A 1,153,433-nucleotide genomic window follows, 5' to 3' on the forward strand; every position below is an offset into this window, starting at 1 on the left:
TCCGGAGTTAAAAAAGATGACAGAAAAACGAAAACTAAGAAGAGTATGGCAGACCCATAGAACACCGAACGACAAACGCAAACTAAACAACGCAACCAGGAAGTTAACCAAAATCATCAAAAAATATAAGAATGACTGTTTTCAAAAATATTTCGCCAATTTGTTCCCCACAGTCGACTCCAACTACTCACTATGGAAGGCTTCCAGGAAAATCACGCGTCCCCTGCAAAACAACCGTCGAATTAAGACAAATTTAAATTTTCCGACTCTCCCCCGATTAGTATAAATAAATAGACGCGATCGGGGCGATTTACTATCAAGTGAGTATCGATAGCGTATAACGAGTATCTATACCGAGCTATTTATTGTATTTACGACTCAGTGTACGTTCAATAATTTATTTCAAATATACTCGACGGATTGCGACAGCAACCTTCCATCCGCATTATTTAATTATATTTATACACAACCTAATCTATACCATACCAGGGACTGTAATAAAATTAATAACGTAAGGGAGAGAACGGAGAAATTACTAAGATTATTAAACGCAGTTAACAGACGAGGAAAGATACCAGCGATATGGAAGATGGCGAGGGTGGTTCTCATTCCGAAACGATTTAGAAGAAAGGAGAATACTATCGACGCTTCGTGCCAGGTCGACGAGCTTACAGAAACTTGTAGGAGAAAAAATATGATATGCGATCGATATTAAAAACGCATTTAATACTCTTAGTTGAAATAAGATCCTCCAGGAGGCTAAAGAAAAAGAAAAGGATCCGCATACTTCTCAATTGCTATTTAGACGATAGAAAAATAATTATACAAAATAAAAATGGAAAAATAAAGAGAAGTGTATTTGATAGAGTCCCACAGGGATCTATTCGGTCTTACCAGAGAATAGCTCTTATTATTTTTCTAATTGGAATTACAATAGTAAATGGACAGGAATACGTGTTTTCTCAATTGCAAAGTCAATAAAATTTTCTAATTGTGTGAAATCATTAAAATTAATTTTCAACGTAGTGGACAAATTTAAATTTGTTTTTAATAGTGATATTCGCATAAAATCATGTATAACTATTCCTTTTGGTAAATCCTATTAATAAAACAAGTTGCATTATAATACTGGTATATAAATATTATATGTCAGTTAATATATTAAACATTAAAAACTAATGATTTAATTGCTATATACCATATAAATTTACCTTTATTCTTATTTGTATTTCTTTAACAAAATACAATATCTGTCCATTATATAAAACAGTCTAATTAATGCTTAAAGAGGTATGACATAGATATTTTCAAATCTAATCGAGATACTATTTGTTGAAACCTTGTATAGTGTTTTGTAGTCATGCTCATAGGATATTAACATTAATCATATTCTTTTTCCATTCTGGGATTAGCAATTGTATACATTACTAGCAAATCTCAATAAATTTAATGTTTCATTATAATATTTGTCTAAAGGAGATACATTCAGTAATATCAATGTCTTTGATGTGCCACTTAAAGGCATTATTAATAAATAAGTCAGCTATACAGACATTATACTCCTCTAAAACAGATTCAACTAACAGGGCTAATTCTTCAAAAATATTTTCTTGGCTAGCAGTTGCTGGGAACACTTCATCGAAAGAAAATTCTTGTCTGGTTCCCTTTGATTTTCCACTGCAATTAACTGTATCAGACCCATCAAATTTTCCTACTTCGATATTGCATTCATCTACAAAGTTGATATTACACATCCTGGAGAAAATAAAATAGACGTCATTAACTGTGCTGTATTTGTGAAAATCAAATATTTATATATATATAAAATACATACGCTTTTCCAAGTTCACTTGGAGTGCTAGGTCGGACTTTGCAAAATACCCTGATATTTCCTTTCATTTCTTTATTGCATTATCAAGGACTCTACGATCTTTGTCCATGGTATGAACCAATGTTTGTAACTCATTTTTAGTTGTATTTAATTCTTTATTTATCTCTCTTTCAACTTCTAAACTAGCTTTTAGATCCTTTATTATAAATTCATGTTGTGACAGTAATAACTCTTGAGACGAGCATTTTTCTTTAAATTCTACCAAAATATTTGAAATGTTTTTACATGACTCCTCTGATTCTTCCAAACATTTTGTCAAATTCTTTTTTTCTTCTTGCAATTTATTCATTTCTGCTTTTAATTCCTTGCATTCGTATACTAATGTCTTATTCAGATTTTCATATCCTTCTGCTTTTAGTTTATGTATATTTTCATTTGCCTTTAATGTGTTCATTTGTTCTTGAAGTTTGCTATATTTTGCCAAAGTTTTTATATATGTGTTTTATCAGTTGTATTTTGGCCTTTATCAGTTTTTGAGGAACAGCATTAGAACGTGCATGGGACATATTAATTCATATCATTTTTTGATTATTCTTTCCATAGCAATATTTACTGTGCTGCTAGTTACTTTTGATAAATTAATTTTTGGTTTTGGCTAGCATGATTCTATCTAAACATGAAGATCAATTATTTGGATTAATGCAATAACAAAAAGAAACTACATACTTCAGAACATTTAACCAATATCCATATATGCAAGATCAATATTTCCAGTATTCAAACTACAATATCTATTATTAGACATGCCCCCTTTTACTGTTCATGGTGACCCAAATCACATTTTATTCAAAACAATAAAACAAACGTAGTTACTTCAATAGTGCGTCACATAAAATTGAAAATATAACGAGCGATATAAACAAGTATCTGGCAAACAAATCTCGTTGTGCAAAAGAACACAATTAAGTCACTCGTAGTTACACATTTATCAATTATTTGTTTACTTGAAATTATATTACCTAATTTATTGTCGTATACACAAAATCAGAATAATCGCGATGCTAATACAGAAAGAAAGGAACAACGCTTTACTTCATTCCATAGAATTCAACAATCGATTAAACAACTGCATGTATTTAAACCGATAGAGATATGAAAATACGAATGTTCTTGCGTTATTAGACAAGGACATAAGAAGTCTCCATGTAGCATCTTTTTATTTCTAAACTGCTTTCTCCGTTTTTTCACGCACTTCATCTGTATATCTCCATATTTAAATTTGAATTTGTTTGAATGCAGTCAATCAGAGGTCCAGTGAATCAATCAATATATGACAACTGAGAACCAATCATGTGAGGCATACAAAAAATTTGCCCAATAGCAATATAAGTTAATGCATCGCTGATATAATATTAAACAAAGAAGATAAGATTACTCGCACACGTAGTTCTAGTTGTTTTACAGTACAAGTGCTGCAGCATGTGACCAAATTCTGAGTTTAATTGAAATTAGCATATACAAGAACCTATAAAATTAAAGATCTTCCCTGTTTGATCGCAAATTAGCATATGCAAGAACATATGTATTTAAGCTTAAAGTTTGAGATCTGATCTGTTTGATTATACACTACATAGCCAAGAACCTATTGAGTGCCACGCTGAAAAAATCTATTTAATTATCGGTTTTACGAAAAAGTTTATATCTACTTTTCTATACGAGATAGACAAATAGGAGAAGGACAAAATTGTAAGTTGTCTGAAAAAGAAAAATAAATTGTTTACTATATTTTTGAATAATAACACATATAAAGCCAAACAGAAGTTAGAAATAGTACAAAATGTCAGAATATAATAATTTGTTAACAAAAAACAAAGAAAATAAATAAATTTTTGCCATCGAGGAAATTCCAACTGCTCTTCGCTCTTTCTCTTAATTCTTAAGACATGAGCTCTTCTTTCTTGATATTTTCTCGGGCGCGAATCTTCCTCAGCTTTAACGGAAAGCTCTCCTTTGGATGCGCCTAAAATCATTGAAGGAATTGATTCTTCAGAAAGCGTGAAATTCGGACTGGAAGGGTAATACATTGTATTTTTTCCAGAAGTATTCACTAATATTTACTTTTGGAATAGCAGAACATGATTATACCATATGCATACTGGTGTGAAAGCTGGTGTGAAATTATTAAAATTTACGTTTTACAAAATGTCATTTTTAATGCCAAAAAAATTTGTTACCTTTATACCAATAAACCACATTTGCTTGCTGTTGTTGATAGTAGTCTTCGTCCTTTTCGTCTTGCCTTTCTTATTTTCTCATCAATTTTACGAGCTGTCATTCTTGTATATCTTCTTTTTCTTCTTTATTTTTTAATAAATATTTTGATGGTTCTGGTATGGCATTCCCCTTCAACCTTTTCCTTCTATTCGTATTTTTTGTAGCACTTGATTTGAACATTTCGGATAAAAAATGGTCAGCGCAGACACCCATGTTTCTTAAAGTGGAGCTGGCACAATATTTTAGGTTAGGAGTGCCTGTTAAAAGATTAGTGCATATAGATAGTAATAAAAAGTAATATAGATAAAAAGAGTGAAAAGAGTATAAAAGACAAGGATAGAATGACAATCTACCTAAATGTACATGTACATTTACTATTGTAATCAAATATTGCGAGTCATCTATGAGCTGTCCATTACTGATGTTAAATCTGTCATTTAAAAATACGTTTGGCTTCTTATCGCTCCAACATAAATAACTTCCGTTGTTTGTCGACTAGTTCGACAGACTCAGGCACTGCAATACGAGAGTTAAATTAATTTCTCTTTAAACTAGTCTAAATTCTATGAAGTGTCTTGTTATATCTCAACTGTTTAGCCTGTTCCTTATTCTTACTAACAGAAAATGTTCAATACGTTAGAAATGAAAATTACTAAACGAAATAGAAAAAGAGCCCCGATATTTATAAGAATGTGAACAATTATTTTCATGTCTTAAATATATCTTTTAGTGATAAGTTATCATCACTAAGATGTAATCTATTCGATGATATTCTCAATGATACATTAATACTTAGATCCTACAAATTTAGTATGATATGTAAAATAAAATTGTAAAATATTCTGTTACGTATACGCTACCGTTCGTGTAGGTAGGATAATTTGCTACAAGAAGGAGAAGTATTACAATTTTCGACAACAGCGCTATGCGTTTGAATACGCTGTGATACGCAGCGATTGCCGATCCAAAAAAATAGTTTTCTAAAATTTTCACGAGTTACTAATCTAAACTAAGGACTAAACAAGCTGGCAACATTTTTATAGAAGTACCAAAAGTCTCGCAAAGTCTGGAATCACGAAACTTAAAACGAAATCGAGCTCGACGAGAATCGAACTCGCGTCAACCAACGTTGGAAAGTCGTGACGCTACGAACGCTGTTTTTTTTCTTTTCTTTTTTATCTTTGTTTATTAATTCCAGGTTTTTTACATATTTTTTTTACATGATTTTTTTTCCAGAATAAACGCTGAATTCTAATTGTAGGGCGGTACAGGCAAAAGTATCGATACGCGACGGTACGACGTGGCCATGCATTATTACATTTTTTTTTTTTTTTTTTTTTTTTAAGATTATTATTGTAACTTAAATTTAAGCCGCTGTTGCGCTGTGCTTATGTACGATATTTTAATTTATGTCCTGAAAGCCTGGACGCAAAAACAGGACAGTTCGCTAGCCTATTAGGGAGGGGATGGGAGAGGATGGACTGGGAGGGGCTACGAACGCTGTCAATCCACGACTTTCCCTATGCACTACTTAAGCCTTTAAGACGTACAAGCAGAATTTCTTTCTCCATTTCTAATAAAATCAGGATTTTGAATACTAACTCGTTTTTCTGCTATACTTAAATTTCTTGCACCTTGATCGGAAACAACACCTCCATCAAGTTATCAACCCTATACTATATAAAATATCTAAAATAGCATGTAATACATCTGATAATTGAATAATAGTTTTAATTGCATTCTTTGAAGCAAAGGATACTAATAGTTGATTTCAATCATCGAGCATGTCTCTTATCATAAAAATCAGTACCTGAGTGCTCACCGATACACGTCGTTATTCTGCCTAAAAATTCTAAATTCTGAAAACCTTCAATAATTTGTTCTCTTTTTTTTTATTTCATTGTCGTTTTGTCGAATAAGAGCATATCGGTTCATGATCAAATCAAAATCATTTAAATTCCTTATTTTAATCCATTAACGCTTCAAGTAAATTTTGACGTATACTTGGCCAAATATCAAGTATGTGATGGTCATATATGAATGATTGTGCTAGGACTGGGAAGATTAAATTTGAGATATCGCTGATGCTATTATACATAGAGGGCGAAGTGTGACGCAGCGTTAAACACAATAGCTGTTTATCCTTCTATGAAACGAATAGTCACTTACGCCATGCGATATGGGTTTCTTATCATGTCCTCCCGTGGCCGTTTTGTTTCATGGCGTAGACCAATCGCAGTCTCATGTGAATTGCAACAGAAAGACTTGTCGGATAACATTCTCTTTTAATAAAATCAATTTGATATTTAATATTTATTAAATGTAGAGAAACACACACAAAATGAAATTGGAGGAATTGTTTGTTCATGTATTTATTTTACTAAATAATCTACCGTTTCAATAAATTATTTATAAAGGTAAAATATAGAGTAAAAATACACAATCACAATACGTACAAATTAATACTAAATGGTCACTATGCCTATTTTCTGCTTCATTCGATATAAAAATATCGACAAGCTACAGGTAAGTAGATACAGGCTCTCTTTCTTGTACATATTATTATTGAATACATCTGTTAGTACAAGAAATTAATTTATAGCGTTACATCATATTCTTTCTATCAGCGTGACATTGATGAATATTTACAATTTTGTCATACAACAGAAATAGAAATAAAAATTGAAGTAGAAATAAAATGACCAAGTTTATCTTTTGAGAATCGTGTCATTCGAAACTAGAAATAAGAATTGAAGCGAAGATGAGACATTTGCCTCAGAGTGTTATTAAAAATATGCTTTTTATTATGATTATTGTTATGGAGAAAAATTAAATTTCTCTGAATCATCAATATCGCTCATCATTAGTATATATAGAAAATTAACAAAATTCTTTAATTTATTTATTAATCTCTCGCTAAAAATTTTGTTCTCGATATATTTATGTTGTCTTATTATATATATTTTTTTTTTTTTTTTTTTTTGCAAATCACTAATAAGAGAAAGTAATTTAATGAATAACTCAGAAGAATAAGTAAAATCATCGCTCTTATAATAATAATTCATTTATCATAATAAATGTGTGTCTAAAACGTTTACAAATTTAATTTTTTATTCTTTTTTTGCATTGCTTCTTTTTTCTCAATGGGGATTGACTTGAAATCCTCTCATGACACAAAGAACACCGTTACAACTATTCTTACTGGCAGCGTATTTCCTTCCATACCTAGTTTATATCTATTCTATAGGCCATGATTTTCGTTTTTTCCCGTATTCGTTGTCACTTTAAAATATAATCGCTTCACGCAATTTCACACACGCATCACACACACATCTTGACGCATTAGTGGGCATGCAAATAGGACGTGTATCGCGACAGGAGAAATGTGTTTTGCATAAAATAAAACATTTTCTTAGAAACGATGCCTCTGCATTATTATTTTTAAAAAGCTCGCCTATCTTCGGGACAAACTGTGTACATACTATTATATATAAAGTAAAGAAATTATTTAGTTTAGTAATAAATGACACTTTATTTAGCAGGCTACGCCAATGCTGTCGAGTCATCCTTCTATGTTACTTGGGTTCGATATAGTTCCCGTCGATTTTTATCACCATAGCGACAATGCGTGCGATGGTAGGAGAGATATGATAGAATGAAAACGAAATTCTATCTTATCTATAGTCTCTGCAATGAGATAAGAGAGTAAACATTAGTCCGGTTAAAATAGACATTTCAAATAACAAAAATTCCGACAGAGATAAATTTTGGTAGAGATCTTGGGTACACCAATAGAAATAAAAACCAAAATTTTCGGATTTTTTAAATTTTTCTTGAAAACGATAAGTTTTAAGATATCGCCATTCTAAAAGTTGGTGGAGTTACATTTTACGTGATATGCACACATTTTCACACCATCTATAGGTTACTTGGTGCTTTTTTTTTAACGTGGTTTCCCCAATAAGCCTATTCCACGATCTGTTATGACGTAGTTTTATGGCTAATATTTGTACAAACTAACTTGTGACTAATGACTCGTCGTCGATAACTAATGACTCGTTCCAAAAAATATGACAATGAATCCGGGATATCGGTGTTTATATTCTCGAACATTCTACTCGGTGGGGGGTATATAATATTATCAAACACACAAGATTGAATATCGTCACGAATAATTGCTGCCGCGGCTTTCAAAATTCTTAACCGTCCTTCTTTTTCATTCCAGTTTTTTTATCAGACCAAGCTTGACTTAAAATGTCTTGGTAATTGTCGAAGAAACAAATAAATGTTAATTTTCCCGGCTTTTCTGTAATCATAATTCTACTACCATATTTTACTTTCAATCGTATTTTTATAGTTCTGTTATCTAAAGCTACATTTTTACTAACATCCTCTAGTTCATCCAATGTAAACTGGCAATCATCATGTAGAATGTAACTCCTTCAACTATTAGAATGGCGATATCTTAGGAATGGTGATTCTTAGGAAAAAAAGTACTAGGAACGTTTTTGTAGATAATTTTATGATCTACAATTTTTGTCCGGGCTATATTTTCGATAAAACTCATCGTTTTCAAGAAAAATTCAAAAAATCCGAAAATTTTTACTTTGACCTTGAATAACTTTTTTTTTTTTTAGCACCCATGGAATCGATGGGGACTTTTGGCACTTTATTTCTACTGGTGTAGAAATAAAGTGCCAAAAGGTCTCTACCAAAATTTAGCTCTGTCGGAATTTTTGTTATTTCATGCAAAAATGGAACTTTCATGCCATGTGACATAACCACGAGAATAGAGTGGCAGTGGTGGTACAGACAATCGAATGATCGCGATCACGATTACGGTCGTATATACAATAAGAAGCTGAGATTTTACTTGGAAGAAATACGAGCTAAGTGTTGAGCTGGAAGCGGCACGCCCCACCAACACGTATTTTTCAACTCTATCGTTCTATATTATATTACTATATTACTATACTATACTATATTATTATATTATATTACTATATCTACCTATATATTATATATCGTACATGTATCGGTTAGAGCGTAAATTGATCCACATTTAAGTGCTTACAAAGAGAATACTAATTAAATAATAAGAATTCCTTTTTTCAATTAAATTTTTATCAACGCACTTGTAAAGTTTTTTCAATTAACATAAGATCGAACACGATATAAATCACATGTATATGCATATGTAATGGACGAAAAAGATACACACTGACGTAATTAAATGAGCAACTATGCTTCATATTATATCTAATTCTATTTTAATTAGAAAAAGCTCGTTGTAACATTGACAAAACTTTTACTCGACAAATATTAAAAATAATATTAACATTGTCTTATCTTACAGTACTCAGCTATCGAGTTTCGCGCTATGTTAAAGAGAACATTAAGACCAGGGCCTCTTGAGCGAAACTCCTCCATCAGTGAGCGATGACTTTCATGTAATTAGGAAGACCATCGTGACCGGCAAGTATCGTAGCATTATTGTATGTGCAATCCATCTACGTTACTCGTTTTAACAATATTCACGTGGATTTAGAGAACGAAAGAGAGAATGTGAAATAAAATGGTAAAGATTTGCCAATAATTGAAACAAAAATTATGAAAAAATAAGTTTATTTCTCATACATATTAATCTTTATTCGATGATAAAATCCAATTTAAAATTAATAAAGTACTGATATAGTAGAATATATAGATATAGTGAAATAACAATATTTAGAATCTAATAAGTATTCGATGAAAAATCTCAACATTGTGTTTGGAACACTCCACGATAGAGCAAATGCACAGGCTTATAAACGAAATAATAGTAGCACTAGAAAACAAGGAATACTGCACAGCCCTCTTTATAGACATAGAGAAAGCATTCGATAAAATTAACCATGAAAGTCTACTACAAACAATTAGGAAACAATTCCCGGAGCAAATACACCGCTTAATAAAATCCTACCTAAGCAGCAGAACCTTCGTAATAAAAATCAAGGACACACACTCTCAAGTTAAAGACATCAAGGCCGGGGTACCACAAGGAAGCGTCCTAGGCCCAATACTATACACATTATACACGGCGAACATACCAACAACTACCAACAGCACAGTATTGACATTCGCGGACGACACAGCTATACTAGTCAGGCATACTAACCCAGAAACGGCAGTCAAAATACTACAAGAACATATCGTAAAAATAGAAAATTGGCTACAAGAAAAACAATTAAAAGCAAACCCCAATAAATGCAACCATATTACATTCACGCTACGGAAAAAGATACCACCAAACATCCTATTGAACGGTACGCATATAACGCAAACAAAGCATGTCAAATACCTAGGACTCCACTTAGATCAAAAACTTACCTGGAAACTACACATCAAATCAATAGTAGAAAAAATACAGAAAACAAGGAGACAAATGTATTGGCTAACAAACCGAAAATCCAAACTAAGCACAGAAAATAAAGTAAAAATATATAAAACGATCATAAAACCAATCTGGACGTACGGAATACCACTATGGGGGACGGCAGCAATGAGCCATATAAACAAAATAGAGGTAATACAGGCTAAAATCCTCAGAACAATAGTAAACGGACCTTGGTACGTCAGAAACGAAGATATACGAAGGGACCTGGGAATGCCAACGGTCAAGGAAGAAATCAGCAGATACTCCGAGAAATACAAATCAAGAATAGCAACACACATAAACCGGCTAGCTGCGGAAACATACAAAATCACAAATATGGACAGAAGACTAAAAAGGAAGCACCCAGCAGACCTTATAAAGGACATAACCTAACAAACACGAGGATGATACCCCGCTGGGGGTAGCCACCAACATGCTAATGTAACCGCTAAAAAATTCCACCAAATGTCCAAATTGGACAAATAGTGAATTTAAATAAATAAATAAAAAAAAAAAAAAAATTGTGTTTGGAATTAAAGTTAAATTTTACTATGAAATTGTGAAGAATACAATTGCAATATGAATATGCGACTCTACCATAGTTGTTCATCCTAGAACAGAATTAAACGTAGAATTTAATATATCGTAGGTTAAACTTGAAAAAATATAGTGATAACTTTTAAAATTTTTGAACATGATACCTTATTAAAGATTATTTATTCGATAGATTTATTTATAATGATTGCAACGGCAAACTATAATTTTTTAACCTAGAGCTATTTTTCGAAGTAATAATGTAATGCAAATAAAATAACTAAATTGGTCACAATTAGTCAACCACTGAGTGACAACTCACTTCTCGCAAATAACTCCTCACGACTCGTGACTTTCTCTACCATCCGCTTATCATCAGTTTTTATACCCCCACCACACACACGTGTTCCGTAGCCGTTCATGACCATCGATGTTCACGTACGTCGTTTCCAAGTAATTACTTTTCTTACAGGCCGCGGACACATCGATGGAATTTCACGTCCCTTCTGGCCTGTTTACATTTCCACTTCCTATGTACATTGTAATTCGTACTCCTAGAGAGTTCTTTTCTTATGATTATTCCTCAATACTACATTATATAGATACAATAGAATTTTCATAATCAATAACAACACTATTTTTTATCATATGTTCTATAATAAATATCGTACACGTATATCGGCGAGCCAGCCTTCTCGTCTTCGTCCTGGGGAGGGCACACGCCGAGCATCTCATCCGACGGGGCGTAGGCGCCCCAAGCACCTCGCAAAAAGGATATTTCGGGGCGAAGGCAGAACATACATGTCCTCGGTTCATCGGCGAGATGACACAACTACTTCGAGGCACCTGAAACGCTGCATTATATTATTATTTCCGTGCAATGGTTTGGATTTTTACCGACGACGATCTTACAGGGAATCTGTCACCCTACAACAGCTTTCGCGTCGCTGCCAGCGAGACGAAATCCAGTACCTGAGTCAGTGCCGTCGGGCGTACGCGGATGCCTTATCTCTGTTTTTATTTCTGGACTTCGCCTCAACCTCCGCGTATGTTTCATTCGACTGCTCCTTGAGCGTTAGCGCCACCGCTGACGGGATAGCTTCTTGTTTCCTCGAAATGCTCTAAGAGGAGGTTGCTTCTGTGTCGACCGCGGCTACCTCTGGGCGAAGGTCCTCCCGGTCTTGCTCGCTGTTCTCACCGGATCATAGCGCGTTCATAATCCAGAGACTCTAGGAGGCTGCGCGACTGGGAAATATTTCAACGCCATGTGCCTGAATTTAAGATTAAGGATTTTTTATAGAAATTGTCATCTTCACGGCTCTGCCGATCAAGATAAGGCCCCGATTACTCGAAACATCACCAGAGGCCTCCAGTATGATTTTGGTTCGTGTCCGTACTGCAGCCAATAAGTCGTTTTCTAAGGAACTGTATATTTCATCTTCCTTTAAATCTTTCAAATTTGTATAACTTTTATAACTTGGTACAACATGAAGATATATCGTATAAATATTTAATACTTTCTTCATGTACTATAAATTCTGATACACTTCTCTTTTTGGAACGTTTGCTTTTTGTTGTAGTTTTTCTTTTTGTTTGTAATAATTATTTAAAATAATAATTTATTATTACGAATTCATATTGTGGTATTTGTATCTTTTTCGTCACATTCAATTTACATAAGCTTAAGTATGCTTAATGATACAAATGATATAAGAATATCAAAACTTATTTGAAATATCACAAATATGATATTTAGTGTGTAATACGTACCATTTTTTACACCACGTGCAGTACAATTATCCATCATTTGTATTTTATAATTAAAACGTTAATACACGAGAATGACGATATTCCTTAGCACAGAAGTAGCATAAATATGAAAAACCGATATGGAAATATCGGAACTACTCGATTAAGATTGAGAAACTACCTAAAAGATTGCAGACGAGGTACAGAATAGACGGGACACGGAACCTGCGACACATCTTTGTTTCCCACGTTGTTTTCTTTTTTTTTCTTTTTTTTTTCTTTTTTTTTTTTTTAACGTTTATTCTCCAAGAAGATTGGTATTACATATATGTAATATCCACAATAAACAATGAATTTCGGTTGTGGGGTGTGTTATGTCGCATAAGATAATCCTTCAATGTCTGACCGTCAAAAGGCCCAAGCACCATTAGACAGACCCTCAATAAACCTAAGGCCCCGGCATAAAATTTTAATTTTTAACGTCATTATTTTAACACATATTTCAAGTTAATCCTTTTGTCCTGAAGGACTTTGTAAGCCTAGAAAGTTCTCCGGTTTAAAGCAGGTTATTAGAAAGGTCCTTAGATTTATTAGACGCTCTTAGAAATTACGGAGACAACGGGTAGTGACCTAACGGAAGAAGCGGAAATTTATCTAACGGAAAATCCGGTTTTTCCCGTAAACAACGACATCACCTAGCAAAGTTAGTAGAAAGTTTCCTTCCCCTCTCACTACTTATTAACATGACTAGAACCAATAGGCATCGCGCATCGTTACCCCCACCTTACTAACGAAAAGTGTGAGCAACGAATCCGCTTTCTTCGTTCAAGAAAACACACCCACACCGAGCTTTCCTCCGTAACTGCATAAGAGCTGAACGTCAGTCTTCTCTATTGCTACTTTTCAACTACAACAAGAACTACAACAAGAAACTCAACTTTAAGGGGCTTGCTCTACCACCGAAGGATGTTGTGCACGTATATCGCATCTTCATACGCCAAATCATCGTCTGCGATGTACATCATAAGCAACGACGTAAGTTCATTGTATCTATTTGTTGATAATATATAGTTTATAACTCCGAATCGCAGCGTTATACCACCTCAACCGCCCCTATTATCTCGACGGAAATCGATCTATTCGCGGCGTGCATTATTATAATCGTAACGGGAACTTACGACTTCCGCTGACGTGTTTTCTCGCGATTGGTCGAAAACACATTTTCTTCATGTACTAGAAATTCTGATACACTTCTCTTTTAGGAAAATTTTCGTTTTTCTTTTTTTTTTTTTTCTTTATTTAAGTCTTCCTTTTTGCTTGTAATAATTATTTAAAGTAATAATTTATTATTACGATTTCTTTTTACTGAAGTCCTCCTTTTTGTTTGCAATAATTATTTAAAGTAATTTATTATTACGAGTTCATATTGTGGTATTTGTATCTTTTTCGTCATATTCAATTTACATAAGCTTACTTATTTGAAACTTACCTGTTTAACTTATTTGAAATATCAAAAATATGACATTTAGTGTGTAATACGTACGATTTCTTACACCACGTGCGATACAATTATCCATCATTTGTGTTTTATAATTAAAACGGAAGACAGTTTATTTCTATATAGAGATACAGTGACTATCGCAGAGTATTCTGGCATTTGTTCGAATCACCAGAGAAAAGATTTTTCATTGAACACATGAATAAATTGTATATGTAATGAACAATACTATGTTCCATCAAACACGTACATTGTACACGCTTATGTTGCGCATAGTTTACAGCATTGAACATCACAACTGTGTCTTCACGTTGACCTAGTCACATTGAAAAGTATATTTAAGGGGAGGAGCGGCTGAGGTTAATTCGTACAAAAATAAAGGATGTTTTTGTGAATTATTTGTGACGACACAGTTAAAATCTTTTTATTAAAATCAATAGTACATTATAGTATGAGATTCGAAGAATATTGTATAAAATTTTCGTTGACCTAGTCACGTTGACCTAGTCACACTGAAAAGTATATTTAAGGGGTGGGGGGCTAAGGTTAATTCGTAAAAAACAAAGGATGTTTTTGTGAATTATCTGTGACGACACAGTTAAAATCTTTTTTATTAAAACCAATAGTACATTATAGTATGACATTCGAAGAATATTGTATAAAATTTTCGTTGACCTAGTCACGTTGACCTAGTCACACTGAAAAGTATATTTAAGGGGAGGAGCGGCTAAGGTTAATTCGTACAAAAATAAGGCATGTTTTTGTGAATTATTTGTGACGACACAGTTAAAATCTCTTTATTAAAAACAATAGTACGTTAAAGTATGAGATTCGAGGAATATTGTATAAAATTTTCGTTGACCTAGTCACGTTGACCTAGTCACACTGAAAAGTATATTTAAGGGTAGGGGGGCTAAGGTTAATTCGTACAAAGCAAAGGATGTTTTTGTGAATTATTTGTGACGACACAGTTAAAATCTTTTTTATTAAAACCAATAGTACATTATAGTATGACATTCGAAGAATATTGTATAAAATTTTCGTTGACCTAGTCACGTTGACCTAGTCACACTGGAAAGTATATTTAAGGGGAGGGGGGCTAAGGTTAATTCGTACAAAACAAAGGATGTTTTTGTGAATTATTTGTGACGACACAGTTAAAATCTTTTTTATTAAAACCAATAGTACATTATAGTATGACATTCGAAGAATATTGTATAAAATTTTCGTTGACCTAGTCACGTTGACCTAGTCATACTGAAAAGTATATTTAAGGGGAGGGGGGGCTAAGGTTAATTCGTACAAAAATAAGGCATGTTTTTGTGAATTATTTGTGACGACACAGTTAAAATCTCTTTATTAAAAACAATAGTACGTTAAAGTATGAGATTCGAAGAATATTGTATAAAATTTTCGTTGACCTAGTCACGTTGACCTAGTCACACTGGAAAGTATATTTAAGGGGAGGGGGGCTAAGGTTAATTCGTACAAAACAAAGGATGTTTTTGTGAATTATTTGTGACGACACAGTTAAAATCGTTTTTATTAAAACCAATAGTACATTATAGTATGACATTCGAAGAATATTGTATAAAATTTTCGTTGACCTAGTCACGTTGACCTAGTCATACTGAAAAGTATATTTAAGGGGAGGGGGGGCTAAGGTTAATTCGTACAAAAATAAGGCATGTTTTTGTGAATTATTTGTGACGACACAGTTAAAATCTCTTTATTAAAAACAATAGTACGTTAAAGTATGAGATTCGAAGAATATTGTATAAAATTTTCGTTGACCTAGTCACGTTGACCTAGTCACACTGAAAAGTATATTTAAGGGGAGGGGGGCTAAGGTTAATTCGTACAAAACAAAGGATGTTTTTGTGAATTATTTGTGACGACACAGTTAAAATCTCTTTATTAAAAACAATAGTACGTTAAAGTATGAGATTCGAAGAATATTGTATAAAATTTTCGTTGACCTAGTCACGTTGACCTAGTCATACTGAAAAGTATATTTAAGGGGAGGGGGGGCTAAGGTTAATTCGTACAAAAATAAGGCATGTTTTTGTGAATTATTTGTGACGACACAGTTAAAATCAATTTATTAAAAACAATAGTACGTTAAAGTATGAGATTCGAAGAATATTGTATAAAATTTTCGTTGACCTAGTCACACTGAAAAGTATATTTAAGGGGAGGAGCGGCTGAGGTTAATTCGTACAAAAATAAAGGATGTTTTTGTGAATTATTTGTGACGACACAGTTAAAATCTTTTTATTAAAATCAATAGTACATTATAGTATGAGATTCGAAGAATATTGTATAAAATTTTCGTTGACCTAGTCACGTTGACCTAGTCACACTGAAAAGTATATTTATGGGGAGGGGGGCTAAGGTTAATTCGTACAAAACAAAGGATGTTTTTGTGAATTATCTGTGACGACACAGTTAAAATCTTTTTTATTAAAACCAATAGTACATTATAGTATGACATTCGAAGAATATTGTATAAAATTTTCGTTGACCTAGTCACGTTGACCTAGTCACACTGAAAAGTATATTTAAGGGGAGGAGCGGCTAAGGTTAATTCGTACAAACATAAGGCATGTTTTTGTGAATTATTTGTGACGACACAGTTAAAATCTCTTTATTAAAAACAATAGTACATTATAGTATGATATTCGAAGAATATTGTATAAAATTTTCGTTGACCTAGTCACGTTGACCTAGTCACACTGAAAAGTATATTTTAGGGGAGGGGGGCTAATTCGTACAAAACAAAGGATGTTTCTGTGAATTATTTGTGACGACACAGTTAAAATCTTTTTTATTAAAACCAATAGTACATTATAGTATGACATTCGAAGAATATTGTATAAAATTTTCGTTGACCTAGTCACGTTGACCTAGTCACACTGAAAAGTATATTTAAGGGGAGGGGGGGCTAAGGTTAATTCGTATAAAATAAAGGATGTCTTTGTGAGTTATTTGTGACGACACAGTTGAAATGTCTTTATTAAAACTAATAGTACATTATAGTATGATATTCGAAGAATATTGTATAAAATTTTCGTTGACCTAGTCACGTTGACCTAGTCACACTGAAAAGTATATTTAAGGGGAGGGGGGCTAAGGTTAATTCGTATAAAATAAAGGATGTCTTTGTGAGTTATTTGTGACGACACAGTTGAAATGTCTTTATTAAAACCAATAGTACATTATAGTATGAGATTCGAAGAATATTGTATAAAATTTTCGTTGACCTAGTCACGTTGACCTAGTCACACTGAAAAGTATATTTAAGGGGAGGGGGGCTAAGGTTAATTCGTACAAAACAGAGGATGTTTTTGTGAATTATCTGTGACGACACAGTCAAAATCTTTTTTATTAAAACCAATAGTACATTATAGTATGACATTCGAAGAATATTGTATAAAATTTTCGTTGACCTAGTCACGTTGACCTAGTCACACTGAAAAGTATATTTAAGGGGAGGAGCGGCTAAGGTTAATTCGTACAAAAATAAGGCATGTTTTTGTGAATTATTTGTGACGACACAGTTAAAATCTCTTTATTAAAAACAATAGTACGTTAAAGTATGATATTCGAAGAATATTGTATAAAATTTTCGTTGACCTAGTCACGTTGATCTAGTCACACTGAAAAGTATATTTTAGGGGAGGGGGGCTAAGGTTAATTCGTACAAAACAAAGGATGTTTCTGTGAATTATTTGTGACGACACAGTTAAAATCTTTTTTATTAAAACCAATAGTACATTATAGTATGACATTCGAAGAATATTGTATAAAATTTTCGTTGACCTAGTCACGTTGACCTAGTCACACTGAAAAGTATATTTAAGGGGAGGAGCGGCTAAGGTTAATTCGTACAAACATAAGGCATGTTTTTGTGAATTATTTGTGACGACACAGTTAAAATCTCTTTATTAAAAACAATAGTACGTTAAAGTATGAGATTCGAAGAATATTGTATAAAATTTTCGTTGACCTAGTCACGTTGACCTAGTCACACTGAAAAGTATATTTAAGGGGGGGGGGGGGGCTAAGGTTAATTCGTACAAACATAAGGCATGTTTTTGTGAATTATTTGTGACGACACAGTTAAAATCTCTTTATTAAAACCAGTAGTACGCTAAAGTATGACATTCGAAGAATATTGCATAAAATTTTCACGGTGAAATATTAAAAAATACGGCAATGGCAGCAATTATTCAGACGTGTCTCGGAAAAAAGGTAGAATTGCTCATAACTTGGTGCTGGGTCATCTGAAATCTAAAAATCAAAGTTCATTCGTTAGGTAACAGTTTTCCTCAGTTAACGCTGGGAGAGTTTTCCGAAATTTCAATTTTTCACTTTTTTAAAATTAGCCGCAAATTTTCGCAAAATCGGCTAACTTTCCCTTCGAAGTGTTCCAAAAAAGTGAACAATTGAAATTTCAAAAAACCCTCCCAGCGCTAACTGGGGAAAACTGTTACCTAACGAATGAACTTTGATTTTTTGATTTCAGATGACCCAGCACCAAGTTATGAGCAATTCTATCATTTTTCCGAGACACGTCCGAATAATTGCTGCCATTGTCATATTTTTTAATATTTCTCCGTGAATATTTTATACAATATTCTTCGAATGTCATACTTTAATGTATTATTGGATTTAATAAGGAGATTTTAACTGTGTCGTCGCAAATAATTCACAAAAACGTGCCTTATTTTTGTAGGAATTAACCTTATCCTCCCCTTAATGTAAAATAAAACTAATTTGCTATACTATCGATGCATTATTTCGATAATAATATGGATAGAACATCACTTCCAATGTAACTTTTCTACAAAAAAAAAAAAAAACTAGTTAAATTTATCGGTAAAAAACAATCAAAATGAAATTCTTCATTTTCCGATATTAGACAATATTATAGATAGATATAGGAAATACAGTTTCGTATGCAAATAACATGCGTGAAGCGATTGAAAATTCATAATTAAAATAGTTCGTTATTCTAAGACTCGAGCTCGGCTTGAAAGAGGAAGGCAAATTTGAATTTCACCGAATGCCTACGATATTCAAACTTCGTTCCTATCATTGGCAAATATAAAATTGCATTATTTTGATCAATCACTTGCTCGCAATAAAAAAGAGAAGGAAAATAGACGAAAGTTGAATTGCGATGAATTTGAAAATTATTTACCACCAATTTGACAATTTGGCAATAATATGAATATTCTCAATGTAACTTCGATCTTTCCAGTCTTTATAATATTCGATATACCTATTATTACATATACATACACACTAAATTTTATTATATACATATACTATATCTAATTTTATTATACCACAGTATCATTATTTTATATTTACAGAATACTCAAGCGATACGATACTGTTGATATTATTAAATGTATAAAGAGAGAAACGCGGATAAATTGTAAGGTAGAAAATATATACTTAACAGAGAAGTGTAATAATAAGTAGGAATACAATTTGAGTTACGCTAGTGTCAAGTAAAAAATAACTCTCGTACTGATGTATATAAAAACTTTATTTCTCAAGAGTCGAAGGCTCTTGAGTACCAATATTACAATGCTCCAGTATCGGCTTATGATTCAGACTGGCTCGGCCGTCATTATTCGGAATCTAAATACCAAGCAGGAACAATTAAAAATGATGGAGGGGATATTGTTCCTGGGTGTTCCTTATCAGAGTGGCGAGGTGTTAACTGACCGGATGATATTTAGAAGTGTTACCGTCCGGAGGATATTTAGAGGTATCAATTGTCCTAAAAATATTTAGAGTGGAGGTATCAATTGTCCGGAGAATATTTAGCAGTGGTCGCCTAAGGTGACGTCAGGATAAAAGAATTTGGGGTTACACTAGCAGTGTTATGAGGTAACACTGAAAACTCTGAAGCCAACGTCGCCTGTCTATTGTTTATGGTGGGTCCTTGTCCCAGGTCTTTTGTCTATACGTTGTCGATGGCTTCAGCGCTTGCATAAATAGAAAGGATAGTGTAGAGGTTTTTTTTTTAGAAGTGATGACAACTTCAACATGCTCAATAGAGAACTGCTTCTTGGTAGTGTACATTTAGGTATAAGTATCCAACAAACAGAATCATCTCCAGCATCTTTCTCTTTGACTTCCAACGTGTCTTCTTTGAAATCTTCAGACTTGAATGTCTGACGATCTTCGACCATAATGACTGTAGTCCGTATTCTTGGGGAGTTTGATATGACGTAAGATTTTCTCTCTGATTCACTGCGGCCGTCTTCGTCGTTCATAGAACTTCTTGATGATAGGCTTCTCATTCTAGAAATGTCTCCCTTCTCTAAAGCGTTCACTATTTGCTTCACAAAACACTCTTTCTTATCATCTTGGATATGGCACGGACGATCTAAGTTTCGGACGATCTCTCGAACTATTTTCTTCTTGCGATTCAATTGTTTACTCCGTGACGGAAACTCTAAGTCTATGGGGTTACTCGATTCTTGGAAACTGTCGTGCGTTGAACTGCTTTCGAAGATAAACGCCCGTTCCAGCAGATTCGGAGATATCTTCTTAGATCTTCGAATATTCTCAGACTTGTTCGACACATTCATTAACTTGTTTTCGAAAATCAAAGATTTCTCCGGTATGCTGGGTGAAAGAATCTTCCCTTTTGAACTATTTTCGATCATAGCAGATGAAAATAGCTGGGCTTGAGAGAATTTTGGAGTAGAATTGGCACGAAGTTTGAAGAATTTTGACTTTACATCTGGAGTGTTTAAAGAAGTCGTCACAACTTCGGAAGCTTGAGAGGATTTTAGAGTATATCTGGTATCACATTTGACGAAGTTTGACTTTACATCTGGAGTGTTTCAAGGAGTCGTCACAACTTCGGAAGCTTGAGAGGATTTTAGAGTATATCTGGTATCACATTTGGCGAAGTTTGACTTTACATCTGGAGTGTTTCAAGGAGTCGTCACAACTTCGGAAGTTTGAGAGGATTTCGAAGTAGATTTGGCACTATATTTGACGAAGTTTGGCTTTTCCAGTGTTTTTAAAAGAATCGTCAAAGCTTGGGAAGCTCGAAAGCTCTGCTGTTCCTTTGTCTATTCTCTCTGCTTTTGTCTGTTATCACATCGACATTTCTTAAATCTTCAGCCTCAGTAGTCCTATCAACGTTAAATGGCCGTTCCTTTAAAACAAACGTCTCTCTACTACCGTCATCATTATAGTCGTTATTGCACATGTAATCAGTCTTTCGGAAACTCAATCTTCAGACTGAATGGAAAAACGAGGTTTATGTTGTGGCTTTTTCTAGAAGGCGACATTTTAGGAAAAGTCTTGGAAATTTTTCGAACGAACTTCATTATCCGAATGTTCACGTCCAATATTTCTTCCTTGGGTGAAGAAGACTTGGTCGGCGATCTCGTGGTAACATTTGCTGACAAAATATTTTCTTCTTATAGGATGTTATAGGCAGTGCCGATTTCTTAGCTTTCTCGTGTACATTTTCCTTCGCGTGTGAAAATATATTCGAAATTCAAAGTTATATTATTAATACAACACAGTCAATATGACTGACATACTTCTTTAAAAAAAGGACCATGACTTACAATTCCAAAATCTGTCATTTGTTCTTTATATTTTCATAAGTATCGAACATCAACGAATACCTATTGAATCGAAAGACGATGAAATTGATGTACAGTTTCTTCTAAAAATAGGACTCTTCCATGATGGTAGACGATGTTTAATCGGCATGACGTTTAATATCTTTGGTGGATTCGATATTTGTTTAAATATCGATATGAGATGGAAAAATCTTTCGAAGAGACTGTTGAACTTTCAATTCGACTTCCGTCAATTGCGTATTCTATTAAAGGGAAATAAGATACAAAATTACGAAAATATTCAGATCAAATAAGACTTGATTCTGTAATAAAAATCATGTATACGTAAAATTGCTCGATGTTCTAATATCGTCAATTACAAATTATAGCAAACAGTAATTTCGAATAAGAAAACCACTTGAAAAGGAAGAAATTTTCAATCGCAGATTAAAATTCATAGAATCAACCTACGCGATCATTGTCGAAAAACAGCATGTTATTTCTAATCCACCCCACTGCCATGTTCAATTAACAATTATTACCAAAACGAAGAAGTAAAACATCACCCAAAAGTCGAAAGAACGAGAACGGAAAACCAATGTTCTAACGCATTTTCCCGCAAATGATATGTCCACCCTTTTGACTAGATTCAAATTACCCCATTTCCGGGACAAGACGAATGTTAAACGCAAGTATTTATTTTCAGGTACAGTTTGCAGTTTCTGGGAATCCTCAAAAGATGCTCAGAGAGCCAGTTTGATTATGGAGGAAAATCACTTACCAAGTAGCATCTAAAAAAGAAACTATAATTTTAACAACGAGCGTCGAGTCGACTTCTAAGTGGTGGAGGCGTCAACTAGTAGATCGAGTCGTCTGGATCAGTCGTTCCCATTTTACTCCGATTCTGTGGCCGAGTGTTCACTAATTTAAAGAATCCGCAATCTTGGGATTTTCTGACAAAAGAACGACCGATATAGCAGTAATGCGTACTGAACATACACCTTAAGTTAAATTTTTATTGTCCTTGTTGATAGTTATTTAAACAAAAATAATGAATGTCTGCGATAAAACCGCTGAAAACGGGATCGATGTTGATGAAGTCTACACTGGTGTACATGTAATGATAAAAGTACTCGCGTAAATGCGGGCAAATACATTTCTCGGAAGCGGAACAACAATGTGAGGAATATCTCCGAGACCATGTCCAACGCATCAAGGAAGAGTGATACATCGTCGCCCTGCCATTCAACGAGAGGCTTTTCTCACTTGGGACGTCGGAGTCCGTTGCTGATTCCAACGCGACAAACAACTTGAAAGCGGTGGTTCGAGAATATTTAGACTTAGGTCACATGACGAAGCTCACGACGGATCCCTCGAGCAACCATTATTATTATTGGTATCATTTACCGTAATCAAGGAATCGAACGACATTATCAAACTTCTCTGAACGACACTCTTCACAGAGGTCCAAAGTTATAAAATATTCGGAAGATGTTTCAACAAATCCTAGTACGCCCAGAAGACAGGAAATATCAATTGATTCTATGGCGTAATTCCAACGGGGAAGTCAACTCAACACCGTGACATTCGGACTATCAGCAGCCCCGTAGCTAGCCCTCCGATGCCTAAAACAGTTGACAGACGACGAGGGACATCGATTTCCGCGAGCGCCAGCGGTTTTACAGCGAGACTTCTATGTCGATGACGCCCTCAAGGAGGAGGTAATATCGATCAGACAAGAACTTACTGAACTTCTCCGATCGGCCGGTTTAAGCATCCGAGAATGGGCTTCCAACGACAAGGACATACTTCAAGGGCTATCCGAAAAGGACAAAAACAGCTACCACCTGCGTTACTAAACGATTAGTTCTGCGAGTGCCAGAATCTATGATCCACTAGGATTGCTCGTGCCAGTGATTGTTAGAGCAAAGATTTTACCTGAACGAATGTAGGCATTGAAAATCGATTGGGGTGAATCCCTTCCAGCAGATTTGGCTAGAAGGCAGCTATTAACATAGAATTATAGGGGTTTTGTGACGCCAGTGAGAGGGCATACGGAGCATGTGTATACCTGTGTAGCATCGACTCTGAGGGACATATCCAGACTCAACTACTTACAGCGCGATCAAAGGTAGCGCCGCTAAAATCACTGGCCATCCCAAGATTCGAACTAAGCGGAGCATTGCTTCTCACATCTGTAATCTCCGTTATAAAAAGATGATTAACGATAAATATCTCGGATCGTGTACTGGACTGACTCCACCATCGTGCTCCAGTGTATCAAGTCCTTAACATATACGTTCAGGAATTTGATGCAAATCGCATGCCTTAGATACAAACCAAAATCAACATCGCCGACTGGCGTCGTGTGCCCACCACCGACAACCCAGCGGATCTAATCTCTCGAGGTTAGACGCCTAAGGAATTCCTGAGCCCGACCATTTGGAAAACCGGACCCGAGTGACTTAAGTAGATAGAAGAAAATGGGCGATCTGGATCCCAACACCGTTGGGCCAGATCTCGAAACAAAAAAGGACGATCTGTTACGAACAACGTCGACCATACTTTATTAAAAAGATATCCCTCCTGGATAAAATTAATAAGGGTGGTCGTTTGGTGTCTGTGATGGAGACAAAACCGAGATGTACATCTGGCCGTCGACGAATTAATTTTAGCTCATAACAAGTTAGTACCAATGTTATAAAATATTCATTTCTCGAATGAGATTCATACACTCCAGAAGGATCGAGTCAAAAACGTTGGAGTGAAACTCCAACCCCTAAATCTCTTTATCGACGAGAAGCGGATATTACTGACTCGGTAACTCACCGATGGCTTTCCAACAAATAAACCTCATTATTTTGCCAAAGTCGTCAGTCAATACTTATTGAGCTATATTAAAGCGAAGGCTTAAATCTCGTGTGATGTGTTGCGTGGTTTTCCGTGATATCTTGAATGATACCTTGCACAGCACATTACACGATGTCTTGCGATACTTTTCAATTTCTCACGGCAACGCATAACAGCGTATTTACTTGTTTCCCAATTGAAGAAGAACGAATTTTCAACAGATATATAATAAACGATTAGACGTTTATGTACATATATTCTTAAGTCTCATGTGTAATAAGTCTCATATTTCAAATATGTTGATCCATTTAATTGAGATAAACGGAGCAATGATTTTATCGTTTAAGACTTTGGCAAAACATTCACCGAGAATTGTATCTTTAAATTTGTTTCTGTTGATACGTGTCGATTTTTGTGTATGGATCTCCACGAGTAAGGAGGTTGAGCGTTCAATTTACCGTTTCTCCTGCAAAAGATCGCGCGAATTCGTTTACGTCTTTGAATATTGTGTTCTTCTTCTCTACAACTTATACAAGGTGAGCTGCCGCTCATGTGCCGTTCGGTTTGAGGACCACTGAGCGCCCCGCTATTTTGACCGACCTCCTTTCGTACATGTAAAAAGGGTTGCTCGCGTGCAGAGATATTACGGCTAATTTTTAATTCTCAATAACTAAAAAACGAAACCGAAAAAATAATTTTTTTATTCTTATTTTCGTTAATTTTGGCTTCAAGAATCACCCCCTTCAATTTCCTGCCACCTGTAGTCAGAACACTTTGTATATATATGTTAAAGTAATAACATATAGCGGTTTATTAAATATAAAATTTATATGTAACAGAATAACTATCTTATATGTAACAGAATAACTTGAAGTATTAACGTACACTGCTCTATTCTCTTATACATCTCAAACAGGAATGAATTTGTTTTATTGCACATTCATTAATTCATTAATTCATTAATTCAATTTCCTTTTATCTTTCTCTCTTTCATTCCTCGCTCGTATAATACAGATGTACACAAACCAATTTTCTAACAATATACCGAGTAATATAAAAAGTGGGGCATTTAAGACAGGTCACCTGATAGATGAAGATACAAGAAAATGCATTAGACTGAACTTACTTGATATCCAAGGGCTCATAATCTGATATTACTAATTTTTCTATAGCTGGAGCCGTCAACGCAAAAAGTTAGCCAAGATCAACTGCAATAGAAAATAAATTGTCTCAGAGCACTCTCCCAATACTTCGAAGATACATAACATGCAACATGTTATGTATATACTCACTGTTGGTATAAATCTTCGAAATGACGACTATACATGAATACATTTTTTTCTTTTTTCTTAAATAACTCCAATGCACTAGAATTTGTTCAGGAAGGACATTTGGTAAATTGTTTTGACAATGTTTGAAATATTTATCACGTAGATGCTCCCTTAGTAGAATATATCTCTAATGCACACACTCTTTATGCCGAGAAGATGACGTCGTTTGGATGCGTCCAGCGTAGTCTTCTAGCAAGGTTTTCTGAATGTAGATTGCTACATGGCTAGGATAGCTTTCAGGCCCTATCACGCATTGATATTTGAATTCCTCTTCTAGTACTTTGATAATAAGATCGCTTCCTATTTGCTCGCTCCGCATGTGCCAATGATGCCAATCCCATTGATTCAAAACGTTTTATAAATAACACGCTTATTGCTTATGTTTAGCTCAGAGTTTCCGCTAGTAGGTATTACTTTTATGTATACTAACATTGTTCAGAGCAGCAACAATAACAAATAAGAGCAAATTATAATAATAACAATAACTAATAACAATTCAACATGTTCAATAAGTTCAATACGTTGTATGCTGTATCATCTACAGATGTGAATATTGGAGCCTCAATAATAGTAGTAATATCTAATGGTAGTGTATAGCTCATATAGTACTGGCCCCACAACGCTGCCTTGTGCTATACCTGCTTCAATAAGTTCAATAAGTTGTATGCTGTATCATCTGCAGATGGAAATATTGTGGCCTCAGTATCTTCAGTGTATAGCATGTATAATACTGGCCCGACAACGCTGCTTTGTGCTATACCTGCTTCAATAAGTTCAATAAGTTGTATGCTGTATCATCTGCAGATGTAAATATTGTGGCCACAATATCTTCAGTGTATAGCATGTATAATACTGACCCGACAACGCTGCTTTGTGCTATACCTGCTTCAATAAGTTCAATAAGTTGTATGCTGTATCATCTGCAGATGTAAATATTGTGGCCACAATATCTTCAGTGTATAGCATGTATAATACTGACCCGAAAACGCTGCTTTGTGCTATACCTGCTTCAATAAGTTCAATAAGTTGTATGCTGTATCATCTGCAGATGGAGATATTGTGGCCGCAGTATCTTCAGTGTATAGCATGTATAATACTGGCCCAACAACGCTGCTTTGTGCTATACCTGCTTCAATAAGTTCAATAAGTTGTATGCTGTATCATCTGCAGATGGAAATATTGTGGCCTCAGTATCATCAGTGTATAGCATGTATAATACTGGCCCGACAACGCTGCCTTGTGCTATACCTGCTTCAATAAATTCAATAAGTTGTATGCTGTATCATCTGCACATGGAGATATTGTGGCCTCAGTATCTTCAGTGTATAGCATGTATAATACTGACCCGACAACGCTGCTTTGTGCTATACCTGCTTCAATAAGTTCAATAAGTAGTATGCTGTATCATCTGCAGATGGAAATATTGTGGCCTCAGTATCATCAGTGTATAGCATGTATAATACTGGCCCGACAACGCTGCCTTGTGCTATACCTGCTTCAATAAGTTCAATAAGTTGTATGCTGTATCATCTGCAGATGGAGATATTGTGGCCTCAGTATCTTCAGTGTATAGCATGTATGATACTGGCCCGACAACGCTGCTTTGTGCAATACCTGCTTCAATAAGTTCAATAAGTTGTATGCTGTATCATCTGCAGATGGAAATATTGTGGCCTCAGTATCATCAGTGTATAGCATGTATAATACTGGCCCGACAACGCTGCCTTGTGCTATACCTGCTTCAATAAGTTCAATAAGTTGTATGCTGTATCATCTGCAGATGGAGATATTGTGGCCTCAGTATCTTCAGTGTATAGCATGTATAATACTGGCCCGACAACGCTGCTTTGTGCTATACCTGCTTCAATAAGTTCAATAAGTTGTATGCTGTATCATCTGCAGATGGAAATATTGTCGCCTCAGTATCTTCAGTGTATAGCATGTATAATACTGGCCCGATAACGCTGCTTTGTGCTATACCTGCTTCAATAAGTTCAATAAGTTGTATGCTGTATCATCTGCAGATGTAAATATTGTGGCCTCAGTATCTTCAGTGTATAGCATGTATAATACTGGCCCGACAACGCTGCTTTGTGCTATACCTGCTTCAATAAGTTCAATAAGTTGTATGCTGTATCATCTGCAGATGGAAATATTGTGGCCTCAGTATCTTCAGTGTATAGCATGTATAATACTGGCCCGATAACGCTGCTTTGTGCTATACCTGCTTCAATAAGTTCAATAAGTTGTATGCTGTATCATCTGCAGATGTAAATATTGTGGCCATAATATCTTCAGTGTATAGCATGTATAATACTGACCCGACAACGCTGCTTTGTGCAATACCTGCTTCAATAAGTTCAATAAGTTGTATGCTGTATCATCTGCAGATGGAGATATTGTGGCCTCAGTATCTTCAGTGTATAGCATGTATAATACTGGCCCGACAACGCTGCCTTGTGCTATACCTGCTTCAATAAGTTCAATAAGTTGTATGCTGTATCATCTGCAGATGGAGATATTGTGGCCTCAGTATCTTCAGTGTATAGCATGTATAATACTGGCCCGACAACGCTGCCTTGTGCTATACCTGCTTCAATAAGTTCAATAAGTTGTATGCTGTATCATCTGCAGATGGAGATATTGTGGCCTCAGTATCTTCAGTGTATAGCATGTATAATACTGGCCCGACAACGCTGCTTTGTGCTATACCTGCTTCAATAAGTTCAATAAGTTGTATGCTGTATCATCTGCAGATGGAAATATTGTGGCCTCAGTATCTTCAGTGTATAGCATGTATAATACTGGCCCGACAACGCTGCTTTGTGCTATACCTGCTTCAATAAGTTCAATAAGTTGTATGCTGTGTCATCTGCAGATGGAAATATTGTGGCCTCAGTATCTTCAGTGTATAGCATGTATAATACTGGCCCGACAACGCTGCCTTGTGCTATACCTGCTTCAATAAGTTCAATAAGTTGTATGCTGTATCATCTGCAGATGGAGATATTGTGGCCTCAGTATCATCAGTGTATAGCATGTATAATACTGACCCGACAACGCTGCCTTGTGCTATACCTGCTTCAATAAGTTCAATAAGTTGTATGCTGTATCATCTGCAGATGTAAATATTGTGGCCACAATATCTTCAGTGTATAGCATGTATAATACTGGCCCGACAACGCTGCTTTGTGCTATGCCTGCTTCAATAAGTTCAATAAGTTGTATGCTGTGTCATCTGCAGATGGAAATATTGTGGCCTCAGTATCTTCAGTGTATAGCATGTATAATACTGGCCCGACAACGCTGCTTTGTGCTATACCTGCTTCAATAAGTTCAATAAGTTGTATGCTGTATCATCTGCAGATGTAAATATTGTGGCCACAATATCTTCAGTGTATAGCATGTATAATACTGGCCCGACAACGCTGCCTTGTGCTATACCTGCTTCAATAAGTTCAATAAGTTGTATGCTGTGTCATCTGCAGATGGAAATATTGTGGCCTCAGTATCTTCAGTGTATAGCATGTATAATACTGGCCCGACAACGCAGCTTTGTGGGATACCTGCTTCAATAAGTTCAACAAGTTCAACAAGTCCAATAAGTCCAACAAGTGCAACAAGTCCAACAAGTTCAATAAGTGCAAAAAGTTCAACAAGTGCAACAAGTCCAACAAGTCCAAAAAGTGCAACAAGTCCAACAAGTGCAACAAGTCCAACAAGTGCAACAAGTCCAACAAGTGCAACAAGACCAACAAGTGCAACAAGTCCAACAAGTGCAACAAGTCCAACAAGTGCAACAAGTCCAACAAGTGCAACAAGTCCAACAAGTGCAACAAGTCCAACAAGTGCAACAAGTCCAACAAGTTGCATAAGTCCAACAAGTTCCATAAGTCTAACAAGTTCCATAAGTCTAACAAGTTCCATAAGTCCAACAAGTTCCATAAGTCCAACAAGTTCCATAAGTCCAACAGGTTCCATAAGTCCAACAAGTTCCATAAGTCCAACAAGTTCCATAAGTCCAACAAGTTCCATCAGTCCAACAAGTTCCATCAGTTCGACAAATTCCATCAGTTCGACAAATTCCATCAGCTCGACAAATTCCATCAGTTCGACAAATTCCATCAGTTCGACAAATTCCATCAGTTCGACAAATTTCATCAGTTCGACAAATTCCATCAGTTCGACAAGTTCCATAAGTTCGACAAGTTCCATCGGTTCGACAAGTTCCATCGGTTCGACAAGTTCCATCGGTTCGACAAGTTCCATCGGTTCGACAAGTTCCATCGGTTCGACAAGTTCCATCGGTTCGACAAGTTCCATCGGTTCGACAAGTTCCATCAGTTCGACAAGTTCGACAAGGTCCATAAGGTCCATAAGTTCCATAAGTTCCATAAGTTCGACAAGTTCGACAAGTTCGACAAGTTCGACAAGTTCGACAAGTTCGACAAGTTGTATGCTGTATCATCTGCAGATGTAAATATTAGGGCCTCAGTAATAGTAGCAATATCTTCAGTGTATAGTGTATATAATTCTGGCCCGACAACGCTGCTTTGTGGTATACCTGCTTCAATAAGTTCAATAATTTCAATAAGTTGTGTGACTTGGTTGGTTGATTGGTTGGAGCCACGCGAATTGTATTTCCAGTGAAATGTCCTCTAATAATTCTGACAAATCATCTTCTAAGATTCTTTTATTCTTTTTTTTTTAACTTGCAACTATTTAACGTGCCATCAATGAAATATGGAGCAATTATTTTACTATGACCAGTAGTAAATGTTGCGACGTTTAAATGCTCCATAGTTTCTACTAAATGTGACCTCATCCGTTGACAATATTTTACTCAAGAACACTTCATCGTCTTGTAGTTTTCGTATGGCCCATTCGCACAATTGTAAACGTTTCTGAAAATTATTTTCCCTTAAATGAAGTGAAACAGACGATAAGGAGGAAGTAAAACGTGAAATTTGTTTGACCTGTTTTAAATGCCCCATCCTGTATACTATAGAATATATCTGTCTAAATTGCAGATTGCGCAGTTCTTATATTGAAATTATTTTTCAAATAGTAGTTTCCAGAAATATTAATATTAATACTCGTATCGCATCCCAAATATGTAATAATATTTCGGGATGTTAATATTTGAAAACGCAATTTTGTATTACTCATAACGTATCTTTCATTTTTTATTACTCATATTACTCATATTTATATATTTATTATATATAAATACATATATTTATTACTCATACTCGATACGTCATAATTTAATACTACTTATCGATGAGATACGTACACTGCTAAAAAGTATTCCGTTTTATTATAACACGATATGCAATTTATTAGAAGAAATTAAGCAACGTACATAAAAAGTCCAAATTTTTCATGGATTATGAAATTTTGTACGAGAATAAATGTGAAGAAATTTAGTTAAAAGGAAATTTAGAACTTGATGCGATTTGTACAGTATAGTTTTATAATAAATAAATAGATACAGCTTCCGAATTGTTTCAGTTATAGAATGTGCAATACGTAAACATAAGTCTGTTACATATAAACATTTTACTTTTTCATCGAATATCTATTTGCAAAGGAAAAATTGTACGACATTCAAAATGGCAGAATTTATAACCTAAAATTGGCGAATGAGGAGAGGTGTTACGTAGCGTGGGACAGTTCGTGCGCCGTCCTTCATTGTCTGACCGTCAAAGGTGCACGCGCTGTTATTCTGACCCTCGATAAACCCAAGGAACTGTAGCGGCACATGAGTCAACGGACATTTTGAATCAGGCTGTGGTTTTGCCTCGGTTTGTTAAGACCGTTAATGTACGTGTTATGTAAAAACATTTAAACTCCGGGCAAAACAACGGCGAATTCAAATGTTCCGGCTCTCCTCCAACTAGTATAAATACACGGACGCGATCGCGAACGACATTAACGATTATAAGTGATCAAGGCGATTAGTTACGGATTGTCGATATTGACGATTATCTCAGTTAACCGGATTTGTATTGTGTCAAAGACTTTGTACGAGTGTATTTATTTATTTATTTTATATATACGTGACAATCGGTTACAAGTAATATCTGCTTTCGTTACTATCCAATACTTCACACAACTTATCTTCCACAGAACCACCATAAACAGAATCTTTTTAACGGAATCTTTAATCCTGCAAGTATTTTCTGTTTATGGCTGATTCTTAAAACAGTCCTTAGGCTTATTATTCGCTCTTAAAAATTACGGAGAAAGCGGATAGTTACCTAACGGGAAAAACAAATGGTTGTCTAACGGAAAAGCAGGTTTTTCCCATAAACAATGACATCCACGAGCCACGTTAGTAAGAGATTTATTCCTATCTTCATTTGTTACCGTTGATTATAACCAATGGGCATCGCGGATCGTTACCCTCACTTTCCTAATGAAAAGTGTCAACAACGAATCCGCGCCCTTCGTTCAAAGGGCACACCCATACCGAGATTTTCTCCGTAATAACATAAGAGCGAATAATTAGTTACAAAACAGTTCAAGTAACAGAAGGACTAAGAAGTCAAGTCATCAGAATCGCCAAATCGACAACACGGAACGAGTCTCAGATCGTACTCACTCGTAGGCAGTCAACATACACGTAACTATACCAAACATTGAAGTTATTGGATAGTTGAAAATATATATAGTATAGCCTGTTAATATCAACGTTATACTCGTTCAACCACCATTATTATCTTAATTGAAATAAAGGATCGAACGATTCGTAGCGTGGACTATTCGAATCGTAACGGGAATTTGCGACTCCCGGTGGCGCGCTTCTTCGAGATCGCGTCTCCCCGCGAACTATCGAAACAAGAGACACATTGTAATTTATAATATAAACCTTTATTTTATTGTATTGAATGAATAAAAATCTAAAACTGATTGTAGTGAACATAAATGGCATTTATACGATATTAGTAAATTTACATTTATATAAACGATAACTTTAAGCAACAATAAGATCAACTTAGTGTATTGATCTTTTAGAAATACTACGAATATGATTTACAACTAATATCGATCAATAAAAAAAAATACTGTAAATAAGATGAAACTTAACATTAGGTTTACGGGACCCGTCAACTTGACGGATTTCAAACTTCGAAGTGAAATATCCAAAAAATCATAGCATTAATTTTAACTATTTTGCATCGTAAAACAATCATTTCATCTAAAGAATTTATACCCACAATTATTTTTTCCTAGGCTTTCTAATTTTTGAAATCTGTATGTAGTATATCTATCTCTACGAGATCCGTCAAATTGACGGATTAGCTGATTTCATAAACAAGCCGTTTTTCAAAGACAATGTGCAAAAGTTTGTTATTGTAGACATTTCCCATTATTGTCTTCGCTTATTGTAAGTATTTACAGTAAGATAATTGAATACACAGTATTTTCTTTTTTTGATTAATCCTCCGTTTCTAGCAATTATGAGTAAATCCAAGAGATATAATAAGATATTGAACATAATTGTCAACATCAATGAAGATTGTTCTGAGAATACCTCCGAAGAAGATCAGTATGAATTAGGCCAAAGCGAAGCTGACAGTGAAAGCTCTGAATACATTGAAAGTGGAGAGATAGAAGGATCTTCGGGTAGTGGAGAGGAACACTTCTTGAAAGTGTGTCCTAACAAGAAAAGATGCTATCTTTGGCTATGCTAAGAGAAATATTATATCAGGTTGTGTAACTAGTGCTTTCGAATTAATACTTGGCAGGTACATAATGAGACACATAAAAGATTGCACTGAAACCGAGGCGCATCGAGTTTTGAAAAAAGACAGTGCTGAGTTATATAGTTTTCTAGGAATTCTATATGTCCGGGGCGCATATGTAGCAAGATCATTGAAAGCCTCCGAAAGATTACAAACAGATAAATTTGCGCTGATATCCGAAATATGGAACAGATTTATAAGTAATAGCCAGGCTTGTTACAAACCATATGAAAATATCTCAACAGATGAACAATTATTTCCAACGAAAGCCCGATGCAGGTTTACGCAATATATACCGAATAAGCCTCATAAATTTGGCATTAAGTTTTGGTTAGCAATTGACGTCCACACAAAATATATTTTGAATGGTTTCCTTTATATGGGGAACGATGAAACTCGATGCTCAAGGGAAAAAAGGACAATAATATTGTTTTCCTCAAATTTATATAAATCAGAAAACTGTACACTTACTGTGTATAAAAGTAAACCTAAAGTAAAAGTCCTCCTTCTAAGCACCAAACATACAGGTGTACGAATAGAAGATAATTACAAACGTATACCAGAAACCAATACTTTTTACAATAAAACAAAGTTTGGTGTGGACGTCGTTGACCAAATGGCACGCAAATATAGCGTGAAAGCAGGGAGTTTCCGATGGCCCCTTCAAATCTTTTTCAATATTTGGGTATCAAAATCGAAAATATCCAGAAAGGAGTTGATATTTCGTCAAAGATCAGACGCTTCATTTCCGTCACTTTCAACGTCAGAAGTGCGAGACAGTTGCCAAGTAAGCTACTGCAAAAAAAAAGTAGGAGCAATAATTGTTGTATATATTGCAAAAAGATCGTATGCGAGAAGTGCACAACAAAAATTCAATATATTTATAAAAAATGTGCTCAATAAATATGATTACTCTACAGCGTTAATATTATTGTTATCATTTCCGTGATAATTAAAAACAAAAGACTTTTTATTTATTAATAATTTATTTAAACGTGAAGCCTAATATTGTTCCTTTCAGACATAATTTGAATAAATCGATTTAAAAAAAAAATGCGTATTTTCGTTTACCCGTCTATTCGACGGGTCCTCGTAGAGATAGGTATATAAGAAACGCCCGTAAACCTAGTGTTAATAAAAATAACGAAATCGTATCTTTCCTTTATATTTGATATGGCTTCAGATTAGGTGTTATTTTATCTGGTCGCCGTAAGGTGGCTGGCTGCCACGGATGCACAATCATAGGCAGAATTCGCTGTAATGTTTCTGTTAGTTTTTTGCGAATAACGTGTATAGGGAAAGTTGTTCAGAATCGTGCCATCGACAACATATTCAGAAATCATTGAAATCGCTCATGAGGTCAAACTTTCAAATAATTACCAACAATCTTGCCGCATTTTCGTGGCGAATAGGAATTCGAAGATTTCTTAACCTCGTGGACATCGGTACCGACTTATGCGTGTACCCGCGCAAAATACTACGTGGATCGGCAAATAAAGACGAATACTCTAAAATAAAAATATTAGACCTATTTTCTATTATATTTGATAACAAACTTTGGGAAATACTTGTTACGGAAACAAACGCTTCGCATATCGGACAATGCACGAAGAGCGTAAAAGACGGAAAGTGGACGACGCTTGGTAATAGGATACCTTAGACGAAATAAAGGCCTACTATGCACTGCATATGTTAAGCCCCGAGGCTTACCATAGGCCGTATTCCTAACCGTCGTTCGTGGTACTACAATATCGCGACAGATCGTCATATAGGACCGGCGAAATATACATACAACGTAGGGACAAGCGTGTAACGTCACAAATATCTCCAACCGACTCAGGAAACCTGAACCGCCTTGCACACGACACCGACTCCCAAACAAATGAATATGGATTCGGCACGTAGGCATAAGATAAACGAACATCTAGAAGAGCTGGGTCTCGATCGAGACTTCAATCTTTCGGTAACGGACACTAGCCGCACACTTGTAATCTCATTATAGAATAAAGGTATCTCGAACTCTGGTTCAAGAACCATTTTTTTTATCACATGACAAGCGCACAGTTTTCATCAAGCAGCGAGTTCTAAAAACGTCGATTCACCTTCGGTCCGTTATTTCGTCTACACAAAGGACCAGACCTCGGTGATCCTGATGTGTTCCTAAATCAGCTAAATCAGCTGGTGACACGGGTCATTGGGTATGCGTAACGCATTTCCCTTTCTCGCGAAAAAAGAACATTGAATTTAGATGAGATGGGTGCGTGTCAAGACAAACATAATGACGATCTCCATAAGAGCGATAAATTAAGGGATTAATATAGTATTGGCAAAGAAGGAACCAACCAAATGAGGAAGATTAAAAAATAATGGGATAAATAGGAAAACAATATATTGTGGAGGTTTAAAATTTTAAACGCACAATCAAGGACTGCCGTCGACTGCCGAAGCGTGTAGACGTGTATCCAGACCTTAATGAAGTTTACAATTCAATAAGTGACAACCCTCCGTCGGAAGTGAATTGAAAACAGAAATAAACTACGTGTTTTCTAAACTTACTCGTGGAAAATCCAACATTTTTAATCTCCAATCCAAATCATAGCCTCTCGACTAGTTATTTCAATTTGAATTAAGCTCGAAGATGGGCCACGTCACTGGATCAGGTTCTCATGAGCAAAACTGTAACCGCGCCGTTCTATCTCCTCCGTGGCGAAAGGATAATATATTCCATCTTTCAAACCACAAAAACAACATCAAAAAGCGGAAGCTAGATTTAGTAAAAAAAAAAAAATGTAAACATTAGTTAGAACGAACCGTCAACAAGCCATGTTACCACTTATAACAGATTGGCGATATTAGAATTTACAGACGATTCTATGGGCGTAGTTGAAACATCAGCAAATCAACATACACAAAAAAATCCACCTCCCCCACGTATTTTCGTTGATGATGTCATAGATATACAAATAATGGTAAAGTCCATTGAGGAAGATATCAACAAAGAGGACTATTTATAAATATAAATAGAGGACTATTTATAAAAGAGGACAAATTATAAATAAATAATAACCAAGTTAAAGTCTGCCGGCCAAGTGGTATTTCGAGTGGTACTACACAACATCCACCACTCGGCTAACTTAGATGAACTGAAGTTCGAACTCCTAAAACACGGCCATAAAGTAACAAACATTAGCAACATAAGGCATAGAATCTCAAAAAATCCGCCACCCTCATTCTTCCTCGACGTGAAACAAAAACCAAATAATAAAGAAATTTATAATATAAATGGATTAATAAACTTGGTAGTAAAAATTGAACTTTGTAGCGGCACATGATTTAGGGGACAAATCAAATCATGTTATTGTTCTGTCCCGGAACATCAAGACCGTTAGAATAAGTAACGTAAACTCCGGGCAGAACAATGTCAGAATAAATTTAAATTTTTCGACTTTCCTCCGACCAGTACAAATAAAGAGACACGTTTGCGGACAAGTAGAATATAGTACGGTATCGAGCGAATATACACAGAAAATCATCAGCACTAACGGTTACCTCCGCAATACTTGTATCTCGTGTATGTAGGCCTATTTAAGTATTTGAAATACATATAACAAGCTGTAAAAGCAATAAATACTCTTATCATTTCGCACTATCTTTAACCGACTAAACCTCTACACTTTCTTTAATAGAAAAAGGAGATAGTACAATGCTAAAAGTGCCAAAGGTACGGCCACACGCAGAAATATTGCAATCATAATTTTCGCTGCGTCAAATGTGCAAGTACACAGCCCACTGACCAGTGCACTAAATCACCAGAAGCCCCAACGAAGTGCATCCACTGTCAAGGAAACTATCCTGCTAACTTCAAAGGTTGCTCAGGCTACAAAACCCGAATAGGTGTCCTAAACCCAAAGTTAGAGACTTCACCAACCAAGCACTTAGTCCACAAAAATCCACTAATCCTTCAACCTCTTATTAATTAAATTAGGTAGTTATCTTAGATAGTTAAAGGAAATCAAAGCAGACCGAAAATCTATAGTGATCAATCACAAAATAATTCACAAAACACGGATAACTTCAATAGGCTGGAAAAATTAATCGCGAAACAAACAGAGCAAATTAATAACTTGCTATTATTGCTTACAATCATCGTGGACAAATTAACACGCTCCGACGTAAAATAATACCAATACGCATAGCTCTTTGGAATACCAACGGTCTAGCTCAGCATAAATACGAACTAGAACTCTTCCTAAAACAACAAGAAATTGACATAATGCTTATATCTGAGACTCGCTTCACCGATAAAAATTACCTGAATTAGATGGTTATAGTCTTTACCATCGAAAGGTCCACGGCGGCACCAGAATTATCATCAAGACCAGCATAAAACACTATGAGCTTCGATCATTCCAGAAGGACTACCTCCAAGCTACAAACATAGCGATAGAAGATTGGCATGATCCAATCACTACATCAGCAGTATATCGCCCTCTCAAACACTCAATTGCTAAAGAAAACTTTGATAACTTTCTGGACGTTTAACCCTTCCGGGGTTAAAAAAGATGACAGAAAAACGAAAACTAAGAAGAGTATGGCAGACCCATAGAACACCGAACGACAAACGCAAACTAAACAACGCAACCAGGAAGTTAACCAAAATCATCAAAAAATATACGAATGACTGTTTTCAAAAATATTTCGCCAATTTGTTCCCCACAGTCGACTCCAACTACTCACTATGGAAGGCTTCCAGGAAAATCACGCGTCCCCTGCAAAGCAACCGTCGAATTAAGACAAATTTAAATTTTCCGACTCTCCCCCGATTAGTATAAATAAATAGACGCGATCGGGGCGATTTACTATCAAGTGAGTATCGATAGCGTATAACGAGTATCTATACCGAGCTATTTATTGTATTTACGACTCAGTGTACGTTCAATAATTTATTTCAAATATACTCGACGGATTGCGATAGCAACCTTCCATCCGCATTATTTAATTATATTTATACACAACCTAATCTATACCATACCAGGGACTGTAATAAAATTAATAACGTAAGGGAGAGAACGGAGAAATTACTAAGATTATTAAACGCAGTTAACAGACGAGGAAAGATACCAGCGATATGGAAGATGGCGAGGGTGGTTCTCATTCCGAAACGATTTAGAAGAAAGGAGAATACTATCGACGCTTCGTGCCAGGTCGACGAGCTTACAGAAACTTGTAGGAGAAAAAATATGATATGCGATCGATATTAAAAACGCATTTAATACTCTTAGTTGAAATAAGATCCTCCAGGAGGCTAAAGAAAAAGAAAAGGATCCGCATACTTCTCAATTGCTATTTAGACGATAGAAAAATAATTATACAAAATAAAAATGGAAAAATAAAGAGAAGTGTATTTGATAGAGTCCCACAGGGATCTATTCGGTCCATTCCTCTGAAACATCGTCTATAACGGCTTGTTGAAGGAGCTGCAGACTACTCCAAACGTAAATACAGTTGCCTTTGCCAACGACCTGGCAATAATAATAACAACAAAGAAACAGTATACGATACAGCAGAACAGATAGTCAACGAGAAAGTTCCTAGACAAAACAGACAAAGAAGTTTAAAATGTAAGCAATAGCCGATGTATAGGGAAGGACATATGTCTGTGATAAGATTTGATACGAGGAAAACGTGTACAAAACCGAGAATATAGTGTATAAGATCACATAGAGATGAATCTGTATATTTATATATGAATGTTTAATGTTTCGATCAAGGTAATATATGTGCAAGATGACTAGGAGAAATAGAGTGAGAGAAGGAATACAGAGATACGAGGGAAAAGTGGGAGAAAAAAATAGAAATAAGAACTAGAGAAGTTTGCGTTAGAAGATGCTAGATGTACGTCTATGATAATGTAACACTATATGATGAACTTGTACAACCATTCCATCCTCTCCGATTTCGATGATTTGTGAATGTTACAAAAGTCAATATTTTGAACAACTTTCTCCTACACATATAACTCTCAATCTCCCTTAGCTTCTGAGATATTCCCAAAAAGCTGTAGGTATCACCGCAGTGTATTTCTGCCTATAGTTGTGCGTCTATGACAGCATATGCATCAGTATTGGTTGCCAATCGGCACGTAGTATTTCGAACAATGGAAAAAATTCAGAAAACTGAAGTGCATGATCCATAAATTCTTACATCGTAAAATGTTATTTAAAAGGACACAGATTTTAATACTATACATAATTTTTGCCGAATTTTCGAATTTGTTATAAAAAATGATGCTAGAAATTTATTGCAATTTTCGCTGAACTTACATAAATATTTACGTATTTCATTTGATTTTTATAAATTGTGTATAATATTATTATGCCTTTGAAACTGATAAATAATTTTTATATAATATTAACAATTTGTCACAATTGTTTATCATAAATGTTTATCAGTTTTGAATTGAATTTTAAGAAAGGTATTAAAAGGTATCCCCGAAATTCTATGTATATTAATTTGTAGCACATTAAACTTTGTAGTAATGTTGAATTTAAGTACACAAATCTACATAAATTGAAAAAAAAGTATATTGAAATCGTTCGCGTTCTCAGCGTCGAGATCTTTGGCGTAGTCTTTTAAAATCGCCACTTATGTTTTTGCGAAGCGATAAGACGTATGTTACTCTAAATATTCGATCCCTTTATTCTTAATTGCCCATACGATATCTCCCATCGCAAATATTGCTTCCACCGCAAATATCCCCTTCTGTTTTAGAAGAATAGTCAAACACGTTATTTTTCCTAAATTCGTTCTTGATGGAGTATTTATATTTATTCTGTAGTATTTATTGTACAGTACTTATAATATAGTATTTTTGAATATTCTCTGTTATTGTGCATTGTGATACATGTATTATATATTAATTTTTCATTTGTACGTATCATTATAAGAAAAACATAAGTTGTCAATCTGTAAGTTATAAGTATTACTGTGAAATTAACATGGCCGAAATGACTGAAAAAAGCCGTGAATTAAAAATTATGTATAGGACAGTATATACATTGTATCGTATATTTATTTTTATCTATCTATCTTTTTCTATCTTTTAAATGTAATTATCGTAGGCCAGTGTCACTCTAGTACATATAGGCAATGCTTTGAAGTATGAAAATGTTCCACAAACAAAATTATTGCCATACGAACATTTATTGAAGAAAGCTTAAATTTGACTGAGTCTCATGATTGAATTAAAAAGAATATTAAAGAAACATCGAATTTTATTCATTCCAAAATTAAGAAAAGATACGACGAAATTCAACGTGACTTCCATAAAAAATTGTATTAAGCTAGACTTAAGCTGGACCAAGTAAGGATGCAATATCAACAAAAGTTTTTCGCAGAATGTGGCAATAAATCCAAAAAATTTTAAATAGAGTATTATAGAGTTAATAATACTGTATTTGAAGTTTTCCTGAATTTGCTCCCGATAACTTTGATCCGAGGAAGAATTGAATTTTGCAACTAAATTAGCAAATGGAGTGAAAAGCGCTACGACTAAAAGCATTTCTCCCGTGTAAACAAAATTTTATGTAACACAGTTAATTCATTGCATTCTCAAAATTTTCCTGCCTACTACGCCACCAAAAAATATAAACAATCTCTTTTGTCAAGTGAATCTGAGATAACTGGAATAAATAACGAAATAAACATGCAGAATTTATTAGATTTCCTCAATTATTGATTTAATATGGAATATTAAATTTAACAATATTTTGTTGTTGATCAAGTGTAGCTTTAATAGAACTGCAGGTATAAGCAAAAATTCACAGATGGTTCTGCAAGTGATGAATTTATGTCTATATCCACTATATATACTATTCTTCCGCTACACATGATAAACAATGATAATAAAAATATTATGAAAGTAAATGAAATACTTTACATATGAAATATTTCTACATTATTGTGTAGAACGATCAAACTTATATTTGTTAAAGAATTACCAGAATTAGTAAAATAAGAATATAACAACGTATTGTACGTATAATGTCTACGTATGCTACGTGTCGCCCTATGCGACCAGTCAATTTATGAAAGAAACTCGCTCAAAACGAGAAACGCAAGTTCAGGAACTGATCCCCATTACTCAATAACTTAGTACCGGTTGGAGCTACCTCGACACTCAATCTCTTAGGATATACAACCAAAGTTGAAAGGTTAAATGCGGAGGGGGTGCAGGTTATTTCAGACATGGCATTTCCGAATCTCGACAATATGTTATCACGTATTAAGTGTGCCCGGAGCTCGTAGTACGCGTAAATGACATTCTGAAAAAGATGGAACCATTCCATAAAATGGTTAATAGACGCCTTAAACCCGGAACGAATTCGTCCGTGGTAAGGTAGGTAACTGTGCTAGCCACAGGAAAAAAAATGTAGATGCCAGCAGCTCAAGAATCAACACGGTGTTTGTTATGTGGGGCCAAATAATGAAGTCAGTCAATATCAAATTTGACTCTCAGCAATGTTGACCTTCAAAAAGTACGTTAAATTTGTGATGTTATGCCAAGGAATTAAATAAAGCTACTGTTGCTAACAGGACACAAGATAAAAAATATGTACAAATACGGGCGACTATCTCTTCACCTTTGGATAAAATGTTTTGAAAACATAGTTCGCATACCCTTCAGGTTACCGTTTAATACATGGCAAGTAAGAAGTGACGACCACAAAAAGTCTTCGTCAAAACAAAAAAAAAATACAAATATAGTTCAGAGGACAAATGAGTTTACTAGTCGGCATACCAACACAAGGATTTCGATGTACAAATGACGCGAATACTGACGCAGATCTTTTAATAACCCTACAATAAATTCACCCATAATAAGTATAAATTACGAGCTGATATTTAAACTGAGCATTATTTCAAAGTTATATCCTGTGGAAAAAGGATAAATAGTATCGAATAAAGAAAAATAATGAAAAAACAAATAGCTTATATGTATTACATTAGAGTTGATGTATTATACCGATAACAATGCATAAATTATTATCTCAGTGGGCATTGTATCGAATTCAGTAGTTTCTATTACAGAAAATTATCAGTAAAAACCCTGAAAACACAACATAGAAACATAAAATATATTCGTAAGCATCATACCCATAAGATGCCCAGAAATAATAAAGATTTATTAAATTGGCTCATTATTGAGATGCAATTATAGTAAAATATAAAAATACCACAGAAAAATGAAAGAAACAAGAATACGAAAATATATTATTTTTCAATACAATTAATTCCTGAAAATGAGACCAAACACATTATTATTATAAAATTCGAGTTATGTTGATTGTGCTTATGAATTTTTTATGATTATACGTATCCTTGTGCGATATCTAGTATCTGTGCAAAAATTCTTCTAACTGAAAAGACAAAACAATCACATATATTATTCGCAGCCTATCAACTATTAAAATTATTCTTAAAATGAAATTTAGGTTTTATTATAACAAAAATATTATTCCAGAGAAAGTAAATTTAATGTTAAATCTAAAAAGCTATTATATATAGAGGATAAATTGCATCATTTCAAACGAAAGATAATGGCTTCCTTCTCTTAAATAAAGTATAATAAGCAATCAATATCTTGTTTTCAGGCAATTAAGTTTAATTATTGCGCAAGTTTGTTTTCCTCATATTAGTTTATCTTGTATAGAAAAGTATGAACTTCTTCGTCGAAGCATACAATGAAATAGGTTCTTTCCTACGGTAAAAGCACTATTTTTCAATGAATCATTTATTATGTTTTGTCAAATTGAAACAGTGTAAATTTGTCCTAAGTACATATATTCGTCTTTTGCGAGAGCATACCGCCGCCACATACGCTCCAAAATCGCTAAGAATTAGCTTGGGAATCAAAATCACTACAGGGAACAACAACATTATAGAAAGACCACTTTTCGTAATGCAAATCAGGGAATGCTCTTACCTGTAGCTGTATGGTGTGTGCGTACCTCTTCAAATGTACCTCAAGTAACTTCTTTCATCATTTTAGTCGATGTTCACACGACGTTCAATAATCTATCATAATGTATGTTAAACACTGGTAAAGCACATCATTGATGAATATTTTTATTCCTCGAAACAAACAGACGTACTTTTGACTGCTCGGCAGCTGCCTGACACAGTGCGCGTTCGCAACTGAAACCAGTGTATTATCTCTACTACCCCCACCTATCGCGTTCCCTCTGTCCCCATCCGAAAATCAACGAGAATTAACGACTTTCCGTCTAATTTTGGGCCGCAGAGGAAGCGCGTCCGGTGTCCCGCTCTAGTGTCGCCCGCTGACATTTTCGAACCTCATCAAGCGCCTATGATAGTTCGTTACAAGAATAAGCTTATAACACAAAGCATAAAGTATAGATCTTATTTTATGGAACTTCATGCCTCATGTTCCGATATATTAATCGTATAACAAATCAGAGTATATTTTACGCCCTTTGCGATTTACAGCGGCGAGCGTAGAAATTGTATTCAATCTAACTAGTAAAGTTGGTACAGTCACAAACGAATGTGATAATGTTACCAGAAATAAAAATCTATTGTAAAAAAGGTATCTCTCTGGTTACACGTCACATATAATTACGCGGTTACAATAATTGTGTATACGCGTGTGTTACATTGCATTTTAGAATATTTAAAGATTTGATTAACAGCAGTTAAATTTTCGTATAAAATAAGTTCAATCATAGATAAGTAACACCTGAAAATGCTGTAATTGGATGGCTACAGTATTTACAAAGTTTAATTATCATTCTCACAATTTTTAATTAATACGAGTGTCCGATTATGGCATTTTTAAACGTTACTTATCTATAAATTTGGTAATTATATCAATTACATAAAAATATGTGTCTCATATTTGTGAGTAAAACACGTTATTTTGACTCTTTTATTGTTTTAATTTTGAGTAATAGCCGGGTGCCACTTCTTTTTTAATATTTACCTTCATCAATCAATAATTTCAGATCTCTTATTCTTGCTAGATTGTATGTCTATAAAAATAATTTTGTTTGATATCCAAGTACATGCGATCAATTTTTTTGAGTCGCTGTATATGGTGATCAACATATTTCTGTGAAACAATCAGAATAATTGTGTACACTCATATTTCCTCTCTCATGGAAGCAACTACAAAGAGTTCGTCATAAATATAGAAAATTTGATCATCAAATACATCGACATGTCTTTACTTCAAAATGATAAGGATCTTATATTTGTTTGTTATTTTTGCTATATTTAGCTATAGCGATTTGTCGTTTTTCTATGTAAATAGATGATTATTAGTGTTCAATCAAAGTCACTTACATCAAGAAGCACAAATCGCGTATTACTGGTATGAAATTCTTTTGCTTTTCGCTCTCTTTGAATTTTTTCCTTGATAATCTAAATGCTACATTTTTTTCTTTCTTTTTCTTTTGTTTGATACATCGAAATATGATCATTAATAAAATATAATTGGATAAAAAGCGTTCAATTTTATACTTATAATAATTTTATGATATTTTATTTTTATTTAGTTCGTCTAAAGTATATTAGCTCACACGTATTTAATTTCTCTGGGTATTTCCGCGTTCAGCCTAACTCTTATTTTTTTGCTTCGAACATAATATCCAACAACAAGTTAAAAACATATATTTTGTTGACCTACCAACGAACTTTCGCATTACTCTATTTCTCTATTTCTATTCTATTCTATTTACGAAAATTGTAGCTGCCATTGTTTTGCGGCAGTTGCCCTTTTCTGGCTACGTTTTCGCTCTCATTTCCCCACTTCGTTTGATTTACGGACGTTACTGTTCAATAACTTTTCATAATCTATTTTTAAATTACCTTTCTAGCTTCGATCATTTTTTTTGTAGTCACATTTACTGGTAAATCGTACAATGAGTTTTCAGAAGCAACTTAACCTCAATTGTTTCATTTTGATATAATGTGTTCTCTTTATACGTTCATTTTAATGCTTGTCTTCTTTTGTGAACGTCATTATTTGATTGCAAGGAAAAACTAGAGACATTAGAGAAATACCATGAAATTCGAAAGCATGTCACGGTGCTTAATAGTTAATACGATTGCTTTTAACACACATATGGTAATCTATTGATTTATTCTAATATAGGCAGTTATTTATACTGTGGCGGCACTCGACCACGGAACTTTCCAACTGCTTCGCGACACAAAGCACTATAACCTTCAAAGCATAAGGCCGACGTGCCCAATGTACCATCGATATCCCTACAGTTCTTTCGCCGAATATTCGGAAGAATGTATACGCGGCAACCGTCGCGGTACATCTAATAAACGCGTGTGTAGTAGGGATATCGAAGGGCAACTAAGGAAAGAATCCGTTTGCGGAGCGAAGCAAACACGAGCCGAGATACGCGATTATAAACTCTCGATAGTTAATCGTAATTGTGGATCGTAAATTGTTGACTTGTGATTGTTAATAGTTAATAAACTTTTTGTTGAAAATCTGAGTATTCCTTCCGTACCTATCACGACATACCACTTCAATACTTTTTTCTAATAGATGATTCATAATATTTATTTAGTGTTTATTCTATATACATTCCTAACAAATTACGCCATTAATAACAAAATTACAAATAATTTTGATTTATTAAGAGTGCTAAGAAGATAGACGAAGATGAAGATAGACAAGGTTCACCATCCCCTTTTATTTCGAATATATTTAGTTATGTTTGTATATCAAACAATTTGAACGAATTTCGTTTCATTGTTTGACATTAACCTAGATTCTCTGAAGTTCTATTTAAGTTAAAGATCAAAATATCTTACATATAACATTTCGCTATAATTTCACGAATTTTCTACTATAATAATATTATTTCACATTTTTTCAATAACCTGTATTATTTTCCAAAAGGAACGCTATCGCAAACACGTGTGAACACATTCTACGCAGTACGGTTTTTGCCTATTGCTCAGGGACATTAAACTAACAAGAAAAGCGCGCCATATTTGATTAATACGAATTACATTTGAGACTCGAATAAGATATTCAAAGTTACAATTTTTGCAAATTGGATGCATTACGAAATATTCATGGGCATTTGATGTTTATTACGAAATCTCTTATAATGCATAATTATATCTTAACTATATTACGTAATATAAATGGAAATACTTTTTATATACTACATATGTGTAACAATTTGACTGCCTTCAGAAATGAAGATCAGCTTATTTACACACTTTGAGATTCATGTGTAACGTTTACCTTATCTACTAGTTGAATTAGCTGCACTATTTTTTGGTTTTTTTTTTTTATAAATCTTTAATATAATCAACAAATCTTTCGCCATCTATTTTAATTTTACTTAAGCCTCTTTCTCATCTTTCTTTGCATTAAATTGAGGGTGAGGGCGTCGTCTACGTAGAAATCGTGCTGTAATACCAGTGACGCTCGCGGGAATTGGTGTCCCTCGTCGTCTGCCAATTGTTTGAGACATCGTAGGGCCAAGTATAAAGCGGCTGATAACCCAAACGTCACGGTATTAAGTTGATAGGAGTCGATTTCACCGTTGGAGTTGCTCCACAGAATTTATTGATATTTCCTATCTTCTGGGCGTATCAATATCTGTCGATACATTTTTTGTGCTTCCTAGCGGCCTTCCGAGTCTTTGATGGGGATGTAGATGATCTCCCGCTGGAAGGGGAGGAACTTCGATTTGAATTGGAGGAAGTCGACCTTACCCTTTGCCTGTCCTGATGTAGCATTGTATGATGGCGACCTCCACATACCCGACAAGACCCGGCATGACAATCCCGAGTTGTGTGTCCCGCACTCAGGCAATTCAGACACAAGAGTGCACTTTTGACCTCCTTCAAGCGTTCGCGGACGCTTTTGGCTCTGAAGGCGTCGCAATGCCAAATGGAGTGTTGTCCCTTGCAAGAATGGCAGGAATTCTTGACCCGGGATGCGGTGAATGTCTGTCCTCGTATCTTACGCTGTCGGACTCGTTTGGGTTGGTCCGGTGGTTTAATTTGCTTGACCTCGGAGGGTGATATGCCTGTGAGCGCTAGATTCTCGAGGTAATCCAGCAAATCGGTGTATTGAGGCACCTCCTTGTTGGTCAAGGTTAGCTCCCATTGTTGTCTGACGTGATCGGGTAGCTTGGTGCTGATGAGGTCGAGAAGGATGCTATTCGCCTCTATGGATTGTCCCAAACTGGTTAGTGCATCAAGGTTCTGTCTTACGACATTGGTCAAGTCTCTTAGGGTCATTGGAGAACACTGCGTCAGCTTTGGATAGTTAATGATCGCAAGGCTATGACATGACACGATGCGTCGTGGACAATCGTACCTCTGCTTGAGAAGGCTCAGAGCCTTCGGATAGTTCTCCTCATGGAAAACTAGAGAGTTCACACAGTTCGCGGCTTCCCCTACTAAAGAAGCCCGCAGACAGTGGAATTTTTGCAAGGTGGTTAGGCAAGTGTTCTTGTCGATAGCCGAGTTGAAGATATTATAAAATGCGATCCAATTTTCGAATTTCCCGTCGAACGCTGGTAGCCGCATTTCTGGTAAATGCATTTTCGCTTTGGGAAAACCGATGCCCTTAGATGTCGACGGGATTGAAGATGGCTTTCCTTCCCGGAGGCGCTGTATTCTCTCGTCCAGGGAACTGTACTGTTCCGACGCTACGCGTTCCTGAACGATGTCCTCGTCCTCGATATCGTCCAACTCGTCCTGGAGTGATAGGAATCGTTTCCACCCGTCCTGGAGTAGGGCTTGAGATGATCTCAAATATGCAATCTCTTGCATGCCTGACTGTTCGTATCTATCGATGCGTTCCCTTACAGTCGTTAACGTGCCTTCGAACAGTTTATCACGTCGTTTCCTTATGCTGTTGATCTTAGCTGGGGTCGGCATGATTCGGGATGTGGACCGACTTGAAATCTTCTCAAAGTTGATTACTCAGTTACGTCGGGACGCTGCCTGGATGCGTGCCTCGACCAATGTGTATATCTCTTCGAAGGTGATGCTCCTGACGTCACTGACCTTGATGGAGTGATACACTTCCGCTGTTGGATTCAATGGGAACACGTGCCACTGTGTGGTTACTTCACTTGACACTGGCACGTGATCCGGCTCGAAGACCATGTAAATTCGACCAATCGCGGGGAGACGCGATCGCGATGAAACACGTCAACGGGAGTCGTAAATTCCCGTTACGATTATAATAATCGACGCCGCGAGTAGATCGATCCCCTGATTTTCGTTAAGACAATAGGGGTGGTTGAAATGATATAACTCCGTGATTAACAGTGTTATGACTTATATATTTTCCAACAACTTCGTATAATCACACACACTAGTATCGTCGCTGAGTATGGGAATTGCCTTGATCTTGTTCAGATTCTGACTGCCAATCTGATAGATCCGACTTCGACTGAATCGAATCAACAGAATCAACCGAATGACCGAATGAATAGACGTCGACTGCTTGACCTCGACAGTCTGACTTGACTGAATGACTTGAACTCACTGACTGATTGACTGGATAGACTGACTCTTTGCTCTCGTGCAATTACGGAGGAAAGCTCGTGTGGGTGTGGTTTTTTGGGGTGAAGAAAACGGATTCGTTGCTCACACTTTTCGTTCGTAAAGTGAGGGCAACGATCTGCGATGTCCATTGGTTAGTCGATGTTGATGAGTGATGAGAGGGGACGGAACCTCCTACTACTGTTGCTAGTTTGATGTCTTTGTTTTCTGGGAAAACCCGGCTTTTCCGTTAGGCATTTCCATTTTGCGTCGAGCCACTACCTGCTTTCTCCGTAATTCTTAAGAGCGCGTAATAAACCCAAGGACCCTTCTAAAAAACCAGCTGAAAACACTTCTAGAATTAGAAAGTCTTTTCTGGCAAACAGATTGACTTAAACCATATATGCGAACAATGCAGTTAGAATTTCAACTTTATGGTGGGTCCCCCTTCTATTCTCCATCTACACTGCCGACTTACCAATATCAACAGGAATAACCATAGCAACATTTGCCGACGACACAGCGCTATTAGCGTCCCACGCCAACCCGACAATAGCCTCACCCACTCTCCAGCGAGGTCTCGACTTAATGGAAAAGTGGTTCCACAAATGGGGCTTCAAAATTAATGAAAAAAAATCCACACATGTAACCTTCACGCTGCGAAAACAAACCTGCCCACAGGTCTCCATTAACAATATAACAGTTCCCAACAAGGACACCTGATACCTGGGCATGACTCTGGACAGGAGATTAACCTGGAAGCAACATATCCTAGACAAATCCAAGCAACTCACAGACAAACTCAAAAAATTTTATTGGCTCATTGGCCGTCGCTCCAACCTAAGCACGCAGAACAAAATTATGCTCTATAAGGCTGTAATAAAACCAGTCTGGACCTACGGAATCCAACTATGGGGAACAGCAAGTAATTCCAACATTGAAATACTCCAACGCTTCCAATAGATCTCTATTAAATGCACCCTGGTATGTTACCAACGAAACAATCCACCATGACCTCAAGATACTTACAGTCAAAGATGAAATACACAAGTCCAGAAGCAGATATAACGCAAGAGTTATATCTGCTTATACCACAACCCATTAGTCACCCAACTACTAGACACGACAGACCAGATCCGCAGACTAAAAAGAAAATACCCTCTAGATTAAATCCTTAGTTTCTACTAGAACTAACAATATAAAACTACTATAATCCATGTCATTGTATCACGCCAAATTAAGTTACTGAAAATTCTCAACGAGAATTGATTGTAAATATTCTAATAAATAAATAAAAAAGAAAAAAAAATGGTGGGTCCTTGGGCCTATGGAAGGTTCGCAGGACGGCACGTAGACCGTTGGCTGTCAAGCCGCGCGGGATGACGTGCAGATGTGTTGCGCGGCGGAACACTGAATAACTTTTAATTTTTTTATAAACGACTCTGCAATATTCTTTGATGTAATATCTTTAGTATCCTGACATTTAATAATAGCAACTTTTCCAAGTGTCTTACTATCAGTATCTTTAGCTTAAAAAATTGTTGAGGTTTTATATCTCGGACTAGAGAGAGCAAATGCATGGATGAATGTATTATAGGATTTCTTTATCAGAAATATTAGAAATTAGAATTTACAGTGGTTTCTATCCAATATGATAATTTAATGATAGATGGATGTATTACAGTGAACTTAATGCAGTAGTGTGATATGACAACTCTCGATTAACGACTCTTGATTCTTGACTCTCCGGTGGCTAATAGACGATTAATGGCTGCGATGCCGAAATATATTGATGACCGTTAGCCCTATTGAAGTCTTCCGACCCTTTCGGCTTGTCGGCATTTGCGCTTTATCGTCGACCTTGTCTGTATATCGGTATGTCTGTATGTATAACCAAAGAACCAAAGAGTTTTCCTAGAAATGAGACTCATTTCAACATCAGATAATAAATTACTCGAAACTTTTAGCAGATGTAAATAACTATATTTATTGTATATATGTTTTGTTTTCACTTTTCTGTAGTTAACGTGTCTGTCAGCGATAAATCTGAAGGTTTCTATTCAAGTACATTTATTTTTTTCACATATTTATTATGATATGAGAAAAAGCGGGAATCAATAATAATCGTAGTTTAATATTTTATATATATATGTCGGAGATGGAGAGACACCGGAGCCTTCCGTCGAAACCGGGGAAAAACCCCTAATATTGTAGTTTGGATTCCACCATAGCCGTAGTTAAATAATCACCGTCCTTCAGCCCGATTGTAATTGCCTGCAATCTATGAGAATGAGTTTGGGTTCGAGGTGACAACCAGTCACCGAATGTAGCCGCGGTCAAGGGACGAACATTTTTCTAACAAAGTCATGAAAAAGTCTATAGCCCTCCATAAAAAGAAATAGTTGTAATGTCCGAGAGTCGCGGCCCAGTCCGTCAGCATTCTACCTCGGGAATCCGTCTTGGTGTCCCTCCATTGCGACGAGCGCGCGTTGAAGTCACCAAGGACGAGCACCTGACGGGGCAGACATCTACGAACGCAGTCGCCGATTTCGTTCAGGAACGGAGTCGCCGAACGCGGCCACTCCGCTGTTGGGCGAGATGTAGATGCCCACTATCGCGATCCTGTTCCACTCGACGGCGACGAAGCCGTTACCGCGATCCAACAGGGCGCCGGGCGGACTCAACGCCGACGACCATGTTATAGCCGTCGATCCGTTCGAATCCCTGATCCAGTTGGGGGCGTCGGGGACGCGGTATGGTTCGGCCACCACAGCGAGTGCTACCCGATTCTCCCGGATGGTCTGGAGAAGCAGGTCTTGCGCCCGTCTGGCTCTTCCTACATTGCATTGGAGCAGGCGATTGTATTACTCCGCTAACTCCATGGCCTCCTCCCGGCCACTCGTCACTGCTGAAGGTGATGCTGCCCTGTTGACGTTTCCGCCTTGGTTCTCGTTGCCGCTGGCGATGGTAGCAGCAGCGGCGCCGGCGGCGGCGGCAGACTGTTGAGTAGGCCGTTTCCTCTTTCTCTTGGCTTTCGGGGGGTTGCATGCCACCCCGCCCATCCTGTGTCCCGATGGAGCTCCCAGCCGCTCGCATAGGGGACATTTCGGCGCGGAGGCGGGACATCCTCTGGCGCGGTGCCCGCTTCCTCCGCACCTATAGCAGAGATGGCTTCTATCCTCGGTGGACGTACAAGTCGCCCGTACGTGCCCCAACTCCAGGCACTTGAAACATTGCAAGGGCCTCTTCGGTATAGCAGAGACCCTCGCGATGGACCACCCCAAGACCACCTTGCCCGCCTGGGCTAGCTTGCGGGCACCGGCCGCCGGGCACTTGATCCATGCCGATCCGAGTCCTCCCCTGGAGACGCCGATCTCACCAATCTGGACATCCTCGCTGCCGCATCCCGCGGCCAAGGCCAGTGCTTGACGCAGCTCCTCCTTGTCCATCGAGATGTCCACGTTGGTGATTCTCAACTCCGCCTTAATCATGGGGGTTCCGACCTTTACCTTGGTTGGGTCCAGAACACCCGCCAGGCGCGTCGCCAAGATCGACGCCTTTTCCCTGTCCTTGTCCCCCGGGACTCTAATGACGATGGCGCCCGTCACCGCCTTCTTCATGGTGACGGCTTGCACGCCTATCTCACCGAGGGGGATGGCTCTCCTGGCCGTCGTAACGACGTCGGCGTACGACATGTTGGCTCCCTCGTTAAGCGTCAGAGTTACCGCGGATGTGCGCGGTGCGCGAGGGAGCGTGACTGTCGGCGACGTCTTTCCTTTCCTCTTCGGCGTTTTAACGGAGCCACCGCTGCGCGATTTCGGCGCGCCTTCCATTCTATCCGCCCGCAGTTTTTGGACTGCCACAGATGGTCGGGTCTTCTCATCTCTTCTCGTGGCGTCCATCTTCCTTTTGGCGGTGTTCGTCTCTTTCCGCCCCTTCTTACTTTTTCTCCCTACCACCACGCTCCACCCGCCGTCCTTCTGAGTCCTCGGGGGCGGCGGGGGGTTTGCGTGGGCGGGGGGACGAGTAGCAGAGTGTTCCGCGTTCCGTCGGGTTTCGGGAGTACTTTGTTGCTGTTGCCGTTGTTGTTGCAACAGACTCCCGAATTGTCTCTCCATCATCTTCATTATGGAGGGACCCAACTCTTCCAGCTTTCTCTCGAGGGCGTCGAGTCGCGCTCCTTGAGTAGCAGCCTCGTCTCGGGGGCGGTCCGCGTCGGCACCGCTGCATCGCGTGTATTCGAACGCGGGCATAGACCTTCTTGCCAGCTCTCTCCTGAGGGCGGCATTCTCCTCCTCTAGCGCGGACAGTCTCGCCTCCACCAGCCTCATCGCCGCGCTGTTGCCGCTGCTGCCCGCTTGTTCTCTCCTTCGCGGGGCCTCGTTCTTCCATGCGGCCGTGATATAGCTCGCCGCTTCCTTCAGCGCTTTGATGTACGTGCCCGTGAGGTTGGACGATGTGGTCGCCACCCTCATGATTTCGGACACGTGTCTCGTTAATTCCGCGCTGACGTCCGCGGCCGAGCTTGTCCTCACTCGAATCTCCAGATCTTTGGAGACTTCCAGGGTAGCTGATGTCGCCAGCTTCCTCCTCTTCCCCCTGGATGCGGTCGATGCCAGCGATGAGCGGGACGCGAACGAGGCTACCGATTCTTCGTCGTCCGACCTCGTTCGCGCGCGCGATCCTCCTGCCGTAGATGTTGTGGCTTCGTCTACCGGGGCCGGCGCGAGAAAGACACTGCCCGACCGGCTCCTGCTTCTCGTCCTCGGAGTTCTCGGAGGTTCCATATCTTCCTCCGAGTATACGCTCCTAGCCTCGCCAGGCGTGATAACACGTTCGGGGGCCTGGCGGTCCACCCCCGAGCGGCCGTGGTCGTGTGATGACGACGTAGTGGGGCCCACTTGACTACCCCCGACTACGCCGGTACTGGGGACTCCCTCCCCTGCACTGTACGTGTTTTTTTCTCTTGTCGACTCTTCCATAGTTTAATTTTTTGTTTTCGCCGGGTCGTCATCGGGAATCCGTCCTGGTGTCACTCACTCTTTCGCACCCTGCCCCGGAAAGGTCCGGTGCAGGGTGACAGGGAGCCCCACGAGAAGGTGAGGTGAGTGGTCTTGACAGGCATGGGTCCACCAACTTCTCCGAAGTTCCCCGCACCGGATCAGCGAACTGACGGGTACCAGAGGCACCGACCAGCCGCCACCCGACTATAGAGGAACATCAGATCCATCGGGGTTTCCCGGGGCGTGGTCCTACGCCCCGAGAACCCATGCCCGCCTCATGCTCCCTAAAAAAAAATTTGGTAAGTGCCGCCGAAAGGCGACAGTGCCTTACCATTTATATGTGTTCCATCCTTGTCTAGGGGAGTGCTAAACGTTTCTCCTTTCATACTACACAAAAAAAATTTTTTTTTTTTTTTTTTTTCGTGGAGGAAATCTTCATAGACACCTTAATACCCATTCAAAGTGGTGGGGCATAAGGTAGTGCCGGATTCTTACCGGCTAAAACCTCCACGGGCGGGGGATCAGTAGCCAGTGCGCGAGTTTCCTCGGGCCCCTGAGTGCCTAACATCATCAAGCACCCTTTACTAAGATGCACTCCCAGAAGATACGCACCTACAACAATACTGCAAGAGCGGGGCTGTCACTTGCCTGTTGCATATTTTTCTTTTCAGAAAAATTGTATAATGGGGTTTATCATTAATCGTTTATCCCTTCCGAGGATTCGAACTCGCCACACACACCACGCGTCGCCTTCAGTTCTGGGCTTTAACGAGCGTAGCTGGCTACACCGCCACACCTCAAATCCTAGTGGCTCTCCGACATATACTTTTATATCATGTAAACTGAGTGATATTAATAAATTGTGCTAAAAAATTGCGATTTATTATTTTTTCAGCCTGTCCTTTAAAAGTTATAGTGCTTCTTATCTATTTATAGCCTAATCGATAAACTTCTATATACATTTTGTAAAATATTAATACTTGAAATAATAATTAAACAATATCAAATACGATTATTTTGATATTGCGAATTATTGTAGAGTTATTGTATAGTTATTATATAATTTGTTGTATAGCTTTATTTAAAACTATTACATTTCTTACAAACGATTTTTCGTTTAGATCCTGATTAAGTTTATTTTCTCTTTAAATATCTTATATTACATACTATATGTATTTGTTTCTTAAATTTCGGTTTCCTTTTAAGTTACAGCCATAATTCTATAGGTACCAATTTAATTCGCATGATAGTTCTTTTAATCGATTAATTATAGCGTTACGTAATATTTATTTTATTTATAAGTACTTGAATACTAATATTCCAATTGTAACGTGTTTCAACTCTGAGATTTATATTTTGAATTCACTACAGCATAATTATTATTAAAAAAAAAAAAAAACAACGCCAATAAAGATATTAATTTTACAAAAAGATCTTTGAAACTGATCGCATTGATTGAAATAAAACACAATCAGTTTGAAAGTAAGTTATATCAAATTTCAAATGTTGTAAAAGAAACTCAAAATACACTTAATTGGTTTACATTTTCTCGACGCTTATTTCCATAGAAAATTCTATAATCCATAAAGAAATTTGAACTTGCTGCATAAGAAGTTATTCAATTTTTTCTAATAAATCATATATTGAGTTAAGATAAAACACAAGATTTCGTAGCAGTATAGGAATGTTGTCGACAAATAGTATCAATTTTTGATATATTTAATTGAAACCGCAGTTCCAAATATTAATATTCCAAAATATTATTATATATTTAGAATGCGATAAAAGTATCAATATTTCTTGAATACTACTATTTGAAAAGTGATATCAATTTCAGAACTGCACAACCTGCAATCCAAAATTTCTATACCTATATTACCAGGCATATATTGGGTTGGCAACTAAATGTATATAGTAAATACAAATAAGAATGAAAATTCAACATTTTTGCTTAAAAATATAACTTTATTCAATTAGATATTGTCCGTTTTTGTCGATGACCTTTTGTCATCTTTCAGGCAGTTTCATAATTCCATGTCTATAAAACTTCTGATTTTTACCAGCAAAGACTGAATTAAATGTGATTTTACATCATCAGCGTCATTAAAAACTACCATTTAAGGAGTTCTGCATGGAACGAAATAAATGGTAATCTGAAGGCGCAAGGTCAGGAGAATGCCGTTATTATAACATTATAAAATCAGGACGCCGCTGACGATAGCTACAGTCAGAATTCTCCCGAATATATAGAGGTGCTATAGATACGATATGTTAGGGCATCTATAGCACCTCATAACGCATCGAGATGCTCGGTAATAAATCCGGGCAAAGAGCAGTGCAGGAAATGCGGAAGCAGGGAGCACACGATGCAGATCTGCATCAGCGGAGGCACTAACGTGCTCCCCGGGTATGCATAATTGCATTTTCCCCTCCTCTCCAAATAAAAGGTGTATATGTATATAATCTTTTATAACATATCATTTCAAATTCTTTTTTCTTCTATTAGGCAACAAGTAAGTTATTAACACTCATCATGGGACACCCTGGAATATTGTAAAATATCGCAAGCATCATGTAATGTGTAAACATGTAAGTTAGTTGCTTTTTTTCTCTTTTCATGACCTTAAATTGTCTGTTTAAGTTATTTATAGATTGTGTTGCTATTTTCTGAGTAGTATATATATATATAAGTATAAAATTCAATACTTCCTTTGCGATTATAGAATATCTTTTCCATATTAAATTTGTAATTTCTTAGAAGACTTTAGCTTTAATTTTAATTCAAACCGCTACTATATCGAATCGATAACGTCGCATGTGACACAAAAATGGTAAGGACGTCAAGTGACCTGCAGGACAAGGAACGCGAAAAACTATTGCATGTCTTGTCTTTTCTACTCTTCGCCTGTAATGTTAAGCACGTGTTGCCGGTATCTCATCGGCGAGGAGTTAATGCGCATATGCATGTAAAGATTTTCTTAATCTTAATCAAGCAGTTTGTATACCTTGATACCAGTGTTTGATATTTGGACTCCCTTTGTATTAAGAAATATTGGCAGTTTACTGACGTAAACAATACTGACGTTTTAATTATAAAATACAAGCGATGGATCATTTTACCACACAAAGTGCAAAAAATCGTATGTATTACATACTAAATATCATATTTATGATATTTCAAATAAGCTTTGATAATTTTATGTCATTTATGTCATTAAGCATACCTAAACTTACGTAAATTTAATATAATTAAAAGTTAGAAATGTCATAATATGGATCAATAGTAATAAATTATTATTCTAGATTCAACTCAAATAAAAACTAAGACTAAAACAAAAAAAAGGAAAATGTTTCCTAAAAAAAATGTGTATTATAATTTACAGTATATGAAGAAAGAATTAACTATTTCTTTGTATAATACATCTTCATGTTTACCAAGTTATAAAAGTTATACAAGTTTGAAAGAATGTCTTTTCAACAAGGTTGAGACTGGACAAGAAATATATCAGTTTATTGTAGAAAAAACTATGAAAAATAATATTGTTGCTGATTATGAAGGTTCTATTCCACTTGTTTCTCCGCTTTTAGAGCAATTTAAAAAGAGACATACAAAATTCCATTATTTTAGTGTTCTGAAGCATTTAACCCAAAAACAAGAATGTAGTGAAGTAAAGTCAGAATGCGAATATCAGGTTAATAAGAAGCAATTAAAGTTATTTTTTGATCTTATATTCTCTAAAGTAATTCCTTTGGACCTGTTTGGAAAGTTACGGAATTTAAAAAAAATAAAACTAGCTATGTTTCACTTATTGGACACACCATGCTTTAAATCATTTAATTTGACACCTTTTATTGAAAAATTAGATGTAGGTAACAGCATCCTTTTAACAAAATTAATTACATTCAATGAATTTGCAGTATGAAAATATACTTATTTGTTTTAGATCTCTAGTATTACATGGCTGCAAGATATTAAAACTACAAGGACACAATGGTACATTATAGCAAAACTTGTAAAATGGCTTTTTGTCGGATTTCTTTTAAAGATATTGTATGCTTATTTTCATATGACATTAGCTTCTAAAAATAATGAAAGATTATATATTATGCGTTCAACTTGGAACTCTATTCAAAGAAAATTTATTAAGAAAGGAAAACGTTCAAATACCTTGCAACCTGATATTAACTGTAAGGAATGGAAGCCACCAATAGGCAGATATGTATTAATTCCTAAAAATTCTGATGTGCGACCTATATTTAAGCCAGAGTACATTAAACCAAAGTGTGTAATCAAATTGTATTTAAACATGAGTGTGTTGTTTTATATTCTAAAAAGAAAATTGATTAAAAAATTATGTTTTAGATATTATACCATTGACCATAAGAATCCTGAGACAAATCATTTGAATCTAATATTTAAATTTTTAAAACAATTGCATACTACAGTATATGGAAACACTAATTTTGGAAACGAATGGGAATCAATTGTTCAACATAAACGTAATGAAGGAACAACACATTTATATTTTGTGTCTTGTGATGTAACAAATGCTTTTGGTTCTATAATACAAGGTATAATTATTCTCAACTTTAAATATTTGATATATTTACAAATAGGTGCTAACATTTTTATTTTATACTATAGAGGAATTATATAACATTATACAATCACTCTGTAAAGATCTTCCTGAAAATTTGATACTCAAGTATTATGCAGTTAAAAGTAAAAAATTTATGGAGGAGATTGTATGTTATAAACAATATTTCTCTGATCCAAATTTGTTATTACCTTTAGCACCTGGTACATTATATTCAAATACAAATATGAGATGGCAACAAGTAAAAAAAAAATGGCTATTAGACAAAATTTCACAAGTTATTTTTCAACAAAGAGTATGAAAAACAAAATTTTATGAAAATTATATAATTAAAATACTATAAATACTATTTAAAATTGGTGTTTGAACTTACAAAACATAATATTTTGATTTATAGGTAAAAATAAATGAGGAGGTTCATGTTATAACAAAAGGAGTTGTTCAAGGTGCAATTACATCATCAGTTTTATCAGATATATATTATAATTTTATATTACATAAAGCAATGTCAACATATTTAACAACTGGAAAAATTATAAAATATGTGGATGACATTTTATATGTCACTGAAAGTGAAAGTGTTGCAAGACAGTAAGATACAAAATAGCTTAATAAGTTCATAATTAAAAAGTTCAAAAATATATATTTTATTAATCATTTTATTTTGTGGAATAGATTTTTACAACTTACAAAAGAAGGTATCCCACAGTATAATTGTTACTTTAAACCATCAAAGACTCGTACTAATGTTATGGCTTGTGATGGAAACATAGCTGTGAACAATATTACTTACATTGGCTATGAAATTAATTGTACTACTTTAGAAGTAGAATATAAACATTCACATACTAATTTCAGTCATGCAATAAAAGTTTCTAAAAAGGATGATTTACCTCCTCTAGTGTAAGTAATTGTGTAAACAATTATGAATGTTATGATAAAAAGTATACTACTACATAATTACAATATATGTATATTTTGTAGTATTTCTTACAGATTTTAACTATAAATTTTTTTTAGATATTTAAGAAAGCGGTTAAGTAATATAGCACGTTTGAAATTATCAAAATTTATTTTGAACAGAACAATTAATTCTGAAAATACTATAATGAGGATCATAAAACAAGCATGCTTATTACAGGCAGAATATACACGCATTTTGATAAAAGAGTTATTTGATAATGAGCCAAGAAATATCCAAGGTATACTTTTAGTTATGCAAAATATTGATAAACGAATTGCAAGACACATTATAAAAACATCTTTAATAGGTAAGATATATTAATTATTAATTATTAAATTTATAATTAATTATTAACTCGATTATTAATTATTATGCGATGTTACGAAATATTATTATATATAGTTACTCACATAACCGATCAAACACTATAAAACAGAATAACGTTTTAAAAATTGGAACAAATGTCTTGAGCTTTTTGAAAATTTAGGAGGAATAGTTTACTAGATGACGTATGAAGAAAGTTTTGAAAACAATGCGATTGGTCGGAATCGCGAAGAAAATAGTAAAGGTCTCTTTTTGCAAATTTTGAATCTGGACCTGTAATGAGATTTAAACTATACGTTAGTTATATACATGTTAAGTATATAATCGCAATCGATTACGGTTTCTATAAGTTACAAACGGTTAAAAGTGAAAAAACCGCAGTTTTTCACGACTTTTAGCTCAGAATCTAAAGATTCTTACATCTTTCGATGGTTGTTGCTTGTTTCCGTATCAACTTATTTCGATAAAATCTTCAGCATGTATGTATAGGTATGTATAGGTGTTCGGCTACACGTATAAAATATTTTAAGAGATGATTCTTGAAGCTAAAATAAGATGAAAATCTACAATAAAAAAATTACGTTTTCAGTTTTCATAAAAATTTCAAACCTCCTTACACGAACGAAAGTAGATTAACCTAAACAGCAGGATGCTCAGAGATCCTCAAATCGAACGGTACATGGGCAGCCGCTTACCTCATACAAATCGTAGAGAAGAAGATTATGACATTTGAAGACGTAAACCATTTTGCGCTTTTATAAAAAGAATAAATAAAAATAATAATAAAATAAAAAAATTTCATACACGCACCGTAATCATCTGAACCACGGGTGTCCGCAGAAAAATCACAGACACAAAAACAAACTGTTCATAGAGAAATTGTAACGAAAATAGCAATCGTTTTATAGTAGAATAAACGTTCAATATAGCCTCTGTTTTCTCGCAAACAAAGTACATATTAAGCACGGTACATACAATACGATCTATATACATTACACACCTTACATATCCAAATCACTTGAGTTGGAACTAAATAAAAAAGTTTAAGAAATAACAAAGAATACAAAAATAGAGGAAATAAATAAGTTCAAAGAACTAAAAATAAAAAGGCCCCAAAAAAATCTACAGCAGAATAACTTGAACTTATATTAGATCTACAATTAACTTCAACTTTATATTTATGCAATTCTCTTAACGTTTTTCATTGGCTGTGGCGAAATGATTCTGTCTTTCTAGAACTGTTTTACCCTCTTACTAAATTTCTAAAATCGCCAAAACAGGTTACGTAACAACGTAGCAGTGGAGAGTCCGCTAAAAAAAAAAAAAAGAAAAAAATTACGATATTTTTCGTCAACGCTTTCGTTTTCTTTGTGTGGTTGGGTATGCCTATTGAGAAAACGAACAGGTTCCTCACCAGATGTGGTGATTTTAAATTGGTTAGAATTACCTTGCAAAAATAGTATCATTTCGGCAACGAAAGCAGTAACTTAAGAGAGCTACTCAACGCAATAAATATAACTTTTCATTTGGTTGTACATTATGTTGAAGTAATTCGACTTCTTTCCTGGTCTTCGAAGCCATTAAGAGTTGTCTAGTACTAAATCAATTTGAAGAGCCTCTCAGATTCATAGTCTTTTTGCAACATGACTTGTACAGATGGTGCAGCGGGGTATAAATAGCCCAGTTTCGGAATTATACAAAAACCCATATATGCGTGCGGATTTGGATTAGCATACACTGTATTATATACTTACACTTATACTCAAATATATTTCTGTTACACATTCATCTACGCGTTCCTCTAACAGATAACCTGAACACATTAATGTGTATTATTACACATTACTCCATAAAACGGTACTTTAATTAATCCTTCGAATATAATTTTAAACAATTTTCGTTGTAGTTTCTTTTGGTTTCTTCATTTTTTATTTCATGTGCATGTATGTATGAACATTGTAATATGCAGTAATCAGTAATTTGAGTGGAAAATATGTGTAATTCATGCAAAACAGCATTTACCCATATTTAATAGCACCTCAAGAATATTTAATGTGTATGTGATTTTTCTGTGGACATCCGCTAACGAGACGATTATGATGCGTGTATGAAATTTATATAAACATTGTTTATGTTCTATTATTTATTAATTATTGGTGGAGACAAAGGATTAAAGGGAACATTAATCTTCTTTACTCGAAAATTCCACGAGGCGGTTTTCGATATGCTGTTATGGATTTTAATTAGTAAGCAGATATAATGATGAATCTACGATTTTTCTTACAAAACAACGTGAAGGATGATTTACGCCTTTAAATGTCTTAATTTTCTTCTCTATGATTTGTACGAGGTAAGCTGCTGCCTATTTAAGGATCCCTGTGTACCCCGCTGCTTAGGTTAACCTACTTTCGTTCGTGTAAGGAGGTTTGCTCATGTACAGGGATATTTCGGCCAATTGTTAATTGTCAGCAATTAATAAAAAACAAAACAGATAACATAATCTTTTTTGTTCTAGATTTTCATCTTATTTCAGCTTCAAGAATCATCCCTTAAAATGTTTACAACTACAGCCGAACGCCCATACGTATACACGTACAACTGACATAAATATAAAAAATCTGTAGTTTAAATATTCATTACAATTATTTGGGTGACCTCTACTTTGTTCTTTGCGATTCCGGCCGATTGCAATTTTGTCAAAACTTTTTTACGCGCCATCTAGTAAACTGTTCCCCCTAATTTTTCAAAAAAGCTCAAGTCGTTTGGCCCAATGTCCAAAACGTTATTCTGTTTGATAGAGTGTTTGATCGATTATGTGAGTAACTGTACATAAATATCAATGTTTATTTTAGGTGAGACAGAAACAATAGATAAATTAAGTTTCAACAAATGGAATCGCAAAATTTTACACATCTTATGGATGTCTTACAAAACAGTCTTTATGAAGGATAAAATTTTACAACCAAAATTTATTAGATACTTTTCACAACGTAAAAAGATACAAATAAACAAATCTCATAAATTATAGTATTATTCCAATATATTTATATATTCTATATTTCTATTTTTATAAAATTATATGTACAGTATTAAATATATGAATTTACGAAATATATTAAATATATTAAACAATTACTATCCAAAATCATCCGTAAATTAGGCAGCAGGGTGCATATGAAGATTTATACGCTTCCATGGATTCTTGAGTAGATAGGTCCAGCGCTAGAATATAGATTTGCCGTCCATGACAACGTTGTCAATCAATATATTATTATCAAATAATTATGATTATAATATATGTATTATAACTATAATTATGCTGCGTTGTTGCAACGTTCACGTGTCACGTGATAGTCTGTTTAAAATAAAGTTCCTATTGAAAAGAAAGTGTAACATCAAACCACATCAAAGACGAGGCCACACACCGCGGGCAAGATGATAGCCAGATGTCTACACATCCTTGGCGCGTACCCACAATAGTCTTAAGGACCCACCATGGGTCTTGGCATTTTCATAGTTAAGGTCCCTCAGACCAAACAAGTGTAGTATCGTAAAAAAGCCTGATTAAAGATCGATCAAAACAGTGTCGTCTGTCCTTCAGTTGTTAGTTTACATAGGAAAAAAGCCTATGTGACTAAGGTCACCTAGTTCTTGCGGAGCGTTGGCATGATGAGATTAAAGAGAGAAAAAAATAACGCTAATGGAGGGGGACGATTTGGGTTCAAAGAGGTCAAAGTGTGTGAATTGAGAAATGAGAGTGAGTCGAGAGGTTAGAGTGAGTCGAGAGGTTAGAGTTAGTCGAGAAGTCGAAAGTTAGAGTTAGAGAGGTTAGAGTTAGTCGAAAGGTCACCTAGTTCTTGCGGAGCGTTGGCATGATGAGATTAAAGAGAGAAAAAAATAACGCTAATGGAGGGGGACGATTTGGGTTCAAAGAGTGTTGACCGAGAGGTCAAAGTGTGTGAATCGAGAAGTGTGAGTGAGTCGAGAAGTCGAAGAGTAGAGTTGTTAGCGTTGTCGAGTTCGAGAGTAGTTGAAGTAAAATAAGATTGTTGCATTTAGTTTAAGTTAAACAACCATCGTTTTCTGTCTAATTAATATCTGTTTATTTATTGTAAATAAATTATAAATAGTATCAGGAAAAATTTATACCTAAATTTCTCCGATACTACACAAATATCTTTTATTTTAAGTGGCCCTTTACATTTATTGTTTACTATGTGTTGACACGGGAAAGGTGGTTTTTCTCACGTTCGGTATTTTCCGTTAGCAACTTTCTCTAGAGGACGGCTAAAACCCTTCCTGGTCCACCAACTTTCTTATTATTCAATCGAAAGCGGTGTCTATTACCCTCACTTTCCTAACCAAAATTGTCATCAACAAATCTGATGGTCCCGTGTCCTTAAACACACCCACCCCTAGCTTTCCTCCGCCACAACATCGTCACTAAACTTCACTTATTTTCTATCTTTAGAAAAGTCAACATATCTTTACCGGTTTCTACCCTTAGACCAATCGCGTACTTGATTTATACATACCCATCAGTGTAACTAGGTTCTAAAGTTGTGAATTGTGATTGTGATTATTGAATTCATAGTAAAGTTTAATAAAAAAAGAAAGTTAATAGTTGTGTTACGACTTAACCTTCTTGTTTTATCATATTTATATATTCTATATTTCTATTTTTATAAAATTATATGTACAGTATTAAATATATGAATTTACGAAATATAGTAAATATATTAAGCAAACCTTCAAATTTACGTGACAAAAGCATCGTTTTAAGCCGGCCTCTTTTGTTTCTTTGCGGAATTCTTTGATAGATAACCGCATCTATGTTGCAGCCGACCGCCAACCGAACGTATATTCATGGATTTACCGACAAATACAATACATAGTATTATGCATAGTTTCGTATATGCAATTGTTCACAGGGCTTTCATCCGAATGAATTATTTCCTAGATAGGAAGAGTAATAAGACACACTAATGTTTAAAGCTTGATAAGCGTACCTCAAACTATATAACACTAGAAAAGGTAAAAATGTAAGAATTGAGGATAGGCATTAGGGCGTCTAAGTTCGAGGGAGAGGTGCTAAAGTCAGAAGGCAGGATATTATCAAGAGAAATATAGAGGAAGTAAGAGATGGAAAATTAAAGACCAAGGTATTAGGGAGCGAATAAAGTAGTTAAATAGGAATGGCTTTAGAGGGAAACAGAGAGAGGGAATGAGGAAGGAAGAATACATTTATGCGGAATTGACGAGGAGAGATAACCAGGTGCGTGGGCACCTGCATTATAATAGATTAAATAATAGTAGGTTATATGTAATAATAGTAGGTAAACGAGGTTAAGATGCAGTAGTGTAGAAGATGCGGGCAGATTCTAACTAGAAGAAAACAAAGGAAAGTGTAAGTATGAAAGTAGATAGACTGAGATTTTTTTTTATTTTTTTTTTTTTTTTATTATTATTATTATTATTATTAGACTGAGAGATGGCCTGAGAAACGTAGGAGACGGAAGATACTGCAAAGAAACAATAAAATGGCTAAGGGATTTAGAAAAAAAGGAAGATAAACAAAACCAAAGCTAGGGTTAGGTAATGATAAAGTAGAAATAGAGTAGAAATAGAGTAGAATAGGTTAACTAAATAAGTAATTAGTTAACCAAGAAGCAATAGCAAAGCAAATATAAGTATGAAAGGATGAATGAAAGAAGTTGTAAGTCAAATTCATTTCTAAATTGATGAGATCGAAATTAAATAAATAATAATAATAGTAAGACATGCAAAAAGATCGATGTAAGTGAACGATGGCATGACGTTGTTTCAGATCTCCTGACTTGGTAGCTTTAAATCTTTAATTATGCAATACACGAAGATATACATGTCTTGTACAGGGTGTGAGAAAATTACATAATGCGACCATCATAATGTGATTCTACACCCATAGTCTGGTCGAGATCACAGAAAAGATCAATTCGCGTCCATTAGTGTAAAGAAGAATCTGTTATCGCTCTCGTTCGTGCTTTTCCATTAATGAATATATGAAGCACAACTTGAGGTGTAGTAGTGTCTCACTGGACAGTGATGCGAATAATGCGCGTCGGAGGCCTACAACCGTATAGAATTCAGCGCGCTCAAGCATTACAAAGGAGGAGATAGATATGTACCATAGACAAAGCGCAGAGAAAATCAGCCCCAGGTAATAATAGGATAGATTCCAAAATTTTACAAGAACAAGTATATGCTACGGGAATATCTGAATAAAAATCCACAATGAGATTTGGAAAAATACAAGATATCTAATGAATGCAAGAAAAAATGTAATAATTTTCCTAAAGAAACTGAAAAAAAAGTATTGAGATCAATAACCTTGACGGATTGCATAGGAAAGATACTGGAAAAAATTATAAACAACAGATTAGTAGACGGGACAGAAAGGAACAAAGTAATGGATGGAGAAACAGGGGCACAATGGAAATCTATATATTCAATTCTTTTACAAGTCCACTGATAGAAATAGAGTACAAACAGACAAACTACACCATGCAGATCTAAGAGCAGCGATAGGTTATAGAATCATAACTCCATCAAATATAATGAACATAAAGGCTGGCATAATGGATATAGAAAGCAGGGCGGAATTTATAACGGAAAAATATATTATAAAAAAAAAGACTCGGTCCGAGGGTTGAAATAAAAAATGATTGATCTAATAAAGAAGCTAAATTAAAATTAAGCTTTACAAAATTTAAAATTTATTGTATGAACCACACGATAGTGTTAAACGTAATCTGAACCTTTGTATCGTGATTACAAAAGTGGTTGTATCACAGCGTGGCCGCAAATACGCTACGTACCAAATAAATGAGCGAAGGAAACAATTACACATCATTTCTCATTGATTGTTGCTTGATTAGAACTAGTTTCTAAAAAAACTTTAAAGAACTATGAGAATTGTACCAAATATCAGTCTATTAACCCAATGCTATCTAATTTAACTAAACCTACTGACAGAAGATTAATTTGGCGTCCGAAATGCCGCCGATTGGAAAATAGAAATTAATTTAAATATAGTCATGATAGGTATCATTTTGTTCATAAGATTCTCGACAATCCTATGACAATATGTCATAGGTATCGGCTCAAGACCACCTGACTTTTTCCAAGTCTGTCCAATACCGAGCGGTTCGGAGGATTCTCTATCTCTGTCTTTCTTCGGTTTCACAGTAAATAAACGAAATAAATTTTTGAGATGACCTAAAATGTTATTATTAAATATACATCTGCAATGGAGATTGTACTGAGCTGTAAGTCTCATTACAATGAGCAAATAATGGTAGTAATTTTATATATATTAAGCTAAATTTTTTTATTACTTGAAAATATTTTTGTTTAACTTACAATAATAGTTTTTCATTTTGTAATAAGATTCAATTGTAAATGTCCCATAATGCTATGTATCCATCTTTTGCAGCTGTAGCCATTATAAATTTATTATCATATGCTTTTATTCTTTCTATAGAATAACTAATATCATGTATAGTATCCTTATGTTGATTTAAAACAGCTAATGGTTTTAAAGTTTTCCAAGAATATAATCTAATTCGACTGTCCCAACCTCCTACTGCCATAATTTTAGCATCAGGTCTAATTGTAATTATAGAAGTGCCAGGATTTGTCATTGTTATTTTGTTCTTATTATGCAGTAAATGATCAACTGATAAACTAAATATCTAAAAATGTAAAATTTATATTAATATAAAAAAAACCAATCTCAGTTAGCCTTCTATTTATAAAAGTGTTCAATGAAAATAAATATATTTCCAATTCAATTACTTATATATTTTATGCTTATTTCTTAATTTGTACCTGTATATTATTAGTAGGACCAGCAATAGCACCCTTTGATAAACTAGTATCAAAGTCTAAAGCCATTGGACATGTCTCTACTGTTAAAGAATTTAATACTTTACTTTGTCGAACATCCCATAAGATTAACTCTCCTGCTTCATAAGCAACTAAAACTAATTTTTCATTTTTTAATGGTTTGATAGCCATTACTTCTCCCAAGTTCTTGAAATTGCAAGAATTCAATTTCAATTCTACACTAAAAGTATTTAAAGACAATATTCCAACAGTGGATTCTTTAACCGGTACGAATATTTCATTTTCAGAAAATATTTTAAACCTATTACAGATATTTTATGAATAATTTATTTGATACAATAAGTAGAATATATATCAAGTAAATGTAACTAATTTTCCATAAAATATTACATTTAATATTTTATGTATACATATATACCTGCAATAATGACAATGTATATTAATGGATTTATATGCAGTCCACTGAGTTTCTCTTTTCTTATATATTTTCATTAAACCACATTTGTGTTGTACAAGCAAGGTATCATTTCTTAGGTCTTGTAAATTTAAACAAGAATCTTCTTCTGATTTAATTTGGTACAGTTCTCTGTTTGTCTTTAACACGAAGAAGCTGCATTACAAAAATATCAGAGAAACTTTATCCTATATAGTTACCAATACATTTATGTCATAGTATCTATATATGTCTTGTTTCAAGCTATAGCAAATTTGGAAAGTCATTTGATGAAGTGCGAGAAAAGTATCAAAGTATTTTATTTACATTTAAATCCCAGATATGAACATTGCCTTCAGCAGTGCCTGCATAGAGATGTTCCACATTGGGCGTCATTTGAAAAAGAATACAATTCACACAATCCATATCACCCCGGAAAACATATTTTGGATCCGGTGAAGGTATCGCCATTGAAATTAGTTTTATATACTTTAATGTTTGTGATACAGTATAAATAAAGATTTTAATTACAAGTTTTATGTAGGAACATGTATAAATACACAAGCGAATAACATAAATACATAAATTTATCACATTACAGTAATTTTTACAAAAGGATATTTTTTAAGTTAAATGTTTATAGCAATAAACTTAGTTTATATATTGAAATAACCACATAAAAATTCACAATTTCTGGTAATGAAGAAGAGTATATTAATCACCAAGTTTTTAATTATATGCGTGTTTCTACATTAACAATAGTAGAGACAGAGAGGAAATGAGAGTGCTCACGCTTTAGTTGTTCCCGGACTAGTGCTGCACCATGCGGCTAAATGTTAAAGGCCTTCCACGTTAGCATATATAAGAACCTATAAAGCTAGGAATCTATCCTGTTTAATTCTACGCTAGCATATACAATAACCTATTTAATTCCACCACAAACGAGGTATATTCGCTCTGGTTCTACGCTACAAAAGCCTATTTCATTGTAGGGTTCGACGAAGAATATTGACTTTTCTATATGAGATATCAAATATGAGAATAACATAATCGCGCAATAATTAAACTTCATTGCTTAAGAAAGAGAAATTAATTATTTATTATATTTTTTTAAAAAAGGAAAGAAAGGCTTGTGAGACTGTGAAAAGAGGCATTTTTATTAATTTTAATGCCTTCCATTCATTTTGGTTCTATTACCACATATTCAGATATGTATATGTATACATACATAAATACATATACCATATATATGTGCTGAATAATGTAATAATGTTAACAGGCATGAAAAAACAGCTTACAAATCCGGAATACATTCAATGTTTCTATAATAATAATCCATACATTAATGTATAAATAAAAACATTGATTTATGAATTTATCTACATACACATATATGCATACCCAAACTTAAACTTTTTAAAAATTTAGTAGCTACATCTGACGATAAGATTCAACTATCATAATTTGTGTAAGAAAATATAAAAAGTGAAACTAAAACAAAGAGTAAAATAAAAGTCAATTTAGTAAATCCTGAAAAAGTTAAAATTTGAACGAAACGTAGATATGTATAGTCTAGCGCACGCTTATACTTATTAGAAATACGTATTAGAAATTGTTTCTAGGTTGGTACTAGGCATAAAAACTAGATTGCGGATTTTCCTGCATTTATGATAAATACAAATATACAAAAATATGCAAAGTATACTACATATTCAAGAATGTATGAAGTATAAAGACGAAGAATTTTACAAAATTATAATTTTGCATAACTATCAGCAGTCTAAAACTCTTCATGCGTCATAATTGCTTATTTCACCGTGACACATAAAAAAGCACGCATATTTATATATAGAAAGATGTATTATAGATTTCGTAAATTTCGTAATCTAGAATTGCTATAATGCCTATAAGTAGAGCATCTCAGCTGCTGACCTAACCAAACCAAATCCTTACGTATTTTGTCTGTAGAGTTAAATAGATCATATCTTTCCGATGTACACCACGTTCATTTTAGATAGGCCAAATTAGATATATTTTATTTATATCTTTAGATACAATCTGAAATAATTTATCCAAAATAGACGTTCCACTGGGTAGTGTCGAATAAAAATAATCGAATATAGCGTTTGTAACTTTGAAAATGTGATAAACATTATTAAATAGCACTAATAAATGTCCTAATGTAATCGCTTCATTAACGACATGTGCGCAAAGGCTATTACTGTTTGTTCATCACGCGGATGTTCCCTACTTTTATCAACAAAATAGTTAAAGCAACGATTTGTTATTATTTAGATGTTTATTATTATATTTAATATTATATAGATTTTTATTGTTATATTTATTATTATTTAAATATCTCAGTGCTTTTTTTTGACAATATATCCGACGAGATATTCTATAACGCACATCTTTAAAGAGCACGTTGATTCAAATTCAACATCATTTTTCCTGATGGTGGGGCGCACTGCTTTTACAGAAGGATTCCGATTGTATGTGTCACCGTGCATTCTAGGAATTGAAACAAAATTTTTTAAAACATCTGTATTGAAGGGAAATCATTAAAAACATTACATTTTTCTTTTTTAAATCATGGCAAAACTTACAATGGCATTTACTAATTCTTGCAATTTTAAGAAATGAGGCGGAATTTTTAATCCAGAAAATATTATTACTAACCATAATATAACCTAAACGTTAGGCATACTCCGTAATTGTTGATATAAATCATGATGAAATCTGCTATTTAAATTATCAAACAAGTTATTGAAGGTTTCGGAAAAGCTGGCATGATGCTCGGATTTATACAATTAGTTGAACATGCAGTGAACAAAGTAAAAAAAATTATTTTGTTGAATACTTGGAATTCGGGCTTACATTTCATTAACAAAATTTTCGGTCAATTTGTAAAATGCTCTTATAACTTCATCTCGTTCTAAATTCTATAACAACTATTCTTATCGTTTTTGGGCAAGTGTAAATAATCGAATAAAACGTAATTTTTTTATTTGTAATAAAATAAGGATTTTGAATATTAACCCGTCTTTCTGTCATTCTTTGATTACTTGTATTTTGATTAGAAACAATAACTCTAAGTTTCTAACCTGTGCTGTGTAAAACATCTAGAATAACATTTAATATATTTGGTAATTGATTTGTTCTAATTCCATTCTTTGAAACATAGAATGTTATTGGATGTTTTCAATTACTGCAATTAGAAAAATTGCACTTGTTTAATTATAATGTTTTCTTTTACCTTTTTGATGTTTCATTGTATCTAAAACTAGCTTATATTAACTAACAACTATTGTGAAATAGAACAAACAAAGAGAAAGAGATTAGTTAATTATAAACAAAGTAATTAACTAATTTGAAAGAAAACTAATTAAAAACAACCAGAAAATCGGAGATTTAATCTGCTTATCTCTTTGCCTGTATCTTACTGTTGTTTTGCCAAATAATCTCAGATTGCCAATTATTTCGTAGATTTTTATCGTTTTAAAGTGGGTATCGTTCATGTGACAATTTGTAATTCTTACTACAGTAAGCGCCACAATCTGTTTTTGTATTCCGTTGGTAATGTTGGGAGTGACACAAATATGGTAATAACATAGATGAGCATACAACAATACAAGAATATCCTATTTTTAGTCAAAGGTAGTAGGGATCTAGAGTTTCAGGAATTCAGGCCAAAAAAATATATTGTATGATTGGTCTACCCTCATATCTTGTCTGTACCTTAATTTTATAGGTTCTTATACATACTAATATGGTATACGTTCATCATTTGGCTGTATGGTGCAGCACCTGCATTGTGGAACAACTAAGCAATGGATGGGAGCAGTCTCATTGCTTCTTTGTTAATATTTAAAATTAAATATAAACATCAGTCGTGTGCTACATGCTACAGCAAAAATGTCTGAAAATTCGATATATGATATGGCCTACCGCGGCAAAACCACAGACGTTAAAAATTTATTAAATGAAAATGAAAGATTAAAAACGGCTAAAGATGGTGTAAGTGCATCGTTGTTTATGTGAAATATTTTTTGAGGTTATGTTATTAATCAAATTTATTTCCTCAGAATAATCGAATGTTAATACATTGGGCAGCACTCGGAGGACATGATGACTTAGTAAGATATTTATTATCTCTTGATGTACCGGTAGATCCTACTGATGATGTAAGTAAAATAAGCCACTAGTAAGTAACTTGTCATATAATTTTATAGTAAACAAAAATATGCTTCCTTATATCTTACTAGTTTTATTCAGTATTACCTAATATTTATTTTAACTATCTATTATTTCTAAATAAGCCATGATATATATTTACCTATTAGTATGTTACATATAATAGTACATATAATAGGTAATATTTACCTAAAGGAGGTTTTCTACTGAATTGTTTTCTGTAGAAAAATGATAAACTAAACTAAACTATTGAATTGTTGAGGGATTTCTTAAACTTACTATGCGAAAAGCATTTTAAAGTCGTTTAAATTTGAAATCATATGATAGCTTATAGGAACTAAAATATTGTTTTCAATTTCATTGAACATGTTATTTCCTAGTATATATAATAAATATATAGTATATAATATATAATATATAATAACATATATATATTATCTTTTAAAATGTTAATGTTATGATTTATTACATAAAAACATTTAACCGTCTGAATCCCAGAGGTCATTGAAAATATAGAGTGGAAAAATCCCGAACAGCACGATAACGCTTGTCTTAATCGGTTGCGAAAAGAAACAAGCGGTACAATAGCGATCGTCATATTTATGACTTATCTATATTATTATGTATGCGTACTATTAATTTATAAATATTTCAAGTTTTGTTCAATAAAAATTATGGAGAAGATAACAATGAGGTAGAAAATGCCGTCAGCCGTCCGCAGCGTTCAAATGTACTGGGACTTTTCGACACAAAATCTAAACAGCGCGATCGCGCTGCTTGGGGCTCAAACGGTTAAGAACGATATAAACCAAAAAATATTTGTTTGTCTGAAATAAAATTTTAGTCATTTAAAATTAATGTTTACACTGTTAAGCTTATACTCTTGTTTTATATTTATAATCGCCTTTATCTCTTCTTTTCTGTGAATTTTAGTGACATGCAATTTATATAATTCTAAAATATTATACATAATTTGTAATTTATGATACATGTTATTGTATTTTCAGAAAGTAAAAAATGATAGAAATCAACAGATATTAATTTTGTATTATTTTGTAAAATAATATTTGTTTACACCACAGTTATTTTATAAGAAGAAGAAGATATAAATTTTAGGTCATTGAACTTATTTATGAAGTCAACATTTTATCTACCATATGTAACTTTTTTTGTTAAACTGTAATTTGTGAAGAATACTGTTTTGAATAACATACTTTGAAATAAATTTTTATATATTAAACTTTTGATAATGTAATAAAATTACGAAGAGAGAATATTTAGAAAATAATTATTTTTTTATTATCAAGATTTCTTGCTTTTCCAATGTTAGATACAAAAAATGCACATTTTCAACTTTATACTAAGTTAGTTAAAATAAATACCTATTAATAATTGTTCTATGTACATATGTATGTATGATGATATTTAAGACATGAAATGTATAATACTACATTTAATTAGCCTGAATCTTTCACGTAATACACTATGAAATGGTTAATAATAAGTAATTATATATTTATAAAAACAGTCATACAATTTCTAGATCTTTATATTATCTTTTTATGTAATCCTTTGTGATGAGGAAATATTTTAGACATTATTTGAATTTAGATTGTTTAGATCTTAATTAATAGCAAGATTCATTTTATAACTCAAAAGATATAATAAGATCTCTGAATACAATTTGAAAGATTAAAATTTATGCTACATACCAATGTGTATATACATGAGACATCAGATGCAAATTTGATACTTTAAAATCTACAAGCACGACTAATATTTCTTGTCTTTTATACCTTAGGCCTTAGATGAGAGATTATTTGCCATATAGGTATTTTGCAACTATTATTATTATCTAGTCTGAATTAACATTTAAGAATATAAACAAATATTTTAGCGATAATTTCACTTATGACATATTGCTTCATAATCATAAATATAAATCACAAATATCATAAAATATAGTAATAATAGAATATAATACTTTGTATTATATAGAAAATACATGAAATTATAATATAACTAAAAAGAAGTTTCTTCATGCAAAGTTAAAAACATAAGATAAAATTCTTCTTATTTCTTTAAAAAAAAATTGTAATGTAGGCTGACATATGTTAAATACAGTTTTCTTTATTCATCTAACGTAACTATTGTTAGTTCCTGTTTGTATTTATAAACAATTTAGAATAAATTATTAACTCTATTGATAATGTAATTTTACTTCAAAAGGAAAACCTAAAAATCAATTTCATATCAAATATATTAAATAATAGTTTAGAAACTAGGTATTACATATTATTTTTAGTTTTCCAAGTTTTATCGTTGTCCAAAGGCTTATAAAAGTATTGTAGAATAGTACAATCATCTAGTATCAACTCATTTTTACATGAGGAATCATATACTCTCTAATTACATCATGTTAAATTAATTAAATATTTTAATTGTGTTGTTTAGATGGATATGACACCATTAATTTTGGCAGCATCAGCTGGTCGTGAGAAAGTTGTTAATATCTTACTAAATGAAGGTGCTAATGTTAATGCCAAAACTCAAGAAGGACATTCAGCATTGCAATATGCGGCATCAAAAAACTGGAAATCTATTTGTGTTGCATTACTAGAAAAAGATGCTTATATTAATATTATCGACAAACGTGGTGCTACACCACTACATAGAGCTGCATCTAAGGGCAATATTGCTATTGTGAAACTTCTCATAGAACATGGACGAAATTTAGATATCGGTAGATTTTTACATTAAAATCTTTGTTTAATCAACACCTATTTCATCTAATTTTCTAATAATCTTTAAATAGATGTTTTCATCTAAAAATAATAAGCTTTCAACAGCTTAATTTCTTAACAATTATGAAGATTATTATTCTACATTTCTTTGAACATCAAGTTAGATGTAATATTTTAAACTTCATGATGTGGTTTTTAAGTAAATGTAATTAAATTTATTTTTTGAATTATTGGATAATAATTTGTATGAGTTATAAATATTAGTTCTATGATGTATATATTTTACCTATGAAACCTTTTTTTCTAGATAGTAAAGATGTCGATGGCAATAGTGCATTACATTTAGCATGCGAGGAAAATCGTGTTGATGAAGCTAAGTTGTTAGTGAAAAATGGTGCTACCACAACACTGATGAATAAACAAAAGAAAACGCCTCTGGATTTAGCAAGTCCAGGATTAGTACGGCAATTGAAAGAACTACAGGGAAATTGATCTTTAATAATAAAATAAAGCATCAATGTCATTGGTTCAGTGATGTTCAATCTGCGTTTTTTTAGCGTTAATGCAAGTTTAATATTTGATAATATAAAAGATGTGTTATGTTAATTTATTCATACAAATTCATACAAATAATTTTGTTATGTTAAAGATAATACAGATATGAGATATATATGAATGAATTCCTATATAGTTTTTAAATAACAAGTATGCAAAAAGAGGAAGAAAAACAAAAACCTACATTAATTATAGTTAGCATCTCAATGCACAATAATTTTTATAGTTGTATGAGATACAAAATGAATGAAAATAGCATTAATGTTTTCTTCAACTTGAAGATACAGCATTCTTCCATACTACATGAAAATGTTATCAAAGCAAATTGATTACATAGGATAATGTTCAAAATACCAATATTCAAAATAATATATGGCATATAACTAAAAACTATCTTACAAGATTGTATTAATTAATTTGCAAACAGAATTTAACAAAATCATTTAATTTAAAACCATTCAAAATATTTCATCTGCTGTCTACCCAATATAAATAGTTTAAAATGTTTATTTGAATAAAAAAAGTCAAATAAAGGTGAATATTTCTTATAAAAGTCTTCATCTTCGTAAAAATATAGATACTAAATGGAACAAACGTTTCTCAATAATGTTAATATATAATATATAAATCTCATCTGCTTTTTATATATTACACAAAGTTAAAATCATCTATTATAATAAAACTTCAAAATCATGTGTAAATAGTTTAAAGAACTATTAATTTAAAGAATTAGTTTCCTACCTTAAAGAAAATTCTATTGTTCAAAAATTTGTGTGTTTATAACATTCTTTTCATATCTTTCATGTATGTTAATTTTAAAAATGTATTAAGCAATAATAACAAATATATTACATAATTAAATATTCGACGTTCTTATATCAACAAATTTCTCTGAAATTCAACTAATTTTTTAAATTACATTTTTTTAAAAGGATACTAATAATAATATAAAATTATAAAGAAATAATATACCAATCATTAATTAAATAACTGATTGAAAATCACTGACCATAACACTTTCTTATTATTCTCAGTTTTCAGCATTTATTATGCTTTCTTTTTAACATACTTAAGTGTTATTAATATTTGATTTATACCTATATAAAATGTATCAAAAAGATTCATTATTTAGCTGGTCAAATCCTATTATCGCTGTCTCCCATTTTTTACCCTTCCAGTTAATTTATTTTTTCCATACTTATCTGTTTCAACCCGATCGGTATTCATACTCTTAAATAGAGATAGCATTTCCAATTCCAAAGTTAATTGCTTAAATAAAATGCACCACAGTTGAAAATTATTTTCTGTGCTTATTTACACAAATTCACAGCAGTTCACAGATAACATTAGGTGGTCTAGATTTCTTTTTCCTTCAGAGAAATTTTGGATGGTTTATAAAAAATATGTTATTAAGTTTTTAGTTCATTTTTATATATAAATTTTTTAAATAATTTGTTATCTTAGATAAATAATTTGATATAAACAAATTTTCAATTTAAAAAGTATATACATATTATAATTTCTCCTATTAATTCTATATTAAATTTACACTCAAATTAGAAACAAATAAGATAATAAAAGTCTATCTTGAAATATTAATTCTTTTCAAAATGTTGAATATGTTACTTAAACATCTTTGATAATGGAATATCAGAAAATTTGGTATTTTTAGAAGATATATATAAGTATATTAAGAATAAGAAATAAACTTCTGTTTTTACTAAGTATCGTAAATTCATTTCAATAATTGAAAAAGGAAATGAAGGAAAAATTAACAAAATTTTTATTATGGCTATATTGGAGATATTTTAGTATAATTGTTATGTTGGTTGATTTCCTTTTACATTATTTATTTATTGTTATATCTCTATTCATTATTTATAATAAAAATAATAATTATTATTATTATTGTGGTGTGATTTTGCACAATTAAAGATGTATATTTTTTACAATCATCCAAACTTCCATCATAAAGAAATGCATTTGATGAAAAGGTTGTCGACATTTCAGTGTTCGGTATTCAAGCTTTCTATACTTTATAAAAGATCCTGAGGCTCAGAGCTTTCACTTACGTTTCCAGACCTAAAAAGAGTACAAGTATGTATATGTATCCTTTTACATTTCATTTTTGCATTCTACTCACACATCGTCGACATTTCTATTCAATAGATATAATTGAATACAGTGATCCTTTTTACGTATGAAATTATAATTTATTTCTTATTAAGTAAATTCGTCGAAAATGTGTATAAGTTTATTAATTTAATCAAAAGATTTTCAAATTTAATTCATCATCGTTATGTGGAGAAAATAGTCCACGATGGTGTGAAGTGGCAGTTCAATTACGAATTTGAAAAGCCCGCCTAAAAAATCACTAGAAAGTTGTTTAATGTAAAAAAACAGGCCGGTTTCGTCCAGACACCAATCACTTTGCCATATCAAAAAATAGAATATTCCAGACATATATATAAAGTATGCAATAAAGTATGTTGCACTTAGGAAATAATATTTTTGTACAAGGTATATTTTGTTTTTGTTCCAGCATCGGTTACGAAGTAATCTAGTTGTTTTCAATATCGAAATTGATAGTACACGTTATATATTAGGTACTTTTATCGCAAAAAATACATATCTATTAAGTTTTTTTTATGTTTAATTGAAAAATGAAGTAAATTTGTAGAAAATAAATTGATCAAGTAGTATCATTCAATTTTTTTATAATAATTTTTTTCGGTATAAGACTTGTTTACCAAATACCCCATACTTTACGATACTCTGTATATGTATACATATGTACGTGTAATACATATGATCGCTCATTAACCTCCTTTTATCTTTCATTCCGGATTGTAAATACCTTTAAGAATAATTATCTGTATAATCAAATAATAAATATCTCAAGGTAACAGGGAAAAGCACATCGCAAGTAAAGTCGCATATAAAGTCGTTTGCCTGCTTTAAATTCTTTTCTTTGTTTAAATCTTTACAAAAGGAGGTTAAAAATGCGTTTTTTCTAATGCATGAGAAATGCACATGTCGTAAAAAATGCATATATAAAAACATTGCTGGCTTTCTCTCCTTTCTTTTTTAAATTTTGTTTTGTGATTTTCGACGATTCAATTTTAAATGCATAAAGAAATTCATTAGAACATTGCTTTTCTACCTAAAAACATTAGTGGTAGAAGTAAAGTAGTTCTTCGAAACTGTTTGAAAAAGTTTAATATGTATATATAGCTGTAAAAAATTGACGTTTATTAGTATGATATTTATAAGTTCATGCAGATGGTAAAACAATGATATGAAAACATACATCGACTTTTCGATGCATTTAAAATTGAATAATACGAAACGAAAAAGTTCTCGATCTACGATCGACCCTAAGTACCAATTGATAACTCGATCGTCGATTTCTAGTTCGTTCCGTCAGACGAGTTGGAAACAAAAAAATTGACTATACAATGATTATTTGAAAGAAATCAAGAAGAGCAATTATTAACACATTCGACCGAAACATAAAGAATAAAATTTTTCTTAAAAATAATAATACTACTTTTCTTCACTTTGAAATTCGATATCCGAATAAGATATCTTTCTCTTTGCAAAGTATTTAGACATAAAAAAGCAAGTTTTCTTAGACGTTCTTTAGCTTTCGATCGTTTCAATCTACTTTAATTTCCTTTACAACCGTCCTTAAACTTCTGTGAAACATAAAAGCAATTTTTCTTCAGAAGTTTTAAATTTACTTTTTATTCGTTTGATTCGATGCTGTTAGTATATTATTTAAAAAACAGTTTCTTTAAACACTTTGATTAACAAAAAGTAAGTTTCAGCCTTTCGAAAATTCTATTAATCTCACATCTTTCGGAACGATGCTAGAATCGTCCGTCATTGGTTTGATTATTAAAAATAATTACAAGTAACATATTACGATATTTTTCGCGATAAAAATAAAAACTGCGGCAATATAATAATTAATAATAATAATAATAACTATAATATAATTATAATAGATATTAATGCTGCCTAAATGCGGTGTTAATTCGTTATCGATTATGCAGCCCCAATAATATATTTCTAGTCTGAATCTTACCCGACTATGTGGTAGCATTTCCCAAAAAAATGACGAACATCTTCATTATAAGATATAATTGAAAGAATGTCAAATATGAAGTGTATATGGCATTCAAGTACTGTTAATGCATTATAGCATTAATATACATATTTCGTAAGCGTATATCTTGCACATTGAATTTATCGAAAAAAAAGTTCGATTAAATTTATTTGTACAACCTTCTTTTGCTGTTTGCTTATTAACATTGAAAAATGTTAATAAGCTTATTATAAAATATATAAGAATGACTCGCCCATATCAAGTTGACCAGAGAAAATTCGTCATTTTCTGTGGAGTTCCGGAAGAAACGGAGATAAAATACTACTTAATACGGCCCTGTCGGGTTTCTTATGTACAGAAGAAAGCCGCCGCCCTCGTGTAATGGCATCGTTGGGTGCACTGGAATCGACTTCTGAACTCATACAAAGGAGTTCTCCGATTCGAACTTAGCTTTGATCGAAACGGATCTCGCACACACTTCTTGGACCTGGATATTTTTATGAGTTTCCTGCGTTGTGAGGGTTCAATAAGTGGTGTGTTTTCTTGTTCAGTTGACAGTTTCCTCACCATCGATGCTTTCATCCTGTGTCGTCGAATCGTCGCCGGATCCACCGGTTTGAACAGAGCCGCGTTTCAGACGCGAACTAAGGCATATTGAAGGACCACCTCGTCTGTGCAGACATTTCATACAGTTTTAATCAAATACCCTTTTATCTAAGAAAGACGATGAATAGTTTCATAAAAATAAACAAAACGATTTTCAAATTATCAAAATTAAATGTCGTTTTTCAATCTACAGATGCTTGGTATACCCTTTTCCCAGTCAACCAATTATATACGCAAAACTAACAAAGTAATAACAAATTATATGGTAAGCATTTTAAAATAACTATTTTAAAGTCTCTTATTATGTTTGAAGATGTTTGAAATTACATAAAGAAACAGAAAACGAATAAGTAAAGTTAATGAGAATGTAACTAGAATTATATGTAATACACACGTATAAGATTAGTGATATATCTTTAAGAGAGAAAATAGGTTTTGGGATAAAAGAATCGTTAATAAAATTAATCAAATAGTCAGGAAGGAAAGATGCACTACAAAATAATATACAATTAATAAAATAAATAAATGAAAAGTAGTAATAGTCACAACTCATATAGTATAATGGAGACAAAAGGAAGTAACAAGACAAAGGAGAAAATTATTTGAAATATTTGCAAGAAATATTCTATATAATTGAATATTTTATAGTTCAAAAATATATCTAAACTATATGCATATGTATAAATGACATGATTCGATATTAAAAGTAATTTAATTTATAGACTAACCAAGACTCGAGGAATGCTTGAGACTTGAAGAAATTCCGCTTTTTTCACGTGGGGTATGAACTATTCTTTTTCCCTCGACGCCTAAATATTTTAATATGTATAGTCATTTCTTATTTTCAATTTCCAATAATTTAAATAAAAGGCAAAGAATTAGAACCTCTTGTCTATTAAATATCTTGACATATTTATCTTTCTCATAAGAAATAAATTATATAATAAAATTTTGCAATGAGTGCAGAGAATTTACTATTGTATATATATATCAAACGGTTTTTATATAATCGATATATGTTTATTTATATTTAAGTTCACGTTTATATGAATGCCAAAGAGTAAATACCTCACATTCTATTTAAATTCCATTCTATTATAAATATAAAACGAATAAAACGAAAGATATAAGTATTTAAAAAATTGAACGACTAAAACTTACCTTAATTTATTTTTAAGATTTGCAACCTCCCTGGTTAGCTCTTCTTGAGATTCAAGCATATCATCCATTTCTCTTTGCGTTTTCCTTTTCATTGCTTTATGCCTGCTAATTTCTTCTTCAGCTTCATCAAGCTGTCTCTTCAAAGTTTTCATTCTAGCATTTACTTTTTCTGCTTGTTCTTTATATTGATCTGAATTTCTCCTTTCGTCTTCTAACTGTAAACTTAATTCCTTTAGCTTTTTCTCCAATTTTCTATTAATCTTCTGTTGTACAAATCTTTCTTTTGCTTCAGTTTCTAATTGTTCATCAAGGTTATTAATCTTTGACTCTAATTGTTGAATGGTAGCTTTGGTCTTTGCTCTTTGAGCAGTTTCTAATTCTGTGAGTTTCGTCTTCAACTCCTTATTTTGCCTTTCTAATAACAATTTGTGCGATTCCAATTTCTGTGTAGTTGATCTCTCAGTCGTTAAATCATTTGTTAGTTGTTCGATAGTTATTTGCGCTTTTCTAGCTCTATCCATTAGCAATTCACCATTTGATTGTTCTTCTTCTAATTCTTCTTCCAATGTTGCTATTCTAGCTTCCAATCTACGTTTTTCATCCAACATTAATGTACCCTTATTAGCATTATTATTGAGTTCTTCCTGTAATTCGTCTCTTTCGTTCTCAGCAGCTCTTCTAGCGCGTTCACTGCTGGCATAATCTTCAGTTAATTGCATTAAGTCTGCTTCTAAACTCTTTACCTTTCTCTCAGTTTCTTTAGCACTTGCTGCAAGTTCATCTCTGGCAGCTCTAGCTTCCTCAGTTTCTCTAGTGCAATCTTTTATTTGGGCTTGCAGTTTCTTCAATTGTTTCAATGCATCTTCTTTTACCTTATTGTGCATTTCCAATTGCTGTTCAATATCTTTATAGTCTGCTTCCATTTTTTTACGTTGTGCAATAGCGGCAGCTCTTTGTTTTCTTTCATCCTCTAATTCCGCTTCAAGATCGCGCAATTGTTTCACCAATCCTCTTCGTTTCTCCTCAGCTTGTTCTTCTTTAGCTTGCAAGTCTCGCTCGAATTGGGCTCTTAGAGCTTGCATATTTACTTCTAGACGCAACTTTGCATCTTCCGTAAATTGCAACTCATCCTCGAGCTCTTCTACTTGAGAACGTTGCTCCGCCAATTGTGACTCAAGAGCACGTTTTGCTTTTTCTAGTTCATGCACATTTTTGTCTGCTGTTCCTTGATTGTTTACGAGTTCATCCAATTCTGATTGGAGACCTCGACGAATTCGTTCGAGTTCTTCAACTTTCTCATTCATTTCGTCAAGTTCTCGGGTTAAGGATAAGACACGAGTTTCTTTTTCACGAGCCTCACGTTCGGCAGCATCACGTTGCTCTGCATACTGTTCAGAAACCGCTTTTTCTTCAGCCAGCACCTTAAAAATAATAATAATACTAAGAGAAAGAGAAGTTTTAAAATTGACCATACTAATTCTACTATTACTTTTGAAACTTATTAAATGTTTATTATATCTAAATGTAACGAAAAATGAATGACATTTATATTACTGGTAATTAACATCTTATAGACCGTGAATAATCTGTGAGAAGCGTGCAAAAGATCATACTGACGATTACACATTGTGCTTTAATAAACATCTTTGTGAAAGTGGAACTTTTGAAGCTGTATAATGTTATAATAAATTATATCATGATACATAATTATAAATAGAATTATTAGGTAATATATATAAATAATTATATCCGATTAAAAATTTGTGCATAAATGGTCCATAAGATATTCAATATTGCGTAAAAATAAAAAATGGTTCAGCGTAAATAATTTTTATGTTGTTATTGGATGCCAAATTATCTACATTAAATATTATGAATCATTAATAATGATAATTGAAAAACTCACAGAAAGTTCCCCAAACTATTGTTAATAATTAAAAAGAAGTAACAATCCTATTAATTGCAAATTAATATAGAATTAAAGAATAAAAATTAGTTATAGAATAATAGAATAAGAATATATCTAATTATTCAGATATTGTTAATAATAGAAACAAATAATCAGTATAATATGAATATTAAGAATGTATTTGCTTCTGCAGACATTCAAATGAAAACTAATAAAACTAATAAATTGGAATTTATTGTACTGCATATAAACCAAGAATTATTAGTATTAAATTAAATATAAATTAAGAATTTTAATTTTATATTTTTCCAATTAATAATCAAAACTGCACCCACAGTTACCTTATCGAAATTTTTCTGTTTCTTCTCCAATTCCAGCACCTTTGCTCTTTGCGCTTCGAGCTCAATGATACTATCTTCTAATTCTGCTTGAATCTTTTTCTTTGATTTGTCTAATTTATCATTAGCAGCTTGTAGTTCTTCAACTTGTCTTTGAAGTGCTTCAATGTCTTTCATGCACCGCTTTCTTGCTTCTTCCAATGCTGTAGCAGCTTCGGTTTCTTCCTCAACTCTTTTCTTTGCTTCAGCCAATTGTACAGTTAAGCCCATAACCTATTTTTAAAAAACAAAGCTGATAAATGAAGGTTTCATTTCTGTGATTTTTTAAAAGCATACAAAATTTTTTTGGTTAAAACCCAGATATTGAAAATAACGAACTTTATAATAAGTAACTACAATTAAAATTAGTTAAGTGCACCTACACTTAAAAAGTTTTAAATCATTAGTTAATTAAATGATTAGAAATCATACCTGTTTATCTAAGCATCTCTTTGCCTCCTCTTCTTCTTCTAATTGATCATGCAGACTTTCCTTTTCACTTTCTAACGCTCTCAATTTTGAACTTAAAGCTAATTTTTGTCTTGTTTCCTCTTCAAGTTGTTGCTGAAGTTCTGTAAATTGAGATTCGCAAGTTGCTGAAGCTTTCAAGGCTGCAGAAGCTTTCAACTCTGCTGCCTCTAATTGTTGCATAATACTTTCAGATTCTTGTTGTAATTTTGTTACTCTTTCTATCAGTTCCTGCCTGTTTCTTTCCACTTCTGCAAGTTTTGCATTTACTTCAGCAAGTTGTTGTTCAGCCTGTTTTCTTCTTCTATCTGATTCTTGCCTACTCGCACCAACAGACCTAAGTTCTGTAGCTAAATCAGCATTTTCAGCCTCCAACGTTCCCTTTGCTTTTTCTAAAACAGCTTTAGTTTTCTTCAATGCATCCATTTGTTCGTTCAAAGCAGTCAATTCCTGCGTGTGCTTATGACGCATATCCGCCAATGTTGCTTCGTGTATTGATGTTTCTTCTTCTAAATTCTTCTTTAATGTTGCTAATTCTTGTTCCCGTTTGCTTCTTAATTCTTGCTGTGCAGCAGTTGTATCTAAAGAATCTAATAATTCATTTTTCAATGCTTCTAATTCCTCATTTAAGTCTCGCTTTAGTTTTTCTGCTTTTCCCCTAGCAGCCTTTTCAGCTTCTAAGTCTTCTTGAAGTTCGGCCAATTGAGACTCTAATTCACGAAGTGCTTTTTGAGCTTGAGCTTTAGCTGCTCCTTCTTCATCCATTTTTGCCATTACTTGATTTAATTCTTCTTCACGTTTACCAAGTTGCAGTTGAAGTTCTTCTACCTATAAAAATTTATATTATTACTATTGTTTTATACATTTTATTTAAAAATATATTTCTTACTTCAGGTTAAAATTATTCTTACTTTTTTCTAATGTACTTTTATTGACAGAAAATAGGAAAACAGAACTTATAAAAATCACTATACCTGTGTCTTCCTTTCTGCAAGTTGTTCCTTCAAATCTGATACTTCAGTTTCTATTTTCCGTTTTGATCTATCTACTTCCTGTCTTTGTTGATGATCTTTCAACAACCTTTCTTCAAGATCTGCAATCGTTGCTTCATGTTTTGCTTTTAATTTGGATAAGTGCTTCGCTTTTTCTTCTTCCTCGGCAAGTGTTTGAGATAAATCATTTGCTCTTTCTTCGAGGATCTTTTTCTCCTTCAATAATTTTTGATTTGTATCCTCAGAAAGTGCAAGGTCTTCCTCAAGTTTTTTGATTTTTGCATCACATTGTACTTTCTCTAACTGTAATTTCTGTCTAGCAGCTTCCTCCTCCTCTAACTGCTCTTCAAGATCACTTATATTTAATTGCAATTTCTTTTTTTCTTGAGTTAATCCAGCACTTCTTTCTTCTTCCTCTTCAATTCTTGTTTCCAAATCATGAAGAATCTCTTCTAGTTCTTGCTTTCTGGCGGCTAATCTCGCTCGCATTTCTTCTGCTTCTGCACATAATTCGACTTCAGCCTGTAATTGTTCTGCTAACATAGTTTTTTCTTCCATAGCTTGTTGATATTTTCGTTCATATTCTTGTGCAGAATGTAATTGCATCTCTAGCTTGTCCCGTACTTGTTTCAATTCATCTTCTTTTTGAGTCAATTTTTCCTCTTGTTTTGTCACTTCCAGAAGTGGTTTCACCTTTGTATACAAACGCCACCATTGCCAATTTCTAAGTTTTAAGTAAGCAGCACAATTTCTTTGAATAATTCTAATAGCATTTAACTGTTGCAAACGTTTCTGATAATTTCTGCGAGCAAGAAAACCACGGCAGAATGCTTGGAAATTAACAATTATGTCAGTGATTTTATAATCACGTTCTTCTTCAAGATGAGCCAAAACTCCAGCACGGAAGAAAATTTTTGATTGACCAACGCGATAAAGATTAGGGTCAAGTTCAAGAGCTTGAATCTGAAATATAGATTTTGTGAAATTACATATACATATATGTTTTAAATTCCTAGAACAATTAAGAACAAATAATAAATTATATTATGTATATGAATATATATATATTATAAATTTATATATGTATATATAAGTTTTAAATCAATATAATCAATATTTTACCAATTATAATATTTTATTAATATTGAATATTGCATTCCATCATCAATATTATTATTGTGATATTCATTAGTAGTAAAAAATGCAATATATAAACAAGATTACACTTACCATTTTCTCACAAGCTTTCTTTCCATCCATAAACCCTTTAGGAATAGCATTTGGTGTTAGAAGTTCGTATCTTTGTCTGAATTCTTGAAATGGTATTCTATTTGGAAATCCTTGTCGGCAAATTCGAATTCCTTCTAAAACTCCATTACATCTCAATTGATCCAGTACCAATGGTGCATCAATTTTTCCAGCCTTCTTTTCATGATTTGGTATGATGCATCTTACAAAATTAGGATTTGTGTTTCTTAAAGTAACCATTAATTTTGCTAATTGTTCCTTGTACAATTGAGAAACTGTTCTGAACATGCCTTTCCTTGTTCTTGCACCAAATTGTGTATCAGTTAATGCTTGTTGAGCCATTCCAACAATTTCTGCGTCTTTCCAAATATGACAAACGAAAGGATCTTGTGAATTTTGTAAAAGACTAACAACATTTTCATTCAAAGGATCCATATTTTTCATCAACCATTTGGCAGCTGAATAATCAACTTTTCCAGCATAATGTATGATAGCAAAATCTGCCACACCTCTGAAGTCTGTTTTCATGAATTTTGGATGTACACTATGTGCACCTACTAATTTTTCAACAAATGTTTTATCTGTTGCTTTAGGGAACCAACATTCTTCATCCAGTAAAGCCATGATGCCTGTTTTGAATTAAAATTTGCTTTAGTTATTGAAGAAGCATTGACGATAAATAAACATAATTTGTAAATAACAAAGTTTCCAATAGAAACATTAAGTAATTCAATTTTAAAACACTGAAAAAGTAATATTAAAATGTATACAATGTGTTATTTAAATTCACTAGCATGTTACTTCGACCGAGTGACTTCAGAAAGAAAATGTGGAATGTAGATATGTATTAAATGCTACATTAGAAAGGAGGATTAAGTAATTCGAACGTACCCATCGGTTTATCAATCAAATCAATAGTTGGTTGCAAATCTAATCCAAAATCAATAAACTTCCATTCAATTCCTTCTCTTTGATATTCTTCTTGTTCCAAAATGAACATGGTATGGTTGAATAATTGTTGTAACTTCTCGTTGGTATAATTAATGCATAACTGTTCAAAACTGTTCAACTCGAATATTTCAAAACCAGCCATATCTAAGATACCGATAAAACTTGCTCCTTGTCTTTTTGTCCGATCCAATGATCGGTTGATTCGGTTTACAAGCCACCTAAACATTCTCTCATAGCAAGCTTTTGAAATTGCTTCTACAGCAAATTCAACTTGCTCTTTTGTTTGTGCTTTCGTTACGAAGTCTCTACCCACTTTAATTCTTGGTTTTAAAAATGCTTTTGTCATTTCTGTTACGCTCAAACCGAGTAAATGAGAAATTTTTTGAGCAACAGTATTGTCCGGTAACGTGGCTTGATCCGAGTTCCTTTCTTGACGGAACTGCATAGAACCAAATAGCATTACCGCAGACACGATACGAAAGATCGAAGAAAAATCTTCATTTGTCATGCCCATGATATGCATGGACTTCACGGTTGAGAAGAACTCAGCTGAATCGTCCACTCCTGGAACTGGTAATGCGCCATTGGAAAGGAATGGATAGTGTTTCGGATCCTCCAAGATAAATTCCTCTGAAATTTTTTAAATACTGAATCATTTTTGTGTTCTTTTTTTAAATATATTAAAGGAATAATTGTAGAGTATGAAAGAGAAGATAACTGTTATTTACTATCTTTAATGAACTTAATGAACTACTATTTTCTAACTATAATGAAACATACAATATGGATAATATTTAGTATTTCCTTTTTTTGAAATATATTCATTTTGACTTATGGTAGATATGGTATGGTAGATAGATGGTATTTATATGAACTGGTTGAGAGACGAATAACTTATATCATTGAAATTGATATAATAGAAGTCTATTGATTCCTTTTTCTACCTATGATTTTTTGCTTAAGAAAGAAAGAGTTCATGCTCAAGTAAGTGCACTAAACTGACAAGAGTATTTAATCTACTGACTACAATTTTGTTGAAATAAATAAAGTTCATAAAAATGGAATTCTACTTACTTTAGTTTGCTCTTTAACAACAATAAGCATGACAAATTATTTGTCTCATGATCTTGTATAATCGAGATCCAGTATTATTGGAACTTATCGAGAATAAAATGTTTAATTGAATATAATTGCATTTATTCTGAACTTATGCGAACTTATGCTTATGAACTCGTAAACGAATAAAGATCAAAATTTAAAGCCTGAATATGTACTCAAATCTGTATTTACAAAATTAATTTTTTATTTCAATTTCTCCCTTTTCTAGGAATTAGATTATTGCCGAATTAAATTGATTTACGTTGTTTCATTTTAGAGAAGCAGTGCGAATGATTCATCAAAATATGTCATTTTCATCCTCCATCTGCAGTGTTGCTCCAAAGTGCACAGTGAACGGATTACAGCTGAGCTTTACAGAATGGATGATACACTCATAGTGAAACGCCACTAACAAGTACATATAAACGCATGTTGAATGCATAATCGAACGATCAGTTCGCGTTTCTATGATACACATCGTACAAAATGAATATGGAAACGAATGCGGATAAATCAGAATTTTGATTCTTTGCAAATTAGTGAATATAATTATTATAGGTATTTGCTTATACAAAATGTTTTGCTACGGGTAAACGAAACTTTGCAAGTTATTTTGTGGCGTTATTCTAAGTAGAAAATATCTAATAAGCATATCATTACTCCTAATGTGCTAAAAATGCCTCTTAACGCAATAAAATTAATTATTTATCCGCAGTGCTCATTTGGAGTCTTCATCTGAAGCATTCATCCAGTAAAGTTGTGTAAATGCTCTGGCTTTAATCCTTCATTTTCTCTGTGGACGAATCAGCGCCAGTGGTTCTCCAATGTGAAACAGTGTAAATTCGGTTTTGCTACAATTTAGCCATTTGCATTTTGTCTTGTACACAATTAAATTTCATAACCGTTCTATTTTGTACGTGGCTTCCATATTGCATCAATTCCATTTGGGATAATATATTCTTCCAACTTTTAAGACAGAGATTTATATATTCTGCCATTTCATAAACAGACATTTAAACAGGAAATGAAGAACAAGGACGTTCTAAATTTGTATTTTGACGAATGAAGAAACTGATGCATTCATCATAGCGTTACGTTATTAAACGACGTCCAAAATGATTCGTTGTCTGACATTCCACGCATGAATAATTGAACTTCAAGTCAGGTAGCACAGCTGAGTCATCTATGAAGAAGGTTGTTTCAAATCGTTCGTATCCTGAAAGAACGGGCTTAATCGGAGAATAGATTCGGCTATGGATCAAAATATCCCTAATAAGTACAACACATAATGGACGGAAAGGTTCAGTGTCTCGAGGCAGGAATATCGATTCACTTCTCCGTTGCGAATAGTAATAAACAGTACGTCCTATGGGCTTGGCCTGAGTCAATAACATTTTACACGGCATAAACATGCACAGAATAAACCTATATAAGACAAGTTGAACTGATAATGAACTGATAACATATATCATCATTTCCATGAATCTCAATCTCATATTGTTATTAAACCAATAAATTCTAAAATACTTCTTACAATCTATTTACGAGGTTATTCGTGATAATGAAGCTTTTTCCTCAAATATCGTTTATCTTTACAGTTAACATATTAAAGCGAAAGAACTGAAAGAAATTTGTCATAAAAGGAAAATTATGAAAAGCGTAAACGATTTTTTTATTACCAATGATAAACCTCGACTTACTCTTTTGATCAGCGGAGGCACCTGCTAGAAGTTGATAAAATATGTGGAAGGTTCTCTCATCTTTCGCTTGTCGAATTGCTCTTGACTTTTCCAGAAGATAAGTCTCTATGTTTGCACCGGCAATGTAACCCGAGGCATCGAAGTTTATTCGAATGAATTTACCCTGTTTCATAAATTGTCAGTTATTAACATTATTAATTATCACTAAGGCAAATTGTTTTTTAGGTACAATGCACTACTTTACATTTTCTACTTTTAGATTCTTATTTTAAAAAAATATATACATTTATATAGTATATTATATTATAATTATTACTATATTATTACTGTATTATAATATATTATAATTAATATAATATATAAATATATAATTAATAAAACAACAATAACAAATAAAAAATATAATTTATATAATATATTTAATAATGAAGTAAACAAAATAATATATATATACACGTTTGTATATTTTTTCTATTTTCTAAATTACAGTAGAAAATATTAATTTCATTATATTATATCTGTTAATAAATACTTATAAAAAATATTTGTAATACAAGTAATTGTTTTTTATTATGCAACTTTAAAACAGTATATGCAATCAATTTATAGAAATAATTAATTAATAGTGTATTCTGTTTCTTAAAGTAAATATTTTACCTGAAGAAACGAAAACGTTTTTGTTGCATAAAAGGTTTGAAGAGTTTCATAAAAAGTTTAATTGAAGGCGAATATTAATTTTGAGAAAACGTTATAAGGAAAAAGAGCAATATTTGTTGAACTTACAAATCGGGATGAGTTGTCATTTTTCACTGTTTTAGCATTCCCAAAAGCTTCTAAAATTGGATTCGCTTGTAAGAGTTGCTGTTCCAATTCACCCTATCATCAAAAATTAATTACATTAGTAAACATAAAAATTGTTAATTTATCTTGCAACGTATGTATCTATTTATGTATTATGTTTTTAGCAAAATTATATTTTCTGAATTTATATTGTCAAACGTATTTCATAATACTTTAAAAGTTCGGTGGAGAAGTTATAAAATATAGACGTATCTAATCTACTAAGTTGCTATTAACTGACATTGATAGAACTAGAAAAAAAGCATTTCTTTCAAATGGATCTGCAAATAATGCTAAGACTATAAAATGTAAAAGTGCTTTCAAAGTACTTTTAAAATTGTAGATAATTTGTAAAGATAGTCATAACTTTATTATATAAGCAATAAACGCTTCTTATAAGTTAGTAATATTTAAATAAATAATACGTCATTAAACAAATTTACAGCACGTGCGCAAATACAATAAATTTTTAATAGAACAACAAATTCATTTATGTATACTTTATGAAATTTGCAAAATAATTGCGATAAATAAAACATGAGCAATGTATGAAATGCGACAAGAATTATGATATAAACAAATATTTTTTAAAGAAATATTATATCATCGTTTGTTTCATTACAACTATACATATTGCTAATTAGCTAATAATTGTCTCGTCTAAATCATCAAACAACCAAAATAATAATGATTATTTTAGAACAATTAATAATGTAAAAGCGCAATTCATTACCCATTGTATCTAAAGGATACAAAACGTTGTATATTATCTTAAATTGAAGAGTGCTTGGAAAAAATACAGTGTTTCCAAGAAATAAATATTTTCAGAAGAATAAGAAAAATTATGTATTAAAGTGTACCAAATTTATGAAAAAGAAAAGCGTATCTATAGGAAAACCTATGTGTCTCACAACTTTATAGTTGTCAAGAAAAATCAATATTTGATTCAATTGGACAGATGGCATAGACAAAAGCTAAGAAACAATTAACTAATGTTTACTGACACTATATCTTTTTCTGTGAAGGAGACAAATATTTTAAAAGAAACAAGTATTTTCAGAAGAATAAGAAAAATTATGTATTAACGTGGACCAAATTTATGAAAAAGAAAAGTGTATCTGTAGGAAAACCTATGTGTGTTACAACTTTATAGCTGTAAAGAAAAATCAATATTTGATTCAATTAGACAGATAGCATAGACAAAAGCTAAGAAACAATTAACTAATGTTTACTGACACTATATCTTTTTCTGTAAAGGAGACAAGTATTTTAAAAGAAACAAGTATTTTCAGAAGAATAAGAAAAATTATGTATTAACGTGGACCAAATTTATGAAAAAGAAAAGTGTATCTGTAGGAAAACCTATGTGTGTTACAACTTTATAGCTGTAAAGAAAAATCAATATTTGATTCAATTAGACAGATAGCATAGACAAAAGCTAAGAAACAATTAACTAATGTTTACTGACACTATATCTTTTTCTGTAAAGGAGACGTTGTGACATAATCTTCTAGCATTATGAATAATTATTTAGTAAAGGAAATTGCACCTAAATTCTATGCTATGGCTTTCTTAGTGGTATGTGGTACATTTTCCAATAAAAAAAATCAGTTTTTCAATCTTGGCACTTACAGTATTTTTTACAGGCACTTTTCAATTAAATAACAGAATTTATAAGTTTCTATTTAACTTAAGAATCAATATGAACTTTTTAATAAATATAGCAATCATTAGAAAAAAATGGCATGAAGCTAATTTCTCAGCTTGATTTATCTATTTATAAAATCTATGTAATCAAAGCAATAGTTGATAAAATGGCTAAATTAGTTATAATCATGTTTAATGTTTAATACAAAGAAAACATTGATCTCCAATATTTACCATTTCCATTATTATAAAACAAAGAATGTCGTTACGTTATTTAAAACTTCATACGATTAAGCGCAAAGTAAAATAAATATGTGGCAAGCATACAGCACACGCACACGCATACATAAACACGACAGTGAATATATTAATAAATAATTTAATCAATCGACTCTCACGTTAATTACCGCAAATTTATCCGAAACATTTCCGGAACCCTGAATCCAGCGAGCAGCAGTAAAAAAAAAAGAAAAAAAAAAAGAGTAAGAAGAACATGTTAGAACTTCGAAATATTTTGTTTTTTAATCGACTAAAAAGCTATCGTGTTAAGGACAATATTTTGAAATTAATTTTTAATTAACTCTCCACTTTATTAGTACGTAGAATAAAATACGAAGGAGGAAAGAAGGACGAAAGGGAAGAGAAATTGAAAGAGAGAACAAGCTAAAAAGTATTAAAAATATCCGATGGATGAAACGAAGACGCAATAACATACATATATTTTTACGTGCATAGAATATACGAAGAAGTTAAGAAAGTAACGGGAAGAAAACTTCCAAAACCTGGGAATACAAACTGTTAGTGTTAATCAAAGCTAAAAACAAATAGATATTACAGAACAGAAAGCAAAGAGAAAAATAAGAACGAAATATAAAGAAGGCAGGCAAGTAGCGTATATATCGCGTGAGCGGAATGTTGATCATTTTGTTGTTGACTTACTATGATTAATGCCGGACTTGGTGTCTAGGTATGTTGTAGCCGCCGAAAGTCAGCACCGGGAATGAAAGAATTTATAAAATTAAATTCACGAGCCTTAGTTCACGAATCTAATTTTCATTCGAAGTTTTGGCAAACTCAAACAACTGAAACACCAGCAAATGTATATCCAGAATCGCTCGGAGTGAATCAGTGAAATCCGAGTAAAATTCAAAATATTTGAAAGTTCGTCGCGAGTAAGATTGCGCAAAAAAGAAAAAAGAAAAAAAAAATAAGGGAAGAAAAAATCCTGTTTCCATTTGTAATTACTTGTTTGATACGTGTCATTGAAGGTAACTCGAGTTTGATTCACAACAAGTATAACGTGCATTTTTTTTCTACGTTCGTAGAAAGATAATGTTTCCATGTAAACGCCGTACACAAGCTATTTTGAACATAATTTACGTTAAATGAGAATATTCAATTCTTCGACTAAATATCCTGACTGTGGCGTGTCACGCATTATAAAAGCTGCCGGGACTCCTTCTTAATGATTTTGCAGTTTAAACAAGATTCGTGTCGTTGTTAATGTCGAATTATGAAACACGTGAAAAGGGAACGACGATAGTTTTTTCCTATATAAGAACACAAGTTTCGAAGCATACGGTGACTCAGAACAGTCCGACGAGAATGAGTCAAAGCCGAGTTAGGCCGATAAGTGGATCGTTTCACTGAAAAAGGAAAGATCCTTCGATAGCCAGCGATCTACGATGGCCTATCATTATCTATCGCGATCGTAAAACAGACGTATAGTATTCGATGATCGAGTTTTTAAACAGTTCACGTAACCCTTGCACAATCAACATTTAATGTACGTTTTGTCCTTTGTTTCGTTTTCTTTTTTTTTTTTCTTTCTTTCTTTCTCTACTATATATCACGTGTAACAACACGTTGACGACATTTTCAGTAAATCACGTTCGTTTGATTATACAATTATTAGTATTTAAATGCAACTATGTATACATACTGAATTCTTAGTGCTATATATATCGCATTCTTATTATATGTAAGATTATTTTGAACGAAACATATCTCTGAGTAAATTTTGTTTATGAAAGTTGTTTACATTATGTAATCGAACTAGTCAATGTTTTATTTTCTACAATTCATTAATCGGTTTTCCAATAAAGATAACTTCCAATTTAATCGACAGTACTAAAAATATATCTCTCCATATACCAAAATATCACAGTGCTTTCCTTGCTTTAGGAAGTTCGCTATATTTTATCTTCGTAGTCAAATTTTATCTACTACGACTGCGGAAACTGAGGCTGAATTTCCTTCCTGTGTCATTGTTCACGATATCGTACATGTATTAATTTGCAGAAAATTCTAAGATCATTACGATTACGTTGATATTTTTTAATATTAAAAAATGTACAAAATACGATTATTGGAGAAAATTTTATCGACAAAATTTTTGATATTTACATTTTTATTTGCCGGAAAAATTCAATAATTCATCATTCGGTTCATCATTAAAGGTCACTTTTAAAATAACTTTTTATGTTACTTTAAAATAAATGTTTGAGATAAATAAAAATTTTTTGAATAATCGAAAAAAGCTTGACCTATTTATTAACACATGGATTGATATAATTTTTATTCCAATTGCTTAATAATAATTTAATTGAGCTGAGAGATTTCAAACTTCTATACATATGTAAATATTATTTTTCTATTATATAAATTTCCTTTTGTATAATTTGGTTTGATATGTGCATTACGTATTTGTTTATATTCGTATGAAATTTACGAAGCATCATGCACGAAAAAAGAAAAGGAAGAGTATTTACAGAAACTTTCATGCATCGGGTGAAATTTTCAATGCTCTCAATTACTATTTAAATAAACTCTTTCTAAATTTGAAAAACATTCAATGGAATATGTGGAAGTCAGCTACTTTCCTATATAATCCAAACAATTGTATAACAAATTTCAAAATAAACTGTCTATCTAATATGGAATCATTATTACAGGATATATATTCGAATTATGAAACTGAAAGTAAAATTATTATTGAAATATTCACCTATAAAACCAAGATAAGAGTTCCATACATGATATAAATTTTGTAATTGCAAGTACTGAATGGAGCAAATAACTGACATGGTCAATCGATTATTTGTAATCATTTGCTATTGATATATCTTTTATAACTAATTTTAACATTATGATTTTTGTTTTAAAAGAAGAGATATAACAATGTATTTGCATGTTCTCGATAATTAGTTTCAAAGAAAGTAAATGTGAGAATATTTATATCATATACACAGTAAACAATGTGTTTATAAAATATTTAAATGTGTTTATAAATAATTACATACTACTTATATATATGTGAAATCTTTTATCTCAATAAACTCTCTTTCATGGAACATTTCATACTTTTCAATTGATATAAAGAATTTAATTATATCACTATCTATTTCTAAATAAGATATAAACATCATACAAAGATATGACATACATCCCAATAAGCTTATGAAACAATTTTTACTATTCATGATATTAAAAATTAAATAAAAAAAAAAATAAACAGATTAACTTCGTAATATCAAATGTATTGTCAATTGTGATGTCATAAAGTTAAATGTGTATACATGTATACTATTATTAATGAATAATTCACAACATCCATTACACTATAAAATTGTGGAAACGATACTAAAAAGTAAAGATTATGTTGTTTGTTGAATGAAATAATATTTAAACGTAACAAAAAGATTCATAAGTCTATCACTTTATCAATTCATAAGTTAAAGGAAGTTATTTAGAATGATAGATATAAACATATCTGTTTCTTTTAAGACTATAAAGATATCATTGAAGACAAAAATATACAATCTAAGATATAAAATATAATAACATGAGCGATAATATGTACTTTGAAATATCTTTTGCAGAGTTTTCATAATCGCTAATATTTTTGTACAAACTTAACTAAATAAAAAATAATCCTAGTAGAAAAAACATATCAGTTTATACTTATAACGTATAATTTAATTAATATAAAATTAAGACCACAATATTTTGCTCGATATTACGCATTGAAGTTCTTTAAAATTTTAATGATGTAGAAAAGAGGAGATATGTAATTTCATTTAAGAAGAATTCAATAATTTATGAGAGTTGCGAACTAAACGAGTATCTGTAAACGATTTTCTCCAATACCTATTCCCTTTTATCACCAGCAAAACAGTATATATTCTTACAGCAACAAGAATATCTAACATCTTAATGCTAACATTGAAATGCTGTACATTGCAATAGGTTTCGTTTATTCTACATAAATATAATAAAAAAGATCAGTGTACAGAGAAGAATGTATCCCTTCTATCAGTATACAACATATATACAATTATTTATTTTATCATGTCAATCATTCCTTTTCTTTACTGGAATATTTTAAGTGCTGAAAAATTCTTTTCACATCGAATCTCACCAAACAACGAGATATTTAGTTATTAACTTACCGCATTTGATTTTGGTTTCGAGGCAGCGACGTATGCCAGGTATTGAATTACTTTTTTCGTGTTCTCAGTTTTACCAGCGCCGGATTCACCGGTGCATAGAATGGACTGGTCTTCGCGATCTGTAAACAAAAACACGTACAAAAGATCTGATATTTCGAAGAAATAATACACAGATACGTGTTACCTTCAAATTCAATAACAAAGCATAATCAATTACATACATTTGATTTTATGACCTGACCAGTAAAAACATTTAAAAGATCATAAAATAATATACAATTACCGATTAATTACGAACAATTAAATAGAAGACTAAATGAAATATCAAACAACCAGATGTCTCGATAACGTTTAATGATTAAATAAATTAGTAGATGACTGGACAAATAAGAAAACTAATTACCTTGAAGCATAGAACGATATGCAGTGTCCGTAATAGCAAAAACATGAGGTGGGACCTCGTGTCTCTTGATACCCTTATACCTCTCCATTATCTTTTCCGTGTAAATTGGCAGCCTCTTGTATGGATTTACCACCACGCAGAATAGTCCTGAGTATGTCTGCAATCATACCAACGAATCGATGAGTGGCCTGGCTACGAATCACAGAAAACGAATTTCAATCACGTTGATTTCTACCTGGAATATCTTGAAAATCGAATAGCACCGTTCCAACGATATATTTCACAGACAAAAGCTACAGACAGCAGCATGAGTGCAATTTGTAACTGAATAATTGACTTTTGTTTTTTTTTATTTTTTACAGCCTAAGGGAATTTATAAAATTTAAAATAATATATTTATAATTCTAATGAAAACTTTTTAACGTTTTCTACGAGAATTATATTTTACTTATTTGTATTACGTACGTATGAAACTAGGCTATTGAGCGAACTATATCGATAGAAATAAAGCGGGACAAAAATTTAATCGCTTAAATCTGTAAATAAAAGCTACCAACGAGTAATATTTTCTACTGTGTAATTCGCGTAAGAAATTTCTTTATAAATCACATTTAACGCGATGGTTTAAGGTAAGAGTGATTTGGTGCGTTGGTGAATTATAAAATGAAACTGCAGTTACACTGTTCCTCCCTCAGTCAGACATTTCTATATAATTCCAAGCGAGTAGCATTTCTCTTGCATTTTTCACGTAACGAGTTCAAGGTTAACAAGCAAGCATACATAAATTATTACTTAGAGAATATACTATAAAAAAGAATATTTCTTTTTTCCTTTTTCAAGTTTTTAACGTGATCTAAAATATACAATGGAAATTAAGAGCTTCGGTACTTTTTCTGTGCGTCGTTTACCGTGGGAATATTCTCTCCGCGCGAAAATATTTCTCACGCCTTCTAAACACCAGTGTTTAGTCGTTATTTATACAAAAAATGAACAAAATCGCTATTGTGATTTTTTGTTTAACGTATCAGACGAAAGAAACTGACGATCGAGAAATCGACGAAACGTAAAAATAAAATAGCGCGAGGGGAAGGAACCAGTTGCAACTAGTTTAACGAGAATAGTATCGCGTTTAAGTTTATTTGGAATTCGATTATCAATTAACGAGAAAATCACACGCAATGAGCTTATCAATAGATTCCACTGGCGTTAATAATTCACGTAACAAACGTAATATATAAATCGCAGTTATACCGCAGTCTAACGTATAATCAATAACACAAGAATTTCACTAATCCAATAATATCGACGTCTCAGCCTAATTTTCATCAAATATTAGCTCTTTTGTTTCAACAACTGCTTAAGCGTTCAATTACAATGCATGTAATTCATGCGCCAAACACTTATAGAACTTACGTAGCGTACAAACTTGAAGCGATTTGCTACGCACGTGTTGTACTTTAACCATCAATAATCCCATAAATTGATAAACGGCTATACTATGTAAACAGATAAACGAACGGAAGATCGATTTACATATATTTTGTTGAAAAATCTGAGCAGGTTAGTGTAGCGGAAAATGTGACATGTATTTGTTGTTATTTCTATATTCAGAGGTAGGATCACAATAGCTATTATTTTATTCCTTGGATAAATTTATCACACGGTTCTGAGCCAAAAGGACCTTTATTGCACGTTCTTACATGGTCTAGGGATAAAAACAAAAGAACAACTTAAACCTATCGATTGTAACTAGAACTATCTTCTAGTTACTATTTTTTGTAACTAACGCATCTGCATATGGATGGCGAGCACGACTCACGTTGTCATTTTCAACAGTATTCGATAAAGGGCTGAGTTATAAGAAACATTTTGCAGTACGTTCATGCATTTGGTGATAGTTTCCTTTTGATGAATAATTTACAAGTTAAACAGAACGAGAGGCTGACGGTATGCGTCACCATTCGGGAAAGATGAGCAAGCGGGTCGGTTTACACTTTCCACAAGTTCATACCGATGTGTAATCATGAAAAAATGTCAAGTAGGAAAGGATCTTGGAGTTTTTTGTAGCCAAACTTAAAACTGTAACTTTCTATATCTTGTCGGTTCATTTTTCCATTACTCTCGTATAATAGAGACACATAGGGCGTCAGAAATGAATATTCGAATGAAGCTATGTTAACGAAAATGTTGCAACAACTCATTTTACGATATAATAGTACCGGTAGTTGTTCGATAAGAGGTTAAATAACTTTGCTCTGTTTCAGTATCGTTGATAAGAGGATGGCGGTGGATTTGCGGTATATTCACTGAAATAATGAGACGATGACCTAATAATCGATACAAACAATCGTATTGTTATGTAATATGAGTCAGACAAAAAAATCATATAATAAAAATCGCAGCCTTAAGAGATTTTCGAGAAAAGAAATTAAAAAGTTTGAGCTAAGGACATATAAATTGCCAATACATTGTATTAAAATGAATTTTTAATTTAAATTCCACAGATTTCCAATTTAAATTTTTCTATTGAAGAAGGAAGAAAAAAAAATGATCCCAAATGTTTAAAATCATAATAAAGAAAGGCATATCCTTTTTTTAAATATTTTATGATATTTAAATATATAATATATCTGTATTATAAAAACCTAGACTTCGTCTCAACATTATTTATTCATTAAATGTTGGAAGTAAAACGTTCATCGGACATTCATGAATTAATAGCAAGAGCAATGCTAATAATAACATCCATTTCGTTAGAACGTTTGCAATCCTTAATTCTGTTCAACAAATGTAAAGCTTTTCGCGCATAAAATATTGTACATTAAATTTTATTATCCCCTTCTTTATTGTTGAAATTGTATCGTTATAAATTCACTACTTTCTAGTCTTCACATTTTTTATAACAATTTCGCAGTCTACAAGTTGCACCTTCATATTTATATTGTTCATTAAGGTCAATTGCAGAAAAACATTTACAGTCTTCCCTTTTTTTCTTCAAGACAGATGAACCTAACTTAAAGAAAGATGAACAAAGTCTCAATGCAAAGTAAGGATCCACGGCTATTTTGTTCCCTTTTTTTTTTAAACAGAACTCTCTCCTCGAAGGTCTCCAAAACCGGTCTTTGAGAGTGTCGTGTCGTCGACCTGCCTAACATTCCTGGTTATCGCTCACTAACAACCACTGACTCTAACTCCCTCTAAAGGAAAATTGCATGTCTTTCTTGACTTGGTGACGTAGGATAAAGCTAACATCAGTTTTCATATCAATTCAAAAGAAATGAATCATTCACATTGATCTTCTTTGAAGCAGCACAAGGTGATCACGCTGTTTCACTTTGTCTTTCGTTTAATAGCTGGCTTTTTTATTTTTCCCGTTTTTAATAAAAAAATTTTGCCAAAAAAGAAAAAAAGAGAACGAAACCAAACAAATATGAAGACTGGAAAAACCTCGATAATTGCACAACTAATAAAAAGGGAATGTTCTTTGTTATGTTCTTTTATGTGCGGTATATATATTATTTAATTATAATTATTACGATATTTATAAACGGGCATGTTTATAAAAATACAAAAGGCATATTTAGATATTAAGTGCAAAAAATATATCATGGAAATAATTCTGCATTCATTTTGTTGATGCATATAAGAAAACATAATAGCTCTGTGTTTTCATATAATTAATAGTCATCAAGCTCTCAAGTTGTTGACTATTAAAATTGGTTGCGCGTGCAGAAATCTGTAGTAATTGAAGCATATTAAAGTGCGCCGTTTTCTGCACAATTTATCACGAGTTTTAGACACACGCATCAAGATCACGACACGATGCTATTATACGCGTATACAGATTGCCACGAGAAAAAGAAACGTATTTATTATATTTTCGCTATTACATGCCACTTTTACTATCAGAATCATCAACGAACATATCATGTACTTTCTATTTCCTAAAGCTTCGCAAAACTGTAACGCATAATAAGCATTTATGCTTATAATTATAATTATAATGACGCATAATAATAATACATAATACGTTTCATACCCAGTCGTACGAAAATCGGGTATTAAAATCAGACTCGTACATATTTCAAAACTATATTTCCAACCATTCTTCGCTTCAAACCCGTTGAAGTTCAGAATAGAAGAAAGAATTGGAGTTAAAATTCAGATAAAAATAAAAAAAAGAGAAGAAAAGAAATAGAAGAAACGATGCTGTTCACGTGTAAACAATCTTGAAATAAAATAAAAATCAATTTAACGTTTCATTATACCAACTTCCATTATACAAAGTTGCCTGTATGAAAATAAAGCATCCCGGTTTTCAATACGCCTCGAATTAGTAGACACGTAGGCATTTTTTTGGTATGACTTTCCGATTTATATTCGAGTAGAAGAGAGTGAAAAAGAAGAGGGAAACAGACGAAAATCAGAGAGAAGGAAAGAAAGATATAAAGGAGTGCGGTCATAAAAAAGAAGAAGGAGAAAGAGCAGGAGAAGGAGAAGGAGAAGGAGAAGGAGAAGGAGAAGGAGAAAGAGCAGGAGGAGGAGGACAAAGAGGAGGAGGAGGAGGAGGAGAAGGAAGAGAGGAGGACAAGGGTATATGACGAAGCGACATGTTTAATCAATCCCGGAATCTGTACGGTTTCATCAGAGTTCGGTTTCTTTCCTAAGAAGACCGAAACTGCGTCTTGACTATAAAAGGCACGAAATCTTCAGCGAAACTGGCTCTTTCTCTTTTCCTCTTTAACTCGTCACTGGTATATTACATCGGGACGTTTACGGTACCGCAAGGAAGCAGGTTAAGGACACTCGTCCTTATAAGGACTCCTCCCTGATCGTTCTCTTTCTCTTTTCTCCTTTCCTAAATTCGATAGAGAAGAAACGCCAATGCTTCATATATAAATTTCCTTTCTCGCTCGGTCCTATGTTAATAGCTTTTATCACGGTATACTTCAATTTACTATCCTTTTATGGGAATTACATGAAAATATAACCAAAGCACATATAAACAGGATCGAACGTTCGAACAGCGAACGAATGTTTCCAATAGCACTAACAAGTATTTAAAAAGCAGACGAAATTACGGCTCAGTTTGGTATATAGATTCATTCGAATTCTTATAATATACCATAGATGTTGATAACAGATTTTATTTATTGCGCAAGGAATAGAATTTCTTGTTTTAGTAGCAGTACGACGGTTACGATCGATTGTAAGCTGAAAGATTTTGATGATTTTCGGAACGTTGCACGGAATGTAATATACCGCGGATTGAAAGAAGAAAAATCAGCACGTACGAGGCACATGCATGACGTCATTCTCTCGTGTCCTAGAATGCTTGCCATACGTAAGCAGATATTTCTATATCGTAAGGCCCAATAAAAACCGCAATTCTTTTAATTAATATCGACCGATAAAAGCCAGCACGATCTTCAGTTACGATTCCGTTGAACTGTTTATCGAATTATTAACGAAAAGGAAATTTGAGCGAAAATGCCTACAATTTTCATACGTTTACGTCTATGTCATCTATGGGGAAACAATTTTTTAAATTTACTTGCCGAATTTTTATTGAAATATAAAACGTACAATGTTTCTTGCCTTTTGCTTCATTTTTCTGTTCTAATTATTCGAAAATTTCCTATTTGTCAATACTGCGAATGACAAGTAATTAATGTTACATCTTAGCAAGCGAAAACATTCGTAATATAAAATTAAAGGATCATATTATCCATTAATTTGTATGAATCGATCCATATTTTTCTTCTTTTGATTTTACAACTTGGTTTCACAAAATTTTGAATGCAACCTTCAAAGTATGCTAAAAATTACGGTGAGTCAATGTGCCACACGTACGTGGAAATGAGGTATGGCTGTTATCAGCTTCAGATAAGAGTCAAGAATGAACTACAGTTGTGCTATCTATTAACATTGGAGTTCCAGCCTTCTTTGAAGACTCGAGATCCTATAGCTCACTCTATGTCGATTAAATTATTGTTTTCCAATTTTACTGAGTTTATTCTTCATTTCTATATAATACCAAAATGAATAAAACCACATATGGGGATTATTTTTTCTTCCAAATTAATAATTTGATAACGACAGTAAATAAAGAAATATTATTTACACTGGTTCAATAAACGTTAATCATGTATGGATAAAATTCAATGTAAAATAAAACGATTATTCTTCTAATTTTTTATGTATTAGGATATCGTCCATTTTATATTATAGATGAAATAATGTACGAAACGACGGTATGTTTTACCATAAAATGATAATAAGTTATTAAATAAGTAAATGTATCTTTAATTATACTGTTTATAATTTCTTCTGATTTACTTTCATAAAAGATTTTATTGTGATAAATATTCTCGCACAAATATTTTTCGGTAAAGTTCACTCTCTTGAAAAGCAAATTATGCAATAATTTATACAGTGGAATATTTATAAAACATTTCAATTTACTACTTATTTACGAATAAAGAAAAAATATTCAAAGTTTTTCGACGGAGATAATTATCGGCTTAATACCGTTTTTTAATTATTTAATTATATCATGTGTTCCTTTACAATTAAGTTTTTCTAAAATAGTAATGTTAATTCATCTATGTTTATTATTTTGAGCACGAAATTTGAGAGAAAAGTAAATACAACGGTTCAATGAGAGTAATTTCGGAAATAGAATACTTTGTTTATTGTTAGAAACGTACGAGAAAAAGCTTGATCACAGCACTGTGAGATAATCAAATTCAGCGAGAGCCTTGGGTTAGGTCAGTGTTACGTTTACAAATCCGTTTCATTTATTTCGGATGTTTAGCTAATAATATAACAACAAAAAAAACAAAATGATCAAATGTAACATTAAAATTTGATAATAACAATTGCTCGCGTTAACTTTAAATCAAAATGAATGTTTGAATTGATTTACTTTTTGTATTCTTCCGGTTCATGCAAGAAATTTGTTAACTGATTTGTACTAACTAAATTAGATAGCAAAAACATAATTAAAAGAAGCTTTAGCCATTTATAGCTTATAAATATTTGTTAAAAATATTTTTCGAATTCGAAAGACAAAAATATTGTAAAAAATAAATATTTGCTATAAAGACATTAAATTTTGATATTTTGATAATTATATATTTGTATACCTGTTTATGGTAGTATTAGTATACGTTAATATATTAGTTAATTACATGATTTATATTAAAATTTATATTAAAATAATCACAATTTTTAGTATAGACTGCATATTATTAACTCAGTAGACTGTTTTCAGCTAATATTTCATTATAGTTCAATGCATATAACCTATATTATATACTAAATATTTGCATATATATAAGAATATTATAATATTTAAACAAAAGGAAGATTAGAATTACTTTAGATATAAAGTACTATATATATATATATATCCAACTGTATAATTGACATAAAAAGATTGGGCCACACTATAAAATTAATTAAAGAATTAATATTAAAAAAACCCGAATTTATGCATATAAAAATACATAAATTAATATGATTGCTATTTATATCAGATAATGCTAAATGTATATAACTGTTGCACAGGCCATAGTCTTACAAACTTCTGTCCAATAATCCATACACAAATTTGTGTGTGTGTGTGTGTTTGTGAAATATATTAATATTTATAATTTATTTATATACTTATATAAAACAAAATGAAAATTATGCATTCTTATTATTTGTCTTAGCTGTACATTCCAGCTCAATTTTTTTAAATCAAAGCAGAAAAATCTTACAAAAATCACTTCTAATTTAAATTTAAAAGTATTATGCTAACTTTATACTTTGTATGCATGTATATGTCTGTACATATGTATATATATATGCTCAGTTCTTTGTTTACAATATAATTTTCCATCTAAATGATAAAAAAAGAAATACTTTTTTAATTTAAATAAAATCTACTGAATAGTATCAAGATAATGATAACTTAATTTTGATATCTGATACAATTAATTTTTCTTCTTTTTCATTTGATATTTATCAGGTGAAGAAATAGATTGATAAGATATTTATAAAAAGAAATATAAAAATTAATTAATATCAGAAGCAAATCATAAAGAATTAATTATAAGCATATTTGCATTTGGAAAGAATATTACTTACCATATAATTCAGAATAATTATTCTTTTTATATTATTGTTATAAACAACAAATATATATTTATAAATTAAATAAATAATTTGTAAATAAATAAAGATTGCATAATAATAAAATAAAATTTTACTAAAAGCGTTTATACACTGACAGACTGCATGCAAAAAAATAAATATAGCATTTATAATAGCTCTACAATTAGTACACAGTAGTTTAATAATAAAAAATTAATGTTATCAATAATTATAGAATTGGTTTCTTTGTAATTGATCTTAATCTCTGCTCCATTTGAAATAAACGGATGAGAAAGAAAACTTTATCATTAAGGCTTATCACCAATCTTTTAGGATCTATTTGTTATATTCCCCTCAAGAAAACTAATCAAAAAATGAATCATTGGCTTTTGTTTGACAGTATTAGTAATGGAAAAAGATAAAATGTATCAAACTCACGTAAATGAGGCCGGAGTAGTATCTGTCTTTGAGGTTATGCAGTACCGAAGCTTCATTTAGGCACGTTAATTCAGCCATGTCTTCAACTTTATCAAATTTCGGTGGATTCATCTTCTGAATATCATCTTTCGCGACAAGGACCCGTTTTCCAGTTTCGGCAATCTCCACTTCGACCTCATCACCCCGTTCACCCTTTATCCCGGCTGCAACGAAACCCTGAGTTTCGTGAGGCACCCAAACCAGCTTTTTCTGCGTCCATTCCGCCTGAGTTGCAGGATCATTGAAATTATTCCTGTCAACGGAAAGGAACCGCAATTCGGGATCCGAATGATCCACCCTCGAGTCGACGTCCGCCATTTTTGTTTTCGAGATCACTAGCTCCTCGAGCCGGCTTCAGGGACGAGCGATTCCAAGGACGATCCTCGACAGACTGACCTCTTCGTAACAAGGACACACATGTAACTATTCAACACTCGTTTTCCCGTACTTTTCGAGTGTCTATTGTCTAGTGGTGGTTAAGATAATCTGAAGTTGGAGAGTTTTGGACGATTCGTAGTTCGTTCTCCTTCGAGGCACCGTGTTCTTCTACCACCTTTAACGCTCTTCGAGATTGTTTTCTTTCTCGCTCCTCGCGGCCATCTTCTTTTCTCCTTACCATAAAATGATGGTGGGGCTCTGTTTTCAAGGTAGGCTGCGTAGTAGCGCTCATGTCGCTATATGACGCGTCTCAATAGAAAATTGATTGGTTAGCAGGTAAATATATTAACACAGCAACCAATCAGAAATATTTCGTATACCATGAAAAAGAGTATTGGTTTAGACCATAAGTGAGGTATCCTTATTTCATTCTTTTCTATGTCCTGATTTTAAATATACACCTGACGATTCTTAACCGACAACTCATAGTAGCGCAATTGAAATGAAGTATAAGTATATCGATGATACATAATTTAATTATTCTTAAAATGTTTTTATAGAAATTTCTCTATTCGTTTGCTATATAAATTATATTTTTATTTCCTAAGTTTACAATATAAAGACGTCTAATTATATCATATAATATATTAATTTACGGTGTTTTCCAAATGAAATGATATTTTACTTTTTATGTATGATCCATATTTAATATAAAAATAATAGTGGTGAAATAATACATTCTTTTTTGCATATAAAATTTGTATTCGAAAGTTACAATAAAACAATGTAATATTTTAATAGAATCAGTTGATAATTGATTTAATTGTTAAGGATTCTCTATTATACATATTTAGAATCATTAAATAAATAGTATAAAGGAAATACGAAAATCTTGTCCATTTAAAATTATGTAGATATATTTTTGATGATATTTTTTATATACGTCTATATACATATGTACGTAAAATATAAATTTATTAAAATTCTTTGAAAAATTATTTACTTTCCATGAAATTTAGACCATAATTAAATATTTTTCAAAGATATATGATTTACATATATTTTTAATATATTTAATAGTAACAATAATTTAAGAAGATGAGGATTTTTAAGATTGAATTTCTTTTCTTTATAGTCTTCTTTAATATATTAACAGTAAATATTCTTGTTATTTCTACTTTATAAACTGAATTATGAAGAAATATATTAAATTAATAAATTATGTAACTAACTTTATTTACTGCAATAGATGGACTTCTTGCATGTTTTTGTTTATAAATGATATGCATATATACACAAATAATTTGTATAAATTTAAAGAAACTATAAACAAATAAACAAATTTTATTTATTAAACACTGGTATATAATACTTTTTAAATTTAAAAGTTCCTATAATTTGTCTAACGAAACAAGGGAGTAAACGTAAACAAAATAAGATTACTACGGCTGCAACTATTGGTCAAACTGATGACTCTCGAATGTCACTAGTTGACGACCAATAGTTGCAACCGTAGAAATCATATTTCGTTTATAGTTGCTGCCTTGTCTGGTTGAAGTAGCTGTAGAATATTCCTTATTAATTTTTTTTTTGTATGTTAATAGGAATACAAAGGAAGGTACGATAGCAATGAGACCACACGATAAAATATCATTTGTGTGCGTTCAGGGTAACGTTATCGGTAATCGTCAAGTATAAACGAATTCATGAAGTCGTAAAAATAATCATATTTAATTTTATGTTTTATATAATGCTATATGTAATCTTGTGATAAATATTCTTTAACTGTTCTAGCAGGAAGGTGAAGTGCCAAAAGTGTAGTAAAGTATTCTACGCAGAAACATTGTATAGTAGAACGTGAAACGTGCACGATCAAATTTTTGGCTAGTATAAAACAATATTAATAATATCAACGATAGATGTAATACGTTAAAGTACGGATATCATAGTGGTTTTTATCATTCTGTATTTTTTGTTGTAAATTTAATTTTTTTCATATCTAATTTGCAATTTGCAATTAAATTGTGTTAACTTATAAAATTTCTTCAATATAATAATTTACACAGCAATATATATCTATCTGAAAAAGTATATAATTTTATAGTTGAAACATGTATTATGATAAAGGTTATTCATATGCAACTTATGATAAAGATAAGGTAAGTATTAGTATGTATATAAAATTGAGCCAAATTTTAGGGGATCAAAAATTATTGATTTCTTTTGAATGCAATCCTATAGTTTTTGTTGCATAGAATCTACTGAAATGTAGATTTAAAATTATAGAATGAAGTGGTCCAAAAGGTAGGAATCTATAAAATTTAGTATTTTAGGCTATTTTAAACGTTATTTTGATGCTATATTGACTTCTATCCATGCTTTCTCCAATGAGTGAAATCTATGAAGGCACTGAGTGAACATGGTTGAGTTAAATCATATGTGTTTGGCTACACGTATTTTGAATATGTTTGGTTTTTTGCTCTGACATGACTCAAGGCAAGCACGTAATAGTTTTTAAATGTGTCCAAAGTATTCACTTTTTCTTTTTACGTCGTTATGTTTCATCCGATTTATTTTTCTTTTTCTTGCCATTTTGAAATTTTTCTCGTTTTATTTTTTATTACTCTTTATTCCATATAAAACAGTCAATCACACCATGGAATTTGTAGGTAAGTGAGGTTGATTATGATTTGCGATAGTACCTATTTTCTAGCTATTGTGGCCAGTTACATTAATACAAAATAATTCTTTGTGAATTTAACTTCAACAAACACGCTAAATAGTATTTAGTTGTAATTTTTGATCTAGTGGACTCTGCAATTTAAGACTTGCATTTTCAGATTCTATGCATTAAGAACTATAGGATTGCAGACAAAGAGGTCAATAATTTTTGGTCCCCTGAAGAACAACCTACAATTCTTTCAACTTTCTGTTTGATAAAATATAATAATCAAATTTGTTTCCAGATAATAGTTGTTGATCTTCGGAGTGATACTTTAACAAAACCAACCCAAAAGATGAGAGAGGCACTATCCAGTGCTGAAGTTGGTGATGATGGTTTTCATGAAGATCCAACAGTGAAAGGTGTTGTGTTCTGAAATATTATGTTTAGTATTAACACATACACACACATATATATGATTCTTTATTTATAAATTAAATATTTTAATTGCTTTGTAAAATAAGTGTAAGATAATACGTTAAATAACCAAGAAAGTTTGTGCCATTTTAATAGAGATAAACCTAAAAATAACAAACCTTTTTGCCTACATGATATAATTATTAATATCAACAATATAATTATTACATACAATACTATTAACAGTAGATAGGTTTTGTAAAGAAGTTTTTGGTTTTTAGTATTACAGGAAACAGCTGCCAAAATGGTTGGAATGGAAGATGCATTGTTTGTATGCTCTGGAACTATGGCAAATTTAATTGCAAGTAGGTATAGCAGATTATATGTACATTAAGTTGCACTTTTATTCAAAGTACTACAAGTTTTATTAATTTCATTACTTAGCTTAAAAAGATATTAATTCATAAACAATACTGTTAATTCAAATTGTTATGTCTTTAATGTAGATTTAAACTTTATTAATGAATAAGAAATATTGTGTGCTATCTAATTGTACTTTCTTAAATATCTAACACAAAGAAGATGAATTTTATATTTAATGATTATTTGTAAAAATATAAATATTTCCAACTCTTTAAATGATAGGTAGACACATATATTTAGTGAATATGAAGCTATAGATCATGGATGCATATAATATGCATGTAAACATTGGGAATGTTTGAAATTTTATTTGATTTTTATATAGTAGTATAGTATTATAAAAAGCTAAAAGTATAATTTAAGTATAAATTTTAGATATAATTTATACCTTACAAATATAAGAAATAGAAATTTATGTTCTACATGCTATGTTAGAATCTACAACGTTTAGCAATTAAAGAATTCCTTATATTGCAACATAAATATTCTCTTTAATAATAGTAGCTAACAAATTAATTTTGGTAAATATATATCACATACATACACATTGCATGTATATTATAATCATGTTGATAGTAATAGTTATCTACTATATTTATTACTATTTTCTATGCAAATTAATATTTAGGTCATATACTCATTTCAGTCTCTGTGTTGTATCTATTATTTCTTTCACTTAATTAATAGTCTAATTAAACTTTAATCTAATTGTAATTTCTTCAAGAATGTTTTTATCTTTAATTGCAATGAATATTTTTGTTCTTATATAAGATGCTTTATTTATATTTTATAAAGGTGTTGGTATGTAGCTATATTGGTGGAATGAAAAAAAGAGAAAAGGGCCAGGATTGTATATTATACTTTTTCTTTTCAAAAAAAGCATTATGCCTTACATTATTTTTAAGCTATGTATGATATATTTCCAAGACTATTCAAATAATCTTTCTATTTTTATATTGATATATAAAAATCATCACTTTTTGTTTTACAACATGGTATTAGTATCAGTTATATAATTCATGACAATTACATACATAATAAATATATTATAATAAAGATACTTATAATTATATTAATAAAAATAATAAATAAATAATAAGTAAAGATTTCTTTTATTTTATTAGAGATTTTATCAGAAATATTTTAATTAAATACATATGTAATTTTTTTATTCCAAACATATTTTTTAATTATGAATCTTAATTAGAATTAATTAGAAGATTACTACAACTTTTTTAATTGTAATATGCAATATGTAATATGTAATATTGTAAGTTAATTACAAATAGTTGTTACAAGTATTTGAAAAATTCTAATAATGAGACATCATTGTAATACTTGATCTCACAACAGTTCTTAGGGAAAGATTTATATTTCAGAAGATAAATGGAGAAACTTTACTCTTAAACTATGTATTATCTATTCCTGAAACTAGATATAATTAATATGATTTTCAATCAATACTACTGCGCAGTTCTATCAAAACGTTAAAACTATACTTTGGGAGTTCTTAGGTAAACAGTTTTTACCTTATGACCAAATTCGTTTTCAATATTTTGTTGTTAAATATTTGATTAATATATATAATCGAGTTTAAGAGAAATTGGAATCTTTATCCTTTTATTCGTGTTAATTTTTCATAGAATATAAGTGCAATATGTATAATGCAAATAAAACTACAAACATAATGAAAATACAAAACAATACATAATAAATATAATAGATAAATAAAAAAGAAATATATGAGGCAATATAAATAGATTTAATGAGTACTCACTTATTGGTCATCCATAAATTATACTAGATAGCATATATTTTCATAAAATATAAGATGATATGTGAAACCCGATAAGTTTCGAGTAAAGCATTCAAGGCAATGAAGCATGAATCAACAGCCGTTTGTAGTGACTCAGAAACGCAATTTTTCATGGTAAAACATAGTCAAAGCAGATAGTGTGAACAAAAAAGGCACGATACGTAACTACGTGCTATTGAATTAATACTAAACATCGTTGATTCGAAGATTAAGTTCGTTGAGGACAAGACAGTTATACCGATTGCAATATTTTCAATATTTTTTTTGCATGTCAAATAAATAATAATCTAATGTTTCGAACTTCTCGAAAAATTCAAGTCGTTCAGACCAATTTTAAAGCAATTGTTTTATTTTAAGGCTTGTTCGAATATTGTTCTGTGAGCCACTGTAAGTCTAGTTGTTCTTAGTCGGCGATCAAGATGATGTGGACTTCTGGAATCGGTGTTGAGTATTTTTGATTGGTTAGTTGATTTAAAAAATAAATTTTCTGATGAAGAAGAATATACAGGGTGATTCACCAGATATTACCACTTCGATTTACGCAATTGTCACTATTCTCAGCGAGAAATGTTTGGATAGATGTTGAATGGTTTTGAAGAGTACATATTCTGATGCTATTAGATTTTTTGTAGGTGGGTGCGTTAAGGACCTATAAAGAAAATTTTGATTTTTTTAATGGTATTATGCATTTTTTTAATGCACTAATCGATGCAGCTTGTCATTCCCTATACGAAAGTATTAGCCTATTTGTATCGAAAAGTTATTAATTTACCAGATATTTTAACCTTAGGTTGTTAAATTTAATGCGTATATATATCGCTTACATTGTTTTATCAGAAGAATATTCAAAACAGATAGAAATGTTGCTTGAAACTTTTGCATATGCTTGAGAACGTATAAAATAGTGATCAACATAATTAAATGCTATTTTGTAAATTACTGGTAAAATTTGTCGGTTATTTGATGATTCAGAAGGATATGCAAATACTACTTAAGAAGCAATTAGGACATCATCAACATGGACAATATAAAAATAGCTTCTGTATGTAAGAATTATAATAATCAGTTGAAATCTTAAATGGTTCCATGATTCTTATAAGTATATCAAGATTATAGTCTAATTATTGCTACTAATTTGAAAAATATCTTAACTGTGATTTTGTCAAATTTAGTGTATGAAAGATAGGAAGGACATAAATAAAAAGTATTGTTTTACATTTTTCCCTATAAGGTTTAAAATATGAATCATAGAAACATACTTTTAACAAAAATATGCTTTTAAAATTACTGATTACAAGTATTATTTTTTTCTGTGTATTCAAGCAGATAAGCTTTTCAAATAATTTTTGTTAAGTGCGAGAAAAACTATTTTTGCAATTTAATAATTATAAATAAATTTTCAATCTCAAACTCCACCTTTTGTGTGAAACATCTTTCATAATAAAAGTCAGAAAAAACATTAACATGTTCTCAAAAAGAATGCTGTTAATATATAGGATTTTAGAAATTAATGCTGTATGTAATGAATCATACATGAGTTTCTGCAGTTAAGGTGAAAGATCAGTTGTTTTATTTGAACAGTTTTATTCGAATATAATATATTTTTTTTATTTCAGCATCAAAGCCAAGAAAGGAGTTGGTTTACAATACTTTTTGCAATGTTACAAATATCTCGTCCATTCATTCTCCTTGTTCATTCTTTCCTTTTTCTACAAATTATTTCTTATTATTGTCTTACTGTTATTTATTCCATTTCTCTATGTTTCCACATCTAATCTGCGCTATTAACTTTAGCCTTTCGCTCCTAACTTCTTTATTCAGGTGCTCTGGTATCACTAACATCCTAATCATATTTGTATTTTTTGTTAGTACAGTAAAACCTTGGTAATCCTAATCTTAAGAGAAGAGTTTAAATCTTCTATGAAGATTTCCACTTACCGAAATTTTGATAGAAGCATATTGCCTTTTGTAATGAAGAAGAGAATGACATTGATGATTTTCCCTGCTCTCTTGCCTCCTTTTAAAAAAGTATGCATTTTTGCATTTGAGTTTGATAAAATTGTAGTTTTTGTTACTAAAAAAGAAAAACTTCTATGATGTAGTATGCATCCATAAGGAGCGTAAGGGGATGTAACTTCATAATTTTTAAACGTCTTGGTTTTAACTTTGTTTGGTAAAATGATTCTTTAGAAAGACCAGTGCGTTCAATGTCTTAATACTTAATCAGCTGCAAATTTTTGTAATAGTGTTTCCTAAAACAGAAAAACTGTTTTGCAAGATATTCATGTTGGTCTATATAGTTAATAAAGCATTGCATAAAATATCCATATTGTTACTTCTCTTCCCTTCCTTTCCTTCAACACTTTAAAACTATCTATATCGAATCTTCTGCATTTGATTTGTTTAATTCATTTGTTTAATTCATTAAATTCATTTTAACTTTTGAGTTAAACTTAACTAAATTGAGTTAAACTAAACTAACTTAAGCTGTTTTATAAGTTTTCATATTCTTTTATTTCATCTGTTTTTATTTCACTCTCTGATTCTGATTCACAATTATCAATTTGATCTTCATTTCTTTCTTTTTCAATGAACAGTCTTTTAAATAGCTGTTTTGCATAATTTTTCGGTACATATTTGGATGAATAGCTCAAAATTCATTTGTATCGGGATATAATCACCGATGTAAAGATACAAAGAATGATAAAATGTTTTTATTTCTCCGTTTCTCAATTTCACTTTTTACTACTTCTAATAAATTTAGTGGTAGTTTAGTATTTATGCATTCTAGTTTATTGAAAATATAGAAATGTCCCTTCTGTAGTCATTAAATTACTTTCTTTACTTAGTTTCTGAACTGTTAACACTGTTGGCTCTAAGACAATTAATATATGATTCTACACACCATATAATTACAGTTAATATAATAAAAATAGTAACGTAATTTTTGGCAAAACATTCCAAACGAAGGTCGATTAATTCTTTATTTATACAATCAATTAATTTTAAAATTCTATTTATAGTTGATATAAATGTATTCCAACGAGTTCTTACATCTAAAATTAGTCTTAAGTTTTTTTCTTCCTTTTTGTCTTACCTGTTTTAACATGTTTTGAAATGTTTGATGGCCACTGTCCCGTAAACGTGATTTCGCTGTGTCTTCTGTTCTTGGCCGTCGTCACCTTTTCGTGACCCCAGTCTTTTTATTTTTTTATTTTATTTAATCGATACTTACACGTTAGAAAAATGATTCCTATATTCGAAAGTGTTCCATTAAAGTGAACTGATCTCTACATACACTGAAAAGCGGCAGTTTGCAAGTCTAATGTTCCAGTAATAGCGAATAGTCAGAAAATGATTATAATATCCGTAACTGTATGGATCAATCAGAACATAAATAAATAAACTCATATATGCATAAGTGCACAAAATAAATTAGGTCAACACGACAAAGATTCAATAATGATGATGCATCCAATGCAATTTTTTTAAAAAGTGTCATAATTATACTAATAAATATAATAATAATAATGATATACTAAGTGAAAAATGCGGACGATTGGCAATAAGATCTACGCAAAACGTGTGGTTGTTGAAGTATTAACAGGATTTCAGGTCGAACTGATAAATTTAAAAAAAATTTGATTAATTTTCGCATTGCGTTTAATACAGGTTTTACATAGTAAAGTAATGCATAATTATCAGAACATTCTTCGTTTATTAAATTTTCGACTTTGTTGTTTAGGAGAAGAATCGTTAAGGCGTTCTAATTTTGGAAGAATTTACATATAAGAACTATATCGGGGTTTTTTGCCTCAGTTCTTTTGTTTTCGGTTTTCTTCTTGCGATGCGTTTGTTTTTCTTATATACTGGTGGTAACCGACGGCTTTGTTCGGCAATTTTCGGCTTTGTTGACGCCGGTGCTATCGCTCAATCGGCAAACTTCGCACGGTCATTGTTCTACGGGACGTCTCTCTATCATAGCGAACAACGGTGTTTGCTAATTGTTTACACTTCCATGTCCGTCGTTAACCTTTTGTACATTAGCCGTTCTAACGGTTTCGACCTCTGTGTGTTCAAAAGAACCACAGAAGCACGCAGTATAAATCAACGAGTCGCGTTCGGCTGTATCATTGTTAAATTACTTAGCCTTTTGGCAAATTACTCGGTTTTTACAAATTCATCGGTAATTTACTTAAGAAGATTTAAGTGCGTGTTCGCCTTTATCCTTTTTTAGTCTATAATACCTTAATTTTAAACCGTAAGTCTTGCTCGATTCACCGTTTTTTCTAATTTCATAGTTTTGTTGATATTTCTTGATAACGAGCACTATTTTTCCCGTTTATAATATTTTCTGCTATAAAAAATCACCGGTATCTGCTATAAAAGTTACCGGAATACATAGAAACTAAAAGCTTTCTGGTTCATTGTGAAAATTTTGAAAGCTATTACTTCGTCACGATTGCTACCAATTTACGTGGTCAAGATTATGTCCAATTCCTGATTTATCTCCAGTTCGGTAAGTGATGTATCTTCAGTATTCTGTGTTGAGTGTTGAGTAACAAAATCTAAAGCTGCTTCTCTTAAATTTGTTTCATTTTGCGAAGAAACCGCTGTATCATGTAACATCCTATTTACTTCTTACCGTATTTCATATCGACATACAGTTACTTATGTTACTATACTATCTTTATAATTATTTTTATCTTTAAAATTATAGGTATTAAAAATATATAATTATTGCTGTATGTAAGAGGGAATTCAGATATTATACACTAGACTCCTATATAAAGCGAATTCCTATTACGTGCCAAATAGCAATACACAGGATTTAGGAATTAAATTTATTTTATCTCAACATTAGATTGTTTTCTTCATTATCACCGGCTACTTATGTGTTTTCTTAAGTACATACCGGTTATTTTGTTGGTGGCGTGGTCACTATTAATATTGTATTTGATAAAAAGGAAGAGTAAAAGTTGGCTCACCACTAATCATGTTATGAAAAATTACGATATTAATATTTTATCGCACGCCTGTTTTGTCTAACGACCTCAAGTAACAATTTGGGCATATTAAAAATAATTTTTTGTAGATATTCTGAAGAACGAGTTGCCCATTCTTCTTTTAGTCTCGTTCATAATTCAAATTTTGAATTTATTGGAAATTTTCTAGCTCCTCCTCTGATCTAATCGAACCCATAGATTCTTTATGGAATTTAAGTCCGGAGATTACAGAGGTGGATGTAAAGCTTTAGGACAATTGTATGACAAATATTCCTGTACTATTCTCGCTTTATGTTTTGTATCGTTGTCCTGATAAAATTTGAAAGTACTTTTTTTTCTCATATTGTTTGTACCTTTTAGCAGATTATTTTTTTAGAAGGTCTAAATATTTATTCTTATGTAATATATGTTGGATAAACACCAGTTCGGTCACATCGACGTTCGAAATCCGTCCCCATATTCCTGTTGCTATACGACAACTTAAGCTATTGCATCTGATTATTCCGCGTGCTGTTTCAGCACTGACTCTTTTTCCTAGTTCTATGACAAATCTCTGAGGCCAATTGTGTTTCGCTACAATGCGAATTTTCTTTAACTCTCTATATTATTCTTCTTACCACCTCTTCATTAAAAATTCGATTTGTTTCTTAACTTCAGTACGGTCTTCTTCTTCATATCTCTTATCTCTTTGTGATGGCTCTAATTGTACTATTTCATAGTAACTTTCACCTTTTCTCTATGAAAACTGCTATTCTGTCCTTTTCGTAGCATTTCAGATTTTGAACATTAGCACTCTGAAATATAGCTTTGTACTGAGATAGAATTATATTGTAGCATTTTGTATATAAAACAAATCTATTTTGCACTAGATTACACAACATACAATACAAACATTAATGTAATATGAAAATGTGACAATTTTTATTGTTTAAAAAGTAATATACAATTAAATGTTATTGTTAGATTGGAATAGTTTATATATTTTTAATCTACAATAGTTTATCGTTTTGTAAAATAAACAGTATAATATTTAAATCATTCCCGCTTACACACAGCAATAATTACAAAAATAGTATGGTGCCCATTATTAATGTGCGTAACTGTATAAAATCTAAAGCTGTTTCTCTTAAATTTGTTTTATTTTGCGAAGAAGCCGCTGTATCATGTAGCATCTTATTTACTTTCTCTCGTATTTCATATCGACATATTTCTATTTTAAAGTCGAGGTTCTTACAGTGAAATATAAATACAGTATTTTTTGCATAATCGATCGAAAATCGGGATTGTATCATCGATTATCGTGTATGATTGCATGTAATAAATAATGTTCGTCATTTTGGTGGATTCAGAAAAATACAGCGCGAGTGAAAGAGAAAAATGTTCGGGGATGGGCTTGATAAAAAGAAACATGTCGGTTAAGCAATGTTTCCAACAACGGAACTTGTTTATTTCCAAGTTTTATTGAATAAAATTTTGACCAATGTAATTATGAAGCTTTTCTGATTAAAACAAGACAATGTAATTAAAGAGCATATTTCCTTATTTAATGATATAAATTTACTTACATAATGACATAATGGCAATAATTAAAGAATTAGAAATTTAAAGATTGTTATCATTTTGAAAAAATCTGATAAATACATTGGTAAAAGTACGGTTTCAAGGAAATCAAAAATAAAGAAGTATCGTCATTGTTTCACGGATAATCAATATTTTCATGTTAATGTTACGAACATGTTAATTTTTGTGTTACAAAATATGCGAATTAACCTGAGTACTCGATTTAATTACCCGTTTAATTTTATTTATTATTATCTACTATTTACTATTATTTAGTAAATTAATTTAACATTCGGATAAATAACTTACTTGTCGGATAGTCAAGTATACGAGTATTCGGGTTGGGAAACTTACGTATAATGTGACTTTTTCCTGGATGCATCTGAATATCCTAAAATGTGTGGCAAATACGAAAAGAAAACTGTCAAAACACACTTTATTATAAGTAAGTAGTTATCTATGAATCAAAAAGCTGTAGCTGTTCATCCTCATAGCAAAAATGCTAATTATAATTTTAACACTTAATATGTATTAATTCGATCTTTAATCTTTTTAGTTTTTAAAATACAGCAAAAGTAAATTTTCAGTTATTGTTATTTACATATATGCAGGTTCTCACTCATAAGAAAATCACTGAAATCAATCATTACACTTCATTATTTTTAGTAGATTTTGCCAAATGAATTAATTCCTTAGAAATAATAAAGTGTGTAGCCGATGAATGTGTGAATTTTCCTTTTGTCAAAGGAACTCCATTCATCGAGGGATTTTGTAACTGATATTTTATTTTAGTTTTATTTATTGTTATTGCTGGATGCTGATTGTTGCTGATAAATGAGGTAGGCATAATAAAGCTTCAACTAATTTTTTTTTACATTGGCAAATATTTGTTTTTGTTTTATATTTTTCATTTTAAAAATGTTACTGCAAAAAGCTACGAGTTCTTGATCTTTCTCTAATGTTTCTGTGGCTCTCAATATTTATTCGCATTATCCTTCAAACTTTCTTCCAAAGTTTTCAAATATTTCATCTTATTCAAAACCCCATCGATTGATACGAGATTTCCAACGTTAATCGCCTGCTACGCAATCCAATGCCATCGCCGATTTACCACCATATTTTACCGTGGAACAAAGAATCTTTGGATTTAATTCTGTATTTTATTCCTCTATACAGATTTACGAACGTAACTTTCAAAAATGTCAAATTTACTTTCATACAATTACAGATACTGTGGAGAAAAATACCGTACTCCAGTGAGGATTATCTTTATTAGTAGATTCATTAGTATATTCTAAATGTAATATTTTATTCTTCTTACTGTTATGCCGCAGCTTCTCAGCAGAGGTAGGTTGAAAAGTGTGAAGATTCTTCGTAAGAAATCTACGATATTTCTTAGAGACAGAGTCCCTTCTGGTCAAAGTGGTTCGGCAAATGTTAAGAACTTGGGTTTTCGGATGTGTATTCTTAACAAACTTGGTACGGATGAACGAACGAGCGAATTATCGCATTTACGAACTAACGAACTCCTGGCGACCTCACCAGTGGTAACTTTATATCAACGTTCTCTATCTGTTTTTGGGACAACAGCTAGTAACAGAGTTGGTGTTTTGCTAACCTTGCGAAACGCTACTAATTCCAATGCTTTGGAACTAGGTTAAAAATGTGCCGATACTGTGATATAAGGTGTTTACAGGTTAGAGAATCTTTCCAGCATTACATAACATTATTAATAAACGGTTTTTTTCTCGCAAGTCGTGCATTTAAATCGCGCTTTCTTAATAATCTCTGAATAAAATTCTGTATGTACTACTTTATCGTACTGTGCTGCTACCATCGTCGTCAGTTGTGGTTCAAATGAAGAATTAAAGTATTATTATTATTATTATTCTCGTACCTCTGAATTTCGCAAATTATTGCTCTTTCTGCTTTTTTCGCTAACTTCTTTGATCGTCCAGGATAACCTTCTTCCTTAGAATATAATAAATTATAGAAATGTTCCTCTCTAGGAGCTTTGCAGTTTCGCTTGTGGATTTTCTTTCCTCGTACCACTGTACTAATAATTCTCTTTCTGTTTTATTCGCTTCCAATTTCTTCTAAAATTTCATTATATGGGCACTCGATCTTGGGGAAATTACAGCGCAAATTCTACGCAGTAATTCTTACAGACTAGCTGTCTGTAAACTAGGCAATCTTTGTTTACGTTCTCTGATCCACCGAAACGAAATTATTATGAAGATCCTATACATATTCATACTATACTATACTATTCATACTATACTATTTTCAATACTTTTGTGATTGATGATCTGCTACTAATTGCAATAAATCATTCTATTTTAGATGTACGTTTCCCAATTTGAATTAAATTTATACATAGATTATCCTCACATTTATACCCATGCATTATACATACGGAAATTTCAAAATATTTATTATCCTTGTTGGATTCCAGGATCGTATGAATCGAAGAATTGGACGGTTTTGATACGATTTCACGTGTATCTAAAATATATGCGTACACGTGTAGTTAATATATCCGCGTTAATCCATGTACTTCTCAATACACGGGTACACGTGTATCAAAATACAGGAGCACACGGATCATAATATCTATACATGTAGCTGTACATGTACTGAGGTTTACGAATAAACGTATCAAAATGTATAGTTTCACGTGTATTAACACGTATTTTATGTTTCATTTTATAATTAAATATCAAAATATTTAGATATGTAAATTGTTTATAAGATTTCATTTTTTGGCTTGCAGGTGAAAATAAGAAACATTATGGTTTCGTTTAATAAAGTTTAATTTATTAATTTTTTGTTTTGAGATAAGGAAGTTAAAATATTAACATTTTGTGCAAGTAAATGGTTTCTTTTCTTTTGTTAGCACATGAAAATATTCGCAAGTTCGGAAATTACTGGGCATTTGTTTGCGTTAGTCTTCTTGCATTACTGTGGCTCGGTCATATATGTTTCTTTTCGAATATAAACGTTATTGTTATCGCTGATTTCGTCATATAAAAATTCAAGAGCAGATTTTTCGTGCGCCTTTGTTGCATTTATTGTATGTACTGCGTTTATTATATTTAAGCTTTGGAGAAAACGTTTGACTTCTGTACGAATTATTTCTTTTACTGTCCACTCAAGTTTGAAACGTCTCGTAATATCCAAAATTATAGCTTTTTTAAATATATAGACGTGTTCGCTGTTATCGACTGTCGGACATCTTGAGATTTTGAAACAGTACGTAATAGACCTTAGTAGTAAATATGTATCTATTGTTTAACTTAACACGTTGACGCCGGCGTGACCCATCGGCGGGTCACACGTGTCTGTCCCGAGGGACGGCGATAGGTCACACTTGTATTTCACAAAATAGGTAGTACAAAATAGGTTTATATTATTTTATCTCAACATTATAAACTGACATACAATAGTAAAAACATAGTAATTTAATATTATAAACTTAACATAACTATTTCCTTTCTTCATGCAATTTTTTGAAACAAGTTAGGCAGAGTGCCGGCTGGCCCTTACAACGATCATATGTTGTTACTTTTTTGGTTCCTTTGTTCCTTGGTTCCTTGGTTCATGTTCCTTACTCGCGTCATTGTTCTCCGACGGACATGCATGACTATTCTTTTTTCCTGTACGGAATTGAACAATTTTTTGATTCGCACTATGAACGTTTCTTATAGAAAAATATACACAGAATTGCGTGCGATGAATTCGCGTCAGACCTCTACCTTTTGGGAAAAATCGAAGAGTACAAAATCAGGGCCAAAGCTGGCCCCGTCAGCTTTAATTAATATTTATAGATATATGCAAATTGATATATATTGACAAACTATTGTATATTAATGTATTAGTTGAAGTCCACGGAATTTATTGAACCCAACAGGAATCGTAAGTTGAAAAATTGCGGTTGCGTCGAACAGTCTAATGTGACCCAGCGCCGCCCCACGAAGCAGACAGTGAATTCGGGCACCGCCCCACGGAGAAAACCATGAATATCGGCGCCGGCATCGACGTGTTAACAGAATTACAATGTTCCGTTCCCACACACATATCACACACGATATGACAAAATACAATAAAATATATCTTAAATAATTAAATATATACTATATATAATCTAATACATACAAATAAATATATACATATGCAACCATGACGCAAACCTATGTACACATACTGCCATAACTCAAACACACATATAATATTTCCTACCATAAACCTCTATTAACCAAACGTTATCTCTACCCTATCTCTATTTTTATTATCTTTATCTAATCCCAATCCGTGTTTTAATTCTACCTTATCTATAGTTATGACATTACTAATCAACTATGTTACTTTTTTTGGTTTAGCCACGTTAGTTTCCAACGCTTCATCCACCCACTACTCCTTCTTCCTCCAGATTCTCTAGCTATTTTTCCTAGACCTTACTAGTACTCAGTAGAATGTAAGGAAGATCGAGTTAGATATAGAAGCAGGTATCTAGGGAAACGAAGAAAAAAGGGCAATATTTCGCATAGTTTGAATTGTGTGTCACAACTAACGGGATTTCGGTACTGGATATTAGGATATTGTTGTTATAGGCGATTATTTAATTTGTACAATTTAATCGTATTTGTGCATGCCGGAATATGATAATGGCCAGCTCAGCCCAAGCGAGTCTTGTCAAAGTAATAGGAGATATAATTAACAGTATTTGTCTAGTTCTGAGAACATCCGCAACAGGCGGATACAATACTTCTTCGGAGATAAGATATCGTTTGAAGATTTCGTTCAGGTAGTTAGTAACAGTAGTGGAGTTTGTAAGACTATTACGCGCTTCTATATTTTCCTCAAGTTTATTCTCGTCGTCTCGCAGAGACTGCGGATGGACGAGCTAAAATTTTGGTTTGTATCTTTAGTGATTGCAATTTGTTGTCTCGTTGGTATTTGAACATTCCAATCTTTGAAGAGAATCGAGTCGATCGTCTTCTTATGAAATTTAGCGTTTTCGGTATCGGGGAATAACCAAAGCAAAACGTACGATGCGCCATTAAACGCGCCCTCTTTTATTTATTTTATTTCTCTTGTTCGATTTATGTGGCTGTCGTGTATTTGATAAGTTTGATCCTATTCACAGTTGCGTGGGAACGTTCAGATGCGTGACTATATATTTCGAAGACAGTTCTGACCAAAATAAACGTTGTTACCGTATACCGCATGTTCGATCTTGTATGTACACATATTCAAGGATCTTGAGTGGCATTTGGATAATCGATCGAGTTTTTCGCCTGCGATGGGGAGATCGAGGTAGGTTAGTAGAATTTCCAGTTTCACGTTGCCTAATTGGTTGTGATGTAATCCTACTTGATTGTTTAAGCGGGAGATTTTGTAACAGGCTTCGTTAATTTCATGAGCACGGTTAAGGATGGTTGAGACGAATGTCATTAGGACAAATCGGAATCTATTGTCTTTGTGTTAATAATATCTGTTACTCGTTATTGTCACATAAAACAAAGAGTTTCAGAAAATTAGCGTGATAGGCTGTTAATTTTCCGTTCTTCAAAATTTGGACGGTGTTATTGGAATTGATTTTGATTATTTTGTAAAGAACCTTTGCCGTTTGGTAACAGTATTTTTATCTAATCTCGGCGTATTCTGTTTGTTTAGGATATATACTAAATCATCGACTTAGTTGTAAATAAATTTTTAATCGAATTAGGTTATTTCTAACTATTTTTTCCGTATAGCTTAGTTTCCATTTTTAGTTGATTTTATAGTCCTCATAATAATAAGTTGTTGTAAGACTCTTGAATTATATTACTGGACATGCTTTAGTTCCGAAAAACATTTCATATTTAAAATTATTTCGATTTAAACACGCGTACGTAGGCTAACGACGCAGAGGTTATGAATTCTAGTAGTTATCGTTATCTCATGTACCTCATCGATCTCGATGATTTTCGAATATGTTGTAGAAATCTATATTACTAACAAGTTTTCCCTATTCGTGTAATCACCGTTCGGCATTAGTTTCCGAAATATTGAGAAAAAGTTGTCAGTATCGCTATAAAATTCCGAATTCTGTTTGTGATGGTGCGTCTGTGACAGTGCACGCGCTGGAGTATTGGTTAACATTAGACAAAATAGCACCTAATCCAAACCTATATAAATTATGAACGAAAGATAATAAATAGGTTTAGATTAACCTCTTAGCTATTAATGCCACTGTAATGTCTTTCGTGTAGATGATCTTTTCGACAATCTATATAGTGAATTTCGCTTATGGCATTTTTTTAAATGGGAGGTCACTACAGTGGCTCACTCTGTCTGTAGATATGTGTAAATTATCGCTCGACCGTTATTTGTTTAATTTCGCATTTTTTTCGCTCAAACCACGTTTCTTAACGGTATATAAGCGAAAGTAAAAAAGTATTTCCGTTAGAGATGTCAACGGGTCATACAGTATTTACTTTTGAATATACCAGTTATGAGTACTGTTACTTTTTATTTTATTATGTGTATCATTAGTCGATAACCTTTTTAACATCCCGCTTCGTATATTTATAATTTTGTAAAAATTCTTGACCTCTAAATTCTTGAGTATATCAATACAAAACAGAAAGCAGGGGGCAATTAATGATGGTTTCGAAGTGGACTCGGGATTTAAAAAGGCGTCGAACAAAAATATAAGCGGTAGGAAACGTGTAAGAAAATTGCAAAGAAAGATACTGAGTTCGTCAGAATCTTACGATTCTGATACTCACGTAGAGATGGCGTACAAGGAAAGGATCTGGTCGCATAAAAATTTGGATCCGCAAATACATAGATTCGATTAATTCTGGAATGAAAATACAAATTAGTCGATTTGCTACTCCATTACGATTACTTTGAACTATTTTTTTCTGAAGTATAAATATCGTTTATTGTGGAATAAACAAATCGGTATTGTAAATACAAAAGGGGAAATTCTATGTGCTCTTTTGTAAAACCTCACGAAGGAGAAACAACTCTGAGTGAGATGTATTGCTTATTTGCAATCAAGTTACTTATGTCGCGAGTAAAAGAGTTACATTATTCCGAATATTGAACAAAGGTTAAATTTTTGCGTACTGATATTTTCGGACGCATAATGAATAGAGATAGATATCCCTTTTTGCTACGAATGCTTTATTTTAACGAAATTACGACAGCTAATTCTGATTGGTTAGTAGAAACAAGAGAATTCTGTAGTAAGTTTCGTTTTTCATTTGAAAGTTATTTTAACCCATTTAGTAACTTATGCATAAATGAAGGTTTATCATTACATAAGGCGAGATTATCATTCAAACAGTATATTCCATCCAAACGGAATAATAGATTTGGCATCAAATCTTTTATACTTTGTGACTGTAAAAATGGATATGTATTATATTTTCTTGTGTATACAAGAAACAAAAATAAATGAAAAGCCTCTGGGAAAATCAGGCGAAATTGTAATTTTATTATTAGAATGATATTTAGGATTAGGAAAATGCCACACTTTGTTGATATTTGGTATACCAAACTGGCTTTACCAACCTGCACTTATCGCCAAAAAAATCCCATGTGGTAAATTGTCAGAGGAAAGGTATTCCTATCACGAGTGAAAAATTAATTGGATGTGAAATATGTTTTCGATCTTCGCCAAATATGTTCGCAGTCAAATGGCAAGACAAACGTAAAGTGTATATGCCGTTCACTTGTCCCTCTGCAAATTTTATAAATACAAGAAGACTAAATTAGTGAACGAAAGAGGTTATCCAAAAATCGTCTTGCATAGTAAATTATATTGCAAACATGGGTGTGGTAACTAATCTGTCCCTATTCATTATGTCGTAGATATAGCAGTACACAAAATATTTTTTCCATTTACTTGATGCAGTCATTCGGAATGCGTTTTGTTTGTACAAAAAAAAGATATTTTAGCTTCAAATAATTAAGGAAATCGTAAAGAAGTATGGAGAGAAAAATAACGATTTTAACAATCGGCAAGCAATTTTGCTGGAAGATATTTCCTGTCTTTTTGTAAAACAGTAAACGCACAAAAAAGAAAGAAAACGTTGAGAAATTATGTTGTACGCACAAAAAACGATATAAGCGAAGGTCACGCTACGAATGTTAAAGCTGTGACGTTGGACTCCGCGTAGTCCCTCGCTTCAAAATATACCATACAAAATCGTATTGATTTTTTAAAAATTTGTCTTACTACTTAATAAAGTATCTTAAGTATATTATCTTACTATGTTTTCTTCAAACTCTTTGCTTGAAAATATCTAAATAAATTATAATTTGTCCATCTATAATTTTATTCGTATGTAATTTCATAGTTACATACACGTACAGAATTTTGCAACTTTCAATGAGCGATTCTTGTAGAGCTAAACATTTTACGAGTTAAACGCGAGTCTGCCAACCGTCCTTTCCTAGAACCTACAGTTTTTGAAATAATCAGTTCGAAAAAGATGTGAAATTTTCAGCTTTCAAGATAATTTCTGATTTTTACTATAGCAGCTATCGAGTTGCTGCCAGTTTGTTTTAAAAACTATAGTAAAAATCATAATACGCGATAGAGCAGACAGTTTTATTGAGAAGTACCGAGAAAAACTAGAGAATTATGTTTTGATTTTGATGTAAAAGCGAAATAGTTTGTCAAAACACGTGGCAAATTTGTTGCGTTTGTTTTAACACAACAGTGTTATGAGCAGAATTCATTGTAGTAACATCGATAGTTTTTTCTCAAAAACTAAGACCGAGCGGTAATTATATGTGTAATAAAGATCATGCTCGATGGATAACGAAATCATAAATCATCAAGATCGGTGAAATGGCTGAGATATCGGTAATTACCTGAATTCGTCATAGTCCATCTGTTTTTCACTAATATAATGTTTTAGTTAATGCTTTAACCTTAGGTGACCTCTCCATTTGTTTGAAGCTGATAAGGAAAAAATAACACATGTTTGGTGTTGAGTAGTTCAGTTCAATCAGATCTTGCATTAACTGTGACATAAAATCGGTTCCTTGATCGCTGAACGATCTTGTTATATTTTATTAATTACGTACGAAAATTACGTACGGTTAATGTTATGAAAGTTCAATTTTTAAAGTAATAATCTTTACGATTTCAAGAATTGGTAGTGATAACGACGATGCAATACTGATTTGAGTAATTCGATATTTCAACATTTTTCTACTAATTATGTAAATGAATTCTGGGAGCAAAAATAGTAGACATGTCTTCTTTTTTTAAATATTGGTAATAAAAGTGTTATGAGCAGTTCGAAATGAAAGAAGTCGAATGTTTCCGACTACGCACCGAATGTACCCGAAGATCACGTGACGTCACAAGTCTGCAAGAGCGCTACACACTTTTTCTTAACTTGCTATATAAATCCGATAACCGACGCTTTCACATCAAAATACGATCGTGTATTTACAGTTGGTCATGTAGGAATTCGCACTTCGGAACAGAATAACTTTTGCAAAACTGGACCAGGCGATTTTCGCTTTTTCTGAGAAGTTAGAGGGACTTATTGACATCGTGTAGAAAAAATTTCGCATTATAGTTAGAAAATGATAAAGTTTACGTTTTATAATTTTGTTTATCTGGGCCTGTAATGAAAATTTAAACAACATATTTTTAAGTTATACCAGGTATACACATGCTGAAAATTTCATCGAAATTTGATACAGAAACAAACAACAGACACCAAAAAATAGAAAACTGTTATTTTCATGATTTTCAACCTTCGTAGCTCATAGCAACGTTAACCGATTTCACTGAAATTGAACAATGTTGGAAGAACTGACCTTTTTACTTCTTTCTTGACTATTCTGATCAATTACATTTTCTTCAAAATTGTTTTTTACCACATGAGTCATTTCCACATGGCCATTTCCACATGAGTTCATACACTTTTGAGATGCATTCTCAATAAACACAATCGCACACTTCTTTCATATATTCCCCACCACTGGAAGACTTCCCGTGTTTGTTAATTACATTTGAAGGAATTATTGGCGTGGCGATTAGCACATACATTACCGCAGTTATTGAAACGCATCTGCAAAGCTGTGCACCTCTACATTTCGTTTTCCTACAATCATGACTATCTTGATGTGCCGGAATGTCGGCAGATTCTTGCCTTTATGTGTCCTGGCCCATGAGGAGAGGGCTGGCTCATCTCAAGCCTCCGTATGCTCTATACCTAGGCATAAAACAGATAAGAAATTAAACGTCATTTCTGTGAGAATATTGATGCTAGAAATTATGTTCGAAGCGTTTTGTCATAGTATTAGCTGTACACCAGGATAAGAGTTCAGACCGAACGAGGAAGGATCGTACAGTTTCAATTTTGATAGGTGGAAGACCTGTGACTATATTGTGGTGACACATTACTCGGTGACACTAGATGAAGGTTAACATGGATATTAGTGTGGGCGATTCGCACATACACTTCCACGGTGTGCGGCTATTCCGATGCATGCATCTGCGATTTTGTACTGCTTTGTATGTTGTATGCTCACAGTCAAGTTGATTCAGTGGATGCAGAGGAGTTTAGCTCCCAGGCGGTCTTAAGTGTACGCAGCTCCTGCATGAAGGTCTCCATTGTCTGATAAACACGGCTTAGGAGCCAAGTTATACTCGTTGGAATTAACTATCCAGCTTGTTCATTGTGCAGTCCAGAGAGCAAGGTGTCAATTTCATCCACATAGTTGCGGAATTTTTGTAGGGATAATGTATTAAATTATCACGAAAAACGTAAAAATTATAATATTAAGAACATGTAGTTCTACCATTACGCTTAATCACTTATTCGATTCTCCATACTATAAATTAATTTCTATAATCTTTTGGTATCGATTTTGCTCCATTCAGTTCTAATTGCATATTCGATCAACTTCTCTTAGCAAGCACATTATAATGTTGCTTATCGTGCATTACTGGCGATAAATCGTAAATCCTTTTGTCAAAACCACGGGACTGTCATTTTTGGAAGCGTGAATTGTCGCGTTATGCCGATAAATGGCTTTTTCTTTCTGAGTTTCTTTGACAAATGTAATGAAGTAATCTTCTAATAAGTCTGCGTATTGTTCCGAATGCATTCATGTAGAAATGTTACAAATTGGTGTTTTTAAGAAACAACTAAATGCTACTCATAATATCAAACTTCTTCCATCGAAATTTCTATTTCTGATATTGTACCTATCTGCGTGTAAGTCGTATCAGTAATACTTAAATCTACCTAGATGGACCTTTTCCATTTCTTACGCTGAAATATGTTGTCTCGTGCGAATTCTAATCTTGCCCTTTTATGCTCCTGCGTATGTTTCCACGAGGTTTTGTTCTGTGCACTTTTATACTTCGAATTCAGAGGTCCTTAACGAACCATTGTTTTGCATTCCTCGATGGATACACGCACACTTGTGGGCGAAGTCATTCTCGCTACAATGGACTATCTACCTGCTTTGCTGTAATGTAGATGGGTTTTCGATCTTTTCAATGCCTCAAATTCTCAAAAGTGTCCTATACCAACACTTGGTCCGTTTTTTTCAGATTCACGGATGAATCTCAATGATACAGGATGTCAACTTAATTATGGCCTTCAAATTAGCGACGTCCAAGCTCGCACGAAGTTCTTCTTCGTTACGTGGTTGTGCCAAACAGAACGGCGGCTTTGCCTGTGTTTATGGCAAACTTTGTACAGCCTTGTTGCGTTGGGTTTTCTTTTTGTAGCGTCGTATCGATATGCTTTGAGTATTTCTATCCAATATTGCGTTTGAAAACGAAAAGGTGTTTTGTCTAGTGAGGGTTTTCCACGTTTTTCGTAATTGAACACTTTGTACAATTACCTCTGTTTTACGGTTTTTCCACAGTATCAGGATGAGGTCATTCGATATTTTTTTTTTTTTTCGCGTGAGGAGGGGAAAATGCTATTACGCATGCCCAGTGATCCGCATCACTGGGTTATGTGGGAGTCGGTCGGATGTCGTTGCCATACCCACTAAAAACCCCTCCTCCTTCTTCCTCCGCTTTGAGGGCAGACAACCCCGGTAAAACCTGTCGGCAGTCATCAGGGTTGTCCTTTCGTGCCCCGTTGTATCTACTTCTTCGGGCAGTTACTGCTCATGTCATCTTCTCAGCCAGTTCAGAATACTGGGCTGATCTCCTTCTACGGTTTTTCGTTGTTTTGTATTCTTGCCTTCATTGAGGTCATTCGATATTGACGGGGCGATCAGTTTCTTCAAGTCCTTCTAGAACTGGGGCAGTTTCCGGTCTCCCATCTCTTCATCCTCGAGTGTCATGCGCATTCTCGTGCTGTCCGAATTGGCCAGTTTTTTTATTACTTCGCTTTTCAACTTCTCATATCGTCCTCTCGCCCGCGGTTTTACCACTATGTCCCCGACTAGATCTACGTATTGATACTCGATGTTCGCGGCGAGGGTATTAAATTTCGTATTACCCGGTTGGAAGATCAGTTTGAATTGGCGCGCATCAGAAGCGTTCAAACGCTTGCACGCTTGATCTTCCGACTAGACAAACCACAGCAATATTTTTTGCGGCTCGAGTGGAGGTACGCGGAGGATTTGATTAACTATGTCTTCGCCGTCTGTGGCGTTCGTTGCAAGCACTTCCTCGTTCGCGTTCCCTATGATGTAAATTTTTAATATGCAGATACGGCGTCAATGTGACCCAAACACGTTCATCTCTTTCGCTCAGATCACGTCGGGGCCACCAATTTGAGGCGGTAAGGACGTATTGGGTGATATCAAATTACTCCGGTGTAGAGTTATAACAATGTTTATTTTGGCGCTAACTGTGCGTCGTTTTAGATCGTAACGGACGTACGTTGAGCTCGGATGGCCATAATATAGAAGTGATACAAACATACTATGACTATCTGTCTGATAGGCCAATAGTGTAGCTACGAGCGACTACTGTGAACTGTTATAAGCTATCAACTATGACGGATTAACATCGACTATCGAAGCGAGCTGTTCCTCGTTCCCCTTTTTATAGGGTGCCGAGGTCCTCGGAAAAGAGAGTTTTCATTTGAAGTGGGGATGGAAAAATCCGTTGGCGATAAAACAATAAATCTTCTTTTCTAAGGCACATGAGTTTTTTTACTAAGTCCCAGGATTTATTCTTTTATGACGTCCTAGGACAGGACGTCGTTTCGCGGGCCACGTGGCCAATACATGTGCTTTTCTACTCCAACATCATCGTCACCATTTAAAATTGCAATCTATTGAATTGCGCCTTTTGCTGATAGCATAGTCTGCTGTCGTGGTGCATTGTAGTCTTGATCATCGCTGTTGATCCTCCCTCTCGTCTGTTTCGATTTGGTTTACTCGTGGAGGTGGTAGGTTTCTTTCGCTGGTCAATTGAACATTTTGACATTCTGATGCCACGTGATTTATTACATTTGAAACATTTTACTTGTTGCCGATCAGCAAGTGGTATACGTTTCGTTTTAGAAAATGGTGAAACATTTTGTTGATTGGATTATTACTTGTGGTTGCTAGTAGTCGGTTGTTTGTTTGCGTCGGTCTGTTACTACGTTGATTATACATTGCTGGTGGTCGAGTACATGCCCTTCTCCATTCCTTTTGTTCTTCTCGCAGGTATCCTTCAATGTCGGCGGCTTTCTTTTCTGTTTCGCTGAATGAAGATATTTCGTTTGCTAACGATATGCGTCCTATGTCGTGTCGAAGTCCTTTCAAATAATTTCGACCTACTTTCCTCATGGCGGCTTCAATCATTATTCATCGCGTAATTGCTTGTGGATTTTCGTTTGTTATTACACAAGTAAGTTTATTTAATATGCAGAGGAATCGGATATTGAAACTTTGAACGGATTTGTCGCGTCCTTGTTTCAAATCGCGTAGTTGTTCGCCGTATTTATCAGATGTTACTTGACTTGTTACGTTGGATCTCAGAACGTCATGTAAATCTACATAACTTTCAATGGATATGTCCCGAATACGTTGCGCGGCTTTTCCAACTATTTTATCGACTTCAATGGCTTTCAATAACAAATCATTTTCGGAACAACGCATTTGAATTGCATTCGCATCTTATGGAATCTTCTACTTCAACATCATCGTCACCATTTAAAATTGCAATCTATTGAATTGCGTCTTTTGCTGATAGCATAGTCTGGTGTCGTGGTGCATTGTAGTCTTGATATTCACCATCGTCATCGCTTTTCACGTAAAATGTATGATAAATTTATGATAAAAAAGGAGTAACTTATCTTGACCGTGTTTCTATAATTTTGCAGGCTTTTATTAAGGATAATATTACAATGAAGTTCAAATCACAGCTAAACTGTACACAAGACTAGACTCGATACTAAAAAGACTCTTCTTGGTCGAATGCTTGCATTTTTTATAGGTTGTAGTGGGGATGGGGCGGATCCTAATTGCCCTTCGTAATGGGGAAAATGAAATGTTGGGCCATATGCAAAGGTCAAGAAAAAACCTAACGGTCCGCTGTTAGGTAGTATGGAATGGCGTGGATTTGGGTATGGTCACACCATGGTGTCACACCTAGGACGTCGTTTCGCGGACCACGTGGCTAATACATGTGCTTCAACCCTGCAACTTTCTCTACGGCCATGGGCCGCTATAGCATTATCGATTAGCGTACGATTTTGTTGACATCTGCATCCATTAAATTTTTATAAATGTTTAAAGTTAACTTTTGTTAGTGAAAGTAAGATCTTGTCCTCAACGGCACCTTCAATTTTTTTGTTTTCCAAAATTATGGAAAAACCGTACCTACGGTCGAAGATAATCTATTTTTGTATAAGTTCGCATAAAAACTTCTTACTCTGCAAAATCCAATCACATTTGCCACCATTCCACTATTTGGAAATTTTATATAAGAAAAAAAAAATACGAACACAGAGTCAAGATGTCGCTGAAAGGTCTCTACAAAAATCTTCATCCTTCACCGAATACTTATAGGCAAACAAAATGTTAGACTTATCGTAATCTTCTGGGCCTCGAGAGTTGCATATTTATTTAAATCTTACTTTGCACGTTAATTTTTAAGAAAACTCGCTTAATTATTTTCTAAACTTTCAGTAATGAACCATTGCAACGTTCGTGGATGTGAGGCATATTGTGGCGATTCTACTCATACTTTGTTACACGAACAATGCGGCGCTGTTCAAATCGGAGGAGTGAGTCTTAGATCGTTACGTAACAATATCGATGGCACTTTTGATCTTTCTGAACTGCGATCGAAGCTGCGCCATGACATAAATCACGAGCCCATTTCTAAGCTGGTAATTGTGGAAAATACAATTAATGGAAAAATTGTTCCCCTAAGCTGGCTTAAGGAATTAGTATCACTGTGCAAAGAACATAACTTGAAGTTGCACATGGATGGAGCCAGGCTATGGAATGCAAGCGTGGAATCAGGAATATCTGGGAAGGAAATTGTTTCGGGCTTCGATTCAGTAACATTCTGTCTTAGCAAAGGTCTAGGTATATATTATTTTACTATTTCTATGTTTAGAACGATATTTTCTATATGTTCCTTTAACAACAATTCTCTTTTTTTTACATATTTCATTTAACATCCTTTAACAATTTGAAAGTTAATTATTTCTCACATAAATTGATTGGAATACGATTACATTTTTTTTAGATATATCTTACTTTCTTATTTTTTTTTTTTTTTTTTTTTACAAAAACTAACATAACTTAAGGAAGCATATCTATATTATCTTAACAACTATAGATTAGCATTAACTATGATCAGCATTGCAAAAAAGCAAATTTGGACCATTGGTATTTTCCTCAGTTAATATTATTCAGTTGTAATATTTCATGATGTGCATTTCCTTTGTACGAAGTAAAAACACGTTTACTCATAATCTTAATTTACCCTTAATGTTAATCGAACAAAACGTGTGCTATTTGAATCAGCACACCTTTTTCAACCTCACGATATCGTTAGTTCTACATTTCTGTATTTTCTACAATTTGAAAGAAATATACCTTCTGCCACTTCTTATTTGGAAGATTTATTTTTCAAGGGATTATATGTACACGATATATATATATATATATAATACGGATTCGTTCTAAAACAACGTGAGAATCGGGGAAGTCCCGTGCAACGATATTATTAAAACACGATTTCGCTGTACCGCGATTCGAGAATTGGTGAAATTGGAAAAATCCATACAAAAAGTAACGTAGCAAGAATTTTTATGTGCGTGCCTATTGTTATTCGATATTTCTTAATCGACCAGTCGTTTCAAATTTCCGTGTGGAATTTTTGAACATCGAAATTTTTTATCCATTTTTAAATCTTGGGGCATCAATCCTTTGCTCTCGATCATTTTTTCGCTATAGGGTAGTAGCAACTTCAATATTTTCAGATAAAAAGTTAGTGGCATTTTTGTAACGTGAATAATATTAATATCGAGTACTCTAAATTAATTATCGATTATTTTAATCAACATATTTCTGTTAATCAGGAAAAAATAGCATATGTACTTTTCTTAACTGCTATAATTTAACCGCCGTTTTTGCATTAATTTTTCGTTTCATATAACGCGGTTTCGCGTGACATTTTTTCGTAACTTAATTACCCTGTTCTGCACGCGAGATATTTGTACATAATTATACGCTATAGAGGCGAAAAGGACTGACATTTCTAGGTCATCAACCCAATCGAGTTCGAGGCTTCATCAGACGAATCACTTCATATCTGTCCCCATTATACGATGACTCATCGTGTTAATCAGTGATAAAGTATTATATCAGTGAGATTTCGGATTGTAATCGCAAAATTGTAATAGCTCCGCTAATTAAATTGCAGGAGAAAGTAAAGTAAAAACGAAATTATTTTCAAGTTTGAGGTGAAACAAAAGATGAATATTTTATAACTTGAACAATTAACATATTAAAATGTATTAACTATGAATAATTAATTAGATAATAATAAAATAGGATAATAAATTAATATGTTATAACCATGAAAACATTATCGTTTTTTGGGGCTATTTTCTGCTTTCAATGTATTAACACGTTCACTGTTCTGTGCACTATACATGTATGATCACATGCATATGCATCATATTTGATACACATACGCGATCTACGTTCAGTGAGTTAAATTATTTCGCATATTTTCTTTCCAAGCATTGTAAACGTATTAGGCTTTTTACAAACTGATTAAGTACTCTTGTTAAACTCTCTTCTCTTTCTTTTTTACATGAGTTTTCATCATATTTTGTCAAATTATCAAACTGTAGTATGTACTGGAACAAACTGTAACTGTAGAACCGTACTATTAACTCGTTAACTCAATTTTAACGAAAATGGATTAGAATCTTATTCTCGGTTGGTATTCAAGTAAACAAAGATAAGTGCGACGAAAAGAAAAAAAGGAACAGGGAGCAGTAATAGCTACATAATATACGGTACAAAAGCTAAATTTCATGCAATTACAAAAGTTCTATAATTAAAAACACGATTGAAACAGCACGTAAAGCTCCATATAAACATGTCTTTTTTTTTTATTTGTTTATTGAAATTCACAATTTGTCCAATTTGGCCATTTGGTAGAATTTTTTAACAGTTAAGTTAGCATGTTGGTGGCTACCCCCAGCGGGGTCCTTGCTAGGTTCCTCGTGTTTGCTAGGTTACGTCCTTTATAAGGTCTGCTGAGTGCTTCCTTTTTAGTCTTCTGTCCATGTTTATGGTTTTGTACGTTTCCGCAGCTAGCCGGTTTGGGTGTGTTGCTATTCTTGATTTGTATTCTTCTGAGTATCTGCTAATTTCTTCCTTGACCGTTGGGATTCCCAGGTCCCTCCGTATGTCTTGGTTTCTGACGTACCAAGGTCCGTTTACTATTGTTCTAAGGATTTTAGCCTGTATTACCTCTATTTTGTTTATATGGCTCATTGCTGTCGTCCCCCATAATGGTATTCCGTATGTCCAGATTGGTTTTATGATCGTTTTATATATTTTTAATTTATTTTCTATGCTTAATTTGGATTTTCGGCTTGTTAGCCAATGCATTTGTCTCCTTGTTTTCTGTATTTTTTCTACTATTGATTTGATGTGTAGTTTCCATGTGAGTTGTGTATCTAGGTGGAATCCTAGGTATTTGACATACTTTGTTTGCGTTATATGCATAAACATGTCTTGACACAAAATAAATAAAATTACAGAATAAATCGATCTTATCGTAAATGTATTGGCTAGTTTCAATATTCGATTAATTGGATCATTTGAACTATATTTAGATTTTTCCGCAGCTAGCCGGTTTGGGTGTGATGCTATTTTTGATTTGAATTTTTCTGAGTATTTGATAATTTCTTCCTTGACCGTTGGGATTTCCAGGTCCCTCCGTATGTCATCATTACGAACGTACCATGGTGCGTTTACTATCGTTCTAAGAATTTTAGCTTGCTGGGTGATTTCCGTTACAGTTATAACATCTAACTTCCTCTATTTTTACGGTGGATGGGCAGTGTATTGTTAAATGGTTTTTTGCACATTTAACACATGCCGGGCTTCTATTGCAATAATTTTTTGTGTGGCTGTATTGCTGACACCTTATGCATTGATGGATATCTTTTTCATGTCTAGGTCGCTCCACTTTTACTATTGTGTTTAGTAATTTTGTTATATCCTATATGTCTTTGTTATTATTTCTAGGTTCTAGTTCGTCTAGAAATAGCGGTAATGGTTGTTTAGTATCATATTTGGCTAAGTTGTTCATATACCTTACCTGATGTCCGATTTTTGCTAGTGCTTCGATTATTTTGTCGGTGTTTGTTTTTGGGTGTAATCCCATGATTACTATTTTGCGGCTTTTATCGGATTTGAGCTTGTAGGTGTGATACCTTGCATTTTTATCCTTTAGCGATCTTGTTGCTTTTCTGAGCATATCTTAGGTGTTGGTTTGCACTTTCACCTGGTGTAATCCCGTGATTACTATTTTGCGGCTTTTATCGGATTTGAGCTTGTAGGTGTGATACCCTGCATTTTTATCCTTTAGCGATCTTGTTACTTTTCTGAGAATATCTGAGTTATTGGTTTGCACTTTCACCTGGTCTACTTCTCTGTTTGATAACATAGTTATCTTTCCCTGCCGTGTTGTTTAGCAGTTCAATGAGGGGGTCTATTATTTTCGCATCTATGTATATTGGTGCTGGTTTAGCGATGCGGGTTGTCGGACTTTCCGTTGGGTCCGTTGCTGTCTCTTCTGGCAGTGCGCTAAATGAATTATGCAGTTTGATATCCTGCAGCCATTGTTTTTTTTCTGCATTGATGGATATCTTTTTCATGTCTAGGTCGCTCCACTTTTACTATTGTGTTTAGTAATTTTGTTATATTCTATATGTCTTTGTTATTGTTTCTAGGTTCTAGTTCGACTAGAAATAGCGGTAATGGTTGTTTAGTATCATATTTGGCTAAGTTGTTCATATACCTTACCTGATGTCCGATTTTTGCTTGTTCTTCGATTATTTTGTCGGTGTTTGTTTTTGGGTGTAATCCCATGATTACTATTTTGCGGCTTTCATCGGATTTGAGCTTGTAGGTGTGATACCCTGCATTTTTATCCTTTAGCGATCTTGTTGCTTTTCTGAGCATATCTTAGGTGTTGGTTTGCACTTTCACCTGGTGTAATCCCGTGATTACTATTTTGCGGCTTTTATCGGATTTGAGCTTGTAGGTGTGATACCCTGCATTTTTATCCTTTAGCGATCTTGTTACTTTTCTGAGAATATCTGAGTTATTGGTTGGCACTTTCACCTGGTCTACTTCTCTGTTTGATAACATAGTTATCTTTCCCTGCCGTGTTGTTTAGCAGTTCAATGAGGGGGTCTATTATTTTCGCATCTATGTATATTGGTGCTGGTTTAGCGATGCGGGTTGTCGGACTTTCCGTTGGGTCCGTTGCTGTCTCTTCTGGCAGTGCGCTAAATGAATTATGCAGTTTGATATCCTGCAGCCATTGTTTTTTTTCTAGTGTTTCGGTTTTCCTTCCGCTTGCGAACAGGGTTACTTAGCGTTTTTTTATGAAGCTTTCTTAGTGGTGTGTTGGTTCATTGATCCCGTCATTGGCTTGTAATATTTCCATGTTGTGCTTTTTTTCTGCATATGTAGAGTCTGTAGAGTCTGTAGAGTATGTAGAGTCTGTATATGTAGAGTCTCTATTTATAAAGTATGTTTCTCCTGAATTAAATATTTTTCTCTTCCCTCTTGCCGCACTTTCACTGGAGCACTGTTTCGCACGTCCGTTTAAGTCGCCTACACAGGCGGAACAGAAGTTGATGGTGTGGAGAATTTTTGGGGTCTAGTTTCTTGGTTGGTTATCTCCTTGGGTCTCAATTTTGGATACTTAATATTATGCAGTGTTTTATAGGCTAAGCATCCTTTATAGTTCGTAGGATGCTCTCCTTGACAGTGGATGTACTTCGCGGGGTTTTCTGGGGATTTAGTGCATTGGTCAGTGGGGTGACTACCTGCACATTTTACGCACCGGAAGTTATGATTGCAGTATTTCTGCGTGTGACTGTACCTTTGGCACCTTTTGCATTGTACTATTTCTTTCTTTACAAGAGGTGGCTCGAACTTAACTATGGAGTTCATCAGCCGGTTGACGTTGTAGATTTCTTTGTTATTTGCTTTTTGTTTTAAATCTACGAAGAATAGCGATAGGGGATTTTTGTGACTCTATGTCTAATGTTGCTGATGTTGGTTACCTCGTGGCCAAGTGTTTGAAGTTCGAACTTTAGTTAGTCTAGATCGACTGAGTGGTGGTTATTACGTAGCACCACACGAAAAGGTCTTTCTTGTTTGAGCTGATATGTGTGGAATTTTGCGTTCAAAGTTTTTAGCAACGTAGTTTACTTTATACACTGTTGTTGCTGATTTTCAATTTATATTCCTCCTTGCTGATTTTTTTTTGAATTGTCTTTGTCATTGATTGAATGTCCATGAGATCGTCAATGAAGATTGGCGGTGGAGGGGGTTTTTTTGTGTATGCTGTGTATTTACCACTACGGTTGTGTCCATAGCGTCATCTGTTGCCTCCAGTATCGCGAACCTGTTGTGGGTGGTCACTTGGCTAGCTCGTGGGTTGGTTTGTCTCTTGCTCACATTAATCTTGATAGCTTCCAGCTTGCGTTTTTTTGTGTGCGGATCGTTTGCAAAGAGGGGTGTATTGCCCCTTTGCCACGGGGGAGGAAGAGCGGCGTTGTTGTGACTGAGCTCCGTAGAGCCCGTTTGGGATGATTGGGCCATCATCGATCTAGTTAATTCAATATGAAAAAATTAGTCGGATGGTTGTGATTCGAGTCAGATTTTAGTAGCGTTGGATTTTTCACTAGCACGCTTGCGAACACTTAGCTAGGTTTGTTAGCTTTGCTTTCGACAGTATTGTGCATCACGGGGGCATCACGTATTGTTTTGTGAACTTCACAGGGCACTGGACACCCTTTATAGCTGGCTGGGTGGTTGCCGTTGCAGTTATAGCATCTAACTTCCTCTATTTTTGCGGTGGATGGGCAGTGTATTGTTGAATGGTTTTTTGCACATTTAACACATGCCGGGCTTCTATTGCAATAATTTTTTGTGTGGCTGTATTGCTGACACCTTATGCATTGATGGATATCTTTTTCGTGTCTAGGTCGCTCCACTTTTACTATTGTGTTTAGTAATTTTGTTATATCTTATATGTCTTTGTTATTATTTCTAGGTTCTAGTTCGACTAGAAATAGCGGTAATGGTTGTTTAGTACCATATTTGGCTAAGTTGTTCATATACCTTACCTGATGTCCGATTTTTGCTAGTTCTTCGATTATTTTGTCGGTGTTTGCTTTCGGGTGTAATCCCCTGATTACTATTTTGCAGCTTTTATCGGATTTGAGCTTGTAGGTGTGATACCCTGCATTTTTATCCTTTAGCGATCTTGTCACTTTTCTGAATATTTCTGGGGTGTTGGTTTGCACTTTCACCTGGTCTATTTTTATCTGTTTGATAACATAGTTGTCTTTCCCTGCAGTGTTGTTTAGTAGTTCGACGAGGGGGTCAATTATTTTCGCATCTATGTATATCGGTGGTGGTTTGGGAATGCGGTTTGTCGGACTTTCCGTTGGGTCCGTTGCTGGCTCTTCTAGCAGTGCGCTGAATGGATTATGCAGTTTGATATCCTGCAGCCATTGTTTTTTTTCTAGTGTTTCAAATTTCTTTCCGCTTGCGAACAGGGTTACTTTTGTTTTTTTGCTGGAAGTTGCCACCGTCCAGCTTTCTTCCTGGTGTATTGGTATGTTTTGCTCCCCGTCGGATTGTGTTGTTTCCATAATATCGTTTTTTTTCTCTACATATGTAGAATCTGTAGCTCTATTTATAAAGTATGTTTCTCCTGTGTTGGCTATTTTTATTGGTGGAATTTGCATGTTTTTTGGCGAAGGACATTAGTTTGCTGCTTTCTCATCCCTCTTGCCGCACTTTCACTGGAGCACTGTCTCGCACGTCCGTTTAGGTCGGCTGCACAGGCGGAACTATGACTTAGAACGTTGCACATCTTTAAGGACGAAATTACCTTTTAATTTCTGCTTTTTCTTATTGGCACTGCATTTACGTCTTTACGCTGATGAAGAGCAAAGGATGAAAACACTCACTTTGGTTTTTCATTTTTAATACGACGAAACAAACAAACTCGACTTGCCAGATGCAAAATCAATTTTGTTTTTAAATGAAGTTTCAAGTATTATTTGTGAAAACGTGTAATGATTCTATAGATTAGAACGAAGTTGGTTGCTTAAAGATACGACTAGCGACATTCAGACGGAACAAACGAAATTACTTTCCGAACAATGCAATATCTCACGTACCCTTAAACAGTCATATTGTCGGTATCTTCAGATCGGCGAGTCTGATATCGACTTTTCAAACATTCGCTCAGTGATAAATTATTGTAAGGCTAAGTAGCGGTGAGCTATCCGCCATAATATCATTAGGAAAATGTGTTGCCACTAAGAGATTGATTTTTCGCATCGATATAACATAGGAATATACTGATTGTAGATTTACGTTACTTCCAATTCAATGTGTTGGTCTTCCTTATAAACGCAAGATTGGCACATATAGAAAATTGAATATATTCCATCATGAAATATATTGAATTTTTTATAGATACCAATCTTGCGTTTATTTATAATTCTTCCTTTATTACATTATTACGAATTACTTACTAATTCCCCTTAATTTTAACGCATGCATTATGATTGCTTTGTATTAATTTCTAGAACATACATTAATTCCTTAAAAATAGGATGAGAAGTCGTTCGAACAATATACGAACTGTGTGCACATACATGTTTATCATTTATCAACAGCAGATAATGCAATAATAACGACGTGCAAATTTGACAAAAGTAAATTTGGATGAAATTTTATAAAAGGTACATTCAATCTTCCACCGATTCCCCGCCTCTTGATTAAAGTTGACCCGGCCGATCTCGATCAGAGATTCTTCTTGTTTATCCTGTGTACCTTGTCTCCTGAGTGCGGCAAAACTCTTCTTAAATGGTTATTTTTTCTCCCGCTGTCTGGCGTTAATATGTATGGGCATACTGCTCGTCACGACGCATAGGGCCACGTGTGACACTTTATCTCAGCTATTTTCTTGATAGCTCAGCGCAGATGCCCATATTGGTGCAGCGTACAGTACCACCGACTCCCAAATCGCATAGTACAGCTTTCTAATGGAGTTGGTGGGTCCGTTTACATTCGGCAACAGGTTTCTAATGGCGTCAACGAACGCCTTTGCTTTGCCACACACCTGCTCCAAATGAGGAGAATACCTCCTAATGTTGACCAATAAAGCACCCAAATATTTCATTGTATTAGTGTTGAAATTTTGAACAAAAAAGTACATTTTCGGGACGCGCTTCCCTGTCAACAGTATAGTTTCAGTCTTACCTTGGGCTAGATGAAGGCCCGTGTCCGCGTACCATTCTGTGACGATCTTCGTGGCTTCCCAAAACCTATCGCCGATGTCTTGCAGCTTTCTCTTTGTCATAACTACGACCAAGCCATCGAAAGCTACGGCGTCCAAGTCCTTTACATGGTCCAGGCCATCGTAAACGTTATTCCGCAGGAGTGAGTCCACGGTTGACCCCTGTCGAACTCCTGTGTGTACATTTCTTCTGACTATGCTGTCGCCGCAATAAGCTAAAATTCTTCTGTCCGAAAGGTAGTCATGTAATGAAATGCGTCGATTACTTATATAATCTTCTTTCATCTTAATGTGTTGAAGGCATTTCTAACGTCCAGGGCGACACGAACGCGCACCAGGCTTCCTACATGAATCCTCAATCCCGCAAACTCTACCAGGGCCGTCTCAATCATGCTCCTCTTTTCTTTGTATCCAAACTGTTCCACATGGAAGAAGTCTCCAGAGACCCCGCCCCCCGTTCCTTTCGATGGGCACCTTAAAGGTGTGTTTCCAGATCTTGCTCAATGCTGGTAAGGTACTAATGGGTGTGTAGGATGACGGCAGTAACAGGTCCTTTCCCGGTTTCGCTAGTAGACCACCCTCGCCACCTTCCATACCGCTGGAATTTTTCCAGATCTATTGATTTTATTGGGCGGAGCTGACTGGGTAGCTGCTCCGCTAGGATCTTCGCAATGTACCAGGGCCACCAGATGACGCCAACCGCTTTCCTCGAGTCAATCCTCCTCCTTCTTCATCGTCGATTTGCAGGATTAGCTTTCCTTTGGTAACCTACATCTGCATAGTATGCACTAGATTATTAGATATTCAACACAATTATCGTCGACATATGCAACGTATGTCCACCTGCGTATGTTCCACGGTAGTCTATCCATCATCAGGTTTCAGATGAATGGATGACAGATGGACTCTTGAGGATACCCACGCTCTACTTTTTTCCAAACAGCTCCTCTCATTCTGATCATATACGAGGTCCTCTGCCGAGAGTAGCTTTTTCACAGAGCAATCTCTAGCACCTTATTTCCTTCAATTTCTCAATCACCCTAGGCAATTCTAGGTTACCAACGTCTTCTTGAAGTCAAGAAAAATCCCCAACATATACTTGCATTCACCCAGGCGAAGGTAGCCTTTTGCTCTTATCCACGAATTCTCAGTCGAACTATCGCGACGAAATCTACGTTGAGCATCATTTGTGCCACCTTCCACTTTCCACTCATTCTTTTTCATTATCACTCTCTCAAACGCCTTGTTCATCAGGGACATTTTGTCGAGGCCGCACGATACGCCAAGAGACCAGTTTAGGCTAAACGAAGAATATTTAACGATGCGTATTGTAACACTGTTGAACTTTACTTAAATAAAACCTCAACACGACAATACACAGCACGAAATTTAGATTAGTTCGTGTTTCATTAGTTCATTATTCATTGAATCCTTCCAAGGGTAGGTGTTTGTGACGTTGAAATCGATGCAGTGATAGATATCGCAGGCAATTCCTTCAGCTCACACGATTACAGAGCACCGCGTTTCCTTCATTGCTTGTATTCGGTATTCTTAATTGTTCCGATTCAGTGAAGTTACTTTACTGTTTTCGTTTTCCACCAATGTTTTATGATGCTCCTTTCTGCATTGATATGTTAACAGGTTGTTGTACATTTACCATCGTGTTATAACGTCAACTTTTTACGTATAGATCTAGCACTGTCTCTCCTGCATTTCGAAATACTTGTCTATACAGTGCGAATGTTCACATTCTTGCACGTGGAATGGTGTTCTTCGCTGCAGGGATTTGTAAGATCCCCTTTAGAGATTTCAGTCGAGCTCCCCTGATGATTTAAATCGTCAATCGACCCACTCGCCGCTTATGCCATCTCCCTTACAGTTGTCTTCATTACGTTCCTCGTGACTTCTCGCTAAACTAGGAACTGTCTTTCTTCTTATCGAACGACGCTGTTGCATTCCTTTCACTCAGTCATCAGTTATTGAGTGATTGTGTTAAATACCTGATAACTACTCGCTCTTTCAAATCTCATGTGATATAACCGATGAACACCGGCAGGCTATGCTCTGAGTCTTTGAGACATTTCATGGTTAAAAACTGCGAGCTCCGGTTATGTCGATAAGACATATACAAGTGTATCATGATTGCAGACAGGAACTTCTAAAAGAAGAAGATTAAAGTAATAATGAAAATGAAAATAAAGTAATAATGAAACTGTGTTTATCTTGTTCCTTAATCTACAGTCGTTTTGTTTGCTGATTCTTACTTTGGCATTTCTAGTTTATGCAAAAGTATTGTAGCGTAATGAATGTTGCTTATACTTCCGAACATTTCGAGTATAATAAAGCAATAGTGAAAGGTGCTAGGTATCGAAATGTTACTGGATTATTCTACACATGTCACATTTTTTTATGGCATTATTGTAGAATTTTAAATAGATCCAGAGCAAGGACAAGTAAAGATGTTTTATTTGTAGTTAAGTTTAGTTTTAGTTTAATAAGCAATACCTAATACGAAAACTGATTACAGTATCGTTGTACGTCTTAGTCCAACACTCGGCTCCCAACTTCTTGATTCACACTCTCTGTCTCTTTCACTGACCCTGACTGTTCTAGCATCACTTTTGTCTTTTCTTAGCACCACCACGAATGTGTTCCGCAAACACCCGTGGCCAGGGTCACGTAGGCCTTTTCTACGAAACTATTCAGTTGAAGGACCGACGACACATTGATGGACCCGACAGCGCCTAGTCCCACGCGATATTGTATATGGTTAACCCGATATCTCTAAAGTCTTTTTGTTTACGACACTACACTCAGCCATCCTGCAGTAGCATCTGCCCTCAGATGTTGTTGTCTTCAATTTCGCTGTCGTGGGATGCGTCATTTTCGGCGTTTAGGACCTAAGGTTTTATAAAATCGGCAGTCGTCGATGTGTATAGGCCTTTCATGCTCCCCTAATTTCTCCACAGTGTAGCGGTCATTCCGCATTGCTCGCAAAAATTTTCCCCAAAGTTTTAATCCTGAGCCAAACTATGTTCTCTTTATGGCCACTAAATGACCCCTTAGGATATTAGGTGGAATTTTTTAACAGTTAAATTGGCATATTGGTGGCTACCCCCAGCGGGGTACCATCCTCCTGTTTGTTAGGTTATGTCCTTTATAAGGTCTGCTGGGTGCTTCCTTTTTAGTCTTCTGTCCATGTTTATGGTTTTATACGTTTCCGCAGCTAGCCGGTTTGGGTGTGTTGCTATTCTTGATTTGTATTTCTCGGAATATCTGCTAATTTCTTCCTTGATCATTGGGATTCCCAGGTCCCTCCGTATATCTTCGTTTCTGACGTACCAAGGTCCGTTTACTATTGTTCTGAGGATTTTAGCCTGTATTACCTCTATTTTGTTTATATGGCTCATTGCTGCCGTCCCCCATAGTGGTATTCCGTACGTCCAGATTGGTTTTATGATCGTTTAATATATTTTTAATTTATTTTCACTGCTTAAATTGGATTTTCGGCTTGTTAGCCAATGCATTTGTCTCCTTCTTTTCTTTATTTTTTCTACTATTGATTTGATGTGTAGTTTCCATGTGAGTTGAGTCTCTAAGTGGAGTCCTAGGTATTTGACATGCTTTGTTTGCGTTATATGCATAAACATGTCTTGACACAAAATAAATAAAATTACAGAATAAATCGATCTTATCGTAAATGTATTGGCTAGTTTCAATATTCGATTAATTGGATCATTTGAACTATATTTAGATTTTTCCGCAGCTAGCCGGTTTGGGTGTGATGCTATTCTTGATTTGTATTTTTCTGAGTATTTGATAATTTCTTCCTTGACCGTTGGGATTTCCAGGTCCCTCCGTATGTCATCATTTCGAACGTACCATGGTGCGTTTACTATCGTTCTAAGAATTTTAGCTTGCTGGGTGATTTCCGTTACAGTTATAACATCTAACTTCCTCTATTTTTGCGGTGGATGGGCAGTGTATTGTTAAATGGTTTTTTGCACATTTAACACATGCCGGGCTTCTATTGCAATAATTTTTTGTGTGGCTGTATTGCTGACACATTATGCATTGATGGATATCTTTTTCATGTCTAGGTCGCTCCACTTTTACTATTGTGTTTAGTAATTTTGTTATATCCTATATGTCTTTGTTGTTATTTCTAGGTTCTAGTTCGACTAGAAATAGCTGTAATGGTTGTTTAATATCATATTTGGCTAAGTTGTTCATATACCTTACCTGATGTCCGATTTTTGCTAGTTCTTCGATTATTTTGTCGGTGTTTGTTTTTGGGTGTAATCCCATGATTACTATTTTGCGGCTTTTATCGGATTTGAGCTTGTAGGTGTGATACCCCGCATTTTTATCCTTTAGCGATCTTGTTACTTTTCTGAGAATATCTGAGTTATTGGTTTGCACTTTCACCTGGTCTACTTCTCTGTTTGATAACATAGTTATCTTTCCCTGCCGTGTTGTTTAGCAGTTCAATGAGGGGGTCTATTATTTTCGCATCTATGTATATTGGTGCTGGTTTAGCGATGCGGGTTGTCGGACTTTCCGTTGGGTCCGTTGCTGTCTCTTCTGGCAGTGCGCTAAATGAATTATGCAGTTTGATATCCTGCAGCCATTGTTTTTTTTCTGCATTGATGGATATCTTTTTCATGTCTAGGTCGCTCCACTTTTACTATTGTGTTTAGTAATTTTGTTATATCCTATATGTCTTTGTTATTATTTCTAGGTTCTAGTTCGTCTAGAAATAGCGGTAATGGTTGTTTAGTATCATATTTGGCTAAGTTGTTCATATACCTTACCTGATGTCCGATTTTTGCTAGTGCTTCGATTATTTTGTCGGTGTTTGTTTTTGGGTGTAATCCCATGATTACTATTTTGCGGCTTTTATCGGATTTGAGCTTGTAGGTGTGATACCTTGCATTTTTATCCTTTAGCGATCTTGTTACTTTTCTGAGCATATCTTAGGTGTTGGTTTGCACTTTCACCTGGTGTAATCCCGTGATTACTATTTTGCGCCTTTTATCGGATTTGAGCTTGTAGGTGTGATACCCCGCATTTTCATCCTTTAGCGATCTTGTTACTTTTCTGAGAATATCTGAGTTATTGGTTTGCACTTTCACCTGGTCTACTTCTCTGTTTGATAACATAGTTATCTTTCCCTGCCGTGTTGTTTAGCAGTTCAATGAGGGGGTCTATTATTTTCGCATCTATGTATATTGGTGCTGGTTTAGCGATGCGGGTTGTCGGACTTTCCGTTGGGTCCGTTGCTGTCTCTTCTGGCAGTGCGCTAAATGAATTATGCAGTTTGATATCCTGCAGCCATTGTTTTTTTTCTGCATTGATGGATATCTTTTTCATGTCTAGGTCGCTCCACTTTTAGTATTGTGTTTAGTAATTTTGTTATATTCTATATGTCTTTGTTATTATTTCTAGGTTCTAGTTCGACTAGAAATAGCGGTAATGGTTGTTTAGTATCGTATTTGGCTAAGTTGTTCATATACCTTACCTGATGTCCGATTTTTGCTTGTTCTTCGATTATTTTGTCGGTGTTTGTTTTTGGGTGTAATCCCATGATTACTATTTTGCGGCTTTTATCGGATTTGAGCTTGTAGGTGTGATACCTTGCATTTTTATCCTTTAGCGATCTTGTTGCTTTTCTGAGCATATCTTAGGTGTTGGTTTGCACTTTCACCTGGTGTAATCCCGTGATTACTATTTTGCGGCTTTTATCGGATTTGAGCTTGTAGGTGTGATACCCTGCATTTTTATCCTTTAGCGATCTTGTTACTTTTCTGAGAATATCTGAGTTATTGGTTTGCACTTTCACCTGGTCTACTTCTCTGTTTGATAACATAGTTATCTTTCCCTGCCGTGTTGTTTAGCAGTTCAATGAGGGGGTCTATTATTTTCGCATCTATGTATATTGGTGCTGGTTTAGCGATGCGGGTTGTCGGACTTTCCGTTGGGTCCGTTGCTGTCTCTTCTGGCAGTGCGCTAAATGAATTATGCAGTTTGATATCCTGCAGCCATTGTTTTTTTTCTAGTGTTTCGGTTTTCCTTCCGCTTGCGAACAAGGTTACTTAGCGTTTTTTTATGAAGCTTTCTTAGTGGTGTGTTGGTTCATTGATCCCGTCATTGGCTTGTAATATTTCCATGTTGTGCTTTTTTTCTGCATATGTAGAGTCTGTAGCTCTATTTATAAAGTATGTTTCTCCTGAATTAAATATTTTTCTCTTCCCTCTTGCCGCACTTTCACTGGAGCACTGTTTCGCACGTCCGTTTAAGTCGCCTACACAGGCGGAACAGAATTTGATGGTGTGGAGAATTTTTGGGGTCTAGTTTCTTGGTTGGTTATCTCCTTGGGTCTCAATTTTGGATACTTAATATTATGCAGTGTTTTATAGGCTAAGCATCCTTTATAGTTCGTAGGATGCTCTCCTTGACAGTGGATGTACTTCGCGGGGTTTTCTGGGGATTTAGTGCATTGGTCAGTGGGGTGTCTACCTGCACATTTTACGCACCGGAAGTTATGATTGCAGTATTTCTGTGTGTGACTGTACCTTTGGCACCTTTTGCATTGTACTATTTCTTTCTTTACAAGAGGTGGCTCGAACTTAACTATGGAGTTCATCAGCCGGTTGACGTCGTAGATTTCTTTGTTATTTGCTTTTTGTTTTAAATCTACGAAGAATAGCGATAGGGGATTTTTGTGACTCTATGTCTAATGTTGCTGATGTTGGTTACCTCGTGGCCAAGTATTTGAAGTTCGAACTTTAGTTCGTCTAGATCGACTGAGTGGTGGACATTGCATAGCACCACACGAAAAGGTCTTTCTTGCTTGAGCTGATATGTGTGGAATTTTGCGCTCAAAGTTTTTAGCAACTTAGTTTACTTTCTGTAGGCGTCTGGGTGGGTCGGCAGAACTTTCACGTGGTTGTTGTTAATTTTTAACTTGTAGTCCTCTTTGCTGATGTCTTTTTCAATGGTCCTTATCATTGACTGTATGTCGATTACGTCGTCAAGGAATATTGGCGTGGGAGGGGGAATTCTTTGGGTATGGAGATTATTTACCGTTTCGGTTGTATTCATGGATTCTTCCGTAGTCTCCAGTATTGAGAATCTATTGAAGGTGTTCACCCGGCTGGCTGGTGGTTTAGCTTGAGTCTTATTCACATTTGTCTTGATTGGTTCCAGCTTGCGTTTTTTCGAGTGATGATCGTTTACCAGGAGAGATGTGTTGCCCCCTTGCTATGGGGGAGGAAAAACGGCGGTGTTATAATTTAGCTCCGGAGAGCCTGTTTGGAATGTTAGAGCCATCATCGAACTAGTTAATTCAGTATGAAAGAACTAGTCGAGAGGCTGTTAACCCTTAGCTAGGTTTGTTGGATTCGCTTTCGACAGATGGGCGTCACATGGAGTTTTGTGAACTTCACAGGACACTGGACACACGTCTGCACGTTTCGGCACTCACCAGCAAACTGGATGGTCACGTGTTGTTTAGTGAACTTCGCAGGGGCACTGGACACACGTCTGCACGCTTCGGCACTCACCAGCAAACTTCGCGTAGCTTCTTAAACCAAAAATTCTTCTTAACGACATTTTCTGTTTCGGTTTTCTTTTATTTATTTCTTGTTATTCACAATTTGTCCATTATTGTGACCACCAAAATTTTATATCTATATATATATTATTACGTTTCGCTATTTAAATTTTGAAATTGTTTTACTTGAACGAGAAAATTTCAAACAATATAGTAGTCGCTGCCACCAGAAACAGTCTAAGAACTGTTTCAATTAGATATTTGTCGTTAAATTAAGTAGCGTTAATTAGAGTTTAGGCCACTGGTCAACAATCTCCACGTTTCGGCTAACCTGCTATGTGCAGGAATACTAGCACGGGGGAGGATTGTTTGGAATAAACAATTATATTATAAACAATTATTATTGGCAGAATTAATGACGAATTATATTAATTATTAATATTATTTATTATTTAATTATTAATTATTAATATTAATCAAAAGTTGACTCACCTGACGTTGGCCTTCGCTGATGAACGGGCAGGCCGCTGGGGTGATTCCGGTTTTACAAAGATTGACACTTCTATAATTTTTTTGAGTTTTAAATTTTTATTTAACTTAAACGGCGTAAACAACAGTGTGTCCGGACGTGTTTAACAATTCGAAATTCTAACAAAAAACTTGAGCCAGCTATTGTTTGAATTCTAACTGACAAACGGGGCCAACTAATAATAATTATTCAATAATTCACATTATTTGGACATTAGGTCGAATTTTTTAGCAGCTATATTAACATGTTGGTGGCTACCCCCAGCGGGGTGCCATCCTCGCGTTTGCTAGGTTATATCCTTTGTGAGGTCTGTATATTATATTTCTATCTTTGTGACGTCTCCATGAATAACATATCCACACCACGGATCGCCACTCTCGTAGATTCATGGTTCATGATTCACCGACACACCGCCAACAAAATGACGGCCGCCGGGAATCGATCTCGCGAACACAAAATCCAAGTACATATAATATAAAGTTCACACGTACTTTTTTTTTTTTAACTTTGTTTATTAATTCCAGGATTTTTACATATTTGTTTTTACATGGTTTTTTTCCAGAATAAACGCTGAATTCTAATTGTAGGGTGGTACAGGCAAAAGTACCGATACGCGACGGTACGACGTAGCCGTGCATTATAACATTTTTTTTTTTTTTTACGCCTATTATAGTTAGTTAAATTTAAGCCGCTGTTGCGCTGAGCTTATGTGCGACGTTTTAATTTATGTCCTGAAAGCCTGGACGCAAAAACAGGACAGTTCGCTAGCCTATTAGGGGAGGGATGGGAGGGGATGGGCTGGGAGGGGAGGGGAGGGGTGTTCTGTGGGATTAGTATAGTATTCGTATATCTATTTACATATTTACATATTTACACTTAATTCAGTGGGCGTTGCCGTTTTGTGGTTCTTTATCTTGTTGTTTTTTGTTATGGGTTCCGTATCCACCAATATTTTTTTGTGTTTTTTCTGTGTTTGTCTTCTGTATCCTTTTGGGGGAGGGCCATGTCGTATCTCCACCTAGTGTCTGCCGTGCGGCCATCTAGGTTTTCCTCGTATTGAATAGATTTCATTCCTATTTTCCTTTGCATATGATAAATTATGGGTATGTTGTTTTGGTCTTGGAGATAGTTTCTTTCGTCTAGGTATAGAAAGGCTTCGGGGGGGATGTAGCCTGTTAACAGAGTGTTTTTGAAGTTTTTTTTTTTTTATTTATTAGAATATTTACAATCAATTTTCGTTGAGAATTTTCAGTAACTTAATTTGGCGTGATACAATGACATGGATTATAATAGCTTTATATTGTTGATTCTAGTAGGACTATGGATTTAATCTAGTGGGTATTTTCTTTTTAGTCTACGGATCTGGTCCGTCGTGTCCAGTAATTGGGTGACTAGTGGGTTGTGGTGGTTGTTGACTCTTGTGTTATATCTGCTTCTGGACTTGTGTATTTCATCTTTGACTGTAGGTATCTTGAGGTCTCGGTGGATTGTTTCGTTGGTAACATACCAGGGTGCATTTAATAGGGATCTTAGCGTTTTCGATTGGAAGCGTTGGAGTATTTCAATGTTGGAGTTACTTGCTGTTCCCCATAGTTGGATTCCGTAGGTCCAGACAGGTTTTATTACGGCCTTGTAGAGGGTTATTTTGTTCTGTATGTTTAGTTTGGAGCGTCGGCCCGTGAGCCAATAGAATTTTCTTAGTTTTTTCTTTAGTTGCTTTGTTTTTTCCGAGATATGTTTTTTCCAAGTTAGCCTCCTGTCCAGGGTCATGCCCAGGTATCTTACGGAGTCCTTGCTTGGGATTATTGTGTTGTTAATGGTGACCTGGGGGCAGGTTTGTTTTCGGAGCGTGAAGGTTACATGGGAGGATTTTTTTTCGTTTATTTTAAAACCCCATTTTTGGAACCACTTTTCCATGGAGTCGGGACTTCGCTGGAGAGTGGATGAGGCAATTGCCGGGTCTGCGTGGGTAGCTAATAGTGCTGTGTCGTCGGCAAATGTTGCTATTGTTACCTTGTTTGATATGGGTAAGTCGGCAGTGTAGATGGAGAATAGTAGGGGTCCGAGGACACTACCTTGCGGTATGCCGGATTCTATTGGGAATGTTCGGTGGGCCAGTGTGTGGGTTCGTATGTGGTAAGGTAGTTGAGGTTGTTGGTTATTATGCTGTTGAGGAGGTTTTTGCCTCTTACTGTAACCAGTCTGCTACCCCATTGGGTGTGTTTAGCGTTGTAGTCTCCTCCGGCTATGTATCTGTTGCCCAGGGTGTCCAGGAAGTGGTCGAAGTCTTCTTTGGTGATGGAGTGTCTGGGAGGGCAGTATACAGCTGAGGTGGTGATTGTACCATGATAGTCTTCTATTGCTACGTTTGTTGCTTGGAGGTAGTCTTTCTGGAATGGTGGAAGTTCGTAGTGCTTGATGTTTGCTTTGATTATGATTCCGGTGCCGCCGTGGGCCTTTCCTCTGGGGTGTTGGGTATGGTAGAACTTGTATCCGTTTATGTTCAGGTAGTTTTTGTCGGTGAAGTGGGTTTCAGATATGAGCATTATGTCGATTAGCTGGTGTTTTAGGAAGAGTTCTAGCTCAAGTTTGCGTTGCGCTAGACCATTGGCGTTCCACAGAGCTATGCGTCTTGGTTTTATTTTGTGTCTGGGCGTATTAATTTATCCATGATGAGTGTTAATAGCGATAGCAAATTGTTTATTTGCTCTGATTGTTTCTCTATTAGCTTTTCAAGTCTAGAGACGTTGTCTGTGTTAGGTGAGGTGGGGGCACTATTTTGGGGAGGATCCCTGTGGCTATTTGGTGTATTTTGAGTGCCTTGTACCGCTTGGGCATAGGAGTTTGAGGGAGTGGTGAGTTTGATAGGGCTGGGTGTTTGATTGGTTGGGGGGATTGGGATAACGGTGGATTTCGGCGAGCTGGGTGTTTGGTAATTTTCCTCTTTTGTTCTAAGTTTGGGGTATTTGCTTGAGTACAGAGTTTTGTAGGCTGAGCAGCCTTTGTAGTTGGCAGGATGATCACCTTGACAGTGGATGCACTTCGCTGGGGTTTCCGGTGATTTCCTGCACTGGTCGGTGGGGTGTGTACCTGCACATTTGACGCAGCGGAAGGTGTGGTTGCAGTATTTCTGCGTGTGCCCATATCTTTGGCACCTTTTGCATTGGACTATCTCCTTTTTGGTTTGCGGTGGTTCGAATTTAACGATGGCGTTCATTAGGCGACTGATATTGTAGATTTCCTTGTTGTTTGGTTTCTGTTTTAAATCGATGAAAAATAGGGATATTGGGTCTTTTGTGACTCTATGCCTTATGTTGCTGACATTGGTGACTTCGTGGCCGAGTTTCGATAGTTCTATTTTTAGTTCGTCGATGTCTGCGGAGTGGTGGATGTTTCGTAGCACCACCCGAAAAGGTCTTTCTTCTTTGAGTTGGTAGGTGTGGAAGTTGGCGTTCAGGGCCCTGAGTGTCTTGGTGAGCTTCCTGTAAGCTTCTGGATTCGTCGGCAGGATTTTTACTTGATTGTTGGTTATCTTCAGGTTATAGTCCTCCTTGGAGATATCTCTCTCTAAGGACTTGGTCATTGTCTGGATGTCGATGACATCATTAACAAATATTGGTGGGGGAGGGGGGCTTCTCTGTGCTTGTTGGTTTGGTGGCGGGCCTGCGATTTCCATGGCGTCGTTTGAGGATTCTAGTATTGCGAACCTATTGTGGGTGTTGAATTGTGTTGTTTGCTGTTGGTTTGAGTTTGTATTTGGTGATTCAATTTTACGTTTTTTCGCCTTATTGGCATCGTTGGCGCGTGGAGATCTGCTGCACTTCTGCCACGGGGGGAGTAGTGCGGGGTAGTTGTAAGTTTGCGTGGGCGAGCCTGGTGGTGAATGCTGGGCCATCATCGAACTAGCTATTTCAATATAAATAACTAGTCGTGAGGCTATGAGGCAAGGTTCGGGTAGGGGTTAGCTGCGTAGGCTTTTCTTCTCTCTGGCGGATAGGAAACACTTGGAAGGATAGGAGCATGTTGTGTTCACTTTCGACGGTTGGGTGACACGTGTTGCTTTCGAACTTCACTGGGCACTAGAGACACGTCTGTACGCTTCGGCACTCAACAGCGAACTGTGTTTTTGAAGTATGCGTCGTTTGGGTATAAGCAGCCGAAGATTAGGCTGTTTTCTTTGATCTTCGCGGCTTGCGAGAAGTGATTTCTCGTTAGTTTTAGGATGTGACAGTCGATGCGGTGGATGTTGGCTAAGTCGTATATTTTTTTGTTTTTTACGTATTTTCTGTATCCGCTGTGTTCAGATCTGTAAATGCTCAGGCAAGCTCTGATGCATTTTCTTTCAAATATGCGAAGTTTTTCCATTATTGACGCTGGTATGTTGTACCATATTGGACAGCCATAGGTTATAATGGGTCTTATTAGCGATTGGTAGCACATGATTTTTACTTTGCTATTGAGAAGTCTGGAATAAAACAGCCTTTTTGTATTCCAAAAAGCTTTGCTGGCTTTGGAGAGTTGGATTTCGATGTGTTGCTTATAATTTAGTTTTTCATCTATGTTTATTCCTAGGTATTTTACGCAATTTTTGTATGGTATGAGGTTCTCTTCATTTGCTTTTTCTTTTAGGCGGAATTTCCTGACTTGTTCCCTTTCTGCTGGGCCGATTTTGCTTGTCATGGGTCTGAATAGTATGGTTTCGCATTTGCTTGCGTTAATTTTTAGTTTCCATGTATGATAGTAATCGCTGATTTTGTTAAAGAGTTCTTGCAGTTCTGTTCTTATCGTTTTGGTTTTGCGGCCTGTTACGTAGATGATTAGGTCATCCGCGAAGGCTATGGAGCGTTTATGTGTGGATGTGTTATGGTTAAAGAGGTTTAGTAAGTCGTTATTGTAGATGCTGAAGAGTAGCGGGGAATTTACTGTTCCTTGTTGCAGGCCGTTCTCTATGGAGAATTCTTTGCTTGAAGTGTGCGAGCCGTCGGTCATTATGAAAGTTTTGTTTGTTATCATGTCCCATACTATTTTGATTAGGTATTCGGGGAAGTTCTTTTTAATCATTTTATAAATGAGCCCTGGGATCCAGACTGTGTCGAAGGCTTTTTCGATGTCTATTAGGCAGGCGGCTACTCGTTGATTTGCGTTAAGTGCCCAGCAGATATCCGACGTAAGTTTGTTTATTGCGTGGATTGTGGAGTGTTTGTGGCGGAAGCCGAATTGGTTTTCCGGGATTATCTCATTTTTTGAGCAGAAGGCTGCTAGGGGGTTGTTTATGATCATTTCGTATACTTTGCTTATGTTGGGGAGGCTTATGGGTCGTAGGTTTGCAGGTGATGAGCCGTCTTTATTTTTTTTTTTTGTAATGCTTTCTTCTCCTTTTAAATTTTCTTGTTTTGAGTTTATTTTGTTCCTGGTTACCAGGTTTGGAGGCGGATTGAGTTTCCGCGTCTTTTGTGCAGCAGTTCTTATGCTGCTATCTTTAATTATTTGTTGTTTTTCTATCTTTCTTTTGATTCCTTTTTTTGTCGAGCTTATGGCGGATTCCGCCTCCTTGGTTTCGATTTCATTCCTTTCTTCTTCTATTTTTATATTGTTTGTAGAGTGGTTGATGTTATCACTATTTTTTCACTGTTTAGCACTCTTTTTGTTTTTCTTTTTTTTTTGCTCTCTCACTGTCTACTGTGCACTGTATAGCTTGCCGCGCTCACTGTTAGGGCCTACGCCTGTTTATCCCTTAGGGCCGAGAGGTCCGACCTGCTCGGAGGATTACGGTCAACTCAGTTCACACGTACTCACGCTTCATCCATCTCTGAAATTCTTTGGTTGTGCAACATATAGTAGTTCAACTGTCACCGTGTGTATACCACCATATGCCTTGGTAAGTCAGTCGCATACTACTTCCGCTGCCACTATGTCGACACAGCACGTGCGTAACACTTATATTTTAAGTCTCATATTTTAGTCTAACATTGCCCACCCACAACTCTTGTTCAGTTTACAATAACTTCTATTTCCCCATTCATTCGATACCATTTCTTGCTCGTGCACTAACATACAATTTGACTTCATGGCAATGCCCCCGCATATTACCCCGCACACTTATAACTGTTACTTATTATCATAATATTTTGTAAACCTTATGTAACTTTTCCCATTATTATCTAACCCTCTCTTACTCTAAGCAACCTATACTTAGGCGTATCAATCCATATTATTATCAAAAAATTCCAATTTATTAACCTAACCTATACGTATACACTAAGTCTATATTTATAATAACACCAGTTCACACTGGTGCACCATACGTCACAATGGATTCCCATGCATTATAGTACAGTCTACGAGCCAAATTAGGCGGCCCATTAACGTTTGGTAAAGTACCTCTAAGGACTCCCGTCATAATATCCGCTTTATCACACACAGTTTCAATATGTTTATCAAATTTCCTGTAGGTATCAATTGTGACTCCTAAATATTTTATAACTTCAACCGAGTTAGCAACCGAGTCACCCAAACTGAGTCCAATAACTCTAGGCACACGCATACCGGTAATGAACATTATTTCAGTCTTATCTCTCGCCAACGTAAGACCCACAGTCGCGCACCAATCGCACACAATTTTCAACATAGCATTCACATTAGCGCTCGCACACTCATTCTTCTTGACAGCACAAGTAATCGCCAAATCATCTGCAAAAGCAATTGCCTTGACAAACACCATGTTATCCAACCTCCTTATAGCTGGTCATAAACTAAATTCCACAGGAATGGCCCGAGAATCGATCCCTGTGGTACACCCTGGTGCACCCTGTGGTGCACAATACCAAACTAATGATAACAGTTACTATAATAATGATACAGTTACTAATGATAACCCTCCTCTCTGTCAGATAATTGTTTACCAATCTTCTAATCTTCCATGGCAGCTTCCTTCTGGCCAATTCATTAATAACGCTATCCCAACTGAGAGTGTTGAAAACATTCTTAATATCCAACGCGATCATCATACAAGATCACTCTTTTCTTTTTACACATATCTGCAAACTTCATCCCCTGAGTGATGGCATCCAAGTAATCTCTACCAAGTTATTTATTATAATACGATGTAGCCAGAAATAGTTACTTAATACGGTAATATGATATATCTAAGCATCATAGATAGATGATTCACAATTCAACTTACAACTTGCGATTATCCTGTTTCCGTCGCTCGGCCTCCTCAACGAGGGAACGGACCCGAACGATAGTATCGGTCGTAGACCGCCCCCCCCCCCCCGGAAGCCGTAATGGACCTCCTGCTGTTGTCACTCAGAAGTTGTTCAAATTTCGTTGATTTAGTTGTACATTACTATATTGTCATTACTACAGTGTTACTGTAAATAAATCCATTCATTAACACGTTGAATGTCATGAGTGTCACTGGTGAGTGGCACTCAACTTGGCCGTGGCGCAGTGGCGGTCACTAGTGACCAGAGCACCAAGATTAGTAAAAATACATAACAACATCACATGCATGAAATACATCACATATCACAAACGAAAATTGAGATTATATTACATTATATCATATTATAATGAGATTATATTAAATATTACTGCATTAAGATTGACAAAATTATAGACAAAATCGTAAAGCTATTTTTAATTTAAAACATATTCATTTTACTTCAGGTGCTCCTGTAGGTTCTGTTCTGTGTGGAAGTAAAGATTTTATCACTAGTGCAAGAAGAATCAGGAAAGTACTTGGTGGGGATATGAGACAAGTTGGTATTCTTGCTGCAGCTGGGCTTGTGGCTCTTGAAAATATCCCCAGATTAGTTCATGATCATAGAAGGGCTTACGCTTTTGCATCTGCGCTAAATGAAATCCAGTCGTCTATATTTTCGATTGATTTGAATACTGTACATACAAATATTGTTTTCCTTAACATCGAATCTGATACCATTGACGCAACGAAGTTCATTCATTGTTTGCTAGAATTTGATGATGCCGAGAACGAACACGTTGTCGTCAAGTGTCTGGGATTGACCGATTCACTTATCAGGTTTGTATTTTCTTTCGAAATTACAGACGACGATTTGATGTTAGCTATTAAAAAGGTTACATCCGTTATTAAAAAGTTAGATCCTAAATTCTAATCATTGTAATCAAGGGTGCCTAATTGTTATTTAAAATATATTTATTGGGATACGCATAATTCCTTTTTGTTATATCAAACCTTTTTCAATCAGTCCCCTCTTCTCCTCATGATAAATGATTCTCCAAATCGATCAAATCTAATCTGAGAAAAATATCTAAAAGAATAAATCGGAAAACAGAAATTCCCTATTATTTGGCCTACGCGCTTTAGAAGCAGATACTTCATTATATTCTGTTTTCCAAAGATTTTGTCATTCGTTTTAAGGAATGTAAAACGCTCAGTTGGGAGATTTGCGCAGCCCATGGCGTGCTATCCGAAGGTCAAAAATTTGGCACCAGATATGCTCATCGCCGTACTAGCACATTTCGAAAATGCTCTGAGACAGAGACCTTCGTTTGCAACAAAACGCAACGGGTTACACCGTCTCTTTGACCGACTGAGGGATAGAAACGCATCAAACCTACTCAGTTCGATTCGGTTGGTGCCGCGGAAGATTGCGAAGATGGCACCACGGGTCAGAAAGGCCCGTCTGCCAAGTGTGCGCGATCTAGCGGACCAATTGCTGAGACGCCATATCGCCCAGCTGATTATACCGAGGCGGGTAGGATGCCTGGTGAACATTGACCCTTCCCCAAGAGAAACAATGATCGTTAAATTGTTGTTAGATCGCCAGCCGGCCGAAGAATTCTCGTGAGACGTGGGAATTCTACCTTTTGCCACCAACAATTTTTACGTTACGATCTCGTTACAAGATGGTTAAGCATTGAAATAAATTTTTTTATTCTATTTCATTTCTTTATTTCAAATTTAAAGTACTAAAGGTGCCAACGGAATTCAGCCGCTGCTGTGAACAATTATTTGTATTACAAACTAAGCTGCGATTTGATTTATTCTCGAGCTAAATTCTAATCTCCTCGTGGCTTTTACTCTCCATGTTTTCACGGGAGAAATTGACGTCTCCTACCAAAACATCCTTCGAATATATCTTTCCAAAAATTCTGTCCTATTCGAATTCGGCAGCTCTTCACAAACAAACTATATATATTTTTTTTCTTGTACGTGGAGAAATCCTCATGGACACTCCGCTGCTGCTAATAATCGGTAACAGCAGACTCTTACCGACTGAAACTCCACGATGCCCATCCTACGCGTATGACAGGAGTCCAAGAATCTCTTATGAATTGTCTTTAGTTGCACCCCCTTCCCGCGACCTCTTGTTCGAGCCAGTTCTCCGATTGTTCTCCGATTGTTGAATTCGGCGTTAGAGGGAGCCATTGCCCCTTGCGCTATCCTCTCTTCTAGTCGTGGTCCGATGGGACGGCGATGGAGCGGCTCTAGGCCGCCTGACCTCCATCCCCCTCCATCGCGTTGTCCTACGAGGTTGTGAGCTTTTCTTCCCAGAATTTCCCATCGACCAATTACTATCGTCTGTAATTTGTAAATGTCGACAGCGAAGCAAAGAAGAAATTATCGTCTATCCTCGTCGCTCTTATACGAGAAGCTATCGTTTATCAAGGCTATATAAAAATATGAAACCGAATTTCCTCGCGTGGAAAAGTCAAGGTTTCCTTCAGAAAATTAGCGCACCTCAAGGTGAATCAAAACTTATCAGATTTTAGCCATCTCCGCTTTAATCTTATATTTTAATTATGTCTCCGTTGACAAACAAGGTGCGAACAAATTTCGTCGTGTATTTCCTTTCACCTACCCAAAAGTTGAAAAAATTGACTCACCATTCTGGCTGGTGAATAAATTGCTAAATATAAATACGAATGACGGGTATATTTTACAGAAATACGCGATGCCGCTGCTTTTATCGCTAACCTATCTGACATCGCTGTGACAAACTTCTGGTACTGTTCGATGTAATTTACGATGTCAGGTGAATTCCATTTGCCGGACAAATTGCCGATCATCGGCCGATAAGATCGACATTGAGTGTCTCCTTGGTCAATTACGTCAAAAATCGAGTTATGGAAATCATCGGCTTCGATTAACTTAGCCTTTGCTTTGCCGACTGTCTCGGATTTTGTATGCAAATTTATTCTAATATAAGAGAATCTACTCTAATATAAGAGAATCGAGATTAAATGGCGATGACAGCATGTAAAATCATGCAAATTTAAATGCTGTTTGTAATCCTGTAATAGAGAGAATTGTCGATTTTATGCGGATAATAAATAATAAGATATAACTTTATAATTTGGAACGTGACGGAAAACGTATATTATCTTTTCAATAACTCAATAACTACATTAGATTAGAAAAAGTTTCTTTCGTTGTATAAGGAAATAATAGACATACGATGTTTTTTGCTTTATATTATTTTGTCGAATTATGTACGACCCATTTTGTTCTGTTGAGATAAACGCCGCGACTTTTCACAGACTTCGTTTTACGTCTGTATGAAGGTGCATAGTCGTAGAAACCACGTTTGCGGAAGAGGGACATCTTTCGCACAACTTAGTATTAGGTTAAGTTTCTTTTGTTTTATTAGGAAATAATAGACGTATTATGTTTTTTGCTTTACATTTGTGGCGGCACTTGACAAGCCAAATACCACCACTCGACATAACTAGTATCGGACGACGGCAGCGCCTTAGGTTACGAACGTTCGGAACCCGGATTCGAATCCTCGCGACCGGAGTCCGATTTTTCTTCCACGCACCAAAAAACGGAGGACAAATCAGCAGTACCCCAGCAGTGACATCTACAGCCCCGAGCGACAATTACTCCAAACGAGGCCCAGCAACTACATCTATCACGGATGGCAACACATATAACACCTCATATTATTTTGTCGAATTACGTACGATCCATTTTGTTCTGTTGAGATAAACACCGCCACATTTCACAGACTTGGTTTCACGTGTGTATGAAGGTGCATTGTCGTAGAAAACATGTTTGCGAAAGAAAGACATTTTTCGGACCACCTAATATTAGGTTAGAAAAAGTTTCTTTCGTTGTATAAGGAAATAATAGATGCACAATGTTTTTTATTTTATATTAGTTTATTGAATTATGCACGAACATAACAATAGAAATATAACGAAAGGAATCATACCTAACCCAATAAAATAATATAAAACAGAAATTGTTCTTCATCTATTATGAAACGAAAGAAACTTTTCGGACAACCTAATAGTTAGATTAGGAGTATTTTGCCTGGCTATAACCACGTAGACGACGATCTTTCTTTCAGATAGCTATAACAAATTTCCATCTATCCTCATATTGACACTCGTCGATCAAATGGAACCACGCGATACCCACAATACGTAGCTAGTGTAGGAATGTAGTGTAGTATCGTGGACGGATTGTCTGGGAGAGATTGGGTGTGTGTTGCCAGCGTTGTCATGGAGTGTTTTCAGCGTATTTAAAAAAACCATTGTAACGAAGTCAGTTAGTGACGAATAGTGATTGCGTAAACATAGATTGACGGAGCTTCGAACGATATTGTAACAATCATATCGTTATCACTATATCGTTAGCACTATATCATTTTCCTACACTAGTGTAAAGAAGTTGGCTGAGACAGGTAACCCCTGATACATTCGCGTGAATGGGCGAATAAAATTCTAAACTTTCTACTAGATGTACCTTGGAACACGATGTAATTCATCACAATGAATTAAGAAGGCAAGTGGTGTGCCATTGAGCAAGTAAGCATATTTATATATGTATACATACTCAATTTATTCCAAGAAAGATTGGAATTTTATAGGACACGAAACCACCGTTCAAATGGCAAACACGAGGTACGAAAATGAAGCAATCAAGGACTATCGTATCTTTGGAGTGTAAAGTGGAGAAATTGCTGGACCAGATCGTAAAACTGGCGAACCTGGAGGCACTGGCCGAGTGGGTAGACCACATTTTGCATGAGATGAGATCCTGATGACGTTTTCTCTGATCGACTATGACCTTATGATAATTCGACGGTGTTCAAAATATCGGATAGACCAGTTGGTGAAAATACCAAACGGTATGTAAGCAAATAACTGGACCACTTTTAATTGTAATTTCTAAAATCGGAATTCTTAACCGATGGGTCGTGATCTCCATTTCCATCAGTTCTTAGTGAAACATTATTTTCTTTTCAGGATGTTAGCAAACGGTGAAGTACAAGGAGGCAGAGCGCGCCAGTTTTCTCTGGAGAAGCTGATGGAACTGGCCAAGGAGGACAAGGTTATCGACGCCCCAAACGAGTGACCTCGGATACATCCTCCCGTAGAACCTGTACAATCTCTGTGTTGCCTAACACTGGCCCTGAAATCTAGTAATAAAAAAACTGTTAAATGGGTGTGGTCTTTCATAACCGAAATTAATTTTCTGGCTCAGAAAATATAGATTGAATACAACCACAAAATCACACAAGTTCACACAAGATATTCAGAAAAAAATATTTTCACCACTGTAATAAATTATAATTGTAATTGTGCGTCTGTATTGCGCTTGAATTAATTTTTTCATTTCGGCTGCAAGCCATAATATACAAAATGATATTAAGTGGCCGGCGATAGCAGCAAGATTGTCGTTAACTCACGCTACAATTGTTACAGTTATTGATATTATGCAATTAGAAATGGAAATAGGCAATATATTTGTAGTATTTTTAATTTTGCACCGCTTTGGAGAATGTACAAAAGATTTTATTTCTATTGCAATCAATCAATTATTCAGTGCAATCCTTAATAACAGATAAACATACGAAAAATTGAATTTTTGTAAAAAAAATAATTTACAAAAAACAAATGCAAAAAAATTTTCTAACAGAACCAAAGAGAGAATATTCTCCGCACGATGCAAAAAATCTCGATCGGTCAAGTCGATTCAAAGAAATCGGCGAACATACATTTAAAAAAAAGGGAAAATACATGAAAATTGAAATGCTTTCCCAAGTCAACATAAAAATATAACACAGCTTTACCAGTCGTTGCCTCCAGCAAAGCGAATATTTTCTTTGGCAAGTATAGGCCTTCGAACAATTTATTTGAAAGTTGAATAATTTTAAAAGTAACAATGAACTGCGACATATTAATTGAAAGTCAACAACAGAAATTTTGCAACATTTTCATTGTATAAAATAAAACGGAAAAGACAAAATGGGAAAGCATTTATTATTTGTCTGCCAATTTAACCCAAATAATAACAAATTTGCAAATAAGGAAGAATAAGAAATAATTTATTTTTATTATCGTTTAAATGACTTTTCTTTAAACACAAAATTTTATTCTTATTATAAGTGAAATTGTATATTTATTTATTATTTCGTATGTAAATAAACTTTTGACGAACACTGCCGTGAAATAATGAAACACTCTGCTCATGCTTGTAAATTTACATTAAACAAACTTGATAACCAACGAATAATTTACAAATGAATACAAATTTGTGGCTGCACTCGACAACAATGTATATCGCTGAAGCGAAGTGTCTAATGAGCCATCAATATCCCAACGGTCCTTCCGCCGAATGTTCGAGAAGAAGGCGTGCGTGGCAACGGTCGCGGACGCCAAACAAACGCGTGAATAGTGGGGATATTGAGGGGCGAGAAAAAGAAAGGAATCGGATCGACAGTCGAGCCAGGAAGCGACAAAGTCGAGTGTTGCAACCGGGCAGTGAGATTGACTAACGAAACCGAGAGCGATACGCGATGCGGTCGAAAGAAGTAAATATATTGTTGACCTAAATACCGAGTGATTATTTAACGTACTACACCCAATATCACCTCAAACTTTAACGAAATAAACTTCCAAGCAAGTAACTGTATCTTATTAACTAATTACAAATTGAGAAAAGATTCAAACCATTACACTTTTTGCGCGTTTAAGAACTACATCCGGATATTGAGCTTAGTCAGTACTAAGATAGTAATAGATAATACAAGAATTGCATTCAATTCTTTTGCTTTCTTGTCGTTGCCTGGTCTATTTATATCTTCTAATTTTACATAACAAAACGTGATTTATTTATAATCTAATAAGAAAGATGTATCCTCCCTGCCTTGGGAGGATAGTAGCATTTCCTAATTTTAGCAAAAACTTAAAAGAGCTATTCAACGGGATAAATATTTATCATTCGGCTGTACGTTAATTTATATTGTTACACATTACTACATAAAATGATATTTTAATTATATCTTCGAGAGTAAACTTAATTAATTTTTTTGTAACTTTTTTATGTTTCTTTATCTTTTATTTAATGCCCATGTATGTAAATATTGTAATATATAGTGATTGGTAATTTGTATAGAAATCGTGTGTGATTCATACAAGACAGCGTGTTGCCACATTTATTAACAGCTCATAAATGTGTAATGCGTATGTGATTTTTCTGTGCACATTGCTATTTCTGTTACGATTTATCTGGGTGCGTGTGTGATTTTCTTACGGTATGTATACTTGCAAAAAGATTATTTACATGCACATTTATTTATTAATTATTTATGAAGGTGAAGATTCAGAGGAAATCCTCTCTGTTCGAAAATACCCTGAAGCAGTTTATGACATGCTGTTATGGATTTTAATGAGTTCTGCAGGTTTGATGTTTAACCTATGATTTTTTTTGGACAACGTCTCGCAGGATGGTTTACGTCTGCGAATCCCATAACCTTCTTCCCTACGACTTGTACATAAGCTATTAATGTATCGTTCGGTTTGGAATTGCCTCTGCACTCTGTTGCTCAGGCTAACCTACTTTCGTACCTGTAAGGAGAGTTGCCCCCTCACAGGGATATTTCGACTGATTTTTTATTGTCAACGACTAAAAAAGAACGTAACGTCTGATGTAACCATTGTAACCATCTTGTATCAAAAAAACTTGTTTGCCGCATCACAGTGCATCTCCAGCAATCGTTTTGGACAAAAATTAGCAGCTGTAGATAGTTTTTGTCTATTTAAGTCAGGGACTGACAGCTATTGAATAATTTCAAAAGTAACTTTCAAATCTCTATTGCGATTCACAGCGAGAGCTTCTTCAGTACAGTTCTTTGTAATGTGTTTTTCATGTAGAAAAAAAGGATAATCCAAAAACTGAAGCCCATCATTGAGAAGCAGAAACTATGTAATTTTCACGAGATGGATATGTGAAATAAGATTTTGGGATTTCTGTGTTCATTTGAAACTTTATTATTAGTTGGTCTAAGTCGCAGGTAAATGCAACAGCAATGTAGCAATGTCCCGTACGATTGGAATATCACGTCATTTACTTTATCCTTGATGAGAGATTTGTCGCAATGATAGAAAATAATTAGATTTCAATTATCTAACAGACTTCTGAGAATAACAAGTCTCGCAGTTTTTCAAACTTGTCCATTCTTTTTGTCTATTTCCATCCTCTGAGAAATGTACACTTGTTTGAAATAACTCATGTTTTCCGTTTCACGAGAAATAAAAGTGTGGGTAGAATACCTTGGTGAAATATCACCTGAATAGCACATTTTCTAAGCGTAGATGAAGCTGGAAATGGATAATGATTCTTTTTCAAAACGTGGTAGGCTTCTGGACTCGCGGTGCTTAATATTATGACAGTACACATACTTACCACACTCCACTTGACTCCTTTTTTTATCATTTATTAGAACATCTATTTGCTTTTGAATTAATGTCCTTTTCAAAATATTATGTACATTTTCTTTGATTATGTTTTGTAATTTGAAATGTTCCTCTTTCTAATGGATTTAATTTTTTTTTCAGCATTTTGTCTTCTTTACTCTTTTTCTTCTATTACTCGTTTAAATTGTTAGTATCTTTCGTTTGACATTTGAAAAAATACAAATTATTGAGAAAACTTTTTATTTTTTCTGTATATTAATAGGTTATAATAGTATGAAAATGTTGTGAAAGTATCAAATTTTATAGCACCCTAATTTCTTTAGAATAAATATCTTTATTTATTTAAAGTAGATACTTTGCTATACATTACACAAAATTGATTAGAATAAATCTTTGTGACTCTCGGGTAGATTGCTCAGAAGATGTATCTGCATCACTTTTTATCGATGTGTTAATTACATTAGTTGTAATTATATTGGGACTGTTTTTACTGATGAAAAAAGAAATTTTAGATAGAATGAATGCAGTACTAGTAGCATATATTAATATCAATAATTGACAATTTCCTAAATAAGCTGATTTTTCTTTGTATTTTAAGCATGGAGAATGTATGGAGCCTATACGAGCTACAGAAATGTAATTAATTGAATCATTACAAATACTTATATATAAAACAAACACTCATATATTATGGCCGTGAATACCATTTTGAAAGTTAATTTTTTTATTCTAGGCTTGCATCCATCTCAAAGCGATTTCCTTATTTTTAGGACAAGAGGAAAACACTCAATGACAAACTTACTAACATTACACATGGTACGTCTAACTATTTATATAAATAATATAATTTTGTTTCACACAGAATAATTATGTAAATATGTATATCTGTATGCATTAACTTTGTTGGGAACATTTTTCCATAAAATAAAAAATGACGCAGTATAACAGGGTTCCCACTTAAACGTCCCACTCTGTATATTGAACATAGTGTTTACATGGCGCACACTTGGGTCAACCGACACGACTACGAAGGAATTTTTTATCCTTCTACAGAACCACGGTGAAACGTATAACGTAATATGCGATATAAAGAAAACAGTTTCTTTTCCTTCCATCATGATATGGCTTGCTTGCTTATCCAAATAAATTAAAAAATGTTTCTGCCTTGTGTGACGTTTGCACGGTTGCAAGATACAATATCTCCTTAAATGTATATGTCATTTAATAAAATTAGAATTTAATTCTATTGTAACACAAACTTACTTAGTTCTTAGATTTCTACAATGAATACTATTATACTTCTATAACCTAAATGTAAATTGCAATGTAATTGATAAAATATAAAAAATAATACATGTATGAATATAAATGTGATCTAACGTTAGCTACATGATATGTGTATGTGCAAATTAATGATATAAATATCTAGATTACGTTCTTTCATTAATAACATTTATCATGTTAATAAGGAAGACGAAAACATAATTGAGTCTAGAACGGAATAATTTATCCTATACCTGTAAGTATAAGTTGGTACAAGTACCGATAATTTATACCACAATTATTATGCGATATGTAGTAAAGTAACGTATGGAAATGGTTCCCCGGCTGGGAATATATTTTTGATATTGTTGAATTATAGTAAATAATAACATATGATAAATAATGAAATATAAAATGAAGAATGAGGTATGGTATTGCTTACGCAAATTAATTAGAAAAATTTTCAGGATACAATGATATTCTGTAATTATTTATAAACGAGGTTGTACATCAGATTGTAGTGAAATCTAAATTTGTTGTAAAGTTCAACATTCTGAACTTTTTCCTATACACATAACCGTCGCTCGGCCTTAGTTTCCGAGATATTTGCAAAAGATTGTTGCTACTATCACATTGAACCTTGCCCACACGTTGCCCATAGCTTGCCCATGGCAACGTACGTGTTTGCATTCTACGTCTACTTAACTATTGCTTCTAAAAACACATCGCAGCAGCCTGTAAACAACTTCTATAGCGCACAAACATTTCAATATTTATTTCTTTCTTTTACTAACTTGAAACTACTTCAAAAATGAAAAAAGGATCTTTTAGACGCATAGATCTGAAATGTGTTGACAGACGCTATTAAATGGTACACAAAAGAAAAATGAAAAATACTGATGAATCCGGCTGTCGTGAGGAAGTTGGCTATCACTTAACATTAATATCATTTTGTCCACTAAGACAGTCGAATTGAAAAAAGTAATCCATATCCAATACAGATAATAAATATTTTCATTTTCTTGTAACAAGGTTTGGGCTTATGTAGATTGAAATAGCGGGCGTCAATCGCTGTGAGTGTCACACGCTCAAAAACAGTAACAGGGTAGACAAAACATCCTGCATGCCACACCCATCGAAACAATAACCAGATAGTAACAGAATAGTCGCGTCTGGTAATACACCCGACGATAACCCCTCCAGGAGGACCAAGCCTTAGTATAAGAACGCTCCCAAATCAGCACTCAGCACTTTCTTTGTTATGACACTCTGAACCGTCACTCTGTTGGATTCGTACAATAAATTTTACTCCCATATCTGAAGTTCAAATTTTTTACCTTACTCGTGAAACGTTCGAACTACGACGCGAGGAGACCACCAGTAATCTGTTAATTTCGCGATTTCTTGTGTCTCCTGTGTGACATGAGCTTTGCGTATTCAAACAAAGTATTTTTCCACGACTTTTGAACCAATTCACATTTGATAACTTCTTATTCCTAACTGCAATCATTGCCCTTTAAAAAGTATATCTAGTCTATCTTTTTGAAGTACCTTGTCGACGAATTCACTTGTTATACAAATAGTTTTCCGGCGATCGCGATATGTTTATAGGAACAGTAGATAAGCGATTGCACTCTGCCGACGCAAACATTGCCATGAACGTGCAAGTATAGGCAGGATTCAATATAGTATTAGTAGCAGTAATTTATTGCAAGTACAGGAAACATTTGGTAATTGCTGTGTCATTATCTGCATTCCGAGGGAAGGGGCTAGAGCTCTATGACGAACGAGGAAACTCGACGTCCCACAGCGATCGAGTAGTGTAACATACTCCAATGTCAGATATTGATGTTAATACCAGATGTCACAATGTACCGAGATACTAATTCAAAAACAAAACTTTTTTATTTTTGACTTATTAAAAATGAGACTCTTCCTAACTTATTTGTGTGACGTTTCTGATTAATGTGAGACCAAACATGATATAATTTGAATTATAGTTACTTATTGATATGTATTATATGATATGTATTAATTATCATTTATTATGTAGGCTAATATGCTTCAAATTATATCGTATTTGGTGTCATTTTAATCATAAAAATATAAGGAGCATATTGGTAAAAGTTTCAACGATCACGAATCAAAAATAAGAAAGTTTGATCTTTTAATTAATCCTTTCGCTACGAGCGTCGCCTATAGGCGACATCCGCGTGACAACCTGTGTGGACGAGTGTAGACTATAGACGACGTCCGCGCGATGACACATGCATGTGTCGCGTAAAATAAAAAGAAATTTAAAAGAAAGAAGAAAACTTTATTTTTTCCTCGTTTATACACTTATAAGACACTTCTGAGCTCTAGGCATGACTGTTCGAGACTGAGGCTCTTACAATACTTTTACTTTCGGTGGCATCTGTTCCTTCTCTGTTTGTCATCCCCCATTATCCCCACTACCCTGTAGGCGTACGTGACCGTTGCTACGCTTCTAGAACATTCGGTGGAAGGACCGTTAGGACATAGATGACTCTTTAGGCACTTCGGCGATATACATTGTCGCCAAGGCCGCCTATCTCTTTATCTCCGCTTAATCTCCATCATCGGTCCATCGGATTTGAAGTATGTCGGTCATGACACAAACGCATTCGAGAAGCGTGATTATTGATTGTTGATTGTTAATTGTTAAATAAACTTTATTGTTGAACTTCGAGAGTATTTCTTGGGCACTTGCATCCAACAACACCTCAAATTTTTGCGATGTGCTCTTGTAGTAATGTGACTGCTGTTTCTGGATTAGTGTGCCTAATTAGTACATCTGTGTTGTCCGCGAATGTCAGTATTTTGCTGTTGGTAGATGTTGGTATGTCGGCCGTGTATAATGTGTATAATGACAAAATCCGCAATCACTTACTTGTTAATCCAATGTTAAAGTCCCGCGATAAGCTGAGCTCTTTAACTCAAAACTCCAATTTTCTTATTTTTGATTTGTGATCAATGAAACTTTTACCAACATGTTTCTTAGATTTTTGTAACTAAAATGGTACCAAAAACGATATAATTTGGAGCATATTTGCTTACTTATTTTAATCGGAAAGATCTGAAAAATACGTTGATAAAAGTTTAATTTTAAAAAAGTTAAGAATAAAAGATTCACTTTTAAATTAATATCTAAATACACTATCTCAGCGATATCTGATATTGGATCATGTTACACCGCACGATCGTGGCAGACCATCGGCTTCTTGATATATCAGGGGAACCACCATTCCGTAATGGAGAGGAGTGCACGAGTGTGCAATTATCCAAAGGACCTTTTAGTATAATTGTAGAATATTTCTTGAATTCGATAAATTTTGAGTTTGGGAAATACGCTTTAAGTCCAGGAATCAATTCGTCCTTGTTGATACTATGAGCGTAATCGGATATTGTCTTATGGAAATAGAAAAGTTCAAACAATGGCCCACCATTGAGTCACGTATATAGCTTTTATTCAAAATGTTATTTGACAAATCGATTTATATATTGACAACAAAGATATATTCCGCTATTCTGAACATAATATGTGTTTAAATAAATAATACATTTTACAGTTTAAGTTGCTATCGTGTTAAAGTAAGCCATGCAGTAAGCCAAAAGTACCAAACTTTAAAGGCGCAATACTTTTGAATCAATGGATTCATAGATTAGAAACTTCTATATGTAGTCTCTGTTCTTTTCTATTCATATGAGTACTATCAAAAAATACCAAAAGAGCATTACATTTTACGACAATAAATGACCTTATATGCAAAGTCGTTCAGTTCGTCTCAACAAGCACCACTGTATTAAGGAAAAAGGTTATTTGAATCCATGTGACGATGGAAAAATATTCATGGCAGTAAAGTTTCACGTATTAACCCTTTGAGTGCTGGATACTCGCGGCCTATGCCGTCCGTAAGGACGGTGCGCGTCTAGCGCTGACGGTCGCTGTGGACGGAATACTTTTTCGTTAGACTGAACTCTGTTGATTGACTATTCAAAGCGCAAATCGTAATAAGTTATAGTAATTCTTTTGCACGAGATTAAATGATTCAAGAGCGTTATTTTTTAGTTATTTTTAATTATTTATTATAAACATTGAAATTTACAGTTAACTAGAATTTGGGTAATAAACTAGAAAACAATAAACTAGAAAACTAAATTTAGTAAATATAACGCAAGTTAATAATTTAGTTGTGTGTGAAAAATTCAGTGCTTGAGAAAACTAAAAAAACCAGATGTAGAGTTTTCTTACAAGTGGTGACCACTTCAACAATAACGAGGCACTATTGGCATTTGTTTACTGCCGTAAGGAATGCATTTATATTTATTTCACACAAAGGTAATAGTATCACTTCTGCGTAGGTGTTCGGAAAAATTGAAAAACCCATACATGCGTCCTTAGTCCATGCCGGGCACTTACAGAACACGCATATATATGTCCTTAGTCCACACCGATAGCTTTCGCCAGACACCTATATGCGCCCACAGCACTCAAAGGGTTAATGTTAAATCTAAATGGTAAGCGCTGATACGGACATGATTATATCGGATTTATTTATTCAGAAATACTAGATATTAGGGTTTCCAGTGGTTTTTATCCTAAATGATAAGTTTATTGATAGATAAATCTATTTACAATGGATTAAACAGGAGACGATGGTTATTTAACGTGAATTAAATACAGTAATGTGCTATAACTAAGGCAACTAAGTGGATAATTTACAACTCGCAACTAATAATTTATAACTCATAACAACTCGGCAACTCAACTCTCGACTCCTCACAACTCGACTCTTAGTTAATGACTCCTCACATTTCGACCCTCAGTTAACGACTGCCGGTTTTTTCGTCCTTCTCTCTTCAGCATCCTTTATCTTTTCTCATAGCCCCACCACGTACGTGTTCCGTAACCGTCCGCGGCCATGGCCTTCTTTCACGTAACTATTCGATTGGAGGACCAAGGACACATTGATGGACCCGCTCGGCCCGTTGAAGTTTCCAGACCCTTTTGGCCCGTCGGCAATTAGGCTTTCTCGCAACATTGTTTATGGTTCACGTGATGTTTCTTAGGCAATCTGTCCACGATACTACAATTATATTTCGTTATAGGTCAGGCTACTGTTTTGGTGTCACCTCGATATCTGTCTAATAATTGCGGAGCAATTACTAAACACATGTAAATGAAATTGGTAAAAAAATTACAATTATAATAGTTAATAATGAACTTTGCAATAAGAATAGTACTCCTGGAAGATGCATAAGATTTCATTCCGATAGCTTAATATAATCTTTAATAACCGACAAACATATTTAAAAATTTAATTTTTGCAAAGAAAAATAATTTACAAAACACAAATGAAAAAAAATTTTCTAACGAGATCAATGGAAGAACATTCCCTATACGATGAATAAAGTTCCGTTTAGTCAAGTCATTTCAAGGAAATCGGCGAACATACATAAGAAAAAGGGGAAAAAGATCTCAAATTGAGATGCTTCCTTTTTTTTCTGAAGTCGGTATAAAAAGTAATATTTTTCTTGGGAAGAATTTGTCTTCAAAAATTTTTTTTGTTATAATATATTTTTGGTATGCTTAAAATACAATTAGAAAAAAATGGTAGTATATATACACTATACAATATGTAAATCATATTGCGCAAACGTTGCCTGTTCGTATTCATTAGTTTTCTTGACCTTGTTGACCAAGTGAATGCAAATAAATATGTAAAACATGATAATTGAGATGGGAGTATCTGAATCAATGTATATATTTTGTCTCTTATTTTGATCATGTATCACAGCAGTCTCAAATCTTTTACGAGAACGGACAGTATTCCTAACGATCGCTAAATAACAGCAGTTAAGACCGGATGCGCTGCTATCAAGGGCCCTCGATAATACGCGTAGCAGTTACCAGTCATCGCAAGAATTTATATCTTTTTGTGTTTATAATTAACAAAAATAAAGAATCACTGTGGAAACTTAAAAGTGACCATTTGATTGTGCAAGAAAACTTACGATGAAGAAGCTGTATCTATACTTTGTATTAGAATTATGCGTGCTGACCATGTCGCAAAAAACTGCCTTGGATAAATCGATTCTTAATTACATCTATCGTGGATATCGTAATTGGTTAACGCACTCTCACGGTACGTCTGTTTTACTTTATTTCGTGTTACGTCTATATGCAGCAATTTCATTTTCTTTTGGTTAGAGAGATGCTTTTTGGAGGAACATTGAAATATTGTGAATTTTATTTTTCATAGACTAATGTTTCATTGTGAATATATATATGTTCGCGATAAAATGATAAGTTGACGAAATTTTTTTCGATAAAAGTGTAGAAGAACTTGCACAGCACGGATCATTTTTCTTTTAACATATAAATAACGTAGAGATTATATTTTCAAGTAACATACGCTATGAATTCTGTGGCACCCTCCTCTGGTTCTTGAGATGAGGAATTTTGTAAACAGTACTTATTTCGAAATTCGTAACGCAGCTAAACAGCAGTCCTGAAGTGTATTAAAAGTGACGAGCTGTTAGGTAAATGTGAAGTCAAAAGATGTCCGTATACCATTTCCATTTGTTCTTAAAATACTGGTCAGTCTTGTTATACGAGTATAAGAAGCAGCAATTTGATTGTGCTTTCAAATGGAAATTGGGTTTTGGTTAGGTTAGTGACGGGGTGCAGGGAGAAATATTGAAAATATACAGTAGCTCACGAAAGTTTTCACATGCTATTAAAACTCTAGACAATTAAAGAAGTGAAAACAATGCTCTTATTACTATAAGATACAAGTGCCAAGATTATACATCTGTATATCTAAAATTTAGAACGAATCCGATAACGTTTGTAGAGGTTTTGAAATCTTTCATTGTAAGGATGTACAGAAAGAAGGTCGCGAAAGTAATCGAACGTCTAGATGTTAAGCGATGTTAAACAATACTTTCGTATACAAAGTGACAAGAAAACGTTGGCACACTCAGTTGATGTAGAATTAAATTGCGCAGTGAGTTTTGTGCTTCGTTGTGAATAATATTAATCTCTGCAGTGGTAATAAGTGCGAAATAATCAGAGACATAGATATTCGAGAGAGAATTGATATAAAAAGGACATAAAGATGAAAATTATAACAATAAATCGCTAAAATATAAGATTATGATACGTTATAATATCCCAGAGTCAGAAATAGAAGAAACTGTCACAAACAAATATCCTACAGGCAGACTAAAGAAACTAATTAGTAGAGGAGGACAAATTAATATAATTGAATGAGTGAAATAAAAAGGGTCGAAATATCTCGGTTCCAAAGTCACTCAAACAATTGGCAAGTGCGTCAGTAAGAATGTTTATGCGGAATTTTGTTGCAGTACTGTTTATGTATCATTCTGCCTATTCATTCCGATGAACGTTTCATAACTTTTACAGATGTTATTAGATTCGAACGAAACTTTGGATATAAAATCCTGATACTTGCATCTTATAGTAGTTATAATATCATTTTCAGATATTATATTTAACGTGTATATTTTAATTCGAATTCTTTCCTGAGCTACTGCATGTCAAGGTTAAGGTCATCGAGATTAAATTTCTCTTTTTAAGAAAATTATATTTATAGTACTTCAAAATCGCGTATCTCAATAATCACAAGAGATAACGTCAAAATGGACAACGTTTCTTACTTAGAAATGTATCGCCTAAGATATATGCCAAAAAAACGGTCCGTGCTTTTTTTAGTGTTTTTATCAACTTTTACCCTTTTGCCGAACGATCGAATAATAGTAACTATTTATGCAACCATAAAACAGAAATTTATTAGCGACAGCCTGTCAAGTCGTCAGAGCGATATAATGTTTAATATAATTGATCGATAGTAACGTTACTATAGTAACACACGTCTGATAAGAACATAGTTTGGTTTCATTTGTCTGTCGCCATATTGTTGATTATTCTAAACCTCATAAGATTTATTGATGTGTTTGCAAATGATACCATGTACGGTAGAAAAATATTAGATCATAGTAAAATTGCACATTTCATCAGAAAGAGTGAAAACTATATAAATAATTAAATATTCTGCTGGATCTAATCTTGTGGCAAACGGTTGAATGAAATTCTAGTTTTTCTGCTTGTTAGATAACAGTAGAAATCAAACTAACGAACAATTATCATTAAATTTAAAACCGTGATTAAGGAACGGAGAAGAAATATCCAGCAGCTTATTATTAAAAAGTGGAGCGGCGACATTTCCATTAAATCTTGCCTATCGATACAGACCACGGAAGAAAGAATAATTCCTACCGGTTTCATAAACTTTCTTTCTTATTTTCATATTCATTATATTATATTATATTGCACTTATTTACTTAAATTAAGGCACCTCTTTTTTTTTCAAAGTCGGTATAATACAATAATAGAACTTTAATGTGAATATTTCATGAGTTTTTCTGCACAATTTATAACTTTTTCTAGACAGACATATTTATCATTATGTATGAATTCAACAAGACACGTTACATAACTTTTTCTGTAGCTTACAAAACCTTAATTATTCCTGTACGTTAGTATCGTTCTTATCGGCCATCAGTAGTAATTTGGTAACGAAATATTACAGAAACAGAATTGTAGATCAGTACATCATCTATGATGATCAACTAACGTGGACTAAATAAATATAAATTATATTAGTATCATTTTTATCGCGAACCACACGTGTCGCCATATTTTCGGCGATTACGAATATATTATTTGTGTATTAATCAAAAATCAATACATATATCCAATTTTTTATGTGCGATCGTGACAACACGTGCTCATAGCATGTGAACATACGTATTGATACGTCGCTAAGCAGAAATAAGAAAGTTTCATTTTTTCTTTATGCTGCCATATACAGTGAGTCAGAAAATGTTTGTATATTTACCTTTATGACTTTTAAATTCTAGTATTTATTCTATTTCTTTTTTTTCACGCATTATGAAAAACATTTCATTTGCATACTATTACCGTAACAGTTTTTGTTGGAACATCGTTTGTTTGTTTAAAGCTCCTCGGTTATTACATTGAAAAGGATACATGTTTCAATAAATTTGGAATACGTTGTCAAGGTCAACTTCCTGATCAACTTTCTCCTATAGTCATGCAGCCACCGCTTGGTCTTCGATGCCGAGATATTAAGAAGGAATTTCAATTAAATTCAGTTTCCATTCCTTCTCATTCTGGCTTAAATGGTGGCGGTACCTTTATATAACTTTTGGTGATATTGGGTGTAGTGCGTTAAATAGTCATTCGGTGTTTAGATCAACAATATATTTATTAACAAGTGTCTTCTTTCGATCGCGTCGCGTATCGCTCACGGTTTCGCTAGTCAATCTCACTGCGCGGTTACAACGCGACTTTTTCACTTCCTGGTTCAAACTCGACTGTCGATCACACTCGATTCTTATCTTTTTGTTTTCCCTTAATATCCCCACTATCCACGCGTTTGGTAGGCGTCCGCGACCGTTACCACACACACCTTCTTCTCGAAAATTCGGCGCAAAAACCGTTGGGATATTGATGGCTCATTAGACACTTCGCTTCAGCGATACACATTGTTGTCGAGTGCAGCCACAAATTCAATCCAAATTTACCTCATCGACGTTAATCGATTTTAACATAAATAAAAATCGGTAAATCAGAGGGTTATAGATTGGATTGGATTAATATCCTAATGTTAGGCATGATTTTGAGGGGGTATTCTAGTCTAGAGGCATGAATTTCGGGCTGTTTTTGAAGCTCTGTACAAATGAAACAAAAAAATTTTGGACTATCCAATTTTTTATCATTAGTTTATTAATATTTTAAGATTACATAAAAAAAATTTTTTTTTTATTTATTAGAATATTTACAATCAATTCTCGTTGAGAATTTTCAGTAACTTAATTTGGCGTGATACAATGACATGGCTTATAATAGTTTTATATTGTTGGTTCTAGTAGAATTTAAGGATTTAATCTAGAGAGTACTTTCTTTTTAGTCTGCGGATCTGGTCCGTCGTGTCTAGTAGCTGGGTGACTAATGGGTTGTGGTGGTTGTTAACTCTTGCGTTATATCTGCTTCTGGACTTGTGTATTTCATCTTTGACTGTAGGTATCTTGAGGTCGCGGTGGGTTGTTTCGTTGGTAACATACTAGGGTGTATTTATTAGGGATCTTAGCGTTTTCGATTAGAAGCGTTGGAGTATTTCAATGTTAGAATTACTTGTTGTTCCCCATAGTTGGATTCCGTAGGTCCAGACAGGTTTTATTACGGTGTTATAAAGCGTAATTTTGTTCTGCGTGCTTAAGTTGGAGAGATGGCCAATGAGTCAATAAAATTTTTTGAATTTGTCCCTGAGCTGTTTAGATTTGTCTACGATATGTTGTTTCCATGCTAATCTTCTGTCCAGAGTCATGCCCAGGTATCTGATTGTGTCCTTTTTAGGAACTATTATTTTGTTAATCGAGACCTGTGGACAGGTTTGTTTTCGCAACGTGAAAGTTACATGTGTGGATTTTTTTTCATTAATTTTGAAGCCCCATTTGTGGAACCACTTTTCCATTGAGTCGAGTCCTCGCTGGAGAGAGGATGAGGCTGTTGTCGGGTTGGCGTGGGACGCTAATAGCGCTGTGTCGTCGGCAAATGATGCTATGGTTATTCCTGTTGATATTGGTAGGTCGGCAGTGTAGATGGAGAATAGAAGGGGCCCGAGGACACTGTCTTGGGGTATGCCCGCTTCTATTGGGAAAGTTGTGGTAATGGCGTCTGTGTATTTAACCATGAATTGCCTATTGGTTAGGTAGGACTTTAGGATGGAGTAGTAAGTGTGTGGTAGGATTTTTTTAAGTATGTAAAGAAGCCCTTCGTGCCATACTTTGTCGAATGCCTGTTGAATATGAAGGAATATCACTGAGCAGTATTTTTTCTTTTAGAGGGTTTGGCTGATATTGTGTGTTATTCGGTGGATTTGCTCTATTCTGGAATGCTGCTTCGGAAAACCGAATTGATGATCTGGCAGTGTTTTCAGATCCTCTAGGAGTGGAAGTAGTCGATTCGTTAGCAAATTTTCGAATAGTTTTGACACAGTGGGTAGAAGACTAATTGGGCGATAGGAGCTAGTTTCGTGTATTGTTCTTCCGGGTTTTGGGATGAGCGTAATCAGTGACGTTTTCCAGGTTTTGGAATAGTATTCAAGGAGAAAAATTGCGTTGAAGATTGAAGAAATGAGTGCAATCCCTTTTACAGGTAGTTTCTTAATTGCTTTGTTACTTCTTTGGTCATGTCCCGGTGCTTTCCTGGTATTCAGACGATGGATTAATTCAGTAACCTCTAGAGAAGTGAAAGGTTTAATGGGGGGAGAAGACATTTGGAAGGGAGAATGCAGGTATTCTGTTATTTCCGGAGCGGTATTGTAGGAATAAGTTTTAAAAACGTTGGATAGGTAGTTGGCGAAGAGGTTGGCTTTTTCTATAGCGCTTCGTGCCCATCCGCCTTGTGGACAGCGAATTTGCGGATTATTTGCGGGGGACTCGTGAGTTTCCTGGAAGCCTTCCATAGTGAGTAGTTGGGGTCGGCAGAGGGGGACAAATTGACGAGGTACTTTTGGAAACAGTCATTTTTGTATTTTTTTAATGATTTTGGTTAACTTCCTGGTTGCGTTGTTTAGTTTGCATTTGTTATCCGGTGTTCTATGGGTTTGCCATACTCTTCTTGGTTTTTGTTTTTCTGTGATTTTGTTTAATATGTAATGGGGATATTCGTGTTTGCTCATAGTAGTCTTAGTAAGTGTTGAGGAGCGGATAGCGTTTATTATGCTCGTGTTTAAGTATTCTGTGGCTGTTTCGATATCTTTCTTTGTTTTTAGTGAGATTGAGGCAGAGGTTGGCTTTGAGACAAGTTTCCGGCAATTTTACTCATAGAATGGTACAGCATATTTACACATTTTTAATCAGCGATTCCTGCTCTATACATGAAACCTTCCTCTACTTCAAAATGCTCATTCTTCGAGGTTCTTTTATGGAGACGAGCAGTCCTGGCTTCCTTTGATGCCTCTGAAACTCGGAATTCAGAGCGCTCGATGCGAACTTCGTCTCGCCCGACTGCGAACGCACGAGCTTCTGGGCCAATCGTGATTCCCATGACACTTAAGATTTTCAATGTGGGTATAAAAGCTTCATTAAAAGTGCGTACTGCGAGGCAAGTGGAAATTCGAATTGTCTGCGTTCCTGCGTGCATGTGCTTCGGAGCAAAAGTCCATATTAACGAATTTAAAGATTCGTTATCATTTTGGGTATCAGAACCCAAACATCGTTCGTATTGAATTATTGAATTAAAAATACATTAAAAAGGGATACAATACAATAATGGTTTTATGAGGGTATTCATACGTAGGTACTCGGGCAGCGTCTACCGTCTATTGTTCACTTGTTCCGGTTGGACCGGAGCAGATGCCGCGTCACAAAAATGGCTTTAACTCATAAAATAATTGAAATTTTGAATAATCCTTTTAAGGACGTATTCTTGAATGTCCAAACTTTGGAAATATGAAAAAAAACTTTTCGATTTTTTCAAATTTGTAGACTAGAATACCCCCTTAATTTTTCTTTCATACGGTTTTGTAAACGTATCGTGAATTTGATTACCTCTTATTTGTATTATTGTAGTATCGGAAAAGGATGGGATTAGGATAATTTAGGTTTGTAAAATTCTCCTAATACTATTTATTAAGATAAATAAAAATAACAAGGATTAATTGGACAAAGAACGATAAATGTTCAACTTGAACTAAAACACAAAAGTCTTATTCCGCTCAAATCACTCTCTATAACTCTCGTCTTCGGCATCCGCACTCGCACGCTCTCGATTCTCAACTCATACTGCACGCCTTTTGCATTCGTTCTCCTCTGCGTCTTAACTAACATTGTCTTTAGCGTCTCTTTTGTTTTTTCCCCGCCCTATAGCGCACGTGTCCCGAAAACGCTCGTGGCCAGGGTCACGTAGGCCTTTTCGACGAAACTGTTCAGTTGAAAAGATCGACGATACATTGTTGTACCCAACGACACCGCGGTTCTCGCAACATTGTATACGGTTCGGCCGATATCTTAGGCCTTTTGTCCACGATACTACATTATTATTATTTGTATGTTTAAAGAAAAATATGAACTTTTATTAGTACTTTGCGACTACAAAATTCTGAGTTAAGTGCCGTGCAGTCTTTGACAATCCATTTACACATCACTGTCTTTGCCAAACCGTGGCCAGCTCCTTTAAACAATATCCCTGCTCTCTATTCATTATTCTTTGACAATGCAATGTCGGATCGCCTGCCGTCGGTTTATCTGCCTATTAATTTATCCTTCGTCAAACTGTTTTACACATCTCTCGCAACAATCTTGCCATCGATACCTCATCGTTCAGTTACTTCGATTCGCCTAGCATCGGCTGTCCAAATATTAGCTCAAGCAATGTACCGAGGTTCTTACAGCCAAGTCAAAAATTATCGTAAGACTAAGTAGCGGCGGGCTATCTGTATTTGTAACGGTAAGAAGGTACGTTGTCGCTATCAAGTATGTACATGACAAACAGACAGGTGAGACATAATGCAACAATGTGAAAATTATTTCACGATAGCATTATTTTACTACTCTAACCCAACCCATAACCCATTCATTTTTCTTTCTAATTTACACGATATTAGAAATGATTATCCTGACGGTGACGCTAATTCGCATTGATTGAATTGAATTTTGTTTGATTGAATTGAATTGATTTGGATTGAATTTTTGTCTGATAGGCGAACGGTTCGAACACAATGAGATTTTGACATGCCTTTTGCATTATTTGATCGTAATTTTGACATATCGCATGCAACATTATATTACAGATGAAGTATTTTTGTAAAATATTTTAAAGGCACTATTTTGTAGGTACAAGAAATGAGGAACGAATATCTCAATTACGGAAAAAAAATAAATTTCAAGATGAAGTTCCAATAGACGTCTCTTTTCCTTGCAACGTAACAGGTAGTTAACAAAATTTATGGTTATTGTTGTCAAATACTTTATGAAATCACCCGTAAATATTATATTATGATATTATATTATGATATTACATTCTTTAAAATCATTACTCAATTTAAACCACAGATTTTTTTATTTCCTGTAATTTGTACAATTGGTAAATTTCTGTGGCAGGAAATTATAGTGAAGAACGCTGTTCTTCACAATTTTTAGTGGCTACAAGAATGTCAATGTGATTGCGAGTTCATTCATAGTCTTGTCCTTTAATATCATTTTTTAAGACAGATATGTAACATTACAAGCTCCTCACCTTACTGTAATTTAAAAATATTAAAATTGATGCTTATTTTTTGAAGTTAATATGTATTCTAATGTCTTTAATTTGTTTAGCCGGCAGGTCTTCGAATGTTCCCGAATCGGTTCACCATTTAAGACCAGGAGACATAGATGTCATTGCTGCAATGGGTGATTCCTTGACAATCGGCGCTGCAGTTACTTCGATTTATACGTTGGAAGTGAACATTGAAAATAGAGGCATAGTAGGCAGTATCGGCGGTCAAGGAACTTGGCGACAGTACCTGACTCTCCCTAATATTCTTAAAGTTTGTTCATTTCTTACATCTGCATTGTTTACGCATACGATTTGTGTTATCGCCATAAATGCGAATACTGAAATCTTTCATAGTCCGATTTTCCTATATGCAGGAATTCAATCCTAAATTAGTAGGTTATTCACTTGGCGACTCTATAAGTACTGATCCAGCTGCGCAGTTAAACGTCGCCGAAGGTGGAGCTATGTCTAGAGATATAACTTTCATGGCGACATATTTGGTCAATAAAATAAAAGAAGACCCGAGGATAGATATCAACAAACATTGGAAGGTTCGTATGTTCGTAGACAAAGTAATTATATATGTCGAATTGTCGTTTGGATTTCGAGTGCGAGACAATTCTTCGTTAGCATTTGCCATCATGATGTTCAATAAAGGTTGTATTTTCATAAAATTATATTTCTTTACAAAGTTTGATAAATAATTAGTTTAACGGTTAACTAAGATAACAAACAATAAGAAAACAAATGCTTTAAATATTATTCTTGGGTTCTGTAACGTATCCACGGTCAACGGGAAACTTTCTGTACGTTTTAATATATTTTTGATAGCACACTGACACGTTCACTCAGGCACAAGGTTTCTCTAAGACTGACTCCAAGACGATGACAGTAAACTCTCCAAGGAGATTGCAAAATAAATGACAGATACAGTTACATATATCAAATACATATCGATCGGGAATATCAACAAATTCCCAAGCGCCGTAACTAGGCAGTTCCACATAAACCAGCATTGCTCCTGATCAAGACTTGATTGTTTATACAGCGTATCCCTTAACACTGGAACCTCCTTTGTAAAACATTTCGTTCATCCCGTGACCGTGGCTACGTTCGGCGACCAGTTATGTCACCCCGAGCTCAAGTATTGAGAAATCTTCCAAAAGAAAGGCTCGATGTCTCTACATCTCCGACACGGCCATCCTGACAACCACCCGTCCTCGGGTGCATCTAAAATATTCGGTTTTCTTAACATTAGACTCAATTTAACATCTTTTACAATTTAACAAAACATTCTAATAAGCCAAGGGTCCACCACAACAACAAAGATTCTTACTAAATATTTGTTAACAAACATAAACAACAATCTGTCATATTACAATGTCTTTCTCCAAAACTGTTATTTAGTTGCATCCTCTAATCCTCCAGTCATTAGACTTCTCAATCTCTCACCAGAACACATCACAGTACTACTCTTATACATGAATATACCAAATTATATCACAACACCACACTGGGCGTGTGTGAAACACCAAATTACTTCACAACACCACACTGGGCGTGTGTGAAACACCAAATTACTTCACAACACCACATTGGGCGTGTGTGAAACACCAAATTACTTCACAACACCACATTGGGCGTGTGTGAAACACCAAATTACTTCACAACACCACATTGGGCGTGTGTGAAACACCATATTACTTCACAACACCACATTGGGCGTGTGTGAAACACCAAATTACTTCACAACACCACATTGGGCGTGTGTGAAATGTTATGATCAAAACATTCCTTCTCAATCACTGTACCACAATCGTCACTGTCGTTGCCAATATCATCACTACACACATCCAACTCAGCAGGAATGCAACCATCTGGCATTTTCCTTAACTTATCATGACTGTACTTATACGACCGTTTGCCATCCATCGTTTTTAAAATATATCTATCTCCTTCCAAAATCTCTGCTATTATAAATGGACCCCTGTACTTAGGATCTAATTTTGTTTGATTTCTTTCTTCATTTTTACGTAATACAAAGTCTCCAAGATTAAATTTAACTATTTTAGCCTTAGTTCTATCAAATCTTTCCTTATCATATTTAGCGTTTGACTCTATGTTTTGTATAGCCTGCTGTCTTACATTGGAGATATCTACTTCCTTTTCTACAAAGTCATCGGGAAGCAATAAACCATAAGGTCTTGCTGTTTTCCCAATTAGTAATTCCAAAGGACTTGATTTAGTCACACGATTGGTGGTGCAATTTAAAGCCAATTGTATTTCACCAATCGCCTCTTGCCAAGATCGACCAGTCGTTTCCACAGTTGTAAACATGTTTTTCAAGGTTCCCATGACACGCTCCACCTGACCATTGGCCCTACTAACACCGGTAGCTATTAAGTGAAGTTTAATATGTTTACTTTGACAAAAATCCTGAAATTCTTTACCAGTAAAACATCTACCCTGATCCGCTATAACTCGGCAAGGACTGCCGAATAAAAATATTGCTGACTTAAGCGCCTTTACTGTATTAGAAGAATCTATTTTACGAGTATGATATAAATACACAAATTTTGTAAAAGCATCAATCAAAACAATGACATATTCCTTTAAATCACTTTTTCCACTCAACTTACCCGTTATGTCCATGTGCACCGTATGCCAAGGTATGCTGGTCTTAGGTATAGGGTGGAGTTCGGCTTGTGGTTTGCCCGAACTTGCTTTAGAAACCTGACAAGCATAACAGTTCTCTACGAATTTGCGAACATATTTCGCCATTCCTTCGAACCAGTAATACTCGTACAACTTCTCAAGCGTTTTATCCCAACCTAAGTGCATAATTGATTGATGCACATGGTTGATAACGGACCATCTAAAACCTCTAGGAACTATAGGTAAACAGAGAGTCTTGCCTTTCCTTTGTATCTTACGATAAAGAGTACCAGACCGTAATTCATATGTACTCGCGATGTCTTCTGTGAGTTCGTCATTTTGCAACTTTGTTACAATCTCCAAAATTTGAGGATCACGACGTTGCTCCACTAACAACCATCCTTCAGAAATTTCAGTCAAATTAATCTCTTTTTCTTTAATTTTGTTATTTTTAATACGTTCTATATCTATGGGGTTTCGTGAAAAGAAATCTACGTGAGTCATACGTTTACCTTCTCGATATACAATGTCAAAATTGAAGGTTTGTAGATAAGCCCACCACCTGTGTACTCTATCATTTAAATTCACCTTTTTACTTGATGCTTTTAAAGAATTGCAATCAGTTACAACAAGAAATTCTCGTCCGTGTAAATAGTGACGGAAATGCTTAACAGCGTTCACTACCGCCAACGTCTCTAATTCATATGAATGGTACCTAGATTCCGCAGGGCTAGTTCTTTTGCTAAAATATTCTACTACTCTGTTCTTACCTTCCACCTTTTGCATAAGAATAGCCCCATATCCATCCATACTTGCATCAGTATGTAACTCTATTGGATATTTTGGATCAAATATAATCAACACTGGCGCATCAGTCAATATAGAAATTACCTTTTGTCTTATGCTTTCGTGCCTATCTGTCCAATTTATGTTCTTAATACTGGAAGTGAGTGCATATAAAGGCTTCATTATTTGTGAAAATTTTGTAACAAATTTTCGGAAATAAGAAGCCAGTCCAATAAACTGTCTAAGCTGTGTGACTGTCGTTGGAGGGGGTAGAGAACTCAAAGCTTGTATCTTTCCCGGGTTGGGGCGTACCTCCCCGTTATGAATTACATATCCTAAATAGAGTACTGTTGTTTTTAGGAAAGAGCATTTTGCGAAGTTAAAAGAAAAACCAGCTTCCACAAGAGTTTTCAACACGATATCCAATCTTTTTAAAGCTTGATCTATCGTATCAGCAATAATCAAAACATCGTCCAAATATACAATAACATACGAATAAGCAAGTTCACCTAAAGCTTTGAAAATTGCTCTTTGGAAAACAGATGGAGCATTTTTCAACCCAAACGGCATTGTCACATACTCGTATTGTCCATCTGGGGTAACAAACGCTGTAAACTCTGCCGAATTAGGATGAATAGGGATTTGGTGGAAACCACTAGCCATATCCAGACTTATAAAGTATTTAGCCTGTCTCAATCTTGCAATCTGATCTGCAATAAGTGGTAGAGGATACCGATCCGCAACCGTATTTTTATTTAACTCCCGGTAGTCTACACATAATCTATCTGAGCCATCTTTCTTTTTAACAAGTAATATAGGGCTGGCAAAAGGAGAATTACTGGGCCGAATAATTTCTGCTTCCATTAATTTGTTTATTCTTTCACGAACAAGCCTACGCTCTTCCCCACTAAGTCTACAAGGACTTCTTTGTACTGTGACATTAGGATCAATCAATCGTATCTCCATTTGGCCCGTATTCACACGAACACGTGGAAAACCCGTAATAAAAGAATCTTTAAATTTTTCAAGAACAGAAATTAATCGGCTTTTATCTTCTCCTATAACTTCAGTATCAACATCATTAATATTAATCTCATTTTTAGTGTCTTTATTACACACATTAATTACTTTTGTTCTACTAATAGCAACACTATTTTGAGTGATTTTTATATCAAAACCCCGGCTCAAAATTTCACGACCAATCATTATGTCATATTTTAAATATTTATCAGCAAGGACATGGAAAACTATCTCCAACGTAAATTCGTTAATACACACAACAGACAAAATTTGTAAAGTACTCTTAATGGAAGTATTTCCTATTCCTCGCATCACTACTACATTCGTCTCTCTTTTACCAGAAAATTTCAAAGCCACAGATTCTTTAATCAGCGAACACTCTGCTCCAGAATCAAAATAAAATGGAAACGACTCACCCAGATGAGTTAATCTACCCATTGAAGTTTCCGTAACACAGAAGTCGACCCGACGCTCATTATTATAATCATTGCTTCCCTTTGGTGTATTACTGTTATTTTTCCCCTTCCGCAACAGCGGACAATAAGGCGCAATATGTCCCTCCTCGCGATACTTAAAGCATGTCACTTTTGATGATGTAGCTTTCCTCCGAGCTAGCCTTTCCTCCGAGTTCTGTATGTTCTTCTGCTTTCCAAATTTTATTCTTCTCTGACAATCCTCTACTTTATGACCGTAGTTACCACAGTAATGACATTTGTTTCGGTAGAAATCAGAAATCTTATATCGTTTTGCTTCAGGAGCCGCAGAAGAGTTATCCGACGAAGACACTGACCTCTTCTTCGCAAAGGAGAATGCTCTCATTTCACTTAGAAATTGATCCTCTGTCTTGATATCAGTCGTAAGTGCTATTCGCTCAATTCGTTGATCTTGCGAAGCCAATTGGAAAAGGACAGAAGCATTGATCACCTCAGCCATAGTTGAATTTTCCCAACTCGCTTTCAAGAGAGAGCGAAGACGAATTCCAAATGCTCCCAAGGTTTCATCCTTCAGTGGTTTTTCGTTGGACATTTTCATTAACGCCGAAGTTGCTGTTTCTCTACCACCAAAACGCGCAATAAAAAGGTCTTTAAATTTTGTCCAGGTAACTTCTCTACCTACTAGCACTTGCGTAAGCCATTGTGCTGCTGATCCTTCCAGTGCGCTACTTAAAGCAGAAAACAACGCACTGCCTTGTAAAGGATTCTCTTTCATATACAAATTAACAACTGCACACCATGCAGCTGAGTCAGAACCCGCAATTTCACGATTAAAGCGCGGAAGCGATAAATTTTTAGGTTCTTCTTTCGGTTTTTGCACTAGCGTCTGAATCAAGTCTCGCATGACAGTCAAATGCTCTTGCATAGTAATAAACGGCACGTATCCCACTTCTTCGTTAGCATTTGCCATCATGATGTTCAATAAAGGTTGTATTTTCATAAAATTATATTTCTTTACAAAGTTTGATAAATAATTAGTTTAACGGTTAACTAAGATAACAAACAATAAGTAAACAAATGCTTTAAATATTATTCTTGGGTTCTGTAACGAATCCACGGTCAACGGGAAACTTTCTGTACGTTTTAATATATTTTTGATAGCACACTGACACGTTCACTCAGGCACAGGGTTTCTCTAAGACTGACTCCAAGACGATGACAGTAAACTCTCCAAGGAGATTGCAAAATAAATGACAGATACAGTTACATATATCAAATACATATCGATCGGGAATATCAACAAATTCCCAAGCGCCGTAACTAGGCAGTTCCACATAAACCAGCATTGCTCCTGATCAAGACTTGATTGTTTATACAGCGTATCCCTTAACACTGGAACCTCCTTTGTAAAACATTTCGTTCATCCCGTGACCGTGGCTACGTTCGGCGACCAGTTATGTCACCCCGAGCCCAAGTATTGAGAAATCTTCCAAAAGAAAGGCTCGATGTCTCTACATCTCCGACATATATAATACATATTTACTATATGGCAGGTGGTGTTTTAATATGCATATGATCATTGAAATTAACAACGGATTAATAGATTATAAATTAACATAAAATATAAATTATGAGCAATATCATTTCTTGCATTACTAAATATAATCTACTATTATTACCAATATTACGTTTATCATTTATATTCAAATATTAAAATAGAAATTACCCAAGGCCTTTATATATTCATTACTAAGGAAGAAAGATTGTAATGAAATTATTGGCATTATAATTAGAGAAGTATTTCTATGCAGTTCTGGTTTGGTTGCAGTTCAGAACTATTTTTAAGAGTTAATTACATTACCTTTTATTTACTAAAAACACACTTCAAATATAATTACAAAATATAACTACAATTAAAAAAGATTATATGATGGCATGAGATGAAACAAATTCTTTCTTTCTTTAATCAAAATTTATAATTTCATTTAATATTTAATCGTTTACGCAAAAGTATCTACATATTTATATTTTCCAGTTGATTTCGTTGATGATTGGAAGCAATGATTTTTGCGCTAATATGTGTACAACTTCTTCTCCATGGACTATGTTAAATGATCACAAAACAGATTTAATTAATACTCTTAGAATATTAAGAGACAATTTACCAAGAACTTTTGTTGCTCTTATACCTCCACCTCACTTAAAGGAACTGATTACTGCACACCATGGAAGAGAGTCATTGCAGTGCTATGTGTCATCCATGATTGGATGTTCGTGTATGTTTGCTTTACAATTTAGAGATCAAAGACCGGAATATTATAAAATAATAGAGAGGTTTGTATAATTTGCTGAATTTATGAAGTATGTTAGATATATTGTACTTACATATGCAATTTATAAGGATTTTGTTATATCATACTTTATACACAAAAACGGCTGCACTTTCGATTTGAATGAACTTCAGTATGTTATGAAACTCGACTTTGTTCCTATAAGGGACTCACTTAGTAAGTAAACTCACTTAGTTTCCGAAATATTTATAGAAAGCTGTTACTACTATTATATTAAATCTTGCTCATGAGGCAATATATGCGTGAGTCTCACACAGGAGATACAAGAAATCACCTGTGACGGCACTCGACAACAAATATCGCCACTGGACAATAACTAGAAATGGACACGGTAGTGCAGTTGTTAGCACCCTAGGTCAGGAACGATCGGTTCGATTCCTGGCGCCCGTGATCCGATTTTTCTTCCAAGCATCGAAATAGAAGAATAATTAGCGGTACCCCAGCAGTGACATCTACAGCCGGCAACTACAATCATCACGGATAACATATACCACCTCAAATTGGTGACCTCGACATAATTGACAGCGAAAAGAGGTGCGAACGTGATAACGCTACGAGCCTTCCATCATCATGAATCTAAGACTGTGGCAATCTGGACCTGCCGCTACGACGAACACGGACGGCCCTTCCTTCAGCAAAATATCGACGCCTGATTCCCCACTCACACATGCAGGTAACTGGAAACGAGACGATTACAAGGAGAAACAGAGGCTGACGACCGTACGAGGAACGGCCCCGCACCGTACCGTCAGGTAACCATGGCCACATCGAAGACTTCGCATAACATCGGCACGGGCCTGACAACAATCGGCTGACGCTTTACCACACTAAGATTATAACGTTATCTCTGGTAAGGGGGTACTGTGGCGGTACTCGATAACAAATACCGCTACTCGACACTAACTAAAAAACGGACACGATAGCGTAGTTGTTAGCGCTTTAGGCTACGAACGTTCGGAACCCGGGTACGACTCCCGGCGATCGAAGTCCAATTTTTCTTCCACGCACCAAAAATAGAAGAATAATTAGCAGTACTCCAGCAGCGACATCTACAGCCGGCAACTACAACTATCACAGACAACACATACCACCTCACACTGAATTAACTTATCACTAGTAATTTCCTTACGTCGTAGTCCGAATGCTTTACAAGTAAGGAAATAAAATTCGGATTTTTAGATGTGATAGTAGAATTTCTTGAATCCAACAGAGTAACGGCTCAGATTGTTATGACGGAGGGTGTACGATTCAGAATTTTGCAGCAGAGTGATTCAAGTGCTGATTTTGGGAGCTTTTTTATATGCTGGGATTTGGGACTTCTCGAGGGGTTGCCGCCGGGAGCCAGTCACAAGCGGCTATCCTGTTACAGTCTTCTGGGTCTGGGACACCAGCTGATTATCGTCTCGACGGCTGTGACCTGCAGGAGGTTTGTCAGGCGTGGTTACCCTATTATTGTTTTATGACCCTGTGCTAACGACAATGGTACTCAATGTTGCCGAGTGTCTAGCCTGCCGCTCAGCATAATGGCACCGCAAAACGCGTGAGGCTATTAGCCGCCGTCATTGAGTAACATTGCTGAGTCCCGTGTTTTGTCAAACTTTTCCGCTTTTCCACGAGTTCATCTGATATAAAGCTATGATATGTTTATAGAAACGGCGGATAAACGATGGCACCACGCTAACGCATATGTTGCCATGGACGTGCATGTATAGATAAGATTTAATGTAGTATTACCAGCAGATTCTTGCAAACATCTCGGAAACTAAGGTTGGCTAACGGTATAATGTTGTTCTAAATGATGAGTTTTACATTATAATTAAATTTCATCAAAATCGGAGGTGCAGCCGCTTTTGTGCCCAATTACCTTAACTTTTATTTTATATTTAAGCGAATTTCATTTTTGTTAAATGTTGGTGAATAACTTTATTGAAAAGAGTTGTTAGAAAGCGATATAGATTGATCATCTTTGAATTCAATTCACATTAAGATCTGATTGGTGACTCGGGCAATGTCGGGCCCAACTTTGGATGAAAAAACACTGATAAGTATATTTATAAACGTATATTATGAATACGTATTCAGACGATCAGTTCGTATTTCTATAACACATATGTAGTAATGTTACCGATACTGTATCAATGCTATCGACATCGACCTACGAATTTCAATCTGTTATCCATTAATATCAAAGGCAAAGGTATCAGTTATCGATATTGATCCTTTTATAATCGATAGGAAACAAGTACTGTACTTGAAACACCATAAACGTATCGATACTCGTCTGATACCGCAGGTAAGTTTCGGTACAAATTCTTATAGCTAAAATAAGATGAAAATCGAGAACTACAGAATTGCGCTTTGTTTTTTACACGAACGAATGTAGATCCGCAACTGACCTCGTACAAATCGTAGAAAAAAAGATTATGGCATTCGAAAACGTAAACCATCCTTGTAAGAAAAATCATAGGTTAGACGTTAAATCTGCTTACTCATTAAAATCCATAACAACAACTCGAAAGTCGTCCCATTAAATTTTCGAGTAGAGAGGATCAATGTTTCCTCTAATCTATTGCCACTATAACTAATTAATACATAATAACGTATATAAGCAATGTTTATACAAATTTGATACACGCACCGCGATCGCCCCGTTCGAGGTTATCCTAAATGTCGTCGCCTCGATGGCTAACGTAAGACTCAGCAATTCGAGTCTGCGCGTAGCAATAAATACGATAATGACCCCTCACTGATCAACCAGAAACTTGATACGAAGGAGCTCTAACATTTCGTTTCTCTTATCACGAAGATCGTCGCGACCCTTACTCGAATGACGCGTGAGCGCAGAAATTATCGGAATGCAAACAGGCTATTGACAAATTCCATGAAAGTGTCACGTAAAATAAAAAAGGGGGTAGCTCAAACGAAAAGAAAAATAAAAGGTAACAAAGAACAAGAGAATTTATTTCTTGTACTCTGAGTTTACACTGACTGCGATTTGGTTCTGAGCTCCAGCCGTGACTTTCCAAGACTGAATCTCTTACAATTTGACTTTCGGTGGGATATGTTTCTTTTTTGTTTGTCATCCCTCAATATCCCCACTACCCTGTAGGCGTACGTGACCGTTGCCACGCTTCTATACATTCGGTGGAAGGACCGTTGGGATATCGATGACTCATTAGGCACTTCGGCGATATACATTGTCGCCAAGGCCGCCACATCTTTATCTCCATCATCGGTCCATCGGATTTGAAGTATGCCGATCGTGACAAAAGCGTCGTAACGATATGGTGTAAATACCCTTGCTTTCATTCTTCTTTTTCTCCATAAAGGAATCATCGACAATTCTCCCCCAGTGCGAAACAGTTTAAATTCACCTCTAGCCATTACTAAATCAATATGGCGTATATCCCGATTAGGAATGCGGCATTTATCCTAATTATCTTGAAAAGATGTTACACCCTTCCATTACCATGTCGTATATCGGAAATCGTTAATTTTGGCAGTAGATTATTCCAGATATTCTCCTACGTGTAACAAAAATTATACTATGAAAAACTACGAACTTTTAGTTACTATGATAATCCAAATTATCACGAAGTATAATTACGAAACCAAAATGTGATATACTTATACTGAAAAAATGCGAAATCTTAATAACTAGCAAAGGAATTTTACTTCTGTCTCAGCGCGGTGCGACTATTCGCCCCACAATCAGCTTATTTTTATTTTTGCACATTTATGCGATATTATTTCCCTAACAAATTTCAAGTACCATTCGATATCGATTCAACGATACATACGAAGAATATGCCATTTTGTTTCATTTTTTTTAGGTGGCAAAAGATTGACGAAGAAGTCGCTAATTATCCAGAATTTCATAGGAATGACTTCACCGTAGAAATTTTACCGACTCTGGAAGATGCAAAATTACCTCTTGCCGAGGATGGATTTAGCGACTTCTCATATTTGAATGCTGATTGCTTTCATTGGAGTCAAAAACTACATGCACTGTGTGAGTATAACAGATGAAACTATACAATTATTTAATAAGCGTTACGATGATAATCAGAAATGTTTTGTGTTTCTCAAGATGCGAATAATCTGTGGAACAATTTGTTGGAACCAGTTGGTAACAAGAGTAGGACTCTCACTTCGTTATTTAAAAAATTTCTGTGTCCTACTTCGGAAAGACCGTTCTTGATGACGTATAAAAATTCACAGAACAACGAAACTTAAGGATGGTTATAGAAATTAAAAACAGTTTCTGTAAGTGGAAGATGTATTGCCTTTCCATTCAATTAAAGGAACGAGCAATTTGTGCGTATCAATACGGTATATTTCTGTGTAACGAATGAAAGGAAAGTTGTTTTCCTACATTTCTTCTTTCTTGTACACAATTCCTTAGAGTTACACTTTCTGTATGACATAGTTTTACAGTCGCTACAAGATTCTAAGCTTCCCGATTGCCTTTGCACCATCCAGACTATTTACTTCAATTTTAAATAATATTAAATAAAACGAACACATCATTTTTAAATAGATTTTCTAGAAGAAGCGTAACGCGCTTTAGTACTAAATCTAATATTGCTTTATACTTATTAGATGAATCTACATACAGTCGCGTTCTAGATACAGTAATGAAAATCTTGTGTTAAGATTCGAATAACATAAATTTCCATATTCTTCGTTAATTATTTATATGGCTCCAGTTCTGCGTCTATGTGTCTCTTCCGCACTCCACATCTGCAACACATCGTCCAATTTCTGAAACGGTCATGTTACCGCGCTTACAAAGATGCATTTTTCGGTACTAGCTTGTCGCCGCCCTTAGAACAAAGAGTAAATTCGCCAAGATCAAACCCGTTATTCAGAACGCGTTACGCGTCGCACTACAACGACTTTTTAGTATAATTTTTAGGAAAGTTAGAATTCTTTCAATCGCCTTTGTCGTTATAAACGTCCGCGTAAAGTTTGGTCGTCCAGCACCGTTAATTTTTGTTGTTCAATAAATGTTAAATCGAAATTGCCTTTTTTTCTTTTTGATTCATTGGAGATTTCTCCACGAGCCCATTTTATCCTTCGTTCTCGGCGCTGACCGATTGCGGCACCTTGAAAATCAGAATCAACAATCACCGCTCGTCCGATATATCTCGAAGAGCAGTTGATATCATAGTATCAGTATCAATTAAATAAAATAATGTGTTGCTTCTCTTTTTACAGTAAAATGAACATTAGTTCGAAAGCAAATAATCCGAATATTCCGATGTAACTCTTCTTGCACAATGGAAATGATATCATCAATTAGAAATTTTACAACTTGAAGAGCACAAATCGCCAATACGAATAGGTATATTTTATTAAAATATTAGCAAATTTGATAGCAAAATAATTGAAATTTTATAAAAGTGTTTTATAAAAGTTAAAAAAGTTACAATCTGACCGATTGAATTCAAAATTATAGAACCCTAAAGAAAAAAGGTAACGAAAATGTGAAATAGTGCTAATTTATTAACATTGTTAGTATATTATTGTACAGGTCCAAAGAATTCTGAAACTTGTCACGAATTCTTTGATCCGATGATAATGATGGAATATTAATGACGGGTTTCACAACTACAGGGATCCATTATCCATTTTATTCACTATTTTATTATTCCAACTATTTATTTCAGCGACGTGACATTCCCAAATATGTTCTGATAAGGTACAATAAGTATGCTATCTAACAATTTGATTGTAACTAAATTTAAAAATGCAAATTTCATGGTCGCTATTCAGAAGCGACAAAAATTATAATCAGCAAATGTTCTGAAATAAGAGCCAATATTGGATCCATAGCAATATTTAATTTTTACTGTAGTATTTCAGTCATTATCATATCGTTGTGATCTTGTATTAAAACTTCTGTATCAATAAAAGTAATAATGGAAATTGATAATGCGTTGAGCAATGAAACATTTTCCCTGTCCTTGCCGGTCGTTTAAATTCAACATAAAATCTAACCTGTTTTGAAGATATTTTGTTTTTGTTTATAGTATATGTCGGGTTAACGTTCGGTTCATGGGCGTGTAACGAATCTTCATTCGGACTAGCCATTGTTGTTGTATAATTGTTTCAACCGAGAATCGCGTTTCGGAGATGTTCGCGGAGACGTTCGGGGAGACGTTCGGGGAGACGTTCGGCGAGACGCTCGGTGAGACGCTCGGTGAGACGCTCGGTGAGATGCTCGGGGAGACGAGGATGTGCGACTCGAACGATGTGACGAACGCGGGGTCGGTGAACTAGACGAAAATCGACCGTTGGATGATCGGTCGCTGGACGATCGACCGCTCGTTGTTCGGTTGACACGTGTTCGTGGTTTGCTATGCCCATGGTCTTGATGCAGATACGTGTGGTGTCGCTGTCTACAGATGCGACATGACCCCGCGGAGCATTGCGTAAGAGGGTGTCCCTTGCCTAAACAATTGGTACAGAGCGACGCCCTTTTGGCGATTTCCAGGCGTTCTTTGGGCGACTTCGCTTTGAAGACATGACAATTCCATAATTCGTGTTGTCCGTGGCAGTTCGGACAAACCAACGTATTATGTGTAGTTATGAATGTATAACTTCGCGGCGCGTTCGGTCGCCGACGGTCATGTTGATCGGACGCCCTTTTTTTGACGGTTGATGCTGAACACGTTCTATCGCCATTCGTCCGTGTTTTCAGAAAATCTACCAAGTGCGTGTATGACGGTAGTTTCTTGTCCGGTAGTGTACGTTGCCATTTGCGAATGATGGCTGAGGGTAGCTTCGACGTGAAAAGCTTTAAGAGAACGACGTTTGACGTGACTGGGTCCCCGAGTTTTTCTAACGCTTGGAGATTTACCTTGACCGTCTCGATAAGATCGTCTATAGCTTCGGGTGTTTCTTTAGTTATTTTCGGATAGTCGAATATCAAGTCCCAGTGACGCATGCAGATTTGACGGTGGCAGTCGAATTTTTCCTTAAGAACGTCAATGGCGATTGCGTAATTCGACTCGGTGATGGCTAATGACTGTATGCTTCGCGCGGCCCATCCAGTCAGGGCTGATCGGAGATGATAAAATTTCTGAACCGGTGTTAAATGTTCATTTTGATCTATCGTTGACGAGAAGGTATCGTAAAATGACTGCCAATCCTCGAGGGCGCCATCAAATGTAGGTATCCGAACCTCCGGTAGTTTAAGCGAAGCAGACTCGCGACCGGCGGCTGATTCGCCGCTTGTCGATTGTGACGGCGTACTTCGTCGTATATTGATCAATTGTTTAGTTATTCGGTGTTGTAGTTTTTCGTATTCTTCCGCTAGTTCAATGCCGCGCGCGATCTCTCCCTCGTCTATAGCTACGATCTGGTTTTGTATGGCACGAAGTTCCGTCTCGTAGATTTCTAGACAATCTTTAATTTGTATCAAGTCGATCTCTTCCGGACAGCCTGATTGTTCGATGTCGTCCAGTTTTTTTGCGAAGCGTGTAAACTGGGCGATATAGTAGCCCCGGCGTCGACGCAAGGTGGCGAGTTCGTTTCCGGTTGCCATTATTTGTTATGTAATTGAAAGTGAAATCGTTTGAACTTACTTCTGTTGGCGATTATCCACTTTGTGGCAGGAGGCTGTGTGGTTGCGTTTCATCCACCGAATTATACCTCTTCAAAGGTGACGACCCTTTACGTTACTGACCTCGCTGAGGTAATAACGCTTCCGCTGCTGGTTGTGTTGGGTTCACGTGGCACTGTATGGTAGTGGGTGTCACTGGCGTGCACTTTTCACTTGACACTGAATCCGGCTCGAAGGACCAAATGTTTCAACCGTTCGCGGAGAGACGCGATCGCTAGATAACGCGTCAACGAGAGTCGTAAATTCTCGTTACGATTAAACAATCGACACCACGAACTGATTGATCCCCTATTTCTATTACGGGAAGAGAGGTGGTTAGGTTTGAGTGTATATGAACAACTATACTGGGTTGGTTGATAAAAGTTTAATAAAAGTAACGAAACAACAAGTTCAGTCAAAGATCAAAAATTAAAAACGAAAAAGATAACAGTCAAGGTTTGTTTAGCGGTTTGCTTATAACGAGACCTATCGCACTTCGCAGCTTGAGACAGACGTTATGTGTTAGATTCGATTCAATGTGTAACGTTCGACGTGTCACAAGGAACAGACTGACTTTAGATGATTTCTTTGTCTCATTTTTAAGACGACCCCCACTATACTTTGGTCACGCCACCGTTCGCGCCTATGATCACGTATGTCTGTTCTTGCGTGGAAAACGTAACGGACAAAATTCGACGTTTCGAGAACTCGCTGCTTGGCGGCAGCTATGCGCTCGTCGATACATTGTATATGATCCGGCGGTCAGATAAGACGATCTGACTGCGACATTGTAGGGCCGCGAGCGGCGGTTAGAAAATATAGCCTGTGGTAAACCTCGTGGCGTAACAACAATAGAGATTAAATTTACTGGTATGAATATTGATTTTTACAAAGTTTGACAATAACATGGTGATTAAACACTCGAGATGTTAGTGACAATGTTCTTAGGTCCAATAACGAATCCACGGTCAACGGGGTAACTCAAAGCAACGTTTTCTGCCACACTCGGTATAATAATCCACGTAAAGACGACGTATCAAACTCTCCAAGGCGATCGCAAGAATAATATACCGATGGGAATTTTCCTCTCCTTACGATAGCGTTTGTTCGTTGCATATTGCCCGGGGATATCAACAAAATTTCAGCCGCCGTTGCTAGGCAGACCCGCGTAGAGCTGACATTGCTCCTGCCCGGGGTTTGATTGTTAATACAACGTGTGTCCCCCAATATTGGCACTTCTCTGTTAGGTAAAAACGTTCATTCCGTGACCGTGGCTACGTTCGACGACCAGTTGTGTCACCTCGAAATCCACCGTCACAGATCTCGGGCAAACATAATAGGATTGAATCATAACAACTATTTCTAAATCTTATCATGTAAGTACAGCTATAACAAATAGTCTAGACTAAAGTATTGGGGATCTTCCCAAAAATTACAAAAGAAAAGCCCCGATGTCCCCTCATCTCCGACATATATATGTCGGGTTGGCGTTAAGATTAGAGTTAGGGTTAAGGGTGTGAAACGAATCCCTATTGGCATTAGACGTGATCATTATGCAATAGGGGAGATATTTACTAGTGCAAATATGACTATGATAGAATTTGACAAGTAATCGCGATAATTAGATACTCGAGAAGCTAATGACAATGATCCTAGGCTCAATAACGACTCCGCGGTCAACGGGATGACGAACTCTACTCTTCTTTAGCGTCTAAGTTGTACTCAATGTTAATACATGGGGCAATCACTACGTATCTGAGGGTTACTTGAATCGTCGTTGAGATCGTGCGGAAGAGTGGTTCTCCATCACGGTAACGCTGTCGAGGAAAACTATGATGGGTGCGCCTAAGGACACGAGATTATCGGAATCGTGGAGAAAAGTCTTCGTTCGGAAAGTGAGGGACATTGGCGTTACTGTTAATTGGTCAATTTCCATATTGGTGGTTAGGGAAGGCTGCTAGCCGCCCTTAAGAGAAAGTTCGAGAAGAGGAAGCGTCGTTCGTGAGAAAAATAGATTTTCTTCTTTTTTTTTATTTATTAGAATATTTACAATCAATTCTCGTTGAGAATTTTCAGTAACTTAATTTGGCGTGATACAATGACATGGATTATAATAGTTTTATATTGTTGGTTCTAGTAGAAACTAAGGATTTACTCTAGAGGGTATTTTCTTTTTAGTCTGCGGATCTGGTTCGTCGTGTCCAGTAGTTGGGCGACTAATGGGTTGTGGTGGTTGTTGACTCTTGCGTTATATCTGCTTCTGGACTTGTGTATTTCATCTTTGACTGTAGGTATCTTGGGGTCACGGTGGATTGTTTCGTTGGTAACATACCAGGGTGCATTTAATAGAGATCTATTGGAAGCGTTGGAGTATTTCAATGTTGGAATTACTTGCTGTTCCCCATAGTTGGATTCCGTAGGTCCAGACTGGTTTTATTACAGCGTTATAGAGCGTAATTTTGTTCCGCGTGTTTAGGTTGGAGCGACGGCCAATGAGCCAATAAAATTTTTTGAGTTTGTCCCTGAGTTGTTTAGATTTGTCTAAGATATGTTGTTTCCAGGTTAATCTTCTGTCCAGAGTCATGCCCAAGTATCTGACTGTGTCCTCGTTGGGAACTGTTATATTGTTAATGGAAACCTGTGGGCAGGTTTGTTTTCGCAGCGTGAAGGTTACATGTGTGGATTTTTTTCATTAATTTTGAAGCCCCATTTGTGGTACCACTTTTCCATTGAGTCGAGACCTCGCTGGAGAGTGGATGAGGCTATTATCGGGTTGGCGTGGGACGCTAATAGCGCTGTGTCGTCGGCAAATGTTGCTATGGTTATTCCTGTTGATATTGGTAGGTCGGCAGTGTAGATGGAGAATAGAAGGGACCCGAGGACACTGCCTTGGGGTATGCCCGCTTCTATTGGGAAAGTTGTGGTAATGGCGTCTGTGTATTTAACCATAAATTGCCAATTGGTTAGGTAGGACTTTAGGATGGAGTAGTAAGTGTGTGGTAGGACTTTTTTAAGTTAGTAAAGAAGCCCTTCGTGGCATACTTTGTCGAATGCCTGTTGAATATCAAGGAATACCGCCGAGCAGTATTTTTTCTTTTCGAGGGTTTGGCTGATATTGTGTGTTATTTGGTGGATTTGCTCTATTGCGGAATGCTGCTTCCGAAAGCCGAATTGATGATCTGGCAGAGTTTTCAGATCCTCTATTAGTGGAAGGAGTCGATTCGTTAGCAACTTTTCGAATAGTTTTGACAAAGCGGGTAGAAGACTAATTGGGCGATAGGAGCTAGTTTCGTGTATTGGTTTTCCGGGTTTAGGGATGAGCGTAATTTTTGACGTTTTCCAGGTTTTGGGATAGTATTCAAGGCGAAGAATTGCGTTGAAGATTGAAGAAATGAGTGCAATCCCTTTTACAGGTAGTTCCTTAATTGCTTTGTTACTTATTTGATCATGTCCTGGTGCTTTCCTGGGGTTCAGACGATGGATTTATTCGGTAACCTCTAGAGAAGTGAAAGGTTTAATGGGGAGAGACATTTGAGAGGGGGGGGGTAATATTATCACTATTTTTTCACTGTTTAGCACTCTTTTTTTTCTTTTTTTTTCACTCTCTCACTGTATACTGTACACTGTATAGCTTGCCGCGCTCACTGTTAGTGCCTACGCCTGGTAGTCCCTTAGGGCCGAGAGGTCCGACCTACTCGGAGGTTCACGGTCAACTGGGTGTATCTATCACAGCCAACGGGCGTTGACAAAAAAATCTGGTAAGTGCCGTCGAAAGGCGACAGTGCCTTACCATTTATATGTGTTCCATCCTTGTCTAGGGGAGTGCTAAACGTCTCTCCTTTCATACTACACACTTGTTCTGGAACCTATAGAACAGTCAACTGCTTCTCATAACTACAGAGCAGTCACGTCATCTATATTTCTTCCACGACATCAGGAGTCAACTCCAAATTCCACGTCAACTCAACCTTTACTACTACACTAGACTTTTTCTTGGAATAACAGAACAGTCTATCATCGGGAGTCTATATCAACTGAACATTCAAGCAGTTCTATCTCAGTTCGAATACTCTCAACACCTCAAGACTTTTTCGAAGGTCTTCGAAGGTGTCACCTATCTACCATTCAATCTCGGTCTTCAGATCAGTCAACACCTCTACCCGGATTCTCTCATATAAGAGCAATCCATTTCTTCGTTACCTATATCATAAGCAACGGCGTAAACTCATCAGTGTAACGTTGTGGGAAATAAATAGATTATAACTCTGTTAATCGCAGCATTATACCAGCTCAACCACTCCTATTATCTCAACGGAAATCAGGGGATCGATCTATTCGCGGCGTCGATTATTATAATCGTAACGGGAATTTAAGACTCCCGTTGACGTGTTTCCTCGCGATTCCGTCTCCCCGCGATTGGTCGAAACTACGGAGATGCTTTCTTTTTTTTTTTTTTTTTTTTTTTTTTGAAGTCGCTATAAAAACAGAAATTATTTCATATTTTTTAGCGCACTTAATTTGTATAAATACAATAAAAGTAATTTTTCAATATTTAACGCGTTTGAAAGTCGGTAATATTTTTCTTTGGAAACAATTTTTTTTTCATATATTTTTTTTGTCATACAGTTTCTATAGTATGTTTAAAGTACAATTAGAAATAATGGTAGTATATACACCTTATACAATATGTAAATCATTTTGCGCAAGCGTTGCCTATTCGTATTCATTAGTTTTCTTGACCTTGTTGACCACGTAAATGCAAATAGATATATAAAGAATGATAATAGAGATGGGAGTATCTGAATCAAAGTATATATTTTGTCTCTTATTATGATCATGTATCACAGCAGTTTCAAATCTATTACGAGTACGAACAGTGTGCCAAACGATCGCTAAATAACAGCAGTTAAGACCGAATGCGCTGCTATCAAGGGCCCTCGATAATACGCGTAACAGTTAGCGGTCATCACAAGAATTTATATTTTCTTGTCTTTATAATCAATAAAAATAAAATATTACTGTGAAAACGTAAAAGTGACCATTTGATTGTGCAAGAAAACTTACCATGAAGAAGCTGTATCTGTACATTGCATTAGAATTATGCGTGCTGACCATGTCGCAAAAAACTGCCTTGGATAAATCGATTCTTAATAACATCCATCGTGGATATCGTAATTGGTTAACGCACTCTCACGGTACGTCTGTTTTACTTTATTTCGTGATACGTCTTTATGCAGCAATTTCATTTTCTTTTGGTTAGAGAGATGTTTTTTGAAGGAACATTGAAATATTGTGAATTTTATTTTTCATAGACTAATGTTTCATTGTGAATATATATATGTCCGCGATAAAATGATAAGTTGACGAAATTTTTTTCGATAAAAGTGTAGAAGAACTTGCACAGCACGGATCATTTTTTTTTAACATATAAATAACGTAGAGATTATATTTTCAAGTAACATACGCTATGAATTCTGAATACGCTATGACTACGCTATATCTATATCTATGAATACGCTATGAATGGCACCCTCCTCTGGTTCTTGAGATGAGGAATTTTGTAAACAGTACTTATTTCGAAATTCGTAACGCAGCTAAACAGCAGTCCTGAAGTGTATTAAAAGTGACGAGCTGTTATGTAAATGTGAAGTCAAAAGATGTCCGTATACCATTTCCATTTGTTCTTAAAATACTGGTCAGTCTTGTTATACGAGTATAAGAAGCAGCAATTTGATTGTGCTTTCAAATGGAAATTGGGTTTTGGTTAGGTTAGTGACGGGGTGCAGGGAGAAATATTGAAAATATACAGTAGCTCACGAAAGTTTTCACATGCTATTAAAACTCTAGACAATTAAAGAAGTGAAAACAATGCTCTTATTACTATAAGATACAAGTGCCAAGATTATACATCTGTATATCTAAAATTTAGAACGAATCCGATAACGTTTGTAGAGGTTTTGAAATCTTTCATTGTAAGGATGTACAGAAAGAAGGTCGCGAAAGTAATCGAACGTCTAGATGTTAAGCGATGTTAAACAATACTTTCGTATACAAAGTGACAAGAAAACGTTGGCACACTCAGTTGATGTAGAATTAAATTGCGCAGTGAGTTTTGTGCTTCGTTGTGAATAATATTAATCTCTGCAGTGGTAATAAGTGCGAAATAATCAGAGACATAGATATTCGAGAGAGAATTGATATAAAAAGGACATAAAGATGAAAATTATAACAATAAATCGCTAAAATATAAGATTGTGATACGTTATAATATCACAGAGTCAGAAATAGAAGAAACAGACGCAAACAAATATCCTACAGGCAGACCAAAGAAAAAAATTAGTAGAGAAGGACAAATTATAATAATTGAATGAGTGAAATAAAAAGGGTCGAAATATCTCGGTTCCAAAGTCACTCAAACAATTGGCAAGTGCGTCAGTAAGAATGTTTATGCGGAATTTTGTTGCAGTACTGTTTATGTATCATTCTGCCTATTCATTCCGATGAACGTTTCATAACTTTTACAGATGTTATTAGATTCGAACGAAGCTTTGGATATAAAATCCTGATACTTGCATCTTATAGTAGTTATAATATCATTTTCAGATATTATATTTAACGTGTATATTTTAATTCGAATTCTTTCCTGAGCTACTGCATGTCAAGGTTAAGGTCATCGAGATTAAATTTCTCTTTTTAAGAAAATTATATTTATAGTACTTCAAAATCGCGTATCTCAATAATCACAAGAGATAACGTCAAAATGGACAACGTTTCTTACTTAGAAATGTATCGCCTAAGATATATGCCAAAAAAACGGTCCGTGCTTTTTTTAGTGTTTTTATCAACTTTTACCCTTTTGCCGAACGATCGAATAATAGTAACTATTTATGCAACCATAAAACAGAAATTTATTAGCGACAGCCTGTCAAGTCGTCAGAGCGATATAATGTTTAATGCAATTGATCGATAGTAACGTTACTATAGTAATACACATCTGATAAGAACATAGTTTGGTTTCATTTGTCTGTCGCCATATTGCTGATTTTTCTAAACCTCATAAGATTTATTGACGTGTTTGCAAATGATACCATGTACGGTAGAAAAATATTAGATCATAGTAAAATTGCACATTTCATCAGAAAGAGTGAAAACTATATAAATAATTAAATATTCTGCTGGATCTAATCTTGTGGCAAACGGTTGAATGAAATTCTAGTTTCTCTGCTCGTTAGATAACAGTAGAAATCAAACTAACGAACAATTATCATTAAATTTAAAACCGTGATTAAGGAACGGAGAAGAAATATCCAGCAGCTTATTATTAAAAAGTGGAGCGGCGACATTTCCATTAAATCTTGCCTACTGTCGATACAGACCACGGAAGAAAGAATAATTCCTACCGGTTTCATAAACTTTCTTTCTTATTTTCATATCCATTATATTATATTATATTGCACTTATTTGCTTTAATTAAGGCACCTCCTTTTTTCCCAAAGTCGGTATAATACAATAATAGAACTTTATTGTGAATATTTCATGAGTTTTTCTGTACAATTTATAACTTTTTCTAGACAGACATATTTATCATTATGTATGAATTCAACAAGACACGTTACATAACTCTTTCTGTAGCTTACAAAACCTTAATTATTCCTGTACGTTAGTATCGTTCTTACCGGCCATCAGTAGTAATTTGGTAACGAAATATTACAGAAACAGAATTGTAGATCAGTACATCATCTATCATGATCAACTAACGTGGACTAAATAAATATAAACTTTATTAGTATCATTTTTATCACGAACCACACGTGCCGCCATATTTTCGGCGATTACGAGCATATAATTTGTGTACTAATCAAAAATCAATACATATATCCAATTTTTTATGTGCGATCGTGACAACACGTGCTCATAGCATGTGAACATACGTATTGATACGTCGCTAAGCAGAAATAAGAAAGTTTCATTTTTTCTTTATGCTGCCTTATACAGTGAGTCAGAAAATGTTTGTATATTTACCTTCATGACTTTTAAATTCTAGTATTTATTCTATTATTTTTTTTTTTTCATGCATTATGAAAAACATTTCATTTGCATACTATTACCGTAACAGTTTTTGTTGGAACATCGTTTGTTTGTTTAAAGCTCCTCGGTTATTACATTGAAAAGGACACATGTTTCAATAAATTTGGAATACGTTGTCAAGGTCAACTTCCTGATCGACTTTCTCCTATAGTCATGCAGCCACCGCTCGGTCTCCGTTGCCGAGATATTAAGAAGGAATTTCAATTAAATTCAGTTTCCATTCCTTCTCATTCTGGCTTAAATGGTGGCGGTACCTTATATAACTTTTGGTGATATTGGGTGTAGTGCGTTAAATAGTCATTCGGTGTTTAGATCAACAATATATTTATTAACAAGTGTCTTCTTTCGATCGCGTCGCGTATCGCTCACGGTTTCGCTAGTCAATCTCACTCCGCGGTTACAACGCGACTTTTTCACTTCCTGGTTCAAACTCGACTGTCGATCAGACTCGATTCTTATCTTTTTGTTTCCCCTTAATATCCCCACTATCCACGCGTTTGATAGGCGTCCTCGATCGTTACCACACACACCTTCTTCTCGAATATTCGTCGCAAGAACCGTTGGGATATTGATGGCCCATTAGACACTTCGCTTCAGCGATACACATTGTTGTCGAGTGCAGCCACAAACTCAATTCAAATTTTCCTCATCGATGTTAATCGATTTTAACATAAATAAAAATCGGTAAGTCAGTGGGTTATAGATTGGATTGGATTAATATCCTAATGTTAGGCATGATTTTGAGGGGGTATTCTAGTCTAGAGGCATGAATTTCGGGCTGTTTTTGAAGCTCTGTACAAATGAAACAAAAAAATTTTGGACTATCCAATTTTTTATCATTAGTTTATTAATATTTTAAGATTACATAAAAAAAATTTTTTTTTATTTATTAGAATATTTACAATCAATTCTCGTTGAGAATTTTCAGTAACTTAATTTGGCGTGATACAATGACATGGATTATAATAGTTTTATATTGTTGGTTCTAGTAGAAACTAAGAATTTAATATAGAGGGTATTTTCTTTTTAGTCTGCGGATCTGGTTCGTCGTGTCCAGTAGTTGGGCGACTAATGGGTTGTGGTGGTTGTTGATTCTTGCGTTATATCTGCTTCTGGACTTGTGTATTTCATCTTTGACTGTAGGTATCTTGAGGTCACGGTGGATTGTTTCGTTGGTAACATACCAGGGTGCATTTAATAGAGATCTATTGGAAGCGTTGGAGTATTTCAATGTTGGAATTACTTGCTGTTCCCCATAGTTGGATTCCGTAGGTCCAGACTGGTTTTATTACAGCGTTATAGAGCGTAATTTTGTTCTGCGTGTTTAGGTTGGAGCGACGGCCAGTGAGCCAATAAAATTTTTTGAGTTTGTCCCTGAGTTGTTTAGATTTGTCTAAGATATGTTGTTTCCAGGTTAATCTTCTGTCCAGAGTCATGCCCAGGTATCTGACTGTGTCCTCGTTGGGAACTGTTATATTGTTAATGGAAACCTGTGGGCAGGTTTGTTTTCGCAGCGTGAAGGTTACATGTGTGGATTTTTTTCATTAATTTTGAAGCCCCATTTGTGGTACCACTTTTCCATTGAGTCGAGACCTCGCTGGAGAGTGGATGAGGCTATTATCGGGTTGGCGTGGGACGCTAATAGAACTGTGTCGTCGGCAAATGTTGCTATGGTTATTTCTGTTGATATTGGTAGGTCGGCAGTGTAGATGGAGAATAGAAGGGACCCGAGGACACTGCCTTGGGGTATGCCCGCTTCTATTGGGAAAGTTGTGGTAATGGCGTCTGTGTATTTAACCATAAATTGCCTATTGGTTAGGTAGGACTTTAGGATGGAGTAGTAAGTGTGTGGTAGGACTTTTTTAAGTTAGTAAAGAAGCCCTTCGTGGCATACTTTGTCGAATGCCTGTTGAATATCAAGGAATACCGCCGAGCAGTATTTTTTCTTTTCGAGGGTTTGGCTGATATTGTGTGTTATTTGGTGGATTAGCTCTATTGCGGAATGCTGCTTCCGAAAGCCGAATTGATGATCTGGCAGAGTTTTCAGATCCTCTATTAGTGGAAGGAGTCGATTCGTTAGAAACTTTTCGAATAGTTTTGACACAGTGGGTAGAGGACTAATTGGGCGATAGGAGCTAGTTTCGTGTATTGGTTTTCCGGGTTTAGGGATGAGCGTAATTTTTGACGTTTTCCAGGTTTTGGGATAGTATTCAAGGCGAAGAATTGCGTTGAAGATTGAAGAAATGAGTGCAATCCCTTTTACAGGTAGTTCCTTAATTGCTTTGTTACTTCTTTGGTCATGTCCCGGTGCTTTCCTGGTATTCAGACGATGGATTAATTCAGTAACCTCTAGAGAAGTGAAAGGTTTAATGGGGGGGAGACATTTGGAAGGGAGAATGCAGGTATTCTGTTATTTCCGGAGCGGTATTGTAGGAATAAGTTTTAAAAACGTTGGATAGGTAGTTGGCGAAGAGGTTGGCATTTTCTATAGCGCTTCGTGCCCATCCGCCTTGTGGACAGCGAATTTGCGGATTATTTGCGGGGGACTCGTGAGTTTCCTGGAAGCCTTCCATAGTGAGTAGTTGGAGTCGGCAGAGGGGGACAAATTGACGAGGTACTTTTGGAAACAGTCATTTTTGTATTTTTTTAATGATTTTGGTTAACTTCCTGGTTGCGTTGTTTAGTTTGCATTTGTTATCCGGTGTTCTATGGGTTTGCCATACTCTTCTTGGTTTTTGTTTTTCTGTGATTTTGTTTAATATGTAATGGGGATATTCGTGTTTGCTCATAGTAGTCTTAGTAAGTGTTGAGGAGCGGATAGCGTTTATTATGCTCGTGTTTAAGTATTCTGTGGCTGTTTCGATATCTTTCTTTGTTTTTAGTGAGATTGAGGCAGAGGTTGGCTTTGAGACAAGTTTCCGGCAATTTTACTCATAGAATGGTACAGCATATTTACACATTTTTAATCAGCGATTCCTGCTCTATACATGAAACCTTCCTCTACTTCAAAATGCTCATTCTTCGAGGTTCTTTTATGGAGACGAGCAGTCCTGGCTTCCTTTGATGCCTCTGAAACTCGGAATTCAGAGCGCTCGATGCGAACTTCGTCTCGCCCGACTGCGAACGCACGAGCTTCTGGGCCAATCGTGATTCCCATGACACTTAAGATTTTCAATGTGGGTATAAAAGCTTCATTAAAAGTACGTACTGCGAGGCAAGTGGAAATTCGAATTGTCTGCGTTCCTGCGTGCATGTGCTTCGGAGCAAAAGTCCATATTAACGAATTTAAAGATTCGTTATCATTTTGGGTATCAGAACCCAAACATCGTTCGTATTGAATTATTGAATTAAAAATACATTAAAAAGGGATACAATACAATAAAGGTTTTATGAGGGTATTCATACGTAGGTACCCGGGCAGCGTCTACCATCTATTGTTCACTTGTTCCGGTTGGACCGGAGCAGATGCCGCGTCACAAAAATGGCTTTAACTCATAAAATAATTGAAATTTTGAAAAATCCTTTTAAGGGCGTATTCTTGAATGTCCAAACTTTGGAAATATGAAAAAAAAACTTTTCGATTTTTTCAAATTTGTAGACTAGAATACCCCCTTAATTTTTCTTTCATACGGTTTTGTAAACGTATCGTAAATTTGATTACTACTTATTTGTATTATTATTATTTATATGTTTAAAGAAAAATATGAACTTTTATTAGTACTTTGCGACTACAAAAATCTGAGTTAAGTGCCGTGCAGTCTTTGACAATCCATTTACACATCACTGCCTATGCCAAACCGTGGCCAGCTCCTTTAAACAATATCCCTGCTCATTATTCATTATTCTTTGACAATGCAATGTCGGATCGCCTGCCATCGGTTTATCTGCCTATTAATTTATCCTTCGTCAAACTGTTTTACACATCTCTCGCAACAATCTTGCCATCGATACCTCATCGTTCAGTTACTTCGATTCGCCTAGCATCGGCTGTCCAAATATTAGCTCAAGCAATGTACCGAGGTTCTTACAGCCAAGTCAAAAATTATCGTAAGACTAAGTAGCGGCGGGCTATCTGTATTTGTAACGGTAAGAAGGTACGTTGTCGCTATCAAGTATGTACATGACAAACAGACAGGTGAGACATAATGCAACAATGTGAAAATTATTTCACGATAGCATTATTTTACTACTCTAACCCAACCCATAACCCATTCATTTTTCTTTCTAATTTACACGATATTAGAAATGATTATCCTGACGGTGACGCTAATTCGCATGGATTGAATTTTTGTCTGATAGGCGAACGGTTCGAACACAATGAGATTTTGACATACCTTTTGCATTATTTGATCGTAATTTTGATCAAATTGATATCGCGTGCAACATTATATCACAGATGAAGTATTTTTGTAAAATATTTTAAAGGGACTATTTTGTAGGTACAAGTAGTGAGGAACGGATATCTCAATTACGGAAAAAAAATAAATTTCAAGATGAAGTTCCAATAGACGTCTCTTTTCCTTGCAACGTAACAGGTAGTTAACAAAATTTATGGTTATTGTTGTCAAATACTTTATGAAATCACCCGTAAATATTATATTATGATATTCATTCTTTAAAATCATTACTCAATTTAAACCACAGATTTTTTTTATTTCCTGTAATTTGTACAATTTGCCTTCGGGAACAATTGTTAAATTTCTGTGGCAGGAAATTACAGTGAAGAACACTGTTCTTCACAATTTGTAGTGGCTACAAGAATATCTTGTCCTTTAATATCATTTTTTAAGACAGATATGTAACATTACAAGCTCCTCACCTTACCGTAATTTAAAAATATTAAAATTGATGCTTATTTTTTGAAGTTAATATGTATTCTAATGTTTTTAATTTGTTTAGCCGGCAGGTCTTCGAATGTTCCCGAATCGGTTCACCATTTAAGACCAGGAGACATAGATGTCATTGCTGCAATGGGTGATTCCTTGACAATCGGCGCTGGAGCTACTTCGATTTATTCGTCGGAAATGAACATTGAAAATAGAGGCATAGTAGGCAGTATCGGCGGTCAAGGAACTTGGCGACAGTACCTGACTCTTCCTAATATTCTTAAAGTTTGTTCATTTCTTACATCTGCATTGTTTACGCATACGATTTGTGTTATCGCCATAAATGCGAATACTCAAATCTTTCATAGTCCGATTTTCCTATATGCAGGAATTCAATCCTAAATTAGTAGGTTATTCACTTGGCGACTCTATAAGTATTGATCCAGCTGCGCAGTTAAACGTCGCCGAAATTGGAGCTATGTCTAAGGATATGACTTTCATGGCGACATATTTGGTCAATAAAATAAAAGAAGACCCGAGGATAGATATCAACAAACATTGGAAGGTTCGTATGTTCGTAGACAAAGTAATTATATACAATACATATTTACTGTATGGCAAGTGGTGTTTTAATATGCATATGATCATTGAAATTAACAACGGATTAATAGATTATAAATTAACATAAAATCTAAATTATCAGAAACATTATTTCTCGCGTTACTAAATGTAATCTACTATTATTAGCAATATTACGTTTACCATTTATATTCAAATATTAAAATAGAAATTACCCAAGGCCTTTATATATTCATTACTAAGGAAGAAAGACAGTAATGAAATTATTGGCATTATAATTAGAGAAGTATTTCTATGCAGTTCAGCTGAACTATTTTTAAGTGTTAATTTCATTACCTTTTATTTACTAAAAACACACATCAAATATAATTAAAAAATATAACTACAATTAAAAAAGATTATATGATGGCATGAAATGAAACAAATTCTTTCTTTCTTTAATCAAAATTTATAATTTCATTTAATAGTTAATCGTTTACGCAATAGTATCTACATATTTATATTTTCCAGTTGATTTCGTTGATGATTGGAAGCAATGATTTTTGCGTTGATATATGCACAACTTCTTCTCCATGGACTATGTTAAATGATCATAAAATAGATTTAATTAATACTCTTAGAATATTAAGAGACAATTTACCAAGAACTTTTGTTGCTCTTATACCACCACCTCACTTAAAGGAACTGATTACTGCACACCATGGAAGAGAGTCATTGCCGTGCTATGTGTCATCCATGATTGTATGTTCGTGTATGTTTGCTTTACAATTCAGAGATCAAAGACCGGAATATTATAAAATAATAGAGAGGTTTGTATAATTTACTGAATTTATGAAGCATGTTAGATATATTGTACTTACATATGCAATTTATAAGGATTTTGTTATATCATACTTTATACACAAAAACGGCTGCACTTTCGATTTGAATGAACTTCAGTATGTTATGAAACTCGACTTTGTTCCTATAAGGGACTCACTTAGTAAGTAAACTCACTTAGTTTCCGAAATATTTACAGAAAGCTGTTGCTACTATTATATTAAATCTTGCTCATGAGGCAATATATGCGTGAGTCTCACATAGGAGATACAAGAAATCACCTGTGACGGCACTCGACAACAAATATCGCCACTGGACAATAACTAGAAATGAACACGGTAGTGCAGTTGTTAGCACCCTAGGTCAGGAACGATCGGTTCGATTCCTGGCGCCCGTGATCCGATTTTTCTTCCAAGCATCGAAATAGAAGAATAATTAGCGGTACCCCAGCAGTGACATCTACAGCCGGCAACTACAATCATCACGGATAACATATACCACCTCAAATTGGTGACCTCGACATAATTGACAGCGAAAAGAGGTGCGAACGTGATAACGCTACGAGCCTTCCATCATCATGAATCTAAGACTGTGGCAATCTGGACCTGCCGCTGCGACGAACACGGACGGCCCTTCCTTCAACAAAATCTCGACGCCTGACCCCCCACTCAAGCATGCAGGTAACTGGATACGAGACGACTACAGGACTTCGCATAACATCGGCACGGGCTTGACAACAATCGCCTGACACTTTACTACACTATGATTATAACGTTACCTCTGGTAAGGGGGTACTGTGGCGGCACTCGATAACAAATACCGCTACTCGACACTAACTAAAAAACGGACACAATAGCGTAGTTGTTAGCGCCTTAGGCTACGAACGTTCGGAACCCGGATTCGACTCCCGGCGATCGGAGTCCAATTTTTCTTCCACGCACCAAAAATAGAAGAATAATTAGCAGTACTCCAGCAGCGACATCTACAGCCGGCAACTACAACTATCACAAACAACGCATACCACCTCACACTGAATTAACTTATCACTAGTAATTTCCTTACGTCGTAGTCCGAATGCTTTACAAGTAAGGAAATAAAAGTCGGATTTTTAGATGTGATAGTAGAATTTATTGAATCCAACAGAGTAACGGTTTAGATTGTTATGACGGAGTGTGTACGGCACAGAATTTTGCAGCAGAATGTTCTAAGTGCTGATTTTGGGAGCGTTTTTATATGCCGGGTTTGAGCCTTCTGGAGGGGTTGCCGCCGGGAGCCAGTCACAAGCGGCTATCCTGTTACAGCCTTCTGGGTCTGGGACACCAACTGATTATCGTCTCGACGGCTGTGACCTGCAGGAGGTTTGTCAGGCGTGGTTACCCTATTATTGTTTTATGACCCTGTGCTAATGACAATGGTACTCAATGTTGCCGAGTGTCTCGCCTGCCGCTCAGCACAATGGCACCGCAAAACGCGTGAGGCTATTAGCCGTCGTCATTGAGTAACATTGCTGAGGCCCGTGTTTTGTCAAACTTTTCCGCTTTTCCACGAGTTCATCTGATATAAAGCTATGATATGTTTATAGAAACGGCGGATAAACGATGGCACCACGCTGACGCATATGTTGCCATGGACGTGCATGTATAGATAAGATTTAATGTAGTATTACGAGCAGATTCTTGCAAACATCTCGGAAACTAAAGTTGGCTAACGGTATAATGTTGTTCTAAATGATGAGTTTTACATTATAATTAAATTTCATCAAAATCGGAGGTGCAGCCGCTTTTGTGCCCAATTACCTTAACTTTTATTTTATATTTAAGCGAATTTCATTTTTGTTAAATGTTGGTGAATAACTTTATTGAAAAGAGTTGTTAGAAAGCGATATAGATTGATCATCTTTGAATTCAATTCACATTAAGATCTGATTGGTGACTCGGGCAATGTCGGGCCCAACTTTGGATGAAAAAACACTGATAAGTATATTTATAAACGTATATTATGAATACGTATTCAGACGACCAGTTCGTATTTCTATAACACATATGTAGTAATGTTACCGATACTGTATCAATGCTATCGACATCGACCTACGAATTTCAATCTGTTATCCATTAATATCAAAGGCAAAGGTATCAGTTATCGATATTGATCCTTTTCTAATCGATAGGAAACAAGTACAGTACTTGAAACACCATAAACGTATCGATACTCGTCTGATACCGCAGGTAAGTTTCGGTACAGATTCTTAGAGCCAAAATAAGATGAAAATCGAGAACAATAGAATTGCGCTTTGTTTTTTACACGAACGAATGTAGATCCGCAGCTTACCTCGTACAAGTCGTAGAGAAGAAGATTATGGCATTCGAAAACGTAAACCATCCTTGTAAGAAAAATCATAGGTTAGACGTTAAATCTGCTTACTCATTAAAATCCATAACAGCAACTCGAAAATCGTCCCATTAAATTTTCGAGTAGAAAGGATCAATGTTTACTCTAGTTCATTGCCACCATAAGTAATTAATACATAATAGCGCATATAAGCAATGTTTATACGAATTTGATGCGGCGATTACGCACCGCGATCGTCTCGTTCGGGGTTAACCTAAATGTCGTCGTCTCGGTGGCTAACATAAATTCAGCACTCTCGACATTTCGAGAGCATGCGCAGAAGTCGCGCGGAACAGTTTGATGGTGGGGAGTAAGTGAGATACGCGCACGACGCGCCTAGTGATCTCAATGCCCGCGTGATTTTCTCGATCGAGTTTACGTGTAATAATAATAAACACGACTCGGTCCCCTCACTGATCAACCAGAAACTTGGTGTTACGCAGGAGCTCTAACATTTCGTTTCCCTTATCGCGAAGATTGGCGAGACCCTTACTAGAACGATGCGTGAACGCAGAAATTATCGAAACGCAAAGAGGCTATTGACCAATTCCGTGAAAATGTCTTAACGATATGGTGTAAATACCCCTGCTTTCACCCTTCGCTTTCTCCATAGAGGAATCATCGACAAGGCTCCTTCAATGCAAAATAGTTTAAATTCACCCCTAGCCTTTACTAAATCAATATGGCGTATATCCACCTTAGGAATGCTGCATGTATCCTAATTATCTTGAAAGGATTTTACACCCTTCCATTACCATGTCGTATATCGGAAATCGTTAATTTTGGCAGTAGATTATTCCACACATTCTCCTACGTGTAACAAAAATATACTACGAAAAACTACGAACTTTTAATTACTATGATAATCCAAATTATCAGGAAGTATAATTACGAAACCAAAATGTGATATACTTATACTGAAAAAATGCGAAATCTTGGTAACTAGCAAAGGAATTTTACTTCTGTCTCAGCGCGGTGCGACTATTCGCCCCACAATCAGTTTATTTTTATTATTTCACATTTATGCGATATTATTTCCCTAACAAATTTCAAGTACCATTCGATATCGATTCTAAGATACATACGAAGAATATACCATTTTGTTTCATTTTTTTTAGGTGGCAAAATATTGACGAAGAAGTCGCTAATTATCCAGAATTTCATAGAAATGACTTCACTGTAGAATTTTTACCGACTCTGAAAAATGCAATAATACCACTTGCCGAGGATGGATTTAGCGATCCCTCATACCTTAATGCTGATTGCTTTCATTGGAGTCAAAAACTACATGCACTGTGTGAGTATAACAGATGAAACTATACAATTATTTAATGAGTGTTACGTTGATAATCAGAAATGTTTTGTGTTTCCCAAGATGCGAATAATCTGTGGAACAATTTGTTGGAACCAGTTGGTAACAAGAGGAGGAATTTCACTTCGTTATTTAAAAAATTTCTGTGTCCTACTTCGGAAAGACCGTTCTTGATGACGTATAAAAATTCACAGAACAACGAAACTTAAGGATGGTTATAGAAATTAAAAACAGTTTCTGTAAGTGGAAGATGTATTGCCTTTCCATTCAATTAAAGGAACGAGCAATTTGTGTGTATCAATACGGTATATTTCTGTGTAACGAATGAAAGGAAAGTTGTTTTCCTACATTTCTTCTTTCTTGTACACAATTCCTTAGAGTTACACTTTCTGTATGACATAGTTTTACAGTCGCAACAAGATTCTAAGCTTTCCGATTGCCTTTGCACCATCCAGACTATTTACTTCAATTTTAAATAATATTAAATAAAACGAACACATCATTTTTAAATAGATTTTCGAGAAGAAGGGTAACACGCTTTAGTACTAAATCTAATATTGCTTTATACTTATTAGATGAATCTACATACAGTCGCGTTCTAGATACAGTAATGTAAATCTTGTGTTAAGATTCGAATAACATAAATTTCCATATTCTTCGTTAATTATTTATATGGCTCCAGTTCTGCGCCTATGTGTCTCTTCCGCACTCCACATCTGCAACACATCGTCCAATTTCTGAAACGGTCATGTAACCGCGCTTACAAAGATGCATTTTTCGGTATTCAAGCTTGTCGCCGCCCTTAGAACAAAGAGTAAATTCGCCAAGATCAAACCCGTTAATCAGAACGCTTTACGCGTAGCACTACAACGACTTTTTAGTATAATTTTTAGGAAAGTTAGAATTCTTTCAATCGCCTTTGTCGTTATAAACGTCCGCGTAAAGTTTGGTCGTCCAGCACCGTTAATTTTTGTTGTTCAATAAATGTTAAATCGAAATTGCCTTTTTTTCTTTTTAATTCATTGGAGATTTCTCCACGAGCCCATTTTATCCTTCGTTCTCGGCGCTGACCGATTACGGCACCTTGAAAATCAGAATCAACAATCACCGCTCGTCCGATATATCTCGAAGAGCAGTTGATATCATAGTATCAGTATCAATTAAATAAAATAATGTGTTGCTTCTCTTTTTACAGTAAAATGAACATTAGTTCGAAAGCAAATAATCCGAATATTCCGATGTAACTCTTCTTGCACAATGGAAATGATATCATCAATTACAAATTTTACAACTTGAAGAACACAAATCGCCAATACGAATAGGTATATTTTATTAAAATATTAGCAAATTTGATAACAAAATAATTGAAATTTTATAAAAGTGTTTTATAAAAGTTAAAAAAGTTACAATCTGACCGATTGAATTCAAAATTATAGAACCCTAAAGAAAAAAGGTAACGAAAATGTGAAATAGTGCTAATTTATTAACATTGTTAGTATATTATTGTACAGGTCCAAAGAATTCTGAAACTTGTCACGAATTCTTTGATCCGATGATAATGATGGAATATTAATGACGGGTTTCACAACTACAGGGATCCATTATCCATTTTATTCACTATTTTATTATTCCAACTATTTATTTCAGCGACGTGACATTCCCAAATATGTTCTGATAAGGTAGAATAAGTATGCTATCTAACAATTTGATTGTAACTAAATTTAAAAATGCAAATTTCATGGTCGCTATTCAGAAGCGACAAAAATTATAATCAGCAAATGTTCTGAAATAAGAGCCAATATTGGATCCATAGCAATATTTAATTTTTACTGTAGTATTTCAGTCATTATCATATCGTTGTGATCTTGTATTAAAACTTCTGTATCAATAAAAGTAATAATGGAAATTGATAATGCGTTGAGCAATGAAACATTTTCCCTGTCCTTGCCGGTCGTTTAAATTCAACATAAAATCTAACCTGTTTTGAAGATATTTTGTTTTTGTTTATAGTATATGTCGGGTTAACGTTCGGTTCATGGGCGTGTAACGAATCTTCATTCGGACTAGCCATTGTTGTTGTATAATTGTTTCAACCGAGAATCGCGTTTCGGAGATGTTCGCTGAGACGTTCGGGGAGACGTTCGGCGAGACGCTCGGTGAGACGCTCGGTGCGATGCTCGGGGAGACGTTCGGGGTGACGAGGATGTGCGACTCGAACGATGTGACGAACGCGGGGTCGGTGAACTAGGCGAAAATCGACCGTTGGATGATCGGTCGCTCGACGATCGACCGCTCGATGTTCAGTTGACACGTGTTCGTGGTTTGCTATGCCCATGGTCTTGATGCAGATACGTGTGGTGTCGCTGTCTACAGATGCGACATGACCCCGCGGAGCATTGCGTAAGAGGGTGTCCCTTGCCTAAACAATTGGTACAGAGCGACGCCCTTTTGGCGATTTCCAGGCGTTCTTTGGGCGACTTCGCTTTGAAGACATGACAATTCCATAACTCGTGTTGTCCGTGGCAGTTCGGACAAACCAACGTATTATGTGTAGTTATGAATGTATAACTTCGCGGCGCGTTCGGTCGCCGACGGTCATGTTGATCGGACGCCCTTTTTTTGACGGTTGATGCTGAACACGTTCTATCGCCATTCGTCCGTGTTTTCAGAAAATCTACCAAGTGCGTGTATGACGGCAGTTTCTTGTCCGGTAGTGTACGTTGCCATTTGCGAATGATGGCTGAGGGTAGCTTCGACGTGAAAAGCTTTAAGAGAACGACGTTTGACGTGACTGGGTCCCCGAGTTTTTCTAACGCTTGGAGATTTACCTTGACCGTCTCGATAAGATCGTCTATAGCTTCGGGTGTTTCTTTAGTTATTTTCGGATAGTCGAAAATCAAGTCCCAGTGACGCATGCAGATTTGACGGTGGCAGTCGAATTTTTCCTTAAGAACGTCAATGGCGATTGCGTAATTCGACTCGGTGATGGCTAATGACTGTATGCTTCGCGCGGCCCATCCAGTCAGGGCTGATCGGAGATGATAAAATTTCTGAACCGGTGTTAAATGTTCATTTTGATCTATCGTTGACGAGAAGGAATCGTAAAATGATTGCCAATCCTCGAGGGCGCCATCAAATGTAGGTATCCGAACCTCCGGTAGTTTAAGCGAAGCAGACGGCTGAGATGCTTTCTTTTTTTTTTTTGAAGTCGCTATAAAAACAGAAATTATTTCATATTTTTTAGCGCACTTAATTTGTATAAATACAATAAAAGTAATTTTTCAATATTTAACGCGTTTGAAAATCGGTAATATTTTTCTTTGGAAACAATTTTTTTTCATATATTTTTTTTGTCGTACAATTTCTATAGTATGTTTAAAGTACAATTAGAAATAACGGTAGTATATACACCTTATACAATATGTAAATCATTTTGCGCAAGCGTTGCCTATTCGTATTCATTAGTTTTCTTGACCTTGTTGACCACGTAAATGCAAATAGATATATAAAGAATGATAATAGAGATGGGAGTATCTGAATCAAAGTATATATTTTGTCTCTTATTATGATCATGTATCACAGCAGTTTCAAATCTTTTACGAGTACGAACAGTGTGCCAAACGATCGCTAAATAACAGCAGTTAAGACCGGATGCGCTGCTATCAAGGGCCCTCGATAATACGCGTAACAGTTAGCGGTCATCACAAGAATTTATATTTTCTTGTCTTTATAATCAATAAAAATAAAATATTACTGTGAAAACGTAAAAGTGACCATTTGATTGTGCAAGAAAACTTACCATGAAGAAGCTGTATCTGTGCCTTATATTAGAATTATGCGTGCTAACCATGTCGCAAAGAACTATCTTGGATATACCGATTCTTACTTGCATCTATCGTGAATATCGTCATTGGATAACGCAAACCTATGGTACGTCTGTTTTACTTTATCTCGTGTTACGTCTTTATGCAGCAATTTCATTTTCTTTTGGTTAGAGTGATGCTTTTTGGAGGAAAATTGAAATATTGTGAATTTTATTTTTCATAGACTAATGTTTCATTGTGAATATATATATGTCCGCGATAAAATGATAAGTTGACGAAATTTTTTTCGATAAAAGTGTAGAAGAACTTGCACAGCACGGATCATTTTTCTTTTAACATATAAATAACGTAGAGATTATATTTTCAAGTAACATACGCTATGAATTCTGTGGGACCCTCCTCTGGTTCTTGAGATGAGGAATTTTGTAAACAGTACTTATTTCGAAATTCGTAACGCAGCTACACAGCAGTCCTGAAGTGTATTAAAAGTGACGAGCTGTTAGGTAAATGTGAAGTCAAAAGATGTCCGTATACCATTTCCATTTGTTCTTAAAATACTGGTCAGTCTTGTTATACGAGTGTAAGAAGCAGCAATTTGATTGTGCTTTCAAATGGAAATTGGGTTTTGGTTAGGTTAGTGACGGGGTGCAAGGAGAAATATTGAAAATATACAGTAGCTCACGAAAGTTTTCACATGCTATTAAAACTCTAGACAATTAAAGAAGTGAAAACAATGCTCTTATTACTATAAGATACAAGTGCCAAGATTATACACCTGTATATCTAAAATTTAGAACGAATCCGATAACGTTTGCAGAAGTTTTGAAATCTTTCATTGTAAGGATGTACAGAAATAAGGTCGCGAAAGTAATCGAACGTCTAGATGTTAAGCGATGTTAAACAATACTTTCGTATACAAAGTGACAAGAAAACGTTGGCAGACTCAATTGATGTAGAATTAAATTGCGCAATGAGTTTTGTGCTTCGTTGTGAATAATATTAATCTCTGCAGTGGTAATAAGTGCGAAATAATCAGAGACATAGATATTCGAGAGAGAATTGATATAAAAAGGACATAAAGATGAAAATTATAACAATAAATCGCTAAAATATAAGATTATGTTACGTTATATTATCACAGAGTCAGAAATAGAAGAAACAGTCGCAAACAAATATCCTACAGGCAGACCAAACAAAAAAATTAGTAGAGAAGGACAAATTATAATAACTGAATGAGTGAAATAAAAAGGGTCGAAATATCTCGGTTCCAAAGTCACTCAAACAATTGGCAAGTGCGTCAGTAAGAATGTTTATGCGGCATTTTGTTGCAGTACTGTTTATGTATTATTCTGCCTATTCATTCCGGTGAACGTTTCATAACTTTTACAGATGTTATTAGATTCGAACGAAGCTTTGGATATAAAATCCTGATACTTGCATCTTATAGTAGTTATAATATCATTTTCAGATATTATATTTAACGTGTATATTTTAATTCGAATTCTTTCCTGAGCTACTGCATGTCAAGGTTAAGGTCATCGAGATTAAATTTCTCTTTTTAAGAAAATTGTGTTTATAGTACTTCAAAATCGCGTATCTCAATAATCACAAGAGATAACGTCAAAATGGACAACGTTTCTTACTTAGAAATGTATCGCCTAAGATATATGCCAAAAAAACGGTCCGTGCTTTTTTTAGTGTTTTTATCAACTTTTACCCTTTTGCCGAACGATCGAATAATAGTAACTATTTATGCAACCATAAAACAGAAATTTATTAGCTACAGCCTGTCAAGTCGTCAGAGCGATACAATGTTTAATGCAATTGATCGATAGTAACGTTACTATAGTAACACACGTCTGATAAGAACATAGTTTGGTTTCATTTGTCTGTCGCCATATTGTTGATTATTCTAAACCTCATAAGATTTATTGATGTGTTTGCAAATGATACCATGTACGGTAGAAAAATATTAGATCATAGTAAAATTGCACATTTCATCAGAAAGAGTGAAAACTATATAAATAATTAAATATTCTGCTGGATCTAATCTTGTGGCAAACGGTTGAATGAAATTCTAGTTTCTCTGCTCGTTAGATAACAGTAGAAATCAAACTAACGAACAATTATCATTAAATTTAAAACCGTGATTAAGGAACGGAGAAGAAATATCCAGCAGCTTATTATTAAAAAGTGGAGCGGCGACATTTCCATTAAATCTTGCCTACTGTCGATACGGACCACGGAAGAAAGAATAATTCCTACCGGTTTCATAAACTTTCTTTCTTATTTTCATATTCATTATATTATATTATATTGCACTTATTTACTTAAATTAAGGCACCTCTTTTTTTTCCAAAGTCGGTATAATACAATAATAGAACTTTAATGTGAATATTTCATGAGTTTTTCTGCACAATTTATAACTTTTTCTAGACAGACATATTTATCATTATGTATGAATTCAGCAAGACACGTTACATAACTTTTTCTGTAGCTTACAAAACCTTAATTATTCCTGTACGTTAGTATCGTTCTTATCGGCCATCAGTAGTAATTTGGTAACGAAATATTACAGAAACAGAATTGTAGATCAGTACATCATCTATGATGATCAACTAACGTGGACTAAATAAATATAAATTTTATTAGTATCATTTTTATCGCGAACCACACGTGTCGCCATATTTTCGGCGATTACGAGCATATAATTTGTGTACTAATCAAAAATCAATACATATATCCAATTTTTTATGTGCGATCGTAACAACACGTGCTCATAGCATGTGAACATACGTATTGATACGTCGCTAAGCAGAAATAAGAAAGTTTCATTTTTTCTTTATGCTGCCATATACAGTGAGTCAGAAAATTTGTATATTTACCTTTATGACTTTTAAATTCTAGTATTTATTCAATTATTTTTTTTTTTTACGCATTATGAAAAACATTTCATTTGCATACTATTTCCGTAACAGTTTTTGTTGGAACATCGTTTGTTTGTTTAAAGCTCCTCGGTTATTACATTGAAAAGGATACAACTTTCAATAAATTTGGAATACGTTGTCAAGGTCAACTTCCTGATCGACTTTCTCCTATAGTCATGCAGCCACCGCTCGGTCTCCGTTGCCGAGATATTAAGAAGGAATTTCAATTAAATTCAGTTTCCATTCCTTCTCATTCTGGCTTAAATGGTGGCGGTACCTTTATATAACTTTTGGTGATATTGGGTGTAGTGCGTTAAATAGTCATTCGGTGTTTAGATCAACAATATATTTATTAACAAGTGTCTTCTTTCGATCGCGTCGCGTATCGCTCACGGTTTCGCTAGTCAATCTCGCTGCGCGGTTACAACGCGACTTTTTCACTTCCTGGTTCAAACTCGATTGTCGATCAGACTCGATACTTTATGTCGCCTCTTAATATCCTCACTATCCACTCGTTTGTTAGGCGACCGTTACCACACACGCTTTCTTCTGGAAAATTCGGCGGAAGCATCTTTGGGATATTAAGCTCATTAGGCACTTCCCTTCGGCGATATGCATTGTTGCCAAATGCCGCCACTATCTCAATCTAAATTTATTTTATCGACGTTAATCGTCTTTAACATAAATAAAAATTGGTAAATCAGTGGGTTATAGATTGGATTGGATTAATATCCTAATGTTAGGCATGACTTAATTTTTCTTTCATACGGTTTTGTAAAGGTATCGTAAATTTGATTACTACTTATTTGTTATATTATTATTTGTATGTTTAAAGAAAAATATGAATTTTTATTAGTACTTTGCGACTACAAAATTCTGAGTTAAGTGCCGTGCAGTCTTTGACAATCCATTTACACATCACTGTCTTTGCCAAACCGTGGCCAGCTCCTTTAAACAATATCCCTGCTCTCTATTCATTATTCTTTGACAATGCAATGTCGGATCGCCTGCCGTCGGTTTATCTGCCTATTAATTTATCCTTCGTCAAACTGTTTTACACATCTCTCGAAACAGTCTTGCCATCGAAACCTCATAGTTCAGTTACTTCGATTCGCCTAGCATCGGCTGTCCAAATATTAGCTCAAGCAATGTACCGAGGTTCTTACAGCCAAGTCAAAAATTATAGTAAGACTAAGTAGCGGCGGGCTATCTGTATTTGTAACGGTAAGAAGGTACGTTGCCGCTATCAAGTATGTACATGACAAACAGACAGGTGAGACATAATGCAACAATGTGAAAATTATTTCACGATAGCATTATTTTACTACTCTAACCCAACCCATAACCCATTCATTTTTCTTTCTAATTTACACGATATTAGAAATGATTATCCTGACGGTGACGCTAATTCGCATGGATTGAATTTTTGTCTGATAGGCGAACGGTTCGAACACAATGAGATTTTGACATACCTTTTGCATTATTTGATCGTAATTTTGATCAAATTGATATCGCATGCAACATTATATCACAGATGAAGTATTTTTGAAAAATATTTTAAAGGGACTATTTTGTAGGTACAAGTAGTGAGGAACGAATGTCTCAATTACGGGAAAACAATAGATTGCAAGATGAAATTCCTATAGACGTCTCTTTTCCCTGCAACGTAACAGGTAGTTAACAAAATTTATGGTTATTGCTATAAAATACTTTATGAAATCACCCGTAAATATTATATTATGATATTCATTCTTTAAAATCATTACTCAATACCATAACATTAAACCACAGATTTTTTTTATTTCCTGTAATTTTTACAAATTGTCTTTGGGAACAATTGGTAAATTTCCGTGGCAGGAAATTACAGTGATGAACGCTGTTCTTCACAATTTGTAGTGGCTACAAGAATGTCAATGTGATTGCGAGTTCATTCATAGTCTTGTCCTTTAACATCATTTTTTAAGATAGATATGTAATATTACAAGCTCCTCACCTTACTGTTGTTTAAGGATAGTAAAATTGATGTTTATCTTTTGAAGTCCATATGTATCCTAATGTCTTTACTTTAATTTGTTTAGCCGGCAGATCTTCAAAATATCCCGAGTCGGTTCACCATTTAAAACCAGGAGACATAGATGTCATTGCCGCAATGGGTGATTCCGTGACAATCGGCGCTGGAGTTACTTCGAGGTATACGTTGGAAGTGAACATTGAAAATAGAGGCATAGTAGGCAGTATCGGCGGTCAAGGAACTTGGCGACAGTACCTGACTCTCCCTAATATTCTTAAAGTTTGTTCATTTCTTACATCTGCATTGTTTACGCATACGATTTGTGTTATCGCCATAAATGCGAATACTCAAATCTTTCATAGTCCGATTTTCCTATATGCAGGAATTCAATCCTAAATTAGTAGGTTATTCACTTGGCGACTCTATAAGTATTGATCCAGCTGCGCAGTTAAACGTCGCCGAAATTGGAGCTATGTCTAGAGATATAACTTTCATGGCGACATATTTGGTCAATAAAATAAAAGAAGACCCGAGGATAGATATCAACAAACATTGGAAGGTTCGTATGTTCGTAGATAAAGTAATTATATACAATACATATTTACTGTATGGCAAGTGGTGTTTTAATATGCATATGATCATTGAAATTAACAACGGATTAATAGATTATAAATTAACATAAAATCTAAATTATCAGCAACATTATTTCTTGCGTTACTAAATGTAATCTACTATTATTAGCAATATTACGTTTACCATTTATATTCAAATATTAAAATAGTAATTACCCAAGGCCTTTATATATTCATTACTAAGGAAGAAAGACTGTAATGAAATTATTGGCATTATAATTAGAGAAGTATTTCTATGCAGTTCAGCTGAACTATTTTTAAGTGTTAATTACATTACCCATTATTTACTAAAAATACACTTCAAATATAATTAAAAATTATAACTACAATTAAAAAAAGATTATATGATGGCATGAAATGAAACAAATTCTTTCTTTCTTTAATCAAAATTTATAATTTCATTTAATATTCAATCGTTTACGCAATAGTACCTACATTTTTATGTTTTTCAGTTGATTACGTTGATGATTGGAAATAATGATTTTTGCACTAATATGTGTGCAACTTCTTCTCCATGGAATATGTTAAATGATCACAAAATAGATTTAATTAATACTCTTAGAATATTAAGAGACAATTTACCAAGAACTTTTGTTGCTCTTATACCACCACCTCACTTAGAGGCACTGGTTAATGCGCGACAAGGAAGAGACGTATCGTCGTGCTATCTGCCATCAATGCTTGAATGTTCATGTATGTTTGCTTTACAATTTAGACATCAAAGACTGGAATATTATAAGATAATGGAGAGGTTTGTATAATTTACTGAATTTATGAAGCATTTTAAATAATTTTTACTTGCTTTTTTGTACTTTTTTTGGTACTTTTGTGCAATTTATAAGGATTTTGTTATATCATACTTTGTACACAAAAACGGCTGCACTTCCGATTTGAATGAACTTAAGTATGTTGTGAAACTCGACTTTTTTCCCATAAGGGGTAAACTCACTTAGTTTTCGAAATATTTATAGAGAGCTGCTGCTACTATTATATTGAATTTTATAAGGCAACATATGCGTCAGTGTCACGCAGCAGATACAAGAAATCACTAAATTAACTTATCACTGGTGATTTCTTCGCATCGCAGTTCGAACGGTTCACAAGTAAGGAAATAAAAGTCGGATTTTTAGATGTGATAGTAGAATTTATTGAATCCAACAGAGTAACGGCTTACATTGTTATGACGGAGTGTGTACGGCACAGAATTTTGCAGCAGAGTGTTCCAAGTGCTGATTTTGTGAGCGTTTTTATTTGCTGGGTTTGACCCTTCTGGAGGTGTGCCGCAGGAAGCCAGTCACAAGTGGCTATCCTGTTACAGTCTTCTGGGTCTGGGACACTAGCTGATTATTGTCTCCACGGCTGTGGCCTGCAGGAGGTTTGTCAGGATTGGATACCCTATTATTGTTTTATGACCCCGTGACAACGACAATGGTACTCAATTTTGCCAAGTGTCTCGCCTGCCGCTCAGTATAATGGCACCGCAAAACGCGTGAGGCTATTAGCCGTCGTCATTGAGTAACATTGCTGAGGCCCGTGTTTTGTCAAACTTTTCCGCTTTTTCACGAGTTCATCTGATATAAAGCTATGATATGTTTATAGAAACGGCGGATAAACGATGGCACCACGCTGACGCATATGTTGCCATGGACGTGCATGTATAGATAAGATTTAATGTAGTATTACGAGCAGATTCTTGCAAACATCTCGGAAACTAAAGTTGGCTAACGGTATAATGTTGTTCTAAATGATGAGTTTTACATTATAATTAAATTTCATCAAAATCGGAGGTGCAGCCGCTTTTGTGCCCAATTACCTTAACTTTTATTTTATATTTAAGCGAATTTCATTTTTGTTAAATGTTGGTGAATAACTTTATTGAAAAGAGTTGTTAGAAAGCGATATAGATTGATCATCTTTGAATTCAATTCACATTAAGATCTGATTGGTGACTCGGGCAATGTCGGGCGCAACTTTGGATGAAAAAACACTGATAAGTATATTTAGAAACGTATATTATGAATACGTATTCAGACGACCAGTTCGTATTTCTATAACACATATGTAGTAATGTTACCGATACTGTATCAATGCTATCGACATCAACCTACGAATTTCAATCTGTTATCCAATAATATCAAAGACAAAGGTATCAGTTATCGATATTGATCCTTTTCTAATCGATAGGAAACAAGTACTGTACTTGAAACACCATAAACGTATCGATACTCGTCTGATACCGCAGGTAAGTTTCGGTACAGATTCTTAGAGCCAAAATAAGATGAAAATCGAGAACAACAGAATTGCGCTTTGTTTTTTACACGAACGAATGTAGATCCGCAGCTTACCTCGTACAAGTCGTAGAGAAGAAGATTATGGCATTCGAAAACGTAAACCATCCTTGTAAGAAAAACGATAGGTTAGACGTTAAATCTGTTCACTCATTAAAATCCATAAAAGCAATTCGAAAATCGTCCCATTAAATTTTCGAGTAGAAAGGATCAATGTTTCCTCTAGTCCATTGCCAACATAAGTAATTAATACATAATAGCGCATATAAGCAATGCTTATACAAATTTGATGCGGTGATTATGCACCGCGATCGTCTCGTTGGGGGTTAACCTAAATGTCGTCGCCTCGATGACTAACATAAATTCAGCACTCTCGACATTTCGTGAGCATGCGCAGAAGTCGCGCGGAACAGTTTGATGGTGGGGAGTAAGTGAGATACGCGCAGGACGCGCCTAGTGATCTCACTACCCGCGCGAGTTTCTCGATCGAGTTTACGTGTAATAATAATAAACACGACTCGATCCCCTCACTGATCAACCAGAAACTTGGTGTTACGCAGGAGCTCTAACATTTCGTTTCCCTTATCGCAAAGATCGGCGAGACCCTTACTAGAACGATGCGTGAACGCAGAAATTATCGAGACGCAAAGAGGCTATTGAACAATTCCGTGAAAATGTCTTAACGATATGGTGTAAATACCCCTGCTTTCATCCTTCGTTTTCTCCATAGAGGAATCATCGACATGGCTCCTTCAATGCAAAATAGTTTAAATTCACCCCTAGCCTTTACTAAATCAATATGGCGTATATCCTGCTTAGGAATGCGGCATTTATCCTAATTATCTTGAAAAGATGTTACACCTTTTCATTATCATGTCGTATATCGGAAATCCTTAATTTTGGCAGTGGATTATACTATGAAAAACTATTAACTTTTAGTTACTAGGATAATCTAAATGATCACGAAGTATCATTTCGAAGCCAAAATGTAATATACAGATACTGAAAAAATGCAAAATCTTGGTAACTAGCCAAGGAATTTTACTTCTGTCTCAGCGCGGTGCGACATTTCGCACCGGAATCAGATTATTTTTATTATTTCACATTTATGCGATATTATTTCCCTAACAAATTCAAGTACCGTTTGATATCTGCCGTGGATATACCGCGTGAAATGGTCCGCGCGACAGCCTTCATTGTCTGACCGTCAGGGCCCAACCACCATTAGAGAGGCCCTCAATAAACCTAAGGCCCCACCACAAACTGAATCTTTTTAGCTTGCAAGAACCTTTAATTCTGCAAGTATTTTCGGTTTATAGCTGGTACATAAAACAGTCCTTATGTCTATTGTACGTTCTTTCAAATTACGGAGAAAACACGTAGTTACCTAATGGGAAAAGCCGAATATTTGCCAAACGGAAAAGCTGGTTTTTCCCATAAAACAATGTCGGCCATGAGGCTTGATAGGAGACTTTTTCCTCCTTTCTTCATTTCTAACTTTAGTCATAACCAATCGGCATCGCGGATCGTTACCTTCACTTTCCTAACTAAAAGTGTGAGCAACGAATCCGCGTTCTTAGTTCAAAGGGCACACCCTTACCGAGTTTTCCCCCATAATCACACAAGAACGAAATTGACTGCTTCTGCGACAACAATAGGGTCAACTCAACTTCTACATCCCTCTAGACTTGCTCTCATCACTACAAAGCAGTCACATCATCTATACTGCTTCTACTGCTTCTACGCCATTGAGAGGGTCAATTATACTTGTTCTCGAACCTATAAAACAATCAACTTATTCTCTAAACTACAGAGCAATCAACATTTACACGGATTCTCTCATCTACCTCATAATCCTTTTCTTCGTCACCTGTATCTTAAGCAACGGTGTAAACACATCAGTGTAAAGTTGTGGGACACATATATGTTATAACCCTGTTAATCGCAGCGTTATACCAACTCAACCACCCCTATTATCTCAACGGATATCAGTAGATTGATCTATTCGCGGCGTCGATTATTATAATCGTAACGGGAATTTACGACTCCCGTTGACGTGTTTCCTCGCGATTCCGTCTCCCCGCGATTGGTCGAATTTACACATATTCTAAGATGCCTATAAAGAATATGCCAGTTTGTTTCATTTTTTTAGGTGGCAAGAGATTGAGAGAGAAGTCGCTAATTATTCAGAATTTCATAGAAATGACTTCACCGTAGAAATTTTACCGACTCTGGAAAATGCACAAATACCTCTTGCCGAGGATGGATTTACCGATTTCTCATATTTCAATGCTGATTGCTTTCATTGGAGTCAAAAATTACATGCAGTATGTAAGTATAACAGATGAAACTATACAATTATTTAATGAGTGTTACGTTGATAATCAGAAATGTTTTGTGTTTCCTAAGATGGGAATAGTCTGTGGAACAATTTGTTGGAACCAGATGGTAAAAAGACTAGGGGTTTCACTACGCTATTTAAAAATTTTCAGTGTCCTACTTCAGAAAGACCGTTCTTGACAACGTATAAAAATTCACACAACAGAGAAACTTAAGAATGGTTATAGAAATTAAAAACAGTTTCTGTAAGTGGACGATGTATTATAGCCTTGCCATTCAATTAAAGGAACGAGCAATTTATGTGTATCAATATGATATATTTCTGTGTACGAATGAAAGGAATGTTGTTTTCCTACATTTCTTCCTTCTTATACATAATTCCTTAGAGTTATACATTCTGTATGACATAGTTTTACAGTCGCAACAAGATTCTAAACTTTTCGATTGCCTTTGCACCATCCAAACTATTTACTTTAATTTTAAATAGTATGAAATAAAACGAACACGTCATTTTTAAGTAGATTTTCTAAAAGAAGCGTAACACGCTGTAGTACTAGATCTAATGTAGCTTTATACTTATTAGATGAATCTACATACAGTCATGTTCTGGATACAGTAATGTAAATCTTGTGTTAAGATTCGAATAACATAAATTTCCATATTCTCCGTTAATTATTTATATGGCTCCAGTTCTGCGCATATGTGTCTCTTCCGCACTCCACATCTGCAACACATCGTCCAATTTCTGAAACGGTCATGTAACCGCGCTTACAAAGATGCATTTTTCGGTATTCAAGCTTGTCGCCGCCCTTAGAACAAAGAGTAAATTCGCCAAGATCAAACCCGTTATTCAGAACGCGTTACGCGTCGCACTACAACGACTTTTTAGTATAATTTTTTGGAAAGTTAGAATTCTTTCAATCGCCTTTGTCGTTATAATCGTCCGCGTAAAATCTGGTCGTCCAGCATCGTTAATTTTAATTGTTCAATAAATATTAAATCGAATTTCGCTTTTTTTCTTTTTGATTCATGGGAGATTTCTCCACAAGGACATTTTATCCTTCGTTCTCGGCGCTGACCGATTTCGGTACCTTGAAAATCAGAATCAACAGTCACCGCTCGTCCGATATATCTCGAACAGCAGTTGATATCATAGTATCAGTATCAATTAAATAAAATAATGTGTTGCTTCTCTTTTTACAGTAAAATGAACATTAGTTCGAAAGCAAATAATCCGAATATTCCGATGTAACTCTTCTTGCACAATGGAAATGATATCATCAATTAGAAATTTTACAACGTGAAGAGTACAAATCGCCAATACTAATAGGTATATTTTATTAAAGTACTAGCAAATTTGATAACAAAATAATTGAAATTTTATAAAAGTGTTTTATAAAAGTTAAAAAAGTTACAATCTGACCGATTGAATTCAAAATTATAGAACCCTAAAGAAAAAAGGTAACGAAAATGTAAAATAGTGCTAATTTATTAACATTGTTAGTATATTATTGTACAGGTCCAAAGCATTATGAAACTTGTCACGCCTTCTTTGATCTGATGATAATGATGGAATGTTAATGACGGGTTTCACAACTACAGGGATCCATTATCCATTTTATTCACTATTTTATTATTCCAACTATTTATTTCAGTGACGTGACATTCCGAAATATGTTCTGATAAGGTACAATAAGTATGCTATCTAACAATTTGATTGTAACTAAATTTAAAAATGCAAATTTCATGATCGCTAATCAAAAGCGACAGAAATTATAATCAGCAAATGTTCTGAAATAAGATCCAATTTTGGATCCATAGCAATATTTAATTTTTATCATTTTGTTTTTGTATAATGTATATATATGTATATCATATCATTGTTATGTTCTGAACGTGAGTCGTGCATGAATCCAGAAATGAAAGGAGAATGGAGATCTGCAGTAAATAAAAAGTATATACTCCTCACATTCGCATGATCGTCATCTCGACCACAGTGAGGTGGTTCCGCGATCGAATAGTGTAACATGACCGAATGTTAGATATTACCGAGATAACGTATGTTTTCCCTTAGATCTTTTCTAAATTAAGCTTCTATCAACGTATTTGTAAAATCCTTTTGATTAAAATGAGACCAAACACGGTGTAATTTGAATTATATTTACTTACCAAAGTGCATTTAATAGCATTCAGCATGAGCAAATATGCTACGAGTTGTATCGTGCTTTTTGTCATTTTAATCGGAAACATCTAACAAACAGTTGGTGAAAGTTCTATTCATTGGATATTAAAAATAAGAAAATTTGATTTTTCAGCTGAGAAAGGTTTCAGCTTATTATGCAGCTTCATATTTTATACGTCGCCGAACACTTCGACTCTCAGTCCCTGTTTCTTTTTCCTTTTCAATCGTTCTCCATCCGTTCGTATTTCTACGTTCTCCACGTCTAACACTTCATTGTCACTAGCTTTAGGAATAGAATCGTTTCTACTTCTAGTTTAGTATCTAATTGCGGAATTTAGATCACGAATTTCAGTCAAGAATCATCAAGACATTGGACGATCGAGTAATGCAATCTGAGCCGAACTCAAATATCGACGAGACAATACTAATCAAACAGTGGAATTTTTTTACTATTTAGAATTTTTTGAAATTAAATTTTCACTAACGTATTTGTGAAATTTTGCTGATCAAAATAAGACCAAATACAACGATATGCTACTGTTACGTCCGGTGACTCTTTGCGTAACTCGGAATCCATCCTTTGGTCGATGCGGTCACTAGCTGTGCAAATATTATTAGTCGGACAGCAATAATCATAAGGAACTGTCACAAATCTAAGCTTTTCGATTTTACCGTTAAGTCCGTTAATTGATATAAAACACCTTCAAGTCCAGAGGTTCGTTATGGTTATTGCTCCATTAGGTAAAAAAGTAGGGAAACGGGGGTTTCCCATTTTTCCGGAGATTTCCACCCATAAGCGACCAGTGGTGGAGCGACCAACACCCAGCAAGAGTTTTCCTTTGCCACAGCATCGTCACCGAACTTCCCTGTTTTATCATCTACAGATCAGTCAACATATCAGCACTGGTTTCTCATCGTTAGATCAGTCACCATCTCGGCACTGGTTTTACATCTTTAACCCTTTGAGTGCTGTGGGCGCATATAGGTGTCTGGCGAAAGCTATCGGTGTGGACTAAGGACATATATATGCGCTTTCTGTAAGTGCCCGGCATGGGCTAAGGACGCATGTATGGGTTTTTCAATTTTTCCGAACACCTACGCAGAAGTGATACTATTACGTTTGTGTGAAATAAATATAAATGCATTCCTTACGGCAGTAAACAAATGCCAATAGTGCCTCGTTATTGTTGAAGTGGTCACCACTTGTAAGAAAACTCTACATCTGGTTTTTTTAGTTTTCTCAAGCACTGAATTTTTCACGCACAACTAAATTATTAACTTGCGTTATATTTACTAAAATTAGTTTTCTAGTTTATTGTTTTCTAGTTTATTGCCCAAATTCTAGTTAACTGTAAATTTCAATGTTTATAATAAATAATTAAAAATAACTAAAAAATAACGCTCTTGAATCATTTAATCTCGTGCAAAAGAATTACTATAACTTATTACGATTTGCGCTTTGAATAGTCAATCAACAGGGTTCAATCTAACGAAAAAGTATTCCGTCCACAGCGATCGTCAGCGCTAGACGCGCGCCGTCCGTACGGACGACATAGGCCGCGAGTAGTCATTAAATCAGTCATCTGTTTAACTTATATCTATACGCACCGAGCGTCACTGTCTATATCTACAAGTTGTTGGAATAAAGTGTGAATTGTAACCTGTTACCTCAGTGTTATAATCAATTCAACCACCTCTATTATCCTAATCGAAATAGAAGATCGATCATTTCGTGGCGTCGATTCTATAATCGAAACGGGAATTTACGATTCCCTTTGGCGCGCTTCTCACGATCGCGTTTCTCCGCGAACGGTCGAACAAAGTGAGGTGTATCTGAACACGGTTACTCAGTTAAAGCAACAATTACATGAAATACGGTATGTATGCACTACAGCCAACGCGTGGTCTAATAGAAGAAGGAGATTCCTCGGTGTCATTGAATTGCATTCGAGCGGTAGTCAGCAGCTTTGGCATGTATGACATTCAAAGGCGTACATAGTTTTAATAAGATTGCCGATATTCTTCGTCAAATTCACTTAGAATTCGATTAAAGTTCTGAGGTGATATTGGGCGTAGTACGTTAAATAATCATTCGGTATTTAGGTCGACGATATATTTATTAACAAGTGTCTTCTTTTGATCGCGTCGCGTATCGCTCTCGGATTCGCTAGCCAATTTCGCTGCGCGGTTACAACGCGACTTTTTCACTTCCTGGTTCAAACTCGACTGTCGATCAGACTCGATTTTTATCTTTTTGTCGCCTCTTAACCCTTTGAGTGCTGACTACTCGCGGCCTATGTCATCCGTACGGACGGCGCGCGTCTAGCGCTGACGATCGCTGTGGACGGAATACTTTTTTGTTAGACTGAACTCTGTTGATTGATTATTCAAAGCGCAAATCGTAATAAGTTATAGTAATTCTTTTGCACGAGATTAAATGATTCAAGAGCGTTATTTTTTAGTTATTTTTAATTATTTATTATAAACATGGAAATTTACAGTTAACTAGAATTTGGGTAATAAACTAGAAAACAATAAACTAGAAAGCTAAATTTAATAAATATAACATAAGTTAATAATTTAGTTGTGTGTGAAAAATTCAGTGCTTGAGAAAACTAAAAAGAACCAGATGTAGAGTTTTCTTACAAGTGGTGACTACTTCAACAATAACGAGGCACTATTGGCATTTGTTTACTGCCGTAAGGAATGCATTTATATTTATTTCACACAAACGCGTGAATAGTATTACTTCTGCGTAGGTGTTCGAAAAAATTGAAAAACCCATACATGCGTCCTTAGCCCATGCCGGGTGTTATGTCACGAAGCTTGCCACAGGCTGTATTTTCTAACCGTCACTCGCGGCCCTACAATGTCGCAGTCAGATCGTCTTATCTGACCACCGGATCATATACAATGTATCGACGAGCGCATAGTTGTCGCCAAGCAGCGAGCTCTCGAAACGTCGAATTTTGTCCGTTACGTTTTCCACGCAAGAACAGACATACGTGATCATAGGCGCGAACGGGGGCGTGACCTAAGTATAGTGGGGGTCGTCTTAAAAATGAGACAAAGAAATCATCTAAAGTCGATCAGTTCCTTGTGACGCGTCGAACGTTACACATTGAATCGAATCTAACACATAACGTCTGTCTCAAGCTGCGAAGTGCGATAGGTCTCGTTATAAGCAAACCTTGACTGTTATAATTTTTCGTTTTTAATTGTTGATAGTTGACTGAACTTGTTGTTTCGTTATTTTTATTAAACTTTTATCAACCAATCCAGTGTAGTTGTTCGTATACACTCAAACCTAACCACCTCTATTCTCGTAATAGAAATAGGGGATCAATCAGTTCGTGGCGTCGATTATATAATCGTAACGAGAATTTACGACTCTCGTTGACGCGTTATCTCGCGATCGCGTCTCTCCGCGAACGGTTGAAACACCGGGCACTTACAGAAAGCGCATATATATGTCCTTAGTCCACACCGATAGCTTTCGCCAGACACCTATATGCGCCCACAGCACTCAAAGGGTTTTAATATCCTCACTATCTACGCGTTTGTTAGGCGTCCGCGACCGTTACCACACACGCTTTCTTCTCGAAAATTCGGCGGAAGGACTGCTGGGATATAGATGGTTCATTAGGCAATTCGCTTCGGCGGTATGCATTGTTGTCGAGTGCTGTCACAGTTCTAGTAGAATACAGACAGTAATTACAGACAATGCCGGTAGCTCCGCAAATGCATTTCATTTAGCATTCGTGTAGATACTTTTCATTGTGATAAATACATTGAGAAATTATCGGCAACATCTGCATCAGGAATATCAAGATCAGGCATTGAATCATGAAGATGAAAATTATGTAACTGATGTTGAAGACGAAGCATCTTTCACCTTGGATATCAGACCGTGTTTCTCACATTTTAGACGTGCACATACTTTAAGTTTATGTACTACTATTGATTGCATTGCGGCAATGTATGAAAGATGTGACACATTGCTCTTAATTAACAACAACGTTATGTCCAAATGCAATGCATTACGGAAATGTACCGCACGTGATAAGTTTGCCAAAGTTATGCAAAATACATTAACTTATACTTTGAACGGGCCGGGAATAGCAAGATGGAATTTCCTATGCGATCTCGTTGTAAATAATTTTTAAAATTCGTGAGAAACTTTAAACGCTAACATAAAAGGCACTGAATCTAAATATATCGAAGAGTACAATGTCTAACACTATTAGTAAAAATTTTAGATATCATCCAGGGAAAAAAGGACCACATTATGGTATTGTGCTATCGGTTTTATGTTTAGAAAAAGTTAGAAATATTAATAAGAAGTAACACAAGTACAGTACGCCATTAGTTAAAGGATTATTGAAAAGCTTCTATACAAGATTGGCACCATCTTTTTATTTTGTCACGATTGAGGCTAAGCAAACTGCAGTTACGGCGTTCTCGCTTTCACAATTCAAATCTCGATGATTGAATTACATCAAGACGAGTCACCATCCACAATTATATGCAGAACTTGCAAATCGTTGCTGACAAGTACGTATAGATATGTGGCGACATTCGACCTCGGAAATTTCCAACGGTTTCGCGGCACAAGGCGCTTTATCTTAAAAGTGCTATGCGGACGAGCCTTAGGTGTCATCAATATCCCTACGGCTCCTTCGTCGAATTTTCGGGAGACCGCACACGTGGCAGTCGTCGCGGACTTCTAACAGACGCGCGCGATATCGATGGCTAACAAAGAAAAGAATCGGCGTGGCTTTTGAATCAAAGAGATTCAGTCTGCCCCGAGCTGCGAAGTGCGAAGGATTACGTGAAACGAGTGCTCTACTTCCTATAACCTGCGTTCAGCACTGATCGTTACCAAGCGTGCTAACTGTTAATTGTTAATTGTTACTTGTGTTAATTGTTGTTTGTTGCTAGTTGTTATTGGACGTCAGTTGTTAAGTTAATAAACGTTTTTTGTTGAAACTTCTGAGCATTCCTCCTACACCTATCACGACATAGCACTTCAGATAAAATAATTTCCTTATTATTATTGCGATAACGTATGCAGTATTATTTTTTTACGTAACTTGTTTTCTCCTTTTTATGTTCGTTAGGAACCGTCGGAGGATATTGATAGCGCAGATGATGACCTTTTCTACTTTTGATCGTCACAACCTAAAATCTATAACTGAGTTTCTATCAATACAGAATTGGAAATCACAAAATTTTCTTCCGCGAAAGTGATAATTTGCATATGTTAGAGGATTATCCATTGATTCGACGTATATTTTCTTTGCCATAATACACCAATGTCTTCTTCCGTACCCGTGGAGAGATTGTTCAGTTATGCGTTAATGATAAATTTACCAAAGAATAAAAAACTTGTATATTTAACGTTTGAAAGAAAGTTCATTGTAAAGGCCAATATGAAAAGAAGCGTACAAGAAACCGTGAAAAAATACTTTATATTCAGTATATTAAACATGTTGCCGCACCTGCAACATAATATAATTATAATATATATGTCGGGTTTTCGTTAGGATTTCGGGCGCGCGTTAATTCTTCGTTAGAATTTGCCATCGTGATGTACAACAAAGATTGTATTTACACAAATAAATATTTCTTTACAAAGTTTAGAGAATAATTAATTTAACGGTTAATTAGTTTAACAAACAATAAGTGTAACAGATGCTTTTGACAGTATTCTTGGGTTCAATAACGAATCCACGGTCAACGGGAAAACTCTTTGTACGTTTGAATATATTTGATAGCACGCAGACACGTTTACTCAGACGCTGAGTTACTTTTAGACTGACTGCCAAAACGATGACATTAAACTCTCCAAGGCGATTGCAAAATAAAAGACAGATACAGTCACATTTGTCAATTACATATTAATCGGGAATATCAACAAATTCCCAAGCGCCGTAACTAGGCAGTCCCGCGTAAACCAACATTGCTCCTGATCGAGACTCGATTGTTTATACAGCGTGTCCCGCAACATCGGTACTTCCTCTGTAAGACATTTCGTTCATCCCGTGACCGTGGCTACGTTCGGCGACCAATTATGTCGCCTCGAGCCCAAGTATTGGGAATCTTCCTAAAGAAAGGCCCGATGTCCCTACATCTCCGACATATAAATATACAATATAATTACAAATATTCTAATTGGGATAAACTTTTATCCGATTAAATGATATTTATATTACATCGACATCGAGAGAGAGGTCTTCTAATTCAATGAGTATATCTTTTTCTTTCCCCTTTTTCATGCATCTTGTAGGGTATATTCTTTCGTTGATCTTGTTAAATATTATTAATTGTTAACTGGGTTATAAACATGTTTACATTTTATTACAACAGATTGCTATCATTACATATATATGTGTGTTAGATTTAATGAATGTTTATAGACATTTCAAAGTTACGTACCAAACTGAAGAATTCGATTAATTTTCATTCTGCAAACATGGCTGGATTATTTAAATAAAGAAATATCGGTAAAAAGAAGAACTAGACGTCTCAGAAAAAAAATTTGTTACACATCGTTGGCGCAATTACGCGACTGAAAGAGAACTGAAATTTTGAAATTTGAAAATCAGGAGTGCCAACTTTAATAAGCTTCAAATAGAATACAATTTTGATTAATGCAACGTAAAATTATATTTTTTCTATTATAAATTAGTCTAATGATGACGTTTCCCTGTTAGAAAATAATTTACGTTAAAAAAATATCATTTGATTTCATCCTTCTCGGCAAAGCAATCAACGAGTAAACATGTGAGTAGTAACCAGTAAAGAACTAGAAACTAACATCTTCCGTATTAAATCTGTACTGAGCACTTCACGAACTCCGTTCATTTAAATATTTTCGTTTCAAAGAATACGGGAAAATGCTTCGCACGAGGATTCTAGCATTTAAAGGACTAAAAAATGTGGTAATAAGATTTAGAGAAAATGCAAAAGTCAGTTTTGTTTTTTCAAATAAAATCGTATGCCTTTTAATACGTTCATCCATTTCGACATTCTCTACAAAAAAGTATTAACCTATTTTTATCGAAAACGTGCAATAAGTACAATAAGAAATAATGGTAGTCTATACACGTTATATAATATGTAAATCAAATTGCCCAGGCCTTGCCTATCCGTATTCATTAATTTTCTTGACCTTGTTGACGACGTAAATGGAAATACATAGCAAGAAAAATAATTAAGATGGGAGTATCTGATTCAAACTATATATTTTATCTCACATTATGATCATGTAGCTCAACAGTTCAAATCTTATACGAGTACGAATAGTGTTCGTAACGATCGCTAACTAGCAACGGTTAAGACTGGATGCGGTGCTAAGGCCCACGATAATACGCGTAGAAGTTAGCAGTCATCGCAAGAATTTATATTTTTTTTGTCTTTATAATCAACAAAAATAAAATATCACTGTGGAAACTTAAAAGTGACCATTTGATTGTGCAAGAAAACTTACCATGAAGAAGCTGTATCTATACTTTGTATTAGAATTATGCGTGCTGACCATGTCGCAAAGAACTGCCTTGGATACGTCGATTCTTAATTACATCTATCGTGGATATCGTAATTGGTTAACGCAAACTTACGGTACGTCTGTTTTAATTTATTTCGTGTTACGTCTTTATGCAGTAATTTAATTTTTTTGCCAGAGAGATGCTTTTTGGAGGAAAATTGAAATATTGTGAATTTTATTTTTCATAGACTAATGTTTCATTGTGAATATATATATATGCTCGCGATAAAATGATAAGTTGACGAAATTTTTTTCGATAAAAGTGTAGAAGAACTTGCACAGCACGGATCATTTTTCTTTTAACATATAAATAACGTAGAGATTATATTTTCAAGTAACATACGCTATGAATTCTGTGGTACCCTCCTCTGGTTCTTGAGATGAGGAATTTTGTAAACAGTACTTATTTCGAAATTCGTAACGCAGCTAAACAGCAGTCCTGAAGTGTATTAAAAGTGACGAGCTGTTAGGTAAATGTGAAGTCAAAAGATGTCCGTATACCATTTCCATTTGTTCTTAAAATACTGGTCAGTCTTGTTATACGAGTATAAGAAGCAGCAATTTGATTATGATTTCAAATGGAAATTGGGTTTTGGTTAGGTTAGTGACGGGGTGCAGGGGGAAGAGTTGATACCTCGCCACTGAACGCGTTTACTTTATAGCATAAATCTTGAAAATATACAGTAGCTCACGAAAGTTTTCACATGCTATTAAAACTCTAGACAATTAAAATATGCCCGTTAAATTTAAGAAGTGAAAACAGTGCTCTTATTACTATAAGATACAAGTACCAAGAATATACATTAGAACGAATCCGATAACGTTTGTAGAAGTTTTGAAATCTTTCGTTGTAATTACTTGATCGGAATTTTAATATATCGCGTGTAACGTTACATCACAGGTAAAGTACATTTGCAAATTGTTTTAAAATGACTATTTTGTAGGCACAACAAATGAGGTTCGAATGTCTCAACTACGGAATAAAAATAACTTTCAAAAGGAAGTTTCAATACACGTCCCTTTCCCTTGCAACGTTACAGGTAGTTAAACAAATTTATGATTATTGTTATCAAATACTTCATAATATCACTTGTAAATATTATATCGTCGTATTTATTCTTTAAAATCATTATTCAATTTAAATTTCAAATTTCTTTTATTTCCAAAAATTTTTGCAATTTATCGTAGGAACAGCCGATAAATTTCTGTGGGAGGAAATTACAGCGAAGAACGCCGTTCTTCATAATTTGTAGTGGTTACAAGAATGTTAATGTGATTTCGAGTTCATTCATAGTCTTGTCCTATTAGTATCATTTTTTAAGATAAATAAGTAACATTACAAGTTCTTCACCCCATTGTAGTTTAAGAATAGTAAAATTGATGTTTATTTTTTGAAGCTCATATGTATTCCAATGTCTTTAATTTGTTTAGCCGGCAGGTCCTCGAAAGTTCCCGAGTCGGTTCACCATTTAAGACCAGGAGACATAGATGTCATTGCCGCAATGGGTGATTCCTTGACAATCGGCGCTGGAGCTACTTCGATTTATACGTTCGAGGTGAACATTGAAAATAGAGGCATAGTAGGCAGTATCGGTGGTCAAGGCACTTGGCGACAGTACCTGACTCTCCCTAATATTCTTAAAGTTTGTTCATTTCTTACATCTGCATTGTTTACGCATACGATTTGTGTTATCGCCATAAATGCGAATACGGAAATCTTTCACAGTCCGATTATCCCATATGCAGGAATTCAATCCTAAATTAGTAGGTTATTCACTTGGCGACGCTGTAAGTACTGATCCAAATGCGCAGTTAAACGTCGCTGAACCCGGAGCTATGTCTAGGGATATGACTTTCATGGCGACATATCTGGTCAATAAAATTAAAGATGACCCGAGGGTAGATATAAACAAACATTGGAAGGTTCGTATATTCGTAGACAAAGTAATTATATATGTAGTATCCAAATGGGTCTTAGAGAGAAAGGACAAGTAATGATGTTTTGATTTAATATATATATATATTTCGAAGCAACGAAATAATTACAATGCTGTTCTAGGTTCTATTCTCGCATGCGGCTTTCTGCTTCCCAATTCAAGCTCTGCCCACTCCGCATACTCTACACGCTCTCCACACTCTCCACACTCTGCACGCTCTACACGCTCTGCACGCTCTGCACACTCTACCTTTTACCGTTCTTCGGAACAGGTATCCCGAAACCCCCGTGGTCAAGGTCACGCAGCCTTTTCACGAAAACTGTCCACAAAGGACCCAACGGTACATTGATGCTAAACGGTACTTTGTTTACAGTTCGGCCGATACCTTAGGCCTTTTGGCCCCGATACTACATATACAATATATATTTACTATATGGCAGGTGTTGTTTTAATATGCATATAATCATTGAAATTAACAACTGATTAATAGAACATAAATTCGCATGAAATCTAAATTATTCACCTTTACAATTTTTGTTCGTATATTAAAATAAAAATTACACAAGGCCTTTATACGTTCATTAATATGGAATAAAGATCATAATGAAACTATTGGCATTATAATTCGAGAATATGATATTTCACTGCAGTTCTGGTGAACTATTTTGAAAATTTAATTACATTACTCATTATTCACTAGAAACACACTTGCGATATAATTAAAAATTATAATTACAACTTAAAAGGATTAGATGCAAGTATGAAATTGCAAGTATAAGATGCAAGTATAATTTCATTTATTGTTTAATCGTTTACACAATAGTATTTACATTTTTATGTTTTCCAGTTGATTTCGTTGATGATTGGAGGCAATGATTTTTGCATTAATACGTGTGCAACATCTCCATGGACAATGTTAAATGATCATAAAATAGATTTAATTAATACTCTTAGAATATTAAGAGACAATTTACCAAGGACTTTTGTTGCTCTTATACCACCACCTCACTTAAAGGAACTGGTTGCTGCACACCAAGGAAGAGAGTCATTGGTGTGCTATTTGTCATCCATGATTGAATGTTCATGTATGTTTGCTTTACAATTTAGGGATCAAAGACCGGAATATTATAAAATAATTGAGAGGTTTGTATAATTTTCCGAATTTAAGAAACTTTTTAAATACTTTGTGCTTGAGGATTAAACACTCACAAGAATTTTGTTATATCATACTTTATACTTAATCTTAGTAATTATACATAAAAGCGGCTACAATTCCCATTTTAATGAAACTTATGTATGTTGTGAAACTCAACTTTTTTCCTATAGGGTGTAAACTCACCTAGTTTAGTGTATTTAGAGAAAGCTGCTGCTACTTTTTTTTTTATCTTTGTTTATTGATTCCAGGTTTTTTACATATTTTTTTTACATGATTTTTTTTCCAGAATAAACGCTGAATTCTAATTGTAGGGTGGTACAGGCAAAAGTACCGATACGCGACGGTACGACGTAGCCATGCATTATTACATTTTTTTTTTTTTTTTTTTTTTTTTTTTTTTTTTTTTTTTTTTTTTTCAATATTATTATTGTGCCTTAAATTTAAGCCGCTGTTGCGCTGTGCTTATGTACGATATTTTAATTTATGTCCTGAAAGCCTGGACGCAAAAACAGGACAGTTCGCTAGCCTATTAGGGAGGGGATAGGAGGGGATGGACTGGGAGGGGAGGGGAAGGGTGTTCTGTGGGATAAGCTGCTGCTACTACTATGTTGAATCTGACTTATAAGGCAACATATGCGTTAGTATGGTGTGACCACTTATCTACTGTTGTTGTAGGTCTATAAACATTTGCGACCTGCAAATAATCTCTATAACGGGCGAACTGTTTAATACTTACTCTGATTTTTTTTCTATTAACCCGAAACTACCTCGAAAACGTAAAAAGCCTTACATGTATTGGCAGTTGTTAAAAATTATACAAGGCCGAACCCTATTCTAGAAAAATAGTAATACTGAGCAATCAAGTCGTCACACTGTAAGGAGGCTGACTACCATCAGACTTTAACGACGGCGTAATTGAAAAAGCTACATACAATGCAGAGATTACACTGTAGAACACGCATTTAGTTTTGCAACCTTTAACTGGTGATTCATGTACACACTTTTGAGCTAAATACGAATTTTCCAACCATTTTTTGCTAGAACGCACAGCTTTTGAAAAACTCAATTTTGAGAAAAAAATGTAAAAAGAAATTCAAATTCGCAAATTCACGAGTGTTCTGTTTTTTTACACTATAAGCTATCGAATTGCGTTTTGGACAAAAAGTACTGTGGGCCCTCCTGAATAAAATGATATGTAGCATTATTGTATTATAAACATTTAAATATGTGTAGATAATGATTAAAGCGAAATGGACGCTTAGAACGCGACCGTTTTTTGCTTATTTTCCAATTTATTTAAAAAATTAAATGTCTATAAGAAAATCTAACACTAGCACGCGATAGAAAATACATTTTCGCTAAGGAAAGCATCAATAAAGCCAGAAAATCATGTTTTGTTTTGGATGTAAATGCAAAGAAGTTTGACAAAACACGCGGTGACGGCAATGGTATTCAATGTTGCCGAGTATCTAGCTTGCCGCTCAGCATAATGGAACAGCAAAACGCGTAAGGCTATTAGCCATCGACATTGAGTAACATTGCAGACTCCCGTGTTTTGTCCAACTTTTTCGTTTTTCCACGAGTTCATTCGTTATACAGGTCGTTTCCCGGCAGCTATGATGTGTTTATAGAAACGATCGCACCACGCTGACGCATACGTTGCCATCGACGTGTATGTATGGATAAGGTCTAATGTAGTATTACCAGCAGATTCTTGCAAATACCTCGGAAACTAAAGTCGAGTAATGGTATAATGTTTATAGTATAATGTTGTTCTGAATGATAGATTTTACATTATAGTTAAATTTCATCAAAATCGGAGGTGCAACCGCTTTAGATTGATCATCTTTGAATTCAATTCACATTAAGATCTGATTGGTGACTCGGGCAATGTCGGGCTCAACTTTGGATGAAAAAACACTGATAAGTATATTTATAAACGTATATTATGAATACGTATTCAGACGACCAGTTCGTATTTCTATAACACATATGTAGTAATGTTACCGATACTGTATCAATGCTATCAACATCAACCTACGAATTTCAATCTGTTATCCACTAATATCAAAGGCAAAGGTATCAGTTATCGATATTGATCCTTTTCTAATCGATAGGAAACAAGTACTGTACTTGAAACACCATAAACGTATCGATACTCGTCTGATACCGCAGGTAAGTTTCGGTACAGATTCTTAGAGCTAAAATAAGATGAAAATCGAGAACTACAGAATTGTGCTTTGTTTTTTACACGAACGAATGTAGATCCGCAACTGACCTCGTACAAATCGTAGAAAAAAAGATTATGGCATTCGAAAACGTAAACCATCCTTGTAAGAAAAATCATAGGTTAGACGTTAAATCTGCTTACTCATTAAAATCCGTAACAACAACTCGAAAGTCGTCCCATTAAATTTTCGAGTAGAGAGGATCAATGTTTCCTCTAGTCTATTGCCACTATAACTAATTAATACATAATAACGTATATAAACAATGTTTATACAAATTTGATACGCGCACCGCGATCGCCCCGTTCGAGGTTATCCTAAATGTCGTCGCCTCGATGGCTAACATAAGACTCAGCAATTCGAGTCTGCGCGTAGCAATAAATACGATAATGACCCCTCACTGATCAACCAGAAACTTGATACGAAGGAGCTCTAACATTTCGTTTCTCTTATCACGAAGATCGTCGAGACCCTTACTCGAATGACGCGTGAGCGCAGAAATTATCGGAATGCAAACAGGCTATTGACTAATTCCATGAAAGTGTCACGTAAAATAAAAAAGGGGGTAGCTCAAACGAAAAGAAAAATAAAAGGTAACAAAGAACAAGAGAATTTATTTCTTGTACTCTGAGTTTACACTGACTGCGATTTGGTTCTGAGCTCCAGCCGTGACTTTCCAAGACTGAATCTCTTACAATTTGACTTTCGGTGGGATCTGTTTCTTTTTTGTTTGTCATCCCTCAATATCCCCACTACCCTGTAGGCGTACGTGACCGTTGCCACGCTTCTATACATTCGGTGGAAGGACCGTTGGGATATCGATGACTCATTAGGCACTTCGGCGATATACATTGTCGCCAAGGCCGCCACATCTTTATCTCCATCATCGGTCCAACGGATTTGAAGTATCGAGTAAAGTAAAGCGTCGTAACGATATGATGTAAATACCCTTGCTTTCATTCTTCTTTTTCTCCATAGAGGAATCATCGACAATTCTCCCCCAGTGCGAAACAGTTTAAATTCACCTCTAGCCATTACTAAATCAATATGGCGTATATCCAGCTTAGGAATGCGGCATTTATCCTAATTATCTTGAAAAGATGTTACACCCTTCCATTACCATGTCGTATATCGGAAATCGTTAATTTTGGCAGTAGATTATTCCACATATTCTCCTACATGTAACAAAAATTATACTATGAAAAACTACGAACTTTTAGTTACTATGATAATCCAAATTATCACGAAGTATAATTACGAAACCAAAATGTGATATACTTATACTGAAAAAATGCGAAATCTTAATAACTAGCAAAGGAATTTTACTTCTGTCTCAGCGCGGTGCGACTATTCGCCCCACAATCAGCTTATTTTTATTTTTGCACATTTATGCGATATTATTTCCCTAACAAATTTCAAGTACCATTCGATATCGATTCTAAGATACATATGAAGAATATACCATTTTGTTTCATTTTTTTTAGGTGGCAAAATATTGACGAAGAAGTCGCTAATTATCCAGAATTTCATAGAAATGACTTCACTGTAGAATTTTTACCGACTCTGAAAGATGCAAAAATACCACTTGCCGAGGATGGATTTAGCGACTTCTCATATTTGAATGCTGATTGCTTTCATTGGAGTCAAAAACTACATGCACTGTGTGAGTATAACAGATGAAACTATACAATTATTTAAAGAGTGTTACGTTGATAATCAGAAATGTTTTGTGTTTCCTAAGATGCGAATAATCTGTGGAACAATTTGTTGGAACCAGTTGGTAACAAGAGTAGGGCTCTCAATTCGCTATTTGAAAAATTTCTGTGTCCTACTTCGGAAAGACCGTTCTTGATGACGTATAAAAATTCAAAGAACAACGAAACTTAAGGATGGTTAGAAAAATTAAAAGCAGTTTCTCTAAGTGGAAGTTCTATTATAATCTTCGTACTTGTTTATTTAAAAACGACCAAAATTATAATCAGCAAATGTTTGAAAATAAGAACCAATGTTGGATCCTTAATAATATTTAATTTTTACTGTGGTATTTAAGTCATTTTCATATTGTTCTTGTAATTTAAGTTCTTTGTGAATAAAAGTAATAAAGAAAATTGGTAATACGTTGACCAGTGAAACATTTTCTCAGTCCTCGTCGGACATACAAATTCAACATAAAATTCAGCTTTTTCGAAGATGTTTCGCTTTTCCTATCTTTTCGCTCCAGTTAGTTGCTTATTTCTCCTTTTGCTTTTGTTTAAAGTATATACATATATAGCATATCATTGTTATGTTCTGAACGTAAGTCGTGCATGAATCCAGAAATGAAAGGAGAATGGAGATCTGCAGTAAATAAAAAGTATATACTCCTCACATTCGCATGATCGTCATCTCGACCACAGTGAGGTGGTTCCGCGGTCGAATAGTGTAACATGACCGAATGTTAGATATTACCGAGATAACGTATGTTTTCCCTTAGATCTTTTCTAAATTAAGCTTCTATCAACGTATTTGTAAAATCCTTTTGATTAAAATGAGACCAAACACGGTGTAATTTGAATTATATTTACTTACCAATGTGCATTTAATAGCATTTAGCATGAACAAATATGCTACGAGTTGTATCGTGCTTTTTGTCATTTTAATCGGAAACATCTAACAAACAGTTGGTAAAAGTTCTATTCATTGGATATTAAAACTAAGAAAATTTGATTTTTCAGCTGAAAAAGGTCTCAGCTTATTATGCGGCTTCATATTTTATACGTCGTCGAACACTTTGACTCTCAGTCCCTGTTTCTCTTTCCTTTTCAATCGCATTATTCTTTTCTACGTTTGTCACTGTTTCAACCGTTCACGGAGAGACGCGATCGTGAGATAGCGCGTCAACGAGAGTCGTAAATTCTCGTTACGATTAAGCAATCGACGCCACGAACTGATTGATCCCCTATTTCTATATTATGAGAATAGAGGTGATTGGAATGAGTGTATACGAGAAGTTACACTTGATTTGCTAACAAAAAAAAGTATAATAACAAGTAAAGAATCAACAATCTCAGTCAACCATCAAACGATTAACAATTAAGAATAAAAAGATAACAATCAAGATTTTGTGAACGGGTTTGCTTATTACGAGATCTTTCGTACTTCGCAGCTTGAGATAGACTGACTGACTCTTTTGTTCGAAAGCACGAATTCTTTCCTTTGTTGCCCTTCAATATCCCCACTACACAAGTGTTTATTAGATATACCGCGGCGGTCGCCGCGTATGCGTTCTTCCGAGAATTCGGCGAAAGAAACGTAGGGATATCGATGGTACATTGGGCATGTCGGTATTGCGCTTTGACGCCACAGTTATTTGTACCGCGAAGCCGTTGGAAAGTTCCGGAAGATGCCGCCACAAATTAAAGTTTCTTTGAACAACTTGACTTGAGAGATGATTGGTAAAACGTAACAGTCACGTTTAACTCTTTATTATCACTGGCTTCAGGAATAAAATCGTTTCTACTTCTATTTTACTCTCTAATTGCGGAATTTAGGTCACGAATTTGTTGCAATTATTGAAAATTTTCTATATATGATTTATTTACTTAATAAATGATTAGAGAAAGGAATTGTAGACGCCGTATGTATTTATTTTAAAAGGCTGGAAGAATGCGGGCAACGTCATAGTTGACGTTATTTGAAAGTGTACGCCATTGAATTATTACGCTCGGTAATTATCCCCGCTATCTTTGCCCTTGATGCATCAAGGCATTGGACGGTCGAGTAATGCAATCTGATCCGAACTCAAATATAGATGAGGCAATACTAATGCAACAGTGAAATTTGATTACTGTTTAAAATTCTTTAAAATTAAATTTTCACTAACGTACATGTGAAATTTTGCTGATTAAAATAAGACCAAATACAGCGATATGCTAGAAATCACATTTACTTATTGATGAAACAAGGGAAAGGAAGTTGCTACCATTTATTAAACAAACCGCTTTCTTCATCGGTATCAGAATCATATGAAAGCCGTATCTGTATAAGGAGCACATATCAGGTCTGTAAATATGAAACCGGAATTTGCCTATAGATGGCCCTAGCTGATAATGTAGTTATCACTAAACTGCGTCATTGATGCCAAAAGTCTTTGTTGACATCTGACAAACATTTTCGATTCAGAACAATACAAGTTTCATATAACAGCATAGTTTGTAATAGCATTGAACATGTCGAATTTTGTGCCTGGAAACTACGATTTGCGGACAGCATTGATTTTCTGTTACCATTTGAAGAAAACTGCTGCAGAATCGCATCGAATGCTTGTCGAAGCTTACGGCGAGCATGCTCTTGGTAAATCACAGTGCTTTGACCGGTTTAAAAATTCAGAAGTGACAATTTTGATGTGAGCAACGAAGAACGTGGAACGTGGAACGTGATCTATTATGAGCTGTTAAAACCTGGTGAAACCGTTAATATTGAGCGCTACCGACAACAAATGATCGATTTGAATCAAGCTTCGCGTGAAAAACGACCAGAATATCAAAAAAGGCAACACAAAGTAATTTTGCTTCATGATAATGCACCATCACATACAGCAAAACCGGTCAAGGAAACGATTGAAGCGTTCAGCTGGGAAATACCTTCGCACGCCGCTTACTCACCAGACTTGGCTCCGTCCGATTACTATTTATTTGCATCGATGACTGGTTTGCCTCAAAAGAGTGACAGTTTTTTTGGCGTGGCATCCACCGTTGCCAGACAGGTGGGAAAAATGTATAGCTAGCGATGGGCAATACTTCGAATAAAACATTTTTAATCATTTTCATACAATAAACGTGTATTTTCTATACAAAAATTCCGATTTCATATTTACATACATGGTAGATTAAACCTGTTTACTCATTGAAATTTCTAACGGCATGTCGAAAACCACTTTATGGAATTTTCGAGTAGAGAGGATTAATGTTTCTTCTAATCATTTGCTTCCATAAATATTTAATCAGGCACATATTAAGAATTGTTTTTGTTTGTCTACTGATTGGTTCAGGTGTAGTGGTTGTCCTTGCTGCTTCTTGGATAGTTCCTGCCAATGTTGCTACTGCCTGTTCTATGTGTTCGGGAGTTTTCAATGGGATGTTGCAGTTTATTTTGCTTTCAATTATTTCTTTAAAAGTTTGCCATTTGGTGGTTTTATTGCATAGTAAATTAGAGGTGATCGGAACATTCGCCTTCGTGTGATAGTTGCATGAAACTCCGGTTTTTGGGGGGGGAGGGGCAAAAGTTGAGTTTGAGAAGGGTTTTTCATAAGTTATTGTTAGGACTTTCTTCGACCTTTCGGGTTTATAAAAGGTGAAAATACGCTCCGCGATGAATATATTAAACATTTAAGATATTTTAGTCATATTGTGTTTTAAATGGTAAAGATCCCTTGTTTGTAGTAAAATAAATTGAAACAAACGCAAATGAATTGAAATATACATATGTAATATTGATTTTATATAAAAGAAACTATGAAATGGTAGTGGAAAGATTATGTATTACGCAATTATATTATTAAGTTCGAGTAAAATATTCTATATTGTGATAAAATATATTTATTATTTTATTTATCACTTTTTTACAAATATACTTGTTAATTATTTAGATGCGACAAAATATCTCTTCGAATTATAACATAAACATCCTGTTATCACATTCAAGTGTTAAAAAGACTTTATGTTCAATTTTACAAATATCAAATTTTACAAATTGTTGCTAGTTATTACTCAATATAATAATTTTCTTCACTTGTATACTATATATATGTGTGTATACAGTATTTAATATATCAAATTTCTATAAAGCAGAAAACGTTACAAAACTAAATAACGTAGAACGTAACGCAGTATAATATACACAATCATGATAATATAAAAATATAGCACATTCTTGAAGTTAAACTCAAATGAAAATGGAGAACAAGATAATTGCGCTTTGTTTTTCACACGAACAATAAATGGGCAACAGCTTACCTCGTGCAAATCGTAAAGAAGAAGACTATGACGTTCGGAGATGTAAACCATCCTGCGCGATGTTTTCTAAGAAAAATCATCAATTGTAGCTTAAATCTGTTTATCAATGAGATCTATCAACATGCGTCCTTTTGCCTCCATAAATAATTAATAAATAAGAACACATATAAACAATGTTTGTGCAGATTTCACATACGCACGGCGATTGTTTCCTTTGTAACGTAAATCACGTCAGAGACCAGGACACACACACCGCGGGCAGGATGGTGTCACGATCGGCATACTTCGAACTCGATGGACCGATGATGGAGACACATGGCGGCCTTGGCGACAATGTATATCGCCGAAGTGCCTAATGAGTCATCTGTATCCTAACGGTCCTTCCACCGAATGTCCTAGAAGCGTGACAACGGTCACGTACGCCTACAGGGTAGTGGGGATATTGAGGGATGACAAACAAAGAAGAAACAGATGTTACCGAAAGTCAAATTGTAAGAGCTGCAGTCTTGGAAAGTCACGGCTGGAGCTCAGAACAAAATCGCAGTCAGTGTAAATTCAGAATACAAGAAATAAATTCTCTTGTTTTTTTTTTTTTTTTTTTTTTTTTTTTTTTTTTTTTTTTTTTTTTGTTACCTTAATTTTTTTCTTTTCGTTCGAGTCCCCTGCTTTTTATTTTACGTGACACTAGACGCGCGCCGTCCGTACGGACGGCATAGGCCGCGAGTATTTAGCACTCAAAGGGTTAAAGCCCTATGACATACGTGTCGGTATCTACTATCGCGAAGTCGCATTGTTGTTCGATCATTTGGTAAGGAGCACACAGTGGGAATAGCAACAAGTAGCATGCGATCGTAGATTCCTTGCCATTGTATATTCAATTGCGTCTTCTATTAATTGTCAATCATCATTATCAATACAATATATATCAAAAATATCATCGGATCATTCATTACTACAATAATTTAAATGCAGTTACTGAATTTTCGAACATTTATTTTGTTATCGCCTTCTTTACAAATTTCTCGTTGATCATATCTGCACTGCAACTTGTTATATTTTTAATCACGCAACAAATCTTATTCGTGGTAGCAGGCTCACTTTCAATAGATGATAATCTGCTATTGCGATAATTCTTCTGCTATTACGATAGGCGTTACATTAACAAGTGTATGACATTTGCTTGTTATATTTTCGTCGCAATCATCACTTCATCGACCACGTCGTCGACATCAAGAATATTGTCCCCCGCTCTTCCTTCAGATTAATGCCTTCCACAGAATTCACAGGGATGAGAAATAAGCAAATAGATATTACTACACATAAAATAGACACGAAAGAAAACAGATAATAACCGATGAAGATAAACATAAGGCAGTTAATTATTCCACAACATACTTGGCGGATATCGGTTATAAACACATACGCGCGGTTCAGTGTCCGGGTGCAGAGTCCATTGAAAAATATCCTGTGCTAATTAAAATGCCAAGCGTATAGGATTTTTATAGGAAAATTATATTAAGCTGAACTTACGTCATGCGCACTAAAGATAGCACTTGTCTGACCGCTTCGCGGAGTGACGTGTTCGCGGTAGAACGCGCCAACAACAGTCGTAAATTTTCGTTACGATTCGGTAATCGACGCCACGAATCAGTTGCTTCTCTATTTCGGTTAAGATAATAAGGCTGATTGAATGATTATAACACTGAGTTACCAGGTTAAATATACACATTATTTCCAACAACTTTGAAGACTTGAGTATTTGCACGTGATGCGTGTAGAGTTTTCTTAACGCAGTGTTAATAGCGAGTGAAATGTATTCAGATCTCAGAGTTACTGGCAAGTGCCGTTCGGTAACGGCGATGTCGGGGAGGAAAACTATTGATGGGTGTGTCTAGAGCACGGGACAAGCTGATTCGTTGACAGCATTTTCCGTTGAGAAGGTGAGGGCAACGAACATCGCTGCTAATTGGATGAGGAAACAATTGGTGCGTAAGGATGGGCGCTGGCCGCTCCCTACCAAAGGTACTCACGAGTTATACATGCATTATACATGAGAAGAATTTGCTGTTCCGCGTTTTCCCAGAATGAACGCCAACTCTAAGGAAAATTTCGACTTGAACGATACTTGAGGGATTTAAGGGCCTTGATTGTAAAAAATGCTAAAATTTATGACGGTTCTTAGGATTATAAGGATGTTAAACATCTGGTGATCATCTTGACCGATGGATGGTGTGGAGTTTATGTGGAGGAACACGGGACGTAACAGAATTTAATGGTAGATTCGCAAGTATGCAGCGACTTCGCGATTGTAAGTGCGCGAGCCGACAGAGTCTCACCAAATTTATTCTTATTGCAATATATGTAATTTTTTGCGTTACTCCGGATCGACCACGCAGTAGTGATGCACTTATGTGTGTGTGTGTGTGTGTATGTGCGTGCGCAGCGTCTCGCAGAACAAAAGAATGTCACTGTTTCGTATACATGGTATAAAAGTGAGACTAGAAGAATGCTGAAACACGTGTAATGGGTATCTATGAACATCTTGTAAATCACACAGTAAATAGATATAAAACTATTTTATTATCATCCCTACATGTAATTGAAATGTTCCTACATATTTATTTCGGCAAATACGATCCACAATTCTCAACAATACTGCTGCCCGCTCTTTATCTCATTGAAGAATTTAGATTCTTGAAGATGCAGCGGTTGAAACCATCTCAGTGTTCGAATTTGAAAATGTAAATGGCGTCTTCGAAACGGAAAATAATTGCCGATCGCCGTTGATTGCCTTGACAATTCGGATTCGGATTATTGCTAAGCCTTTGAACGGTCGAACACTGACGAAACCAGCGGGGAAACACCGCTAGGATCGTCGAAACTCGGGGAACAGTGATCGACTGCTGATGATATGAAAACGAACGCGGTGCGACAGCTTACGATTGTTTGAGCAAAAACAATTATTGCCTCGAATTTTACAATCTTTTTTTATATTTCTATAATTTTTTATATTTTATTTTATAGTTTTTATAATTTGTGCATAATTTTACAATTAAAAGAATTACATATGATATTGTCAATAGCACACATTTTTTCCATAGCTGTATCTGCAAACACACTGAATGGTATTTTTCACTGTTCCAAAAATCTTTTGACGAACTCTGACTAAGCTAACCAGCTTGTTGCATACAGTTGAAGCACTTTCTAGCGCGCTGCTTTCACAAAATTTTGCGTGTTTTCTAGTAGACTTTGTCTTTTTACACTTCTTGCAAAATAGCTGTAAATTATATGTAGAAGTTGCTCAACACTTATCGGAAAAGATTCGCATACATGATATGCAACTAAACGCATGCAGTGGCAAATACATGGGAAGACAGCATCTTCCGTATTATCTCGCAATAAGCGAAAATTAATGAGTTCTGTCTCTCTAGCATATCATTTGCGTTATCCAGGTAAATGCCAGCTACGTACTTGTATACATTTTCTGATGTACTGTCCTTAGTCTGAATCAGGTCTGATAATTATTTTTGTATTTGCTTTCGTGTAAATACATATCTTAGTAAAATATATAAATTTTTAGTTTCTGATACGTTTGTGCTTCCGTCAATTAACGCCGTAAAGAACTCGTTTTTGAAGATTTTTACTACAGTAGAAATGTTCGATCTTTTTAAATTCATATGCTTGACACACTATATCAGTGTGTGGTAATGTCATCTGTGTCATTTCAATAGAATGCTTGAACGAAGTGAAGCTTCTACTGTGTTCTGCAATATATAAACAAAACCCCAATTTTAGTTTCTTAATACTTTATGAAAAATCCAAATTGATTGGATTGTGTAAGTAATTTACACGCTTGTCCTTCCTAGATTTTAAAGCATAGCCATTTGGCTCTACTACTTCCTTCATTTTATAATATAATTTATCTTCTAGATAACCTTATGGCGACACTCGACCTCGGAAATTTCCAACGGTTTCGCGGCACAAGGCGCTTTATCTTAAAGGTGCTATGCGGACGAGCCTTAGGTGTCATCGATATCCCTACGGCTCCTTCACCGAATTTTCGGGAGACCGCACACGTGGCAGTCGTCGCGGACTTCTAACAGACGCGCGCGATATCGATGGCGAACAAAGAAAAGAATCGGCGTGGCTTTTGAATCAAAGAGATTCAGTCTGCCCCGAGCTGCGAAGTGCGAAGGATTACGTGAAACGAGTGCTCTACTTCCTATAACCTGCATTCAGCACTGATCGTTACCAAGCGTGCTAACTGTTAATTGTTAATTGTTACTTGTGTTAATTGTTGTTTGTTGCTTGTTGTTATTGGACGTCAGTTGTTAAGTTAATAAACGTTTTTTGTTGAAACTTCTGAGCATTCCTCCTACACCTATCACGACATACCACTTCAACCTATCATTTTCTACTAGTACACGAAGTACTGTCCACTGGTGGTAGAAAATTGAAAAATAGTAGTAGAAAGTAAAATGTTTCGAAATTTTATTTGAAATAAGCGATAAAGTAAGCAATAAACTAAATGAACTAGTTGTAAAAGAACAATTATTGATGATTGGGCTGTTTCACTTCGTGTTTTTATAAAGGATCAGTAACAATTTTTCTTAATACACTCAACCAAAGCTGAAAAAGTTATGATGATGTTTTAAAGTAAAGTAGCCTAATCCATCCTAGAACAGTAATTTAATTAGAGAAACTAGAATTTTCTTTTAACTTTTGTTTGTCTCTTTACGTGATAATGAATAGTAATATTAGCAGAAGTAATAATAATAATTGGAAACATAAATTTATATTCTATAAACTATTTTACAGATAGATGTTGTATTTGGAAATATTATTAGAATAGTTGTACGAACTTTTTCATTTGCAATATTATTTTCAACAACACAAAATGGAATAGTATGGTTTGTATTATTTATAATTATTAATAATATGTATTATTAATAATATGGCTAACTCCCGAGGAAATTTATTTTTCTGCAAATCTGAACAATTTTTACTTCACTGAATAATAATTTCGTAACTAATTTGTTACTTTATCGTGACAGTAATGAAGAGGAACAAAACAAACAAGCAAGGATGAAAGAATAGAAAACGGAAGACAAATAAGTAACTGAAAATAACATTGAATATCTCTCAAACATTCCTAGTCGTTTATCGTTCGAAATTTAAGCATTCAGCGATTCTACACTCCTTTCTGGTTGAGAAACGTTAAGTTGGTATGATCGCTAGTTCCTACAAGCTAAGTTGGTACGACTTTTAACGACGCTCTTCTGTCTTAGGAGTCGACACGTGTTAATTATCTGTGTTCCGTTGTGTTCAGACGGCTGTATATGGTGGTGAAATATAGAAAGCAAAAATTGAATCTGAGTGGATCAATTAAATATTAAGCCCAAACCTATATTTAATAACATTTCTTTCTAAAATCATGATATCATATATGAAAATACTTAGCATAGACGTTTCATAAAAGCGCTGATAAAGATTAATGTGAGATATAAAGTAAAAAAGGCAGCTGTGAATGCAAATGTAAAATACATAAAGTTCGGGATGAGATCATATGCAATAACAGAGATATTTAAACAGACATACTTTATCAAATTAAGAAATAATTATTGATTATAATTAAGCATATATTAACAAAATTCGATTGTGGATTAAAATGGCATTTTGATTCTACTATACTAAATTTTAATGTCCACAATTTTAACCTTGAAATCAAATCACAGACGCGTCTTCACTTTAGAAAAACTTGTGCGAGTTTTCACGTGTCATCAAGAATGGTCTTTCCGAAGTAGGGCACAAAAATCTTTCATATAATGGGGTCCAAACAGAAGATTTGTTGCCAACTGGTTCTAACAAATTGTTCCACAGATTATTTGCCACTTGATACACATGAAACAATTTTCATTTGATTATTAGTATAAAAGTCATGGTATTACACAAATTCCGCCATTATACTTACATATTGCATTAGATTTTTGGCTTAGGTGAAAGCAATCAGCAGAAAGATACGATAAATCGGCGAATCCATCTCTGGCAAGCGGTATCTTCGCGTGTTTAAGTGTTGGTAAAATTATTACAGTGAAGTCATTTCTATGAAATTCTGGATAATTGGCGATTTCTTCTTCCAACTCTTGCCACCTAAAAAATTTGGGCAAGATTGTATCTGCGTATTCCTCACATGCATCATAGAATCGATGTCGATATCTAAAACCTATCAGAGAAATATATCGACGTCCATTTATTCGAGTCATCTAAGCTGTTGAGATTCACAACACCTCAGTCTTGAATTTTGTACAGAACAATCAAACTTGTTATACACACACACATGTATTGTGAGATAAAATTAGTTTTTTACGTATAATGTAGATCTAGCAAGGGAAAATATCAAAAACGTGGAACTGGTTCGAATAACCATATTGATAGGATAGTGTTATTTGAGTCAACGAACGAGTACAAGAACTGAAGAAATACAACAAAATAACTTTCAGAAATAAGTAATGCACACAAACTGTCAAATTATAAATGAGAATGCTATCATTAAGGAAACCTATCTCTGATAATTAGACGAGGTTCTCCTAAATACACAATATATTTCATTGTATTAGGTCATCCTATAAGTTCGTTCCGTTTTTCGAGCTGTTATATATGTTAAGATTGTTTACATACCTTTCAGTTTCATGAAAAAATGTAATCTCCCTCTCGTTGTACAACTTCTTCCCATTTTTCAAGTGCATTGGTCCCTTATCGCCGTATGTTTATCGACACATGAAATGTATACACAAAAGTCGGCACGAACTTATGGGATAACCTAATATGTGATGTCACTAATAACGAGTCAAACAGTCTATTTCGAAAAGTAGATCGTTGAAAAATTTTTCGTTTCTGAATATTGCGAAATGTAAGATGGACTTTTATCTTCATAAAATTTAACTAATATCGTAAGTACAAAGCTAAAATAATAAAAATATGTATGCATATTGATTTAATGTTCATCAAAATTAACCCATTTAAATTAAAGTAGAAAACTGAAAGGAATCAGAGTTAACTAGTTATAGATTTGAAAACCTATCAATTGTTGAAGATAATTTTAACATGAGATTCTGCCATCGAATAAGTTAAATGGCAGTCAACTCGTGTCATTTTATAATAACTTTTTGCAATAAAATTGATTACAATTATGTAATAATAATATTGTAAATGTTGCAATATGAAATAAATATTGTATAACATTATAAAATCTTGGCAGGCGACTCGTTTAAGCGTGAGGTATCCAAAAAACTTTGACTGAATTATACGAACCTCTCCATTATTTTATAATACTCCTGTCTTTGATCTCTGAATTGCAAAGCGAACAAACATGGGCATTCAAAAGTAGTGGTTAAATAGCATTTCAAAGACTTTCTCCCTTGACGTGTAGCAACGAGTTCCTTTAAGTGAGGCATTATATGAATAGTGACGAAAGTCCTGCGTAAATTATCTCTTAATATCGTAAGAGTATTAATTAAATCAGTTTTGTGATTATTCAAAACAAACCACGGAGAAGGAAGTCCACATATATCGCCACAAAAATCATTGTGCCCGATGAATAAAGAGATCAACTATAAAACATAGAAACAGGGACCTTATTATTTGAACAATGAAGTAAAAAATGAAACTAACTGAAAAAAACTTTTCGTTCAATTTGATATTTGCTCTAAACACTTTTGATTTTCACTGATAACTCGGAAATCCGCTAACATAAAACAAACAACACTACTAGCAATAATGTTGCTAATATTATGGATTTGAAAGAAATCACAAGCAAACGAAGTAATTGTGAAATTCAGTGCTAATATATATTACAGAATGCTAATATTATTTTCATGTTATTATCTCATTATTTTATCTAAAATACGAACCTTCCAATGTCTCTTTATATCTATCCTCGGATCATTTCTCATTTTATTGACTAGATGTTTGGCCATAAATGGCATATCCCTGGATATTGCACCGATCTCAGCGACGTTTAACTGCGAAGCTGATTGAGTAGTCAGAGAATCTCCAAGTGCATAGCCCAATAATTTGGGGTTAAATTCCTAATTATAAAAAGAGCCTACTATGAAAGCGTTATTCTCTTTTATGATTAATAAATCATACAAAGTAATAAATATATTACTGATTATATAATTTATATACGTGATCAATTTTTGAGTAAAGAATTTGAGTAACGCACTTTAAAAATATTGGGAAGCGTCAAGTATGTTCGCCAAGTTCCTTCACCACCAATGCTCGCTGACGCGCCTCTATTTTCGACGAACACCTCCAATAGATTAGTTGCAAAAATTCCAGCACCGGCTGTCAAAGAATCGCCCATCGCGGCAATAACATCTATATCACCTGGTCTCAAACGATGAATCGACTCGGGAACCTTGGGAGACCTGCCACCTAAAAGGGTTATTATAAAGATTTAGGATACTCAGTTCCTGGAATTATATCGAGCGATAGCAACAAATCCTAAAAATTGTACTAAGTTATGATAATGAATCTATTTATTTAAATGTAATGACAACTTAAAAATATGGCGATAAAACATTAATTGAAGATAAAAAGACGTGCCATGTTTGAATAATTGTTGTATCGATTAAATAAATATTAGTTACGAAAAATGACAATACTATAAAGAATTTCGAAATAAACTTAAAAGTATATTAAAATTACTGTGTGTTTCATTAATTTAAATTTCCAAGGCAAAACTCGTCTAACTGCAATTTAAATTAAGTAGTGATTTTAAGGATGATTTTTCAACATTTTTCAACAATAAGAAATAAAATTTTAATTACCTGTAACGTTGCAAGGGAATGCAACGTCCGATGGAACTTGTATTTGAAGTTTGCTTTCATTTCGCGCTGATTGCGAGACTGATCCCTCATCGTGATTATTTGCTTCTAGAAAATACGTTTCATTAGGTCATACGATTCAATCATTACGATCTGGATGAATTTCATTTTGTGATTTCACTTACACAAACATGGAATCAAATCTATTTTCAGTAATGCAAAAATCACGAGAACTCCTATTTCGCTACTAATATAATTTCGTCTAGAATTAGGAAACTATATCTGTAAATTCAGTTTCTTAGAAATTGAGTTATGTCGCGAACAACTTGATCGGTACATGGATTACATTCCATATAAATTGCTTTTTGAAAGAGTCACCCAAAAGGAAACATATTATACATGACTTTTTTCTACACTAGTGATAGAAATACATCGCTTCATTTGGAGTCAATGATTTTGAAACTTTGGATATCATTATCTTTGAAAAATTTCTTTTATTTAATATCCATATTATATGATAAATATAACGTGATTTTCAATATCTGAATTAATATCCATCTTTCCTCGTAGATATTGTAAAAAAAAATAATATTAATTCCAAGATTAAAACAGCGAAGGGTAAGATACTGCCATAAATGTAACAGTATTTTAATTACTTATGAGTCCTATAGCACTTTTCCTACTAAATGGCGCGATGTTGTTTAATATGTTAAACTGCGTTGAATTACATTTTATTTGTGACTTAAACCACCTATAAATGTCTCTGTTTTAGTACCATGAATGCTTCAGAGCGAAAGTATCTTGAATGTTGGATACATATTTTTCCACCTTCTACATCACTTCCCTATTTTATAGTTTCAAAGTATCTATCGTTTCATTTCGACAATTAGCATCGCACAATTTGCCTTACATGGCATTATGCACAAAGTAGTCGACGCATATGATTTTAGATACCATTGATACCGGATGATTAGGTACGAAGTGTCAATGCGTATGAAATATACTGTTCAAAAACAAACTATTCATTTTCATTATTTATAAATATATATCAAACGTATATTTCTAAAAGGTATTGGAAAATGAAATTTGTAAACTAGCTTCAATGTTTCACGTACGCCGAGAAAGGAACATCACATGTGCCAAATAAATGGAAATGAATAATGAATGAACCTATAGTATTCTAGAGTATGATGTGTGAAGTATGAAATATTATAAAGTATTAAAAATAAATTGATTACACATGATGATCAAATCTTCATAATCGATAATGGAGTATTAATAAATAAGTAATTTACACTTTTACCATTGCATCCTTAAACAATATTGAAACATTTAATTTTTTCGCGCTAAGAAATTTCTGGTAACATCCAGTATCATCGATCATCTTCCGTGATGCAACTCGGCCCTAAACGGGATATAAACTTTCTGCACATTGTATATCTATATAACAAGTATTGTGTACACTTTTTCCAAAATAACGCATTTTGTCTTTTGCGCCGTTTCAAAAATACATTATTTGAGAATTACACATCATTCCCTTTTATATATCGTAGGAAATGGTCACTATATAAAATAATCACATTAAGTAAACACATACCGGTACTTTGGAAAAGCCAGTTACGAACTTGCCGATAATGGAACAAATTTATTGGCGAATCTAAAATCGTCTTTTGAGATGCCGTCAGCACGCATAATTGTAACAAAAGATACAAACGAAACTTGTCCATCGCACGTCTTGTCCGACCAACTAACGAAACGATGAGACATTCGCGAAATCTTGTACTTTTTATTCTGCTATAACCTTATAACAATACCAAATGGACTCAAGGTGGTATACTTTCTTTAATCTGCCGTAGCCGGTTTTGACGATGAAGTGCAATGATCATTATGAAGGTTGTCTTGGCTGTGATATATTTCAAAGAAATTGTACACAGTTGTAAAGTCGTTATCGAAAGTGAAGTTAGATTTAGACAAGATCTGTCAATATATCTTGTATCCTTGTCAATTAAGTATAAGACAAGTCAATGAAACATTTAAAGTTCCGCCATGATGAACGATTATTTATACGTCTTTTCGTCATTAACATAACGTGCATAATCACTTAAGTACTCTCGATGTCCAATGTCGAGCCACGAAAATAAAACACTTGAAATAATTATTCTACATTTTTTCGCAAATTTATAATATATTATATTTTTAATATATATAATATATTATATAATATAATATATTATAAATATAATATAATATATTATATATAATATAATATAATAATAATATAATATAATAAATATAATATAATATATTATATTTATAATATATTATATAATTTATTTATTTATTATATAATATAATATAATTTATTATTTATTATTTATTATAATATAATTTATTATTTTATTATATAATATAATAATATAATATTATATAATATAAATTTATTATAATAAATAAATAATAAATAAATTTATTTATTTATTATAATATATTATATTTATAATATATTATATAATATAATATATATATATAATATATAATATAATATATTATAAATGTAATATATTATATATTATATATTATAAATATAATATATTATATAATATATAAATATAATATATTAAATTATATTTATAATATATTATATTAATATATTATTTAATTAATATAATTAATATTATAATATTAATATTAATTAATATTAATATAATTAATATAATTATAATTAATTAACATAATAATAATAAAATTAATATATTATATTTAATATATTTATAATATATTATATTTCGCATCGTGGTACAAGATGTAACATCATATATGTGTACTCTCCGTATTATTTGTGTAATGGACATACATATGCTTCATTAATTTTCAATGTGAAGTAATAGATCCATGATAATAGAAAATAGAAATATTTTGAGCGTTCATTCTATTCATTCTATTCGTTCATTTCTATTATTATTGCGAAATATTGTCCGTGACGACAATAAAAATGACAGTGTTTAGGCCATAAATGGAAATGGCAATTGCAAATGATGTCTCTTATACGTAATTCTTCTAATTGTCGATGCTGGACACCGGATGCTACACGACAAATGCAGAACTTCTTGAATACACGTGCATAGTATATATTTTAATCGAAGCGTATAAACGGAGTAGTTCGCTATAGACATCTGCGCTTTTCTGCAAGTAGAATATTCTACAACTATAACTGGCAACAAGGTATACCCATTTCCAGTACAGAAACAATGAATAGAATAATGAGTTGGAGTTGAGAATAAGATTTCATTAGTCCAGAATACATTTTTTAATTATTGCTTTAATAGCAATATCAAGTACATTAATTAATTACTGACTCTTTTCTCTGCAATATATTTTGTTTCTATATTATCGGAAGGAAAAAAAAGCTGAAGCATAGCTCTTCCACATATTTTGGAGCTTTTATAACATGCCAAATATATATTGAATTTGCCGAGCCTGATGACCTTCGGGACGCTTATTCTTTACAAAACTTTTTTTTTTTTTTTTTTTATTTATTAGAATATTTACAATCAATTCTCGTTGACATTTTCAGTAACTTAATTTGGCGTGATACAATGACATGGATTATAATAGCTTTATATTGTTGATTCTAGTAGGACTAGGGGTTTAATCTAGTGGGTATTTTCTTTTTAGTCTGCGGATCTGGTCCGTCGTGTCCAGTAGTTGGGTGACTAGTGGGTTGTGGTGGTTGTTGACTCTTGCGTTATATCTGCTTCTGGACTTGTGTATTTCATCTTTGACTGTAGGTATCTTGAGCTCACAGTGGATTGTTTCGTTGGTAACATACCAGGGTGCATTTAATAGGGATCTTGGCGTTTTCGATTGGAAGCGTTGGAGTATTTCAATGTTGCAATTACTTGCTGTTCCCCATAGTTGGATTCCGTAGGTCCAATCTGGTTTTATTACGGCCTTATAGAGCGTAATTTTGTTCTGCGTGCTTAGGTTGGAGCGACGGCCAATGAGCCAATAAAATATTTGAGTTTGTCCCTGAGTTGTTTAGATTTGTCTAGGATATGTTGTTTCCAGATTAATGCAAAACATGCAAGCTGGAAAAACGAACTAAACAACACGAGAGGAAACTTCATTTGAAACTGGCTAGACAATAAAAGTATATACTACATAACAAAGCTTTACAGCTCCGAGCTACCCTCTTACCGAAAAGAAGGCTCTTACCTGGGCACATGCCTAGCAGACGCGCGATTAAAATTTCAAAATTTTAACACACTCTCAATATCCTAGACTATAACAGCGACCATAACGCCATAGTATTTCAGATAAACAAGAATACATCTGACTTCCTAATACTTGAAACACAGACCGAAACTCCCAGGTGCAATTACAAAAAGACAGTTTGGAAAAAGTAAAAAATAGGAATAGGATAAAAGGAAAAAGTAATAAATACAACTATTCTTACGACAAAAGAGAAGACTTAGAATTCCTAAGATACCTACTATACAAAGTAAAATCGCAACTGAAACAAGAATTCCCAAAATCTAAACTCAATACTGGACAAACAAAATAAGAAATATCTCCAAAAACGATTCTGCTAGCATGTTCCCGCATATAAATCAAATTTCCAAACCAAAAGAACAAAACTCCCTCGTCCAAGAAGCAGGTATAGACAACACCAACAAAGACACCGAGGATAACGTCACGTAAATTTGAGGCTTAGATGATAAAAATAAGAAGGTTGAGCCGTAGCACAACTATTAACTTTTCTTTTATCAAACCTTATGATGAATTCAGTAATCACAATGGAATACACACTGAATTGACACGTATAAATCACAATTCACTCCACAACTTTATATAGAACCTATTTACACTGATGCGTATGTATAAATTAAGTACGCGATTGGTCTGAGCGTAGAAACTCGGTAAAAGATGTTGACTATTCTAAAGATAGAGAATATGTGAAGTTTAGTGACAATGTTGAGGCAGAGAAAAGCCAGTGATGGGTGTGTCTAAGAACACGAGATGAGCTGATTCGTTAAGGACAATTTTGACTTGGAAAGTGAGGGCAATAGACACTGCTTTTGATTGGGTAAGAAGAAGGTTCGTGGACTAGGAAGGGTCTCAGCCGCCCTCGAGAGTGTGACGTCAATCCAGATCAGAGGCCAGATGTGTGCAGGTCCCCACCGTGTACCCTCAATAGCGGGAAAGCTGGTTTTCCCCATAAACAATGTCACCTAGGAGCCATGTTGGTAGGAGGCTTCCTCCTCCACTCTTCATTTTTTAACGTGGGCTATAACCAATTGGCATCGGGGATCGTTACCCTCACTTTCCAAGGGTACACCCACACCGAGCTTTCCTCCGTGATGATACGAGAACAGCTCGGAACTGAAACTACAAACTCTCATCAGTAAACATCTTTCAGATCAGTCGCGTAAACTGCACTTATAAAGTTGTGTTATTTAACACTAGGTTTACGGGCGTTTCGTATATACCTATCTCTACGGGACCCGTCAAATTGACGGGTAAACGAAAATACGCATTTTTTTTTTAAATCGATTTATTCAAATTATGTCTGAAAGGAACAACATTAGGCTTCACGTTTAAATAAATTATTAATAAATAAAAAGTCTTTTGTTTTTAATTATCACGAAAATGATAACAATAACATTAACGCTGTAGGGTAATCATATTTATTGATTAGTTAATATTTTTGGTTTATTTGAAGTTAATCTTAATATTTTTTTATAGCGTGATATCGTTCGACTATATCTTTATTTAGTCATAAATGATGGTGTAACATTTTAATTAATTTTAAAACCATTAAATTGATGCATTTTATTCCGTACTGCACTTTATAAAAGCAGAAAAAGGGTCGCAATTAATTGGGGACAATTCCAGGTAAATAATAATTGATAATAACAACAATAACAACAACAAAAACGCGTTGCTAAAGTAAAAAAGGGAAATCTGCCCGTTCGGTTGGCTAAGTGTTAAAAAAAGTAAAAAAAGCCAACACCACACGGAGTTCCCAAGCGGTCACCCATCTAAGTACTACCCGTGCCCAGCGCTGCTTGACTTTCGTGATCGGACGAGAACGAGTATTTTTTTTTTTTTTTTTTAACTTTGTTTATTAATTCCAGGTTTTACATATTTTTTTTTTACATGATTTTTTTTCCAGAATAAACGCTGGATTCTAATTGTAGGGTGGTACAGGCAAAAGTACCGATACGCGACGGTACGACGTAGCCATGCATTATTACATTCTTTTCTCTTTTTTTTTTTTTAAGATTATTATTGTTATTGTTAAATAAAATAAAATTAAGCCGCTGTTGCGCTGTGCTTATGTACGATATTTTAATTTATGTCCTGAAAGCCTGGACGCAAAAACAGGACAGTTCGCTAGCCTATTAGGGAGGGGCTGGGAGGGGATGGACTGGGACTGGCGGGGAGGGGTGGGGAGGGGGTGGGGAGGGGTACGAGAACGAGTATTTTCAACGCGGTATGAGCGTTGGCTGAAGTAGTTAGAGTTTTGTTATTTCATGTTATCGAATAGAGAAAATATTGAAGAAAACATACGTGTATGTATGAGAGAAAATGGTATTTTTAGACGTGCATTCGGATATATAAAATCTATTCTGACTTCGTTTCCCAGACAATGAATTGTGAAGTTTCGTCATGTACGTACGCGTATACTTAAAAAGTAGCGAATCAAGTGGACGGAACTTTATAATTGATTTTCCAGAAAACCAAGTCTTGCGTCAAAACTTGTTACTTCATCGTCGACATATTTTTGTATAGGAAATCAGGCCCTTTCGTCCTGCACCATCATAATACTCTAATTTTCTCACCTACTTCAATTTCGAAACTATTCAGTTTCACTGGATTACGTATAATTACCAACAGCAGAATACTAATGTCGCGGCACTCGTCTACGAAACTTTCCACGGCTTCGCGACACAAAGAGCTATACCGTTGTAACGTAATTTACGTCAGAGACCAGGACACACACCGCGGGCAGGATGGTGTCACGATCGGCATACTTCGAACCCGATGGACCGATGAGGGAGACACATGGCGGCCTTGGCGACAATGTATATCGCCGAAGTGCCTAAATGTTCATCTATTTCCTAACGGTCCTTCCACCAAATGTTCTAGAAGCGTAGCAACGGTCACGTACGCCTACAGGGTAGTGTGGATAATGAGGGATGACAAACAAAGAAGGAATAGATGTCATCGAAAGTAAGAAGATATTGTAAGAGCCTCAGTCTCGAACGGCCACGGCTAGAGTTCAGAAGTGTATAAACGAGAAAAAAAATAAAGTTTTCTTCTTTGCTCTAAATTTCTCCCTTATTTTACGTGACATTTTGGCGATCCTGCCAGGATACATCAACGTTGGATAAAACAAGATTACGGTTTTGGCCTACGGGACATCCGACCAAAGGTGTATCAAGCAACCTGGACTACGAAAAACGGTTTTATTAGTAAGTAGAACCATTTCCTCTAAAAGGATCGATCGATTGCATTCGATAACGTCAGACTCCGACGATCTGTTACTCTGAAATGGACAAAAGGGACGATAAGAAAATTACACCTGTCGCTTCGACTAGCGGTGATCCAAACCTGCGGGCAATTTTGGATATGATGCAGCGCCAGCACGAAGAACATAAGGCAGCTATAAATGATTTGTATAAACTAATTCGCGATGAAAGCACTCAACGGATCAAGGAAATAGAACCAATAGGGAAGACTGTGGCCGAACTCAAGCTAGGAGTACAATCCTCCGTAGATACGTCTGAGTTCAACTCAATTATGACAGACGATACTAGTTCTGTCAGCAGAAGCACTACTCGGGACACCCGCATAGTGAAGTCTCCGGAAGAACGCGTTCGGATCAAAGAAACTCCAGAAACCTCCGACCCAGCGAACTCCGAGGACGAGGAAGAAGAATCAGCCTCGTACGAACGACATATGTTCGACGCGAAAACCAGCATCGAGTTCATCCCAGTCCTCAACGGTCAAGATGACATTGGAGTGGAGGGATTCATCAAGCGGGTAAGCGAAGCTAGATCGGAATGTAAGGAAAAGCGTGCTTTATTGAAATTAATTTTAACCAAACGCATTGTCGGCGAAGCCGAAAGAAGCATTAGACATTCGGTTATCGAGACGTACGGCGCCTTATTCGAAAATCTGAGGAAGTTCGTATCGATTAACGTAACTTCAAACGGTGCGCGCGATAAATTACAAAGAACTCGGCAAAGTTTTAACGAATCAGTACACGGATACGTCAAAAGATTTCGACACGGTCTTAATGAACTTATATACGCATTGCAACACGAAATCCGCGATCCTATTCGACGAGTAGTCGCGATAGACCTAGAGAACGAACGCGCAACCAAAACGTTCATACTAAATTTAAAACCCGAGATAGAAATCAGAACATTAAGCATGAAACCGCGTACCTTACAAGAAGCACAAGATGCCGCGTTCGAAGCAGAACTATTAATCGGAGAAATTGAGCGAAACCGCGGAAATCAGTGCAGCCAGCAAATAAGAGCTCACTCATTCGCCCGAGGGAATGTATCGTCACAACGCAAACCCCCACTTAGGAGCGGTCCGATGACTACGCTCAATCGCCTGCCGACAAGCACTCAAATAAACAACGGAGGGAGAATGAAGTGTTTTAAGTGCAACCAAATAGGACATACCGCAAATTACTGCCGAAAATTTTCAACCGGCCAGCCAGCGATATCTTCCGCCACCGCGCAGCTACAATATAAACATGGAGAATGCGGGACGAGAAGAGGAAACAGCGCTACCAGAACCTCGAGAGACGTCGTACGAGTACACGCAATAACAGGAAAACTTCTATCCATTGGAGTTCGATCGGGAACAGAAATCAAACGATATTTAATCGATACCGGTGCAGGAATAAATTTAGTTAAAAGATCAAGTGCCATATTTAAACCTAAAAAGACAGTAGCTAAAACATTTTACATGGGCAATGACAAATACCAAACTGACGAAACAGTAGACTTTCAATTCTTTAACATCATGAACACATTTCACGTTGTGCCAGACGATTTTCCTTTAATAGAAGACGGAATAATTGGTTTACCTATGCTCTCTAACTACTCATATCGAATTAACAACGAATCAATACAATTAAACGGGAACGAAATATTTTTCCAGGCGCCGAAAACCATTCTCCCAGGGCAAACCAAAATCGAAACAATTTATCTGGATAAAGTTCCGACGAGAGTATGTTTCTGCAATACTGGTGAGCAACCAACTATAATCACTAATGATCTTTCTTATGAACACGATCTCGATAAAATTGCTAAAATGAAACAAATAATTAGACTAGACCATATTGAAGACAAACTTCGTATTCCTATCGAAAAGATCCTCCTACATTACATAGACGTGTTTGACCTAGAATCCGATACCCTACCTTGTACTAACCTAACAAAACACACTATTACCCTACGCGAAAACAAAATCGTCAATACCAAATCGTACCGACCTCCCGAAGCCCATAAAGCAGAAATTGAAAAACAAATGAAAAGAATGTTAGATAAAAATATCATTGAAGAATCAGATTCTCCTTACAACAGTCCAGTATGGGTAGTACCCAAGAAATCAGACGCATCAGGCAAACAGAAATGGCGTATAGTTATCGACTTTCGAAAATTAAATGAACTTACCGATCAAGACGCCTACCCACTACCGACAATCGACGACATTCTATCACAATTAGGCAACGCCAAATTCTTCTCTGCTCTAGATTTATCTTCGGGATTCCATCAAATACCTATGGACCCCGACTCAAAGAAATATACAGCCTTTAGCACACCTCAGGGACACTTTCACTATAATCGCATGCCATTCGGTTTAAAAAACGCCCCAGCCACCTTCCAACGCATGATGGATACCGCGTTACGAGGATTATTGAACAAATACTGCTTTGTATACCTTGACGACATAATAATATTCGGTAGTACAATTCAACAACACAATGAAAACCTTGCTATAGTATTGCAAAGATTAAAAAAGTTAGGATTAAAAATCCAACCCGACAAATGCGAGTTTCTAAAACCTGAATTAGAATACTTAGGACATGTCATAACACACGAGGGCATAAAGCCAAATCCTAAAAAGATCTCCGCAGTTAAAGACTTTAAGATTCCCAAAACACCAACAGACGTAAAGTCATTTCTCGGATTAGCTGGATACTACAGAAAATTCATTAAAAACTTTTCCAAACTCGCCAAACCATTAACAGATCTCACAAAGAAAGACAATCCTTTTAGATGGACAGAAACGCAACAGACAAGCTTTGACACACTAAAAGAAAAGCTATGCTCAGCCCCAGTCTTAGCATACCCAGACTACACGAAAACATTCACACTCACCACAGACGCTTCCAATGAAGGAATAGGCGCAATCTTATCACAAGACGGACATCCTTGTTGTTACATATCACGGACACTCAACCCCCCAGAGAAAAATTATTCTACCACAGAAAAGGAATTATTAGTTATCGTATGGGCAGTTAAGAGACTCAGGCAATACCTGTTAGGAAGACGATTCGTTATTCGAACCGATCACCAAGCACTCACTTGGCTCAAAAATTGCAAAGACCCTTCCTCGCGTTTGATTAGATGGAGACTTAAACTCGAAGAATACGAGTACGATATTCGGTATTGCAAAGGTAAAGAGAACACAGCAGCCGACGCACTTTCCAGAAAAATTTACCAAATTACCGACAAATCAGTCCCAGACACACCTGCAAACTCCGAAAATATTGTAGAACACTTTAACGCATGGTCAGAAGACGCGACACCCCCGAGACGACTTAAAATCACGCCAAACGATCACACCTTCTATCAATTGAATAGAGAAACATTAGGTCCATTCGACAAAGATACTTGGATTCGAAAAATTTTTGAACTAACCAAGAAACACAAGAAAATTGGGATAGGAGACAATAGTTTTACCGAAACCGAAAAAGCTAGGATCAAAGTAACACTCATGTTTATTAATGACCAAATTGAAGAAATAACTTTTGCATACGAACCAATACAAACCATAACTGACGAACAAGCTCTAGACATTATACGCGAAAACCATAACGACATTAGTGGACACTTGGGTATTCAAAAGACATATAGTAAAATCAAAGACCAATTCAAAATCCCACGCCTCATGGAAAAGATAGAAGATTTTATAAAAAATTGCGAAGCTTGTCAACGACAAAAGCTAGTTAGAATCAGACCCAAGGAACAACCCGTAATTCCTCAGACACCAGTAGAGCCAGCAGTTCGCTGTCGAGTGCCGAAGCGTGCAGACGTGCCTCTAGTGCCCAGTGAAGTTCGAAAACAACACGTGTCGCCCAACCGTCGAAAGTGAACACAACGTGCTCCTATCTTCCTAAGTGTTTCCTATCCGCCAGAGAGAAGAAAAGCCTACGCACCTAACCCCAACCCGATCCCTGCCGCATAGCCTCACGACTAGTTATTCATATTGAAATAGCTAGCTCGATGATGGCCCAACAATCACGACCAGGCTCGCCTGTCCAAACCCATCACTACCCCGCGCTACTCCCCCCGTGGCAGAAATTCTGCAGATCCCCCCGTGCCAACGACGCCAATAAGGCGAAAAAACGCAAAACCGAACCAGCAGACACAAACTCGAACGAACATCCACCAACGCAAATAAACACCCACAACAGGTTCGCAATTTTGGAATCCACCAACGATGCCATGGAAACCGCAGACTCACCACTTAACCACCACGCACAGAGACGCCCCCCTCCCCCACCAATATTTATTAACGATGTCATCGACATCCAGACAATGACCAAGTCCTTAGAGAGAGATATCTCCAAGGAGGACTATAACCTGAAGATAACCAACAATCAGGTAAAAATCCTGCCTACGAATCCAGAAGCTTACAGGAAGCTCACCAAGACACTCAGGGCCCTGAACGCCAACTTCCACACCTACCAACTCAAAGAAGAAAGACCTTTTCGGGTGGTGCTACGAAACATCCACCACTCCGCAGACATCGACGAACTAAAAATAGAACTATCGAAACTCGGCCACGAAGTCACCAATGTCAGCAACATAAGGCATAGAGTCACAAAAGACCCGCTATCCCTATTTTTCATTGATTTAAAACAGAAACCAAACAACAAGGAAATCTACAATATCAGTCGCATAATGAACGCCATCGTTAAATTCGAACCACCGCAAACCAAAAAGGAGATAGTCCAATGCAAAAGGTGCCAAAGATATGGGCACACACAGAAATACTGCAACCACACCTTCCGCTGCGTCAAATGTGCAGGTACACACCCCACCGACCAGTGCAGGAAATCACCGGAAACCCCAGCGAAGTGCATCCACTGTCAAGGTGATCATCCTGCCAACTACAAAGGCTGCTCAGCCTACAAAACTCTGTACTCAAGCAAATACCCCAAACTTAGAACAAAAGAGGAAAATTACCAAACACCCAGCTCGCCGAAATCCACCGTTATCCCAATCCCCCCAACCAATCAAACACCCAGCCCTATCAAACTCACCACTCCCTCAAACTCCTATGCCCAAGCGGTACAAGGCACTCAAAATACACCAAATAGCCACAGGGATCCTCCCCAAAATAGTGCCCCCACCTCACCTAACACAGACAACGTCTCTAGACTTGAAAAGCTAATAGAGAAACAATCAGAGCAAATAAACAATTTGCTATCGCTATTAACAATCATAATGGAAAAATTAATACGCCCAGACACAAAATAAAACCAAGACGCATAGCTCTGTGGAACGCCAATGGTCTAGCGCAACGCAAACTTGAGCTAGAACTCTTCCTAAAACACCAGCTAATCGACATAATGCTCATATCTGAAACCCACTTCACCGACAAAAACTACCTGAACATAAACGGATACAAGTTCTACCATACCCAACACCCCAGCGGAAAGGCCCACGGCGGCACCGGAATCATAATCAAAGCAAACATCAAGCACTACGAACTTCCACCATTCCAGAAAGACTACCTCCAAGCAACAAACGTAGCAATAGAAGACTATCATGGTACAATCACCACCTCAGCTGTATACTGCCCTCCCAGACACTCCATCGCCAAAGAATACTTCGACCACTTCCTGGACACTCTGGGCAACAGATATATAGCCGGAGGAGACTATAACGCTAAACACACCCAATGGGGTAGCAGACTGGTTACAGTAAGAGGCAAAAACCTCCTCAACAGCATAATAACCAACAACCTCAACTACCTTACCACATACGAACCCACACACTGGCCCACCGACACAAACAAAATACCCGATCTCCTTGATTTCTTCATAACCAAAAATATCTCGCCAAGACACGTCCAAATCAATTCCTCGGCCGATCTCTCCTCTGATTATTCCCCCGTGATAGTAACAGTCAGTTCAACCATCATCGAGAATACACCTAATGGCTCCATTCATAACCAACACACCAACTGGCAGCTCTTTAGAGAAGTCTTTACCCGCACAACTTCAGCCTCAACCTCACTAAAAACCAATGACGAAATCGAAGCAGCCACGGAATACCTAAATGCGAGCATAATAAACGCTATCCGCGTCTCCACACCGGCAAAAACGTCCATCAGCAATCACGAATACCCCCAGTACATATTAAAAAAAATAGCAGAAAAACGTAGACTAAGAAGGATATGGCAGACCCATAGAACACCGGAGGACAAACGCAAACTAAACAACGCAACTAGAAAACTATCCAAAACCATAAAGAACTACAATAACGACCGTTTTCACAAATATCTCGCCAGCCTGTCCCCCATAGCCGACTCAAACTACTCACTATGGAAAGCCTCCAGGAAACTCACGCGCCCCCCACAAATAATACCTCCAATCCGCCGCCCGCAGGGTGGATGGGCGCGTAGCCCTATAGAAAAAGCCAACATATTTGCTGAACACCTGACTGAAGTATTCCAACCCCATTCCTCCATAGCTGCAGCGGACGTCACCGAATACCTGCACACTCCCTTCCAAATGTCCCCTCCTATTCAACCCTTCACTACTGCAGAGATCATAGAAGCAATCAGTCGTCTAAACCCCAAGAAAGCAGCAGGTCACGACCTAATAGGAAATAAAGCAATCAAGGAACTCCCCATAAAAGGGATCGCACTCATCGCATCAATCTTCAACGCCATCCTCCGCCTAGAACACTTTCCTAAGGCGTAGAAAATCTCACTAATCACCCTCATCCCCAAACCCGGTAAACCAATATATGAAGCCAGCTCCTATCGCCCAATCAGTCTCTTACCTACCCTGTCTAAACTATTCGAGAGGATGCTCACGAATCGTCTCCTTCCACTCCTAGAAGAATTGAAAACTCTCCCAGATCACCAATTCGGCTTCCGAAAACAACACTCAACAGTAGAGCAAATCCACCGCATAACCCACATGATCAGCCAAACCCTTGAAAAGAAAAAATACTGCTCAGCCGTATTCCTAGACATCCAACAGGCATTCGATAAAGTATGGCATGAAGGGCTACTCTACAAGCTTAAAAAAATCCTACCCCACCCATACTACTCCATCTTAAAATTCTACCTTACCAACAGACAATTCATAGTTAAATGTCTAGGCGCCACTTCCGCAACATTCCCAATAGAATCCGGCATACCGCAAGGTAGTGTCCTCGGACCCCTACTATTCTCCATCTACACTGCCGACTTACCCATATCAAACGAGGTAACAATAGCAACATTTGCTGACGACACAGCACTATTAGCTACCCACGCAGACCCGGCAATTGCCTCATCCACTCTCCAGCGAAGTCTCGACTCCATGGAAAAGTGGTTCCAAAAATGGGGTTTTAAAATAAACGAAAAAAAATCCTCCCATGTAACCTTCACGCTCCGAAAACAAACCTGCCCCCAGGTCACCATTAACAACACAATAATCCCAAGCAACGACTCCGTAAGATACCTGGGCATGACCCTGGACAGGAGGCTAACTTGGAAAAAACATATCTCGGAAAAAACAAAGCAACTAAAGGAAAAACTAAGAAAATTCTATTGGCTCACGGGCCGACGCTCCAAACTAAACATACAGAACAAAATAACCCTCTACAAAGCCGTAATAAAACCTGTCTGGACCTACGGAATCCAACTATGGGGAACAGCAAGTAACTCCAACATTGAAATACTCCAACGCTTCCAATCGAAAACGCTAAGATCCCTATTAAATGCACCCTGGTATGTTACCAACGAAACAATCCACCGAGACCTCAAGATACCTACAGTCAAAGATGAAATACACAAGTCCAGAAGCAGATATAGCACAAGAGTCAACAACCACCACAACCCACTAGTCACCCAGCTACTGGACACGACGGACCAGATCCGCAGACTAAAAAGAAAATACCCACTAGATTAAACCCTTAGTCCTACTAGAATCAACAATATAAAGCTATTATAATCCATGTCATTGTATCACGCCAAAGTTACTGAAAGTTCTCAACGAGAATTGATTGTAAATATTCTAATAAATAAATAAAAAAAAAAAAAAAAAAAAAAAAAAAAAAAAAAAAAAAAAAAAAAAAAAACCAGTGGAGCCAAACGAAAAGATAGCCATGGATCTAATTGGTCCGATGCCTAAAACCACACGTGGAAATCAATACATTCTTTCGATTCACGATGACCTAACGAAATATCTCGTTCTAGCACCACTGAAAACACAACGAACCGAATCGATTATCGATGCACTACTACACCACTACATTTACATCTTCTCAGCACCCAAAGCGATACTGACAGACCAGGGACAAAACTTTATTAGCGAACTAATGGAAAAATTCGAAGAAGCATTTAAAATCAAACATATAAAGACCACTAGTTCTCATCCTCAATCTAACGGATCCTTAGAACGAACACACGCCACAGTAAAAGACATGATTCGCACGAGCCTACACGATTCTAATAAAGAATGGGATCAGGTATTAGACTTTATTTGCCTAGGGTATAATACCGCGATACACGATGCAACTGGATTTTCACCCTTCGAACTAACATTTGGAAGAAAAGCCAACCTCCCGTCTTCCGTATCCCGAACTTCCAATTACACCTACGAAGAAATGTTTGCACTATGGCAAAAACAATTGCAAAAATATAGAATGATAGCGAAGAACACCCTTGAACAAAGTAGAAAGAGGTACATGAGAGATCAGACAAGAAAAATCATTAGAACCCAAACCTTATTTAAGGAAGGAGATCGTATACTCCTTCACAACGATCATGAGTCGGATAAATTGGACGACGAATGGTTAGGACCCTACGTTATTAAATCAGTCAAGACACCGTATTATGAGATTCTCATTAGAGATCGAGTTAAGAAAATCCACGGTAACAGAATAAAACCTTATTTTTCAGGACGATCGCCCTTGCCGTCGGCTTTACCACCCTTAACGGATTAAAAATAACCCCTATTGACAATAACGGAATATTTCATGAGAAAATATCCAAAGCATATCTTTATAGCGAACACATAAATGTTATTATAGGACTAGATATTAGTGCTGTATTGGAACAAGTAAGATATATCGAAAAGGGAGTAGCCGAAGTTAGGAATCACTGCGAGACACGAAAAGACTGTAGCATATTACCAGAAATACGCTCTTTACAAGCAAAACTAAATAACGTCAGAACACTTAGCATCGAATTACGATCCTTAGCTCACATTCATCCCAGAAGTAGACGAGGACTAGTAGACGCTATCGGATCTATTAGTAAAACTCTTTTTGGAACCCTAGCCGCGAACGATCTAGATATAATCAACAAAAATATAGACAAACTCTTTGAAGAAGGTAACAGCCTAAAAACCATAGTAGCCAACCAGACAGCTTTGATTAAACGAATTTTAAATAACGACGTCATCCAGCGACTGAAACAAGTAGACACAGGTGTAACAAACGAACTTAAAACGCTTAACAAAAACGAGATCACCTTAATAAAAGTCATAGCTCTAGAAAGCTCACTCTCTGACTTACATTTCCAAATCGACGAAATATTCAATTTAATCATCTTAGGAAAACAAGGAATAATAAGCCCACAGATTATTGATCCCGGAACTTTTATTAACAATTACGCCCAAGTACTAGGTAGCAAAACAGTAGGAAACGCTTTTATACCAAAGGAAGAGAATTTCCAAAATATTTTAGATATCTCAGAACTCACATTGTTTACTCGACAAAACAAAGTTTTCTTTGTAATTTCTGTACCAACAGTTATGGACATGGAATGGGATATAGAGCAAATATATCCCATACCATCTCTCACGAACAAAGTGTTTTTAGCACCTTTAGTAGTTCATCCGATATTTTTAACGTCAGGACTAAATTACATCAATGTCGATCAAAACTACTTGGATAAGCAATGCCGTTCTATATCTGACTTTTACATTTGCAAACAAACTCAGCCGATTCACGACCGTCGAGTGAAGCACGATTGTAACTCTGAAATCTTAAGCGCAGAAAACACTGTCAAATTCTGTAAGGTGGTAGTTTATAACATTGAAGATATAACTTTTATCCCATTAAATGCTGAGAATCATTTTATAGCTATACCAGAAAAACCAATAGATCTGAGCATTTTCGAAGAAAAGACACATCGAATTGTTAGACTAGAGAAACCATCTTTGTTACAAACTAATAAAACCGTAGACATATTGTACAAGAATAACCATATGAGAATCAGTGGTAGTAGCAAGGAAATTTCTTACGAGATTAAAATCAAAACAGTCAATGTAACTAATGATTCAGACTGGATTGTTTTACTAAATAAACTAGAGAAAACTCCAAAACTTATTAACGATAATTACGGATACAAAGACACTCTGGATGGAATCGAAGATCAAACGAATCAACTAACTTTTGCTCATAGAATCGACAAAGTTGAATCACGGGGAATATCTATATTACAAATTATAGGATATTTATCCATTGCTCTCATATGCTTATACTTTCTCAACAAAATAGGAATGCCGAAATTGTGTTTTCATTTATTCTGTTGTAAAATCAAGCGAAACACGACAAATAACAATCCACCAGCCAGCGCTCCGATGCCAATCAACCCGGCACCTATCAACATATTCACCCCGATTCTACCTGTGCCCAGCACCAGCAACGATTCACAAGTAACCTTCGACCTGGAAACACCCAAGGCAAAATTTCACCCATCTATCTTAAAGAGGAAAAGGAACTTCGAGGACTAAGTTCATTCTAAGGAGGGGGGAGTGTAACCCCAAACTCTTTTGCCCTGACGTCACCTTAGGCGACCACTTCTAAACATTCTCCAGACAGCCGATACTTGAACATTACGCATGGCGACCTTGGCGACAATGTATATTGCCGGAGTACCTGAGGGTTCATCTATGTCCTAACGGTCCTTCCACCGAATGTTCTAGAAGCGTAGCAACAGTCACGTACGCCTACAGGGTAGTGGGGATGATGAAGGATGAAAAACAAAAGAAGAAACAGATGTCATCGAAAGTAAGAAGATATTGTAAGAGCCTCAGTCTCGAACGGCCAGGGCTAGAGTTCAGAAGTGTATAAACGAGAAAAAAAATAAAGTTTTCTTCTTTGCTCTAAATTTCTCCCTTATTTTACGTGACATCTACGTGGCCATCTTTATATGCCTAGCAGTTAAGGCGGTATATATTGAACTCGTTGGCGATCTCACGAGCGAAGCCTTCATCGCCGCTCTCCGTAGATTTATCGCTCGACGAGGGTTTTGCTCCATCATCCATTCCAATAATGGCACCAACTTCATCGGCGCAAACAACGAGTTACTAGAGCTTCATGATCTCTTACAATCGGACGACCACAACGAAAAAGTAAACGCGTTTTTAGCCAATAAGCAAATTGAATGGCGCTTTATCCCCCCTCATTCCCCGCATTTCAGTGGACTATGGGAAGCAGCGGTGAAATCGTTCAAACGCCATCTTAAACGCGTCGTCGGTAACGAATTGTTCACATTCGAACAGTTTAATACACTTATTATAGAAATAGAATCTATTCTCAACTCGCGACCATTAACTCCAATATCCACCGACCCAAACGATCTGTTAGTCCTCGCTCCCGGGCATTTCCTCATTGGCGATTCACTAATCAGTTTGCGTGAGTGAAATTTCAGAGACATTCCATCCAACCGGCTCTCCAGGTGGCAACATATCCAGCAACTGAAACAACATTTTTGGAACCGTTGGCATAAGGAGTATCTGAACGAGCTGATCACCCGCAACAAATGGAGCAAGGGTGGACACAACATTCAGGAAGGCACAATCGTCATCCTCAGAGAGAACAACGTGCCCTCAATGCAATGGCCTCTGAGTCGAGTTATCAAGGTCCATCCAGGCGCCGATGGCGTCATCCGGACAGCTACAGTTCAGACGGCAACGAGCATTTTGGATCGGGGCTGGATTTTGGATCAAAAGGCTTGTCCCATTGCCAATTCAACCCGATCTCGAGAAACCCGAACAACCAACGATCGAGACGAAATAAGCTCGGACTCTCAAATAATACCATATCTCGATATTTTTGATCGGTACCCTCTCAACGGGGGGAGGATGTTACGGTTTGCCGATCATCTTTCAAATGAAGCATTCAAGTAAACTTTAATTTGTGGCGGCATCGACCACGGAACTTTCTAATACTTCGCGATACAAAGAGCTATGCCGTCAAAGCGCAATACCGACGTGCCCAATCTACCATCGATATCTCTATGTTTCTTTCGTCGAATTCTCAGAAGAACGCATACGCGGCGACCGCCGCGGTACATCTAATAAACACACGTGTGGCAGGGATATCGAGGGGCGACAAAGGAAAGACTCCGTGGTTTCGAACAAACGTATCAATTAGTCTTTCTCAAGCTGCGAAGTACGACAGGTCTCGCTATAAGCAAACCATTAACCAAACCTTGATTGTTACATTTTTGTTCTGAATTGTTGATCGTTGATTGTAATTGTTTGTTCGTTATTTTTTATTAAACTTTTATTCACAAAATCCAGTGCAGTTTTCCGTATGCACTCATTCCAACCACCTCTATTCTCACTATAGAAATAGGGGATCAATCAGTTCGTCGCGTCGATTGTTTAATCGTAACGAGAATTTACGACTCTCGTCGACGCGTTATCTCGCGATCGCGTCTCTCCGCGAACGGTTGAAACAGTTACTACATGATATGTGTATCTGCAAGTCAATGATATAAATATGCATATTAACTTGTTTAATTTGTTTGCTAATGTTTAGGTGTTAATGAGAAAGATAAAAACATAAATGTGTATAGAACGGAATAATTTATTCTTTATTTGTAACTATGTTGGCATAAGTATCAATAACTTATAGCGTAATTATTATGCAGTATGCAGTTAACTAACATACGGAAATTAGTCGAAGTATGCAAACAGAGATGGCATATATGATAAACAGTGGAATATAAAATGAAGAACGAGGTATGAAAAAGTATGAGGTAATTGAAAAAGTTTTCTGCTTTCCGCAATACAATGATATTCTGTAATTATTCATAAACCTATTTTGGTGAAATTTAAAATTGTTGCAACATTCTGAACAACTTTTTCCTATACATATAACCGTCGCTCGACCTTAGCTAGAGAGATAGTGAAAACAATTAAGACCTCGAATTTACCGTTCGGAGTATTCTTAACAGGCTTGGTAATTTTACAATTAACAGAATAAAATATTTTTTAGCAGTATCACACATTTCTTTCGTAGCTGCATCTGCAAACACGCTGGATGGCATTGTCCACTATTGCTAAACTCTTTTGGCGAATTCTGATAGTGCTAACCAGCTTATTACAAGCGGTTGAAGCACTTTCTTGCGCGTTGCTTTCACAAAGTACTCAGTTTTTTCTAATGGACTTTGTCCTTTTGCATCATTTTTTCTCGAATAATAGCTACAAATTAAATGTAGAAGCTTCTCGATATTTATCAACAAAGATTCGCATACATGGTATGTAGCTAAACGCTTGCAACGGCAAATGCATGGGAAGACAGCAACTTTCGTATTATCTCGCAATAAGCGAAAAATTCATGAGGTCTGTTCCTCCAGCATTATGTTTCAGTAATTCATGCGAACTCCAACTACGTTCTTTATACGGTGATCATTTTTATCTAATAAACGCCACAAACTATTTGTATAAATTTTGTGATGTACTATCATTAATACGCAACAGATCTGATAAATATTTTTGTATTTGCCTGTCGTGTATGTACATATCTCAGGAAAATACATAAATTTTTAATTTCTGATACGTTTACGCTTTCGTCAATTAACACCGTAAAGAATTCATTCTTTAATATGTTCATAGTTTTTAAGACTATCGTCTTGTTAATGACGTTTTTTTGTTACAACAGAAATGTTTGGTCTTTTTAAAGTCATGCGTTTGATTATGTCGCTGTCTTGTAATGTCATTTGTGTCATTTCGATGTGATGGTTAAACGAATTGCAGCTCCTTCTGTGTTCCGTAATATTTGACGAAGTAACAACTTTTTTTTTTACGTGGAAGAAATCCGTACGGACACCAGGTCACTTATGGAGGGGGGGGGGGGGGGAGCGGCGTGGTAGTGCCGGACTCCAACCGACTACCGGACTGCCTGGCGTTCCCAAGGCGCTGATCTATCAGCACCTAACTTTGACCCTTATCGGGGGGTACCAGCGGCGTCTGCCGCGCCCCCGCCGGTCGATCCTCTCAGGGTGGGAGCTCCGCACCCTCGCTCTCTCCGCTGAAACCTTTCGAAGCATAACCTGCTCACAGAAGGAGGTCACGGCCCTTCTCCCTCTCTCGCTCGCCAACAGTGCCGCGAGGATCGCCGGCGGCGAGAGGTCCCACCCGATTTCCGCGATGAGATCGCGGTGCGGCCGCGCCCACGCCGGACAGAACTCCAACGTGTGCTGCGCCGAATCCACGCTCGCATCGCAGTGGTGGCAACGCGCGGTCGCTTCCTTCCTGATTCGGTGCAAGTATTCGCCAAAGCACCCATGCCCGGTGATCACCTGTGTTACCCTGTAAGTCAGGGTAGTCAGGGTCTTACGAAGCAAGACCAGCCTCGCCGTCCACCATGCCCGGGGGTAGACTCCCTCCCTCGGACATCTCGTGTAAGGGCGCCGAAGTTTGGGAGCCATGATCCCCATCACTTCCCCCCAGATCCGGCCCAGGATTCCATTCGGGCCCGGCGCCACGTCGTGGGAGGCCATTCTTCTGGTCGCCTCTCACGGCTCTTCCTCCGTGACTTCCCAGTCATCTGTCCATTTTACAGTCCATGTTGTTTCCCGCGACTGATCTGCTGCACTGTCCTCTTGCAGGGGTGAAAACGTCCTGATAATCTGCAGCAGCAGCGCAGGTTCTATCTCCGTCGTTACCAGAAGGCCCGTAGCGCGAAGTTTTTACGTAACCGTCTTGTATGGCCTTCGCCATAGGTCAGACTCGACTACTTCGACTAGTTCCGACCATGCACGGTCATTCGCGATCTTGATCTCCTTCTGTAACGAGCGCCGTAGTACGTGGTACGCTTGGTAGAACAGGAAGACTTCTCCCTCGTCTCGTCGTCGTCAGCGATGGGCCCTCAGATACCGTCCTCGGGTCCAGACGCATCTCGCCCTCAGTTCTGCGATGTCGGGATTCCACTAGTAGACTGCTCTGCTTTGCACTGTGTCCGGTGTGGCTCCTATGTCGTCCGTAGTAGATGTTCTCATTTCTTCGGCCAGGTCCGTGGGGAGATCGGGAAATCCGCCGGCCTTCCTTTCCTTCGCACGGGGCGCTTCGACTGCGGCGGTCTCTCTTCCTCCGTTGTTTCCTCCGTCCGTAGGTTCCTCACCTTCACGTTCTGGTGCTGACGTGTGTCTGCTCAGCAGCCAACTATTCACCCCCCTCTCATGGTTTCATCCACCTCTTTATCATTTTCTGCAGTTGTTTGTCCTTTTTCCCCATTGGGTGCGCAAAATGGTCACTTATTTCCGCACTTGCCACTGCCATCAGTACACTGCCACTTTCAAATGGCCCACGGCACGCGCTTTCGGCGCGCTTGCCAATATGGCTGCGTCCGTGTAGTTCCCCGTGTAACTCGTGTAGCGGCGCTGTTGACAAGAGTCTCAATATAGCTTCCTCACCGTCGTAACCTCACACGCGGTTTTCTTTCGCCTATAACGTCTTTCCAGACCGAATTTTGTTACTTCTTACACCCACTTTTTTCCACAGGTACTAGCCCTTCAATCTGATTAACTTCCCTGTTCTAATTCTCAAGTTTTTCCAAAGATTTCGATTACGCTCATGGCTCTGTCTTCTCTACTACTGCTCCACGCAAATACCCCAATGGAAATCCATCTACATTTTATCCAATGAAGCGTTAATTCTAGGAAGATTCATTGCACATATATTTTTTCCATTTTCCAGATATTTATTATTATTTTCATAACAGGTAGCGAATACATTTTTACTAATTATTTGGAGGATTTGCAAGTATATGTATTTACATTTCATTTGCTAAATATTGCATAACAAATGATGTCATACCATAATTTTGTTAAGGTTATGTACTATATGAATACCTTTTACACTGACTCTGTGTTAGTGCTTTTAACTCCACCGGAATAGATCATCCGTAATTATCAGAAATAGAATTTGTAGTGCAAACATTTCTCTCTTCATCTTTAAGAAGATGAAGTAGTAAGAAGTTATACGCAACTCACTCAGAAGTTATACATAATGCAAGTGTCATTAAAACGCAAGCAGTAGAAGCAGTCAGTGATAAAAAGACAATTTCTGTCAATCTTTCACGATCAAAGATCATTCAAGCCTATTTCTTGTTTGGTTTTGAAGATAAATATATAATTCTAATCATACATGAATAACATTATCCAGTTTCAGTAGTAGGGTGATGTTATTAAAAGCATGAGTGCCTAAAGGAGTATCACATCGAATATCGTTACAGTACTGCGACAGACGTATCGTTATCTACTATCGTGAAGTCGCATTTTTGCTCGATCTTCGGTAAACAACGCGCAGTGGAAATAGTATCAGGTAACAGACGATTGCTTGTTATTCTGTATTCAATTGTGTGTTTAATCAATGACATTCATTATTATCAATATCGTATATACCAAAAATATCATGGGGCATTAATTACTATAATAGTTTAAACGAAGTTTTTGAATTCCCAAACATTTATTTTATATTTTACAATTGATAAAGCAGTATAGATATATATGTATACAATAACAGATACGTACATATCAATAGATACATACATATGTACACAATTAAATTACAGAATAAATGATATTATAATAAAGATACGAATATAATATGAGATACCTAATATATACAAATTTTATGTTCTGGTTGATTTCATTGGCCGCTGTGCTCATTTACATTATCACATCTTGCTCATCAGTTTGCAATGACAGTAAAATTTCAACCGGGTAATCTGAAATACAGTAGAGCCTCCTGTATCCGACTCAACAGGGAGGCAGAACAGTTCTGATAATGGTACAATCACTTTAATATGAAATTTCATTTATTGAAACATAGATTAAAATTGAATGACAATTCTTTTAAGTATATATGGATTTCATGTCTTCTTGGCTGCTAAGTCACATAATACTTTCGACATAATTAACTGCGACGAGCTGCAATCTTTTTGTACTCACAGTCATTGAGACTATTTCTCAAATACGTACATTTCAAAACGCATCTCTTCATTATCATTTCATTAGCTGTTTCGCAGTGAAGCCAGTTCATTATATCAGTACATACAGCGTATATCATTCGGCCTTTCCTAACACTATGTATATTTGCAAATTCTACTGCATGTATACCACTTTCGAGTTTCTCCTTTGTTTCGTTTCGATAGCTGGATCGCCATTAGTTTCATACTAATGTCTTATAATCTGAATCTAATAAAGGAAAGGATACATGAACGCTAATAAAATATGTATACAATACATATTTCAAACAAAAGAGGGATTCGTTATAAGGAAATATTATGTTCGGATAATACACTATTCCGGTATTAGGATAATCGGATAATGGGTGCTTGGATAAATCCGGACAGGGGGTTAGATACATTTACAGGCTGTTCGGTTCCAGAATTTTGAAGCTAAAATAAGATGGAAATAGAAAACAAAAAAATTGCGATTTGTTTTTTACACGAACGATAGATGTGCAACAGCTTTTCTCGTGCAAGTCGTAAATCTGAAGACTGTGACATTCGATGACGTAAACCAACTTGCGCAACACTTTCTAAAAAAATAATCGATTATAGATTAAACCTGTTTACCCATTGAAATCTATTACGGCATATCGGAAATTATTATCTTTTTGCCCTCATAAAATAATAATTAATGCAGAGCGCATATAAAATTTATACAAATTTCACATACGCATTACTGTAAAGATATAGAAGGAATTCGGAAATACAAATAATTCCCTTTATTTAGCACACAACAGTTATACATATATCTTATACTCTAAAGACCACGAAATCCTACTCGCACGCACGCTTGTTGTCAACCGACTCTTCCAGATACTTCTAACGACTGACTCTTGTCTTTTGTCCCAACTAAGGCCTGGACATCTGACGCTTACACACACATTCACATGTACAGTGTAAATGTATCATGTTCCTAACAATTACGTATTCTCATGGTGCTATTACATGTGGGCGAACACTGACCCGCATGATCTACATACATTTTCCACTCAAATTACTGATCACAGTAAATTACAACACTCATAAGCATACACATAAAATAAAAAATGAAGTCGTCAAATGAAACTACATAAAGATTAAGTATTAATTATGTATCAATTAAGATATCGTTTTATGGAGTAATATGCAATAATACAAATTAATTTATATCCACATGAAAAATTCTATTTCATGCGTTGCACAGTTATTTTACCCTCTTTTAGAACCCTTTTTGGTGAACGATTTCACTGTGTGGAAAAAGTGTTTATACATTACACTAGAAGCATCGTTAACATAACGCAATTATTTGATACATGCAAAACGAAAACATAATTGTTGAATTATGTTTCTTTTTGTGAATATTATCTGTAGACTTCTTTAAAAAGAAATATTAATGAAGTTATCAACTATGATCAGTTTATTACATTATTTAACACATTTATTCACTTACTATTTGTTGGAAATGCTAATCTGTGGCAAATATTAGGATTGAGAGTGTCAAGATCACAAGTCTGAAACATGGATACAATTAATAAAGAAACGAGTGAAAATGTGACCGATAAAGGACTGAATAAGATAATTTCTCTCGAGGAATTCTACGCCGGTAGTCGGATCCTTGTAACTGGGGCAACCGGATTCGTAGGAATATGTCTTTTGGAAAAACTGATGCGCGTGTGTCCACGCGTCGCTGCTATTTTTATACTAATTCGTTCAAAAAATAACGAAACGGTAGAACAAAGATTTAAGAAGCTGATAGATGATCCCGTTCGTAAATATTATTCTTGTTTCTTTCAATATTTAAGCCTGTCAAAAGCCAAATTGATTAAATATCTTTTCTGGAATTGAACTGGTAATTTTTCATCTTCAGATCTACGATGTCATCAAAGCAAAACACCCCACGGCTTTGAGCAGAGTTTATCCCATGAAAGGTGATGTGAGTCTGCCGGATTTAGGTCTTTCGCGAGAAGATAGAAATCTGTTGTTAGAGAAAGTAAACATAGTGTTTCACGCCGCGGCCACTGTGAGATTCAATGAGCCGTTACACGTGGCTGTTAATGTCAATACGAAGGGTACTCTTCGTGTCATCGAGCTTTGGAACGAACTAAAGCATCCGATTAGCTTCGTCCACGTCAGCACAGCCTTTAGTAATGCGAATCTACATGAGATTGAGGAAAAAGTTTATACGTAAGAATAAATTATACGCGAACGTTGTTCCATGGTTTACGAATATTACATTTATAATTATATCGTGAAGAATACGTTCACTTATTACTGACTTTGCAGCACGAGCTTGAAACCTTCAGAGGTGATCGATATTTGTGACAAATTCGACGAAACGTCGATCAACCAAATAGAAAAAAAGATTTTAAAAACTTATCCAAACACATACACATTCAGTAAGAATTTAGCAGAGCAAATTGTAGCAAGCAAGTGCAAAGATCTGCCAGTTGCGATAGTGCGGCCAAGCGTAATTGGTGCCTCTTTGGAAGAACCATGTCCTGGTTGGATACAGAATATTTCTGCAGTTACAGGTATTTACACAAATCTTTTTCAGTGATAATTGTTCAGTACTCCTTACATTTCACAGGAGTAGAGTTAACCGATTAGTTTGTTAGAGGCTTTCCACTAGATCATCATTATTATAGTTGAAATTTGTTGTTGCTCACTGTAACGAGAATGTATTCTAATATATTTAGAGTTACATTTCTGCTAATTCAAAATCACAAATAATTTCCACACCAACTTAATGTTACCAGGTACCTTTCTGCTAATCGGCAAAGGATTTGCAACAGCGGTACGGGGTAGGAGAGATACAAACTTGGATGTGGTGCCTGTCGATTTCATAGTCGACATGATAATATGTACTGCATGGCATGTCACGCTGCATCGTGATCATGAAGTTAAAGTATACAACTGCACGAGTAACGCATACCCTTTTAAGTAATATTTATTGCGAATTTTTTACGAACTAATGTAATTCGATTGTTAGAGTATTCCAAAGTCTCAGTTTATTTAAGAAACGTGGACAATGAAAGCGCAAACAAATGTTTTTTTTTTTTTCTTATTTAAATTCACTATTTGTCCAATTTGGACATTTGGTGGAATTTTTTAGCGGTTACATTAGCATGTTGGTGGCTACCCCCAGCGGGGTACCATCCTCGTGTTTGTTAGGTTATGTCCTTTATAAGGTCTGCTGGGTGCTTCCTTTTTAGTCTTCTGTCCATATTTGTGATTTTGTATGTTTCCGCAGCTAGCCGGTTTATGTGTGTTGCTATTCTTGATTTGTATTTCTCGGAGTATCTGCTGATTTCTTCCTTGACCGTTGGCATTCCCAGGTCCCTTCGTATATCTTCGTTTCTGACGTACCAAGGTCCGTTTACTATTGTTCTGAGGATTTTAGCCTGTATTACCTCTATTTTGTTTATATGGCTCATTGCTGCCGTCCCCCATAGTGGTATTCCGTACGTCCAGATTGGTTTTATGATCGTTTTATATATTTTTACTTTATTTTCTGTGCTTAGTTTGGATTTTCGGTTTGTTAGCCAATACATTTGTCTCCTTGTTTTCTGTATTTTTTCTACTATTGATTTGATGTGTAGTTTCCAGGTGAGTTTTTGATCTAAGTGTAGTCCTAGGTATTTGACATGCTTTGTTTGCGTTATATGCGTACCGTTCAATAGGATGTTTGGTGGTATCTTTTTCCGTAGCGTGAATGTAATATGGTTGCATTTATTGGGGTTTGCTTTTAATTGTTTTTCTTGTAGCCAATTTTCTATTTTTACGATATGTTCTTGTAGTATTTTGACTGCCGTTTCTGGGTTAGTATGCCTGACTAGTATAGCTGTGTCGTCCGCGAATGTCAATACTGTGCTGTTGGTAGTTGTTGGTATGTTCGCCGTGTATAATGTGTATAGTATTGGGCCTAGGACGCTTCCTTGTGGTACCCCGGCCTTGATGTCTTTAACTTGAGAATGTGTGTCCTTGATTTTTATTACGAAGGTTCTGCTGCTTAGGTAGGATTTTATTAAGTGGTGTATTTGCTCCGGGAATTGTTTCCTAATTGTTTGTAGTAGACTTTCATGGTTAATTTTATCGAATGCTTTCTCTATGTCTATAAAGAGGGCTGTGCAGTATTCCTTGTTTTCTAGTGCTACTATTATTTCGTTTATAAGCCTGTGCATTTGCTCTATCGTGGAGTGTTTGTTTCTGAAACCAAATTGGTGATCCGGTATTAGTTTTTTTGTCTCTATTATTGGTTTTATGCGGTCGTATATTATCTTTTCCAGTATTTTGGAAAATACTGGGAGCAGTGATATTGGTCTGTAAGATGCAGTTTGGTGCGGGTCTTTGCCTGGTTTGTGTAACATTTTGATTTGTGCTAATTTCCATGGTTTGGGGAAGTATTGAATTCTTAGAATTGCATTGAATATTATTGTAATTAGTCTTATTGCTTTTGGCGGAAGGTTTTTCAAGATTTTACCATTGATTAGGTCGATTCCTGGTGCTTTGTTGTTTTTTGTTTTATCAATTATGTTTCTAATTTCTTGTGCCGATGTTTTAGGTATGGTGTATTCCTTGTCGGCTGTGGTAGTAGTGGTTTGTGGATCCTCCTCCGTATGGCTTTTGAGGTTGCTGTTGTTGATAATGTGTGGTGTGAATGTGTTGCAGAGGTGGTTGGAGAATTCTTCGGCTTGTTCTTCGTTGCTTCTTGCCCATGTGTTATCTGCTTTTCTGATTGCCGGGACGGGTATTATTGGCTTCCTTATTTTTTTCGTGGCTTTCCATAGTGAGTAGTTGGTGTTCTCGTGTGTGGAGAGTGTCCCTATGAACTTTGCGAATTCGTTATCGTTGTGCTCCTTTATTTTGTTTTTTATTTCCTTTGCAAGTTTGTTTAAGTGTTTTTTGTTTTCTCGGGTTCTGTATTTTTGCCATTTTGCTTTTGCTTTTCTTTTTTCTTTGATTTTGTCGAGTATTTCTTGCGGGATTGTTATTGTTTGTCTGCTGGTTGGTTCGGGAGTAGTGGTTGTCCTTGCTGCTTCCTGAATAGTTGCTGTCAATGTTGCTACTGCCTGTTCTATGTGTTCAGGAGTTTTTAACGGGATGTTGCAGTTTATTTTGCTTTCTATTATTTCTTTGAAAGTTTGCCATTTGGTGGTTTTGTTGCATAGTGTTTCTGGTTTGCTATAGTGAATTGGTTTGTTTCTGTATTCAATTATTATGGGTGTATGATCGGAGCTGAGCTCGAGGTTGGGTGTTATTTTTAGTTTATTTGTGTTTAGTCCCCTTGTAACTGCAAAGTCCAGAAGATCTGGTTTTTTGTTCAGGTCAGTCGGCCAATGTGTCGGTGTTCCTGTGGATAATATATTGAGGTTATTATTTCTTATGTATTTTTCCAGTGTTCTACCTCGAGGTGTAATGTTTCTTGACCCCCAAAGCGTGTGCTTTGAGTTGTAGTCTCCCGCTGCGATGTACTTGTCCCCTAGGTCCTGGAAGTATTCTTCCCACATTTGTGTTGTTATTTTGTGTCGCGGAGGCACATATACTGCTGACAACTGGAAGTAGTTGCTGCTAGTTTGAACTGTAACAGAGGTTGCTTGTAAATATTCTTTGTTAACTTGGCTGTGTAGATAATGTTTGATATCGTTTCTGACTATCACTGCTGTCCCTCCGTGAGCTTTTCCTGAGGGGTGTTTGGTATCATATATGGTGTAGTATGGTATTTTCAAGTAGCTTTTTGTAGTGAAGTGTGTTTCTGAGACAAGTAGTATGTCTATATTGTTATTGTATATGAATGTTTTAATTTCGAGGGCTCGTTGTTGCAGGCCATTTGAGTTCCAGGCTGCTATTTTTAGAGTGTCCGTTTTTATTTTTTGCTTAGCACGTTTGTAATTAGTTGTAGCATGACTGTGATTTGTTGAGTTTGCTGTTTTAATACTGCATTTTGCTCGCTTATCATTCTGGTTAGCATTTCGGTGTTCTTTATGGATTGTTTGAGTAGTTCTTTGATTTCTGCAGTGTCATTGTTACTATTGCTGTGGTATTGGTTGTGTGTATGTGTTGATTGGCTGGTTATTCGAGCATAGCTTAGACCACCAATGGTGTTGGTGCTGATAGGTTTGGTGTTTGTTGCTTGCTCTGTACTTGGAATTATTTCAGGATTTGTGCTGTCCTGTTGGGCTTGTGTGTTAGTGATTGTTCTGCTTCGTAGGGGCGGGAACAGTTTACGTTGTAATTGTTTTCTTACTTCACATCCTTTATAGCTGGCTGGGTGGTTTCCGTTACAGTTGTAGCATTTAACCTCCTCAATTTTTCCCGTGGATGGGCAGTGTGTCGTGAGATGATTTTTTGCGCATTTAACGCATGCCGGGGTTCTATTACAATAATTTTTGGTGTGTCCGTATTGTTGGCATCTTATGCATTGTGGGATTTCTTTTTTATGCCTGGGTGGCTCCACTTTTACTATTGTGTTTAGTAATTTTTCTATATCGTATATTTCCTTATTGTTGTTTTTAGGTTCTAGTTCAACTAGGAATAGCGGTAGTGGTTGTTTGGTATCGTATTTGTTTATGTTATTTATTGACCTTACTTGGTGTCCGATTTTTGCCAGTTCTTCACTTATTTTTCCAGTATTTGTTTTTGGGTGTAGTCCCCTGATTACTGCTTTGTAGCTTTTGTCTGTTTTGAGCTGAAAAGTGTGATATGCTGCATTTTTTTCCTTTAGTGATCTTGTAATTTTTCTGAATGTTTCTGGGGTGTTGGTTTGTACTTTAACCTGGTCTATTTTTACCTGTTTGATGATGTAGTTGTCTTTTCCTGCGATGTTGTTTAGCAGTTCGATGAGGGGGTCAATTATTTTTGCGTCTACGTATATTGGTGGTGGTTTGGGTGTACGGTTTGTCGGACTTTCCGTTGGGTCCGTTGCTGCCTCTTCTGGCAGTGCGCTGAATGGATTGTGCAGTTTGATATCTTGTAGCCATTGTTTTTTTTCATGTGTATCACTTTTCCTCGCGCTTGCGAGCGGGGTTACCTTCCGTTTTTTGCTGGAGGTTGCCACCGTCCAGCTTTCTTCCTGGTGTATTGGTATGTTTTGCTCTTCGTCGGATTGTGTTGTTTCCATAATATCATCATTTTTCTCTACATATGTAGAGTCTGTAGCTTTATTTATGAAAAATGTTTCACCGGAGTTAATTATTTTTATTGGTGGAATCTGCATGATTCCACTTTTTGTCTATTTTTGGCTTTAACTTTGTCCCTATCTCTTCTCTCTTGCCGCACTTTCACTGGAGCACTGTTTCGCACGTCCGTTTAGGTCGCCTGCCCAGGCGGAATTGCAAACAAATGTAGAATACAAAAGTCCACTCTTGCTCCCAATACTTCAATTTTGGAAAATAGTAATATAAATAATATTTATTGAAATTTCATAATATTTCCTGAGATACCTGGATAATAATAAACGTTACTTTACGCGTAATTCCATTAATTGTAATAATGTAAATGTTCCAATTGACTAGGTTTGGCCCGATGATAGATGCTATGGTAAAATGTAGTATAGATACCCCACTGAACGATACGCTATGGTATCCAGGTTGTTCAGTCGTAGCTAATAGATATATTTACAACGTTCTGAGTGTAATTCCGCGTGTTTTTCCTGCCTTCGCTATAGATATATTTTTAAGACTCCGAGGTAGTAAACCAATGTAAGTATTCTATCGATCCTCGAACAACGAGAACAATCTTTCTGGGATGATCATTGTTTTCATCTATACTAATAATTAAAAATGATATTTCAGAATGATGAAACTTCTCAGAAATAGCAATAAACTGTTCGCATCATTTGCATTTTTCACCACACACGAATGGACTTTCCAAAGGGATAACTGTTCCGACATGACGAGAAAAGTGAAAATGTTGAACGACGGCGATATGTTCAAACTAGATTTACAGGATATGGATTGGGAGAAGTATGTTGAAGTTTACCTGATGGGAATTAAGAAATTTATTCTAAAACAAGAGTTTCAGTCAACAGCCCGACAACGATTATCAAGGTGCGTATAAAAGTATCTTCGTATAAGAAAATAGGAACTAATATAAATACATATATTTTTGGTTATTTCAGGTTGTACTGGATACATCAGATCACCAAAATGTCCAGTATAATGATCTTACTACTGATAATATACTGTATCGTGTACTAACTATTTGAACGTTATTTCTTCTGTTTAAACCAGAGGAATATAAATACAATTTTATGAAGAAGGGATTCATCATCCTTTTCATTTTGTCTCTTCATTCGTCTCCTTTCTAAATAAATCCATTTGTGACATTGCTTGTTTTTTCTATGAAATTTTAATAAGAATGCAGGCATTTATACGCACATGATTTCAGAGCTGCAAGCAATTCATCTGCTCACTGAATATGAACATTTTTCCATTATAAGGACAACATTATAATGACAAAATCCTCTATCATCCTTCACCAAACAAAAGTTCCGAGATTGTTCGTTGACAATAATAATTTATCATTAAAAAGTCTACTGAACAATAAATAATGATGATAGAAAATAAATATATTTTAAAATAAGATAGTTCTAAGTAAAACCGTTTTAAGAATCCTTCATTTGCTGTAAAGGCTCACTTTGGTTCTCAAGTTGTTTGCTCATGAACCTTGTAGATGTTTAACCAGTCGGCGTTAAAATATATGATACGATCAACGTAATAGAGACTAGACGTGACATTCAGGCTGTTGGACACTCTGATTCAGGCGACCAAGAGGAGTTACCCAGCAACAATGATCGCCGGAGATTTTAACTCAAAGGCAACCGCATGGGGAGGCTATGTAAATGTAAATGAAATGAAATGGCAGGGGGACCAATCTCCTGAACATGTTCGCGAAGAATGTGATCGTCCCGATCAGGATAAACGAAGATCATAGATTCTGTAAGAACGGAATGAAAAGTTTCCTCGTTATTATTAGTGCCAATAGGGGATTGCCTAAGAAGGATGCAGGTGGGAAGTTATCGAAGGTCTGGTCGGCATCGGACCACAGATACGTCCTGCATAATTTTAGGATTAAAATGACGGAGCATAATGCCGAGAATTTTAAGTATTCGACGAAGAACGCCGATATGGACAAATTTGTTTTAACTGTAGCGGCACTCGACAGCAAACTTCCCAACGGTTCCTGTCTCGTGCCTTGCTACGCAAAGACTCTACCCTTCGAACAAGATGATTGCCAGATGTCGATACATTCTCACCGAATATTTACAGCGAGCCTAAGGACCCGCTATAAATCTTAGGATTCATGCAGCTAAGATTCTCTAAAGGGACAAATAGTCTTTGTTTCAATAGTCCCTACACATACCACCCACTACGGGAAATCTGCTTTTTCTCACGTACGACGCTCCTCGCTAGCAACTCTCTCTCAAGGGCAGTTACCATCCCTTTCCAACCACCAACTCACAATTTAGCCACTTAACAGCGACGTCCATTTCCCTCACTCTCTGAACTAACACTTTTCTTAACGAATCCGATGATCCCGTATCCTTAGACACACCCAAACACAGTTTTCCTAAGGAGCATCATCGCGACACAAATTCATTCTGTTCTATCGCGAGTCGCGAGGCAAGTTGGTAGACGCCTATCTGAATTGTTCGTCCGCAGTCGTACGTAATAGCGAATCTGAATCTCTGGACATCTGTGCAATCGTCTCGACTCGAACCACCGCGTAAAGTATCGCGCCGAGCTTGAACTTGTAATCTCGAACCGATAATTGTACCGTGCTTTCGGCGCGCTAGTGTATACCACGAACACAAGCAAATAAATAGATATTGTTAAACAATACCGAGTGATTCTTCTATACCTATCACGCACATCACCTCTGTATTTTCGAGCTATCGCGGGGAGACGCAGTCGTTAGAATACGCGTCAACGGGAGTCGTAAATTCCCGTTACGATTAGAATAATCGACACCACGAATAGTTCGATCCCCGTATTTCGGTTAGGATAATCGGGGTGGTTGATGCGGTATAACACTGGGAGTCACTGAGTTATAATAATGTATATTTCCAACACTTTATACAATCACACAAAGTAGTAACGCCGTTGATTAAGATACAGATAACGAGAGAAGGGTTAGTCTTGGATGAGAGAAGGAGAGCTTTTAGCTCTAGGCCCTTGAGAGATATAGGAACTGTCGGAGTTCTGGATAATGTGAGAGCCTTAGAAGACTCTAGGCCGTGTAGGCACCTTGAGAAATGATGAAGGAACTCTGAAAGATACAGGAACGGTGAGAGTTATAGGGATTATGGGAACTCTAGACACCGTGAGAGACGATCTAACTCTTAGAGAGGTAGGAACGGTGAGAGTTGTAGGAAATGCAGGAACTCTAGGCACCGTGAGAGACGATCAAACTTTAAAGTTTATTCTAATGTGGATACGGAGGAAAGCTCGGTATGGGTGTGCCCTTTGACCGAAGAACGCGGATTCGTTGCTTACATTTTCAGTTAGGAAAGTGAGGGCAATGATCCGCGATGCTGATTGGTTATGACCAATGTTGGGAAGGAAGATAGGAGGAAGAAGCCTCCTACTAACTTGGGTCCTAGGCGACATTATTTATGGGGAGACTCGGATTTTCCGTTAGAGAAATCTCCGCTTTTTTCGTTAGGCCACTACCTGCTTTCTCCGCAATTCTTAAGAGCACGTAATAAACCCAAGGACCCTTCTAAAGAACTAGCTGAAAACCCTTCTGGAATTAGAAAGTCTTTTCTGGCAGACAGATTGACTCAAACCATGTGTGCGAACAATGCAGTTAGGATTTCACTTTATGGTGGGTCCTTAGGCCTATGGAAGGTTCGAAGGACGGCACGTCGACCGTTGGCTGTCACGCCGCGCGGGATGGAGTGCAGATGTGTTGCGCGGCGTAACAACCTCATAACTTTTGACGAAGATTATGAGAAGTTACTTATTGATAATACAGGCGACGAGGAAGCGCATGGAGAATGTTTACAAACTATTCTGGAAACGACGTATGCCTCCGAACATAAAAAGGTGTATCCACCAATGGGTAAGAGGAGATGTAACTACTAATGGAACGATGAAATAAGCAAGTTAAGGAAGGAGACGACGAAGAGCAGAAGAAAAGCTCAGAAAGCTAGGACCATGGGCATGAATGACGCGATTCATTTGTGGGAAGGTTACAAAGTTAGTAAGAGAAAACTTGCGAGGGCCATCAAAGCGAATAAGGAAAGATGCTAGTGGGAGTTCTGTGTGACGTTAGATAGGGACCCTTGGGGGAGGCTGTATAGGACGGTCATGTCTAGAATGGCCCGCAGAGTCCAGACAGACGGCCTTCACTTGAACAGGGTCCGATCTATAGTTGACGAGCTCTTCCTGATGAGGCCAATGGAGAGTAAAGATAGAATTGTAAGGAATAGAAACGGAGAAGAGTAAGGAAGTGACAACTACAGAATCTAAGAAGAAGATCTGATGGATGCCTGTACGAAGATAAATCCGAACAAGGCGGTTGTTGTAGTGTAAATGTGTATGCGAGTGCCCCTCAGGGATCGATACTTGGGCCGCTGCTCTGGAATCTGGTGTTCGGTGGTCTACTAAAGGAGTTTAAGGCAATTCCGAAAATGAATGCCGTCGTTTTTGCCGACGACTTGGCGGTGATTCTCGACGTGTCCAAACATAAAGAAGCGAACAATAAATTAAGTACAGCGTTGGGCGTGATCGTGCGGTGGTGGGCCGATAAAGGATTAAAGATCGCACAGGAGAAGATCGAGGTGATATTGCTGACGGGTAAGCGGATCCCAAGGTAATTGAAATAAACATGGAGGGGCACCTTCTGACTACGAAGCAGGAGATTAGATACTTTGGGGTGCAAGTAGATAACTGCAGAAGGTTCGGGGCTTATTTGGGGAAAGTATGGGGAGAGGCAGATACCCTTATGGGAGCATTGAGGTCGTTGCTGCCTAATGTTAACGGTCTCACCGACTCTGCGAGGAAGCTCTATGGAGTCTGGGAGAGTCGGTGGTGCTCTGTGGTGCTCTGTGCGCCTAAGACCATCTACGGCTTACCCGCATAATATCCCACGCAGCACTGTGCGTGCTTACGGGCACTTTGCCCGTTTCCTATATGGTCGAGCTCCGGGCCGAGACGTATCGGATAAAGAAGGAATATCTGCAGTCACTATGCGATACCCGTTTCAAAGAAGACCCACTCTTTCATGAAAGGATCAAGGCTCTGGAAGAACGTATGGAGCGTATTGGGAGGAAGAGTGGCTTTACTATCGCAGCGACAACTGGACGAAGTGCCTGGTGGAAGACGTCTGCATGTTTAGGAAGCACAGGAGGTACATTGACAATTTTACTATGCAGATCCTGATTCTTATGCGCACCCACAAACGCGAAGCCAAGGGTGAGGTCGTCCAGGTAAGTTCAGGGACGGGACCATCGGCGTTGACCGATGCCCGTTGCCTTGGACCCTGGGTTACATGAGTCCAACCTCAAACTGTGGAGTTCGGTTAGCAGGATCTCCACCGACAGTGAAGTGGCCGTCCGTCCACACCGATAATCCTAGGAATGATTAAAGTGGGGACCACGGGATTGGAGTGAAGCCCGGAGGGAGTTGTGACCCCTCAGCTCGGCCAATTGGAATTGGACTCGTGGAGGTAGTGGTTGAAGGCCAAATGCTGGCCAGACGGCCGATATATTGTACTTGGCTTCCCCGATGGCCGCCGGCGGATGAGCAGCGTCCCAACTGTCCCGGAACCGTCCAGGAGAGACGGTGGGGCTGGAGAGACGTTTGACCCAAGACGAGTGAAAGCCTCGTCTTATTTATACACATTTTATATTTTAAACACATTTGGTTCTGTAATTCTGTTTAATAAATGTAGTATCCAAATGGGTCTTAGAGAGAAAAGACAAGTGATGATGTTTTGATTTAATACATATTATTAAGAGCAACGAAATGATTACAATGCTGTTCTACGTTCTATTCTCGCATGCAGCTTTCTGCTTCCCAATCCAAGCTCTGCCCACTCCGCACGCTCCACACGCTCTCCACACTCTCCACACTCTACACGCTCTGCTCGCTCTACACGCTCTCCTCGCTCTACACGCTCTCCCTTTTCCCGTTCTTCGGAACAGGTATTCCGAAACCCTCGTGATCAAGGTCACGCAGCCTTTTCACGTAAACTGTCCACTTAAAGGACCCAACGGTACATTGTTTACAGTTCGGCCGATACCTTAGGCCTTCTGATCCCGGTACTACATAAATATCACCTAATATTATTTCAACATAAACATTGTGTCTCCCATAGATTATTTATCTTAACATTAAGATTAAAATCTAACAATTACGTCACAAATTACGCCCGATGTTTTAAGAACGTACAGTTTAATGGAACTTTACATGGACAGAGTGTAAAGAAAGTAAATGTAAGCAGGATCGTAGCGTGACTGTACTATCGGTGAAGTTTTGTGAAAAAAGTGTGCAAAGATGGCCTTGACTTTGAAATTCAGGGTCAAATTTTGTTTCTAATTGCAACGTATTCTACCCGTCACAAGGAACAACAGTCTATATGGAAACTATGAGTTGGAAATGATGCCTTCGCTCGGAAAAAAGGTATTAAAGTTTCGATAATTCTGAAACTGGCTTTATTCGCAATATGTTTCTATGTTCATATTAATACTTATGTTTACATGTACATTAAATTTTAGCAAGAAAAAACGTGCTCTTGATGAAGTAGCAGGAAATTACAAATATACAGGTTGATCATTAGCGTCCTTGTTCATGCATATTTACTGATGAGTTTATATGGAACAGGTCGTCGAATTAGTCATTAGCGAACACGAGAAGAAAGTTAGAAGTTTATAGAATTCTCCCTTCTCAAACACTCCAAATAGTTTCATCATTCGACGAAACTTTTACGGATGCCACTTAAGTTGCAACTATGCTTTTTATACCGTGTGATGCATACTCAATCAACAAATGCTTGGATTTGGATTAGATATATATGTCGGAGATGGAAGGACAACGGAGCCTTCTCTTTGGAACTTTAGGAAAACTCCTCAACCCCTTTCCGTACTTTAGCGTATCAGATTCGCGATGAAGATTTTGGCCCAAACATGAATATCGCGAGTTTCATATTCATATTTGGCCCAAGTATCTGGTCGCGAATCAGACTCGCTAAAGTACGTAAAGTAAGTAAAGTAACGAAGGGGTTAATACTGTAATCTAGATTCTACCATAGCCGTTATTAAGCAATTGTCGTCATTCAATCCGATTGTAGTTGTTCGAAATTTATGATAGTGAGCTTGGGCTCAACCAGTCACCGAACGTAGCCGCGGACAAGCGACAGTAAACAATCCAACGGTTTCTGTCCCACGGCTCGCCACAAGCAGACTCTATCCTTCGGGTAAGGTGATTACCAGATGTCGATGCAACTCCACAGTACACGTTTAGCTAGCCCGAGGACCCGTTATAAATCTTAAGTTTTAGTTAATTAAAGTTCTTCAAACAGACAAACAGTCTTTGTCCCAACTATGAGAAGATAGGAGAAATCAAGGGCTGCTAGCATCCTTCTCTAACCACCAACATGGAAATTAACCAATTGACAGTAACGTCAATTTCCCTCACTTTTCGAACAAAGGCTTTTCTCCACAAATTCGATGATCTCGTGTCCTTAGACACACCCATCATATTTTTCTCTACAGCGTCACCGTGACGGAGAATCACCGCGGATTCGTTATTGAACTTAGGATCATTGTCATTAACTTCTCGAGTATCTAATTATCACGATTACTTGTCAAATTCTGTAATAATCATATTTGCACTAGTAAATATCTCCTCTATTGTATAACGCCGAAGTCTAATCCAAATGAAGATTCGTTTCAAGCACCTAACCCTAATCTTAATGTGAACCCGGCATACATATATTTTGTTTTATTATCTAATTTGTACTTTACAAATTGTCTAGCTGGACATTCGATTCGGAGAGAACTGGCTTGGAGGGGCAGTGTCATTTCGGCAACAAAAGCGAAAAGCTGGTACAACTATTTAACGCGATAAGTGTAGTTTTTCATTTGGCTGTACATTAATTTGTATTATTAAACAATCCTTTTTGTAGTTTCCTTTGCTTACTTTATTTTTTATTTCATATGTATATAAGGTTCAATAATGGGATAATTCAGGGATCGATTCTGAAGTCTGAAAATCGAGTTTTTTATTATGAAATGATTTGATAAAATACAAAAATGAACAACAATTAATATGCGTCTATAACAATCAATAACGATGATTATCTAAACGGGAAATTATAAGTCTTTGGTGCAATGTTTACCTGAAAATCGAGAATCGATTTTCAACATCCTGAGCTACCGATCTTTCTTCTTCAGTCTTTAAATCTTAAATCTTCAGTCTTTACAATCTTAAACAATTATTCTATAACCTTGTCTGCCTCTCTAATGTAACTCTCTGTCCGTCCGTCTGGGGAACACGTGCTTCTTCAACTGGTCGTCCGTGCAACAAAGGAAGATCGGTCTCTTCGTTAAACACAGCCTGTCGTGCTACCCGTACAAAAAAAGAATCCCTATCCTACATGAACTCTAGGGATTTTACATGTATGTATGTGAATACTGTAATATACAGTGATCAGTAGTTTGTGTGGAAAATGTGTACGGTTCACGCAAGAAAGTAATCCACGATATAAGTAGTAAACGATGTTATACTATAATTTTGTTAAGGTTATGCACTATATGAATACCCTTTACACTAGCTCTATGTTAGTGATATTTAACTCCACCTGTTTCCTGAGGGGTGTTTGGTATCATATATGGTGTAGTATGGTATTTTCAAATAGCTTTTTGTAGTGAAGTGTGTTTCTGAGACAAGTAGTATGTCTATATTATTATTCTATATGAATGTTTTAGTTTCGAGGGCCCGTTGTTGTAGGCCGTTTGAGTTCCAGGCTGCTATTTTTAGAGTGTCCGTTTTTATTTTTTGCTTAGCACGTTTGTAATTAGTTGTAGCATGACTGTGATTTGTTGGGTTTGTTGTTTGAGTACTGCGCTTTGTTCGCTTATCATTTTGGTTAGCATTTCGGTGTTCTTTATAGATTGTTTGAGCAGTTCTTTGATTTCTGCAGTGTCATTGTTACTATTGCTGTGGTATTGGTTGTGTGTGTGTGTTGGTTGGCTGGTTACTTGAGCATAGCTTAGACCACCAATGGTGTTGGTGCTGATAGGTTTGGTGTTTATTGCTTGCTCTGTATTTGGTAATATTTCAGGTTTTGTGCTGTCCTGATGGGCTTGTGTGTTAGTGCTTGTCCTGCTTCGTAGGGGCGGGAACAGTTTACGTTGTAGTTGTTTTCTTACTTCACATCCTTTATAGCTGGCTGGGTGGTTTCCGTTACAGTTGAAGCATTTAACTTTTTCTATTTTTCCTGAATATGGGCAGTGTACAGTTAAGTGATTTTTTGCGCACTTGACGCAAGCTGGGCTTCTGTTGCAATAGTTTTTAGTGTGTCCGTATTGTTGACACCGCATGCATTGAGGTATATCTTTTTTGTGTCGTGGTGGTTCGACTGTTACTATTGTGTTTAGTATTTGTTTGATATCATATATTTCCTTGTTATTGTTTCTGGGTTCAAGTTCTATTAAGAATAGTGGTAGTAGTTGCTTTGTGTCGAATCTTGTTATATTGTTTATTGTTCTTGTTTGATGTCCAATTTTAGCTAACTCATCGCTTAGTTTATGTATGTTGGTTTTAGGATGCAATCCTCTTATGACGATTTTATAGCTCCTTTCAGTTTTAAGCTGATACGTGTGGTAGATAGCATTTTTTTCTTTTAATGCTTTTATAACTTTCCTAAATGTTTCTGGTGTGTTTGTTTGTATTTTTACTTGATCCAATTTTGTTTGCTTTATTGTGTAGTTGTTTTTCTCATCTAGATTATTTAGTAGATCGATGAGCGGGTCTATTATTTGGGCCTCTACAAAGATTGGTGGTGGTTTTGTAATATGATTTGTTTGGATAGTGGTTTTATTTACGGGGTCAGCGTCTATTTCTTCCGTTAGTGAGTTGAAGGAGTTACTTAATGGTAATACTTGCAGCCATCGCTGCTTTTCTGTAACTGGGTTTTCTATGGCACTTATGTCTGTGGTTGTTTTGCGTTTTTTGCTAGCCTTCGCTGGCTTCCAGCTTTCGTCCTGGTAGTATCTTTCATGTTCTGAATTGCTATCTTCCTGTCCCCGATGCTCTTTTGTTTCTTCAGTCTCAATGTTAATTTGTTTGGTTTTTATATAATATGTTTCACCTTTTGTTGCTATGTTTATAGTTGGTATCTGCATTGTTATTTTATTTCCTCCTCACTATCACTTTGCAGCACTGTTACTTTGAAGCACTTTTTCACTATTCACTTATACCTGGAGAGGACGACCGTCTAGACATCGATTCTTCAGTCTGAAAATCGAGTTTATTGTAACAATACTTAATTAAAATACAGAGGTAAACAACAATTAATGATAATTAATAACAATAAATAATAATTGTTGAGAATTGTGGATCTTGATGGCCGAAATATTGTTATGGAAACATTAAATTTACACTGGGCATTACTATTAACGTAGACACATATTTATTTTATAAACGATTTCTAGAATATTCATCGATACATACTTGCACGCGTCTCAGCACTTTTTTCCATACCCGACCTTTTGTAGACTGTTTACATTCGTCCGTTTCTCAGTCGCCGCGCACACACATATCTCCACACACTGATATCCACATACAAACATCTCCACTACGCATTCGACCTAGTCCAGCACAAAAATTATACATATCTCAATAATTATTCTCGCATCTATGTATATTGGTGGTGGTTTAGCGATGCGAGTTGTCGGACTTTCCGTTGAGTCCTTTGCTGCCTCTTCTGGCAGTGCGCTAAATGAATTATGCAGTTTGATATCCTGCAGCCATTGTTTTTTTTTTCTAGTGTTTCGGTTTTCCTCCCGCTTGCGAACAGGGTTACTTTGCGTTTTTTGCTGGAAGTTGCCACCGTCCAGCTTTCTTCGTGGTGTGTTGGTTCATTGTTCCCGTCATTGGCTTGTGATATTTCCATGTTAACGTCTTTTTTTTTGCCTCTGTAGAGCCTGTAGCTCTATTTATAACGTATGTTTCTCCTTTGTTAGTTATTTTTATTGGTGGAATCTACATGTTTCCACCTTTTGGCGATGGCCGTTTACTTTTCCGCTTTCTCATCCCTCTTACCGCACTTTCACTGAAGCACTGTTTCGCACGTCCGTTTAGGTCGCCTGCACAGGCGGAACTGTCTGATATGAATAACGTGGATCTGTAGAACAGCTACATCCTCTCCGATTTCGATGACTTTCGAACACGTTACCGCCAGTATAATTCTAAATAACTCTTTCCTATCTATGTAACTGTCGGGCGGCTATAGTGTCTGGAAAAAATTATCGATACCACTACATCGCATTATACGTATAATTGTGCGTCCGTGATAGCGTACGTGCCAGGATTTGTTGGCCGTCGATCCTTTCTATATAGCATATACAGGGTGTTCAGCTAATGTAAAAATACTTACGAGGCGATTCTTGCAGCTAGAATGAGATGAAAAAATCAAGAGCAAAAAAATTGTGTTTTCGGCTTTGTTCTTTAATTAACCGTTTCGCTAATAACGCTAGTTATACTCGGCGGCCACGAAGTGACTCCTAGAGGCTAAGACCGTCTATAACCGGCGGTGTCGTAAACTAATTTATGCCTAGCAGCGCCTCTTGTAAGTTCCGCGCCAAATACTTTACAGGACTGGATTCGCATTTATACATTGTTTGATTTTTTAATTTGTTTCGACTATCACAGAACAATAGTTAGTTCAGGAAAGTATTACATACTTTAGACAAAAAAGGTCCGAACAATTTGTATACCGCATATTTGTATACTTATTTGTATTCCTATTTCTTAAAAGTATTATAATTTACGTTTCATTTAATAAACTTTTCAGATTCTGCTCTTTTCGAAGTAGTTTCTAAAAATCTGACAAAAACTACAAGTGTTGAACGTATTAGATGAATCAGAAACTGTTTCGGATAACTGCAGTGAAAGAGATTGAATGTACTAAGTACCACAGATTCTGATGATTCTGAAATAGAGAATAATAACGCGCGAAGGACAATTTTACCAAATGTCATATGACGACAGAAAAATTTGACCCCAAAATTCATGATTTTACCCTACGAAATTCGGGTACTCAAGCAGACATAAGTTATTCATGGAAAATTATAAATTACTTTCAGTCGTAAGCGAAGTCGTTAGCGAAGAGTTGGTGGAGTGTGTTGTTGAAAAGACAAACAATCAATGCCGCCCCCCCCCAAAAAAATAACAATAATGTAATAGCTGATACAGTGCTCCGTTAATTATATTGTTCCATTGTTATCTCTCTTTTAATGACGGGAAACAAGAAGCTATCGTTACCAGAATACTGGAACAAAGATAAGCTATTGAAAAACGATATCTATAGCGAAATAATAAGCAGAGGCCGTCACTTATTACTGCTACAAATGTTAACTTTTAGTGACAATATTGTATCCAATTCCGATCTTCTACAGAGAATCCGAAACATAATTGGTAAATTACAAGGAACATTTGCAAGTACATTTTACTCTTATCGCAATTTATGTATAGAGCTCCTGTACATAGGCAAACTGGCATTCAGAAATTCATTGCATCGAAAAAAATAAGATTTGACATGAAATCATTCTTCCTTTGTTCCCGTAAGACAGGTTATATTTAGGATTTCATTATTTATATGGGGCCTGGTATTAAGATATGTTGAAGTGGTCACCACTTCTACGAAAACCACGACCTAATAGGAAATAAAGCAATCAAGGAACTCCCCATAAAAGGGATCGCACTAATCGCATCAATCTTTAACGCCATCCTCCGCCTTGAACACTTTCCTAAGGCGTGGAAAATCTCACTAATCACCCTCATCCCCAAACCCGGTAAACCAATATATGAAGCCAGCTCCTATCGCCCAATCAGTCTCTTTCCTACCCTTTCTAAACTATTCGAGAGGATGCTCACGAATCGTCTCCTTCCACTCCTAGAAGAATTGAAAACTCTCCCAGATCACCAATTCGGCTTCCGAAAACAACACTCAACAGTAGAGCAAATCCACCGCATAACCCACATGATCAGCCAGACCCTTGAAAAGAAAAAATACTGCTCAGCCGTATTCCTAGACATCCAACAGGCATTCGATAAAGTATGGCATGAAGGGCTACTTTACAAGCTTAAAAAAATCCTACCCCACCCGTACTACTCCATCTTAAAATCCTACCTTACCAACAGACAATTCATAGTTAAATGTCTAGGCGCCACTTCCGCAACATTCCCAATAGAATCCGGCATACCGCAAGGTAGTGTCCTCGGACCTCTACTATTCTCCATCTACACTGCCGACTTACCCATATCAAACGAGGTAACAATAGCAACATTTGCCGACGACAGAGCACTATTAGCTACCCACGCAGACCCGGCAATAGCCTCATCCACTCTCCAGCGAAGTCTCGACTCCATGGAAAAGTGGTTCCAAAAATGGGGTTTTAAAATAAACGAAAAAAAATCCTCCCATGTAACCTTCACGCTCCGAAAACAAACCTGCCCCCAGGTCACCATTAACAACACAATAATCCCAAGCAAGGACTCCGTAAGATACCTGGGCATGACCCTGGACAGGAGGCTAACTTGGAAAAAACATATCTCGGAAAAAACAAAGCAACTAAAGGAAAAACTAAGAAAATTCTATTGGCTCACGGGCCGACGCTCCAAACTAAACATACAGAACAAAATAACCCTCTACAAGGCCGTAATAAAACCTGTCTGGACCTGCGGAATCCAACTATGGGGAACAGCAAGTAACTCCAACATTGAAATACTCCAACGCTTCCAATCGAAAACGCTAAGATCCCTAATAAATGCACCCTGGTATGTTACCAACGATACAATCCACCGAGACCTCAAGATACCTACAGTCAAAGATGAAATACACAAGTCCAGAAGCAGATATAGCACAAGAGTCAACAACCACCACAACCCACTAGTCACCCAGCTACTGGACACGACGGACCAGATCCGCAGACTAAAAAGAAAATACCCACTAGATTAAACCCCTAGTCCTACTAGAATCAACAATATAAAGCAATTATAATCCATGTCATTGTATCACGCAAAATTAAGTTACTGAAAATTCTCAACGAGAATTGATTGTAAATATTCTAATAAATAAAAAAAAAAAAAAAAAAAAAAAAAAAACTTCTACGAAAACTCCACATCTGTTCCTTTTAGTTTTTTCAAGCGCTGAAGCCATCGACAGCATGTAGACAAAAGAATAGCAGGAAGGCAGACCATAAACAGTAGACAGGCGACGTTGGCTTCGGGGCTTTCAGTTATAAGGTAACACTGCTAGCGTGCGGATCTGGACCAGCTCAAATTGTATTCCTACTTATTATTACACTTCACTATTAAATTAAATATATATATTTTGTACCTTACACTTTATCCACACGTTTTTCTCTCTTTATACACCGAATAACCTCAACAAGATAGAACCCGAACATAAAGATATTGGTAAATCGGGAAGTGTTGTAATGTCCCTTCTGGAATTCCATTTCGGTAAAGGTGACGCTCTTTACGTAGACAACTGGTATATTAGATCTGCTTTATTTGGTATACTGCATAAAAATAGTGCAAATGCCTGTGTTACGGTTTACACACCGTGAGAAAATTGCGCATGTACCACTGATAAACTACATGTGCATTAAGTATTCTTCAGGGATCTACTGATTGTGGCCGTACGTTATTTTGCATAGATCACAAGTCATTTCCATAAAAACTACTGATCACTGCATATTATAATATTTGCACACACGCACATGAGATAGCAAATCATGAAACACGAAAAAAGCTACAAAAAAATTATTTAATCTTATACTCGAAGAATTAATGAAGGTATTATGAAGTATTATGAAGTATCGCGCAATAATACAAATCAATGGACACCTAAATGAAAAATTATGTGTATCGCATTGAATAGCTTTCTTAAAGTTTTCAGTTTCGAGTCTTTTCGAGTCTTTCGATGACTTACGCAACCAGAGACAAATGTTTCTGTTACGTTACGAGGGTAATGTAGTCTTGCGCATTCTTGCGATAAATGATTAGCAAAACAACCGAATGTTGACATTCCAAACATATAAAAACAATCAGTCGGTATAGCCATTACATCGGTAGATCTGTGCCGATCGTCTACCGTGCCTTGTAAAGTGTTTTATTCTTGTACATTTTGTTATTTCAAAGTTCGTGTTTTAATTTGTAAGAAAAGAGCTTTTTGGAAATCATATACATCTTCAATCTGTTGTTGATAATTTATGTAGTATCTTAAATAGGTCGAGAGTAAGGACGAGTAAGGATGTTTTATTTGTTAACAGGTTGATATAGTTTGTGTATTTAATAACGAGGAATATAATGATAAAGCGTGACAGATTATTCAGTGATAAACAATGCCAACGCGTTCGTTCGGTTTAGCGGCTTTATTCATCCGACCTCTCGACGTGTGTTCTTAGAATCTTCAAAAAGGACTGTCTGACCTTAGATCATTTCTCGGTCTTCTCGGGGAGAGGACCCCCACTACGTTCGGGTCACGCCACCGTTCGCGCCTATGATCACATATGCCGCATTCGTTTAAAACAAACAGCCGAAATCGACATTTCTGTAAGTCGCTGCTTGGATGCGCTCGTCGATACATTGTATGTCCCTCGTCGGGCAGACAAGGCGATCCGCCTACGACATTGTATGACCGCGAGCGACGACCAGAAACGCGACCTATACTAAAACCTCACAGCGTAACAGTATGTATACCTCCCTCTTTTCGATACTACATGTGTCTACATTTTGCAGACAAATACAGGAAAAGTAGCATCTATTGATACAGGTTAATACCCAATTATCATCCAAACACTTCTTCTCCACTTGGCTTCTTTTTGTATCTTTCCTTTAATTTTTTCTTGCTATTTAAACTCTGAAACACGCGCTTTATTTAATACAAAATAGATATTTCATTCAATTTGATAGAGTATCATTTTAGGGATATGAGTGTAAATGGATGGATATGAATGGTAAGCATAGTTTTTACGGTCTGCATGCTAAAGTAAAGTATTCATTTAAATATTTCTTTTATATACGGAAAAATAATGTTTTTTTTTTCAAGTATTAAACAAATATTTCTTTTATATTTGAAAGAAATATTTTCTCCCAAACATGAAATACATACAAGCGACAAAAGGAAACGGCAGGTCGGTACATTAATACGAGAAAAATTAATAAGACAAGGAAAGGTAAAACGGTGCCACCTACCGGGTCAAAAGAGAACATAGTCAGATGATAACGATGGTACGTCAGACAGACAAATAGGTAGCCACAAACATTTGCAGGATAAGAAGAAATACGGTACCTTTTGTATCTTTGTATCCCGATGTGACTGTCATACGCATTTGGAAATTCGACACTCATTTTAGCGTTCTCTGCTCATAAACGACGTTCACTCGATAAAGTACTTATTAAAGAAGAATAAATGGGAGCCAACAGCATTCATGTGTATACGCATACTTGTATGCCTCTAAAGAGAGGAGATATTTGATCAGCAGTCGTATTTTTTGAGTACTGTAGCGACACTCAACAACAAATACCGCTACACGACACTTTTTCTTTTTTTATTTATTAGAATATTTACAATCAATTCTCGTTAAGAATTTTCAGTAACTTAATTTGGCGAGATACAATGACATGGATTATAATAGTTTTATATTGTTGGTTCTAGTAGAATTTAAGGATTTAATCTAGAGGGTATTTTCTTTTTAGTCTGCGGATCTGGTCCGTCGTGTCCAGTAGTTGGGTGACTAATGGGTTGTGGTGGTTGTTGACTCTTGCGTTATATCTGCTTCTGGACTTGTGTATTTCATCTTTGACTGTAGGTATCTTGAGCTCACGGTGGATTGTTTCGTTGGTAACATACCAGGGTGCATTTAATAGGGATCTTGGCGTTTTCGATTGGAAGCGTTGGAGTATTTCAATGTTAGAATTACTTGCTGTTCCCCATAGTTGGATTCCGTAGATCCAATCTGGTTTTATTACGGCCTTATAGAGCGTAATTTTGTTCTGCGTGCTTAGGTTGGAGCGACGGCCAATGAGCCAATAAAATTTTTTGAGTTTGTCCCTGAGTTGTTTAGATTTGTCTAGGATATGTTGTTTCCAGGTTAATGCAAAACATGCAAGTTGGAAAAACGAACTAAACAACACGAGAGGAAACTTCACTTGAAACTGGCTAGACAATAAAAGTATATACTACATAACAAACCTTTACAGCTCCTAGCTACCCTCTTATCGAATAGAAGGTTCTTACCTGGGCACATGCCTAGCAGACGCGCGATTAAAATTTCAAAATTTTAACACACTCTCAATATCCTAGACTATAACAGCGACCATAACGCCATAGTATTTCAGATAAACAAGAATACATCTGACTTTCTAATACTTGAAACACAGACCGAAACTCCCAGGTGCAATTACAAAAAGACAGTTTGGAAAAAGTAAAAAATAGGAATAGGATAAAAGGAAAAAGTAATAAATACAACTATTCTTACGACAAAAGAGAAGACTTAGAATTCCTAAGATACCTACTATACAAAGTAAAATCGCAACTGAAACAAGAATTCCCAAAATCTAAACTCAATACTGGACAAACAAAATAAGAAATATCTCCAAAAACGATTCTGCTAGCATGTTCCCGCATATAAATCAAATTTCCAGACCAAAAGAACAAAACTCCCTCGTCCAAGAAGCAGGTATAGACAACACCAACAAAGACACCGAGGATAACGTCACGTAAATTTGAGGCTTAGATGATAAAAACAAGAAGATTGAGCCGTAGCACAACTATTAACTTTTCTTTTATCAAACCTTATGATGAATTCTGTAATCACAATGGAATACACACTGAATTGACACGTATAAATCACAATTCACTCCACAACTTTATATAGAACCTATTTACACTGATGCGTATGTATAAATTAAGTACGCGATTGGTCTGAGCGTAGAAACTCGGTAAAAGATGTTGACTATTCTAAAGATAGAGAATATGTGAAGTTTAGTGACAATGTTGTGGCAGAGAAAAGCCAGTGATGGGTGTGTCTAAGAACACGAGATGAGCTGATTCGTTAAGGACAATTTTGACTTGGAAAGTGAGGGCAATAGACACTGCTTTTGATTGGGTAAGAAGAAGGTTGGTGGACTAGGAAGGGTCTCAGCCGCCCTCGAGAGTGTGACGTCAATCCAGATTAGAGGCCAGATGTGTGCAGGTCCCCACCGTGTACCCTCAATAGCGGGAAAGCTGGTTTTCCCCATGAACAATGTCACCTAGGAGCCATGTTGGTAGGAGGCTTCCTCCTCCACTCTTCATTTTTTAACGTGGGCTATAACCAATTGGCATCGGGAATCGTTACCCTCACTTTCCAAGGGTACACCCACACCGAGCTTTCCTCCGTGATGATACGAGAACAGCTCGAAACTGAAACTACAAACTCTCATCAGTAAACATCTTTCAGATCAGTCGCGTAAACTGCACTTATAAAGTTGTGTTATTTAACACTAGGTTTACGGGCGTTTCGTATATACCTATCTCTACGGGACCCGTCAAATTGACGGGTAAACGAAAATACGCATTTTTGATTAAAAAATCGATTTATTCAAATTAAGTCTGAAAGGAACAATATTAGGCTTCACATTTAAATAAATTATTAATAAATAAAACGTCTTTTTTTAAATTATCACTAAAAAAATAACAATAACATTGAAACGACCCGCCAATTTGTCGGATATTGAACTTCGAAATGAAATATCTCAAAAACCATAGCATTAATTTTAACCATTTTGCATCGTAAATTAATCATTTCATTTAAAGAATTTATGCACAAAATTATTTTTTCTTAGGCTTTCTAATTTTTAAATCTACCTAATTTTCTATCTAATCTATCTAATTTTTGTAGTATACCTATATCTACGGGACCCGTCAAATTGACGGGTAAACGAAAATACGCATTTTTTTATTAAATCGATTTATTCAAATTATGTCTGAAAGGAACAATATTAGGCTTCACGTTTAAATAAATTATTAATAAATAAAAAGTCTTTTGTTCTTAATTATCACGAAAATGATAACAATAATATTAGCGCTGTAGGGTAATCATATTTATTGATTAGTTAATATTTTTGGTTTATTTGAAGTTAATCTTAATATTTTTTTATAGTGTGATATCGTTCGACTATATCTTTATTTAGTCATAACTGATGGTGTAACATTTTAATTAATTTTAAAACCATTAAATTGATGCATTTTATTCCGTACTGCACTTTATAAAAGCAGAAAAAGGGTCGCAATTAATTGGGAACAATTCCAGGTAAATAATAATTGATAATAACAACAATAACAACAACAAAAACGCGTTGCTAAAGTAAAAAAGGGAGATCTGCCCGTTCGGTTGGCTAAGTGTTAAAAAAAGTAAAAAAAGCCAACACCACACGGAGTTCCCAAGCGGTCACCCATCTAAGTACTACCCGTGCCCAGCGCTGCTTGACTTTCGTGATCGGACGAGAACGAGTATTTTCAACGCGGTATGAGCGTTGGCTGAAGTAGTTAGTTTTGTTATTTCATGTTACCGAATAGAGAAAATATTGAAGAAAACATACGTGTATGTATGAGAGAAAATGGTATTTTTAGACGTGCATTCGGATATATAAAATCTATTCTGACTTCGTTTCCCAGACAATGAATTGTGAAGTTTCGTCATGTACGTACGCGTATAGTTAAAAAGTAGCGAATCAAGTGGACGGAACTTTATAATTGATTTTCCAGAAAACCAAGTCTTGCGTCAAAACTTGTTACTTCATCGTCGACATATTTTTGTATAGGAAATCAGGCCCTTTCGTCCTGCACCATCATAATACTCTAATTTTCTCACCTACTTCAATTTCGAAACTATTCAGTTTCACTGGATTACGTATAATTACCAACAGCAAAATACTAATGTCGCGGCACTCGTCTACGAAACTTTCCACGGCTTCGCGACACAAAGAGCTATACCGTTGTAACGTAAATTACGTCTGTTCTGTCGCGTAACACATCTGCACGCCATCCCGCGCGGCTTGCCAACCAACGGTCTACCTGCCGTCCTTCTAACACTCCATAGGTCCAAGGACCCACTATAAAGTTGCAATTCTAGCTGCATTGTTCGCACACATGGTCTAAGCACATCTGTTTGCCAGAAAAGACTTTCTAATTCCAGAAGAGTTTTCGGCCGGTTTTTAGAAAGGTCCTTGGGTTTATTATGTGCTCTTAAGAATTACGAAGAAAGCGGAGATATACCTAACGAAAAATCTGAGTTTCCCTGTAAACAATGTCGCCTAGGACCCAAGTTGGTAGGAGGTTTCTTCCTCCTCTCTTCCTTCCTAACATTGGTCCCAACCAATCGACATCGCGGATTGTTGCCCTCACTTTACTAACTAAAAATGTAAGCAACGAATCCGCGTTCTTCGTTCAAAGAGCACACCCATACCAAGCTTTCCTCCGTATTCACATTAGAATAAGCTTCAGAGTTTTCCATCGTCTCTCACGGTGACTAGAGTTCCTGCATAACTCTCACCGTTCCTATATCTCTCAGAGTTTCCTACCACTGTCAAAGATCTAACACCTAACTTGTAACATTAAGTCTCATACCGTGCTACGTTCATATCTATATTATTGCAGCGTGATAAGTCATTAAGTGTTTATATCTACTCAATCGTGTATACTAAGTGTTGGAAATATATATTTTAACTCTGTGAGCCACAGTGTTATCATACCTGAATCACCCCTATTATCTTAATCGAAATACGGGGATCGAACTATTCGTGGTGTCGATCATTCTAATCGTAACGGGAATTTACGACTCCCGTTGACGCATATTCTAACGACCGCGTCTCCCCGCGATAGCTCGAAAATACAACGTCAGAGACCAGGACACACACACCGCGGGCAGGATGGTGTCACGATCGGCATACTTCGAACCCGATGGACCGATGAGGGAGACACATGGCGGCCTTGGCGACAATGTATATCGCCGAAGTGCCTAAATGTTCATCTATGTCCTAACGGTCCTTCCACCAAATGTTCTAGAAGCGTAGCAACGGTCACGTACGCCTACAGGGTAGTGGGGATAATGAGGGATGACAAACAAAGAAGGAATAGATGTCACCGAAAGTAAAAAATATTGTAAGAGCCTCAGTCTCGAACGGTCATGCCTAGAGCTCAGAAGTGTCTTATAAGTGTATAAACGAGGAAAAAATAAAGTTTTCTTCTTGCTTTTAAATTTCTTTTTATTTTACGTGACACTAGCGTGTAACCAAACAGCGTGAATCCATAATTTTATAGAATATTGTATATGGTAGCGTGTGTCATCTTCAGTGTGTATCTAGCCGCATTGTGCAGTACTAGCCCAACCAGAACAATCAGAACCATAAGCTTGAACGCTGTCATTCCTCCTCTAATACTACTAAAGTACTCGAAAAATACAACTGCTAATCAAATATCTCGTCTCTCTGGAGGTATGCAAGTATGCACATACGCATCAATACTGTTGACTTCCATTGATACTTCTTTAATAAGAACTTTATCGAACGAACGTTTATTAAAAGTAGAGGGCGCTGAAATGAGTGTCGAGTTTCTAAGACAGTCAGATGGGGCCACAAAAATGCAAAAGGTACTTTATCTTTTCTTATCTTGTCTATTTTTGTGTCTATCTATTTGTCTGCCTGACTTCGTTATCATCTGACTATTTTCTCTTTTCACTCGTTAGGTGGCACCGTTTTACCTTTCCTTGTCATATTAATTTTTCTCGTACCGGTCTGCCGTTTGTATTTATCGCTTCCACGTTGATCGTTTATCGCCTTAATTTCTTATTTCTCTGAACAGTTTCAACTTACTTACAGATTGCCTTTTCTCTCACTTTCTTTCTGTGACTTTACTTTCTCGGATTAATCACATCTTCCTCTTATCCTTTTAGTACCACTTCATCTTTTTCATTAAACCATGAAAATTACAATTTTATCTTTTCTCCCTTATTAAGACGTGCTATTTCCACACTTACCAGCACGTAACCCTCAATGTTAAAAATAGATTTAATCTTTTCCTAATTAAATATACATACAAATATTGTTTTGAACTATACAAGTTATGTCTATTTCATATTTTGGGGAAAATATTTCTTTCAAATATAAATTAAATATTTATTTAATACTTGAAAAAGAATATTATTTTGTCGTATATAAAAGAAATATTTATATGAATAGTTTATTTTAGCCTCCAGGCCATAAAATCTGTGCTTACTATTCATATTCATCCATTTACATGCATATCCCTAAGTTGACACTAAAACTTATACTTTTGAGGTGATGAGGCGCGATAGGTATAGAAGAATCACTCGATGTTATTTAACAATAACTGTTTTATTTGCTTGTGTTCGTGGTATACACTAGCGCGGTGAAAACACGGTACAATTATCGGTTCGGGATTACAAGTTCAAACTCGGCGCGGTACTTTACGCGGTGGTTCGAGTCGAGACGATTGCACAGATGTTTAGAGATTCAGATTCGCTATTCAGATAGGCGTCTTCCAACTTGCTTCGCGTCTCGCGATAGAACAGAATGAATTTGTGACGCGATGATGCTCCTTAGGAAAACTGTGTTTGGGTGTGTCTAAGGATACGGGATCATCGGATTCGTTAAGAAAAGTGTTGGTTCAGAGAGCGAGGGAAATGGACGTCGCTGTTAATTGGCTAAATTGTGAGTTGGTGGTTGGAAAGGGATGGTAACTGCCCTTGAGAGAGAGTTGCTAGCGAGGAGCGTCGTACGTGAGAAAAAGCAGATTTCCCGTAGTAGGTGGTATGTGTAGGGACTATTGAGACAAAGACTATTTGTCCCTTTAGAGAATCTTAGCTGCATGAATCCCAAGATTTATAGCGGGTCCTTAGGCTCGACGTAAATATTCGGCGAGAATGTATCGACATCTGGCAATCATCTCGTTCGAAGGGTAGAGTCTTTGTGTAGCGAGGCACGAGACAGAAACCGTTGGAAAGTTTGCTGTCGAGTGCCGCTACACTTTAGTTTTCGAAAAAAGAGAAATTTTTAAAAATACTGGAACAAATACAAAACTGTTATGTCCAGCAAACATAACCCATATTCCATCTCTCGGTCAAGATGGCCACCAGATGTCTAAATCTCCTCAGTCGGAGCTCGCAATAATCCTAAGTAACTGTCATAAATTTGAGCATTTTTTACAATCAAGCCCTTAAGACCACACAAGCATCTTTTAAGTCAAACACAGGAAAGCAGTCTTTCTTCATGTACAATGCCACTCGCCAACGATCTTTGTAAAAAATCTGGGTTACTCGCGCCGGTGATTGTTCGGGCCAAGATGCTACTTCAACGAATATGGACGTCCAAAATCGATTGGGATGAATCGCTTCCGATCGATTTACATACAGAGTAGGATAAGTACTACTCCCAATTATCAGTATTAAACAATATCAGGTTCCAACGCAAGGCAATAATCAAATCCGCGACGGAAATTGAACTGCACGGTTTCTGCGATGCCAGCGAGAAGGCTTACGGAGCCTGTGTTTATCTCCGCACCCTTAACTCTAACGGCCGTGTTTGGATTCAACTTCTAACCGCGAAATCAAAAGTCGCCCCGCTCAAGTACCACACCATTCCTCGGCCCGAGCTAAGCGGAGCACTTCTCCTTACGTCCCTGATGTCAACAATACAGCAGGCTCTATTGCATAAAATAACTCGCACGGTCTATTGGACCGATTCCACTATCGTCCTCCACTGGATCAATTCGTCACCTCATATCCTCAAAACATTCGTCGCGAACAGAGTCTCCGAAATTCAAACAAAAATCAATATCCGCGATTGGCGCCACGTTCCTACTCACGACAATCCCGCGGATCTGATATCGCGCGGCCAAACGCCCGAGGAGTTTCTGCGCCCTAACATTTGGCAGCACGGTCCTGCATGGCTACAACAATCGGAAGACTGTTGGCCGACATGGACTTTAACACCGCAGATTGAATTACTGGAACAGAGAGGGGCGACTTGTCTGACCGCGACCCCCGCCGATTGCAGTTTGTTGCAAAGATATTCGTCCTGGCCCAAGTTGATACGAATCATTGCTCGTTGCCTCCGTTGGAAACGAAAGCAGAATCGAGCGACACCCCTAACCGTTACTGAATTACGCATAACTCACGACGAGCTAGTAAAATTGTTACAAAATATCCATTTCTCCGAGGAAATTCGTACACTCCAAAAGGATCGAAACGCTGCGATAAAAGGAAAACTCACGCGACTCAACCCGTTCATAAACAAGGAAGGAATACTGCGAGTCGGGGGTCGACTCAGTCAGTCGTCGATGACCTTCGACCAGAAACATCCGATTATATTACCAAAGTCATCCATTACAACGCGCATCATCGAACACGAACGCAAGATTCACATGCATTCCGGAACACAGGCTACGTTATACGCAGTAAGACAACGGTACTGGCCCGTCGACGGCCGAAGTCAAGTATGGCGCACGATCAAAAGCTGCGTCCGTTGCTGCCGCGCTCAACCACCGCCGGTAGACTACGTGATGGGTAACTTACCGGAGACGCGAGTAATGGAATCTCGCCCGTTCACAAACGTCGGCGTCGATTATTGCGGACCGTTTTATATCAAAGAGAAACGAGAACCAAACCGCCGTCAGATCAAAGTCTACGTGGCCATCTTTATATGCCTAGCAGTTAAGGCGGTATATATTGAACTCGTTGGCGATCTCACGAGCGAAGCCTTCATCGCCGCTCTCCGTAGATTTATCGCTCGACGAGGGTTTTGCTCCACCATCCATTCTAATAATGGCACCAACTTCATCGGCGCAAACAACGAGTTACGAGAGCTTCCTTATCTCTTACAATCGGACGACCACAACGAAAAAGTAAACGCGTTCTTAGCCAATAAGCAAATTGAATGGCGCTTTATCCCCCCTCATTCCCCGCATTTCAGTGGACTATGGGAAGCAGCGGTGAAATCGTTCAAACGCCATCTTAAACGCGTCGTCGGTAACGAATTGTTCACATTCGAACAGTTTAATACACTTATTATAGAAATAGAATCTATTCTCAACTCGCGACCATTAACTCCAATATCCACCGACCCAAACGATCTTTTAGTCCTCGCTCCCGGGCATTTCCTCATTGGCGATTCACTAATCAGTTTGCGTGAGTGAAATTTCAGAGACATTCCATCCAACCGGCTCTCCAGGTGGCAACATATCCAGCAACTGAAACAACATTTTTGGAACCGTTGGCATAAGGAGTATCTGAACGAGCTGATCATCCGCAACAAATGGAGCAAGGGTGGACACAACATTCAGGAAGGCACAATCGTCATCCTCAGAGAGGACAACGTGCCCTCAATGCAATGGCCTCTGGGTCGAGTTATCAAGGTCCATCCAGGTGCCGATGGCGTCATCCGGACAGCTACAGTTCAGACGGCAACGAGCATTTTGGATCGGGGCTGGATTTTGGATCAAAAGGCTTGTCCCATTGCCAATTCAACCCGATCTCGAGAAACCCGAACAACCAACGATCGAGACGAAATAAGCTCGGACTCTCAAATAATACCATATCTCGATATTTTTGATCGGTACCCTCTCAACGGGGGGAGGATGTTACGGTTTGCCGATCATCTTTCAAATGAAGCATTCAAGTAAACTTTAATTTGTGGCGGCATCGACCACGGAACTTTCCAATACTTCGCGATACAAAGAGCTATGCCGTCAAAGCGCAATACCGACGTGCCCAATCTACCATCGATATCTCTATGTTTCTTTCGTCGAATTCTCAGAAGAACGCATACGCGGCGACCGCCGCGGTACATCTAATAAACACACGTGTGGTAGGGATATCGAGGGGCGACAAAGGAAAGACTCCGTGGTTTCGAACAAACATATCAATTGGTCTTTCTCAAGCTGCGAAGTACGACAGGTCTCGCTATAAGCAAACCATTAACCAAACCTTGATTGTTACATTTTTGTTCTGAATTGTTGATCGTTGATTGTAATTGTTGTTTCGTTATTTTTTATTAAACTTTTATTCACAAAATCCAGTGCAGTTTTCCGTATGCACTCATTCCAACCACCTCTATTCTCACTATAGAAATAGGGGATCAATCAGTTCGTCGCGTCGATTGTTTAATCGTAACGAGAATTTACGACTCTCGTCGACGCGTTATCTCGCGATCGCGTCTCTCCGCGAACGGTTGAAACAGTTACTACATGATATGTGTATCTGCAAGTCAATGATATAAATATGTATATTAACTTGTTTAATTTGTTTGCTAATGTTTAGGTGTTAATGAGAAAGATAAAAACATAAATGTGTATAGAACGGAATAATTTATTCTTTATTTGTAACTGTGTTGGCATAAATATCAATAACTTACAGTTAACTAACATACGGAAATTAGTCGAAGTATGCAAACAGAGATGGCATATATGATAAACAGTGGAATATAAAATGAAGAACGAGGTATGAAAAAGTATGAGGTAATTAAAAAAGTTTTCTGCTTCCCGCAATACAATGATATTCTGTAATTATTCATAAACCTATTTTGGTGAAATTTAAAATTGTTGCAACATTCTGAACAACTTTTTCCTATACATATAACCGTCGCTCGACCTTAGCTAGAGAGATAGTGAAAACAATTAAGACCTCGAATTTACCGTTCGGAGTATTCTTAACAGGCTTGGTAATTTTACAATTAACAGAATAAAATATTTTTTAGCAGTATCACACATTTCTTTCGTAGCTGCATCTGCAAACACGCTGGATGGCATTGTCCACTATTGCTAAACTCTTTTGGCGAATTCTGATAGTGCTAACCAGCTTATTACAAGCGGTTGAAGCACTTTCTTGCGCGTTGCTTTCACAAAGTACTCAGTTTTTTCTAATGGACTTTGTCCTTTTGCATCATTTTTTCTCGAATAATAGCTACAAATTAAATGTAGAAGCTTCTCGATATTTATCAACAAAGATTCGCATACATGGTATGTAGCTAAACGTTTGCAACGGCAAATGCATGGGAAGACAGCAACTTTCGTATTATCTCGCAATAAGCGAAAAATTCATGAGGTCTGTTCCTCCAGCATTATGTTTCAGTAATTCATGCGAACTCCAACTACGTTCTTTATACGGTGGTTATTTTTATCTAATAAACGCCACAAACTATTTGTATAAATTTTGTGATGTACTATCATTAATACGCAACAGATCTGATAAATATTTTTGTATTTGCCTGTCGTGTATGTACATATCTCAGGAAAATACATAAATTTTTAATTTCTGATACGTTTACGCTTTCGTCAATTAACACCGTAAAGAATTCATTCTTTAATATGTTCATAGTTTTTAAGACTATCGTCCCATTAATGACGTTTTTTTGTTACAACAGAAATGTTTGGTCTTTTTAAAGTCATGCGTTTGATTATGTCGCTGTCTTGTAATGTCATTTGTGTCATTTCGATGTGATGGTTAAACGAATTGCAGCTCCTTCTGTGTTCCGTAATATTTGACGAAGTAACAACTTTTTTTTTTACGTGGAAGAAATCCGTACGGACACCAGGTCACTATTGGGGGGGGGGGGGGAGCGGCGTGGTAGTGCCGGACTCCAACCGACTAAAACCTCCACGATGACCGACCCAGCTGCGGTCGGAAGAGCCCTGGGAACCGGTGCGAGCGACACACCGGGCCCCTCCAGCGCACAGAATGCATCGTCTCCGGAGCCGCCGGCAGTCTGGTTCCCCTACCGGACTGCCTGGCGTTCCCAAGGCGCTGATCTATCAGCACCTAACTTTGACCCTTACCGGGGGGTACCAGCGGCGTCTGCCGCGCCCCCGCCGGTCGATCCTCTCAGGGTGGGAGCTCCGCACCCTCGCTCTCTCCGCTGAAATCTTTCGAAGCATAACCTGCTCACAGAAGGAGGTCACGGCCCTTCTCCCTCTCTCGCTCGCCAACAGTGCCGCGAGGATCGCCGGCGGCGAGAGGTCCCACCCGATTTCCGCGATGAGATCGCGGTGCGGCCGCGCCCACGCCGGACAGAACTCCAACGTGTGCTGCGCCGAATCCACGCTCGCATCGCAGTGGTGGCAACGCGCGGTCGCTTCCTTCCTGATTCGGTGCAAGTATTCGCCAAAGCACCCGTGCCCGGTGATCACCTGTGTTACCCTGTAAGTCAGGGTAGTCAGGGTCTTACGAAGCAAGACCAGCCTCGCCGTCCACCATGCCCGGGGGTAGACTCCCTCCCTCGGACATCTCGTGTAGGGGCGCCGAAGTTTGGGAGCCATGATCCCCATCACTTCCCCCCAGATCCGGCCCAGGATTCCATTCGGGCCCGGCGCCACGTCGTGGGAGGCCATTCTTCTGGTCGCCTCTCACGGCTCTTCCTCCGTGACTTCCCAGTCATCTGTCCATTTTACAGTCCATGTTGTTTCCCGCGACTGATCTGCTGCACTGTCCTCTTGCAGGGGTGAAAACGTCCTAATAATCTGCAGCAGCAGCGCAGGTTCTATCTCCGTCGTTATCAGAGGGCCCGTAGCGCGAAGTTTTTACGTAACCGTCTTGTATGGCCTTCGCCATAGGTCACACTCGACTACTTCGACTAGTTCCGACCATGCACGGTCATTCGCGATCTTGATCTCCTTCTGTAACGAGCGCCGTAGTACGTGGTACGCTTGGTAGAACAGGAAGACTTCTCCCTCGTCTCGTCGTCGTCAGCGATGGGCCCTCAGATACCGTCCTCGGGTCCAGACGCATCTCGCCCTCAGTTCTGCGATGTCGGGATTCCACTAGTAGACTGCTCTGCTTTGCACTGTGTCCGGTATGGCTCCTATGTCGTCCGTAGTAGATGTTCTCATTTCTTCGGCCAGGTCCGTGGGGAGATCGGGAAATCCGCCGGCCTTCCTTTCCTTCGCACGGGGCGCTTCGACTGCGGCGGTCTCTCTTCCTCCGTTGTTTCCTCCGTCCGTAGGTTCCTCACCTTCACGTTCTGGTGCTGACGTGTGTCGGCTCAGCAGCCAACTATTCACCCCCCTCTCATGGTTTCATCCACCTCTTTATCATTTTCTGCAGTTGTTTGTCCTTTTTCCCCATTGGGTGCGCAAAATGGCCACTTATTTCCGCACTTGCCACTGCCACCAGTACACTGCCACTTTCAAATGGCCCACGGCACGCGCTTTCGGCGCGCTTGCCAATAAGGCTGCGTCCGTGTAGTTCCCCGGGTAACTCGTGTAGCGGCGCTGTTGACAAGAGTCTCAATATGGCTTCCTCACCGTCGTAACCTCACACGCGGTTTTCTTTCGCCTGTCACGTCTTTCCAGACCGAATTTTGTTACTTCTTACACCCACTTTTTTCCACAGGTACTAGCCCTTCACTCTGATTAACTTCCCTGTTCTAATTCTCAAGTTTTTCCAAAGATTTCGATTACGCTCATGGCTCTGTCTTCTCTACTACTGCTCCACGCAAATACCCCAATGGAAATCCATCTACATTTTATCCAATGTAGCGTTAATTCTAGGAAGATACAATGCACATATATTTTTTCCATTTTCTAGATATTTATTATTATTTTCATAACAGGTAGCGAATACATTTTTACTAATTACTTGGAGGATTTGCAAGTATATGTATTTACATTTCATTTGCTAAATATTGCATAACAAATGATGTTATACCATAATTTTGTTAAGGTTATGTACTATACGAATACCTTTTACACTGACTCTGTGTTAGTGCTGTATAACTCCACCAGAATAGATCATCCGTAATTATCAAAAATTGAATTTGTAGTGCAAACATTTCTCTCTTCATCTTTAAGAAGATGAAGTAGTAAGAAGTTATACGCAACTCACTCAGAAGTTATACATAATGCAAGTGTCATTAAAACGCAAGCAGTAGAAGCAGTCAGTGATAAAAAGACAATTTCTGTCAATCTTTCACGATCAAAGATCATTCAAGCCTATTTCTTGTTTGGTTTTGAAGATAAATATATAATTCTAATCATACATGAATAACATTATCCAGTTTCAGTAGTAGGGTGATGTTATTAAAAGCATGAGTGCCTAAAGGAGTATCACATCGAATATCGTTACAGTACTGTGACAGACGTATCGTTATCTACTATCGTGAAGTCGCATTTTTGTTCGATCTTTGGTAAACAACGCGCAGTGGAAATAGTATCAGGTAACAGACGATTGCTTGTTATTCTGTATTCAATTGTGTGTTTAATTAGTGTCATTCATTATTATCAATATCATATATACCAAAAATATCATGGGGCATTAATTACTATAATAGTTTAAATGAAGTTTTTGAATTCCCAAACATTTATTTTATATTTTACATTTGATAAAGCAGCATAGATATATATGTATACAATAACAGATACGTACATATCAATAGATACATACATATGTACACAATTAAATTACAGAATAAATGATATTATAATAAAGATACGAATATAATATGAGATACCTAATATATAAAAATTTTATGTTCTGGTTGATTTCATTGGCCGCTGTGCTCATTTACATTATCACATCTTGCTCATCAGTTTGCAATGACAGTAAAATTTCAACCGGGTAATCTGAAATACAGTAGAGCCTCCTGTATCCGACTCAACAGGGAGGCAGAACAGTTCTGATAATGGTACAATCACTTTAATATGAAATTTCATTTATTGAAACATAGATTAAAATTGAATGACAATTCTTTTAAGTATATATGGATTTCATGTCTTCTTGGCTGCTAAGTCACATAATACTTTCGACATAATTAACTGCGACGAGCTGCAATCTTTTTGTACTCACAGTCATTGAGACTATTTCTCAAATACGTACATTTCAAAACGCATCTCTTCATTATCATTTCATTAGCTGTTTCGCAGTGAAGCCAGTTCATTATATCAGTACATACAGCGTATATCATTCGGCCTTTCCTAACACTATGTATATTTGCAAATTCTACTGCATGTACACCACTTTCGAGTTTCTCCTTTGTTTCGTTTCGATAGCTGGATCGCCATTAGTTTCATACTACTGTCTTATAATCTGAATCTAATAAAGGAAAGGATACATGAACGCTAATAAAATATGTATACAATACATATTTCAAACAAAAGAGGGATTCGTTATAAGGAAATAGTGTGTTCGGATAATACACTATTCCGGTATTAGGATAATCGGATAATGGGTGCTTGGATAAATCCGGACAGGGGGTTAGATACATTTACAGGCTGTTCGGTTCCAGAATTTTGAAGCTAAAATAAGATGGAAATAGAAAACAAAAAATTGCGATTTGTTTTTTACACGAACGATAGATGTGCAACAGCTTTTCTCGTGCAAGTCGTAAAGCTGAAGACTGTGACATTCGATGACGTAAACCAACTTGCGCAACACTTTCTAAAAAAAATAATCGATTATAGATTAAACCTGTTTACCCATTGAAATTATTATTATATTTTAATATTACGGAAATTATTATCTTTTTGCCCTCATAAAATAATAATTAATGCAGAGCGCATATAAAATTTATACAAATTTCACATACGCATTACTGTAAAGATGTAGAAGGAATTCGGAAATACAAATAATTCCCTTTATTTAGCACACAACAGTTATACATATATCTTATACTTTAAAGACCACGAAATCCTACTCGCACGCACGCTTGTTGTCAACCGACTCTTCCAGATACTTCTAACGACTGACTCTTGTCTTTTGTCCCAACTAAGGCCTGGACATCTGACGCTTACACACACATTCACATGTACAGTGTAAATGTATCATGTTCCTAACAATTACGTATTCTCATGGTGCTATTACATGTGGGCGAACACTGACCCGCATGATCTACACACATTTTCCACTCAAATTACTGATCACAGTAAATTACAACACTCATAAGCATACACATAAAATAAAAAATGAAGTCGTCAAATGAAACTACATAAAGATTAAGTATTAATTATGTATCAATTAAGATATCGTTTTATGGAGTAATATGCAATAATACAAATTAATTTATATCCACATGAAAAATTCTATTTCATGCGTTGCACAGTTATTTTACCCTCTTTTAGAACCCTTTTTGGTGAACGATTTCACTGTGTATAAAAAGTGTTTATACATTACACTAGAAGCATCGTTCACATAACGCAATTATTTGATTCATGCAAAACGAAAACATAATTGTTGAATTATGTTTCTTTTTGTGAATATTATCTGTAGACTTCTTTAAAAAGAAATATTAATGAAGTTATCAACTATGATCAGTTTATTACATTATTTAACACATTTATTCACTTACTATTTGTTGGAAATGCTAATCTGTGGCAAATATTAGGATTGAGAGTGTCAAGATCACAAGTCTGAAACATGGATACAATTAATGAAGAAATGAATGAAAATGGAACCGATGAAGGATTGAATAAGATAAATTCTCTCGAGGAATTCTACGGCGGTAGTGGGATCCTTGTAACTGGGGCAACCGGATTCGTAGGAATATGTCTTTTGGAAAAACTGATGCGCGTGTGTCCACGCGTCGCTGCTATTTTTATACTAATCCGTCCAAAAACTAACGAAACGATAGAACAACGATTTAAGAAGCTCATAGATGATCCCGTTCGTACATATTATTCTTGTTCCTTTCAATATTTAAGCCTGTCTGGAGCCAAATTGATTAAATCTCATTTCTGGAATTTTCGTTTTCAGATTTATGATGGCATTAAAGCAAAGAACCCCTCACTTTTTAGCAGAGTTTATCCTGTGAAAGGTGACGTTCGTCTGGCGGATTTAGGTCTTTCGCGAAAAGATAGAAATTTGCTGTTAGAGAAAGTAAACATAGTGTTTCACGTCGCTGCCACTGTGAGATTCAACGAGCCGTTACACGTGGCTGTTAATGTGAATACGAAGGGTACTCTTCGTGTCATCGAGCTTTGGAACGAACTAAAGCATCCGATTAGCTTCGTCCACGTCAGCACAGCCTTTAGTAATGCGAATCTACATGAGATTGAGGAAAAAGTTTATACGTAAGAATAAATTATACGCGAACGTTGTTCCATGGTTTACGAATATTACATTTATAATTATGTCGTGAAGAATACGTTCACTTATTATTAACTTTGCAGCACGGACCTGAAACCTTCAGATGTGATCGATATGTGTGACAAATTCGACGAAACTTCGATAAACCTAATAGAAAAAAGGATTTTAGAATCTTATCCAAACACATATACATTTAGTAAGAATTTAGCAGAGCAGATTGTAGCAAACAAGAGTAAACACCTGTCAGTTGCAATAGTACGGCCAAGCATAATTGGTGCTTCTCTGGAAGAACCATGTCCTGGTTGGATAGAGAATATTTCTGGACTTACAGGTATTTTAATAGATCTTTTTCAATAGTAATTCAATACTCCTTACATTTCACAATATTGGAGTTAATAGCTTTGTTCGTGAGCGGCTAAATGAAAGTCTTTTCGTTAGATGATCCTTATTATTGTTCAAATTTGTTGTCGCTCATTATTACAAGAATCACTTCCTATGTATTTAGCGTTACATTTCTGCTAATCCAAACTCACAAATAATTTATAAACAAATTTAATGTTACCAGGTAGCTTTCTGCTAATCGGCAGAGGATGTGCAACAGCAATACGGGGCAGGAGAGATGCAAGATTGGATTTAGTGCCTGTCGATTTCGTAGTCGATACGATATTATGTACTGCATGGCATGTCACGTTACATAGTGATCATGAAGTTAAAGTTTACAACTGCACGAGTAACGCATGCCCCTTTAAGTAATATTTATTAAGAATATTTTTCACCTAATGTAATTAGATTATTAGAGCATTCCAAAAATTTAAGTTTTTTTAAGTAATGTGGACAATGGAAGCGCACACAAACGTAGAATACAAAAGTCCACTTTCATCTCGTTAATACGTTAATTTAGGAAATTAGTGATGTAATGTAATACTTATTTAATTACATAATATTTCCTGAGATACTCGGATAGTAATAAACTGTACTTTAAGCGTAATTTGATTAATGGTACAAATGTAATTGTTTCAATTCGCAAGATGGGGTCAGATGAGAAATACCATGGTGAAATGTAGTATAGAAACGCCACTGAACGATACATTATGGTACCCGGGTTGTCCAATGATAGCTAATAGATATATTTACAACGTTCTGAGTGTAATTCCGGGTATTTTTCCTGCGTTCGTCATAGATATATTTTTAAGACTTCGAGGTAGTAAACCAATGTGAGTATTCTATCGATTCTCAAACAACGAGAACAATGTTTTTGAGATAATCTCTGTCTTCATCTGTAATAAAAGTAAAACTGATATTTCAGAATGATGAAACTTCTCCAAAATAGCAATAAGCTGTTTGCAGTGGTAGCATATTTCGCCATGTACGAATGGACTTTCCAAAGAGATAACTGTTCCGACATGACGAGAAAAGTGAAAATGTTGAACGACGGCGATATGTTCAAACTAGATTTACAGGATATGGATTGGGAGAAGTATGTTGAAGTTTACCTGATGGGAATTAAGAAATTTATTCTAAAACAAGAGTTTCAGTCAACAGCCCGACAACGATTATCAAGGTGCGTATAAAAGTATCTTCGTATAAGAAAATAGGAACTAATATAAATACATATATTTTTGGTTATTTCAGGTTGTACTGGATACATCAGATCACCAAAATGTCTAGTATAATGATCTTACTACTGATAATATACTGTATCGTGTACTAACTATTTGAACGTTATTTCTTCTGTTTAAACCAGAGGAATATAAATACAATTTTATGAAGAAGGGATTCATCATCCTTTTCATTTTGTCTCTTCATTCGTCTCCTTTCTAAATAAATCCATTTGTGACATTGCTTGTTTTTTCTATGAAATTTTAATAAGAATGCAGGCATTTATACGCACATGATTTCAGAGCTGCAAGCAATTCATCTGCTCACTGAATATGAACATTTTTCCATTATAAGGACAACATTATAATGACAAAATCCTCTATCATCCTTCACCAAACAAAAGTTCCGAGATTGTTCGTTGACAATAATAATTTATCATTAAAAAGTCTACTGAACAATAAATAATGATGATAGAAAATAAATATATTTTAAAATAAGATAGTTCTAAGTAAAACCGTTTTAAGAATCCTTCATTTGCTGTAAAGGCTCACTTTGGTTCTCAAGTTGTTTGCTCATGAACCTTGTAGATGTTTAACCAGTCGGCGTTAAAATATATGATACGATCAACGAAATAGAGGCTAGACGTGACATTCAGGCTGGATAAAATATTATTTCACATAATAAATAGTAGGTAGTTTTCTATTTATGTTAAATTTAAATATCATATAGTATTTCATCTTTTGTGTAAGTATGTGAATATCGCAATGTACAGTGATCAATTATATTGATTATATGTGGTTCATACAAGAATTGCCACGTTTATTAACAGCTCATAAGTTCGTAATGCGTACGTGGTTGTTATGTGAATATGGCTATTTTTTTACGATTTATCTGGGAACAGTCCGGCCACCGCAGTGCGTTTGTGATTTTCCTACGCTGCGTAAACTTGTAAACAAATTGTTCACATGTGTTGAGGTTGACTGATAGAAGAACAAGTGGATGAATTTGTAATAGAAATATTTAAATAAATAAAGGCATCAGTATAAGTACAAGTATTATGTATAAGTTTATGCTGATCCATATCCTCACTCTCATAATGTTACAATACAATAGAATCTTAATAGATGATACTGGTGGTTGTAGTACACATCGTCACCTTTAAACCTAAAATAAATTAAGTAATTGTAATATTGAAAGTATAGAAGCTGATGAATATATTTGTATCGGCACTCGACAGCAAACTTCCCAACGGTTTCTGTCCCGTGGCTCGCTACACAAGGACCATATCCTTCGGACAAGATGATTGCCAGATGTCGATACATTCTTACCGAATATTTTCAGCTAGCCTAAGGACCCGCTATAGATCTTATAGCTAGGCGATGCGTTAGGAGATGTAAATTGTTCCCTTGGCGAATAGGGAGGCCCTGGAAATCAGGAATATTGACACTACTGCCACAAAGGAAGAATTGGCAGAGAACATATCCACTGAACTGAACGTAAAGGAAGAGAGATGGATAAAGGTGAAGTCCCTAAGAATGATGCCGTGAGGAACCCAGCAAGCGCTGGATGTGCTGTCTGCGAGTACTGTTCCCAGGGACAGACCGATGATCAAGATTAAAACGGGATTGACGATTGCCTCGGTGAGGATTCTGCCCAACGTAGTGAGATGCTATAAGTGTCACATGCTGGGGCATACTGCGGCCAGGTGCCCTGGTAGGGAATTGCGCAGGTGATGTGGGGTCAGGGACCACGGCATAAACCAGTGCACGAAGAAACCAAGGTATGATATCTGCCTAAAGGAGAATAGGGAAAGCCTGAGGCACATTACCGGGTCACAGGAGTGCCCTCTAGTGAAAGAGAGGATGAAGAGAGGTAACCCTAGCAGAAGATAAGGATTATAAGAATTAACTTGAATAGGTGTACCAGTATGTCTGCGAAGCTGGAATAGACGTTGTATTCATATCGGTGCCTTATAGGCAGCAAACATATTGGTACAACGACGACAAGGGTGTTGCGTCGTTGTGGGTGACACTCTTCAGAGGGAAACAACCAGAGATTGGTCATTTGACATGAAATCGCAGGAGTCATCGTGGACTACGCGGTTTGCATTGGTTGTTGTTGCTACCCCAATGTAAATATGAAACAGTTTTATAGCTGCGTCCAGGTGTTGGACACTCTGATTCAGGCGACCAAGAGGAGTTACCCAGCAACAATGATCGCCGGAGATTTTAACTCAAAGGCAACCGCATGGGGAGGCTATGTAAATGTAAATGAAATGAAATGGCAGGGGGACCAATCTCCTGAACATGTTCGCGAAGAATGTGATCGTCCCGATCAGGATAAACGAAGATCATAGATTCTGTAAGAACGGAATGAAAAGTTTCCTCGTTATTATTAGTGCCAATAGGGGATTGCCTAAGAAGGATGCAGGTGGGAAGTTATCGAAGGTCTGGTCGGCATCGGACCACAGATACGTCCTGCATAATTTTAGGATTAAAATGACGGAGCATAATGCCGAGAATTTTAAGTATTCGACGAAGAACGCCGATATGGACAAATTTGTTTTAACTGTAGCGGCACTCGACAGCAAACTTCCCAACGGTTCCTGTCTCGTGCCTTGCTACGCAAAGACTCTACCCTTCGAACAAGATGATTGCCAGATGTCGATACATTCTCACCGAATATTTACAGCGAGCCTAAGGACCCGCTATAAATCTTAGGATTCATGCAGCTAAGATTCTCTAAAGGGACAAATAGTCTTTGTTTCAATAGTCCCTACACATACCACCCACTACGGGAAATCTGCTTTTTCTCACGTACGACGCTCCTCGCTAGCAACTCTCTCTCAAGGGCAGTTACCATCCCTTTCCAACCACCAACTCACAATTTAGCCACTTAACAGCGACGTCCATTTCCCTCACTCTCTGAACTAACACTTTTCTTAACGAATCCGATGATCCCGTATCCTTAGACACACCCAAACACAGTTTTCCTAAGGAGCATCATCGCGACACAAATTCATTCTGTTCTATCGCGAGTCGCGAGGCAAGTTGGAAGACGCCTATCTGAATTGTTCGTCCGCAGTCGTACGTAATAGCGAATCTGAATCTCTGGACATCTGTGCAATCGTCTCGACTCGAACCACCGCGTAAAGTATCGCGCCGAGCTTGAACTTGTAATCTCGAACCGATAATTGTACCGTGCTTTCGGCGCGCTAGTGTATACCACGAACACAAGCAAATAAATAGATATTGTTAAACAATACCGAGTGATTCTTCTATACCTATCACGCACATCACCTCTGTATTTTCGAGCTATCGCGGGGAGACGCAGTCGTTAGAATACGCGTCAACGGGAGTCGTAAATTCCCGTTACGATTAGAATAATCGACACCACGAATAGTTCGATCCCCGTATTTCGGTTAGGATAATCGGGGTGGTTGATGCTGTATAACACTGGGAGTCACTGAGTTATAATAATGTATATTTCCAACACTTTATACAATCACACAAAGTAGTAACGCCGTTGATTAAGATACAGATAACGAGAGAAGGGTTAGTCTTGGATGAGAGAAGGAGAGCTTTTAGCTCTAGGCCCTTGAGAGATATAGGAACTGTCGGAGTTCTGGATAATGTGAGAGCCTTAGAAGACTCTAGGCCGTGTAGGCACCTTGAGAAATGATGAAGGAACTCTGAAAGATACAGGAACGGTGAGAGTTATAGGGATTATGGGAACTCTAGACACCGTGAGAGACGATCTAACTCTTAGAGAGGTAGGAACGGTGAGAGTTGTAGGAAATGCAGGAACTCTAGGCACCGTGAGAGACGATCAAACTTTAAAGTTTATTCTAATGTGGATACGGAGGAAAGCTCGGTATGGGTGTGCCCTTTGACCGAAGAACGCGGATTCGTTGCTTACATTTTCAGTTAGGAAAGTGAGGGCAATGATCCGCGATGCTGATTGGTTATGACCAATGTTGGGAAGGAAGATAGGAGGAAGAAGCCTCCTACTAACTTGGGTCCTAGGCGACATTATTTATGGGGAGACTCGGATTTTCCGTTAGAGAAATCTCCGCTTTTTTCGTTAGGCCACTACCTGCTTTCTCCGCAATTCTTAAGAGCACGTAATAAACCCAAGGACCCTTCTAAAGAACTAGCTGAAAACCCTTCTGGAATTAGAAAGTCTTTTCTGGCAGACAGATTGACTCAAACCATGTGTGCGAACAATGCAGTTAGGATTTCACTTTATGGTGGGTCCTTAGGCCTATGGAAGGTTCGAAGGACGGCACGTCGACCGTTGGCTGTCACGCCGCGCGGGATGGAGTGCAGATGTGTTGCGCGGCGTAACAACCTCATAACTTTTGACGAAGATTATGAGAAGTTACTTATTGATAATACAGGCGACGAGGAAGCGCATGGAGAATGTTTACAAACTATTCTGGAAACGACGTATGCCTCCGAACATAAAAAGGTGTATCCACCAATGGGTAAGAGGAGATGTAACTACTAATGGAACGATGAAATAAGCAAGTTGAGGAAGGAGACGACGAAGAGCAGAAGAAAAGCTCAGAAAGCTAGGACCATGAGCATGAATGACGCGATTCATTTGTGGGAAGGTTACAAAGTTAGTAAGAGAAAACTTGCGAGGGCCATCAAAGCGAATAAGGAAAGATGCTAGTGGGAGTTCTGTGTGACGTTAGATAGGGACCCTTGGGGGAGGCCGTATAGGACGGTCATGTCTAGGATGGCCCGCAGAGTCCAGACAGACGGCCTTCACTTGAACAGGGTCCGATCTATAGTTGACGAGCTCTTCCTGATGAGGCCAATGGAGAGTAAAGATAGAATTGTAAGGAATAGAAACGGAGAAGAGTAAGGAAGTGACAACTACAGAATCTCAGAAGAAGATCTGATGGATGCCTGTACGAAGATAAATCCGAACAAGGCGGTTGTTGTAGTGTAAATGTGTATGCGAGTGCCCCTCAGGGATCGATACTTGGGCCGCTGCTCTGGAATCTCGTGTTCGGTGGTCTACTAAAGGAGTTTAAGGCAATTCCGAAAATGAATGTCGTCGTTTTTGCCGACGACTTGGCGGTGATTCTCGACGTGTCCAAACATAAAGAAGCGAACAATAAATTAAGTACAGCGTTGGGCGTGATCGTGCGGTGGTGGGCCGATAAAGGATTAAAGATCGCACAGGAGAAGGTCGAGGTGATATTGCTGACGGGTAAGCGGATCCCAAGGTAATTGAAATAAACATGGAGGGGCACCTTGTGACTACGAAGCAGGAGATTAGATACTTTGGGGTGCAAGTAGATAACTGCAGAAGGTTCGGGGCTTATTTGGGAAAAGTATGGGGTAAGGCAGATACCCTTATGGGAGCATTGAGGTCGTTGCTGCCTAATGTTAACGGTCTCACCGACTCTGCGATGAAGCTCTATGGAGTCTGGGAGAGTCGGTGGTGCTCTGTGGTGCTCTGTGCGCCTAAGACCATCTACGGCTTACCCGCAAAATATCCCACGCAGCACTGTGCGTGCTTACGGGCACTTTGCCCGTTTACTATACGGTCGAGCTCCGGGCCGAGACGTATCGGATAAAGAAGGAATATCTGCAGTCACTATGCGATACCTGTTTCAAAGAAGACCCACTCTTTCATGAAAGGATCAAGGCTCTGGAAGAGCGTATGGAGCGTATTGGGAGGAAGGGTGGCTTTACTATCGCAGCGACAACTGGACGAAGAGCCTGGTGGAAGACGTCTGCATATTTAGGAAGCACAGGAGGTACATTGACAATTTTACTATGCAGATCCTGATTCTTATGCGCACCCACAAACGCGAAGCCAAGGGTGAGATCGTCCAGGTAAGTTCAGGGACGGGACCATCGGCGTTGACCGATGCCCGTTGCATTGGACCCTGTGTTACATGAGTCCAACCTCAAACTGTGGAGTTCGGTTAGCAGGATCTCCACCGACAGTGAAGTGGCCGTCCGTCCACACCGATAATCCTACCAATGATTAAAGTGGGGACCACGGGATTGGAGTGAAGCCCGGAGGGAGTTGCGACCCCTCAGCTCGGCCAATTGGAATTGGACCCGTGGAGGTAGTGGTTGAAGGCCAATTGCTGGCCAGACGGCCGATATATTGTACTTGGCTTCCCCGATGGCCGCCGGCGGATGAGCAGCGTCCCAACTGTCCCGGAACCGTCCAGGAGAGACGGTGGGGCTGGAGAGACGTTTGACCCAAGACGAGTGAAAGCCTCGTCTTATTTATACACATTTTATATTTTAAACACATTTGGTTCTGTAATTCTGTTTAATAAATGTAGTATCCAAATGGGTCTTAGAGAGAAAAGACAAGTGATGATGTTTTGATTTAATATATATTATTAAGAGCAACGAAATGATTACAATGCTGTTCTACGTTCTATTCTCGCATGCAGCTTTCTGCTTCCCAATCCAAGCTCTGCCCACTCCGCACGCTCCACACGCTCTCCACACTCTCCACACTCTACATGCTCTGCTCGCTCTACACGCTCTCCCTTTTCCCGTTCTTCGGAACAGGTATCCCGAAACCCCCGTGATCAAGGTCACGCAGCCTTTTCACGTAAACTGTCCACTTAAAGGACCCAACGGTACATTGTTTACAGTTCGGCCGATGCCTTAGGCCTTCTGACCCCGGTACTACATTCGGTCATCCTGGAATAACATCTGCCCTCAGATGTGGTCTTCAGTTTCGCTATCGTCGGAGGCGTCATCTTCTGCGTTGAGGACCCAAGGCTTCATAAAGTCTGCGGTCGTCGATGTGTGCGCAGGCCCCTCATGCTCCCCTACTTTCTCCACCATGTACCGGTCATTCCGCATTGTTCGAGATACCCGGTACGGCCCTAAAAATTTTCCTCCGAGTTTTAAACCTGGGCCAAACTGGGTTCTCTTAATGGCTACCAAATCTCCCCTTAGATACTGCTTCGCACTCCTCCGTCTTTTGTTGAAATTCCTCCGGTTTTGTTCTTGCGTCGCAGCGATCTTTCTTTTGGCGTCCTCGCGTAACTCACGACGCTGTTCCTCGAATTTTGCAGCCCATTCTTCGTCGATTAATTTTCTGACCTGTGCATCTTCCTTGATTTGCATTTCAACCCCGACAAGTAGCTGGAATGGAGTTTTCCCCGTGCTTCTGTTTATGGTGGAATTTAAGTACCTCTGGACTTGGTCGACGTGCTTGTACCAATCATCAGGTTTAGGAGCAGCCAGTTTGGTTAATAATGGTATAAGTGTCCTGTTGACCCTCTCTGCCTGTCCATTCCCCCTCGGAACCCCCGTCGTGGTTAGCAAATGCTCTATGTTTTCTTCCTCGCAATATTCTCGGAAGGCGTTGGATGTGAACGCTGTTCCCCGATCTGAAATGATTCGTCGTGGATTTCCAAAAACAGCCGCTTGCCTTTTCAACCGGTCGATAACGTCTGCGGCATCAGTAGACTTGGTGGGGTAAAGCCACGTAAACTTAGTGAAAGCATCCACTACTACAAAGATGTGAACATATTTTTTCCGTGTAGCTGTCATGGGTCCCACGTGGTCGATATGGTAGGTGTCTAGCGGAGTATCGCCTTTGTCTAAAGGGTTTAAATATCCCTCCTGTTTGCCCGATTTTCGTTCGGCTAGGATGCAGTCAAGACAGTTGGCTATCACATGTTCGACCTTCTCACGTAGTCCCTTAAACCAAAAATCTTTCTTGACTATCGCCTCTGTCTTGGTGGCCCCGAAGTGCCCCCGTTCGTGTGCCCGCCTGACTATCTGAATCTGCATAGCCTTCGGTACTACCACTAGCAAATCGTCATTACATTCTTTATACAATATGTTGTTCCTTATGATATATCCCTCGACCTGATTGCGCGTTACAGCATCTACAATCCCGCGGACCTCGACATCCCTGTCCTGCGCACTTCTCAACCGCGCAATCAGCCCGTCTTCATTTTCCGCTACGTACATAGTACTTGGCAGTGGATTTCTACTCAGAGCATCCACATGCCGCATACTTTTTCCCGGTCGATGACACACCTGATACTTAAACTCACCTAGCAATATCGCCCATCTGGCTACGCGCACGCATAAATCTTTCTTTCTCATCGTCAGGGCGAATGCCTGACAATCAGTGACAATAATGAACGGCATACCTAACAGGTATACCCTAAACTTATTTAATGCCTTTACTATCGCCAGTACCTCCAGTTCGTAGCTGGTGTACTTTGCTTCTGCGGCGGTGGTCTTTCCGCTGGCAAAGTAAACTGGATGAAATTTTCCGTCGTTTAGATCCAGCTGCATTAGAATCGCCCCGTAACCCTCCGCGGACGCGTCTGTATGCAATTCAGTCTCGGCGCCCACCCTATATAATTTTAACACAGGCCCGCTGGTAAGCGCTGCTTTCAGCGATTCGAACGCTTCTAGTTCTCGATCCCCGAACTGGAACTCTACCTCCTTTTTCAGCAGGTCCGTTAGAGGCCTGGCGATCTTCGCATAACCCCTAATGAATTTTCGGAAATACCCCGTAAGTCCCAAAAAGCTCTGAACTTTCCTGACAGATGTTGGCTTGGGAAAATTAGCAACGGCCCTAGTTTTATGAGAGGACGGCTTTATGGTGTTTTCCGAGATTATATGTCCCAAATACTCCATTTCCTTCTGCATAAAGCGACATTTCTTCCAGTTGCTGCTAACCCATGCTGCTTAGTTAACTCTAAGACCATTCGCAAACGTTCCCACGCCTCCTTTAAACTTCTTGCAAGAATAATAATATCGTTCATGTACACAATGACAATACCCTTGTTCATCAGTTCCTTGAAAATCATCGAGATGTACTTCTGGAAAACAATAGGAGAGATCTTTAAACCGAACGGCAACTTCAGAAATTCGTATTGCCTCGTCGGCGTGACGAAAGAGGTGTACTTTTGGCTGTCTTTGTCTAGACTCACGTGGAAAAACCCATCCTTCAGATCTATCGTCGTGAAGAACTGAGCGCCCTGCAATGCATCTAACACGTCCTCAACCAAAGGCAACGGGAAATGAGGACACTCGATGAGCTCATTAAGTTCGCGGAAATCGACACAGACCCTGATGGAGCCATCTTTCTTTCTAACTATGACTATGGGACTTGCATACTCCGAGTCCGATGGTTTTATAATTCCCTCGTCTGTCCACTTCTCCATCAAATCGTCCACTTCCTTTTTTTCAGATGGCGCCAGCCGCCGCGGTCTTCGTACCACGGGTTTGTCGCTTTTCAACACGATTTTCGCGGTTATCCCGACATCCTGCGTCTTCTCTGGCTTATACCCCCTAATGATATCGCGGATCGCTTCACGATAGAGAGGTTCTTGTACGTGCGCTAGATCTATCTCGTCGGTTTGTTCTATCGCGTTGACCTTCAATACATCCGGCGCGTCTTCGTGACCGTCATCCTGTCTGTCAAGCCGTAGGAAGCTCACCTCGCCCCGTTTGACCCGCAACTCTATCTGATCCAAAAAGTCAGTACCCAGTAGCAGGCTGTGGCTCCTCAATACCTTGTTTGAGACGACGTGCAACGTGACCGTGAATGCACACCCGTCGACCATCATTATCTTTGTAAATTCGCCCCAGGTCTCATTGCCCGTGGAACCCAAGCCATCAAACCTAAGCTTACCATTTCCTAGCGGTGGTGATCCCAACCTCGCATACTCGTCTGATCGTATGAACGTGAGATCACTACCCGTATCTACCAACGCTGTAAACCTACATCCACCTATCGTCACCTCCTTCATGTATCTCTTCTTCTCGGGTCTTGAAATGATGTAGGTCTTCTTCGGTTGTGCTGTACACCGTGACGCCATGTGTCCAAGTTCGTTGCACCTGAAGCACCTCACACCTTTCTCTTTCTTCGGACATGTAACACTTAAGTGATCGTCACCGCCGCAATTGAAACACCTTTTGAGATCACTGCTCGTTTGTCTCGACTGATTCCGCATTGTTGATCGTTCTGCTTTATCGTCCCTGTGCTCTCCAAGTTTTGTCTTCATATCTCTTTTCATCGCTTCATACTGCTTGAAGCGTTCCTTCAACTGCTGCATATTCCTGGCCCCGTATAGTATAGCTTTATTTGAGACTCCATCGGGAATACCTTGGATTATATAGTCGATCACCGACTGTGTATCGACTCTTCCTTGCCCCGCAAGCTCACGCATACTATACATATATTGGAGCAGACTCTCGTCTGCTCTTTTCGTTCTACGCGCTAACTCTTGATATACCTGCCGGTCACTCACTGCGTCTTCGAATTCATCTACCAGCGCCATTTTAAACTTCGCTCAGGACTTCATGCATCGTTCCTGGCGTACGAAAGCTTGAGCAGAGCCTGTGAGAAGCTTCCTCGCGAAAACCACCATGTGGATGTCCGACCAGCCACACACTTCCGCCATTTCCTCGAAATCTCTTATCCACTGAGTTACATTCGGTAGGTCATCTCCGCTGAATTTTTTTAACGAGCCTTGCACGTCTTCAAACGTTAACACTGTGCACTTACGCTCGTCTTGGCTTCGACGTCTTCCCACTGGAGTCACCCGAACTTGACTATTGAGATCGTGATTCCCTGGATCGTTGCCGTCTAAACGGTCCCCAATCACGCCCATCTCATCGTCATCGTCGTCCTCTAAATCATCGTCGTCGTCATCGTCTTCTTCTCGTGCACCGTGTTCCCGCTCTAAACGTACCGCAGCCAGCAATCGCGCTACCAGCTCGCGTTTTCTACCCACTAATCTCAGCCGTCGTCTTCTCAGCTCGTCTTTTAACTCCGGTACTTGCATCTGAGCCACCTGCTCGTCAGTCAACACTGCTTCTCCTGCATTGTAGTCACTCATTGTTCCGAAATATCCCTTTCACTTGTCACTTAGCGCTCTAGATCCCGGCTCGAGCCCCCAAAATTTATGTAGTATCCAAATGGGTCTTAGAGAGAAAGGACAAGTGATGATGTTTTGATTTAATATATATTATTAAGAGCAACGAAATGATTACAATGCTGTTCTACGTTCTATTCTCGCATGCAGCTTTCTGCTTCCCAATCCAAGCTCTGCCCACTCCGCACGCTCCACACGCTCTCCACACTCTCCACACTCTACACGCTCTGCTCGCTCTACACGCTCTCCTCGCTCTACACGCTCTCCCTTTTCCCGTTCTTCGGAACAGGTATTCCGAAACCCCCGTGATCAAGGTCACGCAGCCTTTTCACGTAAACTGTCCACTTAAAGGACCCAACAGTACATTGTTTACAGTTCGGCCGATACCTTAGGCCTTCTGATCCCGGTACTACATAAATATCACCTAATATTATTTCAACATAAACATTGTGTCTCCCACAGATTATTTATCTTAACATTAAGATTAAATTCTAACAATTACGTCACAAATTACGCCCGATGTTTTAAGAACGTACAGTTTAATGGAACTTTACATGGACAGAGTGTAAAGAAAGTAAATGTAAGCAGGATCGTAGCGTGACTGTACTATCGGTGAAGTTTTGTGAAAAAAGTGTGCAAAGATGGCCTTGACTTTGAAATTCAGGGTCAAATTTTGTTTCTAATTGCAACGTATTCTACCCGTCACAAGGAACAACAGTCTATATGGAAACTATGAGTTGGAAATGATGCCTTCGCTCGGAAAAGAGGTATTAAAGTTTCGATAATTCTGAAACTGGCTTTATTCGCAATATGTTTCTATGTTCATATTAATACTTATGTTTACATGTACATTAAATTTTAGCAAGAAAAAACGTGCTCTTGATGAAGTAGCAGGAAATTACAAATATACAGGTTGATCATTAGCGTCCTTGTTCATGCATATTTACTGATGAGTTTATATGGAACAGGTCGTCGAATTAGTCATTAGCGAACACGAGAAGAAAGTTAGAAGTTTATAGAATTCTCCCTTCTCAAACACTCCAAATAGTTTCATCATTCGACGAAACTTTTACGGATGCCACTTAAGTTGCAACTATGCTTTTTATACCGTGTGATGCATACTCAATCAACAAATGCTTGGATTTGGATTAGATATATATGTCGGAGATGGAAGGACAACGGAGCCTTCTCTTTGGAACTTTAGGAAAACTCCTCAACCCCTTTCCGTACTTTAGCGTGTCAGATTCGCGATGAAGATATTGGCCCAAACATGAATATCGCGAGTTTCATATTCATATTTGGCCCAAGTATCTGGTCGAGAATCAGACGCGCTGGTTGGCTGGTTACTTGAGCATAGCTTAGACCACCAATGGTGTTGGTGCTGATAGGTTTGGTGTTTATTGCTTGCTCTGTATTTGGTAATATTTCAGGTTTTGTGCTGTCCTGATGGGCTTGTGTGTTAGTGCTTGTCCTGCTTCGTAGGGGCGGGAACAGTTTACGTTGTAGTTGTTTTCTTACTTCACATCCTTTATAGCTGGCTGGGTGGTTTCCGTTACAGTTGAAGCATTTAACTTTTTGTATTTTTCCTGAATATGGGCAGTGTACAGTTAAGTGATTTTTTGCGCACTTGACGCAAGCTGGGCTTCTGTTGCAATAGTTTTTAGTGTGTCCGTATTGTTGACACCGCATGCATTGAGGTATATCTTTTTTGTGTCGTGGTGGTTCGACTGTTACTATTGTGTTTAGTATTTGTTTGATATCATATATTTCCTTGTTATTGTTTCTGGGTTCAAGTTCTATTAAGAATAATGGTAGTGGTTGCTTTGTGTCGAATCTTGTTATATTGTTTATTGTTCTTGTTTGATGTCCAATTTTAGCTAACTCATCGCTTAGTTTATGTATGTTGGTTTTAGGATGCAATCCTCTTATGACGATTTTATAGCTCCTTTCAGTTTTAAGCTGATACGTGTGGTAGATAGCATTTTTTTCTTTTAATGCTTTTATAACTTTCCTAAATGTTTCTGGTGTGTTTGTTTGTATTTTTACTTGATCCAATTTTGTTTGCTTTATTGTGTAGTTGTTTTTCTCATCTAGATTATTTAGTAGATCGATGAGCGGGTCTATTATTTGGGCCTCTACAAAGATTGGTGGTGGTTTTGTAATATGATTTGTTTGGATAGTGGTTTTATTTACTGGGTCAGCGTCTATTTCTTCCGTTAGTGAGTTGAAGGAGTTACTTAATGGTAATTCTTGCAGCCATCGCTGCTTTTCTGTAACTGGGTTTTCTATGGCACTTATGTCTGTTGTTGTTTTGCGTTTTTTGCTAGCCTTCGCTGGCTTCCAGCTTTCGTCCTGGTAGTATCTTTCATGTTCTGAATTGCTATCTTCCTGTCCCCGATGCTCTTTTGTTTCTTCAGTCTCAATGTTAATTTGTTTGGTTTTTATATAATATGTTTCACCTTTTGTTGCTATGTTTATAGTTGGTATCTGCATTGTTATTTTATTTCCTCCTCACTATCACTTTGCAGCACTGTTACTTTGAAGCACTTTTTCACTATTCACTTATACCTGGAGAGGACGACCGTCTAGACATCGATTCTTCAGTCTGAAAATCGAGTTTATTGTAACAATACTTAATTAAAATACAGAGGTAAACAACAATTAATGATAATTAATAACAATAAATAATAATTGTTGAGAATTGTGGATCTTGATGGCCGAAATATTGTTATGGAAACATTAAATTTACACTGGGCATTACTATTAACGTAGACACATATTTATTTTATAAACGATTTCTAGAATATTCATCGATACACACTTGCACGCGTCTCAGCACTTTTTTCCATACCCGACCTTTTGTAGACTGTTTACATTCGTCCGTTTCTCAGTCGCCGCGCACACACATATCTCCACACACTGAGATCCACATACAAACATCTCCACTACGCATTCGACCTAGTCCAGCACAAAAATTATACATATCTCAATAATTATTCTCGCATCTATGTATATTGGTGGTGGTTTAGCGATGCGAGTTGTCGGACTTTCCGTTGAGTCCTTTGCTGCCTCTTCTGGCAGTGCGCTAAATGAATTATGCAGTTTGATATCCTGCAGCCATTGTTTTTTTTTTCTAGTGTTTCGGTTTTCCTCCCGCTTGCGAACAGGGTTACTTTGCGTTTTTTGCTGGAAGTTGCCACCGTCCAGCTTTCTTCGTGGTGTGTTGGTTCATTGTTCCCGTCATTGGCTTGTGATATTTCCATGTTAACGTCTTTTTTTCTGCCTCTGTAGAGCCTGTAGCTCTATTTATAATGTATGTTACTCCTTTGTTAGTTATTTTTATTGGTGGAATCTACATGTTTCCACCTTTTGGCGATGGGCGTTTACTTTTCCGCTTTCTCTTCCCTCTTGCCGCACTTTCACTGAAGCACTGTTTCGCACGTCCGTTTAGGTCGCCTGCACAGGCGGAACTGTCTGATATGAATAACGTGGATCTGTAGAACAGCTACATCCTCTCCGATTTCGATGACTTTCGAACACGTTACCGCCAGTATGGTTCTAAATAACTCTTTCCTATCTATGTAACTGTCGGGCGGCTATAGTGTCTGGAAAAAATTATCGATACCACTACATCGCATTATACGTATAATTGTGCGTCCGTGATAGCGTACGTGCCAGGATTTGTTGGCCGTCGATCCTTTTTATATAGCATATACAGGGTGTTCAGCTAATGTAAAAATACTTACGAGGCGATTCTTGCAGCTAGAATGAGATGAAAAAATCAAGAGCAAAAAAATTGTGTTTTCGGCTTTGTTCTTTAATTAACCGTTTCGCTAATAACGCTAGTTATACTCGGCGGCCACGAAGTGACTCCTAGAGGCTAAGACCGTCTATAACCGGCGGTGTCGTAAACTAATTTATGCCTAGCAGCGCCTCTTGTAAGTTCCGCGCCAAATACTTTACAGGACTGGATTCGCATTTATACATTGTTTGATTTTTTAATTTGTTTCGACTATCACAGAACAATAGTTAGTTCAGGAAAGTATTACATACTTTAGACAAAAAAGGTCCGAACAATTTGTATACCGTATATTTGTATACTTATTTGTATTCCTATTTCTTAAAAGTATTATAATTTACGTTTCATTTAATAAACTTTTCAGATTCTGCTCTTTTCGAAGTAGTTTCTAAACATCTGACAAAAACTACAAGTGTTGAACGTATTAGATGAATCAGAAACTGTTTCGGATAACTGCAGTGAAAGAGATTGAATGTACTAAGTACCACAGATTCTGATGATTCTGAAATAGAGAATAATAACGCGCGAAGGACAATTTTACCAAATGTCATATGACGACAGAAAAATTTGACCCCAAAATTCATGATTTTACCCTACGAAATTCGGGTACTCAAGCAGACATAAGTTATTCATGGAAAATTATAAATTACTTTCAGTCGTAAGCGAAGTCGTTAGCGAAGAGTTGGTAGAGTGTGTTGTTGAAAAGACAAACAATCAATGCCGCCCCCCCCCCAAAAAATAACAATAATGTAATAGCTGATACAGTGCTCCGTTAATTATATTGTTCCATTGTTATCTCTCTTTTAATGACGGGAAACAAGAAGCTATCGTTACCAGAATACTGGAACAAAGATAAGCTCTTGAAAAACGATATCTATAGCGAAATAATAAGCGGAAGCCGCCACTTATTACTGCTACAAATGTTACATTTTAGTGACAATATTGTATCCAATTTCGATCTTGTGCGGAGAATCCGAAACATAATTGGTAAATTACAAGGAACATTTGCAAGTACATTTTACCCTTATCGCAATTTATGTATAGAGCTCCTGTACATAGGCAAACTGGCATTCAGAAATTCATTGCATCGAAAAAAATAAGATTTGACATGAAATCATTCTTCCTTTGTTCCCGTAAGACAGGTTATATTTAGGATTTCATTATTTATATGGGGCCTGGTATTAAGATATGTTGAAGTGGTCACCACTTCTACGAAAACTCCACATCTGTTCCTTTTAGTTTTTTCAAGCGCTGAAGCCATCGACAGCATGTAGACAAAAGAATAGCAGGAAGGCAGACCATAAACAGTAGACAGGCGACGTTGGCTTCGGGGCTTTCAGTTATAAGGTAACACTGCTAGCGTGCGGATCTGGACCAGCTCAAATTGTATTCCTACTTATTATTACACTTCACTATTAAATTAAATATATATATTTTGTACCTTACACTTTATCCACGCGTTTTTCTCTCTTTATACACCGAATAACCTCAACAAGATAGAACCCGAACATAAAGATATTGGTAAATCGGGAAGTGTTGTAATGTCCCTTCTGGAATTCCATTTCGGTAAAGGTGACGCTCTTTACGTAGACAACTGGTATATTAGACCCGCTTTATTTGGTATACTGCATAAAAATAGTGCAAATGCCTGTGTTACAGTTTACACACCGTGAGAAAATTGCACATGTACCACTGATAAACTACATGTGCATTAAGTATTCTTCAGGGATCTACTGATTGTGGCCGTACGTTATTTTGCATAGATCACAAGTCATTTCCATAAAAACTACTGATCACTGCATATTATAATATTTGCACACACGCACATAAGATAGCAAATCATGAAACACGGAAAAAGCTACAAAAAAATTATTTAATCTTATACTCGAAGAATTAATGAAGGTATTATGAAGTATTATGAAGTATCGCGCAATAATACAAATCAATGGACACCTAAATGAAAAATTATGTGTATCGCATTGAATAGCTTTCTTAAAGTTTTCAGTTTCGAGTCTTTTCGAGTCTTTCGATGACTTACGCAACCAGAGACAAATGTTTCTGTTACGTTACGAGGGTAATGTAGTCTTGCGCATTCTTGCGATAAATGATTAGCAAAACAACCGAATGTTGACATTCCAAACATATAAAAACAATCAGTCGGTATAGCCATTACATCGGTAGATCTGTGCCGATCGTCTACCGTGCCTTGTAAAGTGTTTTATTCTTGTACATTTTGTTATTTCAAAGTTCGTGTTTTAATTTGTAAGAAAAGAGCTTTTTGGAAATCATATACATCTTCAATCTGTTGTTGATAATTTATGTAGTATCTTAAATAGGTCGAGAGTAAGGACGAGTAAGGATGTTTTATTTGTTAACAGGTTGATATAGTTTGTGTATTTAATAACGAGGAATATAATGATAAAGCGTGACAGATTATTCAGTGATAAACAATGCCAACGCGTTCGTTCGGTTTAGCGGCTTTATTCATCCGACCTCTCGACATGTGTTCTTAGAATCTTCAAAAAGGACTGTCTGACCTTAGATCATTTCTCGGTCTTCTCGGGGAGAGGACCCCCACTACGTTCGGGTCACGCCACCGTTCGCGCCTATGATCACATATGCCGCATTCGTTTAAAACAAACAGCCGAAATCGACATTTCTGTAAGTCGCTGCTTGGATGCGCTCGTCGATACATTGTATGTCCCTCGTCGGGCAGACAAGGCGATCCGCCTACGACATTGTATGACCGCGAGCGACGACCAGAAACGCGACCTATACTAAAACCTCACAGCGTAACAGTACGTATACCTCCCTCTTTTCGATACTACATGTGTCTACATTTTGCAGACAAATACAGGAAAAGTAGCATCTATTGATACAGGTTAATACCCAATTATCATCCAAACACTTCTTTTCCACTTGGCTTCTTTTTGTATCTTTCCTTTAATTTTTTCTTGCTATTCAAACTCTGAAACACGTGCTTTATTTAATACAAAATAGATATTTCATTCAATTTGATAGAGTATCATTTTAGGGATATGAGTGTAAATGGATGGATATGAATGGTAAGCATAGTTTTTACGGTCTGCATGCTAAAGTAAAGTATTCATTTAAATATTTCTTTTATATACGGAAAAATAATGTTTTTTTTTTCAAGTATTAAACAAATATTTCTTTTATATTTGAAAGAAATATTTTCTCCCTAACATGAAATACATACAAGCGACAAAAGGAAACGGCAGGTCGGTACATTAATACGAGAAAAATTAATAAGACAAGGAAAGGTAAAACGGTGCCACCTACCGGGTCAAAAGAGAACATAGTCAGATGATAACGATGGTACGTCAGACAGACAAATAGGTAGCCACAAACATTTGCAGGATAAGAAGAAATACGGTACCTTTTGTATCTTTGTATCCCGATGTGACTGTCATACGGATTTGGAAATTCGACACTCATTTTAGCGTTCTCTGCTCATAAACGACGTTCACTCGATAAAGTACTTATTAAAGAAGAATAAATGGGAGCCAACAGCATTCATGTGTATACGCATACTTGTATGCCTCTAAAGAGAGGAGATATTTGATCAGCAGTCGTATTTTTTGAGTACTGTAGCGACACTCAACAACAAATACCGCTACACGACACTTTTTCTTTTTTTATTTATTAGAATATTTACAATCAATTCTCGTTAAGAATTTTCAGTAACTTAATTTGGCGAGATACAATGACATGGATTATAATAGTTTTATATTGTTGGTTCTAGTAGAATTTAAGGATTTAATCTAGAGGGTATTTTCTTTTTAGTCTGCGGATCTGGTCCGTCGTGTCCAGTAGTTGGGTGACTAATGGGTTGTGGTGGTTGTTGACTCTTGCGTTATATCTGCTTCTGGACTTGTGTATTTCATCTTTGACTGTAGGTATCTTGAGTGGATTGTTTCGTTGGTAACATACCAGGGTGCATTTAATAGGGATCTTGGCGTTTTCGATTGGAAGCGTTGGAGTATTTCAATGTTGGAGTTACTTGCTGTTCCCCATAGTTGGATTCCGTAGGTCCAATCTGGTTTTATTACGGCCTTATAGAGCGTAATTTTGTTCTGCGTGCTTAGGTTGGAGCGACGGCCAATGAGCCAATAAAATTTTTTGAGTTTGTCCCTGAGTTGTTAAGATTTGTCTAGGATATGTTGTTTCCAGGTTAATGCAAAACATGCAAGCTGGAAAAACGAACTAAACAACACGAGAGGAAACTTCATTTGAAACTGGCTAGACAATAAAAGTATATACTACATAACAAAGCTTTACAGCTCCGAGCTACCCTCTTACCGAATAGAAGGTTCTTACCTGGGCACATGCCTAGCAGACGCGCGATTAAAATTTCAAAATTTTAACACACTCTCAATATCCTAGACTATAACAGCGACCATAACGCCATAGTATTTCAGATAAACAAGAATACATCTGACTTCCTAATACTTGAAACACAGACCGAAACTCCCAGGTGCAATTACAAAAAGACAGTTTGGAAAAAGTAAAAAATAGGAATAGGATAAAAGGAAAAAGTAATAAATACAACTATTCTTACGACAAAAGAGAAGACTTAGAATTCCTAAGATACCTACTATACAAAGTAAAATCGCAGCTGAAACAAGAATTCCCAAAATCTAAACTCAATACTGGACAAACAAAATAAAAAATATGTCCAAAAACGATTCTGCTAGCATGTTCCCGCATATAAATCAAATTTCCAAACCAAAAGAACGAAACTCCCTCGTCCAAGAAGCAGGTATAGACAACACCAACAAAGACACCGAGGATAACGTCACGTAAATTTGAGGCTTAGATGATAAAAACAAGAAGGTTGAGCCGTAGCACAACTATTAACTTTTCTTTTATCAAACCTTATGATGAATTCAGTAATCACAATGGAATACACACTGAATTGACACGTATAAATCACAATTCACTCCACAACTTTATATAGAACCTATTTACACTGATGCGTATGTATAAATTAAGTACGCGATTGGTCTAAGCGTAGAAACTCGGTAAAAGATGTTGACTATTCTAAAGATAGAGAATATGTGAAGTTTAGTGACAATGTTGAGGCAGAGAAAAGCCAGTGATGGGTGTGTCTAAGAACACGAGATGAGCTGATTCGTTAAGGACAATTTTGACTTGGAAAGTGAGGGCAATAGACACTGCTTTTGATTGGGTAAGAAGAAGGTTCGTGGACTAGGAAGGGTCTCAGCCGCCCTCGAGAGTGTGACGTCAATCCAGATTAGAGGCCAGATGTGTGCAGGTCCCCACCGTGTACCCTCAATAGCGGGAAAGCTGGTTTTCCCCATGAACAATGTCACCTAGGAGCCATGTTGGTAGGAGGCTTCCTCCTCCACTCTTCATTTTTTAACGTGGGCTATAACCAATTGGCATCGGGAATCGTTACCCTCACTTTCCAAGGGTACACCCACACCGAGCTTTCCTCCGTGATGATACGAGAACAACTCGAAACTGAAAGTACAAACTCTCATCAGTAAACATCTTTCAGATCAGTCGCGTAAACTGCACTTATAAAGTTGTGTTATTTAACACTAGGTTTACGGGCGTTTCGTATATACCTATCTCTACGGGACCCGTCAAATTGACGGGTAAACGAAAATACGCATTTTTGATTAAAAAATCGATTTATTCAAATTAAGTCTGAAAGGAACAATATTAGGCTTCACATTTAAATAAATTATTAATAAATAAAACGTCTTTTTTTAAAATTATCACTAAAAAAATAACAATAACATTGAAACGACCCGCCAATTTGTCGGATATTGAACTTCGAAATGAAATATCTCAAAAACCATAGCATTAATTTTAACCATTTTGCATCGTAAATTAATCATTTCATTTAAAGAATTTATGCACAAAATTATTTTTTCTTAGGCCTTCTAATTTTTAAATCTACCTAATTTTCTATCTAATCTATCTAATTTTTGTAGTATACCTATATCTACGGGACCCGTCAAATTGACGGGTAAACGAAAATACGCATTTTTTTTTTAAATCGATTTATTCAAATTATGTCTGAAAGGAACAATATTAGGCTTCACGTTTAAATAAATTATTAATAAATAAAAAGTCTTTTGTTTTTAATTATCACGAAAATGATAACAATAATATTAGCGCTGTAGGGTAATCATATTTATTGATTAGTTAATATTTTTAGTTTATTTGAAGTTAATCTTAATATTTTTTTATAGTGTGATATCGTTCGACTATATCTTTATTTAGTCATAACTGATGGTGTAACATTTTAATTAATTTTAAAACCATTAAATTGATGCATTTTATTCCGTACTGCACTTTATAAAAGCAGAAAAAGGGTCGCAATTAATTGGGAACAATTCCAGGTAAATAATAATTGATAATAACAACAATAACAACAACAAAAACGCGTTGCTAAAGTAAAAAAGGGAGATCTGCCCGTTCGGTTGGCTAAGTGTTAAAAAAAGTAAAAAAAGCCAACACCACACGGAGTTCCCAAGCGGTCACCCATCTAAGTACTACCCGTGCCCAGCGCTGCTTGACTTTCGTGATCGGACGAGAACGAGTATTTTCAACGCGGTATGAGCGTTGGCTGAAGTAGTTAGTTTTGTTATTTCATGTTACCGAATAGAGAAAATATTGAAGAAAACATACGTGTATGTATGAGAGAAAATGGTATTTTTAGACGTGCATTCGGATATATAAAATCTATTCTGACTTCGTTTCCCAGACAATGAATTGTGAAGTTTCGTCATGTACGTACGCGTATACTTAAAAAGTAGCGAATCAAGTGGACGGAACTTTATAATTGATTTTCCAGAAAACCAAGTCTTGCGTCAAAACTTGTTACTTCATCGTCGACATATTTTTGTATAGGAAATCAGGCCCTTTCGTCCTGCACCATCATAATACTCTAATTTTCTCACCTACTTCAATTTCGAAACTATTCAGTTTCACTGGATTACGTATAATTACCAACAGCAACATACTAATGTCGCGGCACTCGTCCACGAAACTTTCCACGGCTTCGCGACACAAAGAGCTACGCCGTTGTAACGTAAATCACGTCAGAGACCAGGACACACACACCGCGGGCAGGATGGTGTCACGATCGGCATACTTCGAACCCGATGGACCGATGATGGAGACACATGGCGGCCTTGGCGACAGTGTATATCGCCGAAGTGCCTAAAGGTTCATCTATGTCCTAACGGTCCTTCCACCAAATGTTCTAGAAGCGTAGCAACGTTCACGTACGCCTACAGGGTAGTGGGGATAATGAGGGATGACAAACAAAGAAGGAACAGATGTAAAAATATTGTAAGAGCCTCAGTCTCCAACGGTCACGCTTAGAGCTCAGAAGTGTCTTATAAGTGTATAAACGAGGAAAAAATAAAGTTTTCTTCTTTCTTTTAAATTTCTTTTTATTTTACGTGACACCGTCAAAGCGCAATACCGACGTGTCCAATCTATCATCGATATCTCTAAGTTTCTTTCGCTGAATTCTCAGAAGAACGTATACGCGGCGACCGCCGCGGTACATCTAATAAACACACGTGTAGTTGGGATATCGAGGGGTAACAAATGAAAGACTCCGTGGTTTCGAACAAAAGCATCAGTTAGTCTATCTCAAGTTGCGTAGTACGACAGGTCTCGTTATAAGCAAACCACTAACAAAACCTTAATTGTTATATTTTCGTCTTAATTGTTCATTGTTGATCGTTGACTGAAATTGTTGCTTCTTTATTTATTATTAAACTTTTGTTAACAAATCCAGTGTAGTTTTCCGTAATGTACTCATTCCAACCACCTCTCTTCTCGTAATAGAAATAGGGGATCAATCAGTTCGTGGCGTCGATTGTTTAATCGTAACGAGAATTTACGACTCTCGTTGACGCGTTATCTCGCGATCGCGTCTCTCCGCGAACGGTTGAAACACCGGCCAAAAACAGCGTCGCCGCTACGTGTAACGGTCTAACGAAGTCGAATTCGAATTTTCCGACTCCCTCCCGACCAGTACAAATAAATCGATGCAACCGAAAAGAGTTTACTATTTATCAGCATCTACGAGTATCTTTCTGTATCGACGAGCTATCTAAGCGTTATCACAAGTTATCTACCGAGTTATCGACGATTATCTAGGCAGCATTTACTGAGTATTAATTAACAATTTTATACTGTGTACGAGCGACTCAGGGAATATAATCTGTATATGTATTTATCATTTTTAAATATATTCAACGGTTACGACAACAAGCAATAACATCCAGTAAATCTCACGGTCAAACATTCTATTTTCCAGTCCTCCACACTTTCATTGCAAAGAATCGGTACATTCTATTCTGCAAACAAAATTTTGGCATTAGTGAAATTTTTAGGACTTCTTATTTTCTCTTTGAAATGTTCGGATGTATTTATGACACTCTCTGTTATTTCTTTCGCAGCTTTTCTACGCAGGTCATATTACCGTCTTATAATATAATTTTGTATCGGTGCGTTCCCTAAATTTTCTATGATCGCACGTCTTTTTCTCAAATGTATCGGTTTCAATAGTCGGATAACATTTTGCTCTATATGTTTAAAGAATACAGAAGTTTTTAGAGAAAAAAAGGAGAGCAGTAAGAACAAAGGGACCCGGAGACTACAGCAGGGATAAAAAGAAAATGAATTTAATTTGTAAATATGTTGGATTCTTGCACCCTTGTATTAACCTTCTGCTTAATCAATTATCCTTGTTAAGAAACATTTTAAACGCTATCCACAATACAATGATAAGATACTTTATTTTATGTGCCACATTGTGAAAATAAAGATAGTTTATTCTTTACTACATATTTCTTTAATACATAAAATATTTTATTCGTATTGTAGACCAACAACTACTTAAAATAGTATTTAAAATATGTTTCTTATATATTTTACGCAGCGCTGCTCAAGCACAGTTAACATATTCGCAAAGAAAATTCAGAAATAGAAATAACTTTTAATTATATAAATATCTAACTCGTCGGTTTCATCAGTCTCTGTAAAATACTGTTTCGAATCAATTTTACAGACTCTCACACCAGTAGCGACAAGTTGAACCGTAATTAAAAATGTATCATAATCAATATTGAAATAGTCGAGTAATAATAATCTCTTGATGTTTCGAAAATCATATAGAGTAAATAGAAAAATAATTGTTTATGATAATATTGACATCATTCAACCGTTTGAGCCCCGGGGTTTTTGAAAAACCAGGGTCGAAAAGTCCCCAACGGCACGATAGCTTCTTAATCGATTGCGAAAAGAAACAAGCGGCACAAAAGCGCTCGTCATATTCGTTATTCTTATGAAATACATCTATATTTTTATATATGCGTACTATTAGTTTATGATTATTTCAAATTTTGTTCAATAAAAATTATTAAGATAACAATGTAATACAAAATACCGTCAGTCGTCCGTAGCGTTCAAATGTACTGGGACTTTTCGATACAAAATCTAAACAGCGCGATCACGCTGCTTGGTACTCAAACGGTTAAAGAAATAACGATACGTCTAACACGCGCGTGTGTCTGATATCGACGATACCGCGCTCTGTAACTTGTTCCCCGTCGAATTAATCTTGAATAACAGATTTACGAGCGGGAGCAATGACTCAATGCGCGAAGAACAATTGACGAAGTTAAAACTCAAAAACAAAATATCGAAGAACAAACGATGAGAAAGTTTCGAATTGTCTTCGACGATTAATACGAAATCAACGAATGCTTACTGCGGACGATTAAGCGATTCGAAGCAACTGAAGCGAATGCCGCGACGCGATGTACGACTGAACGAATGCGACTGAATTATCGTACGACGATACGAATGATTAACGATACACTCGTCCGCGAACGCGTCTCGATGTCGCTCGCATTTGAAAGACCCGCATGAGACGGTTTACTAATCGTTCGATCACCAAAATGATACTTACCTTCACGTATGCTGGGAGATATCGTTCAAAACTGAAGACTTCGCACAGGACTGTCCACTGATCGTTACGCCTAATGGAAAGATTTCGCCAGCAGGAGCGTTTGAAAAGCGCTGAGAGTTTGAAACGGTTCGTTACTCCACGTTTAGCGATTCGGAGGCACTGAAGCTGACTGTCTCCTACGTGTTCACGATTGAACTACTCGAACGAGACTGCCGATACCGTTGTTAGACTAGAGCGAGCCCAACACGTATCGAGATACACTCCAACAAGGATCAAAACGGAAGGCCCCAAATCCGCACGCTGATTGGTTATCAAGATAATCGTCAAACGGCATATTCGCCCACAAGATGACGTTTATCATATGAAGGCGCCCCAAATGCGTGGGATCCATCGCGGGAAGAGCGTGAACGATACATAGATGAATGCGAGGCTACGAATGTTGAAGAGAATGACTGCGAAAGCGAGCTACAACGAGACAAAAGCTACGTGCTATCCAAAATACACAATCTAACATACAATTATTTTTACGATAAAAGAGAAGGTAGGCAAACAAAATAAAAGAAATATGTCTAACTATAATATAATATAATCTATTATAACTCAGTTAGCATGTTTCCACAGACAAATCAAACTTTTAGGTTAAAAGAACCAAACTCTATCTCTTCTTGCAAACTGCCTCCAGAGAAAGAACCCCTCCACCAAGATGGAGGTATAGCGATACAGATCAATAGACATGAAGTCTAGTTATTTCATGATATGTAAAAAAACGGAAAAACTATACGTTATCGGCACTCACTTATCCAAAACACACACACACAACGCACACATGGATCGAGGATAATTAAACAGAATTATTATCTCCGAAACAAATAAACTGAAAAATAAAATAGAGCCAGACATATCGCTAAATAAGACAACCTTCATATTTTCTAATGGAAACACCTCGGACAAACTCAAACAACCAGACACAGAAATGAACTACTTTACAAATTATAACCGAATAAAAATCATTTTCTCTAAATTAAACAGTTAAAAATCATCCGGTTTTGACGACATCCTGAACATTGTGCCCAAACACTTATCCAACAGAATAAAATGTTATTATACAGTGCTCCTTAATAATTTTAAGAGTCATCACAAAAGAAAAAAAATAAAGACCGCTCCTTGCTCTCAAACCTGCGATATTATATGTCTCCTAGCCAACATAATCAAAATATTCGAAATAGGCATAAATAGTCATAAATGACACCCTAATCTCCTTTTGCACAAAAGGTAATCCCAAAAAAATCAATTCGGCTTCCTTAACAATCAATTTTTAATAATCTATATTCTAAGCATGAAGAAATTGCAATGTTTTAGTATCATGCGACCATTACCATACATTATATCATTTTCACTTTGGCACACACATGTTTCTTTAAATATTCTATTTCTTTGACCATCAAAGACAAATAAAAATATTACTTATTTTAGCCAACGCTCATACCGCGAGTTTGCTGGTGAGTGCCGAAGAGTGCAGACGTGTGTCCAGTGCCCCGTGAAGTTCACAAAACTCCACGTGACGTCCATCTATCGAAAGCGAATCCAACAAACCTAGCTAAGGATAACAGCCTCTCGACTAGTTCTTTCATACTGAATTAACTAGCTCGATGATGGCCCTAACATTCCAAACAGGCTCTCCGGAGCTAAATTATAACACCGCCGTTCTTCTTCCCCCGTAGCAAAGGGGCAACACATCTCTCCTGGTAAACGACCATCACTCGAAAAAAATGCAAGCTGGAACCAATCAAGACAAATGTGAATAAGAGTCAAGCTAAACCACCAGCCAGCCAAGTGACCACCTTCAATAGATTCTCAATACTGGAGACTACGGAAGAATCCATGAATACAACCGAAACGGTAAATAATTCCCATACCCAAAGAATTCTCGCCAATATTCATTGACGACGTAATCGACATCCAAACAATGATAAGGACCATTGAAAAAGATATCGGCAAAAAGGACTACAAGTTAAAAATTAACAACAACCACGTGAAAATTCTGGCGACCCACCCAGACGCCTATAGAAAACTAACTAAGTTGCTAAAAACATTGAATGCAAAATTCCACACATATCAGCTCAAGCAAGAAAGACCTTTTCGTGTGGTGCTACGCAATATCCACCACTCAGTCGACCTAGACGAACTAAAGTTTGAACTTCAAAAACTTGGCCACGAGGTAACCAACATCAGCAACATTAGACATAGAGTCACAAAAAATCCACAATCGCTATTTTTCGTAGATATAACACAAAAAGAAAATAACAAAGAAATCTACAACGTCAACCGGCTGATGAACTCCATAGTTAAGTTCGAACCACCTTTTGTAAAGAAAGAGATAGTACAATGCAAAAGGTGCCAAAGGTACGGCCACACGCAGAAATACTGCAATCATAACTTCCGGTGCGTAAACTGTGCAGATAATCACCCCACTGACCAATGCACTAAATCTCCAGAAACCCCCACGAAGTGCATCCACTGTCAAGGAGAACACACTGCGAACTACAAAGGATGCTCAGCCTATAAAACACTACATAATACTAAGTATCCAAAGCTGAGACCCAAGGAGATGACCATACAAGAACCAAGACCCCAAAAACTCACCACACCAACAATATCCTATGATCAGGCAACACAAGGAAACATAAACAACTCGAAAACCCACAGTGAACACTCAGAAAATAGTGTTCCCACCCCACAAAACACAGACAACTTCACCAGACTCGAAAAACTTATCGAGAAGCAAACTGAGCAAATTAACAACTTGCTGTCACTACTCACACTCTCAATGGACAAATTTATACGCACAGAAGCAAAATAAAACCAATGCGAATAGCTCTGTGGAACGCCAACGGTCTAGCTCAGCACAAATTTGAACTAGAACTATTCTTAAAACAACAGCAAATCGATGTAATGCTCATATCCGAAACCCACTTCACCGACAAAAACTACCTCAAAATACACGGCTACAACTTCTACCACACCCAACACCCCAGTGGAAAGGCACACGGCAGCACCGGAATGATCATCAAAGCATTAAGCACTACGAGCTTCCATCATTCCAGAAAGACTACCTTCAAGCCACAAGCGTAGCAATAGAAGACCGCCATGGTACAATCACCACTTTAGCAGTATACTGCCCTCCCAGACACTCGATTGTTAAAGAGAACTTCGACAGCCTCTATGACGCCCTAGGCAATAGATTCATAGCTGGAGGAGACTATAACGCTAAACATACCCAATGGGGCAGCAGACGTGTCACAGCAAGAGGTAAAAACCTCCTGAAAAGCATAACCACCAACAATCTCAATTACCTCACCCACATACTGACCAACTGACACTAACAAAATCCCCGATTTACTCGACTTCTTCATAACCAAAAATATCTCGCCCAGATACTTCAAAATCAACTCTTCGACTGAACTCTCTTCCGACCACTCCCCCGTAATAGCAGCAGTCGGTTCAGCAATAATCGAAAACCCACCTAATGGCCTTATTCACAACCAACTCACCAACTGGCAGCTCTTTAGAGAAATCTTTAACCGCTCAACCCCTGCCTCAATCTCACTAAAAACAAAGGCAGATATCGAAACTGCCACAGAATACTTAAACACGAGTATAATAAACGCCATCCGCTCCTCAACACCTACCAAGACTTCTATCAATAAACACGAATACCCCCATTACATATTAAACAAAATTACAGAAAAACGAAGACTAAAAAGAGTATGGCAAACCCATAGAATACCGGACGACAAACGCAAGCTAAACAGCGCAACCAGGAAGTTAACCAAAATCATTAAAAAATTAAAAAACGACTGTTTCCAAAAGTACCTCGTCAATTTGTCCCCCTCTGCCGACTCCAACTACTCACTATGGAAGGGTTCCAGGAAACTCACGCGTCCCCCCCCCCCCAAATAATCCCACCAATTCGCTGTCCGCAAGGCGGATGGGCGCGAAGCCCTATAGAAAAGGCCAACCTCTTCGCCAACTACCTATCCAACGTTTTCAAACCACATTCCTCCAATACCGCTCCTGAAACAACAGAATACCTGCATTTTCCCTTCCAAATGTCTCTCCCCATTAAACCTTTCACTTCTCTAGAGGTTACTGAATTAATCCATCGTCTGTACCCCAGGAAAGCACCGGGACATGATCAAATAAGTAACAAAGCAATTAAGGAACTACCTGTAAAAGGGATTGCACTCATTTCTTCAATCTTCAACGCAATTCTCCGCCTTGAATACTATCCCAAAACCTGGAAAACGTCACAAATTACGCTCATCCCTAAACCCGGAAAACCAATACACGAAACTAGCTCCTATCGCCCAATTAGTCTTCTACCCACTGTGTCAAAACTATTCGAAAATTTGCTAACGAATCGACTACTTCCATTCCTAGAGGATCTGAAAACACTGCCAGATCATCAATTCGGTTTTCGGAAGCAGCATTCCAGAATAGAGCAAATCCACCGGATAACACACAATATCAGCCAAACCCTCGAAAAGAAAAAATACTGCTCAGCGGTATTCCTTGATATTCAACAGGCATTCGACAAAGTATGGCACGAAGGGCTTCTTTACAAACTTAAAAAAGTCCTACCACACACTTACTACTCCATCCTAAAGTCCTACTTAACCAATAGGCAATTCATGGTTAAATACGCAGACGCGATTACCACAACTTTCCCAATAGAAGCGGGCATACCCCAAGGCAGTGTCCTCGGGCCCCTTCTATTCTCCATCTACACTACCGACTTACCAATATCAACAGGAATAACCATAGCAACATTTGTCGACGACACAGCACTATTAGCGTCCCACGCCAACCCGACAACAGCCTCATCCACTCTCCAGCGAGGTCTCGACTCAATGGAAAAGTGGTTCGACAAATGGGGCTTCAAAATTAATGAAAAAAAATTCACACATGTAACCTTCGCGCTGCGAAAACAAACCTGCCTACAGGTCTCCATTAACAATATAACAGGTCCCAACAAGGACACAGTCAGGTACCTGGGCATGACTCTGGACAGAATATTAACTTGGAAACAACATATTCTAGACAAATCTAAACAACTCAGGGACAAACTCAAAAAATTTTATTGGCTCATTGGCCGTCGCTTCAACCTAAGCGCGCAGATCAAAATTACGCTCTATAAGGCTGTAATAAAACCAGTCTGGACCTACGGAATCCAACTATGGGGAACAGCAAGTAATTCCATCATTGATATACTCCCACGCTTCCAATAGATCTCTATTAAATGCACCCTGGTATGTTACCAACGAAACAATCCACCCTGACCTCAAGATACCTACAGTCAAAGATGAAATACACAAGTCCAGAAGCAGATACAACACAAGAGTCAACAACCACCGCAACCCATTAATCGCCCAACTACTGGACACGACGGACCAGATCCGCAGACTAAAAAGAAAATACCCTCTAGATTAAATCCTTAGTTTCTACTAGAACCAACAGTATAAAACTATTATAAGCCATGTCATTGTATCACGCCAAATGAAGTTACCGTAAATTCTCAACGAGAATTGATTGTAAATATTCTAATATATAAAAAAACCTGGAGCACTGTTTCGCACGTCCATTTAGGTCGCCTGCGCAGGCGGAACTGATTCGATGTGATACTTCTCTAGGCACTCATACTTTTAATTACATCACCCTACCACTGAAACTGAATAATATTATGCATGAGTGATAATGCATGAGTGCATTGTTATAATTTACCGCGTAAAAAAGGTAATCGCGTAAAAAAAAAGTACCCCGTAGATTCAGGGACCATTGTATCTTCATAGAAAAAGAAATATCTTCTCTAATGGCATGGAACCATAAATAATGGAAAATATGGTTCCATTATTTGTAATTTTCAGCAGCGGATACAGTTTTTTTTTGCTGTGTTGGTTCAATTTTTCTCACATTATAAAACAAAACACCATTTACAATTTCTTCTTTAGATTCACAATCAGAAAATCATTCTCACTTTGTGTTGACCTGTACAGAAAACTGCAACATCATTTTGCAGGAGAATGGTTGAGTTGTGATTGATAATTCTTGTTACAAAATTGGTCCCTCTGATAAGTAGAATATGATACAAGTAGAAAAATATGACCTTTTGATCTGGAATTTCAAGGTCAAGGTCAAATTTTCGGCAACATTTTTATATTAATCTTCACTACACAGAGGCTGTAGAATAACATTATTGTGGCCTCAGCACTGAACTTTTCTTTATCCTGCACTTCTTAACATCCACTAGTAAATCTCTTAGATTACATAAAGCGCATAGATTACATAAGATTATATAATACACATAGATTACATAGATTACATAATATAGGTTGTGTAAGAACATTTTATTTGTTATCAAAATGATAAATCAAGACACTAACACGGTTTAATTTTTCGATACACAAAAAGCGAAAATACATTTGTGACAAGTGCCTACTTATGTATTTTGGATAGTATATTCCTTTACTGAAGATTCCAAGAAAATGAACTTGCACAGACGCACACAGATTTCTAGTGTGAGCATTATCACTGAATTATTACATGTAGTTTGCAACTTTATACGTGCATTGTTGTATTATAGAGTGTATTTATTATTTGTGATTTTTTAATTTTAACACAATATAAAATCACATATTAAAACATTAATAGAATTATATGTAGTGTTCCAAACCAACAAGTTTGAGTATTAATTATTGCATTTATAGCACGACGGTAATATCAGTCAAAAATAAAACGGTCTAGGACTTGAAGAACCCATAAAATGTCTTAGCTTTTCGCACAACAAATTGTTTTATTGTTTTAACAATTGTTTTATGTCAACAAACAATTTCGAAATGGACAGAATAACGACTTTGCATTGCAATATACACGGCATTTTAAACGCTGAAGTTGGTGATATTACATATTTCCCGTTACTATTATTCGAAAACGGTGAGGTCGGAGCTGAAATTTGTTTAAATATGTCAATCTTTTAACAAGGAAGATTGTATCGTAATTAATCTAAAAGTCACTTTTATTGCCGTTTATTATCTTACATTGATTACATTTTAAAACTTCCAACTTTGAAGACGAATATCTTCATTTCAGTAATGGTAGCCTTTACGAAAATTAAAAAATGTATAGATAATATATTAAATAACATATCGTCAAAATTTGAAAGCAATTATAAGGATACCAATCAGCGCTACTAATACCTTACATGATAAATTTTGTATAACTTCCCGAATAAAATGTTATTAAGATGTTACTAGAATTTCCCATATTAATGTAGTTATTAGAATCTATTCTTCCATCATGGCAAATTGAACTTATCATTATATCATTGCGCCGACACTGATACACACAATAGTGGAAAATAACACACAATCATGCAGAGTAATAAATGCCACAGTCTGGCAAATGAGAAATATTGACAAGCGACTGATTAAACTCTAACGTCGTTTCCTACGTAAAAATAACCAGCCTAATTCATGGCATATCTTCATTGGTACTTCGTCAAGTTTCGCGTTTGACTTCCTATCGATTATTTCGAAACGAGCAAATTAATATATAAACTATTTGGAATAATTTCCGTATTCTAATGTTTTCAACAACACAATCAACCTTAAACTTTTCAATTGGAAGAATTAGAAATGTTATATTTCATAAAGAATTATTAATCGTAATAGATATTGTTTCGAAAAGCACCAGTGTCCGATTAACATAAATTTTGCGGGAAGGCGGCGAGCAAATGGAAAATTTCAGCTTCGGATGTTTATTAGTTCTCGAGATAGTAATAAAAAACGTACAGTAGTATTCTATTTCTAAGAAAAATCATCGATTATAGATTAAACCCGTTTACTCATTCAGATTTGTAAATTTGTATGGAATTTTCTGATCCTTTGCCCCGATAAATAATTAGTAAGCAAAAACACATATAAGAAATGTTTGTACAAAGTCCACACACCGTAGAAAAATCGCACACGTGCCGCGAGTGTGCAGACTGATGCGAATTCCCAATTAGATGGCGACTAGTCAGGTTGCAACTCATCGATATCGCGAACCATGAACGCTGTTAACGCTCAAGATGGAAGTAGATTAAAGATGCAGAGTAATATTACAGAGTATGACTTATGCTGGAGACTGTTTGAAGACTTGTTTAAGATTCCCTGAAGAAACCTCGTCTGGTTCTCATATACTAGCTCTGTCTTAGGGTTTTCCTACTCACTATGTTTTTTGTGAGGTGAGAAACTATTCCTTCTTCTCTGGTGTTGCTGAATGATACCAGCTGTTTACTTTAGAGCGAACCCATCGAGCACCTAGTGTGTTAATTAGCTTCTTGATGAGGTGCACATCTTCGTGTTTACAATTTGGGAGGTAGGAACTTCGGACTTTCCCAAAAAAGGCAATTGTGGTGTCCGCATCGTAAACTGAGGGTCACCCAAAATCCTGTACACAGACTGCTCACAGAAAATTGATATGTGATATTCGAGGTGTTCTTTCTAAATGCACGTATATACATGTTCTAAAAGCATGTGTATAGAGAAAAAGAATGGGCTACTCACCAGATGTGTTTAAAATTGCTTAGAACTTCCTTGCAAGGATAGTGCCATCTCGTCAACAAAATCAAAAACTTAAAAGAGCTATTCAACGGGATAAATTTTATTTTTCATTTGTCATATGTTATACATTAGTGCATGAAACGATACCTTAACTAATACTTCGAGTATAAGTTTAAATAATTTTTTTGCTGCTTTTTTTGCGTTTCTTCATTTATTATTTCATGTATATATATTTGAATATTATAATGTAGAATGAACAGTAATTTATATGAAAATTTGTTGTTTATGTAAAACAATGTACCGCCACCTTTAGTAGCAGCTCAAGTATACCTAATGCACGTGTAGTTCTTCTCTAGATATTTCGATTTTCATTACGACTTTTTGTGAATAGTCTGCATACTCGCGGTATATGTGCGATTTTCCAACATGTGTGAAGTTTGTAAAAACATTGTCTATATGTGCTTTTGTTTATTAATTATTTATCGAGACACAGGATTAGAGGAGACACTAAACCTCTCTATTCGAAAATATCATAAAGCGATTTACGATATGTAGTTATGCATTTTAATCACTAAGCATAACCGATGAGTTTTCTTAGAAAACTTTACGCGGGATGGTTTACATTTCCGAATGTCATAGTTTGTAGTATAAGATAAACTGCTGCCCATTTATCGTACGATTTGATGATCACTGTGTACCCCGCTGCTTGAGCTACTCTATAATACTTTAGTTCGTGTAAGGAGATTTACTCGAGCACGGTGATATTTCGGCCGATTATTAATTGTCAATAATTCAAAAATAAAACCGAAAACGCAATTTTTTTCTTCTTGATTTTCGTCTTGTTTTAGCTTCAAGAATCACCCCTTAAGTTGTTTTACATTGAACACCCTGTATATACTATAAACAAAAGATGGACGGGCAACAAATACCAGGGCGTACGCTGTCGCGGATGCACAATTGTGTATAATTATATACATTATACATTGGTAGAACTCATTAAAACTGTTATCGATAATTTTTTCCGAATATCTCAGAAATTATAGCCGTCCAACACTTACATGTACAGGAAAAAGTTGTTCACAGTCATATTCCCGGTAATGTGTTCAAAGTCATCGAAATGAGAGACGATGTAGCTGTTCTACAGTTCTACGTTATTCGCTTCAGGAAAAAGTGAGTGGCCAAATTTCTCGAAATGCTATTTCACGGATTTGAAAATGATTTTTTTAAATCATTTTGTCACGACGTATGTATAACAAGAAAAATAATTTAAGAGGACGGTGCGATGACAGTGATCTTGAATAAACATTGTTTACGTTAGTGCGAGGGTGTATCTGTGATTAGATTTGTGATTATTAAATAGAAATGGGACTATGCTTCATTTCCAGACCACCGCGTCGTAAGGTGGCCGATCATGCGTAAGTAGAAACTAACGTTGAGCGAATGCATTCGCATGTTCATATGATTCGTGAATATATTGGCGCTTTTTCCTGTTATTTTTTTCTGTTTCTGTGTTCTACTCGCGCATTCAATGCTGCGTTCGTTCAGATTTGCTATTCATATAATGTAATTCTTATAATATTTAATATATATTTATATTGTACAGGGCGTGCAAGGAGTAAGTGTAAAGAGAATCTATCGTATCGTAATTTTACTCTCTCGGATCGGTGTAGATTTGTAAAAAATAATTTGTTCAAAAACGATCTTGACCACGAAATTCAAAATCTAACTTTCTTATTGCTATGTACTCCACTCGTCGCGAGGAATAAGAATCTCAAAAGAATCATGGGTGGCAAATGAACCCTTCTCTGTGGAACAAATGTTAAAGTTCATATTGACATTTAGTTTTACTAAGGAAAATATCCTACTATCGATGAAGCAGTAGAAAATTGTAGGTATATCAGAATACAGATATAACGGAAGACTTTTACATGTAGAGAAAAAGTTAACCAATGATACGATTTACAGTGACTATGTGAATTTGGTGAGCAAGAACTTAATATTGCGACGTTTTAATCCGCATTAAAGCTCCAATCGGCTGTGCATTCCTAAAGAAGAACAGATTAATTGTAGCCTTTACTCAAGGATGGAATTATATGCCGGCATCAATGACATGTGCACAATATTTGCTATTTTTACGTTTACGATCTCGTAGCAAATTTAAATCAGTATAAAGTTAAAGCACAGGCGTAAACTCTACCTATTCCATACACGATTGCTTACGATTCACGTCATCGTCTACCAGTTCGTAAATTTTTGAATGAAACGTTTGTATTATTGCGAACAGAATGCAAACCCGCTTCTTATGCAGCATCTCGTTCACCATATTTGACACCACTGAAATTTGCTCACAATAAAATGCATGTAATTTATAAAATATAAGAAAATTATAATGCTTGTTAGTTTCAATAAACTCTCGAACGATAGCTTCGATGGTTACTACTATCGTAGATTTATCTATTAAGGTGCGTTAATGTCGGCCGTCGCAATAAAAGAAAATAAAATGGCAGAACATAAATAGGATATTTACATTAATTAATGAGAAAACCAAATATATATGCATGTCGGAGATGAGGGGACGTCGGGGCCTTTCTTTCGGAATTTTTGGGATCCCCAATACTTTAGTCTAGACTATTTATTATAGCTGTACATAAATGATAAGACTTAGAAATAGTTGTTATGATTCAATCCTATTATGTTTGCCCGAGATTTGTGACGGTGGGCTTGGGCTCGAGGTGACACAACTGATCACCGAATATAGCCATGGTCACGAAATGAATGTTTTTACCTAACAGAGAAGTGCCAATATTGTGGGATACGCGTTATATTAACAATCAAACCCCGGGCAGGAGCAATGTCAGCTTTACGCTGGTCTGCCTTGCAACGGCGGCTGAAATTTTGTTGATATTTCCGAGCAAGATGCAACGAACAAACGCTATCGTAAGGAGAGGAAAATTCCCATCAGTCGATTGTTCTTACGATCGTATTAAAGAGTTTTACACATCGTCTTTACGTGCATTATTATACCGATCGTCACAGCAAACGTTACCTTGTGCTTCAAAATATATTCTACGGTTAACAAAGAGTTACCCCGTTGGCCGTGGATTCGTTATTGAACCTAAGAACATTATCACTAACATCTCGAGTGTTTAATCACCATGGTTATTTGTCAAATTTTGTAAAATTCAATATTTATATCCGTAAATATAGTCTATTGTACAACAACGATGGCTGGTACGAATGAAGATTCGTTACACGCCCACGAACCGAACGCTAATCCGAAATGCATAATACATAGTACGGTTCGTGACAAAAAGAGGAAGTTTTGTTTATCATATGCATTGATGTCGTAATTGTTCAAATACACATGGCTGATGTAATTTCCTCAAACAATTTTGAAATTTCTTATTAACTGTAGTACTTTTCCTATATGTTAACACGTTTATTAACAAATTTTTGTCTATTTTTAATTGTTTCGTGGTAGCCTTTTTGGGCTAGAATTTTAGAAGATGATTGCCCCTCATAAACTTGATTTACCGTAACTATAAAAGAATACGTGTTTAATATTTCGCGCCGTTCTTCAAGTCTCAAGGTTTATTAAAAGCAGGCCCTCCCCATTCCCGACATTTTTCTGCTAGTAAAGTTTCCTTTTGATTCCATTATGTTTTGCAAATATCGTGGTATTGAATTTATCAAATTGATGAGTACACTACTAAAAATGTTTTTCCATTTTTTAAGGGAAACCTTCTTTAAATGATTATACTATATTATATTATGATATATACATTGTATCCTATGAAGCGCTAACTGTATGTAATATTATACATATATATATAGCATTAGCTAGATAATTATTAATATTCTCACCATAGGAATAGGTATAGAATCCTTTTTTTTTTTTTTTTTGAAAATTATTTTGAAGAATTGTAAGAATATGTATATATTTTTAATTTCCTACGAATTTCTTGCTAAACGATGTTACCATACTTTTAATTTATGTTAAAGCATTGCATGAATACTATCAGTTTCACACTGACTGTGTGTTATTTAATGCCAGTAGAACAAGTAGTTCGTAATATGAAATGGAATTTACAATTCAAATATTTTCGCCTTCATCTTAACTAATCAACTATTATAAGCAATAAGAATGTCAGTAAAATTCAAACGTTCAAATCTATTTTTTGCTTTATTCTGGAGATAAAAATGTTAATCGAATCATTTATGTATGACGTAATACAGTTTCAGTGGTAGGGTGGTGTTATTAAAAGTACGAGTATCCAAAGGAGTATTACATCGTGATCATTACAGTATAGTGACAGACTTTTCGGGATCTACTATCGTGAAGACGCATTATTGCTCCATCTTTGATAAGGAATAAGCAGTGGAAGTAGCAACAGGTTACAGGTGATTCCTTGTTATTCTGTATTGAATTGTGTCTTTTATTAATTGTTTTCATCATTACCAATATCATATATATCAAAAATATTATCGGATAATTTACTGCAATAGTTTAAATGAAGTTTTTGAATTTTAAAATATTTATTTTGCATTTTACATATTATTCAGTAAAAATGGTTCATTATTGTGGTTATTCGGTAATTTACAACTAGTCATTAGAGGTGATCGGAACATTCGCCTTCGTGTGATAGTTGCATGAAACTCCGGCTATTTATTGGCAAAAGTTGAGTTTAAGAAGGGTTTTTCATAAGTTATTGTTAAGGACTGTCTTCGACCTTTCTGGTTTATGAAAGATGAAAATATGCTCCGCGGTGAATACATTAAACATTTAAGATATTTTAGTCATATTATATTTTAAATAGTAGAGGTCCCTTGTTTGTAAAATAAATTGAAACAAACCCAAATAAACTGAAATATACATATGTAATATTGATTCTATATAAGAGAAACTATGTAATGGTAGTGGACACATTATGTATTACGCAATAATATTATTAAGTTCGAGTAAAATATTCTATATTGAGGTAAAATATATTTCCCTTATTTTATTTATCACTTTTTTTACAAACGTACTTGTTAATTATTTAGACGCGGCAAAATATCTCTTCCAATTATAACATAAACATCCTGTCATCACATTCAAGTGTTAAAAAGACTTTATGTTCAATTTTACAAATATCAAATTTCACAAATTGTTGCTAGTTATTACTCGATATAATAATTTTCTTCACCCGTATACTATATATATACATATATGTGTGTACAGTATTTAACATATCAAATTTCTATAAAACAGCAATTTCTGAAACACAAGGCTTGGTATTGTAAAATAAAATAAAATAAAAAATGAATTCAAACGAAACTACGTAAAGATTAAATATTAATTAAGTATCAATTACGATATCGCTTTATGGAGTAATGTGCAATAATACAAATTAATGTACAGCCACAAGAAAAATTCTATTTCATGCATTGCATAGCTATTTTACCCTCCTTTAGCTCCCTTTTTGGTGAACGATTTTACTGTGTAAAAAAAGTGTTTATACATTACACTAGAAGCATCGTTAACATAACGCAATTATTTGATTCATGCAAAACGAAAACATAATTGTTGAATTATGTTTCTTTTTGTGAATATTATCTGTAGACTTCTCCAAAAAGATATATAAGATGTTATCAACTATAATCAGTTTATTACATTATTTAACACATTTATCCACTTACTATTTGTTGGAAATGCTAATCTATGGCAAATATTAGGATTGAGAGTGTGAAGATCACAAGTCTGAAACATGGATACAATTAATAAAGAAACGAGTGAAAATGTGACCGATGAAGGACTGAATAAGATAATTTCTCTCGAGGAATTCTACGCCGGTAGTCGGATCCTTGTAACTGGGGCAACCGGATTCGTAGGAATATGTCTTTTGGAAAAACTGATGCGCGTGTGTCCACGCGTCGCTGCTATTTTTATACTAATTCGTCCAAAAAATAACGAAACGGTAGAACAACGATTTAAGAAGCTGATAGATGATCCCGTTCGTAAATATTATTCTTGTTTCTTTCAATATTTAAGCCTGTCAAAAGCCAAATTGATTAAATATCTTTTCTGGAATTGAACTGGTAATTTTTCATCTTCAGATCTACGATGTCATCAAAGCAAAACACCCCACGGCTTTGAGCAGAGTTTATCCCATGAAAGGTGATGTGAGTCTGCCGGATTTAGGTCTTTCGCGAGAAGATAGAAATCTGTTGTTAGAGAAAGTAAACATAGTGTTTCACGCCGCGGCCACTGTGAGATTCAATGAGCCGTTACACGTGGCTGTTAATGTCAATACGAAGGGTACTCTTCGTGTCATCGAGCTTTGGAACGAACTAAAGCATCCGATTAGCTTCGTCCACGTCAGCACAGCCTTTAGTAATGCGAATCTACATGAGATTGAGGAAAAAGTTTATACGTAAGAATAAATTATACGCGAACGTTGTTCCATGGTTTACGAATATTACATTTATAATTATATCGTGAAGAATACGTTCACTTATTACTGACTTTGCAGCACGAGCTTGAAACCTTCAGAGGTGATCGATATGTGTGACAAATTCGACGAAACGTCGATCAACCAAATAGAAAAAAAGATTTTAAAAACTTATCCAAACACATACACATTCAGTAAGAATTTAGCAGAGCAAATTGTAGCAAGCAAGTGCAAAGATCTGCCAGTTGCGATAGTACGGCCAAGCGTAATTGGTGCCTCTTTGGAAGAACCATGTCCTGGTTGGATACAGAATATTTCTGCAGTTACAGGTATTTACACAAATCTTTTTCAGTGATAATTGTTCAATACTCCTTACATTTCACAGGAGTAGAGTTAACCGATTAGTTTGTTAGAGGCTTTCCACTAGATCATCATTATTATAGTTGAAATTTGTTGTTGCTCACTGTAACGAGAATGTATTCTAATATATTTAGAGTTACATTTCTGCTAATTCAAAATCACAAATAATTTCCACACCAACTTAATGTTACCAGGTACCTTTCTGCTAATCGGCAAAGGATTTGCAACAGCGGTACGGGGTAGGAGAGATACAAACTTGGATGTGGTGCCTGTCGATTTCGTAGTCGACATGATAATATGTACTGCATGGCATGTCACGCTGCATCGTGATCATGAAGTTAAAGTATACAACTGCACGAGTAACGCATACCCTTTTAAGTAATATTTATTGCGAATTTTTTACGAACTAATGTAATTCGATTGTTAGAGTATTCCAGAGTCTCAGTTTATTTAAGAAACGTGGACAATGAAAGCGCAAACAAATGTAGAATACAAAAGTCCACTCTTGCTCCCAATACTTCAATTTTGGAAAATAGTAATATAAATAATATTTATTGAAATTTCATAATATTTCCTGAGATACCTGGATAATAATAAACGTTACTTTACGCGTAATTCCATTAATTGTAATAATGTAAATGTTCCAATTGACTAGGTTTGGCCCGATGATAGATGCTATGGTAAAATGTAGTATAGATACCCCACTGAACGATACGCTATGGTATCCAGGTTGTTCAGTCGTAGCTAATAGATATATTTACAACGTTCTGAGTGTAATTCCGCGTGTTTTTCCTGCCTTCGCTATAGATATATTTTTAAGACTCCGAGGTAGTAAACCAATGTAAGTATTCTATCGATCCTCGAACAACGAGAACAATCTTTCTGGGATGATCATTGTTTTCATCTATACTAATAATTAAAAATGATATTTCAGAATGATGAAACTTCTCAGAAATAGCAATAAACTGTTCGCATCATTTGCATTTTTCACCACACACGAATGGACTTTCCAAAGGGATAACTGTTCCGACTTGGCGAGGAAGGCGACAATGTTACACGACAGCGATATGGTGAAACTAGATTTACGGGATATGAATTGGGAGAAGTATGTTGAAGTTTACCAGATGGGAATTAAGAAATTTATTCTGAAAGAAGAGTTTAAGTCAACATCCCGACAACGATTATCAAGGTGCGTATAAAAGTATCTTCGTATAAGAAAATAGGAACTAATATAAATACATATATTTTTGGTTATTTCAGGTTGTACTGGATACATCAGATCACCAAAATGTCCAGTATAATGATCTTACTACTGATAATATACTGTATCGTGTACTAACTATTTGAACGTTATTTCTTCTGTTTAAACCAGAGGAATATAAATACAATTTTCTGAAGAAGGGATTCATCATCCTTTTCATTTTGTCTCTTCATTCGTCTCCTTTCTAAATAAATCCATTTGTGACATTGCTTGTTTTTTCTATGAAATTTTAATAAGAATGCAGGTATTTATACGCACATGATTTCAGAGCTGTAAGCAATTCATCTGCTCACTGAATATGAACATTTTTCCTTTATAAGGACAACATTATAATGACAAAATCCTCTATCATCCTTCACCAAACGAAAGTTCCGAGATTGTTCGTTGACTATAATAATTTATCATTAAAAAGTCTACTGAACAATAAATAATGATGATAGAAAATAAATATATTTTAAAATAAGATAGTTCTATGTAAAACCTTTTTAAGAATCCTTCATTTGCTGTAAAGGCTCACTTTGGTTCTCAAGTTGTTTGCTCATGAACCTTGTAGATGTTTAACCAGTCGGCGTTAAAATATATGATACGATCAACGTAATAGAGACTAGACGTGACATTCAGGCTGGATAAAATATTATTTCACATAATAAATAGTAGGTAGTTTTTTATTTATGTTAAATTTAAATATCATATAGTATTTCATCTCTTGTGTAAGTATGTGAATATCGCAATGTACAGTGATCAATTATATTGATTATATGTGGTTCATACAAGAATTGCCACGTTTATTAACAGCTCATAAGTTCGTAATGCGTACGTGGTTGTTATGTGAATATGGCTATTTTTTTACGATTTATCTGGGAACAGTCCGGCCACCGCAGTGCGTTTGTGATTTTCCTACGCTGCGTAAACTTGTAAACAAATTGTTCACATGTGTTGAGGTTGACTGATAGAAGAACAAGTGGATGAATTTGTAATAGAAATATTTAAATAAATAAAGGCATCAGTATAAGTACAAGTATTATGTATAAGTTTATGCTGATCCATATCCTCACTCTCATAATGTTACAATACAATAGAATCTTAATAGATGATACTGGTGGTTGTAGTACACATCGTCATCTTTAAACCTAAAATAAATTAAGTAATTGTAATATTGAAAGTATAGAAGCTGATGAATATATTTGTATCGGCACTCGACAGCAAACTTCCCAACGGTTTCTGTCCCGTGGCTCGCTACACAAAGACCATATCCTTCGGACAAGATGATTGCCACATGTCGATACATTCTTACCGAATATTTTCAGCTAGCCTAAGGACCCGCTATAGATCTTATAGCTAGGCGATGCGTTAGGAGATGTAAATTGTTCCCTTGGCGAATAGAGAGGCCCTGGAAATCAGGAATATTGACACTACTGCCACAAAGGAAGAATTGGCAGAGAACATATCCACTGAACTGAACGTAAAGGAAGAGAGATGGATAAAGGTGAAGTCCCTAAGAATGATGCCGTGAGGAACCCAGCAAGCGCTGGATGTGCTGTCTGCGAGTACTGTTCCCAGGGACAGACCGATGATCAAGATTAAAACGGGATTGACGATTGCCTCGGTGAGGATTCTGCCCAACGTAGTGAGATGCTATAAGTGTCACATGCTGGGGCATACTGCGGCCAGGTGCCCTGGTAGGGAATTGCGCAGGTGATGTGGGGTCAGGGACCACGGCATAAACCAGTGCACGAAGAAACCAAGGTATGATATCTGCCTAAAGGAGAATAGGGAAAGCCTGAGGCACATTACCGGGTCACAGGAGTGCCCTCTAGTGAAAGAGAGGATGAAGAGAGGTAACCCTAGCAGAAGATAAGGATTATAAGAATTAACTTGAATAGGTGTACCAGTATGTCTGCGAAGCTGGAATAGACGTTGTATTCATATCGGTGCCTTATAGGCAGCAAACATATTGGTACAACGACGACAAGGGTGTTGCGTCGTTGTGGGTGACACTCTTCAGAGGGAAACAACCAGAGATTGGTCATTTGACATGAAATCGCAGGAGTCAGCGTGGACTACGCGGTTTGCATTGGTTGTTGTTGCTACCCCAATGTAAATATGAAACAGTTTTATAGCTGCGTCCAGGTGTTGGACACTCTGATTCAGGCGACCAAGAGGAGTTACCCAGCAACAATGATCGCCGGAGATTTTAACTCAAAGGCAACCGCATGGGGAGGCTATGTAAATGTAAATGAAATGAAATGGCAGGGGGACCAATCTCCTGAACATGTTCGCGAAGAATGTGATCGTCCCGATCAGGATAAACGAAGATCATAGATTCTGTAAGAACGGAATGAAAAGTTTCCTCGTTATTATTAGTGCCAATAGGGGATTGCCTAAGAAGGATGCAGGTGGGAAGTTATCGAAGGTCTGGTCGGCATCGGACCACAGATACGTCCTGCATAATTTTAGGATTAAAATGACGGAGAATAATGCCGAGAATTTTAAGTATTCGACGAAGAACGCCGATATGGACAAATTTGTTTTAACTGTAGCGGCACTCGACAGCAAACTTCCCAACGGTTCCTGTCTGGTGCCTCGCTACACAAAGACTCTACCCTTCGAACAAGATGATTGCCAGATGTCGATACATTCTCACCGAATATTTACAGCGAGCCTAAGGACCCGCTATAAATCTTAGGATTCATGCAGCTAAGATTCTCTAAAGGAACAAATAGTCTTTGTCTCAATAGTCCCTACACATACCACCCACTACGGGAAATCTGCTTTTTCTCACGTACGACGCTCCTCGCTAGCAACTCTCTCTCAAGGGCAGTTACCATCCCTTTCCAACCACCAACTCACAATTTAGCCACTTAACAGCGACGTCCATTTCCCTCACTCTCTGAACTAACACTTTTCTTAACGAATCCGATGATCCCGTATCCTTAGACACACCCAAACACAGTTTTCCTAAGGAGCATCATCGCGACACAAATTCATTCTGTTCTATCGCGAGTCGCGAGGCAAGTTGGAAGACGCCTATCTGAATTGTTCGTCCGCAGTCGTACGTAATAGCGAATCTGAATCTCTGGACATCTGTGCAATCGTCTCGACTCGAACCACCGCGTAAAGTATCGCGCCGAGCTTGAACTTGTAATCTCGAACCGATAATTGTACCGTGCTTTCGGCGCGCTAGTGTATACCACGAACACAAGCAAATAAATAGATATTGTTAAACAATACCGAGTGATTCTTCTATACCTATCACGCACATCACCTCTGTATTTTCGAGCTATCGCGGGGAGACGCAGTCGTTAGAATACGCGTCAACGGGAGTCGTAAATTCCCGTTACGATTAGAATAATCGACACCACGAATAGTTCGATCCCCGTATTTCGGTTAGGATAATCGGGGTGGTTGATGCGGTATAACACTGGGAGTCACTGAGTTATAATAATGTATATTTCCAACACTTTATACAATCACACAAAGTAGTAACGCCGTTGATTAAGATACAGATAACGAGAGAAGGGTTAGTCTTGGATGAGAGAAGGAGAGCTTTTAGCTCTAGGCCCTTGAGAGATATAGGAACTGTCGGAGTTCTGGATAATGTGAGAGCCTTAGAAGACTCTAGGCCGTTTAGGCACCTTGAGAAATGATGAAGGAACTCTGAAAGATATAGGAACGGTGAGAGTTATAGGGATTATGGGAACTCTAGACACCGTGAGAGACGATCTAACTCTTAGAGAGGTAGGAACGGTGAGAGTTGTAGGAAATGCAGGAACTCTAGGCACCGTGAGAGACGATCAAACTCTAAAGTTTATTCTAATGTGGATACGGAGGAAAGCTCGGTATGGGTGTGCCCTTTGACCGAAGAACGCGGATTCGTTGCTTACATTTTCAGTTAGGAAAGTGAGGGCAATGATCCGCGATGCTGATTGGTTATGACCAATGTTGGGAAGGAAGATAGGAGGAAGAAGCCTCCTACTAACTTGGGTCCTAGGCGACATTATTTATGGGGAGACTCGGATTTTCCGTTAGAGAGATCTCCGCTTTTTTCGTTAGGCCACTACCTGCTTTCTCCGCAATTCTTAAGAGCACGTAATAAACCCATGGACCCTTCTAAAGAACTAGCTGAAAACACTTCTGGAATTAGAAAGTCTTTTCTGGCAGACAGATTGACTCAAACCATGTGTGCGAACAATGCAGTTAGGATTTCACTTTATGGTGGGTCCTTAGGCCTATGGAAGGTTCGAAGGACGGCACGTCGACCGTTGGCTGTCACGCCGCGCGGGATGGAGTGCAGATGTGTTGCGCGGCGTAACAACCTCATAACTTTTGACGAAGATTATGAGAAATTATTTATTGATAATACAGGCGACGAGGAAGCGCATGGAGAATGTTTACAAACTATTCTGGAAACGACGTATGCCTCCGAACATAAAAAGGTGTATCCACCAATGGGTAAGAGGAGATGTAACTACTAATGGAACGATGAAATAAGCAAGTTAAGGAAGGAGACGACGAAGAGCAGAAGAAAAGCTCAGAAAGCTAGGACCATGGGCATGAATGACGCGATTCATTTGTGGGAAGGTTACAAAGTTAGTAAGAGAAAACTTGCGAGGGCCATCAAAGCGAATAAGGAAAGATGCTAGTGGGAGTTCTGTGTGACGTTAGATAGGGACCCTTGGGGGAGGCCGTATAGGACGGTCATGTCTAGGATGGCCCGCAGAGTCCAGACAGACGGCCTTCACTTGAACAGGGTCCGATCTATAGTTGACGAGCTCTTCCTGATGAGGCCAATGGAGAGTAAAGATAGAATTGTAAGGAATAGAAACGGAGAAGAGTAAGGAAGTGACAACTACAGAATCTAAGAAGAAGATCTGATGGATGCCTGTACGAAGATAAATCCGAACAAGGCGGTTGTTGTAGTGTAAATGTGTATGCGAGTGCCCCTCAGGGATCGATACTTGGGCCGCTGCTCTGGAATCTGGTGTTCGGTGGTCTACTAAAGGAGTTTAAGGCAATTCCGAAAATGAATGCCGTCGTTTTTGCCGACGACTTGGCGGTGATTCTCGACGTGTCCAAACATAAAGAAGCGAACAATAAATTAAGTACAGCGTTGGGCGTGATCGTGCGGTGGTGGGCCGATAAAGGATTAAAGATCGCACAGGAGAAGATCGAGGTGATATTGCTGACGGGTAAGCGGATCCCAAGGTAATTGAAATAAACATGGAGGGGCACCTTCTGACTACGAAGCAGGAGATTAGATACTTTGGGGTGCAAGTAGATAACTGCAGAAGGTTCGGGGCTTATTTGGGGAAAGTATGGGGAGAGGCAGATACCCTTATGGGAGCATTGAGGTCGTTGCTGCCTAATGTTAACGGTCTCACCGACTCTGCGAGGAAGCTCTATGGAGTCTGGGAGAGTCGGTGGTGCTCTGTGGTGCTCTGTGCGCCTAAGACCATCTACGGCTTACCCGCATAATATCCCACGCAGCACTGTGCGTGCTTACGGGCACTTTGCCCGTTTCCTATATGGTCGAGCTCCGGGCCGAGACGTATCGGATAAAGAAGGAATATCTGCAGTCACTATGTGATACCCGTTTCAAAGAAGACCCACTCTTTCATGAAAGGATCAAGGCTCTGGAAGAGCGTATGGAGCGTATTGGGAGGAAGAGTGGCTTTACTATCGCAGCGACAACTGGACGAAGTGCCTGGTGGAAGACGTCTGCATATTTAGGAAGCACAGGAGGTACATTGACAATTTTACTATGCAGATCCTGATTCTTATGCGCACCCACAAACGCGAAGCCAAGGGTGAGGTCGTCCAGGTAAGTTCAGGGACGGGACCATCGGCGTTGACCGATGCCCGTTGCCTTGGACCCTGGGTTACATGAGTCCAACCTCAAACTGTGGAGTTCGGTTAGCAGGATCTCCACCGACAGTGAAGTGGCCGTCCGTCTACACCGATAATCCTACCAATGATTAAAGTGGGGACCACGGGATTGGAGTGAAGCCCGGAGGGAGTTGCGACCCCTCAGCTCGGCCAATTGGAATTGGACTCGTGGAGGTAGTGGTTGAAGGCCAAATGCTGGCCAGACGGCCGATATATTGTACTTGGCTTCCCCGATGGCCGCCGGCGGATGAGCAGCGTCCCAACTGTCCTGGAACCGTCCAGGAGAGACGGTGGGGCTGGAGAGATGTTTGACCCAAGACGAGTGAAAGCCTCGTCTTATTTATACACATTTTATATTTTAAACACATTTGGTTCTGTAATTCTGTTTAATAAATGTAGTATCCAAATGGGTCTTAGAGAGAAAAGACAAGTGATGATGTTTTGATTTAATACATATTATTAAGAGCAACGAAATGATTACAATGCTGTTCTACGTTCTATTCTCGCATGCAGCTTTCTGCTTCCCAATCCAAGCTCTGCCCACTCCGCACGCTCCACACGCTCTCCACACTCTCCACACTCTACACGCTCTGCTCGCTCTACACGCTCTCCTCGCTCTACACGCTCTCCCTTTTCCCGTTCTTCGGAACAGGTATTCCGAAACCCTCGTGATCAAGGTCACGCAGCCTTTTCACGTAAACTGTCCACTTAAAGGACCCAACGGTACATTGTTTACAGTTCGGTCGATACCTTAGGCCTTCTGATCCCGGTACTACATAAATATCACCTAATATTATTTCAACATAAACATTGTGTCTCCCACAGATTATTTATCTTAACATTAAGATTAAATTCTAACAATTACGTCACAAATTACGTCCGATGTTTTAAGAACGTACAGTTTAATGGAACTTTACATGGACAGAGTGTAAAGAAAGTAAATGTAAGCAGGATCGTAGCGTGACTGTACTATCGGTGAAGTTTTGTGAAAAAAGTGTGCAAAGATGGCCTTGACTTTGAAATTCAGGGTCAAATTTTGTTTCTAATTGCAACGTATTCTACCCGTCACAAGGAACAACAGTCTATATGGAAACTATGAGTTGGAAATGATGCCTTCGCTCGGAAAAAAGGTATTAAAGTTTCGATAATTCTGAAACTGGCTTTATTCGCAATATGTTTCTATGTTCATATTAATACTTATGTTTACATGTACATTAAATTTTAGCAAGAAAAAACGTGCTCTTGATGAAGTAGCAGGAAATTACAAATATACAGGTTGATCATTAGCGTCCTTGTTCATGCATATTTACTGATGAGTTTATATGGAACAGGTCGTCGAATTAGTCATTAGCGAACACGAGAAGAAAGTTAGAAGTTTATAGAATTCTCCCTTCTCAAACACTCCAAATAGTTTCATCATTCGACGAAACTTTTACGGATGCCACTTAAGTTGCAACTATGCTTTTTATACCGTGTGATGCATACTCAATCAATAAATGCTTGGATTTGGATTAGATATATATGTCGGAGATGGAAGGACAACGGAGCCTTCTCTTTGGAACTTTAGGAAAACTCCTCAACCCCTTTCCGTACTTTAGCGTATCAGATTCGCGATGAAGATTTTGGCCCAAACATGAATATCGCGAGTTTCATATTCATATTTGGCCCAAGTATCTGGTCGCGAATCAGACTCGCTAAAGTACGTAAAGTAAGTAAAGTAACGAAGGGGTTAATACTGTAATCTAGATTCTACCATAGCCGTTATTAAGCAATTGTCGTCATTCAATCCGATTGTAGTTGTTCGAAATTTATGATAGTGAGCTTGGGCTCAACCAGTCACCGAACGTAGCCGCGGACAAGCGACAGTAAACAATCCAACGGTTTCTGTCCCACGGCTCGCCACAAGCAGACTCTATCCTTCGGGTAAGGTGATTACCAGATGTCGATGCAACTCCACAGTACACGTTTAGCTAGCCCGAGGACCCGTTATAAATCTTAAGTTTTAGTTAACTAAAGTTCTTCAAACAGACAAACAGTCTTTGTCCCAACTATGAGAAGGTAGGAGAAATCAAGGGCTGCTAGCATCCTTCTCTAACCACCAACATGGAAATTAACCAATTGACAGTAACGTCAATTTCCCTCACTTTTCGAACAAAGGCTTTTCTCCACAAATTCGATGATCTCGTGTCCTTAGACACACCCATCATATTTTTCTCTACAGCGTCACCGTGACGGAGAATCACCGCGGATTCGTTATTGAACTTAGGATCATTGTCATTAACTTCTCGAGTATCTAATTATCACGATTACTTGTCAAATTCTGTAATAATCATATTTGCACTAGTAAATATCTCCTCTATTGTATAACGCCGAAGTCTAATCCAAATGAAGATTCGTTTCAAGCACCTAACCCTAATCTTAATGTGAACCCGGCATACATATATTTTGTTTTATTATCTAATTTGTACTTTACAAATTGTCTAGCTGGACATTCGATTCGGAGAGAACTGGCTTGGAGGGGCAGTGTCATTTCGGCAACAAAAGCGAAAAGCTGGTACAACTATTTAACGCGATAAGTGTAGTTTTTCATTTGGCTGTACATTAATTTGTATTATTAAACAATCCTTTTTGTAGTTTCCTTTGCTTACTTTATTTTTTATTTCATATGTATATAAGGTTCAATAATGGGATAATTCAGGGATCGATTCTGAAGTCTGAAAATCGAGTTTTTTATTATGAAATGATTTGATAAAATACAAAAATGAACAACAATTAATATGCGTCTATAACAATCAATAACGATGATTATCTAAACGGGAAATTATAAGTCTTTGGTGCAATGTTTACCTGAAAATCGAGAATCGATTTTCAACATCCTGAGCTACCGATCTTTCTTCTTCAGTCTTTAAATCTTAAATCTTCAGTCTTTACAATCTTAAACAATTATTCTATAACCTTGTCTGCCTCTCTAATGTAACTCTCTGTCCGTCCGTCTGGGGAACACGTGCTTCTTCAACTGGTCGTCCGTGCAACAAAGGAAGATCGGTCTCTTCGTTAAACACAGCCTGTCGTGCTACCCGTACAAAAAAAGAATCCCTATCCTACATGAACTCTAGGGATTTTACATGTATGTATGTGAATACTGTAATATACAGTGATCAGTAGTTTGTGTGGAAAATGTGTACGGTTCACGCAAGAAAGTAATCCACGATATAAGTAGTAAACGATGTTATACTATAATTTTGTTAAGGTTATGCACTATATGAATACCCTTTACACTAGCTCTATGTTAGTGATATTTAACTCCACCTGTTTCCTGAGGGGTGTTTGGTATCATATATGGTGTAGTATGGTATTTTCAAATAGCTTTTTGTAGTGAAGTGTGTTTCTGAGACAAGTAGTATGTCTATATTATTATTCTATATGAATGTTTTAGTTTCGAGGGCCCGTTGTTGTAGGCCGTTTGAGTTCCAGGCTGCTATTTTTAGAGTGTCCGTTTTTATTTTTTGCTTAGCACGTTTGTAATTAGTTGTAGCATGACTGTGATTTGTTGGGTTTGTTGTTTGAGTACTGCGCTTTGTTCGCTTATCATTTTGGTTAGCATTTCGGTGTTCTTTATAGATTGTTTGAGCAGTTCTTTGATTTCTGCAGTGTCATTGTTACTATTGCTGTGGTATTGGTTGTGTGTGTGTGTTGGTTGGCTGGTTACTTGAGCATAGCTTAGACCACCAATGGTGTTGGTGCTGATAGGTTTGGTGTTTATTGCTTGCTCTGTATTTGGTAATATTTCAGGTTTTGTGCTGTCCTGATGGGCTTGTGTGTTAGTGCTTGTCCTGCTTCGTAGGGGCGGGAACAGTTTACGTTGTAGTTGTTTTCTTACTTCACATCCTTTATAGCTGGCTGGGTGGTTTCCGTTACAGTTGAAGCATTTAACTTTTTCTATTTTTCCTGAATATGGGCAGTGTACAGTTAAGTGATTTTTTGCGCACTTGACGCAAGCTGGGCTTCTGTTGCAATAGTTTTTAGTGTGTCCGTATTGTTGACACCGCATGCATTGAGGTATATCTTTTTTGTGTCGTGGTGGTTCGACTGTTACTATTGTGTTTAGTATTTGTTTGATATCATATATTTCCTTGTTATTGTTTCTGGGTTCAAGTTCTATTAAGAATAGTGGTAGTAGTTGCTTTGTGTCGAATCTTGTTATATTGTTTATTGTTCTTGTTTGATGTCCAATTTTAGCTAACTCATCGCTTAGTTTATGTATGTTGGTTTTAGGATGCAATCCTCTTATGACGATTTTATAGCTCCTTTCAGTTTTAAGCTGATACGTGTGGTAGATAGCATTTTTTTCTTTTAATGCTTTTATAACTTTCCTAAATGTTTCTGGTGTGTTTGTTTGTATTTTTACTTGATCCAATTTTGTTTGCTTTATTGTGTAGTTGTTTTTCTCATCTAGATTATTTAGTAGATCGATGAGCGGGTCTATTATTTGGGCCTCTACAAAGATTGGTGGTGGTTTTGTAATATGATTTGTTTGGATAGTGGTTTTATTTACGGGGTCAGCGTCTATTTCTTCCGTTAGTGAGTTGAAGGAGTTACTTAATGGTAATACTTGCAGCCATCGCTGCTTTTCTGTAACTGGGTTTTCTATGGCACTTATGTCTGTGGTTGTTTTGCGTTTTTTGCTAGCCTTCGCTGGCTTCCAGCTTTCGTCCTGGTAGTATCTTTCATGTTCTGAATTGCTATCTTCCTGTCCCCGATGCTCTTTTGTTTCTTCAGTCTCAATGTTAATTTGTTTGGTTTTTATATAATATGTTTCACCTTTTGTTGCTATGTTTATAGTTGGTATCTGCATTGTTATTTTATTTCCTCCTCACTATCACTTTGCAGCACTGTTACTTTGAAGCACTTTTTCACTATTCACTTATACCTGGAGAGGACGACCGTCTAGACATCGATTCTTCAGTCTGAAAATCGAGTTTATTGTAACAATACTTAATTAAAATACAGAGGTAAACAACAATTAATGATAATTAATAACAATAAATAATAATTGTTGAGAATTGTGGATCTTGATGGCCGAAATATTGTTATGGAAACATTAAATTTACACTGGGCATTACTATTAACGTAGACACATATTTATTTTATAAACGATTTCTAGAATATTCATCGATACACACTTGCACGCGTCTCAGCACTTTTTTCCATACCCGACCTTTTGTAGACTGTTTACATTCGTCCGTTTCTCAGTCGCCGCGCACACACATATCTCCACACACTGATATCCACATACAAACATCTCCACTACGCATTCGACCTAGTCCAGCACAAAAATTATACATATCTCAATAATTATTCTCGCATCTATGTATATTGGTGGTGGTTTAGCAATGCGAGTTGTCGGACTTTCCGTTGAGTCCTTTGCTGCCTCTTCTGGCAGTGCGCTATATGAATTATGCAGTTTGATATCCTGCAGCCATTGTTTTTTTTCTAGTGTTTCGGTTTTCCTCTCGCTTGCGAACAGGGTTACTTTGCGTTTTTTGCTGGAAGTTGCCACCGTCCAGCTTTCTTCGTGGTGTGTTGGTTCATTGTTCCCGTCATTGGCTTGTGATATTTCCATGTTAACGTCTTTTTTTTCTGCCTCTGTAGAGCCTGTAGCTCTATTTATAACGTATGTTTCTCCTTTGTTAGTTATTTTTATTGGTGGAATCTGCATGTTTCCACCTTTTGGCGATGGGCGTTTACTTTTCCGCTTTCTCTTCCCTCTTACCGCACTTTCACTGAAGCACTGTTTCGCACGTCCGTTTAGGTCGCCTGCACAGGCGGAACTGTCTGATATGAATAACGTGGATCTGTAGAACAGCTACATCCTCTCCGATTTCGATGACTTTCGAACACGTTACCGCCAGTATAATTCTAAATAACTCTTTCCTATCTATGTAACTGTCGGGCGGCTATAGTGTCTGAGATATTTGGAAAAAATTATCGATACCACTACATCGCATTATACGTATAATTGTGCGTCCGTGATAGCGTACGTGCCAGGATTTGTTGGCCGTCGATCCTTTCTATATAGCATATACAGGGTGTTCAGCTAATGTAAAAATACTTACGAGGCGATTCTTGCAGCTAGAATGAGATGAAAAAATCAAGAGCAAAAAAATTGTGTTTTCGGCTTTGTTCTTTAATTAACCGTTTCGCTAATAACGCTAGTTATACTCGGCGGCCACGAAGTGACTCCTAGAGGCTAAGACCGTCTATAACCGGCGGTGTCGTAAACTAATTTATGCCTAGCAGCGCCTCTTGTAAGTTCCGCGCCAAATACTTTACAGGACTGGATTCGCATTTATACATTGTTTGATTTTTTAATTTGTTTCGACTATCACAGAACAATAGTTAGTTCAGGAAAGTATTACATACTTTAGACAAAAAAGGTCCGAACAATTTGTATACCGCATATTTGTATACTTATTTGTATTCCTATTTCTTAAAAGTATTATAATTTACGTTTCATTTAATAAACTTTTCAGATTCTGCTCTTTTCGAAGTAGTTTCTAAAAATCTGACAAAAACTACAAGTGTTGAACGTATTAGATGAATCAGAAACTGTTTCGGATAACTGCAGTGAAAGAGATTGAATGTACTAAGTACCACAGATTCTGATGATTCTGAAATAGAGAATAATAACGCGCGAAGGACAATTTTACCAAATGTCATATGACGACAGAAAAATTTGACCCCAAAATTCATGATTTTACCCTACGAAATTCGGGTACTCAAGCAGACATAAGTTATTCATGGAAAATTATAAATTACTTTCAGTCGTAAGCGAAGTCGTTAGCGAAGAGTTGGTGGAGTGTGTTGTTGAAAAGACAAACAATCAATGCCGCCCCCCCCCAAAAAAATAACAATAATGTAATAGCTGATACAGTGCTCCGTTAATTATATTGTTCCATTGTTATCTCTCTTTTAATGACGGGAAACAAGAAGCTATCGTTACCAGAATACTGGAACAAAGATAAGCTATTGAAAAACGATATCTATAGCGAAATAATAAGCAGAGGCCGTCACTTATTACTGCTACAAATGTTAACTTTTAGTGACAATATTGTATCCAATTCCGATCTTCTACAGAGAATCCGAAACATAATTGGTAAATTACAAGGAACATTTGCAAGTACATTTTACTCTTATCGCAATTTATGTATAGAGCTCCTGTACATAGGCAAACTGGCATTCAGAAATTCATTGCATCGAAAAAAATAAGATTTGACATGAAATCATTCTTCCTTTGTTCCCGTAAGACAGGTTATATTTAGGATTTCATTATTTATATGGGGCCTGGTATTAAGATATGTTGAAGTGGTCACCACTTCTACGAAAACCACGACCTAATAGGAAATAAAGCAATCAAGGAACTCCCCATAAAAGGGATCGCACTAATCGCATCAATCTTTAACGCCATCCTCCGCCTTGAACACTTTCCTAAGGCGTGGAAAATCTCACTAATCACCCTCATCCCCAAACCCGGTAAACCAATATATGAAGCCAGCTCCTATCGCCCAATCAGTCTCTTTCCTACCCTTTCTAAACTATTCGAGAGGATGCTCACGAATCGTCTCCTTCCACTCCTAGAAGAATTGAAAACTCTCCCAGATCACCAATTCGGCTTCCGAAAACAACACTCAACAGTAGAGCAAATCCACCGCATAACCCACATGATCAGCCAGACCCTTGAAAAGAAAAAATACTGCTCAGCCGTATTCCTAGACATCCAACAGGCATTCGATAAAGTATGGCATGAAGGGCTACTTTACAAGCTTAAAAAAATCCTACCCCACCCGTACTACTCCATCTTAAAATCCTACCTTACCAACAGACAATTCATAGTTAAATGTCTAGGCGCCACTTCCGCAACATTCCCAATAGAATCCGGCATACCGCAAGGTAGTGTCCTCGGACCTCTACTATTCTCCATCTACACTGCCGACTTACCCATATCAAACGAGGTAACAATAGCAACATTTGCCGACGACAGAGCACTATTAGCTACCCACGCAGACCCGGCAATAGCCTCATCCACTCTCCAGCGAAGTCTCGACTCCATGGAAAAGTGGTTCCAAAAATGGGGTTTTAAAATAAACGAAAAAAAATCCTCCCATGTAACCTTCACGCTCCGAAAACAAACCTGCCCCCAGGTCACCATTAACAACACAATAATCCCAAGCAAGGACTCCGTAAGATACCTGGGCATGACCCTGGACAGGAGGCTAACTTGGAAAAAACATATCTCGGAAAAAACAAAGCAACTAAAGGAAAAACTAAGAAAATTCTATTGGCTCACGGGCCGACGCTCCAAACTAAACATACAGAACAAAATAACCCTCTACAAGGCCGTAATAAAACCTGTCTGGACCTGCGGAATCCAACTATGGGGAACAGCAAGTAACTCCAACATTGAAATACTCCAACGCTTCCAATCGAAAACGCTAAGATCCCTAATAAATGCACCCTGGTATGTTACCAACGATACAATCCACCGAGACCTCAAGATACCTACAGTCAAAGATGAAATACACAAGTCCAGAAGCAGATATAGCACAAGAGTCAACAACCACCACAACCCACTAGTCACCCAGCTACTGGACACGACGGACCAGATCCGCAGACTAAAAAGAAAATACCCACTAGATTAAACCCCTAGTCCTACTAGAATCAACAATATAAAGCAATTATAATCCATGTCATTGTATCACGCAAAATTAAGTTACTGAAAATTCTCAACGAGAATTGATTGTAAATATTCTAATAAATAAAAAAAAAAAAAAAAAAAAAAAAAAACTTCTACGAAAACTCCACATCTGTTCCTTTTAGTTTTTTCAAGCGCTGAAGCCATCGACAGCATGTAGACAAAAGAATAGCAGGAAGGCAGACCATAAACAGTAGACAGGCGACGTTGGCTTCGGGGCTTTCAGTTATAAGGTAACACTGCTAGCGTGCGGATCTGGACCAGCTCAAATTGTATTCCTACTTATTATTACACTTCACTATTAAATTAAATATATATATTTTGTACCTTACACTTTATCCACACGTTTTTCTCTCTTTATACACCGAATAACCTCAACAAGATAGAACCCGAACATAAAGATATTGGTAAATCGGGAAGTGTTGTAATGTCCCTTCTGGAATTCCATTTCGGTAAAGGTGACGCTCTTTACGTAGACAACTGGTATATTAGATCTGCTTTATTTGGTATACTGCATAAAAATAGTGCAAATGCCTGTGTTACGGTTTACACACCGTGAGAAAATTGCGCATGTACCACTGATAAACTACATGTGCATTAAGTATTCTTCAGGGATCTACTGATTGTGGCCGTACGTTATTTTGCATAGATCACAAGTCATTTCCATAAAAACTACTGATCACTGCATATTATAATATTTGCACACACGCACATGAGATAGCAAATCATGAAACACGAAAAAAGCTACAAAAAAATTATTTAATCTTATACTCGAAGAATTAATGAAGGTATTATGAAGTATTATGAAGTATCGCGCAATAATACAAATCAATGGACACCTAAATGAAAAATTATGTGTATCGCATTGAATAGCTTTCTTAAAGTTTTCAGTTTCGAGTCTTTTCGAGTCTTTCGATGACTTACGCAACCAGAGACAAATGTTTCTGTTACGTTACGAGGGTAATGTAGTCTTGCGCATTCTTGCGATAAATGATTAGCAAAACAACCGAATGTTGACATTCCAAACATATAAAAACAATCAGTCGGTATAGCCATTACATCGGTAGATCTGTGCCGATCGTCTACCGTGCCTTGTAAAGTGTTTTATTCTTGTACATTTTGTTATTTCAAAGTTCGTGTTTTAATTTGTAAGAAAAGAGCTTTTTGGAAATCATATACATCTTCAATCTGTTGTTGATAATTTATGTAGTATCTTAAATAGGTCGAGAGTAAGGACGAGTAAGGATGTTTTATTTGTTAACAGGTTGATATAGTTTGTGTATTTAATAACGAGGAATATAATGATAAAGCGTGACAGATTATTCAGTGATAAACAATGCCAACGCGTTCGTTCGGTTTAGCGGCTTTATTCATCCGACCTCTCGACGTGTGTTCTTAGAATCTTCAAAAAGGACTGTCTGACCTTAGATCATTTCTCGGTCTTCTCGGGGAGAGGACCCCCACTACGTTCGGGTCACGCCACCGTTCGCGCCTATGATCACATATGCCGCATTCGTTTAAAACAAACAGCCGAAATCGACATTTCTGTAAGTCGCTGCTTGGATGCGCTCGTCGATACATTGTATGTCCCTCGTCGGGCAGACAAGGCGATCCGCCTACGACATTGTATGACCGCGAGCGACGACCAGAAACGCGACCTATACTAAAACCTCACAGCGTAACAGTATGTATACCTCCCTCTTTTCGATACTACATGTGTCTACATTTTGCAGACAAATACAGGAAAAGTAGCATCTATTGATACAGGTTAATACCCAATTATCATCCAAACACTTCTTCTCCACTTGGCTTCTTTTTGTATCTTTCCTTTAATTTTTTCTTGCTATTTAAACTCTGAAACACGCGCTTTATTTAATACAAAATAGATATTTCATTCAATTTGATAGAGTATCATTTTAGGGATATGAGTGTAAATGGATGGATATGAATGGTAAGCATAGTTTTTACGGTCTGCATGCTAAAGTAAAGTATTCATTTAAATATTTCTTTTATATACGGAAAAATAATGTTTTTTTTTTCAAGTATTAAACAAATATTTCTTTTATATTTGAAAGAAATATTTTCTCCCAAACATGAAATACATACAAGCGACAAAAGGAAACGGCAGGTCGGTACATTAATACGAGAAAAATTAATAAGACAAGGAAAGGTAAAACGGTGCCACCTACCGGGTCAAAAGAGAACATAGTCAGATGATAACGATGGTACGTCAGACAGACAAATAGGTAGCCACAAACATTTGCAGGATAAGAAGAAATACGGTACCTTTTGTATCTTTGTATCCCGATGTGACTGTCATACGCATTTGGAAATTCGACACTCATTTTAGCGTTCTCTGCTCATAAACGACGTTCACTCGATAAAGTACTTATTAAAGAAGAATAAATGGGAGCCAACAGCATTCATGTGTATACGCATACTTGTATGCCTCTAAAGAGAGGAGATATTTGATCAGCAGTCGTATTTTTTGAGTACTGTAGCGACACTCAACAACAAATACCGCTACACGACACTTTTTCTTTTTTTATTTATTAGAATATTTACAATCAATTCTCGTTAAGAATTTTCAGTAACTTAATTTGGCGAGATACAATGACATGGATTATAATAGTTTTATATTGTTGGTTCTAGTAGAATTTAAGGATTTAATCTAGAGGGTATTTTCTTTTTAGTCTGCGGATCTGGTCCGTCGTGTCCAGTAGTTGGGTGACTAATGGGTTGTGGTGGTTGTTGACTCTTGCGTTATATCTGCTTCTGGACTTGTGTATTTCATCTTTGACTGTAGGTATCTTGAGCTCACGGTGGATTGTTTCGTTGGTAACATACCAGGGTGCATTTAATAGGGATCTTGGCGTTTTCGATTGGAAGCGTTGGAGTATTTCAATGTTAGAATTACTTGCTGTTCCCCATAGTTGGATTCCGTAGATCCAATCTGGTTTTATTACGGCCTTATAGAGCGTAATTTTGTTCTGCGTGCTTAGGTTGGAGCGACGGCCAATGAGCCAATAAAATTTTTTGAGTTTGTCCCTGAGTTGTTTAGATTTGTCTAGGATATGTTGTTTCCAGGTTAATGCAAAACATGCAAGTTGGAAAAACGAACTAAACAACACGAGAGGAAACTTCACTTGAAACTGGCTAGACAATAAAAGTATATACTACATAACAAACCTTTACAGCTCCTAGCTACCCTCTTATCGAATAGAAGGTTCTTACCTGGGCACATGCCTAGCAGACGCGCGATTAAAATTTCAAAATTTTAACACACTCTCAATATCCTAGACTATAACAGCGACCATAACGCCATAGTATTTCAGATAAACAAGAATACATCTGACTTTCTAATACTTGAAACACAGACCGAAACTCCCAGGTGCAATTACAAAAAGACAGTTTGGAAAAAGTAAAAAATAGGAATAGGATAAAAGGAAAAAGTAATAAATACAACTATTCTTACGACAAAAGAGAAGACTTAGAATTCCTAAGATACCTACTATACAAAGTAAAATCGCAACTGAAACAAGAATTCCCAAAATCTAAACTCAATACTGGACAAACAAAATAAGAAATATCTCCAAAAACGATTCTGCTAGCATGTTCCCGCATATAAATCAAATTTCCAGACCAAAAGAACAAAACTCCCTCGTCCAAGAAGCAGGTATAGACAACACCAACAAAGACACCGAGGATAACGTCACGTAAATTTGAGGCTTAGATGATAAAAACAAGAAGATTGAGCCGTAGCACAACTATTAACTTTTCTTTTATCAAACCTTATGATGAATTCTGTAATCACAATGGAATACACACTGAATTGACACGTATAAATCACAATTCACTCCACAACTTTATATAGAACCTATTTACACTGATGCGTATGTATAAATTAAGTACGCGATTGGTCTGAGCGTAGAAACTCGGTAAAAGATGTTGACTATTCTAAAGATAGAGAATATGTGAAGTTTAGTGACAATGTTGTGGCAGAGAAAAGCCAGTGATGGGTGTGTCTAAGAACACGAGATGAGCTGATTCGTTAAGGACAATTTTGACTTGGAAAGTGAGGGCAATAGACACTGCTTTTGATTGGGTAAGAAGAAGGTTGGTGGACTAGGAAGGGTCTCAGCCGCCCTCGAGAGTGTGACGTCAATCCAGATTAGAGGCCAGATGTGTGCAGGTCCCCACCGTGTACCCTCAATAGCGGGAAAGCTGGTTTTCCCCATGAACAATGTCACCTAGGAGCCATGTTGGTAGGAGGCTTCCTCCTCCACTCTTCATTTTTTAACGTGGGCTATAACCAATTGGCATCGGGAATCGTTACCCTCACTTTCCAAGGGTACACCCACACCGAGCTTTCCTCCGTGATGATACGAGAACAGCTCGAAACTGAAACTACAAACTCTCATCAGTAAACATCTTTCAGATCAGTCGCGTAAACTGCACTTATAAAGTTGTGTTATTTAACACTAGGTTTACGGGCGTTTCGTATATACCTATCTCTACGGGACCCGTCAAATTGACGGGTAAACGAAAATACGCATTTTTTTTTTAAATCGATTTATTCAAATTATGTCTGAAAGGAACAATATTAGGCTTCACGTTTAAATAAATTATTAATAAATAAAAAGTCTTTTGTTTTTAATTATCACGAACATGATAACAATAACATTAACGCTGTAGGGTAATCATATTTATTGATTAGTTAATATTTTTAGTTTATTTGAAGTTAATCTTAATATTTTTTTATAGTGTGATATCGTTCGACTATATCTTTATTTAGTCGTAACTGATGGTGTAACATTTTAATTAATTTTAAAACCATTAAATTGATGCATTTTATTCCGTACTGCACTTTATAAAAGCAGAAAAAGGGTCGCAATTAATTGGGAACAATTCCAGGTAAATAATAATTGATAATAACAACAATAACAACAACAAAAACGCGTTGCTAAAGTAAAAAAGGGAGATCTGCCCGTTCGGTTGGCTAAGTGTTAAAAAAAGTAAAAAAAGCCAACACCACACGGAGTTCCCAAGCGGTCACCCATCTAAGTACTACCCGTGCCCAGCGCTGCTTGACTTTCGTGATCGGACGAGAACGAGTATTTTTTTTTTTTTTAACTTTGTTTATTAATTCCAGGTTTTACATATATTTTTTTTTTTTTTACATGATTTTTTTTCCAGAATAAACGCTGAATTCTAATTGTAGGGTGGTACAGGCAAAAGTACCGATACGCGACGGTACGACGTAGCCATGCATTATTACATTCTTTTCTCTTTTTTTTTTTTAAGATTATTATTGTTATTGTTAAATAAGATAAAATTAAGCCGCTGTTGCGCTGTGCTTATGTACGATATTTTAATTTATGTCCTGAAAGCCTGGACGCAAAAACAGGACAGTTCGCTAGCCTATTAGGGAGGGGATGGGAGGGGATGGACTGGGACTGGCGGGGAGGGGTGGGGAGGGGTGTTCTGTGGGATTAGTATAATATTTGTTTATCTATTTACATATTTACATATTTACACTTAACTCGGTGAGCTTTGACTTTCTGTGGTTCTTTATCTTGTTGTTGTTTGTTATGGGTTCCGTATCCACCAGTATTTTTTTGTGTTTTTTCTGTGTTTGTCTTCTGTATCCTTTTGGGGGAGGGCCATGTTGTATCTCCACCTAGTGTCTGCCGTGCGTCCATCTAGGTTTTCCTCGTATTGAATAGATTTCATTCCTATTTTCCTTTGCATATGATAAATTATGGGGATGTTGTTTTGGTCTTGGAGATAGTTTCTTTCGTCTAGGTATAGGAAGGCTTCGGGGGGGATGTAGCCTGTTAACAGAGTGTTTTTGAAGTATGCGTCGTTTGGGTATAAACAGCCGAAGATTAGGCTGTTTTCTTTGATCTTCGCGGCTTGCGAGAAGTGATTTCTCGTTAGTTTTAGGATGTGACAGTCGATGCGGTGGATGTTGGCTAAGTCGTATATTTTTTTGTTTTTTATGTATTTTCTGTATCCGCTGTGTTCTGATCTGTAAATGCTCAGGCAAGCTCTGATGCATTTTCTTTCAAATATGCGAATTTTTTCCATTATTGACGCTGGTATGTTGTACCATATTGGGCAGCCGTAGGTTATAATGGGTCTTATTAGCGATTGGTAGCACATGATTTTTACTTTGCTATCGAGAATTCTGGAGTAAAACAGCCTTTTTGTATTCCAAAAAGCTTTGCTGGCTTTGGAGAGTTGGATTTCGATGTGTTGCTTATAATTTAGTTTTTCATCTATATTTATTCCTAGGTATTTTACGCAATTTTTGTGTGGTATGAGGTTCTCTTCGTTTGCTTTTTCTTTTAGGCGGAATTTCCTGACTTGTTCCCTTTCTGCTGGGCCGATTTTGCTTGTCATGGGTCTGAATAGTATGGTTTCGCATTTGCTTGCGTTAATTTTTAGTTTCCATGTATGATAGTAATCGCTGATTTTGTTAAAGAGTTCTTGCAGTTCTGTTCTTATCGTTTTGGTTTTGCGGCCTGTTACGTAGATGATTAGGTCATCCGCGAAGGCTATGGAGCGTTTGTGTGTGGATGTGTTGAGGTTAAAGAGGTTTAGTAAGTCGTTATTGTAGATGCTGAAGAGAAGCGGGGAATTTACTGTTCCTTGTTGCAGGCCGTTCTCTATGGAGAATTCTTTGCTTGAAGTGTGCGAGCCGTCGGTCATTATGAAAGTTTTGTTTGTTATCATGTCCCATACTATTTTGATTAGGTATTCGGGGAAGTTCTTTTTAATCATTTTATAAATGAGTCCTGGGATCCAGACGGTGTCGAAGGCTTTTTCGATGTCTATTAGGCAGGCGGCTACTCGCTGATTTGCGTTAAGTGCCCAGCAGATATCCGACGTAAGTTTGTTTATTGCGTGGATTGTAGAGTGTTTGTGGCGGAAGCCGAATTGGTTTTCCGGGATTATCTTATTTTTTGAGCAGAAGGCTGCTAGGGGGTTGTTTATGATCATTTCGTATACTTTGCTTATGTTGGGGAGGAGGCTTATGGGTCGTAGGTTTGCAGGTGATGAGCCGTCTTTATTTTTTTTTGTAATGGCTATGAGTTTGGCTTTTTTCCATTTTTTGGGGAAGTACGTGTTGTTTAGTGCATTATTAAACAGTACTGTGTAGTACCATTTTATTTTGTTTGGTAGGCGTTTGAGCGAGATGTTTGGGATGCCATCGAAGCCGGCGGATTTTTTGTTGTTTAGTGTGGAGAAGATTGTACTTAGTTGGTTGAAGTTTGTAAAGTAGTTTATTTCTGGGTCGGGCTGTTTGGGGTCGTCCGATGTGTTTTCGTTTGAGAATGTGCAGACTGTTTTGTTTAGCGCTATGTCTTGTTTTATTTTATTTTTTAGTATGTTTGTTTCGGCGATGATAATTCTGTTTAGTTGTTCTCGGCCCATGTGTTCGTTTTGTGTGTGAGTTTTGACGAAGTGGGTACCGATAATGTCTAGTTTTTCCGTTGTTTTTGATATTATGAAGTTGCCCTCTGTGTCTTTGTTGGTGTTTTGTATCTCGATGCCTGCTTCTTGGATGAGGGAGGCTTTTTCTGGAGGCAGTTTGAGGGGCGGGATGGAGTTTTGTTCCTTTGGTCTGAAAATTTGATTTATCTGCGGGAACATGTTAGCAGAGTCTTTTTTGGAGATATTTTTTATTTTATTTGTCCAGTATTGATTTATAGAGTTTGCGAATTCTTGTTTTAGTTGTGATTTTATTTCGTGTAGCAGGTATTTTAGGAATTCTATGTCTTCTCTTTTGTCGTAAGTGTAGTTGAGTCTTAGGTTGTTTAATTTCGATAGTATGTAGCTTTTGTCTCGTTGTAGATTTTTTATTTTATAGTTTATATATGGCTCGCAGGGGTCTTTTTTTTTAACTGTCGGTACGGATTCTTGTAGGGCGATTTGTATATGTTTTTCTATTTCGTCTATGAACGAGTCGATTTGTCTGTCTGTTAGGTTGACATTGTTGTAGATTTTTAGGTCGCAGTTCTTTTCGAGCAGGTTTTGGAACTTCTTCCAGTCTGTCTTTTTGTAGTTGTACCTGGGTGTTTCGGTCTGCGTTTCGAGTGTAAGGTCGTCGGATGTGTTTTTGCTTATCTGAAATACTATGGCGTTATGGTCGCTGTCGTAGTCTATGGTTTTGAGAGTGTTATTTGGTCGTAAGTTTTGGAATTTTATTCGGGCGTCTGCTAGGCATATGTCTAGGTAGGAGCGTCCTTTTGGGTAAGAGGGTAGCTCGGAGCCATAGAGGTTTGTTTTGTAGAAAATGCTTTTATTGTCTAGCCAGGTTCTGACGGAGTTTCCTCTCGTGTTGTTTATTTCGTTTTTCCAGCTGGTATGTTTGGCGTTAAGGTCACCGGCTATTATGTAGTAGTTTTCCTGTTTGTCGAGCTGTAAAAGTTGGAAGAGATTGTCGAATTCGTCGTTAAATTGTTTCTGGTTTCCGTAGGCTGCGTAGGCTGCGGAGATAAATAAGTTTTCCTTATTGTTTATTTTTATTTTTATGATCGTCGTCTCTAGGATTTTGAAGTTTGTTATTTTGTCGTTTTGTATTGTTTTGAACTTCAGGGGGTTTTTTATGAGGATTGCCGTTCCTCCTCCTTGGGTAGCGTTTGGTCTGTCGTGTCTTATTATAGTGTAGTTTTTGTATTGCACCTTATGTCTATAGTTCAGTTTGGTTTCTGAGATGAGTACTATGTCGGGGGTTTCTTTCTTAATTAGTGTTAGCAAGCTGTATCTTTTTTGGTTTGAGATTAGTGAGTTGGCGTTTATTGATATGATTTTCAGATGATTAACTTTTATCTGGTTTATTTTCTGCTGTGATTGGTGGGCGGGTGTGATTTTGGCTAATCTTCGTCTATATTTTCGATGATGTTGAAGATGGAATCGATTCTTTCTTCATGCGTATTTAGTGCTTTTTTGATTTCGTTTAGTTGTGTTTGTTGGTCGCTTAGGGCTTTTAGGATGCTTTTTTTGAAGTCTTCGATGACATTTATTATGCTTATTTGGGGTGAGTCTATTGTCGGGTTAGGGTTTTGTTTGGCTTGTGCCGCTATGTTTGTTACTTGCGGACTTGTTTCGTTTATACTTGTTCTTTGTTTTACTATGTCCGCGAACTTTAGTTCGGGGACGTACTTACGGCTTATTTTGGCGATTCTTTCCGTTTTTGCTGCTTTTGCTTTGGTGATTTTTTCATTAATCTTTTTCCGTAATTCGACGAGTTTTGGACATCCTTTGTATGATGCAGGATGTCCGTAGTTTTTGCAGTTTACGCAGTAGATTTTTTCTTTGCTTACTGCTGCTTCTTTTTTTATTTTGCACTCGCCTGGCCCGTGCGGTTCAGTGCATTTTACACAGCGATAGTTTAGGTTACAGTTTTGTGCTGTGTGGCCTATTCGCTGGCATTTGTAGCACTGCGTGATATCATTTTTTTTAATTTTTTCCCAGGCTATTTTCAGATAGTTAAGTCTGTTTATTTTTAAAAGGTTCCCAATGTTGCTATCGGGGGAGATTTGGATTATATAGATTGGGAGCAATGTGTTGTTCTCCCTTGATTTTCTTGTTGAGAAACGCGTCACTTTGGTGAAGTTAACTTCTTCTATTTTCAGGGCTTTTAGGTCTTCTAGAATTTCCGCTTCTGTGTAGCTGTTTCCTAGCCCTTTTAGAAGGTATGTGTGGGGTTTTTGAGATTTTGGGGTGTATGTGAAATAGGCCGTGTTGGCTGCGGTCAGTATCTTTTTTGCGTTCTCGTGGTCATTTAGGTTTTGCAGATAAAGTACGTGCTTACCTGAGTGGATTCTTTTGATATGGAAGTTCTTGATTTTGAGGGACTTTTCCATAAGTGCTATTGTGTCTTTTGGGTCTTGTAACGTTATGTTGATGGGGGGTGGCCTGGCCCCTTTTGCTGATGTGGGGGGGTCTGCCTGGTCTTCGGCTGGGTGGCTGGGTGGCAGGCCCTTGTGCGTTTGGTTTTTCAGTGCTGATGACGGTTGCGGTGTTGTTTTTTTCGGCTGGGCGGCGGGGGGGGTGCTTGTCCGGGCGGTGTAGCTTTTGCTTGTGGTTATTGGTGTCGTGATCGGGGGAGTGGGCTGTCTGGTTGCCTTTTCTCTTAATACGTCGTTTCTTTTTTTAATGTTATCGATAATGTTTTCATGCGGTTGCGGTGTGTTGGGGTCTTGTGCTTGGAGGGCATCGAATCTGTTTCTTAGTGTGATAGCCATTGGTTGTGGTTGTGGGCTTCTTCTTTGTTTCATATTTTCGTTTTTATCGTCGCGCTCTTCTTGTGAGTCGCTTTCTTCTCCTTTTAAGTTTTCTAGTTTGGGATTTATTTTGTTCCTGGTTATCAGGTTTGGGGGCGGATTGAGTTTCCGCGTCTTTTGTGTAGCAGTTCTTATGCTGCTATCTTTAATTATTTGTTGTTTTTCTATTTTTCTTTTGATTCCTTTTTTTGGCGAGTTTATGGCGGATTCCGCCTCCTTGGTTTCGAATTCATTTCTTTCTTCTTCTATTTTTAACTTGGTTCTAAAGTGGTTGATGTTGTCACTATTTTTTCACTGTTTAGCACTTTTTTTGTTTTTCTTTTTTTTTTTTGCTCTCTCACTGTCTACTGTACACTGTATAGCTTGCCGCGCTCGCTGTTAGGGCCTACGCCTGTTTATCCCTTAGGGCCGAGAGGTCCGGCCTGCTCGGAGGATCACGGTCAACTGACGAGAACGAGTATTTTCAACGCGGTATGAGCGTTGGCTGAAGTAGTTAGTTTTGTTATTTCATGTTATCGAATAGAGAAAATATTGAAGAAAACTTACGTGTATGTATGAGAGAAAATGGTATTTTTAGACGTGCATTCGGATATATAAAATCTAATCTGACTTCGTTTCCCAGACAATGAATTGTGAAGTTTCGTCATGTACGTACGCGTATAGTTAAAAAGTAGCGAATCAAGTGGACGGAACTTTATAATTGATTTTCCAGAAAACCAAGTCTTGCGTCAAAACTTGTTACTTCATCGTCGACATATTTTTGTATAGGAAATCAGGCCCTTTCGTCCTGCACCATCATAATACTCTAATTTTCTCACCTACTTCAATTTCGAAACTATTCAGTTTCACTGGATTACGTATAATTACCAACAGCAAAATACTAATGTCGCGGCACTCGTCTACGAAACTTTCCACGGCTTCGCGACACAAAGAGCTATACCGTTGTAACGTAAATTACGTCTGTTCTGTCGCGTAACACATCTGCACGCCATCCCGCGCGGCTTGCCAACCAACGGTCTACCTGCTGTCCTTCTAACACTCCATAGGTCCAAGGACCCACTATAAAGTTGCAATTCTAGCTGCATTGTTCGCACACATGGTCTAAGCACATCTGTTTGCCAGAAAAGACTTTCTAATTCCAGAAGAGTTTTCGGCCGGTTTTTAGAAAGGTCCTTGGGTTTATTATGTGCTCTTAAGAATTACGAAGAAAGCGGAGATATACCTAACGAAAAATCTGAGTTTCCCTGTAAACAATGTCGCCTAGGACCCAAGTTGGTAGGAGGTTTCTTCCTCCTCTCTTCCTTCCTAACATTGGTCCCAACCAATCGACATCGCGGATTGTTGCCCTCACTTTACTAACTAAAAATGTAAGCAACGAATCCGCGTTCTTCGTTCAAAGAGCACACCCATACCAAGCTTTCCTCCGTATTCACATTAGAATAAGCTTCAGAGTTTTCCATCGTCTCTCACGGTGACTAGAGTTCCTGCATAACTCTCACCGTTCCTATATCTCTCAGAGTTTCCTACCACTGTCAAAGATCTAACACCTAACTTCTAACATTAAGTCTCATACCGTGCTACGTTCATATCTATATTATTGCAGCGTGATAAGTCATTAAGTGTTTATATCTACTCAATCGTGTATACTAAGTGTTGGAAATATATATTTTAACTCTGTGAGCCACAGTGTTATCATACCTGAATCACCCCTATTATCTTAATCGAAATACGGGGATCGAACTATTCGTGGTGTGGATCATTCTAATCGTAACGGGAATTTACGACTTCCGTTGACGCATATTCTAACGACCGCGTCTCCCCGCGATAGCTCGAAAATACAACGTCAGAGACCAGGACACACACACCGCGGGCAGGATGGTGTCACGATCGGCATACTTCGAACCCGATGGACCGATGAGGGAGACACATGGCGGCCTTGGCGACAATGTATATCGCCGAAGTGCCTAAATGTTCATCTATGTCCTAACGGTCCTTCCACCAAATGTTCTAGAAGCGTAGCAACGGTCACGTACGCCTACAGGGTAGTGGGGATAATGAGGGATGACAAACAAAGAAGGAATAGATGTCACCGAAAGTAAAAAATATTGTAAGAGCCTCAGTCTCGAACGGTCATGCCTAGAGCTCAGAAGTGTCTTATAAGTGTATAAACGAGGAAAAAATAAAGTTTTCTTCTTGCTTTTAAATTTCTTTTTATTTTACGTGACACTAGCGTGTAACCAAACAGCGTGAATCCATAATTTTATAGAATGTTGTATATGGTAGCGTGTGTCATCTTCAGTGTGTATCTAGCCGCATTGTGCAGTACTAGCCCAACCAGTACAATCAGAACCATAAGCTTGAACGCTGTCATTCCTCCTCTAATACTACTAAAGTACTCGAAAAATACAACTGCTAATCAAATATCTCGTCTCTCTGGAGGTATACAAGTATGCACATACGCATCAATACTGTTGACTTCCATTGATACTTCTTTAATAAGAACTTTATCGAACGAACGTCTATTAAAAGTAGAGGGCGCTGAAATGAGTGTCGAGTTTCTATGACAGTCAGATGGGGCCACAAAAATGCAAAAGGTACTTTATCTTTTCTTATCTTGTCTATTTTTGAGTCTATCTATTTGTCTGCCTGACTTCGTTATCATCTGACTATTTTCTCTTTTCACTCGTTAGGTGGCACCGTTTTACCTTTCCTTGTCATATTAATTTTTCTCGTACCGGTCTGCCGTTTGTATTTATCGCTTCCACGTTGATCGTTTATCGCCTTAATTTCTTATTTCTCTGAACAGTTTCAACTTACTTACAGATTGCCTTTTCTCTCACTTTCTTTCTGTAACTTTACTTTCTCGGATTAATCACATCTTCCTCTTATCCTTTTAGTACCACTTCATCTTTTTCATTAAACCATGAAAATTACAATTTTATCTTTTCTCCCTTATTAAGACGTGCTATTTCCACACTTACCAGCACGTAACCCTCAATGTTAAAAATAGATTTAATCTTTTCCTAATTAAATATACATACAAATATTGTTTTGAACTATACAAGTTATGTCTATTTCATATTTTGGGGAAAATATTTCTTTCAAATATAAATTAAATATTTATTTAATACTTGAAAAAGAATATTATTTTGTCGTATATAAAAGAAATATTTATATGAATAGTTTATTTTAGCCTCCAGGCCATAAAATCTGTGCTTACCATTCATGTTCATCCATTTACATGCATATCCCTAAGTTGACACTAAAACTTATACTTTTGAGGTGATGAGGCGCGATAGGTATAGAAGAATCACTCGGTGTTATTTAACAATAACTGTTTTATTTGCTTGTGTTCGTGGTATACACTAGCGCGGTGAAAACACGGTACAATTATCGGTTCGGGATTACAAGTTCAAACTCGGCGCGGTACTTTACGCGGTGGTTCGAGTCGAGACGATTGCACAGATGTTTAGAGATTCAGATTCGCTATTCAGATAGGCGTCTTCCAACTTGCTTCGCGGCTCGCGATAGAACAGAATGAATTTGTGACGCGATGATGCTCCTTAGGAAAACTGTGTTTGGGTGTGTCTAAGGATACGGGATCATCGGATTCGTTAAGAAAAGTGTTGGTTCAGAGAGCGAGGGAAATGGACGTCGCTGTTAATTGGCTAAATTGTGAGTTGGTGGTTGGAAAGGGATGGTAACTGCCCTTGAGAGAGAGTTGCTAGCGAGGAGCGTCGTACGTGAGAAAAAGCAGATTTCCCGTAGTAGGTGGTATGTGTAGGGACTATTGAGACAAAGACTATTTGTCCCTTTAGAGAATCTTAGCTGCATGAATCCCAAGATTTATAGCGGGTCCTTAGGCTCGACGTAAATATTCGGCGAGAATGTATCGACATCTGGCAATCATCTCGTTCGAAGGGTAGAGTCTTTGTGTAGCGAGGCACGAGACAGAAACCGTTGGGAAGTTTGCTGTCGAGTGCCGCTACACTTTAGTTTTCGAAAACAGAGAAATTTTTAAAAATACTGGAACAAATACAAAACTGTTATGTCCAGCAAACATAACCCATATTCCATCTCTCGGTCAAGATGGCCACCAGATGTCTAAATCTCCTCAGTCGTAGCTCGCAATAATCCTAAGTAACTGTCATAAATTTGAGCATTTTTTACAATCAAGCCCTTAAGACCACACAAGCATCTTTTAAGTCAAACACAGGAAAGCAGTCTTTCTTCATGTACAATGCCACTCGCCAACGATCTTTGTAAAAAATCTGGGTTACTCGCGCCGGTGATTGTTCGGGCCAAGATGCTACTTCAACGAATATGGACGTCCAAAATCGATTGGGATGAATCGCTTCCGATCGATTTACATACAGAGTGGGATAAGTACTACTCGCAATTACCAGTATTAAACAAAATCAGGTTCCAACGCAAGGCAAAAATCAAATCCGCGACGGAAATTGAACTGTACGGTTTCTGCGATGCCAGCGAGAAGGCTTACGGGGCCTGTGTTTATCTCCGCACCCTTAACTCTAACGGCCGTGTTTGGATTCAACTTCTAACCACGAAATCAAAAGTCGCCCCGCTCAAGTACCACACCATTCCTCGGCCCGAGCTAAGCGGAGCACTTCTCCTTACGTCCCTGATGTCAACAATACAGCAGGCTCTATTGCATAAAATAACTCGCACGGTCTATTGGACCGATTCCACTATCGTCCTCCACTGGATCAATTCGTCACCTCATATCCTCAAAACATTCGTCGCGAACAGAGTCTCCGAAATTCAAACAAAAACCAATATCCGCGATTGGCGCCATGTTACTACTCACGACAATCCCGCGGATCTGATATCGCGCGGCCAAACGCCCGAGGAGTTTCTGCGCCCTAACATTTGGCAACACGGTCCTGCATGGCTACAACAATCGGAAGACTGTTGGCCGACATGGACTTTAACACCGCAGATTGAATTACTGGAACAGAGAGGGGCGACTTGTCTGACCGCGACCCCCGCCGATTGCAGTTTGTTGCAAAGATATTCGTCCTGGCCCAAGTTGATACGAATCATTGCTCGTTGCCTCCGTTGGAAACGAAAGCAGAATCGAGCGACACCCCTAACCGTTACTGAATTACGCATAACTCACGACGAGCTAGTAAAATTGTTACAAAATATCCATTTCTCCGAGGAAATTCGTACACTCCAAAAGGATCGAAACGCTGCGATAAAAGGAAAACTCACGCGACTCAACCCGTTCATAAACAAGGAAGGAATACTGCGAGTCGGGGGTCGACTCAGTCAGTCGTCGATGACCTTCGACCAGAAACATCCGATTATATTACCAAAGTCATCCATTACAACGCGCATCATCGAACACGAACGCAAGATCCACATGCATTCCGGAACACAGGCTACGTTATACGCAGTAAGACAACGGTACTGGCCCGTCGACGGCCGAAGTCAAGTATGGCGCACGATCAAAAGCTGCGTCCGTTGCTGCCGCGCTCAACCACCGCCGGTAGACTACGTGATGGGTAACTTACCGGAGACGCGAGTAATGGAATCTCGCCCGTTCACAAACGTCGGCGTCGATTATTGCGGACCGTTTTATATCAAAGAGAAACGAGAACGAAACCGCCGTCAGATCAAAGTCTACGTGGCCATCTTTATATGCCTAGCAGTTAAGGCGGTATATATTGAACTCGTTGGCGATCTCACGAGCGAAGCCTTCATCGCCGCTCTCCGTAGATTTATCGCTCGACGAGGGTTTTGCTCCACCATCCATTCTAATAATGGCACCAACTTCATCGGCGCAAACAACGAGTTACGAGAGCTTCCTTATCTCTTACAATCGGACGACCACAACGAAAAAGTAAACGCGTTCTTAGCCAATAAGCAAATTGAATGGCGCTTTATCCCCTCTCATTCCCCGCATTTCAGTGGACTATGGGAAGCAGCGGTGAAATCGTTCAAACGCCATCTTAAACGCGTCGTCGGTAACGAATTGTTCACATTCGAACAGTTTAATACACTTATTATAGAAATAGAATCTATTCTCAACTCGCGACCATTAACTCCAATATCCACCGACCCAAACGATCTTTTAGTCCTCGCTCCCGGGCATTTCCTCATTGGCGATTCACTAATCAGTTTGCGTGAGTGAAATTTCAGAGACATTCCATCCAACCGGCTCTCCAGGTGGCAACATATCCAGCAACTGAAACAACATTTTTGGAACCGTTGGCATAAGGAGTATCTGAACGAGCTGATCACCCGCAACAAATGGAGCAAGGGTGGACACAACATTCAGGAAGGCACAATCGTCATCCTCAGAGAGGACAACGTGCCCTCAATGCAATGGCCTCTGGGTCGAGTTATCAAGGTCCATCCAGGTGCCGATGGCGTCATCCGGACAGCTACAGTTCAGACGGCAACGAGCATTTTGGATCGGGGCTGGATTTTGGATCAAAAGGCTTGTCCCATTGCCAATTCAACCCGATCTCGAGAAACCCGAACAACCAACGATCGAGACGAAATAAGCTCGGACTCTCAAATAATACCATATCTCGATATTTTTGATCGGTACCCTCTCAACGGGGGGAGGATGTTACGGTTTGCCGATCATCTTTCAAATGAAGCATTCAAGTAAACTTTAATTTGTGGCGGCATCGACCACGGAACTTTCCAATACTTCGCGATACAAAGAGCTATGCCGTCAAAGCGCAATACCGACGTGCCCAATCTACCATCGATATCTCTATGTTTCTTTCGTCGAATTCTCAGAAGAACGCATACGCGGCGACCGCCGCGGTACATCTAATAAACACACGTGTGGTAGTGATATCGAGGGGCGACAAAGGAAAGACTCCGTGGTTTCGAACAAACGTATCAATTGGTCTTTCTCAAGCTGCGAAGTACGACAGGTCTCGCTATAAGCAAACCATTAACCAAACCTTGATTGTTACATTTTTGTTCTGAATTGTTGATCGTTGATTGTAATTGTTGTTTCGTTATTTTTTATTAAACTTTTATTCACAAAATCCAGTGCAGTTTTCCGTATGCACTCATTCCAACCACCTCTATTCTCACTATAGAAATAGGGGATCAATCAGTTCGTCGCGTCGATTGTTTAATCGTAACGAGAATTTACGACTCTCGTCGACGCGTTATCTCGCGATCGCGTCTCTCCGCGAACGGTTGAAACAGTTACTACATGATATGTGTATCTGCAAGTCAATGATATAAATATGTATATTAACTTGTTTAATTTGTTTGCTAATGTTTAGGTGTTAATGAGAAAGATAAAAACATAAATGTGTATAGAACGGAATAATTTATTCTTTATTTGTAACTGTGTTGGCATAAATATCAATAACTTACAGTTAACTAACATACGGAAATTAGTCGAAGTATGCAAACAGAGATGGCATATATGATAAACAGTGGAATATAAAATGAAGAACGAGGTATGAAAAAGTATGAGGTAATTAAAAAAGTTTTCTGCTTTCCGCAATACAATGATATTCTGTAATTATTCATAAACCTATTTTGGTGAAATTTAAAATTGTTGCAACATTCTGAACAACTTTTTCCTATACATATAACCGTCGCTCGACCTTAGCTAGAGAGATAGTGAAAACAATTAAGACCTCGAATTTACCGTTCGGAGTATTCTTAACAGGCTTGGTAATTTTACAATTAACAGAATAAAATATTTTTTAGCAGTATCACACATTTCTTTCGTAGCTGCATCTGCAAACACGCTGGATGGCATTGTCCACTATTGCTAAACTCTTTTGGCGAATTCTGATAGTGCTAACCAGCTTATTACAAGCGGTTGAAGCACTTTCTTGCGCGTTGCTTTCACAAAGTACTCAGTTTTTTCTAATGGACTTTGTCCTTTTGCATCATTTTTTCTCGAATAATAGCTACAAATTAAATGTAGAAGCTTCTCGATATTTATCAACAAAGATTCGCATACATGGTATGTAGCTAAATGCTTGCAACGGCAAATGCATGGGAAGACAGCAACTTTCGTATTATCTCGCAATAAGCGAAAAATTCATGAGGTCTGTTCCTCCAGCATTATGTTTCAGTAATTCATGCGAACTCCAACTACGTTCTTTATACGGTGGTTATTTTTATCTAATAAACGCCACAAACTATTTGTATAAATTTTGTGATGTACTATCATTAATACGCAACAGATCTGATAAATATTTTTGTATTTGCCTGTCGTGTATGTACATATCTCAGGAAAATACATAAATTTTTAATTTCTGATACGTTTACGCTTTCGTCAATTAACACCGTAAAGAATTCATTCTTTAATATGTTCATAGTTTTTAAGACTATCGTCCCATTAATGACGTTTTTTTGTTACAACAGAAATGTTTGGTCTTTTTAAAGTCATGCGTTTGATTATGTCGCTGTCTTGTAATGTCATTTGTGTCATTTCGATGTGATGGTTAAACGAATTGCAGCTCCTTCTGTGTTCCGTAATATTTGACGAAGTAACAACTTTTTTTTTTACGTGGAAGAAATCCGTACGGACACCAGGTCACTTATGGAGGGGGGGGGGGGGAGCGGCGTGGTAGTGCCGGACTCCAACCGACTACCGGACTGCCTGGCGTTCCCAAGGCGCTGATCTATCAGCACCTAACTTTGACCCTTACCGGGGGGTGCCAGCGGCGTCTGCCGCGCCCCCGCCGGTCGATCCTCTCAGGGTGGGAGCTCCGCACCCTCGCTCTCTCCGCTGAAACCTTTCGAAGCATAACCTGCTCACAGAAGGAGGTCACGGCCCTTCTCCCTCTCTCGCTCGCCAACAGTGCCGCGAGGATCGCCGGCGGCGAGAGGTCCCACCCGATTTCCGCGATGAGATCGCGGTGCGGCCGCGCCCACGCCGGACAGAACTCCAACGTGTGCTGCGCCGAATCCACGCTCGCATCGCAGTGGTGGCAACGCGCGGTCGCTTCCTTCCTGATTCGGTGCAAGTATTCGCCAAAGCACCCGTGCCCGGTGATCACCTGTGTTACCCTGTAAGTCAGGGTAGTCAGGGTCTTACGAAGCAAGACCAGCCTCGCCATCCACCATGCCCGGGGGTAGACTCCCTCCCTCGGACATCTCGTGTAGGGGCGCCGAAGTTTGGGAGCCATGATCCCCATCACTTCCCCCCAGATCCGGCCCAGGATTCCATTCGGGCCCGGCGCCACGTCGTGGGAGGCCATTCTTCTGGTCGCCTCTCACGGCTCTTCCTCCGTGACTTCCCAGTCATCTGTCCATTTTACAGTCCATGTTGTTTCCCGCGACTGATCTGCTGCACTGTCCTCTTGCAGGGGTGAAAACGTCCTGATAATCTGCAGCAGCAGCGCAGGTTCTATCTCCGTCGTTACCAGAGGGCCCGTAGCGCGAAGTTTTTACGTAACCGTCTTGTATGGCCTTCGCCATAGGTCAGACTCGACTACTTCGACTAGTTCCGACCATGCACGGTCATTCGCGATCTTGATCTCCTTCTGTAACGAGCGCCGTAGTACGTGGTACGCTTGGTAGAACAGGAAGACTTCTCCCTCGTCTCGTCGTCGTCAGCGATGGGCCCTCAGATACCGTCCTCGGGTCCAGACGCATCTCGCCCTCAGTTCTGCGATGTCGGGATTCCACTAGTAGACTGCTCTGCTTTGCACTGTGTCCGGTGTGGCTCCTATGTCGTCCGTAGTAGATGTTCTCATTCCTTCGGCCAGGTCCGTGGGGAGATCGGGAAATCCGCCGGCCTTCCTTTCCTTCGCACGGGGCGCTTCGACTGCGGTGGTCTCTCTTCCTCCGTTGTTTCCTCCGTCCGTAGGTTCCTCACCTTCACGTTCTGGTGCTGACGTGTGTCGGCTCAGCAGCCAACTATTCACCCCCCTCTCATGGTTTCATCCACCTCTTTATCATTTTCTGCGGTTGTTTGTCCTTTTTCCCCATTGGGTGCGCAAAATGGCCACTTATTTCCGCACTTGCCATTGCCACCAGTACACTGCCACTTTCAAATGGCCCACGGCACGCGCTTTCGGCGCGCTTGCCAATATGGCTGCGTCCGTGTAGTTCCCCGGGTAACTCGTGTAGCGGCGCTGTTGACAAGAGTCTCAATATGGCTTCCTCACCGTCGTAACCTCACACGCGGTTTTCTTTCGCCTGTCACGTCTTTCCAGACCGAATTTTGTTACTTCTTACACCCACTTTTTTCCACAGGTACTAGCCCTTCACTCTGATTAACTTCCCTGTTCTAATTCTCAAGTTTTTCCAAAGATTTCGATTACGCTCATGGCTCTGTCTTCTCTACTACTGCTCCACGCAAATACCCCAATGGAAATCCATCTACATTTTATCCAATGTAGCGTTAATTCTAGGAAGATACAATGCACATATATTTTTTCCATTTTCTAGATATTTATTATTATTTTCATAACAGGTAGCGAATACATTTTTACTAATTACTTGGAGGATTTGCAAGTATATGTATTTACATTTCATTTGCTAAATATTGCATAACAAATGATGTTATACCATAATTTTGTTAAGGTTATGTACTATACGAATACCTTTTACACTGACTCTGTGTTAGTGCTGTATAACTCCACCAGAATAGATCATCCGTAATTATCAAAAATTGAATTTGTAGTGCAAACATTTCTCTCTTCATCTTTAAGAAGATGAAGTAGTAAGAAGTTATACGCAACTCACTCAGAAGTTATACATAATGCAAGTGTCATTAAAACGCAAGCAGTAGAAGCAGTCAGTGATAAGAAGACAATTTCTGTCAATCTTTCACGATCAAAGATCATTCAAGCCTATTTCTTGTTTGGTTTTGAAGATAAATATATAATTCTAATCATACATGAATAACATTATCCAGTTTCAGTAGTAGGGTGATGTTATTAAAAGCATGAGTGCCTAAAGGAGTATCACATCGAATATCGTTACAGTACTGTGACAGACGTATCGTTATCTACTATCGTGAAGTCGCATTTTTGTTCGATCTTTGGTAAACAACGCGCAGTGGAAATAGTATCAGGTAACAGACGATTGCTTGTTATTCTGTATTCAATTGTGTGTTTAATTAGTGTCATTCATTATTATCAATATCATATATACCAAAAATATCATGGGGCATTAATTACTATAATAGTTTAAATGAAGTTTTTGAATTCCCAAACATTTATTTTATATTTTACATTTGATAAAGCAGCATAGATATATATGTATACAATAACAGATACGTACATATCAATAGATACATACATATGTACACAATTAAATTACAGAATAAATGATATTATAATAAAGATACGAATATAATATGAGATACCTAATATATACAAATTTTATGTTCTGGTTGATTTCATTGGCCGCTGTGCTCATTTACATTATCACATCTTGCTCATCAGTTTGCAATGACAGTAAAATTTCAACCGGGTAATCTGAAATACAGTAGAGCCTCCTGTATCCGACTCAACAGGGAGGCAGAACAGTTCTGATAATGGTACAATCACTTTAATATGAAATTTCATTTATTGAAACATAGATTAAAATTGAATGACAATTCTTTTAAGTATATATGGATTTCATGTCTTCTTGGCTGCTAAGTCACATAATACTTTCGACATAATTAACTGCGACGAGCCTCAATCTTTTTGTACTCACAGTCATTGAGACTATTTCTCAAATACGTACATTTCAAAACGCATCTCTTCATTATCATTTCATTAGCTGTTTCGCAGTGAAGCCAGTTCATTATATCAGTACATACAGCGTATATCATTCGGCCTTTCCTAACACTATGTATATTTGCAAATTCTACTGCATGTACACCACTTTCGAGTTTCTCCTTTGTTTCGTTTCGATAGCTGGATCGCCATTAGTTTCATACTACTGTCTTATAATCTGAATCTAATAAAGGAAAGGATACATGAACGCTAATAAAATATGTATACAATACATATTTCAAACAAAAGAGGGATTCGTTATAAGGAAATAGTGTGTTCGGATAATACACTATTCCGGTATTAGGATAATCGGATAATGGGTGCTTGGATAAATCCGGACAGGGGGTTAGATACATTTACAGGCTGTTCGGTTCCAGAATTTTGAAGCTAAAATAAGATGGAAATAGAAAACAAAAAATTGCGATTTGTTTTTTACACGAACGATAGATGTGCAACAGCTTTTCTCGTGCAAGTCGTAAAGCTGAAGACTGTGACATTCGATGACGTAAACCAACTTGCGCAACACTTTCTAAAAAAAATAATCGATTATAGATTAAACCTGTTTACCCATTGAAATTATTATTATATTTTAATATTACGGAAATTATTATCTTTTTGCCCTCATAAAATAATAATTAATGCAGAGCGCATATAAAATTTATACAAATTTCACATACGCATTACTGTAAAGATGTAGAAGGAATTCGGAAATACAAATAATTCCCTTTATTTAGCACACAACAGTTATACATATATCTTATACTTTAAAGACCACGAAATCCTACTCGCACGCACGCTTGTTGTCAACCGACTCTTCCAGATACTTCTAACGACTGACTCTTGTCTTTTGTCCCAACTAAGGCCTGGACATCTGACGCTTACACACACATTCACATGTACAGTGTAAATGTATCATGTTCCTAACAATTACGTATTCTCATGGTGCTATTACATGTGGGCGAACACTGACCCGCATGATCTACACACATTTTCCACTCAAATTACTGATCACAGTAAATTACAACACTCATAAGCATACACATAAAATAAAAAATGAAGTCGTCAAATGAAACTACATAAAGATTAAGTATTAATTATGTATCAATTAAGATATCGTTTTATGGAGTAATATGCAATAATACAAATTAATTTATATCCACATGAAAAATTCTATTTCATGCGTTGCACAGTTATTTTACCCTCTTTTAGAACCCTTTTTGGTGAACGATTTCACTGTGTATAAAAAGTGTTTATACATTACACTAGAAGCATCGTTCACATAACGCAATTATTTGATTCATGCAAAACGAAAACATAATTGTTGAATTATGTTTCTTTTTGTGAATATTATCTGTAGACTTCTTTAAAAAGAAATATTAATGAAGTTATCAACTATGATCAGTTTATTACATTATTTAACACATTTATTCACTTACTATTTGTTGGAAATGCTAATCTGTGGCAAATATTAGGATTGAGAGTGTCAAGATCACAAGTCTGAAACATGGATACAATTAATGAAGAAATGAATGAAAATGGAACCGATGAAGGATTGAATAAGATAAATTCTCTCGAGGAATTCTACGGCGGTAGTGGGATCCTTGTAACTGGGGCAACCGGATTCGTAGGAATATGTCTTTTGGAAAAACTGATGCGCGTGTGTCCACGCGTCGCTGCTATTTTTATACTAATCCGTCCAAAAACTAACGAAACGATAGAACAACGATTTAAGAAGCTCATAGATGATCCCGTTCGTACATATTATTCTTGTTCCTTTCAATATTTAAGCCTGTCTGGAGCCAAATTGATTAAATCTCATTTCTGGAATTTTCGTTTTCAGATTTATGATGGCATTAAAGCAAAGAACCCCTCACTTTTTAGCAGAGTTTATCCTGTGAAAGGTGACGTTCGTCTGGCGGATTTAGGTCTTTCGCGAAAAGATAGAAATTTGCTGTTAGAGAAAGTAAACATAGTGTTTCACGTCGCTGCCACTGTGAGATTCAACGAGCCGTTACACGTGGCTGTTAATGTGAATACGAAGGGTACTCTTCGTGTCATCGAGCTTTGGAACGAACTAAAGCATCCGATTAGCTTCGTCCACGTCAGCACAGCCTTTAGTAATGCGAATCTACATGAGATTGAGGAAAAAGTTTATACGTAAGAATAAATTATACGCGAACGTTGTTCCATGGTTTACGAATATTACATTTATAATTATGTCGTGAAGAATACGTTCACTTATTATTAACTTTGCAGCACGGACCTGAAACCTTCAGATGTGATCGATATGTGTGACAAATTCGACGAAACTTCGATAAACCTAATAGAAAAAAGGATTTTAGAAACTTATCCAAACACATATACATTTAGTAAGAATTTAGCAGAGCAGATTGTAGCAAACAAGAGTAAACACCTGTCAGTTGCGATAGTACGGCCAAGCATAATTGGTGCTTCTCTGGAAGAACCATGTCCTGGTTGGATAGAGAATATTTCTGGACTTACAGGTATCTTAATAGATCTTTTTCAATAGTAATTCAATACTCCTTACATTTCACAATATTGGAGTTAATAGCTTTGTTCGTGAGCGGCTAAATGAAAGTCTTTTCGCTAGATGATCCTTATTATTGTTCAAATTTGTTGTCGCTCATTATTACAAGAATCACTTCCTATGTATTTAGCGTTACATTTCTGCTAATCCAAAGTCACAAATAATTTATAAACAAATTTAATGTTACCAGGTAGCTTTCTGCTAATCGGCAGAGGATGTGCAACAGCAATACGGGGCAGGAGAGATGCAAGATTGGATTTAGTGCCTGTCGATTTCGTAGTCGATACGATATTATGTACTGCATGGCATGTCACGTTACATAGTGATCATGAAGTTAAAGTTTACAACTGCACGAGTAACGCATGCCCCTTTAAGTAATATTTATTAAGAATATTTTTCACCTAATGTAATTAGATTATTAGAGCATTCCAAAAATTTAAGTTTTTTTAAGTAATGTGGACAATGGAAGCGCACACAAACGTAGAATACAAAAGTCCACTTTCATCTCGTTAATACGTTAATTTAGGAAATTAGTGATGTAATATAATACTTATTTAATTACATAATATTTCCTGAGATACTCGGATAGTAATAAACTGTACTTTAAGCGTAATTTGATTAATGGTACAAATGTAATTGTTTCAATTCGCAAGATGGGGTCAGATGAGAAATACCATGGTGAAATGTAGTATAGAAACGCCACTGAACGATACATTATGGTACCCGGGTTGTCCAATGATAGCTAATAGATATATTTACAACGTTCTGAGTGTAATTCCGGGTATTTTTCCTGCGTTCGTCATAGATATATTTTTAAGACTTCGAGGTAGTAAACCAATGTGAGTATTCTATCGATTCTCAAACAACGAGAACAATGTTTTTGAGATAATCTCTGTCTTCATCTGTAATAAAAGTAAAACTGATATTTCAGAATGATGAAACTTCTCCAAAATAGCAATAAGCTGTTTGCAGTGGTAGCATATTTCGCCATGTACGAATGGACTTTCCAAAGAGATAACTGTTCCGACATGACGAGAAAAGTGAAAATGTTGAACGACGGCGATATGTTCAAACTAGATTTACAGGATATGGATTGGGAGAAATATGTTGAAGTTTACCTGATGGGAATTAAGAAATTTATTCTAAAACAAGAGTTTCAGTCAACAGCCCGACAACGATTATCAAGGTGCGTATAAAAGTATCTTCGTATAAGAAAATAGGAACTAATATAAATACATATATTTTTGGTTATTTCAGGTTGTACTGGATACATCAGATCACCAAAATGTCTAGTATAATGATCTTACTACTGATAATATACTGTATCGTGTACTAACTATTTGAACGTTATTTCTTCTGTTTAAACCAGAGGAATATAAATACAATTTTCTGAAGAAGGGATTCATCATCCTTTTCATTTTGTCTCTTCATTCGTCTCCTTTCTAAATAAATCCATTTGTGACATTGCTTGTTTTTTCTATGAAATTTTAATAAGAATGCAGGCATTTATACGCACATGATTTCAGAGCTGCAAGCAATTCATCTGCTCACTGAATATGAACATTTTTCCATTATAAGGACAACATTATAATGACAAAATCCTCTATCATCCTTCACCAAACAAAAGTTCCGAGATTGTTCGTTGACAATAATAATTTATCATTAAAAAGTCTACTGAACAATAAATAATGATGATAGAAAATAAATATATTTTAAAATAAGATAGTTCTAAGTAAAACCGTTTTAAGAATCCTTCATTTGCTGTAAAGGCTCACTTTGGTTCTCAAGTTGTTTGCTCATGAACCTTGTAGATGTTTAACCAGTCGGCGTTAAAATATATGATACAATCAACGAAATAGAGACTAAACGTAACATTCAGGCTGGATAAAATATTATTTCACATAATAAGTAGTAGGTAGTTTTTTATTTAAGTTAAATTTAAATATCATATAGTATTTCATCTCTTGTGTAAGTATGTGAATATCGCAATGTACAGTGATCAATTATATTGATTATATGTGGTTCATACAAGAATTGCCACGTTTATTAACAGCTCATAAGTTTATGCTGATCCATATCCTCACTCTCATAATGTTACAATACAATAGAATCTTAATAGATGATACTGGTGGTTGTAGTACACATCGTCATCTTTAAACCTAAAATAAATTAAGTAATTGTAATATTGAAAGTATAGAAGCTGATGAATATATTTGTATCGGCACTCGACAGCAAACTTCCCAACGGTTTCTGTCCCGTGGCTCGCTACACAAAGACCATATCCTTCGGACAAGATGATTGCCACATGTCGATACATTCTTACCGAATATTTTCAGCTAGCCTAAGGACCCGCTATAGATCTTATAGCTAGGCGATGCGTTAGGAGATGTAAATTGTTCCCTTGGCGAATAGGGAGGCCCTGGAAATCAGGAATATTGACACTACTGCCACAAAGGAAGAATTGGCAGAGAACATATCCACTGAACTGAACGTAAAGGAAGAGAGATGGATAAAGGTGAAGTCCCTAAGAATGATGCCGTGAGGAACCCAGCAAGCGCTGGATGTGCTGTCTGCGAGTACTGTTCCCAGGGACAGACCGATGATCAAGATTAAAACGGGATTGACGATTGCCTCGGTGAGGATTCTGCCCAACGTAGTGAGATGCTATAAGTGTCACATGCTGGGGCATACTGCGGCCAGGTGCCCTGGTAGGGAATTGCGCAGGTGATGTGGGGTCAGGGACCACGGCATAAACCAGTGCACGAAGAAACCAAGGTATGATATCTGCCTAAAGGAGAATAGGGAAAGCCTGAGGCACATTACCGGGTCACAGGAGTGCCCTCTAGTGAAAGAGAGGATGAAGAGAGGTAACCCTAGCAGAAGATAAGGATTATAAGAATTAACTTGAATAGGTGTACCAGTATGTCTGCGAAGCTGGAGTAGGCGTTGTATTCATATCGGTGCCTTATAGGCAGCAAACATATTGGTACAACGACGACAAGGGTGTTGCGTCGTTGTGGGTGACACTCTTCAGAGGGAAACAACCAGAGATTGGTCATTTGACATGAAATCGCAGGAGTCAGCGTGGACTACGCGGTTTGCATTGGTTGTTGTTGCTACCCCAATGTAAATATGAAACAGTTTTATAGCTGCGTCCAGGTGTTGGACACTCTGATTCAGGCGACCAAGAGGAGTTACCCAGCAACAATGATCGCCGGAGATTTTAACTCAAAGGCAACCGCATGGGGAGGCTATGTAAATGTAAATGAAATGAAATGGCAGGGGGACCAATCTCCTGAACATGTTCGCGAAGAATGTGATCGTCCCGATCAGGATAAACGAAGATCATAGATTCTGTAAGAACGGAATGAAAAGTTTCCTCGTTATTATTAGTGCCAATAGGGGATTGCCTAAGAAGGATGCAGGTGGGAAGTTATCGAAGGTCTGGTCGGCATCGGACCACAGATACGTCCTGCATAATTTTAGGATTAAAATGACGGAGCGTAATGCCGAGAATTTTAAGTATTCGACGAAGAACGCCGATATGGACAAATTTGTTTTAACTGTAGCGGCACTCGACAGCAAACTCCCCAACGGTTCCTGTCTCGTGCCTCGCTACGCAAAGACTCTACCCTTCGAACAAGATGATTGCCAGATGTCGATACATTCTCACCGAATATTTACAGCGAGCCTAAGGACCCGCTATAAATCTTGGGATTCATGCAGCTAAGATTCTCTAAAGGGACAAATAGTCTTTGTCTCAATAGTCCCTACACATACCACCTACTACGGGAAATCTGCTTTTTCTCACGTACGACGCTCCTCGCTAGCAACTCTCTCTCAAGGGCAGTTACCATCCCTTTCCAACCACCAACTCACAATTTAGCCAATTAACAGCGACGTCCATTTCCCTCACTCTCTGAACTAACACTTTTCTTAACGAACCCGATGATCCCGTATCCTTAGACACACCCAAACACAGTTTTCCTAAGGAGCATCATCGCGACACAAATTCATTCTGTTCTATCGCGAGTCGCGAGGCAAGTTGAAAGACGCCTATCTGAATTGTTCGTCCGCAGTCGTACGTAATAGCGAATCTGAATCTCTGGACATCTGTGCAATCGTCTCGACTCGAACCACCGCGTAAGGTATCGCGCCGAGCTTGAACTTGTAATCTCGAACCGATAATTGTACCGTGCTTTCGGCGCGCTAGTGTATACCACGAACACAAGCAAATAAATAGATATTGTTAAACAATACCGAGTGATTCTTCTATACCTATCACGCACATCACCTCTGTATTTTCGAGCTATCGCGGGGAGACGCAGTCGTTAGAATACGCGTCAACGAGAGTCGTAAATTCCCGTTACGATGAGAATAATCGACACCACGAATAGTTCGATCCCCGTATTTCGGTTAGGATAATCGGGGTGGTTGATGCGGTATAACACTGGGAGTCACTGAGTTATAATAATGTATATTTCCAACACTTTATACAATCACACAAAGTAGTAACGCCGTTGATTAAGATACAGATAACGAGAGAAGGGTTAGTCTTGGATGAGAGAAGGAGAGCTTTTAGCTCTAGGCCCTTGAGAGGTATAGGAACTGTCGGAGTTCTGGATAATGTGAGAGCCTTAGAAGACTCTAGGCCGTGTAGGCACCTTGAGAAATGATGAAGGAACTCTGAAAGATACAGGAACGGTGAGAGTTATAGGGATTATGGGAACTCTAGACACCGTGAGAGACGATCTAACTCTTAGAGAGGTAGGAACGGTGAGAGTTGTAGGAAATGCAGGAACTCTAGGCACCGTGAGAGACGATCAAACTTTAAAGTTTATTCTAATGTGGATACGGAGGAAAGCTCGGTATGGGTGTGCCCTTTGACCGAAGAACGCGGATTCGTTGCTTACATTTTCAGTTAGGAAAGTGAGGGCAATGATCCGCGATGCTGATTGGTTATGACCAATGTTGGGAAGGAAGATAGGAGGAAGAAGCCTCCTACTAACTTGGGTCCTAGGCGACATTATTTATGGGGAGACTCGGATTTTCCGTTAGAGAAATCTCCGCTTTTTTCGTTAGGCCACTACCTGCTTTCTCCGCAATTCTTAAGAGCACGTAATAAACCCAAGGACCCTTCTAAAGAACTAGCTGAAAACCCTTCTGGAATTAGAAAGTCTTTTCTGGCAGACAGATTGACTCAAACCATGTGTGCGAACAATGCAGTTAGGATTTCACTTTATGGTGGGTCCTTAGGCCTATGGAAGGTTCGAAGGACGGCACGTCGACCGTTGGCTGTCACGCCGCGCGGGATGGAGTGCAGATGTGTTGCGCGGCGTAACAACCTCATAACTTTTGACGAAGATTATGAGAAGTTACTTATTGATAATACAGGCGACGAGGAAGCGCATGGAGAATGTTTACAAACTATTCTGGAAACGACGTATGCCTCCGAACATAAAAAGGTGTATCCACCAATGGGTAAGAGGAGATGTAACTACTAATGGAACGATGAAATAAGCAAGTTGAGGAAGGAGACGACGAAGAGCAGAAGAAAAGCTCAGAAAACTAGGACCATGAGCATGAATGACGCGATTCATTTGTGGGAAGGTTACAAAGTTAGTAAGAGAAAACTTGCGAGGGCCATCAAAGCGAATAAGGAAAGATGCTAGTGGGAGTTCTGTGTGACGTTAGATAGGGACCCTTGGGGGAGGCCGTATAGGACGGTCATGTCTAGGATGGCCCGCAGAGTCCAGACAGACGGCCTTCACTTGAACAGGGTCCGATCTATAGTTGACGAGCTCTTCCTGATGAGGCCAATGGAGAGTAAAGATAGAATTGTAAGGAATAGAAACGGAGAAGAGTAAGGAAGTGACAACTACAGAATCTCAGAAGAAGATCTGATGGATGCCTGTACGAAGATAAATCCGAACAAGGCGGTTGTTGTAGTGTAAATGTGTATGCGAGTGCCCCTCAGGGATCGATACTTGGGCCGCTGCTCTGGAATCTGGTGTTCGGTGGTCTACTAAAGGAGTTTAAGGCAATTCCGAAAATGAATGCCGTCGTTTTTGCCGACGACTTGGCGGTGATTCTCGACGTGTCCAAACATAAAGAAGCGAACAATAAATTAAGTACAGCGTTGGGCGTGATCGTGCGGTGGTGGGCCGATAAAGGATTAAAGATCGCACAGGAGAAGGTCGAGGTGATATTGCTGACGGGTAAGCGGATCCCAAGGTAATTGAAATAAACATGGAGGGGCACCTTCTGACTACGAAGCAGGAGATTAGATACTTTGGGGTGCAAGTAGATAACTGCAGAAGGTTCGGGGCTTATTTGGGAAAAGTATGGGGTAAGGCAGATACCCTTATGGGAGCATTGAGGTCGTTGCTGCCTAATGTTAACGGTCTCACCGACTCTGCGATGAAGCTCTATGGAGTCTGGGAGAGTCGGTGGTGCTCTGTGGTGCTCTGTGCGCCTAAGACCATCTACGGCTTACCCGCAAAATATCCCACGCAGCACTGTGCGTGCTTACGGGCACTTTGCCCGTTTACTATACGGTCGAGCTCCGGGCCGAGACGTATCGGATAAAGAAGGAATATCTGCAGTCACTATGCGATACCTGTTTCAAAGAAGACCCACTCTTTCATGAAAGGATCAAGGCTCTGGAAGAGCGTATGGAGCGTATTGGGAGGAAGGGTGGCTTTACTATCGCAGCGACAACTGGACGAAGAGCCTGGTGGAAGACGTCTGCATATTTAGGAAGCACAGGAGGTACATTGACAATTTTACTATGCAGATCCTGATTCTTATGCGCACCCACAAACGCGAAGCCAAGGGTGAGATCGTCCAGGTAAGTTCAGGGACGGGACCATCGGCGTTGACCGATGCCCGTTGCATTGGACCCTGTGTTACATGAGTCCAACCTCAAACTGTGGAGTTCGGTTAGCAGGATCTCCACCGACAGTGAAGTGGCCGTCCGTCCACACCGATAATCCTACCAATGATTAAAGTGGGGACCACGGGATTGGAGTGAAGCCCGGAGGGAGTTGCGACCCCTCAGCTCGGCCAATTGGAATTGGACTCGTGGAGGTAGTGGTTGAAGGCCAAATGCTGGCTAGACGGCCGATATATTGTACTTGGCTTCCCCGATGGCCGCCGGCGGATGAGCAGCGTCCCAACTGTCCCGGAACCGTCCAGGAGAGACGGTGGGGCTGGAGAGACGTTTGACCCAAGGCGAGTGAAAGCCTCGTCTTATTTATACACATTTTATATTTTAAACACATTTGGTTCTGTAATTCTGTTTAATAAATGTAGTATCCAAATGGGTCTTAGAGAGAAAAGACAAGTGATGATGTTTTGATTTAATATATATTATTAAGAGCAACGAAATGATTACAATGCTGTTCTACGTTCTATTCTCGCATGCAGCTTTCTGCTTCCCAATCCAAGCTCTGCCTACTCCGCACGCTCCACACGCTCTCCACACTCTCCACACTCTACATGCTCTGCTCGCTCTACACGCTCTCCCTTTTCCCGTTCTTCGGAACAGGTATCCCGAAACCCCCGTGATCAAGGTCACGCAGCCTTTTCACGTAAACTGTCCACTTAAAGGACCCAACGGTACATTGTTTACAGTTCGGCCGATACCTTAGGCCTTCTGACCCCGGTACTACATTCGGTCATCCTGGAATAACATCTGCCCTCAGATGTGGTCTTCAGTTTCGCTATCGTCGGAGGCGTCATCTTCTGCGTTGAGGACCCAAGGCTTCATAAAGTCTGCGGTCGTCGATGTGTGCGCAGGCCCCTCATGCTCCCCTACTTTCTCCACCATGTACCGGTCATTCCGCATTGTTCGAGATACCCGGTACGGCCCTAAAAATTTTCCTCCGAGTTTTAAACCTGGGCCAAACTGGGTTCTCTTAATGGCTACCAAATCTCCCCTTAGATACTGCTTCGCACTCCTCCGTCTTTTGTTGAAATTCCTCCGGTTTTGTTCTTGCGTCGCAGCGATCTTTCTTTTGGCGTCCTCGCGTAACTCACGACGCTGTTCCTCGAATTTTGCAGCCCATTCTTCGTCGATTAATTTTCTGACCTGTGCATCTTCCTTGATTTGCATTTCAACCCCGACAAGTAGCTGGAATGGAGTTTTCCCCGTGCTTCTGTTTATGGTGGAATTTAAGTACCTCTGGACTTGGTCGACGTGCTTGTACCAATCATCAGGTTTAGGAGCAGCCAGTTTGGTTAATAATGGTATAAGTGTCCTGTTGACCCTCTCTGCCTGTCCATTCCCCCTCGGAACCCCCGTCGTGGTTAGCAAATGCTCTATGTTTTCTTCCTCGCAATATTCTCGGAAGGCGTTGGATGTGAACGCTGTTCCCCGATCTGAAATGATTCGTTGTGGATTTCCAAAAACAGCCGCTTGCCTTTTCAACCGGTCGATAACGTCTGCGGCATCAGTAGACTTGGTGGGGTAAAGCCACGTAAACTTAGTGAAAGCATCCACTACTACAAAGATGTGAACATATTTTTTCCGTGTAGCTGTCATGGGTCCCACGTGGTCGATATGGTAGGTGTCTAGCGGAGTATCGCCTTTGTCTAAAGGGTTTAAATATCCCTCCTGTTTGCCCGATTTTCGTTCGGCTAGGATGCAGTCAAGACAGTTGGCTATCACATGTTCGACCTTCTCACGTAGTCCCTTAAACCAAAAATCTTTCTTGACTATCGCCTCTGTCTTGGTGGCCCCGAAGTGCCCCCGTTCGTGTGCCCGCCTGACTATCTGAATCTGCATAGCCTTCGGTACTACCACTAGCAAATCGTCATTACATTCTTTATACAATATGTTGTTCCTTATGATATATCCCTCGACCTGATTGCGCGTTACAGCATCTACAATCCCGCGGACCTCGACATCCCTGTCCTGCGCACTTCTCAACCGCGCAATCAGCCCGTCTTCATTTTCCGCTACGTACATAGTACTTGGCAGTGGATTTCTACTCAGAGCATCCACATGCCGCATACTTTTTCCCGGTCGATGACACACCTGATACTTAAACTCACCTAGCAATATCGCCCATCTGGCTACGCGCACGCAAAAATCTTTCTTTCTCATCGTCAGGGCGAATGCCTGACAATCAGTGACAATAATGAACGGCATACCTAACAGGTATACCCTAAACTTATTTAATGCCTTTACTATCGCCAGTACCTCCAGTTCGTAGCTGGTGTACTTTGCTTCTGCGGCGGTGGTCTTTCCGCTGGCAAAGTAAACTGGATGAAATTTTCCGTCGTTTAGATCCAGCTGCATTAGAATCGCCCCGTAACCCTCCGCGGACGCGTCTGTATGCAATTCAGTCTCGGCGCCCACCCTATATAATTTTAACACAGGCCCGCTGGTAAGCGCTGCTTTCAGCGATTCGAACGCTTCTAGTTCTCGATCCCCGAACTGGAACTCTACCTCCTTTTTCAGCAGGTCCGTTAGAGGCCTGGCGATCTTCGCATAACCCCTAATGAATTTTCGGAAATACCCCGTAAGTCCCAAAAAGCTCTGAACTTTCCTGACAGATGTTGGCTTGGGAAAATTAGCAACGGCCCTAGTTTTATGAGAGGACGGCTTTATGGTGTTTTCCGAGATTATATGTCCCAAATACTCCATTTCCTTCTGCATAAAGCGACATTTCTTCCAGTTGCTGCTAACCCATGCTGCTTAGTTAACTCTAAGACCATTCGCAAACGTTCCCACGCCTCCTTTAAACTTCTTGCAAGAATAATAATATCGTCCATGTACACAATGACAATACCCTTGTTCATCAGTTCCTTGAAAATCATCGAGATGTACTTCTGGAAAACAATAGGAGAGATCTTTAAACCGAACGGCAACTTCAGAAATTCGTATTGCCTCGTCGGCGTGACGAAAGAGGTGTACTTTTGGCTGTCTTTGTCTAGACTCACGTGGAAAAACCCATCCTTCAGATCTATCGTCGTGAAGAACTGAGCGCCCTGCAATGCATCTAACACGTCCTCAACCAAAGGCAACGGGAAATGAGGACACTCGATGAGCTCATTAAGTTCGCGGAAATCGACACAGACCCTGATGGAGCCATCTTTCTTTCTAACTATGACTATGGGACTTGCATACTCCGAGTCCGATGGTTTTATAATTCCCTCGTCTGTCCACTTCTCCATCAAATCGTCCACTTCCTTTTTTTCAGATGGCGCCAGCCGCCGCGGTCTTCGTACCACGGGTTTGTCGCTTTTCAACACGATTTTCGCGGTTATCCCGACATCCTGCGTCTTCTCTGGCTTATACCCCCTAATGATATCGCGGATCGCTTCACGATAGAGAGGTTCTTGTACGTGCGCTAGATCTATCTCGTCGGTTTGTTCTATCGCGTTGACCTTCAATACATCCGGCGCGTCTTCGTGACCGTCATCCTGTCTGTCAAGCCGTAGGAAGCTCACCTCGCCCCGTTTGACCCGCAACTCTATCTGATCCAAAAAGTCAGTACCCAGTAGCAGGCTGTGGCTCCTCAATACCTTGTTTGAGACGACGTGCAACGTGACCGTGAATGCACACCCGTCGACCATCATTATCTTTGTAAATTCGCCCCAGGTCTCATTGCCCGTGGAACCCAAGCCATCAAACCTAAGCTTACCATTTCCTAGCGGTGGTGATCCCAACCTCGCATACTCGTCTGATCGTATGAACGTGAGATCACTACCCGTATCTACCAACGCTGTAAACCTACATCCACCTATCGTCACCTCCTTCATGTATCTCTTCTTCTCGGGTCTTGAAATGATGTAGGTCTTCTTCGGTTGTGCTGTACACCGTGACGCCATGTGTCCAAGTTCGTTGCACCTGAAGCACCTCACACCTTTCTCTTTCTTCGGACATGTAACACTTAAGTGATCGTCACCGCCGCAATTGAAACACCTTTTGAGATCACTGCTCGTTTGTCTCGACTGATTCCGCACTGTTGATCGTTCTGCTTTATCGTCCCTGTGCTCTCCAAGTTTTGTCTTCATATCTCTTTTCATCGCTTCATACTGCTTGAAGCGTTCCTTCAACTGCTGCATATTCCTGGCCCCGTATAGTATAGCTTTATTTGAGACTCCATCGGGAATACCTTGGATTATATAGTCGATCACCGACTGTGTATCGACTCTTCCTTGCCCCGCAAGCTCACGCATACTATACATATATTGGAGCAGACTCTCGTCTGCTCTTTTCGTTCTACGCGCTAACTCTTGATATACCTGCCGGTCACTCACTGCGTCTTCGAATTCATCTACCAGCGCCATTTTAAACTTCGCTCAGGACTTCATGCATCGTTCCTGGCGTACGAAAGCTTGAGCAGAGCCTGTGAGAAGCTTCCTCGCGAAAACCACCATGTGGATGTCCGACCAGCCACACACTTCCGCCATTTCCTCGAAATCTCTTATCCACTGAGTTACATTCGGTAGGTCATCTCCGCTGAATTTTTTTAACGAGCCTTGCACGTCTTCAAACGTTAACACTGTGCACTTACGCTCGTCTTGGCTTCGACGTCTTCCCACTGGAGTCACCCGAACTTGACTATTGAGATCGTGATTCCCTGGATCGTTGCCGTCTAAACGGTCCCCAATCACGCCCATCTCATCGTCATCGTCGTCCTCTAAATCATCGTCGTCGTCATCGTCTTCTTCTCGTGCACCGTGTTCCCGCTCTAAACGTACCGCAGCCAGCAATCGCGCTACCAGCTCGCGTTTTCTACCCACTAATCTCAGCCGTCGTCTTCTCAGCTCGTCTTTTAACTCCGGTACTTGCATCTGAGCCACCTGCTCGTCAGTCAACACTGCTTCTCCTGCATTGTAGTCACTCATTGTTCCGAAATATCCCTTTCACTTGTCACTTAGCGCTCTAGATCCCGGCTCGAGCCCCCAAAATTTATGTAGTATCCAAATGGGTCTTAGAGAGAAAGGACAAGTGATGATGTTTTGATTTAATATATATTATTAAGAGCAACGAAATGATTACAATGCTGTTCTACGTTCTATTCTCGCATGCAGCTTTCTGCTTCCCAATCCAAGCTCTGCCCACTCCGCACGCTCCACACGCTCTCCACACTCTCCACACTCTACACGCTCTGCTCGCTCTACACGCTCTCCTCGCTCTACACGCTCTCCCTTTTCCCGTTCTTCGGAACAGGTATTCCGAAACCCCCGTGATCAAGGTCACGCAGCCTTTTCACGTAAACTGTCCACTTAAAGGACCCAACAGTACATTGTTTACAGTTCGGCCGATACCTTAGGCCTTCTGATCCCGGTACTACATAAATATCACCTAATATTATTTCAACATAAACATTGTGTCTCCCACAGATTATTTATCTTAACATTAAGATTAAATTCTAACAATTACGTCACAAATTACGCCCGATGTTTTAAGAACGTACAGTTTAATGGAACTTTACATGGACAGAGTGTAAAGAAAGTAAATGTAAGCAGGATCGTAGCGTGACTGTACTATCGGTGAAGTTTTGTGAAAAAAGTGTGCAAAGATGGCCTTGACTTTGAAATTCAGGGTCAAATTTTGTTTCTAATTGCAACGTATTCTACCCGTCACAAGGAACAACAGTCTATATGGAAACTATGAGTTGGAAATGATGCCTTCGCTCGGAAAAGAGGTATTAAAGTTTCGATAATTCTGAAACTGGCTTTATTCGCAATATGTTTCTATGTTCATATTAATACTTATGTTTACATGTACATTAAATTTTAGCAAGAAAAAACGTGCTCTTGATGAAGTAGCAGGAAATTACAAATATACAGGTTGATCATTAGCGTCCTTGTTCATGCATATTTACTGATGAGTTTATATGGAACAGGTCGTCGAATTAGTCATTAGCGAACACGAGAAGAAAGTTAGAAGTTTATAGAATTCTCCCTTCTCAAACACTCCAAATAGTTTCATCATTCGACGAAACTTTTACGGATGCCACTTAAGTTGCAACTATGCTTTTTATACCGTGTGATGCATACTCAATCAACAAATGCTTGGATTTGGATTAGATATATATGTCGGAGATGGAAGGACAACGGAGCCTTCTCTTTGGAACTTTAGGAAAACTCCTCAACCCCTTTCCGTACTTTAGCGTGTCAGATTCGCGATGAAGATATTGGCCCAAACATGAATATCGCGAGTTTCATATTCATATTTGGCCCAAGTATCTGGTCGAGAATCAGACTCGCTGGTTGGCTGGTTACTTGAGCATAGCTTAGACCACCAATGGTGTTGGTGCTGATAGGTTTGGTGTTTATTGCTTGCTCTGTATTTGGTAATATTTCAGGTTTTGTGCTGTCCTGATGGGCTTGTGTGTTAGTGCTTGTCCTGCTTCGTAGGGGCGGGAACAGTTTACGTTGTAGTTGTTTTCTTACTTCACATCCTTTATAGCTGGCTGGGTGGTTTCCGTTACAGTTGAAGCATTTAACTTTTTCTATTTTTCCTGAATATGGGCAGTGTACAGTTAAGTGATTTTTTGCGCACTTGACGCAAGCTGGGCTTCTGTTGCAATAGTTTTTAGTGTGTCCGTATTGTTGACACCGCATGCATTGAGGTATATCTTTTTTGTGTCGTGGTGGTTCGACTGTTACTATTGTGTTTAGTATTTGTTTGATATCATATATTTCCTTGTTATTGTTTCTGGGTTCAAGTTCTATTAAGAATAGTGGTAGTGGTTGCTTTGTGTCGAATCTTGTTATATTGTTTATTGTTCTTGTTTGATGTCCAATTTTAGCTAACTCATCGCTTAGTTTATGTATGTTGGTTTTAGGATGCAATCCTCTTATGACGATTTTATAGCTCCTTTCAGTTTTAAGCTGATACGTGTGGTAGATAGCATTTTTTTCTTTTAATGCTTTTATAACTTTCCTAAATGTTTCTGGTGTGTTTGTTTGTATTTTTACTTGATCCAATTTTGTTTGCTTTATTGTGTAGTTGTTTTTCTCATCTAGATTATTTAGTAGATCGATGAGCGGGTCTATTATTTGGGCCTCTACAAAGATTGGTGGTGGTTTTGTAATATGATTTGTTTGGATAGTGGTTTTATTTACGGGGTCAGCGTCTATTTCTTCCGTTAGTGAGTTGAAGGAGTTACTTAATGGTAATACTTGCAGCCATCGCTGCTTTTCTGTAACTGGGTTTTCTATGGCACTTATGTCTGTGGTTGTTTTGCGTTTTTTGCTAGCCTTCGCTGGCTTCCAGCTTTCGTCCTGGTAGTATCTTTCATGTTCTGAATTGCTATCTTCCTGTCCCCGATGCTCTTTTGTTTCTTCAGTCTCAATGTTAATTTGTTTGGTTTTTATATAATATGTTTCACCTTTTGTTGCTATGTTTATAGTTGGTATCTGCATTGTTATTTTATTTCCTCCTCACTATCACTTTGCAGCACTGTTACTTTGAAGCACTTTTTCACTATTCACTTATACCTGGAGAGGACGACCGTCTAGACATCGATTCTTCAGTCTGAAAATCGAGTTTATTGTAACAATACTTAATTAAAATACAGAGGTAAACAACAATTAATGATAATTAATAACAATAAATAATAATTGTTGAGAATTGTGGATCTTGATGGCCGAAATATTGTTATGGAAACATTAAATTTACACTGGGCATTACTATTAACGTAGACACATATTTATTTTATAAACGATTTCTAGAATATTCATCGATACACACTTGCACGCGTCTCAGCACTTTTTTCCATACCCGACCTTTTGTAGACTGTTTACATTCGTCCGTTTCTCAGTCGCCGCGCACACACATATCTCCACACACTGATATCCACATACAAACATCTCCACTACGCATTCGACCTAGTCCAGCACAAAAATTATACATATCTCAATAATTATTCTCGCATCTATGTATATTGGTGGTGGTTTAGCAATGCGAGTTGTCGGACTTTCCGTTGAGTCCTTTGCTGCCTCTTCTGGCAGTGCGCTATATGAATTATGCAGTTTGATATCCTGCAGCCATTGTTTTTTTTCTAGTGTTTCGGTTTTCCTCTCGCTTGCGAACAGGGTTACTTTGCGTTTTTTGCTGGAAGTTGCCACCGTCCAGCTTTCTTCGTGGTGTGTTGGTTCATTGTTCCCGTCATTGGCTTGTGATATTTCCATGTTAACGTCTTTTTTTTCTGCCTCTGTAGAGCCTGTAGCTCTATTTATAACGTATGTTTCTCCTTTGTTAGTTATTTTTATTGGTGGAATCTGCATGTTTCCACCTTTTGGCGATGGGCGTTTACTTTTCCGCTTTCTCTTCCCTCTTACCGCACTTTCACTGAAGCACTGTTTCGCACGTCCGTTTAGGTCGCCTGCACAGGCGGAACTGTCTGATATGAATAACGTGGATCTGTAGAACAGCTACATCCTCTCCGATTTCGATGACTTTCGAACACGTTACCGCCAGTATGGTTCTAAATAACTCTTTCCTATCTATGTAACTGTCGGGCGGCTATAGTGTCTGGAAAAAATTATCGATACCACTACATCGCATTATACGTATAATTGTGCGTCCGTGATAGCGTACGTGCCAGGATTTGTTGGCCGTCGATCCTTTTTATATAGCATATACAGGGTGTTCAGCTAATGTAAAAATACTTACGAGGCGATTCTTGCAGCTAGAATGAGATGAAAAAATCAAGAGCAAAAAAATTGTGTTTTCGGCTTTGTTCTTTAATTAACCGTTTCGCTAATAACGCTAGTTATACTCGGCGGCCACGAAGTGACTCCTAGAGGCTAAGACCGTCTATAACCGGCGGTGTCGTAAACTAATTTATGCCTAGCAGCGCCTCTTGTAAGTTCCGCGCCAAATACTTTACAGGACTGGATTCGCATTTATACATTGTTTGATTTTTTAATTTGTTTCGACTATCACAGAACAATAGTTAGTTCAGGAAAGTATTACATACTTTAGACAAAAAAGGTCCGAACAATTTGTATACCGTATATTTGTATACTTATTTGTATTCCTATTTCTTAAAAGTATTATAATTTACGTTTCATTTAATAAACTTTTCAGATTCTGCTCTTTTCGAAGTAGTTTCTAAACATCTGACAAAAACTACAAGTGTTGAACGTATTAGATGAATCAGAAACTGTTTCGGATAACTGCAGTGAAAGAGATTGAATGTACTAAGTACCACAGATTCTGATGATTCTGAAATAGAGAATAATAACGCGCGAAGGACAATTTTACCAAATGTCATATGACGACAGAAAAATTTGACCCCAAAATTCATGATTTTACCCTACGAAATTCGGGTACTCAAGCAGACATAAGTTATTCATGGAAAATTATAAATTACTTTCAGTCGTAAGCGAAGTCGTTAGCGAAGAGTTGGTAGAGTGTGTTGTTGAAAAGACAAACAATCAATGCCGCCCCCCCCCAAAAAATAACAATAATGTAATAGCTGATACAGTGCTCCGTTAATTATATTGTTCCATTGTTATCTCTCTTTTAATGACGGGAAACAAGAAGCTATCGTTACCAGAATACTGGAACAAAGATAAGCTCTTGAAAAACGATATCTATAGCGAAATAATAAGCGGAAGCCGCCACTTATTACTGCTACAAATGTTACATTTTAGTGACAATATTGTATCCAATTTCGATCTTGTGCGGAGAATCCGAAACATAATTGGTAAATTACAAGGAACATTTGCAAGTACATTTTACCCTTATCGCAATTTATGTATAGAGCTCCTGTACATAGGCAAACTGGCATTCAGAAATTCATTGCATCGAAAAAAATAAGATTTGACATGAAATCATTCTTCCTTTGTTCCCGTAAGACAGGTTATATTTAGGATTTCATTATTTATATGGGGCCTGGTATTAAGATATGTTGAAGTGGTCACCACTTCTACGAAAACTCCACATCTGTTCCTTTTAGTTTTTTCAAGCGCTGAAGCCATCGACAGCATGTAGACAAAAGAATAGCAGGAAGGCAGACCATAAACAGTAGACAGGCGACGTTGGCTTCGGGGCTTTCAGTTATAAGGTAACACTGCTAGCGTGCGGATCTGGACCAGCTCAAATTGTATTCCTACTTATTATTACACTTCACTATTAAATTAAATATATATATTTTGTACCTTACACTTTATCCACGCGTTTTTCTCTCTTTATACACCGAATAACCTCAACAAGATAGAACCCGAACATAAAGATATTGGTAAATCGGGAAGTGTTGTAATGTCCCTTCTGGAATTCCATTTCGGTAAAGGTGACGCTCTTTACGTAGACAACTGGTATATTAGACCCGCTTTATTTGGTATACTGCATAAAAATAGTGCAAATGCCTGTGTTACAGTTTACACACCGTGAGAAAATTGCACATGTACCACTGATAAACTACATGTGCATTAAGTATTCTTCAGGGATCTACTGATTGTGGCCGTACGTTATTTTGCATAGATCACAAGTCATTTCCATAAAAACTACTGATCACTGCATATTATAATATTTGCACACACGCACATAAGATAGCAAATCATGAAACACGGAAAAAGCTACAAAAAAATTATTTAATCTTATACTCGAAGAATTAATGAAGGTATTATGAAGTATTATGAAGTATCGCGCAATAATACAAATCAATGGACACCTAAATGAAAAATTATGTGTATCGCATTGAATAGCTTTCTTAAAGTTTTCAGTTTCGAGTCTTTTCGAGTCTTTCGATGACTTACGCAACCAGAGACAAATGTTTCTGTTACGTTACGAGGGTAATGTAGTCTTGCGCATTCTTGCGATAAATGATTAGCAAAACAACCGAATGTTGACATTCCAAACATATAAAAACAATCAGTCGGTATAGCCATTACATCGGTAGATCTGTGCCGATCGTCTACCGTGCCTTGTAAAGTGTTTTATTCTTGTACATTTTGTTATTTCAAAGTTCGTGTTTTAATTTGTAAGAAAAGAGCTTTTTGGAAATCATATACATCTTCAATCTGTTGTTGATAATTTATGTAGTATCTTAAATAGGTCGAGAGTAAGGACGAGTAAGGATGTTTTATTTGTTAACAGGTTGATATAGTTTGTGTATTTAATAACGAGGAATATAATGATAAAGCGTGACAGATTATTCAGTGATAAACAATGCCAACGCGTTCGTTCGGTTTAGCGGCTTTATTCATCCGACCTCTCGACATGTGTTCTTAGAATCTTCAAAAAGGACTGTCTGACCTTAGATCATTTCTCGGTCTTCTCGGGGAGAGGACCCCCACTACGTTCGGGTCACGCCACCGTTCGCGCCTATGATCACATATGCCGCATTCGTTTAAAACAAACAGCCGAAATCGACATTTCTGTAAGTCGCTGCTTGGATGCGCTCGTCGATACATTGTATGTCCCTCGTCGGGCAGACAAGGCGATCCGCCTACGACATTGTATGACCGCGAGCGACGACCAGAAACGCGACCTATACTAAAACCTCACAGCGTAACAGTACGTATACCTCCCTCTTTTCGATACTACATGTGTCTACATTTTGCAGACAAATACAGGAAAAGTAGCATCTATTGATACAGGTTAATACCCAATTATCATCCAAACACTTCTTTTCCACTTGGCTTCTTTTTGTATCTTTCCTTTAATTTTTTCTTGCTATTCAAACTCTGAAACACGTGCTTTATTTAATACAAAATAGATATTTCATTCAATTTGATAGAGTATCATTTTAGGGATATGAGTGTAAATGGATGGATATGAATGGTAAGCATAGTTTTTACGGTCTGCATGCTAAAGTAAAGTATTCATTTAAATATTTCTTTTATATACGGAAAAATAATGTTTTTTTTTTCAAGTATTAAACAAATATTTCTTTTATATTTGAAAGAAATATTTTCTCCCTAACATGAAATACATACAAGCGACAAAAGGAAACGGCAGGTCGGTACATTAATACGAGAAAAATTAATAAGACAAGGAAAGGTAAAACGGTGCCACCTACCGGGTCAAAAGAGAACATAGTCAGATGATAACGATGGTACGTCAGACAGACAAATAGGTAGCCACAAACATTTGCAGGATAAGAAGAAATACGGTACCTTTTGTATCTTTGTATCCCGATGTGACTGTCATACGGATTTGGAAATTCGACACTCATTTTAGCGTTCTCTGCTCATAAACGACGTTCACTCGATAAAGTACTTATTAAAGAAGAATAAATGGGAGCCAACAGCATTCATGTGTATACGCATACTTGTATGCCTCTAAAGAGAGGAGATATTTGATCAGCAGTCGTATTTTTTGAGTACTGTAGCGACACTCAACAACAAATACCGCTACACGACACTTTTTCTTTTTTTATTTATTAGAATATTTACAATCAATTCTCGTTAAGAATTTTCAGTAACTTAATTTGGCGAGATACAATGACATGGATTATAATAGTTTTATATTGTTGGTTCTAGTAGAATTTAAGGATTTAATCTAGAGGGTATTTTCTTTTTAGTCTGCGGATCTGGTCCGTCGTGTCCAGTAGTTGGGTGACTAATGGGTTGTGGTGGTTGTTGACTCTTGCGTTATATCTGCTTCTGGACTTGTGTATTTCATCTTTGACTGTAGGTATCTTGAGTGGATTGTTTCGTTGGTAACATACCAGGGTGCATTTAATAGGGATCTTGGCGTTTTCGATTGGAAGCGTTGGAGTATTTCAATGTTGGAGTTACTTGCTGTTCCCCATAGTTGGATTCCGTAGGTCCAATCTGGTTTTATTACGGCCTTATAGAGCGTAATTTTGTTCTGCGTGCTTAGGTTGGAGCGACGGCCAATGAGCCAATAAAATTTTTTGAGTTTGTCCCTGAGTTGTTAAGATTTGTCTAGGATATGTTGTTTCCAGGTTAATGCAAAACATGCAAGCTGGAAAAACGAACTAAACAACACGAGAGGAAACTTCATTTGAAACTGGCTAGACAATAAAAGTATATACTACATAACAAAGCTTTACAGCTCCGAGCTACCCTCTTACCGAATAGAAGGTTCTTACCTGGGCACATGCCTAGCAGACGCGCGATTAAAATTTCAAAATTTTAACACACTCTCAATATCCTAGACTATAACAGCGACCATAACGCCATAGTATTTCAGATAAACAAGAATACATCTGACTTCCTAATACTTGAAACACAGACCGAAACTCCCAGGTGCAATTACAAAAAGACAGTTTGGAAAAAGTAAAAAATAGGAATAGGATAAAAGGAAAAAGTAATAAATACAACTATTCTTACGACAAAAGAGAAGACTTAGAATTCCTAAGATACCTACTATACAAAGTAAAATCGCAGCTGAAACAAGAATTCCCAAAATCTAAACTCAATACTGGACAAACAAAATAAAAAATATGTCCAAAAACGATTCTGCTAGCATGTTCCCGCATATAAATCAAATTTCCAAACCAAAAGAACGAAACTCCCTCGTCCAAGAAGCAGGTATAGACAACACCAACAAAGACACCGAGGATAACGTCACGTAAATTTGAGGCTTAGATGATAAAAACAAGAAGGTTGAGCCGTAGCACAACTATTAACTTTTCTTTTATCAAACCTTATGATGAATTCAGTAATCACAATGGAATACACACTGAATTGACACGTATAAATCACAATTCACTCCACAACTTTATATAGAACCTATTTACACTGATGCGTATGTATAAATTAAGTACGCGATTGGTCTAAGCGTAGAAACTCGGTAAAAGATGTTGACTATTCTAAAGATAGAGAATATGTGAAGTTTAGTGACAATGTTGAGGCAGAGAAAAGCCAGTGATGGGTGTGTCTAAGAACACGAGATGAGCTGATTCGTTAAGGACAATTTTGACTTGGAAAGTGAGGGCAATAGACACTGCTTTTGATTGGGTAAGAAGAAGGTTCGTGGACTAGGAAGGGTCTCAGCCGCCCTCGAGAGTGTGACGTCAATCCAGATTAGAGGCCAGATGTGTGCAGGTCCCCACCGTGTACCCTCAATAGCGGGAAAGCTGGTTTTCCCCATGAACAATGTCACCTAGGAGCCATGTTGGTAGGAGGCTTCCTCCTCCACTCTTCATTTTTTAACGTGGGCTATAACCAATTGGCATCGGGAATCGTTACCCTCACTTTCCAAGGGTACACCCACACCGAGCTTTCCTCCGTGATGATACGAGAACAACTCGAAACTGAAAGTACAAACTCTCATCAGTAAACATCTTTCAGATCAGTCGCGTAAACTGCACTTATAAAGTTGTGTTATTTAACACTAGGTTTACGGGCGTTTCGTATATACCTATCTCTACGGGACCCGTCAAATTGACGGGTAAACGAAAATACGCATTTTTGATTAAAAAATCGATTTATTCAAATTAAGTCTGAAAGGAACAATATTAGGCTTCACATTTAAATAAATTATTAATAAATAAAACGTCTTTTTTTAAAATTATCACTAAAAAAATAACAATAACATTGAAACGACCCGCCAATTTGTCGGATATTGAACTTCGAAATGAAATATCTCAAAAACCATAGCATTAATTTTAACCATTTTGCATCGTAAATTAATCATTTCATTTAAAGAATTTATGCACAAAATTATTTTTTCTTAGGCCTTCTAATTTTTAAATCTACCTAATTTTCTATCTAATCTATCTAATTTTTGTAGTATACCTATATCTACGGGACCCGTCAAATTGACGGGTAAACGAAAATACGCATTTTTTTTTTAAATCGATTTATTCAAATTATGTCTGAAAGGAACAATATTAGGCTTCACGTTTAAATAAATTATTAATAAATAAAAAGTCTTTTGTTTTTAATTATCACGAAAATGATAACAATAATATTAGCGCTGTAGGGTAATCATATTTATTGATTAGTTAATATTTTTAGTTTATTTGAAGTTAATCTTAATATTTTTTTATAGTGTGATATCGTTCGACTATATCTTTATTTAGTCATAACTGATGGTGTAACATTTTAATTAATTTTAAAACCATTAAATTGATGCATTTTATTCCGTACTGCACTTTATAAAAGCAGAAAAAGGGTCGCAATTAATTGGGAACAATTCCAGGTAAATAATAATTGATAATAACAACAATAACAACAACAAAAACGCGTTGCTAAAGTAAAAAAGGGAGATCTGCCCGTTCGGTTGGCTAAGTGTTAAAAAAAGTAAAAAAAGCCAACACCACACGGAGTTCCCAAGCGGTCACCCATCTAAGTACTACCCGTGCCCAGCGCTGCTTGACTTTCGTGATCGGACGAGAACGAGTATTTTCAACGCGGTATGAGCGTTGGCTGAAGTAGTTAGTTTTGTTATTTCATGTTACCGAATAGAGAAAATATTGAAGAAAACATACGTGTATGTATGAGAGAAAATGGTATTTTTAGACGTGCATTCGGATATATAAAATCTATTCTGACTTCGTTTCCCAGACAATGAATTGTGAAGTTTCGTCATGTACGTACGCGTATACTTAAAAAGTAGCGAATCAAGTGGACGGAACTTTATAATTGATTTTCCAGAAAACCAAGTCTTGCGTCAAAACTTGTTACTTCATCGTCGACATATTTTTGTATAGGAAATCAGGCCCTTTCGTCCTGCACCATCATAATACTCTAATTTTCTCACCTACTTCAATTTCGAAACTATTCAGTTTCACTGGATTACGTATAATTACCAACAGCAACATACTAATGTCGCGGCACTCGTCCACGAAACTTTCCACGGCTTCGCGACACAAAGAGCTACGCCGTTGTAACGTAAATCACGTCAGAGACCAGGACACACACACCGCGGGCAGGATGGTGTCACGATCGGCATACTTCGAACCCGATGGACCGATGATGGAGACACATGGCGGCCTTGGCGACAGTGTATATCGCCGAAGTGCCTAAAGGTTCATCTATGTCCTAACGGTCCTTCCACCAAATGTTCTAGAAGCGTAGCAACGTTCACGTACGCCTACAGGGTAGTGGGGATAATGAGGGATGACAAACAAAGAAGGAACAGATGTAAAAATATTGTAAGAGCCTCAGTCTCCAACGGTCACGCTTAGAGCTCAGAAGTGTCTTATAAGTGTATAAACGAGGAAAAAATAAAGTTTTCTTCTTTCTTTTAAATTTCTTTTTATTTTACGTGACACCGTCAAAGCGCAATACCGACGTGTCCAATCTATCATCGATATCTCTAAGTTTCTTTCGCTGAATTCTCAGAAGAACGTATACGCGGCGACCGCCGCGGTACATCTAATAAACACACGTGTAGTTGGGATATCGAGGGGTAACAAATGAAAGACTCCGTGGTTTCGAACAAAAGCATCAGTTAGTCTATCTCAAGTTGCGTAGTACGACAGGTCTCGTTATAAGCAAACCACTAACAAAACCTTAATTGTTATATTTTCGTCTTAATTGTTCATTGTTGATCGTTGACTGAAATTGTTGCTTCTTTATTTATTATTAAACTTTTGTTAACAAATCCAGTGTAGTTTTCCGTAATGTACTCATTCCAACCACCTCTCTTCTCGTAATAGAAATAGGGGATCAATCAGTTCGTGGCGTCGATTGTTTAATCGTAACGAGAATTTACGACTCTCGTTGACGCGTTATCTCGCGATCGCGTCTCTCCGCGAACGGTTGAAACACCGGCCAAAAACAGCGTCGCCGCTACGTGTAACGGTCTAACGAAGTCGAATTCGAATTTTCCGACTCCCTCCCGACCAGTACAAATAAATCGATGCAACCGAAAAGAGTTTACTATTTATCAGCATCTACGAGTATCTTTCTGTATCGACGAGCTATCTAAGCGTTATCACAAGTTATCTACCGAGTTATCGACGATTATCTAGGCAGCATTTACTGAGTATTAATTAACAATTTTATACTGTGTACGAGCGACTCAGGGAATATAATCTGTATATGTATTTATCATTTTTAAATATATTCAACGGTTACGACAACAAGCAATAACATCCAGTAAATCTCACGGTCAAACATTCTATTTTCCAGTCCTCCACACTTTCATTGCAAAGAATCGGTACATTCTATTCTGCAAACAAAATTTTGGCATTAGTGAAATTTTTAGGACTTCTTATTTTCTCTTTGAAATGTTCGGATGTATTTATGACACTCTCTGTTATTTCTTTCGCAGCTTTTCTACGCAGGTCATATTACCGTCTTATAATATAATTTTGTATCGGTGCGTTCCCTAAATTTTCTATGATCGCACGTCTTTTTCTCAAATGTATCGGTTTCAATAGTCGGATAACATTTTGCTCTATATGTTTAAAGAATACAGAAGTTTTTAGAGAAAAAAAGGAGAGCAGTAAGAACAAAGGGACCCGGAGACTACAGCAGGGATAAAAAGAAAATGAATTTAATTTGTAAATATGTTGGATTCTTGCACCCTTGTATTAACCTTCTGCTTAATCAATTATCCTTGTTAAGAAACATTTTAAACGCTATCCACAATACAATGATAAGATACTTTATTTTATGTGCCACATTGTGAAAATAAAGATAGTTTATTCTTTACTACATATTTCTTTAATACATAAAATATTTTATTCGTATTGTAGACCAACAACTACTTAAAATAGTATTTAAAATATGTTTCTTATATATTTTACGCAGCGCTGCTCAAGCACAGTTAACATATTCGCAAAGAAAATTCAGAAATAGAAATAACTTTTAATTATATAAATATCTAACTCGTCGGTTTCATCAGTCTCTGTAAAATACTGTTTCGAATCAATTTTACAGACTCTCACACCAGTAGCGACAAGTTGAACCGTAATTAAAAATGTATCATAATCAATATTGAAATAGTCGAGTAATAATAATCTCTTGATGTTTCGAAAATCATATAGAGTAAATAGAAAAATAATTGTTTATGATAATATTGACATCATTCAACCGTTTGAGCCCCGGGGTTTTTGAAAAACCAGGGTCGAAAAGTCCCCAACGGCACGATAGCTTCTTAATCGATTGCGAAAAGAAACAAGCGGCACAAAAGCGCTCGTCATATTCGTTATTCTTATGAAATACATCTATATTTTTATATATGCGTACTATTAGTTTATGATTATTTCAAATTTTGTTCAATAAAAATTATTAAGATAACAATGTAATACAAAATACCGTCAGTCGTCCGTAGCGTTCAAATGTACTGGGACTTTTCGATACAAAATCTAAACAGCGCGATCACGCTGCTTGGTACTCAAACGGTTAAAGAAATAACGATACGTCTAACACGCGCGTGTGTCTGATATCGACGATACCGCGCTCTGTAACTTGTTCCCCGTCGAATTAATCTTGAATAACAGATTTACGAGCGGGAGCAATGACTCAATGCGCGAAGAACAATTGACGAAGTTAAAACTCAAAAACAAAATATCGAAGAACAAACGATGAGAAAGTTTCGAATTGTCTTCGACGATTAATACGAAATCAACGAATGCTTACTGCGGACGATTAAGCGATTCGAAGCAACTGAAGCGAATGCCGCGACGCGATGTACGACTGAACGAATGCGACTGAATTATCGTACGACGATACGAATGATTAACGATACACTCGTCCGCGAACGCGTCTCGATGTCGCTCGCATTTGAAAGACCCGCATGAGACGGTTTACTAATCGTTCGATCACCAAAATGATACTTACCTTCACGTATGCTGGGAGATATCGTTCAAAACTGAAGACTTCGCACAGGACTGTCCACTGATCGTTACGCCTAATGGAAAGATTTCGCCAGCAGGAGCGTTTGAAAAGCGCTGAGAGTTTGAAACGGTTCGTTACTCCACGTTTAGCGATTCGGAGGCACTGAAGCTGACTGTCTCCTACGTGTTCACGATTGAACTACTCGAACGAGACTGCCGATACCGTTGTTAGACTAGAGCGAGCCCAACACGTATCGAGATACACTCCAACAAGGATCAAAACGGAAGGCCCCAAATCCGCACGCTGATTGGTTATCAAGATAATCGTCAAACGGCATATTCGCCCACAAGATGACGTTTATCATATGAAGGCGCCCCAAATGCGTGGGATCCATCGCGGGAAGAGCGTGAACGATACATAGATGAATGCGAGGCTACGAATGTTGAAGAGAATGACTGCGAAAGCGAGCTACAACGAGACAAAAGCTACGTGCTATCCAAAATACACAATCTAACATACAATTATTTTTACGATAAAAGAGAAGGTAGGCAAACAAAATAAAAGAAATATGTCTAACTATAATATAATATAATCTATTATAACTCAGTTAGCATGTTTCCACAGACAAATCAAACTTTTAGGTTAAAAGAACCAAACTCTATCTCTTCTTGCAAACTGCCTCCAGAGAAAGAACCCCTCCACCAAGATGGAGGTATAGCGATACAGATCAATAGACATGAAGTCTAGTTATTTCATGATATGTAAAAAAACGGAAAAACTATACGTTATCGGCACTCACTTATCCAAAACACACACACACAACGCACACATGGATCGAGGATAATTAAACAGAATTATTATCTCCGAAACAAATAAACTGAAAAATAAAATAGAGCCAGACATATCGCTAAATAAGACAACCTTCATATTTTCTAATGGAAACACCTCGGACAAACTCAAACAACCAGACACAGAAATGAACTACTTTACAAATTATAACCGAATAAAAATCATTTTCTCTAAATTAAACAGTTAAAAATCATCCGGTTTTGACGACATCCTGAACATTGTGCCCAAACACTTATCCAACAGAATAAAATGTTATTATACAGTGCTCCTTAATAATTTTAAGAGTCATCACAAAAGAAAAAAAATAAAGACCGCTCCTTGCTCTCAAACCTGCGATATTATATGTCTCCTAGCCAACATAATCAAAATATTCGAAATAGGCATAAATAGTCATAAATGACACCCTAATCTCCTTTTGCACAAAAGGTAATCCCAAAAAAATCAATTCGGCTTCCTTAACAATCAATTTTTAATAATCTATATTCTAAGCATGAAGAAATTGCAATGTTTTAGTATCATGCGACCATTACCATACATTATATCATTTTCACTTTGGCACACACATGTTTCTTTAAATATTCTATTTCTTTGACCATCAAAGACAAATAAAAATATTACTTATTTTAGCCAACGCTCATACCGCGAGTTTGCTGGTGAGTGCCGAAGAGTGCAGACGTGTGTCCAGTGCCCCGTGAAGTTCACAAAACTCCACGTGACGTCCATCTATCGAAAGCGAATCCAACAAACCTAGCTAAGGATAACAGCCTCTCGACTAGTTCTTTCATACTGAATTAACTAGCTCGATGATGGCCCTAACATTCCAAACAGGCTCTCCGGAGCTAAATTATAACACCGCCGTTCTTCTTCCCCCGTAGCAAAGGGGCAACACATCTCTCCTGGTAAACGACCATCACTCGAAAAAAATGCAAGCTGGAACCAATCAAGACAAATGTGAATAAGAGTCAAGCTAAACCACCAGCCAGCCAAGTGACCACCTTCAATAGATTCTCAATACTGGAGACTACGGAAGAATCCATGAATACAACCGAAACGGTAAATAATTCCCATACCCAAAGAATTCTCGCCAATATTCATTGACGACGTAATCGACATCCAAACAATGATAAGGACCATTGAAAAAGATATCGGCAAAAAGGACTACAAGTTAAAAATTAACAACAACCACGTGAAAATTCTGGCGACCCACCCAGACGCCTATAGAAAACTAACTAAGTTGCTAAAAACATTGAATGCAAAATTCCACACATATCAGCTCAAGCAAGAAAGACCTTTTCGTGTGGTGCTACGCAATATCCACCACTCAGTCGACCTAGACGAACTAAAGTTTGAACTTCAAAAACTTGGCCACGAGGTAACCAACATCAGCAACATTAGACATAGAGTCACAAAAAATCCACAATCGCTATTTTTCGTAGATATAACACAAAAAGAAAATAACAAAGAAATCTACAACGTCAACCGGCTGATGAACTCCATAGTTAAGTTCGAACCACCTTTTGTAAAGAAAGAGATAGTACAATGCAAAAGGTGCCAAAGGTACGGCCACACGCAGAAATACTGCAATCATAACTTCCGGTGCGTAAACTGTGCAGATAATCACCCCACTGACCAATGCACTAAATCTCCAGAAACCCCCACGAAGTGCATCCACTGTCAAGGAGAACACACTGCGAACTACAAAGGATGCTCAGCCTATAAAACACTACATAATACTAAGTATCCAAAGCTGAGACCCAAGGAGATGACCATACAAGAACCAAGACCCCAAAAACTCACCACACCAACAATATCCTATGATCAGGCAACACAAGGAAACATAAACAACTCGAAAACCCACAGTGAACACTCAGAAAATAGTGTTCCCACCCCACAAAACACAGACAACTTCACCAGACTCGAAAAACTTATCGAGAAGCAAACTGAGCAAATTAACAACTTGCTGTCACTACTCACACTCTCAATGGACAAATTTATACGCACAGAAGCAAAATAAAACCAATGCGAATAGCTCTGTGGAACGCCAACGGTCTAGCTCAGCACAAATTTGAACTAGAACTATTCTTAAAACAACAGCAAATCGATGTAATGCTCATATCCGAAACCCACTTCACCGACAAAAACTACCTCAAAATACACGGCTACAACTTCTACCACACCCAACACCCCAGTGGAAAGGCACACGGCAGCACCGGAATGATCATCAAAGCATTAAGCACTACGAGCTTCCATCATTCCAGAAAGACTACCTTCAAGCCACAAGCGTAGCAATAGAAGACCGCCATGGTACAATCACCACTTTAGCAGTATACTGCCCTCCCAGACACTCGATTGTTAAAGAGAACTTCGACAGCCTCTATGACGCCCTAGGCAATAGATTCATAGCTGGAGGAGACTATAACGCTAAACATACCCAATGGGGCAGCAGACGTGTCACAGCAAGAGGTAAAAACCTCCTGAAAAGCATAACCACCAACAATCTCAATTACCTCACCCACATACTGACCAACTGACACTAACAAAATCCCCGATTTACTCGACTTCTTCATAACCAAAAATATCTCGCCCAGATACTTCAAAATCAACTCTTCGACTGAACTCTCTTCCGACCACTCCCCCGTAATAGCAGCAGTCGGTTCAGCAATAATCGAAAACCCACCTAATGGCCTTATTCACAACCAACTCACCAACTGGCAGCTCTTTAGAGAAATCTTTAACCGCTCAACCCCTGCCTCAATCTCACTAAAAACAAAGGCAGATATCGAAACTGCCACAGAATACTTAAACACGAGTATAATAAACGCCATCCGCTCCTCAACACCTACCAAGACTTCTATCAATAAACACGAATACCCCCATTACATATTAAACAAAATTACAGAAAAACGAAGACTAAAAAGAGTATGGCAAACCCATAGAATACCGGACGACAAACGCAAGCTAAACAGCGCAACCAGGAAGTTAACCAAAATCATTAAAAAATTAAAAAACGACTGTTTCCAAAAGTACCTCGTCAATTTGTCCCCCTCTGCCGACTCCAACTACTCACTATGGAAGGGTTCCAGGAAACTCACGCGTCCCCCCCCCCCCAAATAATCCCACCAATTCGCTGTCCGCAAGGCGGATGGGCGCGAAGCCCTATAGAAAAGGCCAACCTCTTCGCCAACTACCTATCCAACGTTTTCAAACCACATTCCTCCAATACCGCTCCTGAAACAACAGAATACCTGCATTTTCCCTTCCAAATGTCTCTCCCCATTAAACCTTTCACTTCTCTAGAGGTTACTGAATTAATCCATCGTCTGTACCCCAGGAAAGCACCGGGACATGATCAAATAAGTAACAAAGCAATTAAGGAACTACCTGTAAAAGGGATTGCACTCATTTCTTCAATCTTCAACGCAATTCTCCGCCTTGAATACTATCCCAAAACCTGGAAAACGTCACAAATTACGCTCATCCCTAAACCCGGAAAACCAATACACGAAACTAGCTCCTATCGCCCAATTAGTCTTCTACCCACTGTGTCAAAACTATTCGAAAATTTGCTAACGAATCGACTACTTCCATTCCTAGAGGATCTGAAAACACTGCCAGATCATCAATTCGGTTTTCGGAAGCAGCATTCCAGAATAGAGCAAATCCACCGGATAACACACAATATCAGCCAAACCCTCGAAAAGAAAAAATACTGCTCAGCGGTATTCCTTGATATTCAACAGGCATTCGACAAAGTATGGCACGAAGGGCTTCTTTACAAACTTAAAAAAGTCCTACCACACACTTACTACTCCATCCTAAAGTCCTACTTAACCAATAGGCAATTCATGGTTAAATACGCAGACGCGATTACCACAACTTTCCCAATAGAAGCGGGCATACCCCAAGGCAGTGTCCTCGGGCCCCTTCTATTCTCCATCTACACTACCGACTTACCAATATCAACAGGAATAACCATAGCAACATTTGTCGACGACACAGCACTATTAGCGTCCCACGCCAACCCGACAACAGCCTCATCCACTCTCCAGCGAGGTCTCGACTCAATGGAAAAGTGGTTCGACAAATGGGGCTTCAAAATTAATGAAAAAAAATTCACACATGTAACCTTCGCGCTGCGAAAACAAACCTGCCTACAGGTCTCCATTAACAATATAACAGGTCCCAACAAGGACACAGTCAGGTACCTGGGCATGACTCTGGACAGAATATTAACTTGGAAACAACATATTCTAGACAAATCTAAACAACTCAGGGACAAACTCAAAAAATTTTATTGGCTCATTGGCCGTCGCTTCAACCTAAGCGCGCAGATCAAAATTACGCTCTATAAGGCTGTAATAAAACCAGTCTGGACCTACGGAATCCAACTATGGGGAACAGCAAGTAATTCCATCATTGATATACTCCCACGCTTCCAATAGATCTCTATTAAATGCACCCTGGTATGTTACCAACGAAACAATCCACCCTGACCTCAAGATACCTACAGTCAAAGATGAAATACACAAGTCCAGAAGCAGATACAACACAAGAGTCAACAACCACCGCAACCCATTAATCGCCCAACTACTGGACACGACGGACCAGATCCGCAGACTAAAAAGAAAATACCCTCTAGATTAAATCCTTAGTTTCTACTAGAACCAACAGTATAAAACTATTATAAGCCATGTCATTGTATCACGCCAAATGAAGTTACCGTAAATTCTCAACGAGAATTGATTGTAAATATTCTAATATATAAAAAAACCTGGAGCACTGTTTCGCACGTCCATTTAGGTCGCCTGCGCAGGCGGAACTGATTCGATGTGATACTTCTCTAGGCACTCATACTTTTAATTACATCACCCTACCACTGAAACTGAATAATATTATGCATGAGTGATAATGCATGAGTGCATTGTTATAATTTACCGCGTAAAAAAGGTAATCGCGTAAAAAAAAAGTACCCCGTAGATTCAGGGACCATTGTATCTTCATAGAAAAAGAAATATCTTCTCTAATGGCATGGAACCATAAATAATGGAAAATATGGTTCCATTATTTGTAATTTTCAGCAGCGGATACAGTTTTTTTTTGCTGTGTTGGTTCAATTTTTCTCACATTATAAAACAAAACACCATTTACAATTTCTTCTTTAGATTCACAATCAGAAAATCATTCTCACTTTGTGTTGACCTGTACAGAAAACTGCAACATCATTTTGCAGGAGAATGGTTGAGTTGTGATTGATAATTCTTGTTACAAAATTGGTCCCTCTGATAAGTAGAATATGATACAAGTAGAAAAATATGACCTTTTGATCTGGAATTTCAAGGTCAAGGTCAAATTTTCGGCAACATTTTTATATTAATCTTCACTACACAGAGGCTGTAGAATAACATTATTGTGGCCTCAGCACTGAACTTTTCTTTATCCTGCACTTCTTAACATCCACTAGTAAATCTCTTAGATTACATAAAGCGCATAGATTACATAAGATTATATAATACACATAGATTACATAGATTACATAATATAGGTTGTGTAAGAACATTTTATTTGTTATCAAAATGATAAATCAAGACACTAACACGGTTTAATTTTTCGATACACAAAAAGCGAAAATACATTTGTGACAAGTGCCTACTTATGTATTTTGGATAGTATATTCCTTTACTGAAGATTCCAAGAAAATGAACTTGCACAGACGCACACAGATTTCTAGTGTGAGCATTATCACTGAATTATTACATGTAGTTTGCAACTTTATACGTGCATTGTTGTATTATAGAGTGTATTTATTATTTGTGATTTTTTAATTTTAACACAATATAAAATCACATATTAAAACATTAATAGAATTATATGTAGTGTTCCAAACCAACAAGTTTGAGTATTAATTATTGCATTTATAGCACGACGGTAATATCAGTCAAAAATAAAACGGTCTAGGACTTGAAGAACCCATAAAATGTCTTAGCTTTTCGCACAACAAATTGTTTTATTGTTTTAACAATTGTTTTATGTCAACAAACAATTTCGAAATGGACAGAATAACGACTTTGCATTGCAATATACACGGCATTTTAAACGCTGAAGTTGGTGATATTACATATTTCCCGTTACTATTATTCGAAAACGGTGAGGTCGGAGCTGAAATTTGTTTAAATATGTCAATCTTTTAACAAGGAAGATTGTATCGTAATTAATCTAAAAGTCACTTTTATTGCCGTTTATTATCTTACATTGATTACATTTTAAAACTTCCAACTTTGAAGACGAATATCTTCATTTCAGTAATGGTAGCCTTTACGAAAATTAAAAAATGTATAGATAATATATTAAATAACATATCGTCAAAATTTGAAAGCAATTATAAGGATACCAATCAGCGCTACTAATACCTTACATGATAAATTTTGTATAACTTCCCGAATAAAATGTTATTAAGATGTTACTAGAATTTCCCATATTAATGTAGTTATTAGAATCTATTCTTCCATCATGGCAAATTGAACTTATCATTATATCATTGCGCCGACACTGATACACACAATAGTGGAAAATAACACACAATCATGCAGAGTAATAAATGCCACAGTCTGGCAAATGAGAAATATTGACAAGCGACTGATTAAACTCTAACGTCGTTTCCTACGTAAAAATAACCAGCCTAATTCATGGCATATCTTCATTGGTACTTCGTCAAGTTTCGCGTTTGACTTCCTATCGATTATTTCGAAACGAGCAAATTAATATATAAACTATTTGGAATAATTTCCGTATTCTAATGTTTTCAACAACACAATCAACCTTAAACTTTTCAATTGGAAGAATTAGAAATGTTATATTTCATAAAGAATTATTAATCGTAATAGATATTGTTTCGAAAAGCACCAGTGTCCGATTAACATAAATTTTGCGGGAAGGCGGCGAGCAAATGGAAAATTTCAGCTTCGGATGTTTATTAGTTCTCGAGATAGTAATAAAAAACGTACAGTAGTATTCTATTTCTAAGAAAAATCATCGATTATAGATTAAACCCGTTTACTCATTCAGATTTGTAAATTTGTATGGAATTTTCTGATCCTTTGCCCCGATAAATAATTAGTAAGCAAAAACACATATAAGAAATGTTTGTACAAAGTCCACACACCGTAGAAAAATCGCACACGTGCCGCGAGTGTGCAGACTGATGCGAATTCCCAATTAGATGGCGACTAGTCAGGTTGCAACTCATCGATATCGCGAACCATGAACGCTGTTAACGCTCAAGATGGAAGTAGATTAAAGATGCAGAGTAATATTACAGAGTATGACTTATGCTGGAGACTGTTTGAAGACTTGTTTAAGATTCCCTGAAGAAACCTCGTCTGGTTCTCATATACTAGCTCTGTCTTAGGGTTTTCCTACTCACTATGTTTTTTGTGAGGTGAGAAACTATTCCTTCTTCTCTGGTGTTGCTGAATGATACCAGCTGTTTACTTTAGAGCGAACCCATCGAGCACCTAGTGTGTTAATTAGCTTCTTGATGAGGTGCACATCTTCGTGTTTACAATTTGGGAGGTAGGAACTTCGGACTTTCCCAAAAAAGGCAATTGTGGTGTCCGCATCGTAAACTGAGGGTCACCCAAAATCCTGTACACAGACTGCTCACAGAAAATTGATATGTGATATTCGAGGTGTTCTTTCTAAATGCACGTATATACATGTTCTAAAAGCATGTGTATAGAGAAAAAGAATGGGCTACTCACCAGATGTGTTTAAAATTGCTTAGAACTTCCTTGCAAGGATAGTGCCATCTCGTCAACAAAATCAAAAACTTAAAAGAGCTATTCAACGGGATAAATTTTATTTTTCATTTGTCATATGTTATACATTAGTGCATGAAACGATACCTTAACTAATACTTCGAGTATAAGTTTAAATAATTTTTTTGCTGCTTTTTTTGCGTTTCTTCATTTATTATTTCATGTATATATATTTGAATATTATAATGTAGAATGAACAGTAATTTATATGAAAATTTGTTGTTTATGTAAAACAATGTACCGCCACCTTTAGTAGCAGCTCAAGTATACCTAATGCACGTGTAGTTCTTCTCTAGATATTTCGATTTTCATTACGACTTTTTGTGAATAGTCTGCATACTCGCGGTATATGTGCGATTTTCCAACATGTGTGAAGTTTGTAAAAACATTGTCTATATGTGCTTTTGTTTATTAATTATTTATCGAGACACAGGATTAGAGGAGACACTAAACCTCTCTATTCGAAAATATCATAAAGCGATTTACGATATGTAGTTATGCATTTTAATCACTAAGCATAACCGATGAGTTTTCTTAGAAAACTTTACGCGGGATGGTTTACATTTCCGAATGTCATAGTTTGTAGTATAAGATAAACTGCTGCCCATTTATCGTACGATTTGATGATCACTGTGTACCCCGCTGCTTGAGCTACTCTATAATACTTTAGTTCGTGTAAGGAGATTTACTCGAGCACGGTGATATTTCGGCCGATTATTAATTGTCAATAATTCAAAAATAAAACCGAAAACGCAATTTTTTTCTTCTTGATTTTCGTCTTGTTTTAGCTTCAAGAATCACCCCTTAAGTTGTTTTACATTGAACACCCTGTATATACTATAAACAAAAGATGGACGGGCAACAAATACCAGGGCGTACGCTGTCGCGGATGCACAATTGTGTATAATTATATACATTATACATTGGTAGAACTCATTAAAACTGTTATCGATAATTTTTTCCGAATATCTCAGAAATTATAGCCGTCCAACACTTACATGTACAGGAAAAAGTTGTTCACAGTCATATTCCCGGTAATGTGTTCAAAGTCATCGAAATGAGAGACGATGTAGCTGTTCTACAGTTCTACGTTATTCGCTTCAGGAAAAAGTGAGTGGCCAAATTTCTCGAAATGCTATTTCACGGATTTGAAAATGATTTTTTTAAATCATTTTGTCACGACGTATGTATAACAAGAAAAATAATTTAAGAGGACGGTGCGATGACAGTGATCTTGAATAAACATTGTTTACGTTAGTGCGAGGGTGTATCTGTGATTAGATTTGTGATTATTAAATAGAAATGGGACTATGCTTCATTTCCAGACCACCGCGTCGTAAGGTGGCCGATCATGCGTAAGTAGAAACTAACGTTGAGCGAATGCATTCGCATGTTCATATGATTCGTGAATATATTGGCGCTTTTTCCTGTTATTTTTTTCTGTTTCTGTGTTCTACTCGCGCATTCAATGCTGCGTTCGTTCAGATTTGCTATTCATATAATGTAATTCTTATAATATTTAATATATATTTATATTGTACAGGGCGTGCAAGGAGTAAGTGTAAAGAGAATCTATCGTATCGTAATTTTACTCTCTCGGATCGGTGTAGATTTGTAAAAAATAATTTGTTCAAAAACGATCTTGACCACGAAATTCAAAATCTAACTTTCTTATTGCTATGTACTCCACTCGTCGCGAGGAATAAGAATCTCAAAAGAATCATGGGTGGCAAATGAACCCTTCTCTGTGGAACAAATGTTAAAGTTCATATTGACATTTAGTTTTACTAAGGAAAATATCCTACTATCGATGAAGCAGTAGAAAATTGTAGGTATATCAGAATACAGATATAACGGAAGACTTTTACATGTAGAGAAAAAGTTAACCAATGATACGATTTACAGTGACTATGTGAATTTGGTGAGCAAGAACTTAATATTGCGACGTTTTAATCCGCATTAAAGCTCCAATCGGCTGTGCATTCCTAAAGAAGAACAGATTAATTGTAGCCTTTACTCAAGGATGGAATTATATGCCGGCATCAATGACATGTGCACAATATTTGCTATTTTTACGTTTACGATCTCGTAGCAAATTTAAATCAGTATAAAGTTAAAGCACAGGCGTAAACTCTACCTATTCCATACACGATTGCTTACGATTCACGTCATCGTCTACCAGTTCGTAAATTTTTGAATGAAACGTTTGTATTATTGCGAACAGAATGCAAACCCGCTTCTTATGCAGCATCTCGTTCACCATATTTGACACCACTGAAATTTGCTCACAATAAAATGCATGTAATTTATAAAATATAAGAAAATTATAATGCTTGTTAGTTTCAATAAACTCTCGAACGATAGCTTCGATGGTTACTACTATCGTAGATTTATCTATTAAGGTGCGTTAATGTCGGCCGTCGCAATAAAAGAAAATAAAATGGCAGAACATAAATAGGATATTTACATTAATTAATGAGAAAACCAAATATATATGCATGTCGGAGATGAGGGGACGTCGGGGCCTTTCTTTCGGAATTTTTGGGATCCCCAATACTTTAGTCTAGACTATTTATTATAGCTGTACATAAATGATAAGACTTAGAAATAGTTGTTATGATTCAATCCTATTATGTTTGCCCGAGATTTGTGACGGTGGGCTTGGGCTCGAGGTGACACAACTGATCACCGAATATAGCCATGGTCACGAAATGAATGTTTTTACCTAACAGAGAAGTGCCAATATTGTGGGATACGCGTTATATTAACAATCAAACCCCGGGCAGGAGCAATGTCAGCTTTACGCTGGTCTGCCTTGCAACGGCGGCTGAAATTTTGTTGATATTTCCGAGCAAGATGCAACGAACAAACGCTATCGTAAGGAGAGGAAAATTCCCATCAGTCGATTGTTCTTACGATCGTATTAAAGAGTTTTACACATCGTCTTTACGTGCATTATTATACCGATCGTCACAGCAAACGTTACCTTGTGCTTCAAAATATATTCTACGGTTAACAAAGAGTTACCCCGTTGGCCGTGGATTCGTTATTGAACCTAAGAACATTATCACTAACATCTCGAGTGTTTAATCACCATGGTTATTTGTCAAATTTTGTAAAATTCAATATTTATATCCGTAAATATAGTCTATTGTACAACAACGATGGCTGGTACGAATGAAGATTCGTTACACGCCCACGAACCGAACGCTAATCCGAAATGCATAATACATAGTACGGTTCGTGACAAAAAGAGGAAGTTTTGTTTATCATATGCATTGATGTCGTAATTGTTCAAATACACATGGCTGATGTAATTTCCTCAAACAATTTTGAAATTTCTTATTAACTGTAGTACTTTTCCTATATGTTAACACGTTTATTAACAAATTTTTGTCTATTTTTAATTGTTTCGTGGTAGCCTTTTTGGGCTAGAATTTTAGAAGATGATTGCCCCTCATAAACTTGATTTACCGTAACTATAAAAGAATACGTGTTTAATATTTCGCGCCGTTCTTCAAGTCTCAAGGTTTATTAAAAGCAGGCCCTCCCCATTCCCGACATTTTTCTGCTAGTAAAGTTTCCTTTTGATTCCATTATGTTTTGCAAATATCGTGGTATTGAATTTATCAAATTGATGAGTACACTACTAAAAATGTTTTTCCATTTTTTAAGGGAAACCTTCTTTAAATGATTATACTATATTATATTATGATATATACATTGTATCCTATGAAGCGCTAACTGTATGTAATATTATACATATATATATAGCATTAGCTAGATAATTATTAATATTCTCACCATAGGAATAGGTATAGAATCCTTTTTTTTTTTTTTTTTGAAAATTATTTTGAAGAATTGTAAGAATATGTATATATTTTTAATTTCCTACGAATTTCTTGCTAAACGATGTTACCATACTTTTAATTTATGTTAAAGCATTGCATGAATACTATCAGTTTCACACTGACTGTGTGTTATTTAATGCCAGTAGAACAAGTAGTTCGTAATATGAAATGGAATTTACAATTCAAATATTTTCGCCTTCATCTTAACTAATCAACTATTATAAGCAATAAGAATGTCAGTAAAATTCAAACGTTCAAATCTATTTTTTGCTTTATTCTGGAGATAAAAATGTTAATCGAATCATTTATGTATGACGTAATACAGTTTCAGTGGTAGGGTGGTGTTATTAAAAGTACGAGTATCCAAAGGAGTATTACATCGTGATCATTACAGTATAGTGACAGACTTTTCGGGATCTACTATCGTGAAGACGCATTATTGCTCCATCTTTGATAAGGAATAAGCAGTGGAAGTAGCAACAGGTTACAGGTGATTCCTTGTTATTCTGTATTGAATTGTGTCTTTTATTAATTGTTTTCATCATTACCAATATCATATATATCAAAAATATTATCGGATAATTTACTGCAATAGTTTAAATGAAGTTTTTGAATTTTAAAATATTTATTTTGCATTTTACATATTATTCAGTAAAAATGGTTCATTATTGTGGTTATTCGGTAATTTACAACTAGTCATTAGAGGTGATCGGAACATTCGCCTTCGTGTGATAGTTGCATGAAACTCCGGCTATTTATTGGCAAAAGTTGAGTTTAAGAAGGGTTTTTCATAAGTTATTGTTAAGGACTGTCTTCGACCTTTCTGGTTTATGAAAGATGAAAATATGCTCCGCGGTGAATACATTAAACATTTAAGATATTTTAGTCATATTATATTTTAAATAGTAGAGGTCCCTTGTTTGTAAAATAAATTGAAACAAACCCAAATAAACTGAAATATACATATGTAATATTGATTCTATATAAGAGAAACTATGTAATGGTAGTGGACACATTATGTATTACGCAATAATATTATTAAGTTCGAGTAAAATATTCTATATTGAGGTAAAATATATTTCCCTTATTTTATTTATCACTTTTTTTACAAACGTACTTGTTAATTATTTAGACGCGGCAAAATATCTCTTCCAATTATAACATAAACATCCTGTCATCACATTCAAGTGTTAAAAAGACTTTATGTTCAATTTTACAAATATCAAATTTCACAAATTGTTGCTAGTTATTACTCGATATAATAATTTTCTTCACCCGTATACTATATATATACATATATGTGTGTACAGTATTTAACATATCAAATTTCTATAAAACAGCAATTTCTGAAACACAAGGCTTGGTATTGTAAAATAAAATAAAATAAAAAATGAATTCAAACGAAACTACGTAAAGATTAAATATTAATTAAGTATCAATTACGATATCGCTTTATGGAGTAATGTGCAATAATACAAATTAATGTACAGCCACAAGAAAAATTCTATTTCATGCATTGCATAGCTATTTTACCCTCCTTTAGCTCCCTTTTTGGTGAACGATTTTACTGTGTAAAAAAAGTGTTTATACATTACACTAGAAGCATCGTTAACATAACGCAATTATTTGATTCATGCAAAACGAAAACATAATTGTTGAATTATGTTTCTTTTTGTGAATATTATCTGTAGACTTCTCCAAAAAGATATATAAGATGTTATCAACTATAATCAGTTTATTACATTATTTAACACATTTATCCACTTACTATTTGTTGGAAATGCTAATCTATGGCAAATATTAGGATTGAGAGTGTGAAGATCACAAGTCTGAAACATGGATACAATTAATAAAGAAACGAGTGAAAATGTGACCGATGAAGGACTGAATAAGATAATTTCTCTCGAGGAATTCTACGCCGGTAGTCGGATCCTTGTAACTGGGGCAACCGGATTCGTAGGAATATGTCTTTTGGAAAAACTGATGCGCGTGTGTCCACGCGTCGCTGCTATTTTTATACTAATTCGTCCAAAAAATAACGAAACGGTAGAACAACGATTTAAGAAGCTGATAGATGATCCCGTTCGTAAATATTATTCTTGTTTCTTTCAATATTTAAGCCTGTCAAAAGCCAAATTGATTAAATATCTTTTCTGGAATTGAACTGGTAATTTTTCATCTTCAGATCTACGATGTCATCAAAGCAAAACACCCCACGGCTTTGAGCAGAGTTTATCCCATGAAAGGTGATGTGAGTCTGCCGGATTTAGGTCTTTCGCGAGAAGATAGAAATCTGTTGTTAGAGAAAGTAAACATAGTGTTTCACGCCGCGGCCACTGTGAGATTCAATGAGCCGTTACACGTGGCTGTTAATGTCAATACGAAGGGTACTCTTCGTGTCATCGAGCTTTGGAACGAACTAAAGCATCCGATTAGCTTCGTCCACGTCAGCACAGCCTTTAGTAATGCGAATCTACATGAGATTGAGGAAAAAGTTTATACGTAAGAATAAATTATACGCGAACGTTGTTCCATGGTTTACGAATATTACATTTATAATTATATCGTGAAGAATACGTTCACTTATTACTGACTTTGCAGCACGAGCTTGAAACCTTCAGAGGTGATCGATATGTGTGACAAATTCGACGAAACGTCGATCAACCAAATAGAAAAAAAGATTTTAAAAACTTATCCAAACACATACACATTCAGTAAGAATTTAGCAGAGCAAATTGTAGCAAGCAAGTGCAAAGATCTGCCAGTTGCGATAGTACGGCCAAGCGTAATTGGTGCCTCTTTGGAAGAACCATGTCCTGGTTGGATAGAGAATATTTCTGGACTTACAGGTACTTTAATAGATCTTTTTCAATAGTAATTCAATACTCCTTACATTTCACAATATTGGAGTTAATCGGTTAGTTTGTTAGAGGCTAAATAAGAGGCTTTCCACTAGATCATCATTATTATAGTTCAAATTTGTTGTTGCTTACTATTACGAGAATTTATTCCTATGTATTTAGCGTTACATTTCTGCTAATCGAAAATCACAAATAATTTCTAAATCAATTTAATGTTACCAGGTACCTTTCTGCTAATCGGCAAAGGATGTGCAACAGCGATACGAGGTAGAAGAGATGCAAGATTGGATGTAGTGCCTGTCGATTTCGTAGTCGACATGATAATATGTACTGCATGGCATGTCACGTTACATCGTGATCATGAAGTTAAAGTATACAACTGCACGAGTAACGCATGCCTTTTTAAGTAATATTTATTACGAATTTTTTTCAACTAATGTAGTTCGATTGTTAGAGTATTCCAAAAGTTTCAGTTTATTTAAGTAACGTGGACAATGGAAGCGCACACAAACGTAGAATACAAAAGTCCACTTTCATTTCGTTAATACGTTAATTTAGGAAAATAGTGATGTAATGTAATACTTATTTAATTACATAATATTTCCTGAGATACTCGGATAGTAATAAATTGTACTTTAAGCCTAATTTGATTATTGGTACAAATGTAATTTGTTTCAATTCGCAAGATGGGGTCAGATGAAAGATACCATGGTGAAATGTAGTATAGAAACGCCACTGAACGATACATTATGGTACCCGGGTTGTCCAATGATAGCTAATAGATATATTTACAACGTTCGCAGTGTAATTCCGCATGTTTTGCCTGCGTTCGTCATAGATAACTTCTTAAGACTTCGAGGTAGTAAACCAATGTGAGTATTCTACCAACCCTCGAACAACGAGAACAATCTTTCGGGGATAGCTTCTATCTTCATCTGTAATAATAACTAAAAATGATATTTCAGATTGATGAAACTTCTCAAAAATGGTAATAAGCTGTTCACATCTCTACAATATTTCATTTTGCATGAATGGACTTTCCAAAGAGATAACTGTTCCGACTTAGCGAGGAAAGTAAAAATGTTGAACGACAGCGATATGGTCAAACTAGATTTACGGGATATGAATTGGGAGAAGTATGTTGCAATTTACCTGATGGGAATTAAGAAATTTATTTTGAAAGAAGACTCTAACTCAATAGCCCGACGACGATTATCAATGTGTGTATAGAAGTATCTTCGCATTAAAAAAATAGGAACTGATATAAATACATATATTTTCGATTATTTCAGGTTGTACTGGATACATCAGATCACGAAAGTATTCGGTATAATAATTTTGCTCTGGGCAATATTATATTTTGTGTACTGACTATTTGAACGTTACGTTTTTCTCCTTTAAGCAAAAACAATATAAATATAATTTTACGAAGATGGGGCTCATAATCCGTTTCATTTTGTATTTTCACCCGCCTCACTTCTAAATAAATTCATTTATGATAATGCTTAGAAAGGATGCAAAGTCATGTATGTGCCACGTCATAAACCGTAAAGAGCTTTTTGTCTTTCTTTTTTAAATAAAGTTTGATATCTCAAAGGTGGTTCGAAATAGTTTGCTACGTACGATAAACTTCGCTTAACTTTCAAGAAAATATTATTATTGTAATTGTAAAGTGTTAAGAACTATAATTATTCCGCAAAATGAAATAAAATTTACTTTTTGAGAAATAATACAAGAAAAATCGATTTCTGGAGATTGCGAATGGCTTTTATAATCTTACGATTGAAAGAGTGGGGTTTCGGAGTTTCGGAGAACTTTGTTGGCCACGTTCAGATGATAAAGGGGTTTTGTCAGATATGTAACACATGCTTGATGACTCCATTTATGTAGAATCGACGAAAACAAAGATTATGTTATAATATCGAAAATTCGAATTCCAGGTGATCTGTATTTTGCAGGAATAATTGAACTTTATGAATGTGAATTTTTATGAAAATGGTGTAACATTTTACAACAATACTTGACGATATAATTCGGTGAAATTTAGTTACTTAGTGATAAATTATGTACAGAAACATACACGGTATATATATTGTAATTGGAAAAATCACGAAAGTTTGTAATTACAAATTACAAAAATTAATGAAAATTATACCAAGTAGTAAGAACTATACAAAGATTGGAAAATTATTTACTATTCAGTAATGCATATTGAATGATTGATGCATAATCTGAAACTTTCAAGGAACAGATTCTCTATGTCCTTTATACCTTGTATGAAGAGGTGGACGTGAACAAGCACACGAGGTAAAGGAATATTTTAAATTAAAATGTTTCAGGAGTTACTAATTTTATAAATATTACGCCTTCACACCTTTTGAAAATATCGTATTCCAACAGAGACAGGAGATCAAAAGTAGTCACGAGGCAAGATAATATCTCGGGAATAAATAGAAAGAAGGTACCCTCTGTCGCATTACAATCTACTATATCATAAAATACAGCAACTTTCGATCCACTTCTTTGCCTTTGTATCGACGTGATGAAGTCCAAGAAATTGAATCATTTCCTATTATTCAGTCCAGTGAGCTGTGAAAAGGATATATCATAACTAGCGTATTGTTCAACAGTGTTCTTCTTTTCTACTGGATTTATTTAAGGCTTTCATTAAATGTTCTGCTAAACTGGTTAGTTAAAGTGTTACAAAGTGTCTAAAATCAGTTTGCAGGTGAGCAGTTCGCTGTTGAGTGCCGAAGCGTGCAGAGGTGTATCTAGTGCCCAGTGAAGTTCGAAAGTAACTCGTGTCACCCAACCGTCGAAAGTGAACACAACGTGCTCCTATCCTCCCAAGTGTTTCCTATCCGCCAGAGAGAAGAAAAGCCTACGCAGCTAACCCCTACCCGAACCTTGCCTCATAGCCTCACGACTAGTTATTTATATTGAAATAGCTAGCTCGATGATGGCCCAGCAATCACCACTAGGCTCGCCCGCGCAAACTCACAACTACCCCGCACTACTCCCCCCGTGGCAGAAGTGCAACAGATCCCCACGCGCCAACGACGCCAATAAGGCGAAAAAACGCAAAATTGAACCACCAAACACAAACTCGAACCAACAGCAAACAACACAAATTAACACTCACAATAGGTTCGCAATACTGGAATCTTCAAACGACGCCATGGAAATCGCAGGCCCGCCACCAAACCAACACGCACAGAGAAGCCCCCCTCCCCCACCAATATTTGTTAATGATGTCATCGACATCCAAACAATGATCAAGTCCTTAGAGAGAGATATCTCCAAGGAGGACTACAACCTGAAGATTACCAACAACCAAGTCAAAATCCTGCCGACAAATCCAGAAGCCTACAGGAAGCTCATCAAGACACTTAGGGCCCTGAACGCCAATTTCCACACCTATCAACTCAAAGAAGAAAGACCTTTTCGGGTGGTGCTACGAAACATCCACCACTCCGCAGACATCGACGAGCTAAAAACCGAACTATCAAAACTCGGCCACGAAGTCATCAATGTCAGCAACATAAGGCATAGAGTCACAAAAGACCCGTTATCCCTATTCTTTATCGATCTAAAACAGAAACCCAACAACAAGGAAATCTACAACACCAGTCGACTAATGAACGCCATCGTAAAATTCGAACCATCGCAAATCAAAAAGGAGATAGTGCAATGCAAAAGGTGCAAAAGATACGGGCACACGCAGAAATACTGCAACCATACCTTCCGCTGCGTCAAATGTGCAGGAACACACCCCACCGACCAATGCAGGAAATCACCGGAAACCCCAGCGAAGTGCATCCACTGTCAAGGTGACCATCCTGCCAAATACAAAGGCTGCTCAGCCTACAAAACTCTGTACTCAAACAAGTACCCCAAACTTAGAACAAAAGAGGTAAACTACCAAACACCCAGCTCGCCGAAATTCACCTTTACCCCAATCCCCCCATCCAATCAAACACCCAGCCCTACCAAACTCACCACTCCCTCAACCTCCTATGCCCAAGCGGTACAAGGCACTCGAAATACACCAAATAGCCACAGTGATCCTCCCCAAAATAGTGCCCCCAACTCATCTAATACAGACAACGTCTCTAGGCTTGAAAAGCTAATAGAAAAACAATCAGAGCAAATAAACAATTTGCTATCGCTATTAACACTCATCATGGATGAATTAATACGCCCCGACACAAAATAAAACCAAGACGCATAGCTCTGTGGAATGCCAACGGTCTAGCGCAACGCAAACTTGAACTAGAACTCTTCCTAAAACACCAGCTAATCGACATAATGCTCATATCTGAAACCCACTTCACCGACAAAAACTACCTGAACATAAACGGATTCAAGTTCTACCATACCCAACACCCCAGCGGAAAGGCCCACGGCGGCACCGGAATCATAATCAAATCAAACATTAAGCACTACGAACTTCCACCATTCCAGAAAGACTACCTCCAAGCAACAAACGTAGCAATAGAAGACCGCCATGGTACAATCACCACTTCAGCTGTATACTGCCCTCCCAGACACTCCATCGCCAAAGAAGACTTTGATAACTTCCTGGACACCCTGGTCAATAGATTCATAGCTGGAGGAGACTACAACGCCAAACACACCCAATGGGGCAGCACTCTGATTACAGTAAGTGGCAAAAACCTCTTCAACAGCATAATAACCAACAGCCTCAACTACCTTACCACATACGAACCCACACACTGGCCCACCGATACAAACAAAATACCCGATCTCCTTGATTTCCTCATAACTAAAAATATCTCGTCAAGACACGTCCAAATCAATTCCTCGGCTGATCTCTCCTTTGATCATTTCCCCGTGATAGTAACAGTCAGTTCAACTATCATCGAGAATACACCTAATTCATAACCGGATCCATTCATAACCAACACACCAACTGGCAGCTCTTTAGAGAAGTCTTTACACACACAACTTCAGCCTCAACTTTACTAAAAACCAACGAAGAAATCGAAGCAGCCACGGAATACCTAAACACGAGCATAATAAACGCTATCCGCTTCTCCACACCGGCAAAAACGTCCATCAGCAAACACGAATATCCCCAGTAAATATTAAAAAAAATAGCAGAAAAACGTAGACTAAGAAGGATATGGCAGACCCATAGAACACCGGAGAACAAACGCAAACTAAACAACGCAACTAGAAAACTATCCAAAACCATAAAAAAGTACAATAATGACCGTTTTCACAAATATCTCGCCAGCTTGTCCCCCACAGCCGACTCCAACTACTCACTATGGAAGGCCTCCAGGAAACTCACGCGCCCCCCACAAATAATACCACCAATCCGCCGCCCGCAAGGTGGATGGGCGCGTAGCCCTATAGAAAAAGCCAACCTATTTGCCAAACACTTGACTGAAGTATTCCAACCCCATTCCTCCATAGCTGCAGCGGACGTCACCGAATACCTGCACACTCCCTTCCAAATGTCCCCTCCTATTGAACCCTTCACCTCCGCAGAGATCATAGAAGCAATCAGTCGCCTAAACCCCAAGAAAGCAGCAGATCACGACCTAATAGGAAATAAAGCAATCAAGGAACTCCCCATAAAAGGGATTGCACTCATCGCATCAATCTTTAACGCCATCCTCCGCCTTGAACACTTTCCTAAGGCGTGGAAAATCTCACTAATCACCCTCATCCCCAAACCCGGTAAACCAATATATGAAGCCAGCTCCTATCGCCCAATCAGTCTCTTACCTACCCTGTCTAAACTATTCGAGAGGATGCTCACGAATCGTCTCCTTCCACTCCTAGAAGAATTGAAAACTCTCCCAGATCACCAATTCGGCTTCCGAAAACAACACTCAACAGTAGAGCAAATCCACCGCATAACCCACATGATCAGCCAAACCCTTGAAAAGAAAAAATACTGCTCAGCCGTATTCCTAGACATCCAACAGGCATTCGATAAAGTATGGCATGAAGGGCTACTCTACAAGCTTAAAAAAATCCTACTCCACCCATACTACTCCATCTTAAAATCCTACCTAACCAACAGACAATTCATAGTTAAATGCCTAGACGCCACTTCCGCAACATTCCCAATAGAATCCGGCATACCTCAAGGTAGTGTCCTCGGACCCCTTCTGTTCTCCATCTACACTACCGATTTACCAATATCAACAGAAATAACCATAGCAACATTTGCTAACGATACAGCGCTATTAGTGACCCACGCCAACCCGACAATAGCCTCATCCACTCTCCAGTGAGGATTCGACTCAATGGAAAAGTGGTTCGACAAATGGGGCTTCAAAATTAATGAAAAAAATCCACACATGTAACCTTCACGCTGCGAAAACAAACCTGCCCACAGGTCTTCATTAACAATATAACAGTTCCCAACAAGGACACAGTCAGATACCTGGGCATGACTCTGGACAGGAGATTAACCTGGAAACAACATATCCTAGATAAATCCAAATAACTCAGGGACAAACCCAAAAAATTTTATTGGCTCATTGGCCGTCGCTCCAACCTAAGCACGCAGAACAAAATTACGCTCTATAAGACCGTAATAAAACCTGTCTGGACCTACGGAATCCAACTATTGGGAACAGCAAATAATTCCAACACTAAAATACTTCCAATTGAAAATACTAAGATTTCTAATAGATGCACCCTGGTATGTTACCAACGAAGCATTACATCGCGACCTCAATATATCCACAGTCGAAGAAGAAATAACAAAATGTATTAATAGATATATCAAAAGAGTTAACAAACTGTTGGGAACATGATACATTTACACTGTACATGTGAATGTGTGTGTAAGCGTCGGAGGACTTCCAGGTCTTGGTTGAGACAAAAGACAAGAGTCAGTCGTTAGAAGTACCTGGAAGAGTCGGTTGATAACAAGCGTGCGTGCGAGTAGGATTTCGAGGTCTTTAGAGTATAAGATATATGTATAACTGTTGTGTGCTAAATAAAGGGAATTATTTGTATTTCCGAATCCATTCTATATCTTTACACAAACATCGAAACCTGCTAATTACTAAATTACTTAATACGTCGGGCCAGATCCGCAGGCTAAGAAAACACTATCCGTTAGACCTAAGCACTAGATTCAGCTAGATATTTCCAATGAGTAATATTTGCTTATTTATAATATTATTATTTATAAATTATACTTATTTATAATAAGTTAATGAGTTTATTAACTGAGTTTATTAACTTATTATAAATAATTAGCCACGTCACTGCGCCACGCCAGAGAAACTTACTAAAAATTCCCAATGCGAAAATTGATTGTAAACTATTTGTAAATAAAAAGAAATCTATAATCATGTGCATACTTGACCTTTTGTATTGCATTAACTGAATATTCGACGCAGAACAACGTAATACATGTAGTAACTAAATGGGTCTTAGAGGAAAAGGACAAGTAATGATGTTTTGATTTAATTAATAATATTCGAAGCAACGAAATGATCACAATGCTGTCGTACGTCTTATTCTCATACGCGGCTTCCGACTTCCCGATTCACACTCTTCGGCTTCTACACTCGCTCGCTCTCGCTTCTCACTTCACACTCTGCACACCTTTTGCATCCGTCCTCTCCGGCTTTTCAACTCATACTGCCTTTAACGTCTTTTTGTCTTTTCCCGCCGTTCGAGACACGTGTCCCGAAACGCCCGTGGCCAGGGTCACGCGGGCCCTTTCCACGAAACTATCCACTTAAAAAGGACCGACGACACATTGATGTACCCGACGATGCCGCGGCTCTCGCGACATTGTTTACGATTCGGCAGATATTTTAGGCCTTTTGTCCACGATACTACATACATAAATATGTTATCAGCAACGGAATAGTACCAATCACCTACAAGTTGTAAATATGAGAAATCGATATTTTGAACTGTGAGAGCGAAAGTATTTTATGATAAAGGAATAATATAGGAAACATTTGCAGTGATGCATTTGGAAAATTACATAATGTTTACCAATATGTTTTTTATGGAATTTAAATATGAACCATTGCATTGAATGTCAGAACGTTTTCGAGGCATCAGTGACATCGGCTGAAGGAACAGCTGTGAATAGAATTGATAACAATTTTAATTTAGCTTAATGTTGACAGTTTGCAAACAAGTAGACTTCATAGGATCATCTTCACCGTTTAATTATATATAACATTGAAAGCGTAAACATAACGATGCAATTCTTCACGAATATAAAGATTATCTTAAACAAACCAAGTAATCTAATCAAATTAAGAAAATTTCGTACATTGCTTTAGTTACACATTTCTCTTCACAAGTAACAATGAGCAAAGAAGCAAAGGAACGATCATTAGATGAACGATGTAACGCATATATATCACAAATATGTTGTTCATTGAATGGCAGCCTTATCAACTGTCGGTGACTTCGACTTATTTTTGGAAACGTTGGAATCAAAGAGCATGGAAGCGCAATTGAGATGATGAGTCGTAGAAACATAGTTAATAATAATAAGCGAGTATGTATGCACTACAGACAATGCGTGGTATAATAGAAGAAGGAGTTTCCTCGGTGTTATTGTACACTGCTTACATTGAATTGCATTTCAGCAGCAGTCAGCAACTTTAGCATGTAAGGGATACAAAGGCGTACACAGTTTTAATAAGATTACTGATATTCTTTGTCACATTCACTTAGAATTCGATTAAAGTTCTAATAGATTAAAAACAGTAATTACAGACAACTCCGTAAATGCATTTCGTTTGTTTAGCATTCGTACAGATACTTTTGAATGTGATAGATAGATTGAGAAACTATCGTTAGCATCTATATCAGAAATATCGAGATCAAGTACTGAATCATGAAGATGAAAATTATGTAACTGTCGATAAAGACGATGCATCTTTCACCTTGGATATCAGACCGTGTTTATTACAACATTTTAGACGTGCATATACTTTAAGTTTATGTACTACAATTGATGGCATGTGTGAAAAATGTGGCAGATTGTTCTTAATTAACAACAATGTTATGTCCAAATGGAATGCATTACGGAAATGTATCGCACGTCCTAAGCTTGCCGAAATAATGCAAAATACATTAAGACATACTTTGAACAGACGGGGAATAGCAAGATGGAATTTCCTATGCGATCTCGTTGCAAATAATTTTTAAGATTCATGAGAAACATAAACGGCATTGAATTTAAATATATTGATGAGTATCTACAATGGTTAACAGCACTAGCAAAAGTTTTAGATGTCATTTAGGGAGTAAAAGGACCACATTATGGCATTGTGTTATCGGCTTTATGTTTCGAAAAGGTTAGAGACATTAATAAAAGGTAATACAAGTACTGTACGCCATTAGTTAAAGGATTATTGAAGAGTTTCTATACAAGATTGGAATCATCTCTTTCTTTTGCCACGATTGAGGGTAATAAACCGCAGTTCTCGCTTTCACAATTCAAATCTCGATGGCCGAATTAGAGCGAAACGAGTCACCATTATTATCACCAGAATTATATGCAGAACTTAAAACGATTGTTGCTGACAAGTACGTACAGATAAAATAATTTTTTTATTGTTATTGCGATAACGTATATAGAAGTAATTTTTTACGCAACTTGTCTTCCTCTTTTTATGCTTGTTAGCGACCGTCAGAGGATATTGATAGCGTAGATGATGACCTTTCCGACTTTAGATTATCACAATCTAAAACTTATAATTGAGTTTCTATTAATACAGGATTGGAAATCACAAAATTTTCTTCCGCTGTGACTTTCGTCGTGATTGGCATATGTTAAAGGACAATCCATTGATTCGGCGTATATTTTCTTTGATATAACACACCAATGTCTTCTTCTGCACCCATGGAGTGGTTGTTCAGTTATGCGTCAATGATAAATTTACCAAAGAGTAGAAAACTTTTATATTGTATTTAACGTTTGAAGGAAAGTCCACTGTAAAGACCAATATAAAAAGAAGTGTTTCAACCGTTCGCGGAGAGACGCGATCGCGAGATAACGCGTCAACGAGACTCGTAAATTCTCGTTACGATTAAACAATCGACGCCACGAACTGATTAATCCCCTATTTCTATTACGAGAATAGAGGTGGTTGGAATGAGTGCATACGGAAAACTGCACTGGATTTGTTAATAAAAGTTTAATAAAAAATTTAAAAGCAACGATTACAATCAACGATCAACAAGTAAGAACGAAAATGTAACAATCAAGGTTTGGTTAATGGTTTGCTTATAGCGAGACCTGTCGTACTTCGCAGCTTGAGATAGACTAGTAATTGTCCTTGGTAACGGGTGCTTTCCTCAGATATGAATCCATACAGTATCCGGGTCCCCTGGACCAATCGGAGTTGGAGAAAACGCCCAACCATCGCACAAGGCAACCAGTGCCTTGCTCCCTGGATTAGCTAAGCCTGCAGGGGCTGTCGCTCGTCTCAGGTCGAACGGGGCACATTCTAAGCCCTCCCGTCTCCCCGGACGGTTCCGGAGCAGGCGGGACGCTGCTCTCCCGCCGAAGGCCATTCGGTGGAGCCAATCACCTTAACTCGGCCCTCTTGCCAGCATCTTGGCCATCAACCACTGCCACCACGAGTCCATACCCATGATTGGCCGAGCAGAGGGGTCGATACTCCCTCCGGGCTGTAACTCGACCCGCCCGTGGTACCAACCTTAATCATTGGTGGGACTATCGTGTGGATGTACGGCCACGTCACTGCCGGCCGGCGACCTGCTAACCGAGCTCGGCAGTTCCACATGGGACTCACGTAAGCGGGGGCCTCAAGGTACTTTGTTAATTACAAGTTAATTACAAACTTTCGTGATTTTTCCAATTACAATATATATACCGTGTATGTTTCTGTACGTAATTTATCACTAAGTAACTAAATTTCACCGAATTATATCGTCAAGTATTGTTGTAAAATGTTACACCATTTTCATAAAAATTCACATTCATAAAGTTCAATTATTCCTGCAAAATACAGATCACCTGGAATTCGAATTTTCGATATTATAACATAATCTTTGTTTTCGTCGATTCTACATAAATGGAGTCATCAAGCATGTGTTACATATCTGACAAAACCCCTTTATCATCTGAACGTGGCCAACAAAGTTCTCCGAAACTCCGAAACCCCACTCTTTCAATCGTAAGATTATAAAAGCCATTCGCAATCTCCAGAAATCGATTTTTCTTGTATTATTCCTCAAAAAGTAAATTTTATTTCATTTTGCGGAATAATTATAGTTCTTAACACTTTACAATTACAATAATAATATTTTCTTGAAAGTTAAGCGAAGTTTATCGTACGTAGCAAACTATTTCGAACCACCTTTGAGATATCAAACTTTATTTAAAAAAGAAAGACAAAAAGTTCCTTACGGTTTATGACGTGGCACGTACATGACTGTAAAAATTTTAGACATTCTCGTAGTTTGTGATATTCTGTGATTTTACGTGATTATAACACGTCGTGTCTTCAGTTTTTTTTTCGAATAATCAAAATGAGTATCCAACCCATGATAGTTTACCACACATAATGTATGGTCGTGTTATCTACGATTTCTCTTTCTACAGGCGAAAGTGAAGGGTAGGTGGCCGCCCCAAGCGTTCAAATTTTACATTTTCTTACAGGAAATGATCCGCAAGGTCGTTAGAGAGAAAATGTATATCTTTGAAACCCGTGAGAAGTTGGATGTCATTGCTAAGAAAAGACACGGAGGTACTGAAAGCAGGTATTTTGTATAGAGAAAGATATATAATTGAGGTGTACAGTTCGTGATGATTGTCGCTGGTCCTCGTCCGGAGTAATTGTTACTAGAGGCTGTAGATCTCGTTGCTCTACTTCTGATTTTCCTCCTAATTAGTTGCGTAGAAGAAAAATCGGACTCCGGCCGCCGGGATTCGAACACGGGTTCCGAACGTTCGTAACCTAACGCGCTAACCACTTTTTTTTTTGTTTATTATTTCCAGGTTTTTTACATATTTTTTTTACATGATTTTTTTCCAGAATAAACGCTGTACTCTGGTTGTGGGGTGGTTCAGGCAAATGTACCGATACGCGACGGTACGACATAGCCATGCATTATTACATTCTTTTTTCTTTTTTTTTTTTTAAGATTATTATTGTAACTTAAATTTAAGCCGCTGTTGCGCTGTGCTTATGTACGATATTTTAATTTATGTCCTGAAAGCCTGGTCGCACAAACAGGACAGTACGCGCTAACCACTGCGCCGCCGTCGTCCGACGCTAATTAGTGTCGAGTGGTCGTATTTGGCTTGTCGATAAAAAATTTAATATAAATTAAATAAAAATTTCGTTTGTACAAAGCTTCAAAAACCGCGCGAAATTCATGCCTCTAGACTAGAATATCCCCTTAAATAAATATCAATCACGAAAAATGACAATACTCTAAAGAGATTAGGAGTAAACTTGAAAATATATTAAAATTACGGTGCGTTTAACTAATTTAAATTTCCAAGGCAAAACATGTCTAACTTATGAACTTATGAGCTGTTGATAAACATGGCAATTCTTGTATGAATCACATATAATCAATACAATTGATCACTGTACATTGCGATATTCACATACATACACATGAGATGAAATACTATATGATATTTAAATTTAACTTAAATAAAAAACTACCTACTACTTATTATGTGAAATAATATTTTATCCAGGCTGAATGTTACGTTTAGTCTCTATTTCGTTGATTGTATCATATATTTTAACGCCGACTGGTTAAACATCTACAAGGTTCACGAGCAAACAACTTGAGAACCAAAGTGAGCCTTTGCAGCAAATGAAGGATTCTTAAAAAGGTTTTACTTTAGAACCATCTTATTTTAAAATACATTTATTTTCTATCATCATCATTTATTGTTCAGTAGACTTTTTAATGATTAATTATCATTGTCAACGAACAATCTCGGAACTTTTGTTTGGTGAAGGATGATAGAGGATTTTGTCATTATAATGTTGTCCTTATAATGGAAAAATGTTCATATTCAGTGAGCAGATGAATTGCTTACAGCTCTGAAATCATGTGCGTATAAATACCTGCATTCTTATTAAAATTTCATAGAAAAAACAAGCAATGTCACAAATGGATTTATTTAGAAAGGAGACGAATGAAGAGACAAAATGAAAAGGATGATGAATCCCTTCTTCAGAAAATTGTATTTATATTCCTCTGGTTTAAACAGAAGAAATAACGTTCAAATAGTTAGTACACGATACAGTATATTATCAGTAGTAAGATCATTATACTGGACATTTTGGTGATCTGATGTATCCAGTACAACCTGAAATAACCAAAAATATATGTATTTATATTAGTTCCTATTTTCTTATACGAAGATACTTTAATACGCACCTTGATAATCGTTGTCGGGATGTTGACTTAAACTCTTCTTTCAGAATAAATTTCTTAATTCCCATCTGGTAAACTTCAACATACTTCTCCCAATTCATATCCCGTAAATCTAGTTTCACCATATCGCTGTCGTGTAACATTGTCGCCTTCCTCGCCAAGTCGGAACAGTTATCCCTTTGGAAAGTCCATTCGTGTGTGGTGAAAAATGCAAATGATGCGAACAGTTTATTGTTATTTCTGAGAAGTTTCATCATTCTGAAATATCATTTTTAATTATTAGTATAGATGAAAACAATGATCATCCCAGAAAGATTGTTCTCGTTGTTCGAGGATCGATAGAATACTTACATTGGTTTACTACCTCGGAGTCTTAAAAATATATCTATAGCGAAGGCAGGAAAAACACGCGGAATTACACTCAGAACGTTGTAAATATATCTATTAGCTACGACTGAACAACCTGGATACCATAGCGTATCGTTCAGTGGGGTATCTATACTACATTTTACCATAGCATCTATCATCGGGCCAAACCTAGTCAATTGGAACATTTACATTATTACAATTAATGGAATTACGCGTAAAGTAACGTTTATTATTATCCAGGTATCTCAGGAAATATTATGAAATTTCAATAAATATTATTTATATTACTATTTTCCAAAATTGAAGTATTGGGAGCAAGAGTGGACTTTTGTATTCTACATTTGTTTGCGCTTTCATTGTCCACGTTTCTTAAATAAACTGAGACTTTGGAATACTCTAACAATCGAATTACATTAGTTCGTAAAAAATTCGCAATAAATATTACTTAAAAGGGTATGCGTTACTCGTGCAGTTGTATACTTTAACTTCGTGATCACGATGCAGCGTGACATGCCATGCAGTACATATTATCATGTCGACTACGAAATCGACAGGCACCACATCCAAGTTTGTATCTCTCCTACCCCGTACCGCTGTTGCAAATCCTTTGCCGATTAGCAGAAAGGTACCTGGTAACATTAAGTTGGTGTGGAAATTATTTGTGATTTTGAATTAGCAGAAATGTAACTCTAAATATATTAGAATACATTCTCGTTACAGTGAGCAACAACAAATTTCAACTATAATAATGATGATCTAGTGGAAAGCCTCTAACAAACTAATCGGTTAACTCTACTCCTGTGAAATGTAAGGAGTATTGAACAATTATCACTGAAAAAGATTTGTGTAAATACCTGTAACTGCAGAAATATTCTGTATCCAACCAGGACATGGTTCTTCCAAAGAGGCACCAATTACGCTTGGCCGTACTATCGCAACTGGCAGATCTTTGCACTTGCTTGCTACAATTTGCTCTGCTAAATTCTTACTGAATGTGTATGTGTTTGGATAAGTTTTTAAAATCTTTTTTTCTATTTGGTTGATCGACGTTTCGTCGAATTTGTCACACATATCGATCACCTCTGAAGGTTTCAAGCTCGTGCTGCAAAGTCAGTAATAAGTGAACGTATTCTTCACGATATAATTATAAATGTAATATTCGTAAACCATGGAACAACGTTCGCGTATAATTTATTCTTACGTATAAACTTTTTCCTCAATCTCATGTAGATTCGCATTACTAAAGGCTGTGCTGACGTGGACGAAGCTAATCGGATGCTTTAGTTCGTTCCAAAGCTCGATGACACGAAGAGTACCCTTCGTATTGACATTAACAGCCACGTGTAACGGCTCATTGAATCTCACAGTGGCCGCGGCGTGAAACACTATGTTTACTTTCTCTAACAACAGATTTCTATCTTCTCGCGAAAGACCTAAATCCGGCAGACTCACATCACCTTTCATGGGATAAACTCTGCTCAAAGCCGTGGGGTGTTTTGCTTTGATGACATCGTAGATCTGAAGATGAAAAATTACCAGTTCAATTCCAGAAAAGATATTTAATCAATTTGGCTTTTGACAGGCTTAAATATTGAAAGAAACAAGAATAATATTTACGAACGGGATCATCTATCAGCTTCTTAAATCGTTGTTCTACCGTTTCGTTATTTTTTGGACGAATTAGTATAAAAATAGCAGCGACGCGTGGACACACGCGCATCAGTTTTTCCAAAAGACATATTCCTACGAATCCGGTTGCCCCAGTTACAAGGATCTGACTACCGGCGTAGAATTCCTCGAGAGAAATTATCTTATTCAGTCCTTCATCGGTCACATTTTCACTCGTTTCTTTATTAATTGTATCCATGTTTCAGACTTGTGATCTTCACACTCTCAATCCTAATATTTGCCATAGATTAGCATTTCCAACAAATAGTAAGTGGATAAATGTGTTAAATAATGTAATAAACTGATTATAGTTGATAACATCTTATATATCTTTTTGGAGAAGTCTACAGATAATATTCACAAAAAGAAACATAATTCAACAATTATGTTTTCGTTTTGCATGAATCAAATAATTGCGTTATGTTAACGATGCTTCTAGTGTAATGTATAAACACTTTTTTTACACAGTAAAATCGTTCACCAAAAAGGGAGCTAAAGGAGGGTAAAATAGCTATGCAATGCATGAAATAGAATTTTTCTTGTGGCTGTACATTAATTTGTATTATTGCACATTACTCCATAAAGCGATATCGTAATTGATACTTAATTAATATTTAATCTTTACATAGTTTCGTTTGAATTCATTTTTTATTTTATTTTATTTTACAATACCAAGCCTTGTGTTTCAGAAATTGCTGTTTTATAGAAATTTGATATGTTAAATACTGTACACACATATATGTATATATATAGTATACGGGTGAAGAAAATTATTATATCGAGTAATAACTAGCAACAATTTGTGAAATTTGATATTTGTAAAATTGAACATAAAGTCTTTTTAACACTTAAATGTGATGACAGGATGTTTATGTTATAATTGGAAGAGATATTTTGCCGCGTCTAAATAATTAACAAGTACGTTTGTAAAAAAAGTGATAAATAAAATAAGGGAAATATATTTTACCTCAATATAGAATATTTTACTCGAACTTAATAATATTATTGCGTAATACATAATGTGTCCACTACCATTACATAGTTTCTTTTATATAGAATCAATATTACATATGTATATTTCAGTTTATTTGGGTTTGTTTCAATTTATTTTACAAACAAGGGACCTCTACTATTTAAAATATAATATGACTAAAATATCTTAATTGTTTAATGTATTCACCGCGGAGCATATTTTCATCTTTCATAAACCAGAAAGGTCGAAGACAGTCCTTAACAATAACTTATGAAAAACCCTTCTTAAACTCAACTTTTGCCAATAAATAGCCGGAGTTTCATGCAACTATCACACGAAGGCGAATGTTCCGATCACCTCTAATGACTAGTTGTAAATTACCGAATAACCACAATAATGAACCATTTTTACTGTATAATATGTAAAATGCAAAATAAATATTTTAAAATTCAAAAACTTCATTTAAACTATTGCAGTAAATTATTCGATAATATTTTTGATATATATGATATTGGTAATGATGAAAACAATTAATAAAAGACACAATTCAATACAGAATAACAAGGAATCACCTGTAACCTGTTGCTACTTCCACTGCTTATTCCTTATCAAAGATGGAGCAATAATGCGTCTTCACGATAGTAGATCCCGAAAAGTCTGTCACTGTACTGTAATGATCACGATGTAATACTCCTTTGGATACTCGTACTTTTAACACCACCCTACCACTGAAAATGTATTACGTCATACATAAATGATTCGATTAACATTTTTATCTCCAGAATAAAGCAAAAAATAGATTTGAACGTTTGAATTTTACTGACATTCCTATTGCTTATAATAGTTGATTAGATAAGATGAAGGCGAAAATATTTGAATTGTAAATTCCATTTCATATTACGAACTACTTGTTCTGTTGGCATTAAATAACACACAGTCAGTGTGAAACTGATAGTATTCATGCAATGCTTTAACATAAGTTAAAAGTATGGTAACATCGTTTAGCGAGAAATTCGTAGGAAATGAAAAATATATACATATTCTTACAATTCTCCAAAATAATTTTCAAAAAAAAAAAAAAAAAAGGATTCTAAACCTATTCCTATGGTGAGAATATTAATAATTATCTAGCTAATGCTATATATATATGTATAATATTACATACAGTTAGCGCTTCATAGGATACAATGTATATATCATAATATAATATAGTATAATCATTTAAAGAAGGTTTCCCTTAAAAAATGGAAAAACATTTTTAGTAGTGTACTCATCAATTTGATAAATTCAATACCACGATATTTGCAAAACATAATGGAATCAAAAGGAAACTTTACTAGCAGAAAAATGTCGGGAATGGGGAGGGCCTGCTTTTAATAAACCTTGAGACTTGAAGAACGGCGCGAAATATTAAACACGTATTCTTTTTTAGTTACGGTAAATCAAGTTTATGAGGGGCAATCATTTTCTAAAGTTCTAGCCCAAAAAGGCTACCACGAAACAATTAAAAATAGACAAAAATTTGTTAATAAACGTGTTAACATATAGGAAAAGTACTACAGTTAATAAGAAATTTCAAAATTGTTTGAGGAAATTACATCAGCCATGTGTATTTGAACAATTACGACATCAATGCATATGATAAACAAAACTTCCACTTTTTGTCACGAACCGTACTATGTATTATGCATTTCGGATTAGCGTTCGGTTCGTGGGCGTGTAACGAATCTTCATTCGTACCAGCCATCGTTGTTGTACAATAGACTATATTTACGGATATAAATATTGAATTTTACAAAGTTTGACAAATAACCATGGTGATTAAACACTCGAGATGTTAGTGATAATGTTCTTAGGTTCAATAACGAATCCACGGCCAACGGGGTAACTCTTTGTTAACCGTAGAATATATTTTGAAGCACAAGGTAACGTTTGCTGTGACGATCGGTATAATAATGCACGTAAAGACGATGTGTAAAACTCTCTAATACGATCGTAAGAACAATCGACTGATGGGAATTTTCCTCTCCTTACGATAGCGTTTGTTCGTTGCATCTTGCTCGAAAATATCAACAAAATTTCAGCCGCCGTTGCAAGGCAGACCAGCGTAAAGCTGACATTGCTCCTGCCCGGGGTTTGATTGTTAATATAACGCGTATCCCACAATATTGGCACTTCTCTGTTAGGTAAAAACATTCATTTCGTGACCATGGCTATATTCGGTGATCAGTTGTGTCACCTCGAGCCCAAGCCCACCGTCACAAATCTCAGGCAAACATAATAGGATTGAATCATAACAACTATTTCTAAGTCTTATCATTTATGTACAGCTATAATAAATAGTCTAGACTAAAGTATTGGGGATCCCAAAAATTCCGAAAGAAAGGCCCCGACGTCCCCTCATCTCCGACATGCATATATATTTGGTTTTCTCATTAATTAATGTAAATATCCTATTTATGTTCTGCCATTTTATTTTCTTTTATTACGACGGCCGACATTAACGCACCTTAATAGATAAATCTACGATAGTAGTAACCATCGAAGCTATCGTTCGAGAGTTTATTGAAACTAACAAGCATTATAATTTTCTTATATTTTATATATTACATGCATTTTATTGTGAGCAAAGTTCAGTGGTGTCAAATATGGTGAACGAGATGCTCCATAAGAAGCGAGTTTGCATTCTGTTCGCAATAATACAAACGTTTCATTCAAAAATTTACGAACTGGTAGACGATGACGTGAATCGTAAGCAATCGTGTATGGAATAGGTAGAGTTTACGCCTGTGCTTTAACTTTATACTGATTTAAATTTGCTACGAGATCGTAAACGTAAAAATAGCAAATATTATGCACATGTCATTGATGCCGGCATATAATTCCATCCTTGAGTAAAGGCTACAATTAATCTGTTCTTCTTTAGGAATGCACAGCCGATTGGAGCTTTAATGCGGATTAAAACGTCGCAATATTAAGTTCTTGCTCACCAAATTCACATAGTCACTGTAAATCGTATCATTGGTTAACCTTTTCTCTACATGTAAAAGTCTTCCGTTATATCTGTATTCTGATATACCTACAATTTTCTACTGCTTCATCGATAGTAGGATATTTTCCTTAGTAAAACTAAATGTCAATATGAACTTTAACATTTGTTCCACAGAGAAGGGTTCATTTGCGACCCTTGATTCTTTTGAGACTCTTATTCCTCGCGACGAGTGGAGTACATAGCAATAAGAAAGTTAGACTTTGAATTTCGTGGTCAAGATCGTTTTTGAACAAATTATTTTTTACAAATCTACACCGATCCGAGAGAGTAAAATTACGATACGATAGATTCTCTTTACACTTACTCCTTGCACGCCCTGTACAATATAAATATATATTAAATATTACAAGAATTACATTGTATGAATAGCAAATCTGAACGAACGCTGCATTGAATGCGCGAGTAGAACACAGAAACAGAAAAAAATAACAGGAAAAAGCGCCAATATATTCACGAATCATATGAACATGCGAATGCATTCGCTCAACGTTAGTTTCTACTTACGCATGATCGGCCACCTTACGACGCGGTGGTCTGGAAATGAAGCATGGTCCCATTCCTATTTAATAATCACAAATCTAATCACAGATACACCCTCGCACTAACGTAAACAATGTTTATTCAAGATCACTGTCATCGCACCGTCCTCTTAAATTATTTTTCTTGTTATACATACGTCGTGACAAAATGATTTTAAAAAATCATTTTCAAATCCGTGAAATAGCATTTCGAGAAATTTGTCCACTCACTTATTCCTGAAGCGAATAACGTAGAACTGTAGAACAGCTACATCGTCTCTCATTTCGATGACTTTGAACACGTTACCGGGAATATGACTGTGAACAACTTTTTCCTGTACATGTAAGTGTTGGACGGCTATAATTTCTGAGATATTCGGAAAAAATTATCGATAACAGTTTAATGAATTCTACCAATGTATAAAGTATATAATTATACACAATTGTGCATCCGCGACAGCGTACGCCCTGGTATTTGTTGCCCGTCCATCTTTTGTTTATAAGATATACAGGGTGTTCAATGTAAAACAACTTAAGGGGTGATTCTTGAAGCTAAAACAAGACGAAAATCAAGAAGAAAAAAATTGCGTTTTCGGTTTTATTTTTGAATTATTGACAATTAATAATCGGCCAAAATATCACCGTGCTCGAGTAAATCTCCTTACACGAACTAAAGTATTATAGAGTAGCTCAGGCAGCGGGGTACACAGTGATCATCAAATCGTACGATAAATGGGCAGCAGTTTATCTTATACTACAAACTATGACATTCGGAAACATAAACCATCCCGCGTAAAGTTTTCTAAGAAAACTCATCGGTTATGCTTAGTGATTAAAATGCATAACTACATATCGTAAATCGCTTTATGATATTTTCGAATAGAGAGGTTTAGTGTCTCCTCTAATCCTGTGTCTCGATAAATAATTAATAAACAAAAGCACATATAGACAATGTTTTTACAAACTTCACACATGTTGGAAAATCGCACATATACCGCGAGTATGCAGACTATTCACAAAAAGTCGTAATGAAAATAGAAATATCTAGAGAAGAACTACACGTGCATTAGGTATACTTGAGCTGCTACTAAATGTGGCTGTACATTGTTTTACATAAACAACAAATTTCCATATAAATTACTGTTCATTCTACATTATAATATTCAAATACATATACATGAAATAATAAATGAAGAAACGCAAAAAAGCAGCAAAAAAATTATTTAAACTTATACTCGAAGGATTAGTTAAGGTATCGTTTCATGCACTAATGTATAACATATGCCAAATGAAAAATAATATTTATCCCGTTGAATAGCTCTTTTAAGTTTTTGATTTTGTTGACGAGATGGCACTATCCTTGCAAGGAAGTTCTAAGCAATTTTAAACACATCTGGTGAGTAGCCCATTCTTTTTCTCTATACACATGCTTTTAGAACATGTATATACGTGCATTTAGAAAGAACACCTCGAATATCACATATCAATTTTCTGTGAGCAGTCTGTGTACAGGATTTTGGGTGACCCTCAGTTTACGATACGGACACCACAATTGCCTTTTTTGGGAAAGTCCGAAGTTCCTACCTCCCAAATTGTAAACATGAAGATGTGCACCTCATCAAGAAGCTAATTAACACACTAGGTGCTTAGACCTCACCGTTTTCGAATAATAGTAACGGGAAATATGTAATATCGCCAACTTCAGCCTTTAAAATGCCGTGTATATTGCAATGCAAAGTCGTTATTCTGTCCATTTCGGAATTGTTTGTTGACATATGCGTATAAAGTGTGCGAAAAGCTAAGACATTTTATGGGTTCTTCAAGTCCTAGCCCGTTTTATTTTTGACTGATATTACCGTCGTGCTATAAATGCAATAATTAATACTCAAACTTGTTGGTTTGGAACACTACATATAATTCTATTAATGTTTTAATATGTGATTTTATATTGTGTTAAAATTAAAAAATCACAAATAATAAATACACTCTATAATACAACAATGCACGTATAAAGTTGCAAACTACTTGTAATAATTCAGTGATAATGTTCACACTAGAAATCTGTGTGCGTCTGTGCAAGTTCATTTTCTTGGAATCTTCAGTAGAGGAATATACTATCCAAAATACATAAGTAGGCACTTGTCACAAATGTATTTACGCTTTTTGTGTATCGAAAAGTTAAACCGTGTTAGTGTCTTGATTTATCATTTTGATAACAAATAAAAAGTTCTTACATAACCTATAGCTTTATGTAATCTAAGAGATTTACTAGTGGATGTTAAGAAGTGCAGGATAAAGAAAAGTTCAGTGCTGGGGCCACAATAATGTTATTCTACAGCCTCTGTGTAGTGAAGATTAATATAAAAATGTTGCCGAAAATTTGACCTTGACCTTGAAATCCCAGATCAAAAGATCATATTTGTCTACTTACATCATATTCTACTTATCACAGGGACCAATTTTGTAACAAGAATTATCAATCACAACTCAACCATTCTCCTGCAAAATGATGTTGAAGTTTTCTGTACAGGTCAACACAAAGTGAGAATGATTTTCTGATTGTGAATCTAAAGAAGAAATTGTAAATGGTGTTTTGTTTTATAATGTGAGAAAAATTGAACCAACACTGCAAAAAAAACTGTATCCGCTGCTGAAGATTACAAATAATGGAAAACATGGTTCCATGCCATTAGAGAAGATATTTCTTTTTCTATGAAGATACAGTGGTCCCTGAATCTACGGGGTACTTTTTTACGCGAGTACCTTTCTTACGCGGTAAATTATAACAATTTAAGCGGAGTTTAGTTTAAGTTTAAGTTTTAGTTTTAGTTTAAGTTTAGTTTAAGTTTAAGTTTTAGTTTTAGTTTAAGTTTAGTTTAAGTTTTTTAGCGCGATCTTATCTTACGCGGCCGGTAGCGTTAGTGCCGTACGAGATGAAGATGAAAGTACATTACGTTGCGCTAGTCATCATATGCGCACATATATTTTCTTTTATGCTGACAGACTTTATTTACGTGATTTGCATTCGTGTAAAACGAATTCACGTGGAACGGATACTCCGCGTAAATTGAGGGACAAATGTAATTATATTGTAAACATTTTTCAAGTGTATAAATCATTCATGTATAATGTTGTTGAGAATTGTGGATCTTGATGGCCGAAATATTGTTATGGGAACATTGAATTTACACTTGGGATTAATATTAGTACAGTCGTATATTTATTTTATGGACGATTTCTAGAATATTCATCGATACACACTTGCATGCGTCTCAGCACTTTCTTTCATACCCGACTTTTTTATCGACTGCTGACCGACTGAACTGTTTACATTCGTCTGTTTTTCAGACGCTGTGCGTACACATACCTCCACACACTGATACCCACATAAAAATATCTCTACTACGCATTTAACCTAGTCCAGCACACAAAATTATACATATCTCAATAAATGTATAATATAAATCATATCATAAATGGAAATAGATCAACTACTGAGATATAATATAAGCATAATCTATTAAATAATTACAACTTGCCTAGTTTATGTTATACGTCAATAATAAAATTAAAATGTGGCATAATACATTAAATTTAAGGTTAATATTTTATGGAAACAAATAATGTGAACATTTTCTCATATAGTTGTTTTTACACTTCGGGCGCAATGACATGACAACAGATCTGGAGAAAAATCAATATACATAGCAAGGAAAGATCTCGTTCTGATATAACACAGATATGAAATTCTCTAGCGCAAAACTACGAGTGTGCCCAAAATTATTTATTTTATTAAATTTATTATTTAACAAGTATCTATATGTCGGAGATGAAAGAATACTGGCACCTTCCCTTCGGAACTTTGGGAAGACCCCTAGTATTGTAATTTAGATTTCACCATAGCCGAATTAAGAAACTGTTGTCATTCGATTCGACTGTACTTATTTGAGATTTATGATAGTGAGCTCGGGCTCGAGGCGACAACCAGTCGCCGAACGTAGTCGCGGTCAAGGGATGAACGTTTTGTCTAACAAAGGCATGAAGTAACTCTATAGCTCTCCTTAAAAGAAATACTTAGGACGGGGCAGGACGGTAAGCATTTCAACGATTTCTGTCCCGTGGCTCGCCACACGCAGACTCTATTCTTTGAGTAAGATGATTACCAGATGTCGACGCGTCTCCACAGTACATGTTCAGCTAGCCCGAGGACCCGCTATAAATCTTAAGATCTGTTTAACTAAAGTCCTTCAAACCGACAAACAGTCCTCGTCCCAACTACGAGAAAATAGGAGAAATCTATTTTTCTCACCAACGACGCTTCCTCTTCTCGAACTTTCTCTTAAGGGCGGCTAGCACCCTTCCCTAACCACCAACATGGAAATTGACCAATTAACAGTAACGCCAATTTCCCTCACTTTCCGAATGAAGGCTTTTCTCCACGAATCCGATGATTTCGTGCCCTTAGGCACACCCATCATAGTTTTCCTCGACAGCGTTACCGTGATGGAGAACCACTCTCCCGTACGATCTCGACGACGATTCAAGTAACCCTGAGATACGTAGTGATTGCCCCATGCATTAACATTGAGTACAACTTAGAGGCTGAAGAAAAGTAGAGTTCATCATCCCCTTGACCGCGGATTCGTTAGTGAGCCTAGGATCATTGTCATTAGCTTCTCGAGTATCTAATTATCGCGATTACTTGTCCGATTCCATCATAGTCATATTTGCACTAGTAAATATCTCCTCTATTGCATAATGATCACGTCTAGCGCCAATAGGGATTCGTTTCACGCCCTTAACCCTAACTCTAATCTTAACGCCAACCCGACATATATATCATTATTACAATTATATTTAATTACAATTACATTACAATTATTAATTCGCCTACCATTTTTATAATTAGTTTGTTATTACTTCACGCTAAATGCAGCCAATAATGCGTGCGCAGCCATAGAAGCACAATTATCAGCAAAAGTACACTGTAGTTGTACACAAACACAGTTGTGAAAGTATACCGATAGCTTTTGTGAATTTCTCGGAAACCGTGGCCCATCCACATTTTACATATGGAGAAAAAAATTGTTTAAAATGTTGAGCTTCACAAATCATCGAAATCAGAGAACATGGAACGGTTTTACAGTTTCGCCCTCGTTCTTACGAGGCAGACGGAGACGAATAAAGTACGAATGTCTCTGTCTGTGACTTTCATAGCATACCACGCATACGCACAATGCCCATCTTGTCTTCTTTTATCACAACTCAACTTTCCGACCATTTCTTCTATGCTTTCGGTATATGCGTGTCAAGAACTGTTTACGTGATCGTGATCCTAATCGGCATCAATAGAATGTTTCATTAAGGCGCTAGCTTTCAATATATAGTGTTTAGTTCTTGTTTATGACTTTGTATTGTTGTAGTTCTTCACATAGTTTTGGACCTTCGACAATAATCGTTAAATTGCCTAAAATAATGAAAAGAAATAAAATTTAAGAAGTTTTAACGAAAATTGTCGCCGACTAAAAACATTTTATCAATCTTTTGTTAAACTGTAGGAAAAAATGGAATATATAAAATGAAAAATTACCAGTAAACATTAAACAGGAAGTAGATAATCTTAAATTTGCTTGAGCCAGCGATGTCATAAGTTATCCTACACATAGTATACTTTATTTTTATCTACAGTTCAATACAATTGAAAACGTGAGTTCAACTTGGCAATAATTTTCATACTTCACTTTACTACATACTGCGTAATAATTATGTTACAAATGATAGATGCTTGTACTAAAATGTATTCGCAAATAGAGAATAAATTATTCTGCTCCAGACATCTTTATGTTTCATTTTCTCATTAATATCTAAGTGCCAGTAATAAAAAAGACTTATATGCATACATACATCATTAACATGCACATACATATATCATGTAGACGTAATATAACATTTATAACGTAGAAGTTTAGTAGTATTCCTTCAGGAAACCTGTACAACAATTCTCTTGCAATGAATCAACAATTTTCTTGCAATGGGATTAAATTCTGATTTTATTACATAATACATACATTAAAGGTAGTTATGCGTAAACGAGGATAAGCGTTCGATTTCGATAAATTTGTATCATATGTCATTTGTGACATATTCTTATAAATACATCGCTCGACATTAGTTTCCGAGATATAGGAAACATAGAGAAACAAGGATTGAGAGTCGTAACGTTCGGCAAATATTAATGAAAAACCCGTGATAAGCTGAGATCTTTAACTCAAAAATCAAACTTTCTTATTTTTGATTTATGATCGATGAAACTTTTATCAATATGCTCCTTATAGTTTTTTGATTAAAATAACACCAAACATATATATTTTTTGAAGCATATTAGCTTACTTAATAAATGATAATTATATGCATATCAATAAGTAACTATAATTCAAATTACATCATATTTAGTCTCATATTAATCAGAAACGTTACACAAATACGTTAGTAAAAGTCTCATTTTTAAAAAGTCAACAATAAAAAAGTTTTGCTTTTTAATTAGTACTTAGGTACTGTAGTATCGGAAAAAAGATAGGATTAGGATAATTTAGATTTGTAAAATTCTCCTAATACTATTTATTAAGATAAATAAAAATAACGTAGATTAATTGGACAGAGAAGGACAGTGACTTTATCATTGTTTGGTTGTCGATAACGTCGTCAATGAATATTGGCGGGGGAGGGGGAATTCTTTGGGTATGGAGATTATTTACCGTTTCGGTTGTGTTCATGGAGTCTTCTGTAGTCTCCAGTATTGAGAACTTGTTGGTGGTGGTCACTTGGCTAGCTGGTGGAGTTGGTTTGTCTCTTGCTCACATTAATCTTGATAGCTTCCAGCTTGCGTTTTTTCGTGTGCGGGTCGTTTGCAAAGAGGGGTTGTATTTCCCCCCTTTCCCACGGGGGAGGAAGAGCGGCGTTGTTGTGACTGAGCTCTGTAAAGCCCGTTTGGGATGATTGGTCCATCATCGATCTAGTTAATTCAATATGAAGAAACTAGTCGAGAGGCTGTGATTCGGGTCAGAGCTTAGTAGCGTTGGATTTTTCACTAGCACGTTTGCGAACACTTTGCTAGGTTGGTTAGATTCGCTTTCGACAGATGGGCGTCATGTGTCGTTTTGTGAACTTCACAGGGCACTGGACACACGTCTGCACGCTTCGGCACTCACCAGCAAACTGATGAAAATGATAAGTTTTTTTTTTTTTTTTTTTTTTTATTTAGTAGAATATTTACAATCAATTCTCGTTGAGAATTTTCAGTAACTTAGTTTGGCGTGATACAATGACATGGATTATAATAGTTTTATATTGTTGATTCTAGTAGGACTAATGGTTTAATCTAGTGGGTATTTTCTTTTTAGTCTGCGGATCTGGTCCGTCGTGTCCAGTAGTTGGGTGACTAGTGGGTTGTGGTGGTTGTTGACTCTTGTGCTATATCTGCTTCTGAACTTGTGTATTTCATCTTTGACTGTGGGTATCTTGAGGTCTCGGTGGATTGTTTCGTTGGTAACATACCAGGGTGCATTTAATAGGGATCTTAGCGTTTTCGATTGGAAGCGTTGGAGTATCTCAATGTTGGAGTTACTTGCTGTTCCCCATAGTTGGATTCCGTAGGTCCAGACAGGTTTTATTACGGCCTTGTAGAGGGTTATTTTGTTCTGTATGTTTAGTTTGGAGCGTCGGCCCGTGAGCCAATAGAATTTTCTTAGTTTTTCCTTTAGTTGCTTTGTTTTTTCGGAGATATGTTTTTCCCAAGTTAGCCTCCTGTCCAGGGTCATGCCCAGGTATCTTACGGAGTCCTTGCTTGGGATTATTGTGTTGTTAATGGTGACCTGGGGGCAGGTTTGTTTTCGGAGCGTGAAGGTTACATGGGAGGATTTTTTTTCGTTTATTTTAAAACCCCATTTTTGGAACCACTTTTCCATGGAGTCGAGACTTCGCTGGAGAGTGGATGAGGCAATTGCCGGGTCTGCGTGGGTAGCTAATAGTGCTGTGTCGTCGGCAAATGTTGCTATTGTTACCTCGTTTGATATGGGTAAGTCGGCAGTGTAGATGGAGAATAGTAGGGGTCCGAGGACACTACCTTGCGGTATGCCGGATTTTATTGGGAATGTTGCGGAAGTGGCGCCTAGACATTTAACTATGAATTGTCTGTTGGTTAGGTAGGATTTTAAGATGGAGTAGTATGGGTGGGGTAGGATTTTTTTAAGCTTGTAGAGTAGCCCTTCATGCCATACTTTATCAAATGCCTGTTGGATGTCTAGGAATACGGCTGAGCAGTATTTTTTCTTTTCGAGGGTTTGGCTGATTATGTGGGTTATGCGGTGGATTTGCTCTACTGTTGAGTGTTGTTTTCGGAAGCCGAATTGGTGATCTGGGAGAGTCTTCAATTCTTCTAGGAGTGGAAGGAGACGATTCGTGAGCATCCTCTCGAATAGTTTAGACAGGGTAGGTAAGAGACTGATTGGGCGATAGGAGCTGGTTTCATATATTGGTTTACCGGGTTTGGGGATGAGGGTGATTAGTGAGATTTTCCACGCCTTAGGAAAGTGTTCAAGGCGGAGGATGGCGTTAAAGATTGATGCGATGAGTGCAATCCCTTTTATGGGAAGTTCCTTGATTGCTTTATTTCCTATTTGGTCGTGACCTGCTGCTTTCTTGGGGTTTAGGCGACTGATTGCTTCTATGATCTCTGCAGAAGTGAAGGGTTGAATAGGAGGGGACATTTGGAAGGGAGTGTGCAGGTATTCGGTGACGTCCGCTGCGGCTATGGAGGAATGGGGTTGGAATACTTCAGTCAAATGTTTGGCAAATAGGTTGGCTTTTTCTATAGGGCTACGCGCCCATCCACCCTGCGGGCGGCGGATTGGAGGTATTATTTGTGGGGGGCGCGTGAGTTTCCTGGAGGCTTTCCATAGTGAGTAGTTTGAGTCGGCTGTGGGGGACAGGCTGGCGAGATATTTGTGAAAACGGTCATTATTGTAGTTCTTTATGGTTTTGGATAGTTTTCTAGTTGCGTTGTTTAGTTTGCGTTTGTCCTCCGGTGTTCTATGGGTCTGCCATATCCTTCTTAGTCTACGTTTTTCTGCTATTTTTTTTAGTATGTACTGGGGGTATTCGTGGTTGCTGGTGGACGTTTTTGCCGGTGTGGAGACGCGGATAGCGTTTATTATACTCGCATTTAGGTATTCCGTGGCTGCTTCGATTTCATCATTGGTTTTTAGTGAGGTTGAGGCTGAAGTTGTGTGGGTAAAGACTTCTCTAAAGAGCTGCCAGTTGGTGTGTTGGTTATGAATGGAGCCATTAGGTGTATTCTCGATGATAGTTGAACTGACTGTTACTATCACGGGGGAATGATCAGAGGAGAGATCAGCCGAGGAATTGATTTGGACGTGTCTTGACGAGATATTTTTGGTTATGAAGAAATCAAGGAGATCGGGTATTTTGTTTGTGTCGGTGGGCCAGTGTGTGGGTTCGTACGTGGTAAGGTAGTTGAGGTTGTTGGTTAGTATGCTGTTGAGGAGGTTTTTGCCTCTTACTGTGACCAGTCTGCTGCCCCATTGGGTGTGTTTAGCGTTGTAGTCTCCTCCGGCTATGAATTTGCTGCCCAGGGTGTCCAGGAAGTGGTCAAAGTCTTCTTTGGCGATGGAGTGTCTGGGAGGGCAGTATACAGCTGAGGTGGTGATTGTACCATGACAGTCTTCTATTGCTACGTTTGTTGCTTGGAGGTAGTCTTTCTGGAATGGTTGGAGTTCGTAGTGCTTGATGTTTGACTTGATTATGATTCCGGTGCCGCCGTGAGCCTTTCCGCTGGGGTGTTGGGTGTGGTAGAAGTTGTAGCCGTGTATTTTGAGGTAGTTTTTGTCGGTGAAGTGGGTTTCGGATATAAGCATCACATCGATTTGCTGTTGTTTTAAGAATAGTTCTAGTTCGGCTTTGTGCTGAGCTAGACCGTTGGCGTTCCACAGAGCTATTCGCATTGGTTTTATTTTGCTTCTGTGCTTATGAATTTGTCCATGAAGCGTGTGAGTAGTGACAGCAAGTTGTTAATTTGCTCAGTTTGCTTCTCGATAAGTTTTTCGAGTCTGGTAAAGTTGTCAGTGCTTGGTGGGGTGGGAATTCTATTTTCTGTGTGTACACTGTGTGTTTTCGAGTTGTACACGTTTCCTTGCGTTGCCTGCGCATAGGATACTGTTGGTGTGGTGAGTTTTTGGGGTTTAGGTTCATGTATGTTTATGTCCTTGGGTCTCAGTTTTGGATACTTTATATTATGTAGCGATTTGTAGGCTGAGCATCCTTTGTAGTTCGCAGGATGCTCTCCTTGACAGTGGATACACTTGGCGGGGGTTTCCGGGGATTTAGTGCATTGGTCAGTGGGGTGGTTACCTGCACATTTTACGCACCGGAAGTTGTGATTGCAGTACTTCTGCGTGTGACCGTACCTTTGACACCTCTTGCATTGTATTATTTCTTTCTTTACAAGAGGTGGCTCGAACTTAACTATGGAGTTCATCAGCCGATTGATATTGTAGATTTCTTTATTGTTTGTTTTTTGTTTTAGGTCTATAAAAAATAAGGATAGTGGGTTTTTTGTGATTCTATGCCTAATGTTACTGATGTTAGTTACTTCGTGGCCGTGATTTGACAGTTCGCATTTTAGTTCGTCTAGATCGACTGAGTGATGGATATTGCGCAGCACCACTCGAAATGGTCTTTCTTGTTTGAGCTGGTATGTGTGGAATTTGGCGTTTAACGTTTTTAATAGCTTGGTTAACTTTCTATAGGCGTCTGGGTGGGACGGCAGTATTTTCACTTGGTTGTTGTTAATCTTTAGCTTGTAGTCTTCTTTGCTGATGTCTTTTTCGATAGTTTTAATCATTGACTGTATGTCGATTACGTCGTTAATGAATATCGGTGGGGGAGGGGGAATTCTTTGAGTATGGAGATTATTTACCTCTTCGGTTGTAATCATGGAGTCTTCCGTGGACTCCAGAATTGAGAATCTATTGTAGGTAGTCACTTGGCTGGCTGATGGTTTGGTTTGAATCTTGTTTACATTTGTCTTGGTCGGTTCGAGCTTTCGTTTTTTCGTGTGGTGGTCATTTACCAGGATAGTTGCGTTGCCCTCTTGCCACGGGGGAGGAAACATGGCGGTGTTATAATTTTGCTCCGGGGAGCCTGTTGGAAATGATAGAGCCATCATCGAGCTAGTTAGTTCAGTGTGAAAGAACTAGTCGAGAGGCTGTTAACCCCTGGCTAGGTTAGTTGGATTTGCTTTCGTCAGCTGGGCGTCACGTGGAGTTTTGTGAACTTCACAGGGCACTGGACACACGTCTGCACGTCTCGGCACTCAGCAGCAACTGGATGGTACTTGCTACTTTGTGGACTTTGCCGGGCACGTCTGCACGCCTCGGCGCTCACGAACGAACTGAAAATGATAAGTTGACGAAATTTTTTTCGGTAAAAGTGGACAAAAACTTGCACAGCACGGATCATTTTTTTTTAACATATAAATATTGTAGAGATTATATTTTCAAGTAACACCCGTTATGAATTCTATGGCACCGTCTTCTGGTCCTTGAGATGAAGAATTTTGTAAGCAGTACTTATTTCGCAATTCGTAACGAAACTAAACAGCAGTCCTGAAATGTATTAAAAATGACGAGCTGTTAGGTAAATGTGAAATGACCGTATAGCATTTCCATTTGTTTTTAAAATACTGGTCAGTCTTGTTATACGAGTATAAGAGGCAAGAACCTGATTGTGATATCAGATGGAAATTGGGTTTGGTTAGGTTAGTGACGGGGTCCAGGAGGAAGAGTTGATACCTCGCCACTACACGTATACTTTATAGCATAAATCTTGAAAATATACAGTGGTTCATGAATTTTCACATGCTTTTAAAATTCTAGACAATTAAAATACGCATGTTAAATTTAAGAACTGGAAACGATGCTCTTATTACTATAAGATATCAAGATTATACATCTGTACATTTAAAATTAATTCGATAACGTTTGTAAAAGTTTTGAAATTTTCGTTGCAATTACTTGATCGGAATTTTGACATATCGCGTGCAACGTTACATCACAGATGAAGTATTTTTGTAAATTGTCTTAAAATAACTATTTTGTAGGCACAAGAAACGAGGATCGAATGTCTCAATTACGGAATAAAAGAAATTTCAAAAGGAAGTTCCAGTAGACGTCCCTTTTCCTTGCAACGTAATAAGTATTTAACCAAGTCAATGATTATTGTTGTCAAATACTTCATGACATCACTTGTAAATATTATATCGTCGTATTTATTCTTTAAAATCACTATTCAATTTAAATCACAGATTTTTTTTATTTCCAATAATTTTTGCAATTTATCTTAAATCTACCAATCGGTGAAATTCTGTGGCAGGAAATTACAGTGAAGGACGCTGTTCTTCATAATTTGTAGTGGCTACAAGAATGTCAATGTGATTTCGAGTTCATTCATAGTCTTATCCTATTATTATCATTTTTGAAGATAGATATGTAACGTTACAAGCTCCTCACCTTACTGTTGTTTAAGGATAGTAAAATTGATGCTTACCTTTTGAAGTTCATATGTATTCTAATGTCTTTACTTTAATTTGTTTAGCCGGCAGATCTTCTAAAGATCCCGAGTCGGTTCACCATTTAAAACCAGGAGACATAGATGTCTTTGCCGCAATGGGTGATTCCTTGACAATCGGCGCTGCAGTTACTTCGATTTATACGTTCGAAGTGAACATTTAAAATAGAGGCATAGTAGGCAGTATCGACGGTCAAGGAACTTGGCGACAGTACCTGACTCTCCCTAATATTCTTAAAGTTTGTTCATTTCTTACATCTGCATTGTTTACGCATACGATTTGTGTTATCGCTATAAATGCGAATACTGAAATCTTTCATAGTCCGATTTTCCTATATGCAGGAATTCAATCCTAAATTAGTAGGTTATTTACTTAGCGACTCTATAAGTATTGATCCAGCTGCGCAGTTAAATGTCGCCGAAGGTGGAGCTATGTCTAGAGATATAACTTTCATGGCGACATATTTGGTCAATAAAATAAAAGAAGACCCGAGGATAGATATCAAAGAACATTGGAAGGTTCGTATATTCGTAGACAAGGTAATTATATACAATACATATTTACTATATGGCAGGTGGTGTTTTAATATGCATATAATCATTGAAATTAACATATGATTAATAGAACATAAATTCGCATAAAATCTAAATTATTTACCTTTACCATTTGTATTCGCATATTAAAATAAAAATTACTCAAGGCCTTTATACGTTCGTTAATAACGAATAAAAATCATAAAACTATTGACATTATAATTCGAGAAGTATTATACTGCAGTTTTGATGAACTATTTTCAAAATTTAATTACATTACCCTTTATTCACTAGAAACACACTTGCAATATAATTAAAAATTATAATTACAATTTAAAAGGATTAGATGCAAGTATGAAATTGCAAGTATAAGCGATGCGAAATTGCAAAGCGAAATGGACGCTTAGAACGCGACCGTTTTTTGCTAATTTTACAAGTTATTTCAAAAATTAAATGTCTATAAGAAAATTTAATACTAGCACGCGATAGAAAATAGATTTTCGCTAAGGAAAGCATCAATAAAGCCACAAAATCATGTTTTGTTTTGGATGTAAATGCGAAGAAGTTTGACAAAACACGCGGTGACGGCAATGGTATTCAATGTTGCCGAGTATCTAGCCTGCCGCTCAGCATAATGGAACAGCAAAACGCGTGAGGCTATTAGCCGTTGACATTGAGTAACATTGCAGACTCCCATGTTTTGTCCAACTTTTTCCACGAGTTCATTCGTTATACAGATCGTTTCCCGGCAGCTATGATGAGTTTATAGAAACGATCGCACCACGCTGACGCATACGTTGCCATGGACGTGCATGTATGGATAAGATCCAATGTAGTATTACCAGCAGATTCTTGCAAATACCTCGGAAACTAAAGTCGAGTAATGGTATAATGTTTATAGTATAATGTTGTTCTGAATGATGGGTTTTACATTATAGATAAATTTCATCAAAATCGGAAATGCAACCGCTTTTGTGCCCAATTACCTTAACTTTTATTTTATATTTAAGCGTATTTCATTTTTGTTAAATGTTGGTGAATAACTTTATTGAAAGGAGTTGTTAGAAAACGATGTAGATTGATCATCTTTGAATTCAATTCACATTAAGATCTGACTGGTAACTCGGGCAATGTCGGGCTCAACTTTGGATGAAAAAACACTGATAAATATATTTATAAACGTATATTATGAATACGTATACAGACGACCAGTTCGTATTTCTATAACACATATCCAGTAATGTCACCGATACTGTATCAATGCTATCGACATCAACCTACGAATTTCAATCTGTTATTCATTAATATCAAGGTATCAGTTATCGATATTGATTCTTTTCTAATCGATCGGAAACAAGTACTGTACTTGAAACACCATAAACGTATCGACACTCGTCTGATACCGCAGGTAAATTTCGGTACAGATTCTTAGAGCTAAAATAAGATGAAAATCGAGAACAACAGAATTGCGCTTTCTTTTTTTACACGAACGAATGTAGATCCACATTTTTATTATTTCACATTTATACGATATTACTTCCCTAACAAATTTCAAGTACCATTTGATATCGATTCTAAGATACATATGAAGAATATGACATTTTGTTCCATTTCTTTAGGTGGCAAAAGATTGACGAAGAAGTCGCTAATTATCCAGAATTTCATAGAAATGACTTCACTGTAAAATTTTTACCGACTCTGAAAGATGCAAAAATACCTCTTGCCGAGGATGGATTTACCGACCTCTCATACCTTAATGCTGATTGCTTTCATTGGAGTCAAAAACTACATGCACTGTGTGAGTATAACAGATGAAACTATACAATTATTTAATGAGTGTTACGTTGATAATCAGAAATGTTTTGTGTTTCCTAAGATGCGAATAATCTGTGGAACAATTTGTTGGAACCAGTTGGTAACAAGAGTAGGGCTCTCACTTCGCTATTTGAAAAATTTCTGTGTCCTACTTCGGAAAGACCGTTCTTGATGACGTATAAAAATTCAAAGAACAGCGAAACTTAAGGATAGTTAGAGAAATTAAAAACAGTTTCTGTAAGTGGAAGTTGTATTATAATCTTCGTACTTGCTTATTTAAAAACTACCAAAATTATAATCAGCAAATGTTCTAAAATAAGAACCAATGTTAGATCCTTAATAATATTTAATTTTTGCTGTGGTATTTCAGTCATTTTGATCTTGTTCTTGTAATTTAAGTTCTTTGTGAATAAGTAATAAAGAAAATTGGTAATACTTTGACCAGTGAAACATTTTCTCAGTCCTCGTCGGACATACAAATTCAACATAAAATTCAGTTTTTTCGAAGATGCTTCGCTTTTCCTATCTTTTTGCTCTAGTTAGTTGCTTATTTCTCCTTTTGCTTTTGTTTAAAGTATATACATATATAGCATATCATTGTTATGTTCTGAACGTGAGTCGTGCATGAATCCAGAAATGAAAGGAGAAAGGAGATTTGCAGTAAATAAAAAGTATATACTCCTCACATTCGCATGATCGTCATCTCGACCACAGTGGCAACCAATTAACGAAGAACACGAAAATACAGAAACAAACGAAATAAACATGGAAATATCACAAGACAATGACTGGAACAACGAACTAACACACCACGAAGAAAGCTGGACGGTGGCAACTTCCAGCAAAAAACGTAAAGTAACCCCGTGCACAAGCGGCAGGAAAAGTGTACTACAAGAAAAAAAACAATGGCTGCAGGATATCAAATTCAGTAACTCATTTAGCGCACTGCCAGGAGAGGCAGCAACGGACTCAACGGAAAAACCAACAACCCGCATTGATAAACCACCACCAATATATATAGATGCGAAAATAATTGACCCCCTCATCGAACTACTAAACAACACTGCAGGGAAAGATAACTATGTTACCAAACAGATAAAAATAGACCAGGTGAAAGTGCAACCAACACCCCAAACACATTCAGAAAAGTGACAAAATCACTAAAGGATCAAAATGCAGGGTATCACACCTATCAGCTCAAAACCGACAAAACTTACAAAATAGAAATCAGGGGATTACACTCAAAAACAAACACTGACAACATAAGCGAGGAACTAGGAAAAATCGGACACCAGGTAAGATCAATAAGTAACATAACCAAGTACGATACCAAACAACGATTACCGCTATTTCTAATTCAGCTTGAACCTAAAAACAATAATAAAGATATATATTAAATCAAAAAATTACTAAACACAATAGTAACAGTGGAGCCACCTAGACATAAAAAAGATATTCCGTAATGCATAAGGTGTCAGCAATACGGCCACACAAAAAATTATTGTAACAGAAGCCCGGCATGTGTTAAATGTACAAAAAACCATTTAACAATACACTGCCCATCCACAGGAAAAATAGAAGAAGTTAGATGCTATAACTGTAACGGAAACCACCTAGCCAGTTATAAAGGGTATGAAGTCAGGAAACAATTACAACGTAAACGGTTTCCGCTGCTACGAAACAGGACATGCAATAACTTACAAGCGCAACAGGACAACGCAAAAACCGCGACAATACCAAATTCACAGCAGTACCAACATCTTTGGTAGCCGAAGCTACGTGCAAGTAATCAGCCAATCGCCACCTTCTGACAAACAATATCACAACAACATCAGCAACGACACTACAGAAATCAAGGAACTTCTCAAACAATCCATCAAAAATACCGAAATGCTAACTAGAATGATAAGCGAACAAAACGACAGCAAATGGCAAACATTTAAAGAAATAATCGAAAGCAAAATAAACTGCAACATCCCATTGAAAACTCCCGAACACATAGAACAGGCAGTAGTAACATTGACAGAAATTATCCAAGAAGCAGCAAGGACAACCGCTACACCTGAACCAACAACAAAAACAAAACATCAAAGCAAAAACCCCTCAGATCTCCACAAAGTTCACCCAATTAAAGGTGACGTTAGTCTGCCATATTTAAGTCTTTCGCAAGAAGATTGTTAGAGAAAGTAAACATAGTGTTTCACGCCGCGGCCACTGTGAGATTCAACGAGCCGTTACACGTCGTTACGCGAATCTACATGAGATTGGGGAGAAAGTTTATACGTAAGTATAAGTTATACGCAAACGTTGTTCCATGGTTTACGAATTAATTTATATTCACTTATTATCGACTTTGCAGTACGAGCTTGAAACCTTCAGAGATGATCGACATGTGTGACAAATTCGAAAAACGTCTATCAACCAAATAGAAAAAAGATTTTAAAATCTTATCCGAACACATACACATTCAGTAAGAATTTAGCAGAGCAAATTGTAGCAACCAAGTGCAAAGATATGCCAGTTGCGATAGTTCGGCCAAGCATAATTGGTGCCTCTTTGAAAGAGCCATGTCCTGGTTGGATACAGAATATTTCTGCATTAACAAGTATTTTCATAGATCTTTTTCAATAGTAATTGTTCAATACTCCTTTCATTTCCTAAAAGTGGAGTTAATCGATGTTTGCCATTTGGTGCTTTTAATGCAAAGTGACTTCGGTTTGCTATAAAATATTGGTTTGCATGTGTGTTCTATTATTATCGGTGTATGATCGGAGCTAAGTTCCAGACTGGCTGTTATTTTTAATTTGTTTGCATTTAGTCCTTTTATAACTGCAAAATCAAGCAAGTCAGGAATTTTGTTTAGATCTGCCGGCCAGTATTTTGGTCTTCCTGTGGATAATATGTTGAGATTACTTGTCCTATTGTAATTTTCTAATGTTCTACCTGGATGTGTGTTAAATCTTGAGCCCCATAGTGTGTGCTTTGCATTGCGATGTATTTGTCACCTAAGGATTGAAAGTACTGTACCAATTTGTGCTGTGTCATTTCGTGTCGCGGTGGTACATATACTGCTGACATCTGGAAGTAATTGCTGTTAGTTTGTATTGTAACGGTGGTTACTTGAACGTTTTCCAGACTAATTTGGCTATGCAAGTAGCGTTTGATATCGTTTCTTACTATCACTGCTTGTGCTTTTCATGAGGGGTGTTTGGTATCATAGATAGTAATATGGTATTTTCATGCATCTTTGAGGGCTCGTGGTTGGAGACCATTGGATATCCAAGCTGATATTTTTAGCGTGTCCATTTCTATTTTTTACTTAACACGTTTGTAAGAAGTTATAGCATGATTGTAATTTGTTGTGTTTGTTGTCCGAGTACTGCGTTTAGCTCACTTATCATGTTTGTTACCATTTCAGTGTCCTTGATGCATTGCTTGAGCAATTCCTTGATTTCTGTAGCGTCGTTATTGTTGTTTTGATTTTGGGTGTTAAATAGTGATGTTTGGTGAATTACTTGTGCATAACCTCGGCCATCACAGGTGTTCATATTTCTGTAGTTCGGTTTTATACATTTGGTGTTGGCTCTAATTCTGCAATTTCTGGTTGCAAGGGATAATTGCCGTATGTTCTGCTTCGAAGCGATGGAGATAGTTTTCGTTGTAGTTGTTTTCTGATTTCGCACCATTTATAGCTTGCTGGGTGATTTCCATTACGTGTGTGGTGGGGCTAAGAAAACAGACAAAGCGATGCTAATGGGGAAAGACGAATTAACAGTCAGTGTTAGTTGAGAATTCAGAGAGTATTAGTTGAGAAGTGGGAGAGTGTAAATCGAGACATCAGGGAGTGCGAATTGCGTTGTCGACAGTGTGTTGCTAGTGTCACGACCGGCATACTATGAAATCCGATGGACTGATGACGGAGATAAAGATGTGGCGGTACTCGGCGAAAATGTATATCGCCGAAGTGCCTAACGAGCCATCAATATCCCAACGGTCCTTTCGCCGAATGTTCGAGAAGAAGGCGTGCGTGGCAACGGTCGCGGACGCTTAACAAACGCATGGATAGTGGAGATATTGAGGGGTGACAAAGGAAAATGAAACAGATCTGATCGAAAGTCAAATTGTAAGAGCTTCAGTATTGGAAAGTCACGGTTAGAGTTCAGAAGAAAATCGTAATTAGTGTAAACCAAATATTTTAAAAATTAATTCTCTTTTTATTTCTTTTTTATATTTTATTTTTTCTTTTTATCTTCGATTTCCTCTTTTTTTTTATATTACGTGACACTAGCGTTTTCGAGAGAGTATGGTCCGCGTGAAAGAGAACGTTGGAACCGTAGCGACGAGAGTTGCAAGTTAATTATTTAGTTATCTTAATTCTAGTACGTCATTTTGAGTAATTCACGTTAAACAACCATCATATCCTGTTTAATCAACATCTGTTTAATCTATCGTAAATAAACTAATTGTAGTAGAGATCCTACACTATTGTGTTTATGATTTCTTTAACGTCAAGAATTCCTTTGTTATTAGCTTTGGATTCAAGTTCTATTGGAAACACTGGCAATGACTGTTTCGTATCATATCTGGTTATGTTATTTGTTGTTCTTGCTTAATGTCCGATGTTTATTAATTTTTCTGTTTTGAGCTGGTATGTACAATACCAAACGCTTTTCTCTTTTAATGCTTGCGTTGCATTTCTAATGCTTTCTGTAGTTTGTTTGCACTTTTACTTGTGCTGGTTTTATTACGCCCCGAAGCTTACTATAGGTCGTGTTCGTAACCGTCGCTCGTGGTGCTACAGTGTCGCAGACAGATCGTCTTATATAACTAGCGAAATATTCCGATTCGATAACAAGTTTTAATTGCTTTATACTGAAGTTTTCTCTTCCAGCAGTGTATTTTCGAGCTATCGCGGGGAGACGTGGTCACGAGAATACGAGTCAACGGGAGTCGTAAATTCCCGTTACGATTGTAATAATCAACACCACGAATAGTTCGATCCCCTTGTTTCGGTTAGGATAATAGGGGTGTTTGTTGTAGTATAACACTGTGATTCGCAGAGTTATAAAAATATATATTTCCAACACTTTGTACAATCACACAAATTAGTAACGCCGTTGACTAAAATACAGGTAACGAAGAAAAGGATTATTCGTTGATGAGAGAATTCGTATATGTTGACTTTGATTGACTAGCGGGATATGTTGAGAGCCGTCGGAACTCTTTGTCCGGTAGGTACTGTGAGAGGTATAGGGACTATAGGAACTGTGAGAGCCGAAGGAACTCTGAGAACTGGTTCTGATGTGATTACGGAGGAAAGCACGGTATGGGTGTGCTTTTTGAACGAAGGAAGTTGATTCGTTGTTCAGACTTTTCGTTATGAAATTGAGGACAAGGATCGGCGCTACCCATTGGCTAAGACGTCGATGATTGAAGATGGGAGGTGTAAGCACCCTACCAACATGACTCATGGGAAAATCCAGACTTTTCTATTATAGAAATGTTTTCCCGATCATATAATTACCGGGTTTTCCCGTGATAACTACCAGCTTTCTCCGTAATCTGTAAGAACGTACAATAGATCTAAGGACTTTTTAAGTACCAGTTATAAACCGAAAATACTTGCAGGATTAAAGTTTCCTACAAGCTAATAAAACTCGGTTTATGGTGGGGCATTAGGTTTATTGAGGGTTTCTCTAACGGTGCTTGGGCCTTGACGGTCAGACATTAAAGGACGTCGCGCGGAACGTACGCGACGTAACAAGCAGTGTTGTTCCATAATTCGATTAGCGGATCGATTTGGGCATCTATGTAGATCGGTGGTGGTTTAACGATATGAGTTGTGACCTATTTGTTGGTCAGAAGTGAACCGAATGAATTTCGGAATGGGATATCTTGTAGCCGTTGTTGCTTTTCTGTGTCTGAAATTTTCATGGCGCTTGTGTCTGGTATTATTTTACGCTTTTTGTGCGCTGTTGCTACCTTCCAGTGTTCATGTTGATACGATAGTTCGTCATTGTAGCTGTTTTCTTCTTTGTTTTGCAACGTTTCCATTTTGTTGAAGAACTTTCCTGTTCTTTGTTTATTGGTTGTTTTTTACTTAACGCATTTGTAGATTTATCTATGTAATATATTTTACCTTTGTTTGTTATTTTGGTTGGTGGCATTTGCTGTTGCATTTTGGAGCTTTACCATTTTATAGTGTTTGTTGTCTTTTCGTTTATCAAAATTCACTGCTTTCACTGAAACACAGTTTCTCACGTCTGTTTAGCTCGGCTGCTCATGCTGAACTGTTTCTCACTATTAGCAGAAATATCTGCTCATCTCTGGATAAGACTTGCGAAGCCACATTGGTTTCCACAGAGATCATTAATACAGATAACTCGTATACATGTAGATGCCAAAAGCATGAACGGGTCATACTTAGAAACAAAATCCGTAACAGTAAGAAAGTGGGTTTAAATGTACATTAGCTGAGATTAAAAGCAAAGAAGGGAAATGTTGCGATCTGATGTTGATCTTTGGCGTTCGTAACCGTTACATGTTATTGTACGTATCGAATTTTAGGTTTCTTGAATTATATTCAGATCAATACGGTACTTGCTGCCATTAGAAATAGTTATTAGAAAGGATTGATTGGAATGATTTCAAAATTGTTTAATAAATTAACGAACAAGAATTGAACTAATCGAAATAGTTTAACGAATATTTCTGGTGTCAGCAACTACAGTTTTGATTTAAATATAATTCGAGAAACCTAAGATTCGACACCTAGAAAGACACATAATGGTTACGAAGACAGAAGATCAGAATCAAATTGAAATAGCATGTATGAATTGTTTATAAATCTGAAATCGTTCGCGTGTAAATACATGCATCCTCATCGAGCAGTGTCATAAATAGTTTTATTTAGAAACGGGACGAGTGAAAAGACAAAATGAAGCGGATTATGTTTCCCTTCTCATAAAATTTTATTTATATTGTATTTGTTTTAACAGAAAAAATAAGGTTCAAATAGTCAGTACATGATAAGGTATATTATCCATAGTACGATCATTATACCGAACATTTTCGAAATTTGATCTATCCAGTACAACCTGAAATTACCGAAAATATATGTATTTATATTAGTTCCTATTTTTTTATAGTAAGGTACTTTTATACGCACCTTGATAATCGTTGTCGGGCTGTTGGCTGAAACTCTTGTTTTAGAATAAATTTCCTGATACCCATCAGGTAAATTGCAATATACTTCTCCCAATTCATATCTCCTAAATCTAGTTTGACCATATCGCTGTCGTTTAACATTTTCACCTTCCTCGCCAAGTCGGAACAGTTCTCCCTTTGAAAAGTCCATTCGTTCGTGGTGAAATATGTTACTGATGTGAACAATTTGTAGCTAGATTTTAGAAATTTCATCATTCTGAAATATCATTTTTAATTGTTATTGTAGATGAACACAAAGATTGTCTCAGAAAGATTGTCCTCTTTGTTCGAGGTTCGATAGAATACTCACATTGGTTTACTACCTCGGAGTCTTAAAAATATATCTATGACGAACGCAGGCAAATACGAAATTACACTCCGAACCTTGTAAATATATCTATTAGCTATTATTGGATTATCCGGATACCATAACGTATCGTTCAGTGGCGTTTCTCTGCTATGCTTCAACACGAGCTGTTGCAACTGACCCCACCTTGTCAATAGGAACATTTACATTATTACAATTATTGCAACTATACTTAAAGCACAGTTTACTGTTATGTTAGTATCTCGGGAAATATTATGTAATTTAGATAAATGTTATGTCATATCACTACTTTTCGAAATTGAAGTATTGAGAGCAAAAGCGTACTTTTGTATTCTACGTTCATTTGCGTATTGTTCACATTACTTAAACAAACTGAGTTTTTTGGAATACTGTAACAATCGAATTACATGAGTTGAAAAAGATTCGTAATACATTTTACCTAAAAGGATTAGCGCTACTCGTGCAATTGTAAACTTTAACTTCGTGCTCAGAATGTAGCGTGACATGCCATGCAATAGATATTATCGCGTCCACTATGAAATCGACGGGCACTACATCTAATCTTGCATCTTTCCTACCCCGTATTGCTGTTGCACATCCTCTACTGGCTAACAGAAGGATGCCTGGTAACATTAATTTGGTTTAGAAATTATTTGTGATTTTCGATTAGCAGAAATGTAGCACTAAATAGATAGGAAAGAATTCTCCTAATTATGAACAACAGCAAACTTGAACTATAATAATGATGAACTAGTGGAAATCCTGTTATTTGGCTTCCTACAAGCCAACAGATTAACTCCTCTTTTCTGAAATGTGACGAGTATTGAACAATTATCATTGCAAAAGATTTACGAAAGTACCTGTAAGTGCAGAAGTACCCTGTATCCAACCAGGACATGGTTCTTTCAAAGAGGCACCAATTATGCTTGGCCGCACTATAGCAACTGGCAGATCTCTGCACCTGCTTGCTACGATTTGCTCTGCTAAATTCTTACTGAATGTGTATGTGTTTGGATAAGTTTTTAAAATCTTTTTTTCTATTTGGTTGATCGACGCTTCGTCGAATTTGTCACACATATCGATCACCTCTGAAGATTTCAAGCTCGTGCTGCAAAGTTAATGATATGTGAAAATATTCTTCATGATATAATTCTAAATGTAATATTCCTAAACCACGCAACAATGTCCGCGTATAACTTATCCTTACGTATAAACTTTCTCCTCGACCTCGTATAGATTAGCATTGGTAAAAGCTGTGCTGACGTGGACGAAGCTAATCGGATGCTTTAGTTCGTTCCAAAGCTCGATGACACGAAGAGTACCCTTCGTATTCACATTAACAGCCACGTGTAACGGCTCATTGAATCTCACAGTGGCCGCGGCGTGAAACACTATGTTTACTTTCTCTAACAACAGATTTCTATCTTCTCGCGAAAGACCTAAATCTGGCAAACTAACGTCACCTTTAACTGGGTAAACTTTGTGGACAACTGAGGGATATTTTGCTTTGATGTCATCGTATATCTGAAAACGAAAATTCCAGAAATGAGATTTAATCAATTTATCTCCTGACAGGTTTAAACATTGAAGGAAACAAGTGGTTATATTTACGAACGGGATCATCTATGAGCTTCTTAATTCGTTGTTCTATCGTTTCGTCCGTTTTTGGACGAAGTAGTATAAAAATGGCTGTGATGCGCGGACACATGCGGAGCAGCTTTTCCAGGAGACCTTTTCCAACGAATCCGGTTGCCCCAGTCAAAAGAATCCCACTACCGGCGTAGAACTCTTCGAGAGTATTCGTCTTATTCAACCCTTTATTGATCGCATTTTCATTTCTTTCTTTATTGACTGTATCCATGTTTCAGGATCTTGACACTTTCAGTTCCAATATTTGCTATAGATTATCATTCCCGACAAACAGTAAGTGGAAAAATGTGTTAAATGATATACCATATTGGTTATAGTTGAAATCTTTTTATATATTATCTTCTAAAGAAATCTACGTAATTCAATAATTATTGGTTCGTTTTGCATGAATCAAATAATTGCGTTAGGTCAACGATATTCGATTAAGTAACGATAATATTTCGAGTCTAAGTTTAAACATTCCTTATGTAGTTTCATTTGACGTCTTCATTTTTTATTTCATGTGTATGCTTGTGAATATCATAACATACAGTGATCAGTAATTTGTGTGGGAAATGTGTGTAGGTCATGCGAGACAGTGTTAGCTCACATTTAGTAGCTCCTCGTGAATAGTTAATGCGTATGTGATTCTGCTGTCACCCCCCGTGACAACATGCTCATGTGATATCCGTATTAATATATTTCATATGTTCTCTTCATTCATTAATTATTTATGGTGGCAAAAGGAAGAAAATTTCTGATATTTTTATTTTATTGTATCTTCAAGATTTTGCAACCAAACACCCTGTATAAGTAGTCCCTCCCCCCCCCATCCGATATTTTCGAGCATCCATTATTCGATTACCTTGATACTAGAACATTTTATTATCCGAACAGAATATTGTATTTCCTAATAGCGGATCCTCTTCTGTTTGAAGTATGTACTGTATACATATTTTATTAGTGTTCATGTACAATGTATTCTAATGTATTCTTTTGTTTATTCGGTTTAGTGAATTCCGAATATAAGACTTTAATATGGAACTAATAATGCTCTAGGTATCGAAACAAAACAAAACAAAAAAATGAAAGTCATGTAAATGCAATATAAGTAACGAATATACATAGTGTTGGATGTTTAACGGAACTGTCAATCAATCTTAATCTGTATTTGAATAAATGAAAATTCATATAAAAGTGATTGTTCCAATATCCGAACAGTTTTGTCGCCCTGTTAGTTTTGACACCGGAGGCTCTACTGTATTTCAAATTACCTGGTTAAAATTTTATTCTCACAGCAAACTGATGAATGTGATAGTGTAAATGAGAACAGCGGTCAATGAAATTAACCAGAACATAATATTCCTACATGTTATATGTCATATATGTAGTATCGCGAGGAAAAAGCCTGGCTAGAAATCGATCAAAACAATGTCGTCTGTCCTTCGGTTGTTAGTTTACATAGGGAAAAAAGCCTATGTGACTAAAGTCACCTAGTTCTTGAGGAGCGTTAACAGGACGGGATTAGAGAGGGGAAAAAATAACGCCAACGGAGGAGGACAGTTTGAATCTAAAAGAAGTTGTTATTGGTCGAGAAGCGTTGGACGGTTGATCGAGAAGGAGAGTAAGTTTTTTTTTTTATTATTTATTTATTAAAATTCACAATTTGTCCAATTTGGACATTTGGTGGAATTTTTTAACGGTTAAATTAGCATGTTGGTGGCTACTCCTAGCGGGGTACCATCCTCGTATTTCTTAGGTTATGTCCTTTATTAGGTCTGCTGGGTGCTTCCTTTTTAGTCTTCTGTCCATATTTATGGTTTTGTATGTTTCCGCAGCTAGCCGGTTTATGTGTGTTGCTATTCTTGATTTGTATTTCTCGGAGTATCTGCTAATTTCTTCCTTGACCGTTGGCATTCCCAGGTCCCTTCGTATATCTTCGTTTCTGACGTACCAAGGTCCGTTTACTATTGTTCTGAGGATTTTAGCCTGTATTACCTCTATTTTGTTTATATTGCTCATTGCTGCCGCCCCCCAAGTGGTATTCCGTACGTCCAGATTGGTTTTATGATCGTTTTATATATTTTTAATTTATTTTCTGTGCTTAGTTTGGATTTTCGGCTTGTTAGCCAGTGCATTTGTCTCCTTGTTTTCTGTATTTTTTCTACTATTGATTTGATGTGTAGTTTCCAGGTGAGTTTTTGATCTAAGTGGAATCCTAGGTATTTGACATGCTTTGTTTGCGTTATATGCGTGCCGTTCAATAGGATGTTTGGTGGGATCTTTTTCCGTAGCGTGAATGTAATATGGTTGCATTTATTGGGGTTTGCTTTTATTTGTTTTTCTTGTAGCCAATTTTCTATTTTTACGATATGTTCTTGTAGTATTTTGACTGCCGTTTCTGGGTTAGTATGCCTGACTAGTATAGCTGTGTCGTCCGCGAATGTCAATACTGTGCTGTTGGTAGTTGTTGGTATGTTCGCCGTGTATAATGTGTATAGTATTGGGCCTAGGACGCTTCCTTGTAGTACCCCGGCCTTGATGTCTTTAACTTGAGAATGTGTGTCCTTGATTTTTATTACGAAGGTTCTGCTGCTTAGGTAGGATTTTATTAAGTGGTGTATTTGCTCCGGGAATTGTTTCCTAATTGTTTGTAGTAGACTTTCATGGTTAATTTTATCGAATGCTTTCTCTATGTCTATAAAGAGGGCTGTGCAGTATTCCTTGTTTTCTAGTGCTACTATTATTTCGTTTATAAGCCTGTGCATTTGCTCTATCGTGGAGTGTTTGTTTCTGAAATCAAATTGGTGATCCGGTATTAGTTTTTTTGTCTCTATTATTGGTTTTATGCGGTCGTATATTATCTTTTCCAGTATTTTGGAAAATACTGGAAGCAGTGATATTGGTCTGTAAGATGCAGTTTGGTGCGGGTCTTTGCCTGGTTTATGTAACATTTTGATCTGTGCTAATTTCCATGGTTTGGGGAAGTATTGAATTCTTAGAATTGCATTGAATATTATTGTCATTAGTCTTATTGCTTTTGGCGGAAGGTTTTTCAAGATTTTACCATTGATTAGGTCGATTCCTGGCGCTTTGTTGTTTTTTGTTTTATCAATTATGTTTCTAATTTCTTGTGCCGATGTTTTAGGTATGGTGTATTCCTTGTCGGCTGTGGTAGTAGTGGTTTGTGGATCCTCCTCCGTATGACTTTTGAGGTTGCTGTTGTTGATAATGTGTGGTGTGAATATGTTGCAGAGGTGGTTGGAGAATTCTTCCGCTTGTTCTTCGTTGCTTCTTGCCCATGTGTTATCTGCTTTTCTGATTGCCGGGACGGGTATTATTGGCTTCCTTATTTTTTTCGTGGCTTTCCATAGTGAATAGTTGGTGTTCTCGTGTGTGGGGAGTGTCCCTATGAACTTTGCGAATTCGTTATCGTTGTGCTCCTTTATTTTGTTTTTTACTTCCTTTGCAAGTTTGTTTAAGTGTTTTTTGTTTTCTCGGGTTCTGTATTTTTGCCATTTTGCTTTTGCTTTTCTTTTTTCTTTGATTTTGTCGAGTATTTCTTGCGGGATTGTTATTGTTTGTCTGCTGGTTGGTTCGGGAGTAGTGGTTGTCCTTGCTGCTTCCTGAATAGTTGCTGTCAATGTTGCTACTGCCTGTTCTATGTGTTCAGGAGTTTTTAACGGGATATTGCAGTTTATTTTGCTTTCTATTATTTCTTTGAAAGTTTGCCATTTGGTGGTTTTATTGCATAGTGTTTCTGGTTTGCTATAGTGAATTGGTTTGTTTCTGTATTCAATTATTATGGGTGTATGATCGGAGCTGAGCTCGAGGTTGGGTGTTATTTTTAGTTTATTTGTGTTTAGTCACCTTGTAACTGCAAAGTCCAGAAGATCTGGTTTTTTGTTCAGGTCAGTCGGCCAATGTGTCGGTGTTCCTGTGGATAATATATTGAGGTTATTATTTCTTATGTATTTTTCCAGTGTTCTACCTCGAGGTGTAATGTTTCTTGACCCCCAAAGCGTGTGCTTTGAGTTGTAGTCTCCCGCTGCGATGTACTTGTCCCCTAGGTCCTGGAAGTATTCTTCCCACATTTGTGTTGTTATTTTGTGTCGCGGAGGCACATATACTGCTGACAACTGGAAGTAGTTGCTGCTAGTTTGAACTGTAACAGTGGTTGCTTGTAAATATTCTTTGTTAACTTGGCTGTGTAGATAATGTTTGATATCGTTTCTGACTATCACTGCTGTCCCTCCGTGAGCTTTTCCTGAGGGGTGTTTGGTATCATATATGGTGTAGTATGGTATTTTCAAATAGCTTTTTGTAGTGAAGTGTTTCTGAGACAAGTAGTATGTCTATATTATTATTCTATATGAATGTTTTAGTTTCGAGGGCCCGTTGTTGTAGGCCGTTTGAGTTCCAGGCTGCTATTTTTAGAGTGTCCGTTTTTATTTTTTGCTTAGCACGTTTGTAATTAGTTGTAGCATGACTGTGATTTGTTGGGTTTGCTGTCTGAGTACTGCGTTTTGTTCGCTTATCATTCTGGTTAGCATTTCGGTGTTCTTTATGGATTGTTTGAGCAGTTCTTTGATTTCTGCAGTGTCATTGTTACTATTGCTGTGGTATTGATTGTGTGTATGTGTTGGTTGGCTGGTTACTTGAGCATAGCTTAGACAACCAATGGTGTTGGTGCTGATAGGTTTGGTGTTTATTGCTTGCTCTGTATTTGGTATTATTTCAGGTTTTGTGCTGTCCTGATGGGCTTGTGTGTTAGTGCTTGTCCTGCTTCGTAGGGGCGGGAACAGTTTACGTTGTAGTTGTTTTCTTACTTCACATCCTTTATAGCTGGCTGGGTGGTTTCCGTTACAGTTGAAGCATTTAACTTTTTCTATTTTTCCTGAATATGGGCAGTGTACAGTTAAGTGATTTTTTGCGCACTTGACGCAAGCTGGGCTTCTGTTGCAATAATTTTTAGTGTGTCCGTATTGTTGACACCGCATGCATTGAGGTATATCTTTTTTGTGTCGTGGTGGTTCGACTGTTACTATTGTGTTTTGTATTTGTTTGATATCATATATTTCCTTGTTATTGGTTCTGGGTTCCAGTTCTATTAAGAATAGTGGTAATGGTTGCTTTGTGTCGAATCTTGTTATATTGTTTATTGTTCTTGTTTGATGACCAATTTTAGCTAGCTCGTCGCTTAGTTTATGTATGTTCGTTTTAGGATGCAATCCTCTTATGACAATTTTATAGCTCCTTTCAGTTTTAAGCTGATACGTGTGGTAGATAGCATTTTTTTCTTTTAATGCTTTTATAACTTTCCTAAATGTTTCTGGTGTGTTTGTTTGTATTTTTACTTGGTCCAATTTTGTTTGCTTTATTGTGTAGTTGTTTTTCTCATCTAGATTATTTAGTAGATCGATGAGCGGGTCTATTATTTGGGCATCAACAAAGATTGGTGGTGGTTTCGTAATATGATTTGTTTGGATAGTGGTTTTATTTACGGGGTCAGCGTCTATTTCTTCCGTTAGTGAGCTGAAGGAGTTACTTAATGGTAATTCTTGCAGCCATCGCTGCTTTTCTGTAACTGGGTTTCCTATGGCACTAATGTCTGTAGTTGTTTTGCGTTTTTTCGTCCTGGTAGTATCTTTCATGTTCTGAATTGCTATCTTCCTGTCCCCGATGCTCTTTTGTTTCTTCTGTCTCAATGTTAATTTGTTTGGTTTTTATATAATATGTTTCTCCTTTTGTTGCTATGTTTATAGCAACAAAATTATATATATTTATTATATTTCCTCCTCACTATCACTTTGCAGCACTATTACTTTGAAGCACTTTTTCACTATTCACTTATACCTGGAGAGGACGACCGTCTAGATACATCCGTCCTCCTCGGCTGTCCGAGCAGGAGTGGAGAGTAAGTTGAGAGTTCAAAGTTAATCGAGGAGTCGAAGAGTAGAGTTGTTAGCGTTGTCGAGTTGCGAGAGATGTTAGCGTTGTTGAGAGTGGAGTTGTTAGCGGTGTCGAGTTGCGTGAGTTACTAGCGTAGCTGAGAGATTGAGTTGTTCGCGTTGTTCAGTTGCGAGAGTGGTCGAATTAGAGTAAGATTGTTACATTTAGTTCCATATTAAACAATCATCGTTTTCTGTCTCATTAATATCTGTATAACTAATTTATTGTAAATAAATTACAAATTGTAAATAGTATCAGGAAAAATTTATACCTAAATTTCCACGATACTACATATATTATATCTATATTTTTATGATGATTTTCACATATCCTGTAATTTTAATATGTTCATATTTATGTATACGTTATTATGTATTATATCTATCATTGTATGCATATATATCTATATTGCTTTGTACATATGTGTAATATATATTTATATTATCATGCTTATGTATGTTACGTTGCATTACATTCTACGTCATTTATTTTTGTAATTTTTCTACTTGATCTTTACAATACCAAGCCTTTTATAGCACAAGTTGTTGTGATATAGAGATTTGATACGTTGAGTATTGTACACGCACATCTATATATAGTATAAAAGTGAAGAAAATTAATATAATCAACTAAAAACAATTTTGTAAAGATACTGAACATAAAGCCCTTTTAACTCACGAATCTCTATGAAACGATGTTTATATTGTTATTCGAAGAGATATTTTGACGCAGCATCTAAATAATTAGAAAGTATAATTATAAGGAATGTAATAAATATAACAAGACAAATATATTGTATCACGATGTAGAGCATTTTGCTTAAATTTAATAAAATAATTGCGTAATTATATACCCTCTCTACTACCATTTCATCGTTTCTTTTAAATATAATCAATATTATACATGTATACTTCAGTTTATTTCAGTTTTATTACTAAACCAAGGGATCTAACTATTTAAAATTTAAAATGGCTGAAATATCTCGCATGGTTAATGTCACCGCGGAGCGTATTTTCCGATACATTCCGATATATTCCGTAAAATTATCCGATATCTCGTGCAACTATCTCGAAACGGCGAATGTTCCGATTACTGATTGATTGATTGGTTGTAAATTATTGCAAAGTCGCAATAATAAACCAGTTTTACTGGATAAAATGTAAAATATAAGATAAATATTTGAGAATCCAAAAACTTCATTTAAGCTATTGTAGTAATTAATGACCCGATGATATTTTTGATACATATGATAGTGGTAATAATGAATAACCTTTAATGAAAGACACAATTGAATACAAAATAACAAGGAATCGTCTGTTACCTGATAATATTTCCACTGCGTATCGTTAACCAAACATCGAATAAAAGTGCGACTTCACGATTGTGAATACCGATACGTCTGTCGGAGCACTTTAACGATATTCGATATGTCGCTCCTCTAAGTACTCATAGTATTAATAACCCCACCCTACTACTGAAACTGGATAATGATATGCGTTATGGATATTATTAATTAATTCATCTCCCAAAGCATTCGTATCTGTGAAAGTAGAAAATACGATCTGCGATGGCAATATCAACCACGCGAGATATATTTTAGTTGTGTAACATTCTCTTAATAAAAAATATACATGTTTTTCGTAAAATAAGATGAAATATACGCAGATGAAGTGAAGTATGCTAATGTAACATTGATTACATATGTATAAGAGATACCATGAAATGGTAATGGAGAAATATGTATTACTCAATTATATTATTAAGTTCAAGTAAAATATCGTTCATCGTGATAAAATACATTACCCTTATTTTATTTATCACCTTCTTTATGAATATACTTGTCAATTATCTAGATGCTGTGTCAAAATAACTCTTCGAACATGACGAAACTGTACGGATAATGGAGCAGTCACTTTCATACGAAATTTCATTTATTCAAATACACATCAAGATCGATTGACAGTACCTTCTGCACTAAATCTACCGGCACTTCGTGTACATCTATTCCTACTTTGTCGGGTCAAAATGACCGGTGATTAAAGAAATAACAGTTTTTATGATTTAGCTTAGGTAATGATTAATTTATAACTGAATGTATATAAAATGATGAACTTTCAAAAGATTTCGTCCAAATTTGCTGTTGCTTAATTTCAAGTCTAGACTTAAGTAAAATTACACTTTCATTTATATAGAGGCATATCTTCTTCAACCTCATTGCATTTTCTACAAATTATCTTATTATCAAATGTACATTTGCCGCATACATATTTCCCGCGTCTTGAACACATTTTCGTAATTTTGTAACATTTACAATTTTCTATTCGACAAGTTTTTTGTAGTAATGAATCTGAACTTGTTGATAGTTTCATTGCATGGTTTTTTCTCGCAATTCTTTCTACAAAAGTAATGTATGCACCAGGTTTATAACCACTTTGTGGATTTTCTATAAATCGGTCACCATATTGCAGATACCATTGCAAATTTATTGGCTTCATTCGCTCTTCTTATCAAATCATATAAACCTCAGCATTTCAGTAAGGTCATCCCTGCTCATTGTTTTTGAAAAAAATGCAGGCCCCCAAACTTCATTCCAGAAATATGAGACATCTAAATTCCTTTGCTTAATATGCACCGTGGGCATAAAGCACAGCAATAAATACGTCTAGTTTTGTTGCATCTAACTCCCTCTTATTCCCCAATACTCTAAATGCTTCTTCCGTATATTTTATTCTATGATTCCTTATGCGGTAATCAGTGATAAGATAAAATGTCGTTCTCATTTGTCCTTTCATTATATGCCATTTAGCATATCTCTAAAAATATTATGAACTGATACCTAGGCAGGTTTGGGACTTGCATCTGTAGTATCGTGGACAAAAGGCCTAAGATATCGGCCAAATCAAAACAATGTCGCAAGAGCCGCGGCATCGTCGGGTACATCAGTGTATCGTCAGTCCTTTCAAGTGAATAGTTTCGTGGAAAAGGCCTGCGTGACCCTGGCCACGGGCGTTTTCGGGACACGTGCGCGATAGGGTGGGAAAAGACAAAGAGACGCTAAAGGCAGTGTTAGTTGAGAACGAATGCAAAAGGGGTACAGTGTGAGTTGAGAAGCGAGAGCGAGCGCAGAAGCCGAAGAGTAGAGTTGTAGAGTTGTAGAGTTGAGAGAGTCAGTGAGAGTTGCGGAGTTGCCTAAGTTGCTAGTGTCACGTAAAAAATAACTCTCGTAGTGATGTATATAAAAACTTTATTTCTCAAGAGTCGAAGGCTCTTGAGTACCAATATTACAATGCCCCAGTATCGGCTTATGATTCAGACTGGCTCGGCCGTCATTATTCGGAGTCTAAATACTAAGCAGGAACAATTAAAAATGATGGAGGGGATATTGTTCCTGGAAGTTCCTTATCAGGGTGGCGAGGTGTTAACTGACCGGATGATATTTAGAAGTGTCAACTGTCCGGAGGATATTTAGAGTTATCAACTGTCCTGAGAATATTTAGAGTAGAGGTATCAGCTGTCCGGAGAATGTTTAGAAGTGGTCGCCTAAGGTGACGTCAGGGTAAAAGAATTTGGGGTTACACTAGTATTGTAGAGAGATTGAGTTGTTAGAGTTATAGAGTTGCGAGAGTGATTTGAGTGGAATAAGATTTTTGCGTTTAGTTCAAGTTGAACATTTATCGTTCTCTGTCCAATTAATCTGTTATTTTTTTTACCTTAAATAAATAGTATTAGGAGAATTTAAAAAATGTAAATTATCCTAATCCTATCCTTTTCCGATACTACACATCTATTTCTTTCCAAGCTGTTCCATCGGGCCCAGTTACGATAGGTTGGTTCTCTACATCAGTCAGTAACGATAATTTCTTTCCTTTTTGCTCTAGACGCGAACGCTCATTTATTATATTCAACTTTCATTCGCTTATAAAGAGCTTTTCATGTGTTTCCATGCTGTTTTCTGTTGCTGAAGTTTCTTGTTCGTCGCACATTGAACATTCTTCCATGTCCATTATTTTTTTAATAATTTGTTTTGGAAAGTCTTGACATTTTTAGGGTAAACATTTATCATAGAAGAATACCATGATCGGGATACAAAATTATTGTAAAATTATATATGCTTTACTTTTGCCTTTATAACAACTTTACACAAAACGCTCTGAGATGCTTCCTCTCAGTTTTGGAGATAACAAGTTTAGATGTCGACTTATTGACTAACAAACTGAGATATATTCTGGTCGAAAGGACAGTAGCAAGTAAGAATATGGTCTGCGATGGCGATATTCATACGAAAATATTGATGAGTCTTGGCCGTTCTCACCAACGGTTACACGAGGGTGGAATTGAGAAAAATCTGCTTTTACCGTGTTTTATCGCAATGAGCAGTATCCCTAAGAAACTTCTTAACTTTTAAAATGTTTGTAACAATTGATCGTAAAAAGTGGTAAATTTTATGGCGGTTCCTTAGGATATGCATTGAGTTCTTGGTTGATATGCTTTGACAGTTGATGGTCATCTAGATCGAGGAATGGATTGTAGTGTATGGCAAGATTACGGGCGTAACAGTTGTTATTATTTGTTATTACCGATTTTGTTTGTTATCTGACCTTGAGATAGCCTTTTCTTTGAACTGATTGCATTTATTTTAAGAATAACTAAATTATTTTATTGGCTGGTCAAATTGACCGCCCGCGGTAGACAGGACAGAATACAGTTTTTTCTTAGAAAAGGAAAAAAGCAATCTAGAAGTAAATACAGAAAAAAATATTGCATGCATGTTTTAGGGACCATGTTATGTCAGAAATTATGAAGCGATGTGATAACGTTTAAATATGGTTAATTTTATATAAATGTTTGACAACGGTCAGTTTGACTAACATTGGTAAGTTTAGTGTTAATATCTATGGATTCTATGTCTTCTTGGCTGTTAAGTTACATAATCCTTTCAACATTAGTAACTGTAAAAATTTACGTTTATCTTGTACTTTGAACCATTGAGGCCATTTCTCGAATGCCACACGCGGAACATCATTGACAAGGCACCTATTCATTACAACTTCATTTGCAGTTTTACAGAGAAACCAGATCATTACATCAGTACATTCAAAGTCTGTGATTATGGCTTCTCCCAACATTATGTATATTTGTTAATTCTATTGCATTTGTTGAGAAACATTAAGTTGGTGTGATCGCTAGTTCCTACAAGCTAAATTGGTACGACTTCTAACGACACTCTTTTGTCTTAGGAGTTGACCACGTGTTAATTGTCTAAGAGTATTCGGCGTAGTCTGACGGTTGTACGAGGTGGTGAAATATAGAAAGTAAAACTTGAATCTGTGTGAATTAATTAAATATCAACCTATATTTAATAACAGCATTTGCACCACTTTCGAGATTTTGTTTTGTTTTGTTTCGATAGCTAAAGCACCATTAGTTTCATACTAAAGTCTTATAATAAGAATTCACTGAATCGAATAAGGGAAGGAATACATTGTACATGAACACGAATAAAGTATATCCACAGTAGATATGTGAAATCGAAGAGGCATCTGCTATTAGGAAATATTATGTTCAGATAATAAATCATCCTTACATTGGAATATTGGGATAATGGGGGAGGGATAATGGGGACTCTACTGTATACAGTGTTACGATCTGGTGTTGATCTTCGATGTTCGTAATCGTTATGTGCAATTCTACATGTCGAATCTGGAGTTTCTCGAATTATATCTAAATCAATACAGTAGTTGCTGCCACAAGAAATCGTCGTTAAACTGTTTTGATTAACTTGATTTTCGTTCGTTAATGTTTGAAACAATGTAAACGGCTGAATGGAACAGTTTCCAAAACTTGTCGTACTCTTCTGAAGCGCGGGACTATTTCGAATATCCCAATATGCCGTGCACTTGTTATCTTTAAGACAACTGAGTAGAATATATTCGGAAACTTGTCGTGTCCTTTAAAGCGTGACACTATTTTTAGATTGCAAACTGCTGTTGTTGGACCGTTCGCGAAGAGACGCGATTGCGGAGGAGTCAGGTCAACGGGTGTCGTAAATTCCTGTTACAATTAGATTATCGACGCCACGAACTGAACGATTGCCTATTTCGGTTAGGATAATAGAGGTAATTGAATTAGTATAACACTGAATTAACAGGTTATAATATACACTTTATTCCAACAACTTGTCTCGCAGAGAGTATAAATGTTCGGAGAGACTCGCCTGGTATGTTACGATGTCGAATTGTAATGTCGTTTACAATAAGGTTAAAAGTGTTCGGCTCGAATAGTTACTAGCAAGACTACGATGTTAATAGTAGTAAGTGTGACTTGCAAGTTATGAGTTATAGTATCTCGAGAGGTATAAATCGCAAGTAAAATATGAACCGAGAGATGTGTTTAGCGATTTAGCGATTTAGCGACTAGGCGACTAATAAAGAGATTTGACAACTTGGCAACTTGGCGACTAACTTTTGACTGACTATCGGCTGTCGTGTTATTACGGAAGGAAAGAACGTTATGGGTGTGTCTAGAGTACGAAGAAAGCGAATTCGCTTATGGCACTTTTCATTGGAAAAAATGAGGGTAACGATCAGCGATGCCAATTGATTAGAAAAAACGTTAGTGGATGATAATAGGTAGAACAACCAAGAATCATCAATAGACCAAAGACACTTATGAGATTTCAGAGTTCTCATTGTTAAGATACTAAGATTTATGGTGACCCCTTAGCTTTATTGAAGGTCTTGAGGAGTAAGGGTAGATGGACATGTGGCGACCAGACAAAGAGGGATGGCTGCGGTTTATATCATGCGACGTAACAGCTGTATCCATGATGTTTTAATTCGTTAATATAACCGTATACGTAGCGTAAACTAGCGTATCAATACAATTGATAAATATAATTTGAATTTCGGCTTAACCGCCATGTGCAGGAGTAATAGCACGGAAATGATTGATATTTCCTTGGAATAAATAAATACTTTCAATATCTTCATTATTGACAATGATAGTCAATAAATAATTTTACTCGAGTAAATGTGGTGCAAGACCGAAATCGAAAAAGAAAGTGTTACAATGTTTAGCTCCTCACCTTGCTTATATGTGTTGTCGATCGCAGTTTTGGACTATCGTACGAAGTTAGTCTAGTTGCTAGATGATTGACTATATTAATCGTTGACGATTGATTTCTGTTTAAATGCTTGGTTTCATTCCTTGACGTTACTCATTTGAATACGAACTCATACGAATTTGATATTAACTCTCGACCAATTCTGTACTCGACTTAACTGACTCTTACTGACTGAATGACCGAATCCTTAACAAATTTTTAGCTGACTGACTACTGTCTCTAAGTGGCTACACTTATTTATAGTAAGACTACCATGGCTAATTGTTACGTAATTATTCAATATTAGCGCAGAGTTGTGGTACGTGATTATTTCTGCGAGCGCTGCATACTTTGGTTCAGCTGCTTTCCTTCCAGAAATATTAGGGTTGCAGCTGATGTGGTTTTCGTGGAAGTATTGTTCAAGTTTTCCTTTTTCTTTTACTAGTTGTACTCTACTAAACACCTGGTTACCTTGCTGATGCCGGTACTTGATCCTTTGGCGCGTGCCAGTTGTTTGTCGCTGTTGATGCTGTGTGAAAAGGGCATAGCAGCTCATCTTTCATTATCTACTTATTGTATGGTGTATTGTCATAGGAAAAGCTCGTGCAAGGCGGTACGTGTCAGTGAACGCCTCATTGTTCCTTGTTTCTATTTCGATATTCTTATATTTTAAATTTGTTCAATAATAATGTTGTGTCTTGGTTTATTGATTTATTGCGATATTTAAGTATTTGGACGCGTCGTATCTCTTATTGCCTTTTTCTCTTATTATAAATTCCCGTTTTTAATTCCATATACCTAGACTTGTGGCTCGTGTTAGTCATGAGTAACGGCGTATTACGTTACGGCTCGTGTGGAGCGCGAGACCTCAAGGAACGAATTCGAACAAATGGTAAGCGCCAGCTTACATCATACACATCGTAGCAAAGAAAATTGTGGAGATTCGAAATCACAATCCATCCTGCGTGATGTTTTCTAAGAAAAATTATCGATTATAGATTAAACCTGTTTACTTATTGAAATCTATAACGCCTTATAACAAATATAAGTCATTTTGCTTCCATAAGTAATTAATAAATAAGAGCACGTATAAACAATGATTATACAGATTTCACATATGCACTGCAATCGTCCTGTTCGCGGGTGCCCACAGAAAAATCACGTACGCATTAAGTATTCTCGAGGTGTTACATTTGTGGGTGAACACTGCTTCATATGAACCACGCACATTTTCCACATAAATTACTGATCGCTGCAAATTACGATATTTACATATATAGACAAAAGATTAAAAAATGAAAAAGCCTACGGGAACTATAAGAAGATTGTTTAAGCTTAAGATCTCAGCTGTAACAAATTTTGTACATTATTTTTAAAATTTTTCCGCTTACTATTTGATAATTCAGTGTCATTTATTGGAACTGAAAGTGCGAACATTCTGAAACATGGATACAATCAATAAAAAAACGAATGAAGATGGGATCAATAAACCTTCTACGCCGGTAGTGGGATTCTTGTGACTGGAGCAACCGATTTCGTTGGAAAAGGTCTCCTGGAAAACCTGATCCGCATATGTCCGCGCATCACTGTCATTTTTATACTACTTCGTCCAAAAACGGACGAAACGATAGAACAACGATTTAAGAAGCTGATAGATGATCACGTTCTTGTCTCTTTCAATATTTAAGCATGTCAGGAGCCAAATTGATTAAACTTCTTTTCTGGAATTGATTTGGTATTTTTTCGTCTTCAGATACACGATGAAATCAAGGCAAAACACCCCTCAGCTTTGAGCAGAGTTTATTCCATGAAAGGTGACATTAGTCTGCCAGATTTAGGTCTTTCGCAAGAAGATAGAAATCTGTTGTTAGAGAAAGTAAATGTAGTGTTTCACGTCGCGGCCACTGATATTCAACGAGCCGTTACACGTGGTTGTTAATGTGAATACGAAGGGTACTCTTCGTGTCATCGAGCTTTGGAACGAACTAAAGCATCCGATTAGCTTTGTTCACGTCAGCACAGCCTTTAGTAATGCGAATCTACATGAGATTGAGGAAAAAGTTTATGCGAAAGAATAAGTTATACGCGAACGTTGTTCCATGGTTTACGAATATTATATTTATAATTATATCGTGAAGAATACGTTCACTTATTACTGACTTTGCAGCACGAGCTTGAAACCTTCAGAGGTGATCGATATGTGTGACAAATTTGACGAAACGTCGATCAACCAAATAGAAAAAAAGATTTTAAAAACTTATCCAAACACATACACATTCAGTAAGAATTTAGCAGAACACATTGTAGCAAGCAAGTGCAAAGATCTGCCAGTTGCGATAGTACGGCCAAGCGTAATTGGTGCCTCTTTGGAAGAACCATGTCCTGGTTAGATACAGAATATTTCTGCAGTTACAGGTATTTACACAAATCTTTTTCAGTGATAATTGTTCAATACTCCTTACATTTCACAGGAGTAGAGTTAACCGATTAGTTTGTTAGAGGCTTTCCACTAGATCATCATTATTATAGTTGAAATTTGTAGTTGCTCACTGTAACGAGAATGTATTCTAATATATTTAGAGTTACATTTCTGCTAATTCAAAATCACAAATAATTTCCACACCAGCTTAATGTTACCAGGTACCTTTCTGCTAATCGGCAAAGGATTTGCAACAGCGGTACGGGGTAGGAGAGATACAAACTTGGAAGTGGTGCCTGTCGATTTCGTAGTCGACATGATAATATGTACTGCATGGCATGTCACGCTGCATCGTGATCATGAAGTTAAAGTATACAACTGCACGAGTAACGCATACCCTTTTAAGTAATATTTATTGCGAATTTTTTACGAACTAATGTAATTCGATTGTTAGAGTATTCCAAAGTCTCAGTTTATTTAAGAAACGTGGATAATGAAAGCGCAAACAAATGTAGAATACAAAAGTCCACTCTTGCTCCCAATACTTCAATTTTGGAAAATAGTAATATAAATAATATTTATTGAAATTTCATAATATTTTCTGAGGTATTCGGATAATAATAAACTTTACTTTACGCGTAATTCCATTAATAATAATGTAATAATAATGTAATAATGTAATAATGTAATAATGTAAATGTTCCAATTGACTAGGTTTGGTCCGATGGCAGATGCTATGGTAAAATGTAGCATACTGAATGATACGCTATGGTACCCAGGTTGTTCATTCGTAGCTAATAGATATATTTACAACGTTCTGAGTGTAATTCCGCTTGTTTTACCTGCGTTCGTCATAGATATATTTTTAAGACTCCGAGGTAGTAAACCAATGTGAGTATTCTATCGATCCTCGAACAACGAGAACAATCATTCTAGGATAATCATTATTTTCATCTATAATAATAATAATTAAAAATGATATTTCTGAATAACAGAACTTCTCGGAAATAGCAATAAGCTGTTCTCATCATTTTTCATTTTTCACCACAAACGAGTGGACTTTCCAACGGGATAACTGTTCCGACTTGGCGGGGAAGGTGAAAATGTTACACGACCATTTGCGATATGATCAAACTAGATTTCCGGGATATGGATTGGGAGAATTATGGTGTAATTTACCAGATGGGAATTAAGAAATTTATTCTGAAAGAAGAGTTTAAGTCAACAGCCCGACAACGATTATCAAGGTGCGTATCTTCTTATAACAAAATAGGAACTAATATAAATACATATATTTTCGGTTATTTCAGGTTGTACTGGATACATCAGATCACCAAAATATCCGGTATAATAATTTTGCTATGGATAATGTTATAATTAGTGTACTGACTATTTGAATGCTACTTTTTCTCTTTGAACCAAGAACAATGTAAATAGAATTTTATAAAGAAGGGATTCATCATTGCTTTCATTTTGTCTTTCCACTCGTTCGATTTCTAAATATATTCATTTATGACATTGCTTAATATGGATGTATGTATTTATATGTACACGGTTTCTGATTTGCCATACATAACAATATCTTTACTCCTCGATCTTTCTAGTACAGAGATCATTATGCGATAACAACAACAACAAATTAATGAAAAGTCCTCTGAGCAATGGACAATGACGATAGAAAAAATATCTTTTAAAATAAGATAGTTCTAGAAGCTCATTTTGGTTTCTGAATTGTTTGTTCACAAACCTTGTAGTTCTTTCACCAATCGGCGTTAAAATATATAACATCATGGACGAAATAGCGAACAGACGTGATAGTCAGAGCTGAACGAAACATTCCTTCACATAACAAGTAGTAAATAGTGTACGTAGGAAGTGGTGTTAACCTCCAATAACCTTGACATTCACATATGTTATCAAGATTATCAAGTTATGTATTAGCCCTCGCTCGTTGTTCGTTATAAAATGATTAAGAAATTATTTTGCATAGAAAGAACGTGTCTTCTCGACACTGGGTGCATACTGTAGGGATCACGATATAATATATACATGTTTTATGCTGATATTCTTGCATTTATCGTTGATATATTATTCAATATCATTATTCACAATCAGTTTATCGTTCAATCAGTCAGTCACTTACACAACTTCTAAAGGAAGAGTTTCACGAAATTTCGAAATGCGTTTGTACGAATTCATTAGCGCACTCCTTTTGTCATAATGAATGTCGAATAACATACGAATGACAGAAGTTTCTACATATTATACGCCTTATTTTATAGATTTTTCCAAACTGTACATTTGTCAATTTATCTGAAAAATCATTATATATCTTTCTATAAGCGAAAAGCCTGTTTTCTGTACTTCCGTGTCTCTTCTTAGCAATGACATTCAATTTCTCACGGGTTTTAAAGACATACATATCCTTTCCAATGACCTTGCGGATCATCTCATGTAATAAAATATAAATTTCGAATGTCTGGGGCGGTCTGTCCTACTTCACCTTCGCCTGTGGAAAGAGGAATTACATATAACGATCATAAATCATGCGTGGTAAACTACTATGGGTTGGATACTAATTTTGATTATTCGAAGAGAAACTAGAGATACAATGTGTTATAGTCACGTAAAATCACAGAATATCACAAACTACGAGAATGTCTAAAATTTTTACGGTCATGTATGTGCCACGTCATAAACCGTAAGGAGCTTTTTGTCTTTCTTTTTTAAATAAAGTTTGATATCACAAAGGTGGTTCGAAAGAGTTTGCTACGTACGATAAACTTTGCTTAACTTTCAAGAAAATATTAGTATTGTAATTTTAAAGTGTTAAGGACTATAATTACTCCGCAAAATGAAATAAAATTTACTCTTTGAGGGATAATACAAGAAGAATCGATTTCTGGAGATTGCGAATGGCTTTTATAATCTTACAATCGAAAGAGTGCGGTATTCATTTGGAAAACTTTGTGGTATTAATGGGCCATGTTCAGATGATAAAGGGGTTTTATCAGATGCGTAACACATGCTTGATGACTTCATTTATGTAGAATCGACGAAAACAAAGATTATGTAATAATCATTATAATATATAACGATATGTTATAATGTTATGTAATATTGTAGGAATAATGTATATGATGAATAATGTATATGTAGGAATAATGTATATATGATGGAATAATCATTATAATATATAACGATATGTTATAATGTTATGTAATATTGTAGGAATATTTGAACTTTATGAATGTGAATTTTCATGAGAATTGAGTAACATTTAACAACAAAACTTGACGATATAATTCAGTGAAATTTAGTTACTTAGTGATAAATTATGTACAGAAACATGCACGGTATGTACATATATTGGTATGTATATATATAATCACGAAAGTGTGTAATTGCAAATTACAAAAATTAAAGAAAATTATACCAAGTAACAAGAACTAGACAAAGATTAGAAAATTATTACCTATTCAGTAATGCATATTGAATGATTGATGTATAATCTGAAACTTTCAGGGAGCAGATTCTCTATGTCCTTTATACCTTGTGTGAAGCGGTGGACGTAAACAAGCACACGAGTTAAAGGAATATTTTAATTTAAAATGTTTGAGAAGTTGCTAATTTTTTAAATATTCCGCCTTCACACCTTTTGAAAACATCGTATTCCACCAGAGACAGGAGATCAAAAGTAGTCTCAAGGCAAAATAATATCTCGCCAATAAATAGAAAAAAGACACCCGCTCTGTCGCAATACAATCTACTATATCATTGAATACAGCAACTTCCGATCCACTTCTTTAGCTTTGTATCGACGTCGTAGGATAGAAGAAATTGAATCATATTTTATTATTGAATTCAATTAGTACCGACAAAATACCTCGTTCTGCCAGATATTATTCCGCCATGAACCCCCGTAGATCATGGACAAATTGACCTCTTACGGATCGTTACCTACGTCGTCGAGTACAACATCCTAATGGAGATTACATTAATGATGTATGCCTCTTTACTAATGAAAAGGTCTACTTGACTTTTACCTACATCATACTCGCGGTAGTCCAGTCCTTTAATACGTATAAAACCTTGACGAGTCTGGCAATTTTCATATGATAACCAAAAATTATTTTTAGTACATTGTGCACCATTATGAATACATATATAAGACACACATAAAAGCTGGGCACATGCTTTTGGAGTATCATAAGAAACAAAAAGGTCTTGATAAACAGAGGTTGAGAAACTATTATTTTTTCAGTTGGCAATAAGACATTAGTTTCGCAACATATGTTCAATATATTTCCAGTTCATATTGACACTTACTTTGGCACGTTCTCTTATAGGAGCACATCATCAAAGATCTCTAACATTTTCCTAATCTCCTGGCGTCAACTGATTAAACCAAATAATTGGTTTTCTATACGCTATACTCTTTTATACAAGAAACGTCTCGTAACTCTGAAATTAACGGTTTTTGAACCTATTAAAACCCTTTTTTTTTTATAAGTACTACCAGAGAGGAAATTACCTCTTCAGAAACAATCTAACTAATTATATAATGGCAAATTAAGTGGAAAGCAGCAAACAGAAAAGAAAGTCATGAATGAAATTAGGTTTGATGTTTGGTCATAATAAATTCGAGTAATCAAAAGTAAGAAAGAAAGTATGCATAAAAAGTAGACCTTAATAATCATCTGGGTCTTTATGAACATTTGACCTTGAAGGGTGCTGGTGTGGCATTGTACTCTTCACGCTCATCAGTACCAAGTGCTAACTTCTTGTCCAGGTCGGTTGCGACAGGTAAATACTGGTATGACGCCTCGCGTTCCATACTATCCGTAACGTGAGCTGCGAAAGGAACACGTCATAATTCGCGAATATCACGAGCTACAACTCTAGCCGAATGGAATTAAAAAAAATAAGGGACTATGACAAGGTGTCGTTTACTGACACCATCAGTGACATACCACCTTGCACGCGCTCTACCCACCACAATACACTGTATAATAAGCAGATAATGGATGATGAGATACTATGACCTTCTCACACAATATCAACAACGACAAACAACTAGCACGCGCCACAAGATCAAGTACCGGCATCAACAAGTTAACCATGTGTACATGATCAAAAGTGTGACCTATCCTCAGCAGAAACTAATATTGCAAGAAGAATGCAGAAGCAAGGACGAGTTAAAAAAGGGGAAATTTGAATAACAATTTCAGGAAAACCAGATCAGCTGAAACCCTAATAATTCTGGAAGGACATCAGCAGAACCAAAACCCCGCGTTATGATTGAATAATCCGTCACGTGACAATTAGCCCATAATAGTCTTAGTACAAATAAGGGTGGCCACTTAGACACAGGGCTGTTCAGTAAGTATTTGTGCAGAGAGCAGCTCAGTATAAATTTCGTCAAAGCGCAATTCATTTAAAAGATTTGTGGAGAGTTCAGTCAGTTGAGTTTAGTTATTCAGTTCAGAGTTCAGTTCAATTAGTTAAAAATTTGTTAAGAGTTCAGTTATTCAGTAAGTAAGAATAAGTTAAGTTGAGTAAAGAATTGATCGAGAGTTAATATCAAGTTCAGAGGTACAGCAGTCTTTGTGTAGCCGAAAATTGTTTTTAATTCAGTCTTTGAGTAACATCAAGAAGTAAAACCGAGCATTTTATTAATCGTCAACGATTCATACATTCAGTCTTTCAACTATACTAACTTAGTACTTAGATAGTCCAAGAGTGAGGTCAACAACACATATAAGCAAGGTGAGAAGCTACACACTGTAACATTTTCTTCTTCATTTCCTTCTTAAATATTTGTATCCTGAATTAAGTGATAAACAGAGAAATTAAGAAAATAGGGGAGAAACCGTACGCGTTTTCACCGACCTTGTAGCGACTTTCGACAAAGGAAAAGATTTAATGTTAAACGCAAGAAAGTCCGAAGTATCGATAGTTATGAAAAAAAGAAACCAAAGGAAAGGAGGAAAAGGAAATTAGGGCGATAGAGTAAAAGTTGAGGAAAAGGTAGAAGATTTTAAGTACTTAGAACACATTCTGCATAAAAAAAGAAAAGAGAGACTCAAAAAATTTGTGCTAAACCAAACCACTCGGACCAGATCCACAGGCTAAAAAAACATTACCCGTTAGACCTAAGCACAAGATTCAACTAGATATTTCTAATAAGTAATATTTACTTACTTATAATAATTATTTATAAATTATACGTATATATAATAAGTTAATAAGTATTAACGTATTATAAATAATTAGCCATGTCACTGCGCCACACCGGAGAAACTTACTCAAAATTTTTAATGCGAGAATTGATCGCAAGATACTAGTAAATAACAAAAAGAGAAAAAAACTATCGTAACTGGCAGATCCGTTGTGCTAAATTCTTATTGAATGTATATGTGTTTGGATAAGTTATTAAAATATTTTTTCCTGTTTCGTTGATCGACGTTTTGTCGAATTTGTCACACATTTCGATCACCTCTGAAGGTTTCGAGCTCATGCTGCAAAGTCAATAATAAGTGAACATATTCTTCACGCTATAATTGCAAATACAATATTCGTAAACCATGGAATAACGTTTGCGTGTAACTTATCCTTACGTATAAAATTTTTCCCCGATCTCATATAGATTCGTATGACTATAAGCTATGCTAATGTCATGTAAAATAAAAAAGGAAGTCGAAGATGAAAAGAAAAATAAAATATAAAAAAAATAAAATGAGAATTTATTTTTTAACACTTCCTTTACACTAATTACGATTTGCTTTTGAGCGCCAACCGTGAATTTTCAAGCCTAAAACTCTTCTAATTTGACTTTTGATCGGATCTTTTTCTTTTTTCATTGTCACCTCTCAATATCCCCACTATCCATGCGTTTGTTGGAATCCGCGACCGTTGCCGCGCACGCCTTCTTCTCTAACATTCGGCGGAAGGTTCGTTGGGATATTGATGGCCCATTAAGCAATTCGGCGATATACATTGTCGCCGAGTGCCGCCACATCTTTATCTCCGTCATCAGTCCATCGGATTTGAAGTGTGCCGGTTGTGACACTAACATGGACAAAGCTAATTGGATGCTTTATTTCCTTCCAAAGTTCGATGACACAAGAAGTACCTTTCGTATTCACATTAACAGCCACGTGAAACGGCTCGTTGAATCTCACAAAATTCGTCTCGTGGCCGCGAAGTCAAAAATTTTGATTTCCTTTTCTGACAACAGATTTCTATATTCTTACGAAAGACCCAAATTTGGCAGATTTACGTCACCTTTCACGGGATAAATCTTGGCGAGAACTGAAGGATACTTTGCTTTCATCTCATCGTAAATCTGAGCACGACAAACCACGATCACAATTCCAGAAAAGGAAGTAAAGTTAATCAATTTGGCTCCTGGCAGGCTTAATTATTGAAAGGATCAAAAATAATATTTACGAGCAGGAGCTTCTATGACTAGATTAAAAACACTTCTCAGCTTCGCAATGACTACTGTTTTCCTGAACTTGATATTAACTCTCGACCAATACTTTAATCAACTGCAAAAGCTGATTGAATTTCAACTGACCATTACTGACTGACTTCAACTTTTTTCTTTTTCTTTTTTTTATTTTTCATCTTTCTTTTTAACGCGGAGGAAATCCGCACGGACACCAGGCCGCTTCTGGGGAAAGCGGTGTGGTAGTGCCGGGCTCCAACTGACTAAAACCTCCACGATGACCGCCCCGGCTGCGATCGAAAAGGGACCGGGAACCGGTGCGAGCGACACACTGGCTCTTCCATCCCCCTGCGCACAAAATATATCCACTAATGGAGCGGTGTGCAGCCATGTTATACCGCGTCTCGTCGCCGGAGCCGCCGTGCAAGGCAGTTTGATCTCCCTACCGGACCGGACTTCTTGGCTGCCCCTAGTCGCTGAGCTGCCAGCGTCTAAGTTTGGACCCCACCGGGGGGCGCGGCGAACCTAGCGCGCCTCGTCGAAACGCGTCCACGGCCTCTGCCGCGTCTTCGACAGCCGATCTTTTCGGGATAGGGCCGCACCCTCATCCACTCCGCATCCTCTTTCCGAAGCATAACCTACTCACAGAAGCAGGTGACGGCCCTCCTCCCTTTCTCGCTCACCAACAATGTCTCGAGGATCGCCGGCGGCGAGAGGTCCCATCCGATTTCCACGATGAGGTCGCGGCGCGGCCGCGGTCACGCCGGGCAGTACTCCAACATGTGCTGCGCCGAATCCACGCTCGCATCGAAGTGGTGGCAACGCGAGGTACCTTCCTTCTTGATTCGGTGCAAGTATTCACCAAAGCACCCGTGCCCGGTGAGCACCTGCGTCACTCTGTAAGTCAGCGGGGGTCGGCCCCGTCCAACCAAACGTCCCAGTTTGGAAGGACGGCCTTGAGGACCCTTAGTCCCGGGGTGCCCGTTCTCATGTCGAGGCTGGCGCGCCATCTGTCTAGCAGGGCTCGCCGAGCGCGAACTCGAACGTCGGCGCCCACCGGACCGACCCCGCCCGATAGACCCCGAGTACGGAGATAAATCTCGCGACACCTCAGGGCCTGAAATTCGAATAGGGAAAACCCGGCGAGCACCGCCGTTGCTGCCGCCGAAATGGTGCGGAAGCCACTCACTACCCTGATGGCCACCGTCCTGTGCAGCCTCCTAATCACCAGGAGCCTGCGACTGTTGGCCATCAGGTCCTCTGCCCAGATCGGAGCATAGAGGAGCCTCGATTGCACCACGCCGGCGTACAGCCGGCGCACTCCGACGCCGGGCCCGCCCAGTCGAGGCAGCAAACGTCCTAATGCGTTCGCCGTTGCCTCGACAGACGGTGCCAGACGTTCGAAGTGAGCGCCGAAGGTCCAGTGGCTTTAGAGCGTCAGATTCAGATACTTCATGCTGGTTCCGACCACGATCTCAGCCTCTTCCAACCTCACGCGATAAACCACTGGAGGCGTCCCGTGATCGGCCCTGCGGTAAAACCATATTGCCTCGGACTTCTCAGGGGACGCCTTCAGCCCCAATCCCTTGATCGCGGCAATCACGCAAGCCACCGCCAGCTCCGCCAGACGGTCGGTTCCACTCTCTTTACTCCACCTTAGGTAGTAGCGCACCCACGACTCCGAAGCTAAGGATGGGACCATCGGGATAAGTCTCCGGACCGGACCGTCAGCGTTGGCCAAGGCCGGTGGTTTGGGTCCCGCTTACGTGAGTTCCATCGGGAACTGTCAAGTAACGGTACGCAGGTACTGCCGCCGACACTAAGGTGGGCGTCCATCCACACAGATAGTTCCACTAATGACTAGAGTTGGAACCACGGGTGTTGTTGCACTCGTGGGGGTAGTGGTAGAAGGCCAAATGCTGACCAGACGGCTGATAAGGGTTCTTAGCTTCACTGAAGGCCGTCGGCAGGTGAGCAGCGTCCCAACTGCACCGCAACCGGTAGGTTCCCATTAAAGTGTTAAGGGACTTACCTAGAATTCCAAAGGGAATGTTCCGGTGTCTTTTTATCTCCGACATATGTATATGTCGGGTTGACGTTAAGATTTGAGTTAGGGTTAGGGGCGTGAAACGAATCCCTATTGGCGCTAGACGTGATCATTATGCAATAGAGGAGATATTTACTAGTGCAAATATGACTATGATGGAATCGGACAAGTTATCGCGATAATTAGATACTCGAGAAGCTAATGACAATGATCCTAGGCTCACTAACGAATCCGCGGTCAAGGGGATGACGAACTCTACTTTTCTTCAACGTCTAAGTTGTACTCAATGTTAATGCATGGGGCAATCACTACGTATCCGAGAGTTACTGAATCGTCTTTGAGATCATACGGGAGAGTGGTTCTCCATCACGGTAACGCTGTCGAGGAAAACTATGATGGGTATGCCTAAGGGCACGAAATCAACGGATTCGTGGAGAAAAGCCTTCATTCGGAAAGTGAGGGAAATTGGCGTTACTGTTAATTGGTCAATTTCCATGTTGGTGGTTAGGGAAGGGTGCTAGCCGCCCTTAAGAGAAAGTTCGAGAAGAGGAATCGTCGTTGGTGAGAAAAATAGATTTCTCCTATTTTCTCGTAGTTGGGACGAGGACTGTTTGTCGGTTTGAAGGACTTTAGTTAAACAGATCTTAAGATTTATAGCGGGTCCTCGGGCTAGCTGAACATGTACTGTGGAGACGCGTCGACATCTGGTAATCATCTTACTCAAAGAATAGAGTCTGCGTGTGGCGAGCCACGGGACAGAAATCGTTGAAATGCTTACCGTCGTGCCCCGTCCTAAGTATTTCTTTTAAGGAGAGCTATAGAGTTACTTCATGCCTTTGTTAGACAAAACGTTCATCCCTTGACCGCGACTACGTTCGGCGACTGGTTGTCGCCTCGAGCCCGAGCTCACTATCATAAATCTCAAATAAGTACAGTCGAATCGAATGACAACAGTTTCTTAATTCGGCTATGGTGAAATCTAAATTACAGTACTAGGGGTCTTCCCAAAGTTCCGAAGGGAAGGTTCCAGTATTCTTTCATCTTCGACATATATATGTCGATATATACCGGAGCCTTCCCTTTGGAATTTTGGAAAATCCCTTAAAACCTTAATCTAGATTCCACCGTAGCCGTAATTAAGGAATTGTCGTAATTTAATTCGATTGTATTTATTCGAGATTTGTGATGATGAACTTGGGCTCGAGGCGACAACAGTCGCCGAGCGTAGTCGCGGTCAAGGGATGAACGCTTTTACCTAACAAAGGTATGGAGTTATTGTACAGTTCTTCTTAAAAGAAACAGTTGTAATGGCATGCGACAGTAAACATTCCAATTGTTTTTGTCCCGTGGTTCGCCACACACAGACCCTATTGTTCGAGCGAGATGATTGCCAGATGTCGATAAATCTCTACAGTACATGTTCAGCTAGCCTGAGGACGCGCTATAAATCTTAAGATTTTGTTAACCGAGGTCCTTCAAACGGACAAACAGTCTGTATCCTAACAGTCCCTAAATCTACCACCTACTATGGGAAAATACGGGAAATCTGCTTTTCCCACGAACTATGCTTCCCGCTAGTACCTTTCCCTCAAAGGCGGCTAGCATCCTTCTCTAACCACCAACATGGAAATTGACCAATTAAGAGCAACGTCAATATCCCTTATTTCGGAACGAAGGCATCTCTTCACGAATCCGATGATCTTGTGTCATTGTACACACCCCATCATAGTTTTCCTCTACAGCATCATTGTGACGGAAAGTCATTCTCTCATGAGGTCACATTAGCGAGTTACATAGCGCCTTTACGCTCGGTGAATATTTTATGTTTTAACAAAGAGTTAGTTTATTTATTCTTGTACCGTAGACAAGGAAGTTGGGTACAACTTGGACTTTGGAAGAAGGCGCTTTCTATTATCCCGTTGACTGCGGATTCGTTATTGAACCTAGGATCATTGTCATTAGCTTTTCGAGTATCACGGCTTGTCAAATTCTATAATAATCATATTTGCACTAGTAAATATCTCCTGTATTGCATAACAATAATGTCTAATCCAAATGAAGATTCGTTTCACGCCCCTAACCCTAATCATAATGTGAACCCGACATATATATATTTTTTTCTTTAACAACAAGAGCTACATCATATTAAATACTTCAAATCCGCAATTGCATAAGTTCATCGCTTTGATGACTTACTTTTACAAGGTGTTATATACAATGCATTCTAAAAGAATCATTGGATATTTATATTCTGTAGCATATAAAGAAAGCAAGTTTAGAGATCGTGGTGTGATTGTGCACCATTAGATATGAAATTTGTAAAAAAACAGTTTGTGCGAAAGCGACTTTTACCTGGAATCGAAGGTCAAGTTTTAAAATTTGTATTCTACTCATTATGACGAACAAAAATCTCAAAGAAATCATTAGTCGCAAATTATCACTTGTTCTACAGAAAATGTTAAAATTGTAATTCTTATACTGGCTTTATTCACAATGTGTGTAGTAACTTAATGGGTCTTAGAGGAAGGACAAGTAAGGATGCTTTATTTGTTAACAAGTTTGTATAGTTTGTGTATTTAATAACGATGAATATAATAATAAAGAGCGACAGATTATTCAGTGATAAACAACGTGTTCGACGTATTCGTTCGGCTTAGCGGCTTTATACATCTGACCTCTCGACGTGTGCTCTTAGAATCTTCAACAAGGACTACTTTTCGTAGATCATTTCTTGGTCTTTTCGGGGAGACGACCCTCACCACGCTCGGATCACGCCACCGTTCGCGTCTATGACCACATATGCCGCATTCGTTTGAAACAAACAGCCGAAATCGACATTTCTGTAAGTCGCTGCTTGGATGCGCTCGTCGATACATTGTATGTCCCTCGTCGGGCAGACAAGGCGATCCGCCTACGACATTGTATGACCGCGAGCGACGACCAGAAACGCGACCTATACTAAAACCTCACAGCGTAACAGTATGTATACCTCCCTCTTTTCGATACTACATGTGTCTACATTTTGCAGACAAATACAGGAAAAGTAGCATCTATTGATACAGGTTAATACCCAGTTATCATCCAAACACTTCTTTTCCACTTGGCTTCTTTTTGTATCTTTCCTTTAATTTTTTCTTGCTATTTAAACTCTGAAACACGCGCTTTATTTAATACAAAATAGATATTTCATTCAATTTGATAGAGTATCATTTTAGGGATATGAGTGTAAATGGATGGATATGAATGGTAAGCATAGTCTTTACGGTCTGCATGCTAAAGTAAAGTATTCATTTAAATATTTCTTTTATATACGGAAAAATAATGTTTTTTTTTCAAGTATTAAACAAATATTTCTTTTATATTTGAAAGAAATATTTTCTCCCAAACATGAAATACATACAAGCGACAAAAGGAAACGGCAGGTCGGTACATTAATACGAGAAAAATTAATAAGACAAGGAAAGGTAAAACGGTGCCACCTACCGGGTCAAAAGAGAACATAGTCAGATGATAACGATGGTACGTCAGACAGACAAAATAGGTAGCCACAAACATTTGCAGGATAAGAAGAAATACGGTACCTTTTGTATCTTTGTATCCCGATGTGACTGTCATACGGATTTGGAAATTCGACACTCATTTTAGCGTTCTCTGCTCATAAACGACGTTCACTCGATAAAGTACTTATTAAAGAAGAATAAATGGGAGCCAACAGCATTCATGTGTATACGCATACTTGTATGCCTCTAAAGAGAGGAGATATTTGATCAGCAGTCGTATTTTTTGAGTACTGTAGCGACACTAACAACAAATACCGCTACACGACACTTTTTCTTTTTTTATTTATTAGAATATTTACAATCAATTCTCGTTAAGAATTTTCAGTAACTTAATTTGGCGAGATACAATGACATGGATTATAATAGTTTTATATTGTTGGTTCTAGTAGAATTTAAGGATTTAATCTAGAGGGTATTTTCTTTTTAGTCTGCGGATCTGGTCCGTCGTGTCCAGTAGTTGGGTGACTAATGGGTTGTGGTGGTTGTTGACTCTTGCGTTATATCTGCTTCTGGACTTGTGTATTTCATCTTTGACTGTAGGTATCTTGAGCTCACGGTGGATTGTTTCGTTGGTAACATACCAGGGTGCATTTAATAGGGATCTTGGCGTTTTCGATTGGAAGCGTTGGAGTATTTCAATGTTAGAATTACTTGCTGTTCCCCATAGTTGGATTCCGTAGATCCAATCTGGTTTTATTACGGCCTTATAGAGCGTAATTTTGTTCTGCGTGCTTAGGTTGGAGCGACGGCCAATGAGCCAATAAAATTTTTTGAGTTTGTCCCTGAGTTGTTTAGATTTGTCTAGGATATATTGTTTCCAGGTTAATGCAAAACATGCAAGCTGGAAAAACGAACTAAACAACACGAGAGGAAACTTCACTTGAAACTGGCTAGACAATAAAAGTATATACTACATAACAAAGCTTTACAGCTCCGAGCTACCCTCTTACCGAATAGAAGGTTCTTACCTGGGCACATGCCTAGCAGACGCGCGATTAAAATTTCAAAATTTTAACACACTCTCAATATCCTAGACTATAACAGCGACCATAACGCCATAGTATTTCAGATAAACAAGAATACATCTGACTTCCTAATACTTGAAACACAGACCGAAACTCCCAGGTGCAATTACAAAAAGACAGTTTGGAAAAAGTAAAAAATAGGAATAGGATAAAAGGAAAAAGTAATAAATACAACTATTCTTACGACAAAAGAGAAGACTTAGAATTCCTAAGATATCTACTATACAAAGTAAAATCGCAACTGAAACAAGAATTCCCAAAATCTAAACTCAATACTGGACAAACAAAATAAGAAATATCTCCAAAAACGATTCTGCTAGCATGTTCCCGCATATAAATCAAATTTCCAAACCAAAAGAACAAAACTCCCTCGTCCAAGAAGCAGGTATAGACAACACCAACAAAGACACCGAGGATAACGTCACGTAAATTTGAGGCTTAGATGATAAAAACAAGAAGATTGAGCCGTAGCACAACTATTAACTTTTCTTTTATCAAACCTTATGATGAATTCAGTAATCACAATGGAATACACACTGAATTGACACGTATAAATCACAATTCACTCCACAACTTTATATAGAACCTATTTACACTGATGCGTATGTATAAATTAAGTACGCGATTGGTCTAAGCGTAGAAACTCGGTAAAAGATGTTGACTATTCTAAAGATAGAGAATATGTGAAGTTTAGTGACAATATTGAGGCAGAGAAAAGCCAGTGATGGGTGTGTCTAAGAACACGAGATGAGCTGATTCGTTAAGGACAATTTTGACTTGGAAAGTGAGGGCAATAGACACTGCTTTTGACTGGGTAAGAAGAAGGTTGGTGGACTAGGAAGGGTCTCAGCCGCCCTCGAGAGTGTGACGTCAATCCAGATTAGAGGTCAGATGTGTGCAGGTCCCCACCGTGTACCCTCAATAGCGGGAAAGCTGGTTTTCCCCATGAACAATGTCACCTAGGAGCCATGTTGGTAGGAGGCTTCCTCCTCCACTCTTCATTTTTTAACGTGGGCTATAACCAATTGGCATCGGGAATCGTTACCCTCACTTTCCAAGGGTACACCCACACCGAGCTTTCCTCCGTGATGATACGAGAACAGCTCGAAACTGAAACTACAAACTCTCATCAGTAAACATCTTTCAGAACAGTCGCGTAAACTGCACTTATAAAGTTGTGTTATTTAACACTAGGTTTACGGGCGTTTCGTATATACCTATCTCTACGGGACCCGTCAAATTGACGGGTAAACGAAAATACGCATTTTTGATTAAAAAATTGATTTATTCAAATTAAGTCTGAAAGGAACAATATTAGGCTTCACATTTAAATAAATTATTAATAAATAAAACGTCTTGTTTTAAAATTATCACTAAAAAAATAACAATAACATTGAAACGACCCGCCAATTTGTCGGATATTGAACTTCGAAATGAAATATCTCAAAAACCATAGCATTAATTTTAACCATTTTGCATCGTAAATTAATCATTTCATTTAAAGAATTTATGCACAAAATTATTTTTTCTTAGGCTTTCTAATTTTTAAATCTACCTAATTTTCTATCTAATCTATCTAATTTTTGTAGTATACCTATATCTACGGGACCCGTCAAATTGACGGGTAAACGAAAATACGCATTTTTTTTTTAAATCGATTTATTCAAATTATGTCTGAAAGGAACAATATTAGGCTTCACGTTTAAATAAATTATTAATAAATAAAAAGTCTTTTGTTTTTAATTATCACGAAAATGATAACAATAACATTAACGCTGTAGGGTAATCATATTTATTGATTAGTTAATATTTTTGGTTTATTTGAAGTTAATCTTAATATTTTTTTATAGTGTGATATCGTTCGACTATATCTTTATTTAGTCGTAACTGATGGTGTAACATTTTAATTAATTTTAAAACCATTAAATTGATGCATTTTATTCCGTACTGCACTTTATAAAAGCAGAAAAAGGGTCGCAATTAATTGGGAACAATTCCAGGTAAATAATAATTGATAATAACAACAATAACAACAACAAAAACGCGTTGCTAAAGTAAAAAAGGGAGATCTGCCCGTTCGGTTGGCTAAGTGTTAAAAAAAGTAAAAAAAGCCAACACCACACGGAGTTCCCAAGCGGTCACCCATCTAAGTACTACCCGTGCCCAGCGCTGCTTGACTTTCGTGATCGGACGAGAACGAGTATTTTCAACGCGGTATTTTTTTTTTTTTTTTTTTTTTTTTTTAACTTTGTTTATTAATTCCAGGTTTTACATATATTTTTTTTTTTACATGATTTTTTTTCCAGAATAAACGCTGAATTCTAATTGTAGGGTGGTACAGGCAAAAGTACCGATACGCGACGGTACGACGTAGCCATGCATTATTACATTCTTTTCTCTTTTTTTTTTTAAGATTATTATTGTTATTGTTAAATAAAATAAAATTAAGCCGCTGTTGCGCTGTGCTTATGTACGATATTTTAATTTATGTCCTGAAAGCCTGGACGCAAAAACAGGACAGTTCGCTAGCCTGTTAGGGAGGGGCTGGGAGGGGATGGACTGGGACTGGCGGGGAGGGGTGGGGAGGGGTTGGGGAGGGGTGTTCTGTGGGATTAGTATAATATTTGTTTATCTATTTACATATTTACATATTTACATATTTACACTTTTATTCGGTGAGCGTTGCTGCTCTGTGGCTCTTTATCTTGTTGTTTTTTGTTATGGGTTCCGTATCCACCAATATTTTTTTGTGTTTTTTCTGTGTTTGTCTTCTGTATCCTTTTGGGGGAGGGCCATGTTGTATCTCCACCTAGTGTCTGCCGTGCGGCCATCTAGGTTTTCCTCGTATTGAATAGATTTCATTCCTATTTTCCTTTGCATATGATAAATTATGGGGATGTTGTTTTGGTCTTGGAGATAGTTTCTTTCGTCTAGGTATAGGAAGGCTTCGGGGGGGATATAGCCTGTTAACAGAGTGTTTTTGAAGTATGCGTCGTTTGGGTATAAGCAGCCGAAGATTAGGCTGTTTTCTTTGATCTTCGCGGCTTGCGAGAAGTGATTTCTCGTTAGTTTTAGGATGTGACAGTCGATGCGGTGGATGTTGGCTAAGTCGTATATTTTTTTGTTTTTTATGTATTTTCTGTATCCGCTGTGTTCTGATCTGTAAATGCTCAGGCAAGCTCTGATGCATTTTCTTTCAAATATGCGAATTTTTTCCATTATTGACGCTGGTATGTTGTACCATATTGGGCAGCCGTAGGTTATAATGGGTCTTATTAGCGATTGGTAGCACATGATTTTTACTTTGCTATCGAGAATTCTGGAGTAAAACAGCCTTTTTGTATTCCAAAAAGCTTTGCTGGCTTTGGAGAGTTGGATTTCGATGTGTTGCTTATAGTTTAGTTTTTCATCTATATTTATTCCTAGGTATTTTACGCAATTTTTGTGCGGTATGAGGTTCTCTTCGTTTGCTTTTTCTTTTAGGCGGAATTTCCTGACTTGTTCCCTTTCTGCTGGGCCGATTTTGCTTGTCATGGGTCTGAATAGTATGGTTTCGCATTTGCTTGCGTTAATTTTTAGTTTCCATGTATGATAGTAATCGCTGATTTTGTTAAAGAGTTCTTGGAGTTCTGTTCTTATCGTTTTGGTTTTGCGGCCTGTTACGTAGATGATTAGGTCATCCGCGAAGGCTATGGAGCGTTTGTGTGTGGATGTGTTGAGGTTAAAGAGGTTTAGTAAGTCGTTATTGTAGATGCTGAAGAGTAGCGGGGAATTTACTGTTCCTTGTTGCAGGCCGTTCTCTATGGAGAATTCTTTGCTTGAGGTGTGCGAGCCGTCGGTCATTATGAAAGTTTTGTTTGTTATCATGTCCCATACTATTTTGATTAGGTATTCGGGGAAGTTCTTTTTAGTCATTTTATAAATGAGTCCTGGGATCCAGACGGTGTCGAAGGCTTTTTCGATGTCTATTAGGCAGGCGGCTACTCGCTGATTTGCGTTAAGTGCCCAGCAGATATCCGACGTAAGTTTATTTATTGCGTGGATTGTGGAGTGTTTGTGGCGGAAGCCGAATTGGTTTTCCGGGATTATCTTATTTTTTGAGCAGAAGGCTGCTAGGGGGTTGTTTATGATCATTTCGTATACTTTGCTTATGTTGGGGAGGAGGCTTATGGGTCGTAGGTTTGCAGGTGATGAGCCGTCTTTATTTTTTTTTGTAATGGCTATGAGTTTGGCTTTTTTCCATTTTTTGGGGAAGTACGTGTTGTTTAGTGCATTATTAAACAGTACTGTGTAGTACCATTTTATTTTGTTTGGTAGGCGTTTGAGCGCGATGTTTGGGATGCCATCGAAGCCGGCGGATTTTTTGTTGTTTAGCGTGGAGAAGATTGTACTTAGTTGGTTGAAGTTTGTAAAGTAGTTTATTTCTGGGTCGGGCTGTTTGGGGTCGTCCGATGTGTTTTCGTTTGAGAATGTGCAGACTGTTTTGTTTAGCGCTATGTCTTGTTTTATTTTATTTTTTAGTATGTTTGTTTCGGCGATGATAATTCTGTTTAGTTGTTCTCGGCCCATGTGTTCGTTTTGTGTGTGAGTTTTGACGAAGTGGGTACCGATAATGTCTAGTTTTTCCGTTGTTTTTGATATTATGAAGTTGCCCTCTGTGTCTTTGTTGGTGTTTTGTATCTCGATGCCTGCTTCTTGGATGAGGGAGGCTTTTTCTGGAGGCAGTTTGAGGGGCGGGATGGAGTTTTGTTCCTTTGGTCTGAAAATTTGATTTATCTGCGGGAACATGTTAGCAGAGTCTTTTTTGGAGATATTTTTTATTTTATTTGTCCAGTATTGATTTATAGAGTTTGCGAATTCTTGTTTTAGTTGTGATTTTATTTCGTGTAGCAGGTATTTTAGGAATTCTATGTCTTCTCTTTTGTTGTAAGAGTAGTTGAGTCTTAGGTTGTTTAATTTCGATAGTATGTAGCTTTTGTCTCGTTGTAGATTTTTTATTTTATAGTTTATATATGGCTCGCAGGAGTCTTTTTTTTTAAATGTCGGTACGGATTCTTGTAGGGCGATTTGTATATGTTTTTCTATTTCGTCTATGAACGAGTCGATTTGTCTGTCTGTTAGGTTGACATTGTTGTAGATTTTTAGGTCGCAGTTCTTTTCGAGCAGGTTTTGGAACTTCTTCCAGTCTGTCTTTTTGTAGTTGTACCTGGGTGTTTCGGTCTGCGTTTCGAGTGTTAGGTCGTCGGATGTGTTTTTGCTTATCTGAAATACTATGGCGTTATGGTCGCTGTCGTAGTCTATGGTTTTGAGAGTGTTATTTGGTCGTAAGTTTTGGAATTTTATTCGGGCGTCTGCTAGGCATATGTCTAGGTAGGAGCGTCCTTTTGGGTAAGAGGGTAGCTCGGAGCCATAGAGGTTTGTTTTGTAGAAAATGCTTTTATTGTCTAGCCAGGTTCTGACGGAGTTTCCTCTCGTGTTGTTTATTTCGTTTTTCCAGCTGGTATGTTTGGCGTTAAGGTCACCGGCTATTATGTAGTAGTTTTCCTGTTTGTCGAGCTGTAAAAGTTGGAAGAGATTGTCGAATTCGTCGTTAAATTGTTTCTGGTTTCCGTAGGCTGCGTAGGCTGCGGAGATAAATAAGTTTTCTTTATTGTTTATTTTTATTTTTATGATCGTCGTCTCTAGGATTTTGAAGTTTGTTATTTTGTCGTTTTGTATTGTTTTGAACTTCAGGGGGTTTTTTATGAGGATTGCCGTTCCTCCTCCTTGGGTAGAGTTTGGTCTGTCGTGTCTTATTATAGTGTAGTTTTTGTATTGCACCTTATGTCTATAGTTCAGTTTGGTTTCTGAGATGAGTACTATGTCGGGGGTTTCTTTCTTAATTAGTGTTAGCAAGCTGTATCTTTTTTGGTTTGAGATTAGTGAGTTGGCGTTTATTGATATGATTTTCAAATGACTAACTTTTATCTGGTTTATTTTCTGCTGTGATTGGTGGGCGGGTGTGATTTTGACTAATCTTCGTCTATATTTTCGATGATGTTGAAGATGGAATCGATTCTTTCTTCATGCGTATTTAGTGCTTTTTTGATTTCGTTTAGTTGTGTTTGTTGGTCGCTTAGGGCTTTTAGGATGCTTTTTTTGAAGTCTTCGATGACATTTATTATGCTTATTTGGGGTGAGTCTATTGTCGGGTTAGGGTTTTGTTTGGCTTGTGCCGCTATGTTTGTTACTTGCGGACTTGTTTCGTTTATACTTGTTCTTTGTTTTACTATGTCCGCGAACTTTAGTTCGGGGACGTACTTACGGCTTATTTTGGCGATTCTTTCCGTTTTTGCTGCTTTTGCTTTGGTGATTTTTTCATTAATCTTTTTCCGTAATTCGACGAGTTTTGGACATCCTTTGTATGATGCAGGATGTCCGTAGTTTTTGCAGTTTACGCAGTAGATTTTTTCTTTGCTTACTGCTGCTTCTTTTTTTATTTTGCACTCGCCTGGCCCGTGCGGTTCAGTGCATTTTACACAGCGATAGTTTAGGTTACAGTTTTGTGCTGTGTGGCCTATTCGCTGGCATTTGTAGCACTGCGTGATATCATTTTTTTTAATTTTTTCCCAGGCTATTTTCAGATAGTTAAGTCTGTTTATTTTTAAAAGGTTCCCAATGTTGCTATCGGGGGAGATTTGGATTATATAGATTGGGAGCAATGTGTTGTTCTCCCTTGATTTTCTTGTTGAGAAACGCGTCACTTTGGTGAAGTTAACTTCTTCTATTTTCAGGGCTTTTAGGTCTTCTAGAATTTCCGCTTCTGTGTAGCTGTTTCCTAGCCCTTTTAGAAGGTATGTGTGGGGTTTTTGAGATTTTGGGGTGTATGTGAAATAGGCCGTGTTGGCTGCGGTCAGTATCTTTTTTGCGTTCTCGTGGTCATTTAGGTTTTGCAGATAAAGTACGTGCTTACCTGAGTGGATTCTTTTGATATGGAAGTTCTTGATTTTGAGGGACTTTTCCATAAGTGCTATTGTGTCTTTTGGGTCTTGTAACGTTATGTTGATGGGGGGTGGCCTGGCCCCTTTCGCTGATGTGGGGGGGTCTGCCTGGTCTCCGGCTGGGTGGCTGGGTGGCAGGCCCTTGTGCGTTTGGTTTTTCAGTGCTGATGAAGGTTGCGGTGTTGTTTTTTTCGGCTGGGCGGCGGGGGGGGTGCTTGTCCGGGCGGTGTAGCTTTTGCTTGTGGTTATTGGTGTCGTGATCGGGGGAGTGGGCTGTCTGGTTGCCTTTTCTCTTAATACGTCGTTTCTTTTTTTAATGTTATCGATAATGTTTTCATGCGGTTGCGGTGTGTTGTGGTCTTGTGCTTGGAGGGCATCGAATCTGTTTCTTAATGTGATAGCCATTGGTTGTGGTTGTGGGCTTCTTCTTTGTTTCATATTTTCGTTTTTATCGTCGCGCTCTTCTTGTGAGTCGCTTTCTTCTCCTTTTAAGTTTTCTAGTTTGGGGTTTATTTTATTCCTGGTTATCAGGTTTGGGGGCGGATTGAGTTTCCGCGTCTTTTGTGTAGCAGTTCTTATGCTGCTATCTTTAATTATTTGTTGTTTTTCTATTTTTCTTTTGATTCCTTTTTTTGACGAGTTTATGGCGGATTCCGCCTCCTTGGTTTCGAATTCATTTCTTTCTTCTTCTATTTTTAACTTGGTTCTAAAGTGGTTGATGTTGTCACTATTTTTTCACTGTTAAGCACTTTTTTTGTTTTTCTTTTTTTTTTGCTCTCTCACTGTCTACTGTACACTGTATAGCTTGCCGCGCTCGCTGTTAGGGCCTACGCCTGTTTATCCCTTAGGGCCGAGAGGTCCGGCCTGCTCGGAGGATCACGGTCAACTGACGAGAACGAGTATTTTCAACGCGGTATGAGCGTTGGCTGAAGTAGTTAGTTTTGTTATTTCATGTTATCGAATAGAGAAAATATTGAAGAAAACTTACGTGTATGTATGAGAGAAAATGGTATTTTTAGACGTGCATTCGGATATATAAAATCTATTCTGACTTCGTTTCCCAGACAATGAATTGTGAAGTTTCGTCATGTACGTACGCGTATAGTTAAAAAGTAGCGAATCAAGTGGACGGAACTTTATAATTGATTTTCCAGAAAACCAAGTCTTGCGTCAAAACTTGTTACTTCATCGTCGACATATTTTTGTATAGGAAATCAGGCCCTTTCGTCCTGCACCATCATAATACTCTAATTTTCTCACCTACTTCAATTTCGAAACTATTCAGTTTCACTGGATTACGTATAATTACCAACAGCAAAATACTAATGTCGCGGCACTCGTCTACGAAACTTTCCACGGCTTCGCGACACAAAGAGCTATACCGTTGTAACGTAAATTACGTCTGTTCTGTCGCGTAACACATCTGCACGCCATCCCGCGCGGCTTGCCAACCAACGGTCTACCTGCCGTCCTCCTAACACTCCATAGGTCCAAGGACCCACTATAAAGTTGCAATTCTAGCTGCATTGTTCGCACACATGGTCTAAGCACATCTGTTTGCCAGAAAAGACTTTCTAATTCCAGAAGAGTTTTCGGCCGGTTTTTAGAAAGGTCCTTGGGTTTATTATGTGCTCTTAAGAATTACGAAGAAAGCGGAGATATACCTAACGAAAAATCTGAGTTTCCCTGTAAACAATGTCGCCTAGGACCCAAGTTGGTAGGAGGTTTCTTCCTCCTCTCTTCCTTCCTAACATTGGTCCCAACCAATCGACATCGCGGATTGTTGCCCTCACTTTACTAACTAAAAATGTAAGCAACGAATCCGCGTTCTTCGTTCAAAGAGCACACCCATACCAAGCTTTCCTCCGTATTCACATTAGAATAAGCTTCAGAGTTTTCCATCGTCTCTCACGGTGACTAGAGTTCCTGCATAACTCTCACCGTTCCTATATCTCTCAGAGTTTCCTACCACTGTCAAAGATCTAACACCTAACTTGTAACATTAAGTCTCATACCGTGCTACGTTCATATCTATATTATTGCAGCGTGATAAGTCATTAAGTGTTTATATCTACTCAATCGTGTATACTAAGTGTTGGAAATATATATTTTAACTCTGTGAGCCACAGTGTTATCATACCTGAATCACCCCTATTATCTTAATCGAAATACGGGGATCGAACTATTCGTGGTGTCGATCATTCTAATCGTAACGGGAATTTACGACTCCCGTTGACGCATATTCTAACGACCGCGTCTCCCCGCGATAGCTCGAAAATACAACGTCAGAGACCAGGACACACACACCGCGGGCAGGATGGTGTCACGATCGGCATACTTCGAACCCGATGGACCGATGAGGGAGACACATGGCGGCCTTGGCGACAATGTATATCGCCGAAGTGCCTAAATGTTCATCTATGTCCTAACGGTCCTTCCACCAAATGTTCTAGAAGCGTAGCAACGGTCACGTACGCCTACAGGGTAGTGGGGATAATGAGGGATGACAAACAAAGAAGGAATAGATGTCACCGAAAGTAAAAAATATTGTAAGAGCCTCAGTCTCGAACGGTCATGCCTAGAGCTCAGAAGTGTCTTATAAGTGTATAAACGAGGAAAAAATAAAGTTTTCTTCTTGCTTTTAAATTTCTTTTTATTTTACGTGACACTAGCGTGTAACCAAACAGCGTGAATCCATAATTTTATAGAATATTGTATATGGTAGCGTGTGTCATCTTCAGTGTGTATCTAGCCGCATTGTGCAGTACTAGCCCAACCAGAACAATCAGAACCATAAGCTTGAACGCTGTCATTCCTCCTCTAATACTACTAAAGTACTCGAAAAATACAACTGCTAATCAAATATCTCGTCTCTCTGGAGGTATGCAAGTATGCACATACGCATCAATACTGTTGACTTCCATTGATACTTCTTTAATAAGAACTTTATCGAACGAACGTTTATTAAAAGTAGAGGGCGCTGAAATGAGTGTCGAGTTTCTAAGACAGTCAGATGGGGCCACAAAAATGCAAAAGGTACTTTATCTTTTCTTATCTTGTCTATTTTTGTGTCTATCTATTTGTCTGCCTGACTTCGTTATCATCTGACTATTTTCTCTTTTCACTCGTTAGGTGGCACCGTTTTACCTTTCCTTGTCATATTAATTTTTCTCGTACCGGTCTGCCGTTTGTATTTATCGCTTCCACGTTGATCGTTTATCGCCTTAATTTCTTATTTCTCTGAACAGTTTCAACTTACTTACAGATTGCCTTTTCTCTCACTTTCTTTCTGTGACTTTACTTTCTCGGATTAATCACATCTTCCTCTTATCCTTTTAGTACCACTTCATCTTTTTCATTAAACCATGAAAATTACAATTTTATCTTTTCTCCCTTATTAAGACGTGCTATTTCCACACTTACCAGCACGTAACCCTCAATGTTAAAAATAGATTTAATCTTTTCCTAATTAAATATACATACAAATATTGTTTTGAACTATACAAGTTATGTCTATTTCATATTTTGGGGAAAATATTTCTTTCAAATATAAATTAAATATTTATTTAATACTTGAAAAAGAATATTATTTTGTCGTATATAAAAGAAATATTTATATGAATAGTTTATTTTAGCCTCCAGGCCATAAAATCTGTGCTTACTATTCATATTCATCCATTTACATGCATATCCCTAAGTTGACACTAAAACTTATACTTTTGAGGTGATGAGGCGCGATAGGTATAGAAGAATCACTCGGTGTTATTTAACAATAACTGTTTTATTTGCTTGTGTTCGTGGTATACACTAGCGCGGTGAAAACACGGTACAATTATCGGTTCGGGATTACAAGTTCAAACTCGGCGCGGTACTTTACGCGGTGGTTCGAGTCGAGACGATTGCACAGATGTTTAGAGATTCAGATTCGCTATTCAGATAGGCGTCTTCCAACTTGCTTCGCGTCTCGCGATAGAACAGAATGAATTTGTGACGCGATGATGCTCCTTAGGAAAACTGTGTTTGGGTGTGTCTAAGGATACGGGATCATCGGATTCGTTAAGAAAAGTGTTGGTTCAGAGAGCGAGGGAAATGGACGTCGCTGTTAATTGGCTAAATTGTGAGTTGGTGGTTGGAAAGGGATGGTAACTGCCCTTGAGAGAGAGTTGCTAGCGAGGAGCGTCGTACGTGAGAAAAAGCAGATTTCCCGTAGTAGGTGGTATGTGTAGGGACTATTGAGACAAAGACTATTTGTCCCTTTAGAGAATCTTAGCTGCATGAATCCCAAGATTTATAGCGGGTCCTTAGGCTCGACGTAAATATTCGGCGAGAATGTATCGACATCTGGCAATCATCTCGTTCGAAGGGTAGAGTCTTTGTGTAGCGAGGCACGAGACAGAAACCGTTGGGAAGTTTGCTGTCGAGTGCCGCTACACTTTAGTTTTCGAAAACAGAGAAATTTTTAAAAATACTGGAACAAATACAAAACTGTTATGTCCAGCAAACATAACCCATATTCCATCTCTCGGTCAAGATGGCCACCAGATGTCTAAATCTCCTCAGTCGGAGCTCGCAATAATCCTAAGTAACTGTCATAAATTTGAGCATTTTTTACAATCAAGCCCTTAAGACCACACAAGCATCTTTTAAGTCAAACACAGGAAAGCAGTCTTTCTTCATGTACAATGCCACTCGCCAACGATCTTTGTAAAAAATCTGGGTTACTCGCGCCGGTGATTGTTCGGGCCAAGATGCTACTTCAACGAATATGGACGTCCAAAATCGATGGGGATGAATCGCTTCCGATCGATTTACATACAGAGTGGGATAAGTACTACTCCCAATTATCAGTATTAAACAATATCAGGTTCCAACGCAAGGCAATAATCAAATCCGCGACGGAAATTGAACTGCACGGTTTCTGCGATGCCAGCGAGAAGGCTTACGGAGCCTGTGTTTATCTCCGCACCCTTAACTCTAACGGCCGTGTTTGGATTCAACTTCTAACCGCGAAATCAAAAGTCGCCCCGCTCAAGTACCACACCATTCCTCGGCCCGAGCTAAGCGGAGCACTTCTCCTTACGTCCCTGATGTCAACAATACAGCAGGCTCTATTGCATAAAATAACTCGCACGGTCTATTGGACCGATTCCACTATCGTCCTCCACTGGATCAATTCGTCACCTCATATCCTCAAAACATTCGTCGCGAACAGAGTCTCCGAAATTCAAACAAAAATCAATATCCGCGATTGGCGCCACGTTCCTACTCACGACAATCCCGCGGATCTGATATCGCGCGGCCAAACGCCCGAGGAGTTTCTGCGCCCTAACATTTGGCAGCACGGTCCTGCATGGCTACAACAATCGGAAGACTGTTGGCCGACATGGACTTTAACACCGCAGATTGAATTACTGGAACAGAGAGGGGCGACTTGTCTGACCGCGACCCCCGCCGATTGCAGTTTGTTGCAAAGATATTCGTCCTGGCCCAAGTTGATACGAATCATTGCTCGTTGCCTCCGTTGGAAACGAAAGCAGAATCGAGCGACACCCCTAACCGTTACTGAATTACGCATAACTCACGACGAGCTAGTAAAATTGTTACAAAATATCCATTTCTCCGAGGAAATTCGTACACTCCAAAAGGATCGAAACGCTGCGATAAAAGGAAAACTCACGCGACTCAACCCGTTCATAAACAAGGAAGGAATACTGCGAGTCGGGGGTCGACTCAGTCAGTCGTCGATGACCTTCGACCAGAAACATCCGATTATATTACCAAAGTCATCCATTACAACGCGCATCATCGAACACGAACGCAAGATTCACATGCATTCCGGAACACAGGCTACGTTATACGCAGTAAGACAACGGTACTGGCCCGTCGACGGCCGAAGTCAAGTATGGCGCACGATCAAAAGCTGCGTCCGTTGCTGCCGCGCTCAACCACCGCCGGTAGACTACGTGATGGGTAACTTACCGGAGACGCGAGTAATGGAATCTCGCCCGTTCACAAACGTCGGCGTCGATTATTGCGGACCGTTTTATATCAAAGAGAAACGAGAACGAAACCGCCGTCAGATCAAAGTCTACGTGGCCATCTTTATATGCCTAGCAGTTAAGGCGGTATATATTGAACTCGTTGGCGATCTCACGAGCGAAGCCTTCATCGCCGCTCTCCGTAGATTTATCGCTCGACGAGGGTTTTGCTCCACCATCCATTCTAATAATGGCACCAACTTCATCGGCGTAAACAACGAGTTACGAGAGCCTCCTGATCTCTTACAATCGGACGACCACAACGAAAAAGTAAACGCGTTCTTAGCCAATAAGCAAATTGAATGGCGCTTTATCCCCCCTCATTCCCCGCATTTCAGTGGACTATGGGAAGCAGCGGTGAAATCGTTCAAACGCCATCTTAAACGCGTCGTCGGTAACGAATTGTTCACATTCGAACAGTTTAATACACTTATTATAGAAATAGAATCTATTCTCAACTCGCGACCATTAACTCCAATATCCACCGACCCAAACGATCTTTTAGTCCTCGCTCCCGGGCATTTCCTCATTGGCGATTCACTAATCAGTTTGCGTGAGTGAAATTTCAGAGACATTCCATCCAACCGGCACTCCAGGTGGCAACATATCCAGCAACTGAAACAACATTTTTGGAACCGTTGGCATAAGGAGTATCTGAACGAGCTGATCACCCGCAACAAATGGAGCAAGGGTGGACACAACATTCAGGAAGGCACAATCGTCATCCTCAGAGAGGACAACGTGCCCTCAATGCAATGGCCTCTGGGTCGAGTTATCAAGGTCCATCCAGGTGCCGATGGCGTCATCCGGACAGCTACAGTTCAGACGGCAACGAGCATTTTGGATCGGGGCTGGATTTTGGATCAAAAGGCTTGTCCCATTGCCAATTCAACCCGATCTCGAGAAACCCGAACAACCAACGATCGAGACGAAATAAGCTCGGACTCTCAAATAATACCATATCTCGATATTTTTGATCGGTACCCTCTCAACGGGGGGAGGATGTTACGGTTTGCCGATCATCTTTCAAATGAAGCATTCAAGTAAACTTTAATTTGTGGCGGCATCGACCACGGAACTTTCCAATACTTCGCGATACAAAGAGCTATGCCGTCAAAGCGCAATACCGACGTGCCGAATCTACCATCGATATCTCTATGTTTCTTTCGTCGAATTCTCAGAAGAACGCATACGCGGCGACCGCCGCGGTACATCTAATAAACACACGTGTGGTAGGGATATCGAGGGGCGACAAAAGAAAGACTCCGTGGTTTCGAACAAACGTATCAATTGGTCTTTCTCAAGCTGCGAAGTACGACAGGTCTCGCTATAAGCAAACCATTAACCAAACCTTGATTGTTACATTTTTGTTCTGAATTGTTGATCGTTGATTGTAATTGTTGTTTCGTTATTTTTTATTAAACTTTTATTCACAAAATCCAGTGCAGTTTTCCGTATGCACTCATTCCAACCACCTCTATTCTCGTAATAGAAATAGGGGATCAATCAGTTCGTGGCGTCGATTGTTTAATCGTAACGAGAATTTACGACTCTCGTCGACGCGTTATCTCGCGATCGCGTCTCTCCGCGAACGGTTGAAACAGTTACTACATGATATGTGTATCTGCAAGTCAATGATATAAATATGTATATTAACTTGTTTAATTTGTTTGCTAATGTTTAGGTGTTAATGAGAAAGATAAAAACATAAATGTGTATAGAACGGAATAATTTATTCTTTATTTGTAACTGTGTTGGCATAAATATCAATAACTTACAGTTAACTAACATACGGAAATTAGTCGAAGTATGCAAACAGAGATGGCATATATGATAAACAGTGGAATATAAAATGAAGAACGAGGTATGAAAAAGTATGAGGTAATTGAAAAAGTTTTCTGCTTTCCGCAATACAATGATATTCTGTAATTATTCATAAACCTATTTTGGTGAAATTTAAAATTGTTGCAACATTCTGAACAACTTTTTCCTATACATATAACCGTCGCTCGACCTTAGCTAGAGAGATAGTGAAAACAATTAAGACCTCGAATTTACCGTTCGGAGTATTCTTAACAGGCTTGGTAATTTTACAATTAACAGAATAAAATATTTTTTAGCAGTATCACACATTTCTTTCGTAGCTGCATCTGCAAACACGCTGGATGGCATTGTCCACTATTGCTAAACTCTTTTGGCGAATTCTGATAGTGCTAACCAGCTTATTACAAGCGGTTGAAGCACTTTCTTGCGCGTTGCTTTCACAAAGTACTCAGTTTTTTCTAATGGACTTTGTCCTTTTGCATCATTTTTTCTCGAATAATAGCTACAAATTAAATGTAGAAGCTTCTCGATATTTATCAACAAAGATTCGCATACATGGTATGTAGCTAAACGCTTGCAACGGCAAATGCATGGGAAGACAGCAACTTTCGTATTATCTCGCAATAAGCGAAAAATTCATGAGGTCTGTTCCTCCAGCATTATGTTTCAGTAATTCATGCGAACTCCAACTACGTTCTTTATACGGTGGTTATTTTTATCTAATAAACGCCACAAACTATTTGTATAAATTTTGTGATGTACTATCATTAATACGCAACAGATCTGATAAATATTTTTGTATTTGCCTGTCGTGTATGTACATATCTCAGGAAAATACATAAATTTTTAATTTCTGATACATTTACGCTTTCGTCAATTAACACCGTAAAGAATTCATTCTTTAATATGTTCATAGTTTTCAAGATTATCGTCTCGTTAATGACGTTTTTTTGTTACAACAGAAATGTTTGGTCTTTTTAAAGTCATGCGTTTGATTATGTCGCTGTTTTGTAATGTCATTTGTGTCATTTCGATGTGATGGTTAAACGAATTGCAGCTCCTTCTGTGTTCCGTAATATTTGACGAAGTAACAACTTTTTTTTTTTACGTGGAAGAAATCCGTACGGACACCAGGTCACTTATGGAGGGGGGGGGGGGGGGGGAGCGGCGTGGTAGTGCCGGACTCCAACCGACTAAAACCTCCACGATGACCGACCCAGCTGCGGTCGGAAGAGCCCTGGGAACCGGTGCGAGCGACACACCGGGCCCCTCCAGCGCACAGAATGCATCGTCTCCGGAGCCGCCGGCAGTCTGGTTCCCCTACCGGACTGCCTGGCGTTCCCAAGGCGCTGATCTATCAGCACCTAACTTTGACCCTTACCGGGGGGTGCCAGCGGCGTCTGCCGCGCCCCCGCCGGTCGATCCTCTCAGGGTGGGAGCTCCGCACCCTCGCTCTCTCCGCTGAAACCTTTCGAAGCATAACCTACTCACAGAAGGAGGTCACGGCCCTTCTCCCTCTCTCGCTCGCCAACAGTGCCGCGAGGATCGCCGGCGGCGAGAGGTCCCACCCGATTTCCGCGATGAGATCGCGGTGCGGCCGCGCCCACGCCGGACAGAACTCCAACGTGTGCTGCGCCGAATCCACGCTCGCATCGCAGTGGTGGCAACGCGCGGTCGCTTCCTTCCTGATTCGGTGCAAGTATTCGCCAAAGCACCCGTGCCCGGTGATCACCTGTGTTACCCTGTAAGTCAGGGTAGTCAGGGTCTTACGAAGCAAGACCAGCCTTGCCGTCCACCATGCCCGGGGGTAGACTCCCTCCCTCGGACATCTCGTGTAGGGGCGCCGAAGTTTGGGAGCCATGATCCCCATCACTTCCCCCCAGATCCGGCCCAGGATTCCATTCGGGCCCGGCGCCACGTCGTGGGAGGCCATTCTTCTGGTCGCCTCTCACGGCTCTTCCTCCGTGACTTCCCAGTCATCTGTCCATTTTACAGTCCATGTTGTTTCCTGCGACTGATCTGCTGCACTGTCCTCTTGCAGGGGTGAAAACGTCCTAATAATCTGCAGCAGCAGCGCAGGTTCTATCTCCGTCGTTACCAGAGGGCCCGTAGCGCGAAGTTTTTACGTAACCGTCTTGTATGGCCTTCGCCATAGGTCAGACTCGACTACTTCGACTAGTTCCGACCATGCACGGTCATTCGTGATCTTGATCTCCTTCTGTAACGAGCGCCGTAGTACGTGGTACGCTTGGTAGAACAGGAAGACTTCTCCCTCGTCTCGTCGTCGTCAGCGATGGGCCCTCAGATACCGTCCTCGGGTCCAGACGCATCTCGCCCTCAGTTCTGCGATGTCGGGATTCCACTAGTAGACTGCTCTGCTTTGCACTGTGTCCGGTGTGGCTCCTATGTCGTCCGTAGTAGATGTTCTCATTTCTTCGGCCAGGTCCGTGGGGAGATCGGGAAATCCGCCGGCCTTCCTTTCCTTCGCACGGGGCGCTTCGACTGCGGCGGTCTCTCTTCCTCCGTTGTTTCCTCCGTCCGTAGGTTCCTCACCTTCACGTTCTGGTGCTGACGTGTGTCGGCTCAGCAGCCAACTATTCACCCCCCTCTCATGGTTTCATCCACCTCTTTATCATTTTCTGCAGTTGTTTGTCCTTTTTCCCCATTGGGTGCGCAAAATGGCCACTTATTTCCGCACTTGCCACTGCCACCAGTACACTGCCACTTTCAAATGGCCCACGGCACGCGCTTTCGGCGCGCTTGCCAATATGGCTGCGTCCGTGTAGTTCCCCGGGTAACTCGTGTAGCGGCGCTGTTGACAAGAGTCTCAATATAGCTTCCTCACCGTCGTAACCTCACACGCGGTTTTCTTTCGCCTATAACGTCTTTCCAGACCGAATTTTGTTACTTCTTACACCCACTTTTTTCCACAGGTACTAGCCCTTCAATCTGATTAACTTCCCTGTTCTAATTCTCAAGTTTTTCCAAAGATTTCGATTACGCTCATGGCTCTGTCTTCTCTACTACTGCTCCACGCAAATACCCCAATGGAAATCCATCTACATTTTATCCAATGAAGTGTTAATTCTAGGAAGATTCATTGCACATATATTTTTTCCATTTTCCAGATATTTATTATTATTTTCATAACAGGTAGCGAATACATTTTTACTAATTATTTGGAGGGTTTGCAAGTATATGTATTTACATTTCATTTGCTAAATATTGCATAACAAATGATGTCATACCATAATTTTGTTAAGGTTATGTACTATATGAATACCTTTTACACTGACTCTGTGTTAGTGCTTTTAACTCCACCGGAATAGATCATCCGTAATTATCAGAAATTGAATTTGTAGTGCAAACATTTCTCTCTTCATCTTTAAGAAGATGAAGTAGTAAGAAGTTATACGCAACTCACTCAGAAGTTATACGTAATGCAAGTGTCATTAAAACGCAAGCAGTAGAAGCAGTCGGTGATAAAAAGACAATTTCTGTCAATCTTTCACGATCAAAGATCATTCAAGCCTATTTCTTGTTTGGTTTTGAAGATAAATATATAATTCTAATCATACATGAATAACATTATCCAGTTTCAGTAGTAGGGTGATGTTATTAAAAGCATGAGTGCCTAAAGGAGTATCACATCGAATATCGTTACAGTACTGTGACAGACGTATCGTTATCTACTATCGTGAAGTCGCATTTTTGTTCGATCTTCGGTAAACAACGCGCAGTGGAAATAGTATCAGGTAACAGACGATTGCTTGTTATTCTGTATTCAATTGTGTGTTTAATTAGTGTCATTCATTATTATCAATATCATATATACCAAAAATATCATGGGGCATTAATTACTATAATAGTTTAAATGAAGTTTTTGAATTCCCAAACATTTATTTTATATTTTACATTTGACAAAGCAGTATAGATATATATGTATACAATAACAGATACGTACATATCAATAGATACATACATATGTACACAATTAAATTACAGAATAAATGATATTATAATAAAGATACGAATATAATATGAGATACCTAATATATACAAATTTTATGTTCTGGTTGATTTCATTGGCCGCTGTGCTCATTTACATTATCACATCTTGCTCATCAGTTTGCAATGACAGTAAAATTTCAACCGGGTAATCTGAAATACAGTAGAGCCTCCTGTATCCGACTCAACAGGGAGGCAGAACAGTTCTGATAATGGTACAATCACTTTAATATGAAATTTCATTTATTGAAACATAGATTAAAATTGAATGACAATTCTTTTAAGTATATATGGATTTCATGTCTTCTTGGCTGCTAAGTCACATAATACTTTCGACATAATTAACTGCGACGAGCCTCAATCTTTTTGTACTCACAGTCATTGAGACTATTTCTCAAATACTTACGTTTCAAAACGCATCTCTTCATTATCATTTCATTAGCTGTTTCGCAGTGAAGCCAGTTCATTATATCAGTACATACAGCGTATATCATTCGGCCTTTCCTAACACTATGTATATTTGCAAATTCTTCTGCATGTACATCACTTTCGAGTTTCTCCTTTGTTTCGTTTCGATAGCTGGATCGCCATTAGTTTCATACTAATGTCTTATAATCTGAATCTAATAAAGGAAAGGATACATGAACGCTAATAAAATATGTATACAATACATATTTCAAACAAAAGAGGGATTCGTTATAAGGAAATATTATGTTCGGATAATACACTATTCCGGTATTAGGATAATCGGATAATGGGTGCTTGGATAAATCCGGACAGGGGGTTAGATACATTTACAGGCTGTTCGGTTCCAGAATTTTGAAGCTAAAATAAGATGGAAATAGAAAACAAAAAAATTGCGATTTGTTTTTTACACGAACGATAGATGTGCAACAGCTTTTCTCGTGCAAGTCGTAAAGCTGAAGACTGTGACATTCGATGACGTAAACCAACTTGCGCAACACTTTCTAAAAAAATAATCGATTATAGATTAAACCTGTTTACCCATTGAAATCTATTACGGCATATCGGAAATTATTATCTTTTTGCCCTCATAAAATAATAATTAATGCAGAGCGCATATAAAATTTATACAAATTTCACATACGCATTACTGTAAAGATATAGAAGGAATTCGGAAATACAAATAATTCCCTTTATTTAGCACACAACAGTTATACATATATCTTATACTCTAAAGACCACGAAATCCTACTCGCACGCACGCTTGTTGTCAACCGACTCTTCCAGTTACTTCTAACGACTGACTCTTGTCTTTTGTCCCAACTAAGGCCTGGACATCTGACGCTTACACACACATTCACTTGTACAGTGTAAATGTATCATGTTCCTAACAATTATGTATTCTCATGGTGCTATTACATGTGGGCGAACACTGACCCGCATGATCTACACACTTTTTCCACTCAAATTACTGATCACAGTAAATTACAACACTCATAAGCATACACATAAAATAAAAAATGAAGTCGTCAAATGAAACTACATAAAGATTAAGTATTAATTATGTATCAATTAAGATATCGTTTTATGGAGTAATATGCAATAATACAAATTAATTTATATCCACATGAAAAATTCTATTTCATGCGTTGCACAGTTATTTTACCCTCTTTTAGAACCCTTTTTGGTGAACGATTTCACTGTGTATAAAAAGTGTTTATACATTACACTAGAAGCATCGTTCACATAACGCAATTATTTGATTCATGCAAAACGAAAACATAATTGTTGAATTATGTTTCTTTTTGTGAATATTATCTGTAGACTTCTTTAAAAAGAAATATTAATGAAGTTATCAACTATGATCAGTTTATTACATTATTTAACACATTTATTCACTTTCTATTTGTTGGAAATGCTAAACTATGGCAAATATTAGGATTGAGAGTGTCAAGATCACAAGTCTGAAACATGGATACAATTAATAAAGAAATGAATGAAAATGGAACCGATGAAGGATTGAATAAGATAAATTCTCTCGAGGAATTCTACGCCGGTAGTGGGATCCTTGTAACTGGGGCAACCGGATTCGTAGGAATATGTCTTTTGGAAAAACTGATGCGCGTGTGTCCACGCGTCGCTGCTATTTTTATACTAATCCGTCCAAAAACTAACGAAACGATAGAACAACGATTTAAGAAGCTCACAGATGATCCCGTTCGTACATATTATTCTTGTTCCTTTCAATATTTAAGCCTGTCTGGAGCCAAATTGATTAAATCTCATTTCTGGAATTTTCGTTTTCAGATTTATGATGGCATTAAAGCAAAGAACCCCTCACTTTTTAGCAGAGTTTATCCTGTGAAAGGTGACGTGCGTCTGGCGGATTTAGGTCTTTCGCGAAAAGATAGAAATTTGCTGTTAGAGAAAGTAAACATAGTGTTTCACGTCGCTGCCACTGTGAGATTCAACGAGCCGTTACACGTGGCTGTTAATGTGAATACGAAGGGTACTCTTCGTGTCATCGAGCTTTGGAACGAACTAAAGCATCCGATTAGCTTCGTCCACGTCAGCACAGCCTTTAGTAATGCGAATCTACATGAGATTGAGGAAAAAGTTTATACGTAAGAATAAATTATACGCGAACGTTGTTCCATGGTTTACGAATATTACATTTATAATTATGTCGTGAAGAATACGTTCACTTATTATTAACTTTGCAGCACGGACCTGAAACCTTCAGAGGTGATCGATATTTGTGACAAATTCGACGAAACTTCGATAAACCTAATAGAAAAAAAGATTTTAGAAACTTATCCAAACACATATACATTTAGTAAGAATTTAGCAGAGCAGATTGTAGCAAACAAGAGTAAACACCTGTCAGTTGCGATAGTACGGCCAAGCATAATTGGTGCTTCTCTGGAAGAACCATGTCCTGGTTGGATAGAGAATATTTCTGGACTTACAGGTATTTTAATAGATCTTTTTCAATAGTAATTCAATACTCCTTACATTTCACAATATTGGAGTTAATAGCTTTGTTCGTGAGCGGCTAAATGAAAGTCTTTTCGCTAGATGATCCTTATTATTGTTCAAATTTGTTGTCGCTCATTATTACAAGAATCACTTCCTATGTATTTAGCGTTACATTTCTGCTAATCCAAAGTCACAAATAATTTATAAACAAATTTAATGTTACCAGGTAGCTTTCTGCTAATCGGCAGAGGATGTGCAACAGCAATACGGGGCAGGAGAGATGCAAGATTGGATTTAGTGCCTGTCGATTTCGTAGTCGATACGATATTATGTACTGCATGGCATGTCACGTTACATAGTGATCATGAAGTTAAAGTTTACAACTGCACGAGTAACGCATGCCCCTTTAAGTAATATTTATTAAGAATATTTTTCACCTAATGTAATTAGATTATTAGAGCATTCCAAAAATTTAAGTTTTTTTAAGTAATGTGGACAATGGAAGCGCACACAAACGTAGAATACAAAAGTCCACTTTCATCTCGTTAATACGTTAATTTAGGAAATTAGTGATGTAATGTAATACTTATTTAATTACATAATATTTCCTGAGATACTCGGATAGTAATAAACTGTACTTTAAGGGTAATTTGATTAATGGTACAAATGTAATTGTTTCAATTCGCAAGATGGGGTCAGATGAGAGATACCCTGGTGAAATGTAGTATAGAAACACCACTGAACGATACATTATGGTACCCGGGTTGTCCAATGATAGCTAATAGATATATTTACAACGTTCTGAGTGTAATTCCGGGTGTTTTTCCTGCCTTCGTTATAGATATATTTTTAAGACTCCGAGGTAATAAACCAATGTAAGTATTCTATCGATCCTCGAACAACGAGAACAATCTTTCTGGGATGATCATTGTTTTCATCTATACTAATAATTAAAAATGATATTTCAGAATGATGAAACTTCTCAGAAATAGCAATAAACTGCTCGCATCATTTGCATTTTTCACTACACAAGAATGGACTTTCCAAAGAGATAACTGTTCCGACATGACGAGAAAAGTGAAAATGTTGAACGACAGCGATATGGTCAAACTAGATTTAGGAGATATGAATTGGGAGAAGTATATTGCAATTTACCTGATGGGTATCAGGAAATTTATTCTAAAACAAGAGTTTCAGCCAACAGCCCGACAACGATTATCAAGGTGCGTATAAAAGTACCTTACTATAAAAAAATATGAACTAATATAAATACATATATTTTCGGTAATTTCAGGTTGTACTGGATACATCAGATCACCAAAATGTCCAGTATAATGATCTTACTACTGATAATATACTGTATCGTGTACTAACTATTTGAACGTTATTTCTTCTGTTTAAACCAGAGGAATATAAATACAATTTTATGAAGAAGGGATTCATCATCCTTTTCATTTTGTCTCTTCATTCGTCTCCTTTCTAAATAAATCCATTTGTGACATTGCTTGTTTTTTCTATGAAATTTTAATAAGAATGCAGGCATTTATACGCACATGATTTCAGAGCTGTAAGCAATTCATCTGCTCACTGAATATGAACATTTTTCCATTATAAGGACAACATTATAATGACAAAATCCTCTATCATCCTTCACCAAACAAAAGTTCCGAGATTGTTCGTTGACAATAATAATTTATCATTAAAAAGTCTACTGAACAATAAATAATGATGATAGAAAATAAATATATTTTAAAATAAGATAGTTCTAAGTAAAACCGTTTTAAGAATCCTTCATTTACTGTAAAGGCTCACTTTGGTTCTCAAGTTGTTTGCTCATGAACCTTGTAGATGTTTAACCAGTCGGCGTTAAAATATATGATACAATCAACGAAATAGAGGCTAGACGTGACATTCAGGCTGGATAAAATATTATTTCACATAATAAATAGTAGGTAGTTTTTTATTTAAGTTAAATTTAAATATTGTAGTATCGGAAAAGGATGGGATTAGGATAATTTAGGTTTGTAAAATTCTCCTAATACTATTTATTAAGATAAATAAAAATAACAAGGATTAATTGGACAGAGAACGATAAATGTTCAACTTGAACTAAAACACAAAAGTCTTATTCCGCTCAAATCACTCTCTATAACTCTCGTCTTCGGCATCCGCACTCGCACGCTCTCGATTCTCAACCCATACTGCACGCCTTTTGCATTCGTTCTCGCCTGCGTCTTAACTAACATTGTCTTTAGCGTCTCTTTTGTTTTTTCCCCGCCCTATAGCGCACGTGTCCCGAAAACGTTCGTGGCCAGGGTCACGTAGGCCTTTTCGACGAAACTGTTCAGTTGAAAAGATCGACGATACATTGTTGTACCCAACGACACCGCGGTTCTCGCAACATTGTATACGGTTCGGCCGATATCTTATTCCTTTTGTCCACGATACTACAATATCATATAGTATTTCATCTCTTGTGTAAGTATGTGAATATCGCAATGTACAGTGATCAATTATATTGATTATATGTGGTTCATACAAGAATTGCCACGTTTATTAACAGCTCATAAGTTCGTAATGCGTACGTGGTTGTTATGTGAATATTTCTTTTATTTATTTATTAAAATTCACAATTTGTCCAATTTGGACATTTGGTGGAATTTTTTAACGATTAAATTAGCATGTTGGTGGCTACCCCCAGCGGGGTACCATACTCGTGTTTCTTAGGTTATGTCCTTTATAAGGTCTGCTGGGTGCTTCCTTTTTAGTCTTCTGTCCATATTTATGGTTTTGTATGTTTCCGCAGCTAGCCGGTTTATGTGTGTTGCTATTCTTGATTTGTATTTCTCGGAGTATCTGCTAATTTCTTCCTTGACCGTTGGCATTCCCAGGTCCCTTCGTATATCTTCGTTTCTGACGTACCAAGGTCCGTTTACTATTGTTCTGAGGATTTTAGCCTGTATTACCTCTATTTTGTTTATATTGCTCATTGTTGCCGCCCCCCAAGTGGTATTCCGTACGTCCAGATTGGTTTTATGATCGTTTTATATATTTTTAATTTATTTTCTGTGCTTAGTTTGGATTTTCGGCTTGTTAGCCAGTGCATTTGTCTCCTTGTTTTCTGTATTTTTTCTACTATTGATTTGATGTATAGTTTCCAGGTGAGTTTTTGATCTAAGTGGAATCCTAGGTATTTGACATGCTTTGTTTGTGTTATATGCGTGCCGTTCAATAGGATGTTTGGTGGGATCTTTTTCCGTAGCGTGAATGTAATATGGTTGCATTTATTGGGGTTTGCTTTTATTTGTTTTCTTGTAGCCAATTTTCTATTTTTACGATATGTTCTTGTAGTATTTTGACTGCCGTTTCTGGGTTAGTATGCCTGACTAGTATAGCTGTGTCGTCCGCGAATGTCAATACTGTGCTGTTGGTAGTTGTTGGTATGTTCGCCGTATATAATGTGTATAGTATTGGGCCTAGGACGCTTCCTTGTGGTACCCCGGCCTTAATGTCTTTAACTTGAGAATGTGTGTCCTTGATTTTTATTACGAAGGTTCTGCTGCTTAGGTAAGATTTTATTAAGTGGTGTATTTGCTCCGTGAATTGTTTCCTAATTGTTTGTAGTAGACTTTCATGGTTAATTTTATGGAATGCTTTCTTTATGTCTATAAAGAGGGCTGTGCAGTATTCCTTGTTTTCTAGTGCTACTATTATTTCGTTTATAAGCCTGTGCATTTGCTCTATCGTGGAGTGTTTGTTTCTGAAACCAAATTGGTGATCCGGTATTAGTTTTTTTTGTCTCTATTATTGGTTTCATGCGGTCGTATATTATCTTTTCCAGTATTTTGGAAAATACTGGAAGCAGTGATATTGGTCTGTAAGATGCAGTTTGGTGCGGGTCTTTGCCTGGTTTATGTAACATTTTGATCTGTTCTAATTTCCATGGTTTGGGGAAGTATTGAATTCTTAGAATTGCATTGAATATTATTGTCATTAGTCTTATTGCTTTTGGCAGAAGGTTTTTCAAGATTTTACCATTGATTAGGTCGATTCTTGGCGCCTTGTTGTTTTTTGTTTTATCAATTATGTTTCCCACTGAAAATACAAATTCTCATCAGTCAACATCTCTCAGATCAGTCGCGTAGTTCGCTGTCGAGTGCCGAAGCGTGCAGACGTGCCTCTAGTGCCCAGTGAAGTTCGAAAACAACACGTGTCGCCCAACCGTCGAAAGTGAACACAACGTGCTCCTATCTTCCCAAGTGTTTCCTATCCGCCAGAGAGAAGAAAAGCCTACGCACCTAACCCCAACCCGATCCCTGCCGCATAGCCTCACGACTAGTTATTCATATTGAAATAGCTAGCTCGATGATGGCCCAACAATCACGACCAGGCTCGCCTGTCCAAACCCATCACTACCCCGCGCTACTCCCCCCGTGGCAGAAATTCTGCAGATCCCCCCGTGCCAACGACGCCAATAAGGCGAAAAAACGCAAAACCGAACCAGCAGACACAAACTCGAACGAACATCCACCAACGCAAATAAACACCCACAACAGGTTCGCAATTTTGGAATCCACCAACGATGCCATGGAAACCGCAGGCTCACCACTTAACCACCACGCACAGAGACGCCCCCCTCCCCCACCAATATTTATTAACGATGTCATCGACATCCAGACAATGACCAAGTCCTTAGAGAGAGATATCTCCAAGGAGGACTATAACCTGAAGATAACCAACAATCAGGTAAAAATCCTGCCTACGAATCCAGAAGCTTACAGGAAGCTCACCAAGACACTCAGGGCCCTGAACGCCAACTTCCACACCTACCAACTCAAAGAAGAAAGACCTTTTCGGGTGGTGCTACGAAACATCCACCACTCCGCAGACATCGACGAACTAAAAATAGAACTATCGAAACTCGGCCACGAAGTCACCAATGTCAGCAACATAAGGCATAGAGTCACAAAAGACCCGCTATCGTTAAATTCGAACCACCGCAAACCAAAAAGGAGATAGTCCAATGCAAAAGGTGCCAAAGATATGGGCACACACAGAAATACTGCAACCACACCTTCCGCTGCGTCAAATGTGCAGGTACACACCCCACCGACCAGTGCAGGAAATCACCGGAAACCCCAGCGAAGTGCATCCACTGTCAAGGTGATCATCCTGCCAACTACAAAGGCTGCTCAGCCTACAAAACTCTGTACTCAAGCAAATACCCCAAACTTAGAACAAAAGAGGAAAATTACCAAACACCCAGCTCGCCGAAATCCACCGTTATCCCAATCCCCCCAACCAATCAAACACCCAGCCCTATCAAACTCACCACTCCCTCAAACTCCTATGCCCAAGCGGTACAAGGCACTCAAAATACACCAAATAGCCACAGGGATCCTCCCCAAAATAGTGCCCCCACCTCACCTAACACAGACAACGTCTCTAGACTTGAAAAGCTAATAGAGAAACAATCAGAGCAAATAAACAATTTGCTATCGCTATTAACAATCATAATGGAAAAATTAATACGCCCAGACACAAAATAAAACCAAGACGCATAGCTCTGTGGAACGCCAATGGTCTAGCGCAACGCAAACTTGAGCTAGAACTCTTCCTAAAACACCAGCTAATCGACATAATGCTCATATCTGAAACCCACTTCACCGACAAAAACTACCTGAACATAAACGGATACAAGTTCTACCATACCCAACACCCCAGCGGAAAGGCCCACGGCGGCACCGGAATCATAATCAAATCAAACATTAAGCACTACGAACTTCCACCATTCCAGAAAGACTACCTCCAAGCAACAAACGTAGCAATAGAAGACTGTCATGGTACAATCACCACTTCAGCTGTATACTGCCCTCCCAGACATTCCATCGCCAAAGAAGACTTCGACTACTTCCTGGACACCCTGGGCAATAGATTCATAGCCGGAGGAGACTACAATGCTAAACACACCCAATGGGGTAGCAGACTGGTTACAGTAAGAGGCAAAAACCTCCTCAACAGCATAATAACCAACAACCTCAACTACCTTACCACATACGAACCCACACACTGGCCCACCGACACAAACAAAATACCCGATCTCCTTGATTTCTTCATAACCAAAAATATCTCGCCAAGACACGTCCAAATCAATTCCTCGGCCGATCTCTCCTCTGATCATTCCCCCGTGATAGTAACAGTCAGTTCAACCATCATCGAGAATACACCTAATGGCTCCATTCATAACCAACACACCAACTGGCAGCTCTTTAGAGAAGTCTTTACCCGCACAACTTCAGCCTCAACCTCACTAAAAACCAATGACGAAATCGAAGCAGCCACGGAATACCTAAATGCGAGCATAATAAACGCTATCCGCGTCTCCACACCGGCAAAAACGTCCATCAGCAATCACGAATACCCCCAGTACATATTAAAAAAAATAGCAGAAAAACGTAGACTAAGAAGGATATGGCAGACCCATAGAACACCGGAGGACAAACGCAAACTAAACAACGCAACTAGAAAACTATCCAAAACCATAAAGAACTACAATAACGACCGTTTTCACAAATATCTCGCCAGCCTGTCCCCCACAGCCGACTCAAACTACTCACTATGGAAAGCCTCCAGGAAACTCACGCGCCCCCCACAAATAATACCTCCAATCCGCCGCCCACAGGGTGGATGGGCGCGTAGCCCTATAGAATAAAGCCAACATATTTGCTGAACACCTGACTGAAGTATTCCAACCCCATTCCTCCATAGCTGCAGCGGACGTCACCGAATACCTGCACACTCCCTTCCAAATGTCCCCTCCTATTGAACCCTTCACTTCTGCAGAGATCATAGAAGCAATCAGTCGCCTAAACCCCAAGAAAGCAGCAGGTCACGACCTAATAGGAAATAAAGCAATCAAGGAACTCCCCATAAAAGGGATCGCACTCATCGCATCAATCTTCAACGCCATCCTCCGCCTAGAACACTTTCCTAAGGCGTGGAAAATCTCACTAATCACCCTCATCCCCAAACCCGGTAAACCAATATATGAAGCCAGCTCCTATCGCCCAATCAGTCTTTTACCTACCCTGTCTAAACTATTCGAGAGGATGCTCACGAATCGTCTCCTTCCACTCCTAGAAGAATTGAAAACTCTCCCAGATCACCAATTCGGCTTCCGAAAACAACACTCAACAGTAGAGCAAATCCACCGCATAACCCACATGATCAGCCAAACCCTTGAAAAGAAAAAATACTGCTCAGCCGTATTCCTAGACATCCAACAGGCATTCGATAAAGTATGGCATGAAGGGCTACTCTACAAGCTTAAAAAAATCCTACCCCACCCATACTACTCCATCTTAAAATCCTATCTTACCAACAGACAATTCATAGTTAAATGTCTAGGCGCCACTTCCGCAACATTCCCAATAGAATCCGGCATACCGCAAGGTAGTGTCCTCGGATCCCTACTATTCTCCATCTACACTGCCGACTTACCCATATCAAACGAGGTAACAATAGCAACATTTGCCGACGACACAGCACTATTAGCTACCCACGCAGACCCGGCAATTGCCTCATCCACTCTCCAGCGAAGTCTCGACTCCATGGAAAAGTGGTTCCAAAAATGGGGTTTTAAAATAAACGAAAAAAAATCCTCCCATGTAACCTTCACGCTCCGAAAACAAACCTGCCCCCAGGTCACCATTAACAACACAATAATCCCAAGCAACGACTCCGTAAGATACCTGGGCATGACCCTGGACAGGAGGCTAACTTGGAAAAAACATATCTCGGAAAAAACAAAGCAACTAAAGGAAAAACTAAGAAAATTCTATTGGCTCACGGGCCGACGCTCCAAACTAAACATACAGAACAAAATAACCCTCTACAAAGCCGTAATAAAACCTGTCTGGACCTACGGAATCCAACTATGGGGAACAGCAAGTAACTCCAACATTGAAATACTCCAACGCTTCCAATCGAAAACGCTAAGATCCCTATTAAATGCACCCTGGTATGTTACCAACGAAACAATCCACCGAGACCTCAAGATACCTACAGTCAAAGATGAAATACACAAGTCCAGAAGCAGATATAGCACAAGAGTCAACAACCACCACAACCCACTAGTCACCCAACTACTGGACACGACGGAACAGATCCGCAGACTAAAAAGAAAATACCCACTAGATTAAACCCTTAGTCCTACTAGAATCAACAATATAAAGCTATTATAATCCATGTCATTGTATCACGCCAAATTAAGTTACTGAAAATTTTCAACGAGAATTGATTGTAAATATTCTAATAAATAAAAAAAAAAAAAAAATTATGTTTCTAATTTCTTGTGCCGATGTTTTAGGTATGGTGTATTCCTTGTCGGCTGTGGTAGTAGTGGTTTGTGGATCCTCCTCCGTATGACTTTTGAGGTTGCTGTTGTTGATAATGTGTGGTGTGAATATGTTGCAGAGGTGGTTGGAGAATTCTTCAGCTTGTTCTTCGTTGCTTCTTGCCCATGTGTTATCTGCTTTTCTGATTGCCGGGACGGGTATTATTGGCTTCCTTATTTTTTTCGTGGCTTTCCATAGTGAATAGTTGGTGTTCTCGTGTGTGGGGAGTGTCCCTATGAACTTTGCGAATTCGTTATCGTTGTGCTCCTTTATTTTGTTTTTTATTTCCTTTGCAAGTTTGTTTAAGTGTTTTTTGTTTTCTCGGGTTCTGTATTTTTGCCATTTTGCTTTTGCTTTTCTTTTTTCTTTGATTTTGTCGAGTATTTCTTGCGGGATTGTTATTGTTTGTCTGCTGGTTGGTTCGGGAGTAGTGGTTGTCCTTGCTGCTTCCTGAATAGTTGCTGTCAATGTTGCTACTGCCTGTTCTATGTGTTCAGGAGTTTTTAACGGGATATTGCAGTTTATTTTGCTTTCTATTATTTCTTTGAAAGTTTGCCATTTGGTGGTTTTATTGCATAGTGTTTCTGGTTTGCTATAGTGAATTGGTTTGTTTCTGTATTCAATTATTATGGGTGTATGATCGGAGCTGAGCTCGAGGTTGGGTGTTATTTTTAGTTTATTTGTGTTTAGTCCCCTTGTAACTGCAAAGTCCAGAAGATCTGGTTTTTTGTTCAGGTCAGTCGGCCAATGTGTCGGTGTTCCTGTGGATAATATATTGAGGTTATTATTTCTTATGTATTTTTCCAGTGTTCTACCTCGAGGTGTAATGTTTCTTGACCCCCAAAGCGTGTGCTTTGAGTTGTAGTCTCCCGCTGCGATGTACTTGTCCCCTAGGTCCTGGAAGTATTCTTCCCACATTTGTGTTGTTATTTTGTGTCGCGGAGGCACATATACTGCTGACAACTGGAAGTAGTTGCTGCTAGTTTGAACTGTAACAGTGGTTGCTTGTAAATATTCTTTGTTAACTTGGCTGTGTAGATAATGTTTGATATCGTTTCTGACTATCACTGCTGTCCCTCCGTGAGCTTTTCCTGAGGGGTGTTTGGTATCATATATGGTGTAGTATGGTATTTTCAAATAGCTTTTTGTAGTGAAGTGTGTTTCTGAGACAAGTAGTATGTCTATATTATTATTCTATATGAATGTTTTAGTTTCGAGGGCCCGTTGTTGTAGGCCGTTTGAGTTCCAGGCTGCTATTTTTAGAGTGTCCGTTTTTATTTTTTGCTTAGCACGTTTGTAATTAGTTGTAGCATGACTGTGATTTGTTGGGTTTGTTGTTTGAGTACTGCGCTTTGTTCGCTTATCATTTTGGTTAGCATTTCGGTGTTCTTTATAGATTGTTTGAGCAGTTCTTTGATTTCTGCAGTGTCATTGTTACTATTGCTGTGGTATTGGTTGTGTGTGTGTGTTGGTTGGCTGGTTACTTGAGCATAGCTTAGACCACCAATGGTGTTGGTGCTGATAGGTTTGGTGTTTATTGCTTGCTCTGTATTTGGTAATATTTCAGGTTTTGTGCTGTCCTGATGGGCTTGTGTGTTAGTGCTTGTCCTGCTTCGTAGGGGCGGGAACAGTTTACGTTGTAGTTGTTTTCTTACTTCACATCCTTTATAGCTGGCTGGGTGGTTTCCGTTACAGTTGAAGCATTTAACTTTTTGTATTTTTCCTGAATATGGGCAGTGTACAGTTAAGTGATTTTTTGCGCACTTGACGCAAGCTGGGCTTCTGTTGCAATAGTTTTTAGTGTGTCCGTATTGTTGACACCGCATGCATTGAGGTATATCTTTTTTGTGTCGTGGTGGTTCGACTGTTACTATTGTGTTTAGTATTTGTTTGATATCATATATTTCCTTGTTATTGTTTCTGGGTTCAAGTTCTATTAAGAATAGTGGTAGTGGTTGCTTTGTGTCGAATCTTGTTATATTGTTTATTGTTCTTGTTTGATGACCAATTTTAGCTAACTCATCGCTTAGTTTATGTATGTTGGTTTTAGGATGCAATCCTCTTATGACAATTTTATAGCTCCTTTCAGTTTTAAGCTGATACGTGTGGTAGATAGCATTTTTTTCTTTTAATGCCTTTATAACTTTCCTAAATGTTTCTGGCGTGTTTGTTTGTATTTTTATTTGTTCCAATTTTGTTTGCTTTATGTGTAGTTGTTTTACTCATCTAGATTATTTAGTAGATCGATGAGCGGGTCTATTATTTGGGCATCAACAAAGATTGGTGGTGGTTTTGTAATATGATTTGTTTGGATAGTGGTTTCATTTACGGGGTCAGCGTCTATTTTTTCCGTTAGTGAGTTGAAGGAGTTACTTAATGGTAATTCTTGCAGCCATCGCTGCTTTTCTGTAACTGGGTTTTCTATGGCACTTATGTCTGTGGTTGTTTTGCGTTTTTTGCTAGCCTTCGCTGGCTTCCAGCTTTCGTCCTGGTAGTATCTTTCATGTTCTGAATTGCTATCTTCCTGTCCCCGATGCTCTTTTGTTTCTTCTGTCTCAATGTTAATTTGTTTGGTTTTTATATAATATGTTTCACCTTTTGTTGCTATGTTTATAGTTGGTATCTGCATTGCTATTTTATTTCCTCCTCACTATCACTTTGCAGCACTATTACTTTGAAGCACTTTTTCACTATTCACTTATACCTGGAGAGGACGACCGTCTAGACATCGATTCTTCAGTCTGAAAATCGAGTTTATTGTAACAATACTTAATTAAAATACAGAGGTAAACAACAATTAATGATAATTAATAACAATAAATAATAATTGTTGAGAATTGTGGATCTTGATGGCCGAAATATTGTTATGGAAACATTAAATTTACACTGGGCATTACTATTAACGTAGACACATATTTATTTTATAAACGTTTTCTAGAATATTCATCGATACACACTTGCACGCGTCTCAGCACTTTTTTCCATACCCGACCTTTTGTAGACTGTTTACATTCGTCCGTTTCTCAGTCGCCGCGCACACACATATCTCCACACACTGAGATCCACATACAAACATCTCCACTACGCATTCGACCTAGTCCAGCACAAAAATTATACATATCTCAATAATTATTCTCGCATCTATGTATATTGGTGGTGGTTTAGCGATGCGAGTTGTCGGACTTTCCGTTGAGTCCTTTGCTGCCTCTTCTGGCAGTGCGCTAAATGAATTATGCAGTTTGATATCCTGCAGCCATTGTTTTTTTTTTTCTAGTGTTTCGGTTTTCCTCCCGCTTGCGAACAGGGTTACTTTGCGTTTTTTGCTGGAAGTTGCCACCGTCCAGCTTTCTTCGTGGTGTGTTGGTTCATTGTTCCCGTCATTGGCTTGTGATATTTCCATGTTAACGTCTTTTTTTCTGCCTCTGTAGAGCCTGTAGCTCTATTTATAATGTATGTTACTCCTTTGTTAGTTATTTTTATTGGTGGAATCTACATGTTTCCACCTTTTGGCGATGGGCGTTTACTTTTCCGCTTTCTCTTCCCTCTTGCCGCACTTTCACTGAAGCACTGTTTCGCACGTCCGTTTAGGTCGCCTGCACAGGTGGAACTGTCTGATATGAATAACGTGGATCTGTAGAACAGCTACATCCTCTCCGATTTCGATGACTTTCGAACACGTTACCGCCAGTATGATTCTAAATAACTCTTTCCTATCTATGTAACTGTCGGGCGGTTATAGTGTCTGAGATATTTGGAAAAAATTATCGATACCACTACATCGCATTATACGTATAATTGTGCGTCCGTGATAGCGTACGTGCCAGGATTTGTTGGCCGTCGATCCTTTCTATATAGCATATACAGGGTGTTCAGCTAATGTAAAAATACTTACGAGGCGATTCTTGCAGCTAGAATGAGATGAAAAAATCAAGAGCAAAAAAATTGTGTTTTCGGCTTTGTTCTTTAATTAACCGTTTCGCTAATAACGCTAGTTATACTCGGCGGCCACGAAGTGACTCCTAGAGGCTAAGACCGTCTATAACCGGCGGTGTCGTAAACTAATTTATGCCTAGCAGCGCCTCTTGTAAGTTCCGCGCCAAATACTTTACAGGACTGGATTCGCATTTATACATTGTTTGATTTTTTAATTTGTTTCGACTATCACAGAACAATAGTTAGTTCAGGAAAGTATTACATACTTTAGACAAAAAAGGTCCGAACAATTTGTATACCGTATATTTGTATACTTATTTGTATTCCTATTTCTTAAAAGTATTATAATTTACGTTTCATTTAATAAACTTTTCAGATTCTGCTCTTTTCGAAGTAGTTTCTAAACATCTGACAAAAACTACAAGTGTTGAACGTATTAGATGAATCAGAAACTGTTTCGGATAACTGCAGTGAAAGAGATTGAATGTACTAAGTACCACAGATTCTGATGATTCTGAAATAGAGAATAATAACGCGCGAAGGACAATTTTACCAAATGTCATATGACGACAGAAAAATTTGACCCCAAAATTCATGATTTTACCCTACGAAATTCGGGTACTCAAGCAGACATAAGTTATTCATGGAAAATTATAAATTACTTTCAGTCGTAAGCGAAGTCGTTAGCGAAGAGTTGGTAGAGTGTGTCGTTGAAAAGACAAACAATCAATGCCGCCCCCCCAAAAAAAATAACAATAATGTAATAGCTGATACAGTGCTCCGTTAATTATATTGTTCCATTGTTATCTCTCTTTTAATGACGGGAAACAAGAAGCTATCGTTACCAGAATTTCTTTTTTTTTTTTTTTTTTTTTTTATTTATTAGAATATTTACAATCAATTCTCGTTGAGAATTTTCAGTAACTTAATTTGGCGTGATACAATGACATGGATTATACTAGCTTTATATTGTTGATTCTAGTAGGACTAAGGGTTTAATCTAGTGGGTATTTTCTTTTTAGTCTGCGGATCTGGTCCGTCGTGTCCAGTAGCTGGGTGACTAGTGGGTTGTGGTGGTTGTTGACTCTTGTGCTATATCTGCTTCTGGACTTGTGTATTTCATCTTTGACTGTAGGTATCTTGAGGTCTCGGTGGATTGTTTCGTTGGTAACATACCAGGGTGCATTTAATAGGGATCTTAGCGTTTTCGATTGGAAGCGTTGGAGTATTTCAATGTTGGAGTTACTTGCTGTTCCCCATAGTTGGATTCCGTAGGTCCAGACAGGTTTTATTACGGCTTTGTAGAGGGTTATTTTGTTCTGTATGTTTAGTTTGGAGCGTCGGCCCGTGAGCCAATAGAATTTTCTTAGTTTTTCCTTTAGTTGCTTTGTTTTTTCCGAGATATGTTTTTTCCAAGTTAGCCTCCTGTCCAGGGTCATGCCCAGGTATCTTACGGAGTCGTTGCTTGGGATTATTGTGTTGTTAATGGTGACCTGGGGGCAGGTTTGTTTTCGGAGCGTGAAGGTTACATGGGAGGATTTTTTTTTCGTTTATTTTAAAACCCCATTTTTGGAACCACTTTTCCATGGAGTCGAGACTTCGCTGGAGAGTGGATGAGGCAATTGCCGGGTCTGCGTGGGTAGCTAATAGTGCTGTGTCGTCGGCAAATGTTGCTATTGTTACCTCGTTTGATATGGGTAAGTCGGCAGTGTAGATGGAGAATAGTAGGGGTCCGAGGACACTACCTTGCGGTATGCCGGATTCTATTGGGAATGTTGCGGAAGTGGCGCCTAGACATTTAACTATGAATTGTCTGTTGGTAAGGTAGGATTTTAAGATGGAGTAGTATGGGTGGGGTAGGATTTTTTTAAGCTTGTAGAGTAGCCCTTCATGCCATACTTTATCGAATGCCTGTTGGATGTCTAGGAATACGGCTGAGCAGTATTTTTTCTTTTCAAGGGTTTGGCTGATCATGTGGGTTACGCGGTGGATTTGCTCTACTGTTGAGTGTTGTTTTCGGAAGCCGAATTGGTGATCTGGGAGTGTTTTCAATTCTTCTAGGAGTGGAAGGAGACGATTCGTGAGCATCCTCTCGAATAGTTTAGACAGGGTAGGTAAAAGACTGATTGGGCGATAGGAGCTGGCTTCATATATTGGTTTACCGGGTTTGGGGATGAGGGTGATTAGTGAGATTTTCCACGCCTTAGGAAAGTGTTCTAGGCGGAGGATGGCGTTGAAGATTGATGCGATGAGTGCAATCCCTTTTATGGGAAGTTCCTTGATTGCTTTATTTCCTATTAGGTAGTGACCTGCTGCTTTCTTGGGGTTTAGGCAACTGATTGCTTCTATGATCTCTGCAGAAGTGAAGGGTTGAATAGGAGGGGACATTTGGAAGGGAGTGTGCAGGTATTCGGTGACGTCCGCTGCGGCTATGGAGGAATGGGGTTGGAATACTTCAGTCAGGTGTTCAGCAAATATGTTGGCTTTTTCTATAGGGCTACGCGCCCATCCACCCTGCGGGCGGCGGATTGGAGGTATTATTTGTGGGGGGCGCGTGAGTTTCCTGGAGGCTTTCCATAGTGAGTAGTTTGAGTCGGCTGTGGGGGACAGGCTGGCGAGATATTTGTGAAAACGGTCGTTATTGTAGTTCTTTATGGTTTTGGATAGTTTTCTAGTTGCGTTGTTTAGTTTGCGTTTGTCCTCCGGTGTTCTATGGGTCTGCCATATCCTTCTTAGTCTACGTTTTTCTGCTATTTTTTTTAATATGTACTGGGGGTATTCGTGATTGCTGATGGACGTTTTTGCCGGTGTGGAGACGCGGATAGCGTTTATTATGCTCGCATTTAGGTATTCCGTGGCTGCTTCGATTTCGTCATTGGTTTTTAGTGAGGTTGAGGCTGAAGTTGTGCGGGTAAAGACTTCTCTAAAGAGCTGCCAGTTGGTGTGTTGGTTATGAATGGAGCCATTAGGTGTATTCTCGATGATGGTTGAACTGACTGTTACTATCACGGGGGAATGATCAGAGGAGAGATCGGCCGAGGAATTGATTTGGACGTGTCTTGGCGAGATATTTTTGGTTATGAAGAAATCAAGGAGATCGGGTATTTTGTTTGTGTCGGTGGGCCAGTGTGTGGGTTCGTATGTGGTAAGGTAGTTGAGGTTGTTGGTTATTATGCTGTTGAGGAGGTTTTTGCCTCTTACTGTAACCAGTCTGCTACCCCATTGGGTGTGTTTAGCGTTATAGTCTCCTCCGGCTATATATCTGTTGCCCAGGGTGTCCAGGAAGTGGTCGAAGTATTCTTTGGCGATGGAGTGTCTGGGAGGGCAGTATACAGCTGAGGTGGTGATTGTACCATGATAGTCTTCTATTGCTACGTTTGTTGCTTGGAGGTAGTCTTTCTGGAATGGTGGAAGTTCGTAGTGCTTGATGTTTGCTCTGATTATGATTCCGGTGCCGCCGTGGGCCTTTCCGCTGGGGTGTTGGGTATGGTAGAACTTGTATCCGTTTATGTTCAGGTAGTTTTTGTCGGTGAAGTGGGTTTCAGATATGAGCATTATGTCGATTAGCTGGTGTTTTAGGAAGAGTTCTAGCTCAAGTTTGCGTTGCGCTAGGCCATTGGCGTTCCACAGAGCTATGCGTCTTGGTTTTATTTTGTGTCTGGGCGTATTAATTTTTCCATTATGATTGTTAATAGCGATAGCAAATTGTTTATTTGCTCTGATTGTTTCTCTATTAGCTTTTCAAGTCTAGAGACGTTGTTTGTGTTAGGTGAGGTGGGGGCACTATTTTGGGGAGGATCCCTGTGGCTATTTGGTGTATTTTGAGTGCCTTGTACCGCTTGGGCATAGGAGTTTGAGGGAGTGGTGAGTTTGATAGGGCTGGGTGTTTGATTGGTTGGGGGGATTGGGATAACGGTGGATTTCGGCGAGCTGGGTGTTTGGTAATTTTCCTCTTTTGTTCTGAGTTTGGGGTATTTGCTTGAGTACAGGGTTTTGTAGGCTGAGCAGCCTTTGTAGTTGGCAGGATGATCACCTTGACAGTGGATGCACTTCGCTGGGGTTTCCGGTGATTTCTTGCACTGGTCGGTGGGGTGTGTACCTGCACATTTGACGCAGCGGAAGGTGTGGTTGCAGTATTTCTGTGTGTGCCCATATCTTTGGCACCTTTTGCATTGGACTATCTCCTTTTTGGTTTGCGGTGGTTCGAATTTAACGATGGCGTTCATTATGCGACTGATATTGTAGATTTCCTTGTTGTTTGGTTTCTGTTTTAAATCAATGAAAAATAGGGATAGCGGGTCTTTTGTGACTCTATGCCTTATGTTGCTGACATTGGTGACTTCGTGGCCGAGTTTCGATAGTTCTATTTTTAGTTCATCGATGTCTGCGGAGTGGTGGATGTTTCGTAGCACCACCCGAAAAGGTCTTTCTTCTTTGAGTTGGTAGGTGTGGAAGTTGGCGTTCAGGGCCCTGAGTGTCTTGGTGAGCTTCCTGTAAGCTTCTGGATTCGTAGGCAGGATTTTTACCTGATTGTTGGTTATCTTCAGGTTATAGTCCTCCTTGGAGATATCTCTCTCTAAGGACTTGGTCATTGTCTGGATGTCGATGACATCGTTAATAAATATTGGTGGGGGAGGGGGGCGTCTCTGTGCGTGGTGGTTAAGTGGTGAGCCTGCGGTTTCCATGGCATCGTTGGTGGATTCCAAAATTGCGAACCTGTTGTGGGTGTTTATTTGCGTTGGTGGATGTTCGTTCGAGTTTGTGTCTGCTGGTTCGGTTTTGCGTTTTTTCGCCTTATTGGCGTCGTTGGCACGGGGGGATCTGCAGAATTTCTGCCACGGGGGGAGTAGCGCGGGGTAGTGATGGGTTTGGACAGGCGAGCCTGGTCGTGATTGTTGGGCCATCATCGAGCTAGCTATTTCAATATGAATAACTAGTCGTGAGGCTATGCGGCAGGGATCGGGTTGGGGTTAGGTGCGTAGGCTTTTCTTCTCTCTGGCGGATAGGAAACACTTGGGAAGATAGGAGCACGTTGTGTTCACTTTCGACGGTTGGGCGACACGTGTTGTTTTCGAACTTCACTGGGCACTAGAGGCACGTCTGCACGCTTCGGCACTCGACAGCGAACTGTCGTTACCAGAATACTGGAACAAAGATAAGCTCTTGAAAAACGATATCTATAGCGAAATAATAAGCGGAAGCCGCCACTTATTACTGCTACAAATGTCACATTTTAGTGACAATATTGTATCCAATTTCGATCTTGTGCGGAGAATCCGAAACATAATTAGTAAATTACGAGGAACATTTGCAAGTACATTTTACTCTTATCGCAATTTATGTATAGAGCTCCTGTACATAGGCAAACTGGCATTCAAAAATTCATTGCATCGAAAAAAATAAGATTTGACATGAAATCATTCTTCCTTTGTTCCCGTAAGACAGGTTATATTTAGGATTTCATTATTTATATGGGGCCTGGTATTAAGATATGTTGAAATGGTCACCACTTCTACGAAAACTCCACATCTGTTCCTTTTAGTTTTTTCAAGCGCTGGAGCCATCGACAGCATGTAGACAAAAGAATAGCAGGAAGGCAGACCATAAACAGTAGACAGGCGACGTTGGCTTCGGGGCTTTCAGTTATAAGGTAACACTGCTAGCGTGCGGATCTGGACCAGCTCAAATTGTATTCCTACTTATTATTACACTTCACTATTAAATTAAATATATATATTTTGTACCTTACACTTTATCCACGCGTTTTTCTCTCTTTATACACCGAATAACCTCAACGAGATAGAACCCGAACATAAAGATATTGGTAAATCGGGAAGTGTTGTAATGTCCCTTCTGGAATTCCATTTCGGTAAAGGTGACGCTCTTTACGTAGACAACTGGTATATTAGATCCGCTTTATTTGGTATACTGCATAAAAATAGTGCAAATGCCTGTGTTACCGTTTACACACCGTGAGAAAATTGCACATGTACCACTGATAAACTACATGTGCATTAAGTATTCTTCAGGGATCTACTGATTGTGGCCGTACGTTATTTTGCATAGATCACAAGTCAGTTCCATAAAAACTACTGATCACTGCATATTATAATATTTGCACACACGCACATGAGATAGCAAATTATGAAACACGGAAAAAGCTACAAAAAAATTATTTAATCTTATACTCGAAGAATTAATGAAGGTATTATGAAATATTATGAAGTATCGCGTAATAATACAAATCAATGGACACCTAAATGAAAAATTATGTGTATCGCATTGAATAGCTTTCTTAAAGTTTTCAGTTTCGAGTCTTTTCGAGTCTTTCGATGACTTACGCAACAAATGTTTCTTACGCAGAGACAAATGTTTCTGTTACGTTACGAGGGTAATGTAGTCTTGCGCATTCTTGCGATAAATGATTAGCAAAACAACCGAATGTTGACATTCCAAGCATATAAAAACAATCAGTCGGTATAGCCATTACATCGGTAGATCTGTGCCGATCGTCTACCGTGCCTTGTAAAGTGTTTTATTCTTGTACATTTTGTTATTTCAAAGTTCGTGTTTTAATTTGTAAGAAAAGAGCTTTTTGGAAATCATATACATTTTCAATCTGTTGTTGATAATTTATGTAGTATCTTAAATAGGTCGAAAGTAAGGACGAGTAAGGATGTTTTATTTGTTAACAGGTTGATATAGTTTGTGTATTTAATAACGAGGAATATAATGATAAAGCGTGACAAATTATTCAGTGATAAACAATGCCAACGCGTTCATTCGGTTTAGCGGCTTTATTCATCCGACCTCTCGACGTGTGTTCTTAGAATCTTCAAAAAGGACTGTCTGACCTTAGATCATTTCTCGGTCTTCTCGGGGAGAGGACCCCCACTACGTTCGGGTCACGCCACCGTTCGCGCCTATGATCACATATGCCGCATTCGTTTAAAACAAACAGCCGAAATCGACATTTCTGTAAGTCGCTGCTTGGATGCGCTCGTCGATACATTGTATGTCCCTCGTCGGGCAGACAAGGCGATCCGCCTACGACATTGTATGACCGCGAGCGACGACCAGAAACGCGACCTATACTAAAACCTCACAGCGTAACAGTATGTATACCTCCCTCTTTTCGATACTACATGTGTCTACATTTTGCAGACAAATACAGAAAATGTAGCATCTATTGATACAGGTTAATACTCAGTTATCATCCAAACAGATCAATTTGTCACGATCGGCATACTTCAAATTCGATGGATCTGTCACGTAAAATAAAAATAAATTTAAAAGAAAGAAGAAAACTTTATTTTTCCTTCGTTTATACACTTATAAGACACTTCCGAGCTCTAGCCGTGACCGTACGAGAGTGAGGCTCTTACAATCTTTTTACTTTCGGTCATCTGTTCTCTCATTATCCCCACTACCCTGTAGGCGTACGTGACCGTTGCTACGCTTCTGGAACATTTCGTGGAAGGACCGTTAGGCCATAAATGAATACTCAGGTACTCCGCCAATATACATTGTCGCCAAGGTTGCCATATGTTTCTCTCGTCGGTCCATCGGGTGCGAAGTATGCCGACCGGGACACCATCCTGCCCGCGGTGTGTGTGTGTGTCCTGGTCTCTGATGTGATTTACGTTACAGATCGATGATGGGGATAAAGATGTGGCGGCCTTGGCGACAATGTATATCGCCGAAGTGCCTAATGTGTCATCGATATCCCAACGGCCTTCCACCGAATGTTCTAAAAGCGTGGCAACAGTCACGTACGCCTACAGGGTAGTGGGGATATTGAGGAATGACAAACAAAGAAGAAACAGATGCTACCGAAAGTCATATTGTAAGAGCTTCAGTTTTGGAAAGTCATGGCTGGAGCTCAGAACCAAATTGCAGTTAGTGTAAACTCGGAGTACAAGAAATAAATTCTCTTGTTTTTTGTTACATTTTATTTTTTCTTTTCGTTTCAGCTACCCCTGTTTTTATTTTACGTGACAAATTCACCGTTATATATTGCATACCTTCTTTTCCACTTGGCTCTTTTTTGTATTTTCCCTTTAATTTTTTCTTGTTATTTAAACACTCTGAAACACGCGCTTTGTTTAATACAAAATAGATATTTCATTCAGTTTGGTAGAAAATAAGTGTCATTTTAGGGATATGAATGTAAATGGATGGATATGAATGGCAAGCATATTTTTTACGGTCTACATGCTAAAGTAAAGTATTCATTTAAATATTTCTTTTATATACGGAAAAATAATGTTCTTTTTCAAGTATTAAACAAATATTTCTTTTATATTTGAAAGAAATATTTTCCCCCAAACATGAAATACATACAAGCGATAAAAGGAAACGGCAGGTCGTTACATTAATACAAGAAAAATTAATAAGACAAGAAAGGGTAAAACGGTGCCACCTACCGGGTGAAAAGAGAACATAGTCAGATGATATCGACGGTACGTCAGACAGACAAATGTGTAGCCACAAACATTTTCAGAAGAGATACAGTACATTTTGTATCTTTGTAGCCCGACGTGATTGTCATACGGACTTGGAAATTCGACACTCATTTTAGCGTCCTCTGCTCATAAACGACGTTCACTCGATAAAGAAGAATCAATGGGAGCCAACAGCACCATGTGTATATGCATGTGTGTATGCCTCCAGAGAGAGGAGATATTTGATCAGCAGTCGTCTTTTTCGAGTACTTTAGTAGTATTAGAGAAGAAATGAGAATGTTCAAGCTTATGGTTCTGGTTGTTCCCGGAGTAGTACTGCATAATGCGGTTAGGTACTGAAGATGACACAAGCTACAATATACAATATTCTATAAAATTATGGATCCGGCCTGTTTGGTTACACGCTAGTGTAACCCCAAATTCTTTTACCCTGACGTCACCTTAGGCGATCACCTCTAGATGTTCCCCGGACAGTTAACACCTCGCCACCCTAATAAGGAACTTCTCAGAATACTATCCCCTCCATCATTTTCGTTGTTCTCGCTTAGTATTTAGACTCCGAATAATGACGGCCGAGCCAGTCTGAATTCTAAGCCGATACTGGAGCATCGTAATATTGGTACTCAAGGGCCTTCGACTCTTGAGAAATAAAGTTTTTATATGTATCACCACGAGAGTTATTTTTTACGTGACATTATGGCGATCCTGCCAGAATACATCAACGTTGGGTAAGACAAGACTACGGTTTGGGCCTACGGGACATCCGACCAAAGGTGTATCAAGCAACCTGCACTACGAAAGACGACTTTATTAGTAAGTAGAACCATGTCCTCTAAAAGAATCGATCAACTGTATTCGGTAACGTCAGACTTCGACGATCTATTACTCTGAAATGGACAAAAGAGACGATAAGAAAATTACACCTGTCGCTTCGACTAGCGTTGATCCAATCATACCTACCTCCCGAAGCCCATAAAGCAGAAATCGGAAAACAAATGAAAGAAATGTTAGATAAAAATATTACTGAAGAATCAGATTCTCCTTACAACAGTCCAGTATGGGTAATACCCAAGAAATTAGACGCATCAGGCAAACAAAAGTGGCGTATAGTTATCGACTTTCGAAAGCTAAATGAACTTACCGACCAAGACGCTTACCCATTACCGACAATCGACAACATCCTGTCACAATTAGGCAACGCCAAATTCTTCTCCGCTCTAGATTTATCTTCAGGATTCCATCAAATACCTATGGAGTCCGACTCAAAGAAATATACAGCCTTTAGCACACCTCAGGGACACTTTCACTATAATCGCATGCCATTCGGTTTAGGAAACGCCCCAGCCACCTTCCAGCGCATGATGGATACCGCTTTACGAGGATTACTGAATAAATACTGTTTTGTATACCTTGACAACATAATAATATTCGGTAGTACAATTCAACAACATACTGAACAACTTGCTATAGTATTACAAAGATTAAAAGAGTTAGGACTAAAAATCCGACAAATGCGAATTTCTAAAACCTGAATTGGAATAATTAGAGTACCAGAGGACACGTCATAACACACGAGGGCATAAAGCCAAATCCTAAAAAGATCTCCGCAGTTAAAGACTTTAAAATTCCCAAAACACCAACAGGCGTAAAATCATTTCTCGGATTAGTAGGATACTACAGAAAATTCATTAAAAACTTTTCCAAATTCGCGAAACTATTGACAGATCTCACAAACAAAGACAATCCTTTTAGATGGACAGAAACGCAACAAACAAGCTTTGACACACTAAAAGAAAAGTTATGCTCAGCTTCAGTTTTAGCATACCCAGACTATACGAAAACATTCACACTTACCACAGACGCTTCCAATGAAGGAATGGGCGCAATCTTATCACAGGACGGACATCCTTGTTGTTACATATCACGGATACTCAACCCCCCAGAGAAAAATTATTCTACCACAGAAGAGGAATTATTAGTTATTGGCCCCACCATAAACCGAGTCTTATTAGCTTGCAGGAACCTTTAATCCTGCAAGTATTTTCGGTTTATAGCTGATACTTAAAACAGTCCTTAGCTCTATTGCACATTTTTACAAATTACGGAGAAAGCAGGTAGTTATCTAATGGGAAAAACGAATAGTTGCCTAACGGAAAAGCTGGTTTTTCCCCATACACAATATCTCGCATGAGCTACGTTGGTAGGAGGAGGCTTCTTCCTAACATTGGTCACAACCAATCGGCATCGCGGATCGTTACCCTCATAACTAAAAATGTGAGCAACGAATCCGCGTTCTTCGTTCAAAGGGCACACCCTTACCGAGTTTTTCTCCGTAAACACATCAGAACGAACTTCACTACTTCTACGCCATCAGGAGGGTCAACTATACTTGTTATCATCACTACATAACTGTCACTACATGCCTGTAGACTTGCTCTCATCACTATAGAGCAGTCGCGTCATCTATACTTCTTCTACGACAAGAGGGTCAACTCGACCTTTACTACTACACTAGACTTGTTCTCAGAACTACAGAACGGTCAACTTGTTCTCATCAAAGAATATAGAGCATATATATCGCATCTTCATACGCCAAATCATCGTCTACGACATACATCAAAAGCAACGGCGTAAACTCATCAGTGCATAGTTGTGGGAAATAAATAGTTTATAACTCTGTTAATCGCAGCGTTATACCACCTTAACCACCCCTATTATCTCAACGGAATTCAGGGGATCGATCTATTCGCGGCGTCAATTAATATAATCGTAACGGGAATTTACGACTCCCGTTGACGTGTTTCCTCGCGATTGCGTCTCCCCGCGATTGGTCAAAAACACAAGCATTCTGATAAGACTTATTGCATAGGTAGTTTTCCTGTGGTCATTCGCGGACAGCTCAATCGTGGTGCGTGTATAAACATTGTATAAATGTTGTTTATATTTGCTTTTTTAAATTTATTATTTATGGGTACAAAGAATTAGAGAAAGCACTAATCCTCTCTAAATGAATATTCTACGGGCCGTCTTTCGATATGCTGTTACGGATTTCAATGACTAAGAAGATTGTAACGTTTAATCTACAATTTCTCTCGCAAAATGTCGCGAAGAATGGTTTACGTCTCCGAATGTGATAATCTTCTTCTCTGTGACTTATACGAGGCAAATTTCTGTCCATTTATCCGTTGTTCCAGCTGACCTACTTTCTTTCGTTTAAGGAAGTCAGACTGCGCATAGGGATATTTCGAACGATTTTTCATGGTCAATACCAGAGAACAAATCTGAAGACACAATGTTTTATTTTTGTTTTTTATTTTATTATAACTTCAAGGACCAACTCTTAAATTTGTTTACACCTACAATCGAACACCATGCATATGAGCTGACACGTGGTAGGATACTTCCGATGGAGTAACTTGAAAATAGAGATTAATGAAACTTGGGAGAGATTAATAACGGCACTACAACAAACTAAGGATTTGAACCCAATTACATAATATTTAATGAACTGGATTCGCAACGATCTCCGCTTTTGCGTTATCAGCATTCTTTTTTTCAGGAAAGAGTGCGTTTAATAGTCTTATTAGTGGGAACTTATACACTTATTTAGTGGGAATGTTTATTTTGACAAAGCTCTCACCCTTCAGTCGTGCTCGTGTTGGCCACGTGAATTTCCCGTAAATGTTTTAATTGGTTTCACTGAATGAAAACAGTGTATTCGCACACAATTGCGTGTCACGTGCTCCGTACACAGATACAGTTTTTATATGATCGGATTTCGATGAAGACGGTGGTTTATTTAATAAATGATAGCAACATATTTTCCTTTGTTTCATTAATAAGTAAATGTGATTTGAAGTATATCGCTCTATTTGGCCTTACTTTAGTGAGTAAAATTTCACAAGTACGTTAGTGAATATTTAATTTTAAAGAATTTTAAACAGTAGGATATTTCATTATTGCATTAGTATTGCCTCATCGATATTTGAGTTCGAATCAGATTGCATTACTCGGCCGTCAAAAGCCTTAATACGAAGGAGAAAGAATGCGGAGATAATTACCGAGCATTCAATGGCGTGCACTGAACTTGCGGTTTATAATACTACCATACACAGATCCATGTAGACTTGTGCAATATAATTGTGCATTTTTTCGTAGGCCGCAAATGCGTGTGTTTTCGACTCAATATTACAGTTAAGGTGTAAAGTTCCGTAAACTGATTTATTTACTAGTCAATATATAATGGGCCACAAAATTATTTCAACACCCTCCAAAACAAAATAATATTTTCAGAGTTGGACTAAACGACTTGGATCAGGCTTTCTGAGAGGCTAAAGTATAAGTTAATAGATGACATGGGAAAAACTTTTGAAAAAATATGATTGATGGGCGTCGCGCAGAAAAAGAGTAAAGGTGTTCTTTTATAACTTTTTTATCTGAGCATGCAATGAAAATTTAAATAACGCATTCTGAAGAATTTTGTCAACTATATACATGGTGCACGTTTCATTGAAATCGGTTGATACAGAAACGTGTAACAAGTATCAAAAAATGGACCAAAATATAGAATTATTACAGTTATAGTACAGTGAGAGTCATGGAAAACTGCGATTTCCATTTCATTCGTTTGTAACTCTCAGCAACATTAACCGGTTTCGATTAGATATTGATTATGTATATGGCTGACATAACTCTTCAAAAAATCTAGTCAACTAATACACATATCTCTACAAAAAATTCAAATCGTGCGGTCCAACTTTAATGTTATCCTGCTTTGGAGAGGTATGTACTCAAACGTCAATGTACATACATTTAGGTGAAAGTTTAACAAAAGTAGTTAGTAACAACCTACGAAATTGACAATTTTTCCCAGCAATTGTAGTTGTTAATTCTTGCAGAAATAAAAAATGAGTACTTCTGCAAGCACATGTTAGTAAAAGTAGACTATATTTGTATTTATTTTGTTATATATGTCGGAGATGAAAGGATACCGGAGCCTTCCCTTTGTAATTTTGGGAAAGTACCTTAACACTTTAATCTAGATTCTACCATAGCCGTAATTAAGCAATTGTCGTCATTCAATCCGATTGTATTTGTTCAAGATTTATGATAATGAGCATGGGCTCGAGGCGACAACCAGTCGCCGAACGTAGCCGCGGTTACGGGATGAGCGTTTTTACGTAACAGAGGTATGGAGTAATTCTATAGTTCTCCTTAAAAGAAATAGTTGTAGCGGTGCGTGACAGTAAATATTCCAACGATTTCTGTCCCGTGGCTCGCCACACGCAGACTCTATTCTTCGAATAAGATGATTACCAGATGTCGACGCATCGCCACAGTACATGTTCAGCTAGCCCGAGGACCCGTTATAAATCTTAAGATTTAGTTAACCAAAGTCCTTCAAACGGACAAACAAGCTTTATCCTAACTGTTCCTAAATATACCACCTACTACGCTAATAACTTTCTCTCAAGAGCGGTTAGCACCCTTTTCCAACCACCAACACGAAATTAACTAATTAACAGCGACGTCCATTTCCCTCACTTTCCGAACCAACACTTTCCTTAACGAATCCGATGATCTCGTATCATTAGACACACGCCATCCCATGCATTTCTATCCCATTCCTACGCAGCATCATCGTGATGGAAAGTCAGTCGTTTAACGCCTGTCCGAATTGGTGGTTGATAGTTGACAGTAATCACTGAGTTGCTCGACATCTTAGGCAATCATCGTCCGAACTTGTATCGCACATCTAAACTCATGGACCCGAGTTCGAACTTGTAATCGCGAACCGCGACCCGCAATTAACAACCGCGAGTTTTATACTACGTGTATACACAGAATATATTGTTAATAAATATTTGTTGTTAAATATATTCGAGTGTTTCTTCAGTACCTATCACGCCTATCACATCAGCATTGTATATCGTGCATCATTGGGCTTTGGATAACTATCTTGCATCAGAATGAAATCGTCTTTAAACCCATTGTTTTTACACTTTGATGCAAATTATTTTTTTAAATATTTATGTACGTTTTATCCATCTTTTACCATACCATTGTGGATACCATTGTGGAGGATTAGTCGTGAATAGATATCATGAAATAACGATAGAGAAATATTGCTGTCGCAGTCCGTCAAACATATTTGAAATAAATAAATAATTAAACGTACGGACGTATACGTGAGTCGTTGATACAAAATATAAAACGCGGAATAAATACTCGTTATTGTTCGTCACGTAACTCGATAAATACTCGGAGATACTCTGTAATGCTCGTTGATACTCGTTGATATTTTTACATACTCGAATGTACTGTTGGATACTGTGTCGCTCGCGATGGCATCCGTTTATTTATACTGGTCAGGGGAGAGTCGGAAAATTTAAATTTGTCTTCAATCGACGGTTGCATGTAGCGGCGACATTGTTTTGCCCGGAGTTCATTTGTCGTTATGCTTCATAAGACAAGGCTAAGTCAATGCCCTGAGGCAAAACAACAACACGATTCGCTCTCGACTAGCGTCATCCTTTGATACCGATGCCGCTACACCATGTCCTCCATGAGTACCCGCACGCGTCTGACCACATCAATCGTCGAACGTCCCTTCCGGAAGCCGTACTGGCTTTCGTGCCAACCCGGCACCCGCTCCGCCATGTGTCGCTTCAGAAGGGCGGCAACCACTCGCTCGCGCAGCTTGCCGACCTCGTCCAGCAGGCATATCGGCCGATATGTAGACGACGAAGTCATTAGTCGGCCCTCTTTACGAAGTAAGACCAGCCTCGAATCCGCCATGCCCGGAGTTAGACTCTCGGACATCTCGTGTAGAGGCGCCGAAGTTTGGGAGCCATGATCCCCATCACTTCCCCCCCGATCCGGTTCAGGATTCCGTTCGGGCCCGGCGCCACGTCGCGGGAGACCATTCTTCTGGTCGCCTCTCACAGTTCTTCCTCCGTGACTTTCCAGTCACCTGTCTATTCTACAGTCCATGTTGTTTCCCGCGGCTGTCCTGCTTTTACGTCACCGTCCTGTATGGCCTGGGCTATGGGTTAGACTTGACTGCTTCGACTAGTTCCAACCAGGCACGGTCATTCGCGATCTTGATCTCCTTCTGTAACGAGCGCCGTAGCACGTGGTGCGCTTGGTAGCGCAGGGAGATTTCTTCCTCGTCGCGTCGTCGTCAGCGATGGGCCCTCAGGTACCGTCTTCGGGGCCAGACGCATCTCGCCCTCAGTTCTGCGATGTCAGGATTCCACCAGTAGGCTGCTCTGCTTCGCATCGTGCCCGGTGTGGCTTGCGGCATGGACGCGCCGCAAATTGCCGTCATGGCTCGGCGAAGTTTCTCGGCCTCCTCTTCCACACCAGTTTCGGTCGTCGTCGTCAAGGCCTCCCAGCTCCAAGCTGCCGTTATAGCAACCGCCCGGAGTAGATCTTAGCTCCTCTCCTTTGTCTTCCATCTTGACGGTGAGCGCGCACGTTCTCTCCTCGGCGGGCTGCTCCCATCGACCGCGGCCATCGTTCTAGATCCAAGTGTGCCTTTCACCCCCATGAATATGTTGAGGTGGTCTGAGAGTGTCTGGACCCCCTCGGCAACTCTCCAGCCTGAAATCCGCCTGAATGCATCGGAGTAGGCCCATCTGATGCCAACGACGGAGTATCCATTCCACGACACGCCGGTGCTGACAAAGCCCTTGTTCACCAACAGGAGTCCAAGCCCGCGGCCCAGTATGAAATCGCGCGGCCGCGCGCGTTGGTCCTGGAGTTTCCCCATTCCGTTGAGTGTGCGTTGAAGTCTCCCAGGACGAGCACTTGCCGGGGAAGGCGCCGCCTGATGCAGTCGTCAACCCTCCAAGAACTCCTCGAACGCTGCCCATTGGGTGACACGTGCACAGCCACCTCTACTATCCCTGCTTACTCGATCGCGACGTATCCGTTGCCGCGTTCCAGCGGGACTCCGTGGGCAAACGCCCTCGACGTTGATGTAAAGGTGACAGCAATCATTTCTTCCGTATCTCCGGCCCAGTCCGGTGCGTCCTGAACTCTGTATAGTTCGGTTACCACCGCTAGGACGAAACGATATCAAACGCTACTTACATAGTCAAATTAGTCTGGAAAACGTTCAAGCAACCACCGTTATAATACAAACTAACAGCAATTACTTCCAGATGTCAGCAGTATATGTACCACCGCGACACAAAATGACATAACAAAAATTGGTACAGTACTTTCAATCCTTAGGTGACAAATACATCGCAGCGGGAGACTTCAATGCAAAGCACACGCTATGGGGCTCAAGATTTAACACACATCCAGGTAGAACGTTAGAAAAATACAATAGGACAAGTAATCTCAACATATTATCCACAGGAAGATCAACATATTGGCCGGCAGATTTAAACAAAATTCCTGACTTGCTTGATTATGCAGTTATAAAAGGACTAAATGCAAACAAATTAAAAATAACAGCCAGTCTGGAACTTAGATCCGATCATACACCGATAATAATAGAACACAAAAGCAAAGCAATACTTTATAGCAAACCGGAGTCGCTTTGCATTAAAAGCACCAAATGGCAAACATTTGCAGAATTAGTCGAGAGCAAAATCAACTGCAATCTTCACTAAAAATACTGGAACACATCGATCAGGCAGTAAGAACATTGACAGAAATTATACAAGAGGCAGCATGGGCAACTACTAACCATGAACCAAGCAACAGGCAAACAAACATAATTTCAACCGACATCCTTGACAAAATTAGAGAAAAGAGGAAAGCGAAAGCAAAATGACAAAAACATACAACAAACAAACAATAGTGTAAACAAAAAAACATCTAAATAATTTCACGAAGGAAGTGAAATGTAAAATAAAAGATCATAATAATAACGAATTCCTAAAATTCATAGAAACACTGTCTGCGCATGAAAATGCCAACTACTCTCTATGGAAAGCCACGAATAAAATTAAGAAGCCAATAAAACTAATCCCAGCAATCAGAAAAGCAGACAACACATGGACCAGAAGCAACGAAGAGAAAGTTTTTTTTTTTATTGTTTATTTAAATTACAATCAATTCTCGCGTTGAGAATTTTCAGCAATTTTTCTGGCGTGGCGCAGTAACATGGCCAGTATTTATAATAAGTTGGTACATATTATAGATAAGTATATTTTGTGAGTAAGTATTATAAATAAGTAAATATTACATTATTAAATAACTAATTGAATCTGTCGTTTGGGTCTAGCGGGTAGTGTCTCTTCAGCCTGCGAATGTGGTCCGTCGTTTCAAGTAGTCCAGTGATTAGGGGGTTCCGGTGTTTGTTGACTCTTTTGCTATATCTGCAGCTATATTTTGCTATTTCCTCTTTCACTGTGGGTATCTTGAGGTCACGGTGGATTGTTTCGTTGGTAACATACAAGGGTGCATTTAATAGAGATCTTAGCGTTTTCGATTGGGAGCGTTGGAATATTTCAATGTTGGAATTACTTGCTGTTCTCCATAGTTGGATTCCGTAGGTCCAGACTGGTTTTATTACAGCCTTATAGAGCGTAATTTTGATCTACGTGCTTAGGTTGGAGCGACGGCCAATGAGCCAATAAAATTTTTTGAGTTTGTCCCTGAGTTGTTTAGATTTGTCTAGGATATGTTGTTTCCAAGTTAATCTTCTGTCCAGAGTCATGCCCAGGTATCTGACTGTGTCCTTGTTGGGAACTGTTATATTGTTAATGGAGACCTATGGGCAGGTTTGTTTTCGCAGCGCGAAGGTTACATGTGTGGATTTTTTTTTCATTAATTTTGAAGCCCCATTTGTGAAACCACTTTTCCATTGAGTCGAGACCTCGCTGGAGAGTGGATGAGGCTGTTGTCGGGTTGGCGTGGGACGCTAATAGTGCTGTGTCGTCGACAAATGTTGCTATGGTTATTCCTGTTGATATTGGTAAGTGGGCAGTGTAGATGGAGAATAGAAGGGGCCCGAGGACACTGCCTTGGGGTATGCCCGCTTCTATTGGGAAAGTTGTGGTAATGGCGTCTGCGTATTTAACCATGAATTGCCTATTGGTTAAGTAGGACTTTAGGATGGAGTAGTAAGTGTGTGGTAGGACTTTTTTAAGTTTGTAAAGAAGCCCTTCGTACCATACTTTGTCGAATGCCTGTTGAATATCAAGGAATACCGCTGAGCAGTATTTTTTCTTTTCGAGGGTTTGGCTGATATTGTTTGTTATCCGGTGGATTTGCTCTATTCTGGAATGCTGCTTCCGAAAACCGAATTGATGATCTGGCAGTGTTTTCAGATCCTCTAGGAGTGGAAGTAGTCGATTCGTTAGCAAATTTTCGAATAGTTTTGACACAGTGGGTAGAAGACTAATTGGGCGATAGGAGCTAGTTTCGTGTATTGGTTTTCCGGGTTTTGGGATGAGCGTAATCAGTGACGTTTTCCAGGTTTTGGAATAGTATTCAAGGCGAAAAATTGCGTTGAAGATTGAAGAAACGAGTGCAATCCCTTTTACAGGTAGTTCCTTAATTGCTTTGTTACTTATTTGATCATGTCCCGGTGCTTTCCTGGGGTTCAGACGATGGATTAATTCAGTAACCTCTAGAGAAGTGAAAGGTTTAATGGGGAGAGACATTTGGAAGGGAGAATGCAGGTATTCTGTTATTTCCGGAGCGGTATTAGAGGAGTGTGGTTTGAAAATGTTGGATAGGTAGTTGGCGAAGAGGTTGGCTTTTTCTACAGGGCTTCGTGCCCATCCGCCTTGCGGACAGCGAATTATTTTGGGGGGGGGGGGACGCGTGAGTTTCCTGGAAGCCTTCCATAGTGAGTTGTTGGAGTCGGCAGAGGGGGACAAATTGACGAGGTACTTTTGGAAACAGTCGTTTCTTAATTTTTTAATGATTTTGTTAACTTCCTGGTTGCGTTGTTTAGCTTCCGTTTGACGTCCGGTGTTTTGTGGGTTTGCCATACTCTTCTTAGTCTTCGTTTTTCTGTAATTTTGTTTAATATGTAATGGGGATATTCGTGTTTACTAATAGAAGTCTTAGTAGGTGTTGAGGAGCGGATGGCGTTTATTATGCTCGTGTGTAGGTATTCTGTGGCAGTTTCGATATCTGCCTTCGTTTTTAGTGAGATTGAGGCAGAGGTTGAGCGGTTAAAGATTTCTCTAAAGAGCTGCCAGTTGGTGAGTTGGTTGTGAATAAGGCCATTAGGTGGGTTTTCGATTATTGCTGAACCGACTGCTGCTATTACGGGGGAGTGATCGGAGGAGAGTTCAGTCGAGGAGTTGATTTTGAAGTATCTGGGCGAGATATTTTTGGTTATGAAGAAGTCGAGTAAATCGGGGACTTCGTTAGTGTCAGTGGGCCAGTATGTGGGTTCATATGTGGTGAGGTAGTTGAGATTGTTGGTGGTTATGCTTTTCTAGAGGATTTTGCCTCTTGCTGTGACAAGTCTGCTGCCCCGTTGGCTATGTTTGGCGTTACAGTCTCGTCCAGCTATGAATCTATTGCCTAGGGCGTCAAAGAAGCTGTCGAAGTTCTCTTTAGCAATCGAGTGTCTGGGAGGGCAGTATACTGCTGAGGTGGTGATTGTACCATGGCGGTCTTCTATTGCTACGCTTGTGGCTTGAAAGTAGTCTTTCTGGAATGATGGAAGCGTAATGCTTAATGCTGGATTTGATGATGATTCCGGTGTCGCCGTGTGCTTTTCCATTGGGGTGTTGGGTATGGTAGATGTAGCCGTGCATTTTGAGGTAGTTTTTGTCAATGAAGTGGGTTTCAGATATGAGCATTACGTCGATTTGCTGTTGTTTTAAGAAGAGTTCTAGTTCAAATTTGTGCTAAGTTAGACCGTTGGCGTTCCACAGAGCTATACGCATTGGTTTTATTTTGCTTCTGTGCGTATTAATTTATCCATGAAGAGTGTGAGTAGTGACAGCAAGTTGTTAATTTGCTCAGTTTGCTTCTCGATAAGTTTTTCGAGTCTGGTGGAGTTGTCTGTGTTTTGTGGGGTGGGAACACTATTTTCTGAGTGTTCACTGTGGGTTTTCGAGTTGTTTATGTTTCCTTGTGTTGCCTGATCATAGGATATTGTTGGTGTGGTGAGTTTTTGGGGTCTTGGTTCTTGTATGGTCATCTCCTTGGGTCTCAGCTTTGGATACTTAGTATTATGTAGTGTTTTATAGGCTGAGCATCCTTTGTTGTTCGCAGTGTGTTCTCCTTGACAGTGGATGCACTTCGTGGGGGTTTCTGGAGATTTAGTGCATTGGTCAGTGGGGTGACTACCTGCACAATTTACGCACCGGAAGTTATGATTGCAGTATTTCTGCGTGTGGCCGTACCTTTGGCACCTTTTGCATTGTACTATCTCTTTCTTTACAAGAGGTGGTTCGATCTTAACTGTAGAGTTCATCAGCCGGTTGACGTTGTAGACATCTTTGTTATTTTCTTTTTGTTTTATATCTACGAAAAATAGCGATAGTTGATTTTTTGTGACTCTATGTCTAATGTTGCTGATGCTGGTTACCTCGTGGGCAAGTGTTTGAAGTTCGAACTTCAGTTCGTCTAGGTCGACTGAGTGGTGGATATTGCGTAGCACCACACGAAAACGTCTTTCTTGCTTGAGTTGGTACGTGTGGAATTTTGCATTCAAGGTTTTTAGCAACTTAGTTAATTTTGTATAGGCGTCTGGGTTGGTCGACAGAATTTTCACGTGGTTGTTATTAATTTTTAACTTGTAATCCTCTTTGCTGATATCTTTTTCAATGGACTTTATCATTGTTTGGTTGTCGATAACGTCGTCAATGAATATTGGCGGGGGAGGGGGAATTCTTTGGGTATGGAGATTATTTACCGTTTCGGTTGTGTTCATGGAGTCTTCTGTAGTCTCCAGTATTGAGAACTTGTTGGTGGTGGTCACTTGGCTAGCTGGTGGAGTTGGTTTGTCTCTTGCTCACATTAATCTTGATAGCTTCCAGCTTGCGTTTTTTCGTGTGCGGGTCGTTTGCAAAGAGGGGTTGTATTTCCCCCCTTTCCCACGGGGGAGGAAGAGCGGCGTTGTTGTGACTGAGCTCTGTAAAGCCCGTTTGGGATGATTGGTCCATCATCGATCTAGTTAATTCAATATGAAGAAACTAGTCGAGAGGCTGTGATTCGGGTCAGAGCTTAGTAGCGTTGGATTTTTCACTAGCACGTTTGCGAACACTTTGCTAGGTTGGTTAGATTCGCTTTCGACAGATGGGCGTCATGTGTCGTTTTGTGAACTTCACAGGGCACTGGACACACGTCTGCACGCTTCGGCACTCACCAGCAAACTGATGAAAATGATAAGTTGACGAAATTTTTTTCGGTAAAAGTGGACAAAAACTTGCACAGCACGGATCATTTTTTTTTAACATATAAATATTGTAGAGATTATATTTTCAAGTAACACACGTTATGAATTCTATGGCACCGTCTTCTGGTCCTTGAGATGAAGAATTTTGTAAGCAGTACTTATTTCGCAATTCGTAACGAAACTAAACAGCAGTCCTGAAATGTATTAAAAATGACGAGCTGTTAGGTAAATGTGAAATGACCGTATAGCATTTCCATTTGTTTTTAAAATACTGGTCAGTCTTGTTATACGAGTATAAGAGGCAAGAACCTGATTGTGATATCAGATGGAAATTGGGTTTGGTTAGGTTAGTGACGGGGTCCAGGAGGAAGAGTTGATACCTCGCCACTACACGTATACTTTATAGCATAAATCTTGAAAATATACAGTGGTTCATGAATTTTCACATGCTTTTAAAATTCTAGACAATTAAAATACGCATGTTAAATTTAAGAACTGGAAACGATGCTCTTATTACTATAAGATATCAAGATTATACATCTGTACATTTAAAATTAATTCGATAACGTTTGTAAAAGTTTTGAAATTTTCGTTGCAATTACTTGATCGGAATTTTGACATATCGCGTGCAACGTTACATCACAGATGAAGTATTTTTGTAAATTGTCTTAAAATAACTATTTTGTAGGCACAAGAAACGAGGATCGAATGTCTCAATTACGGAATAAAAGAAATTTCAAAAGGAAGTTCCAGTAGACGTCCCTTTTCCTTGCAACGTAATAAGTATTTAACCAAGTCAATGATTATTGTTGTCAAATACTTCATGACATCACTTGTAAATATTATATCGTCGTATTTATTCTTTAAAATCACTATTCAATTTAAATCACAGATTTTTTTTATTTCCAATAATTTTTGCAATTTATCTTAAATCTACCAATCGGTGAAATTCTGTGGCAGGAAATTACAGTGAAGGACGCTGTTCTTCATAATTTGTAGTGGCTACAAGAATGTCAATGTGATTTCGAGTTCATTCATAGTCTTATCCTATTATTATCATTTTTGAAGATAGATATGTAACGTTACAAGCTCCTCACCCCACTGTGGTTTGAGAATAGTAAAATTGATGCTTACCTTTTGAAGTTCATATGTATTCTAATGTCTTTACTTTAATTTGTTCTTCAATGATCTTTGATCATTTTTGATCTTTGATCATCATTCATTTGATCTTCAAAATATCCCGAGTCGGTTCACCATTTAAAACCAGGAGACATAGATGTCATTGCCGCAATGGGTGATTCCTTGACAATCGGCGCTGCAGTTACTTCGATTTATACGTTCGAAGTGCACATTGAAAATAGAGGCATAGTAGGCAGTATCGGCGGTCAAGGCACTTGGCGACAGTACCTGACTCTTCCTAATATTCTTAAAGTTTGTTCATTTCTTACATCTGCATTGTTTACGCATACGATTTGTGTTATCGCCATAAATGCGAATACTAAAATCTTTCATAGTCCGATTTTCCTATATGCAGGAATTCAACCCTAAATTAGTAGGTTATTCACTTGGCGACTCTATAAGTATTGATCCAGCTGCGCAGTTAAACGTCGCCGAAGGTGGAGCTATGTCTAGAGATATAACTTTCATGGCGACATATTTGGTCAATAAAATAAAAGAAGACCCGAGGATAGATATCAAAAAACATTGGAAGGTTCGTATATTCGTAGACAAGGTAATTATATACAATACATATTTACTATATGGCAGGTGGTGTTTTAATATGCATATAATCATTGAAATTAACATATGATTAATAGAACATAAATTCGCATAAAATCTAAATTATTTACCTTTACCATTTGTATTCGCATATTAAAATAAAAATTACTCAAGGCCTTTATACGTTCGTTAATAACGAATAAAAATCATAAAACTATTGACATTATAATTCGAGAAGTATTATACTGCAGTTTTGATGAACTATTTTCAAAATTTAATTACATTACCCTTTATTCACTAGAAACACACTTGCAATATAATTAAAAATTATAATTACAATTTAAAAGGATTAGATGCAAGTATGAAATTGCAAGTATAAGCGATGCGAAATTGCAAAGCGAAATGGACGCTTAGAACGCGACCGTTTTTTGCTAATTTTACAAGTTATTTCAAAAATTAAATGTCTATAAGAAAATTTAATACTAGCACGCGATAGAAAATAGATTTTCGCTAAGGAAAGCATCAATAAAGCCACAAAATCATGTTTTGTTTTGGATGTAAATGCGAAGAAGTTTGACAAAACACGCGGTGACGGCAATGGTATTCAATGTTGCCGAGTATCTAGCCTGCCGCTCAGCATAATGGAACAGCAAAACGCGTGAGGCTATTAGCCGTTGACATTGAGTAACATTGCAGACTCCCATGTTTTGTCCAACTTTTTCCACGAGTTCATTCGTTATACAGATCGTTTCCCGGCAGCTATGATGTGTTTATAGAAACGATCGCACCACGCTGACGCATACGTTGCCATGGACGTGCATGTATGGATAAGGTCCAATGTAGTATTACCAGCAGATTCTTGCAAATACCTCGGAAACTAAAGTCGAGTAATGGTATAATGTTTATAGTATAATGTTGTTCTGAATGATGGGTTTTACATTATAGATAAATTTCATCAAAATCGGAAATGCAACCGCTTTTGTGCCCAATTACCTTAACTTTTATTTTATATTTAAGCGTATTTCATTTTTGTTAAATGTTGGTGAATAACTTTATTGAAAGGAGTTGTTAGAAAACGATGTAGATTGATCATCTTTGAATTCAATTCACATTAAGATCTGACTGGTAACTCGGGCAATGTCGGGCTCAACTTTGGATGAAAAAACACTGATAAATATATTTATAAACGTATATTATGAATACGTATACAGACGACCAGTTCGTATTTCTATAACACATATCCAGTAATGTCACCGATACTGTATCAATGCTATCGACATCAACCTACGAATTTCAATCTGTTATTCATTAATATCAAGGTATCAGTTATCGATATTGATTCTTTTCTAATCGATCGGAAACAAGTACTGTACTTGAAACACCATAAACGTATCGACACTCGTCTGATACCGCAGGTAAATTTCGGTACAGATTCTTAGAGCTAAAATAAGATGAAAATCGAGAACAACAGAATTGCGCTTTCTTTTTTTACACGAACGAATGTAGATCCACATTTTTATTATTTCACATTTATACGATATTACTTCCCTAACAAATTTCAAGTACCATTTGATGTCGATTCTAAGATACATATGAAGAATATGACATTTTGTTCCATTTCTTTAGGTGGCAAAAGATTGACGAAGAAGTCGTTAATTATCCAGAATTTCATAGAAATGACTTCACTGTAAAATTTTTACCGACTCTGAAAGATGCAAAAATACCTCTTGCCGAGGATGGATTTACCGACCTCTCATACCTTAATGCTGATTGCTTTCATTGGAGTCAAAAACTACATGCATTGTGTGAGTATAACAGATGAAACTATACAATTATTTAATAAGTGTTACGTTGATAATCAGAAATGTTTTGTGTTTCCTAAGATGCGAATAATCTGTGGAACAATTTGTTGGAACCAGTTGGTAACAAGAGTAGGGCTCTCACTTCGCTATTTGAAAAATTTCTGTGTCCTACTTCGGAAAGACCGTTCTTGATGACGTATAAAAATTCAAAGAACAGCGAAACTTAAGGATAGTTAGAGAAATTAAAAACAGTTTCTGTAAGTGGAAGTTGTATTATAATCTTCGTACTTGCTTATTTAAAAACTACCAAAATTATAATCAGCAAATGTTCTAAAATAAGAACCAATGTTGGATCCTTAATAATATTTAATTTTTGCTGTGGTATTTCAGTCATTTTGATCTTGTTCTTGTAATTTAAGTTCTTTGTGAATAAGTAATAAAGAAAATTGGTAATACTTTGACCAGTGAAACATTTTCTCAGTCCTCGTCGGACATACAAATTCAACATAAAATTCAGCTTTTTCGAAGATGCTTCGCTTTTCCTATCTTTTTGCTCTAGTTAGTTGCTTATTTCTCCTTTTGCTTTTGTTTAAAGTATATACATATATAGCATATCATTGTTATGTTCTGAACGTGAGTCGTGCATGAATCCAGAAATGAAAGGAGAAAGGAGATTTGCAGTAAATAAAAAGTATATACTCCTCACATTCGCATGATCGTCATCTCGACCACAGTGGCAACCAATTAACGAAGAACACGAAAATACAGAAACAAACGAAATAAACATGGAAATATCACAAGACAATGACGGGAACAACGAACTAACACACCACGAAGAAAGCTGGACGGTGGCAACTTCCAGCAAAAAACGTAAAGTAACCCCGTGCACAAGCGGCAGGAAAAGTGTACTACAAGAAAAAAAACAATGGCTGCAGGATATCAAATTCAGTAACTCATTTAGCGCACTGCCAGAAGAGGCAGCAACGGACTCAACGGAAAAACCAACAACCCGCATTGATAAACCACCACCAATATATATAGATGCGAAAATAATTGACCCCCTCATCGAACTACTAAACAACACTGCAGGGAAAGATAACTATGTTATCAAATAGATAAAAATAGACCAGGTGAAAGTGCAACCAACACCCCAAACACATTCAGAAAAGTGACAAAATCACTAAAGGATCAAAATGCAGGGTATCACACCTATCAGCTCAAAACCGACAAAACTTACAAAATAGAAATCAGGGGATTACACTCAAAAACAAACACTGACAACATAAGCGAGGAACTAGGAAAAATCGGACACCAGGTAAGATCAATAAGTAACATAACCAAGTACGATACCAAACAACGATTACCGCTATTTCTAATTCAGCTTGAACCTAAAAACAATAATAAAGATATATATTAAATCAAAAAATTACTAAACACAATAGTAACAGTGGAGCCACCTAGACATAAAAAAGATATTCCGTAATGCATAAGGTGTCAGCAATACGGCCACACAAAAAATTATTGTAACAGAAGCCCGGCATGTGTTAAATGTACAAAAAACCATTTAACAATACACTGCCCATCCACAGGAAAAATAGAAGAAGTTAGATGCTATAACTGTAACGGAAACCACCTAGCCAGTTATAAAGGGTATGAAGTCAGGAAACAATTACAACGTAAACGGTTTCCGCTGCTACGAAACAGGACATGCAATAACTTACAAGCGCAACAGGACAACGCAAAAACCGCGACAATACCAAATTCACAGCAGTACCAACATCTTTGGTAGCCGAAGCTACGTGCAAGTAATCAGCCAATCGCCACCTTCTGACAAACAATATCACAACAACATCAGCAACGACACTACAGAAATCAAGGAACTTCTCAAACAATCCATCAAAAATACCGAAATGCTAACTAGAATGATAAGCGAACAAAACGACAGCAAATGGCAAACATTTAAAGAAATAATCGAAAGCAAAATAAACTGCAACATCCCATTGAAAACTCCCGAACACATAGAACAGGCAGTAGTAACATTGACAGAAATTATCCAAGAAGCAGCAAGGACAACCGCTACACCTGAACCAACAACAAAAACAAAACATCAAAGCAAAAACCCCTCAGATCTCCACAAAGTTCACCCAATTAAAGGTGACGTTAGTCTGCCATATTTAAGTCTTTCGCAAGAAGATTGTTAGAGAAAGTAAACATAGTGTTTCACGCCGCGGCCACTGTGAGATTCAACGAGCCGTTACACGTCGTTACGCGAATCTACATGAGATTGGGGAGAAAGTTTATACGTAAGTATAAGTTATACGCAAACGTTGTTCCATGGTTTACGAATTAATTTATATTCACTTATTATCGACTTTGCAGTACGAGCTTGAAACCTTCAGAGATGATCGACATGTGTGACAAATTCGAAAAACGTCTATCAACCAAATAGAAAAAAGATTTTAAAATCTTATCCGAACACATACACATTCAGTAAGAATTTAGCAGAGCAAATTGTAGCAACCAAGTGCAAAGATATGCCAGTTGCGATAGTTCGGCCAAGCATAATTGGTGCCTCTTTGAAAGAGCCATGTCCTGGTTGGATACAGAATATTTCTGCATTAACAAGTATTTTCATAGATCTTTTTCAATAGTAATTGTTCAATACTCCTTTCATTTCCTAAAAGTGGAGTTAATCGATGTTTGCCATTTGGTGCTTTTAATGCAAAGTGACTTCGGTTTGCTATAAAATATTGGTTTGCATGTGTGTTCTATTATTATCGGTGTATGATCGGAGCTAAGTTCCAGACTGGCTGTTATTTTTAATTTGTTTGCATTTAGTCCTTTTATAACTGCAAAATCAAGCAAGTCAGGAATTTTGTTTAGATCTGCCGGCCAGTATTTTGGTCTTCCTGTGGATAATATGTTGAGATTACTTGTCCTATTGTAATTTTCTAATGTTCTACCTGGATGTGTGTTAAATCTTGAGCCCCATAGTGTGTGCTTTGCATTGCGATGTATTTGTCACCTAAGGATTGAAAGTACTGTACCAATTTGTGCTGTGTCATTTCGTGTCGCGGTGGTACATATACTGCTGACATCTGGAAGTAATTGCTGTTAGTTTGTATTGTAACGGTGGTTACTTGAACGTTTTCCAGACTAATTTGGCTATGCAAGTAGCGTTTGATATCGTTTCTTACTATCACTGCTTGTGCTTTTCATGAGGGGTGTTTGGTATCATAGATAGTAATATGGTATTTTCATGCATCTTTGAGGGCTCGTGGTTGGAGACCATTGGATATCCAAGCTGATATTTTTAGCGTGTCCATTTCTATTTTTTACTTAACACGTTTGTAAGAAGTTATAGCATGATTGTAATTTGTTGTGTTTGTTGTCCGAGTACTGCGTTTAGCTCACTTATCATGTTTGTTACCATTTCAATGTTGCGAGGGATAATTGCCGTATGTTCTGCTTCGAAGCGATGGAGATAGTTTTCGTTGTAGTTGTTTTCTGATTTCGCACCATTTATAGTTTGCTGGGTGATTTCCATTACGTGTGTGGTGGGGCTAAGAGAACAGACAAAGCGATGCTAATGGGGAAAGACGAATTAACAGTCAGTGTTAGTTGAGAATTCAGAGAGTATTAGTTGAGAAGTGGGAGAGTGTAAATCGAGACATCAGGGAGTGCGAATTGCGTTGTCGACAGTGTGTTGCTAGTGTCACGACCGGCATACTATGAAATCCGATGGACTGATGACGGAGATAAAGATGTGGCGGTACTCGGCGAAAATGTATATCGCCGAAGTACCTAAGGAGCCATCAATATCCCAACGGTCCTTTCGCCGAATGTTCGAGAAGAAGGCGTGCGTGTCAACGGTCGCGGACGCTTAACAAACGCATGGATAGTGGTGATGTTGAGGGGTGACAAAGGAAAATGAAACAGATCTGATCGAAAGTCAAATTGTAAGAGCTTCAGTATTGGAAAGTCACGGTTAGAGTTCAGAAGAAAATCGTAATTAGTGTAAACCAAATATTTTAAAAATTAATTCTCTTTTTATTTTTTTTTTATATTTTATTTTTTCTTTTTATCTTCGATTTCCTCTTTTTTTTTATATTACGTGACACTAGCGTTTTCGAGAGAGTATGGTCCGCGTGAAAGAGAACGTTGGAACCGTAGCGACGAGAGTTGCAAGTTAATTATTTAGTTATCTTAATTCTAGTACGTCATTTTGAGTAATTCACGTTAAACAACCATCATATCCTGTTTAATCAACATCTGTTTAATCTATCGTAAATAAACTAATTGTAGTAGAGATCCTACACTATTGTGTTTATGATTTCTTTAACGTCAAGAATTCCTTTGTTATTAGCTTTGGATTCAAGTTCTATTGGAAACACTGGCAATGACTGTTTCGTATCATATCTGGTTATGTTATTTGTTGTTCTTGCTTAATGTCCGATGTTTATTAATTTTTCTGTTTTGAGCTGGTATGTACAATACCAAACGCTTTTCTCTTTTAATGCTTGCGTTGCATTTCTAATGCTTTCTGTAGTTTGTTTGCACTTTTACTTGTGCTGGTTTTATTACGCCCCGAAGCTTACTATAGGTCGTGTTCGTAACCGTCGCTCGTGGTGCTACAGTGTCGCAGACAGATCGTCTTATATAACTAGCGAAATATTCCGATTCGATAACAAGTTTTAATTGCTTTATACTGAAGTTTTCTCTTCCAGCAGTGTATTTTCGAACTATCGCGGGGAGACGTGGTCACGAGAATACGAGTCAACGGGAGTCGTAAATTCCCGTTACGATTGTAATAATCAACACCACGAATAGTTCGATCTCCTTGTTTCGGTTAGGATAATAGGGGTGTTTGTTGTAGTATAACACTGTGATTCGCAGAGTTATAAAAATATATATTTCCAACACTTTGTACAATCACACAAATTAGTAACGCCGTTGACTAAAATACAGGTAACGAAGAAAAGGATTATTCGTTGATGAGAGAATTCGTATATGTTGACTTTGATTGACTAGCGGGATATGTTGAGAGCCGTCGGAACTCTTTGTCCGGTAGGTACTGTGAGAGGTATAGGGACTATAGGAACTGTGAGAGCCGAAGGAACTCTGAGAACTGGTTCTGATGTGATTACGGAGGAAAGCACGGTATGGGTGTGCTTTTTGAACGAAGGAAGTTGATTCGTTGTTCAGACTTTTCGTTATGAAATTGAGGACAAGGATCGGCGCTACCCATTGGCTAAGACGTCGATGATTGAAGATGGGAGGTGTAAGCACCCTACCAACATGACTCATGGGAAAATCCAGACTTTTCTATTATAGAAATGTTTTCCCGATCATATAATTACCGGGTTTTCCCGTGATAACTACCAGCTTTCTCCGTAATCTGTAAGAACGTACAATAGATCTAAGGACTTTTTAAGTACCAGTTATAAACCGAAAATACTTGCAGGATTAAAGTTTCCTACAAGCTAATAAAACTCGGTTTATGGTGGGGCATTAGGTTTATTGAGGGTTTCTCTAACGGTGCTTGGGCCTTGACGGTCAGACATTAAAGGACGTCGCGCGGAACGTACGCGACGTAACAAGCAGTGTTGTTCCATAATTCGATTAGCGGATCGATTTGGGCATCTATGTAGATCGGTGGTGGTTTAACGATATGAGTTGTGACCTTTTTTGTTGGTCAGAAGTGAACCGAATGAATTTCGGAATGGGATATCTTGTAGCCGTTGTTGCTTTTCTGTGTCTGAAATTTTCATGGCGCTTGTGTCTGGTATTATTTTACGCTTTTTGTGCGCTGTTGCTACCTTCCAGTGTTCATGTTGATACGATAGTTCGTCATTGTAGCTGTTTTCTTCTTTGTTTTGCAACGTTTCCATTTTGTTGAAGAACTTTCCTGTTCTTTGTTTATTGGTTGTTTTTCACTTAACGTATTTGTAGATTTATCTATGTAATATATTTTACCTTTGTTTGTTATTTTGGTTGGTGGCATTTGCTGTTGCATTTTGGAGCTTTATCATTTTATAGTGTTTGTTGTCTTTTCGTTTATCAAAATTCACTGCTTTCACTGAAACACAGTTTCTCACGTCTGTTTAGCTCGGCTGCTCATGCTGAACTGTTTCTCACTATTAGCAGAAATATCTGCTCATCTCTGGATAAGACTTGCGAAGCCACATTGGTTTCCACAGAGATCATTAATACAGATAACTCGTATACATGTAGATGCCAAAAGCATGAACGGGTCATACTTAGAAACAAAATCCGTAACAGTAAGAAAGTGGGTTTAAATGTACATTAGCTGAGATTAAAAGCAAAGAAGGGAAATGTTGCGATCTGATGTTGATCTTTGGCGTTCGTAACCGTTACATGTTATTGTACATATCAAATTTTAGGTTTCTTGAATTATATTCAGATCAATACGGTACTTGCTGCCATTAGAAATAGTTATTAGAAAGGATTGATTGGAATGATTTCAAAATTGTTTAATAAATTAACGAACAAGAATTGAACTAATCGAAATAGTTTAACGAATATTTCTGGTGTCAGTAACTACAGTTTTGATTTAAATATAATTCGAGAAACCTAAGATTCGACACCTAGAAAGACACATAATGGTTACGAAGACAGAAGATCAGAATCAAATTGAAATAGCATGTATGAATTGTTTATAAATCTGAAATCGTTCGCGTGTAAATACATGCATCCTCATCGAGCAGTGTCATAAATAGTTTTATTTAGAAACGGGACGAGTGAAAAGACAAAATGAAGCGGATTATGTTTCCCTTCTCATAAAATTTTATTTATATTGTATTTGTTTTAACAGAAAAAATAAGGTTCAAATAGTCAGTACATGATAAGGTATATTATCCATAGTACGATCATTATACCGAACATTTTCGAAATTTGATCTATCCAGTACAACCTGAAATTACCGAAAATATATGTATTTATATTAGTTCCTATTTTTTTATAGTAAGGTACTTTTATACGCACCTTGATAATCGTTGTCGGGCTGTTGGCTGAAACTCTTGTTTTAGAATAAATTTCCTGATACCCATCAGGTAAATTGCAATATACTTCTCCCAATTCATATCTCCTAAATCTAGTTTGACCATATCGCTGTCGTTTAACATTTTCACCTTCCTCGCCAAGTCGGAACAGTTCTCCCTTTGAAAAGTCCATTCGTTCGTGGTGAAATATGTTACTGATGTGAACAATTTGTAGCTAGATTTTAGAAATTTCATCATTCTGAAATATCATTTTTAATTGTTATTGTAGATGAACACAAAGATTGTCTCAGAAAGATTGTCCTCTTTGTTCGAGGTTCGATAGAATACTCACATTGGTTTACTACCTCGGAGTCTTAAAAATATATCTATGACGAACGCAGGCAAATACGAAATTACACTCCGAACCTTGTAAATATATCTATTAGCTATTATTGGACTATCCGGATACCATAACGTATCGTTCAGTGGCGTTTCTCTGCTATGCTTCAACACGAGCTGTTGCAACTGACCCCACCTTGTCAATAGGAACATTTACATTATTACAATTATTGCAACTATACTTAAAGCACAGTTTACTGTTATGTTAGTATCTCGGGAAATATTATGTAATTTAGATAAATGTTATGTCATATCACTACTTTTCGAAATTGAAGTATTGAGAGCAAAAGCGTACTTTTGTATTCTACGTTCATTTGCGTATTGTTCACATTACTTAAACAAACTGAGTTTTTTGGAATACTGTAACAATCGAATTACATGAGTTGAAAAAGATTCGTAATACATTTTACCTAAAAGGATTAGCGCTACTCGTGCAATTGTAAACTTTAACTTCGTGCTCAGAATGTAGCGTGACATGCCATGCAATAGATATTATCGCGTCCACTATGAAATCGACGGGCACTACATCTAATCTTGCATCTTTCCTACCCCGTATTGCTGTTGCACATCCTCTACTGGTTAACAGAAGGATGCCTGGTAACATTAATTTGGTTTAGAAATTATTTGTGATTTTCGATTAGCAGAAATGTAGCACTAAATAGATAGGAAAGAATTCTCCTAATTATGAACAACAGCAAACTTGAACTATAATAATGATGAACTAGTGGAAATCCTGTTATTTGGCTTCCTACAAGCCAACAGATTAACTCCTCTTTTCTGAAATGTGACGAGTATTGAACAATTATCATTGCAAAAGATTTACGAAAGTACCTGTAAGTGCAGAAGTACCCTGTATCCAACCAGGACATGGTTCTTTCAAAGAGGCACCAATTATGCTTGGCCGCACTATAGCAACTGGCAGATCTCTGCACCTGCTTGCTACGATTTGCTCTGCTAAATTCTTACTGAATGTGTATGTGTTTGGATAAGTTTTTAAAATCTTTTTTTCTATTTGGTTGATCGACGCTTCGTCGAATTTGTCACACATATCGATCACCTCTGAAGATTTCAAGCTCGTGCTGCAAAGTTAATGATATGTGAAAATATTCTTCATGATATAATTCTAAATGTAATATTCCTAAACCACGCAACAATGTCCGCGTATAACTTATCCTTACGTATAAACTTTCTCCTCGACCTCGTATAGATTAGCATTGGTAAAAGCTGTGCTGACGTGGACGAAGCTAATCGGATGCTTTAGTTCGTTCCAAAGCTCGATGACACGAAGAGTACCCTTCGTATTCACATTAACAGCCACGTGTAACGGCTCATTGAATCTCACAGTGGCCGCGGCGTGAAACACTATGTTTACTTTCTCTAACAACAGATTTCTATCTTCTCGCGAAAGACCTAAATCTGGCAAACTAACGTCACCTTTAACTGGGTAAACTTTGTGGACAACTGAGGGATATTTTGCTTTGATGTCATCGTATATCTGAAAACGAAAATTCCAGAAATGAGATTTAATCAATTTATCTCCTGACAGGTTTAAACATTGAAGGAAACAAGTGGTTATATTTACGAACGGGATCATCTATGAGCTTCTTAATTCGTTGTTCTATCGTTTCGTCCGTTTTTGGACGAAGTAGTATAAAAATGGCTGTGATGCGCGGACACATGCGGAGCAGCTTTTCCAGGAGACCTTTTCCAACGAATCCGGTTGCCCCAGTCAAAAGAATCCCACTACCGGTGTAGAACTCTTCGAGAGTATTCGTCTTATTCAACCCTTTATTGATCGCATTTTCATTTCTTTCTTTATTGACTGTATCCATGTTTCAGGATCTTGACACTTTCAGTTCCAATATTTGCTATAGATTATCATTCCCGACAAACAGTAAGTGGAAAAATGTGTTAAATGATATACCATATTGGTTATAGTTGAAATCTTTTTATATATTACCTTCTAAAGAAATCTACGTAATTCAATAATTATTGGTTCGTTTTGCATGAATCAAATAATTGCGTTAGGTCAACGATATTCGATTAAGTAACGATAATATTTCGAGTCTAAGTTTAAACATTCCTTATGTAGTTTCATTTGACGTCTTCATTTTTTATTTCATGTGTATGCTTGTGAATATCATAACATACAGTGATCAGTAATTTGTGTGGGAAATGTGTGTAGGTCATGCGAGACAGTGTTAGCTCACATTTAGTAGCTCCTCGTGAATAGTTAATGCGTATGTGATTCTGCTGTCACCCCCCGTGACAACATGCTCATGTGATATCCGTATTAATATATTTCATATGTTCTCTTCATTCATTAATTATTTATGGTGGCAAAAGGAAGAAAATTTCTGATATTTTTATTTTATTGTATCTTCAAGATTTTGCAACCAAACACCCTGTATAAGTAGTCCCTCCCCCCCCCATCCGATATTTTCGAGCATCCATTATTCGATTACCTTGATACTAGAACATTTTATTATCCGAACAGAATATTGTATTTCCTAATAGCGGATCCTCTTCTGTTTGAAGTATGTACTGTATACATATTTTATTAGTGTTCATGTACAATGTATTCTAATGTATTCTTTTGTTTATTCGGTTTAGTGAATTCCGAATATAAGACTTTAATATGGAACTAATAATGCTCTAGGTATCGAAACAAAACAAAACAAAAAAATGAAAGTCATGTAAATGCAATATAAGTAACGAATATACATAGTGTTGGATGTTTAACGGAACTGTCAATCAATCTTAATCTGTATTTGAATAAATGAAAATTCATATAAAAGTGATTGTTCCAATATCCGAACAGTTTTGTCGCCCTGTTAGTTTTGACACCGGAGGCTCTACTGTATTTCAAATTACCTGGTTAAAATTTTATTCTCACAGCAAACTGATGAATGTGATAGTGTAAATGAGAACAGCGGTCAATGAAATTAACCAGAACATAATATTCCTACATGTTATATGTCATATATGTAGTATCGCGAGGAAAAAGCCTGGCTAGAAATCGATCAAAACAATGTCGTCTGTCCTTCGGTTGTTAGTTTACATAGGGAAAAAAGCCTATGTGACTAAAGTCACCTAGTTCTTGAGGAGCGTTAACAGGACGGGATTAGAGAGGGGAAAAAATAACGCCAACGGAGGAGGACAGTTTGAATCTAAAAGAAGTTGTTATTGGTCGAGAAGCGTTGGACGGTTGATCGAGAAGGAGAGTAAGTTTTTTTTTTTATTATTTATTTATTAAAATTCACAATTTGTCCAATTTGGACATTTGGTGGAATTTTTTAACGGTTAAATTAGCATGTTGGTGGCTACTCCTAGCGGGGTACCATCCTCGTATTTCTTAGGTTATGTCCTTTATTAGGTCTGCTGGGTGCTTCCTTTTTAGTCTTCTGTCCATATTTATGGTTTTGTATGTTTCCGCAGCTAGCCGGTTTATGTGTGTTGCTATTCTTGATTTGTATTTCTCGGAGTATCTGCTAATTTCTTCCTTGACCGTTGGCATTCCCAGGTCCCTTCGTATATCTTCGTTTCTGACGTACCAAGGTCCGTTTACTATTGTTCTGAGGATTTTAGCCTGTATTACCTCTATTTTGTTTATATTGCTCATTGCTGCCGCCCCCCAAGTGGTATTCCGTACGTCCAGATTGGTTTTATGATCGTTTTATATATTTTTAATTTATTTTCTGTGCTTAGTTTGGATTTTCGGCTTGTTAGCCAGTGCATTTGTCTCCTTGTTTTCTGTATTTTTTCTACTATTGATTTGATGTGTAGTTTCCAGGTGAGTTTTTGATCTAAGTGGAATCCTAGGTATTTGACATGCTTTGTTTGCGTTATATGCGTGCCGTTCAATAGGATGTTTGGTGGGATCTTTTTCCGTAGCGTGAATGTAATATGGTTGCATTTATTGGGGTTTGCTTTTATTTGTTTTTCTTGTAGCCAATTTTCTATTTTTACGATATGTTCTTGTAGTATTTTGACTGCCGTTTCTGGGTTAGTATGCCTGACTAGTATAGCTGTGTCGTCCGCGAATGTCAATACTGTGCTGTTGGTAGTTGTTGGTATGTTCGCCGTGTATAATGTGTATAGTATTGGGCCTAGGACGCTTCCTTGTAGTACCCCGGCCTTGATGTCTTTAACTTGAGAATGTGTGTCCTTGATTTTTATTACGAAGGTTCTGCTGCTTAGGTAGGATTTTATTAAGTGGTGTATTTGCTCCGGGAATTGTTTCCTAATTGTTTGTAGTAGACTTTCATGGTTAATTTTATCGAATGCTTTCTCTATGTCTATAAAGAGGGCTGTGCAGTATTCCTTGTTTTCTAGTGCTACTATTATTTCGTTTATAAGCCTGTGCATTTGCTCTATCGTGGAGTGTTTGTTTCTGAAATCAAATTGGTGATCCGGTATTAGTTTTTTTGTCTCTATTATTGGTTTTATGCGGTCGTATATTATCTTTTCCAGTATTTTGGAAAATACTGGAAGCAGTGATATTGGTCTGTAAGATGCAGTTTGGTGCGGGTCTTTGCCTGGTTTATGTAACATTTTGATCTGTGCTAATTTCCATGGTTTGGGGAAGTATTGAATTCTTAGAATTGCATTGAATATTATTGTCATTAGTCTTATTGCTTTTGGCGGAAGGTTTTTCAAGATTTTACCATTGATTAGGTCGATTCCTGGCGCTTTGTTGTTTTTTGTTTTATCAATTATGTTTCTAATTTCTTGTGCCGATGTTTTAGGTATGGTGTATTCCTTGTCGGCTGTGGTAGTAGTGGTTTGTGGATCCTCCTCCGTATGACTTTTGAGGTTGCTGTTGTTGATAATGTGTGGTGTGAATATGTTGCAGAGGTGGTTGGAGAATTCTTCCGCTTGTTCTTCGTTGCTTCTTGCCCATGTGTTATCTGCTTTTCTGATTGCCGGGACGGGTATTATTGGCTTCCTTATTTTTTTCGTGGCTTTCCATAGTGAATAGTTGGTGTTCTCGTGTGTGGGGAGTGTCCCTATGAACTTTGCGAATTCGTTATCGTTGTGCTCCTTTATTTTGTTTTTTACTTCCTTTGCAAGTTTGTTTAAGTGTTTTTTGTTTTCTCGGGTTCTGTATTTTTGCCATTTTGCTTTTGCTTTTCTTTTTTCTTTGATTTTGTCGAGTATTTCTTGCGGGATTGTTATTGTTTGTCTGCTGGTTGGTTCGGGAGTAGTGGTTGTCCTTGCTGCTTCCTGAATAGTTGCTGTCAATGTTGCTACTGCCTGTTCTATGTGTTCAGGAGTTTTTAACGGGATATTGCAGTTTATTTTGCTTTCTATTATTTCTTTGAAAGTTTGCCATTTGGTGGTTTTATTGCATAGTGTTTCTGGTTTGCTATAGTGAATTGGTTTGTTTCTGTATTCAATTATTATGGGTGTATGATCGGAGCTGAGCTCGAGGTTGGGTGTTATTTTTAGTTTATTTGTGTTTAGTCACCTTGTAACTGCAAAGTCCAGAAGATCTGGTTTTTTGTTCAGGTCAGTCGGCCAATGTGTCGGTGTTCCTGTGGATAATATATTGAGGTTATTATTTCTTATGTATTTTTCCAGTGTTCTACCTCGAGGTGTAATGTTTCTTGACCCCCAAAGCGTGTGCTTTGAGTTGTAGTCTCCCGCTGCGATGTACTTGTCCCCTAGGTCCTGGAAGTATTCTTCCCACATTTGTGTTGTTATTTTGTGTCGCGGAGGCACATATACTGCTGACAACTGGAAGTAGTTGCTGCTAGTTTGAACTGTAACAGTGGTTGCTTGTAAATATTCTTTGTTAACTTGGCTGTGTAGATAATGTTTGATATCGTTTCTGACTATCACTGCTGTCCCTCCGTGAGCTTTTCCTGAGGGGTGTTTGGTATCATATATGGTGTAGTATGGTATTTTCAAATAGCTTTTTGTAGTGAAGTGTTTCTGAGACAAGTAGTATGTCTATATTATTATTCTATATGAATGTTTTAGTTTCGAGGGCCCGTTGTTGTAGGCCGTTTGAGTTCCAGGCTGCTATTTTTAGAGTGTCCGTTTTTATTTTTTGCTTAGCACGTTTGTAATTAGTTGTAGCATGACTGTGATTTGTTGGGTTTGCTGTCTGAGTACTGCGTTTTGTTCGCTTATCATTCTGGTTAGCATTTCGGTGTTCTTTATGGATTGTTTGAGCAGTTCTTTGATTTCTGCAGTGTCATTGTTACTATTGCTGTGGTATTGATTGTGTGTATGTGTTGGTTGGCTGGTTACTTGAGCATAGCTTAGACAACCAATGGTGTTGGTGCTGATAGGTTTGGTGTTTATTGCTTGCTCTGTATTTGGTATTATTTCAGGTTTTGTGCTGTCCTGATGGGCTTGTGTGTTAGTGCTTGTCCTGCTTCGTAGGGGCGGGAACAGTTTACGTTGTAGTTGTTTTCTTACTTCACATCCTTTATAGCTGGCTGGGTGGTTTCCGTTACAGTTGAAGCATTTAACTTTTTCTATTTTTCCTGAATATGGGCAGTGTACAGTTAAGTGATTTTTTGCGCACTTGACGCAAGCTGGGCTTCTGTTGCAATAATTTTTAGTGTGTCCGTATTGTTGACACCGCATGCATTGAGGTATATCTTTTTTGTGTCGTGGTGGTTCGACTGTTACTATTGTGTTTTGTATTTGTTTGATATCATATATTTCCTTGTTATTGGTTCTGGGTTCCAGTTCTATTAAGAATAGTGGTAATGGTTGCTTTGTGTCGAATCTTGTTATATTGTTTATTGTTCTTGTTTGATGACCAATTTTAGCTAGCTCGTCGCTTAGTTTATGTATGTTCGTTTTAGGATGCAATCCTCTTATGACAATTTTATAGCTCCTTTCAGTTTTAAGCTGATACGTGTGGTAGATAGCATTTTTTTCTTTTAATGCTTTTATAACTTTCCTAAATGTTTCTGGTGTGTTTGTTTGTATTTTTACTTGGTCCAATTTTGTTTGCTTTATTGTGTAGTTGTTTTTCTCATCTAGATTATTTAGTAGATCGATGAGCGGGTCTATTATTTGGGCATCAACAAAGATTGGTGGTGGTTTCGTAATATGATTTGTTTGGATAGTGGTTTTATTTACGGGGTCAGCGTCTATTTCTTCCGTTAGTGAGCTGAAGGAGTTACTTAATGGTAATTCTTGCAGCCATCGCTGCTTTTCTGTAACTGGGTTTCCTATGGCACTAATGTCTGTAGTTGTTTTGCGTTTTTTCGTCCTGGTAGTATCTTTCATGTTCTGAATTGCTATCTTCCTGTCCCCGATGCTCTTTTGTTTCTTCTGTCTCAATGTTAATTTGTTTGGTTTTTATATAATATGTTTCTCCTTTTGTTGCTATGTTTATAGCAACAAAATTATATATATTTATTATATTTCCTCCTCACTATCACTTTGCAGCACTATTACTTTGAAGCACTTTTTCACTATTCACTTATACCTGGAGAGGACGACCGTCTAGATACATCCGTCCTCCTCGGCTGTCCGAGCAGGAGTGGAGAGTAAGTTGAGAGTTCAAAGTTAATCGAGGAGTCGAAGAGTAGAGTTGTTAGCGTTGTCGAGTTGCGAGAGATGTTAGCGTTGTTGAGAGTGGAGTTGTTAGCGGTGTCGAGTTGCGTGAGTTACTAGCGTAGCTGAGAGATTGAGTTGTTCGCGTTGTTCAGTTGCGAGAGTGGTCGAATTAGAGTAAGATTGTTACATTTAGTTCCATATTAAACAATCATCGTTTTCTGTCTCATTAATATCTGTATAACTAATTTATTGTAAATAAATTACAAATTGTAAATAGTATCAGGAAAAATTTATACCTAAATTTCCACGATACTACATATATTATATCTATATTTTTATGATGATTTTCACATATCCTGTAATTTTAATATGTTCATATTTATGTATACGTTATTATGTATTATATCTATCATTGTATGCATATATATCTATATTGCTTTGTACATATGTGTAATATATATTTATATTATCATGCTTATGTATGTTACGTTGCATTACATTCTACGTCATTTATTTTTGTAATTTTTCTACTTGATCTTTACAATACCAAGCCTTTTATAGCACAAGTTGTTGTGATATAGAGATTTGATACGTTGAGTATTGTACACGCACATCTATATATAGTATAAAAGTGAAGAAAATTAATATAATCAACTAAAAACAATTTTGTAAAGATACTGAACATAAAGCCCTTTTAACTCACGAATCTCTATGAAACGATGTTTATATTGTTATTCGAAGAGATATTTTGACGCAGCATCTAAATAATTAGAAAGTATAATTATAAGGAATGTAATAAATATAACAAGACAAATATATTGTATCACGATGTAGAGCATTTTGCTTAAATTTAATAAAATAATTGCGTAATTATATACCCTCTCTACTACCATTTCATCGTTTCTTTTAAATATAATCAATATTATACATGTATACTTCAGTTTATTTCAGTTTTATTACTAAACCAAGGGATCTAACTATTTAAAATTTAAAATGGCTGAAATATCTCGCATGGTTAATGTCACCGCGGAGCGTATTTTCCGATACATTCCGATATATTCCGTAAAATTATCCGATATCTCGTGCAACTATCTCGAAACGGCGAATGTTCCGATTACTGATTGATTGATTGGTTGTAAATTATTGCAAAGTCGCAATAATAAACCAGTTTTACTGGATAAAATGTAAAATATAAGATAAATATTTGAGAATCCAAAAACTTCATTTAAGCTATTGTAGTAATTAATGACCCGATGATATTTTTGATACATATGATAGTGGTAATAATGAATAACCTTTAATGAAAGACACAATTGAATACAAAATAACAAGGAATCGTCTGTTACCTGATAATATTTCCACTGCGTATCGTTAACCAAACATCGAATAAAAGTGCGACTTCACGATTGTGAATACCGATACGTCTGTCGGAGCACTTTAACGATATTCGATATGTCGCTCCTCTAAGTACTCATAGTATTAATAACCCCACCCTACTACTGAAACTGGATAATGATATGCGTTATGGATATTATTAATTAATTCATCTCCCAAAGCATTCGTATCTGTGAAAGTAGAAAATACGATCTGCGATGGCAATATCAACCACGCGAGATATATTTTAGTTGTGTAACATTCTCTTAATAAAAAATATACATGTTTTTCGTAAAATAAGATGAAATATACGCAGATGAAGTGAAGTATGCTAATGTAACATTGATTACATATGTATAAGAGATACCATGAAATGGTAATGGAGAAATATGTATTACTCAATTATATTATTAAGTTCAAGTAAAATATCGTTCATCGTGATAAAATACATTACCCTTATTTTATTTATCACCTTCTTTATGAATATACTTGTCAATTATCTAGATGCTGTGTCAAAATAACTCTTCGAACATGACGAAACTGTACGGATAATGGAGCAGTCACTTTCATACGAAATTTCATTTATTCAAATACACATCAAGATCGATTGACAGTACCTTCTGCACTAAATCTACCGGCACTTCGTGTACATCTATTCCTACTTTGTCGGGTCAAAATGACCGGTGATTAAAGAAATAACAGTTTTTATGATTTAGCTTAGGTAATGATTAATTTATAACTGAATGTATATAAAATGATGAACTTTCAAAAGATTTCGTCCAAATTTGCTGTTGCTTAATTTCAAGTCTAGACTTAAGTAAAATTACACTTTCATTTATATAGAGGCATATCTTCTTCAACCTCATTGCATTTTCTACAAATTATCTTATTATCAAATGTACATTTGCCGCATACATATTTCCCGCGTCTTGAACACATTTTCGTAATTTTGTAACATTTACAATTTTCTATTCGACAAGTTTTTTGTAGTAATGAATCTGAACTTGTTGATAGTTTCATTGCATGGTTTTTTCTCGCAATTCTTTCTACAAAAGTAATGTATGCACCAGGTTTATAACCACTTTGTGGATTTTCTATAAATCGGTCACCATATTGCAGATACCATTGCAAATTTATTGGCTTCATTCGCTCTTCTTATCAAATCATATAAACCTCAGCATTTCAGTAAGGTCATCCCTGCTCATTGTTTTTGAAAAAAATGCAGGCCCCCAAACTTCATTCCAGAAATATGAGACATCTAAATTCCTTTGCTTAATATGCACCGTGGGCATAAAGCACAGCAATAAATACGTCTAGTTTTGTTGCATCTAACTCCCTCTTATTCCCCAATACTCTAAATGCTTCTTCCGTATATTTTATTCTATGATTCCTTATGCGGTAATCAGTGATAAGATAAAATGTCGTTCTCATTTGTCCTTTCATTATATGCCATTTAGCATATCTCTAAAAATATTATGAACTGATACCTAGGCAGGTTTGGGACTTGCATCTGTAGTATCGTGGACAAAAGGCCTAAGATATCGGCCAAATCAAAACAATGTCGCAAGAGCCGCGGCATCGTCGGGTACATCAGTGTATCGTCAGTCCTTTCAAGTGAATAGTTTCGTGGAAAAGGCCTGCGTGACCCTGGCCACGGGCGTTTTCGGGACACGTGCGCGATAGGGTGGGAAAAGACAAAGAGACGCTAAAGGCAGTGTTAGTTGAGAACGAATGCAAAAGGGGTACAGTGTGAGTTGAGAAGCGAGAGCGAGCGCAGAAGCCGAAGAGTAGAGTTGTAGAGTTGTAGAGTTGAGAGAGTCAGTGAGAGTTGCGGAGTTGCCTAAGTTGCTAGTGTCACGTAAAAAATAACTCTCGTAGTGATGTATATAAAAACTTTATTTCTCAAGAGTCGAAGGCTCTTGAGTACCAATATTACAATGCCCCAGTATCGGCTTATGATTCAGACTGGCTCGGCCGTCATTATTCGGAGTCTAAATACTAAGCAGGAACAATTAAAAATGATGGAGGGGATATTGTTCCTGGAAGTTCCTTATCAGGGTGGCGAGGTGTTAACTGACCGGATGATATTTAGAAGTGTCAACTGTCCGGAGGATATTTAGAGTTATCAACTGTCCTGAGAATATTTAGAGTAGAGGTATCAGCTGTCCGGAGAATGTTTAGAAGTGGTCGCCTAAGGTGACGTCAGGGTAAAAGAATTTGGGGTTACACTAGTATTGTAGAGAGATTGAGTTGTTAGAGTTATAGAGTTGCGAGAGTGATTTGAGTGGAATAAGATTTTTGCGTTTAGTTCAAGTTGAACATTTATCGTTCTCTGTCCAATTAATCTGTTATTTTTTTTACCTTAAATAAATAGTATTAGGAGAATTTAAAAAATGTAAATTATCCTAATCCTATCCTTTTCCGATACTACACATCTATTTCTTTCCAAGCTGTTCCATCGGGCCCAGTTACGATAGGTTGGTTCTCTACATCAGTCAGTAACGATAATTTCTTTCCTTTTTGCTCTAGACGCGAACGCTCATTTATTATATTCAACTTTCATTCGCTTATAAAGAGCTTTTCATGTGTTTCCATGCTGTTTTCTGTTGCTGAAGTTTCTTGTTCGTCGCACATTGAACATTCTTCCATGTCCATTATTTTTTTAATAATTTGTTTTGGAAAGTCTTGACATTTTTAGGGTAAACATTTATCATAGAAGAATACCATGATCGGGATACAAAATTATTGTAAAATTATATATGCTTTACTTTTGCCTTTATAACAACTTTACACAAAACGCTCTGAGATGCTTCCTCTCAGTTTTGGAGATAACAAGTTTAGATGTCGACTTATTGACTAACAAACTGAGATATATTCTGGTCGAAAGGACAGTAGCAAGTAAGAATATGGTCTGCGATGGCGATATTCATACGAAAATATTGATGAGTCTTGGCCGTTCTCACCAACGGTTACACGAGGGTGGAATTGAGAAAAATCTGCTTTTACCGTGTTTTATCGCAATGAGCAGTATCCCTAAGAAACTTCTTAACTTTTAAAATGTTTGTAACAATTGATCGTAAAAAGTGGTAAATTTTATGGCGGTTCCTTAGGATATGCATTGAGTTCTTGGTTGATATGCTTTGACAGTTGATGGTCATCTAGATCGAGGAATGGATTGTAGTGTATGGCAAGATTACGGGCGTAACAGTTGTTATTATTTGTTATTACCGATTTTGTTTGTTATCTGACCTTGAGATAGCCTTTTCTTTGAACTGATTGCATTTATTTTAAGAATAACTAAATTATTTTATTGGCTGGTCAAATTGACCGCCCGCGGTAGACAGGACAGAATACAGTTTTTTCTTAGAAAAGGAAAAAAGCAATCTAGAAGTAAATACAGAAAAAAATATTGCATGCATGTTTTAGGGACCATGTTATGTCAGAAATTATGAAGCGATGTGATAACGTTTAAATATGGTTAATTTTATATAAATGTTTGACAACGGTCAGTTTGACTAACATTGGTAAGTTTAGTGTTAATATCTATGGATTCTATGTCTTCTTGGCTGTTAAGTTACATAATCCTTTCAACATTAGTAACTGTAAAAATTTACGTTTATCTTGTACTTTGAACCATTGAGGCCATTTCTCGAATGCCACACGCGGAACATCATTGACAAGGCACCTATTCATTACAACTTCATTTGCAGTTTTACAGAGAAACCAGATCATTACATCAGTACATTCAAAGTCTGTGATTATGGCTTCTCCCAACATTATGTATATTTGTTAATTCTATTGCATTTGTTGAGAAACATTAAGTTGGTGTGATCGCTAGTTCCTACAAGCTAAATTGGTACGACTTCTAACGACACTCTTTTGTCTTAGGAGTTGACCACGTGTTAATTGTCTAAGAGTATTCGGCGTAGTCTGACGGTTGTACGAGGTGGTGAAATATAGAAAGTAAAACTTGAATCTGTGTGAATTAATTAAATATCAACCTATATTTAATAACAGCATTTGCACCACTTTCGAGATTTTGTTTTGTTTTGTTTCGATAGCTAAAGCACCATTAGTTTCATACTAAAGTCTTATAATAAGAATTCACTGAATCGAATAAGGGAAGGAATACATTGTACATGAACACGAATAAAGTATATCCACAGTAGATATGTGAAATCGAAGAGGCATCTGCTATTAGGAAATATTATGTTCAGATAATAAATCATCCTTACATTGGAATATTGGGATAATGGGGGAGGGATAATGGGGACTCTACTGTATACAGTGTTACGATCTGGTGTTGATCTTCGATGTTCGTAATCGTTATGTGCAATTCTACATGTCGAATCTGGAGTTTCTCGAATTATATCTAAATCAATACAGTAGTTGCTGCCACAAGAAATCGTCGTTAAACTGTTTTGATTAACTTGATTTTCGTTCGTTAATGTTTGAAACAATGTAAACGGCTGAATGGAACAGTTTCCAAAACTTGTCGTACTCTTCTGAAGCGCGGGACTATTTCGAATATCCCAATATGTCGTGCACTTGTTATCTTTAAGACAACTGAGTAGAATATATTCGGAAACTTGTCGTGTCCTTTAAAGCGTGACACTATTTTTAGATTGCAAACTGCTGTTGTTGGACCGTTCGCGAAGAGACGCGATTGCGGAGGAGTCAGGTCAACGGGTGTCGTAAATTCCTGTTACAATTAGATTATCGACGCCACGAACTGAACGATTGCCTATTTCGGTTAGGATAATAGAGGTAATTGAATTAGTATAACACTGAATTAACAGGTTATAATATACACTTTATTCCAACAACTTGTCTCGCAGAGAGTATAAATGTTCGGAGAGACTCGCCTGGTATGTTACGATGTCGAATTGTAATGTCGTTTACAATAAGGTTAAAAGTGTTCGGCTCGAATAGTTACTAGCAAGACTACGATGTTAATAGTAGTAAGTGTGACTTGCAAGTTATGAGTTATAGTATCTCGAGAGGTATAAATCGCAAGTAAAATATGAACCGAGAGATGTGTTTAGCGATTTAGCGATTTAGCGACTAGGCGACTAATAAAGAGATTTGACAACTTGGCAACTTGGCGACTAACTTTTGACTGACTATCGGCTGTCGTGTTATTACGGAAGGAAAGAACGTTATGGGTGTGTCTAGAGTACGAAGAAAGCGAATTCGCTTATGGCACTTTTCATTGGAAAAAATGAGGGTAACGATCAGCGATGCCAATTGATTAGAAAAAACGTTAGTGGATGATAATAGGTAGAACAACCAAGAATCATCAATAGACCAAAGACACTTATGAGATTTCAGAGTTCTCATTGTTAAGATACTAAGATTTATGGTGACCCCTTAGCTTTATTGAAGGTCTTGAGGAGTAAGGGTAGATGGACATGTGGCGACCAGACAAAGAGGGATGGCTGCGGTTTATATCATGCGACGTAACAGCTGTATCCATGATGTTTTAATTCGTTAATATAACCGTATACGTAGCGTAAACTAGCGTATCAATACAATTGATAAATATAATTTGAATTTCGGCTTAACCGCCATGTGCAGGAGTAATAGCACGGAAATGATTGATATTTCCTTGGAATAAATAAATACTTTCAATATCTTCATTATTGACAATGATAGTCAATAAATAATTTTACTCGAGTAAATGTGGTGCAAGACCGAAATCGAAAAAGAAAGTGTTACAATGTTTAGCTCCTCACCTTGCTTATATGTGTTGTCGATCGCAGTTTTGGACTATCGTACGAAGTTAGTCTAGTTGCTAGATGATTGACTATATTAATCGTTGACGATTGATTTCTGTTTAAATGCTTGGTTTCATTCCTTGACGTTACTCATTTGAATACGAACTCATACGAATTTGATATTAACTCTCGACCAATTCTGTACTCGACTTAACTGACTCTTACTGACTGAATGACCGAATCCTTAACAAATTTTTAGCTGACTGACTACTGTCTCTAAGTGGCTACACTTATTTATAGTAAGACTACCATGGCTAATTGTTACGTAATTATTCAATATTAGCGCAGAGTTGTGGTACGTGATTATTTCTGCGAGCGCTGCATACTTTGGTTCAGCTGCTTTCCTTCCAGAAATATTAGGGTTGCAGCTGATGTGGTTTTCGTGGAAGTATTGTTCAAGTTTTCCTTTTTCTTTTACTAGTTGTACTCTACTAAACACCTGGTTACCTTGCTGATGCCGGTACTTGATCCTTTGGCGCGTGCCAGTTGTTTGTCGCTGTTGATGCTGTGTGAAAAGGGCATAGCAGCTCATCTTTCATTATCTACTTATTGTATGGTGTATTGTCATAGGAAAAGCTCGTGCAAGGCGGTACGTGTCAGTGAACGCCTCATTGTTCCTTGTTTCTATTTCGATATTCTTATATTTTAAATTTGTTCAATAATAATGTTGTGTCTTGGTTTATTGATTTATTGCGATATTTAAGTATTTGGACGCGTCGTATCTCTTATTGCCTTTTTCTCTTATTATAAATTCCCGTTTTTAATTCCATATACCTAGACTTGTGGCTCGTGTTAGTCATGAGTAACGGCGTATTACGTTACGGCTCGTGTGGAGCGCGAGACCTCAAGGAACGAATTCGAACAAATGGTAAGCGCCAGCTTACATCATACACATCGTAGCAAAGAAAATTGTGGAGATTCGAAATCACAATCCATCCTGCGTGATGTTTTCTAAGAAAAATTATCGATTATAGATTAAACCTGTTTACTTATTGAAATCTATAACGCCTTATAACAAATATAAGTCATTTTGCTTCCATAAGTAATTAATAAATAAGAGCACGTATAAACAATGATTATACAGATTTCACATATGCACTGCAATCGTCCTGTTCGCGGGTGCCCACAGAAAAATCACGTACGCATTAAGTATTCTCGAGGTGTTACATTTGTGGGTGAACACTGCTTCATATGAACCACGCACATTTTCCACATAAATTACTGATCGCTGCAAATTACGATATTTACATATATAGACAAAAGATTAAAAAATGAAAAAGCCTACGGGAACTATAAGAAGATTGTTTAAGCTTAAGATCTCAGCTGTAACAAATTTTGTACATTATTTTTAAAATTTTTCCGCTTACTATTTGATAATTCAGTGTCATTTATTGGAACTGAAAGTGCGAACATTCTGAAACATGGATACAATCAATAAAAAAACGAATGAAGATGGGATCAATAAACCTTCTACGCCGGTAGTGGGATTCTTGTGACTGGAGCAACCGGTTTCGTTGGAAAAGGTCTCCTGGAAAACCTGATCCGCATGTGTCCGCGCATCACTGCCATTTTTATACTACTTCGTCCAAAAACGGACGAAACGATAGAACAACGATTTAAGAAGCTCATAGATGATCCAGTTCGTAAATATTATTCTTGTTTCTTTTAATATTTAAACCTGTCAGGGGCAAATTGATTAAATTTCTTTTCTGGCATTGAGCTGGTAATTTTTGGTCTGCAGATTTTCGACGACATCAAAGCAAAACACCCCTCAGCTTTGAGCAGAGTTTATTCCATGAAAGGTGACATTAGTCTGCCAGATTTAGATCTTTCGCAAGAAGATAGAAATCTGTTGTTAGAGAAAGTAAATGTAGTGTTTCACGTCGCGGCCACTGTGAAATTCAACGAGCCGTTGCACGTGGCTGTTAATTTGAATACGAAGGGTACTCTTCGTGTCATCGATCTTTGGAACGAACTAAGGCATCCGATTAGCTTCGTTCACGTCAGCACAGCCTTTAGTAACGCGAATCTACATGAGATTGGGGAAAAAGTTTATACGTAAGGATAAGTTATACGCAAACGTTGTTTCATGGTTTATGAATATTATATTTGTAATTATAGCGTGAAGAATATGTTCACATATTATTAACTTTGCAGCACGAGCTTGAAACCTTCGGAAGTAATAGATATGTGTAACAAATTCGACAAAACGTCAATCAACCAAATAGAAAAAAGAATTTTAAAAACATATCCAAACACATACACATTCAGTAAGAATTTAGCAGAGCAGATTGTAGCAAGCAAGTGCAAAGATCAGCCATTTGCGATAGTACGGCCAAGCGTAATTGGTGCCTCTTTGGAAGAACCATGTCCTGGTCGGATACAGAATATTTCTGCAGTTACAGGTATTTATATAAATCTTTTTCAGTGATAATTGGTCAATACTCCTTACATTTCACAGTACTAGAGTTAACTGGTTAGTTTGTTAGAGGCTAAATGAGAGGTTTTCCGCTACATGATCATTATTATAGTTCAAATTTGTTGCTACTCGCTATTACGAGAATTTATTCCTATGTATTTAGCGTTACATTTCTGCTAGTTCAAAATCACAAATAATTTCTAAACCAACTTAATGTTACCAGGTACCTTTCTGCTAATCGGCAAAGGATTTGCAACAGCGGTACGGGGTAGGAGAGATACAAACTTGGATGTGGTGCCTGTCGATTTCGTCGTCGACATGATAATATGTACTGCATGGCATATCACGCTGCATCGTGATCACGAAGTTAAAGTATACAACTGCGCGAGTAACGCATACCCTTTTAAGTAATATTTATTGCGATTTTTTACGAATTAATGTAATTCGATTGTTAGAGTATTCCAAAGTTTATTTAAGAAACGTGGATAATGAAAGCACAAACAAATGTAGAATATAAAAGTCCACTCTTGCTCCCAATACTTCAATTTTGGAAAATAGTAATATAAATAATATTTATTGAAATTTCATAATATTTTCTGAGGTACTCGGATAATAATAAACTTTACTTTACGCGTAATTCCATTAATTGTAATAATGTAAATGTTCCAATTGAGTAGGTTTGGTCCGATGGTAGATGCTATGGTAAAATGTAGCATAGATACCCCACTGAACGATACGCTATGGTACCCAGGTTGTTCAGTCGTAGCTAATAGATATATTTACAACGTTCTGAGTGTAATTCCGCTTGTTTTACCTGCGTTCGTCATAGATATATTTTTAAGACTCCGAGGTAGTAAACCAATGTGAGTATTCTATCGATCCTCGAACAACGAGAACAATCATTCTAGGATAATCATTATTTTCATCTATAATAATAATAATTAAAAATGATATTTCTGAATAACAGAACTTCTCGGAAATAGCAATAAGCTGTTCTCATCATTTTTCATTTTTCACCACACACGAGTGGACTTTCCAACGGGATAACTGTTCCGACTTGGCGGGGAAGGTGAAAATGTTACACGACCATTTGCGATATGATCAAACTAGATTTCCGGGATATGGATTGGGAGAATTATGGTGTAATTTACCAGATGGGAATTAGGAAATTTATTCTGAAGCAAGACTTTAAGCCAACAGCCCGACAACGGTTAACAAGGTGCATATAAAAGTATCTTTGTATACAAAAATAGATACTAATTTAAATACATACATTTTCGGTTATTTCAGGTTGTACTGGATACATCAGATCACCAAAATATCCGGAATAATAATTTTGCTATGGATAATGTTATAATTAGTGTACTGACTATTTGAATGCTACTTTTTTCTCTTTGAACCAAGAACAATGTAAATAGAATTTTATAAAGAAGGGATTCATCATTGTTTTCCAGATCAGCTGAAACCCTAATAATTCTGGAAGGGCATCAGCAGAACCAAAACCCCGCGTTATGATTGAATAATCCGTCACGTGACAATTAGCCCATAATAGTCTTAGTACAAATAAGGGTGGCCACTTAGACACAGGGCTGTTCAGTAAGTATTTGTGCAGAGAGCAGCTCAGTATAAATTTCGTCAAAGCGCAATTCATTTAAAAGATTTGTGGAGAGTTCAGTCAGTTGAGTTTAGTTATTCAGTTCAGAGTTCAGTTCAATTAGTTAAAAATTTGTTAAGAGTTCAGTTATTCAGTAAGTAAGAATAAGTTAAGTTGAGTAAAGAATTGATCGAGAGTTAATATCAAGTTCAGAGGTACAGCAGTCTTTGTGTAGCCGAAAATTGTTTTTAATTCAGTCTTTGAGTAACATCAAGAAGTAAAACCGAGCATTTTATTAATCGTCAACGATTCATACATTCAGTCTTTCAACTATACTAACTTAGTACTTAGATAGTCCAAGAGTGAGGTCAACAACACATATAAGCAAGGTGAGAAGCTACACACTGTAACATTTTCTTCTTCATTTCCTTCTTAAATATTTGTATCCTGAATTAAGTGATAAACAGAGAAATTAAGAAAATAGGGGAGAAACCGTACGCGTTTTCACCGACCTTGTAGCGACTTTCGACAAAGGAAAAGATTTAATGTTAAACGCAAGAAAGTCCGAAGTATCGATAGTTATGAAAAAAAGAAACCAAAGGAAAGGAGGAAAAGGAAATTAGGGCGATAGAGTAAAAGTTGAGGAAAAGGTAGAAGATTTTAAGTACTTAGAACACATTCTGCATAAAAAAAAGGAAAGAGAGACTCAAAAAATTTGTGCTAAACCAAACCACTCGGACCAGATCCACAGGCTAAAAAAACATTACCCGTTAGACCTAAGCACAAGATTCAACTAGATATTTCTAATAAGTAATATTTACTTACTTATAATAATTATTTATAAATTATACGTATATATAATAAGTTAATAAGTATTAACGTATTATAAATAATTAGCCATGTCACTGCGCCACACCGGAGAAACTTACTCAAAATTTTTAATGCGAGAATTGATCGCAAGATACTAGTAAATAACAAAAAGAGAAAAAAACTATCGTAACTGGCAGATCCGTTGTGCTAAATTCTTATTGAATGTATATGTGTTTGGATAAGTTATTAAAATATTTTTTCCTGTTTCGTTGATCGACGTTTTGTCGAATTTGTCACACATTTCGATCACCTCTGAAGGTTTCGAGCTCATGCTGCAAAGTCAATAATAAGTGAACATATTCTTCACGCTATAATTGCAAATACAATATTCGTAAACCATGGAATAACGTTTGCGTGTAACTTATCCTTACGTATAAAATTTTTCCCCGATCTCATATAGATTCGCATGACTATAAGCTATGCTAATGTCATGTAAAATAAAAAAGGAAGTCGAAGATGAAAAGAAAAATAAAATATAAAAAAAATAAAATGAGAATTTATTTTTTAACACTTCCTTTACACTAATTACGATTTGCTTTTGAGCGCCAACCGTGAATTTTCAAGCCTAAAACTCTTCTAATTTGACTTTTGATCGGATCTTTTTCTTTTTTCATTGTCACCTCTCAATATCCCCACTATCCATGCGTTTGTTGGAATCCGCGACCGTTGCCGCGCACGCCTTCTTCTCTAACATTCGGCGGAAGGTTCGTTGGGATATTGATGGCCCATTAAGCAATTCGGCGATATACATTGTCGCCGAGTGCCGCCACATCTTTATCTCCGTCATCAGTCCATCGGATTTGAAGTGTGCCGGTTGTGACACTAACATGGACAAAGCTAATTGGATGCTTTATTTCCTTCCAAAGTTCGATGACACAAGAAGTACCTTTCGTATTCACATTAACAGCCACGTGAAACGGCTCGTTGAATCTCACAAAATTCGTCTCGTGGCCGCGAAGTCAAAAATTTTGATTTCCTTTTCTGACAACAGATTTCTATATTCTTACGAAAGACCCAAATTTGGCAGATTTACGTCACCTTTCACGGGATAAATCTTGGCGAGAACTGAAGGATACTTTGCTTTCATCTCATCGTAAATCTGAGCACGACAAACCACGATCACAATTCCAGAAAAGGAAGTAAAGTTAATCAATTTGGCTCCTGGCAGGCTTAATTATTGAAAGGATCAAAAATAATATTTACGAGCAGGAGCTTCTATGACTAGATTAAAAACACTTCTCAGCTTCGCAATGACTACTGTTTTCCTGAACTTGATATTAACTCTCGACCAATACTTTAATCAACTGCAAAAGCTGATTGAATTTCAACTGACCATTACTGACTGACTTCAACTTTTTTCTTTTTCTTTTTTTTATTTTTCATCTTTCTTTTTAACGCGGAGGAAATCCGCACGGACACCAGGCCGCTTCTGGGGAAAGCGGTGTGGTAGTGCCGGGCTCCAACTGACTAAAACCTCCACGATGACCGCCCCGGCTGCGATCGAAAAGGGACCGGGAACCGGTGCGAGCGACACACTGGCTCTTCCATCCCCCTGCGCACAAAATATATCCACTAATGGAGCGGTGTGCAGCCATGTTATACCGCGTCTCGTCGCCGGAGCCGCCGTGCAAGGCAGTTTGATCTCCCTACCGGACCGGACTTCTTGGCTGCCCCTAGTCGCTGAGCTGCCAGCGTCTAAGTTTGGACCCCACCGGGGGGCGCGGCGAACCTAGCGCGCCTCGTCGAAACGCGTCCACGGCCTCTGCCGCGTCTTCGACAGCCGATCTTTTCGGGATAGGGCCGCACCCTCATCCACTCCGCATCCTCTTTCCGAAGCATAACCTACTCACAGAAGCAGGTGACGGCCCTCCTCCCTTTCTCGCTCACCAACAATGTCTCGAGGATCGCCGGCGGCGAGAGGTCCCATCCGATTTCCACGATGAGGTCGCGGCGCGGCCGCGGTCACGCCGGGCAGTACTCCAACATGTGCTGCGCCGAATCCACGCTCGCATCGAAGTGGTGGCAACGCGAGGTACCTTCCTTCTTGATTCGGTGCAAGTATTCACCAAAGCACCCGTGCCCGGTGAGCACCTGCGTCACTCTGTAAGTCAGCGGGGGTCGGCCCCGTCCAACCAAACGTCCCAGTTTGGAAGGACGGCCTTGAGGACCCTTAGTCCCGGGGTGCCCGTTCTCATGTCGAGGCTGGCGCGCCATCTGTCTAGCAGGGCTCGCCGAGCGCGAACTCGAACGTCGGCGCCCACCGGACCGACCCCGCCCGATAGACCCCGAGTACGGAGATAAATCTCGCGACACCTCAGGGCCTGAAATTCGAATAGGGAAAACCCGGCGAGCACCGCCGTTGCTGCCGCCGAAATGGTGCGGAAGCCACTCACTACCCTGATGGCCACCGTCCTGTGCAGCCTCCTAATCACCAGGAGCCTGCGACTGTTGGCCATCAGGTCCTCTGCCCAGATCGGAGCATAGAGGAGCCTCGATTGCACCACGCCGGCGTACAGCCGGCGCACTCCGACGCCGGGCCCGCCCAGTCGAGGCAGCAAACGTCCTAATGCGTTCGCCGTTGCCTCGACAGACGGTGCCAGACGTTCGAAGTGAGCGCCGAAGGTCCAGTGGCTTTAGAGCGTCAGATTCAGATACTTCATGCTGGTTCCGACCACGATCTCAGCCTCTTCCAACCTCACGCGATAAACCACTGGAGGCGTCCCGTGATCGGCCCTGCGGTAAAACCATATTGCCTCGGACTTCTCAGGGGACGCCTTCAGCCCCAATCCCTTGATCGCGGCAATCACGCAAGCCACCGCCAGCTCCGCCAGACGGTCGGTTCCACTCTCTTTACTCCACCTTAGGTAGTAGCGCACCCACGACTCCGAAGCTAAGGATGGGACCATCGGGATAAGTCTCCGGACCGGACCGTCAGCGTTGGCCAAGGCCGGTGGTTTGGGTCCCGCTTACGTGAGTTCCATCGGGAACTGTCAAGTAACGGTACGCAGGTACTGCCGCCGACACTAAGGTGGGCGTCCATCCACACAGATAGTTCCACTAATGACTAGAGTTGGAACCACGGGTGTTGTTGCACTCGTGGGGGTAGTGGTAGAAGGCCAAATGCTGACCAGACGGCTAATAAGGGTTCTTAGCTTCACTGAAGGCCGTCGGCAGGTGAGCAGCGTCCCAACTGCACCGCAACCGGTAGGCTCCCATTAAAGTGTTAAGGGACTTACCTAGAATTCCAAAGGGAATGTTCCGGTGTCTTTTTATCTCCGACATATGTATATGTCGGGTTGACGTTAAGATTTGAGTTAGGGTTAGGGGCGTGAAACGAATCCCTATTGGCGCTAGACGTGATCATTATGCAATAGAGGAGATATTTACTAGTGCAAATATGACTATGATGGAATCGGACAAGTTATCGCGATAATTAGATACTCGAGAAGCTAATGACAATGATCCTAGGCTCACTAACGAATCCGCGGTCAAGGGGATGACGAACTCTACTTTTCTTCAACGTCTAAGTTGTACTCAATGTTAATGCATGGGGCAATCACTACGTATCCGAGAGTTACTGAATCGTCTTTGAGATCATACGGGAGAGTGGTTCTCCATCACGGTAACGCTGTCGAGGAAAACTATGATGGGTATGCCTAAGGGCACGAAATCAACGGATTCGTGGAGAAAAGCCTTCATTCGGAAAGTGAGGGAAATTGGCGTTACTGTTAATTGGTCAATTTCCATGTTGGTGGTTAGGGAAGGGTGCTAGCCGCCCTTAAGAGAAAGTTCGAGAAGAGGAATCGTCGTTGGTGAGAAAAATAGATTTCTCCTATTTTCTCGTAGTTGGGACGAGGACTGTTTGTCGGTTTGAAGGACTTTAGTTAAACAGATCTTAAGATTTATAGCGGGTCCTCGGGCTAGCTGAACATGTACTGTGGAGACGCGTCGACATCTGGTAATCATCTTACTCAAAGAATAGAGTCTGCGTGTGGCGAGCCACGGGACAGAAATCGTTGAAATGCTTACCGTCGTGCCCCGTCCTAAGTATTTCTTTTAAGGAGAGCTATAGAGTTACTTCATGCCTTTGTTAGACAAAACGTTCATCCCTTGACCGCGACTACGTTCGGCGACTGGTTGTCGCCTCGAGCCCGAGCTCACTATCATAAATCTCAAATAAGTACAGTCGAATCGAATGACAACAGTTTCTTAATTCGGCTATGGTGAAATCTAAATTACAGTACTAGGGGTCTTCCCAAAGTTCCGAAGGGAAGGTTCCAGTATTCTTTCATCTCCGACATATATATGTCGATATATACCGGAGCCTTCCCTTTGGAATTTTGGAAAATCCCTTAAAACCTTAATCTAGATTCCACCGTAGCCGTAATTAAGGAATTGTCGTAATTTAATTCGATTGTATTTATTCGAGATTTGTGATGATGAACTTGGGCTCGAGGCGACAACAGTCGCCGAGCGTAGTCGCGGTCAAGGGATGAACGCTTTTACCTAACAAAGGTATGGAGTTATTGTACAGTTCTTCTTAAAAGAAACAGTTGTAATGGCATGCGACAGTAAACATTCCAATTGTTTTTGTCCCGTGGTTCGCCACACACAGACCCTATTGTTCGAGCGAGATGATTGCCAGATGTCGATAAATCTCTACAGTACATGTTCAGCTAGCCTGAGGACGCGCTATAAATCTTAAGATTTTGTTAACCGAGGTCCTTCAAACGGACAAACAGTCTGTATCCTAACAGTCCCTAAATCTACCACCTACTATGGGAAAATACGGGAAATCTGCTTTTCCCACGAACTATGCTTCCCGCTAGTACCTTTCCCTCAAAGGCGGCTAGCATCCTTCTCTAACCACCAACATGGAAATTGACCAATTAAGAGCAACGTCAATATCCCTTATTTCGGAACGAAGGCATCTCTTCACGAATCCGATGATCTTGTGTCATTGTACACACCCCATCATAGTTTTCCTCTACAGCATCATTGTGACGGAAAGTCATTCTCTCATGAGGTCACATTAGCGAGTTACATAGCGCCTTTACGCTCGGTGAATATTTTATGTTTTAACAAAGAGTTAGTTTATTTATTCTTGTACCGTAGACAAGGAAGTTGGGTACAACTTGGACTTTGGAAGAAGGCGCTTTCTATTATCCCGTTGACTGCGGATTCGTTATTGAACCTAGGATCATTGTCATTAGCTTTTCGAGTATCACGGCTTGTCAAATTCTATAATAATCATATTTGCACTAGTAAATATCTCCTGTATTGCATAACAATAATGTCTAATCCAAATGAAGATTCGTTTCACGCCCCTAACCCTAATCATAATGTGAACCCGACATATATATATTTTTTTCTTTAACAACAAGAGCTACATCATATTAAATACTTCAAATCCGCAATTGCATAAGTTCATCGCTTTGATGACTTACTTTTACAAGGTGTTATATACAATGCATTCTAAAAGAATCATTGGATATTTATATTCTGTAGCATATAAAGAAAGCAAGTTTAGAGATCGTGGTGTGATTGTGCACCATTAGATATGAAATTTGTAAAAAAACAGTTTGTGCGAAAGCGACTTTTACCTGGAATCGAAGGTCAAGTTTTAAAATTTGTATTCTACTCATTATGACGAACAAAAATCTCAAAGAAATCATTAGTCGCAAATTATCACTTGTTCTACAGAAAATGTTAAAATTGTAATTCTTATACTGGCTTTATTCACAATGTGTGTAGTAACTTAATGGGTCTTAGAGGAAGGACAAGTAAGGATGCTTTATTTGTTAACAAGTTTGTATAGTTTGTGTATTTAATAACGATGAATATAATAATAAAGAGCGACAGATTATTCAGTGATAAACAACGTGTTCGACGTATTCGTTCGGCTTAGCGGCTTTATACATCTGACCTCTCGACGTGTGCTCTTAGAATCTTCAACAAGGACTACTTTTCGTAGATCATTTCTTGGTCTTTTCGGGGAGACGACCCTCACCACGCTCGGATCACGCCACCGTTCGCGTCTATGACCACATATGCCGCATTCGTTTGAAACAAACAGCCGAAATCGACATTTCTGTAAGTCGCTGCTTGGATGCGCTCGTCGATACATTGTATGTCCCTCGTCGGGCAGACAAGGCGATCCGCCTACGACATTGTATGACCGCGAGCGACGACCAGAAACGCGACCTATACTAAAACCTCACAGCGTAACAGTATGTATACCTCCCTCTTTTCGATACTACATGTGTCTACATTTTGCAGACAAATACAGGAAAAGTAGCATCTATTGATACAGGTTAATACCCAGTTATCATCCAAACACTTCTTTTCCACTTGGCTTCTTTTTGTATCTTTCCTTTAATTTTTTCTTGCTATTTAAACTCTGAAACACGCGCTTTATTTAATACAAAATAGATATTTCATTCAATTTGATAGAGTATCATTTTAGGGATATGAGTGTAAATGGATGGATATGAATGGTAAGCATAGTCTTTACGGTCTGCATGCTAAAGTAAAGTATTCATTTAAATATTTCTTTTATATACGGAAAAATAATGTTTTTTTTTCAAGTATTAAACAAATATTTCTTTTATATTTGAAAGAAATATTTTCTCCCAAACATGAAATACATACAAGCGACAAAAGGAAACGGCAGGTCGGTACATTAATACGAGAAAAATTAATAAGACAAGGAAAGGTAAAACGGTGCCACCTACCGGGTCAAAAGAGAACATAGTCAGATGATAACGATGGTACGTCAGACAGACAAAATAGGTAGCCACAAACATTTGCAGGATAAGAAGAAATACGGTACCTTTTGTATCTTTGTATCCCGATGTGACTGTCATACGGATTTGGAAATTCGACACTCATTTTAGCGTTCTCTGCTCATAAACGACGTTCACTCGATAAAGTACTTATTAAAGAAGAATAAATGGGAGCCAACAGCATTCATGTGTATACGCATACTTGTATGCCTCTAAAGAGAGGAGATATTTGATCAGCAGTCGTATTTTTTGAGTACTGTAGCGACACTAACAACAAATACCGCTACACGACACTTTTTCTTTTTTTATTTATTAGAATATTTACAATCAATTCTCGTTAAGAATTTTCAGTAACTTAATTTGGCGAGATACAATGACATGGATTATAATAGTTTTATATTGTTGGTTCTAGTAGAATTTAAGGATTTAATCTAGAGGGTATTTTCTTTTTAGTCTGCGGATCTGGTCCGTCGTGTCCAGTAGTTGGGTGACTAATGGGTTGTGGTGGTTGTTGACTCTTGCGTTATATCTGCTTCTGGACTTGTGTATTTCATCTTTGACTGTAGGTATCTTGAGCTCACGGTGGATTGTTTCGTTGGTAACATACCAGGGTGCATTTAATAGGGATCTTGGCGTTTTCGATTGGAAGCGTTGGAGTATTTCAATGTTAGAATTACTTGCTGTTCCCCATAGTTGGATTCCGTAGATCCAATCTGGTTTTATTACGGCCTTATAGAGCGTAATTTTGTTCTGCGTGCTTAGGTTGGAGCGACGGCCAATGAGCCAATAAAATTTTTTGAGTTTGTCCCTGAGTTGTTTAGATTTGTCTAGGATATATTGTTTCCAGGTTAATGCAAAACATGCAAGCTGGAAAAACGAACTAAACAACACGAGAGGAAACTTCACTTGAAACTGGCTAGACAATAAAAGTATATACTACATAACAAAGCTTTACAGCTCCGAGCTACCCTCTTACCGAATAGAAGGTTCTTACCTGGGCACATGCCTAGCAGACGCGCGATTAAAATTTCAAAATTTTAACACACTCTCAATATCCTAGACTATAACAGCGACCATAACGCCATAGTATTTCAGATAAACAAGAATACATCTGACTTCCTAATACTTGAAACACAGACCGAAACTCCCAGGTGCAATTACAAAAAGACAGTTTGGAAAAAGTAAAAAATAGGAATAGGATAAAAGGAAAAAGTAATAAATACAACTATTCTTACGACAAAAGAGAAGACTTAGAATTCCTAAGATATCTACTATACAAAGTAAAATCGCAACTGAAACAAGAATTCCCAAAATCTAAACTCAATACTGGACAAACAAAATAAGAAATATCTCCAAAAACGATTCTGCTAGCATGTTCCCGCATATAAATCAAATTTCCAAACCAAAAGAACAAAACTCCCTCGTCCAAGAAGCAGGTATAGACAACACCAACAAAGACACCGAGGATAACGTCACGTAAATTTGAGGCTTAGATGATAAAAACAAGAAGATTGAGCCGTAGCACAACTATTAACTTTTCTTTTATCAAACCTTATGATGAATTCAGTAATCACAATGGAATACACACTGAATTGACACGTATAAATCACAATTCACTCCACAACTTTATATAGAACCTATTTACACTGATGCGTATGTATAAATTAAGTACGCGATTGGTCTAAGCGTAGAAACTCGGTAAAAGATGTTGACTATTCTAAAGATAGAGAATATGTGAAGTTTAGTGACAATATTGAGGCAGAGAAAAGCCAGTGATGGGTGTGTCTAAGAACACGAGATGAGCTGATTCGTTAAGGACAATTTTGACTTGGAAAGTGAGGGCAATAGACACTGCTTTTGACTGGGTAAGAAGAAGGTTGGTGGACTAGGAAGGGTCTCAGCCGCCCTCGAGAGTGTGACGTCAATCCAGATTAGAGGTCAGATGTGTGCAGGTCCCCACCGTGTACCCTCAATAGCGGGAAAGCTGGTTTTCCCCATGAACAATGTCACCTAGGAGCCATGTTGGTAGGAGGCTTCCTCCTCCACTCTTCATTTTTTAACGTGGGCTATAACCAATTGGCATCGGGAATCGTTACCCTCACTTTCCAAGGGTACACCCACACCGAGCTTTCCTCCGTGATGATACGAGAACAGCTCGAAACTGAAACTACAAACTCTCATCAGTAAACATCTTTCAGAACAGTCGCGTAAACTGCACTTATAAAGTTGTGTTATTTAACACTAGGTTTACGGGCGTTTCGTATATACCTATCTCTACGGGACCCGTCAAATTGACGGGTAAACGAAAATACGCATTTTTGATTAAAAAATTGATTTATTCAAATTAAGTCTGAAAGGAACAATATTAGGCTTCACATTTAAATAAATTATTAATAAATAAAACGTCTTGTTTTAAAATTATCACTAAAAAAATAACAATAACATTGAAACGACCCGCCAATTTGTCGGATATTGAACTTCGAAATGAAATATCTCAAAAACCATAGCATTAATTTTAACCATTTTGCATCGTAAATTAATCATTTCATTTAAAGAATTTATGCACAAAATTATTTTTTCTTAGGCTTTCTAATTTTTAAATCTACCTAATTTTCTATCTAATCTATCTAATTTTTGTAGTATACCTATATCTACGGGACCCGTCAAATTGACGGGTAAACGAAAATACGCATTTTTTTTTTAAATCGATTTATTCAAATTATGTCTGAAAGGAACAATATTAGGCTTCACGTTTAAATAAATTATTAATAAATAAAAAGTCTTTTGTTTTTAATTATCACGAAAATGATAACAATAACATTAACGCTGTAGGGTAATCATATTTATTGATTAGTTAATATTTTTGGTTTATTTGAAGTTAATCTTAATATTTTTTTATAGTGTGATATCGTTCGACTATATCTTTATTTAGTCGTAACTGATGGTGTAACATTTTAATTAATTTTAAAACCATTAAATTGATGCATTTTATTCCGTACTGCACTTTATAAAAGCAGAAAAAGGGTCGCAATTAATTGGGAACAATTCCAGGTAAATAATAATTGATAATAACAACAATAACAACAACAAAAACGCGTTGCTAAAGTAAAAAAGGGAGATCTGCCCGTTCGGTTGGCTAAGTGTTAAAAAAAGTAAAAAAAGCCAACACCACACGGAGTTCCCAAGCGGTCACCCATCTAAGTACTACCCGTGCCCAGCGCTGCTTGACTTTCGTGATCGGACGAGAACGAGTATTTTCAACGCGGTATTTTTTTTTTTTTTTTTTTTTTTTTTTAACTTTGTTTATTAATTCCAGGTTTTACATATATTTTTTTTTTTACATGATTTTTTTTCCAGAATAAACGCTGAATTCTAATTGTAGGGTGGTACAGGCAAAAGTACCGATACGCGACGGTACGACGTAGCCATGCATTATTACATTCTTTTCTCTTTTTTTTTTTAAGATTATTATTGTTATTGTTAAATAAAATAAAATTAAGCCGCTGTTGCGCTGTGCTTATGTACGATATTTTAATTTATGTCCTGAAAGCCTGGACGCAAAAACAGGACAGTTCGCTAGCCTGTTAGGGAGGGGCTGGGAGGGGATGGACTGGGACTGGCGGGGAGGGGTGGGGAGGGGTTGGGGAGGGGTGTTCTGTGGGATTAGTATAATATTTGTTTATCTATTTACATATTTACATATTTACATATTTACACTTTTATTCGGTGAGCGTTGCTGCTCTGTGGCTCTTTATCTTGTTGTTTTTTGTTATGGGTTCCGTATCCACCAATATTTTTTTGTGTTTTTTCTGTGTTTGTCTTCTGTATCCTTTTGGGGGAGGGCCATGTTGTATCTCCACCTAGTGTCTGCCGTGCGGCCATCTAGGTTTTCCTCGTATTGAATAGATTTCATTCCTATTTTCCTTTGCATATGATAAATTATGGGGATGTTGTTTTGGTCTTGGAGATAGTTTCTTTCGTCTAGGTATAGGAAGGCTTCGGGGGGGATATAGCCTGTTAACAGAGTGTTTTTGAAGTATGCGTCGTTTGGGTATAAGCAGCCGAAGATTAGGCTGTTTTCTTTGATCTTCGCGGCTTGCGAGAAGTGATTTCTCGTTAGTTTTAGGATGTGACAGTCGATGCGGTGGATGTTGGCTAAGTCGTATATTTTTTTGTTTTTTATGTATTTTCTGTATCCGCTGTGTTCTGATCTGTAAATGCTCAGGCAAGCTCTGATGCATTTTCTTTCAAATATGCGAATTTTTTCCATTATTGACGCTGGTATGTTGTACCATATTGGGCAGCCGTAGGTTATAATGGGTCTTATTAGCGATTGGTAGCACATGATTTTTACTTTGCTATCGAGAATTCTGGAGTAAAACAGCCTTTTTGTATTCCAAAAAGCTTTGCTGGCTTTGGAGAGTTGGATTTCGATGTGTTGCTTATAGTTTAGTTTTTCATCTATATTTATTCCTAGGTATTTTACGCAATTTTTGTGCGGTATGAGGTTCTCTTCGTTTGCTTTTTCTTTTAGGCGGAATTTCCTGACTTGTTCCCTTTCTGCTGGGCCGATTTTGCTTGTCATGGGTCTGAATAGTATGGTTTCGCATTTGCTTGCGTTAATTTTTAGTTTCCATGTATGATAGTAATCGCTGATTTTGTTAAAGAGTTCTTGGAGTTCTGTTCTTATCGTTTTGGTTTTGCGGCCTGTTACGTAGATGATTAGGTCATCCGCGAAGGCTATGGAGCGTTTGTGTGTGGATGTGTTGAGGTTAAAGAGGTTTAGTAAGTCGTTATTGTAGATGCTGAAGAGTAGCGGGGAATTTACTGTTCCTTGTTGCAGGCCGTTCTCTATGGAGAATTCTTTGCTTGAGGTGTGCGAGCCGTCGGTCATTATGAAAGTTTTGTTTGTTATCATGTCCCATACTATTTTGATTAGGTATTCGGGGAAGTTCTTTTTAGTCATTTTATAAATGAGTCCTGGGATCCAGACGGTGTCGAAGGCTTTTTCGATGTCTATTAGGCAGGCGGCTACTCGCTGATTTGCGTTAAGTGCCCAGCAGATATCCGACGTAAGTTTATTTATTGCGTGGATTGTGGAGTGTTTGTGGCGGAAGCCGAATTGGTTTTCCGGGATTATCTTATTTTTTGAGCAGAAGGCTGCTAGGGGGTTGTTTATGATCATTTCGTATACTTTGCTTATGTTGGGGAGGAGGCTTATGGGTCGTAGGTTTGCAGGTGATGAGCCGTCTTTATTTTTTTTTGTAATGGCTATGAGTTTGGCTTTTTTCCATTTTTTGGGGAAGTACGTGTTATTTAGTGCATTATTAAACAGTACTGTGTAGTACCATTTTATTTTGTTTGGTAGGCGTTTGAGCGCGATGTTTGGGATGCCATCGAAGCCGGCGGATTTTTTGTTGTTTAGCGTGGAGAAGATTGTACTTAGTTGGTTGAAGTTTGTAAAGTAGTTTATTTCTGGGTCGGGCTGTTTGGGGTCGTCCGATGTGTTTTCGTTTGAGAATGTGCAGACTGTTTTGTTTAGCGCTATGTCTTGTTTTATTTTATTTTTTAGTATGTTTGTTTCGGCGATGATAATTCTGTTTAGTTGTTCTCGGCCCATGTGTTCGTTTTGTGTGTGAGTTTTGACGAAGTGGGTACCGATAATGTCTAGTTTTTCCGTTGTTTTTGATATTATGAAGTTGCCCTCTGTGTCTTTGTTGGTGTTTTGTATCTCGATGCCTGCTTCTTGGATGAGGGAGGCTTTTTCTGGAGGCAGTTTGAGGGGCGGGATGGAGTTTTGTTCCTTTGGTCTGAAAATTTGATTTATCTGCGGGAACATGTTAGCAGAGTCTTTTTTGGAGATATTTTTTATTTTATTTGTCCAGTGTTGATTTATAGAGTTTGCGAATTCTTGTTTTAGTTGTGATTTTATTTCGTGTAGCAGGTATTTTAGGAATTCTATGTCTTCTCTTTTGTCGTAAGAGTAGTTGAGTCTTAGGTTGTTTAATTTCGATAGTATGTAGCTTTTGTCTCGTTGTAGATTTTTTATTTTATAGTTTATATATGGCTCGCAGGAGTCTTTTTTTTTAAATGTCGGTACGGATTCTTGTAGGGCGATTTGTATATGTTTTTCTATTTCGTCTATGAACGAGTCGATTTGTCTGTCTGTTAGGTTGACATTGTTGTAGATTTTTAGGTCGCAGTTCTTTTCGAGCAGGTTTTGGAACTTCTTCCAGTCTGTCTTTTTGTAGTTGTACCTGGGTGTTTCGGTCTGCGTTTCGAGTGTTAGGTCGTCGGATGTGTTTTTGCTTATCTGAAATACTATGGCGTTATGGTCGCTGTCGTAGTCTATGGTTTTGAGAGTGTTATTTGGTCGTAAGTTTTGGAATTTTATTCGGGCGTCTGCTAGGCATATGTCTAGGTAGGAGCGTCCTTTTGGGTAAGAGGGTAGCTCGGAGCCATAGAGGTTTGTTTTGTAGAAAATGCTTTTATTGTCTAGCCAGGTTCTGACGGAGTTTCCTCTCGTGTTGTTTATTTCGTTTTTCCAGCTGGTATGTTTGGCGTTAAGGTCACCGGCTATTATGTAGTAGTTTTCCTGTTTGTCGAGCTGTAAAAGTTGGAAGAGATTGTCGAATTCGTCGTTAAATTGTTTCTGGTTTCCGTAGGCTGCGTAGGCTGCGGAGATAAATAAGTTTTCTTTATTGTTTATTTTTATTTTTATGATCGTCGTCTCTAGGATTTTGAAGTTTGTTATTTTGTCGTTTTGTATTGTTTTGAACTTCAGGGGGTTTTTTATGAGGATTGCCGTTCCTCCTCCTTGGGTAGCGTTTGGTCTGTCGTGTCTTATTATAGTGTAGTTTTTGTATTGCACCTTATGTCTATAGTTCAGTTTGGTTTCTGAGATGAGTACTATGTCGGGGGTTTCTTTCTTAATTAGTGTTAGCAAGCTGTATCTTTTTTGGTTTGAGATTAGTGAGTTGGCGTTTATTGATATGATTTTCAAATGATTAACTTTTATCTGGTTTATTTTCTGCTGTGATTGGTGGGCGGGTGTGATTTTGGCTAATCTTCGTCTATATTTTCGATGATGTTGAAGATGGAATCGATTCTTTCTTCATGCGTATTTAGTGCTTTTTTGATTTCGTTTAGTTGTGTTTGTTGGTCGCTTAGGGCTTTTAGGATGCTTTTTTTGAAGTCTTCGATGACATTTATTATGCTTATTTGGGGTGAGTCTATTGTCGGGTTAGGGTTTTGTTTGGCTTGTGCCGCTATGTTTGTTACTTGCGGACTTGTTTCGTTTATACTTGTTCTTTGTTTTACTATGTCCGCGAACTTTAGTTCGGGGACGTACTTACGGCTTATTTTGGCGATTCTTTCCGTTTTTGCTGCTTTTGCTTTGGTGATTTTTTCATTAATCTTTTTCCGTAATTCGACGAGTTTTGGACATCCTTTGTATGATGCAGGATGTCCGTAGTTTTTGCAGTTTACGCAGTAGATTTTTTCTTTGCTTACTGCTGCTTCTTTTTTTATTTTGCACTCGCCTGGCCCGTGCGGTTCAGTGCATTTTACACAGCGATAGTTTAGGTTACAGTTTTGTGCTGTGTGGCCTATTCGCTGGCATTTGTAGCACTGCGTGATATCATTTTTTTTAATTTTTTCCCAGGCTATTTTCAGATAGTTAAGTCTGTTTATTTTTAAAAGGTTCCCAATGTTGCTATCGGGGGAGATTTGGATTATATAGATTGGGAGCAATGTGTTGTTCTCCCTTGATTTTCTTGTTGAGAAACGCGTCACTTTGGTGAAGTTAACTTCTTCTATTTTCAGGGCTTTTAGGTCTTCTAGAATTTCCGCTTCTGTGTAGCTGTTTCCTAGCCCTTTTAGAAGGTATGTGTGGAGTTTTTGAGATTTTGGGGTGTATGTGAAATAGGCCGTGTTGGCTGCGGTCAGTATCTTTTTTGCGTTCTCGTGGTCATTTAGGTTTTGCAGATAAAGTACGTGCTTACCTGAGTGGATTCTTTTGATATGGAAGTTCTTGATTTTGAGGGACTTTTCCATAAGTGCTATTGTGTCTTTTGGGTCTTGTAACGTTATGTTGATGGGGGGTGGCCTGGCCCCTTTCGCTGATGTGGGGGGGTCTGCCTGGTCTTCGGCTGGGTGGCTGGGTGGCAGGCCCTTGTGCGTTTGGTTTTTCAGTGCTGATGAAGGTTGCGGTGTTGTTTTTTTCGGCTGGGCGGCGGGGGGGGTGCTTGTCCGGGCGGTGTAGCTTTTGCTTGTGGTTATTGGTGTCGTGATCGGGGGAGTGGGCTGTCTGGTTGCCTTTTCTCTTAATACGTCGTTTCTTTTTTTAATGTTATCGATAATGTTTTCATGCGGTTGCGGTGTGTTGTGGTCTTGTGCTTGGAGGGCATCGAATCTGTTTCTTAATGTGATAGCCATTGGTTGTGGTTGTGGGCTTCTTCTTTGTTTCATATTTTCGTTTTTATCGTCGCGCTCTTCTTGTGGGTCGCTTTCTTCTCCTTTTAAGTTTTCTAGCTTGGGGTTTATTTTATTCCTGGTTATCAGGTTTGGGGGCGGATTGAGTTTCCGCGTCTTTTGTGTAGCAGTTCTTATGCTGCTATCTTTAATTATTTGTTGTTTTTCTATTTTTCTTTTGATTCCTTTTTTTGACGAGTTTATGGCGGATTCCGCCTCCTTGGTTTCGAATTCATTTCTTTCTTCTTCTATTTTTAACTTGGTTCTAAAGTGGTTGATGTTGTCACTATTTTTTCACTGTTTAGCACTTTTTTTGTTTTTCTTTTTTTTTGCTCTCTCACTGTCTACTGTACACTGTATAGCTTGCCGCGCTCGCTGTTAGGGCCTACGCCTGTTTATCCCTTAGGGCCGAGAGGTCCGGCCTGCTCGGAGGATCACGGTCAACTGACGAGAACGAGTATTTTCAACGCGGTATGAGCGTTGGCTGAAGTAGTTAGTTTTGTTATTTCATGTTACCGAATAGAGAAAATATTGAAGAAAACATACGTGTATGTATGAGAGAAAATGGTATTTTTAGACGTGCATTCGGATATATAAAATCTATTCTGACTTCGTTTCCCAGACAATGAATTGTGAAGTTTCGTCATGTACGTACGCGTATACTTAAAAAGTAGCGAATCAAGTGGACGGAACTTTATAATTGATTTTCCAGAAAACCAAGTCTTGCGTCAAAACTTGTTACTTCATCGTCGACATATTTTTGTATAGGAAATCAGGCCCTTTCGTCCTGCACCATCATAATACTCTAATTTTCTCACCTACTTCAATTTCGAAACTATTCAGTTTCACTGGATTACGTATAATTACCAACAGCAACATACTAATGTCGCGGCACTCGTCCACGAAACTTTCCACGGCTTCGCGACACAAAGAGCTACGCCGTTGTAACGTAAATCACGTCAGAGACCAGAACACACACACCGCGGGCAGGATGGTGTCACGATCGGCATACTTCGAACCCGATGGACCGATGATGGAGACACATGGCGGCCTTGGCGACAGTGTATATCGCCGAAGTGCCTAAAGGTTCATCTATGTCCTAACGGTCCTTCCACCAAATGTTCTAGAAGCGTAGCAACGTTCACGTACGCCTACAGGGTAGTGGGGATAATGAGGGATGACAAACAAAGAAGGAACAGATGTAAAAATATTGTAAGAGCCTCAGTCTCCAACGGTCACGCTTAGAGCTCAGAAGTGTCTTATAAGTGTATAAACGAGGAAAAAATAAAGTTTTCTTCTTTCTTTTAAATTTCTTTTTATTTTACGTGACACCGTCAAAGCGCAATACCGACGTGTCCAATCTATCATCGATATCTCTAAGTTTCTTTCGCTGAATTCTCAGAAGAACGTATACGCGGCGACCGCCGCGGTACATCTAATAAACACACGTGTAGTTGGGATATCGAGGGGTAACAAATGAAAGACTCCGTGGTTTCGAACAAAAGCATCAGTTAGTCTATCTCAAGTTGCGTAGTACGACAGGTCTCGTTATAAGCAAACCACTAACAAAACCTTAATTGTTATATTTTCGTCTTAATTGTTCATTGTTGATCGTTGACTGAAATTGTTGCTTCTTTATTTATTATTAAACTTTTGTTAACAAATCCAGTGTAGTTTTCCGTAATGTACTCATTCCAACCACCTCTCTTCTCGTAATAGAAATAGGGGATCAATCAGTTCGTGGCGTCGATTGTTTAATCGTAACGAGAATTTACGACTCTCGTTGACGCGTTATCTCGCGATCGCGTCTCTCCGCGAACGGTTGAAACACCGGCCAAAAACAGCGTCGCCGCTACGTGTAACGGTCTAACGAAGTCGAATTCGAATTTTCCGACTCCCTCCCGACCAGTACAAATAAATCGATGCAACCGAAAAGAGTTTACTATCTATCAGCATCTACGAGTATCTTTCTGTATCGACGAGCTATCTAAGCGTTATCACAAGTTATCTACCAAGTTATCGACGATTATCTAGGCAGCATTTACTGAGTATTAATTAACAATTTTATACTGTGTACGAGCGACTCAGGGAATATAATCTGTATATGTATTTATCATTTTTAAATATATTCAACGGTTACGACAACAAGCAATAACATCCAGTAAATCTCACGGTCAAACATTCTATTTTCCAGTCCTCCACACTTTCATTGCAAAGAATCGGTACATTCTATTCTGCAAACAAAATTTTGGCATTAGTGAAATTTTTAGGACTTCTTATTTTCTCTTTGAAATGTTCGGATGTATTTATGACACTCTCTGCTATTTCTTTCGCAGCTTTTCTACGCAGGTCATATTACCGTCTTATAATATAATTTTGTATCGGTGCGTTCCCTAAATTTTCTATGACCGCACGTCTTTTTCTCAAACGTATCGGTTTCAATAGTCGGATAACATTTTGCTCTATATGTTTAAAGAATACAGAAGTTTTTAGAGAAAAAAAGGAGAGCAGTAAGAACAAAGGGACCCGGAGACTACAGCAGGGTTAAAAAGAACATGAATTTAATTTGTAAATATGTTGGATTCTTGCACCCTTGTATTAACCTTCTGCTTAATCAATTATCCTTGTTAAGAAACATTTTAAACGCTATCCACAATACAATGATAAGATACTTTATTTTATGTGCCACATTGTGAAAATAAAGATAGTTTATTCTTTACATACATACATAATAATACATAACATATTTAACATAACATAATAACATAACATAACATAATAATACATAACAATAATACATAACAATAATACATAAAATATTTTATTCGTATTGTAGACCAACAACTACTTAAAATAGTATTTAAAATATGTTTCTTATATATTTTACGCAGCGCTGCTCAAGCACAGTTAACATATTCGCAAAGAAAATTCAGAAATAGAAATAACTTTTAATTATATAAATATCTAACTCGTCGGTTTCATCAGTCTCTGTAAAATACTGTTTCGAATCAATTTTACAGACTCTCACACCAGTAGCGACAAGTTGAACCGTAATTAAAAATGTATCATAATCAATATTGAAATAGTCGAGTAATAATGATCTTTTGATGTTTCGAAAATCATATAGAGTAAATAGAAAAATAATTATTTATGATAATATTGACATCATTCAACCGTTTGAGCCCCGGGGTTTTTGAAAAACCAGGGTCGAAAAGTCCCCAACGGCACGATAGCTTCTTAATCGATTGCGAAAAGAAACAAGCGGCACAAAAGCGCTCGTCATATTCGTTATTCTTATGAAATACATCTATATTTTTATATATGCGTACTATTAGTTTATGATTATTTCAAATTTTGTTCAATAAAAATTATTAAGATAACAATGTAATACAAAATACCGTCAGTCGTCCGTAGCGTTCAAATGTACTGGCACTTTTCGACACAAAATCTAAACAGCGCGATCACGCTGCTTGGTACTCAAACGGTTAAAGAAATAACGATACGTCTAACACGCGCGTATGTCTGATATCGACGATACCGCGCTCTGTAACTTGTTCCCCGTCGAATTAATCTTGAATAACAGATTTACGAGCGGGAGCAATGACTCAATGCGCGAAGAACAATTGACGAAGTTAAAACTCAAAAACAAAATATCGAAGAACAAACGATGAGAAAGTTTCGAATTGTCTTCGACGATTAATACGAAATCAACGAATGCTTACTGCGGACGATTAAGCGATTCGAAGCAACTGAAGCGAATGCCGCGACGCGATTGTCACGACCGGCATACTTCAAATCCGATGGACCGATGATGGAGATAGAGATGTGGCGGCCTTGGCGACAATGTATATCGCCGAAGTGCCTAATGAGTCATCTGTATCCTAACGGTCCTTCCACCGAACGTCCTAGAAGTGTGACAACGGTCACGTACGCCTACAGGGTAGTGGGGATATTAAGGGATGACAAACAAAGAAGAAACAGATGTTACCGAAAGTCAAATTGTAAGAGCTGCAGTCTTGGAAAGTCACGGCTGGAGCTCAGAACAAAATCGCAGTCAGTGTAAATTCAGAAATAAATTCTCTCGTTTTTTTTGTTATCTTAATTTTTTCTTTTCGTTCGAGCCTCCTGCTTTTTATTTTACGTGACATTTTTGGCGATCCTGCCAGGATAGTGAAAAGTGTTTGTTCGGAAACCAAAAGACATTCATCATCTACGGAAGATAGAATTATTTGGGACTACGGTCATCCGCAACAACGAAGTAACTATCACGAACCGAGTGAAGTGACAAAGGAAGGTAAACTGGATTCCTTCGTACGTTACCGTGAAAGAAAATCTAGCTTCAGTAGCCAAGACTCATCTTCGCCCGAAAGCAGGAAGATGTCTAAGACAAACGAATCTCAAACTTCTACCTCAACGGATCCAACGTTGCGAACAATATTGGATAGCATTCAAAAACAGCGCTGCTTGACTTTCGTGATCGGACGAGAACGAGTATTTTCAACGCGGTATGAGCGTTGGCTGAAGTAGTTAGTTTTGTTATTTCATGTTATCGAATAGAGAAAATATTGAAGAAAACTTACGTGTATGTATGAGAGAAAATGGTATTTTTAGACGTGCATTCGGATATATAAAATCTATTCTGACTTCGTTTCCCAGACAATGAATTGTGAAGTTTCGTCATGTACGTACGCGTATAGTTAAAAAGTAGCGAATCAAGTGGACGGAACTTTATAATTGATTTTCCAGAAAACCAAGTCTTGCGTCAAAACTTGTTACTTCATCGTCGACATATTTTTGTATAGGAAATCAGGCCCTTTCGTCCTGCACCATCATAATACTCTAATTTTCTCACCTACTTCAATTTCGAAACTATTCAGTTTCACTGGATTACGTATAATTACCAACAGCAAAATACTAATGTCGCGGCACTCGTCTACGAAACTTTCCACGGCTTCGCGACACAAAGAGCTATACCGTTGTAACGTAAATTACGTCTGTTCTGTCGCGTAACACATCTGCACGCCATCCCGCGCGGCTTGCCAACCAACGGTCTACCTGCCGTCCTTCTAACACTCCATAGGTCCAAGGACCCACTATAAAGTTGCAATTCTAGCTGCATTGTTCGCACACATGGTCTAAGCACATCTGTTTGCCAGAAAAGACTTTCTAATTCCAGAAGAGTTTTCGGCCGGTTTTTAGAAAGGTCCTTGGGTTTATTATGTGCTCTTAAGAATTACGAAGAAAGCGGAGATATACCTAACGAAAAATCTGAGTTTCCCTGTAAACAATGTCGCCTAGGACCCAAGTTGGTAGGAGGTTTCTTCCTCCTCTCTTCCTTCCTAACATTGGTCCCAACCAATCGACATCGCGGATTGTTGCCCTCACTTTACTAACTAAAAATGTAAGCAACGAATCCGCGTTCTTCGTTCAAAGAGCACACCCATACCAAGCTTTCCTCCGTATTCACATTAGAATAAGCTTCAGAGTTTTCCATCGTCTCTCACGGTGACTAGAGTTCCTGCATAACTCTCACCGTTCCTATATCTCTCAGAGTTTCCTACCACTGTCAAAGATCTAACACCTAACTTGTAACATTAAGTCTCATACCGTGCTACGTTCATATCTATATTATTGCAGCGTGATAAGTCATTAAGTGTTTATATCTACTCAATCGTGTATACTAAGTGTTGGAAATATATATTTTAACTCTGTGAGCCACAGTGTTATCATACCTGAATCACCCCTATTATCTTAATCGAAATACGGGGATCGAACTATTCGTGGTGTCGATCATTCTAATCGTAACGGGAATTTACGACTCCCGTTGACGCATATTCTAACGACCGCGTCTCCCCGCGATAGCTCGAAAATACAACGTCAGAGACCAGGACACACACACCGCGGGCAGGATGGTGTCACGATCGGCATACTTCGAACCCGATGGACCGATGAGGGAGACACATGGCGGCCTTGGCGACAATGTATATCGCCGAAGTGCCTAAATGTTCATCTATGTCCTAACGGTCCTTCCACCAAATGTTCTAGAAGCGTAGCAACGGTCACGTACGCCTACAGGGTAGTGGGGATAATGAGGGATGACAAACAAAGAAGGAATAGATGTCACCGAAAGTAAAAAATATTGTAAGAGCCTCAGTCTCGAACGGTCATGCCTAGAGCTCAGAAGTGTCTTATAAGTGTATAAACGAGGAAAAAATAAAGTTTTCTTCTTGCTTTTAAATTTCTTTTTATTTTACGTGACACTAGCGTGTAACCAAACAGCGTGAATCCATAATTTTATAGAATATTGTATATGGTAGCGTGTGTCATCTTCAGTGTGTATCTAGCCGCATTGTGCAGTACTAGCCCAACCAGAACAATCAGAACCATAAGCTTGAACGCTGTCATTCCTCCTCTAATACTACTAAAGTACTCGAAAAATACAACTGCTAATCAAATATCTCGTCTCTCTGGAGGTATGCAAGTATACACATACGCATCAATACTGTTGACTTCCATTGATACTTCTTTAATAAGAACTTTATCGAACGAACGTTTATTAAAAGTAGAGGGCGCTGAAATGAGTGTCGAGTTTCTAAGACAGTCAGATGGGGCCACAAAAATGCAAAAGGTACTTTATCTTTTCTCATCTTGTCTATTTTTGTGTCTATCTATTTGTCTGCCTGACTTCGTTATCATCTGACTATTTTCTCTTTTCACTCGTTAGGTGGCACCGTTTTACCTTTCCTTGTCATATTAATTTTTCTCGTACCGGTCTGCCGTTTGTATTTATCGCTTCCACGTTGATCGTTTATCGCCTTAATTTCTTATTTCTCTGAACAGTTTCAACTTACTTACAGATTGCCTTTTCTCTCACTTTCTTTCTGTGACTTTACTTTCTCGGATTAATCACATCTTCCTCTTATCCTTTTAGTACCACTTCATCTTTTTCATTAAACCATGAAAATTACAATTTTATCTTTTCTCCCTTATTAAGACGTGCTATTTCCACACTTACCAGCACGTAACCCTCAATGTTAAAAATAGATTTAATCTTTTCCTAATTAAATATACATACAAATATTGTTTTGAACTATACAAGTTATGTCTATTTCATATTTTGGGGAAAATATTTCTTTCAAATATAAATTAAATATTTATTTAATACTTGAAAAAGAATATTATTTTGTCGTATATAAAAGAAATATTTATATGAATAGTTTATTTTAGCCTCCAGGCCATAAAATCTGTGCTTACTATTCATATTCATCCATTTACATGCATATCCCTAAGTTGACACTAAAACTTATACTTTTGAGGTGATGAGGCGCGATAGGTATAGAAGAATCACTCGGTGTTATTTAACAATAACTGTTTTATTTGCTTGTGTTCGTGGTATACACTAGCGCGGTGAAAACACGGTACAATTATCGGTTCGGGATTACAAGTTCAAACTCGGCGCGGTACTTTACGCGGTGGTTCGAGTCGAGACGATTGCACAGATGTTTAGAGATTCAGATTCGCTATTCAGATAGGCGTCTTCCAACTTGCTTCGCGTCTCGCGATAGAACAGAATGAATTTGTGACGCGATGATGCTCCTTAGGAAAACTGTGTTTGGGTGTGTCTAAGGATACGGGATCATCGGATTCGTTAAGAAAAGTGTTGGTTCAGAGAGCGAGGGAAATGGACGTCGCTGTTAATTGGCTAAATTGTGAGTTGGTGCTTGGAAAGGGATGGTAACTGCCCTTGAGAGAGAGTTGCTAGCGAGGAGCGTCGTACGTGAGAAAAAGCAGATTTCCCGTAGTAGGTGGTATGTGTAGGGACTATTGAGACAAAGACTATTTGTCCCTTTAGAGAATCTTAGCTGCATGAATCCCAAGATTTATAGCGGGTCCTTAGGCTCGACGTAAATATTCGGCGAGAATGTATCGACATCTGGCAATCATCTCGTTCGAAGGGTAGAGTCTTTGTGTAGCGAGGCACGAGACAGAAACCGTTTTCGATTGGAAGCGTTGGAGTATTTCAATGTTGGAGTTACTTGCTGTTCCCCATAGTTGGATTCCGTAGGTCCAGACAGGTTTTATTACGGCTTTGTAGAGGGTTATTTTGTTCTGTATGTTTAGTTTGGAGCGTCGGCCCGTGAGCCAATAGAATTTTCTTAGTTTTTCCTTTAGTTGCTTTGTTTTTTCCGAGATATGTTTTTTCCAAGTTAGCCTCCTGTCCAGGGTCATGCCCAGGTATCTTACGGAGTCGTTGCTTGGGATTATTGTGTTGTTAATGGTGACCTGGGGGCAGGTTTGTTTTCGGAGCGTGAAGGTTACATGGGAGGATTTTTTTTCGTTTATTTTAAAACCCCATTTTTGGAACCACTTTTCCATGGAGTCGAGACTTCGCTGGAGAGTGGATGAGGCAATTGCCGGGTCTGCGTGGGTAGCTAATAGTGCTGTGTCGTCGGCAAATGTTGCTATTGTTACCTCGTTTGATATGGGTAAGTCGGCAGTGTAGATGGAGAATAGTAGGGGTCCGAGGACACTACCTTGCGGTATGCCGGATTCTATTGGGAATGTTGCGGAAGTGGCGCCTAGACATTTAACTATGAATTGTCTGTTGGTAAGGTAGGATTTTAAGATGGAGTAGTATGGGTGGGGTAGGATTTTTTTAAGCTTGTAGAGTAGCCCTTCATGCCATACTTTATCGAATGCCTGTTGGATGTCTAGGAATACGGCTGAGCAGTATTTTTTCTTTTCAAGGGTTTGGCTGATCATGTGGGTTACGCGGTGGATTTGCTCTACTGTTGAGTGTTGTTTTCGGAAGCCGAATTGGTGATCTGGGAGTGTTTTCAATTCTTCTAGGAGTGGAAGGAGACGATTCGTGAGCATCCTCTCGAATAGTTTAGACAGGGTAGGTAAAAGACTGATTGGGCGATAGGAGCTGGCTTCATATATTGGTTTACCGGGTTTGGGGATGAGGGTGATTAGTGAGATTTTCCACGCCTTAGGAAAGTGTTCTAGGCGGAGGATGGCGTTGAAGATTGATGCGATGAGTGCAATCCCTTTTATGGGAAGTTCCTTGATTGCTTTATTTCCTATTAGGTAGTGACCTGCTGCTTTCTTGGGGTTTAGGCAACTGATTGCTTCTATGATCTCTGCAGAAGTGAAGGGTTGAATAGGAGGGGACATTTGGAAGGGAGTGTGCAGGTATTCGGTGACGTCCGCTGCGGCTATGGAGGAATGGGGTTGGAATACTTCAGTCAGGTGTTCAGCAAATATGTTGGCTTTTTCTATAGGGCTACGCGCCCATCCACCCTGCGGGCGGCGGATTGGAGGTATTATTTGTGGGGGGCGCGTGAGTTTCCTGGAGGCTTTCCATAGTGAGTAGTTTGAGTCGGCTGTGGGGGACAGGCTGGCGAGATATTTGTGAAAACGGTCGTTATTGTAGTTCTTTATGGTTTTGGATAGTTTTCTAGTTGCGTTGTTTAGTTTGCGTTTGTCCTCCGGTGTTCTATGGGTCTGCCATATCCTTCTTAGTCTACGTTTTTCTGCTATTTTTTTAAATATGTACTGGGGGTATTCGTGATTGCTGATGGACGTTTTTGCCGGTGTGGAGACGCGGATAGCGTTTATTATGCTCGCATTTAGGTATTCCGTGGCTGCTTCGATTTCGTCATTGGTTTTTAGTGAGGTTGAGGCTGAAGTTGTGCGGGTAAAGACTTCTCTAAAGAGCTGCCAGTTGGTGTGTTGGTTATGAATGGAGCCATTAGGTGTATTCTCGATGATGGTTGAACTGACTGTTACTATCACGGGGGAATGATCAGAGGAGAGATCGGCCGAGGAATTGATTTGGACGTGTCTTGGCGAGATATTTTTGGTTATGAAGAAATCAAGGAGATCGGGTATTTTGTTTGTGTCGGTGGGCCAGTGTGTGGGTTCGTATGTGGTAAGGTAGTTGAGGTTGTTGGTTATTATGCTGTTGAGGAGGTTTTTGCCTCTTACTGTAACCAGTCTGCTACCCCATTGGGTGTGTTTAGCGTTATAGTCTCCTCCGGCTATATATCTGTTGCCCAGGGTGTCCAGGAAGTGGTCGAAGTATTCTTTGGCGATGGAGTGTCTGGGAGGGCAGTATACAGCTGAGGTGGTGATTGTACCATGATAGTCTTCTATTGCTACGTTTGTTGCTTGGAGGTAGTCTTTCTGGAATGGTGGAAGTTCGTAGTGCTTGATGTTTGCTCTGATTATGATTCCGGTGCCGCCGTGGGCCTTTCCGCTGGGGTGTTGGGTATGGTAGAACTTGTATCCGTTTATGTTCAGGTAGTTTTTGTCGGTGAAGTGGGTTTCAGATATGAGCATTATGTCGATTAGCTGGTGTTTTAGGAAGAGTTCTAGCTCAAGTTTGCGTTGCGCTAGGCCATTGGCGTTCCACAGAGCTATGCGTCTTGGTTTTATTTTGTGTCTGGGCGTATTAATTTTTCCATTATGATTGTTAATAGCGATAGCAAATTGTTTATTTGCTCTGATTGTTTCTCTATTAGCTTTTCAAGTCTAGAGACGTTGTTTGTGTTAGGTGAGGTGGGGGCACTATTTTGGGGAGGATCCCTGTGGCTATTTGGTGTATTTTGAGTGCCTTGTACCGCTTGGGCATAGGAGTTTGAGGGAGTGGTGAGTTTGATAGGGCTGGGTGTTTGATTGGTTGGGGGGATTGGGATAACGGTGGATTTCGGCGAGCTGGGTGTTTGGTAATTTTCCTCTTTTGTTCTGAGTTTGGGGTATTTGCTTGAGTACAGGGTTTTGTAGGCTGAGCAGCCTTTGTAGTTGGCAGGATGATCACCTTGACAGTGGATGCACTTCGCTGGGGTTTCCGGTGATTTCTTGCACTGGTCGGTGGGGTGTGTACCTGCACATTTGACGCAGCGGAAGGTGTGGTTGCAGTATTTCTGTGTGTGCCCATATCTTTGGCACCTTTTGCATTGGACTATCTCCTTTTTGGTTTGCGGTGGTTCGAATTTAACGATGGCGTTCATTATGCGACTGATATTGTAGATTTCCTTGTTGTTTGGTTTCTGTTTTAAATCAATGAAAAATAGGGATAGCGGGTCTTTTGTGACTCTATGCCTTATGTTGCTGACATTGGTGACTTCGTGGCCGAGTTTCGATAGTTCTATTTTTAGTTCATCGATGTCTGCGGAGTGGTGGATGTTTCGTAGCACCACCCGAAAAGGTCTTTCTTCTTTGAGTTGGTAGGTGTGGAAGTTGGCGTTCAGGGCCCTGAGTGTCTTGGTGAGCTTCCTGTAAGCTTCTGGATTCGTAGGCAGGATTTTTACCTGATTGTTGGTTATCTTCAGGTTATAGTCCTCCTTGGAGATATCTCTCTCTAAGGACTTGGTCATTGTCTGGATGTCGATGACATCGTTAATAAATATTGGTGGGGGAGGGGGGCGTCTCTGTGCGTGGTGGTTAAGTGGTGAGCCTGCGGTTTCCATGGCATCGTTGGTGGATTCCAAAATTGCGAACCTGTTGTGGGTGTTTATTTGCGTTGGTGGATGTTCGTTCGAGTTTGTGTCTGCTGGTTCGGTTTTGCGTTTTTTCGCCTTATTGGCGTCGTTGGCACGGGGGGATCTGCAGAATTTCTGCCACGGGGGGAGTAGCGCGGGGTAGTGATGGGTTTGGACAGGCGAGCCTGGTCGTGATTGTTGGGCCATCATCGAGCTAGCTATTTCAATATGAATAACTAGTCGTGAGGCTATGCGGCAGGGATCGGGTTGGGGTTAGGTGCGTAGGCTTTTCTTCTCTCTGGCGGATAGGAAACACTTGGGAAGATAGGAGCACGTTGTGTTCACTTTCGACGGTTGGGCGACACGTGTTGTTTTCGAACTTCACTGGGCACTAGAGGCACGTCTGCACGCTTCGGCACTCGACAGCGAACTGTCGTTACCAGAATACTGGAACAAAGATAAGCTCTTGAAAAACGATATCTATAGCGAAATAATAAGCGGAAGCCGCCACTTATTACTGCTACAAATGTCACATTTTAGTGACAATATTGTATCCAATTTCGATCTTGTGCGGAGAATCCGAAACATAATTAGTAAATTACGAGGAACATTTGCAAGTACATTTTACTCTTATCGCAATTTATGTATAGAGCTCCTGTACATAGGCAAACTGGCATTCAAAAATTCATTGCATCGAAAAAAATAAGATTTGACATGAAATCATTCTTCCTTTGTTCCCGTAAGACAGGTTATATTTAGGATTTCATTATTTATATGGGGCCTGGTATTAAGATATGTTGAAATGGTCACCACTTCTACGAAAACTCCACATCTGTTCCTTTTAGTTTTTTCAAGCGCTGGAGCCATCGACAGCATGTAGACAAAAGAATAGCAGGAAGGCAGACCATAAACAGTAGACAGGCGACGTTGGCTTCGGGGCTTTCAGTTATAAGGTAACACTGCTAGCGTGCGGATCTGGACCAGCTCAAATTGTATTCCTACTTATTATTACACTTCACTATTAAATTAAATATATATATTTTGTACCTTACACTTTATCCACGCGTTTTTCTCTCTTTATACACCGAATAACCTCAACGAGATAGAACCCGAACATAAAGATATTGGTAAATCGGGAAGTGTTGTAATGTCCCTTCTGGAATTCCATTTCGGTAAAGGTGACGCTCTTTACGTAGACAACTGGTATATTAGATCCGCTTTATTTGGTATACTGCATAAAAATAGTGCAAATGCCTGTGTTACCGTTTACACACCGTGAGAAAATTGCACATGTACCACTGATAAACTACATGTGCATTAAGTATTCTTCAGGGATCTACTGATTGTGGCCGTACGTTATTTTGCATAGATCACAAGTCAGTTCCATAAAAACTACTGATCACTGCATATTATAATATTTGCACACACGCACATGAGATAGCAAATTATGAAACACGGAAAAAGCTACAAAAAAATTATTTAATCTTATACTCGAAGAATTAATGAAGGTATTATGAAATATTATGAAGTATCGCGTAATAATACAAATCAATGGACACCTAAATGAAAAATTATGTGTATCGCATTGAATAGCTTTCTTAAAGTTTTCAGTTTCGAGTCTTTTCGAGTCTTTCGATGACTTACGCAACAAATGTTTCTTACGCAGAGACAAATGTTTCTGTTACGTTACGAGGGTAATGTAGTCTTGCGCATTCTTGCGATAAATGATTAGCAAAACAACCGAATGTTGACATTCCAAGCATATAAAAACAATCAGTCGGTATAGCCATTACATCGGTAGATCTGTGCCGATCGTCTACCGTGCCTTGTAAAGTGTTTTATTCTTGTACATTTTGTTATTTCAAAGTTCGTGTTTTAATTTGTAAGAAAAGAGCTTTTTGGAAATCATATACATTTTCAATCTGTTGTTGATAATTTATGTAGTATCTTAAATAGGTCGAAAGTAAGGACGAGTAAGGATGTTTTATTTGTTAACAGGTTGATATAGTTTGTGTATTTAATAACGAGGAATATAATGATAAAGCGTGACAAATTATTCAGTGATAAACAATGCCAACGCGTTCATTCGGTTTAGCGGCTTTATTCATCCGACCTCTCGACGTGTGTTCTTAGAATCTTCAAAAAGGACTGTCTGACCTTAGATCATTTCTCGGTCTTCTCGGGGAGAGGACCCCCACTACGTTCGGGTCACGCCACCGTTCGCGCCTATGATCACATATGCCGCATTCGTTTAAAACAAACAGCCGAAATCGACATTTCTGTAAGTCGCTGCTTGGATGCGCTCGTCGATACATTGTATGTCCCTCGTCGGGCAGACAAGGCGATCCGCCTACGACATTGTATGACCGCGAGCGACGACCAGAAACGCGACCTATACTAAAACCTCACAGCGTAACAGTATGTATACCTCCCTCTTTTCGATACTACATGTGTCTACATTTTGCAGACAAATACAGAAAATGTAGCATCTATTGATACAGGTTAATACTCAGTTATCATCCAAACAGATCAATTTGTCACGATCGGCATACTTCAAATTCGATGGATCTGTCACGTAAAATAAAAATAAATTTAAAAGAAAGAAGAAAACTTTATTTTTCCTTCGTTTATACACTTATAAGACACTTCCGAGCTCTAGCCGTGACCGTACGAGAGTGAGGCTCTTACAATCTTTTTACTTTCGGTCATCTGTTCTCTCATTATCCCCACTACCCTGTAGGCGTACGTGACCGTTGCTACGCTTCTGGAACATTTCGTGGAAGGACCGTTAGGCCATAAATGAATACTCAGGTACTCCGCCAATATACATTGTCGCCAAGGTTGCCATATGTTTCTCTCGTCGGTCCATCGGGTGCGAAGTATGCCGACCGGGACACCATCCTGCCCGCGGTGTGTGTGTGTGTCCTGGTCTCTGATGTGATTTACGTTACAGATCGATGATGGGGATAAAGATGTGGCGGCCTTGGCGACAATGTATATCGCCGAAGTGCCTAATGTGTCATCGATATCCCAACGGCCTTCCACCGAATGTTCTAAAAGCGTGGCAACAGTCACGTACGCCTACAGGGTAGTGGGGATATTGAGGAATGACAAACAAAGAAGAAACAGATGCTACCGAAAGTCATATTGTAAGAGCTTCAGTTTTGGAAAGTCATGGCTGGAGCTCAGAACCAAATTGCAGTTAGTGTAAACTCGGAGTACAAGAAATAAATTCTCTTGTTTTTTGTTACATTTTATTTTTTCTTTTCGTTTCAGCTACCCCTGTTTTTATTTTACGTGACAAATTCACCGTTATATATTGCATACCTTCTTTTCCACTTGGCTCTTTTTTGTATTTTCCCTTTAATTTTTTCTTGTTATTTAAACACTCTGAAACACGCGCTTTGTTTAATACAAAATAGATATTTCATTCAGTTTGGTAGAAAATAAGTGTCATTTTAGGGATATGAATGTAAATGGATGGATATGAATGGCAAGCATATTTTTTACGGTCTACATGCTAAAGTAAAGTATTCATTTAAATATTTCTTTTATATACGGAAAAATAATGTTCTTTTTCAAGTATTAAACAAATATTTCTTTTATATTTGAAAGAAATATTTTCCCCCAAACATGAAATACATACAAGCGATAAAAGGAAACGGCAGGTCGTTACATTAATACAAGAAAAATTAATAAGACAAGAAAGGGTAAAACGGTGCCACCTACCGGGTGAAAAGAGAACATAGTCAGATGATATCGACGGTACGTCAGACAGACAAATGTGTAGCCACAAACATTTTCAGAAGAGATACAGTACATTTTGTATCTTTGTAGCCCGACGTGATTGTCATACGGACTTGGAAATTCGACACTCATTTTAGCGTCCTCTGCTCATAAACGACGTTCACTCGATAAAGAAGAATCAATGGGAGCCAACAGCACCATGTGTATATGCATGTGTGTATGCCTCCAGAGAGAGGAGATATTTGATCAGCAGTCGTCTTTTTCGAGTACTTTAGTAGTATTAGAGAAGAAATGAGAATGTTCAAGCTTATGGTTCTGGTTGTTCCCGGAGTAGTACTGCATAATGCGGTTAGGTACTGAAGATGACACAAGCTACAATATACAATATTCTATAAAATTATGGATCCGGCCTGTTTGGTTACACGCTAGTGTAACCCCAAATTCTTTTACCCTGACGTCACCTTAGGCGATCACCTCTAGATGTTCCCCGGACAGTTAACACCTCGCCACCCTAATAAGGAACTTCTCAGAATACTATCCCCTCCATCATTTTCGTTGTTCTCGCTTAGTATTTAGACTCCGAATAATGACGGCCGAGCCAGTCTGAATTCTAAGCCGATACTGGAGCATCGTAATATTGGTACTCAAGGGCCTTCGACTCTTGAGAAATAAAGTTTTTATATGTATCACCACGAGAGTTATTTTTTACGTGACATTATGGCGATCCTGCCAGAATACATCAACGTTGGGTAAGACAAGACTACGGTTTGGGCCTACGGGACATCCGACCAAAGGTGTATCAAGCAACCTGCACTACGAAAGACGACTTTATTAGTAAGTAGAACCATGTCCTCTAAAAGAATCGATCAACTGTATTCGGTAACGTCAGACTTCGACGATCTATTACTCTGAAATGGACAAAAGAGACGATAAGAAAATTACACCTGTCGCTTCGACTAGCGTTGATCCAATCATACCTACCTCCCGAAGCCCATAAAGCAGAAATCGGAAAACAAATGAAAGAAATGTTAGATAAAAATATTACTGAAGAATCAGATTCTCCTTACAACAGTCCAGTATGGGTAATACCCAAGAAATTAGACGCATCAGGCAAACAAAAGTGGCGTATAGTTATCGACTTTCGAAAGCTAAATGAACTTACCGACCAAGACGCTTACCCATTACCGACAATCGACAACATCCTGTCACAATTAGGCAACGCCAAATTCTTCTCCGCTCTAGATTTATCTTCAGGATTCCATCAAATACCTATGGAGTCCGACTCAAAGAAATATACAGCCTTTAGCACACCTCAGGGACACTTTCACTATAATCGCATGCCATTCGGTTTAGGAAACGCCCCAGCCACCTTCCAGCGCATGATGGATACCGCTTTACGAGGATTACTGAATAAATACTGTTTTGTATACCTTGACAACATAATAATATTCGGTAGTACAATTCAACAACATACTGAACAACTTGCTATAGTATTACAAAGATTAAAAGAGTTAGGACTAAAAATCCGACAAATGCGAATTTCTAAAACCTGAATTGGAATAATTAGAGTACCAGAGGACACGTCATAACACACGAGGGCATAAAGCCAAATCCTAAAAAGATCTCCGCAGTTAAAGACTTTAAAATTCCCAAAACACCAACAGGCGTAAAATCATTTCTCGGATTAGTAGGATACTACAGAAAATTCATTAAAAACTTTTCCAAATTCGCGAAACTATTGACAGATCTCACAAACAAAGACAATCCTTTTAGATGGACAGAAACGCAACAAACAAGCTTTGACACACTAAAAGAAAAGTTATGCTCAGCTTCAGTTTTAGCATACCCAGACTATACGAAAACATTCACACTTACCACAGACGCTTCCAATGAAGGAATGGGCGCAATCTTATCACAGGACGGACATCCTTGTTGTTACATATCACGGATACTCAACCCCCCAGAGAAAAATTATTCTACCACAGAAGAGGAATTATTAGTTATTGGCCCCACCATAAACCGAGTCTTATTAGCTTGCAGGAACCTTTAATCCTGCAAGTATTTTCGGTTTATAGCTGATACTTAAAACAGTCCTTAGCTCTATTGCACATTTTTACAAATTACGGAGAAAGCAGGTAGTTATCTAATGGGAAAAACGAATAGTTGCCTAACGGAAAAGCTGGTTTTTCCCCATACACAATATCTCGCATGAGCTACGTTGGTAGGAGGAGGCTTCTTCCTAACATTGGTCACAACCAATCGGCATCGCGGATCGTTACCCTCATAACTAAAAATGTGAGCAACGAATCCGCGTTCTTCGTTCAAAGGGCACACCCTTACCGAGTTTTTCTCCGTAAACACATCAGAACGAACTTCACTACTTCTACGCCATCAGGAGGGTCAACTATACTTGTTATCATCACTACATAACTGTCACTACATGCCTGTAGACTTGCTCTCATCACTATAGAGCAGTCGCGTCATCTATACTTCTTCTACGACAAGAGGGTCAACTCGACCTTTACTACTACACTAGACTTGTTCTCAGAACTACAGAACGGTCAACTTGTTCTCATCAAAGAATATAGAGCATATATATCGCATCTTCATACGCCAAATCATCGTCTACGACATACATCAAAAGCAACGGCGTAAACTCATCAGTGCATAGTTGTGGGAAATAAATAGTTTATAACTCTGTTAATCGCAGCGTTATACCACCTTAACCACCCCTATTATCTCAACGGAATTCAGGGGATCGATCTATTCGCGGCGTCAATTAATATAATCGTAACGGGAATTTACGACTCCCGTTGACGTGTTTCCTCGCGATTGCGTCTCCCCGCGATTGGTCAAAAACACAAGCATTCTGATAAGACTTATTGCATAGGTAGTTTTCCTGTGGTCATTCGCGGACAGCTCAATCGTGGTGCGTGTATAAACATTGTATAAATGTTGTTTATATTTGCTTTTTTAAATTTATTATTTATGGGTACAAAGAATTAGAGAAAGCACTAATCCTCTCTAAATGAATATTCTACGGGCCGTCTTTCGATATGCTGTTACGGATTTCAATGACTAAGAAGATTGTAACGTTTAATCTACAATTTCTCTCGCAAAATGTCGCGAAGAATGGTTTACGTCTCCGAATGTGATAATCTTCTTCTCTGTGACTTATACGAGGCAAATTTCTGTCCATTTATCCGTTGTTCCAGCTGACCTACTTTCTTTCGTTTAAGGAAGTCAGACTGCGCATAGGGATATTTCGAACGATTTTTCATGGTCAATACCAGAGAACAAATCTGAAGACACAATGTTTTATTTTTGTTTTTTATTTTATTATAACTTCAAGGACCAACTCTTAAATTTGTTTACACCTACAATCGAACACCATGCATATGAGCTGACACGTGGTAGGATACTTCCGATGGAGTAACTTGAAAATAGAGATTAATGAAACTTGGGAGAGATTAATAACGGCACTACAACAAACTAAGGATTTGAACCCAATTACATAATATTTAATGAACTGGATTCGCAACGATCTCCGCTTTTGCGTTATCAGCATTCTTTTTTTCAGGAAAGAGTGCGTTTAATAGTCTTATTAGTGGGAACTTATACACTTATTTAGTGGGAATGTTTATTTTGACAAAGCTCTCACCCTTCAGTCGTGCTCGTGTTGGCCACGTGAATTTCCCGTAAATGTTTTAATTGGTTTCACTGAATGAAAACAGTGTATTCGCACACAATTGCGTGTCACGTGCTCCGTACACAGATACAGTTTTTATATGATCGGATTTCGATGAAGACGGTGGTTTATTTAATAAATGATAGCAACATATTTTCCTTTGTTTCATTAATAAGTAAATGTGATTTGAAGTATATCGCTCTATTTGGCCTTACTTTAGTGAGTAAAATTTCACAAGTACGTTAGTGAATATTTAATTTTAAAGAATTTTAAACAGTAGGATATTTCATTATTGCATTAGTATTGCCTCATCGATATTTGAGTTCGAATCAGATTGCATTACTCGGCCGTCAAAAGCCTTAATACGAAGGAGAAAGAATGCGGAGATAATTACCGAGCATTCAATGGCGTGCACTGAACTTGCGGTTTATAATACTACCATACACAGATCCATGTAGACTTGTGCAATATAATTGTGCATTTTTTCGTAGGCCGCAAATGCGTGTGTTTTCGACTCAATATTACAGTTAAGGTGTAAAGTTCCGTAAACTGATTTATTTACTAGTCAATATATAATGGGCCACAAAATTATTTCAACACCCTCCAAAACAAAATAATATTTTCAGAGTTGGACTAAACGACTTGGATCAGGCTTTCTGAGAGGCTAAAGTATAAGTTAATAGATGACATGGGAAAAACTTTTGAAAAAATATGATTGATGGGCGTCGCGCAGAAAAAGAGTAAAGGTGTTCTTTTATAACTTTTTTATCTGAGCATGCAATGAAAATTTAAATAACGCATTCTGAAGAATTTTGTCAACTATATACATGGTGCACGTTTCATTGAAATCGGTTGATACAGAAACGTGTAACAAGTATCAAAAAATGGACCAAAATATAGAATTATTACAGTTATAGTACAGTGAGAGTCATGGAAAACTGCGATTTCCATTTCATTCGTTTGTAACTCTCAGCAACATTAACCGGTTTCGATTAGATATTGATTATGTATATGGCTGACATAACTCTTCAAAAAATCTAGTCAACTAATACACATATCTCTACAAAAAATTCAAATCGTGCGGTCCAACTTTAATGTTATCCTGCTTTGGAGAGGTATGTACTCAAACGTCAATGTACATACATTTAGGTGAAAGTTTAACAAAAGTAGTTAGTAACAACCTACGAAATTGACAATTTTTCCCAGCAATTGTAGTTGTTAATTCTTGCAGAAATAAAAAATGAGTACTTCTGCAAGCACATGTTAGTAAAAGTAGACTATATTTGTATTTATTTTGTTATATATGTCGGAGATGAAAGGATACCGGAGCCTTCCCTTTGTAATTTTGGGAAAGTACCTTAACACTTTAATCTAGATTCTACCATAGCCGTAATTAAGCAATTGTCGTCATTCAATCCGATTGTATTTGTTCAAGATTTATGATAATGAGCATGGGCTCGAGGCGACAACCAGTCGCCGAACGTAGCCGCGGTTACGGGATGAGCGTTTTTACGTAACAGAGGTATGGAGTAATTCTATAGTTCTCCTTAAAAGAAATAGTTGTAGCGGTGCGTGACAGTAAATATTCCAACGATTTCTGTCCCGTGGCTCGCCACACGCAGACTCTATTCTTCGAATAAGATGATTACCAGATGTCGACGCATCGCCACAGTACATGTTCAGCTAGCCCGAGGACCCGTTATAAATCTTAAGATTTAGTTAACCAAAGTCCTTCAAACGGACAAACAAGCTTTATCCTAACTGTTCCTAAATATACCACCTACTACGCTAATAACTTTCTCTCAAGAGCGGTTAGCACCCTTTTCCAACCACCAACACGAAATTAACTAATTAACAGCGACGTCCATTTCCCTCACTTTCCGAACCAACACTTTCCTTAACGAATCCGATGATCTCGTATCATTAGACACACGCCATCCCATGCATTTCTATCCCATTCCTACGCAGCATCATCGTGATGGAAAGTCAGTCGTTTAACGCCTGTCCGAATTGGTGGTTGATAGTTGACAGTAATCACTGAGTTGCTCGACATCTTAGGCAATCATCGTCCGAACTTGTATCGCACATCTAAACTCATGGACCCGAGTTCGAACTTGTAATCGCGAACCGCGACCCGCAATTAACAACCGCGAGTTTTATACTACGTGTATACACAGAATATATTGTTAATAAATATTTGTTGTTAAATATATTCGAGTGTTTCTTCAGTACCTATCACGCCTATCACATCAGCATTGTATATCGTGCATCATTGGGCTTTGGATAACTATCTTGCATCAGAATGAAATCGTCTTTAAACCCATTGTTTTTACACTTTGATGCAAATTATTTTTTTAAATATTTATGTACGTTTTATCCATCTTTTACCATACCATTGTGGATACCATTGTGGAGGATTAGTCGTGAATAGATATCATGAAATAACGATAGAGAAATATTGCTGTCGCAGTCCGTCAAACATATTTGAAATAAATAAATAATTAAACGTACGGACGTATACGTGAGTCGTTGATACAAAATATAAAACGCGGAATAAATACTCGTTATTGTTCGTCACGTAACTCGATAAATACTCGGAGATACTCTGTAATGCTCGTTGATACTCGTTGATATTTTTACATACTCGAATGTACTGTTGGATACTGTGTCGCTCGCGATGGCATCCGTTTATTTATACTGGTCAGGGGAGAGTCGGAAAATTTAAATTTGTCTTCAATCGACGGTTGCATGTAGCGGCGACATTGTTTTGCCCGGAGTTCATTTGTCGTTATGCTTCATAAGACAAGGCTAAGTCAATGCCCTGAGGCAAAACAACAACACGATTCGCTCTCGACTAGCGTCATCCTTTGATACCGATGCCGCTACACCATGTCCTCCATGAGTACCCGCACGCGTCTGACCACATCAATCGTCGAACGTCCCTTCCGGAAGCCGTACTGGCTTTCGTGCCAACCCGGCACCCGCTCCGCCATGTGTCGCTTCAGAAGGGCGGCAACCACTCGCTCGCGCAGCTTGCCGACCTCGTCCAGCAGGCATATCGGCCGATATGTAGACGACGAAGTCATTAGTCGGCCCTCTTTACGAAGTAAGACCAGCCTCGAATCCGCCATGCCCGGAGTTAGACTCTCGGACATCTCGTGTAGAGGCGCCGAAGTTTGGGAGCCATGATCCCCATCACTTCCCCCCCGATCCGGTTCAGGATTCCGTTCGGGCCCGGCGCCACGTCGCGGGAGACCATTCTTCTGGTCGCCTCTCACAGTTCTTCCTCCGTGACTTTCCAGTCACCTGTCTATTCTACAGTCCATGTTGTTTCCCGCGGCTGTCCTGCTTTTACGTCACCGTCCTGTATGGCCTGGGCTATGGGTTAGACTTGACTGCTTCGACTAGTTCCAACCAGGCACGGTCATTCGCGATCTTGATCTCCTTCTGTAACGAGCGCCGTAGCACGTGGTGCGCTTGGTAGCGCAGGGAGATTTCTTCCTCGTCGCGTCGTCGTCAGCGATGGGCCCTCAGGTACCGTCTTCGGGGCCAGACGCATCTCGCCCTCAGTTCTGCGATGTCAGGATTCCACCAGTAGGCTGCTCTGCTTCGCATCGTGCCCGGTGTGGCTTGCGGCATGGACGCGCCGCAAATTGCCGTCATGGCTCGGCGAAGTTTCTCGGCCTCCTCTTCCACACCAGTTTCGGTCGTCGTCGTCAAGGCCTCCCAGCTCCAAGCTGCCGTTATAGCAACCGCCCGGAGTAGATCTTAGCTCCTCTCCTTTGTCTTCCATCTTGACGGTGAGCGCGCACGTTCTCTCCTCGGCGGGCTGCTCCCATCGACCGCGGCCATCGTTCTAGATCCAAGTGTGCCTTTCACCCCCATGAATATGTTGAGGTGGTCTGAGAGTGTCTGGACCCCCTCGGCAACTCTCCAGCCTGAAATCCGCCTGAATGCATCGGAGTAGGCCCATCTGATGCCAACGACGGAGTATCCATTCCACGACACGCCGGTGCTGACAAAGCCCTTGTTCACCAACAGGAGTCCAAGCCCGCGGCCCAGTATGAAATCGCGCGGCCGCGCGCGTTGGTCCTGGAGTTTCCCCATTCCGTTGAGTGTGCGTTGAAGTCTCCCAGGACGAGCACTTGCCGGGGAAGGCGCCGCCTGATGCAGTCGTCAACCCTCCAAGAACTCCTCGAACGCTGCCCATTGGGTGACACGTGCACAGCCACCTCTACTATCCCTGCTTACTCGATCGCGACGTATCCGTTGCCGCGTTCCAGCGGGACTCCGTGGGCAAACGCCCTCGACGTTGATGTAAAGGTGACAGCAATCATTTCTTCCGTATCTCCGGCCCAGTCCGGTGCGTCCTGAACTCTGTATAGTTCGGTTACCACCGCTAGGACGAAACGATATCAAACGCTACTTACATAGTCAAATTAGTCTGGAAAACGTTCAAGCAACCACCGTTATAATACAAACTAACAGCAATTACTTCCAGATGTCAGCAGTATATGTACCACCGCGACACAAAATGACATAACAAAAATTGGTACAGTACTTTCAATCCTTAGGTGACAAATACATCGCAGCGGGAGACTTCAATGCAAAGCACACGCTATGGGGCTCAAGATTTAACACACATCCAGGTAGAACGTTAGAAAAATACAATAGGACAAGTAATCTCAACATATTATCCACAGGAAGATCAACATATTGGCCGGCAGATTTAAACAAAATTCCTGACTTGCTTGATTATGCAGTTATAAAAGGACTAAATGCAAACAAATTAAAAATAACAGCCAGTCTGGAACTTAGATCCGATCATACACCGATAATAATAGAACACAAAAGCAAAGCAATACTTTATAGCAAACCGGAGTCGCTTTGCATTAAAAGCACCAAATGGCAAACATTTGCAGAATTAGTCGAGAGCAAAATCAACTGCAATCTTCACTAAAAATACTGGAACACATCGATCAGGCAGTAAGAACATTGACAGAAATTATACAAGAGGCAGCATGGGCAACTACTAACCATGAACCAAGCAACAGGCAAACAAACATAATTTCAACCGACATCCTTGACAAAATTAGAGAAAAGAGGAAAGCGAAAGCAAAATGACAAAAACATACAACAAACAAACAATAGTGTAAACAAAAAAACATCTAAATAATTTCACGAAGGAAGTGAAATGTAAAATAAAAGATCATAATAATAACGAATTCCTAAAATTCATAGAAACACTGTCTGCGCATGAAAATGCCAACTACTCTCTATGGAAAGCCACGAATAAAATTAAGAAGCCAATAAAACTAATCCCAGCAATCAGAAAAGCAGACAACACATGGACCAGAAGCAACGAAGAGAAAGTTTTTTTTTTTATTGTTTATTTAAATTACAATCAATTCTCGCGTTGAGAATTTTCAGCAATTTTTCTGGCGTGGCGCAGTAACATGGCTAGTATTTATAATAAGTTGGTACATATTATAGATAAGTATATTTTGTGAGTAAGTATTATAAATAAGTAAATATTACATTATTAAATAACTAATTGAATCTGTCGTTTGGGTCTAGCGGGTAGTGTCTCTTCAGCCTGCGAATGTGGTCCGTCGTTTCAAGTAGTCCAGTGATTAGGGGGTTCCGGTGTTTGTTGACTCTTTTGCTATATCTGCAGCTATATTTTGCTATTTCCTCTTTCACTGTGGGTATCTTGAGGTCACGGTGGATTGTTTCGTTGGTAACATACAAGGGTGCATTTAATAGAGATCTTAGCGTTTTCGATTGGGAGCGTTGGAATATTTCAATGTTGGAATTACTTGCTGTTCTCCATAGTTGGATTCCGTAGGTCCAGACTGGTTTTATTACAGCCTTATAGAGCGTAATTTTGATCTACGTGCTTAGGTTGGAGCGACGGCCAATGAGCCAATAAAATTTTTTGAGTTTGTCCCTGAGTTGTTTAGATTTGTCTAGGATATGTTGTTTCCAAGTTAATCTTCTGTCCAGAGTCATGCCCAGGTATCTGACTGTGTCCTTGTTGGGAACTGTTATATTGTTAATGGAGACCTATGGGCAGGTTTGTTTTCGCAGCGCGAAGGTTACATGTGTGGATTTTTTTTTCATTAATTTTGAAGCCCCATTTGTGAAACCACTTTTCCATTGAGTCGAGACCTCGCTGGAGAGTGGATGAGGCTGTTGTCGGGTTGGCGTGGGACGCTAATAGTGCTGTGTCGTCGACAAATGTTGCTATGGTTATTCCTGTTGATATTGGTAAGTGGGCAGTGTAGATGGAGAATAGAAGGGGCCCGAGGACACTGCCTTGGGGTATGCCCGCTTCTATTGGGAAAGTTGTGGTAATGGCGTCTGCGTATTTAACCATGAATTGCCTATTGGTTAAGTAGGACTTTAGGATGGAGTAGTAAGTGTGTGGTAGGACTTTTTTAAGTTTGTAAAGAAGCCCTTCGTACCATACTTTGTCGAATGCCTGTTGAATATCAAGGAATACCGCTGAGCAGTATTTTTTCTTTTCGAGGGTTTGGCTGATATTGTTTGTTATCCGGTGGATTTGCTCTATTCTGGAATGCTGCTTCCGAAAACCGAATTGATGATCTGGCAGTGTTTTCAGATCCTCTAGGAGTGGAAGTAGTCGATTCGTTAGCAAATTTTCGAATAGTTTTGACACAGTGGGTAGAAGACTAATTGGGCGATAGGAGCTAGTTTCGTGTATTGGTTTTCCGGGTTTTGGGATGAGCGTAATCAGTGACGTTTTCCAGGTTTTGGAATAGTATTCAAGGCGAAAAATTGCGTTGAAGATTGAAGAAACGAGTGCAATCCCTTTTACAGGTAGTTCCTTAATTGCTTTGTTACTTATTTGATCATGTCCCGGTGCTTTCCTGGGGTTCAGACGATGGATTAATTCAGTAACCTCTAGAGAAGTGAAAGGTTTAATGGGGAGAGACATTTGGAAGGGAGAATGCAGGTATTCTGTTATTTCCGGAGCGGTATTAGAGGAGTGTGGTTTGAAAATGTTGGATAGGTAGTTGGCGAAGAGGTTGGCTTTTTCTACAGGGCTTCGTGCCCATCCGCCTTGCGGACAGCGAATTATTTTGGGGGGGGGGGGACGCGTGAGTTTCCTGGAAGCCTTCCATAGTGAGTAGTTGGAGTCGGCAGAGGGGGACAAATTGACGAGGTACTTTTGGAAACAGTCGTTTCTTAATTTTTTAATGATTTTGTTAACTTCCTGGTTGCGTTGTTTAGCTTCCGTTTGACGTCCGGTGTTTTGTGGGTTTGCCATACTCTTCTTAGTCTTCGTTTTTCTGTAATTTTGTTTAATATGTAATGGGGATATTCGTGTTTACTAATAGAAGTCTTAGTAGGTGTTGAGGAGCGGATGGCGTTTATTATGCTCGTGTGTAGGTATTCTGTGGCAGTTTCGATATCTGCCTTCGTTTTTAGTGAGATTGAGGCAGAGGTTGAGCGGTTAAAGATTTCTCTAAAGAGCTGCCAGTTGGTGAGTTGGTTGTGAATAAGGCCATTAGGTGGGTTTTCGATTATTGCTGAACCGACTGCTGCTATTACGGGGGAGTGATCGGAGGAGAGTTCAGTCGAGGAGTTGATTTTGAAGTATCTGGGCGAGATATTTTTGGTTATGAAGAAGTCGAGTAAATCGGGGACTTCGTTAGTGTCAGTGGGCCAGTATGTGGGTTCATATGTGGTGAGGTAGTTGAGATTGTTGGTGGTTATGCTTTTCTAGAGGATTTTGCCTCTTGCTGTGACAAGTCTGCTGCCCCGTTGGCTATGTTTGGCGTTACAGTCTCGTCCAGCTATGAATCTATTGCCTAGGGCGTCAAAGAAGCTGTCGAAGTTCTCTTTAGCAATCGAGTGTCTGGGAGGGCAGTATACTGCTGAGGTGGTGATTGTACCATGGCGGTCTTCTATTGCTACGCTTGTGGCTTGAAAGTAGTCTTTCTGGAATGATGGAAGCGTAATGCTTAATGCTGGATTTGATGATGATTCCGGTGTCGCCGTGTGCTTTTCCATTGGGGTGTTGGGTATGGTAGATGTAGCCGTGCATTTTGAGGTAGTTTTTGTCAATGAAGTGGGTTTCAGATATGAGCATTACGTCGATTTGCTGTTGTTTTAAGAAGAGTTCTAGTTCAAATTTGTGCTAAGTTAGACCGTTGGCGTTCCACAGAGCTATACGCATTGGTTTTATTTTGCTTCTGTGCGTATTAATTTATCCATGAAGAGTGTGAGTAGTGACAGCAAGTTGTTAATTTGCTCAGTTTGCTTCTCGATAAGTTTTTCGAGTCTGGTGGAGTTGTCTGTGTTTTGTGGGGTGGGAACACTATTTTCTGAGTGTTCACTGTGGGTTTTCGAGTTGTTTATGTTTCCTTGTGTTGCCTGATCATAGGATATTGTTGGTGTGGTGAGTTTTTGGGGTCTTGGTTCTTGTATGGTCATCTCCTTGGGTCTCAGCTTTGGATACTTAGTATTATGTAGTGTTTTATAGGCTGAGCATCCTTTGTTGTTCGCAGTGTGTTCTCCTTGACAGTGGATGCACTTCGTGGGGGTTTCTGGAGATTTAGTGCATTGGTCAGTGGGGTGACTACCTGCACAATTTACGCACCGGAAGTTATGATTGCAGTATTTCTGCGTGTGGCCGTACCTTTGGCACCTTTTGCATTGTACTATCTCTTTCTTTACAAGAGGTGGTTCGATCTTAACTGTAGAGTTCATCAGCCGGTTGACGTTGTAGACTTCTTTGTTATTTTCTTTTTGTTTTATATCTACGAAAAATAGCGATAGTTGATTTTTTGTGACTCTATGTCTAATGTTGCTGATGCTGGTTACCTCGTGGGCAAGTGTTTGAAGTTCGAACTTCAGTTCGTCTAGGTCGACTGAGTGGTGGATATTGCGTAGCACCACACGAAAACGTCTTTCTTGCTTGAGTTGGTACGTGTGGAATTTTGCATTCAAGGTTTTTAGCAACTTAGTTAATTTTGTATAGGCGTCTGGGTTGGTCGACAGAATTTTCACGTGGTTGTTATTAATTTTTAACTTGTAATCCTCTTTGCTGATATCTTTTTCAATGGACTTTATCATTGTTTGGTTGTCGATAACGTCGTCAATGAATATTGGCGGGGGAGGGGGAATTCTTTGGGTATGGAGATTATTTACCGTTTCGGTTGTGTTCATGGAGTCTTCTGTAGTCTCCAGTATTGAGAACTTGTTGGTGGTGGTCACTTGGCTAGCTGGTGGAGTTGGTTTGTCTCTTGCTCACATTAATCTTGATAGCTTCCAGCTTGCGTTTTTTCGTGTGCGGGTCGTTTGCAAAGAGGGGTTGTATTTCCCCCCTTTCCCACGGGGGAGGAAGAGCGGCGTTGTTGTGACTGAGCTCTGTAAAGCCCGTTTGGGATGATTGGTCCATCATCGATCTAGTTAATTCAATATGAAGAAACTAGTCGAGAGGCTGTGATTCGGGTCAGAGCTTAGTAGCGTTGGATTTTTCACTAGCACGTTTGCGAACACTTTGCTAGGTTGGTTAGATTCGCTTTCGACAGATGGGCGTCATGTGTCGTTTTGTGAACTTCACAGGGCACTGGACACACGTCTGCACGCTTCGGCACTCACCAGCAAACTGATGAAAATGATAAGTTGACGAAATTTTTTTCGGTAAAAGTGGACAAAAACTTGCACAGCACGGATCATTTTTTTTTAACATATAAATATTGTAGAGATTATATTTTCAAGTAACACACGTTATGAATTCTATGGCACCGTCTTCTGGTCCTTGAGATGAAGAATTTTGTAAGCAGTACTTATTTCGCAATTCGTAACGAAACTAAACAGCAGTCCTGAAATGTATTAAAAATGACGAGCTGTTAGGTAAATGTGAAATGACCGTATAGCATTTCCATTTGTTTTTAAAATACTGGTCAGTCTTGTTATACGAGTATAAGAGGCAAGAACCTGATTGTGATATCAGATGGAAATTGGGTTTGGTTAGGTTAGTGACGGGGTCCAGGAGGAAGAGTTGATACCTCGCCACTACACGTATACTTTATAGCATAAATCTTGAAAATATACAGTGGTTCATGAATTTTCACATGCTTTTAAAATTCTAGACAATTAAAATACGCATGTTAAATTTAAGAACTGGAAACGATGCTCTTATTACTATAAGATATCAAGATTATACATCTGTACATTTAAAATTAATTCGATAACGTTTGTAAAAGTTTTGAAATTTTCGTTGCAATTACTTGATCGGAATTTTGACATATCGCGTGCAACGTTACATCACAGATGAAGTATTTTTGTAAATTGTCTTAAAATAACTATTTTGTAGGCACAAGAAACGAGGATCGAATGTCTCAATTACGGAATAAAAGAAATTTCAAAAGGAAGTTCCAGTAGACGTCCCTTTTCCTTGCAACGTAATAAGTATTTAACCAAGTCAATGATTATTGTTGTCAAATACTTCATGACATCACTTGTAAATATTATATCGTCGTATTTATTCTTTAAAATCACTATTCAATTTAAATCACAGATTTTTTTTATTTCCAATAATTTTTGCAATTTATCTTAAATCTACCAATCGGTGAAATTCTGTGGCAGGAAATTACAGTGAAGGACGCTGTTCTTCATAATTTGTAGTGGCTACAAGAATGTCAATGTGATTTCGAGTTCATTCATAGTCTTATCCTATTATTATCATTTTTGAAGATAGATATGTAACGTTACAAGCTCCTCACCCCACTGTGGTTTGAGAATAGTAAAATTGATGCTTACCTTTTGAAGTTCATATGTATTCTAATGTCTTTACTTTAATTTGTTCTTCAATGATCTTTGATCATTTTTGATCTTTGATCATCATTCATTTGATCTTCAAAATATCCCGAGTCGGTTCACCATTTAAAACCAGGAGACATAGATGTCATTGCCGCAATGGGTGATTCCTTGACAATCGGCGCTGCAGTTACTTCGATTTATACGTTCGAAGTGCACATTGAAAATAGAGGCATAGTAGGCAGTATCGGCGGTCAAGGCACTTGGCGACAGTACCTGACTCTTCCTAATATTCTTAAAGTTTGTTCATTTCTTACATCTGCATTGTTTACGCATACGATTTGTGTTATCGCCATAAATGCGAATACTAAAATCTTTCATAGTCCGATTTTCCTATATGCAGGAATTCAACCCTAAATTAGTAGGTTATTCACTTGGCGACTCTATAAGTATTGATCCAGCTGCGCAGTTAAACGTCGCCGAAGGTGGAGCTATGTCTAGAGATATAACTTTCATGGCGACATATTTGGTCAATAAAATAAAAGAAGACCCGAGGATAGATATCAAAAAACATTGGAAGGTTCGTATATTCGTAGACAAGGTAATTATATACAATACATATTTACTATATGGCAGGTGGTGTTTTAATATGCATATAATCATTGAAATTAACATATGATTAATAGAACATAAATTCGCATAAAATCTAAATTATTTACCTTTACCATTTGTATTCGCATATTAAAATAAAAATTACTCAAGGCCTTTATACGTTCGTTAATAACGAATAAAAATCATAAAACTATTGACATTATAATTCGAGAAGTATTATACTGCAGTTTTGATGAACTATTTTCAAAATTTAATTACATTACCCTTTATTCACTAGAAACACACTTGCAATATAATTAAAAATTATAATTACAATTTAAAAGGATTAGATGCAAGTATGAAATTGCAAGTATAAGCGATGCGAAATTGCAAAGCGAAATGGACGCTTAGAACGCGACCGTTTTTTGCTAATTTTACAAGTTATTTCAAAAATTAAATGTCTATAAGAAAATTTAATACTAGCACGCGATAGAAAATAGATTTTCGCTAAGGAAAGCATCAATAAAGCCACAAAATCATGTTTTGTTTTGGATGTAAATGCGAAGAAGTTTGACAAAACACGCGGTGACGGCAATGGTATTCAATGTTGCCGAGTATCTAGCCTGCCGCTCAGCATAATGGAACAGCAAAACGCGTGAGGCTATTAGCCGTTGACATTGAGTAACATTGCAGACTCCCATGTTTTGTCCAACTTTTTCCACGAGTTCATTCGTTATACAGATCGTTTCCCGGCAGCTATGATGTGTTTATAGAAACGATCGCACCACGCTGACGCATACGTTGCCATGGACGTGCATGTATGGATAAGGTCCAATGTAGTATTACCAGCAGATTCTTGCAAATACCTCGGAAACTAAAGTCGAGTAATGGTATAATGTTTATAGTATAATGTTGTTCTGAATGATGGGTTTTACATTATAGATAAATTTCATCAAAATCGGAAATGCAACCGCTTTTGTGCCCAATTACCTTAACTTTTATTTTATATTTAAGCGTATTTCATTTTTGTTAAATGTTGGTGAATAACTTTATTGAAAGGAGTTGTTAGAAAACGATGTAGATTGATCATCTTTGAATTCAATTCACATTAAGATCTGACTGGTAACTCGGGCAATGTCGGGCTCAACTTTGGATGAAAAAACACTGATAAATATATTTATAAACGTATATTATGAATACGTATACAGACGACCAGTTCGTATTTCTATAACACATATCCAGTAATGTCACCGATACTGTATCAATGCTATCGACATCAACCTACGAATTTCAATCTGTTATTCATTAATATCAAGGTATCAGTTATCGATATTGATTCTTTTCTAATCGATCGGAAACAAGTACTGTACTTGAAACACCATAAACGTATCGACACTCGTCTGATACCGCAGGTAAATTTCGGTACAGATTCTTAGAGCTAAAATAAGATGAAAATCGAGAACAACAGAATTGCGCTTTCTTTTTTTACACGAACGAATGTAGATCCACATTTTTATTATTTCACATTTATACGATATTACTTCCCTAACAAATTTCAAGTACCATTTGATGTCGATTCTAAGATACATATGAAGAATATGACATTTTGTTCCATTTCTTTAGGTGGCAAAAGATTGACGAAGAAGTCGTTAATTATCCAGAATTTCATAGAAATGACTTCACTGTAAAATTTTTACCGACTCTGAAAGATGCAAAAATACCTCTTGCCGAGGATGGATTTACCGACCTCTCATACCTTAATGCTGATTGCTTTCATTGGAGTCAAAAACTACATGCATTGTGTGAGTATAACAGATGAAACTATACAATTATTTAATAAGTGTTACGTTGATAATCAGAAATGTTTTGTGTTTCCTAAGATGCGAATAATCTGTGGAACAATTTGTTGGAACCAGTTGGTAACAAGAGTAGGGCTCTCACTTCGCTATTTGAAAAATTTCTGTGTCCTACTTCGGAAAGACCGTTCTTGATGACGTATAAAAATTCAAAGAACAGCGAAACTTAAGGATAGTTAGAGAAATTAAAAACAGTTTCTGTAAGTGGAAGTTGTATTATAATCTTCGTACTTGCTTATTTAAAAACTACCAAAATTATAATCAGCAAATGTTCTAAAATAAGAACCAATGTTGGATCCTTAATAATATTTAATTTTTGCTGTGGTATTTCAGTCATTTTGATCTTGTTCTTGTAATTTAAGTTCTTTGTGAATAAGTAATAAAGAAAATTGGTAATACTTTGACCAGTGAAACATTTTCTCAGTCCTCGTCGGACATACAAATTCAACATAAAATTCAGCTTTTTCGAAGATGCTTCGCTTTTCCTATCTTTTTGCTCTAGTTAGTTGCTTATTTCTCCTTTTGCTTTTGTTTAAAGTATATACATATATAGCATATCATTGTTATGTTCTGAACGTGAGTCGTGCATGAATCCAGAAATGAAAGGAGAAAGGAGATTTGCAGTAAATAAAAAGTATATACTCCTCACATTCGCATGATCGTCATCTCGACCACAGTGGCAACCAATTAACGAAGAACACGAAAATACAGAAACAAACGAAATAAACATGGAAATATCACAAGACAATGACGGGAACAACGAACTAACACACCACGAAGAAAGCTGGACGGTGGCAACTTCCAGCAAAAAACGTAAAGTAACCCCGTGCACAAGCGGCAGGAAAAGTGTACTACAAGAAAAAAAACAATGGCTGCAGGATATCAAATTCAGTAACTCATTTAGCGCACTGCCAGAAGAGGCAGCAACGGACTCAACGGAAAAACCAACAACCCGCATTGATAAACCACCACCAATATATATAGATGCGAAAATAATTGACCCCCTCATCGAACTACTAAACAACACTGCAGGGAAAGATAACTATGTTATCAAATAGATAAAAATAGACCAGGTGAAAGTGCAACCAACACCCCAAACACATTCAGAAAAGTGACAAAATCACTAAAGGATCAAAATGCAGGGTATCACACCTATCAGCTCAAAACCGACAAAACTTACAAAATAGAAATCAGGGGATTACACTCAAAAACAAACACTGACAACATAAGCGAGGAACTAGGAAAAATCGGACACCAGGTAAGATCAATAAGTAACATAACCAAGTACGATACCAAACAACGATTACCGCTATTTCTAATTCAGCTTGAACCTAAAAACAATAATAAAGATATATATTAAATCAAAAAATTACTAAACACAATAGTAACAGTGGAGCCACCTAGACATAAAAAAGATATTCCGTAATGCATAAGGTGTCAGCAATACGGCCACACAAAAAATTATTGTAACAGAAGCCCGGCATGTGTTAAATGTACAAAAAACCATTTAACAATACACTGCCCATCCACAGGAAAAATAGAAGAAGTTAGATGCTATAACTGTAACGGAAACCACCTAGCCAGTTATAAAGGGTATGAAGTCAGGAAACAATTACAACGTAAACGGTTTCCGCTGCTACGAAACAGGACATGCAATAACTTACAAGCGCAACAGGACAACGCAAAAACCGCGACAATACCAAATTCACAGCAGTACCAACATCTTTGGTAGCCGAAGCTACGTGCAAGTAATCAGCCAATCGCCACCTTCTGACAAACAATATCACAACAACATCAGCAACGACACTACAGAAATCAAGGAACTTCTCAAACAATCCATCAAAAATACCGAAATGCTAACTAGAATGATAAGCGAACAAAACGACAGCAAATGGCAAACATTTAAAGAAATAATCGAAAGCAAAATAAACTGCAACATCCCATTGAAAACTCCCGAACACATAGAACAGGCAGTAGTAACATTGACAGAAATTATCCAAGAAGCAGCAAGGACAACCGCTACACCTGAACCAACAACAAAAACAAAACATCAAAGCAAAAACCCCTCAGATCTCCACAAAGTTCACCCAATTAAAGGTGACGTTAGTCTGCCATATTTAAGTCTTTCGCAAGAAGATTGTTAGAGAAAGTAAACATAGTGTTTCACGCCGCGGCCACTGTGAGATTCAACGAGCCGTTACACGTCGTTACGCGAATCTACATGAGATTGGGGAGAAAGTTTATACGTAAGTATAAGTTATACGCAAACGTTGTTCCATGGTTTACGAATTAATTTATATTCACTTATTATCGACTTTGCAGTACGAGCTTGAAACCTTCAGAGATGATCGACATGTGTGACAAATTCGAAAAACGTCTATCAACCAAATAGAAAAAAGATTTTAAAATCTTATCCGAACACATACACATTCAGTAAGAATTTAGCAGAGCAAATTGTAGCAACCAAGTGCAAAGATATGCCAGTTGCGATAGTTCGGCCAAGCATAATTGGTGCCTCTTTGAAAGAGCCATGTCCTGGTTGGATACAGAATATTTCTGCATTAACAAGTATTTTCATAGATCTTTTTCAATAGTAATTGTTCAATACTCCTTTCATTTCCTAAAAGTGGAGTTAATCGATGTTTGCCATTTGGTGCTTTTAATGCAAAGTGACTTCGGTTTGCTATAAAATATTGGTTTGCATGTGTGTTCTATTATTATCGGTGTATGATCGGAGCTAAGTTCCAGACTGGCTGTTATTTTTAATTTGTTTGCATTTAGTCCTTTTATAACTGCAAAATCAAGCAAGTCAGGAATTTTGTTTAGATCTGCCGGCCAGTATTTTGGTCTTCCTGTGGATAATATGTTGAGATTACTTGTCCTATTGTAATTTTCTAATGTTCTACCTGGATGTGTGTTAAATCTTGAGCCCCATAGTGTGTGCTTTGCATTGCGATGTATTTGTCACCTAAGGATTGAAAGTACTGTACCAATTTGTGCTGTGTCATTTCGTGTCGCGGTGGTACATATACTGCTGACATCTGGAAGTAATTGCTGTTAGTTTGTATTGTAACGGTGGTTACTTGAACGTTTTCCAGACTAATTTGGCTATGCAAGTAGCGTTTGATATCGTTTCTTACTATCACTGCTTGTGCTTTTCATGAGGGGTGTTTGGTATCATAGATAGTAATATGGTATTTTCATGCATCTTTGAGGGCTCGTGGTTGGAGACCATTGGATATCCAAGCTGATATTTTTAGCGTGTCCATTTCTATTTTTTACTTAACACGTTTGTAAGAAGTTATAGCATGATTGTAATTTGTTGTGTTTGTTGTCCGAGTACTGCGTTTAGCTCACTTATCATGTTTGTTACCATTTCAATGTTGCGAGGGATAATTGCCGTATGTTCTGCTTCGAAGCGATGGAGATAGTTTTCGTTGTAGTTGTTTTCTGATTTCGCACCATTTATAGTTTGCTGGGTGATTTCCATTACGTGTGTGGTGGGGCTAAGAGAACAGACAAAGCGATGCTAATGGGGAAAGACGAATTAACAGTCAGTGTTAGTTGAGAATTCAGAGAGTATTAGTTGAGAAGTGGGAGAGTGTAAATCGAGACATCAGGGAGTGCGAATTGCGTTGTCGACAGTGTGTTGCTAGTGTCACGACCGGCATACTATGAAATCCGATGGACTGATGACGGAGATAAAGATGTGGCGGTACTCGGCGAAAATGTATATCGCCGAAGTACCTAAGGAGCCATCAATATCCCAACGGTCCTTTCGCCGAATGTTCGAGAAGAAGGCGTGCGTGTCAACGGTCGCGGACGCTTAACAAACGCATGGATAGTGGTGATGTTGAGGGGTGACAAAGGAAAATGAAACAGATCTGATCGAAAGTCAAATTGTAAGAGCTTCAGTATTGGAAAGTCACGGTTAGAGTTCAGAAGAAAATCGTAATTAGTGTAAACCAAATATTTTAAAAATTAATTCTCTTTTTATTTTTTTTTTATATTTTATTTTTTCTTTTTATCTTCGATTTCCTCTTTTTTTTTATATTACGTGACACTAGCGTTTTCGAGAGAGTATGGTCCGCGTGAAAGAGAACGTTGGAACCGTAGCGACGAGAGTTGCAAGTTAATTATTTAGTTATCTTAATTCTAGTACGTCATTTTGAGTAATTCACGTTAAACAACCATCATATCCTGTTTAATCAACATCTGTTTAATCTATCGTAAATAAACTAATTGTAGTAGAGATCCTACACTATTGTGTTTATGATTTCTTTAACGTCAAGAATTCCTTTGTTATTAGCTTTGGATTCAAGTTCTATTGGAAACACTGGCAATGACTGTTTCGTATCATATCTGGTTATGTTATTTGTTGTTCTTGCTTAATGTCCGATGTTTATTAATTTTTCTGTTTTGAGCTGGTATGTACAATACCAAACGCTTTTCTCTTTTAATGCTTGCGTTGCATTTCTAATGCTTTCTGTAGTTTGTTTGCACTTTTACTTGTGCTGGTTTTATTACGCCCCGAAGCTTACTATAGGTCGTGTTCGTAACCGTCGCTCGTGGTGCTACAGTGTCGCAGACAGATCGTCTTATATAACTAGCGAAATATTCCGATTCGATAACAAGTTTTAATTGCTTTATACTGAAGTTTTCTCTTCCAGCAGTGTATTTTCGAACTATCGCGGGGAGACGTGGTCACGAGAATACGAGTCAACGGGAGTCGTAAATTCCCGTTACGATTGTAATAATCAACACCACGAATAGTTCGATCCCCTTGTTTCGGTTAGGATAATAGGGGTGTTTGTTGTAGTATAACACTGTGATTCGCAGAGTTATAAAAATATATATTTCCAACACTTTGTACAATCACACAAATTAGTAACGCCGTTGACTAAAATACAGGTAACGAAGAAAAGGATTATTCGTAGATGAGAGAATTCGTATATGTTGACTTTGATTGACTAGCGGGACATGTTGAGAGCCGTCGGAACTCTTTGTCCGGTAGGTACTGTGAGAGGTATAGGGACTATAGGAACTGTGAGAGCCGAAGGAACTCTGAGAACTGGTTCTGATGTGATTACGGAGGAAAGCACGGTATGGGTGTGCTTTTTGAACGAAGGAAGTTGATTCGTTGTTCAGACTTTTCGTTATGAAATCGAGGACAAGGATCGGCGCTACCCATTGGCTAAGACGTCGATGATTGAAGATGGGAGGTGTAAGCACCCTACCAACATGACTCATGGGAAAATCCAGACTTTTCTATTATAGAAATGTTTTCCCGATCATATAATTACCGGGTTTTCCCGTGATAACTACCAGCTTTCTCCGTAATCTGTAAGAACGTACAATAGATCTAAGGACTTTTTAAGTACCAGTTATAAACCGAAAATACTTGCAGGATTAAAGTTTCCTACAAGCTAATAAAACTCGGTTTATGGTGGGGCATTAGGTTTATTGAGGGTTTCTCTAACGGTGCTTGGGCCTTGACGGTCAGACATTAAAGGACGTCGCGCGGAACGTACGCGACGTAACAAGCAGTGTTGTTCCATAATTCGATTAGCGGATCGATTTGGGCATCTATGTAGATCGGTGGTGGTTTAACGATATGAGTTGTGACCTTTTTTGTTGGTCAGAAGTGAACCGAATGAATTTCGGAATGGGATATCTTGTAGCCGTTGTTGCTTTTCTGTGTCTGAAATTTTCATGGCGCTTGTGTCTGGTATTATTTTACGCTTTTTGTGCGCTGTTGCTACCTTCCAGTGTTCATGTTGATACGATAGTTCGTCATTGTAGCTGTTTTCTTCTTTGTTTTGCAACGTTTCCATTTTGTTGAAGAACTTTCCTGTTCTTTGTTTATTGGTTGTTTTTTACTTAACGTATTTGTAGATTTATCTATGTAATATATTTTACCTTTGTTTGTTATTTTGGTTGGTGGCATTTGCTGTTGCATTTTGGAGCTTTACCATTTTATAGTGTTTGTTGTCTTTTCGTTTATCAAAATTCACTGCTTTCACTGAAACACAGTTTCTCACGTCTGTTTAGCTCGGCTGCTCATGCTGAACTGTTTCTCACTATTAGTAGAAATATCTGCTCATCTCTGGATAAGACTTGCGAAGCCACATTGGTTTCCACAGAGATCATTAATACAGATAACTCGTATACATGTAGATGCCAAAAGCATGAACGGGTCATACTTAGAAACAAAATCCGTAACAGTAAGAAAGTGGGTTTAAATGTACATTAGCTGAGATTAAAAGCAAAGAAGGGAAATGTTGCGATCTGATGTTGATCTTTGGCGTTCGTAACCGTTACATGTTATTGTACGTATCGAATTTTAGGTTTCTTGAATTATATTCAGATCAATACGGTACTTGCTGCCATTAGAAATAGTTATTAGAAAGGATTGATTGGAATGATTTCAAAATTGTTTAATAAATTAACGAACAAGAATTGAACTAATCGAAATAGTTTAACGAATATTTCTGGTGTCAGCAACTACAGTTTTGATTTAAATATAATTCGAGAAACCTAAGATTCGACACCTAGAAAGACACATAATGGTTACGAAGACAGAAGATCAGAATCAAATTGAAATAGCATGTATGAATTGTTTATAAATCTGAAATCGTTCGCGTGTAAATACATGCATCCTCATCGAGCAGTGTCATAAATAGTTTTATTTAGAAACGGGACGAGTGAAAAGACAAAATGAAGCGGATTATGTTTCCCTTCTCATAAAATTTTATTTATATTGTATTTGTTTTAACAGAAAAAATAAGGTTCAAATAGTCAGTACATGATAAGGTATATTATCCATAGTACGATCATTATACCGAACATTTTCGAAATTTGATCTATCCAGTACAACCTGAAATTACCGAAAATATATGTATTTATATTAGTTCCTATTTTTTTATAGTAAGGTACTTTTATACGCACCTTGATAATCGTTGTCGGGCTGTTGGCTGAAACTCTTGTTTTAGAATAAATTTCCTGATACCCATCAGGTAAATTGCAATATACTTCTCCCAATTCATATCTCCTAAATCTAGTTTGACCATATCGCTGTCGTTTAACATTTTCACCTTCCTCGCCAAGTCGGAACAGTTCTCCCTTTGAAAAGTCCATTCGTTCGTGGTGAAATATGTTACTGATGTGAACAATTTGTAGCTAGATTTTAGAAATTTCATCATTCTGAAATATCATTTTTAATTGTTATTGTAGATGAACACAAAGATTGTCTCAGAAAGATTGTCCTCTTTGTTCGAGGTTCGATAGAATACTCACATTGGTTTACTACCTCGGAGTCTTAAAAATATATCTATGACGAACGCAGGCAAATACGAAATTACACTCCGAACCTTGTAAATATATCTATTAGCTATTATTGGACTATCCGGATACCATAACGTATCGTTCAGTGGCGTTTCTCTGCTATGCTTCAACACGAGCTGTTGCAACTGACCCCACCTTGTCAATAGGAACATTTACATTATTACAATTATTGCAACTATACTTAAAGCACAGTTTACTGTTATGTTAGTATCTCGGGAAATATTATGTAATTTAGATAAATGTTATGTTATATCACTACTTTCTCAAATTGAAGTATTGAAGCAAAAGCGAACTTTTGTATTCTACGTTCATTTGCGTGTTGTTCACATTACTTAAACAAACTGAGTTTTTTGGAATACTGTAACAATCGAATTACATGAGTTGAAAAAGATTCGTAATAGATTTTACCTAAAAGGATTAGCGCTACTCGTGCAATTGTAAACTTTAACTTCGTGCTCAGGATGTAGCGTGACATGCCATGCAATAGATATTATCGCGTCCACTACGAAATCGACGGGCACTACATCTAATCTTGTATCTTTCCTACTCCGTATTGCTGTTGCACATCCTCTACTGATTAACAGAATGATGCCTGGTAACATTAATTTGGTTTAGAAATTATTTGTGATTTTCGATTAGCAGAAATGTAGCACTAAATAGATAGGAAAGAATTCTCCTAATTATGAACAACAGCAAACTTGAACTATAATAATGATGAACTAGTGGAAATCCTGTTATTTGGCTTCTTACAAGCCAACAGATTAACTCCTCTTTTCTGAAATGTGACGAGTATTGAACAATTATCATTGCAAAAGATTTACGAAAGTACCTGTAAATGCAGAAGTACCCTGTATCCAACCAGGATATGGTTCTTTCAAAGAGGCACCAATTATGCTTGGCCGAACTATCGCAACTGGCAGATCTTTGCACTTGCTTGCTACAATTTGCTCTGCTAAATTCTTACTGAATGTGTATGTGTTTGGATAAGTTTTTAAAATCTTTTTTTCTATTTGGTTGATCGACGCTTCGTCAAATTTGTCACACATATCGATCACCTCTGAAGGTTTCAAGCTCGTGCTGCAAAGTTAATGATATGTGAAAATATTCTTCATGATATGATTATAAATGTAATATTCCTAAATCACGCAACAATGTCCGCGTATAACTTATCCTTACGTATAAACTTTCTCCTCGACCTTTTGTAGATTAGCATTGCTAAATGCTGTGCTGACGTGGACGAAGCTAATTGGTTGCTTTAGTTCGTTCCAAAGTTTTATGACACGAGCGGTACCTTTCGTATTCACATTAATAGCTACGCGTAAAGGCTCTTTGAATATCACAGTGGCCGCGGCGTGAAACACTACATTTACTTTCTCTAACAACAGATTTCTATCTTCTCGCGAAAGACCTAAATCCGGCAGACTCACGTCACCTTTCATGGGATAAACTCTGCTCAAAGCTGAGGGGTGTTTTGCTTTGATGTTATCGAAAATCTGAAGACGACAAAATACCAACTCAATTGCAGAAAAGAAATTTAATCAATTTGGCTTTTGACAGGCTTAAATATTGAAAGAAACAAGAATAATATTTACGAACGGGATCATCTATGAGCTTCTTAAATCGTTGTTCCATCGTTTCGTTAGTTTTTGGACGGATTAGTATAAAAATGGCAGCGATGCGCGAACACACGCGCATCAGTTTTTCCAAAAGACCTATTCCTACGAATCCGGTTGCTCCAGTTACAAGGATCCCACTACCGGCGTAGAATTCCTCGAGAGAATTTATCTTATTCAATCCTTCATCGGTTCCATTTTCATTCGTTTCTTTATTAATTGTATCCATGTTTCAGACTCGTGATCTTGACACTTTCAATCCCAATATTTGCTATAGAATAGCATTTCCAACAAATAGTAAGTGAATAAATGTGTTAAATAATGTAATAAACTGATCATAGTTGATAACTTCTTATATATTTCTTTTTAAAGAAGTCTACAGATAATATTCACAAAAAGAAACATAATTCAACAATTATGTTTTCGTTTTGCATGAATCAAATAATTGCGTTATGTGAACGATGCTTCTAGTGTAATGTATAAACAATTTTCCTACACAGTGAAATCGTTCACCAAAAAGGGGGTAAAATAGCTGTGCTACGCATGAAATAGAATTTTTCATGTGGTTGTATATTAATTTGTGTTATTGCATATTACTCCATAAAACTATATCTGAATTGATACTTATTTAATACTTAATCTTTATGTAGTTTCGTTTGACGACTTCATTTTTTCTTTTATGTGTATGCTTATGAGTGTTGTAATATACTGTGATCAGTAATTTGTGTGGTAAATGTGTGTGGTTCATGCGAGACAGTGTTCGCCCACATTTAGTAGCACCATGAGAATACGTAATGCGTATGTGATTTTCCTGTCCCTACCCGTGAGCGTATTTGAAATCTGCATAAACATATCTTATATGCGCTCTGCATTCATTATTTATTCATGAAGGCAAAAAGATGAAAATTTCCGACATGCCGTTATAGATTTCAATGAGTAAACAGGTTTAATCTATAATCAATGATATTTCTTAAAAAATGTTATGCAATGTTATTTTACTTTCAAGATTCTATAACCGAATAGCCTATAAAAGTACCTAATCCCCTGTCCCGTTTTATCCGAGCACCAATTATCCGATTATCCTAATACCGTAATAGTGTATTATCCGAGCATAATATTTCCTTATAACGAATCCCTCTTCTGTTTGAAATATGTACTGTATACATATATTATTAGCGTTCATGTATCCTTTCCTTTATTAGATTCAGATTATAAGACAGTAGTATGAAACTAATGGCGATCCAGCTATCGAAACGAAACAAAGGAGAAACTCGAAAGTGGTGTACATGCAGTAGAATTTGCAAATATACATAGTGTTAGGAAAGGCCGAATGATATACGCTGTATGTACTGATATAATGAACTGGCTTCACTGCGAAATAGCTAATGAAATGATAATGAAGAGGTGCGTTTTGAAATGTACGTATTTGAGAAATAGTCTCAATGACTGTGAGCACAAAAAGATTGCAATTAATTATGTCGAAAGTATTATGTGACTTAGCAGCCAAGAAGACATGAAATTCATATATACTTAAAAGGTTTGTCATTCAATTTTAATCTATGTTTCAATAAATGAAATTTCATATTAAAGTGATTGTACCATTATCAGAACTGTTCTGCCTCCCTGTTGAGTCGGATACAGGAGGCTCTACTGTATTTCAGATTACCCGGTTGAAATTTTACTGTCATTGCAAACTGATGAGCAAGATGTGATAATGTAAATGAGCACAGCGGCCAATGAAATCAACCAGAACATAAAATTTGTATATATTATAATATCATTTATTCTGTAATTTAATTGTGTACATATGAATGTATCTATTGATATGTACGTATCTGTTATTGTATACATATATATCTATACTGCTTTGTCAAATGTAAAATATAAAATAAATGTTTGGGAATCCAAAAACTTCATTTAAACTATTATAGTAATTAATGCCCCATGATATTTTTGGTATATATGATATTGATAATAATGAATGACACTAATTAAACACACAATTGAATACAGAATAACAAGGAATCGTCTGTTACCTGATACTATTTCCACTGCGCGTTGTTTGCCAAAGATCGAACAAAAATGCGACTTCACGATAATAGATAACGATACGTCTGTCACAGTACTGTAACGATATTCGATGTGATACTCCTTTAGGCACTCATGCTTTTAATAACATCACCCTACTACTGAAGCTGGATAATGTTATTCATGTATGATTCGAATTATATATTTATCTTCAAAACCAAACAAGAAATAGGCTTGAATGATCTTTGATCGTGAAAGATTGACAGAAATTGTCTTTTTATCACTGACCGCTTCTACTGCTTGCGTTTTAATGACACTTGCATTACGTATAACTTCTGAGTGAGTTGCGTATAACTTCTTACTACTTCATCTTCTTAAAGATGAAGAGAGAAATGTTTGCATTACAAATTCAATTTCTGATAATTACGGATGATCTATTCCGGTGGAGTTATAAAACACTAACACAGAGTCAGTGTAAAAGGTATTCATATACTACATAACCTTAACAAAATTATGGTATAACATCATTTGTTATGCAATATTTAGCAAATGAAATGTAAATACATATACTTGCAAACTCTCCAAATAATTTGTAAAAAAGTATTCGCTACCTGTTATGAAAATATTAATAAATATCTGGAAAATGGAAAAAATATATGTGCAATATATCTTCCTAGAGTTAGCGCTTCATGGGATAAAACGTAGATAGACTTCCATTGGGTAGTGACAGTCGTAGAGGAGACAGAGCCGTGAGCGTGATCGAAATCTCTGGGAAAACTGGAGAATTCGGACAAGGAAGTTAATCAGAGTGAAGGGCTAGTGCCTGTGGAAAAAGTGGGTATAAGAACTAATAAAATTCGGTTTGAAAAGACGTGACATTTGAAAGGAAACCGCGTGTGAGGTTACGACCGTGAGGAAGCCATATTGAGACGCGTGACAACGGCGCCGCTGCACGAGTTACCCGGGGAACTACACGGACGCAGTCATATTGGCAGGCGCGCCGAAAGCGCATCCTGTGGGCCATTTGAAAGTTGCAGTGACTGGTGGCAGTGACAAGTTCGGATATATGTGGCCATTTTGCGCACCCAATGAGGAAAAAGGACAAACATTTGCGGAGAAGGATAAAGAGGTGGATGAAACAATGAGTGGAGAGGTGAATAGTTGGCTGTTGAGCCGACACACGTCAGCACCAGAAGTATGAGGATTGTGCTCTCTCATAAGGAGGGGTACTTCAGCTCCGCACTGAACGAGGAGAACCTACGGATGGATGAAACAACGGAGGAAGAGAGACCCCCGCCGTCGAAGCGCCCCACGCGAAGGAAAGGAAGGTCGGCGGATCTCCCAATCTCCCCACGGACCTGGCCGAAGAGATGAGAACATCTATTACGGAGGACATAGGAACAGAACTGATCCGTCGAGCTGGCACACTCATCGAAGGGCACACATGTGAAGATTCTGAAAGAAGCGCCGAGGTCCATTTTGGTTGGCGCAACAGAGATGTTAAGAAGAACGGACCCGGCACCTGGCACCTTCGCGGTAATGGAAGGACGCATAACGGCATTACAGAAAGAATTGGAGAACGAGGCACTCCGACATGTGCTGGCCTCGCGCTCCACTGCAGAGAGGAGCAGCGAGACAACGCAAGATGGAGGAGCTATTCCTGTCGCTGATCCAGCTGATGGATGAACGCCTCCCAAATATAGTATGAAGGAAAGAAAAGGAGGTCGTGCCCGTCGAGACCACAAGAAGAGTGGTGCTTGGAGTTTCAAACTCTCCAGCGTCCAAGGGAGGACAAGCGCCTGCCATGGAATGACAGGCCGTCGAGAGAAGAAACAGGAACAAAAAGGAGCCGGCGGGGAAATAACCGGCGAGGATAACTCCCGGGACAGCGGCGAAGAACCCGAGACAAGCCCCATAGCGGGGATATGAGAACGTTCGAAGAGGGTGCGTCGGGCTGCCCCCCCCACAAACACCGCGAACATTGGCGGTAACGATCACGTTGAAGGATAGATCGGGCCAATTCTACGCGGAGGTGTTGGACGCGGCCAAGGACAGCGTGTGTCTGGCCGAGGTCGCATCAACGCGGTAAGGATGCGTAGAACTATGATCGGAAGCGTCGTTATGGAGTTCTCCGAGGACTAAAATCGGGAGAAGGCCGGTGCGCTCGCAGCACGGTTGACTCAGACCCTGGATTCGAGCAAGGTCCACGTGGAATGCGGAAGCATGGGTGAGCAGGATAGATATTTGGGACACCAAGGAGGAAATCAGGAACACCTTGGCGAAGGAGAGCGGTTGCAAGGTGGAGGAAGTCCGACGGGGAGAGATCCGCCTCGCTCGAAACGGCCTTGGGTCCGCGTGGATACGAGACCCACCGGTGCAGTGAGGAAACTGGCCCAGACTGGCAAGGTCGCCATAGATTGGTCGATAGCGAAGGTGGAAACCATCGAGCGAAGACCTTTACAATGTTTCAGTTGCCTGGAGATTGGGCACATAGGCAAGACCTGCGCCTCCTAGGAGGACAGGGGACACCAAGCCAAAGCATGCCACCCCCCCTCCCCGAAGAAGGAATCAATAGGAACCACCCGCGGATCCAAGGTCGCAAATAGCATCGAAAAAGGCGCCCGCCGCAGGTAACCCCGACCCTACGACCGCGAGCAAATAAGCTGGCACGGAGGAAGCCATGGAAGCAATGACCCTAGGTGACCGAAAAAGTGCGCATCCTGCAGACCAACTTGGGACGGTCAAGACGAGCGCAAGACCTGTTCTACCAAACCATTCCGCAGAGTACGGTCGCCCTGGCGACGGTGACCGAACCGTACAATGTTCTGGACGCTCCGGACTGGGCCGGAGGTACGGACGAAATGGTTGCTGTCACCTGTACATCAACACCGAGGGCGTTCGTCCACGGAGTCTCGCTGGGACGCGGCAACGGATACGTCGCGGTGGAATGGGTAGGGATGGTGGAATGGGTAGGGATGGTGGTGATGGGTAGGAATGGTGGTGATGGGTGTACACGTGTTACCCAACAATGGATGGGCAGCTAGGAGACTGCGATGGTTGGCCATCAGGTCCTCTGCCCAGATCGGAGCATAGAGGAGCCTCGATTGCACCACGCCGGCGTACAGCCGGCGCACTCCGACGCCGGGCCCGCCCAGTCGAGGCAGCAAACGTCCTAATGCGTTCGCCGTCGCCTCGATCGACGGTGCCAGGCTCTTGAAGTGAGCGCGGAAGTTCCAGTGACTGTAGGGGGTCAGGCCCAGGTATATCATGCTGGTTCCGACCCCGATCTCAGTCCCCTCCAACCCGCTGGAGGCGTCCCGTGATTGGCCCTGCGGCAGAACCACATTGCCTCGGACTTCTCAGGGGACACCCTCAGCCCCAATCCTTTGATCGCGGCGACCACGCGGGCCACAGCCAGCTCCGCCAGACGGACGGTTCCGCCCTACGGCGCGCCCCAGACCAGCACCAACGTTTCATCGGCGTACCACGCCAGCGCCGAGTCCGGAGGCATCGGCGCTCGAAGCACGCGATGTTCCACAGTAGCGGACCCAGCACGGAATCCTGCGGGACCCCGCGGTACACCGCCCTCTCAGTCATCTCCCCGCCACGGACGGTGTAGACGATGCTTCTGTTCCAGAGAAATGCCCCGATCACACCCCGCAAATACTCGGGTACCCGATGAATCTCGAGGGCCGGGCATATCCTGTACCAGGGGATGCTGTTGTAGGCGTTGTCCACGTCTAGCGACACGGCCAACACCACGTAACCGCGCCGCTCGGCCCCCTCAACCAGGAAGCGAACACGGGCTACAGCGTCGGCCGTAGACCGTCCCCTCCGGAAGCCAAACTGGCTGTCGTGCAGTCCGGGAACACTCCGGGACAGGTGCGACTCGAGATGGGTCGCCACCACCCTTTCCAGTAGTTTACCAGCCCTGTACAAAAGGTACACCGGTCGATAGGCAGAAGGTGAGTCCAGAGAGCATCCCGGTTTCGGCAGCAAGACCATTCGTTCCTCTTTCCACAAGACAGGGAATTCGCCCCGAGACAGGCATCTGTCAAATAGATGCATTAATCTCGGGGCCAAAACCCCGGCGACGTCCTTCCACAGGCGAGTCGTGACTCCGTCGGGGACCGGAGACATCCGTGCTTCGATCCTTTCGATAGCCTCGGCCAATTCTTCCTCGGTGACCCTCGATTCCGGGCTCCAACTTCTCGCGGGGTCACGTGACTCTTCATCCGACGGTTGAGGTTCCTGCTCTTCCTCATTGGTGAACCTGTTATTCTCCTCGTCCGTCGCTCCCGAGAACAGGGTGCCGACAACCTCTTCTAGGAACCGAGGATCCATGCTCTCCGTTGTGGGAGGCGCCCATGGACGAAGTTTATTCAGTACCATCTTATAAGGGCGTCCCTAGGGGCCGGCGTCGAGGCTGGACAGTCTCTTCGCCTCCTTGATGGCTCGCTGCAGGGACCTCCGCGCTTCGCGGTAGGCCTCATACAGTCGAGCCACCGTGGCTTCGTCCTCCTGCCGCCTACGGCGGGATCTGGTGTATCGGCGCCGAGCACGGATGCACGCCTCGCGGAGACGAGTGATCCCCTTGGACCAGTACACCGCGCCGGCACGGCGCGAGACCCCGGACCGCGGCATACATGAATCGCAGATCGCATGCAAGTCGCGCCTCTGCCGGAACGCTCCCGCTTCCGCGTCCTCGTCGGTCGGAGATTCTTTCGACCAGGCGACGGCTATAGCGGCCGCCGCCGTGAAGTCCTCGTCGCGATGGGTCGCTGCCCACCGCGGGAAGCTTCTTCTCCTTCCCGGTGGTCCAGTTGGTCCGCTCGCATCGAGCTAAGGATCGTCCATCGCACCCCCAACCGCCACCTCCATCAAAATGTAGAGGTGAGTGAATCCTGAGTCTCAGTTCCTTGATGTTCCTGGTGGGAAAACTTAATTTCCCTCCTCACTATTGACATCGCCTTCCTGTACGTGAAACCAGAGCCGTCCCTCACGGTGAGCAATACCGCGGCACATCGTGGGGTTTGGGTAAGGCCAAGTACTTTCTCCTCGCGCGTGTCCCGTCCACCGGCGGTATGTCCCTTCCCTTTTGTGACAGTCCGCGCTCCGTCACCACCTCCCGCTCCCCGCATGGACTGCCGCTCCGCGCGGGGACGCACCGGGGGCCGAGCGGCCACCTCCGCGAAAGTCCTTATCTTTATCCCTGACCCGCCATTGCCGGTCAGGGCCGGTGCAATGTGACGGGGAGCCCCACAAGAAGGTGAGGTGAGTGGTCTTGGCAGGTAGGAGCCCGCCAACTTCTCCGAAGTTCTCCGCACCGAATCGGCCATTGGCGGGTGCCCAAGGCGCTGATCCGCCACCGCCCGGCTATAGGAGAACATCAGATGCATCGGGGTTTCTCAGGGCGTGGTCCTACGCACTGAGAGCCCGCACCCGCCTCGTGCTCCCCATCTGTTCAATCTACTTGTCATTAATAAACTAATTATAGTAGTTACGATACTACATTACTATTTGTAAATAAAATTCACCATTACTTCTAAAGTTGCAGTTCGTAATCGTATCTCTCACTGTACTTACGGTGGTTTTCATTTACGCATGACCTGCTGATCACTTAAAGGAAATGGTAAATTATATTCTATGTAATCACAATTAGTATATCAGTTCTGTAAGTATGAAACCGGAATTTGCATATAGATGGCCCTAGCTGAGAATGTATTAATCACTAAACTGCGTCATTGATGCCAAAAGTCTTTGTTGACATCTGACAAACATTTTCGACTCGGAACAATACAAGTTTCATACAACAGCATAATTTGTAATAGCGTTGAACATGTCGAATTTTGTGCCTGGAAACTACGATTTGCGGACAGCATCGATTCTCTGTTACCATTTGAAGATAACTGCTGCAGAATCGCATCGAATGCTTGTCGAAGCTTACGGTGAGCATGCTCTTGGTAAATCACAGTGCTTTGAGTGGTTTAAAAAATTCAGAAGTGGCAATTTTGACGCGAGGAACGAAGAACGTGGATCAGAAGCGTGTGATCTATTATGAGCTGTTAAAACCTGGCGAAACCGTTAAGACTGAGCGCCACCGACAACAAATGATCGATTTGAATCAAACTTTGCGTGAAAAACGACCAGAATATCAAAAAAGGCAACACAAAGTAATTTTGCTTCATGATAATGCACCATCACATACAGCGAAACCGGTCAATGAAACGATTGAAGCGTTCAATTGGGAAATACCTTCGCACGCGGCTTACTCACTAGACTTGGCTCCGTCCGATTACTATTTATTTGCATCGATGGAAGACGCACTTTCTGACCAGCACTTCACTTCTTACGAAAATCTACGAAAATGGCTCGATGACTGGTTTGCCTCAAAAGAGCGACAGTTTTTTTTGGCGTGGCATCCACCAATTGCCAGACAAGTGGGAAAATGTATAGCTAGCGATGGGCAATACTTCGAATATAACATTTTTATTCATTTTCATACAATAAACATGTATTTTCTATACAAAAATTCCGGTTTCATATTTACATACCTGGTATAATTTATGTGTTATATTGTCTTAGGCGCAGTCAATTTTCCACATTTCTTAAAGCATAAACGTTTCATGAACTATATACTACAACTTGATATGGTATAAACAGATGTTAGAAATACAAAAGAATTTACTGAACGTATTAGTATTTCAAGAATCAGTAACTTTGTCTATCAGTTGCGTGCTACCATAGCTCTCTCTCCGTTATTATTGTTCGGTACGACAGGTTAATATTCAAATGTCAATTGTGATAAATCTATCAACGAAGGATAACATACAAATAACAAATTGATGATATTTCAGTATCTGTCCATCTTCACTGCTTTGCGTGCCGCGATAGGATATAATTCTACAAAAGCGTATCCAGAGTATTAATTTTATCATATAATGAAGTTTTCGTTACGATCATGATTAGCATTGATTACGAAGTGAGTTTCGCAATTAGTTAAATGTTAACGCTATAATATCGGTGAAAACTAATTGTAATACTTGTCGGGTTCACATTATGATTAAGGTTAGGGACGTGAAACGAATCTTCATTTGGAATAGACATTGTTGTTATGCAATAGAGATAATATTTACGAAAGATAAGATACGATTATTGTAGAATTTGACAAGTGTTGAAGTGGTCACCACTTCTAGGAAAACTCCACATCTGGTCTTTTTAGCTTTCTCAAGCGCTGAAGCCATCGACAGCATATAGACAAAAAAATAGCAGAGAGGCAGACCATAAACAGTAGACAGGCGACGTTGGCTTCGGGGTTTTCAGTTATAAAGTAACACTGCTAGCGTGCAGATCTGGACCAGCTCAAATTGTATTCCTGTATTTCACTATTAAATCAAATATATATTTTGTATCTTACACTTTATCCACGCGTTTTTCTCTCTTTATATACCGAATAACCTCAACAACAAGTAACCGTGGTAATTAGATAATCGAGATGCTAATGACAATGATCCTAGGTTCAATAACGAATCCGCGGTCAACGGGATAACAAAATGCGCTTTCTTGCAAAGCCCAAGTTGCACTCAACTTGCTTGCCTACGGTACAAGTATTACTGAACTAACTCTTTGTTAAAACATGGAATATCCACCGAGCGTAAAGACGCTATGTATCTCCCTAATGCGACCTCACGAGAGAATGACTTTCCGTCACGATGATGCTGCGCAGGAAAGCTATGATGGGGTGTGTCTAAGGACACGAGATCCTCGGATACGTCGAGGAAAGCCTTCGTTCGGAAGGTGAGGGAAATTGGCGTTACTGCTAATTGATCAATCTCCATATCAGTGGTTAGAAAAAGATGCTAACAGCCCTTGAGGGAAAGTTGTTAGCGAGAAGCGTCGTTCGTGGAAGGATATATTTCTCTTATCTTCCCATAACTGGAACAAAGACTATTTGCCTCTTTGAAGGACTTTAGTTAACTAAGTCTTAAGATGTATAACGGGTCCTCAGGCTAGCTGAACATGTACTATGGAGATGCATCGACATCTGGTAATTATCTTGCCCGAAGAATAAGGTCTGTGTGTGGCGAGTCACGGGTCAGAAACCGTTGGAATGCTTACTGTTGCGTACCGCTACAATTATTTCTTTTAAGGAGAGCTATAGAATTACTTCATCCCTATGTTAGGTAAAAACGTTCATCCCTTGACCATGGCTACGTTCGGCGACTGGTTGCCGCCTCGAGCCCAAACTCATTCTCATAGATTTCAGACAATTACAATCGGGCTGAAGGACGGTGATTGCTTAACTACGGCTATGGTAGAATCCAAATTACAATATTAGGGGTTTTTCCCCCGGTTTCAACGGGAAGGCTCCGGTGTCTCTCCATCTCCGACATATTTATAAACGTATATTATGAGTGGGTAATCAGACGACTAGTTCGTATTTCTATAACACATATCTAGTGATCTAAACGCTACTGTATCGATGCTATTGTAACGTAAAATCGACACTTGGATTGTAAGAGAAAAGAAGGCTGAGTCGTGACCCAACTTTTAATTTTCTTTTATCGAAATTTTATTATAAATTTAACACTTACAAGAGTAGATTGACACTTAACCGGAAGAAGGGGTTGTACAAGAACAAGAGCTAGAAGAAGAACTGCCCGAGCTGGTTGAAGTCTCGATTTATATACTTTTTGGTTTGAGGATGTTGAGGGGGCTCGGTGTAGGTTATGATATGGAAAAGTGTCCGAAGGTCGGGGGTTGATGTCTTATCTATGATGTGCACTAAGGTGTGTCGTAGCTTCTGTGTAGGCTATGATGATAAGGTGGTGATGTGTCCAAAGGAGCCCGAAACTCGGCGATTGATACCCTATCTTTGATGTGGGTTGATATGTGATTGATGTCACACTATCGACATCGATCTACGAATTTCAATCTGTTATCGATACATATCAAAGGCGAAAGTATTAATTATCGTTACTGACTCTTTCCTAATCGATACCAAACAATTACTGTACTTGTATCACCACGAAAATATCGATGCTTGTCTGGTACCGCACGCAAATTTCAACACAGATTCTTAAAGCTAAAATAAGATGAAACTCGGGAACAAAAATATTGCGCGTTGTTTTTTACACGAACTAAAGTAGTCAGCAGCTTATCTCGTACAAGTTGTAGAGAAGAAGATTATGGCATTCGAAAACGTAAACCATCCTTGTAAGGAAAGTCATAGATTAGACATTAAATCTGCTTACTCATTAAAATCCATAACAGCAAGTTGAAAACAGTCTCATTAAATTTTCGAGTAGAGAGGATTAATGTTTTCTCTAATCCTTCGACTCCATAAGCAAATAATATTTAACAGCGCATATAAACAATGTTTATATAAATTTTATGTGTTATGTGTTGTGTTACACAGAAGCTCTAACAATTCTTTCTCTTATCACGAAGATTGATTGGCGAAACCGTTACTTGAATGACGCGTAAACGCAGAGATTATCGGGACACAATGAAGCTACTGAGATAAGGACCATACCCAAATCTACGTCGTTCCATACTACCTGACAGTGAAATTAGGCTTTGATCTGACCTTTGCACATAGTCCAACATTACATTTTCCCCATTACGTAGGGCAATCAGGATACTCTCCTTGCACCTCAACACCGACAAACGCAACATATAAAAACTGTAAGCATTCGACCACGAGACTAGTCTTGTGTACAGTCTTGGCCGTGATTTGAACAAGAATTTTAATTTCGCTACATCATTGTAATATTATACTTAATCATTTTGTGAATAAAATCCTACAAAAATATAAAATCACTGTCAAGTTAAGCTATTGCTCAGCTCTTGCTTTTTTATCACGAATTTTACGTGACACTATCTGTAAATTCGACCAATAGCGGGGAGACGCAATCGCGAGGAAACACGTCAACGGGAGTCGTAAATTCCCGTTACGATTATAATAATCGACGCCGCGAGTAGATCGATCCCCCGATTTCCGTTATGACAATAGGGGTGGTTGAAATGATATAACTCCGTGATTAACAGTGTTATAACTATATATTTTCTCCAACAACTTCGTCTAATCACACACACCAGTAACGTCGCTGAGTATGAGGATTGCCTTGATCTTGCTCAGATTCTGACTGCCAATCTGATAGATGAAGGCTCTCGTGTCGTAGTAGACGTAGTGATTGATCAGATCCGACTTTGACTGAATCGAATCAACAGAATCAACCGAATGACCGAATGAATAGACTTCGACTGCTTGACTTCGACTGTGTGACTTGAGTGACTTGAATTGACTGACTGACTGACTGGAACAGACTCCCTTGTGTGTCTGCCCTCTGGGGATGCGAACCAGTGGAGTTGACCCTCTTGTTGGCGTAGAAGCACTAGTAGTAGTAGGAACAAGAGGAGCCGTAAGAGCCGTAGGAACTGTAGGCACAGTGAGAGTTATGAGGACTCTAGGCACCGTGAGAGCCGTATGAACTGGATGAACTCTTCGTCGGAAACATAGAGAACTCTCTAGTCGGAGCTATAGGAAACTCACTAGTCGGAGCTATAGGAAACTCTGATGTACGTTCTGATGTGATTACGGAGGAAAGCTCGGTATGGGCGTCCCATTTGAACGAAGGAAACTGATTCATTGTTCATACATTTCGTTAGGAAAGGTGAGGACAAGGATCCGCGCTACCCATTGGCTATTTTCCAAAATACCGGAAAAATAATATATTACCGGATAAAAACAATAATTGATATAAAATAACTAATACCGGATCATCAATTTGGTTTCAGAAACAAACACTCCATGATAGAGCAAATGCACAGGCTTATAAACGAAATAATAATAGCACTAGAAAACAAGGAATACTGCACAACCCTCTTTATGGACATAGAGAAAGCATTTGACAAAATTAACCATGAAAGTCTACTACAAACAATTAGGAAACAATTCCCGGAGCAAATACACCAATTAATAAAATCCTACCTAAGCAGCAGAACCTTCGGAATAAAAATCAAGGACACATATTCTGAAGTTAAAGATGTTGAGGTTATTCAGTATATAAAGAGAGAAAAACGCGTGGATGAAGTGTAAGATACAAAGTATATATTTGACTTAATAATGAAATACAGGAATACAATTTGAGCTGGTCCAGATCCGCACGCTAGCAGTGTTACTTTATGACTGAAAACCCCGAAGCCAACGTCGCCTGTCTACAGTTTATGGTCTGCCTCCCTGCTATTCTTTTGTCTATGTGCTGTCGATGGCTTCAGCGCTTGAGAAAGCTAAAAAGACCAGATGTGGAGTTTTCCTAGAAGTGGTGACCACTTCAACACCCTCCCTAAAACTCTACATCCCAACAAACAATTATATCTGTATATTTTCTAACTCTCGTCGTAAATATCTGAACCTTGATTTTGTCAATGTCTTCACAAATACATTTGCCAGCTGCCTTTCTCTTTTCCATTCAAATTAATTTATTACTAAAAAAACTACGAGAAGACTAAACAGATCATGTAGAGTTTTTTTTTTTTTTTTTTTTTTTTTTTTATATATTAGAAGTGATAGTCACTTCGACACCCTCCCTAAAAACTCTACATCTCTATAAGCAATTACCTCTTAACATCCTTTTTATTTTTCAAACCTAGCTTTTGTCTTAAATATTCAAATCTTGGTTTTTCCACAAGAATCCACGTCTTATTTTCATAGTGCGATTTCATTTCATCATTCATAGCCTTTTCCCATAACTCTCTCTTTTCGGATCTCATCGCTTCGTTAAAATCCACTGGTAATTTTTCCGCTACGTACGTTACTGGGTTACCATAAAAATCGGTTCGCTTGATCTTATCTCTATCTCTCAATTGTCTCACATTCTCGCTAGTTATAAAAGGTTGTTTTTCAGTTTCACTCTCTGCACTTTCATGCGTACATACTCTATCGCTCTGTGCACGCACATCTTCGCGCTCGACAATTTTCGGTAAACTTAAATTAACGAATTTTTCAGTTTCTAATTCGGGCTTAAATATTACGTCACGGCTTAATATTACATTTCTTACGGTCGGCACGTACACTCGATACCCTCGTCCGTCATCTAGATAGCCTACCAAATATCCTTTGTTAGCCTTTCTGTCCAATTTCCTTCTCTTTTCCGCAGGTATGTGTGCAAAGCATTCAGTACCGAAAACTCTAAACTTTTCTACATCTGGCGATTTCCCGTACCACAGTTCATATGGTGTTTTCTTGTCTTGTCTTGTCGGCCCGGTCTTATTTATGACATGCACTGCGGTGTTCATGGCTTCGGCCCATAAAAACAGCGGTAGATTAGATTTCGAATATAACATCGACCTTCCTGCTTCTACTATTGTTCTATTTTCTCTTTCTGCGACGCCATTCTGTTCAGGAGTGTATGGGACGTTAATCGTATGCTTAATTCCCTGACTTCTTAAAAATTCTTTAACTTCTTTATTTTTGAATTCTTTCCCTCCATCGCTATGAATTTCTTTAATCTTATCATTGAATTGATTTTCGACTTCTAGGCAAAAAGTTTTTAACTTTTCGATTACTTCTGACTTATGTCGTAAGAAGTAAATCTTTGTGAATTTAGAAAAATCATCTTTAAACGCAAGAAAATACAATTTTTTGCCTAATGACTCGACTTCCATGGGTCCACATACATCCGTATAAATAATTTCGCGAGGTTTAGTCGCACGCTTGGTTTTCTGGTGGAAACTCGATCTATGGTGTTTCCCGTACGCGCAACCTTCACAGAAAAAGTTACTATCCTCTACAACTTTTATATTCGAATTCTTTAAAAATTCCTTAACGTGTCTGATGTTTTGATGACATAGCCGTTCGTGCCATAACTGCAGTGTGTCCGCGTTTGACTCCGCTCTATTGCTAAGATTACAAACTGACGGTATGATAACTCGCATGTCGACCTTATATAAATTTCCAATAACAGAACCCCTTGCTATTATTTTCTGATTTTGTAGAAACATGCAGTTTTTCCCTTCCCTTAGAATACAGAAATCTATACCTCTTCTTGCAACAGATCTAATGGAAAATAGATTTCTTTTCATACCTGGTACATACAAGACATCGTTCATTGTACATGCTACCCATTTGCCGTCCACAAAAGTCTCTACCTTGATTTTTCCTTTGCCGTACGCATCCATGAACGTACCATCGCCGATTTCTATCTTTACCGTGTTATCGAATTTTTCGAAGACGCTGAACCATTCTTGTCGTCCTGTCATGTGATTCGTAGCTCTTGAGTCGATTATCCAAGCATCATGGTTTGCCACTTGTATCGTTGAGGTGCTTCCTAATAGACCAATTCCGCTGTGATCTCGATTTTCATTTCTGGGTTCCTGGTTGTCTCTGCTGTTGTTTCCTTTCTTATTTTTGAAGCAATTTTTGCTGGTGTGGCCTTTCCTTTTGCATGTAAAGCATCTAAAGCAATCTTTCTTTAGATGGCCAACTTTTCCACAGTTGAATCAGCTTGGTCCTTGTTTCTCGTATTCACGTTTGCTTGACTGCTTCTGCTGTTCCCTTTTATAATTGTTACCTTTTGTTACCAGCGCCACCGATGTTTCCTGGTCGTCTTTCTTCCATCTGATTTCTTCCGCCATCAGCCTGGTACTAAGCCTGTCTAAGGTCTTCTTTTCTTCTTCCACCGAATCCCACGCACTGTGAAAATGGTCAAATTTGTTCGGTAACACCGATAAAATGCGTGTTATCAGCATTTTCTCGCCAATTTCACTCCCAAGAGTTTTCATCTTCGCCGCTATCAATTCCAACTTTGATAAGTTGTAAGATACATTTTCAGATTCTTCCCATTTAAAATTGAAGAACTGCTTCTGGACCATACTTAGATTCTCATCCGACTTCATGTCATATACTGTATTCAACTTTTTCCACATTTCATGTGCTGTTGTGCAACATAAAAGAAGATCCAACGGTTTCTTTCCTACTGAGGTCACAATTAATTTTCTCGCTAGCCGATCTGCCTTCAAAAATCTTTTACGGGCGATTTCTTTCTCCGCACTGTTACCTGGATGACACAGATTCCCTTCACACACGTCGATCAGGTCGTCATCTTCCTCCAAAAGTGTACGCATGACAAAACGCCACTGGAGCCAGTTTTCTTCGCCACGTAACATCTCGATCTTCGCACTTGCAGATTCCATTTTGGCACTATCACTTACTTTACTAAGCACAATACTTTGACAATTTATTCACTTCGCGTTGCTATCTTACACTTTACAGCCCTGGGCCCATAACCTGTTGAGGTTATTCAGTATATAAAGAGAGAAAAACGCGTGGATGAAGTGTAAGATACAAAGTATATATTTGACTTAATAATGAAATACAGGAATACAATTTGAGCTGGTCCAGATCCGCACGCTAGCAGTGTTACTTTATGACTGAAAACCCCGAAGCCAACGTCGCCTGTCTACAGTTTATGGTCTGCCTCCCTGCTATTCTTTTGTCTATGTGCTGTCGATGGCTTCAGCGCTTGAGAAAGCTAAAAAGACCAGATGTGGAGTTTTCCTAGAAGTGGTGACCACTTCAACAAAAGACATCAAGGCAGGGGTACCACAAGGAAGCGTCCTAGGCCCAATACTATACACATTATACACGGCGAACATATCAACAACTACCAACAGCACAGTACTGACCTTCACGGACGACACAGCTATACTAGTCAGGCATACGAACCCAGAAACGGCAGTCAAATTACTGCAAGAACATATCACCAAAATAGAAAAGTGGCTACAAGAAAAACAAATGAATGGAGACCCCAATAAATGCAACCATATTACATTCACGCTACGAAAAAAGATACCACCAAACATCCTTTTGAACGGCACGCATATAACACAAACAAAGCATGTCAAATACCTAGGACCCCAGTTAGATACACAACTCACATGGAAACTACATACCAAATCAATAATAGAAAAGATACAGAAAACAAAGAGACAAATGCATTGGCTAACAAGCCGAAAATCCAAATTAAACATAGAAAATGAATTAAAAATATATAAAACTATCATAAAACCAATCTGAACGTACGGAATACCACTATGGGGGACAGCAGCAATGAGCCATATAAACAAAATAGAAACAATGCAAGCTAAAATTCTTAGAACAGTAGTAAACGCTCCCTGGTATATCAGAAACGAGGACATACGGAGGGACCTGGAAGTCCCAACGGTCAAGGAAGCAATCAGCAGCAACGCGGAAAGATACAAGGCAAGAATAGCAACACACCCAAACCGGCTAGCAGCGGAAACGTACAAAACCATAAACATGGACAGAAGACTAAAAAGGAAGCACCCAGCAGACCTTATAAAGGACATAACCTAGCAAACACGAGGATGGTACCCCGCTGGGGGTAGCCACCAACATGCTAATTTAACTGTTAAAAAATTCCACCAAATGTCCAAATTGAACAAATTGTGAATTTCAATAAATAAATAAAAAAAAATTTCGTCAACAAAATCAGAAACTTAAAAGAGCTATTCAACAGAATAAATATTATTTTTCATTCGGCATATATTACATATTAGTTCATAAAACGATACCTTAACTAATCCTTCGAGTATAAGTTTAAATAATTTTTTTGTTGTTTTTTTCGTGTTTCTTCATTTATTATTTCATGTATATGTATTTGAATATTATAATGTATAATGAACAGTAATTTGTATGAGCATCGTTTGTTATTTATGTAAAACAACGTACAGCCATATTTAGCAGCAGCTCAAGTATACTTAATGCACGTGTAGTTTTTCTCTGGACATTGTTATTTTCATTACGACTTTTTGTGAATAGTCTGCACACTCGCGGTACATGTGCGATTTTCCAACGTGTGTGAACTTTGTAAAAACATTGTTTATATGTGCTTTTGTTTATTAATTATTTATCGAGACAGAGGATTAGAGGAGACACTAATCCTCTCTATTCGAAAATATCATAAAGCGGTTTAAGATATGGATTTTAATGAGTAAGCATAATCGATGATTTTTCTTAGAAAACTTTACGCAGGATGGTTTACGTCTCCGAATGTCATAGTTTATAGTACAAGATAAACTGCTGCCCATCTATCGTTCGATTTGATGATTACCGTGTACCGCGCTGCTTGAGCTGACCTACTTTCGTTCGTGTAAGGAGATTTACTGGTGCACAGTAATATTTCGGCCGATTTTTAATTGTCAATAATTCAAAAATAAAACCGAAAACGCATTCTTTTCTTCTTGATTTTCGTCTTATTTTAGCTTCAAGAATCACCCCTTAAGTTGTTTTAAATTGAACACCCTGTATATACTATAAACAAAAGATGAACGGGCAACAAATACTAGGGCGTACGCTGTCGCGGATGCACAATTGTGTATAATTATATACATTATACATTGGTAGAATTCATTAAACTGTTATCGATGATTTTTTCCGAATATCTCGGAAACTATAGCCGTCCAACAGTTACATGTACAGGAAAAAGTTGTTTACAGTCATATTCCCGATAATGTATTCAAAGTCATCGAAATGAGAGACGATGTAGCTGTTCTACAGTTCTACGTTATTCGCTTCAGGAAAAAGTGGACGAATTTCTCAAAATGCTATTTCACGGATTTGAAAATGATTTTTTTAATCATTTTGTCACGACGTATGTATAACAAGAAAAATAATTTAAGAGGACGGTGCGATGACAGTGATCTTGAATAAAATAACACATTGTTTACGTTTGGGCGAGAGTGTATCTGTGAGTAGATTTGTGATTATTAAATAGGAATGGGACTATGCTTCATTTTCAGACCACCGCGTCGTAAGGTGGCCGATCATCTGTAAGTAGAAACTAACGTTGAGCGAATACATTCGCATATTAATATGATTCCTGAGTATATTGGCGCTTTTTCCTGTTTTTTTCATCCGTTATTCGTACGACATAATAGAGTAATTAAATAAAATACCGCTTCTGCCAGCCTTTCGCCCTCTTGCTGCTCCCTTTTTGTCAGCTTACAATTTTCCATGCTCTACCCGCGCGTTCAATGCTGCGCTTGCTCAGATTTGTCATTCATAAAATTTATTAAAAAATTGCGAAACAGAGCAACACATACATAATATTTAATACATATGTATATTGTACGAGGTGTGCAGAGAGTAAGTGTAAAGAGTATCTATTGTATCGTAATTTTACTCTTTGGGATCGATGAAGATTTGTAAAAAATAATTTGTTAAAAAACGATCTTGACCATGAAATTCCAGATCTAACTTTTATTGCTATGTGCTCTACTCATCACAAGGAACAATAGTTTCAAAAGAATCATGGGTCGCGAATGACCCCTTCTCTGGGGAAAAGATGTTAAACTTCATATTTACATTTACTTTTACTAAGGAAAATAACCTACTATCGATGAAGCAACAGAAAATTGTAGGTATATCAGAATACAGGGATAACGGAAGACTTTTATATGTGGAGAAAAGGTTAACCAACGATACGATTTTGAGTGACTAAGTGAACTTGGTGATCAAGAACTTAATATTGCGACGTTTATATCCCTATCAAAAGTCAAATCGAGTGTGCATTTCTAAACAAGAACAGATTAATTGTCGCCTTCGCCCATGCATATTTATCAATGTGTTTGTATATAATACGTTGTTCAAGCAGTAGGCGAATACAAGAAAAAACTTACAATTTTATCAAATTTGTCGTATTCAAGCACTTGAAATAGCTATGTCACTCGACGAAATTTTTACCATAGGATGCTACTTAGATTGCAATTACGCTTTTAGACTATATGTGTTATATTATATAGGTTGGGGTTGATAATCAAGCTGATCCACTCTGATTGGTTATCACACCTTTTATTTTCTCTCTTGTACAAAACACCAAATCACACAGCTAACGTCTAAACTCTCCCAATGCGTCTTAGCAATTAACACGTGGTCGACTCCTAAGACAAAAGAGCGTCGTGAGGAGTCGTACCAACATAACCCTAGTGACCTTTTGGCAACTAGCGGTCATACCAACTGAGCATCTCTCAACACTCCCCTTTGATCGCTAGTTTCCAAAAGCCCCATAGCTTTGGTAAAATACTGGGTCTTAACCCTATTTAACCCTTTGGTAAGAATGTCGGCAACGTTCTCAGAACTAGATATGTAGATATAATCCAGTATCCCTTTCGACACACAGTTCTTAACATAAAAGTAACGCACTTGAACATGTTTAGAACTCTCGGCCACTACTTCATCCTTGGACCATGAGATTGCTCCAATGTTGTCACAAAAAATTTTGCATGGACGCGGACAATATGACGATTGACCTAACTCCCTTAGTAATAAGGACATCCACACAGTCTCTCTAGCTGCCTCTTGCATCGCTACAAACTCTGCCTCGCATGTCGATTGAGATATGATTGGTTGTTTCTTCGACAACCAAGACACCGCCCCACCAGCAAGTATAAAAACATAACCGCTTCTAGACTTCCTATCTATTGCACAGCCTGCAAAGTCTGAATCACAAAACACCTTTAAAGGTTGCCCTGTCCTTTGGTATACTAACTTTAAGTCTTTAGTTTTCAACAGGTACCTAAAAACACGTTTCACTGCCTTCCAGTCAGACACCGTCGGATTCGCACATCTTTGGCTTAATTTTCCTATTGCGCACGCGACATCAGGACGGCTTACTGTGGCGATGTACATTATATGCCCCACAGCCTGTTCGTACAACTTATTGTCTACTGGTTCACTATCTACAATGTCTAGACCAGCCTCGCACTCCTTGGCTAGTGGTGTAGACACTCCAACCTCCCGAGTAATGTCAAACAGCTCCAACATCTGACTTATCTGCGTGGATTGGTCGAACACCACGGTAGTGCTGTTTGGCTTACTCAAGTGGATGGATAGGAATTGAGTATCGCTTCCTAGCATCCTCACATCTAGTTTCTCCTTAATCCTAGTTTTAAACGTGTGAATCATAGCCTCCGTACCGAATACAAGGATATCATCCACATACACAGCCACAATGAGATCCTTGGATTTATTCACATACATGCATGGATCACTCACACATGGGTTCAGATTCATATCTCTCAAGATACAACTTATATACTTAAACCACACTCTCCCCGCTTGCTTCAAACCATATAAACTCTTTTTAAGTTTACACACATACTGAGTTCTATCCTTCCCCGGAACCTTGTAGAAATCAGGTTGCTCCATATATATGTCCTCATCCAAAGGACTGTTTAGATACGCACACTCCACATCAATATGTTCGTAACACCACTCATTTTCCGCACACAGAGCAAGCAATATCCTTAGTGTCCTACGCTTTACTATTGGGCTAAAGGTTTCGGAATAGTCTACTCCAGGCCTTTGCCAGAATCCTCGGGCTACAAGTCTAGCTTTATGCCTATCTGGGTCTCTTTTCATGACTAGCACCCACCTACAATCTATCACATTTCTACCTAAAGGTCTCTCTACTATATCCCACACATCTTTGTTCGCTAGATTTTCTAACTCCTTCGCAATTGCATCTATCCACTTTTGAGCATCTGGCCCTTTCAGAGCATCGTGCACATTCACTGACTCACATGAACCTTGCTTTCTACAAGCTGTCGCAACACAGGCACAACTATTGCACGTCTTTGGTTTGTGCAATCTCGCTGATCTTCTAGGTACGATTGGTGCACTCACAACTTCTTGCTGACTATTTTCATTTGTTAGGCTATCCAGGAAGTAGTCACTGTGTCCCTCATCGTTTTCACCGTCGCTTTGAGTCTCTATATCGGTTGTATTACCTCCTCCTTGGAGTTCGAAGTCTTCAACGTCCCATATCCATTCGGTGAATCTCCTTTTGATATTCTTTGCATCCACTTTCATACGCTTATAGGGGAATACGTTTTCCTCGAACCTGACATGACAAGAAATTATTACCCTTTTGGTCTTCGGTAGGTAGATTCTATATCCCTTGACCTGTCTGTCATAACCTACAAATATCCCTTCATCTGCCCTGCTGTCGAATTTACCTTCACCTGGGCTTTTTAGGTACCAGACCCTGCATCCGAATACCCTTAGCCTATTGATCTCCCCTTGGATATCGCATCCCTTACCTTTCCACAGTTCTAGTGGGATCTTATCTCCGATAGCAGTGGATGGGCATAGGTTCCTGATATGGCATGCAGTGTTCACCGCCTCTCCCCACAGATAGTCAGGGAGCCCTGATTGGATTAATAGGCATCTAGACATCTCGACCAGTGTCCTGTTCGCCCGTTCTGAAACTCCATTTTGCTCAGGGTTCCTCGGAACAGTCTTTCTGTGCAAGATACCTCTCTCCTTTAAATAGTTCTCAAAGTCAACCCCTGTATACTCTCCTCCGTTATCTGTCTGAAGGGCACAGATTCTCGATTGATGTAGGGCTTCTACTTCCATCTGGTATTCCTTGAAGCACCTGAATACCTCGCTCTTCCTACTGATGATCCTAACGTACATGTACCTGGAGAAATCATCTATGAACGTTACAAAATAATTACCTCCACCTAACGATCTGCACTGGGCTCTGCCACTGACATCGCTGTGTACGATTTCTAGAGGACGTTGGCACATGTGGTGGGCTGTCTTCGGGAATGGCACCCTTGTCATCTTTCCTTTTACGCAGACTCCACATAGCTCGTCTTGTCTCTTGGACTCCTCCTTCACACTTTCTATAGGAATCTTTCTCATTGCATTTCCATGCAAGTGACCCAATCTCTCGTGCCACGATGTGGTACCCTTGTATGCCCTTGCCTCAACGACCTCAATGTCTTCTTCATCCTGGCTAGCTTTCTCCTGATCATGCTCCACGGAGAGGCCTGCCATGTGCTCCTCCGCAGGTATTGTCTCCAGATAGTATACGTCGTCTCCAACCTTTGAGTTGAATACGACATCTCCGTCATCGTGTGTTCCAATGGCTTCATCCCTAGTGCACACCGTGGTGACGCCCTTTTTTGCTAGTTGTCTAACCGAAATTAGATTTACGTCTAGCTCGGGCACCCATAGAGCGTTGGATAGGGATAGCGTCCAGCCACCACAGGACTCCGCCATCTTTACGATGATTGTTCCCCTTCCCTTGACTTCCAGGTACCCCTTGCCGATTCTGATCTGTCCCGTCGCGGGCGTGAATTCTACGAATCGGTGTCTGTCCGGTGTCATGTGGTTTGAGGCGCCTGAGTCCAGGTAACTTATCATCCCCCTACTCATATGGCTGATCGAAGACAAAGCCAGAGTCGATATAAGTCCCTTAGACTTTGGCCTTTCTTCCGATCCTCTATCCCTCCTTTTCTCCTTCTGGTTCCTTTCCTCCTTGTCTCCCTTTTGGTCTCGGCATTGATACGATATGTGACCCATTTTGCCACATATGTAGCACTTCTGATCATGTGCGTCCTTTGTCTTCGGCCTGGCGCCATCTTTGTGCTGCTTGGACTTCCCTTGTTTCCGGGTCGCCATTGCGCTGCCCCTTTCGGATGATCCTTCCGCCGCATCGAGTCTCCTCTCCTCGAGTAATAAATCAGATTTTACAACACTCGCGTTCAGATCTTTATCGATTCTCGTTGTTCTGAGATAGGTTGAGTAATCTGGGTCCGCCACGAGGCCGGCTAAGAGAAAACACGCCCTAACGTGGTCTTCGATTTTTATACCTACGCTGGATAATTTGTCGCATAGATCTTGTATCCTCCCGCAATACTCGGACACGTCCATGCTAGGGGTCTTCTCCATTGTTCCTAGTTCTCGCATGCATAATACAATGTCCATTGCCGTGGATCTCCCGTGGATATTTTCTAATGCCTTCCAGCACTCCCTTGCTGTTTTCCGGGTCCTGATATCCCCAAGGTATTGGGGGCGTACATGCCGGAAAATATACGCACGTGCTTTGTTGTCCATCTTTATACATTCTGGCTTCATCATTTCCGCTGGCGTAAATCCTGGCTGCACGGCATCCCAGCAGCCCAGAAAAACCAACGAAGCTTCCGTCATTGTTTTCCAGTATTCATAATTTCCTTTCCTCAAGATTGGGTTCATCTCCCTGTCCACATCGGCCATGCTTTCTTGGTCGGACATAGTGTGCTTTCTCCTCGGATAATTTCACACAAAAAAAATTCAAAACTCAAAAATATATATCTCTCCTGCCGCAGTTTACTGCTCTGGGCCCATAACCTGTTATATTATATAGGTTGGGGTTGATAATCAAGCTGATCCACTCTGATTGGTTATCACACCTTTTATTTTCTCTCTTGTACAAAACACCAAATCACACAGCTAACGTCTAAACTCTCCCAATGCGTCTTAGCAATTAACACGTGGTCGACTCCTAAGACAAAAGAGCGTCGTGAGGAGTCGTACCAACATAACCCTAGTGACCTTTTGGCAACTAGCGGTCATACCAACTGAGCATCTCTCAACAATATGATCAATGCAGTAATACCTCAATCAACAGATGCCAGCATTTGACTCCCGAAAAACCACATTTGATAATTCGGAAGATTTATTCAACACATGGAATTATGTGCCAGCGTCAATCACATGTGCATTATATTTGAGATTTTTACGTTTACGACTTCGTAGCAAATTTAAAGCAGTACAAAGCTAAAGCACAGGCGTAAACTCTATCTATTCCATACACGATTGCTTTTAATTCACGTCATAGTATACCAGTTTCACAATTTTTGATTGAAATGTTTGTATTATTGTGGACAGAATGCAGACTCGCTCTTCCTGGAGCACCCCGTTCTCCATATTTGACACCACTGAACTTTGCTCATAATAAAATGAAAACTGCATGTAATTTATAAAATATAAAAAAATCATTATGTTTGTTAGTTTCAATAAATTCCCGAACTATAGCGTAGATGGTTACTACTATTGTACTACTATTTATTACTTACTATTACGTATTACGTACTATTTGTTACTACTATTGTAGATTTATCTATCAAGGTGCGTTAATGTTGGCTATCATAATAAAAAAAATATATTGGGAAAATATGAATATGATATTTACATTAACTAAGGAGAAAATCATATGTATATGTCGGGTTCACAGTATGATTAGGGTTAGGGGTGTGTAACGAATCTTCATTTGGATTAGATATTGTTGTTATGCAATAGAGAAGATATTTACTAGTTTTCCTCCACAGCATCACCGTGACGAAGAGACACTCTCTCGCGTACAATCGCATCAACGAGTTAAGTAACGTCTCTACGATCCGCGTTTTTTTTTTATTTATTTATTGAAATTCACAATTTGTTCAATTTGGACATTTGGTGGAATTTTTTAGCGGTTAAATTAGCATGTTGGTGGCTACCCCCAGCGGGGTACCATCCTCGTGTTTTTTAGGTTATGTCCTTTATAAGGTCTGCTGGGCGCTTCCTTTTTAGTCTTCTGTCCATATTTATGATTTTGTATGTTTCCGCAGCTAGCCGGTTTATGTGTGTTGCTATTCTTGATTTGTATTTTTCTGAGTATCTGCTAATTTCTTCCTTGACCGTTGGTATTCCCAGGTCCCTCCGTATATCTTCGTTTCTGACGTACCAAGGTCCGTTTACTATTGTTCTAAGGATTTTAGCCTGTATTACCTATATTTTGTTTATATGGCTCATTGCTGCCGTCCCCCATAATGGTATTCCGTACGTCCAGATTGGTTTTATGATCGTTTTATATATTTTTAATTTATTTTCTATGCTTAATTTGGATTTTCTGCTTGTTAGCCAATCCATTTGTCTCCTTGTTTTCTGCATTTTTTCTACTATTGATTTGATCTGTAGTTTCCATGTGAGTTGTGTATCTAAGTGGAGTCCTAGGTATTTGACATGCTTTGTTTTCGTTATATGCGTACCGTTCAATAGGATGTTTGGTGGTATCTTTTTCCGTAGCGTGAATGTAATGTGGTTGCATTTATTGGGGTTTGCTTTTAATTGTTTTTCTTGCAGCCAATTTTCTATTATGGTGATATGTTCTTGTAGTATTTTGACTGCCGTTTCTGGGTTAGTATGCCTGACTAGTATAGCTGTGTCGTCCGCGAATGTCAATACTGTGCTGTTGGTAGTTGTTGGTATGTTCGCCGTGTATAATGTGTATAGTATTGGGCCTAGGACGCTTCCTTGTGGTACCCCGGCCTTGATGTCTTTAACTTGAGAATGTGTGTCCTTGATTTTTATTCCGAAGGTTCTGCTGCTTAGGTAGGATTTTATTAATTGGTGTATTTGCTCTGGGAATTGTTTCCTAATTGTTTGTAGTAGACTTTCATGGTTAATTTTGTCAAATGCTTTCTCTATGTCTATAAAGAGGGCTGTGCAGTATTCCTTGTTTTCTAGTGCTACTATTATTTCGTTTATAAGCCTGTGCATTTGCTCTATCGTGGAGTGTTTGTTTCTGAAACCAAATTGGTGATCCGGTATTAGTTTTTTTTGTCTCTATTATTGTTTTTATCCGGCAATATATTATTTTTTCCAGTATTTTGGAAAATACTGGAAGCAGTGATATTGGTCTGTAAGATGCAATTGGTGGGGGTCTTTACCTGGTTTATGTAACATTTTCTATCTGTGCTAATTTCCATGGTTTGGGGAAGTATTCTTAGAATTGCATTGAATATTATTGTCATTAGTCTTATTGCTTTTGGCGGAAGGTTTTCCAAGATTTTACCATTGATTAGGTCGATTCCTGGTGCTTTGTTGTTTTTTGTTTTATCAATTATGTTTCTAATTTCTTGTGCTGATGTTTTAGGTATGGTGTATTCCTTGTCGGCTGTGGTAGTAGTGGTTTGTGGATCCTCCTCCGTATGACTTTTGAGGTTGCTGTTGTTGATAATGTGTGGTGTGAATATGTTGCAGAGGTGGTTGGAGAATTCTTCGGCTTGTTCTTCGTTGCTTCTTGCCCATGTATTATCTGCTTTTCTGATTGCCGGGACGGGTATTATTGGCTTCCTCATTTTTTTCGTGGCTTTCCATAGTGAGTAGTTGGTGTTCTCGTGTGTGGAGAGTGTCCCTATGAACTTTGCGAATTCGTTATCGTTGTGCTCCTTTATTTTGTTTTTTATTTCCTTTGCAAGTTTGTTTAAGTGTTTTTTGTTTTCTCGGGTTCTGTATTTTTGCCATTTTGCTTTTGCTTTTCTTTTTTCTTTGATTTTGTCGAGTATTTCTTGCGGGATTGTTATTGTTTGTCTGCTGGTTGGTTCGGGAGTAGTGGTTGTCCTTGCTGCTTCCTGAATAGTTGCTGTCAATGTTGCTACTGCCTGTTCTATGTGTTCAGGAGTTTTTAACGGGATGTTGCAGTTTATTTTGCTTTCTATTATTTCTTTGAAAGTTTGCCATTTGGTGGTTTTGTTGCATAGTGTTTCTGGTTTGCTATAGTGAATTGGTTTGTTTCTGTATTCAATTATTATGGGTGTATGATCGGAGCTGAGCTCGAGGTTGGGTGTTATTTTTAGTTTATTTGTGTTTAGTCCCCTTGTAACTGCAAAGTCCAGAAGATCTGGTTTTTTGTTCAGGTCAGTCGGCCAATGTGTCGGTGTTCCTGTGGATAATATATTGAGGTTATTATTTCTTATGTATTTTTCCAGTGTTCTACCTCGAGGTGTAATGTTTCTTGACCCCCAAAGCGTGTGCTTTGAGTTGTAGTCTCCCGCTGCGATGTACTTGTCCCCTAGGTCCTGGAAGTATTCTTCCCACATTTGTGTTGTTATTTTGTGTCGCGGAGGCACATATACTGCTGACAACTGGAAGTAGTTGCTGCTAGTTTGAACTGTGACAGTGGTTGCTTGTAAATATTCTTTGTTAACTTGGCTGTGTAGATAATGTTTGATATCGTTTCTGACTATCACTGCTGTCCCTCCGTGAGCTTTTCCTGAGGGGTGTTTGGTATCATATATGGTGTAGTATGGTATTTTCAAGTAGCTTTTTGTAGTGAAGTGTGTTTCTGAGACAAGTAGTATGTCTATATTGTTATTGTATATGAATGTTTTAATTTCGAGGGCTCGTTGTTGCAGGCCATTTGAGTTCCAGGCTGCTATTTTTAGAGTGTCCGTTTTTATTTTTTGCTTAGCACGTTTGTAATTAGTTGTAGCATGACTGTGATTTGTTGAGTTTGCTGTTTTAATACTGCATTTTGTTCGCTTATCATTCTGGTTAGCATTTCGGTGTTCTTTATGGATTGTTTGAGTAGTTCTTTGATTTCTGCAGTGTCATTGTTACTATTGCTGTGGTATTGGTTGTGTGTATGTGTTGATTGGCTGGTTATTTGAGCATAGCTTAGACCACCAATGGTGTTGGTGCTGATAGGTTTGGTGTTTGTTGCTTGCTCTGTACTTGGAATTATTTCAGGATTTGTGCTGTCCTGTTGGGCTTGTGTGTTAGTGATTGTTCTGCTTCGTAGGGGCGGGAACAGTTTACGTTGTAATTGTTTTCTTACTTCACATCCTTTATAGCTGGCTGGGTGGTTTCCGTTACAGTTGTAGCATTTAACCTCCTCAATTTTTCCCGTGGATGGGCAGTGTGTCGTGAGATGATTTTTTGCGCATTTAACGCATGCCGGGGTTCTATTACAATAGTTTTTGGTGTGTCCGTATTGTTGGCATCTTATGCATTGTGGGATTTCTTTTTTATGCCTGGGTGGCTCCACTTTTACTATTGTGTTTAGTAATTTTTCTATATCGTATATTTCCTTATTGTTGTTTTTAGGTTCTAGTTCAACTAGGAATAGCGGTAGTGGTTGTTTGGTATCGTATTTGTTTATGTTATTTATTGACCTTACTTGGTGTCCGATTTTTGCCAGTTCTTCACTTATTTTTCCAGTATTTGTTTTTGGGTGTAGTCCCCTGATTACTGCTTTGTAGCTTTTGTCTGTTTTGAGCTGAAAAGTGTGATATGCTGCATTTTTTTCCTTTAGTGATCTTGTAATTTTTCTGAATGTTTCTGGGGTGTTGGTTTGTACTTTAACTTGGTCTATTTTTATCTGTTTGATGATGTAGTTGTCTTTTCCTGCGATGTTGTTTAGCAGTTCGATGAGGGGGTCAATTATTTTTGCGTCTACGTATATTGGTGGTGGTTTGGGTGTACGGTTTGTCGGACTTTCCGTTGGGTCCGTTGCTGCCTCTTCTGGCAGTGCGCTGAATGGATTGTGCAGTTTGATATCTTGTAGCCATTGTTTTTTTTCATATGTATCAATTTTCCTCGCGCTTGCGAGCGGGGTTACCTTCCGTTTTTTGCTGGTGGTTGCCACCGTCCAGCTTTCTTCCTGGTGTATTGGTATGTTTTGCTCTTCGTCGGATTGTGTTGTTTCCATAATGTCATCATTTTTCTCTACATATGTAGAGTCTGTAGCTTTATTTATGAAAAATGTTTCACCGGAGTTAATTATTTTTATTGGTGGAATCTGCATGATTCCACTTTTTGTCTATTTTTGGCTTTAACTTTGTCCCTATCTCTTCTCTCTTGCCGCACTTTCACTGGAGCACTGTTTCTCACGTCCGTTTAGGTCGCCTGCCCAGGCGGAACTGTGTTTCTCACTATTAGCAGAAATATCTGCTCATCTCTGGATAAGACTTGCGAAGCCACATTGGTTTCCACAGAGATCATTAATACAGATAACTCGTATACATGTAGATGCCAAAAGCATGAACGGGTCATACTTAGAAACAAAATCCGTAACAGTAAGAATGTGGGTTTAAATGTACATTAGCTGAAATTAAAAGTAAAGAAGAGAAATGTTGCGATCTGATATTGACCTTTGGCGTTCGTAACTGTTACGTGTCACTCTACGTATCGAATTTTAGATTTCGTGAATTATATTCAGATCAAAACGGTAGTTGCTACCATTAGAAATAGTTATTAGAAAGGATTAAATGGAATGATTTCAAAATTGTTTCAAAAATTAATGAAAGAGAGTTGAACTAATCGAAATAGTTTAACGAATATTTCTGGTGACAGCAACTACAGTTTTGATTTAAATATGTAGTATCGTGGACAAAAGGCCTAAGATATCTGCCGAACCATAAACAATGCCGCGAGAGCCGCGGCATCGTCGGGTACATCAATGTGTCGTCGGTCGTCTTTTTAAGTGGATAGTTTCGTGGAAAGGGCCTGCGTGACTCTGGCCACGGGCGTTTCGGGACACGTGTCCGATAGGACGGAAAAAGACAAAGAGACGCTAAAGATGGTGTTAGTTGAGAAGCCGGAGAGAACGGATGCAAAAGACGTGCAGTGTGAGTCAAGCGAGTGCGAGCGAGTGTAGAAGCCGGAGAGTGTGAATCGGGAAGTCGAAAGCCGAGTATGAGAATAAGACGTACGACAGCATTGTAATCATTTCGTTGCTTCGAATATTATTTATTAAATCAAAACATCATTACTTGTCCTTTCCTCTAAAGACCCATTTAGATACTACAAATATAATTCGAGAAATCTAAGATTCGACACCTAGAGAGACACATAATGGTTACGAAGACCGAAGATCAATATCAGATTGAAATATCATGTGTGAATTATTTATAAATCTGAAACCGTTCGCGTGTAAATACATGCATCATTATAGAGCAATGTCATAAATAGTTTTATTTAGAAACAGGACGAGTGAAAAGACAAAATGAAGCGGATTATGATTCCCTTCTCATAAAATTCTATTTATATTGTATTTGGTTTAAACAGAAAAAATAAGGTTCAAATAGTCAGTACACGATACGGTATATTATCCATAGTACGATCATTATACCGAACATTTTCAAAATTTGATCTATCCAGTACAACCTGAAATTGCCGAAAATATATGTATTTATATTAGTTCCTATTTTTTTATAGTAAGATACTTTTATACGCACCTTAATAATCGTTGTCGGGCTGTTGGCTGAAACTCTTGTTTTAGAATAAATTTCCTAACTCCCATCAGGTAAATTGCAACATACTTCTCCCAATTCATATCTCGTAAATCTAGTTTGACCATATCGCTGTCGTGTAGCATTTTCACCTTGCTCGCCAAGTCGGAACAGTTATCCCTTTGGAAAGTCCAATTGCGTTTGGTGAAAAATGCTAACGATGCGATAAGCTTATTGCCACTTCTGAAAAGTTTCATCATTCTGAAATATCATTTTTAATTATTAATATAAATGAAGCGAGAGATTATCCCAGAACGATTATTCTTGTTGCTTGAGAATCGATGGAACACTCACATTGGTTTACTACCTCGAAGTCTTAAAAAGATATCTATGATGACCGCAGGCAAAACACGCGGAATTACACTCAGAACGTTGTAAATATATCTATTAGCTACGATTGAACAACCTGGGTACCATAGCGTATCGTTCAGTGGGGTTTCTATGCTACATTTTACCATAACATCCAGCATCGGACCAAACCTTATCAGTTGGAACATTTACATTATTACAATTAATGGAATTATACTTAAAACAAAGTTTATTCTCATCCGAGTAACTTGGGAAATATTATATAATTTAAATAAATATTATGTTATATCACTATTTTTCTAAATTGAAGTATTGGGTGGAAAAGTGGACTTTTGTATTCTTCACGTTGCTTAAGTAAACTGAATCTTTTGGAATACTCTAACAATCGAATTACATTAATTCGTAATAAATTCGCAATAAATATTACTTAAAAGGATATGCGTTGCTGGTGCAGTTGTAAACTTTAACTTCACGATCACGATGTAGCGTGATATGCCATGCAATACATATTATTGCGTCGACTACGAAATCGACAGGCACTACATCCAATCTTGCATCTTTGCTACCCAATATCACTGTTACACATCCTTTACTGACTAGCAGAGCCATACCTTGTAACATTAAATAGGTGGAGAAATTGTTTCAGATTTTCGATTAACAGAAATGTAGCGCTAAACAGGTTGGTAAGAATTCTCATAATTGTGAGCAACAACAAACTTGAACTATAATAATCTATGAACTATGATGATCTAGTGGAAATCATTTCATTTATATTCCCACAAACCAACAGAATAACTCCACTTTTTGAAATGATTAATAAAAATACCTGTTAATGCAGAAATATTTTCTATCCAACCAGGACATGGTTCTTCCAAAGAGGCACCAATTATGCTTGGCCGAACTATCGCAACTGGCATATCTTTGCACTTGCTTGCTACAATTTGCTCTGCTAAATTCTTACTGAATGTGTATGTGTTTGGAAAAGTTTTTAAAATCTTTTTTTCTATTTCGTTGATCGACGTTTTGTCGAATTTGTCACACATATCTATTACTTCCGAAGGTTTCAAGCTCGTGCTGCAAAGTTAATAATATGTGAACATATTCTTCACGCTATAATTACAAATATAATATTCATAAACCACAGAACAACGTTTGCGTATAACTTATTCTTACGTATAAATTTTCTCTCCAATCTCATGTAGATTCGCATTACTAAAAGCTGTGCTAACGTGGACGAAGCTAATTGGATGCTTTAATTCGTTCCAAAGGTCGATGACACGAGCAGTACCTTTTGTATTCACATTAACAGCCACGTGTAACGGTTCGTTGAATCTCACAGTCGCCGCGGCGTGAAACACTATGTTTACTTTCTCTAACAACAGATTTCTATCTTCTCGCGAAAGACCTAAATCCGGCAGACTCACATCACCTTTCATGGGATAAACTCTGCTCAAAGCTGAGGGGTGTTTTGCTTTGATGTCGTCGAAAATCTGAAGACCAAAAATTACCAGCTCAATGCCAGAAAAGAAATTTAATCAATTTGCCCCTGACAGGTTTAAATATTAAAAGAAACAAGAATAATATTTACGAACTGGATCATCTATGAGCTTCTTAAATCGTTGTTCTATCGTTTCGTCCGTTTTTGGACGAAGTAGTATAAAAATGGCAGTGATGCGCGGACACATGCGGAGCAGCTTTTCCAGGAGACCTTTTCCAACGAATCCGGTTGCCCCAGTCAAAAGAATCCCACTACCGGCGTAGAACTCTTCGAGAGTATTCGTCTTATTCAACCATTTATTGGTCGCGTTTTCATTCCTTTCTTTATGGACTGTATCCATGCTTCAAGATCTTCAGAGTTCCAATCCTAATATTTCCCATAGGTTAGCATTTCCAACAAATAGTACGTGAAAAAATGTGTTAAATAATGTAGGAAATTGGTCATAGTTAAGACCTTTTTGTATATTACTTTTTAGAGAAGTCTACGAATAATACTCACAAAAAGAGACATAATTTAACAATTATGTTTTCGTATGCATGAATCAAATAATTGTGTTATGTCAACGATGCTGCAGTGTAATGAATAAATATTTTTCCACGCGGTGAAATCATTCACCAAAAAGAGGGCTAAAAGAGAGTAAAGTAGTTATGCAACGCAGTAAATACAATTTTTCATGTGGCTGTACATTAATTTGTATTATTACACATTATTCCATAAAACGATATCTTAATTAATGCTTAATTAATACTTAATCTTTTTGTACTTTCGTTTGACGTCTTTATTTTTTATTTTATGTGTATGCTTGTAAGAATTGTAATATACCGTGATGAGTAATTTGTGCGGAAAATATGTGTGGTTCATGCTAGAAAGTGTTCGTCCCCATATAGCGGTACCATGAGAATACGTAATGCGTATGTGATTTTCCTGTCCCTACCCGTGAGCGTATTTGAAATCTGCATAAACATATTTTATATGCGCTCTGCATTCATTATTTATTCATGAAGGCAAAAAGATAAAAATTTCCGACATGCCGTTATAGATTTCAATGAGTAAACAGGTTTAATCTATAATCAATGATATTTCTTAGAAAATGTTATGCAATGTTATTTTACCTTCAAGATTCTATAACCAAATAGCCTATAAAAGTACCTAATCCCCTGTCCCGATTTATCCGAGCACCAATTATCCGATTATCCTAATACCGTAATAGTGTATTATCCGAGCATAATATTTCCTTATAACGAATCCCTCTTCTGTTTGAAATATGTACTGTATACATATATTATTAGCGTTCATGTATCCTTTCCTTTATTAGATTCAGATTATAAGACAGTAGTATGAAACTAATGGCGATCCAGCTATCGAAACGAAACAAAGGAGAAACTCGAAAGTGGTGTACATGCAGTAGAATTTGCAAATATACATAGTGTTAGGAAAGGCCGAATGATATACGCTGTATGTACTGATATAATGAACTGGCTTCACTGCGAAATAGCTAATGAAATGATAATGAAGAGGTGCGTTTTGAAACGTACATATTTGAGAAATAGTCTCAATGACTTTGAGCACAAAAAGATTGCAGTTCGCCGCAGTTAATTATATCGAAAGTATTATGTGACTTAGCAGCCAAGAAGATATGAAATTCATATATACTTAAAAGAATTGCCATTCAATCTTAATCTATATTTCAATTAATGAAATTTCATATTAAAGTGATTGTTCCATTATCCGAACTGTTCTACCTCCCTGTTGAGTCGGATACGGAAGGCTCTACTGTATTTCAGATTACCCAGTTGAAATTTTACTGCCAATGCAAACTGATGAGCAACATGTGATAATGTAAATGAGCACAGTGGCCAGAAATCAACCATAATCAATCATAAAATTTTTACATATTAGGTATCTCATATTATATTTATATCTTTATTATAATATTATATATTCTGTAATTTAATTATGTACATATGTAGGTATTTATTGTTATGTATGTATCTATTATTGTATACATATATATTTATATTGCTTTGTATACATGTGTATATGTTGTTATATTATCATGTTTATATATATCATGTTGTATTATGTTTTACGTTATTTAGTTTTGTAATTTGTTTTCTGCTTGATCTTTACAACACCAAGCCTTTTGTTACACAAGTTGTACAAAGATTTCATAAGTTAAATGTTTTACGTGTATATATATAGTTTACAAGTAAAGAAAGTTATTAAAATTAAATAATGATTAATTGCAATTTTGTAAAAATACTGAACATAAAGTCCTTTTAACTCTTGAATATCTATGAAACGACGTTTATGTTGTTATTCGAAGAGATAACAAGTATAATTATAAGGAATGTCATAAATATAACAAGAGAAATACATTTTATCAGGATGTAAAGTACTTTGCTCAAATTTAATAGAATAATTGCGTAAATACATACTCTCTCTACTACCATTTCACCGTTTGTCTTATATGTAATCGATATTACGTATGTATACTTCACTTTATTTACAAAAACGCGGGATCTTAAAATGTAAAATGTCTAAAATATCTCAAATGGTTAATGTTGTCATTACGGAGCGTATTTTCGATTTTCATAAACGTGAGAGTCGAAGCAAATCCTAACAATAACTATTAAAAGACTGTCCCTAAACTCAATTTTTGACAAAAATTATCTGATATCTCGTGCTACTATCTCGTAAAGGCGAATGTTCCGATTACCTCTATTGACTGGTTGTAAATTATTGAAAAATCAAAATAGTGAAGCATTTTACTGCGTAAAATGTAAAATACAAAATATTTGAGTATTCAAAGACTTCATTCAAACTATTGTAATAATTAAAGATCCGAATGATACTTTTGATATATGTATATGATATTTACAATAATGAAATTGATAATAATTACATTAATGAAAGACACAATTGAATACAAAATAACAAGGAATCGTCTGTTACCTGATACTACTTCCACTGCGCGTTGTTTAGCAAAGATCGAACAAAAGTGCGATTTCACGATAGTAGATACCGATACGTCTGTCACAGTACTGTAACGATATTCGATGTGATACTCCTCTATATACTCATACTTTTAATAACATTACCCTACTACTGAAACTGGGTAATGTTATGCATGAATGATTCGATTAACGATTTTAAACAAAACATGAAATATGTTTGCGTGGTCTTTGATCGTGTAAGATCGACGGGAATTGACTTTTTGTGATTACTTCTACTGTTTGCATTTTAATGACATTACATATAACTTCTTATTAGTTAAGATGTAGGAGTAATATTTGCATTAATATTTCCATTTCTGATAATTAAGGATGATTAATTCTGGTGGAGTTAAAAAACTCTAACACAAAGACAGTGTAAAAGGTACCTATATAGTGCATAATCTTAACAAAATTATGGTATAACATCGTTTATTATGATATTTTTAGCAAATGAAAGATATATACATATTCTTGTAAACCCCCAAAATAATTTAAAAAAAAGTATTCGCTACCTGTTATGAAAATATTAATAAATATCTGGCTAATGGTGCAAATATATGTGTAATATATCTTTGTAGAGTTAGCGGTTCATCGGATAAAACGTACATAAATATTTAAAAAAATAATCTGCATCAAAGCGTAAAAAAATGGGTTTAAAGACGATTTCATCCTGATGCCAAATAATTATTCAAAGCCCAATGATACACGATATACAATGGTAATCCAATGGATATACTATGGTAATCCAATACCAATATAATGGTAATCCAGGAGCGTTAATCTTGTATCGTGTTTGGAAACGCTTATAAACAGCTCCGCAATATAAACATTATTGAAAATATATTGGAGCACTTGAAACAAAAAATATCAAGTCACCATATTTCATCAAGAAATCATTTAAAGCAGGCTTTTTTAGGAGAATGGAAAAATATTTCAAGTAGAATACTCATCGAGTTGATAAATTCAACATCACGAGAGTTTCAGGACATAATAGAATCGGAAGGAACCTTCATTAATAAGAAAAGGCCGCGAACAGTCAGGTTCCGAATTTGCGAAAATTTGCGGCTAATGTTCCCTTCAAAAAAGTGGAAAATTGAAATTTCGAAAAATCCTCCCAGCGTTACCTGGGGAAGACTGTTACTTAATGAATGAATTTTGATTTTTTGGTTTCAGATGATCCAGCACCAAGTTATGAGCAATAATTGCTGCCATTGCCGTATTTTTTAATATTTCTCCGTGAAAATTTTATACAATATTTTTCGAATGTCATACTTTAATGTACTATTGGTTTTAATAAAGAAATTTTAACTGTATCGTCACAAATAATTCACAAAGACATGCCTTATTTTTGTACGAATTAACCTTAGCCCCCCTTAAGCAGAGCCAAATATTCCTTTGGGGTACTTCATTTTGTTTTTGGTTGAAACGGTTTCGTTCATTTGTACTGAAAGATATTTTTCCAGATGTCTAACAATTTTCGCTGGCCGGTGGAAACGGTTCGGTATAAATATTGGGATGGCAACTAAGTGATTGCGGATTTTGTCTATACCACCTAATGACAAAATCCACAATAAGTTAATTGCCAACCCAATATATGGAAGCAAATGCACTCAGATCCATTTGCGAGAAATACTCTCGAGAAAAATTTGCGATAGTTTTACTCTCACGTGGACATGTGCCTCTAAGGAATTTATCGCTGATAAATGTTTTCTATTACATAACGGTGCATTATATAATTATCAATTAACAATTTAATAATTATTTATTAAAGGATGAAATAAATATATGTCAATAAATAACTTTTATTTTATACAAATATCCTGAGCTTTATGTATAATTTAAATTTTAACGATCTCTTGAGGCAACATAATTGCATAAAATTATTTGTTAGGTATGTATGTTATATTTGGAGGTGAAATTGTATTTGCAGTAATTTCAAAAGCCACTTGGATGAGTCGATCGTACCATCGATTGACATAATAACACAGTAAACGTGTAATAATCGCAGGATTAATTACACAATTCTCATTAATTCCATGGTCGTCATCCCCACCACGACAAGGGGTGTGAAGGGAAGAGGGATGTCCACAACGCACCGAGAAGCTGAATGACAGGCCGCGGTGAAGTAGAGTCACATGATTCAATGTCACATATCGCTGAAACGGTGTACGTTGGCACTGATTAAGATGAAGTCAAACAAGATATAATTAAAATCATATTTACCTTTTGATATTCATTTAATTATCGTTTATTAAGTAAACGGATATGCGTCAAATTACATCGCGTTTGTTGCTATTTTTATCATCACCATCAAAATCAGGGATATATAGCAAACATGTCGGTAAAAGTTTCATTCATCGCAAATCAAAAATAAGAAGATTTGACTTTTAATGAAAATAAGAAAAATAAACCTCTGTATATTTTTTCTCTTTCACTCGCGTTATCTACTGCTACTCTCGGTACATCTAAAAGTGCGTATCCATTCGCTGTGTATCATTGTTGCGTATCATCGTTGCGTATCAGCGTTGCACATCGTCGTTGCATGAATATCTGTATTTTGTATATAAAAATACGACTCGTCGCAAAAAATAAAATCTCAGTTTCTTCTGCACTGCAATGTAAATTTTATTTAATCACTCTTTTATGCCGCACGAATAATAGAAAAAATAACAGGAAAAAGCGTCAATATACTCACGAATCATTAATATGCGAATGCATTCGCTCAACGTTAGTTTTTACTTGCGCATGATCGGTAATCTTACAGCGCAGAGGAGAAAAATCATAATAATCAGAAAATAAAGCATTATTTCATTCCTAATTAGTAATCACAAACCCAATTACAGATACACGCTCGCACTAACGTCAACAGTATGTTATTTTATTCAAGATCACTGTCATTGCACCGTCCTTTTAAATTATTTTTCCTGTTATACATACGTCGTGACAAAATGATAAAAAAAGAAAATCATTTTCAAATCCATGAAATAGCATTTCGAGAAATTCGTCCATCATTTCCTGACTCGAAGATGGTATCCCGTTGAGGGTAGGCATCCACATTGTAAATTCGACCAATCGCGGTGAGACGCGATCGCGAGGAAGCGCGTCAACGGGAGTCGTAAATTCCCGTTACGATTCTACGAATCAACACCGCGTGATCAAGGAATCGAGCAACACCACTAAGTTCCGGGTTGTGTTCGACGGATCAGCGTCAAGTAACACTGGAATATCATTAAACGATACTTTGCTCACCGGACCAAAGTTGCAGGAGGATCTATTCGACATTCTACTTAGATTCCGGTCTCACCAATATGTTCTAACTGGTGATATTGAGAAAATGTATCGACAGATACCGATACGAAGGAAGAGGTACTGTCGATCAGAAAGGAGCTCACCGACCTTCTGCAATCAGTCGGCTTCAACATTAGAGGATGGGCTTCAAACGGACATACTGAGGGGACTATCCGAACAAGACAAATGCAGGAAGTTACAATTGGGTGATTCTCTGACCCTAAAAACCCTCGGGGTTTTTTGGGATTCCCAGGTTGACGCAATCCTTTATTCTGTTAATACCCTAGCTGATCTCCCACGGCTTACGAAGCAATCAATACGTTCTGTGATAGCCAGAATTTATGATCCATTAGGATTGCTCGCGCCAGTGATCATTCGAGCAAAAATTATTTTGCAACGTGTCTGGTCATTAAAAATCAACTGGGATGAATCACTTCCCGCAGATCTGCATTCGGAATTGAGCCGGTATTACACCCAATTAGCGTTAATAAACAACGTTCGGTTTCCACGCAAAACAGTAATACCAGCAGCGACTAGGATGGAACTCCACGGCTTTTGCGATGCCAGCGAGAAGGCTTACGGAGCCTGCGTCTATATCCGCACCATTAGTTCCGATGGCACCATCCAATCCCATCTACTCACCGCAAAGTCAAAGGTCGCTCTGCTCAAAATACAGACTATCCCACGACTCGAACTGAACAGAGCACTACGTCTGGCTACCTTGATCGCATCGGTCCAGAAGGCTATAACGATCAAGATTTCTCGAATCGTATATTGGACTGATTCCACCATCGTGCTGCAGTGGATCAAGTCCTCGCCGCATATGTTAAAAACATTTGTGGCGAACCGAGTAGCCGAGATACAAACCAAGACCAACCCCTCCGACTGGAGCCATATACCTACCGCCGACAATCCAGCGGACCTCATCTGACGAGGTCAGACGCCCAAGGAGTTCCTGCGCCCGTCCATTTGGAAAAATGGACTAGAGTGGCTCCAGCAAAACGAAGAACATTGGCCGACATGGAACCCAACTCCGTTGGGCGAAGTCCCTGAGCAAAAGAGGTCACCTTCCTGGTAGCGCACCCCGTCGACCATACAATATTGGAAAAATATTCGTCTATTGAGATAGGTATAATTTTTGTGCTGGACTAGGTCGAATGCGTAGTGGAGATGTTTGTATGTGGATATCAGTGTGTGGAGATATGTGTGTGCGCGGCGACTGAGAAACAGATGAATGTAAACAGTTTGGTCGGTTAACAGTCTACGAAAGGTCGGGTATGGAAGAAAGTGCTAAGACGCGTGCAAGTGTGTATCGATGAATATTCTAGAAATCGTTTATAAAATAAATATATGTCTACGTTAATAGTAATGCCCAGTGTAAATTTAATGTCTCCATAGCAATATTTAGGCCATCAAGATCCACAATTCTCAACATCGTCATGGTCAAAACTAACCAGAGTCGTCGCTCCTTGCCTTCGATGGAGACACAAGCAAAACCGGGCGGTATCCCTAACCGTAGATGAACTCATTTCGGCAGAAAATAGACTGTTACGATTCCTACAAAACATCCATCTTTCGAAGGAGATTCGCACACTCCAAAAAGATCGGACCACGGCCATGGCAGGGAAACTCCAACGTCTAAATCCTTTCCTCGACAATGAAGCGATATTACGAGTCGGAGGACGACTCAATAACTCACAGATGCTCTTCCACCAAAGGCATCCGATCATTTTGTCGAAATCATCAGTTTTTTTTTTATTTATTTATTGAAATTCACAATTTGTCCAATTTGGACATTTGGTGGAATTTTTTAACGATTAAATTAGCATGTTGGTGGCTACCCCCAGCGGGGTACCATCATCGTATTTCTTAGGTTATGTCCTTTATTAGGTCTGCTGGGTGCTTCCTTTTTAGTCTTCTGTCCATGTTTATGGTTTTGTACATTTCCGCAGCTAGCCGGTTTGGGTGTGTTGCTATTATTGATTTGTATTTTTCTAAATATCTGCTAATTTCTTCCTTGACCGTTGGGATTCCCAGGTCCCTCCGTATGTCATCATTTCTGACGTACCATGGTGCGTTTACTATTGTTCTAAGGATTTTAACTTGTATTATCTCTATTTTGTTTATATGGCTCATTGCTGCTGACCCTCATAGTGGTATTCCGTACGTCCAGATTGGTTTTATGATCGTTTTATATACTTTTAATTTATTTTCTATGCTTAATTTGGATTTTCGGCTTGTTAGCCAATGCATTTGTCTCCTTGTTTTCTGTATTTTTTCTACTATTGATTTGATATGTAGTTTCCATGTGAGTTGTGTATCTAAGTGAAGTCCTAGGTATTTGACATGCTTTGTTTGTGTTATATGCGTGCCGTTCAATAGGATGTTTGGTGGTATCTTTTTTCGTATCGTGAATGTAATATGGTTGCATTTATTGGGGTTTACTTTTATTTGTTTTTCTTGCAGCCAATTTTCTATTATGGTGATATGTTCTTGTAGTATTTTGACTGCCGTTTCTGGGTTAGTATGCCTGATTAGTATAGCTGTGTCATCCGCGAATGTCAATACTGTGCTGTTGGTAGTTGTTGGAATATTCGCGGTGTATAATGTGTATAGTATTGGGCCTAGGACGCTTCTTTGTGGTACCCCGGCCTTGATGTCTTTAACTTGAGAATGTGTGTCCTTGATTTTTATAACGAAGGTTCTGCCGCTTAGGTAGGATTTTATTAATTGGTGTATTTGCTCCGGGAATTGTTTCCTAATTGTTTGTAGTAGACTTTCATGGTTAATTTTATCGAATGCTTGCCCTATGTCTATAAAGAGGGCTGTGCAGTATTCCTTGTTTTCTAGTGCTATTATTATTTCGTTTATAAGCCTGTGCATTTACTCTATCATGGAGTGTTTGTTTTTGAAACCAAATTGGTGGTCCGGTATTAGTTTTTTTGTCTCTATTATTGTTTCTATCCGGCAATATATTATTTTTTCCAGTATTTTGGAAAATACTGGAAGCAGTGATATTGGACTGTAAGATGCAGTTTGGCGCGGGTCTTTACCTGGTTTATGTAACATTTTGATCTGTGCTAATTTCCATGGATTGGGGAAGTATTGAATTCTTAGAATTGCATTGAATATTATTGTCATTAGTCTTATTGCTTTTTTCGGAAGGTTTTCCAAGATTTTATCATTGATTAGGTCGATTCCTGGTGCTTTGTTGTTTTTTGTTTTATCAATTATGTTTCTAATTTCTTGTGCTGATGTTTTAGGTATGGTGTGTTCCTTGTCGGTTGTGGTAATAGTGGTTTGTGGATCCTCCTCCGTATGACCTTTGAGGTTGCTGTTGTTGATAAAGTGTGGTGTGAATGTGTTGCAGAGGTGGTTGGAGAATTCTTCAGCTTGTTCTTCGTTGCTTCTTGCCCATGTGTTATCTGCTTTTCTGATTGCTGGGACGGGTAATATTGGCTTCCTTATTTTTTTCGTGGCTTTCCATAGTGAGTAGTTGGTGTTCTCGTGTGTGGAGAGTGTCCCTATGAACTTTGCGAATTCGTTATTGTTGTGCTCCTTTATTTTGTTTTTTATTTCTTGTTTTTTCTTGTTATTTTTTGTTTAAGTGTTTTTTGTTTTCTCGAGTTCTGTATTTTTGCCATTTTGCTTTAGCTTTTCTTTGTTCTCTAATTTTTTCGAGTATTTCTTGCGGGATTGTTATTGTTTGTCTGCTGGTTGATTCGGCTGTAGTGGTTGTCCTTGCTGCTTCTTGAATAGTTGCTGTCAATGTTGCTACTGCCTGTTCTATGTGTTCAGGAGTTTTTAACGGGATGTTGCAGTTTATTTTGCTTTCTATTATTTCTTTGAAAGTTTGCCATTTGCTGGTTTTATTGTATAGTGTTTCTGGTTTGCTATAATGTATTGGTTTGTTTCTGTATTCGATTATTATGGGTGTATGATCGGAGCTGAGATCGAGGTTGGGTGTTATTTTTAGTTTATTTGTGTTTAGTCCCCTTGTAACTGGAAAGTCCATAAGATCTGGTTTTTTGTTCAGGTCAGTCGGCCAATGTGTCGGTGTTCCTGTGGATAATATATTGAGGTTATTATTTCTAATGTATTTTTCCAGTGTTCTGCCTCGAGGTGTAATGTCTCCTGACCCCCATAGCGTGTGCTTTGAGTTGTAGTCTCCCGCTGCGATGTACTTGTCCCCTAGGTCCTGGAAGTATTCTTCCCACATTTGTGATGTTATTTTGTGTCGCAGAGGCACATATACTGCTGACAACTGGAAGTAGTTGCTGCTAGTTTGTACTGTAACGGTGGTTGCTTGTAAATATTCTTTTGTTAATTTGACTGTGAGGATAATGTTTGATATCGTTTCTGACTATCACTGTTGTCCCTCCGTGTGCTTTTCCTGCGGGGTGTTTGGTATCATATATGGTGTAGTATGGTATTTTCAAGTAGCTTTTTGTAGTGAAGTGTGTTTCTGAGACAAGTAGTATGTCTATATTGTTATTGTATATGAATGTTTTAATTTCGAGGGCCCGTTGTTTTAGGCCGTTTGAGTTCCAGGCTGCTATTTTTAGAGTGTCCGTTTTTATTTTTTGCTTAGCACGTTTGTAATTAGTTGTAGCATGTCTGTGATTTGTTGGGTTTGCTGTCTGAGTACTGCGTTTTGTTCGCTTATCATTCTGGTTAGCATTTCGGTGTTCTTTATGGATTGTTTGAGCAGTTCTTTGATTTCTGCAGTGTCATTGTTACTATTGCTGTGGTATTGGTTGTCTGTATGTGTCGATTACCTGGTTACTTGAGCGTAGCTTAGACTACCAATGGTGTTGGTGCTGATGGGTTTGGTGTTTGTTGCTTGCTCTGTATTTGGTATTATTTCGGGTTTTGTGCTGTCCTGTTGGGCTTGTATGTTGGTGATTGTCCTGCTTCGTAGGGGCGGGAACAGTTTGCGTTGTAATTGTTTCCTTGCTTCGCAACCTTTATTACTGGCTGGGTGTTTTCCGTTGCAGTTGTAGCATTTAACCTCCTCTATTTTTCCCGTTGATGGGCAGTGTATCGTAAGATGATTTTTTGCGCATTTAACTCATGCCGGGGTTCTATTGCAATAGTTTTTAGTGTGTCCGTATTGTTGGCACCTTATGCATTGTGGGATTTCTTTTTTATGTCTGGGTGGCTCCACTTTTACTATTGTGTTTAGTAATTTTTCTATATCGTATATTTCCTTATTGTTGTTTTTAGGTTTTAGTTCAACTAGGAATAGCGGTAGTGGTTGTTTGGTATCGTATTTGTTAATGTTATTAATTGTCCTTACCTGGTGTTCGATTTTTGCCAGTTCTTCACTTATATTTCCGGTATTTGTTTTTGGGTGTAGTCCCCTGATTACTGCTTTGTAGCTTTTGTCAGTTTTGAGTTGAAAAGTGTGATATGCTGCGTTTTTTTCCTTTAGTGATCTTGTAATTTTTCTGAATATTTCTGGGGTGTTGATTTGCACTTTCACCAGGTCTATTTTTATCTGTTTGATAACATAGTTGTCTTTCCCTCCAGTGTTGTTTAGGAGTTCGATGAGGGGGTCTATTATTTTCGCATCTATGTATATCGGTGGTGGTTTGGGAATGCGGTCTGTCGGACTTTCCCTTGGGTCCGTTGCTGCCTCTTCTGGCAGTGCGCTGAATGGATTATGCAGGTTGATATCTTGTAGTCATTGTTTTTTTTCAAATGTATCAATTTTCCTCGCGTTTGCGAGCGGGGTTACCTTCCGTTTTTTGCTGGAGGTTGCCACCGTCCAGCTTTCTTCCTGGTGTATTGGTATGTTTTGCTCCCCGTCGGATTGTGTTGTTTCCATAATATCGTCTTTTTTCTCTACATATGTAGAGTCTGTAGCTCTATTTATGAAATATGTTTCTCCTGAATTAACTATTTTTATTGGTGGAATCTGCATGATTCCACGTTTTGTCGATGGGCGTTTACTTTGTCCCTTTCTCTTCCCTCTTGCCGCACTTTCACTGGAGCACTGTTTCGCATGTCCGTTTAGGTCGCCTGCCCAGGCGGGACTGCTGAGCTCAGATTGGCCCAAATCAGCGTCAATGGATTCACCGCTTAATATGAGATAGCTCATTCAGACATTTACAAATTCACTGGCATAACGTAAAAATGTATTAATTTCAGAATTTATCTTTGGTTATAATCACTAGCATTGCCTCCGTATATTCATGATGTTATATTCTGTGTGTTATATCGTGTTTTATCTCTGTTAGTGTATTTATAAAAACTTGTTTGTCCACAGTAATATGCGAATGTACGATGCACAGAAACGTAATATTTCTTTGTCTGTCTTTCGTCATCACATCAAAGAAATAATACGCGAGTATGTGAAGCTGATACGCAAGAAATGGATAGGCACCTTCTCATTTCTGTTTTTCGAGATACAGTCGTTTTTATGTTCACGTTATTGAAGAACTTGGCCTCGATTTTTTTACAGTTATGAAATATTTTCTACTTGTACGTTAATAAATATTTATTTTTTGTAGAATTGTATATACAATCACTCTAAATGCGTCATGCACAAGTCGATCGTACATCTGATTGATCTGTGGCAGCACTCGACAACAAATACCGCCACCCGACACTAACTACGGTCGGACGACGGCAGCGCAGTGGTTAGCTCCTTAGATTACGAACGTTCGGGACCCGGGTTGCAATTCCGGTGACCAAAATCCGATTTTTCTTCTACGCATCAAATATGGAAGAAAAACAATAGTACCCTGTCACAGGGTAAATTTGCCTCACTATGTGATAAGATAGGTAAAAATTGCCGAAATGAAGTTAGGAATTAGAAGACAGAAAACTATTAAAGAAACTACTAGTGGGAATTTTCAGGATAGTTTAGTTCCTGATAGTTTGAACAAAAGCTTGGAGGAAAAAGACGTTATTGCAGAAAATGAGGAGATGGTTTTAAAAGAATTTTCAAAAGAATTGCAGTCTAACGTAGAAAATTCTTATGAAAAGAAAGTATCAATTGACACCGATTTACAGGATTATATTTTCATTAAAAGAGACTTAATGTTTGATGCCGATAGCTTGACAGAACACCAGAAAGAGTCTTTGAAACAAAGAAAATAAGATATTGCAACATTGTATAATGATTTGTCACAATCTTCGTCACAAGATACTCAAAATTTACAAAAATGGGTTGATAAAAAAAGTAAAAGTTTAGGAGAAGCAGAGAAGGATCATAACAAGAAGGATAATATTTCAATAAGAAATATTTTGGACGATGATGCAAATAAAGAAAACAAAATTGAGATGAAGGAATTAGAAGTAGTTAGTAAATCAACTGCTGAAAATGATGCAAAATCAACAGACAATGTTGAACAAAATATATCATTGGAATCCATACAAAAAGCAAAGAATTTATCTATTTTAGTTTTTTTTTTATTTATTAGAATATTTACAATAAATTCTCGTTGAGAATTTTCAGTAACTTAATTTGGCGTGATACAATGACATGGATTATAATAGCTTTATATTGTTGGTTCTAGTAGAACTAAGGGTTTAATCTAGTGGGTATTGTCTTTTTAGTCTGCGGATCTGGTCCGTCGTGTCCAGTAGTTGGGTGACTAGTGGGTTGTGGTGGTTGTTGACTCTTGTGTTATATCTGCTTCTGGATTTGTGTATTTCATCTTTGACTGTAGGTATCTTGAGGTCGCGATGGATTGTTTCGTTGGTAACATACCAGGGTGCATTTAATAAGGATCTTATCGTTTTCGATTGGATGCGTTGGAGTATTTCAATGTTGGAGTTACTTGCTGTTCCCCATAGTTGGATTCCGCAGGTCCAGACAGGTTTTATTACGGCCTTGTAGAGGGTTATTTTGTTCTGTATGTTTAGTTTGGAGCGTCGGCCCGTGAGCCAATAGAATTTTCTTAGTTTTTCCTTTAGTTGCTTTGTTTTTTCCGAGATATGTTTTTCCCAAGTTAGCCTCCTGTCCAGGGTCATGCCCAGGTATCTTACGGAGTCCTTGTTAGGGATTATTGTGTTGTTAATGGTGACCTGGGGGCAGGTTTGTTTTCGGAGCGTGAAGGTTACATGGGAGGATTTTTTTTCGTTTATTTTAAAACCCCATTTTTGGAACCACTTTTCCATGGCGTCGAGACTTCGCTGGAGAGTGGATGAGGCAATTGGCGGGTCTGCGTGGGTAGCTAATAGTGCTGTGTCGTCGGCAAATGTTGCTATTGTTACCTCGTTTGATATGGGTAAGTCGGCAGTGTAGATGGAGAACAGCAGGGGTCCGAGGACACTACCTTGTGGTATGCCGGATTCTATTGGGAATGTTGCGGAAGTGGCGTCTAGGCATTTAACTATGAATTGTCTGTTGGTTAGGTAGAATTTTAAGATGGAGTAGTATGGGTGGGGTAGTATTTTTTTAAGCTTGTAGAGTAGCCCTTCATGCCATACTTTATCGAATGCCTGTTGGATGTCTAGGAATACCGCTGAGCAGTATTTTTTCTTTTCAAGGGTTTGGCTGATCATGTGGGTTATGCGGTGGATTTGCTCTACTGTTGATTGTTGTTTTCGGAATCCGAATTGGTGATCTGGGAGTGTTTTCAATTCTTCTAGGAGTGGAAGGAGACGATTCGTGAGCATCCTCTCGAATAGTTTAGACAGGGTAGGTAAAAGAGTGATTGGGCGATAGGAGCTGGTTTCATATATTGATTTACCGGGTTTGGGGATGAGGGTTATCAGTGAGATTTTCCAAGCCTTGGGAAAGTGTTGAAGGCGGAGGATAGCGTTAAAGATTGATGCGATGAGTGCAATCCCTTTTATGGGAAGTTCCTTGATTGCTTTATTTCCTATTAGGTCGTGACCTGCTGCTTTCTTGGGGTTTAGGCGACTGATTGCTTCTATGATCTCTGCGGAAGTGAAGGGTTCAATAGGAGGGGACATTTGGAAGGGAGTGTGCAGGTATTCGGTAACGTCCGCTGCAGCTGTGGAGGAAGGGGGTTTGAATACTTCAGTCAAGTGTTTGGCAAATAGGTTGGCTTTTTCTATAGGGCTACGCGCCCATCTACCCTGCGGACGGCGGATTGGAGGTATTATTTGTGGGGGGCGCGTGAGTTTCCTGGAGGCTTTCCATAGTGAGTAGTTAGAGTCGGCTGTGGGGGACAAGCTGGCGAGATATTTGTGAAAACGGTCATTATTGTAGTTTTTTATGGTTTTGGATAGTTTTCTAGTTGCGTTGTTTAGTTTGCGTTTGTCCTCCGGTGTTCTATGGGTCTGCCATATCCTTCTTAGTCTACGTTTTTCTGCTATTTTTTTTAATATGTACTGGGGGTATTCGTGATTGCTGATGGACGTTTTTGCCGGTGTGGAGACGCGGATAGCGTTTATTATGCTCGCATTTAGGTATTCCGTGGCTGCTTCGATTTCGTCATTGGTTTTTAGTGAGGTTGAGGCTGAAGTTGTGCGGGTAAAGACTTCTCTAAAGAGCTGCTAGTTGGTGTGTTGGTTATGAATGGAGCCATTAGGTGTATTCTCGATGATGGTTGAACTGACTGTTACTATCACGGGGGAATGATCAGAGGAGAGATCGGCCGAGGAATTGATTTGGACGTGTCTTGGCGAGATATTTTTGGTTATGAAGAAATCAAGGAGATCGGGTATTTTGTTTGTGTCGGTGGGCCAGTGTGTGGGTTCGTATGTGGTAAGGTAGTTGAGGTTGTTGGTTATTATGCTGTTGAGGAGGTTTTTGCCTCTTACTGTAACCAGTCTGCTACCCCATTGGGTGTGTTTAGCGTTATAGTCTCCTCCGGCTATATATCTGTTGCCCAGGGTGTCCAGGAAGTGGTCGAAGTATTCTTTGGCGATGGAGTGTCTGGGAGGGCAGTATACAGCTGAGGTGGTGATTGTACCATGATAGTCTTCTATTGCTACGTTTGTTGCTTGGAGGTAGTCTTTCTGGAATGGTGCAAGTTCGTAGTGCTTGATGTTTGCTTTGATTATGATTCCGGTGCCGCCGTGGGCCTTTCCGCTGGGGTGTTGGGTATGGTAGAACTTGTATCCGTTTATGTTCAGGTAGTTTTTGTCGGTGAAGTGGGTTTCAGATATGAGCATTATGTCGATTAGCTGGTGTTTTAGGAAGAGTTCTAGCTCAAGTTTGCGTTGCGCTAGACCATTGGCGTTCCACAGAGCTATGCGTCTTGGTTTTATTTTGTGTCTGGGCGTATTAATTTTTCCATTATGATTGTTAATAGCGATAGCAAATTGTTTATTTGCTCTGATTGTTTCTCTATTAGCTTTTCAAGTCTAGAGACGTTGTCTGTGTTAGGTGAGGTGGGGGCACTATTTTGGGGAGGATCCCTGTGGCTATTTGGTGTATTTTGAGTGCCTTGTACCGCTTGGGCATAGGAGTTTGAGGGAGTGGTGAGTTTGATAGGGCTGGGTGTTTGATTGGTTGGGGGGATTGGGATAACGGTGGATTTCGGCGAGCTGGGTGTTTGGTAATTTTCCTCTTTTGTTCTAAGTTTGGGGTATTTGCTTGAGTACAGAGTTTTGTAGGCTGAGCAGCCTTTGTAGTTGGCAGGATGATCACCTTGACAGTGGATGCACTTCGCTGGGGTTTCCGGTGATTTCCTGCACTGGTCGGTGGGGTGTGTACCTGCACATTTGACGCAGTGGAAGGTGTGGTTGCAGTATTTCTGTGTGTGCCCATATCTTTGGCACCTTTTGCATTGGACTATCTCCTTTTTGGTTTGCGGTGGTTCGAATTTAACGATGACGTTCATTATGCGACTGATATTGTAGATTTCCTTGTTGTTTGGTTTCTGTTTTAAATCAATGAAAAATAGGGATAACGGGTCTTTTGTGACTCTATGCCTTATGTTGCTGACATTGGTGACTTCGTGGCCGAGTTTCGATAGTTCTATTTTTAGTTCGTCGATGTCTGCGGAGTGGTGGATGTTTCGTAGCACCACCCGAAAAGGTCTTTCTTCTTTGAGTTGGTAGGTGTGGAAGTTGGCGTTCAGGGCCCTGAGTGTCTTGGTGAGCTTCCTGTAAGCTTCTGGATTCGTAGGCAGGATTTTTACCTGATTGTTGGTTATCTTCAGGTTATAGTCCTCCTTGGAGATATCTCTCTCTAAGGACTTGGTCATTGTCTGGATGTCGATGACATCGTTAATAAATATTGGTGGGGGAGGGGGGCGTCTCTGTGCGTGGTGGTTAAGTGGTGAGCCTGCGGTTTCCATGGCATCGTTGGTGGATTCCAAAATTGCGAACCTGTTGTGGGTGTTAATTTGCGTTGGTGGATGTTCGTTCGAGTTTGTGTCTGCTGGTTCGGTTTTGCGTTTTTTCGCCTTATTGGCGTCGTTGGCACGGGGGGATCTGCAGAATTTCTGCCACGTGGGGAGTAGCGCGGGGTAGTGATGGGTTTGGACAGGCGAGCCTGGTCGTGATTGTTGGGCCATCATCGAGCTAGCTATTTCAATATGAATAACTAGTCGTGAGGCTATGAGTCAAGGTTCGGGTAGGGGTTAGCTGCGTAGGCTTTTCTTCTCTCTGGCGGATAGGAAACACTTGGAAGGATAGGAGCACGTTGTGTTCACTTTCGACGGTTGGGTGACACGTGTTACTTTCGAACTTCACTGGGCACTAGAGACACGTCTGCACGCTTCGGCACTCAACAGCGAACTGATATCTATTTTAGTGAGGAGAAAGAGAAAGGATAGAGGAATTGATCAATGGACTGTGAATTTTGAAGCGTTTGTGAAAAACGTGCAGTATTTCATAAAATATTCAATGTAAAGTATTTATTATAATATTCAGATAGAATGAGGAAAAACTGAATCTGTATAATTATCCATAGCTTATTGATCAATCATGCGACTCATTTAGGATACTAGAGGTAACTCGAAGCGTAGTAAATACGACGATTTATTAAGTACGGTATATCTGGTATACGACACATTTGCACATGTTAAATTAATAAATAAGTATAAAAATCAGACGAAAAAAAGCCCTACTCAGCACAAGGACGTGCAGCTCATATGTTAGTAACAAAAACAGTAATAAGTAGTAACAAAACAAGCAAGAACTGAAGTTGAAGACTATGTAATAAATTAAGATGAAGAACATACAGTTAAAAGAGTAAAATCCAAAGATACGGTCAATGATATATTGCTGAAAAAAAGGGAGAACATGCACCTATGTCGAAAAAGGTTGATAAAATAACAGCAACATGCAACAGCAGACAAGAGAAAATAAGCCAAATTTCTGGAAAAGAAACGATGCTCAAGAACTCGAAATTTCTCGAGTAGATATGCTAAACAACAAATTTAATGAACAGTTGAAAAAAAAACGTGAAACAGCAATAGAAGACTTAAATCAATTGTTAGAGCATCAATTCATAAAGTTACCTTAAATGAAGCAAGTTTGAAAATAGGAGAACCTTCTGATAAAATTGAATGTTTTAAAGAAAAGGATAGCCAGATACCGAAACGTAATGAATTACTCGAAGAAGAACAGAATAAATGGAGAAGTTTAAAAAAAAAAGAAACGATTACAGAAAAACTTGAAAAAGAAAAATCCCATCGAGGAACAGCTGAAGATGAAGTGAAAAAGCTTTCCAAATATAATGAGTAACTTCTAAAAAATTATCACGAAATCCATAAAAAAAAAAATATATATATATATATATATATATATATATATACACGCTGAGGTTGTTCATCATAATCACAGGCAAAGAATTAAACATGTATCTCAACTGAAAGATAAAATCAATCAACTCGAACAGGATGTATATGCGAAAATGAGTACAATAGAACAACAGCACAAGCTGATAGAAAAATTGAGAGCAGAAGGAAAACATGTGCATAGTAAAGGAAAAGAGAACACATGATGTACTTCCACTAGGGGCGCATGATCCAAAATTAGATAGTAAAATAAAAGGTTTTGTTACTGAAAAGTTAAAGAGATTTCATGACAACAAAGGCATTGCCATTGCAATGTATCAATGTGCACTAAAAATGCAAGCAATGTGGCGATTACTTTTAGAACGCCGCAAGCACCACGAAAACACAATCGAGACCAAACAAGATCAAGTTCAAAAGTGAAGTCACATGGGCTTATTACTGCTAACGGCCAAAAATTAAAGTACGACCCCGAGCATCAACTCGCTGATCTTCAAGTAGAATGTTCCAACAAAGACAGGATGACACAAGAGCTCGAGAGGCAACACCGAAAGGACATAGAAATAATGACTAAATTGCAATAAGAAATTTCATATGGTTACGACGAAAAGCATCAAACCGAAGTAAAGCGCCTTCGTTCTCAGCTTTTGGAAGTTTCAGTTTGGAAGTTCTTGAACTACAAGGACGACTATCTTCCCTTCAATGTGAAATAGACGAACTAAATGGTGAATATGGAAAAGTGCAGTAAATATTTAAATGGACAATCCATGACTTCTTAAGTAATTGTAACAATCATGATGTTTTACCAAGGAACAATTGGATAAAGTTCACGGTGACATTAATAAAGTAATATAAAGTAATATATAAAAAAAATTAATAAAGTAATATATAGTGCTGTAGGAACAGAACTCATTAATTTTTCGATTATTGCGAGATAATACGAAAGTTACTGTCTTCTCATGCATTTTCCACTGCATGTGTTTAGTTGCATGTATTCTACATTTGATTTGTAGTTATTATTCAAGAAAAAAATGTGCTAAAAGATAGAGTCTATTAGAAAGCACTCAGTATTTTGTGAAAGCAGCGTGTACTTTCGTATGTTCGTGGGGAGACGCGTTCTCGAAGAAGCGCACCAACGGGAGTCGTAAATTCCCGTTACGATTTAACTAATCGACGTCACGAATCGTTCGATCCCTTATTTCTTGTGGGATAATAAGGGTGGTTGATTGAATATAACGTTGCCATTAACAGGTTATTATATATTTCAATGATCCAACAACTTCAATGTAATACACGATTGCGTATGTGCAACGACAACTACGAACGAGTACGACCTAAGACTCCTTCCGTGTTGACGACGATGATGATATATCTTCTGTCGATTGAATGTCTTCGACTTGTAGATTCTTGCTGGACTTCCGACTCCTGTTGTTCCTTGCACTGACCTCTGACTCGAGTTGATTTAGACTAACTGGTCCATCTTGTGTTGTTACGGAGGAAAGTTCGGTGTGGGTGTGCCCTTTGAACGAAGAACGCGGATTCATTATTCACACTTTTCTTCAGAAAAGTGAGGGTAACGATCCGCGAGAGAAATTATTCCGTTCTAGATTCATTTATGTTTTTGTCTTCTTCATTAACATCTAAACGTTAGTAATAAAACAAGTTAATTTTTTTTTTTTTTGCGTGGGGAGGGGAAAATGCTATTACGCATGCCCAGTGATCCGCATCACTGGGTTATGTGGGAGTCGGTCGGATGTCGTTGCCATACCCACTAAAAACCCCTCCTCCTTCTTCCTCCGCTTGGGGGGCAGACAACCCCGGTAAAACCTGTCGGCAGTCATCAGGGTTGTCCTTTCGTGCCCCGTAGTATCTACTTCTTCGGGCAGTTACTGCTCATGTCGTCCTCTCAGCCAGTTCAGAATACTGGGCTGGTCTCCTTCTGCGGTTTTTCGTTGTTTCATGTTCTTGCCCTCATTGCTCCGCGTAGTTGTTGTTTCGCTCGTTCTCCTCCTTGCTTCTTCCCAGGCCTTCGCTGTCACCCTCCTGTGACACATGACGGTCTTGCAGAATTGCCTGAATTTATTCCAGCTCTCGTCCTTGGCGGTCACCGTGGCGATCAGATTGCCCGCGTCTATCTTCCCGCCCAGAGCGTTCTCCAGCTCGATCCTTCCGTCCGTCCACTTCGGGCACGCGAAGAGGGCGTGCTCTGCATCGTCGTTCGGGTCTCCACAGTCGAGACAGTTGCTGTCGCTGTCCCTGCCAATCCTTTTCCTATAGACACCGAAGCTCCCATGCCCGGTTAGCAGCTGCATGGTGTGGTGATCGATGTCCATCTTCTTTTTGGTAAATAGCAGCGCACTCGGTATTAGCTTCTTTGTGATATTTTCTTTTTTGTAGTTGTTCCACTCCTTCTGCCAGTCCTCTTGGGCCTTCTTGCGAATCGCCTCCAGTTCCTCCTTCAGCTTGCAGCCGTCATCCGTGCCAATCCTGGACTCATGGATCTTGTTCCTCTCGTAGGTCTCTCCGAGCATCTTTATCTTTATGTAAATCGGGAGATTCCCGGTCAACACGCAAAGTGCCGCGTGGGAGACGGTACGGTATGCCGTCGTTGTTATGCACAGGGCCGTTCGTTGTGCTCGTTTCAGCTTTTTCCTGTTCTTATCGGTATTCGCTGCTCTAGCCCACACCGGTGCTCCGTAAGTTACGATGGACTCCCACACATTGTAGTAGAGCCTACGAGCCAAGCTGGGCGGCCCGTTGATGTTGGGTAGAATTCCCCTAAGTGCTCCTATTAACTTGTCGGCTCTGTTACACACCATCTCGATATGCGCACCGAACCTCCGACTGGAGTCAATGACGACTCCGAAATACCTGATGCGATCGACCGTTTCGATGTCCGAGGAGCCCAATCTGAGTTTCACCACTCTCGGCACTCGCAAGCTTGTGATGAACATGACCTCCGTCTTTTCTCTCGCCAGGGTAAGCCCGACACTCGTGCACCAGTCGTTGGCGATCCTTAGTATCGTGTTGACCTTGGCGGAGGCCTCTTCGTTCCTCCCGACGGAGCATGTGATGGCCAGATCATCCGCGAAGGCGGTTGCTCTGACCATTGGCATGTTGTCGAGTCTCTCGAGCAACCGGTCGTATACCAAGTTCCACAGGAATGGTCCGAGGATGGATCCCTGCGGGACTCCCGCCGCCACCTCGTGCTCCACCGTGCCGTGCTGGTTTCTCATGATGATCCTCCTTCCGGATTAGCCTTTTGACCTTCCATGGCAGCTTCCTCTTGTCAAATTCCTCGTATATGCTCTTCCAGCTGAGCGAATTGAAGGCATTGCTAATATCTAGGGTGATCATCACGCATACTACCTTCTTCTGTCTGCAGATGTTGGCAAATTTCATCACCTGCGTGATGGCGTCTACCGTACTCCTCTTCTTTCTGAAGCCATATTGCCTCCGATGGAACGGGTCCATTCCGATGCATCTCTCGATGATCTTCTTAAAGCATTTTTCCCAGATCTTGCTCATGGTTGGGAGTATGTTTATCGGCCGGTACGCGTTAGGGAGACTGGGATCCTTACCCGGTTTCCTTAGCAGTATTACTCTGGCCGTCTTCCAGCAGACTGGGATCCTTCCTGATTCAGTGATGCCGTTGAACGCCCTTGTCACGAGCTCGCTCCTGCGATTCGCTACCAGCTTCGCGATCTCGCCCGGCACGCCATCGACTCCTGCAGCCTTCTTGGTGTTCATTCTTCCGGCGGCATCGACGACATCGCCTTCGCCGATGGCGACGCTGAGGCTAATATCTCCTTCATCTTCGGTCTCTGCCTCTTCGCGGCCCTCATAATGGGGGGGTCCGTGTCCCAAGGTGAATAGCCTCTGTAGGACTGCCTTCACCATGTCGATCGGCATGTCGTTGGTTGGTCCCTTGCTTTTACATATCTTCATGACCGTGCGATAGGGTTTGCCCCAAGGATTGCTCTCCAGTATCTTGCAGTATTCTGCCCAGGCTGTTTTTTTGCTGCGGGCGATCTCCTTTTTTAATTGCCTTCGGATCTCCTTGTAGGCGTTGACGAGGGGCTTGGTGTTGCCGGCATTCTTCTTCCTTTCTCTCGTCACCTTCCTGAGCGCTTTGTGCGCCTGCGCTCTCAGTTCCGCGATCATCGGGTTCCACCAGTAGTTCGCGTACTTGCGGGTCGCCGCACAGTTCGACTTCCTTAGCATCCCTTCGCACGTACCTTCGATGCCCTTTTGCAGGGGCTCGGCCCCAATAAAACAAGTTAATATGCATGTTTATATGATTGATTTGTAGATTACATTGCAATTTACATTTAGGATGTAGAAGTCTGTGTAGAAATCTGTGTAGAAGTCTGTGTAGAAGTCTGTGCAGAAGTCTGACGTAGAAGTGTCGATAACAGTAGAATTAAATTCTAATTAAGTGAATACATATATTTAAGAAGATATTGTATACTGCAAATGTAAAAAAGTCAAAGCAAATAAGACGCAAACATTTTTTAATTTATTTAGATAAACAAGCAATGCCGTAAGCACGGTGGAAGGAAAATAAACTATGTTCTTTATATCGTATATTACGTTGATATTCGACTGGTTCTTCATGGTTCTTTAAGAGAGTAACAAATCTCTGCGTAGACATGGCAATTAATCCAACTGAGCGCTATGCGGGTGTCACGGTAGAATTCGACTACCCATGTGATAAGACAGCAAATTCCAAGCGCCTTATCGTAAGTGACCACCGAGGTAGTGTCCGGTCTCTCTGCCCGTTCCCATGGACATATCACAAGTGCAACCAAGGTCTTTTCCCACTCCCGCGAATAAAAGAATATAAATACTACTCCCAAAATCGTCCAAGTCAGTCTTAATCAGCCCGAGCCAGCCCGAATTACTGTACAAATTGAGTAAAAATAAAAGAACGTGACATTTTAATCACTTGTTCAATATTTTTTACATGACACGGGCACTGTTAGGATACAGACCGTTTATCCGTTCGAAGGACTTTAGTTAACTAAATCCTAAGATTTATAGCGGTTCCTCATGCTAGCTGAACATGTACTGTGAAGATGCATCGACATCTGGTAATTATCTTACCCGAAGAATAAGGTCTGTGTGTGGCGAGCCACGGGACAGAAATCGTTGAAATGTTTACTGTCGCGTGCCGCTACACAATGATGTGAAACAGTTGACTGCGAAACAGTGGACAATCAGTGCTTATTGACATTTTTATTTCCCTGACATTTACATAAACCATACCATAAAAGTTTCTGACGAAATGTGCAAAACTGCAAACATTGTTTCAAAACACAATTATTATAAAATATTCTGTACATTATTAATGTTAATAAAAATGAACTATTACATTTCGTTAATCAGACGTAGCTTGTAGTTACTGTTGCCAAATCTTTACCTATCACTTGAAAAATTAGTCGTAGTATCGCCTTTTACATAAAATCAGCGGAGTGCGTTTACACTTTTGCTCGTCACTGTATATATCCAGTTTGACTCTCTGATAATATTCGTACAAGTATTCCATATTTATTGAGCTTTCGTGGATTGTACGCCTTAAATTTTAATGTTCCACCACAAGGGTTCATGGCTTCATCTAGCGACAGGTTCTGATGAGGAGTATAAACGGTTTAAAACTTTTCTATTAGATAATTGTAAACAGGTTCTATTTTGTAGAGTCTATCACTATTTTCATTTATTTTCATGTTATCGTTAAAATGTAAATATTTTGTAATTTGTGCAAACCTATTCCTACTCATTAATTATGAAAAGATAGGTGTTGCCAAATATGGATCCACGGACCAGTATTCATTCATGTTTTCCTTTCGTATTTGTCTCATCAAAATAAATACTCCAAAAAAATTTTTCTGAACATGAGACATTTTTCCATTTTCCTTGTTTAGAATTAGCCTTATATTTATGTTCATTTTGTAAATGATAACGATTTGTTTCTTCAGAAATAATTTGGAAAAATTCATTGTCAAATATACAATCAACAGCTTCCTCACACTGTAGTTTCATTGTAATGATGTCAACGTAAAGCAAATTCTTCAAAAGGTTCCAGATTTGGAAAAGTATCCTCACTTTTTCATTCTTCAATTGTAAGCTCATCAGCCTCCATCTCTGAATCTTCACTTTCGCTTGAAACATTATATTTTTTATTCAGTCTTCTTCTATGTCTAATCGCATCACTTAATTCAAGAATGTTACTGCTATCATTGAATTCATTCTCGGCGCAAGTGTTATCTGGTGCATTAGATAAATCATCAAACAACAATTCATCTTGACTTTCATTTTCTTTACATCTATATGTCATTTCACTACTTTTATAGAATCAGGGCCTATTTCATACAATAATTTCTGTTATAAATTATCAGCAACAGATTGAAAATGTATATGATTTCCAAAAAGCTCTTTTCTTACAAATTAAAACACGAACTTTGAAATAACAAAATGTACAAGAATAAAACACTTTACAAGGCACGGTGGACGATCGGCACAGATCTACCGATGTAATGGCTATACCGACTGATTGTTTTTATATGCTTGGAATGTCAACATTCGGTTGTTTTGCTAATCATTTATCGCAAGAATGCGCAAGACTACATTACCCTCGTAACGTAACAGAAACATTTGTCTCTGGTTGCGTAAGTCATCGAAAGACTCGAAAAGACTCGAAACTGAAAACTTTAAGAAAGCTATTCAATGCGATACACATAATTTTTCATTTAGGTGTCCATTGATTTGTATTATTACGCGATACTTCATAATATTTCATAATACCTTCATTAATTCTTCGAGTATAAGATTAAATAATTTTTTTGTAGCTTTTTCCGTGTTTCATAATTTGCTATCTCATGTGCGTGTGTGCAAATATTATAATATGCAGTGATCAGTAGTTTTTATGGAACTGACTTGTGATCTATGCAAAATAACGTACGGCCACAATCAGTAGATCCCTGAAGAATACTTAATGCACATGTAGTTTATCAGTGGTACATGTGCAATTTTCTCACGGTGTGTAAACGGTAACACAGGCATTTGCACTATTTTTATGCAGTATACCAAATAAAGCGGGTCTAATATACCAGTTGTCTACGTAAAGAGCGTCACCTTTACCGAAATGGAATTCCAGAAGGGACATTACAACACTTCCCGATTTACCAATATCTTTATGTTCGGGTTCTATCTTGTTGAGGTTATTCGGTGTATAAAGAGAGAAAAAACGCGTGGATAAAGTGTAAGGTATAAAATATATATATTTAATTTAATAGTGAAGTGTAATAATAAGTAGGAATACAATTTGAGCTGGTCCAGATCCGCACGCTAGCAGTGTTACCTTATAACTGAAAACCCCGAAGTCAACGTCGCCTGTCTACTGTTTATGGTCTGCCTTCCTGCTATTCTTTTGTCTACATGCTGTCGATGACTTCAGCGCTTGAGAAAACTAAAAAGAACAGATGTGGAGTTTTCGTAGAAGTGGTGACCACTTCAACATATCTTAATACCAGGCCCCATATAAATAATGAAATCCTGAATATAACCTGTCTTACGGGAACAAAGGAAGAATGATTTCATATCAAATCTAATTTTCTTCGATGCAATGAATTTTTGAATGCCAGTTTGCCTATATACAGGAACTCTATACATAGAATGCGATAAGGGTAAAATGTATTTGCAAATGTTCCTTGTAATTTACCAATTATGTTTCGGATTCTCCGTAGAAGATCGGAATTGGATACAATATTGTCACTAAAAGTTAACATTTGTAGCAGTAATAAGTGACGGCCTCTGCTTATTATTTCGCCATAGATATCGCTTTTCAAGAGCTTATCTTTCCAGTATTCTGGTAACGACAGCTTCTTGTTTCTCGTCATTAAAAGAGAGATAGCCATGGAACAATAATTAACGGAGCACTTTATCAGCTATTACATTATTATTGTTTTTTTGCGGCATTAATTGTTTATCTTTTCAACAACACACTCTACCAACTCTTCGCTAACAAACGACTGAAAGTAATTTATAACTTTCCATGAATAAGTTATATCTGCTTGAGTACTCGAATTTTGTAGGGTAAAATCATGAATTTTGGGGTCAAATATTTCTGTCGTCCATATGACATTTGGTAAAATCGTCCTTTGTGCGTTATTATTCTTTATTTCAGAATCGTCAGAATCTGTGGTATTTAGTACATTCAATCTCTTTCATTGTAGTTATCCTTGTAGCTTTCACTTAACAGTTGTAGCTTTCTCAGATTTTTAGAAACCACTTCGGAAAGAACAGAATTTCTAATGTTTATTAAAATGAAAAGTAAATCATAATACTTTTAGGAAATAAGTATACAAATAAGTATACAAATATACAGTATACAAATTGTTCAGACCTTTTTTGTCTAAAGTTTGTAATGTTTTCCTGGACTAACTATTGTTCTGTGATAGTCGAAACAAATTAAAAAATCAGACGATGTATAAATGCGAATCCAGTTCTGAAAAGTATTTGGCGCGGAACTTACAAGGGGCGCTGCTAGGCATAAATTGGTTCACGACGCCGCGGGTTATAAGCGGTGTTAGCATCTAGGAGTCACTTCGTGGCTGCCGGCTATAACTAGCATTATTAGCGAAGCGGTTAATTAAAAAACGAACTCTAAAACACAATTTTTTTGCTCTTGATTTTTTCGTCTTATTCTAGTTGCAAGAATCACATCTTAAGTATTTTTACACTTATAACTGAACACCCTGTATATACTAGGAAGAAAGGATAGGCAACCAACAAATTCTAGCACGTACGCTATCACGGTTGCACAATTATATATATAATTCGCTGTAGTGGTATTGATAATTTTTTCCAAATATCTCAGACACTATAGCCGCCCGACAGTTACATTTACAGGAAAGAGTTGTCTAGAATCATACTGACGATAACGTGTTCGAAAGTCATCGAAATCGGAGAGGATGTAACTTTTTTATAGTTCCACGTTATTCATTTCAGAAAAGGGTGGATGAATTCCTCGAAATGTCATTTAAGGATTTGAGAGGGATTTTATATAATCACTTTGTTATGACGTATATATACCAAGAAGCATAATTCAACAGAACGGTCCGATGTGAGTGACCTTGGATAAAATGATATATTGTTGACGTTAGTAGGCCGTCAAGCTGATTCTCCTCGCCATGTGTGCATGTACATTCGTGCGAACGTACATCTGTAATCAGATTTGTGATTATTAAATAAGGATCGGGGTATTCTTCATTTTCCAATCGCAGTAAAACGGCCGGTCAAGCTAGTACATAGAAACCACTGTTCGGCGAATGCAATCGCATGTTAATATGACTCATGAGTACGGTGACGCCTTTCCCAATTATTTTTTTCTATTCTTACGAAATAACAGTGTGATTAAATGAAATTCCGCTTTTGCCCTCTTTTCGCCATTCACCGGTCATTTTCCGCCAGTTTACCGCTTCCGAACTGCTGCCTGCGCGTTCAATGCTGCGTCCTTTCAGATTCATCATTCATTAAATTTATTAAAATATTGCGAAATGGATTAACACGACGCGTAATATTTAATACACGTGTATATCATTCAGGGTGTACCGTGAGTAAGTGTAATTGGAGTCACATCTCAATCGACAAATGACGCACCTTTGGCTTGCAAAAAGCCACATGCTATAACTCGAAAAAATTAATCAAAAATGGAGTTATATGCTGACACCAATGACGTGTGCATAATATTTGCTGTTTTTACAACTTCATGGCAACTGTACAAAGTTAAAGCAAAGGCGTAAACTCTATCTGTTTCATACACGATTGTTCACAATTCAAGTCATAGTCGACTAGTTGGCCAATTTTCTAATGAAACGTGTGTATTATTGCAAACAGAATGCAGCACCTGGTTCTTGAAATTCAACACCACTGAACTTCGCACACAATAAAATTAGAACTGCATGTAATATATACATTTTAAGAGAAATATCAATGTGTGAAAATCATGATGCTTATTAGTTTCAATAAACATTCTCGAATTATAGCATTGATGGTCACTATTATTGTCGAGTTATCTATTAAGGTGCTGGTAGCGTTGATCGCTGGCGACGCTAATGTCTGCCGTCGTAATAAGAAAGAGACGACAGGTCGGAATGTAAATAGGATAATAACATTAACTAGTGAGGAAACCATATATATATGTATAATGTATAGTAGCAGCTTTGACAAAAAATGTAACTTTTTTGTCGCGTGCATAATTTTTATAATTTTATAATTTTTTTATAATTTTACGTGCCGTAATTTTTCAAATAGACATGGCGGACGTAATCTCCTCAAACGCTTTTGAAAATTTCTTATTAACTGCAGTATTCTCGTTCAATACACTGAAATTTTTATTCACAAATATTTGTCTACTTTAACTGTATCCCAGACAATCTTTTAGGGGTTGAACTTTACAGGGTGGTTACACCTCGTAAACTCGGTTTACAGCAACGAAAACAAGATACGTATTTAGTATTTTGAGCCGCTCTTCTAGTCTCAAGTTTTATCAAAATCTGAGTCCCACTATTCGCAATCTTTTCCTGATACTAAAATTTCCTTTCGATTCCATTATGGCTTGCAACCATCATGCTATTGAATTTACCTGATTGATGAGTATTCTACTTAAAATACGTTTCCATTTTTCTATGAAAGCCTTCTTTAAATAATTTCGTGACGAAATATGCTGAATCAATACGTTTATTTATACTTTTATTTATTTCATTTATATATTTTCAATATTGCTATTTTTAAGTGTTTCCATACATGATACAAAATCCACGCTAATAATTAGTATTAGTAGTATTGTGCTTTGGATTTTCTTACATCAGGATGAAATTATGCTTTAAATACATTTTATTCTACGCAGCATTAATTACACGAATATATGTTACACATATATATTTTCAGCATTAGCTAGATATTAATATTTTCACAACAGGAACTGGTATCTAACCCCCCCTTTTTTTTTTAATTATTTTGGAGACTTGAAGGGATATGTATTCTAATTCTAATTGGTGTTTTTTAATCTCAGCAAAATGGATCGTTCATAATATGAGATGGAATTTACATTTCAACTATTTTCCTTCATTTGCCTTCATTTTAATCAATTCTGTACAATGATAATCATAAAATTGTAAAATTGTAAAATTGTAAAATTCTAAACTTCTAAAATTCTAAAATTCTAAAATTCTGAAATTCTAAAATTCTAAAACACTAAAATTCTAAAATTTGGAAATTATATTCAAAGTTATATGCAAGATTATTTCCTCCTCGGTTTTGAAGGTAAAAATGTTAATTTAATCATTCATGCATATTATTATCCAGTTTCAGTAGTAGGGTGGTGTTTTTAAAAGTACGAGTATCCATAGTAGTGTCACATCGTGATTGTTACAGTACTGTGACAGACGTTTCAAGATCCACTGCCGTGCAGACGTATTTTTGTTTGATCTTCGGTAAAGAATAGAGAGTGGAAATAGCAACAGGTAACAGGCAATTCCTTATCATACTATATTCCACTCATGTTTTCGATTAACATCATCACCAACATCGTATATTTAAAAAATATCGTCGGATCATTAATTACTACAATACGTTAAATGAAGTTCTTGAATTATTAAATATTAATTTTGTATTTTACACTTTACGCTGTAAAAATGATTCATTATTGTCGTTATTGAATAGTTTATAACGAATCACTAAAGATGATCGGAACATTCGCCTTTATATGGTAGTTAAATGAAACTTTGGCTATTTTCTGGAAAAAATTGAGTTTAGGAACGATTTTTCACAAGTTATTGTTAGGACTTGCTTCAACTTCACGTGTTTATGAAAGTTGAAAATACACTCCGCGGAGACTATATTAATCATGCGAAATATTTTAGTTATTTTACATTTTCACACGTTGACTGTCACGCGTGTTTTCAAGGAAATCTCTATCAGACCACGCGTACCACACTACCAAGTGTTCTCTGTTAAGTACTCCCATGGATATTTTAGAAATGCGAGTCGCTCAAGTGGTGGTCTCAAAAACTCGTTCTCGTTTCGTTTGTTCGCAATATTAAAGTCACTAGCTGTCATTGAATATAATGAAGGAAAGTATGGTATAGATTATTCCGACCAAATGGTTTCTTATGCTACCAAAATTAGAAAAGGAATCAAATGGTACAGAAAATTTGGCGCTCAACTCCTTCTGGGAATATCTGTTGTAAACGCTTTGACGGTTTACAAAATTGCAACAAGGAAGGATATAAATATTAGAATATTTGGAGAGTTATTAGCTGCAAAGTTATTAGGGTTGTCTGAAAATACGAAAAATCCTTGTCTTCGACAGAGCCAGCATAATATCACCGTTCGGAAAATTGATTCCGGAAGAAGCATTAGATGCGTATGCAAACTATGTTATGCAAATAAACGACGTCGAATGAACCGAACAAAGACACAAAAGAATTAAAAGAAAACAACAACTTATTGTTCTAGTTGTACCGATTAACCTCAGTTATGTATAGAATGCTTTAAAGTTTTACATTCTAAATAATTTTTTTAATAAGCCATTTCCGTATTACTTTTATAATAATTCAATAGTTTTATTATTTCCTCTGGAATATCTTTTCAAATAACTACGACGATTCTTCGCAAGTAGTCAAATAAGTGACAGCCGAATACGGGTGTCGTGGCCGTCAAAGTGCTAGATGGTACAGATTCCTTGTTTTTAATAAAATAAACTGTAACATACCCAAATAAACTGAAGTATACTTCGTGAAAAAATACATTTCCCTTATTTTATTTATCACTTTCTTTATAAATATACCTGTCAATGGAATAATAAAAAATGGAATAATAATAAAAATAAGTAAATGGAAAAATGTAAATGGATAATGGAACAATCACCTTCATATGAAATTTCATTTATTCAAATACAGATTAAGATTGATTGACAGTTCCATTAAATATCCAACACTATATATATTTGTTAATTCTATTGCATTTACACCACTTTCGAGTTTTTGTTTTGTTTTGTTTCGATAAGTAGAGTACTATTAGTTTCATACTAAAGTCTACGTCTGAAAACGTAAACAAGCTCACGCAGCCTTCGAGTCATTCGCACAACTTGTGTAGTACAATGACTCGTACTATGCCCGTAATATTTATATTTGGTCCGATCATCGTACTATGGGCTATGCCCGTAGTTGTAGGTTAAGGGATTAATATAACCGTATAGCTACCGTTAACTAGCGTATCAATAGAGTCGATAAGCGAAATTTCAACTTCACCTTCGCCGCTATGTGCAGGAGTAATAGCACGGAGAGGATTAAAGTTTTCTTGGAAAATATAATCATTCTTAATATCTTCTTGATTGTTGACTATAATAGTCAATAAATAATTTTACTCGAGTAAATGTGGTGTAAGACCGAAATCGAAAAAGAAAATGTTACAATGTTTAGTTTCTTACCTTGCTTATATGTGTTGTCGATCGCACTCTTGGACTATCGTACGAAGATAGTGTAGTTGTTAGATGATTGACTATATTAATCGTTGACGATTGGTTTTATTTCAAATGCTTGGTTTTACTTCCTAACTTCCTTACTCAAAGACTATAGTGAAACAATTCAGAGCTTCGCAAAGACTACTGTTTTTCTGAACTTCATATTAACTCTCGACCAATTCTATACTCGACATAACTGATTCTTAGTGACTGAATGATCGAACCCTTAACAAATTTTTAAGTGAGCGACTCTTACTGAACTGAATAACTGAACTGAATAATTGAAGTCTTGATAACTGATGTCTTGACAAATTTTTAACTGACTCACTACTGTCTCTAAGTGGCTACACTTATTTATGGTAAGACAATGATGGGCTAATTGTTACGTGATTATTCAATGCTGGCGCGAAGTTTTGGTACGTGATTACTTCTGCAGGTGCTGCACACTTTGGTTCTGCTGGTATCCTACCAATTAGGGTTGCAACTGATGTGGTTTTCGTGGAAGTATTATTCACTTTTCCCATTTTCTTTTACTAGTCCTTGTTGCTACATTCTTTTTGCAGTATTAGTTTCTGCCGATGCTAGGTTGTACTCTGCTAAACACGTGGTTAGTTTGCTGATGCCGGTACTTGACCCTTTGGCGCGTGCTAATTGTTTGTCGCTGTTGATGCTGCGTGAAAAGGTCATAGCAGCTCATCTTCCGTTATCTGCTTGTTGTACTGCGTATTGTGGTGGGGTACGTGTCTTCTTCCTTGTTTCTATTTCTTGGATATTCTTGAATTTTAATTTTGTTCAATAATAATGTCGTGTTCTTGTTTATTTATTTATTGTGATATTGAAGTATTTGTACGCGTCGTATCTCTTATTTCTTTTAAATTTTTCATTTTCAATTCCAGATGCCTAGAGTTGTGGCTCGTGTTATTCGCGAGTTACACAACGTATTACCTTACGGCTCGTATGGAGCGCGAAACGTGACAATAGACTATTTGTTTACACATTCTTGAAGTTAAAATAAGATGAAAATCAAGAATTAAAAAATTGCATTTTCAGCTGTATTTTTAGTTACTTACAATTGTATATCGGCTGAAATATTACTGTGCGCGAGCAAATCTCCTGACACATATGAAAATCGGTCAGCTCAAGCAGCGGAGTATATAGCAATCTTCAAATCAAACTAACGTGAGCGACAGCTTACCTCATACGAGTCGTAGAAAAGGAGATAGTGACATTCGAAATCGTAATCCATTCTGCGTGACGTTTTCTAAGAAAAATCATCGGTAATATAATAGATTAAACCTGTTTACTCATTAAAATCTATAATGCCATATCGGAAATATGAGTGCTCTTGCTTCATATATAATTAATGAATAACAGCATATATAAAAACAATGTTGATACAGATTTCACATACACAGCCGTGTTCATCCTGTCCACGGGTGCACAGAAAAATCACATACGCATTAAATTTTCTCGAGATGCTGCTAAATGTAGGCAAACACTGTCTCGCACGAACCATGCACATTTTCCACACAAATTACCGATCACTGTATACGGCAATATCCACATATATACAAATAAAACAAAAAATAAAGGGGCTGAAGGAAAGTACAAAAAAGATTGTTTAAGCTGAAGATTACAACTATAAAAATTGTGTATATTATTTTAAAGACTTTTCGACTTACTATTTGATAATTCAGTGGCAAATATAGGGACAGCAAGTGTGAAGATCCTGAAACATGGATACGATCAATAGAGAAAGGAATGAAAATGCGATCAATAAAGGGTTGAATAAGTTGAATACTCTCGAAGAATTCTACGTCGGTAGTGGGATTCTTCTGACTGGAGCAACCGGTTTCGTTGGAAAAGCTGTCCTGGAAAAACTGATCCGCATGTGTCCTCGCATTGCTGCCATTTTTCTACTACTTCGTCCAAAAACGGACGAAACGATAGAACAACGATTTAAGAAGCTCATAGATGATCCTGTTCGTAAATATTATTCTCGTTTCTTTCAATATTTAAGTCTGTCAGAAACCAAATTGATTAAATTTCTTTTCTGTAATTGAGCTGGTACTTTTTCATCTTCAGATCTACGATGACATCAAAGCAAAACACCCCTCGACTTTGAGCAGAGTTTATCCTATGAGAGGTGATTTGAGTCTGCCAGATTTAGGTCTTTCGCGAGAAGATAGAAATCTGCTGTTAGAGAAAGTAAACATAGTGTTTCACGCCGCGGCCACTGTGATATTCAACGAGCCGTTACAGGTGACCATTAATGTGAATACGAAAGGTACTGCTCGTGTCATCGATCTTTGGAACGAACTAAAGCATCCAATTAGCTTCGTCCACGTTAGCACAGCTTTTAGTAATGCGAATCTACACGAGATTGGGGAAAGAGTTTATACGTAAGAATAAGTTATACGCAGACATTGTTCCATGTTTTACGAATATAATATTTCTAATTGTAACGTGAAGGATATGTTCACATATTATTAACTTTGCAGCACGAGCTTGAAACCTTCGGAAGTAATAGATATCTGTAACAAATTCGACAAAACATCGATCAACCAAATAGAAAAAAAGATTTTAAAAACTTATCCAAACACATACACATTCAGTAAGAATTTAGCAGAGCAAATTGTAGCAAGCAATTGCAAAGATCTGCCAGTTGCGATAGTACGGCCAAGCGTAATTGGTGCCTCGATAGAAGAACCATGTCCTGGTTGGATACAGAATATTTCTGCAATAACAGGTATTTTCAGAAATCCTTTGCAATGATAATTGTTCAATACTCGTCACATTTCAGAAAAGTGGAGTTAATCTGTTGGTTTGTGGGAAGCCAAATAAGAGGATTTCCATTAGTTCGTCATTATTATAGTTCAAGTTTGTTGTTGTTCACAATTATGAGAATTCTTTCCAATCTATTTAGTGCTACATTTCTGATAATCGAAAATCACAAATAATTTCTATACCAATTTAATGTAACCAGGTATCATGCTCCTAATCGGTAGAGGATGTGCAACAGCAATACGCGGTAGGAGAGATGGAAGAGTGGATGTAGTGCCTCTCGATTACGTAGTCGACATGATAATATGTACTGCATGGCATGTCACGCTACATCCTAAGCACGAAGTTAAAGTTTACAATTGCACGAGTAGCGCTAATCCTATTGGGTAAAATGTATTACGAATCTTTTTCAACTCATGTAATTCGATTGTTACAGTATTCCAAAAAACTCAGTTTGTTTAAGGAATGTGAACAATACGCAAATGAACGTAGAATACAAAAGTTCGCTTTTGCTCTCAATACTTCAATTTCGAAAAGTAGTGATATGACATAATATTTATCTAAATTACGTAATATTTGCCGAGATACTAACATAACAGTAAACTGTGCTTTAAGTATAGTTGCAATAATTGTAATAATATAAATGTTCCTATTGACAAGGTGGGGTCAGTTCCAACAGCTCGTGTTGAAGCATAGCAGAGAAACGCCACTGAACGATACGTTATGGTACCCGAGTTGTCCAATGATAGCTAATAAATATATTTTTAACGTTCTGAGTGTAATTCCGTATGTTTTGCCTGCGTTCATCATAGATATCTTTTTAAGACTCCGAGGTAGTAAACCAATGTGAGTATTCTATCGAACCTCGAACAAAGAGGACAATCTTTCTGAGACAATCTTTGTGTTCATCTACAATAACAATTAAAAATGATATTTCAGAATGATGAAACATCTAAAATCTGGCTACAAATTGTGCACATCAGTATCACATTTCACCATGAACGAATGGACTTTTCAAAGGGATAACTGTTCCGACTTGGCGAGGAAGGTGAAAATGCTACACGACAGCGATATGGTCAAACTAGATTTACGGGATATGAAATGGGAGAAGTATCTTCTAATTTACATGATGGGTATCAGGAAATTTATTCTAAAACAAGAGTTTCAGCCAACAGCCCGACAACGATTATCAAGGTGCGTATAAAAGGATCTTTGTATAAAAAAGTAGGAATTAATATAAATACATATATTTTTGGTTATTTCAGGTTGTACTGGATACATCAGATCACCAAAATATTCGGCATAATTAGTTTGTTATGGATAATATTATATTTTGTATACTGACTACTTGAACGGTATTTTTTTATCTTTGAACCAAAGACTATATAAATTCAATTTTACGAAGAAGGGATTCATCATCCTTTTCATTTTGTCTTTTCATTCGTCTCCTTTCTAAATAAATCCGTTTATGACATTGTTTATTTTTTCTATACAATTTTAATAATAATGCAGGTATTTATATGCACATGATTTCAGAGCTGTAAGCAATTCATCTGCTTACTAAATATGAACATTTTTCCATTATAAGGACAACATTATAATGACAAAATCCTCTATCATCATTCACCAAACAAAAGTTAAGAGATGGTTATTCGTTGATAATAGTAATTTACCATTGAAAAATCTACTGAGAAATAGACAATGATAATAGAAAATAAATAAATTTTAAAATAATATAATTCCAAAGTAAAATTTTTCTAAGAATCCTTCACTAGTTCTAAAGGATAACTTTGACTCTCAAGTTGTTTACTCACAAACCTCGTTGGTCTTTGACCAGTCGGTGTTAAAATATATGATACAATATCGACGAAACAGAGACTAGACGTGACATTCAGAGCTGGATAAAATATTATTTCACATAATAAGTAGTAGGTAGGTTTTTATTTAAGTTAAATATAAATAGAATATACGGTTTTATTTCATGTGCATGTATGTGAATATCGCAATATAAGTGATCAATGATTTGTACGGAAATTGTGTGTGATTCATAGAAGACAGTGTTTGCCACGTTTATTAACAGCTCTTAAATTTGTAATGAGTACGTGGTTTTTCTGTGAACTCGGCCACTGCAGTGCGTGTGTGATTTTCCTACGATGAGTAAACTTGTAAAAAAATTGTTTACATGTATATTTGTTTATTAATTATTTATGAAGGCAAAGGTTCAGAGAAAGTACTAATCCTCTCTATTCGAAAACACCTTGGAGCAGTTTACGATAGGACGTTACGGATTTCAACGAGTATGCAGATTTGATGTTCAATCTTTGATTTTTCTTAGAAAACGTCTCGCAGGATGATTTGCATCTGCAAATCCCATAATGTTCTTCTCTACGACTTGTAAGCTACTAACCATGCATCGTTCATTTGGTATCCTTCTGCACTATATTGCTCAAGCTGACATAGTTTCGTTCGTGGAAGGAGGCTAAGCCAAGCACAGGGATATTTCGACCGATTTTCTTCAACGAGGAAAGAAGTCTCAAAAGAACCATGGTTCGCAAATTACCCCTTCCACTCCTTAAATTGGGTTTATTCACGATATATTTTCAGCGACTAAATGAAAAACTTGGCTATTCAGAACTTAATATTACGGCTTTTTAATTAATATCAAAGATTAAATGGGCCACGTGTTCCTAAAAAATAGGATTAATTATCTCCTTTACTCATGCATATTCGCTAAAGTGCTCATATAAAATATTTTAAATCGATCATCGGTGAATACCAAACAAAACTTATAATTTTTAAAAATTAGTCGAATTCAAACACTCCAAATATCTATGACACTCGGCGAAAGTTGCAACTACCATGTAATCCATGTAATCAATGCAGTTACATCCTCGATCAACAAATATCAGGATTAGGGTTCGCGAAAGATTGCATGCGATAATTTTAAGGATTTAATCAAGGATGGAATTATGTGCCTGCATCGATAACAAGTGCATTATATTTGCGATTTTTACGTTCACGACTCCATAATAAATTATGTTAAAGATAAAGCAAAGGCGTAAACTTTATCTGGTCCATACACGATTGCTCACGATTCACGTCATAGTCGACTAGGTGGCTAATTTTCCAATGAAACGTGTGTATTATTGCGGATAGAATGCAGACCCGCACCACATGGACCACCTCGTTCTTCGGGTTCCACAACATTGGGCTTCGCACGTAATTAGATTAAAAATGCGATATATAAAAATATGCATATATAATGGTATAGTTTGTAGTAATCAGATTAGCAAAAATATAAATGTATAAAAATCGTAATCCTTATTTGTTCTAATAAACATTCTCAAATGACAGCATCGACGGCCACTACTAATATCAAATAATCAATGAAAGTGCTTGTACCGTTGATCGTCGGCGACGTTAATTTCAGTCTGTGGAATACAATTAAACATGTTGGTATATATAGTGACGAGACGAGTTAATGCTTTGTATAGTCAAATGTATTTAAAATTATTCGTAGTACAGAGTTAGTCGTCGTTCGCTCAATGTTGCTCGATATGAGTATACAAGGTAATGTAAACGTTCGCTCGATATTAATCGCTATAAGATTGCTCGATATTAGCTAACTGATTGATTGATTATAAGAATGGGCGATAATAACAGACTTATAACTGACTAACTGATTGTCTTAACGATCGCGTTAATTATTTATAATGGTCGGGAGAGTACCGGAAAATTTAAATTTAACTTCGGTTGACGGTTGCACGTAGCGGCTATATTGTTTTGTTCGGAGTTTGTATATTATTACATTTCGTATACCATAAAGGTGTTAATACTCCGAGACAAAACAACAACATGAGTCACTCTCAATTCGAATCGTCCTATGACTCGTGTGCTGCTATAAATGCAAGCGTAGAAACAATCAACGATAAAAAGTCAACTACTGCCAATCTTTCACATTTTAAGATGATTCAAAGCATTTTCTTCTTTGGTTTTTGAGGTAGAAATGTTAATCGAATCATTAATGACATTATCCAGCTTGAGAAAGATGGTGGTGTTATTAAAAGTACGAGTATTTAGAGATGTTTCATACCGAATATCATTACAGAACTGTGACAGTGTCGATATCTACTATCGTGTAGTCGCATTATTGTTTGATCTTTGATATGGAACACAGAGTGGGAATAGCAACAAGTAGCATGCGATCGTAGACTCCTTGCCATTGTATATTTAATTGCGTCCTCTATTAATTGTCAATTATCATTATCAATACAATATATATCAAAAATATCATCGGCTCATTAATTACTACAATAATTTAAACGGTTACTGAATTTTCGGACATTTATTTTTTTTATCGCTCTCTTTATAAATTTCTCGCTGATTATATCTGCACCACAACTTGTTACATTTTTAATCACGCAACGAATCTCATTCGCGATAGCAGACTTATTTTTAGTAGATGATAATCCTTCTTCTGCTATTACGATAGGCGTTACAATCGCAAGTGAATGACATTTTCTTGTTATATTTTCGTCGCAATCATCATTTGTAGACATCGAGAGTATTGCCTCCGCCCTTTCTTTTAGATTAATGCCTTCCACAGAATTTACAGGAATGAGAAATAAACAAATAGATATTACAGGAAAATAGACATAAAAGAAAACACATAACAACCGATGAAGAGAAACACAAGGCAGCTGATTGTTCCACAACACACTTGGCAGATATCGACTATAAACACATGCGCGCGGTTCAGTGTCCGGGTGCAGAGTCCATTTAAAAATAACCTGTGTTAATTAAAATGCCAAGCGTATACGATTAAAATTATATTAAGCTGGACTTACGTCACGCGCATTAAAGATAGTACTTGTCCGGCCGCCTCGCGGAGTGACGTGTTAGCGGTAGAACGTGCCAACAAGAGTCTTAAATTTTCGTTACGATACGGTAATCGACGCCGCGAATCTGTCGAATCCCTATTTCGGTTAAGATCTGGCTGAATGATTATAACACTGACTTAACCCCTTCCCGTACTTTAGACAGTCAGATTCGCGATGAAGATTTTGGCCCAAACATGAATATCGCGAGTTTCATATTCACGTTTGACCCAAGTATCTGGTGGCGAGTGAAATAGCCTTAGAAATCTGTTATAATTTTTTTTCACTTTAAAAAAATTTTTTTTGTATTCGCTAAACATATATAAAACCAACTAAATTCAATAACTTCATTTCTTTCTTTCCTTGGTAAAAAAAATCACAAAAAGACGCTATTTTAGAACATTCTAATTCAGGACACTACTTTAAGCACCTATGTGACCACATGGCCTGCGAAACGACGTCCGATACCGGGATGTCGTGAAAGAAAACATGCTGGCAGGGTGTCGTGAAGGAATAAACCCTAGGGTTTCCAGAAAAAGCGCAAGGGCCTTCGACAAGAAAAAGCTGTTTTCCTATTCCGAAAGAAAACTTCCTGTTAAGGGTACCTCGGCACCATATATATGGGAAAACGAGGAGGAGTGCTATAGACAAAGAGTTGCAAGCGATCAGGCAAGACGAGACGATGGTAAGCACGAGAGGAACATCTAGTACTTGCTACCGTAGCAGTTGTAGTTAACGAGTCCGTACCCGGCCATCGTGGCCATACCGGACCAGGGGAGTCCTTGGGCCATGGGTTGGTATCACACCTAACCAGCACACTCGTTACCCAGACCTTGGTACCTGTATTATTGAGGTCTGCATAGGCTTTCACTCGTCTCAAGTCAAACAGGGCTTCTTTCCTAGCCCCACCGTCTCTCCAAGACGGTTCCGGGGCAGTTGGGACGCTGCTCATCCACCGATGGCCACCGGGGAAGCCAACACCCCTTAAATCGGCCACCTTGTCAGCACTTGGCCACTAACCACTGCCACCACGAGTCCAACCCAAATTGACTTAGCGGGGGGTTCGCCACACCCTCCGGGCTTCATTCGACCCCCGTGGTCCCAACTTTAGTCATTGGTGGGGCTATCGGTGCGGAGATCCTGCTAACGGAACTCGAGAGTTCCAGATGAGTGTTCTTCTTCATGTAAGTGAGAGTCCAAAGGAACGGGCATCGGTCAACGCCGATGGCCCGGTCCCAGGACTTACCACGACGAACCCCCCCCCCCCTGGCTACGGGAACGAGGGTTTGCCAGACCCCATAGAATCACGAAAGCGGGTGCACAGTGAAGTTAAAAACTTCATGTACACACTGCGGGAGGCACGAGATGAACAGTCCGAGTACAGTAACACGCCAGGTACCACGCACTAGTAAGACTGTCAAGTTTTCCTCGTAATATTAATAAACTCATTGTTAAATCGATACGCGAAGTATTTCTTTGGCACCCTACACGTGCTACCACTTCAGGTATAATGCTGATTTTCAGATAGAATGATAGGGAACGAAAAATTGAGGCTAATGATAACTGGTTTTAAAGAGAGATCTTTATTAATTTGTGAGATATGTAACTGCCACAGAAAAAGCATTCGTTCAGTAAATGAGTGGATATAGTAGTCAAAGTATACACTTAGTAGTTTAAACATTTAATAGTAGAGGAATGCACGTACACATTTGTTTTGATAAAGATATACAAAAACAAAAACGCATCAATACAAATGAACACGTGCTGTCACACAAAATACATTAGCAACCAATTTTGCTGCACCACTTAAAACTCATAACTGCACTGCGTATATCATTTTAATTTATAATATCAAAATTTATATAATAATTGTTAAATATAAGGCAGATTTACTACTTCTTATATTTTTTATTGTTTATTTAAATTACAATCAATTCTCGCGTTGAGAATTTTCAGCAATTTTTCTGGCGTGGCGCAGTAACATGGCTAGTATGTATAATAAGTTGATACATATTATAGATAAGTATGATTTGTGTGTAAGTATTATAAATAAGTAAATATTACATTATTAAATAACTAATTGAATCTGTCATTTAGGTCTAGCGGGTAGTGTCTCTTCAGCCTGCGAATGTGGTCCGTCGTTTCAAGTAGTCCAGTGATTAGGGGGTTTCGGTGTTTGTTGACTCTTTTGCTATATCTGCAGCTATATTTTGCTACTTCCTCTTTGACTGTGGGTATCTTGAGGTCGCAGTGTATTGTTTCGTTGGTAACATACCAAGGTGCATCAATTAGGGATCTTAGGGTTTTCGATTGGAAGCGTTGGAGTATTTCAATGTTGGAGTTACTAGCTGTTCCCCATAGTTGGATTCCGTAGGTCCAGACAGGTTTTATTACAGCCTTATAGAGCGTAATTTTGATCTACGTGCTTAGGTTGGAGCGACGGCCAATGAGCCAATAAAATTTTTTGAGTTTGTCCCTGAGTTGTTTAGATTTGTCTAGGATATGTTGTTTCCAAGTTAATCTTCTGTCCAGAGTCATGCCCAGGTATCTGACTGTGTCCTTGTTGGGAACTGTTATATTGTTAATGGAGACCTATGGGCAGGTTTGTTTTCGCAGCGCGAAGGTTACATGTGTGGATTTTTTTTTCATTAATTTTGAAGCCCCATTTGTGAAACCACTTTTCCATTGAGTCGAGACCTCGCTGGAGAGTGGATGAGGCTGTTGTCGGGTTGGCGTGGGACGCTAATAGTGCTGTGTCGTCGACAAATGTTGCTATGGTTATTCCTGTTGATATTGGTAAGTGGGCAGTGTAGATGGAGAATAGAAGGGGCCCGAGGACACTGCCTTGGGGTATGCCCGCTTCTATTGGGAAAGTTGTGGTAATGGCGTCTGCGTATTTAACCATGAATTGCCTATTGGTTAAGTAGGACTTTAGGATGGAGTAGTAAGTGTGTGGTAGGACTTTTTTAAGTTTGTAAAGAAGCCCTTCGTACCATACTTTGTCGAATGCCTGTTGAATATCAAGGAATACCGCTGAGCAGTATTTTTTCTTTTCGAGGGTTTGGCTGATATTGTTTGTTATCCGGTGGATTTGCTCTATTCTGGAATGCTGCTTCCGAAAACCGAATTGATGATCTGGCAGTGTTTTCAGATCCTCTAGGAGTGGAAGTAGTCGATTCGTTAGCAAATTTTCGAATAGTTTTGACACAGTGGGTAGAAGACTAATTGGGCGATAGGAGCTAGTTTCGTGTATTGGTTTTCCGGGTTTTGGGATGAGCGTAATCAGTGACGTTTTCCAGGTTTTGGAATAGTATTCAAGGCGAAAAATTGCGTTGAAGATTGAAGAAACGAGTGCAATCCCTTTTACAGGTAGTTCCTTAATTGCTTTGTTACTTATTTGATCATGTCCCGGTGCTTTCCTGGGGTTCAGACGATGGATTAATTCAGTAACCTCTAGAGAAGTGAAAGGTTTAATGGGGAGAGACATTTGGAAGGGAGAATGCAGGTATTCTGTTATTTCCGGAGCGGTATTAGAGGAGTGTGGTTTGAAAATGTTGGATAGGTAGTTGGCGAAGAGGTTGGCTTTTTCTACAGGGCTTCGTGCCCATCCGCCTTGCGGACAGCGAATTATTTTGGGGGGGGGGGGGGGACGCGTGAGTTTCCTGGAAGCCTTCCATAGTGAGTAGTTGGAGTCGGCAGAGGGGGACAAATTGACGAGGTACTTTTGGAAACAGTCGTTTCTTAATTTTTTAATGATTTTGTTAACTTCCTGGTTGCGTTGTTTAGCTTCCGTTTGACGTCCGGTGTTTTGTGGGTTTGCCATACTCTTCTTAGTCTTCGTTTTTCTGTAATTTTGTTTAATATGTAATGGGGATATTCGTGTTTACTAATAGAAGTCTTAGTAGGTGTTGAGGAGCGGATGGCGTTTATTATGCTCGTGTGTAGGTATTCTGTGGCAGTTTCGATATCTGCCTTCGTTTTTAGTGAGATTGAGGCAGAGGTTGAGCGGTTAAAGATTTCTCTAAAGAGCTGCCAGTTGGTGAGTTGGTTGTGAATAAGGCCATTAGGTGGGTTTTCGATTATTGCTGAACCGACTGCTGCTATTACGGGGGAGTGATCGGAGGAGAGTTCAGTCGAGGAGTTGATTTTGAAGTATCTGGGCGAGATATTTTTGGTTATGAAGAAGTCGAGTAAATCGGGGACTTCGTTAGTGTCAGTGGGCCAGTATGTGGGTTCATATGTGGTGAGGTAGTTGAGATTGTTGGTGGTTATGCTTTTCTAGAGGATTTTGCCTCTTGCTGTGACAAGTCTGCTGCCCCGTTGGCTATGTTTGGCGTTACAGTCTCGTCCAGCTATGAATCTATTGCCTAGGGCGTCAAAGAAGCTGTCGAAGTTCTCTTTAGCAATCGAGTGTCTGGGAGGGCAGTATACTGCTGAGGTGGTGATTGTACCATGGCGGTCTTCTATTGCTACGCTTGTGGCTTGAAAGTAGTCTTTCTGGAATGATGGAAGCGTAATGCTTAATGCTGGATTTGATGATGATTCCGGTGTCGCCGTGTGCTTTTCCATTGGCGTGTTGGGTGTGGTAGAAGTTGTAGCCGTGTATCTTGATGTAGTTTTTGTCGGTGAGGTGGGTTTCGGATATGAGCATCACATCGATTTGCTGTTGTTTTAAGAATAATTCTAGTTCAAATTTGTGATGAGCTAGACCGTTGGCGTTCCACAGGGCTATTCGCATTGGTTTTATTTTGCTTCTGTGCGTATGAATTTGTCCATGAAGAGTGTGAGAAGTGACAGCAAGTTGTTAATTTGCTCAGATTGCTTCTCGATAAGTTTTTCGAGTCTGGTGAAGTTGTCTGTGTTTTGTGGGGTGGGAGCACTATTTTCTGTGTGTTCACTGTGGGTTTTCGAGTTGTTTACGTTTCCTTGTGTTGCCTGCGCATAGGATATTGATGGTGTGGTGAGTTTTTGGGGTCTTGGTTCCTGTATGGTAATCTCCTTCGTTCTTTGTTTTGGATACTTGATATTATGTAGCTTAGTTATAGGCTGAGCATCCTTTGTAGTTCGCAGGATGCTCTCCTTGACAATGGATACACTTGGCAGGGGTTTCCGGGGATTTAGTGCATTGGTCAGTGGGGTGATTACCTGCACATTTTACTCACCGGAAGTTATGATTGCAGTATTTCTGCATGTGACCGTACCTTTGGCACCTTTCGCATTGTACTATCTCTTTCTCTACAAGAGGTGGTTCGAACTTAACTATGGAGTTCATCAGCCGGTTAACGTTGTAGATTTCTTTGTTGTTCCCTTTTTGTTTTAAATCTATGAAGAATAGTGATAGTGGGTTTTTTGAGATTCTATGTTTAATGTTGTTTATGTTTGTTACCTAATGGCCAAGATTTTGAAGTTCGTACTTTAATTCATCTAGACCGACTGAGTGGTGTATGTTGCGTAGCACCACACGAAATGATCTTTCTTGCCTGAGTTGGTAAGTGTGGAAGTTGGCATTCAGGTTTTTTAACAACTTCGTTAATTTCCTGTGTTACGTCGCGTAAAAAGGTCCGCGCGACGTACTTTAATGTCTGACCGTCAAGGCTCAAGCGTCGTTAGAGAAACCCTCAATAAACCTAAGGCCCACCATAAACCGAGTCTCATTAGCTTGCAGGAACCTTGAATCCTGCAAGTATGCTGGGTTTATAGCCGGTACTTAAAAAGGTCCTTAGGTCTATTGAACGCTTAAAGATTACGGAGAAAGCTGGTAGTTATAACGGGAAAAACTGTTACTTATACGATAGGGAAAACCAGGCATTTATAGTCTAGAAATGTCTGGATTTTCCCACGAGTCATGCCAGTAGGATGCTTCCATATCCCAACTTCAACCGTTAACGTCTTAGCCAATGGGTAGCGCGGATCCTTGTCCTCACCTTTCCTAACGAAAAGTATGAACAACGAATCAGCTTCCTTCGTTTCAATGGGACGCCGATACCGAGCTTTCCTCCGTAATCACATCAGAACGAACTACTAACTAATAATAACTAAGCTACATAATATCAAGTATCCAAAACAAAGAACGAAGGAGATTACCATACAGGAACCAAGACCCCAAAAATTCACCTCACCATCAGTATCCTATGCGCAGGCAACACAAGGAAACGTAAACAATTCGAAAACCCACAGTGTACACACAGAAAATAGAATTCCCACCCCACAAAACACAGACAACATCTCCAGACTCGAAAAACTTACCGAGAAGCAAACTGAGCAAATTTACAACTTGCTGTCACTACTCACACTCTTCATGGACAAATTCATACGCACAGAAGCAAAATAAAACCAATGCGAATAGCCCTGTGGAACGCCAACGGTCTAGCTCATCACAAATTTGAACTAGAATTATTCTTAAAACAACAGCAAATCGATGTGATGCTCATATCCGAAACCCACCTCACCGACAAAAACTACATCAAGATACACGGCTACAACTTCTACCACACCCAACACGCCAGCGGAAAGGCCCACGGCGGCGCCGGAATCATAATCAAATCAAACATTAAGCACTACGAACTTCCACCATTCCAGAAAGACTACCTCCAAGCAACAAACGTAGCAATAGAAGACTGTCATGGTACAATCACCATTTCAGCTGTATACTGCCCTCCCAGACACTCCATCGCAAAAGAAGACTTTGACAACTTCCTGGACACCCTTGGCAATAGATTCATAGCTGGAGGAGATTACAACGCCAAACACACCCAATGGGGCAACAGACTGGTTACAGTAAGAGGAAAAAACCTCCTCAACAGCATAATAACCAACAACCTCAACTACCTTACCACATACGAACCCACACAATGGCCCACCGACACAAACAAAATACCCGATCTCCTTGATTTCCTCATAACTAAAAATATCTCGTCAAGACACGTCCAAATCAATTCCTCGGCTGATCTCTCCTCTGATCATTCCCCCGTGATAGTAACAGTCATGTCAACTAGCATCGAGAATACACCTAATGGCTCCATTCATAACCAACACACCAACTGGCAGCTCTTTAGAGAAGTCTTTACACACACAACTTCAGCCTCAACTTTACTAAAAACCAATGAAGAAATCGAAGCAGCCACGGAATACCTAAACACGAGCATAATAAACGCTATCCGCTTCTCCACATCGGCAAAAACGTCCATCAGCAAACACGAATATCCCCAGTAAATATTAAAAAAAATAGCAGAAAAACGTAGACTAAGAAGGATATGGCAGACCCATAGAACACCGGAGGACAAACGCGAACTAAACAACGCAACTAGAAAACTATCCAAAACCATAAAAAACTACAATAATGACTGTTTTCACAAATATCTCGCCAGCTTGTCCCCCACAGCCGACTCCAACTACTCACTATGGAAGGCCTCCAGGAAACTCACGCGCCCCTCACAAATAATACCTCCAATCCGCCGCCCGCAAGCTGGAAGGGCGCGTAGCCCTATAGAAAAAACCAACCTATTTGCCAAACACTTGTCTGAAGTATTCAAACCCCGTTCCTCCATAACTGCTACGGACGTTACAGAATACCTGCACACTCCCTTCCAAATGTCCCCTCCTATTGAACCCTTCACTTCTGCAGAGATCATAGAAGCAATCAGTCGCCTAAACCCCAAGAAAGCAGCAGGTCACGACCTAATAGGAAATAAAGCAATCAAGGAACTTCCCATAAAAGGGATTGCACTCATCGCATCAATCTTTAACGCTATCCTCCGCCTTGAACAATTTCCTAAGGCGTGGAAAATCTCACTGATCACCCTCATCCCCAAACCCGGTAAACCAATATATGAAACCAGCTCCTATCGCCCAATCACTCTTTTACCTACCCTGTCTAAACTATTCGAGAGGATGCTCACGAATCGTCTCCTTCCACTCCTAGAAGAATTGAAAACACTCCCAGATCACCAATTCGGCTTCCGAAAACAACACTCAACAGTAGAGCAAATCCACCGCATAACCCACACGATCAGCCAAATCCTTGAAAAGAAAAAATACTGCTCAGCGGTATTCCTAGACATCCAACAGGCATTCGACAAAGTATGGCATGAAGGGCTACTCTACAAGCTTAAAATGATCCTACCCCACCCATACTACTCCATCTTAAAATCCTACCTAATCAACAGACAATTCATAGTTAAATGCCTAGACGCCACTTCCGCAACATTCCCAATAGAATCCGGCATACCCCAAGGTAGTGTCCTCGGACCCCTACTGTTCTCCATCTACACTGCCGACCTACCTATATCAAACGAGGTAACAATAGCAGCATTTGCCGACGACACAGCACTATTAGCTACCCACGCAGACCCGGCAATTGCCTCATCCACTCTCCAGCGAAGTCTCGACTCCATGGAAAAGTGGTTCCAAAAATGGGGCTTCAAAATAAACGAAAAAAAATCCTCACATGTAACCATCACGCTCCGAAAACAAACCTGCCCCCAGGTCACCATTAACAACACAATAATCCCAATCAAGGACTCCGTAAGATACCTGGGCATGACCCTGGACAGGAGGCGAACTTGGAAAAAACAAATCTCAGAAAAAACAAAGCAACTAAAGGAAAAACTAAGAAAATTCTATTGGTTCACGGGCCAACGCTCCCAGCTAAACATACAGAACAAAATAACCCTCTACAAGGCCGTAATAAAACCTGTCTGGACCTACGGAATCCAACTATGGGGAACAACCATCACAACCCACTAGTAACCCAACTACTGGACACGACGGACCAGATCCGCAGACTAAGAAGAAAATACCCACTAGATTAAATCCTTAGTTCTACTAGAACCAACAATATAAAGCTATTATAATCCATGTCATTGTTGTATCACGCCAAATTAAGTTACTGAAAATTCTCAACGAGAATTGATTGTAAATATTCTAATAAATAAAAAAAACTTGGCTAGGTTTGTTGGATTCGCTTTCGACAGATGTGCGTCACGTGTTGTTTTGTGAATTTCACAGAGCACTGGACACATTTCTGCACACAGTTCCGCCTGGGCAGGCGACCTAAACGGACGTGCGAAACAGTGCTCCAGGAAAGTGCAGCAAGAGGGAAGAGAAAGGGACAAAGTAAACGCCCATCGACAAAACGTGGAATCATGCAGATTCTACCAATCAAAATAGTTAATTCAGGAGAAACATATTTCATAAATAGAGCTACAGACTCTACATATGTAGAGAAAAAAGACGATAACATGGAAACAACACAAGTCGACGGAGAGGTCAATGAACCAATACACCACGAAGAAACCTGGACGGTGGCAACTTCCAGCAAAAAACGCAAGGTAACCCCGTTCGCAAGCGCGAGGAAAACTGTAACACTTGAAAAAAAACAATGGCTTCAAGATATCAAACTGCATAATCCATTCAGCGCTCTGCCAGAAGAGACAGCAACGGACCCAACGGAAAGTCCGACAAACCGCATCCCTAAACCACCACCAATATACATAGATATGAAAATAATTGACCCCCTCATCGAACTACTAAACAACACTGCAGGGAAAGATAACTATGTTATCAAACAGATAAAAATAGACCAGGTGAAAGTGCAAACCAACACCCCAGAAATATTCAGAAAAATTACAAGATCACAAAAGGAAAAAAACGCAGCATATCACACTTTTCAACCCAAAACTGACAAAAGCTACAAAGCAGTAATCAGGGGACTACACCCAAAAACAAATACCGGAAACATAAGTGAAGAACTGGCAAAAATCGAACACCAGGTAAGGACAATTAATAACATTAACAAATACGATACCAAACAACCATTACCGCTATTCCTAGTTGAACTAGAACCTAGAAACAACAACAAAGAAATATACGATATAGAAAATTACTAAACACAATAGTAAAAGTGGAGCCACCTAGACATAAAGAAGAAATCCCACAATGCATAAGGTGCCAACAACACGGACACACTAAAAACTATTGCAATAGAACCCCAGCATGCGTTAAATGCGCAAAAAATCATCTTACGATACACTGCCCATCCACGGGAAAAATAAAGGAGGTTAAATGCTACAACTGCAACGGAAAACATCCAGCCAGCTATAAAGGATGTGAAGTAAGAAAACAATTACAACGTAAACTGTTCCCGCCCCTACGAAGCAGGACAATCACTAACAAACAAGCCCAACAGGACAGCACAAAACCTGAAATAATACCAAATACAGAGCAAGCAACAAACACCAAACCCATCAGCACCAACACCATTGGTGGTCTAAGCTACGCTCAAGTAACCAGCCAATCGACACATACACACAACCAATACCACTGCAATAGTAACAATGACACTGCAGAAATCAAAGAACTGCTCAAACAATCCATAAAGAACACCGAAATACTAACCAGAATGATAAGCGAACAAAACGCAGTACTCAGACAGCAAACCCAACAAATCACAGACATGCTACAACTAATTGCAAACGTGCTAAGCAAAAAATAAAAACGGACACTCTAAAAATAGCAGCCTGGAACTCAAACGGCCTACAACAACGGGCCCTCGAAATTAAAACATTCATATACAAAAACAATATAGACATACTACTTGTCTCAGAAACATACTTCATTACAAAAAGCTACATGAAAATACCATACAACACCATAAATGATACCAAACACCCCTCAGGAAAAGCTCACGGAGGGACAGCAGTGATAGTCAGAAACGATATGGAACATTATCTACACAGCCAAGTTAACAAAGAATATTTACAAGCAACCACCGTTACAGTTCAAACTAGCAGAAACTACTTCCAGTTGTCAGCAGTATATGTGCCTCCGCGACACAAAATAACATCACAAATGTGGGAAGATTACTTCCAGGATCTAGGGGACAAGTACATCGCAGCGGGAGACTACAACTCAAAGCACACGCTTTGGGGGTCAAGAAACATTATACCTCGAGGTAGAACACTGGAAAAATACATTAGAAGTAATAACCTCAATATATTATCCACAGGAACACCGACACATTGGCCGACTGACCTGAACAAAAAACCAGATCTTCTGGACTTTGCAGTTACAAGGGGACTAAACACAAATAAACTAAAAATAACACCCAACCTCGAGCTCAGCTCCGATCATACACCCATAATAATTGAATACAGAAACAAACCAATTCACTATAGCAAACCAGAAACACTATGCAATAAAACCACCAAATGGCAAACTTTCAAAGAAATAATAGAAAGCAAAATAAATTGCAATATCCCGTTGAAAACTTCTGAACACATAGAACAGGCAGTAGCAACATTGACAGCAACTATTCAAGAAGCAGCAAGGACAGCTACTACACCCGAACCAACCAGCAGACAAACAATAACAATCCCGCAAGAAATGCTCGACAAAATTAGAGAAAAAAGAAAAGCGAAAGCAAAATGGCAAAAACACAGAACTCGAGAAAACAAAAAAACACCTAAAGAAACTTGCAAAGGAAATAAAAAACAAAATAAATGAGCACAACAATAACGAAGTCGCAAAATTCATAGGGACACACTCTACACACGAGAACACCAACTATTCACTATGGGAAGCCACGAAAAAAATAAGGAAGCCAATAATACCCATCCCAGCAATCAGAAAAGCAGATAACACATGGGCAAGAAGCAACGAAGCACAAGTTGAAGTATTCTCCAATCACCTCTGCAACACATTCACACCACACATTATCAACAACAGCAACCTCAAAAGTCATACGGAGGAGGATCCACAAACCACTATTACCACAACCGACAAGGAATATACTATACCTAAAACATCAGCACAAGAAATTAGAAACATAATTGATAAAACAAAAAACAACAAAGCGCCAGGAATCGACCTTATTAATGGTAAAATCTTGAAAAACCTTCCGCCAAAAGCAATAAGACTAATGATAATAATATTCAATGCAATTCTAAGAATTCAATACTTCCCCAAACCATGGAAATTAGCACAGATCAAAATGTTACATAAACCAGGCAAAGACCCGCACCAAACTGCATCTTACAGACCAATATCACTGCTTCCAGAATTTTCCAAAATACTGGAAAAAATAATATATTGCCGGATAAAAACAATAATAGAGACATAAAAAACTAATACCGGATCACCAATTTGGTTACAGAAACAAACACTCCACGATAGAGCAAATGCACAGGCTTATAAACGAAATAATAGTAGCACTAGAAAACAAGGAATACTGCACAGTTCTCATTATAGACATAGAGAAAGCATTCGATAAAAATTCGATAAAACCATGAAAGACTACTACAAACAATGAGGAAACAATAACCGGAGCAAATACACCAATTAATAAAATCCTACCTAAGCAGCAGAACCTTCGTAATAAAAGTCAAGGACACACATTCTCAAGTTAAAGACATCAAGGTAGGGGTACCATAAGGAAGCTTCCTAGGCCCAATACTATACACATTATACACGGCGAACATACCAACAACTACCAGCAGCACAGTATTGACATTCGCGGACGACACAGCTATACTAGTGAGGCATACTAACCCAGAAAGGGCAGTCAAAATACTACAAGAACATATCATAAAAATAGAAAATTGGCTACAAGAAAAACCAATAAAAGCAAACCCCAATAAATGCAACCATATTACATTCACGCTACAAAAAAAGATACCACCAAACATCCTATTGAACGGCACGCATATAACAAAAACAAAGCATGTCAAATACCTAGGGCTCCACTTAGATTCACAACTCACATGGAAACTACACATCAAATCAATAGTAGAAAAAATACAGAAAACAAGGAGACAAATGCATTGGCTAACAAGCCGAAAATCCAAATTAAGCATAGAAAATAAATTAAAAATATATAAAACGATCATAAAACCAATCTGGACGTACGGAATACCATTATGGGGGATGACAGCAATGAACCATATAAACAAAATAGAGGTAATACAGGCTAAAATCCTTAGAACAATAATAAGTGGACCTTGGTACGTCAGGAACGAAGATATACGGAGGGACCTTGGAATGCCAACGGTCAAGGAAGAAATTAGCAGATACTCAGAGAAATACAAATCAAGAATAGCAACACACCCAAACCGGCTAGCTGCGGAAACATACAAAACCATAAACATGGACAGAAGACTAAAATGGAAGCACCCAGCAGACCTTATAAAGGACATAACCTAACAAACACGAGGATGGTACCCCGCTGGGAGTAGCTACCAACATGCTAATTTAACTGTTAAAAAATTCCACCAAATGTCCAAATTGGACAAATTGTGAATTTCAATGAATAAAAAAAAAAAACACTTCTGCATGCTTCGGCACTCACCAGCAAACTGAAAATTCGGAAATGAAAAATTTTTACTACATTTCGAAATAGAGTATTTGACTCGTTATTAGTGACATCATATATAGTGAAATACATCGTGTATTTAGAACCTCATCTAGTCATCAGAGAAAGGTTTTCTTAATGATAGCATTCTCATTTATAATTTGACAGTTTGTGTGCATTACTTATTTCTGAAAGTTATTTTGTTGTATTTCTTCAGTTCTTATACTTGTTCGTTGACTCAAATGACACTGCCCTATCACTCTATGGTTATTCGATCTAGTTCCTCGTTTTTGATATTTTCTCTTACTTAACCTAAAGTATACGTGAAAAACTAATTTTATCTCACAATACATGTGTGTGTGTATAACAAGTTTGATTATTCTGTACAAAGTTCAAGACTGAGGTGTTGTGAATCTCAACAGCTTAGATGACTCGAATAAATGGATGTCGATATATTTCTCTGATAGGTTTTAGCTATCGACATCGATTCTATGATGCATGTGAGGAATACGCAGATACAATCTTGCCCAAATTTTTTAGGTGGCAAGAGTTGGAAGAAGAAATCGCCAATTATCCAGAATTTCATAGAAATGACTTCACTGTAATAATTTTACCAACACTTAAACACGTGAAGATACCGCTTGCCAGAGATGGATTTGCCGATTTATCGTATGTTTCTGCTGATTGCTTTCACCTAAGCCAAAAATGTAATGCAATATGTAAGTATAATGGCGGAGCTTGTGTAATACCACGACTTTTATGTTAATAATCAAATGAAAATTGTTTCACGTGTGTCAAGTGGCAAATAATCTGTGGAAGAATTTGTTAGAACCAGTTGGCAACAAATCTTCTGTTTGGACCCCATTATATGAAATATTTTTGTGTCTTACTTTGGAAAGACCATTCTTGATGACATGTGAAAACTCGCACAAGTTTTTCTGAATTGAAGACGCGTCTGTGATTTGATTTCAAGGTTAAAATTGTAGACATTAAAATTTAGAATCAAAGTGTCATTTTAATTCACAATCGAATTTTGTTAATATATCATATACTTAATTATAACTAATAATTATTTCTTAATTTGATAAAGTATATCTGTTCAGATATCTCTGTTATTGCATATGATCTCATCCCGAACTTTATGTATTTCACAATTTGCATTCACAGCTGCCTTTTTTACTTTATATCTTACACTAATCTTTATCAGAGCTTTTATTAAACGTCTACTTAGTTTCTTTCTTTTAGTTAGTTTCTTACTTACTTAGTTTCTTAAGTACTTTCATGTATAATTTCATGATTTTACAAAGAAAGGAGTGTGGAATCGACGAATTTTTAAATTTCGAACGATGAATGACTGGGAATGCTTGAGAAATATTCAATGTGATTTTCGGTTATTTATTTGTCTTCCGTTTTCTATTCTTTCATCGTTGCTTGTTTGTTGTTTTTCATTACTATCACGATGAAGCAAAAAATTAGTTACGAAATTATTATTCAGCGAAGTAAAAATTGTTCAGTTTTGCAGAAAAATAAATTTTCTCAGGAGTTAGCTATGTTATTAATAATACATATTATTAATAATTATAAATAATACAAACCATATTATTCCATTTTCTATTGTCGAAAATAATATCGCAAATGAAAAAGTTCGTACAACTATTCCAATAGTATTTCCAAATACAACAACTATCTGTAAAATAGTTTATAGAATATAAATTTATGTTTCCAATTATTATTATTACTTCTGCTAATATTACTATTCATTATCACGTAAAGAGACGAACAAAAGTTAAAAGAAAATTCAAGTTTCTCTAATTAAATTACTGTTCTACGATGGATTAGGCTACTTTACTTTAAAACGTTATCATCACTTTTTCAGTTTTGGTTGAGCGTATTAAGAAAAATTGTTACTAATCCCTTATAAAAGCACGAAGTAAAACAGCCCAAACATCAGTAGTTGTTCTTCTACAAATCCTAGTTCATTTAGTTTATTGCCTACTTTATTGCTTATTTTGAATAAAATTTCTAAAAATTTTCTTTCTATAACTATTTTTCAGTTTTCTACCGCCAAAGGAGAATACGTCGTGTACTTAGTAGAAAATAATAGACTATCTAGAATCATAATAGAAAATTCGAATACTTCACTAACTTTTTATGTTCACGTCCCTATTTGCTGAGCTCCATCTGCTCTAGGGGTATATAATACAATTTTATTCTTATAAATGTATTAGAAACAAGCAATTCTAAAGATTCACAAAGCAAACAAGACTCATTATGAAATACTAGCAAGGAATTCGAACGATATATCCATCGAATTGAAGGAGATCAGCCCAGTATTCTGAACTGGCTGAGAAGACGACATGAGCAGTAACTGCCCGAAGAAGTAGATACAACGGGGCACGAAAGGACAACCCTGATGACTGCCGACAGGTTTTACCGGGATTGTCTGCCCTCAAAGCGAAGGAAGAAGGAGGAGGGGTTTTTAGTGGGTATGGCAACGACACCCGACCGACTCCCACATAACCCAGTGATGCGGGTCACTGGGCATGCGTAATAGCATTTTCCCCTCCCCACGCAAAAAAAAAAAAAAAATATCCATCTAATTATTGTCATACAAACGAAGTCTTGTATTCAACGTTCGAAAGCCATACTCCAAGGTTTTCGTTAATCATTTCTCGTAAATTAACCAATATACATCGTTCACCCTATAATCTAACCTTTCCAATTAACACGAGGCGACACGATATACATACAGATATATGTAGTGTATATTAATAGGTATAGATGATTCGCAGTCCTATCTTTTCCTCATGTGAAGTTTCGAAACTTGTTGAGCCATTTTCTGCTTGCTCGTTACTTATCGTGAGTATTCTCCTAAATAAATCGAAAACATAATTTTTTACAAACTTTCTAGAAAAAGGTACGATGGATAGGTTGGATGGAAAGAAGATTACTTAAAAACTAGTTAATAACAATTACTTGTACTAATGAATAATAAATACTTTAACTAAGGTTTTTTAGCCCTACTAGAAGACGCTATAAAAATCTTGCGATTTCTTTATAAATTCTACTTATCAGAAATCTAATCACATCTGTGCAACAATTTAAAGACAACAAATGTGCGTCATCTTTGTAGTAGAGACTTGTTGTTCGTGAATAAACGTTTGTATTGCATAAGTATTGACTTGTTTGTCCATGCTCCACCGCCAGAACCGGCGGGAATCTTTATTCCCTTTCTTTTTTTGATTTGAATTTGCATATAATTATGAAAATGCTATCAGTATTTTTGCTGGTCTATATAAGCATTTCTGGTAATTCCACTATCGATATTTTGTATTTCAGTATTTACATGATTTTCATTTTTTTCTTTCTTCGTTTCTTCATTTTACAGATAAGTGTTTCAAATGTTTGATATGAGATATTGGACTTTCTTGGTTCAAAGCGCGTAATTAATAATTAGTAAGACGGTAATTATCAAATTTAAAATTAATTTATCTATCTTTTATTTTCTCCTATCAGTTTCCAAGTAAGATATGTAGTCATTATTCGTGTTAATTGTATAACTATCTTTAGTTGTGCATTTTTAAATGTTTCATCATATTTGTCATACATTTGTTGGATTTTACTGTTTGCGCACAAGTATTACACTCCGCATCTCCATCTTCAATAACTGTGTAATAATTCCACACACATATCCATGAATCGCGGCTCATAAATTCACGAATGCCACGATTGTGATCCTTTCAGCTATCTGGTGTCTTTATAATAAATAAATTCAGTGAGCGTAATTGCGGTTTTTTTTTAGTGTACGAATATTGTTCGTAGTGCCAAATCCAAGCATTTGTGGGGACACTCCTCATTCTACCATCAGATAACCGACACATCCAAATCAGCTGGATACTAAAGCGAGAAAAACTTTCATAGAAAGAAAACTAAAAAGAAAACACCCCACTGACATCACTAAAAAAATAAAATAGGCAAACTCGAAGATGGTATCCCGCTGGGGGTAGCCTTCCACGTGTTATTTAGTAATTAAGCTAGAAAAATTCACCGAACGTCCAGCTGGACATATTGTACAGTACAAATTAAATAATAATAAAAAAAACTGCGATCATCTCGTACGCAGATATGCTAAATATCGTCATCTAACACAGGACACGAAGGAAGCTCCTAGTGAGATCTCGCGGGCCGCGCGAGTTTACTAATCGGGTTTACTGATCAACTGGGTGCTTGAGGTTACACATATTGAGATATGTATAATTTTGTGTGCTAGACCAGATTGGCCGCATAGTAGTGACATACGTATGTGAATATGAGTGTGTGGAAGTATGTATGTGCGCAGCGTCTCGAAAAGCAGATGAATGTAACTGTTCCGTTGGCAGTGTGGCTGAGACGCGTGCAAATGTATATCGACGAAGATCGTGGAAATCGTTGATTAAATAAATCTGAAACTATTTTAATATGAATTCTAAGTGTAACCTTAGTGTTCTTTTACCTTTCGACAATTACGATCCAGAATTCCCAACAACACAACAGCTATAATATTTCGTTTCCTTTATCACCAAGATAGGCGAGATCGTTACTCGAACGACACGTTAACGCAGAAATTATTGGGACGCTATGAAGCTATCGACCAATCCCATGAAAATGTCTTATCGAATTGGTGTAACTACCCCTGCTTTCATCCTTCATTTCCACTGTAGAGGAATCATCGACAGTGCCCCTTCAGTGTTAACCCTTTGAGTGCTGGATACTCGCGGCCTATGCCGTCCGTAAGGACGGTGCGCGTCTAGCGCTAACGATCGCTGTGGACGGAATATTTTTTCGTTAGACTGAACTCTGTTGATTGATTATTCAAAGCGCAAATCGTAATAAGTTATAGTAATTCTTTTGCACGAGATTAAATGATTCAAGAGCGTTACTTTTTAGTTATTTTTAATTATTTATTATAAACATTGACATTTACAGTTAACTAGAATTTGGGTAATAAACTAGAAAACAATAAACTAGAAAACTAAATTTAGTAAATATAACACAAGTTAATAATTTAGTTGTGTGTGAAAAATTCAGTGCTTGAGAAAACTAAAAAAACCAGATGTAGAGTTTTCTTACAAGTGGTGACTATTTCAACAATAACAAGGCACTATTGGCATTCGTTTACTGCCGTAAGGAGTGCATTTATATTTATTTCACACAAACGTAATAGTATTACTTCTGCGTAGGTGTTCGGAAAAATTGAAAAACCTATAGATGCGTCCTTAGTCCATGCCGGTGTCACGTAAAATAAAAAACAGGGGGCTCGAACGAAAAGAAAAAATTAAGGTAACAAAAAACAAGAGAATTTATTTCTTGTATTCTGAATTTACACTGACTGCGATTTTGTTCTGAGCTCCAGCCGTGACTTTCCAAGACTGAAGCTCTTACAATTTGACTTTCGGTAGCATCTGTTTCTTCTTTGTTTGTCATCCCTCAATATCCCCACTACCCTGTAGGCGTACGTGACCGTTGTCACGCTTCTAGAACATTCGGTGGAAGGACCGTTAGGATACAGATGACTCATTAGGCACTTCGGCGATGTACATTGTCGCCAAGACCGCCACATCTCTATCTCCATCATAAGACCATCGGATTTGAAGTATGCCGGTCATGACACCGGGCACTTACAGAACACGCATATATATGTCCTTAGTCCACACCGATAGCTTTCGCCAGACACCTATATGCGCCCACAGCACTCAAAGGGTTAAACAGTTTAAATTCGCCTCTAGCCTTTACTAAATCAATATTTGTGTCTATCCCGACTAGGAACGTGGCACTTATACCAAATATCTTGGACACATCCTTGGACAATATCTTGGTTACATCCTTCCATTACCATATCGTGTAACGAAAATCGTTAATTTTAGCAGTGAAACATTCCATATAATCTGTTACCGTGAAACAAAAATTATATTATGAGAAACTACGAACTTTTAGTTACTATGATAATCCAATTGATTACGAAGTATAATTATGAAGACAAAATGTGATATACTTATACTGAAAAACTGCAAAATCTTGTAAACGAATTTTACCTCTGTCTCAGCACGGTGCGAAATTTCGCCCCACAATCAGCCTATTTTTATAATTTCACGTTTATGCGATATTATTTCCCTAACAAATTTCAGATACCATTTGATATCCATTCTAAGATACATATAAAGAATATGCCATTTTGCTTCATCTTTATAGGTAGCAAGAGATAGGCGAAGAAGTCGCTGATTATCCAGAATTTCATAGAAATGACTCCACTGGAGAAATTTTACCGACTCTGAAAGATGCTGTAAATTCGACCAATCGCGGGGAGACGCAATCGCGAGGAAACACGTCAACGGGAGTTGTAAATTCCCGTTACGGTTATAATAATCGACGCCGCGAGTAGATCGATCCCCTGATTTCCGTTAAGATAATAGGGGTGGTTGAAATGATATAACTCCGTGATTATAACAGGGTTATAACTTATATATTTTCCAACAACTTCGTATAATCACACACACTAGTAACGTCGCTGAGTATGAGGATTGCCTTGATCTTGCTCAGATTCTGACTGCCAATCTGATAGATGAAGGCTCTCGGGTCGTAGTAGACGTAGCGATTGATCAGATCCGACTTTGACTCAATCGAATCAACAGAATAAATCGAATTGCCGAATGAATAGACTTCGACTGCTTGACTTCGACCGTCTGACTTGACTGAGTGACTTGAATTGACTGATTGACTGAACTGAACTGCTTGACTGCCCTTTGGGGATGCGAACCAGTAGAGTTGACCCTCTTGGTAGCGTAGAAGCAGTAGTAGCAGTAGTAGCAATAGGAGCTGTCGGACTTCTGGACACTGTGATAGCTAGGGGGACTCTAGGCACCGTGAGAGCCGTATGAACTGTATGAACTCTCCGTCGGAACCATAGGAACTCTAAAGTTTGTTCTGATGTGATTACGGAGGAAAGCTCGGCCTTTTTGAACGAAGGAAGCTGATTCGTTATTCATACTTTTCGTTATGAAAGTAAGGACAAGGATCCGCGCTACCCATTGGCTAAGACGTTAATGATTGAAGATGGGAGGTGTAAGCATCTTACCGGCATGACTCATGGGAAAATCCTGACATTTCTATTATATAAATATCTGGTTTTCTCTATCATATACGTAGTATCGTGGACAGAAAGCCTAAGATATCGGCCGAATCGTAAACAAAGTCGCGAGAGCCGCGGCATCGTCGGGTACATCAATGTGTCGTCGGTCCTTTCAAGTGGATAGTTTCGTGGAAAAGGCCTGCGTGACCCTGGCCACGGACGTTTCGAGACACGTGTTCGATAGGACGGGAAAAGACAAAGAGACGCTAAAGGAAGTGTTAGTTGAGAAGCCGGAGAGAACGAATGCAAAAGTCGTGCAGTGTGAGCTGAGAAGCGAGAGCGAGCGAGTGCAGAAGCCAGAGAGTGTGAATCGGGAAGTCGAAAGTCGAGTATGAGAATGAAACGTACGACAGCATTGTAATCATTTCGTTATTTTGTATATTATTTATTAAATCAAAACATCATTACTTGTTCTTTCCTCTAAGACCCATTTAGATACTACATATAATTACCGGCTTTTCCCGTTATAACTACCAGCTTTCTCCTTAATTTTTAAGAACGTTCAATAGACCTAAGGACTTTTTTAAGTACCAGTTTTTTTTTATTTATTAGAATATTTACAATCAATTCTCGTTGAGAATTTTCAGTAACTTAATTTGGCGTGATACAATGACATGGATTATAATAGCTTTATATTGTTGATTCTAGTAGGACTAAGGGTTTAATCTAGTGGGTATTTTCTTTTTAGTCTGCGGGTCTGGTCCGTCGTGTCCAGTAGTTGGGTGACTAGTGGGTTGTGGTGGTTGTTGACTCTTGTGCTATATCTGCTTCTGGACTTGTGTATTTCATCTTCGACTGTAGGTATCTTGAGGTCTCGGTGGATTGTTTCGTTGGTAACATACCAGGGTGCATTTAATAGGGATCTTAGCGTTTTCGATTGGAAGCGTTGGAGTATTTCAATGTTGGAGTTACTTGCTGTTCCCCATAGTTGGATTCCGTAAGTCCAGACAGGTTTTATTACGGCCTTGTAGAGGGTTATTTTGTTCTGTATGTTTAGTTTGGAGCGTCGGCCCGTGAGCCAATAGAATTTTCTTAGTTTTTCCTTTAGTTGCTTTGTTTTTTCCGAGATATGTTTTTCCCAAGTTAGCCTCCTGTCCAGGGTCATGCCCAGGTATCTTACGGAGTCCTTGCTTGGGATTATTGTGTTGTTAATGGTGACCTGGGGGCAGGTTTGTTTTCGGAGCGTGAAGGTTACATGGGAGGATTTTTTTTCGTTTATTTTAAAACCCCATTTTTGGAACCACTTTTCCATGGAATCGAGACTTCGCTGGAGAGTGGATGAGGCAATTGCCGGGTCTGCGTGGGTAGCTAATAGTGCTGTGTCGTCGGCAAATGTTGCTATTGTTACCTCGTTTGATATGGGTAAGTCGGCAGTGTAGATGGAGAATAGTAGGGGTCCGAGGACACTACCTTGCGGTATGCCGGATTTTATTGGGAATGTTGCGGAAGTGGCGCCTAGACATTTAACTATGAATTGTCTGTTGGTTAGGTAGGATTTTAAGATGGAGTAGTATGGATGGGGTAGGATTTTATTAAGCTTGTAGAGTAGCCCTTCATGCCATACTTTATCGAATGCCTGTTGGATGTCTAGGAATACGGCTGAGCAGTATTTTTTCTTTTCAAGGGTTTGGCTGATCATGTGGGTTATGCGGTGGATTTGCTCTACTGTTGAGTGTTGTTTTCGGAAGCCGAATTGGTGATCTGGGAGAGTCTTCAATTCTTCTAGGAGTGGAAGGAGTCGATTCGTGAGCATCCTCTCGAATAGTTTAGACAGGGTAGGTAAGAGACTGATTGGGCGATAGGAACTGGTTTCATATATTGGTTTACCGGGTTTGGGGATGAGGGTGATGAGTGAGATTTTCCACGCCTTAGGAAAGTGTTCAAGGCGGAGGATGGCGTTAAAGATTGATGCGATGAGTGCAATCCCTTTTATGGGAAGTTCCTTGATTGCTTTATTTCCTATTTGGTCGTGACCTGCTGCTTTCTTGGGATTTAGGCGACTGATTGCTTCTATGATCTCTGCAGAAGTGAAGGGTTGTATAGGGGGGACATTTGGAAGGGAGTGTGCAGGTATTCGGTGACGTCCGCTGCAGCTATGGAGGAATGGGGTTAGAATACTTCAGTCAAATGTTTGGCAAATAGGTTGGCTTTTTCTATAGGGCTACGCGCCCATCCACCCTGCGGGCGGCGGATTGGAGGTATTATTTGTGGGGGGCGCGTGAGTTTCCTGGAGGCTTTCCATAGTGAGTAGTTTGAGTCGGCTGTGGGGGACAGGCTGGCGAAGTATTTGTGAAAACGGTCATTATTGTAGTTCTTTATGGTTTTGGATAGTTTTCTAGTTGCGTTGTTTAGTTTGCGTTTGTCCTCCGGTGTTCTATGCGTCTGCCATATCCTTCTTAGTCTACGTTTTTCTGCTATTTTTTTTAGTATGTACTGGGGGTATTCGTGGTTGCTGGTGGTCGTTTTTGCCGGTGTGGAGACGCGGATAGCGTTTATTATGCTCGCATTTAGGTATTCCGTGGCTGCTTCGATTTCATCATTGGTTTTTAGTGAGGTTGAGGCTGAAGTTGTGTGGGTAAAGACTTCTCTAAAGAGCTGCCAGTTGGTGTGTTGGTTATGAATGGAGCCATTAGGTGTATTCTCGATGATAGTTGAACTGACTGTTACTATCACGGGGGAATGATCAGAGGAGAGATCAGCCGAGGAATTGATTTGGACGTGTCTTGACGAGATATTTTTAGTTATGAAGAAATCAAGGAGATCGGGTATTTTGTTTGTGTCGGTGGGCCAGTGTGTGGGTTCGTATGTGGTAAGGTAGTTGAGGTTGTTGGTTAATATGCTGTTGAGGAGGTTTTTGCCTCTTACTGTAACCAGTCTGCTGCCCCATTGGGTGTGTTTAGCGTTGTAGTCTCCTCCGGCTATGAATTTGCTGCCCAGGGTGTCCAGGAAGTGGTCAAAGTCTTCTTTGGCGATGGAGTGTCTGGGAGGGCAGTATACAGCTGAGGTGGTGATTGTACCATGACAGTCTTCTATTGCTACGTTTGTTGCTTGGAGGTAGTCTTTCTGGAATGGTTGAAGTTCGTAGTGCTTGATGTTCGACTTGATTATGATTCCGGTGCCGCCGTGAGCCTTTCCGCTGGGGTGTTGGGTGTGGTAGAAGTTGTAGCCGTGTATTTTGAGGTAGTTTTTGTCGGTGAAGTGGGTTTCGGATATGAGCATCACATCGATTTGCTGTTGTTTTAAGAATAGTTCTAGTTCGGCTTTGTGCTGAGCTAGACCGTTGGCGTTCCACAGAGCTATTCGCATTGGTTTTATTTTGCTTCTGTGCTTATGAATTTGTCCATGAAGCGTGTGAGTAGTGACAGCAAGTTGTTAATTTGCTCGGTTTGCTTCTCGATAAGTTTTTCGAGTCTGGTAAAGTTGTCTGTGCTTTGTGGGGTGGGAATTCTATTTTCTGTGTGTACACTGTTTTCGAGTTGTATACGTTTCCTTGCGTTGCCTGCGCATAGGATACTGTTGGTGTGGTGAGTTTTTGGGGTTTAGGTTCTTGTATGTTTATGTCCTTGGGTCTCAGTTTTGGATACTTTATATTATGTAGCGATTTGTAGGCTGAGCATCCTTTGTAGTTCGCAGGATGCTCTCCTTGACAGTGGATACACTTGGCGGGGGTTTCCGGGGATTTAGTGCATTGGTCAGTGGGGTGATTACCTGCACATTTTACGCACCGGAAGTTGTGATTGCAGTATTTCTGCGTGTGGCCGTACCTTTGGCACCTCTTGCATTGTATTATTTCTTTCTTTACAAGAGGTGGCTCGAACTTAACTATGGAGTTCATCAGCCGATTGATATTGTAGATTTCTTTGTTGTTTGTTTTTTGTTTTAGGTCTATAAAAAATAAGGATAGTGGGTTTTTTGTGATTCTATGCCTAATGTTACTGATGTTAATTACTTCGTGGCCGTGATTTGACAGTTCGCATTTTAGTTCGTCTAGATCGACTGAGTGATGGATGTTGCGTAGCACCACTCGAAATGGTCTTTCTTGTTTGAGCTGGTATGTGTGGAATTTGGCGTTTAACGTTTTTAATAGCTTGGTTAACTTTCTATAGGCGTCTGGGTGGGACGGCAGTATTTTCACGTGGTTGTTGTTAATCTTTAACTTGTAGTCTTCTTTGCTGATGTCTTTTTCGATAGTTTTAATCATTGACTGTATGTCGATTACGTCGTTAATGAATATCGGTGGGGGAGGGGGAAGTCTTTGAGTATGGAGATTATTTACCTTTTCGGTTGTGATCATGGAGTCTTCCGTGGACTCCAGAATTGAGAATCTATTGTAGGTGGTCACTTGGCTGGCTGATGGTTTGGTTTGAATCTTGTTTACATTTGTCTTGGTCGGTTGGTCGTTTTTTCGTGTGATGGTCATTTACCAGGATAGTTGTGTTGCCCTCTTGCCACGGGGGAGGAAAAATGGCGGTGTTATAATTTTGCTCCGGGGAGCCTGTTGGAAATGATAGAGCCATCATCGAGCTAGTTAATTCAGTGTGAAAGAACTAGTCGAGAGGCTGTTAACCCCTGGCTAGGTTAGTTGGATTCGCTTTCGACAGATGGGCGTCACGTGGAGTTTTGTGAACTTCACAGGGCACTGGACACACGTCTGCACGTCTCGGCACTTAGCAGCAACTGAAGTACCAGCTATAAACCGAAAATACTTGCAGGATTCAAGGTTCCTGCAAGCTAATGAGACTCGGTTTATGGTGGGGCCTTAGATTTATTGAGGGTTTCTCTAACGATGTTTGTGCCTTGACGGTTAGACATTAAAGGACGTCGCGCGGACCTTTTCACGCGACGTAACAGATGTAAAAGCACTGCTTGCTGAGGATGGATCCGCCGATCCCTCATATCTTATTGCTTATTGCTTTCATTGGAATTAAAAGCTACATGCACTATGTGAATATAACGGATGAAACTATACAATTAATTAATGAATGATATGTTGATAATTAGAAATATTTTGTGTTTCCCAAGATGCGAATAATCTGTGGAACAATTTGTTGGAACCAGTTGGTAACAAGAATAGCACTTACACTACACAATTTAAAAAATTTCTGTATCTTACTTCGGAAAAATCATTCTTAATGACGTATAAAAATTTACAGAACAACAAAACCTAAAGATAGTTAGAGAAATTAAAAACAGTTTTTGTAAGTGTGAGATGTATTTTTGTCTTGCCATTCAATTAAAACAGCAAGCAATTTGTGTATATCAAAATGGCATATTTATGAATAATGAATGAAAGGAAACTTGTTTTTCTACATTTCTTCCTTCTTGCAAATAACTCCTTAGAGTTATTTTTCTGTATGACATACTTTTACAGTCGCAGGAAGATTCTGAGGTTTTTGATTTCTTTTGATCCATCCAGACTATTTACTCCAATTTTAAATAGTATCAAATAAAACGAACACATAATTTTTAAATAGATTTTCTAAAAGAAACATAACAAGTTGTGGTACCAGATTTAATGTTGCTTTATTTTAATAGATTAATCTACATACAGTCATTTCCTAGATACAGTAATGTAAATCTCGTGTTCGAGACTCGAGTTAATTTTAGTTGTGTTATAAATATTAAACAGAAGTTCGCTTGTTTTTTTTAATTCATTGGAGATTTCTTCACGACGTCATCCGACTTTGCCCTTGGCACTGAGTGGTTTCGGCAGTTTGCATATCTGAATCAGCTGTCACCGCCTGGCGGATACATCTCAACATCTCGAAAAGCAGTTTATATCAGATGTATCAGTACTAATTTAGTAATATAATGTGTTTCTTCTTTTTTTGCTGTACAATGGGTGTTAGTTTGAAAGCATTTATCCGGAGCTATTCCGATGTAACCCTTCTTGCACAATATAATATCATCAGTTCCAACTTGGAGAGTACAAATTATCGAAAGTAATAATTTGTAATTGTTAAAACATTAGAAAATTCGACAGAGAAATAATTGAAATTTTTCGAGAGTCTTATAAAAGTTAAAAAAATTACAAGCTAACTGATTTAATGAAAAATTACAGAACCTTAAAGAAAAAGTGTAACGAAAATGAAAAATAGTGTCAATTAATTATCATTGTTAATTAGAAACTTGTTATTGTTAATTAGAAAAATAGTGTCAATTAATTATCATTGTTAATTAATTGACACTATTAGTTAACAAAATATCGTGCAAGGTGGCCCAATTTATTGTGAAATGTGTCATGGTTTCGTAGATCTGATGACGATGATGGAATACCAATGACGGATTTCACAGTTGCAGGAATGTGGTAAATCATGGTAGAAACACATGCCGCTATTTTGACCTTCAATTTGGAAGATTTTCTTATCCATTTTATTCACTATTTTATTATTCCAACTATTTATTTCAGCGACATGACATTCCGACACATATTCTGACAACTAAACTTATAGCAACTAAATTTAAAAAAAGCAAATGTCATGGTCACTATTCAAAAACGACGAAAATTATAGTCAACGAATATTCTAAAATAAGAGACAATATTGAATATATAATCATATTTAATTTTTACTGGTAGTGGTATTTCAGTCATTATCATATCGTTGTGTTCTAGTATTAAAAGCTCTGTATCAATAAAAGCAATAATGAAAATTGATAATGCGTTGACCAATGAAACGTTTTCTCCATCCTTGCCGGACGTTCAAATTCAACGTAAACTCAAACCTCTTTTGAAGATATTTCGTTTTTCCCATCTTTTCGCTTTAGTTAGCTAGTTGCTTCTCCTTTGAAATTTTATCTTTTTATTTTTGTTTAAAGTGTATATATATATAGCATATCATTGACATGATCAGAACGTGAATTATGCATGAATCCACCATACAAAGATGGTTCGGCGGTCGAATAGTGTTAACACGACCAAATGTCAGATATTACCGAGATAACGTATGTTTCTTTTAAATTTTTTCTAAATTAATCTTCTATCAACGTATTTATAAAATCTTGTTGATTAAAATGAGACCAAACACAGTGTAATTTGAATTATACTTACTTACCAATATGCATTTAATAACATTTGGCATAAGCAAGTATGCTACGAATTGTATTGTGCTTTTTGTTATTTTAGTCGGGAACATCTAACAAACAGGTGGTGAAAGATCTTTTCATTACAAATTAATAGTAAGAAAGTTTGATTTTTCAGCTTAATAAGGTCTCAGCTTATTCCCAAGCTTCATATTTTATATGTTGCCGAACTAAAGGAAAAACTAAGAAAATTCTATTGGCTCACGGGCCGACGCAGTTCCGCCTGGGCAGGCGACCTAAACGGACGTGCGAAACAGTGCTCCAGTGAAAGTGCGGCAAGAGAGAAGAGAAAGGGACAAAGTTAACGCCAAAAATAGACAAAACGTGGAATCATGCAGATTCCACCAATAAAAATAATTAACTCCGGTGAAACATTTTTCATAAATAAAGCTACAGACTCTACATATGTAGAGAAAAATGATAATATTATGGAAACAACACAATCCGACGGAGAGCAAAACATACCAATACACCAGGAAGAAAGCTGGACGGTGGCAACCTCCAGCAAGAAACGGAAGGTAACCCCGCTCGCAAGCGCGAGGAAAATTGATACATATGAAAAAAAGCAATGGCTACAAGATATCAAACTGCACAATCCATTCAGCGCACTGCCAGAAGAGGCAGCAACGGACCCAACGGAAAGTCCGACAAACCGTACACCCAAACCACCACCGATATACGTAGACGCAAAAATAATTGACCCCCTCATCGAACTACTAAACAACATCGCAGGGAAAAACAACTATATCATCAAACAGATAAAAATAGACCAGGTTAAAGTGCAAACCAACACCCCAGAAACATTCAGAAAAATTACAAGATCACTAAAGGAAAAAAATGCAGCGTATCACACTTTTCAGCTCAAAACCGACAAAAGCTACAAAGCAGTAATTAGGGGACTACACCCAAAAACAAATACTAGAAAAATAAGTGAAGAACTGGCAAAAATCGGACACCAGGTAAGGTCAATAAATAACATAAACAAATACGATACCAAACAACCACTACCGCTATTCCTAGTTGAACTAGAACCTAAAAACAACAATAACGAAATATACGATATAGAAAAATTACTAAACACAATAGTAAAAGTGGAGCCACCCAGACATAAAAAAGAAATCCCACAATGCATAAGATGCCAACAATACGGACACACCAAAAACTATTGTAACTATTGTAATAGATACTATTGTAACTATACTATTATACTATTATATTATATATTATACTATTATACTATTATACTAAGATACTATTGTAACTATTGTAAACTATTGTAATAGAACCCCGGCATGCGTTAAATGCGCAAAAAATCATCTCACGACACACTGCCCATCCACGGGAAAAATTGAGGAGGTTAAATGCTACAACTGTAACGGAAACCACCCAGCCAGCTATAAAGGATGTGAAGTAAGAAAACAATTACAACGTAAACTGTTCCCGCCCCTACGAAGCAGAACAATCACTAACACACAAGCCCAAAAGGACAGCACAAATCCTAAAATAATTCCAAGTACAGAGCAAGCAACAAACACCAAACCTATCAGCACCAACACCATTGGTGGTCTAAGCTATGCTCAAGTAACCAGCCAACCAACACACACACACAACCAATACCACAGCAATAGTAACAATGACACTGCAGAAATCAAAGAACTACTCAAACAATCTATAAAGAACACCGAAATGCTAACCAGAATGATAAACGAACAAAACGCAGTACTCAAACAGCAAACCCAACAAATCACAGTCATGCTACAACTAATTACAAACGTGCTAAGCAAAAAATAAAAACGGACACTCTAAAAATAGCAGCCTGGAACTCAAATGGCCTGCAACAACGGGCCCTCGAAATTAAAACATTCATATACAATAACAATATAGACATACTACTTGTCTCAGAAACACACTTCACTACAAAAAGCTATTTGAAAATACCATACTACACCATATATGATACCAAACATCCCTCAGGAAAAGCTCATGGAGGGACAGCAGTGATAGTCAGAAACGATATCAAACATTATCTACACAGCCAAGTTAACAAAGAATATTTACAAGCAACCACTGTTACAGTTCAAACTAGCAGCAACTACTTCCAGTTGTCAGCAGTATATGTGCCTCCGCGACACAAAATAACAACACAAATGTGGGAAGAATACTTCCAGGACCTAGGGGACAAGTACATCGCAGCGGGAGACTACAACTCAAAGCACACGCTTTGGGGGTCAAGAAACATTACACCTCGAGGTAGAACACTGGAAAAATACATTAGAAATAATAACCTCAATATATTATCCACAGGAACACCGACACATTGGCCGACTGACCTGAACAAAAAACCAGATTTTCTGGACTTTGCAGTTACAAGGGGACTAAACACAAATAAACTAAAAATAACACCCAACCTCGAGCTCAGCTCCGATCATACACCCATAATAATTGAATACAGAAACAAACCAATTCACTATAGCAAACCAGAAACACTATGCAACAAAACCACCAAATGGCAAACTTTCAAAGAAATAATAGAAAGCAAAATAAACTGCAACATCCCGTTAAAAACTCCTGAACACATAGAACAGGCAGTAGCAACATTGACAGCAACTATTCAGGAAGCAGCAAGGACAACCACTACTCCCGAACCAACCAGCAGACAAACAATAACAATCCCGCAAGAAATACTCGACAAAATCAAAGAAAAAAGAAAAGCAAAAGCAAAATGGCAAAAATACAGAACCCGAGAAAACAAAAAACACTTAAACAAACTTGCAAAGGAAATAAAAAACAAAATAAAGGAGCACAACGATAACGAATTCGCAAAGTTCATAGGGACACTCTCCACACACGAGAACACCAACTACTCACTATGGAAAGCCACGAAAAAAATAAGGAAGCCAATAATACCCGTCCCAGCAATCAGAAAAGCAGATAACACATGGGCAAGAAGCAACGAAGAACAAGCTGAAGAATTCTCCAACCACCTCTGCAACACATTCACACCACACATTATCAACAGCAGCAACCTCAAAAGTCATACGGAGGAGGATCCACAAACCACTATTAGCACAACCGACAAGGAATACACCATACCTAAAACATCAGCACAAGAAATTAGAAACATAATTGATAAAACAAAAAACAACAAAACACCAGGAATCGACCTAATCAATGGTAAAATCTTGAAAAACCTCCCGCCAAAAGCAATAAGACTAATGACGATAATATTCAATGCAATTCTAAGAATTCAATACTTCCCCAAACCATGGAAATTAGCACAGATCAAAATGTTACATAAACCAGGCAAAGACCCGCACCAAATTGCATCTTACAGACCAATATCACTGCTTCCAGTATTTTCCAAAATACTGGAAAAAATAATATATTGCCGGATAAAAACAATAATAGAGACAAAAAAATTAATACCGGACCACCAATTTGGTTTCAGAAACAAACACTCCACGATAGAGCAAATGCACAGGCTTATAAACGAAATAATAGTAGCACTAGAATACAAGGAATACTGCACAGCTCTCATTATAGACATAGAGAGAGCATTCGATAAAAATTCGATAAAACCATGAAAGACTACTACAAACAATGAGGAAACAATTCCCGGAGCAAATACACCAATTAATAAAATCCTACCTAAGCAGCAGAACCTTCGTAATAAAAATCAAGGACACACATTCTCAAGTGAACGACATCAAGGCCGGGGTACCACAAGGAAGCGTCTTAGGCCCAATACTATACACATTATACACGGCGAACATACCAACAACTACCAGCAGCACAGTATTGACATTCGCGGACGACACAGCTATACTAGTCAGGCATACTAACCCAGAAACGGCAGTCAAAATACTACAAGAACATATCACAAAAATAGAAAATTGGCTACAAGAAAAACAAATAAAAGCAAACCCCCATAAATGCAACCATATTACATTCACGCTACGAAAAAAGATACCACCAAACATCCTATTGAACGGCACGCATATAACAAAAACAAAGCATGTCAAATACCTAGGACTCCACTTAGATACACAACTCACATGGAAACTACATACCAAATCAATAGTAGAAAAAATACAGAAAACAAGGAGACAAATGCATTGGCTAACAAGCCGAAAATCCAAATTAAGCATAGAAAATAAATTAAAAATATATAAAACGATCATAAAACCAATCTGGACGTACGGAATACCACTATGAGGGTTAGCAGCAATGAGCCATATAAACAAAATAGAGATAATACAAGTTAAAATCCTTAGAACAATAGTAAACGCACCATGGTACGTCAGAAATGATGACATACGGAGGAACCTGTGAATCCCTACGGTCAAGGAAGAAATTAGCAGATACTCAGAAAAATACAAATCAAGAATAGCAACACACCCAAACCGGCTAGCTGCGGAAACGTACAAAACCATAAACATGGACACAAGGCTAAAAAGGAAGCACCCAGCAGACCTCAGAAAGAATATAACCTAGCAAACGTGAGGATGGTACCCCGCTGGGGGTACTCACCAACATGCTAATATAACTGTTAAAAAATTCCACCAAATGTCCAAATTGGACAAATTGTGAATTTCAATAAATAAATAAAAAAAAAATATCTTTACTGGTTTCTACCCTTAGACCAGTCGCGTACTTAACGTATCAGTATAACTAGATTTTACGTTTTAGATTTTAGATTTTTAAGAAGACGCGTGCCTGGTGCTCAATGAAGTTCACAATACAATAAGTGACGTCCCTCCGTCGAAAGTGAGTTGGAACAGAAACAAACCAAGTGTTTTCTAAACTTAGTCGTGGAAAATCCAACGCATCTAATCTCTGATCGAAATCCTAATCGACTAGATATTTCAATTTAAATTAACTAGCTCGAAGATGGCCCAAGTAACCAGATCAGGCTCTTATGAACAAAACTACAACCGCACCGTTCTACCTCTTCCGTGGCAAAAGGATAATATATCCCATCTTTCAAACCACACTAACAACATCAAAAAACGTAAGCTAGAAACAGTTAAAATAAACGCAAACACTAGCCAGAATGAAGAGTCAACAAGCCGTGTTACCACCTACAATAGATTCGCAATATTAGAATCTACAGACGATTCTATGAACGTATTTGAAACACCAACAAATCAACATACACAAGAAAAACCTCCTCCCACAACCAATCTTCATTGATGATGTTATCGACATTCAAACAATGATAAAGTCCATCGAGAAAGATATTAACAAAGAGGATTACATATTAAAAATTAAAAATAATCAGGTTAAAATCCTGCAGGCCAATCCAGACTCCTACATAAAAATAACAAAGTTACTAAAAACCCAGAATGCAAACTTCCACATATATCAACTGAACAAGAAAGACCTTTTCGTGTGGTACTACGCAACATCCGCCACTCAGCTAATTTAGATGAACTGAAACTTGAACTCTTAAATCATGGCCATGAAGTAACCAACATTAGTACTATAAGGCATAGAATCGCAAAAAACCCGCTATCCTTATTCTTTATTGACTTAAAGCAAAAAACAAGTAACACAGAAGCCTATAATATCAATCATTTAATGAATTCGGTAGTAAAAAAAGAGATAGTTTAGTGTAAAAGATGCTAAAGATACGGCCACACGCATAAATATTGCAACTATAATCACCGCTGCGTTAAATGTGCACCCTATAGATCAGTGCACTAAACCTTCAGAAACTCCTGTGAAGTGCATCCTTTGTCAAGGAGAGCATCCTGCGAACGATGTAGATTGCACTGCCTACAAGACCTTGTATAAAAACAAGTACCCCAAACCCAGAGTTAAGGACCTAACCAACCAAACACTTAATCCACAAAAATTCACTATTTCTTCAATCTCTTATGCACAGGTAGTTCAAGGAAATCAAAGCAGACCGAAAATCTATAGTGATCAATCACAAATTAGTACTCCCAGTTCACAAAACACGGATAATTTCAATAGGCTTGAAAAATTAATCGAGAAACAAACAGAGCAAATTAATAACTTGCTATTATTGCTTACAATCATCGTGGACAAATTAACACGCTCCGACATAAAATAAAACCAATACGCATAGCTCCTTGCAATGCTAACGGTCTAGCTCAGCAAATACGAACTAGAACTCTTCCTAAAACAACAAGAAATTGACATAATGCTTATATCTAAAACTCATTTTACCGATAAATATTACCCGAAAATAAATATTTATAACTTTTGTCATACCCAACATCCCAATGGAAAGTGCCCACGGCGGCACCGGAATTATCATCAAGACCAGCATAAAACACTATGAGCTTCCATCATTCCAGAAGGACTACCTACAAGCTACAAACGTAGCAATAGAAGACTGTCATGGTACAATTATCACTTCAGCAGTATATTGCCCTCCCAGACACTCAATTGCTAAAGAAAACTTTGATAAATACCTCGAAGACCTGGGCAATAGATTCATAGCTGGAGGAGACTATAACGCTAAACGTACGTAATGGGGTAGCAGACTTATTACAGTAAAAGATAAAAATCTTTTGAAATGCATTAACGCCAACAGACTAAAGAATTATCTCAACCCACTTAATGGCCCACTGATACTAACAAACTACCTGACTTATTACACTTCTTTATAACTAAAAATATCTCGCCAAGATATATCCAAATCAACTCTTCTATGGGACTCTCTTCAGATCATTTACCCGTTATATCAACAATTAAGTCAACAATTATCGAAAATCAACCCAATGGCTTTATTTACAACCAACTCACAAACTGGCAGCTCTTTAGGGAAGTATTCAGTCATTCAACATCAGCCTCAATATCCTTAAAAACAAATGGAGATATAGAAGCAACCACGGAATATTTAAACAACAGCATAATAAACGCGATCCGTTCTTCCACCCCTACTAAGTGTTTTGTCAATAAACATGAATACCCCCATTACATAATAATAAAAATCGCAGAAAAACGCAGACTTAGAAGAGTATGGCAAAGTCATACAACACCCGAAGACAAGCGTAAGCTAAATAACGCAACAAGAAAACTAACCAAAATCCTTAAAAATTACAAAAATGACTGTTTTTAAAAATGTCTTGCTAGTCTGTCGCCCACAGCTGACTCGAAATACTCAATATGAAAGGCATCCAGGAAACCCGCGGTTTCAGGGTTAAAACGCGGTGGCGAAAAATTTTTAGTTTAAACTGACTGTTCGAGGCCTTTTCTTATTAGCGAAGTTTCCTTCTGATTTTATTAGGTTGTCTAAAAAGTTTCTTTCGTTTTATAAGGAAATAATAGACGCACGATGTTTTATGTTTTATATTAATTAATAATAGAAATAGAACGGAATGGATCATACCTAATTCAACAAAATAATATAAAACAGAAATTCTTATTCACCTAGTATCACCTTATAAAACGAAAGAAATTTTTCGGACAACCTAATATTATTGCCTGAAACTCTCGTGGCGTTGAATTTATCAAATTTATTATTATTCTACTTGAAATATTTTTCTATTCTCCTAAAAAAGCCTTCTTTAAATGATTTCTTGATGAAATTTGGTGACTTGATATTTTTTGTTTCAAGTGATCCTATATATTTCCAATAATGTTTATATTGCGGGACTGTTTATAAGCATTTCCAAACACGATACATGATTAACGCTCTTGGATTACCATTGTATTGGTATTGGATTACCATAGCATTGTATATCGTGTATCACTGTGCTTTGGATAATTACCTTGCATCAGGATGAAATTGTCTTTAAATCCATTTTTTTTACGCTTTGATGCAGATTACTTTTTTAAATATTTATGTACGTTTTATCCTATGAAGCGCTAACTCTATAAAAATATATTACATATATACTTTTACCACTAGTCAGATATTTATTAATATTTTCATAACAGGTAGCGAATCCTTTTTTTAAATTATTTTGAGGGTTTGCAGAAATATGTATATACTTTTCATTTGCTAAAATTCACAATATAATTCACAAATTTCAATTGCTTATTTCACAATAAGCGATGTTATACCATAGTTTTGTCAAGGTTATGTACTACATGAAAACTTTTTACATTGGCTCTGTGTTAGCAATTTTTTAACTTCACCACAATAAATCATCCGTAATCATTAGAAATGGAATTTGTAATGCAAATATTTCTCCCTTCATCTTGGCGAATAAGAACTTATATATCATGAAAATGTCATTAAAATGCAAGCAGTAGAAGCAGTCAGTGATAAAAAGTCAATTCCTGTCGACCTTTCACGATCAAAGACCACTCAATGCTATTTCTTGTTTGGTTTTAGAGATAAAATCGTTAATCGAATCATTCATGCGTAACATCCAGTTTCAGTAGTAGGGTAAAGTTATTAAAAGTATGAGTATCTAGAGGAGCGACACATCGAATATCGTTACAGTACAGTGAAAAACTTGTCGGTGTCTACTATCGTGAAGTTGCAATTTTTGTACGACTTATAGTAAAGAATACGCAGTGGAAACAGTATCAGGTAACAGGCGATTTCTTGTTATTCTGTATTCAATTATGTCTTCCATTAGCTGTCATTTATCATTGCCAATGTCATATAGATCAAAAATATCATCGGGTTATTAATTACTACAATAGTTTAAATGAAGTTTTTGAATTCTCAAATATTTATTTTATATTTTACATTTTATGCAGTAAAACTGGTTCATTATTGTGATTTTGTAATAATTTACAACCAGTCAGTAGAGGTAATCGGAACATACTTGCTCAAGACATATGTTATTTTTTGGCAAAAATTGAGTCACTCCGCGGTAATAACATTAACCATGCGAGGTATTTTAGACATTTTACATTTTAAATGGTAAGATCTCTTGTTTTTAGTAAATAAACTGAAATGTATGCAAATGAACTGAAGTATACGTACGTAATATTGACTACATATAAAAGAAACCATGAAATGGTAGTGGATAGAGTATGTATTTTCGCAATTATTTTATTAAATTTAAGCAAAATACTCTACATGGTGATAAAATATATTTCTCTTGCTATATTTATCACATTGCTTATAGCTATTTGTTAATTATTTAGATGCTGCGTCAAAATATCTCTTCGAATAACAACATAAACATCGTTTCATAGACATTCAAGAGTTAAAAGGAGATTATGTTCAATATTTATACAAAATCGTTGTCAGTCGATTATAATAATTTTCTTTACTTGTGTACTATATATATGGATGTGTGTGTACAATATTTAACGTATCAAATCTTTATAACAGAATAATTTGTGCAATAAAAACCTTGGTATTGTAAAGATCAAACAGAAAACAAATTACAAAACTAAATGACGTAGAATGTAATGTACTATAATATACATAAACAGGATAATAAGAAAATGTTGCACATTCCTAAAGCTAAAGTAAGATGAAAATGGAGTACAAAAAGTGCGCTTTGTTCCTTACACGAACGTTAGATGAGTAACAGCTTACCTCGTGCAAATCGTAAAGAAGAAGACTATGACGTTCGGAGACGTAAAGCATCCTGCGCGACGTTTTCTAAGAAAAATCATTGATTATAGATTAAACCTGTTTACTCAATGAAATCTGTAACGGTATATCGGAAATATGAGTCCCCTTACCTCCATAAATAATTAATAAACAAGAGCACATATAAACAATGTTTGTCCAGATTTCATAGTCCCTTCCACGTGTGTACGCATAAAAATCACATACGTATTTTCCAGGTGCTACTACATGTGAGGGAACACTATCTCGCACGAATCACGCAAATGTTCCACACAAATTAACGATCACTGCATACTGCTATATTCACACAAATACAAATAAAACAAACAATACAGAGGCTAAAAGAAACTACAAAAAGATTGTTTAAGCTTAAAATCTCAACTATAACAAATTTTGTACATTATTTTAACCCCTTCCCGTACTTTCAGTCCTAATATTTGCCACTGAATTATCAAATAGTAAGTGGAAAAATGTTTAATTCCTTCACTTTTCCTTTACTTTAACGAGTCTGACTCGCAAAAGTACGTGAAGGAATTAAACATTTGTCCACTTACTATTTGATAATTCAGTGGCAAATATTGGGACTGAAAGTGAGAAGATCCTGAAACATGGATACAATAAATAAACAAAGGAATGAAAATGCGATCAATAAAGGGTTGAATAAGATGAATACTTTGGAAGAATTCTACGCCGGTAGTGGGATTCTTGTGACTGGAGCAACTGGTTTCGTGGGAATAGGTCTTCTGGAAAAACTAATGCGCGTATGTCCACGCATCACTGCTATTTATATTCTAATTCGTCCAAAAACGAACGAAACGATAAAACAACGATTTAAAAAGATCATGGATGATCCCGTTCGTAAATATATTCTTGTTTCTTTCAATGTTTAAGCTTGTCAGAAGCCAAATTGATTAAATCTCATTTCTGGAATTTTCGTTTTCAGATTTATGATGGCATTAAAGCAAAGAACCCTTCACTTTTCAGCAGAGTTTATCCTGTGAAAGGTGACGTGAGTCTGCCGGATTTAGGTCTTTCTCGAGAATATAGAAATCTGTTGTTAGAGAAAGTAAACATAGTGTTTCACGTCGCGGCCACTGTTAGATTCAATGAGCCATTACACGTAGCTGTTAATGTGAATACGAAAGGTACTGCTCGTGTAATCCAACTTTGGAACGAAGTAAGGTATCCAATTAGCTTCGTACACGTGAGCACAGCATACAGTAATGCGAATCTACATGAGATTCTGGAGAAAGTTTATACGTAAGAATAAGTTATACGCAAACGTTGTTCCATGGTTTATGAATATTATATTTGTAATTATAGCGTGAAGAATATGTTCACATATTATTAACTTTGCAGCACGAGCTTGAAACCTTCGGAAGTAATAGATATGTGTGACAAATTCGACAAAACGTCGATCAACGAAATAGAAAAAACGATTTTAAAAACTTATCCAAACACATATACATTTAGTAAGAATATGGCAGAGCAGATTGTAGCAAGCAAGTCCAGAGATCTACCAGTTGCTATAGTGCGGCCAAGCATAATTGGTGCCTCCTTGGAAGAACCATATCCTGGTTGGATACAGAATATTTCTGGAATTACAGGTATTTTAGTAGATATTATTCAATAGCAATTGTTCAATACACCTTACATTTCACAAAAGTGGAGTTAATCGGTTAGTTTGTTAGAAGCTAAATAAGAGGCTTTCCACTAGATCATCATTATTATAGTTCAAATTTGTTGTTGCTCACTATTACGAGAATTTATTCCTATATATTTAGCGTTACATTTCTGCTAATCGAAAATCACAAATAATTTCTAAATCAATTTAATGTTACCAGGTACCTTTCTGCTAATCGGCAAAGGATGTGCAACAGCGATACGAGGTAGAAGAGATGCAAGATTGGATGTAGTGCCTGTCGATTTCGTAGTCGACATGATAATATGTACTGCATGGCATGTCACGTTACATCGTGATCATGAAGTTAAAGTATACAACTGCACGAGTAACGCATGCCTTTTTAAGTAATATTTATTACGAATTTTTTTCAACTAATGTGGTTCGATTGTTAGAGTATTCCAAAAGTTTCAGTTTATTTAAGTAACGTGGACAATGGAAGCGCACACAAACGTAGAATACAAAAGTCCACTTTCATTTCGTTAATACGTTAATTTAGGAAAATAGTGATGTAATGTAATACTTATTTAATTACATAATATTTCCTGAGATACTCGAATAGTAATAAATTGTACTTTAAGCCTAATTTGATTATTGGTACAAATGTAATTTGTTTCAATTCGCAAGATGGGGTCAGATGAAAGATACCATGGTGAAATGTAGTATAGAAACGCCACTGAACAATACATTATGGTACCCGGGTTGTCCAATGATAGCTAATAGATATATTTACAACGTTCGCAGTGTAATTCCGCATGTTTTGCCTGCGTTCGTCATAGATAACTTCTTAAGACTTCGAGGTAGTAAACCAATGTGAGTATTCTACCAACCCTCGAACAACGAGAACAATCTTTCGGGGATAGCTTCTATCTTCATCTGTAATAATAACTAAAAATGATATTTCAGATTGATGAAACTTCTCAAAAATGGTAATAAGCTGTTCACATCTCTACAATATTTCATTTTGCATGAATGGACTTTCCAAAGAGATAACTGTTCCGACTTAGCGAGGAAAGTAAAAATGTTGAACGACAGCGATATGGTCAAACTAGATTTACGGGATATGAATTGGGAGAAGTATGTTGCAATTTACCTGATGGGAATTAAGAAATTTATTTTGAAAGAAGACTCTAACTCAATAGCCCGACGACGATTATCAATGTGTGTATAGAAGTATCTTCGCATTAAAAAAATAGGAACTGATATAAATACATATATTTTCGATTATTTCAGGTTGTACTGGATACATCAGATCACAAAAGTATTCGGTATAATAATTTTGCTCTGGGCAATATTATATTTTGTGTACTGACTATTTGAACGTTACGTTTTTCTCCTTTAAGCAAAAACAATATAAATATAATTTTACGAAGATGGGGCTCATAATCCGTTTCATTTTGTTTTTTCACCCGCCTCACTTCTAAATAAATTCATTTATGATAATGCTTAGAAAGGATGCAAAGTCATGTATGTGCCACGTCATAAACCGTAAGGAGCTTTTTGTCTTTCTTTTTTAAATAAAGTTTGATATCTCAAAAGTGGTTCGAAAGAGTTTGCTACGTATGATAAACTTCGCTTAACTTTCGAGAAAATATTATTATTGTAATTGTAAAGTGTTAAGAACTATAATTATTCCGCAAGATGAAATAAAATTTACTTTTTGAGAAATAATACAAGAAAAATCGATTTCTGAAAATTGGGAATGGCTTTTATAATCTTACGATTGAAAGAGTGGGGTATTCGTTCGGAGAACTTTGTTGGCCATGTTCAGATGATAAAGGGGTTTTGTTAGATATGTAACATGCTTGATGACTCCATTTATGTAGAATCGACGAAAACAAAGATTATGTTATAATATCGAAAATTCGAATTCCAGGTGATCTGTATTTTGCAGGAATATTTGAACTTTATGAATGTGAATTTTCATGAAAATTGAGTAACATTTAACAACAAAACTTGACGATATAATTCGGTGAAATTTAATTACTTAGTGATAAATTATGTACAGAAACATGCACGGTATGTACATATATTGGTATGTATATATATAATCACGAAAATGTGTAATTGCAAATTACAAAAATTAAAGAAAATTATACCAAGTAGCAAGAACTAGACAAAGATTAGAAAATTATTTACTATTCAGTAATGCATATTGAATGATTGATGTATAATCTGAAACTTTCAAGGAACAGATTCTCTATGTCCTTTATACCTTGTGTGAAGCGGTGGACGTAAACAAGCACACGAGGTAAAGGAATATTTTAATTTAAAATGTTTCAGGAGTTGCTATTTTTATAAATATTACACCTTCACACCTTTTGAAAACATCGTATTTCACCAGAGACAGGAGATCAAAAGTAGTCTCAAGGCAAGATAATATCTCGCCAATAAATAGAAAAAAGATACCCGCTCTGTCGCAATACAGTCTACTATATCATTGAATACAGCAACTTCCGATCCACTTCTTTAGCTTTCTATCGACGTCGTAGGATAGAAAAAATTGAATCATATTTTATTATTGAATTCAATTAGTATCGACAAAATACCTCGTTCTGCCAGATATTATTCCGTCATGAACCCCCGTAGATCATGGACAAATTGACCTCTTACGGATCGTTACCTACGTCGTCGAGTACAACATCCTAATGGAGATTACATTAATGATGTATGCCTCTTTACTAATGAAAAGGTCTACTTGACTTTTACCTACATCATACTCGCGGTAGTCCAGTCCTTTAATACGTATAAAACCTTGACGAGTCTGGCAATTTTCATATGATAACCAAAAATTATTTTTAGTACATTGTGCACCATTATGAATACATATATAAGACACACATAGAAGCTGGGCACATGCTTTTGGAGTATCATAAGAAACAAAAAGGTCTCGATAAACAGAAATTGAGAAACTATTACTTTTCGATCCACTTCTCTGCCTTTGTATCGACGTGATGAAGTCCAAGAAATTGAATCATTTCCTATTATTCAGTTCAGTGAGCCGTGAAAAGGATATATCATAACTAGCGTATTGTTCAACATCGTCCTTCTTGTCTACTGGATTTATTTAAGGCCTTCATTAAATGTTCTGTTAAATTGGTTAGTTAAACTGTTACGAAGTGTGTAAAATGCATTTATATGTTTATTTACCGTTACAATTCCGTGTCATCTATTCTCATTTAATGCAAAAATTAGGAATATTCATCGGTATATGACTAATTAATCTTATCACGACTACAGAAAAGAGTATCCTCGTATATACGAGAGTCTGTATATATAGACACTCTTATAAAATTCAAATTATACTTAATAATATTTACAATTCAGATAGTTCATGCGACAGCGCTCGACGTAGCCTAGACGTTTCGTAACTTGGGCCTAAGCGAGATTGTGCCGGAGCCGCGAAAAGTCATCGTTGCGTAACAGGCAAACGAACCAAAGGTACAATGACACATAATTATTCACGGTAGCTGATCATTATTTAATCGGAGCCAGTTTTTACAAGCAATACAAAGAATCCTGCAATCCAATTATGCATCTATGAATGTAAAGATCTCATCATTATATATATTTACTATTAATATATATTATTATCATTACATATATACTTAATAAAATATTATTCCATCATTTACATCCAAACAAAGTTAAGAGTTTTACACACTACCGTTTACAAACAATTTGACAAAATAATGTTTCGAATAAAAGCTAATAAGTTCTCAATCAGCTACAAATTTCAATGCATGAAATTACCAAAAAATTGTTTTTTCGATAAAAGGTCAATGTGACTGTTGAGAATTGTGGATCTTAATGGCCGAAATATTGTTATGGAGACATTAAATTTACACTGGGCATTACTATTAACGTAGACATATATTTATTTAATAAACGATTTCTAGAATATTCATCGATACACACTTGCACTTTCTTCTTAGCACTTCTTAGCTTCTTTCGTCTTAGCACTTTCTTCCATACCTGACCTTTCGTAGACAGTTAACCGACCAAACTGTTTACATTCATCTGTTTCTCAATCGCCGCGCACACACATATCTCCACACACTGATATCCCCATACAAACATCTCAGCTACGCATTCGACCCAGTCCAGCACACAAACTATACATATCTCAATAGTGACCTTATACTACGATCTTGAAATGATCCTCAATCTTCAAACCTCCTGTAACAGCAACAGACATTTTCTTGATCAATGCTAAAGAATTTCTCAGTTCTTGTAACAAATATTAAATATTCAATGAATAGATACTACAACGATATTAAATCATTATTACAATTAAATTGATATCGTAAATGTGTTGTTTATTTTTAATACTTAGGGTGTTCCCAGTTTAAAGCTTATTCATGTTTTTGATTGAAGTGAACAATCTTGAAGATAACAGCGTCACAGAATTGTACATAAATAATATATTACCTATACACGCTATTATACTATACATGCATATTATATTATGGAATTGTTACCTACTTCAGCTCATATAAATGATAAAATAGTGTCATTTGTAAATTATTCTTGATACATTATCTTTTCTGCTCAATACCTCTTATGAAACAATTAATTAATTAATAAACATATGTTACAATTTTCATACCTTTCATTCCATAAACATACAAACAATATCAATATATGTATTATATTGTGAAATATAACTAGTATTTAATAGTTTGGTATTTTTATATATCTCGTTGTCTGTACGTTTTTAATGTACGTTCTAAAGTAACGTATTTCAATGAAGCTTTTATTGAACGGAATCTAAAATATTTATTCATCGAGAACACTTTTTAAGGAAGTTCCTATGGATAACATTTCTTTCCATAACAACTCCACGGGAACAGATATTTTCTTAAACGGACATATAAGTACGAACAGAATTTTTTAAAAAATCAAAGTTAACTGCTTATTTTCGATCCTGTTCCCTATAGATATAGAAGCAAAAGGTTACATTTTGCTAACAGAATAACATTTACTTGAATAATGACAATAATAATGCAATAATAATACAATAATAACACAAACAAATAAAAAAGATTTATGTAGTTACGAAATGCATTCTCTTTAATAATAGCTTGTAAGTACAATGAAGTAAGTAAATTTGATTTCTACAAAACTTTACGAATAAGCTTAAAGCGTTTGAATACAGAAATAAATCTTCTAGCACATGATAATCCAAAAAAGAAGGTACTACCACAAAGCAATAATGAAAATTCAAAGTATAATTTAAATACACATAATTAGATAAACACAATATTCATAACATCAGTGTACTATCTACTGTCACCTCCTTGGATACGTCCCCCAGAAGACGCGATGAACTGCGTCAATGGAAGTTGTATTGGAAGCTACTTTCTTTTTCTTCTTTTTTTCTTCTTTTTTTTATACGTGGGGAAATCCTCCTGGGAAGCGGCGGTGTAGTATCGGACTTTACCGACTAAACCCCACGGTGGTCCTCCTGACGCTCAACAGGGATGGCTCGGACCCCTTTCGAATTACTGCCGGAGCTCTCCTGCGTTTTCTTCCATTCCGGGGGATTCCTTCATAGATTAGTTCGGGCATTGGGAGGGACTACCCGTCTCAACGCTATCCCCTGGGCCGTCGTGCAAGTCTGAGGAGATACTAGAAACTCCTCGGCGTGTCGCCTCCTATAACCACCTGCGGCGCATGGCCGTCCTTCGGCGCGGAACCCTACAAGGGTAGGATGTTCTTACTTACTCCCGCTCTGTACGCTCCTTTACGAGCATTACTCCTTCACAATATGATTGGACTGCGAGGAACTCTTGTTGCCTCCCCCCCCCCCTAGCATCGCTTTCACAACTGACGAGGGCTGCGGAACAGGTGTGTGGTGAGGCTAAGAGAAAAGACAAAGGGACAAGACGAATATGCGGCGGGACGTTAGGCCGTCGTCATTTGTCGCATTTACGGGCGGCTGGTCCCGTTTCCCTGGTTCCAGCTGCATGGAAGAATACGCTTCTTCGTGCGTTCTTGGTAAGTCGCGTGGTAATAACAGAATTCAGGCTGCTGTCTTTGTCGAGAATTCGACCTACGACGGTTCCGACTTCGTCGACGTGAAGGGCGGTTGTTGCCGAAGTTCAACGCACTTATTTGCGCCCGCAGTTGGATTATCTGTTCATTCAAGGCGTTGTAGTAAGCGATCCATGATTAGATTGCTGCCGTATTTTGTACAGGTGGCTCGGTGACGGCTGCTAATCGGGATGCACGTTGACCATTCTCTGAATAAGCTTCCTCTATCTGGTCAGCTGCCCGCGTTAATTTGTCTACGCTGGCTCCCGCAGGGAGGACTCGCTTATGTGAGCGAACAAATACACATACATACTCGAACAAATACAATCGGACTGAATGACGACAATTGCTTAATTACGGCTATGATTAGAATCTAGATTATAATGTTAAGGGATTTTCCCAAGGTTCCAACTGGAAGATTTCGCTGTCCTTTCATCTCCGACATATATTATAACTATATTATAATTATATTATGTCACAGATGGAGGAACATGTTTAATGTATTGAATATAAACTAATTTTTCACGTTTTATTGTACACTTCTTTTTACATTGGTCTTTACAATGGACTTTCCTTCAAACGTTAAATATAATATAAAAGTTTTCTACTCTTTGGTAAATTTATCATTGACGCATAACTAAACAACCACTCCATGGGTGCAGAAGAAGACATTGGTGTGTTATATCAAATAAAATATACGCCGAATCAATGGATTATCCTTTAACATATGCCAATCACGACGAAAGTCACAGCGGAAGAAAATTTTGTGATTTCCAATCCTGTATTAATAGAAACTCAATTATAAGTTTTAGATTGTGATAATCTAAAGTCGGAAAGGTCATCATCTACGCTATCAATATCCTCTGACGGTCGCTAACAAGCATAAAAAGAGGAAGACAAGTTGCGTAAAAAATTACTTCTATATACGTTATCGCAATAACAATAAGAAAATTATTTTATCTGTATGTACTTGTCAGCAACAATCGTTTTAAGTTCTGCATATAATTCTGGTGATAATAATGGTGACTCGTTTCGCTGTAATTCGGCCATCGAGATTTGAATTGTGAAAGCGAGAACTGCGGTTTATTACCCTCAATCGTGGCAAAAGAAAGAGATGATTCCAATCTTGTATAGAAACTCTTCAATAATCCTTTAACTAATGGCGTACAGTACTTGTATTACCTTTTATTAATGTGTCTAACTTTTTCGAAACATAAAGCCGATAACACAATGCCATAATGTGGTCCTTTTACTCCCTAAATGACATCTAAAACTTTTGCTAGTGCTGTTAACCATTGTAGATACTCATCAATATATTTAAATTCAGTGCCGTTTATGTTTCTCATGAATCTTAAAAATTATTTGCAACGAGATCGCATAGGAAATTCCATCTTGCTATTCCCCGTCTGTTCAAAGTATGTCTTAATGTATTTTGCATTATTTCGGCAAGCTTAGGACGTGCGATACATTTCCGTAATGCATTCCATTTGGACATAACATTGTTGTTAATTAAGAACAATCTGCCACATTTTTCACACATGCCATCAATTGTAGTACATAAACTTAAAGTATATGCACGTGTAAAATGTTGTAATAAACACGGTCTGATATCCAAGGTGAAAGATGCATCGTCTTTATCGACAGTTACATAATTTTCATCTTCATGATTCAGTACTTGATCTCGATATTTCTGATATAGATGCTAACGATAGTTTCTCAATCTATCTATCACATTCAAAAGTATCTGTACGAATGCTAAACAAACGAAATGCATTTACGGAGTTGTCTGTAATTACTGTTTTTAATCTATTAGAACTTTAATCGAATTCTAAGTAAATGTGACAAAGAATATCAGTAATCTTATTAAAACTGTGTACGCCTTTGTATCCCTTACATGCTAAAGTTGCTGACTGCTGCTGAAATGCAATTCAATGTAAGCAGTGTACAATAACACCGAGGAAACTCCTTCTATTACACCACGCATTGTCTGTAGTGCATACATACTCGCTTATTATTATTAACTATGTTTCTACGACTCATCATCTTAATTGCGTTTCCATGCTCTTTGATTCCAACGTTTCCAAAAATAAGTCGAAGTCACCGACAATTGATAAGGCTGCCATTCAATGAACAACATATTTGTGATATACATGCGTTACATCGTTCCTCTAATGATCGTTCCTTTGCTTCTTTGCTCATTGTTACTTGTGAAGAGAAATGTGTAACTAAAGCAATGTACGAAATTTTCTTAATTTGATTAGATTACTTGGTTTGTTTAAGATAATCTTTATATTCGTGAAGAATTGCATCGTTATGTTTACGCTTTCAATGTTATATATAATTAAACGGTGAAGATGATCCTATGAAGTCTACTTGTTTGCAAACTGTCAACATTAAGTTAAATTAAAATTGTTATCAATTCTATTCACAGCTGTTCCTTCAGCCGATGTCACTGATGCCTCGAAAACGTTCTGACATTCAATGCAATGGTTCATATTTAAATTCCATAAAAAAGATATTGGTAAACATTATGTAATTTTCCAAATGCATCACTGAAAATGTTTCCTATATTATTCCTTTATCATAAAATACTTTCACTCTCACAGTTCAAAATATCGATTTCTCATATTTACAACTTGTAGGTGATTGGTACTATTCCGTTGCTGATAACACATTTATGTATTACGTTGTTCTGCGTCGAATATTCAGTTAATGCAATACAAAAGGTCAAGTATGCACATGATTATAGATTTCTTTTTATTTACAAATAGTTTACAATCAATTTTCGCATTGAGAATTTTGAGTAAGTTTCTCTGGCGTGGCGCAGTGGCATGGCTAATTATTTATAATAAGTTAATAAACTCAGTTAATAAATAATAAGTTAATAAACTCATTAACTTATTATAAATAAGTATAATTTATAAATAATAATATTATAAATCAGCAAATATTACTTATTGGAAATATCTAGCTGAATCTATTGCTTAGGTCTAACGGATAGTGTTTTCTTAGCCTGCGGATCTGGCCCGATGTATTAAGTAATTTAGTAATTAGCCGGTTTCGATGTTTGTTAACTCTTTTGATATATCTATTAATACATTTTGTTATTTCTTCTTCGACTGTAGGTATATTGAGGTCGCGATGTATTGCTTCGTTGGTAACATACCAGGGTGCATCTATTAGGGATCTTAGTATTTTCAATTGGAAGTATTTCAGTGTTGGAATTATTTGCTGTTCCCCATAGTTGGATTCCGTAGGTCCAGACAGGTTTTATTATGGTCTTATAGAGTGTAATTTTGTTCTGCGTGCTTAGGTTGGAACGTTGGCCAATGAGTCAGTAGAATTTTTTAATTTAGCCTTGAGTTATTTCGATTTGTCTATGATGTGTTGTTTCCATGTTAATCTCCTGTCCAGAGTTATGTCCAAGTATCTGACTGAATCCTTTTTAGGAATTGTTATATTGTTAATGGTCACGTGAGGAGAGGTTTGTTTTCGCAGCATAAAAGTTATATGTGTGGATTTGTTTTCGTTAATTTTGAAGCCCCACTTGTGAATTCACTTTTCCATAGAGTCGAGACATCGCTGGAGAGTGAATGATGTAATTGTCGAATCTGCATGGGATGCTAATAGCGCTGTGTCGTCGGCAAATGTCACTATAGTTTTTTCTGTTAATATTGGTACATTGGCAGTGTAGATGGAGAAAAGCAGGGGTCCGTAAACACTACTTTGGGACGATTATAGATAAAATGTTATCAGCAGAATAGTAAGAATTTTACAAAATTCAAATAAAATCGAAAATAATTAGCAGTTACCACCAATATTATTCAAGTAGTATAGCAATCGTTATTTGAATAATGTATTCAAATACATAACGATAAATTATTTAAACAAAATTAATTTCCCATGAATAATGAATAGTTATTATCCGAATAAAATTTTCGGCCGAAAAGAATTTATACGAGTAATTAGTTTGAATAAATATTCATTCGGAATTATTATTTCGAAAACATCATATTTTAATTTTGGTGGTTGGAAAATATGAAATTATAATATGCTGCATTTAACGCTATTTTGGATAGCGTATTGGATTCTGTCTTATGGAAATAAGAAAGGGTAGTATTGGTAATAGTCTTGTTAATAGTAATAGTAACTTGGTAATAAAGTAATATTCGTTGCGCTATATAATTTTATAATGACATGAAAGCAAAATATCCTTCAGTTTTCGCCAGAGTTTATCCCGTGAAAGGTGACGTGAGTCTGCCTGATCTCTTAAGTCGTAAGTGGGTCTTTCGTAAGAACATAGAAATCTAAAAATAGAAAAGTGGCTGCAAAACAAACAAATAAAAGTGAACACCAGTAAGTGCAACCACATAACATTTACACTTAGAAAAGAAAAAACACGAGATATCCAACTGAACGGCGCTCACATAGCACAAACAAAGCAAGTCAAATATCTAGGAATACATTTAGACACACACCTTACATGGAAGCATCACATAAAATCAATAATAAACAGAATACGTGAAAAAAAACAGATGTACTGGTTAACCAACAAAAAATCTAAATTAAGCATAATGAATAAATTAAATATATATAAAACAATAATCAAACCAATCTGGACATACGGAGTTCCACTATGGGCGACGGCAGCAATTAGTCACATAAATAAAATAGAAACTAAAATAGAAAATAGAAACAGAGTAAGCAAAAATTTTAAGGACAATAGTCAACGCTCCATGGTACGTCAGAAATGAAGACTTATGTAAAGATTTAAAAATTCCAACAGTAAAAGAAGAAATCGCCAGATATGCAAGAAAGTATAAAGAAAGACTTGTAACACACCCAAATCAGCTGGTTGCTGAGACGAATAAAACCATAATAGAAAGAAGACTGAAGAAGAAGCATCCCGCAGACCTCATAATAGAAATACAATAAACAACCTGGAATATGTAACCCCGCTGGGGGTAACCATCTACATGCTGTATTTTTATTCTCTAAGCTATAATATTTTACCAAATGTCCTATTTGACAAATTGTAAAATTTAAATAAAAATACAAAAAAAAAAAAAAAAAAAAAATAGAAATCTGTTGTTAGAAGAAGAAAACAAAGTTTTTGACGTCGCAGCCACTGTGAGATTCAACGAGCCGTTACACATGGCTATTAATGTGAATACAAAAGGTACTGCTTGTGTCATCGAACTTTGGAACGAACTAAGAAATCCAATTAGCTTCGTCCACGTTAGCACATCTTATAGTAATGCGAATCTGCATGAGATCGGGGAAGAAGTTTATACGTAAGGATAAGTTATACACAGACATTGTTCTATCGTTTCTGAATATTATTATAGTATCGCGGAAATTTAGGTGTAGATTTTTCCTAATACTATTTATAATTTGTAATTTATTTACAATAAATTAGTTTTACAGATATTAATCAGACAGAAAACGATGATTGTTTAATTTGGAACTTGTATTTTCGAGCTATCGCGGGGAGACGCGGTTGCGAGAATACGCGTCAACGGGAGTCGTAAATTCCCGTTACGATTATAATAATCGACACCACGAATAGTTCGATCCCCTTATTTCGGTTAGGATAATAGGGGTAGTTGTTGTGGTATAACACTGGGATTCACAGAGTTATAAAAGTATATACTTCCAACACTTTATGCAATCACACAAAGTAGTAACGCCGTTGATTAAGATACAGATAACGAAGAGAAGGATTATCCTTAGATGAGAGAGTGAGAGCTATAGGAGCTCTAGGCCCGTGAGAGCTGTAGGAGCTGTCGGACTTCTGGATACTGTGAGAGCCATAGGAGACTCTAGGCCTTGTAGGCACTTTGAGAGTTGTAGGAAACTCTGAGAGATATAGGAACGGTGAGAGTTATAGGGAATGCAGGAACTCTAGGCACCGAGAGAGACGAAGGAACTCTTAGAGATGCAGGAACGGTGACAGGTATTAATTTGGAAGAACGTACAATAGACCTAAGGACCTATAAGTACCAGTTATAAACCGAAAATACTTGCAGGATTAAAGGTTCCTGCAAGCTAATAAGACTCGGTTTATGGCAGGGCCTTAGGTTTATTGAGTTCTTTTTAATTTCCAATGTTTGTATCCTTATCTCTATTTCTGGCTCTTTCCTCGCGTTGAATTATTTATTTATGGAAGCAAAAGGACTCATATTTGCGATACGGCGTTATAGATTTCAATAAGTAAACAGGTTTAAACTATAATCGATAATTTTTTTTAGAAAACATCACGCAGGATGGATTGCGATTTCGAATGTCACAATCTCCTTTGCTACGACTTGTATAAGATAAGCCGGTGCTCACGATTTGTTCGATTTCGTTCGTTGAGGTCTCGCGCCCACACGAACTGTAACGAAATACGCCGTACCTCGCGATTTGCACGAGCTACAACTCTAGGTATATAGAATTAAAAACAGAAATCTTGAAGGGAATAAGTGATACGACGCGTTCGAGTATTTAAATATCGCAATAAATCAATAATCCAAGACACAACAGTATTACTGAACAAATTTAAAATATAAGAATATGGAAATAGAAACAAGGAACAAAGAGACGTCCACTGTCACGTACCGCCTCGCACGCGTTCTCCCCATGACAATACATGGTACAATAAGCAGATAACGGAAAATGAGCTGCTATGACCTTTTCACACAGTATCAACAGCGACAAACAATTAGCACGCGCCAAAGGATGAAGTACCGGCATCAGCAAGCTAACCACGTGTTTAGCAGAGTACAACCTAGCATCGGCAGAAACTAATACTGCAAAAAGAATATAGCAACAAGGACTAGTAAAAGAAAATGGGAAAAGTGAATAATACTTCTACGAAAACCACATCAGTTGCAACCCTAATTGGTAGGATACCAGCAGAACCAAAGTGTGCAGCGCCTGCAGAAGTAATTACGTACCAAAACTTCGCGCCAGCATTGAATAATCACGTAACAATTAGCCCATCATTGTCTTACCATAAATAAGTGTAGTCACTTAGAGACAGTAGTCAGTCAGCTAAAAATTTGTCAAGACATCAGTTATCAAGACTTGAATTATTCAGTTCAGTTATTCAGTTCAATAAGAGTCGCTCAGTTAAAAATTTGTTAAGGGTTTGATCATTCAGTCAGTAAGAATCAGTTAAGTCGAGTATAGAATTGGTCGAGAGTTAATATGAAGTTCAGAAAAACAGTAGTCTTTGCGAAGCTCTGAATTGTTTCACTATAGTTTTTGAGTAAGGAAGTTAGGAAGTAAAACCAAGCATTTGAAATAAAACCAATCGTCAACGATTAATATAGTCAATCATCTAACAACTACACTATCTTCGTACGACAGTCCAAGAGTGCGATCGACAACACATATAAGCAAGGTAAGAAACTAAACATTGCAACATTTTCTTTTTCGATTTCGGTCTTACACCACATTTACTCGAGTAAAATTATTTATTGACTATTATAGTCAACAATCAAGAAGATATTAAGAATGATTATATTTTCCAAGAAAACCTTAATCCTCTCCGTGCTATTACTCTTGCACATAGCGGAGAAGGTGAAGTTGAAATTTCGCTTATCGACTTTATTGATACGCTAGTTAACGGTAGCTATCTTCCGCGCTCACTTCGAGCGCCTGGCACCATCGGTCGAGGCGACGGCGAATGCATTAGGACGTCTGCTTCCTCGGCTGGGCGGGCCCGGCGTCGGAGTGCGCCGTCTGTACGCCGGCGTGGTGCGATCGAGGCTCCTCTATGGAGCTCCGATCTGGGCAGAGGACTTGATGGCCAGCCGTCGCAGTCTCCTGAAGGTCAGGAGGTTGCACAGGACGGTGGCCATCAGGGTAGTGAGGGGCTTCCGCACCATTTCGGCGGCAGCAGCTCGCCGGGTTCCCCCCGCTCGAACTGCAGGCACTGAGGCGAAATTTACCTCCACACGCGGGGTCTGTCGGACGGGGTCGAGACGGTGGGCGACGACGTTGAGGGTCGGGCTCAACGGGCCCTGCTCGACAGATGGCGTGTCAGCCTCGACATGAGGGCGGGCGCGCCGGGGCTAAGGGTTCTCGAGGCCGTCCTTCCAAACTGGGACGTTTGGTTGGATGACTTACAGGGTGACGCAGGTACTCACCGGGCACGGATGCTTTGGCGAATACTTGCACCGAATCAGGAAGGAAGTGACCGCGCGTTGCCACCACTGCGATGCGAGTGTAACGTAAATCACATCAGAGACCAGGACACACACACACACCTCGGGCAGGATGGTGTCCCGGTCGGCATACTTCGAACCCGATGGACCGACGAGAGGAACACATGGCGACCTTGGCGACAATGTATATTGGCGGAGTACCTGAGGATTCATTTATGGCCTAACGGTCCTTCCACCAAATGTTCCAGAAGCGTAGCAACGGTCACGTACGCCTACAGGGTAGTGGGGATAATGAGAGAACAGATGACCGAAAGTAAAAAGATTGTAAGACTCACTCTCGTACGGTCACGGCTAGAGTTCGGAAGTGTCTTATACTTGTATAAACCAAGTGAAAATAAAGTCTTGTTCTTCCTTATAAAATTTCTCTTTATTTTTACGTGACATTTTGGCGATCCGTGCCAGGATCCATCAACTTCAAGAAAACGAAATTACGCATTTCGGGCTACGGTCAACTTTGAAGATTGAGGATCAGTGGACCACTGTAACAGAGCAGACACTTTCGACGTTTCGACAAAGGAACACCGCAACGGAACCTTTCCTACGGGTTAAACGATCAAGGTGAGCAAGCCCTGGATTCTTTTGTCAAATACAGATCGAGAACAGACAGCACAATTAGTATAACAATGGCAACGCCACGAGAAGACAAAACCGAAACTGTTAGCGCCGCTTTAACTAACAGCGGAATAGACCCAACAGTTAAAGCTTTGCTTGATGCAATGCAGAAACAAATGAGTATGCTTGCACTGCGTATGGATGAAGTTGTAGCAAAAACAAAAACGGGAAATGTATCGGAGGCCAGTTCCCTAATAACCGTAGACGAAGTAACCCACACCGCTAAAGATCTATCGGTCCTTCGAGAATCTCGCCCATTACTTCAAACACCACCTCAACCATCCTGGGAAAGGACTTTTCCTGAACAATATACGCAACCAGAGCTAAAAGCTGAGAGTGCATTAAAATGCATTCCGATATTAAACGGAGAGGATGATATAGACGTGGAGGATTTTATTCATGAAATACAAGAAGTAAGAATGATGTGTAGCGAACCAACACTATTGCTAAAAATGATTAAAATAGAGAAGATTGTAGGAAAAGCCGCAATGGCAATCCGCAATATTCGTATTACCGAATTCGAATCTCTGTATGAAGCATTGAGACGTAATGTAGCTGCGCAAGTATCAGTGAGAGAACAACAGGACGAATTAAGGGGAACGAGGAAAGGATTAACCGAAAGCGTGCAAAACTATAACATCAGATTTCGAAGTGTTTTTAACAAACTCCAACACAGCATTACCAACGAGTATAGAGACGAACTAACTCGACGGGTGATGAACGAGCAACTATACATGGACTCTGTGACCGACTATGTAGGAGGCTTTCGTCCAGAAATAGGGCAGGCGCTAATGGCTAATCTCCCCCCAAACCTCATCGAAGCAGAAAGGAAAGCAATGAATATGGAAAGATACTTTCGCGAGCACAGCTCTCGCAGACAGATGACGCGACAAACAACCGCCCCGCCATTTTATCGTAACCAGGCTTCTCATCCAGTAGACAATCGCCTCGCTATTACAAGTAACACAAATAATAAAACTCCACTCACACAAAATATTCTACCAAGAACGAACAATTTTACGAAGTTTGGGAACAGACCATTAAGCGAAAGGACGCAAGCGAAATATCCCAAATGCAATCGATTGGGACACCTTCCAAATCAATGCCAAAATTTTCCGATACCGCCTCAAAGAAAAGCCCCTCCAGGAATAAACCACGTTCAAGAACAATCAGAATTAACAATGCTACCTCAGGAAGATTACCCACAATACTATTACAATTACCAGGACGACCAGGATTGCGATTTCTCGTTGACTCCGGGGCAGGAATCAACTTGCTTAAACAAAGATGCTACCCAGGAAAGACAACAATACCAGACACAAAGAAATTCTCCATGGGACATTCCGAATACGAATCTAATTCCAAAGTCAAATTGAATTTGTTCGACAAAAAGATAGACTTCTCTTTAATAGATGACGATTTCCCAATTATAGAAGATGGCGTATTAGGCTTACCCGGTTTGAATCAATATCGATTCGAACTCTCCAACGAAACATTGAAATTAGATAACAACACCCTTCTGCTGCAACAAGAACCAACCCTTGCACCAGGAGAAACCATTCAAAAAATTGTATACCTCGAAGGGAAGCCAACGCCAGTGTGCTTTATCAATGGTGGTAAGTCCTCAATTCAAGTTTCTAACATTATCGAAAATACAAATACCATAGATCAAATCCAAAAATTCAAATCTTCGATTCGACTATCGCACATAGAAAAACCTCTCAGAGAACCTGTAGAAAAGATTCTTCTCTATTACATGGATGTATTTAATTTAGACAGCGAAACATTACCATGTACATCTCTTGCTAAACATTCCATTACATTGAAAGAAGATAAAATCATCAACGTAAAATCCTACCGTCCTCCCGAACACCATAAAATCGAAATAAACAAACAAATGACGGAAATGTTAGACAAAAAGATTATAGAACCCTCCGACTCTCCCTATAACTCTCCCGTCTGGGTCGTCCCAAAGAAAATCGACGCGTCGGGGAAACAAAAGTGGCGAATAGTGATTGACTTTCGGAAGTTAAACGAATTAACGGACCAAGACGCATATCCATTACCCGACATTGACGATATACTATCGCAACTAGGGAACGCAAAATATTTCTCCGCTTTAGACTTATCCTCGGGATTCCACCAAATACCCATGGATGAGAATTCGAGGAAGTACACTGCATTTAGCACACCACAAGGGCACTTCCACTATAACAGAATGCCATTCGGGCTCAAGAACGCACCCGCTACCTTTCAAAGAATGATGGACACCGCGTTAAGAAGTTTAATTAATAATCACTGTTTCGTCTATCTCGATGATATCATTATATTCGGGCAATCGATAGAGGAACATAATAAAAACCTAGCCATTATACTCCAAAGACTCAGGGAAGTAGGTCTAAAAGTACAACCGGATAAATGTGAATTCCTAAAACCCGAATTGGAATATTTAGGACACTTAGTGACAGCAAACGGAGTAAAACCTAACCCTGAAAAGATAGAAGCAGTAAAGAACTTCAAACTACCCAAAAATCCTACGGATGTAAAATCGTCCCTTGGGTTAGCCGGATACTATAGAAAATTTATTAAGAATTTCTCGAAAATTGCCAAACCGTTAACGGAACTAACTAAGAAAGACATACAATTCCACTGGACTGACAAAACACAACTTAGCTTCGATACATTAAAAGAAAGACTATGCCAAGCACCAGTACTAAAATACCCCGACTATACGAAAACATTTACGTTAACAACGGACGCCAGTAATGAAGGTCTAGGAGCCATCCTTTCACAAGACGGACACCCTTGTTGCTTCATTTCAAGGACATTAAACCCCCCTGAACGAAATTATACTACGACGGAAAAAGAATTATTGGCCATCGTTTGGGCAGTTAGAAGATTTAGGCAATATTTATTAGGCCGCAAATTCAAAATTCAAACAGACTACCAAGCCCTTAAATGGCTGCACAACTGCAAGGACCCCTCTAGTCGATTGATTCGATGGAGATTGAGATTAGAGGAATACGAATACGATATAGAGTACGTAAAAGGAAAGGAAAACGTAGCCGCTGACACCCTATCCAGAGTACACGCGATAACACAAACTGACGTTTTATTAAGACAATTCAGAGACTGGGAAAAATCAGAAGAAATACCAAAATTATTGAAACTAACATCTAACAAAGACAACTTTTTCCAATTAACAAAACCATATCTGGGCCCATATGACGAAACCGTATGGTTACAGAAAATATCAGACATACTTAAAACAAATAGAAAGATAGGAATAGGAGACAATAACTTAAACGCACAAGACAAAGCACACATAAAAAGATTTCTTTTATTTTTCAATGACCAACGCGACGACATAGAATTTGCTTACGAACCAATACAGAGTTTAAGCGAAGAGGAAATAGAACAAGTACTAAAAGAAAATCATGACTTGGTAGGACATCCCGGAATACAAAAGACGTACGACAGAATCCGAGGCAAATATGATATCCCACACCTAATAGACAGAATAAAAAGCAGAATAGGAACTTGCGCGACATGTCAAACATCAAAGACTACTCGGATAAGAGGAAAGGAGGAACCACAGATAACCGACACCCCGTTAGAATCTAACGACAAAATCGCTATGGATGTGATAGGCCCGTTGAAAAAGACCAAGATAGGAAACCAATACATTCTCTCTATACACGATGAACTAACCAAATATTTAATACTTGTGCCCCTAAAAACACAACAGACCCAATCAATCTGGAATGCTTTATTGAATCATTACATTTATATATTCTCCGCACCAAAACGTATATTAACTGACAGAGGACAAAGTTTCATTAGCGAGCTAATGCAACGATACGAAGAAGCATTTAGGATCAAACACATAAAAACCACCTCATTCCATCCACAATCCAACGGAAGCCTAGAACGAACACATGCTGTAATATCCGACATGTTAAAAGCTATACAAAACGATAATGAAACAGAATGGGATCAAAACCTAAATTTTGTGTGTCTAGCATATAACACTATGGTTCATGATGCCACTGGATATACCCCTTTCGAACTAACATTTGGACACAAGGCCAATCTCCCATCTACCATATCCCAAAATTCGCAAAGAACATACGCTGATGAGGTCAGCTTCAGGAAACGAGAATGGGATGCCAATCTACTTAAAGCCAGGGAAACTCTAATGAAGAGTAAACAAAGATACCAAAGAGATCAAAGAAAAAAAATTATTAAACCTCAATCCATTTTTAGAGAAGGAGATTTAATATTAGTTCATAATGATCATAAAAAACACAAATTAGATACTGAATGGCTAGGGCCGTACACCATTGAAAAAGTAAAAACCCCTTATTACGAAATAATGGTGAATGACTCGATTAGGAAAATACATGGTAATCGTATTAAACCTTATTTTCCAGGACGGTCTTCACCTTCTCCATAAGTAGCTGTTATGCACTTTGTTTTTGTTTTGTCTTGTCGATTAAGACAAAGAAGAAAACACACTTTTAGCCAATTAGCCTCCATAAAACAATCCTGAAGAAACACTGAGATTTTAGAGGACCAAAATCAATCTAAGGAGGGAGGTATGTAACGTAAATCACATCAGAGACCAGGACACACACACACACCTCGGGCAGGATGGTGTCCCGGTCGGCATACTTCGAACCCGATGGACCGACGAGAGGAACACATGGCGACCTTGGCGACAATGTATATTGGCGGATTACCTGAGGATTCATTTATGGCCTAACGGTCCTTCCACCAAATGTTCCAGAAGCGTAGCAACGGTCACGTACGCCTACAGGGTAGTGGGGATAATGAGAGAACAGATGACCGAAAGTAAAAAGATTGTAAGACTCACTCTCGTACGGTCACGGCTAGAGTTCGGAAGTGTCTTATACTTGTATAAACCAAGTGAAAATAAAGTCTTGTTCTTCCTTATAAAATTTCTCTTTATTTTTACGTGACACGAGCTTGGATTTGGCGCAGCGCACGTTAGAGTTCTGTCGGGCGTAGGCGCGCCTGCGCCGCGATCTCATCGCGGAAATCGGGTGGGGTCTCTCGCCACAGACAATTCTCGCGGCACTGTTGGTGAGCGAGAGAGGGAGGAGTGCCGTCAGCTCCTTTTGTGAGCAGGTTATGCTTCGGAAGGAGGCAGCGGAAAGAGTGAGGGTGCGGAGCTCCCACCCCGAGAGGATCGACCGGCGGGGGCGCGGCAGACGCCGCGAGCACGCTTGGACAAGGCGCTCCAGGGCCGCCGTTCCCCCCGGTGGGGGGTCAAAGTTAGGTACTGATAGATCGCCTCGGGACCGCCAGGCAGTCCGGTAGGGGAACCAGACGGCGGCTCCGGAGACGATGCTTTTTTGTGCGAGGGAAGGGCCCGGTGTGTCGCTCGCACCGATTCCCGGGTCTCTTTCCATCGCAACCGGGTCGGTCATCGTGGAGATTTTAGTCGGTTGGAATCCGGCACTACCACACCACTCCCTCCCCCCCCAGAAGTGGCACGGTGTCCGTGCGGATTTCCTCCACGTAAAAAAAAAAGAAGTTAACGGTAGCTATACGGTTATATTAATCCCTTAACCTACAACTACGGGCAGAGCCCATAGTACGATTATCGGATCAAACATAAATATTACGGTCATAGTACGAGTCATTGTATTACACAAGTCGTGCGAATGACCCGAAGGCTGCATGAGCTTGTTTACGTTTTCGGCCCAAAATTCTCAGTCGTAAATCGTAGGTTAAATTAACGAATTAAAACATCAAAGATACAGCAGTTTGAAATGTAAACATAGTGCCGTGCTAAATTGGACACAACAAATCTCGGAATTTATTCTACTCAATTGTCGTAAACATATCAAGAACACGACATATTTGTATATTCAAAATAGTGCCGCGCTGTATAAAGGTCCAACAAGTTTTTGAAAGTATTCCATTCAGACGTTTGCCTTGTTTCAAAAATCAACGAACGAAATTCGAACTAATCGGAACAGTTTAACGACTATTTCTGGTGGTAGCAACTACAGTTTTAATTTAGATATAATTCGAGAAACCCCAGATGTGGACTTACACATAATAATTACAGACGTCGAAGATCAACACCAGATCGTGACACTGTATACAGTAGAGTCCCCATTTAAGGCCGTCTTAGTCCAAGCACCAATTATCCCAATATTCTAATATAAGGACGATTTATTATCCGAACAACACATTTTGCAGTAAATGATACTGTTTTCCGTTTAAAATATCTACTGTGCACGTATTTTATTACCGTTCATGTACAATGTATTCTAACGTATTCTTTCCTTTATTTGATTCAATGAATTCTGATTATAAGACTTTAATACGAAACCAATAGTAATGTAGCTATTGGCGCAAAATAAAACAAAAACTCGAGAGTGGTGTAAATGCAATAGAATTAACAAATATATATAATGTTGGGAAAAGCCATAATCACAGACCTTAAATGTACTGATGTAATGATCTGGTTTCTCTCTGTAAAACTGCAAATGAAGTTGTAATGAAGAGGTGCCTTGTAAATGATGTTCCGCGTGTGGCATTCGAGAAATGGCGTCAATGGCTCAAAGTACAAGAGAAACCTCTATTTTTACAGTTACTAATGTTGAAAGGATTATGTAATTTAACAGCCAAGAAGACATAGAATCCATAGATATTAACACTAAACTTACCAGTGTTAGTCAAACTGACCGTTGTCAAACATTTATATAAAATTAACCATATTTAAACGTTATCATATCGCTTTATAATTTCTGGCATAACATGGTTCCTAAAACATGCATACAATATTTTTTTCTGTATTTACTTCTAGATTGCTTTTTTTCTTTTCTAAGAAAAAACTGTATTCTGTCCTGCCTACCGCGGGCGGTCAATTTGACCAGCCGATAAAATAATTTAGTTATTCTTAAAATAAATGGAATCAGTTCAAAGAAAAGGCTATCTCAAGGTCAGATAACAAACAAAATCGGTAATAACAAATAATAACAACTGTTACGCCCGTAATCTTGCCATGCACTACAATCCATCTCTCGATCTAGATGGCCATCAGCTGTCAAAGCATATCAACCAAGAACTCAATGCATATCCTAAGGAACCGCCATAAAATTTACCACTTTTTACGGTCAATTGTTACAAACATTTTAAAAGTTAAGAAGTTTCTTGGGGATACTGCTCATTGCGATAAAACACGGAAAAAGCAGATTTTTCTCAATTCCACCCTCGTGTAAACGTTGGTGAGAACGGCCAATACTCATCAATATTTTCTTATGAATATCGCCATCGCAGACCATATTCTTACTTGCTACTGTCCTTTCGACCAGAATATATCTTAGTTTGTTAGTCAATAAGTCGACATCTAAACTTGTTATCTCCAAAACTGAGAGGAGGCATCTCAGAGCGTTTTGTGTAAAGTTGTTATAAAAGGAAAAATAAAGCATATATAATTTGACAATAATTTTGTATCCCGATCATGGTATTATTCTATGATAAATGTTTACCCTAAAAATGTCAAGACTTTCCGAAAAAAAATTATTAAAAAAATAACGGACATGGAAGAATGTTCAATGTGCGATGAACAAGAAACTGAACAAGGACAAGTGAGAACGACATTTTATCTTATCACTGATTACCGTATAAGGAATCATAGAATAAAATATACGGAAGAAGCATTTAGAGTATTGGGGAATAAGAGGGAGTTAGATGCAACAAAACTAGACGTATTTATTGCTGTGCTTTATGCCCAAGGTGCATATTAAGCAAAGGAATTTAGATGTCTCATATTTCTGGAATGAAGTTTGGGGGCCTGCATTTTTTTCAAAAACAATGAGCAGGGATGACCTTAATGAAATGCTGAGGTTTATATGATTTGATAAGAAGAGCGAATGAAGCCAATAAATTTGCAATGGTATCTGCAATATGGTGACCGATTTATAGAAAATCCACAAAGTGGTTATAAACCTGGTGCATACATTACTTTTGTAGAAAGAATTGCGAGAAAAAACCATGCAATGAAACTATCAACAAGTTCAGATTCATTACTACAAAAAACTTGTCGAATAGAAAATTGTAAATGTTACAAAATTACGAAAATGTGTTCAAGATGCGGGAAATATGTATGCGGCAAATGTACATTTGATAATAAGATAATTTGTAGAAAATGCAATGAGGTTGAAGAAGATATGCCTCTATATAAATGAAAGTGTAATTTTATTTAAGTCTAGACTTGAAATTAAGCAACAGCAAATTTGGACGAAATTTTTTGAAAGTTCATCGTTTTATATACATTCAGTTATAAATTAATCATTACCTAATCTAAATCACAAAAACTGTTATTTCTTTAATCACCGGTCATTTTGACCCGACAAAGTAGGAATAGATGTACACAAAGTGCTGGTAGATTTAGTGCAGAAGGTACTGTTAATCGATCTTGATGTGTATTTGAATAAAGGAAATTTCGTATGAAAGTGATTGCTTCATTATCCCTACAGGTAATGTATTTTATCACGATGAACGATATTTTACTTGAACTTAATAATATAATTGAGTAATACATATTTCTCCATTACCATTTCATGGTATCTCTTATACATATGTAATCAATGTTACATTAGCATACTTCACTTCATCTGCGTATATTTCATCTTATTTTACGAAAAACATGTATATTTTTTACTAAGAGAATGTTACACAACTAAAATATATCTCACATGGTTGTTATTGCCTTCGCAGATCGTATTTTCTACTTTCACAGACACGAATGCTTTGGGAGATGAATTAATTAATGGAAGCCTTAACACATATCATTATCCAGTTTCAGTAGTGGGGTGGGCCTATTAATAGAATGAGAATCTAGAAAAGCGACACACCGAATATCGTTGCAGTTCTGTGACAGACTTATCGGTATTCACTATCGTTAAGTCTCACTTTTGTTAGATCTTTGGTAAACAATACGCAGTGGAAACAGTATCAGGTAACAGACGATTGCTTGTTATTTTGTATTCAATTGATAATGCCATTATTATCAATTTCATTATTATAAATATCATATATAGCAAAAATATCATCAGGTCATTCATAACTACAGTAGTTTGAATCAAGTTTCTGAATACCTAAATATTTTGTATTTTACATTTTACACAGTAAAATGGTTCATTATTTTGATTTTTCAATAATTTACAACCAGTCCATATATGTAATCAAGACATTCGCCTTTACGAGATAGTTGCACGAGACATCGGTTAATTTTAATCAAAAATTGAGTTTAGGAAATGTCCTTCATAAGTTATTGTTAGGATTTGCTTCGACTCTCCTGTTGATGAAAATTGAAAATACGCTCCGCGGTGACAACATTAACCATGCGAAATATTTTGGGCATTTTACATTTTAAGATCTCTGGTTTTTGTAAATAAACTAAAATATACGCAAATGAACTGAAGTATACATATATAATATTGGTTACATATAAAAGAAACCATGAAATGGTAGTGAAGAGATTATGTACTTACGCAATTATTTTATTAAATTTAAGTAAAATTAAATTTAAGAAAAATCATCGATTATAGATTATACTCATTGTTATTTATAGATATTTACTCATTGAAATCTATAACGACATATCGGAAATATGCTTCCTTTTGACCCATAAATAATTAATGAATAATAGTGAGGTGATGGGCGTGATAGGTATAGAAGAATCACTCGGTATTGTTTAACAATATCTATTTATTTGCTTGCGTTCGTGGTATACACTAGCGCGCCGAAAGCACGGTACAATTATCGGTTCGAGATTACATGTTCGAGCTCGGCGCGGTACTTTACGCGGTGGTTCGAGTCGAGACGATTGCACAAATGTCTAGAGATTCAGATTCGCTATTCGTACGACTGCGGACGAACAATTCAGATAGGCGTCTTGCTTCGCGGCTCGCGATAGATCAGAGTGAATTTGTGTCGCGATGATGCTCCTTAGGAAAACTGTGTTTGGGTGTGTCTAAGGATACGGGATCATCGGATTCGTTAAGAAAAGTGTTAGTTCAGAGAGTGAGGGAAATAGACGTCGCTGTTAATTGGCTAGATTGTGAGTTGGTGGTTGGAAAGGGATGGTAACTGCCCTTGAGAGAAAGTTGCTAGCGAGGAGCGTCGTACGTGGGAAAAAGCAGATTTCCCGTAGTGGGTGGTATGTGTAGGGACTATTGAGACAAAGACTATTTGTTCCTTTAGAGAATCGTAGCTGCGTGAATCCTAAGATTTATAGCGGGTCCTTAGGCTCGCTGTAAATATTCGGTGAGAATGTATCGACATCTGGCAATCATCTCGTTCGAAGGGTAGAGTCTTTGTGTAACGAGGCACGGGACAGAAACCGTTGGGAAGTTTGCTGTCGAGTGCCGCTACAATAGCATATGTAAACTGTTGAGGTTATTAGATGTATAAAGAGAGAAAACGCGTGGATAAAGTGCAAGGTACAAAATATATATATTTAATTTAATAGAGAAGTGTAATAATAAGTAGGAATACAATTTGAGCTGGTCCAGATCCGCACGCTAGCAGTGTTACCTTATAACTGAAAAACCCCGAAGCCAACGTCGCCTGTCTACTATTTATGGTCTGTCTTCCTGCTATTTTTTTTGTCTATTTGCTGTCGATGGCTTCAGCGCTTGAGAAAACTAAAAAGACCAGATGTGGAGTTTTCGTAGAAGTGGTGACCAGTTCAACATAAACAATGTTTATACAGATTTCACATACGCACCGCGATCGTCTCGTTCACGGGTGCACAGATAAATCACATATGTATTAAGTATTCTGGAGATGCTACTAAATGTGGGCGAACACTATCTAGCACGACCACACACATTTTCCACGTAACTTACGGATTACTACATATTGCAATATTGGCATACATACACATAAAATAAGAAATGAAAAAGCCAAAGGAAATTACGAAGATTGTCTAAACTTATACTCGAAGCTTTAGTTAAGATATCCTCTCTTGGAGTAATGTGTAATGATACAAATTAAAGTACAGCCACATGAAAAATTGTATATACTACTTGAATAGCTCTTTCAACTTTTTACATTTTTTAATTGAAGTCTTCCATGTAGAAGAAACATTTTTAAATTACAATGTAAGAGCCATTAATATAACGCAATTATTTGCTTCGTGCAAAACGTAACCATTATTGAAGAATTATGTTTCTCTTCGTGGAGATTATCTGTAGATTTCGTTGAAAAGTAATATATAACAAAATTTCAGCCATAACGAATTTTGTACATTATTCCAACAGTTTCTCCACTTACTATTTGTTACTCCATAGCAAATATTGGGACTGAAAGTGTGAAGATTTTGAAACATGGATACAATCAATGAACAAATAAATGAAAATGGAATCAATGAAGGACGGAATAAGACGAGTTCTCTCGAGGAATTCTACGCAGGAAGTGGGATCCTTGTGACTGGAGCAACTGGTTTCGTTGGAAAAGGTCTCCTGGAAAAACTTATCCGCATGTGTCCACGCATCGCTGCCATTTTTATACTACTTCGTCCAAAAGCTAACGAAACGATAGAACAACGATTTAAGAAGCTCATAGATGATCCAGTTAGTAAATATTATTCTTGTTTCTTTCAATATTTAAGCCTGTCAGAAGCCAAATTGATTAAATTTCTTTTCTGCAATTGAGCTGCTATTTTTTCGTTTTCAGATTTACGATGACATCAAAGCAAAAAATCCCTCAGTTTTCCATAAAGTTTACCCAGTTAAAAGTGACATGAGTCTGTCGGATTTAGGTCTCTCGCGAGAAGATAGAAATCTGTTGTTAGAGAAAGTAAACATAGTGTTTCACGTCGCGGCCACTGTGAAATTCAACGAGCCGTTGCACGTGGCTGTTAATGTGAATACGAAGGGTACTCTTCGTGTCATCGATCTTTGGAACGAACTAAAGCATCCGATTAGCTTCGTTCACGTTAGCACAGCTTTTAGTAATGCGAATCTATATGAGATTGGGGAAAAAGTTTATACGTAAGAATAAGTTATACGAAAACGTTGTTCCATGGTTTATGAATATTATATTTGTAATTATAGCGTGAAGAATATGTTCACATATTATTAACTTTGTAGCACGAGCTTGAAACCTTCGGAAGTAATAAATATGTGTGACAGATTCGACAAAATGTCGATCAACGAAATAGAAAAAAAGATTTTAAAAACTTATCCAAACACATACACATTCAGTAAGAATTTAGCAGAGCAAATTGTAGCAACCAAGTGCAAAGATATGCCAGTTGCGATAGTTCGGCCAAGCGTAATTGGTGCCTCGTTAGAAGAACCATGTCCTGGTTGGATAGAGAATATTTCTGCAGTTACAGGTATTTGCATAAATTTTTTTCAATGATAATTGGTCAATACTCCTTACATTTCACAGGAGTAGAGTTAACCGATTAGTTTGTTAGAGGCTTTCCACTAGATCATCATTATTATAGTTCAAATTTGTTGTTGCTCACTGTCAAGAGAATGTATTCTTATGTATTTAGCGTTACATTTCTGCTAACTCAAAATCACAAGTAATTTCTACACCAACTTAATGTTACCAGGTACCTTTCTGCTAATCGGCAAAGGATATGCAACAGCGGTACGGGGTAGGAGAGATACAAACTTGGATGTGGTGCCTGTCGATTTCGTAGTCGACACGATAATATGTATTGCATGGCATGTCACGCTGCATCGTGATCACGAAGTTAAAGTATACAACTGCACGAGTAACGCATACCCTTTTAAGTAATATTTATTGCGAATTTTTTACGAATTAATGTAATTCGATTGTTAGAGTATTTCAAAGTTTCAGTTTATTTAAATAGCGTGGACAATGAAAGCGCAAATAAATGTAGAATATAAAAGTCCACTTTTGCTCCCAATACTTCCATTTTGGAAAATAGTAATATAAATAATATTTATTGAAATTTCATAATATTTCCTGAGATACTCCGACAATAATAAACTTTACGCGTAATTCCATTAATTGTAATAATGTAAATGTTCCAATTGCCTAGGTTTGGTCCGATGATAGATGTTATGGTAAAATGTAGCATAGATACCCCACTGAACGATACGCTATGGTACCCAGGTTGTTCAGTCGTAGCTAATAAATATATTTACAACGTTCTGAGTGTAATTCCGCGTGTTTTCCTTGCGTTCGTTATAGATATATTTTTAAGACTCCGAGGTAGTAAACCAATGTAAGTATTCTATCGATCATCGAACAACGAGAACAATCCTTCTAGGATAATCATTGTTTTCATCTATACTAATAATTAAAAATGATATTTCAGAATGATGAAACTTCTCAGAAGTAGCAATAAGCTGTTCGCATCATTTGCATTTTTCACCACACGCGAATGGACGTTCCAAAGGGATAACTGTTCCGACTTGGCAAGGAAAGTGAAAATGTTACACGACAGCGATATGGTCAAACTAGATTTACGGGACATGAATTGGGAGAGGTATGCTGACATTTACCAGATGGGAATTAAGAAATTTATTCTGAAAGAAGAGTTTAAGTCAACAGCCCGACAACGATTATCAAGGTGGGTATAAAAAGTATCTTCGTATAATAAAATAGGAACTAATATAAATACATATGTTTTCGGTTATTTCAGGTTATACTGGATACATCAGATCACCAAAATATCCGGTATAATTACTTTGTTATGGATAATATTATGTCTTGTACACCGATAATTTGAGCCTTACTTTTTTCTCTTGAGTTTGCTGGTGAGTGTCGAAGCGTGCAGACGTGTGTCCAGTGCCCTGTGAAGTTCACAAAACAACACGTGACGCCCATCTGTCGAAGGCGAATCCAACAAACCTAGCCAAGTGTTTGCAAACGTGCTAGTGAAAAATCCAACGCTACTAAGCTCTGATCGGAATCACAGCCTCTCGACTAGTTATTTCACATTGAATGAACTAGATCGACGATGGCCCAATCATCCCAAACGGGAGCAACGGAGCGCAGTTACAACGACGCTGCTCTTCCTCCCCCGTGGCAAAGGGGCAATACACCCCATTTTGCAAACGACCCTCTAACGAAAAAACGCAACTCGAAGCCAGCAGGACCAATGTGAGCAAAAGGCAACCCAACCCGCCAGCCAGCCAAGTGACCACCCACAACAGTTTCGCGATACTGGAGGCTGATGTCGCTATGGACACAACCACAGAGGTAAATAAACAACTTACACAAAAAACCCCCCTCCCCCGCCAATCTTCATCGATGATATCATTGACATCCAACCAATGACAAAGACAATCCAAAAAGAAATCGGCAAGGACGAATATAAATTGAAAATCAGCAACAGCAGCGTAAAAGTCCTGCCGGCTAACCCTGACGCATACAAGAAATTAACGAAGTTGTTAAAAAACCTGAATGCCAACTTCCACACTTACCAACTCAAGCAAGAAAGACCATTTCGAGTGGTGCTACGTAATATCCACCACTCAGTCGACCTAGACGAACTAAAGTTCGAACTTCAAAATCTTGGCCATGAGGTAACCAACATTAGCAACATTAAACATAGAATCTCAAAAAATCCACTATCACTATTTTTCATAGATATAAAACAAAAAGGAAATAACAAAGAAATCTACAACGTCAACCGGCTGATGAACTCCATAGTTAAGTTCGAACCACCTCTCGTAGAGAAAGAAATAGTACAATGCGAAAAGTGCCAAAGGTACGGCCACATGCAGAAATACTGCAATCATAACTTTCGGTGCGTAAAATGTGCAGGTAGTCACTCCACTGACCAATGCACTAAATCCCCTGAAACCCCCGCGAAGTGCTTCCACTGTCAAGGAGAGCATCCTGCGAACTACAAAGGATACTCAGCCTATAAAACGCTACATAATAATAACACCCAACACCCCAGCGGAAAGGCACACGGCGGTACTGGAATCATCATCAAATCCAGCATTAAGCACTACGAGCTCCCATCATTCCAGAAAGACTACCTTCAAGCCACAAGCGTAGCAATAGAAAACCACCATGGTACAATCACCACCTCAGCAGTATACTGCCCTCCCAGACACTCGATTGCAAAAGAGAACTTCGACAGCCTATTTGACGCCCTAGGCAATAGATTCTTAGCTGGAGGACACTATAACGCCAAACATACCCAACGGGGCAGCAGACTTGTCACAGCAAGAGGAAAAAAACCTCCTGAAAAGCATAACCATCAACAATCTCAACTACCTCACCACATATGAACCCACATACTGGCCCACTGACACTAACAAAATCCCCGATTTACTCGACTTCTTCATAACCAAAAATATCTCGCCCAGATACTTCAAAATCAACTCTTCGACTGAACTCTCTTCCGACAACTCCCCCGTAATAGCAGCAGTCGGTTCAGCAATAATCGAAAACCCACCTAATGGCTTTATTCACAACCAACTCACCAACTGGCAGCTCTTTAGAGAAATCTTTAACCGCTCAACCCCTGCCTCAATCTCACTAAAAACAAAGGCAGATATCGAAACTGCCACAGAATACTTGAACACGAGTATAATAAACGCCATCCGCTCTTCAACACCTACCAAGACTTCTATCAATAAACACGAATACCCCCATTACATATTAAACAAAATTACAGAAAAACGAAGACTAAGAAGAGTATAACAAACCCATAGAACACCGGACGACAACCGCAAGCTAAACAACGCAACCAGGAAGTTAACCAAAATCATTAAAAAATTCAAAAACAACTGTTTCCAAAAGTACCTCGTCGATTTGTCCTCCTCTGCCGACTCCAACTACTCACTATGGAAGGCTTCCAGGAAACTCACGCGTCCCCCCCCCCCCCCCAAATAATCCCACCAATTCGCTGTCCGCAAGGCGGATGGGCACGAAACCCTATAGAAAAAGCCAACCTCTTCGCCAACTACCTATCCAACATTATCAAACCACATTCCTCCAATACCGCTCCGGAAATAACAGAATACCTGCATTCTACCTTCCAAATGTCTCTCCCCATTAAACCTTTCACTTCTCTAGAGGTTACCGAATTAATCCATCGCCTGAACCCCAGGAAAGCACCGGGACATGATCAAATAAGTAACAAAGCAATTAAGGAACTACCTGTAAAAGGGATTGCACTCGTTTCTTCAATCTTCAACGCAATTCTCCGCCTTGAATACTATCCCAAAACCTGGAAAACGTCACAAATTACGCTCATCCCAAAACCCGGAAAACCAATACACGAAACTAGCTCCTATCGCCCAATTAGTCTTCTACCCACTTTGTCAAAACTATTCGAAAAGTTGCTAACGAATCGACTCTTTCCACTCCTAGAGGATCTGAAAACTCTGCCAGATCATCAATTCGGTATTCGGAAGCAGCATTCCACAATAGAGCAAATCCACCAAATAACACACAATATCAGCCAAACCCTCGAAAAGAAAAAATACTGCTCGGCGGTATTCCTTGATATTGAACAGGCATTCGACAAAGTATGGCACTTCTTTACAAACTGAAAAAAGTCCTACCACACACTTACTACTCCATCTTAAAGTCCTACCTAACCAATAGGCAATTCATGGTTAAATACGCAGACGCCATTACCACAACTTTCCCAATAGAAGCGGGCATACCCCAAGGTAGTGTCCTCGGACCCCTTCTATTCTCCATCTACGCTACCGACTTACCAATATCAACAGGAATAACCATAGCAACATTTGCCGACGACACAGCGCTATTAGCGTTCCACGCCAACCCGACAATAGCCTCATCCACTCTCCAGCGAGGTCTCGATTCAATGGAAAAGTGGTTCCACAAATGGGGCTTCAAAATTAATGAAAAAAAATCCACATATGTAACCTTCACGCTGCGAAAACAAATCTGCCCACAGGTCTCCATTAACAATATAACAGTTCCCAACAAGGACACAGTCAGATACCTAGGCATGACTCTGGACAGGAGATTAACCTGGAAACAACATATCCTAGACAAATCCAAACAACTCAGGGACAAACTCAAAAAATTTTATTGGCTCATTGGCCGTCGCTCCAACCTAAGCACGCAGATCAAAATTACGCTCTATAAGGCCGTAATAAAACCAGTCTGGACCTACGGAATCCAACTATGGGGAACAGCAAGTAATTCCAACATTGAAATACTCCAACGCTTCCAATCGAAAACGCTAAGATCCCTATTAAATGCATCCTGGCATGTTACCAACGAAACAATCCACCGTGACCTCAAGATACCTACAGTCAAAGATGAAATGCACAAGTCCAGAAGCAGATATAACACAGGAGTCAACAACCACCACAACCCACTAGTCACCCAACTACTGGACACGACGGACCAGACCAGCAGACTAAAAAGAAAATACCCTCTAGATCAAATCCTTAGTTTCTACTAGAACCAACAATATAAAACTATTATAATCCATGTCATTGTATCACGCCAAATTAAGTTACTGAAAATTCTCAACGAGAATTGATTGTAAATATTCTAATAAATAGAAAAAATAAAAAAATTTTTCGAAATCGCTAAAGAATGATGCCGAATCACTGTAGTTATTAAGTCTTATCTTTTCCAATCTCCTTCTGCATACGATCTGTAGTGCCGTCGACTCTTTCAAGTACATTTCATCGAACTTTTTCATTATTTCATACGCCGTTTTTTTCTCTCTAATATATTCCAATTGTCTATTTGTGATGGCACTGTAAATTATATTTATTGCCTTCAGATCCTTTTTGTCCTAGTCTTCACTGTCTGTTTCGGTCTTCACATTGTAGTTGTGACAATCTCGCATTTTTATACCTTAGAAACTTCGTTATTCTTTGCTTCCATATATCGTAATCATCACCATCGAATATAGATATCATGATTTCCGATCTCTCCATTTTAATTGATTCCTTATCTCTTATTCAAGCGTTCTTACGTGCCCGAAGTATATTTTTTCTCTTTATATCCTTTGAACGTTTCTTCCCTTACTGAAACTCACTCGAACTAACTCGCAAGATTGAAAAACCACGCACTAAATAACTTGCAAAACTATGAACCACGCTCCGCTACCATGTAAAGATATAGGAGGGATTCGGAAATACAAATAATTTCCTTTATTCAGCACACAACAGTTATACATATATATTATACTCTGAAGACCTCGAAAACCTACTCGCACGCACGCTTGTTGTCTACCGACTCTTCCAGATGCTTCTAACGCCTGCCAATCGTCTTTTGTCCCAATTAAGGCCTGGACGCCCTCAGACGCTTACACACACATTCACATGTACAGTATAAATGTATCATCTTCCTAACAAATCCATAGCATTCTGCTTGAATTCACGCACGCATGTATCACCATACTCGTCTGGCGCCTAGCTAGCGAGAGCGTCCCACCAACTCGTCCGCTCTCATCCCCGTCGCGAACCGAACTGACGGTTCATGATACTTACGAGAGCACATTCTGTAAAGGCCGGGTCTGCGCTCGCAGATATATCGATCTGAAGTTTACGATTGATTAAAAGATATTTGAAACAGATGTATACAACCATGTATTTCTGATGAAATCCCTAATGAAGAAAAGTGTATACAATACATTCGTCTATCTCAGTTATCCGCCACTGTGTAACAAAAACTAACGAGGACATTAATGAAGAGGAGGAACGTAAATATAGAGAGATCTTGTATAAGGGAAACTTAGTTTTCAAAGTATTCGCTGATTTCCAAAGGAGATCAGACAGCACTCGGCAATACAAATAACGAGCGACGGCAGATAGGTTCCCTAATCACCACTCCTCACGTATATTATTTACTATTTATTATATGAAATAATATATTACCCAGCTCTGAATGGCACGTTTATTCGTTACTTCGCCAATGATATATATTTTAACGCCGACTGGTTAAAGGCCTATAAGGTTTGTGAACAAACAATTTAGTAACCAAAGTGAGGTTTGGAACTATCTTATTTTAAAAGATATTTATTTTCTATCATCATTGCTTAATTCTCAGAGATCTTTTCAATGATAAATTATTATAGTTGTTACGTCGCGTGAAAAGGTCCGCGCGACGTTTTTCATTGTCTGACCGTCAAGGCCCAAGCACCGTTAGAGAAACCCTTAATAAACCTAAGGCCCCACCATAAACCGAGTCTCATTGGCTTGCAGGAACCGTTAATCCTGCAAGTATTTTCGGTTTATAACTGGTACTTAAAAAGTCCTTAGGTCTATTGTGTGTTCTTCAAAATTACGAAGAAAACCGGTAATTATATAGTAGGGAAAAACAAATATTTATATAATAGAAATGTCTGGATTTACCTATGAACCATGTCAGTGGGGTGCTTACACCTCCCATCTTCAATCATCGACGTTTTAGCCAATGGGTAGCGCGGATCCGTGTCCTCACTTTCATAACGAAAAGTATGAACAACGAATCAGCTTCCTTCGTTCAAAAAGGACACCCATACCGAGCTTTCCTCCGTAATCACATCAGCAAAAACTTCAGAGTTCCTACAGCTCTCACGATGCCCAGAGTTCCTTCTGTTCTCACATTGCCTACAGTTCCTACGTCTCTTACGGCTCCTATTGCTCCTATTGCTCCTATTGCTACTACTGCTACTACTGCTTCTACGCCACCAAGGAGGTCAACTTTACTGGTTCGCATACCCAACGAACAGTCAAGAAGAAGTTACACTGTCGAAGTCAAGCATTCGAAGTCAGACAGTTCAAGTCAACCAGTCGAAGTCACTGTCGAAGTCAAGCAGTCGAAGTCTATTCATTCGGTCATTCGGTTGATTCTGTTGATTCGATTCAGTCAAACTCGGATCTGATCAATCGCTACGTCTACTACGACCCGAGAATTCATCTATCAGATTGGCAGTCAGAGCAAGATCAAGGCAACCCTCATACTCAGCGACGTTACTAGTGTGTGTGATTATACGAAGTTGTTGGAAAATATATAAGTTATAACACTGTTAATCACGAAGTTATATCATTTCAACCACCCCTATTGTCTTAACGGAAATCAGGGGATCGATCTACTCGCGGCGTCGATTATTATAATCGTAACGGGAATTTACAACTCCCGTTGACGTGTTTCCTCGCGATTGCGTCTCCCCGCGATTGGTCGAATTTACAATAGTTGTCGTATAATTATCTCTTAACTTTTGTTTGTTCGAGGATGAAAAAAGTTTTTCCCATTATACGAAAAAATATTTATTTTTTATATTTTATAAATATTTATTGAGATTTTAATATACAAGTTATTGGTGGTGAATGTTACTATCTTTCTCTATATAATTCTTTTGTTGTTTAGCATTACATGAAGACATGTTGTAGAATTTTTATGTAGAAGTGATTTCTAAATACACACTTAAAGATCATGTATCAATGTTTGCAAATGTTATTATACTACAAATATCGAGGAGTAGAGAAATCATCATGTATGAGTTGTTTATAAATCAAAAACCAAGCACATATAAATACATACATACTTATTAATCAATGTCATAAATGAATTTAGTTAGAAATGAGATTTAGTTAGACGAGTGGAAAGATAAAATAAAACGGATAAGAACCCCTTCTTTATAAAATTATATAATATTTATATTGTTTTTGGTTATATTGCTTCAAAGAGAAGAAGGTAACGATCATTTAGTCAATAAACAACACATAATATTATCAATAATAACATTATTATACCGGATATTCTGGTAACCTGATGTATCCAATACAACCTGAAATAACCGAAAATTTATGTATTTATATTTGTTCCTATTTTTTTATACGAAGATACTTTTATATGCACCTTGATAACCGTTGTCGGGCTGTTGACTTAAAGTCTCCTTTCGAGGTAAATTTCCTAATTCCCATTAGGTAAATTGCGACATATTTTTCCCAATTCATATCCCGTAAATCTAGTTTGACCATATCGCTATCGTTCAACATTTTTACCTTCCTCGCCAAGTTGGAACAGTTATCCCTTTGGAAAGTCCATTCGTTTAAGGCGAAAAATGCTACCAATGTGAACAGCTTATTGCCATTTTTAAGAAGTTTCATCATTCTGAAAATATCATTTTTAACCATTATTATAGTTTATAGATGAAGACAGAGATTATCCCAGAAAGATTGTCCTCGTTGTTCAAGGATCGATAGAATACTCACATTGGTTTACTACCTCGGAGCTTTAAAAAGATATCTATGACGAACGCAGGCAAAATATATGGAATTACACTCCGAACCTTGTAAATATATCTATTAGCTATTATTGGACAACCCGGATACCATAGCGTATCGTTCAGTGGCGTTTCTATGCTACATTTCACAATGGCATCTCTCATCTGACCCCATCTTGCCAATTGAACCAATTACATTTGTACAATTAATCGAATTACGCTTAAACTAATATTTATTGCTATTCGAGTATCTCAGGAAATATTATGCAATTAAATAAGTATTATATTACATCACTATTATCCTAAATTAACGTATTGAAATCAAAAATGGACTTTAGCATTCTATGTTTGTTTGCGATTTGTCCACATTACTTAAATAAACAGAATTTTTTGGAATACTGTAACAATCGAATTACATGAGTTGAAATAGATTCGTAATAAATTTTACCTAAAAGGATTAGCGTTACTCGTGCAGTTGTAAACTTTAACTTCGTGCTTAGGATGTAGCGTGACATGCCATGCACTACATATTATCACGTCGACTACGAAATCCAGAGGCACTACATCCACTCTTGCATCTTTCCTACCGCGAATTGCTGTTGCACATCCTCTGGCGATTAGTAGAAGGGTACCTGGTAACATTAAATTGGTTGAGAAGTTATTTGTGATTTTCGATTGGCAGAAATGTAATGCTATATAAATGAGAATGAATTTTCGTAATTGTGAGGAATAACAAATTTGAATTACAATAATCATGATCTAGTGGAGAGTCTCTCATTTACCTTCTCATAAAAAAATCAATTAACTCCACTTTTAGGAAATGTAAGGAGTATTGAACAATTACTATTGAAAAATATCTGTTAAGTACCTGTAAATCCAGAAATATTCTGTATCCAACCAGGACATGGTTCTTCCAATGAGGCGCCAACTATGCTTGGCCGCACTATCGCAACTGGCAGATTTTTGCACTCGCTTGCTACAATCTGCTCTGCTAAATTTTTACTGAATGTGTATGTGTTTGGATAAGTTTTTAAAATCCCTTTTTCTATTTGGTTGATCGACGTTTCGTCGAATTTGTCACACATATCGATCACCTCTGAAGGTTTCAAGCTCGTGCTGCAAAGACAATAGTAAGTGAACATATTCATCACGCTACAATTATAAATGTAATATTCGCAAACGCCGGAACAACATCTGCGTATAACTTATCCTTACGTATAAACTTTTTCCCCGATCTCATGTAGATTCGCATTACTATAAGCTGTGCTAACGTAGACGAAGCTAATCGGATGCTTTAGTTCGCTCCAAAGCTCGATGACACGAGCGGTACCTTTTGTATTCACATTAACAGCCACGTGTAACGGTTCGTTGAATTTCACAGTCGCCGCGGCGTGAAACACTATGTTTACTTTCTCTAACAACAGATTTCTATCTTCTCGCGAGAGACCTAAATCCGACAGACTCATGTCACTTTTAACTGGGTAGACTTTATGGAAAACTGAGGGATGTTTTGCTTTGATGTCATCGTACATCTGAAAACGAAAATTCCAGAAATGAGATTTAATCAATTTATCTCCTGACAGGCTCAAACATTGAAGGAAACAAGTGGTTATATTTACGAACGGGATCATCTATGAGCTTCTTAATTCGTTGTTCTATCGTTTCGTTAGTTTTTGCGCGAATAAGTATAAAAATGTTAGTGATGCGCGGACACATGCGGAGCAGCTTTTCCAGGAGACCTTTTCCAACGAATCCGGTTGCCCCAGTCAAAAGAATCCCACTACCGGCGTAGAACTCTTCGAGAGTATTCGTCTTATTCAACCCTTTATTGATCGCATTTTCATTTCTTTCTTTATTGACTGTATCCATGTTTCAGGATCTTGACACTTTCAGTTCCAATATTTGCTATAGATTATCATTCCCGACAAACAGTAAGTGGAAAAATGTGTTAAATGATATACCATATTGGTTATAGTTGAAATCTTTTTATATATTACCTTCTAAAGAAATCTACGTAATTCAATAATTATTGGTTCGTTTTGCATGAATCAAATAATTGCGTTAGGTCAACGATATTCGATTAAGTAACGATAATATTTCGAGTCTAAGTTTAAACATTCCTTATGTAGTTTCATTTGACGTCTTCATTTTTTATTTCATGTGTATGCTTGTGAATATCATAACATACAGTGATCAGTAATTTGTGTGGGAAATGTGTGTAGGTCATGCGAGACAGTGTTAGCTCACATTTAGTAGCTCCTCGTGAATAGTTAATGCGTATGTGATTCTGCTGTCACCCCCCGTGACAACATGCTCATGTGATATCCGTATTAATATATTTCATATGTTCTCTCCATTCATTAATTATTTATGGTGGCAAAAGGAAGAAAATTTCTGATATTTCTATTTTATTGTATCTTCAAGATTTTGCAACCAAACACCCTGTATAAGTAGTCCCTCCCCCCCTCATCCGATTTTTTCGAGCATCCATTATTCGATTACCTTGATACTGGAACATTTTATTATCCGAACAGAATATTGTATTTCCTAATAGCGGATGCCTCTTCTGTTTGAAATATGTACTGTATACATATTTTATTAGTGTTCATGTACAATGTATTCTAATGTATTCTTTTGTTTATTCGGTTCAGTGAATTCCGAATATAAGACTTTAGTATGGAACTAATAATGCTCTAGGTATCGAAACAAAACAAAACAAAAACTCGAAAGTAATGTAAATGCAATATAAGTAAGGAATATACATAGTGTTGGATGTTTAACGGAACTGTCAATCAATCTTAATCTGTATTTGAATAAATGAAAATTCATATAAAAGTAATACATTCCGATATATTCCGTAAAATTATCCGATATCTCGTGCAACTATCTCGAAACGGCGAATGTTCCGATTACTGATTGATTGATTGGTTGTAAATTATTGAAAAATCGCAATAATAAACCAGTTTTACTAGATAAAATGTAAAATATAAGATAAATATTTGAGAATCCAAAAACTTCATTTAAGCTATTGTAGTAATTAATGACCCGATGATATTTTTGATACATATGATAGTGGTAATAATGAATAACCTTTAATGAAAGACACAATTGAATACAAAATAACAAGGAATCGTCTGTTACCTGATAATATTTCCACTGCGTATCGTTAACCAAATATCGAACAAAAGTGCGACTTCACGATTGTGAATACCGATACGTCTGTCGCAGCACTTTAACGATATTCGATGTGTCGCTCCTCTAAGTACTCATAGTATTAATAACCCCACCCTACTACTGAAACTGGATAATGATATGCGTTATGGATATTATTAATTAATTCATCTCCCAAAGCATTCGTATCTGTGAAAGTAAAAAATACGATCTGCGATGGCAATATCAACTACGCGAGATATATTTTAGTTGTGTAACATTCTCTTAGTAAAAAATATACATGTTTTTCGTAAAATAAGATGAAATATACGCAGATGAAGTGAAGTATGCTAATGTAACATTGATTACATATGTATAAGAGATACCATGAAATGGTAATGGAGAAATATGTATTACTCAATTATATTATTAAGTTCAAGTAAAATATCGTTCATCGTGATAAAATACATTACCTGTAGGGATAATGAAGCAATCACTTTCATACGAAATTTCCTTTATTCAAATACACATCAAGATCGATTAACAGTACCTTCTGCACTAAATCTACCAGCACTTTGTGTACATCTATTCCTACTTTGTCGGGTCAAAATGACCGGTGATTAAAGAAATAACAGTTTTTGTGATTTAGATTAGGTAATGATTAATTTATAACTGAATGTATATAAAACGATGAACTTTCAAAAAATTTCGTCCAAATTTGCTGTTGCTTAATTTCAAGTCTAGACTTAAATAAAATTACACTTTCATTTATATAGAGGCATATCTTCTTCAACCTCATTGCATTTTCTACAAATTATCTTATTATCAAATGTACATTTGCCGCATACATATTTCCCGTATCTTGAACACATTTTCGTAATTTTGTAACATTTACAATTTTCTATTCGACAAGTTTTTTGTAGTAATGAATCTGAACTTGTTGATAGTTTCATTGCATGGTTTTTTCTCGCAATTCTTTCTACAAAAGTAATGTATGCACCAGGTTTATAACCACTTTGTGGATTTTCTATAAATCGGTCACCATATTGCAGATACCATTGCAAATTTATTGGCTTCATTCGCTCTTCTTATCAGATCATATAAACCTCAGCATTTCAGGAAGGTCATCCCTGCTCATTGTTTTTGAAAAAAATGCAGGCCTCCAAACTTCATTCCAGAAATATGAGACATCTAAATTCTTTTGCTTAATATGCACCGTGGGCATAAAGCACAGCAATAAATACGTCTAGTTTTGTTGCATCTAACTCCCTCTTATTCCCCAATACTCTAAATGCTTCTTCCGTATATTTTATTCTATGATTCCTTATACGGTAATCAGTGATAAGATAAAATGTCGTTCTCACTTGTCCTTTCATTATATGCCGTTTAGCATATCTCTAAAAATACTATGAACTGATATCTAGGCAGGTTTGGGACTTGCATCGGGCCCAGTTTCGATAGGTTGGTTATCTACATCAGTCAGTAACAATAATTTCTTTCCTTTTTGCTCTAGACGTGAACGCTCATTTATAATATTCAACTTTCATTCGCTTATAAAGAGCTTTTCATGTGTTTCCATGCTGTTTTCTGTTGCTGAAGTTTCTTGTTCGTCGCACATTGAACATTCTTCCATGTTCGTTATTTTTTTAATAATTTGTTTTGGAAAGTCTTGACATTTTTAGGGTAAACATTTATCATAGAATAATACCATGATCGGGATACAAAATTATTGTCAAATTATATATGCTTTACTTTTCCTTTTATAACAACTTTACACAAAACGCTCTGAGATGCTTCCTCTCAGTTTTGGAGATAACAAGTTTAGATGTCGACTTATTGACTAACAAACTAAGATATATTCTGGTCGAAAGGACAGTAGCAAGTAAGAATATGGTCTGCGATGGCGATATTCATAAGAAAATATTGATGAGTATTGGCCGTTCTCACCAACGTTTACACGAGGGTGGAATTGAGAGAAATCTGCTTTTTCCGTGTTTTATCGCAATGAGCAGTATCCCCAAGAAACTTCTTAACTTTTAAAATGTTTGTAACAATTGACCGTAAAAAGTGCTAAATTTTATGGCGGTTCCTTAGGATATGCATTGAGTTCTTGGTTGATATGCTTTGACAGCTGATGGCCATCTAGATCGACAGATGGATTGTAGTGCATGGCAAGATTACGGGCGTAACAGTTGTTATTATTTGTTATTACCGATTTTGTTTGTTATCTGACCTTGAGATAGCCTTTTCTTTGAACTGATTGCATTTATTTTAAGAATAACTAAATTATTTTATCGGCTGGTCAAATTGACCGCCCGCGGTAGGCAGGACAGAATACAGTTTTTTCTTAGAAAAGAAAAAAAGCAATCTAGAAGTAAATACAGAAAAAAATATTGTATGCATGTTTTAGGAACCATGTTATGCCAGAAATTATAAAGCGATATGATAACGTTTAAATATGGTTAATTTTATATAAATGTTTGACAACGGTCAGTTTGACTAACACTGGTAAGTTTAGTGTTAATATCTATGGATTCTATGTCTTCTTGGCTGTTAAGTTACATAATCCTTTCAACATTAGTAACTGTAAAAATTTACGTTTTTCTTGTACTTTGAGTCATTGAGGCCATTTCTCGAATGCCACACGCGGAACATCATTTACAAGGCACCTCTTCATTACAACTTCATTTGCAGTTTTACAGAGGATCCAGATCATTACATCTGTATTTTCGAGCTATCGCGGGGAGACGCGGTCGTTAGAATACGCGTCAACGGGAGTCATAAATTCCCGTTACGATTAGAATAATTGACACCACGAATAGTTCGATCCCCGTATTTCGGTTAGGATAATCGGGATAGTTGTTGCGGTATAACACTGGGAGTCACAGAGTTATAATAATGTATATTTCCAACACTTTATACAATCACACAAGGTAGTAACGCCGTTGATTAAGATACAGATAACGAAGAGAGAGATTATTCTTAGATATGAGAAGGAGAGCTGTGTGTGCTCTAGGCCCGTGAGAGCTGTAGGAGCTCTCGGAATTCTGGATACTGTGAGAGCCTAGGTATTTGACATGCTTTGTTTGCGTTATATGCGTACCGTTCAATAGGATGTTTGGTGGTATCTTTTTCCGTAGCGTGAATGTAATATGGTTGCATTTATTGGGGTTTGCTTTTAATTGTTTTTCTTGTAGCCAATTTTCTATTTTTACGATATGTTCTTGTAGTATTTTGACTGCCGTTTCTAGGTTAGTATGCCTGGCTAGTATAGCTGTGTCGTCCGCGAATGTCAATACTGTGCTGTTGGTAGTTGTTGGTATGTTCGCCGTGTATAATGTGTATAGTATTGGGCCTAGGACGCTTCCTTGTGGTACCCCGGCCTTGATGTCTTTAACTTGAGAATGTGTGTCCTTGATTTTTATTACGAAGGTTCTGCTGCTTAGGTAGGATTTTATTAAGTGGTGTATTTGCTCCGGGAATTGTTTCCTAATTGTTTGTAGTAGACTTTCATGGTTAATTTTATCGAATGCTTTCTCTATGTCTATAAAGAGGGCTGTGCAGTATTCCTTGTTTTCTAGTGCTACTATTATTTCGTTTATAAGCCTGTGCATTTGCTCTATCGTGGAGTGTTTGTTTCTGAAACCAAATTGGTGATCCGGTATTAGTTTTTTTGTCTCTATTATTAGTTTTATGCGGTCGTATATTATCTTTTCCAGTATTTTGGAAAATACTGGGAGCAGTGATATTGGTCTGTAGGATGCAGTTTGGTGCGGGTCTTTGCCTGGTTTATGTAACATTTTGATTTGTGCTAATTTCCATGGTTTGGGGAAGTATTGAATTCTTAGAATTGCATTGAATATTATTGTAATTAGTCTTATTGCTTTTGGCGGAAGGTTTTTCAAGATTTTACCATTGATTAGGTCGATTCCTGGCGCTTTGTTGTTTTTTGTTTTATCAATTATGTTTCTAATTTCTTGTGCCGATGTTTTAGGTATGGTGTATTCCTTGTCGGCTGTGGTAGTAGTGGTTTGTGGATCCTCCTCCGTATGACTTTTGAGGTTGCTGTTGTTGATAATGTGTGGTGTGAATGTGTTGCAGAGGTGGTTGGAGAATTCTTCGGCTTGTTCTTCGTTGCTTCTTGCCCATGTGTTATCTGCTTTTCTGATTGCCGGGACGGGTATTATTGGCTTCCTTATTTTTTTCGTGGCTTTCCATAGTGAGTAGTTGGTGTTCTCGTGTGTGGAGAGTGTCCCTATGAACTTTGCAAATTCGTTATCGTTGTGCTCCTTTATTTTGTTTTTTATTTCCTTTGCAAGTTTGTTTAAGTGTTTTTTGTTTTCTCGGGTTCTGTATTTTTGCCATTTTGCTTTTGCTTTTCTTTTTTCTTTGATTTTGTCGAGTATTTCTTGCGGGATTGTTATTGTTTGTCTGCTGGTTGGTTCGGGAGTAGTGGTTGTCCTTGCTGCTTCCTGAATAGTTGCTGTCAATGTTGCTACTGCCTGTTCTATGTGTTCAGGAGTTTTTAACGGGATGTTGCAGTTTATTTTGCTTTCTATTATTTCTTTGAAAGTTTGCCATTTGGTGGTTTTGTTGCATAGTGTTTCTGGTTTGCTATAGTGAATTGGTTTGTTTCTGTATTCAATTATTATGGGTGTATGATCGGAGCTGAGCTCGAGGTTGGGTGTTATTTTTAGTTTATTTGTGTTTAGTCCCCTTGTAACTGCAAAGTCCAGAATATCTGGTTTTTTGTTCAGGTCAGTCGGCCAATGTGTCGGTGTTCCTGTGGATAATATATTGAGGTTATTATTTCTTATGTATTTTACCAGTGTTCTACCTCGAGGTGTAATGTTTCTTGACCCCCAAAGCGTGTGCTTCGAGTTGTAGTCTCCAGCTGCGATGTACTTGTCCCCTAGGTCCTGGAAGTATTCTTCCCACATTTGTGTTGTTATTTTGTGTCGCGGAGGCACATATACTGCTGACAACTGGAAGTAGTTGCTGCTAGTTTGAACTGTAACAGTGGTTGCTTGTAAATATTCTTTGTTAACTTGGCTGTGTAGATAATGTTTGATATCGTTCCTGACTATCACTGCTGTCCCTCCGTGAGCTGCTACTGAGGGGTGTTTGGTATCATATATGGTGTAGTATGGTATTTTCAAGTAGCTTTTTGTAGTGAAGTGTGTTTCTGAGACAAGTAGTATGTCTATATTATTATTGTATATGAATGTTCTAATTTCGAGGGCCCGTTGTTGCAGGCCATTTGAGTTCCAGGCTGCTATTTTTAGAGTGTCCGTTTTTATTTTTTGCTTAGCACGTTTGTAATTAGTTGTAGCATGACTGTGATTTGTTGAGTTTGCTGTTTTAGTACTGCGTTTTGTTCGCTTATCATTCTGATTAGCATTTCGGTGTTCTTTATGGATTGTTTGAGTAGTTCTTTGATTTCTGCAGTGTCATTGTTACTATTGCTGTGGTATTGGTTGTGTGTATGTGTTGATTGGCTGGTTATTTGAGCATAGCTTAGACCACCAATGGTGTTGGTGCTGATAGGTTTGGTGTTTGTTGCTTGCTCTGTACTTGGAATTATTTCAGGATTTGTGCTGTCCTGTTGGGCTTGTGTGTTAGTGATTGTTCTGCTTCGTAGGGGCGGGAACAGTTTACGTTATAATTGTTTTCTTACTTCACATCCTTTATAGCTGGCTGGGTGGTTTCCCTTACAGTTGGAGCATTTAACCTCCTCAATTTTTCCCGTGGATGGGCAGTGTGTCGTGAGATGATTTTTTGCGCATTTAACGCATGCCGGGGTTCTATTACAATAGTTTTTGGTGTGTCCATATTGTTGGCATCTTATGCATTGTGGGATTTCTTTTTTATGTCTGGGTGGCTCCACTTTTACTATTGTGTTTAGTAATTTTTCTATATCGTATATTTCCTTATTGTTGTTTTTAGGTTCTAGTTCAACTAGGAATAGCGGTAGTGGTTGTTTGGTATCGTATTTGTTTATGTTATTTATTGACCTTACCTGGTATCCGATTTTTGCCAGTTCTTCACTTATTTTTCCAGTATTTGTTTTTGGGTGTAGTCCCCTGATTACTGCTTTGTAGCTTTTGTCGGTTTTGAGCTGAAAAGTGTGATATGCTGCATTTTTTTCCTTTAGTGATCTTGTAATTTTTCTGAATGTTTCTGGGGTGTTGGTTTGCACTTTAACCTGGTCTATTTTTATCTGTTTGATGATATAGTTGTCTTTCCCTGCGATGTTGTTTAGTAGTTCGATGAGGGGGTCAATTATTTTTGCGTCTACGTATATCGGTGGTGGTTTGGGTGTACGGTTTGTCGGACTTTCCGTTGGGTCCGTTGCTGCCTCTTCTGGCAGTGCGCTGAATGGATTGTGCAGTTTGATATCTTGTAGCCATTGTTTTTTTTCATATGTATCAATTTTCCTCGCGCTTGCGAGCGGGGTTACCTTCCGTTTTTTGCTGGAGGTTGCCACCGTCCAGCTTTCTTCCTGCTGTATTGGTATGTTTTGCTCTCCGTCGGATTGTGTTGTTTCCATAATATCATCATTTTTCTCTACATATGTAGAGTCTGTAGCTTTATTTATGAAAAATGTTTCACCGGAGTTAATTATTTTTATTGGTGGAATCTGCATTATTCCACGTTTTGTCTATTTTTGGCGTTAACTTTGTCCCTTTCTCTTCTCTCTTGCCGCACTTTCACTGGAGCACTGTTTCGCACGTCCGTTTAGGTCGCCTGCCTAGGCGGAACTGCGACAAAGTAAACGCCCATCGACAAAACGTGGAATCATGCAGATTCCACCAATAAAAATAAGTAATTCAGGAGAAACATACTTCATAAACAGAGCTACAGACTTTACATATGTAGAGAAAAAAGACGATATTATGGAAACGACACAATCCGACTGGGAGGAAAACATACCAATACACCATGAAGAAAGCGGAAAGGTGGCAAACTCCAGCAAAAAACGGAAGGTAACCCGGCTCGCAAGCGCGAGGAAAACTGATACATTTGAAAAAAAAACAATGGCCTCAAGATATCAAGATGCATAATCCATTCAGCGCACTGCCAGAAGAGGCAGCAACGGACCCAACGGAAAGTCCGATAAACCGCATTCCCAAACCACCACCGATATAAATAGATGCGAAAATAATTGACCCCCTCATCGAACTACTAAACAACACTGCAGGGACAGACAACTATGTTATCAAACAGATAAAAATAGAGCAGGTGAAAGTGCAAACCAACACCCCAGAAATATTCAGAAAAGTGACAAGATCACTAAAGGAAAAAAACGCAACGTATCACACTTTTCAGCTCAAAACTGACAAAACCTACAAAGCAGTAATCAGGGGATTACACTCAAAAAGAAATACCGGAAAAATAAGCGAAGAACTTGCAAAAATCGGACACCAGGTAAGGTCAATTAATAACATTTACAAGTACGATACCAAACAACCATTACCGCTATTCCTAGATGAACTAGAACCTAGAAACAACAACAAAAACATATGCGATATAGAAAAATTAATAAACACAATAGTAATAGTGGAACCACCTAGACATAATAAAGAAATCCCACAATGCATAAGGTGCCAGCAATACGGACACACAAAAAACTATTGCAATAGAACCCCGGCATGCATTAAATGCGCAAAAAATCATCTTACGATACACTGCCTAACCACGGGAAAAATAGAGGAGGTTAAATGCTATAACTGCAACGGAAAACACCCAGCCTGTTATAAAGGTTGCCAAGCTAGGAAACAATTACAACGCAAACTGTTCCCGCCCCTACGAAGCAGGACAATCACTAACAAACAAGCCCAACAGGACAGCACAAAACCTGAAATAATACCAAATACAGAGCAAGCAACAAGCACCAAACCCATCAGCACCAACACCATTGGTAGTCTAAGCTACGCTCAAGTAACCAGACAGTCGACACACACAGAAAACGAATACCACAGCAATTGTAACAATGACACTGCAGAAATCAAAGAACTGCTCAAACAATCCATAAAGAACACCGAAATGCTAACCAGAATGATAAGCGAACAAAACGCAGTACTCAAACAGCAAAACCCAACAAATCACAGTCATGCTACAACTAATTACAAACGTGCTAAGCAAAAAATAAAAACGGACAATCTAAAAATAGCAGCCTGGAACTCTAACGGCCTACAACAACGGGCCCTCGAAACTAAAACATTCATATACAATAATAATATAGACATACTACTTGTCTCAGAAACACACTTCACTACAAAAAGCTACTTGAAAATACCATACTACACCATATATGATACCAAACACCCCGGAGGGACAGTAGTGATAGTCAGAAACGATATCAAACATTATCTACACAGCCAAGTTAACAAAGAATATTTACAAGCAACCACCGTTACAGTTCAAACTAGCAGCAATTACTTCCAGTTGTCAGCAGTATATGTGCCACCGCGACACAAAATAACATCACAAATGTGGGAAGAATACTTCCAGGACCTAGGGGACAAGTACATCGCAGCGGCAGACTACAACTCGAAGCACGCGCTATGGGAGTCAAGAAACATTACACCTCGAGGCAGAACACTGGAAAAATACATTAGAAATAATAACCTCAATATATTATCCACAGGAGCACCGACACTTTGGCCGACTGACCTGAACAAAAAACCAGATCTTCTGGACTTTGCAGTTACAAGAGGACTAAACACAAATAAACTAAAAATAACAACCAACCTCGAGCTCAGCTCCGATTATACACCCATAATAATTGAATACAGAAACAAACCAATACACTATAGCAAACCAGAAACACTATGCAATAAAACCACCAAATGGCAAACTTTCAAAGAAATAATAGAAAGTAAAATAAACTGCAACATCCCGTTGAAAACTCCTGAACACATAGAACAGGCAGTAGCAACATTGACAGCAACTATTCAAGAAGCAGCAAGGACAACCTCTACACCCGAATCAATCAGCAGACAAGTAATAACAATCCCGCAAGAAATACTCGACAAAATCAAAGAAAAAGGAAAAGCAAAAGCAAAATGACAAAAATACAGAACCCGAGAAAACAAAAAACACTTAAACAAATTTGCAAAGGAATTAAAAAACAAATTGAAGGAGCACAACGATAACGAATTCGCAAAGTTCATAGGGACACTCTCCACACACGAGAACACCAACTACTCACTATGGAAAGCCACGAAAAAAATAAGGAAGCCAATAATACCCGTCCCGGCAATCAGAAAAGCAGATAACACATGGGCAAGAAGCAACGAAGAACAAGCCGAAGAATTCTCCAACCACCTCTGCAACACATTCACACCACACATTATCAACAACAGCAACCTCAAAAGCCATACGGAGGAGGATCCACAAACCACTACTACCACAGCCGACAAGGAATACACCATACCTAAAACATCGGCACAAGAAATTAGAAACATAATTGATAAAACAAAAAACAACAAAGCACCAGGAATCGACCTAATCAATGGTAAAATCTTGAAAAACCTTCCGCCAAAAGCAATAAGACTAATTACAATAATATTCAATGCAATTCTAAGAATTCAATACTTCCCCAAACCATGGAAATTAGCACAAATCAAAATGTTACACAAACCAGGCAAAGACCCGCACCAAACTGCATCTTACAGACCAATATCACTGCTCCCAGTATTTTCCAAAATACTGGAAAAGATAATATACGACCGCATAAAACCAATAATAGAGACAAAAAAACTAATACCGGATCACCAATTTGGTTTCAGAAACAAACACTCCACGATAGAGCAAATGCACAGGCTTATAAACGAAATAATAGTAGCACTAGAAAACAAGGAATACTGCACAGCCCTCTTTATAGACATAGAGAAAGCATTCGATAAAATTAACCATGAAAGTCTACTACAAACAATTAGGAAACAATTCCCGGAGCAAATACACCACTTAATAAAATCCTACCTAAGCAGCAGAACCTTCGTAATAAAAATCAAGGACACACATTCTCAAGTTAAAGACATCAAGGCCGGGGTACCACAAGGAAGCGTCCTAGGCCCAATACTATACACATTATACACGGCGAACATACCAACAACTACCAACAGCACAGTATTGACATTCGCGGACGACACAGCTATACTAGTCAGGCATACTAACCCAGAAACGGCAGTCAAAATACTACAAGAACATATCGTAAAAATAGAAAATTGGCTACAAGAAAAACAATTAAAAGCAAACCCCAATAAATGCAACCATATTACATTCACGCTACGGAAAAAGATACCACCAAACATCCTATTGAACGGTACGCATATAACGCAAACAAAGCATGTCAAATACCTAGGACTCCACTTAGATCAAAAACTTACCTGGAAACTACACATCAAATCAATAGTAGAAAAAATACAGAAAACAAGGAGACAAATGTATTGGCTAACAAACCGAAAATCCAAACTAAGCACAGAAAATAAAGTAAAAATATATAAAACGATCATAAAACCAATCTGGACGTACGGAATACCACTATGGGGGACGGCAGCAATGAGCCATATAAACAAAATAGAGGTAATACAGGCTAAAATCCTCAGAACAATAGTAAACGGACCTTGGTACGTCAGAAACGAAGATATACGAAGGGACCTGGGAATGCCAACGGTCAAGGAAGAAATCAGCAGATACTCCGAGAAATACAAATCAAGAATAGCAACACACATAAACCGGCTAGCTGCGGAAACATACAAAATCACAAATATGGACAGAAGACTAAAAAGGAAGCACCCAGCAGACCTTATAAAGGACATAACCTAACAAACACGACGATGGTACCCCGCTGGGGGTAGCCACCAACATGCTAATGTAACCGCTAAAAAATTCCACCAAATGTCCAAATTGGACAAATAGTGAATTTAAATAAATAAATAAAAAAAAAAAAAACAGTTTACGTTTACAAATCTTCTTCTCTATGACTTGTACAAGGTAAGCTGCTGACGTACTTCCGTTCGTATAAGCGGGTTACCTCGCGCACGGGGATATTTCGGATAAGTTCTAATTATCGATAACTAAAGAACAAAGCCGAAAATGCAACCTTTTTTTATTCTTGATCATTAGTTAATTTGAGATTCAAGAATCACACCTTAAATTATTTCACACCCATAGTCGAGCACCCTGTACATTAACAGCAAACACAAGTCTCGCAACATTAGTCAACAAATTCTACGTTTTTATTCATAGTGTGGCGGCACTCGACAAACCAAATACCACCATTCGACACTAACTAGTGTTGGACGACGGCAGCGCAGTGGTTAACGTCTTAGGTTGCGAACGTTCGAAACCCGGGTTCGAATCCCGGCGACCGGAGTCCGATTTTATTTCCACGCACCAAAAAACGGAGGAAAAATCAGCAGTACCCCGGCAGCGACATCTACAGCCCCCTAGCGACAATTACTGCGGACGAGGACCAGCAACTACTATAACTATAACGCACGTCCAATATATATATGTCGGAGATGAAAGAACACCGGAGCCTCCCCTTTGGAGCGGTGGGAGGACCCCCTTAGTGCTGTAATCCAGATTTCATCATAGCCGCACTAAGAACTGTTGTCATTCGATCCGACTGTACTTATTCGAGATTTATGATAGTGAGCTCGGGCTCGAGCCGACAATCGGTCGCCGAACGTAGTCGCGGTCAAGGAATGAACATTTTGTCTAACAAAAGCACGAGGCAACTCTATAACTCTCCTTAAAAGAAATACTTGGGACAGGGCACGACGGTAAGCGCTTCAACGATTTCCGTCCCGTGACCCGCCACACGCAGACTCTATTCTTCGAGTAAGACAATCACCAGATGTTGACGCATCTTCACACCACATGTTCAGCTAGCTCGAAGACTCGCTATAAATCTTAAGATTTATTTAACGAAAGTCCTTCAAACCGACAAATAGTCTTTGTTCCAACTACGGGAACTTGGAGAAATCTGTTTTTCTCACGTACGACGTTACCCGATAGCAACTTTCTCTCAAGGGCGGCTGGCACCCTTCCCTAATCACCAACATGGAAATTGACCAATTAACAGTAACGTCAATTTCCCTCACTTTCCGAACGAAGACTTTTCTCCGCGAATCCGATGACCTCGTGCCCTTAGACACACCCATCATAGTTTTCTTCGACAGCGTCACCGCGACGGAGAGTCACTCTCTAGTGCGATCTCATCAGTAATCGACCTGTCTTTCGTATACGTAATAATTACCTCCTTGTTTCTCCCTAATTTGTGTCAATAAACTCAACTATTGTTACACCGCACCTATGGCTAATTTCAACGAAGATTCACCGAACACCCCCACCCCCAATCCTGACGGGCATCCGACATATATATATATAACGCACATCACGGCCACCTCAATAGACAGTACCTAGACTCAAATTTAGTCTCTAAAATACACTCAAAAAGAGTATATTTCAGATGCGATGTCAAACATGTGGTGTGACATGCCATAGCCTCTACATATCCAACACTACCAGAAGGAGAAAACCAAGTTAAGAAAGATAGGTGCCCGGGAAACCAAGTTTAGTCAAAAAATTAAAGCACCAACCATAATAAGATAAAACTGTCATGTACATATTTGGCAATTTAAGAAGCGCCAAGGAAGATAAGCAATTCGATATTTGTTTAGAGCGTCGATAGAAACCTAATATCCGATAGTCAACGACTTTTGCTTTTGGCTGGGGCGTTTCTTAAACCGAATGGCATGCGATTATAGTGAAAGTGTCCCTGAGGTGTGCTAAAGGCTGTATATTTCTTTGAGTCGGACTCCATAGGTATTTGATGGAATCCTGAAGATAAATCTAGAGCGGAGAAGAATTTGGCGTTGCCTAATTGTGACAGGATGTTGTCGATTGTCGGTAATGGGTAAGCGTCTTGGTCGGTAAGTTCATTTAGCTTTCGAAAGTCGATAACTATACGCCACTTTTGTTTGCCTGATGCGTCTAATTTCTTGGGTATTACCCATACTGGACTGTTGTAAGGAAAATCTGATTCTTCAATAATATTTTTATCTAACATTTCTTTCATTTGTTTTCCGATTTCTGCTTTATGGGCTTCGGGAGGTAGGTATGATTGGATCAACGCTAGTCGAAGCGACAGGTGTAATTTTCTTATCGTCTCTTTTGTCCATTTCAGAGTAATAGATCGTCGGAGTTTGACGTTACCGAATACAGTTGATCGATTCTTTTAGAGGACATGGTTCTACTTACTAATAAAGTCGTCTTTCGTAGTGCAGGTTGCTTGATACACCTTTGGTCGGATGTCCCGTAGACCCAAACCGTAGTCTTGTCTTACCCAACGTTGATGTATTCTGGCAGGATCGCCATAATGTCACGTAAAAAATAACTCTCGTGGTGATACATATAAAAACTTTATTTCTCAAGAGTCGAAGGCCCTTGAGTACCAATATTACAATGCTCCAGTATCGGCTTAGAATTCAGACTGGCTCGGTCGTCATTATTCGGAGTCTAAATACTAAGCGAGAACAACGAAAATGATGGAGGGGATAGTATTCTGAGAAGTTCCTTATTAGGGTGGCGAGGTGTTAACTGTCCGGGGAACATCTAGAGGTGGTCGCCTAAGGTGACGTCAGGGTAAAAGAATTTGGGGTTACACTAGCGTGTAACCAAACAGGCCGGATCCATAATTTTATAGAATATTGTATATTGTAGCTTGTGTCATCTTCAGTACCTAACCGCATTATGCAGTACTACTCCGGGAACAACCAGAACCATAAGCTTGAACATTCTCATTTCTTCTCTAATACTACTAAAGTACTCGAAAAAGACGACTGCTGATCAAATATCTCCTCTCTCTGGAGGCATACACACATGCATATACACATGGTGCTGTTGGCTCCCATTGATTCTTCTTTATCGAGTGAACGTCGTTTATGAGCAGAGGACGCTAAAATGAGTGTCGAATTTCCAATCACGTCAATGACAATCGCGTCAATGACGTAACAATCACGTCGGGCTACAAAGATACAAAATGTACTGTATCTCTCCTTATCCTGCAAATGTTTGTGGCTACCCATTTGTCTGCCAGACGTACCGTCGTTATCATCTGACTATGTTCTCCTTTCACCCGGTAGGTGGCACCGTTTTACATTTTCTTGTCTTATTAATTTTTCTTGTATTAATGTAACGACCTGACGTTTTCTTTTATCGCTTGTATGTATTTCATGTTTGGGGGAAATATTTCTTTCAAATATAAAAGAAATATTTGTTTAATACTTGAAAAAGAACATTATTTTTCCGTATATAAAAGAAATATTTTAATGAATACTTTATTTTAGCATGTAGACCATAAAAACTATGCTTACCATTCATATCCATCCATTTACATTCATATCCCTAAAATGACACTTATTTTCTATCAAATTGAATGAAATATCTATTTTGTATTAAACAAAGCGCGTGTTTCAGAGTGTTTAAATACCAAGAAAAAATTAAAGGGAAAATACAAAAAAAAGCGGCGTTGGCCGTGTTGCTGAACGTGGTCAACGCCTTCAACAGCATCCCCTGGGACAGTATATGCCGGGCCCTCGATTTTCACCAGGTACCCACATACCTGCGGGATGTGGTCTGGGCGTTCCTCCGGGACCGGAGTATCATCTACACCGTCCCGGCGGAAGGATGACTGGGAGGGTGGTGTAGGGTCCGTTCCTGTGGAACATGGCGTACGACGCGATGCTTCGAACGCCGATGCCTCCGCACTCGGCACTGGCGTGCTACGCCGACGACACGTTTGATGCCTGTCTGTGGCACAGTATGGGACACAACCGACCGTCTGGCGGAGCTGGCGGTGGCCTGCCGCCGCAGTCTCCTGAAGGTCAGGAGGTTACACAGGACGGTGGCAATCAGGGTAGCGAGGGGCTTCCGCACCATTTCGGCGGCAGCAGCGGCGGTGCTCTCTGGGTTTCCCCTATTCGAATTTCAGGCCCTGAGGTGTCGCGAGATTTATCTCCGTACTCGGAGTCTGTCGGGCGGGGTTGGTCCGGTGGACGCCGACGTTCGAGTTCGGGCTCGGCGAGCCCTGCTCGACAGATGGCGCGCCAGCCTCGACATGAGAACGGGCGCCCCGAGGTTAAGGGTCCTCGAGGCCGTCCTTCCAAACTGGGACGTTTGGTTGGACGGGCCCGAGTCCCCACTGACTTACAGAGTGACACAGGTGCACAGCGGGCACGGGTGCTTTGGTGAATACTTGCACCGAATCAAGAAGGAAGCTACCACGCGTTGCCACCACTTCGATGCGAGCGTGGATTTGGCGCAGCACACGTTGGAGTTCTGTCCGACGTGGGCGAGGCCGCGCCGAGACCTCTTCGCGAAAATAGGATGGGACCTCTCGCCGCCGGCGATCCTCGAGGCATTGTTGGTGAGCGAGAAAGGGAGGAGGGCCGTCACCTGCTTCTGTGAGCAGGTTATGCTTCGAAAAGAGGCTGCGGAGTGGATGAGAGTGCGGCCCTACTCCGATAAGATCGGCCGGCGAGGACGCGGCAGAGGCCGTGGACGCGTTTCGACGAGGCGCGCTAGGTTCGCCGCGCCCACCGGTGGGGTCCAAACTTAGACGCTGGCAGCTCAGTGACTAGGGGCAGCCAAGCAGTCCGGTCCGGTAGGGAGACCAGACTGCCTTGCACGACGGCTCCGGCGACGAGGCACTGTATAACATGGCTGCACACCGCTCCATTAGTGAATATATCTTGTGCGCAGGGGGATGGAAGAGCCAATGTGTCGCTCGCACCGGTTCCCGGCGCCTTCTCGATCGCAGCTGGGACGGTCATCCTGGAGGTTTTAGTCGGTTGGAGCCCGGCACTACCACACCGCTTTCCCCAGAAGCGGCCTGGTGTCCGTGCGGATTTCCTCCGCGTTAAAAGGAAAGAAGAAAAATAAAAACGAAAAAGAAAAAGAAAAAAGTTGAAGTCAGTCAGTAAAGGGCAGTTGAGATTCAATCAGCTTTTGCAGTTGAATAAAGTATTGGTCGAGAGTTAATATCAAGTTCAGGAAAACAGTAGTCATTGCGAAGATGAGAAGTGTTTTTAATCTAGTCATAGAAGCTCCTGCTCGTAAATATTATTTTTCATTCTTTCAATAATTAAGCCTGCCAGGAGCCAAATTGATTAACTTTACTTCCTTTTCTGGAATTGTGATCGTGGTTTGTCGTGCTCAGATTTACGATGAGATGAAAGCAAAGTATCCTTCAGTTCTCGCCAAGATTTATCCCGTGAAAGGTGACGTAAATCTGCCAAATTTGGGTCTTTCGTAAGAATATAGAAATCTGTTGTCCGAAAAGGAAATCAAAATTTTTGACACAGTTCCGCCTGGGCAGGCGACCTAAACGGACGTGCGAAACAGTGCTCCAGTGAAAGTGCGGCAAGAGAGAAGAGATAGGGACAAAGTTAAAGCCAAAAATAGACAAAACGTGGAATCATGCAGATTCCACCAATAAAAATAATTAACTCCGGTGAAACATTTTTCATAAATAAAGCTACAGACTCTACATATGTAGAGAAAAATGATGATATTATGGAAACAACACAATCCGACGGAGAGCAAAACATACCAATACACCAGGAAGAAAGCTGGACGGTGGCAACCTCCAGCAAAAAACGGAAGGTAACCCCGCTCGCAAGCGCGAGGAAAATTGATACATATGAAAAAAAACAATGGCTACAAGATATCAAACTGCACAATCCATTCAGCGCACTGCCAGAAGAGGCAGCAACGGACCCAACGGAAAGTCCGACAAACCGTACACCCAAACCACCACCAATATACGTAGACGCAAAAATAATAGACCCCCTCATCGAACTGCTAAACAACATCGCAGGGAAAGACAACTACATCATCAAACAGATAAAAATAGACCAGGTTAAAGTACAAACCAACACCCCAGAAACATTCAGAAAAATTACAAGATCACTAAAGGAAAAAAATGCAGCATATCACACTTTTCAGCTCAAAACAGACAAAAGCTACAAAGCAGTAATCAGGGGACTACACCCAAAAACAAATACTGGAAAAATAAGTGAAGAACTGGCAAAAATCGGACACCAAGTAAGGTCAATAAATAACATAAACAAATACGATACCAAACAACCACTACCGCTATTCCTAGTTGAACTAGAACCTAAAAACAACAATAAGGAAATATACGATATAGAAAAATTACTAAACACAATAGTAAATGTGGAGCCACCCAGACATAAAAAAGAAATCCCACAATGCATAAGATGCCAACAATACGGACACACCAAAAACTATTGTAATAGAACCCCGGCATGCGTTAAATGCGCAAAAAATCATCTCACGACACACTGCCCATCCACGGGAAAAATTGAGGAGGTTAAATGCTACAACTGTAACGGAAACCACCCAGCCAGCTATAAAGGATGTGAAGTAAGAAAACAATTACAACGTAAACTGTTCCCGCCCCTACGAAGCAGAACAATCACTAACACACAAGCCCAACAGGACAGCACAAATCCTGAAATAATTCCAAGTACAGAGCAAGCAACAAACACCAAACCTATCAGCACCAACACCATTGGTGGTCTAAGCTATGCTCAAATAACCAGCCAATCAACACATACACACAACCAATACCACAGCAACAGTAACAATGACACTGCAGAAATCAAAGAACTACTCAAACAATCCATAAAGAACACCGAAATGCTAACCAGAATGATAAGCGAACAAAACGCAGTACTAAAACAGCAAACTCAACAAATCACAGTCATGCTACAACTAATTACAAACGTGCTAAGCAAATAATAAAAACGGACACTCTAAAAATAGCAGCCTGGAACTTAAACGGCCTACAACAACGGGCCCTCGAGACTAAAACATTCATATACAATAATAATATAGACATACTACTTGTCTCAGAAACACACTTCACTACAAAAAGCTATTTGAAAATACCATACTACACCATATATGATACCAAACATCCCTCAGGAAAAGCTCATGGAGGGACAGCAGTGATAGTCAGAAACGATATCAAACATTATCTACACGGCCAAGTTAACAAAGAATATTTACAAGCAACCACTGTTACAGTTCAAACTAGCAGCAACTACTTCCAGTTGTCAGCAGTATATGTGCCTCCGCGACACAAAATAACAACACAAATGTGGGAAGAATACTTCCAGGACCTAGGAGACAAGTACATCGTAGCGGGAGACTACAACTCAAAGCACACGCTTTGGGGGTCAAGAAACATTACACCTCGAGGTAGAACACTGGAAAAATACATTAGAAATAATAACCTCAATATATTATCCACAGGAACACCGACACATTGGCCGACTGACCTGAACAAAAAACCAGATCTTGTGGACTTTGCAGTTACAAGGGGACTAAACACAAATAAACTAAAAATAACACCCAACCTCGAGCTCAGCTCCGATCATACACCCATAATAATTGAATACAGAAACAAACCAATTCACTATAGCAAACCAGAAACACTATGCAATAAAACCACCAAATGGCAAACTTTCAAAGAAATAATAGAAAGCAAAATAAACTGCAATATCCCGTTAAAAACTCCTGAACACATAGAACAGGCAGTCGCAACATTGACAGCAACTATTCAGGAAGCAGCAAGGACAACCACTACTCCCGAAAGCAAAAGCAAAATGGCAAAAATACAGAACCCGAGAAAACAAAAAACACTTAAACAAACTTGCAAAGGAAATAAAAAACAAAATAAAGGAGCACAACGATAACGAATTCGCAAAGTTCATAGGGACACTCTCCACACACGAGAACACCAACTACTCACTATGGAAAGCCACGAAAAAAATAAGGAAGCCAATAATACCCGTCCCGGCAATCAGAAAAGCAGATAACACATGGGCAAGAAGCAACGAAGAACAAGCCGAAGAATTCTCCAACCACCTCTGCAACACATTCACACCACACATTATCAACAACAGCAACCTCAAAAGTCATACGGAGGAGGATCCACAAACCACTACTACCACAGCCGACAAGGAATACACCATACCTAAAACATCGGCACAAGAAATTAGAAACATAATTGATAAAACAAAAAAAACAACAAAGCGCCAGGAATCGACCTAATCAATGGTAAAATCTTGAAAAACCTTCCGCCAAAAGCAATAAGACTAATTACAATAATATTCAATGCAATTCTAAGAATTCAATACTTCCCCAAACCATGGAAATTAGGACAGATCAAAATGCTACATAAACCAGGCAAAGACCCGCACCAAACTGCATCTTACAGACCAATTTCACTTCTTCCAGTATTTTCCAAAATACTGGAAAAAATAATATATTGCCGGATAAAAACAATAATAGAGACAAAAACACTAATACCGGATCACCAATTTGGTTTCAGAAACAAACACTCCACGATAGAGCAAATGCACAGGCTTATAAACGAAATAATAGTAGCACTAGAAAACAAGGAATACTGCACAGCCCTCTTTATAGACATAGAGAAAGCATTCGATAAAATTAACCATGAAAGTCTACTACAAACAATTAGGAAACAATTCCCGGTGCAAATACACCAATTAATAAAATCCTACCTAAGCAGCAGAACCTTCGTTATAAAAATCAAGGACACACATTCTCAAGTTAAAGACATCAAGGCCGGGGTACCACAAGGAAGCGTCCTAGGCCCAATACTATACACATTATACACGGCGAACATACCAACAACTACCAACAGCACAGTATTGACATTCGCGGACGACACAGCTATACTAGTCAGGCATACTAACCCAGAAACGGCAGTCAAAATACTACAAGAACATATCGTAAAAATAGAAAATTGGCTACAAGAAAAACAATTAAAAGCAAACCCCAATAAATGCAACCATATTACATTCACGCTACGGAAAAAGATACCACCAAACATCCTATTGAACGGTACGCATATAACGCAAACAAAGCATGTCAAATACCTAGGACTCCACTTAGATCAAAAACTTACCTGGAAACTACACATCAAATCAATAGTAGAAAAAATACAGAAAACAAGGAGACAAATGTATTGGCTAACAAGCCGAAAATCCAAACTAAGCACAGAAAATAAAGTAAAAATATATAAAACGATCATAAAACCAATCTGGACGTACGGAATACCACTATGGGGGACGGCAGCAATGAGCCATATAAACAAAATAGAGGTAATACAGGCTAAAATCCTCAGAACAATAGTAAACGGACCTTGGTACGTCAGAAACGAAGATATACGAAGGGACCAGTGTCGGTGTTCCTGTGGATAATATATTGAGGTTATTATTTCTTATGTATTTTTCCAGTGTTCTACCTCGAGGTGTAATGTTTCTTGACCCCCAAAGCGTGTGCTTTGAGTTGTAGTCTCTCGCTGCGATGTACTTGTCCCCTAGGTCCTGGAAGTATTCTTCCCACATTTGTGATGTTATTTTGTGTCGCGGAGGCACATATACTGCTGACAACTGGAAGTAGTTGCTGCTAGTTTGAACTGTAACAGTGGTTGCTTGTAAATATTCTTTGTTAACTTGGCTGTGTAGATAATGTTTGATATCGTTCCTGACTATCACTGCTGTCCCTCCGTGAGCTTTTCCTGAGGAGTGTTTGGTATCATATATGGTGTAGTATGGTATTTTCAGGTAGCTTTTTGTAGTGAAGTGTGTTTCTGAGACAAGTAGTATGTCTATATTGTTATTGTATATGAATGTTTTAATTTCGAGGGCCCGTTGTTGTAGGCCGTTTGAGTTCCAGTTAGTTCCAGTTAGTGAGCTGAAGGAGTTGCTTAATGGTAATTCTTGCAGCCATCGCTGCTTTTCTGTAGCTGGGATTCCTATGGCACTTATGTCTGTAGTTGTTTTGCGTTTTTTGCTAGCCTTCGCTAGCTTTCAGCTTTCGTCCTGATAGTATCTTTCATATTCTGAATTGCTCTCTTCCTGTCCCCGATGCTCTTTTGTTTCTTCTGTCTCCATGTTAATTTGTTTGTTTTTTATATAATGTGTTTCCCCCTTTGTTGCTATGTTTATAGTTGTTATCTGCATTGCTATTTTACTTCCTCCTCACTATCACTTTGCAGCACTATTACTTTGAAGCACTTTTTCCCTATTCACTTATACCTGGAGAGGACGACCGTCTAGACACGTCCGTCCTCCTCGGCTGTCCGAGCAGGAGTGAAGTTTTCTTGGTTTAACACAAATTTTTTGAGTCTCTCTTTCCTTTTTTTTTATGCAGAATGTGTTCTAAATACTTAAAATCTTCTACCTTTTCCTCAACTTTTACTCTATCGCCCTAATTTCCTTTTCCTCCTTTCCTTTGGCTTCTTTTTTTCATAACTATCGATACTTCCGACTTTCTTGCGTTTAACATTAAATCTTTTCCTTTGTCGAAAGTCGCTACAAGGTCGGTGAAAACGCGTACAGTTTCTACCCTATTTTCTTAATTTCTCTGTTTATCACTTAATTCAGGATACAAATATTTAAGAAGGAAATGAAGAAGAAAATGTTACAGTGTGTAGCTTCTCACCTTGCTTATATGTGTTGTTGACCTCACTCTTGGACTATCTAAGTACTAAGTTAGTATAGTTGAAAGACTGAATGTATGAATCGTTGACGATTAATAAAATGCTCGGTTTTACTTCTTGATGTTACTCAAAGACTGAATTAAAAACAATTTTCGGCTACACAAAGACTGCGGTACCTCTGAACTTGATATTAACTCTCGATCAATTCTTTACTCAACTTAACTTATTCTTACTTACTGAATAACTGAACTCTTAACAAATTTTTAACTAATTGAACTGAACTCTGAACTGAATAACTAAACTCAACTGACTGAACTCTCCACAAATCTTTTAAATGAATTGCGCTTTGACGAAATTTACACTGAGCTGCTCTCTGCACAAATACTTACTGAATAGCCCTGTGTCTAAGTGGCCACCCTTATTTGTACTAAGACTATTATGGGCTAATTGTCAAGTGACGGATTATTCAATCATAACGCGGGGTTTTGGTTCTGCTGATGTCCTTCCAGAATTATTAGGGTTTCAGCTGATCTGGTTTTCCTGAAATTGTGATTCAAATTTCCCCCTTTTTAACTCGTCCTTGCTTCTGCATTCTTTTTGCAGTATTAGTTTCTGCTGAGGATAGGTCACACTTTTGATCACGTACACATGGTTAGCTTGTTGATGCCGGTACTTGATCTTGTGGCGCGTGCTAGTTGTTTGTCGTTGTTGATATTGTGTGAGAAGGTCATAGTATCTCATCACCCATTATCTGCTTATTATACAGTGTATTGTGGTGGGTAGAGCGCGTGCAAGGTGGTATGTCACTGATGGTGTCAGTAAACGACACCTTGTCATAGTCCCTTATTTTTTTTAATTCCATTCGGCTAGAGTTGTGGCTCGTGCTATTCGCGAATTATGACGTGTTCCTTTCACAGCTCACGTTACGGATAGTATGGAACGCGAGGCGTCATACCAGTATTTACCTATCGCAACCGACCTGGACAAGAAGTTAGCACTTGGTACTGATGAGCGTGAAGAGTACAATGCCACACCAGCACCCTTCAAGGTCAAATGTTCATAAAGACCCAGATGATTATTAAGGTCTACTTTTTATGCATACTTTCTTTCTTACTTTTGATTACTCGAATTTATTATGACCAAACATCAAACCTAATTTCATTCATGACTTTCTTTTCTGTTTGCTGCTTTCCACTTAATTTGCCATTATATAATTAGTTAGATTGTTTCTGAAGAGGTAATTTCCTCTCTGGTAGTACTTATAAAAAAAAAAGGGTTTTAATAGGTTCAAAAACCGTTAATTTCAGAGTTACGAGACGTTTCTTGTATAAAAGAGTATAGCGTATAGAAAACCAATTATTTGGTTTAATCAGTTGACGCCAGGAGATTAGGAAAATGTTAGAGATCTTTGATGATGTGCTCCTATAAGAGAACGTGCCAAAGTAAGTGTCAATATGAACTGGAAATATATTGAACATATGTTGCGAAGCTAATGTCTTATTGCTAACTGAAAAAATAATAGTTTCTCAACCTCTGTTTATCAAGACCTTTTTGTTTCTTATGATACTCCAAAAGCATGTGCCCAGCTTTTATGTGTGTCTTATATATGTATTCATAATGGTGCACAATGTACTAAAAATAATTTTTGGTTATCATATGAAAATTGCCAGACTCGTCAAGGTTTTATACGTATTAAAGGACTGGACTACCGAGAGTATGATGTAGGTAAAAGTCAAGTAGACCTTTTCATTAGTAAAGAGGCATACATCATTAATGTAATCTCCATTAGGATGTTGTACTCGACGAGGTAGGTAACGATCCGTAAGAGGTTAATCTGTCCATGATCTACGGGGGTTCACGACGGAATAATATCTGGCAGAACGAGGTATTTTGTCGATACTAATTGAATTCAATAATAAAATATGATTCAATTTCTTCTATCCTACGACGTCGATACAAAGCTAAAGAAGTGGATCGGAAGTTGCTGTATTCAATGATATAGTAGACTGTATTGCGACAGAGCGGGTATCTTTTTTCTATTTATTGGCGTGATATTATTTTGCCTTGAGACTACTTTTGATCTCCTGTCTCTGGTGGAATACGATGTTTTCAAAGGCGCGAAGGCGTAATATTTATAAAATTAGCAACTCCTGAAACATTTTAAATTAAAATATTCCTTTACCTCGTGTGTTTGTTTACGTCGACCGCTTCACACAAGGTATAAAGGACATAGAGAATCTGCTCCCTGAAAGTTTCAGATTATACATCAATCATTCAATAAGCATTACTGAATAGTAAATAATTTTCTAATCTGTGTCTAGTTCTTGTTACTTGGTATAATTTTCTTTAATTTTTGTAATTTGCAATTACACACTTTCGTGATTATATATATACATACCAATATATGTACATACCGTGCATGTTTCTGTACATAATTTATCACTAAGTAACTAAATTTCACTGAATTATATCGTCAAGTTTTGTTGTTAAATGTTACTCAATTCTCATGAAAATTCACATTCATAAAGTTCAAATATTCCTACAATATTACATAACATTATAACATACCGTTATATATTATAATGATTATTACATCATATATACATTATTCCTACATATACATTATTCATCATATACATTATTCCTACAATATTACATAACATTATAACATATCGTTATATATTATAATGATTATTACATAATCTTTGGTTTCGTCGATTCTACATAAATGAAGTCATCAAGCATGTGTTACGCATCTGATAAAACCCCTTTATCATCTGAACATGGCCCATTAATACCACAAAGTTCTCCGAACGAATACCGCACTCTTTCGATTGTAAGATTATAAAAGCCATTCGCAATCTCCAGAAATCGATTCTTCTTGTATTATCCCTCAAAGAGTAAATTTTATTTCATTTTGCGGAGTAATTATAGTCCTTAACACTTTAAAATTACAATACTAATATTTTCTTGAAAGTTAAGCAAAGTTTATCGTACGTAGCAAACTCTTTCGAACCACCTTTGTGATACCAAACTTTACTTAAAAAAGAAAGACAAAAAGCTCCTTACGGTTTATGACGTGGCACATACATGACCGTAAAAATTTTAGACATTCTCGTAGTTTGTGATATTCTGTGATTTTACGTGACTATAACACATTATATCTCTAGTTTCTCTTCGAATAATCAAAATTAGTATCCAACCCATAGTAGTTTACCACGCATGATTTATGGTCGTTATATGTAATTCCTCTTTCCACAGGCGAAGGTGAAGTAGGACAGACCGCCCCAGACATTCGAAATTTATATTTTATTACATGAGATGATCCGCAAGGTCATTGGAAGGGATATGTATGTCTTTAAAACCCGTGAGAAATTGAATGTCATTGCTAAGAAGAGACACGGAAGTACAGAAAACAGGCTTTTCGCTTATAGAAAGATATATAATGATTTTTCAGATAAATTGACAAACGTACAGTTTGGAAAAATCTATAAAATAAGGCGTATGAAGTTAGAAACTTCTGTCATTCGTATGTTATTCGACATTCATTATGACAAAAGGAGTGCGCTAATGAATTCGTACAAACGCATTTCGAAATTTCGTGAAACTCTTCTTTTAGAAGTTGTGTAAGTGACTGACTGATTGCACGATAAACTGATTGTGAATAATGATATTGAATAATATATTAACGATAAATGCAAGAATATCAGTATAAAACATGTATATATTATATCGTGATCCCTACAGTATGCACCCAGTGTCGAGAAGACACGTTCTTTCTATGCAAAATAATTTCTTAATCATTTTATAACGAACAACGAGCGAGGGCTAATACATAACTTGATAATCTTGATAACATATGTGAATGTCAAGGTTATTGGAGGTTAACACCACTTCCTACGTACACTATTTACTACTTGTTATGTGAAGGAATGTTTCGTTCAGCTCTGACTATCACGTCTGTTCGCTATTTCGTCCATGATGTTATATATTTTAACGCCGATTGGTGAAAGAACTACAAGGTTTGTGAACAAATAATTCAGAAACCAAAATGAGCTTCTAGAACTATCTTATTTTAAAAGATATTTTTTCTATCGTCATTGTCCATTGCTCAGAGGACTTTTCATTAATTTGTTGTTGTTGTTATCGCATAATGATCTCTGTACTAGAAACATCGTGGAGTAAAGATATTGTCATGTATGACAAATCAGAAACCGTGTGCATATAAATACATACATCCATATTAAGCAATGTCATAAATGAATATATTTAGAAATCAAACGAGTGGAAAGACAAAATGAAAGCAATGATGAATCCCTTCTTTATAAAATTCTATTTACATTGTTCTTGGTTCAAAGAGAAAAAGTAGCATTCAAATAGTCAGTACACTAATTATAACATTATCCATAGCAAAATTATTATACCGGATATTTTGGTGATCTGATGTATCCAGTACAACCTGAAATAACCGAAAATATATGTATTTATATTAGTTCCTATTTTGTTATAAGAAGATACTTTTATACGCACCTTGATAATCGTTGTCGGGCTGTTGACTTAAACTCTTCTTTCAGAATAAATTTCTTAATTCCCATCTGGTAAATTACACCATAATTCTCCCAATCCATATCCCGGAAATCTAGTTTGATCATATCGCAAATGGTCGTGTAACATTTTCACCTTCCCCGCCAAGTCGGAACAGTTATCCCGTTGGATAGTCCATTCGTATGTGGTGAAAAATGAAAAATAATGAGAACAGCTTATTGCCATTTCTGAGAAGTTCTGTCATTAAGAAATATCATTTTTAATTATTATTATAGATGAAAATAATGATTATCCCAGAATAATTGTTCTCGTTGTTCGAGGATCGATAGAATACTCACATTGGTTTACAACCTCGAAGTCTTAAAAATATATCTATGACGCAGGTAAAACACGCGAAATTAAACTCAGAACGTTGCAAATATATCTATTAGCTACGACTGAACAACCTGGGTACCATAGCGTATCGTTCAGTGGGGTATCTATGCTACATTTTACCATAGCATCTACCATCGGACCAAACCTAGTCAATTGGAACATTTACATTATTACAATTAATGGAATTACGCGTAAAGTAAAGTTTATTATTATCCGAGTACCTCAGAAAATATTATGAAATTTCAATAAATATTATTTATATTACTATTTTCCAAAATTGGAGTATTGGGAGCAAGAGTGGACTTTTATATTCTACATTTGTTTGTGCTTTCATTATCCACGTTTCTTAAATAAACTTTGGAATACTCTAACAATCGAATTACATTAATTCGTAAAAAATCGCAATAAATATTACTTAAAAGGGTGTGCGTTACTCGCGCAGTTGTATACTTTAACTTCGTGATCACGATGCAACGTGACATGCCATGCAATACATATTATCGTATCGACTACGAAATCGACAGGCAATATATCCAATCTTGTATCTCTCCTGCACCATATTGCTGTTGCACATCCTCTGCCGATTAGCAGAATGGTACCTGGTAACATTAAGTTGGTTTAGAAATTATTTGTGATTTTGAACTAGCAGAAATGTAACGCTAAATACATAGGAATAAATTTTCGTAATAGCGAGTAGCAACAAATTTGAACTATAATAATGATCATGTAGCGGAAAACCTCTCATTTAGCCTCTAACAAACTAACCGGTTAACTCTACTTCTGTGAAATGTAAGGAGTATTGACCAATTATCACTGAAAAAGATTTATATAAATACCTGTAACTGCAGAAATATTCTGTATCCGACCAGGACATGGCTCTTCCAAAGACGCACCAATCATGCTTGGCCGTACTATCACAAATGGCAGATCTCTGCACTTGCTTGCTACAATGCTCTGCCATATTCTTACTGAATGTATATGTGTTTGGATAAGTTTTTAAAATCTTTTTTTCTATTTTGTTGATCGACGTTTTGTAGAATTTGTCACACATATCTCTTACTTCCGAAGGTTTCAAGCTCGTGCTGCAAAGTTAGTAATATGTGAGCATATTCTTCACGATATCATGTAGATTCGCATTACTATAAGCTGTGCTAACGTAGACGAAGCTAATGGGATGTTAAATTGATTAAAGTTTAATCAATTTGCTCATGACATGCTTAAATATTGAAAGAAACAAGAATAATATTTACGAACGTGATCATCTATGAGCTTCTTAAATCGTTGTTCTATCGTTTCGTCCATTTTTGGACGTAGTAGTATAAAAATGGCAGTGATGCGCGTACACATGCGGATCAGGATTTCCAGGAAACCTTTTCCAACGAAACCGGTTGCTCCAGTCACAAGAATCCCACTACCGGCGTAGAAGGTTTATTGATCCCAAGTTCATTCGTTTTTTTATTGATTGTATCCATGTTTCAGAATGTTCGCACTTTCAGTTCCAATAACCACATGTCCATCTACCCTTACTCCTCAAGACCTTCAATAAAGCTAAGAAGTCACCATAAATCTTAGTATCTTAACAATGAGAACTCTGAAGTCTCGTAAGTGTCTTTGGTCTATTGATGATTCTTGGTTGTTCTACCTATTATCATCCACTAACGTTTTTTCTAAGCAATTGGCATCGCTGATCGTTACCCTCATTTTTCCCAATGAAAAGTGCCATAAGCGAATTCGCTTTCTTCGTACTCTAGACACACCCATAACGTTCTTTCCTTCCGTAATAACACGACAGCCGATAGTCAGTCAAAAGTTAGTCGCCAAGTTGCCAAGTTGTCAAATCTCTTTATTAGTCGCCTAGTCGCTAAATCGCTAAATCGCTAAACACATCTCTCGGTTCATATTTTACTTGCGATTTATACCTCTCGCGATACTGTAACTCATAACTTGCAAGTCACACTTACTACTATTAACATCGTAGTCTTGCTAGTAACTATTCGAGCCGAACACTTTTAACCTTATTGTAAACGACATTACAATTCGACATCGTAACATACCACGCGAGTCTCTCCGAACATTTATACTCTCTGCGAGACAAGTTGTTGGAATAAAGTGTATATTATAACCTGTTAATTCAGTGTTATACTAATTCAATCACCTCTATTATCCTAACCGAAATAGGCAATCGTTCAGTTCGTGGCGTCGATAATCTAATTGTAACAGGAATTTACGACACCCGTTGACCTGACTCCTCCGCAATCGCGTCTCTTCGCGAACGGTCCAACAACAGCAGTTTGCAATCTAAAAATAGTGTCACGCTTTAAAGGACGCGACAAGTTTCCGAATATATTCTACTCAGTTGTCTTAAAGATACTAAGAGCACGGCATATTGGGATATTCGAAATAGTCCCGTGCTTCAGAAGAGTACGACAAGTTTTGGAAATTGTTCCATTCAGCCGTTTACATTGTATCAAACATTAACGAACGAAAATCAAGTTAATCAAAACAGTTTAACGACGATTTCTTGTGGCAGCAACTACTGTATTGATTTAGATATAATTCGAGAAACTCCAGATTCGACATGTAGAATTGCACATAACGATTACGAACATCGAAGATCAACACCAGATCGTAACACTGTATACAGTAGAGTCCCCATTATCCCTCCCCCATTATCCCAATATTCCAATGTAAGAATGATTTATTATCTGAACATAATATTTCCTAATAGCAGATGCCTCTTCGATTTCACATATCTACTGTGGATATACTTTATTCGTGTTCATGTACAATGTATTCTAATGTATTCCTTCCCTTATTCGATTCAGTGAATTCTTATTATAAGACTTTAGTATGAAACTAATGGTGCTTTAGCTATCGAAACAAAACAAAACAAAAACTCGAAAGTGGTGCGAATGCTGTTATTAAATATAGGTTGATATTTAATTAATTCACACAGATTCAAGTTTTACTTTCTATATTTCACCACCTCGTACAACCGTCAGACTACGCCGAATACTCTTAGACAATTAACACGTGGTCAACTCCTAAGACAAAAGAGTGTCGTTAGAAGTCGTACCAATTTAGCTTGTAGGAACTAGCGATCACACCAACTTAATGTTTCTCAATAAATGCAATAGAATTAACAAATATACATAATGTTGGGAAAAGCCACAATCACAGACCCTGAATGTACTGATGCAATGAAATGGTTTCTTTGTGAAACAGCAAATGAAATTGTAATGAAGAAGTGCCTTCTCATGAGGAATCGCGCGTGGCATTCGATCAATGGCCTCAATGGCTCAAAGTACAAAAAGAACGTAACTCGTTGCAAATAATTATGTTGAAAGAATTATGTAACTTAACAGGCAAGAAGATGTGGAATCCATAGATGTTTAACACTAAACCTACCAGTGCTAGTCAAATTGACCCTTTTCAAACTGCAACACAAATTTAACCATATTTAAACGTTATCATATCGCTTCATAATTTCTGACTCTTCCTAAAACATGCATAGTTTGATTTTTTCTTTTATAAGAAAAAATTGTATTCTGTCTTGCCTAACGCGGGCGGTCAATTTGACATGCCGATAAAATAATTTAGTTATTCTTAAAATGAATGCAATCAGTACAAAGAAAAGGCTATCTGATGAGGTTTATACGATTTGATAAGAAGAGCGAAAGAAGCCAATAAATTTGGAATGGTATATACAGTATTGTAATCGATTTATAGAGAACTCACAAAATAGTTATAAACCTGGCGCATACATTACTTTCGCAGGAAAAAACCATGCAATAAAACTATCTACAAATTCAGATTCATTACTACAAAAAGCTTGTGAAATAAAAAATTGTAAATGTTACAAAATTACGAAAATCAAGATGCGGGAAATATGTATGCGGCAAATGTACATTTGATAATAAGATAATTTGTAGAGAATGCAATGAGGTTGAAGAAGATATGTCTCTATATAAATGAAAGTGTAATTTTACTTAAGTCTAGAATTGAAATTAAGCAAAAGCAAATTTGGACGAAATTTTCTGAAAGTTCATCATTTTATATATGTCGGAGATGAAAGAACGCCGGAACCCCTCCTTGGATTCGCGGGAATACCGTAACGTTGTAACTTAGATTAAACAAATGCCGCTCCGATTGTTCGAGATTTATGATCATGAGCTTGGGCTCGAGGCGACAATCAGTTGCCGAACGTAGCCGCGGTCAAAGGGATGAACGTTTTATCTAACAAAGGCACAGAGTAACTCTATACCTCTCATTAAAAGAAATAGTCGTAGCGACACGTGGCAGTAAATACTTCAATGGTTTCTGTCCCGCGGCCCGCCACACGCAGATTTTGTCCTCCGAGTAAGATGATCGCCGGATGTCGGCATGCCTTTGCAGTGTATGTTTAGCTAACGTGAGAACCCGCTATAAATCTTAAGATTTAGTCAAGCGAAGTCCTTCAAATAGACTTTGTTGCAACTATAGGAAGATAGGAGAAACCTATCTTCCACGAACGATGCCACCCGTCAACAACCTCCCCTCAAGGGCGGCCAGCATCTCTTTCAAAACACCGATATGGAGATCGACCAATTAGCAACAGCGCTAATTTCCCTCACCTTTGGAACGAAAGCTTTCTTTGACGAATCCGAGGATCTCATGTCCTTAGACCCACCCATTATAGTTTTCCTCGACGGCATCGTCGAGACGGAGAGTCATTTTTTCGTGCGATCTCATTGGCGAGTGACAGTAGTATCTTACAAACAGTGAATACCTCACGTCTACTTAACAAAGAGTTAGACTTGAACTGTTCGAGAACATACGTTTATCATCCCGTGATAGTAAGCAAGATAGCAAGTCGCGCCTCAGCCGAGTTGCTCTCGCCTCCGCGTCCTCGTCGGTCGGAGATTCTTCCGAGCAGGCGACGGCTATAGCGGCTGCCGCCATGAAGTCCTCGTCGCGGTGGGTCACCGCCCACCGCGGAAATCCTCTTCTCCTTTCCGGTGGGCCAGTCGGTACGCTCGCATCGAGCGAAGGGTCGCCCATCGCACCCCTAGCCGCCATCTCCAACAAAATGTAGAGGTGGTCCGGAGGGTCTCCTCCGGGGACACGCCCCATCCGGAAACACGGCGGGAAGCGGCTGGGCCACGTGAGGTCCACTATGGACTCTCCCCGCCATGCCACACACGTGCTGGTCGACCTAGGTCATTAATAACTACAGTAGTTTGAATCAAGTTTTTGAATACCTAAATATTTTGTATTTTACATTTTACGCAGTAAAATGGTTCATTATTTTGATTTTTCAATAATTTACAACCAGTCGATAGAGGTAATCGGAACATTCGCTTTTACGAGATAATTGCACGAGACATCGGTTAATTTTACGGAATATATCGGAATGTATCCATGTATCATTAACCATGTATCATTAACCATGCGAAATATTTCAGGCATTTTAAATTGTAAATGGTTAGATCTCTTGATTTTAGTAAAAAAACTGAATTGAACTGAAGTATACATGTATGATATTGATTACATTTAAAAGAAACGATGAAATGGTAGTAGAAAGGGTATTTAATTACGCAATTATTTTATTAAATTTAAGCAAAATACTCTATATCGTGATACAATATATTTCTCTTGTTATATTTATTACATTCCTTATAATTATACTTTCTAATTATTTAGATGCTGCGTCAAAATATCTCTTCGAATAACAATATAAACATTGTTTCATAAACATTCGTAATTTAAAAGGGCTTTATGTTCAGTATAGTTACAAAATTGTTGTTAATTGATCATAATAAATGTATTTTCGAGCTATCGCGGGGAGACGCAGTCGTTAGAATACGCGTCAACGGGAGTCGTAAATTCCCGTTACGATTAGAATGATCGACACCACGAATAGTTCGATCCCCGTATTTCGATTAAGATAATAGGGGTGATTCAGGTATGATAACACTGTGGCTCACAGAGTTAAAATATATATTTCCAACACTTAGTATACACGATTGAGTATATATAAACACTTAAGAACTTATCACGCTGCAATAATATAGATATGAAAGTAGCACGGTATGAGACTTAATGTTAGAAGTTAGGTGTTAGATCTTTGACTGTGGTAGGAAACTTTGAGAGATATAGGAACGGTGAGAGTTATAGGGAATGCAGGAACTCTAGTCACCGTGAGAGACGATGGAAAACTCTGAAGCTTATTCTAATGTGAATACGGAGGAAAGCTTGGTATGGGTGTGCTCTTTGAACGAAGAACGCGGATTCGTTGCTTACATTTTTAGTTAGTAAAGTGAGGGCAACAATCCGCGATGTCGATTGGTTGGGACCAATGTTAGGAAGGAAGAGAGGAGGAAGATACCTCCTACCAACTTGGGTCCTAGGCGACATTGTTTACAGGGAAACTCAGATTTTTCGTTAGGTATATCTCCGCTTTCTTCGTAATTCTTAAGAGCACATAATAAACCCAAGGACCTTTCTAAAAACCGGCCGAAAACTCTTCTGGAATTAGAAAGTCTTTTCTGGCAAACAGATGTGCTTAGACCATGTGTGCGAACAATGCAGCTAGAATTGCAACTTTATAGTGGGTCCTTGGACCTATGGAGTGTTAGAAGGACGGCAGGTAGACCGTTGGTTGGCAAGCCGCGCGGGATGGCGTGCAGATGTGTTGCGCGACAGAACAATAAATTTCTTCACTTGTATACTATATATAAATGTATCACATCTCTATATCACAAAAACTTGTGCTATTTGTACATTACACTGGAAGTATCGTTGACTTAACGCAATTATTTGATTTATGCAAAACGAAACCATAATTGTTGAATTACGTAGATTTCTTCGGAAGGTAATATATAAAAAGATCTCAACTATAACCAATATGGTATATTATTTACAAAACGTTTCCACTTAATGTTTATCAGATCCGCCTGGGCAGGCGACCTAAACGGACGTGCGAAACAGTGCTCCAGTGAAAGTGCGGCAAGAGAGAAGAGATAGGGACAAAGTTAAAGCCAAAAATAGACAAAACGTGGAATCATGCAGATTCCACCAATAAAAATAATTAACTCCGGTGAAACATTTTTCATAAATAAAGCTACAGACTCTACATATGTAGAGAAAAATGATGATATTATGGAAACAACACAATCCGACGGAGAGCAAAACACACCAATACACCAGGAAGAAAGCTGGACGGTGGCAACCTCCAGCAAAAAACGGAAGGTAACCCCGCTCGCAAGCGCGAGGAAAATTGATACATATGAAAAAAAACAATGGCTACAAGATATCAAACTGCACAATCCATTCAGCGCACTGCCAGAAGAGGCAGCAACGGACCCAACGGAAAGTCCGACAAACCGTACACCCAAACCACCACCAATATACGTAGACGCAAAAATAATAGACCCCCTCATCGAACTGCTAAACAACATCGCAGGGAAAGACAACTACATCATCAAACAGATAAAAATAGACCAGGTTAAAGTACAAACCAACACCCCAGAAACATTCAGAAAAATTACAAGATCACTAAAGGAAAAAAATGCAGCATATCACACTTTTCAGCTCAAAACAGACAAAAGCTACAAAGCAGTAATCAGGGGACTACACCAAAAAACAAATACTGGAAAAATAAGTGAAGAACTGGCAAAAATCGGACACAAAGTAAGGTCAATAAATAACATAAACAAATACGATACCAAACAACCACTACCGCTATTCCTAGTTGAACTAGAACCTAAAAACAACAATAAGGAAATATACGATATAGAAAAATTACTAAACACAATAGTAAAAGTGGAGCCACCCAGACATAAAAAAGAAATCCCACAATGCATAAGATGCCAACAATACGGACACACCAAAAACTATTGTAATAGAACCCCGGCATGCGTTAAATGCGCAAAAAATCATCTCACGACACACTGCCCATCCACGGGAAAAATTGAGGAGGTTAAATGCTACAACTGTAACGGAAACCACCCAGCCAGCTATAAAGGATGTGAAGTAAGAAAACAATTACAACGTAAACTGTTCCCGCCCCTAAGAAGCAGAACAATCACTAACAAACAAGCCCAACAGGACAGCACAAATCCTGAAATAATTCCAAGTACAGAGCAAGCAACAAACACCAAACCCATCAGCACCAACACCATTGGTGGTCTAAGCTATGCTCAAATAACCAGCCAATCAACACATACACACAACCAATACCACAGCAATAGTAACAATGACACTGCAGAAATCAAAGAACTACTCAAACAATCTATAAAGAACGCCGAAATGCTAACCAGAATGATAAGCGAACAAAACGCAGTACTAAAACAGCAAACTCAACAAATCACAGTCATGCTACAACTAATTACAAACGTGCTAAGCAAATAATAAAAACGGACACTCTAAAAATAGCAGCCTGGAACTTAAACGGCCTACAACAACGGGCCCTCGAGACTAAAACATTCATATACAATAATAATATAGACATACTACTTGTCTCAGAAACACACTTCACTACAAAAAGCTATTTGAAAATACCATACTACACCATATATGATACCAAACATCCCTCAGGAAAAGCTCATGGAGGGACAGCAGTGATAGTCAGAAACGATATCAAACATTATCTACACGGCCAAGTTAACAAAGAATATTTACAAGCAACCACTGTTACAGTTCAAACTAGCAGCAACTACTTCCAGTTGTCAGCAGTATATGTGCCTCCGCGACACAAAATAACAACACAAATGTGGGAAGAATACTTCCAGGACCTAGGAGACAAGTACATCGTAGCGGGAGACTACAACTCAAAGCACACGCTTTGGGGGTCAAGAAACATTACACCTCGAGGTAGAACACTGGAAAAATACATTAGAAATAATAACCTCAATATATTATCCACAGGAACACCGACACATTGGCCGACTGACCTGAACAAAAAACCAGATCTTGTGGACTTTGCAGTTACAAGGGGACTAAACACAAATAAACTAAAAATAACACCCAACCTCGAGCTCAGCTCCGATCATACACCCATAATAATTGAATACAGAAACAAACCAATTCACTATAGCAAACCAGAAACACTATGCAACAAAACCACCAAATGGCAAACTTTCAAAGAAATAATAGAAAGCAAAATAAACTGCAACATCCCGTTAAAAACTCCTGAACACATAGAACAGGCAGTAGCAACATTGACAGCAACTATTCAGGAAGCAGCAAGGACAACCACTACTCCCGAAAGCAAAAGCAAAATGGCAAAAATACAGAACCCGAGAAAACAAAAAACACTTAAACAAACTTGCAAAGGAAATAAAAAACAAAATAAAGGAGCACAACGATATCGAATTCGCAAAGTTCATAGGGACACTCTCCACACACGAGAACACCAACTATTCACTATGGAAAGCCACGAAAAAAATAAGGAAGCCAATAATACCCGTCCCGGCAATCAGAAAAGCAGATAACACATGGGCAAGAAGCAACGAAGAACAAGCCGAAGAATTCTCCAACCACCTCTGCAACACATTCACACCACACATTATCAACAACAGCAACCTCAAAAGTCAAACGGAGGAGGATCCACAAACCACTACTACCACAGCCGACAAGGAATACACCATACCTAAAACATCGTCACAAGAAATTAGAAACATAATTGATAAAACAAAAAACAACAAAGCGCCAGGAATCGACCTAATCAATGGTAAAATCTTGAAAAACCTTCCGCCAAAAGCAATAAGACTAATGACAGTAATATTCAATGCAATTCTAAGAATTCAATACTTCCCCAAACCATGGAAATTAGCACAGATCAAAATGTTACATAAACCAGGCAAAGACCCGCACCAAACTGCATCTTACAGTCCAATATCACTGCTTCCAGTATTATCCAAAATACTGGAAAAGATAATATACGACCGCATAAAACCAATAATAGTGACAAAAAAACTAATACCGGATCACCAATTTGGTTTCAGAAACAAGCACTCCACGATAGAGCAAATGCACAGGCTTATAAACGAAATAATAATAGCACTAGAAAACAAGGAATACTGCACAGCCCTCTTTATAGACATAGAGAAAGCATTCGATAAAATTAACCATGAAAGTCTACTACAAACAATTAGGAAACAATTCCCGGAGCAAATACACCAATTAATAAAATCCTACCTAAGCAGCAGAACCTTCGTAATAAAAATCAAGCACACACATTCTCAAGTTAAAGACATCAAGGCCGGGGTACTACAAGGAAGCGTCCTAGGCCCAATACTATACACATTATACACGGCGAACATACCAACAACTACCAACAGCACAGTATTGACATTCGCGGACCACACAGCTATACTAGTCAGGCATACTAACCCAGAAACAGCAGTCAAAATACTACAAGAACATATCGTAAAAATAGAAAATTGGCTACAAGAAAAACAATTAAAAGCAAACCCCAATAAATGCAACCATATTACATTCACGCTACGGAAAAAGATACCATCAAACATTCTATTGAACGGCACGCATATAACGCAAACAAAGCATGTCAAATACCTAGGACTCCACTTAGATCAAAAACTCACCTGGAAACTACACATCAAATCAATAGTAGAAAAAATACAGAAAACAAGGAGACAAATGCATTGGCTAACAAGCCGAAAATCCAAATTAAGCATAGAAAATAAATTAAAAATATATAAAACGATCATAAAACCAATCTGGACTACGGAATTCCACTATGCGGGACGGCAGCAATGAGCCATATAAACAAAATAGAGGTAATACAGGCTAAAATCCTCAGAACAATAGTAAACGGACCTTGGTACGTCAGAAACGAAGATATACGGAGGGACCTGGGAATCCCAACGGTCAAGGAAGAAATTAGCAAATACTCCGAGAAATACAAATCAAGAATAGCAACACACATAAACCGGCTAGCTGCGGAAACATACAAAATCATAAATATAGACAGAAGACTAAAAAGGAAGCACCCAGCAGACCTTATAAAGGACATAACCTAACAAACACGAGGATGGTACCCCGCTGGGGGTAGCCACCAACATGCTAATTTAACCGCTAAAAAATTCCACCAAATGTCCAAATTGGACAAATAGTGAATTTAAATAAATAAATAAAAAATGACAATATCTTTACTCCACGATGTTTCTAGTACAAAGATCACTATGCGATAACAACAATAACAAATTATTGAAAAGTCCTTTGAGCAATGGACAATGACGATAGAAAAAATATCTTTTAAAATAAGATAGTTCTAAAAGCTCATTTTGGTTTCTGAATTGTTTGTTCACAAACCTTGTAGTTCTTTCACCAATCGGCGTTAAAATATATAACATCATCGACGAAATGGCGAACAGACGTGATAGTCAGAGCTGAACGAAACATTCCTTCACATAACAAGTAGTAAATAGTGTACGTAGGAAGTGGTGTTAACCTCCAATGACCTTGACATTCACATATGTTATCAAGATTATCAAGTTATGTATTAGCCCTCACTCGTTGTTCGTTATAAAATGATTAAGAAAATATTTTGCATGGAAAGAACGTGTCTTCTCGACACCGGGTGTATACCGTAGGGATCACCATATGATATATACGTGTTTTATACTGATATTCTTGCATTTATCGTTGATATATTATTCAATATCATTATTCACAATCAGTTTATCGTGTAATCAGGCAGTCACTTACACAACTTCTAAAGGAAGAATTTCACGAAATTTCGAAATGCGTTTGTACGAATGCATTAGCGCACTCCTTTTGTCATTACGAATGTCGAATAACATACGAATGAGAGAAAGCATATTTTAACGATTTCTATTGCAAATCATCATATGGAGGGTTTCTAACTTCATACGCCTTATTTTATAGATTTTTCCAAAATGTACATTTGTCAATTTATCTGAAAAATCATTATATATCTTTCTACAAGCGAAAAGCCTGTTTTCTGTACTTCCGTGTCTCTTCTTAGCAATGACATTCAATTTTAAAGACATACATATCCCTTCCAATGACCTTGCGGATCATCTCATGTAATAAAATATAAATTTCGAATGTCTGGGGCGGTCTGTCCTACTTCACCTTCGCCTGTGGAAAGAGGAATTACATATAACGACCATAAATCATGCGTGGTAAACTATTATGGGTTGGATACTAATTTTGATTATTCGAAGAGAAACTAGAGATATAATGTGTTATAGTCACGTAAAATCACAGAATATCACAAACTACGAGAATGTCTAAAATTTTTACGGTCATGTATGTGCCACGTCATAAACCGTAAGGAGCTTTTTGTCTTTCTTTTTTAAGTAAAGTTTGGTATCACAAAGGTGGTTCGAAAGAGTTTGCTACGTACGATAAACTTTGCTTAACTTTCAAGAAAATATTAGTATTGTAATTTTAAAGTGTTAAGGACTATAATTACTCCGCAAAATGAAATAAAATTTACTCTTTGAGGGATAATACAAGAAGAATCGATTTCTGGAGATTGCGAATGGCTTTTATAATCTTACAATCGAAAGAGTGCGGTATTCGTTCGGAGAACTTTGTGGTATTAATGGGCCATGTTCAGATGATAAAGGGGTTTTATCAGATGCGTAACACATGCTTGATGACTTCATTTATGTAGAATCGACGAAACCAAAGATTATGTAATAATCATTATAATATATAACGATATGTTATAATGTTATGTAATATTGTAGGAATAATGTATATGATGAATAATGTATATGTAGGAATAATGTATATATGATGTAATAATCATTATAATATATAACGGTATGTTATAATGTTATGTAATATTGTAGGAATATTTGAACTTTATGAATGTGAATTTTCATGAGAATTGAGTAACATTTAACAACAAAACTTGACGATATAATTCAGTGAAATTTAGTTACTTAGTGATAAATTATGTACAGAAACATGCACGGTATGTACATATATTGGTATGTATATATATAATCACGAAAGTGTGTAATTGCAAATTACAAAAATTAAAGAAAATTATACGAAGTAACAAGAACTAGACACAGATTAGAAAATTATTTACTATTCAGTAATGCTTATTGAATGATTGATGTATAATCTGAAACTTTCAGGGAGCAGATTCTCTATGTCCTTTATACCTTGTGTGAAGCGGTCGACGTAAACAAACACACGAGGTAAAGGAATATTTTAATTTAAAATGTTTCAGGAGTTGCTAATTTTATAAATATTACGCCTTCGCGCCTTTGAAAACATCGTATTCCACCAGAGACAGGAGATCAAAAGTAGTCTCAAGGCAAAATAATATCTCGCCAATAAATAGAAAAAAGATACCCGCTCTGTCGCAATACAGTCTACTATATCATTGAATACAGCAACTTCCGATCCACTTCTTTAGCTTTGTATCGACGTCGTAGGATAGAAGAAATTGAATCATATTTTATTATTGAATTCAATTAGTATCGACAAAATACCTCGTTCTGCCAGATATTATTCCGTCGTGAACCCCCGTAGATCATGGACAGATTAACCTCTTACGGATCGTTACCTACCTCGTCGAGTACAACATCCTAATAGAGATTACATTAATGATGTATGCTTCTTTACTAATGAAAAGTTCTACTTGACTTTTACCTACATCATACTCTCGGTAGTCCAGTCCTTTAATACGTATAAAACCTTGACGAGTTTGGCAATTTTCATATGATAATAAAAATTATTTTTAGTACATTGTGCACCATTATGACTACATATATAAGGCATACATAAAAGCTGGGCACATGCTTTTGGAGTATCATAAGGAATAAAAAGGTCTTGATAAACAGAGATTGAGAAACTATTACTTTTTCAATTGGCGATAAGACATTAGCTTCGCAACATATGTTCAATATGTTTCCAGTTCATATTAACACTTACTTTGGCACGTTCTCTTATAGAAGCACATCATCAAAGATCTCCGACATTTTCCTAATCTCCTGACATCAAGTGATTAAACCAAATAATTGGTTTTTTATACGCTATACTCTTTTATACACCGAACGTCTCGTAACTCTGGGGAACAAAAAAATTGCACTTTGTTGTTTACACGAACTATATATGGATTTGCTTACAGTGGTTTAAACTGTAAACGATGGTTATTTAATGCGAACTTAATGCAGTGATGTGATTTAACTACGACAATTAATTGATAATTCACAACTCACAATTAACAATTAACAATTCAGAACAACTTGGTAATTAAGGATTAACCAACTCGCAATTTGGTTTCGACTCAACTGAATTCCTCGCAACTAGACTCTCAATTAACGTACACTACCGCGAGCTGCTAATTTTAGCTATTAACTTTAAATCTAAGCTTTATCGTATACGATTATAAAATTTAAAAGATAAAAAAAAGGATATAAATCCAATATATAAATGTCAAAGTTCCATTTTGTACACTAATAAAATATAAAGAATTGGATGAATTTTGTTGAAACAAATTCCTTTCTCCTGCTCTTCTATGATTTTTTAGGAAGAATATAAATCAAATATACGAAAGAACAGGATAAGTCAAGTTACGTAAAATGAATAACGTATAAAAGATGTTCATCCGAAATATTCTGCAACATGCGCAGAAAGTATTCCTTGAAAATGCAGTCAGGCTCTTAAATAAAAATGTATAAGATGCGAAGACATTCCTCCGGAACGCTGAGTGGCACGCGTGCCATTCTTCGATAGCCTATTGTGCTCCTTAGAAGGAAGACGATTAAAGGGGAAACGATTTCATAGTGTTTATTTCATACGGTCTCCTCAAGTTTTCTCTTCGGAGAGCCTTATTCTCTGCAGCCCAGTACCGCCACACACTCGTCCATCACTGTCGTCGCTTCAGTTTTTTTTTTTTTTTATTTATTAGAATATTTACAATCAATTCTCGTTGAGAATTTTCAGTAACTTAATTTGGCGTGATACAATGACATGGATTATAATAGCTTTATATTGTTGATTCTAGTAGGACTAAGGGTTTAATCTAGTGGGTATTTTCTTTTTAGTCTGCGGATCTGGTCCGTCGTGTCCAGTAGTTGGGTGACTAGTGGGTTGTGGTGGTTGTTGACTCTTGTGCTATATCTGCTTCTGGACTTGTGTATTTCTTCTTTGACTGTAGGTATCTTGAGGTCTCGGTGGATTGTTTCATTGGTAATATACCAGGGTGCATTTAATAGGGATCTTAGCGTTTTCGATTGGAAGCGTTGGAGTATTTCAATGTTGGAGTTACTTGCTGTTCCCCATAGTTGGATTCCGTAGGTCCAGACAGGTTTTATTACGGCTTTGTAGAGGGTTATTTTGTTCTGTATGTTTAGTTTGGAGCGTCGGCCCGTGAGCCAATAGAATTTTCTTAGTTTTTCCTTTAGTTGCTTTGTTTTTTCCGAGATATGATTTTTCCAAGTTAGCCTCCTGTCCAGGGTCATGCCCAGGTATCTTACGGAGTCCTTGCTTGGGATTATTGTGTTGTTAATGGTGACCTGGGGGCAGGTTTGTTTTCGGAGCGTGAAGGTTACATGGGAGGATTTTTTTTCGTTTATTTTAAAACCCCATTTTTGGAACCACTTTTCCATGGAGTCGAGACTTCGCTGGAGAGTGGATGAGGCAATTGCCGGGTCTGCGTGGGTAGCTAATAGTGCTGTGTCGTCGGCAAATGTTGCTATTGTTACCTCGTTTGATATGGGTAAGTCGGCAGTGTAGATGGAGAATAGTAGGGGTCCGAGGACACTACCTTGCGGTATGCCGGATTCTATTGGGAATGTTGCGGAAGTGGCGCCTAGACATTTAACTATGAATTGTCTGTTGGTAAGGTAGGATTTTAAGATGGAGTAGTATGGGTGGGGTAGGATTTTTTTAAGCTTGTAGAGTAGCCCTTCATGCCATACTTTATCGAATGCCTGTTGGATGTCTAGGAATACGGCTGAGCAGTATTTTTTCTTTTCAAGGGTTTGGCTGATCATGTGGGTTATGCGGTGGATTTGCTCTACTGTTGAGTGTTGTTTTCGGAAGCCGAATTGGTGATCTAGGAGAGTTTTCAATTCTTCTAGGAGTGGAAGGAGACGATTCGTGAGCATCCTCTCGAATAGTTTAGACAGGGTAGGTAAGAGACTGATTGGGCGATAGGAGCTGGCTTCATATATTGGTTTACCGGGTTTGGGGATGAGGGTGATTAGTGAGATTTTCCACGCCTTAGGAAAGTGTTCTAGGCGGAGGATGGCGTTGAAGATTGATGCGATGAGTGCGATCCCTTTTATGGGGAGTTCCTTGATTGCTTTATTTCCTATTAGGTCGTGACCTGCTGCTTTCTTGGGGTTTAGGCGACTGATTGCTTCTATGATCTCTGCAGAAGTGAAGGGTTCAATAGGAGGGGACATTTGGAAGGGAGTGTGCAGGTATTCGGTGACGTCCGCTGCAGCTATGGAGGAATGGGGTTGGAATACTTCAGTCAGGTGTTCAGCAAATATGTTGGCTTTTTCTATAAGGCTACGCGCCCATCCACCCTGCGGGCGGCGGATTGGAGGTATTATTTGTGGGGGGCGCGTGAGTTTCCTGGATGCTTTCCATAGTGAGTAGTTTGAGTCGGCTGTGGGGGACAGGCTGGCGAGATATTTGTGAAAACGGTCGTTATTGTAGTTCTTTATGGTTTTGGATAGTTTTCTAGTTGCGTTGTTTAGTTTGCGTTTGTCCTCCGGTGTTCTATGGGTCTGCCATATCCTTCTTAGTCTACGTTTTTCTGCTATTTTTTTTAATATGTACTGGGGGTATTCGTGATTGCTGATGGACGTTTTTGCCGGTGTGGAGACGCGAATAGCGTTTATTATGCTCGCATTTAGGTATTCCGTGGCTGCTTCGATTTCGTCATTGGTTTTTAGTGAGGTTGAGGCTGAAGTTGTGCGGGTAAAGACTTCTCTAAAGAGCTGCCAGTTAGTGTGTTGGTTATGAATGGAGCCATTAGGTGTATTCTCGATGATGGTTGAACTGACTGTTACTATCACAGGGGAATGATCAGAGGAGAGATCGGCCGAGGAATTGATTTGGACGTGTCTTGGCGAGATATTTTTGGTTATGAAGAAATCAAGGAGATCGGGTATTTTGTTTGTGTCGGTGGGCCAGTGTGTGGGTTCGTATGTGGTAAGGTAGTTGAGGTTGTTGGTTATTATGCTGTTGAGGAGGTTTTTGCCTCTTACTGTAACCAGTCTGCTACCCCATTGGGTGTGTTTAGCATTGTAGTCTCCTCCGGCTATGAATCTATTGACCAGGGTGTCCAGGAAGTAGTCGAAGTCTTCTTTGGCGATGGAATGTCTGGGAGGGCAGTATACAGCTCAAGTGGTGATTGTACCATGACAGTCTTCTATTGCTACGTTTGTTGCTTGGAGGTAGTCTTTCTGGAATGGTGGAAGTTCGTAGTGCTTAATGTTTGATTTGATTATGATTCCGGTGCCACCGTGGGCCTTTCCGCTGGGGTGTTGGGTATGGTAGAACTTGTATCCGTTTATGTTCAGGTAGTTTTTGTCGGTGAAGTGGGTTTCAGATATGAGCATTATGTCGATTAGCTGGTGTTTTAGGAAGAGTTCTAGCTCAAGTTTGCGTTGCGCTAGACCATTGGCGTTCCACAGAGCTATGCGTCTTGGTTTTATTTTGTGTCTGGGCGTATTAATTTTTCCATTATGATTGTTAATAGCGATAGCAAATTGTTTATTTGCTCTGATTGTTTCTCTATTAGCTTTTCAAGTCTAGAGACGTTGTCTGTGTTAGGTGAGGTGGGGGCACTATTTTGGGGAGGATCCCTGTGGCTATTTGGTGTATTTTGAGTGCCTTGTACCGCTTGGGCATAGGAGTTTGAGGGAGTGGTGAGTTTGATAGGGCTGGGTGTTTGATTGGTTGGGGGGATTGGGATAACGGTGGATTTCGGCGAGCTGGGTGTTTGGTAATTTTCCTCTTTTGTTCTAAGTTTGGGGTATTTGCTTGAGTACAGAGTTTTGTAGGCTGAGCAGCCTTTGTAGTTGGCAGGATGATCACCTTGACAGTGGATGCACTTCGCTGGGGTTTCCGGTGATTTCCTGCACTGGTCGGTGGGGTGTGTACCTGCACATTTGACGCAGCGGAAGGTGTGGTTGCAGTATTTCTGTGTGTGCCCATATCTTTGGCACCTTTTGCATTGGACTATCTCCTTTTTGGTTTGCGGTGGTTCGAATTTAACGATGGCGTTCATTATGCGACTGATATTGTAGATTTCCTTGTTGTTTGGTTTCTGTTTTAAATCAATGAAAAATAGGGATAGCGGGTCTTTTGTGACTCTATGCCTTATGTTGCTGACATTGGTGACTTCGTGGCCGAGTTTCGATAGTTCTATTTTTAGTTCGTCGATGTCTGCGGAGTGGTGGATGTTTCGTAGCACCACCCGAAAAGGTCTTTCTTCTTTGAGTTGGTAGGTGTGGAAGTTGGCGTTCAGGGCCCTGAGTGTCTTGGTGAGCTTCCTGTAAGCTTCTGGATTCGTAGGCAGGATTTTTACCTGATTGTTGGTTATCTTCAGGTTATAGTCCTCCTTGGAGATATCTCTCTCTAAGGACTTGGTCATTGTCTGGATGTCGATGACATCGTTAATAAATATTGGTGGGGGAGGGGGGCGTCTCTGTGCGTGGTGGTTAAGTGGTGAGCCTGCGGTTTCCATGGCATCGTTGGTGGATTCCAAAATTGCGAACCTGTTGTGGGTGTTAATTTGCGTTGGTGGATGTTCGTTCGAGTTTGTGTCTGCTGGTTCGGTTTTGCGTTTTTTCGCCTTATTGGCGTCGTTGGCACGGGGGGATCTGCAGAATTTCTGCCACGGGGGGAGTAGCGCGGGGTAGTGATGGGTTTGGACAGGCGAGCCTGGTCGTGATTGTTGGGCCATCATCGAGCTAGCTATTTCAATATGAATAACTAGTCGTGAGGCTATGCGGCAGGGATCGGGTTGGGGTTAGGTGCGTAGGCTTTTCTTCTCTCTGGCGGATAGGAAACACTTGGGAAGATAGGAGCACGTTGTGTTCACTTTCGACGGTTGGGCGACACGTGTTGTTTTCGAACTTCACTGGGCACTAGAGGCACGTCTGCACGCTTCGGCACTCGACAGCGAACTGTCGCTTCAGTGGCGCAGACGATAACTGCCTTCCTTGCGAGTCCTGTCGCACTCACAGCAATGGAGTTCGCCGCATCTTGTAATATCAACAAACAACAACAAAGAAAAGAATCCGTTGGTTTCGAACCAAAGATTCAGTCTGCCCCGAGCTGCAAAGTGCGAAAGGTTAAGCATCATAGTGAAGCAAGCACAATTAGAGAAACGGATTATTGACTTTTGATAGTTAATTGTTAATCATTAATTGTTTTTGATCGTTAATAGCTGTTAATCGTTAATTGTTGTTAGTCGTTAATCGTTATTTATTGTTAATTGTTGATAGTTTAATAAACGTTATTGCTGAACATCAAGAGAATTTCTTGCGGGCACCTTCACCAACGATCATCTCAGGTATTTAGCCCAAGTCGCCGTCCCGCTCCGTTTCTCGGCAAAGGTAGATTTTAACGCTTGCTTCTCCTTCCTGTAATGGTCAGCATCCACGTCTAGAACCTTATGTCGAAGGTCAAGGATGGGAACGTGAGAAAGGAAACTGGATAGGGAAAGGATTTGGGATAACCATTGCTCCGATAGCCATTGGCAAGACAGTTGTTACGATCTGGTCTTGATCTTCGGTGATTGTAACCATTACGTGTCGCTCTAGATGTCGAATCTCAGATTTCTCGAGTTATATTTAAGACAAAACGATAGTTGCTGCTACCAGAAATAGTTATTAACTATTTCGATTAATTCCACTTTCATTCGCTATTTTTGAAACAAGGCAAAGGATGATTTCAAAAACTTGCCTCACCCTTCTAAGGCGCAGCATTATTTTGAATTTCCAAACTGTTGTATCCTTGGTGTTTTAATTTATTAATATAATCTTATGGGTAGCGTTAACTAGCCTATCAATACGACTGATAAATAAAATTCCATGTTTCGGCTTACCTGCTATGTGCAACAGGACTACTAGCGCGGGAAGATTTACACTTTCCCTGGAATAAATAAATATTCTCAATATCTTCTTGGTTATAGCATCTTACCGTCCATTATATGCTTATTGTACAGCGTATTGTGGTGGAGAGAGCACATGCAAGGCGCCACGTCACTGACGATGTCAGTGGACGTCTCATTGTTTCTTGTTTCGATTTGGATGCTCTTAGATTTTAAATTATTTAATTATAATGTTGTGTATCGGTTTATTGAATCACTGCGATATTAATATATTTATACGCGTAGTGTCTTTTATTTCCTTTAAATTTTCTGTTTTTCTAATTCCATTCGCCTAGTGGATCGAGCCTCTTTTTTATTTATGGCGAGAGATTGTCTGGCCTCGTAACCACATTTGACCTCCTGTCTCCGGAGGAATGCGATGTCGTTAAAAAGCAATACGTCGCATCCGATGAGTGAATTCAATGAAAACAAAAACAAGATGCTGCTGAGGTGTAAACACAACTAAACAGAATCGTTGAATATAAAAGAAAGAAATGCTAATAAATGTCGTGACTGTGGAATTTGCCTATCGTCACCAATTTCACGAAACATCATATTCGTCCTTCTGGAATTTTCTGACGCGCTGTCAACGTGACCAGCGGAGGTTCGGCATGAAGCCGTGTTCCCACAAACGCTGAACACAGAACCATGCAAAATTGTTACCATGGCTGACGAAGTAAACTTATGCGTTGCTACTTTACACGGGTGTTTTAAATATCGTCAACTGCTTTCCTTCCTAATATCTTCTGCACGATGGAGCTCACTTTCATTGCGTCCGGCCTGCTCGGGGGTTCACAGCCGACTCAAAATACAGATCACCTGGAATTCGGATTTTCGACATTATAATATAATCTTTGTTTTCGTCGATTCTCCTTATGTGGAGTCATCAAGCATGTGTTACGCATCTGACAAAACCCCTTTATCATCTGAACATGAACCATTAAAAGCACAAAGTTCTTAGAACGAATACCCTACTCTTTCAATTGTAAGACTATAAAAACCATTCCCAATCTCCAGAAACCGATTCTTCTTGTATTATTCCTCAAAGAGTGAATTTTATTTTATTTTGCGGAATAATTATAGTCCTTAACACTTTACAATCAAAATACTGATATTTTCTACAAAGTTAAGCGAAATTTATCTTACGTAGTAAACTCTTTCGAACCACCTTTGAGATATCAAACTTTATTTAAAAAAGAAAGACAAAAATCTCCGTAAAATATATGACGTGGCACATGAATGGCCGTAAAAATTGTAAACATTCTCGTAGTTTATGATGTTCGGTGATTTTACTTGATTATCATCCACAGCAGTTTACCACAGATGACTTATGATCGTTACTTACGATTTCTCTTTCCTGGTGTTCGAACTTCACATCTTCCTACACGAGATGCTCCGGAAGATCATTAAAAACGAAATGTATGTCTTTGAAACTTGTGAGAAGTTGGATCTCATTGCTAAGAAGAACGGAGGTACTAAAAGCAGGTTTTTCGCATATAGAAAGTAATATAATGATTTTACAGAAAAATGTTTAGATTTACACATGCGGACTTTGGAAAATCAATGAGGTAATAAATAAAGAATTCCGCCTGTGCAGGCGACCTAAACGGACGTGCGAAACAGTGCTCCAGTGAAAATGCGGCAAGAGGGAAGAGAAATCGGCAAAGTAAACGCGGAATCGTGCAGATCGCAAAACGTGGAATCATGCAGATTCCACCAATAAAAATAACCAACTCAGGAGAAACATACTTTATAAATAGAGCTACAGACTCTACATATGTAGAAAAAAAGACGATAACATGGAAATATCACAAGCCAACGACGAGGACAACGAACCACCAGGACGAGGAACACACCACGAAGAAAGCCGGACGGTGGCAACATCCAGCAAAAAACGCAAGGTAACCCCGTTCGCAAGCGGGAGGAAAACCGAAACACTGGAAAAAAAAACAATGGCTTCAAGATATCAAACTGCATAATTCATTTAGCGCACTGCCAGAAGAGACAGCAACGGACCCAACGGAAAGTCCGACAAACCGCATTCCTAAACCACCACCAATTTACATAGATGCGAAAACAATTGATCCCCTCATTGAACTACTAAACAACACTGCAGGGAAAGATAACTCTGTTATCAAACAGATAAAAATAGACCAGATGAAAGTGCAAACCAACACCCCAGAAGCATTCAGAAAAGTGACAAGATCACTAAAGGATAAAAACGCAGCGTATCACATCTACCAGCTCAAAACCGACAAAAGCTACAAAGCAGTAATCAGGGGATTACACCCAAAAACAAATACCGACAAAATAAGCGAAGAACTTGCAAAAATCGGACACCAGATAAGGTCAATTAACAACATTAACAAGTACGATACCAAACAGCCATTACCGCTATTCCTAATCGAACTAGAACCTAGAAACAACAACAAAGACATATACGATATAGAAAAATTACTAAATACAATAGTAAAAGTGGAGCCACCTAGACATAAAAAAGACATCCCACAATGCATAAGGTGCCAGCAATACGGCCACACGAAAAACTATTGGAATAGAACCCCGGCATGCGTTAAATGCGCAAAAAATCATCTTCCGATACGCTACCCATCCACGGGAAAAATAGAGGAGGTCAGATGCTATAACTGCAACGGAAAACACCCAGCCAGTTATAAAGGTTGCGAAGCTAGATGGTTCCCCGCTGGGGGTAGCCATCAACATGTTAATATAACTGTTAAAAAATTCTTCCAAATGTCCAAATTGGACAAATTGCGAATTTCAATAAATAAATAAAAAAAAATTAATAAAAGGACATTGCTACGTCCTGTAACACTCTACACAAACTAGGCCCCACGCCGCGGGCGAGATGGCTGCCAGATGACTACACACCCTCATTGCGTACCCTCAATAATCTTAAGAACCTACCATAAATCTTATCATTTTCATAGTTAAGGCCCTCCAGACCAAACAAGTCTCGTTTTACTACAAGTGTTACTTAAATTTGTGATCCACTCCGGGAAGGTACGGGAAATTTGGTTTTTCTCACGTACGGTGTCTCCCGCTAGCAATTTTCTCTCGGGGGAGACTAGAACCCTTCCATGTCCACCAATCTTTTTCTTATCCAATAAGAAGTAACGTCTATTGCCCTCACTTTCCTAGCCAAAATTACAATCCACGAATCCAATGGCCCCGTGTGCTAGACACATCCATCAATAGCTTTCCTCCACCACATCATCGTCATTCAATTGACTGATTTTCCATCTCTAGATAAGTCAACATCCCTTGACTGCTTTTCCACCCTTAGATCAGTCATCTATTTAACTTATATCCATACGCACGGTACGTAACTGTTTATGTCTATAAAGTCGTTGGAATGATGTGTATATTGTAACCTGTTACTTCAGTGTTATAATCAGTTCAACCACCTCTATTACCCTAAACGAAACAGGAGATCGATCACTACGTGGCGTCGATTATCTAATCGTAATGGGAATTTACGACTCCCGTTGGCACACTTCCTCGCGATCGCGTCTCTCCGCGAACGGTCGAACAGATAGAAACCGTTAAAATATTTTTTCTCACCTCTGTGTTATTCGACATTCGTAATGATAAAAGAAGCGCGTTAATGAATACTTGCTAACGCAGTTCAAAATTTCGTGAAACTCTTAGTCTCAAAATTATATAAGTTACTGCTGAATTAAACGATAAACTGACTCTGAATAGTAATATTGGATAATATATGAAGAAGAATCTCGACAGAAGAAGTCAGGATACAACGATAAATGCAAGAAAATGATTATTATACACGTATATATCACATGGTGACCTTATATATGTACCCAGTTTCGAGAGGACACATTCTTTCTATCAAAAATAGTTTCTGAATAATTTTACAACGAACAACGCGCGAAGGCTAATACATGATGAATGAATGATAACCTTGATAACGTATGTGAATAACAAGGCTATTGGAGGTGAGTAGTCCAAAGACAACTTTCTACGTACACTCTTTACTACTTCTTATGTGAAGTAATATTTTATCCAGCTCTGATTGTAACGTCTATTCCCTATTTCATCAATAGTGTCATATACTTTAAGGCCGATTGGCCAAAGAACTACGAAATTTGTGAACAAACAATTCAGAAAACAAAATGAGCATTTAGAACTATCTTATTTTAAAAGATATTTATTTTTTATCATCATTGTTTATTGCTTAGAGGATGTTATAATAAATGACTATAAAAAGTTATAATAAATGAATATAAATAGAGGATGTAATAATAAATTATTGTTGTTATCGTATAATTATCTCTTAACTTTTGTTTGGTGGAGGATGAAAGAAGTTTTTATCATCATACAGAAAAATATTTATTTTCAGTGAATAGATTTAATATACAAATTAATAGTGAATGTTAGTATTTTTCTCTATATAATTATTTTGTTGTTTAGCATTACATAAAGACATGTCGTAGAATTTTTATGTAGAAATGATCTTCAAACACACACTTAAAGAAATCGTATGTATGAATTATATATAAATCGGAAACCGTGCATATAAATACAAACATCCTTATTAAGGAATGTCATAAATGAATTTATTTAGAAATGAAACGAGTGAAAAGACGAAATGAAACAGATGATAAGACCCTTTTCCTTAAAATTGTATTTATATTGTATCTGGTTCAAAGATAAAAAAGTAACGTTCAAATAGTCAGTACACAAAATATAATATTATCCATAGCAAAATTATGATACCGAATATTTTGGTGATCTGATGTATCCAGTACAACCTAAAATAACCGAAAATATATGTATTTATATTAGTTCCTATTTTGTTATAAGAAGATACTTTTATATGCACCTTAATAATCGTTGTCGGGCTGTTGACGTAAACTCTTCTTTCAGAATAAATTTCTTAATTCCCACCATGTAAATTGCAACATACTTCTCCCAATCCATATCCTGGAAATCTAGTTTGAACATATTGCTGTCGCTCAACATTTTCACATTTCTCGCCAAGTCGGAACAGTTATCCCTTTGAAAAGTCCATTCGTTCGTGGTGAAATGTGTCACCGATGCGAAAAGCTTGTTGCCACTTTTTAGAACTTTCGTCATTCTGGAATATCATTTTTAATTATTATTGTAGATGAACGCAAAAATTGTCCCAGGAAGATTGTCCTAGTTGTTCGAGGATCGATAGAATACTCACATTGGTTTCCTACCTCGGAATCTTAAAAATGTATCTATGATGTACGCAAGCAAAACAAGCGGAATTACACTCAGAACGTTGAAAATACATTTATTAGTTATCATTCGACAACCCGGGTACCATAGCAAATCATTCAGTGGTATTTCTCTGCCATACTTCACCAAGAGCTGTAGGAACGGACCCCACCTTGTCAATTGGAAAATTTACATTATTACAATTATTGCAATTATACTTAAAGCACAGTTTACTGTCATGTGAGTATCTCGGGAAATATTATGGAATTGAAATAAATATTATTTTGTATCACTACTTTTCGAAATTGAAGTATTGAGAGCAAATACAGTGTACTTTTGTTTTCTACATTTGTTTGCATATTGCCTAAATTACTTAAATAAACTGAATTTTTTGGAATGCTGTAACAATAAAATTACATGAGTTGAAAAAGATTCGTAATAAACTTTACTTAAAAGGGCTCGCGTTACTCGTACAGTTGTAAATTTTAACTTCGCGCTCACGATGTAGCGTGACATGCCATGCAGCACATATTATCGCGTTGACTACTAAATCTAGAGGTACTATATCCAATCTTGCACCTTTCCTACCCCGTATTGTTGTTGCACATCCTTTAGCGACTAGGAGTATGATACCTGATAACATTAAATTGGTATAGAAATTATTTGTAGTTTTCGATTATCAGAAATGTAGCACTAAATAGATTGGAAAGAATTCTCATAATTGTGAACAACAACAAACTTGAACTATAATAATGATGATCTAGTGGAAATCCTCTCATATTAGCATCCCACAAACCAACAGATGTACTCCACTTTTCGGAAATGTGACGAGTATTGAACAATTATCATTGAAAAAGATTGATAAAAATACCTGTTAATGCAGAAATATTCTGTATCCAACCAGGACATGGTTCTTCCAAAGAGGCACCAATTATGCTTGGCCGAACTATCGCAACTGGCATATCTTTGCACTTGCTTGCTACAATTTGCTCTGCTAAATTCTTACTGAATGTGTATGTGTTTGGATAAGTTTTTAAAATCTTTTTTTCTATTTCGTTGATGGACGTTTTGTCGAATTTGTCACACATATCTATTACTTCCGAAGGTTTCAAGCTCGTGCTACAAAGTTAATAATATGTGAACATATTCTTCACGCTATAATTACATATATAATATTCATAAACCGTGGAACAACGTTTGCGTATAACTTATTCTTACGTATAAATTTTCTCCTCAATCTCATGTAGATTCGCATTACTATAAGCTGTGCTAACATAGACGAAGCTAATGGGTTGCCTTAGCTCGTTCCAAAATTCGATGACACGATCAGTACCGTTCGTATTCACATTAACAGCCACGTGTAACGGCTCGTTGAATTTCACAGTGGCCGCCACGTGAAACACTATATTTACTTTCTCTAACAACAGATTTCTATCTTCTCGCGAAAGACCTAAATCCGGCAGACTCACGTCACCTTTCATGGGATAAACTCTGCTCAAAGCTGAGGGGTGTTTTGCTTTGATGTCGTCGTAGATCTGAAGATGAAAAAGTACCAGCTCAATTACAGAAAAGAAATTTAATCAATTTGGCTTCTGACAGAATTAAATATTGAAAGAAACGAGAATAATATTTACGAACGGGATCATCTATGAGCTTCTTAAATCGTTGTTCTATCGTTTCGTTATTTTTTGGACGTAGCAGTATAAAAATGGCAGTGACGCGTGGACACACGCGCAACAGTTTTTCTAGGAGACCCTTTCCAACGAAACCGGTTGTTCCGGTCACAAAAATTCCACAACCGGCGTAAAATTCCTCGAGTGTATTCGTCTTATTCAATTCTTTATTGATCCCATTTTCAGTCATTTTTTTATTGATTGTATCCATGTTTCTGGATCTTCACACTTTCAATCCTAATATTTGCCATAGATTGGCATTCCCAACAAATAGTAAATGGAAAAATGTGTTAAATAATGTAGGAAATAGGTTATAGTTGAGACCTTGTTGTATATTACTTTTTAGAAAAGTCTACGAATAATACTCACAAAGAGAGACGTAATTCAACAATTATGTTTTCGTATGCATGAATCAAATAATTGCGTTATGTTAAAGATGCTGCCAGTGTAATGTATAAATATTTTTCCAAACGGTGAAATCGTTCTCCAAAAAGGGGGCTAAAAGAAGGTAAAATAGCTATGCAACGCAATAAATACAATTTTTCATGTGGCTGTACATTAATTTGTATTATTGCACATTACTCCATAAAACGATATCCTAATTGATGCTTAATTAATACTTAATCTTTTTGTAGTTTCGTTTGACGTCTTTATTTTTTATTATATGTGTATGCTTGTAAAAATTGTTGTATACTGTGATGGATAATTTGTGCGGAAAATGTGTGTGGTTCATGCTAAATAGTGTTCGCCCACATGTAGTGGCACCATGAGAATACGTAATGCATATGTGATTTTTCTGTCACAAACCGTGGACGCGTGTGTATTTGAAATCTGTATAAACATATTTTATGTGTGCTTTTATTTATTAATTATTTATGGAGGCAGAAGGAGGTAAATTTCCGATATGCCGTTATAGATTTCAATGAGTTTAATCTAAAATGGATGATTTTTCTTAGAAAACGTTGCGTGAGATGGTTTACGTCGTCATAGCTTTCTCCTTTACGGCTTGCACGAGGTAAGCTGTTGCAAATCTATCGTTCGTGTAAAAAGAGCGCAGCTTTTATATTCACCATTTTCATCTTATTTTAACTTCAAAAATTTGCAATATTTTTATATTGTTATGATTGTGTATATATTGCATTACGTTCTACGTTATTTAGCTTTATAATTTGATTTCTGCTTGATCTTTACAATACCAAGCCTTTTGTTTCAGAAGTTGCTGTTTTATAGAAATTTGATACGTTAAATATTGTACACACACACACACACACACACACACACACACACACACACACACACACACACACACACACACACACACACACACACACACACACACACACACACACACACACACACACACACACACACACACACACACACACACACACACACACACACACACACACACACACACACACACACACACACACACACACACACACACACACACACACACACACACACACACACACACACACACACACACACACACACACACACACACACACACACACACACACACACACACACACACACACACACACACACACACACACACACACACACACACACACACACACACACACACACACACACACACACACACACACACACACACACACACACACACACACACACACACACACACACACACACACACACACACACACACACATATATATATATATTGTCGAATTGTCGTTTGGATTTCGAGCGCGAGACGATTCTTCGTTAGCATTTGCCATCATGATGTTAATAAGTAAACAAATGCTTTTAATAATATTCTTGGGTCCTGTAACGAATCCACGGTCAACGGAAAACTTTCTGTACGTTTTAATATATTTTTGATAGCTCACTGACACGTTCACTCAGGCACAGGGTTTCTCTAAGACTGACTCCAAGACGATGACAGTAAACTCTCCAAGGAGATTGCAAAATGAATGACAGATACAGTTACATATATCAAATACATATCGATCGGGAATATCAACAAATTCCCAAGCGCCGTAACTAGGCAGTTCCACATAAACCAGCATTGCTCCTGATCAAGACTTGATTGTTTATACAGCGTATCCCTTAACACTGAAACCTCCTTTGTAAAACATTTCGTTCATCCCGTGACCGTGGCTACGTTCGGCGACCAGTTATGTCACCCCGAGCCCAAGTATTGAGAAATCTTCCAAAAGAAAGGCTCGATATCTCTACATCTCCGACACACATATATATATATATATATATATATATATATATATATATATATATATATAGTATACGAGTGAAGAAAATTAAGTAATAACTAATGACAATTCGTAAAAACATTGAAGATAAAGTCTTTTTAACACTTGGATGTCTATGAAAGAATGTTTACGTTTTAATCCGAAGGGATATTCTGTCGCATGTAAATAATTAACAACTATATTTATAAAGAAAGTGATAAATAAAATACGGGAAATATATGTTATCACAATGTAGGATATTTTACTTGAACTTAATAATATAATTGCGTAATACATAATCTCCCCACTACCATTTCATACTTTCTACTATATAGAATTAATATTACATATGTATATTTCAGTTCATTTGCGTTTGTTTCAATTTAATTTACTAGAAACAAAGGATCTTTACTATCTAAATTATAAAATGACTAAAATATTCCACATGATTAATGTAGTTAGCGCGGAACATATTTCCTCCTTTCATAAGCCCGAAAAGTCGAAGTAAGTTCTAACCATAACTTGTGAAAAAAGATACTAAACTCAAAATTTGCCAAAAAATAGCCAGTGTCTCGTGCAACTATGACATGAAGGCGAATGTTCCGATTACCTCTACTGATTGGTTGTAAATTATTGAAAAATCTCAATAATGAACCATTTTACTGAGTAAAATGCAAAGTACAAAATAAAAATTTCAGAATTCAAAAACTTCATTTGAACTATTGTAGGAATTAATAACCCGATGATAGTTTTGATCTATATGACATTGGTAATGATGAATGACAGCTAATGGAAGACACAATTGAATACAGAATAACAAGAAATCGTCTGTTACCTGATAATGTTTTCCTGACACGTCTTTCACTATACTGTAACCATATTCGATGTGTCGCTTCTCCAGATATTCGTACTTTTAATAACTTCACCCTACTACTGAAACTGGATAATGTCATGCGTTATTCATTCGAATAATATATTCATCTCCAAAATGCGAGATATTTTAGTAATTTTACGTTTGAAATAGCACATACCACCTGTTTTTAGTAAAATAATCTAAAACATATGCAAATGAATTAAAATATACTTAAGTAATATTGACTACATATAAAAGAAACCATGAAATGGTAACGGAGAAATTACGTATTTTCCCAATTATTTTATATATTATACTTAATATACAGTAATAATATTATCAAGTGTACCAAGTTATGCATTAGTTCTCGCTCGCTGTTCGTTGATATATACGTGATATATACGTGTTGAATATTAAGAATCTTGCATTTATCGTTGTATCCTGACTTCTTCTATCGAGATTCTTCTTCATATATCATCGAATATTACTACCCACAGTCAGTTTATCGTGCTATCAAGTAGTTACTTACATAATTTCTAGACAAACAATTTCACGAAATTTCGAAATACATTAGCACGAATTCGCTAACGCACTACTTTTATTATTACGAATGTCGAATAACGAACGAGTAAGGAAAGCCATATTTTAACGGTTTCTATACTTTTGCAAATCGTCGTATGGAAGGTTCCTTGCCTCATACGTCTTATTTTGCAGATTTTTCCAAAATCTACATTTCTCAATCTAAACATTTTTCATCATCATAAAATCATTAATTCAAAATCGTTATATTTCTTTTTATATGCAAAAAATATGCTTTCCATACCTCCGTGTCTCTTTTTGACAATCGAACTTCTAGGGCATACATTTCGATTTTAATGATCTTCCGAAGCATCTCATGTAGGAAGATATGAAGTTCGAACGCCAGCAGCTGCCGCATGACCGTCTTCACTTTCGCCTGTGGAAAGAGAAATCACAGCTAACGACCATCAACTGTTTGTACTGAACTACTATGGGTTGGATACTAATTCTGATTATTCGAAAAAAGAACTAGAGATACAACGTATTATAATAACTTAAAATAATAGAATATCACAAACTACGAGAATGTCTACAATTTTTACGGTTATATATTTTCCACTTCATAAATCTTACGAACATTTTGGTCTTTCTTCTTTAACCTTTTCGCTGCGGCAGTCCAGTCTGCCGAAGTACTGTCACTGAACGGATACGCGCGCCAGAAATGAACACAATGTGCGTGGATGCTGTATAAACGTTTTCCTAAGTCTTAAATAACAATAATTCTTGTAGGAATCGTATGTGAAATATCGTTTCACTGTCAATAGATTTAACAGATTTTTTAGCACGAAACGGTATATGATCGTTCCGATGTTTGAAATATATTGCGTAAAATGTTTTGATATTGTTTCAACAATAACTAACTTTTAAGAAGTGATTAGTCCAATGTATCAATGGAATCAACAGAAAATGTTCTGCCGATAACGAAAAAATATATTATTGACTACAGATGGCAATGGTGAACCCAGAATTCGTCGCGTGATCGCCGCCGATATGCGGCGCTCGTACCCACAGATCATTTCGTAGATATCGCCTATAAACGACGCTCGTACCTACAGGTCATTTCGCAGGCGCCGCCTGTAAGCAGCACCCGAAGCGAAAGCGTTAAATAAAGTTTGATATTATATTTCAAAGGTGATTCGTGAGTTAACTGCGTACGATAAACTTCGCTTCACTTTGTTGAAAGTATCAGTATTTTAATTGTAAAGTGTAAGACTATAATTTTTCCGTGAAATAAAATAAAGTCGAAAACATTGTTATGAATCAATTTTATTAAAGACAAATTCACTCTTTGAAGAATAACACAAGAAGAATTGATTTCTTGTGGTTAGGAATGCTTTTTATAGTCTTACAATTGAAAGAATGGCGTATTCGTTCTAAGAACTTTGTGCTTTTAGTGGGTCATGTTCATATGATAAAGGTTTGTCACATACGCAACACATGCTTGATGTACAATACATGTTCCATTTGTGTAGAATCGACGAAAACAAAGATTATGTTATAATGTCGAAAATCTGAATTCTAGGTGATGTGTGTTTTATAGGAAATTTTTTTAGGAATGTAAATTTCCATGAAAATGGAGTAACATTTAGCAATAAAACTTAACGATATAATTCGGTGAAATTTAATTACTTAGTAAAAAATTATATATAAAAACATACATAGTATATACATATATTAGAATTGGAAGAATTATAAAAGTGTGTAATTACAGATTACAATACAGATAGTAAGAACTAAACGAAGATTAGAAAATTATTTACTATTCAATAATTGAATGATCATTGCATAAGCTGATACTTTCAAGGAACAGATTCTCTATGTCCTCTATAACTTGTGTGCAGCGGTCGACGTAAACAAACACACGAGGTAAAGGAATATTTTAATTTAAAATGTTTCAGGATTTGCTAATTTTATAAATATTACACCTTCACACCTTTTGAAAACATCGTATTTCACCAGAGACAGGAGATCAAAAGTAGTCACGAGGCAAAATAATATCTCGGGAATAAATAGAAAGGAGATACCCTCTGTCGTAATACAGTCTACTATATCATTGAATACAGCAACTTCCGATCCACTTCTTTAGCTTTGTATCGACGTCGTAAGATAGAAGAAATTGAATCATATTCTATTATTGAATTCAATTAGTACCGACAAAATACCTCGTTCTGCCAGATATTATTCCGCCATGAACCCCCGTAGATCATGGACAAATTGACCTCTTACGGATCGTTACCTACGTCGTCGAGTACAACATCCTAATGGAGATTACATTAATGATGTATGCCTCTTTACTAATGAAAAGGTCTACTTGACTTTTACCTACATCATACTCGCGGTAGTCCAGTCCTTTAATACGTATAAAACCTTAACGAGTTTGGCAATTTTCATATGATAACCAAAAATTATTTTTAGTACATTGTGCACCATTATGAATACATATATAAGGCATACATAAAAGCTGGGCACATGCTTTTGGAGTATCATAAGAAACAAAAAGGTCTTGATAAACAGAGGTTGAGAAACTATTATTTTTTCAGTTGGCAATAAGACATTATCTTCACAACATATGTTCAATATATTTCCAATTCATATTGACACTCACTTTGGCACGTTCTCTTATAGAAGCACATCATCAAAGATCTCTAACATTTTCCTAATCTTCTGGCATCAACTGAATTGGTTTTCTATACGCTATACCCTTTTACACACTAAATGTCTTATAACTCTGAAACTAATGGTTCTGGGATTCATTAAAACCCGTTTGTTGGTTTTTATAATTACCAACAGAGAGAAAATTTCTTCGCTGCTTTTATTTTAAAACTAAACCTTAACCTCCTCAGAAATAATATAACTAACTGTATTTGCGAGTTATCGCGGAGAGACGCGGACGCTAGAAAACGCGTCAACGGGAATTGTAAATTTCCGTTACGATTGTAATAATCGACACCACGAATAGATCGATCTCCTGATTTCCGCTAAGATAATAGAGGTGGTTGTTGTAGTATAACACTGCGACTAACAGGGTTATAAAATTTATTTCCCACACTTTGTACAATCACACAAATTAGTAACGCCGTTGATTAAGATACAGGTGACGAAGAAAAGGATTATTCGTAGATGAGAGAATCCGTGTATATGTTGACTTTGACTCAACTTTTACTTACTAGACTTTGACTCGTTTCTTGACTTTGACCGTTCTTTGGTTATGAGAACCAGTAGAGTTGATCCTCCTGGTGGCGTAGAAGCAGTAGAAGAAATAGCAGCAATAGGAGCCGTAAGAGCCGTAGGAACAGTGAAGTTCGTTCTGATGTGATTACGGAGGAAGGCTCGGTATGGGAGGGCCCTTTGAACGAAGAACGCGGATTCGTTGCTCAAGTTAGTAAAGTGAGGGCGATGATCCACGATGCCGATTGGTTATGACCAATGTTGGGAATGTAGATAGGAGGAAGAAACCTCCTACCAACGTAGTTCAAACCAGCTTTTCAGTTAGGCAACTATTGGTTTTTCTCATTAGGTAGCTACCTGCTTTCTTCGTAATTTGTAAGAACGTACAATAGATCTAAGGACAGTATTATGTACCAGCTATAAACCGAAAATACTTGCAGGATTAAAGGTTCCTGCAAGCTAATAAGACTAGATTTATGGTGGGGCCTTAGGTTTATTGAGGGTTTCTCTAACGGTGTTCTGCCTTGACGGTCAGACAATGAAGGACGTCGCGCGGATCTTTTCACGCGACATAATAATGAAATTAGATCAAAGTAGTTATATAGAGTCATTAGTGAAACAATATAATATAGAAAATAGTAAACTATATTTTACACCAATGGAACAAAACTTAAGTTTAGAACCCGCACAATCAACCTCAGACGATAGAAACCTCATAGGAGCTTTATTATATATTAGTACTGGAATAAGATTAGACGTTAACTACAGTGTAAACCATTTAAATCGATTTCAAAACAGTTACGACGGGTCCCATTATAAATGTTTTTTTTTTTTTTTTTTTTTTTATTTATTAGAATATTTACAATCAATTCTCGTTGAGAATTTTCAGTAACTTAATTTGGCGTGATACAATGACATGGATTATAATTGCTTTATATTGTTGATTCTAGTAGGACTAGGGGTTTAATCTAGTGGGTATTTTCTTTTTAGTCTGCGGATCTGGTCCGTCGTGTCCAGTAGCTGGGTGACTAGTGGGTTGTGGTGGTTGTTGACTCTTGTGCTATATCTGCTTCTGGACTTGTGTATTTCATCTTTGACTGTAGGTATCTTGAGGTCTCGGTGGATTGTTTCGTTGGTAACATACCAGGGTGCATTTAATAGGGATCTTAGCGTTTTCGATTGGAAGCGTTGGTGTATTTTGAGTGCCTTGTACCGCTTGGGCATAGGAGTTTGAGGGAGTGGTGAGTTTGATAGGGCTGGGTGTTTGATTGGTTGGGGGGATTGGGATTACGGTGGATTTCGGCGTGCTGGGTGTTTGGTAATTTTCCTCTTTTGTTCTGAGTTTGGGGTATTTGCTTGAGTACAGGGTTTTGTAGGCTGAGCAGCCTTTGTAGTTGGCAGGATGATCACCTTGACAGTGGATGCACTTCGCTGGGGTTTCCGGTGATTTCCTGCATTGGTCGGTGGGGTGAGTACCTGCACATTTGACGCAACGGAAGGTGTGGTTGCAGTATTTCTGTGTGTGCCCATATCTTTGGCACCTTTTGCATTGGACTATCTCCTTTTTGGTTTGCGGTGGTTCGAATTTAACGATGGCGTTCATTAGGCGACTGATACTGTAGATTTCCTTGTTGTTTGGTTTCTGTTTTAAATCAATGAAAAATAGGGATAGCGGGTCTTTTGTAACTCTGTGCCTTATATTGCTGACATTGGTGACTTCGTGGCCGAGTTTCGATAGTTCTATTTTTAGTTCGTCGATGTCTGCGGAGTGGTGGATGTTTCGTAGCACCACCCGAAAAGGTCTTTCTTCTTTGAGTTGGTAGGTGTGGAAGTTGGCGTTCAGGGCCCTGAGTGTTTTGGTGAGCTTCCTGTAAGCTTCTGGATTTGTCGGCAGGATTTTTACTTGATTGTTGGCTATCTTCAGGTTATAGTCCTCCTTGGAGATATCTCTCTCTAAGGACTTGGTCATTGTCTGGATGTCGATGACATCATTAACAAATATTGGTGGGGGAGGAGGGCTTCTCTGTGCTTGTTGGTTTGGTGGCGGGCCTGCGATTTCCATGGCGTCGTTTGTGGATTCAAGTATTGTGAACCTATTGTGGGTGTTGAAGTGTGTTGTTTGCTGTTGGTTTGAGTTTGTATTTGGTGGTTCAATTTTACGTTTTTTCGCTTTATTGGCATCGTTGGCGCGTGGAGATCTGCTGCACTTCTGCCACGGGGGGAGTAGTGCGGGGTAGTTGTAAGTTTGCGTGGGCGAGCCTGGTGGTGAAAGCTGGGCCATCATCGAGCTAGCTATTTCAATATAAATAACTAGTCGTGAGGCTATGAGTCAAGGTTCGGGTAGGGGTTAGCTGCGTAGGCTTTTCTTCTCTCTGGCGGATAGGAAACACTTGGAAGGATAGGAGCACGTTGTGTTCACGTTCGACGGTTGGGTGACACGTGTTGCTTTCGAACTTCACTGGGCACCAGAGACACGTCTGTACGCTTCGGCACTCAACAGCGAACGCCATTATAAATGTGCATTGAGAATTTTGAAATACTTATATTTAAATAGAAAATTAAAATTAATTTGAAATTTGAACGCTGAAGTTATTGATTGTTTTCTTGACGTCCGGAGATAAAGTAGATAGAAAGTCCACTACGGGATTTATCATAAGAATTATCGGAAACGCAATTTACTGGAAATCGAGAAAGCAAAGTAGCGTGACAAAATCATCAACAGCCACCGAGTATGTAGCTTTGTGAGAAGCAGTGAGGGAAATAAAATTTGTAAAGAAATTATTGAAAAATTTCAAAATAATGATCGAGAGACCAATAAAAATTTTCGAAGATAATTCTGGAGCGATTGCGATATCAAAATATGGAAACTTGAGAAAAAATTCTGAGTACATCGAAGTTCACTTCCATTTTGTGAATGAAGGTTACGAAAATAAAGAGATTGACATTATAAAAGTAGACTCAGAAAACAATGTAGCTGATATTTTAACGAAGGCTCTAAGGAGAAACAAATTTGAAAATTTTAGATTACTTTAAAAAATGGTTTGATCGACTCATAAAAGGAAATGAATATGCAGCACAAAAATTAAGGAGATGTATTGAGATATGTATAGTTTGTGTGCTGGACTGGGTTAAATGCGCAGTAGAGATAGGTGTATGTGGGTGTCAGTGTGTGGAGATATGTGCGTGCGCGGCGCCTTGAAAACAGATGAATGTATTGTTCAGTCGCTTAACAGTCGGGTATGGAAGAAAATGTTGAGACGCGTGTGTCACGTAAAATAAAAAAGGCGTAGCTCGAACGAAAAGAAAAAAAATTAAGATAACAAGAAAACAAGAGAATTTATTTCTTGTACTTTGAGTTTACACTGACTGCGATTTGGCTCTGAGCTCCAGCCGTGACTTTATCCCCACTATCCTGCAGTAGTACGTGACCGTTACCGAGCTTCTAGAACATTCGGTGGAAGGACCGTCAGGATATAGATAAATCATTAGGCACTTCGACGATATACATTGTCGCCAAGGCCGCCCTCACCTTTTCTCCATAATCGGTCCATCGGACTGAAATATGCTGGTCGTGACACGTGCAAGTATGTATCGATGAATATTTTAGAAATCGTCCATAAAATAAATATATGACTATGCTAATATTAATTCCATGTGTAAATCTACTATTGCTATAACGTAATTTCGGTTATTAAGATCCACAATTCTCAACATCGTTATTATATTATAATCTTTCATTTTACTTTTTATTTGCTTTGCGAGTTTGTTTAGATAATTCTTGTTTTCACGTGTTTTATGTTTTTGCAACTTTGTTTTCGCTTTCCTTTTTTCTCTGAGTCTGTTAAGGATGTCTGTTGGAATTGTTTTTGTTTGCCTGTTGTTTGGTTTATAAATATTAGTTGCCCATGCCGCTTCTTGCATAATTTCTGTTAATGTTGTTATTGCCTGTTCGACGTGTTCGGGAGTTTTTAGTGGAATATTGCAGTAGATTTTGTCTTCCTGCGGATAATGTGTTCAGATTACTTGTTCTAATTTTGTAATTATATAATATTTTTCTAGTGTTCTACCTCGAGGTGAATTTGACTATGTAAGTGTTGTTTGATTGTTGTTTCCAATTATCACTGCTGCCACTCCGTGTGCTTTTCCTGAGGGGTGTTTAGTATTATAGATGGTGTAATATGATATGTTCATGTAGCATTTTGGTGTGAAATCTGCTTCTGAAGCAAGTAATAGGTCAATATTATTGTTACACAGATATGTTTTAGTTTTGTGGGCCCGTTGTTGTAGTCCATTGAAGTTGAGGTGTATGGTAGCGATTAGGTTTAAAAACACAAGAGTATACTTAACTATGTAGTTTACTAAAATATACCCTACGTGTACACTAGTCATATAGTACACTTGTTATCTTGATTCGTGATTACGAATAGATCGGCGCAAGGGAAGTATCGCTTCGCTACCCTGTTCGCTATATTTATATGCGTCGGAGTTGATAAAAGGCGTTGGGATTTGAATTTTGAAGATGTTCTCGAAAAATCCCAACGGACGCTGAACTCTCGACCTCGTTTACAAATGCTGACTTTCAGGTAGTTGACTCGAGGGCATCATTGACAGCGATGTATGTATCATCGATGTAATAATCACGACAAAAACGACGGATTTTGATTAACATTCGGTAACCGCCTAAGGTTGTCGGATTTATAATAAACTCGTCTTTCAGTAAACTCGATATTTTGTGTAGCGGGTTCACTGGACGGAAACAGTTATGAATTTTACCGACGAGTGCCGCTACAAAGTTCCAAGCTGCTATTTTCAACGTGTCCATTTCTATTCTTTACTGAACATGTTTGTAAGTAATTGTAGCATGACCGCCATTTGTTATGTTTGTTGTCTGAGTACCGCGCTTTGCTCATTTACCATTTTTGTTAGCATTTCAGTGTTTTTGATAAAAAAAATCGTCAAAAAGATTATTTAAATAATTGTTATTGTAAATTCGACCAATCGCGGGGAGACGCAATCGCGAGGAAACACGACAACGGGAGTCGTAAATTCCCGTTACGATTATAATAATCGACGCCGCGAATAGATCGATCCCCTGATTTCTGTTAAGACAATAGGGGTGGTTGAAATGATATAACTCCGTGATTAACAATGTTACAACTTATATATTTTCTCCAACAACTTCGTATAATCACACACACTAGTAACGTCGCTGAGTATGGGGATTGCCTTGATCTTGCTCAGATTCTGACTGCCAATCTGATAGATGAAGGCTCTCGTGTCGTAGTAGACGTAGCGATTGATCAGATCCGACTTTGACTGAATCGAATCAACAGAATCAACCGAATGACCGTATGAATAGATTTCGACTGCTTGACGTCGACTGTCTGACTTGACTTGAACTGACTGACTGATTGACTGGAATAGACTGACTGTGAGAGCTATGGGAACTCTAGGCACCGTAAGAGCCGTAGGAACTCTCCGTCGGAGCTAGAGAAACTCTGATGTTCGTTCTGATGCGAGTACGTAGGAAAGCTCGGTATGGGTGTGCCCTTTGAATGAAGAACTCGGATTCGTTCCTTACATTTTTAGTTCGGAAAGCGAGGGCAATGATCCGCGATGCCAATTGGTTATGACCAATGTTAGGAAGGAAGATAGGAGGAAGAAGCCTCCTACCAACGTGGGTCCTAGGCGACATTGTTTATGGGAAAACTCAGATTTTCCGTTAGGTAGATCTCCGCTTTTTTCGTTAGGCCACTACCCGCTTTCTCCGTAATTCTTAAGAGCGCGTAATAAACCCTTCTAAAAACCAGCTGAAAACACTTCTAGAATTAGAAACTCTTTTCTGGCAAACAGATTGACTCAAACCATATGTGCGAACAATGCAGTTAGGATTTCAACTTTATGGTGGGTTCTTGGGCCTATGGAGGGTTCGAAGAACGGCACGTAGACTGTTGGCTGTCAAGCCGCGCCGGGAGGGAGTGCAGAACAGTTATAGCACCTTAAAGTTTACTTTCCTTTCCTTAAAAGAACACATTCTTTTTAAACCCGCCAAAATTTTTAATTTCACATTGTTTTCTGCCGTTGTTCAGTTCACCTAGAAGACAAATATATAATAATTTAATCCTTTTTTGGTTTTTTGTTTCAGTCAAGAATTACGAGGTGGATCTCTCACGCCGATTGAAAACTGCAGCCCATGAAATAGAAATCTGTTATAATTTTTTCTTTTTTTTTTTTTGTTTTAAAAGAATTTTTGTGTATTCGTTAAATATATATAAAACCATATCTCAAAACTCAATAACTTTATTTCTTTCTTTTCCTTCTAAAAAAAAATCACAAAAGTCACTGTTTTAGAACATTCTAATTCAGATCACGTCCTTAAGATGTCTGTTAGCTTCTTCATGATGTCTGCATCATAAGGTTTACAGCTTGGGGATGTAGGCAATTCGGACCTTCGCAAAAAAAGGAAGAGGTGCTGTCCGAGTCATAAACCGACAGCCACTCCAAATTCCGTACGATATCTCAATATTCTCAAAGTATTATCATAGCAACACTCATGCAATTTACAATGCTTGAATTATTTCTATACAGACTGAATCAGTCGCACTTTGAAAGTAAGAAAAAATATAATAATTTTTTAACATTAAGGAGAGAAGATCCAAGAAATGAATATATACAGGTTTGGCTGTAATACAGCATGTTCGGGTATAGGTGTAAAAAAATTTAAACAGTTATTTCCGATGCTAAAATAAGACGAGATTCAAGAATAAAAAAATTACGTTTCCGGATTTGTGTTTTAATTATCGAAAAATAAATATCAACCGAAGTATGGGTGTGCGCGAGCAAACCTCTTTACACAAACGAAAGCAAGTCAACCTAAGCTTACTCCTACAAGTTATAGACAAAAAGAATATGGTATTTGAAAGCATCTTGCGTTATGTTTTGTAACTAAAGTCGTATACCAAACATCAAACCTGCTTATTCATAAAAATTCTTGGCATATCATAAATCGCTTCAAGCAATTTTTGAGTTCGGAAGACTAATGTTTTTTTTCCAATCTTTTGCCACAATAAATAATTAACAAACAAAAGTACATATAAACAATGTTTATACAAATTTCACACACGTGTCACGACCCGCACCCCGCATGATCCATAGCGCGAAAGTAAAACTGGTAATTTCTTTTAAATCAAGGTAATTTAAAAGATTTATATGAAGCCGTGTTTGCAATATTTGAAGTGAAAGGCATTTAAAGCCGCTAAAAGCTGTATTTTGCGAAAACTTATCCAACGATGTTTTTATATTTACCTAATTATGTTTTTATAACCATATTAAGACAATTTAAATTGTAAACGAAGTCGGCAGTTGAAGAAACGTTGGGGATTTACCCAAACATTTTCAAGAGAACGATCCAAACATCCTTTAATCTCCGACAGATATCAATAAATGTTACGACTCAGAGAAGTCAGTATATTAATTACCGTTCGTCTATCGAATATTAATTAATTTGTAGCGTCACAGAAGTCAAAGGACGACGCGAGTCGAGAGCGACTCATGTTGTTGTTTTGCCTCAGGACATTGACACAGCCTTGACGCAGAAATATAATGATAAACAAACTCCGGGTGAAAGAATGTCGCCGCTACATGCAACCGTCGATTGAAGACGAATTCAAATATTCCAACTTCTCCCCGACAAGTTTAAATAAACGGACGTCATCGCGAACGACACAGAGTATCGAACAATATCGTAGAGTATCGTACAGTACCTGCAAAGTATCTCCGAGTATCTATCAAGTTACGAGTATTTATCAAGTTACGCGACCAGCATTAACGAGTATTTACTCCGCGATTTTATTCTGCGATTTATATTTTGTATTAATGACTCACGTATACGGTTATACATTAATTTATTATTTTAAATATATTCGACTGTTTCAACAACGAACAATATCGTCCTTTAAACTTCACGTACTAACTATCCTTCACAAATTAATTACCATTGTCCATTGAAGATTATCGAAGTAATTATCATCATGTCTATCGAAGAATTAGTTATCAGTTTGTTTATCGAAGATTCAGTTATCATTTTGTCAATCGAAGAATCATAATTATGATTATGATCATGATTATGATTATGATTATGATTATCATAATCATTATTATTATTATCAACTGTAGAATTTAAAATCTATATCTTATGTCTGTCAGTCAATTGTCAATATCGAAATCGAGTAAGATTAGAATAAAGCATTACATATTGTAAATTCACTTTCGAACAACAAAGCTCACCCGTGCCAGTATTCCAGCACATAGCAGGTTAGGCAAAAGTCGAGCAAATCGCCAGTTACATTAAAGGTCAGTTAACGCAACCTTCTCGTCGGTAACTAAATAGAACGTAACAATACATTATAGAGTAATACATTACAACATAATATTACATAACGTAATACATTAGAATGTTATACTGTATAACGTTATTCTATATATCGTAATACGTTATAACGTTATACTATATAAAGGAAAACGTTATAACGTAATACTATATAAAGTAATATGTTATAACATTATAGTATATAACATAATACATTATAAAGTACTACATTATAACCTAATATTATATAACGTAATACGTTAGACCGTCATACTGTATAACGTAATACTATATAACGTAATACGTGTAGTATCTTAATGGGTCTTAGAGGAAAGGACAAGTAATGATGTTTTGATTTAATTAATAATATTCGAAGCAACGAAATAATTACAATGCTGTCGTACGTCTTATTTTCAGACGCGGCTTTCGACTTCCCGATTCACACTCTTCGGCTTCTACACTCGCTCGCTCTCGCTTCTCAATTCACACTCTGCACACCTTTTGCATCCGTTCTCTCCGGCTTCTCAACTAATACTGACTTTAACGTCTCTTTGTCTTTTCCCGCCGTTCGAGACACGTGTCCCGAAACGCCCGTGGCCAGGGTCACGCGGGCCCTTTCCACGAAACTATCCACTTAAAAAGGATCGACGACACATTGATGTACCCGACGATGCCGCGGCTCTCGCGACATTGTTTACGATTCGGCAGATATCTTAGGCCTTTTGTCCACGATACTACAATATTAATACATTACATTGATATATTCAATTTAGAAACTGTTACGGTTTGCCAATCATCTTTCAAATGCAGCGTTCAAGTAAACTTTAATTTGTGGCGGCATCGACCACGGAACTTTCCAACGGCTTCGCGATACAAAGAGATATGCCGTCAAAGCGCAATACCGACGTGCCCAATCTACCATCGATATCTGTATGTTTCTTTCGCCGAATTCTCAGAAGAACGCATACGCGGCGACCGTGTAACCCCAAACTCTTTTACCCTGACGTCACCTTAGGCGACCACTTCTAAATATTCTTCAGACAGTTGATACCTCTACTCTAAATATTCTCAGGACAGATGATACCTCTAAGTATCCTCCGGACGGTTGACACTTCTAAATATCATCCGGTCAATTAACACCTCGCCACTCTGATAAGAAAACTTCTAGGAACAATATCCCCTCCATCATTTTCATTGTTCCTGCTTAGTATTTAGACTCCGAATAATGACTCCGCGCCAGTCTGAACTGTGAGCCGATACTTGAACATTGTAAGTGGTAGCCAACGGTCTTGGACTCTTGAGAAATAAAGTTTTTTTGTATCATCAAGAGAGTTTCCTTTTTTTTACGTGACAACCGCTGCGGTACATCTAATAAACACACGTGTAGTAGGGATATCGAGGGGCAACAAAGGAAAGACTCCGTGGTTTCGAACAAACGTATCAATTAGTCTATCTCAAGCTGCGAAGTACGACAGGTCTCGTTATAAGCAAACCATTAACCAAACCTTGATTGTTACATTTTCGTTCTTAATTGTTGATCGTTGACTGTAATTGTTGCTTCTTTATTTTTTATTAAACTTTTATTAACAAATCCAGTGCAGTTTTCCGTACGCACTCATTCCAATCACCTCTATTCTCGTAATAGAAATAGGGGATCAATCAGTTCGTGGCGTCGATTGTTTAATCGTAACGAGAGTTTACGACTCTCGTTGACGCGTTATCTCGCGATCGCGTCTCTCCGCGAACGGTTGAAACAGAAACAGACCTATTACCATGTACTAACCTAACAAAACATACAATCACATTAAAACAAGACAAAATCATAAATACCAAATCAGACAGACCCCCAGAGTGCCACAAAAACGAAATCGAGAAACAAATGACAGAAATGCTAAATAAAAACATTATAGGAGAATCAGACTCTCCTTTCAATTCACCAGTATGGGTTGTTCCCAAGAAATTAGATGCATCAGGAAAGCAGAAGTGGAGAATAGTTATTGACTTCAGAAAACTAAACGAACTGACTGACCAAGATACCTATCCATTGCCCGACATAGAAGACATGTTAAGCCAACTAAGAAACGCGAAATTCTTCTCAGCACTTAACCTATCATCCTATTGAGTTTTCATCAAATTCCTATGGACGAAAACTCAAAGAAATACACTGTTTTCTCAACACCTCAAGGACACTTCCAATTTAACAGAATGCCTTTTGGACTCAAAAACGCACCAGCAACATTTCAAAGAATGATGGATACAGCATTGCGCGGATTAATTAATAAACATTGCTTTATATATTTAGACGACATTATTATATTTGGAAGTACTATTCAAAAACATAATGAAAACTTAGCCATAGTACCACAAAGACTAAGAGAATTAGAACTAAAAATCCAACCAGACAAATGTGAATTTCTAAAACCAGAACGCGCATATTTAGGACACATAGTAACATCAGAAGGAGTAAAACCTAATCTGAAGAAAATAGAAGTAGTCGAAAATTTTAGAATTCCTAAAAACCTTACCGAAGTCAAATCATTCTTAGGACTCGTGGGATACTACCGGAAATTTATTCTCTAAAATAGTCAAACCCCTGACGGACTTAAATAAAAAAGACACTAACTTCCACTGGACAGACAAACAACAGAACAGTTTCGATACAATGAAACAAAAACTTTGTCAAGCACCTGTTTTGTCATACCCAGATTACTCTAACACATTCATATTGAAGACAGACGCTAGTAACGAAGTACTAGGAGCCGTATTATCACAAGACGGACACCCGTGCTCTTACATCTCAACGCTCCAGAGAAAAATTATACGACTACAGAAAAAGAATTATTAGCTATCGTATGGGCATTGAAACGACTACGACAATACTTGTTAGGACGAAAATATATTATTAAAACAGACCATCAAGCTTTGAAATAGTTGAATAATTGCAAAGACCCATCGTCTAAATTAATGCGGTTGAGACTAAAGTTAGAAGAGTATGAATACACAATCGAACACGTTAAAGGCAAAGAAAACCCAGTCGCAGATAGCTTATCTAGAATTCACGCGATTCAAAAAGTAGAAGACCCTGAAGAAACAGTAGTCTTAGATTTCTAACAACATTTTACGAAATGGAAAAAGAAATCAGAAATCCCAAGACGATTAGAAATGAAACTTAACGATCAATCTTTCTATCAATTAACTAAAACAGAATTAGGAGAGTTCGACGAGGCAATATGGTTATGGAAAATCGACAATATATTACGAAATAACAAAAAAGTAGGTATAGGAGACAACACGTTTGCAGAATTAGAAAAGAACCAGATCAAACTTATGCATCTATATTTCAATGATACCCGATAGCCTGTCACTTTCGCGTGAGACCCAATCCAAGAATTAACCGAGGAGAAGATAGAGAAAATAATTCAGGAAAATCGTAATGGTAGGACAGGACATTTAGGGATCCAAAAGACATACCAAAGAATAAAAGAACGATATAAAATCCCACATTTATTAAATAAAACCGAAGAGTTCATAAAGAGATGTGAAGCTTGTCAAAAGGAGAAATTAACGCGGATTAGACCAAAAGAAGAATCAATAATATCTGACACGCCATTACAACCTAACGACAAAATTGCTATGGACATCATAGGACCTATGACCAACACTAAGAAAGGAAATCAATATATACTCTCACTACATGACGAACGCAGTTCCGCCTGTGCAGGCGACCTAAACGGACGTGCGAGACAGTGCTCCAGTGAAAATGCGGCAAGAGGGAAGAGAAAGCAAAGTAAACGCCCATCGCCAAAAAATGCAAATTCCACCAATAAGAATAACTAACAAAGGAGAAACATGCATTATAAATAGAGCTATAGGCTCTACAGAGGCAGAAAAAAAGACGTTAACATGCAAATATCACAAGCTAATGACGGGAACAATAAACCAACACACCATGAAGAAAGCTGGACGGTGGTTACTTCCAGCAAAAAACGCAAAGTAACCCCATTCACAAGCGGGAGGAAAACCAAAATACCAGAAAAAAACAATGGCTGCAGGATATCAAACTGAGTAATCCATTTAGCGCAATGCCACAAAAGACAGCAACGGATCCAACGGAAAGTCCAACAACCCGCATTGCTAAACCACCACCAATATACATAGATGCGAAAATAATAGACCCCCTCATCGAACTACTAAACAACACTGCAGGGAAAGATAACTATGTTATCAAACAGATAAAAATGGACCAGGTGAAGGTGCAAACCAACATCGCAGACACATTCAGAAAAGTGACAAAGTCACTAAAGGAAAAAAATGTAGGGTATCTCACCTATCAGCTCAAAGCCGACAAAAGCTACAAAGCAGAAATCAGGGAATTACACCCAAAAACAAATACCGACAAAATAAGCGAAGAACTAGCAAAAATTGAACACCAGGTAAGGTCAATAAGCAACATAAACAAGTATGATACCAAACAACCATTACCGCCGTTTCTAGTTGAACCTAGAAACAATAACAAAGACATATATGATATAACAAAATTACAAAACACAATAGTAAAGGTGGAGCAACCTTTATTTTTTTTTTCTTTTTTTACGTGGAGGAAATCCGCACGGACAACAGGTCGCTTCTGGGGGGAAGCGGAGTGGCAGTGCCGGAAACTAACCGACTAAAACCTCCACGATCACCGTCCCGGCTGCGATGGAAAGAGGCCCGGGAACCGGTGCGAGCGACACACCGGGCCCCTGCCGCGCACATCGTCTCCGGAGCAGCCGTGCAAAGCAGTCTGGTTCCCCTACCGGACTGATTTATCAGCGCCTAAGTTTGACCTCCATCGGTGGGAGCGGCGGCTTTAGAGCGCCTTGTCCAAGCGCGTCCGCGGCGTCTACCGCGCCCCCCGGTCGATCCTCTCGGAGTGGGAGATCCGCACCTTCGCCCTCTCCCTCCTTCCGAAGCATAACCTGCTCACAGAAGGAGGTCACGGCCCTCCTCCCTCTCTCGCTCGCCAACAGTGCCTCGAAGATCGCCGGCGGCGAGAGGTCCCATCCGATTTCCATGATGAGATCACGGCGCGAACGCGCCCACGTCAGACAGAACTCCAAAGTATGCTGCACCGAATCCACGCTCGCATCGCAGTGGTGGCAACGGGCGGTCGCTTCCTTTTTGATTCGGTGCAAGTATTTGCCAAAGCACCCGTGCCTGGTGAGCACTTGCGTCACCCTGTAAGTCAGGGAGGGCCCGGCCCCGTCCAACCATGCATCCCAGATTGGACGGCCTCGAGAACCCTTAGCCCCGGCGCGCCCGCTCTCATATCGAGGCTGGCGCGCCATCTCTCGAGCAGGGCCCGTCGAGCCCGACCCTCAACGTCGGCGCCCACCAGATCAACCCCGTCCGACAGACCCCGAGTGCGGAGGTAAATCTCGTGACATGTCAGTGCCTTGCAGTTCGAACGGAGGGAACCCGGCGAGCACCGCAGCTGCTGCCGCCGAAATGGTGCAGAAGCCCCTCACTACCCTGATGGCCACCGTCCTGTACAACCTCCTGACCTTCAGGAAACTGCGGCGGCTGGCCATCAGGTCCTCTGCCCAGATCGAAGCTCCATAGAGGAGCCTCGATTGCACAACGCCGGCGTACAGCCGGCGCACTCCGACGCCGAGCCCGCCAAGTCGAGGCAGCAAACGTCCTAATGCGTTCGCCATCGTCTCGATCGACGGTGCCAGCCTCTTGAAGTGAGCGCGGAAGTTCCAGTGACTGTAGGGGGTCAGGCCCATGTATTTCATGCTGGTTCCGACCCCGATCTCAGCCCCCTCCAACCTTAAGCGATAACCCGCTGGAGGCGTCCCGTGATTGACCCTGCGGCAGAACCACATTGCCTCGGACTTCTCAGGGGACACCCTCAACCCCAATCCTTTGATCGCGGCGGCCACAGCCAGCTCCGCCAGACGGACGGTTCCGCCCCACGCCGCGCCCCAGACCAGCACCAACGTTTCGTCGGCGTACCACGCCAGCGCCGAGTCCGGAGGCATCGGCGCTCGAAGCACGCGATGTTCCACAGCAGCGGACCCAGCACGGAACCCTGCGGGACCCCGCGGTACACCGCCCTCTCAGTCATCCCGCGCCAAGGACGGTGTAGACGATGCTTCGGTTCCAGAGAAATGCCTGGACCACACCCCGCAAATACTCGGATACTCGATGAATCTCGAGGGCCGGGCATATCCTGTCCCAGGGGATGCTGTTGTAGGCGTTGTCCACATCTAGCGACACGGCCAACGCCACGTAACCGCGCTGCTCGGCCCCCTCAACCAGGGAGCGGACACGGGCTACAGCGTCGGCTGTAGACCGTCCCCTCCGGAAGCCAAACTGGCTGTCATGCAGTCCGAGAACAGTCCGGGACAGGTGCGACTCGAGACGGGTCGCCACCACCCTTTCCAGTAGTTTACCAGCCCTGTACAAAAGGCACACCGGTCGATAGGCAGAAGGTGAGTCCGGAGAGCGTCCCGGTTTCGGCAGCAAGACCATTCGTGCCTCTTTCCACAAGACAGGGAATTCGCCCCGAGACAGGCATCTGTCAAATAGATGCATTATTCTCGGGGCCAAAACCCCGGCGACGTCCTTCCACAGGCGGGTCGGGACTCCGTCGGGGACCGGAGCCTTCTGTGCTCCGATCCTCCCGATAGCCTCGGCCAATTCTTCCTCGGTGACCCTCGATTCCGGGCTCCAACTTCTCGCGAGGTCACGTGACTCTTCTTCCGACCGTTGAGGTTCCTGCTCTTCCTCATTGGTGAACCTGTTATTCTCCTCGTCCGTCGCTCCCGAGAACAGGGTGCCGACAACCTCCTCTAGGAACCGAGGATCCATGCTCTCCGTTGTGGAAGGCGCCCATGGACGAAGTTTATTCAGTACCATCTTATAAGGGCGTCCCTAGGGACCGGCGTCGAGGCTGGACAGTCTCTTCGCCTCCTTGATGGCTCGCTGCAGGGGCCTCCGCTCTTCGCGGTAAGCCTCATACAATCTAGCCACCATGGCTTCGTCCTCCCGCCGCCTACGGCGGGATCTGGTGTATCGGCGCCGAGCACGGATGCACGCCTCGCGGAGACGAGCGATCCCCTTAGACCACCAGTACACCGCACGGCGCGGGGCCTCGGACCGCGGCATACACGAATCGCAGATCGCACGCAAGTCGCGCCCTTGCCGGAACGCTCCCGCCTCCGCGTCCTCGTCGGTCGGAGATCCTTTCGACCAGGCGACGGCTAGAGCGGCCGCCGCCGTGAAGTCTTCGTCGCGATGGGTCGCCGCCCACCGCAGGAAGCTTCTTCTCCTTCTCGGTGGTCCAGTTGGTCCGCTCGCATCGAGCTAAGGGTCGTCCATCGCACCCCCAACCGCCACCTCCATCAAAATGTAGAGGTAGTCCGAGAGGGTCTCCTCCGGGGACACGCCTCATACGGTAACATTGCGGGAAGCGGCAAGGCTTGCCCACGTGAGGTCCAACATGGACTCGCGCCGCCACGCCACGCACCCTCGACCCTCGGTTCATAGGCCGGAGATCGAGTGCGGCTGCCCAGTCCTGCACGTCGTGCTCCCTTCCGTTGGTCTTACGGGAGCCCCACGCCGTCGAGTGAGCGTTGAAGTCTCCGGGAACCAGTGTCGGATAGGAGCCCATGCTTCTCACGCAAGCCGTGAGCCCGTCCAGGAAGGAGGCATACTCCGTCCGGTTGATTTTGGGCGACACGTATACTGCCACCACGACTGGGTCGCCCCATTTCGCGGCCGCGAAGCCCCGTCCCCGCTCGATCACCGAGCAGGAAGGGCTTCCCGCTCTCCCGTTCCAGAATATGGCAACCGAGCCGATTAGGTCTCCAGCGCCCCGTAACGAGTCGGGGATGCTGTATGGCTCGGCCATCGCTGCCAGACCAATCCGCCGCTCCACCAGCCGTAATAAGAAACTGTTGTCATTCGATCCGACTGAGTTCGTTCGTGAGTGCCGAAGCGTGCAGACGTGCCTCTAGTGCCCAGTGAAGTTCGAAAACAACACGTGTCGCCGTCAACAACCGTCGAAAGTGAACACAACGTGCTCCTATCTTCCCAAGTGTTTCCTATCCGCCAGAGAGAAGAAAAGCCTACGCACCTAGCCCCAACCCGATCCCTGCCGCATAGCCTCACGACTAGTTATTCATATTGAAATAGCTAGCTCGATGATGGCCCAACAATCACGACCAGGCTCGCCTGTCCAAACCCATCACTACCCCGCGCTACTCCCCCCGTGGCAGAAATTCTGCAGATCCCCCCGTGCCAACGACGCCAATAAGGCGAAAAAACGCAAAACCGAACCAGCAGACACAAACTCGAACGAACATCCACCAACGCAAATTAACACCCACAACAGGTTCGCAATTTTGGAATCCACCAACGATGCCATGGAAACCGCAGGCTCACCACTTAACCACCACGCACAGAGACGCCCCCCTCCCCCACCAATATTTATCAACGATGTCATCGACATCCAGACAATGACCAAGTCCTTAGAGAGAGATATCTCCAAGGAGGACTATAACCTGAAGATAACCAACAATCAAGTAAAAATCCTGCCTACGAATCCAGAAGCTTACAGGAAGCTCACCAAGACACTCAGGGCCCTGAACGCCAACTTCCACACCTACCAACTCAAAGAAGAAAGACCTTTTCGGGTGGTGCTACGAAACATCCACCACTCCGCAGACATCGACGAACTAAAAATAGAACTATCGAAACTCGGCCACGAAGTCACCAATGTCAGCAACATAAGGCATAGAGTCACAAAAGACCCGCTATCCCTATTTTTCATTGATTTAAAACAGAAACCAAACAACAAGGAAATCTACAATATCAGTCGCATAATGAACGCCATCGTTAAATTCGAACCACCGCAAACCAAAAAGGAGATAGTCCAATGCAAAAGGTGCCAAAGATATGGGCACACACAGAAATACTGCAACCACACCTTCCGCTGCGTCAAATGTGCAGGTACACACCCCACCGACCAGTGCAGGAAATCACCGGAAACCCCAGCGAAGTGCATCCACTGTCAAGGTGATCATCCTGCCAACTACAAAGGCTGCTCAGCCTACAAAACTCTGTACTCAAGCAAATACCCCAAACTTAGAACAAAAGAGGAAAATTACCAAACACCCAGCTCGCCGAAATCCACCGTTATCCCAATCCCCCCAACCAATCAAACACCCAGCCCTATCAAACTCACCACTCCCTCAAACTCCTATGCCCAAGCGGTACAAGGCACTCAAAATACACCAAATAGCCACAGGGATCCTCCCCAAAATAGTGCCCCCGCCTCACCTAACACAGACAACGTCTCTAGACTTGAAAAGCTAATAGAGAAACAATCAGAGCAAATAAACAATTTGCTATCGCTATTAACAATCATAATGGAAAAATTAATACGCCCAGACACAAAATAAAACCAAGACGCATAGCTCTGTGGAACGCCAATGGTCTAGCGCAACGCAAACTTGAGCTAGAACTCTTCCTAAAACACCAGCTAATCGACATAATGCTCATATCTGAAACCCACTTCACCGACAAAAACTACCTGAACATAAACGGATACAAGTTCTACCATACCCAACACCCCAGCGGAAAGGCCCACGGCGGCACCGGAATCATAATCAAAGCAAACATCAAGCACTACGAACTTCCACCATTCCAGAAAGACTACCTCCAAGCAACAAACGTAGCAATAGAAGACTATCATGGTACAATCACCACCTCAGCTGTATACTGCCCTCCCAGACACTCCATCGCCAAAGAATACTTCGACCACTTCCTGGACACCCTGGGCAACAGATATATAGCCGGAGGAGACTATAACGCTAAACACACCCAATGGGGTAGCAGACTGGTTACAGTAAGAGGCAAAAACCTCCTCAACAGCATAATAACCAACAACCTCAACTACCTTACCACATACGAACCCACACACTGGCCCACCGACACAAACAAAATACCCGATCTCCTTGATTTCTTCATAACCAAAAATATCTCGCCAAGACACGTCCAAATCAATTCCTCGGCCGATCTCTCCTCTGATCATTCCCCCGTGATAGTAACAGTCAGTTCAACCATCATCGAGAATACACCTAATGGCTCCATTCATAACCAACACACCAACTGGCAGCTCTTTAGAGAAGTCTTTACCCGCACAACTTCAGCCTCAACCTCACTAAAAACCAATGACGAAATCGAAGCAGCCACGGAATACCTAAATGCGAGCATAATAAACGCTACCCGCGTCTCCACACCGGCAAAAACGTCCATCAGCAATCACGAATACCCCCAGTACATATTAAAAAAAATAGCAGAAAAACGTAGACTAAGAAGGATATGGCAGACCCATAGAACACCGGAGGACAAACGCAAACTAAACAACGCAACTAGAAAACTATCCAAAACCATAAAGAACTACAATAACGACCGTTTTCACAAATATCTCGCCAGCCTCTCCCCCACAGCCGACTCAAACTACTCACTATGGAAAGCCTCCAGGAAACTCACGCGCCCCCCACAAATAATACCTCCAATCCGCCGCCCGCAGGGTGGATGGGCCCGTAGCCCTATAGAAAAAGCCAACATATTTGCTGAACACCTGACTGAAGTATTCCAACCCCATTCCTCCATAGCTGCAGCGGACGTCACCGAATACCTGCACACTCCCTTCCAAATGTCCCCTCCTATTCAACCCTTCACTTCTGCAGAGATCATAGAAGCAATCAGTCGCCTAAACCCCAAGAAAGCAGCAGGTCACGACCTAATAGGAAATAAAGCAATCAAGGAACTCCCCATAAAAGGGATCGCACTCATCGCATCAATCTTCAACGCCATCCTCCGCCTAGAACACTTTCCTAAGGCGTGGAAAATCTCACTAATCACCCTCATCCCCAAACCCGGTAAACCAATATATGAAGCCAGCTCCTATCGCCCAATCAGTCTCTTACCTACCCTGTCTAAACTATTCGAGAGGATGCTCACGAATCGTCTCCTTCCACTCCTAGAAGAATTGAAAACTCTCCCAGATCACCAATTCGGCTTCCGAAAACAACACTCAACAGTAGAGCAAATCCACCGCATAACCCACATGATCAGCCAAACCCTTGAAAAGAAAAAATACTGCTCAGCCGTATTCCTAGACATCCAACAGGCATTCGATAAAGTATGGCATGAAGGGCTACTCTACAAGCTTAAAAAAATCCTACCCCACCCATACTACTCCATCTTAAAATCCTGCCTTACCAACAGACAATTCATAGTTAAATGTCTAGGCGCCACTTCCGCAACATTCCCAATAGAATCCGGCATACCGCAAGGTAGTGTCCTCGGACCCCTACTATTCTCCATCTACACTGCCGACTTACCCATATCAAACGAGGTAACAATAGCAACATTTGCCGACGACACAGCACTATTAGCTACCCACGCAGACCCGGCAATTGCCTCATCCACTCTCCAGCGAAGTCTCGACTCCATGGTAAAGTGGTTCCAAAAATGGGGTTTTAAAATAAACGAAAAAAAATCCTCCCATGTAACCTTCACGCTCCGAAAACATACCTGCCCCCAGGTCACCATTAACAACACAATAATCCCAAGCAAGGACTCCGTAAGATACCTGGGCATGACCCTGGACAGGAGGCAAACTTGGAAAAAACATATCTCGGAAAAAACAAAGCAACTAAAGGAAAAACTAAGAAAATTCTATTGGCTCACGGGCCGACGCTCCAAACTAAACATACAGAACAAAATAACCCTCTACAAAGCCGTAATAAAACCTGTCTGGACCTACGGAATCCAACTATGGGGAACAGCAAGTAACTCCAACATTGAAATACTCCAACGCTTCCAATCGAAAACGCTAAGATCCCTATTAAATGCACCCTGGTATGTTACCAACGAAACAATCCACCGAGACCTCAAGATACCTACAGTCAAAGATGAAATACACAAGTCCAGAAGCAGATATAGCACAAGAGTCAACAACCACCACAACCCACTAGTCACCCAACTACTGGACACGACGGACCAGATCCGCAGACTAAAAAGAAAATACCCACTAGATTAAACCCTTAGTCCTACTAGAATCAACAATATAAAGCTATTATAATCCATGTCATTGTATCACGCCAAATTAAGTTACTGAAAATTCTCAACGAGAATTGATTGTAAATATTCTAATAAATAAAAAAAAAAAAAAAATTCGATCCGACTGTACTTATTTGAGATTTATGATAGTGAGCTCGGGCTCGAGGCGACAACCAGTCGCCGAACGTAGTCGCGGTCAAGGGATGAACGTTTTGTCTAACAAAGGCATGAAGTAACTCTATAGCTCTCCTTAAAAGAAATGCTTGGGACGGGGCACGACGGTAAGCATTTCAACGATTTCTGTCCCGCGGCTCGCCACACGCAGACTCTATTCTTCGAGCAAGATGATTACCAGATGTCGACGCGTCTCCACAGTACATGTTCAGCTAGCTCGAGGACCCGCTATAAATCTTAAGATTTGTTTAACTAAAGTCCTTCAAACCAACACACAGTCCTCGTTCCAACTACGAGAAAATAGGAGAAATCTATTTTTCTCACGAACGACGCTTCCTCTTCTCGAACTCTCTCTTAAGGGCGGCTAGCACCCTTCCCTAACCACCAACATGGAAATTGACCAATTAAGAGTAACGCCAATTTCCCTCACTTTCCGAACGAAGACTTTTCTCCACGAATCCGATGATTTCGTGCTCTTAGGCACACCCATCATAGTTTTCCTCGACAGCGTTACCGTGATGGAGAGCTACTCTCCCGTACGATCCCAACGACGATTCAAGTAACCCTCAGATAATATTGAGTACAACTTAGAAGCTAAAGAAGAGTAGAGTTCGTCATCCCGCTGACCGCGGATTTGTTATTGATCCTAGGATCATTGTCATTAGCCTCTCGAGTATCTAATTATCGCGACCACTTGTCAAATTCTATCATAATCATATTTGCACCAGTAAATATCTCCTCTATTGCATAATGATCACGTCTAACGCCAATAGGGATTCGTTTCACGCCCTTAACCCTAACTCTAATCTTAACGCCAACCCGACATAAATTATATATATATGTATGTAAATGTAATTTTTTAACAACGATTAACAACATAGTAACAGAGAAATTTGTTTAATTGCTATTTGTGCTTGGGTACGTTCTAAATTATTTAATAATTTATTATTAAAACATATATTGACTAAAAAAAAAGAATTATTAAAGAATATAATTTACGAACTTTGCCAATATCATCACTAGTAAAAAGTAATGCTTTATCCTATTAGTAGCTTTTCCTAATTTGATTGCAGGTTACAAGGAAGACAGTTATAGTACGTTTTAAACTATTAGGTCATCCCATAAGTTCGTGCCGACTTTTGTGTATACATTTCATGTGTCGATTTATAAACATATGGCGATAAGGGACCAATGCATTTGAAAAATGGGAAGAAGTTGTACAGCGAGAGGGGGATTACATTTTTTCATGAAACTGAAAGGTATGTAAACAATCTTAACATATATAACAGCCCGAAAGACGGAACGAACTTATGGGATAACCTAATATATCACATTTGCGAGTGTTACGCCACTAGGCTTAACACAGGCTGTATTTTCTAACCGTCACTCGCGGCCCTACAATGTCTCAGTCAGATCGTCTTATCTGACCGCCGGATCATATACAATGTATCGACGAGCGCATAGCTGTCGCCAAGCAGCGAGTTCTCGAAACGTCGAATTTGGTCCGTTACGTTTTCCACGCAAGAACAGACATACGTGATCATAGGCGCGAACGGTGGCGTGACCTAAGTATAGTGGGGGTCGTCTTAAAGATGAAACAAAGAAATCATCTAAAGTCGTTCAGTTCCTTGTGACGCGTCGAACGTTACACATTGAGTCAAAGATCTAACGCCGAATTTCTAACATTAAGTCTCATACCGTGCTACTCTATTATTGCAGCGTGATAAGTTATTAAGTGTTTATATCTATTCATTCGTGTATATTAAGTGTTGGAAATATAAATTTTAACTCTGTGATCCACAGTGTTATCATACCTGAATCACCCCTATTATCTTAATCGAAATACGGGGATCGAACTATTCGTGGTGTCGATCATTCTGATCGTAACGGGAATTTACGACTCCCGTTGGCGCGTATTCTAACGACCGCGTCTCCCCGTGATAGCTCGAAAATACAGCGAGATATATTCCAAATATGGTTAATAATTAATAAAAAATCTGTTAAAGAGTATTAATTTTAAGTTATTACATTACACAAGGTATCCTAAACATTGTTTTTTGCCTTCTCTCATTGTTTCAACAGTTACAAATCTTCGATCCATAATTTCTAATTTAACGTTATGATCCATTAAGATTTAAAGTCACTTACCCTATTCCATCCTTGCACCTCAAATTTTCTACGTTCTGCAAGTACAGCGTGGTAATAACAAAGTGCAAATAATATTGCTTTGAATTCGTTTTCCTTGCTGCAGGACTCCAAAGTTTCCTGAGTAAAGTTATCTAACGCTTTGTGAATATTCGCTTGAATTCCAGATGGTGCTTCGTTCGTGATCTTTATGGCTGATTCTAGTATACCCTGTGTACAATTTAACGAACCTTACATTTAGTAATTAGTGTTTCCTATTGATATTATCTACGTATTGGCTAATGTATCACTTATATAGTTAATAGGTACCTCAATACAATACAATAGGTACCTCAGAATTTTCTTAGATTTTTTAAAGCAAAAAGACAATAAGAAATTAGGCCAGTTAATGAGAAACGTGTAATGCCTACCGCGTTAGTGAAAAACCATATTACCGACGGAGAGTTAAAGAATATAATTAGCACATGTTAACTTAATTAAAAGTGCGTATTTTCTTTTGCTTTTCCAAATTGTACAATTGTTTATTACCTGAGGTATTATTGATTCATGAGGATCAGGACTGGGTTCCGCACTAATGAACAAACGATAATCATCATGTGGATTCTCCGAGCACTGTTCCATCTTTTTTTCCAATGTAGGCAACCATTTCCTCGCCAAATGGACATTTTGCAAAATTACCCAGTGGCCTTCGTTCGCGGAAAGTTCTATGGCTTCTTCCGCTATAGGTTCTTGACCTTGACCCAGTGATACATTATGAAAATTTCTTCCTCCAAAAGTGAAACCCAATTGCATTCCCAGTTTTTCGACATCCTGAATTTTTATCGTTGTCGTTATTGTACATACATATTCCATGTGATCACGTTGATTTTCATTACATGTTTTTGTATAACTGATTAGGTATCGATAATTCTTAATTTTAATTGTCTTCGATTCAGGTTATAAACTGGTAAACAAAAGATATGTCATCGACAGCAACAACAGTTCGTTCGTGAGTGCCGAGGCGTGCAGACGTGCCCGGCAAAGTCCACAAAGCAGCAAGTGACCATCCAGTTGCTGCTGAGTGCCGAGACGTGCAGACGTGTGTCCAGTGCCCTGTGAAGTTCACAAAACTCCACGTGACGCCCAGCTGACGAAAGCGAATCCAACTAACCTAGCCAGGGGTTAACAGCCTCTCGACTAGTTCTTTCACACAGAATTAACTAGCTCGATGATGGCTTTATCATTTCCAACAGGCTCCCCGGAGCAAAATTATAACACCGCCATGTTTCCTCCCCCGTGGCAAGAGGGCAACGCAACTATCCTGGTAAATGACCACCACACGAAAAAACGAAAGCTCGAACCGACCAAGACAAATGTAAACAAGATTCAAACCAAACCATCAGCCAGCCAAGTGACTACCTACAATAGATTCTCAATTCTGGAGTCCACGGAAGACTCCATGATTACAACCGAAAAGGTAAATAATCTCCATACTCAAAGAACTCCCCCTCCCCCACCGATATTCATTAACGACGTAATCGACATACAGTCAATGATTAAAACTATCGAAAAAGACATCAGCAAAGAAGACTACAAGCTAAAGATTAACAACAACCAAGTGAAAATACTGCCGTCCCACCCAGACGCCTATAGAAAGTTAACCAAGCTATTAAAAACGTTAAACGCCAAATTCCACACATACCAGCTCAAACAAGAAAGACCATTTCGAGTGGTGCTACGCAATATCCATCACTCAGTCGATCTAGACGAACTAAAATGCGAACTGTCAAATCACGGCCACGAAGTAACTAACATCAGTAACATTAGGCATAGAACCACAAAAAACCCACTATCCTTATTTTTTATAGACCTAAAACAAAAAACAAACAATAAAGAAATCTACAATATCAATCGGCTGATGAACTCCATAGTTAAGTTCGAGCCACCTCTTGTAAAGAAAGAAATAATACAATGCAAGAGGTGCCAAAGGTACGGCCACACGCAGAAATACTGCAATCACAACTTCCGGTGCGTAAAATGTGCAGGTAATCACCCCACTGACCAATGCACTAAATCCTCGGAAACCCCCGCCAAGTGTATCCACTGTCAAGGAGAGCATCCTGCGAACTACAAAGGATGCTCAGCCTACAAATCGCTACATAATATAAAGTATCCAAAACTGAGACCCAAGGACAGAAACATACAAGAACCTAAAACCCAAAAACTCACCACACCAACAGTATCCTATGCGCAGGCAACGCAAGGAAACGCATACAACTCGAAAACACACAGTGTACACACAGAAAATAGAATTCCCACCCCACAAAGCACAGACAACTTTACCAGACTCGAAAAACTTATCGAGAAGCAAACTGAGCAAATTAACAACTTGCTGTCCCTACTCACACGCTTCATGGACAAATTCATAAGCACAGAAGCAAAATAAAACCAATGCGAATAGCCCTGTGGAACGCCAACGGTCTAGCTCAGCACAAAGCCGAACTAGAACTATTCTTAAAACAACAGCAAATCGATGTGATGCTCATATCCGAAACCCACTTCACCGACAAAAACTATCTCAAAATACACGGCTACAACTTCTACCACACCCAACACCCCAGCGGAAAGGCTCACGGCGGCACCGGAATCATAATCAAGTCAAACATCAAGCACTACGAACTTCAACCATTCCAGAAAGACTACCTCCAAGCAACAAACGTAGCAATAGAAGACTGTCATGGTACAATCACCACCTCAGCTGTATACTGCCCTCCCAGACACCCCATCGCCAAAGAAGACTTTGCCCACTTCCTGGACATCCTGGGCAGCAAATTCATAGCCGGAGGAGACTACAACGCTAAACACACCCAATGGGGCAGCAGACTGGTTACAGTAAGAGGCAAAAACCTCCTCAACAGCATATTAACCAACAACCTCAACTACCTTACCACATACGAACCCACACACTGGCCCACCGACACAAACAAAATAACCGATCTCCTTGATTTCTTCATAACTAAAAATATCTCGTCAAGACACGTCCAAATCAATTCCTCGGCTGATCTCTCCTCTGATCATTCCCCCGTGATAGTAACAGTCAGTTCGACTATCATCGAGAATACACCTAATGGCTCCATTCATAACCAACACACCAACTGGCAGCTCTTTAGAGAAGTCCTTACCCACACAACTTCAGCCTCAACCTCACTAAAAACCAATGATGAAATCGAAGCAGCCACGGAATGCCTAAATGCGAGCATAATAAACGCTATCCGCGTCTCCACACCGGCAAAAACGTCCACCAGCAACCACGAATACCCCCAGTACATACTAAAAAAAATAGCAGAAAAACGTAGACTAAGAAGGATATGGCAGACCCATAGAACACCGGAGGACAAACGCAAACTAAACAACGCAACTAGAAAACTATCCAAAACCATAAAGAACTACAATAATGACCGTTTTCACAAATACCTCGCCAGCCTGTCCCCCACAGCCGACTCAAACTACTCACTATGGAAAGCCTCCAGGAAACTCACGCGCCCCCCACAAATAATACCCCCAATCCGCCGCCCGCAGGGTGGATGGGCGCGTAGCCCTATAGAAAAAGCCAACCTATTTGCCAAACATTTGACTGAAGTATTCCAACCCCATTCCTCCATAGCCGCAGCGGACGTCACCAAATACCTGCACACTCCCTTCCAAATGTCCCCTCCTATTCAACACTTCACTTCTGCAGAGATCATAGAAGCAATCAGTCGCCTAAACCCCAAGAAAGCAGCAGGTCACGACCAAATAGGAAATAAAGCAATCAAGGAACTCCCCATAAAAGGGATTGCACTCATCGCATCAATCTTTAACGCCATCCTCCGCCTTGAACACTTTCCTAAGGCGTGGAAAATCTCACTAATCACCCTCATCCCCAAACCCGGTAAACCAATATATGAAACCAGCTCCTATCGCCCAATCAGTCTCTTACCTACCCTGTCTAAACTATTCGAGAGGGTGCTCACGAATCGCCTCCTTCCACTCCTAGAAGAATTGAAGACCCTCCCAGATCACCAATTCGGCTTCCGAAAACAACACTCAACAGTAGAGCAAATCCACCGCATAACCCACATGATCAGCCAAACCCTTGAAAAGAAAAAATACTGCTCAGCCGTATTCCTAGACATCCAACAGGCATTCGATAAAGTATGGCATGAAGGGCTACTCTACAAGCTTAAAAAAATCCTACCCCACCCATACTACTCCATCTTAAAATCCTACCTAACCAACAGACAATTCATAGTTAAATGTATAGGCGCCACTTCCGCAACATTCCCAATAAAATCCGGCATACCGCAAGGTAGTGTCCTCGGACCCCTACTATTCTCCATCTACACTGCCGACTTACCCATATCAAACGAGGTAACAATAGCAACATTTGCCGACGACACAGCACTATTAGCTACCCACGCAGACCCGGCAATTGCCTCATCCACTCTCCAGCGAAGTCTCGACTCCATGGAAAAGTGGTTCCAAAAATGGGGTTTTAAAATAAACGAAAAAAAATCCTCCCATGTAACCTTCACGCTCCGAAAACAAACCTGCCCCCAGGTCACCATTAACAACACAATAATCCCAAGCAAGGACTCCGTAAGATACCTGGGCATGACCCTGGACAGGAGGCTAACTTGGGAAAAACATATCTCGGAAAAAACAAAGCAACTAAAGGAAAAACTAAGAAAATTCTATTGGCTCACGGGCCGACGCTCCAAACTAAACATACAGAACAAAATAACCCTCTACAAGGCCGTAATAAAACCTGTCTGGACCTACGGAATCCAACTATGGGGAACAGCAAGTAACTCCAACATTGAAATACTCCAACGCTTCCAATCGAAAACGCTAAGATCCCTATTAAATGCACCCTGGTATGTTACCAACGAAACAATCCACCGAGACCTCAAGATACCTACAGTCAAAGATGAAATACACAAGTCCAGAAGCAGATATAGCACAAGAGTCAACAACCACCACAACCCACTAGTCACCCAACTACTGGACACGACGGACCAGATCCGCAGACTAAAAAGAAAATACCCACTAGATTAAACCATTAGTCCTACTAGAATCAACAATATAAAACTATTATAATCCATGTCATTGTATCACGCCAAACTAAGTTACTGAAAATTCTCAACGAGAATTGATTGTAAATATTCTAATAAATAAAAAAAAAAAAAAAAAAAAAATCGACAGCAACAGAGTATAGGAAATGAGAAGAGTAAGAAGATATTACAATTATATTGCATTAAAAAAAAATTATTAAATATTGCGAAGTTTGATTGTAGCTTATTGATTGTTCAGGGTATGCAAGAATTATATCTCATGGCTTTGGTAGATGATCCTACACCTTTAGATCGGTGGAGATTTATTAAAGAAAGATACCGTATTATTGAATTTCAAAGCTAAATTTTTTGTATTGCATTGCTTAATGCTCGTTACGAGGAATAAATATCTGTAAGGAACCATGGGTCGCAAATGAACCGTTTTTTGGAAAATGATCTTAAAATTCCTTAAAAACTAAGTAATGACATATTAATGAACAAACAAAAAGTTGTTCCTTTGAATGTACGATAATCTACGCTAAATAGAATGTAGTGTAGCGGCACCCGACAGCAAACTTCCCAACGGTTTCTGTCCCGTGCCTCGCTACACAAGGACTCTACCTTGCGAACAGATGATTGCCAGATGTCGATACACTCTCTCCGAATATTTACAGCGAGCCTAAGGACCCGCAATAAATCTTAGGACCCATGCAGCTAAGATTCTCTAAAGGAACAGATAGCCTTTGTCTCAATAGTCCCCACACATACCATCCACTACGGAAATCTGCTTTTCCTCACGTACGACGCTCCTCGCTAGCAACTTTCTCTCAAGGGCAGTTGCCATCTCTTTCCAACCACCAACTCACGATTTAGCCAATTAACAGCGACGTCCATTTCCCTCACTCTCTGAACTAACGCTTTTCTTAACGAATCCGATGATTCCATATCCTTAGACACACCCAAGCACAGTTTTCCTAAGGAGCATCATCGCGACACAAATTCATTCTGTTCTATCGCGAGTCGCGAGGCAAGTTGGAAAACGCCTATCTGAATCGTCCGCCCGCAATCGTACGTAATAGCGAATCCGAACTTCTCGACATCTGGACAATCGTTCCGAGGTGAATCGCACCGCGAAGCGTATCCCACCGAGCTCGAACTTGTAACCGCGTACCGATAATTGTATCGCGTGTTCTACGCACGAGTGTACATCACGAACATAGACTAATAAATTGTTATTGTTAACGATACGAGTAATTATTCTAGACCTATCACGCCCATCACCTCAGTAGCATCTAACTTCATCATTTCAAACTATTACAAAATTACTTACTTTATGGAGAAATCTTTCGTATAAAAATCGAATAGCGTTGAAGAGAATATAATTCTGTACGTGGAATTGCAGAAACGTTAACTACTCTTCGATTTCGATATTTTTGAATGTGTTGTAAAAATCAATATTTCAAATAATCTTTTCCTATATGAGAAGTGAATTCGCTTAGTTTCCGGGATATTCGCGAAAAACTACCGATATCACTACAGTGAATTCTGTATCTACAGTTGTGCAGCCGTGACAGCTTATGCATTAGTTTAGTTACCGATTGCCGGTCACTTATTGTCTGTTTGAAAACGGGAGTCGGGCGAGTTTAAAGGCTTCATGCACAACGTGCACATGCGAGGTTGCAAGAGTCTCTTATAGCTGATAACTTATAACTCAATTAAAAGTGAATATCATCAATGTATTAGGTTCAAACATTAAATAATTAAATAACTGTTAATAAACAGAAGATAAGCGACCGGCGACTGGTAACCAGACAGACGCATGGACTGTCACTGTTGAACATCTATAGGCAGAAAAACACTATAATTGAGCCGGTAGTTTCTTGCCAATATATTGAAAACTAAACGAGTTCACTTCTTATATACAGTATAGTATATAGGCAAAATATTTCTACAATATATCAAAAAATCATAGAATCCGAGGGTCGATAACGTTTTTACAGTTTCACCCTATATAGCGTTATATATTGCATACAATATTGTGCATTATATATATTACTATTATTACAAGTTAATAATGTTACACACTAGATAAATAAATAAATAAATAAATAAAAAATTTTCAGTAAGGACTCCTGTTATTCTAACAGCAAAATGACTTTCAGTCGCGTGCGACTACTTTGCACGTGTGCATAGCACGTATAGATATGTGTATGCCTTCCATATTCTTTGTAGTCGCAGAGTCGTGTCTTAACTTCGCGGTTGCACCCGTCTGATCGCGAATGGGAAGAGGAATAAAGAGTAGACTTCATTCAAAGGACCTAGCTACGGAGTGGGGAAAGTAGCGATACCTTTTAGTAAGCAGATTGTAAGGAACCGCACGATACTTAGCCCAGAACCTTGGAGACCCGAAGTACTTAACAAAAAGGAACACAAAAGATTCTTAGGAATCTTCAGTCAAATTTTCTTTTCCTTTCCTGCGATAAATTTAAACAGCTGATCCATACGAATCTTGATAAGCTTTTGGAAACTATCCTGATAGACTATAAACAAACTACTGGATTTTTGTTTCGATTGATAATACGATACTAAATGGTTATTAATAACTATTATTAATAATAATATTATTAATAAGCCGATGTGATATTATTTAAATAAAAAAGAAAATTAACAGAGCTGTTATGCATAAAAAATGTTTATAGCTATTGAATAAATTTCTTACCTTCAACGGATTAACGCCTGGAGAGAGAATGAAAAATATAGGCGTGATTGAACTGGTTTCTTCAAAGGATTTATGAAAAGGTGGAGATCAACAAATTTTGAACCAAGCTTTTCTTCTACGAAAAATTAAAAAACGACTGTTTCCAAAAGTACCTCGTCGATTTGTCCTCCTCTGCCGACTCCAACTACTCACTATGGAAGGCTTCCAGGAAACTCACGCGTCCCCCCCAAATAATCCCGCCAATTCGCTGTCCGCAAGGCGGGTGGGCACGAAGCCCTATAGAAAAAGCCAACCCCTTCGCCAACTACCTATCCAACATTTTCAAACCACATTCCTCCAATACCGCTCCGGAAATAACAGAATACCTGCATTCTCCCTTCCAAATTTCTCTCCCCAATAAACCTTTCACTTCTCTAGAGGTTACTGAATTAATCCACCGTCTGAACCCCAGGAAAGCACCGGGACATGATCAAATAAGTAACAAAGCAATTAAGGAACTACCTGTAAATGGGATTGCACTCATTTCTTCAATCTTCAACGCAATCCTTCGCCTTGAATACTATCCCAAAACCTGGAAAACGTCACATATTACGCCCATCCCTAAACCCGGAAAACCAATACACGAAACTAGCTCCTATCGCCCAATTAGTCTTCTACCCACTTTGTCAAAAATATTCGAAAAGTTGTTAACGAATCGACTCCTTCCACTCCTAGAGGATCTGAAAACCCTGCCAGATCATCAATTCGGCTTTCGGAAGCAGCATTCCACAATAAAGCAAATCCACCGAATAACACACAATATCAGCCAAACCCTCGAAAAGAAAAAATACTGCTCAGCGGTATTCCTTGATATTCAACAGGCATAGAAAAGCTGCGAAAGAAATAGCAGAGAGTGTCATAAATACATCCGAACATTTCAGAGAGAAAATAAGAAGTCCTAAAAATTTCACTAATGCCAAAATTTTGTTTGCAGAATAGTGTACCGGTTCTTTGCAATGAAAGTGTGGAGGACTGGTAAATAGAATGTTTGACCGTGAGATTTACTGGATGTTATTGCTTGTTGTCGTAACCGTTGAATATATTTAAAAATGATAAATACATATACAGATTATATTCCCTGAGTCGCTCGTACACAGTATAAAATTGTTAATTAATACTCAGTAAATGCTGCCTAGATAATCGTCGATAACTCGGTAGATAACTTGTGATAACGCTTAGATAGCTAACGAGCTATCAACGGATACAGAAAGATACTCGTAGATGCTGATAGATAGTAAACTCTTTTCGGTTGCGTCGATTTATTTGTACTGGTCGGGAGGGAGTCGGAAAATTCGAATTCGACTTCGTTAGACCGTTACACGTAGCGACGACGCTGTTTTTGGCCGGTGTTTCAACCGTTCGCGGAGAGACGCGATCGCGAGATAACGCGTCAACGAGAGTCGTAAATTCTCGTTACGATTAAACAATCGACGCCACGAACTGATTGATCCCCTATTTCTATTACGAGAAGAGAAGTGGTTGGAATGAGTGCATACGGAAAACTACACTGGATTTGTTAACAAAAGTTTAATAATAAATAAAGAAGCAACAATTTCAGTCAACGATCAACAATGAACAATTAAGACGAAAATATAACAATTAAGGTTTTGTTAGTGGTTTGCTTATAACGAGACCTGTCGTACTACGCAACTTGAGATAGACTAACTGATGCTTTTGTTCGAAACCACGGAGTCTTTCCTTTGTTACCCCTCGATATCGCAACTACACGTGTGTTTATTAGATGTACCGCGGCGGTCGCCGCGTATACGTTCTTCTGAGAATTCAGCGAAAGAAACTTAGAGATATCGATGATAGATTGGACACGTCGGTATTGCGCTTTGACGGTGTCACGTAAAATAAAAAGAAATTTAAAAGAAAGAAGAAAACTTTATTTTTTCCTCGTTTATACACTTATAAGACACTTCTGAGCTCTAAGCGTGACCGTTCGAGACTGAGGCTCTTACAATATTTTTACATCTGTTCCTTCTTTGTTTGTCATCCCTCATTATACCCACTACCCTGTAGGCGTACGTGAACGTTGCTACGCTTCTAGAACATTTATTAGAAGGACCGTTAGGACATAGATAAACCTTTAGGCACTTCGGCGATATACATTGTCGCCAAGGCCGCCATGTGTCTCCATCATCGGTCCATCGGGTTCGAAGTATGCCGATCGTGACACCATCCTGCCCGCGGTGTGTGTGTCCTGGTCTCTGACGTGATTTACGTTACAACGGCATAGCTCTTTGTGTCGCGAAGCCGTGGAAAGTTTCGTGGACGAGTGCCGCGACATTAGTATTTTGCTGTTGGTAATTATACGTAATCCAGTGAAACTGAATAGTTTCGAAATTGAAGTAGGTGAGAAAATTAGAGTATTATGATGGTGCAGGACGAAAGGGCCTGATTTCCTATACAAAAATATGTCGACGATGAAGTAACAAGTTTTGACGCAAGACTTGGTTTTCTGGAAAATCAATTATAAAGTTCCGTCCACTTGATTCGCTACTTTTTAAGTATACGCGTACGTACATGACGAAACTTCACAATTCATTGTCTGGGAAACGAAGTCAGAATAGATTTTATATATCCGAATGCACGTCTAAAAATACCATTTTCTCTCATACATACACGTATGTTTTCTTCAATATTTTCTCTATTCGGTAACATGAAATAACAAAACTAACTACTTCAGCCAACGCTCATACCGCGTTGAAAATACTCGTTCTCGTCAAAACTAGACATTATCGGTACCCACTTCGTCAAAACTCACACACAAAACGAACACATGGGCCGAGAACAACTAAACAGAATTATCATCGCCGAAACAAACATACTAAAAAATAAAATAAAACAAGACATAGCGCTAAACAAAACAGTCTGCACATTCTCAAACGAAAACACATCGGACGACCCCAAACAGCCCGACCCAGAAATAAACTACTTTACAAACTTCAACCAACTAAGTACAATCTTCTCCACGCTAAACAACAAAAAATCCGCCGGCTTCGATGGCATCCCAAACATCGCGCTCAAACGCCTACCAAACAAAATAAAATGGTACTACACAGTACTGTTTAATAATGCACTAAATAACACGTACTTCCCCAAAAAATGGAAAAAAGCCAAACTCATAGCCATTACAAAAAAAAATAAAGACGGCTCATCACCTGCAAACCTACGACCCATAAGCCTCCTCCCCAACATAAGCAAAGTATACGAAATGATCATAAACAACCCCCTAGCAGCCTTCTGCTCAAAAAATAAGATAATCCCGGAAAACCAATTCGGCTTCCGCCACAAACACTCCACAATCCACGCAATAAATAAACTTACGTCGGATATCTGCTGGGCACTTAACGCAAATCAGCGAGTAGCCGCCTGCCTAATAGACATCGAAAAAGCCTTCGACACCGTCTGGATCCCAGGACTCATTTATAAAATGACTAAAAAGAACTTCCCCGAATACCTAATCAAAATAGTATGGGACATGATAACAAACAAAACTTTCATAATGACCGACGGCTCGCACACCTCAAGCAAAGAATTCTCCATAGAGAACGGCCTGCAACAAGGAACAGTAAATTCCCCGCTACTCTTCAGCATCTACAATAACGACTTACTAAACCTCTTTAACCTCAACACATCCACACACAAACGCTCCATAGCCTTCGCGGATGACCTAATCATCTACGTAACAGGCCGCAAAACCAAAACGATAAGAACAGAACTCCAAGAACTCTTTAACAAAATCAGCGATTACTATCATACATGGAAACTAAAAATTAACGCAAGCAAATGCGAAACCATACTATTCAGACCCATGACAAGCAAAATCGGCCCAGCAGAAAGGGAACAAGTCAGGAAATTCCGCCTAAAAGAAAAAGCAAACGAAGAGAACCTCATACCGCACAAAAATTGCGTAAAATACCTAGGAATAAATATAGATGAAAAACTAAACTATAAGCAACACATCGAAATCCAACTCTCCAAAGCCAGCAAAGCTTTTTGGAATACAAAAAGGCTGTTTTACTCCAGAATTCTCGATAGCAAAGTAAAAATCATGTGCTACCAATCGCTAATAAGACCCATTATAACCTACGGCTGCCCAATATGGTACAACATACCAGCGTCAATAATGGAAAAAATTCGCATATTTGAAAGAAAATGCATCAGAGCTTGCCTGAGCATTTACAGATCAGAACACAGCGGATACAAAAAATACATAAAAAACAAAAAAATATACGACTTAGCCAACATCCACCGCATCGACTGTCACATCCTAAAACTAACGAGAAATCACTTCTCGCAAGCCGCGAAGATCAAAGAAAACAGCCTAATCTTCGGCTGCTTATACCCAAACGACGCATACTTCAAAAACACTCTGTTAACAGGCTACATCCCCCCCGAAGCCTTCCTATACCTAGACGAAAGAAACTATCTCCAAGACCAAAACAACATCCCCATAATTTATCATATGCAAAGGAAAATAGGAATGAAATCTATTCAATACGAGGAAAACCTAGATGGCCGCACGGCAGACACTAGGTGGAGATACAACATGGCCCTCCCCCAAAAGGATACAGAAGACAAACACAGAAAAAACACAAAAAAATATTGGTGGATACGGAACCCATAACAAAAAACAACAAGATAAAGAGCCACAGAACAGCAACGCTCACCGAATAAAAGTGTAAATATGTAAATATGTAAATATGTAAATAGATAAACAAATATTATACTAATCCCACAGAACACCCCTCCCCACCCCCTCCCCACCCCTCCCCGCCAGTCCCAGTCCTTCCCCTCCCAGCCCCTCCCTAACAGGCTAGCGAACTGTCCTGTTTTTGCGTCCAGGCTTTCAGGACATAAATTAAAATATCGTACATAAGCACAGCGCAACAGCGGCTTAATTTTATTTTATTTAACAATAACAATAATAATCTTAAAAAAAAAAAGAGAAAAGAATGTAATAATGCATGGCTACGTCGTACCGTCGCGTATCGGTACTTTTGCCTGTACCACCCTACAATTAGAATTCAGCGTTTATTCTGGAAAAAAAATCATGTAAAAAAAAAAATATGTAAAACCTGGAATTAATAAACAAAGTAAAAAAAAAAAAAAAAAATACTCGTTCTCGTCCGATCACGAAAGTCAAGCAGCGCTGGGCACGGGTAGTACTTAGATGGGTGACCGCTTGGGAACTCCGTGTGGGTGTTGGCTTTTTTTACTTTTTTTAACACTTAGCCAACCGAACGGGCAGATCTCCCTTTTTTACTTTAGCAACGCGTTTTTGTTGTTGTTATTATCAATTATTATTTACCTGGAATTGTTCCCAATTAATTGCGACCCTTTTTCTGCTTTTATAAAGTGCAGTACGGAATAAAATGCATCAATTTAATGGTTTTAAAATTAATTAAAATGTTACACCATCAGTTATGACTAAATAAAGATATAGTCGAACGATATCACACTATAAAAAAATATTAAGATTAACTTCAAATAAACTAAAAATATTAACTAATCAATAAATATGATTACCCTACAGCGCTAATATTATTGTTATCATTTTCGTGATAATTAAAAACAAAAGACTTTTTATTTATTAATAATTTATTTAAACGTGAAGCCTAATATTGTTCCTTTCGGACATAATTTGAATAAATCGATTTAAAAAAAAAATGCGTATTTTCGTTTACCCGTCAATTTGACGGGTCCCGTAGATATAGGTATACTACAAAAATTAGATAGATTAGATAGAAAATTAGGTAGATTTAAAAATTAGAAAGCCTAAGAAAAAATAATTTTGTGCATAAATTCTTTAGATGAAATGATTAATTTACGATGCAAAATGGTTAAAATTAATGCTATGGTTTTTGAGATATTTCATTTCGAAGTTCAATATCCGACAAATTGGCGGGTCGTTTCAATGTTATTGTTATTTTTTTAGTGATAATTTAAAAAAAAGACGTTTTATTTATTAATAATTTATTTAAATGTGAAGCCTAATATTGTTCCTTTCAGACTTAATTTGAATAAATCGATTTTTTAATCAAAAATGCGTATTTTCGTTTACCCGTCAATTTGACGGGTCCCGTAGAGATAGCTATATACGAAACGCCCTTAAACCTAGTGTTAAATAACACAACTTGCAGTTTACGCGACTGATCTGAGAGATGTTGACTGATGAGAGTTTGTAGTTTCAGTCCCGAGCTGTTCTCGTATCATCACGGAGGAAAGCTCGGTGTGGGTGTACCCTTGGAAAGTGAGGGTAACGATCCCCGATGCCAATTGGTTATAGCCCACGTTAAAAAATGAAGAGTGGAGGAGGAACCCTCCTACCAACATGGCTCCTAGGTGACATTGTTCATGGGGAAAACCAGCTTTCCCGCTATTGAGGGTACACGGTGGGAACCTGCACACATCTGGCCTCTAATCTGGATTGACGTCACACTCTCGAGGGCGGCTGAGACCCTTCCTAGTCCACCAACCTTCTTCTTACCCAATCAAAAGCAGTGTCTATTGCCCCCACTTTCCTAGTCAAAATTGTCCTTAACGAATCAGCTCATCTCGTGTTCTTAGACACACCCATCACTGGCTTTCCTCTGCCTCAACATTGTCACTAAACTTCACATATTCTCTATCTTTGGAATAGTCAATATCTTTTACCGAGTTTCTACGCTTAGACCAATCGCGTACTTAATTTATACATACGCATCAGTGTAAATAGGTTCTATATAAAGTTGTGGAGTGAATTGTGATTTATACGTGTCAATTCAGTGTGTATTCCATTGTGATTACTGAATTCATCATAAGGTTTGATAAAAGAAAAGTTAATAGTTGTGCTACGGCTCAACCTTCTTGTTTTTATCATCTAAGCCTCAAGTTTACGTGACGTTATCCTCGGTGTCTTTGTTGGTGTTGTGTATCGCTATACCTGCTTCTTGGACGAGGGAGTTTTGTTCTTTTGGTCTGAAAATTTGATTTATATGCGGGAACATGCTAGCAGAATCCTTTTTGGAGATATTTTTTATTTTGTTTGTCCAGTATTGAGTTTAGAGTTTGGGAATTCTTGTTTCAGTTGCGATTTTACTTTTTATAGTAGGTACCTTAGGAATTCTAAGTCTTCTCTTTTGTCGTAAGAATAGTTGTATTTATTACTTTTTCCTTTTATCCTATTTTTTACTTTTTCCATACTGTCTTTTTGTAATTGCACTTGGGAGTTTCGGTCTGTGTTTCAAGTGTTAGGAAGTCAGATGTATTCTTGTTTATCTAAAATACTATGGCGTTATGGTCGCTGTTATAGTCTAGGATATTGAGAGTGTGTTAAAATTTTGAAATTTTAATCGCGCGTCTGCTAGGCATGTGCCCAGGTATGAGCCTTCTTTTCGGTAAGAGGATAGCTCGGAGCTGTAATGGTTTATTTTGTAGTGTATACTTTTATTGTCTAGCCAGTTTGTAATGAAGTTTCCTCTCGTGTTGTTTAGTTCGTTTTTCCAGCTTGCATGTTTACATTAAGGTCGCCAGCTATTGTATAGTAATTTTCCTGTTTGTCGATGTGTAAAAGTTCAAAGAGATTGTTGAATTCGTCGTTAAATTTTTTTTGCAGTGCTAAATAAGTTTTCCTTATTGCTTATTTTTATTTTTATGATCGTTTCTAGGATTTTGAAACTTGTTATTTTGTCGTTTTGCATTGTTTTGAAAATCAGAGGATTTTTTAAGAGGATTGCCGTTCCTCCACCTTGGGCAGCGTTCGGTCCGCCGTGTGTTATCATAGAGTAGTTTTTGAAGTATACTTTGTGTCTTTTGTTCAATTTTGTTTCTGAGATAAGTACGATGTGGAAGGTGGAAGGGTTAGCATACTGTATCTGTATTTGGTTTGAAATTATTGAGTTGGCAGTTATTGAAATTACTTTCAAACGTTTTACTTTTAACTGATTTGTTTTTTGCTGTAATTGACACTTGAGTGGGTTTTGGTTATTCGTCATTTATACTATCGATAGTGCTGGAGATGGAGTCGATCCTTTCCTCCTGCGTTTTTAATGATTTTTTCATTTCGTTTAACTGCTTTTGTTGTTCATTTAATACTTTTAGTATATTTATGTTGAAGTTTTCAATGACGTTTATTATGTTTAGTTGGGGTATGTTTACTGTTGGATTAGGGTTTTGATTTAAGCGCGGAGATATATTTTTTAATTGCGGAGGGTTCTCGATGACCTGGTTTAGGTGTGTTCCTTGTTTTACTACGTCCGAGAACTTTAGTTCAGGGTTGTATTTACGGGTTATTTGCGTTTATTTTCGTTAAATTTTTTGTGGACGAGAACGAGTGCACTTAGTACGGTATGAGCGTTGGCTAAAATAGCTAGCTTTTTTTTTATTTGTGTTTGATCGGCAAAAGAATATTTAAAGAAACATTTTAAAGTTTGTTATTTTGTCGTTTTGGATTATTTTGACCTTCAGAGGGTTTTTTATAAGGATTGCCGTTCCTCCTCCTTGGGTAGCGTTTGGTCTGTCGTGTCTTATTATAGAGTAGTTTTTGTAGTGTACTTTGTGTCTATTGTTCAGTTTTGTTTCTGAGATAAGTACTATGTCGGGGGTTTCTTTCTTTATTAGGCTTAGCATGTTGTATCTTTTTTGGTTTGAAATTAGAGAGTTAGCATTTATTGAAATTATTTTCAGATGTTTAACTTCTATCTGATTTGTTTTTTGCTGTAATTGGTGGACGAGTGGGTTTTGGCTAATCGTCGTCTATATTTTCGATGATGTTGAAGATGGAGTCGATTCTTTCTTCATGCGTTTTTAATGCTTTTTTTATTTCATGTAATTGTGTTTGTTGATCGCTTAGTACTTTTAGTATGTTTTTTTTGAAGTCTTCAATGACGTTTACTATGCTTAGTTGGGGTATGTCTACCGTTGGGTTGGGGTTTTGATTTACGCGTGCAGCTATATTTGTCAGTTGTGGGGGTTTCTCGCTTATCTGGCTTACGCTTGTTCCTTGTTTTACTACATCCGCGAACTTTAGCTCGGTGACATACTTACAGCTTATTTGGGCGATCCGTTCGGTTTTTGTTTTTCTCGCTTTGGTGATTTTTTTCGTTGAGCTTTTTACGTAGCTCAGCGAGTTTTGGGCATCCTTTGTATGATGCGGGATGCCCGAAGTTTTTGCAATTTACGCAGTAGATTTTTTCTTTGCATACTGCGACTTCTTTTTTTATCTTACACTCGCCTGGTCCGTGCGGCTCGGTGCATTTTACACAGCGGTAATTTAGATTACAGTTTTGTGCTGTGTGGCCTATTCGCTGGCATTTGTAGCATTAGGTGATGTCGTTCTTTTTTATTTTTTCCCACGCTATTTTGAGGTAGTTCAGCCGGTTTATTTTTAGCAGATTCCCAATATTGCTATCGGGGGATACTTGAATTATGTAGATTGGAAGCAATATATTGTTCTCCCTTGATTTTCTTGTCGTGAATCGTGACACTTTAGTAAAGTTAACTTCTTCTATTTTTAGGGCTTTTAGGTCTTCCAGTATTTCTGCTTCTGTAAAGCTATTTCCTAGCCCTTTTAGAAAGAGGGTGTGGGGTTTTTGAGATTTAGGTGTGTATGTGTAATATGCCGTGTTGGTTGCGGTCAGTATATTTTTTGCTTTGGCGTAATCGTTTAGTCTTTGGAGGTATAGAACGTGCTTACCTGAATGGATTTTTTTAATGTGGAAATTCCTGATTTTGAGAGAATTTTCCATGAGGGCGATCGTGTCTCTTGGGTCCTGGAGGGTTATGTTGATTGGGGGGGGGGCTGGCCCCTTTTGCCGATGCGGGGGCGTCTGTGTGGTCTTCAGCGGAGTGGCTGAAGGGCAGACCCTTATGCGTCTGACCCTTCAGTGGCGTTGTAGGTGGTGAAGGGCCTTTGGGTTTGTTCGTTTGCGTGGGCTGCACTTGTGGTGTTGCTTTTTTCGTCGGAGCGGCGGGGGAGGTGCTTGTCCGAGCGTCATTGTTTTTGTTCCTGGTTACTGGTGACGTGGCCAGGGGCGTAGGCTGTCTGTTTGCTTTTTTTCCTTAGTATATCATTTTTTTTTTTTTTATGTTTTCAATGATCGTTTCCTGCAGTTGCGATGAGCTGGGATCTTGAGCTTGTAGGGCTTCGAATCTGTTTTTTGTAGGGATTGCCGTTGGCTGGGGGCTTCTTTTTTGCTTTATGATTTCGTTTTTTTCGTAACACTCTTCTTGAGAATCGCTTTCTTCTTCGTTTGAACTTTCTTGTCTGCTATTCTTTTTGTTCCTGCTTACCAGGTTTAGAGACGGGTTGAGTTTCCGCGTCTTTTGTGCAGCAGGTCTTATACCGTTATACGTTATATACGTACTGCGGTACACCGTGGCACAGAACTCCTTCCAACCCTTCTTCTTGTCGGCTCGCATCAGTTTCTTTATCTCCCTCTTCTTTTACTTGCACTCCATAACCCACTGTGCCGCATCCCTAATTCCTCTCGCCATTGCCTTCTAAGCTCTCCTTCTCGTCGTCGTCGTCTTCTTTCTTGACTTCGTCAACTCCTCACTCCACGAATAATTATGATTTTTCTTGCTCGTCGGAGGGTAAACCTTCTTTAATTTGGAGGCACACGAGATTTCCATCGTAAACTGCAGTCGCTCCCTATATACCTCCTCTTCTACATCCGTGTTTTCACTAAATATTTTATCGTAGATCTCGTCAAATTTTGAAATAACTTTATTTAAATTAAATACATCCTTCGACGTATATCTAAAGTTTTTTACGTTACGCCTCGTCTTTCTCGTTCTAAAATCGTGCAGGGCATACGTGTGATCCGACCCTGTCCACACCTGTGGTATTTTCCCTCCCATGTATTTCTCGGCCAGTCCTGTATCCGTACTAATCACGTCGATGAGGACAACATATTCAGTAGGCTCGTATCCCTGCGATCAGTTCTCTAGCCGCTTCACGCAGTAATCTTCGCGTTAAAATAGTTGGCGATTATCACTGAGGGATGATTCTTCTTGTTCGTTCGGATGATGGTCCCTATTTCTCTTAAGTATGCGTAAAATTCTTCTAGTTTGATATTGGGGGAACAATACCCCCGAATGCAATACACGTCGCTAACACCAATGCTCACTGGTCCTTTTGTTTCTACTGTTTCTTCGCCACCAGGAGGGTCAACTCTACCGGTTCTCATAACCAAAGAACGGTCAAAGTCAAGAAACGAATCAGAGTCTAGTAAGTAAAAGTCGAGTCAAAGTCAACATATACACGGATTCTCTCATCTACGAATAATCCTTTTCTTCGTCACCTGTATCTTAATCAACGGCGTTACTAATTTGTGTGATTGTACAAAGTGTTGGAAATATATATATTTATAACTCTGTGAATCGCAGTGTTATACTACAACAACCACCCCTATTATCCTAACCGAAATAAGGGGATCGAACTATTCGTGGTGTTGATTATTACAATCGTAACGGGAATTTACGACTCCCGTTGACGTGTTTTCTCGCGACCGCGTCTCCCCGCGATAGCTCGAATTTATACCGACTGTTGTCTAACACTCGCGTATAACAGTGTTCCGCTACAGATACAAATGATGTAAGGAGTGATATTTGAAACTATGGCGTGTTCGGCTTCATTTTTCTATTCAAGAGGCCCGAATTTCCAAAGTCACTAAAACATGTTACATAACAAGGTAATAGTAGAGAATTCCTGGAGAAAGAAAAATTTACAATATTCTTCGCCAACGCATTTACTTCTTTTATATGATCATTTCGAAATTGGTCAGGAATAGACACATTATCTGAAATGTTTCTTTGGGCATGTCTATTGAACAAGTATAGGCTGCTAAGCAGATGTGTTTAAAAATGGTTAGAACTCCAAGGATAATATCATTTCGGCAAAAAAAGCGAAAATTTTAGAAGAGCTATTCAATGCGATACATATAATTTTTCATTTAGCATATTCAGTAGGCTCATTATCATACATTAACATTTATTATTACGCGTTACTCTATGAAACGATACCGTAAATAATTCTTCCAGTATAAGTTTAAATAATTTTTTAGCAGTTTTTTTCGTGCTACCTGATTTCTTATTTCATGTGCATGTGTTTGGATATTGTAATATTTAGTGTTCTAAATATCTAAAGATCTAAAGATCAAATCCGCTACACATTCCTAAAGTAGAACAGATTCATCGTCGCCTTCGATAATGCATATTTGCCAATGCGTTTCCATAAAATATGTTGTTCAATCATCGGTGAACACAATACAAAACTTACAATTTTATAAAATTTGTCCTGTTCCTGCACTCCAGATATGTATGAAACACGGTCAAATTTTTGCCATTGGATGCTACCTAAGTTGCAATTATGCTTTTGGACTATATGAAAAATGCAGTACTACCTTATTAATAAATACCAGGAGTTGAACTCTCGAAAAACCACATGCAATAATGCGAAAGATTTAATCCAGAATGGAATTATGTGCCACCATCAATACATGTGCATTAAATTTGCTACTTTTACGTTTACGTCACAAGTTTTATTAAAATCGGAGTCTGCCCAACTGCAACCTCTTCCTGCTAGTAAAGTTATCTTTTGTTTCCTTTATGTCTTACAAATATTGTGACACTGAATTGATCAAATTGATGAGTACTCTATTTAAATTATTCTTTCATTTTTCTAAAAAAGCGTTCCATAAATGACTTCATGATGAAATATGCTGAATGGGTACCTTTATTTATATTTTTATTTAATTTATTTATATATTCTCAATAATGCTCATGTTGCGGGGCTGTTCTTAAGTGTTTCAAACATGATACAAAACCCACGCTAATGTATTAGTAGTATTGTGCTTTGGATTTTCTTCCATCAGGATGAAATTGCGCTTCAAATACATATTATACTACAAGGCACTAATTGCACGAATATATGTCACTCATTTTACCATTAGTCAGATATTAATATTTTCATAACAGGAACTGCTATCGAATCCTTATCTTTTTCTATTTTTGAAAATTATTTTGCAAATTTATAACAATATGTATATATTTTTCATTTGCTAAAAATCTCTTCCTAAACGATGTTCTATCTTAATTCTAATTTTTGTTACAGTTAAGTACTGTATGAATATCTTCTTCACTGATTGTGTATTTTCGAGCTATCGCGGGGAGACGTAATCGCGAGGAAACACGTCAACGGGAGTCGTAAATTCCCGTTACGATTCTAATGATCGACGCCGCGAGTAGATCGATTCCCTGATTTCCGTTAAGATAATAGGGGTGGTTGAATTAATATAACTCCGTGATTGGTAGGGTTATGATTATATTTTTCTCCAACAGCTTCGTTTAATCACACACAATAGTAACGTCGTTGAGTCTGAAGATTGCCTGGATCTTACTCAGATTCTGACTGCCAATCTGAGAGAGGAAGGCTCGTGGGTCGTAGTAGATGTGGCGATTGATCAGATCCAACTTTGACTGAATCGAATCAACAGGATCAACCGAAAGACTGAATGAGGAGACGTCGACTGCTTGACTCCGACTGGTTGACTTGGGTGGCTTGCACTGACGACTGACTCGAGCGACTGACTGATTCGTACTACTCGAACGACTAACTCTTACTACTACGAACGACTGACTCGAACGACTGACTGATTCGGACTTCTACCTGTGTCAATGACGATGGAGGTTTTTAACGAAGTAAGCTGATTCGTTGTTCGTACCTTCCGTTATGAATGTGAGGACACAGATCCCCGTTACCATTAGCTAAGACGTTAACGGTTGAAGTTGGGATATGGAAGTATCCTAACGGCATGACTCGTGGGAAAACCCAGATGTTTCTAATCTCTAAATGCCTGATTTTCCCTGTCATATAATTAACAAGTTTTCCCGTCATAACTACCAGCTTACTCCGTAATATTTAAGAACGTTCAATAAACCTAAGGACCTTTTAAGTACCCGCTATAAACCGAAAATGCTTGCAGGACTCAAGGTTTCTGCAAGCTAATGAGAATCGGTTTATGGTGGGCCTTAGTTTTATTGAGGGTTCTCTAATGAAGTTTGGGTCTGGACGGTCAGACATTAAAGTACGTCGCGCAGACCTTTTCACGCGACGTAACAGATTGTGTGTTGGTGTTTTTTAACCTCAGGAAAAAAGATCGTTCGTTATATGAGATGGAATTTGAAATTCAATTATTTTCACCTTCAGCTTAACCTATAAAATGTTATCTGTAACGAAAATATCATTAAAATGCAAATGTAGGAGCAATCAATAATAAAAAGTCAACTGCGGTCGATATTTCATGTTTAAAGACCATTCAAGACTCTTTTTTCCTTGGTTTTGGAGATAAAAAGCGTTAATCGAATCATTCATGCTTGACATTATGCACTTTCAGTAGTAGGGTGATGTTATTAAAAGAATGAGTATCTAGAGGTGTATCACATCGAATATCGTTACAGTACTGTGACGTACGTATCGGTATCTACTATCGCGAAGTTGCATTGTTGTTCGATTTTTGGTAAAGAATACGCAGTGGAAATAGCATCAGGTAACAGACGACTCCTTGTTATTTTTATTCAATTGTGTCTTTCATTAATGTCATTGTTATCAATTTCATTATTATAAATATCATATATCAAAAATATCATTCGGGTCTTTAATTATTACAACAGTTTAAATGAAGTTTTTGAATACTCAAATATTTTGTATTTTACATTTTACGCAGTAAAATGGCTCATTATTTTGATTTTGCAATAATTTGCAACCAGTCAGTAGAGGTAATCGGAACATATGCGTTCGTAACGTATCTGCACGAAAGACCCTTATTTTTTAGCAAAATTTGAGTTTAGGGTCGGTTTTTCATCACTTATTATTAGGATTTGTTTCGAGTCTCGCGTTCATGAAAATAGAAATACGCTCCGCGGTGACAACATTAACCATGCGAGATATTTTATGCATTTTACATTTTAAATGGTAAGATCCCTTGCTTTTAATAAACAAACTGAAGTATACATACGTAATATTGATTACATATAAGACAAACGGTGAAATGGTAGTAGAGAGAGTATGTATTTACGCAATTATTCTATTAAATTTGAGCAAGTTATTCTACATCCTGATAAAATGTATTTCTCTTGTTATATTTATCACATTCCTTATAATTATACTTGTTAGTTATTTAGATGCTGCGTCAAAATATCTCTTCGAATAACTACATAAACATCGTTTCATAGACATTCAAGAGTTAAAAGGACTTTATGTTCAGTATTTTTACAAAATTGCTGTTAGTTGATTATAATAAATTCAGTTGTATACTATATATAAATGTATCAAATCTCTATATCACATCAACTTGTGCTATAAAAGGCTTGGTATTGTAAATAATCAGGCAGAACACAAATTACAAAACTAAATGACATAGAACATAATGCAACATAACATACATAAGCATGATAATATGAAAACATATTACACATATATACAAAACAATATAGATATATACGTATGCAATGACACATATAATATATAACTATGTACACATACATACATACGTAATAAAATTACAAGGTATATGACAATTATAATAAAAATATAGATACAATATATTCATTCGTTCTCATTTACATTATCACATTCATCAGTTTTCTGTGGCAATCAAATTTCAACCAGGCAATCTAAAATACAGTGTTGTCTCCGGTATCAAAACAGACAAAACGGGACAAAACTGTTCGGATGTGGGAACAGTCACTTTTATATGAAACTTCATTTATTCAAATACAGATTAAGATTGATTGACAGTTCCTTTAAATATCCATGCATTTCGTATCTTCTGGGCTGTTAAGTCACATAGTTTTTTTAACATAATTAACTGCAAAGAGTTCCATTCTTTTTATACTGTGAGTCATTGAGGCCATTTCTCGAATGGCAAGCGCAGATCATTATGAGAAGGCACCTCTTCGTTACCATTTCTTTTGTTGCTTGACAGGGAAACCAGTTCATTACATCAGTACCTTCAACGTCTGTGATTGTGGCTTTTACCAACATTACGTGTATTAGTTAATTCTATTGAATTTACATCTCTTTCGAGTTTTTGTTTAGTTTTATGTCGATAGCTAGAGCACTATTAGTTTCATACTAAAGTCTTGTAATCCGAATTTACTGAACCGAATAAAGGAAAGAACACATTGGAATACGTTACACATGAACGCTAATAAAATATGTATACGACACATATTTAAAACGGAAGAGGCATCTGCTATTAGGAAATATTATATTCAGATAATAGATTGTTCCGGCATTTAGGATAATTGGATAATGGATACTCGAATAAATCCGGGAGGGGGGGGGGGGGTTACTTATACAGAGTGTTTGGTTACAGAATCTTGAAACTATAATAAGATGAAAATGGAGAACAAAAAAATTGGGTTTTATTTTTTACATGAACGCAACGTTTCCTGAGAAAAATCGTCCATTATAGATTATACCTATGGAGGAGTTGTGTAGGAGATGGTGGATCGGTGAGGTTTAATGGCAAGATTGCTCGTTGTTATAACCGTCGAATATATTTAAAATGATAAATAAATTAAAGTACAGACATATTCGCTGAGACGCTCGTACAGTGTATAAGTCGCAAAATAGAATTGCTAATGACTCGTTAATTATATCGCTGATAATTTGTTGATAATTGGTTGATAATTGATCGACAACTGACTCTTTTCCTTGCGATCGCGTCCACTTATTTATACTGGTCGAGGGAGAGTCGGAAAATTCAAATTCGTCTTTGTTCGACGGTTGCACGTAGCGGCGACATTGTTTTGCCCGGAGTTTATTTATCGTTACGTTTCGTGCGTCAAAGCATTGTCAATGTCTCAAGGCAAAATAACAATATGAGTCACTCTCGATTCGCATCGTCCTCTGAGTCATGTGCCGCTACATACCTGTCTACTCATTGAAATCTATAACAGCATATTTGAAATTTGCTTCCCTTTGTCTTCATAAATAATTAATGAATGAAGAGAATATATAAAATAAGTTTATACAGATTTCACACGCGTTCTCGGGTGGTGACAAAAACATCACATACGCATTAAGTATTCTCGAGGAGCTACTAAATGTTGGCGACCAGTGTCTCGCATGAACCACACACATTTTCCACTCAAAGTGCTAATCACTGTATATTATAATATTCAGAAGCATACACAATAAATAAAAAATGAACACGTCAAATAAAACTACATAAAGATTGTTTAAACTTATACTCGAAGTATTAATTAAGATATCGTTTTATGGAGTAATGTGCAACAATACAAATTAATATACAGCCACATAAAAAATTGTATTTACTACGTTGCATAGTTCTTTTAACTTTTCCCTTTTTTTGATGAACGACTTCCCTGTGTAGAAAAATATTTGTACATTACACTGGAGAACATCATTGCTATAAGACAAATATTTAATTCAGGCAAAACGAAAACATAATTGTTAAATTATGTCTCTTTTTGTGAGTATTATTCGTAGACTTCTCTAACAAGTAATATATAAAAAGGTCTCGACTATAACCATTTCTTTATATTATTTAACACATTTTTCCATTTACTGTTTGTCGGGAATGATAATCTATGGCAAATATCGGAACCGAAAGTGTAAAGATCCTTAAACATGGATACAATCAATAAAGAAGTAAATGAATATGGGATCAATAAAGGATTGAATAAGACGAATACACTCGAGGAATTTTACGCCGGTTGTGGAATTTTTGTGACCGGAACAACCGGTTTCGTTGGAAAGGGTCTCCTAGAAAAACTGTTGCGCGTGTGTCCACGCGTCACTGCCATCTTTATACTGCTACGTCCAAAAAATAACGAAACGATAGAACAACGATTTAAGAAGCTCATAGATGATCCCGTTCGTAAATATTATTCTCGTTTCTTTCAATATTTAAGTCTGTCAGAAGCCAAATTGATTAAATTTCTTTTCTGTAATTGAGCTGGTACTTTTTCATCTTCAGATCTACGACGACATCAAAGCAAAACACCCCTCAGCTTTGAGCAGAGTTTATCCCATGAAAGGTGACGTGAGTCTGCCGGATTTAGGTCTTTCGCGAGAAGATAGAAATCTGCTGTTAGAAAAAGTAAACATAGTGTTTCACGTCGCGGCCACTGTCATACTCAACGAGCCGTTGCACGTGGCTGTTAATGTGAATACGAAGGGTACTCTTCGTGTCATCGAGCTTTGGAACGAACTAAAGCATCCGATTAGCTTCGTCCACGTCAGCACAGCCTTTAATAACGCGAATCTACATGAGATTGGGGAAAAAGTTTATACGTAAGGATAAGTTATACGCAAACGTTGTTTCATGGTTTATGAATATTATATTTGTAATTATAGCGTGAAGAATATGTTCACATATTATTAACTTTGCAGCACAAGCTTGAAACCTTCGGAAGTAATAGATATGTGTAACAAATTCGACAAAACGTCAATCAACCAAATAGAAAAAAGAATTTTAAAAACATATCCAAACACATACACATTCAGTAAGAATTTAGCAGAGCAGATTGTAGCAAGCAAGTGCAAAGATCAGCCATTTGCGATAGTACGGCCAAGCATAATTGGTGCCTCTTTGGAAGAACCATGTCCTGGTTGGATACAGAATATTTCTGTATTAACAGGTATTTTTATCAATCTTTTTCAATGATAATTGTTCAATACTCGTCACATTTCCGAAAAGTGGAGTACATCTATTGGTTTGTGGGATGCTAATGTAGTATCGTGGACAAAAGGCCTAAGATATCTGCCGAATCGTAAACAATGTCGCGAGAGCCGCGGCATCGTCGGGTACATCAATGTGTCGTCGATCCTTTTTAAGTGGATAGTTTCGTGGAAAGGGCCCGCGTGACCCTGGCCACGGGCGTTTCGGGACACGTGTCTCGAACGGCGGGAAAAGACAAAGAGACGTTAAAGTCAGTATTAGTTGAGAAGCCGGAGAGAACGGATGCAAAAGGTGTGCAGAGTGTGAATTGAGAAGCGAGAGCGAGCGAGTGTAGAAGCCGAAGAGTGTGAATCGGGAAGTCGAAAGCCGCGTCTGAAAATAAGACGTACGACAGCATTGTAATTATTTCGTTGCTTCGAATATTATTAATTAAATCAAAACATCATTACTTGTCCTTTCCTCTAAGACCCATTAAGATACTACACTAATATGAGAGGATTTCCACTAGATCATCATTATTATAGTTCAAGTTTGTTGTTGTTCACAATTATGAGAATTCTTTCCAATCTATTTAGTGCTACATTTCTGATAATCGAAAACTACAAATAATTTCTATACCAATTTAATGTTATCAGGTATCATGCTCCTAGTCGCTAAAGGATGTGCAACAGCAGTACGGGGTAGGAAAGGTGCAAGATTGGATATAGTACCTCTAGATTTAGTAGTCAACGCGATAATATGTGCTGCATGGCATGTCACGCAACATCCTAAGCACGAAGTTAAAGTTTACAATTGCACGAATAGCGCTAATCCTATTAGGTAAAATGTATTACGAATCTTTTTCAACTCATGTAATTCGATTGTTACAGTATTCCAAAAAACTCAGTTTGTTTAAGGAATGTGAACAATACGCAAATGAACGTAGAATACAAAAGTTCGCTTTTGCTCTCAATACTTCAATTTCGAAAAGTAGTGATATGACATAATATTTATCTAAATTACGTAATATTTGCCGAGATACTAACATAACAGTAAACTGTGCTTTAAGTATAGTTGCAATAATTGTAATAATATAAATGTTCCTATTGACAAGGTGGGGTCAGTTCCAACAGCTCGTGTTGAAGCATAGCAGAGAAACGCCACTGAACGATACGTTATGGTACCCGAGTTGTCCAATGATAGCTAATAAATATATTTTTAACGTTCTGAGTGTAATTCCGTATGTTTTGCCTGCGTTCATCATAGATATCTTTTTAAGACTCCGAGGTAGTAAACCAATGTGAGTATTCTATCGAACCTCGAACAAAGAGGACAATCTTTCTGAGACAATCTTTGTGTTCATCTACAATAACAATTAAAAATGATATTTCAGAATGATGAAACTTCTAAAATCTGACTACAAATTGTTCACATCAGTATCACATTTCATCATGAACGAATGGACTTTTCAAAGGGATAACTGTTCCGACTTGGCGAGGAAGGTGAAAATGTTGAGCGACAGCGATATGGTCAAACTAGATTTCCGAGATATGGATTGGGAGAAGTATATTGCAATTTACCACATGGGAATTAAGAAATTTATTCTGAAAGAAGAGTTTACGTCAACAGCCCGACAACGATTATTAAGGTGCGTATAAAAGTATCTTCTTATAACAAAATAGGAACTAATATAAATACATATATTTTCGGTTATTTTAGGTTGTACTGGATACATCAGATCACCAAAATATCCGGTATAATAATTTTGTTGTGGATAATATTATATTTTGTGTACTGACTATTTGAACGTTACTTTTTTATCTTTGAACCAAATACAATATAAATACAATTTTAAGAAAAAAGGGCTTATCATCTGTTTCATTTTGTCTTTTCACTCGTCCCATTTCTAAATAAATTCATTTATGGCATCGCTTAATAAGTACGTATGTATTTATATGCATATGGTTCTTGATTTATAAACAATTCATACATGATGATTTCTTTGCTCCTCCATGTTTGTAGTATAATAACATTGGAAACATCCATACATCATCTTTAAGTGTGTATTTAGAGATCACTTCTACATAAAAATTCTACGACATGTCTTTATGTAATGCTAAACAACAAGGTAATTATATAGAGAAAAATAGTAGCATTTACTACTAATAGCTTGTATATTAAATCTGTTTACTGAAAATGAATATTTTTCCCTGTAGTGATAAAATCTTCTTTCATCCTCTACCAAAGAAAAGATAAGTGATAATTATACGATAACAACAATAATTTATCATTAAAAAGTCCTCTGAGGAATAAACAATGATGATAGAAAATTAATATCTTTTAAAATAAGATAGCTCTAAAGGCTCACTTTGGTTTCTGCCTGAGCAGCCGAGCTAGACAGACGTGAGGAACTATGCTTGAATGAAAATGCGACAGGCAGTCAATTTAGCTGACCGAAAACACAACAAACACTGGCAAATGGTAAAGATACAAAATGAACAGCAAATACCACCAATCAAAATGACGAAGAAAGCAGAAATATATTACATAAATAAAGATACAAAAGAAATGGAAACGAAAAAAGCTACGAAGACGAACTATATTATATCAAGATGAATACTGGAGGACAGTAACAGAGGATTAGAAGCGTAAAATAATACCAGGTCAAAGCGCCATAAAAATTTCGCATACAGAAAAGCAACAATAGCTACAAGAAATCCCACTTCAAAACTCATTCGGTTCGCTAATAAAAGAAATAGATACGGACCCAAAAGAAAAGTTCACACCTCATATCGTTAAACCACCATTGATCTACATAGATGACCAAATAATAGATCCCTTAATCGAATTATTGAACAACACTGCTGTACCATCCACATGTTAGTTAACAATTAAGCTAGAAAACTTTACCGAATGTCCAACCGGACAAATTGTAAAGTACAAATTAAGTTATAAAAAAAATTCTTGATGGTGTGGAAATCGGCTGGCTGAGGCCTTTGGTCGTGCGGTCTTCGGCGAAGAAGATCTGTGCCTCTGCTGTAACCGATGAATCGATAATTTCAAGTTTTAAAATAAGATGGTTGTGATTTATCCTCGAGTTTCAAAATTGCACAAAATACTGAGTGTAGCTGAATCACTTTGTTTTAATGCTTTCGTTCAGAATTCTCACCGTCTATTTTACATCTCTAATCTCTACGTCCCTAAATAGAATCGGAATAATTAAAGAACTACTCTGAGTGCGACCGATTTCACTTTTTCACATGCTCTTTCAATACGCTATCGCACATCTTCTGCGCTAATTGGTACTTTTTGATAAACGGCGAGTTTTAATGTCTTCCACAAAAAGAATTGTAATGGACTTAGACTCGACGAAAGTGAGTCTGTTTGGACGAATCCATCTATCTGAAAATATTTGTTGGAAAATTTTAAATTAATTAAAGCGTAATGTGTGGCGTACTAGTCTTGTTAGTACAATATAAATATAGCTAAAATGCAAATTTTGCGAACATCGCACGAAGGTTCTTCCAAAAACAGATATGGTACATTCATCAATACTACCACCACAGAATACATACGACACAACGAATTAAAAAAATGTGCGATAAAACCGGATTAACTCAGAAACGTCAATTATTCTGATAGCCTTTGACGAGATGTAAAGAAGTGAACGACGAAAACTCCCAACAAACACAATAAAACAAAATAATACGTTTACACTGGTTTTCTTGTTTCGTCAGTATTCGGAATTTGGAGTAGCCGTCGGTTACATCTCATGATTCTCTACATACACCAAACTCTATCTCTCCAACAAGACGGCCACCAAATGTCTAAACACCCTTATTGCAGATACTCAATATTCTTAAGAACCCATATACATTTTAGCATTTTCTATAGTTAAGATCCTTAAGACCACACAAGTATCTTTTAAGTTGAAGCATTCCTTTGAGTTATAGTGCATTCCGAGAAAACACAGGAAAGACGGTTTTCCCATGTACAATCCCACCCACGGTCGACCTTTGATTGAGAGCAGGCAGCACCCAGCCTTATCCATCAGCTATTTTCTTATCGAATTAACAGCAATGACCGTTGCCCTTACTGTGCTAACCGAAATTGCCATGAACGAATCCGCTTGTTCCGTGCTTTAGATACACTTATCACTAGTTTTCCTTCGCGACAACGCCAGTGTCGCGTAAGATAAAAAGAAATTTAAAAGGAAGAAGAAAACTTTATTTTTTCCTCGTTTATACACTTATAAGACACTTCTGAGCTCTAGGCGTGACCGTTCGAGACTGAGGCTCTTACAATATTTTTACTTTCGGTGACATCTGTTCCTTCTTTGTTTGTCATCCCCCATTATCCCCACTACCCTGTAGGCGTACGTGACCGTTGCTACGCTTCTAGAACATTCGGTGGAAGGACCGTTAGGACATAGATGAATCTTTAGGTACTTCGGCGATATACATTGTCGCCAAGGCCGCCATGTGTCTCCATCATCGGTCCATCGGGTTCGAAGTATGCCGATCGTGACACCATCCTGCCCGCGTTGTGTGTGTGTCCTGGTCTCTGACGTGATTTACGTTACACCAGCACCGAAAGAGACTGGTTTTTCAATCCTCAATCGGTCAACATCTTAACGTGCTAGTAATTCTCTTCGTGTTATACTAAATAGTGCAAATAAATCAACTAAACACAACATTACTCTACATCTTCAATCTACCTCCACCTTGAGAGTTAATAGTGTTCACGGTTCGTGATACCAACCGATCAGTTGTGGAGTATCGTGGACAAAAAGGCCTAAGAGATATCGGGTAAACCATAAACAATGTCGCGAGAACTGAAGCATCTTCGGGTCCATCAATGTGTCATCGGCCCTTCAATTGAATAGTTTCGTAGAAAAGGCCTACGTGACCCTGGCCACGAGTGTTTGCGGAACACGAGCGTGGTGGGCCTAAGAAAAGACAAAGGGATGCTAGAACAGTCAGTGTCAGTGCAGAAGCCAGAAAGTGTGAATCGAGAAGTCAGAGAGTGCGAGTTATGTGTCGAGATAGTACTGCTAGCGTTGTCGTGAGAGTGTGGTCCGCAAGAGAGAGAGAGAGAGAGAGCGTTGGATTCGTGGTGACGAGAGTAGCAAATTAACTATTGAGTTGTCTAAATTATAGTCTGTTATTGCAATTAGTTCACATTAAACACCATCCTTCTCCTGTTTAATCAACATCTGTACAATCCACTCATTGTAAATACATCATCAATCAATTATTATTTAAATATTTATTTATTCAATATTTATTATTTCAATCAATATTTATTCCCGATATTGCAACCTGACTGATCGCCAATTCGTTAAGAATTCGCAACAGTCAGCTCAAGGGTACTCTATTACAAATAGTTGAAATCGTATTTTATAGGCTAGAACGTAATATTAAAATAAAGATATGTTGAAAAATCCCGGTCACCCTGGTATTTCAAAAATATAAGACAGAAAGAAATCATCCGAATGCAACATAATTCATTTCAAAGGTTTTTGATACAATCAATACAAAACGAAATATTTGAGACAATAGTTTTTATTAACTTATCATACCTAATATAAGCATGACCGTACAGAAACCCTACTTCAACCACTTTTTTGATTATGAAGGAAATTTTCATAGTTACTTCGCAATCCCTAGGTGTAGAACCGAACCGACTAAAACCTTCACGGAGCTCTTACTTGAACATATCCTCCCCGTACTAGCGTAAGCACGCACTTCTATTTTTTTTTTATTTATTTATTGAAATTCACAATTTGTCCAATTTGGACATTTGGTAGAATTTTTTAACAGTTATATTAGCATGTTGGTGGCTACCCCCAGCGGGGTACCATCCTCGTGTTTGCTAGGTTATGTCCTTTATGAGGTCTACTAGGTGCTTCCTTTTTAGTCTTCTGTCCATGTTTATGGTTTTGTACGTTTCCGCAGCTAGCCGGTTTGGGTGTGTTGCTATTCTTGATTTGTATTTTTCTGAGTACCTACTAATTTCTTCCTCGAGTTCCGTCTGTGCAGGCGACCTAAACGGACGTGCGAAACAGTGCTCCAGTGAAAGTGCGACAAGAGGGAAGAGAAAGTGTCAAAGTAAACGCCCATTGACAAAACGTGGAATCATGCAGATTCTACCAATAAAAATAATCAACTCAGGAGACACATATTTTATAAATAGAGCTACAGACTCTACATATATAGAGAAAAAAGACGATATCATGGAAACAACACAAGCCGACGGAGAGGTCAATGAACCAGTACACCACGAAGAAAGCTGGACGGTGGCAACTTCCAGCAAAAAATACAAGGTAACCCCGTTCGCAAGCGCGAGGAAAACTGAAACACTTGAAAAAAACAATGGCTTCAAGATATCAAACTCCATAATCCATTCAGCGCACTGCCAGAAGAGGCAGCAACGGACCCAACGGAAAGTCCGACAAACCGCATCCCTAAACCACCACCAATATACATAGATGTGAAAATAATTGACCCCCTCATCGAACTACTAAACAACACTGCAGGGAAAGATAACTATGTTATCAAACAGATAAAAATAGATCAGGTGAAAGTGCAACCAACACCCCAGAAACATTCAGAAAAGTGACAAGGTAACTAAAGGATAAAAACGCAGCGTATCACACCTACCAGCACAAAAACGACAAAAGCTACAAAGCAGTAATCAGGGGATTACACCCAAAAACAAATACCGACCAAATAAGCGAAGAACTTGCAAAAATCGGACACCAGGTAAGGTCAATTAACAACATTAACAAGTACGATACCAAACAACCATTACCGCTATTCCTAGTCGAACTAGAACCTCGAAACAACAACAAAGACATATACGATATAGAAAAATTACTAAACACAATAGTAAAAGTGGAGCCACCTGGACATTAAAAAGATATCCCACAATGCATAAGGTACCAGTAATACGGCCACACAAAAAACTATTGCAATAGAACCCCGGCATGCGTTAAATGCGCAAAAAATCATCTTACGATACACTGCCCATCCACGGGAAAAATAGAGGAGGTCAGATGCTATAACTGCAACGGAAAACACCCAGCCAGTTATAAAGGTTGCGAAGCTAGGAAACAATTACAACGCAAACTGTTCCCGCCCCTACGAAGCAGGACAATCACTAACATACAAGCCCAACAGGACAGCACAAAACCCGAGATAATACCAAACACAGAGCACGCAACAAACACCAAACCCATCAGCACCAACACCATTGGTAGTCTAATCTACGCTCAAGTAACCAGCCACAGTTTGCTGGTGAGTGCCGAAGCGTGCAGACGTGTGTCCAGTGCCCGGCAAAGTTCACAAAACTCCACGTGACGCCCATCTGTCGAAAGCGAATCCAACTAACCTAGCCAGGGGTTAACAGCCTCTCGACTAGTTCTTTCACACCGAATTAACTAGCTCGATGATGGCTCTATCATTTCCAACAGGCTCCCCGGAGCAAAATTATAACACCGCCATGTTTCCTCCCCCGTGGCAAGAGGGCAACACAACTATCCTGGTAAATGACCATCACACGAAAAAACGAAAGCTCGAACCGACCAAGACAAATGTAAACAAGTTTCAAACCAAACCATCAGCCAGCCAAGTGACTACCTACAATAGATTCTCAATTCTGGAGTCCACGGAAGACTCCATGAATACAACCGAAAAGGTAAATAATCTCCATACTCAAAGAATTCCCCCACCGATATTCATTAACGACGTAATCGACATACAGTCAATGATTAAGACTATCGAAAAAGACATCAGCAAAGAGGACTACAAGTTAAAAATTAACAACAACCACGTGAAAGTCCTGCCGGCCAACCCTGACGCATACAGGAAATTAACGAAGTCGCTAAAAAACCTGAATGCCAACTTCCACACTTACAAACTCAAGCAAGAAAGACCATTTCGAGTGGTGCTACGCAATATCCACCACTCAGTCGACCTAGATGAACTAAAATTCGAACTTCAAAATCTTGGCCATGAGGTAACAAACATAAGCAACATTAAACGTAGAATCTCAAAAAATCCACTATCACTTTTTTTCATAGATTTAAAACAAAAAGGGAATAACAAAGAAATCTACAACGTCAACCGGCTGATGAACTCCATAGTTAAGTACGAACCACCTCTTGTAAAGAAAGAAATAGTACAATGTAAAAGGTGCCAAAGGTACGGCCTCACGCAGAAATACTGCAACCATAACTTCCGGTGCGTAAAATGTGCAGGTAATCACCCCACTGACCAATGCACCAAATCCCCTGAAACCCCTGCTAAGTGCATCCACTGTCAAGGAGAGCATCCTGCGAACTACAAAGGATGCTCAGCCTATAAAACGCTACATAATATTAAGTATCCAAAACTGAGACCCAAGGAGATAACCATACAAGAACCTAGACCCCAAGAACTCACCTCACCATCAGTATCCTATGCGCAGGCAACAGAAGGAAACGCAAACAACTCGAAAACACACAGTGTACACACAGAAAATAGAATTCCCACCCCACAAAGCACAGACAACTTTACCAGACTCGAAAAACTTATCGAGAAGCAAACTGAGCAAATTAACAACTTGCTATCACTACTCACACTCTTCATGGACAAATTCATACGCACAGAAGCAAAATAAAACCAATGCGAATAGCTCTGTGGAACGCCAACGGTCTAGCTCAGCACAAATTTGAACTAGAACTATTCTTAAAACAACAGCAAATCGATGTGATGTTCATATCCGAAACCCACTTCACCGACAAAAACTACCTCAAAATACACAACTTCTACCACACACAACACCCCAGCGGAAAGGCCCACGGCGGCACCGGAATCATAATCAAATCAAACATTAAGCACTACGAACTTCCACCATTCCAGAAAGACTACCTCCGAGCAACAAACGTAGCAATAGAAGACTGTCATGGTACAATCACCACTTCAGCTGTATACTGCCCTCCCAGCAACTCCATCGCCAAAGAAGACTTTGATAAATTCCTGGACACCCTGGGCAATAGCTGGAGCAGACTACAACGCCAAACACACCCAATGGGGCAACAGACTGGTTACAGTAAGAGGCAAAAACCTCTTCAACAGCATAATAACCAACAACCTCGACTACCTTACCACATACGAACCCACATACTGGCCCACCGACACAAACAAAATACCCGATCTTCTTGATTTCCTCATAACTAAAAATATCTCGTCAAGACACGTCCAAATCAATTCCTCGGCTGATCTCTCCTCCGATCATTCCCCCGTGATAGTAACAGTCAGTTCAACTATCATCGAGAATACACCTAATGGCTCCATTCATAACCAAACTTCATAACCAACACACCAACTGGCAGCTCTTTAGAGAAGTCTTTACCCGCACAACTTCAGCCTCAACTTCACTAAAAACCAATGAAGAAATCGAAGCAGCCACGGAATACCTAAACACGAGCATAATAAACGCTATCCGCTTCTCCACACCGGCAAGAACGTCCATCAGCAAACACGAATATCCCCAGTACATATTTAAAAAAATAGCAGAAAAACGTAGACTAAGAAGAATATGGCAGACCCATAGAACACCGGAGGACAAACGCAAACTAAACAACGCAACTAGAAAACTATCCAAAACCATAAAAAACTACAATAATGACCGTTTTCACAAATATCTCGCCAGCTTGTCCCCCACAGCCGACTCCAGCTACTCACTATGGAAGGCCTCCGGGAAACTCACGCGCCCCCCACAAATAATACCTCCAATCCACCGTCCGCAAGGTGGATGGGCGCGTAGCCCTATAGAAAAAGCCAACCTATTTGCCAAACACTTGTCTGAAGTATTCAAACCCCATTCCTCCATAGCTGCTGCGGACGTTACCGAATACCTGCACACTCCCTTCCAAATGTCCCCTCCTATTGAACCCTTCACTTCTGCAAAGATCATAGAAGCAATCAGTCGCCTAAACCCCAAGAAAGCAGCAGGTCACGACCTAATAGGAAATAAAGCAATCAAGGAACTTCCCATAAAAGGGATTGCACTCATCGCATCAATCTTTAACGCTATCCTCCGCCTTGAACACTTTCCTAAGGCGTGGAAAATCTCACTTATCACGCTCATCCCTAAACCCGGTAAACCAATATATGAAACCAGCTCCTATCGCCCAATCAGTCTTTTACCTACCCTGTCTAAACTATTCGAGAGGATGCTCACGAATCGTCTCCTTCCACTCCTAGAAGAATTGAAAACACTCCCAGATTACCAATTCGGCTTCCGAAAACAACACTCAACAGTAGAGCAAATCCACCGCATAACCCACATGATCAGCCAAACCCTTGAAAAGAAAAAATACTGCTCATCAGTATTCCTAGACATCCAACAGTCATTCGATAAAGTATGGCATGAAGGGCTACTCTACAAGCTTAAAGAAATCCTACCCCACCCATACTACTCCATCTTAAAATCCTACCTAACTAACAGACAATTCATAGTTAAATGCCTAGACGCCACTTCCGCAACATTCCCAATAGAATCCGGCATACCACAAGGTAGTGTCCTCGAACCCCTACTGTTCTCCATCTACACTGCCGAGTTACCCATATCAAACGAGGTAACAATAGCAACATTTGCCGACGAAACAGCACTACTAGCTACCCACGCAGACCCGGCAATTGGTCTTCACGCTCCGAAAACAAACCTGCCCCCAGGTCACCATTAGCAACACAATAATCCCAAGCAAGGACTCCGTAAGATACCTGAGCATGACCCTGGACAGGAGGCTAACTTGGAAAAAACATATCTCAGAAAAAACAAAGCAACTAAAGGAAAAACTAAGAAAATTCTATTGGTTCACGGGCCAACGCTCCAAACTAAACATACAGAACAAAATAACCCTCTACAAGGCCGCAATAAAACCTGTCTGGACCTACGGAATCCAACTATGGGGAACAGCAAGTAACTCCAACATTGAAATACTCCAACGCTTCCAATCGAAAACGCTAAGATCCCTAATTAGGGATCAATTGATGCACCTTGGTATGTTACCAACGAAACAATACACCGCGACCTCAAGATACCCACAGTCAAAGAGGAAATAGCAAAGTATAACTGCAGATATAGCAAAAGAGTCAACAAACACCGAAACCCCTAATCACTGGACTACTTGAAACGACGGACCACATTCGCAGGCTGAAGAGACTACCCGCTAGACCTAAACGACAGATTCAATTAGTTATTTAATAATGTAATATTTACTTATTTATAATACTTACTCACAAATTATACTTATCTATAATATGTATCAACGTATTATAAATACTAGCCATGTTACTGCGCTACGCCAGAAAAATTGCTGAAAATTCTCAACGCGAGAATTGATTGTAATTTAAACAAACAATAAAAAAAAAACTTTGATACAGTCCTCTTGACGTTTCTCTTCAATGTTGTTGAAATGATTCTGTCCTTCCAAAATTGTTTTATCCTCTTTCCAAAAGAGAGAGGTCGGGCTATGCTCAAATTTCTAAAGTCACCAAAACATGTTACATAACAAGGTAGTAGTGGAAAATTCTTCCAGAAGAAAGATTTACAATATTCTTGGCCAACTCATTTACTTCTTTTGTATGATCTTTTTGAAATTGGTCAAGAATAGACACATTGTCTGAGGAGTTTCTTTGCGATTTCTATTCAATGCGATACATATAATTTTTCATTTAGCTGTAACATTCATGTAGCTATTAACATTTATTATTATGCGTTACTCTATAAAACTCTTTTTGCAGTTTTTTTCATGTTTCCTGATTTCTTATCTCATGTGCATGTGTGTGGATATTGTAATATATAGTGATCAGTAGTTTGTATGGAAATCGTTTCTGATTTATGCAAAACGATATACGACCACGTTCAGTAGCAGCTCAAGAATACTTAATGCACATGTAATTTTTTTCTGTGAACATTACTATTTTTATTACGATTTTTCTGTGAACACTTTGCACATCCACGATACGCAAATTTTTCACACGGTATGTATACTTTGCGCAAATATTGTTTATATGTACTTTTCTTTATTAATTATTAATTAATGTAAAAGATTAGAGAAGACACTAATCCTCTCTATTCGAAAATAAAGCGGTTTACGTTATGCTGTTATGGATTTCAATGAGTAAACATAATCGATGATTTTTCGTAGGGAACGTCGTGCAGGATGGTTTACGTGTCCGAACATCATAGTCTTCTTCATTACGACTTGTACGAGATAAGCTGCTACCTATCTATCGTTCGATTTAATGATCATTGTGTAACCCGCTGTTTGAGCCGACCTACCTGTTCATGTACTCAGGTTTGCTTACGTACAGTGACATTTCGGCCGATTTTTAATTGTCAATAACTTAAAAATAGAGCCGAAAGTGCAGTACTTCTGTTTCTGATTTTCGTCCTATTTTAGCTTCAAGAATCACCCCTAAGGTTTTTTACATTTGTAATTGAACACCCTGTATACACAATAAACAAAAGATGAGTGGGACACAAATATCAACGCATACGCAGTAGCGGATGTACAATTGTATATAATTATACATTGGTAGAATTCACAGGAGTGGTATCGATAATTTTTTCCGAATATCTCGGAAACTATTGCCCTGCAACAGTTTCATGTACAGGAAGAAGTTATTTAGAGTCGTACTCCCGATAATGTATTAAGAAGTCATCGAAATCGGAGAGAATGTAGCTATTCTATAGTTCGACGTTACTTGTTTCAGACAAAGGCGGACGAATTTCTCTAAATATAATTTCAAGGATCTGAAAGGGATTTTTTTCATCACTTTGTCATGACGTATGTATAAGAAGAAAAATAATTTAAAAGGACGGTGCCATGCCAGAAGCAACATGTTGTTGACGTTAGTACGAGCATGTATTTATAATCATATTTATGGTTATTAAGTAAGGATGGAACTATTCTTCATTTTCCGACCATCGCGCCCTAAGACGGCCAGTCATACGTAAGCAGAAATTGACGATTGGAGAATCCATTCGCTTATTAATATGACTCGTGAGTATGATGACATATTCTCCAATTATTTTTCTTTGTTATTCATACGACATAATAGAGTGATTAAATAAAATTCCGCCTCTGCCTGTATTTCGCCCTCTTGTCGCTTATTTTCATCCAACTAACCACTTTCCATGCTGTGCCCGCGCGTCCAAACTGCGGTCGCTCAGATTTATCATTCATAAAATTTATTCAAATATTGCGAAATAGATTAGCACGTACGAGAGTAAGTGTAAAGAGAATCATTTGTATCGATATACTGAAGATTTGCAAAAATAACTTGTTCAAAATCTTCTGTGGATAAAACATGTCAAAATTTTAATAATTCTTAAATTGACTTTATTCGCAATATATTTATATTTATTTGCTTGTATTCACTTTTGTGTTTATATTTACATTTACTTTTACTAAGAGAAATAACCTACTATCCACGAAGCAGCAGAATATTATAGGTATATCAGAATACAGGTATAACAGAAGACTTTTACATGCAGAAAAGGTTGAACAATACACACAACGATTTTCAGCAACAAAGTTAACTACTTGGTAATCAAGAAACTATTATTACGACATTTAAATCCGTATCAAAGATCAAATCCACTACACATTCCTAAAGTAGGACAGACTAACGTCACCTTCGATCATGCATATTTGCCAATGTGATTATATAAAATTTGTTGTTCAATCAATCACCAGTGAATACAAGACAAAAATTGCAATTATATAAAATTTGTCATGTTCCTACACTCCAGATATGTATGCAACACAGTCAAATTTTTGCCATTGGATACTACCTAAGTTGCAATTATGCTTTTGGACTATATGAAAAATGCAATACTACCTTATTAATAAATGCCAGGAGTTGAACTCTCGAAAAATCACATGCAATAATGCGAAAGATTTAATCCAGAATGGAATTATGTGCCACCATCAATACATGTACATTAAATTTGCTAATTTTACGTTTACATCACAAGTTTTATTAAAATCGGAGTCTGCCCAACTGCGACCTCTTCCTGCTAGTAAAGTTATCTTTTGTTTCCTTTATGTCTTACAAATATTGTGACACTGAATTGATCAAATTGATGAGTACTCTATTTAAATTATTCTTTCATTTTTCTAAAAAAGCGTTCCATAAATGACTTCATGATGAAATATGCTGAATCGGTACCATTATTTATATTTTTATTTAATTTATTTATATATTCTCAATAATGCTCATGTTGCGGGGCTGTTCTTAAGTGTTTCAAACATGATACAAAACCCACGCTAATGTATTAGTAGTATTGTGCTTTGGATTTTCTTCCATCAGGATGAAATTGCGCTTCAAATACATATTATACTACAAGGCACTAATTGCACGAATATATGTCACTCATTTTACCATTAGTCAGATATTAATATTTTCATAACAGGAACTGCTATCGAATCCTTATCTTTTTCTATTTTTGAAAATTATTTTGCAAATTTATAACAATATGTATATATTTTTCATTTGCTAAAAATCTCTTCCTAAACGATGTTCTATCTTAATTCTAATTTTTGTTACAGTTAAGTACTGTATGAATATCTTCTTCACTGATTGTGTGTTGGTGTTTTTTAACCTCAGGAAAAAAGATCGTTCGTTATATGAGATGGAATTTGAAATTCAATTATTTTCACCTTCAGCTTAACCTATAAAATGTTATCTGTAATGAAAATATCATTAAAATGCAAATGTAGGAGCAATCAATAATAAAAAGTCAACTGCGGTCGATATTTCATGTTTAAAGACCATTCAAGACTCTTTTTTCCTTGGTTTTGGAGATAAAAAGCGTTAATCGAATCATTCATGCTTGACATTATGCACTTTCAGTAGTAGGGTGATGTTATTAAAAGAATGAGTATCTAGAGGTGTATTACATCGAATATCGTTACAGTACTGTGACGTACGTATCGGTATCTACTATCGCGAAGTTGCATTGTTGTTCGATTTTTGGTAAAGAATACGCAGTGGAAATAGCATCAGGTAACAGACGACTCCTTGTTATTTTTATTCAATTGTGTCTTTCATTAATGTCATTGTTATCAATTTCATTATTATAAATATCATATATCAAAAATATCATTCGGGTCTTTAATTATTACAACAGTTTAAATGAAGTTTTTGAATACTCAAATATTTTGTATTTTACATTTTACGCAGTAAAATGGCTCATTATTTTGATTTTGCAATAATTTGCAACCAGTCAGTAGAGGTAATCGGAACATATGCGTTCGTAACGTATCTGCACGAAAGACCCCTTATTTTTAGCAAAATTTGAGTTTAGGGTCGGTTTTTCATCACTTACTATTAGGATTTGCTTCGAGTCTCGCGTTCATGAAAATAGAAATACGCTCCGCGGTGACAACATTAACCATGCGAGATATTTTATGCATTTTACATTGTAAATGGTAAGATCCCTTGCTTTTAATAAACAAACTGAAGTATACATACGTAATATTGATTACATATAAGACAAACGGTGAAATGGTAGTAGAGAGAGTATGTATTTACGCAATTATTCTATTAAATTTGAGCAAATTATTCTACATCCTGATAAAATGTATTTCTCTTGTTATATTTATCACATTCCTTATAATTATACTTGTTAGTTACTTAGATGCTGCGTCAAAATATCTCTTCGAATAACTACATAAACATCGTTTCATAGACATTCAAGAGTTAAAAGGTCTTTATGTTCAGTATTTTTACAAAATTGCTGTTAGTTGATTATAATAAATTCAGTTGTATACTATATATAAATGTATCAAATCTCTATATCACATCAACTTGTGCTATAAAAGGCTTGGTATTGTAAATAATCAGGCAGAACACAAATTACAAAACTAAATGACATAGAACATAATGCAACATAAAATACATAAGCATGATAATATGAAAACATATTACACATATATACAAAACAATATAGATATATACGTATGCAATGACACATATAATATATAACTATGTACACATACATACATACGTAATAAAATTACAAGGTATATGACAATTATAATAAAAATATAGATACAATATATTCATTCGTTCTCATTTACATTATCACATTCATCAGTTTTCTGTGGCAATCAAATTTCAACCAGGCAATCTAAAATACAGTGTTGTCTCCGGTATCAAAACAGACAAAACGGGACAAAACTGTTCGGATGTGGGAACAGTCACTTTTATATGAAACTTCATTTATTCAAATACAGATTAAGATTGATTGACAGTTCCTTTAAATATCCATGCATTTCGTATCTTCTGGGCTGTTAAGTCACATAATTCTTTTACTTTTTCTAAATACTGTTTGTGTGGAATCTATGGCAAATATAATATCTATAAAATCTAATCTATGGCAAATATTTGAACTGAAAATGTGAAGACCCTCAAATATGGATACAATAAATAAAGAAACGAATAAAAACGGGACCGATGAAGGATTGAATAAGACGAATTCGCTCGAGGAATTCTACGCTGGTAGTGGGATCCTTGTGACTGGAGGAACCGGATTCATAGGAGTCGGTCTACTGGAAAAACTGATACGCGTGTGTCCACGCATCGCTGCTATTTTTGTACTAATTCGTCCAAAATCTAACGAAACGATAGAACAACGATTTAAGAAGATCATAGATGGTCCCGTTCGTAAATGTTATTCATGTTTCTTTCAATAATAAAGCCTGTCAGAAGCCAAATTGATTAAATTTCTTTCTGTAATTGAGCTGGTACTTTTTCATCATCAGATCTACGACGACATCAAAGCAAAACACCCCTCAGCTTTGAGCAGAGTTTATCCCATGAAAGGTGACGTGAGTCTGCCGGATTTAGGTCTTTCGCGAGAAGATAGAAACCTGCTGTTAGAAAAAGTAAACATAGTGTTTCACGTCGCGGCCACTGTGAAATTCAACGAGCCGTTGCACGTGGCTGTTAATGTGAATACGAAGGGTACTCTTCGTGTCATCGATCTTTGGAACGAACTAAAGCATCCCATTAGCTTCGTCTATGTTAGCACAGCTTATAGTAATGCGAATCTATATGAGATTGGGGAAAAAGTTTATACGTAAGAATAAGTTATACGAAAACGTTGTTCCATGGTTTATGAATATTATATTTGTAATTATAGCGTGAAGAATATGTTCACATATTATTAACTTTGCAGCACGAGCTTGAAACCTTCGGAAGTAATAGATATGTGTGACAAATTCGACAAAACGTCGATCAACGAAATAGAAAAAAAGATTTTAAAAACTTATCCAAACACATACACATTCAGTAAGAATTTAGCAGAGCAGATTGTAGCAAGTAAGTGCAAAGATCTACCAGTCGCGATAGTCCGGCCAAGCGTAGTTGGTGTCTCTTTAAAAGAACCATGTCCTGGTTGGATACAGGGTACTTCTGCACTTACAGGTACTTTCATAGATCTTTTTCAATAGTAATTGTTCAATACTCCTTACATCTCCCAAATGTGGATTAATGAAAGGCTTTCCACTAGATCATGATAATTGTAATTTTAATTTGTCATTCCTCACAATGTTGAAATTTCATTCTTATCTACTTAGCGCCATATCTCTGGTAATCGAGAAACACAAATAATTTCTAAACGAATTTAACGTTACCAGGTGTCTTCCTACTTGTGAGCAGAGGATGTACAACAGTAGTACGGGGCAGGAGCGATACAAGATTAGATTTAGTGCCTCTTGATTTCGTAGTTGATACGATAATTTGTGTTGCATGGCATGTCACGCTACATCGTGATCGTGAAGTTAAAGTTTACAACTGCACGAGTAACGCATGTCCTTTGAAGTAATATTTATTACGAATTTTTTTCGACTAATGTAATTCGATTCTTATAGTATCTCAAAAGATTCAGATTATTTAATTAACGTGGACAATAGAAGACCAACAAACATAGACTATCTCAATATGTCATTAGTTTAGAAAAATAGCAGTACATATAATATTTATGTCAATTTCATAATAATAATTTTCCGAGATATTCGTATGATAATAAACTGTGCTTTAAGTATAATTCTAGTAATCAATAATAATATAAGCGTTTCAATTGATAAGGTGGGGTCCGATGACAGATGCTATGGTAAAATGTAGCATAGAAATGCCACTGAACGATACGCTATGGTATCCAAGTTGTTCAGTCGTAGCTAATGGATACATTTACAAGGTTCGGAGTGTAATTCCGCATATTTTGCGTGCGTTCGTCATAGATGTCTTTTTAAGACTCCGAGGTAGTAAACCAATGTGAGTATTCTACCAATCCTCGAACAAAGAGAACAATCTTTCGGGAATAATTTCTAACTTCATTTATAATAATAATTAAAAATGATATTCCAGAATGATGAAGCTTCTCAGAAATGGCAATAAGCTGTTCACATTCATAGGACATTTCTTCTTGCACGAATGGACTTTCGAAAGAGATAACTGTACCGACTTGGCGGAGAAGGTGAAAATGTTACACGACAGCGATATGGTCAAACTAGATTTACAGGATATGAATTTAGAGAAGTATATTGCAATTTACCTGATGGGAATTAGGAAATTTATCCTAAAACAAGACTTTAAGCCAACAGCCCGACAACGGTTAACAAGGTGCATATACAAGTATCTTTGTATACAAAAATAGATACTAATTTAAATACACACATTTTCGGTTATTTCAGGTTGTACTGGATACATCAGATCACCAAAATATTCGGTATAATAATTTTTCTATGGATAATATTATATTTAGTGTACTGACTATTTGAACGTTACTTTTTTCGCTTCGAACCAAGAACAATATAAATAGAATTTTATGAAGAAGAGATTCATCATTCCTTTCATTTTGTCTTTCCACTCGTTTCATTTCTAAATAAATTCATTTATGACATTGTTTAATAAGGATGTATGTATTTATATGTACACGGTTTCTGATTTGTCATATATGACAATATCTTTACTCCTTGATGTTTCTAGTACAATGCATCTGCGAACGTTCATACATCACCTTTAAGTGTATGTTTAAAGATGATTTCTACATAAAAATCCTGCGGCAGGTCTTTACGTAATGTTAAACAACAAAATAATTATATACAGAAAAATAGTAATATTTACTACTAATAATTTGTATATTAAATTTGCTCACTGAAATTAAATATTTTTCCGTATTATCATAAAAACTTCTTTCATCCTCCACCAAACAAAAGTTAAGGGATAATTATACGATAACAACAATAATTCATCGTTGAAAGATCCTCGAAGCAATAAGCAATTATGATAGAAAGTAAATATCTTTTAAAATAAGATAGTTCTAAATGCTCACTTTCGTTTCCGAATTGTTTGTTCACAAACCTTGTAGTTTTTTGACCAGTCGGCGTTAAAATATATGACACTATCGACGAAATAGGGAACAGACGTGACAGTAAGAACTGAACAAAATATTACTTTACATAACAAGTAGTAAATAGTGTACGTTACAAATGATGTTTGGGGCATCTCCCTCCAATAACCTTGACATTCACATATGTTATCAAGTTTATCAAATTGGGTATTATTCCTCGCTGGTTGTTCGTCATAAAATGATTAAGAAAATATTTCTCATAGAAAGAACGTGTCTTCTCGAGGTAAAGAAGTAGAGAAAACACTAATTCTCTCTACATGAATATTCCATGGGGCGATTTTCGATATGATGTTATGGATATCAATGACGAAGAAGTTTGTAATGTTTAACCTACAATTTTTCTTGCAAAATGTCGTGCAGGATGGTTTACGTCTCCGAATATCATAATCTTCCTCTTTGTGATTCATACGAGGTAAGCTGCTGTCCATGTATCGTTCGATTTGAGAATTACAGTGCACCCCACTGCTCGAGCCGACCAATTTTCTTTCGTGTAAGTTAGGCCGCTCACAGGGATATGTTGATCGATTTTTCATTGTCAATAACTAAAAAACAAAATCGAAAATGTATCTTCGTTACTCTTGATTTTCATTTTATTCTAACTTCAAGAATCATCCCTTAAACCTTTTGCATCTATAATCGAACACCCTGCGAATGAATTGACGCTTGATAAGACACTTACGATAGAGTAACATGAAAAGAATGACTAATAAAACTTGGCAAAGATTAATAACGACACTATAGCAAATTAGGGATTTGAACGGAATTGCATAATATGTGATGAATTGGCAACGATTGTGGCAGCTTTCGTGTTATCACTCATAGCACTCATGTTTTTTGGGAAAGAGTGAAGGAATATTTACTGCGACAAAGCTCTCACCTTTCAGTCGCGTTCTTGTTGGCCACGTGAATTTCTCGGAAATATTTTGGTTGACTTCACTGAATGAAAATAGCGTAATCGCAGACAAGTGCGAGTTACGTGCTTCTTATACAGATACAGTTTTTATATGATTCGGATATCGATGAAGATGGTGACTTATTTAATAAATGGTAGCAATTTATTTAATTTTGTTTCATCAATAAGTAATACATCACCGTATTTGATCCTACTTTGATCAGCAAAATTACGTTATCACAAGTACATTAGTGAACATTTAATTTTAATGAATCTTAAAGAGTACAAAAAATTTTTTTGTTCCATTGCTTCATCGATATTTGAGCGTGGATCAGTGTTTCGACCGTTCGCGGAGAGACGCGATCGCGAGATAGCGCGTCAACGAGAGTCGCAAGTTCTCGTTACGATTAAACAATCGACGCCACGAACTGATTGATCCCCTATTTCTATTATGAGAATAGAGGTGGTTAGAATGAGTGCATACGAAAAAGTACACTTGATTTGTTAACAAAAAGAGTTTAATAACAAATAACGAATCAACATTCTCAGTCAACAATCGAACAATTAATAACAGAAGACTGCTCTACAAGTTTTGAGAACGTATTTGCTTATTAGGAGACCTTTCGTACTTCGCAGCTTGAGATAGACTGACTCTTTTGTTCGAAACCACGGATTCTTTTCTTTGTTGCTGTATTTTCGAGCTATCGCGGGGAGACGCGGTCGTTAGAATACGCGCCAACGGGAGTCGTAAATTCCCGTTACGATTAGAATGATCGACACCACGAATAGTTCGATCCCCGTATTTCGGTTAAGATAATAGGTGTGATTCAGGTATGATAACACTGTGGCTCACAGAGTTAAAATTTATATTTCCAACACTTAAGATACACGAATGAATAGATATAAACACTTAATAACTTATCACGCTGGCACGGTATTGGACTTAATGTTAGACGTTCGGCGTTAGATCTTTGACTGTGGTAGGAAACTTTGAGAGATATAGGAACGGTGAGAGTTATGCAGGAACTCTAGTCACCGTGAGAGACGATGGAAAACTCTGAAGCTTATTCTAATGTGAATACGGAGGAAAGCTTGGTATGGGTGTGCTCTTTGAACGAAGAACGCGGATTCGTTGCTTACATTTTTAGTTAGTAAAGTGAGGGCAACAATCCGCGATGTCGATTGGTTGGGACCAATGTTAGGAAGGAAGAGAGGAGGAAGAAACCTCCTACCAACTTGGGTCCTAGGCGACATTGTTTACAGGGAAACTCAGATTTTTCGTTAGGTATATCTCCGCTTTCTTCGTAATTCTTAAGAGCACATAATAAACCCAAGGACCTTTCTAAAAACCGGCCGAAAACTCTTCTGGAATTAGAAAGTCTTTTCTGGCAAACAGATGTGCTTAGACCATGTGTGCGAACAATGCAGCTAGAATTGCAACTTTATAGTGGGTCCTTGGACCTATGGAGTGTTAGAAGGATGGCAGGTAGACCGTTGGTTGGCAAGCCGCGCGGGATGGCGTGCAGATGTGTTGCGCGACAGAACAGTTGCCCTTCGATTATTGCAGATTTCCTGCATACACACTTGTTTATTAGATGTACCGCGGCAGTCGCCACGTATACGTTCTTCCAAGAATTCGGCGAAAGAAACGTAGGGATATCAATAGTACATTGGGCATGTTGGTATTGCGCTTTGACGGTGTCACGTAAAATAAAAAGACATTTAAGAAAAAAAGAAACTTTATTTCTTTTTGGTTTACTTCACACTTCTTACAATACACTTCTGAGCTCTAGGCGTGACTGTTCAAGACTGACTTGGATGATTTTAGAGGGAGTATTTAAATTTTTTTATTCGTAGGTGTGGGAAAAGGCTTCGATCATATATCTCGGAGAACGGATAGAGAGACCGAATGTTATTCCGATGGTCATGTTAAGGCGCTTGAAATTTCGCTAACTTATCGCTTTGTTTAGTCGGATTTCGTCTGTGACAACGGTATGGCTCTTTGTATCGCGAAACCGTTGGAAAGATCCGTGGTTGATGCCGCCACAAATTAAAGTTTCTTCTAACAACTTGGCTGGAAAAGTGATTGGTGAAACGTAACAATCAGATTGCATTGCTCGACTGTACAATTTCTTGATGCGTCAAGGGGAAAGGTAGCGGAGATAATTACCGAGCATTCAATGTCATACATTGCACTAAGCCTTGAATTTCAAGTAACACCAACTCTGCCGTTGTCCGCATTCTTCCAGCTTCTTAAAATAGATATATACAGTGTCTACAATTCCTCTCTCTAATCATTTATTAGGTAAATAAATCATATGCAGGAAATCTGCAATAATCGAAACAAATTCATGACTTAAATTCTGCAATTAGAGAGCAAAATAGAAGTAAAAACGATTCTATTCCTGAAGCCAGTGACAATGAAATGTTACACGTGGCGAATATAAAAAAGAATTATGTGGGTGAAAGGGAAAGAGAAGGAATTACTGAAAGTCGATGTGTCCGGCAACATATAATATAAGAAGACTCGCAATAAGCTGAAACATTTTTCAGCCGAAAAATCAAACTTTCTTATTTTTAACTTGTAATGAATAGAACTTTTACCACTTGTTTGTTAGATGATGATCATGCGAATATGAAGAGTATATTCTTTTTCTTTACTGGAGATCTCCTTCCTCCTTTCATTTCTGGATTCAAGCACGATTTACGTTCAAAGCATGTCAATGAGATGCTATATATGTATATACTTTAAATAAAAAAAGGAGATAACATTGCAGACAGTTCCGCCTGGGCAGGCGACCTAAACGGACGTGCGAAGCAGGGCTCCAGTGAAAGTGCGGCAAGAGGGAAGAGAAAGTGTCGAAGTAAACGCCCATTGACAAAACGTGGAATCATGCAGATTCCACCAATAAAAATAACCAACTCAGGAGACACATATTTTATAAATAGAGCTACAGACTCTACATATGTAGAGAAAAAAGACGATATCATGGAAACAACACAAGCCGACGGAGAGGTCAATGAACCAATACACCACGAAGAAAGCTGGATGGTGGCAACTTCCAGCAAAAAATGCAAGGTAACCCCGTTCGCAAGCGCGAGGAAAACTGAAACACTTGAAAAAAAACAATGGCTTCAAGATATCAAACTGCATAATCCATTCAGCGCACTGCCAGAAGAGGCAGCAACGGACCCAACTGAAAGTCCGACAAACCGCATCCCTAAACCACCACCAATATACATAGATGCGAAAATAATTGACCCCCTCATCGAACTACTAAACAACACTGCAGGGAAAGATAACTATGTTATCAAACAGATAAAAATAGACCAGGTGAAAGTGCAAACCAACACCCCAGAAACATTCAGAAAAGTGACAAGATCACTAAAGGATAAAAACGCAGCGTATCACACCTACCAGCTCAAAACCGACAAAAGCTACAAAGCAGTAATCAGGGGATTACACCCAAAAACAAATACCGACAAAATAAACGAAGAACTTGCAAAAATCGGATACCAGGTAAGGTCAATTAACAACATTAACAAGTACGATACCAAACAACCATTACCGCTATTCCTAGTCGAACAAGAACCTAGAAACAACAACAAAGACATATACGATATAGAAAAATTACTAAACACAATAGTAAAAGTGGAGCCACCTAGACATAAAAAAGATATCCCACAATGCATAAGGTGCCAGCAATACGGCCACACAAAAAACTATTGCAATAGAACCCCGGCACGCGTTAAATGCGCATAAACCAGTCGCCGAACGTAGTCGCGGTCAAAGGATGAACGTTTTGTCTAACAAAGGCATGAGGTAACTCTATAGCTCTCCTTAAAAGAAATACTTGGGACGGGGCACGACGGTAAGCATTTCAACGATTTCTGTCCCGTGGCTCGCCACACGCAGACTCTATTCTTCGAGCAAGATGATTACCAGATGTCGACGCATCTCCACAGTACATGTTCAGCTAGCCCGAGGACCCGCTATAAATCTTAAGATTTGTTTAACTAAAGTCCTTCAAACCAACACACAGTCCTCGTTCCAACTACGAGAAAATAGGAGAAATCTATTTTTCTCACGAACGACGCTTCCTCTTCTCGAACTCTCTCTTAAGGGCGGCTAGCACCCTTCCCTAACCACCAACATGGAAATTGACCAATTAAGAGTAACGCCAATTTCCCTCACTTTCCGAACGAAGACTTTTCTCCACGAATCCGATGATTTCGTGCCCTTAGGCACACCCATCATAGTTTTCCTCGACAGCGTTACCGTGATGGAGAACCACTCTCCCGTACGATCTCGACGACGATTCAAGTAACCCTGAGATACGTAGTGATTGCCCCATGCATTAACATTGAGTACAACTTAGACGCTGAAGAAAAGTAGAGTTCGTCATCCCGTTGACCGCGGATTCGTTATAGAGCCTAGGACCATTGTCATTAGCTTCTCGAGTATCTAATTATCGCGATTATTTGTCCAATTCCATCATAGTCATATTTGCACTAGTAAATATCTCCTCTATTGCATAATGATCACGTCTAACGCCAATAGGGATTCGTTTCACGCCCTTAATCCTAACTCTAATCTTAACGCCAACCCGACATATATTTGTCTTCTGGGTGAACTGAACAGCGGCAGAAAACAATGTGAAATTAAAAATTTTGGCGGGTTTAAAAAGAATGTGTTCTTTTAAGAAAAGGAAAGTAAACTTTAAGGTGCTATAACTGTTCTGCACTCCCTCCCGCGCGGCTTGACAGCCAACAGTCTACGTGCCGTTCTTCGAACCCTCCATAGGCCCAAGAACCCACCATAAAGTTGAAATCCTAACTGCATTGTTCGCACATATGGTTTGAGTCAATCTGTTTGCCAGAAAAGAGTTTCTAATTCTAGAAGTGTTTTCAGCTGGTTTTTAGAAGGGTTTATTACGCGCTCTTAAGAATTACGGAGAAAGCGGGTAGTGGCCTAACGAAAAAAGCGGAGATCTACCTAACGGAAAATCTGAGTTTTCCCATAAACAATGTCCCATAAACAACGTTGGTAGGAGGCATCTTCCTCCTATCTTCCTTCCTAACATTGGTCATAACCAATTGGCATCGCGGATCATTGCCCTCACTTTCCTAACTAAAAATGTAAGGAACGAATCCGAGTTCTTCATTCAAAGGGCACACCCATACCGAACTTTCCTGCGTACTCACATCAGAACGAACATCAGAGTTTCTCTAGCTCCGACGGAGAGTTCCTACGGCTCTCACGGTGCTTAGAGTTCCCATAGCTCTCACAGTCAGTCTATTCCAGTCAATCAGTCAGTCAGTTCAAGTCAAGTCAGACAGTCGACGTCAAGCAGTCGAAATCTATTCATACGGTCATTCGGTTGATTCTGTTGATTCGATTCAGTCAAAGTCGGATCTGATCAATCGCTACGTCTACTACGACACGAGAGCCTTCATCTATCAGATTGGCAGTCAGAATCTGAGCAAGATCAAGGCAATCCCCATACTCAGCGACGTTACTAGTGTGTGTGATTATACGAAGTTGTTGGAGAAAATATATAAGTTGTAACATTGTTAATCACGGAGTTATATCATTTCAACCACCCCTATTGTCTTAACAGAAATCAGGGGATCGATCTATTCGCGGCGTCGATTATTATAATCGTAACGGGAATTTACGACTCCCGTTGTCGTGTTTCCTCGCGATTGCGTCTCCCCGCGATTGGTCGAATTTACAATAACAATTATTTAAATAATCTTTTTGACGATTTTTTTTATCAAAAACACTGAAATGCTAACAAAAATGGTAAATGAGCAAAGCGCGGTACTCAGACAACAAACATAACAAATGGCGGTCATGCTACAATTACTTACAAACATGTTCAGTAAAGAATAGAAATGGACACGTTGAAAATAGCAGCTTGGAACTTTGTAGCGGCACTCGTCGGTAAAATTCATAACGGTTTCCGTCCAGCGAACCCGCTACACAAAATATCGAGTTTACTGAAAGACGAGTTAATTATAAATCCGACAATCTTAGGCGGTTACCGAATGTTAATCAAAATCCGTCGTTTTTGTCGTGATCATTACATCGATGATACATACATCGCTGTCAATGATGCCCTCGAGTCAACTACCTGAAAGTCAGCATTTGTAAACGAGGTCGAGAGTTCAGCGTCCGTTGGGATTTTTCGAGAACATCTTCAAAATTCAAATCCCAACGCCTTTTATCAACTCCGACGCATATAAATATAGCGAACAGGGTAGCGAAGCGATACTTCCCTTGCGCCGATCTATTCGTAATCACGAATCAAGATAACAAGTGTACTATATGACTAGTGTACACGTAGGGTATATTTTAGTAAACTACATAGTTAAGTATACTCTTGTGTTTTTAAACCTAATCGCTACCATACACCTCAACTTCAATGGACTACAACAACGGGCCCACAAAACTAAAACATATCTGTGTAACAATAATATTGACCTATTACTTGCTTCAGAAGCAGATTTCACACCAAAATGCTACATGAACATATCATATTACACCATCTATAATACTAAACACCCCTCAGGAAAAGCACACGGAGTGGCAGCAGTGATAATTGGAAACAACAATCAAACAACACTTACATAGTCAAATTCACCTCGAGGTAGAACACTAGAAAAATATTATATAATTACAAAATTAGAACAAGTAATCTGAACACATTATCCGCAGGAAGACAAAATCTACTGCAATATTCCACTAAAAACTCCCGAACACGTCGAACAGGCAATAACAACATTAACAGAAATTATGCAAGAAGCGGCATGGGCAACTAATATTTATAAACCAAACAACAGGCAAACAAAAACAATTCCAACAGACATCCTTAACAGACTCAGAGAAAAAAGGAAAGCGAAAACAAAGTTGCAAAAACATAAAACACGTGAAAACAAGAATTATCTAAACAAACTCGCAAAGCAAATAAAAAGTAAAATGAAAGATTATAATATAATAACGATGTTGAGAATTGTGGATCTTAATAACCGAAATTACGTTATAGCAATAGTAGACTTACACATGGAATTAATATTAGCATAGTCATATATTTATTTTATGGACGATTTCTAAAATATTCATCGATACATACTTACACGTGTCACGACCAGCATATTTCAGTCCGATGGACCGATTATGGAGAAAAGGTGAGGGCGGCCTTGGCGACAATGTATATCGTCGAAGTGCCTAATGATTTATCTATATCCTGACGGTCCTTCCACCGAATGTTCTAGAAGCTCGGTAACGGTCACGTACTACTGCAGGGTAGTGGGGATAAAGTCACGGCTGGAGCTCAGAGCCAAATCGCAGTCAGTGTAAACTCAAAGTACAAGAAATAAATTCTCTTGTTTTCTTGTTATTTTAATTTTTTTTCTTTTCGTTCGAGCTACGCCTTTTTTATTTTACGTGACACACGCGTCTCAACATTTTCTTCCATACCCGACTGTTAAGCGACTGAACAATACATTCATCTGTTTTCAAGGCGCCGCGCACGCACATATCTCCACACACTGACACCCACATACACCTATCTCTACTGCGCATTTAACCCAGTCCAGCACACAAACTATACATATCTCAATACATCTCCTTAATTTTTGTGCTGCATATTCATTTCCTTTTATGAGTCGATCAAACCATTTTTTAAAGTAATCTAAAATTTTCAAATTTGTTTCTTCCTAGACCCTTCGTTAAAATATCAGCTACATTGTTTTCTGAGTCTACTTTTATAATGTCAATCTCTTTATTTTCGTAACCTTCATTCACAAAATGGAAGTGAACTTCGATGTACTCAGAATTTTTTCTCAAGTTTCCATATTTTGATATCGCAATCGCTCCAGAATTATCTTCGAAAATTTTTATTGGTCTCTCGATCATTATTTTGAAATTTTTCAATAATTTCTTTACAAATTTTATTTCCCTCACTGCTTCTCACAAAGCTACATACTCGGTGGCTGTTGATGATTTTGTCACGCTACTTTGCTTTCTCGATTTCCAGTAAATTGCGTTTCCGATAATTCTTATGATAAATCCCGTAGTGGATTTTCTATCTACTTTATCTCCGGACCAATCAGCGTCAAGAAAACAATCAATAACTTCAGCGTTCAAATTTCAAATTAATTTTAATTTTCTATTTAAATATAAGTATTTCAAAATTCTCAATGCACATTTATAATGGGACCCGTCGTAACTGTTTTGAAATCGATTTAAATGGTTTACACTGTAGTTAACGTCTAATCTTATTCCAGTACTAATATATAATAAAGCTCCTATGAGGTTTCTATCGTCTGAGGTTGATTGTGCGGGTTCTAAACTTAAGTTTTGTTCCATTGGTGTAAAGTATAGTTTACTATTTTCTATATTATATTGTTTCACTAATGACTCTATATAACTACTTTGATCTAATTTCATTATTATGTCGCGTGAAAAGATCCGCGCGACGTCCTTCATTGTCTGACCGTCAAGGCAGAACACCGTTAGAGAAACCCTCAATAAACCTAAGGCCCCACCATAAATCTAGTCTTATTAGCTTGCAGGAACCTTTAATCCTGCAAGTATTTTCGGTTTATAGCTGGTATAATACTGTCCTTAGATCTATTGTACGTTCTTACAAATTACGAAGAAAGCAGGTAGCTATCTAATGAGAAAAACCAATAGTTGCCTAACTGAAAAGCTGGTTTGAACTACGTTGGTAGGAGGTTTCTTCCTCCTATCTACATTCCCAACATTGGTCATAACCATTCGGCATCGTGGATCATCGCCCTCACTTTACTAACTTGAGCAACGAATCCGCGTTCTTCGTTCAAAGGGCCCTCCCATACCGAGCCTTCCTCCGTAATCACATCAGAACGAACTTCACTGTTCCTACGGCTCTTACGGCTCCTATTGCTGCTATTTCTTCTACTGCTTCTACGCCACCAGGAGGATCAACTCTACTGGTTCTCATAACCAAAGAACGGTCAAAGTCAAGAAACGAGTCAAAGTCTAGTAAGTAAAAGTCGAGTCAAAGTCAACATATACACGGATTCTCTCATCTACGAATAATCCTTTTCTTCGTCACCTGTATCTTAATCAACGGCGTTACTAATTTGTGTGATTGTACAAAGTGTGGGAAATAAATTTTATAACCCTGTTAGTCGCAGTGTTATACTACAGCAACCACCTCTATTATCTTAGCGGAAATCAGGGGATCGATCTATTCGCGGCGTCGATTATTATAATCGTACGAGAATTTACGACTCCCGTTGACGTGTTTCTTCTCGAATGTGTCTCCCCGCGATTGGTCGAATTTACAATAATGATTTGAATTAATGATTTTATGATGATGAAAAATGTTTAGATTGACAAATGTAGATTTTGGAAAAATCTGCAAAATAAGACGTATGAGGCAAGGAACCTTCCATACGACGATTTGCAAAAGTATAGAAACCGTTAAAATATGGCTTTCCTTACTCGTTCGTTATTCGACATTCGTAATAATAAAAGTAGTGAAGTAGAAATTTCGTGAAATTGTTTGTCTAGAAATTATGTAAGTAACTACTTGATAGCACGATAAACTGACTGTGGGTAGTAATATTCGATGATATATGAAGAAGAATCTCGACAGAAGAAGTCAGGATACAACGATAAATGCAAAATTCTTAATATTCAACACGTATATATCACGTATATATCAACGAACAGCGAGCGAGAGCTAATGCATAACTTGGTAAACTTGATAATATTATTACTGTATATTAAGTATAATATATAAAATAATTGGGAAAATACGTAATTTCTCCGTTACCATTTCATGGTTTCTTTTATATGTAGTCAATATTACTTAAGTATATTTTAATTCATTTGCATATGTTTCAGATTATTTTACTAAAAACAGGTGGTATGTGCTATTTCAAACGTAAAATTACTAAAATATCTCGCATTTTGGAGATGAATATATTATTCGAATGAATAACGCATGACATTATCCAGTTTCAGTAGTAGGGTGAAGTTATTAAAAGTACGAATATCTGGAGAAGCGACACATCGAATATGGTTACAGTATAGTGAAAGACGTGTCAGGAAAACATTATCAGGTAACAGACGATTTCTTGTTATTCTGTATTCAATTGTGTCTTCCATTAGCTGTCATTCATCATTACCAATGTCATATAGATCAAAACTATCATCGGGTTATTAATTCCTACAATAGTTCAAATGAAGTTTTTGAATTCTGAAATTTTTATTTTGTACTTTGCATTTTACTCAGTAAAATGGTTCATTATTGAGATTTTTCAATAATTTACAACCAATCAGTAGAGGTAATCGGAACATTCGCCTTCATGTCATAGTTGCACGAGACACTGGCTATTTTTTGGCAAATTTTGAGTTTAGTATCTTTTTTCACAAGTTATGGTTAGAACTTACTTCGACATTTCGGGCTTATGAAAAGAGGAAATATGTTCCGCGCAAACTATATTAATCATGTGGAATATTTTAGTCATTTCATAATTTAGATAGTAAAGATCCTTTGTTTCTAGTAAATTAAATTGAAACAAACGCAAATGAACTGAAATATACATATGTAATATTAATTCTATATAGAAGAAAGCATGAAATAGTAGTGGGGAGATTATGTATTACGCAATTATATTATTAAGTTCAAGTAAAATATCCTACATTGTTAATTTTTTTTTATTTATTATTTGTATTCACAATTTGTCCAATTTGGACATTTGGTAGGATTTTTTGACAGTTATATTAACATGTAGGTAGCTACCCCCAGCGGGGTACCATCCTCGCGTTTGCTAGGTCATATCCTTTGTGAGGTCTGCTGGGTGCTTCCTTTTTAGCCTTCTATCCATGTTTGTGGTTTTGAACGTTTCCACTGCTAGCCGGTTTGGGTGTGTTGCTATTCTTGCCTTGTATCTTTCCGCGTTGCTGCTGATTGCTTCCTTGACCGTTGGGATTTCCAGGTCCCTCCATATGTCCTAGTTTCTGACATACCAGGGAGCGTTTACTATTGTTCTAAGGATTTTAGCTTGTATTATATCTATTTTGATTATATGCCTCATTGCTGCTGTCCCCCATAGTGGTACTCCGTACGTCCAGATTGGTTTTATGATCGTTTTATATATTTTTAATTTATTTTCTATGCTTAATTTGGATTTTCGACTTGTTAGCCAATGCATTTGTCTCCTTGTTTTCTGTATTTTGTCTACTTATTGATTTGAAGTGTAGTTTCCATGTGAGTTGTGTATCTAAGTGGAGTCCTAGGTATTTGACATGCTTTGTTTGTGTTATATGCGTGCCGTTCAATAGGATGTTTGGTGGTATCTTTTTTCGTAGCGTGAATGTAATATGGTTGCATTTATTGGGGTTTGCTTTTATTTGTTTTTCTTGTAGCCAATTTTCTATTTTTATGATATGTTCTTGTAATATTTTGACTGCCCTTTCTGGGTTAGTATGACTCACTAGTATAGCTGTGTCGTCCGCGAATGTCAATACTGTGAGTATTGGTAGTTGTTGATATGTTCGCCGTGTATAATGTGTATAGTATTGGGCCTAGGACGCTTCCTTGTAGTACCCCGGCCTTGATGTCTTTAACTGGAGAATGTGTGTCCTTGATTTTTATTACGAAGGTTCTGCTGCTTAGGTAGGATTTTATTAATTGGTGTATTTGCTCCGTGAATTGTTTCCTAATTGTTTGTAGTAGACTTTCATGGTTAATTTTATCGAATGTGCTGTTGTTTTAGGTATGGTGCATTCCTTGTCAGTTGTGGTAATAGTGGTTTGGACATCCTCCTCCGTATGACTTTTGAGGTTGCTGTTGTTGATAATGTGTGGTGTAGATGTGTTGCAGAGGTGGTTGGAGAATTCTTCAGCTTGTTCTTCGTTGCTTCTTGCCCATGTGTTATCTGCTTTTCTGATTGCTAGGACGGGTATTATTGGCTTCTTTATTTTTTTTTTTTTTTTCATGGCTTTCCATAGGGAGTAGTTGGAGTTCTCGTGTGTAGAGAGTGTCCCTATGAACTTTGCGAATTCATTATTGTTGTGCTCCTTTATTTTGTTTTTTTATTTCCTTAGCAAGTTTGTTTATGTGTTTTTTGTTTTCTCGAATTCTGTGTTTTTGCCATTTTGCTTTCGCTTTTCTTTTTTCTCTAATTTTGTCGAGTATTTCTTGCGGAATTGTTATTGTTTGTCTGCTGGTTGGTTCGGGTGTAGAGGTTGTCCTTGCTGCTTCTTGAATAGTTGCTGTCAATGTTGCTACTGCCTGTTCTATGTGTTCAGGAGTTTTCAACGGGATGTTGCAGTTTATTTTGCTTTCTATTATTTCTTTGAAAGTTTGCCATTTGGTGGTTTTATTGCAGTGTTTCTGGTTTTCTATAGTGTATTGGTTTGTTTCTGTATTCGATTATTATGGGTGTATGATCGGAGCTGAGATCGAGGTTGGGTGTTATTTTTAGTTTGTTTGTGTTTAGTCTCCTTGTAACTGCAAAGTCCAGAAGATCTGGTTTTTTGTTCGGGTCAGTCGGCCAATGTGTCGGTGTTCCTGTGGATAATATATTGAGGTTATTATTTCTAATGTATTTTTCCAGTGTTCTGCCTCGAGGTGTAATGTTTCTTGACCCCCATAGCGTGTGCTTTGAGTTGTAGTCTCCCGCTGCGATGTACTTGTCCCCTAGGTCCTGGAAGTATTCTTCCCACATTTGTGATGTTATTTTGTGTCGCAGAGGCACATATACTGCTGACAACTGGAAGTAGTTGCTGCTAGTTTGAACTGTAACGGTTGTTGCTTGTAAATTCCTTACTAACTTGGCTGTGTAGATAATGTTTGATATCGTTTCTGACTATCACTGCGGTCTCTCCGTGCGCTTTTCCTGAGGGGTGTTTTGGTATCATATATAGTAGTAGTTTGTAGTATGGTATTTTCATGTAGCTTTTCGTAGTGAAGTGTGTCCCTGAGACAAGTAGTATGTCTATATTGTTATTATATATGAATGTTTTAATTTCAAGGGCCCGTTGTTGTAGGCCGTTTGAGTTACAGGCTGCTATTTTTAGAGTGTCCGTTTTTATTTTTTGCTTAGCACGTTTGTAATTAGTTGTAGCATAACTGTGATTTGTTGGGTTTGCTGTCTGAGTACTGCGTTTTGTTCGCTTATCATTCTGGTTAGCATTTCGGTGTTCTTTATGGATTGTTTGAGCAGTTCTTTGATTTATGCAGTGTCATTGTTACTATTGCTGTGGTATTGGTTGTCTGTGTGTGTCAATTGGCTGGTTACTTGAGCGTAGCTTAGACTACCAATGGTGTTGGTGCTGATGGGTTTGGTGTTTGTTGCTTGCTCTGTATTTGGTATTATTTCGGGTTTTGTGCTGTCCTATTGGGCTTGTATGTTAGTGATTGTCCTGTTTCGTAGGGGCGGGAACAGTTTGCGTTGTAATTGTTTCCTAGCTTCGCAACCTTTATAACTGGCTGGGTGTTTTCCGTTGCAGTTATAGCATCTAACCTCCTCTATTTTTCCCGTGGATAGGCAGTGTATCGTAAGATGATTTTTTGCGCATTTGACGCATGTCGGGGTTCTATTGCAATAGTTTTTTGTGTGTCCGTATTGTTGGCACCTTATGCATTGTGGGATTTCTTTTTTATGTCTAGGTGGCTCCACTTTTACTATTGTGTTTAGTAATTTTTCTATATCGTATATGTCTTTGTTGTTGTTTCGAGGTTCTAGTTCGACTAGGAATAGCGGTAATGGTTGTTTGGTATCGTACTTGTTAATGTTGTTAATTGACCTTACCTGGTATCCGATTTTTGCAAGTTCTTCGTTTATTTTGTCGGTATTTGTTTTTGGGTGTAATCCCCTGATTACTGCTTTGTAGGTTTTGTCGGTTTTGAGCTGGTAGATGTGATACGCTGCGTTTTTATCCTTTAGTGATCTTGTAATTTTTCTGAATATTTCTGAGGTGTTGGTTTGCACTTTCACCTGGTCTATTTTTATCTGTTTGATAACAGAGTTATCTTTCCCTGCAGTGTTGTTTAGTAGTTCAATGAGGGGATCAATTGTTTTCGCATCTATGTATATTGGTGGTGGTTTAGGGATGCGGTTTGTCGGACTTTCCGTTGCGTCCGTTGCTGCCTCTTCTGGCAGTGCGCTGAATGGATTATGGAGTTTGATATCTTGAAGCCATTGTTTTTTTTCATGTGTTTCAGTTTTCCTCGCGCTTGCGAACGGGGTTACCTTGCGTTTTTTGCTAGAAGTTGCCACCGTCCAGCTTTCTTCGTGGTGTATTGGTTCATTGACCTCTCCGTCGGCTTGTGTTGTTTCCATGATATCGTCTTTTTTCTCTACATATGTAGAGTCTGTTGCTCTATTTATAAAATATGTGTCTCCTGTGTTGGTTATTTTTATTGGTGGAATCTGCATGATTCCACGTTTTGTCGATGGACGTTTACTTTGCCTCTTTCTCTTCCCTCTTGCCGCACTTTCACCGGAGCACTGTTTCGCACGTCCGTTTAGGTTGCCTGCACAGGCGGAACTGACATTGTGATAACATATATTTCCCCTATTTTATTTATCACTTTTTTTATAAATATAGTTGTCAATTATTTACATGCGATAGAATATCCCTTCGGATTACAACGTAAATATCCTGTCATTGTCATTTAACTGTTAAAAAGATTTTATCTTCAATGTTTTTATAAATTGTCATTAGTTATTACTTAATTATAATAATTTTCTTCACTCGTATACTATATATATGTGTGTACAATATTTATCGTATCAAATTTCTATAAAACAGCAACTTCTGAAACAAAAGGCTTGGTATTGTAAAGATCAAGCAGAAATCAAATTATAAAGCTAAATAACGTAGAACGTAATGCAATATATACACAATCATAACAATATAAAAATATTGCAAATTTTTGAAGTTAAAATAAGATGAAAATGGTGAATATAAAAACTGCGCTCTTTTTACACGAACGATAGATTTGCAACAGCTTACCTCGTGCAAGCCGTAAAGGAGAAAACTATGACGACGTAAACCATCTCACGCAACGTTTTCTAAGAAAAATCATCCATTTTAGATTAAACTCATTGAAATCTATAACGGCATATCGGAAATTTACCTCCTTCTGCCTCCATAAATAATTAATAAATAAAAGCACACATAAAATATGTTTATACAGATTTCAAATACACACGCGTCCACGGTTTGTGACAGAAAAATCACATATGCATTACGTATTCTCATGGTGCCACTAAATGTGGGCGAACACTATTTAGCATGAACCACACACATTTTCCGCACAAATTATCCATCACAGTATACAACAATTTTTACAAGCATACACATATAATAAAAAATAAAGACGTCAAACGAAACTACAAAAAGATTAAGTATTAATTAAGCATCAATTAGGATATCGTTTTATGGAGTAATGTGCAATAATACAAATTAATGTACAGCCACATGAAAAATTGTATTTATTGCGTTGCATAGCTATTTTACCTTCTTTTAGCCCCCTTTTTGGAGAACGATTTCACCGTTTGGAAAAATATTTATATATTACACTGGCAGCATCGTTAACATAACGCAATTATTTGATTCATGCATACGAAAACATAATTGTTGAATTACGTCTCTCTTTGTGAGTATTATTCGTAGACTTTTCTAAAAAGTAATATACAACAAGGTCTCAACTATAACCTATTTCCTACATTATTTACCACATTTTTCCATTTACTATTTGTTGGGAATGCCAATCTATGGCAAATATTAGGATTGAAAGTGTGAAGATCCAGAAACATGGATACAATCAATAAAAAAATTACTGAAAATGGGATCAATAAAGAATTGAATAAGACGAATACACTCGAGGAATTTTACGCCGGTTGTGGAATTTTTGTGACCGGAACAACCGGTTTCGTTGGAAAGGGTCTCCTAGAAAAACTGTTGCGCGTGTGTCCACGCGTCACTGCCATTTTTATACTGCTACGTCCAAAAAATAACGAAACGATAGAACAACGATTTAAGAAGCTCATAGATGATCCCGTTCGTAAATATTATTCTCGTTTCTTTCAATATTTAAGTCTGTCAGAAGCCAAATTGATTAAATTTCTTTTCTGTAATTGAGCTGGTACTTTTTCATCTTCAGATCTACGACGACATCAAAGCAAAACACCCCTCAGCTTTGAGCAGAGTTTATCCCATGAAAGGTGACGTGAGTCTGCCGGATTTAGGTCTTTCGCGAGAAGATAGAAATCTGTTGTTAGAGAAAGTAAATATAGTGTTTCACGTGGCGGCCACTGTGAAATTCAACGAGCCGTTACACGTGGCTGTTAATGTGAATACGAACGGTACTGATCGTGTCATCGAATTTTGGAACGAGCTAAGGCATCCCATTAGCTTCGTCTATGTTAGCACAGCTTATAGTAATGCGAATCTACATGAGATTGAGGAGAAAATTTATACGTAAGAATAAGTTATACGCAAACGTTGTTCCACGGTTTATGAATATTATATATGTAATTATAGCGTCAAGAATATGTTCACATATTATTAACTTTGTAGTACGAGCTTGAAACCTTCGGAAGTAATAGATATGTGTGACAAATTCGACAAAACGTCGATCAACGAAATAGAAAAAAGAATTATAAAAACTTATCCAAACACATACACATTCAGTAAGAATTTAGCAGAGCAGATTGTAGCAAGCAAGTGCAAAGATCAGCCATTTGCGATAGTACGGCCAAGCATAATTGGTGCCTCTTTGGAAGAACCATGTCCTGGTTGGATAGAGAATATTTCTGCATTAACAAGTATTTTTATAAATCTTTTTCAATGATAATTGTTCAATACTCGTCACATTTCGGAAAAGTGGAGTTAATCTGTTGGTTTGTGGGAAGCTAATATGAGAGGAATTCCACTAGATCATCACTATTATAGTCCAAGTTTGTTATTGTTCACAAATATGAGAATTCTTTCCAATCTATTTAGTGCTACATTTCTGATAATGGAATACCACAAATAACTTCTAAACCAATTTAATGTTACCAGGTGTCATGGTCCTAATCATGAGAGGAAGTGTAACAATAATACGGGGTAGGAAAGATGCAAGATTGGATGTAGTACCTGTCGATTTGGTAGTCGATACGATAATTTGTGCTGCATGGCATGTCACGCTACATCGTGAGCGTGAAGTTAAAGTTTACAACTGCACGAGTAACGCATGCCCTCTTACGTAATATTTATTATGAATTTTTTTCAACTAATGTAATTCGATTGTTACAGTATTCCAAAAAATTCAGTTTATTTAACTAATTTAGACAATGTGCAAACAAATGTAGAAAACAAAAGCCTACTTTTGCTCCCAATATTTCAATTTCGAAAAGTAGTGATACAAAATAATATTTATTTCAATTCCATAATATTTCCCGAGATACTCACATGACAGTAAACTGTGCTTTAAGTATAATTGCAATAATTGTAATAATGTAAATTTTCCAATTGACAAGGTGGGGTCAGATGCAACAGCTCGTGTTGGAACATGGCAGAGAAATGCCACTGAACGATACGCTATGGTACCCGGGTTGTATAATGACAACTAATAAATATATTTTTAACGCTCTGAGTGTAATTCCGTATGTTTTGCCTGCGTACATAATAGATATCTTTTTAAGACTCCGAGGTAGTAAACCAATGTGAGCATTCTATCGATCCTCGAACAACTAGGACAATCTTTCTGGGACAATCTTTGCGTTCATCTACAATAATAATTAAAAATGATATTTCAGACTGATGAAACTTCTAAAAGTTGGCAACAAGCTGTTCACATCGGTGACACATTTCACCATGAACGAATGGACTTTTCAAAGGGATAACTGTTCCGACTTGGCGAGGAAGGTGAAAATGTTGAGCGACAGCGATATGGTCAAACTAGATATCCGGGATATCGATTGGGAGAAGTATGTTACAATTTACGTGATGGGAATTAGGAAATTTATTTTAAAACAAAAGTTTAAGTCAACAGCCCGACAACGATTATTAAGGTGCGTATAGAAGTATCTTGAAGTATAAGAAAATAGGAACTAATATAAATACATATATTTTCGGTTATTTTAGATTGTACTGGATACATCAGATCACCAAAATATTCGGTATAATAATTTTGCTATGGATAATATTATATTTAGTGTACTGACTATTTGAACGTTACTTTTTTCGCTTCGAACCAAGAACAATATAAATAGAATTTTATGAAGAAGAGATTCATCATTCCTTTCATTTTGTCTTTCCACTCGTTTCATTTCTAAATAAATTCATTTATGACATTGTTTAATAAGGATGTATGTATTTATATGCACACGGTTTCTGATTTGTCATATATGACAATATCTTTACTCCTTGATGTTTCTAGTACAATGCATCTGCGAACGTTCATACATCACCTTTAAGTGTATGTTTAAAGATGATTTCTACATAAAAATCCTGCGGCAGGTCTTTACGTAATGCTAAACAACAAGATAATTATATACAGAAAAATAGTAATATTTGCTAATAATAATTTGTATATTAAATCTGCTCACTGAAAATAAATATTTGTCCGTATGATGATGAAAACTTCTTTCATCCTCCACCAAACAAAACTTAAGTGATAATTATACGACAACAACAATAATTTATCATTGAAAAGACTTCTGAGCAGTAGAAAAGACGTAAATAATAGTGATAGAAAATAAATGTCTTTTAAAATAAGATAGTTCTAAAGGCTCACATTGTTTCTCAATTGTTTCTTCATATATCTTGTAGTTCTTTGATCAATCGGCGTTAAAATATATGACACCATCGAAGAAATAGGGTTCAAACGTGACAGTCGAAGCTGGACAAAATATTACTTCATATAAGAACTCAAGTTCTCTGTTGAATGCCGAAGCGTGCAGACGTGTCTCCAGTGCCCAGTGAAGTTCGAAAGCAACACGTGTTACCCAACCGTCGAAAGTGAACACAGCGTGCTCCTATCCTCCCAAATGTTTCCTATCCGTCAGAGAGAAGAAAAGCCTACGCACCTAACCCCAACCCGAACCTTGCCTCATAGCCTCACGACTATGTTATTCATATTGAATTAGCTGGCTCGATGATGGCCCAGTATTCACGACCAGGCTCTCCTGAGCAAACACACAACTACCCCGCGCTACCCCCTTCGTGGCAAAAGTGCAGCAGATCCTCCCGTGCCGACGACGCCAATAAGTCGAAAAAACGCAAAATTGAAACATCAAAAACAAACTCGAACGAACAGCCATCAATACAAATTAACACTCACAACAGGTTCGCAGTATAGGAATCCTCAAACGACGCCATGGAAATCGCAGACCCGCCATCAAACCATCACGCACAGAGAACCCCCCCTCCCCCATCAATATTTGTTAATGATGTCATCGACATCCAAACAATGATCAAGTCCTTAGAGAGAGATATCTCCAAGGAGGACTACAACGTGAAGATAACCAACAACAAAGTCAAAATCCTGCCGACGAACCCAGAAGCCTACAGAAATCTTACCAAGATACTTAGGGCCCTGCACGCCAACTTCCACACCTATCAACTCAAAGAAGAAAGGCCTTTCCGGGTGGTGCTACGAAACATCCACCACTCCGCAGACATCGTCGAGCTAAAAATCGAACTATTAAAACTCGGCCACGAAGTCATCAACGTCAGCAACATAAGGCATAGAGTCTCGAAAGACCCGTTATCCCTATTTTTTACCCATTTAAAGCAGAAACCTAACAATAAGGAAATCTACAACATCAGTCGCCTAATGAACGTTATCGTAAAATTCGAACCACCGCTAATCAAAAAAGATTTGTGTATTTCATCTTTGACTGTAGGTATCTTGAGCTCACAGTGGATTGTTTCGTTGGTAACATACCAGGGTGCATTTAATAGGGATCCTAGCGTTTTCGATTGGAAGCGTTGGAGTATTTCAATGTTGGAGTTACTTGCTGTTCCCCATAGTTGGATTCCGTAGGTCCAGACAGGTTTTATTACGGTCTTATAGAGCGTAATTTTGTTCTGCGTGCTTAGGTTGGAGCGACGGCCAATGAGCCAATAAAATTTTTTGAGTTTGTCCCTGAGTTGTTTAGATTTGTCTAGGATATGTTGTTTCCAGGTTAATCTCCTGTCCAGAGTCATGCCCAGATATCTGACTGTGTCCTTGTTGGGAACTGTTATATTGTTAATGGAGACCTGTGGGCAGGTTTGTTTTCGCAGCGTGAAGGTTACATGTGTGGATTTTTTTTCATTAATTTTGAAGCACCATTTATGGAACCACTTTTCCATTGAGTCGAAACCTCGCTGGAGAGTGGATGAGGCAGTTATCGGGTTGGCGTGGGACGCTAATGGCGCTGTGTCGTCGGAAAATGTTGCTATGGTTATTTCTGTCGATATTGGTAAATCGGCAGTGTAGATGGAGAACAGAAGGGGTCCGAGGACACTGCCATGGGGTATGCCCGCTTCTATTGGGAAAGTTGTGGCAATGGCGTCTGCGTATTTAAACATGAATTGCCTATTGGTTAGGTAGGACCTTAGGATGGAGTAGTAAGTGTGTGGTAGGACTTTTTTAAGTTTGTAAAGAAGCCCTTCGTGCCATACTTTGTCGAATGCATGTTGAATATCAAGGAATACCGCTGAGCAGTATTTTTTCTTTTCGAGGGTTTGGCTGATATTGTGTGTTATTCGGTGGATATGCTCTATTGTGGAATGCTGCTTCCGAAAACCGAATTGATGATCCGGCAGGGTTTTCGGATCCTCTAGGAGTGGAAGGAGTCGATTCGTTAGCAACTTTTCGAATAGTTTTGACAAAGTGGGTAGAAGACTAATTGGGCGATAGGAGCTAGTTTCGTGTATTGGTTTTCCGGGTTTAAGGATGAGCGTAATTTGTGACGTTTTCCAGGTTTTGGAATAGTATTCAAGGCGAAGAATTGCATTGAAGATTGAAGATATGAGTGCAATCCCTTTTACAGCTAGTTCCTTAATTGCTTTGTTACTTATTTGATCATGTCCCGGTGCTTTCCTGGGGTTCACGCGATGGATTAATTCTGTAACCTTTAGAAAAGTGAAAGGTTTAATGGGAAGAAACATTTGGAAGGGAGAATGCAGGTATTCTGTTATTTCCGGAGCGGTATTGGAGGAATGAGGTTTAAAAACGTTGGATAGATAGTTGGCGAAGAGGTTGCTTTTTCTATAGGGCTACGCGCCCATCCACCTTGCGGACAGCGAATTGGTGGGATTATCTGTGGGGGGCGCGTGAGTTTCCTGGAGGCCTTCAACAGTGAGTAGGTGGATTCGGCTGTGGGGGCAAGCTGGAGATATTTGTGAAAACAGTCATTATTGTAGTTTTTTATGGTTTTGGATAGTTTTCTAGTTGCGTTGTTTAGTTTGCGTTTGTCCTCCGGTGTTTTATGGGTCTGCCATATCCTTCTTAGTCGACGTTTTTCTGCTATTTTTTTTAATATGTACTGGGGATATTCGTGTTTGCTAATGGACGTTCTTGCCGGTGTGGAGAAGCGGATAGCGTTTATTATGCTCGTATTTAGGTATTCCGTGACTGCTTCGATTTCTTCATTGGTTTTTAGTGAAGTTGAGGCTGAAGTTGTGTGTGTGAAGATTTCTCTAAAGAGCTGCCAGTTGGTGTGTTGGTTATGAATGGAGCCATTAGGTGTATTCTCGATGATAGTTGAACTGATTGTTACTATCACGGGGGAATGGTCAGAGGAGAGATCAGCCGAGGAATTGATTTGGACGTGTCTTGGCGAGATATTTTTAGTTATGAAGAAATCAAGGAGATCGGGTATTTTGTTTGTGTCGGTGGGCCGGTGTGTGGGTTCGTATGTGGTAAGGTAGTTGAGGTTGTTGGTTATTATGCTGTTGAGGAGGTTTTTGCCTCTTACTGTAACCAGTCTGCTGCCCCATTGGGTGTGTTTGGCGTTGTAGTCTCCTCCAGCTATGAATCATATTACCCAGGGTGTCCAGGAAGTTGTCGAAGTCTTCTTTGGCGATGGAGTGTCTGGGAGGGCAGTATACAGCTGAAGTGGTGATTGTACCATGACAGTCTTCTATTGCTACGTTTGTTGCTTGGAGGTAGTCTTTCTGGAATGGTTGAAGTTCGTAGTACTTGATGTTTGATTTGATTATGATTCCGGTGCCGCCGTGGGCCTTTCCGCTGGGGTGTTGGGTGTGGTAGAAGTTGTAGCCGTGTATTTTGAGGTAGTTTTTGTCGGTGAAGTGGGTTTCGGATATGAGCATCACATCGATTTGCTGTTGTTTTAAGAATAGTTCTAGTTCAGATTTGTGCTGAGCTAGACCGTTGGCGTTCCACAGAGCTATTCGCATTGGTTTTATTTTGCTTCTGTGCGTATGAATTTGTCCATGAAGAGTGTGAGTAGTGACAGCAAGTTGTTAATTTGCTCAGTTTGCTTCTCGATAAGTTTTTCGAGTCTGGTAAAGTTGTCTGTGCTTTGTGGGGTGGGAATTCTATTTTCTGTGTGTACACTGTGTGTTTTCGAGTTGTTTACGTCTCCTTGCGTTGCCTGCGCATAGGATACTGTTGGTGTGGTGAGTTTTTGGGGTTTAGGTTCTTGTATGGTTATGTCCTTGGGTCTTAGTTTTGGATACTTTATATTATGTAGTGTTTTGTAGGCTGAGCATCCTTTGTAGTTCGCAGGATGCTCTCCTTGACAGTGGATACACTTGGCGGGGGTTTCCGGGGATTTAGTGCATTGGTCAGTGGGGTGATTACCTGCACATTTTACGCACCGGAAGTTATGATTGCAGTATTTCTGCGTGTGGCCGTACCTTTGGCACCTTTTGCATTGTATTATTTCTTTCTTTATAAGAGATGGCTCGAACTTAACTATGCAGTTCATCAGCCGATTTATGTTGTAGATTTCTTTGTTGTTTGTTTTTTGTTTTAAGTCTATAAAAAATAAGGATAGTGGGTTTTTTGAGATTCTGTGCCTAATGTTGCTGACGTTAGTTATTTCGTGGCCGTGATTTAACAGTTCGCACTTTAGTTCGTCTAGATCGACTGAGGGGTGGATGTTGCGTAGCACCACTCGAAATGGTCTTTCTTGTTTGAGCTGATATGTGTGGAATTTAGCGTTTAACGTTTTTAATAGCTTGGTTAACTTTCTATAGGCGTCTGGGTGGGTCGGCAGTATTTTCACGTGGTTGTTGTTAATCTTTAACTTGTAGTCCTCTTTGCTGATGTCTTTTTCGATAGTCTTAATCATTGACTGTATGTCGATTACGTCGTTAATGAATATCGGTGGGGGAGGGGGAATTCTTTGAATATGGAGATTATTTACCTTTTCGGTTGTAATCATGGAGTCTTCCGTGGACTCCAGTATTGAAAATCTATTGTAGGTGGTCACCTGGCTGGCTGATGGTTTAGTTTGACTCTTGTTTACATTTGTCTTGGTTGGTTCGAGCTTTCGTTTTTTCGTGTGATGGTCGTTTATCAGGATAGATGTGTTGCCCTCTTGCCACGGGGGAGGAAAAATGGCGGTGTTATAATTTAGCTCCGGGGAGCCTGTTGGGAATGATAGAGCCATCATCGAGCTAGTTAATTCAGTGTGAAAGAACTAGTCGAGAGGCTGTTAACCCCTGGCTAGGTTAGTTGGATTCGCTTTCGACAGATGGGCGTCACGTGGAGTTTTGTGAACTTCATAGGGCACTGGACACACGTCTGCACGTCAATCCTGCTCGGACAGCCGAGGAGGACGGACGTGTCTAGACGGTCGTCCTCTCCAGGTATAAGTGAATAGTGAAAAAATGCTTCAAAGTAATAGTGCTGCAAAGTGATAGTGAGGAGGAAATAAATTAACAATGCAGATACCAACTATAAACATAGCAACAAAAGGTGAAACATATTATATAAAAACCAAACAAGTTAACATTGAGACTGAAGAAACAAAAGAGCATCGGGGACAGGAAGCTAGCAATTCAGAACATGAAAGATACTACCAGGACGAAAGCTGGAAGCTAGCGAAGGCTAGCAAAAAACGCAAAACAACCACAGACATAAGTGTCATAGGAAACCCAGTTACAGAAAAGCAGCGATGGCTGCAAGAATTACCATTAAGTAACTCCTTCAACTCACTAACGGAAGAAATAGACGCTGACCCCGTAAATAAAACCACTATCCAAACAAGTCATATTACAAAACCACCACCAATCTTTGTTGAGGCCCAAATAATAGACCCGCTCATCGATCTACTAAATAATCTAGATGAGAAAAACAACTACACAATAAAGCAAACAAAATTGGATCAAGTAAAAATACAAACAAACACACCAGAAACATTTAGGAGAGTTATAAAAGCGTTAAAAGAAAAAAATGCTATCTACCACACGTATCAGCTTAAAACTGAAAGGAGCTATAAAATTGTCATAAGAGGATTGCATCCTAAAACCAACATACATAAACTAAGCGATGAGTTAGCTAAAATTGGACATCAAACAAGAACAATAAACAATATAACAAGATTCGACACAAAGCAACCACTACCACTATTCTTAATAGAACTTGAACCCAGAAACAATAACAAGGAAATATATGATATCAAACAAATACTAAACACAATAGTAACAGTCGAACCACCACGACAGAGATATACCTCAATGCATGCGGTGTCAACAATACGGACACACTAAAAACTATTGCAACAGAAGCCCAGCTTGCGTCAAGTGCGCAAAAAATCACTTAACTGTACACTGCCCATATTCTGGAAAAATACAAAAAGTTAAGTGCTTCAAGTGTAACGGAAACCACCCAGCCAGCTATAAAGGATGTGAAGTAAGAAAACAACTACAACGTAAACTGTTCCCGCCCCTACGAAGCAGGATAAGCACTAACACACAAGCCCATCAGGACAGCACAAAACCTGAAATATTACCAAATACAGAGCAAGCAATAAACACCAAACCCATCAGCACCAACACCATTGGTAGTCTAAGCTACGCTCAAGTAAGCAGCCAATTGACACACACAGACAACCAATACCACAGCAATAGTAACAATGACACTGCATAAATCAAAGAACTGCTCAAACAATCCATAAAGAACACCGAAATGCTAACCAGTATGATAAGCGAACAAAACGCAGTACTCAGACAGCAAACCCAACAAATCACAGTTATGCTACAACTAATTACAAACGTGCTAAGCAAAAAATAAAAACGGACACTCTAAAAATAGCAGCCTGTAACTCAAACGGCCTACAACAACGGGCCCTTGAAATTAAAACATTCATATATAATAACAATATAGACATACTACTTGTCTCAGGGACACACTTCACTACGAAAAGCTACATGAAAATACCATACTACAAACTACTACTATATATGATACCAAAACACCCCTCAGGAAAAGCGCACGGAGGGACCGCAGTGATAGTCAGAAACGATATCAAACATTATCTACACAGCCAAGTTAGTAAGGAATTTACAAGCAACAACCGTTACAGTTCAAACTAGCAGCAACTACTTCCAGTTGTCAGCAGTATATGTGCCTCTGCGACACAAAATAACATCACAAATGTGGGAAGAATACTTCCAGGACCTAGGGGACAAGTACATCGCAGCGGGAGACTACAACTCAAAGCACACGCTATGGGGGTCAAGAAACATTACACCTCGAGGCAGAACACTGGAAAAATACATTAGAAATAATAACCTCAATATATTATCCACAGGAACACCGACACATTGGCCGACTGACCCGAACAAAAAACCAGATCTTCTGGACTTTGCAGTTACAAGGAGACTAAACACAAACAAACTAAAAATAACACCCAACCTCGATCTCAGCTCCGATCATACACCCATAATAATCGAATACAGAAACAAACCAATACACTATAGAAAACCAGAAACACTGCAATAAAACCACCAAATGGCAAACTTTCAAAGAAATAATAGAAAGCAAAATAAACTGCAACATCCCGTTAAAAACTCCTGAACACATAGAACAGGCAGTAGCAACATTGACAGCAACTATTCAGGAAGCAGCAAGGACAACCACTACTCCCGAACCAACCAGCAGACAAACAATAACAATCCCGCAAGAAATACTCGACAAAATCAAAGAAAAAAGAAAAGCAAAAGCAAAATGGCAAAAATACAGAACCCGAGAAAACAAAAAACACTTAAACAAACTTGCAAAGGAAATAAAAAACAAAATAAAGGAGCACAACGATAACGAATTCGCAAAGTTCATAGGGACACTCTCCACACACGAGAACACCAACTACTCACTATGGAGAGCCACGAAAAAAATAAGGAAGCCAATAATACCCGTCCCGGCAATCAGAAAAGCAGATAACACATGGGCAAGAAGCAACGAAGAACAAGCTGAAGAATTCTCCAACCACCTCTGCAACACATTCACACCACACATTATCAACAGCAACAACCTCAAAAGTCATACGGAGGAGGATCCACAAACCACTACTACCACAGCCGACAAGGAATACACCATACCTAAAACATCGGCACAAGAAATTAGAAACATAATTGATAAAACAAAAAACAACAAAACGCCAGGGATCGACCTAATCAATGGTAAAATCTTGAAAAACCTTCCGCCAAAAGCAATAAGACTAATGACAATAATATTCAATGCAATTCTAAGAATTCAATACTTCCCCAAACCATGGAAATTAGCACAGATCAAAATGTTACATAAACCAGGCAAAGACCCGCACCAAACTGCATCTTACAGACCAATATCACTGCTTCCAGTATTTTCCAAAATACTGGAAAAGATAATATACGACCGCATAAAACCAATAATAGTGACAAAAAAACTAATACCGGATCACCAATTTGGTTTCAGAAACAAACACTCCACGATAGAGCAAATGCACAGGCTTATAAACGAAATAATAGTAGCACTAGAAAACAAGGAATACTGCACAGCCCTCTTTATAGACATAGAGAAAGCATTCGATAGAATTAACCATGAAAGTCTACTACAAACAATTAGGAAACAATTCCCGGAGCAAATACACCACTTAATAAAATCCTACCTAAGCAGCAGAACCTTCGTAATAAAAATCAAGGACACACATTCTCAAGTGAAAGACATCAAGGCCGGGGTACCACAAGGAAGCGTCCTAGGCCCAATACTATACACATTATACACGGCGAACATACCAACAACTACCAACAGCACAGTATTGACATTCGCGGACGACACAGCTATACTAGTCAGGCATACTAACCCAGAAACGGCAGTCAAAATACTACAAGAACATATCGTAAAAATAGAAAATTGGCTACAAGAAAAACAAATAAAAGCAAACCCCAATAAATGCAACCATATTACATTCACGCTACGGAAAAAGATACCACCAAACATCCTATTGAACGGCACGCATATAACGCAAACAAAGCATGTCAAATACCTAGGACTCCACTTAGATCAAAAACTCACCTGGAAACTACACATCAAATCAATAGTAGAAAAAATACAGAAAACAAGGAGACAAATGCATTGGCTAACAAGCCGAAAATCCAAACTAAGCACAGAAAACAAATTAAAAATATATAAAACGATCATAAAACCAATCTGGACGTACGGAATACCACTATGGGGGACGGCAGCAATGAGCCATATAAACAAAATAGAGGTAATACAGGCTAAAATCCTCAGAACAATAGTAAACGGACCTTGGTACGTCAGAAACGAAGATATACGGAGGGACCTGGGAATCCCAACGATCAAGGAAGAAATTAGCAGATATTCCGAGAAATACAAATCAAGAATAGCAACACACCCAAACCGGTTAGCTGCGGAAATGTACAAAACCATAAACGTGGACAGAAGACTAAAAAGGAAGCACCCAGCAGACCTTATAAAGGACATAACCTAACAAACACGAGGATGGTACCCCGCTGGGGGTAGCCACCAACATGCTAATTTAACCGCTAAAAAATTCCACCAAATGTCCAAATTGGACAAATTGTGAATTTTAACAAATAAATAAAAAAAAAAAAAAAAAAGATGCGGGAAATATGTATGCGGCAAATGTACATTTGATAATAAGATAATTTGTAGAAAATGCAATGAGGTTGAAGAAGATATGCCTCTATATAAATGAAAGTGTAATTTTATTTAAGTCTAGACTTGAAATTAAGCAACAGCAAATTTGGACGAAATTTTTTGAAAGTTCATCCTTTTATATACATTCAGTTATAAATTAATCATTACCTAAGCTAAATCACAAAAACTGTTATTTCTTTAATCACCAGTCATTTTGACCCGACAAAGTAAGAATAGATGTACACGAAGTGCCGGTAGATTTAGTGCAGAAGGTACTGTCAATCGATCTTGATGTGTATTTGAATAAATGAAATTTCGTATGAAAGTGATTGCTCCATTATCCGTACAGTTTCGTCATGTTCGAAGAGTTATTTTGACACAGCATCTAGATAATTGACAAGTATATTCATAAAGAAGGTGATAAATAAAATAAGGGTAATGTATTTTATCACGATGAACGATATTTTACTTGAACTTAATAATATAATTGAGTAATACATATTTCTCCATTCCGAATATATCGGAATGTATCACTTTTATATGAATTTTCATTTATTCAAATACAGATTAAGATTGATTGACAGTTCCGTTAAACATCCAACACTATGTATATTCCTTACTTATATTGCATTTACATTACTTTCGAGTTTTTGTTTTGTTTTGTTTCGATACCTAGAGCATTATTAGTTCCATACTAAAGTCTTATATTCGGAATTCACTGAACCGAATAAACAAAAGAATACATTAGAATACATTGTACATGAACACTAATAAAATATGTATACAGTACATATTTCAAACAGAAGAGGCATCCGCTATTAGGAAATACAATATTCTGTTCGGATAATAAAATGTTCCAGTATCAAGGTAATCGAATAATGGATGCTCGAAAAAATCGGATGAGGGGGGGAGGGACTACTTATACAGGGTGTTTGGTTGCAAAATCTTGAAGATACAATAAAATAGAAATATCAGAAATTTTCTTCCTTTTGCCACCATAAATAATTAATGAATGGAGAGAACATATGAAATATATTAATACGGATATCACATGAGCATGTTGTCACGGGGGGTGACAGCAGAATCACATACGCATTAACTATTCACGAGGAGCTACTAAATGTGAGCTAACACTGTCTCGCATGACCTACACACATTTCCCACACAAATTACTGATCACTGTATGTTATGATATTCACAAGCATACACATGAAATAAAAAATGAAGACGTCAAATGAAACTACATAAGGAATGTTTAAACTTAGACTCGAAATATTATCGTTACTTAATCGAATATCGTTGACCTAACGCAATTATTTGATTCATGCAAAACGAACCAATAATTATTGAATTACGTAGATTTCTTTAGAAGGTAATATATAAAAAGATTTCAACTATAACCAATATGGTATATCATTTAACACATTTTTCCACTTACTGTTTGTCGGGAATGATAATCTATAGCAAATATTGGAACTGAAAGTGTCAAGATCCTGAAACATGGATACAGTCAATAAAGAAAGAAATGAAAATGCGATCAACAAAGGGTTGAATAAGACGAATACTCTCGAAGAGTTCTACGCCGGTAGTGGGATTCTTTTGACTGGGGCAACCGGATTCGTTGGAAAAGGTCTCCTGGAAAAGCTGCTCCGCATGTGTCCGCGCATCACTAACATTTTTATACTTATTCGCGCAAAAACTAACGAAACGATAGAACAACGAATTAAGAAGCTCATAGATGATCCCGTTCGTAAATATAACCACTTGTTTCCTTCAATGTTTGAGCCTGTCAGGAGATAAATTGATTAAATCTCATTTCTGGAATTTTCGTTTTCAGATGTACGATGACATCAAAGCAAAACATCCCTCAGTTTTCCATAAAGTCTACCCAGTTAAAAGTGACATGAGTCTGTCGGATTTAGGTCTCTCGCGAGAAGATAGAAATCTGTTGTTAGAGAAAGTAAACATAGTATTTCACGCCGCGGCGACTGTGAAATTCAACGAACCGTTACACGTGGCTGTTAATATGAATACAAAAGGTACCGCTCGTGTCACCGAGCTTTGGAGCGAACTAAAGCATCCGATTAGCTTCGTCCACGTTAGCACAGCTTATAGTAATGCGAATTTACATGAGATCGGAGAAAAAGTTTATACATAAGGATAAGTTACACGCAAACGTTCTTCTATGCTTTATGAATATTATATTTGTAATTATAGCGTGAAGAACATGTTCACATATTATTAACTTTGCAGCACGAGCTTGAAACCTTCAGAGGTGATCGATATGTGTGATAAATTCGACGAAACGTCGATCAACCAAATAGAAAAAAGATTTTAAAAACTTATCCCAACACATACACATTCAGTAAGAATTTAGCAGAGCAAATCGTAGCAAGCAGGTGTAGAGATCTGCCAGTTGCTATAGTGCGGCCAAGCATAATTGGTGCCTCTTTGAAAAAACCATGTCCTGGTTGGATACAGGGTACTTCTGCATTTACAGGTACTTTCTTAGATCTTTTTCAATAGTAATTGTTCAATACTTCTCATATTTCCTAAAAGTGGAGTTAATTGATTTATTTGTGAGAAGATGAATGAGAGGCTCGCCACTAGATCATAATTATTGTAATTTGTTATTGCTCACAATTATGAAAATTCATTCCCATCTATTTAGCACTAATATCTGCTAATTCAAAATCACAAATAATTTCTAAACCAATTTACTGTTACCAGATACCTTTCTGCTAATCGGCAAAGCGATACGAGGTAGAAGAGATGCAAGATTCGATGTAGTGCCTGTCGATTTCGTAGTCGACATGATAATATGTACTGCATGGCATGTCACGCTGCATCGTGATCATGAAGTTAAAGTATACAACTGCACGAGTAACGCATACCCTTTTAAGTAATATTTATTGCGAATTTTTTACAAACTAATGTAATTCGATTGTTATAGTATTCCAAAGTTTCAGTTTATTTAAGTAACGTGGACAATGAAAGCGCAAACAAATGTAGAATATAAAAGTCCACTTTTGCTCCCAATACTTCAATTTTGGAAAATAGTAATATAAATAATATTTATTGAAATTTCATAATATTTCCTGAGATACTCGGATAATGATAAACTTTACTTTACGTGTAATTCCATTAATTGTAATAATGTAAATGTTCCAATTAACTAGGTTTGGTCCGCTGATAGATGCTATGGTAAAATGTAATATAGATACCCCACTGAACGATACGCTATGGTACCCAGGTTGTTTAATCGTAGCTAATAGATATATTTACAACGTTCTGAGTGTAATTCCGCGTGTTTTTCCTGCCTTCGTTATAGATATATTTTTAAGACTCCGAGGTAGTAAACCAATGTGAGCATTCTATCGATCCTCGAACAACTAGGACAATCTTTCTGGGACAATCTTTGCGTTCATCTACAATAATAATTAAAAATGATATTTCAGAATGATGAAACTTCTCAAAAATGGCAATAAGCTGTTAGCATCGATAACACATTTCACCACAAACGAATGGACTTTCCAAAGGGATAACTGTTCCGACTTGGCGAAGAAGGTGAAAATGTTACACGACAGCGATATGGTCAAACTAGATTTACAGGATGTATTTTCGAGCTATCGCAGGGAGACGCGGTCGTTAGAATACGCGTCAACGGGAGTCGTAAATTCCCGTTACGATTAGAATGATCGACACCACGAATAGTTCGATCCCCGTATTTCGATTAAGATAATAGGGGTGATTCAGGTATGATAACACTGTGGCTCACAGAGTTAAAATATATATTTCCAACACACGATAGTTATACACGATTACGTATACACGATTAGTATACACGATTGAATAGATATAAACACTTAATAACTTAACACGCTGCAATAATAGAGTAGCGCGGTATGAGACTTAATGTTAGAAGTTCGGAGTTAGATCTTTGACTAACTGGGCGCTCTAGCGTTGAGACGGAAGAAAGTTCAATGTGGGTGTGCCCTTTTGCATGACGAACGCGGATTCGTTGTTTACACGTTTCGTTAAGAAAGTGAGGGTAATAATCCGCGATGTCGATTGGTTTTGCCCTACGCGGATGCTTGAAGGGATGGGGAGAAGGTCTCCTACCATCGTGGTTGATAGATGACCTTGTTCATGGGAAAACCTGATTGTTTTCTTGGCTAGCTATTCGCTTTCTCCGTAATTCTTAGGAGCACGTAATAAACCCAAGGACCTTTCTAAAAAACCAGCTGAAAACACTTCTAGAATTAGAAAGTTTTTTTTGGCAAACAGATGTGCTTAGACCATGTGTGCGAACAATGCAGCTAGAATTGCAACTTTATGGTGGGTTCTTGGGCCTATGGAGTGTTCGAAGGACGACACGTAGACCCTTGGTTGGCAAGCCGCGCGGGATGGCGTGCAGATGTGTTGCGCGGCAGAACATCCTGCCCCCGTTGAGAGGGCACCGATCAAAATTCTGGCTGTGGAGTCAGGGGCGTCGTTGGCGGATCTCCTTCGCTCCGTAGGGGTGGTCGGAAGAGTCTGGATCTGTGTGAATGGGTAAGGGGACCAATCTTTTGACGCCACGATCCAGGGTAGTTGTTGCCGTCTGCACGGTAGCGGTCCGTATGATTCCGTCGACTCCTGGATGGACCTTGATCACGCGGCCCAAAGGCCATTGCATGGGTGGTACGTTGTCCTCCCTGAGAACTACTACGGTGCCTTCTCGGATATCATGTTTGCCCTTATCCCATTTATTGCGGCGGGTTAGCTCGTTGAGGTACTCTCGATGCCATCTGCTCCAGAACTGCTGTTTGATCTGGTGGGTGCGCTGCCAACTTGATAACCGTCCTGATGGAACTGTCCTGAAATCACGCTCCCGTAAACTCGTGAGTGTGTCACCGATTAGAAAATGACCGGGAGTGAGGACAGGGGGATATTTCGGATCGGATGATATGGGAGTCAGTGGGCGTGAATTAAGGATGGCTTCAATTTCAACCACAAGAGTATGAAGGTGCTCAAAGGTCAATAGCTCCGTGCCGACGACGCGGATGAGATGGCGCTTGAAGGATTTCACCGCGGCTTCCCATAAACCGCCAAAGTGTGGTGAGTTTGGAGGGTTGAAACGCCATTGTATCTGTCGGTCGGCGAGAAAATTCTGTACCCTCTCCTTGTGGTCGTCAGACTGCAATAGGGTCCGGAGTTCTTGCAGCTCCCGGTTGGCCCCGACGAAATTGGTGCCATTGTCGGTAAGGATGGTTGCGCAATGTCCTCGCCGCGAAATGAATCGACGTAGAGCGGCTAGGAAAGCGTCGGTGGTTAGATCGCTGACTAGTTCTATATGGACAGCCTTGGTTGCTAGACAAACGAATATGGCAGCGTATATTTTTATTTTACGTCGGTTGCGATCCCTCTTCTCCTTGATGTAGAATGGGCCGCAGTAGTCGATTCCGACGTTCGTAAACGGAAGCGATTCGGTAATACGCGCCTCTGGCAAATCACCCTCAAATATTCCACTGGTGGCGGGTTGGCTCTGCAGCAGCGGACGCACCTTTTAATGGTACGCCACACTTGGCTACGACCATCGATCGGCCAATAGCGCAATCTTACCGCGTACAGGGTGGCTTGTGTTCCGGCGTGGTGGTTTTTCCGATGCTCCTGGTTTATGATGAGCTCTGTAACAGATGCTTTGGGTAATATAATGGGGTATTTTTGATTGAAGGGTATAGAAGAGTTGGTTAGTCGTCCTCCGACTCGTAATATCCCATCTTCGTCGAGGAAGGGATTTAATGGCTGTAGTTTTCCTCCAACGTCCCTGTTTCGATCTTTCTGTAGTGTCCGAATTTCCGTCGCAAAATGACCGGATTGTATGATTTTGATCACCCTGTTGTGAGCCCTGGTTAATTCGTCTGTTGTTAGATGGGCAGCTAGGTGTTGTTTATGTTTCCATCGAAGACACCAAGCGACGACTCTGATTAGTCTGGTCCAGGACGAGTATCGGTGGAGGAGGGGGTTATCGTTGTTATTCGTCGTTAGACAGATCGTTTTTTTCTGTTCCGGGATGTCCCCCGACGGTGTAGGAATCCAAATCGGCCAGTTCTCCTGCTGCTGCTTGAGCCATTCGGGTCCGTGTTTCCAGATGTTTGGACGCAGGAATTCCTTGGGAGCCTGTCCTCGGGAGATCAGATCCGCTGGGTTGTCATCCGTAGGCACATGCCGCCAATCGGCGATGTTGGTTTTCGTCTGGATCTCGGCCACGCGGTTCGCTACGAATGTTTTTAACGTATGTGGCGAGGACTTGATCCACTGGAGCACGATGGTCGAATCTGTCCAATAAACGATCCGAGAAACGTCTATAGTGAGGGAATTCTTTACCATGGACATTAGCGAGGTGAGGAGCAATGCTCCGCTTAATTCGAGTCTTGGGATTGTCAGGGATTTTAGCGGCGCGACCTTTGATCGCGCGGTGAGTAATTGGGTTTCGATATGTCCATCCGAGCTGAGACCGCGCAGATATATACATACCCCGTATGCCTTTTCACTGGCGTCGCAAAAACCGTGTAGTTCTATCTGAGTAGCTGCCTTGACCACTGTTTTGCGAGGAAATCGAATATCACTAAGCAAGGGTAATTGGATATAGTATCGGTCCCATTCTGTATGCAACTCGGATGGCAAGGATTCATCCCAGTCTAGTTTTAATGCCCAGACGCGTTGAAGCAACATTTTGGCTCTGACAATCACTGGCGCGAGCAATCCTAATGGATCATAAATTCGGGCTATCACCGAACTCATTGATCGCTTTGTGACACGGGTGATGGTCGCTGTGGGTTCAACTGAGTACAGTATTGTGTCATCCTGGGAATCCCAATAGATACCTAGAGTTTTCAATGTCTGTGACTCACCCAATTGTAGTGTTCGATTTGTATTTCTCCCGGATAGTCCACGCAGTATGTCCTTATCGTTAGATGCCCATTCACGGATGTTTAAGCCGCCCGATCTGAGAAGGTCCGTGAGTTCGTGTCGTACCGCTATTAACTCTTCCTTTGTATCGGCCCCGGTGAGGGCGTCGTCGACATAGAAATCACGCTGTACAACCGATGACGCTCGCGGAAATCGATTTCCTTCGTCTTCTGCTAATTGTTTCAGGCAGCGGAGTGCTAAATATGGGGCAGCTGATAGTCCGAAGGTCACGGTGTTGAGCTGATAAGTATCGATTTCCCCGTTGGAATTGCGCCATAGAATCAGTTGATATTTACGATCGTCTGGGCGTACGAGAATTTGTCGATACATCTTCTCGATGTCACCCGTTAGGACATACTGATGTGATCGGAATCTCAGCAGAATTTCAACCAGATCTTCTTGGAGTTTGGGTCCGGTATGCAGAGTGTCGTTGAGAGAAACTCCGGTGGTGCTGATTGCTGATCCATCGAACACTACCCGGAGTTTAGTGGTGTTGCTCGATTCCTTTATCACGCCGTGATGCGGCAAATAGTAACCATTATTTGAGGGATGAGTGTGCGGAATCTTGGTCATATGACCTAAGTCTAAATATTCTTGGATCACCGTGTTGTACGCGGCTTCGAATTGCTTATCGCGTTGGAACCGGCGAGAAAGAGCGGCGAGTCTACTCATTGCAACGGACTTTGATGTCCCAAGTGTGGGAAGCTTCTCGTTGAAGGGTAGGGCGACGATATATCGCCCTTCCTTGTTGCGTCGGACATGGTTACGGAAATGTTCTTCGCACTGTAATTCCGATTCCGACAAATGTGTGGTGGATGGTCCCTCGTCGATTTCCCAAAATCGCGAGAGATCCGTTTGTAGATCGGCTGTGGTAATGTGAAACGAATGTGTGCCCGATTGCGTGGATGGGCTCCCCCCGATAACCCATCCAAAGCGAGTTTTTTGCAAACATAACTCAGTATCGATGGACTGTGGTATTTTAATCTGCCCGACACATAATGAGACTAACGTTGGTCCCGAGCTTAATAATATTTCGATCGGGCTTGGTATGTGAAATGTTGGATCGGCTAATTTTAGATTTTTGGGTATCTGAAGAGCGGACCGAAAAAGTTCTGAAGACCGGCGTTATTAAAAGTACGAGTATTTAGAGATGTTTCATAATGAATATCATTACAGAATTGTGACAGTGTCGATATCTACTATCGTGTTGTCGCATTGTTGTTCGATCTTTGATATGGAACACAGAGTGGGAATAGCAACAAGTAGCATGCGATCGTAGACTCCTTGCCATTGTATATTTAATTGCGTCCTCTATTAATTGTCAATTATCATTATCAATACAATATATATCAAAAATATCATCGGCTCATTAATTACTACAATAATTTAAACGGTTACTGAATTTTCGGACATTTATTTTTTTTATCGCTCTCTTTATAAATTTCTCGCTGATTATATCTGCACCACAACTTGTTACATTTTTAATCACGCAACGAATCTCATTCGCGATAGCAGACTTATTTTTAGTAGATGATAATCCTTCTTCTGCTATTACGATAGGCGTTACAATCGCAAGTGAATGACATTTTCTTGTTATATTTTCGTCGCAATCATCATTTGTAGACATCGAGAGTATTGCCTCCGCCCTTTCTTTTAGATTAATGCCTTCCACAGAATTTACAGGAATGAGAAATAAACAAATAGATATTACAGGAAAATAGACATAAAAGAAAACACATAACAGCCGATGAAGAGAAACACAAGGCAGCTAATTGTTCCACAACACACTTGGCGGATATCGGCTATAAACACATGCGCGCGGTTTAGTGTCCGGGTGCAGAGTCCATTTAAAAATAACCTGTGTTAATTAAAATGCCAAGCGTATACGATTAAAATAATATTAAGCTGGACTTACGTCACGCGCACTAAAAATAGTACTTGTCCGGCCGCCTCACAGAGTGACGTGTTAGCGGTAGAACGAGCCAACAAGAGTCTTAAATTTTCGTTACGATACGGTAATCGACGCCGCGAATCTGTCGAATCCCTATTTCGGTTAAGGTCTGGCTGAATGATTATAACACTGACTTAACCCCTTCCCGTATTTTAGACAGTCAGACTCGCGATGAAGATTTTGGTCCAAACATGAATATCGCGAGTTTCATATTCACGTTTAACCCAAGTATCTGGTGGCGAGTGAAATAGCCTTAGAAATCTGTTATAATTTTTTTTCACTTTAAAAAAATTTTTTTTGTTTTTGCTAAACATATATAAAACCAACTAAATTCAATAACTTCATTTCTTTCTTTCCTTGGTAAAAAAAATCACAAAAAAACGCTATTTTAGAACATTCTAATTCAGGACACTCCTTTAAGCGCCTATGTGACCACATAGCCTGCGAAACGACGTCCGATGCCAGGATGTCGTGAAAGAAAACACGCTGGCCAGGGTGTCGTGAAGGAATAAACCCTAGGGTTTCCAGAAAAAGCGCAAGGGCCTTCGACAAGAAAAAGCTGTTTTCCTATTCCGAAAGAAAACTTCCTTTTAAGGGTACCTCGGCACCATATATATGGGAAAACGAGGAGGAGTGCTATAGACAAAGAGTTGCAAGCGATCAGGCAAGACGAGACGATGGTAAGCACGAGAGGAACATCTAGTACCTGCTACCGTAGCAGTTGTAGTTAACGAGTCCGTACCCGGCCATCGTGGCCATACCGGACCAGGGGAGCCCTTGGGCCATGGATTGGTATCACACCTAACCAGCGCACTCGTTACCCAGACCTTGTTACCTGTATTATTGAGGTCTGCATAGGCTTTCACTCGTCTCAAGTCAAACGGGGCTTCTTTCCTAGCCCCACTGTCTCTCCAAGACGGTTCCGGGGCAGTTGGGACGCTGCTCATCCACCGATGGCCATCGGGGAAGCCAACACTCCTTAAATCGGCCATCTTGTCAGCACTTGGCCACTAACCACTGCCACCACGAGTCCAACCCAAATTGGCTTAGCGGGGGGTTCGCCACTCCCTCCGGGCTTCATTCGACCCCCGTGGTCCCAACTTTAGTCATTGGTGGGGCTATCGGTGCGGAGATCCTGCTAACGGAACTCGAGAGTTCCAGATGAGTGTTCTTTTTCATGTAAGTGAGAGTCCAAAGGAACGGGCATCGGTCAACGCCGATGGCCCGGTCCAAGGACTTACCACGATGCATCCACCCCCCCCCCCGGCTACGGGAACGAGGGTTAGCCAGACCCCATAGAATCACGAAAGCGGGTGCACAGTGAAGTTAAAAACTTCATGCACACACTGCGGGAGGCACGAGAGGAACAGTCCGAGTACAGTAACACGCCAGGTAACACTCGCTAATAAGACTGTCAAGTCTTCTTCGTAATATCAATAAACTCATTGTTAAATCGTTTCGCGGAGTATTTCTTTGTCACCCTACACGTGCTACCACTTCAGGTATAATGCTGATTTTCTGATAGAATGATAGGGAACGAAAAATTGAGGCTAATGATAACTGGTTTTAAAGGGAGATCTTTATTAATTTGTGAGATATGTAACTGCCACAAAAAAAGCATTCGTTCAGTAAATGAGTGGATATAGTAGTCAAAGTATACACTTAGTAGTTTAAACATTTAATAGTAGAGGAATGCATGTACACATTTGTTTTGATAAAGATATACAAAAACAAAAACGCATCAATACAAATGAACACTTGCTGTCACACAAAATACATAAGCAATCAATTTTGCTGCACCACTTAAAACTCATAACTGCACTGCCTATATCATTTTAATTTATAATATCAAAATTTACATAATAATTGTTAAATATAAGGCAGATTAGGTTATGGGCGTTACAGCGCATATATATATATAGAAGATAGAATAATAAAATTAATTAATAAACTACAAACTTCACACTGTAATACACAATTTGTGTTTACTTCCAACTTACACTTATCCATTTCCGTTAGTGATTTGCACAAGACATATACGAAAATTATAAAAATTCATAACATTATTACGAATGAAAGCCTTCAACAGCATGAAATGATAAATGTCTACTGAAAAGTTTTATACTTCAAAAGGCTTCAATTCACGGTTCCGAAAAGTTCCGCTATGAAAAATGCAATTTACATTAGTTACATTAGTTAAGCCAAACATTTTATTTTTTCTCTATCAGGCTGCTTTTTTATATTCATAGTATTGTTGCTAAACAGAAACTTTCACATATCATGGATTCTCTTTTGAATATCTCACAGAGTAAGAAGTATATTATTTGGAATATCTAAAGTTAAAATTTAAAAATTTCTTAATAGAAACAGCTTCTTAAAGGCTTTTGAACTCAAAATCTTGTGCACTAAGGTTAGAAATGCTAACTATACATATATATACACATATGACTATGCATCACTAACACTGCATGTATATGTATGTAAAATCGTTTATCTCGGGGTAATTCAGATGATCGATTCTGAAGTTTCAAAATCGAGTTTATTGTGAAAATACTTAAATGAAATACAGGAGTAGACAATAATTAATATCAATCGATAACAGTAAACAATAAATAACAAGTTCTGTGCAATGTCTACCCGAAAATCGAAAATCGATTTTCAACGTCCTGGACTACCGATCACGAATTGTTTACTAGTAACATATTTTGTGTTCTATTATTATCGGTGTATGATCGGATCTAAGTTCCAGACTGGCTGTTATTTTTAATTTGTTGAGTCTAACCCATAGCCAAGGCCATACAGGACGGTGACGCAAAAACTTCGCGCGAAGGGCCCTCTGGTAACGACGGAGATGGAACCTGCGTTGTTGCTGCAGATCATTGGGACGTTTTTCCCCCCGCAAGAGGACAGTGCAGCAGGACAGCCGCGGGAAACAACATGGACTGTAGAATAGACAGGTGACTGGGAAGTCACGGAGGAAAAGCTGTGAGAGGCGACCAGAAGAATGGTCTCCCGCGACGTGGCGCCGGGCCCGAACGGAATCCTGAACCGGATCTGGGGGGAAGTGATGGGGATCATGGCTCCCAAACTTCGGCGCCCCTACACGAGATGTCCGAGGGAGGGAGTCTACCCCCGGGCATGGTGGACGGCGAGGCTGGTCTTGCTTCGTAAGGAGGGCCGACCGACGACTTCGCCGTCGGTGTATCGGCCGATATGACTGCTGGACGAGGTCGGCAAGCTGCGCGAGCGAGTGGTTGCCGCTCTTCTGAAGCGACACATGGTGGAGCGGGTGCCGGGTTGGCACTAAAGCCAGTACGGCTTCCGGAAGGGACGTTCGACGATTGATGTGGTCAGACGCGTGCGGGCACTCATGGAGGACATGGTGTAGCGGCATCGGTATCAAAGGATGACGCTAGTCGAGAGCGAATCGTGTTGTCGTTTTGCCTCAGGGCATTGACTTAGCCTTGTCGTATGAAACATAACGACAAATGAACCCCGGGCAAAACAATGTCGCCGCTACATGCAACCATCGATTGAAGACAAATTTAAATTTTCCGACTCTTCCCTGACCAGTATAAATAAACGGATGCCATCGCGAGCGACACAGTATCCAACAGTACATTCGAGTATGTAAAAATATCAACGAGTATCAACGAGCATTACAGAGTATCTCCGAGTATTTATCGAGTTACGTGACGAACAATAACGAGTATTTATTCCGCGTTTTATATTTTGTATCAACGACTCACGTATACGTCCGTACGTTTAATTATTTATTTATTTCAAATATGTTTGACGGACTGCGACAGCAATATTTCTGTATCGTTATTTCACGATATCTATTCACGACTAATCCTCCACAATGGTATCCACAATGGTATGGTAAAAGATGGATAAAACGTACATAAATATTTAAAAAAATAATTTGCATCAAATTGTAAAAACAATGGGTTTAAAGACGATTTCATTCTGATGCAAGATAGTTATCCAAAGCCCAATGATGCACGATATACAATGCTGATGTGATAGGCGTGATAGGTACTGAAGAAACACTCGAATATATTTAACAACAAATATTTATTAACAATATATTCTGTGTATACACGTAGTATAAAACTCGCGGTTGTTAATTGCGGGTCGCGGTTCGCGATTACAAGTTCGAACTCGGGTCCATGAGTTTAGATGTGCGATTCAAGTTCGGACGATGATTGCCTAAGATGTCGAGCAACTCAGTGATTACTGTCAACTATCAACCACCAATTCGGACAGGCGTTAAACGACTGACTTTCCGTCACGATGATGCTGCGTAGGAATGGGAAAGAAATGCATGGGATGGCGTGTGTCTAATGATACGAGATCATCGGATTCGTTGAGGAAAGCGTTGGTTCGGAAAGTGAAGGAAATGGACGTCGCTGTTAATTAGTTAATTTCGTGTTGGTGGTTGGAAAAGGGTGCTAACCGCTCTTGAGAGAAAGTTGTTAGCGTAGTAGGTGGTATATTTAGGAACAGTTAGGATAAAGCTTGTTTGTCCGTTTGAAGGACTTTGGTTAACTAAATCTTAAGATTTATAACGGGTCCTCGGGCTAGCTGAACATGTACTGTGGCGATGCGTCGACATCTAGTAATCATCTTATTCGAAGAATAGAGTCTGCGTGTGGCGAGCCACGGGACAGAAATCGTTGGAATGTTTACTGTCACGCGCCGCTACAACTATTTCTTTTAAGGAGAACTATAGAATTACTCCATACCTCTGTTACGTAAAAACGCTCATCCCGTAACCGCGGCTACGTTCGGCGACTGGTTGTCGCCTCGAGCCCATGCTCATTATCATAAATCTTGAACAAATACAATCGGATTGAATGACGACAATTGCTTAATTACGGCTATGGTAGAATCTAGATTAAAGTGTTAAGGTACTTTCCCAAAATTACAAAGGGAAGACTCCGGTATCCTTTCATCTCCGACATATATAACAAAATAAATACAAATATAGTCTACTTTTACTAACGTGTGCTTGCAGAAGTACTCATTTTCTATTTCTACAAGAATTAACAACTACAATTGCTGGGAAAAATTGCCAATTTCATAGGTTGTTACTAACTACTTTTGTTAAACTTTCACCTAAATGTATATACATTGACGTTTGAGTACATACCTCTCCAAAGCAGGATAACATTAAAGTTGGACCGCACGATTTGAATTTATTGTAGAGATATGTGTATTAGTTGCATAGATTTTTTGAAGAGTTATGTCAGTCATATACATACTCAATATCTAATCGAAACCGGTTAATGTTGCTGAGAGTTACAAACGAATGAAATTGAAATCGCAGTTTTCCACAACTCTCACTGTACTATAACTGTAATAATTCTATATTTTGGTCCATTTTTTGATACTTGTTACACGTTTCTGTATCAACCGATTTCAATGAAACGTGCACCATGTATATAGTTGACAAAATTCTTCAGAATGCGTTATTTAAATTTTCATTGCATGCTCAGATAAAAAAGTTATAAAAGAACACCTTTACTCTTTTTCTGTGCGACGCCCATCAATCATATTTTTTCAAAAGTTTTTCCCATGTCATCTATTAACTTATACTTTAGCCTCTCAGAAAGCCTCATCCAAGTCGTTTAGTCCAACTCTGAAAATATTATTTTGTTTTGGAGGGTGTTGAAATAATTTTGTGGCCCATTATATATTGACTAGTAAATAAATCAGTTTACGGAACTTTACACCTTAACTGTAATATTGAGTCGAAAACACACGCATTTGCGGCCTACGAAAAAATGCACAATTATATTGCACAAGTCTACATGGATCTGTGTATGGTAGTATTATAAACCGCAAGTTCAGTGCACGCCATTGAATGCTCGGTAATTATCTCCGCATTCTTTCTCCTTCGTATTAAGGCTTTTGACGGCCGAGTAATGCAATCTGATTCGAACTCAAATATCGATGAGGCAATACTAATGCAATAATGAAATATCCTACTGTTTAAAATTTTTTAAAATTAAATATTCACTAACGTACTTGTGAAATTTTACTCACTAAAGTAAGGCCAAATAGAGCGATATACTTCAAATCACATTTACTTATTAATGAAACAAAGGAAAATATGTTGCTATCATTTATTAAATAAACCACCTTCTTCATCGAAATCCGATCATATAAAAACTGTATCTGTGTACGGAGCACGTGACACGCAATTGTGTGCGAATACACTGTTTTCATTCAGTGAAACCAATTAAAACATTTACGGGAAATTCACGTGGCCAACACGAGCACGACTGAAGGGTGAGAGCTTTGTCAAAATAAACATTCCCACTAAATAAGTGTATAAGTTCCCACTAATAAGACTATTAAACGCACTCTTTCCTGAAAAAAAGAATGCTGATAACGCAAAAGCGGAAATCGTTGCGAGTCCAGTTCATTAAATATTATGTAATTGGGTTCAAATCCTTAGTTTGTTGTAGTGCCGTTATTAATCTCTCCCAAGTTTCATTAATCTCTATTTTCAAGTTACTCCATCGGAAGTATCCTACCACGTGTCAGCTCATATGCATGGTGTTCGATTGTAGGTGTAAACAAATTTAAGAGTTAGTCCTTGAAGTTATAATAAAATAAAAAACAAAAATAAAACATTGTGTCTTCAGATTTGTTCTCTGGTATTGACCATGAAAAATCGTTCGAAATATCCCTATGCGCAGTCTGACTTCCTTAAACGAAAGAAAGTAGGTCAGCTGGAACAACGGATAAATGGACAGAAATTTGCCTCGTATAAGTCACAGAGAAGAAGATTATCACATTCGGAGACGTAAACCATTCTTCGCGACATTTTGCGAGAGAAATTGTAGATTAAACGTTACAATCTTCTTAGTCATTGAAATCCGTAACAGCATATCGAAAGACGGCCCGTAGAATATTCATTTAGAGAGGATTAGTGCTTTCTCTAATTCTTTGTACCCATAAATAATAAATTTAAAAAAGCAAATATAAACAACATTTATACAATGTTTATACACGCACCACGATTGAGCTGTCCGCGAATGACCACAGGAAAACTACCTATGCAATAAGTCTTATCAGAATGCTTGTGTTTTTGACCAATCGCGGGGAGACGCAATCACGAGGAAACACGTCAACGGGAGTCGTAAATTCCCGTTACGATTATATTAATTGACGCCGCGAATAGATCGATCCCCTGAATTCCGTTGAGATAATAGGGGTGGTTAAGGTGGTATAACGCTGCGATTAACAGAGTTATAAACTATTTATTTCCCACAACTATGCACTGATAAGTTTACGCCGTTGCTTTTGATGTATGTCGTAGACGATAATTTGGCGTATGAAGATGCGATATATATGCTCCATATTCTTTGATGACAACAAGTTGACCGTTCTGTAGTTCTGAGAACAAGTCTAGTGTAGTAGTAAAGGTCGAGTTGACCCTCTTGTCGTAGAAGAAGTATAGATGACGTGACTGCTCTATAGTGATGAGAGCAAGTCTACAGGCATGTAGTGACAGTTATGTAGTGATGATAACAAGTATAGTTGACCCTCCTGATGGCGTAGAAGTAGTGAAGTTCGTTCTGATGTGTTTACGGAGAAAAACTCGGTAAGGGTGTGCCCTTTGAACGAAGAACGCGGATTCGTTGCTCACATTTTTAGTTATGAGGGTAACGATCCGCGATGCCGATTGGTTGTGACCAATGTTAGGAAGAAGCCTCCTCCTACCAACGTAGCTCATGCGAGATATTGTGTATGGGGAAAAACCAGCTTTTCCGTTAGGCAACTATTCGTTTTTCCCATTAGATAACTACCTGCTTTCTCCGTAATTTGTAAAAATGTGCAATAGAGCTAAGGACTGTTTTAAGTATCAGCTATAAACCGAAAATACTTGCAGGATTAAAGGTTCCTGCAAGCTAATAAGACTCGGTTTATGGTGGGGCCAATAACTAATAATTCCTTTTCTGTGGTAGAATAATTTTTCTCTGGGGGGTTGAGTATCCGTGATATGTAACAACAAGGATGTCCGTCCTGTGATAAGATTGCGCCCATTCCTTCATTGGAAGCGTCTGTGGTAAGTGTGAATGTTTTCGTATAGTCTGGGTATGCTAAAACTGAAGCTGAGCATAACTTTTCTTTTAGTGTGTCAAAGCTTGTTTGTTGCGTTTCTGTCCATCTAAAAGGATTGTCTTTGTTTGTGAGATCTGTCAATGGTTTCGCGAATTTGGAAAAGTTTTTAATGAATTTTCTGTAGTATCCTACTAATCCGAGAAATGATTTTACGCCTGTTGGTGTTTTGGGAATTTTAAAGTCTTTAACTACGGAGATCTTTTTAGGATTTGGCTTTATGCCCTCGTGTGTTATGACGTGTCCTCTGGTACTCTAATTATTCCAATTTAGGTTTTAGAAATTCGCATTTGTCGCATTTTTAGTCCTAACTCTTTTAATCTTTGTAATACTATAGCAAGTTGTTCAGTATGTTGTTGAATTGTACTACCGAATATTATTATGTTGTCAAGGTATACAAAACAGTATTTATTCAGTAATCCTCGTAAAGCGGTATCCATCATGCGCTGGAAGGTGGCTGGGGCGTTTCCTAAACCGAATGGCATGCGATTATAGTGAAAGTGTCCCTGAGGTGTGCTAAAGGCTGTATATTTCTTTGAGTCGGACTCCATAGGTATTTGATGGAATCCTGAAGATAAATCTAGAGCGGAGAAGAATTTGGCGTTGCCTAATTGTGACAGGATGTTGTCGATTGTCGGTAATGGGTAAGCGTCTTGGTCGGTAAGTTCATTTAGCTTTCGAAAGTCGATAACTATACGCCACTTTTGTTTACCTGATGCGTCTAATTTCTTGGGTATTACCCATACTGGACTGTTGTAAGGAGAATCTGATTCTTCAATAATATTTTTATCTAACATTTCTTTCATTTGTTTTCCGATTTCTGCTTTATGGGCTTCGGGAGGTAGGTATGATTGGATCAACGCTAGTCGAAGCGACAGGTGTAATTTTCTTATCGTCTCTTTTGTCCATTTCAGAGTAATAGATCGTCGGAGTTTGACGTTACCGAATACAGTTGATCGATTCTTTTAGAGGACATGGTTCTAATTACTAATAAAGTCGTCTTTCGTAGTGCAGGTTGCTTGATACACCTTTGGTCGGATGTCCCGTAGGCCCAAACCGTAGTCTTGTCTTACCCAACGTTGATGTATTCTGGCAGGATCGCCATAATGTCACGTAAAAAATAACTCTCGTGGTGATACATATAAAAACTTTATTTCTCAAGAGTCGAAGGCCCTTGAGTACCAATATTACAATGCTCCAGTATCGGCTTAGAATTCAGACTGGCTCGGCCGTCATTATTCGGAGTCTAAATACTAAGCGAGAACAACGAAAATGATGGAGGGGATAGTATTCTGAGAAGTTCCTTATTAGGGTGGCGAGGTGTTAACTGTCCGGGGAACATCTAGAGGTGGTCGCCTAAGGTGACGTCAGGGTAAAAGAATTTGGGGTTACACTAGCGTGTAACCAAACAGGCCGGATCCATAATTTTATAGAATATTGTATATTGTAGCTTGTGTCATCTTCAGTACCTAACCGCATTATGCAGTACTACTCCGGGAACAACCAGAACCATAAGCTTGAACATTCTCATTTCTTCTCTAATACTACTAAAGTACTCGAAAAAGACGACTGCTGATCAAATATCTCCTCTCTCTGGAGGCATACACACATGCATATACACATGGTGCTGTTGGCTCCCATTGATTCTTCTTTATCGAGTGAACGTCGTTTATGAGCAGAGGACGCTAAAATGAGTGTCGAATTTCCAATCACGTCAATGACAATCGCGTCAATGACGTGACAATCACGTCGGGCTACAAAGATACAAAATGTACTGTATCTCTTCTGAAAATGTTTGTGGCTACACATTTGTCTGCCTGACGTACCGTCGATATCATCTGACTATGTTCTCTTTTCACCCGGTAGGTGGCACCGTTTTACCCTTTCTTGTCTTATTAATTTTTCTTGTATTAATGTAACGACCTGCCGTTTCCTTTTATCGCTTGTATGTATTTCATGTTTGGGGGAAAATATTTCTTTCAAATATAAAAGAAATATTTGTTTAATACTTGAAAAAGAACATTATTTTTCCGTATATAAAAGAAATATTTAAATGAATACTTTACTTTAGCATGTAGACCGTAAAAAATATGCTTGCCATTCATATCCATCCATTTACATTCATATCCCTAAAATGACACTTATTTTCTACCAAACTGAATGAAATATCTATTTTGTATTAAACAAAGCGCGTGTTTCAGAGTGTTTAAATAACAAGAAAAAATTAAAGGGAAAATACAAAAAAGAGCCAAGTGGAAAAGAAGGTATGCAATATATAACGGTGAATTTGTCACGTAAAATAAAAAAAGGGGTAGCTGAAACGAAAAGAAAAAATAAAATGTAACAAAAAACAAGAGAATTTATTTCTTGTACTCCGAGTTTACACTAACTGCAATTTGGTTCTGAGCTCCAGCCATGACTTTCCAAAACTGAAGCTCTTACAATATGACTTTCGGTAGCATCTGTTTCTTCTTTGTTTGTCATTCCTCAATATCCCCACTACCCTGTAGGCGTACGTGACTGTTGCCACGCTTTTAGAACATTCGGTGGAAGGGCCGTTGGGATATCGATGACACATTAGGCACTACGGCGATATACATTGTCGCCAAGGCCGCCACATCTTTATCCCCATCATCGATCTGTAACGTAAATCACATCAGAGACCAGGACACACACACACACCGCGGGCAGGATGGTGTCCCGGTCGGCATACTTCGCACCCCATGGACCGACGAGAGAAACACATGGCGACCTTGGCGACAATGTATATTGGCGGAGTACCTGAGTATTCATTTATGGCCTTCCACCAAAGGTTCCAGAAGCGTAGCAACGGTCACGTACGCCTACAGGGTAGTGGGGATAATGAGAGAACAGATGACCGAAAGTAAAAAGATTGTAAGAGCCTCACTCTCGTACGGTCACGGCTAGAGAGAGTTCCGCCTGGGCAGGCGACCTAAACGGACGTGCGAAACAGTGCTCCAGTGAAAGTGCGGCAAGAGAGAAGAGATAGGGACAAAGTTAAAGCCAAAAATAGACAAAACGTGGAATCATGCAGATTCCACCAATAAAAATAATTAACTCCGGTGAAACATTTTTCATAAATAAAGCTACAGACTCTACATATGTAGAGAAAAATGATGATATTATGGAAACAACACAATCCGACGGAGAGCAAAACATACCAATACACCAGGAAGAAAGCTGGACGGTGGCAACCTCCAGCAAAAAACGGAAGGTAACCCCGCTCGCAAGCGCGAGGAAAATTGATACATATGAAAAAAAACAATGGCTACAAGATATCAAACTGCACAATCCATTCAGCGCACTGCCAGAAGAGGCAGCAACGGACCCAACGGAAAGTCCGACAAACCGTACACCCAAACCACCACCAATATACGTAGACGCAAAAATAATTGACCCCCTCATAGAACTGCTAAACAACATCGCAGGGAAAGACAACTACATCATCAAACAGATAAAAATAGACCAGGTTAAAGTACAAACCAACACCCCAGAAACATTCAGAAAAATTACAAGATCACTAAAGGAAAAAAATGCAGCATATCACACTTTTCAGCTCAAAACAGACAAAAGCTACAAAGCAGTAATCAGGGGATTACACCCAAAAACAAATACTGGAAAAATAATTGAAGAACTGGCAAAAATCGGACACAAAGTAAGGTCAATAAATAACATAAACAAATACGATACCAAACAACCACTACCGCTATTCCTAGTTGAACTAGAACCTAAAAGCAACAATAAGGAAATATACGATATAGAAAAATTACTAAACACAATAGTAAAAGTGGAGCCACCCAGACATAAAAAAGAAATCCCACAATGCATAAGATGCCAACAATACGGACACACCAAAAACTATTGTAATAGAACCCCGGCATGCGTTAAATGCGCAAAAAATCATCTCACGACACACTGCCCATCCACGGGAAAAATTGAGGAGGTTAAATGCTACAACTGTAACGGAAACCACCCAGCCAGCTATAAAGGATGTGAAGTAAGAAAACAATTACAACGTAAACTGTTCCCGCCCCTAAGAAGCAGAACAATCACTAACACACAAGCCCAACAGGACAGCACAAATCCTGAAATAATTCCAAGTACAGAGCAAGCAACAAACACCAAACCCATCAGCACCAACACCATTGGTGGTCTAAGCTATGCTCAAATAACCAGCCAATCAACACATACACACAACCAATACCACAGCAATAGTAACAATGACACTGCAGAAATCAAAGAACTACTCAAACAATCCATAAAGAACACCGAAATGCTAACCAGAATGATAAGCGAACAAAATGCAGTACTAAAACAGCAAACTCAACAAATCACAGTCATGCTACAACTAATTACAAACGTGCTAAGCAAAAAATAAAAACGGACACTCTAAAAATAGCAGCCTGGAACTCAAATGGCCTGCAACAACGGGCCCTCGAAATTAAAACATTCATATACAATAACAATATAGACATACTACTTGTCTCAGAAACACACTTCACTACAAAAAGCTACTTGAAAATACCATACTACACCATATATGATACCAAACACCCCTCAGGAAAAGCTCACGGAGGGACAGCAGTGATAGTCAGAAACGATATCAAACATTATCTACACAGCCAAGTTAACAAAGAATATTTACAAGCAACCACTGTTACAGTTCAAACTAGCAGCAACTACTTCCAGTTGTCAGCAGTATATGTGCCTCCGCGACACAAAATAACAACACAAATGTGGGAAGAATACTACCAGGATCTAGGGGACAAGTACATCGCAGCGGGAGACTACAACTCAAAGCACACGCTTTGGGGGTCAAGAAACATTACACCTCGAGGTAGAACACTGGAAAAATACATAAGAAATAATAACCTCAATATATTATCCACAGGAACACCGACACATTGGCCGACTGACCTGAACAAAAAACCAGATCTTCTGGACTTTGCAGTTACAAGGGGACTAAACACAAATAAACTAAAAATAACACCCAACCTCGAGCTCAGCTCCGATCATACACCCATAATAATTGAATACAGAAACAAACCAATTCACTATAGCAAACCAGAAACACTATGCAACAAAACCACCAAATGGCAAACTTTCAAAGAAATAATAGAAAGCAAAATAAACTGCAACATCCCGTTAAAAACTCCTGAACACATAGAACAGGCAGTAGCAACATTGACAGCAACTATTCAGGAAGCAGCAAGGACAACCACTACTCCCGAACCAACCAGCAGACAAACAATAACAATCCCGCAAGAAATACTCGACAAAATCAAAGAAAAAAGAAAAGCAAAAGCAAAATGGCAAAAATACAGAACCCGAGAAAACAAAAAACACTTAAACAAACTTGCAAAGGAAATAAAAAACAAAATAAAGGAGCACAACGATAACGAATTCGCAAAGTTCATAGGGACACTCTCCACACACGAGAACACCAACTACTCACTATGGAAAGCCACGAAAAAAATAAGGAAGCCAATAATACCCGTCCCGGCAATCAGAAAAGCAGATAACACATGGGCAAGAAGCAACGAAGAACAAGCCGAAGAATTCTCCAACCACCTCTGCAACACATTCACACCACACATTATCAACAACAGCAACCTCAAAAGTCATACGGAGGAGGATCCACAAACCACTACTACCGCAGCCGACAAGGAATACACCATACCTAAAACATCGGCACAAGAAATTAAAAACATAATTGATAAAACAAAAAAACAACAAAGCGCCAGGAATCGACCTAATCAATGGTAAAATCTTGAAAAACCTTCCGCCAAAAGCAATAAGACTAATTACAATAATATTCAATGCAATTCTAAGAATTCAATACTTCCCCAAACCATGGAAATTAGCACAAATCAAAATGTTACATAAACCAGGCAAAGACCCGCACCAAACTGCATCTTACAGACCAATATCACTGCTCCCAGTATTTTCCAAAATACTGGAAAAAATAATATACGACAGCATAAAACCAATAATAGAGACAAAAAAACTAATACCGGATCACCAATTTGGTTTCAGAAACAAACACTCCACGATAGAGCAAATGCACAGGCTTATAAACGAAATAATAGTAGCACTAGAAAACAAGGAATACTGCACAGCCCTCTTTATAGACATAGAGAAAGCATTCGATAAAATTAACCATGAAAGTCTACTACAAACAATTAGGAAACAATTCCCGGTGCAAATACACCAATTAATAAAATCCTACCTAAGCAGCAGAACCTTCGTTATAAAAATCAAGGACACACATTCTCAAGTTAAAGACATCAAGGCCGGGGTACCACAAGGAAGCGTCCTAGGCCCAATACTATACACATTATACACGGCGAACATACCAACAACTACCAACAGCACAGTATTGACATTCGCGGACGACACAGCTATACTAGTCAGGCATACTAACCCAGAAACGGCAGTCAAAATACTACAAGAACATATCGTAAAAATAGAAAATTGGCTACAAGAAAAACAATTAAAAGCAAACCCCAATAAATGCAACCATATTACATTCACGCTACGGAAAAAGATACCACCAAACATCCTATTGAACGGTACGCATATAACGCAAACAAAGCATGTCAAATACCTAGGACTCCACTTAGATCAAAAACTTACCTGGAAACTACACATCAAATCAATAGTAGAAAAAATACAGAAAACAAGGAGACAAATGTATTGGCTAACAAGCCGAAAATCCAAACTAAGCACAGAAAATAAAGTAAAAATATATAAAACGATCATAAAACCAATCTGGACGTACGGAATACCACTATGGGGGACGGCAGCAATGAGCCATATAAACAAAATAGAGGTAATACAGGCTAAAATCCTCAGAACAATAGTAAACGGACCTTGGTACGTCAGAAACGAAGATATACGAAGGGATCTGGGAATGCCAACGGTCAAGGAAGAAATCAGCAGATACTCCGAGAAATACAAATCAAGAATAGCAACACACATAAACCGGCTAGCTGCGAAAACATACAAAATCACAAATATGGACAGAAGACTAAAAAGGAAGCACCCAGCAGACCTTATAAAGGACATTTTTTTTTTTATTTATTAGAATATTTACAATCAATTCTCGTTGAGAATTTTCAGTAACTTAATTTGGCGTGATACAATGACATGGATTATAATAGCTTTATATTGTTGATTCTAGTAGGACTAAGGGTTTAATCTAGTGGGTATTTTCTTTTTAGTCTGCGGATCTGGTTCGTCGTGTCCAGTAGTTGGGTGACTAGTGGGTTGTGGTGGTTGATGACTCTAGTGCTATATCTGCTTCTGGACTTGTGTATTTCATCTTTGACTGTAGGTATCTTGAGGTCTCGGTGGATTGTTTCGTTGGTAACATACCAGGGTGCATTTAACAGGGATCTTAGCGTTTTAGATTGGAAGCGTTGGAGTATTTCAATGTTGGAGTTACTTGCTGTTCCCCATAGTTGGATTCCGTAGGTCCAGACAGGTTTTATTACGGCCTTGTAGAGGGTTATTTTGTTCTGTATGTTTAGTTTGGAGCGTCGGCCCGTGAGCCAATAGAATTTTCTTAGTTTTTCCTTTAGTTGCTTTGTTTTTTCGGAGATATGTTTTTCCCAAGTTAGCCTCCTGTCCAGGGTCATGCCCAGGTATCTTACGGAGTCCTTGCTTGGGATTATTGTGTTGTTAATGGTGACCTGGGGGCAGGTTTGTTTTCGGAGCGTGAAGGTTACATGGGAGGATTTTTTTTCGTTTATTTTAAAACCCCATTTTTGGAACCACTTTTCCATGGAATCGAGACTTCGCTGGAGAGTGGATGAGGCAATTGCCGGGTCTGCGTGGGTAGCTAATAGTGCTGTGTCGTCGGCAAATGTTGCTATTGTTACCTCGTTTGATATGGGTAAGTCGGCAGTGTAGATGGAGAATAGTAGGGGTCCGAGGACACTACCTTGCGGTATGCCGGATTTTATTGGGAATGTTGCGGAAGTGGCGCCTAGACATTTAACTATGAATTGTCTGTTGGTTAGGTAGGATTTTAAGATGGAGTAGTATGGGTGGGGTAGGATTTTTTTAAGCTTGTAAAGTAGCCCTTCATGCCATACTTTATCGAATGCCTGTTGGATGTCTAGGAATACGGCTGAGCAGTATTTTTTCTTTTCAAGGGTTTGGCTGATTATGTGGGTTATGCGGTGGATTTGCTCTACTGTTGGGTGTTGTTTTCGGAAGCCGAATTGGTGATCTGGGAGAGTCTTCAATTCTTCTAGGAGTGGAAGGAGACGATACGTGAGCATCCTCTCGAATAGTTTAGACAGGGTAGGTAAGAGACTGATTGGGCGATAGGAGCTGGTTTCATATATTGGTTTACCGGGTTTGGGGATGAGGGTGATTAGTGAGATTTTCCACGCCTTAGGAAAGTGTTCAAGGCGGAGGATGGCGTTAAAGATTGATGCGATGAGTGCAATCCCTTTTATGGGAAGTTCCTTGATTGCTTTATTTCCTATTTGGTCGTGACCTGCTGCTTTCTTGGGGTTTAGGCGACTGATTGCTTCTATGATCTCTGCAGAAGTGAAGGGTTGAATAGGAGGGGACATTTGGAAGGGAGTGTGCAGGTATTCGGTGACGTCCGCTGCGGCTATGGAGGAATGGGGTTGGAATACTTCAGTCAAATGTTTGGCAAATAGGTTGGCTTTTTCTATAGGGCTACGCGCCCATCCACCCTGCGGGCGGCGGATTGGAGGTATTATTTGTGGGGGGCGCGTGAGTTTCCTGGAGGCTTTCCATAGTGAGTAGTTTGAGTCGGCTGTGGGGGACAGGCTGGCGAGGTATTTGTGAAAACGGTCATTATTGTAGTTCTTTATGGTTTTGGATAGTTTTCTAGTTGCGTTGTTTAGTTTGCGTTTGTCCTCCGGTGTTCTATGGGTCTGCCATATCCTTCTTAGTCTACGTTTTTCTGCTATTTTTTTTAGTATGTACTGGGGGTATTCGTGGCTGCTGGTGGTCGTTTTTGCCGGTGTGGAGACGCGGATAGCGTTTATTATGCTCGCATTTAGGTATTCCGTGGCTGCTTCGATTTCATCATTGGTTTTTAGTGAGGTTGAGGCTGAAGTTGTGTGGGTAAAGACTTCTCTAAAGCGCTGCCAGTTGGTGTGTTGGTTATGAATGGGGCCATTAGGTGTGTTCTCGATGATAGTTGAACTGACTGTTACTATCACGGGGGAATGATCAGAGGAGAGATCAGCCGAGGAATTGATTTGGACGTGTCTTGACGAGATATTTTTAGTTATGAAGAAATCAAGGAGATCGGGTATTTTGTTGGTGTCGGTGGGCCAGTGTGTGGGTTCGTATGTGGTACGGTATTTGAGGTTGTTGGTTAATATGCTGTTGAGGAGGTTTTTGCCTCTTACTGTAACCAGGCTGCTGCCCCATTGGGTGTGTTTAGCGTTGTAGTCTCCTCCGGCTATGAATTTGCTGCCCAGGGTGTCCAGGAAGTGGTCAAAGTCTTCTTTGGCGATGGAGTGTCAGGGAGGGCAGTATACAGCTGAGGTGGTGATTGTACCATGACAGTCTTCTATTGCTACGTTTGTTGCTTGGAGGTAGTCTTTCTGGAATGGTTGAAGTTCGTAGTGCTTGATGTTTGACTTGATTATGATTCCGGTGCCGCCTTTCCGCTGGGGTGTTGGGTGTGGTAGAAGTTGTAGCCGTGTATTTTGAGGTAGTTTTTGCCGGTAAAGTGGGTTTCGGATATGAGCATCACATCGATTTGCTGTTGTTTTAAGAATAGTTCTAGTTCGGCTTTGTGCTGAGCTAGACCGTTGGCGTTCCACAGAGCTATTCGCATTGGTTTTATTTTGCTTCTGTGCTTATGAATTTGTCCATGAAGCGTGTGAGTAGTGACAGCAAGTTGTTAATTTGCTCAGTTTGCTTCTCGATAAGTTTTTCGAGTCTGGTAAAGTTGTCTGTGCTTTGTGGGGTGGGAATTCTATTTTCTGTGTGTACACTGTGTGTTTTCGAGTTGTATACGTTTCCTTGCGTTGCCTGCGCATAGGATACTCTTGGTGTGGTGAGTTTTGGGGGTTTAGGTTCTTGTATGTTTATGTCCTTGGGTCTCAGTTTTGGATACTTTATATTATGTAGCGATTTGTAGGCTGAGCATCCTTTGTAGTTCGCAGGATGCTCTCCTTGACAGTGGATACACTTGGCGGGGGTTTCCGGGGATTTAGTGCATTGGTCAGTGGGGTGATTACCTGCACATTTTACGCACCGGAAGTTGTGATTGCAGTATTTCTGCGTGTGGCCGTACCTTTGGCACCTCTTGCATTGTATTATTTCTTTCTTTGCAAGACGCGGCTCGAACTTAACTATGGAGTTCATCAGCCGATTGATATTGTAGATTTCTTTATTGTTTGTTTTTTGTTTTAGGTATATAAAAAATAAGGATAGTGGGTTTTTAGTGATTCTATGCCTAATGTTACTGATGTTAGTTACTTCGTGGCCGTGATTTGACAGTTCGCATTTTAGTTCGTCTAGATCGACTGAGTGATGGATATTGCGTAGCACCACTCGAAATGGTCTTTCTTGTTTGAGCTGGTATGTGTGGAATTTGGCGTTTAACGTTTTTAATAGCTTGGTTAACTTTCTATAGGCGTCTGGGTGGGACGGCAGTATTTTCACTTGGTTGTTGTTAATCTTTAACTTGTAGTCTTCTTTGCTGATGTCTTTTTCGATAGTTTTAATCATTGACTGTATGTCGATTACGTCGTTAATGAATATCGGTGGGGGAGGGGGAATTCTTTGAGTATGGAGATTATTTACCTTTTCGGTTGTAATCATGGAGTCTTCCGTGGACTCCAGAATTGAGAATCTATTGTAGGTAGTCACTTGGCTGGCTGATGGTTTGGTTTGAAACTTGTTTACATTTGTCTTGGTCGGTTCGAGCTTTCGTTTTTTCGTGTGATGGTCATTTACCAGGATAGTTGTGTTGCCCTCTTGCCACGGGGGAGGAAACATGGCGGTGTTATAATTTTGCTCCGGGGAGCCTGTTGGAAATGATAGAGCCATCATCGAGCTAGTTAATTCAGTGTGAAAGAACAAGTCGAGAGGCTGTTAACCCCTGGCTAGGTTAGTTGGATTTGCTTTCGTCAGCTGGGCGTCACGTGGAGTTTTGTGAACTTCACAGGGCACTGGACACACGTCTGCACGTCTCGGCACTCAGCAGCAACTGGATGGTCACTTGCTACTTTGTGGACTTTGCCGGGCATTTGCCCCATTCATAACCAACACACCAACTGGCAGCGCTTTAGAGAAGTCTTTACCCACACAACTTCAGCCTCAACCTCACTAAAAACCAATGATGAAATCGAAGCAGCCACGGAATACCTAAATGCGAGCATAATAAACGCTATCCGCGTCTTCACACCGGCAAAAACGTCCACCAGCAACCACGAATACCCCCAGTACATACTAAAAAAAATAGCAGAAAAACGTAGACTAAGAAGGATATGACAGACCCATAGAACACCGGAGGACAAACGCAAACTAAACAACGCAACTAGAAAACTATCCAAAACCATAAAGAACTACAATAATGACCGTTTTCACAAATACCTCGCCAGCCTGTCCCCCACAGCCGACTCAAACTACTCACTATGGAAAGCCTCCAGGAAACTCACGCGCCCCCCACAAATAATACCTCCAATCCGCCGCCCGCAGGGTGGATGAGCGCGTAGCCCTATAGAAAAAGCCAACCTATTTGCCAAACATTTGACTGAAGTATTCCAACCCCATTCCTCCATAGCCGCAGCGGACGTCACCGAATACCTGCACACTCCCTTCCAAATGTCCCCTCCTATTCAACCCTTCACTTCTGCAGAGATCATAGAAGCAATCAGTCGCCTAAACCCCAAGAAAGCAGCAGGTCACGACCAAATAGGAAATAAAGCAATCAAGGAACTTCCCATAAAAGGGATTGCACTCATCGCATCAATCTTTAACGCCATCCTCCGCCTTGAACACTTTCCTAAGGCGTGGAAAATCTCACTAATCACCCTCATCCCCAAACCCGGTAAACCAATATATGAAACCAGCTCCTATCGCCCAATCAGTCTCTTACCTACCCTGTCTAAACTATTCGAGAGGATGCTCACGAATCGTCTCCTTCCACTCCTAGAAGAATTGAAGACTCTCCCAGATCACCAATTCGGCTTCCGAAAACAACACCCAACAGTAGAGCAAATCCACCGCATAACCCACATAATCAGCCAAACCCTTGAAAAGAAAAAATACTGCTCAGCCGTATTCCTAGACATCCAACAGGCATTCGATAAAGTATGGCATGAAGGGCTACTTTACAAGCTTAAAAAAATCCTACCCCACCCATACTACTCCATCTTAAAATCCTACCTAACCAACAGACAATTCATAGTTAAATGTCTAGGCGCCACTTCCGCAACATTCCCAATAAAATCCGGCATACCGCAAGGTAGTGTCCTCGGACCCCTACTATTCTCCATCTACACTGCCGACTTACCCATATCAAACTAGGTAACAATAGCAACATTTGCCGACGACACAGCACTATTAGCTACCCACGCAGACCCGGCAATTGCCTCATCCACTCTCCAGCGAAGTCTCGACTCCATGGAAAAGTGGTTCCAAAAATGGGGTTTTAAAATAAACGAAAAAAAATCCTCCCATGTAACCTTCACGCTCCGAAAACAAACCTGCCCCCAGATCACCATTAACAACACAATAATCCCAAGCAAGGACTCCGTAAGATACCTGGGCATGACCCTGGACAGGAGGCTAACTTGGGAAAAACATATCTCCGAAAAAACAAAGCAACTAAAGGAAAAACTAAGAAAATTCTATTGGCTCACGGGCCGACGCTCCAAACTAAACATACAGAACAAAATAACCCTCTACAAGGCCGTAATAAAACCTGTCTGGACCTACGGAATTCAACTATGGGGAACAGCAAGTAACTCCAACATTGAAATACTCCAACGCTTCCAATCGAAAACGCTAAGATCCCTATTAAATGCACCCTGGTATGTTACCAACGAAACAATCCACCGAGACCTCAAGATACCTACAGTCAAAGATGAAATACACAAGTCCAGAAGCAGATATAGCACAAGAGTCAACAACCACCACAACCCACTAGTCACCCAACTACTGGACACGACGGACCAGATCCGCAGACTAAAAAGAAAATACCCACTAGATTAAACCATTAGTCCTACTAGAATCAACAATATAAAACTATTATAATCCATGTCATTGTATCACGCCAAACTAAGTTACTGAAAATTCTCAACGAGAATTGATTGTAAATATTCTAATAAATAAAAAAAAAAAAAAAAAAAAAACGTTACGGATAGTATGGAACGCGAGGCGTCATACCAGTATTTACCTGTCGCAACCGACCTGGACAAGAAGTTAGCACTTGTTACTGATGAGCGTGAAGAGTACAATGCCACACCAGCACCCTTCAAGGTCAAATGTTCATAAAGACCCAGATGATTATTAAGGTCTACTTTTTATACATACTTTCTTTCTTACTTTTGATTACTCGAATTTATTATGACCAAACATCAAACCTAATTTCATTCATGACTTTCTTTTCTGTTTGCTGCTTTCCACTTAATTTGCCATTATATAATTAGTTAGATTGTTTCTGAAGAGGTAATTTCCTCTCTGGTAGTACTTATAAAAAAAAACAAAAGGGTTTTAATAGGTTCAAAAACCGTTAATTTCAGAGTTACGAGACGTTGCTTGTATAAAAAGGTATAGCGTATAGAAAACCAATTATTTGGTTTAGTCAGTTGACGCCAGGAGATTAGGAAAGTGTTAAAGATCTTTGATGATGTGCTTCTATAAGAGAACGTGCCAAAGTAAGTGTCAATATGAACTGGAAATATATTGAACATATGTTGCGAAGCTAATGTCTTATTGCCAACTGAAAAAGTAATAGTTTCTCAATCTCTGTTTATCGAGACCTTTTTGTTTCTTATGATACTCCAGAAGCATGTGCCCAGCTTTTATGTATGCCTTATATATGTATTCATAATGGTGCACAATGTACTAAAAATAATTTTTGGTTATCATATGAAAATTGCCAGACTCGTCAAGGTTTTATACGTATTAAAGGACTGGACTACCGCGAGTATGATGTAGGTAAAAGTCAAGTAGACCTTTTCATTAGTGAAGAGGCATACATCATTAATGTAATCTCCATTAGGATGTTGTATTCGACGACGTAGGTAACGATCCGTAAGAGGTCAATTTGTCCATGATCTACGGGGGTTCATGGCGGAATAATATCTGGCAGAACGAGGTATTTTGTCGGTACTAATTGAATTCAATAATAAAATATGATTCAATTTCTTCTATCCTACGACGTCGATACAAAGCTAAAGAAGTGGATCGGAAGTTGCTGTATTCAATGATATAGTAGATTGTATTGCGACAGAGCGGGTGTCTTTTTTCTATTTATTGGCGAGATATTATTTTGCCTTGGGACTACTTTTGATCTCCTGTCTCTGGTGGAATGTTGCGATGTTTTCAAAAGGTGTGAAGGCGGAATATTTAAAGAATTAGCAACTTCTGAAACATTTTAAATTAAAATATTCCTTTAACTCGTGTGCTTGTTTACGTCCACCGCTTCACACAAGGTATAAAGGACATAGAGAATCTGCTCCCTGAAAGTTTCAGATTATACATCAATCATTCAATATGCATTACTGAATAGTAAATAATTTTCTAATCTTTGTCTAGTTCTTGTTACTTGGTATAATTTTCTTTAATTTTTGTAATTTGCAATTACACACTTTCGTGATTTTTCCAATTCCAATATATGTACATACCGTGCATGTTTCTGTACATAATTTATCACTAAGTAACTAAATTTCACTGAATTATATCGTCAAGTTTTGTTGTTAAATGTTACTCAATTCTCATGAAAATTCACATTCATAAAGTTCAAATATTCCTACAATATTGCATAACATTATAACATATTGTTATATATTATAATGATTATTACATAATCTTTGTTTTCGTCGATTCTACATAAATGAAGTCATCAAGCATGTGTTACGCATCTGATAAAACCCCTTTATCATCTGAACATGGCCCATTAATACCACAAAGTTCTCCGAACGAATACCGCACTCTTTCGATTGTAAGATTATAAAAGCCATTCGCAATCTCCAGAAATCGATTCTTCTTGTATTATCCCTCAAAGAGTAAATTTTATTTCATTTTGCGGAGTAATTATAGTCCTTAACACTTTAAAATTACAATACTAATATTTTCTTGAAAGTTAAGCAAAGTTTATCGTACGTAGCAAACTCTTTCGAACCACCTTTGAGATATCAAACTTTATTTAAAAAAGAAAGACAAAAAGCTCCTTACGGTTTATGACGTGGCACATACATGACCGTAAAAATTTTAGACATTCTCGTAGTTTGTAATATTCTGTGATTTCACGTGACTATAACACATTGTATCTCTAGTTTCTCTTCGAATAATCAAAATTAGTATCCAACCCATAGTAGTTTAACACGCATGATTTATGGTCGTTATATGCAATTTCTCTTTCCACAGGCGAAGGTGAAGTAGGGAAGACCGCCCTAGACATTCGAAATTTACATTTTATTACATGAGATGATCCGCAAGGTCATTGGAAAGGATATGTATGTCTTTAAAACCCGTGAGAAGTTGAATGTCATTGCTAAGAAGAGACACGGAAGTACAGAAAACAGGCTTTTCGCTTATAGAAAGATATATAATGATTTTTCAGATAAATTGACAAATGTACAGTTTGGAAAAATCTATAAAATAAGGCGTATAATATGTAGAAACTTCTGTCATTCGTATGTTATTCGACATTCATTATGACAAAAGGAGTGCGCTAATGAATTCGTACAAACGCATTTCGAAATTTCGTGAAACTCTTCCTTTAGAAGTTGTGTAAGTGACTGACTGATTGAACGATAAACTGATTGTGAATAATGATATTGAATAATATATCAACGATAAATGCAAGAATATCAGTATAAAACATGTATATATTATATCGTGATCCCTACAGTATGCACCCAGTGTCGAGAAGACACGTTCTTTCTATGCAAAATAATTTCTTAATCATTTTATAACGAACAACGAGCGAGGGCTAATACATAACTTGATAATCTTGATAACATATGTGAATGTCAAGGTTATTGGAGGTTAACACCACTTCCTACGTACACTATTTACTACTTGTTATGTGAAGGAATGTTTCGTTCAGCTCTGACTATCACGTCTGTTCGTTATTTCGTCCATGATGTTATATATTTTAACGCCGATTGGTGAAAGAACTACAAGGTTTGTGAACAAACAATTCAGAAACCAAAATGAGCTTCTAGAACTATCTTATTTTAAAAGATATTTTTTCTATCGTCATTGTCCATTGCTCAGAGGACTTTTCATTAATTTGTTGTTGTTGTTATCGCATAATGATCTTTGTACTAGAAACATCGTGGAGTAAAGATATTGTCATGTATGACAAATCAGAAACCGTGTGCATATAAATACATACATCCATATTAAGCAATGTCATAAATGAATATATTTAGAAATCAAACGAGCGGAAAGACAAAATGAAAGCAATGATGAATCCCTTCTTTATAAAATTCTATTTACATTGTTCTTGGTTCAAAGAGAAAAAAGTAGCATTCAAATAGTCAGTACACTAATTATAACATTATCCATAGCAAAATTATTATTCCGGATATTTTGGTGATCTGATGTATCCAGTACAACCTGAAATAACCGAAAATGTATGTATTTAAATTAGTATCTATTTTTGTATACAAAGATACTTTTATATGCACCTTGTTAACCGTTGTCGGGCTGTTGGCTTAAAGTCTTGCTTCAGAATAAATTTCCTAATTCCCATCTGGTAAATTACACCATAATTCTCCCAATCCATATCCCGGAAATGTAGTTTGATCATATCGCAAATGGTCGTGTAACATTTTCACCTTCTTCGCCAAGTCGGAACAGTTATCCCTTTGGAAAGTCCATTCGTTTGTGGTGAAATGTGTTATCGATGCTAACAGCTTATTGCCATTTTTGAGAAGTTTCATCATTCTGAAATATCATTTTTAATTATTATTGTAGATGAACGCAAAGATTGACCCAGAAAGATTGTCCTAGTTGTTCGAGGATCGATAGAATACTCACATTGGTTTACAACCTCGGAGTCTTAAAAATATATCTATGACGCAGGTAAAACACGCGGAATTAAGCTCAGAACGTTGCAAATATATCTATTAGCTACGACTGAACAACCTGGGTACCATAGCGTATCGTTCAGTGGGGTATCTATGCTACATTTTACCATAGCATCTACCATCGGACCAAACCTACTCAATTGGAACATTTACATTATTACAATTAATGGAATTACGCGTAAAGTTTATTATTATCCGAGTACCTCAGAAAATATTATGAAATTTCAATAAATATTATTTATATTACTATTTTCCAAAATTGAAGTATTGGGAGCAAGAGTGGACTTTTATATTCTACATTTGTTTGTGCTTTCATTATCCACGTTTCTTAAATAAACTTTGGAATACTCTAACAATCGAATTACATTAATTCGTAAAAAATCGCAATAAATATTACTTAAAAGGGTATGCGTTACTCGCGCAGTTGTATACTTTAACTTCGTGATCACGATGCAGCGTGATATGCCATGCAGTACATATTATCATGTCGACGACGAAATCGACAGGCACCACATCCAAGTTTGTATCTCTCCTACCCCGTACCGCTGTTGCAAATCCTTTGCCGATTAGCAGAAAGGTACCTGGTAACATTAAGTTGGTTTAGAAATTATTTGTGATTTTGAACTAGCAGAAATGTAACGCTAAATACATAGGAATAAATTCTCGTAATAGCGAGTAGCAACAAATTTGAACTATAATAATGATCATGTAGCGGAAAACCTCTCATTTAGCCTCTAACAAACTAACCAGTTAACTCTAGTACTGTGAAATGTAAGGAGTATTGACCAATTATCACTGAAAAAGATTTATATAAATACCTGTAACTGCAGAAATATTCTGTATCCGACCAGGACATGGTTCTTCCAAAGAGGCACCAATTACGCTTGGCCGTACTATCGCAAATGGCTGATCTTTGCACTTGCTTGCTACAATCTGCTCTGCTAAATTCTTACTGAATGTGTATGTGTTTGGATATGTTTTTAAAATTCTTTTTTCTATTTGGTTGATTGACGTTTTGTCGAATTTGTTACACATATCTATTACTTCCGAAGGTTTCAAGCTCGTGCTGCAAAGTTAATAATATGTGAACATATTCTTCACGCTATAATTACAAATATAATATTCATAAACCATGAAACAACGTTTGCGTATAACTTATCCTTACGTATAAACTTTTTCCCCAATCTCATGTAGATTCGCGTTACTAAAGGCTGTGCTGACGTGAACGAAGCTAATCGGATGCCTTAGTTCGTTCCAAAGATCGATGACACGAAGAGTACCCTTCGTATTCAAATTAACAGCCACGTGCAACGGCTCGTTGAATTTCACAGTGGCCGCGACGTGAAACACTACATTTACTTTCTCTAACAACAGATTTCTATCTTCTTGCGAAAGATCTAAATCTGGCAGACTAATGTCACCTTTCATGGAATAAACTCTGCTCAAAGCTGAGGGGTGTTTTGCTTTGATGTCGTCGAAAATCTGCAGACCAAAAATTACCAGCTCAATGCCAGAAAAGAAATTTAATCAATTTGCCCCTGACAGGTTTAAATATTAAAAGAAACAAGAATAATATTTACGAACTGGATCATCTATGAGCTTCTTAAATCGTTGTTCTATCGTTTCGTCCGTTTTTGGACGAAGTAGTATAAAAATGGCAGTGATGCGCGGACACATGCGGATCAGGATTTCCAGGAGACCTTTTCCAACGAAACCGGTTGCTCCAGTCACAAGAATCCCACTACCGGCGTAGAAAGTTTATTGATCCCATCTTCATTCGTTTTTTTATTGATTGTATCCATGTTTCAGAATGTTCGCACTTTCAGTTCCAATAAATGACACTGAATTATCAAATAGTAAGCGGAAAAATTTTAAAAATAATGTACAAAATTTGTTACAGCTGAGATCTTAAGCTTAAACAATCTTCTTATAGTTCCCGTAGGCTTTTTCATTTTTTTATCTTTTGTCTATATATGTAAATATCGTAATTTGCAGCGATCAGTAATTTATGTGGAAAATGTGCGTGATTCATATGAAGCAGTGTTCACCCACAAATGTAACACCTCGAGAATACTTAATGCGTACGTGATTTTTCTGTGGGCACCCGCGAACAGGACGATTGCAGTGCATATGTGAAATCTGTATAATCATTGTTTATATGTGCTCTTATTTAATAATTACTTATGGAAGCAAAAGGACTTATATTTGCTATAAGGCGTTATAGATTTCAATAAGTAAACAGGTTTAATCTATAATCGATAATTTTTCTTAGAAAACATCACGCAGGATGGATTGTGATTTCGAATCTGCATAATTTTCTTTGCTACGATGTGTATGATGTAAGCTGGCGCTTACCATTTGTTCGAATTCGTTCCTTGAGGTCTCGCGCTTCACACGAGCCGTAACGTAATACGCCGTTACTCATGATTAACACGAGGCACAAGTCTAGGTATATGGAATTAAAAACGGGAATTTATAATAAGAGAAAGAGGCAATAAGAGATACGACGCGTCCAAATACTTAAATATCGCAATAAATCAATAAACCAAGACACAACATTATTATTGAACAAATTTAAAATATAAGAATATCGAAATAGAAACAAGGAATAATGAGGCGTTCACTGACATGTACCGCCTTGCACGAGCTTTTCCTATGACAATACACCATACAATAAGCAGATAATGAAAGATGAGCTGCTATGCCCTTTTCACACAGCATCAACAGCGACAAACAACTGGCACGCGCCAAAGGATCAAGTACCGGCATCAGCAAGGTAACCAGGTGTTTAGTAGAGTACAACTAGTAAAAGAAAAAGGAAAACTTGAACAATACTTCCACGAAAACCACATCAGCTGCAACCCTAATATTTCTGGAAGGAAAGCAGCTGAACCAAAGTATGCAGCGCTCGCAGAAATAATCACGTACCACAACTCCGCGCTAATATTGAATAATTACGTAACAATTAGCCATGGTAGTCTTACTATAAATAAGTGTAGCCACTTAGAGACAGTAGTCAGTCAGCTAAAAATTTGTTAAGGATTCGGTCATTCAGTCAGTAAGAGTCAGTTAAGTCGAGTACAGAATTGGCCGAGAGTTAATATCAAATTCAGAAGAACAGTAATCTTTGCGAAGCTGTGAATTGCTTTACTATAGTCTTCGAGTAACGTCAAGGAATGAAACCAAGCATTTAAACAGAAATCAATCGTCAACGATTAATATAGTCAATCATCTAGCAACTAGACTAATTTCGTACGATAGTCCAAAACTGCGATCGACAACACATATAAGCAAGGTGAGGAGCTAAACATTGTAACACTTTCTTTTTCGATTTCGGTCTTGCACCACATTTACTCGAGTAAAATTATTTATTGACTATCATTGTCAATAATGAAGATATTGAATGTATTTATTTATTCCAAGGAAACATTAATCATTTCCGTGCTATTACTCCTGCACATAGCGGTTAAGCCGAAATTCAAATTATATTTATCAATTGTATTGATACGCTAGTTTACGCTACGTATACGGTTATATTAACGAATTAAAACATCACGGATACAGCTGTTACGTCGCATGATATAAACCGCAGCCATCCCTCTTTGTCTGGTCGTCACATGTCCATCTACCCTTACTCCTCAAGACCTTCAATAAAGCTAAGGAGTCACCATAAATCTTAGTATCTTAACAATGAGAACTCTGAAGTCTCGTAAGTGTCTTTGGTCTATTGATGATTCTTGGTTGTTCTACCTATTATCATCCACCAACGTTTTTTCTAATCAATTGGCATCGCTGATCGTTACCCTCATTTTTCCCAATGAAAAGTGCCATAAGCGAATTCGCTTTCTTCGTACTCTAGACACACCCATAACGTTCTTTCCTTCCGTAATAACACGACAGCCGATAGTCAGTCAAAAGTTAGTCGCCAAGTTGCCAAGTTGTCAAATCTCTTTATTAGTCGCCTAGTCGCTAAATCGCTAAACACATCTCTCGGTTCATATTTTACTTGCGATTTATACCTCTCGCGATACTGTAACTCATTACTTGCAAGTCACACTTACTACTATTAACATCGTAGTCTTGCTAGTAACTATTCGAGCCGAACACTTTTAACCTTATTGTAAACGACATTACAATTCGACATCGTAACATACCACGCGAGTCTCTCCGAACATTTATACTCTCTGCGAGACAAGTTGTTGGAATAAAGTGTATATTATAACCTGTTAATTCAGTGTTATACTAATTCAATCACCTCTATTATCCTAACCGAAATAGGCAATCGTTCAGTTCGTGGCGTCGATAATCTAATTGTAACAGGAATTTACGACACCCGTTGACGCGACTCCTCCGCAATCGCGTCTCTTCGCGAACGGTCCAACAACAGCAGTTTGCAATCTAAAAATAGTGTCACGCTTTAAAGGACGCGACAAGTTTCCGAATATATTCTACTCAGTTGTCGTAAAGATACCAAGAACACGACATATTGGGATATTCGAAATAGTTCCGTGCTTCAGAAGAGTACGACTAGTTTTGGAAACTGTTCCATTCAGCCGTTTCCATTGTTTCAAACATTAACGAACGAAAATCAAGCTAATCGAAACAGTTTAACGACTATTTCTGGTAGCAGGAACTACTGTTTTGATTTAGATATAATTCGAGAAACTGCAGATTCGACATCTAGAATTGCACATAACGGTTACGAACATCGAAGATCAACACAGATCGTAACACTGTATACAGTAGAGTCCCCATTATCCCTCCCCCATTATCCCAATATTCCAATGTAAGAACGATTTATTATCTGAACATAATATTTCCTAATAGCGGATGCCTCTTCGATTTCACATATCTACTGTGGATATACTTTTGTTTCAACCGTTCGCGGAGAGACGCGATCGCTAGATAACGCGTCAACGAGAGTCGTAAATTCTCGTTACGATAAACAATCGACGCCACGAACTGATTGATCCCCTATTTCTATTACGAGAATAGAGGTGGTTAGGTTTAAGTGTATATGAACAACTATACTGGGTTGGTTGATAAAAGTTTAATAAAAATAACGAAACAACAAGTTCAGTCAAAGATCAACAATTAAAAACGAAAAAGATAACAGTCAAGGTTTGTTTAACGGTTTGCTTATAACGAGATCTATCGCACTTCGCAGCTTGAAGCAGACGTTATGTGTTAGATTCGATTCAATGTGTAACGTTCGACGTGTCACAAGGAACTAACTGACTTTAGATGATTCCTTTGTCTCATGTTTAAGACGACCCCCACTCTACTTAGGTCACACTACCGTTCGCGCCTATGATCACGTATGTCTGTTCTTGCGTGGAAAACGTAACGGACAAAATTCGACGTTTCGAGAGCTCGCTGCTTGGCGACAGCTATGCGCTCGTCGATACATTGTATATGATCCGGCGGTCAGATAAGACGATCTGACTGCGACATGGTAGGGCCGCGAGCGACGGTTAGAAAATACAGCCTGTGGTAAGCCTCGTGGCGTAACAAAAGGTATACATGTACGACGTTAAAAAACATTGACCATAAGAAGGAAAACACGTGAAGTTTTAAAGAACATTGTAGGAGGAAAAAGAAGAGATAGTAGTGTAGGATCTTACTACTACAATTAGTTTATTATAAATAAACTGTGTTTGTTCGATCAGTCGCGGAGAGACGCGATCGCGAGAAAGCATGTCAACGGGAGTTGTAAATTCCCGTTACGATTAGATAATCGACGCCACGGAATGATCGATCACCTATTTCGGTTAGGATAATAGAGGTAGTTAAATTGAATATGACACTGATATAACAAGTTACAAATCACATTTATTCCAACAACTTTGTAAGGAAGATAGTTATGATAGTTGTTGGTATGTCCGCCGTGTATAATGTGTATAGTATTGGGCCTAGGACGCTTCCTTGCGGTTTTGTTATCTTTCTATATGTGTCTGGGTTAGCCAGCAGAATTTTAACTTGATTGTTGTTTATTTTTAATTTGTAATCCTCCATGTTGATATCTTTCTCAATGGACTTTACCATTGTTTGTATATCGATGACATTATCAACGAATATAGGTAGGGGAGGGGAAATTTTTGCATATGTTAGTTAACTGGTGAATCTGCAAAGTCCATGGAGTCATTTGTGGATTCTAGTATTGAGTATCTATTGTACGTGGTTACACCGCTTATTGGCTGCTCGTTCTGATTTGCGTTTGTGTTTGTTCTAGTTGTTTCCAGTTTACGTTTTTTAATGTTTTTGTTGTCAATAGCACGGAGGGATATAATGCTCTTTTGCCATGGAGGAGGTAGCACGATGCACTTAAGATTTTGCTCTAGCGAGCCTGGACGCGATTCTTGGATCATCATCGAGCTATTTAATTCAAGATGAATAACTAGTCGACAGGCTATGAGGCCATGATTCGGGTAGAGATTAGGAGCGTTGGAATTTTTTCACTAATAAGATAGGAAACACTTGGATTATGTCTGTTTCGATTCACTATCAACGGATGGGCGACACTAGATCACGGCGTCGCGGAGCACTAGACACACGTCGTTTCAACTTGACATATATTCAGTCCAAATTCAAACATTTGTTGATTAAGGATGCATTACAGGATCTAAAAAGCAAAGTTGCAACTTAATTGGCATCCGTAAAAGTTTCGTCGAATAATATAACAATTTGGAGTGCTTGAAAACGGAGAATTTTATAAAATTCCAAGTTTCCTGTCGTGTTTGTCAATGACTAATTCGACAATCTGTTCGATGTAAACCGATTAGTAAATATGCATGAGCAAAGACGATAATAATTAATTTGCCCCTCTTCGGAAATGCGCGGTTGATTTGATGTTTCATATGGAATTAAACGTCGTAATATTAATGTAGTATCTTAATAGGGTCTTTAGAGGAAGGACAAGTAATGATGTTTTGGTTTAACAAATGATATTGTAGTATCGTGAGGAAAAAACCTGGTTAGAAACTAACCAAAACAAGGTCGTCTGTCCTTCGGTTATTCAGTTTACATAGAAAAAGCCTGTGTGACCAAAGTCACCTAGTTCTTGCGAAGCGTTAACAGGATGGGATTAGAGAAAGGGAAAAATAGCGCTAATGGAGGGGAACGATTTGAATCCAAGGAGCGGTTAATCGAGAAGTGAGGGTGGGTCGAGAGGTCAGAATTAATCGAGGAGTCGAAGAGTAGCACCGATATACATTAACGCGAAAATAATGGACCCCCTCATTGAAATGCTAAACAATATGGCAGAGAAAGATAACTATGTTATTAAACACATCCTTAAACACCCATCCTTAGTTTTCCTCGCCACAGCATCGTCACCGAACTTCACTAATTTTCCATCTTTCAAACAGTCAACATCTTTTGACCGTGTTTCCATCTTTAGATCAGTCACCTACTTAACTTATACATACGCACCAGTGTAATTATCTTTTTTACAAAGTTGTTGGAAAAAAGTGTAAATTATAACCTGTTACCTCGGTATTATAATCAATTCAATCACCTCTATTAGCTTAAATGAAATAGGTGATCGATCATTTCGTGGCGCCGATTGCATAATCATAACGGGAATTAACGACTCCCGTTGATGCGCTACCTCACGACCGCGTCTCTCCGCGAACGGTCGAATACAATATTAATATACATTTTGTCAGTTAGATCATAAATTATAATTAATATATTATTATGGTACAGAATGAATTTGAATCTTCTCGCATAAAATTTTTCCTTGTTTCTATCTATTCTTATTGTTTGTCTCTTGATTCACGGAATCTAACACGTTGAATCCAGTATTAAATCGAATAGCTTCTTCGTCAACGTCTAGCTAAAGACTTTGTTTGTCAAATTCCAAAGTGTAGCTTAAATCAATTAAGATCAAATTGTAACGGCACTCGACCTCGGAAATTTCCAACGGTTTCGCGGCACAAAGCGCTTTATCTTAAAAGCGCTATGCCGACAAGCCTTATGGGCTATCAATATCCTTACGGCTATTTCGCCAAATTTTCGGGAGAATGCATACGCGGCAACCGACGCGGACTTCTAACACGCGCGATATCGATGGCCAACAAAGAAAAGAATCGGCGTGGCTTTTGAATAAAAGAGATTCAGTCTGCCCCGAGCTGCGAAGTGCGAAGGATTACGCGAAGCGAACGTTGAGAGACGAGTAGTCTACTTCCGATAACCTGCGTTAAGCATTGTTTGTTATTAAGCGTTGTTAATTGTTCACTGTTGTCAATCGTTGTTTGTTGTTAATTGTTATTTGTCGTCAGTTGTTAAAAAGTCAATAAACGTTTTTTGTTGAGCATCTGAGTATTCCTTCCGCATCTATCACGACATACCACTTCAAAATCATCATCGCTTTCAGTGTTTGCCCTTTTAAACTATAACCGGAATCACCGAAATGTTTCCCTGACATGTACCATATTAATCTATGGCAAAAATTTAAAACTGATGGCTGATCACTCGTCACTCCCATACTTCATAGGTACTAAAAAAAGATTCTCTGAGCAATCCTGTGTCAAACATTTTGAAAGTAGTTAAATTAAGCTGTTCTATGGACGTGGCAGTAATTTCTAAAGAGAAATGTTGTTTAAAATAATTCCTTTTTGTAATGGAACCAAACAACGGTTATTTTCTTGAATCAAAAAACCTTGCCTGCCGCATCTCTGACAGTTATCTTCTAAAAGGAATCCGCAACAATAGGTACTTTTTTCCTAATTTGAATCACAGATATCTAAGTGCTATTGAGTAATTTTGAAAATAACGTTTAAATCGATACAGTTCTTTGCAACATGTTCTGCATTTAGAAAAAAGCACGATCTAAGAAATTATTTTCCCATGGTTTTAAAAAATGAGACACGTCATTAAAAACAAAAATTATATGTCGCTACCAGCTGGATGTACGAAATAAGAATTTTGAGATTTCTCTGTCTCAACACTCAATTTAATCAAAACTTTACTGTTAGTTGGTCTACGTTGCAGGTAAAATGTAACAACAACGTAGCGATGCTTTGTATAATTGAAATATATCGTCATTTACCATACCTCTGGCGAAAAATTTGTCGCAATGATAGAAAATAATTTGCCTTCAATTGTCTAATAGATCTTTGACAATACCAAGTTTCACAGTTTTGTGAGACTCGACGACTTGTTCGTTGTTTTTGTCTATTTCCATCTTCTGACAAATTATACTCTTCGTCGAAACATTTCATCTTAGAAATTAAACGTTGAATATCTTGGTCAAATTTCACCTAAATCGCCCATTTTCTAAGCGTAGATAAAGCTGGAAATGAATACCGATTTTTCCTCAAAACCTGATAGGCTTTTGGACTTACGGTGCTTAATAGTATGACAGTATACATTTTACACACTTCACTTGATTCTGTTTTTTATCACTCATTGGAACTGCAAAGATATAGGAGGGATTCGGAAATACAAATAATTTCCTTTATTTAGCACACAACAGTTATACATATATCTTTTATACTCTGTAGACCTCGAAAACCTACTCGCACGCACGATTGTTGTCAACCGACTCTTCCAGATGCTTCTAACGACTGCCAAACGTCTTTTGTCCCAACTAAGGCCTGGACACCCTCTGACGCTTACACACATATTCACATGTATAGTGTAAATGTATCATCTTCCTAACAGGAACTTCTATTTGTTTTTGAGCGAATACGTCTTACGTACATTTTCTTCGATTAAATGTTTTGCAACTCGAGATGTTTCTCTTTCTAATTGATTTAATTCTATTTCAGTGTTTTGCTTTCTTTTCTTCTTTTCTTCTATTGATCATTTTAATCGTTCATATCTTTTACTTGACATTTGAAAATCATACGAATTATGGACAAAACTTTATTATTTTTACTTATTGATATCTTATAACAATATGGAAAAGATGAGAAAATGTCAAATTTTATAGGACTGTAAATTCTTTGGAATAAATATTTGTATATATTTAAATCTATTTTAAATATTTATTTAATACACTTTGCTATACATTACATAAAATTTTTGAGTGGATGATTTAACGTGTTGATTTAAATAATGACGAGACAAATTGATATTTGATATCGTCAAATGTATTTAAAATTATTCCAAGTACAGAGTTAATCGTTGCTCACTGAATGACACTCGATATACGTATATTAGGTAACACTTCCGTTCGCTCGATATAAACTGTCCTAGAGAACGTGTTCGTTTGTTTATGTTGGTCAGGCAGTACTGGAAAGTTTGAATTAGACTTCGGTTGACGGTTGCGGCTATATTATTTTATCCGGAATTTGTTTATCATTACGTTTCATACGTCAATATAATGTCAATACCCCGAGGCAAAACAACAACATGAGACACTCGATTCGCTTCGTCCTAAGACTCATGTGCCGCTACAAACTGATTAGAATAGACCTTTGTAATACTCGAGCAGATTATCGTCTGAAGATGTATCTACACAGAATACTACTAAACTTCTACGACATATAATAAATTGCGTATGTGTGCAAGTTAATGATATACATATGCATATTAACCTTTTTCATTACCAACGTTTAAATGTTAATGAGGAAGACAAAAAACATAATAGTGTAGTATCATAAGAAAAGCCTGATTAGAGATCGATCAAAACAGTGTCGTCTGTCCTTCAGTTGTTAGTTTACATAGGGAGAAAGGCTATGTGACTAAAGTCACCTAGTTCTTGCGGAGCATTAACATAATGAGATTAACACTAGGTTTACGGGCGTTTCGTATATACCTATCTCTACGGGACCCGTCAAATTGACGGGTAAACGAAAATACGCATTTTTCTTTAAAGAGAGGAAAAAATAACGCTAATGGAGGGGGACAATTTAAATTCAAAGAGTGTTGATCGAGAAGCGTTGAGCGTTGATCGAGAGGTGAGAGCGTTGATCGAGAGGTCAGAGATAGTCGAGAAGTCGAAGAGTAGAGTTGTTAGCGTTGTCGAGTTGTGGGAGTTGCTAGTGTTGTTGAGAGATTGAGTTGTTAGCGTTGTGGAGTTGCGAGAGTGGTCGAAATAAAGTAAGATTGTTGCATTTAGTTCAAATTAAACAACCATCGTTTTCTGTCTAATTAACATCTGTTAGTTTATTTATTGTAAATAAATTATAAATTATAAATAATATCAGGGAAAATTTATATCTAAATTTCCACGATACTACAATAGTTTGGAGTGAAATAATTTATATAGGTTAAAATATAGGTTAAAACGTTATACAAAATATAGGTTATAAACTTTATATGTTGAAATTGTGCGCCCAAATGAACGATCCTATTGATATCGATTACGTGTAGTTAGGACCACGGTCATGTAAACAGTTCTTGACACGCAAATACTGAAAGCATAGAAGAAATCGTCCCCAAGTTGAGTTGTGATAAAAGAACATAGAAGACAAGAAAGGCACTCTATGTATGCGTGGCATGCTATGAATGTCACAGACAGAGACATTTGTTTTATTTATTAGAATATTTACAATCAATTCTCGTTGAGAATACCTCAAAATACACGGCTACAACTTCTACCACACCCAACACCGCAGCGGAAAGGCACACGGCGGCACCGGAATCATCATCAAATCCAGCATTAAGCACTACGAACTCCCATCATTCCAGAAAGACTACCTTCAAGCCACAAGCGTAGCAATAGAAGACCGCCATGGTACAATCACCACCTCAGCAGTATACTGCCCTCCCAGACACTCGATTGCTAAAGAGAACTTCGACAGCCTCTTTGACGCCCTAGGCAATAGATTCATAGCTGGAGGAGACTATAACGCCAAACATACCCAATGGGGCAGCAGACTTGTCACAGCAAGAGGCAAAAACCTCCTGAAAAGCATAACCACCAACAATCTCAACTACCTCACCACATATGAACCCACATACTGGCCCACTGACACTAACAAAATTGTTGAAGTGGTCACCACTTCTAGGAAAAGTTCCGCCTGGGCAGGCGACCTAAACGGACGTGCGAAACAGTGCTCCAGTGAAAGTGCGGCAAGAGAGAAGAGATAGGGACAAAGTTAAAGCCAAAAATAGACAAAACGTGGAATCATGCAGATTCCACCAATAAAAATAATTAACTCCGGTGAAACATTTTTCATAAATAAAGCTACAGACTCTACATATGTAGAGAAAAATGATGATATTATGGAAACAACACAATCCGACGAAGAGCAAAACATACCAATACACCAGGAAGAAAGCTGGACGGTGGCAACCTCCAGCAAAAAACGGAAGGTAACCCCGCTCGCAAGCGCGAGGAAAATTGATACATATGAAAAAAAACAATGGCTACAAGATATCAAACTGCACAATCCATTCAGCGCACTGCCAGAAGAGGCAGCAACGGACCCAACGGAAAGTCCGACAAACCGTACACCCAAACCACCACCAATATACGTAGACGCAAAAATAATTGACCCCCTCATCGAACTGCTAAACAACATCGCAGGGAAAGACAACTACATCATCAAACAGATAAAAATAGACCAGGTTAAAGTACAGACCAACACCCCAGAAACATTCAGAAAAATTACAAGATCACTAAAGGAAAAAAATGCAGCATATCACACTTTTCAGCTCAAAACAGACAAAAGCTACAAAGCAGTAATCAGGGGACTACACCCAAAAACAAATACTGGAAAAATAAGTGAAGAACTGGCAAAAATTGGACACCAAGTAAGATCAATAAATAACATAAACAAATACGATACCAAACAACCACTACCGCTATTCCTAGTTGAACTAGAACCTAAAAACAACAATAAGGAAATATACGATATAGAAAAATTACTAAACACAATAGTAAAAGTAGAGCCACCCAGACATAAAAAAGAAATCCCACAATGCATAAGATGCCAACAATACGGACACACCAAAAACTATTGTAATAGAACCCCGGCATGCGTTAAATGCGCAAAAAATCATCTCACGACACACTGCCCATCCACGGGAAAAATTGAGGAGGTTAAATGCTACAACTGTAACGGAAACCACCCAGCCAGCTATAAAGGATGTGAAGTAAGAAAACAATTACAACGTAAACTGTTCCCGCCCCTACGAAGCAGAACAATCACTAACACACAAGCCCAACAGGACAGCACAAATCCTGAAATAATTCCAAGTACAGAGCAAGCAACAAACACCAAACCTATCAGCACCAACACCATTGGTGGTCTAAGCTATGCTCAAATAACCAGCCAATCAACACATACACACAACCAATACCACAGCAATAGTAACAATGACACTGCAGAAATCAAAGAACTACTCAAACAATCCATAAAGAACACCGAAATGCTAACCAGAATGATAAGCGAACAAAACGCAGTACTAAAACAGCAAACTCAACAAATCACAGTCATGCTACAACTAATTACAAACGTGCTAAGCAAAAAATAAAAACGGACACTCTAAAAATAGCAGCCTGTAACTCAAACGGCCTACAACAACGGGCCCTCAAAATTAAAACATTTATATACAATAACGATATAGACATACTACTTGTCTCAGAAACACACTTCACTGCAAAAAGCTACATGAAAATACCATACTACACCATATATGATACCAAACACCCCTCTGGAAAAGCTCACGGAGGGACAGCAGTGATAGTCAGAAACGATATGAAACATTATCTACACAGCCAAGTTAACAAAGAATATTTACAAGCAACCACTGTTACAGTTCAAGCTAGCAGCAACTACTTCCAGTTGTCAGCAGTATATGTGCCTCCGCGACACAAAATAACAACACAAATGTGGGAAGAATACTTCCAGGGCCTAGAGGACAAGTACATCGCAGCGGGAGACTACAACTCAAAGCACACGCTTTGGGGGTCAAGAAACATTACACCTCGAGGTAGAACACTGGAAAAATACATTAGAAATAATAACCTCAATATATTATCCACAGGAACACCGACATATTGGCCGACTGGCCTGAACAAAAAACTAGATCTTCTGGACTTTGCAGTTACAAGGGGACTAAACACAAATAAACTAAAAATAACACCCATCCTCGAGCTCAGATCCGATCATACACCTATAATAATTGAATACAGAAACAAACCAATACACTCTAGCAAACCAGAAACACTATGCAATAAAACCACGAAATGGCAAACTTTCAAAGAAATAATAGAAAGCAAAATAAACTGCAAAATCCCGTTAAAAACTCCTGAACACATAGAACAGGCAGTAGCAACATTAACAGCAACTATTCAGGAAGCAGCAAGGACAACCACTACACCGGAATCAACCAGCAGACAAACAATAACAATCCCGCAAGAAATACTCGACAAAATGAGAGAAAAAAGAAAAGCAAAAGCAAAATGGCAAAAATACAGAACCCGAGAAAACAAAAAACACTTAAACAAACTTGCAAAGGAAATAAAAAACAAAATAAAGGAGCACAACGATAACGAATTCGCAAAGTTCATAGGGACACTCTCCACACACGAGAACACCAACTACTCACTATGGAAAGCCACGAAAAAAATAAGGAAGCCAATAATACCCGTCCCGGCAATCAGAAAAGCAGATAACACATGGGCAAGAAGCAACGAAGAACAAGCCGAAGAATTCTCCAACCACCTCTGCAACACATTCACACCACACATTATCAACAACAGCAACCTCAAAAGTCATATGGAAGAGGATCCACAAACCACTACTACTACAGCCGACAAGGAATATACCATACCTAAAACATCGGCACAAGAAATTAGAAACATAATTGATAAAACAAAAAACAACAAAGCGCCAGGAATCGACCTAATCAATGGTAAAATCTTGAAAAACCTTCCGCCAAAAGCAATAAGACTAATTACAATAATATTCAATGCAATTCTAAGAATACAATACTTCCCCAAACCATGGAAATTAGCACAAATCAAAATGTTACATAAACCAGGCAAAGACCCGCACCAAACTGCATCTTACAGACCAATATCACTGCTCCCAGTATTTTCCAAAATACTGGAAAAGATAATATACGACCGCATAAAACCAATAATAGAGACAAAAAAACTAATACCGGATCACCAATTTGGTTTCAGAAACAAACACTCCACGATAGAGCAAATGCACAGGCTTATAAACGAAATAATAGTAGCACTAGAAAACAAGGAATACTGCACAGCCCTCTTTATAGACATAGAGAAAGCATTCGATAAAATTAAGCATGAAAGTCTACTACAAACAATTAGGAAACAATTCCCGGAGCAAATACACCACTTAATAAAATCCTACCTAAGCAGCAGAACCTTCGTAATAAAAATCAAGGACACACATTCTCAAGTTAAAGACATCAAGGCCAGGGTACCACAAGGAAGCGTCCTAGGCCCAATACTATACACATTATACACGGCGAACATACCAACAACTACCAACAGCACAGTATTGACATTCGCGGACGACACAGCTATACTAGTCAGGCATACTAACCCAGAAACGGCAGTCAAAATACTACAAGAACATATCGTAAAAATAGAAAATTGGCTACAAGAAAAACAATTAAAAGCAAACCCCAATAAATGCAACCATATTACATTCACGCTACGGAAAAAGATACCACCAAACATCCTATTGAACGGTACGCATATAACGCAAACAAAGCATGTCAAATACCTAGGACTCCACTTAGATCAAAAACTTACCTGGAAACTACACATCAAATCAATAGTAGAAAAAATACAGAAAACAAGGAGACAAATGTATTGGCTAACAAGCCGAAAATCCAAACTAAGCACAGAAAATAAAGTAAAAATATATAAAACGATCATAAAACCAATCTGGACGTACGGTATACCACTATGGGGGACGGCAGCAATGAGCCATATAAACAAAATAGAGGTAATACAGGCTAAAATACTCAGAACAATAGTAAACGGACCTTGGTACGTCAGAAACGAAGATATACGAAGGGACCTGGGAATGCCAACGGTCAAGGAAGAAATCAGCAGATACTCCGAGAAATACAAATCAAGAATAGCAACACACATAAACCGGCTAGCTGCGGAAACATACAAAATCACAAATATGGACAGAAGACTAAAAAGGAAGCACCCAGCAGACCTTATAAAGGACATAACCTAACAAACACGAGGATGGTACCCCGCTGGGGGTAGCCACCAACATGCTAATGTAACCGCTAAAAAATTCCACCAAATGTCCAAATCGGACAAATATTGAATTTAAATAAATAAATAAAAAAAAAAACTTCTAGGAAAACTCCACATCTGGTCTTTTTAGCTTTCTCAAGCGCTGAAGCCATCAACAGCACATAGACAAAAGAATAGCAGGGAGGCAGACCATAAACTGTAGACAGGCGACGTTGGCTTCGGGGTTTTCAGTCATAAAGTAACACTGCTAGCGTGCGGATCTGGACCAGCTCAAATTGTATTCCTGTATTTCATTATTAAGTCAAATATATACTTTGTATCTTACACTTCATCCACGCGTTTTTCTCTCTTTATATACTGAATAACCTCAACAGGTTATGGGCCCAGGGCTGTAAAGTGTAAGATAGCAACGCGAAGTGAATAAATTGTCAAAGTATTGTGCTTAGTAAAGTAAGTGATAGTGCCAAAATGGAATCTGCAAGTGCGAAGATCGAGATGTTACGTGGCGAAGAAAACTGGCTCCAGTGGCGTTTTGTCATGCGTACACTTTTGGAGGAAGACGACGACCTGATCAACGTGTGTGAAGGGAATCTGTGTCATCCAGGTAACAGTGCGGAGAAAGAAATCGCCCGTAAAAGATTTTTGAAGGCAGATCGGCTAGCGAGAAAATTAATTGTGACCTCAGTAGGAAAGAAACCGTTGGATCTTCTTTTATGTTGCACAACAGCACATGAAATGTGGAAAAAGTTGAATACAGTATATGACATGAAGTCGGATAAGAATCTAAGTATGGTCCAGAAGCAGTTCTTCAATTTTAAATGGGAAGAATCTGAAAATGTATCTTACAACTTATCAAAGTTGGAATTGATAGCGGCGAAGATGAAAACTCTTGGGAGTGAAATTGGCGAGAAAATGCTGATAACACGCATTTTATCGGTGTTACCGAACAAATTTGACCATTTTCACAGTGCGTGGGATTCGGTGGAAGAAGAAAAGAAGACCTTAGACAGGCTTAGTACCAGGCTGATGGCGGAAGAAATCAGATGGAAGAAAGACGACCAGGAAACATCGGTGGCGCTGGTAACAAAAGGTAACAATTATAAAAGGGAACAGCAGAAGCAGTCAAGCAAACGTGAATACGAGAAACAAGGACCAAGCTGTTTCAACTGTGGAAAAGTTGGCCATCTAAAGAAAGATTGCTTTAGATGCTTTACATGCAAAAGGAAAGGCCACACCAGCAAAAATTGCTTCAAAAATAAGAAAGGAAACAACAGCAGAGACAACCAGGAACCCAGAAATGAAAATCGAGATCACAGCGGAATTGGTCTATTAGGAAGCACCTCAACGATACAAGTGGCAAACCATGATGCTTGGATAATCGACTCAGGAGCTACGGATCACATGACAGGACGACAAGAATGGTTCAGCGTCTTCGAAAAATTCGATAACACGGTAAAGATAGAAATCGGCAATGGTACGTTCATGGATGCGTACGGCAAAGGAAAAATCAAGGTAGAGACTTTTGTGGACGGCAAATGGGTAGCATGTACAATGAACGATGTCTTGTATGTACCAGGTATGAAAAGAAATCTATTTTCCATTAGATCTGTTGCAAGAAGAGGTATAGATTTCTGTATTCTAAGGGAAGGGAAAAACTGCATGTTTCTACAAAATCAGAAAATAATAGCAAGGGGTTCTGTTATTGGAAATTTATATAAGGTCGACATGCGAGTTATCATACCGTCAGTTTGTAATCTTAGCAATAGAGCGGAGTCAAACGCGGACACACTGCAGTTATGGCACGAACGGCTATGTCATCAAAACATCAGACACGTTAAGGAATTTTTAAAGAATTCGAATATAAAAGTTGTAGAGGATAGTAACTTTTTCTGTGAAGGTTGCGCGTACGGGAAACACCATAGATCGAGTTTTCACCAGAAAACCAAGCGTGCGACTAAACCTCGCGAAATTATTTATACGGATGTATGTGGACCCATGGAAGTCGAGTCATTAGGCAAAAAATTGTATTTTCTTGCGTTTAAAGATGATTTTTCCAAATTCACAAAGATTTACTTCTTACGACATAAGTCAGAAGTAATCGAAAAGTTAAAAACTTTTTGCCTAGAAGTCGAAAATCAATTCAATGATAAGATTAAAGAAATTCATAGCGATGGAGGGAAAGAATTCAAAAATAAAGAAGTTAAAGAATTTTTAAGAAGTCAGGGAATTAAGCATACGATTAACGTCCCATACACTCCTGAACAGAATGGCGTCGCAGAAAGAGAAAATAGAACAATAGTAGAAGCAGGAAGGTCGATGTTATATTCGAAATCTAATCTACCGCTGTTTTTATGGGCCGAAGCCATGAACACCGCAGTGCATGTTATAAATAAGACCGGGCCGACAAGACAAGACAAGAAAACACCATATGAACTGTGGTACGGGAAATCGCCAGATGTAGAAAAGTTTAGAGTTTTCGGTACTGAATGCTTTGCACACATACCTGCGGAAAAGAGAAGGAAATTGGACAGAAAGGCTAACAAAGGATATTTGGTAGGCTATCTAGATGACGGACGAGGGTATCGAGTGTACGTGCCGACCGTAAGAAATGTAATATTAAGCCGTGACGTAATATTTAAGCCCGAATTAGAAACTGAAAAATTCGTTAATTTAAGTTTACCGAAAATTGTCGAGCGCGAAGATGTGCGTGTGTAACGTAAATCACATCAGAGACCAGGACACACACACACACCTCGGGCAGAATGGTGTCCCGGTCGGCATACTTCGAACCCGATGGACCGACGAGAGGAACACATGGCGACCTTGGCGACAATGTATATTGGCGGAGTACCTGAGGATTCATTTATGGCCTAACGGTCCTTCCACCAAATGTTCCAGAAGCGTAGCAACGGTCACGTACGCCTACAGGGTAGTGGGGATAATGAGAGAACAGATGACCGAAAGTAAAAAGATTGTAAGACTCACTCTCGTACGGTCACGGCTAGAGTTCGGAAGTGTCTTATACTTGTATAAACCAAGTGAAAATAAAGTCTTCTTCTTCCTTATAAAATTTCTCTTTATTTTTACGTGACACGTGCACAGAGCGATAGAGTATGTACGCATGAAAGTGCAGAGAGTGAAACTGAAAAGCAACCTTTTATAACTAGCGAGAATGTGAGACAATTGAGAGATAGAGATAAGATCAAGCGAACCGATTTTTATGGTAACCTAGTAACGTACGTAGCGAAAAAATTACGAGTGGATTTTAACGAAGCGATGAGATCCGAAAAGAAAGAAATTATGTGGCTAAAGAAAATATATCTCGAATGCAAAATAGAGATATTTAAGTATACGCTATGTGTAGATATTACTAGTGCCGTGAAATTAATTAAGAATCCTGAATTCCATCAAAGAAGTAAGCATATTGATGTAAGATACCACTTTTTGCGAGATTTATACAATAGAGGCGAAATTGATGTAACATATGTAACAAGCGAAGAGCAACTGGCAGATATATGTACAAAGGCGTTGCCAAAACCAAGATTTGAATATTTAAGACAAAAGCTAGGTTTGAAAAATAAAAAGGATGTTAAGAGGTAATTGCTTATAGAGATGTAGAGTTTTTAGGGAGGGTGTCGAAGTGACTATCACTTCTAATATTAAAAAAAAAAAAAAAAAAAAAAAAAAAAAAACTCTACATGATCTGTTTAGTCTTCTCGTAGTTTTTTTTAGTAATAAATTAATTTGAATGGAAAAGAGAAAGGCAGCTGGCAAATGTATTTGTGAAGACATTGACAAAATCAAGGTTCAGATATTTACGACGAGAGTTAGAAAATATACAGATATAATTGTTTGTTGGGATGTAGAGTTTTAGGGAGGGTGTTGAAGTGGTCACCACTTCTAGGAAAACTCCACATCTGGTCTTTTTAGCTTTCTCAAGCGCTGATGCCATCGACAGCACATAGACAAAAGAATAGCAGGGAGGCAGACCATAAACTGTAGACAGGCGACGTTGGCTTCGGGGTTTTCAGTCATAAAGTAACACTGCTAGCGTGCGGATCTGGACCAGCTCAAATTGTATTCCTGTATTTCATTATTAAGTCAAATATATACTTTGTATCTTACACTTCATCCACGCGTTTTTCTCTCTTTATATACTGAATAACCTCAACAAAAATCCCCGATTTACTCGACTTCTTCATAACCAAAAATATCTCGCCCAGATACGTCCAAATCAACTCCTCGACTGAACTCTCTTTCAACCACTCCCCCGTAATAGCAACAATCGGTTCAGCAATAATCGAGAACCCACCTAATGGCCTTATTCACAACCAACTCACCAACTGGCAGCTCTTTAGAGAAATCTTTAACCGCTCAACCTCTGCCTCAATCTCACTAAAAACAAAGGCAGATATCGAAACTGCCACAGAATACTTAAACAGAGACATTGGTACTTTATTCGTCTCCGCTTGCCTCGTAAGAACGAGAGCGAAACAGACAATGGCCGTGTCACGTAAAATTCGTGATAAAAAAGGAAGAGCTGAGCAATAGCTTAACTTTTATATTTTTACACGCTTTTATTCACAAAAGTGATTAAGTACGATATTACAATGAAATAGCGAAGTTACAGAGTATTAAAATAATTGTTCAAATCGCTGCCAAGACTGAACCCGAGACTACTCTCGTGGTCGAATGCTCGCAGTATTTATATGTTGAGTTTGTGGGGGTTAAGGGGCAAGGAGAGGATCCTAAGTGTCCTACGTAATGGAGAAAATTTGGTGTACAAAGGTAAGGTCAAAGTATAACGGTTCATTGCCAAGCAGCGTGGAATGATGTGGATTTGGGTATGGTCGCTGTCACATACCCCCCTCTTTAGATTGTTTTTGGTCTTCCAAAGTTAACGTTTCTTCAAGATTGATTTATGGAATCGAACGATGATTGGTTCAAAGTGTACTTTTCTTCTTTTTTCTTCGTCTTGATCCTTTATGGCTTGAAGTTAGAATCTCGGTATAAATGTTGACTGGGGTTGTTTGTCCTTTAATGGTGTTCGGAATTTTGAGTGGCCTCTTCTTTATCTGCTGCTTGAGTCTCCGTATTCTTGAAATTAGAATTTTCTCTTTCTTCTTTCAATTGTTCTATGCTATCCAATAGCGTTACCTGCTACATTAGAACTTCATTTTGCATAGTTTCACGCTTTTCAGATGGTTCTTCCAAAAGCAGTTCAGGATTTTCAGTTGGAACAATAATGCTAATACTGAGAACAGGATTACTTTCGGATGGATTTCGTCCTGAAAGATTTCCTTCTAGATTCTCTGCTGTTCTCAGATGCTATTTCGTTCACAGAAGATTCTATCACTTCGGTAGACTCTACTCTGAGCATCGTTTCTTCTTCAGAAATTTGGTTTATTTTTTTTTGTCTGCTGCCACATGTTGCTGTTATTTTATCAACTTCTTTCAACATAGGTGCTTGTTCTTTTTTTCAAGCAACATATCATTATCCGTATCTTTGGATTTTACTCTTTTAACTGTATGTTCTTCATATAAATCTATTACATAGTCTTCAACTTCCATTCTTGCTTGTTTTGTTACTAACCCTAATATATGAACTGCACGTCCTTGTGCTCAGCAGGTTTTTAATTTTGTCTGGCGTTTGATATTACTTTTAAGTGATGATAACTCAAGCAAGGATTTAAACACTGATCCATCAATTACTTTTTGCACTTCATAAATTATTTTCAATAATAGGAGTTGAAATCTTTGGTTCACTCATATTGATTTCATTGGTTTCTTCAAATTCCTTAACATTATTTCTAGGAACTTCGATATTGTCGTTATCACAATCATTTGAAACAATTTTAGTTACTTCCTCATCCTCAGCTAATAACATCATAGTATTTCATCAAGGGAGAAATATCGTCCACTTTATTAATTTTAATAAAACATTGTTTTTCAATACATTTTTTTTTTAATAATTCTAATGTTTCTTGAGAATCTTTTACTGTATCTTCTGCATCATCTTGAGTTTGATTTTTTTCTTCTATGGACTTAAGATCTTGATTTAAGCTTTGTGTTTCGCTATATGATTTCTTATTATTAACTACTTCAACATTATTTTCAATAGATTTTTTTTTATTCTTTTTTTTTATATAAATTAAATCACATTTGTCATCTGATATACTTTTTGAAGTAATTTCTATCTGTACATTTTCTTCATGTTTCTTTTCCCCTGCTTCTTTTTCTCCTTCTAATGAATTCTTTTTATTCTGTAAAATAGTTTTTGTATTTTCAATTTTGTTAAGTTCAATTCTTATTCTTAATAATTTACTTTTATCTAATTTACATAATGCTTGTGACTCTTCTACCACATCTTCCATATCATTTTGAGTCTGGCTTCTACCTTCAGTAAATTTAATATTTTGAATAGTATCATTAATTTCAATAGCTCTTTCGGTATTAAGTAAATCGCACTTATTATTTGATATACTTTTTGAATTAACTTCTGTCTCTGCAGTTTCTTCTTTTGTATTTTCTTCGACTGTTCTTTGTTCTTCTAATCCACTCTTTTTATTTTGTAAGATCTTTCTTGTATCTTCGCCTTTTTTAACTTCAACTTTATCCCTCAAACTTATCCTAGGTCTGCCTCTATGTTTCTCTTCTCTCTTTGCAATATTAGCACCTTTGTTTTCTTCTGGTTGTTTTTTATCATCACAACTTTTCGATCGCCGACTACATGATAAGGGACTATTAAATAGCATATTTATACGTAAACGAGATATTTCACTCCTAGTACGTTGGCTTAAATTCGCTTCATCAATTGCTATTACACTCGTTATTGCATTATCATTTTCTACAGATTTACACCTATCGCTATCACTAGCTGTGTCCGTTAAAAGAACTTTCCTTCGTTGACGCGCATTAGTTGTTTCGCTTTCATTATCTGAAATTGATTTTCGTTTAATACCTCTTTGTTCTTCTTTGGTCAGTTTATTTTCTACATTTTCCGGTGCTTTTTGTTTATTAATTATTTCAGACTTGTCTTGAATTAATTTCGTCTTTAAAGTGCTTCGCAAAATTTTATTTATGTTTGACTGTCCTGGTTGATTGTAGTCTTGATATTCGTCATCGTTGTCGCTTTCAGGGTCAAATATTGTTTCGGGTGCGCTCGTTACTGGTACACGAACCCTATTTCTCGATTTCGCGGTTTCTTTTGTGCTGTTAGTTAGAGATTCAAAATCTTTGGTCATAATTGTTTCCTGACTTCCAATGCCTAGTTTCACTTCGGCAACTGATTGTCTTACTAGTTCGATTTTTTTAGCGAGGCGTTGATTCTCTTCGCTTACTTGTTTGGTTAGTATTTGGATTTGATGTTGAATTTCGGTGGTAGTTCTCGCGTGAATTTCATTCTGTTTCTGTATCGCGTCTAGTACTTGCTTTAGACTAATCTCGCTGTCTTTACTTTTCGATGGTTTAAACATTTTTTCGGAAATTGCTACTTCGTCTGATTCTTTGCTATCAAAGCTAGAACGTCTAGTTCTATATTGAACAAAAGAATTAATCTTTACCTTTATAATTTATCCGTATAAATGGAACTTCCGTAGTATGTCTGTTATCAAATAATAGGCTTCAGATTTGTAGATTATGAGTTTGTCGTTGAGGATGACCCGTTGCGTAAGTTGAATCCTTTTTCACGTAGGTAAAATGTCGTGTTTTGCCAACGAGCACTTTTCACAATCCTGGCAGTATCGCCAAAATGTCACATAAAATTCGTGATAAAAAAAGAAGAGCTGAGCAATATCCTAACTTCACTGTCCTTTTATTTTTTATATGCTTTTATTCACAGCAGTGATTAAGTACAATATTACAATGAAGTAGTTGTTCAAATCGCGGCCAAGATTGTCCCAAGACTAGTCTCGTGGTCGAATGCTCGCAGTATTTATATGTCGAGTTTGTGGGGGTTGAGGGGCAAGGAGTGGATCCTGAGTGCCTCCCTAGGCACTCCCTATGTAATGGGGATAGGAATCCCTGTGTAATGGGGAAAATTTCGTGTTGGGCCATATAGAAAGGTAAGGTCAAAGTCTAACGGTTCATTGCCAGGTAGTGTGGAATGACGTGGATTTGGGTATGGTCGCTGTCACAGCTGCATGCCAGCAAAACACTACGCACATTCTACCAATGACTATTTCTCTCGACCTGTTAGGGCTAAAAACGGTTCGCAAACTTCTGTTAGAGAGTTTCTTGTTTAGAGATGTCTACAGACAGCCGAATAAAACTCCTTGAAATGAATTTTCCGTATTCAGGGCATCGAACATATAATTCTTTTGAACACAAAATATATTGGATGCTTCAGTATCATGTAATTCTATATAATATGATTGTTTACATGTTTCGAATCCAGGTGCCTTAGACATATTAAATAGATATGCAAATAAATATTATAAGATAAATATTAACTGCTGATAGTACTAGAATTCATCCGTATGAATAAAAGCCATAGCATACTTGTGTAGCTAATTAGGCCTTTGTTTTAGCGAAATTGCTCAGATTTATATGGTTGACAAGTAATTTTGGGCACACTCGTACTTTTGCCTTATATATCTGTATTATTTTACAGAACGAGACCTTTCCTTGCTTTCTATATTCATTTTTATATCACTGTATCTGAAGTACGAAAGCAGCTGTATAAGAAGATCCTCACATTATTTGTTTCGTCAAAAAACTAATATTAAACTTGATGTATTTTCCTATATTTTAATTTTCTTAAAGAAATATGAAATAAACTGGACATGTTTTAATTGTTTAATAGGTTATGGTTATATTATATTTCACTAGTTGACCTATTACAATTGTTGAAGTGGTCATCGCTATTAAGAAAACTCTACAGCTGGTCTTTTTAGTTTTCTTAAGCACTGAAGCCATCGAAAGCGTATAGACAAAAGACTGGAACAAAGACCCACCATAAACATAAACTTTTGGTTTATTGGCCCTGTAAGTGTTATTGGTTTATGAATGGTCCTTGGAAGACTATTAAGGGTATGCAGTAAGGATGCGTAGACATTTGGATACCATCTTGCCCTCGGTACGTGGCCTGGTCTCTGTGACATTGGCTTCAGTGTTCAGTTATGGGGTAACACTGTTAGCGTGCAGATCTGGACCAGCTCAAATTGTATTCATACTTGTAACTACACTTCTCTATTAAATATATATTTTTCTACCTTACAATTTATTCACGCATCTCTCTCTTTATACATCGAAAACCTCAACGACAATTTATGGTATGATTTGTATCATCCATTATACATGAATGATTTATCTCCATAGCAAAAGAAATATCTTTCTTAGTGTCGTAAGACCATGCTTTTTGTCGTTTATTATCTTTAGCAGCGAGAAATATTTTTTCTCTGGTGTATTGATTCAATTTTCTTCACATTTCAATACAAAACACCATTTATAATTTCTCGTTTAGATTCATGATCAGAAAATCACTCCCACTTTGTGCTGACTTGTACAGGAAACTCTAACATCATTTTCCAAGAGAATAGACACGTGTGGTTGATAGTTGTTTTCGCAAAGTTGGTCCCTATGCTCAGGAGAGTACGACGCAAGCAGAAAAATTTGACCTTTTGATCTTGAATTTCAAGGCTAAGGTCGATTTTTCGGCAACCCTTTTGTATTTCGGCCAGATAGGGACGTAAAGCATCCTACGTGATGTGTTTTAAGAAAAATTATTCATTCAACATTAAATATGTTGTTTACAGAAAAATCGTAACGAAAATAGTAATCGTATTATGTTACAGTAAATGTTTAATATAATTTCTGTTTTCTTATAAACGAAGTACTCAGTAAGCACGATACATGCACCACACTGTATACACTAGACACACTACACACCAAAATCACTCGCGTTGGAACTAAATAAGAAAGATTTAAAAAATAACAAAGAATACAAGAATAAAAAAGAGTTGCAGTGTTCAAAGAATTCAAAACTAAAAGGCCTCGAATTACATATTACTTCTAAAGCTACAGACTCTACATATGTAGAGAAAAATGATGATATTATGGAAACAACACAATCCGACGGAGAGCAAAACATACCAATACACCAGGAAGAAAGCTGGACGGTGGCAACCTCCAGCAAAAAACGGAAGGTAACCCCGCTTGCAAGCGCGAGGAAAATTGATACATATGAAAAAAAACAATGGCTACAAGATATCAAACTGCACAATCCATTCAGCGCACTGCCAGAAGAGGCAGCAACGGACCCAACGGAAAGTCCGACAAACCGTACACCCAAACCACCACCAATATACGTAGACGCAAAAATAATTGACCCCCTCATCGAACTGCTAAACAACATCGCAGGGAAAGACAACTACATCATCAGACAGATAAAAATAGACCAGGTTAAAGTACAAACCAACACCCCAGAAACATTCAGAAAAATAACAAGATCACTAAAGGAAAAAAATGCAGCATATCACACTTTTCAGCTCAAAACAGACAAAAGCTACAAAGCAGTAATCAGGGGACTACACCCAAAAACAAATACTGGAAAAATAAGTGAAGAACTGGCAAAAATTGGACACCAAGTAAGATCAATAAATAACATAAACAAATACGATACCAAACAACCACTACCGCTATTCCTAGTTGAACTAGAACCTAAAAACAACAATAAGGAAATATACGATATAGAAAAATTACTAAACACAATAGTAAAAGTGGAGCCACCCAGGTATAAAAAAGAAATCGCACAATGCATAAGATGCCAACAATACGGACACACCAAAAATTATTGTAATAGAACCCCGGCATGCGTTAAATGCGCAAAAAATCATCTCACGACACACTGCCCATCCACGGGAAAAATTGAGGAGGTTAAATGCTACAACTGTAACGGAAACCACCCAGCCAGCTATAAAGGATGTGAAGTAAGAAAACAATTACAACGTAAACTGTTCCCGCCCCTACGAAGCAGAACAATCACTAACACACAAGCCCAACAGGACAGCACAAATCATGAAATAATTCCAAGTACAGAGCAAGCAACAAACACCAAACCTATCAGCACCAACACCATTGGTGGTCTAAGCTATGCTCAAATAACCAGCCAATCAACACATACACACAACCAATACCACAGCAATAGTAACAATGACACTGCAGAAATCAAAGAACTACTCAAACAATCCATAAAGAACACCGAAATGCTAACCAGAATGATAAGCGAACAAAATGCAGTACTAAAACAGCAAACTCAACAAATCACAGTCATGCTACAACTAATTACAAACGTGCTAAGCAAAAAATAAAAACGGACACTCTAAAAATAGCAGCCTGGAACTCAAATGGTCTGCAACAACGGGCCCTCGAAATTAAAACATTCATATACAATAACAATATAGACATACTACTTGTCTCAGAAACACACTTCACTACAAAAAGCTATTTGAAAATACCATACTCCACCATATATGATACCAAACATCCCTCAGGAAAAGCTCATGGAGGGACAGCAGTGATAGTCAGAAACGATATCAAACATTATCTACACAGCCAAGTTAACAAAGAATATTTACAAGCAACCACTGTTACAGTTCAAACTAGCAGCAACTACTTCCAGTTGTCAGCAGTATATGTGCCTCCGCGACACAAAATAACAACACAAATGTGGGAAGAATACTTCCAGGACCTAGGGGACAAGTACATCGCAGCGGGAGACTACAACTCAAAGCACACGCTTTGGGGGTCAAGAAACATTACACCTCGAGGTATAACACTGGAAAAATACATTAGAAATAATAACCTCAATATATTATCCACAGGAACACCGACACATTGGCCGACTGACCTGAACAAAAAACCAGATCTTCTGGACTTTGCAGTTACAAGGGGACTAAACACAAATAAACTAAAAATAACACCCAACCTTGAGCTCAGCTCCGATCATACACCCATAATAATTGAATACAGAAACAAACCAATTCACTATAGCAAACCAGAAACACTATGCAATAAAACCACCAAATGGCAAACTTTCAAAGAAATAATAGAAAGCAAAATAAACTGCAACATCCCGTTAAAAACTCTTGAACACATAGAACAGGCAGTAGCAACATTGACAGCAACTATTCAGGAAGCAGCAAGGACAACCACTACTCCCGAACCAACCAGCAGACAAACAATAACAATCCCGCAAGAAATACTCGACAAAATCAAAGAAAAAAGAAAAGCAAAAGCAAAATGGCAAAAATACAGAACCCGAGAAAACAAAAAACACTTAAACAAACTTGCAAAGGAAATAAAAAACAAAATAAAGGAGCACAACGATAACGAATTCGCAAAGTTCATAGGGACACTCTCCACACACGAGAACACCAACTACTCACTGTGGAAAGCCACGAAAAAAATAAGGAAGCCAATAATACCCGTCCCGGCAATCAGAAAAGCAGATAACACATGGGCAAGAAGTAACGAAGAACAAGCCGAAGAATTCTCCAACCACCTCTGCAACACATTCACACCACACATTATCAACAACAGCAACCTCAAAAGTCATACGGAGGAGGATCCACAAACCACTACTACCACAGCCGACGAGGAATACACCATACCTAAAACATCGGCACAAGAAATTAGAAACATAATTGATAAAACAAAAAACAACAAAGCGCCAGGGATCGACCTAATCAATGGTAAAATCTTGAAAAAACCTTCCGCCAAAAGCAATAAGACTAATTACAATAATATTCAATGCAATTCTAAGAATTCAATACTTCCCCAAACCATGGAAATTAGCACAAATCAAAATGTTACATAAACCAGGCAAAGACCCGCACCAAACTGCATCTTACAGACCAATATCATTGCTCCCAGTATTTTCCAAAATACTGGAAAAGATAATATACGACCGCATAAAACCAATAATAGAGACAAAAAAACTAATACCGGATCACCAATTTGGTTTCAGAAACAAACACTCCACGATAGAGCAAATGCACAGGCTTATAAACGAAATAATAGTAGCACTAGAAAACAAGGAATACTGCACAGCCCTCTTTATAGACATAGAGAAAGCATTCGATAAAATTAACCATGGAAGTCTACTACAAACAATTAGGAAACAATTCCCGGAGCAAATACACCACTTAATAAAATCCTACCTAAGCAGCAGAACCTTCGTAATAAAAATCAAGGACACACATTCTCAAGTTAAAGACATCAAGGCCGGGGTACCACAAGGAAGCGTCCTAGGCCCAATACTATACACATTATACACGGCGAACATACCAACAACTACCAACAGCACAGTATTGACATTCGCGGACGACACAGCTATACTAGTCAGGCATACTAACCCAGAAACGGCAGTCAAAATACCACAAGAACATATCGTAAAAATAGAAAATTGGCTATAAGAAAAACAATTAAAAGCAAACCCCAATAAATGCAACCATATTACATTCACGCTACGGAAAAAGATACCACCAAACATCCTATTGAACGGTACGCATATAATGCAAACAAAGCATGTCAAATACCTAGGACTCCACTTAGATCAAAAACTTACCTGGAAACTACACATCAAATCAATAGTAGAAAAAATACAGAAAACAAGGAGACAAATGTATTGGCTAACAAGCCGAAAATCCAAACTAAGCACAGAAAATAAAGTAAAAATATATAAAACGATCAGAAAACCAATCTGGACGTACGGAATACCACTATGGGGGACGGCAGCAATGAGCCATATAAACAAAATAGAGGTAATACAGGCTAAAATCCTCAGAACAATAGTAAACGGACCTTGGTACGTCAGAAACGAAGATATACGAAGGGACCTGGGAATGCCAACGGTCAAGGAAGAAATCAGCAGATACTCCGAGAAATACAAATCAAGAATAGCAACACACATAAACCGGCTAGCTGCGGAAACATACAAAATCACAAATATGGACAGAAGACTAAAATGGAAGCACCCAGCAGACCTTATAAAGGACATAACCTAACAAACACGAGGATGGTACCCCGCTGGGGGTAGCCACCAACATGCTAATGTAACCGCTAAAAAATTCCACCAAATGTCCAAATTGGACAAATAGTGAATTTAAATAAAAAAAAAAAAAAAAAAAAAAAACATATTACTTCATAAAACAATACCTTCAGTCATCCTTCGAGTATAAGCTTAAACAATCTTTTCCGTAGTTTCCTTTGGTTCTTTTATTTTTTATTTCATGTGTATGTATGCGATATTGTAATATGTATATCAGTATCTCAAGAATACTTGATGCATATGTGATTTTTCTGTGGATACCCGCGGATGGGACGATCGCGGTGCGTGTATCAAATTTGTCTAAACATTCATATTATTTATTATTTACTAATACTACTATTATGAAATTTTATTTATTTACATTATATTATTTATTATTTTTATATTATTAATTATATATTACTTATTTTATTATTTCATTTATATTATTAAATACCATTATTTATTAATTACTTATGAAAACAAAGAATTAAAGTAAACAGTAATGCTCTCTACTTTACAATTCCATGAGGCGGTTTTCGATATGCTGTTATGGATCTTAATAAGGGGGCAAGTATAATGTTTAATTTATGATTTTTTGTACAACACGTCGCGCAGGATACTTTATGACTTCGAATGTCATGATCTTGTTCTCTGCGCCTTGTGGAGATAAGCTAGCACCTATGTATCGTTCGATTTGAATACACTGTGCATCCCGCTGCTTAGGCTGATCTATTTTCCTTTGTGTAAGGAGGTTAGTACGCGCACAGGAATATTTCAACGGATCCTTAATTGCCAAACACTCAAGGATAAAATCGGAAACGTAATATTTTTATTCCTGATTTTCATTTTATTCTTACTTCAAGAATCACCAATTAAATTTTTTCACATTTGTAGTCGAACACCTTGTATATATAATGCTATGATTTGTAATCAAATCAGCAACAATATGAATGTATAAAAATCAAATGCTTATTAGTTTGAATAAACACTCTCAAAAAAAAGCATTGAAGGCTATTGTCGACTGATCTAGTAAAGTGCTCTGAGCGTTGATCATTGGCGATGGTAATATTAGCGTAATAGATATATATATAATATATGAATATACATGACTAACGTAATCTCTTCAAACAATTGCTTATTTACCGTAGTATTTTTTCCCTATATGTTAAAATTTGTTTAACAAGTATTTGTCTATTTTTAATTTGTTGAAGTGGTCACCACTTCTAAGAAAACTCTACATCTGATCTTTGTAGTTTTCTCGAACACTGAAGCCATCGACAGCGTATAAACAATAGATTGGGACAAAGGCAGACCATAAACAGTAGACAGGCGGCGATGGCTTCGGAGCTTTCAGTTATAGGGTAACAACTGCTAGCGGATCAGGACCAGCTCAAATTATATTTCTACTTGTACTTACACTTTTGTATTAAAATATATTTCGTACTTTATAATTTATCCACGCGTTCCTCTGTTCATACATCTAATAACCTCAACATAATTGTTTTCATGATTGACTTTTAAGGATTGAACTTAGGGGGTAGATTCACTTTATAAACTTGAGTTAGCGTGTCTACAAGAGAATACATGTTTAATATTTTGCGCTGTTCTTCAAACCTGAAATGTTTTAACAAAATCGGTATCTGACTGTTCGCGGCCTTTTTTTGTTAGTGAAGTTTGCTTCTAATTTTATTATGGTCTGAAACTCTCGTGGCGTTGAATCAAATCAAATGGCTTTATCAAATTGACGAGTGTTTTATTTGAAATATTTTTCCATTTTTTTAAGAAAGCCTTCTTTAAATGATTTTCCCATATATTTTCAATAATATTTATATTGTGGAGCTGTTTATAAGCGTTTCTAAACACGATACAAGATTAACGCTCTTAGATTAGCATTATTGTATTGCATAGCATTGTATATCGTGTATCACTGGGCTTTGGATAGTTACCTTGCATCAGGATGAACTTGTCTTTAAGCCTTTTTTTTTTTAGGCTTTGATGCAGATTATTTTTTTTATATTTATGTATATTTCACTCTAACTCTGAAGCGCTAACTCGACAAATATGTATTACACATATATTTCTACCATTAGCCAGATATTTATTAATATTTTCATAATGGAAACAGACATAGAATACTTTTTTTTTTTAATTATTCTGAGGATTTGTAAGAATATGTATATATTTTCCATTTGCGAAAAATTTTGTAATAAACGATGTTATAATTTTATTAAGGTTATGTACTATATGAATAGTTTTTACACTAGCTCTGCGTTATTGTTTTTCAATTCCACCAGATTAAATCATCCGTAATTATCAGAAATAGAATTTGTAATGCAAATATTTTTCCCTTCATCCTGACCAATAAGAAGTTGTATGTAATGCAAATGTCATTAAAATGCAAGCTGTAAAGGCAGTCAGTGGCAAAAGATCAATTCTTGTCGACCTTTTACGATCAAAAACCACTCAAGGCTTCAAGGCAAGTGCCATAACCACTTCTTGTTTGATTTTTGAGATAAATATATTAATCATATGATTCATGCATAGCATTATCTAGTTGTTGTAGTAGGGCGATGTTATTATAAGTATGAGTATTTAGAGGAGCGACGCATAGAATATCGTTAGAGTATTGTGACGGGCGTATCTGTATGTACTATCGTGAAGTTGCATTTTTGTTCGATCTTTGGTAAACAATACACAGTGAAAATACTATCAGGTAATAGGCGATTCGTTGTTATTCTGTATTCAGTTGTGTCTTTCACTAACTGTCATTCATTATCACCAATATCATATGCACATCAAAGACTATCATCGGGTCATTAATCACTACAAAAGTTTAAATGAAGTTTTTGAGTTCTCAAATATTTATTTTGTATTTTACATTTTACACAGCAAAATGGTTTATTATAATGATAATTTAATAATTTACAACCAGTCAGTAGATGTAATCGGAACACTCGCCTTCGTGTCTCAGTTACACAAGACACTGGTTATTTTTTGGCAAATATTAAGTTTTGGATCGGTTTCTCATAAATTATTGTTAGGACTGTCTTCGACTTTTCGGGTTTATGAAAGAAGAAAATACGCTACGCGGTGACTACAACAACCGTACGAGATATTTTAGTCATTTTACATCTTAAATGGTAAAATCTCTTGTTTTTAGATTACATATAAAAGAAACCATGAAATGGTAATGGAATGATTATATATTTACGCAATTACATTAGTAAGTTGAAGTAAAATATCCTACATCGTGATAAAATACATTTCCCTTATTTTATTTATCACCTTTTTTAGGAATATATTTGTTAATTATTTCGATGCTGTCAAAATATCTCTTTGAAGAAGAACATCCTTTTGAATATTTGAACATCCCATTGAATATAAACATCCTTTCATAGAAATTCAAGAGCTTAAATGACTTTATGTTCAATGTTTTTACCAAATTGCTGCTAGTTAATTATAATAATTTTCTACACTTATATACTATATACATATACGTGTACGATATTTAACGTATTGAATCTCTATAACACAACTTATACAATAAAAGGCTTGATATTGTAAAGATCAAACAGAAAACAAGTTACAAAACTAAATAACGTAGAGATTAATGCACTATAATATCCGCAAAAAGGATAATATAAAATTATTGCACATTCCTGGAACTAAAGTAAGATGAAAATGGAGCACAAAAAGAGTGCGTTTTGTTTCTTACACGAACGATCGATGGGCAGCAGTTTATCTCGTCCAAGTCGTAAAGAAGAAGACTATGACGTTCGGAGACGTAAACCATTCTGTGCAACGTTCTCTAAAAAAAATCATCGATTATGGATTAAATCTCATTGTTCACTCATTGAAACCTATAAAGGCATATCGGAAGTATGAGTCCTTTTGAATCCATAAATTATGAATGAATAGGAGCACATATAAACAATGTTTACACATATTTAACATATGCACCGCAATCATCCCGTTCACGGATGACACAAGAAAACGCATTAAATATTCTTGATGTGCTACTAAATGAGGTCGAATACTATCTCTCAATCACCACACATATTTTCCGCACAAATTACCGATCACTGCATACTAAAATATTCACACGTATACAAATAAAACAAAAAATAAAGAAGCCAAAGGAAACTACAAAAAGATTGCATAAGCTTGAGATATTAACCATAATAAATTTTGTACATTATTTTAAAAATTTGTCTACTTCCTATTTGATAATTCAGTGGCAAATATTAGGGCTGACAGTGTGACGATCCAGAAACATGAATACAATCCATAAAAAAATGAGTAAAAATGGGATCAATAAAGAATTGAATAAGGTGAATACTCTCGAGGAATTCTACGCTGGTAATGGGATCCTTGTGACTGGAGGAACCGGATTCGTGGGAATCGGTCTACTGGAAAAACTGATACGCGTGTGTCCACGCGTCGCTGCTATTTTTGTACTAATTCGCCCAAAAACTAACGAAACGATAGAACAACGATTTAAGAAGATCATAGATGATCCCGTTCGTAAATGTTATTCATGTTTATTTCAATAATAAAGCCTGTCGGGAGCTAAATTGATTAACTTTCTTTTCTGGAATCGAGTTGGTATTTTTTTGTCTTCAGATTTACGATGGCGTCAAAGCAAAACACCCCTCAGCTTTGAGCAGAGTTTATCCCATGAAAGGTGACGTGAGTCTGCCGGATTTAGGTCTTTCGCGAGAAGATAGAAATCTGCTGTTAGAAAAAGTAAACATAGTGCTTCACGCCGCGGCCACTGTGAGATTCGACGAACCGTTGCACGTGGCTGTTAATGTGAATACGAATGGTACTGCTCGTGTCATCGAGCTTTGGAACGAACTAAGGCATCCAATTAGCTTCGTTCACGTCAGCACAGCCTTTAGTAACGCGAATCTACATGAGATCGGGGAAAAAGTTTATACGTAAGGATAAGTTATACGCAAACGTTGTTTCATGGTTTATGAATATTATATTTGTAATTATAGCGTGAAGAATATGTTCACATATTATTAACTTTGCAGCACGAGCTTGAAACCTTCGGAAGTAATAGATATGTGTAACAAATTCGACAAAACGTCGATCAACCAAATAGAAAAAAGAATTTTAAAAACTTATCCAAACACATACACATTCAGTAAGAATTTAGCAGAGCAGATTGTAGCAAGCAAGTGCAAAGATCAGCCATTTGCGATAGTACGGCCAAGCATAATTGGTGCCTCTTTGGAAGAACCATGTCCTGGTTGGATAGAGAATATTTCTGCATTAACAAGTATTTTTATAAATCTTTTTCAATGATAATTGTTCAATACTCGTCACATTTCGGAAAAGTGGAGTTAATCTGTTGGTTTGTGGGAAGCTAATATGAGAGGAATTCCACTAGATCATCACTATTATAGTCCAAGTTTGTTATTGTTCACAAATATGAGAATTCTTTCCAATCTATTTAGTGCTACATTTCTGATAATTGAATACCACAAATAACTTCTAAACCAATTTAATGTTACCAGGTGTCATGGTCCTAATCATGAGAGGAAGTGTAACAATAATACGGGGTAGGAAAGATGCAAGATTGGATGTAGTACCTGTCGATTTGGTAGTCGATACGATAATTTGTGCTGCATGGCATGTCACGCTACATCGTGAACGTGAAGTTAAAGTTTACAACTGCACGAGTAACGCATGCCCTCTTACGTAATATTTATTATGAATTTTTTTCAACTAATGTAATTCGATTGTTACAGTATTCCAAAAAATTCAGTTTATTTAACTAATTTAGACAATGTGCAAACAAATGTAGAAAACAAAAGCCTACTTTTGCTCCCAATATTTCAATTTCGAAAAGTAGTGATACAAAATAATATTTATTTCAATTCCATAATATTTCCCGAGATACTCACATGACAGTAAACTGTGCTTTAAGTATAATTGCAATAATTGTAATAATGTAAATTTTCCAATTGACAAGGTGGGGTCAGATGCAACAGCTCGTGTTGGAACATGGCAGAGAAATGCCACTGAACGATACGCTATGGTACCCGGGTTGTATAATGACAACTAATAAATATATTTTTAACGCTCTGAGTGTAATTCCGTATGTTTTGCCTGCGTACATCATAGATATCTTTTTAAGACTCCGAGGTAGTAAACCAATGTGAGTATTCTATCGAACCTCGAACAAAGAGGACAATCTTTCTGGGACAATCTTTGCGTTCATCTACAATAATAATTAAAAATGATATTTCAGACTGATGAAACTTCTAAAAGTTGGCAACAAGCTGTTCACATCAGTGACACATTTCACCATGAACGAATGGACTTTTCAAAGGGATAACTGTTCCGACTTGGCGAGGAAGGTGAAAATGTTGAGCGACAGCGATATGGTCAAACTAGATATCCGGGATATCGATTGGGAGAAGTATGTTACAATTTACGTGATGGGAATTAGGAAATTTATTTTAAAACAAAAGTTTAAGTCAACAGCCCGACAACGATTATTAAGGTGCGTATAGAAGTATCTTGAAGTATAAGAAAATAGGAACTAATATAAATACATATATTTTCGGTTATTTTAGGTTGTACTGGATACATCAGATCACCAAAATATTCGGTATAATAATTTTGCTATGGATAATATTATATTTAGTGTACTGACTATTTGAATGTTACTTTTTTCGCTTCGAACCAAGAACAATATAAATAGAATTTTATGAAGAAGAGATTCATCATTTCTTTCATTTTGTCTTCCTACTCGTTTCATTTCTAAATAAATTCATTTACGACATTGTTTGATAAGGATGTATGTATTTACATGCACACGATTTCTGATTTGTTATACATGACAACATCTTGATGCTTCTAGTACAATAGCATCTGCATACGCTCATACATCATCTTTAAGTGTGTGTTTAAACATCATTTCTACATAAAAATTCTACGATATGTGTTTATGTAATGCTAAAAGATAAAATAATTATATAGAGAAAAATAGTAATATTCACTACTAATAATGAATAGAACCTAGAAACAACAACAAAGACATATACGATATAGAAAAATTACTAAACACAATAGTAAAAGCGGAGCCACCTAGACATAAAAAAGATATCCCACAATGCATACGGTGCCAGCAATACGGCCACAAAAACAACTATTGCAATAGAACCCCGGCATGCGTTAAATGCGCAAAAAATCATCTTGAGGTCGATTCCTGGCGCTTTGTTGTTTTTTGTTTTATCAATTATGTTTCTAATTTCTTGTGCAGATGTTTTAGGTATGGTGTATTCCTTGTCGGTTGTGGTAATAGTGATTTGTGGATCCTCCTCCGTATGACTTTTGAGGTTGCTGTTGTTCATAATGTGTGGTGTAAATGTGTTGCAAAGGCGACTGGAGAATTCTTCAGCTTGTTCTTCGTTGCTTCTTGCCCATGTGTTATCTGCTTTTCTGATTGCTGGGACTGGTTTTGTTGGCTTCTTTATTTTTTTTTTTTTTTTTTTCATGGCTTTCCATAGGGAGTAGTTGGAGTTCTCATGTGCAGAGAGTGTCTCTATGAACTTTGCGAATTCGTTATTGTTGCGCTCTTTTATTTTGTTTTTTATTTCCTATGCAAGTTTGTTTAGGTGTTTTTTGTTTTCTCGAGTTCTACGTTTTTGCCATTTTGCTTTTGCTTTTCTTCTTTCTCTAATTTTGTCGAGTATTTCTTGCGGAATTGTTTTTGTTTGTCTGCTGGTTGATTCAGGTGTAGTGGTTGTCCTTGCTCATTCTTGGATAGTTCCTGTCAATGTTGCTACTGCCTGTTCTATGTGTTCGGGAATTTTCAATGGGACGTTGCTGTTTATTTTGCTTTCAATTATTTCTTTAAAAGTTGGCCATTTGAAGGTTTCATTGCATAGTGTTTCTGGTTTGCTATAAAGTATTGATTTGTTTCTGTATTCAATTATTATGGGTGTATGGTCGGAGCTAAGCTCAAGGTTAGGTGTTATTTTTAGTTTGTTTGTGTTTAGTCCCCTTGTAACTGCAAAATCAAGTAGGGTCAGGTTTTTTGTTCAGGTCTGTCGGCCAGTATGTCGGTCTACCTGTGGATAATATATTGAGGTTATTGTTTCTAATGTATTTTCCAGGGTTCTACTTCGAGGTCCTATGATCCCCATAGCGTGTGCTTTGAGTTGTAGTCTGCGATGTACTTGTCCCCTAATTGTTGGAAGTACTCTTCCCACATTTGTGATGTTTTTTTGTGTCGCGGAGCTACATATACTGCTGACAACTGAAAGTAGTTGCTGCTAGTTTGAACTGTAACGGTGGTTGCTTGTATATGTTCCTTATTAACTTTTTTTTAATTTATTTATTAGAATATTTACAATCAATTCTCGTTGAGAATTTTCAGTAACTTCATTTGGCGTGATACAATGACATGGCTTATAATAGTTTTTATATTGTTGGTTCTAGTAGAATCTAAGGATTTAATCTAGAGGGTATTTTCTTTTTAGTCTGCGGATCTGGTCTGTCGTGTCTAGTAGTTGGGTGACTAATGGGTTGTGGTGGTTGTTGACTCTTGTGTTATATCTGCTTCTGGACTTGTGTATTTCATCTTTGACTGAAGGTATCTTGAGGTCTCGGTGGATTGTTTCGTTGGTAACATACCAGGGTGCGTTTAATAGGGATCTTAGCGTTTTCGATTGGAAGCGTTGGAGTATTTCAATGTTGGAATTACTTGCTGTTCCTGTTGGATTCCGTAGGTCCAGACAGGTTTTATTACGGTCTTATAGAGCGTAATTTTGTTCTGCGTGCTTAGGTTGGAGCGACGGCCCATGAGCCAATAAAATTTTTTGAGTTTGTCCCTGAGTTGTTTAGATTTGTCTAGGATATGTTGTTTCCAGGTTAATCTCCTGTCCAGAGTCATGCCCAGGTATCTGACTGTGTCCTTGTTGGGAACTGTTATATTGTTAATGGAGACCTGTGAGCAAGTTTGTTTTCGCAGCGTGAAGGTTACATGTGTGGATTTCTTTTCATTAATTTTGAAGCCTCATTTGTAAAACCACTTTTCCTTATTAACTTGGCTGTGTAAGTGATGCTTCATATCGTTTCTTATTATCACTGCGGTCGCTCCGTGCGCTTTTCCGGGGGGGTGTTTGGTATCATATATGGCGTAGTATGGTATTTTCATGTAGCTTTTTGTAATGAAGTGTGTTTCTGAAACAAGTAGTATGTCAATATTGTTGTTATATAGGAATGTTTTAGTTTCAAGTGCCCGTTGTTGTAGGCCGTTTGAGTTCCAGGCTGCTATTTTCAACGTGTCCGTTTTTATTTTTTGCTTAGCACGGTTGTAAGCAGTTGTAGCATGACTGTGATTTGTTACGTTTGCTGTCTGAGTACTGAGTTCGCTTATCATTCTGGTTAGCATTTCGGTGTTCTTTATGGATTGTTTGAGCAGTTCTTTGATTTCTGCAGTGACATTGTTACTATTGCTGTGGTATTGGTTGTCTGTGTGTGTGTCGATTGGCTGGTTACTTGAGCGTAGCTTAGACTACCAATGGTGTTGGTGCTGATGGGTTTGGTGTTTGTTGCTTGCTCTGTATTTGGTATTATCTCGGATTTTGTGCTGTCCTGTTGCACTTGTATGTTAATTGTATGTCTTGTTTCGTAGCAGCGGAAACAGTTTACGTTGTAATTGTTTCCTGACTTCACACCCTTTATAGCTGACTGGGTGGTTTCTGTTACAGCTATAGCATCTAACTTCTTCTATTTTTCCTATGAATGAGCAGTGTATTGTTAAATTGTTTTTTGCACATTTAACACATGCCGGGCTTCTGTTACAATAATTTTTTGTGTGGCCGTATTGTTGGCTCCGTATGCATTGTGGTATATCTCGTTTGTAGCGTGGTGGTTCCACTGTTACTATTGTGTTTAAAATTTTTTTGATTTCATAAATTTCCTTGTTATTGGTACTGGGTTCAAGCTCTATTAAGAATAATGGTAGCGGTTCCTTCGTATCGTATCTTGTTATATTGTTTATTGATCTTGTTTGATAGCCAATTTTTGCTAGTTCATCGCTTAATTTTTTGTGCTGATTTTTGAATGCAAACCTCTTATTACTATTTTGTAGCTGGTTTCCGCTTTGAGCTGATACGTGTGGTATGTAGCTTTTTTTCCTTTAATGCTTTTATCACTTTCCTATAAATTTCTGGGGCATTTGTTTGAATTTTTGCTTGTTCTAATTTTGTTTGTTTTATTGTGTAGTTATCCTTCCCGACTATATTATTTAGTAGATTAATAGGCGGGTCTATTATTTGGGCCTCAACAAATATTGGTGGTGGTTTTGCAGTGTGAGTTGAATGAGTTGTTGTTTCACTTGTTGGGTCAGCGTCTATTTCTTCCGTTAGTGAGCTGAAGGAATTTCTTAATGGTAATTCTTGCAGCCATCGCTGCTTTTCTGCCTAGCTTTCCTGCGGCACTTGTGCCTGGAGTTATTTTACGTTTTTTGTTGGAAGTTACCGCCTTCCAGCTTTCATCCTGGTGGGTTAGTTCGTTGTTGATTTTATTTTCCTCATTATTTTGTGATGTTTCCATTTCTATTTCATTTATAGCTGAGCAGTCCTGATCTTCGTTTAGTGATTGTCTTAGATTTGTTGTATTTGTAGCTCTGTTTATGAAATATGTTTCACCTTTGCTTGTTATTTTTATTGGTGGTATTTGCTGTTGCATTTTCCACCATTTGGCGGTGGGCGTTGTCGTTAGTCACTTTATTTTCACCGATTGACGTACTTTCACTGTAGCACTGTTTCACACGTTCGTTTAGCTCGGCTGCTCGGGCAGAATTGGAAATCTTTGTTCGAGTCATAAACTGACGACTACTCCAAATCCCGAACAGCAGCTGTTACTTTTTACTAATCATCTCTCTAGTCAAATATTCAAAGAAACTTTAATTTGTGGCGGCATCGACCACAGAACTTTCCAACGGCTTCGCGGTACAAAGAGCTATGCCGTCAAAGCGCGATACCGACATGTCCAATGTACCATCGATATCTCTACGTTTCTTTCGCCGAATTCTCGAAGAACGCATACACGGCGACCGCCGCGGTACATCTAATAAACGCCCATGTAGTAGAGATATCGAAGGGCAACAAAGGAAAGAATCCGTGGTTTCGAACAAAAGAATCAGTCAGTCTATCTCAAGCTGCGAAGTACGGAAGGTCTCGTAATAAGCAAATCCGTTCACAAAACATTAATTGTTATATTTTCGTCTTTATTGTTAATCGTTGATCGTTGACTGAAATTGTTGCTTCTTTACTTGTTATTAAACTTTTTGTCAACAAATCAAGTGTAGTTTCTCGTATGCACTCATTCCAACCACCTCTATTCTCATAGTAGAAATAGAGGGATCAATCAGTTCGTGGCGTCGATTGTTTAATCGTAACGAGAATTGACGACTCTCGTTGACGCGTTATCTCGCGATCGCGTCTCTCGCGAACGGTTGATACAGCAGCTATGATGTATTTATAGAAACAGCAGATAAGCGATCATAGGTAAGATTCAATGCAGTATTATGCAAGGCAATGATTATTTATTCTATATTTAAGCTTACTTCATTCTTGTAATATATCGATGAATAACTTTATTGAAAAAAGTTATTGGAGACCGATATAGATTGATCATCTATGAATTCAATTGACATTAAGATCTTATTGACGAGCCGATCTCAAATTTGGATGGAAAGACACTGATAAGTATTTGATATATTTATAAACGTATATTATGAATGCCTATTCGGACGTTCAGTTCGTATTTCTATAACACATATCCAGCGATGTGGCCGATACTGTATCGATGCTACCGATATCTATCTACGAATTTCAATCTCCTATCGATAAATATCAAAGGCAAAGGTATCAGTTATCGATATTGATCCTTTTTTAATCGATACCAAACTAGTATTGAATTTAAAACATCACGAAAATATCGATACTCGTCTGATAGCGCACGTAAGTTTCGGTACGGATTCTTAAAGCTAAAATAAGATGAAACTCGGGAACAAAAAAATTGCGCTTTGTTTTTTACAGCAACGAAAGTAAGTCAGCAGTTTACCTCATACAAGTCGTAGATAAGATGATTATGGCATTCGAATACGTCCATCGATGGCATTCGAATAAACCATCCTGCCTGATGTTTTGTACGACAGATCATACATTAGACATTAAATCTGCTTACGCAAAACGATCCATAACAGCATATCGAAAACCGCCTCATTAAATTTTCAAGTACAAAGGATTAATCTTTCCTCTAATCGTCGCGTACGCAGGTATGCTAAGTGTGGTCGCCTCGATCGGTAGTCGAGCGGAACGATTCGATAGCGAAGTAAGTGACGCTCATAGTGAGAACACAAGAACGCCAACTGCTTCAGCTGACTGCTGAAGCGAGCAAAAGTCTCATAAAAAGAAGGCTAAAGAAAAAACAGCACACTGATCTCACTAAAAAAATAAAATGAACAAACTCGAAGATGGTAGCCTGCTGGGGATGGCTACTCACAAGTTATTTAGCAATTAAGCTAGAAAAATTTACCGAATGTCCATCTGGACATATTGTAAAGTACAAATTAAATAATAATAAAAAAAAATCGTCACAGGTATGCTAAATGTCGTCACCTAACACAGGACACCAAGAAAGCGCCTAGTGAGATCTTGCGGCTCGCGCGAATTTGCCAAACGGGTTTACACGTAATAATATACACGATGAGGTCTTCGCACTGATTAACCGGATGCTTGGTATTATGCAGGAGCTCTAACATTTTGTTTCTCTTATTACGAAAAGATGCGGCTATCGACCGATTCTGTGAAAATGTCGTGTCGAAATGATGTAAATACCTCTACTTTGATCTTTCATTTTCACCGTAGAAGAATCATCGACATTTTCGATAGAAACGGTTTAAATTCGTCTCTGGTTTTACTAAATCAATACATCTATTTCGATTAGGAATGCGGCATGTATCCCAAACATCTTGGAGAGATGTTATACCTTTCCATTACCATATCGTGTATCGAAAATCGTTCATTTTGGTAGTGGATTATTCCACATAATCTGCTCACGTGTAACCAAAATTATATTACGAGTGAGGTGATGGGCGTGATAGGTATAGAAGAATCACTCGGTATTGTTTAACAATATCTATTTATTTGCTTGCGTTCGTGGTATACACTAGCGCGCCGAAAGCACGGTACAATTATCGGTTCGAGATTACAAGTTCGAGCTCGGCGCGGTACTTTACGCGGTGGTTCGAGTCGAGACGATTGCACAAATGTCCAGAGATTCAGATTCGCTATTCGTACGACTGCGGACGAACAATTCAGATAGGCGTCTTGCTTCGCGGCTCGCGATAGATCAGAGTGAATTTGTGTGGCGATGATGCTCCTTAGGAAAACTGTGTTTGGGTGTGTCTAAGGATACGGGATCATCGGATTCGTTAAGAAAAGTGTTAGTTCAGAGAGTGAGGGAAATGGACGTCGCTGCTAATTGGCTAGATTGTGAGTTGGTGGTTGCAAAGGGATGGTAACTGCCCTTGAGAGAAAGTTGCTAGCGAGGAGCGTCGTACGTGAGAAAAAGCAGATTTCCCGTAGTGGGTGGTATGTGTAGGGACTATTGAGACAAAGACTATTTGTTCCTTTAGAGAATCGTAGCTGCGTGAATCCTAAGATTTATAGCGGGTCCTTAGGCTCGCTGTAAATATTCGGTGAGAATGTATCGACATCTGGCAATCATCTCGTTCGAAGGGTAGAGTCTTTGTGTAACGAGGCACGGGACAGAAACCGTTGGGAAGTTTGCTGTCGAGTGCCGCTACACGAGAAACTACGAACTTTTAGTTACTATGATGTAGCGGCACATGACTCAGAGGACGATGCGAATCGAGAGCAACTCATGTTGTTGTCTTGCCTCGGGACATTGATACTATTTTAACGTACAAAACGTAACGATAAACAAACTCCGGACAAAACAATATCGCCGCTACGTGCAACCGTTAACTGAAGTCGAATTTAAACTTTCCGGTACTCCTCCGACCACTATGTATAAACGAACACGATTTTTAGAATAGTTAGTATCGAGCGAACGTAAGCATTACCTAGCGTACGAGTAGCAAGTATTCCTATAGGTAGCGACTTTGGGCGAACGACAATTGATTCTGTATTCTGTATTATATATTTAAAAATATTTTTAAATACATTTGCCGACACAAATATCAACTCGTCTCGTTATTGTATAAACCAACACGTTTAAAGTCCACTACAATGATAATTCAGACGATCACGAAATATATTTACGAAGGCAAAATGTGATATACTTATACCGAAAAACTGCAAAACTTTGGTAACTAGCAAAAAAAATTTTACCTCTGTCTCAGCGCTGTGCGACGCGGCGTCTTCTCTCGGTGCAACATTTCACCCCACAATTAGCTTATTTTTATAACTTCGCATTTATGCGATATTATTTCCCTAACATATTTCAGGTACCGTTTGATATCGATTCTAAGATGCATATAAAGAATATGCCATTTTCCTTCATCTTTTTAGATGGTAAGAGATAGACGAAGAAGTTGCTGATTATCCAGAATTTCACAGGAATAACTTCACTATAGAAATTTTACTGATTCTGAAAAATGCACCTCTGACCGAGGATGGATTCGCCCATCTCTCATATCTTAATGCCGATTACTTTTACTGGAGTTAAAAACTACAAGCACTGTGAGAGTATAACAGATGAAACTATACAGTTAATTAATGAGCATTATGTCAGTAATTAGAAATGTTTTGTGTTTCCCAAGATGCGAATAATCTGTGGAATAATTTGTTGGAACCAGTTGGTAACAAGAGTAGAGCTTACACTAAGCTATTTAAAAAATGTCTGTGTCCTACTTCGGAATGACCGTTCTTAATGATGTATAGAAATTCACAGAACAACAAAACTTAAGGACGATTAGAGAAATTAAAAACAGTTTCTGTAAGTGCAGGATGTATATTTATCTTGCGATTCAATTCATAGTACGAGCACTTTGTGTATATCAATACGGTATAACTATGTATAATGAATAAAAAGAAAGTTGTTCTACATTTCTTTGTTCTTGTACCATAATTCTCTAGAGTTATTTTTTCTGTATGACATAGTTTTACAGTCGTAGGATGTTTCTGAGATTTTTGATTGCTTTTGAACCATCCAGACTATTTATTTTAATTTCAAATAGTGTTACGTCGAGTGAAAAGGTCCGCGCAACGCCCTTCGTTGTCTGACCGTCAAGGCCCAAGCACCGTTAGAGAAACCCTCAATAAACCCAAGGCCCCACCATAAAACGAGTCTCATTAGTTTGCAGAAAGCTTTAATCCTGCAAGTATTTTCGGTTTATAATTGGTACTTAAAGGTCCTTAGGTCTATTGGACATTCTTTCAAATTACGGAGAAAGAAAGTAGTTACCTAATGGGAAAAACGAAATAGTTGCCTAACGGAAAAGCTGGTTTTTCCCATAAACAATGTCTTCTTCCCTTCTTCATTCCCAACAGTGTTCATAACCAATCGGCATCGCGGATCATTGCCCTCACTTTCCTAACTAAAAATGTGAACAACGAATCCGCGTTCTTGGTTCAAATGGGACACTCATACCGAGCTTTCCCCCGTAATCAGATCAGAACAAACTTCAGAGTTCCTTCGGCTCTCAAAGTGATTACAGTTCCGAGAGTTCCTTCGGCTCTCATAGTGGCGAAAAATCCGACAGCTTCTACCGCTTTCACAGTGCTTGAAATTCCTAGAGTCCCTCTAGCCCCCACCGTTCCCACATCTCTCAGAGTTCCGACATTTCCGGCTGTTCCTACTGCTCCGACTGCGCTCCTACTTCTACTGCTTCTACTGCTTCTACGCCATCAGGAGAGTCACTATATTGGTTCTCATAACCAACGAACAGTCAAAGTCAATATACACGGATTCTCTCATCTACGAATAATCCTTTTCTTCGTTACCTGTATCTTAACCAACGGCGTTACTACTTTGTGTGATTGTATAAATTGTTGGAAATATATATTTTTATAACTCTGTGAATCCCAGTGTTATACTACAACAACCACCCCTATTATCCTAACCGAAATAAGAGGATCGAACTATTCGTGGTGTCGATTATTACAATCGTAACGGGAATTTACGATTCCTGTTGACGCGTGTTCTAGCGACCGCGTCTCCCCGCGATAGCTCGAAAATACAAATAGTATCAAATAGAAAGAACAAATAGTTTTTAAATAGATTTTCTAAAAAAACGTAACAAGCTGCAGTACCAGTTAATGTTGCTTTATTTTACTAGATGAATCTACATACAGTCATATCCTATATTCAGTAATGTAAATCTCGTGCTCGAGATTCGAGTAGGATAAATTTTCATTTTCTCCGTTAATTTGAATATGGGTCAAGTCCTGCGCCTATCTTTTCCGCACTCGTTATGTGTAACACCGCAACTAGCAACTCTACAACTTACAACACTGTAACTAGCAACTCTACAACTCTCGTCTTCGGCATCTGCACTCGCACGCTCTCGCTTCTCAACTCATACTGCACGCCTTTTGCATTCGTTCTCGCTGGCTTCTCAACTAACTCTACCCTTAGCGTCTCTTTGTCTTTTCTCGTCCCATCGAACACGTGTCCCGAAACCCCGTGGACAGGGTCATGCAGGCTCTTTCCATAAAACTGTCCACTTGAAAGGACCGACGACACATTGATGTACTCGACGGCGCCACGGCTCTCGCCACTTTGTATACGATTTTTTTTTATTTATTTATTTATTTAAATTCACTATTTGTCCAATTTGGACATTTGGTGGAATTTTTTAGCGGTTAAATTAGCATGTTGGTGGCTACCCCCAGCGGGGTACCATCCTCGTGTTTGTTAGGTTATGTCCTTTATAAGGTCTGCTGGGTGCTTCCTTTTTAGTCTACTGTCCATATTTATGATCTTGTATGTTTCCGCAGCTAGCCGGTTTATGTGTGTTGCTATTCTTGATTTGTATTTCTCGGAGTATCTGCTGATTTCTTCCTTGACCGTTGGCATTCCCAGGTCCCTTCGTATATCTTCGTTTCTGACGTACCAAGGTCCGTTTACTATTGTTCTGAGGATTTTAGCCTGTATTACCTCTATTTTGTTTATATGGCTCATTGCTGCCGTCCCCCATAGTGGTATTCCGTACGTCCAGATTGGTTTTATGATCGTTTTATATATTTTTACTTTATTTTCTGTGCTTAGTTTGGATTTTCGGCTTGTTAACCAATGCATTTGTCTCCTTGTTTTCTGCATTTATTCTACTATTGATTTTATGTGTAGTTTCCAGGTGAGTTTTTGATCTAAGTGGAGTCCTAGGTATTTGACATGCTTTGTTTGCGTTATATGCGTACCGTTCAATAGGATGTTTGGTGGTATCTTTTTCCGTAGCGTGAATGTAATATGGTTGCATTTATTGGGGTTTGCTTTTAATTGTTTTTCTTGTAGCCAATTTTCTATTTTTACGATATGTTCTTGTAGTATTTTGACTGCCGTTTCTAGGTTAGTATGCCTGACTAGTATAGCTGTGTCGTCCGCGAATGTCAATATATAATAATGTATAATGTGTATAATGTGTATAGTATTGGGCCTAGGACGCTTCCTTGTGGTACCCCGGCCTTGATGTCTTTAACTTGAGAATGTGTGTCCTTGATTTTTATTACGAAGGTTCTGCTGCTTAGGTAGGATTTTATTAAGTGGTGTATTTGCTCCGGGAATTGTTTCCTAATTGTTTGTAGTAGACTTTCATGGTTAATTTTATCGAATGCTTTCTCTATGTCTATAAAGAGGGCTGTGCAGTATTCCTTGTTTTCTAGTGCTACTATTATTTCGTTTATAAGCCTGTGCATTTGCTCTATCGTGGAGTGTTTGTTTCTGAAACCAAATTGGTGATCCGGTATTAGTTTTTTTGTCTCTATTATTGGTTTTATGCGGTCGTATATTATCTTTTCCAGTATTTTGGAAAATACTGGAAGCAGTGATATTGGTCTGTAAGATGCAGTTTGGTGCGGGTCTTTGCCTGGTTTATGTAACATTTTGATCTGTGCTAATTTCCATGGTTTGGGGAAGTATTGAATTCTTAGAATTGCATTGAATATTACTGTCATTAGTCTTATTGCTTTTGGCGGAAGGTTTTTCAAGATTTTACCATTGATTAGGTCGATTCCTGGCGCTTTGTTGTTTTTTGTTTTATCAATTATGTTTCTAATTTCTTGTGCCGATGTTTTATGTATGGTGTATTCCTTGTCGGCTGTGGTAGTAGTGGTTTGTGGATCCTCCTCCGTATGACTTTTGAGGTTGCTGTTGTTGATAATGTGTGGTGTGAATGTGTTGCAGAGGTGGTTGGAGAATTCTTCAGCTTGTTCTTCGTTGCTTCTTGCCCATGTGTTATCTGCTTTTCTGATTGCCGGGACGGGTATTATTGGCTTCCTTATTTTTTTCGTGGCTTTCCATAGTGAGTAGTTGGTGTTCTCGTGTGTGGAGAGTGTCCCTATGAACTTTGCGAATTCGTTATCGTTGTGCTCCTTTATTTTGTTTTTTATTTCCTTTGCAAGTTTGTTTAAGTGTTTTTTGTTTTCTCGGGTTCTGTATTTTTGCCATTTTGCTTTTGCTTTTCTTTTTTCTTTGATTTTGTCGAGTATTTCTTGCGGGATTGTTATTGTTTGTCTGCTGGTTGGTTCGGGAGTAGTGATTGTCCTTGCTGCTTCCTGAATAGTTGCTGTCAATGTTGCTACTGCCTGTTCTATGTGTTCAGGAGTTTTTAACGGGATGTTGCAGTTTATTTTGCTTATATTATTTCTTTGAAAGTTTGCCATTTGGTGGTTTTATTGCATAGTGTTCCTGGTTTGCTATAGTGAATTGGTTTGTTTCTGTATTCAATTATTATGGGTGTATGATCGGAGCTGAGCTCGAGGTTGGGTGTTATTTTTAGTTTATTTGTGTTTAGTCCCCTTGTAACTGCAAAGTCCAGAAGATCTGGTTTTTTGTTCAGGTCAGTCGGCCAATGTGTCGGTGTTCCTGTGGATAATATATTGAGGTTATTATTTCTAATGTATTTTTCCAGTGTTCTACCTCGAGGTGTAATGTTTTTTGACCCCCAAAGCGTGTGCTTTGAGTTGTAGTCTCCCGCTGCGATGTACTTGTCCCCTAGGTCCTGGAAGTATTCTTCCCACATTTGTGTTGTTATTTTGTGTCGCGGAGGCACATATACTGCTGACAACTGGAAGTAGTTGCTGCTGGTGTGAACTGTAACAGTGGTTGCTTGTAAATATTCTTTGTTAACTTGGCTGTGTAAATAATGTTTGATATCGTTTCTGACTATCACTGCTGTCCCTCCGTGAGCTTTTCCTGAGGGGTGTTTGGTATCATATATGGTGTAGTATGGTATTTTCAAGTAGCTTTTTGTAGTGAAGTGTGTTTCTGAGACAAGTAGTATGTCTATATTATTATTGTATATGAATGTTTTAGTTTCGAGGGCCCGTTGTTGTAGGCCATTTGAGTTCCAGGCTGCTATTTTTAGAGTGTCCGTTTTTATTTTTTGCTTAGCACGTTTGTAATTAGTTGTAGCATGACTGTGATTTGTTGGGTTTGCTGTCTGAGTACTGCGTTTCGTTCGCTTATCATTCTGGTTAGCATTTCGGTGTTTTTTGTGGATTGTTTGAGCAGTTCTTTGATTTCTGCAGTGTCATTGTTACTATTGCTGTGGTATTGGTTGTGTGTATGTGTTGGTTGGCTGGTTACTTGAGCATAGCTTAGACCACCAATGGTGTTGGTGCTGATAGGTTTGGTGTTTATTGCTTGCTCTGTATTTGGTAATATTTCAGGTTTTGTGCTGTCTTGATGGGCTTGTGTGTTAATGCTTGTCCTGCTTCGTAGGGGCGGGAACAGTTTACGTTGTAGTTGTTTTCTTACTTCACATCCTTTATAGCTGGCTGGGTGGTTTCCGTTACAGTTGAAGCATTTAACTTTTTCTATTTTTCCTGAATATGGGCAGTGTACAGTTAAGTGATTTTTTGCGCACTTGACGCAAGCTGGGCTTCTATTGCAATAGTTTTTAGTGTGTCCGTATTGTTGACACCGCATGCATTGAGGTATATCTTTTTTGTGTCGTGGTGGTTCGACTGTTACTATTGTGTTTAGTATTTGTTTGATATCATATATTTCCTTGTTATTGATTCTGGGTTCAAGTTCTATTAAGAATAGTGGTAGTGGTTGCTTTGTGTCGAATCTTGTTATATTGTTTATTGTTCTTGTTTGATGTCCAATTTTAGCTAACTCATCGCTTAGTTTATGTATGTTGGTTTTAGGATGCAATCCTCTTATGACAATTTTATAGCTCCTTTCAGTTTTAAGCTGATACGTGTGGTAGATAGCATTTTTTTCTTTTAATGCTTTTATAACTTTCCTAAATGTTTCTGGTGTGTTTGTTTGTATTTTTACTTGATCCAATTTTGTTTGCTTTATTGTGTAGTTGTTTTTCTCATCTAGATTATTTAGTAGATCGATGAGCGGGTCTATTATTTGGGCCTCAACAAAGATTGGTGGTGGTTTTGTAATATGATTTGTTTGGATAGTGGTTTTATTTACGGGGTCAGCGTCTATTTCTTCCGTTAGTGAGTTGAAGGAGTTACTTAATGGTAATTCTTGCAGCCATCGCTGCTTTTCTGTAACTGGGTTTTCTATGGCACTTATGTCTGTGGTTGTTTTGCGTTTTTTGCTAGCCTTCGCTAGCTTCCAGCTTTCGTCCTGGTAGTATCTTTCATGTTCTGAATTGCTATCTTCCTGTCCCCGATGCTCTTTTGTTTCTTCAGTCTCAATGTTAATTTGTTTGGTTTTTATATAATATGTTTCACCTTTTGTTGCTATGTTTATAATTGGTATCTGCATTGTTATTTTATTTCCTCCTCACTATCACTTTGCAGCACTATTACTTTGAAGCACTTTTTCACTATTCACTTATACCTGGAGAGGACGACCGTCTAGACACGTCCGTCCTCCTCGGCTGTCCGAGCAGGAGTGGCTAGACAATAATAGCATACACTACAAAACAAACCTTTACAGATCCGAGCTACCCTATTACCCAAAAGGACCCATCCACAAAAGGCACCCACTTTTCCAAAACACATACACAAAACGATCACATGGATCGAGAACAATTAAACAGAATTATCAACAAACAAACTCAAAAATGAAATAGAACAAGGCATAGCGCTAAATAAAACAGTCTGCACATTCTCAAGCGAAAACACCTCGGACAACCCCAAACAACCAGAACCAGAAATAAACTACTTTACAAACTACAACCAACTAAATATAATAATCTGCAAACCAAACAACAAAAAGTCCTTCGGCTTCGATAGCATCCCAAACATTTTGCTCAAACGCTTACCAAACAAAATAAATTGGTACTACACAGTACTCTTCAACAATGCGCTTAATAACACGTATTTCCCCAGAAAATGGAAAAAAGCCAAACTAATAGCAATTACGAAAAAAGATAAAGACGGTTCATCATCTGCAAACCTGCGACGTATATGCCTCCTTCCCAACATAAGCTAAGTATACAAAATGGTCATAAACAACCCCCTAGCCGCCTTCTGTGCAAAAAATAAGGTAATCCCGGAAAATCAATTCGGCTTCCGACACAAGCACTCCACAATCCACGCAATAAATAAACTTACGTCGGACATCTGCTGGGCACTTAACGCAAAGTAACGCCTGCATAATAGACCTCGAGAAAGCTTTTGACACAGTCTGGATCCCAGGTCTTATTTACAAAATGATTAGAAAAAACTTTCCAGAATACCTACTTAAATTAGTGTGGGACATGATAACAAAGAAAACATTCCTAATGACCGACGATTCACACACATCAAACAAAGAATTCTCCATAGAAAACGGTCTGCAACAACGAACAGTAAATTCTCCGCTACTTTTCAGTACTAAAATAGCGACTTACTAAAACCCTTTAATCTCAACACATCCATCCACAAACGCTCCATAGCCTTCACAGATGACCTAATCGTCCACGTAACAGGCCGCAAAACCAAAACGATAAGAACAGAACTCCAAGAACTTTTTGACAAAATTAGCGATTACTACTACACATGGAAACTAAAAATCAATGGAAGTAAATACGAAACCATACTATTTAGTCCAAAGACAAGTGAAATCGGCTCAATAGAAAGAGAACACTGTAAAAAATTCCAACTAAAAGGAAAAGCAAACGAAGGGCAGCTCATACCACACAAAAATTGCGTAAAATATCTAGGCGTAAATATAGACGATAAATGAAACTATAAGCAACACATCGAAATCCAACTCTCCAAAGCCAGCAAAGCATTTTGGAAAACAAAAAGATTGTTCTACCCCAGACATCTCAACAGCAAAGTAAAAATCCTGTGCTACCAAGCGCTAATCAGACCTATTACAGCCTACGGCTGGCCAATCTTATACAACATATCAGCTTTACTAATGGAAAAAATTCGCATATTCGAAAGTCAATGCATGAGAGCTTGCCTGAGTATTTACAGATCAGAACACAGGGGATACAAGAAATACGTGAAAAAATACCGAATCGACTGTCACATCTTAAAACTAACAAGAAACCACTTCGCGCAAGCTGCAAAGATAAAAGAAAATAGTTTAATCTTTGGTTGCTTATTTCCAAACGACTCATATTACAAAAATACACTGACAACAGGTTGCATCCCCCCCGAAGCTTTTTTATACCTAGAAACTATCTCCAAGACCAAAATAATATTCCAATAATATACCATATAAGAAGAAAAATAGGGATTAAATCAATACTCTACGAGGAAAACTTAGATGGACGGACTGCAGACACTAGGTGGAGATACAACATGGCTCTCCCCCAAAAAGACACAGAAGACAATCATAGAAAAAACATAAAAAATATTGGTGGATACCGAAACCATAATAAAAATAACAAGATAAAGAGCCGCAAAACGGCAACGCTCAAATCTACCACCGTGTAAGCTTGTAAATATGTAAATACTGTAAATATTGTAAATAAATATTGTAATAATTCCACGGAGCACCCCTCCCTTCCCCTCTCAGTCCACCCTCTCCCATCCCTTCCCAAAATCACACAGCCCCTCCGAAACCAAATAGACTAACGAACTGTCCTGTTTTTGCGGCCAGGTTTTCAGGACAGAGATAGGAAGAAAAAACAATACAGTATGTAAGCACCGCTCTACAGCGTCTTAAAATCTAATTTATAAATTGTAATGCTAAAAAATGTAATTCCGACACATAAAATATTGTATGGCTATATCGTACCGTCATGTATCGATACTTTTGCCCAAAGCACCCCACAACCGAAGTTCTCTGTTTATTGTGAACAACAAACGTATGTAATACTCAAGTACTGACGACAATAAACGAAAAAAAAGCAGTGGTTAGCGCCTTAGGTTACGAACGTTCGGAACCCGGGTTCGAATCCCGCTGACCGGAGTCCGATTTTTCTCCTACGCAACTAAATTAGGAGGAAAATCAGCAATACCCCAGCAGCGACATCTATAGCCAGCAACAACAACTATCACCGACAACATATACCACCTCATATGCATGTTTAGTATAATGTGCATAGATTGTATATTATGTATATACAATTCAGTGACGCTCTTATCTTCACAATTGTTCACTTTAATTAAAAACATGAATAAACCTTAAACTGTGAACAACCTAAGTAAGTATTAAAAATAAATAACATATTTACGACATCAATTTAACTGTAATAATGATTTAATATCGTTGTAGTATTTATTCATTGAATATTCGATATTTGTTACAGTAACTGAGAACTTCTTCGATATTGATGAACAAAATGTCTGTTGCTGTCACAAGATGTTTCAAGATTCAAGGTCATTTTAAGATCATAGTATAAAGTCACCTTGACCTTTTATCGAAAAAGCAATTTTTTAGAAATTTCATGCATTGAAATTTGTAGCCGATTGAGAGGTTATTAGCTTTTGTTCGAAACATTATTTTGCCAAATTGTGTGTAAACGGTAATGTGTAAAGCTCTTAACTTTGTTTGGATGTAAATTAGGGAATAATATTTTATTAATTATATATGCAATAATAACAATACATATTAATAGTAAAGATATGTATTCTTTATAACGATCAGATATTTGCATTCATAAATGCATAACTGGATTGCAGGGTTCTTTGTATTGCTTGTAAAAAATTGCTCCGATTAAATAACGATCAGCTACCATTAACAATTATGAGTCATTATACCTTGGGCTCATTTACCTGGTACGTCGCGATGGGTTTTTGCGACTTCGTTATGACCTCGACCTCGTCTACGTCCAGCTTACGTAGGTCTAGGTTACGTCGAGCGCAATCGCATGAACTATCTGAATTGCAAATTTTATTAAGTATAATTTGAATTTTATAAGAGTGTCTATATATACGAAGATATTTTTCGCTGTAGCCGTAATAAGCTTATTTTTCCACGTACCGAAGATAAATCATATTAAAGAATGATGAATATTCATAATTCTTTTCATTAAATAAAGATGAATGACACGGAATTCTAGTTGTAAATAGCATATAAATGCATCTTAAACGCTTTATAATAATTTAACTAATCAGTTTAACAAAACATTTAATGAAAGTTTCTAAAAGACATATAAAATACAATTACAAAACGTAATTAAATCGCAAGGAGCGCAAACTCATGGTATAGGTAGAGAGAATATTGAGGATATTTAAATGGAAAGTTAAACGTTGAAATGAGATCTCGTAGACGCTACTTTCGGCAGAAAGCAGCGCTGCAGACTCTTCCATCAATTGACTTGTTAAATAGACATAAGTTTTTAGCTCATCACAAATGGTATGCTAAATAATTTGATGTTTGTATTCAGAGTAATTCTGTGTCCGTAATTACCCTGTACAGATTTATTTGTCCGTAGAAAAAAGCCGTGCATAAATCAATTTTGATAATAATTTATTTCACATTATATTTGTAATATTTGTTATTATTAAATAGGTTTTAGAGTTTAATATTTATCGATTCACACAGATTCAGTTTTTACGTTCTGTATTTCACCAGCATGCACAGCCATACGAACACACCGGATACACTCAGATAATTAACACGTGGCCGACACCAAAGACAAAGGAGCGTCGTTAGAAGTCATATCAACTTAGGTATGTAGGAACTAGTGATCATACCAACCTAATATTTTTCTCAACATTTGTTATATGCGAATAGTGCATGTACTTAAATGATTATTTTTCATATAATACCATACGCCGTAGTGTCTAATAATACGAACCTCCCTGTGTGTTATCGCTTACACCTAACCCCATTTCTGGCAGCAACTCGTAGATGGTGTATATAAAGTTTCGATTGTAGTAGCAGATAGGAAATTTCGTCTCTGACATTACTAAGTACAGAATAGGCAGGACATGCAATGCCATTTCACATGCCACATTCTGGGAATCACCTGACATTTCCTTTTTTTCTGTTACATGCAACGTTATCTATCAATAATACGAATATATCAAAACTAAGGATCAAATTTTGAGGAATGTATTATGTGATCTTTTCCATGATGTTGTCACGACCAGCACACTTCCAATCCGATGGGCCGATGATGGAGATAAAGATGTGGCGGCACTCGGCGACAATGTATATCGCCGAAGTGTCTAATGAGCCATCAATATCCCAATGGTCCTTCTGCCGAATGTTCGAGAAGAAGGCGTGCGAGGCAACGGTCGCGGACGCCTAACAAACGCGTGGATAGTGGGCATATTGAGAAGTGACAAAGGCGAAAGAAACAGATCCAATCAAAAGTCAAATTCTATGAGCTTCTGTCTTGGAAACTCACGGCTGGAGTTCAGAAGTAAATCGTAATTAGCGTAAACCAAGTGTTACAAAATAAATTCTCTTTTTATTTTTTTTTATATTTGTCAGACACAGGATGTATCGGCAACTTTTAAAAGTAACGACGACAAGGAGATACTCGGTTTAACTTAATAAAAACTTTATCACTGGTAGGGGGTAATGTAGCGGCACATGATTTAGAGGACAAATCAAATCATGTTGTTGTTTTGCCTCGGAGTATTCAAACCGTTAGAATACAAGTAATGTAAGAACAAGTAAACTCCGGGCAAAACAATGTCGCCGCTACATGCGACCGTCGAGTTAGGACGAATTCGAATTTTTCGACTCTCTCCCGACCGGTATAAATAAACAGACGCGATCGCGGGCAAGAGAGTGTAGTACAGTATCAAGTCAGTATCAAATGAGTATCGATAGAAATCAACAGCGCTTAACAAGTATCTCCGCGATAAATTATATCGAGTATCTATTTCGAATTATTTGTTGTATTTACGACGCAGTGTACTTTTATTTATTTATTCGAAATATATTTAACGGGTTGCGACAGCAATATCTCGCTCTTGTTATTTCGCACTATCTATCCTCGACAAAACCTCCACATATTTTAATTTTCTTTCCATCTTCGATTTCCTTTTTTTATTTTACTTGACAATGTCTTGAGCGATATCTTACATTTTACACGAATTCTTGTGACATCTTGCAATATGCCACTATATCCCACGGTGGGTATTAATTACTTTGTAAAAATATTAGATAATATTTATGTATAATATTTATTATATGATTATGTTTTACGATGTTTTAATAATGAGGAACCAATTCCAAGGAACAAATGTATACAACAATGTATACAATGTATACATAATATACAATACAATACATTATATACAATTATATACATACAATGTATATAATTAAATTAGTTTAATACTACAAAACCTGGAGCCATTGCTTTCCACTCTTCGAGCACGAGATTGAAGAAAATGAGTATAAATTCAAGTATTCCAATGTATACAACAGCAATGAGGAGTATTGGCATATGTGCTTCTGGGTTATCTTGAGAAAAAGAGGTATATCTATTAAATGCTGTTTCTATGTACAACGACAAAGAAAGTATTTAAAAATCTTATTGTTATAAGATCATGTATAGAAATTACTAGAATACATGGGAGGAAGTTTTACGAGACAATTAGGCTGGCGTGTAACACGCTCTGTAAGGATGAAAGGAACGTAAGGATCCAAGAAAGGGAGCGAAATATCGCACGTAAACATTTTTATGACGGTCTACATGGAAACGAAATACGCGTTTTCGTACGTAATATTTATTTCCTAATGAGACATATACGTTAATTGATAAGAGGGTAACGGAAACTCTTATGATCCTTTGCTCATCTGCTTTCTTTGCTATTTTCACATTTACATTATACACTGATAAAAATTTAAGCAAATTAACTGTTAAGGACTTTTTATACTGTTATATTAATTGTATTATATTAGCGTGATTGTGAATCGACTAATTACGAGGAAATTATATTTATACGGAAAGGAAACGTATGCAGTAACGTACAGTAAAAACAGTAAACGTACAGTACAAACGTACAGTAAGTACAGTAAACGTATACGGAAACGTGTACCGGATTAATGATCGCAAACAGAAAGGATGTCGAACAAATATTATATTTCTTGAATTCGTTCTTCACTATCAATGATAATGCAAATGTTGCCGTAAGAGCTACTACGAATGTATAATAAAAGGAAAGAATAATGGTTTTGATGGTTGTATCACCGGCATGTGATATAAATTCAATAACTTCGATGTAACATTATGTCATTCGTGTCAACTATGTTACTATCTATCGAAGTATATAATTAAATTAGTTTAACACTACGAAACCTGGAGCCATTGCTTTCCACTCTTCGAGCACGAGATTGAAGAAAATGAGTATAAATTCAAGTATTATAATTCGTAACGCATGTTCTGAACCATGGATAAATAAACATTATGAAATTTATTGTTAACCAAGTTATAAACATGTTTACCATTTTATTACGGTAGATTGCTATCATTACATGCATATATGCTTATAGATATTTCAATGTTATGTGCCGAACTAAAGAATTCGATTAGTTTTCTTAGAATTTTGCAAACTTGACTGGATTATTTAAACACAGAAAACTCGGTAAAAAGAAGAATTAAACGTCTTAGAAAAACAATTTGTTACGCATCACTGACGCAATTGCGCGACTGAAACGGGGCTGAAATTTTGAAATTTGAAAATCACGAGTGCCATATTTAATAAACTTCAAATAGCTTCAAATAGCATTTTCGGTTAGCACAACTTAAAATTATATTTTTTCTATTATAAATTAGTCTAATGTTGACGTTTCCTTATTAGGAAATAAGCTATGTGAAAAAAAGATCATATGATTTCATTCTTCTCGACGAGGCAACCAACGAGTAAGCATGTGAGTAACTAGTAACGAATTAGTAACTAACATCTTCCGTATTAAATCTGCACTGCGTGTTCCACGAACCGTATTCATGTTAAATAATTTCGTTTCAGAGAATACGCGAAAATGTTCGACGTAAAAGTTCTAGGATTTAAAGTATTAAATAATGTGATAATAACGGTTTCTTGACAAGTGAATGAATTTAGAAAAAATACGAAGGTCAGTTTTGTTTTCTTAAATGGAGTCATATGTTTTTTATATATTAATCGATCCACTTCGGCATTCTCTACAAAAAGGTATTAACCTATTTTCGTCCAAAACTATATTAATTTAGCAGGTATTTTAATTTGAATTTATCATATTTAACGTATGAAAGCCGTGAAGAGGTAATCTTGTGTTTTACTTTATCTTTATCTTGTAATAATAGTTATCTTTTTCGTAAAATGATATGAATTATTTATTCGTCTTCCAGTTCTATAATTACTTCGATACTATTTCGCGGCAGTCGAATTAAAAATCTAACCCAAACCTAAACCCAAAGCATTGATGATATTCATTTTTAATTCACTGTTTGCTGGTGAGTGCCGAAGCGTGCAGACGTGTGTCCAGTGCCCTGTGAAGTTCACAAAACTACACGTGACGCCCATCTGTCGAAAGCGAATTCAACAAACCTAGCTAAGTGTTCACACAGCCTGTCGACTAGTTCTTTCATACTGAATTAACTAGCTCGATGATGGCCCTAACATTCCAAACAGGCTCTCCGGAGCTAAATTATAACGTCTCCGCGTATACGTTCTTCTGAGAATTCGGCGAAAGAAACTTAGAGATATCCATGATAGTGTCACGTAAAATAAAAAGCAGGAGGCTCGAACGAAAAGAAAAAATTAAGATAACAAAAAAAACGAGAGAATTTATTTCTGAATTTACACTGACTGCGATTTTGTTCTGAGCTCCAGCCGTGACTTTCCAAGACTGAAGCTCTTACAATTTGACTTTCGGTAACATCTGTTTCTTCTTTGTTTGTCATCCCTTAATATCCCCACTACCCTGTAGGCGTACGTGACCGTTGTCACACTTCTAGGACGTTCGGTGGAAGGACCGTTAGGATACAGATGACTCATTAGGCACTTCGGCGATATACATTGTCGCCAAGGCCGCCACATCTCTATCTCCATCATCGGTCCATCGGATTTGAAGTATGCCGGTCGTGACAATAGATTGGACACGTCGGTATTGCGCTTTGACGGCATAGCTCTTTGTGTCGCGAAGCCGTGGAAAATTTCGTGGACGAGTGCCGCGACATTAGTATTTTGCTGTTGGTAATTATACGTAATCCAGTGAAACTGAATAGTTTCGAAATTGAAGTAGGTGAGAAAATTAGAGTATTATGATGGTGCAGGACGAAAGGGCCTGATTTCCTATACAAAAATATGTCGACGATGAAGTAACAAGTTTTGACGCAAGATTTGGTTTTCTGGAAAATCAATTATGAAGTTCCGTCCACTTGATTCGCTACTTTTTAAGTATACGCGTACGTACATGACGAAACTTCACAATTCATTGTCTGGGAAACGAAGTCAGAATAGATTTTATATATCCGAATGCACGTCTAAAAATACCATTTTCTCTCATACATACACGTATGTTTTCTTCAATATTTTCTCTATTCGATAACATGAAATAACAAAACTAAATACTTCAGCCAACGCTCATACCGCGTTGAAAATACTCGTTCTCGTTAGGTGGAGATACAACATGGCCCTCCCCCAAAAGGATACAGAAGACAAACACAGAAAAAACACAAAAAAATATTGGTGGATACGGAACCCATAACAAAAAACAACAAGATAAAGAGCCACAGAACAGCAACGCTCACCGAATAAAAGTGTAAATATGTAAATATGTAAATATGTAAATAGATAAACAAATATTATACTAATCCCACAGAACACCCCTCCCCACCCCCTCCCCACCCCTCCCCGCCAGTCCCAGTCCATCCCCTCCCAGCCCCTCCCTAACAGGCTAGCGAACTGTCCTGTTTTTGCGTCCAGGCTTTCAGGACATAAATTAAAATATCGTACATAAGCACAGCGCAACAGCGGCTTAATTTTATTTTATTTAACAATAACAATAATAATCTTAAAAAAAAAAAGAGAAAAGAATGTAATAATGCATGGCTACGTCGTACCGTCGCGTATCGGTACTTTTGCCTGTACCACCCTACAATTAGAATTCAGCGTTTATTCTGGAAAAAAAATCATGTAAAAAAAAAAAATATGTAAAACCTGGAATTAATAAACAAAGTTAAAAAAAAAAAAAAAAAAAAAATACTCGTTCTCGTCCGATCACGAAAGTCAAGCAGCGCTGGGCACGGGTAGTACTTAGATGGGTGACCGCTTGGGAACTCCGTGTGGTGTTGGCTTTTTTTACTTTTTTTAACACTTAGCCAACCGAACGGGCAGATCTCCCTTTTTTACTTTAGCAACGCGTTTTTGTTGTTGTTATTGTTGTTATTATCAATTATTATTTACCTGGAATTGTTCCCAATTAATTGCGACCCTTTTTCTGCTTTTATAAAGTGCAGTATGGAATAAAATGCACCAATTTAATGGTTTTAAAATTAATTAAAATGTTACACCATCAGTTATGACTAAATAAAGATATAGTCGAACGATATCACACTATAAAAAAATATTAAGATTAACTTCAAATAAACCAAAAATATTAACTAATCAATAAATATGATTACCCTACAGCGTTAATATTATTGTTATCATTTCCGTGATAATTAAAAACAAAAGCCTTTTTATTTATTAATAATTTATTTAAACGTGAAGCCTAATATTGTTCCTTTCGGACGTAATTTGAATAAATCGATTTAAAAAAAAAATGCGTATTTTCGTTTACCCGTCAATTTGACGGGTCCCGTAGATATAGGTATACTACAAAAATTAGATAGATTAGATAGAAAATTAGGTAGATTTAAAAATTAGAAAGCCTAAGAAAAAATAATTTTGTGCATAAATTTTTTAGATGAAATGATTAATTTACGATGCAAAATGGTTAAAATTAATGCTATGGTTTTTGAGATATTTCATTTCGAAGTTCAATATCCGACAAATTGGCGGGTCGTTTCAATGTTATTGTTATTTTTTTAGTGATAATTTTAAAAAAAGACGTTTTATTTATCAATAATTTATTTAAATGTGAAGCCTAACATTGTTCCTTTCAGACTTAATTTGAATAAATCGATTTTTTAATCAAAAATGCGTATTTTCGTTTACCCGTCAATTTGACGGGTCCCGTAGAGATAGCTATATACGAAACGCCCGTAAACCTAGTGTTAAATAACACAACTTTATAAGTGCAGTTTACGCGACTGATCTGAAAGATGTTTACTGATGAGAGTTTGTAGTTTCAGTCCCGAGCTGTTCTCGTATCATCACGGAGGAAAGCTAGGTGTGGGTGTACCCTTGGAAAGTGAGGGTAACGATCCCCGATGCCAATTGGTTATAGCCCACGTTAAAAAATGAAGAGTGGAGGAGGAAGCCTCCTACCAACATGGCTCCTAGGTGACATTGTTCATGGGGAAAACCAGCTTTCCCGCTATTGAGGGTACACGGTGGGGACCTGCACGCATCTGGCCTCTAATCTGGATTGACGTCACACTCTCGAGGGCGGCTGAGACTCTTCCTAGTCCACCAACCTTCTTCTTACCCAATCAAAAGCAGTGTCTATTGCCCTCACTTTCCTAGTCAAAACTGTCCTTAACGAATCAGCTCATCTCGTGTTCTTAGACACACCCATCACTGGCTTTCCTCTGCCTCAACATTGTCACTAAACTTCACATATTCTCTATCTTTGGAATAGTCAACATCTTTTACCGAGTTTCTACGCTTAGACCAATCGCGTACTTAATTTATACATACGCATCAGTGTAAATAGGTTCTATATAAAGTTGTGGAGTGAATTGTGATTTATACGTGTCAATTCAGTGTGTATTCCATTGTGATTACTGAATTCATCATAAGGTTTGATAAAAGAAAAGTTAATAGTTGTGCTACGGCTCAACCTTCTTGTTTTTATCATCTAAGCCTCAAGTTTACGTGACGTTATCCTCGGTGTCTTTGTTGGTGTTGTGTATCGCTATACCTGCTTCTTGGACGAGGGAGTTTTGTTCTTTTGGTCTGAAAATTTGATTTATATGCGGGAACATGCTAGCAGAATCCTTTTTGGAGATATTTTTTATTTTGTTTGTCCAGTATTGAGTTTAGAGTTTGGGAATTCTTGTTTCAGTTGCGATTTTACTTTTTATAGTAGGTACCTTAGGAATTCTAAGTCTTCTCTTTTGTCGTAAGAATAGTTGTATTTATTACTTTTTCCTTTTATCCTATTCCTATTTTTTACTTTTTCCATACTGTCTTTTTGTAATTGCACCTGGGAGTTTCGGTCTGTGTTTCAAGTGTTAGGAAGTCAGATGTATTCTTGTTTATCTGAAATACTATGGCGTTATGGTCGCTGTTATAGTCTAGGATATTGAGAGTGTGTTAAAATTTTGAAATTTTAATCGCGCGTCTGCTAGGCATGTGCCCAGGTATGAGCCTTCTTTTCGGTAAGAGGGTAGCTCGGAGCTGTAATGCTTTATTTTGTAGTGTATACTTTTATTGTCTAGCCAGTTTGTAATGAAGTTTCCTCTCGTGTTGTTTAGTTCGTTTTTCCAGCTTGCATGTTTACATTAAGGTCGCCAGCTATTGTATAGTAATTTTCCTGTTTGTCGAAGTGTAAAAGTTCAAAGAGATTTGTATTTTCGAGCTATCACGGGGAGACGCGGTCGTTAGAATACGCGTCAACGGGAGTCGTAAATTCCCGTTACGATTAGGATAATCGACACCACGAATAGTTCGATCCCCTGATTTCGGTTAGGATAATAGGTGTGATTCGGGTTAGTATAACACTGTGGTTCACAGAGTTAAAGTATATATATTTCCAACACTTTATACAATCACACAAAGTAGTAACGCCGTTGGCTAAGATACAGATAATGAAGAGAAGGATTATTCTTAGATGAGAGAGTGATAAGAGCTGTCGGACTTGTGGGTACCGCGGGAGATGATGGAAAAATTAGAGATGTAGGAAATGCAGGAACTCTAGGCACCGTGAGAGCCGAAGCAATACTCTGAAGTTCGTTCTGATGTGATTACGGAGGAAAGCTCGGTATGGGTGTGTCCTTTAAGCGAAGAACGCGGATTCGTTGCTTACATTTTTAGTTAGGAAAGGTGAGAACAAGGATCCGCGCTACCCATTGGTTAAGACGTTAACGCTTGAAGACGGGCGATGTAAACATCCCATCGGCATGACTCGTGGGAAAATCCAGACATTTCTATTCTATAAATGCCTGGTTTTCCCTATCATATAATTACCAGTTTTTCCCGTTATAAATACCAGCTTTCTCCGTAATTTTTAAACACTCTCAATAAACCTAATGACTTGTTTAAGTACCACGGATAAACCCAAAATACTTGCAGGATTCAAGGTTCCTGCAAGCTAATGAGACTCGGTTTATGGTGGGCCTTAGGTTTATTGAGGGTTTCTCTAACGACGCTTGGGCCGTTACGGTCAGACAATAGAAGACGTCGCGCGGCCCTCTTCACGCGACGTAACACTTATGTTATGATTTTCATACATTTCATTCAATAAACATACGAATAATATCAATATGTGTATTATATTGTGAAATATAACTAGTATTTAATAGTTTGGTATTTTTATATATCTTGTTACGCCGCGCAACACATCTGCATTCCATCCCGCGCGGCGTGACAGCCAACGGTCTACGTGCCGTCCTTCGAACCCTCCACAGGCCTAAGGACCCACCATAAAGTCGAAATTCTAACTGCATTGTTCGCACACATGGTTTAAGTCAATCTGTTTGCCAGAAAGGACTTTCTAATTCCAGAAGTGTTTTCAGCTGGTTTTTTAGAAGGGTCCTTGGGTTTATTATGTGCTCTTAAGAATTACGAAGAAAGCGGAGATATACCTAACGGAAAATCTGAGTTTCCCTATAAACAATGTTGCCTAGGACCCAAGTTGGTAGGAGGTTTCTTCCTCCTCTCTTCCTTCCTAACATTGGTCCCAACCAATCGACATCGCGGATTATTTCCCTCACTTTACTAACTAAAAATGTAAGCAACGAATCCGCGTTCTTCGTTCAAAGGGCACACCCATACCGAGCTTCCCTCCGTATTCACATTAGAATAAGCTTTAGAGTTTGATCGTCTCTCACGGTGCCTAGAGTTCCTACATTTCCTACAACTCTCACCGGTCCTGTATCTTTCTGGGTTCCTTCATCATTTCTCAAGGTGCCTACACGGCCTAGAGTCTTCTAAGGCTCTCACTTATCCAGAACTCCGACAGTTCCTATAACTCTCAAGGGCCTAGAGCGCCTAAAGCTCTCCTTCTCTCATCCAAGACTAACTCTTCTCTCGTTATCTGTATCTTAATCAACGGCGTTACTACTTTGTGTGATTGTATAAAGTGTTGGAAATATACATTATTATAACTCTGACTTCCAGTGTTATACCGCATCAACCACCCCGATTATCCTAACCGAAATACGGGGATCGAACTATTCGTGGTGTCGATTATTCTAATCGTAACGGGAATTTACGACTCTCGTTGATGCGTATTCTAACGACCGCGTCTCCCCGCGATAGCTCGAATTTACATATCTCATCGTACCCTTTTTAATGTACGTCTTAAAATAACGTATTTCTACGGAATTTTCATTAAACGGAATCTAAAATATCTCGAGAACACTTTTTAAGGAAGTTCCTACGAATAATATTTCTTTCCGTAACAACTCCACAAGAACAGATATTTTCTTAAACGGACATATAAGTTCGAACAGAATTTTTCAAGAAATGAAAGTTAACTGTTTATTTTGGTCCCTGTTCCCTATAGATATACAAGTGCAATTTTACATTTTGCTAACAGAATAACTCAGTTCATCAAGAATATTTACTGTATCCTGTTATCTTTTAATGGCTCTGGAAATATATTTGCATTTACTTGAATAACGGCAATAATGATAGTACACAACAAATAAATTTATGTAGTTACAACGATTTATGTAGTTACAAAATGCATTTTCTTTAATAATATCTTGTAAGTACCGCGAAGTAAATAGATTTCATTTCTACAAAATTTTACGAATAGGCTTAAAGCGTTTGATACAGAAATCAATCTTCTAGCACATGATAATCCAAAAAGAAGGTACTACCACGAAGCAGTAATAAAAGTTCAAATTATAATTTGAATACACATAATTTGATAAACACAATCTGCACAACATCAGTGTACTATGTACTATCGCCCCACTAAATACAGCCTCCGGAAGGCACGGTGGACTGCGTCAATGTTGGAAGCTGCACTATTTTTATTCATCGACAATATACTATTTGAAAGAAATGTAATATATATGTGGTGCAGGAGCATTGTAACAATATCATGTAATGTAAACGGCCCTATCAGCTGCTACCTCTACTCTTACAGCTAAGGGTAATCCCCTAAGCTTCACACTAAATGCTATATCAACCTTCGACATATACGCTCAGTTATAACAGATGTGAAGTATCCGATTGTTACGACAAACACTTTGTATTAATCATAATATTACGAATAATGGAATAAGAATTTTAACTAATCATCAAACATGTGACCAATTATAAGTAATGTAACTGTTACAATATACAGAGTCACATTTTCTAACAGTGATTCCTGTTTATTCATCTATTTGTGTATTAAGCAACAAGTTCAAAGTTTGATATAAGTATTACACTTAATTATCACCGATATTATAGCGTTGACATTTTACTAATTGCGGAACTTACATCGTAATCGTGATGCTAATCATGGTCGTAACAAAAACTTCATTATATGATAAAATTAATACTCTGGATACGCTTATGTAGAATTATCTCCTATCGCGGCACGCAAAGCGGTGAAGATGGACATGGCATTGGATAGATACTGAAACGTCATCAATTTGTTATTTATATGTTATCCTTCGTTGATATATTTATCGCAATTGATATTTGAATATTAACTTGTCGTACCGAACAATAATAACGGAGAGAGAGCTCTGGTAACACGCAACTGACGGACAAAGTTATTGGTTCTTGAAACACTAATACGTTCAGTAAATTCTTTTGTATTTCTAACGTCTGTTTATACCATATCAAGTTGTATGCACTTCGTGGAACATTTGTGCTCTAAGAAATGTGGTAGATCGACTGCACTTAGGACAATGTAACAAATAAATTATATACAAATTACGATTACGTAGAACATGATTTACCATTTCTCTTAAGTGGTCAGCAGGCCATGCGTACATGAAAACTTCCGTAAGTACAGTGAGAGATACGATTACGAACTGCAGTTTTAGAAGCAGTGGTGAATTCTATTTAGAAATAGTATTATCAAATCGTTATATTATACGTAAAGCACAAGAAGTCTCACTTACCACAATTAATATAATTCCACCAAAAGTCAAGACAAGTGTGCTTATTATTATTGAAAAAAGTACCATAATACGAAAATTATTTAGCACTTCCTCTGCGTATCTAAAAGAATAGAACACTTACAACGAACGTAAATGTATCGTTCGATCTATACTTTGTAAAATATTGGGTAATTATATCGATCAGAGTACAATTCATCGATTTCAATAATTTTCAAATAAGTTGCCAGGGTTATTATTCTGAGTAATTTCACTTATACATATAACTGTTGTTTAATTTTAATTTTCGAAACAGTTTTTATTTTAATTAAAACTTAAAAATTTTATGTCCATAAAAATTATTTCGATACCTTTTACTTTGTTATAGATCAAATGTGCGTTAAGTTTGGGTGAGATTAACCCTTTGAGTGCTGACTACTCGCAGCCTATGTCGTCCGTACGGACGGCGCGCGTCTAGCGCTGACGATCGCTGTGGACGGAATACTTTTTTGTTAGACTGAACTCTGTTGATTGATTATTCAAAGCGCAAATCGTAATAAGTTATAGTAATTCTTTTGCACGAGATTAAATGATTCAAGAGCGTTACTTTTTAGTTATTTTTAATTATTTATTATAAACATTGACATTTACAGTTAACTAGAATTTGGGTAATAAACTAGAAAACAATAAACTAGAAAACTAAATTTAGTAAATATAACACAAGTTAATAATTTAGTTGTGTGTGAAAAATTCAGTGCTTGAGAAAACTAAAAAAACCAGATGTAGAGTTTTCTTACAAGTGGTGACCACTTCAACAATAACGAGCCACTATTGGCATTTGTTTACTGCCGTAAGCAATGCATTTATATTTATTTCACACAAACGTAATAGTATTACTTCTGCGTAGGTGTTCGGAAAAATTGAAAAACCTATAGATGCGTCCTTAGTCCATGCCGGGCACTTACAAAAAGCGCATATATGTAGTATCCAAATGGGTCGTTCTATTCTCGCATGCAGCTTTCTGCTTCCCAATCAAAACTCTGTCCACTCCGCACGCTCCACACGCTCTCCACGCTCTACCCGCTCTGCTCGCTCTCCACGCTCTGCCCCCTCTACCTTTTCCCGTTCTTCGGAACAGGTATCCCGAAACCCCCGTGATCAAGGTCACGCAGCCTTTTCACGTAAACTGTCCACTTAAAGGACCCAACGGTACATTATTTACAGTTCGGCCGATACCTTAGGCCTTCTGGCCCCGGTACTACATATATATGTCCTTAGTCCACACCGATAGCTTTCGCCAGACACCTATATGCGCCCACAGCACTCAAAGGGTTTAATTTGGCCCTAGTCGCGAACTTGTGTCCTTCCTTTCAAATGGCTATGGCCTGCTGCGATGAAGCGTTGTTACGGACACTTCGGATAAGGACGGCGTGGCCGGGAAATGTCATACAGTGTGGCATACCATAAGGGGAAGGCGTGAACCTCTCTAAGAATGATGGTCGATGATCGTAGTTACTTTTCTTTTTAAACAGTGTTCTATTATCATGATAAATGTATATAATACATAGCAATATTCAAACGTAGTTTCGAAAGACATCAATAATTGATCATGAAGTTTGAAAGAAATTTGAGAGATGGGAAAGAGGAGAAGGGTGGATCCAGAATTGTAGTTTCAGGTATTTATTAGTTTCCGAGGTATTACTAAAAAATTTTCGGTGTTACACATTGAATTCCGTCTATACTGTCTATACTATATAAACGGGAATTGAGAACACAGACTCTAAGAATTCAAGACCAGCGAAGAACTATTTCGCATAAATGTATTTTATTTATCATATAACTACCCCCGTGATTATTACAATCACAGCGCAGAGATTAATTCTTGGTACCAATTTTCAATCTGCAAACTCGTCACTAATATAAGGCAGAAGGACGATAAAGAGTTTATCAACCTATTATATAAGTTACGATTTGATGACGTAAAAATTCCTCAACAAGCAATACTAAGAATATTCAACATTCGGTGCAATACTAAGAATATTCCCGACAGCAAAATTAATGGACGAATATCATACAAAAATGATAGATGATCATTCACATTATTATACATATACATTCACATTATTATATATACATTATTGATTCAGTAGACGAGTTTCGACGACGATGTTATTTCTGAAAATGTAAATAAATGCAACGAAATGTTGCATACAATACTGTTAACTGAGAGATCATTAATTATGTTACAACGAAACATAGCAACTTCTGATGGTTTGATGAACGGTGCAATGGGAATCGTAAAAAATTTACATCGTCAACATTTTGAAGAAATCAGCTAGAAAACGAAGCATTCTTATAAAATTTGACGACAAATCCATTGAAAGCTGATTCAAAGATATCAATAGCTACATTCCGATATCTCTAATAGTGCAACATTTCAGGCGACGAACGGTTATGGAATTAATGTTAAACGAAGAATGTTATCCCTTATCTTAAGCGGTAGTGACTGTATATAAATTACAAGATACTACACTAACCAGGGCTGTAATTAGTCTTGGCAAAAAGAATTCTTCAAAGGACCAAATCTGTGTTGCTCTTTGTTTCAACCGTTCGCGGGGAGACGCGATCGCGAGATAACGCGTCAACGAGAGTCGTAAATTCTCGTTACGATTAAACAATCGACGCCACGAACTGATTGATCCCCTATTTCTATTACGAGAATAGAGGTGGTTGGAATGAGTGCATACGGAAAACTGCACTGGATTTTGTGAATAAAAGTTTAATAAAAAATAACGAAACAACAAATTACAATCAACGATCAACAATTCAGAACAAAAATGTAACAATCAAGATTTGGTTAATGGTTTGCTTATAGCGAGACCTGTCGTACTTCGCAGCTTCAGATAGACTCATTGATACGTTTGTTCGAAACCACGGAGTCTTTCTTGAGTTTACTTGAATGTTTACTTGAATGCTTCATTTGAAAGATGATCGGCAAACCGTACACTCTTAGTCGTGTTAAAACGTGAGATGGTCTAGCTACATCTGATTTAGCGCCTAACAAATTTCTCCATGATTCGCATGACGAAAAAGCACTTGCAGAAATGCGAAGATTACCAGGACTTCCTTCGCCAAAAAAGCAGCTGAAGCCCACTTCCTATGACCAATGTGTAAAGAAACGACCCAAGTATCTTTGAAACGAAGAGTTAGTAATAAAATACACGGAACAAGTCAGTTTTGAGTAACAAGCCTATGTTTAGAAACGAGCGATATACTCTTCCACGGAAAACTTTGTAAAGCAACCGCTCAATTTCATCGCTTTTAGCAACGAGTTTGTGCAGAAATGCTGGGATAGAACCGAATGAAACGACGAATAATTCAGATCATTTGCAATAACGATAGTTAAGAATAAAGAAGTTGAATAAATTTCACAAGCGAGAACAACTGTTAGACTATCCCTACAAGATGCAAGATGTTTCACACCGACAGCTTTATCTAGTACAGAGCGATTGATGCGTATACATAAAAATTAAATGTTTGTTTTTGACAATAAATATGTGTGAAAAATTCTGTAATGGGATCAATAGAAGACATACCCTACACGAAGCAAATAGAATCATCTTGAGATGCAACAATTGCAGAGATCTCACTGATCATACGTAACTGAAATTGATGATCAGCAAATTCTTTGCAATAATAGTAGTAAACGATAAATAAATTGGACAAATTTTGCAGATGAGACTAATCTTGGCGCACTACCCCTACCAGAGATGCAATGCAAAAGGTTTCATCCTGATAACTCAATCCAATTCAAAGTAATCGATAAACATACATAAAATGTTGATTTTTGCAAAAATGTAGTTCACAGAAAATTAATGCAAAAAGATTATATAACGAGGCCAACGGAAAAGCATGTTCTATGAGATGCAACAGGAACCGTTTTGGCTGATCAAGTCGTTCCATAGAAATCGATGAACATACACGAAATCGGTATAGTATTCATTTGTGAAATTAGTGTTTTAAAATAGTTTAAAATAAACAAATCGAAAAAGTTTTCTTAACGAGATCAACGGGAGAATATGCCCTACAAGATGCGAAAAGGACCATCAAGATTAGCCAAGGCGTTTCGTAGAAATTGACGAACATATATAAAAAAAAGGAAAGAAAAAGCCGATATCATCTAATCTAAAAGAAATATCATCTAATCGGATAAAGATTTATTCCAATTAGAATATGTGTATTTGTTATATGTATTTAATTATATTATGTTGCGTTTAATATACTGAATATAAAGTACTTTTTCACGCATTATTGTACATTTCTTTTCATATTGACCTTTACAATGAACTTTCTTTCAAACGTTAAATATAGCAGATTTTTGCTCTTTGGAAAAATTTATCATTGACGCATAACTGAACAATTTCTCCATGGGCGCAGGAGAAGAGACCGGTACATATCAAAGAAAATACACGTCGAATCAATGGGTAATACTTTAATATATGCAAATCACGACTTTCAAGGAAGAAAAATTTTGTGACTTCCAATTCTGTATTAATAGAAACTCAATTATTTGTTTCAGATTGTGATGATGCAAAATCGAAAAAGTCATCATCTGCACTATCAATATCCTCTGGCGGCCTCTAACGAACATAAGAAATGGAAGACAAATTGCGTGAAAAAATAATACTGCATACGTTATTATAATAATAATACGAAAATTATTTTGTCTATACTTGTCAGTAACAACCGTTTGAAATTCTGTGTATAATTGTGGATGGTGACTCGTTTACAATATATAGTAACTAGAAGATAGTTCTAGATATAATCGATAGATTTAAGGTTTAAGGTTTAAGATATTCTTTTATTTTTTATCCCTAGTCTATGTAAGAAAGTGCAAAACGGTGCGAGAGATTTATCCGAAGAATAAACTAATAACTGTGATCTTACCTCTAAATATAGAAATAACAACAACCTTTATATTCCTAAAGAATTGTACCGTCATGTTTACGCTTTCAATATGATTTATAATTAAAGCTGTTCCTTCAGCCGATGCCACTAATGTCTCGAAAACGTTCTGTCTCTCAATATTAATCATATTTAAATTCCATAAAAAGGACATTCATAAACACTACGTAATTTTTCAAATTAATCGCTATAAATATGTCTTTTGTAATTCCTTTCTTATAGAATATTGAAATGAGTGTCACTTCTAGGAAAACTCTACATATTCTTTAGTGTTTACTTTGTGACATAACGATTCTCTTTACAGCAGCTTCTTTGGTCTTCATTATAGTACCGCGGAAAGATCACCGGCATACAGATAATGTCGACGATAAAGTGCAAATGCCGACAAGTCGAAAGGGTCGGAAAACTTCAATATATATCGGCGCCGCAGTCGTTGATCGTCAGTTAGCCACCAGAGAGCGAAGAGTCAAGAATCGTTAATTGGGAGTTGTCATATCACGTTACTGCATTAAGTTCATGTTAAATAATCATTGCTTTCTGTTGAATCTACTGTAGTAAATCCATCTATCAATAAATTACTATAGAGGGTAGAAATCATTGGAAATCCTAATTTCTAACATTTCTGAATAACGAAGTTCTATAATACATTCATCCACGTTTGCACTCTTTATTCCGAGATAAAGCCTCAAAATAAAATACTTTCACTCTCATTCAAAATATCGACTTTTCATATTTGAAACTTGTAGGTAATTCCTACTATTTTAATGCTGATAGCATGTTTATGTATTACAACGTTGTGCATCGAATATTCTGTTAATTCAATACAAAAGGTCAAGTATGTATACGATTATAGATAAAATATTATCAGTAGAATAGTAAGAATTTTACAAAATTCAAAAGAAATTGAAAATAATTAGCAGTTACTCGCAATATTATTCAAATACTATAGCAATCGCTATTTGAATAATGTATTCGAATACATTTGAATAATGTATTCGATAAATTATTCGAACAGTTCCGCCTGTGCAGGCGACCTAAACGGACGTGCGAAACAGTGCTCCAGTGAAAGTGCGGCAAGAGGGAAGAGAAAGCGGCAAAGTAAACGCACATCGACAAAACGTAGAATCATGCAGATTCCACCAATAAAAATAACCAACGCAGGAGACACATATTTTATGAATAGAGCTACAGACTCTACATATGTAGAGAAAAAAGACGATATCATGGAAACAACACAAGCCGACGGAGAGGACAAGGAACCAATACACCACGAAGAAAGCTGGTCGGTGGCAACTTCCAGCAAAAAACGCAAGGTAACCCCGTTCGCAAGCGCGAGGAAAACTGTAACACTTGAAAAAAAACAATGGCTTCAAGATATCAAACTGCATAATCCATTCAGCGCACTGCCAGAAGAGGCAGCAACGGACCCAACGGAAAGTCCGACAAACCGTACACCCAAACCACCACCAATATACGTAGATGCGGAAATAATAGACGCCCTCATTGAACTGCTAAACAACACGGCAGGGAAAGAAAACTACGCCATTAAACAAACAAAAATAGATCAGGTGAAAGTGCAAACCAACACCCCAGACACATTCAGAAAAATGACAAGATCACTAAAGGATAAAAACGCAGCGTATCACACCTACCAGCTCAAATCCGACAAAAGCTACAAAGCAGTAATCAGGGGATTACACCCAAAAACAAATACCGACAAAATAAGCGAAGAGCTAGCAAAAATCGGACACCAGGTAAGGTCAATAAACAACATAAACAAGTATGATACCAAACAACCATTACCGCTATTTCTAGTCGAACTAGAACTTAGAAACAATAACAAAGACATATACGATATAGACAAATTACTAAACACAATAGTAAAAGTGGAGCCACCTAGACATAAAAAAAATATCCCACAATGCATGAGGTGTCAGCAATACGGCCACACAAAAAAACTATTGCAATAGAACCCCGGCATGCGTTAAATGCGCAAAAAATCATCTAACGATACACTGCCCATCCACGGGAAAAATAGAAGAAGTTAGATGCTATAACTGCAACGGAAAACACCCAGCCAGTTATAAAGGTTGTGAAGCTGGGCTTACGAAGTGTCTATTAAAATCTTCTTCGCATTGAAACAAAAGATTGAGATAGGGTTTCTGTACGGTCATGATTATATTACATAAGATAACTCAATAAAAACTATTATCTAACATAGTTCGTTATCTATTAATTGTATCAAAAAACGTTCGAAATGTTGCATTTGAATGATTTCTTTGTATCTTATATTTTTTAAATACCAGGGTCACTGGGATTTTTCAAGGTCTACATATCTTTATTTTAATGTTACTTTCTAGCCAGTAAAATACAATTTCAATTATCTGTAATAGGGTGTCCTTGAGCTGGCATTGAACCGTACGACGAGAGAAGATATCCAGTGCAATTGTGTTACTTTGTTTTATTGTGTTTGTTCAGAGTTTTCGTCGTTCACTTCTTCGCGTTTCTTCAAACGCTATCAGAATATTTGGTGAACTATTCTAAGTGAGTCCGATTATTTCGCACATTTTTTCTAATTCGTTGTGTCATATGCATTCTATAGCAATCCATACATCTTGATAAACGAAACAAATACGTTAGATTACTGATGAATGTATCATATCTGTTTTTAGAAGAGCTTTCGTACGATGTTCGCAAAATTTACATTGTACTTGTATTTATAATATACTAACAAGACTAGTACGCGACACATTACACTTTAATTTCGAGGAAAATTATCCAACAGCTATTTTCAAATAGATGGATTCGTCTAAACGGACTCACTTTCGTCGAGTCTAAATCAACTACAGTTCTTCTTGCGGAAGACATTAAAACCCGCCGTTTGTCAAAAGGTACCAATTAGCACAGAAGATATGCGATGACGTATTGAAAGAGCGTGTGAGAAAATGAAATCAGACGCACTCAGAGTAGTTCATCAATCATTCCGATTCTATTTAGAGAAATGTAAAGTAGACGACGAGAATTCTGAAAGAAAGCAGAGTGATACTATTGCACTCAGTATTTTGCGTAATTTTGAGATTCAAGGACAAATCAAGACCACCTTATTTTAAAACTTGAATTCATCTTTTCATCGGCTACAACAGGGGCGCAGAGCTTCTCCGCCGAATACCGCACGACTAATCCTCTCGATTATCAGACCATCGAGAATGCGAGCGACGAGAGCGAAAAAGGCGGTCCGCGGGTTACCGTGAAGAGTGTAAATAAGAGAGTATGGTGAGGCTCCTGCGATCTACGACAAACAAACGACTCACTGGAGGCCCGCGAATTACGAAATCGTGTTAGAAAACAAACACATTAACCTTGAAAAATCCAAGGTCGCCTTGATATCTCAGAATATATAAGGTGTAAAAAATCAGATTGCATCCATCCGACAGACCACTTTAAATGCAACTTAATTTATTTAAAACACTTTTTATTATTATTATTTTACTTATTATAACAATTCTAGCTATATTATATGATAGTTTCCTTTTACTTACTCTGTATATTTCCACGGCGATACATTTATACGTCTCACGTTTTATTTTATATACAGAGAAAGAAAAGAAATGAATACTTCAGTAAATGACCAACTTTTTTGGTTTGATTTTAGGTTTGGATCCTTTGGGTTAGTTAATACACGAAAAAAAACAATAAACAACAAGGATAACCAGAAACTAACCGGATAACTCATACCGAAATAAAAAGCTTACAAAACATTTTTACGAGCACTTTGAAAACTACAGCTTTGACAACACATTTGAAAATACTTGAAATTGGTGATGTGCGCCCTGATCGATATAATTACCAAATGTTGCCCTTACCTCCTTAAAGATAATTGCTTTTTAATGCAAACAATTAGCGTATTGATAGTTGTACTTTTCTCTAATTCCATAGCCAAACATTCGAATCTTGCGGCTGTGAACCAAAGTAATAGCGCTCCAAATATACTCACGCAACTATGTGCAGCGCATTGGTAGCTAAGAATAGATTGATGCGCATATATAATAATATTCATTGGCGTGTAATTAACGCGAAACGGATATTCCGCATCGGCTGGAAAAGAAATTGGCAAGATTGCAGGTCCCAACGAAAAACCAGTCGCAGTCGCGTACATACATACTATGGTACATATGCACAATATGTCGCATCTCGTGATATATTTATAGAAAATTTCCTTTTCATACTGTTGCGTTTCTTTAACATAAGTCATCATTTCTCTAACTGTACGCTGTAAATTCATAGTTAAAACACATATCTGTTTACATTGAATGCCAAAGGTAAGCAAATAGAAACTTACTTGTAGAGAGTCTTGGTTAATCCAACACATAGTAGTCTGAACGATAAGTTGACACAAAGCTGTTGACATGCACATACATTTGAAAACAACGACCAGGTCATCAGGGTGCAAATAAATCGAATATAACATAGGCAGAAGTAACATGCAAGCACTAATAATTGCACTTATTTGTAGAATTCTGAAACCAAGGACTCGAGTTCTGCTGCTACTAATAGGAAGCGGCCAACAGAAAGATAAAGCAGCACTAAGCCAAACAATGTGGATAACCTTCTCCGGTGTCACTTGTCTCAACATAATTACAACAAAGTACTTGCTTTGCGAATCGAATGAAATAGAATTAAAGTGATAGATAGAACGATAGGAACGATATAACAATATGTGCAAGTTGTTGGGACTTGAAAAACCGTTACATTGCTTTAAATGCATCTGAATAATCACAGATGTTACCCGTATAAAATTCTGTTGCATGCATGGGAAATTTAATAAATTATACTCGGCATAACATTCAAAAGCGAGATATCGATTAGTAGTTTTCTTTGAATAGTATTTCTGACGTTAACAGCTGTGTTGATAATGATACATTGGCGGTGCATATGTTATTAGACAGGTGCAAAGGGAGGCTATCATGCAACAATGCTAGAGTTCATGAGCACCGTACCTTAGGAAAAGAATATACATATGTATGTATACATTCAATTAAACATTCAGTAAGACAAGAGCGTGCTCGGAATATTTACGAAAGACAATAGTCAGAAAGAGAACGTAACAGCTTAAACTACGTAATAGCTTAAAATTACAGTATCGCTTTATCGATAAGCATCTTTCAACGTCTGTTAGTCTAATCTATATCACTACAAAATACAAATGCATTGTCCCTTAAAAGGGTTTTAAATACCTATTGCAATTGTAATTCAAGGTTAACAGTTACATCTACAGTGAAAAAATTATTTGACAGTTTTTTATAAAGAACTTGTCGTTGACAATGAGCAGCGAGGAGGAAAAAGTTACTTTCAAGAAAACATATAAAAAATCGTCTGACTAAGCTACCAATTCTGATCAGAAAACCATTGTTTAATACGAAATATAGTGAATCCGCCACATGACGTGGATACGTTCCATGTTATAGGAAACAGCACTGTACGATCCACATGTGATATACAGATTATGTGTTATCTCGCGAATGATGACTAAATTTTACATTCGAAAAATTCGACAAGGGAATTTGATTGTCGAAAGGCAGTCGTGTAATGCGACAATCGTGTGGTAGTGTCACGAACATTGTAAGGCTATGTTTTACGTGAATTACACAGCTATCATCCGGACATTGTAAAAATTAAATCTGTAATGCGTTGATATTGTTTGGTGACCCGTTATTGGCCAGGATTTAAGGACGATAATGAGATATCATGCGAACTACAACGTATTACGTAATGATCCCAAAAGGGTTAACGAATTACATTGAAAGATCACCGTAAGACCCTTTCGGCAAGTCGATATTGATTACCTTGCATTTGGAAAAGGGATCATAGAAAAGTAATCGGTAAGATTACTAATCCTAACGAAAAATTGTCATAGTGAACTATACGAATAATATACAGCTACCTTAAAAGATGCTGCATTTTGCAATACACTTGCAGAAATTCTTCATTATTATTTTTATTATATCAGCGTCATGTCGAAGAAAATTAGTTTTGTGTTATTGCGTATTGCTGCTTCTTTGATATATGTAGCTCCCCATTTCATTGATTGATTACGCGTAATATCTTTTAATTAACTTAAACGTTAGAAAACATAGCAGCAACAATAGAAGTTTTAACAGCACGTTTTACGAATGCGAACTTGAACAGCATACTTTCCACGTATTATTTTTTCTTCTAATGCTATGAACGATAATCAGGTTGAATATTTATCTTATCACTAATAGTGAATTAATTATTGTAAAGGTAGGCTTTTTATCGGTTTGTAACTTTTTGTAATAATTATCGAGATCACGTCGATAAAATGGCATGAAAATATGAATATTGTTGATTCCTGTATATGTACAGTGTGTACCATAACGTATGACCGAAAATCTAGAGTGCCTGTGCAAGTTAAAATAAAATGAAAGTGAAGAATAAAATATTGCACTAAAACTTTGTTTATTAGTTATTGATTTTTAAAAATTAACGAACATGTCCTTGAGGCCAGGAAAAATTCGTCTATATGAACGAACGTAATGCAATTTAAACAACGGGAAACACAGCAATCATCAAATACTGATGATTATTAATTTAATAATTAATAATAATTATTAAATATTAATAATTACTAAATTATAATATAAATAATTATTAATTAATAATTATTCATCCCTTGATTGCGGCTACGTTCGGCGACTGGTTATCGCCTCGAGCCCGAGCTCACTGTCATAAATCTCAAATAAATACAGTCAGATCGAATGACAACAATTTCTTAATACGGCTATGGTGGAACCTAGATTACAGTACTAAGGGGTCTTCCCAAAGTTCCAAAGGGAAGGTTCCGGTGTTCTTTCGTCTCCGATATATATTTAATTGTCAAGTAAAAGTTAATTAACGATTTGTGTTCCGTGCACTAGATTGTTATTAGCATGTGATACATAAACTTATTATATTTGAATAATGTTTCTTCAGCAAAAGAAGAAGGATATTGAATGAAATAGAATTTAACTGGTAAGATAAAACGATATACGCAGATTATTGAGTGCCAGGATACCGTTATATTCAAATTACACTCATTGTCAGTCAGCATGATATGTCGGTTAGTGTAACGGTCAATAACTTCCTTCGTATCACTGTAACGTTGTTATCTGACTTGAAGATGATAATTATTAGTGGCATAACACATTCATATGACTTGTGGTATTAGGCACATGCTAATGGAACATATTAATTAGTACTTTATTACTAAATACTGTTTTCTACTAAGTAACAGCAGTCCTGATCAATGCAAATGTAAATCAATTAATGTAAATCGATCAAAGTAATCAATGTAGTCAGATCAATATAAGTGCAAAATCTTCAAAAGGGAGTTTTGCATTTAATTACATTAATTACATATTCAGTGAATTTATCCGTATTATGACGATAACTTTTTTTTCATTAACATGGAGGAAATCCGCACGGACACCAGGCTGCTTCTGGGGGCAACCGACTAAAACCTCTACGACGACCGTCCCGACTGCGATCGAGAGAGGCCCGGCAACCGGTGTGAGCGACCCCCCCCCCCCGCGCACAACATGCATCTCCTAATGGGCGATATGCGGTCACGTCACACCGCGCCTCGTCGCCGGAGCCGCCGTGCAAGGCAGTCTGGTTCCTCTATCGGACGGCTTGGTGGTCCCGAGGCGCTGATTAACAGGTATCGAAGCATACTATAAGGAAGGCGACATTAAGCTTTCTTCGTCTCCTTAAAACCAACAATTTAAAAAACTCTGTCATTTAAGCTTAATCATATTCAAGAATGTCGTGAAATCATTCTCTTATTCTTGCGCCAAATGGCGACGAATTCTTGTTTACACTTTCATCTTTTAATTTTGTTACAATAAAGGAAGAGCAAATATTCACCAGGCTGGTCTAAATGCACCATAATTGTGCCTCAGGACGTTTAACTTGTTGGGATAAACAGGAGGCGAATAAACGAAATTTTATTGTAATGCAAAATAACAATAACATGGTAATAAACATAACATAATATGTATTATAAGAGAGTGGAGTGTGTTTATACAGTTGGCCTGATACATTGTTAGATCAATCTACTGACATGATGAATTTGCCAAACCAAATTTATAACATAGTATCCTAGTATTAAATCAAAAATATGTAGCAGCACATGAGTCATAGGACGATGCGAATCGAGAGTGACTCATGTTGTTTTGCCTCAGAGCATTAATACCATCTCGACGTACGAAACGTAATGATAAACAAATTCCGGACAAAGCAATGTCGCTGCTACGTTCAACCATCAACTAGAGTCGAATTTAAACTGTCCGGTACTCGCCCGACCAGTATAAATAAACGAACACGCACTCTAGGACACTCAGTATCGAGCGAACGTAAGCATTATTTAGTATACGTATAAGGTTCAATAATGGGGTAATTCAGGGATCGATTCTGAAGTCTGAAAATCGAGGTTTTTATTATGAAATGATTGGATAAAATACAAAAGTGAACAACAATTAATATGCGTCTATAACAATCAATAACGATGATTGTCTAAACGGGAAATTATAAGTCTTTGGTGCAATGTTTACCTGAAAATCGAGAATCGATTTTGAACGTCCTGAGCTACCGATCTTTCTTCTTCAGTCTTTACAATCTTAAACAATTATTCTATAACCTTGTCTGTCTCTCTAATGTAACTCTCTGTCCGTCCGTCTGGGGAACACGTGCTTCTTCAACTGGTCGTCCGTGCAACAAAGGAAGATCGGTCTCTCCGTTAAACACAGCCTGTCGTGCTACCCGTACAAAAAAAAGAATCCCTATCCTACAAGAACTCTAGGGATTTTACATACGTATATCGAGCGCCATTGAGCGAGCGACGATTAACTCTGTACTTAAAATAGTCTTAAATGCAATTGACTATATCAAGTATCAACTCGTCTCGTCATTATATAAACCAATACTTTTATTATACGTTATAGCATATAGAGTGAATCTAGTGAGGTGGTATGTTGTGATAGGTGCAGAAGGAATACTCCGATGTTCAACAAAAAGTTTATTACTTATAACAATCAACGAGTCAACAATTCATACGATTCACACTTATGATTAACCATCGAGAGTTTATAATCGCATATCTCGGCTTGTGTTTGCGTCGCTACGATACTGAACCTTTCGCACTTCGCGGCTTGAGGCAGAATGACTCTTTGTTCGAAACCAAACGGATTCTTTTCTTAGTTGCGCTTCGATATCCCTACTACACACGTGTTTATTACTGTACCACGGCGGTTGCCGCGCGTGCATTTTTCCAAACATTCGGCGGAAGAACCATAGGAATATCGATGGCACATTAGGCACGTCGGCCTTACGCTTTGAAGATATAGCGCTTTGTGTCGCGAAGCCGTTGGAAAGTTCCGTGCTCGTGTGCCGCCACACTAGCAACTGAATCGGAATATCATCCTGCCCCTACTGCAGATAGAAAGAAATTGTAGAGGAAAGTTTTGTATTATTTATCGAGTTCTATCATTGTCTAATACGATTTTCTATAACTGTTGCAGAATTTTTCTTGGAGCGAATAGAAATGTCCTGCTTAAATTCGTCCATTTTATACAAAATGGAATGTAATTATGGCAATATTAAACCAATAACTCATTAATAATTTATTCGGTAAATAGTCATATCACTTGTTGACAATTTCCGTGAATACAAAACATCACAGTATGGAAGGGTTTTAATCACAAATAACGACAACAAACGACAAACTGCAAACATAACTGTGTATGTTTCAGTCCTATATTATCTAAAAGAAGAGAAAGTACTTCTATCATGCGTATAACAGAAAACCATCCCTCTGAGAGATGTCACATATGGATAATTAATTAATATATGTTACGTCGCCTAAAGCATCTGCACTCCAGCCCTCGCGACCGGACAGCCAGCGGCCTGCGTAACGTCATTTCGACCCTCAATAAACTTAAGGACCCAATATAGTCTTTCACTTTTACTGTATTGTGTTAACAGGCGTCTTCGGACAATCCCTTTGTCCTGAAGAATTTCTTAATCCTAAGATTATTTTCGAAGCACATCTGGTTTTTAGAGCTGTCCTTGAGTTTATTAGGCGCAATTAAAAATTACGGAGAAAGCGGACACGCACCCATTAGGGAAAATCCAAATAACTAGCTAATAAAGTAATCAGGTTTTTCCCATGAACAAGGTCACCTATAAACCCCGATGGTAGGAGGCTTCTGACTCATCCCTCAAGCATCAGCATAGGGCATAACCAATCGACATCGCGGATCGTTACCCTCACTTTTCTTAACGAAAAGTGTTTTTTTTTTATTTATTTATTAAAATTCACAATTTGTCCAATTTGGAAATTTGGTGGAATTTTTTAACGGTTAAATTAGCATGTTGGTGGCTACCCCCAGCGGGGTACCATCCTCGTGTTTGTTAGGTTATGTCCTTTATAAGGTCTGCTGGGTGCTTCCTTTTTAGTCTTCTGTCCATTTTTTTTTTTTTTTATTTATTTATTTATTAGAATATTTACAATCAATTCTCGTTGAGAATTTTCAGTAACTTAATTTGGCGTGATACAATGACATGGATTATAATAGCTTTATATTGTTGATTCTAGTAGGACTAGGGGTTTAATCTAGTGGGTATTTTCTTTTTAGTCTGCGGATCTGGTCCATCGTGTCCAGTAGCTGGGTGACTAGTGAGTGGGTTGTGGTGGTTGTTGACTCTTGTGCTATATCTGCTTCTGGACTTGTGTATTTCATCTTTGACTGTAGGTATCTTGAGGTCTCGGTGGATTGTTTCGTTGGTAACATACCAGGGTGCATTTAATAGGGATCTTAGCGTTTTCGATTGGAAGCGTTGGAGTATTTCAATGTTGGAGTTACTTGCTGTTCCCCATAGTTGGATTCCGTAGGTCCAGACAGGTTTTATTACGGCCTTGTAGAGGGTTATTTTGTTCTGTATGTTTAGTTTGGAGCGTCGGCCCGTGAGCCAATAGAATTTTTTTAGTTTTTCCTTTAGTTGCTTTGTTTTTTCCGAGATATGTTTTTTCCAAGTTAGCCTCCTGTCCAGGGTCATGCCCAGGTATCTTACGGAGTCCTTGCTTGGGATTATTGTGTTGTTAATGGTGACCTGGGGGCAGGTTTGTTTTCGGAGCGTGAAGGTTACATGGGAGGATTTTTTTCGTTTATTTTAAAACCCCATTTTTGGAACCACTTTTCCATGGAGTCGAGACTTCGCTGGAGAGTGGATGAGGCAATTGCCGGGTCTGCGTGGGTAGCTAATAGTGCTGTGTCGTCGGCAAATGTTGCTATTGTTACCTCGTTTGATATGGGTAAGTCGGCAGTGTAGATGGAGAATAGTAGGGGTCCGAGGACACTACCTTGCGGTATGCCGGATTCTATTGGGAATGTTGCGGAAGTGGCGCCTAGACATTTAACTATGAATTGTCTGTTGGTAAGGTAGGATTTTAAGATGGAGTAGTACGGGTGGGGTAGGATTTTTTTAAGCTTGTAGAGTAGCCCTTCATGCCATACTTTATCGAATGCCTGTTGGATGTCTAGGAATACGGCTGAGCAGTATTTTTTCTTTTCAAGGGTTTGGCTGATCATGTGGGTTATGCGGTGGATTTGCTCTACTGTTGAGTGTTGTTTTCGGAAGCCGAATTGGTGATCTGGGAGAGTTTTCAATTCTTCTAGGAGTGGAAGGAGACGATTCGTGAGCATCCTCTCGAATAGTTTAGACAGGGTAGGTAAGAGACTGATTGGGCGATAGGAGCTGGCTTCATATATTGGTTTACCGGGTTTGGGGATGAGGGTGATTAGTGAGATTTTCCACGCCTTAGGAAAGTGTTCAAGGCGGAGGATGGCGTTAAAGATTGATGCGATGAGTGCGATCCCTTTTATGGGGAGTTCCTTGATTGCTTTATTTCCTATTAGGTCGTGACCTGCTGCTTTCTTGGGGTTTAGGCGACTGATTGCTTCTATGATCTCTGCAGAAGTGAAGGGTTGGATAGGAGGGGACATTTGGAAGGGAGTATGCAGGTATTCGGTGACGTCCGCTGCAGCTATGGAGGAATGGGGTTGGAATATTTCAGTCAAGTGATTAGCAAATAGGTTGGCTTTTTCTATAGGGCTACGCGCCCATCCACTCTGCAGGCGGCGGATTGGAGGTATTATTTGTGGGGGGCGCGTGAGTTTCCTGGAGGCTTTCCATAGTGAGTAGTTTGAGTCGGCTGTGGGGGACAGGCTGGCGAGATATTTGTGAAAACGGTCGTTATTGTAGTTCTTTATGGTTTTGGATAGTTTTCTAGTTGCGTTGTTTAGTTTGCGTTTGTCCTCCGGTGTTCTATGGGTCTGCCATATCCTTCTTAGTCTACGTTTTTCTGCTATTTTTTTTAATATGTACTGGGGGTATTCGTGATTGCTGATGGACGTTTTTGCCGGTGTGGAGACGCGGATAGCGTTTATTATGCTCGCATTTAGGTATTCCGTGGCTGCTTCGATTTCGTCATTGGTTTTTAGTGAGGTTGAGGCCGAAGTTGTGCGGGTAAAGACTTCTCTAAAGAGCTGCCAGTTGGTGTGTTGGTTATGAATGGAGCCATTAGGTGTATTCTCGATGATAGTTGAACTGACTGTTACTATCACGGGGGAATGATCAGAGGAGAGATCGGCCGAGGAATTGATTTGGACGTGTCTTGGCGAGATATTTTTGGTTATGAAGAAATCAAGGAGATCGGGTATTTTGTTTGTGTCGGTGGGCCAGTGTGTGGGTTCGTATGTGGTAAGGTAGTTGAGGTTGTTGGTTATTATGCTGTTGAGGAGGTTTTTGCCTCTTACTGTAACCAGTCTGCTACCCCATTGGATGTGTTTAGCGTTGTAGTTTCCTCCGGCTATGTATCTGTTGCCCAGGGTGTCCAGGAAGTGGTCGAAGTCTTTGGCGATGAAGTGTCTGGGAGGGCAGTATACAGCTGAGGTGGTGATTGTACCATGATAGTCTTCTATTGCTACGTTTGTTGCTTGGAGGTAGTCTTTCTGGAATGGTGGAGGTTCGTAGTGCTTGATGTTTGCTTTGATTATGATTCCGGTGCCGCCGTGGGCCTTTCCGCTGGGGTGTTGGGTATGGTAGAACTTGTATCCGTTTATGTTCAGGTAGTTTTTGTCGGTGAAGTGGGTTTCAGATATGAGCTTTATGTCGATTAGCTGGTGTTTTAGGAAGAGTTCTAGCTCAAGTTTGCGTTGCGCTAGACCATTGGCATTCCACAGAGCTATGCGTCTTGGTTTTATTTTGTGTCTGGGCGTATTAATTTATCCATGATGAGTGTTAATAGCGATAGCAAATTGTTTATTTGCTCTGATTGTTTCTCTATTAGCTTTTCAAGTCTAGAGACGTTGTCTGTATTAGGTGAGGTGGGGGCACTATTTTGGGGAGGATCCCTGTGGCTATTTGGTGTATTTTGAGTGCCTTGTACCGCTTGGGCATAGGAGTTTGAGGGAGTGGTGAGTTTGATAGGGCTGGGTGTTTGATTGGTTGGGGGGATTGGGATAACAGTGAATTTCGGCGAGCTGGGTGTTTGGTAATTTACCTCTTTTGTTCTAAGTTTGGGGTATTTGTTTGAGTACAGAGTTTTGTAGGCTGAGCAGCCTTTGTAGTTGGCAGGATGGTCACCTTGACAGTGGATGCACTTCGCTGGGGTTTCCGGTGATTTCCTGCACTGGTCGGTGGGGTGTGTACCTGCACATTTGACGCAGCGGAAGGTATGGTTGCAGTATTTCTGCGTGTGCCCATATCTTTGGCACCTTTTGCATTGGACTATCTCCTTTTTGATTTGCGGTGGTGAAAAGTTAATACAACAAAAATGAACAATAAAAAAGTTTAACCGTTGCATTTTTATTGTCTCACTCACTGATATGTTTTTAATCAAAACTTTGGATTTCTTCCTCTTTCACTTGTACTACATTCTTCTACATTCGACCAAGTGGCGTATTATAATGGCGTGTAATTAAACTCAACTAAGGTCGTATATTTAATGCTCGTGAAAGGCTATCACGTCATAACATAGCGTCATGAACTGTGCTTTATTGAAAACAATCTACATTTCGTTGTACGCTACGGTCATATTTCACGTATATCCGACGGTCTTATATAAGCAATTAACACAGCGATTAAAACTTACTGTTCAGCGGACAAATTGAGAAACTTATGCCATTCAGTAAGACGTAATCTATATTGTAGTATCGTGGGCAAAAGGCCCAAGATATCGGCCGAATCGTATACAAAGTGGCGAGAGCCGTGGCGCCGTCGAGTACATCAATGTGTCGTCGGTCCTTTCGAGTGGACAGTTTTATGGAAAGAGCCTGCGTGACCCTGGCCACGGGGTTTCGGAACACGTGTTCGATGGGACGAGAAAAGACAAAGAGACGCTAAGGGTAGAGTTAGTTGAGACGCCAGCGAGAAGGAATGCAAAAGGCGTGCAGTATGAGTTGAGAAGCGAGAGCGTGCGAGTGCAGATGCCGAAGACGAGAGTTGTAGAGTTGCTAGCGTTGTAGAGAGATCGAGTTGTTAGAGTTATAGAGTTGCGAGAGTGATTTGAGCGGAATAAGACTTTTGTGTTTTAGTTCAAGTTGAACATTTATCGTTCTCTGTCCAATTAATCTCTGTTATTTTCATTTATCTTAATAAATAGTATTAGGAGAATTTTACAAATCTAAATTATCCTAATCCTATCCTTTTTCCGATACTACAATATCGTATTTCAATATAGACCACACGCGATCAATAATACTGTCAATAATGACCAATGTTATGTATGTATCGTTTTAGAATTCATTTATTTGGTTACATTTTAACCATGAAAAGTGGTAATGCTTCACATACACGCAATTATTGGTGAATAATTTGAGAATACACTGTAAACGTATATCACGATTCGCTTTAAATAAAACAGTTTATACAATCTTTATTATTCGGGATATCTTTCTTTTGTGCACTTATTTTGTGAAATATTAGGGAAATTAAATAACTGAAATTTTATTCGATCAATTACGTTCAAGTTCTTCTATTTACATATCTCTACAAAGAAAATTAAATGTATCAGTCTATTAACATGATACCTTTGTTAAAATTTTCCGTGCTCAAATAAAACCTATAAAACTTTGAAACGATTTTTCAACAAATCAGTACATTGCGTACAAAACAGACACGTACGAAGCAGATGCTTTTAACATCTAAAAATTTTAATTTACTATAATTATATAAAAACGAAATATCCGTTTACATAGAAACTAATTACAAAAATTAAAAAAATAATAATAATAAAATCGGAACGTATGTACATTCTTACTTTATATGTATTCATTTCATATTATAAACTCAAGTGTCTTACATTCGCAAAAGCCTCGAGAGAAAGGCAAAGAAACTTTCCCGCTGTTAATGTCAATTTTCCCTGTGATCGCAATATCATTAATAATATAACACGAGCATTTTGAGGTTTTAATTCGTACCAAAGAAAATTATATACAGATTTAGTAATATCTTCGCTCTGAAAAGAAGGTATATACGTATTAGTAAACTATTATGTCGTATGTAGTAGTTTATTTTGCTTTATTTCTTGTATTTCCATTTCTTACCTTAGAAGTAAGATATTCGCCAGTATAACATAATATAAATGCTTCACAATTAACAGCAATGTAATACGGAAAGCATTTCATTATTATCACAGTCGCTTGATCCATATGTGAAGACTGTTATCAATGAAAGTCATTTGTGTTATATACACTCAGTTCAATTATCTATCAATGTTACTGTTAATCATAAGTCAAATTCACTTACGACCACCAAAATGAAACTTATGAAACAGATTACTAACATATTCGATACAAATTGACATAACGATATGTAAGTGAAGATTTTCTCAATATTCTTTGAAAATTGTATGATTCGTTGATGTTTTCCAACGATGTCATCTATTATATGTTTCTGCAATTTTTCTTTATCACAATTATGAGAAATTTCTGTCAATTTGCAACAAAGTAAGTCAATCTGACTACCAACGTGTAATATCTGAAACGTAAAAAAATCTCCAGCTGATTATTGAAAAATACCGCATAAATATTAATAATATAACACCTTTAATATTTGAAGCGTCTAATATTTTCAATATAATAACGTTGTACACAGCTAAAATTCAGACGAAAATGTCACGTAAACATGATCAGCAGATAAAATATGAAAAAAATGGTGCCAATTTTAATGAACGTCAACAACATATAAATGTTTGTATGTAATAACTAGTGACATTCAATACACAAGCTGACTCACTCAAGCAATTTCTATAGCTCGAATAACTCCTAAAGAGCGCGTTGTATGAAAAAATGTATTTTAGAATAATTGTACAGTTTGGAAAGTCATATTATGTGACACATGTACCTTTTTATACGTGGAGATGTTTCGGAAATTTTAAGCTCAACTTCATTATTTCAAATGATATGCTATATTTTCTATGCCAAAGTATCGGAGGACGTTGAATTGTGATGTCACATCTCGCGTTCCACCCGAATCGTAATGTGAGGCAGTAAAGGAACACGTCATAACTCACGAATGGCGCGAACCACAACTTTAGGCAAATAGAATTAAAAACAGAAAACTCAAGAGAAATAAAAGATACGACACGTACAAATACTTATTAAAATCTGACTTAAGAATATCGAAATCGAAACATGGAACGATGAGACTGTCACGACCGGCATACTTCAAATCCGATGGACCGATGATGGAGATAGAGATGTGGCGGCCTTGGCGACAATGTATATCGCCGAAGTGCCTAATGAGTCATCTGTATCCTAACGGTCCTTCCACCGAATGTCCTAGAAGCGTGACAACGGTCACGTACGCCTACAGGGTAGTGGGGATATTGAGGGATGACAAACAAAGAAGAAACAGATGTTACCGAAAGTCAAATTGTAAGAGCTTCAGTCTTGGAAAGTCACGGCTGAAGCTCGGAACAAAGTCGCAGTCAGTGTACATTCAGAATACAAGAAATAAATTCTCTTGTTTTTTTTTGTTACCTTAATTTTTTCTTTTCGTTCGAGCCCCCTGTTTTTTATTTTACGTGACAAGACACACGTCGTCTTGCGCGCGCCCTTCCCACTACAATACACGTGCTAAAGAATCAAACATCGGCATCAGCATAAGACAATATCAGGTCAAGGAAAGTACGACTCATCATTAGCGGAAATAAAAATTCTAAGAGGAATGCAATAACAAAGACTTCAGAAAGGAAAAGGTTCAAAACAGTTCCATGAAAACGATATCAGCGAAGAAAGGAAATCCTAACACTTCTTGGAAGGACATCAGCAAAAATGAAGATTGCAGCGTCTGCGGAAGTAATACATGTCGAAACTCCGCGTATTCATGGAATAACCCGTCACGTGACAATTATTTCATAAATTTTCGCATAAATAAGCGTAGCCACTTAGCGTTTCGCAGTTGTCAAGAAGTTGAAGTTATGAGTTCAAGCTATCAAGTTCAAGTTGTCAAAGAGTTCAGTTCAAGTTCAAGTTATCCAGCAGGGAGTTCAAGTTGTCGAGCAGTTAGTAGTTGAGTTCTTTTGAGTTGAGAGTTTTCAATTATCAGTCAGTCAGTTTAGTTCTTTGTGTTCTTTGTATCAAGAAGTAAAACCTTGTTAATTGTCAACGAATTATAGTCTTCAAACAATAATATTAATTTATTATAATATTCCATGAGTGTCGTCAACTATACACATAAACAAAGTGAGGATCTAAACATTGTAATATTCTTATTCAATTTGCACCATATGTACTACTCGAATAAGATATCAATTCAACAATCAAGAAGACATTGAAAAGCACTTTAATCCTTCCTGTGCTAGTACTTCTGCATACAGCGGGTAAACCGAAACGTGGAGTCTACTTATCAGTTGCATCGATACGCTAGTCAACACTACTCATACGGTTATGAATTAGAATATCAAGGACACAACTGTTTGCAAATTCAAGATAGTGTCGTGCTTTAGAAAGGTGCGACAAGTTTTGAATCCATTCAGTTGTCGCGAAAGTAATTAGAGCACAACCATCTGGAATATTTGGAATAGCGCCGTGCTTTAGAAAGGCTCAGTTATGGGATTGATTAGAATAGTATCCGACCACCATTAGACGGCCGGCAGTGACAGCGAGAAATAATTTTCGATGAATTTACCGATATATAGAATGTTCTACTTAATTTTGATCTTCAACTGATCAAGATAATGTAAGATAATATATATAAACTGTATACATTTCCATATGGAACCTAGTGATAATTGCATAGTGTCTTAGTTGTTGAGTTATACACAACAATATGTTTGGTAGTACATGTAAATAGTACTAAATCGTGGTAATCGAATTTACTTAGACAGCTACACGCTACGCTTAAAAAATCGAATGAAATAAACATTAAATCATGTTGGTATTATCAGCCGATTGATTCTCCTCAATTTATATTAAAAACGATAAGCATCAATGAGTTAATCTTGTATTGGGCTATATATATGTCGGAGATGAAAGAACACCGGAACCCCTCCTTGGATTCGCGGGAATACCGTAACGTTGTAACTTAGATTAAACAAATGCCGCTCCGATGGTTCGAGATTTATGATCATGAGCTTGGACTCGAGGCGACAATCAGTCGCCGAACGTAGCCGCGGTCAAAGGGATGGACGTTTTATCTAACAAAGGCACAGAGTAACTCGATACCTCTCCTTAAAAGAAATAGTCGTAGCGACACGCGGCAGTAAATATTTCAATGGTTTCTGTCCCGTGGCTCGCCACACGCAGATTCTATCCTTCGGGTAAGATGATCGCCGGGTGTCGACATGCCTTTGTAGTGTATGTTTAGCTAACGTGAGGACCCGCTATAAATCTTAAGATTTAGTCAAGCAAAGTCCTTCAAATAGACAAGCAGTCTTTGTTGCAACTACAGGAAGATAGGAGAAACCTATCTTTCACGAACGATGCCCCCCGTCAACAACCTCCCCTCAAGGGCGGCCAGCATCTCTTTCAAAACGCCGATATGGAGATCGACCAATTAGCAACAGCGCTAATTTCCCTCACCTTTGGAACGAAAGCTTTCTTTGACGAATCCGAGGATCTCATGTCCTTAGACGCACCCATTATAGTTTTCCTCGACGGCATCATCGAGACGGAGAGTCATTCTTTCGTGCGATCTCATTGACGAGTAACAGTACTATCTTACAACCAGTGAATACCTCACGTCTAGTTAATAAAGAGTTAGACTTGAACTGTGCGAGAACGTACGTTTATCATCCCGTGACCGCGAATTCGTTTCGAATCTAAGATCATTATCACTAGTGCTACGAGTGCCTAATCTTGTTGATAAGTCTGTGTTAATAAACTCTTCATTGTATCATGGCTAATTCTAATGAGAATTCATGAAACGCCCCTCTCCATAATCCTGACTTCAATCCGACATATAATATTAGGTCATTAGGTTATTATGTAACGCTTCCGTTCCGTAAGTTCATGGGGCACCCAAACGTTCAACTTTGACACCATCCCCATTTTTTTTAAACACCTATGAATCGTTGTCTTAGGTATTTTCAGAACATTTGACATCTCTTGAACTGTCAAACTTCGTGATTTTTCAACAAGATCCCGAATTTTATCTTCATCTGTCTGAGGAGGACGCCCGGAGCGTTCCTCGTCTTCTAAACAGAAATTCCCAGCTCTAAAACGTTGGAACCACTTCCTATAGGTGCGAGATGAAAGCGCATTTTCTCCGTAAACAGTACATATGTTTTTCGTGGCAATTGTTACAGAACTTCTTTTCCGAAATTCATATAACATGAGATGTCGAAAATGGATACGCATTTCACTCATGAGTTTTTACTGTCAGAAGTCACTGTGTTCACTATATTACTATCTTATACCCACGAAAATCTGCTCTAGCCTGTTCTCGATCAGCTAAGCTCAAGTGCATTGATCCCTTATCGCCGTATGTTTATAAATCGACACATGAAATGTATACACAAAAGTCGGCACGAACTTATGGGATGACCTTATTAGGTCATTATCGCCTAGTTCCTCATTAGGAGCTGAACGGAACGAATCCACCCAGTGTTTTCTGGATCAATGACACAATGATGATTTTTTTTTACAAAAATGTTACTTATCGAGGAAGCAATATTTAGTAATTGTATTTAGTAATTAATTTGAGAAGCATGTACAACTGGATACTACAAAATCCTCACTGACTTAAAGAAGTTGGACTACCAATGTCAATGGAGCGTTAATAGTAAAAGTAATATGTAGTGTGGCATACTCGGCAATCAATTAATACTTTATTAATGAATGATCACTTACTTCAGAGAACACCTCACCGATTTCGATGACCTTGAAATATCTTGTCAAGATCAACATTCTGAATAACTTTTCGCTATACATGATATTGCCGCTTGGCCTTAGTATCCACGATATTCATGAAAAATTTAATTGAATTTACTTTCCGTTATACGTCTCTTTGACATATTTGACCGCATTTGTAAATAGATGGCTCGAGCTGCTGTTGCATTTTCACCGCACGGACCATAAACTAACAGCTTATCTTTTTTCGCTATTAATAAATTTCACTTTTGCTTTTATCTTACTGATATTTATATATAAACATCGATGATAGCTTGAGCACTAAATCACGGGTATAATAGACGATTGCGACGTTGCAGGTAATATTGATAAACATTTTCACATAAACACCGCTGCCTTACGAAAATCTTTGCTGATACAGAGTCTCCACTTTGAGGTTACTCAAAGCACTGATTCGTACAGCATCACGGCGTTACTCCACACCTTTGGATCGGTGAAGATCTGCAAAAATAAGAATTTTATTTTACATTTCTGACTTGCTTTCGGATGTAGAATAACCTCCGCCTGATTGTTTACTCATATTAAGTAGGTAATTCGTCAAATTTAAGTATACTTGATAAATTTTCATTTCGTCAAAAACGAAGCGTCAATCAAAAAAGCATTTGTTGTATATTTCTAACTTGTTTCATTCACATAGAATTATCTCCTTTTCGCTAGTACCACCAGTTCAATTACATTCTATATAATGGTGGATCTGAGTTATCTACGCGCGACAATAGATGCCATTATCTATTCATCCGATTGCAAAATATAAGCACATTACAAATAGAGTGAGTTCGCAAGCTAATTATACTTTAACATTTTTTTCCAAGAGAACGGTTACGTTGAGACCCATGGTTCCTTTCAGACTTTTTATCCTCACGATGACTAGAACACAAAGCAATAAGAGAATTTCGCCATGAATTGAAGGCGAAAGTCAACGTGCAGCTACTTCCTTTGCTGTTCTTATCGATGCAGTTCTTACACCGACCTATAGGTGTAGAATAAGGCTATGATGCTCGGGAGAAATCATTTTTGAACACACGATACATTTTGTAGAAATAAAGCAAAATTAGTGCTTAAATATTATTTTCACTATTATTTATTATTATACAATAATAAAAATATTCTTAACTGTTATTTTTATTCAGAATTTAAATATTTTCCGATATTTTGACATAAATAATATATGTCGGATTTCGTTAGAAATTTTATAAATAAGGTAATAATAATAATAGTAATAATAGTAACAATAATAGTAACAATAATAGAAACAATAATAGAAACAATAATAGTGACAATAATAGAAACAATAATAGAAACAATAATAGAAACAATAATAGAAACAATAATAGTAACAATAATAGTAACAATAATAGAAACAATAATAGAAACAATAATAGAAACAATAATAGTAACAATAATAGAAACAAAAATAGAAACAATAATAGAAACAATAATAGTAACAATAATAGAAACAAAAATAGAAACAATAATAGTAACAATAATAGTAACAATAATAGCAACAATAATAGAAACAATTATAGTAACAATGTCGGATTTCGTTAGAAATTTTAGGCGTGAAATAATTAATAAGTATAACAAAAGCTATTGACAATGTTCCTGGGCTCAATTACGAATCCACGGTCAACGGGTAAACTCTTTGTACAATGGAATACATTTTGTAGCACGCAGACACGTTAACTCAGGCGTTGGGTTACTTTCAGACTGACTCCAAGTTAATGACAGAAAACTCTCCAAGGAGATTGCAAAATAAAAGACAGATACAGTCACACATGTCAAATACATATCGATCGGGAATATCAACAAATTCCCAAGCGCCGTAGCTAGGCAATCCCGCGTAAACCAACATTGCTTCTGATCGAGACTCGATTGTTTATACAGCGTGTCCTCAACATCGGTACCTCCTCTGTAAGACATTTCGTTCATCCCGTGACCGTGGCTACGTTCGGCGACCAGTTATGTCACCTCGAGCCCAAGTATTGGGGAACTTCCTAAAGAAAGGCCCGATGTCCCTACATCTCCGACATATAATAATAAAAAAAATACAAGTTCGGCTTCTTATCGTTCTTAGATAAACAACTTTCGTTGTTCACCACCAAGTCCGAAGATGAACCAGGCTAGTGCCTCGTATTGTAGTCAATACGAGGGCTGAGATAATTTATATGGTTTAAAACTGATCTATCTAAAAACATGAATTTCTTGATGTGCCTTATTGTATCTCAATCGCTTTCTTTCTTCTTTATTCTCGGTATATACAGTAATTATCGCAACATTTTTACTTTTTTCGTTCATTATACTTTAAATATTTTTTTTTTGATCGCAATATACATTGAAATTAATATTCCATTTATCTTATTTTATTTCTAACAACCCCACTCATCAAACAGCGATCTCGTGAATAGGACTCGTATGGGACTAGAATATTTTCGAACTTACAAACTTTCCGCAGATTAACCTTATCTTACAGCTATATTTAAAGTAGTTTATTTTCGTTTCCTAAATTATTTCGTTTAGTTAGGATATATTGTGCTTGTCCGGGCGTTGACACACGTCTGTTCCAGGATGAGCTACCTACACACTCTCCCGTACTGCACGCAAAACGCATGTATATTGTAGAATTTTTTATTTATTTAAAAGTGGATTAAACAGGAAATGATGGTTATTTAACTAACTATTTAACTATTTAACTAAATACAGTAATGTAGTATCTTAATGGGTCTTAGAGGAAAGGACAAGTAATGATGTTTTGATTTAATAAATAATATTCGTAGCAACGAAATGATTACAATGTTGTCGTACGTCCTATTTTCATACGCGGCTTTCGACTTCCCGATTCACACTCTCCGGCTTCTACACTCACTCGCTCTCGCTGCACAACTCACACTGCACACCTTTTGCATCCGTCCTCACCGGCTTCTCAACTAAAACTGCCTTTAACATCTCTTTGTCTTTTCCCGCCCTATCGCGCACGTGTCCCGAAAACGCCCGTGGCCAGGGTCACGCAGGCCTTTTCCACGAAACTATTCACTTGAAAGGACCGACGACACATTGGTGTACCCGACGATGCCGCGGCTCTCGCGACATTGTTTATGGTTCGACCGATATCTTAGGCCTTTTGTCCACGATACTACAGTAATGTACTATAACTAAGACAACTAAATAGTTAATTTACAACTCTCGTCACCACGGTTCCAACGCTCTCTTTCACGCGGACCACCCTCCTCGACAACGCTGACAACTCTTTCTCGTGTGACGACGATGACAACACTTTTCGACAACGCTGACCACACTCGAACTTCTCAACTCACGATTGACTGTTAATTCGTCTTTCTCCCTTAAAGATCTCCCTTAAGATCCGCGGCCATCGTCATGTAGGCCTTTTTTCCACGCAACTATTCCATTGAAATTTCCAGACCCTTTTGACCTGTCGGCACAACATTGTTTATGGATCACCCGATATTTCTTAGACAATCTGTCCACGATACTACAATATTTACGCCTTGCACAGCCCGAGCGAACTTTTGCTTGCGCGCGCTACGTGCCATATAGGCACGTGACAATCCTTACAAATGGGACAGTTAATACTGTAGAGATTGGAATGATGTTGAATGGAATGATGAACTATAGATCGCAAATCAATCGATTTGTTGACATTTTTCGAAAGAGCAAAAGACGTTAACCTTGAATATCACATTCTGCGGCTAGCCTTTGTAACAAACCTTCATCGATCCAGAACACACCACGCTGCGTATGCAACGCATGTACATTGTGCTGTATTTACATTATGCATGCTATACATACGCATAAAAATACCTGAGAGATAATAATCACTACACAGTATGATATTCACATACATACGTACGTATACAAATGAAATAAAAAGTAAAAGAATAGGAAAATTTCAAAGGTACAGGAAAATAAATTATATATAAAAGACATATTTAAACTGTAGCATCGACTAGTTCGTCCAATGTTTTGTTTTGGTTATCGAAATGCTCTTATCTTTTAAAAAGCATTTAAAAGCATTCCATCTTTTAAAAAGCAGTGGAAAGAGTATGGTTCTTTTGCTCTGTACATCTTTCATCTAGGGTGATGTCACATTTCAGAGATATTTAGGTCAACTTCTGAATGTTAAGAACTAATAAACATAACCTAGAACTGTGCATTTTTTTACTCCATGTATTTAGTTCCGTCTTAATTTGACTTACTTATTAAATTTTCTACCAAACATTGCTGCGTACATGTTGCATCAATAAGTTATCGATACTTATCATTATCATGTTTATATGTATAAAGTCAACTATACGGAACGAGATTTCCTAACCTTTTCGCATAGATCAAAATCCATGGCGGAATTGAGGTGTCTATTTTACTTGATCTCTTTCGCCTTATTTTCTCGCGGTGCTAACTGGGACCTACAGAATGACTAAGCGCCTTTAGTTCACAAAAGAGTGGTGCATAGTAACACAGCTCAAGTTTCACCGAGTAGATGCAGTAACTTATCCGGTAAAAGGGATCAATAAATTAGTAGGTCTTCGATCTCCCAGATGAATGACACAATCAGAAGTCGAAACAAAAAATTCTAAATTATCTACCTGCTATCCTACAAGTGACGTAACCAGAGGTGAAATTGTTAGCTTTTGCCGTATCACTGCAAACATTGATACAAATGGGGGCATTTACATCAACTCGAGACATATATTAACATCTCAATATGACATGCATTCGGTGATTACTGATATATCAGAGTGAACTATGTGTTTGGAACTGTGAACATAGACGAAATTATATTATTGAAATTGTTTATAATTTCGCGTAATACTGCGACATATAGCGTTTAACCTAGACTCAGATTAAGGTAAAGGTTGGGAAAGAGAAATGTATTAAATCTTTGGATTAATTTTCATATAATAATCGCACATACAGAGAGAAATGGCTGCATAAAGAATTCCATTCCGTCTTTTTGTTTATGTGGATATATGTATACCCTTTTTTTGTTGTCGATCAAAATAGTGCGTGAATAAAAAAACAAGCGAGTGGCATTTTAAAATCGCGAAATGGCGCAGGGATCGATAACAGAATTATTTTTAATAATAAGAAGCCATCTGTCACAGATAATTTTAATTTTTACATTTTTCTTAATTTCACGCGCCGAATTATTTTGTATCATAACATTCGCTAACATAGTCAGAATTGTTCTCTCTTAAATTACCTATTAACAATTAAATTACCTATTACCTATTTCCGATGTTGACATTGTTTGGAGAAATTGTTTCAGAAATTATATTGGGAAAATTTTTTTAAATAAAATATATAGAAAATTTTATTTTCGATAGCTAAATAATAAAATATTTCCAAAAAAATCATTGTATTCGAATAAATCAGTGCCTAGTTATTTCGTAGGTATTATTTATAGCTGTATTTAATCAGTAACTACACAATGGTCCAGAAAGTACAATATTAGTCACAAAAATTGCTTCTTTGTATTTCATTTAAGAATCTATGACAATTTCGTCTAATTTTTAGTTCGTCGAACACATTATGTATTGGCGACATTTACAAATATTTGTGAAACGCTGTAAATACAAAATTTAATTCTCTGTATTAAGTCGTAACAAAAGTTCGCAGCGTTTTTGAATGACCGCGTTTGGAACGTCTACGTTTACAATAGAAATGAATCATACGTATTCATATCGTGAAAAATGATATTTAAACGCGTCGCTCTCGATTGTTTATGCATGTATTTGTGAATTCTAAGTTACAAGTTTCAAGCGTATTTATAAGTAAAAATGTAGAGAAGCGAGGTACATTTTCGTCGTTTGATGCTCTTTTAATACAGAAGAGGAAAAATGTACCGTTTATACAAATAGTGCTGGAGGTGAGAATATCTTCCAGCGTTAGTTCAGTTCAGAAGTGGATATGTTGATGAGGTGGCCTACAGTCGTTGATGATGACCAAATCGTAACACTAATTGAAAGGACTGTAGAGGCACACGAGCCAACGGAAGATTTGAATCGGGAGAGACTCATATTATTGTGCCTTGGAATACCAACGTTGTTTTGGTTTGCAAAGTCTAAAGGCAAACAAACTTCGGACAAAATATTATTGTCGTTATTTGTAATCGTCAACAGGAATTACATATGAGATCTAACTTTGAACTTTTTATAATAACATCTGTCGATATAATAATTGAATAGTTAGCGAGTAGCAGAGTTGAATTGTTATCGATATATGAATTTCGAGCGAGCGACGATTACAACCGGCATACGGTATTTCTGTACTTGCACTTACATTGATTTCAATATAATTGACTATTACAATTTTACTACTCGTTTCTTTATAAAACAAACCAACACGTTTAAAATAGCATCTCAGAAGTTTAAGTCACACGAGAAATGTTACATACGTTGTTGAATAAATATATGTACAGAAAATCTATGTATCTAAATCTACGTATTGTATTCGAATCTCACCTAACAAACGCTATGAACTTTTGTTCCAACACAATGATATGTAATCATATTAATTGACATATCAAATGTTACACATTCGAATTACGAAATTGAATAGAATAGCAATAATAGTATCTGCATTGTTTACCTCTTTGTTATAAATGCATTTTATGCAACATTTTACAACATTAATTTATGAAAACATAATAGGAAAGAATTACTTACTAATGCTGCAATTAGTGCTATCGACGTGGCTGCTCCATAAACCATGACTGATTCGAATATAAACTGTATAGCTAGAATAACCTCATAACGTGGAGAGATTGTTGCTGCGAATGGGAATTCCATTCTGATTAAGAACTTCCTTTGTTTTGAGTCTGATGCAAGTTGATCTTCGTCAAATAATGTTAAAGCAAGTCCTGCATATACGAAGAAAGTAATCGCGAAATAACCAATTAAAAAATTCGAAATGCGAAAAGATAATATAGCCTTATCCGACATTATTCGTTTATTTCGAGCGGTAGAGTTATCAACATTCCAGTCTTCAAACATGGTCGTCAGGATTTCGTAAAACGTTCTGTTGCAAAATAATATTTTCTTTAAATCAAGTATAAGAAATATATACCGAAAATTGAATTCCGTTAAACGTTTCTCAATTATCAGTGCCACTGTAATTTTGATGTGATACTTGTTTCATCTAAATGAATATACGGTTATACTGAATGCGTATTGGAACGACTAGCTCGCCGTTCATATACGACCAATCTATTGAAAGTCTTAACACTTTTCCGACCGATAGCCGATTAATCGGTTTCTTGTCGCCGACGCTTACCGACCGATAACCTATTAATCGGCTTTTTGTCACCAACAATCTATCTTATTATTTGAGCAGTAATTTGTTATTTAGTACCAAGGTACCTTGCTCAGTTGCGTCAGTTGCGTTGCTTTGTAAGCTCCCGCAATTTTATACCAATTTGAAAAACTTACCGTTCACGATGAACGAAAAGAATGGTATTGGAGAGTCTAAACTGAAACAGAGGCGGCGCCAGGGAGAATCTGCGTCTGAGCTGCCGGTCGAACGTACGTGTGCTGTTGAACCGTATACGTACGATTGATCGTCCAGATCACTTTGATTTTTTCGTTCAACTTCTTGCGACTAGGAATATGATTAGTTTGTCGTCTGGACACTGGACGTCCAATATCGTCTTTACACGCAAAGCATCAAATCAATTCGATCCTTTCGTCCAATTTGTCGCGACTGAAGATATATAAGCCGCATTTTTCAAGCGAGCTTCCTATTTGAAATTGTTCACGATGTGAGAAAAATGGAAGATTAATGTAAGAAGTGAAAGATTTGAATAATTTTAGAAATAGACGTTGTATGTATAGATATTTTTGCGTTGCACAAATAATTGACGCCCACAATTAGAAACTTTCACGATGAATGTGACAAATATGTGTGAGTGCATGCAAGTACAAGTCTGAAATTTGCAGTTTACAATAAAGTCTTCATAAAACTTGAAAATTTGGGACCGCTACAAAATATTTATATACACTTGCACACACACACACACACACACACACACACACACACACACACACACACACACACACACACACACACACACACACACACACACACACACACACACACACACACGCGCGCGCGCGCGCGCGCGCGCGCACACACACACACACACACACACGCGCACACACACACACACGCACACGCACACACGCACGCACGCACGCACGCGCACACACACACACACACACACACATTTTCACAAAGAAGAGATGGAGTGATCGACAGTCACGACAGTCATAATAGATTAAAAGCCTACATCTCAGGCGAAGCAACGCTAATGCAGCCAACGGACTTTTTATTTTTGGCTCTTGTTAATCAAAAATTCATTAACATATTAACGCGGTATTTCTCGTTAAAATGAAGTGCGATATTATGCGATTCAGATTTAACTAGTAAGAAATAGTAAACATTTGTTAAATCCGTGTCATAGATCTGATCGTCCGCATACGCATCCAGTATAACCGTAACCTAATGAATATATTTCGTTTATTTACTTATAAAAAGTAAATAGGTTATACAATATATTTATATCTTACCGTTTATGAAGCCAAATAATGGTAAATTTGAGGAAAAAAAGTGAATTTGATAAAGTAATGCTCAATCCATCTAATAATTCAATTAAACTCGATTTAATATGTGTAATACAATACCAATATTGAAATACTAGAAACGTTAACATTACTGTCGTCCAAATGATAATTTTTAATATTGGATAAGAAGAATCTGGCCAAACACCGAACAAGCGAAGACTATATTCCAAAGGACGATTGATCATACTTTTCGAAGTCATCTTCATCAACTTTTGGTCTACGTTAAAACAGAATGTAATACCAGTTTAATAATTACTATAGCTGTAATCGCACTGATTTATTAACATGCGATAATAAAGCACGGAATTTGGCACTAAATATCATATCAATTAATATTATATGTAAAACTTAAAAAGTCAAACAATTTCGTTATCTCGAAAACTCGTTGTAGGAGACCTCGTATTATTATTTATTTATTTAACATTTTCCTCAGCTTAATTAATCTTTTCTAAAATCTTTTCGAGTAATACCGCTGTAGTGACAATTCAAATAAAATCGATAGTGCAGGTTGAAGTAATTTCTCTAACGTAGTTGCAGGTTGCACAGGTTGAATGTCCACTATATACTAAACTTTTCTCAGTGTTCTTATCGATTAGATGAAATTACCTAGCATTATTACACTAATAATCCTAAGGTATCAATAATAAAAGCGAAATGACTTATTTTCCATAACCGCAACTTTAAGAAAAGAAAGAAGTCCACTCATTTATAATTGAAGCGATAAGAGCATGTAATCTTGCTTGCGTTCGCATTATCACGAATTTTATAGCGATACTCCTAACTTCTGAAGGAAAGACTATAATAATATTCTGTACATACGATGACTCATACATGACGACTTCAAATGACCAGTGAATTAATAAGCGAATTATTTGTTGCACGAAAAAATGTTCCAAAGGTTGCACAATTTCCACAAAGACATACAGAGCTGTAATCGGTGTGTTGTTACTTTACCTTCTTATCGAGTTTTCAACTGGAATATCTAACATTTCTTTTCGGATTCATATAAGGCATTAAATTGCATGTGAAAATTACACAAATAAATCAATTAAAGAGATATTCACTACTGAGCGATGCAGAATCTTCGGTGGCTTCGTGAAACGGAGCTTTGACCAACATCTTGTGATAGGTCGTACGCTGTTACGAAAACGCGATTTTAAAAATAAGAGATCGTCACTTAAAATTTCCTGGCGAATAATCTAACCCAAAGGAAATCACGAGAATCGAAAATCTAGTCGTTTACTCGACTCGGAATGATTTACGATGAAGAGAGGAATGACGACGATGGATTTCGTGCGATGCAAAACACAACAAATCTTTATTCGACTTGAACCGAGGTAGGTGCTGTTATTAACTTAATTGCTGTTAATATAGGTTTGGGGTTGATATTTAATAGAATCACACAGATTGAATTTTACTTTCTATATTTCACCACCTTGTATAAAACGTCTGAATTCACCGGATACACTTAGATAATTAACACGTGGTCGACTCCACGTGACAAAGGAGCATCGTTGGAAGTCGTACCAACTTAGCTTGTAGAAACTGGCGATCACGCTAATGTAACGTCAATTTACATCAGAGACCAGGCTACATACCGCGGGCAGGATGGCACCCGCATGTTTGCAATTATCTTAAGTATCCACCATGGAATTTTTATAGTTAAGATTCTTCAGATCAAGCGAGGATCTTCTAAATTACTTTTACGATTTGTTTACTACGGATTAACACGGAAAGTTGGCCTTCCTCACATCTAGTATATTCCGTTAACAACTTTTTCCCGTCAGTTCGCTGTTGAGTGCCGAAGTGTGCAGACATGTCTCTAGTGCCCAGTGAAGTTCGAAAGCAACACGTGTCACCCAACAGTCGAAAGTGAACACAGCGTGCTCCTATCCTCCCAAGTGTTTCCTATCCGTCAGGGAGAAGAAAATCCCACGCACCTAACCCCAACCCGAATTTTGCCTCATAGTCTCACGACTAGTTATTCATATTGAATTAGGTAGCTCGATGATGGCCCAGTATTCACGACCAGGCTCTCCTGAGCAAACACACAACTACCCCGCGCTACCCCCTTTGTGGCAAAAGTGCAGCAGATCCCCCCGTGCCAACGACGCCAATAAGTCGAAAAAACGCAAAATTGAAACATCAAAAACAAACTCGAACGAACAGCCATCAATACAAATTAACACTCACAACAGGTTCGCAGTATTGGGATCCTCAAACGACGCCATGGAAATCGCAGACCCGCCATCAAACCATCACGCACAGAGAACCCCCCTCCCCCACCAATATAAAATCCTGCCGACGAACCCAGAACCCTACAGGAAGCTTACCAAGACACTTAGAGCCCTGAACACCAACTTCCACACCTATCAACTCAAAGAAGAAGGACCTTTTCGGGTCGTGCTACGAAACATCCACCACTCAGCAGACATCGACGAGCTAAAAATCGAACTATCGAAACTCGGCCACGAAGTCATCAACGTCAGCAACATAAGGCATAGAGTCTCGAAAGACCCGTTATCCCTATTTTTTATCGATTTAAAACAGAAACCTAACAATAAGGAAATCTACAACATTAGTCGCCCAATGAACGCTATCGTAAAATTCGAACCACCGCTAATCAAAAAAGAGATAGTGCAATGCAAAAGGTGCCAAAGATACGGGCACACGCAGAAATACTGCAACCATACCTTCCGCTGCGTCAAATGTGCAGGTACATACCCCACCGACCAGTGCAGTAAATCACCGGAAACCCCAGCGAAGTGCATCCACTGTCAAGGTGACCACCCTGCCAACTACAAAGGCTGCTCAGCCTACAAAACACTGTACTCAAACAAGTACCCCAAACTTACAGCAAAAGAGGTAACCTACCAAACACCCAGCCCGCCGAAATTCACTATTACCCCAATCCCCTCAACCAATCAAACACCCAGTCTTTCCAAATTCACCACTCCCTCAACCTCCTATGCCCAAGAGGTACAAGGCACTCAAAATATACCAAATAGCCACAGGGATCTTCCTCAAAATAGTGCCCCCAACTCACCTAACACAGACAACGTCTCTAAGCTTGAAAAGCTAATAGAGAAACAATCAGAGCAAATAAATAATTTGCTATCGCTACTAACACTCATCATGGATAAATTAATACGCCCCGACGCAAAATAAAACCAAGACGCATAGCTCTATGGAATGCCAACGGTCTAGCGCAACACAAATTTGAACTAGAACTCTTCCTAAAACACCAGCAAATCGACATAATGCTCGTATCGGAAACCCACTTCACCGACAAAAACTACCTCAACATAAACGGATACAAGTTCTACCATACCCAACACCCCAGCGGAAAGGCCCACGGCGGCACCGGAATCATAATCAAATCAAACATTAGGCACTACGAACTTCCACCATTCCAGAAAGACTACCTCCAAGCAACAAACGTAGCAATAGAAGACTGTCATGGTATAATCACCACTTCAGCTGTATACTGCCCTCCCAGACACTCCATCGCCAAAGAAGACTTTGATAACTTCCTGGACACCCTGGGCAATAGATTCATAGCTGGAGGAGACTACAACGCCAAACACACCCAATGGGACAGCACTCTGGTTACAGTAAGTGGCAAAAACCTCTTCAATAGCATAATAATCAACAACCTCAACTACCTTACCACATACGAACCCACATACTGGCCCACCGACACAAACAAAATACCTGATCTTCTTGATTTCCTCATAACTAAAAATATCTCGTCAAGACACGTCCAAATCAATTCCTCGGCTGATCTCTCCTCCGATCATTCCCCCGTGATAGTAACAGTCAGTTCAACTATCATCAAGAATACACCTAATGGCTCCATTCATAACCAACACACCAACTTGCAGCTCTTTAGAGAAGTCTTTACCCACACAACTTCAACCTCAACTTCACTAAAAACCAATGAAGAAATCGAAGCAGCCACGGAATACCTAAACACGAGCATAATAAACGCTATCCGCTTCTCCACACCGGCAAAAACGTCCAGCAGCAGACACGAATACCCCCAGTACATATTAAAAAAAATAGCAGAAAAACGTAGACTAAGAAGGATATGGCAGACCCATAGAACACCGGAGGACAAACGCAAACTAAACAACGCAACTAGAAAACTATCCAAAACCATAAAAAACTACAATAATGACTGTTTTCACAAATATCTCGCCAGCTTGTCCCCCACAGCTGACTCCAACTACTCACTATGGAAGGCCTCCAGGAAACTCACGCGCCCCCCACAAATAATACCTCCAATCCGCCGTCCGCAAGGTAGATGGGCGCGTAGCCTTATAGAAAAAGCCAACCTATTTGCAAATACTTGTCTGAAGTATTCAAACTCCATTCCTCCATAGCTGCTGCGGATGTTACCGAATACCTGCACACTCCCTTCGAACACTCCTGCTCGGACAGCCGAGGAGGACGGACGTGTCTAGACGATCGTCCTCTCCAGGTATAAGTGAATAGTGAAAAAGTGCTGCAAAGTTATAGTGCTGCAAAGTGATAGTGAGGAGGAAATAAAATAGCAATGCAGATACCAACTATAAACATAGCAACAAAAGGAGAAACATATTATATAAAAACCAAACAAATTAACATTGAGACAGAAGAAACAAAAGAGCATCGGGGACAGGAAGATAGCAATTCAGAACATGAAAGATACTACCAGGACGAAAGCTGGAAGCCAGCGAAGGCTAGCAAAAAACGCAAAACAACCACAGACATAAGTGCCATAGAAAACCCAGTTACAGAAAAGCAGCGATGGCTGCAAGAATTACCATTAAGTAACTCCTTCAACTCACTAACGGAAGAAATAGACGCTGACCCCGTAAATAAAACCACTATCCAAACAAATCATATTACAAAACCACCACCAATCTTTGTTGAGGCCCAAATAATAGACCCGCTCATCGATCTACTAAATAATCTAGATGAGAAAAACAACTACACAATAAAGCAAACAAAATTGGACCAAGTAAAAATACAAACAAACACACCAGAAACATTTAGGAAAGATATAAAAGCATTAAAAGAAAAAAATGCTATCTACCACACGTATCAGCTTAAAACTGAAAGGAGCTATAAAATTGTCATAAGAGGATTGCATCCTAAAACCAACATACATAAACTAAGCGATGAGCTAGCTAAAATTGGTCATCAAACAAGAACAATAAACAATATAACAAGATTCGACACAAAGCAACCATTACCACTATTCTTAATAGAACTGGAACCCAGAAACAATAACAAGGAAATATATGATATCAAACAAATACTAAACACAATAGTAACAGTCGAACCACCACGACACAAAAAAGATATACCTCAATGCATGCGGTGTCAACAATACGGACACACTAAAAATTATTGCAACAGAAGCCCAGCTTGCGTCAAGTGCGCAAAAAATCACTTAACTGTACACTGCCCATATTCTGGAAAAATAGAAAAAGTTAAATGCTACAACTGTAACGGAAACCACCCAGCCAGCTATAAAGGATGTGAAGTAAGAAAACAATTACAACGTAAACTGTTCCCGCCCCTACGAAGCAGGACAAGCACTAACACACAAGCCCATCAGGACAGCACAAAACCTGAAATAATACCAAATACAGAGCAAGCAATAAACACCAAACCTATCAGCACCAACACCATTGGTGGTCTAAGCTATGCTCAAGTAACCAGCCAACCAATACATACACACAACCAATACCACAGGAATAGTAACAATGACACTGCAGAAATCAAAGAACTGCTCAAACAATCCATAAAGAACACCGAAATGCTAACCAGAATGATAAGCGAACAAAACGCAGTACTAAAACAGCAAACTCAACAAATCACAGTCATGCTACAACTAATTACAAACGTGCTAAGCGAAAAATAAAAACGGACACTCTAAAAATAGCAGCCTGGAACTCAAGCGGCCTACAACAACGGCCCTCGAAATTAAAACATTCATATACAATAACAATATAGACATACTACTTGTCTCAGAAACACACTTCACTACAAAAAGCTGCTTGAAAATACCATACTACACCATATATGATACCAAACACCCCTCAGGAAAAGCTCACGGAGGGACAGCAGTGATAGTCAGAAACGATATCAAACATTATCTACACAGCCAAGTTAACAAAGAATGTTTACAAGCAACCACTGTTACAGTTCAAACTAGCAGCAACTACTTCCAGTTGTCAGCAGTATATGTGCCTCCGCGACACAAAATAACAACACAAATGTGGGAAGAATACTTCCAGGACCTAGGGGACAAGTACATCGCAGCGGGAGACTACAACTCAAAGCACACGCTTTGGGGGTCAAGAAACATTACACCTCGAGGTAGAACACTGGAAAAATACATTAGAAATAATAACCTCAATATATTATCCACAGGAACACCGACACATTGGCCGACTGACCTGAACAAAAACCAGATCTTCTGGACTTTGCAGTTACAAGGGGACTAAACACAAATAAATTAAAAATAACACCCAACCTCGAGCTCAGCTCCGATCATACACCCATAATAATTGAATACAGAAACAAACCAATTCACTGTAGCAAACCAGAAACACTATGCAATAAAACCACCAAATGGCAAACTTTCAAAGAAATAATAGAAAGCAAAATAAACTGCAACATCCCGTTAAAAACTCCTGAACACATAGAACAGGCAGTAGCAACATTGACAGCAACTATTCAAGAAGCAGCAAGGACAAGCACTACTCCCGAACCAACCAGCAGACAAACAATAACAATCCCGCAAGAAATACTCGACAAAATCAAAGAAAAAAGAAAAGCAAAAGCAAAATAGCAAAAATACAGAACCCGAGAAAACAAAAAACACTTAAACAAACTTGCAAAGGAAATAAAAAACAAAATAAAGGAGCACAACGATAACGAATTCGCAAAGTTCATAGGGACACTCTCCACACACGAGAACACCAACTATTCACTATGGAAAGCCACGAAAAAAATAAGGAAGCCAATAATACCCGTCCCGGCAATCAAAAAAGCAGATAACACATGGGCAAGAAGCAACGAAGAACAAGCTGAAGAATTCTCCAACCACCTCTGCAACACATTCACACCACACATTATCAACAACAGTAACCTCAAAAGTCATACGGAGGAGGATCCACAAACCACTACTACCACAGCCGATAAGGAATACACCATACCTAAAACATCGGCACAAGAAATTAGAAACATAATTGATAAAACAAAAAACAACAAAGCGCCAGGAATCGACCTAATCAATGGTAAAATCTTGAAAAACCTTCCGCCAAAAGCAATAAGACTAATGACAATAATATTCAATGCAATTCTAAGAATTCAATACTTCCCCAAACCATGGAAATTAGCATAGATCAAAATGTTACCTAAACCAGGCAAAGACCCACACCAAACTGCATCTTACAGACCAATATCACTGCTTGCAGTATTTTCCAAAATACTGGAAAAAATAATATGTTACCGGATAAAAACAATAATAGAGATAAAAAAGCTAATACCGGATCACCAATTTGGATTCAGAAACAAACACTCCACGATAGAGCAAATGCACAGGCTTATCAACGAAATAATAATAGCACTAGAAAATAAAGAATACTGCACAGCCCTCTTTATGGACATAGAGAAAGCATTTGACAAAATTAACCATGAAAGCCTACTACAAACAATTAGGAAACAATTCCCGGAGCAAATACACCAATTAATAAAATCCTACCTAAGCAGCAGAACCTTCGTAATAAAAATCAAGGACACACATTCTCAAGTTAAAGACATCAAGGCCGGGGTACCACAAGGAAGCGTCCTAGGCCCAATACTATACACATTATACACGGCGAACATACCAACAACTACCAACAGCACAGTATTGACATTCGCGGACGACACAGCTATACTAGTCAGGCATACGAACCCAGAAACGGCAGTCAAATTACTACAAGAACATATCACAAAAATAGAAAAGTGGCTGCAAGAAAAACAAATAAAAGCAAACCCCAATAAATGCAACCATATTACATTCACGCTACGAAAAAAGATACCACCAAACATCCTTCTGAACGGCACGCATATAACACAAACAAAGCATGTCAAATACCTAGGACTCCACTTAGATACACAACTCACATGGAAACTACATACCAAATCAATAATAAAAAAATACAGAAAACAAGGAGACAAATGCATTGGCTAACAAGCCGAAAATCCAAATTAAGCATAGAAAATAAATTAAAAATATATAAAACGATCATAAAACCAATCTGGACGTACGAAATACCACTATGGGGGACAGTAGCAATGAGCCATATAAACAAAATAGAGATAATACAAGCTAAAATCCTTAGAACAATAGTAAACGCACCATGGTACGTTAGAAATGACATACGAAGGGACCTGGGAATCCATCTGTGAGCTTCTTAAATCGTTCTATCGTTCCGTTAGTTTTTGGGCGAATTAATATAAAGATGGCAGCGATACACGGACACACGCACATCAGTTTTTTCAGAAGACCTATTCCTACGAAACCGGTTGCTCCAGTCACAAGAATCTCACTACCGGCGTAGAATTCCTCGAGAGTATTCGTCTTGTTCAACTCTTTGTTGATCCTATTTTTATTCGTTTCTTTATTGATTATATCCATGTTTCAAGATCTTCACACTTTCAGTCTGAATATTTGCCACTGAATTATCAACATTGACAACTAGTCTCAGTCAACGTTAGTATTCATCGTCTGGTACGTCCAGTGAACGATCAGTATCGATCAGTAGCGATCAGTATCGATCAGTATCGATCAGTATCGATCAGTATCCATAATTCATTTACAGCTCAGCAGCCAACTGTGCAGGTAAATCGTATCCGCTCAATTAAAGTATTTGAATTCATTCGATGGTTTTTTTCGGTGTTTTCCACATAAAAAATGAGATTTCTAATTAAATAATTCCGTTATGGGGTATACCAAGTCAGGCCCTCGGACTCGCAAGCTTCCAGTATATCATTGGCTATTTGGAAGAACAATTTAACAAAGAGATAAAATCTTCGAATATTCCAAATATAAATATTATAAATGTTGGTTGTTTAAGAGGATAGAATCGAAAATGAAGTCATTCTAGATATGTTTATAACAAAGCTATTGTCCGAGAGTCGGCTGGAAGATCCCCAACATTGGGGACATAGTTAAATGCCACATGACCTACTATTATATGTAAAGAAAATCACAATCCGGATGTGTGCACTTATAAACACATTGAGTAAGATCATGATAGCGATTTTGAAAAGAATGAACCGTATTATATACAATGTCAATCGTATGACTACTTCATACGAGCTTTATACAGTAGATCTCCGCGATACATAGAACTATAGAATAGAATGAAAGTTTGTCAAACACAAAATGATTTGGTTAAGAGAAACAAATTAAAATCGGTAAAGAATTTTGTTTCACCTAATCGTAAATTTAGAGACATAGCAGTCTCTTTCGGCTTCTTAGCAAACTTGGTTGCTACTTAAGCGATAAATAGATATTTTGTTAATAGCATGGAAAACGAGTGACGTTTTCACGGTACTTCCTGTCAATTCTGACGGATTAGGATCCTCGGAACTATTACATTCAGCGAAGTGCGATTACACTAAATTTGTCATGAAATCGTTAACATTATTTGGAATAAAGTTTGTGAATGACTTTCGGCAACAATGGAGAATCACCTGCAATAACACAAATAAATTTCCCTCACACTGATAATAAAGTTGATTTTTTTAAAACGATCTCTAAAAATTATGTAACAAAGCGTTAATTTTTTAGTTTCTAACGACTGGCGTCATGTATTACATTCTTTCTTTTAACATGAACCAGATTTTGTTTTCTTATTCGAAATAAATACTGAATATACTGAATATACTGAATTGGGTAAAAGTAGTTTGCAAAATGTATCATTCCAGAGTTGGGTATATATACAGACGAGAATCATCGCAAAAATATGGGCCGATATACCAATGTAACCAGCAGGTTGGAGCGAGACAATTAATACAGACTGACTCATTGGCGGGCTTATTAGGTGTATAAAGAGAGAAACGCGTGGATAAATTATAAGGTAGAAAATATATATTTAATAGAAAAGTGTAATAATAAGTAAGAATACAATTTGAGCCAGTCCAGATCCGCACGCTAGCTGTGTTACCTTATAACTGAAAACCCCGAAGCCAATGTCGCCTGTCTATTGTTTATGGTCTGACTTCGTGCCAGTCTTTTGTCTATATGCTGTCGATGGCTTCAGCGCTTGAGAAAACTAAAAAAACCAGATGTAAAGTTTTATTAGAAGTGGTGACCACTTCAACAAACGTTGATAACGTATATTATGTTTTGTAAAAAAAAAGGTCTTAGAATAAACACAAATAAGAGTTAAAGCTATAGAAAAAGAGCTTTGACATCGATTCCATTGATTTTTAGATATGTAGCGGCATTCGACAGCAATCTTTCCAACGGTTTCTGTCCCGTGGCTCGCTACACAAAGACTTTACCCTTCGAACGAGATGATTGCCAGATGTCGATACTTTCTCACCAAATATTTTCAGCTAGCCTGAGGATCCGTTATAAATCTTAGGATTTATTTAGCTAAGGTTATCCAAAGGGACAAATAGTCTTTGTCTCAACAGTCCCTACACATACTACCCACTACGAGAAGACAGAGGAAATCTGCTTTTCCTCACATATGACGCTTCTCGCACGCAACTTTCTCTCAAGGGCGGTTAACATCCTTTTCCAACCTCCAGCTCAAAATATAGCCAATTAACAGCGACGCCCATTTCCCTCACTTTCCGAACCAACACTTTCCTTAACGAATCCGATGATTCCGTATCCTTAGACACACCCAATCACAGTTTTCCTAAGCAGCACCATGGTGACGAAAAGTGAGTCCGTCGTGAGTCGCTAGACGAATTGTGAACCGCCTATTCGAATTGATCATTGGTAGTTGGCCGTGATATCGAATCCGAATTTCTCGACTTCTGGTGCAATCATCTCCCAACTTGAATCGCACCGCGAAGCGTATCGCACCGAGTTCGAACTTGTAACCGCGAACCAATAATTGTATCGCGTGTTCTACGCATAAGTGTATATCACGAACAAAGGCTAATAAATATTTATTGTTGAACAATATCGAGTAATTCTTCTACACCTATCACGCACATCACCTCACATCTATTAACGATATTCATGGCTTCATTTACTCTGATGCCAATATTTCCTTCCTTTTTCATTACAAATGCGAGCGCTAAATCATCTGCATATACTATTGCTATTAATTTATTTATGTTACTTAATTTTCTAACAGCTCATCATAAACCATGTTCCACAAGAACGATCCCAGCGCAAATCCCTGCGGTACACTCACATATACCCAGCTTTCCAGCATACGGTACGCGTTGTTGACAATAATCCCCCTGTCTGATAAGTAGTTGCAAATTAATTTCTTTATTTTTAGGGGAAATTTCCTTTGATTTACTACCTTTATTATTTTTCCCCAGCTCAGCATGTATGTAATGAAATGTAGTTTACCAACAAGGGTCCCATAAGTCTAAATTCGTGGCACTTTGTTCATTTGTTAAAATAATAATTCAAAGTTAACTAATTTATGAATTTAACAAACTAGTTTATGTAATTAATGTGAGTATTATTATCAGTACTCGTTATAATTAAAATGAAAGAATAAAACAAATGGCTATAATAAAATAGCTATGTTGTTAGCAACGTGCTACGTAATAAAATGAGTCAGCAAAATAAATAATAATTATTTAGAATAATTTAGTATCAACGTGTCATATGTCTAAATTTGCGGCACTTTGTTCGATAGCTAAGATAATAATTCAACGTTTTCTAGTTTAAATAACTAATTTATATCATTGAAACGAGTACATTCAGAATTCGTTATTATTAAATATTAAATAGGTTAAATATTAAAATAAATAAAATAACTAATAAAATGTAATAATGTATCTAAGTTGCTGGTAATATGTAACATATGTCTAAATTATGACGTTGGTTCGAATGTAAAGTACCTATAAATGAAAATACCCCAGAAAAGAGAAATTACTAATTGAATAATTTCTAGTAGTGTAAATATATATCTAAATTAATGGCATTTGTTTAGACGTTAACTAAGGCATCACTAATTAATAAATTAATTAATTAATTGTATTAATAATAATACTAATTAATAAATTAATTAATTAATTAGTGATGCCTTAGTTAACGTCTAAACAAATGCCATAATTAATTAATTAAACTAATTAATAAATAAATAATTACTGGTGACAATATTGCGATGATTGATTAACTAGTCAAATTGGTTATATTCATATTTAATGCTTTCAATATAACTAGTGGCATTCTATAACACCACGTGCTAGTTCTATATCTAGTTTCTAACTAGATATAACATTTACAATTAAACTTTCATACATCAATTAAGTGGTCACTTGATTTCTAAGTAGTCATCGCTGATCGCGGGTGAATGTAATGTCGATAAACAGTGTTTAGTTTACTAGACTTTCAATTTATCATAACAGTGCTACTACCATTCCATTGTGTATAGGTTATGTTATGGAATACATCAATCTGTATTATTTTTCCATCCATTAAGTAATTATAAGTGTATATACAAATACTAGATAAATAAATAACATAGCAAAATAGTTTTTAAATTGTGTATATAATTAATTATTTATTAAATTATGTTATTATTCTTATATGTTATTTAGTTGAGTATTTTTGTCAGCTCATTGTATTCATCCACAAATAGCTAATCATATAACGTATTGTTCATACAATTCAAATTATAAATTAATTAATTAATTAATAACCAATATATAAAAGATAACTAAATAAATAATTACAGTAGTTAATTAAATAGATGGACAAAACAGAATAGATAAAAGTAGATCACAGATAATTAATTTTCTTACTTGTTGGTTAAAATAGTTTTTATGAGCTATACCCTGTATCTAAGCCTTATAGAAAGTTCATATTCTGTTTCATTTGGTTGCCTAGCCTTTATTATGGAACCACAAAATGCTTGGAAGTGATTCCATATGTCGCTGTCTGCTGTAACTAAGGTAATTATATTCTTGGCGTTTAAAGTATCACTGGCATGGTTTTCAAGAGCTGTACGTTAGGAGGCCCATCTTGGATATTTAAACAATGGGTGTTCAGCATCATCTAGCTCTTCTTTACAATACCAGCATTGGTTATTGTTTTCTTTATTTATTGTTATTCTGTATATGTTAAAGATACCATGTCTGGTAAGCATTTGCATTGTACAATGTTTAATAAGTTTTTTATTCTTTATAAAGATGGCTGCATTGTCTATTAATTTTCTTGTCCAATTATCTTTCTTATACAGGGTCCATTCCTTCCTCCGATCCTCTATTGATGTTTCTTCCAATTATTCTATCTTTTACCTGAGTGACATTTGCACCCTATCAGTTATGTTTCCTACCATCTTTAATGTGTGCCTTTTTTCACCTCATACACCTTTCCTTGCAGCTGTGCTTTAATGTATATTGACATGTTGCCAGTATAAGCTATTGATGTTCATATTAGAGTCGATCTTTGTGCTTTTTTAAATATTTTTTTATTTTTAGTCATTTTTAGAACCTCAGCCCATACAGGAGAGGTTTATAGTATCACCAATTCCCAGACATTGTAGTACAATTTTCTAACGAGATTAGTGGGGCCATTTACGTTGGCAAGGAGTCCTCTCAGAACTCCGACTAATGCATCGGCTCTATCGCATACTGTTTCCAGGTACATAGTGTACTTACTGATGTTGTCAATTGCTACTCCCAAGTACTTAATAGTGTTATTTGTAGTAATTAGCATATTTATAATATTTACATTTATTATCTTAGGTATTCGCATACCAGTCAATAGAATAATCTCTGCTTTTTCTTTTGTAATTTGCAATCCAGCGTTATTACACCAAGTCATAATTTTGCTTATGTTTATGTTTAGTTTATTTTTTATGGTTTCTTCTTTATTGAAATCCATTAGAATTGCTAAATCATCTGCAAAAGCTACAGTTTTAAAATTTTTTATAGTAGTAAATTTATTAAAAAGTCCAACGTACACTAAGTTCCATAATAACGGTCCTACTAGGGAACTTTGTGAGACTCCTGTGTGGACATTACTTTCAAATTTTCTATTTATGCTTTTAATTATAATCTCCCTATCCTTCAGGTAATCATATAATAATGTCAACAAGTATCTTGGAAGTTTTCTTTGCCTGGTTTTGTTAATTAATGTATCCCATCAAAGGGCGTGCAAAGCATTTTTAATGTTGAGAGCCATCAGGATACACACTAAATTTTTCTTTTTTCAGAAATCTGCAAATTTGTTAACTTGTATGATGGCATCGACCGTGCTCCTGCATCTGTGGAAACCATATCGGTTTTTGTGATGTGGATCCTGTTCCAGTTATTTCTTAATGGAGGATTTAAAAGTATTCTCCCATAGCTTGCTCATCACAGGTAGGATACTTATGGGGCAATAGAAAGTAGGAAGGAGAGGATCCTTTCCTGATTTTGCTAGCAATACTACTCTGGTAATTTTCCATTTTTTATGTATTTTATCTATTTTATATATAGTATTAATCATGCTTAGTATGTTGTGAGCTTCACGTTCAAACAATAATTTAATTATTGTTCCAGGAACCCCATCCACGTCAGCTATCTTTGTAGAATTTAATCGTCTGATGGCATTCGCTAACTCCTCCATTTGGACGGTGACACATACATACATCGTCGCTTGTTACTTCCTCGTATTTGCTATCCCATCTCCTTTCTTCGGCAGTTATGCTTATTTTTGTGGTGAAAAGTGTATCTATAATGCTATTAATTTTATTTGAGTTCGTTATCTGTTGGTTTCTTGTTTTTTAGTTTACTTATAATGCTTCTATAGGATTTACCCCATGGATCCCATTTTAAGGTTGCAACGAATTCCTTCCATGCTTGCTTTTTGTTTTTCTGAATTAATATTTTCAGTTTCTTTTTTTTTGCTTACATATCTTAGTAAGATCCTCTGCATTGCTGACTAAGATTAATACAGGTTCTTTGGGCAACCCCTCTACTTTTATTCACTATTTTTCTAAGTGAGGCTATATCCTCATTCTACCAATAGTTTTCGTCCTTCTTAGCCCTTGATGGGAAGACTTTTTTAATTTGACTTCACACGTTTTTTATATAATATTTTGGAGAACTTCTCCATGATTCGTCCCGTCAATTATAAAATTTATTATTAGATTGTTTTTTATTTCGTCAAATTTATTAATAAACCTGTCCGAATCAAAGGCCTCTGTCGAAAATTTATAAGGCCTCAATTTCTGTTGATCGTCTTATTTTAAAATTCGTGTAATGCATAAAGGTGACCTGAAGTATTAAAAATTTGTGGGATGTTTGTTCTTTTATAAAGCCTAGTTAACCCTAGCTAAGCCTAGCGAAGATTCTACCTCTTTTGTCGGTTTTATCTCTGCCCCACGCTGCCGATTTTGCATTATAATCTATTGTAATAATTATTTTTCTTTGTTTTTTATATATCTTTTTAATGAAACTTTCTAGTTTATTAATGTATTTGTAATAGCTATCTTTGTTGATGTTAGGGAACAATATCCACTCACACAGTAAAATTCTCCTATTCTTATTCCCACCATACCGTGTTCCTGAATTATGGTATCTTCACATGGGTATGCGCCATTAAATAACATAACCCATATGGATGCATCTCCTTTTGTGTCGTTGTATCAGTACGTCTGTTTTTTATTAAGTTCAGAGATGGTAACAATACTGCTCTAACTTCGCAAGCGTAGTGGTACATTAAATCCTGCGCTAACTTGCAGCGATTTAAATTGATCTGCAAGATCTTTATCTTTTTGGTCTAATATTACCCTCTTTCATCGCTCTTCTGTATATAATGCACGTCAATGACCCAGTGACGTGTCTTTTATTTTTTGATTCTTGTGCACTGCACGTGGTGCAGTACGATTCGTTATTGCAATATGCCTTATTGTTGTCCCTAGCTCCACATTTCTTGCAGAGCTCCTTTCCTGGGCTGACTTATATGCACTGATTTGAAGTGTGTCCAATTTTATGGCACTTAAAACATCTACTGATTTTCGGCAAAATTGTTATATTTGTTATTGTTAATCCCGTTCTGATTTTTAGAGTGTTATAATCAGTAGGTACAGTTGATGTGGGGTAACAACTGTTGTGTTCCCCATAGAATTATTTGTAGTGTCTTGACGTCGATACAGTTCGTGTTACTTATGTCTAAATCTCGACAAATATCACTACTGAGCTCTTCTTTGCTCGTCAGTGGATCAATGCCACCGTTTTTATTTTCTCAAATATTTCACTCGTTGGTGCTTTAGCTTTTAATTCCTACGCCTGTCGTTTCCTTGAGAGCTTCCTTTGCTCCTATAAGTTCTCTACAGGCTTCGAGTCATTCTCTTCCTCTTTCGACCTCAACGAGTATTGCCTCTGGTCTATTGTGGATTCTTTGCTTATTTCTTGCTTCTCTAATGTCCCTTTTGGGTTGATGTTGATATTCGTCGATTTCTTTTCTTTTTAATCTTTTTGCATACGTCCGCGTATGCCAACTCTCCTTTCCTTACTCTTTTCCTTAAATTCCTCCTCTTTGTTTTCTGCTGGGAAGGTCTGTATCCTTTCACTGAGTTGGTAGTGTTCTTTCCTTTTTGTATCAGTCTGTATTTTGTAGCTACTATGTTCTGTTTTAGGGGGCGACGTTTGGGTTACCACCAGCTTTCTATGAATAACCATTTCCTTGATCGATATAATCCTTGCTCCTCTTTTTTTATTTAATCTTTGGATCCATTCAGAAATGCCACTTGCATGTCCGTTATTTTTAGTGACTGGCTATTTCCTGATCTTTTTTGGATTATAAGTGGAATCTCGTATTTATTTTGTTTGTGTTTAAGATCACTTCGATTAGTGTATTAATTAACACATCCACCTCCAATTGTTTAATGGAGTATTCTATTTCTCTTTTTGATTCTCCTTTCTTCCTCACTATCGTAAGATCTTTTATATTTTTCTGCCTCCTCGTAGCCGATATGATTAATGGTTCCTTAATTCTTTTTGTTTTTACCGCTATTAGGATGCTATAATCAACTATGTTCGGAACATTTCAAAGGTATGTCGATATCCAATTCACTTTCATCAGTATATTTGTTTTAGTTAACTGGACTTCTCGCTAGGCTTCTTTCTGGAATAAAGGGATCGTCATCTTCCTTTGTTCCTTTTCTTAACAAGGTTAAATTCTTACTCTCCGATACTGTAATGTCCGAAATGATCTCTTCCGTCTATAAATCTTTTTGTTCCCCCGTGTAGACGTGTCCCCAGTGTAGGAAGCTTTAAAGAAAAGTTGCATTCAGTGGTGAAAAAGAATTCATGCTGAATTGTAGCATATCTAAGAAGTCCTTAGACAAAACCTTATATTGTAATATGTTCTACATCAACATATATTGGAAATATTTTTAATAAATCTGAAGATACGGATATTAGTTATTGTTTCAACCGTTCGCGGAGAGACGCGATCGCGAGATAACGCGTCAACGAGAGTCGTAAATTCTCGTTACGATTAAACAATCGACGCCACGAACTGATTGATCCCCTATTTCTATTACGAGAATAGAGGTGGTTAGGTTTGAGTGCATACGAACAACTACACTGGATTTGTTAATAAAAGTTTAATAAAAAATAACGAATCAACAACTTCAGTCAACGATAAACAATTAAAAACGAAAATATAACAGTCAAGGTTCGGTTAATGGTTTGTTTATAACGAGACCTGTCGCACTTCGCAGCTTGAGATAGACGTTAGGCGTTAGATTGGATTCAATGTGTAACGTTCGACGCGTCACAAGGAACTGTTCGTCTTTAGATGATTTCTTTGTCTCATTTTTAAGACGACCCCCACTATACTTAGGTCACGCCACCGTTCGCGCCTATGATCACGTATGTCTATTCTTGCGTGGAAAACGTAACGGACAAAATTCGACGTTTCGAGAGCTCGCTGCTTGGCGACAACTATGCGCTCGTCGATACATTGTATATGATCCGGCGGTCAGATAAGACGATCTGCCTGCGACATTGTCGTGGGCCGCGAGCGACGGTTAGAAAATACAGCCTGTGGTAAGCCTCGTGGCGTAACAGTTATCATATTATTGAAAATTTTATGTAGGATCACTGGTGGCATAGCAACGTTTTGAGCTTGTAACATCTGTCCATGCGATTGGGAATATGAATAATTTGTGGAAATCGTTATCAAGTAAAAAAAAAAAAAAAACGTAGGTTAGCGTGCGTATAACAAAACGTGCACCTACCAACACTGCAGACAAATGATACATAAACGAAAAAAAGAAATTATGACGGTTCCATTCTTTCCCACCTTCTAAGTGTATTAGTCAAAAAAGAAAACTGATGATCGATTAGGCATCATTTGCTCTTTCATTATCAAACTACGTATCACTTTGAAGGTTGCAAATAATGTTTACGAAAATGGTTTAATATTATTGCTTTCACAGATTTATATTTCAGTGTTGCGGGAATATAGCATGTAACAATTCTGGACAGTGCCTTAACTGAGATTGAACTTTAGAAAAAATTATGTAATCCTCATACGAATTCGTATATGTAGACTTGGTACGCACATTTCTTTGTCAACGGAGTCGAAGAAAAAAACCATTCGAGCCAGTCCTAATAATTTTCCGACTGTTGATTTGGCATTAGGGGGGGGGCATTGCCCCTAGCGCTATCCCCCCTTCTAGTCATGGTCCTCCGTTGGGGCGGCGATGAAGCGGCTTTAGGCCGCCTGACCGCCATCCTCCTACATCGCGTTATCCTACAAAGGTGAGAGTTTTTATTTCTCTCCCTTTCTGCTCGCTTCTTTGCGAGCATAAATCGCGAGCAGAAGAGGCGGACAGCCTCGTATTCCTGTGGCCCGCTCAACATCGCTTCTACAATCGCTGAGGGGGTCAATCTTTCGCCTATGACGTGCCGCTGGGTGTAGCGAGACAGTTCCCACGCCGAACAAAGCTCCAGCGTGTGCTGCGCTGTGTCCCTGCCCTCTCCGCAGTGGTGACAGATGTCCGTCGTCTCCCGTCCGATTTTCCTCAAGTATTCGCGAACACGCCGTGTCCCGTGAGCACCTGGGTCATCCTGTATGATGTTCGGCTAGCTTAAGGAGTCGCTATGAATCTCAGGATTTAGTTAACTAAAGTCCTTCAAACGGACAAACAGTCTTTATCCTAACAGTCCCTAAATCTTCCACCTACTACGAGAAGATACAGGAAATCTGCTTTTCTCACGAACGACGCTATCCGTTGGCAACTTTCTCTCAAGGGCGGTTAGCATCCTTCTTCAACCACCAACATAGAAATTAACCAATTAACAGGAACGTCTATTCCCCTCACTTTCCGAACGGAGACTTTCCTCGACGAATCCGATGATCTCGTGTCCTTAGACACACCCCATCATAGTTTTCCTCTGCAGCATCCTCGTGACGGAAAGTCATTCTCTCGTGGGATCGCATTAGCGAGATACATAGCGTCTTTACGCTTAGTGGATATTCTACGTTTTAACAAAGAGTTAGTTCAGTAATACTTGTACCGTTGACAAGAAAGTTGAGTACAACTTAGACTTTGTAAGAAAGCAGATTTTGTTATCTCGTTGACCGCGGATTCGTTATTGAACTTAGGATCATTGTCATTAGCATCTCGAGTATCTAATTACCACGGTTACTTGTCAAATTCTGTAATAATCGTATTTGCGCTAGTAAATATCGTCTCTATTGCATAACAACAATATCTAATCCAAATGAAGATTCGCTTTGCATCCCTAACCTTAATCATAATATAACAGTATAACATTAATAAGTATTAATAAGTATAACAAAAGCTATTGACAATGTTTCTGGGCTCAATAACGAATCCACGGTCAACGGGTAAACTCTTTGTACAATGGAATACATTTTGTAGCACGCAGACACGTTAACTCAGATGCTGGGTTACTTTCAGACTGACTGCCAAGACGATAACAGTAAACTCTCCAAGTGATTGCAAAATAAAAGACAGATACAGTCACATTTGTCAATAACATATTGATCGGGAATATCAACAAATGACCAAGCGCCGTAACTAGGCAGTCCCGCTTAAACCAACATTGCTCCTGATCGAGACTTGATTGTTAATACAGCGTGTCCCTCAACATCAGTAGTTCTTCTGTTAGATAAAACGTTCATCCCGTGACCGTGGCTACGTTCGGCGACCAGTTATGTCACCTCGAGCCCAAGTATTGGGGATCTTCCTAAAGAAAGGCCCGATGTCCCTACATCTCCGACATATATATGTGTTTAACATAAATGCTGATTCGAGTTCATACCAGAAACTCCTCATTCAAAATGAAATATGTTATTAATAGAAAGAGAGGATATACCTAATATTAACATTAATGTTCACTTTTGAGAAATACATCAAGAAATACTCGTGGTAAGGTTTCCCCACAATGTCGTGCTTTACAATAGTATTCTATAAAAGAAATTTTGTTTCAACAATTGTTATTAAATAGGTTTTAGAGTTTGATATTTAATTGATTCACACAGATTCAGTTTTTACGTTTTGTATTTCACCACTATGTACAGCCATATGAACACACCGGATGCACTTAGATAATTAACACGTGGTCGACGCCTAAGACAAAGGAGCGTCGTTAGAAGTCGTACCAATTTAGCATGTAGGAACTAGTGATCATACCAACCTAACATTCCCTCAACAACAATGCCTTTCCTTATGAACAATTCCAACCCAGTTATATAGGTACAAATTATTACAGATTATATAAAATCTCATATGAACTGACTAACGTGCAACGACGGATATAGAACGCGCAACGTTTCTATTACAAAATTTAAGCCAGTGTGGAGGATTAGTCGAGGATAGATATCGTGAAATAACGAGAGCGAGATATTGCTGTGGCAACCTGTCAAATATATTTCGGATAAATAAATAAATTAATATACAGATGTAAACGTGAGGCGTTAGTACAAAATATAAATCGCGGAATAAATTTCGTTAATGCTCGTCGCGTAACTTGATAGATACTCGGAGATATTCTGTAGATACTGTATGATACTCTACGATACTGTTCGATACTAAATCGCTCACGATCGCGTCCGTTTATTTATACTGGTCGGGGGAGAGTCAGAAAATTCATATTCGTCTTCATTTGACGGTTGCATGTAGCGGCGACATTGTTTTGCCCGGAGTTTGTTTATCGTTACATTTCTGAGTCAAGGCTAAGTCAATGTCCTGAGGCAAAACGACAGCACGAGTCGCTCTCGACTCGCGTCATCCTTTGACTCCTGTGGCGCCACACCAGTATTAAATATGATTCGAAATTCTCTTCGCGGGAATCCGATGGAGGATTCCGGGGAATCTTGAATGGAGAGGAGAATCCGGAACTCAAGGACGTTTTAGCATTATCGAATCACATGAGAGGCATTGGTTTACATTAGGCAATTAGGTAATTCGAGTGTAAGACCACGACGATTTCAAGGAGAGAATGCTTGTTTTGAACAACTGATTCGTGTCACCAATGCGATAAACTATGTTATAAACCCCAAAGACGTAAGAAACGTAGTCAATGTGTATTCAAGCTGATGAAAGAGAAAAAGCAAAATTTTATTCCGGACGTAACACTTTTCTTAAAAATGGGGGAGGTGAAGACAGGCAATCGCTTCAGGTGTTTAAAGCCTTACATTCTTTTGCAATATTTTTTGATTGTGTGGAGATGCATTGATTTTAATGACTAAATTTAACTTTTAGCGATAAATAATTATCGACTTCTTTTTATGTACATAATAATAATATATTGATAATATTCAACGAATAGAATTCAAAAATACTAGTTTAGAGTTTAGGAATCCATCAGTTAAAAAATGCTAGGAATTTTAGCATAGATTAGCGATATGTAGAGTTTTTCTTCTTTAAGATTGTCATCCCTATATTGTGCGGTCAACAGTATATGATTTCAAGGCGCCTGTGATATATATTCAAAGGACGAACAGAGTGTAACGAGAAGATAATCCAAAATTTTAATTATCATCATCCAATAGAATTAAGTCTTTTCTCTCACGTTTATTCCACAACATGGTTCTCAACAATAATGTTATGTTATCTCTTTAACCAGTGAATTCCTAAATTGTGTATCATGATTCTACAAGGCGAAAACTATCAGGTGATTAAAAAATTAATTAGTAATTCTTGGCCCACTAAGGTAAAGTTTAAGTTTAACTTATTTGGCTTATTTCGTCAGCCCAACATTTATCTGATAAACTATTTGAATGTACTAATTTCCTTAAGATGTTTTCAATCAAATGATTCTACGTTGAGTCATTGTTAAACCAGCTTTTGAAAATAATCTTTCTGCTAGCACTGATAAAAGCTCAGGCGAAAGAAGCTTTTGTGTTATAATATACATATAAATTGGGATATAGGAGTCTTATTTCTTCCCACATCTCAAATGAATTTCGTTGATTCGAATAAAAGAAGAAAGAGTGCATACATATTTTGTAACGAAAGAAACGCAACCGCGAAATATCTTGCACCTCTAACGATAAACAACTAGATATTTCTCCACCAAAAATAATGAACTGTGATATTTTCGACCGTTTTATTGATTTACGTATCAAATTTTTAGTGACTCCATTTCCGTACCTGTTTCGTGATCGGAATTATCTAAAGAAATTTGTATTACAGTAACACATTCTATTTCTATTTTTTTTTCTTTTTGGTGTGATTTATACCTCTGACAAGGTCAATGTGTACGTGGTCGAAATAGTGGTCAAACTCTGCGAAGGACTACGGTTACGTGTGGACATAACGGCATAGCTTGACTCACTGGCAGAGAATGCAGGCGTCGTCTAGCGTGAGTTCTTCTTATTCATGGAAATCCGAATGTATTGTTAAAAGACCAACTTAACTTGTTAGACGTTGGATAGGTAGTTAGCGAACAGGTTGGCTTTTTCTATAGGGCTTCGTGCCCATCTGCCTTGCGGATAGCGAATTGGAGGGATTATTTGCGGGGGACACGTGAGTTTCCTGGAAGCCTTCCATAGTGAGTAGTTGAAGTCGGCAGAGGGGGACAAATTGATGAGATACTTTTGAAAACAGTGATTTTTGTATTTTTTAATGATTTGGGTTAACTTCCTGGTTGCGTTGTTTAGTTTGCGTTTGTCGTCCGGTGTTCTATGGGTCTGCCATACTCTTCTTAGTCTTCGTTTTTCTGTGATTTTGTTTAATATGTAATGGGGATATTCGTGTTTGCTGATAGAAGTCTTAGTAAGTGTGGAGGAGCGGATTGCGTTTATTATGCTTGTGTTTAAGTATTCCGTGGCTGTTTCAATATCTTCCTTTGTTTTTAGTGAAACTGAGGCTGAAGTTGTGTGGGTAAAGACTTCTCTAAAGAGCTGCCAGTTGGTGTGTTGGTTATGAATGGAGCCATTAGGTGTATTCTCGATGATAGTTGAACTGACTGTTACTATCACGGGGGAATGATCAGAGGAGAGATCAGCCGAGGAATTGACTTGGACGTGTCTTGACGAGATATTTTTAGTTATGAAGAAATCAAGGAGATCGGGTATTTTGTTTGTGTCGGTGGGCCAGTGTGTGGGTTCGTATGTGGTAAGGTAGTTGAGGTTGTTGGTTATTATGCTGTTCAGGAGGTTTTTGCCTCTTACTGTAACCAGTCTGCTGCCCCATTGGGTGTGTTTGGCGTTGTAGTCTCCTCCAGCTATGAATCTATTGCCCAGGGTGTCCAGGAAGTTGTCAAAGTCTTCTTTGGCGATGGAGTGTCTGGGAGGGCAGTATACAGTTGAAGTGGTGATTGTACCATGACAGTCTTCTATTGCTACGTTTGTTGCTTGGAGGTAGTCTTTCTGGAATGGTGGAAGTTCGTAGTGCTTAATGTTTGATTCGATTATGATTCCGATGCCGCCGTGGGCCTTTCCGCTGGGGTGTTGGGTGTGGTAGAAGTTGTAGCCGTGTATTTTGAGGTAGTTTTTGTCGGTGAAGTGGGTTTCGGATATGAGCATCACATCGATTTGCTGTTGTTTTAAGAATAGTTCTAGTTCAAATTTGTGCTGAGGTAGACCGTTGGCGTTCCACAGAGCTATTCGCATTGGTTTTATTTTGCTTCTGTGCGTATGAATTTGTCCATGAGGAGTGTGAGTAGTGACAGCAAGTTGTTAATTTGCTCAGTTTGCTTCTCGATAAGTTTTTCGAGTCTGGTGAAGTTGTCTGTGTTTTGTGGGGTGGGAATACTATTTTCTGTGTGTACACTGTGAGTTTTCGAGTTGTTTACGTTTCCTTGTGTTGCCTGCGCATAGGATACTGATGGTGAGGTGAGTTTTTGGGGTCTAGGTTCTTGTATGGTTATCTTCTTGGGTCTCAGTTTTGGATACTTAATATTATGTAGTGGTTTGTAGGCTGAGCATCCTTTGTAGTTCGCAGGATGCTCTCCTTGACAGTGGATGCACTTATCGGGGGTTTCAGGGGATTTAGTGCATTGGTCAGTGGGGTGATTACCTGCACATTTTACGCACCGGAAGTTATGGTTGCAGTATTTCTGCGTGTGGCCGTACCTTTGGCACCTTTTGCATTGTACTATTTCTTTCTTTACAAGAGGTGGTTCGAACTTAACTATGGAGTTCATCAGCCGGTTGACGTTGTAGATTTCTTTGTTATTCCCTTTTTGTTTTAAATCTATGAAAAATAGTGATAGTGGATTTTTTGAGATTCTATGTTTAATGTTGCTTATGTTTGTTACCTCATGGCCAAGATTTTGAAGTTCGTACTTTAGTTTATCTAGGTCGACTGAGTGGTGGATGTTGCGTAGCACCACACGAAAAGGTCTTTCTTGTTTGAGCTGATATGTGTGGAATTTTGCGTTTAACGTTTTTAGCAACTTAGTTAACTTTCTATAAGCGTCTGGGTGGGTCGGCAGAACTTTCACGTGATTGTTAATTTTTAACTTGTAGTCCTCTTTGCTGATGTCTTTTTCAATGGTCCTTATCATTGACTGTATGTCGATTACGTCGTCAATGAATATTGGTGGGGGAGGGGGAATTCTTTGGGTATGGAGGTTATTTACCTTTTCGGTTGTATTCATGGAGTCTTCCGTAGTCTCCAGTATTGGGAATCTATTGAAGGTGGTCACCTGGCTGGCTGGTGGTTTAGCTTGACTCTTATTCACATTTGTCTTGGTTGGTTCCAGCTTGCGTTTTTTCGAGCGATGGTCGTTAACCAGGAGAGATGTGTTGTCCCTTGCCACGGGGGAGGAAAAACGGCGGTGTTATAATTTAGCTCCGGAGAGCCTGTTTGGAATGTTAGAGCCATCATCGAGCTAGTTAATTCGGTGTGAAAGAACTAGTCGAGAGGCTGTTAATCCTTAGCTAGGTTTGTTGGGTTCGCTTTCGACAGATGGGCGTCACGTGGAGTTTTATTCTTACTCCAGATCAACAAATCATCCACGTATATTAATAAACAAACAACATTCTCTCTCTGTCCATGAATGTGATACGTAAAAATTAAAATGTCACGTTCTTTTATTTTTACTTAATTTGTACAGTAATTCGTGCTGGCTCGGACTGATTAAGACTGACTTGGACGATTTTGGGGGTAGTATTTATATTCTTTTATTCGTGGGAGTGGAAAAAGACCTTGATTGCACTTGTCATATGTCCATGGGAACGGGCAGAGAGACCGGACACTACCTCAGTGGTCACTCATGATAAGGCGCTTAGAATTTGCCTGTGTTATCGCATAGTCGGTAGTCGTATTCTCCTGTGACAAGTGTATGTTTATACAACTCTATGTTATTTTTCTTAAATGCTAGTTTCCTTCCATACTTATCATTCATTCGAAAACATTCATACCAATCTCTCGGACTCTCTTTTAACCCATAAAGCGCCTTTGCTGATTTATATCAGGTCTGTAAATATGAAACCGGAATTTGCCTATAGATGGCCCTAGCTGATAATGTAGTTATCACTAAACTGCGTCATTGATACCAAAAGTCTTTATTGACATCTCACAAACATTTTCGACTCAGAACGATACAAGTTTCATACAACAGCATAGTTTGTAATAGCGTTGAACATGTCGAATTTTGTGCCTGGAAACTACGATTTGCGGACGGCATTGATTCTCTATTACCATTTGAAGAAAACTGCTGCAGAATCGCATCGAATGCTTGTCGAAGCTTACTCTTGGTGAGCATGCTCTTGGTAAATCACAGTGCTTTGAGTGGTTTAAAAATTCAGAAGTGGCAATTTTGACATGAGGAACGAAGAACGTGGAACGTGGAACGTGATCTATTATGAGCTGTTAAAACTTGGCGAAACCGTTAATACTCAGCGCTAACGACAACAAATGACCGATTTGAATCGAGCTTTGCGTGAAAAACGACCAGAATATCAAAAAAGGCAACACAAAGTAATTTTGCTTCATGATAATGCACCATCACATACAGCAAAGCCGGTCAAGGAAACGATCGAAGCGTTCAGTTGGGAAATACTTTCGCACGCGGCTTACTCACCAGACTTGGCTCCGTCCGATTACTATTTATTTGCATCGATGGGACACGCACTTTCTGACCAGCACTTCACTTCTTACGAAAATCTACGAAAATGGCTCGATGACTGGTTTGCCTCAAAAGAGCGGCAGTTTTTTTGGCGTGGCATCCACCAATTGCCAGACAGGTGGGAAAAATGTATAGCTAGCGATGGGCAATACTTCGAATAAAATATTTTTAATCACTTTCATACAATAAACGTGTATTTTCTATACAAAAATTCCGGTTTCATATTTACATACCTGGTACTTAATTCGATTGGCTTACGATAATCCCACACTGCAGAAAAATACTGTGATACCTATCTAATGGACTAAATTATAATTTTTACGTGTCATTTTATGTATTAGGTCGTCAGAAATGTTTCTTTCGTTTTATAAGGAAATAATGAACGCACAACATTTTCCGTTTTATATTATTTTATCGAATTACGTATGATCCATTTTGTTCTATCAAAATAAAGATCACAACGTTCAATGAATTAGGTTTCATAAAGATGCATTTGTATAAAGATGCATCGTTGCAAAAAACGGGCTATAAAAGAAAGACGCTTTTCGGACAACTTTTTAAAATCGAACGAAAGGGAAGTTATTTTGTTAAATACGACTTGAACTGGTCTCGATACGAGCTTCGTGTACTTGAAATTTTCAGGAATTCTGGTATTTTCGATCCAATAAATTGCTTCGGGATTCGTCCAGGTCCCGAAAAAATTCTCGGCCTGACCCAACCCGACAGTTTCGAGATCTCTCACGGCTTTAGTAATCGAGCTTTCGATCCTTGACGACTAATTTAAGTAATTTAGATTGCTTTTTTTCTTACAGTTTGTTAGATGGTGAAAAACATGCGTGCTAAATGAAAGGGGCTGTAATTTTCTACGCCCCTTTTTTGAATTTTCTCCCAACTGCATTTTTCCTCAATACATGATACATTTTTTAGATCGTCATTTTTTCCGTAACATATGGACCGTTTATTTTGAAAATGATGAAAATCCATTTTTCGTTGTTCCCAGAAAATTAAAGGTTAGCATATTAGTCAATTCAAAGATATAAATTAATTATGTCAATGTCTCCACTAATTTATCGATATGTAATTTGATTATATAAATTTCATTTGGGCGAATTAGGTGAAAACAAAAATAATATATATTTACAGGCTATAAATGGACTTACACCATTTTCATAATTAGTCAGTTGTAAAAGTCATTTAGTTTCAATTATAAGAAATTAAATATCACTTAAAATATATTTTATATTAATCCAATTTTCTTTGTAAATAATAACAAGAAATAAAATAGGAGTAGTATTTTTTATTTTGAACGTTAATCGTATTTATATGTCGGAGATGTAGGGACATCGGGCCTTTCTTTAGGAAGATTTTCCCCAATACTTGGGTTCGAGGTGACATAACTGGTCGCCGAACGTAGCCACGGTCACGGGATGAACGAAATGTCTTACAGAGGAGGTACCGATGTTGAGGGTGTCACGACCGGCATACTTCAAATCCGATGGACCGATGATGGAGATAGAGATGTGGCGGCCTTGGCGACAATGTATATCGCCGAAGTGCCTAATGAGTCATCTGTATCCTAACGGTCCTTCCACCGAACGTCCTAGAAGTGTGACAACGGTCACGTACGCCTACAGGGTAGTGGGGATATTAAGGGATGACAAACAAAGAAGAAACAGATGTTACCGAAAGTCAAATTGTAAGAGCTTCAGTCTTGGAAAGTCACGGCTGGAGCTTTTTTTTTTTTTTTTTATTTATTAGAATATTTACAATCAATTCTCGTTGAGAATTTTCAGTAACTTAATTTGGCGTGATACAATGACATGGATTATAATAGCTTTATATTGTTGATTCTAGTAGGATTAAGGGTTTAATCTAGTGGGTATTTTCTTTTTAGTCTGCGGATCTGGTCCGTCGTGTCCAGTAGTTGGGTGACTAGTGGGTTGTGGTGGTTGTTGACTCTTGTGCTATATCTGCTTCTGGACTTGTGTATTTCATCTTTGACTGTAGGTATCTTGAGGTCTCGGTGGATTGTTTCGTTGGTAACATACCAGGGTGCATTTAATAGGGATCTTAGCGTTTTCGATTGGAAGCGTTGGAGTATTTCAATGTTGGAGTTACTTGCTGTTCCCCATAGTTGGATTCCGTAGGTCCAGACAGGTTTTATTACGGCTTTGTAGAGGGTTATTTTGTTCTGTATGTTTAGTTTGGAGCGTCGGCCCGTGAGCCAATAGAATTTTCTTAGTTTTTCCTTTAGTTGCTTTGTTTTTTCCGAGATATGTTTTTTCCAAGTTAGCCTCCTGTCCAGGGTCATGCCCAGGTATCTTACGGAGTCCTTGCTTGGGATTATTGTGTTGTTAATGGTGACCTGGGGGCAGGTTTGTTTTCGGAGCGTGAAGGTTACATGGGAGGATTTTTTTTCGTTTATTTTAAAACCCCATTTTTGGAACCACTTTTCCATGGAGTCGAGACTTCGCTGGAGAGTGGATGAGGCAATTGCCGGGTCTGTGTGGGTAGCTAATAGTGCTGTGTCGTCGGCAAATGTTGCTATTGTTACCTCGTTTGATATGGGTAAGTCGGCAGTGTAGATGGAGAATAGTAGGGGTCCGAGGACACTACCTTGCGGTATGCCGGATTCTATTGGGAATGTTGCGGAAGTGGCGTCTAGACATTTAACTATGAATTGTCTGTTGGTAAGGTAGGATTTTAAGATGGAGTAGTATGGGTGGGGTAGGATTTTTTTAAGCTTGTAGAGTAGCCCTTCATGCCATACTTTATCGAATGCCTGTTGGATGTCTAGGAATACGGCTGAGCAGTATTTTTTCTTTTCAAGGGTTTGGCTGATCATGTGGGTTATGCGGTGGATTTGCTCTACTGTTGAGTGTTGTTTTCGGAAGCCGAATTGGTGATCTGGGAGAGTTTTCAATTCTTCTAGGAGTGGAAGGAGACGATTCGTGAGCATCCTCTCGAATAGTTTAGACAGGGTAGGTAAAAGACTGATTGGGCGATAGGAGCTGGCTTCATATATTGGTTTACCGGGTTTGGGGATGAGGGTGATTAGTGAGATTTTCCACGCCTTAGGAAAGTGTTCTAGGCGGAGGATGGCGTTGAAGATTGATGCGATGAGTGCGATCCCTTTTATGGGGAGTTCCTTGATTGCTTTATTTCCTATTAGGTCGTGACCTGCTGCTTTCTTGGGGTTTAGGCGACTGATTGCTTCTATGATCTCTGCAGAAGTGAAGGGTTCAATAGGAGGGGACATTTGGAAGGGAGTGTGCAGGTATTCGGTGACGTCCGCTGCAGCTATGGAGGAATGGGGTTGGAATACTTCAGTCAGGTGTTCAGCAAATATGTTGGCTTTTTCTATAGGGCTACGCGCCCATCCACCCTGCGGGCGGCGGATTGGAGGTATTATTTGTGGGGGGCGCGTGAGTTTCCTGGAGGCTTTCCATAGTGAGTAGTTTGAGTCGGCTGTGGGGGACAGGCTGGCGAGATATTTGTGAAAACGGTCGTTATTGTAATTCTTTATGGTTTTGGATAGTTTTCTAGTTGCGTTGTTTAGTTTGCGTTTGTCCTCCGGTGTTCTATGGGTCTGCCATATCCTTCTTAGTCTACGTTTTTCTGCTATTTTTTTTAATATGTACTGGGGGTATTCGTGATTGCTGATGGACGTTTTTGCCGGTGTGGAGACGCGGATAGCGTTTATTATGCTCGCATTTAGGTATTCCGTGGCTGCTTCGATTTCGTCATTGGTTTTTAGTGAGGTTGAGGCTGAAGTTGTGCGGGTAAAGACTTCTCTAAAGAGCTGCCAGTTGGTGTGTTGGTTATGAATGGAGCCATTAGGTGTATTCTCGATGATGGTTGAACTGACTGTTACTATCACGGGGGAATGATCAGAGGAGAGATCGGCCGAGGAATTGATTTGGACGTGTCTTGGCGAGATATTTTTGGTTATGAAGAAATCAAGGAGATCGGGTATTTTGTTTGTGTCGGTGGGCCAGTGTGTGGGTTCGTATGTGGTAAGGTAGTTGAGGTTGTTGGTTATTATGCTGTTGAGGAGGTTTTTGCCTCTTACTGTAACCAGTCTGCTACCCCATTGGGTGTGTTTAGCATTGTAGTCTCCTCCGGCTATGAATCTATTGCCCAGGGTGTCCAGGAAGTAGTCAAAGTCTTCTTTGGCGATGGAATGTCTGGGAGGGCAGTATACAGCTGAAGTGGTGATTGTACCATGACAGTCTTCTATTGCTACGTTTGTTGCTTGGAGGTAGTCTTTCTGGAATGGTGGAAGTTCGTAGTGCTTAATGTTTGATTTGATTATGATTCCGGTGCCGCCGTGGGCCTTTCCGCTGGGGTGTTGGGTATGGTAGAACTTGTATCCGTTTATGTTCAGGTAGTTTTTGTCGGTGAAGTGGGTTTCAGATATGAGCATTATGTCGATTAGCTGGTGTTTTAGAAAGAGTTCTAGCTCAAGTTTGCGTTGCGCTAGACCATTGGCATTCCACAGAGCTATGCGTCTTGGTTTTATTTTGTGTCTGGGCGTATTAATTTTTCCATTATGATTGTTAATAGCGATAGCAAATTGTTTATTTGCTCTGATTGTTTCTCTATTAGCTTTTCAAGTCTAGAGACGTTGTCTGTGTTAGGTGAGGTGGGGGCACTATTTTGGGGAGGATCCCTGTGGCTATTTGGTGTATTTTGAGTGCCTTGTACCGCTTGGGCATAGGAGTTTGAGGGAGTGGTGAGTTTGATAGGGCTGGGTGTTTGATTGGTTGGGGGGATTGGGATAACGGTGGATTTCGGCGAGCTGGGTGTTTGGTAATTTTCCTCTTTTGTTCTAAGTTTGGGGTATTTGCTTGAGTACAGAGTTTTGTAGGCTGAGCAGCCTTTGTAGTTGGCAGGATGATCACCTTGACAGTGGATGCACTTCGCTGGGGTTTCCGGTGATTTCCTGCACTGGTCGGTGGGGTGTGTACCTGCACATTTGACGCAGCGGAAGGTGTGGTTGCAGTATTTCTGTGTGTGCCCATATCTTTGGCACCTTTTGCATTGGACTATCTCCTTTTTGGTTTGCGGTGGTTCGAATTTAACAATGGCGTTCATTATGCGACTGATATTGTAGATTTCCTTGTTGTTTGGTTTCTGTTTTAAGTCAATGAAAAATAGGGATAGCGGGTCTTTTGTGACTCTATGCCTTATGTTGCTGACATTGGTGACTTCGTGGCCGAGTTTCGATAGTTCTATTTTTAGTTCGTCGATGTCTGCGGAGTGGTGGATGTTTCGTAGCACCACCCGAAAAGGTCTTTCTTCTTTGAGTTGGTAGGTGTGGAAGTTGGCGTTCAGGGCCCTGAGTGTCTTGGTGAGCATTCTGTAAGCTTCTGGATTCGTAGGCAGGATTTTTACCTGATTGTTGGTTATCTTCAGGTTATAGTCCTCCTTGGAGATATCTCTTTCTAAGGACTTGGTCATTGTCTGGATGTCGATGACATCGTTAATAAATATTGGTGGGGGAGGGGGGCGTCTCTGTGCGTGGTGGTTAAGTGGTGAGTCTGCGGTTTCCATGGCATCGTTGGTGGATTCCAAAATTGCGAACCTGTTGTGGGTGTTAATTTGCGTTGGTGGATGTTCGTTCGAGTTTGTGTCTGCTGGTTCGGTTTTGCGTTTTTTCGCCTTATTGGCGTCGTTGGCACGGGGGGATCTGCAGAATTTCTGCCACGGGGGGAGTAGCGCGGGGTAGTGATGGGTTTGGACAGGCGAGCCTGGTCGTGATTGTTGGGCCATCATCGAGCTAGCTATTTCAATATGAATAACTAGTCGTGAGGCTATGCGGCAGGGATCGGGTTGGGGTTAGGTGCGTAGGCTTTTCTTCTCTCTGGCGGATAGGAAACACTTGGGATGATAGGAGCACGTTGTGTTCATTTTCGACGGTTGGGCGACACGTGTTGTTTTCGAACTTCACTGGGCACTAGAGGCACGTCTGCACGCTTCGGCACTCGACAGCGAACTGCCGTGTCCTGTAGATTCGCTCTGGAGATTGCGAACTGCTGGTCAAACACTACTGACGGCTGGAGCTCAGAACAAAATCGCAGTCAGTGTAAATTCAGAATACAAGAAATAAATTCTCTTGTTTTTTTTATTACCTTAATTTTTTTCTTTTCGTTCGAGCCCCTTTTTTTTATTTTACGTGACATTACCGTGGCCTGCACACTCCCGGGACCTTAATATTATTGAAAATTGTTGGGCAGAACTTGTTCACGGCGTATACGCGAATGGAATACGTTAAGTCAAAATTATATCTAGAAACTATATCAACCGATAGCAAATCGTGCAATAGAAGTAATAGAAAATAAAGGGGGGGGGGGTGTAACCATTATTAAATAAGTATATACGTTTGATAAGTAATTATTGTTAGTTACAATTTATGTTGATTATTATTTTCTTATTGTACGTGTGCTATCATTTCGTTCTTAAAATAAAACAATTTTTTTTGTTACACACTAAACCTCATAATATTTTTAATTATTTTCAACGAACCGCATATTCTGAGCTCATAATGTTTCGATATTATGCGTTGCAGACGAAAAACTTTACAGGCGTCATTGAGAAATTAAAGATAGCATACCTGGGTTATCTTTTTAGCGAGGAGTGTAGTAAGAGGAAAGACAGCGTTTTCCCTGGTTTTTTTCCTTACAATATGTTCATTTTATTCTGTCCTGAAGCTTTCTATGTCAGCCATTCTTTTTTCCCCTGACCGCCGACCAATAGGAACACGTTCATCGCGGGCCAATAGGAATACGTTTGACGCGGACCAATCAGCGTGTACCGTTCGTTTGGCTGCCTATCGCAGTACAATGCGATACCACCGGCATGGTGCCGTAGGCATGATTAGGACAACCTCATCAAAATGGCCGCCGCATATTCGTGTCAACGTAGTATTCGTGAAATACTAATAATTCGTAATAATTCGTTAAATAATATTGTTGAATATGTAGTACATTTGTATTGTACGTGTAACAGTGTAGTAAAGTAGAGCAAAAGACACACAGGTATGTATCCCCTCCCTAATATGTATATGAACGTCGCATGATGGCCTAGGCCTTCCTTTTTTTTTAATTTTTTTTTTTTTAATTTTTTTCATTCTCAATTTGTCCAATTTGAACATTTGGTAGAATTTTTTAACTGTTTGATTATCATGTGAGTGACTACCCCCAGCGGAATACCATCTTCATATTTGTTAGGTTATATCCTTTGTGAAGTCTGCTGGGTGTTTCCTTTTCAGTCTTCTTTCCATGTTTGAGGTGTTGATCGTTTCCGCAGCTAGTCGGTTTCGATGTGTTGCTATTCTTTTTTTGTATTTTTCTGCGTATCTGCTAATTTCTTTCTTGACCGTTGGTATCCCCAGGTTCCTACGTACGTCCTCGTTTCTAACGTACTGAAGTGGTATGTCGTGATAGGCGTAGAAGGAATGCTCAGACGTTTCAACAAAAAACGTTTATTAACTTAGTAACAACTGACGTCCAATAACAACTGGCAACAAACAACAATTAACAACAATTAACAATTAACAATTAGCAACGCTTGGTAACGATCAATGCTTGACGCAGGTTATAGGAAGTCGAGCGCTCGTTTCGCGTGATCCTTCGCACTTCGCAGCTCGGGGCAGACTGAATCTCTTTGATCCAATAGCCACGGCGATTCTTTTCTTCGTTAGCCATCGATATCGCGCGCGTTTGTTAGAAGTCCGCGACGACTGCCACGTGTGCGGTCTCTCGAAAATTCGGCGAAGGAGCCGTAGGGATATCGATGACACCTAAGGCTTGTCGGCATAGCGCTTTTAAGATAAAGCGCTTTGTACCGCGAAACCGTTGGAAATTTCCGAGGTCGAGTGTCGCCACGAAGTGTTAAGTGATTTTCCCAAAATTCCAAAAGGAAGGCTTCCGTGTCCTTTCATCTCCGACATATATGTTATAATAATCAAATATAAAATTTAATGTTTTAATAAAATAAAAGTATAAATAATATAATTATACTAATATTATAAAAAATTCAATTTTAATTTGTAGCGGCACTCGACCTCGGAAATTTCCAACGGTTTCGCGGCACAAAGCGCTTTATCTTTAAAGCGCTATGCCGACAAGCCTAATGTGCCATTGATATCCCTACGGCTCCTTCGCCGAATCTTCGGGAGAACGCATACGCGGCAACAGTCGCGGACTTCTAACAAACACGTACGATATCGAGGGCCAACAAAGAAAAGAATCGGCGTGGCTTTTGAATCATGGAGATTCATTCTGCCTCGAGCTGTGAACTGCGAAGGATTACGTGAAGCAAACATAGAAAGACGAGTGGTCGACTCCTGATAGCCAGTGTTAAGCGTTATTGTTATCAAGCGTTGTCAATCGTTATCTGTTGTTAATCATTATTTGTTGTTAGTTGTCAAAAGTTTAATAAACGTCATCGTTAAAAATCAGAAGTATTTCTTGTGTGCGCAATTACGACATATACCACCTCAAATTTATTTATTATAATATTTATATTAAAAAATTTTTTTATTTTATTAACTAGTTAAAATTATTGGGATGCGATAACGGAAAAGAATACTTAAATAATCGAGTTTATAAATTTGCTAGGGATAAAGGCATCGTAATAAATAATTGTCCAACTTACGTGCATTAATTAAACGGGGCAGCGGAAAGATACAAAGGCAGAGTAATGGATATGGCGCGTTACTTATTAGCAGAAGCACAGGTACATAAAGAATACTGGCCGAAAATGTACAGCATCATACTTGAAAAATCGTATATTAGCAAACACAGTAGAGAAAAAGACTCCATTCGAAATATTTTTTAAAAGAATACCAAATGTTGATAATTTACGATTATACGGATGTAAAGTCTTTGTAAGAAGGCTAAAGCAAAAGAGAATTTCTAATTGGGATAAGAAGGCGGATATAGAAATTTTGTTAGGTTAAAACGAAGTAGGCTGACGTGTAGTTGGATGTAAGTGCCCCCAAAAAAACTCTCGATGTTCAACAATAAAATTCATTTAACAATTAACAGTCAACAGTCAACGATTAACGATCAACAATTAACAATTAATAATCACGTTTCTCGAATGTGTTTGCTTCGCCGTTACTTTACACCCTTCGCACTTTGCTGTTCGAAACCAAATAGATTTTTTTCTTTGTTGCCCCCCGATATCACCACTATGCACGAGTTTGTTATATATTCACGACGATTGCCGGGTATGCATTCTTCCGAATATTCGACAAAAGAACCGTAGGGATGTCGATGGTACATTAGGCACGTCGGCCTTACGCTTTGATGGTATAGCGATTTATGTCGCGAAACCATCGGAAAGTTCCATCGTCGAGTTCCGCCACAAGGCTATAGAGTCTAGCAACTATTACTTTTCCTAATAATAGACATGTAGAGGTCGTAGAAATGGGTACAAAATATATCAGCCTTGAAGAAAATTCATTCGATGAAGATAACGATAACATTGAAGATAATGATCTATTACAAAACGCGATTAAAGAAGATTTAAAAAATTAAGAAGACGAAAATTATAGTAATTCTGAAAACTTGAAAATTCCTAGGAGACCTACACGTAATAAAAAATTCCCAGTGAGGTATCCAGAAAACAGAAGTGAGATTTATGTAAATTACTGTAGAGTAGATACTCTTTGTACATTTGAGAAGGCGATCTATAGCGAAAATCGTGAAAATTGGAAACAGGCTATGGACAAGGAAATAGAATGTCTTTATATAAATAAAACTTGGGAATGAGTAGAAAATGTAAAAGACAAAGAAGTAGTAGATGTAAAGTGTTACGCCACGAGGCTTACCACAGGCTGTATTTTCTAACCGTCGCTCGCGGCCCTACAATGTCGCAGGCAGATCGTCTTATCTGACCGCCGGATCATATACAATGTATCGACGAGCGCATAGCTGTCGCCAAGCAGCGAGTTCTGGAAACGTCGAATTTTGTCCGTTACATTTTTCACGCAAGAACAGACATACGTGATCATAGGCGCGAACGGTGGCGTGACCTAAGTAGAGTGGGGGTCGTCTTAAACATGAGACAAAGGAATCATCTAAAGTCAGTTAGTTCCTTGTGACACGTCGAACGTTACACATTGAATCGAATCTAACACATAACGTCTATCTCAAGCTGCGAAGTGCGATAGATCTCGTTATAAGCAAACCGCTAAACAAACCTTGACTGTTATCTTTTTCGTTTTTTAATTGTTGATCTTTGACTGAACTTGTTGTTTCGTTATTTTTATTAAACTTTTATCAACCAACCCAGTGTAGTTGTTCGTATACACTCAAACCTAACCACCTACCTCTATTCTCGTAATAGAAATAGGGGATCAATCAGTTCGTCGCGTCGATTGTTTAATCGTAACGAGAATTTACGACTCTCGTTGATGCGTTATCTCGCGATCGCGTCTCTCCGCGAACGGTTGGAACATGAAGTGAATTTATACGAGAAAATCCGATCATAGGTATAAGCCTAGATTGGTGGTAACAGGATTTCAACAAAAGAACGTAATCGATGACATATACTCTCCAGTAGCGAGTAATCAAACTTTAAAAATTTTGTTAGCATATTGTTGTCAAAATGGACTGACTAATCGTTGAACAAATGGATGTAGAAAGTGCATTTTTAAATGGCGAAGTAAGCTCCGGAGATATATGTAAATCAACCAAATGGATACGTAGACAGGACGAATAGAGTATACCAGGTATGTAAATATGAAACTGGAATTGTTGTATAGAAAATACACGTTTATTGTATGAAAATGATCAAAAATATTTTATTCGAAGTATTGCCCTATATAGCTATACATTTTTCCCACCTGTCTGGCAATTGGTGGATGCCACGGCAAAAAAACTGTCGCTCTTTTGAGGCAAATCAGTCATCGAGGCATTTTCGTACATTTTCGTAAGAAGTGAAGTGCTGGTCAGAAAGTGCGTGTCCCATCGATGCAAATAAATAGTAATCGGACGGAGCCAAGTCTGGTGAGTAAGCCGCGTGCGAAAGTATTTCTCAACTGAACGCTTCGATCGTTTCCTTGACCGGTTTTGCTGTATGTGATGGTGCATTATCGTGAAGCAAAATTACTTTGTGTTGCCTTTTTTGATATTCTGGTCGTTTTTCACGCAAAGCTCGATTCAAATCGGTCATTTGTTGTCGTTAGCGCTGAGTATTAACGGTTTCGCCAGGTTTTAACAGCTCATAATAGATCACGTTCCACGTTCCACGTTCTTCGTTCCTCATGTCAAAATTGCCACTTCTGAATTTTTAAACCACTCAAAGCACTGTGATTTACCAAGAGCATGCTCACCAAGAGTAAGCTTCGACAAGCATTCGATGCGATTCTGCAGCAGTTTTCTTCAAATGGTAACAGAGAATCAATGCCGTCCGCAAATCGTAGTTTCCAGGCACAAAATTCGACATGTTCAACGCTATTACAAACTATGTTGTTGTATGAAACTTGTATTGTTCTGAGTCGAAAATGTTTGTGAGATGTCAATAAAGACTTTTGGTATCAATGACGCAGTTTAGTGATAACTACATTATCAGCTAGGGCCATCTATAGGCAAATTCCGGTTTCATATTTACAGACCTGATATAAATCAGCAAAGGCGCTTTATGGGTTAAAAGAGAGTCCGAGAGATTGGTATGAATGTTTTCGAATGAATGATAAGTATGAAAGGAAACTAGCATTTAAGAAAAATAACATAGAGTTGTATAAACATACACTTGTCACAGGAGAATACGACTACCGACTATGCGATAATACAGGCAAATTCTAAGCGCCTTATCATGAGTGACCACTGAGGTAGTGTCCGGTCTCTCTGCCCGTTCCCATGAACATATGACAAGTGCAATCAAGGTCTTTTCCCACTCCCACGAATAAAAGAATATAAATACTACCCCCAAAATCGTCCAAGTCAGTCTTAATCAGTCCGAGCCAGCACGAATTACTGTACAAATTAAGTAAAAATAAAAGAACGTGACATTTTAATTTTTTACGTGTCACATTCATGGACAGAGAGAGAATGTTGTTTGTTTATTAATATACGTGGATGATTTGTTGATCTGGAGTAAGAATAAAAGGAAAATGCAGAGTGTAAAGAAATTATTGACCGACAAATTTGAAATGGAAAATTTTATGAGATAAACGAATATCTTGGAATCAATATAGAATATGATTATATCAAAAATGAAGTGAAATTGAGTTAAATGAAATACATTGAGTCACTAGTAAGTAAATACAAAATAAATTACAAGATAGCAAACTGTACGGTACACCTATGGAAACTAACTTAAAAATTGAAAAGGCTGAGGTAAGTGAAGAGGATATTAAATAGAGAAATTTAATTGGTGCATTGTTGTATATAAGTTCAAATACAAGACCAGATGTAAGTTATAGCGTAAATTACATGATACCAGATTTCAGAACTATTATGGCGAAACATATTTTAAGTATGTATTACGAATATTGAAATATTTGTATCGGACAAAAGATTCAAAATCATGTTATAAAAGAAATGAAAACTGTGAATGATAGATTGTTTTGTAGACGCTGATTGGGAAGAAGATCATTTAGATAGGAAATCTATATCTGGATATTTAATTAGATTGTGTGAAAATGTAATTGTTTGGAAGTGAAGAAAACAAAAGTGTGTAACAAAGGTTTCGACGTATGCAGACTATGTGGCTCTATCGAAAACGCTGAGCGAACTAACGTTTATCAAAGAAATAATGAAAATATTTTATGTAATTCTAGATAATAAACCTGTGAAGATTTATGAGGGCAACGCTGGAGTGATAAATATAGTGAAATACGGAAATTTTACCAAGAACCCCAAACATATTGAAATTAATTATCTCTATGTTCACGAATGTATAAAGGAAAACTTGATAACTATAATTAAAGTAAACACAGATGAGAATGTTGTGGATATTTTTACAAAAGCGCTATGTAAGATAAGTTCGAAAAATTCAGATTGTTGATAAATGTAAAGTAAAGAAATACGTCTTAATAGAAATGTACGATATAAATATACGGCGGAGGCGTGTTGAATATATAGTATGTACATTCGTATGGTACGTGTGAGAGTGAAGGAACGTAGAGCGAAAACACATACAAGTATGAGTCATAGGACAATTCAAATCGGGAGTGGCTCATTTTGTTGTGCCTCGGAGTATTAACGCCGTTTTGGATTCGCTAAGTTCTAGTGTTCCTTCCGGTGACTCTTTACGTTAATCAGAATTCATCCCTCGAGCAAGACGGCAACGCGCTGTGCAAATATAATTAGTCGGACCGTAATAATCATAAGGAACTGTCATAAACCTAAGCTTTTCGATTTGACCGTATTGAGATATGTATAATTTTTGTGCTGGACTAGGTCGAATGCGTAATGGGGATGTTTGTATGTGGATATCAGTGTGTGGAGATATGTGTGTGCGCGGCGACTGAGAAACAGATGAATGTAAACAGTTCGGTCGGTCAACTGTCTACGAAAGGTCGGGTATGGAAGAAAGTGCTAAGACGCGTGCAAGTGTGTATCGATGAATATTCTAGAAATCGTTTATAAAATAAATATATGTCTACGTTAATAGTAATGCCCAGTGTAAATTTAGTGTCTCCATAACAATATTTCGGCCATCAAGATCCACAATTCTCAACAGACCGTTAAGGCCGTTAATTGGTATAAAACATCTTCAAGTCAAGAGGTTCCTTATGGTTATTTTCCAATCAGATAAAAAATGGAAAAGTCGGGTTTCTCCCATATTCAAAGGTCACTTCCATCCGCAAGCGACCGGTGGTGGAGTGATTCTCAAATCAGTCAACATCTCTTGACTGGTTGTCCATCTTTAAATCAGTCATTTGTTTAAGGGGGTATTCTAGTCTAGAGGCACGAAGTTCGGGCGCTTTTTCGAGCTCTGTAAAAAAACAAAGACAATTTTTACTATCAAGTTTTTATCATTCGTTTATTTATATTTTAAGAATACATAAAAAATGTAAAAAATTAAAAACTCGAAAAGTTATCGGTTGGTAAAGTGGAGGGGGGGGGGGGGTCCAAAAAAGGGATGTCTTGACGTGCATGGTTCCAACCTTTCTGTTTATCTGAAACAAAAACATCCAACGGATTCTTAATCAGTAAAGATGTCGCTATCGCCCCTACTTCGGAGAAAAAAATTTGTTTCACAAAATGGCGTCCGTTTGAAAAAAATTTTTTTCACATTTCTTTTAACAGTTTCAAATTTTTAAAAAATAACTATATGTTAAAATTTTTTAGTTTAATCTGCTAAACGACAGAGGGATGTATAGAGAAAGTTCACACAAAATTTCAAATAAGTCGGTTCAGTAGAACTTCAGATATCATGCATGCCAGCTTGAAAAAAGTAGTTTCGAGAAAAACGCGTTTAAAGTTCTTTGAAGCATCCGAAGCACGGATTTTAGAGCGTTCGATTCGAGTTTCGTCTCATTTGACAGCGAACGTATGGGCTTCTGGACCAATCGTAATTCCCATAAAGTTCGCTATTTTTAAAATGAGTATAAAACCTTTATTAAAAATATTAACAGCGAGAAAAGTAACAATTTCAACGGTCCGCGTTCCTACATGAATGTGTTTCGGAGCAAAAGTCTATATCAAAGAATTTAACGATTCGTTATTATTCTGAGTTTCAGAACCCAAACATCGTTCTAATAAGGTATTTGCAGACAAACTTTCATAAATTGGTTTTATAACTTGTTGAGGAAATGTTAGGTTGGTATAATCACTGTGCGCGGACTGGATCTGAGGGTCTCCTCTGCGAAGTCGGAGGCCATCTGGTTCTATGACAAGAACAGGCAAGGAACTCTTCTGTTCGGTCTGAGCATAAACATGGCAGGTGAAACCGTCGGGGTGGGATCGCGGACGAAATACCTGGATCTCATCATCGACAGCCAGTGGACGTTCGAGCCGATTCCCTGATTTCGAAGTTGTCGGCGGCTGCCAATACCTTGTGCGGCCTGCTGCCGAACATCGGCGGGGAGGGAGTCGCAGTGCGTCGACTATACGAGGGCGTCGTTCGGTCCCGGGTGGTCGTCGAGTCGTCGCAGCATCCTGCTCCTCAGGAGGTTGCAGAGGATATCAGAATCGTCAGGGGATACCGAACAGTGTCCCACGCATCGGCGACCGTTCTGGCCGCGTCTCCCCCGTGGGAGCTTCGGGCACTGGGGCTCAAGAGAAGATACACCCACATGAGAGTATGGGACCGAGGAGAGGACCCGACCGACCTAGGGATCGCCGAGGAGGACGCGTGGAACCAGTGGCGATCCCAGCTGATCAACGAGCGAGGCGAACATCGAAGCGCGGAGGCGGTCCTCCCAAACTGGGAGATATGGAGAAGCCGCCGCGGTCTCCCACTCACCTACAGATTGACTCAGATGCTCACGGGACACGGCATGTTCGGCGAGTACCTGATGAAAATCTGACGGGAGAGGACGGACATCTATCACCACTGCGGGCAGGCCAGGGACACGGCGCAGCACACGCTGGAGTTTTCTCCGGCGTAGGAGCTGCTCCGCTATACCCTGCGTCTCGTCATAGGCGAGAGATTGAACCCCTCGGTGATCGTAGAAGCGATGCTGAGCGGGCCACATGAATACGAGGCTGTCCGCCTCTTCTGCTCTCGAGTTATGCTCGCAAAGAAGCGAGCAGAAAGTGAGAGAAAGAGAAACTCTCACCCTTGTAGGATAACGCGGTGGAGGGGGATGGCGGTCAGGCGGCCTAGAGCTGCTTCATCGCCGTCCCATCAGACCGCGACTAGAAGGGGGGATAACGCTAGGAGCAATGCCCCCCCCCTAACGGCAAATTCAACAGTCAGGGAATTGTTAGGACTGGCTCAAACAAGAGGACGCGATGGAAAGCAAATTCATAAGAGGTTCTTGGAGCACTCCTGTCATACGCGTAGGATGATCATCATGGAGTTTTAGTCTATAAGAGTCCGATACTACTCTGCTGTTGCCGATTATTAGCAGCAGCGGAGTATTCATGATAATTTCTCCACGTGCAAAAGAAAGGTTGGTATGATCACTAGTTCCTACATGCTAAGTTGGTACGACTTCTAACGACGCTCCTTTGTCTTAGGCGTCGACCACATGTTAATTATCTAAGTGCATCCGGTGTGTTCATATGGCTGTACATGGCGGTGAAATACAGAACGTAAAAACTGAATCTGCGTGAATCAATTAAATACCAAACTCCAAAACCTATTTAATAACGTAACTTTCGATACATTGTCACTTAGAGGAGGATTTTCATGGATAAATTCATCAATAGTGTCCTCGGCCACAGCTTTTTGCTTTTTGTTCGATTTGTTCCGGTCGGACCAGTTTAATTCCCGCATCACCAAAATCGCTGTGACTCGGTAAATAATTGGAATTTTGAAAAATCCCTCTGAGAACATACTCTTGAATGTCTAAAGTTTGAAAATTTTTTTAAATTTTCGATTTTTCCACATTTCTAGACTAGAATACCCCCTCAACTTATATTTATACCTACCAAGCGTAACTGTCTATGTCAGCAAGTTGTTGAAATAAAGTATATCTTATAACCTGTTAATTCAGTCTTATAATCCATTAACCACTTCTATTATCTTAAACGAAATAAGGGATCGATCACTTCGACTCGACTGGCGTCGAGTATATAATCGTAACGGGAATTTACGACTCCCGTTGGCGCGCTTCCTCGCGATCGCTCGTCTCCACGAACGGTCGAACATCTAGAATAAACGAACTCAAGAAAAAACAGTATCGCCGTTATGAGTAATCGTTAACTTGAACCAAATACGACCTTCTGTAAGTCCGCCCGACAATATAAATAGACGAGCGTCCTCCCTAGGAAGGGAGTCTAGAAAGCGAGCCAGCACAGCGAAGAATATAGCGAATTGTTACAGCGAGTCATACGAGCGAAGGTTACAACCGACCTACACTATCTCTGTATTTATACTTGAAGCGTTTTTAATATAATTGAGTATTACAAATTTCCACTCGTCTCTTTAATAATTAACACGTTTAATACCACCTCATTCTGTATCGGATAATAATATATGTCGGATTGAAGTCAGGATTATGGAGAGGGGCGTTTGATGAATTCTCATTAGAATTAGCCTTTGCCGTGATACAATGAAGAGTTTATTAGCACAGGCTTATTAACAAGAATAGGCATTCGTAGCACTAGTGATAATGACCTAAGGTTCGAAACGAATCCGGGATGATAAACGTATGTTCTCGCATAGTTCAAGTCTGACTCTTTGTTAACTAGACGTGAGGTATTCACTGGTTGTATGATAGTACTGTCACTCGTCAATGAGATCGCACGAAAGAATGACTCTCCGTCTCGATGATGCCGTCGAGGAAAATGGGTGTGTCTAAGGACATGAGATCCTCGGATTCGTCAAAGAAAGCTTTCGTTCCAAAGGTGAGGGAAATTAGCGCTGTTGCTAATTGGTCGATCTCCATATCGGCGTTTTGAAAGAGATGCTGGCCACCCTTGAGGTGAGGTTGTTGACGGAGGGCATCGTTCGTGGAAGATAGGTTTCTCCTATCTTCCCGTAGTTGCAACAAAGACTGTTTGTCTAAATGAAGAACTTTGCTTAACTAAATCTTAAGATTTATTGCGGGTCCTCACGTTAGCTAAATATACTGCGGAGGTATATTGACATCTGGAGATCATCTTACCCGAAGGATAGGATCTGCGTGTGGCGAGCCACGGAACAATAAATTTAAAATTATTAAAAATTTATATTATAAACCAAATTATTTAATTTTATTAATAATTATTATTTTTTTAATTTTAATATTATTTATTATAACAAAAATCTGTTATATTAAAAATAAAAATTTACGAACAAAAAAATGAAAAAAATAATTTCTATAATTTATAAAACTCATATATTAAATTTACCATTATCGTTTATTAATTTACCTACACCAATCAACATTAATTATATATGAAATTTTGGTTCAATTCTAGGAATATTTTTAATAATTCAAATTATTTCAGGATTATTTTTATCTATACATTATTGTCCAAATATTAATATTGCTTTTTATAGAATTTCTAATATTATAAAAGATATAAATTCAGGATTATTAATTCGTTTAATTCATATAAATGGGGCACCATTTTATTTTTTAATTATATATTTACATATTGCACGAAATCTATTTTATTA

General features: G+C 37.8%; 31 protein-coding genes, 17 long non-coding RNA genes, 5 other non-coding genes and 2 pseudogenes across 118 annotated transcripts in view; 20 read left to right on the forward strand and 35 right to left on the reverse strand.

Moving 5' to 3' along the window:
* The first annotated feature begins 6,120 nt into the window (after positions 1-6,120).
* Positions 6,121-63,406, forward strand: LOC126926169 (telomerase reverse transcriptase-like). Of its 9 annotated transcripts, none has more exons than XM_050742302.1 (11): positions 56,738-56,814; positions 56,914-56,996; positions 57,166-57,547; positions 57,711-58,273; positions 58,352-58,689; positions 58,771-58,979; positions 59,053-59,300; positions 59,403-59,596; positions 59,681-59,908; positions 60,026-60,276; positions 60,457-60,602. In XM_050742302.1, the coding sequence occupies exons 3-11, from the start codon at positions 57,514-57,516 to the stop codon at positions 60,471-60,473; spliced, it is 2,082 nt and encodes a 693-aa protein (XP_050598259.1). In that variant the 5' UTR covers positions 56,738-56,814; positions 56,914-56,996; positions 57,166-57,513; the 3' UTR covers positions 60,474-60,602. The 9 variants fall into 9 exon arrangements, with proteins under 9 accessions (XP_050598261.1, XP_050598262.1, XP_050598263.1 ...); XM_050742297.1 differs by lacking the exon at positions 60,457-60,602 and adding an exon at positions 63,146-63,406 and having other exon boundaries at positions 56,739-56,814; XM_050742300.1 differs by lacking the exons at positions 56,738-56,814; positions 60,457-60,602 and adding an exon at positions 63,146-63,406 and having other exon boundaries at positions 56,888-56,996.
* Positions 27,394-44,033, reverse strand: LOC126926173 (uncharacterized). 2 transcript variants are annotated; one of them, XM_050742313.1, is made up of 3 exons: positions 43,829-44,033; positions 29,537-30,996; positions 27,394-27,462 (listed from the first exon to the last, which is right to left on the reverse strand). In XM_050742313.1, the coding sequence occupies exons 2-3, from the start codon at positions 30,485-30,487 to the stop codon at positions 27,457-27,459; spliced, it is 957 nt and encodes a 318-aa protein (XP_050598270.1). In that variant the 5' UTR covers positions 30,488-30,996; positions 43,829-44,033; the 3' UTR covers positions 27,394-27,456. The 2 variants fall into 2 exon arrangements, with proteins under 2 accessions (XP_050598270.1, XP_050598268.1); XM_050742311.1 differs by lacking the exon at positions 27,394-27,462 and having other exon boundaries at positions 29,205-30,560; positions 30,657-30,996.
* LOC126926387 (uncharacterized) lies at positions 47,494-48,792 on the reverse strand. The gene has a single exon (XM_050742710.1). It carries the CDS (start codon positions 48,790-48,792, stop codon positions 47,494-47,496), a length of 1,299 nt encoding a protein of 432 aa, XP_050598667.1.
* LOC126926408 (U6atac minor spliceosomal RNA) lies at positions 54,695-54,800 on the reverse strand. The gene has a single exon (XR_007714541.1). It is a non-coding gene; the product is annotated as a U6atac minor spliceosomal RNA (small nuclear RNA).
* On the reverse strand, positions 60,059-61,358 carry LOC126926181 (uncharacterized). Its single transcript, XR_007714421.1, has 3 exons — positions 60,911-61,358; positions 60,714-60,838; positions 60,059-60,566 (listed from the first exon to the last, which is right to left on the reverse strand). It is a non-coding gene; the product is annotated as an uncharacterized LOC126926181 (long non-coding RNA).
* Positions 63,407-65,286: 1,880 nt separating the features above from the next.
* LOC126926179 (uncharacterized) lies at positions 65,287-67,029 on the forward strand. The gene is made up of 2 exons (XR_007714419.1): positions 65,287-65,700; positions 66,121-67,029. It is a non-coding gene; the product is annotated as an uncharacterized LOC126926179 (long non-coding RNA).
* A 388-nt stretch (positions 67,030-67,417) lies between these two features.
* Positions 67,418-69,423, reverse strand: LOC126926174 (guanine nucleotide-binding protein subunit beta-like protein 1). 2 transcript variants are annotated; one of them, XM_050742315.1, is made up of 5 exons: positions 68,941-69,423; positions 68,599-68,774; positions 68,163-68,481; positions 67,695-68,026; positions 67,418-67,550 (listed from the first exon to the last, which is right to left on the reverse strand). In XM_050742315.1, the coding sequence occupies exons 1-4, from the start codon at positions 69,082-69,084 to the stop codon at positions 67,724-67,726; spliced, it is 942 nt and encodes a 313-aa protein (XP_050598272.1). In that variant the 5' UTR covers positions 69,085-69,423; the 3' UTR covers positions 67,418-67,550; positions 67,695-67,723. The 2 variants fall into 2 exon arrangements, with proteins under 2 accessions (XP_050598272.1, XP_050598271.1); XM_050742314.1 differs by lacking the exon at positions 67,418-67,550 and having other exon boundaries at positions 67,637-68,026.
* Positions 69,424-72,384: 2,961 nt separating this feature from the next.
* LOC126926175 (26S proteasome non-ATPase regulatory subunit 10-like) lies at positions 72,385-76,231 on the forward strand. The gene is made up of 4 exons (XM_050742316.1): positions 72,385-72,630; positions 72,699-72,797; positions 75,262-75,550; positions 75,859-76,231. The coding sequence occupies exons 1-4, from the start codon at positions 72,529-72,531 to the stop codon at positions 76,041-76,043; spliced, it is 675 nt and encodes a 224-aa protein (XP_050598273.1). The 5' UTR covers positions 72,385-72,528; the 3' UTR covers positions 76,044-76,231.
* Positions 75,939-107,293, reverse strand: LOC126926168 (myosin heavy chain, non-muscle). Of its 11 annotated transcripts, XR_007714325.1 has the most exons (17): positions 106,649-107,293; positions 98,069-98,225; positions 97,666-97,784; positions 94,154-94,177; positions 93,613-93,651; positions 91,511-91,603; positions 90,728-90,890; positions 87,870-88,559; positions 86,961-87,607; positions 85,713-86,693; positions 84,703-85,566; positions 84,235-84,504; positions 83,891-83,905; positions 81,985-83,405; positions 81,552-81,632; positions 80,785-80,888; positions 75,939-80,725 (listed from the first exon to the last, which is right to left on the reverse strand). XR_007714325.1 is itself a non-coding variant. In XM_050742288.1 (16 exons), exons 1-16 carry the CDS (start codon positions 107,003-107,005, stop codon positions 80,715-80,717), a joined length of 5,955 nt encoding a protein of 1,984 aa, XP_050598245.1. In that variant the 5' UTR covers positions 107,006-107,293; the 3' UTR covers positions 75,939-80,714. The 11 variants fall into 11 exon arrangements, 10 of the variants coding, with proteins under 10 accessions (XP_050598245.1, XP_050598244.1, XP_050598243.1 ...); XM_050742288.1 differs by lacking the exon at positions 81,552-81,632; XM_050742287.1 differs by lacking the exon at positions 81,552-81,632 and having other exon boundaries at positions 75,939-80,888; positions 93,622-93,651.
* Positions 107,294-108,523: 1,230 nt separating this feature from the next.
* On the forward strand, positions 108,524-159,261 carry LOC126926286 (L-allo-threonine aldolase). 4 transcript variants are annotated; one of them, XM_050742571.1, is made up of 6 exons: positions 108,524-108,683; positions 108,863-109,224; positions 110,032-110,149; positions 110,426-110,509; positions 134,070-134,474; positions 158,736-159,261. In XM_050742571.1, exons 2-6 carry the CDS (start codon positions 109,177-109,179, stop codon positions 159,200-159,202), a joined length of 1,122 nt encoding a protein of 373 aa, XP_050598528.1. In that variant the 5' UTR covers positions 108,524-108,683; positions 108,863-109,176; the 3' UTR covers positions 159,203-159,261. The 4 variants fall into 4 exon arrangements, with proteins under 4 accessions (XP_050598528.1, XP_050598526.1, XP_050598527.1 ...); XM_050742569.1 differs by having other exon boundaries at positions 108,543-108,746; positions 108,860-109,224; XM_050742570.1 differs by having other exon boundaries at positions 108,543-108,746.
* LOC126926301 (uncharacterized) lies at positions 137,660-148,951 on the forward strand. 4 transcript variants are annotated; one of them, XR_007714469.1, is made up of 5 exons: positions 137,660-137,845; positions 137,981-138,304; positions 147,081-147,721; positions 148,429-148,607; positions 148,743-148,866. It is a non-coding gene; the product is annotated as an uncharacterized LOC126926301 (long non-coding RNA). The 4 variants fall into 4 exon arrangements; XR_007714471.1 differs by lacking the exon at positions 148,429-148,607 and having other exon boundaries at positions 147,081-147,960; positions 148,803-148,951; XR_007714468.1 differs by lacking the exon at positions 148,429-148,607 and having other exon boundaries at positions 147,081-147,900.
* Positions 159,262-173,888: 14,627 nt separating the features above from the next.
* LOC126926279 (phospholipase B1, membrane-associated-like) lies at positions 173,889-231,140 on the forward strand. 12 transcript variants are annotated; one of them, XR_007714463.1, is made up of 10 exons: positions 173,890-174,190; positions 181,992-182,087; positions 182,475-182,686; positions 182,790-182,966; positions 189,346-189,644; positions 193,495-193,673; positions 193,752-193,927; positions 194,882-195,008; positions 216,605-216,961; positions 230,992-231,137. XR_007714463.1 is itself a non-coding variant. In XM_050742560.1 (8 exons), the coding sequence occupies exons 1-7, from the start codon at positions 174,061-174,063 to the stop codon at positions 193,895-193,897; spliced, it is 1,239 nt and encodes a 412-aa protein (XP_050598517.1). In that variant the 5' UTR covers positions 173,890-174,060; the 3' UTR covers positions 193,898-193,927; positions 230,508-231,140. The 12 variants fall into 12 exon arrangements, 11 of the variants coding, with proteins under 11 accessions (XP_050598521.1, XP_050598517.1, XP_050598518.1 ...); XM_050742560.1 differs by lacking the exons at positions 194,882-195,008; positions 216,605-216,961 and having other exon boundaries at positions 230,508-231,140; XM_050742561.1 differs by lacking the exons at positions 194,882-195,008; positions 216,605-216,961; positions 230,992-231,137 and adding an exon at positions 216,478-216,573.
* LOC126926315 (uncharacterized) lies at positions 189,393-211,574 on the reverse strand. The gene is made up of 2 exons (XR_007714486.1): positions 211,428-211,574; positions 189,393-189,499 (listed from the first exon to the last, which is right to left on the reverse strand). It is a non-coding gene; the product is annotated as an uncharacterized LOC126926315 (long non-coding RNA).
* LOC126926409 (U6atac minor spliceosomal RNA) lies at positions 201,018-201,122 on the reverse strand. Its single transcript, XR_007714542.1, has one exon. It is a non-coding gene; the product is annotated as a U6atac minor spliceosomal RNA (small nuclear RNA).
* On the reverse strand, positions 211,819-226,247 carry LOC126926303 (uncharacterized). Its single transcript, XR_007714473.1, has 3 exons — positions 225,942-226,247; positions 212,607-212,830; positions 211,819-212,083 (listed from the first exon to the last, which is right to left on the reverse strand). It is a non-coding gene; the product is annotated as an uncharacterized LOC126926303 (long non-coding RNA).
* LOC126926278 (phospholipase B1, membrane-associated-like) lies at positions 218,837-229,642 on the forward strand. 3 transcript variants are annotated; one of them, XM_050742553.1, is made up of 7 exons: positions 218,837-219,212; positions 223,611-223,706; positions 224,112-224,323; positions 224,427-224,603; positions 225,129-225,427; positions 229,117-229,295; positions 229,353-229,506. In XM_050742553.1, coding segments are annotated over exons 1-7 (1,095 nt in total). In that variant the 5' UTR covers positions 218,837-219,082; the 3' UTR covers positions 229,355-229,506. The 3 variants fall into 3 exon arrangements, with proteins under 3 accessions (XP_050598510.1, XP_050598509.1, XP_050598508.1); XM_050742551.1 differs by having other exon boundaries at positions 218,838-219,212; positions 229,374-229,642; XM_050742552.1 differs by lacking the exon at positions 223,611-223,706 and having other exon boundaries at positions 229,374-229,642.
* Positions 231,141-238,761: 7,621 nt separating the features above from the next.
* Positions 238,762-246,479, forward strand: LOC126926282 (phospholipase B1, membrane-associated-like). Its single transcript, XM_050742565.1, has 7 exons — positions 238,762-239,109; positions 239,980-240,075; positions 240,467-240,678; positions 240,782-240,958; positions 241,820-242,115; positions 245,841-246,019; positions 246,098-246,479. The coding sequence occupies exons 1-7, from the start codon at positions 238,980-238,982 to the stop codon at positions 246,241-246,243; spliced, it is 1,236 nt and encodes a 411-aa protein (XP_050598522.1). The 5' UTR covers positions 238,762-238,979; the 3' UTR covers positions 246,244-246,479.
* LOC126926311 (uncharacterized) lies at positions 246,202-247,784 on the reverse strand. The gene is made up of 2 exons (XR_007714482.1): positions 246,925-247,784; positions 246,202-246,693 (listed from the first exon to the last, which is right to left on the reverse strand). It is a non-coding gene; the product is annotated as an uncharacterized LOC126926311 (long non-coding RNA).
* Positions 247,785-255,909: 8,125 nt separating this feature from the next.
* Positions 255,910-260,961, reverse strand: LOC126926284 (phospholipase B1, membrane-associated-like). The gene is made up of 7 exons (XM_050742567.1): positions 260,775-260,961; positions 259,181-259,285; positions 258,574-258,785; positions 258,260-258,436; positions 257,661-257,959; positions 256,321-256,499; positions 255,910-256,240 (listed from the first exon to the last, which is right to left on the reverse strand). Exons 1-7 carry the CDS (start codon positions 260,902-260,904, stop codon positions 256,098-256,100), a joined length of 1,245 nt encoding a protein of 414 aa, XP_050598524.1. The 5' UTR covers positions 260,905-260,961; the 3' UTR covers positions 255,910-256,097.
* Positions 260,962-285,418: 24,457 nt separating this feature from the next.
* LOC126926277 (fatty acyl-CoA reductase 1-like) lies at positions 285,419-325,842 on the forward strand. Of its 2 annotated transcripts, XM_050742549.1 has the most exons (7): positions 285,419-285,714; positions 285,818-286,134; positions 286,234-286,481; positions 286,707-286,890; positions 291,462-291,647; positions 291,741-291,995; positions 292,067-292,210. In XM_050742549.1, the coding sequence occupies exons 1-7, from the start codon at positions 285,469-285,471 to the stop codon at positions 292,143-292,145; spliced, it is 1,515 nt and encodes a 504-aa protein (XP_050598506.1). In that variant the 5' UTR covers positions 285,419-285,468; the 3' UTR covers positions 292,146-292,210. The 2 variants fall into 2 exon arrangements, with proteins under 2 accessions (XP_050598506.1, XP_050598507.1); XM_050742550.1 differs by lacking the exons at positions 291,741-291,995; positions 292,067-292,210 and adding an exon at positions 325,563-325,842 and having other exon boundaries at positions 285,420-285,714.
* Positions 293,988-294,582, reverse strand: LOC126926309 (uncharacterized). Its single transcript, XR_007714480.1, has 2 exons — positions 294,360-294,582; positions 293,988-294,288 (listed from the first exon to the last, which is right to left on the reverse strand). It is a non-coding gene; the product is annotated as an uncharacterized LOC126926309 (long non-coding RNA).
* Positions 310,590-310,708, reverse strand: LOC126926392 (5S ribosomal RNA). Its single transcript, XR_007714528.1, has one exon. It is a non-coding gene; the product is annotated as a 5S ribosomal RNA (ribosomal RNA).
* Positions 321,231-606,556, forward strand: LOC126926273 (fatty acyl-CoA reductase 1-like). 12 transcript variants are annotated; one of them, XR_007714459.1, is made up of 8 exons: positions 364,746-365,141; positions 365,245-365,561; positions 365,661-365,908; positions 366,134-366,317; positions 366,595-366,780; positions 366,874-366,982; positions 508,183-508,332; positions 606,396-606,556. XR_007714459.1 is itself a non-coding variant. In XM_050742546.1 (7 exons), the coding sequence occupies exons 2-7, from the start codon at positions 365,299-365,301 to the stop codon at positions 544,334-544,336; spliced, it is 1,215 nt and encodes a 404-aa protein (XP_050598503.1). In that variant the 5' UTR covers positions 321,231-321,392; positions 365,245-365,298; the 3' UTR covers positions 544,337-544,401. The 12 variants fall into 12 exon arrangements, 9 of the variants coding, with proteins under 9 accessions (XP_050598503.1, XP_050598500.1, XP_050598498.1 ...); XR_007714457.1 differs by lacking the exon at positions 606,396-606,556 and adding an exon at positions 508,396-508,891; XR_007714460.1 differs by lacking the exon at positions 606,396-606,556 and adding an exon at positions 508,396-508,891 and having other exon boundaries at positions 366,955-366,982.
* Positions 329,318-329,912, reverse strand: LOC126926310 (uncharacterized). The gene is made up of 2 exons (XR_007714481.1): positions 329,690-329,912; positions 329,318-329,618 (listed from the first exon to the last, which is right to left on the reverse strand). It is a non-coding gene; the product is annotated as an uncharacterized LOC126926310 (long non-coding RNA).
* Positions 347,065-347,183, reverse strand: LOC126926393 (5S ribosomal RNA). Its single transcript, XR_007714529.1, has one exon. It is a non-coding gene; the product is annotated as a 5S ribosomal RNA (ribosomal RNA).
* Positions 370,629-371,223, reverse strand: LOC126926307 (uncharacterized). Its single transcript, XR_007714478.1, has 2 exons — positions 371,001-371,223; positions 370,629-370,929 (listed from the first exon to the last, which is right to left on the reverse strand). It is a non-coding gene; the product is annotated as an uncharacterized LOC126926307 (long non-coding RNA).
* On the reverse strand, positions 386,702-524,059 carry LOC126926304 (uncharacterized). The gene is made up of 3 exons (XR_007714474.1): positions 523,811-524,059; positions 386,869-387,350; positions 386,702-386,821 (listed from the first exon to the last, which is right to left on the reverse strand). It is a non-coding gene; the product is annotated as an uncharacterized LOC126926304 (long non-coding RNA).
* On the reverse strand, positions 410,874-411,468 carry LOC126926312 (uncharacterized). The gene is made up of 2 exons (XR_007714483.1): positions 411,246-411,468; positions 410,874-411,174 (listed from the first exon to the last, which is right to left on the reverse strand). It is a non-coding gene; the product is annotated as an uncharacterized LOC126926312 (long non-coding RNA).
* LOC126926394 (5S ribosomal RNA) lies at positions 428,619-428,737 on the reverse strand. The gene has a single exon (XR_007714530.1). It is a non-coding gene; the product is annotated as a 5S ribosomal RNA (ribosomal RNA).
* Positions 459,815-461,150, reverse strand: LOC126926299 (putative fatty acyl-CoA reductase CG5065). The gene is made up of 2 exons (XM_050742593.1): positions 460,882-461,150; positions 459,815-460,810 (listed from the first exon to the last, which is right to left on the reverse strand). The coding sequence occupies exons 1-2, from the start codon at positions 461,133-461,135 to the stop codon at positions 460,732-460,734; spliced, it is 333 nt and encodes a 110-aa protein (XP_050598550.1). The 5' UTR covers positions 461,136-461,150; the 3' UTR covers positions 459,815-460,731.
* On the reverse strand, positions 461,188-463,262 carry LOC126926283 (fatty acyl-CoA reductase 1-like). The gene is made up of 5 exons (XM_050742566.1): positions 462,869-463,262; positions 462,449-462,765; positions 462,102-462,349; positions 461,693-461,876; positions 461,188-461,415 (listed from the first exon to the last, which is right to left on the reverse strand). Exons 1-5 carry the CDS (start codon positions 463,112-463,114, stop codon positions 461,226-461,228), a joined length of 1,185 nt encoding a protein of 394 aa, XP_050598523.1. The 5' UTR covers positions 463,115-463,262; the 3' UTR covers positions 461,188-461,225.
* On the forward strand, positions 481,963-482,656 carry LOC126926300 (uncharacterized). The gene is made up of 2 exons (XR_007714467.1): positions 481,963-482,432; positions 482,511-482,656. It is a non-coding gene; the product is annotated as an uncharacterized LOC126926300 (long non-coding RNA).
* On the reverse strand, positions 489,465-491,104 carry LOC126926288 (fatty acyl-CoA reductase 1-like). Of its 2 annotated transcripts, none has more exons than XM_050742574.1 (5): positions 490,844-491,104; positions 490,423-490,606; positions 489,966-490,148; positions 489,618-489,791; positions 489,465-489,546 (listed from the first exon to the last, which is right to left on the reverse strand). In XM_050742574.1, the coding sequence occupies exons 1-5, from the start codon at positions 491,058-491,060 to the stop codon at positions 489,468-489,470; spliced, it is 837 nt and encodes a 278-aa protein (XP_050598531.1). In that variant the 5' UTR covers positions 491,061-491,104; the 3' UTR covers positions 489,465-489,467. The 2 variants fall into 2 exon arrangements, with proteins under 2 accessions (XP_050598531.1, XP_050598530.1); XM_050742573.1 differs by having other exon boundaries at positions 489,618-489,872; positions 490,844-491,102.
* Positions 504,936-506,581, forward strand: LOC126926302 (uncharacterized). The gene is made up of 2 exons (XR_007714472.1): positions 504,936-506,329; positions 506,420-506,581. It is a non-coding gene; the product is annotated as an uncharacterized LOC126926302 (long non-coding RNA).
* On the reverse strand, positions 523,280-523,398 carry LOC126926401 (5S ribosomal RNA; annotated as a pseudogene).
* LOC126926296 (phospholipase B1, membrane-associated-like) lies at positions 578,322-653,308 on the forward strand. The gene is made up of 2 exons (XM_050742588.1): positions 578,322-578,518; positions 652,945-653,308. The coding sequence occupies exons 1-2, from the start codon at positions 578,378-578,380 to the stop codon at positions 653,218-653,220; spliced, it is 417 nt and encodes a 138-aa protein (XP_050598545.1). The 5' UTR covers positions 578,322-578,377; the 3' UTR covers positions 653,221-653,308.
* Positions 587,461-588,228, reverse strand: LOC126926293 (putative fatty acyl-CoA reductase CG5065). Its single transcript, XM_050742579.1, has 3 exons — positions 587,962-588,228; positions 587,614-587,868; positions 587,461-587,542 (listed from the first exon to the last, which is right to left on the reverse strand). Exons 1-3 carry the CDS (start codon positions 588,159-588,161, stop codon positions 587,464-587,466), a joined length of 534 nt encoding a protein of 177 aa, XP_050598536.1. The 5' UTR covers positions 588,162-588,228; the 3' UTR covers positions 587,461-587,463.
* On the reverse strand, positions 589,658-596,962 carry LOC126926313 (uncharacterized). The gene is made up of 2 exons (XR_007714484.1): positions 596,882-596,962; positions 589,658-589,876 (listed from the first exon to the last, which is right to left on the reverse strand). It is a non-coding gene; the product is annotated as an uncharacterized LOC126926313 (long non-coding RNA).
* LOC126926298 (fatty acyl-CoA reductase 1-like) lies at positions 605,304-606,311 on the forward strand. The gene is made up of 3 exons (XM_050742592.1): positions 605,304-605,512; positions 605,783-605,968; positions 606,073-606,311. Exons 1-3 carry the CDS (start codon positions 605,319-605,321, stop codon positions 606,086-606,088), a joined length of 396 nt encoding a protein of 131 aa, XP_050598549.1. The 5' UTR covers positions 605,304-605,318; the 3' UTR covers positions 606,089-606,311.
* Positions 617,515-617,633, reverse strand: LOC126926402 (5S ribosomal RNA; annotated as a pseudogene).
* Positions 653,309-661,783: 8,475 nt separating the features above from the next.
* Positions 661,784-815,065, reverse strand: LOC126926270 (putative fatty acyl-CoA reductase CG5065). 4 transcript variants are annotated; one of them, XM_050742530.1, is made up of 9 exons: positions 699,644-699,753; positions 697,187-697,314; positions 696,783-697,054; positions 696,364-696,680; positions 696,017-696,264; positions 695,618-695,801; positions 695,176-695,361; positions 694,828-695,082; positions 694,612-694,756 (listed from the first exon to the last, which is right to left on the reverse strand). In XM_050742530.1, the coding sequence occupies exons 3-9, from the start codon at positions 697,026-697,028 to the stop codon at positions 694,678-694,680; spliced, it is 1,515 nt and encodes a 504-aa protein (XP_050598487.1). In that variant the 5' UTR covers positions 697,029-697,054; positions 697,187-697,314; positions 699,644-699,753; the 3' UTR covers positions 694,612-694,677. The 4 variants fall into 4 exon arrangements, with proteins under 4 accessions (XP_050598490.1, XP_050598487.1, XP_050598488.1 ...); XM_050742533.1 differs by lacking the exons at positions 694,612-694,756; positions 694,828-695,082; positions 695,176-695,361; ... (4 more) ...; positions 697,187-697,314; positions 699,644-699,753 and adding exons at positions 661,784-661,865; positions 661,937-662,191; positions 811,667-811,852; ... (3 more) ...; positions 813,301-813,582; positions 814,819-815,065; XM_050742531.1 differs by lacking the exon at positions 697,187-697,314 and having other exon boundaries at positions 699,644-699,767.
* LOC126926290 (uncharacterized) lies at positions 679,258-680,554 on the reverse strand. The gene is made up of 2 exons (XM_050742576.1): positions 680,361-680,554; positions 679,258-680,263 (listed from the first exon to the last, which is right to left on the reverse strand). Exon 2 carries the CDS (start codon positions 680,167-680,169, stop codon positions 679,477-679,479), a length of 693 nt encoding a protein of 230 aa, XP_050598533.1. The 5' UTR covers positions 680,170-680,263; positions 680,361-680,554; the 3' UTR covers positions 679,258-679,476.
* LOC126926269 (putative fatty acyl-CoA reductase CG5065) lies at positions 727,033-733,359 on the forward strand. The gene is made up of 8 exons (XM_050742529.1): positions 727,033-727,168; positions 730,866-731,150; positions 731,254-731,570; positions 731,670-731,917; positions 732,155-732,338; positions 732,613-732,798; positions 732,892-733,146; positions 733,218-733,359. Exons 2-8 carry the CDS (start codon positions 730,905-730,907, stop codon positions 733,294-733,296), a joined length of 1,515 nt encoding a protein of 504 aa, XP_050598486.1. The 5' UTR covers positions 727,033-727,168; positions 730,866-730,904; the 3' UTR covers positions 733,297-733,359.
* Positions 744,702-807,734, reverse strand: LOC126926308 (uncharacterized). Its single transcript, XR_007714479.1, has 2 exons — positions 807,618-807,734; positions 744,702-745,531 (listed from the first exon to the last, which is right to left on the reverse strand). It is a non-coding gene; the product is annotated as an uncharacterized LOC126926308 (long non-coding RNA).
* Positions 772,767-777,155, forward strand: LOC126926275 (fatty acyl-CoA reductase 1-like). Its single transcript, XM_050742548.1, has 8 exons — positions 772,767-772,934; positions 774,155-774,790; positions 774,880-775,196; positions 775,296-775,543; positions 775,781-775,964; positions 776,245-776,430; positions 776,524-776,778; positions 776,851-777,155. The coding sequence occupies exons 2-8, from the start codon at positions 774,545-774,547 to the stop codon at positions 776,927-776,929; spliced, it is 1,515 nt and encodes a 504-aa protein (XP_050598505.1). The 5' UTR covers positions 772,767-772,934; positions 774,155-774,544; the 3' UTR covers positions 776,930-777,155.
* Positions 791,091-795,365, forward strand: LOC126926292 (uncharacterized). Of its 2 annotated transcripts, none has more exons than XM_050742577.1 (2): positions 791,091-792,094; positions 794,979-795,365. In XM_050742577.1, the coding sequence occupies exons 1-2, from the start codon at positions 791,551-791,553 to the stop codon at positions 795,008-795,010; spliced, it is 576 nt and encodes a 191-aa protein (XP_050598534.1). In that variant the 5' UTR covers positions 791,091-791,550; the 3' UTR covers positions 795,011-795,365. The 2 variants fall into 2 exon arrangements, with proteins under 2 accessions (XP_050598534.1, XP_050598535.1); XM_050742578.1 differs by lacking the exon at positions 794,979-795,365 and adding an exon at positions 794,912-794,976.
* On the forward strand, positions 801,831-943,716 carry LOC126926267 (fatty acyl-CoA reductase 1-like). 5 transcript variants are annotated; one of them, XM_050742525.1, is made up of 9 exons: positions 920,210-920,329; positions 940,940-941,195; positions 941,298-941,614; positions 941,714-941,961; positions 942,174-942,357; positions 942,625-942,810; positions 942,904-943,158; positions 943,230-943,264; positions 943,525-943,716. In XM_050742525.1, exons 2-9 carry the CDS (start codon positions 940,950-940,952, stop codon positions 943,614-943,616), a joined length of 1,563 nt encoding a protein of 520 aa, XP_050598482.1. In that variant the 5' UTR covers positions 920,210-920,329; positions 940,940-940,949; the 3' UTR covers positions 943,617-943,716. The 5 variants fall into 5 exon arrangements, with proteins under 5 accessions (XP_050598481.1, XP_050598482.1, XP_050598485.1 ...); XM_050742526.1 differs by lacking the exon at positions 920,210-920,329 and adding an exon at positions 939,436-939,537; XM_050742524.1 differs by lacking the exons at positions 920,210-920,329; positions 940,940-941,195 and adding an exon at positions 801,831-802,099.
* On the reverse strand, positions 839,826-841,180 carry LOC126926306 (uncharacterized). Its single transcript, XR_007714477.1, has 2 exons — positions 840,935-841,180; positions 839,826-840,863 (listed from the first exon to the last, which is right to left on the reverse strand). It is a non-coding gene; the product is annotated as an uncharacterized LOC126926306 (long non-coding RNA).
* Positions 841,294-842,501, reverse strand: LOC126926297 (fatty acyl-CoA reductase 1-like). 2 transcript variants are annotated; one of them, XM_050742591.1, is made up of 4 exons: positions 842,481-842,501; positions 842,161-842,406; positions 841,740-841,923; positions 841,294-841,469 (listed from the first exon to the last, which is right to left on the reverse strand). In XM_050742591.1, the coding sequence occupies exons 2-4, from the start codon at positions 842,222-842,224 to the stop codon at positions 841,322-841,324; spliced, it is 396 nt and encodes a 131-aa protein (XP_050598548.1). In that variant the 5' UTR covers positions 842,225-842,406; positions 842,481-842,501; the 3' UTR covers positions 841,294-841,321. The 2 variants fall into 2 exon arrangements, with proteins under 2 accessions (XP_050598548.1, XP_050598546.1); XM_050742589.1 differs by having other exon boundaries at positions 842,161-842,495.
* On the reverse strand, positions 866,035-871,536 carry LOC126926274 (putative fatty acyl-CoA reductase CG5065). Its single transcript, XM_050742547.1, has 9 exons — positions 871,388-871,536; positions 868,703-868,831; positions 868,299-868,570; positions 867,879-868,195; positions 867,532-867,779; positions 867,110-867,293; positions 866,647-866,832; positions 866,299-866,553; positions 866,035-866,227 (listed from the first exon to the last, which is right to left on the reverse strand). The coding sequence occupies exons 3-9, from the start codon at positions 868,542-868,544 to the stop codon at positions 866,149-866,151; spliced, it is 1,515 nt and encodes a 504-aa protein (XP_050598504.1). The 5' UTR covers positions 868,545-868,570; positions 868,703-868,831; positions 871,388-871,536; the 3' UTR covers positions 866,035-866,148.
* Positions 943,717-954,827: 11,111 nt separating the features above from the next.
* Positions 954,828-1,044,222, forward strand: LOC126926271 (putative fatty acyl-CoA reductase CG5065). Of its 4 annotated transcripts, XM_050742536.1 has the most exons (10): positions 954,828-954,959; positions 960,383-960,511; positions 960,644-960,915; positions 961,019-961,079; positions 1,042,175-1,042,430; positions 1,042,530-1,042,777; positions 1,043,016-1,043,199; positions 1,043,474-1,043,659; positions 1,043,753-1,044,007; positions 1,044,081-1,044,222. In XM_050742536.1, exons 3-10 carry the CDS (start codon positions 960,670-960,672, stop codon positions 1,044,157-1,044,159), a joined length of 1,515 nt encoding a protein of 504 aa, XP_050598493.1. In that variant the 5' UTR covers positions 954,828-954,959; positions 960,383-960,511; positions 960,644-960,669; the 3' UTR covers positions 1,044,160-1,044,222. The 4 variants fall into 4 exon arrangements, with proteins under 4 accessions (XP_050598493.1, XP_050598492.1, XP_050598491.1 ...); XM_050742535.1 differs by lacking the exons at positions 954,828-954,959; positions 960,383-960,511; positions 960,644-960,915; positions 961,019-961,079 and adding exons at positions 1,010,341-1,010,600; positions 1,041,739-1,042,010 and having other exon boundaries at positions 1,042,114-1,042,430; XM_050742534.1 differs by lacking the exons at positions 954,828-954,959; positions 960,383-960,511; positions 960,644-960,915; positions 961,019-961,079 and adding exons at positions 1,040,038-1,040,203; positions 1,041,739-1,042,010 and having other exon boundaries at positions 1,042,114-1,042,430.
* LOC126926305 (uncharacterized) lies at positions 1,007,048-1,007,973 on the reverse strand. Of its 2 annotated transcripts, none has more exons than XR_007714476.1 (3): positions 1,007,509-1,007,973; positions 1,007,256-1,007,437; positions 1,007,048-1,007,162 (listed from the first exon to the last, which is right to left on the reverse strand). It is a non-coding gene; the product is annotated as an uncharacterized LOC126926305 (long non-coding RNA). The 2 variants fall into 2 exon arrangements; XR_007714475.1 differs by having other exon boundaries at positions 1,007,048-1,007,081; positions 1,007,509-1,007,968.
* Positions 1,044,223-1,072,609: 28,387 nt separating the features above from the next.
* Positions 1,072,610-1,084,096, reverse strand: LOC126926285 (odorant receptor 24a-like). Its single transcript, XM_050742568.1, has 6 exons — positions 1,083,687-1,084,096; positions 1,083,211-1,083,617; positions 1,074,407-1,074,506; positions 1,074,242-1,074,343; positions 1,074,000-1,074,155; positions 1,072,610-1,073,913 (listed from the first exon to the last, which is right to left on the reverse strand). Exons 1-6 carry the CDS (start codon positions 1,083,978-1,083,980, stop codon positions 1,073,848-1,073,850), a joined length of 1,125 nt encoding a protein of 374 aa, XP_050598525.1. The 5' UTR covers positions 1,083,981-1,084,096; the 3' UTR covers positions 1,072,610-1,073,847.
* Positions 1,084,097-1,094,435: 10,339 nt separating this feature from the next.
* LOC126926388 (odorant receptor 85b-like) lies at positions 1,094,436-1,095,790 on the reverse strand. Its single transcript, XM_050742711.1, has 4 exons — positions 1,095,776-1,095,790; positions 1,095,212-1,095,442; positions 1,095,010-1,095,123; positions 1,094,436-1,094,921 (listed from the first exon to the last, which is right to left on the reverse strand). Exons 1-4 carry the CDS (start codon positions 1,095,788-1,095,790, stop codon positions 1,094,745-1,094,747), a joined length of 537 nt encoding a protein of 178 aa, XP_050598668.1. The 3' UTR covers positions 1,094,436-1,094,744.
* A 57,186-nt stretch (positions 1,095,791-1,152,976) lies between these two features.
* The window catches only part of LOC126926289 (cytochrome b-like), a 1,279-nt gene continuing 822 nt past the window's right edge, over positions 1,152,977-1,153,433 (forward strand). Inside the window, 1 exon segment of the mRNA XM_050742575.1 lies at positions 1,152,977-1,153,433. This exon segment is cut by the window's right edge and continues 822 nt beyond it. Within this exon segment, the coding sequence (XP_050598532.1) occupies positions 1,153,114-1,153,433 (320 nt within the window). The 5' untranslated portion in view covers positions 1,152,977-1,153,113.

The sequence above is a fragment of the Bombus affinis genome, chromosome 17 (genome assembly GCF_024516045.1).
Source record: "Bombus affinis isolate iyBomAffi1 chromosome 17, iyBomAffi1.2, whole genome shotgun sequence".
NCBI lineage: Eukaryota > Metazoa > Arthropoda > Insecta > Hymenoptera > Apidae > Bombus > Bombus affinis.

What these genes read in the sequence shown, in the direction of transcription:
- LOC126926293 (XM_050742579.1), bottom strand. Translation starts at nt 588,161, where the DNA reads ATGTTCCTATTGACAAGGTGGGGTCAGTTGCAACAGCTCGTGTTGAAG. An exon ending in CTCCGAGGTAGTAAACCAAT is followed by an intron (nt 587,869 to 587,961) that starts GTGAGTATTCTA and finishes ATGATATTTCAG; the next exon opens with AATGATGAAATTTCTAAAAT. An exon ending in GCCCGACAACGATTATCAAG is followed by an intron (nt 587,543 to 587,613) that starts GTGCGTATAAAA and finishes CGGTAATTTCAG; the next exon opens with GTTGTACTGGATAGATCAAA.
- LOC126926267 (XM_050742524.1), top strand. Translation starts at nt 801,854, where the DNA reads ATGGATACAATCAATGAACAAATAAATGAAAATGGAATCAATGAAGGA. An exon ending in GGGTACTTCTGCACTTACAG is followed by an intron (nt 941,962 to 942,173) that starts GTACTTTCATAG and finishes TAACGTTACCAG; the next exon opens with GTGTCTTCCTACTTGTGAGC. An exon ending in GCCCGACAACGGTTAACAAG is followed by an intron (nt 943,159 to 943,229) that starts GTGCATATACAA and finishes CGGTTATTTCAG; the next exon opens with GTTGTACTGGATACATCAGA.
- LOC126926286 (XM_050742571.1), top strand. Translation starts at nt 109,177, where the DNA reads ATGTATTATGATAAAGGTTATTCATATGCAACTTATGATAAAGATAAG. An exon ending in CAACTTATGATAAAGATAAG is followed by an intron (nt 109,225 to 110,031) that starts GTAAGTATTAGT and finishes ATTTGTTTCCAG; the next exon opens with ATAATAGTTGTTGATCTTCG. An exon ending in TATGGCAAATTTAATTGCAA is followed by an intron (nt 110,510 to 134,069) that starts GTAGGTATAGCA and finishes CTAAACTTTCAG; the next exon opens with TAATGAACCATTGCAACGTT.
- LOC126926298 (XM_050742592.1), top strand. Translation starts at nt 605,319, where the DNA reads ATGTTACCAGGTACCTTTCTGCTAATCGGCAAAGGATTTGCAACAGCG. An exon ending in AGTAACGCATACCCTTTTAA is followed by an intron (nt 605,513 to 605,782) that starts GTAATATTTATT and finishes CCAATTGAGTAG; the next exon opens with GTTTGGTCCGATGGTAGATG.
- LOC126926296 (XM_050742588.1), top strand. Translation starts at nt 578,378, where the DNA reads ATGGGTGATTCCTTGACAATCGGCGCTGCAGTTACTTCGATTTATACG. An exon ending in CTCTTCCTAATATTCTTAAA is followed by an intron (nt 578,519 to 652,944) that starts GTTTGTTCATTT and finishes TCCTATATGCAG; the next exon opens with GAATTCAACCCTAAATTAGT.
- LOC126926290 (XM_050742576.1), bottom strand. Translation starts at nt 680,169, where the DNA reads ATGGAATCTGCAAGTGCGAAGATCGAGATGTTACGTGGCGAAGAAAAC.
- LOC126926278 (XM_050742551.1), top strand. Translation starts at nt 219,083, where the DNA reads ATGAAGAAGCTGTATCTGTGCCTTATATTAGAATTATGCGTGCTAACC. An exon ending in TTTTCCCTGCAACGTAACAG is followed by an intron (nt 223,707 to 224,111) that starts GTAGTTAACAAA and finishes TAATTTGTTTAG; the next exon opens with CCGGCAGATCTTCAAAATAT. An exon ending in ATATCAACAAACATTGGAAG is followed by an intron (nt 224,604 to 225,128) that starts GTTCGTATGTTC and finishes TATGTTTTTCAG; the next exon opens with TTGATTACGTTGATGATTGG.
- LOC126926282 (XM_050742565.1), top strand. Translation starts at nt 238,980, where the DNA reads ATGAAGAAGCTGTATCTATACTTTGTATTAGAATTATGCGTGCTGACC. An exon ending in CTCTCCCTAATATTCTTAAA is followed by an intron (nt 240,679 to 240,781) that starts GTTTGTTCATTT and finishes TCCCATATGCAG; the next exon opens with GAATTCAATCCTAAATTAGT. An exon ending in TCAAAAACTACATGCACTGT is followed by an intron (nt 246,020 to 246,097) that starts GTGAGTATAACA and finishes GTGTTTCCTAAG; the next exon opens with ATGCGAATAATCTGTGGAAC.
- LOC126926288 (XM_050742573.1), bottom strand. Translation starts at nt 491,060, where the DNA reads ATGTGTGACAAATTCGACGAAGCGTCGATCAACCAAATAGAAAAAAAG. An exon ending in GGGTACTTCTGCACTTACAG is followed by an intron (nt 490,607 to 490,843) that starts GTACTTTCGTAA and finishes TAATGTTACCAG; the next exon opens with GCATCCTTCTGTTAGCCAGT. An exon ending in AGTAGCGCTAATCCTTTTAG is followed by an intron (nt 490,149 to 490,422) that starts GTAAAATGTATT and finishes CCTATTGACAAG; the next exon opens with GTGGGGTCAGTTGCAACAGC.
- LOC126926275 (XM_050742548.1), top strand. Translation starts at nt 774,545, where the DNA reads ATGGATACAATAAATAAACAAAGGAATGAAAATGCGATCAATAAAGGG. An exon ending in GAATATTTCTGGAATTACAG is followed by an intron (nt 775,544 to 775,780) that starts GTATTTTAGTAG and finishes TAATGTTACCAG; the next exon opens with GTACCTTTCTGCTAATCGGC. An exon ending in CTTCGAGGTAGTAAACCAAT is followed by an intron (nt 776,431 to 776,523) that starts GTGAGTATTCTA and finishes ATGATATTTCAG; the next exon opens with ATTGATGAAACTTCTCAAAA.
- LOC126926297 (XM_050742591.1), bottom strand. Translation starts at nt 842,224, where the DNA reads ATGATTGGTGCGTCTTTGGAAGAGCCATGTCCTGGTCGGATACAGAAT. An exon ending in GAATATTTCTGCAGTTACAG is followed by an intron (nt 841,924 to 842,160) that starts GTATTTATATAA and finishes TAATGTTACCAG; the next exon opens with GTACCATTCTGCTAATCGGC. An exon ending in AGTAACGCACACCCTTTTAA is followed by an intron (nt 841,470 to 841,739) that starts GTAATATTTATT and finishes CCAATTGACTAG; the next exon opens with GTTTGGTCCGATGGTAGATG.
- LOC126926274 (XM_050742547.1), bottom strand. Translation starts at nt 868,544, where the DNA reads ATGGATACAATCAATAAAAAAATGACTGAAAATGGGATCAATAAAGAA. An exon ending in ATTGAGGAGAAAATTTATAC is followed by an intron (nt 867,780 to 867,878) that starts GTAAGAATAAGT and finishes TTAACTTTGTAG; the next exon opens with CACGAGCTTGAAACCTTCGG. An exon ending in TTCCGAGGTAGGAAACCAAT is followed by an intron (nt 866,554 to 866,646) that starts GTGAGTATTCTA and finishes ATGATATTCCAG; the next exon opens with AATGACGAAAGTTCTAAAAA.
- LOC126926277 (XM_050742549.1), top strand. Translation starts at nt 285,469, where the DNA reads ATGGATACAATTAATAAAGAAACGAGTGAAAATGTGACCGATAAAGGA. An exon ending in AGTAACGCATACCCTTTTAA is followed by an intron (nt 286,891 to 291,461) that starts GTAATATTTATT and finishes CCAATTGACTAG; the next exon opens with GTTTGGCCCGATGATAGATG. An exon ending in CTCCGAGGTAGTAAACCAAT is followed by an intron (nt 291,648 to 291,740) that starts GTAAGTATTCTA and finishes ATGATATTTCAG; the next exon opens with AATGATGAAACTTCTCAGAA.
- LOC126926270 (XM_050742533.1), bottom strand. Translation starts at nt 813,546, where the DNA reads ATGGATACAGTCAATAAAGAAAGAAATGAAAATGCGATCAATAAAGGG. An exon ending in AGTAACGCTAATCCTTTTAG is followed by an intron (nt 811,853 to 812,125) that starts GTAAAATTTATT and finishes TCAATTGGCAAG; the next exon opens with ATGGGGTCAGATGAGAGATG. An exon ending in CTCCGAGGTAGTAAACCAAT is followed by an intron (nt 662,192 to 811,666) that starts GTGAGTATTCTA and finishes ATGATATTTCAG; the next exon opens with AATGATGAAATTTCTAAAAT.
- LOC126926292 (XM_050742577.1), top strand. Translation starts at nt 791,551, where the DNA reads ATGCAATCGATTGGGACACCTTCCAAATCAATGCCAAAATTTTCCGAT. An exon ending in AGTGTGCTTTATCAATGGTG is followed by an intron (nt 792,095 to 794,978) that starts GTAAGTCCTCAA and finishes TTGTCGATTAAG; the next exon opens with ACAAAGAAGAAAACACACTT.
- LOC126926168 (XM_050742286.1), bottom strand. Translation starts at nt 107,005, where the DNA reads ATGGCGGACGTCGACTCGAGGGTGGATCATTCGGATCCCGAATTGCGG. An exon ending in CGAAACCAAAATCAAATGCG is followed by an intron (nt 94,178 to 97,665) that starts GTAAGTTAATAA and finishes CAACATACCTAG; the next exon opens with ACACCAAGTCCGGCATTAAT. An exon ending in AGAAAGCTTGTGAGAAAATG is followed by an intron (nt 86,694 to 86,960) that starts GTAAGTGTAATC and finishes TCTATATTTCAG; the next exon opens with ATTCAAGCTCTTGAACTTGA.
- LOC126926299 (XM_050742593.1), bottom strand. Translation starts at nt 461,135, where the DNA reads ATGATGAAACTTCTCAGAAATAACAATAAACTGTTCGCATCATTTGCA. An exon ending in TCCCGACAACGATTATCAAG is followed by an intron (nt 460,811 to 460,881) that starts GTGCGTATTAAA and finishes TGGTTATTTCAG; the next exon opens with GTTGTACTGGATACATCAGA.
- LOC126926285 (XM_050742568.1), bottom strand. Translation starts at nt 1,083,980, where the DNA reads ATGTTGAGACAAGTGACACCGGAGAAGGTTATCCACATTGTTTGGCTT. An exon ending in CTGACCACTTAAGAGAAATG is followed by an intron (nt 1,074,156 to 1,074,241) that starts GTAAATCATGTT and finishes CACATTTCTTAG; the next exon opens with AGCACAAATGTTCCACGAAG. An exon ending in CTCTCCGTTATTATTGTTCG is followed by an intron (nt 1,073,914 to 1,073,999) that starts GTACGACAAGTT and finishes ATGACGTTTCAG; the next exon opens with TATCTATCCAATGCCATGTC.
- LOC126926271 (XM_050742536.1), top strand. Translation starts at nt 960,670, where the DNA reads ATGGATACAATCAATAAAAAAATTACTGAAAATGGGATCAATAAAGAA. An exon ending in ATCGGGGAAAAAGTTTATAC is followed by an intron (nt 1,042,431 to 1,042,529) that starts GTAAGGATAAGT and finishes TTAACTTTGCAG; the next exon opens with CACGAGCTTGAAACCTTCGG. An exon ending in GCCCGACAACGATTATTAAG is followed by an intron (nt 1,044,008 to 1,044,080) that starts GTGCGTATAGAA and finishes CGGTTATTTTAG; the next exon opens with GTTGTACTGGATACATCAGA.
- LOC126926387 (XM_050742710.1), bottom strand. Translation starts at nt 48,792, where the DNA reads ATGCCGACCCCAGCTAAGATCAACAGCATAAGGAAACGACGTGATAAA.
- LOC126926175 (XM_050742316.1), top strand. Translation starts at nt 72,529, where the DNA reads ATGTCTGAAAATTCGATATATGATATGGCCTACCGCGGCAAAACCACA. An exon ending in TAAAAACGGCTAAAGATGGT is followed by an intron (nt 72,631 to 72,698) that starts GTAAGTGCATCG and finishes TTATTTCCTCAG; the next exon opens with AATAATCGAATGTTAATACA. An exon ending in TGGACGAAATTTAGATATCG is followed by an intron (nt 75,551 to 75,858) that starts GTAGATTTTTAC and finishes CTTTTTTTCTAG; the next exon opens with ATAGTAAAGATGTCGATGGC.
- LOC126926284 (XM_050742567.1), bottom strand. Translation starts at nt 260,904, where the DNA reads ATGGACAAGTTTCGTTTGTATCTTTTGTTACAATTATGCGTGCTGACG. An exon ending in CTGGCTTTTCCAAAGTACCG is followed by an intron (nt 259,286 to 260,774) that starts GTATGTGTTTAC and finishes CGTATTTTCTAG; the next exon opens with AAGCAAATAATCACGATGAG. An exon ending in ATTCCCTTGCAACGTTACAG is followed by an intron (nt 258,786 to 259,180) that starts GTAATTAAAATT and finishes TAACCCTTTTAG; the next exon opens with GTGGCAGGTCTCCCAAGGTT.
- LOC126926174 (XM_050742315.1), bottom strand. Translation starts at nt 69,084, where the DNA reads ATGGCGATACCTTCACCGGATCCAAAATATGTTTTCCGGGGTGATATG. An exon ending in TTCATATCTGGGATTTAAAT is followed by an intron (nt 68,775 to 68,940) that starts GTAAATAAAATA and finishes TTCGTGTTAAAG; the next exon opens with ACAAACAGAGAACTGTACCA. An exon ending in GTCCTACTAATAATATACAG is followed by an intron (nt 68,027 to 68,162) that starts GTACAAATTAAG and finishes TTACATTTTTAG; the next exon opens with ATATTTAGTTTATCAGTTGA.
- LOC126926279 (XM_050742560.1), top strand. Translation starts at nt 174,061, where the DNA reads ATGAAGAAGCTGTATCTATACTTTGTATTAGAATTATGCGTGCTGACC. An exon ending in TTGGTTAACGCACTCTCACG is followed by an intron (nt 174,191 to 181,991) that starts GTACGTCTGTTT and finishes ACTATTTTGTAG; the next exon opens with GTACAAGAAATGAGGAACGA. An exon ending in ATATCAACAAACATTGGAAG is followed by an intron (nt 182,967 to 189,345) that starts GTTCGTATGTTC and finishes TATATTTTCCAG; the next exon opens with TTGATTTCGTTGATGATTGG.
- LOC126926283 (XM_050742566.1), bottom strand. Translation starts at nt 463,114, where the DNA reads ATGGATACAATTAATAAAGAAACGAGTGAAAATGTGACCGATGAAGGA. An exon ending in AGAAGCTGATAGATGATCCC is followed by an intron (nt 462,766 to 462,868) that starts GTTCGTAAATAT and finishes TTTCATCTTCAG; the next exon opens with ATCTACGATGTCATCAAAGC. An exon ending in ATTGAGGAAAAAGTTTATAC is followed by an intron (nt 462,350 to 462,448) that starts GTAAGAATAAAT and finishes CTGACTTTGCAG; the next exon opens with CACGAGCTTGAAACCTTCAG.
- LOC126926173 (XM_050742313.1), bottom strand. Translation starts at nt 30,487, where the DNA reads ATGGAACTTATGGAACTTATGGACCTTATGGACCTTGTCGAACTTGTC.
- LOC126926273 (XM_050742541.1), top strand. Translation starts at nt 364,896, where the DNA reads ATGGATACAATTAATAAAGAAACGAGTGAAAATGTGACCGATGAAGGA. An exon ending in AGAAGCTGATAGATGATCCC is followed by an intron (nt 365,142 to 365,244) that starts GTTCGTAAATAT and finishes TTTCATCTTCAG; the next exon opens with ATCTACGATGTCATCAAAGC. An exon ending in AGTAACGCATACCCTTTTAA is followed by an intron (nt 366,318 to 366,594) that starts GTAATATTTATT and finishes CCAATTGACTAG; the next exon opens with GTTTGGCCCGATGATAGATG.
- LOC126926169 (XM_050742297.1), top strand. Translation starts at nt 57,514, where the DNA reads ATGGATCATTTTACCACACAAAGTGCAAAAAATC. An exon ending in CACACAAAGTGCAAAAAATC is followed by an intron (nt 57,548 to 57,710) that starts GTATGTATTACA and finishes TTATTATTCTAG; the next exon opens with ATTCAACTCAAATAAAAACT. An exon ending in TATAAAAACATCTTTAATAG is followed by an intron (nt 60,277 to 63,145) that starts GTAAGATATATT and finishes TGTTTATTTTAG; the next exon opens with GTGAGACAGAAACAATAGAT.
- LOC126926388 (XM_050742711.1), bottom strand. An exon ending in TAAGTTTCATTTTGGTGGTC is followed by an intron (nt 1,095,124 to 1,095,211) that starts GTAAGTGAATTT and finishes CATTGATAACAG; the next exon opens with TCTTCACATATGGATCAAGC. An exon ending in GCGAATATCTTACTTCTAAG is followed by an intron (nt 1,094,922 to 1,095,009) that starts GTAAGAAATGGA and finishes CCTTCTTTTCAG; the next exon opens with AGCGAAGATATTACTAAATC.
- LOC126926269 (XM_050742529.1), top strand. Translation starts at nt 730,905, where the DNA reads ATGGATACGATCAATAGAGAAAGGAATGAAAATGCGATCAATAAAGGG. An exon ending in AGAAGCTCATAGATGATCCT is followed by an intron (nt 731,151 to 731,253) that starts GTTCGTAAATAT and finishes TTTCATCTTCAG; the next exon opens with ATCTACGATGACATCAAAGC. An exon ending in GAATATTTCTGCAATAACAG is followed by an intron (nt 731,918 to 732,154) that starts GTATTTTCAGAA and finishes TAATGTAACCAG; the next exon opens with GTATCATGCTCCTAATCGGT.